The sequence below is a fragment of the Eumetopias jubatus genome, unplaced genomic scaffold, assembly GCF_037043125.1.
Source record: "Eumetopias jubatus isolate StellerSeaLion01/CBP00866 unplaced genomic scaffold, mEumJub1_p1.0 scaffold_2, whole genome shotgun sequence".
NCBI lineage: Eukaryota > Metazoa > Chordata > Mammalia > Carnivora > Otariidae > Eumetopias > Eumetopias jubatus.
Window position 1 is genome coordinate 50,148,208 of NW_028274808.1, and position 1,109,351 is coordinate 51,257,558.

General features: G+C 39.8%; 7 protein-coding genes and 4 pseudogenes across 17 annotated transcripts; 4 read left to right on the plus strand and 7 right to left on the minus strand.

The window, feature by feature from the left end:
* Positions 1-35,127: 35,127 nt before the first annotated feature.
* FBXO16 (F-box protein 16) lies at positions 35,128-83,016 on the minus strand. Its single transcript, XM_028114224.2, has 7 exons — positions 82,918-83,016; positions 74,950-74,985; positions 62,918-63,124; positions 58,724-58,888; positions 54,159-54,391; positions 47,810-47,912; positions 35,128-35,307 (listed from the first exon to the last, which is right to left on the minus strand). Exons 1-7 carry the CDS (start codon positions 83,014-83,016, stop codon positions 35,128-35,130), a joined length of 1,023 nt encoding a protein of 340 aa, XP_027970025.1.
* Positions 83,017-100,642: 17,626 nt separating this feature from the next.
* Positions 100,643-187,873, plus strand: FZD3 (frizzled class receptor 3). 4 transcript variants are annotated; one of them, XM_088021438.1, is made up of 9 exons: positions 100,643-100,831; positions 123,231-123,427; positions 129,579-130,596; positions 139,296-139,340; positions 146,581-146,590; positions 152,703-152,707; positions 166,750-166,898; positions 171,311-171,544; positions 187,660-187,873. In XM_088021438.1, the coding sequence occupies exons 1-9, from the start codon at positions 100,643-100,645 to the stop codon at positions 187,871-187,873; spliced, it is 2,061 nt and encodes a 686-aa protein (XP_087877564.1). The 4 variants fall into 4 exon arrangements, with proteins under 4 accessions (XP_087877564.1, XP_087877563.1, XP_027970187.1 ...); XM_088021437.1 differs by lacking the exons at positions 139,296-139,340; positions 146,581-146,590; positions 152,703-152,707 and adding exons at positions 104,352-104,353; positions 122,130-122,196; XM_028114386.2 differs by lacking the exons at positions 139,296-139,340; positions 146,581-146,590; positions 152,703-152,707.
* Positions 187,874-229,577: 41,704 nt separating this feature from the next.
* On the plus strand, positions 229,578-230,061 carry LOC114217490 (small ribosomal subunit protein uS10 pseudogene; annotated as a pseudogene).
* Positions 230,062-324,351: 94,290 nt separating this feature from the next.
* Positions 324,352-325,176, minus strand: LOC114217464 (ras-related protein Ral-A pseudogene; annotated as a pseudogene).
* An 8,542-nt stretch (positions 325,177-333,718) lies between these two features.
* On the plus strand, positions 333,719-381,634 carry EXTL3 (exostosin like glycosyltransferase 3). The gene is made up of 6 exons (XM_028114303.2): positions 333,719-333,804; positions 335,398-338,026; positions 350,218-350,345; positions 365,142-365,286; positions 369,826-369,954; positions 378,429-381,634. Exons 2-6 carry the CDS (start codon positions 335,879-335,881, stop codon positions 378,636-378,638), a joined length of 2,760 nt encoding a protein of 919 aa, XP_027970104.1. The 5' UTR covers positions 333,719-333,804; positions 335,398-335,878; the 3' UTR covers positions 378,639-381,634.
* Positions 381,635-398,591: 16,957 nt separating this feature from the next.
* On the minus strand, positions 398,592-502,759 carry INTS9 (integrator complex subunit 9). The gene is made up of 17 exons (XM_028114334.2): positions 502,483-502,759; positions 468,844-468,971; positions 460,705-460,765; positions 457,366-457,428; positions 453,625-453,764; positions 451,114-451,200; positions 435,286-435,406; positions 434,346-434,480; positions 419,218-419,329; positions 416,638-416,818; positions 413,305-413,365; positions 409,353-409,524; positions 406,353-406,477; positions 404,194-404,361; positions 402,091-402,189; positions 400,816-400,953; positions 398,592-399,321 (listed from the first exon to the last, which is right to left on the minus strand). Exons 1-17 carry the CDS (start codon positions 502,489-502,491, stop codon positions 399,145-399,147), a joined length of 1,977 nt encoding a protein of 658 aa, XP_027970135.1. The 5' UTR covers positions 502,492-502,759; the 3' UTR covers positions 398,592-399,144.
* On the minus strand, positions 473,868-474,231 carry LOC114217478 (ATP synthase peripheral stalk subunit F6, mitochondrial pseudogene; annotated as a pseudogene).
* Positions 502,760-503,033: 274 nt separating the features above from the next.
* Positions 503,034-702,936, plus strand: HMBOX1 (homeobox containing 1). 8 transcript variants are annotated; one of them, XM_028114270.2, is made up of 11 exons: positions 503,034-503,288; positions 586,444-586,523; positions 595,887-596,363; positions 604,309-604,394; positions 634,437-634,547; positions 645,674-645,827; positions 683,942-684,024; positions 685,651-685,746; positions 686,586-686,680; positions 686,921-686,992; positions 688,652-693,586. In XM_028114270.2, exons 2-11 carry the CDS (start codon positions 586,501-586,503, stop codon positions 688,787-688,789), a joined length of 1,335 nt encoding a protein of 444 aa, XP_027970071.1. In that variant the 5' UTR covers positions 503,034-503,288; positions 586,444-586,500; the 3' UTR covers positions 688,790-693,586. The 8 variants fall into 8 exon arrangements, with proteins under 8 accessions (XP_027970071.1, XP_027970070.1, XP_027970065.1 ...); XM_028114269.2 differs by lacking the exons at positions 686,921-686,992; positions 688,652-693,586 and adding an exon at positions 700,091-702,936; XM_028114264.2 differs by lacking the exon at positions 686,921-686,992.
* A 2,472-nt stretch (positions 702,937-705,408) lies between these two features.
* On the minus strand, positions 705,409-902,253 carry KIF13B (kinesin family member 13B). The gene is made up of 40 exons (XM_028114271.2): positions 902,123-902,253; positions 885,792-885,885; positions 837,472-837,484; positions 833,213-833,273; positions 831,397-831,489; positions 830,065-830,245; positions 826,785-826,872; positions 823,896-824,030; positions 821,446-821,558; positions 820,088-820,199; positions 810,552-810,764; positions 808,492-808,602; positions 805,236-805,370; positions 796,170-796,300; positions 791,889-791,975; positions 790,203-790,393; positions 789,499-789,709; positions 788,450-788,612; positions 784,390-784,536; positions 782,727-782,876; positions 782,301-782,429; positions 776,843-777,016; positions 774,093-774,250; positions 773,011-773,143; positions 768,787-768,933; positions 768,127-768,156; positions 766,473-766,572; positions 765,785-765,911; positions 764,967-765,022; positions 763,200-763,324; positions 761,551-761,727; positions 758,812-758,904; positions 755,347-755,499; positions 754,472-754,549; positions 752,462-752,515; positions 739,671-739,782; positions 734,536-734,669; positions 717,065-717,127; positions 712,516-713,488; positions 705,409-710,217 (listed from the first exon to the last, which is right to left on the minus strand). Exons 1-40 carry the CDS (start codon positions 902,175-902,177, stop codon positions 709,928-709,930), a joined length of 5,790 nt encoding a protein of 1,929 aa, XP_027970072.1. The 5' UTR covers positions 902,178-902,253; the 3' UTR covers positions 705,409-709,927.
* LOC114217427 (cytochrome c oxidase subunit 5B, mitochondrial-like) lies at positions 749,363-749,792 on the minus strand. The gene has a single exon (XM_088021440.1). The coding sequence runs from the start codon at positions 749,786-749,788 to the stop codon at positions 749,399-749,401; it is 390 nt and encodes a 129-aa protein (XP_087877566.1). The 5' UTR covers positions 749,789-749,792; the 3' UTR covers positions 749,363-749,398.
* A 93,798-nt stretch (positions 902,254-996,051) lies between the features above and the next one.
* Positions 996,052-998,320, minus strand: LOC148164831 (uncharacterized; annotated as a pseudogene).
* Between the last annotated feature and the right edge of the window lie 111,031 nt (positions 998,321-1,109,351).

A 1,109,351-nucleotide genomic window follows, 5' to 3' on the forward strand; every position in this document is an offset into this window, starting at 1 on the left:
GGATAATTCTGCTCTCAAGTAGTTCACCAAAGACTGATTCTACCTTTCAACTCTCATCCTCAAGGAAACATTCTTGTTTTGAATTTAAAAGAACGAGAATGAAGCCACGGTAGGGATCACAGCAATTCTATTAATGCACAAAAACCTTTCCTTAACATGAAAATGCAGATTCGAATTTTACATTTTATTAAGAGTATTTTAGCTAATTAACAATAACGTATGCTCCCTTGTTCTTAAGGTATTTTACATATTATGTATTACTACGGTTTATAAATAGTTTAATGTTCTTTTTTCCCTTTTGCCTCAAACAATGTATATTCACCTCTCTGCTAAGTTCCTCACCTATCCTGACGTTTGTAATATAGTCCCTGCCCCCAAGGAACAAACAGCCCAGTTGAAAGTGGATTCATGCATATGCAACAATTAGGGAACAATACAAGATAGCATATAATTAAGCTTTAATTGCTGCACCCAGACTAAGGTGGCTCAGAGGAAAGGGAAGTGAGTTCGGCAGCTACAGCCCAGCACTGCCTATGTGGCGGAGGTGTTCGGTAAATGTTCACTGAATAATATGAAATAGTGAAAGCTTTTTAGACGAGGTAGGACTCCAACTAGCATATAAACTCCATTACAGTGCTTCAACTGCTAGATTTTGTAAAGGGATGTTGGTGCTGGGCTGAGTTTATTTTTCTTAAAACATCTAGTTCAAACTTGTAACCAAACCTCTGTATTTCCTTTTTTTTTAAGATTTTATTTATTTATTTGAGAGAGAGAGAATGAGAGAGAGCACGAGAGGGAAGAGGGTCAGAGGGAGAAGCAGACTCCCTGCCGAGCAGGGAGCCCGATGTGGGACTCCATCCTGGGACTCCAGGATCATGACCTGAGCCGAAGGCAGTCGCTTAACCAACTGAGCCACCCAGGCACCCCAAACCTCTGTCTTTCCCCAAATGATTGAACTTTAATAAAATGGAAACAGTCATTCATTTGACAAATATGTGAGTTCCTGATGTGTGCAAAGTGAACCAAAAGAATCTCTTAAGTTTGAACAGAACCTGCTGCTTATGCTGTTTGAGACAGTCTTGTGAACCCAGGCCAGCAAAAGGCATGTGCCCTCTCACAATGTCTGTACTGCACGCATACCCCTTTCCTCTGCAGGTACATACTTGCACAGTGTGCATTCCAGAATTTTGCACATTAACACAGACTCGGAGAGAACTTCCCATCACAAACAGCCATTACCAAACACATACCCAGCACTTAGCACCCTCACGAAGAATCCAGGCCCTGTCCCTAAAGACACACTGAATAGCATACACATTACACAGAGCAAATTGCAGAAAGACTACCTTGTTGGTTTGCCATCTTGACTCCCCTATGACTAGAGCTTGCCCTTCCTGGAGGCTAGGGTACGGGAGGAAGCTCCCCTTGCTTCCTCCCGTACCCTAGCCCCCTATTACAATGCAGGCATCTTGTACCTCTTTCCCATCAGAGTCATTAGCTTCTTGAGGAGCATCTCCCATTAGGTGAGGTTAAGCAAAGCAGACCCAGGCTCTGCCTCTCATTATATGGACACATTTATCGGTGATATTTAGGGCAGTATGAGTCTGAGATTGCCACTCTCCCCAATCCCCTGTGTAACTGCTTCCAGCCTCGTCCCCCCCACCCCCCACCGCCGCTCATTCTTTACTATGGCCTCTTTCCTCTGCTTGAAACTTTTCAAAGACTTCCCATAGCTTTTATAATAAAGTCCCAGCAATGCACATTCAGATCCTTCATGGTATGGCTTCTAAGTAATTCTCCAGCCACTACCTGCCTCTCTGCTTCTGCCCCCTTCACTCTGCTCTCCAAACATGCGGCACAGAACTTCTGTCCTCTGCCTGAACAGACTTTTTCTTTACTTGATCCATGCTCTTTTCTCTGCCTGGAACACTCTCCACCCCTCTCTCTCACCTCTTTTTACCTGACTATCCCTACTCATTCTTCAGGAATCAGCTTAGCTAGCACTTTCTGGAGCCTCCAAGACTGAATCAGGTGCCTCCCCTTTGTGTCCAATAGCACCCTGTACTTCCCCCCACTGCACTGTACTGAGATCTCCTTTCTCTTGTCCTAATCCCCTATAATCCCCCCAACCTTCCAGGAGACCAAGGAGCAGGTCTTGTTCTCCACTGAATACCCAACATTTGGCACAGTGCCTGGCCTGGAGTAGGCACTTGCTAAACATTGATTAACAATGAATTGCTAGTTGGACCAGGGAAATGATGGGAGCTATTCCATCCATGGTCTGGGCAATCCCTGGCACAAAGCATGCCTCAGGCGCTCAGTACACTCCAGGGCTGGTGAAGACTTTGTAACCATTTATTTAGAACAGGATGAGACCTATGGAATGAACTGAGTCCTCAGGTTCCACTCCCACCAGAGCTTTATTTTATATCTAACCTGGCCTCCTGAGCTCCAGACTCTTGTCACCAATTAATCACCTACCTGACATCTCCACTTGGGTGTCTAGTAAGATCTCAAATGTACCATGTCCAAAACCAGACTTCTGATTTCCCTCCAAAATCTTCTCCCCATCTCAGTAAATGCCAATTCCATTTTTGTCCGTCGCTCAGGAAACAAACAGACAAAAACTTGGAGTCATCCTTAACTCCTTACTTTTTTTCATGCCCCACATCCAATCCACCAGAAAATCCTCTTGGTTCTGTCTATGAAATACATTCAGAATCTGGTTCTGTCCCCACCATTTCCAACACTACTTCCCCAGCCAGACCACTACCTCCCTGACCTGGACTTCCACAAGAGGCTCCTAACTGGTCTCCCTGATTTTTCTCTTGCCTCCCTACTCAACACCATGGCAGCCAGAGTGATCCTTTTAAAACCTAAGTCAGATCATATCACTATTCTGCTCAAAACCTTCAGTGGCTTCCCACCTCCCTCACTATAAGGTCCTACCTAGTCTTGCCCCAGTCAACGCTCTGGCCCCACTGCCCACCACTCTTTCCTGGCTCACTCGGGGCCAGCCACATTGGCTCCCTTGCTGTTCTTAGACCCGCTTCCAAATCAACCTTTCCAAGGCTATTCCTTTAGGTTGGAATGATCTTCCTCCAGATACCCATATGACTTGCTCCATCCATCACTTGATTCAGGTCCCTGTTCAAATGCACTCATTTGAAAAACACAGTCTCTGGCTAACCTATCTAAAATAGCACCACCCACCCATCCCTTGGCCCTGCTTTAATTTTCTTCCTAGCACTTGTCATCACCTGACATCCTGTCTCCATCCACTCAACTACAGGTTTAAGGACAGCAGAGACTAATTTATTGTTTCCTGCTATATCCCCCAGCTTCTAAAACAGTATCTAGCATTTAATCAACATTCAAGAAATAATCATGAATTCAGGGTCTGTTTAGACTACCAAAAAGTTACCCCCGAACCAGGTCCCTATCCACTGCTTTAGTCCCAGTGAATCCCTCCAGAATTTAGCTGTCCTACAGGAGGGCATCAGGATCCCAACTGCCCAATTGTTTGCCACCTGCTTCTCTCTTTTTTTTTTAAGATTTTATTTATTTATTAGAGAGAGAGAATGAGAGATAGAGAGCATGAGAGGGAAGAGGGTCAGAGGGAGAAGCAGACTCCCCGCCGAGCAGGGAGCCCGATGCGGGACTCGATCCCGGGACTCCAGGATCATGACCTGAGCCGAAGGCAGTCGCTCAACCAACTGAGCCACCCAGGCACCCACCACCTGCTTCTCATCCACTTACACGAGGGACCTCTATTACCTCTATGATACAGGGTGTTGAACACAGCTTCCCTATCACAACCTCAGACCAGGCTATGGGTTCAAATGAAAAGGAGAATACCGCTAATTCTGCATTTGTAACATATTTTATGCTTTTCTTTTTGATTGAGAAAAGGCATGATATATCCCAGTGGACAAAAACAGGCCCAGCATGTATTTTAAGCATTTTCATTAACAAGGCACAAAACTCAGAAACTCCAGAGACAGTAGTGTTTGGGTATGCCTGCGGCAAATGCAGTCCTCTCTCTGATCTACTCAATCTGCAAGGCTTTCCTGGAGAAGGTGGGCTTTGCATTTCATTAAAGAGAAAGGATTGATAGGTTGCAAGTAAGTTGTTCAAAGCTTAAGGGTATCCCTGGAACAGCTTGCTTAGATCTGCATAGCCACACTTTTGAGCAAACAAGTCCTCACACGTGTAAAGATACCCACAGATACAACCCACTGCATAAACACCCAGATCCGTGCCTACTGCCTCCCAGCTCTAAGACTCCGTGAATATGAGCAAGAGTACATAATCAAAAGGAGGAAAAAATGAGCTGGCTTTAGGAACATGGACCATAAAGCCCTATGACTCTGGGTATGCAAGAATGTGTAAGCCCAGGCCAGCTCTCTGTGCACATCTGGTTTTTCCTTTTATGCTTCTGTGATTTCTATGACACAGGAAATCCATTCTGGAACAACCCTGTCTGCTTTCTAGTGAGTGCATTAAAAATGGGGATTAAAAGTATGTTTATCTCACTGTTCAGAGCAGGAAGATAAAATCCAGAACAGTACCATTTTGAGGGTGGACCAACTCCAGCTTCATCCTACACTGCGCCCCATGGGAGGTGCTAGTAACTGAGACCAGAGGCGTGCAAGTCCAAGGAAAAAAATTTCTGTACAGGCTTAAGACTATCTAGACGTGGCTCTCACTGTGAAGCATACCAGGTACAGGAAAATACCACGTGGTGAAAATACCCATTCAGCTCAACTCAACGAATACTATTAAACACTAAATCCTAACGGTGTCCTTCTCCGTTAGGCTTCCACACTATAACCTCTGTAATAATAGTCTTCTCAGAGAAAGTCCTTAAAATGGGCTGAAGCAACCAGCTTTTCCCACCCATAGGAGAGATAACAGAGCTATTTAAGAGATAAACAACATTAGATAAGGCGGGAAAGGACAGGAGACATTAGACGCGAAAGTCAAGAGGACCGGCCTATGCCTTGGGTTTGAGGGGGGCCTGAAGTCACCTCAACCCCTAGATTACAAATGTTACTAGAAAAACAGATTGGGGACAGTCCAAAGAGAGAGAGCAGGGATCAAGCAAAGGCAAGACAACCAGTCAGAAGCAAAGAATTGCCGGAAAGTATACACTGTGAAGGCCCACCCATGCCTGCCTCTATTTCATTTTCTTGGGTTCCAATCAACAATAGTAATTATTTTCGTGCCCCATGTTTTTGTCATGTAACTTTGCCCTTAAGGCTTCTATTCTTACTTACCCTGTCATGGTAGTAGGACCCCCAGTCCCCTAGAGAAGGGGCCACTGGCCTTTTCTCTAGTGAACTTACAGGAGTTTCATTTTTGCCAAGCTGTTAAAACTTCATCCCCTCAAATACATTCCATTTTGTTCACTAGCCTCACGTAAGGATTCGCCATTCTTCATTATTCCTCCATAGGACCAAACTCCTGCCCAAGGCAGGTGTGCCTGCCACAATCCAGACCACCCAGATCGTCAAGAAAGGCTCAGACCCTGTTTAACTCCCATACGGAGGCACAATCATGAAAGGAGTACCATAGTTCTTGACAAGTGAAACACATGGGTATAGGACAATTTGCACCCACTCTATATACCATGGAATGGCAGCACCATAAACACTGGGAAATACTAACAATTTCCACAGGGTCACACCAGTGATGAGCTTATTACTAACCACTGCCCAGGATTTGGGGTTTATCAACTGAATGACTTTTTTTTTTTAAGATTTTATTTATTTATTTGATAGAGAGAGAGTGAGAGAGCACAAGCAGGGGGAGTGGCAGAGGGAAAGGGAAAAGCAGGCTCCCCGCTGAGCAGGGAACCCTGATGTGGGGCTCCATCCCAGGACCTTGAGATCATGACCTGAGCCGAAGGCAGAGCTTAACCGACTGAGCCACCCAGGAGCCCCCTGAATGACTTTTTGATAAACAAAATGAAAAGATTTTTTTTTAAAGATCTTATTTATTTATTTGACAAAGAGAGACACAGTGAGAGAGGGAACACAAGCAGGGGGAGTGGGAGAGGGAGAAGCAGGCTTCCCACTGAGCAGGGAGCCCGATGTCGGACTCGATCCCAGGACTCTGGGATCATGACCTGAGCCAAAGGCAGCCGCTTAACGACTGAGCCACCCAGGCGCCCATGAAAAGATTTTTTTAAATCTCCATAAACCCATAAGCCAATCAGACAAAAGCCCCAAAAGCATGTTTCTAAAGGCATTTTAAACGCTGCCAATTACTTTATGACAATTTCTGGCTCTTGTGAATTGAACATGAGGCACTGTTCCCTATTTGTTTTGTACCAAACATGTTATTGTATTTGCAGTCAGCACAATTTCTTACATCTATCATAGGTTGGCCTCCATCAACATCCAGTGGGATATTCAACTTCACAAGACCAGTTTATAAGAACCTAGAAGCAAAAAGGGATTGATACACATCATTTAATTCCCTCTCATGTTTCAGTATAGATAGCAAGGTCGGAAACTTAGATTCTCCTTCAACTTTAATTTTTCCAAGTTCAAATCATTTACTGACAAAACTTTCTCTTTTCACAGACCAGCGTAAATTAATTTAGATGAAAAGAATGGGGCTTCCTGATCTTTGGTTTTCTGGAGAAAGTCAAACAAACACTTGCTCATAATCTTACTTTGATAATGTATCCAGTTCCACACAGATTTTCTTAACCTACAATTCAGCTAGCTTTAGGCCACATCCTGTGTTAATAATCCTTATAATACGTTGGAGTAGAAATCATGTGAATTAATAAAATCCTGTTCAGTTACTTTTTTGCATTATGCACCTGGTAACACTCTGACTTTCTCATACTTGTTTTATTCTTTTTAAAAGGTTTTTATGTATTTATTTGTTTGTTTTTGTTTGTTTGTTTATATGAGAGAGAGCGCAGCGGGAGGGGCAGAGGGATAGGGAATCTCAAGCAGACTCTGCGCTGAGCATGGAGCCTGATGAAGGGTTCACTGTCACCACCGAGAGATCACAACCTGAGCTGAAACCATGAGTGGGATGCTCAACCAGCTGAGCCACCCAGGCTTTTAGATATGACCGGTCTCAATCTTCTCATAAACTGTTGAATCACCAAATCTCAAACTTCTCCTTCTGATAGTATAATTGATACATATGTCTCAGATTACTCCAGCAATCTTACAGGCAAGAGGGTTTTCAGTTATTTAGCAACTGGGTTTTCAGTCATTTAGCACCCAAACAGGGGAGTGAAATCTGCCATATATGAAAACCAGCTTTCTATCCACACCCAGACCGTTCTAGGTTGTTATTTCTTGGATATTTCTATTCTTCCTTCATGGCTTACCTTCTGATCTAAACTAATCAAGAGAATCCCTGAAATACGCTAGCCAATAATCTGCCAGGCTTCTTTGACATGACTACTGAGAGCCAAAATGGCTGGAAATCATTACTATCATGTACTTTAGCAACCACTGGTACCATTGCCAGTATGCTAACCCACCACTTGATAAAGGGAAGTTATTACTGTCACTCTGATATCTTCTATGTTTTCGGGAAAAGGTGCAGGAGGTGAGATGCTATAGCACCTTCAGTTAGCTGGAGCAGTTATGAACTGCTGATGGCAGACCTGTGAAATTGGGTGACAGACCCAGGAGAAAAACAAATTCAATTCAAAAATGCCTTGAAAATAATGCAAGTCTTTGTTGAGATTCTCCTGAGGCGGAATCCAAGGAAGAATGTCATCTCACCACACACAACAAAGCTTCCAGAAATCCTCTTTTTGACTATCTGTCCCCTACCCCCCACCAACAGCTGTCTATCTCCCCTTCTCTTCCTCTCATCCACTGTCCTCAACCGTGTTCTCTTTGCTTCCTTACTACCCCTTCCCCTTTCTCTCCTCCCTCCTCAAGTGGAGAAATAAGCCTACTCTTGACTTCTGTCTCTTAACTTTGTCAAAGACCTAGCAGCTGACTGAGCTAGCCAAGAATCCTTCCTCTGGAAGTCAAGGAATGGCAAGGGATTGGTATTGTATACATTTACATTTTAATTTTTTTTCTTTTTTTTCTCATGACAGCAGTATCAGACCAGATCCAGTCTTCCTGCTGAGTTCCCAAGGAATGCACACAGGGCCTCTACAGTTTTATCCCCAGACCCTTAGAATAGTTCACAAAGGATGGGAAGGACCATTCTTTCCTGCTTTCCTTGGACCACTGACCACCTTTTGCTTGGTGACCTAGCTAGCTGTCCATCACCAGAATTGTTCCGGAGGAAGAGGAACGATCTGTCAGGGACTCCTTCTGTCTCTAGGATTCTGTGATTCTAAATGCCCCTGCTCCTTGCAGTTCAATGTCCTGTCCTCATTACCTCTTTAAAACTGACCATTCACCTTCCTCTCTTTTAGCTTTAATCAACAGAGGACAGTTGACCCTTGACCAACACGGGTTTGAACTGCATGGGTCAACTTATGAGCAGAGCAGATTTTTTCCCATAAATATATGTACAGTATCATAAATGCATTTTTTCTTTCTTATGATTTTCTTAACATTTTTCTTTCTCTAGCTTACTTTATTGTAAGAATATACTATATAATACATTTAACATACAAAATATGTGTTAATCAACTTATTATGTTATCAGTAAGGCTTCCTAGGCCATCAGGTTTCAGGAAGTCAAAAGTTATACACGGAGTTTTTACTTTGAGGGGTACCAGGTGGGGGTGAGAGGGTGGGGGTGTTGGCACCCTTAACCCTCATGTTGTTCCAAGTCAACTGTAGTTGTTATTGGTCCCTCTTTTTTTTTACCATTTCACTAAAAGCCTTCTAAGAATCTCATCTCAAAACTCTGTCTTACCCTCTTCATGATTCAGACCGTCACAATATCCCAAAGTTGAATGTTATCTGTCCAACTTCTAATTTGGGTTTGTTGAATTGTGTCCTGTTTATCATACAATAATACTGAGGAAGAATTCTATTTTCTTCTGTCTACCCACATCCATGGGACTCACACTTGGTATGACTCATGGGAACTAGAATACTTAAGAAGTGATAGTTGTGGCAAGCACCCAACTTCCATTATTTTCTGAGGGATAAATAAATAATACTGTGCCAAACTTATTAGACAGGCCTCTCTTTGGAGACAAGTGACAGGAACTCAATTCATGCTAGCTTAAGCAAAAAAATGAATTTGTTGGCTCACTTAACTGGGAAATCCAGGAGTTTGTACTGGCTGCAGACACAGCTAGGCCCCAGGTTGAAACGAAGTTGTTAGGGTTTGTGCTCTAAACCTCTCACTTCTGGTTGCCCCTTCTTATTAGTCCCAGTCTTCCCTATTTCAAAAGAGCTCCCCACCACCCCCTGCAAAAAGAGCTTCTTTCATACGCTTGGGAAGACTGTCGCTGGCAGCTACCAACTATGTCATCCCAATTTAGCAAAAGCAGCAGAACGCAAAATTTCTCCCTTGGTATTCATATACTAGTTCCAGGGAGAGACTAATTGATTCTTAGTTAAAATGCCCACCCTTTGGACCACTGTTGCCAGAGAAATAGGACTATGGTTTTGAGCCTAAATAAAACCACAGGAAATAGAGGACTTAAGCCCAGAGGAATGAATGCTGGACAGAGAAAATGACCTCTGTCCATTACGTGAATGGAGAGGGAAGGACCCATTCGGGAGTGAAAGGATTTGTGTTCCTATGCTCTTTTTACTAGTTGTGTGATTGCTGACAAGCCCCTTCGTCTTTTTGAGCCTCAATTCCTCACATATAAAATGGTTCCGTGGTAGTTACCAGTACAATATTAAATTACATGTTACAGTGTCTGCATGCTGGTACCAACTGAATTTTCAGATAATAAAAAACTGAGTGAGTTGAAGAAGGCATTGCAACAGTGCCGGCCCCCTCTCCTCTATTTTTATGCGAGTACATTTATGGAGCACTTTACATTTTACGAAAAGCTCTTTCATCTACCCCACAAGCTGGTAGAAGCCCAAGAAGCTGGAATGCTTAGAATACAGACTAAAATTAACTTATTTGTGTAACTATAGCCACACGCTGGTACGCAAAATATATGACGATACTGCAATTGAATCATTTCCTGGATTAAGAAAAGTATCAGAGACTCACTCCGGGACAACACGCACGCAGGCATGCACCTCACGAGGCAGGGCTCCCTACGAGCACGTAGACACAGCCCTCTCCTCTGGGGAGTCCACTCTAGGGTTAAGGAGTTTCGGGGCCAAAGGATTGCAGGCGAGCACCCTATCCCAACATGTGTGTGTGAGAGACAGAGAGAGAGAAAGGTGGAGGCGGGAGGTGGGAGGAGGAGGGAGCACTGAGCAGACTAGGAAATTTTCAAAAAACACACCAAAAAACAAGCAAAAACCGTCCAGAGCATCTGTAGCTGGACCCTTCCAGGAACGCATTGGCCTTGGCACGTTCGCGGCGGTTCCCTCCTTCCGCCCACTCCTGCTCCAGCCGCTCGAAGATCCGGCTCCGGGTTTTCCCTCTCTCCCTCCCGCCCTTCGGGTTAAAGCTCCCCCGCCAGGAGTAAACAAGCAGCCCAAACAGGCAGCCAGTAGGACCGGCCTCTTCTCCTCGTTTCCTGCGCCAGCCCCAGCAACAGGCCCCGCCCTTCACGACAGGCCCCGCCCCCCGCCCCCCTGAGCCTCCCGCCGGCCCCGACCTTGTCCCGGCTCTGTGCCGAGTCTTCGGCCGGGTGCCGAGTCCCCTGATCCGCCCCCGGAGCTTCCTCCCTCGGGACCCCGCGGCCCGCCCGACCCCCCGCCCGCGCGTCCCCGGCCCGCGCCGAGGGAGGGTGCGTGGCGCACACGTGATTTGTGTTGTGGGCGGAGCCTGCGCGGGCCGAGGCGGCGGCGGCTGTGGCGGCTGTGGCGGCTGGGGGGGGAGGGCGGGCGCGGGCCTCAGCTCGCTCCCTTCGCGGAGCCCGCCTAGGCTTCGGCCCGCCTGCCCCGCCCCTCGTCCGGCCCGGCTGGGGCCCAGCTCTGGCCCCTCGCCCGGCGAGCGCTGCGCTAGGCCTCCCGTTGACTTTGCCACTGTTGCGGCTCCTCCTCACGTACCCTCCACGCGCAGCCCGGCTTCAGGGCTTGCCCTCAACTCCTCTCCCCCAAGTCCCCAGGCGGCGGAGCCTCTTTCCTTAAGTTTCATGCCTGGATCCTGCATATTCACACACACACACACACACACACACACACACACACACCACACACACACACACCCTCCTCCGCTGCATAAACACACGTCCTTCCAGCCTCCTCCCACAGAGGCGTCCTTCTGCACACACAGACCTATATTGTACGGTCTTCCCACACCTCTCCGTTACCACTCCTTAACTGGAATGTCGCAGGGACCTGGGAGCTCACCTGGCGCCACTCCCTTCCCTTTCACTTTTAAGGTTGGGAAACTTGAGGTTCAGAAATGTCGAAATATTTTCTAGATCAGAACCACGACCAGAACTCAGACCTCCTTTTGCCGGGGCCTGCTTTCTCTGTAGCCTGATCCTTTCGTGCAATTCGGGGGCCAACCACTACCCTGAAACCGGTAACTCCAGTCTTGGTCATCCAGTTTACACCTTCCAGATCTCTCCACCACACACCAGGGAAAATGGATCTGCTCTCTGTCTCAGGGTGGCTTCTTTCTGTCTCAGGGTAGCTTCAGGAAATAACCATAGCTGACAGAAGAGGCGGTTTTAGCTAGGGGTTGGGAGAGTGGACTGTGGAGCCAGACAGGCTGGATTCCAGCCCTAGCTTCTCCACCTACTAGCTCTCTGGGCAGTTACTTGACTTCTCTCTGCCTTGGGTTCCTCATATGTAAATCGAAGATAATGATACTAACTACCTCAGAGATGTTGTGAGGATTGAACGAGTTAATATTGGTAAAGTGTTGAGGACAGCACTTGGCATATAACAAAGTCATCAAAGAAATTACTCCGGGCTGCCCAGTGTTCTGGGTTTCTTTCCTTTTTTTTAAAAAGATTTTATTTATTTATTTGACAGAGAGAGACAGCGAGAACAGGAACACAAGCAGGGGGAGTGGGAGAGGGAGAAGCGGGCCTCCCGCCGAGCGGGGAGCGCGATGTGGGACTCGATCCCAGAACCCTGGGATCATGACCTGAGCCGAAGGCAGACGCTTAACGACTAAGCCACCCAGGCGCCCAGCGTTCTGTGTTTCTTAATGTTCTTCCTGATGCCCGATGTTCTTTCTCTTCCCTGGAGCCTCCCGCTCTATACTGCAGCCAGATTACTCTACCAGGTCAAGCCCAGCTTTAGAGGACCGCTTCCAGCAGATAGTTATGGAAGGGCAGAGGGCAGGGTAGCCATGTTGACTGGGGCATCCCCACGTGGGAAGCAATGCAGCCGACTTCGAAGCCAAGGGGAGCAGGATGTATGGCATAGTGAGGACAGAAGCAGGGAGCTTCGGAGCTCTGCTTCTCTAAGGTGAGCATGGTGGAGTGCTGGAACGGGAAGAAACATGGGATGCAGAGAATGGGGTCAGCCAGGGAAGCAAACAGTGGAGAGGGTGGACAGAGGCAACTACCCGCATGATGTCAGACGGATGATCAACCAGTTCCTGACCTTTTAGCTCCCGACCCTCATTCAGTAAATTCCACAAGTGACTATGTGTATCTAGTCCTCCCTCGTAAGTTCCTTGAGAGCAAGCCCTTTATTGTTCACCTTTTATTCATCCTTGAGCCAGTGCTTTGGGAATAAGTGATCAACAAATGTTTGTTTTTCGAATGAAATTATATATACATGTCACTGAGCTGGGCTCTGTGGAGAGGGTCCTAATTTTAGAAAAGGAATTTTAGAGTTTCCCTATCCAACCCCCTCACTTCTGAGTTAAAGGAAGCTGTTTGCCTGGGGTTATACAGCAAGTTAGAAATAGAAGCCAAGTCTCGGTCTGATGTTATTTCCATGACACTGCATTGAACTTACAATGCAATTGGAGGGGAAAACAAACTCCCTAAAAGCTGTAGAACAAAAATCAGGCAGTGTGCAGTTAAGATCTGAATGCTTGGCACAAATGGGAGGAGCTGGAATCCCCAAAGGCTGGAATCAGTCAGAAATTACTGCAAGAGACAGAACTGGTTCTGAAGGTTGGGTAGGAATCAGGGCTTGTGGAAAAGAGAGAGAATTCCCGGTAGGGGAAGTGGCTTTCTGCTGAGGCCATGGTGGATATTGAAGGGTCATTGAGGAAGCGGGTTGGGTTAGAAGAGGGGTTTGGGCTGGATCATAGTGGAAGAAAATGTTAAGTTGAGGCCAGATTTTGGAAACTTTCAGATACCAGAATAAGGAGATTTGACCTTAGTCTGTGGATAACGGGGAACCCCTGAAAGTAGACACTGAGCTAGGCACTGAACCAAGACAAGACACCAGGCAAGTATCTGCCAACTTGGTCTGATTTGCATCTTTTGTAGACAGTTGCTTGCCATATATGTGCATTTACTTAATTTACCCACACATTAAGGAAACTCTACCAGCTAGCTTGTGTATATTTATTTTATCTCCAAATACATATGATATCTGTGTGGGAGCAGAGGAAGGAGTGGGAGATTAACAGAGTTTGTGTGCCTGCTGTAGACCAGGCACTTTCATCTGTGATAGCTCATTTAATCCTCACAATCTGGTGGGGTGTGGGTACTGTTGCTCCAGTAACACCCAGAGACGGTAAGTAACTTTCCCAGATCACAGAGCTTGGAAGCCGTGGGGCCAGAGTTCAAACTCAGCTTTGACACCAAAGCCCTTTCCAGTCCCCTGTCACGACTGTCCAATGAGAGGATACAGGAATTGTGATCCCACTCTCAGCTTCCTTCTTGGGGAGGAGGGGGTGTCAAGTGTGGAGATAACCAAGCTAGGCTTACATTTCTAGGAATATTTTCACATTCTTGGTTTTCTATTCTTATCTGTAGGGTAAAAAATTCCTATTTTGTGTCTTCAGAGGCAGATAAAGTGGGGTTTGAATTCCATTTCCACAACTTCCCAGCTGGTGGCCAAGTGGACTTGCTGTGAAGCCAATGAACCCCAAGCTTTAGGACCCCTCACTTGCATAGGCTCCTGGCAAGCCAAGCCATCCACCCAAATTTGAAATGGATCATGCATTATTGTTCTTAAAGAGGACAAGTGTAAAGCTCCAACAACTGTACAACTTTCAGGCCCATAAAGCCTGGATCTGGGGGCTCCTGGCTGGCTCAGTTGGTTAAGGGGCGGATTCCTGATCTCTGCTTGGGTGGCTTGGGTCATGGTGTCAGGGTCCTGAGGTCAAGCCCTGAAGCAATGCAGGGAGTCTGCTTGAGATTCTTTCCCCCTCCCTCTGCCCTTTCCCCTGCTAGTGCACTGGCACTCTCTCCCTCTCTCTCAAACAAATAAATAAATCTTAAAAAAAAAAAAAAAAGCTGGATCTGCCCTACCTGATGATCTCCATCAATTTACTTTCTGAGACTTAGTTTCCTCAACTGAATAAAATCATCCCAAACTCTGGGTCTACCAGCTGACCGTCCAGTTGGCACACAGTATTACAGAAGTAACTTAATGAAGCTGATCTCACCCAGCCTTATGCCTAAGGCAAAGGTCCACTGAGACCCTCAGCCAACGGAAATACCCACCTAATGGGTCCGTTTATCAAGTAGTTGGGTCCAAACAATTTAGTGGTTGTTTGCAAAAATAATACACCTAAATGGAAAGAAGTAGATATTTTTATTTTATTCTTAAATAACTACAATTACTTTCTACTGAAATTCGTGCACGTGTGGAGCACTGTACAACTTCGCAAACCTTGGAATCGGATTGCACACAACCATCCCCATTTCCTTTTCCCCCACAATTTTCTTTTGAACAAAGCATCCACGGAAAACCCAAGTCCATAAAGATAGGATCGTCAAAAGAAATGTATGCAATCTAATGTCGAAACTGTGGGTTTCCTTTAAGTAATGGTTTATGCAGTTTGTGACAGATGTCAGGTATCATCGTGTTTCCTTCAAAAATGTAAAATATCCTGAGGCGCCCCTGTGAATTTTCTGCATCACCCCCGGGGGTGCCTCTGCTCGCAGTTGGATTAGCATAGGATTCAGGACCCTGTTGGAGACTATTCCAGGCAGCAACCAGGGGGCAGCAGAGTTCTCTCTGGCAAAGTACAAAAGGGGGAACCCCCTCTACCCTCCGCTGTTGGCCACAGTGTTATTACTCGGTTCTCTACCGGAAATCTTCCCGAAGTCTTTCTTCCTGGTACCTCTCTGCTCTCAGTGGTGGCTATTTACATAATATTAACAAGGCAAGGAAAGATGTGGGGAGGCCTGGGCTCTAGTTCCTGACTTGCCCCTTGAGAGGTACACCGCCTTAACCATAACCCCCTTGTTCCAAAGTCTCTGGAAGCTTTAACTATGAATGAATCTGAATCCACCCTCAAGTTTTCTCCTACGATGCCAGAGTTTTTAATGAACTTGACTTTAAGTTGGCCTCATAAGAGTAGGAAGGAAAGAAATATTTCTTCTATTGTACACATTCTGCAGGTCTAGGAAGCTGGGAAATGTGCCATCTTTAAATCAAATTAAAATCCATTTGCACATCAGGCAAATTTCTGAAAGGAGAGGAGAAAGAACAACAACAGGGTGGCTTTTGGGATGACAGGAATGGTGTTTCTTGATCTGAATGCAAGTAACTGAGTGTGCTCAGTTTGGGAAAATTCATCACTTTTGATATCTGCATCTCTCTGTATACATACAAAGAGGGAGGAAAGTAAATTGCAGAATTGAAACAATATATAAATTATATAAAAATACAACACAAACAATACTACTTAAAAAATCTGACAATGAATTGTGAAGGTGTGAATACACTGTATGTTTGTGGTAATGTTTTCAAATAAATTTTAAATCACTTGAAAAACAAAATAAAGCTCTTTCTAGCTTTAAGGAAGCTTTAAGAGTTGGGCCAAGAGGAGGGAGGATTGTTCCTTCAGTAGGATATAGCAGGAATTGTGTGTTTTTGTTTTTTTTTTATAGCAGGAATTTTGAAAGGTTTTCCTTTATACACCCCTCTTCTGCCTGTTACACTACTGAGGGTCAGAGGCTTAGCTGAGGCAGAGCCATAAAAGACAGTTTATCAGGATGTTTTGCAGAGTTAACATAGGCAAAATCCACATTGCTCAATAACTCAGGATTGGCTAAGCAACTATGCTATGTAGCCAAGAGACAGAGGCCTCTGTTCTATCTAAGGGCACTGGTGGGTTACCTGCTCTTATCTGGGATACTGGAAACAGCCAGTGACCCTAGACTGCAGGAAAGGGAGCACTGGACGCCTGTGATCTGAGCACCTCGTCTGTAAAATGATAACTTGACAACGCAGAAAGTCCCTTCTAGATTGAAAATTCAACCATTTTGTGATTTAGTGATACTAAGAGAATGGTTAATAGTCTTCAGGAAACCTGAAAGTAGAAGCAAGCAACTTGGTGGCTCAGTCGTTAAGCGCCTGCCTTTGGCTCAGGTCATGGTCTCAGGGTCCTGGGATCGAGCCCCGCATCGAGCCCCGCATCGAGCCCCGCATTGGGCTCCCTGCTCGGCGGGAAGCCTGCTTCTCCGTCTCCCACTCTCCGCTGCTTGTGTTCTCTGTCAAATAAATAAATAAAATCTTAAAAAAAAAAGACGTAAACAAAAAGCCCACCCTGGAAAGAAGAGTTAAAGCCATCTTCAAGAACATTACAAAGTCAGAGGCCCAGATGGAAATGCCAGGCAAACACATGAACAGTACTGACTTCAAAGATAAGGGTAAAACGGGAGGCTCCGGGGGCAGCCCTGGGAGCAAGCTGAATTTTATGGGGCTGGGGAAGCAGGCCAGCTTAATGGATAGAATATGGTAAAACCACGTGATGACGAATTTGCAGCCAAATAGAAGTAATCATGAAAAGTGGTTGCTGCTGCTATGTTTGACCCCATCAGGGCTGTGCTATGATTGCGTGGGCATAGTACACAAGGGTTTAAAATATAAGTGTAGGTCTTATTCAGGTCATGCTCTCTCTGCAGGTGCAAAGGCGGGGGTGGGGGCGGGGCGGGCGAGGAAGCAACATGTGTTATAACATGTGTTATTTTTTACAGGGTATGAAGGAATTAGACAAACCACTCTGAGCTGCAGTTTCCTCATCTATAAAATGAGCCACCCTCCCTCACTGGGTGGCCATGACCTGTTATAACACTCAGAGCAAGCTAGGGCTCAATAGAGTGGCTATTATTATTCATTCTTATAATGCAATGCCACAAGTCCCGGAAAGTTTCACAATCCCTTCAGCCACTGATTTGGGGAATAAACCCATCTCAGCCCTTGGTAAAGGCCATTTCACCCCTCCCCCGCCCTTTTTTTTTTTAAGATTTTATTTATTTTTCAACAGAGAGAGACAGCGAGAGAGGGAACACAAGCAGGGGGAGAGGGAGAGGGAGAAGCAGGCTTCCCGCAGAGCAGGGAGCCCCATGTGGGACTAGATCCCAGGACCCTGGGACCATGACCTGAGCTGAAGGCAGATGCTTAATGACTGAGCCACCCAGGTGCCTCCCCCACCCTTTATTTTTTTTTAGTTTGGCTTTTTTTAGATTCCACATGTGATACCATACAATATTTGTCTTTCCTATCCGACTTACTTCACTTAGTTTAATATCCTCAAGTTTCATCCATTGTTGCAAATAACAGGATTTCCTTCTTTCTTATGGCCAAATAATATTCCATGCCATGTTTGTGTGTGTGTGTGTGTGTGTGTGTGTGTGTAAACATATACCACATCTTTTTTCTCCATTTATCCTTGATGTACACTTAGATTGCTTCTCCAGGGGATTCTTTTCTTTTTTCTTTTTTTTCAGAGAGAGAGAGAATCTTAAGCAGGTTGCATGCCCTGCCTAGAACCCGATGCAGGACTTGATCTCATGACCCTGAGATAATGACCTGAGCTGAATCAAGAGTCAGAAGCTTAACTGACTAAACCACCCAGGCACCCCTCCAGGGGATTCTTAATAGGCATAATTATTTAAAACCTAAGCTTTGACTTATTGACCTGACCCCATGGGAACCACTGCATCTATTAGCGGGCTGAAGCTCCTGAGGAAACATACTGAAGGAGCCTCACCTGGACGCAGAAGAGAGATTTCTGATTCCTCTTCCATCTCTAAGACACTGACTGGGTGGTATTGTTCTTAAGCTTTAGGGGAATGGAAAATGATGGGGAAACTGAAAAACAAGAACTGGCCAAAGTCTCTAATAGTTTGAACATCGGGATCCCAAAGGCTCTGAATTTTTTTTACAAAACAAAAAAAAAATTTTTTTTTTTTTTTTAATCAAAGGAAGAAGGTAGAGCAGAGGTTTCGTGCCCAGAAGGAGAGATGGGGATATCTATTCAAGGCCTGGTGTCTTTCTCTGATTGATATTCATAGGTATAGTAAGACTAGCCATTCATTCAGTGAGACTGGAAACAAATTAGCACAGACACTGTGGAGAACAATTTAATATCAAGAATCAAGAATTTGAAAAGTATTTGTATCCTTCGAACCTTTAAAAACTGAAAATAGTTACATTTTGGTACAGCTGTACTTGTTAGTATAGAACCATGAAAAAAAGTTGTACTCAACGAAATGTTTATATTAAGCATAAAAAAGAAGATACTAAATAACTTGTAAGAATTATAAATTATGTAAAAAGATATATATACATAGCAACATGTGAAGAACTATCCCGATATGTAAAGTGTTTGCTTGTGGGTAGTGGAATTGTGGGTGTTTTTTTTTGTCTAATTATTTACACTTTTCTGTATTTGCCACAGTTTAGACAGTAAGCACATACTTCTTTGATTCTACGGTGGCAGACGGAGGTTGAAACCGACCTCAAATCTCCACTTAGTTTCCCTCCAGTTCCGCGGCCTTCCCAACGCGTTCAATCAGGTTAATTTCCTCCAAACCCTCTCTTAAAAGTTTTGAAGGTTCCGAGGGGCCCTCGGGGGAGACGCGGAGGAGCGCGCGGCGCTGGCAGGAAGATTCGAGAGGCCCAGCCCCAAGCGGCTGGGGAGGGCTGTGCCTGGCTCGGGCGGGTTTCCGCGAGCTCCTTCCCCCACCGCGAGGGAAGACGGAGCTGCTCCGACTAGCCTGTCCGCGGAGGAGCCGCGCCCGGGACGCCTCCTGGCAGCACCGGGCGATGACTGGAGAGGCCGCGCGTGGGCTCACCCGCCCTCCGCCTCGCGCGCGCCCCCGGCTCCGTCCTCTCCCCGGGCCCAGCGCCTCCCCCTGGCCGCGGCCGGCGGAAGCGACCGAGCCGGGGAGGGAGAGCGAGGCCCCTCCCCGCCAGCTCAGCCTGCGGGCGCGCGGGGCCCGGGAGGGCGGCGGCGGCGCGGACGTGCCCGGGCCCACGGAGGCCTCCCGGCGCCACCCCCCGGGCGCGCGGCCTGCGGGCGGGGAGGGCGGCGGGCCTGCTCGCGCCGGCCCCAGCCCTGCGGAGGGCACGAAGGGAGAGGGAGGCAGGAGGAGGAGGCCGGAATCCGGCCCGCTGCCCCGACGCGCGCGTTCGGCCGCTTTGTGCCCGAGTGGTGCTGGGCCAGCGGATCGGAATCCCGTCCGAGCCGAGCGCGCGCCCGAGCGTCAGTGCGGGGTCGCCCGGGAGGCTGCCCGGCCGCTCCCCGCGCGCGCCCTGCCGTCCCGAGGTGCAGGCTCGCCACCAACACAGGACGAGGTTTCACGATGGCGCTTGGCTTGTCCTCAGCCTGCTGGCGCACCTTCTTCGCCTGGGCTGGCTTTCTACCACTTCGTTTCCCTCCAGTTCCGCTGCCTTTCCAGGGCTAAGTCTGACGCACCGAGGGCCTTGAGCCTATCTTTCTCCCCTTCTGTAAATCCACCTTCCCTCACCGGCTCGGGTAATCTCCTCACTACCATCCACTACCCTCTGCCAACACACACGCCCAAGGCTAAATGAAATGTTTCCTCTGCTTTGCCATTGAGACCCAAGATCCTGCCCTTTCACTGTCATCAACAAATACTCCCAAAGGAAAAAGTAGTTTACACTTGCTCCCTCGCCCAGGACCAGCTCTGAAATTTGCAGAGGCTAGGGCAGAATGAAAATGCAGGACTTCTTGCTCAAATGCTAAGAACTTCAAGAGCATTAAGCCAAGCCAGGGACTATTCTTAAGCACAGGACTCTGTGGGTAACGGTACAGCCAGGAAGCTGGCCTTGCCAGCACCATTTCTGTCCTCAAGCCTATGCCCTAACCTACAGCCACCACTATCCGTTGTTTTTAAAAAAGAAAAGAAAAGAATAATCTCTTCATCGTGGCTAGTTATTAGAACCAGGGATCTTTTCTCTTGGTCAGCCATCTCCTTTAACCGCTTCACAGCATTGACATGGCTGATTACTCTTTTCCTTATAAAACCCCCCTTTCCTTTGGGTTCTGTAATACAGCACTGTTGTGTTTCCCTCACTCCCCGGTGCATTCTTCCAGGTCCTTCCATGGCTTCCCTTTCTCCGAGTTGGCATCTGTGTGTGTTCCCAAAGGTTAGGTCCTCAGTTCCTCCTCTTTCTAATGCCCTTGGAGAGATTGTCCTCCCCATTGTAGTTACCATCTTTGTGCTCCTAAAACTCCAGGCATTCTCTCCAGCCCAGATTTCCCTCCTGAAGCCCTAGTCTGGCTTTTCTAACTCTTAGGTGTCCTGGCAACTCCAATGGAACAGATCAAAAATTGAATGTATGCTTGTTTGCCCTTTCCTTCCTTCCTTCCTTCTTTGGGAACTGAGCAATAAATAACCCAAGCCTGGGACCCTTCTAAGTGCAGGGCCCAGTTCAGCTACACAGGTTAACTGCCCTGAAGGCAGCCTTGCCACCACCTCACAAACTAGTTTAGCAATCCGACAGGGCGGTGGCGAGGAGCTCTACCATGGAAAAAATTGGCAGGTACCATCTTGATTCAGTCATGAAAATTACCACCACAAGTCATGAGGTAAATCAGTACTGTGTGATGATGCAGTGAGCGTTTGGTCACTTCTGTGGTATTCCAGTTGAAGATGCATAACCTGGTCTAATCATGAGGAAACACTGGACAAACCCAAACTGAGGGACAGCCTACAAAATGGGCTGTAATATTCAAAAAAGTCAAGGCCATGAAAGGAAAGGAAAGTTGAGGAACTTCTCCAGAATGAAGGAAATTTGAAAGACAGGACAATTGGGTGCAATGCACGATCCTGCGTTGGATCCTTTTGCTCTAAAGGATGTTACTGAGATGCCAGGCAAAAGCTGAATGAGTCTCTGAGCAAAGGGAATATAATATTTATTTTGTACTATTCCTTTAGTATAACTTTTCTCAAAGTTTGAAATTATTTCGGGGCACCTGGCTGGCTCAGTTGGAGGAGCATGTGACTCTTGATCTCAGGGTCTTCGGTTCAAACCCCATGTTGGGTATAGAGGTTACTTAAATAAATACATTTTTTCTAAGTTTGAAATTATTTCAAAAGAAAAAGAAAAAAAAATTTACTCCCCTCCAAATTAGTTTTTCCTCTAGGCTTCTGTTAATAACATTCTCCCACTTGTCCAAGTTCAAAAACTGGGATCAGCTTTGATACCTATCTCCTCCCCGCCCCCCCACCCCCAACTCCTTTCCCACCACTCTATCACTCACTAAGTCCTGCCAATTATTTTTTTTAAGATCTCTCACATAGACACCTTTTAAATGAAACTTCCAGCTTTTTTTTTAATGATACTTCCTACCTCACATAATCGTTTTAAGAAGTGTTTGTGAAAAGAATTTGTATAACAAAGTTCCATGTAAACATAAAGTCCTATCACTCCATCCCAAGCCTGGATTACTGCTGCTTGCTGCTGTAATTTTCTAGCTGGTCTTCCTGTCTTTGGTTGCTCCCTTCAACAACCCATCCTATATACAGTTACCAGGGTAATCTGCCTAAAAGCACACATTTATCCTTTCCAGGCCTTGCTTCCCACGGTGCACAGTGGGCCTTAATCCATACTCCCTGGGAAGATTGGTGTTCTGTGAGCTGCACCAAGGTGGTCTGCCCTCATATCAAATAACCATGACCTTTGCCCAATTCATAGAGAAAAGAAAATTTAATGGATAGAATTTCCTCAGCTTGTAAGGTTTTTTTTACCCCTTAGTGGTAAGGATCCCAACTTTTATCTGCTAGCATTAATAGATGACAAGCTGAATGAAAAAGCAGCAAATAAATAATAACACAGATCTGGCAACAACAGATCACATTTACTTCAACAGCTTGGTTTTTTCACGGCCACATGTGTTGGTGGCTGTGATTTTTTTATAATGCATGTCAATTGTATAGTCACTTCTTTTCTTAAAAATTGTTTTTCTTTTTTAAAATTGTTTTTCTTTTTTATGACAAAATGAAATATATTAAAAATTTCATGATAAAGAAGTTAGAGAAAACACTGCACTCCTAAAAATATACCTTGACCTATCACTACTACTCCCCTTCATGAATTCTTTTTTTTTTTTTTTAAAGATTTATTTATTTATTTGTCAGAGAGAGACACAGCGAGAGAGGGAACACAAGCAGGGAGAATGGGAGAGAGAGAAGCAGGCTCCCTGCAGAGCAGGGAGCCCAACACAGGGCTCAATCCCAGGACCCTGGGATCATGACCTGAGCCAAAGGCAGACGCCTAATGACTGAGCCACGCAGGTGCCCCCCTGGTAATGTTTTTAAAATGCAGAGGTTTTGTTTTGTTCCTGTGTGAACATTTTAAGTTCTATTCCCTCAGCAAATTTCAATTATACAATACAGTGTTATCAACTATAATCACAATGTTTTATATTAGATTCTCAGAACTTTTTTATCTTACAGCTGAAAGTTTGCCTTTTTTTACCAACCTCTCCCTATTTCCCCTACCCCCAGCCCCTGGCAACCGCTTTTCTACTCTGTTTCTATGAGTTTGACCTTGGTTGTTTTTTGTTTGCTTGTTTGTTTTTAAGATCATATAAAGTGATACCATGCAGCATTTGTCTTTGTTTTCCTTATTTCACTTGGCATAATGCCTTCAAGTTCCATCCATGTGCTCACAAATGTCAGGACTTTCTTCTTTCTATGGCTCAGTAATATCTTCTCTATCCATTCATCTATTGATGGACACTTAGTTTGTATACATATCTTGCTATTGTGAATAATGCTGCAACTAACATGGGAGTGCAGATGTCTCTTCCATATCCTGTTTCATTTTCCTTCCGTGTGGGATTCCTGGATCATAGGGTCATTGTATTTTTAATTTTCTGAGGAAGCTCCATACTGTTTTCCTTAGTGGCTGCACCAGTTTGCATTCCCAGCAACAGTGCTGGGAAAGGGTTCCCCATTCTCCACATCCTTGCCAACACTTGTTACTGCTTGTCTTTTTGAGGATAGCCAGGTGTAAGGTGGTATCTCATTGTGGTTTTGATTTGCATTTCCCTTGCCATCATGATGTTGGGTACCTTTTCATGGACCTATTGGCCATTTGTATGTCTTCTTTGGAAGAATGTCTCTTGAGTTCTTCTGCCCAATTTAAATTCAGATTGTTTGGTTTTTTGCTTTTGAGTTGTAGGAGTTCTTTACATATTTTGGATATTAACCCCTTATCAGACAGATGATTTGTAAATATTTTCTCCATTCTGTAGATTGCTTTTTCATTTTGTTGATGGTTTCCTTTGCTGAGCAGGAGCTTTTTAGTTTAATGTAGTCCCAGTTGTTTATTTTTGCTTTTGTTACCTTTGTTTTTGGTGTCAAATCTAAAACATCATTCCCAAGACCAATGTCAAGGGACCCCTATGTTTTCTTTTAGGGGTTTTATGGTTTCAGCTCTTACATTCAAGCTTTTAATCCATTTTGAGGCGATTTTTGTGCATGGTGGAACATAAAGATCCAGTTTCATTTGTTTGCATCTGGCTGTCCAGTTTTCCCAACATCATTTATTGAAGAGGCTATCCTTTTTCCACTGTATATTTTTAGCTCCTCTGTCATAAGTTAATTTACCACATATGCATGGTTTATTTTTGGATTCTATTCTATTTCATTGATACCTGTGGTTGTTTTATGCCAATACCATACTGTTTTGACTACTATAGCTTTATAATATAGTTTGAAATCAGAAAGCATAGTGTCCCCATCTTTGTTCTTTCTCAGGATTGCTTCAGCTATTTGAGGTCTTGTGTGATTCTATAGAAATTTTAGGATTGGGGCCCCTGGGTGGCTCAGTCAGTTAAACATCTGCCTTCAGCTCAGGTCCTGATCCCAGGATCCTGGAATCAAGTCCTGCGTTGGGCTTCCTGCTCAGTGGAGAGTCTGCTTCTCTCTCTGCCCCTTCCCCCCTGCTTGTGCTCCCTCTCACTCTCACTCTGTCTGAAATAAATAAAATCTTTAAAAATAAATAAATAAATAAAATCTTTTTAAAAAAGAAATTTGAGGGATGCCTGGGTGGCTCAGTTGGTTAAGTGACTGCCTTCAGCTCAGGTCATGATCCTGGAGTGCCGGGATCGAGTCCCGCATCAGGCTCCCTGCTCAGCAGGGAGTCTGCTTCACCCTCTGACCCTCCCCCCTCTCATACTTTCTCTATCTCATTCTCTCTCTCTCAAATAAATAAATAAAATCTTCAAAAAAATAATAAAAAAAGAAATTTTAGGATTGTTTTTTTCTGTGAAAAGTGCTATTGGATTTTTGATAGGGATTGCATTGAATCTGTAGATTCTTTTGGGTTTTATGGACATTTTAGCAATATTAATTCTTCCTACACATGAGCACAGAGTACTTTCCCATTTATTTGTGTCTCCTTTAATTTCTTTCATTAGTGTCCTGTAGTTTTCAGTGTACAGATCTTTCACCTCCTTAGTCCTAGGTATTTTATTCTTTTTGATGTAATTGTTAATAGGATTTTCTTAATTTCTCTCTGTGATGGTTTATGAGTGTATAGAAATACAGCAGGGGCGCCTGGGTGGCTCAGTCGTTAAGCGTCTGCCTTCGGCTCTGGTCATGATCCCAGGGTCCTGGGATCAAGCCCCGCATCGGGCTCCCTGCTCAGCCAGGAGCCTGCTTCTCCCTCTCCCACTCCCCCTGCTTATGTTCCCTCCCTCGCTGTGTCTTTCTCTGTCAAAGTCAAATAAATAAAATCCTTAAAAAAAAAAAGAAAAGAAAAAGAAACACAACAGATTTTTGTATATTGGTTTTGTATCCTGCACCTTTACTGATTTCATTTATTATTTCTAATTGTTGTTTTGGTGGAGTTTTTAGGGTTTTCTATATATAGTATCATGTCACCTGCAAATAGAGACAGTTTTACTTCTTCCTTTCTGATTTGGATGCCTTTTATTTCTTTTTTGTGCCTAGTTGCTCTGGCTAGGACCTCCAATACTATGTTGAATGAAAGTGGCAAGAGCGGGGCATCCCTGTCTTCCTTCTGATCTTAGCGAAAGTTTTCAGGTTTTCATCATTGAATGTGATGTCATCTGAGAGCTTGTCATATATGGCTTTTATTATGATGAGGTACATCCCCCTCTATACCTAGTTCATTGAGTTTTTATCATGAATGGATTGAATTTTGTTAAATGCTTTTCCTTCATCTACTGACAATGATCATATGATTTTTCTCCTTCATTTTGTTAATGCTGTGTATCAGGTTGATTGATTTGTGGATACTGAGAAAGGCCTATCATTTTAATCCATCCGTTTCTTTTAATCATTAGGGCCACTCTCCCTAATCCAGTCCATCATTTTACACCTGAATTCTTGCTGCAGTGGTCAATTCACCCACCTATCATCTTTTTTCTCACCAATCTTCTGGAAATGGTTTCATCATATTATTTCTCTGTGCAACAACCCACAAAGCTCCTTACTACGTCCTGCTCAGGTATTGCCTGCGCTTAGCCTTGCCCTCTCCACCTGCCCTTCCTGCTCTGCCCTCACAGGACACAGGTCAAGCCTTGACTCCTCCCTCAGTAGCAAACTCTTTCCTACACTGTCTTCTTGCTCCTACTGTTACCTCTTTGTCTCTATCCACGCCTCACCCTTCCTCCAGGGCTTGGGTCACCTTCACAACTGCTTATCAATCACCCTCGCCCCTACAGACTTTGCTCTTTTGAACTACAACTATGCTTAACATCTTTAGAATGCAGTAGTTTCTTGTCTATGAGATCCACCTTCCTGCTGCACTGTAGTTTCCTTGATTGCAAGGATCTTATCTTGGCTTCAGAATCTTTTAAGGGGTCTGGAAAAGAAACAACTTTTTTACTGAGACAAAGGATGGTATCTTTGCTAAAGACACTGATTACCAAGTGGGTGGGGCCTCGGTTATTCAGTTTTAACGATATTAACAAGGGAATATTTATTGATACAAGAAGTATTTATTGATTCCGGCTCTTCTGTAAGATTGCCCTGTCACAGAGCTGTGATTCTCAGCTCTCTTGAGTTTGGTATTACCCACCCCGATATTTATGTATTCCCCCAGAATCATCACCACAGAGAGCTAGTAATACTAATTACTAACAGGAGAGTCATTTCCCTCAGGTGTATTGGGGTTGAGATCCCACCATGAGAGAAAATTGAAAACTATTGGTGAAATAAGATTATTTCTGGGCGCCTGGCTGGCTCAGTCAGTAGTAAAGCATGCGACTCTTGATCTCAGGGTCATGAGTTGGAGCCCCACATTGGGCGTGGAGTCATTTAAAATCAATTAAATTTTCTTTCACCATTCTATCACACTGGGTTAGAATTGGACCTTTCTCCCATCCAAGTACTAACCAGGCCCGACCCTGCTTAGCTTCCGAATCAGACGAGATTGGGCGCGTTCAGGGTGGTATGGCCTTTCTCAGAGTATATATCAGTTCTTAGTTCTTTGAGTATTAATGAGTAAGAGACTCTGCTTGACAAAGTGGGGTAGAATATGCCACGTGCAGGAATTACATGCACTTCTGCTCAGGCAGGCAGGAACAGACCAGCCTGACAACTTACCTGCTTTTGCATAAACCTCTCTAGATTACCTTAGATTCCATTTGTGGGGGATGGTGCACTCATGAGGAGGCGGCAGTCACCAACATGGGACAGACTTCTGAAAAGAAAAGAATACTCATCTAGATCAAATGCTACAGAGATCCAGTAGGATGAAGTTGGAGAAATGGCCATTTTATTTGGTAATTCAAAGGGTCCTAGGAGCCCATGTGCTGTGGTATGAATGTTGGTGTCCCCCTAAAATTTGCATGTTGAAATCCTAACCCCCAAGGAGATGGTATTAGGAGGTGCCCTTAGGAGGTGATTGGGTCATGAGGGTGGAGCCCCCATTAATGGGATTAGTTCCCTTATAAAAGAGACCCCACAGAGCTCCTTTACTCCTTCTACTTTGTGAGGACACAGGATAATGCTGTGGCTTATAAACCAGAGAGCAGGCCCTGGCCAGACACCAAATATATCAGCAATTTGATCTTGGACTTCCCAATCTCCAGAACTGTGAGAAATAAATGTCTGTTGTTTATAAGCCACCCAATCTATGATATTTTGTTTTAGCAGCCCAAACGGACTAAGACACCATGAGAATACAATTGCCATGAGGTTAAAACTAAGACCAGATTTCTTGATTTAAGGAGAGTAGATATTGAAGAACAGAGAAAGATACACATGTAACTTGCAGGAGAGTGTTTAACGAAATGCAGGAGAGGAACAAAGCTGGGCCAAATCATGACTTTTTTTTTTTAAGGATTTTATTTATTTATTAGAGAGAGAGCATAAGCAAGGGTTGGGGGGTGGAGGGGCAGAGGCAGAGGGAGAAGCAGGCTCCCCACTGAGCACTGAGCCCGATGCGGGGCTCCATCCCAGGACCCTGGGATCATGACCTGAGCTAAAGGCAGACACTTAACCCACTGAGCCACCCAGGCGCCCTAAGGTGGGGATTGATTTCTAAAATAAGTAGAAAGTAGGAAGAATTATCAGCTGGGATCCTAAGAGTGGTGAGGGTGTGAGATGTAAGGAGGAAGGACAGAAATGCCCAGTGAGAGGAGAGAAGGAAGCCTACTGATTGAAAAGCCACAGAAAGAAAGCCCAAGGTCAGAGTGGGGCTGCAGACAGCAGTTGACCCCAGCGTGGATGCAGAGGATAGGGGAGGCCATGTGGTATTTAGAATGCCAAGGAAAGGAAGTACAGATCTAGATTCTGTGCTGGCTCTGTATTAACTGGAACACCCTGGCCAGGTCCATTCACATCTGTGAATCTTGGAACCTTCATCTGTATATTGGTGATAGTAGTGTCTTCCATGTTGGTCTCATGAGATTGTTTAAAGGTTCAAATGTGTTAATAATGTAGGAGAAAGGGCACTGTAATCTATCAAGTTCTATAAAAAAAAATCTGGATTCTGATAAAACCAGGGTAGGGGCTAGAGAACCTAAATCATGGGAAGTAAACAAAATCAGAAAAAAAAAGAATAAGCTTGGGGAGAAAGTAGGGTGTAGGAGAGACTACTGTAGCCTAAAAACTCTAATCTAGGGCATCAAGAAGAGCCTAAGACCTTATCTTGCTTTATCCACTATACATCCTTTAAGACCCAGCTCACTGTTATCCCTGATTATAATTTCCCCAGCCTCTCCCCCATGTAGCCTAAGCTGCTCCATCTTTAGTACGCACCTCTATTTTAGTACTGATGACTATACATCTTGGTGTGGTAAAATATACATAACATAAAATTTACTATTCTAACCATTTTTTCATTTTAACCATTAAAAAAATTATGTTATTTGTGAGAGAGAGAGAGAGAGAAAGCACAAGCAGGGCGACTGGCAGACACAGGGAGAATCAGACTCCTCGCTGAGCAGGGAGCCCAATGTGGGGCTCAGTCCCAGGACCCTGGGATCATGACCTGAGCTGAAGGCAGATGCTTAACTGACTGAGCCACCCAGGCATCCTCAATTTTAACCATTTTTAAGTGTACAGTTCAGTGGCATTAAGTACATTCACTTTGTTGTGCAACCATTACCACCACCCATCTTCCTAAATGGAAACTCTATACCCACTAAATACTAACTCCCTATTTTTCCACGTCACAGCCCCCTGGAAACCTTTATTTTACTTCTATCTCTTTGAATTTGACTATTCTAGGTACCTCATATAAGTGGAATCATACAGTATTTATCCTTTAAGACTGTCTTCTTTTTTTTTTTTAGATTTTATTTTATTTTATTTTTTTAAGTAAACACCCAACATGGGGCTCAAACTCACAATCCCAAGATCAAGAGATGCACGCTCTACCGACTGAGCCAGCCAGGCTGGCTTCTTTCATTTAGCATCATGGCCTCAAGGTTCATCCATGCTGTGGACTATGTCAGAATTTCTTTCCTTTCTAAGGCTAAAGAATATTCAAACACAATTTGTTTATCCACTCATCTGTCAGTGGACACTTGTGTTGCTTCTACATTTTGACTATTATAAATAATACTGTTATGAACATGGAGAGCCTAATATCTCTTCGAATCCTTGTTCTCGATTCTTTGGGGGTTTACACCCGAATTTCTGGGTCATAAGGTAATTCTAGGTTTAATTTTTCCATAGCATCTGTCATTTGACAACCCCACCAACTATTGCATAAAGGTTCCAATTTCTCCACATCCTTGCCAACACTTGTTATTGACGTTTTCGACAATAGCCATCCTAACGGGTGTAAAGTGGTAGGTTACTTTTTTAAAATATATGTTTCTTCTTAGACCTTAAGTTCTTCAAAAACTGAGTTTGTGGGTATTTGATTGATTTGAATGAAATCAAAGACCTGAGTTGAATACATATTTCCCTAAGGGTGTCTATAAATATGCAAAATTGCCTCGAACCTCTCCCCAATAGTAGTAAAAATATGTTTGCCCCGATATCAGTCATATCTGAATTTTCAAGAGACTGAAATGGGCCGCAAAGGAGCGGCTCCCTGGACTGAGATAGTGGGGAAGGAGCGCCCTCTTGTGTCCATTCTCTGTCAGTGTCAGTGGATAAAGAGGCCGGCTGAGAAATGAACATTATCAGACTTTCTGATGACATTCCAGTGACAACAGTCAAACTCCAGTTATGCCCCTCCTGCATAAAAGAAAATGTGGAAATACAGAGTGAATGAAACTGGGATCCTCTGAAGAGTTCCCAATCCAGAAGGCGGGTGGGGGGTTGGGGAGAGTAAAATATATGCAGAAATAACAATAGAAGACTAGAAACAAAATGGATAGATTACTACGTGAATACAGAAAGATTAAGACCTCGCAGGAGATAAGCCAAGATTCATATCAAAAGGCAAACCTCGCTGGTTAAGAAGGAGCTGGGGTTGGCACTGGAGTTTCTCTTGAGGCTCCAGGGTGTCCCTGGAGCTGGGAGTGCAGCCTCCCATGTAGGGGGTCACAGGAGTCCCGCTGTTAGGTTTCCAGAGGCCCTGTAAGGTTTAGACAAGCTCACCTATCCTTTGGAGGGAGGCCCTGGAAACTCATCACGCATTCCTTTCTTCCCTTTTGTGTCTTTCCCCTAGCTCCCTATCTCTTGACTTTCATCTCCCGACACTTCCTCCTTCCCTAAATTGGCTGTTGACTGGGACACTGTCTCCATAGCTTCTCCTAGCCCTGATGCTCCCAAAGATAATTACGTAGGTCCCCTGGCTTTAGGGTTTTTGCATGTACAACAAGCGCGGGGACCAGTTACAAAGGATTAAGAAGCTCTCTCGCCATCCTTGCTCCTGGAAACAACCTTCAGCTGGCTTCTCAGAGTGGGGGAAGTCCTTGCCTTGGTCTTCACCCTTCAATGCTGAATGAAGATGGAGTCAAGTATGGCAGTAGACGTGCAGAATGTCCACTCAGGTAGAAACTAGTGCTCATGAGGGAAACAGCGTGTAAAAAACAAAAAACAACAAAACCAACAACAACAAAAACAGTTATGGTCAAACACACCTGAGTTTAAAGCCCAGCTCTGCCTGCTTGTGGCTGTGGCCACTGGCGCCCCATCACTTTGTCCCCAATTCTGCAGCTATGAAATGAGGATAACAACCTGACTGCCTCAAAGGATTTTTGCCAAAATTAAATAAGATAGAGGACACAAATCGTTTAGGGAGTATCAAGTATAATAAATGCCCGTCTTCTCCCCTCTCTTGCTCCCAGCCTCCTTCTGTTCCTGTAAGTCTAGTGGCTGTGGCTGAGACTTCTGGGTCAGTGGCGCAATAACCGAGAATTTCTAGGTCAACAAGAGCTGTATGGGAAGCAGAACAGCCGCTTTGTTGGTATTCTTGCGCAGGGTGGTGAAGGGAAGGTCTTTCCAAACCATCCAAATTACTTCCCAAGACTTTTTGCGTTGCCCAAGCCAGAAACCAGGGAGCCATTCTTGACTTCTCCTGGTCTCTCATCAACAAACCCCCCCCCCCGCCGCCGTCACTTATCTGTATTTCCAAGTTCTGTTACTTCTCCTTAAGCTATTCTAAATCCTAGGGTTCTCTCCCTCCCCCTGCATTACTTTAAGTCACCGTTGTCTTGTCCCTGGAAGTCTGCAATGCCTCCCTGACCAGCCCTGCAGAATTGTCCCTCTTCTTAATTATCCAGCAGATAGAGCTCTTCCTACATCCAAGTCTTAGCCAGTCACTGCCCTGGATAAGATCACTTCTTGATTGCTCAACTTCTCTCAAGATAAAGTCTGAACTCCTTAGTGTGCCTTGGTCCCTAAATTTGGACTCCTGCCGACGTTTTCAGCTTTCTCTCTCACCAACCCTGCTATGCTGGACTATCTCCAGGGCATGGACAAGGCACAGTGACTGAGAGGTTCCTGGATGCGGGGGGACTTTAGTGCTAAGAGCAGGCCAGCCCTGGGCAAACCAGGATGGCTGTCACCCTAGTTTTGCCTTGGGTCTCCATGTACTCTGTTCCTTTCTCCCAAATGCTTCCACTCATCTGTCCCGCCTCCTACTGACTCCTCGGTACCACTCATCCTCTATTTCTGCTTGGCCATCCCCTGTGCAGCTCCAGATGGAGGGGTTTATCTGTCCCCTCCCAAAGCTGTCACAGCTGGTGCTCCTTGCAGCCCCTGCTCTATTTGAATGGCTGCTTTGTCTCCCCCGTGGTTATAAACCCATTAAAGGCAGGAAGTTTTTTTCCCCCTCCCTATATTCCCAGAGCCTAGCAGAGAGTCTGGCACAAGGTTGGAGTTCGATAGTTTTCTTAAATTAAGGAATAGCAATATAAATTTATCTTTCTCAATTACCATCTAATTCATATCACTATGGGGAAATGTTATGGATCGAATGCTTGTGTCCCCATGCAAATTCATATGTTGAACCCCTAGAATGACTGTATGGAGATGAGGCCATGAAGAAGGAAGGAAGGTTAAATTAGGCCATAAGGGTGGCGTCCTGATCTGATAGGATTGGTGTTCTTATAAGAAGACACACCAGGGAAAACCTCTCCCACACACACAGGTACCAAGGAGAGGCCATGTGAGCACACAAAGAAAAGGTGACCCCAAAGGAAAGGTCTCACCAGATGCTAACCCGCCAACACCTTGATCTCAGACTTCCAGCCTCCAGAGCTGTGAGAAAATAAATGTCTATTGTTTAAGCCACCCGGCCTGTGGTGTGACCAATGATGACTAAGGGTCACACAAGGAACCATCCTGAGGCAAACAGTCTATTCTAAAATGGCCCCAATTATATTTCCCATCCCACATGTTCTTCCAGAACCTTGCAACTCTCCCAAATCCCTGCCTGCTCTTCTTGAAACTCGTCACGAGAGCATAGTGGAGTGACACTATGAGACTTGCGAGGTTAGGACAAAAGAGGTGATTCAGAGCCCACCCGTCTCTCTCTTGGGATGCTCATCCTTAGAACCCAGTCCCCATGCTACAAGAACTCCAGCCCAAATGAAGAGGAACAGGGACTCCTGCCCTCAGCCCTGGCTGAACGCCCAGTGAAAGACTCGCATGCGCTTCCCAGCCATGTCCCTACACCATCTTGGAATTGGATCTTCCAGCCCTCTATTGGAAGGACCCAGAGGCTGTTGTGTGGATCAGAGATAAGCTCTTCCCGAGGCCCCTCCCAAACTGTAGATTTATGAGGAGAATAACAGACTGTTGTTGTAAGCAACCAAGTTTGGGGCTGGTTTGTTTTATAGGAATAGATAACCCAAATACAGCTTGAGACAAGATGTAGCCACTTGTACTAGATAAGCCCTTCTTTCTCTTGATAGGTCCTTGCCCCAGAAGATTCTGGTTTATTTCAGAAGAGACAGGGACATACTCCAGACTGGTCCATTCAAATATTGGCCCACAATGTGACTGGATCCTGACATAATCCGGGGGGCAAAGCAGGGCAGAATCCTGGAGCTGTAGGCCACCCCAGGTGCACAGCAGCCCTTGGCTCCTGAGGGCTGACCATGAGGGCTCCGCCTTCAGGAAGAGGAAATCTTAACTGATAGCCATCTGCTCTGCCCATGGGAAGAACACCAGGTCTCATCCTGGGTGTTTTGTTTTTGTTTTTTTTTTTAATTCTCTGCCTCAGAGTCATGTGTTAGTATCACCTTGGGTGGTGCAAACTAATCAATTGTAGGTTGGTTCTGTTTTGTCCTACACCAATCATTTGGGCATCGAAACCACTGTACACTGCATCCTGGGCCATCCTTCCAGGCCACCATCTTGAACCATTCAAAAACAACTCTGTATATGTATGTTACAGTATGGAATACAAGAACATGAGTGTTCAACATTACATGATTGACAAACATTTGGTTTTCTATCATTCTGCTTTACTTAGGTAACTAAGTATCCTAGAATGGTTAACTTTTGGGACCTTGAAATGGTTACATGAGTAGGTGGTTTAGTTTAGAATGTATGACTAATATTTTTGCAGCCAGGTAAAATTTTCTGCTTTCCAATGACTCTTTGGAGCCCATTTACATTGCTTAAAAATCAATTATAATTCCTTCTTTGGACATTTTTACATTGCCCCCATTGTGCTGGTTATTCCTCACTGTCCCACTCATATAGTACCCCGCCCACTCACTCCTGGCCATGTTTCTCCCCGGTTGTCTTTGTTCTCTGACTTCTGGATGGGTCTGACCAAAGCCAAGTGCTGTTGGAGTGTGGAGGGGTGGGGAGAGAGAGGGCTTCTCCCCCTTCCTTCCCTGCCAGGCCTTGTTATCTTCAGTGACTGTGTTCCTCCACCACAGAGCATACATCATGTTCGGCAGCCCCTCTCTGTGGCTACAGCTCTCACTGGGTTCTAGGAACAACAGGCCCTTTCCCTTCTGCCTCTTCACGCCACAGGGTAACAAAGGCTTCCACTGTTGCTAGTTCCTAGGTGCTTCACCATCTCATCTTGATTCTCTTAACCCTCCCTACACTGTTGTTGTGGGCTGAATTGTGTTCCAGTCCCCCAACCCCCCACCCAGATTCCTATATGGAAGTCTTAACCCCCAGGACCTCAAAACAGTGACTGTCTTTGGAGATAGGGTCTTCAAAGAGGTAATTAAGATTAAATGAGGTCATATGGGTGGGCCCTAGTCTAATCTGACTTGTATCCTTATAATAAGATGAGATGAGGACACAGACCCCACCCAGAAAGAAGACCACTGAAGACATGGGGAGAAGGTGGCCACCCACCCTCCCAAGCCGAGGAGAGAGGCCTCGGAAGTAACCAACCCTGCCGACGCTTTGATCTTAGCGTTCCCAGCTGCCAGAGCTGTGAGAAAATAAATGCCTGTTGTTTAAAAGCCACTCATCTCTGGTATTTTTGTTATGGCTGCTGGAACAGATGAAGACCGTGGTACTTTGTGATGGCAGCTCTAGCCAACGAGACACCATGGTAAACAGCCCCGTCATTAAACTGCTCAAGTAGCCTTGGGAGTGTGCTGTCTGCATCTTCTGGGACCCTGCCCCACACTCCCAATATTACCACTGTTGCTATCCTGTGTCCCTTTATCAACCCCATGGTATCTAGCCTCACATTTGTGTCTAAGTTTGTAACTATGTAAGCACTTATACCATGAATACCTTTGACTGAAATACTGTAGAACTCCCTTTCCCAAGTAGGTACCTAAGCTCAAAGTTTCTAAGAGAGGACCCAAGTAACATCCAACTCTCCAATGTGTAGAGCACCTTGTCACTTCTATCAAAATCCTTTCACATTCTTAAATTGACTTCGGATCTGGAGGCTGGCTGGGTGATGCCTGAAGCCCAGAGTGCCTCTGAAGATGTTGCATGAGGATTTTTGTGGCTGCTTTGGTGGCCGGGAGCCCTGCCCATCGATGAGACCAGGCAAGATGAGCGGGAACTTGGAGAGGAGCGCTGGGTTCTGCACTTAGGCATATCTAGGGAGGAAAAAGACATCATTCTGAGACAGCCACTGAAACAGCAGAGAGGAAGCTATATAACTAAACCCATTTTAATGATGCGAAATAGCTCTCTCACAGCATAGGGCTGGTGGGATCTATCGAGACTTCCCAACTTCACCACTCCTAACCCCCACGCCATCTTCACCTTGAGCTAAGAATCAGTCTGTTAGTCTCCAAAGCGCTCTCATGACCATAATTTCATTTGAACCTCAAGAAAATTCCACAAGGTAGGTAGGGAGGTATTAGCATCTCCGTTTTACACATCAACAAAACCGAAGGACAGGCCGTTTACATGCCAGCCCAAGTTCACAGAGCAAAAAGGTGTCAGAGCCAGGTCTGGACACGTGAAGCTCCCAGGCCCAGTGAGCATTGGTAGAGTTCCCATATTTTACACTCACTACTAATCTGTGCATGCACACATTTGCTCTAAAAACGCAAATGTCACAGGTTGACATTCTAACCAAAACTCACAGTGAGAAAGGATTTCTCCTGGACATCTGGCCGTGAGCAGGAAAGAGGAGAGGGAGAGATGGAGAGAACAAGAGAAAGAAAGAACACAAGCTGAGCTTGCAGGGAGCATAAGCGATGGACTCTCATAAATTCCCTCTTACATTGGCCCCTACTGTGCAGACAGTCAGAAGGAGATGGGGCAGATATGCAGACCCTGTCTCCTTCCCTGAACACAATCCCGGTCCCACGACTCCATATTCAGCCAGCATGTCCCAGCCGTCAGATCCTTTGTTACATCCCTCTCATGCTCTCCCGGATATGTTCGCCACACACAGGGCTTCAGTTAATCTGGGGAAATCCTACTTGAGACTTTCACTGAATCAGAAACTGCTTCAGCCAATTGTTGCCGTCTCCTGTCCTCTGGTCCAGAGAACCTGCTCCCTTGTTATTCCACAAAGATGCCCCCCGGTCTTGCCTCACACCCTACACCAGCCTCACGTAGTCTATTCCTTCTCTAAATCTAACCCGTCCTTCAAGGTCCATCTTCTCCAAGAAGCTTGAGTGTCTAGACCCTCAGGGATTTCTTTCTTTCTTTTTTTTTTAAATTTTTAAAAAGATTTTATTTGAGAGCGAGCGAGAGAGTGAGCGCGCACAAGCCAGGAGAGGGGCGGAGGGAGAGGGAGGACAGACCCCCGCCGAGCAGGGAGCCCGACGTGGGACTCGATCCCAGGACCCTAGGATCACGACCTCAGCTGAAGGCAGACGCTTAACCGACTGAGCCACCCAGGCGGCCCGACCCTCAGGGATTTCTGCCTCAGCTGGATTCCTGAAGCCATTATTACCAAGTCCTCTGACTTCGCATTGAACATAGGTTCTTGGACATTAGTATTTGCTCCTGACTGTAATTATTTGTCCCCTGGCAAGACTGCAAACGCCCTGAGAGCAAAGCTGGAATCTTATACTTCAGTGAATCTATGGGTGCCCGCCTATACATGTTTGTTGATGATTTTTCTGGGAAAAAGGAGGCTAAGCTGGGATTAAATGTAGCAAGTTGTTAGAACCGGAGAGGAAAAAAGGGAAGAAATGGGAGCAAATAATCTTCCCTCCTTTAAAGCTTCCAGTGTGGTTTGAAGATCAACGCACAGTAAGCCTTTTTGGTGTTATTCTAAGATCAACATAAGGTAAAAGAACAAATAGAGGTGTTCCTTTGTGCTATTTTAGTAACAATGAAAATAAAATAATACCTGTTGAATGAAGAACAGGCCTAGCTCTCTGGGATACAAGAATGGGCTAGTCACACCTCACCTGTAACAGTTTCGAATTAAATCCTATTACTCTGCAAAGCTGATTTATCACTGCATTTGAGGAACCCCTTTCCCCTAAGTCCCCCTGGGTGGTGGGGGGGGGAAGTTCACATGCTGAGGCAGGCTCCTCTCAAGCTCTCCTTTTTTTAGCCAAGGCAGGTTGCAGGGATTCACACCATACCCCCATTCCCCTTGGTAATTGTCACCGCCTATCCATACTATTTGGTTTTTCTTCCCTCCAAGATCAGCTCTGGGAAGATGGTCTCCTTACATCCACCCTTTCTTTCTGTCTCTGAAAACAAGTGTGCAGACCCTCTTCATTTTAAGGCTTTAATGTCCATCATTACAAGAGAAAAGATAAGATTTAAGGGGAAAACATGGGGAAGGTACATAAAGGGTATAAATCTGACAGTCTTGGATCTTGATCAAAGCATCTGATGATCTGGTTGAAATAACTAGGAATTTCTTTTATACCAACACTGGATATGAGATGATAGAAAAGCACATATTGGTCTCAGTCCCATGTTCCTGGCACAGAGCTCAAACCCTTGTAATTTCTGAAGTGATAAGAGCACTTAGGAGCATCTTTTGTTCTGGTGAGGTGACTCTGGATGGGCTCCTGGATGGAGGCTGGTTACCAGAAGGACCAAGTCTTGATTAGAAGCTTAGAATTTTCAGCCCTACTCACCATCCTCCAGAAAGGGGAGAGGGGCTAGAAATGGACTTAATAATTGATCGTGCCTACATGATGGAACCTCCATAAAAATCCCAATAGGATGGGGTTGCTCTTACAAACAATGTTGTTATACATTATCTTTACTTATGTGCAGGTCCATCTGCTATAGCCTTTCCTCAACCTGTTCCCATGAAGAGAGATGGAATCAGCTACAGATCTTTCTCAACTTATGATGGGGTTGTGTCCCGATAAACACATCATGAACTGAAAATATTGTAAGTCAAAAAATGCATTTAATACACCTAATCTACCGAGGGCACCTGGGTGGCTCAGTTGGTTAAGCAACTGCCTTCGGCTCAGGTCATGATCCTGGAGTCCCGGGATCGAGTCCCGCATCGGGCTCCCTGCTCAGCAGGGAGTCTGCTTCTCCCTCTGACCCTACCCCCTCTCATGTGCTCTCTCTCCGTCTTTCATTCTCGCTCTCTCAAATAAATAAATAAATAAACAAACAAACAAATAAATAAATAAATAAAATTTTAAGGGCGCCTGGGTGGCTCAGTTGGTTAAGCGACTGCCTTCGGCTCAGGTCATGATCCTGGAGTTCCGGGATCGAGTCCCGCATCGGGCTCCCTGCTCAGCGGGGAGTCTGCTTCTCCCTGTAACCCTCCCTCCTCTCATGCGCTCATTCTCTCTCTCAAATAAATAAATAAAATCTTTAAAAAAAAAATACACCTAATCTACCGACTGTTACAGCTCAGCCTGGCCTACCTTAAACATGGCTCAGAACACTTACATTGGCCTACAGTTGGGCAAAGTCATCAAACACAAAGCCTATTTTATGATAAAGTGTGGAATAGCTCATGTAATGTATTGAATACTGTACTGAAAGTGAGATCTAAATGGTTGTTAAGTGTATCAGTTGTTCATCCTCCTGACTGTGTGGCTGCTTAGCTGCCACTGACCTGCATCACGAGAGAGTGTCAGACTGCATATTGCTAGCCCGGAAGAAGATCAAAATCCAAAACCCAAAGTATGGTTTCTACTCAATGTGTATTGCTTTTGCACCACCATAAAGTTGAAAAAATCACAAGTTAAACCACTGGAAGCCAGGGACCATCTATAATTTATTTTTTTTAAAAGATTTTATTTATTTATTTTGACAGAGAGAGAGAGACAGCGAGAGAGGGAATACAAGCAGGAGGAGTTGGAGAGGAAGAAGCAGGCTCTCTGCTGAGCAGGGACCCCGACGTGGGGCTCGATCCCAGGACCCTGGGATCATGACCTGAGCCGAAGGCAGATGCTTAACGACTGAGCCACCCAGGTGACCCAGGGACCATCTATAATTTAAATATATTTTTCTCGGGGCACTGGGTGGCTCAGTCGGTTAAGCATCCGACTTGATTTCAGCTCAGGTCATGATCTCAGGGTCGTGGGATCGAGCCCCGTGTTGGGCTCCATGCTCAGTGTGGAGTCTGCTTGAGATTCTCTCTCTCTCTCTCTCTCTCTCTCTCTCTCTCCCTCTCCCTCTGCCCCTCACCCTGCTCACATGCTCTCTAAATAAATAAATAAATAAAATCTTAAAAATAAACAAATGTATTTTTCTCACTGGTTGAACTTACTATTTTCTTTTCTTTTAAATATTTTATTTTTAAGTAATCTCTACACCCAACATGGGGCTTGAACCTACAACCCCGAGGTCAAGAGTCACGTGTTCTACCAACTGAGCCGGGCGGGTGCCCCCTTACTGTTCTTTTTCTAGAGGTATTTACCCAATAATATCTCCCAGTGTTGTCAGCATGTCTTTAAATGGAAGGACATAGAAGAGAAATAGAAGGCCATGCTTTATACAACAGAATTCTCCAGGGTTCTGTTCTTGGCCCACGTCCTAGGCAATCAGTGCCTATGTCTTCAATTGCCGGATTTATACCTCTTGCCCCACCGTCCCTCCTAAGCTCTTGGCTCATAAACCCAGTTCTCTTCTGAATACATGTACTTGTAGTCCCACAGGTACCTCACATCTAGCACGTCCTGCTGCATTTCCAGTCTCAGTGGTGGGTGGCGTGAGCATTAACACAGTTGCCCAACCCAGATACCTAGGAGTTACCCTTTCCTTGGCTGGAAGCTGTTCCCCTCCAGCCTGTAAGCACCTGGAAGGCAGGGACTGTATCTTGCTATGGTTGTATCCCTAGTGCCCACTCTTGCACCTGTAAAATACTTGTTGGATAAATGAATAGATGTACCAATGATTCCTCCTCTTTCATTTCAGGGCAGTGGCTGAAAGCACTTTGCAAGTGGATACTGAAGTGGGGATAGAAAATTCCTATCTTCAGTCTGGATGGCCATTTGGCTAAGGCCCAAGAAGGGCTATCACCCAGGAACAACTTTTTTTTTTAAGATTTTATTTATTTATTTGACAGGGAAAGAGGGAGAGAGAAAGCACAAGCAGGTGGAGCGGCAGGCAGAGGGAGAGGGAGAAGCAGGCTCTCTGCTGAGCAGGAAGCCCAACGTGGGGTTCGATCCCAGGACCCTGGGATCATGACCTGAGCCAAAGGCAGATGTCACCCAGGCACCCCCACCCAGGAACAACTTATGGATACCAGCTTGAATATATCTCTGTGTCTATCATGCTTCAATTGAATTTTATTTTCTGGTTCTCCATTCACGTTATTTGCAAAACTTTGCAAATGATCACTGATACATCAGCATTGGATAAACCCAGGGATCATGTAAGAGAATTGATTAGGTAAAGGAGTATGTGGATATGGAAAACAGATAAATATAGTAACAATAATGATAGCCTCTGAAGTGTGCCAATCACTCTTCTAGAAATACCACCACCACCACTTGCAAATATCTGACTGCTGGGCATTGTGTTAAGTGTCATACATTTATTATTTCTTTAAAAAATTTTTTTAATTTTTAAAATTTTATGTACGGATGTATGTATGTGTTTGTAGGCTCCATGCCCAGCGTGGAGCCCAACACAGGGCTTCAACTCACAACTCTGAGATCAAGAGTCGGATGCTTAACCAACTGAGCCACTCAGGTGATACTTATTATTTCATTAAATCTTCTCAAGCCTGTGATATGGTAAAGAAAGGTAAAGAAGGTGACAATCTCTATAGGAGATCTTACCCACCTCCCCCCTTTTAAAAATCTACCCTCAACTTTAGGACACTCAGTTCAAGAGTAATGTGGTAATATTATGTATAAATATGAAATATTGTGTTTGAATATCATAAGATCAGAAGTGTTTGTTTTAGTCATATAAACACAGCTTCAACTCATTCCTATAAATTGCCTCAGCATAGGATGGGGACTGAGTGGTAAGTAAGGGTCACTGGTGAGGATAAAGGCTCAGAGGATAGAAAAGGTGGCTGAGGAATGCCCACCTAGAGGGATTTCCTTCTGGGAAGAAAGTCTAAAACGGATGACTACTTATCCTGGCTCCCATTCAGTGTTTGCTTAACCTCTAGGATGGAGCTGCTGCCTGAATTTTTCAATCTGGGAATTCTGTGAGGAGGAGCCCTGCTATCCTCGTTTCTGCTTGAGATCCCAGATTGCCCCTCACACCTGTGTGGTCACACCGCTTTGGGCAACGCTATGGGGGGGGGGGTGTTCCCTTTTCCTCCTAGCTCACTCTGCTTCCGCGAGACACAGAGGGAAGGTGTTAGGGAAAAATCATCAAAAGAGTTTAAGCCACAGGCCTACCTTTGCTCTTGGTTTATCTTTTAAGTAACCTTGGAGTCAAGCTGTGAGCTGTGGAGGAAGGCTAAGCAACCCTAGGCAGGGTTTGGAAATTTCAATCCAAGACTATGTAATGGCACCATTTGGCCTAGGGATGTGTTGCAAAGTGTGCATAGGCCATAAAGTTCGAATGGTTATTTGTCAGCAATGATAGTGAACTTGAACTGCAAAACAGCCATGTCTTAGAAAATCGGCTTCTACTGTAGTTTGTGGTGAAATACTGTATTACTAAATGTTATACATACATTATTTATTTATTTATTTATTTATTTATTTAGCAAGCCCTAGGCCCAAAGCAGGGCTTGAACTCATAACCCTGAGATCAAGAATCACATGCTCTACCGACTGAGCCAGCCAGGCGGCCCACATATATATATATTTTTAAAACCCCAGTAGTAGCAGTGACTATCTGTCATAACTAATATGTATATAACTAATAATACTACAAAACTCACAAACACGGTTCTTCTCTTCTTCTCTTTGGTAGGTCCCAAAGAGAAGCCAATTTGTGTCAAATATTTTGTATGTACTAAAAGCAGGTAGCCATTTTGCCGCTGTTTAAATATTCAGCAAAAGAGAAGCAGATCGAGTCACTCCTGTTGGAAATGCCAGGGTAATTTATCATGCATAGCATCATACAACAAGAGATAACAAGACAGAACAAGAAAACTATGCTCTCTTAGAGGCAAAGGATAAATGCAAAGACTCTAAGTAGTGGTCCTGCCTGAGAGTTCACTTTGCCTCCGGGATTCTTAGCAAGCAGGTCCTTTCTTTTCTTAGGTATCAAAAAGTAACAACAACCAATATTGTAATTAGCAAGGAGTGGAGTGCATACCTGGCAGAACTCACAGCACTGAGTTCACCACACGCTCACGGTCCAGTCCGAGTGTGGAATAAAAAACTTAACAAAGATGAGGAGTGAATGCATGAACTATGTGCAGGCACAAGAGTACACAGAGACCACGCAGGGGAAAAAAAATATGTGGCTCACATTTCAATATACAGCTACGGATGCAACCATTTTCCATATAGTGGAAAGCAGGAGAGAAAGAAAAGACAAAGATAAAGATAACTGAGGGGAAGCAAAAGTAAAAGCAAGAAGGAGAAGCTTATTCCATAGGCTGGAGCCTCCTGCCAAGGTCCCCTGGCTGCCTGGCTGACCCCTCCCTCTGCAGCTTACCTTCTTTCTCTCCTGCAGCCTCTGGTGCTGATCTGGTGGGATTTTGATTTTGCTTACTGCTATTACCCAAACTAGCTACTATTTACCAAAGGCTTCTTTGAGCCAGGCACTAACCTAAATGCTTTCCATCCCCCCCTCCCAACCCTGGGAGGTTAGTGTCATTCCTAACTCCATTTAATAGACGAGGAGACAGAACCTCCCAGGGGTTAATAAATGGCCAAATCACAATCCTGCAAGGGAGTTATCATTATTCCCATTTTACAGATGAAGCAATGGAGGCTCAGAAAGGTTTAGTAACTTATCCAAAGTCACACCATTTTGTTAAAAGAGCTCAAGTCTGTCGGAGGGCAAAGCCCATGTTCTTTCTTACTCTGCATTCCAAATGGAAGTCTCAGGGATTTCACTGCTTGAGCTAAATGATTAAAAAATCTCCCATAGAGATTTCTAGTTCTGCACATCCAAACCAAATAGACGTTAGAAAACAAATACCTGGGGAAGTCCTCAGAATTTGAAAGAAATCTATTAAAGACTGCCCGCAGGACAAACACAACATACATTTGTTTCTTAAACACTTCTGTTAGAATCAACTGTATTTTCTAAAGCTCCAAGAAGATAGGAGACAGAAACCAGTTTTGATTGGTTGATCATAGAAACTCACGAGGGGGATGGATTCTTTCTGGCATTCTATGTAAAGTCACTTTAGCTGCAGCTGTGTCCCTCAGGTATTAGAAGAGAGCAGGGGGCGGACGTGTAGGGGACTGCGGGGTCCCACAGCTCCAGACTGTAGCCTGGAATGGACTCTAAAGATGTTGGAAACCAAGCTCTCATTTCATAAATGGGAAAATGAAAACTCACAGGCTGAGTGACTGCTAGTTAATTGTAGAGCAGAGGCCAGAACTCTGGATTTCCTGATTCTTAAGCCATTGTTCTTTCCATGACAAGAATCAGGTATCACTGTAGAGCATATTCTTTTTTCCTCCTCTTCGGCCTCGGAGAGGGGAAAAAAGAAAAAGGTGAGAAAGCTTGCAGAAGCATTTAAAAAACCAGAACACTAAGAATCAAGTTATCTTATGAAGTGTTGAAGAAGGTTAAGTGCAGAGGCTGGAATTAGCCGAGCACGGGAAAAGATAAGGTCTTATCTAAAGCAATTAGAGTAGGGCAATTCAAGGCTTGTGTTACTTGTATTTAGGTGAAAGCTCTGAAACAGCAAGCTTTTTGAAATCCATGGCCAAATCAGAACCTAGAAAGTGACGACTTCTAGTCTCCAAGTAAACGTTGAATGTGAGATAAAAAGTACTTCAGGTTTTTATACTTAACTTGGTAGGAAAAAGAAAAAAGGAAAAATGACAGGAAACTAGATGTGGGCTGGGGTCATCTGAGTCTACCTCCAGGCCCCAGGAAGTCCAAAGCCTACCCATTTTGTGAATGGTCCCAGGGACTTTTGTTTTTCTGGTCTTCTAGACTTCTGAGATCTTGCTTTCATGTGTAATTGAGAATTTACTGTAGAGATGGAAGGCGGGGTTGACATCCCAGCAACAGCAAATAACTTCAATCAGAATGGATCCTGACCCTGCTCCCCTACCTGTCTGAGCTTCTCTCCACCTGGCTGGCTCTCTCTCTCTCCTTCCCCCTCCTTCGCACCACCCCCCCCCCCATGCAGGAGCAGAAACAACACACTTCCTTTAATCTCCTGCAGAGCAGGTTTTCCCCACCTCTGAAGTCCAGGTGCCTATAGAATCCAAGCGCTCAAGGTGGCATCCCTCCTCACAAGCTCATCAAGGAGGCTTCCCCAGCCCCTCACCCCCACCCCAGGAGACAGCTCCCTCCTTCCCCTTCCCAAATAGGCTTTGCAGGTCCAACTGTTAAGATTAAAAAAAAAAAAAATTTCCCCATGTCTTTATACATGATGGGAAAATTTCTGAAGTTTGATTAAGGTAGTAGCACTTGCTATACTGCGGTAGTGTTTCTATTTTTTAATTGCTTTGTTCTGTATGGAATTTTATTATCATAACTAAGTGTAATAGACATTTCTTGATATTTACCTAATTTTAATAAACCGTCTTCAAAATCAGAAAGCATTAGTGATCAGATCCAGGCTTTATTCTATCAGTGATTCCCACCAAAGGTGGGTAAATGAAGCAGCTGTAAAGAGGCAGCTTTAGAACTGAAAGCCTTAAGAGGCAACTAGGTACACTTTTAAGGGGTGGGTCTTGAAAACTCAAGCCTATTAAATAATAGAAAACATCACAAGCTCACTGTTTGGCTTCGAAACTGTTTCCCTAAGCAGGTTTCTCTTTTTGGAGGTGTCGCTCATATTTGAAAGCTGTAAGTCATGGTAGGCAAAAAGTGAAGAAGCAGACGGCTCAAGGGATAGTCTCTGTACTCCTCCATGCTTTTTTCTGTTCCAACCCTTCCATTTCACGAAGCTCTGCCTTCTCCAAATATTTTCTGCTTACGGGGGCAAGGAATACTCAGTGTTCAGGTCTCAGGTACCTCTGGGCAGCTTTGTCCGTCTGTCCTTCTTATCCTCACCTCTATCATGTGTTCCCCTGAGTTCTGCCTGCTCACTTGTTTCCCTAGTTCCTCCTGAAACCTTCCTGCGTACAGCTATCTAAATGATGTGAGAACTTTCCATCAGACGAACACAGGGTTCTCTCCATTGCAACTGTACCAGGCTGTGTCCACCACCCTCTCTCTCTACAGTGGCAGTTCTCAGAGTTTTACTGCCTTTTCTCCTTCTGTTCCCTCATTGCATTTCCTCAAAACCCATTTCTTCTTCTCTCAGGTCCCACATCCAGCATTTCCGAGTTTTCACGACCGTCTTGCATCTCTGAGGAGGTTGCTTATTTCCTCTGAGCCACATGGCCCACGGTGGGGGCAAACTGGCACTGCGTGAAGACTGGGCCTGAGCCACTCACAGCCTCAAGGCCCAACATGGCCAGGCTTGTCCCAGGCATCATTACCAACAGAAAGATCTTAGCACAATTCTGGAGGGTTCAATTATGCCTTATGTTCCTAATCAAAACCGCTAAGCATAATTAGTGATGATAATTAGTATATTTACATAAAAATACAAGTAGATCCATCCAAGTGCACACTGCATTTTATTAATGGCTTCATTGTTCTCCATCATTGTTTAATTTGCCCTGGTTTCCCTTCCAGCCTTAATGAGCACAACTTTTAAAGTTTAGAAATATAATGAATTTTTTAACTTAAGCAAGCCCTTCTAAGTGTGTGACAGATGGTTAATGTCAAAAGCCCCTGGGGAAGGCTTCTGTTTAGCCTTTGATTTTGTTTTGTGTTTTCAGCCAGAGAAATGTTTGATTGGGCTGATAATTTATAAGCATACATCAACCATCAACTTTTATCGTCCTTTAAATTCCCGGCTATCCCCCAGATTTCCTGCTACTCCTGGCCTAGAAGAGGCCGGGAAACCAGGCAGAAGCATGCCTAAATGGCCTGTGTGATAAGGCTTATGAAGTTATTTTTCTCAATTAACGGTTTTCACTGACAATTTTACTGCTCTGCTTTAAGCTTCTCCATTCCCTTGGGCATCTGTACATATGTCTGTGATAAGCCTCAACCAGTCCAACAAAATTGGTCCCTCAGAATACAGACTGCTCTATTTTTAAAAAAGCTCATTTTAAAAAAGCTCTTTTTTAAAAAAATGTAACACTTGAAAATACATTGAAACAGAAAGTAATAGAGCTTTTTTTTTTTAAGATTTTATTTATTTATTTGAGAGAGAGAGAATGAGAGCCAGAGAGCATGAGAGGGAAGAGGGTCAGAGGGAGAAGCAGACTCCCCACCGAGCAGGGAGCCCGATGCGGGACTCGATCCCGGGACCCCAGGATCATGACCTGAGCCGAAGGCAGTCGCTTAACCAACTGAGCCACCCAGGCGCCCGAAAGTAATAGAGCTTTAAAACTGAGCTATAAAAGTGATTTATTCATGAGTACGTACGTATGCCTCTCCCAAGTGACATCCATTTTATATTAATTTTCCTTAAGTGTGTATCCTCAGCTTCTTTCTGGATTTTTACTACTAAAGTGAACTTTTTATTCCACCCTTATTCCCTTCTACTTTGCTCCAAAGACTCTCCTATACGCTGAGAGGGATCCACTGGGGGTACAGAACCACAGTTTGGGAACCTCTGCTATGAAATAATAATGCTCCCTAGTCACAATCACTGACTTTATTAGGTAGTCAATTAGCTATTTTTTAATTAGGGAAAGAAAAGTTCCTCATTCATTTTTTCTGAAGTTACTTGAAATGTATTTATAATCATGCTCCGCTGGTTGCAGGAAAGCTATGGAAAGTACACCTTTTCTCAGGTAAGTGGAACCTTCACTCTATAGGTAAGTAATTTCTTTTTTTTTCTAAGATATCTATTTATTTGAGAGAGACAGTGAGTGAGAGAGAAAGAGAACACGAGCAGGGGGAGGGAGAGGGAGAAGCAGCCTCCCCACTGAGCAGGGAGCCAGGACCCCGGGATCATGACCTGAGCGGAAGGCAGACGCTCAACCAACCAAACCACCCAGGTGCCCCTATAGGTAAGTAATTTATATAAAGACATTTCTATAGCCCATCCTCCCCCCACCCAAAAAGACTCACAGCAGAAGAAAGAACCCCTGATAACAATGTTCCCTTTATATTGTGTACTTTTCACAGCAGATTCATACACTTCAGTTCATCCAGTTGTTTTTTTTTTTACAGATGAGAAAATAGAGACTTAGAGTCTCATGTGAATAAAAGGTAGCACATAGGGAATATAGTCGCTGATATTATAGTGTTGTGTGGTGACAGATGGGAGCTACACTTGTGGTGAGCCCAGCATAACGTCTAGAAATGTGGAATCATGATGTTGTACACCTGAAATTAATGTAACACTGTGTGTCAACTATACTTAAATAAAAAAAAATTTTTTTTAAATAGAGGCTTAGAGAAATTAAGTAAAGGATGCCTTCAAGGTCACACAGCTTGTCCGTCAGAGACCAGAATTTAAACCACCGCTTGATGATTCTGATTAAAAAAAAAAAAATTTCATTTCACAAATAGGATTAGTGATCTAGCAATTTTCATAAATGTTACGGTGCAGAAGCTTTTATAAGCAATACTTACCAGTGACTGTGCTTTCCTTAGCTTAGATCTGTCCTGCAATTTATTTTTCTTATCATGCGATTGTCGACTGAAATCTGGGTTCATTTCATGTCTTTTTCTCCTTCTGTAAATTAGAAATCATTGGAACATTACAAACAATCATTTTAAATTTGCATAGCTATTTGTCTGTTGGACTTGGTTGTTCCTGTGATTTTAAAGGATTGTTTTCACTCAACTGGAAATGTAGCTCACTAGAGAACTGGTTGAATCAACTCCGGCCCATCCACACAGTAGAGCACTATGAGCTGTAAAAAGGAAAGCAGGGTATTATTACATCCAACTGGGGGGTGATCTCCAGCATATTATTGTTATACGAAAAAAAGAAAGGTGAATAAAATGGTATGTGTTGTGTACTACCATTTATTTCAGAAACGGATGTATTTGCTTAAAATTTTGTTAAGTGGAAGGACTATACCATAACCTCTTGAAAAATGGTTATCTATGAGTGGGCTTCCCATTGCAATCCAATCAAGAACAAAGAACAGTATGGAGGGGTAGGAGCAGAAACTAGACTTCTCCAAATACACTTTGCTTTATATATTTGACTTTGGAACCTGCTCAATTTTTCTCAAAATTACAAAATAAGACAAAGGAAGAAAATCCCTAAAATCTAAGAACAAAATGAAAGAAACAATCTCATCTCTGGAGCTGGTGGTGTTATTACACACGGAGGGATTACCTCATGGGACTATAAACACAGTAATTTGTCTGAATATCCTTAGTAGAATCTATCCTAAGGACAAAAACACAGGCAAAGAAATCTTAAACTGTTTTTAGTAATCCTATTGTTTGAATTAGTATTAGTATTGGTTTTCTAAAACTATCATATATATTCGGATAAAGTAGGGATCAGCAAACTATACAGCCCAGAGGCCAAGTTGGCCCAATTGTCTTTGTAAATAAAGCTAAATTGGGACATCGTCATGCGTATTGTTTGCATATTGTCTTTGGCTATTTTCAGGCTACAATGGCAGAGTTGAGCAGTTGTGACAGAAACACGTCCTGTAAAGCCTAACATATTTTTGTCTGGCATTCTCCAAAAAAGTTTGCCTGTAGTAATGGATCTAGGCCATGGTCCTCAATAGCCACTAACATCACAAAAAAGGGAGACAACCAGAAATCACGTGCCTCGTGATGGAAGTACATGATCTGATATACTCAAGCCTCTGGATTGGACCACCAGTATGGCCAAGTACAGGAGACAGAGAACATGTTAGGCTGCATGTTGGGAGTGCAATCAGCAAAATTCAGAATGTGAGAATCTCTACAGGATAAATGACCTGATTTCTATAACAAACAAATTGCAAGGGGGGAAGAAAAAGGACAGAGGGTAAGCTTATAGATCCAAAAAATACTTTTTTTTTTTTAAAGATTTTATGTATTTATTTGATAGAGAGAGAGAGCACAAGCAGGAGGGAGAGGGAGAAGCAGACGCCACACTGAGCAGGGAGCCTGATGCAGGACTCCATCCCATGACCCCGGATCATGACCTGAGCAGAAGGCAGATGCTCAGCCGACTGAGCCACCCAGGCACCTCTAGATCCAAAAAAGACTTAAGTGACGCATGGACTAAATACAACCCTCCCAGACCTTGTTTGGAACTTGATTAAAAAAGCCAAATGTTTAAAAATATCATTTATGAGACGTTCAAAGATACCTCAAAACTGACTTGATATTTGATTGATTATATTGTGAAATCATCCATTGATTTAGATGTGATATATATCATACTATGATTCTTAGAAAGAGTTTATCTTTTAAGGACAGGCATTGATTGAAATATATATGAATAAAATAATATTACATTTATATTTGTCTCCCAAGTGACCTTGGGGGAAGGGCGGTGAGGGATAAGTTCATGAGTTCAAAACCATTAATGCTAGCTGATGGTTACAAGCAGTTGTATTCTCTCTACTCTTATATATTTGAATTTCCACTATAAAAACTTTTATTTATTTGTTTGTTTAAAGATTTTATTTATTTTGAGAGACAGAGAAAGCAAGAGAGTGAGCGAGAGCAAGGGGAAGGGCAGGGGGGGAGAGAGAATCTTAAGCTGACTCAATGCTGAGCCCAGAGCCCGATGAGGAGACCACGACCCAAGCCAAAATAAAGAGTTGGATTGCTTAACCGAGTCGCCCAGGCACCCCATAAAAATTTTTATTTAAAAAGATCAGCTTTCCCAAATATTTCTTATTGCTTAATTTGTAAAAATTTCCCCCAACTTTTAATTAAGAAGTTTCGAACATACAAAATCGTTGAAAGAATAGCACAGGGTGCCTGGGTGGCTCAGTCGTTAAGCGTCTGCCTTCAGCTCAGGTCATGATCCCAGGGTCCTGGGATCAAGCCGCACATCAGGCTCCCTGCTCAGAGGGAAGCCTGCTTCTCCCTCTCCCACTCCCCCTGCTTGTGTTCCCTCTCTTGCTATCTCTCTCTCTGTCAAATAAATAAACAAAATCTTAAAAAAAAAAAAAAAAGAAAGAAAGAATAGCACAATGATTACCCATAAACTCTCCAACTAGATTCAACATTTTGCTATTTTTGCTTTCTCTCTATATATACATAGATACATATATACATGCACATGCCACATATATATGTATATATGTATTTTTGCCACACCATAGGAAAACAAATTGCAGACACTTCACCCCTAAATACTTCAATACTCATCTCCTAAGATAAAGACATTTGCCTCCCTAACCACATTGGTATCATCATACTTTGGAAAATGAATGGTAGTTCTTTAATATCATTTAATATTCAGGTCATATTCAAATTTCTGCAATTGTCCCAAGAATGCCTTCTATAGTCTTTTTTAAAAAATCAGAATCCTATCTAGATTCACACTGCTTTTGGTTGTTATGTCTCTTATGTCTAGAATATTTTCCCCACTTCTTTTTTCCCCCATGGCACTGACTCTGAAGAGTCCAAGCATCTAGTCTATCTTAGTGAATGTAGCACATGCACTTAAAAAAATGTGTTTGTGGGGCGCCTGGGTGGCTCAGTTGGTTAAGCGACTGCCTTCGGCTCAGGTCATGATCCTGGAGTCCCGGGATCGAGTCCCGCATCAGGCTCCCCGCTCAGTGGGGAGTCTGCTTCTCCCTCTGACCCTCTTCCCTCTCGTGCTCTCTATCTCTCATTCTCTCTCTCTCTCTCTCTCAAATAAATAAATAAAATCTTTAAAAAAAAAATGTGTTTGTGGAATTGTCTATTTCTCTTTAAAGCTGTCAATTTTTGTCTTATGTATTTTGAGCCTTTGTAACTAGGTACACATGCATTTGTAATAGTTGTATCTCTCTGCTTAGTTAATCCCTGTATCATTATGAAGTGTCCTGCTTTATCTTTGGTAATACTCTTTGTCTTGATGTCTGTTTTATTTGAAATTAATGGTCATTCTAGCCTTCTCATGTTTTTTCTTTGCATGGTACATCTTCTTCCATCACTTCATTTTTTTTTTAAGATTTTATTTATTTATTTATTTGAGAGAGAGAATGAGAGAGAGAGCATGAGAGAGGGGAGGGTCAGAGGGAGAAGCAGACTCCCCGCTGAGCAGGGAGCCCGATGCAGGACTCGATCCCGGGACTCCAGGATCATGACCTGAGCCGAAGGCAGTCGCTTAACCAACTGAGCCACCCAGGCGCCCCTATCACTTCATTTTTAAATCTATTTGTGTCTTTAAATTTAAGGTATGTCTCTTGTAAAAAGTGTACATTTGGTTTTTGCCTTCTTATCCATTCTGATAATCTCTACCTATTAATTGGGTGTTCAGTACATTAACATTTAATGTAATTATTGCCTTTCACAAACAGTATTTGAGGTCACAGAAAACTCAAGACATTATCACTTTATCTCATGTTAATGTACCATTCATATGCCTGGGTATCTAAGTTTGCCTCTTTCTTATTTACCACAATAGTTCAGACTAAGGGCCACATACAAACTCTTAAATACTATCTTCAGGGATACATTGATCAATACATAGTCAATACACTCATGATGATTCAAAATTCAAGAGTTCAAAAGGATGTACAGTGAAATTTGTCTATCTATCCTTGTCTCTAACTTGCCATTCTCCTCCTTAAGGCAAACAATACATATCAGTTTCTTGTGTATATTTCAGAGATATTTTATAAATATATATATATTTTTTTTCTTCTCCACCTGTTTTAATATAAATGGTAGTATTTCTTTTAAGCTCTGTTTTGTACCTTGTTTTTTCTGCCCAGTATTTTCTAAATTATAAGCAAACTAATTAGACTTTTTCTGATACAACTAGATGAATTTAAAGTTCATGAAGGGGCGCCTGGGTTGCTCAGTCGTTAAGCGTCTGCCTTTGGCTCAGGTCATGGTCCCAGGGTCCTGGGATCAAGCACCACATCGGGCTCTCTGCTTGGCTGGAAGCCTGCTCCTCCCTCTCCCACTCCCCCTGCTTGTGTTCCCTCTCTTGCTGTGTCTCTCTCTGTCAAATAAATAAATAAAATCTTTAAAAAAAAAAGTTTATGAATTGCAAGGCTACACTTCTCTCAAAATCAGTTAATGAGTATTGCAAAGCTGGTCAGTCGTGATATAAAAATGAGTAAGTCATGGTCTGCACCCTCCAAGAGCTTGAGTCTTGCCTAATGAGGGATACCACTCTCATCTCACCTCCAAAGGGACTCCAATAGTCCCAAAGATACACATGTAATCTCAATGTCCCCAAGTCTTCAAACTTTCTGGGATTACCCTTTATTAGCCAAATCATATAATTTAAGAAACCATCCTATAAAGAAGTGCTTACTTACTATATGTCAGGTACTATCATAATCATGTCACATACATGAGGATTACCCGACAGGGATCGTGTGTTAGGTATTACCATTATTGCCATTTTACAGGTGCAGAAACCAGGGCACAGAGAAGTTAAGGAACTCCCCAGGATGACAAAACTAGAAGTGTGGGAGTCTGGATTTGAACCCACGCAGTATGGCTCCCCCTCTTAGGCTGCCTTGGTGTTAATCTGTTGAAATATATTCTGAAAACATGGCAGATATATTAAAACCTTCTAAAACCTTTCAAAATTTGTTTCCTTTATTTCTCGTTTATCCTGTACATGCATATACATGTGCGGATTAACAGGTACATATGTGTATACACATGCGTATACATGTGCGGATTAACAGGTACATATGTGTATACAGGTGCAGACATATATTTTTTTACTTTCTCTTCTTTCTGTACTATGGGTGGCACACTGTGGGTGGTCCCTTGACATTTGCTTTTCTCACTTAACAACTTACCCTTTCACTCCTTACCAGTTCACAGAGTTCGTCCTCATTTTTACAGTTGCCTAATACTCCATTGTGTGAATGTACTATACATAGTTTACCTAACAGACACTCTCCATGTAGGAAAATTTATGTTATTCCCAATATTTTAAAGTCATAAATGAGGGATGCCTGGGTGGCTCAGTCAGTTAAGTGTCTGTCTTTTGCTCAGGTCATGATCCCAGGGTCCTGGAATCAAGCCCCGCGTCAGGCTCCCTGCTCTCCCTCTGCCCCTCCTCCCTGCTGTGTTCTCTCTCTCTCAAATAAATAATCTTTTTTAAAAAAGATTTTATTTTTTGAGAGAGAGAGAGAGTGTGTGCGCTTACACACAAGCACACAAGCAAGGGGGAGGGGTAGAGGGAGGGGCAGAGGGAGAAGCAGACTCCCCTCTGAGCAGGGAGCCCAACATAGAGTTCGATCCCAGGACCCTGAGATCAGGACCTGAGCCAAAGGCAGCCACTGAACCAACTGAGCCACCCAGGCATCCCTGCAGATTTGTTTTAATAATGAAATGGGTTAGCAGTTTTGAAATTACTTTCAGAATTTGTAAGTAAATATATACTGTTTATATATATGTGCCTATTATATTATATAGTATACAATTTTTATACAAGTTATATATGTACCTATATAGTTTTCATTATATATTATATGTACATATATAATTTATATAAATAAACATGAGAGCCAGGTTTCTCCTTGTCAGAGAAGGGAGGTGCAGATATGAAAAAGGAAAAGACCAGAATGAACTCTATGGTGCTAGATTGAAATTTGAAGTATTAAATATTAAAAGAAGCTGTAATGTTAAATCATGATAGCTACAATATGCAAACAAATCCTGATGAACAGGGTAAATTTACCAATAATGGTTCATTTACTTTTCAATGACTTTTTACTTCTATGTATTGAAAAGCATTTGTATTTCACAAGAAATGCTTTTTTCCTCTTTTCATATACTTAAGTGCCAGCAAATTGTTTCTAACAAGGAAGAGCATGGAGTTTCTCACCCTTGCCAGATTTGCTCAATGGGGTCACAGTTGTCCAGGTAATTGAAGCGAATGATATCAGTTGGATGCTTGTCAGAAGATCGCCAGGGTGGGAGCTCTTTCTCCCCTGGATGGGTTTTCTTTCTCAAAGAGGAAGAGGACCTGAAAGCTGATGCAGGAGACTGCTTTTCCTCTGCAGAATTGCTTGTAACTGGTTGAACGTTGGCAATGGAAAACCCATCTTTTGGAGGTGTCTGGAAGAAGAAAACTAATTATTTCTGTTCTTAAAACATCGTAATAATTACAACAATAAAACATCATCATACCATCATCATCATCATCATCACCATGACTGCAATGATCATGGTGACAATTAGAGAAGCCACCAACCCAGGAGTCCTTGTATGTGCCCGGTACTGTCTCAGGAAGTTTTCATGCATTATTTTATTTAACCTTCATAATAACTCTAAAAGGTAATAGTTACTACCCCATTTTACAGAAGAGGAAACTGAGGATGGAATAAGCCAATGAACTTGCCCACTACTACCTAAGTGGTTAAGACAGAGGGTCAGAATGTGAATCTAGTACTGTTTTGCTTCAAGTCCTTGTACTAACCCTTTCTATCCTGGACTGCCACCATGCCTACCACATCATTGTATAAGTTTTCCACAAGCGCAGTTAATTGACTCATAAAAACGAACACATTTCAAAAATAGTACTCCAGGCTTAATTATCTGTAGCACGTAGGGACAACTTTGAGTTATACAGAGGTAGACTGTAGATTTTATCAGTTATCAAAATCTTAACTGCTCTCAAAGAATACTTCTGCTTTAATTTCCCAAAGTCTATTTTTGTGTGTGAAATTCATAAGGTTTTTATGTGGTTGTAACCTAAGGGAGGTGGTAATGGTATGTTGAGAAGCCATTAAAGGCTTAATTTTTGTTCTTTAAGAGATTAGGGAAGCTTTGTGTGGTAAATTGGTTTGCTTGAATTGTTTGTGATAATTAAGAAATTCCCCCATCCCATCAAGCAGCATCAGTTTCTTATCTGTTTCAACTGTTCTTTGTATATATTTCTGTTGTAATTATGTGGTTGTCTATGTCCTAGGCCACTAGACACGGTTCCTTGAAAGCAGGGTTAGGAACATTATACTCAGCACCTAGCACATAACAGTATTTAATAAATATTTATTAAATTAATAAATGATTGTAGTTTAGTAAATTAAGATGACATTTTATATTTATATAATTGATAGCTCATTATTGGTTTGGTATTCAATATTTTGTTCAGGTCTCATTTAGCATGGACATTCCTTTCATTTCTCTGAGCTTATATTGAACAAAAGCTGTTTTTGCTGAAGAAGGCTTAGTTTAATACTACTGGGAATAAATAATACATGATAATAAGAAGTTTCAGGGGAAAAAATTTAGGCATAAGTGCTAGTAATTATATATAATTAAACATTATCCATTCTGAAAAATAACAAAACGCTTGACACTAACAAAAGAGGATATAATGAAAACTGATGATTTTTCTGTATTAAGTAAACAAAATTTTGTTCACTTCACCTAAAGCCTTTGAGAATTTTTAAAATCATGAATGATGTTGAACTTTGTTAAATGCTTTTGTCTGCATATACTGATATGATCATACATCCTTTCTCTTTTATTCTGTGAATTACATTGGTTAATTTTTTAATGTTATGCCAACCTTACTCTCCATGGATACTTCCTAGTTGGTCATCATGTATTATTCTTTCTTTGTATAGAACTTGATTTAATATGCTAATATTTTTAAAGGATTTTTATGTCTGTGTTCATGAAGGATATTGATCTGTGATTTTGTTTTGTTTTCTTGTAAAGGCCCCATCTGGTTTTGGTATAAGGGTAATGAGTTGGGAAGCATTCCCTTGTCTTCCATTTTATGAAAGTTTATTTAGATTTGGTATTTCTTCCTTAAATGTGTGATAGAATTCACCAAGGAGGGTATCTGGGTCTGGAGTTTTGTGGAAAATTATGAATTTGATTTTTAAGTTGATAAAGATTTATTCATGTTTTCTATTTCCTAATGAGACTGTTTTTGTAACTGTATTTTTGAGAATTGTCCATCTCATCCAGGTGGTTGAATTTGGTGACATGGACTTGTTCATAATATTCTCTCATTAACCTTCTCATGTTTACAGGATCTGTAGTGATGCCCCCTCTTTCATTTCTGTTACTAGTAATTTATGTTTTCTCTTTTTTCCTACATCGGCCTACCTAGAAACTTAGGAATTTTATTTATGTTTTTGCAGAAGCAGCTTTGGTTTCACTGATTTTCTCCATTGTTTGTTCTAATTTCATTGATCTTAGCTCTTTATTACTTCTTCTTTCTATCTACTTTGGGTTCAACTTACTCCTCTTTTTCTAGATGAACTCTTTTTGAAATTATGCTGTTTGGAGTAGATAAAGCATAGCCTGACAGACAGTTATAAAGATCATTCTAGTCCAGTCCTCTCATTTTAAGGTTGGGGAAACTAAAATTAGCCACAACCATTTGCTCATAAAATGCTTTCAAAAGCTCTGCTGGAGCACCTGCCAGGTATAGGGTGTTGAGGGAAAGGGAGCCAGGGAAGGTGCTTGAGTGAAGGTAAATTATGCTCTAATGCAGTGGCTGCCTACGTTCACCATCACTGGAGCAACCTCACACGGAATTACCCAAATTACTCAAGTACGCATAGGGCTGACAGTTGACTTTTTAACCTTAGTCACGTGACTTTATTAACATTACTCACATGACTCCTTAGTCTTTCTGACTTAGATTTATTTATTAAACAGAAAAACTAACTTTTAATATAACAAAGTGTTCCCTAAAGAAATTTAATACAAAGCAAAGAGGTGGCAATTTTCTTGCATCAGAACGATTCATCATTTTAAAATATAGTTATGCACATTTTATAGAAAAGAATTATGGCTGAAGACAAAGCTTTCGAGTCAGTTTCATAAATAATACTCAAAACCTCTTTTCCTTCTACAAGTTGGTTAATCACTTTTCTCTTCTTTGTCCCAGAATGGCCCAAGCTTCAGCTATTGAATGCCATTCCCTGCCCCTAACTGAAAATGAGAGTGAAGAAAAGCCTTATCAAATCTCGAAAAGAAATCATAGTTATGGCAATTTTTAAAATAACTTTTTCCATCACTGCAGTTTAAGTTTCCTTTTTAAAAGACATCCTCATGGAGCACACCAATTACTGAAGTCAGAAAGGCTAGTTTTATCACTGCAATTGTAACAGGATTAATTATGCATAGTTTATTACTATACTAAATGTAGATGGATTCTACTTTAAAACAATAAAACTAAACCTAAACGAACAAGCTAGGAGTTGACTATTCATCTTTCAAAAGGATTCCTCATTTTTAAAAGGATTCACTGCAATTTTTTCATAGAATATGATACCCCTGTGGTTTTAAAAATCATTAAAAAATTTAATTTACACATAATTTTTCAGGAACTCATCTATTGTACAAAACGATGCATAGCTCTGCATATGTATAGATCATACCATAAAGAAAAGGCTCATAAAATTTTCCCATGAGTTATCTAATTAACTGTGACTATAAGAATGAACATAAACACTGGTTATAATGCAGAGAAAACAACTAGAAAAATTATTCTTGCATTATTTACTTTTTATCATTATATGTAAATGATTTACATGCTTAGTTTTTAGATTAAAAAGAACTTTAGTATAATCATTATTCCCTTTCAAAATTATGGATTTATTGGAAAACTTTTCTTTATAAATGATATAAAAATAACCTTTAGCTCACCTGGTCGAATCAGAAAATTTGAATTAATAAAGTAGAATTTGATGACCCATTGATAGTAAATACTGCACAATACCCACAGAGTCCCAGTGTCAGAATTGCCTGGTGTGTGAGTCAGATACGGAAATCCAGGAATCCGAACAGAGTGAGCAGCTCCACGGTCCTAACCTCCTGGGAAACTGCTGGTTTAAGAGTGTCTGATGAGGGTTCTCAGTTAACATGGATGTCTTGAAAAAGGCTATTGAGTTCTCAGAAAAGGAGAATTTTGAATAGTGTATTTCCTTTGCTTACTTGCTTAGGTTCCAGATTAAAAAGAACTTTAGTATACTCATTATCCCCCTCCCCAACTTCTTAGTTCTAGAATTCCTTTTTTTTTTAAAGATTTCATTTATTTATTTGACAGAGAGAGACAAGAAGAGAGGGAACCCAAGCAGAGGGAATGGGAGAGGGAGAAGCAGGCTTCCCGCTGAGCAGGGAGCCTGATGCGGGCCTCGATCCCAGCACCCTGGGATCAGGACCTGAGCCGAAGGCAGATACTTAACAACTGAGCCACCCAGGTGCCCCATCCTTTTTTTTTTTAAATTCCAGTTAGCATACAGTGTGATATTAGTTTCAGGTGTACAATTTAGTGATTCAACACCTCCATACAACACCCGCTGCTCTGGTGCTCAGTCACAAGTGCCCTCCTTAATCCCCATCACCTGTTTAACCCATTCACTGCCCCCCTTCCGTATTCCTAAATAGCTGATATTTTTGTTTGTTGCTTTTCCCCAAATTTACCTTAGGCTTGGTAACATGAAGTTCTTTTACCATTTGAATGTAGTGCTTCTTCCATATACCCTGCTCAAAGGGAGTTGGAGAGAAATTGATGTACCAGTTAAATCGTAAACATTTGAGCATCCAGAGCTGATCCAGCTCAGTTAAATTCTTCCAGTGCCAGCTCACCTGGAAAAACGATTGGAAAGGAAAAAAAAGCCCTACTCAGTCTGCATACCCATTTTCTCTAGGTCTTCAGCTGTCACCCTAGACCTGAGATAACTTTTTCCTCCAAATCAAAGCTTAAAAAGTTACCTACCTGAAGTACTCTCTACCCAGGCAGAAGGATTTTCTTTAAATGTTAAATCACACTTAGATTCAGAGTCAACTAATATTTATCAAGTACCTATTAACCACCCCCCTAAGGAGGCAGGTGTAATTATTCCTTTCATGTTGCAAATGAGAGGACTGTGGCTCAGATAGATTTCGGAGCTTCCTAGAAGTTCCTGAAGTTGAAAGTTATATAAGGGTTATAGAAACTCAAATCTGTGTATTGTTTACTCATATTCTGGTATGCTTCCATTTTCTCTCCATTCTTATGATTTAACTAAATAGAAATTTTATAAACAGAAAGCAATTACTGGTATCATATGGTGTGTCCTACATAGCCTTTAAGATTCCCTAAAGCATACACTCCTTGCTTTATACATGCCATTCCCCCAGTATTATGGTTAATCTCACACATCCAGCAAACGATGGTGGTGACCCTACTCTGTGCAGCAGTGTTTACAATAACTTACTCCAGATTTTGAACAAGTCTTGCTGAAAACTAGGGTCAAGATCACGTATAAAGTTCAGACTAGGGGTTCTGTGTCTTGGCTATAAGAGTTGCAAAGATGACACCTAACCTTCCAATGCAAATTTCATCCTTGGAAAACTGGTTTCTTTTTCAACATTAATTAAATCATTAATAATGTTTGAGCACACACACACACACACAAAAAAAAAAAAAAGAAAGAAAGAAAGAAAGAAGAAAGGGCAGAACACTGTAATATATCTGGCCCTCCCATTCTCCCTCATTCCATCCACCAAGTGCTGAATTCCATTATGTTTAGCATTGTTTTCTGTGCTGAAGAGGAGACATACAGGAGAGGGGAGGGCACAATTACAAGAAATAACAGGTTCAGGAGCTGGAAGGATGAAAAAGGGTAGAGGATCTGACAGAGCCCCGCAGGCAGGAACAGAAATCACATCGACTTTGTTCAATGCAGAAATGAAACATCGACTTTAATCCCCATATGGTTAATTGACTCAGAATTCAGCAGAAAGGTGAGGTTTTGCAGGGAGGGGATGAGGAGAAAAATTTCTCAGTTCTCACTCTTTTCCTCATTTTTCCTTACATCAGAAAAATTTCTCAGTTCTCACTCTTTTCCTCATTTTTCCTTACATCTTGTTTTGACCTGGGTATTAAGTTGGTTTTGATTCCCCCAGGGTAGATAAGGTTTTTGTATGTTTTGTTTTTGCTTTTCGGTGTTTTTTTTGTTTGTTTTAAAGTAGACAGGAATGAGGAGAGTTGAAGGGTAGGTAGGAGCTTTCAAAATTATCAGCCCCCCCATCTTTTTAAACAGTTCAAAGGTCATCTTAGTGCAATGGCAGTATTGTTTAAATCTATCTGAAGGACAACTGCCTGTGTCTTCCTCACAGGCAGGGCTGGGAACAAATGTAATGCTGAGATCTTGCAAGACTGACATATGATACACATATATGACAGGATTAGTGATTTCAAATAACATTTCTCTCCAATGATAACATTCTCATTGTGCAAAACTTGAAAAATTCCAAGAATTTTCAAGAAAAACAACACCCATTACCCCATCAATCAGAGATGACCTTATATTAACAACCTGACAGTTCTTTTCTTTTTCCTAAGCATGTAGGAAACAAAATTCGGAAATTCTGTATATACAATTTTAAATTGTGCTTTCTTCATTTCACATAAGTATCTTTGTTCTTGGAAAACATGTTTTCTAATGGCCATACAATAATTCATCATATGGTTATATGATAGACTCTTACTATTGGACATTTAGAATGCTATGCTCTTTTAAGGAATGTTTCATTTTTGGAATAAGTAACATGTACATTAATACTAAATTTTCTTTTTAAGATTATTTATTTATTTATTTATTTGACAGAGAGAGAGAGAGAGAGAGAGACAGAGAAAGAGGGAACACAAGCAGGGGGAGGGGAGAGGGAGAAGCAGACTTCCCGCAGAGCAGGGAGCGCGATGCGGGGCTCGATCCCAGGATCCCAGGATCATGACCTGAGCCTAAGGCAGATGCTTAACGACTGAGCCACACAGGCGCCCCCATTAATACTAAATTTAAAGATCCAAAGAGACATGCAGTAAAAGAGAGTCTCTCTCTCATCCCCATCCTCTGGTCACTGCTTCCCCTCACTGGATGTAACCACTGCTACAGCTCCTGTGTGTCATTCCAGGAACATTCTAGGCCTATATTAATAAATATGCATATATTCTTTTTTCTTTCAAAAGTGGTAGGACAGTTCTGCACCTTTGCTTTTTTCGCTGATGATCAATCTTAAAGATTGTTGCAATTTATTTAACCAGTCCCCTAATGGTGGACATTTCCAATATTTCCAAACTTCTGCTATTACAAACAATACTGCAGTATTCTTATACAGACAATTTTTGCATATCGAGGCACTCCAAGAAGGGGAACTGCTGGATCAAAGGGAATCTTTCTTTCTTTTTTTAAAAAATTTTATTTATTTTTTTAAGGATTTTATTTATTTATTTGACAGAGGAAGTGTGCACAAGCAGAAGGGAGGGGCAGAGGGAGAGGGAGAAGCAGGCTCCCCACTGAGCAAGGAGCCCAATGCGGGGCTTGATCCCAGGACCCTGAGATCATGACCTAAGCTGAAGGCAGACACTTAACCCACTGAGCCACCCAGGCACCCTTAAATTGTGTATTTTCTTTTTTTTTAAAGATTTTATTTATTTGACAGAGAGAGCACAAGCAGAAGGAGAGAGAAGAAGCAGGTTCCCTGCTGAGCAAGGAGCCCGATGTGGGACTCGATCCCAGAACCCTGGGATCATGACCTTGGCCGAAGGCAGCTGCTTAACCGACTGAGCCACCCAGGCGTCCCAAATTGTGTATTTTCTTTTAAGGTTTCAGGATATTATACTCACAAAGGCCTCCTTGCCTATGTTTTCTTTGAGTACTTTAATGGTTTCCCTTAATTTCATACCAATCTTTTATCCTACTAGAATCTTTTTTCAGACAGCTGCCCAATTGTCCCAAAACCATTTATTGAGTAACTCCTCTTTCTTACTGCATTCATTTTCTTAATTTTAAAGACTAAAATTATGTTACACATCTATGAACATGAACACGTGGTAACAAGTAATTTCCGGTGTTACCAGACTCTACGAAAATTCTCAACAAAATGGCTACCAGTTTTATCTTGTAAGGAATTGGAGTATACTTTAATAGACCGTGGACTTATTTGTAGGAAAACAATAGTGAGCCCCTTTTCCAAGGTCACTGGAAGCGAGTCTACTCACTCTGAACTCTTTTAGTCTTTTTTTTAAAGATTTTATTTATTTATTTGAGAGACAGAGAGAGTGAGTGAGAGAGAGAGAGAGAGAGAGAGAGAGAGAGAGAGCGAGCATATGAACAGGGGCAGAGGGAGGAGAGGGAGGCTCCCCTGCAGGGCTCCATCCCAGGAACCTGGGATCATGACCTGAGCCAAAGGCAGACTCTTAACCGACTGAGCCACCCAGGTGCCCCCAGAGCTCTTTTAGTCTTGTACTCTTTGTACATACCCCATTAGTACCTTATTTTGAGGTTTTCTGTTTATGAATAGCCTACACTATACAATTTAGAATTGTTTTCTAGTTGTATGCTATGCAGTATAAGACTATTCTGCTGATGAACCATTTCATATATATGTTTGTCTCTCCAACCAGCAAATACTATTCTGTGGACACTAATGATGTCTTACAACATTTTACATCTACTTTTGAGCACTAAATACAGAGGCACAAAGAAGACCGGGGTTAATTCAAACTATATAGACTACACATATTGACCATCTCATCTATTTCTTGGATTTGCATGTGTGCTTTTTTTTTCTCATTTTAGAATTTTCTAGGCTATTAGTACAAAACATTGTATACTGATTCTTTGCCTTTACCTGTGCACAACGACAAAGGCTTCGGGGGTCCAGGAAAGAAAAGATGTATAAAGATAACACCCTTGGAAGCTTGGTAGTAAAATCCAGAGCTTCTGTTGGAATTTTTTCTTGAAGCTTTCGACAGCAGAACTTTTGCTGTGACAGGGAGCAACGTTCTAACAGGCCTGTCAAGATTCTTCTCCGTTGAGAGTCTGTCCATTTATCAAACTGGAAAAAAGAAAGAAAAGAAAAAAAGAAAAAAGAAAGAAAAAACTGTGCAGTTTCAGTCTGATACCAGAGATTCATTACAGGAAGGGATAAGAACAGCATAGAATTGAGTTTAATATTTTATTCCTAATGAATAGCATGTATATCTTCCCCTAATTAATAAATTTGATGTTTTGCCACTTACCTGTCCTTTCTCACATTTATACATGTGAGCATGTGCAAGATGTGAGTGTGTACACAGAAGTGCACTTGACCTCAGAACTTGTAGTTACATAAGGACAGTAAGTTGGGAGCTGGCCATATTCATAAACTGAGAAAATATATACTTAAAAATATAATTTCAGGGATGCCTGGGTTGCTCAGTCAGTTGGGCGTCTGCCTTTGGCTCAGGTCATGGTTCCAGGATCTTGGGATTGAGCCCCACAGGGGAGCCTCACTTTCCCTCTCCTTTTGCTGCTCCCTCTGCTTGTGCTCTCTCACTCTCTCTCTCTTCTCTGTCAAATAAATAATAAAATCTTTAAAAATGTGTGTGTGTGTGTGTATATATATATATATATTTTTTTTTTTTTTTTTTCCCCAAGAGAAAGTACCTGGGCAGTCCCTCTTGGGCCAGAGTTTCCGTATTAGCTCATAAGTGCCAAACCAGAAACAAAGCTTTGCATTCACTATTGGAGATAAGGTATACTATGCAAATAGCCCTGAGAAGGGTTAAAGTCCCACTAATGTGTAAATGATTGATTGGAAAGAAAATGTTAATAGGAAGACCTGCGGGGGCGGGGGGGGCGGGGGGGGGGTGGTGGGGGGGGCAGGGGGAAGTGCCAGAGACACGAAGTAGATGCCAGAGTAATCTGGGGCATGCCAAACAAAAACTTTGGTTACTTCACTATTTTCCCCAGAGATAACCCTAAATCAGTCCCAAGATCAATGACTGATCAAAGATAAGAATTCGAGGGCTGGCCAAAACCAAAAGAAAGGCTCTTATGGGAACACCTACCAATCGAATGAGCCACTTTATTGGAGGTCTAAACCTCTCTTTTTTTCCTTAACCCATTTTAGAGAAGAAAAATAGGAAAGTTTGGAGCGACCTGTATTTTGTATATTACTGCATTTCACATATAGATATTTTCTATGGTTGTCATAAGCTAGTGAGAATTTTATAAGGAACTTTAGTTGTAATCATAAAATACACTGACTACCTAACAAGGCATATAAAGCATGACAACTCAACTTCATTATAGTCATATGATGTATTTTTTTAATTGTCAAGAAGTCTTCTTGATCAAAACTATTCACTATTATAGATCTATTTCATGATCCAGGAATCTCAGTTTAGAAACTATAATTCGAGGGGGGATGTAGTGAGCAAGATGGAGTCCCTCATGTCAAGCAGTGACATAAGCACCCAAGGATGTTGCAGCTGAGACCAGATATCACCAAAACCAGCACAGACTGACAGTACTAAGAACTGATAATCAGTAAGGCTGGAGAACCTGGAAGAACCAAGAGATGATAATCACTAGAACCAGGAGAGTCTTGCAAGGCCCCAGACTGATTAAACTCCTTTATTTATTTATTTATTTTATTAAACTCCTTTAAACAAAGGATATCTACAGCAAACTGTCAGACTCTGCAGACACTGAGCCTTTCACTTCTGATGGTACTGACCAAAGGCCTTGCCTGATTGATCTTAAACATCACAGAGATTCTCCACTGCTTGAACATAATAAGCAGTATGAGCTGAGAGCTGACCTAGACTGGACCGAGGCCTTACCTCAATTGTGCATTCAGGGATTGACGTTGCATTTGGTTCATTAACTTCTTGCCCCTTGTTATAGCTTCTCTGTTGTGTGACTTTGTATGGTACTTTGTTTTGTGTGTTGTGTATGAAGCCAAGTTAAATGCACAGTGACATGTCATTGAGTTTGGAATCCTGACATTGTGGAAAGACACAACTCATGTAGGGGCCTTGATAGTGGGCTTGTGGCAGGGAAGAAAAACCCAAAACCTTAACGTACAAATAAATGAATAAAATCTATTCATGTGCGAGTGTTCCCTGATTCTCCTCTCCCTATTTCTGCACAATTCATATTTCCAGCTCTCACAATGGGGGGTTTTCTTTCCTTTTGGGATGGATTATTAGAATGAAGAGAGAAGCCAGAGCAGAATGACTTGGGCCAGGGGAAGAACCATGCCAGAGAAACCACACTGATCTATAAAATCAAGAGCCAAGGGGGAAGTGTGAAGAGAGAGAAAAGCAGTTAGGTTTCTGACTTGTTGGGAGTTTAGGGGTTCAGAATGCCATTGCCTCGACAGTAATTAGAGACTGTGAGAGAACTGAGGAACGAAGGAAGGTATTAAAAAGAAAGCCACAGTACAAAATGGAGTCACTTATGTTAAGGGCCCCATGTCAGCAAACGAAGATTTTTTTTTTTTAAAGATTTATTTATTTATTTGAGAGAGCGAGAATGAGAGAGAGAGAGTACATGAAAGGGGGGAGGGTCAGAGGGAGAAGCAGACTCCCTGCTGAGCAGGGAGCCTGATGTGGGACTCATCCCGGGACTCCGGGATCATGACCTGAGCCGAAGGCAGTCGCTTAACCAACTGAGCCACCCAGGCGCCCTCAGCAAACCAAGATTTAATACTAACCTAATTGTAATATTATATATCCCCCAGGAATATAACCTTTAACCAGTCAACATGGAATTTCCTGGATAGCACTAGGAAATTTACCAACAGACCCCTTCCATTCCCCTTAGGAAAGCAACCTTACCTAAAACAATGTGTTCTTTGCTAACAATTTCTGTTGTTAGGTTCTCTCTACCTTTCAAAACCTGTCCTTTTCTGTAGCTCAACAGAGCTCCTTTCTATTTGCTAGATAGGATGCTACCTGATTCACAAATTGATCAATAGAGTCAATTTAGTCTTTTAAATTACTCAGTTGAATTTCTGTTGTTTAACAAAGGGAGACCTGATAAATACAAGAGTTTTAAACTGGTTCTGCTGTGATTTTTCTTCGAAACACGAAGTGAAAATTGGAATTCATTTTAAAATTACTTTTAGGCAGTGCTCTGTGGTTCTGTAGAAACTTGAGCTACATGGGGACCCAGGACAATTTTGGTTACAAAAAAATTTTCATGTGATATTATCATCACTGTAAGAAATCAGAAATAACCAAAAATGCCTAACAATAGGGAATCAGCTATGTAAACTGTAATATCTCAACATGATAAGAGAAAGTATGGCATTACAGATTGATGGTGGGTTTGGGAATGAGGCCATTCGAAGTCTCACGTACAGTATTCTATTATTTCTAATACTCTTTACAAATAAATCACTAAATCCCAGCTCCACCATTAACAACTTCTCAATTTCCTCATTTATACATTAAGAATAATTGTATCTAAATTGTAGGGTTGTTGTGAGGATTAAATAAAATAATATATGTATAAAATTCTTTTTTTTAAAGATTTTATTTATTTGACAGAGAAAGACACAGTGAGAGAGGGAACACAAGCAGGGGGAGTGGGAGAGGGAGAAGCAGGCTTCCCGCAGAGCAGGGAGCCCGATGTGGGGCTCGATGCGGGACTCGATCCCAGGACCCTGGAATTATGACCTGAGCCGAAGGCAGACACTTAACGGCTGAGCCACCCAGGCACCCCGCTATATGTATAAATTTCTTAATAAGGTGCACGCCTCATTGTAGACATGGTAGCTATCATTATAAAATATCAAAGTGATGTTAAGAATAAGTATGTGGGTTAAGTCAGTGTGAAAAGAATATATATGCAAACAATTAAATTAAAAAGCATAAGATTATCATGTCCGTGCATTGCCAAGGATGGGAAGCACATTTAGAATGACTGAGGTTAGTTTATCTACTTTCATTGCTGCCCACAAAAAAAGAATGAGCTCAGGTTGAAGAACAGTGATTTAAAATGAATATAAAAGAACCCTAGGATTATAAAATGATTAAGAAATCTATAAAAAAAACATTAAAACATTTTCCTCTAGAGATTAAAAAGATAATTACGTTGGTTTCTCATTTATTTCCCTGATTACCGTGGTCAAAAGGTAATTTATATCTGGCTTTGATAGGTGTTCTTTGCCTCGAGGGATTTTTCCTTTCTAACTGTGTTTGTTTAGGCTAATAGAAAATTAATTTGCATTCCTTGAATTCCTACCAATTGAAGGTGGGTTGATGACTCAGAAGAATGCTTCACAGTTGGGGAAAATCCCTTTGGAATTTAAAAGGTGCTAGGAATAATCCAAAAAGTAAATAATCCATGGAAGAGTTAACTGTCCAGGAATTCAATAATCTCCTACATCTCTCCCATCACCTTTCAAGTAAAAATAACCATAACATAGTAGCCAGGAATCCAAGATGTGAGATTTGGGGAGTAGCTAGGACCATTCTTCCATCCTGGTATCACTTATGGTACTTCCCTTTACAGTTAGTTCCTTTTTAAAAATATTATATTATATCAATTGTATTGATATAATCATATCACAATTATGATATGATTATATTTTATAATTATTTTAATGCCTTTTTATAGGGCTTTCTGGACTCAATAGAACTGTGAAAATCCTATGTTTGGAGTAGTTGTTCCAAGGATTTTTGCTGCAGTTGCAGGAAGTGAGAGACTTCGGGTTCCACTCATCTCACTCCAACTGGCAAGGAAAAGTTCATAGCGAGTGAGGGACAAGATGAAGAGGAAGGCTTGTTATTGTTTGCTTATTGGTTATTTATCTCAATCTGGTTGAGTGTCTTTTTTTTTTTTTTAAAGATTTTTTTTTTATTTATTTATTCATGAGAGACAGAGGAGGAGAGAGAGAGAGGGAGAGAGAGAAGCAGAGGGAGAAGCAGGCTCCCAAGGAGCAGGGAGCCCGATGTGGGACTCGATCCCAGGACCCCGGGATCATGACCTGAGCCGAAGGCAGACGCCTAACCATCTGAGCCACCCAGGCGCCCGAGTGTCTTTTTTTTTTTTAAGATTTTATTTATTTATTTGAGCGAGAGAGAGAAAGAGAGATCGATAATGAGTTGGGGAAGGGGCAGAGGAAGAAACAGGCTCCCCGCTAAGCAGGGAGCCAGATGCAGGACTTGATCCCAAGACCCTGGGGACATGACCTGAGCCAAAGGCAGACACTTAACCGACTGAGCCACCCAGGCGTCCCTCTGGTTGAATTTCTGAGTCCTATTATCAAAAAACTGACTTTCCCATTAAAGTATAAACATATTATTATTTAAAAGTTTCAAAAAGGTACATATACAATTAAACATGAAAATCCTCTGTAACTGCTCTTCCCCATCCAATCTCATTCCATCCTCCAGATGGACACTATGCACAATTTGATGCACAATTTGAAGTTTTTTTTTTTTTTAAGATTTTATTTATTTATGTGACAGAGAGAGACACAGCGAGAGAGGGAACACAAGCAGGGGGAGTGGGAGAGGGAGAAGCAGGCTTCCCGCGGAGCAGGGAGCCCCACGCGGGGCTCGATCCTAACACTCTGGGATCATGACCTGAACTGAAGGCAGACGCTTAATGACTGAGCCACCCAGATGCCCCCACAATTTTTTTTTTAAAGATTTTATTTATTTATTTGAGAGAGAGAGAATGAGAGATAGAGAGCATGAAAGGGAAGAGGGTCAGGGAAGAGGGTCAGAGGGAGAAACAGACTCCCTGCCCAGCAGGGAGCCCGATGCGGGACTCGATCCCGGAACTCCAGGATCATGACCTGAGCCGAAGGCAGTCGCTTAACCAACTGAGCCACCCAGGCGCCCGCGCCCCCACAATTTAAAGTTATGCATTTCTATGCATTAGCGTACACACAGACCCATCAATAAGGAAACAGTTAAATAAATTAGAGTATACCCATTCTGTAGGATACTGTGCAGTAGTTTAAAAAATAAACAAAATATAGCCATAAATAACCTGATACGTAAAGAACCCAGAGCATATTGTTTTCTCATTCATTCATGGCATATTCATTTTTTTATTCATTCCTTCATCACAGCTATACCACGATCTATTTACTCAATTTATTACCAACACCATTTACAATACCAAAAAAAAAACAACAAAAAACCCAACTGCAATATTCTGAAACATGCCTTTTCATGTGCTATGTGACTATTTCTCTAGTACAGATAAATAGAAGTGGAGTTACAGGTTCAAAGGACATTTGTATTCAAAACTTTAATCAATCCTGTCAAATTGTCTTTTACAAGTCTTTACCATTTGACAGTCCCTCCAACTGTGTTTATGCATATCCTCCTACTCTCCAATAAATCCTTACTTACATAGGATATTACCTAGCTCCTCAATTTTGTCACATAGGCAAAAGGAGGGGTTGGGAATCTCATTGTTTTAATTTGTATTTCTCTAATTTTAGTGAAATAGATCATATTTTATATGTTTATTGGCCATTTATATATTTTTGTACATTTCTCATTCTTCTGTTAGCTCCTTATTCCAGAGGGGGGTTTGTATTTTTCTTATTGATTTGTAGGAACTCTTTATAATCCTAGATATTAATCTTCACCTATCATGCAACTTGCAAAATATTTTCTCCTGCTTCTCTTTTGAATTTTAGCTCTGGGGGCACCTGAGTGGCTCAGTTGGTTAAGCGACTGCCTTCGGCTCGGGTCATGATCCTGGAGTCCCGGGATCGAGTCCCACATCGGGCTTCCTGCTCAGCAGGGAGTCTGCTTCTCCCTCGGACCCTCCCCCCTCTCATGCTCTCTCTATCTCATTCTCTCTCTCAAATAAATAAATAAAATCTTAAAAAAATTTTGAATTTTAGCTCTGAGTATGGTTGTTGCCAAAAAATTAAAAGTAATGCCTTCTACTTTTTTCAAATAACACTATTATTCTTTTATATTTTATTTTTTTAAGATTTTATTTATTTTATTTGACAGAGAGAGAGAGAGAGAGAGACAGCGAGGGGGAGAGGGAGAGGGAGAAGCAGGCTCTCCGTTGAGTTGGGAGCCCAACTGGGGCTCGATCCCAGGACCCTGGGATCATGACCTGAGCTGAAGGCGGACGCTTAATTGACTGAGCCACCCAGGCACCCCTATACTTTATTTTTAAGTAGTCTCTATACCCAATGTGGGGATTGAACCCACAACCCTGAGATCAAGAAATGCATGCTCTACCAACAGAACCAGCCAGGCGCCCCCATTATTATTTCTGTTAACAACATAGAAGGTGAGAAAAAGTTTGAGATGCTTTCTTTTCAACTAAAATATTTCTGCTGTTGTACTGGGAGTTGTTTTTCTTAGAGGCAATTGCCTTTTCTAACAGGGATTGAAGGGCAGAGAAGATTTAAGAGATAAGGGATTAACTATTAGCATGGAACAGGAAGTAGAGGAGCTTTTCAGTTTCTCTTAATTATTTTGTTTGTTACTGTACAGACCATCAGACAAGACCATGTACTAATGTATAAACAAAAATGACATTCTATGGCCAAATATCTTTTGGACTACCTATCATTGGATAGGTTTCATATTATACCTTACTTCATAATGTCCAGATTATTTTAAAAAATGACTTTACTTCTAATACAAGATTGAGCCTTCAACTGATACTTGATCCCTACAATGAATAGCCCAAGTAATGCTAAGTAAAAGAAGTTGTGTACTTATTTCTCCTTTCTTTTCTTGGAAATGTATTTCTTATGTTATCAACCTCTTATGGTGTTCCTGAAAATAAAAAAAAATCTAAAAACTAAAATGCGGGGGCGCCTGGGTGGCTCAGTCAGTTGAGTGTCTGCCTTCAGCTCGGTCATGATCCCCGGGTCCTGGGATCCAGCCCCGCCTGGGGCTCTTTGCTCAGCAGGCTGGGAGCTTGCTTCTCCCTCTCTCTCTGCCTGCCACTCCCCCTGCTTGTGCTTGTGCCATCTCTCTCTGTCAAATGAATAAATAAAATCTTTTTTTTTAAAAGATTTTATTTATTCATTTGAGACACAGAGATACAGAGAGAGAGAGCATGAGCAGTGGGAGAAGCAGAAAGAGAGGGAGAAGCAGACTCCCCGCTGAGCCAGGAGCCCGATGTGGGGCTCGATCCCAGGACCCTGGGATCACGACCTGAGCCGAAGGCAGACGTCCAACCATCTGAGCCACCCAGGCACCCCTAAATAAAATCTTAAAAAAATAAAAAATAATAAAAACTAAAATGAAGAGAGAAAATTAAATAAGGCAAATTGGAAATATGTCCCTTAAACAATTCATGTGGCTTTTGTGCTGGTATATAGACTACCATATGATATAATGAATTTAAGGAATAAATTTGTTATGGGACAAAAGAGAAAAACCAATATCATTTATTCATTTAGAAAGCATTTATTAAATGCCTGGTAGTGTTAAAGAATGTGTAAGGAGCAAAATATAGAAGAACTATGTCTTTCCCTCTGTAAATTAGTCTATTGGAGAAGAGAGATAATTAGTGATCTTTGCAAATATATTTCTATTAGCTCTGGTAAAAGAAAAGAATAAGCAAGATCTTTAAAAAGTGTAAAGACCTTGAATTTTTTACAGGATGATATCAAAAATACTTAACAGCTGTTAATGCCACCAACCAATGAAAAGTTGGTCACCCCAAATACTGGCTGAACACTGGCCTTGGTTACATTACTTAGGGGTTTCCGCTGATAGTATGTGGAATGGTAGTGTAAAAACAGTCATTCTAAATAAGTTTCTTTTTAAGTTGTTGGTAACAGATATAAAGTTAGTCTAGAAATATAAATAGGATTTGAGAAAAACTCAGCTAGATTTTAAATTTTTGATATTTTTCATTTCTTAATTTTTATCTTATTTACTTTATAAAATTTTTTTAGATAATACAGTCACATGATTAAAAAAATCAAAAGGTACAAAAGGCTATTCAGCTAAAGGAGTCCCTTCCACCCTGTCCCAGACTCACAGTTCTCCCTGGGGGAAACCAATATTGCCCTTTTTTTTTGTGCATCCTTCCAGATATACTATGTATATAATTTTTTTAAAAATTTACTTAGGTAACAGATATCCTAGACTGGAGCTTGTAGGCCAGCACAAAAAAGAACTAGTGACCAACTAAGACAACCAAGAATATTAAGAAATAGTATTTTAGGGACACCTGGGTGACTCAGTCGTTAAGCGTCTGCCTTCGGCTCAGGTCATGATCCCAGGGTCCTGGGATTGAGCCCCGCATCGGGCTCCCTGCTCAGCCGGGAGCCTGCTTCTCTCTCTCCCTCTCCCACTCCCCCTGCTTGTGTTCCTGATCTCACTAACTCTCTCTCTGTAAAAAAAAAACACACAAAAAACTTAAAAAAAATAGTATTTTCTATTAATCTTAGTGCAACGGACTGAATGTATCCCCCCAAAATTCATACGTTGAAACCTAACCCACAAGGTGATGGAACTAAGAGGGGGTTGCTTTGGGAGGGAATTAGGTCAAGAAGGTGAAGCCCTCATAAATGGGATTAGTGTCCTTATAGAAGAGACCCCAGAGAGCTCCCTCTCCCCCTCTGCTATGGGAGGACACAATGAAAAGACTGCCGTCTATGAACCAGAAAATGGGATCTCCCCAGACACCAAATCTGCCCATGCCTTGATCTTGGACTTCCCAGCCTCTATATATGAGAGATAAATTTCTGTTGCTTATAAGCCACCCAGTCGATGTGTATTTTGTTATAGAAGCCCAAACTTCTCTAAGACAGTTACTGAAACTCCTAGGAAAGGGGATCCTGTCCACTGTTATATTCCAGGTCAGAGATGTTCCCTTAAGGAAAAAGCGTTGACTATATGCTTTAAAGATGGGATATTTCAAGTTGATTACACATAACAAGAGTTAAGGAATCTAAGTATAGTTTTTTTAAATTTTTTAAAAGATTTTATTTATTTATTTGACAGAGAGAGACACAGCAAGAGAGGGAACACAAGCAGGGGGAGTGGGAGAGGGAGAAGCAGGCTTCCCGCCCAGCAGGGAGTCCAATGAGGCGCTTGATCCCAGGACCCTGGGTTCATGACCTGAGCCTAAGGCAGACGCTTAACGACTGAGCCACCCAGGCACCCCGGGCTTTCTTATTTTCTGATATGTGTATATGAGATTGTAAATTTTCTCTGAGTACAGCCACCCAGGCACCCTATAGTTTTTTTTACAAAGTAATCCTGATTTCTTTTTAAACTAAGATATAGTTCACATGCCATAAAATTTGGCATTTTACATGTACAATTCAGTGGCTTTTAGAATAATCAGAAGGTTGTATAGCCATCACTGCTATCTAATTCCAGAACATTTTCGTTATCCCCCAGAAGAAACTTTATACCCATTACCATCAATTCCCCAGCCCCTGGAAACCACTAATCTATTTTGTGTCTCTATGGATTTGCCTATTCTGGACATTTCATACAAATGGGATCATATGATATGCGGCCTCTGTGTCTGGTTTCTTTCATTTAGCGTATTATTTTTTAAAAAGATTTTATTCATTTATTTGAGAGAGAGAAAGAGAGAGCGCGTGCGTGCGCACACACACACGGGGGAGGGGCAGAGGCACAGGGAGAGGGAAAAACAGACTCCCTGCCGAGCAGGGAGCCCAAGGTGGGGCTCCAACCCACGACCCTGAAACATTGACCTGAACCAAAGGCAGATGATTAACTGACTGAGCCACCCAGGCCCCAGGACCCTGGGATCATGACCTGAACCAAAGGCAGACACTTAACCGACTGAGCCACCCAGGCGCCCCTCACTTAGCAGATTATTTTTAAGGTTCATCCATGTTATAGCATGTATCAGTACTTTATTTCTTTCTCTTACCTTTTAAAATTTTCTTACCACTTAAAAATTTTAGTAAAACATATGTAACATAAAATGTACCATTTTAGCCATTTTTAAGTGTACAGTTCAAGGGTGTTAAGTACATTCACACTATTGCACAACCATCCCCCCATCCACCTCCAGAACTTTCTCATCCTCTCAAACTGAAACTCTGTACCTATTAAATAATAATTCCACATCCCTTGGTAATCTCTATTCTACTTTCTGTCTCTATGAATTTGACCACTCTAGGTACCTCATGTAAATGGAATCATACAGTTGTTGTCCTTTTGTGTCTGGCTTATTTCACTTAGCATATTGCCTTCAGAGTTCATCAATATTGTAGCTTGTATCAGAATTTCCTTCCTTTTTAAGGCTGAATAATATTCCCTTGTATGGATAGACCACATTGTGTTTATCCATTCATCAGCTGATGGATCTTTGGGTGCTTACACTTTTTGACTATTATGATTAATGCTGCTATTAACATTCATGTACACATTTTTGCATGACCGTATATTTTCAATTCTCTTGGGTGGTAGAGACAGGTGGGGCCATAGAGGAATTTGATGAGTAGTTAACATAGCTCAGAGACTAATCATGCCCCAGAGAAGGACAATGATCACTGGGACTCTGTGTCTCCTTTGAGGAAAGGGTGAGGATGCTTTCAGTTGTATAGAGGATAGTTGTGTCTTGTTAAACAAAAGCATAAAGTTGTTACAGTTTTCCTTTGGAAATTTAAGTACAGGTAGAAGGGTGTGTAAGGTTGCTAAGCAGCCCAATGGATGAACTGTGCTAGTTACCAAGCTGCCATCTCAGATCCAACTCCCCTTTATAAATCCTACTTCGTGAGAGATAGAATGCTATTTTGTGAGTATAGAACCGTTATTGATACATACAAAGAGTACCAGTCGAATTTCTCAGGCAATGAGCGATCACTTATTACTTTATGTTCAAACTGAATTCTTTGGGCTCTATGATAATGTGACATAATAGAGAAGTAACTATATTTTAAATGGTTACCCATTTTCCAAGTAGAGCTCTTCTTTCTTCAAATACCTACAATAAATAAAAAGAATGGAATGATTTTATATTTCATGGTTCAAAATACCCATTATAAGAAAGATATCATTAAAGTATCAATAAATAAAAATTGACAGTCTTTTCATTATATGAACTGAGTATAAAAAGACAGATTTCATTCCTGAGAGGGTACTTTACTTATTTTTAACTTGGAGACAGTATCGTTTTTCTCAGTTTATCCATGTGGAATAATTCATCTTAAAGAAAAAGCAGTGCTTTTTTTTTAAAGGAAAGAATAAGAAAAGAATGGAATGGTAAAGTGAAACCATTTTTGGAATTTGAAAGGAGATGAAAAAACGGACAAAGGAAAAACAGGAAAATGGGGATCCTCCCCCAAATATCAATAGTATGAGAGCCTGTGAAATTTATGAATGAGCAGCTCTGTTTTTTATATTTCGGTGTGCACACAAATCATGGGTGTACAAGCACTGATATGTTTGTAGGATTAGAAATTTGTGTATGTGTACCTCTGGGCTTACAACTCAGTGTTTATCTGGATAGGCTTGTTATTATATACTAGTTAGCACAGACACCATGTCATTTTTACATCTCTACTGTAGAGTACATAGCATATTACAGGTACGCCTGTTTGCTGGATTGAATGAATTGGTTGTGATAAGGAATATCCTTACGGAGGTATCAGTACAATGTGAGTGGATTTCTATTTTAGTGTAGAGGTGTTTTTCTGAGCCTCAGTCATATGTGTATTTGAATGAACGAGGAAAGGAGACTGATGGGAGAATGTTTGGCAGAGGAGGGAGTTACGGAGAGAGGAAGCAAGGGAGAGTCATGGACAGATGTGAATGCCTCTCTCAATCCCACACTCAGCCCCTCTTGTCAGCTTTCAAAATTGGGATTGATGTTTTTCCCTTCCTTTTAGCACTGCCTAAATTCTCTAGCGCTGTAAGAATGTTCCCACTTAGAGACTAGCTAAGGCTCATTTCTTTCCTTTTTATGGAGGAGGAGCTGGTTTTATGCTTCTTTTTTTTAAAGATTTTATTTATTTATTTGACAGAGAGAGAGAGAGACAGCAGGAGAGGGAACACAAGCAGGGGGAGGTGAGACAGAGAAGCAGGCTTCCCGCGGAGCAGAGAGCCCGATGTGGGGCTCAGTCCCAGGACCCCAGGATAATGACCTGAGCCAAAGGCAGACGCCTAACGACTGAGCCACCCAGGCGCCCCTGGTTTTATGCTTCCAACAAGAAAATGCTTTCCTTCCTTTTTTAGGCTCTCAAATGCTAGTTTGAAAGGGCATACAAAAGAGGGTTTGAAATAATTGGTTCAACAACAATCTCAAGGCCAGTGAAACATCACTTTTGCTCCTGGCCATAGAATCTCCTACGTTACAGGTAGACACTTTTCTCACATTAGAGAAGAAGAAAAAGGATGCCCTTCTCCCCTGCCCCCTATTAACCTTCACCTGGGCTATTAGGACCCTCACATAATGGCACAGATAAACGTGGGATTTCTGGATGAAAAGAGAAGAGAACCTATAGAATATAGAAGATTTAAAAATGTGGATTCAGGTATTTCCCGAACTCTTGCCCTTTGTCTAACGAAAGCCTATCAATCATCTGTTGGTCGATCCAGGTCACCAGCACCAGCACTTCTCAGATGCCCAGGGGCTCTAGCTCCTCCCAACTCATATTCCAGTTATAGCCCATGCTCCACGTGGGCTTTATAGGGTTTGGTATGGCTCTCTCATTGCCTCTGGTCATTTCATCTTCCCATGTGGATTACAAACACTTTCTCTATAATCTGTCTAGGTTGCAAGGCAGGCCCTCAATAAACACCTGCTGACTGAACAACAACAAAAAAGCTTCAAAAGTCATAGCATTTTAGAGCTAAAAGGAACCCCTAAGATCTTTTGAATTTCCTTATTTTAGAGAGGACAGGAAGAGGCCCAAAGGCTTACATTTATAAATTTTTTTTTAAGATTTTATTTATTTATTCATGAAAGACAGAGAGAGAGAGAGAGAGAGAGAGAGAGGCAGAGGGAGAAGCAGGCTCCCAAGGAGCAGGGAGCCCGATGTGGGACTCGATCTCAGGACTCTGGGATCATGACCTGAGCCGAAGGCAGATGCTTAACCATCTGAGCCACCCAGGCACCCACATTTATAAATTTTTAAAAATCACTGGTTCCAGGCTGTCTGTTCAGCTCAACTCTGTACTGGGTTCCTCACTAGAACCATGGTCTTCCCTAACCTGACTTCCAGCTGTACATTTGCAATAACTGCTGGGCGAAGAAGAAAATGTTATGTCCCAAGACCACAATTTCTTTTTAAAAGGAGGATGAGATGACCATCATGACACCCAGTGACAATATGGGTACTGGAAACAAAGGGGCATTGACTTGAAGAGGAGAGGAAAGTTAGCGAGAAGGTAGCAGGAAAGGAATGGGGTGGGAGGTGGGGAGTGTTACTCAGGCAAAAACAGTAGTTTTTTGTTTTGGTTTTTTTTGGAGGGTGGGGAGGGGCAGAGGCAGAGGGAGAGAGAGAATCTTAAGCAGACTCCACGCCCAGTGCAGAGCCCAATGCGGCGCTAGGTGTCACAGGCCTGAGACCATGACCTGAGCTGAAATCAAGTCAGATGCTTAACCAACTAAGCCACCCAGGTGTCCCTAAAACAATAGTCTTTAGAGGGCCAATGACCAAGTCTAAGCAGGTCCAAGCAAATTCCGTTCTTACAAAGGCATCTAGACCCAAATAGAAACTGATGGGAGTGAGGGGGGAGAGGAAAACCAATAGACAAGCTCAGGCCTGGTTCTGACTCTACCCTTGCAAGAAAGAGAATTTGGGACACATTATTTGTCAGGGTCTCAGTCAGTCTTACATTCCCTGGTTTGGAGCAAGTCTTCATTCCAAAGATTTGCAATCAGTTTGTCATCTTAAAGAGCTGGAAAACAAAGTATTGATTCAAAATAGAAATATAAAATGGATCTTCTTTCCTCGCAGAGCACTGCAGTTTGTTTATATCACAGTTTACTTGGAGCCTGCTGTTAAGTCAAAATCCTACGGTTGTTATTTTAGTCTGTTGACAGTGCAGTTACATATTTCACCATGTGACATCATTACAGTATAGGAGTGAGACATTTAGGGGCTCCTAAAATATGACTGATTAATGGCAGTGAGGTGCTTTTTCTCAGAACACCTTTTAACATGTATGGTACTACATCTCGAAAAAGAAATGTTGGTTACTTTCAATTAAAACACTAGATGGCAGGGGCGCCTAGGTAGCTCAGTTGGTTAAGTGTCTGCCTTTGGCTCAGGTTATGATCCCGGGGTCCTGGGCCAGAGCCCCATGTTGGGCTCCCTGCTCTGCGGGGAGTCTGCTTCTCCCTCTCTGCCTGCCCCTCCCCCTGCTTGCACTCTCTCTCTCTCTTTCTCTCTCTCTCGGTGTGTCAAATAAATAAATAAATCTTAAAAAATAAATAAAACACTAGATGGCAAAGAAATGCATACTTTAAAAACATTCTTCCTCTCAAAATTCGTAATGCCCAAGTTATTTTGAAATCTGTTACATTTGCCTATGCTGATCATGCTCTCTTTGAAGGCATCTGAATTTGAATTCAATCTCTCTGCTTCAAGCCTGCTGTGAAGTTCAATTCCTGTACCCCGATGAGCACCGAGTGTTGTATGGAGGTATTGAATCACGACATTGTACACCTGAAACTAATATGACACTGTATGTTAACTACTAGAATTTAAGTAAAAACTTAAAAAAAAAATCCTGTGACCCTTTTTAAGACTGAAATAGTTACATATTTTATATTTTACTACAGAATTGAAGAAAGACAAAATTAAAACAAAAATAAAACAGACAACAGAACCTCAAAATTATACCAATCATTGGTGACACATGCCCTATTTAGAAGTATAGAAAAAAACCTTGAAATTATTGTATGGACACCTTCTGACCAGCTATATCCTTGGTGTCTATTTTTAATGCCTTTTACACAGTCAGAATGTTAGATCTGGAAGCAATCTTTGAGGTAATCTGATCCAACATAGTTATTTTACAAAGGAGGATGGTAAAGCCCAGAGAAAATAGGTGACTTACTCAAGTCATACAGGAGTTTATCAGTGATCTGGAACCAGAATTTTTAATTCCCAGAGTTATTGTTCTCTCTTTACTTTTATTTATATTGTTTTTAGATTGTTTTCAAATTTGGAATTTTAGAAATTGTATTGCACTATGTAAAGTAAAAAATGAAAGCTTTCTTCTTATAGGACCACCTCCCCCAGTGCCATCCAACTCTTCTGGGGAAACCACTATTAATAGTTTGGTATTGGGGCACCTGGCTGGCTCAGTCATTAACAGCATGTGACTCTTGATCTCGGGGTTGTGAGTTCTAGCCTCACATTGGGTGTAGAGATTACTTAAAAAAAAAAGTTTGGTATACCTGTATACAAATTTTATGTGTATCTATGTACACTTATACATATACATACATGTATATACACATGCACAGATTAAAAAAATAATTTTACTCCAAACCAGAACCTAACGAAACCACAAAATAACTTTTTGATAAAAAATGAGAGGTCTAGGAGCACCAGGGTGGCTCAGTTGGTTAAACATCTGACTCTTGATTTTGGCTCAGGTCATGATCTTGGGGTTGTGGGATCACACTCTGGGTGAGGCTCCTTGCTCAGCAGGGAGCCTGCTTAAGATTCCCTCTCTCCCTCTCTCTCTCTCTGCACCCCCCTTAAACCAATAAATCTTTTTTAAAAAATGAGAGGTCTAAAGAACAAAATAAATATTATCTCTAGAAATTATTATTTCAAGACAAAAGCTTTTAAAAAACCAAGATAAGACAATGTAATGCTGGCTGTGATGCACTGTCCAGGATTTATTCACCCACTTGGTGGGGAGTGCTGCTGGCTGTCAGCCATGAGCTTGAGAGCTCGACTTTGTTCAAGGTCAAGCCCTTCATGGGGCAGCTAGCATCTACTGAATGGAGTGTAGAAGTATATTTTTTATTATTTATTTATTTATTTATTTATTTATTTATTTATTTATTTAAGTAATCTCTATACCCAACGTGGGGTTCAAACTCACAACCCTGAGATCAAGCCAGCCAGGCGCCCCCAGTATGGAAGTATAAAGGCTGGTGGCTACAGGGTCAGGCCTCAAAACCCATAGCCATTTCTCCCCTCCCCTCCTCTTCTCCCCTCACCCACCTCTCCCTCCTTCCCTTCCCTTCCCTGGTGCCAATCCAGAGAGCCCTCCACAATCGATGCCCTACATGCTAATCTCAGAGTCTGCTTCTCTAGTAAACCAACCCGCAACAGGCAATCAGGCAATTAAGATACTTTTTTTTCCTCCCTATCTGCTAAATCGATCAACACTTCAAATGTTTCAGAGAAAATCTCTGAAATCAAGGCATCCAACAAATAGGTATTTCAATTCAAGTCACTTTTTTGCGTATGTGTAAAGCCTTCACAATTTTAGGAGAAAACAGATTTCAAAACTACACACCGAAGTTTTTTTAGGGGGTGGGGGGCAAAGCAGAGAAGCCGTTATATAAACTGTTGGACTGCCAAGAACACTTACAAACAGGTGCTCAATAAACAGTTGTTGAGCTGAATATAAAGGGCTTTCAGCAGACTCGCTTGTGTTCAGGGCCAGATGAAGGCCAGACGTCTGTCTCCCATTCTCTGCCTTTCCTTTTGTTTCTCCTGGCCCTTCCTCTTATTCTATGTCTCATTCTTCTTTCCTCACTTCTTTTATCTTTTCCTTCTCAGTCTCTCTCCCCTTTATTTCTCACTATTCCGATCACTACACTTGCTGCTCTCTCTCTCCCCAGATTGCTCGTGTTTCACATCCGAGGAGTAGAACAGGAAAGTACTGAACAGGAGGGGTGGGGACTGATGTTCTTGTTTTCCCAGGGTGATTAGCATATCTGTTCGGTGTAGAGGCATGGGGTCAAATCCAGACTAAGGAAGGAGGGACGGAGGGACTGGAAGGAGAGCGTCAGTGAAGGAGGTCCCAGGGAGGGTGGCTGAACCCTGACTCCATCTTTTGTGCCTCAGGAACTCTATCAGGCACCGGAAATACAGAGAGAAAAGACAGAATCTCAACTCTTGACACATTACAGTTGAGTGGGGAAGTGGGTAAACAGTGATGAGAGCAAAGGGAAGCAAGCCAGAGAAGGCTTTCCAAAGAAAATGACCTTTGAGTTAGCTCTTAGGGGAGGCAACAAGGGGAACAAAGGAGTGGGGGTGTGAAAGAGTATGGCTCATCCGGAGGCCACTTAGCTGTTCAGACCTATGATGGGAGGAAAGCAGTGGCAGGGTTTGGAATTAAAAGGCTGGCTGAGGTCAACTTACAAAAGGTCCCCTGTGCTAGGTGTAGGGGTTTGGAATTTACTCTTTGGAGCAGAGTCTGTTATCAGTTTCTCATTAAAGGATTAGCACGGTATTTTATTTTTTTATTCTATTTCTTTTTCTTTTTTTAGTTTGGTATTTTAGAAAAATCACTCTGGGACCAGAACAGAAGATGGACTGGTAGGGATAGAGGCAGTGAAACCAGTTAGGGGTTACAGCGGTGCATCGGGCAAAGGGTAATGAGGGTATGAATCGACAATGTGAAGCCGGAGGCATATAGATGAATGAAGGAAAGGGGCCCAGAGGAAGAGGAAGACTTTTAGAACTTGAAAATGAATTGGATGTGGAAGTGAGGGGGTGCTGGTAGACACACCTTCCTGAGCCTCCTTCTCCCACTCCTAAATGTCTTGGAATACCAAGAGTGCTAGGTGTCCATTGCTTTTTCCTTGGGCAATTTCTTGCCTTGGAGCAAGGCAACCTTGAGTAATGAGGTACTATCTCCCTTTGGGACCAAGAACATGTTCTTACTGCTTACTATAAAAGCAAACGATTCCCTGTGCTCACTGTTCTTCAGTTGTGATGCAAACCCATGTGTATGTAGTATTTTTCTGGGGCTTCTGGAGTCTTGTGGGACAAGGTAGGCAAAGAGGACCAATGCAAACATGATGCTCCTGCCACTTGCTGCACGGTGAGTAACAAAGATTTTTGTCTCTGATCCAAGAATCTTGTGTTTTCCTATGAAACGGTAGTGTCTCCTATGCCATAAGTAACAGGCCAAGTTATTAGCTTGTATATTGGGGAAAACCAACCCAGGGTTGGCAGGGAGAAGGATAATTTCTGGCTTGAGTGACTTGGTGTCAAGTGGTGCCTTTTACCAGGAGGAGGAACTGGTGTGTAGGAGCAAGATAATGAAGTCGGTCTCATTGATGTTCATTGTTTTTTACTGACAACTAGGTGTAGTCCTTATAATAGGTATTGACAACCGGAGCTCACTGACCTGTTGGTAAATTCTGCCCCCAAGTGAAGCAGGAATAGAAATCCCCAGAGGCTGGCCAATCACACCCCAGCTGACACTCAGCTTCCCACCTCTGCAGTCCTTTGGTGTATTCTGTTAGTGCTTTCCCAGAATTCAGGCAGGAAATAAACTTCTTAGGAGAAGCCGAGTAATGCGAGTAATCAATTGAGGCTTACTCATTTTATTTGGTTAAATGGGAAGCGTTATCCAGTAACTGCAACTCTAGCAAGAAAATCTTTTTCTGGGAACTCCTCACAGACTACCCTCTCCTCTCTCATTTCTGGTGGTTCCAGCAGAGAACCAGTGATGGAAGAAAAAAGGCATTTGGGATGAGAGCGAGAGGCGAGTGACAGTAGAGGAAAGAACTAATCTAAGACATTTTCATCATGGTCAGGGATTCTGTCTACTGCAAGGGCTCAATAAAAGTTTTTGAAAAAATTCTTCATTTGCTTTTTATTATAACCCATTACACAATCCTCAACAATTCCTGTTAATATTTTGATAACTAACATTTTAATACTTTTCTTTAAGGCCTGGATGCGATAAAATAGCTCTGGTCACTTACCTGGTCATTCAAAAGCTGATGGTTTAGAGGTGTCCAGGTACTCATCTTTGTCTGCATTTTGGGACCATCTATGCTTTTTGGAGGTGCAAATGCCATCATGAAATAACGGAATATTTTTCCATAAGAAAAACCATACCTATCAGAAGAAATGAATCTTATAATCTTCAGAATACTAAAAGTACTAATACCATACCATCTTTTAGTACACTGAGAGAGAGAATTGGGAGGGGGGAGAACATTTACCTGGAGAATTTTATAGGGCAGGCACTTTATATGCATGCTCAATTAAAGCTCATAACAATCTGGCAAGGTGGTGGGTTTTAGCTCATTTTATAGATGAAGAAAATGAGGTTCATTGACGTTACACACCCTGCCTAAGTTTATACAGACAGTAGGTTGTGGAACTAGAAATCAGATCAGGTCTATTTAAATCACTCTTCGCTAAGAACATACCCTAATGGCCAGAAAGAAGTATTTTAATTTGTAAAATCATAGTGCAATAGAAAGTACTCCATCCTGACCCCTTGTGTCTTTATTCCTCCCCCCTTTGTGATATCTAAGTAACAAGGGTTCTAGCTTGATACCATATTTAAGAACTAGAATGATGTAATGGACAAAGCCAAGCCTTAGAGATGGACAGATTTGGGTTTACCGGGGGAAATGTGCTATTTTTAGATGCCCAGTATAGGTTTACAATCATTTGATTAAAACATTTTAATTTCCATGAAGAACTACTTTCCCCTCATTGTTTAGAATATGCTGGGTTGGTTAATCAAGGTGGCCTCACCTTCTCCAGCTAAGACGTGGTCATGAGACCAAGCTAAGCCAGTTGGACTGACGCTAGCTCATCCTAAACTTGACAGCTGGGGTGGTTGTTCACAATAGCATCGATGCTCTGTTAAGTTGCTTCTGCTGCCTTATCCCTCAGAAGACCCTTGTCCTTTCTTGCCCATTTTTTGTGAGCCACCTGATATCCTTGCAGTAAATTTCTTCTTCCCACTTACTTACATTGCAAATATTACATTTGCTTACATTAAAAAATTACTAAACTTTTTACCTTTATACAGGTTTGATCCTGGCTTTAAAACTTACTAGCTGCATAATGTTTTGCAAATTATTCAGTCTACCTGAGCATTTAATCTATCTGCATCTACCTTCAACCACTGTTTTGAAGATTGGAGAAAATGGGTCCAGCAGAGTGCCTGACAAATGGGCAGTTTCAGTAACTATTAACTTAGCTGCAATCTTTCTTAGAACTTTACAGAGTGCCTCAAAACCTATCAGAGGGGGGCACCTGGGTAGTTCAGTTGGTTGAGCATCTGCCTTCAGCTCAGGTCAGGCTCAGGGTCAGGTTCCCTGCTCAGTGGGCAGTCTGCTTCTCCCTTTCCCTCTACCCCTCTCTCTGCTCATGCTCTCTCTCTCTCAAATAAATAAAATTGTAAAAAAAAAAAAACTATTAGAGGGCCATAGCAAAATATTTTAAGGTGGAAAACATTTAAAGCAGATTGATGATAGTTTCAATATTACATCCTCAGAGTTTCTGCTTGCTTCTGCCTTCCTTCCTCTCTGAAGGTGGGTTTCATATCAGAAGGTGGTAGTGGTGACTGAGAGAGCCAGGGCTTACCTGCATGATCTATGGGCTCCAAAAATTACTCTACAGAAGCAAAGATTGGACAATTAAAAAAACAAACAAACATTACTTTTTGGTTGATATGGGATTCCCCCAAAAGCTAGATCTGAAATCTTTGAGGCTCTCCCTTGACAGGTAATATTCGCTCTCAGGTTTGAGTTATAGCTGAGATAAAGCCAATGTTTGAAAACCACAGGGACATCATTACACAATCCTTCTTGGCAGTTGCCTACTGCCACCAAACCACTGGTATAAAGTGGACTCACATCAGCACTCACGTTCTTCCCAACCTCTAACACCTAATTATCTGAGTCACACATGTTTAGCCAAATTGCAAAAGGTATAAGAAATTATTTCATTACAGTATTATTAATTGGCAGCTATAAAAGTATGTGTGAGTGGGCAAATTATAGATACAAAGCATGGTCTCTGAGCCTAGATCTCCCCAGTTAAAAATCACGTATTTCTTTTTTTTTTGTATTGTTCTTATTTATGTCTGATCTTTCCTCTTTAAATCAGCTGTTGTTTTTAATCTTTTTTTTTTTTTTGAGAGCCATAAAACTCTTCGAGAACATAATGAAAGCTATGAATCCTTTCCCAACAAAACTGCACATGAACATAAAATTTTGCTTACCCCAGGTGAAAAACTCCCGCTATAAGCTGAGAACTTTCTAGTTTGTGGAGGAAACAAGCTTTCTGAATTAAGACAAAGTAGCTTCTCTTGGGCTTTCCTAAGGCTCTGCACTGGATATTTTCTTTTTCCTGGTTCCTAATAGAAATTATTTGAATTAGACTTTCTTCAATCAGCTTGATTTTCAGATGGGACTGGCCAAGAGAAACAGCCCTCTTGGTAATATGGTCCTGCTGAAGCATTCAAATGGGGTTGTCCTGCCCTTGCTTTCGTCATTATCCTTTAGTGGTTTTTCCTCCTTCTTCCATTCCAGAAGATGGGCACTGTACATATCTGCATGCACACACATGTTCACGGCATAAACACTCAGGACGATTACAAAGACAGACATTTTTATATAACGTACACAAGAAAGAAGTGTCCCCACTCTATCAACAAGACAAAGCAAGTTGTCTTCCTCTCCTTCCACATATAAGCTTGCTGTTGTTTTTGGTGTGACCTCTTTTCACCTTAATGGCTGTCTTTGAATGTTGATCTTTAATTTTTCTCTGAATGAAATGGAAGAAAGGGGTGCCTGGGTGGCTCAGTCAGTTGAGTGTCTGCCTTTGGCCCGGGTCATGAGCCTGGGGTCCTGGGATTGAGTCCCACATCGGGCTCCCTGCTTAGTGGGGGGTCTTGCTTCTCCCTCTGCTCCTCACCCCACTTGTGCTCTCTCTCTCATAAATAAATAAAATCTTAAAAATATATATTAAAAAAAAGAAAAGGAAGAAAGAGGGTCTTTGGTCCTAATCCTCAATGTAGGGTTCTAGTTCAACAGCTAGGATGGGTCCTCTGGTAAAGTTTCAATGGTCACAAACCTCCAATCCCATTTTCTGAGCCATTCCTCACACTGCAACCATTATTTGACTTTACTAAGGACCTATTAGTCCTGTGTCAGGGGTACAAAGATAAGAGTCTCTGCTTTAATAGAGCATGCAGTCTACTGTTAGAGAGGGTTTTTTGTGGGTTTTTTTTTTTTTTGCAAAAAAATGTATATACTTACAGTGTACAGCTTGATATTTTGATAAATGTATACATTGTGAAATGATTACGAAGTATTTAACACATCCATCACCTCCCATAGTTACCATTTGTGTGTGTGTGTGTGTGTGTGTGTGTGTGTGTATGTGTGTGGTGAGAACACTTGAGAACTACTCTCTTACTAGTTTTCAAGTATAAAACATATTATTACTAATTATAGTCACCATGCAGGATATTAGATCTCCAGAACTTACTCATCTTATAACTGAAAGTTTGTACCCTTGAATCAATGTCTCCCCATTTCCCTCACCCCCCAGCCTCTGGTAACCACCATTCTACTAAGGGAAATATTTTTTAAAAGACCAGTTGAGGGGCACCTGGGTGGCTCAGTGGGTTAAGTCTCTGCCTTCAGCTGATCCAGGGTCCTGGAATGGAACCCAAGTTGGGCTCTCTGCTAGGTGGGGAGTCTGCTTCTTCCTCTCCCTCTGCCTGCTGCTTTCCCTGCCTGTGCATGCTCTCTTTCTCTTCCAAATAAATTAATAAAATCTAAAAAAAAATTGATTTTTTAAAAAAGTGACAGTTGATTGTGTCACTTTTCAGCTCAAAAACCTTCAGAGGCTCTCTGATGGCTACAACATAATCAGAGTCCTTAGCGTGGAAGTCTAGGTCCACTATGAATTTACCTCAATCTACCTTTTCTGCCTCATCCCCCGCTCTCTCCCTTCATGCACTATCTGCCCAGACACAATGAACTTTGGTACAAAACAACTAGTACAGAACTCTGATGCTTCTTTCCTCATGTGGTTTTCTTACGTTGCTCACGTGAATCCTAATCCCAGTGCTACATAATTGGTGCTCAAATATTTGTCAAATCAACTGAATGAACGAATACAATAGTGGTGAAGAAGCAGTTTAAAAATTAAAACTAATAGAAATGTAGGATAAAACTCAGAACATTATGCATTGAGCACTGGAATTAAACTCAGGACTATCGGGGTTTTATTTGGAATTTACAGAGCAGAATAGGATTGAGTTTCTCTGCCAACACACATTGTACATTGCAGTATCATCAGAGAAGAAAATTATATCAACATGAAAAAAGGTATGGTTAGATTTGAATACAAATTCATCTTATATTCAACTAGTTAGAAACAAAGCAAAAGCTACACTAAAGACAAAGAGCTAGTGTTTGATAGGCACAGAAATAAATTGTTGTTGTTAATTTCGTAAGTATGAAGCATCTGGCACTTCAACTGCAGTTGAAACGGAGCAAAATGTAATCCCCAGGAGCACTAACAAGGTTTCCGAGAGGCCCAAGAGGATCTCAGAGTGGAGCTCTGAAAAGAGTCTCCATCCTTTTCATGCACTGCCCACTGCTCTCACCTCTTTCAGCTCACCTCCCTCTTCAAGCCTCAAGCGCTGGTGTTGCCATGGCAGCCTTTTCTTTGCCTCTGTCCAGCCCCCACCCTTCTTCCAGTAATCCAATCACTACCTATAAATCCTTTCGCTGGCATCCGGGGTCTCTTAGGCAACAATGTGTGGTCTCTTGATTGGTCAAGAGATTCGGAAGGGTTGGCTCCAAAACTCGGCATACGGATATTTAAAAGCCCGAAGCCAAGAGGGTGGGAGGGGCAGCAATCTCCCAATATAATGCTGGGAGAAAGATGTGTCCAATCCTAACACAAGCAGCACTGACAGGCACTCAAGACATATTTGTGTTCCAACTGAGGTCGACCTACTGAGCATGCCCAATTATATTTCTCTGGTCATTCCGGGGCTCCGAAATGTAAATTCCACTTTTCCGGGTTTTAAGAGTGGCCAACAGGTAAAACAGGGTAGGAGGAAAAAGAACTCGCCGCTGGTTCAATGGAAGAATAGCACCTGCAACCGGAAGTGGAAGGACGTGGGAAAATTGCCCAACAAACAAACTCACAAATGCTTCAACAGGAATTTCAACAGGAATTCAGGCTGACTGACAGATACACCAGGGAACCAGCAGATGGCATGGCTTAATAAGAATAACTACAAATTTCGAAAATTTTACAGCCCGGTCTAATTTAATTAAATCTCTTGAGCACCCGCCATGTAATAAGGGGCAGAGTGAGAACACAAGGATAAAAAAGATCTAATGAGAAAGACTGGAAAATGCAGTGTGTAAATAACAAATATAAGGCCCACATTGATAACTGTTGTGATAGAACTATAAACACGTGCTGGAGAACAACCAAAAATTCAAAATTCCAGATGGAGCTACTTCAGTAAATATAAAGCAGTTCCTATGGGCAGCAGGTAACAACAACAAAAAGACAAAACAAAAACCCCTCAAACCTTCACTATCTTATGCTTCCTAAAGTAGATAAGAATATGCTCTCCTCCAACTTAAGCAAATGTAAACCTATGTTTGTATTGTTTCATAGTTTTGAAATAGACAGCATTTGTATATCTCCAACTTGAAATAGAAGAGTGAAGCTCATAGAGATTGTTGCTTCCCTTGAGTTAACAAAGGATCTGTAAGTGGCCAAATTGAAATTGGAACCTAGGTTGTCTGAATTCCAGCCTCGTGGTTTTTCCACATGATCAGGTTGTATGTAAATGAATAAACAAAGCCTTTGGTGGCGGGTAGGGGTCTGGGGGAGGCAGTCAACGCAATACTAAATTACCATGTACAGTATTACCAGTTAACATTTATAGTTTCAAAACGGGTTCATCCAGAAAGAGACCAGTTTTAACAACATGCTATGTCTCTCTGTGAAGTTCCCACTCATTAAAAACCTTCTATTGGTGGTTACAACATGGAATGAAAGAGAGATGGGATAAAAGAAACCATCTCACTTTATCCCTGTTGAATTTGCATAATTTTATACCTGAAAATAAGCTGCCTGTCGACTGTCCTCTCAACCAGCACCCTCTGGGCATCTGCTTATCCAGCACCTCATCCGTCTAACTGCAGATGCTCCTTTCCCCTCTGACCTGAATGACATCAGTCAGGCTATGTTCATAGTGAACACACCAGCTCAATGTCTGAAATACTTCAACATTACTTCAAACATAAAGACAAATTTAGAGACTACATAAGAAACACCCTTGTATCCCCACCAAAAATTTTAAAAATATTAACATTGTTGCTTCATGTGTGTGATTAACAGTCAGAAGCCCCTTTTGTATACTTTACAGATCTGATTCCCCTCTCTGCCTGTCTAGAGGCAACCACTATCTATGAAATTGGTGTGTAACCTACTTGTCCATTTTGTTACGCTTTTTATATGTAAGCATAAACAATATGGCTAGATGTTTTTAAAGAGATACGATAATTTACGTATCTTGTAGTTCGCTTTTTTCTTTTTTTTTTAAGATTTTATTTATTTATTTGACAGAGATTGAGACAGTGAGAGAGGGAACACAAGCAGAGGGAGTGGGAGATGGAGAAGCAGGCCTCCTGCTGAGCAGGCTGGGCTTGATCTCTGTGACCTTATCCGAAGGCAGATGCCTAACGACTGAGCAGGCGTCCCTAGTTTGCTTTTTTCAATGTTATATTTTTGAGATTTAATCATGTTGATACATGCAGTGATAATTTCTACATCACTCCCACCTTCCCATTAGAGGTATGATATGTCCTATGCCTGACAGTTTTCATGGGATGGTGTGTGAATTGCATAAAAATACATTAGCTGCACGTCCTCAGAGGTTCTGCAAGTACAAAGGATCTGGTAATACATGAAGCAAGCACACACAGATTTTCACATACACGATTTGCCTCCTCACTCACCCTCAGAAAAGGCAGTGTTGGCTCAACAGGACATACTGACTTGCTTAGAATCAGCTGAAGGATCAGTATTACTTAAAAAAAAACTGTTACTGTACAAATATTTACTAAGAAAATTGAAATGTCACTTCAGTCTCATTTATTATGCTTTTCCCCATAGTTCACCATCTGATGTTAAACTATATTTATGACTGTCTAAGCTCAATACTCATTATTTATTTAACACTTATTGAGTACCTTTTAAAAATTGTGGTAAGGGGCGCCTGGGTGGCTCAGTCGGTTAAGTGGCTGCCTTCGGCTCAGGTCCTGATCCTGGGGTCCTCGGATCGAGCCCCGCATCGGGCTCCCCGCTCAGCGGAGAGCCTGCTTCTCCCTCTCCCTCTGCCTGCCACTCTGCCTACTTGTGCTCTCTCTCTCTGTCAAATAAATAAATAAATAAAATCTTTAAAAAAAATAAAAATAAAAAAATAAAAATTGTGGGAAAATACACTTCACATAAAATTTACCATTTTAACCATTGTTTAAGTGTACAGTTGAGTAGTGGCAAGTATACTCACATTGTTGTGCAACAGGATCAATATTACTTTAAGACCCATGTGCTATCAACAGAACAAAATGATGCCTGTGACGTCTAGCTTGCAAAGGGAGGAAAAGGAAGCGAAAGGTAGGTAAAACAGCATAGTAAAAAGGACACTTTGGCTTTGAATGAATCCGGACTCCTATTAAAAAGCTGCGTGACCCTGGGTAAGTCATTTAACCTTTCTGAGCGTTCTTTTCCTCGTCTGAAAAATGAGAGATTGGGTTTAGATGACTTTTAAGGACTCTTTCAGCTCTGAAATGATTTATGTAGAAGAGGAGGGAAACATTTTCTACGGAGAAAAAGATGGGGGAATGCTACCAATAACCACAAGCTCCACCTGTGCACTAAGGTGTTGGCCACGCGGATATAAACTGTTCCCAGGCAGGTATCCAGTCTGCTCTGTTGTTTAAGAGTGAAGCTCTGCAACAGGCCAGATGCTTACTCCTATCTGCACCCAGTGCCACCCTCAACATCCGTAACCTTACTCTTGACAACTCCAATCCCCGGGGGTCCCTAGGTCAGCACGCTCGTTCTCAGAACAGGTTTTGGCGGTCTTGCAATAACAGCATCCCGGGCTTGGGTGGTGATGAGTCGCCGCGCTTTCTCAGCAGGGAAGGTAGGGCTTTGCAAAGAGGACTGAGTGCATTTAAGAAAAACGTTTCCAGAGTTCAAAAGCCCTCCGCCGGGGCAGGACAGTGCAAGGCGTCAACCGAGGCACGAGGTAGGGAACAACCCAGCCCAGGGAGCCGGTACCTCTCAGCCGGACTCAAAATGGGAGCGTTCGGTCGAGTGTGCGCAGCGCGCCTGCGTCGTGCGTGCGCGCGCGGGCTTGCTCGCTCCCCGGGCCGCGCGCGCCGGCGCTCCCGAAAGCTCGCGTTCGCTCCGAGGCGGCGCGCGCTGTTGGTCCTCGCTGGCTCCGTTTACCTGAGGGACCCACGGCCGCCCCGGGCCGGCGCTGCAGCCCCCTTGGAGCCCGGCCCCGAGGTGTGAGGTGAGCGACGAGGCGTGCGGCTCCCCGTCCGGCTTAGCTGGAAAAGGGCGCGGGCAGTGTGGGGAATGAGGAGGTGCCGCCGTGGCTGCCCGCTCCTCTGCCTAACCCTGTGCTTGAGGAGCCACCAGCAGCTCCGGCACCTCCTCCTCAGGGATCGTTATTCTCGTCGCGGCCAAAACAAAAGCCTTCGGCGCCAGGCTGTGGGGGCGGTGTCGGAGGGGCTCCTCGGGACCCACGGCGGGCCGGAGGGGTGCGGAGGAGCCGAGTTTGGGGTGCGGGCTGAGGTGGGCAAATGCTCGGGAGATTATTAACCCTCTGCATCCTAAACCCGCTCTGGGCAACCTGTGCGAGTGTGGACCACGGCTCCCTCTCCGCCACCCCCGGCCCAAACCCTAGGCGGAGGAGGACGTCTGGGGTGGGCGCCCGCTCCGTGGGTCGGCGCCGCGGGGGCGCGTGGCGCTCTTCGCTCGCGGGAGCGTGGGTGGAGGACGCGGTGGCGGCGGCGGCGGCCGGGGGGAGGACAATGCATCTAGGGCTCCGGCGCCCCGGGCGCTTGGGGCGGGCCCGAGACCCACGTTAGAATTGCCCCTTGCCTAGATGTTGTTTTAGCATTTGGCCGACCTCTTATTTCCAACGCCTAAAAGTTGTCCCCTCCATCCCATCAGTTTCCAAAGTCTGCACTCCCTCCCAAATGCTTCCCCCAGCTGCCCTCTTTTATGCTAATGTGTATTTGCCGTGAGGGTACTGTTGGGTAATTAATAGATGGCCTCTCAAATAAAGGTGCTGTAAAAAACATTTCAAGACATTTTAACATCTTCCCAGAAGCTCGTTAAATCTCAGGAGTCTTGGAGTTAGGTGCCTCCTTGTAGGAGAAAGAGGGCTTTTTCTTTCTTTTTTTTAGAACAAAAGCGCATGCCATTAATTTAGGCATGGGATAGATTTGAAGTTGAAAAATATCTACCCAATAAAGGAGGTCCAATTTTTTGCCCAGAATTAAAATGAAATTTTGAATTTTGGTTCCTTTCTGAATTTGGGCAGATGCAGCAGCAGAGCAGAACAACAGCTATAAAAATGACTGCTGTATAAAAGTATCCAAAACAAAATCTTATTTTATAAAAGTAGTTTTGACAGACTGTAACGTTTATTTGCGGGAATTGGGTTACTTTGCAAAGCCAATACCGCAAGAGCAAGGAAACAAAGACCTGAATGACGTGAGGGATGTTACCTCCCTCTTCAACCTTCTTTTAGTCTTTAGTGGTGTGCTGACAGTCTAAGGAATAGATAAATCCTTAGTTCTGTTGTTAAGAAGCAAGATAATGCTTCCCATCCATACTTTTAAGCAAATCAATACTATCTTTTTCCTCCAGGAAAAAAAAAGGGGGGGGGACATTTACATGAACTACCAAACCACAGCATAAGGGTAAAAAGATTCAGAGTTAGGGAAAGTAGGAAAGAGGCGTGAAAGCTTGATGGGCGTGAAAGCTTAATGGGTGGGCTTGAAGGGATGGAGTTGAAGATAAAATATAATTAAGATGCAGTCCTTCTCTTACCCTCTTGCCTTTTATTTAGTGGAATAACATGTTCCTCCTCTACCCACCAGATGTTTTGAAGCTATCAGGAGAATAAGTAAATAATAAAATCTACCATCCTGCCTTCTCTTTCCTACTTTTTTTTTATCTCATCCACTTACTAATATTCTCTACCTCTACACTTCTAAATCTATAACAGTGTCCCATTAATAGTAGAAGAAATGACTGTTGGGCTCTTTCATTCTTTTCCCCATCTTAGCTACTATATTTTTTTGAGCTTTATTTTGTGCTTTGAACATTTAGGTAGATTTTTCTTGGGAGTTCCATGATTGAGGTATTTGAAGTAGGGAACGTTGAGAGGAATTTAATAAAGTGCACATTCTTCCTTTGTATAGTACAGTGTGGAAGTCTTTGTCATTGGGGAAGGAGAAAGGAGTTTTTCACTCATAATAAGTCTTCTGTTTCCCACTTCAGGAAAAACTCTCTCTACCCATCTTAAATTTCAAATTACTTTGTTAGTAAAACTATAAGATTTTATACTCAAAAGTAATTCTGAGCATATTAGTTTGTTATTAGGCTTCTGTTGATTTTATTTTCTTTAGGAAATGTGGTAGGAAACAGTTCTTACATCTTTACCTTTCACAGAGGAGAGTGATGTTGGTGTCATGTTTTATTTATTTTTTAACTCCTAAAACTCTAGAACTGTGGCTGCTTAAACCTGTAGCTGCCCACAAAAAGAGCAATAATGCAAATAAAAAGAATGATTTGGAAAATGTCTGCTGAAGAAATTATTCAATATAGATTTGAGGAAAGAGTAACAGCTCTTTACTGGCTAGGAAGGAGTTTTAACTGATGATTGCATCAAATGCTTTTCACTTCATTATCCTGAGAACTATTGACACTTGGTGGATCCAAGGAATGAAGTATATAACTAGGTTAGTGAGCTTAAAAAGAAAAAAAAAGTCCGGGTTTCTAAATTTTATCTCACTGAAATAGTTTTATAGTCAAAGTATACAAACCTTGCTAAGGGAAAAAGTTGGGCTTGATATTAGGGGATTTTTCTGATGAGTAGATCTTAATTGGAAGGGGAAACTGGGCTGGAATTTCAATCCAATTTTTTTTTTTTTTTAGTTCAGAATCTGGTCATCTTTTAACTTTCCATTTTGTTTTTTTGAAGATTTTATTTTGTAAAGTAATCCCTATACCCAGCGTGGGGCTCGAACTCACAACTCCAAAATTAAGAGTCACGTGCTCCACCCACTGAGCCAGCCAGATGCCCCATTGTCTCCATTTTTCTTTTCAGGTTAGTTTTAAAAGATCTTCTGCTTTCTTTAGTCTTAAAAGTAATTTTTAATTTGTAAAATGGACTGGATTTTGATCCAGTCATTGATGCCTATCATTCACTTTAATTTTGAACCTAGATGTGTTTGTTTTTCCTGTTTGGTTTTTTTTAAGCCCTATCATCACTCAGCACATTGGATGGTTGGGTTATTTGTGGAAATAGGTAGATGCCCAGATGGACTTTAAAAATTAGAGAGATGACATAGAGCAGAAAAGGGATCCTCATTCAGAGATTAATAGGAATCTAAGCCCTATGAATTAAATATGAAGCTATAGGGCACCTGGGTGGCTCAGTTGGTTAAGCGACTGCCTTTGGCTCAGATCATGATCCTGGAGTCCCGGGATCGAGTCCCACATCGGGCTCCCTGCTCAGCGGGGAGTCTGCTTCTCCCTCTGATCCTCCCCCCTCTCATGCTCTCTCTCTCTCTCTCTCTCTCAAATAAATAAATAAAATCTTAAAAAAAAAATAAATAAATATGAAGCTATATAAACTTAACAACCAGGAAACAAAATTTTGAGAATGAATTCATTTTTAAATAATAAGATGTGGAAAACAAAAGGCCAGAGGACGCGTGGATTTTAGGAAAAGGAAAGTAATACTTAGCACAGTGAATATGCTCTGAGTCTATTTTGTTTCTCTTACAATACAGTAATTTCCCTTAAAGGAGAAACTTCGTTATTTAGAGGTAGTCATTGCTAATCCTTGCAGTGCGTTCTTGGAAAACTGAAAGAAGACAAAGAATATCGCCCCTGTTCCAACTGTAGCCACTGTGTGTGAGGCAGCCTTCGGATAGTATTTCTGAATTGGAGATGCAAAATGTTGTTTATATTTATAAGGGGTCCAGAAAATTAAATCTAAACCGAGAATAATGAAATGGATCATTTTCTGTACAAAAAGTATGAATTGGAATAGAATTACTGAACCTAATGTTTTGCAGGACCCTCTTCACATCCCTCAGGACCTACTTTGTCAGTATTTCTTCAGGATTCAGCCTGCTTTCCTCTTCACAGTTGCCACCTCCTGCTTTTCCCACCTAAGTTCTTTGGGTCTGGTTTCGCAGCCAGCCTGGAAAGGCAGTCTTCCAAAATTGAATCTCCTACCCCTTTATTGCTGCTGTTCAGGACAAATACTCAGCTTATTTTATTTTAAGGGCTTTTACAGTTTAACTGGTAATTAGGGAGTATCAGATTCCTGATATTACACATTTATAAAAATGAGATGTCCTTTTGTTTTCTGATGGAATGATAATCAGGCAACTTAATCAGTTTTCCATGTATCTTACATTGCTCTATGGAGAAGTGAGTGTGCCTCTCTTCCCGCAGGTAGGACATGAACAGCTGTTGCCACATCACTCACTTTTTGATGGCCCCTGGTCCCTGAAGCTGTTTGCTCCAGTTATGTTCACTCAGCAGGTCCCTTTATTTATTTGAGATACTGCAGATTCCGATAGTAAACAATATCAGTAAGAATGCCAAAATGACTGTTAACCTTTGTTTAATGAGTTGCTGTATTTTGGCAGGACCTCTTTGGGTCCAGGATCTTCTCCATTTCCTGCAGGTCTGGAACTTCAACTTACAGCTTTTCCATAGATGACCCTACCTTAGGAAAAATGACTTTTGCTACCCACACAATCCTGTTTAGACGTGGTATCTCATTGTTATTGAAGAGCAATTTGGAATATCTATCAAAAGTTCTTTTAAAATGTGCCTACTATTTGATTCAGCTGATCGGTGATCTGATTTTTATCAATACTGAAAATCAGTTTTTACTCAAACTACAATAATTGATCATCATTTTTTTCCTTTTCTTACTGCCTGCAATAGGGCATTAGAGTGTCCCTTGGCTTGTTGCTTGATTAGCAGCCAATAAATCAGTGATTCAACTAGTATTTAATCTTGTTAGCTAGTCAGCACACATTGGGAGGTTTATCAGAGTTAATTATTCCAATACACAGAATAACGTACCGTAGGTTCTTTTATAAAATCTCAGAGCATTTATAATATATTTAAGCAATTGAAATAGTTTTATTCTGTGCATATGTTTTTTGACAGAAATGGGATATGTATGCTGTTTAGAAAATTGTTTTAATTTTATTTTTTACTTACTATATTGTTACATCTTACCATGTCAGTAAATAGAGATCTTGCTCATCATTTTTAGTGACTATATAATATTCCACCATGTGGTTGTACCATAGTTTTTTTTTTAATGAATCCCTTATTGGTAGACTTTTCAGTTATTTCTAGTTTTTTATTTTATAAACAGTGTTACTCTCACATATATTGGTTATGCATCATGTGTACTTGTGTGCTTACTTAGAATAAATTATAGATTTGTTGCATCAAATTTTGCACATTTTAAGGGTTTTTGAGGTAAGTAGCCGTTTTTAAAATACCAAGCGGTTTACAGTAGTATTTCTAATTGTTGGAATGTTGAAATTGTTCTTTTTTCTGCATCCTCTCCCATACTGTGTTCTTTCATTGTTATTTCTGCCTGTCTGGCAAAAATGTTCTCTCATATTTGCATTTTTTTTTATTATTAGTAAAGTCAAATATCTTCGTGTGTTTGTTGGTTATTTGTTCATTCATAAATTTATGTCCTTTTCCCATTTTTCTATTAAAGTGTTATTCTTTATCTGCTTTTATTTTTTAAATTTGTTTTAGGTATTACTTTCTCTAAGCATAAAATTATATTTAAATGTACCTGTACTCTTTTTTTTTTTAAAGAATTTATTTATTTATTTGACAGAGAGAGACAGCTAGAGAGGGAACACAAGCAGGGGGAGTGGGAGAGGGAGAAGCAGGCTTCCCGCTGAGCAGGGAGCCTGATGTGGGGCTTGATCCCAGGACCCTGGGACCATGACCTGAGCCAAAGGCAGACACTTAATGACTGAGCCACCCAGGCGCCCCTATACCTGTACTCTTTTAAATTACTTTATTTTAGGGTAGAATTTCTCAAAACGTGACTTATGGACCATTTGTAACAGTACCTGAGGTGACTGTTAGAATGTAGTTCGTTCTCCAGAGATTCAGATTTCTAGACTTCTAAGGGGAACCATGAATCTACCACACATTAAAATTGGAGAACCTCTTATTTGGAGGAAATATAAATTGTTTTAAGATTTTTAGTGCCTTATTTTCTTTTTGTCTTACTGAATTCACTTTTTATTTCAATAATCAAACTACAGTCTTTTTTAATTTTTTTTTATTTTTTAAAGATTTTATTTATTTGAGAGAGAAAATGAGAGACAGAGAGCACGAGAGGGAAGAGGGTCAGAGGGAGAAGCAGACTCCCTGTCGAGCAGGGAGCCCGATGCGGGACTCGATCCCGGGACTCTAGGATCATGACCTGAGCCGAAGGCAGTCGCTTAACCAACTGAGCCACCCAGGCGCCCCATAAACTACAGTCTTAAAATATTAAGATTTTCATCTTACTCCAGCCTAACAATAGATTTTACAGAAGTGTTTTGATATATGGTAATTTGGGTGTTGTATTACATAAAGGAAACTTTTATAAGACAGTGGGAAGCTTCACTTGTACATGAGGCAAAAGGAATAATTTAGAGGAAATCAGGTAAAATAAAGTAGGTAGAAGTATAAGGGGGTGTCCTCTAGTTTTAAAAACCCAATGAGGTATTTCTCATTCCTTCTTTTATATGGTAGTCTTCCTTGAACCCACAAATTTGAAGCACCTGTTTGAAAAATTAGTTTAGGGGCACCTGGGTAGATCAGTCCATTAAGCATCTGCCTTTGGCTCAGGTCATGATCTCAGGATCAAACCCCGCACTGGGCTCCCTGCTCAACAGAGAGCCTGCTTCTCCCTCTTCCACTCCCCCTGCTTGTGCACTCTCTCTCTCTGTCAAATAAATAAATAAAATCTTAAAAAAAAATAGTCTAAATGAAATTTGAAAAATTATTGGTATTACTATGTATATAGTCAAAAAAGGAGCAATGTTCTCTTTAGTTTTTTTTTTTAGTTGCAAGCAGATGAACATGCAGCATAAACAATAAACTACAAAGATAAACTTATATGGATATTTTAATACTGTAACCAAATAAAGCTTTCAGTAGTTATTTGACACATATTTAATGATATGCATAATTGTTACTGTGTTGCACGTAATTAAGCTTAAATATGAACGACTGTGTTTACTACGAGTTTTCTATAGCCAGACCTCACATTTCTGGGGCCAGCTTGAAGGAGGAAAAAAATATGGCAGGCCAGGAAGCTGTCACAAAGATCTCTGACTTAGAGATTTTGCATAGAGAGAATAGTCATTTGGGGCAGAGATTGCTCCTAACTTTAGTATTCCTAATTCTTAGTATTCCTAATTCATAGACTTTCCTTTTCCCTTCCACCACTCAATACCATGTACTAGAGGAAGAAATTGGAAAGATTCAGCCACTGCTTTATTTTCTCCAAATAATTTTTTCTACTTAGTAACTAAAGCTTCGGATGCAGAGTTCCCAGGCATTGATAGTGAACAAAGAACAGTTTCTTTCCCTGCTTCAGTGAAACCAGTCCGGGTCTCAAGGTCTGAGCCATCATGGGCTTTGGTATTTAAGTTGTCCTATTAACTTGGGTCTCTGAGAGTTTCTGAACCTGAACTCATGTTTTTTTGAACATAGGCTGTCCACAGCAAACACAGAAATAACTAATGTATATAAAACAAAATGAAATTAAATTTAACATCATTATTAAGCCGAATGAAAGTATGATAGCTTAGTAAATGCTTTTTCCTTCCAGACCTACCTTTCATTCTGCCCACACCCTCTCAGCCCCAAATAAGATATGTATTCTTGCCCCTGGAAAAGTAGGGGCAAGTCAAAAGAATCTAAAGCTTAGTGGAAACTGTACTGGGAATCATCCCTATTCCTGCTGTGATTTTTTTTTTTTTTAGGGTTTTTTTATTCTCTGCAGCCTGGCTGTGCAATGAAACATTTGTTAGACAAATATTTCTACATCTATGATACCATTTTTGCACTATCTAAAATGATGTAATGTTGGAAAAATTTCTTGGTAGTACTTTTAGAACCTTCTATTTGCCAGTTCAGTATTGGTTGATGGAGATAGCCCTTGTATAACTGTAATTTAGTAATAAAATTACCTAATGTTTGATGCTGCTTTACCATTTTATAAAGTACTTTTACATATATTATCTCATAATTGACTCAGATAGCATCCGTGTAAGAGAGAGTATTTTCAGGAGGAAAAATTCTGAGTTTAGAGAAGTTAAATGATATGTTTACACTTACACAACTAATAAGGGACTTAAATTCATATCTTTCAATTTATTTATATTTCACTGTTTTCACAGATACCTTCTGCCAAGTCAATTAATGTAAAAATGCACTATTAATGATTAAAATACATATAAGTTTTAAATTCAATAGTTTTGGTTATAAATATGGCAGATATTTAAAGATTTTATTCATTTGTCTAGGTATGGCAGATATTTAAATTTAGTACAACAGCATAAGAACTTTTCAAAATGGATCAGTTATATCTTGTGACAAATGAAAACTGCCATTCTAGATAAGAAATTAAACCATATGTTATATAAACAATTGAAGGAAGAAAATTTGCCTTTAAATTCTGGTTAAGGATTGTTTTAGTATATCTATAGCATAAATGATAAAGTAGAAAAACTATACTATGTCTCTGAAATACCCATGTATTTTATCTATGAGGTCAGTATGATATCTCTCATCAAAGATTGTTTTCTTTATTTCTCTTTCTCATAGTTCGTTGTTGGTGTATGGGAACACAACTGATTTTTGTATATTGATTTTGTATCCTACAACTTTACGGAACTCATCAAAGACTTTAGTATCAAGACTACAATATTTTGAGAGGAAATTACTGATATTTCCCATTAAAAAAAGTACTTTTCAGATATTTCAATCAAAGGAAGAAATAGCTCTTCTCCTAAGATGGAATCTATTGTTTGGGAATGTGGTTGATCAGCTTGATATGTTGGCCAAATGTGCCCTATGTAATAAAATGAAAAGAAGAGACAAGATGATGTCATTTTCCCGTATTGTGAAACCAAAAACAAATGCCTTTTGTGAGACCAAGCTAACAAACCTCTGACGGTGCAAAGAGTATTTAACTGTTTGAAGAACTTAACAGTAAGATATAGAAGAAATACTTTCAAGCTGAGACCTGCAGGTGTATAAAGATCTAAAATACATATTGAGTAGGCCTGATCATCCAAATCTCATTCAGATCCAGGAAGGATGGCTATGAGTTGGATCGTCTTCTACTTTTGGCCCTTGACTATGTTTGTGGGACATATAGGTGGGCACAGTTTGTTTTCTTGTGAACCTATTACCTTGAGGATGTGCCAAGATTTGCCTTATAATACTACCTTCATGCCTAATCTTCTGAATCACTATGACCAACAGACAGCAGCTTTAGCAATGGAGGTAAGACTTGATCTATTATTTGACGTATCTTAGACGATGATTCTTATATTGTCTTATTAACTAATCTAATGAATGTGTCTCATTAAAAAAAACAGCAGAAGAATGTTATTTTTAACTATATCTTGTACATTAAGAAGTTATATATTTAGGTTCAAGCTCTAATAGTTTGAAGAATTGATGTTTGGGGAGTGTTACTCTTGACCTATTTTTAGATATGCTTTTATAAAGAAATATGAAACCCTGGAACATGGGAGATAATAGCCATTCAGAAGTTTAAAATTGTCCATGTTATGATATGATTACATTTTTTCTGTTTGGCTGTTAATAAAATCTCAGATACAGAATAGAATATAATAATAGTCACAGTTCGGTCCTTAAGTATTGAAGGTAATATGATCTTGTAAAATAAGTTCTTTGTTCAGCCTATAGGCTGGTGGTTTATGGTATTTGAATTTTCTTAAAATCTTAAAAAATTTTTCTCAAATTACCATCACATGAATTTAAGAATTATAACTCCTGATGAAGAAAAAGTTTTGGTTGTATAAATTATCTGTTCTTGACCTCTCCAAATTTTATGAAAATGTGTTGCCTTACCTGAATTTTTCTAATGGTAATTCTTCAGGTAACTTTTTAATAATTTTACTTTAGAAACTATGACAAATTAATGAATATAGTTAATAGGTTTAAATAAGTATGCATGCATTTCTATAAGGGTTTTAGAATTCTGAACAAGGATAATATGTTTACAGGATAGGAACTAGGAGGCAGCAGGTGGTGGCAATAGAGAGCATAGGCTTTGGAGTTATACAAACCTGGGTTTGAATTCTAGCTCTACCATTTTCTAGTTTTATTACTTTGAGTAAATTATGTGAGCTTTCTTACCATAGTTTCTTTGCTTGTAAAGTGGAGCTAATATACAGAGAATGTTTTGTAGTTTAGTCTGTAATCTATTGTTATAGTGCTTTCAGCACATTGAAGCCTACATGTTTTGGAAAGCTTCATTTTATGGTAAAACCCAAAGACTCATTAGTTCCAACTAGACTACCTCAATTTGTCTAGGAAAATTTGTAGAAAGATTATTGTTTATAGATTTTGAAATGTGGAGGGCATCTTATATATTCCAAATATATGAAAATATTATAGAGGTTGAACAAAACATTTTCTGCTCTTCTGACTCTATATAAGGTCTAATGGTAAAGAGAGACTTGGTATAGACTATCAGATTAGGTTATGAAAATGGGTATTGGTTTAATACATGAATTTGGTTCTGGACATAGTAGTCCTTACTGTGTATTAAACCCATCAATTCTCTTACAAAAAAAAATTGGAGTAGGAATACCTTTGTTTTTAGTATCATTAAGTCAGTATAACTCCTTTAAAAAGCAAATAGGGTACTAAGATGCAAGTCATCAAGATATTTGAACTGATTTGTGTTCAATTTTTGTCTCTGCTTTGTAGTAGCTTTGGACTTCGAACAAGTCACTTAACAAGTCCCTTAGCCTTGGTTTCTTCATTTGTGAAAAGGCAGTAAATAACAAAAAACCTTGAAGGGCTGTTAGGATTAAACTTATAAAGTAGCTAGCAAAGTGTATGGCACACAGGAGGTTAATTTCAAATGTTAATTCTATTCCAAATATCATTTCTAAATGATCCTAAAGAGAAAGTACTAGAAGGATAATGTATTTGTTCCAAGTGACCTTGCATTCCAGATGTAGGCTCTTGGGACATTCATAATAATGGCATAGTAAGCTATCACTGCCCTCTTCCCAGAGTTGCCTATGCAGTCTAGATATTTTATTGGCAATAAGATTGCTTCTGTTTAAATTCCATGCATTCTGGGGAGAGCACCAAAGTGGGCAATATCTTCTAAGAGAAAGCTCTAGTTCTTTGAAGTAAATAATGTTGCAGATAGTTGTTTGTTGCATGGTTGTCATATCAAGACACTGACACCACTGACAGAATTGTCAGACAGTTTGAGAGTGTAAAGTTTCTGTAATGGCAAAGGGCATGGAAACTCAGCAGTTTCTACCCTTCCAGATGGAAGTAGATTCTCGGGTTCTTACAAGGGCTCGAATCTGCTAATGATACCTTCTGTCTCTGATCTTGGAATGTATCTATCAACTTTTACCAGGAGCAAGTAATTGGAGCAAACAATTGAAGCACATTTTTGAGTGTTCACTGTGGGACAGGGTGAATTGAAAGATAATTTCTTAGGGCTAGCATCTTTCTCCTGGCCTGTATGTCAAGTCTGCCTTGGGTTCACTCCTGTACTGATTTGGTGAATCATAATGAGTGCCTGTAATAGAATAGTATATGGCAGTGAGCTAGGATACCACAGATGAGAGAAAGTACAGAATCTGGGTTATTTCAAATATGATTGTTTACAGTCAGTTTGCTGTTCTTTCATTGTAGGTATAAGATTCTTTGTACTTTCATTGAAATTGGGACATGTTTAAATAAATGAAATAATGTGTCAAGTCATTAAGTTGGAAAGAAAAGATCTTTGCTAATATGTTTATTATTTCTCTATCTGTCCCTTCTAAAACGTAGTCATCTATACACAAACACACAACTAAATTTTTATGAGTTCTTAACTTGGTATCTTTTCCCCTATCAGTGGCTTTTGATCGAAAAAAAAAAAATCTCATTCCTGAGTTTCCTAAACCATTTTGAGCTGTCCAAATTGCTAAGTAAATTTTTGGGAGCTGTCCAGCATGGACAACAAATTGTTAGTAACTGTCTTTACCAACCACACATTATTAGGTATTTATGACTGCAGTAGTAATGAAAGAGATCTGAACAGCCTTTCCCCCTATGCTGGATAATTAAATACAGTTGAATAGGAAGGAGACAATTTAGTGAAAAAAGCACTGAAATGGGGACAGGAAATTTGTATTTTGCCACTAACTAGTTTTGTAACTTCTTTATGTTGGTTTCCTCTAGGAAGTAAATTTTTTTCCCTATCCATTTTATAAGGTTGTTAAGATCAAATGATGTGGGATGCCTGGGTGGCTCAGTTGGTTAAGCGTCTGCTTTCAGCTCAGGTCATGATCCCAGGGTCCTGGGATCAAGCCCCACATTGGGCTCCCTGCTCAGCAGGGAGCCTGCTTCTCCCTCTCCCTGCCACTCCCCCTGCTTGTGCTCTCTCTCTCTCTCTGACAAATAAATAAATCTTTTTAAGAAAGGTCAAATGATATAAATGGTATGTAAATTTAAAAACTTTGAAAAGTTAAAGTGCTGTGTGAATGCAAAGCAGTAGTCCTTAGTCCTTGTTGCCTGTCACCCTGTTTAACTTTAGTTAGTGTGTGGAACAAGCAATCATCTCTTTATGATGATGATCACTTGTCTACTCTTTTTTTTTTAAGAATGAGAGAGAGGGAGCCCACACACTCGAGTTGGACGTGGGGGTGGGCAGAGGGAGAGAGAAAGAATCTTAAGCAGGCTCCATGGCCACCCAGTGTAGTGCCTGATGCAGGGCCCGATCCCATTACCCTGAGATCATGACCTGAGCCGAAATCAGGAGTCACTTAACTGACCGAGCCACCCAGATGCCCCTACTCTTTTTTTTTAAGAAACTAGACTGCTCTAGGATAATCAGAGGAAAAAACTCTTGGGATTGTTTGTGTTTGCCTCCATTTCTTGTTTTCTTTTGTCATCCTCATTAAAGATTTTCTGTAGCATGGAAAGCTGGCAGCGGGATACATCCTTCAGGGAACGCAGAACCTAAAAGCTCAGTATCCTGGTATCTTTTATGATTCATTAAGAACAAAGCACATTTGAACCAGTCTTCCTGTTATCCAAACCCAAACTGTAACTTAAAAAAAAAAACACCTTTTTAAAAAATTTTTTATTGTTATGTTAATCACCATATATTACATCATTAGTTTTTGATGCAGTGTTCCATGATTCATTGTTTGTTCATAACACCCAGTGCTCCATGCAGAACGTGCCCTCCTCAATACCCATCACCAGGCTAACCCATCCCCCTCCCCCCCTCCCCTCTAGAACCCTCAGTTTGTTTTTCAGAGTCCATCATCTCTCATGGTTCGTCTCCCCCTCTGACATACTCCCCTTTTCTTCCTCTCCTGTTATCTTCTTCTTTTTCTTTTTTCTTAAAATATGTTGCGTTATTTGTTTCAGAAGTACAGATCTGTGATTCAACAGTCTTGCACAATTCACAGTGCTCACCGTAGCACATACCCTCCCCAATGTCTATCACCCAGCCACCCCATCCCTCCCACCCCCAACCACTCCAGTAACACTCAGTTTGTTTCCTGAGATTAAGAATTCCTCATATCAGTGAGGTCATGTGATACATGTCTTTCTCTGATTGACTTATTTCACTCAGCATAACACCCTCCAGTTCCATCCACGTCGTTGCAAATGGCAAGATCTCATTCCTTTTGATGGCTGCATAATATTCCATTGTGTATATATACCACATCTTCTTTATCCATTCATCTGTCGATGGGCATCTTGGCTCTTTCCACAGTTTGGCTATTGTGGACATTGCTGCTATAAACACTGGGGTACACGTACCCCTTCGGGTCCCTACATTTGTATCTTTGAAAAAACACCTTTTTATTATAGATAATTTCAGTTTCATAGAACTATAAGAGCATAATGGACACCATATACCCATTACCTATCATCCAGCTTCAAAAATTATCAACTCACAGCTAGTTTTGTTTCATTTATGACTGTATATCCAACTGGTTACTTTGAAGCAAATCTCAAACACCATAGTTTCATCTATAAATATTTCTGTATATATCTCTAAAAAGTAAGAACTCTTTCAGAATGTATAAGTACCATCTTTATCACTTCCTCCATACCATCAACTCTCCAGTTAATTCAAATTACTCTGATCATTTCACAATTTTTTTATAGTTGGCTTTTCAAATTAGGATTCATATATTGCATTCAACTGATATATCACTCAAGTTTCTTTTAATGTATAATTTCTCCTTCCCTTTCTTCTCTCCTTTTCTCTTGTAATATGTTTGCTCTGTAGTTTTCCATAATCTGTTTTGCTGATTGCATCCCTGTGGTCTTGTTTACCATGTTCCTCTGTCTCCTTTTTTGATTTTTTTAAAGAAAACTACAGGGCGCCTGGGTGGCTCAGTTGGTTAAGCGACTGCCTTCGGCTCAGGTCATGATCCTGGAGTCCTGGGATCGAGTCCCACATCGGGCTTCCTGCTTGGTGGGGAGTCTGCTTCTCCCTCTGACCCTCTTCCCTCTCGTGCTTTCTATCTCTCATTCTCTCTCTCTCTGAAATAAATAAATAAAAAATTAAAAAAAAAAGAAAACTACATAGGCATGTAATATCTGGTTGTCACTCTTTGTAATTTTGGCATCCATTCATGATCATCTGCTAGATTGATAATATCATTAAAGTTTGGCAAAATGGTGATACTCTAATTCTGCATTCTTCATTTCTTAGCTGGAATGCTTTTATAAACAGAAATTTCCTCTTATTGACTATTGGGCTACAAAGTTACTCTCATTTACAGTTTGTATAAGAAAGACACTCAGATAGTGGTCTCCAAATATCATTTCCAACTAAACAGAACCAGTGCTCTCTAAAGAAATCTGATTCAAAGTTTGAGGCAGAATTCTTTTTTTTTTCTTTTAAAACTTTTTTTTTTTTTAAAGATTTTATTTATTTATTTGACAGAGAGAGACATAGCAGGAGCAGGAACACAAGCAGGGGGAGTGGGAGAGGGAGAAGCAGGCTTCCCGCTGAGCAGGGAGCCCCATGCAGGGCTCAATCCCAGGACCCTGAGTTCATGACCTGAGCTAAAGGCAGAAGCTTAATGACTGAGCCACCCAGGCACCCCTGAGGCAGAATTTTAAGGAAAGAGTTTCTCTGGATCATACCAGAAAGCAAGGAAGCTATGACAGGCTACTAGGGTAGTGTCAAAAACCAGGAGCTACCTTGAAGAGGCTCCCACTACCAAAGACAGTATAGTTAGAGCCCCAGTAGGAAGAATAATAACCGCAATGGATTGAAACATATCAAATATGTTAAATCCATGAGTTTATAATGATACTTAGGGAAAAAAAAAAGACTTCATTGGTCACCTTTGAAGGATGTTTGGGAATGAATTCATTATCTTAAAAACTAATAAATACAGGAGAATGATCAAGTATTTATCCTGTCTTTCTTATACAAACTATTGATACTACTTTAATCATTTTTAGGCCTATTTGTGGACAAAGCTAGGAAACTTTTTTTTTTAAGGAAAGTACATCATGAGTTTATACTGATACTTTCAATTCGAATAATATTGCAGAGTTTTTATTTAACATTTTAAAATCTTGTTTCTCTTTTTTCTTATACTAAAGCTTTGTATACATATACATTATATAATTTAAGAATAATAACATTACTAACAATATGATTACTGAAAGCAGTTTGATTTTTTTTTTTTTTTTGTACTTCTTTTTGTCCTTAGGGATATAACTCACCAAGGACATACAGTCAAATTACTGTATTTTATTTTATTTTTTTAAGATTTTTATTTATTTATTTGACAGAGAGAGAGATAGCAAGAGCAGGAACACAAGCAGGGGGAGTGGGAGAGGGAGAAGCAGGCTTCCCGCTGAGCCGGGAGCCTGATGTGGGGCTCCATCCCAGAACCCTGGGATCATGACCTGAGCCGAAACCAGACGCTTAATGACTGAGCCATCCAGGCACCCCCAAATTACTGTATTTTAAAGTTAAATATTTCTGTGTGGTTAAACTCAATACACATTTAGATTCATATGTTTCATTTTTTGAGGAATGATTTAAAAAATTTTTTTTGGTTTAACTTTCTTTCTAACTAATTGTGTTTTAAATCTTTGTAGATAGAACAAGATATATTCAGAGAAGTCTAGTTTCTGGCCCTTTCCCTTCTACCTTGTTCTTTCCTTCCTCTTAAACATAGTCATTTAAAGTTTTTTGTTTATTCTTCCATTAAAGAGTTGTAAATACAACATAAAATTTATATAAAATGTTTATGTAATATCTGTCCATGTATATTCTTTCACCTTTCTTTGATATAGCGTCATATTATGTTTCTTCTATCTTTTTTCATTTAACAATATATCATGGATATTCTATAGTAGTATTTATAGATATTGCTCATTAAACATTTTTTTAGAAATGACTTTTAGAAATAGAAATTTTTAGAATACAGACTTCACCATTCCAACCCTTTTATTTTTAGGTGTATAGTTCAATGGCATTAAGTATATTCATCTTGTTATGCAATCATCACCACTATTCATCTCTAGCACTTTTAATCTAACAAAACTGAAACTGTACCAAGTAAACAGTAACTCCCCATTCTCCCCTCCTCCAAGCCCCTGGCAACCACCATTTTTCTTTCTCTCTGAATTTAACTACTCTTGGTACCTAATATAAGAGGAATCATACAATATTTGTCCTTTTGTGACTGGCTTATTTCACTTAACGTAATGTCTTCAAGGTTTATCCATGTAGCATATGCCAGAATTTCCTTCCTGTTTAAAGCCAAATAATATTCCATTGTATGTGTATACCACACTTTGTTTATCCACTCATCCATCAAACACTTGATTTGATTCTACCTTTTGGCTATTATGAATAATGCTGCTATGAACATGGGTGTAAAATACCTGTTTTAGTCCCTGCTTTCAATTTTTGGGGATATATATACCCAGAAGTGGAATTGCTGGGACATATGATAATCCTATGTTTAATTTTTTGAGGAACCACCATACTGTTTTCCATAGCAGCTGCTCCATTTTACATTCCCATCAACAGTGCCACAAACATCCCAATTTCGCCACATCCTTGTCAACGCTTGTTATTTTCTGGTTTTGTTTTTCTTTTCTTTTTTTTTTAATAGTCATCCTAGTGGGTGTTAAGTTGCCCTCATTTTTTTTTTTTAATCCAATTACTATTGATGGACATTTGGGTTGTTTTCAGTCTTTTTCTTTTGAAATCAAGGCTTGTCCTTATTCATCTTCATATGCCCAACACTCAACACAGTGCCTCACACATAGGAACTCTAAATAAACTGCTAAAAAATAAAATGTTTGAATTAATTAACAAACTTTATAAACTAAGTCCCGTAAGAGATAATAGTAGTCTTGGTCATGTTTATATTATACCTGAGCACTTAATCTCCTTTGGTTGTGAATAAGAAGTGTGCTTGATGGGGATGGTAATCCCAATACCAAAGGTACCATGTAACTATGAACACTCGTATTTTACTTTGCCTTTTGAGGGGTGGGGAGTAGCTAATCAAAGTGACTCAGAGCTTTGGGCATTGTGTGTTTGTACTATAAGTGGTGTAATTAAGCAAAAGAACAGAGCAACCCATCTTTCCCATCTCCAAGTCTTTAATGTTCTTTCTACCTTAAATATTCTCTTCTTGATCTTTGTCCAAATTGTAATGGTTATACTTGATCCATTATTAAATAGGAAAAAAAAGGAGTGGATAACATTATTTATGGTATCACCCTGTTTTTGTTAAAAAATGTATATGTGTGTGTTTATGTAGAGTAAGTGATCTGGAAGGATTTTCATCAAGGCCAACAGTGGTTTTCCTGAATTAGCACAATTTATGTTTTCTGTGTCTTATTAATGTTTGTTTTTTTTTTCTGTAAGAAACACATGCTTTTAAAATAGTAAAATTAGTGCAGAAACTTTATTTTTAATAATCATTCTTTTTTGTTTAGTTCTCAGTTACAGTGCCCAGGAGTTAGTATTTATTAAATATATTTTGATTCAGCGACTGAAACACAAGGAAGAACTTGGTAAATGCCACAAAAAAAAGGCATAAAGTGCTAAGGGGATTTAAAAGAGAGAAGGATCTTCTACTAAAGGGATCAGTTGTAGAGAGTATTTGAATGGGTCTTGAAAGATTTTTTTTTTGTCTTTTGTAAGAGAATAGTGTAATATACTCCTATGTAGTAGTAATTATTAACATTTTGTGGGTAGGCTTTTTAGAAAATGAAATTTGATTGCAATTCATGGTTTATATCGTCAGAATACATGCATTATCAGATTTACTTCCCTTATTGTCTTTTGTTTGGGTTTACTATTAAAAAGGTGGTTTTCCTGAAGCAAACAACCATCTAGTGAAGTGGCTTGAGAAGTCTATTGTGTGACAGGGAAACCAGTCAGGAATTAAGAATCTTCTAAATTGAAAAATGTACATACAAGCAGTGGAGGATTAATAGCATTTAGTTATTTCTGACTTTAAGGAAATAAATAGCTTTAAATTTTTTCTTTGATTTTCTTGTGTGACAAATCACTTTAAAGGAATACCTTTAAAATACTTATTTGCAGTAGAAGTGTGGTAGAATTTTGTTTGTAAGGTTTTATCTTTTGAGAGAGATCATAATTCAGAACTGTTCATGATGTTTGAAATACTAAAACTTCCTTAAAAGTCTAATTTTATGGGCTTCTCTGGGAATTCCCCTTTGACTTAAGAAGATAAACGTGTTCCTCTCATAATGGCAAATTTCTGTAAACCAATTTACTGAAATATTGTTGGAAAGTATTTAGTACACTATCTCAAGACATTTTTTTTAAATTAAGATTTGTAGAAGAAAAGTCTGTAGGATTAAAGGTGTTTTTCAACCCTAGAATTTTTTAATACAAAATAATTCTTAAAGTTTTAGATCTTATTGAGAATTTATTTTTACAGAAAAGGAGTTTTTTTTAAATCACTTGAAATTATCTTAAAAAGTTGTTTTTGAATAACTTCTTATTCTAATTTGGATCTGAAATAGAATGAATACAATTTTTTGAATTTTCAAGGCCATTCCACATTTGGTTTCACATTTAGTGAATTTAGTCATAATATTCCCAAACGCAGTAGGGTACAGTTTCTATGGTTACCAGACCCTTTGTAGAGTGACAAAGATTGGAATTCTGATTCTCATGAGTCAAATTTTGGCCTTTGACTCTGTCCGCTTTTCATACCCCTTGCTAAGCTTGGGCTGTTGCTGTGCTTGAAGGCTTGTCAGCTATCAGGTTCCTATGGTAACAGGAATGGAAATTTGAAAGAAGAAAGAGAATGGGAGCACAAAGGCTTGGTTGATTTGAATTTGAACAAAGAATGGAAGTTTCCGTGTAGAGCACCTTTGTTGTAGAAACCAGAAATTTAATTTTAGAAAGTTACTTTTCAGTTTGTAAACTTCCTATACCCTGGTCTTGATTTAGTGAACAAAAAGTATTACTATTTAAGGAGGTACACAGCGGGAATCTTTAAAAATTTAATCAAATTGTTTTTCTGTTTGATAGAGCTTTAATAGTATTATCTGATATATTCTCAACTTTACAGTATTCGGGCTCCCTCTTTTAACTTTGATTTTGCTGAGGTTAAAAATTGTTAGAGTTCAAACCAAGGCAATTTGCTTATTTGAAAAATACTAATATTTCTGTTTTTATATAACTGCTTTATTGAGGTATACTTAGTGTACAACAAAGTTGACCCATTTAAAATGTTCACTGTTTTGACACATGTATATACCGTGAAACCATCAACACAATCAAAATAGAGAACATTTCCATTACCTCAAAAGCTTTCTTGTATGGCCTTGTAGTCTATCCGCCTCTTCATTCCCTGCTCCAAGCAACCACTGATCTGTTTTCTGTCACTGTGGATTAGTTTTCATTTTCTAGAGTTTTATATAAATGTAATCATACAGTATCTACTTTTTTATGTCTGGTTTCCTTCACCCAGCATAATAGTCATCAGTACTTTGTTTTGCTTTTTAATAACATCATTCCAGTTGACTTTCACTTGTTGAGAACAAGGCATTCAAATTCAGCAGGGTTCCTTAGGCCCACCATATAGGACTGCTATAGCTCTGTTAACTTGCAACTCTTCTCAAATTCCTTTTTTTTTCTCTCTCTCTCTCTCTCTTAAATTCCCTTTTAAGCTTTTACTGGGTCCTGTATGCTAACAATTTTATATACTACTATTTATATGTTATTAAGACCATTTTACAGAGGAGAAACCTGAGGTTTAGAGAGGTTATGTGGAAAAAATTGGTTAAGTTCAAGGGCTCTAGATAGGAATGCCAGGGTCTTGACTCTTGGGTCTGTCTTTGTAGCTCTGGGATCTTGGGCAAGTTACTTAATTTTAATGTCTCATTTTCTTCATGTGTATTATAAAATGTGATTAATAATTATCAGAACGTTTAAATGAGATAATGTGTATAAGGCACTTAACTGCCTATCTGTTTAGTGCCAGTAAATGCTGCCAGCTGAGATACACAGCACAGGGTACTTATAGCTGATAAGTGGCAGGAGCATGAACTTGTAGGTTTAGGCTCATTGCAGGCAGCACAAAATAATCACTCAAATCAATTTTATAATTCATCTATAATTCACAGATGGAGGTTTTACTAACATAGTAACATAACAATATCGGATTGGTTGGTATTTTATGTGTTGCTAAGTACCAAGCAAGTTTTGAGACTTAAGACATACATATGCATTTATGTATGATGTATGTACATACATCATCAACATGTGAATATAATAACATTTTTAACTTTTAATTTTTTAAAATATTTATTTATTTGACAGAGAAAGAGCCAGCGAGAGAGGGAACACAAGCAGGGGGAGTGGGAGAGGGAGAAGCATGACTTGAGCCGAAAGCAGATGCTTAACGACTGAGCCACCAGGCGCCCCTTAACTTTTTTTTTTTTAAGATTTTATTTATTTGGCAGAAAGATACAGAGAGAGAACAGGTAGGCAGAGAGGCAGGCAGAGAGAGAGGGAGAAGCAGGCTTCCCACCGAGCATGGAGCCCAATGCGGGGCTCCATGCCAGGACCCCGGTGTCATGACCCAAGCCGAAGGCAGTCGCTTAACCAACTGAGCCACCCAAGTGCCCCTGAAGTTTTATAGTTTTTATATTTTACATTAAATCCATGCATCATTTCTGAGTTAATCTGTATAAGGTATGGTTCATTTTCTTGTCTGTAAGTATCCACTATTCAGCACCATTTGTTGAAATAACTGTATATCCTTTCACCATTGAATTGCTTTTGCTCCTTTCTCAAAAATTAATTGTTCATCCTTATGGTGGGTTCTCTATTCTTTTTTTTTTTATTTTTTTAAAGGTTTTATTTATTTATTTGACAGAGAGAGAGCCCAAGCAAGGGGAGAGGATAGGGAGAAGGAGCTCCCCGCTGAGCAGGAAGCCCAATGTGGGGCTCAGTCCCAGGACCCTGGGATCATGAACCCAGCTGAAGGCAGATGCTTAATCAAATGAGCCACCCAGGCACCCCTTCTCTATTATGTTCTATTGATCTTTTGTATCTGTCTCTCCACTGATAACCACACTGTTTTGATTACTGTTAGCTATATAGTAAGTCTTAAAATTGGATAGCATGATTCTTCCCAATTTTTTTTCAAAATCTGTTCTTTTGTTTTTTTCCATATAATTTAGAATAAACTCATCTTTATCTACTAAAAGTCATGCTGTGTTTTGGGAGAAATTTCATTAAATCTGGAAATCATTTGGGGGAGAATTGGCACTTTAATGTTGAATCTTCAACCCACGAACAGTGTTGTTACTTGTTGAACTGAGTCCTCCTAAAATGTGTATGTTGAAGTTCTAACCCCCGGTACCTCAAAATGTGACCTTATTTGGAAATAGGATCATTACAAATGTAATTAGTTAAGATGAGGTCGTACTGGAGTAGGCCCTAATTCAATATGACTGATGTCCTTAGAAAAGGGAAATTTGGACACAGACAGACACACAGAGGGAAGATGATATGAAGAGGCACAGGGAGAATGCAGTGAAGATCGGATGTATGCTGTCACAATCCAAGGAACTACCAGAAGCTAGGAGAGAGACTAGGAGCAGATCCTTCTCTTGCACCTTCACAGGGAACATGGTTCTGCCAACATCTTAATCTCAGACTTCTAGCTTCCAGAAATGTGAGACAGTGAATTTCTGTTGTTTAAGCTGCTCAGTTTATGGTACTTTGTTACAGCAGCCCTAGCAAACTAATACAGTGTGTGTCTGTTCATTTATTTGTATTCTTTGATTTATTTTGTCATCACTTAACAGTTTTCTGTATATGAGTCCTGTACATGTTTTGTTGAGTTTACACCCAGGTGTTTCTTTTTTCTTTCTTTCTTTTTTTTTTTGTGGTTATAAGTGTATTGTTTTAGTTTTCATGTGCTCTTTATAAATAGAATACAGTTTTATATAGAAGTAGAGTTAGGCCAGGGCACCTGGATGGCTCAGTTATTTGAGCATCTGACTTTGACTCAGACTGTGATCTCTGGGTCCTGAGATCGAGCCCTGTGTGGGGCTCTGTGCTCAGTGGGGAGCCTGCTTCTCTCTCTCCCTCTGCCCCTCCCCCTGCTTGTGCTCTCTCTGTCTCTTTCTCAAGTAAATAAATAAAATCTTTAAAAAAAAAAGAAAAGAAATAGCATTGGGGTGCCTGTGTGGCTCAGTGAGTTAAACATCCAACTCTTGATTTTGGCTCAAGTCATGATCTCTGGGTCATGGGATTGAGTTCTGTGACTGACTCTGCACTCAGCAGGGAGTCTGCTTGGGATTCTTTCAGTCTGCCCCTCTCCCTAGCTCATGTGTGCTCTCTCTCCCTCTTTCTTTCAAAATGGACAAATAAATCTTTAAAAAAAAAAAAGAAATAGAGTTGGGGTTTTTTGGTATGTTTTTCTTACATCCTGCAGTCTTGCAGAACTCACTAATTCAAGGAGGTGTTCTTTGTAGATGCCTTGGGATTTTCTATGTAGGCAGTAATGTTAACTGCACAGAGGAACAGTTTTATTTCTTTTTCCAATCTCTACACCTTTTCTTTCCTTTTCTTGCTTTATTGTGTGTTGGCAGGATTTCCAGTACCATGTTGAATAAGAGTGGTAAGAGCAGACATCCTTCCCTTATTTCCAATCTTAGGGGTAAATATCCATGTTTTGCCATTAATTATGATAGCTGTAGGGTGTTTGTAGATGTTCTTTATCAAGCTGAGGAAGTTACTCTCTATTTCTAATTCTTTGAAAAGTTAAAATCATAAGTGCTTTCTCTGCATCATTTGGTATGATAATGTGATTTTTCTGTTAGCCTGTTAATATGGATTACGTTAATTCACTTTTGAATATTGAACCAGCCTTGAATTTCTGGAGCAAACCCTATTAGGTTGTGATATATAATGCTTTTAATATATATTTGGATTTGCTTTGCTACTATTTTGTTAAGGACTTTACATTTATGTTCATGAGAAATAGTCTGTAGTTTTCTTCTTTTGTATTATTTTTGTTTGGTTTTAATATTAAGCACCCCTTGCTTCAAAGAATTAGTTGGGATGTGTTCCTTTCTTTGCTATTTTCTTGAAGAGATTGTTTAGAATTGGTGTTAATTATTCTTTAAATGTTGTTAGATTTTATCTATGAAACCATCTGACCTCAACATTTCTTTTTCTAGAGGTTTTTAACCACAAATTCAAATTCTTTAGTAGTTACAGAACTATTAGATTATCAGTTTCATCTTGGGTGAGTTTTGGTAGTCTGCCTTTGAGGAATTGGTCTACTTCATCTAAGGTGTCTAGTTTATGTGCATAGAGTTGTTTGTAATATTCCCTTACTGTCTTTTTAATGCCTACAGAGCCTCAGTGACATCTCTTTTATTCTTGATATTGGTAATATGTGTTTTTCCTTTTTCTTTAATAGTCTTATCAGAAACTTACCAGTTTTATTGGTAGTTTCAAAGAACCAGCTCTTATTTGAGATTGAATCTGTAGATCATGGTAGGGAGTATCACCATCTTAATAACATTGTCATTTAATCCATGAATATGGATGTCTGTTTATTAGGTCTTCTTCAGTTTCTTTCAGTAATACTTCATTGTTTTCTGTCTTGCACCACACTGGTTAACTTTATTCCTAAGTATAGGATGCTATGCTTTCTTTCTTTCTTTCTTTCTTTTTTAAGATTTTATTTATTTATTTATTTGAGAGAGCAAGAGAGAGCACATGAGATGGGGGAGGGTCAGAGGGAGAAGCAGACTCCCCGCTGAGCAGGGAGCCCGACGCGGGACTCAATCCCAGGACTCCAGGATCATGACCTGAGCCGAAGGCAGTCACTCAACCAACTGAGCCACCCAGGCACCCAAGGATGCTATGCTTTCTTTTTGATGCTCTTAAAAATGGAATTTTTTCTTAGTTTCCTTTTCTATTGGTGATATTTTAAAATTTCATTTAATATATTCCTGGAATGTAGAAATACAGATGAATTTTGTCTTAATTAATTTTGTATCCAGTGTTCATAGTAAATTCATTTATTCTAATGGTTTGTAGATAATCTTGGCTTTTCTTTGTAACAGATTTTATTAGTCTGGTTCTATTAGAAGACAGAAGCACTCAATTATTTAAACAAGGAAAGAATTAATAAGCTAGTATAGGAGAGTATTTATAAGATAGAGAGCTCAACAGGGTTCTCTGGGGCAGAGGGACAGTCTTGGAAGGTACAACCAGACACCAAGGCTCAGACCTTAATTATAGGTGATGTAGTCGCAGCTCAATGGATGGCAGAGAAATTCACCGGGTTGGCTGGGCCAGAGCTGGTCCATACTTGCTGGGCAAGGAGGAAGCAAGTCTTAAGGACATGGGCAAGTGTTAGCTGGTGATTGAGCAAAAAGAGGGAGTCAGGGCACTGCTGCAGGTAGGAGGCGTCAAGCATCCAATGTCCATATTGTAAGGGCTGCAGGAAGGGGGTCACCAAGCTATCCTGTGATTGTGAGGCTACTGGAAGACCTTTCTGGGCACATGGTGGGACAGAGCATCATAGATTTTACATTTGCACTGCTGCCTGACTGTGCAGCAACCACAACCAACAAGGAAGCCCTTTTGCCCTGCAGTCTTCCTCCAACACTCTGTTGAGAAAGTTTAAACTCATGCTTACTATAAAGGAGAAATGGTGAAATGAATCCCATCGATTATCATAGAGCAGGTATTGAGGGGTGAATTTGGAACAGAGAGAGAAAAGTTTGGTAACTGGAACACAAGTCAGCTATGAGTAATGATAGTTTCTTTCTTTCTGATCCATGTACCTTTAATTTTTGTATTTCTTTCCTTCTAATTCTTTTACCTTTTATTTCTTTTTCTTTTCTTACTGCCCTGATGAGAACTTTCAATACAGTGTTAAATAAGATGGTGATGACAGGTACTTTTGCCTCATCCTTGATTTTGGGAAGCTTTCAGTAATTTACCACCACGTATGAAGTTTGCTGTGGTTTGATGTATGTACTTTCCAGAAGATTTGAGGAAATTTCTTCTTACTCTGCAAAGAGTTTTCGTAATAAGTGGGTGTTGAATTTCATCTAATACTTTTACTACATCTATATTATTAGTGGATCATGCGATTTTTCCCCCCTTTTTCTGTTAATGCCATTAATTACATTAACTGGTTTTTCAGATGTTAATCAGTGTTCTATCCTTAGGGAAAATAGTTCATTTGGTGTGGTGTATTACTCTTTTTTACACATTCTGGATTAATTTACTGATACAAGTTTTGTATCTATGATCATGAGGAATAATTTTTCTTCTTAGATAGTTCCTGTTGGGTTTTGTTATAAAAATTAGGATGATGATTTCATTAGATGAATTGGGAAAGATTCCCTTTTCCCCCTTTTTAGGAAGAGTTTGTGTGAGATTACTGCAACTTCTTGATTTGATGTTTGACAGATTTTTCTAGTGAAGCCATCTTAGCCTAGAGTTTTCTTTGGGGGGAATCATTTCTAATAATGGATTAAGTTTCTTTGTAGATAGAAGATAAACTTTTATGAGTTTTGGTAAATTGTGTTTTTTTTCCCCAAGGCATTTGTTCATTTCATCATGTCAAATTTATTTATTTTTTAAGATTTTATTTATTTGACAGAGAGACACAGTGAGAGAGGGAACACAAGCAGGGGGAGGGGGAGAAGGAGAAGCAGGCTTTCTGCTGAGCAGGGAGCCCGACGCGGGGCTTGATTCCAGGACCCTGGGATCATGACCTGAGCCGAAGGCAGCCGCTTAACGACTGAGCCACCCAGGCGCCCATCAAATTTATTATTTATGGTATCTACATTATTTTTCTAGTAATGTTCTCTCCTTCATTCCTGATCTTGATAATTCAAGTTGTTTCTTTTCTTGTTATTGCCTTCCTTATACATCCCTAAGTTTGGCCATTCCTTTTCTAGTTTCTTGAGATGGAGCTTAAATCATTGATTGTTTTCAGGCTTCTTTTCTTTTCTTTTCAATATTTTATTTATTTAGGGCGCCTGGGTGGCTCAGTTGGTTAAGCGACTGCCTTCGGCTCAGGTCATGATCCCGGAGTCCTGGGATCGAGTCCCACATTGGGCTCCCTGCTAAGTAAGGGAGCCTGCTTCTCCCTCTGACCCTCCCCCCTCTCATGTACTCTCTCTCTCTCATTCTCTCTCTCTCAAATAAATAAATCTTTAAAAAAATATATTTTATTTATTTATTTGACAGAGAGAGACACAGAGAGAGAGGGAACACCAGCAGGGGGGAGTGGGAGAGGGAGAGGCAGGCTTCCCGATGAGCAGGGAGCCCGATGCGGGGCTCGATCCCAGGACCCTGAGATCATGACCTGAGCCGAAGGCAGAAGCTTAACTAACAGCTGAGCCACTCAGGCACCCCAGCCTTTCTTATTTTCTGTTATGTGTATATCAGATTGTAAATTTTCTCTGAGTACAGCTTTTGCTGATATTTTGTTGTCTTTATTTACTTTTATACATAGATTATATAATCTATATAATTATATGTATCACTTATATTTCTCTTATGATTCCCTTTGTTAATTATGGGTTATGAAGGAGTTTGTTGTCTAATTTCCAAATTTTCAAGCAGTTGGGTTTGGGCTCTTTCTGTAATTGATTTATACCTTACTTACATTTTAGTCATAGACCCTTCTGTGACTGATTTTAATTCTCTCTGGTTTGTTGTGGCCTGCTTTAGGATCTAGAATATGGCCAATTTTGATAAAGATTCTGTGTGTCTGTTAAATAGGATCCAGTCATTGTTAGACATCATGATTATAAATATGTTATTTAGATCAAATTTGTAATTGGCTTCTTTAGATTTTCTGTATTCTTACAGAATTTTTGTCTTGCTCTTCTGTCACTTAGAGAAGTGTATCAATCTCTCACTCGGAGTGTGGCTTTGTACATTTTCCCTTTTAGTTGTGTCTATTTTTGATTAAAATAATTTGAAACTATGTTAAGTGGTGCATATATGTTTAGATTTACTTTTTAGTATTGGTGAATTGATTCTTTTGTCTTATGAAATGCCCTTTATCTCCGGGAACACTTCTTATCGTAAAATATACTCTTTCTTTTGGTCAGTTCTTGCATTACCATTTACCTTTCTTTTACTTTTAACCTGTTTCTTTATATTGAAAAATGTGTCTTTGTAAACAGCATAGTGTTTTTGTTTTTACCTAGTCCAAAACTCTTTTAGAGCTGTTTTTTTTTTTTTTTTAAGATTTTATTTATTTATTTGACAGAGAGAGCATAAGCAGGGGGAGTGGCAGGCAGAGGGAGAGGGAGAAGCAGGTTCCTCAAAAGAGCAGGGAACCCGACACGGGGCTCGATCCCAGGACTCTGGGATCATGACCCAAGCCAAAGGCAGACACTTAACCAGCTGAGCCACCCAGGCACCCCTTACTTAGAGTTTTTAATCCATGTATATCTAATGTAATTACTGTTGTACTTGGGCTAATATTTACTATCTTACTATTTGATTTCAATGTGTCCAAACTGTTTTGCATTTCTTTTTCTCTCCAATCTTGTCTTCTTTTGTGTTATACTGTTTCCCTCTGCTTTACCTCATTGTGCATTCTCTTATTGTTTACCCTAGAAATTATGATATGTACCTATGACTTATAATACTCTTAATAAAATCATTATTTTAACCACTACCCCATTAGTGTTCCCTCTGGCCTCCCATCTTTTCCATTTTATTATTATGCATATTAATATACCTGTGTTTTGGGGGCATCTGGATGGCTCAGTTGGTTAAGTGTCTGCCTTCAGCTTAGGTCATGAACTCAGAGTCCTGGGATTGACCCCACATCGGGCTCCTCGCTCAGCAAGGAGCCTACTTCTCCCTCTGCCTCTGCCTGCTGCTGCCCCTGCTTGTGCTCTCTCTCTCTCTCTTACTATCTCTCTCTCCCTGTCAAATAAATAAAATCTTAAAATATACATATATATCTGTGTTTTGTATGTATTTTAAGACATTGTTATTTTTTATTGGTACAGGGGGTATTCGTTTATATTTTCCCATGTATTCACCCTTTTTGTTGCTTTTAAGTACTTTTGAGTTTTCATCTTTGATCATCTTCCTTCTGTCTGAAGAACTCTTGAGTGTAGGTTTGCTGGTAACTGATTTTTTTGTCTGTCTGAAAATGTCTTTTATTTTGCCTTCATTTATGAAGGATGTTTTTGCTGGCTATAGACTTACAATTTTAAAGTTATTTTTCCTTAGCTCTTTAAGTAAGTCATTCTATTGTTTTATAGTTTTCCAAAGTCAGCTCTGAGTGTTAACTGTTGCTCTGTTAAAGGTAAATTATCTCCCCGCCCCCCCCCATTGGCTGCTTTTCAAATATTTTTCTTTAGTTTTCAACAATTTAACATTTGTCTAGATGTGATTTTCTTGTATTTATCCTTTTTGGGGTTTGCAGAAGATTTTGAATCTGTAGATTGTTATCTTCAATTAGTTTAGAAAATTCTCAGTCATCATATTTTTATATAGTGCCTCTGCCCATTCTCTTTCTCCCCACCTTTTAAGACTCCAGTTATGCATATCTTAGGCTTTCCCATGTTTTACATGTCTCTTATTTTTTTAAATGTATTTTTCAGTATTGGTCTGTGTGCTTCTGTTTGGATATTTCCTATTACCTTGTTTTTTGTTTTGCCAATCCTGTCTTCTGATAAATCTGATGAGTTCTTAATTCCAATTGTATATTTCAGTTATAAAATTTCCACTTGATTCCAAAATTCTTCATTGTTATTTTCTTGAACATATTTGACATAGTTATATACGGTCTGGTATATTAAGCTCAATAGCTGGATCACCAAAACATTGTAATTTTTTTCTTGGTTTTAATCATATGGTCCTGTCTCCTCTCTCTCTCTCTCTCTCTCTCTTTTTGAAGATTTTATTTATTTGACACAGAGAGAGAGAGAGAGGAGAGAGAGAGAGAGAGAGTGCACATGAGCCAGGTGGGAAGGGGCAGAAGGAGAAGGAGAAACAGACTCCCCGCTGAGCAGGAGGCCTGATGGGGGTCCAGATCCCAGGACCCTGAGATCATGACCTGAGCCAAAGGCTGAACCAACTAAGCCGCCCAGGCACCCCATATGGTCCTGTCTCTTGAAATCCTAGTAATTTTTTTTTTTTTTTGAGTGTTAGACATTATGAAATGTTGGTGAGGTTCCAGATGATGTTCTATTACTCCAGAGAAGGTTCACCCTTTCTTCTAATTAGCAGATAAATGGTGGGTCACCTTAATTCCATCAGGGACTGAGCTGAGGTGAGGCAGGGTTACACTTTTGGTAAGTCTCTGCCTCCTTCTGATTTGCCACTGCAACTGGACTGTAGCTATTCAGAGGCTTCTAGCTGAGAGAGTCTGGTATGTTCAGTCCCCCTGGCAGGACTTGAACTCTAATCCATGTTTCTCAGTATGATAAAACTGCCAAAATCTCCACTCTGCTTTTCAGAGGCTTTCTGCTTAGCTTCTTAGCTCCTTCCTCATGCAGCTTCAGAATTTTCAGATTTCTTGAAGGGAAAATTGGCTCTGTGTCAGACTCAATCCTTGGCACTTCCCCTTCTCACCTATGTCTTATTCCTTTCATTTTGAATTTTGTCTGTAGCCTTGTAAGACCACCAAAGCTGTGCTGGTTTCTAGCACCAGCCTAGTCAAAGCTTGATTCTCAGCCTCTTGCCTTATGCCCATATTCAACGAATGCCTCCTTGGAAAAGCAGCTGCACTTATCAGGCCCCTTTCCATGTTTCCTACTCTTTATATTCTTGGTCTCTCTAGTTCTTTTGCTTCAACAGTTCTTCAGTAGCTTTAAATAGATGTTTTAAAACTGTTTTTCTGTATTTTAAAATTGTTCTTAATGGAAACATTGGTTTAACACAAGCTACTCCTTCATCCTTGGGAGTGATGGTCACATATAGTTTATTGTTATATGTTGGGTACCATGTCCATTATACAGTTAACTCAGTTTCTTTAAGTGACTCTTGGTTTTCTGACTGCATCTTGTATAGGAGGCCTTTGGAAAATATTTTGTATCAGTGTAAAAATTGATTGATTCTTACTCAATAGAAAGGCTTAGTGGTGAGAATATCTGTTACCAGATCAAAATCAGCAATGACTCGGGCGCCTGGGTGGTTCAGTTGGTTAAGTGACTGCCTTCGGCTCAGGTCATGATCCTGGAGTCCTGGGATCGAGTCCCGCATCGGGTTCCCTGCTCAGCAGGGAGTCTGCTTCTCCCTCTGACCCTCTTCCCTCTCGTGCTATCTCTCATTCTCTCTCAAATAAATAAATAAAATCTTTAAAAAAAAAAATCAGCAATGACTCTGAAACTATTATATAAATAAGTGAAAAAATATTTAATAGTAAAAAACTCAGATGCATACTTATTGGGATATTTGGTCTATTCCTGTGGTTATAATGATTATTTAAGCATGGTTTTATGTCTGGGGCCACTATTTTCTCCTTTTGTTTCCTTAGTATCAGTTTACAGTGTTAGTTCTGTTTATGTCATGTGATATCAGTTAAAAAAATTTTTTTTAATGTAACAAGAACAGGAAAATATGAGACAAATGTGAGAGATCCTTCCCTCTCCCTCACTCTCAGAATAACTACTGCTATGTATAACTACTTCTCTTCCTCCACTCCCACTCCCTTTCCTCTTTTAGCATTTTGTCTGCTCTCTCCTGTTGATACTTGTTAGTTGAAGAAAATGTAGAAATTGAAATACATAAAAAGAAGAAAATTAAAATCTCTTATAATCCTGTCACCAAGCAATAATCATTTTTTCAGCATTTGGCACATATCTTTTATGGATTTTCTTTCCTATGTAAAATGGATCATACTGTGATTCTCAGTCCTGCCTCTTCATTAATACCACCTCTAACAAATAAAATACACGTATAGATTCTGAAATACACCTCAGTCTTAACCAATTCAGAATCTTTAGGGATATAGAAGAGGATTTTGTTTCAAAAACCAAAAACTTTCCTTCAGAAATTTTAATAACCTTCAGAAATTTTTAAAATGGGAAAAAAGAATATTGTAATATTCTATATTGGAAGCTTTAACTTGTATACAATTCTTTCTCTAATTATTCAATTTTAACTTTTTCCTAGCCATTCCACCCAATGGTGAATCTGGATTGTTCTCGGGATTTTCGGCCATTTCTTTGTGCACTCTATGCTCCTATTTGTATGGAATATGGACGTGTCACACTTCCCTGTCGTAGGCTGTGTCAGCGGGCTTACAGTGAGTGTTCGGAGCTCATGGAGATGTTTGGTGTTCCTTGGCCTGAAGATATGGAATGCAGTAGGTGCGAAAATCATAGATTTTCATGGATCATTACTTAATGCTACAGTATGTTTAAAATTACTTGTCCTCTAGTTCATCAGTTTTAAAAAACTTTTTTTGAAGTATATTAATCTTAATTTTGAACAGCAGTTTCATGGCCTCAGAATTGTTCATTTCCTTAGGAACTTGAAATCACTAAATGAAAAGATAGAAAAGGAAAAAAAACATTTCAATGAAGAAATTTTTAAAAGAATTAAAAACAATCAAGACATAAAGTTGATTTTTCTTCCCTCAAAAAATTTATTTTCTGGTTATACAAGTAATGCTATTAGTAATGCAATTAGAAAATATAGAGAAGAAAATAATCATTACCTCAGCATTAAATGTCTTTAATGATGACTTAGTGGAAATTAAATATTTGTATGATTTAGACGTGTTAATGGCTAAAGTAGTTCTGTCAACTCTTTTTTTGTCATGAATTAACAAACCAGAATTAGGAAATGTCAGATACTTTTCAGATCACTTCCAAAATATAGATTATAAGCATTTCCTAAAGATTTGACAGTGTTTACTAGACAGTCTTATAGATTTATATGAGAGAATGTTATTGTTAGTAATAATGTATAGAGTAATACTGTATTTCTTATATAACAATGTACCTTTTTGTATTGTGAAATGTTTCAGAAATAAGGAATAATAAGATAAATGCATATGTACTATTGTTGTCGAACTTTATCCAGTCTTAACATTTTGTGATACTTGGATTAGTCACTTTTTTTTTTAAAGAAATAATACAGGTAGAGCTGAAAGTTCCTTCCTTGGTACCCATCTTGATTTCATTCCCTTCTTTCCTCCCCAGAGATGAGGTAATAATTATGTTGACTATGTTGTTAATCATTTCTATATTTGTTTTTATACTTTTACTACATAAATACATATCTATAAACAACATTAAAATTTTTTAAATATATGTATATTTATATCTGTAGGTTTGGTTCATTCCTTGTAATTGCTATGTAATGGACTACTATATTAATATTCCATAGTTACTTAGCCATTTCCTATTGATGGTCATTTAAGTTATTTCTGGGTGTTTGCTGTTATCAGTAATGCTGCAAAGAACATTCTATTCTCCTTCATATTAAAATTAATTTTGTCATCTAAAAATAGCCCTTGGAGGTGGGTAAAAAGCAGGTGTTGTTACTCTCATTTGGCATTTGGAAAAACTTCAGAAATAAAACATATCAGTTTCTTATAGTCAGTTCACTGACATTTTGCTTTCTCGTATTTGTCTACTCTATTTCCCACTTGTTTAACCTGTTTCCTTATCTAGTCCCATGTAACCATTCATCCACTTTATCCCCAAACATGTGGAGGTGTTTACAGTCCCTCTTTTAGAAGTTTGTTAGTTTCTTGGTGTTTATAATAACAGTTATGAATTACTTGGGCAGGAACTCTATTTTATGTTTCTTGTAGCTAACTCCCATTATTTAGTGGTCTTTTTATATTAATAGTTTATATGCAAGTATAGAAATCTCATTATCATCTTCTTTATTTTGATGGGATTAAATCTGTTTTATGTCCTCACTATTGCCTGGCATTGACTAACTATAAAACCTTAAATTCTGGCAAACTGGTCTTTTATAACAACCTTTCATTCTTTACATCTCTCCTATTCTTGTTCCTATTGCTCTTGAACTACCTGGACACTCCAAGACTTTGGGGTTTTTTCCCCCTCTCCTAATATCCCTCTTCCTAATCTCATTTATTTCCTTACTTAAACTTTGTGGTCTGTCACTTGAAATGACGCTCTTGCTAGCAATTTCAACTCATTCCTTCCACTGAACTTGTTCAGATTTCCAACTGGATTGATTCAACCCATTTCTTACAAATTAATTGTGCTGTATATTTAAGATGCCAACCGTAGCAGTTCTGTTTGCTGTTTGTCTTTGGCAAATTTCCAGATTGGTTGACAGAATAATCTCTGTTTATTCCTCTCAGCACCTCTGTCAAATCTGTATCACTCACTTCAAACCCATATTTCACCTTTATGCTATATTTCATACTAATTCTCCTCAACCTCAGCTTGCCCTCTTTTCATGAAAATCATTTAAGCCGTCATATGTGAACTGTTCTGGTCTGCTATTTCTCAGACCAATTATTCTTAATTTCTTTTTTTGGATCCTCTTCCTCTTACTACCCCTTGAGTATTGGTCCTTTCCAGAGTTCTGTTCCTATTCTTTTTGATTCTACGTGCTTTCCCAGGATGATCTCATCTCACTCATTTTAACTCTTACTCATCTGCTGCTGACTCCTACACCTAAATCTATAGCTTTGACATCTTGCTGAGTTCCACATCTGCATATCTAGCAGCCATTGGAAATCCTAGCCTGCATTTGTCTCAAATACCTCAATTTCAATATGTCTAACATTGATTTTCCTTTGCTCATTTTTTAATTCTCTATAAGTCATCTTCTGTTCCTCCTTCATTGACTTTAGCTCCCACATCCAATCAGTTGTAAAGTGTATTGCTTTTATCTAACTAATTTCATATCTGTCTCATTCCCACTACCTTAACTAGCTTTATTTCTTTTTAAGGTGGGTTTTATTATTTTTAAGTAATCTCTATACCCAACATGGGGCTTGAACTTAGAACCTGGAGAATAAGAGTCACATGTTCTACCAACTCAGCCAGCCAGGTGCCCCTGCCTTATCTGGTTTTAGTTCTGTTATTATTTGAATCAACTAATATCTCTGCTCCCATTTTTGCCCAAGTCTATCTTCTACACTGCTCCTAGTCATCTTTCTAATTACCTGGGTTAGGTCTATATGAATATGTTTATTCAACAATCATTAACTCAACAAATATTAATTGGATGTGTCCTGTGTGCTAGGCATTAGTCTAGATGCTAAAGATACGTAGTGAACAAAATATAGTCTTCGTTCTTATGGAACTAAAATTCTAGTAGTGGTGGGAGAGATAACAAATAAATAGATAATGCCCAGATGGTAATGAATGCTAATAAGAAAAAGAATAGGGTTGGGTGGAAGCAGAAGGACTCTTTTCTATGGCAATATTGGGGAAGGCCTTTTTGATAAAGAGGCATTAGAATAGGGACCCAAACGAAATGAGAAACAAATAATCCAGATATCTAGGGAAGAATAACCTAGGCATAGGAAACAGCAGTTAGTGCAACTGCTCTGAAATGGAAGCATGCTTGGATTAGTCAAAGAACAAGGGAACCAGAGAATCTGGAGCCAAGTAAGTTAGGGAGAATGGAAGGATATCAGATCAGAAAAATACTGGCAGTAGGGTCTTTGTAGCTCTGATATAGAATTTTGATTTGACTCTTAGTGAGGTGGGAAAGCGTTAGAGGACTTAGAGCAGGAGAGACATGATCATGAGCACAGGAGTGGCATGGCTGTAAAGGATCACTGACTGCTGTGTGGAAATGGAGATCAATCAGGAGACACTCTAGAAGTTCAGGGAAGAGGTATTAATATTAGGCTCAAACTGCACAGAGGCAGTGGAGGAAATGAGAGGATGTGTCATAAGGTACAAGGATAGAAATTGCTGGTAGATTGTGAGGTATGTATTAGAGGGAAAGGATTTCAAGGATGACCCCAAGGTTTTTGGCCTGAGCAACTAGAAGAATGGAATTACCACTTATGGAAATGGGGAACCTTAAGGAGTAGAAATCAAGAGTTTGGTTTTTGGAAAGGTTATAGAGTGAAGTATATATATATATAGTGAGTAGCAATTGGGTATACAAACACAGCCATAAAAGCATAAAGTATAACTTTGCATGGTTTTAAATTTTATATCACTGTTCTCTCTCTCTCTCTGTCTTCTGCAACATGCTTATCTCTCCATCCTGATCTCCTGTCACAAGTCATGCACACATCATGCTCCAGCAATATTAAACTACCCTCTTCAAATCTCTTTGCCATTGCTTGCATTTCTTGCTAGAATACTGATTGGCATACCACCAGAACTGTCAAGGACTGACTCAAAATCCTGTATTGAGGGTCTTATTTTATGAAGTTTTTCATAATCTCATTGTTTGGAAGAATTAATCCTTTGTATTATTTTTATACTTCATATAGAGTTTGTTTGTTCATATATCCCACTGCCGAATTTTGTATTTACAAGTTTGTATCTCCTTTTAGACTGCAGGATAGAAAGCCTGGTTTTTTGTCTTTTTATGTTTAATGCCTGACATACTGCAGGATATAAACAAATGCTTAAATGCAGTAAGTTTCTCTCATTTAGATTTATAATTCCAAGTCCAATGAAGAAAATAGATTATATTAGAAAATAAAAGATTAATCAGCTACAGCATAAGGTTATGCATGTTTTTGTCAAACTTAATAAACGATGGTTTCTTGGAAACTATTTGATGCATATAAACTATTAGACATCTAGTTAGTGGGTGTCTGAAGGCTTAGGAACTGATACAGGCAAGAAAATTGAAGATGCAAGAAGTTCATGAGAATGGTATCCTTACTTGTGTCTGCACCACAAACCTGTTTTGTCCTGCAGCTGTGACACTTTCTCAAGTCTGCAGATCTTGTCCCTTCGGAAACTTGCTAAAATGCAAATTTCTGGGCCTAACACAGGTGTACTGTAATATGATTTGTGGTGGTGGGAAGCAAGAATTTTCTTATTTATTTATTTATTTTAAAGATTTTATTATTTATTAGAGCAAGAGAGAGAGAGCACAAACAAGAGGACAGAGGGAGAGGGAGAAGCAGGTTCCCTGCTGAGCAGGGAGCCCGACACAGGGCTCGATCCCAGGACCCTGGGATCATGACCTGAGCTCAAGGTAGATGCTTAACTGACTGAGCCACCCAGGTGCCCCAAGAATTTTTATTTTTATTTTTTTAAAAGATTTTATTTATTTATTTGAGAGAGTGAGTGAGAGAGAGAGAGCACAAGTGAGGGGGAGCAGAGAGAGAGGGAGAAGCAGACTCCCCGCTGAGCAGGGAGCCCGACTTGGGGCTTGATCCCAGGACTCCTGGATCATGACCTAAGCCGAAGGCAGGCACTTAACCAACTGAGCCACCCAGGTGCCCCTGAACTTTTCTTTTTCTTTTTTTTTCTTTTTTTTTTTTTTTAAAGATTTTTATTTATTTATTGAGAGAGAGAATGGTAGAGAGAGAGCATGAGAGGGAAGAAGGTCAGACGGAGAGGCAGACTCCCTGCTGAGCAGGGAGCCTGATGCGGGACCTCGATCCCGGGACTCCAGGATCATGACCTGAGCTGAAGGCAGTCGCTTAACCAACTGAGCCACCCAGGCACCCTGAACTTTTATTTTTAAAACAATATTAAGTTTTTCTTATGTACACCAAAGTTTGAGAATAACTGAGTCAGAGAATGTAATGGATTGGAGAGAAATTAGGGGTGGTAAGAAAGAAGTAGTTCACATTAGAGACCTTAGAAGGATTGTAATTAATCAATATGCTAAGCAGGGAGCAAATATAAAATGGGAAGAAAAGATCTAAAAACTCAGCCACTTATAAGGATTTTTATTGCTAATGTAATTCAAAGCACCTTGGGCTATGCATTTGGGAAAGATTTTTTAACATTTCTGCTTGAGGAAGTTCCACTGAATCTAGGGTAACTGTAGTTAAAGATTGGGAAAAAGCTACTCTTTTGTTAGAGCTATGTATTCATTTCTTTTATAATAATGTATGTTTATATTTTAAAATCTTATTTTAAAGTGTGTGTCTTAAATATTCTCTGTATACATTGTTACTTATTGATGGCTATTTTAGACTATTTTAATTAAAAGAATACTCTTTGGGGCGCCTGGCTAGCTCAGTTAGAAGAGCACGCAACTCTTGTTCTCAGGGGTTGTGAGTTCAAGCCCCATGTTGGGAGTAGAAATTACTAAAAAAAATAAATAAACTTAAAAAAACTAAGTTTTGGCTTTTTGAAACCAAAACTAAGTTAAGTATAAAACCGTATCATGTTTTGATCATCAGTGGACAGTCTAATTGTATGGCCCATAAACAAGAATCAACGTTTACTTTATTCCTACTCAATGTAAGTATACTCCAAGGATCTTAGAATGAGTAAGGTCATGAGTGCTAAATTTGGAAATCCAAATTGTTAGGTATCAATAGACTTCCCAATAAGTGAAAATGGTTCTCATCTTGTATTTTTTTAGGTTCCCAGATTGTGATGAGCCATATCCTCGACTTGTGGATCTGAATTTAGCTGGTGACCCTACTGAAGGAGCTCCAGTGGCAGTGCAGAGGGACTATGGTTTTTGGTGTCCTCGAGAGTTGAAAATTGATCCAGATCTTGGTTATTCTTTTTTACACGTGCGTGATTGTTCACCTCCTTGTCCAAATATGTACTTTAGGAGAGAAGAACTTTCATTCGCTCGATACTTCATAGGATTGATTTCAATCATTTGCCTCTCTGCCACGTTGTTTACTTTTTTAACTTTTTTGATTGATGTCACAAGATTCCGTTATCCTGAAAGACCTATTATATTTTATGCTGTCTGCTACATGATGGTATCATTAATTTTCTTCATTGGGTTTTTGCTTGAGGACCGAGTAGCCTGCAATGCATCTAGCCCTGCACAGTATAAGGCTTCCACAGTGACACAAGGATCTCATAATAAAGCCTGTACCATGCTTTTTATGGTACTCTATTTTTTTACTATGGCTGGCAGTGTTTGGTGGGTAATTCTTACCATCACATGGTTCTTGGCAGCTGTGCCAAAGTGGGGTAGTGAAGCTATTGAGAAGAAAGCATTGCTATTTCACGCCAGTGCATGGGGCATCCCTGGAACTCTAACCATCATCCTTTTAGCGATGAATAAAATTGAAGGTGACAATATCAGTGGCGTGTGTTTTGTTGGCCTCTACGATGTTGATGCATTGAGATATTTTGTTCTTGCTCCCCTCTGCCTGTATGTGGTAGTTGGAGTTTCTCTCCTCTTAGCTGGCATTATATCCCTAAACAGAGTTCGAATTGAAATTCCATTAGAAAAGGAGAACCAAGATAAGTTGGTGAAGTTTATGATCCGGATTGGTGTTTTCAGCATTCTTTATCTCGTACCACTCTTGGTTGTAATTGGATGCTACTTTTATGAACAAGCTTACCGTGGCATCTGGGAAACAACATGGATACAAGAACGCTGCAGAGAATATCACATTCCATGTCCATATCAGGTAAGGGAAACCTTGTTCTAAATTTCAGAATGTGTGATAGTGAAAAGAAGGCATATTACTGTGAAGATCTCATCTTAGCTAGTTTTTTTAAAAAAACTTTATGAACCTGTACATTAAAATTTTAAAGATAATGAACAAATATATTGTAGAAATAATGTAATATACATGTTTCTATAAACCTCTTCCATTTAAAAGATGACTTTTACAAGTCTAAGCTATGGGCTTTTAAGCAATTTACTTCCGTTGTCACAGAACAGTTTGGGGATTGTTTAGAAGTCTACAGGTTTGAGGGTGAGAAGCTCTTTACCAGCTGATAAAAATGCACTGTCTTTTGTGAAAATCTTACTGATACAAGTGGAATTGTTTTAACTGTTTTGCAAAAGTAATAGAATGCAATTGTACAAACTAGTTCATCTCTTAATTGGTCTTGGTTTTTCCTTTTGCATGCTGAATATTTTATGATTTACCTTTGAATTTAAACAGGTCAGATAATCATAGTGACAGAATCATAGAATCTTAGGTCTAGAAAGAACTTTAGAGATAATTTATTCAAGTTTCCTCGTAATTTAGAGTTCTTAAACATCTCTCTCGTGGGGCTTAGAAATGTTAAGTGACTTGCTTATATTCAAACTGGGATTTAGTGTTAGGAGAGGAATGTAGCAAGGAAAGTAGTTCAGAATAGTTGATGCTAAGTATTTCTCTATCTTAAAACCTTTTCTAGAACCTACACCCCTAGCTATCATCCTCTCTTCCTTTTAAGACAAGTTTCTCGAAAGAACAGTCTCCATTGCTGTCTTCTGTTCACGTTCCAGGTTAGCTGTTAAAAGGGCACCAGTCATCCTTTCATCTCCCCTGACCATTAAGATTTAATTACCTTTTTTAAAGTATTTATGTATTATAGGTAATTCTTGTTTGTCTCTTTCCCCTGCTAGACAGTGAACTCTTTGAAAGCAAGAACTTCTCTTTCATATTTTCATATTTTTGGAATACATATTCTATAGGTTAGTAGATGATAACATTGAGAATGTGGCTATGTAGATGGAGAAAAGACATTTTTAAGAAATGGTAGGGATGCCTGAGTGGCTCAGTTGGTTGAGCGTTTGACTCTTGGTTTTGGCTCAGATCATGAATTCAGGGTTGAGATTGAGCCCCCTGTGGGCTCTGTGCTCAGCGGGGTATCTCCTTGAGATTCTCTCCCTCTCTCTCCTCTGCCCCTACCCCACACCCCTCACTCACTCTCACTCTCTCTCTCCCTAAAATAAATAAATCTTAAAAAAAAAAAAAAAGAAATGGTAACAGTGGTACCATGGACGAGGAGTATGTGATTAGCACATAATCAATGCTGATAAATATCTTTTTTAAAGATTTTTTTTATTTATTCATCTGAGACACAGAGATACACAGAGAGAGAGAAAGAGAGAGAGAGAGCATGAGTAGGGAGAGAGGCAGAGGCAGAGGGAGAAGCAGGCTCCCCGCTGAGCCAGGAGCCCATTGTGGGGCTCGATCCCAGGACCCTGGGATCATTACCTGAGCTGAAGGCAGACGCTTAACCATCTGAGGCACGCAGGCGCCCCAGTGCTGATAAATATTTAATGGCTGAGAATGCCAATTTATTATTGTATAAATATTAGCTATGAGCTTTTAAAAAACAACTTATATTGAGAGACCAGAAAAAAATGAATGATTGAAATTGAATTTCTTGACAGAATGACTTACTAAAAACTCTTAATGTGAGTTTTCAGACCTGAAGCTAAGTAATGGAATTTTGCCTCTAATGAGAGAGAAAGAGATGGTTGAATTACATCATATGCTTCTTTATATAAGTTATCTAAGATTCCAGATATATATTAGGACTACTGAAAAATAAGTTTGATTATAAAATAACGATCTAAAAAATACCAAACCTCAAATATATAAATTGATAAATTAGAGTAGTTGGGATGCCACTATTTTCAGGACATTCCTAGAATTCTTTCAGCATCTTTAGAACCAGTGTGAGCTGCACAGAAATATGTATGTGTGTATATGCATTTTTTTTTGTGGTCATGGGTTAAAAAATGTTTTTAATTTCCAACATACAGAAATAACATTGGAAATGAGTTATTTACGATATACTGAAAAGAATAGAGAATGACATTATAACAATAACATGGTAATTAAGCTGTAAACTCTGGAGCACAAATCCTGGCTTCATATCTTACTTTCACTATTTACTAACTTTATATTCTTAGGCTGGCTTCACCTCTCTGCTTTAGTTCCTCATCTGTAAGATGAGTAATAGAATCTAATAGTAATAAAATAATAATAGATAGTATTAGAAATAAGCAGACTACTTCCTCAGGTTGTTCTTAGGAGTATACATGCATGTGTTTAGAAGAGTGCCTACTACGTAATAAGTAGATGTTAGCTCTCATTCATTTTCTTCATTTATTATTGTTCCTGCTGTTGTTTACATACATACATACATATATATAAATATGAGATTTTAAAAACCATCCAGTACTGAGCTTTACCAAATGCCATATTTGCTTCAGACTTTCATTTATTTATTTTAAATTTTTAAGTAAGCTCTACACCCAACGTGGGGCTTGAACTCACTACCCTGAGATCAAGAGTCTCACACTCTAATGACTGAGCTGGCCAGGTGCCCCTTGCTTCAGACTTTTAAAAGAAATCTCTACAGATTTGGCTGAAGCTCCCTATGTACCCTTCCCCAGTCCTGTTCCTCCTACTCTCTGCCCAGAGGTAACCATCATCCTGAATTTGGAATATACCATTCCCATGAAAGTCTATACAACCTGCCAATATGTATGTAACTGCGGAAAAACTGTTTTACAAAAATATGTAATACAATGATACCATACTATACATGTTTCTGTAACTTGATTTTTTAACTTAACATTTAGTTTTTGAGATGTATTTATATTAATGCTGTAGCTCTAGTCCATTTTTATTTATTATTAAGATTTTATTTATTTGAGAAAGAGAGCACGACCTGGGGGGGAGGGCAGAGGGAAAGGGAGAAGTAGACTTCCTGCAGAGCAGGGAGCCCAATGCGGCTCCATCGCGGGACCCTGGGATCATGACCTAAGCCAAAGGCAGATGCTTAACCTACTGAGACACCTAGGGGCCCCTCTAGTTCATTTTTAAAAATGTGTTTCTTTTTAAGGAAGTTTATATTATAAAATGTTTCAAATATACAGAAGTATAGTAAATAAGGTGGCAAACACCTATGCACTCATATCCAAACTGCCTTGAAATCCTAACATTATATCATATCTGTCTTTCTGTTTTGCTGGCTGGCTGGCTCACTATCATTAAACACACAGCTGATGCCTGCCTCTGTTCCCCTAGGTACTCACGTTCTTTTTCCTCTCCCTCCCCAGAGGTAACCCTTCTCATAAAGATGGTGGTTTTTCATTCTTCCCAATATTTTTATATTGTGGCTGAGTATTTACAGATCTATAAAACTTGGTATTTGCAAGTTTTAAAAATCCATTAAGTGAAATCATTCTGTAGCTTGCTTTTTTTCACTCAGTTTTATGTGTGTACTAATTCGTTCATTTCAACTGCCTTAGTCTAATATATAAATATACTGCAATTTATTCACTCATTCTTTTATGAACGTGTATTTTCCAACTTTTTTTGCTGTTATAAACCATTTTGCAGTGAACGTTCTTGTAATACTATCTTCCTTGCACATGTCCAACAATTTCCATGAGGTATGTACCAGAAAGTGAAATTGCTGCATTGTAAGATACAGACATCATCAAACCAAATGGTTATTTTAATTTACACTCACAGTTGAGTATAAATTTCCCATTTTTCCCCATCATGGTGTTCTCAGGCTTTTAAGTTTTTGCCAGCCTTTAAAACAGTATCTCAATCCCATAGTAATTTTTATTCCCCTTTGAAGGTTGAACATGTTTTCATAGGTTTATTGGCCCTTTTGGGGTTTCTCTTCTGTGATTTCACTCATTTGCTACTTTGTCCATTGTTCTGTTAGGTTATTTGCTTTATTTTATTTATTTATTTTTTAAAGATTTATTTATTAATTTGAGAGAGTGAGTGAGTGGGTGTGAGCAGGGGGGAGGGGCCGAGAGAGAGAATCTGAAGCAGATTCTGTGCTGAGTGCAGAGCCCGATGTGGGGTTCCATCCCAGGACCCGAGGTCATGACCCGAGCCCCAAGAGTCAGATGCTTAACCACCTGAGCCACCCAGGTGCCCCTAGCAATTTTTAAAATTTGATTTTTTTGACTCATATCTCCAATCCCTTGAAATATATTTTTTCTACATTATGAAGAACATAATTTTATTTTTCGTATGAATAAGCACTATGCTTTCTGCACCATTTATCAAATAGCCCATCTAAATTGTAATGCAGTCTCTCATATTCAGGTTCCATTTTTAGGCTCTCTCTTTTGTTCCATTGGTCTATTTCTATAACTTTGTGTTAATTCACATTTCCCCTACCTTGCTCTTCAAAATTATGTTAACCATTCTTGCCACTTTTGCCACTTTTGTATATGAATTTTAGAATCAGTTTATCCATGTAAAACAAAACACTGTTGGCATTTTGATTGAAATTATTTTTTATTTTAAGTGAACTTGGGGGAAATTGCCATCATTGTAATACTGAGTTTTAATATTTTTTTGTTTATTTATGTATTTATTCATTTATTTGTTCCTGGCACCTTACAGTTTTTGTTGCAATTGTAAATAGGATCTTTATTATGTTTTTAAATTGATTATTGTTGGTGTACAAGAATGCCATTAATTGAATTCATATATTGATCTTGAGCATCCCTGCTGAACTCTTTTATTAATTCTAATTGTGTGTAAATTCTTTTATATATTCTTTGTAGAAGTACTTGTCTGCAAATAAGGACAGATTTGTCTTTTCGTTGCTTTCTAGTTATGTTTTAAGATTTTTGCTTCTATACTTGTAAGTAAGATAGATTGTGATAATGTTTTCTTTTCTTGTATTGTCCTTGTCCAGTTTGGGTATCAAGGTTATAACAGCTTCATAAAGTGAGGTTTTTTTTTTTTTAAATTCTCAGTTTTTACAGTAAGTAGGGGCTATTTGCTCTTTGAAAGGGTTGGTATATCCTCCTCTTAAAAACTGTCCTAGGGGCGCCTGGGTGGTTCAGTTGTTAAGCGTCTGCCTTTGGCTCAGATCATGATCCCAGGGTTCTGGGATCGAGCCCCACATTGGGCTCCCTGCTTGGTGGGAAGCCTGCTTCTCCCTCTCCCGTGCCCCTTGTTTGTGTTTCTGCTTTTGCTCTCTCTCTCTGTCAAATAAATAAAATCTTAAAAACACAAAAACTCTGTCCTAGGATCTTTAAAGCTAAGAGAGAGAAGTTGTGGAAGACACTAGGTTTTTTAAACTATTATTTCAATTTTTTAAATAGTAATAGTTTTATTCAGATGTTTTATTCCTTATAAAGGCATTTTGTTAATTTTACTTTTAGAAGATTATTTTATCTAACTTTTCAAATACATTAGTATCAAGTTATTCATATATTTTTTGTTTTGTAAATTTTTACCATGTTTTTGTTTCTAACATATGTTCTCTTTATTCCACCTTGATCAATCTTGGTAGAGGATTATCTTTTTAATTCAGTTATTTCTGTTCTTATTTTCTTACTAATGCTTCTCTTAGAATTACTTTGTTTTTCTAAATTCTTAAAAGGTTAACTCATGCATTTTCAGTATTTCTAAATTTTTGAAGTGCTTTTAATAGTCATTTTAAGTTTAACCCAAAATCTTTTATTAACCATGTTGGTTGTTCATTCATTTTGTTTCCCATACTTGGCTTCAGGCATCTTTGTGATTTATTTACTTATTTTGGGGGGAACCTTTTATTAGTTCAAGTTAGGAAATCTCTTGGCTTTTTTTTTTTTTAATTGAAGTTTTCCTAAACCTAATGAAGGAACTGTTTTTCACACTAACACCTCATGGATTAACAGTACTCATATACAGACACTGTTGTTGTTTTTAATTTCCTGCAGTATGTATTTTTTTTCCCCCAGAGTTCATATTAACCTTTTTCTTCACAGTAGTTCAGAGGCTGTTCTGGAAGATAGTGCAGGTACGATTAAAGCTTTATTTTGTGTGTGATCCTTTTAGTTCCCTTGTGACTCCTGCTTTTCAATCTTGTTTAAGTAATAGATGTTGAATTAAATCTGGCTTATTTAAGGGGCACCTGGGTAGGCTAAACGTCTGCCTTTGGCTCAGGTCATGGTCCCAGATCGAGCCCCACGTTGGGCTCCCTGCTCAGCGGAAAGTCTGTTTCTCCCTCTTCCTCTGCCTCTCTCTCTCACTGCTCTTTCTCTCTAAATTAAATAGAAATAAAATCTTTAAATCTGGCTTGTTCAAAAAAAAAGAAAATGCTGTAGGGATGGGCACCTGGGTGGCTCAGTCAGTTGAGGGTCCTCTGATTCTTGATTTCAGCTCAGGTCATGACCTCAGGGTTGTGGGATGGAGCCCTGCACCAGACTCCATAGGGAGTCTGCTTAAGAGTTTCTTTCTCCCTCTCCCTCTGCCCCTCCGCCCCCCCCCAAAAAGAAGAAGAAAGTGCTGTAAATATGAACTCTTAATTGTATAAACTTCATTGTGGTTAAAACCTATTACCTTACTTGATATCCACGACAGTCTTACGAAATAGATAGTATGGCTTCATTTCTGCCACTTTAATGGGAAGAAGTTGAAGCAGTAAGAAATAATATGGCTTACACAGAGTCACATTAACAAAGTGTATCAGGGGTCAGCAATCTATAGCCCACTGACAAACGATAGGGCCAGCCATGTAGGTTGGATTTTTTTTTCTTTTTTAATTGCGATGAAATATCCCCATTAAATGATAACTATAAGATACCATTTTAACCATTTTTAAGTGTATTGTTCTTTGGCATTAAATACATTCACATTGTTGTGCAGCCATCTCCATCTCCAGAAACTTTTTTATCTTCTTAAACTAAAACTCTGTACCCATCAATCAATAACTCCCATTCTTCCCTGCCTTCCAGCCTCTGGCAGCCATCATTCTACTTTATGTCTCTATGAATTTGGCTAGTCTAGGTACTTCATATAAGTGGAATCATAAAATATTTGTCCTACTTTATGATTTTTAAATATTTTTAATTTTAATTTAATTTAATTTTTAATATTCAAATTAGATAAATATGTTGCCTGTGACTTCCTAGCACCAAATTCAATTAGAATTTTTATATTAGTTTTAATTCAGAATTTTACTTTAGAGGAATCTTCTACAGACTTGTAAATTGAGCACCAGAGATATTAAATTCCTATTTGAAGTCATATCCACATGTACTTGAACAAGATTTGCTATCACTGAGAATACCTAAAAGAATACCTAGCAGGCTCTGATAATAATTCCTAATGAGAAGTTTTTTAAGTGTATTAAGCAATGATGTTATCCTTAGAGTAGCCTCCTCAGGTAACTTAAAGAACATAGTATTTGAATATGTTTGCTTTAAAATCGGTAAGGTTACTTAATAGTCATCTTGCATATTACTGAAGTTTTCAAATATTTAAAAAATGGGTTTGTGAAGTAGTTGATCACATTGTTTTAGAGTACTAATTGGATTTAATGCAAATTGCATGTATTTAATTAATTTGAAGAAAAATGGGCTGATGTAGTCTTCTAAAATATTTTAAATACTTTATACCAACTGTTTATTTAGCAAGAATGCTTTTTAAAAATATTAAATAATACTTGAGAGAGTAATATTTGTTGCCTGAATCCAGAATTATGAAATATAGCCTGAGTTTTCAGAATAATGCATATTTTACAGCTTATAATCAGTAGGGTTTATTCCTAGAATATGTTTCCATTTTACATATTATTTAAAGAACACAGTAGTTTTCCAGGTACTTGAGGAGTTGTGTTTTTTTTCTTTAAAAATAATTCCCTATACTTATTTAGTGCCCTCTAAGAGGCTTAAAGCATTTTATAGAAGTGTTAAAAGTCTCAAAGAGTTAAAGTCTCAAAAATTGTTAATATTTCTAGAAAACTATTTGAATATAATATATTGGTTTAAAAATGAGCTTTAAAGTCATAGGCTGGGTTTATGTCCTGCCTCTAATAGTCTGAGCCTCAATTCCTTATGTAAAACACAAGAAATAATATGTTAAACATAATAACATCTACCTCATGGGTATGAAGATTAAATGTGATAATAAATTTAAACCTTGTAGTAGAGTGCCTTGCACAAAGAAAATTTTCAATATTCTGTTGTTGCAAGTACATAATTACTGAGGTTTGAAGGAGGATCATTCCCATCCTTCACTTTTTTCTTCTAAACATTGATTTTCGAAAGAAAACGTTTCCTTTCCTAAAGTGCTTCTTCATTTTTTTCATCTCTTCCATCCATCTAATTCAGTGCTCTATGTCCCAAGGAATTTTGATTCTAGAACCTGTGTTTCAGTAATAGAAATATGTTACCATAATACAAGCAGCTTAGCTGAGACTGTCACATTCACATTTAGAGCCATTTGTAGAATTCTGAAAAAAAAATCATTTTTATAGAAAACAAACAAAAAATATTGTTTGTATTCTTTCAGTCACACAAGGGAACCCGTCTGTTATTTATCTAGTCTTGATCCAGAAAAATACAAAAATAGCAGAATAATGTCAAATCTAATTTGTTATGATTTTAGCTTCATTTTCTGATGAGTGCTTCCATGCAATTCCAAAAGGGATCAGCAATGTGTATGAAAGGATCATGGGAGAAATGGGTATATTTTACATTTCCCACATGAGCAACAGTGAGTAATTCTGTGTAAATATATAGTACTACTAATCTTTTTTTTTTCTGCTGCTAATTTTTAAAGTGGTAAATATGTTGCCTGTGACTTCCTAGCACCAAATTTCCTCAAATTTGTTCAGTGTCTATAATACAGGAAAAGAGTGGGAATTCCCTGAAAAAAAAATATTCTAAATCAGGGGTGCCTCGATGGCGCAGTAGGTTAAGCATCCACCTCTTACTTTCAGCTCAGGTCGTGATCTCAGGGTTGTGAGATCAAGCCCTGCATTGGGCTCCATGCTTAGCGTGGAGTCTGCTTATGACTCTCTCTTCCTCTCCCTCTTCCCCTCCCCCCCCAAAATAAATAGTCTTTTTAAAAGATTTTATTTATTTGATAGAGATAGAGAGAGCATGAGCAGGGAGGAGAGGAAGAAACTGCCTCCCCACGAGCAGGGAGCCTGATGCGGGGCTCGATCCCAGGACCCTGGGATCATGACCTAAGCCGAAGACAGGCACTTAACTGAGCCACGCAGGTGCCCCAAATAAATAAATTTTTAATATATATATATATTCTAAAACTCTTGTAGGAAAATATAAAATATATAAATAGAACATTAAAGAATATTAATAAAATATTAATACTATTATGTATAGGTTGTAAAATCCTGTCACATGGCACTTTTGGATAAAGTATATTAAAACCTACAAGTTGCTGTCTTTCTGGCTTCTGTTACACAGAAATAGCCCAAGTCATGAGTTCAGTGTAAGTCTTATGTGTAGACATATCTGCTGTCCAAATGGTTAACACCTTTTTAGGAAAAATGTAGTTGCCACAGTCTACAGCAGGGCATAGCAAACTTTCCATAAAAGGTCAAATAGTAAATATTTTAGGCTTTGCTGGCTATATATATACATATGTATATGTATATACATATATATGTATATATATGTATATATATGTATATATGTATATATATATGTATATATGTATATATATGTATATATATATATATATTTTTTTAAAAACTACTTAACTCTGCTGGTGTAATACAAAAGCAGGCATAGACAGTATATAAACAAATGAAGTTCTAGTAAAGCTTTATTTACAAAAACAGAATTGTGGCAAAGTTGGTCTGCAGGCTGTAGTTTGCCAGCCCCTGATCTATAGCAAGCATTATTCTATATCACCTTTGATATTTATAACAATGAATGGTGACCTGTGGTGTTTTTCTGTCCCATGTAAATTGTCACTGTTTCATTCTCATTACAGCTTTTGAGAATCATTATTTTATTGAACTGCAAAATGGCATTAAAAATATTCAGTGCAGGGGCACCTGGCTGGCTGAGTTGTTAGAGCATGTGACTTTTTAATTTTTTTAAGATTTTATTTATTTATTTGACAGAGAGAGGGAGAGTACAAGCAGGGGGAGAGGCAGGCAGAGGGAGAGGGAGAAGCAGGGAGCTGAGCAGGGAGCCTGACTCGGCTCCATCCCAGTACCCTGAGATCATGATCTGAGTGAGCCGAAGGCAGACACTCAACTGACTGAGCCACCCAGGTACCCTGAGCATGTGACTCTTGATCTCAGGTTCGTGAGTTCAAGACCCATGTTGAGTGTAAGTTTACTTAAAAAAAAAAAAATTCAGTATAATCTAGTTCTATTTTATCAGTGTAATAAATACAAATAAATTCTAGTATGTCATTATAATAAAGACATGCCAATAAATCTTACTTCCAGTAGTCTTTGAAGGCATCACTGTACCAATTTAAGAAGAAATAATTTCAGTAGTTTATGGGAATAGTAAAATAGAAAGCAACTTAATGTAATAATCATAGAAGCTTCTAGTTATTAAGTATACTGTGCGCCAGGTCCTGTATTCAGCAAATTTATACACATATCTAATTTAATCCTCAGAATAGCCCAGTAAGTTAGATTGTACTCAATTTTACAAATGCAGAAATTGAGTCTCATGTAATTATACAACTTACCCAAATTCATACATGATAGAGCTGGGATGTGAATTGTCTTTCTGATTCCAAAGCCCACAGTTTTACATCACTTTACACCTCTTCTTATGCAAAACAAACAAAAACAAAAACCCACTTATATGAATGAGTATTTGGGAGACATTCTATTTCTGGCTGTATCTCTGATTAACTTTGTGTCTTTAGACCACTCAGTTTGTAATTTCTTCATCTCTAAAGTTAGGGGATCAGATTGAATAATCTCTAATGTTCTTATCAGTCTAGTATTAAATGAATCTAGAAACTTTTTTCTCATAAGCCACAGTTTTTTTTTTTCCCTTCCTATATAAAATTCATTAATGCAACAACCATTTATTACATATATCTAACATTCGGGCATATTGATAGTTGCTGAGAAAGCAACAGTACTGAAATACAGCTTCTACTCTGAAGGAATTCATTAGCTCAGTAGGAGAAAATCAATATGGAAATCAGGTAATTCTGTGACTAAAGTGAGTTCTTACTCTTTTGTTCCTTTAAAAAAATACGGAGAAATCTAGTGAAAACATTTTAGATATGATATGGATTATTTTATAGCTAAAAATACAAGTTGTTTAGTAAATATACAAAGATTAATTTAGAAGAGTACATTTATTCTTCCAGCATGTCCAATGAAAATTTTTCATAGCCAAGTTAAAATATGTCTCTTTATAAGTTGAGTAGGGAAATGCTTCCTGAGGTCTTAAAGTTTAAAAGTGACCAGATAGGGCGCCTGGGTGGCTCAGTTGGTTAAGCGACTGCCTTCGGCTCAGGTCATGATCCTGGAGTCCCGGGATCGAGTCCCACATCGGGCTCCCTGCTCAGCAGGGAGTCTGCTTCTCCCTCTGACCCACTTCCCTCTCGTGCTCGCTATCTCTCATTCTCTCTCTCTCCAATAAATAAATAAAATTGTAGAAGTGACCAGTTAATCACTTTAACAGTTTCTTAGATAAATGTTTTATCATCTTAACCCTCAAATAAAATATAGCACTTCAAACTCAAAGGGTAACTATGGAAAAATTAAAATAAGTGATGTCTTAAATTTACCACCAAATACAAGCACTATGCATGCAAATACATGTTCCTATGTGAACATTACAGTATTATTTTGCATAGCTGATAGAAAGAGAATGTTGGCTATAATTCGAAAGCCCAAATTTTTGACTACTTGCTTACAGTGATTTTTGCAAAGCAATGTGTGTGTGTCCATTAATCTATCTAGAGGATTTCCTCTTGCCCTCTTTAACAAGAGAAAGGCCAAAAGGAACTGCCTTATAAATTTTACCCAAGGTCGACTTCTGGTCTTCTGAGGTTTACTTGCACCATAATTGGAGAAAGTGAGTGAAGATCTGAAAATGATAGCTCTTCTACCTAAGGCCTAAGACTGAGCCTTCATAAACTACCCTTCTCTATGCTTATTTTCTTCCAGATTCCTTCCTAATTCTAAAAGCCCTTCCAATGGAAGGGACACATCAGCAAGGGAAAAAAGAGAAAGAGGGTTATTAGAGTTTTCACCCAATCCTTTTCAGTTATTTTCCTTCTCCTACAAAATGTTCATCTGTTGGTACAGTGGTTTATTTGTCCTCTCTGGATTCCACTTTGTTCTTGGCCCATATCAGACACCTTTCTGTAGAGGTAGAACCAGGAGGTGAGACTTGAGCTCCCTCAAAAATTAAAAAGTGCCATGTACAGATACCAATATGCTCAAAATAACTCACTTTTCAGATTAGCTGGCTTGCTAGGTTGGAGGATGTTTCCCAAGACTTCTATAAAATAAACTGATGACCAGTGCATGTTGGATGCTTCTCCTGGAAGGCTGTTTTCTGGAATACCTGCAGACTTCTCTTCCTTACCAGTAGTTATGTGTTAATGGTGTTTATTATGTCTATCTAAATTCATTATGTTTATCTCGAACCTGTTTATGTTAAGTAGTATGTGTTACTTCAGTATGGAATTGAATTAAATATTAGGTAAATCAGTGAAAATGGATTGGAAAAGAACGCATTCTTTTTTTTTTTTAAGATTTATTTATATTAGAGAGGGAGATACAGGGTGAGTGGGGGGAGGGGCAAGGGAGAGAGAATCCTTAAGCAGATTCCCTGCTGAACAGGGAGCCCAACACAGGGCTCTATCCCAGGACCCTGAGATCATGACCTGAGCCAAAATCAAGAGTAGGACGCTTAACCAACTGAGCCACCCAGGTACCCCAAGAAAGCATTATTTTCAGGAAAAGTTGATTGCTTTGGAAAGATTTGATGAAATCAAGTTGTTTTTTAAAAAGATTATTATTGAAGTTAATATAGGGAAGATGAACTGTTAAAGATCTGGTTGAGGAGATTTGTAAAAATCTAGAATTTGCACATAGATTGCTTTATGAGTATTTGAATGCTACGTTTACTTTAAAGAAATAAAGTGGAAATCACAGATGGTGATAAGCTTGTAGCATGTAAGAAAAAAATGAATTATTAGCAGATGAGCAATTAAAGAAAAAGCCTCGACCTTACATTGGATATTTAACTATTTTAAGTTCAAATAAATATTTTGTGTGTGTGTGTGATTTTTTTTTTTAATACTAACGACCTGCCTGATCATGTCAAATGTGTAATCTTCCACTTTATGTCCTTTAGTGAATCACAAATATTCCCCATCAGTGACTTTTATGGACTATGTTAAGGTCATTGAGTTCACTAATATTTTGTAAGTTTGCTAAAGAGCTCTGAGAAGTTTGTCTTAAAGTAGAGCATTAGCAAAATTAAAAATATGCTCCGCTTTCTAATGACAATAAGACTTCTGACAATATGTCTGAATGGAAGCATCAACAATTAAAGCCTGAACCAATGAAATCTGGGAAGAACACATTATTTGAGACATCACAGATCTTACATGACTTAAGAGAGATCTCCAAGTGGTTCCCCACTTCAAAAATAATTACGAATTGGAGCCAGCACATAAGGAGTTAGGGCTGGTCAAATCGGGGCTCTCATGCCGACGGAAGGCAAGGGTTGCCTGAGGTGTGGTGGTTGGTGGTGGAAATTGAGACCTGGGCCAGCTGGGAATTTAATGTTAACACAGGGAGTCAGGTACTCTCTTGTGAGCCTAGGTCACCAGGGGCAGAGGTTGAAGTGTTAGCAAGTTAATTATACCTCCTGGCAATCAGCAGAAGCAAATTCTTTCTGCAGGATCCCCACTGATTGATAACCAAAGAGCTCACAATATAATGTTACCAAACACATGAGAAAACAAGCCCCTATGACTGAGAGTCATTGGATAGAACAACATCAAACTTAGAACTACAGATACTGAAATTGTGAGATACTGAATAAGCATGTAATATTTATAGGAATAGCAGATATAGTCACAAAGATTACCAATCTCCAAGAAACTACATGGAATAAATGTTTTTCTGAAAATTAGATGTCTAGAAACATAATTTTTGAAATAGAAACTCAGTGGATTTCTGAAATGCAAAACCACAGTTTAGACTGCTGTTTGAAGAGAAATTTAATGAACTAGTGTATGTAGGTGAAAATAAAGTTATCCAGAATGCAGCAAGAGAGACAAGGAAAATATGAAAGTAACGTTAAGAGAAATGGAGGACAGAATGAAAAGTCCTAAAAAGAGGTTAATTAGAGCCCGAGGAGTGAGTTCCTTGAGGAGAAAATGGAGATAATGCAGAAGAGATAATATTTAAGGAGATAATGGCTGCAAATTTTCCAAAACTGCTAACATGCGAATCCACAGATCAGGGAGGTACTGTATAGCCCTAGCAGGATAAATAAAAAGAAATCAACACTTCTGTGAAATTTTGGGGGAAAAACAGAGACAAAAATCTTGAAAACAGTCCAAAGAAAGGACAGATCAACAAAAACAACAACAACAAAAAAGACCAACAGAACTATAGAGTCCTCAACAACGAGAGCTAGAAGACAGTATAATATTATCTCTAAAATATGGAGAGAAAAAAATTTCAACCAGAATTTTGCACCTTGTGAAACTTGTGGTAAACATGGAGATGCACTGCCAGATCCCCTTCAAAAAAAGACTTACTCCTCAGTTGCGGCAAGTGTGATTAGCAGACACCCTTCAGCTGCAGAGAACTGCCTTCTCTGACTTCCTGCCCTTCCTGGGATGGCCTGCAACTAGCAATTGCTGGACGGGCTAAGAAGGCCTGGCTATTGGCCCAACATGGGACCTTTGGAAGGTCATTATTTGCTCCAGGGCTCCCTACCAGTTTGTGGAGGCTTATCTGAGAATTCATGGCAGGCAAGCCACTTATTCCTTTGCGCAGCCCTGCTTCCACCCTTTTCCTTCACAGATGTCTTCCTTATAAACATCTTGTACCCAGAATTCATCTCTGCATCTTCTGGAGAATTCAACGTGTTCTCAAGAACAAGAATGAAATGAAGCCATTTCCATAAAAACAACAAATGAGAATCTATCACCAAGAGACTTGCACTAAAGGCATTTCTAAAGGTTTTATTTCAAGATTCTTCTTGAAAATGATCTCTGGAGGATAGTAGGAGATGAAAGAAAGAATGATGAGGAAATAAAATTGTATGTATATAAAGCTGAACAAATACTGTTTCTGTAAAATGTTAATAAAAATACATAACTTAGGGTTTTAAAATATATACCTAAAATCCAGTAGAAAAAAAGGACAAATGTATATATAGACCAGAATTGGATTAATGCTTCAAGTCAATGACTTGCATCAGAAATTAATTAATGGAGCCACCTGGGTTAAGCGGATTTTGGCTTAGGTCATGATCTCAGGGTGATGAGATCAAGCCCACCTTGTGCTCTGCACTGGGTATGGAGCCTGCTTAAGATTCTCTCTCTCTTCCTCTACTCCCCACCCCATCCTGCTGTGCTCTCTCTCTCTCTAAAAAAGTAAATCAATCAATGGTGAGCTAGAATCCCTGATAAAATGCCCTCCTCCCTCCACCCTTTTTTTTGGCTTCTCTCCATCATAGGCTTCTTGCACTTTAGGATTTTTTTTTCTTTGTTTTTTTAATTTAATTTTTTGAATAGATGATGTCTTAGCATGATTTATAATGTTAAAAATATATAGTGAAAAGCATTATTTCTACTTACATTCTTCATATTCTAAATTTTCACCCCCTCTTTATAGTTACTTGTATATATTTGCAGAATTTCTTTTTCCATGAGACTGTTTTGAGAAATAAAAGTCCTAAGATACTTAAAGCTCAGCACACAGTAAGAAGTCACTAAATTTAATTCCCTTCTTTCCTTAACCATTTTATGACCCTTAAGACCCAGAAAGCATAATTAACCATGTATTTTGCTGCAAGATGTCATAACTTTTGCTTTATACCTGTAAATGTAAATTAGAACTGTAAAACCATATTTCACGCATGTCATAATCTTAATGAAAACTTAAAAGAGCTATCCTAGCCTTGGCCTAAAACGAATTGAAAAGGAAAAAAATTTTTAAAGTGAATATGATTAATAGAAACTCATGCTTTTTGGAAAGTTATTCTGGAGTTTCAGAATATATTCAAGAAATTAAAAAGTTTGGTTGTGCCTATTTTTTTCCAAAATGAAAAGTTGTATTAGTTTATGTATTATAAAAATGTGAGATCGGGGCACCTGGCTAGCTCAGTCAGTGGAGTACACAACTTTTGATCCTGGGGTTGTGGGTTCAAGCCCCACATTGGGTGTAGAGATTACTTTATAAAAAACCAAAATCTTAAAAAAAAAAAGTGAGATCAGTTTTTTCAAATTGAGGTATAATTGACAGTAGATTCTGGTGTACAGCATCATGATTCAATGTTTGTATATATTGTGAAAGGATCACCACAATAGTTAACATTCATCACCATACATAATTATAAACAATTTTTTCTTGTGATGAGAATTGTTAAGATTTACTCTTTCAGCTTCCAAATAATGCGATACCATATTATTAACTGTAGTCACCATTGCTGTACATTACATCCCCATGACTTTTTATTTTGTAACTGGAAGTTTGTACCTTTTGACCCCCTTCACCCATTTCTTAACTACCAGTCTGTTCTTTGTACCTGTGAGCTTGGTTTTGTTGTTGTTGTTTGGATTCCACATATAAGTGAAATCATATGTTATGTGTCTTCCTCTGTTTGACTTTTTTTATTTAGCATGATGCTCTCAAGGTTCATCCATACAGTCACAAATGGCGAGATTTTGTCCTTTTTCATGGCTGACTAATATTTGTGTGTATGTGTGTTTGTGTGTATGTGTGTACACATACCACATTTTCTTTATCCATGGACACAGGTTGTTTCTATATCTTTTTTTTTTTTAAAGATTTATTTATTTGAGAGAGCGAGAATGAGAGAGAGAGAGAGTACATGAGAGGGGGGAGGGTCAGAGGGAGAAGCAGCCTCCTTTGCTGAGCAGGGAGCCCGATGTGGGACTCGATCCCGGGACTCCGGGATCATGACCTGAGCCGAAGGCAGTCGCTTAACCGACTGAGCCACCCAGGCGCCCTGTTTCTATATCTTGATACTGTAAATCATGCTGCAGTGAACAAGAGGGTGCATATATCTTTTCAAGTTAGTGTTTTCATATTCTTTTGAGAAATACTCAGAAGTGGAATTGCTGGATCATATGGTAGTTCTATTTTTAAGTTTTTGAGGAACTTCCATACTGTTTTCCTTTGTGCCTGTACCACTTTACATTCCCACCAGCAGTGAACAAGGGTTTCCTTTTCTCCCACCCTTGCTGACACGTTCTTATCTTTTTTTTTAAGATTTTATTTATTTATTTGAGAGAGAGAGCACAAGAGGGGGTAGGGTCAGAGGGAGAAGCAGATTCCCTCCTGAGCAGGGAGCCCGATGCAGGACTCAATCCCAGGACTCCGGGATCATGACCTGAGCCCAAGGCAGTCGCTTAACCAATTGGGCCACCCAGGCACCCTCTTCTTTTTGATAATAGTCCAGCAGGTGTGAGGGGTGGTATTGTGGTTTTGATTTTCATTTCCCTGGTATCAGTGATGTTGAGCATCTTTTCATGTACCTGTTGGCCATCTGTAGGTCTTCTTTAGAAAACTGTTCAGATCTTCTGCTTATTTTTAAATTAGATTGTTTTGCTCTTAAGTCATATGAGTTATTTATTTTAAATATTAATCCCTTATCAGCTCTATGATTTGCAAATATTTTCTCCCATTCAGTAAGTTGCTTTTTCCTTTTGTTGATGGTTTCCTTTGCTATACAGAAGCTTTTAAGTTTGACGTAGTACAACTTGTTTAGTTTTGCTTTTGTTAACTTTTGCTTTTGATGTCTGATCCCCAAACTCATCGCCAAGACCAATGTCAAGGAGCTTACTGCCTGTGTTTTCTCCTAGGAGTTAAATGGTGTCAGATCTTACATTCAAGTCCTTAATCCATTTTGAATTAATTTTTGTGTATGGTTTAAGATAGTGGTCTAGTTTCATTCTTTTGCATGTGATTGTCTAGTTTTCCTGTCACTGTTTATTGAAGAGACTATCCTTTCCCCATTGTATATTCTTAACTCCTTTTTTGTCAGTTAATTGACCATGTATACATGGGTTTATTTCTGGGCTCTCTTCTTTGTTCTGTTGATCTCTGTGTCTGGTTTTATGTCAATACTATACTGTTTTGATTGCTGAAGCTTTGTAATATAGTTTGAAATCAGGGAACGTGATGCCTTCAGCTTTGTTCTCCTTTCTCAAGATTGCTTTGGCTATTCACGGTCTTTTGTGGTTCCAAACAAATTTTAGGATTACTTGTTCTATTTCTATGAAAAATGCCATTTTCCAATCCCATCTCTTCCTGGGATTCTCCTTTAGTTCCCAGTAAATAGACCAAAGAAATACATCAGGTGAGGTTTTTGTTTTGTTGGTTTTTGTTTTGATAGGGATTGCATGTCTATAGATTTCTTCGGGTAATATGTACACTTTGACTATTAATTTTTCCAATACATGGGCACAAAATACCTTTCTTTGTGTCTTGTATTTCTTTCATTAATGTCTTATTTTCTTAATCTGTAAATCGTGAGATTGCAGAACAATTTTGAGGAGTTTCACAGTACTCATTTCTGAACATGATCTATCCCCTAAATAGTTTTTGTAAGGCTGAGTAAGTTGATCTGCTGTGGTAATGCTTGGCAAAGTCTAAACCATGTTTTCTGTTTCATTATTTTATACTTAATAACAAACAAATTTATTTTCTTCAGTTTATATTTGGGAGAGAGAATGGAACTTTTCAGAATGATTTACCCTTTATTTTGAGGGGGAACTAGTTTATTTTTTTAATTTAAAAGAGAAAGAATTATGGGGCGCCTGGGTGGCTCAGTCATTAAGCGCCTGCCTTCGGCTCAGGTCATGGTCCCAGCGTCCTGGGATCGAGTCCCACATCGGGCTCCCTGCTTGGTGGGAAGCCTGCTTCTCCCTCTCCTACTCTCCCTGTTTGTGTTCCCTCTCTCGCTGTCTCTCTCTCTGTTAAAAAATAAATTTAAAAAATCTTTAAAAAAAAAAAAAGAATTATGCTTTTCACAAGATGAATGAGCATCATTTAATTGTGAAAGAAGATTAGAATTCTTTATGTGCATCAAGATTAAGAATAAATTCTACAAAATTTTTTAATTATTTGTTTCACAGTTATTGCATACATATTGTAAAGTATATGTAGTGTACTTTTCCATTTTCTAGTTATTTCTGATTTGTAAGACTAAAGTGACATCAGAGTGGTGATTATTTTTTCCATTAGGTATAATTTGGATGAAAATTCAAGGTAGTGTCCTTTGTTAATTAAATGTAACTTCTGAAGAAATGAAATTTTCTATTTCTATTTCTATTCCATAATGCCATCAAAACAAAGAAATAGGATACAATGAGATAACTATTATTTTTGTTTTCATTTTAAATTCTTGAATTTTGGCTTTAAGCCAAATTACATTTGTAAATGTAAATTACTAACTAGCTCTCTATTTATGCTACGTAGTATACTTTAATTTTAAAACTATTGCCTCCCTGAGGGGAACAAAGTATTGTAATTATAGGATCCTTGATTTCCTTTTTTGTCTTTTCTTTTTAAAAGGTATTATAAATGTGTCTGACATACAGATATGTATAAAGAATAATACATCAAATATCAGTAGATTTGCCAACCACTTAATAAGGAAAACACTAACAAAACCTCAGGTCTCCCTGACTGAACCTCTTTTCTAAACTATCATTATTTAGAACTTGGTGTTTTTGTGTATTTATTTATGTATTTACTCACATGTATTTTTTCCTGGATTATATACAGTATTAGTTTATTTTAAAACTATAGTGTCAGGGCACCTGGGTGGCTCAGTCGTTAAGCATCTGCCTTTGGCTCGGGTCATGATCCCAGGATTCTGGGATCAAGCCCCGCATCAGGCTCCCTGCTCGGCCGGGAAGCCTGCTTCTCCCTCTCCCACTCCCCCACTTGTGTTCCCCCATCTCGCTATCTCTCTCTCTGTCAAATAAATAAATAAAAATCTTAAAAAAAAAAAAGCACAACTCAGTCTTAAAAAATATATTACAAAAAAAACTATAGTGTCAAAACTGTAAGCATTTTTTGCAGCTTTTGTCATACATGTCTGTGAGACATGGTAATATGTATGTGTTTATTTGCTTTCTCTGCTGTTCAATATTCTATTGTATAAATACATCACATTAGTTTATTTTACAGTGGATATTTAGATTGTATCTTGTTTTTCCTCTTTATAAATAATTCTGCTATGAATACTCTTGTTCATCCATTTGAGTTTCTCTAGAATATATACCTAAAAATGGAATTATTGGGTCATAAGATAATGTGATTCTTCGGCTTTACTAAGATATTGCTGAATTGCTTTCCAGAATGGTTGTACCAATTTAGAACCCCATATGAAAGTACAGAGAGTTCCCATTGTTCTACATCCTCACCATCACTTGGTATCATCACACTTTTTAATTTTTGCCAGTCTTATTGGCAATCATCATTGCTATTTTAATTTGTATTTTCCTGATGTGGGATTTTCCCAAATTCCCTAATTTGTATTGCTGGTGAGATTGAACCTCTTTCTTATGTTTATTAGCTAATTAGATTTCCTCTTCTGTGAATTGCATTTTTTATAGACACATACAAATATGCACACATATATTTTGGATTATACTTCTTTGTCAGTTTATGCAATACAGATATCTAACTTGGCTTTTTACTTTTTTTAATGGTGTCTTTTGAGCTGAAGTTTAAAAATTTAATGTCTATATTATCCATTTTTTCTTTGTTTTTTTATGTATTTTAAGAAATCTCTAGCTGAAGGTCATAAAAACTATTCATCTATGTTTTCGTCCAGCAGTTTTAAAGTCCTGCTTTCCAGATTTGGATTTTTAAACTGTAGAATATATTTTTGTATCTGTTGTGCAGGGGGAAATACCATTTTTAAATATGTAGATATCCAATTAGCATTATTTATTGACTAGTCTTTTATCTATTGATCTGTAATGCTGCCTCTGTCGTATATCAGGTTTGTATATGTGAAACTTATTTCACTATTCCATGGTTTTCTATGCTTATCTTAATTTTCTATCATTGTCTTAATTACTGTCTAATTACCATAAGTCTTTATATCTGATGGGGCAAGTAGGTGACTTTTCAAAGCAGAATAAAAGGCAGATAAAGTAGTGTATTAAGTGCGCAAAATTTGGAATCAGACCTCCATTCTAAAACTGTTGTCACTTATCAACATGATAGATTCTGCATGAGCCTGATCAACAGTTTATTTTTCTGTGGGCTTTAGGCGACCACAGGCTTAGTATAAGCCAACATTTGTAATAAACCTTTTTAAAAATGAAAGCAAACCAGAGAGAAAATAACATAAAAGAAGGTTATATTAGAGGACATTAAATAAATAATTAAAATGAAAGCAAACCTAATGTGTATCCATTAGTATAGATTCCATTTCATAGGGAAAGTGGCCAAGGACTCTGCAACCTGATTCAGAGCCAAAGTCTCAGAAACAGTAATTGAATTTAGGTCACTACAACAGCCAAAAGTATGGCCTTGATGGTTTTTTTCTTTGCAAGGCTTTTTTCTCCCTTAGCCTGAATAATTTTTTCTATATAAGTAAAAAGAATTTAAGTCCCAGGGTCTTTGGTAGATTTTGGATCTAATTTTGGAAAAACAAAATATGGAAAAATATCTTTCGTGTTATGGTTGAATAAAGTCATATTGCAAAATTCTATTGATTAAAATTAGAGTGGCATTAGAGGAGATCAGTTATTCAGAAGAGAGTGAATGTAGGCATTTCACAGCTAGCCAGGCTGTTGTAGAAAAATTACAGTAATCAAGATACAGGGCTTAGAGTGGGTGCTGATTGTTTCCCATCTCTTCCTGGGATTCTCCTTTAGTTCCCAGTAAATAGACCAAAGAAATACATCAGGTGAGGTTTTTGTTTTGTTGGTTTTTGTTTTTTTTTTTTTGCATTGTTAAGGTGATTTATTTAGCATCAATAGGAATATAGTGTTTTAAAAGGACAATTATAAATGAGAGAATGAAGTTTCTCCTTTGTTTATTTTAATTATACAAGGAACTGAGGTATTTGGTGGGTTTTTTCCTGACAAGAAAAAAAGATTCATAGGCATTCAGTTCATTATAGGACTATTTTTATTTATTTGTTTTTGAAGATTTATTTATTTTAGAGGGAGAGAGCGAGAGAGTGAGCTGGGAGAGGGAGACGATCTCAAGCCAACTCCAAGCTGAGCGCAGAGCCCAATGCAGGGCTTGATCTTACATCCCTGAGATCATGACCTGAGCCAAAAGCAAGAGTCGGACACTTAACCGATTGAGCCACTCAGGCATTACAGGGCTATTTTTAAATAAAAACTGAACATTGTATTCCTTTTCCTTTATTTAAATATTTTTCTTTATGAGCTTTGCCTTTCTAGCTACTACAGATCCTGTTTTACATGATAACTGCCTAAATTTTTTGTGATTTACAGCTTGATAATAATGCATTTTCCTTCTCCTTTCTTTTTCCTTGTTTATAAGGGAAAATTGGTTTCCTAACAGCAATAGCTTGGCCATTCTTTCATAGTGTCTCTGGCTCCAATACTCTTTGCATATGACACGTTCACAAAGCAGGTGTTACTTGAGTTGCTTTTTCATCACTGTATCCTTACCATGGGCAGCGGCTGATTTGTCTTCCCTGGAATTTTGGTTTTAACCAGAACCTTATAATACAAAATATTCTGTGTTACATCCCCTCTGTCCTCCAGTTCTCCTCTGTATTATCATGTCTAATTGAAGATTTTGGTTGTTGCTGCTTTTACTGATTTGTTGTTATCAATTTTTGTTTTTAGCATTCTTTCCCTTTAATTCAAGCATTTCTGTTATGTGGACAGTATTTCTAATTTATGAAAGACAGTACAATGCAGTTTAAAACACTAAAGAAGTTATAAGATATGAGTTCTCACTTAGGATCTCTTTTTATCCCCCTGCCCTTTTCTAGGTAGTCTTGCCCAGTCCCATGTTTTAGACTACATAGCCCAGCTTCATTTCTGAACTCCAGACACACACACGCACACGCACGCACATGCACACACACACACACATATATATGACATTTCCATTTAGAAGTCTACAAGGCATGGAACTTTGTTTTTCTCCTTAAACTTGCTTCTTCCTACATCCCATCCCCAGTTCTTCCCCATTTAGTAAATGATGTCATCATCCAAATGTTGCTCTTACCCAAAATAGGAGCCATTTTTGAGCCCTCTTTTACTCATATACCTCATCACACCCAATCCATCAACTGCTCACCACCTTCATTTCTACCTTAGTCCAAGCCATTTGATATTTCCACAATGGCCTTTAAATTCATCTTCTATTCTTGTTCCTTTACAATTTATTTCCAACATAGTAGCCAGGGTGAACTTTTTAAGACATAAATGAGATCATGTTGTGCCTTCAAACAAAACCCACCGGTGACTTCCTATTACTCTTAGAATAAAATTTATCATTTTTACTATTGCCTGCAGGGCCGTATATAATGTGGTTTCTGCCTACTTCTTTGACTTACTGCCTACCATTCTCCTTGCTTGCTCAGCTCTAGCCACACTGGTCTTCTTGTTATTGTTCTTGAGAGACAACAGATTCGTTCTCTCAGGATTATTGTCATTGCTGTTCCTTCTGCAGAGTAAACTCCAAATCCCTGTTTAAATGTGTTCTTGGAGATGCCTTTTCTCATAATTTTGATCTAAAATATGTGGCCCACGCACACACCACCTCTCAAACCCTATTCCCTACTCTGCTTTAGTTCTGAGTTAATGACTACCTGATATTATAAGATTTTTTTATTTCCTTGTTAATTGACAGCACTCCACCCTCACCCTGCCGCCACCTCTCTCTAGAATGTAAGCTCAGTGGGGCAGAGAAATTTTCTGACTCATTTACTGTTTTATCTCTTGTACCAGGATACAGTAGGCACTCAGTATTTAAGTGACTGAATTAATTAGATATATGACCTTGAGGAAATCAATTCACCTCCCTAGACTTTGATTCCATATATATATATGGATTCCATATATATATATATATATATATATATATGGATTAGACTGTATAAGATCTCTGAAGAAGAGTATTTTAGACTGCAGATGACCAGTCATCTGGAATTGAAGGCAACCTCAAAGTCATTGAGTTCAAGCCTGCTATTTTTTAAATTATTTGACCAAGGTCACATTGCTCAGGGCAGTGCTCTTTTCACATTACATAATACCTCTGATTCTCTGCTCAACTCTGATTAGATCTCCCTCCAGACTTCTTTACGGTTTGACTAGTTTTAATTTTTACGTTCTTGGTCTTCTTCCTCACATTTACAAATAATTGTTTTTCTTCAGTCAGTTATTGTTTTCTCACCATTCACCGAATATAAGCCGACATGATTTGAAGCATGCTTCTCAATGGTCTCATTCTTCCCCTTATCTCCCTCCACTTTTATAGGAACCTTCTCGTTTTTGTGAGGCAGAAGTGTATATAATTACAATTAAAATGTGTGTTAACTAGTATGATAGATTTTTAAATAATGGAAAATAACTTTGGGAGCAAAATTTGACATAATAAAACTTAGAGACTACTTTCTAATTCACCTAGAAAAATTTTCAAGATTAATAGGGTTATAGGTTATAAGGATAGATCTTAGAATTTACCTATTCTAACCCCTCAGTTTTCAGATGAGGAAATTTAAGTATATATAATAGCATTAGAAACACTGGGATAAATGATAAACAGTTGCTTACTTCAGGACTTCTCAGAGCTTTTAATATCTGAATGTGCATGTGAATCTCCAAGGAAGGATTATAATATCCTAATTTTATTTTACCACAGAATATCTTATTATGGACTTTTTAGTATCTTCTGGGACAATAAAGGCCCATATACCACATGTTTGAGCATTTATTAGGTGTCAAGTACAGTTCTAAGTACTTTACATGCTTGAACTCATTTTATATACTACCTATATTCATTTGTTCTTATTACTATGTGAAAATCTGTGTTTAAGAAATAATGTGCCATGGTGGAGAATGCAAGGAAGTCACAAGAAGGGGTCTGTGTGTGTGTGTGTGTGTGTGTGTGTGTGTGTGTGTGTGTGTAAATGTAGAATATAAGTCCTGGGCATTGATTCATTTACAGTTCATCATCATGTTTTCTATCTAGTTGATTATTGATCTGTTCATATAGCTTACTTTAGCTATTTATAATATTCACTATATACTTTCTTTAATATGAATATAATTTTTTATATTTTCTTAGAGCAGTTCATTTGTAGAACATTTACTGATATCTACCATAATCCAGGTTTATGTTGTATCACATGAGCTTTTGGCATTCCATTAATATAATGAACGTTTTCCTGGTTAATATGTTTTGTAAATGTTGATTATATACATATGGTTTTCTCCACTTAAAAAAATTCCAGAATATCAGGAAAAACTGTAAAACATGCTCAGAGGAAAAGCACACCTCCCCATCAATATAACCAGCATTTACATTTTCTATATGTTTTTCTAATATTTTGATAGCTACTCTAGAGATATACATGCTGTTGCCCCCAGCCAGTGAACTATACTTTTTGCTCTTGTGTAGTTCTTTTCCTTGAATTGGGCTGGCGTTTTTACTTGCTTTTGATTAGTAGAATGCAGCAGAAGTGATTCTGCATGACCCTGAGGCTAAGTCATAAGAAGCTTTGCCATTTTTTTCAAGTTTTCTTGGAATGTTTGCTGTGGGAGGAACCAGCCTCAAATAAGTCAGCCTATTCTGAAACCACAAAATGTATGGAATTCCAAAGTAGTCATAAGCTATATGGTAAGGCTGCATGAACAGAGGAAGGGAAGGAGAGTGGGAGAGAGATCCCAGCCAGCTCCCACCTTTTCCAGCAATTGTAGCTGAGATTTCAGGTGTTTGAGTGAAGAAGCCATCTTATATCTATGTCCATCTCAATATTACATTCAGATGATTCCAGCCCCATCTGTCATCCAACTGCAACTATGTGAGAACCCAGGTGAGAGTCACCCAGCTGAGCCCAGTCAACTCACAAAACTGTCAAGATAATAAGTTCCTGTTTTAAGCTGTTAAGTTTTGGTGTGGTTTCATACACAAGAATAGATAACTAGAACAATGTGTAGTGGTAGGTAACAAAACACATCAAAAAGTCATATTTGGTATTATATAAATATAATAGGTATTATAGATAATATAGGTAAATATAGATATATATAATTTTAAAAATATAAATGTGATCATATTTGACATAGCCATGTACACCCAGTAGTGTACTAGAGCTGGCTCACACCAACTCACAAGAGACAGTTGTGTGTATGTCTTTGTGACTCCACAGTAAGTGATATCACACTGGTAACTTGAAAGTGGCATGGTTGGGGTATTTACACTACAAAATTTGTGGATGCTGTAAAACAGGGCTCTCCTCCCTCCAGAAAGCCACTTAAACATTTACAAGCACATTACTGTATCTTCCTTTTTTTCCTTTGTATTACCGTTATTGAATGGCTACTTATTTCATTATTTGGATGTACCCTAATTTATTTTTGAATAATCTCCTATTATTGACCTACTATGTCTTTTTTTTTTAAGATTTTATTTATTTGAGAAAGAGAGAATGAGAGAGAGAGAGCACGAGAGGGGGGAGGGTCAGAGGAAGAAGCAGACTCCCCGCTGAGCAGGGAGCCCAGTGCGGGACTCGATCCTGGCACTCCCAAGTCGCTTAACCAACTGAGCCACCCAGGCGCCCTTGACCTACTATTTCTTTAGAATATAGTTCTTAAAACAGAATTTGTGGCTCAAATGTTGTACACATCTCAATTTTTAGTAAGTATTATGAGATTGTCTATCAGAAATGTTATACCAATTTATATACTGCCCCCAATGGGGATATTTCCTCATAGCCCACCCAACTCTTATTTTTATATTTGGAATGCTCAGACTTAGAAAAATGAAGTTCTCTATTTTTTATTCTTAAAAGTGTTATAAAGATACTATATTCATATGGTTCAAAACCTAAAAGTTAGAAGAGTATATGGGAAAAGGTCTCCCACTTATGCCTGTCTCCCAGCTTCCTAGTGTCCTTCCCAAGGTGACTTGAATGTTTCAAGGAATTTGTATATACTTTCAGAGATGTTTACACATGTACAAGCAAATATATCCTTTTTGTTTTTTACTTGAATGATAGCTACTATACACACTTCTCTATCTTGCTTTTGTCATTTAACAATATATCTTGGAGACTAATACCTAAAACGAAAAGTCTCAGTATTTTTTCTGACCTCATAATATACCATGCACATTGTCTCTAGTATTTTACTATTGCAAACAGTTTTTGTATATCATTTCACATATGTGAATAGATCTGTAGCATAAATTTTTAAAAGAATTGCTTGATCAAAGGGTATAATTTTTTTAGATATAGTTGACATATTAGCTTCATAAAGGATATAATTTTGATAAATATTGCCAAATTGTGTTTTGTGATATATGAATTCATATTCCCATCTGCAATATATGAGAGTATATTTCTCCGCCCATTTGCAAATACAACAAATACTACCAGATTTGGATCTTACCTATCTGATAGGTTAAAAAGTAAAACCATCAAATAATTTTAATTTTTTTAACTGTAAGGGAGCCTGAGCTCTTATATTTGTATTTAATTTCCTATAAACTATACATATATTTTGCCAGTTTTCTTTAAGTAATAAGCTTTTATTTATTTATAGAATTTTATTAACAAACTTAGCCCCTTTATCTGCCATAAATTTGTGAAAATTTTATATCACCCTTTTTACTGTCTTTTGACTTTTAAGGAAGTTTTAGCCATGTAGAAATGTTGGGGTTTTATGTAGTCACATTTATCTGTCTTTACTTTTATGGCTTCTAGATTTTGTGTCATAAGTACAAAGTCATTTGTACTGAGAATATAAGTTTTCATCTTGAACTTTGTGGTTTCTTTTTTGTTGTTGTTTAATTTTTTGTTTAACATTTGAATTTTTGATCTAGGAATTTATCTTAGTAGGACATATGGTATGACTTCAGTGCTATTTTTTCTAGATACCTATCTAGAATCTACTTTTTGAATAATTCCTCTTTTTTCTGAATGATTTGAAATAATCACATATAATAAATACTGAAACTATGCCCTCAGTATTATACAATTTTATTATAGCTCAATTTTACATATTTCTTTATTTGGAGGTGATGCATATGTTTATTACTTGATTGTGGTGATGGTTTTATGGTTGTATGCATACATTGAACTCATCAAATTCTATACATTAAATATGTGCATTTTTAATATAGCGATTATATCTCATTAAAACTTTTTTTCTCTATTTATTTTTTTGATGTAGTGTTCCATGATTCATTGTTTGCATATAACACCCAGTGCTCCATTCAATACGTGCCCTCTTTAATACCCATCACCAGGTCAATTTTACATATTTCTATTTTCTTTCAGCATTTTCCTGTTTAGACTTGTTTGTTCTTCTATATGAACTTCAGAATCATTCTGTTTGATTCCCAGATAACTTTCTTGGTATTCTTATTAGAATTGTGTTAAATTTAATGGCTAAATCAAGAAGAATTTGCATTTTTATAATAGTGATTCTTTCTAGTGAAGAGCATGTTTTAAGGGGAGTGTATTTTAGAGCTTCTTCCAACACATCACTCATTTATTAAATTTATTCCTTCCTAGGTGTTTATCTTTTTTGTTACTGTGATTGTGTGAGTTTCCTAAGGCTGCCATAACAAAATACCCCAGACTAGGTGGTTTAAACAACAGAAACTTTTTTTCTCAAAGTTGTGAAGGCTGGAAGGTCAAGATCAAGGTGTCAGCAGGGTTGGTTTCCTCTGAGGCCCCTCTCCTTGTTTTGTGGATGGTCACCCTCTTACTATTTCCTCACATAGTCTTTTCTAGTGGTCTTTTCTTCATATGGTCTTTTCTCACATGGTGAATCCTTGATGTCTGGGTGTCTAAATTTCTTCTTGTAAGGAAGATTGGTTTAGGACCCACTCATATCTCATTTAACATTAATTACCAAATAAGTCACCTTCCGAGGTACTGAGAGGGCTTCAACATATGAATTTTAGGGTGACACAATTAAGCTCGTAACAATGGCAAATGAAGACCTTTTTTTCCTATGATTGTTATTTATATAGATGAAAGTAATTTCTGTATTTTACTTTGTACCTTGCCACCTTGATTATGATTTGTAATAGTTCTTACCTTATTCTGTTAGTTTTTCCAAGTATAAAATTATATTACTTATAAATTATAATAATTTTATCTCCTTTATAGTTTTTAGACTCATAATTTGTTTCTTTTGTCTAATTACAGTCTGTTAGAACTATTAAAACAAGATTAACTAAGAGTGGTGGTAGTACATATGCTTCTTGTATTCCTAACTTTAATGAGAATATTTAGTGGCTCCCGGTGTTCCCATTAAGCATGATGCTTTTGAATTGAGATAGAATTATTTTGTCACTTTAAGAACTTATCATCTATTTGTATGTTATTACAACTTTTTAAAAAAAGATTTTACTCATTTGAGAGAGAGAGAGCACACGTGCATGAGATAAAGGGCACACGAGCACAAGAGCAGGGGGAAGGGGCAAAGGGAGAGGGAGAAGCAGACTCCCTACTAAGCAGGGAGCCCGATGCAGGACTCGATCCCAGGACCCCTGATCATGACCTGAGCTGAAGGCAGACACTTAACCAACTGAGCTACCCAGGTGCCCACTTTTAAAAACCAAAAAGGGATGTTTTATCAAATGCCTTTTGGCATACATGAAAATGACTATATATATTTTCCCTTTGATCCAACAATATGTTGAATTTATAAATTGGTTTCCTAATATTGAACCATATTTTTAAATTAAATTTTATTTTATTATGTTAGTCACTATACAGTACATCATTAGTTTTTGATGTAGTGTTCCATGATTCATTGTTTTTGTGTAACACCCAGTGCTCCATGCAATATGTTCCCTCCTTAATACCCATCACCGGACTATTTGTATTTTTGTATTTGGTCATGGCATATTCTTTGAATTTGCTGTTGAATTGTCTGAATAAAAATTCATAAATGAGACATAGTTTTATTTATATAATCAGGTTTTTTAAAATTTTACTATCATTTGTTTCTATCAGTTTTCAAGTTTATTTGAATGGAATTGAGCAAAGTAATCTCTTATTGGAGGGGGAGACGAACCATGAGAGACTATGGACTCTGAAAAACAAACTGAGGGTTCTAGAGGGGAGGGGGGTGGGGGGATGGGTTAGCCTGGTGATGGGTATTAAAGAGGGCACATATTGAATGGAGCACTGGGTGTTATATAAAAACAATGAAGCGTGGATCACTACATCAAAAACTAATGATGGGATGTATGGTGATTAACATAACATAAAAAAAAAAAGAACCTCTCACTTAGGATCCTAAATTTTCACAGAAAACACACAATCTGTGCCTAGATCCATAAAGTCTAAATTACAAAAGATTCAGAATGAAGCCATTTTAGTTTTGTTCTCTTTGTAGCTGTGAGTGTGCTTGTATGTGTGTGTATTTGCTGTTTTCTTCCCTTTTTTCTATTTTTATTCAGTTTCTGTTCCTTAATTTGCTTTATTGATAGATAATATAGTTAATATTTCTAGTTAGTCATTAATCTATTGATTTGAATTAGTTTCTTGTTCTGCAGAAGTTTTAAGTTTTCAGTAATCAAAATTGTCAGTCTTTTCCTTTTATGGCTTTTTTGTTTCATGTTACTTTTTTGAAAAGGCCTTCTGCACCTCCATTATAAAAATGTTCTTCATTCTTTTCATACTTTTTTGATTTATTGTTGTCTAGAATTTATTTTTCTTTCTTGTGTGGGGTGGCATCTAAATTAGTTTGTTTCCAGGTGGATTGCCAACCATCCCAACATCATTTATTAAACAATCTATGATCTTTCCCCCATTTATTTAAAATACTTTTATCATATACTTACCTTTTAACATTCTGTGAAAAAATCCTTTTGCTCTTTTTGGATTGTACCAAGTTTATAGGATTAATTTGGGGGATAATTGATTTGACATCTTTAAAACATTGAGTCTTTGCATGTAGAAACATGGACTGTTTCTCTATGTATTTCAGTTTTTCTCTGTGTCCTTTGATAGTGTTTTATCATTTTCTTTGTATTTACTAGTTGCTAGGTTTATTCCTAGATATTTTTTGTTTTTGTTGGTATTATAAATGAAATTGTTTTCATTATATTTCTTCTCTGGTTATTGACAGTATATAAGAAAACATTTGATTTTTGTATATTAATCTTGACCAACTTACTGAACTCTGTTTCTGTTTTTCTGTTGATTCTCTTGGATTTTCTGGTTAGTCTTTTTGTGTCTTTGTTCCTAATACACCATTTTTTTAAGTTTCACTTCTGGCAGGGTATGTTATTGAATTGACTAGGACTTCTTGAATGGTAGTCTTATTCTTGACAGTACCAGAGGACAAAACTAGGACAGGTGGGCAGAATAGCTAGAGCTATTTGAACATGGAAGAGGCAAACTTGTATTTTATCAATACCACCATACTAGTTATATTCACAGAACAACTAAATTGAAAGCAAATTAACTTGTTAGGTAAAGAATACAACTAGATGACTTCTAAGTTTAAATGATTAGTTGAGAGTATAAAGAGAGAATCAGGAATGGCTTTAAGAACTCTTGTATAGGGGCGCCTGGGTGGCTCAGTCAGTTAAGCATCTGTCTTCTGCTTAGGTCATGATCCTGGAGTCCCGGATTGAGCCCAGCATCAGGCTTCCTGCTCAGTGGGGAGTCTGCTTCTCCCTGTGCCCCTCACCCTGCTTGTGCTCTTTCTCTCTCGCTTGCTCTCTCTCTCTCAAATAAATAAAATCTTAAAAAAAAAAAACAACCCAAAACTCTTGTATAGAGGGTAGTGGGGAGCAAATGGTAGAAGAGCAGGAGTAGGAAGTCAAGAAGAAAGTAATGAAAGTAGGAAAGTAATGCCTCATTAAGTGAATAATCATGACTATGCAGTGTTATAGAAGTCAGGGGAGATAAATTTTTGTTAAGTATGAGATAGTCATCAATAAGTGATGTTATATAGAAGTATTTAAAAAAAGTGAAACTGATTGGCTCAGTCAGTAGAGCATGTGACTCTTGATTTTGGGGTTGAGCCCTCTGTTGGGTATAGAGATTACCTAAAGAAAAAATCTTCTTAAAAAAATGGAACAACAGGAAGCCATTGTATTTTTTAATGAGGAGGTTATTTGTGATCTGCTTATATGTCTCTTCATCTGCTTCTTAATTATAGTTCTTAACTATTCAGTGGTTTCTTTAATTTGTATTTTCATTTAGATTATCAGCTTGGTGGGAACATTAATAAAGCCTTACATCTGTTTCATAAGTCTCATGGGACTTTGAGCAGAATTATTCTTAGAGTAGTGGATGATCTATAAATATTTGCTTTTTTACTTTTAGGTAAATTCTAAAGGAATTACACCTTAATTCTAGGTTATGATTGTAATTTAAATTCTATGTTTTGAGCTTGCCAGGCTAACTGTAATCATGTGCGATTATAGATAAAACATAAACATAAAATCATTTATAGATAAAACAATAAAAATTTTTAAATGTAATCAGTCTAAAAGACAAAATAAACTTATTTGTATAACAGAAATGTAAGTTGGTAACTAGTGATGAAAAACATGGGCCTACTGAACTCCAGGTATGAAGTAGCTAGAGGTGATTGGGCATCCAGTTTCTGGGGTATATTAGTACGTATAAGTGTCACATGGAAGTCAGAGGACCAGAACTAGGCTCACTGGTTAAAAGTAGGAATTGGAAATGAGGCTCCCCTGCTCCTGAAAGGAAGTTCATGTAAAAGGTAATACCAACTGTTCCCTAAAGCTGTAGTTAATATAAAACTACTTATCTAGAGATGTGGGAGGACACCAGCACCACCTTAAGACCAATATTTAAGCCAAACTGCAATGACTTAGTACCCGAATCTCCAGTAACCAATAACATCTGGAGTTCACAATCACCAATATAAAACCTGGTTTTTGACCAGGTCCCTGTGGGCACTGGTGAAGACAAGTCATGACACAGGGTGAGATAAATGGAGGGAGAGAGGAAGGGAGAAAGGGAGAGGGAAAATTCTCACTCAAGATCTGCAAACTAAAATTCCAAAGCACAATTCAGAAAAGAAAAAAGCCAAACCTAGAAAGCATCCAACAAAATCAACAATTAGAAGATGGATTTCCTCCCAGATGAAATGAAAGTAGTAAACTAATTTTTTAAAGACTTATTTAAAAATAAGTATGTTTAGGATTCTCCAAAAGATAAACAATAAAAACCATTTTAAAAGAATAAGAAATTATGATAAATTAGCAGAAATGAAATAAGAATAGACAAATATAAGAACTAATTAGACATTTTAGAATTGAAGTCATGGAAATTAAATCAGTAGATAGAAAGAACCCTAACATAGACATGATTGAAGAGGGAATTGGTGAAGTAGAAGACTGTTCTAAAGAGTACATCCAGAATACAGAATATAGAGAGACATACAGTACTAAAAACAATATAATTATGTAGTTAAAAGACATAAAAAATAAGGATTGAGGAACTTCAGTATAGATCTAATGGGAGTTGTAGAACAAGAAGCCATAAGAATGACTAAGAAGCAGTAATCAAAAACCTAATGTCTGAGAATTTTCCAGAATTGAAAACTTGGGTCCTTAGATTAAAAGTACACTCTACATACTAAGCAGAAGAAATAAAAATCAATCACAATGAGAAACATTCAGTGCAACTATAAAGTGAAAAGAATAAAGAAAACTTTAAAAGCTACCGGAGAGAGGAAGTAAATCTCCAAAAGATTATCAATTAGACTTCTCAACAGAAACAATAGGAACTAGAAGACAATACACTAGTTTATCATTCAAGATTGAGGGCAAAATAAAGACATTTTCAGGCAAAGACAAATAATTTGTCTCTGGCATACCTTATTTGTAAGAATTTTTAAAGGGCATCCTTTAGCAAGAAGAAAAGGGAACCCAAAGGTAAGCCAAAGGTACACCAAAGGGTGTACTTTTTGACAAAACTAAAGATAATAAAAAATTATTTTTGCAAAGGTTGTTTTGAATTCCTGGAAAATAATAAGGAATATAGGTAGCTATATAGTGTGCTAGGAGTATTTTCTTATTCAAAAAGATGGAGGTGCTGATCATTTTAACTATTTTTTTCCTAATAAAACCAAGTATATTTTTACATGTATGTACTTATTGAGTACCTACTATGTGCAGGCACTGGTCTAGACTCTGGGGATAAAACAGTGGGGAAAATAATCTCTTCATGGAGTGGACATTTTAGTGTTAGTAAACTGTATGCTGCTTAAAAGAGGCAGTATAACCCAAAGGGACAGACTTGAAAGAAATTCATTGGTAAATAGGAAAAGATACACCTGGAAAATATGTTGCTGTGATGAAGTGAAAAGCTGATGTGGCAATAGTAATGTCAGATAAAATACAGTTTAAGGTGAAGAATCAAGGAATGGCTTTAAGAACTCTTGTATAGGGGCGCCTGGGTGGCTCAGTCAGTTAAGCATCTGTCTTCTGCTTAGGTCATGATCCTGGAGTCCCAGATTGAGCCCAGCATCAGGCTTCCTGCTCAGTGGGGAGTCTGCTTCTCCCTGTGAAGGTGAAGAGTATTAACAAGCAAAATGAGCATCTAGAGCATTATTGAATTAACATAATACCTAACATAGGCTTGAAAGTGAAAACTGACAGGATTAGAAGGAAAACTGATGAGTCCCCAGTTATGTGAGAGATTTTGGCATACCTCTGTTAAAGCAGATAGGTAGGGGCGCCTGGGTGTCTCAGTCTGTTAAGCGTCTACCCTCGGTTCAGGTCATGATCCCCGGGTCCTGGGATTGAGCCCCGCACTGGGCTATCTGCTTAGTGAGAAGTGCTTTTCCTTCTCCTTCTCCCTCTGCCCCTCCTCATTCTGCTCATTCCCTCTCTCAAGTAAATAAAATCTTTAAAAAAAAATAAAACAGGTAAACAGAGAATTAATTGAGAATATAGAAAATTTGAATGACAGAACCAATAAAGTTGATCTAATACATATAGAAGATTTTGTACCCAACAGAGAGTATGTGCTATTTTAAAGTACACAAGGAATACTTATATAAATTGACAGTGTCTTAAATCAAAAGGAGGTCTCCAAAATTTAAGGTAACCAGAATAATATAGACCACATTCTTTGACCACAATAATTAAACTTGAAACCGACAATAAAAAGCAATTTTTAAAAACTCATCTGACTAGAAACTAGAAAATGTACTTATAAATAACTCATAGGTTAAAGAGGAAGCTTGAAAATAGCCTGCAGAGTAAAACGAAGTAGATAGAAGGAAGGGCTATAAAAGATGAGAACAGAAATTAATAAAAATAAAACATTAAAAATGGGGGGAAAGAGTAATACTTTCCTGCTTTTATATTGTAATGACCAATGATAGGACTAACAGAATTGGCCAAGAAGAATATAGATATTATTTGAGCCTCTATTCTTATTCATGGCTTATTTTCTACATTAATAATCTTTTTCTTTAGAAGATACCATTGTGAGCTAATAAAAATACGGGACTCAAAACATAAAATAGAAACTTACTGTCAAATTTTCAGGAGTGTGTATCTTTTCCATATAAGAAAATTAAGTATAAATGAAAATACCAAGTTTGTAGAATTACTTTATTATTGTTTATTTAAAAGATTTATAATGGCCTTTGATAGAAAATTCTTCTTATATATTTAAGATATTTTTCTTTCCCTTCTTGTAGGTTACTCAAATGAGTCGTCCAGACCTGATTCTCTTTCTGATGAAATACCTGATGGCTCTCATAGTTGGTATTCCCTCCATTTTTTGGGTTGGAAGCAAAAAGACATGCTTTGAATGGGCCAGTTTTTTTCATGGTCGTAGGAAAAAAGAGTAAGTTGAAATTATCACAATGTTCACAAACCTCACATTCACATAAAATTTTGTATTGCTTATGTGAAAACACTTTGGATTTGGAGGATGTGTTTCAATGTGATTGTAACCTTGGCTGCTACCAGTTGTGATTAGCATGGTAGCATGTATTAATTAAAAGCTAAAAGTTGATTTTGAGAAGATAGCCAAGTAGAACCAGGCTTAAGGTCTATACCTTACTAGTTGAGAATATTTGAGGGAAAGCTGATCTTATTTTTTAAAAGTTTAAATTATAATTTTCTTAAAATTAAAAACAAATTAATGCTTTTATTATAGTATTGCTTGGTCTTCTTGATATTCCTGTGAAGGCTGTTATATATTATTTCTGTGTTACAGATGAGAAAACTGAGCACAGAGAGATTAAATGCTTTGGCCAAAAATCACACAAGTATTAGGTTAGACTTCCCTTTCCAATTGCCCATTGTTCTTCCAAGTATACCAGAAATTATATAAAGAGATAACATGTTATTCCATTATGATAAAGTACACATTAAAGCCAAAATAGAAAAATATTAAATGCATTTATAAAATGATAATGAAATGCATTAAAGAAATTATTGTAATTCATAGTTGGCCACACTGCATATTAGAGTGTCATGGTAAAATATAAGACTTGCCAAAGCAATCTCTTGGGCATATTTATGGAATCTTTAATCATAGAGTGAACAAAAATGAGACCCTGCAATATTCATAAAGGAAGAAATGATTTCAAAATTTTTACTCAGTTTAAATCTTATGTAGAGACTATACCTGAATTCCCTCAAATTCTAAGTTAATGGAGTCTATATGCTTATGATTTTACTTAAACTAAGGTCCATGGAAAATGGGTTTTGGGAGATAGCCTATAAAACTCTTAAGGTTGTATTTAAAATCTTGTGCCTTATATGGGTTAATGTACTTTTCTCATACAACTTAAAATGCCTCATTAACAAAATCTGTATTTTCTAAAGTACCAGTAATTAACCATTTCTCTTACACAGATTAGACTGAGACAAAATAATCCCAATTTTAAAATATACATTTCTTACTACTGTATCTAAGGCTGCTACTAGGGATATCAGATGATGCATTTCTCCTTTAAGTAAGTTTCATTGAGCACAGAAGAAAAGAAGGGAATAAGAGTTGTTCAGCAACAACAAAAATGTATTTCCTGGGCATTCATTTCTTAAGAAAGTCTTTATAGAATGCTTACTATGTGCCATGAACTAATGTTGTGATACCAGGGATGCAGTAGCAAAGAAATGGACCAAGTCCCTGCTTTCATGGAATAGCCGTCCTTGTGGGATTTACTGTGATTTATCTGTGTATTCTTTGAAATTTTTACATATATTTTATCTTATTTTTTTTTATTTTTTTATTTTTTAAAGATTTTATTTATTAGAGAGAGAATGAGAGATAGAGAGCATGAGAGGGAAGAGGGTCAGAGGGAGAAGCAGACTCCCTGCTGAGCAGGGAGTCCGATGTGGGACTCGATCCCGGGACTCCAGGATCATGACCTGAGCCGAAGGCAGTCGCTTAACCAACTGAGCCACCCAGGCGCCCTACATATATTTTAATCACAGTAAAAATACTGAGGAAAGGGCTTGTATTAAACATTCCTGGTCATCTCTGGACCATACAATTCTGGACACAATTCTATAATAGTGTTATATTAGAAATTCTAGATAGAACTAAACGCAAGCTACTCTTATAGGGCATCATCCTAGTTATTTGGGGGATCCTGATTGGGCCAGAATCCTTTTGAAACTGGTTAGAACTCCCAAGACCCTTCTATTTGGTTTTCTGTGATCATGCATCCCTACCCAACAAAGTCCTTGTGATCCTACAAGCTAGGACTGTGCCCTGGGCTAGAGTGGGAGTTCCTTATTCTAGAGCTCAAGAGTGTGAGCATCCCATAGCTATTTCTAGCATTTGTCTGCTTTAGCCTTTGAAAAATAACTATAAAATAATTGTAGTAACGGTTACCAATTAATTGAGCACATTTAATACTCCAAGCATTGTTCTGAGCATGTTATATATATTAAACCATTTAATCCTTCAAATAGCCTTGTGAGAGAGATCATCATTTTACAGATAAGGAAACTGAGGCATGGAATCAGGGTTTCATAGTGATTGCTAGAATTGAGATTCAGACCCAAGCAGTCTGACTCTAGACTCTCGTCTTTGCTTATGTACTGTGCTACAAAGAGACTAGTTTATCAAATTGTGCTAATCAAATTAGTGTTTTCCCCCTAAGTGAAGCCACATTTAAGATTGTGCTTATACTAGTAATTCTGACACTGATTGAAATATTTTTAGAAATCTTCTTTTGGAATTATTTAAATCATATCACTTAATTTCTCTGTTTTCTTATCTGTAAAGTGAGGGGACAAACCTTTACCATTTGAAGGTGGATTAAATTTTTGGCATGACCAGAATTCAATTTGAACCAAGTTTTAAAAATAAGTTCAGAAAATAAAGTCAGCAATCAAGACTGACTTGGGATGTATGAATCTATGATTAGGGCCATTGATGACAGAGAAACATATACTGTTTGGGTTTGTTTTTTTTTTAACTGTTTTGACTTGTTCATTCTTCTATCCAGTTTTTGACACTTTGAGGATACACACACACACACACACACACACATACACATATGTTATATATACATATGTATATATAATATTTTATTATAAACATTATATTTTGTCATTACATTTGGCTTTTAAGCCATTTTTTAAGAGTGAGCACAAGAGTTTCAGGGAGGGGCAGAAGGAGAGGAAGAGAGAGAATCTCAAGCAGGCTCCACACCCAGCGTAGGTAGAGCCCAACATGCGGCTGGATTTCACAGCCCTGAGATCACGAGTCAAAATCAAGAGTCAAACACTTAACCGACTGAGCCACCCTGGCGCTTCTAAGTCACTTAAACTTAAGTTTGATCCCTGGCTCTTGGTTTTGTTGTGTGACTTTGGAAAGTTCTTTAATCCTTTAGAACCTCAGTTTTTTCATCTATGAAACAGAGATCACGGTATTTATTCTTAATAGATATCTATTCACAATAGATACATAATATCCTCTTAGAGATACCCTCTTAGGACATTGATCTCCATAATAAAAACATTATTAAGAAGGATCAAAGGAGAGTTTATGTAAAACGCCTGGCACAATGTGGGTACTCAACAAGTATTAGCCTTCCTTTAGCCCTTCTACCTCACCACTAAAAACAGTAGTAGTAACAACAATCCTTTTGTAATCTGAAAATTTAGAATATATGCACTTTCTCAGTGTATGATCCAATCTATATATGTTGGAGCTTTATTTTTTCATAAAATTATCTGATTTTAACTTTAACCTCTGATTCTCATAGTCATTTATATAAATTGAGACTCTGATCTTTGTAACTATTTAACTGGCTCTTTTATCAATTTAATTACTGCTTTGTTCATTTTCATAAACATCTATCTGCTTTTAACCTTTTTGTAGCAGTTAAAAACTTTTGTTCTTGACAATAATTCATCTCCTTAAGTTTTTTTCCTTAAGCCTTTAAGATGTCTGGTAATTAATTTTATGTTAGCTTAAATTATTTTTTAATACATTTTGTTCTAATTACGACCACTCATGTTTATTCTAGCACTGAACAACTGTTTCACCATTAAACCAAATTGTAGCCTTTAAACAACTGTTCTTACAAGTTGAAAAATATATCTGTTGGGGCACCTGGGTAGCTCAGTCGGTTGGGCGTCCTACTCTTGATTTCAGCTTATGTCAGTCATGATCTCAGGGTCGTGGGATGGAGCCCCACATCAGGCTCCACACTCACTGGGGAGTCTGCTTGAGATTCTCTCTCTCTGCCCCTGCCTCTCCCCCTGAATGTGTGTGTGTGCACACGTGCTCTAACTCTAAAATAAATAAATCTTTAAAAATATATATATATATGTATATATCTGTGCTACAGTGAGGCCTCCAGTACATTCATAAACCATGCAAGAAAAAATTTCTCAACTGTAATATCTTTGTAATATTTCAGTGTACTTGAGAATCATAAATTTCTTTAATTGAAAGGGACTTTTTAGAAATGATGAAATTGTATAGCCTCATCTTATAGATGAGGAAAATGAAGGAAAGGGGATAATGACTTGCTTAAGATCATGTATTTATTGAACTAAAATCCAGACTTCCTTATTCTAATACAGGCTTCTTCCCATCATACCACTTTAGAGTACAGTTTGACACGATCTTTGTTAAATTCTTTCCTCTGTCAACAATGTTACCTTATATCTCTCCTAAAGACATTATTTGGAGAGCAATTAATTTCAAGAATAATGTCAGTGTGTCACATTTATTGGTCTATAGGGATGTTAGTCTGTATCTTAAACTTAGTGTTTGTTTTCTAGGATAGTGAATGAGAGCCGACAGGTACTACAGGAACCTGATTTTGCTCAGTCTCTTCTGAGGGATCCTAATACTCCTATTATAAGAAAATCAAGAGGAACTTCCACTCAAGGAACATCCACACATGCTTCTTCAACTCAGCTTGCTATGGTGGATGATCAGAGAAGCAAAGCAGGGAGTGTCCACAGCAAAGTAAGCAGCTACCACGGCAGTCTCCACAGATCCCGTGATGGCAGGTGAGTTTCATTGGTAGCTTAGCTTATTTCATGTGTTGAATTAGAGTCACACAGCTTAAGAAGGAAGAGTAGCCAATTCTGAAACAGAAGTTGGACATTATTTGAATTTAAAAAAATGTTTTTAATTGAAGTATAATTAACATACAGTGTTATATTACTTTCAGGTATTCAATATAATTATTCAACAATTCTATACATTACTCAGTGCTCATCATAAAAAGTATACTCTTAATCTCCTTTATCTGTTTCACCCATCCCCCCACCCGCCTCCCCTCTGGCAACCACCAGTTTGTTCTCTGTATTTAGGAGTCTTTTGTTTGTTTGTTTGTCTCTCTTTTTTCTTTGTTTGTTCATTTATTTTGCTTCTTAAATTCCACATGTGAGTGAAATCATATGGTATTTGCCTTTTTCTGTCTGATTTATTTCATTTAGCATTTTACCTTGTAGGTTTATCCATACTGTCACCAATGGCAAAATCTCATTCTTTTTATGGCTGAGTATTTTTCCATTTTTTATTTATTATTTATTTATTTATTTTTTTAAAGATTTTATTTATTTGACACAGAGAGAGAGAACAAGTAGGCAGAGAGGCAGGCAGAGGGAGAGGGAGAAGCAGGCTCCCTGCCGAGCAGGGAGCCTGATGCGGGACTCGATCCCAGGACCCTGGGACCATGACCTGAGCCGAAGGCAGCCGCTTAACCGGCTGAGCCACCCGGGCGCCCAGTTTTCCACTTTTTATATATACCCCCATCTTCTTTATCCATTCATGTATGGATGGACACTTGGGTTGCTTCCATATCTTAACTATTGTAAGTAATGCTGCAGTAAACATAGGAGTGCATATATCTTTTCAAACTAGTATTTTTGTTTTCTGTGGGTAAATACCCAGTAGTGGAATTACTGGACTGTATGGTAATTCTGTTTTTAATTTTTTTTAAAGATTTTATCTATTTATTTGAGAGAGAGAGAGAATGAGAGAGAGAAAGCACGAGAGGGAAGAGGGTCCGAGGGAGAAGCAGACTCCCTGCTGAGCAGGAAGCCTGATGTGGGACTCGATCCCGGGACTCCAGGATCATGACCTGAGCCGAAGGCAGTCGCTTAACCAACTGAGCCACCCAGGCGCCCTCTTGTTTTTAATTTTTTGAGGAACCTCCATACTGTTTTCCACAGAGGCTGCACCTGTTTGCATTCCTACCAATAATGCACTAGGGTTCCTTTTTCTCCACATCTTCACCAACATGTGTTATTTCTTGTCTGTTTTATTTTAACCATTCTGACACATATATAGTGATATCTCATTGTGGTGTTGATTTGTACTTCCCTGATGATTAGTGATATTGAGCATCTATTCATGTGTCTGTTGGCCATCTGTATATCTTCTTTGGAAAAATGTCTAATCAGTTGCTCTGCTCATCTTTTAATTGGATTATTTGTTTTTCTAGTGTTAAACTGTATAAGTTCTTTCTATATTTTGGATATTAACCTCTTATTGAATATATCATTAGCAAATATCTTCTCCCATTCAGTAGGTTGCCTTGTTTGTTGACAGTTTCCTTCACTATGCAAAAGCCTTTTATTTTAGTGTAATCTCAGTAGTTTAATTTTGCTTTTGTTTCCCTTACCTGAGGAGACATATCTAAAAAAAATGTTTCTATGGCCAATGTCAGATTACTGTCTATGTTCAAAGGCATTCAAATTGGTACTGAAGAAGTAAAACTTTCACTATTTGCAGATGACATGATACTATATATAGAAAACCCTAAAGACTCCACCAGAAAACTATTAGAGCTGGTAAATAAATTAAGTAAAGTCACAGCATCCAAAATTAATATACAGAAATCTGTTGCATTTCTGTACACTAGTAATGAAGCAGCAGAAAAAGAAATTTAGGAAACAATCTCATTTACATCTGCACCAAAAATAATAAAATACCTAAGAATAAACTTAACCAAAGAGGCAAAAGACCTATACTCCAAAAACTATAGAACATTGGTGAGATAAATTGAAGATGACACAACAAATGGAAAGATAGTCTATGCTTAAGGATTGGAAGAACCAGTATTGCTAAAATGTCCATACTACCCAAAACAATCTACAGATTAAATGCAATCTCTGTCAAAATACCAACAGCAGTTTTCACAGAACTAGAACAAATAATCCTAAAATTTATATGGAACTACAAAAGACCCCGAATAGCCAAAGCAATCTTGAGAAAGAAGAACAAAGTTGGAGGTATCACAAGCCCAGGTTTCAAGATACACTACAAAGCTGTACTAATCAAAAGAAGATGGTATTAGCACAAAAATAGACACATAAATCAATGGAACAGAATAGAGAGTCCAAAAATAAACCCACACACAATATGGTCAATTAATCAATGACAAAGGAGGCAAGAATATACAGTGAGTAAAAGAGTCTCTTCAACAAATGGTGTTGAGAAAACTGGACAGTAACATGCAAAAGAATGAAACCAGACCACTTTCTTGCACCATACACAAAAATAAATTCAAAATGGATTAAAGACCTAAATGTGGGACCCAAAACCATAAAACTCCTAGAAGAAGTTGGACACAATTAAGCTTTTTGAACTTTGATAGGTACAGTTGCCCTGGATTATGGTCAGACTTAAAGCCAGTCAGAGGAGTTTAGAGGTTTAGACCTGACGCAGTAAGCAAATATGGAGGCATCGAAGGGTATTGAGCAGGGAGAAGGCCAGCATGAAAGCGGATATGTTGGTAAGATTAATTTAGCAAACAATTATAGAATATGTACTATGTCAAGCACTGTGCTAGGCTCTGGGAATAAGATGATTTAGGTATGATCTGTGTTCTTAACAAACTCAAGAAAGAGAATATAGTCCATATTAGTGTTGTAGTTAAAAACATAGGGTCTGGAATGAAAATCCTCAGTTTCTTCATCTGTAAAATGGAAATGGGAATATCTGCTCCTTTAGGAATGTTGTAAAGGGGCTCCTGGGTGGTTCAGTCAGTTAAGCGTCTGCTTTCGGCTCAGGTCATGATCTCAGGGTCCTGGGATCGAGCCCCATGTTGGGCTTACTGCTCAGCAGGGAGTCTGCTTCTCTCTCTCCCTCTCCCTCTGCCCTTACCCCTGCTCATCGTCATTCTCTTGCACTCTCTCTCTCTCAAATAAATAAATAAAATCTTAAAAAAAAAAGAATGTTGTAAAGAGTAAATGAGATAATATGTGTAAAATATGTGTAATTACTTGGAACAGTAATATCAGGTACTTGATATCAGGTACTTATCTCAGTAAGTACCTGATATCAACTTCTATTATTATTGTAAGTGAACAAGTAAAGTAAAATAGAAGTATCATTGTAGAGTCTATTTTAGGTTTTGTGGATCATATGGTCTCTGTTGTAACTATTCTTCTCTGCCATTGTAGCCTGAAAACAGCCATAAATATGTAGTCAGAATGGGAATGGCTTTTCCAATTAAACTTTATTTTTTTACTTATCAGTTAAACTTCATAAAAATAGGAAGGGGCCAGAGTTGGCCAGTGAGCCAGAGTTTGCCAACCCCTGTTTTGTAGGAGCAGTAGTAGCATGGAAGAGGGGGTGAATCTGGTCAGAGACAGGGTCAGAGAGAGCTTCACAAAGAATGTTTGAGAAGGCTGGATGTGTTTTCTTGTTAAATTTGATGTTGGAGACACTAGAATTAGAAACTTCTTAGGAGCTTTGCAGTAATTCAGTTGAGAGTTGATGAAGGCTTATAAGGTAGGAGAGTCATGTCAGGGGGAGAGAGAAAGAGCTGATTTGAAAGATATGTACAAAGAAGAAACGATAGTTGGTTATAGATTAATAATAGCTGGATAGAAGGAATGTGCCAAAGTTTTTTTGTTTGGTTGGTTTTGGGGGTTTTTGTTTTTAAGATTTCTAGTTTGGGAAACTAAAAGAATGAAAATTCTCATGCCTGAAATGGAAAGTATTCTATGCTTACTTTGAAACATTTGTTTCAACAACTGTCTTATATTCTTCCAGTCTCATTCCAGCCTTTCTCTCTGTCATCTCTGTCCTCTGAGTATAGGATATGATTTCTGTACTTGCTCTTTTTAAATCTTCTGGTTTTTTCTCTCAAATTGCTTTCTTTTGCCTTCTAACTTGGTCAGCTATCTGTGTTTTTAAAAAAGTAGTCTTTCTTTGTGATATTTTTTCTTTCATCCATTTCTTTTTTCTTTTCTTACAGATTTTTGAAATGAATATGTTGAATATTTTCTTTCTACCTATTCCATCCTTCATTTCGTATATATCCAGTCTTTTTTTTTCTTCTTACCCACCTAAACTGTACTTTCTAACATCACCAATGACCTGTTTTTTAACCACATTCAAAGATCCTTTCATTTTTTGGCCTTTTTCCTTCCGTTCAACACTCCTATGTGAGAAGTGCTCTTCTAAGTGTTAGGGACACAAGATGGAAGACAGAAGAGTAGACAGTTGTAATACACTTTAATGGGTATAATAAAATCATATACAAAATGCTTTGAGATCCCAGAGAAGAAAACCATTTAATTTATTATTGAAAGTCATAGAAAACTCCATAAGCAGGATTTCTACTTTGAATAGGATGCAGAGAAGGCAGTTGAAATTAAAGACAAGGAAACAGCATATGTGGAAGCAAGGAGGACAAACAGGCAGTTAGGTACTAGAGGATAGCTAGAGCATAGTATATATGCTTGAGCAAATGAAACATGCTGAGGAGTTTGGATTTTCTTCCTGATAGCAATAAGAAACTATTAAAGGACTTGAGGCCTTGGGGTAATAAAATCAGATCTGTGTTTTAGAAAGGTCACTTTGGCAACAGCACAGGAGAGAAGATTGTAAGTAATCCCAGTTGGGAAGTTTCTGCAGTAATTTATGGGTCCTATCTTAAGATATTCATAAGGAGGGAGGAGGTCTGAGAGTCTTTTAGAATATGTTTTGTCAACACCACCCTCTATGAACTAACTCTCAGCATTATTTGACATTTGACAGTTAGCCTCATCCTTTTCTTTCTTTTTTTTTTTTTTAAAGATTTTATTTATTTGACAGAGAGAGACACAGCGAGAGAGCGAACACAAGCAGGGGGAGTGGGAGAGGGAGAAGCAGGCCTCCCATGGAGCAGGGAGCCCGATGCGGGACTCGATCCCAGGACCCTGGGATCATGACCTGAGCCGAAGGCAGACAGACGCTTAATGACTAAGCCACCCAGGCTCCCCTCATCCTTTACAATAAGGAAGAACAATTATTTATAATACACCTCCTGTGCATGTGGCATTCTGTGTATAGTTATATAGAAGAAAGAAAGGTGAGGTGAGGTATAATTTCTGCATTGTAGGAGCATAATCTTTTTTTTTTTAAGATTTCACCCATTTATTTGACAGAGAGAGAGCAGAAGCAGAGTGAGCAGCAGGGGGAGAGGGAGAAGTAGGCTCCCCGCTTATCACGGAGCCCAATGTGAGGCTCGATCCCAGAACCCCAGGATCATGACCTGAGCCAAAGGCAGATGCTCAACCAGCTGAGCCACCCAGGCACCCCTAGGAGCATAATCTTATAGGAAAGATAAGACATATTTACCTAAGAGCCAATTACATAATAGTGCAAGTCAGCATATAATTAAAACAGTGAGTGTTAGAGATGATTGATGTTATAGAACTTTATAAGGGAAAGATCAGATTGGCCTATGAAAATATCTTAGAGGAAATGTATAGGGTAAATGAATGGTAATAAAAAATAAATTCATACTGAGTAGAGAATTTCTGAAGGCAATGAAATATAGAGTATTTCAGCCTCTGTAATCTGAATGGAACTGGAGTTTCGATAAGAAAGTTTATAATCACTAATATAAGGTAATTGATAATTAAAATTATGAGATGGAATTATTTGAAACATAATAAAAGAACAGACCAAGAACGAGTCCTTGGTTTAAATACTTACAGTAATAATAACATAGGAAGGATAGCCAGAATGTGATTCAAAGAAAGTGCTTATTGACATATGAAAGAATATATAAAAGTATAGTGTTATGAAAACCAGAGGAGAAATTATGACTTCCTATAATGGCCTTTCCTACCTCTCTGCTTAATCAAAATTATACCCATCCTTTAAGGCCTACTTAATTCCCATATCCATGGCAGTTAATTGCTTTTTAATCATTTTTGGGGGTATGACCTATTTTCCATACACCTGTCTTTTCTCAGCTAAGTTTGTAACTTCTGGAGAATGAGAACTAGGTGACAGACATCTCTGTATTTCCCCATAACATGTAGCATAGTGGTAGGCATATATCTTTATCTGTATATCTGTCTGTATTGTCTGTCTGTCTAGCTATCAAGAGACAAATCTGTTGAATAACTAATGACTTTAGAAATAATGTGGGTTGTTAAAAAAAAAAAAAGAAAAGAAATAATGTGGGCATTTTGGGGTGCCTAGCTGGCCCAGTCGGTAGAGCATGATCTTGGATTTGTGAGTTCGAGCCCCACGCTGGGTATAGGGATTACTTAAAAAAAAAAAAAAAAGGAAGAAAAGAAAAGAAACAGGGGCATTTCCCAGGAATTCAGGGCCCAGAACTAAAGTGACAGTCTACTAAGGGTGTTCTGTGTGGTACATGAATACTCATATTTTAAGGCCCTCTGCCATAGCCAGAATGTAAGAGCAGATCTGAAAGATTCTGAGACCATGTTGAACTTAAAAGTCTAAATAGGGGTTTTCATAATTCCAAAAACCATCTCATGGAAATTTCTTTCTTATCTGTCAGTTTTTAAGTTTATATGTTATCACTATCTTTTGGCCATTGTTTTCTCATCATCTAATGGTATCTGATTATGAGATAATACACACACACACACACACACACACACACACACACACACACACACACACACACACACCCCTGCTTCTCAATACTCACTCTAGTCCAGACTCCTTGATGGGTTATTATTTATCTCAATGCTTCATGAAATAAAATAGACTGAGGCAAATACACCTACACATGTATGTCAACTTCAAAGAACAAGTAATTGTTAGATTAGAGGATGGGTAGAAAAGGAAGTGGCTGAGTAGGTAGGTGGAGGTTTGGGAATGAGTGTTTAGGTGGTAAGTAGATGACATAAAAAGGGAAAGCTAGGGAATGAATATAATGAAATACTGGTTAAACCAAAATGAATTCAATTATTTATATTAATGGCAGCAACTAGTATAGAGAATCAAAAAGATTAAGTCATCTTTAAGTTTCTTTCATTTTGACTTTGGAATACACCATATTATTTTTTCAGCAAATTAACCATTCCTATCATTTTGCCTAAGCTTATATTAAATTAATGTACATTTTTATATTGTATATTAGAGTAGATGGTCACAGTGTTGTTTTTTAAAAAAATATTTATTTTGAGAGAGAGAAAGAGCAGGGGGTAGGGGCAGAGGGAGGGAGAGGATGAGAGAGTCTTAAGCAGAGTCCATGCTGAGTGTGGAGTCCAATGTGGGGCTTGATCTCACGACTCTGAGATAATGACCTGAGCCAAAACCAAGAGTCAGACACTTAACCGATTGTGCCACCTAGGTGCCCCAGTGATAGTGGTTTAAATGACTGGCAAAAGATAAATAAATTTGGTAATTCCCGTATATACAGTTGAGATTAAACACTATAATTAAATTTATTTTTCTGTGTAGTTGATTCCTAATTATCCATGGGCAGGTTGTTCATATTCTAGAATTTTGTGATAACCTTATATTTCATTTAAATAAATCAACATAAGAACTCAATATAGTAATTTTTTTCTATGAAAAATGTATCTTTTGAGTCTTATTTGTTAAACTCAAAGATTTAGGTTTTATTTTATTTTATTTTTTTTAAAGATTTTATTTATTTGAGAGAGAGAGAATGAGAGCATGAAAGGGAAGAGGGTCAGAGGGAGAAGCAGACACCCTGCTGAGCAGGGAGCCCGATGCGGGATTCGATCCCGGGACTCCAGGATCATGACCTGAGCCGAAGGCAGTCGCTGAACCAACTGAGCCACCCAGGTGCCCTAGGTTTTATTTTAGAAAATACCCAATTCATATTTTTAAATAATGATTTGTTTTTATTTTTTAATTACTTTGATATCATTCAATAAACTGTATCATACTTGGCTTTTTTCATTTGCCATATTTATTTGAAATAGATGCTTTTGAAGTCATTTGAGAGGTGAAAGATCTCCAAATTACCTGGCAAGTTATATTTGGAAAAATCTTTCACCTAATTTAGGACAATAATCATGATGCAAAATAATAATTATTAACTAGAATAATCTCATTCTGAAATATTTTCATTTGCAAACAGTGTAGTTATTTTACCAAAATATACAAATCAAATTTAAAACTATTTGTCTTGAATGTGAAATACCTTTTAATAGATAAGAATTAAATGTTCTTGCGGGGAGAAGCAAGATGGTGAAGGAGTAGGAGACCTAAATTTCGTCTAGTCCCAGGAATTCAGCTACATAGTTATCAAACCATTATGAACACCTACAAACTCAACAGGAAATTGAAGAAAAGAATAGCAGCAATTCTATGAACAGAAAAGTGACCACTTTCTGGAAGTGTATATTTTTCTGGGGTTGTTGTTACCCTTTTAGCATTTTGTTCGCTCATTCATCTGTTCTCCTCTGGACAAAATGACAAGATGGAAAAACTCACCTCAAAAAAAAAAGAACAAGAGGCAGTACTGACTGCCAGGGACCTAATCAATACAGACATTAGTAAGATGTCGGAACTAGAGTTCAGAATGACAGTTTTAAAGATGGGCTTGAAAAAAGCATTGAAGACACTAGAGAACCCTTTCTGGAGAAATAAAAGAACTAATATCTAATCAAGTCGAAATCAAAAAGGCTATTAATGAGGTGCAATCAAAAATGTAGGCTCTAACTGCTAGGATAAATGAGGCAGAAGAGAGAATTAGTGATATAGAAGACCAAATGATGGAGCATAAAGAAGCTGAGAAAAAGAGAGAAACGACTACTGGATCATGATGGCAGAATTCAAGAGATAAGTGATACCATAAGACAAAACAATATTAGAATAATTGGGATCCCAGAAGAAGAAAGAGAGAGGGGGGCAGAAGATATATGAGAGCAAATTACAGTGGAGAACTTCCCTAATTTGGGGAAGGAGCATTTTGGCATCAAAATCCAGGAGGCACAGGGAACTATCTCTCAAAATCAAAAAAAATAGGCCAATACCCAACATCTAATAGTAAAACTCACAAATCTCAGAGACAAAGAGAAAATCCTGAAAGCAGCTCTGGACAAGAGGTCTGTAATCTACAATGGTAGAAACATTAGATTGGCAACAGACCTACCCACAGAGACCTGGCAGGCCAGAAAGGACTGGCTTGATATATTCAGAGCACTAAAAGAGAAAAATATGCAGCCAAGATTACTATATCCAGCTAGGCTGTCATTGAAAATAGGAGAGATAAAAAGCTTCCAGGATAAACAAAAACTAAAAGAAATATTGAAGGGGGTCCTCTAAGCAAAGAGAGAGCCTAAAAGTAACATAGACCAGAAAGGAACACAGACAATATACAGTAACAGTCACCTTACAGGCAATACAATGGCACTAAATTCGTATCTTTCAATAGTTACCCTGAATGTAAATGGACTAAATGCCCCAATCAAAAGACATGGGGTATCAGTTTGGATTAAAAAACAAGACCCATTGATATGCTGTCTGCAAGAGACTCATTTTAGACCCAAAGACACCTCCAGATTTAAAGTGTGGGGGTGGAAAATAATTTACTGTGCTAATGGACATCAAAAGAAAGCTGGGGTGGCAATCCTTATATCAGACAAATTAGATTTTAAACCAAAGACTGTAATAAAAGATGAGGAAGGACACGATGTCCTACTTAAAGGGTCTATCCAACAAGAAGATCTAACGATTGTAAATATCTATGCCCCGAACATGGGAGCAGCCAATTACATAAGCCAATTAATAACAAAAGCAAAGAAACACATCAACAAAAATACAATAATAGTGGGGGACTTTAACACCCCCCTCACTGAAATGGACAGATCATCTAAGCAAAAGGTCAACAAGGAAATTAAGGCTTTAAATGACCCACTGGACCAGATGGACTTGACAGATATATTCAGAACATTCCATCCCAAAGCAACAGAATACACATTCTTCTCTAGTGCCCATGGAACATTCTCCAGAATAGATCACATCCTGGGTCACAAATCAGGTCTCAACCAGTACCAAAAGATTGGGATCATTCCCTGCATATTTTCGGACCACAGTGCTTTGAAACTAGAACTCAATCACAAGAGGAAAGTCGGAAAGAACTCAAATACATGGAGGCTAAAGAGCATCCTACTGAAGAATGAATAGGTCAACCAGGAAATCAAAGAAGAATTTAAAAAATTCATGGAAACAAATGAAAACACAACTGTTCAAAATCTTTGGGATGCAGCAAAGGCGGTCCTAAGAGGAAAATATATAGCAATACAAGCCTTTCTCAAGAAACAAGAAAGGTCTCAAATACACAACCTAACCCTACACCGAAAGGAGCTGGAGAAAGAACAGCAAATAAAGCCTAAACCCAGCAGGAGAAGAGAAATAATAAAGATTAGAGCAGAAATCAATGAAATAGAAACCAAAAGAACAGTAGAACAGATCAACGAAACTAGGAGCTGGTTCTTTGAAAGAATTAATAAGATTGATAAACCCCTGCCCAGACTTATCAAAAAGAAAAGAGAAAGGACCCAAATAAAATCATGAATGAAAGAGGAGAGATCACAGCCAACACCAAAGAAATACAAACAATTATAAGAACATATTATGAGCAACTATATGCCAGCAAATTAGATAATCTGGAAGAATTGGATGCATTCCCAGAGACGTATAAACTACCAAAACTAAAGCAGGAAGAAAGAGAAAACCTGAACAGACTTATGACCACTAAGGAAATTGAAGCAGTAATCAAAAATCTCCCAACAAACAAGAGCCCGAGGCCAGATGGCTTCCCAGGGGAATTCTACCAAACATTTAAAGAAGAATTAATACCTATTCTGAAACTGTTCCAAAAAATAGAAATGGAAGGAAAACTTCCAAACTCATTTTATGAGGCCAGCATTACCTTGATCCCCAAACCAAAGACCCCATCAAAAAGGAGAACTACAGACCAATATCCTTGATGAACATGGATGCAAAAATTCTCACCAAAATACTAGCCAATAGGATCTAACAGTACATTAAAAGGATTATTCACCACGACCAAGTGGGATTTATCCCTGGGCTGCAAGATTGGTTCAACATCTGCAAATCAATCAATGTGATACAATACATTAATAAAAGAAAGAACAAGAACCATATGATCCTCTCAATAGATGCAGAAAAAGGCATTTGATAAAGTACAGCATTCTTTCTTGATTAAAACTCTTCAGAGTGTAGGGATAGAGGGTACAAACCTCAATATCATAAAAGCCATCTATGAAAAACCCACAGCGAATATCATTCTCAATGGGGAAAAACTGACAGCTTTTCCCCTAAGGTCAGGAACACGGCAGGGATGTCCACTATCACCACTGCTATTCAGCATAGTACTAGAAGTCCTACCCTCAGCAATCAGACAACAAAAAGAAATAAAAGGCATCCAAATCGTCAAAGAAGAAGTCAAACTCTAACTTTTTGCAGATGATATGATACTTTATGTGGAAAACCCAAAAGACTCTACCCCAAAAGTGCTAGAATTCATACAGGAATTCAGTAAAGTGGCAGGATATAATATCAGTGCACAGAAATCAGTTGCATTTCTATACACCAACAACAAGACAGAAGAGGAAAAATTAAGGAGTCAATCCCATTTACAATTGCCACCCCAAACCATAAGATACCTAGGAATAAATCTAACCAAAGAGGCAAAGAATCTGTACTCAGAAAACTATAGAATACTCATGAAAGAAATGGAGGAAGACACAAAGAAATGGAAAAACATTCCATGCTTATGGATTGGAAGAACAAATATTGTTAAAATGTCTATGCTACCTAGAGCAAGCTACGCATTTAATGCAATCCCTATCAAAATACCATCCACTTTTTTCAAAGAAATGGAACAAATAATCCTAAAATTTGTATGGAACCAGAAAGACCCCATAATAGCCAGAGGAATGTTGAAAAAGCAAAGCAAAGCTGGTGGCATCACAATTCTGGACTTCAAGCTCTATCACAAAGCTGTCGTCATCAAGACAGTATGGTACTGGCACAAAAACAGACACATAGATCAGTGGAACAGAATAGAGAGCCCAGAAATGGACCCTCAACACTATGCTCAACTAATCTTTGACAAAGCAGGAAGGAAAATCCAATGGAAAAAAGACAGTCGCTTCAATAAATGGTATTGGGAAAATTGGACAGCCACATGCAGAAGAATGAAACTGGACCATTGCCTTACACCACACACAAAAATAGACTCAAAATGGATGAAAGACCTAAATGTGAGACAGGAATCCATCAAAATCCTTGAGGAGAGCACAGGCAGCAACCTCTTCTGCCTCAACCACAGCAAATCCTTCCTAGACACATCGCCAAAGGCAAGGGAAGCAAGGGTAAAAATGAACTGCTGGGACTTGATCAAGATAAAACGCTTTTGCACAGGAAGGAAATAGTCAACAAAACCAAAAGACATCCAACAGAATGGGAGAAGATATTTGCAAATGACATATCAGATAAAGGGCTAGTATCCAAAATCTGTAAAGAACTTCTCAAACTCAACACCCAAAGAACAAATAATCCAATTAAGAAATGGGCAGAAGATATGAACAGACATTTCTGCAAAGAAGACGTCCAGGTCACCAACAGACACATGAAAAAGTGCTCAACATCACTTCACATCAGAGAAATCCAAATCAAAACCTAAATGAGATACCACCTCACACCAATCAGAATGGCTAAAATTAACAAGTCAGGAAACGACAGATGTTGGCGGGGATGTGGAGAAAGGGGAACCTCCTACACTGTTGATGGGAATGCAAGCTGGTGCAACCACTCTGGAAAACAGTATGGAGGTTCCTCAAAAAGCTGAAAATAGAGCTACCCTACTACCCAGCAATTTCACTACTGGGTATTTACCCCAAAGATACAAATGTAGTGATCTGAAGGGGCACATGCACTCCAATGTTTATAGCAGCAATGTCCACAATAGCCAAACTATGGAAAGAGCCTAGATGTCCATCAACAGATGAATGGATAAAGAAGATGTGGTATATATATATATATATATATATATATATATATATATATATATATACACACACATACACATACATACACAATGGAATATTTTGCAGCCATCAAAAAGATGAAGTCTTGCCTTTTGTAACTACATGGATGGAACTTTGAAATAAGCGAAATAAGTCAATCAGAGAAAGACAAGTATCATATGATCTCACTGATATGAGGAATTTTAGAAACAAGACAGAGGATTGTAGGGGAAAGGAGAGAATAATGAAAGAAGACAAAACCAGAGAGGGAGACAAACCATAAGAGACTCTTAACCTCAGGAAACAAACAGAGGGTTGCTGGAGTGGTGGGGGTGGGAGGGATGGGGTGGCTGGGTGATGGACATTGGGGAGGGTATGTTCTATGGTGAGCGCTGTGGATTGTGTAAGACTGATGAATCACAGACCTGTACCTGTGAAACAAATAATACATTAGATGTTAGTTAAAAAAAAAAATTAAATGCTCTTTTACCTACTAACATAAGAAATTTTAAAAATATTTAAAATGCATCTTTTCATTCTTAAATTTTTTTTTGCTTTATTCAGACTGAAAACAAAAGACATGCTTTCTTTTTATCATTTTAAAAGGATTTCTGGGGCACCCTGCTGCCTCATTTGGTGGAGCACACAACTCTTGGTCTCAGGGTTGTGAGTTCAAGTCCCACGCTGAGGGTAGAGATTACTTAAAAATAAAACCTTTAGGGCACCTGGGTGGCTCCCACTCCCCCCGCTTGTGTTCCCTCTCTTGCTGTGTCTCTCTCTGTCAAATAAATAAATAAGATATTTTTTAAAAAAGAAAAAAAAAATCTTTAAAAAATAAAAAGTAGGGGCATCTGGGTGGCTCCAGCAGTTGGGCATCCAACTCTTGGTTTTGGCTCAGGTCATGATCTTGGGTTCATGAGATCAAGCCATGTGGGGCTCCACACTGAGCAGGGAGTCTGCTTCTCTCCTTCTGCCCCTCCCCCCACTTGTGTGCTCTCTCACTCTCTAAAATAAATGGATAAATCTTTTAATAAAAATAAAAAATAAATAAAAGGACGTCTCAATTTAAAAAAAAATATTTGAGGGAGAAAGATCATGAGCTGGGGGGAGGGGCAGAGGGAGAAGCAGACTCCCCACTGAGCAGGGAGGCTGTAGCTGGGCCACATCCCAGATCCCTGGGAACATGACCTGAGCTGAAGGCACATGCTTAACCCACTGAGCTACCCAGGTACCCCAGAGCTTCTCAATTTTTTAACTCTGATCTGATGAAAACATTTGACAAGCACTTCTGTAAAACTGGGTTACCTCAGTAGTGTATGAACCAGTCTTTAAAATCTTTAAATTTTATAAATGATTCATATTGAGTCCTGAAATTTGTAATTATTATGAAGTAATGATAAATGAATTATTTTGACAGCCAATAGGTCTTCAGCTGCTTATGATTCATTCTTTTGATGACCATTTTTAAAAATTTATTTTATTTTTTAGAGAGACAAAAGCACACATGTGAGCAGGGGATGCAGTAGGGAAAGGGGCAGAGGAGAGAGAGAGAATCTTAAGCAGCCTCCATGCCCAGCATGGAGCCCCACACAGGGCTGATCTCACAACCATGAGATCACAACCTGAGCCGAAATTAAGAGTCAGACGCTCAACCAATTGAGCCATGCAGGCACCTCTGATGACTATTTTTTTTAAAGATTTTATTTATTTATTTGAGAGAGAATGAGAGAGAGAGAGCACAAGAGGGGGGAGGTTCAGAGGGAGAAGGAGACTCCCTGCTGAGCAGGGAGCCCGATACGGGACTTGATCCTGGGACTCCAGGATCATGACCTGAGCTGAAGGCAGTCACTTAACCAACCAACTGAGCCACCTACATGCCCCTCCAATGACTATTTTAAAAAGGAATGGCCTGCTATATCCTTTTTAATTTTAGCAATGTTAAAGTAAAATTTTATATATATTAAAGTTATAAATTATATTCAGTTACATTTTCTTTGAGCTTTGTTATCCTAAATTACTTTTTTACAAAGAGGTGTATGTAAGTGTGTTTTCTTATCTCTGATGCTCCCACTGTTGTCTTTCAAGTCGTCTTTTGACGACTGCCTGCCTGCAATACGCAGTGTAGCGCAGTTCACATACATTTTACTTCTCAAAAGCTGGGTCTTGGGCTAGGGGTAAGGAGAGAATTTGCTTTATATGGAATATAGTTACAAATGTTATGAGGATGTTACTGGAGTATTTAAATAGATGTAGCTTTTATGAAATAGCATCTTCACAGCCTCAAGCCCTAATGAAAAGTAATTAAGAGACATTTACAGGTAGTTGTTCAGCTGTTGACTGGGCTATCTAGAAAGAAGCTGTCGGCACATACTGTCATCATTGCTTGACAATTCATTCACCTTTTTTTTTAGGTTACACTAATTTCTCCTCTAATTTCATATGCTCCCTCTTTCAACCCTAGTCTTTCAGTAAAATTTGAGTTTGTTGTACTACTAATTATAACCAGCCTTATAGACTCCCTGGGACAATGCCGTATTTCTTCTATTCTTGTTTCTCCTCTGCCAAAACCCACCTCATGATGCAAAATTCATTTGAATGTGGAAAGTATCCATACTTCGCAGGTAGCTCTGTATCAGTCAGCTCTATTTAACTTTAGCTTCTGTCCCTTTGCAAAGAATAAGACCTTAATTCTGAATTTAATGAGATGGGTTTCTCCCTTTCTGGTCAACCATGTGAATAAGTCTACTTTTTGAAATTACTGTAAAATCATCAAAAGTTGGTTGTTACCTTTTTCACTTGTTGGTTTCTAATCATTTTACGTAATGAGGCATTTTCATGACAGTTCTTAGTTTTCTGGTTCAAAATAAACTCTTGTGTGTTAGGTACACTCCCTGCAGTTACAGAGGAATGGAAGAGAGACTACCTCACGGCAGCATGTCACGACTGACGGATCACTCAAGGCACAGTAGCTCTCATCGGCTCAATGAACAGTCCCGACATAGCAGCATCAGAGACCTCAGTAATAATCCCATGACTCACATCACCCACGGTACCAGCATGAATCGGGTTATTGAAGAAGATGGAACCAGTGCTTAAATTGTCCGAAGGTGGAAAACTTGCGCTATTTAAAAAGCAGATTTTATTCTTTGCCTTTGCATGACTGATTGCTGTAACTCACTGTTATCATGCTTTCAGTCAGGTGCAGATTGTGTCCATTGGAAAAGTAAACTTTTGCTTTTTATATTGCATCAAACTTGGAACATCAAGGCATCAAAAATGCTAATAATTATATCATCACATAAATAATTCTTATTTCTAGGTTATGAAGAGATAATTATTTGTCTGGTAAGCATTTTTATAAACCCACTTATTTTATATTTAGAAAAACCCTAAATGTGTGGTGACTGCTTTGTAGTGAACTTTCATATGATATCAACTAGTTGTGAGATAACATTCTGGTAGTTGTATTAATAAAACAAAATTTCAGAATTAAGGAAATTTTCTATGCAAGGCTTATTTCTCAAATGAATAGTTGGACTTTGTAGTTTTCTTTCCACTAAGTGAAGAAGAACTATGTTTTTAAACTGTCAGAGAATTTGATAAATCAGCAAGGGTATTTTAGCTAATAGGATATAAGATCAGTGGAAGAATCTGAATAGTCTACTGAATGCTCTTTAAAAATTCTGTCAAAATAATCTTCATCCAGAGACATACAGGATTAGGTTTCACAATGGAATAAAAGGTGGAGATGGACATTTTTTCTCTATAATTGTGCTCTTTATTGCTTTTGTAAATATTACTTTTACTGGCTATGTTTTTATAACTTAACCATATGCATGGTGGAAGTTTAATTTGTAGTCATCTTTTCCCATGTAGTAGTATTGATTCACAGAGAACTTCATGTTCAGATCTGTTCCATGGAGGCATGTAATAAGATAAACATCACACATTATAAACATTTTTGTGGGAATCACAATTACAAAATGGCAAAATGTTTTCTCTATATTCTTTGTTGTATTTTTCTACAGTGAGATGTGATCTTGCCAAAGCCACCAGATCTTGGTACCCAGGCCCCTCCTATCAGTGACTTGATTGTCTGCATTTGCATTGCCCAGTGGCCATTAGGCTACAGCTTTTTGCCCCACGTTCTTGTTTTCAGATTCTGGGTTGTTTTTTTTTTACAGTTGAAATATATATAACCTAAGTCCAAAGTGGTGATTGAGGTATTTGAAAATCATTGTAACTAAATGAAGCATGATTAGTCTTGCTGTGAAGTATAATATTTTAGTCTTACCAATATCAATTCAAAAATGTTTGACATTTTGTCATGTACTGTTTAAACCAATTTACAATAAAAACTACAAACTTTATTAGGCATGAAATTGCTTAGAAGGGAAAGAAAAATTGTGGAAAATGCTGGATGTGTTTTATAGAAAAGCGTATTTAAACAAGTGGTCCTCAGCCCTGACTATAGATAAGAATCACTTGCAGAACCTCTGATGCTCACCACCTTCCTCTTATTCAGAGGAGAATTAGTAGTTTTTTTTAAAAAGCTTTCTAGGTGATTCTAATCTGCAGCCGGGCTGCAGGCTGTTTCAAATATGATAATGAGCTGATGGCATCATATTATATCACATAAATATCTAGCTGGACTGTGTTGTGCTTTTGTATCATTATCTGATATACATCTGTTCTTCGTTTTATTGTCCATTATAAATGTGGAATTTGGGGCCCCACCCCTAAAGATTCATATTCAGTAAGTAAAGTCAAATTTTAAAGTCTGTAGTTCTAAAAATACTACAGGTGATTCTTAATGCAGGTAATCCAAGAATCACACTTTGGAAAATATTCCAAGACTCTAGAGAGGCCTGGCTTTGTCATATGCCAGTTTTGTCACCTTTAACAAGTAAACTTCTCTGAGCCTCAGTTCCCTTGTTTATAAAAGAAGATAGAAAATAAGTACCTACCTCACAAAGTTGTCAAATGGGGATCACATGAAAAAATCATATGAAAGCTTTCTGAAAACTGTAAAGCATTATGGAATATAAGGGGTTAATATTATTAAGGATTTAAGAGATTTGTTTGAGGGCTACTGTAGTACATTCCTTGACATGTGTTTAATTCATGTGTACTTTTTTCTCTCCTTTAAAATAAAAAATACCAAGAAATTAGGTTTTGAAAAAAAGCCTTTCATCAAGTACAAAAATCAGTTTTCTGATAATTTGTATATCATGTTTTTTCAAAATACATATATCTTATTGTTTATGATTTGCTCTTTATAGAAAATATTTGAACATTTAGCCCCAAAGCATTTTTCTTTTTCCTCTGTCTTCATCTTCTTTCTCCTTGGAACTGGAGTTAGTGCTGGATAGGCAGAATCTAAATTCCCTCATAACTGACAATTAGTAAACCTTTCCTCTGAAGGCCAAATTTACAACAACTCATTTATACAGTAACTTAGTAATTCATAAGGCTTTTTTTCTGAGAATCTCCCCTGAGAACAGCATGAGAGGACCAAAACAAACATTCAGAAACAAAAATAAGAAGTTAAAATAGAAGGTACCAGTTTGAGCTCAAAGATGTCATCCATCGCCATCTGCATTATATTATCAATTGCCAAAATGTTAATTGATTTTCTTGTATAAGTAGGCCAAGTGTAGACAGTTATGAAAATCTTAACTTTGTACTCCCTGTTTTTTATATATGCATTTTACCTTTTTTGTTAAACTCACTGTCAGCATATATGTAAATGCTATGTTGATATTTCAGTTACTTTAAGTATCTTAATTTTGCTCCACAAAATTTATTTAATATCATCAGTGCATTGTTTTAGATAACAGTATTTAGTTTGGGTCATGTTATTCATCAAACTGGTGCTTTAAATTAAGAATTTTTTTTAAGAAACAGCTAAAGAACTATGGCAAACCGGCAATTTCAAAGTCTCAGTTCCCTTAAACCAACTTGAACAAGTTGGGACAGCTTTCTTACCATCTGTTTAACTTTAATTTGTGTTTTGATTGGCATGTGATAATGTTTAGTATTTTATTTATACAGCTGGCAACTGAGAAAATAATAGTTCTCTCTAAAATGTTAATATATAATCAAGAGGTTTTCAAAAAGTACTTTGATTTCACCAATACTGTTTAATTTGTTCAATAATTAAAGCAAAAGATAATATTAAGCTCAAAACAATAATTGGTTTCAAAGAAGAATTGATTAATAACTACAAAGTGCTTAGTATATAGTAGGTTTTTCAATATTTATGAATGAACAACACATGTCATAAAACTCACTTTTAGCCTTAGTAGTGAGATTCTCACCTCAAAGGAATTTGAAGGATCTAAATTTAAATTGAGTGAAATGAAGTCTCTCCTTTACCAGAATAACATGTGGCAAGTAATAAATACGTAACTTGCACAAGAAATATATACACAAACTTGTACCAATACTTTATTAATTTTAAAAGGTGAATAGCAATTCTTAGAAGTATTTAAGCTCTTGTTGGTTTTATGTTAAGTTAGATCTTTGTATACCAGTTGGGTAAATGAACATTCAAGCAAACCTTTATTAGTAACGATTTTCAGCTTCTTAGAGCAAATGTATGAAAATTCTAAGAATCTCTTTAATTTAGAAAAAATTTACTACATTTTAGCCTACCTCATTAGTTTCTTTGTGATAAGAGCTGGATATAACAAGTTGTAACTATCTTGGTTGAGGCTATATCCCTGTGATATAAAAGGAACTACTTAAAAATTTTTTTTAGTGGATCGTTGGCCAGAGCTTAGAAAACAGTAACATACCAAAATTTAATTATGATGATATTTATACTGCTTTTGACATGCCAAAGCTATATTTACATATTATCACTTGGATGACTTACATAGTCTAGTGCAGTGAAAATTCCATTAGGCTTGGAATTCAAAGACCCATAATTATGATGTGAGCTGGACAGGTCATTTAGTCTCCCATTTCTTCAGTATAAAATGAGGATAAGGTAATTTTTGGTCCCAAAACCTACCTCACTGGACTTTGGTTGTAAGGATCAAATGAGATAACATGTGTTATCGTGCTCTGTAACCTTTAAATTGCTCTACGGATATTATTTGTTTTTGTTAGAACTTGGGGGTTATAGAAAACAAGGATATATGGTCTTCAGTAGTATTTAGCAGCAACAACAAAGTAGGCCATTAGACCAGTATTCGTTTGGTATAATCTTTGAGTCAACAATTCAGTTAACCTTTTAAAAATGAGGTTCTTTTTCAAGAGTAGCTGTGCCCTTAAACTGTGTTTGCTGTTTAATATATGTATACCCCAGAGCATGATTTCAAATTTATACAGTTAAATTTGTAGGTCACTCTCAACAGAAATTTGGGGATCTCCATTATATTTTTCTTTTGATATGGAGTTATATAAATTGACTCCATTGAAACTTATAAGAAAAATATATATAAACAGTATAGACCCTATAACTTTTTTTCCTTTGAGGACTTTCATGTGCCTAACTCTTTCTGATTAAGAACAAATTTTAAAAAGTTAATAACCATAACTTAATATTCATCATGGCAAAACTTTAAATTTTAAGTTGTAACATTATCTTAATTGTATGTTTGTATATATAATTTTTTAAACCTACATAAAGTAAGGATTTTGCCATTCTTTTCCACACATCAACACACAAAAGAGCATTTTTATGGAACCTGGATTTACAAAGGAATTCATGATTCTTCTAAACTTCTTTTATGTCTTTTCAGATTAAAATAAAAAATGTTCGTATTCAATTCATTTGTTTCCCAGTAGCCGCATTTATACATTATTCTTATGTCATTTCTGTTTTATATGAAAGGAATTACGTTGACATCTCTTCATAATTTAGTTTTTTTTGTTCCAGTGATATGAGAGGGAAAGAAATAGGACTAAGCAACCTTACCCTTCATCTGACTGTACACAGTCTCCTGGGATTTTTTTCTAGTTTAATTTTAACCCAAATTTCTTTAATAGTCAAACTGACATAGGAGTATAATTTTCTCCCAAGATCCAAAATCTTCTAGGAAAGAAAATGTTACGGTCCACCTAAAACCAGCTATTTCTTAGACATTTCCATTTGGTTGATTTGCAGAGATTTAATATAATAAGTTAATAAGCATAGTACCTATTCCATGATCTCTAATTAGAAAATAAAATTTTGTTGCCATAAAGATAAAAGAAAGTAAAGTGTCACTTATATTTAGTCAAATCCCACACCGGTACATTACTTACTACAAAAGAGAGTAGTTCAGTCTTTTTAAATGCATTAAAGAATAGTTCCCTTCAGATTATCTTTTTTAAATGATCATTTATCTCAGGAAATCTATTGTGTCCTTTCTTGGACATCTTCATTGGTATGCTAGCATTGCTTTTAATTTATTCTCATTTTATTGGCTACTGTCACCAGTTTTCCCTGATAAGTAAGTTTTTTACTTTGTAATAATTCAGAATTTGAAGATTCAGTGTTCTATTATTGTGGTAATTACCATTTACTAGTAACTTTAGTATTTATAAGACAGTGATATTTTTAAGTTTGTTATTTTATCATATTTCCTGAAGTAGGGTGAACTACTTTATTGTTGTTGTTGTAGCAGCCCTAAGGTTTTTCTTATATAATAAGTCAGCTTGTGTATATTGCTAACTTGCAAATATTTCTTTGTGTTGTGCTTATTGACTTAAAAGAAAAACTTTAGAGCTTCATAATTTCTGTTTTCTGAATTGGCAGATTTCTTTCCCTAATGCTTAGTAGAAATGCATTATGTTATTTTTTAAATACCATAGAATTTTGAGTCAGGAGACCTGATTTCTAGTATTGCCTCTGTTTTCAATGAGCTTTGTAACTTTGAAATTTTACCTCTTGGGACCTCAGGTTTTCTTAGATTAGGTAGTGTTTCAAATTCCACCTGCCTGTAATTTGGTTGTCCCTTACCATTTTGTAGTCATTATTCTGGCTTACTTTTATAAAGGTTAAAGAAATAAAAGTGAAAGAAAGGTTACAAATAATTGACATGACCTTTTTTTTTTCCCATAGGAAAAGTCTCCTAAAGCACCAACATAAGCACCTTAAAACTGATATACAGGAGAAAAATGACATAAAATTTTGTGGTCTTTGTTCTCTTAAATATGAATGTAGCTAGTTAGCCTAAACTTTAAACAAAATGTATTCATGATAAAATTAGTGAACAAAGCAGTGACAGCGCTGGCCCATATAGCTAATTAAAAAGCTCTCAGGTTTTACCAACATGAAAATGATTTTAAAATGTAAAAGTAATTTCAGAGGAGTGGATTGAAATTTTTCTGCTCAATACTTATTCTTACAAAATGTTCTTAGATTCATTGAATAAGTATAGTTGCCAGATTGCCATGAGCAATGTCCTGCTCTAAAATATTAGAGATAGATGTGGTTATTTTTAATTTTTTTTCTGGCTGTGCAGAAGATGTTTTCATAAAGCCTTCTTAACTATCTAATAAGATGTCAAGATTCTGTTAGCACCATCTCTCAGCAGAGTTCTATTGTACAGTTGTGTTCTCTGAGAACCAGGCCAAGGAGGTTCCTGTTACTTTTAAAGATCTTTGTCTTTTGCTGATTATCTGCATTAGCTTAGATCAACCTATGGAACACATTGGTCTATAGATATATAATCAAGGTACTGGGTTTGGTGTCTGATGGGTAGAGAAGAATAATGGAAAGTTGATGTAGGAAAATGTACTGGTTTCTGGTGTGTTCTTTGGCTATATGCATGATTCCTTGTCTTTGGTCAGTTCTCTGTATCGGATAAATTTCTGGCTTCCAGAAATTAAATTAGATGACCAGGTTCTCTCATTCAGGCATAGCTATGTTACAATATTATTTTGTAATTGCCTGTAAAGAAAAAAAAACAAACCTCTATTTTCAGTTCTCTGGCTCTGCATGTTTTGTTACTACATTTGTTAAACTTGAATCTGAGGTCCCAACATTTCATTGAAGATTTTCTGGGTTTTGATAATGGGAGCTTCTGTAAGATAAAGCAGATAATCCTAGTGTGATTTAATTTATATTTATCCATCCACCATTTTTCTATTTCTCTAACTACTTCTCCCCTCCCCAGTTTTGAAAAGAACATTTATAATTGTCTTCCTTTACTCCCTTAGCCCTACCTCAGATAATTTTTCCCTGAACTACTCCAGTCGGCAGAAACATTTAATAAGAAATAATTCTATATTTCTGGGATGAGATCAACACAGAAGTTCTTTACATTGAACTGAGATGAATATGTACTTGAAAATACTGTATTTTCTTTATATGTGAACTTAAAATTATTTTTTTTTAATCATGAAAAGGAGTCTCTCATTTTGAAAATATTAGTCTGGAAGTTCTCTTGTCATCAGGTGCTATTTCGGCCTTTGCTGTGAGTTATCAGAGTAAATCTGAATTCTTTATCATTCATCTTTTTAAAAAAATTAACTTCTCTAGAATTATTCCATTTCACATATCTTTAACACCAACTTCAACTTTTCTGCTTTTTTTTCAAATGCAAAATTTTATTTTTGAGAGTTTTATTTTTTCATTGAAGTTTCAAAGTATTACATATTGTGAAGGAGTGACTGCAGTTTAGACATTTACTTTGGTTATGATAAAGCTATTACCACCACCATTGCTTTCCCCAGCCCCAAAAAGAGAAGTTCATTTGACACTCAAAAGCTATTAAATTGTCTTATTTTTGTTATTTGAAAGAGCTATGGAAACTTTCTTCTAATTTAAAAATTGTTTAACTTAGAAAATACTGACTTTGCTGTATTTTAATCTGATAGTGAATTTAGGGGATTATTTATATAAATATGTGTCTATAATTAATAATAGCTATTAGTTATTTTACTTTCTATAATATGTGATACCTGAGCTCACATTTACTTAATATGAGCTTTGTGTGTGTGTGTGTGTGTGTGTGTGTGAGCCTTTGTTTTGTCTTGTTTTCTTAGTGTATATTATGTTATCATGGTCATCTCAGCAGAAAACCCTTTGCAGATGGCCTGACTCTCAGAAAAAAACAGTTTAAGGAGATTTATATTATGTCATCATAGTTGAATAGTATTATTCTGAACTCTGTAAAATTGCTGGTTTTGTTTGTCAAAAGTGATCAAATGTTTGCAATTTCATAATACATATTCAAGAAAGAAGCAAACAAAAGATCTTTTAGAACAAGTATGTTGACTTCCCATTCCAACTCCTCTTATCAACCTATCAGTGACTTTATGAAGGAGATGCAAACCGTAGATAACCATAGGTCTATCAGGAAAATTCTGCTTTGTTTTGTAGTTAAATTGCTTAAAGATATTTAAACAAAACAATCATAGTAATTGAAGCAAATACCTTTTGGGAATATGCAAGTTACATAAAAACTTTCAGATCCCAGGAGATTATCATATATCAATTGATTAGTCTGTAAATACCATTTAGAGGCAAAATAAGTACCCCCCCACACATACACAATGTGTACAATGAACTCAAATTTTGCTAGCCATAGAATTTTACCTTCTTGGTAGGCCTTCTAAAATAATGAATACTATTGAATATACTAAAAGTATATGAGTTTAAAAATGCATGTAAAAAATACGAAGCTCCTCCACAGGAAATTCTGAATTTTAGAAGAGCTATTATCTTAGAGGTTGTAAATTGGATTGTTCTAAGCTCACACTACTTCTCTTCATATAAATATTATTATTATGAATAATAAGGGCAACAGATTAGCCAACAAGAGCTGATCTAGTGTACTCCATATTAATCTAGATGTCTCAGTTTTAGATATACTTTTATAGTGGAGAAAGTTGATTTGTATCTCTCAATAACCGCTTGGTACACTTCTTTCTAGTGATACCCTGAGCCGTGCCCAGGTACATACTCTCTCCATATGGCCTATTCCTCAAATGCTACATTGCTCAAGACCTTCCTACCTGCCTTCTATCCCTAGTCTTCCTTATCAATACTTCTGAAGTATAATCTATCTTCAAGTGTTAAGAAGAAGGAAATTTGTTTTAATTCATGTTCAAGTGTTAGTGACCATAGCCATTTTATCCCTCTTAAAGATAAATCTGCATTAAAGACAAACACATTGCTATTAACACAAATTGCTATCAATTAGAATATTAAGCTTTTGAGGCAAGAAATACCATTAAGTGACCTAACTTTGGAGTATCTTTCTCTTTCCCTGAACCCATGTGATGTTGAAAGTGCTGTATATCTTCAGTGACCTTGAGGAGGGGAGCTAGTCATTTAGATCTTTGGGTCATTGAAGTCAGGGCCTTGCTGATCCTCTGTTTTTCAGTTCAAGAGCTACATCAGAAGCATTTTAGATATCCATCACCCACACTCTTTTAAGACTTTGTATTTCAGTCTCAGTTTTTTCTACCATCCAGCTAGACCTATCTATCTTCCATCTCTGCTCATTTAGTATAGAAAAATATCTCTCTTCATTTTACTATTATCAACATGACCACCACCTTCTCCTCTTTTCAAGAGATACAAAGGTAGAAACAATATGTCTTTTTCATTACTTAAAAAAACTATCATTTTTAAACACCTGGCACTTGGCAATTTAGTTTTCAAATGGTATTCTGAATTAAATTGATAAGGTGATTCTAAAATTAATTCTAAAATCTTAATCTTGCTTTTATCATATAAGCATCTAGTTAGAAAGTGTTTATGCTAAAGACTTGTATTTTGTGGCATTAGTTCTTCATGTTTCTTTTTTATGTATTTAAAATCGTTCATTCATTTCCGAGTGAGTGGGAAAGTTACTGTTGTTGAGATATGTATAGGGCAAGTGCACTTGATTAGAGCATGAACTGTACTTTCACATTAGCTGGATGTGCTTTGCACTCTGCTCTTGTAGATTTATTTTGTTTACAGTAGACTGATGTCAGTTTTTGTAAATGTTTTTACTTAGCACTTTAACTGTGAGTGTACAAACTGATTTTAAATGTAGTGGTTGTATATTTTGGTTATAAATTGGAAATTTTTAATAAAATTAAATAATTTGTTCTCTATTTTGTCATTAGTACCTGATTGCATATAATTTTATTACAGCATCTTCTAGACTATTTAACATGTTACACTGTTATTTTTAATTAGGTTTCATATTTTATATTCTAATATTACATTTTTCATTTATAATAACATAGAATTCACATTGTTCTGGAATATAGAAATATATAAATGAAAACCATCCAGTGTCATATCTCTCTCATACTTATTTTGTCAATATAGATAAGACCCATCTCTATTTATTGTTATATCCTCCTTACATAACACAACTGGGCACATAATAGGGGTTTGATAAATATCTATTGATAAAAATGAAAAATATCCATATCAATTTTCCAATAGGAAATCCTACCTGCATAAACAAATCAGTTGATTTTTTTTCATGCAAAGGAAGGCAAACCAGAATTTAAACTATTAGAGTTCCTTGCCTGGATCATACAGCCTTTAGGTGGAAGGGACCTTAGAAATCATAAGGTTCAACTTCCAACCCAGTGCAAAAATCCTTCAAAACCATCCTTTGTAAGCCTCTGCTTCAGTGATTTCAGTAACAGGAAGCTCACTACTCTGTAAGGCTTTCCATTCCATTTTGAGGCCACTCTAATTGTTATAAAAGGCTTTGCATCTATTGGGTGGAAAGTGCATTTCTTTGTTACCTTCATACACTGGTACCGCTCTACAGATATACAATAGTTCTTTCACAGGACTATTTGCCAGACATTTAAGAAAAGGTATGCTGTTTTCTCCAAATCTTTTCCATAGGCAAAATATGTCTAATTCTCAGGGTGCCTGGGTGCTACTTTGGCTCAGGGTCCTGGGATCGAGCCCCACTTCAGGCTCCCCACTCAGCAGGGAGTCTGCTTTTCCCTCTCTGCCCCTCCCCCCACCCATGCTCTCTTTCTCTCTCTCTCAAAAAAATCTTTAAAAAAACCAAACATGTCCTATTCTGCAATTTGTGTCCTGTTTTTCAGTTTTTCCATGACTTCCTATCAGACCCTAGTTGTTCCCTTCCAAAAGACTCCAGTTGTGAATATTCCTCTTAAAGTTTCCATAGCACTGAACACGTATCTCCAGATTCTGTAAAACCAGTGAAGAATCCAGTGTACACTATATTCTGTACACTATTACTTCTATTGTTTTTCACAGGAGAATGGGGTAACTCTTACTAATCTCCTGACAGTTTATTTCTATTTCTGCCTTCGGCTCAGGTCATGATCCTGGAGTCCCGGGATCGAGTCCCACATCGGGCTCCCTGCTCGGCAGGAAGTCTGCTTCTCCCTCTGACCCTCCCCCGCTCATGTGCTCTCTCTCTCTCTCTCATTCTCTCTGTCTCAAATAAATAAAATCTTCAAAAAAAAAAAGATGGGAAAATAAATTATAGTTTTATGGCTGCTAAATTAAGGGGGAGTATTTTTTTTCGAGTGTTTTGTTTTGTGTTGATCGTTAGCTAACTGCACAAATTTTGATCATTAACAGTTTGAATACTAATCATAGTGTATGTGCCGGGGTAAATAGATACACATGCATACACTTTCTTCATCTGTAAAATAAAACTGTTGGACTAAGCCATTGGTTTTTAGCCATGGGATCCTTTTGTCAAATAGTATATGTGGTCTCAGTACCTAAAACAGATAAAAGCAGACTTTTGTTTAAAGAGAAAGTGGTGCCTGAAATCTTAGTTATTTGACCTAGCCCTTTTATCTCTCCCTCTTCACTACAACATCCTTGCATCACCTAGATGGAACTCTTAAGAGCTCAAAGAACCCACTTTGTAAATTGTAAAATCATCCTATATCTTGATTATGGTTGTGGTCACACAAATCGATAAATGTGATAAAAATGCACAGAACTATACACATACACTGGTGAAATCTATATAAAATAGATGGATTGTATCTATGCCAATTTCTCAATTTTGATATTGTACTACAGTTACAAAAAATGCTACCATTGGGGGAAACTGGGTGTGGGTATTATTTCTTAAAACTGCTTGTAAATCTATAATTATCTCAAGAAGTTTAACAATTTTTTAAATTAGTAAATTAAGTTATCTGTAGGTACCTTCTAACATTCTACCATTAATGCCCCATTCATTTCCTAGCTGTCTTTTTCTTTCTGTTAATTCTAAAGAGCCTATTAGAATTCATTTGGAGGAGACTCTTGGTGAATGAATGTCACTTACCCAGGAATCCTTCAGTTCTTGTTTGGCCCTCCTAATTTAATGTTCTCACATGAAAACAAGAACCTCCTAATGTGCTTCATACATTTTGCCTGTTCTCATTCCCCTTCTTCCTCTAAGGTTCCCAGGAGCAACAATCAGAAATCAAATTGCTCAGCACCCCATACTTTGAGTGTGGTGAGCAGAATAATGGCCCCCCCAAAAATGTCCACTCCCTAATTCCCAGAAAGTGTGAATGTGTTATTTTCATGGCAAAAGGGACTTGGCAGATGTATTTAAAGTTACAGACCTTGAGATGGAGAGATTATTCTGGATTATTCATATGGGCCCAATCTAATCACCTGAGTCCTTAGAAATAGAGAACTCTTTCCAGCTGTGGTCAGGGAAACTGACAAGGGGTGAAGGGTAAAAGTGATGCAACATGAGAAAGACTTAACCCACCGTTGCTGGCTTTAAAGATAGAGGAAGGAGGCCATGAGTGAGGGAATGTGGTGGCCTCTCGAAGTTGGGAATGGCTTTCAGCTGACAGCCAACAAGAAAACATAGATCTCGGTGCTACAGTAGCAGGGGACTAAATTCTGCCAACAACTAGAATGAGCAAGGAAATTAATATTCCTCTAACATCTCCAGAAACTACTGACATCTTCATTTTAGCCCCATGAGACCCATGTCAGACTTCTGACCTACAGAGATAATACATTTGTGTTGCTTAAGCCCCTTAATTTAGGGTAATTTGGTGCAGCAGGATTCAAAAACTAATAAACTGAGCCTCATACCCCCACATCTGCAGAGTGTAGGCAGTGAACAAATGAGTAATGGAAAATTGCCCAAGGAGTCCATTAAGAATCAGAAGCATTTCAGGGAGCTGGCAAGTTGCCTGAAACAGACTGTTGTGGGTGGAGACAGGTTGGAGATATTGAGAAATAAGAGCAATCAGTCCCTGGTGCCTTTCTTCCTATTCTATCTCTTTTCTTCATTTTTCTCACCATTAATTTTTCACTCTTCATATATTCCCATTCCTGCTCTTATCCTCTCTTCCATCTGTTCCTCTTCTTTACAACTCTGCTCTTCATTTTTCTCTGTTAATCAAGTATATGTTTTTATCAACTCCACATTCCCACCCATTTGTCAGAAGGAGATAAGAAGAATATGCCTTGGGAAAATAGAGGTTTTCAAGTGTGCCAAGTAGTCAAAAGATTAAGAAACATAGTTTTATCACTTGGTCTCTGGGTACCCCAGAGTGACACACATACAAAAAAGAGCATTATATACAAATTCATTTATTCTAAACAACAACAACAAAAACTATGCAGTCACTCACAAATATTTGAAAATAACAAAAGCTTTTTGCTAGGGTACTCTCTTCTGTTCTGCAGCTGAAGAATTATGCTGAGTGCTTTTCACTTATCTCTGTAGACAGCTCAAAACTAAAGACCCCAAGGGGCTAATAGAAAGTCCATCAACTTCAAATAATATTAGATGTGCTACTGTATAGTAATAAATACAATAGAAGCATTTAAACTAACATCACATGAGGTGAATCAATGAAGCATGTATATTTTTAAGAAATTTTTGGCACCAGATTTGTTAGAAAGTGTTTGCTGAAGGGGTCCCTGGGTGGCTCAGTTGGTTAAGCATAGGACTCTTGATTTTGGCTCAGGTCATGACCTCAGGGTCGTGAGATCGAGCCCCGCCTCAAGCCCTGCCTCAAGCAGATGGAGCCCTGCATCCTGATGGAGCCCACATCAGGCTTCACGCTCAGCAGGGAGTCTGCTGGAGATGTTCTCTCTCTCTGCCCCTCTCCCCTGCTCTCTCTCAAATAAACAAATCTTTAAAAATGATGTTTCATATTTCTGGGAGCATTCAATAGCATTCATTCATTCATTCATTTATTCAGTAAATACTCATTTGTTTACCTACTCCTTACCAGGTAGTGAGTAAGACACCAGGAATTCAAAGAAGAAAATAGCACAGTTTATACTCTTGCAAAGTTCACACTCTAGTGAGAAGATGTACTTTTAAACACCTGAGTACTGGTGTGTCCAAAGTGTTATGCAAGCACAAATGTGGAAGACGTTTCTTCTGCCATGAAGACTGGGCATACAGAGAACTTGATGGAATATGAAAGATTTAATTGATAGGTATTTATTGGTCACATATAATTGCTGAGGTTATGGTAGGGAACAAAACAGACCATTGTTCTATTGCAGTTCTGTAATCAGAATGTTGAGTATAAAAGGAGATGGACAATAAATAAGAAATTAATAGATTAAGATAAGTGCTATAATTATCCTATGGGGAGGGGCTTAAAGGTCTTGGTAGAGATCATGGATTTTGTTCAAAATGCAAAAGGGTGCATTGAAGCATTTTAATTAAGGGAGTAACATCACATAATTTTCTCTTAAAAATTATTCTGGTAGCTATATGAAAATGGATTATGAGGATTGAGAATACACACAGGGAAACCAATAAAAAAGCAGTTGAGTTAGTATAAGTTAGAGATAATAATGACTTGCATGCAGATGGTATTGTAGAGATGGACAAAAAAGTGAAGACTCAGGATGTCTTTTGAAGATAGAGTCATTAAGACCAATATACTGGCGGCACCTGGGTGGGTCAGTCAGTTAAGGGGCTGACTCTTAATTTCGGCTCAGGTCATGGTCTCAGAGCTGTGAGATCCAGCCCCGCACTGGGCTCATGCTGGGCATGGAGCCCGCTTAAGATTCTCTCTCTCCCTCTGCCCCTCCTCCCCTCACTCACTTAGAAAACAAAAACAAAACAAAACAAAAAGATATACTGGATGTTAGAGATGAAGAAAGCGGGATGAATTAAAGATAATTCTTAGTTTTTTAGCCAGAGCAGCTAGGTGGATTATGGTGTCACAGAAGTGGAAAAGACCAGAGGAAAAATAGATGTTAGGTGGATAAATCAAGTGTTCTGTTTTGGACAGATTCGGTTTAAGGTCACTATCAGTGATCCAAGTGAAGATGCCATGTAAGCAGTTGGATATGAGTTTGGAGCTCCAATTGAGATTTTGGCCTACGATAGAAATTTGAGACTCATCAGGATGTAGATGGGATTTAAAGCCATCAGGCTATATGAGATCACTTTGGAGAAAAGTGGATAGAGAAGAGAAGTGGTGTAGAGGACAGAAAGTCAAGATAAGAGACCAAGAAGGAGAGGCCAGTGAGATAAGAAGAAAATCAAGGGAATATGTTAGGGAAGCCAGGAGAGAAAAGTGTTCTAAAAGGAGGGTATAGTTCAACTGGTCAAGTGATGGATAAAGTTCAAATAAGACGATGACTGAGGAAGACCATGTGATTTTACAAAATGGAGGTTATTGAAAAGTGGGAGAGAAGCCAGTGTGGAGTAGATTGGAGAGTAAATGGGGAACTTGCATTTCCAGCAGTTGGAAGACTTTGTATGGACTTTGAATGACCCTCCCAATGAAAGCAGTCAAAATGCTGGATTATATAAAAATCATACTAAAGGAAGTCCATTAGGCAGAAAGGAAATGACACCAGGTAGTAACTCAAGTACACAGGAAGAAATGGATAAATGGTAAATATGTGGGTTAATATGCTTTTTAAGGTTCCCACATCCGTTTCCAACAGGGTTGGGGGTGGGGGTCAGTTGGGGAGGCTATTTCCCACACACACCACCAAGTAATTCTCAGACACTAACAGAGTGTCCAAGAATTCAACTCAATTCTGACACTATCTACCCAGAGATAGCATCAGATTCCACAGGTTAAGGATTCAGTCCTATAAAACTGCTCTGCCCCAATCACACTTCAGATGCCAGTGACAAGCCCCAGGCTGTTACCTGTGCTTCTGACAGACCAGCTGCATGTTGGAGACCCCAATGACCTCCACCTTAGGTTGGATTAATTTGTTAGGTCAGCTCACAGAACTCGGAAACACTTTCTTACATTTACCAGTTCATTTATTTATTTTTTAAAGATTTTATTTATTTATTTATTTCAGAGAGGGAGAGAGAGAGAGAGAGAGCAAGCATGAGTGGGGGAAGGGGGAGAGGAAGAAGCAGACTCCCTGCTGAACAGCGAGCCTGATGCGGGGCTCGATCCCAGGACACTGGGATCATGACCTGAGCCAAAGGCAGATGCTCAACCGACTGAGCCACCAAGGTACCTCACGTTTACCATTTTTATTAAAGGATACAAAACAACAGACAGATGAAGAGATGCATAGGCCAAGATCCCAAACAAGGGGGCTTCTGTCCACATGGACCTTGGGGCTCAGCTTGGTGGCACATGCAAGTGTTCTGGTTCCACAAGCATAAAATTTCTCTGAAATGGGCCAAAAAGCTATCCTCTTGGGTTTTTATGGAGGCTTTATTTCAGTCATGACCGACTAAATCATTGGACATTGGCTGATTCAACCTCCAGCTCCTCTCTCCTCCTAGAGGTTAGAAGGTGGGACTGAAAGTTCCAACCCTCTAATCACATGATTGGTCCTCTTGGCAACCAGCCCCCACCCTTGGGTATGATCCAAAAGTCACCTTCATTACAAGACACCCATTTCACCCTATGGCTCTGAAGCATATTCAGGAACTGTGGATGAAGACTAAGTATATCTGAGAAATATATTTTTGGTCATCTGAATGACCAAATATGTATTTCTTATAAATAATTACATTGCAACATGAAAGATCCCACAAATATTTTTTCTCTTATTTAAAAGAGTAAAAATATATTTATATTATATAAAACAATAATTAAAACTTATTGTTGGATTTATAATGTATATATTATATATATGTGACAATATGGCAACATAAATGACAAATACAAAGGAGGGGAAGGGAATGGAGCTATATTGGAGCAAATATTCTATACTAGTATTAAATTAATGTTAATTTGAAGTAGTTTTCATAATGCATAGTATAATCCCTAGAGTAAGAAAATCCATATGGTAAGAAGATAATGGTAAAAATACATAGCAAAAAGTTAAAATAGGCATTAGCACGTTCTACTAAAATTTTTTTTATTTAACACAAAAGAAGGAGGTAAAGAAAGAATAGTAGAACAAGAAGGACAGAGACATATAACAAAGAAGTAGCAAAGTAGCAAATGTAACTCAATAATTATATTTAGCATGAAAAGCTAGCAATCAACAACCTAAATAAAAAAGCAATTTCATAGTATATATTGTTCAAGAGGTACGCCTTAGATTCAAAGACAAAATGGGTTGAAAGTAAAAAGATGATAAAAGATATGCCATGCAAACATTAACCATAATGGAGCTATAGTGGCTATACTAATATCACACATGTTAATCAGAGAGGGCCATTTTAGAAACCAACTGCAGTGGTTGGTTTCTAAACCAACCAGTGGTTGCTGGAGTGGAGTGGGGTGGGAGGGATGGGGTAGCTGGGTGATAGACATTGGGGAGGGTATGTGCTATGGTGAGTACTGTGAATTGTGTAAGACCGATGAATCACAGATCTGTACCCCTGAAACAAATAATACATTATATGTTAAAAAAAAAAAAGAAGATAGTAGGAAAGGAAAAATGAAGGGGGGGGGAAATCGGAGGGGGAGACGAGCCATGAAAGACGATGGACTCTGAGAAACAAACTGAGGATTCTAGAGGGGAGGGGGGTGGGGGGATGGGTTAACCTGGTGATGGGTATTAAAGAGGGCACGTACTGCATGGAGCACTGGGTGTTATATGCAAAAAATGAATCATGGAACACTACATCAAAAACTAATGATGTAATGTATGGTGATTAACATAACATAATAAAATTTAAAAAAAGGGAGCGGGCCATTTTATATGTCAATACCTCAGGAAAATGTATTGTAAGTATAAATTATAAATATATACATACCTAAGAACAGAGCTGCGAAATACATGGAATCAAACCTGACAGAAATGAAAGGGAAATAACAATTCAACAGTAATAGTTCGGGTTTTTCTTTAGTAATTGGTAAAATAACTAGACATAATCAGTGAGAAGAATATAAAAAACTATCAACCACCTCAGCCTAACTGATATACATAGAATATGTGATCTAAATATAGCAGAGTACACATTCTTTTCAAGGGCACATGGAACATTCTATTGAATAGACCATATGCTATGGGCAAAGATTGGCAAACATTTCCTATAAAGGACCAGAGAATAATTGTTTTTTCTTTGTGGACCATTCAGTCTCGGCTGAAGCTGTGCAACTTTATTCTTGTAGCACAAAAGCAGTCAGAGATAATGCATAAATAAGTAAGCATGGCTGTGTTCAATAAAATTTTATTTATTAAACAGGTGGCAGGACAGATTTCACTTGCGGGTCATAGTTTGCCAACCTCCATGCTATGACATAAAACAAGTCTCAATTAGTGTAAAAGGATTGAAATAATACAAAGTATTTTCTTCAAACAGAGCAGAATTAAATAAGAAATCAATAACAAAGAAATCTTGGATAACTCCAAATATTTATATATTAAGCACACTTCTACATAACTCATGAGTCAAAAAGAAATCACAAGGGAAATTAGAAAATACTTTGTAATGGGACGCCTGGGTGGCTCAGTTGGTTAAGCATCTGCCTTCAGCTCCAGTCATGTTCCCAGGGTCCTGGAATCAAGTCCCACCTCAGGCTCCACACTTAGTGGAGAGTCTGCTTCTCCCTCTCCCTCCACCCCTCTCCCAGCTCATGCTCTCTCTCTTTCTCAAATAAATAAATAAAATCTTTTTAAAAACAAAATATTAATAAATCTACCAAAAGAAGTGTGAAACTTATACACTGAACTTGTACATTGAAACCCTGAACACTACAAAACATTGCTGAAAGAAGCTAAAGAAGATCTAAAAACCATGAAGAGCTAAATCCATCTTCATGGTTTGGAAGACTTGGTATTATTAAGATTAAAATTCTTTTCAAACTGATCTATAAACTTAATATAATCCAACTGTCAAAATGCCAGCAGGACTTTGGTAAAACTTGACAAGTTGCTTCTAAAATTTATATGGAAATATAATGGATCTAGAATAAGCAAAACAATTTTGAAAAGGATGAAGTTGGAGGACTTGCACTGCTGAATTTCAAAACTTATAAAGCCACGAGAAACAAGAGCATGCGGTATTGGTACAAAATAGGCAAACAGCAATGGAACAGAATTGAGAGTCTTAAAAAAAAATCTTTAATTTATGGTTGATCAATTCTCAACAATGGTTCTAAGAAAATTCAAGAGAAGAAAAGATGTTTTTTTTTCTCAACAAATTATGTTGGGACAGGTAGATATCCACATGCAAAAAAAAAAAAAGAACTTAGACCCTAACCTCATACTATACACAAATGTTCAGCTAAAAGACAGTGTTCACCAATATGTAAGAACAAAACTAAAAAGCTTCTAGAAGAAAATGTAGGTGTAAATCTTCATGACCTTAGGTTGGGCAAAAAGTTCTTAGACCAAAAGCTCAGTCCATAAAATAAAAATTGATAAATTGGCTTTGCCACAATTAAAAACTTTTGTGTTTCAAAAGGCACCACTAACATTAGAAGAAAAGCCACAGAGTGGGAGAAAATATTTGAAAATCATATAAAGTTTTTGTATTGTGAACATATAAAGAGCTCTCACAATTCAGTAATGAGAAACAACCCAATTTTTTTAAAGGGCAAAAGATTTAAGTAGACATTTCCCCAAAGAAGATATATACTTGGCTAATAAGTACATAAAAAGATGCCTAATCTGGTTAGTTATTAGGAAAATTCTAGTTAAACTACAAATTAAACCCTACCCTAGTAAAATGGCTATGCTCAAAAAGACAGATAATAACAAGTGTTGATATAGCTGTGGAGAAACTGGAAACATCATATGTTGCTGGTGAGAACATAAAATGGTATATACCCTTTGGAGAACAGTTGGGCAGTTCCTTAAAAAGCTAAACATAAATTTACCATACAACCCAGCAATTCCACTCCTAGGTGTTTGCCCATGAAAAATTAAAACATATGTCCAGCCAAAGACTTACATGCGAATGTTCATAGCAGCATTATTCGTAATAGCCCCCCAAATGGAAATCCAACTGTCCATTAACTGGTGAGTGGGTCAACAAAATGTGGCAGGGCCATACAAGGAGATTCTATTCAGCAATAAAAAGGAAGGATCTACTGCTATATATTGCAATGTAAATGAACTTCAAAGACATTAACTGTTAAGTGAAAGAAGCAAAATGCAAGAGGTTGCATTTTGTATTGTTCCACTTATATGACATGTCCAAAAATGACAAATCTATAGAGACAGAAAATAGATTAGTGGAAATGGGCATGAGAGATTTTGGCTATGATGAGAATGCACTAAGATTGTATTGTGACGGTTGCACAACTTCGTATAACTTTACTATAAATCATTGAGTTGCATACTTAACAGGTGACTTTTTGAGGTAAATGTTACCTCAATAAAGCTAAGGGGGAAAAAAAACCAGATTGAATTTAATTATGGAGGCAATACATACAAATCCATCACTGAAAACATGAGTCATTGCTCATTAAAAATAAATTGATGGAAATTCTGGGGATGTAATGGACAGCATGATGACTATTGCTAAGAGAGTAAATCTTAAAAGTTCTCATCACAAGAAAAAAATTTGTGATGAATGTTGACTAAATTTATTGTGGTAAAAAAATAGAAATAAAAAAATAAATTTATTGTGGTAATCATTTCACTATATATACATTCTTTTGTTCCTGATCACTAACTCCCCCTGACACCAGCTAGGTGTCAACTCAGTTCTGACATTATGTATCCAGAGATGGGAGGTAGAGGTTCAGCAGGACACTGCAACATTTGGAAGGTGGGAAGATAAGAGGAAACCAGCAAGAGGGGTCAAGGAGTGGCCGTAAAGGTAGGCAATGTATTATTCTGGAAATCAAGGGAAAGAAGTTTTTCCAGGAGGGGTTGTATGCTCAGCTCTCCTGTTGAAAAGTGCTGCTAAGTCAAATAAGAGGCCTGAGAAATGGCCATTGATTTAGCAACTGGAAGTCAGTTTCAAACAAATGACTTTGGTGAGGAAATGAGGCAGAAAACCTGTTTTGGGTGGGACAAAGAATGGAGATAGGAAGTGTAGGTATGTCTAGGAGAGTAAATGGCCAAGGGGGAGCATCGGAGATGGTTACTGGACATGAGGTAACTGAGGCTCCTTAAGAGGTTGGAGTCTGGGGCGCCTGGGTGGCTCAGTCGTGGTGTCTGCCTTTGGCTCAGGTCATGATCCCAAGCTCCTGGGATTGAGCATCCGGCTCCCTGCTCATCAGGAGGCCTGCTTCTCCTTCTCCTACTCCCCCTTCTTGTGTTCCCTCTCTCGCTGTCTCTCTCTGTCAAATAAATAAATAAAATCTTAAAAAAAAAAGAGGTTGGAGTGTAACAATTAGATAACAAAGAGAGGCAGTTAAAATGTCCTTTTTCTCCTTGAGAGTGGGCTTCTTCATTCATTAGCTCATCAGCATGGATTCACTGGATTCATTTATAGATGGACATCTTTATTTCTGATTGGGTGAGATAAAGATAGGAAATTCTGTAAGGTAGAAGGAAATATAGTGTGTTTAGCCTGGGGATGTAAGCCCTGTGCTGGGAAAATGCTTTCAATGAAGATAGGCCAAAGGATGTAGGCACCCAAACCAGCTTCATCTACTTCATGGTTTTAGACTTTGCCAGTTTAAAACAAGGAAACAAACAAACTGAGCGAGGAACCCCCACCGTCTCTGGAATTGCCCTTTTGTTTGTCTTTTCTTTGATACTGATCACCTAGTTCTCAGTCTCCAAGGTTGTCTTCTTCCTCTTTCACCTCTGGCTTCCCTCACTTTCCCTAGTCATGCCTAAAATAAAAGAAATGATTGATACAGAAACAATATAAATATGTCTGTGGAGGGGGCAATTAAATCTCTTTTAAAGAATGTCAGGGTCAGAAAAGGCCTTAGAAATTGTGTAACTTAATGGGGCACCTAGATGGCTCAGTCATTAAGCGTCTGCCTTCAGCTCAGGTCATGATCCCAGGGTCCTGGGATCAAGCCCCGCATTGGGCTCCCTGCTCAGCAGGAAAGCCTGCTTCTCCCTCTCCCACTCCCCCTGCTTGTGTTCCTGCTCCTGCTGTGTCTCTCTCTGTCAAATAAATAAATAAAATCTTTAAAAAAAAAAAAAAAGAAAGAAAGAAATCATCCAACTTAAGGACAGGCAGACTTTTTCTGAAAAGGAACAGACAATATTTTAGGCTCTCGATAATGACAATCTGCATCACAACAACTCATCTCTGCTGTTGTAGCGCAAAAGCAGACAGAGACAACAGGGGTAAACAGTTTCCAATAAAACTTTATTTACAAAACCAGGCATGGGGCTAGATTTGGACCAAGGGTCATAATTTGCTGACCCCTGATCCAACTCAAGAGATGATAAAACTGAGACCAGGGTAGCAGGAAGGAAAGTCGGGACTAAGAATCTACTTTTCCTGAGTCTCAGAGAAGAGCTCATCTTTCTAGAACAGAGATTCTCAAATTTTTCTTTGCATAAAAGTCACTTGGGGAGAGGAGGATCAAATTATGAAAAAGCAGTTCCTCAGGCCCACTCCTCAGGGGTTTAGATTCAGTTGGTCTGAGGTAGGACCCAGGAATCTGAATTTATCTTCTTTAAAAAAAAAAGGATTATTGAGAGAGAGAGCACGTGTGTGCACAAGAGCACAAGCAGGCCGGGCGGGGCGGGGGGCGCAGAGGAGAGGGAGAATCCCAAGTCAACTCTGCACTGAACGTGGAGCCCCACGCCAGGCTAGATCCCATGACCCTGAGATCAGGATCTGAGCCAAAACCAAGAGTCCACCACTTAATGGATTGAGCCCCCCAGGCGCCCCCAGGAATCTGAATTTAAAAGCACACATGATCCTGATGCCTATGGCCCAAGAGCCACACTTGGAAAAATAGCCCTCTTCTTATTCTTGAATCCCCTAGGCAACGAGTAAACCCTCTGAATCACAGATGGAAAATAAGCGGGGGATGAGGAGTGGTTTTGAATACTTTAGAAGATTTTTTTCCCCCTTCCCCTTTGCTCCAGAATCCCTTGTTCTGCAGCAGCTTGCCTGTGCCATGGGGGCGGGCCTGCGGGAAGTATGCCGACACCTGCAAGCTGGTGGGTGAAGTAGAGCTCTAGGGAGGTGACAGGGCAGTTTTGAGCCAGCTTTCCTAATGAGCATCACTTGTTGACTGACTAGAGGGGAGGAGCTAGTTATTCACTTTTGGCCAGGAGCCTTCTCTTGCAGGATTGCAAATGAATGGATGCCATAGGACTTCCTTGTTCACCTCAGTGGGGAAAAGTGGAGATAATCATCAAAGCAACAATTTAGTTCACACTTCTCATTGAAAAGGGTCAGACTGGCTGGAAGGAAGCTTGTGGAGGTTGTTTGGCACAGAATTTTCACACTTGATCTGTTCCTTTCTTCCTCAATCCATTACCCCTGCCCAGTCCACCTTGATCCCTTGAATGGTGATATTGTCTGCTCCAAATCATCCAAAACAAAGCCTCTGTTCTTTTGAGTAATTCCTGCCCCTCAAGCCCCCAGATGCTTAGGAAATATAACCCCTGAGAAAACAACACGAGGTTAAGAATATTATATCATGAGTCCCTATTCTTGTAAAGGGGGTGGCCTAGTCCAGAAACTTCATTTCTTATATTATCCCTACTTCAAACCCCCTACAGTACCTTTTCCTCCTAGCTCTTCATCTGTTGGTAAGAACTCTAGAGCCAGGTGTATATAATGGAATTAAAAGCTAAGTTGTAAGACAAGATGGAATTTACGGGGTTCAATTTCCAATTGCTTTCCTGGGCCATCCCCAGCCGACTCTCCAAGGAAAGAGAAGAGGCCTAGGGCAAAGGTTAGATTTATTATACTTTAGGTTGATGCTTTCAAGATACATAGCCCCCTTCTTTAACCATAAGACCGTACTATGCAGAAGTGCATAAAGGGACATTCCACCCTCCCCCCAAAAGGGAGTTTTCCTTCATTCCTGCCTCTGTTTCTGTAGCCCACAGGTGCTGGAAGGCAAAGAAGCCTTAGCTTGTCTTTCTGGGCAGCATTTGGTCCTGCTGTCTCTCCGTGACACCTGGGACTCCTACTGACCCACCCCGGGCACAACTTCTGAGCTGACCTCGTGGTGATTTAAAAATGTCCATTTTCGTCTACATGAATCCCTTCATTGTGCACATAAGAGAGGGAAAGCACTGGCTGAGATAACGCTGCTCAGGAGTGTGGCCTCCTTTTTGATGGTACTCTAGAACGGTTCGTGTCAATAAGTTCTAAGACCACAGTGCTCCCTCCCTCTTAAGAAGGGAGAGAGGAGGGGTGCCTGGGTGGCTCAGTCGTTAAGTATCTGCCTTTGGCTTGGGTCATGATCCTGGGGTCCTGGGATCGAGCCCCACATCGGGCTCCCTGCTCGGCGGGAAGCCTGCTTCTCCCTCTCCCACTCCCCCTGCTTGTGTCCCCTCTCTCGCTGTGTCTCTCGGTCAAATAAATAAATAAAATCTTAAAAAAAAAAAAAAAAAGAAGGGAGAAAGGAGGGATGGGGAGATCCAACAGCACTGAGGAAGGCCCAGCTTCAAAGATAAGGCCAGCGCTGGTCCAGGTGTGAGAGAGAAGGTGGAAACCAGGGCCCACTCTTTTCCCCATCCCCCTCTCCATCTTCCTGCCTCTGCATCTCGCTCTTGGCTCTCCCTTCTCTGAAGCCCTGTTTAGACCAGGAGTTCTTAACCTCTGGTTCGTGGGGCCCTGGAATATATAAACATATGTGTATTTTATGGGAAATCGTTTCTTATATCCTCAGAGTGGACTATAACGAGAAAAAGTTAAGAACCATTCTCCTAGACTTTCTCTCCCTTTCCTCCTCTCTGAGCTCCCTCTGCCTTGTTAGGATTCTGACTGTTGTACTGTTTTCACCCCCTCCTCTCAGCCCCTGTCTCCCTGTCCCTCTTCTCTCATGATTTCTCTCTTTCTCCCTCTATCTTTGGCTTCCTGTCCCATGCTGTCTCTCTTGTTCCTTCTGAAATCTGCCTATAATACAAACTTGAACTCTAAAAATTGTCATGTGTTGAAGTGTTCAGTAACTAAAGGTTTAGGGTCCCTAATTTTAAAAGTCACTGAGTTGGACATTTTCTATTTTTCTCCAAGAAGAAGAAGGAGAAGGAGAAGAGGAAGAAGAAGAAGAGGAAGAAGAGGAAGAAGAGGAAGAAGAAGAAGAAGAAGAAGAAGAAGAAGAAGAAGAAGAAGAAGAAGAAGAAGAAGAAGAAGAAGAAGAAGAAGAAGAAGAATTATTATTTTATGAGGGGTAGTTGTTGGCTACTTTTTAGCGTCTCTGTGACAGTTGGTTTTGCCCTTGTGAACCCACAGCTGTGAAGGAGAACACAGCTCCCTGACCTTGGTCTAGTTCGCCATCTGGAGCATGCTTGCTCCCCCTACTGTCACATTTTTAGGTTGCATATTACATGGAGGAGGAGAGGGGGAAGCCAAAGGGCAAGAAACCTGATGGAATTTTAGTTCATGAGCAGGAATTGTTTCTAGCAGCTTGCTGGGCTGTCAGGACAGGTGACAGAGGGAAAAGGCAGAGGAATCAAGGAAGGGTCTGACATCTGAGCAATATGAGATTCTCCTTGATTTGCCTCAACAATTAGAGCAGCTATTTGACATTCAAGTATACTGATTGCTATCTCACTTTTTGGTGTTTCAATGTTTTGATATATTAATATTCCAGTATCTTTGTTTGCATGATGCTGCCATCATGGTATTTTTTAAATTGGATGGGGCACCTGGGTGGTTCAGTCAGTTGAGCGTCTGACTCGTGATTTCAGCTCATGGTCTCATGGTTGAGGGATCGAGCCCCACGATGGGCTCTGTGCTCAGTGGAGAGTCTGCTTGAGGATTCTCTCTCTCTCCCTCTCTTCTGCCCCTCCCCCTGCTCGCACGCTCTCTCTCTAAATAAATAAATAAATCTTCAAAAGAAATAAAAAATAAAATTGGAAACATTTATATCCTGAGATGTATTCAGAAAATTAGACACCACATTAATTTTCAAATGGAGTAAATGTGTACTCATCTGGGAAGTGTGCCTTTATGCCTCTATAGTGTTCAAGAAGAGAAAGAAAAATAATTGACAAAGAATCTTTTGCAAGAACGAGTCTTTGTTTTCAAAGACTTTTGAACAAGCGGAACATGAACATGACAGTTTGGATATTGATACAGATGACTCTGTGTTAGAATCTCCAGCCTTAAAATTAACAAGTCAGGAAATGACAGATGTTGGAGGGGATGTGGAGAAAGGGGAACCCTCCTACACTGTTGGTGGGAATGCAAGCTGGTGCAGCCACTCTGGAAAACAGTATGGAGGTTCCTGAAACAGTTGAAAATAGAGCTACCATACGATCCAGCAATTGCACTACTGGGTATTTACCACAAAGATACAAATGTTGGGATCCGAAGGGGTACGTTCACCCCGATGTTTATAGCAGCAATGTCCACAATAGCCAAACTGTGGAAAGAGCCAAGATGTCCATTGACAGATGAACGGATAAGGAAGATGTGGTATATATACACAATGGAATATTATGCAGCCATTAAAAGGAATGAGATCTTGCCATTTGCAACAACGTGGATGGAACTGGAGGATGTTATGCTGAGTGAAATAAGTCAATCAGAGAAAGACATGTATCATATGACCTCACTGATATGAGGAATTCTTAATCTCAGGAAACAAACTGAGGGTTGCTGGAGTGGTGGGGGGTGGGAGGGATTGGGTGGCTGGGTGATAGACATTGGGGAGGGTATGTGCTATGGTGAGCACTGTGAATTGTAAAAAAAAAAAAAAATCTCCCCCCACTGTTTCAATTAGATACAAAGTTTTTCATGTTCTGCTTGGCAAATCAGGTTGTCAAGCACTTGGGGTCCTCCCCTCTGGAGGGAAGGTGGACACCATTAATTCTGCATGAGGTGTGGCAGGTTGAATAAATCATGTGAGGAACACACACACAAAAAAGAATCTCCAGCCTTATGTGACAAGAGCAAAAAAGGATAAAGAAATCCAGACAAAAACTTTAACAATGAAATAAATGCTGTCCCTGGCGGGGGGGAGGGAAGTGTGAAGCGGTCCTAAAAAGATTTTTTCAAAGTTATAAAGCGTAAGAAAAAATATATATCCTTTGAAGATGGATTCAGAGGAAAATATTTGAGAATAGTTTATGACTAGTATTTTCTCACTCTCCCCCCCAACTGGGGTTTGAGTTAAAAAATGCTTTCCCAGCTACAGGGAAAATTTGCACAAATATACTCATAGGTAAACAATGATACTATTGCAGCATTTTGATTTTTTATTTTTAACTTTGAAAAAAAGATTTTATTTATTTATTTGGCAGGGGCACACAGGGAGAGAGAGAATCTTAAGTAGACACCAAGCCCAGTGTGTGAGCCCAACGTGTGAGCCCCACGCGGGGCTCTATCTCATAACCCTGAGATATGACCTGAGCTGAAACCAAGAGTCGGATAACTAACAAACTGAGCCACCCAGGTGCTCCTAATTTTTCACTTTTTTAAAGAGCTAAAATGGTATTTCATGTTCAATTTTTCATGGTTATTTTCATTTTTATCATTTTAATATAATCAAATTCCATTTATAAATATACATATTCTACTTGACAGTTTTATGTATTTAAAATTTTTAAACTTGAAATGTATTCAAGTTTTGTTCCACTGATATTTAATTTTGTAAATTCTAAACTTAAAAGAAAACCCCAAATATGTAATATATGCTAAGCACAGTTCTAAGTGCTTTGCATATATTGACTCATTTAATCCTCACAATTCTATTATTGTCTCCATTTCACAGATGGGGAAAGTAGAGGAAGATTAAGTCAATTTCCCAAGGTTGCACAGCCAGTATTGGCGGGGCTAGGATTTGAACTATGCAATCTGGCTCCAAAATCTATGCTCTGAAACACTATGTCATACTGCCTTTCCAAACACTGAAACATTAATATTTCAGTATTACATGAAATAAATACCCGTATTTTGCTTTAGCATGAGGATTATAATCAGCAATTCAAGAGAAATATATTCCAAAAGCTCCACAAATTCCCAATTTACAGATTCATTTGAGGTGTAGTTTATAGATCATCGGTTCAACATTTAAGAGATTTGCTTCCACATTTTGCAGGCACTTAGGGGCATACAGAGTAACAGCAATTTATGCACTCCTCACAACTACCCTTTGATGAAGGGATTATCTCCCCTGTCAAAAATGATCCTCAGCTCACAGAGTCAAGGATGTTAGATCTGAGAAAGGCACTTGGGTGATGTCTATGTGTACCTGATAATCTGCCGCACAACCAAGAGCTGTGAGTTCCATTATCACTGTGTTCAGCAGCTGACAGAACAGAAGGGGGAAGCGGCGCCTGCGCGTAGGGCATGGTCTCTAGTGAGGCATTTTCCCCATCTTATGGTTAGCAATTGGCAAAATGTTACCTTGACGTTCAGCGATTGGGAGGTAGCCCAAGCTGTCTGCCTCTTTTTTGTCTAAGGACAACTTCTATGGCATATATAGGTTTGCCCAGTATTATCATGTGTTCCTGCAATTCTCTGCCCCCCAACACTCTCCCTTTTCACCCACCCTAAGTCACATGCATCCCTTACTTTCTCTTAACCTCCATGTCTTCCCTGCCTCTCTCCTACACCCTCTAGTCTACCTAGTCTTCACCCCTCCTACATTTTCATCCAATCTCAGCTTCAACCCCTCACTCGTTAAGGGTGCTCTTACAGGGTAAGAGCCCCTGTGTCTCCTGACCGCTCCTCTTTCCTTCTCCTCTCCTGGCCTCTCATGGAAGGGGCCTCCTCACATGCCTTTTTCCTCTGCCATTCCCATACATCTTCTCTGACAGAGATTCTATCTGAGGTATGAAACTGCTCCTGAGAACTTGGGGCTTGGGATGTTCAGTCTAAAAATCCTGCATAACCTTGCCCTTAAGATCCAAGAAAGATTGGCTTGATTGCCCCCACAGAGGAGTCAAGAAGTTTGCCCTCATTTCTGTTATTCCCTGACTGAGCCGACCTCCACCACTAGTGTAGCATGTGGGTCTCATGCTCACCCTGTAAGAAGAGCACTGTACCCACCCAGAAATGAGATTCAGCCTTTCCTCCGTTTCCACCCAAAACCTACTTTTGGGGCATTTGTGTGTGAGGAACAGACGGAACTGAATGCTCAAGAAGAGGGGAGTCGCAATGCTTCAAGGCAAACCATTTCAAAACGGATATCAGAAATGTCTGTTGTGGGCGCCTGGGTGGCTCAGTTGGTTAGGCAACTGCCTTCGGCTCAGGTCATGATCCTGGAGTCCCAGGATGGAGTCCCGCATCGGGCTCCCTGCTGAACAGGGAGTCTGCTTCTCCCTCTGACCCTCCCCCTCTCATGTTCTCTCTCTCTCTCATTCTCTCTCTCAAATTAAAAAAAAAGGGTACCAACTGCCAGTGATAAGGTGAATAATGGACAGCATGGTGACTACAGGTAAGAGTAGTGTATTGGGTCTTTGAAAGTTGCTAAGAGAGTAGATCTTAAAAGTTCTAACCACAAACACACACAAAAGGTAACCATATGAGGTAAAGGGCCTGTTAACAAACGTTATGGTGGTAACCATTTCACAACATATACATATATCAAATCATCACAGTGGACACCTTAATTATATCACTAAGTCTGGAGAGCGAAAAAAAAGAAATTTCTGTTTTTAAAAGTCCATCAGCCTGGTTGCTGGCTCTTTGTTATCTTATCCCCCTTATTTCTCTGTCTTTACCACATCTTATAGCTCTTCTCTTTCTTCCTTTTCCTGTCTCTCTTCCTCACATGTCTTTTCCCAGTTATCCTTGGGAACTACACATTTATTTTTCTCTAATTTACAGGGTAATTCAGCATCCTCACCCACTGTTTTTCAATCTGTGTCATAATCCATTAGTGGGTAGTAGAATCAGTTTAGAGAGTCACAGAGATTTTCTTTTAAATAAAATAGAAAAGATGAGCGTGTGCATAGGAAGAATAAGCATTGTTTTGTGAAATGTGTTTTGATCATACTGTATAAATAAGAGCTATGGTTTAAAAAAAAAATGTCTGTAGGATGCTTTCTAGCTCTAAAGGATGATCTTAGCTCCAGGTCCCCCTTTGCTTAGCCATAACCATCAAAGAGCTCAGCAGAAGAGCAGGACCTGCCTCTGAGCATGACCCATTTTTCTTGAAGGCAGTTTGTAATATAATTTTAAAATACACCCTAACAGGATGCCCATTTTCTGAAGCGGTTGACTACTTTGCCAGCTTCTGAATATGACCGCAATAAAGCAGAACACTTTGGTCACTACATATTTTTGCAACTGATCTGATGTTGCTGTTGGACTTTGGGACTTGGTCACATCCGTCAACAGTGTCCAGCTGTAAAACTGTTGTTTGCTTGTCTGTTGGCTTTCTTACTAAGTAATGTGCAGGGCTGACATCCATCTGGGGACGGGAAATGGAAGTCATCAAGGGGAGTTTCAGGGAACAAAGGAGGATAACTGCTTCTCACATTATTGGTGTTTCTTAAGATAGAAAAACAATGATGGCATTTTAGGCCATATTAAAATTCTCCTACATCAAAGCAGCTGCAGCACACTGTCCCAAACCCAATAGAATAGGAGAGGCCACCATGCCAGAAACAGGCTGGTCCTGCCTACATGGAGGCAGTATATCTTGATTGCAGGCCAAGTAGTCTGAAGGAAATAAACTTACCAACTCATCTTTTTTTAAGGGACATGGGATGGAGTGGAGTGGGAAGGAACTAACATTGAGCACCTGGCACTGTATCTCATTTAGCTCTCAAAACACCCCTGGGGGTAAGTATTATTATTCCTAGGTTTGAACATTTGGGAACTGAGAACCAGGTTAAATGGCATGGTTCTTCAATATTCCTACTGTGGACATTCTTTTTTTTTTCTTTCTACTGTGAACATTCTAAAGGGTCCTACAATAGCTATCTGCAGAGCTGAATCAAAGATGAGGCCAATTGTAGTTGCCCGGACATCATCCTCTACAGAGTGCTGACACGTACTGGAAATGTAGAGAGGTGGAGAATGTTTTATTTCCAGTACTTCTCTTGGGGGAAAGCAGAGTGAACAGCTGTAACAAATAGTTGGTGGGCTGCTAAGGTGGGTGGAGTTAACCCCTGGTTGCCAGAGGGCCTTCTGGAGTGTGGGGGAGGGTCTGACTGACGCAGGTTCAAGTTTGCTGGGTTAAAGATAAGCTGAATTCTTCGGGACAGCAGAGGCAAAAGCTGAGCAGCTGCGGCCAGAGGGCGCCCTTCTCTCTTCCGGCCTCCGGACCCCTCCACACCTGGCAGCCCTTCGCCCTCCTTCCCAGTATTGAACAGGTGGTTAAAGACTGCGGGGTTTGAAGGCCAAGTAAATCATTAGCCTCCTGAGGCAACTGCAGTCCAGCCTTGGCTCCATCTCACATCTTCACCTGCCTAGTCTCCATGCACATCCTTTTCATTTCTGTAGTCTGGCCTTCCCCCCAGGGAAGCCACCCACCTGCCCCCCTACGCCCCCTCTCACTCCTCTCCCTGTGGGCCATAAAGTAGAAATGAAACAAATTTCCCATAACTGCTTTTCTACCACTAGGCATTTTGTAAGTTATTGTGTATATAAATTGAGGTCATTTAGAAATTTTATGTGACTTTCACTTGGAGTAAATCTTTTTAGTACTTAATAACAGTGTTGCTGGAAATTGTTTTCCTAAGGAGGAAACAGCAAGCCCACCACACCACAACCCCAATAGGCTTCATTTTTCTAACTTTAAAGTGACAGCTATGCAGTTTAAAAAAAATCAAATGTCCATGTAATAATGTAGATGAGTCTAAATGAACAGGAATATCTAGATTTTCCCAAATTCCTTCTTTTAAATTAATTAATTCAGAATGCCATAGAAAATCGTTAGATCTTTCTTCCACATTGAATGAGAAGATTGGAAAGAGAGAGGGAATCACAGAGGGGTGGGGATAGAAAAAAAGTAGAAAGGGGCCTCTGCGTGGCTCAGTCGTTAAGCGCCTGCCTTCGGCTCAGGTCATGGTCCCAGGGTCCTGGGCTCGAGCCCCGCATCAGGCTCCTTGCTCCACGGGGAGTCTTTCTCCCTCTCCTACTCCCCCTGCCCGTGTTCCCTCTCTCGCTATGTCTCTCTCTGGCAAGTAAATAAATAAATAATTAAATAAATAAAAGAAAAAGAAGTAGGAATATAAAGAGGGATATAGTGGGAGGAAGGCAGGGAGAACACTGTGAGGAAGAGGGTAAGAGATGAAGGGGAAGGAGGAGGGAAGAGAGGCATGCTGGGTACTGTACCACAGGCCATGGTGGATTCAATGGGTGGAAAGTAGAGCATGGGTGTTGGTGCTTTGAGAGAGAGTTTTTCTTGGGGCGCCTGGGTGTCTCAGTTGGTTAAGCATCCAACTCTTGGTTTTCGGCTCAGGTCAGGATCTCAGGGTGTGAGATTGAGTCCAGCGTGGAGCTCACATGAAGCTCAGCCGCAAGTCGGCTGGAGATCCTTTCTCCCTCTGCCCCTCCCGCAGCTCGTGCACTCTCTCTCTCTCTCTCAAATAAATAAATAAATAAATAAAAAGAGAGGGAGTTTTCCTTGACTATGAGGTAGAGTGTGAGGGTGAAATCAGAGGAAAAGCAAGGGGGAAAGGAATCATAGAGAAGCTGCCTCTTCCACCATCTTTCTCAGGGCACATGCTCATCTTCTATATCCACAGCAGAAGAAATTGCAAAAGAAAGGTCCAGATCTATTCCTCTCACAAGGTGAGTGTGCTCCCATCTGTCACGCTGTCTGCTTGCTTTGCACATTTTCCCCACGTCATATGCTAACAGCACCCATCGTATGCCATCCTGGCACAAATACAAAAGGAGGACGCGAAATTAGAATGTGGGGGAGAGGGATTGAGTACATACTTGTTTTCAGTTTTGGAAGTTGTGGTAATACATGGGTTACTTTATTTTTTTTAAAATCTGAATGTATTTTGGGGGTGCCTGGGTGGCTCAGTCGGTTAAGCGTCTTGCCTTCGGCTCAGGTCATGGCCCCAGGGTCCTGAGCTCAAGCCCCGCATCAGGCTCCCTGCTCAGCAGGGAGCCTGCTTCACTCTCTGCCCCCCACCCCCCACTTGTGCTCTCTCTCTCTCTCTCTCAAATAAGTAAATAAAATCTTTTTTGAAAATCTTAATGTATTTTCTTTTTAACGAATGTGCAACTTATGTAAAGTGCACTAAACATGACAGCTTTTTACATGTATATTAGTACCATGTAACTACCACAAACCAGATTAAGATACATGATGTTTCTGGACTCTAATAGGACCCCTATGCCCCCTCCCCAGTCAGGAGCTCCCCAAAGGTAACCACTTTGCCAGTGTCTATCCCTACAAATTGGCTTTGCCTATTTGATTTACACATATGTGGGGGCTGGTGGGGAAGAGATCTGTGTGTTTGGACTTCTTTTTCTCATCATTGTCTTTGAGATTCACCCATGTATGGTGTTGTATATAGTGGTAATTCATTCTTTTTCATTGGTGTGTATCATTCCATTCTGTGAATATATTCATACTTTATCTATTTTGTTGTTGACGGACATTTGGTTGTTTCTAGCTTTGGGCTATTATGAATAAAGCTGCCATGAACATCCCTGTACATGTGTTTGGTGGACATAAACGCTCATTTCTCTACTATATATACCCAGGAGTGGAATTACTGAGTCAGGGGTATAGGCATGTTTAGCTTTAGCAGGTAATGAACCCCTGGTTACTTTAATCCAAAGTGCCTTGGAGAGATAAGAACTCTCCACAGAGATTCTTATCTGTGGTTTTGTAGAAGACTCAGTAAATTATCGGAGGTTGGGAAATAGTGAGGGACAGAAGGAGTAAACCAACGGGAGACTATAAAAGAAAAGAAACAGAGAAATAAAGAAAACAGAAGGAGGAGACGGGGTCCAGCACATGAAATGAAGATTTGGCTGTGGAATGTTGAGGTCAAGGCAAGTGAAGGTGCTAGAGAGGACACTGTGGATATTTTTGGATGGCTCTGAAGAGTATTGAATATTCTCTTACTGATCACAAAAGAGAAAAAAATGGAGAAGACAAAGCTTTTATAAGAGGATAAAATCATTTGGAACTATGTCATTTGCCTGTTAAAATGACTAAATTCATTTCCCCGAAGACAAAAACAAAAATAACTACCCCCTGAAATCCTGTTATGTGGCCATCCTGTGGTGCTGGTGGTGACGCCCTATTATAGATCAAATTTAATGTCCCCAACATGAATTGTCCGGTCTTATTTACCTAATATGTATGTTTATTAAAACAGTTTAACTTAATTATTTTAGAGATCACATCCTAGAACAACTTTGTAAGCAAGTACCAAAGTAAAGTTAAACATGTTGTTCATTAACCTAAAATTTTCATATATAGATAGACAGATCCCATCTGACCAGTTAATCTTCAGCTTTCAGGATGACTGGACATCATGTGCCTTGGATACCTGTTGGAGGAGGTCTGTTCCTCTTGTCTGGGTTAATTGAACGAATCATAGCAAGGCTTCGGTTTGCCTTTTCAGATTCCCAGTACTGAGAGGAAAGAAGGTAGCATGAATGTGTGTAAATGCTGTCAGAAGTTTAAAATCCCCACCCCTGTCTGTTGTTCTCAGTCCTAAATTGGTGGTTGGCCACCACCTGAGTAAGAGTAACACTTTTCTCTCTTATTCCTTTATTCATTTTACTAACACTTACTGAACACCTCCTCTGTATAAATAACTGTGATAGTTGCTCAGAGGAGATAAAAAAAGAATGACATGATTCTTCCCTCAAGGAACTTATAATCTTATAGGGTAACTCTAGGTATATAAAAGTAGTTATAATATAAGGCAAATAAAAGAAGTAATATAACGGATTTATATAAAAAAGGGTAATGGAATCTGGGAAAGCATTGGTTTATCAAAGCGTTTCTCAGAAGGTGTAGCATTATAGTTGTACCTTAAAAATGAAGAAATAGGATTTCAGTAGGTGGAGAGTGGAGGTGGGGCGAGAAGGAGCCTAAATATAGGCAAAGGTATGAAAGTACATGGCATGTAGTGAAAACAGGAAAAGTTCAGATTTGCTTTAGATAACTGATCTTTCTTAACACCTTCTAAACCCTGGCTTGAGAGAGTCACTCCCATTTGGAATTATCTCATTCAAGAGAGACCACAACATTTATATAGCAGAGAGCATTTGGAATACAATTGAACTGTCTTTTTTTGGGGGGGGGGACAGAGAGAGAGAGAGAGAGAGAGAGAAAATCTTGAGCAGGCTCCATCCCAAGCACAGAGCGTGATGAGGTGCTCAGTCTCACATCCCCGAGATAATGACCTGAGCTGAAATCAAGAGTCGGATGCTTGACTGGCTTATCCACCCAGGTGCCCCCAATTTAACTGTTTTAAACAGATATTTGAGTTGGTCCCATTACAGAAACACATGGAGAACTACATTTCCAGAGGTCTCCTGGTAGAGATGCCTTTGGATGTCCAGCCAATTGAGATCCTTTAGAAGAAGATTCTTTTGCACTTGCCCACTCTCTTCTCATTCCTGTCCTGCTGCCTGGTTGACCTGGTGAGTTTCTGAACGTTGGGAACATTTTGTGAGACAGTCTTGGGATTCAGTTAAAATGAACACTCCCTCGAGACAAGGCTCTTTAGTTCACTTTTGGTGGTTTGGAGTTCATTCCTTTTGATTTAATTCAATCAACAAGTATTTGTTGAGTGCCTACCATGTGCCAGAATAGGGTCTGAACACTAAGGTACAGTAAATAAGGTAGATTGCCGTCTCCTAGAGCTTCCCTTCTAGTAGAGTGAGACAGACGATAACTAAAGCAATAAATAAGAAGGGCGCCTGGGTGGCTCAGTCGTTAAGCGTCTGCCTTCGGCTCAGGTCATGATCCCAGGGTCCTGGGATCGAGCCCCACATCGGGCTCCTTGCTCGGCGGGAAGCCTGCTTCTCCCTCTCCCACTCTCCCTGCTTGTGTTCCTTCTCTCACTGTGTCTCTCTCTGTCAAATAAATAAATAAAATCTTTAAAGAAAAAAAAGAAAGAAGAAAATTATCAACAAGAATAAGAACACACAGCGAATGAAAATAAGGTGACATAATAGTGAATGGGTGGCTTCTTCTATGGGTCATCCGAGATGGTGACATTAAACTGAGTTCTGAAGAAGCCCTCCATGCAAAGCTATGAGGGAAATGCATTCAAGGCAGAGGCCCAGCTAGTGCAGAGGCCCTGAGGCAGGACCAAGATTGGCATACTGGAGGAACAGAAACAAGGCGAATTTGTCCAGAGCATAGTGAGCAAACAGAGAGTGGGTATGAGATCTTAGAAAGACAGCCTGGAGCCAGGTCACTGAGGACTTTGTGACTCAGGGGAAGGAATTTGGAATTTTTCCTAAGTGCAATGCACGATCACTGGAAAGCTTTAAAGCAGAGGGATAATTGGATCTGGTATATATTTTTAAAAGGTCACTCTATTGGGTTTGTGAAGAGGGGACAAGACTGGAATCAGGGAGACCAGCTGGATTGATACTGCAATGGTAAAACAAAGACTAATGGTGTCCTGGACTTGGGTAGCTAGTGGAACTGTACCCGTAGAAATGGAGAGAAGAGAACGGATTGGGTGCCTTGTGGACATAGATTCTATAGACAATAAGGCAGATGAAAGAAAAAGATCTGGAAAATTTCTAGATCTTTGGCATAAGCAACTGAGTGGATCGTGGTGCCTTTTTCTGAGTTAGGGCTGCCTGAAAGAGGAGCAGACTGGATGGGGGAAGGGTAGAATCAAGAATTCTCTTTTGAGCAGGTTCACTTGAGTTGCCTGGGAATCCATTCAGGTGTCATTCTAGAGTTCTGGGCAGAGGTCAAGGCTGAAAATACAGATCTGAGGAGCCATGAGGCAATAGGGTGAATAACCTAATGCTCTTCATTAAGCTGCTATTGCCTTTGTCTTCCTCTGCCAACACACTCTTCTTTCCAAACCCCTAACCCCACTCTCTCAAGCTTGGGAAGCCGCCTTCTCTCTACAAATACGAGGACCCGAGCCGACCAAAATTCTTACTGCCTATGATCATTTTTCCATTTAGAATAGGATCACCTCCCCATCCATTCCCAACAGTCTTCTCCATTCCCAGTCTGAGATACACCTGCGTGCGCACGTGCGCACACACACACACACACACACGCACACACACACACATTCTTGTTCTTGCAGCAAATGTAGACATAAATACAGACTAAGGAAAGTTCACTGAATTTAACAATTGGGAAGGCTTCCAAAATACCAGATAATATAAATTTTAATGATCTTTGTACTGTTTCTCAGATGGACATATTGAACTATAGGTGGATCTAGGTTCTCATGCATAGCTTATCAGTGGCAGAGGCAGACGCTAAATCCAGTTGAGTGTCTCATGTGGGAGACAGCAGAACCATAGAACCACTATAACTCACCCATAACCTCTTCCATCACCAACTTGACCTGATACCTGCATTACACTACCTGTTAATGTCATTTGGACCAGAGGAAGGAGGAATGAACTGTGATTCCAGAGCCCAGGCACCGAGCGCTGCTCTGGACCTGGAAACCAAAAGAAAGGAAAATAGTTATTGAGTACTTTTATGTAGCAAGAACTATGCTAGGTGCTCTGCAGGTTTCCTATCTTAGTTTCCACACCCATCCTGTGAAATGATTCTTCTTATCCCCATTTCACAGATGAAGAAGCAGGGACTCCGACTGGTAAATGACATCTTCAAGTTCGGAAATCAAGCCCATCTCTCTTTGCTTCCATCATCCTCTGTGGTCTCTCCTCATTGTGTGTCTTTGGCCAGGTTTTTAACCTCTCCGGGCTGGGGTTTTCTCATTTATTAAGTGGGACATGGAAAAAAAAATCCATTTTTATGGCCTCGTCTAGCTCTAATAGTCTGGGTTCTAAATGCCTTTAAATGTGTTTAATTTGTCAGTTTTCTGAGTGAGAGTTTTGAACCATACTGTGACAAATGCTTTAGCCCAGCATGATTTCCACCCCTTTGAGGCAGGAGAGGATAATGACCTCGAATTTGGAGCAACTGGCACAAGGGGTTTGTTATTCTGATGCCCAGAAGTAAAAGGCCACTGATAAATACAAAGGATACTGTCATAGCTTCTTTGTTCCCTTGTTTACAGCTCTTGATTTCTTCTTTCCTTTCTTCATCACTGGAAAAATCCTCCTCATTTTTTAAATCCTTGTGCTTTGAAGACCCATTTGGCCAGAGGGATGTCAAAGGAGTCACAGGGTTAAATACAGAAGTGATTTTGTTCACTTCTAGCTGCGGAAGCTTGCCACCGTCACCCCAGACCACGTGGGTCCTCTTGCCTCCATTGTGAGGGCAGACGCTTGACGTTCCAGGATCATCATTTCCTGTAGACTCTGCCATCAGCAAAGGGCAAATGGCTCTTTTCTTAATTGATATTTGCCTGCTTGGGGCCAGAAGAGCGTTCTGACGGCAGAAAGGAAAAGCTGCGCCAATCCAGTGGCGTGATGTTTTGGTCACAACCTATCTTCAGGGCAGAAGTTATCTTAGGGTTTGAATAAGTGATTGTTCATTTATAACATGTTCTTTTCTCTCTGAGTATCCTTTATTCAGGTGAAATTTATTATCCATCTTATTAATTTTTTTAAAGTTTATTTATTTAACTAATCCCTACACCCAACGTGGGGCTCCAACTCACAACATGGTGGAGATCAAGAGCTGCATGCTCCCCCAACTGAGCCAGCCAGGTGCCCTTACCTTATTTTTTATAAAAGATCTAACATGAATGTCTTTTGTCATGAATGGATGTTGGGCTTTGTCAAGGAATTTTTCTGCCTCTATTGATATGATCGTATGATTTTTTTCTTCTTTAGTCTGTTGATATGCTGGATTACATTAACTGACTTTTGCATGTTGAACTAGCCTTGTACACCTGGGATAAATCCCACTTGGTTGTGGTGTATAGTTCTTTTTACACATTGTTGGAATCAATTTGCTAATAATTTGTTAAAGGATTTTTGCGTCTATGTTCAGGAGAGATATTGGTTCGTAGTTTTCCCTTTTTGCAATGTCTTTGTCTGGTTTGGTATGAGGATAATGCTGCCCTTAGAATGAATTAAGAAGTATGTCCTTTGCCTCCGTTTTTTTATTTTTATTTTTTTAAAATAATTTTTATTGTTATGTTAATCACCATACATTACATCATTAGTTTTTGATGTAGTGTTCCATGATTCATTGTTTGTGCATAACACCCAGTGCTCCATGCAGAATGTGCCCTCTTTAATACCCATCACCAGGCTAACCCATCCCCCCACCCCCCTCCCCTCTAGAACCCTCAGTTTGTTTTTCAGAGTCCATCATCTCTCATGGTTCATCTCCCCCTCTGACTTACTCCCCTTCATTCTTCCCCTCCTGCTATCTTCTTCTTCTTTTTTTTTCTTAACATATATTGCATTATTTGTTTCAGAAGTACAGATCCGTGATTCATCAGTCTTGTACAATTCACAGTGCTCACCATAGCACATACCCTCCCCAATGTCTATCACCCAGCCACCCCATCCCTCCCACCCCCCACCACTCCAGCAACCCTCAGTTTGTTTCCTAAGATTAAGAATTCCTCATATCAGTGAGGTCATATGATACATGTCTTTCTCTGATTGACTTATTTCACTCAGCATAACACCCTCCAGTTCCATCCACGTCGTTGCAAATGGTAAGATCTCATTCCTTTTGATGGCTGCATAATATTCCATTGTGTATATATACCACATCTTCTTTATCCATTCATGTCCTTTGCCTCTGTTTTCTGGAAGAGGTGGTAGATAATCGATATGATTTCTTCCTTTAATATTTGTTGGCAGTCATCAGAGAAACCATATGGGCCTGGTGCTTTCAGGTTTGAAATGTTATTAATTATTGATTCCATTTCTTTCATAGATAAAGCCTATTCAAATTATATATTTCTCCCTGTGTAAGTTTTGGTAGAAATTATTTTGGTAGAAACACCTGTGTCTTTCAAGGAATTGACCCATTTCATCTAAGTTATCAAATTTGTGAGCATAGAATTATTTATAATATTCCCTTATCATGCTTTTAATGTTCATGGGGTCAGTATTTACGATTTTTAATTATGTATTTACATAATGTATTTACTAATGTACATGGGATCTTTCATTTCCGGTATTAGTAATTTGTATCTTCTCTTCGTTTTGCTTGGTTAGTCTGGCCACAGGTTTATCGATTTTATTGATCTTTTCCAAGAATCCACTTTTAGTTTTGTTGATTTTCTTTATTGATTTTCTGTTTTCAGTTTCATTGATTTCTACTCTAATTTTTGTTATTTCTTTTCTTGTGCTTACTTTGGATTTAATTGGCTCTTTAGGTTCTTTACCTTTTTTTTTTTTTTTAAGCTCCATGCTGTGCATGGAGCCCAACACAGGATTTAAACTCATGACCCTGAGATCAAGAGTGAGATGCTTAACCAACTGAGCCACCCAGGTGCCCTAATTTACTCTTCTCTTTGAGTTTCCTAAGGTGGAAGCTTAGATGATTGGGTTCAGGTCTTCTTTCTTTTCTAATATATGCACTCAATGCTGAAAGTGTCCCTTTATGCACTGCTTTCACTACATCCTACAAATTTTGATAAGTTGTATTTTCATCTAGTTCAAAATATTTTAAAATTTCTCTGGAGACTTGTTTGACCCATGTGTTACTTAGAAGTATGTTGTTTCTTCTCCAAATATTTTAGAATATCTTTATGTTATTGATTTCTAGTTTAATTCGGTTATGCTTTGAGAGCATGCTTTGTATAGTTGCTATTTTTTTAAATTTGTTAAGATGTGTTTATGGCCCAGAATGTGGTCTCTCTTGGTGACTATTCCGTGTGACCCGAGGGGAATGTGTTTTCTGTTGTCGTTGAGTGAAGTAGTTAGTAGATGTCAATTATGTCCATTGATTGGTGATGTTGAGTTCAACTTTGTCCTTACTGATTTTCTGACTGCTGGACCTGTCCGTTTCTGACAGACGACCATTGAAGTGTCCAACTATAATAGTGGATTCATCTATTTCTCCTTGCAGTTCTGTCCATTTTAGTCTCACATATTTTGACACTGTTGTTACGCACGTACACACTAAGGATTATTATGTCTTCTTGAAGAATTGACTCCTTTAGCATTGTGTAATACCCCGCTTTATCCCTGATAATTTTCCTTGCTCTGAAGTCCACTTTGTCTGACAGTAGTATAGCTACTCTAGTTTTCTTTTGATTAGTGTTAGCATGGTATATGTTTTTCCATCTCTCAGATTTTTTTAAACTATTACATGAAATCTATCACTGATGAAATTATTACTTTGGAAAATATAACTACTCTTGCAGTATAGTAAGCTATTTTCAGTCATTCATACTTTAGTATGAATTAGTATATAAGATCCTTTTAAAGGTAAAGATAACTCTTTGAGGAAGACGCGGTCGCAGCTGCAGCGGTGCTTTGCACGCCCCGCTCCTGCTCCTGACTCACCGCTGTTCGCTCTCACTGAGGAACAAGTCAGGAAGCCGCGCCGCAGCCATGGCTTTTAAAGACACCGGGAAGACACCTGTGGAACCGGAGGTGGCGATTCACCGAATTAGAATTACTCTCACCAGCCGCAACGTAAAATCTTTGGAAAAGGTATGTGCTGACTTGATCAGAGGCGCAAAGGAAAAGAATCTCAAAGTGAAAGGACCGGTTCGGATGCCTACCAAGACTCTGAGAATCACTACAAGAAAAACTCCTTGTGGTGAAGGTTCTAAGACCTGGGATCGTTTTCAGATGAGGATCCACAAGCGACTCTGATTTGCACAGTCCTTCTGAGATTGTTAAGCAGATTACTTCCATCAGTACTGAGCCAGGAGTTGAGGTTGAAGTCACCATTGCAGATGCTTAAATCAACCTTTTTAATAAATTGATTATCAGTTGTTAAAAAAAAAAAAGGTAAAGATAATTTTACATGGAAGGAAATGGGGAAGTTGTAAGAGATTAAGGGTCTGTAACTGAGACAGGAAGATGGAAGCTCCATAGAGAGAAAGGAGAGGTAGTCAGATGTAAAAGGCAAATCTTGTGCTCTTTGAGATTTATGCACAAGGCTGATATAGCCTGAGTGGTTTATAGCTTTCCTTTCGAAGTGAGTTTGTTAGCAGTTCTGCACTGAGTGTAGACTTGGGTATGGAGAGGTAGCTAGGAATGCACAAGGGCTCCAAGGAATGACCTGGTGACACCTAGTGGCTCCTTATAGGTCTATCTTAGAACTTGCTGTGGTTTCTCTCACTAAGCTTGGGAAATTGAGGGAAAGACAAAATTGATTCCCAGCCTTATTCCCCACGGTTCCCTTTTGCTTCCTTCTTTTAGCCACGTCTTCTTTTATCATCCTAAACCCTTTTTACTCAGACTGCATCAAGATAACCCCAGTATGTCTAGCTGTGCTCAACTCCAAGAAGCAGGACATTCTTTCAAAGCCCACTTCCTGTCAGTGTCTCAGGCTTGAGAGGATCTGTCCAGGCAGGACTGGCCTTTCAGCCAGGCTGAGCATGTGTTGTGTCTTGATGGTGTGATCTGAGGAGTGCCAGCAAGGTTGCCACATCCAAAAAATTTATTTTCTACTCATGCCTAAAATTCCACTCTTAATGATTCAGACCTGTTAACACCTGGTGCCTGGAAGGAAAAGACAGAGAGAAGATACTGGCTGTTTCCTTCCAATTTTGCTTCATGAATACCCATGACTAGCATTATAAAGGGACTTTTTTTAAAGATTTTATTTTTAAGTAATCTCTATATCCAATGTGGGGCTCAAACTCACAATCTTGAGATCAAGAGTCACATGCTCTACCAACTGAACCAGTCAGGTGCCCCTAAAGGGAACTCTGAGTATACAAAGGAATGTCTTACAACTTGGCAGTAAATGCCAACAATATTCAATACAAGGCCTCAAGGCTTTGGGGCAGGAGAGAGAATCAAAGAGGCTTTCAGTGACTATTTCTCAGGGGAAAGGGTAACAGCAGTGAGCTGGATTTGACCAAATTCGGACTAGATCATGCCATTTAACACATGGTCAATTAAATATCCTTGTTTGTATTCAGTATGCTCTATTACTTATATTCATGTAAAAGCAGATGAAATAAAGTTGCATACTGGCATCCTGCTATCTACTTTGTCTTTATTGGACCATATTTATTGTTACGGTATGATTTGGTAGCTTGATTAAAGTTCTGCTGAGTATTCCCATGACCACTTACTCTAATCTGTCTTCTTCCCATCTGTCTCCCATTTTTTTCTACTCTTCTCTTGTCAACCAATTCATATATAGATACCCCACAGTGATCCACATACATTGTTACTTTATGAAAATGGCTGCCTGTGGACATTCATGAAGATCAAATGCAGACCCATTTTTGTCAAACTTGGCCCAGGCCATAGCTCTAACTCCTATTTCTGGAGCCTTCTAACCAGCCCCCTCAGGCTCTGCTACCTGCAATCCTCCCACATGCATTTTGATAGCCTATCTAGGGAAGCCTGTCATTCAGCAGGGCAAAGTGGAAATATCCCTGGTCACAGTCAGGAGGTTTGGGTTTGGCCTCCTGTTCCACCATTTTCTACATATAAAAGATTCTCTGACATAAATAGAAGTTAACTAGTTCTACAAGAGAAAGGAGATCTTACCACGTGGAGGGATATGCCAAATGTGAAGAATATGCCAACGTTCAGAGCAGCATTATTCACAATAGCCCAAAGGTGGAAACAACCCAAGTATCTATCAACAGATGAAGGGATAAACAAAATGTAGTATGTTTATACAATGGAATATTATCCAGCCATGGAAAAGGGATGGAATTCTGACACATGCTGCAACATGAATGAACCTTGAAAATATTATGCTATGTGAAAGAAGCCAGACACAAAAGGACAAACATTGTATGATTCCATTTATATTAAATATCTAGAATATGCAAATTCCTATAGACAGTAAGTAGATTAGATGTTAGTGGAGGTTGGATGAATGGGAGTGTGGGGAATTATTGTTTAATAGGTACAGCATTCCTGTTTAGGGTGATGAAAAATTATGGAAATAGTAGTGATGGTTGCACAATATTGTGAATGTAATTAATGGCACTAAATTTTTCACTTAAAAATGGTCAGTTTTTTTAAAAGATTTATTTATTCACTTTAGAGAGAGACAGAGAGAGAGTTGGGGGGAAAATGGTGGCACAGAGTCTTAAGCAGACTCCATGCTGAGTGTGGAGCTTGAGGTGGGCTCGATCCCACGAGCCTGAGATCATGACCTGAGCCGAAACCAAGAGTCGGACGTTTAACTGACCGCACCACCCAGGCATCCTTAAAAATGGTAAGTTTTATGTTATATATATTTTGCCACAATAAAAAGATAGTAAAAAAAAAACCCCTAGGATTTAATAACAAAACTATAGATGTAACTTAAGATGCATGGCATGGGCATAGACTCACAGAGCTAGGAAAAGAGTAAAAACTTAGTGGAAACACAAACATGAAGGCCTAGAATCAAGAAAACACAACTTGTTTGGGAATGGCAACCTAGATAAGGGGAAGTTACCAGGAGCAGAGCAACAAGTAAAGCTGGAGGGATGAGTAGATGTCAGGTCAGGAAAAGCCTGTGTGCTGAGTGAGAGTGAACTTGACCCAGGAAAGGGTTCTTAAGTAGGAGGAACATACGTATGATCAGGTTTGCCTGTGAAACAGAGCACTCCTGCAGGTGTGGGGCATAGAGTGTACAAGAATAATATTAAAGCAGAGTGATGAGCATGAATACTGGCGGGTTAGGCTCTGCAAGAAATAGTAAGTGTGGCCCAGGTGCGCCACTCGTCTGCACCATATACAAGGCCCCCAAGGTCCAGGTTAGGTTATCTTGGTTTTCTTACCTGCCCTCACACAAGCTTTACTCTGTTCTAACAGGGAGGAAGTCCACGTGGGATTTAGCTCAGTTGACAAGAATGATCTGTGTGAGCCTGGAAGCTCTAAGCTAAATGTCTCTCTTCCTGGCAATGTTCTACCAGGAAAAGGCCCTAATAAGGGAAATACAAGAGGGGTGTTTCCCTCCAGTCTGAGAAAATTCTGATTGCCTCACCCGTGCCCTGAAGCTGCCTGTTGTACTTCTCCTACCCAGACTGGGTGAGCCTCACACGGGTCTGAAAGAATGCACTTCCTCCCTTCTGCCACCTGCTAGGTTTGGTGTTCCTGCCCATTTCCCCTCCCCACTCTCCTGGGGCATGTGTGTGGACCCTGCTTCTTTTTTTTTTTTTTTTTAAGATTTTAGTTATTTATTCATGAGAGACAGAGGAGGAGAGAGAGAGAGAAGCAGAGGGAGAAGCAGGCTCCCAAGGAGCAGGGAGCCCGATGCGGGACTCGATCCCAGGACCCCGGGATCATGACCTGAGCCGAAGGCAGACGCTCAACCATCTGAGCCACCCAGGCGCCCTGGACCCTGCTTCTTACTGAGCCACCTGCTGCCCATGGCTTGCCACGCACTAGGCCTGCTGTCCTGTTGGAGCCTCTGCTCCTAACCCACAAGGGGCTGGCCCTTCTGTCCGCCTTTCACTGGGGTGCTCCCAGCTTGGCTCCGTGCCAGCAGCCTCCCAGCCTTGAGACTCTGTTAAACCAACTCCCCAGGCCTGGTGGTGTGCTGGAGCTCCGGCTCTGTGTTCAGTGACCTCGTGTTGGTAGCTTGAGATCAGCCACGGCGGGAGTATCTGCGCCACAGAAATCCGTAAGCACCACAAATCAGAGCTTTTCTTTCTGGAGGTCCTTTTTATCAGTACACCACTGACCTGGCTTCTGGTTCTTTCAGAATTTAAACAAACAAACAAACTGATCCAGAAGTGTCAGACAGGGCTTCATTTATCTCAGAGATCTCCTGGGTCCTCATCACCTCAGAAGGCAGGAGGCAGGGCTCAGTGAAAATCTGGAGCTTCTCATCCCAACCATGTGGTAAGGTTAATTGGAAGAGACTGGCTCCGTTCAGAAAGACCACATTCCACCCTTGTGGGGCATCCTCCCCAAGCTGCAAGGGCTCTCATCAGCCTCTTGCACTAAAGCTGACTTCTTCAGCAGGAGGGCATTTGTGTGTGCCCTCTAGGGATGGGGGTCCTGCTTCCTGGAATTCTCAACCCATATTCTTTCTGCCCATGCTCCTGAGGTTCAAATGCAAGGGGTGCTGCCCTCCTCCTAGGCATTTGGACACGTCTTCAAGCCCTTCCTGCAGGAGGCTGGACACATCAGATACATTATTTATGAAGCCTCTAGGCCATTTTATCTCATTAACATCCCTGGTTTCAACTAAAAAGGCCTCGATGGTGTTAAAGGACAGAAGGAAGAAAGTTGTCATCAGTTTGGTTTGACTGGATTTAAGTTGTTAGGGTTTTGATACATGTGAGATGGTATACATTATACTATTGGTTTTGTCCTTGGGTGGGTGCAATTTTCATGAGATTACACTTGAATCCTGTGATGGGTTGAATTGTGTCTTCTCTCTGCTCCCCCAAATTAATAGATTAAAGTCCTAATCATCAGTACCTCAGATCATGACCTTATTTGGAAATACGGTTGTTGTGGACGTAGTTAGAGAAGATGGAGTCATACTGGAGTAAGGTGGGCCCCTAATCTAATATGACTGTCCTTATGTAAGGGGACCATTTGGACATAGGCACACATATAGAAAGAACATCATGTGAATGTGAAGATGGCCATCTACAAACCAAGAGAGGGGCCTGGAACAGATTTTTTTTTTTTCCCCTCACAGCTTTCAGAAAGAACCAACCCTGCTGATACTTTGATCTCCGACTTCCAGCTTCCAGAACCGTGAGAAAATACATTTCTGTTTAAGCCACCCAGTCTGTGGTACTTTGTTAAGGCTGTCCTAGCCGAGTAATACACCTCCCCTACCCCCCGCCCCTCAAGCTTATTTCCTTTTGTGTCCCACGAGGGTTTGCAGACAAGTAAAATTATCATGGTTCACTACAGCCTGAGAATTTTTTCTTTTTAGATAACTTTTTTTTATTACTTAGAGTGAGCTGAAACTGACGTATTGCAATGTCATCCAAAATTAGAACTAGTCCCAACAGTTTAGCAGTGTTTAAAAAGTTATTTAATGAAAATAAAGGAATCTTAAGACATATTAAACTCTATAAACTATTTATATTCCTCCAAAATTTCTTTATATTTGTGAACACATACATTTTCACAGGGTTGGAATCAATGGCCATGCGCTTCCTTTTGTTTTTTCTTTTTTTAAGTGGGCTCCTGCACAGCCAGAGCCCCAAAGTCAGGGCCTGAACTTAGGATCTGAGGAGCTGATCAAGATCCAAGCTGAGATCAAGAGTCAGGTGCTTAACCCACTGAACCACCCAGGTGCCCCAGCCATGTGCTTTCTTGTGTTCTATGTTTTTCATTTAACGTTATTTGTTAGAAACCATTCTACACAATGATACTATTCATATTCTTATTTAAAGAGCTACATATTGTTTTTGTGCCTTTCACGTATTATTAGTCATTTGTTATTTTCTAATTTTTACCATGAATACTTTTGTATAAGTTCCTTTTTTTACTCCTTTGAACTATTTCCTTGAGGTGTATGCCCAGAAGAGAAAGTCCTGGATTCCAGTTTCCTAGTTCCTGTTACATTTTTCCCCATATTCTCTAGACAGATTGAGCCCATCTGTGGTTTTACCAGAAATAAAAATTAAGTGCAGATTTCTCCATAATCTTGACGTCATTTTTGTCTTACAATTAAAAAAGTATTTTCCCGAGTTTAAAAAGCTTTCCTTAGTCTCCAAGTTCCTTTAGTTTTTACTTGTGTCACTACTGGGGGCGGAGGAGCCTCAGGGACTTTTAAAGCATCTGGGTTTATTCTGATACTTTACTGAGATAAGAGCGATATGCAACAGACACCAGCTCGCTGGGGTGGTCCTGGGTGGTCGGCCTTCCCTCCGGGCTGCAACTCCCACCGCAGCTGCGAGCACCCCGAGCCCCGGGACTCCCTTTGGAACGGCGCCCACCAGGGGTCAGCGTCCGCCCAGCCTTGGGCTCTGGCTTCCCACAATGCACCGGGCTCCGTAGTCCGCGCGCCGGGAGGTGAACGAGCGGCGGCCGCAGCTGCGGAGTCGGGTGGAGGGTTTGCGGGGCGCGGACCTGGCGGCCGGGGGGCGGGGCGTCCTGGGGGCGGGGCGGGGGCGGGGCCAGAGGCCACCGCCTCCACTGTCGGCCGCAGCTGTGCCTCTCCTGCGGGCAGCCGGCGGGGCTTAGGTCGCACCTTTCTCAGCCTCGGAGACCTGTCCACCTGGCGCTGTAGCAAGGTAGGGGGGCTCCTCAGGACCATCCTTTTTTTGGGGGGGGTGGGTGTAGAATCTTTTCTTGTTCAAACTGGAGAAGACTTCAGCTGCCAAAATTTCGGCGTGGAGCAATCAGGTTGGCTCAGAGAGGTCTGTTTTAAAACTCTTTTGTTTGCATCCCTTTCTCGGTTCCCTCCAGACTCTTGGGCTATGGGAAGCCTGATTTGGGGAGTTTGTGCCTGGGTAATTTCAAGCTCTTGGTTCATCCGTTTTGCCTTGTGTGTGGATGCAAACTCCGGGGTGGGGTTAGAATGTGGGAGAACTTGTGTGGGTGTGGGCTGGGTTTCTTCGGATGTGTGCATGTGTGAGAACTCAGGAAAATTTAGATGTCGGTCGGGGTCTGTTTCACTTGTGGGTGGGGATCCTGAGCCCCCGCGGTTTCAGGTACTCGGCCAGCGGTGCCTGTCACGTGCGCCGCCTGCGCCACCCTATCCGGAGGTGGCTATCCTGTGATAGTAGGTGTCCTCGAGTTCTAATGGACCCAAACACGCCGTACCCCAGGACTACTGCCCGGGACACTGCTTCCTGGCAGTCCCTGCTGCCACAGCCAGAGCCCCCTCACATCACAGCTGACCCTAGTTCGGAGATCCTACAATTTGAGCTTTCCAAAAAATAAAGTTTGGCAGATTGGATGCACTGGAATGGGGGGGCACCTGCGATAACTTAAGCTTGTTGGAGTCTGGCCTCCTCAGCCTGTTTCTGGGTCAAACCGCAAGTTCCATTCATTCAGTCTCACTTCCTGGTAATAATGCCAACCCCAAATAATCCCAACCTGATAACTCCAGGCTGCGGTCCTTTTGCCCCCATCCAAAGGCTCAGAAAAGCTCCTCTGATATCTGTCCCCAGTGTAAAATAAATTATATTTTTAAAGCTATATATATATATTTTTTTAAAAACCCTCATGCTATGTTATATCCATTCCAATAATTATCAATTGATTGATTTTACTTGTGAAATCCAAACAGTTTCATTTATTGTTTAATAATAAAGATTTAGAAAACTGAAAGATATATTCTTCAGATGAACATGATCCTAATTAGCAAATCAGTTCATCATAAAAGGCAGAAGATGGGAAATCAGATAAGCTTGATTCTAAAACATTTCTGCCTCTAAGAAGAGAACGTTGGATGATTAAATTTTCTTTATCATTCCTTCCAAATGTAAAATGCTACGAATGCACACAGATTCCTTTTTTGCTAGACACACCTCTTGACTGGAGATAACAATCAAAAATAAGAAAAGTCTTTCAAACTGTTATCACCTTTTTAAAAAAGATTTATTTATTTTAGAGAGAGAGCATGCACAGGGGGCCGGGGCAGACAGAGAGGGAGAGAGAGAATCTCAAGCAGAGTCTGCACTGAGCTCAGAGCCACCAGGGGTCTCGATCTCACCACCCTGAGATCAGGGCCTGGGCCAAAATCAAGAGTCAGACTCTTAACTGACTGCACCACCCAGGCACCCCTCAAACTGTTATCACCTTACCTATGTCCAAGGAAAGAGGGTAGGTCTAGAAATTGTTAGGATTCTAAGTTTTTGTTAAGCAGAATGGTCCTTAACCCTGTCTCTGGGTACTTTGCTCCAAAAGTGTTAGTTCTCTATCAAAATGTGAAATTATGAATTGCTCATTATGTATAAAATTCTTTTTGGAAAAGATTTGTATTCTCCACATTTAACATTAATATTTTTTTAAAGATTTTCTTTAGTTTATTTGAGAAAGAGGGACAGTGAGCAGGAGGGAGAGAGAGAGAGAAGGATCAGGGGAAGGGGCAGAGGGAGAGGGAGAAGCAGACTCCCACTGAGCAGGGAGCCTGACATGGGGCTTGATCTTGAGAATCCAGGATCATGAGACTCTGGGATCATGTCCTAAGCTGAAGGTAGACGCTTAACCGACTGAGCCACCCAGGTACCACAACATTAATATTTATTTTAAAGCATTGTGTATTTATGAGTAATTAATTTTTATTAATTATGAGTTAATCTCACAACAGTCAGAATGGCGAAAATTAACAAGTCAGGAAACGACAGATGTTGGTGGGGATGCGGAGAAAGGGGAACCCTCCTACACTGTTGTTGGTGGGAATGCAAGCTGGTGCAACCACTCTGGAAAACAGTATGGAGGTTCCTCAAACAGTTGAAAATAGAGCTACCATATGATCCAGCAATTGCACTACTGGGTATTTACCACAAAGATACAAATGTTGGGATCCTAAGGGGTATGTGCACCCCGATGTTTATAGCAGCAATGTCCACAATAGCCAAACTGTGGAAAGAGCCAAGATGTCCATCGACAGATGAACGGATAAGGAAGATGTGGTATATATACACAATGGAATATTATGCAGCCATCAAAAGGAATGAGATCTTACCATTTGCAACGACATGGATGGAACTGGAGGGTGTTATGCTGAGTGAAATAAGTCAATCAGAGAAAGACATGTATCATATGACCTCACTGATATGAGGAATTCTTAATCTCAGGAAACAAACTGAGGGTTGCTGGAGTGGTGGGGGGTGGGAGGGATGGGGTGGCTGAGTGATAGACACTGGGGAGGGTATGTGCTATGGTGAGCGCTGTGAATTGTGCAAGACTGTTGAGTCACAGATCTGTACCTCTGAAACAAATAATGCAATATATGTTAAGAAAAAAAAAGAAGAAGATAGCAGGAGGGGAAGAATGAAGGGGAGTAAGTTGGAGGGGGAGACGAACCATGAGAGACGATGGACTCTGAAAAACAAACTGAGGGTTCTAGAGGGGAGGGGGGTGGGGGGATGGGTTAGCCTGGTGATGGGTATTAAAGAGGGCACGTTCTCCGTGGAGCACTGGGTGTTATGCACAAACAATCATGGAACACTACATCAAAAACTAATGATGTACGATGATTAACAATAAAAAATTAAAAAAATAGAAAAAGTAGCATTATAATATGATTAATAAAATTACTATCCAATGATGTAAAAATTAATAAATTAATTAATTTATGAGTAATTAAATTAATTAATTTAATTAAAAAAACTAAAAACAAGAAAAAAATTGTCTTAGTATACATCAGTGCTTCCCATCACGAGGTCCTCGGTTAGCAGCAATAAACCCAAAAGATAAAACCAAAATCTAGTTAAGTCATTAATAGTCACCAACACCCATAAGAACTAGAGGGCACTGTGTGAAGCTTAAAAGGAGCAGTGTAAGGAGATGTTAAAGATAACTTTGCACAGTAGATTATAAGCATCAGTGAGCCCATAGCCTCAAGAGAGTCATATGGAAAGAAATTGATACCCATGTAAAGAAACTTAAATACAAATTCATGGGCTCACTAAAAATAAGCAGATCAAATGTTTCCCACATCAACTGTACATCTATGCATTTTAGGTTAACTTAAACAGTTAGCCCATTGCTTTTACAATCTTCCAATGTCCTTGTGACTTCAAACACAGCATAGCCGACACAGTTCTTTCTTGTAAAGGAGGTAAATTTAAAAATTGACCCCTAGCCACAGGCTGGAGTTTACAGGAGTTAGCACAAATGAGCATCTCATAATTTACTCCTTTCTTGAGCATTTATCAAACACCTACTAAATGCAAGACTGGACTCACTGCTTTCGTCCACTCTTACTGAAAAATAGCTGTAGGTAGGATCTCTTATTGGGGGCTGTGTCTTCAGGACCATATAATTAGGGGCCAGGATATTTCTCACTCACTAAGGAAGCAAAAGCATCTTTCAGAAGAACTGAGAAGACCAGAGGACCTCAATTTAGAAACACACCATTTATTTTGGAAGGAGAACAGGATAGAGACAGTACCTCTAAATATTTCCCCTTTGGCTTCTAGCCCTTGTGGTACCAATTAACAACAACAACAACAACAAAAACCCTCTTCATTATATAGCATGATACTAGAATGATTCTAACAATAGAGTCATGTAATATGACTTTGTAATAATCCCAACTTTGTAATAATAAAAACACCACCCTATTTATTCGTATTCATGTATTTATTCAATAAACATCCTAACACTGTGCTAACACTGGAAATTCAAACAGTCATCTAACTGCTGACTTTAAGAAGCTGATTTAGTTGGGGAAATCAACCCACAGATAATTATAAGACAGTGTGTATGTGCTTGGTGTGGTGATATCTGCTCCCGCTGCTGTGGGCTCCTCTTCTGCTCTGGTGGGGTCAGAAAAGGCCTTCTGGAAAAGTCAGTGCCTGAAATTCATATTAAAAGATGACTTTTAGCCAGGAATGGGGGAGGGGTTCTCCAGGGAGAGGGGACAAGTATGAATAAAATTGTGGGGGTAAAGTGGCAAGATAGGAGGCCCAGAAAGATTAGAAATAAGACTGAAGAGAGAGGTAGGGGTCAGATCAGAGAAGGCGTGGTAAGGGTGAGGGGAGCCACTGAAATCTTTAGTGAGAGAACAATGGGATCATATGTGCTTTAGACAGTCCCTCTGAAGCCTGAGTGAAGGCTAGACCTAGAAGGCCAGGAGGCAGGTGGAGTAATAGTGATTAGAAAAGCAATGATGAGGGGCCTGGGTGGCTCAGTCGGTCAAGCGTCTGCCTTTGGCTCAGGTCATGATCCCAGTGTCCTGGGATCGAGCCCTGAGTCGGGCTCCCTGCTCAGTGGGGAGTCTGCTTCTCCCTCTGCCTCTTCCCTCTCTGCTCATGCTCTCTCTCTCTCGCTCAAATAAATAAATAAATCTTTTACAAAAAATAGAAAAACAATGATGAGGGCTTAGCATCTGTAGAATGGCTTTCTCATATATTATTTCATTTGGGTCTTAGAACCACCCTTTGCAATCAGTTGGGTAAGATTCATATCTTCATTTTGTAAGTGCTTACCTCAGTGCTTTGTGCAACATCATCCTTGACCCTTATAAAAACTCTGCAAATTAAGCGTTATTAGGTCACTTTACAGAAGTTGATACTGCGACCAGGTCGAGTATCTAGTGAGGGATTCATTCTGAACGGCAAGTGGGTCCTGCTGCTCTCAAGAATGAGGCAAGACAACCCTTCTCGGCAAATCTATACCCTAGAAACTCTCAGGAGTCAGCATGGCGATGAGCCTATTGCGATGCCCATCTTCTTATGTGGTTCTGTCTCTGCATTTAAAAAGTCCCATTGAACAAAACAGTGTGGCAGTTCCTCAAAATAGTAAACAGAATTACCATGTGATCCAGCAATTCCAGTTCTCAGTGTTTAGCCAAAAGAAGTGAAAGCAGGGTCTCCAACAGATGTTTGCATGCCTGTGTTGATAGCAGCATTATTCACAACAGTCAAAAGGTGGAACGACTCAAGTGTCCACCAGTAGGCGAACGGGTAAATACAATGTGGTCTGTCCATACAATGAAATATCATTCAGCCTCAAGAAGGAAGGAATTTCTGACATGTGCTTCAACATGGCTGAGACTTGAGGCCACCGTGCTAAGGGAAGCAAGCCAGTCACAAAAGAACAAATATTGTATGCTTCCATGTATGGGAGAGTCAGAAAGGAGGCTGGTGGTTGCCAGGCATGGCAGAGGAGGAGAATGGGAAACTGCTGTTTAATGCGTAGAGTTTCAGTTTGGGAAGATGAAAAGAGTTCTGTGGATGAGCGGTGGTGACAGTGGATGGTAGTGTGAACGTGCTTAATGATGCTGAACTCTACACTGAAAAATGGCTGAAGTGATCAATTGTATTTTACCACACACACACACACACACACACACACACACACACACACACGTCCTATTGAGCATCACATTATGGTCAGATGACCAAAGTCCAGAAACTTAATAAATTTGTGATAAGAAGACTAGGAAGTGCGAGTCAAAAAGTAAAGCAGACATCTCGAAAAACCCAGCCCGAGAAAAGAATGCTGGCTGGATTCCCGGAGGACAGATCACAGAAGTGTAAAGTTAGAAGTTCCAGAAGCACCCACCGTTTAGTTCAAATGCCATCTTTCACGGATGAACACAGGGAGGCCCAGAGTCATCGAGTGACTTGCCCAGGGTCACAGAGCAAGTTCAGGCAAAGGGAGAATTCAAAGCAAAAACCTGGCGTCTGCCAGACAGTCGTGCCTGCTACTGACAAGGAACCTCTTTGAACGGACAAAGGTTTGCTCTGGCTTTCTTTTTCTTCTTTCTTTCTTTCTTTCTTTCTTTCTTTCTTTCTTTCTTTCTTTCTTTCTTTCTTTTTTTTTTTTAAGATTTATTTCTTTTTTTGAGAGCGAGAGTGGGGGACGAGGCAGAGGGAAAGGGATAGAAAGAATGTCAAGCAGACTCCCCTCGGAGTGCGGAGACCAACGTGGGACTCCATCTCACAACCCTGAGATCATGACCTGAGCTAAAATCAAGAGTTGGTCTCTTAACCAACTGAGCCACCCAGGTGCGCCCCCCCATCTTTTTTTTTTCATCTGGCTTTCTTTTTAAGCAGAGAGAGAAACCAAGCTTTCCGTCTTGATCAGTCTTGCTGCAGTCAATTCATAGGATTACAATTACTGAAGAAATTTGGGTGCTTGGAATTGGTGTTCGGTTGCTGGCTTTGTCTAGGTAGCAAGGTGGGAAAGTGCTGATGAGTTAGAGTTTATTCATTCATTCATTCGTTATGAAATATTTGAGGGCCTATGTCGTGCCAAATATCCTCTCCAGTTTCCAATCTTTTTTCATCAAGTAACAGCTATCTGGCAGCTTTATCTAGATGCTGCCCTGACAGTCACCCTTGGACATAAACTCTAAGTTACATTAACCTTCACTGACTTACAGAAAGGTCAGTAAGAGAACAGATATAATTGGAGGGGAAGTGACATGAGGGGAAGTAGGAGGTGGCAGATGCCCAAGAGAGTTGGGATTCCCGTGAGGAAGCCACACAGAGCTAAAGGATTCTCACTGGGACGTGTGTCTAGGGGCTGAGGATGCAGCAGGATGGGAGTCCTGCTCATGTAACTTGCCCCTGGCACAGACGAGTGTGGGGACTGCCTAACGTTCTTAGTGCCTGCATGGAGGACCAGTGATACCCACAGTGGGAACTCCAGAAGATAAACAAAAAGAATGATACACGGAGACAAGCAGAGGTAGAAAGAGAGAGATGGGGCAGACAGTGCAACCTGGAAAAGCCCTATGGTCATGGTATGACACCCCTACCAGGTGGCCCGTAAGGATAAAGCCAGGTTGGCTCTTTGCAACTATATGCATAAAGATGAACAGAGCCTTGTTTCTTTTAAATCCAATATTTGGACCTGCCAGCTTTCAAGAGACCTTAGGTATAGGATATGAACTTAAAAAATAGGCACAGGGGCACCTGGGTGGCTGTCAGTCAAGTGTCTGCCTTTGGCTCAGGTCATGATTCTGGGGTCCTAGGATCGAGCCCCGAGTCAGGCTCCCTGCTTCTCCCTCTCCTCCTTGCTCCTGCTCTCTTGCTTTCTCTGTCGCTCTCTCTCTCTCTCAAATAAATAAATAAAATCTTAAAAAAAATAAGGCACTGGGGTAGTTTAGTAAAACAAGCACTAGATTTGAAACCACTTAAGAAGGAAGGGCACAGTGCCTGGCATAGAGGAGACACAGGGTGTATTCTAAATAGATTTAAGATTGTAAAACATAAAAGTGGCCATAGCAGTGAAGCAGAAATAGATTCTACTAGGCACCTGGGATGAGATGCTTTGGCATGGAATTTGGCTTAATGTTTCTTGGAAGCCATGATATAAAAGGAAACAGGTTGGGTTACATCATATTCTTATTCTGGCAAGATAAAATGTACAGATTCAACTATAGAGAAGACTTCTTTTTTTCTGGAACTAAATTGAAGGAAGGATTTATCACATGAGCTCCCTTGAATATAATTCTGAAGCTGTGGATGGTATCTTCAATACCAGTTTATGGTCAACTCTGAAAACGTCGTGCAGATGAATGGTTTTTATGCAACAACCCTTTTAGCTTTGCATAGACACTATCTGGAGTTATCCCTGAAAGCGTAAAATATTTTTCTGTTAGAATGCTGTTGCAGTAGGATCCAAGGGGAGTCACTTTCAGGAAGTTACTTAAGGATGAGTCATCAGAAGAACCTGGGGAAGTGGGCAGAATCGGACACCTGAGCGGGCAAAGGCTTAACCGTCCATTGAGCTTAGTCATCTTTACTCACAGAGAGAAGAGTATCCCTTGGCAGGGAACAAGAGCTAAGCGGTCCAACAGGCATTTAAGCTTTGAAGCAAGAATAGAGTAAGCGCTGTGCTAGTCTTGACGCAAGATGGCCAGCTCCAGGGATGATAAGGCCTGCTGCTCATGGGTGGACCAGCAATTAACAAGCAGGCAGTGAATTTACTTCACAGACACTAACCAGAAGGTTGTGAGGTGGCGGAAAGGCCATGGACTTTGAAGTCAGATAAATCAGGTTCAAATCCTAGCTCTGCTACTTACTAGCTATGTGATTTCACAAATTACTTAATTTTTCTGATCCTCCATTGGATTTCAGTATCATCCTTTTATGAGTCATTTTACTGATCAGAGATAAGATGTGTAAACCAAAATAATAATAGTAGCTAACAATTATTGATGCTTACCTCAGATGAAGTATGATGTTAAATGCTTTATGTGTATTATTTTCTTTATTCTTCAAAGCAGTTCACTGTGGTACCTATTACCTGGCACCTAGGTGCTCAACACATGGTACGTATTAGTATTATTGCTATCAGTTATAATAATAGACTGTTTGGATAACAGTGAAAGGGGCCATTTTTGCCCTGGGAATTAGTGCCTGGAATAGGGGTTGGCAAACCTTCCTCCACAGGCCAAATCAAGCCCATATCTGTTTTTGTACAGCTACTGAGCTAAGAATGGTTTTTACATATTTAAATGGTAAAAAGAAAACCCAGAAGAATAATATTTTTGACATATGAAAATGATATAAAATACAAATTTCAGTGTCCATAAATAAAGTTTTATTGGAACACAGCCACGTCCTTTTGTTTACATATTATCTATTCATGATACAACAGCGGAGTTGAGTAGTTGTGACAGAAATACATATGGCCCTCAGTGCCTAAAATATTTACTAGGTAGCCTTTTACAGAAAGTGTTTGCTGATCCCGGATCTAAAACAAGACCTCCAGGTGCCAAGGCAGCTAAGGTTAGAAACTCACTCAATCTCAGTGTAAGCAAGACTGCCCAGGAGTGAATAGTAAGAGATGGGATCTAGAAGGAGCAAAACTTCCATTGGCCTCATGTTTGGGCCAGTGGACAAAAGGTAAAATAGGCTGTTCCAGTGCCAACTTAGGTGGGTTGAGGAGAGAAAGCTTGGGATGGACCATCTATCTATGAGCAATATGAGCAAAGCTGATCTGGGGCTGCAATCTGGGACCTGTGAGCCGTTCATGTTTATGCTTTTGTATGTTTGCTTTGTGTTTTTGTATTTGTTTGCTTTTTCCCTTTGTGTTTCAGCAAAACCTCTCTTTTAAAAATTTGAATTTTATCCAATTTAAGTCAATGGAAAAAAATACCGATTCACACCTGGGCTAGGATAAAGTCCAAACTCTTAACTGCTCTTATCCTGTTCCAGCCTGCTGAATCTTATTGGCCACTTTGGGCTCTGTCATGCCATTTTCTGAGAACTTCCTGTGGTTTATCTCCATCATGTTGGCAGTTTCCGATGCAGAAAGGCTGAGTGTCATCAGCAAACCGAACAGTTCCTCTTTTAGATTAGTAATGAAGAATATTCCAGTACTAACATTTTTTTTAAATTTATAAGAGCCTTTTTTATAAAGGTCTTTTTCATAAATCAGTTGTCTCACTGTAAGCAAACATTTAGTTTCAGATTCCATTCTTTCTTCGACTACCAGATTTGTGTAAAACCAGGGAATGGTCTCTCTCATCAAGTGGGCCCTTGTAGCTTTTGGGCAGCTCTTTTTTATTATCCTAGTCTTTCTCCTGTTCCCCACAGCAAGTTTCCAAACAGATCCATTCTCCGTAAACCTCCCACCCCCTCAGGTTTCTGCAAAGGACCATGCCTGCTACTTTTGGAGAATATAGAGGCTGGCCAATAGTAACTTGGGTTCTTGCTGCCATGTGAACTCATCTGGTTAATTCTGCATGCATTCTCTGCTCTTTCTAGTCAGTCCCAACTCAAGAGGTCCTTCCCTTGAGTTAGGGCCAACCTTTAAGTCTGTGCCGGGCTGGTTCTCTGATCCTTCTCCCATCTCCTTCTCAGGGACCGCTCTCAGTGATTGCTGAGTCCTTCTCATTAGCTTTTATGTATGCTTCCATCCCATCCATCTGAAAGCCTCTCCCTCAGGCAGCCCTCCTCTTCACAACTCAGCTTCTTAATTTTTTAAAAGATTTTATTTATTTATTTGAGAGGGAGAGAATGAGAGATAGAGAGCACAAGAGGGAAGAGGGTCAGAGGGAGAAGCAGACTCCCCACTGAGCAGGGAGCCCAATGTGGGACTCGATCCCGGGACTCCGGGATCATGACCTGAGCCAAAGGCAGTCGCTTAACCAACTGAGCCACCCAGGCGCCCAACTCAGCTTCTTAATTTAGAACTGTTTCTACTCTACTTCCTCATCTCAGCATCTCAGCTCCCTTTTAGTCTGGCTTGTATTCCCATCACTCCACTGATTCTGTCCTCACAAAGGCCACCAACTACTGCCTTGTTGCTAACCCCAAAGCATTTGTCTTATCTCTCAAAAGCATTTGACTTTACTGACCACATGCTTCTTTTCGAAGAATTATCTTCATCTGGCGCTATACTTTCCTGGGTTCCTTTTTCCTCTTGCTTTCTTCTTGGGCTCATTGTCCTGTGTTATCTCTTCAGTGATAGTTCTACCCTGGGCTCTGTACTCTCACTGTCCCCACTCTTCCCAAGGCTTTTGATTCCAAGTAATAGGACCCCAACTCAAACTTAACTTAAACAATCTACCAACCAAACCACCGTCACCATCACCACCACCAAAAACCACAGCGAAGCAAATACGTCGATTCATGCGCCCACAAAGTCCAGCGGTAGGGCTGGGATAGCCGGTCCAGAGATGTAAAATAAGGACATCAGAGACAGCCTCTCTCTCTCTCTCTCAGCTTTGTTTTCGTCTCTGGTGGCTCCATGCTCTTTCCAAATGATGGCAAACTGCCTGTCAGCAACTCCCGGCTTATATCCAATTCTCTTAAAAAACAATGGAAAACTTCCACCCAATTCCTTAATTTGGAATTCTAGGAATCATTTTTTGACTCCTCTTCCCCTACTGGTTAATCACCACATCCCATCCCAACTTCTAAATCTCTTTTCCTTCCTGCTGCCAGTATTTTAGTTCAGATCACCACTTTTTGTCTAGATTCGTGCAACAGCCTCCCAGTGATTTTCTCGATCTTTTCTTTACATCACAGCCAGGGTCATCTTTTTTTTTTCTTTTAAGATTGTATTTATTTGTTTGTTTCATTGTTTATGTATTTATTTATAGAGAGGATGAGCCAGGGGAGGGACAGAAGGAGAGGGAGAGAGAATCTCCGTGCTGAGCACAGAGCCTGACGCGGGTCTCTATCTCACGCCCCTGAGGTCATGACCTGAGCCAAAATAAAGAGTTGGATGCCTAATCCACTGAGCCACCCAGTTGCCCCAGCCAGGATAATCTTTTTTTTTTTTTTTAAGATTTTTATTTATTTATTTGAGAGAGAGAGAGAGAGAGAGCACAGGCAGGGAGAGTGGCAGGCAGAGGGAGAAAGACTCCCCGTGGAGCAAGGAGCTTGATGCGGGGCTCCATCCCAGGACCCTGGGACCATGACCTTAACCGACTGAGCCACCCAGGGTAATCTTTTGAAAATGTTAATTTGATCCTATCACTTGCCCATACAAACTCTGATGACCCCCGGCATTGGTAGGAAGTTAAAGGTGAAACTCCCTTTTAGGTTCTGTAAGCACTTGGGTGATAGGGCTCCTACTTACTCCACTTTTCACCTCATCCCTGTTCCAGGCAGTTCGGCCATAGATGCCAGATTAGCCACCTGTCTCTAGCTACTGCTCCCTCCACCTGGACCATTTCCCTCTTGAGTGCCCTCCTCCTGAACCTCTACTTAACCTTTCAGGTCTCACATTAGGTTTAACTGTACTGAGAAGAGCCTTCCATACTGTATGATGTACATATTTCTTCCTGTTAGAACATTCTAGTTCTCCCATTTTCGCAATGATCATACTCTATTGTAATTGTTAAATCATCCGTATCCCTCAGCAGACCGGAAAGTCCACGAAGGCAGGTATTTCCCTTGTTTTGTGAAATATCCCCAGAGTCAGAGTAAGACACCCAATAAATATTTGTTTGAATTGTGAGGTAAAATTGGGTATTTATTATTATGCTAGGGGATTTTCCAGTTTTCTTCTAGATTTTAGAATCTGGATTGATTTAATAAACTACTGGAAAATCTAGAATACAATGTCTACTGCCTTTTTTTAAAAATTATTTATTTGAGAGGGAGAGAGAGAGAGTGCAAGCAGAGAGGGAGAAGCAGACTCCCTGCCGAGCAGAGAGCCTGAGGTGGGGCTCTATCCCAGGACCCTGAGATCATGATCTGAGCTGAAGGCTTAACAGACTGAGCCACCCAGGTGCCCCTGTCTACTGTCTTTTTTTTAAAAAAAGTGCTTATTGATCCTCCTTAAAGAATAATAGAGTTTTAGAACTGAAGAGAAACCTAGTCACCATCTAGCACTACTTCACTTCATTTGGTAGTTGAGCAAGAGGGAACTCAGAGGGCCTGTAAGTTGTACAAGCCACAGACCTAATTGGACTTGTACTCAGTCCAGAGTGGCTTCTCCTTCCATGATATCATGATATCAGCACTATTAACAGACTAGTGTAGTATGATTTTTATATTAATTCAAAGAACTCTTATTGCCTCTAGCCTCACATGTTCTACTTTTTAAAATGTACTTACTGGTCTTGTATGTCTCAATAGATTCCAACAGTTACTCAGGATGAAAAACCACTCCCTGGTCTGTAGAGGCCCATGTGTCTTCTGAAGTCCTACCTCCCAGGTAGGGTTGATAGTGTATGTCCTTGGCTCTCTAACACACTGCCCAAAACACTAGAAGTTACACATCGGATTCAGTGGCTTCACTGTTTTGTCTCAGAAGGGTAATTACTGAGTAGATGCCATCTGGATTTGATCTGAGGAACATTCATGTTGTGTAAAGGAAGTAACAGACTTCTGTTTAACTCGTATGAGCTCTGTTCTCCATTGCCTCTCTGAGGCTGACTGATGTCCATTATGAAACAGGGGCTTGAAAAGAGAATTGCTTCTCTAAAAACCAAGTTGAGGTGTGGAAAAGACTGGATGAGAGTAACTTACTAAGAATAATTACAATGGAACTTGGATGTGGGTGAGAAGACAAATATGGGGGAGAATTGTTAGTTAAGTAAAATTTTTTTAATTTAAAAACTTAATTTATTGACAACTTTTTAAAAACTTTAAGGAAACCAGAAATGGACCCACTTAACCAAAGCATTATGACACTCCAGTTAATGGACCTATTCCAAAAGAAAATCCTTGACAGTTCATTCAGAGATTGTGTATAAATGTTCTTCAAGCATTAATTTAGAATAAAATGTGCAATATATATTTTCATTATGATGCCCTGTTTCTCAAGGGCTAGAACTAGCCCTACATATTTCATTTCTTCTAAACCTTTCTGTGCCTAATACAACATGCTGCATATGCTTCTGATGATGGAATTTTATTTCCCTAGCGATTAGTGGGGCCAGCTACTTTCTTTTTTTTTCTTTCTTTCTTTCTTTCTTTCTTTCTTGATTGGCCGTGCACTTTTATTATTCCTATTTGAGAAGAGACAGTACTATCAACTAGTCTTTCTTACTCTGGGTCAACATTATTGTTTTGTTTTCATCTTTACTTCCTTCTTCTAAACTTGCAGACACTATTTCTTTCAAAAAGGAGAGAGAGAAATGGAATATATAAGGAGATGTTCAATCAACCAGTCTCTATCAGAGGCTTGGCATGTATTTGTAGTTCTTGATACTAAAAAAGAAACTAAAAATGAAGTGAAAGACAAGTTAAGATGTATTTAAAACAGATGTTCGTGCTTAAATTAAAAAATTCCAAGTGCAACCCTTTGACCTAGCAAGTCTACTTCTGGAAATCTATCCTATGAAAATAATTAAACACATGCAAAAAGATTTAGCTCTAACATGTTCAGCTCAGCCTTGTTTATAATGGAGGTGAATTAGAAACAACTTGAATTTTGAGCCATGGAGACTTAACATATAAATACAAGGGGATTCCTTAGTTAAAAATGATGTATTTACTGACATATAAAGATAGTTACACTTTATTAATTGGAAAAATATAAGCTATAAAGTATGTACAGTTTCATCCCATTTTTGTAGAAGAAAAATACGCAAAAATGACTAGGAGGATAATCAAAGATTATATGTAATGAAATTAATTTTTATCCATGTTTTAAACTTCTCTATAATAAATTTCTATAAAGTTATTTTATATGACCTTTTTCTTGAGAAGTAATTGGTTATAAATAAATATGGAAATATGTGAGGTCTTACGAATAGGAAAGGGTTTATTTTACTTTCTTGCCTTGATACCATTCTTTCCTAGATGCAGGGGATTCCAAATCAGTAGCTATGTTAGTTGGAGTCTTGTGAGAAGAGAGCAAGTGACTTGGGTCTTATTTCTAGTTTACTTATTAATTCTCCTTATAACCTTGGGGCCTTTCTTTTTCAACTTTTTGTCCAATGACTCTCTCTGTAAAATGTGGAGGACTTCCTCATTACTACCCCAGCAGAGATATTGGAAATATTATTGGGCTCCACTCCTGGACTAGAACGTAGATACACATAATAAATACTAAATTAAGAGTAACCAATTTAGGGATGCCTGGGTGGCTCAGTCGGTTAAGCGGCTGCCTTCGGCTCAGGTCATGATCCCAGGGTCCTGGGATCAAGTCTTACATGGGGCTCCTTGCTCAGCAGGGAGCCTCCTTCTCCCTCTGCCTGCCGATCTCCCTGCTTGTGCTCTGTCTCTCTCTCTGACAAATAAATAAATAAAATCTTAAAAAAAAAAAGAGTAACCAATTTATTGTAAAATTCATAAGAATTCACCTGGCCACCCAGAGTAACTTGTCATTCTTACCCTAACTACTCTGAACATGCACTAAATTGCCAAGTTAATTCTGAGCCATTACTTATTAATGAATTCAACAAATATCTGAAAATTGACAGTCTGGATTCAAATCCTGGCTCTTCCCTTTAACTCTGTCAGCTTGGGGAGGCAAGTTAATTTCTCTGGGCCTCAGCTTCCTCATGTGTAAAATGGATAGTATAATACGTTGTTGTTGTAGGGATTAAAGGAGATACAAAATGTATAATGCCAGGTACATAGTAAGCTCTCAATAAATAGTAACTATTAAGTGCCTAATATGTTCCAAATACTGAGATTCACATTCATTCATTCAACAAACATTTATTATTTAGTATGGGCCAGAGTTCTAGGTGCTTGGGTCACATCAGTGAACAAAAGAGACAAAGCAGACTCTCCTGTTACCGTGGAGTTAACATTCTAGCAGGTGCAAAGATTAAATACAATGTAGTCCAACCCATGGTTATTGATAATAACAATTTCTATTATTACTATTAATATGTCATGTGCCAGCCACTGTGTAAGTGGTTTTTATATATAACCTTATTTTCTCATTAACCATGTGAGGTAGGAATTATTGTTGTTATTTGCTGGTTTGGAAACTGGGCATCAGAGATGTAATAAATTAAGTCAGCAAATAAGTAGAGGAGTTGGTATTCAAACCCACTTCACCACCACACCTTCCTACCTTCACTTGGTGAGTCATTCATTGGTGGTTGTTATTTTTGCTTATGGTTCCTTCTTCATATTCTTGCCAACACTTTTTGCTCTGCAGTAGGAGCTGCAAGGAAATGACATTTGAGTTTCCCTTATTTTGTATTAAAATACTTAATTATCTCTGCAGGGAATGCTGGGAAGGTATAAATGAGTCCCCTCCATGTGTAGAAAAGGGGTCACAATTAGCGGGAGAGAGAAGTCAAGATGCAGCCTTGAGAGAGGCACATGGAGGGGGTCTGGGGGATATTCCCGGGGGCATTCCCTTGATGCTGATCATCCTCCCAGGAGGCAAACAAAGAGTTGATGCCTCCGGTTTGTAGCTCTTGGTGTTGCATCATCTACATTTCCTGGCTCCTCCAGCTCTAAATATCTCTCCTCCTCTGCAATTGCCCAACTATCTGGAATGTTCATGTCCTCAAAGCCATGTTAGATAACTATCGCTAGAATTTCAAAAAATTATGATGACGAAATATTTCAAGGATCTAGAGAAGTGTAAAGAACATCATGTACTCACAACTGTTTGGTCAAATCTTCACATTTTGCCTTTTTGTTCCAGTTGCTTTTTTTTTTTTTTAATAAAAAATATGAATGTAGCTGAAAACCCCCTGTGTACCTCTCCCCAGTTTCTCTCTCCTCCCTCCCTCCCTTCCAAGAGGCCACCACGGTTCCAAATTATCATTACGGTGCATGCTTTTGTCCCGTCACTTGATACATATAAATGAGTGGATAAATACACTTACACATGATGCTCTGAGGCACATTCTTATAGCTGTGTCCTTGTCCACAAGGGTGGGAGTTTCTCTAGCATGTTTGTCTAGAGCTGCAATGGTGGGTCATTGTGAATGCACACTGATTTGGCCAAATTTCTCTCCATACTGGTTGTACCAGTTGTTGGTGTATGTGACAGTTTTTGCTTCTGCACTTAGTTGTGCTTCCTTGTGTCTGATTTTTAATTTTTTTTTTTTTTGCGGATCTGATGCACGTGAGATGATCTCTCATTAATGGTTTGTATTTACCTTATAATGAGGCTGAACATTTTTTCACGTGGTTATTGGCCATTTGTGTCTCCTCTTTGTTGAATTATTTGTTCATACTCTTGGCTTTTTTGTCTGTCATGTTGTTCTTTCTCTTGCTGGTGGAAGTAGTTCACTGTATAGTCTGGTTACTGATCCTTTACGAGTCATACATTGTGCAGGGATCTCCACGTCTCTTGTTTGCCTTTTGCTTTGTTTATGGGGTATTTCAGTATACAGGCAAGTTTAATTCGAAGGTAGTAAATGATTTCACAATCTTTATTGTGTTTTCAAGTATTATTTAAAAATTTTTTCTTTCCCACTCCAAAATCATATGTGTATTTTTTTCTAAAATTGTTTTCAAGTTTTGATGTTCACATTAATCATGTAATCCATCTAGAATTTATTCTGTGGTTGGTATCAGCTAGGGATCCATTTTTCTTTTTCTTCCATACAGACTCATCAAGTGGTCCAGCACCTTTACTGTATAGTCTTTTCTTTCTCCACTGATCTGTTATGTCTGTCTGAAACCTAGTTTCCATACAGTTGGGTTCGTTTGGGGGCTTCTTTGGTTGATTGATCTAGTTGTCTATTCCCGGGCTATTATAACACTGCCTACAATACTGTAACATTTTTTGCATCTTGATATCTCATAGGGAGAGGGGGACTGGTTGTTTTCACTTTGTTCAAAATCATTTCTTGTTATTCTTAGTTCTTTATTCTTCTATTGGATTTTAGAATCAGCTAATTTAGCATCAGAGAGGTACATGTGTTACAATCAGTGAACCTATACCAATGCTTCATAATCATCCAAAGTTTATAGTTTACATCAGAGGTCATGAGCTTTGATAAATGTATAATGGCATATATCCACCATCATAGTAGCATCTAGAATAATTTCACTGCCCCAAAATCCTCTGTGTCCCACCTATTTATCCCTCTCGCTTCTACCTCTCCCTTTGCCCATTTTAAGACTGCATTGTTTGTTTTTGTGCTGTTGAATTTTAGGAGTTCTTTATTCTGAATATTAAACTTGTATTGGATGTATGATTTGCAAATATTCTCTCCTATTCTGTGGGTTGTCTTTTCACTCTCCTGATAGTGTCTTTTGATGCACAGAAGTTTTAAATTTTCGTGAAGTCCAGTTTATCTATTTTTTTCTTGTGTTGTCTATGCTCCTGATACCATATTTAAGAAAACACTGCCAAATCCAAGGTCATACAAACTTGCCCCTATGTTTTCTTCTAAGAGTTTTATAGTATTGGCTCTTAAATTTAGGTCTTTCACTCATTTTGACTTAATTTTTATAAATGGTATAAAGTGAGGGTCATCTTCATTCTTCTGCATGTGGATATCTGGTTTTCCCAGCATCATTTTTTGAAGAGACTGTTCTTTCATTTTTGAGAGGTCTTGGCACCCTTATCAACATCAACTGACCATATATCTGGGGGTTTATTGCTAGGCTCTAAATTTTATTCCATTGGTCTATATGTCTATTCTTATTCCAGCACTACAGTTTGTTTGTTTTTTTTAAGATTTTATTTATTTATTTGAGAGAGAGAATGAGAGAGAGAGAGAGAGCATGGGGGGGGTTCAGAGGGAGAAGCAGACTCCCTGCTGAGCAGGGAGCCCGATGTGGGACTCAATTCCGGGACTCCAGGATCATGACCTGAGCCGAAGGCCATCGCTTAACGAACTGAGCCACCCAGGCGCCCTCCAGCACTACAGTTTTGATTACTGTGGTTTTATAGTAAGTTTTGAAATCAGGTGGCATGAATCTTCTAACTTTGTTCTTCTTTTTCAAGATTATTTTGGCTATTCTGGGTCCCTTGAAATTCTATACGAGTTTTTAGGATGGGTTTTTCCATTTCAAATAAAAGATCCTTGGGATTTTGATAGAGACTATATTGAATTTATGTGTTGCTTTGGGTAGTAGTATCATCTTAACAACATTAAATCTTCTAATTCATGAAAATGGGCTGTTTTTCTATTTACGTAGATCAAACACTCTCTTTCTAGAGTGTTTCACATTTTCTTTTCACAGATTACTTATGTTGGTTGTTTGCTGATACTTGCTAGGAAGATAGTAGCAAATCTCTATAATACAACAGAAGAGGATTTTTCCTGAGATGTAAAGTCTTATAAATGTTACCTAACATGGGAGAAAGCAACATAGTATTACTTTTAGCACCAGAATTGGTTTCCCTAGTGATGATCTTCTAGGAATAAGGAAAAAGAAATAAAAACTTCTCTGGTTTACAGATTCTCAGGAGATTTTGTTGACCTCATTATCCTCAGTAGGTCACGAGAGATTAGTTTCCTCTATGTTGAATTTGATTAAAACAAAAAAAAATTTTTTTTCAGGAAGATTTTTCTTGTTGAATCCATGTTCAGCACTGCAAAATCTTCTCTAATTCCATCTTCTATCATCGTACTCCCATTGCAGTCTCTGTCGTATTATAATAATATAGGACAAAATACTCTAGGTGTTTGATCTGAAGCCCTATCTTCTGTCTCATACCCCACGTTAGTCCTCATGCTTCAAACATTTAAACTTACTGGCACATGCCACACCCTCCACCCCCACCCTATCACTAAGTACACAGTATGCTGTGAAAATGATTTAAATTACTCAAATTTTACTAAAACCTTCAGGGAATTAGTTTTCTCAAACTTTTCTGTCTCCTTAAATACAGAGTCTGGCATACCCAGTCCCAAGAAACAGTTCACATAACTGTTCTGCATCAAAGCTGTGCTCAACAGGGAAAACCAAGAGTTACTATTTAGTCAGACCTTTTAGGCTTAGAGGAAAAAATGGCAGTTCTTTGTTTGTGAGCCACAGCAAGATGGGAGGAAGGGAGCAGGTTTAGTCCCTGGCCATCTGCATTCCCCTTGCATTTGCTTATTGACCCCTGTAAGTTCAGCGCGAGTCTTCTAATGTCAGAAGCAAATATGAAATATTCCCTTAATATTCTGAGCAATTTGAAATATGTCACCTGTTTTAACTTTTACAATAAGTCTACGAGACAAATATTATTATGCCAATTTTATAAGAAAATCAGCCTCAGAGGGATTGAATAACTGGCAATTGTCAAGCAGAGAGCAAGTGACAGGGCTGGGTTCAGACCAGAGCGATTTCGTTCCAACACCCATGCTCTTGTCATTTTCCTAGTCTTGGCTTCTTTAATCTTAAACTTTGGGACTAAAAATCATTTATTCCTCATTAGGTATTTGGCAAACAAGAGCCCAGGCACCCTATTTCTCTTTCTACTATTTACAGAATGATTTAACCTGGGTATAATGTCCTGACCAGGACAGTGGAAGAACAAGGGGAAGGGACTAAAGGGAGGGTTGCTATTGACGTAGAAACAATAGGAGTTAGTTGGTGATCGAGTGGGTGGGAAGGAGCAGGTGGTCAAGATGAGTCAGAATACAGGCTCATTGAGAACCATTCTGCCTTTCTATATAATCTATTCATTTCAGAGAAGCACCTGCCATTAAAAATGCTTTTCTCTGAGGCATTCTAGACCCTTGTTATTTATAATTTACCATCTGTGAGCAGTCAGAAATCCATGACACATAGCAGTTTGTATTGAGCTAAGGTGGAATGATCTTGAATTGTGTGTGCTATGAGGCTGGTATATGGGAGGGAGGTTCTTACTTCTGAGAGCGCCCAGGCAAAGACCCAGCTTCCTTATCCCACTGCAGCTTTGCTGCATGAGAAATAAAAAAGGACTCTCATAAAGGTTGAAATGTCATTTACGTTTTTGAGTTTTAGAATACGCTTTTATACTGGAGTGTAATAGCCCTCTTTTTTTGTTTGTTTGTTTGTTTGTTTGTTTTGGTCTGTCTAGCACCTTCTAGATCAGTTATTCTTCACTTCAACCACATGATTCTAGAAGGAACCGCCATGCTTTTATCACTCATTGGTCCAGGGTGGACACCTGACCATTGCTGGTCAGTCAAAGACTCTTCACATGATATTTGAACTTAAAACCAGAAAAACATTTGAGCAGCTCCTTGCCAGTGGTGATACTTGCCAACCTTTCAGTGGCCATATTTCGTACTATGCGGAGCAGGCAATGAACATGGCTTGTGTGGAGAAGTATAAATGGGAGATGGACAGAGTCTTGCTGGTGTACGTGTCCCTGGGTCCTGTTCTTGTGGTTGCCTACTGCACCCCTGTCTTTTAAGATTTTGTTGTCTAGCCATTCCTTGAATTCAGTCCTCCAAGACACTATCTTTTCTGTCATTTGAGTGGCTATTGTTTATAATCAAAAGACTAATAAAGGGGGAAGTTTTATGCGATAGCGCAGTTCTCACTTTTGGGATTCAGGGAGGGTTTAGGATAGATCCCTTGCAAACATCAAGGTCCACTCTCTTTTTTTCTTCTTCTTCAAGTATTGAGGGGCTCGGTGTTCCATCTAATTCTACTGACTTTCCTTTAAATAGAACTATTTTTTAAATGGTACGAAACTTCGTTAGCCTCAACTATGCCCAAACCTACTCAAGTAATTTGAATATTAGCTTATGTTTCCCATGATTAATAAGGAGTGGAAAGAAAAACTGGCCAACTTTCAAAATGTATTTGTTAAGGTTCTGAGATGAATAGGACCATCATCATCATTTGAGTTCAAAGAACGAGATACTGAGTTTCAAACCCAGTGAGAGTAAGAGAGAGGAGGCACCATCTGTGGCCTGGAGAGCTAGGACTGATGCAGCCATCTCTTAAATGATTGCCCTTTCCTGCCCTGGAACCATGGACAGTTCCACTCTGCCCAGCCTGGCTAGGCAGGTCGCACTGACATTCAGTCAGGTAACATCTTCAGCATTATAGGAAAATTTTTTAAAAAATATAGTAGTCTTATTTTTACTGTTTCCAGCTGTAAAGTTCTTTTTTTTGAAATTGCATTTTATTTTATTATTTATTTATTTTTTTAGGTAGGCTCTATGCCCAACATGGGGCTTGAACTCACGACCCCAAGGTTAAGAGTCACATGCTCTACTGACTGAGTCAGCCTGGTGCCCCTACAGCTGTGAAATTCTTATGCTGCCCATTTGAGCTGCCTTTCTTTATCTTTCAAAGTTTCTGAACTATGTAAGAATGGTGGTTGGGTTTTTAATATATACATCTTTCACATTGTGTGCAATATTTTTTGTTTTCTAAGAGTAATCTATGCTCATTTAAAAATAAAACTGGAGGGGCGCCTGGGTAGCTCAGTTGGTTAAACATCTGCCTTCGGCTCAGGTCATGATGCCAGGGTCCCAGGATTGAGGCTCCCTGCTCAGTGGGAAGCCTGCTTCTCCCTCTGCCCCTCCCCCTTCTTGTGCTCTCTCTCTCTCTCTCTCTCTCTCTCTCTCTCAAATAAATAAATACAATCTTTAAAAATTTAAAATAAAAATAAAATTGGAAAGCCACATCAAAGCCTAAAGACCAGAAAAAAAATTACCCGTGATTACATGACTTGAAGCCAGCAGCATTCCCATTTGGGCAGATTTCTGTGGTATCTTTGGGGAGTAGTTTCTAAGCTTGACTTGGCAGCCAGCCAGGCATCTGTCCCAGACTCTTTGACCTCCTGCACTTTACTCTTCCCTTAATAGAAATTTACTTCATCGACCCTCCCCTCCCCCTTCTACCCTCCCATAGCAAAAATTAAAGCCAGCTGCTTGAGGGTTCTGGTAACTGATGAGGATGGCTGGGCATGAGCCTCCTGGCAACAAGGCAGGCAGGGAGGGGTGGGATCCAGGCTCTGGGGAAGGAGAGGCCCCGGCCGGGGAAGGATTTCAGCCGGGCAGGGGCTCAGAGGCCTCAGACATGATGGCACCGGTAGAAAAAACCCTGTGCTGCCATGCAGAAACTGTGTGCTCTCGGTCCCTTTCATTTTCCCTACTGTTCACAGAACTGGCCAGTGCTTAAGTCCATGCCCAACACAGGACGAGGAGGAGTCCCGTGAAAACCAGCCTCATCCTCATGCTGCTGGGCCTCCTGGGAGGGTGTTTTTACATTATTCTCTTCTTAGTTGTTTTGAATGGGAAGACCCTCACATGGTTAAAAATAGATCTATGCCCTTTTAGGCAACAAAAGTCTCCTTCCTTCCCTTCCCTATCACCCTCTTGTCACCCTCCCTCAACTCACTGCTGGTCTCAGCTTTTCATTTCTGTGTGTATTCACCTAGAGTTTACTTATGAATATTAAAGCAAATACAAATATATTCTGCATTCTTATTTTTCCCTCATAAACAAAAGGATGCATCGTATACATATTTTCTGCAACCTGCTGGGCCTTTTTTTTTTTCTCCCACCTAATAGACTTTGGAGACTTTAAAAAATATCTGTGCATTGAAAGCTTCCTCGTGCATGTTTATACCTTCAAAATATTCCTTTGTATATATGTAGCATAATTTATTTAACCAGTCCTCTACTCAAGGGCATTTAGGTCTTTTCCAATCTTTTCTTTTGAATAATGCTGCAATGAGTAACTTTGTATATATGTTATTTCTTAAGTATGGCCTAAAGGATACATTCCCAGAGGTTAAATTACTGGGTCAAAGGGGACACTTAGTTTTAATTTTGATGTATGTGCCCAAATTCCTTCCACAGGGGATTGTACCTAATTTATACTTCCACTGGGGAAGTATGAGAGTAGTTGTTTCTCCTGGGGGATTATTACATGCTTCTTATATGTGGCTTTGAATTTTTCTTCAGTTGTTTTAACTTGGATGTTGTCCTCCTGGTTAGATGGTAAGTTTATTGAGAACAAGGGCCAAGCGTTTACTGCTTTTGAATCATCTGCATTTATAAAATACTATCACACGGCAGCCTAGGAACACAATAAATTTGTTTGCAGTGTGATTTGGAAAAAGAATCCAGTTAGATCTTAACGATAAAAGATTTCCTCACTTGGTAAGAGTTCAGCTGAACTGACTTCTCCCCACCCCCAAAGTAATTATGAGGCTTGTTTCATGTAGTTATGGAATGAGTCCTGAGATGAGGTGCTTTGATCTGGGCTTAAGGTAGGACCGCGTGCGTATGTGGGCTTCTCTCCTGGAACCCGGGGTCATTCTACCAGATTCAATCCGGTGGTGCCTCAGCATCAGCAAGTCTAACTGCATGCCTGTCCTGTCATCTCTTTTCCTTCACATGTGCTGGTAAGTAGGAGAACAAAGAGCTGCTTTTAAACTTTTTATGTCTATTGCATATGTAAACATTACGTCATTGTAATCTAGCTTTCCTATATCCTAGTAGCAAAAATGTACTGATTGTTTCTTTGTTCTCTTGGTGTCTACTCTGTTGGCTTCACCCATATGTATTGTCCCGGATTGGCACCCAGGGGTCTATAGACTTTTTGGCTTGCACATCCTCCAGAGGGATTCTGTAAAATTAGATGCCCCCCTCACGGGTTGATAGGCTCTATCTAAAATTTTAGGTTTAAATAGTTGTGAAGGATATATTTTATAGTTTATTGTCAATATTGACTTTAAAAAACAATTACTGAGTATACATGTACCTGCATACATGTGTGTGTTAAGACGTTATATACACACACACAAGATATTTATCAATCATACCAAGAAAATATCCTGTTTCTACTTTTTGCTTTTTTTCTTTTCCTATCTTAATGGGGAGGGTTTTCTTCTCTTTGTTTTGTTTACAAACAATGACATCTGTCAACTTTAAGTGTACAGTTTGATGAGTTTTGGTAATTGCATATAATTACATAATTTCACCACAAAGAATATTCGTGTTGAGGCTTTTGTGTGTGTGTGCATAATACATGTGTGTATTTACATACCATGTGAAGCCTCAGCATAAATATAAATGTGCATATAAGTATGCATGCATGTATATGTGTATGTATATTTATTAAAATATATACACCTAAATGTAAAGTCTTAATGTGAATATACGTGGATCTATCTATATAACATGTTGGATAAATGTAAACACACATATATGTATGGTACATTTGTTCTAGTACATATATAGTACACATACACTTACATATCCCTATTGAAGCTGTAAATTATATAAAAATATATTTATATTTTGTGTACATATATAAATAATGTGTATAATACAATATAAAATATAAATGGGTTTATATAAACTATAGATGCTAAACTATAGAGCATTAACACAAATACTTAGATAGGTCGATTGATCCAGATGTATGTGTATGACACACACACACTCAAAACTGTGACATTATTCTTTTATATGTGTACAGAGGACTCTAATAGTGTTTGATACCCACCATCATCCATTAAAACAATACAGGAACAAACTCTCCTTTGAACATCAGAAATTATATATCATTCCTTTTTTTCTCTGAATTTGAATTTCCATTCCACTTCCTATATGGACTTTTCTCATGTATATTTTTATGCTTGAAAATCTTGCAGTGGTCACCCTATTGTACTGCAATATATATATATATATATATATATATATATATATATATATGTAACTTGATGTTAATATTTTTATTTCCTGTGACTGTAGCTCCTATGACCATTGAATAACCTCTTCTGATGGAGTTATCATTATAATTATTAGCAATATACTGGTCAAAACAACAATACACATTTCAAACCAGTAAATAATTACTAAATGTAAAGTTATATTTTAGTGGAAATATATCCTTTAATGCGAGAGATGGGCTGTTTACCACAACGAGGTTACGTACCTGGGCTTGGTTACTCTTCACTGCTAGAGTGGGTCAGGGTTCAGTATCAATTGTGTTTCTCAGTGGAAATGCCGAGGAATCTTGTTCATATGAAAAGAAGATAGGAGTGGAAAGAATTGTCTTATAGCACTCTCAGTTAATTCTTTGAGCTCCTCTGAGCCCCAAATCCTATATTGACCTATTGTCAAAAATCATTTTGAACGCCACGTTTGCAACTCCCTTGGGCCTCCTTCAGTTTTGTTGAACCCAAGGCATCGGAAACCCCCCGACTTGCACAAGCGCGTGCTACTCAGTCCTTACAGCTGTTTTTTGCCTCGGCACCAACACTGGTGTTCCCAGTCTTTCTGTTTGGTGCCCAGAGAAGTGTACCACGGTGAGATTGGCACAGGTGAGAGGTGTTCTCGTCCTTCGTAGAGTGGAAGAAAGCCTACTGGGGAAAGGAAGAATCTGCTCGTGCCGCACAGGCAAGAGCTCAGGCAGGGAAATTGTTGAATTTATGTTGCATGTTTATGTTGCGTGTATTACGTTGCATACTGATTCCCTAAACTGCTGGCATCTCATCCCGTGTCAAAGGTGTTTGCATCCCCCCCACTTGAAGACCACTATTTGTCAAAACCCCTCGTTTCTTCCACTTTACAAGGTCTCCTTTAAGCCTCCCCTCAGCGGAACGTGTTTCAGATAGGGGCTATGGTTATCTCTTCTTTTCCGCAAAACTGCTGGTCCAGGCTGTCACAGGACTGCATACACTCGATCTCTAGAGTCTCTCTAAGCTTAAAAAGGCAGATGCCGGAATTTGGCTGCTCCAGTGGATAAGAATTATGAAGAGACTCTTGGAAAAAGAAGACGAAAATAGATGAAAAAATATCGCTGTCTCCTTATCCTTTCAAAATACAAGTGGGGCCTGACCTGGTGTTAGCTTAGTCTTCTATCTTAGCACTGTCAACAGAGTGAATGTGCTCACTTGTTCATTTAAATGGATTCTCAAGGCTGATACACAATGAAAAGTAAAATTACATTTTATAGCATCTGTGTACTTGTTTAAGCCATGGATATTTTCAAAAGTGTGAATTTGATGTTTAAAATCATGATAGAGGGCGTCTGCGTGGCTCAGTCAGTTAAACGTCTGCCTTGGGCTCAGGTCATGATCCCAGGACCCTGGGATCAAGCCCTGCATTGGGCTTCCTGCTCAGTGGGAAGTCTACTTTTCCCTCTCCCTCTGCTGCTCCCCCTGCTTGTGCTTTCTCTCGCTCTCTCAAATAATAAATAAAAAAATAAAATAAAGTCATGATAGATATACACCTAAAACTAACACAATGTTATCAATTATATCTCAATAAAAATAATAAAATAAAATTATGCTAGATGTTCTGTTGAGTGATGGAAAAACAGTTACCTCACCACAAAGCTAAAAAACAGTTTGGTGAAATTGGGTAGAAATATAGTTGCTGGGGGGGGAAAGAAGAAAAAGTCAATTCCATAACTCTGTTATGAATTTATGAATATGGGCTCTTTTACAGATGCTTGCAAAAGAGGCAGAAGCAGAATAAGTAACCTGATGGGGCTTTAATACTAAAATATGAGTGTTTATTTCATAGAAAGAGCTATTCACTTCAGATAGTCAACATCTCCATCTGTGACAGAGTGACCACTAATAAAATTGCACTTGACAAACAACTGATTCAAGAATGAAAAGAGAGAAGTGAAATGGGGTTTGGCTGAGTGTCTTAGTCTGTTTGGGCTTCTATAAGAGAACACGATAGACTGGGTGGCTTTTATAGGCTTATATGCCTATAAAAAAAAAAAAAAACAGGCATTTATTCCTCAGAGTTCTGGAGGCTGGGAAGTCCGAGATCAAAGCAACGGCAGATTCACTGTCTGGTGAGAGTCTGCTTCCTCATGGATGCTGTAACTTCACTGCAGAAGGGGGTCAGGGATCTTTCTCGAATGTTTTTATAAGGGCCCTAATCCCACTCATGGAGGGCTCCACCCTGCCAAAGGTCCCACCTCCTAATACCAACCCACTGGGGATGAGGTTTCCACACTTGAATCTGGGGGAACACAAACATTCAGTCGATAGCAGTCTGCTTAGGTGGCTTCAACAACAGAAATTTATTTTCTCACAATTCCGGAGGCTGGAAGTCTGAGATCAAGATGCCAGCAGTCAGGTTCTGGCAAGAGTTCTCTTCCAGGCTTGCAGGCACCCCCTTCTCCTTGTGGGTTTGTGTGGCCGTTCCTCAGTGTGTGTATATGTGGAGAGAGAGATTGAGATCTTTCTTCCTCTTCCTATAAGGCCATCAGTCCTATCAGATGAGGATCCCACTTTTTAAATTAAGATTTTATTTAATTAATTGATTTATTTGAGAGAGAGAGAGAGAGAGGCAGAAGGAAAGGGAGAGGGAGAATCTCAAGTGGATTCTACGCTGAGCACAGAGCCGGACGTGGGGCTCGATCCCAGGACCCATGTGATCATAACCTGAGCTGAAACCAAGAGTCAGATGTTCAACCAACTGAGCCACCCGGGCGCCTCGAGGATCCCACTTTTATGACTTCATTTAACCCAAATTACCTCCTAGAAGCCCTATCTCCAACTACAGTCACATTGGGGGTTAGAGTTTCAACATATGAATTTGGTGGTGAGTGGGGGCAGGTGGTGGTAGCAAAATTCAGTCCATAACACCAGGAGTCAGAATATGACGGTTCTAACCAAGACTCTGCCACTAAGTGGCTATGGTCCTGGTGGGCATGTCACTTGATTATTTTTCTGGGTTTTAGGGCAAACATTTTGGTTATGGGGAATGGTGATCCATTCCCTGGTAATACCAGACCCTGAATTGAGGAACAAGTTGCATTTTGTTCACTGTATGTTTACGTTGGCAAAAGAGAGGGCGAATACATTCAAAACTATTTTAAAAATTATGAACACTGAAAGAGAATCAGGAATTTTTAAGGCATTAGCAAGAAAAGTTCAGTTTTCCAGAGAGCCCTCTGATAATTAGGATTTTATGGTATGCCAGCACCAAAAGTATGACAAATATGGGGGAGAATCTGTGTAGGGTTGGCGTGATTAAAGAAAGGAATAAGGCCAATATCCAAGTTTGAGTTTGGTGACTAATCTCTCAGTGAGCACCAGGGTGGAAAGAAAGAGCAAATGATCCACAGAAGAATACTTAGCATCTCATTCCTAAAATTGCCTGCTGTGATTTCATTCTGAAACCCATGTCACTCTCTCTCTTGGATCTGTTTCATTTTGTGTGAGCAAACACCTGAAGTAATTTTTTCAGATAGGATGAGTGTTGTAAACTGTCTGAGTGTTTATAGATCTTAATATATTTTGAATGATTGTTTAACCACAGAATTCAGAGCTCCAAGTATTCTTTCTCTTAGGAGTTTGAAGATACTGTTCCATTGTCTTCTAGCAACCCATATTGTTGATGAAGTTTGGTGCTAGTTTAATAATTCTCTTTCCTCTTTGTATATGTTTTTTTCTCCCTTTCATTGGAAAATTTCAAAATTTCTTTTTTTTTAAGGTTTTATTTATTTACTTGACAGAGAGAGTGAGAGAAAGCACAAGCAGGGGGAGCAGCAGAGGGAGAGGGAGAAGCAGGCTTCCCATGGAGCAGGGAGCCCGACGAGGGACTCGATCCCAGGACCCTGGGATCGCGACCTGAGCTGAAGGCAGACGCTTAACCGACTGAGACTCCCAGGTGCCCCTCAAAATTTCTTGAAGTTTGAACTTTCCCCAAAAGGTCACTAATTAGGTGTTTGTTCGTTCACTCAGCACAGCATTCAGTGGACCCTTTTAATCTGAAGACTTGGGTCTGTCTTCAGCTCAGAGACATTTTCTCTAATATCTTTGAAGACCTCCTTCCCTTCCTTATTTCTTTTTCTCCATTTGGGATTCCTATTGAAGGAATATTGGGCTGCCTGAATCTATCATCCGTGAGCCTCATCTTTGCTCTCTTATTTCCATATTTTGGTCTATTTGCTCTTTAATCTGAATGTTCTCCTTTACGTCCAGATCACAGATTGAGTCCTTGCCTGTGTACCTTCTAATAAATTCAATCCTTCTATTGGATTTCCTCCCCCCCATAATTATACTTTAATTACCAAGCACTCTCTTTTGTTCTTTTCTAGATCTGTTTTCCATGTATAGCTGGAAGGCAGAGGCTAAATTTGTTTAGGCAGAGAACACTAGAGGTCCCAACTTCCCCAGTGGCTCAGAATGCTGCTTGTTAACAAACTACCCTAATAGTTGTCTGTGGGGCACTTCTGTACTTTTGGTTGCCACCCAGTTTAAAGCTTCTGTGGAACTTCTTTTCAAGACCTGTGTTCCCCCGAAGTGTTTCACCTCTGGGGCCTTAGCTCTTTCTTTATTAACCCAATTCTAACGCTCTCTGTGCCCTCCAAGAGTTCTTCGGCTTTCTGGTCCTCTGATGGCTACCTTTCTTATTTTTGTACTTCTGTTATTACTTCATTCTTTCTCAAAATATCTTTCCAGCAAAATATCTTTCAGTGGGATTTTGGATGGGAGAGGAGAGGGATCTTGTACCCAATTCCTGGTTTAAACTGGAAGGCTTCTTTCTTCCTTAAAATTATAGCCTGGTCCTCTCCTCCCCTCCTTCCCACTCTTCGGCTTATCTTCTTAGCTTGCAGGAAGGCTCTCACAGTCAAGCATTCTGGACAATTCTCTAGGCAGGCTGGATTGGGAGGTTTGCAGTAGGAGGTTTGTTGAGTCATCACCAGGCACTCTGTGACTGCAAGGATGAGAGAATATGATTGCACTCAGAGCTCCTCCAGTGTTTACCTATGCCCTGTCGAAGGAAAATTGTATCAGACAAATTAAATAGGCAAGGAAGACTTTATTCAAGACTAATGCATTAGGGGTCAAGATTTGGGATGGGGTGAGAGATGGAATTCAACTTTGAGTACACAGGAGTAGTGGGGGGGTTTATAGCCAACAGGCAGGATGAGAGGCATCAATGGATGGAGAATTACTAAGAGGAACTTGGGTAGCTACCAAGGGTTGGGGGATTCTTTCTAAACTGATTTAGCAGGATTGTGTGAAACTGGTCATAAACAGGCTGAGGATCTGACTGGGACACAGCCTGGTCAAGAAGAGAGGTTAGAAGAGCCGGACCGAAGTTTGGTCAAAAAAGGGATCCTTGGGGGCGCCTGGGTGGCTCAGTCATTAAGAGTCTGCCTTCGGCTCAGGCCATGATCCCAGGGCTCTGGGATCGAGCCCCGCATTGGGCTCCTGGCTCAGAGAGGAGCCTGCTTCTCCCTCTCCCTCTGCCTGCTGCTCTGCTTACTTGTGCGCGCTCTCTCTCTCTGTCAAATAAATAAATAAAATCTTTTTTTTTTTTTAAAAAGGGATCTTTGTCAGCCCCTTCCTCATTCTGTGTACAAGTACTGAGAATATTTCTGTTCAGTACTGGGATTCTTGGCCTTCTGACCAAGTGGCTATCACCCTAATTGGATGAATAGCCCAGACGTAATATGATACCTCATTCTTATTTATTTATATATATTTGGTTGATGACATTTCCTTAACGATTAGTCATTCCTTTGGAAGGCAGAAATGAATTGTGGTTAAGAGAACATGCTTTGGGGGGCGCCTGGGTGGCTCAGTCTGTTAACCAGCTGCCTTCAGCTCAGGTCATGATCCCAGGGTCCTGGGTTCAAGCCCCACGTCTGGCTCTCTGCTCAGCAGGCAGTCTGCTTCTCCCTCTGGCCCTCCCTCCACTCATGCTCACACACACACTCTCTCACTCTGTCTCCCTCCCTCTCTCAAATAAATAAAATCATTTAAAAAAAAGAGAGAAAATGCTTTGGAATTGGAAGCACTTGGGGGTCAGATCTTTGCTACTTACTAGCTGTATGAATTTGGGCAGGTCACTTAAAAACACCGTCTTCTTAGAGTTAACTATTAATGTAATTATCACTGCTCATTACGTGGAAGCTACCATTAATATTAGTTTGTTTTTTTTAAGAGAGGGAGGGGGAGAGGGATAGAGGGAGAGGAAGAGAGAAAATCTTAGGCAGGCTCCACATCTAGTGTGGCGCCCAGTGAGGGGCTCAATCTCACGACCAGACACCCAGGTGCCCCTCTATTAGTATTATTTTGACCCAAACTCACATCATCTGGATCTCCTCAAGTTAACCGCAGCAGTATTTCCCATATCATGACTAATATACAAATTTCCCTAGGCCTGGCAGATTGGTGAATATCTACTAGATACCAGTAACCTATAGTCCTGTTTGTTCTAGTAGAAGCAGAAATGCTGAGGCCCTCAATGGAAGCTATCTTAATCGGAATTGTATTCTAGGGTTCCTTCAGCTTGCATGGCTCTAGCTATAAGGAAAACATCCTAACTTTATTCCAGTAGGTTTGCACATCAAGGCCATTGGAACACTCTTGTTTATGGCATAATTACCGAAGTGGGTACCTATGTTAGTACTCAGAGTGGAGTGTTAATGTTATACAGCTTATCTGCTCTTTCATGCTTATCAAATGCTTCTCTTCAAGTTACCATCTCCTGCAAAATGCTGGTGCTCTTTTTAATGAATTGATATGTCCTCCATGGCTTCTTTGCTTTCAAAAGTACAACAGAAGCTTCCAGAAGTTTGAGAAGGAGTGTGTGTGTATGTGTGTATGCGCGCACACACATACACACAGAAATGGAACAGGATCCTTGCAAATGATGACAACTGCAAATATTATTTCTGCCTTTGATATCACTTCTAACTTCTCTATTCTCTGATAATAACAAAGGAAACTCAAAACCTCCCAGGTTATTACAGTGGGTATCTTAAATGAGCACATGTTCCCCTTTCAGCAAGTCCCAACCTTGATGTCACTTCTAGGGCTGACACCACAGCAGGGCTGAGATCACCACTGAGTCACTGAATCAGAATCACCTCTACTGAAATGTCAAGTCACAGACATCCTTTAATAAAGGGACTTCAGTAGAGGTTGCTAGGAATGGTGCTGATTTTTAGTGAAGTAGAAATTAAAGCGGAAAACAGGTGATTTAGAAAGAAATTTTTGTCCAGTGCTGTATTAGTCAGGATTCTTTGGAGAAACAGAATCAACAGGAAGTGTGTGTGTGTGTGTGTGTGTGTGTGTGTGTGTGTGTGTGTGTAATCTCTTATAGATATAAATAGATTTATTATAAGGCATTGGCTCATGCAATAATGGAGACTGAGAAGTCCTAAGATCTTCAGGCAGCGAGCCAGAGACCCAGGAGAGCTGCTGGTATAAGTTCTAATCCAAAAGCCATGAGGCTTGAGACCCAAAAAGAGCCAGTGTTTCAGTTTGATGGCAGGAAAAAGACCCATGTCCCAGCTCAAAGCAGTCAGAAGGAAGAGTTCCCTGTTACTCACCCTTTTTGTTCTATTCAGGCCTTCAGCTGAGCTCACCCACATTGGGGAGGGCAGGCTGCCTGACTCTGTCTACTGAGTCAAATGTTAAGTTCCTCCAAAAAAGACCCTCACAGACACACCCAGAATTGTGTTCAAACATCTGGTCCCTGCTCCCGTCCTGGCCCAGTCAAGGTGACACATAAAATTAACCATCACAAATGCCTCCTCCTCTGTATTATGTTGACATTTTGGATAGTCCTTTCAACTTTTGGAAACATAAAGGAGTGAATGGTGTGACAGCAAATCCTTAATTCTTGTCCTCAGAGCCTCATGGCACCTGCCTTAAATGTTAATTGGACCCTTTACTTAAATGCACTGGATGTTAACACATCAGTCATTAATGAGGTCTTTTTCCTGCCATCAGACTCCAACTGAATGATGTCAACAATTTGATATTGCAATAGTCTTTGAAAATACATATGATCATTTTTCCTTGCAGATCTAGACTGCATCTATTACCAAGGGCACAATAAGATTACCTCAAAACTGATTTAGGTGTCACCCCATGTAACTCCCTAAGCTTATCTGTTGTGTGTAGCATTGAGTACACTGTTAACATTGGTTTACTTGTTAGCTTCCTTTTTGGATGATAAATTCTTAGAGGGCAGAGAGTTTTTGTCTTGCTCATTGTATCCACAATGCTCCTTCCATGATATATGTTCAGTGGATTTTTGTTGGGTGAATGAATCAACATAAGGAGAATTTTTTTTTTTTAAACACCTTGATGTCAGAGCCTGAGCTTGGTGCTGGCTATACAAAGGCAAATAAATAAGGCAGGCTTCTGGCCATCAAGGTGATCTAGTCTTATTGAGGAGATAGACATTAGTAAGTGCTCTATAGTGTAAGGAAGACTTCACAGAGGATTTGATCTTGGAGTGAAGTTTTAGGGTTTGAATAGAAGTTTGCCAGGAAGACCAGCTGAGGTGGGAATGCTTATAGAAGGGAGGGCATGGGGCGCCTGGGTGGCTCTGTTGGTTAAGCAACTGCCTTTGGCTCAGGTCATGATCCTGGAGTCCCGGGATCGAGTCCCGCATCGGGCTCCCTGCTCAGCGAGGAGCCTGCTTCTCCCTCTAACCCTCCCTGCTCTCATGTGCTCTCTATCTCTCTCATTCTCACTCTCTCAAAATAAATAAATAAATCTTTAAAAAAAAAAAAAGAAGGAAGAGCATATGAGACTCAGTTACCAACCAGCAGGTGCCAAGACACAAACTTGTGAATCGGCACGGGCCATTCCAAGAACAGGGGGTAAATTTGCTATTACTGAAATACTGGTGTGTTGATGAAGGGGAGAATGGATGGGAAATACACTTGGAGGCGAGGCCAGGTTAAGGGGCTTAGAAGTTATCAGGTAAACAATCAGGATTCACGAAGGGGATTTAAGCAAGGAGGTGATGGGGTGGCAGCATGAAGGACGGACTGATTAGGGGAGATGGGCATTGAGAGGGCGCATGCTGGGGAAGTGGTGGACATGGACCCATTTGTGCTTGCAGACTGGCCAGGGGTGGGTGAGAGGAAGCAGGATGCCGAGGAGCTCAAGGTGACTACGTGGGTGGCAGTGCTATCCTACAACCCAGTGTGTTAAAATAGTTGCAAAGTGGGTGTAGGAGGAGATACTGGGTTTGTTTTAGACAGACCAAGTTTAGAAAACTGTGCAGCATTTTGGTAGAAAGGTCCAGAAGGCGACTGGACATGCTGGGGGCTCGGAGACCAGGCCAGGGATGGAGCAATTCTCAAATTTATGCACACCTGTGTTCAAACAGCTAAATCAATCTTTGGGTGGCTGAGATCACTTAGGGAAAGAGGATAGCTCAAGAAAAGAAGAGGCCAGGACAGAGCCTTGGAGCATCAAAATTTAAAGGGACAGAGGGAGGCGTCCCAGAATGGTGAGGAAGCAGAGACATGGCAGACAGGCAGCGAGCGCTTCTCAAACTCGGGTGTGCCTCAGAATCACCTGGGGCACAAGCTCTTGGACCCCCACCTACGGAGATCCTGATTCAGTAGGTCTGGTGTGGGCCTGAGGATTGCATCTTGAGTGTACGCCCATGCGCTGTCAATGCTGCTGGCCACGAGCCACACTTTGGGGGGCACAAGGATACTCAATGAGGAGGCAAGAGAGTGGTCACTGGAGGGTAGTTTTGAGGCTTCTGGGGATGTAAGAACCTTGGGCATGTTTACAGGTTGAGATGAAGGAGACAGGGAGGAGTTGGGCATCCTGGAGGGAAAGGCAGTGAATCGTGGATGAGATTAGGGGAGTGGACTCAAAAGATGATGGAGGTACCAGCGATGGTTCCAGTAAGCATATTAAAGGGCTGTGGTGTCCACTTTAAAAAACAAAGCCCCCCCCCTTTTTTGAAAGATTTTATTTATTTATTTGACAGAGAAAGAGAGAGAGAGTTTACAAGCAGAGGGAGAGGCAGAGGAAGAGGGAGAAGCAGGCTCCCCACTGAGCAGGGAGCCCGATGTGGGGCTCGATCCCAGGACCCTAGGATCATGACCTGAGCTGAAGGCAGCCGCTTAACCGACTGAGCCACCCAGGCACCCTGACAAAGCCCCTTTTAGAGTAAGCTGACTTTCTTGGGGCTTCTCCTTTCTCTGTTTTGTTTTTATCACCTACCTCCTCGAGCTGCTGTTCACTTTTACCTCTCTGGCTCTCCGACTGTGCCTAGGAGCCTTTGTCTCTTTGTCAAAATTCTCCCCTTGCTGTCACTTCCATGTACAGATACATAAAGAGATGACTTGCTACAGATGAATGATCAGTAATGGATAGACTTTCAGCAACACAAGGCATTTCAAGGATAAAGGATAATTTCAAAAACTGCTTGATCATTATTGCTAAAATTGTGTTTCTACCACCTTCTTGCTAGAATTGCCATCCAGAGCTGCTTGACAGCTCCCCTGGGACCTCACTCCCTGGTATTGCAATCATAGTGAAGCACAGAGTTGTAGCTCTCTCTCTTCTACTAACGAAAGCCTGCTTCCTTGTAGCCTCAGAGCCCTTGGACAAATTAGAAAAGCTTCAAAAATCACTTTGTACAATGAAAAAACACAACCCCCACCACGATGATAGCTGTGAGCAGTCATATGCCTGTGTGTGCGTCACATTGTCTGAGTTCCAGACAACAAAAATTTATTGAGGGCTTCTCATAGAACAAGCCACCACTGAGATTCAAAGATTAGTAAAATACTGTGGGGATTCTGAGAGGGCCCTTCATGCCCCTTTCTTTTCCAAGTGCTGGACCAAAACGATACAGTCAGAAGAAACAGACTGGGACTGAAATATCATCTTTCTTGCTTGCTAAAGCTGGTCTGGACAATGTGGCTTGCACCTGAGGCCAAAACTGGCTTCTCATTTCTTCCTCCAGGAATTGAACTTTCCCCCTGGACATAGGCAAGGTCACTGGAAACGGCTTTACCCACCACTGCATGAGGAGAGAAGAACACTTGGCTTGTGGGGCAGACATCTCTGAAAGAGGAATTTGAAAGGAGGTTGGGTAGTGTGTGTATAATGACACTGTACAGTCTCATCCATCATAGAAGTAATTTGTGTCTTTCCTTGAGGAGTAAGTAAGGGAGGTAGGCAGAGAGAAGGATAGAAGCTTTCTTCTCAGTACTATGGAGAAAGACATTTTCCTATATTCATGATCAAAGCAAGCAATGGGGAGATAGGAGGAGCACGGTTTCACCTACACTTTCCAATAGTTTGATCCTCTAACGCATGGGTTTTATAATTAGCCTGTGGCCAGCCAAAGATGGGACTGCCCTCTTGTTACACAAGTGTTGGAAGTGATAAGACAGATACATGGGCGATTGTATTCCAGGAATCAGAGGCAATTTGGCTCCACTTTCATGGGACTCTCCCTCAAACATATGGCACCCTTGTGTATCTGCCTGGGACCAGAGGGCTGCCCAGCTTTGCCAGCAGAAGTCTCCATAAAGGGATTTACATTGTAAATAAATTCCAGCACTTTCCTGTGCTCTGTTCTAGTTCTCATCTCAGGATTGTCCAGCATGTTTGGCCATGAGCTCAAACTGTAGTGTCAGAATACTCTACTAAAACCATGTCAGCAAGTAAAATGGCCCTGAATTAGAATACTTCTCCCATTATTAAATTCCAAAAGGCAATTTAAGTTCCTGCCCCAAGAAGCTCTCAATCTAATAGAATAAGACAAATGCTTAAATAAATAATTACAGCCCAACCTGAGCATTTTCAAGTCAAAATTAAAACATTTATAACAGCTTAGAGGAGGCAGCATTAATTCTGTCTGGGAGAGTGGGAAAAGATTTTACATACGTGATGGCTTTTTAAAAAACCATATTTTATAAAAAGTTCAAAAATGGAAAAGTTGCAAGAAAGGTAAACATTAACTCAGATTCACCAGTTGTTAACATTTTGCTATACTCTCTCTCAATACATGCGTTTTAGTTGTTGTTATGAATTTTGCTGAAACAAATTAAACTTGCAGACATTACCATCATTTGCCCCTAAATTCCTCAGGATATATCTCTTAAAAACAAGAACATTCTCTTTACATGCTCATACAGTACAGTTTTTAAATTCAGGAAACTTAATATTACTATAATGCTATTCTATAATGAGTCCATTTTCAAGGTTCACCCCTGTTTCTATAATGTGTTTTATAGCAGTTTTTTTTCCCCCAATTTAACATCCAACCCAGGGTTACACATTGCATTTAGTTATCATGTTTCTTTAGTCTCCTTTGATCTCCACCATTTCCTCAGCCCACCCCCCACCTCCCTCCTTCCCTCTCAGCTTCTTCTCTTTTTTCACAACATTGACATTTTTAGAATCTAGGCCAGTTGTTTGGTGAAATGTTCCTCAACTTGGGTTTGTTTGATTGTTATGGCATGGTTAGATTGTTTCATGATTTCTTCTTTTTCTCTTTTGAAATAATTTCAAACTTACATAAAAGCCAGAATTATATAGAGTTTTGCAACCTTTTCTGTAAGTTCCAAATGATTCTTACCCAGATTCACCAATTTGTAACATTGTGCTACATCCACATTTATCATTCTTTCTTCCTCTCTCCTTCTCCCTTTATGTGTGTTTGGTGTGTGTGTGTGTGTGTGTGTGTGTGTGTGTGTGTGTGTGTACATAATAGGTATTTTGTTTTTTTTTTGTTTTTTTTAAGTAAGCTTACACCCAACATGGGGCTAACTCACATTCCCGAGATCAAGAGTCGCATGCTCCACTGACTGAGCCAGCCACCCACCCCTAGAATAGTTGTGTTTGGTTTTTTAAAATTCTGAACCAGTAAAGAATAGGTGTCACCCTTTTAATGACAGCTTAAATTTTTTTAAATAAAAAATTTATATATTTAAGGTATAAAACATGATTTTATATGTATATTTATAGTGAAAAGATTATTGCAGTCAGGCTAATTAACAAATCCACTTCTTTGCCCAAAAAGAGTTACCCATTTTTTTTTCTTTTTTGTGGTGAGAGCACCTCAAATCTAACCTGTTAGCAAATTTCCAGTATTCAGTACAGTATTATTAACTATGGTCATTATGCTATACATTAGATCTGTACACTTATTCATCCTATATACCTGCAACTTTGTACCCTTTGACCAACATCTCTCCACTTCCCCCACCTCCAAAACCCCTGGCAACCACCATTCTACTCTCTGCTTCTGTGTATTCAACTTGTTTAGATTCTACATATAAGTAAGGTCATGCAGTCTTTTTCTTTCTGCATCTACCTTATTTCACTCAGCTTAATGTCCTTCAGCTTCATCTGAGTTGTCACAAATGGCAGGATTTCTTTCTTTTTTAAGGCTGAATACTCTTTTATTGTGTATGCACATAAACACATACATAATACAATTGTAGCATATATGTATATCATTACTTTTTAATGCATTTGTCCATCGATGGATAAGTTTTTTTCCCTATCTTGGCTATTGTGAATAATGCTGCAGGGAACATGGAAGTGCATGTATCTTTTTGAGGTACTGATTTCACTTATTTTGGATATATACCCAGACCAGGGATTGCTGGATCATATGGTAGTTCTGGTTTTTTTAAATTAAATTAATAATTTAATTTAATTTCTTTAAAGTAGGCTCCACACCCAGCATGGAGCCCAACACAGGGCTTGAACTCACAACCCTGAGATCAAGACCTGAGTTGAGATTCAGGAGTTAGACACTTAACCGACTGAGCCACCCAGGCTCCCCGGTAGTTTTGGAATAGTTCTTTGGGGGGGGTGGTGGCGACCTCCATAGTGTTTTCCAAAATGCCTGTACCAAAATTATATTCCCACCAATAGTGTACAGAGGTTCTGTTTTCTCTACATCCTCACCAACACTTGTTATCTCTTATCTTTTTGATAATAGTCATCCTAACAAGTATGAGATGATATCTCATTATGGTTTTGATATGAATTTCCCTGATAATTTGTGATGCCAAGCATCTTTTTTGTACTTATTCACCATTTGTGTATCATCTTTGGAAAAATGTCTATTCAAGATTTTTTCCATTTTTTAATTGGGTTGTTTAGTGTTGTTTTTTCCCACTGAGTTGTAGGAGTTCTTTATATATTTTAGATATTAACTCTTATCAGATATATGGTTTGCAAATATTTTCTCCTAATCTGGAGGTTGCCTTTTCATTTTGTTGATTGTTTTCTTTGCTGTGTAGAAACTTTTTAGCTTTTTTATTTCTGTTTTTGGTGGCTGAGCTTTTGTTGTCATATAACTGACAGCTTTTCAGGTAGGTCTTGAGGAGGATAGAGAAGCTTGCCAGTTGGACAAAAGAACTTGGGCGTGGGAAGGGAATTATATCCAAAGGGATCTGCATGTGCAGAGATGTAAGCCAGTATGTACGTGAAATAGCTGGCGAACGGCCAATATTTTAGAGTAACTGGTCTGGAGGAGAAGGGACCAGAAAGCCAGTTGGAACTTATCGTGTTAAGGAATTTGGATTTTGTTCCATAGGAAAAAAGAAAATGTTGAAGATTTTTAAGCAAAGAGATAATAGTATCACTTTTTTTTTTTTTTTTTTTTAGAAAGATGAACTCTAGGGCAATTTGGAGGAGGAAAGGGCAAGAGAGACCAAATAGGCAGATAATGCACTGCAGCAGATGGTGAAGAGACCTGAAGGAAGGGGTGTAGGGGAATGTTTGCTGAATTCCTACTATTTGCTGGCCATTTTGCTATCACAAAAACCTGAGGTCAGAGAGGTTGAGTAATTTGGCCAAGAACCATTGTAGTTAATATTTAGACCCAGGCCCATGTGACTCTAAGGCCTACTCAGAACTACAGTGAGGTCATGAGGAATGGAGACAGGAAGGATCACAGCTGGTGTTAATCATGAAAATGACTACTAGGGAAGGGAAAGAACTGGGGAAGTCAGAGAAAGTGATGGTTGTGTTAACAGTATCTATAAACGTGGTTTAGATGGGTGGGTTTATGAAACACCTAGGGCAAGATGCCTAGTGGGCATTTTGGCTCAAGAGCTCAGAAGAAAGGTCTTGGCTCAGGGTAGAGATTTGGCTGCTAAAGTCATGAACGCGTGCACCCAGTGAGTTCTGAATGAGAACAGAAGATGGCGAAGGGCAGAATTCTTGGCACACCTACATTTAAAGGTGGTGGGGAAAGAAGAGTCAGTGGGAAAAAAAAGAAAGTGTAGTGAGAGAGTGATGAGAAGCCAGGATTGGACCATTTCAAGAAGCTGGGTGATGAGGACAACCAAGTGCTGCAGAAGAATTGTAAAGGGAGGCCTGAAAAGATTCATTGGCATTTACTTAATGAGGAGGTCTCTGGTTACCATAATGAAAGCAATTTTAGTAGTTTGGCAGAAGCCAGCCTTGTGGATATTACAGAATGAATGGTGGGAGAGGAGTGGACATAGAGTAGAGATGACTCTTGAGAATTCTGGTGAATGAGGATGATGGTAACAGTTAAGAGGGCTTACTATTTGCCAGGCACTGGGCTGACAATTTATACTCATTAACCAAGTTAATCCTTACCGCACTCCTGTGAGGTATATACTACTATTATCCCCATTTTCTGCTGAGGAAATTTTAGCCAAGAGAGTGTATACAGGTTAAGTAATAAGCCCAAGGTTTATACTACTAATAGTAGATCAAGGATTCAAAATCTAAACCTTTCAGAGTTCAAATCTGGTGTTGCAAGATGGTGGTAGTTTGGGCTTGAGCCTGGGGGAAATCCCGGTAGTAAGGAGAGTATTGACTATATGTATTAAAGAGAATAATTGATGGAGCAAGGTCACAGGATGGAAGGATATCAGAGCACCTTAAAAAACAGAGTGCCCAGTTTTGGACATCTCTTTTTTGTAAAAGACCAGAACAGATGAGAGAAGAACCCATGAATATGGACCCAGATGTCAACTAAGGTGGATTTTTTTTTTTTTTTTTTTTTTAGATTTAAGTAAAATTGGCTTACTTAAAAAAGTTCCCATTCCACACTGGGACTTCATTCGAAAGTTCAATGTCTACTCCAAGATTTTTGTTAATTCCTGGAAGTTCACTGTATGGTTTCTTTGGCTTTTGAGTTTCTGCTTCCACTAAATTCTTCATCTCACTTGTAATTCAGTTTCCATGTTCCTATTCCTTGGTTTCATGTTGAACCAACTGTAGAACTCAGACCAGTCCCCTCTGCATCTTTTTTCCTATATTTCCGCCAAATCACTCACATAAGGCATTTGTGCATGTATCAGATATTACTGAAGTCTTCAGGGATTTTATATCCTTAGCAACACAAAACAACGTGAAGTCCAATAATAGAAATTTCTATTTTAAACATGCTTTCAGCTCGCCCATCGCTGGAACTCTCTCCCCAAGCTTCAACCTCCCACACCATCTCTCCTTACACTCCTCCCATTTCCTCTCCTCTTTGCCCTGTTCCAGGCTTCATATTCTTCTTCTTTTTTAAAATGCAGATCTGTTTAGTGATCTCTTTGTTTCACAATTTTATTACAAGCCAAGCTTTCTTCTTCCATACTCCAAGTGTTATATCAAGGTAGTTTCTTCAGTAAGGCATTTTTTTATCCCTGAGAGGAACTCTGGTATCAGCTGCTAAAACAATAATCTTTTCACCTCAGTACTTAAAGATGGTTTAAATGTGGGAGGAGAGAACTTAAAGGGATTATGTCTGTTGCTTCTATTTTCTCAGCGAATATGAGATATGCTCTTCTGTTGAGGTGGGGATGGGTCTAGGAGAGGTCTGACAGCTAAGGTGAGGGTTTCTGTCAATAGAAATTTACTGGGTTTCTAAACTATGATAAAATACCATATTTACATAGAATGATTCCTTAAACTAAGCCCACAAAAGTGTAGAATTGATTCTCTTGCTGGAGATGGATGATTCAGTTTACTGAGTGCTCTGGTCAATATGAGAAAAGTAGAAAAAGCAGTGGAGAAGGAAAAAGTCAGCATAAGTAAACTAAAGTTAGGATACTGGAGATCACAGTCCTTGCTAATCCTTCCTCTCCCCTAACACAGACTTGAATACGCACATGCTCAGCAGTTTCGGCACCACCCTGGGGCTAGATAGCTGTTCATCTTGCAGCTGAAAAAGGTTAAAGGAGTTGCATAGTTATTTGTTCTCCCATAACAAATGACCTCAAATGTAGTAATTTAAAACACAACAACTATTTATCTCTCAGTTTCTGCAGGTCAATCATTTGGGAGCAACTTAGCTGGGTGGTTCTGGCTCAGGATCATTCATGGTCTGTGTCATCTGAAAGCCAGACTGAGGCTGGAGGATCTGCTTCCAATCCCATTCACATGGTTGCCGGCAGGAAGCTTCAGTTCCTCACCACATGGGCCTCTCTATAGTGTTGCTCATGACACAGCCTCTAGCTGCTTTCAGAGCGAGTGATTGAAGAAAGAAAACCACCACAGTGAAAGCTGAAATGCCTTCTGTAACTTAATCTTAGGAGTGACATACCATCACTTCTGCAGTGTTCGGTTGGTCATAGATCATCTGTGGTACAGTATGGAAGGGGACTACATGAGGGTGTGAATACTAGGGACAGAGATCACTGGGGACATTCTGGAGGCTGGTTACCACAGAAGTCTTTGCAAAAACGTGTGTGTGTGTGTGTGTGTGTGTGTGTGTGTGTGTGTGTGTTTGTGTGAGCTCTTACTTTAAAATGCCATGAAGGGAGTGTAGTTAGATAGTTAGTTGACTTCTGGATTTAATAATACTAGGACTGGTAAAATAACAAATAATTGGTGGTGGGGGGCACTAAAATATGTCTCTGGATTTTGTCATGTAGGGAAGATTTTTTAAAAGCTGCCATTTACCATCACCTTTATTTTATAAAAAGGAATTTTGACATAAGAAAGGGGAAAGGACATAATCTCCAAATAAAGGACAATCATTAAATTGAATAAATTTAGCTTTATTAAAAGCTCAATAACTTGCCTTTGCTTTTCATTTAACTGTGGACTGACAAAAATTTCATCCTATCTTGGTCCACAGACTGTCATTCAGGAACTACTGAGAACAGACATGGAATGTTCTAGTACCTTTAGTGATGAGTATGAGAATCATGTAGAAACACGTAACAAGGGCGCCTGGGTGGCTCAGTTGGTTGGGCAACTGCCTTCGGCTCAAGTCATGATCCTGGAGTCCCGGGATCGAGTCTCACATCGGGCTCCCTGCTTGGCAGGGAGTCTGCTTCTCCCTCTGACCCTCTTCCCTCTCGTGCTCTCTATCTCTCATTCTCTCTCTCTCAAATAAATAAATAAAATCTTAAAAAAAAAAAACACGTAACAATCCATTCAAAGTAAGTGCAAAAAGAAGAAGTTGAAATGGTTGCTACATAAAGATAGCAATTTTATAAAATTATGCTTGTGAGTTGGAAGGGAGCAACAGAACTGGCAAATATTTATCAGTTTTTGTTATTAATTTGTGTTCCTACCAATATTTAGATGTTTATTATTTAAGCTAATTAAAGATGAAATATAAAAAAAATTGACCACCATTGCAGCATATTTAAATGTACATGAAAGTAATACAAATGCATGGTGGTGTTTGAACTTTTAAAATATTTTCATATTTAGTATATTTTACATTCATTCATCTTTTTTTCTAAATAATCACCTCTTCATTTTATAGGTATGCATTTCTTTATAACACACACAATGTTATTATTTGTGTCCCTTATTACAGAAGATGAACTATCTGGGGGCACTGACTGGCTCAGTTGGCAGAGCATTCTTGATCTCAGGGTTGTGGGTTCAAGCCCATGTTGGGTGTAGAGATTACTTAAAAATAAAATATCTATAAAAAAGATGAAATATCTGACACTATCCATTAGAAGTGAACTTTGGATTGTTAGTTGTGGCCTCCAGAACTGATGGATATGTAGACATATCCCATTTTCATTTGGTTTCATTTTTGACCTATGGCATAGTGTTTGCAAGGCTTGAAGGCATGGACTGAGGAAGGGATTAATGATTAGCTTGTTCTGGCATTGACTGGATCCCACTAGAATCATGCTCTTCTCATTTAGGTTGAGAATTAAACTTGAGCAATATTTAGGAAAATAGTGAAAAACTTTCCCTTCAATAAAATCTTACTGTAAACATTCAGAGTTCGTTTAAAACCTACACATTTTTCTTTTTTTTTTTTAAAGATTTTATTTATTTATTTGACAGTGAGAGAGGGAACACAAGCAGGGGGAAGTGGGAGAGGGAGAAGCAGCCTTCCTTCCAAGCAGGGAGCCCGATGTGGGGCTCGATCCCAGAACCCCGGGATCATGACCTGAGCCAAAGGCAGACGCTTAACGACTGAGCCACCCAGGCACCCCTAAAACCTACACATTTTTCTCTTGATAATCTGGTAGAAACTACTGTTTTTGGTTGTTTTTTTTTTCAAATATACATGAACTCCATGTTATTACCAAGTCATATATATATTTTTAAAGTTTTAAAACGTTTTTTTAGCATTATTACTTTTATAAATTATGCTTTCAGTTTTGATTTTATAACCAAATTGGTTAACTAAGAAATTGATGTTCTGTAAGTACTTCTATGACATTTTGCCAATTTTCAATTGGAATGCTTTGTTTACTTGAGGTATTTTTAAATGAAAGTAGTGAGCATTCGACTTTTTTGAATCTATGGGTAGCTTTTTTGGTATAAGGACAATCCTGAAGTCATAGAGCTGCATAGAGTGAGACATTGGAACTCAGCTGTCAATGCTCTCCCTAATTTTTCTTCTTTTTTTTCTGGTTATAACTCTCATTATGCTAAATTCTGCAAACACTCAGACATGTCATGTTGTGGCATGTTGTGTCTAACTGAGCACATTTTTGCTACTCACTGGCATAATTTAGGGTAAATGTTAGGTGCCTGTATTTTTGCCGTGGGGGAACATCTGTATCATTATTTGGAACTTCCAGGAGCAAGCTTAGGAAATTTTGATGACATTTTGTTATCTACCGACCATCAAACATGACTGCCCCTGCAAAGCTATGCCGACATGGTGGGGAGAGAATAAGCAGTCACAAAGGAGAAAGCACTTGAGGAAGAAGGAAACTTAGAGACAGATACATTATATTTTAGGGATGACAGTTAATTTTTAGAATGTTAACTGGTCATTACAGATTATGTGTCTTATATAGATAACAGGTTTGAGCCAGGCTAAGCCTCCTAATGAATGTGAAACTAGTACAAAATTTCTTTTTCACAGCCACATACAAGGTAGTGAGTACTATGACATGAGGCAAGGAGTTAACAAATCCTTTTTTAAAAAAAGATTTTATTTATTTATTTGAGAGAGAGAGAGAGAGAGAACATAAACAGGGGGGAGAGGGAGAATCAGACTCCCTGTGGAGCAGGAAAGCAGGGAGCAAGGACCCCGGGATCATGACCTGAACCAAAGGCAGACGCTTAACTGACTGAGCCACACAGGCGCCCCAGCAAATCCTTTTTTTGACGATAATGTGTGCTCTGTTTTAGAGGTGATGTTAATTCACTGTTCTTAGTACAAATTATGTGCAAACCATCCAAACTATTCCAGGTTTTGCCAGATAAAAAACAGCCTCTTTTAAAGGATAACATCAAAGCCAGGACTTTTCAGAGTGAGCCACTTAGCAGGCTGGTGAGTGCTATCCATGGAGCCTCAGAAGATGACCTTTCCCTTTTAGCATTGATGGACCAAAGAAAAGAGTAACCTTGGAACTCCAATCTAGAAATTGTCATGCATTGTTCTAATTATAAACCACAAAATTGCTCAATCATTTATATATAGAAAAGATCTTGAATAGTGGCTGTCAGCACTTTCCTTTAAAATCAAAGCACTGAGCAGGGAGCCCGATGCGGGACTCGATCCCAGGACTCCAGGATCATGACCTGAGCCGAAGGCAGTCGCCCAACCAACTGAGCCACCCAGGTGCCTGCTTCTCCCTCTGGCCCTCCTCTCTCTCTCTCTCTCTCTCTCATTCTCACTCTCTCAAAGTAAATAAATAAATCTTAAAAAAAAAATAAAAAAAAATAAAATCAAAGCACTACAGATAGAACAAGTTCTTATCTGACTTAAACTCACTGATAATTCCTGCATCATACCTTTTGAAGGTTGCTGGGGGTCACCAGTGGCTTGCTGGTGATTGATCTGGAAGCCTTGCTGAGTGGATTGTGGGTCTGGCAGTCATCATCATGGAAAGTGACCACCGGCACCTCACTCCCTCTAAGACTTGAAGTTAACTTTTATCGATTTCTCTTTCCATAAGAGTAAACCTCCCTTCTCCTGGAGATTAACATTTTGGGAAAAATAGGTAATCAGCGAGGATCTACTGAAATCTATAAAATAAATTTCCTGGTATAATAACACAGTCTCATTAGTATAATCTGTCACACTACATGCATTTTCTCTCTAACATCTACAACTCAAAGTATAATTCCCTTGTGAAAGAAATAAATACCAACTTCTTAGGCAGCCAATCTTTCAATCTTTTGTACCATTTCTACGTTTGAACTCATTTAACAGAATCAGAGGCTTCCGTTAAATCCATTAATGCAACATACAATTCACATTGTCATTTTCAGCATTTCTCTTGCACTGCAGTATAGTACAGTTAGATTTCAGGCTCCAGAGTCAGACTGCTTGGGTCCAAATCCTGGCACCACCAGTGACCAACTGTGTGATTTGGATGAATTACATAACCTTTCTGGGCTTCAGTTTTCTCAGTTGTGAAATGGGAATTGTAACGGTACTTACTATGCAGCATTGTTAGAAGAACTAAATGAGATAATACATTCCACAAACAGAAACGTATTCACACTAGCTTAAATAAGTAAGGTTTTCTTTTCTTTCTTTTCTTTTCTTAGTAGTAAAGCTACGGGAGCAATCCCACGGATACCCAGTGACAGCTGGGATATATGTGACCAGAGCTGGAGAGTGAGCAGCCTCTGAGGCTTCTCCCTCCATCTCCCACAGGCTTGCTAGCTTCCCTCTGTATGTGGGCTCTATTTTCTGCAGACCAGCGTTCTGGGCTTATCACTTGCCTATATCCAGAAATTCTTTCCTTCAAATCCATACAATTTATTAGATGAAGCACTCTTATCACCTGACTTCTGCTCCCAAGTTTCCAGATGAGAAGTCAAATCAGCTGGGGCTGGAAGGGATGAAGCCTTGCGATAAGAATGGTGGCTATTTCCAAAGGCTGAGAGCAGCTTGGGGTCTCTAAGGAGGTGGTGTAATGGTGGGGGCGGGGTGGTGATAATTGGCAGCGCTAAGATATTCATAGTGACAATGTTCCAGGGTGCCTAAAGGCTCCTTGTTTTGAGTATGAATTACTTATTTGAAAAATCTTTTTATGGAAGATAATATACCTATAGAAAAGGACACTAACATAAGTGTACAACGTGATGAATTTTGACAAACTGATAACCAGTGTAATCAGCATGCAGCTCAAGAAACAGAGTGTGACCAGCACGTATGTAGCCCCTTTTGCTCCCCTCTGGTCACTGCTCCTTACAGGTAGATTAGTTTTGCCAGTTTTGATACTTTGTACAAATGGAATCATAGCCTATGTACTTTTTCATGTCTGGCTTCTTTTGCTTAACATTGTTTGTGAGAAAAATAATACATTATATGTTTAAAAAAAGAAGATAGCAGGAGGAGAAGAATGAAGGGGGGAAATCGGAGGGGGAGACGAACCATGAGAGACGATGGACTCTGAAAAACAAACTGAGGGTTCTAGAGGGGAGGGGGGTAGGGGGATGGGTTAGCCTGGTGATGGGTATTAAACAGGGCACGTTCTGCATGGAGCACTGGGTGATATATGCAAACATTGAATCATGGAACACTACATCACAAACTAATGATGTAATGTATGGTGATTAACATAATAATTAAAAAAATCCCACCTTTTGCACTGAAAAAAAGAAAAAACTCAACATGCAAATACCACACAACCTAGCAATTGAACTCTGAATGTTTTTCCTAAAGAAATGAAGAGAAAAAAAAAACTGTGCACAAATCTTTTTTTTTTTAAAGATTTTATTTATTTATTTGACAGAGACAGCGAGAGGGAGAGAGAGAGAGAGAGAGAGAAAGTGCACAAGCAGGGGGAGTTGGAGAGGGAGAAGCAGGCTTCCCTCTTAGCAGGGAGTCCGATGTGGGGCTCGATCCCAGGACCCTGGGATCATCACCTGAGCTGAAGGCCGACACTTAACGACTGAGCCACCCAGGTGCCCCAAACTGTGCACAAATCTTAAAAAAAAAAAAAATTGTTTATGAGATTCATCAGTATTGTATATATTTGTAGGGCATTCTCTTTGCTGTAAAGTATTCATTTGGGTGAATACACTACTTTGTTGATCTAGTCTATCACTGATGGACATGTAGGTTGTTTTCTGTTTCTATTCCTCATGGTGTTGTTGTGAATTTATTTTGTTGACCAGGCACATATTACTACTGATTACTTTTACCACCACAGGCTCGTGCAGGGTGTGCTGAATTATTTTCCATCACATAGAATTGAATCGAGGGTCTCTTATGGGTGAATATTGTTATGCTTTTTATCTGGTGATTTTTAAAAATTATTATTATTATGTTAATCACCATACATTACATCATTAGTTTTTGATGTAGTGTTCCATGATTCAATGTTTGCGTATATCACCCAGTGCTCCATGCAGAACGTGCCCTGTTTAATACCCATTACCAGGCTAACCCATCCCCCCACCCCCTCCCCTCTAGAACTCTGTTTGTTTTTCAGAGTCCATTGTCTCTCATGGTTCATCTCCCCCTCCAATTTACCCCCCTTCATTCTTCCCCTCCTGCTATCTTCTTTTTTTTTTTTCAACATATAATGTATTATTTGTTTCAGAGGTACAGGTCTGTGATTCAACAGTCTTGCACAATTCACAGTACTCACCATAGCACATACCCTCCCCAATGTCTATCACCCAGCCACCCCATCCCTCCCACCCCCCACCACTCCAGCAATTTCTTATCTTTTTATGTTATGAGTTTCATAGTGTGAGGGTAGGGTTATGTTTTAAACATTCTGCATACATGCAAAAAACCCTGCATATATTTTGAAAGGGTGGTCAACTATTGATGGAATGAATGAATAAACAAGTAAACAGTGGTGTATGCCTTTTCCTTTTCTGAAAACATGCCCTATTTTTAGGAGAGGCTCTAATTGCTGTATTTAGACAAGGCTGACCTGCTGCTTAGCCAAAGCTGATTGATTGAGGGGTCAGCACAGGACCCAGGCCAGGACAATTGTGTCTCTTTTCCAGGAATTTAAAATCTGGAACGAAAAGAGGGAGACTGGGCACTGCAGAGTCCCTATGACTGTGCTCTAGAGAGAAGACCCATAGGCTCCTGCTGTTTGGTACCAAAGGCACACTGGGTTCCTTGAAGCATATAAATATCTGCATACATGACAGTTAAATAACAATGCAAAACTATTTGATTGAGTTCCAAAATGCAAAGTAGAGACAATAAATGCTGTAAAAGGTCACAATATGGAGAGATCAGTGAAGACTAGCGTGACTGCATATCCTATTGTCTTAGCTTTCTTTTTTCAGGACAGCCACTGTGAATGTGATTGTATTTCCAAGCCAGAAACTGCGGAGTTAAGGCAACAGAACTTGGATCAGGGAACCAAGTGTGGGACTGCAGAGAAGAGGTGGTAGAGAGCCTGTAGGTGAAATTGTTAAGTCTTAGAAATTGATTTAACATGAGGGTCAAGAAAGAAATCAAGATGGTGCCAGGTTTTGAGTTTTTATGTTAGGAAAGATAATGGTGACACCATTACAAATAAGGACATTTGAGGAGAGCAAAGGGGAGGGAGTAAAGATGAGTTCAGTGTGGAATATATTAAGTTTAAAGTCCTGGTGAGACAATCAGATTGTTCTGGTCAAGAATACTGGCTTTGGAGTCCAGAGGACTTGGAGTTCCATTTACACTTTGCATCCCACTCTGTGATCTTTGGCATCTTACTTATTTGGCTTCTTTAAGTCTCAGCTCCCCATCTATACATTGATAAGGGTTAAAATGAGACAATGCCAGTAAAGGGTTTAACTTATTGCTTGGCAATTAAGTATTCATAAAACATGTATTAATAGGATGATGATGATGATGGTGTGCTGATGTCTGGAATGCAGCTCGAAGACAGGGACCAGAGTGCTGTAGGGAGGAATCTGCTTAGAGGTACATGCACATGATGCAAGGGAGCTGTTGACATTGGCAACAAAGGGAGTGTGGAGAGGAATCAGAAAGTAGCCCGTCCTATCTTTTCAGGGAACGACACCTCTTAGGAGTCAGGAGAAGGAACAGGAGCCAGAGGAAGAGACAGCCAGGACTGTTTGAGAGGAAGAAGAAGAAGCAAGAGAGGACAGGCTCAAAAGATCCCAAGAAACAGGATGGTTAGCACCCAGGGCTCCAGTGAAGTCGAGGGGACACCAAATTTTGGTTGGGTATCCTTTTTCTTTTTAAAGCTTGACTCTCTGAAGCGTCAAAGAAATCAACCACAGAGGCAACAGTGTGTTAAGTCACTCAGATGTGTAAGGAGATCTTTAGGCTGAGTCTTCCAGGTAGCAGCTATCTGCAGGTCCTCTCTTGTCACTGTGGAGATGAACCAATACCTTTGAATTCTTATCGTGGCTTCTGGGCTTCTGTGTGTCTCCTCCCACACTGCCAGACTTCTGCCGGCTGCCACGGAGCTCTGGAGGAGAGCCAGGAAGATGAGCTGTTTAAAAAAAGAGAGAGAGAGAAAGGCAAAAAGACAACTTCAGATCATTCAGGGTATTTGGGCAAGTCTTACTCATTTTCATTTCCTGGAATGTTTCTGATGTTTAAAAATTTGCTTCTCCCCGCCCCCCTCCCCGCCCCTTTCTTGAACATACCGGTAATAGTAAGGTTTTTGTACATACATGATGGTGGTAGGACTTTGAACATTTGTTCATAGTGATAAATTATTACCATAAAGTAATAAAGGTGAGGAAAACAGTGAGGTATGAGGAGAAAGGGAAATCGGGGTGAGTAAGGAGGTGTCAGGAAGGAAGAAAAAAGGAGGATCAGAAAGAGGGATGAAAGGTGTGTTCTGGAAAACGGTGTGCTGTTTTTAAAAGTTTTGTTTTGCGGATGGAATCCTGAGCTCAAACGGTCCTCTGTGGGGAACTAATCAATCTTCAGTGTTTTCTCGGCCTCCTAGCTAGAGCGTGGGCCTGGGCTCCGCCAGGAAGGGTGTATGGGTGGGATATGGCAGCTGTGGGGCTGTGGGGGGTGGAGTTCGGCTAGAGTGCCAGACCACCCACGGACAGGGACAGGAGCCGTCCCCCGGGCCTCCCCAGCCACTCCAGGTTCTGGTGTGTTTGGGGTTCCCTGCTCAGGAAACCCTGGAGTAGAAGCCCTGCTCATTTGGGGATTAAAAACATGTTAAGAAAATATCGAAGCAAATCTGATCTTGGATTCTATTGCATTTATAGATCTTAAGTCACGTTTAAACTCCTTCTTGAGTTAACAGTAATGGTCACTAAGACACACAATGTGTCTTTTAGGATTGGTAGAGTTCCTTCGCCCACCCCGCATGTTTCAGTTAGCCAAAAAGTCTTGTCCCGACTTTGCAGGTGTGAGGAGTGTCTCTTAGGATTGTGGAATAGGTGCCCTTTTAGGTTCACAGGGATCGGCTCTTCAGTATTTCAAACGGTATTGCTTTTTCCTCCTAGTTTTGGTTGATCTTGCCACACGACTGGATTAAGCTATTGTTTTTGTAAAGCCCCTGGGGTTTTTGTTGTTTTGTTAAGCATCCAAGCTGCCTGGCCTTTTCTTTGTTGTTATATTCAAAGTGTTTTCAAAACTCCAGACCATTGCTGGCGACGGTCAGCTCTTTTAGGAAGGCCTTTTCTACTGATACGGGTTTATATTTGGACTTGGATTTCACCCGGCCCGTTCGAAGCGGCTGAGGCTCTCGGAGTCGGAACCTGTTCCAGAACTGTCGGAGACATTCTCTCCGCACTCCCTAGGTAGGTTTTTCTCAAGGGCGAGGGGCATTTGTAGGGCGCTGGCCTAAGGGCTCAGCGGGGCCCAACGCGTCCTTTCTCCCCGCTCGCCCGGCCAGCCGCCCTCGTCCTCGCTTTCGCCGCGCGTTTCCCACAATCCCCGGCGCCGCCGCCGCCACTCCCGGACTCAGGCGAGTCCCGCGGCGGAGCCCGAGGCCTTGGCGGCCCTTTGGGCGCTGTCCGGAAAGTCGCGACCGCGCCCCCCGCCCCCCACCACGCCTCCCGGGCTCGCGAGCGCCCAGGTTCGGCCATTTCCGACCCCGCGCACTTCGGCAAGTTCCGCAGTAGCTTGTCGGAAATGGCTGCCCGCCGGCAGGGGGAGCGGAGGATCCGGCGCGGCCTGGAAGGCGGGCGGCAGGCGGCGAGAGCGGCTCTTGGGTACCCGAGCTTCGCGCAGGCGGCGGCGGCTCGTCCCTGAACTGGAAGCCGGTCGGACTCCTGGCGACGGTGGCGGCGGCGGCGGGAGCCCCGAGCAGCCAGGGACTGCGGCCCGGAAGCGCTCGTGGTAGGGATCGGGGGCTGGCCCCGAGCGCTGGGCACCGGGCGGGAGGGACCCGGTCCGGCAGTGCCGGGGCCGCGGGAGCCCGGGGGAGGCTGCAGCCCTGCGCGGCGGGGGCGTGCAGCCTCGGAGTAGGCCTTCCCAGCGGTCTCGGGGGCCTGGGGAGAGGACCTCCAGGGCCTTAGCCACCAGCGAGGGGGGTAACCGGGCTCCGGGGGCTCCCAACACGACCCTCCCTCCTCCCCGGCGTCCCTTATAGCCCCACTTCGGGTTGCCGCGTACCCACCTCCACCTCTTTTTCTGGAAGCTCGGCTTCAGCTGTGCACCCTCTTCTGATGCCTAAGCCCTCCACCTTTCTTTTGCCCCGTGTTTGTCCAGGTGCTTGGGTAAGAGCATCTGTCGACGAAGGGGCTGCCCAGGTCTGCCCCCTCCCATGTTCCCCGTGCACACACTCCCACTGTCTGCTTTGCGCTGCGTTCAGACACAGTTGCCTGCAGCTGCTCCTCCTTTGGTGCTTTTCACGGGGTTCACCTCCTTTGATCATAAGCCCGCAGTCAGAATAGCCACTTCCTGTCCGAGGGTCCAGGTGCCACTGTTCTCTGCATCTGGGACTCTTGGAGCACAGGTCCAGCTCTGTAGCGATGGGCCTAAGTGCTGTCTGGACAGAAGAGGGGTTGCGGAGTGCTTGTCTACACTACTGAAATCTTAGCCGGGTGACCAGACCCGCGCGCTGCAGGGGAGAGGACAAATCCCGAGCCCTTTGAAGATCAGGCAGGGCTGCCAGACTGCAGATAGTGTGTTTATCTCTTTTCCACATTGAGCCAGTGGTTCAGTTCCACTTTGTATATCTGTAGCTCTCAAAAGACTTGAATTTGGTGGATCTGGACATCTTTTCTTTCCTTTTAAAAAATTCTAAGGGCTTCGTCAAGTCCTCCTAGTTCAGCTCCTATGGAGGAGGAGGAGGAAATGCAGAACAACATATATCCATTTTTTTACCCATATGTGATTACTTAAGAGGTGTCTTAAGCAGTTCTTCCCCTCACTTTGTCCTCTTTTCTCTCTCATTAGGTAGCTTCAGTTTTGAAGGCTGGGCTCCCCATGTTTTCTTTCGTTTTAAAAAGATCTTTGTGTGTTGCGGTCATGGAGACTATCTGCATTTTCCCGTTTTGCTCAAGATTAGTCTTGCATTCTATCTACAGGTATTATACGGTATATCCAGAGTGCCCGGGATAGTAACCTGTAGGGCCTTGAGAGTCTTGAGTGAAGCTAAGCATTCTCAACAACTTATTTAGCAGGGGGACTTTTAAATATTTCCTGATGAAGGAAAGGCTGTCATCTAAAACTCTGGTGCGTTAAAAATACCTTATCCTGTGGGAATTTCCTGATCTTCCACCTCTGGGGGAGCCTGAGGAATCAAAAGTACTCATAAGTATGTGGGAAACTCGCGAAAATGCTTTCTAGAGGAGAATTAGAATTGTGGATCTTTGGAATCTTGAAACATTTATTTAATACCTAAGGTATGGTCAGTGCTCTCAGGGGGCATGCCTCCTAACCAAATGATTGTCAAGAGTGTGTCTTCATTCCTTCATATTTGTCTCCATTTTCTAGGGAAAACACAGGCATTAAATGTTTGGCGTGTAGTTTGAATCTCTTAATGATTAGGCCTCAGAGTTTTAACCTATGAGTAAAAAGACTAAATGAACAGGTTAGAGAGAAATAGGTAAGGATTAAGCCTGAGTAGGGGACTTGTAGGACACAGTGGAAGGTTCAAAGGATGGTTGGAAGCCGTCAGAAGAATGTGGGGATTAGATAAGGACATGCCCTTTCCCTCTGGGCACTAGGCTATCTGTTGAGTGAAAAGTCATTTAGGGATGGTGCAGGAGTGAGGTGGTGGCAGGGCTGTGTGTGTGTGTGTGTGTGTGTGTGTGTGTGTGTGTGTGTGTGTGGTCCCTATCTGAGGTGAGACTGGCAAATAATGCCCTGGTGGAGGGTTGGAAATAGCGCCTGAAATAGAAAGAGTCAGGTATTAGGAAAATGAAGATCCCCCTGATCTATTGTTGGTAGAGATTTGAGTGACTTTGCATGTGATAACTTCAGAGTGAGGCAGGGAATATGAATCTTTCATAAAGTCCTAAAACTGTGCACTTATTTCTGCTGGATATTAAGTTTATATCAGAAAACTGTTAGCATATTTATTTCCATTTTATTTTTATTCCCTCTTAATTTTCGGTAACCCTTTTGAAAACCTGTAATGATAGGATAACTAAGGAAAGAGGATTTTTCACGCATATGTATGTTCCATGAAAATACTGGCGCTCAGACACATGCGACTTTGAGAACTTAGGAGGGACAGAGGTAGGTTCACCTATAAGCATGATCTTTTCCTGCCTCAGCCAGTCCCACACTCCTTGTACATTGGGAATTTTGCACATCTCTTTGGTGATGTTACTAGGTGGAAGAGAGGCAGTATTAAGCATTTTGTAATCTTGAGTGTGTAAGAGGAATATGGAGTCTCTCTTTAGCGCACATTTACTTCCTCTACACTCAGGCCATAATGTTTAGTGTGGGATTTTGCTCACATGCATCAAAATGACCCAGTAAAATCCTAGGGAGGGAGCCATAGGAAGATGAACTGCACATGTATCATTTGGCTGCCCAGCTTATGCAAAAACTTAAATTAGGAGTGGACTTTTAGAAATGGGGAGATTTCACATAAAAATTTCTTTCTGGCTTTTTTTGAGAAACAAATTAGAGGATTCAGTGATACAGAGCTCACATTTCTAACAGTAGGAGTCTCCCTTAGTGGTGAATATACTCTCCATTTTGCTGAAGTCTCTACCTGCTGACTTCACTCATTTACTTCACTTTGAGGGCTTCTGTAGTTATTAAGATTGCTCTCCTTTTCCTAGGTCTTCTGTTCCACAGGCTAAATAGTCCCATTTCCTTCAGATTTTCTTATTTGACAGTTTCAAATGCTCTCATCAGCATTTTAGTCCTCTGCCCTCCATTTACTTTGTTAATGCCCCTCTTAAAGTGGACTCAGCACAGCTTATAATAGTCAGCATGCAGTGTCACCTTACAAAGAAGAGAGTAACCTTTACTCCTTTCCATTTTGACACTAGGTTTTAAAAAAAAAGCAGAAAAGCAAGATGATAAGGTCTGTCTTTCCCTAAGCAGCCCTATATTCTTGACTACCTGAAGTTATAGTCAACTGAAATCACAACTCTGTATGTATGTATATGCTACTGTTAAACCACATCATTTCCATGTAGTTTTGGGATCTAGTGCTGAACTTTGCCTTTATCTCTATTAAATTTCATCTGCTTGGATATCCCAGACTGATAAAATCTTTTTGTATCCTGAAGTTTTTTCCAGCCTTACTCTTCCCAGCATGAGTTCTTTATCTCTGAAGTGGAGCTGTAAAATATAAAAGCACCGTGGCTTAGAAAGTATTTGATGAGGACCCTGTTATTAATGGATTCAGTAGAAAATTAAGGGGGGACCTTCAAAGAAAGCATTATGTTTAAGATCTTGAAGATGAAACAAAAGGTCTCGGGAAGAGCCTTGCTGCCATAAGTTGACACGTGGATAGTATTTTACCCCCCAGTAAAATAGGTATGTATGTGCTTTCTGTGTGCCAGGTGGTTGTAAATCAGTGGGGTCCAAGAATCTAAAAGGATCTTTGAGGTCATTTAGCTCAGTCCTTTAATTTATGATTTAAAAAAGGATAAGGAGTCAAGAAGGACGAGTTAGGGGACCTGATGAATCAGACGGTAATGAGAGAGGGACAGCAAAACTGGAGTCTCAATTTGAATTCACCCATGAAGGTTGCAGTTGGATGCCTGAGTCATAAAGCTGATTTATGTATGACTTAGCACACTTTTACTTCAGTTCTCTGTCTTATTCATAGTGTAAAATAAAAACCATGTTTTCTCGAGACACGGAAACCTTAGAGAAATTAGTTTACATCCTAGGCACTTGCACATCAAGGTGACTGCTCCAGGAAGATACTTTAGCAAAATCCAGCTGAAAACCTTATTTTTGAAAACTGTTTTTCTTCCCCCTCCCTCCACTATAGTGGAATCTGTATTTTTCTACTTTGCATTATATTGTGAACATTTTCCATTTTTATATAAAATGATTGAAAAGCTTATTGACAGCTTGATATTCATTTTAATGACATGGATTTTTATCATACTTTATACTTAACCATGCTTCTGATTTTGAACATTTAATTTAAAATTTTCTTTATGCTTTTAAAAAGAATGCTGTGTTCACATGGAATACATTCCTAGAAAGTGAAATTGCTGAACATTTTAAAGACTTCTGTAATAAATGGCAAATTACTTTTCTGTTTACCTTCCAACTGATACAAGCAAGAGTACCTGCCACAGTGTGTAGCTGCCAGTGTAGTGCGGGGATGTACAGTACCTTGTTGAGTGGTATACTTTGTAATGTTGTTGTGTGAATATTCTTGACGTTAAATCCTTTTTCTCATTAGTGATTCTTACCTAATAATAATTTCTGGAAGTGGAATTGTAGGGTTAGAGTTGGGGGCACAGTTGCAGGGCATTTATCACTTACTGCCAAATTGTGTTCCAGAATGTGTGCCAATCTTCAGTCGTAGTGGCAGAGTGTGGAGATGTTATCCTTGATCCTGGTTAGCACCACATATTATAATTTTACAATTCTTTGCTGATCTATGTGTGGAAAATGTCATTGTATCTTGTTTATATGTACGTTTCTGTGATTTCCAGGATAATTAATCATTTAAAACTATTTATTATTTGGGCCTCTTCTTTTTGTATACTGGCACACCTCAGAGACATTGCAAGTTTGGTTCCAGATCACTTCAGTAAAGTAAATACCGCGATAAAGCAAGTCAGATGAATTTTTTTTGTTTCCCTGTGCATATAAAGGTTATGTTTACCCTGCAGCGTAGTCTATTAGAATAGTGTACAATGGCATTATGTCTAAAAAATGTACATGCCTTAATTAAAAAATACTTTATTTCTAAAATATGCTATCATCTGAGTTTTCAGCAAGTCAGTCTTTTTGCTGTAGAAGGTCTTGCCTCAGTGCTGACAGCTGCTGATGGATCAGGGTGGTGGTCCTAAAGGCTGGGGTGGTTGTGGCGGTTTCTTAAAATAAGACAGCAGTGAAGTTTGCTACATCAGTTGACTCTTTTCTTTCATAAACAATTTCTCTGTAGCATGTGATGCTGTTTGATTGCATTTTATGCACAGTAGAACTTCTTTCAAAACTGGAGTCAGTCCTCTAAAACCCTGCCACTACTTTATCATCTAAGTTTCTGTAATATTCTAACCCATTTGTTGTCATTTCTACAATCTTCACAGCATCTTTACCAGGAGTAGTTTCTATCTCAAGAAACTACTTTCTTTGCTCATCTGTAAGAAGCAATTCCTCATCCATTGACGTTTTATCACAAGATTGTAGCAGTTCACTCCCATTGTCAGGCCCCACATCTAATTCTAGTTCTCTGTTTCCACTACATCTGCAGTTATTTCGAACACTGAAGTCTTGAACCCCCCAAGTCCTCCATGAAGATTGCAATTAGATTCTCCCAGACTTGTTCATGTTGATATTTTGACATCTTCCCGTGAATCACAAATGTTCTTAATGGCACCTAGAATGGTGAATCCTTTCCAGAAGATTTTCAATTTACTTTGTCCAGATCCATCAGAGAAATCACTATCTATGGTAGCTATAGCCTCACGAAATATATATTTTTTAAAATAATATGACTTGAGAGTTGAAATGACTTCTTGATCTGTGGGCTGCAGAATGGATGTTGTGTTAGCAGGCATGAAAACAACATGAATCTTATCCATCTCCATCAGGGCTCTTGGTCAGGGGTGACCAGGTACATTGTCAATGAGCAGTAATATTTTGAAAGGAGTCTTCTTCTGAGCAGTAGGTCTCAACAGTGTGCTTAGAATATTTAGTAAACCGTGTTGGAAACAGATGTGCTGTCATCTAGGCTTTTTTCCAATTATAGAGGACAGGCAGAATAAATCTAGCACAGTTCTTAAGGGCCCTAGGATTTTCACAATGATAATTGAGCATTGGCTTCAGCTTAGCTGCATTGGCTCCTAACAAGAGAGTCTGTCCTTTGAAGCTTTGAGGGCAGGCATTGACTTCTCTAGTTATGGAAGTCCTAGATGACATCTTTCAATAGGCGGCTATTTCATCTACATTAAAAATCTGTTGTTTGGCTTAGCCACCTTCATTAACTATCTGAGCTAGATCTTCTGGATAACTTGCTGGAGCTTCTACAGCAGCGCTTGCTGTTTTACCTTGCACTTTGATGTTATAGGGATGGCTTATTTCCTTAAACCTCATGAGCCAGCCTCTGCTAGCTTCAGACTTTTCTTCTGCAGCTTCCTTGCCTCTCTCAGCCTTCACAGAATTGAAGACCATTAGGGCCTTGCTCTGGATTAGGCTTTGGTTTAACAATATTATATGGCTGGTTTGATCTATCCACACCACTTGCTCCATCTATATCAGCAATAAGGCTATTTTGCTTTCTTATCATTTGTGTGAAGACTTTTAATTTCCTTTAAGAATTTTTTCTTTGCGTTTACAACTTGGCCATTTGGCACAAGGGGCCTTGCTTTTGGCCTGTCTCGGCTTTCAGCATGCCTTCCTTACTAAGCTAATCATTCCTGGCTTTTGATTTTAAGTGAGAGACATGTGACTCTTCCTATCACTTGAACACTTACGGGCCACCATAGGGTTATTAACTGGCGTAATTTCAGTATTGTGTCTCGGAATAGGGAGGCCCGAGGAGAGGGAAAGACAAGGGAACAGCATAGGTGGAGTAGAACACACACCACATTTATCTATTAAGTTTGCTGTCTTAGCTGGTCACAGTTTGGTGATGCCCCAGAGTAATTATAGTAGTAACATCAACTGATCACAGATCACCCTAACAAATACAATAATGATGAAAATGTTTGAAATATTTTGAGAATTAACAAATGTGACAGACACGTGAAGTGAGCAAATGTTGGAAAAATGGCAGATAGACTTGTTCGACTCAGGTTGCCACAAACCTTCCCCTTGTAAAAAACACAGTATCTGTGAAGTGCAATTAAATGAGCAAAATAAAACGAGGTATGCGTGTAATTCCTGTTTATTTCCTTTGACCATTGTATTGCTTTTACTTCTCTTAATGTTACGTTGCAGATGCTTCCCCCAGTCTTTTTATTGAATCTAAACCTTTTAAAAAAATAAATATACAGAAGCCTTTGAATCGTATGTAGTCACATCTGTTGAACTTCTACAGGTTCTGTTTTTCTTTGATTTCTTATAGACGTGGCTGTACTTACTTTGAGATGATATTACATGTATTCTTTTTTGGTTTTTTATGGTTTCACTTATTACAATTACCTCTAGAATCCATCAGAATTTATTTTTGGATTTGGTTTGTCATGCAGGAATCTGACTTTATTTTTTCCAAAAAGCTAATTGTCACATTATTTATTGAAAAATCTAGTGTGGTGTACTTTAAAGCGACTGCAGCAAGATTATACTTTCTTTACAAAACTAATACATGCTTATTGTAAAATGAATGAAGACAAAATGAGTGTTGAGTAAACAAATAGTAAACATGTGAGTAGTAGGGTATAGGTCAGTGATTCCCACTTCTTTATCTGTAAAGGATAAATAACAATACCTAACCCCAGATGGTTGATGTGAGGATGAAATAATATGTGTAAAGTGTGTTATCTGGAGTACACCGTAAATATAAATAAATATAATTATAACAAATGGAAAGTCTCCCCTACCTTCCATGTCTTCCAAAGGTGTATGATGTAGTCTGTAGAATTCCTACATGAATAAGGTGTTTTGTTGTTTGTCTTCCTTAGTTATCTATAATTACATTGATTTCGGATGTCGCCAGTCTGAATGGGGGTTGTCATTAATTCTTTGTTAGTCAGTGGTTTTGAGTTAGAGTTGAGTGCCCTTTGTTAAAATCACCTGGGAGTTTTGTCAAACTACAGGAGCCTGGGCCCCATACTTAAGAGTTCTGATTCAGTTAATGTAGGCTGAGCCTGGGTCTGTCATTTGAAGAAAATTCTTGAGTGAGTTGTGAATCCGGTTTGTAACCTTAGGTAAACACTGACTGGGTGAGACAATATGATTTTGGTTTGTAAGATGTTACCAAACTGGTGGGAAGGGAAACAGATATAGGAAATGGCATAATTTTCAAATTGAAGACTTACCCAAGGTGTTGAAAATTCTGGTTTCAGGTTTATTACTGACTAAACATGTGACCTGGGTTAGTTAAGAATGTTTACTTGTTAATACCTTGATTTGTCTGCGAATGGTATTTGTGGAACATCTTTGGCCTTAGAAATCTGTTCTTGAGTCCAAAGAATACTAGTTTTTCTCTTTCTAAAAACCCTGTAATAAGGGTGGCTTAACGGTGGTCCTCTGTGATTGTATCTTAATCTTAACTCTCAACTCAGTAGGTCAGAGTACAATCAGTTTTTCTTACCTGATTTTGGTTTTTAATTGGTGACAACTTTCTGTTTCCCTTATTTTATATCCAGACTGAGTTTATCCAGTAAATAAGCTACTGTGGTCGTTATATTGTGAAAAACACATGTCCCCAAAACCTGCTAGAACTGATACATACATTCAGTAAAGTTGCAGGATACAAGATCAATGTACAGAAATAAGTTGCATTTCTGTACACTAATAATGAAGCAGCAGAAAGAAATTAAGGAATCAGTCACATTTACAGTTGCACCAAAACCAGTAAGATACCCAGGAATAAACCTAACCAAAGAGGTGAAAGACCTATACTCTGAAAACTATTAAACACTGATAAAAGAAATTGAAGATGACACAAAGAAATGGGAAAATATTCCATGCTCATGGATTAGAAAAACAACTATTGTTAAAATATCTATTCTACCCAAAGCAATCTACACATTTAATGCAATGCCTATCAGAATACCACCAGCATTTTTCACAGAGATAGAACAAATAATCCTAAAATTTGTATGGAACCACACTATTGCTGGAATAGCCAAAGCAACCTTGAAAAAGCAAAGCAAAGCTGGAGGCATCACAATTCCAGACATCAAGCTGTATTACAAAACTGTTGTGATCAAAACACTATGGTACTGGCACAAAACTAGACACACAGATCAATGGAACAGAATAGAAAACCCAGAAATGAACCCACAACTATGTGGTGAATTAATCTTCAACAGAGCAGGAACGAATATTCAGTGGGAAAAAAAAAACAGTCTCTTGAACAAATGGTGTTGGGAAAACTGGACAGCTACATGCAAAAGAGTGAAACTGGACCACTGGCTTATACCAAACAAAAAAACCCACCTCAAAATGGATTAAAGACCTAAATGTGGGACCTGAAACCATAAAAATCCTAGAGGAGAGGGCGCCTGGGTTGCTCAGTCCTTAAGCATCTGCCTTCGGCTCAGGTCATGATTCCAGGGTCCTGGGATCGAGCCCCACATCGGGCTCCCTGCTCAGCAGGAAGCCTGCTTCTCCCTCTCCCACTACCCCTGCTTGTGTTCCCTCTCTCGCTGTGTCTCTCTCTGTCAAATAAATAAATAAAATCTTAAAAAAAAAAAATCCTAGAGGAGAACACAGGCAGTAACCTCTTTGACAGCTGTAGCAAATTTTTCTAGTTGAGATGTCTCCTGAGGCAAGGGAAACAAAAGCAAAAATAAACTATTGGGACTACATCAAAATAAAAAGCCTCTGCACAGCGAAAGAAACAATCAACAAAACTAAAAGGCAGCCTATGGAATGGGAGAAGATATTTGCAGTTGACATATCTGATACAGGGTTAGTATCCAAAATCTATAAAGAACTTTTCAAACTCAACACCTAAAAAAACAATCCAGTTAAGAAATGGGCAGAAGACATGAGTAGACATTTTTTCAAAGAAGACATACAGATGGCTAACACACATGAAAAGATTCCCAACATCACTCATCATCAGGGAAATACAAATCAAAACTACAGTAAAATATCACCTCACACCTGTCAGAATGGCTAAAATTAACACTGGAAACAGATGTTGGCGAGGATGCAGAAAAGGAACCCTCTTGCGGTGTTGGTGTGAATGCAAGCTGGTACAGCCACTCTGAAAAAATTAAAAATAGAACTCTCCTACGGTCCAACAATTGCACTATTGGGTATTTACCCAAAGAATACAGAAACATTAATTCAAAGGGATACAGGCATCCCAGTGTTTATAGATAGCAGCATTATCTGCAATAGCCAAATTATAAACCTAAGTGTCAGCCAAGTGTCCACTGACTGATGAATGGATAAAGAAGAGGTGGTATATATATATATATATATATATACATAGTGGAATATTGCTCAGCCATAAAAAAGAATGGAATCTTGCCATCTGCAGTGACATGAATGGAGCAAGAGAGTATTATGCTAAGCAAAATAAGTCAGAGAAAGACAAATACTGTGGATATGATTTCACTCACATATGGAATTTAAGAAACAAAACAACCAAAGGGGAAAAAAAAAAGAGAGGCAAACTGAGAAACAGACTCTTAAGTATAGAGAACAAACTGATGGTTACCAGAGGGGAGGTGGGTGGCGGAATGGGTGAAGTAGGTGATGGGGATTAAGGAGTGCACTTGGTGTGATGAGTACTGAGTGTTGTATGCAAGTGTTGAATCACTATATTGTACATGTGAAACTAATATTACACTATATGTTCACTAACTGGAATTTAAATCAAAGCTTAAAAAATAATCCTAGTGGAAAAAAACAACACATGGCCTCTATCTCCTTTAGCTTGTGAAGTGCCTACATGCAGTTCTTACCAGTCATGCTTTATCTACAGTTAGCTTCTCCAGAAAGTGCCTTTTGTTATTTTGAACAATAGAAGAGAGTAGTCAGAGTCTTAACAGTAGTGGTAGTATTGGGGAATTGTTTTAGTGCTTCTTAACATACTTCCTGATTTTGAACTAGGTACGACCTTGCCATAACAGGCTGTTTGTCATGGCCTGTGTTTGGTAGGAAATCAGGAAATGATGTTCTTTTAGGTTGTTAGTATTTAAAAACAAAACAAAGTCTCTGAAATACTGCTTTCAACAACCTTGCTGAAATGATTTCCTGTACAGAACTATGTTTACCTAATTTGAAGGGCTTGTGGCAATAATAGCAGCAACGTACAAATAATTTTGTAGAACCCGCACCTGGGTTGTAATGACATTCTGCTTCCTTGATGGACCAATATGTCTTACATGAGAAAAAAAAAAAAAGTAGTACTGCATGCCCCAGATACACAGGTAAGTCATTAGGTACACCGGCAAAGAGATTTTGCTCTGAGTATATTATTGTCTTTTTTTTTTTTTTTTAGCAGATACATACTATTTTTTTCTTTTTAAAAAAATTTTTATTTAAATTCAATTTAGTTAACATACAGTGTATTATTCGTTTCTGGGATAGAGCAGTTAAATACTTTAAATATGAATATAGTGTTAGCTTTAGGTTCTGAAGTAGTATTACTGGGTTGTAATTATAATTATTATCCACGGTTACAGTGAAGCAATAGTAATATGGATAATTTTAAAATAATTTATGCATGATATGCATGTGAAGTGTGCTCCTTGAATTAATATCACAGCAGTTCAGCATAATGGTTAAGGGATTAAGAGCGTGGGCAACTCTAAAATCAACCCTCACATCAAAGCAGGTCTAAGAGATTGATTTGAAGCCAAGTTTTATTTAGTATGGATGATCTTAGGCAAATTACCTAACCTCTGTGCTTTGGTTTCCTCATGTGAGAATTGTAGTAGTACGCATTTCATAGGATTGTTGTGAAGATTAAGTGTGTTAAGGAATATAATAAGTTTAACTGGGTACACAGTAAACATTCAGTAAATGTTAGCTATTATAATTATTGACAATTTTAAAGTCAGTTGAAAGTTTCATTTGGGAACATCTGGTAAGTGTTGAGTTTTTCCATTTCTTGCCCCATTCTCTCTTCATACCTTTCAGATATATGATCGCAGCCCGAATGGAACCAGCCGTTCCCTTCTTTCCTCCCTTTTGCTTTTTTCCTCTTCCATTGAGTGTTTTACTTTAGTTTAGTATAGTTTTGCTGATTTTTTTTCTGGTATGAAGAGAATTATACAAGTTTATTGAAAGGCATAAAAGAAGACCTGAATAAACAGAGAGATACCCCAGATCCATGATAGAGAGTTTCAGTATCAGAGTGTTTTAGTTTTAAAAGAAGAAAAGTCCAGTCAGTAGGATGGTTTTGTATCATCAAACTCTTAAAAGCCCAGTTCTGGCCATAAGTAATGTTCCTGCTGATAGTTTGCCAGTTGTGATAAGGAATGTTAGAAGACCACTGCAAAGAAAGAGCAGTAATAGAAGGGCATTGGTATGTTGAGGTATAGGCGTGAGAAGATGAGAGGGGAATACAAATGCATGCAGAATTCTGAATTGGAACTGTAAACCCCAGCTTCTCAGCTCACCTTTTGGACTTTTGGTTTCTTTTGTTGTTGTTGTTTTTTTTTTTTTAAAGACTTATTTATTTTAGAGAGAGAGCGAAGCGAGCATGAGTGGGGGAGGGGCAGAAGGAGAGGGAAAGAGAATCCTCAAGCAGACTCCCAGCTGAGCATGGAGCCTGATGCAGGGTTCCATTCCAGGACCCCAAGATCATGACCTGAGCCATAATCAAGAGATGGATGCTTAACTGACTGAGCCACCCAGGCGCCCTACATCTTGGACTTTTGAATTGAGTTATTGACCACTTCTGCTTTCCAGGAACATAGCGTGTTTCAGGCCCTGGAGTGAATGGCTAACGGATGAAGAATTCTACTTTGCATTTACCAGCAAAATTTTTTGATTAGGGAAAGAGTAGAAAGTAGGGCATCAGCCATGATTTGAATGGTAAATCTCTATGTACAAATATTTAGAATTTTTTTTTCTCTCTTTGCTGGGAGAAGAAACTACTGTAACCTCCTTGTAATCATAGATGTACTTAAGGTGTGGATGTCTCTGTTGCTGACCATGGAAAAGAGATATCAGGAGGAGGTCAAGTTTAGAGAGGTAAATTTGAGTCAGTAAGTTAGGAGGGATAATTGAAGCTAATTGGCTAGGTCTAGTAAGTGAAGACTGAGAGAAGACAAAGGAGGAACTGGTGAAGAACCACTGTATTTTTTTTCTCTTTATTTTTTATTTATTATTTATTTATTTATTTTTTAAATTTTATGTTAGTCACCATACGTTACATCATTAGTTTTTGATGTAGTGATCCGTGATTCATTGTTTGCATATAACACCCAGTGCTGCATGCAATATGTGCCCTCCTTAATACCCATCACTGGGCTAACCCATCCCCCCCACCCCCTCCCCTCTAAAACCCTCAGTTTGTTTCTCAGAGTCCATCGTCTCATGGTTCATCCTTCCCTCCAATTACCCCCCTTCATTTTTCCCTTCCTACTATCTTTTTTTTTTTTTTTAACATATAATGTATTATTTGTTTCAGAGGTACAGGTCTGTGGTTCATCAGTCTTACACAATTCACAGTTCCCACCATAGCACATACCCTCCCCAGTGTCCATCACCCAGCCACCCCATCCTTCCCACCCCCCACCACTCCAGCAACCCTCAGTTTGTTTCCTGAGATTAGGAGTCTCTTATGAGGAACCACTGTCTTTAAAAGTGGTGAAAGGAGTCAGAGAAAGAGCTGTTGGGGTGGAGAACCAAGAGAGCAGATGATTAAAAAACATAAAATATAAATTAAGTTAGTATGAGATAAGTTGTGTGTGTGTGTGAGAATGACAGAACATTTCGATAGGAGAAATCAAGGAAGGTGTGAATAAATGGAGAGGATTTTCATGCTTCTGGTAAGATTAACTATAGGAAAATTATACTTCCCTACTTAAATGCAACATAATTTAGTTTTTTAAAAATATATTACTGAATTTTGTTCACTAATGTTTTAAGTAGTTTTGTGCCTGTATTCATGAGAGCTATTTGTCTGTAGCTTTCTTTTTTTGGTGCTGTTTTTATCTGGTTTTGGGATCAGGGAAATGCTAGGTTTATAAAATGAACTAGGAAGTGTTCCCTGTGGTAGAGATTGTGTCATCTGGGGCTAGAGATTTCTCTTTGGGGAGTTTTAAAATTACAAAGTTGATTTATTTAATAATTATAGAATTAATTATTTCATATTGGGTAAGTTGTGGTAATGTATGTTTTTTTAAGGAATCGTTCCATTTCATCTAAGTCAAATTTATGTGTGTAGAGTTTTTTAGTCTTCTCTTATTACATTTTTATGTCTGCAGGGACTGTAGTGATATTCCCTGTTTCATTCTTGACATTGGTAATTTGTGTCTTTTTTTGTTAGTCTTTTTTTTTTTTTTAAGATTTTATTTATTTATTCGAGAGTGAGTGAGAGAGCGAGCGAGCGAGGGAGCTCCCTCCACTGAGCAGGGAGCCTGATGCGGGACTCCATAACAGGACACTGGGGTCATGACCTGAGCTGAAGGCAGATGCTTAACCGACTGAGCCACCCAGATAGATGCCCCCTTTTTTTGTCAGACAGACCTCTTTGTTTTATTGATATTTCATTTTTGTTTTTTCATTGATTTTTGCTCTTTTTTTCTTTTCTTCTGCTTATTTTGTGTTTATTTTGTTCTTATTCTAGGTTCTTGAAGTAGGAGCCTAAGTTATTGATTTGAGACTTTCCCTCTTTTCTAATGTAGGCCCTCCATGCATAAATTTTCCTCTCACCACTGCTTTAGCCGTATCCCACAAATATTTTTCATGTATAATATGTTATTGAATCCCCACAATAACACTGGAGGCAGGTAGGGATTTTCAAAATCACTTTAAGGAGGAAATTATGTAACATTCCAAAATTATGAAAGCGTGTGGACTCCTGAGCAAGTCCAGGTGGCCTTCAAGCCTCCTCCTGGCTATGAAATTCTCTTTTTATTTTACTATATTTTATTTTCCCTGAACCAAGACTATTTAGGCTATAAATCTTAAACTTGAAGGAAAATGAATATGTAAATTAAGACTTGCAACTAGTATCGTTTATTATTGAGCAGTGAGTTCAGGTACCTGAACTTTGTAGTGTTCTGTAGAGGGGATTTCAAAAGTGGTGAGAAAAATAGTTTCTTTCTATAAGGAGGTTTAATCCAGCTGGTGAGAAATAAATTACTTAAATGAAACTAATGAAACAGTTGATTAAGTTCTGAATCCTCTGATACTGAATGCAATGGGTGTTTAGAGAGTTGAGTAATCTAGTGTAGTTGAAGAAACCTTTATGAAAGAAGTAAGTCTTTAAAAATGGCCCCAAAGGGGGCGCCTGGGTGGCTCAATCATTAAGTGTCTGCCTTTGGCTCAGGTCATGATCCCAGGGTCCTGGGATCAAGCCCCTCATGGGGCTCCCTGCTCGGCAGGAAGCCTGCTTCTCCCTCTCCCACTCCCCCTGCTTGTGTTCCTGCCCTCGCTATCTCTCTCTCTCTCTGTCGAATAAATAAATAAAATCTTAAAAAAAAAAGGCCCCAAAGAATAAGTGCATAAGTGGAAAAGAGGAATAATGCCAATCCAAGTGTCTTTTGGTGTGGCTGTTGGGGAGGAGAGATGGAGAAGATTGGAGAAAGAGCACAACTTGAGCGAGCTCATTCTTTGCATTGGGATAGTCTTGAAAGAGTCATGATTTGAAATGTTTTATATGTTTTTGTAAGCATGTCTATTCATGCATAGAGAAAAGACTGGAAGAGGTCTCTGGTTTTGGCAAAATAGCAGACTAGATAACTAGAATTCCCTCCTCACTGCTACAAAATGCATATGGTGCTCTCAAGAAAAAAAAAAAGTAAAATATGGTGGGAGCAGGGAAGGTTGGGGATTGAAAAAGCATGTGATGTGCATTTTGATGTTACAGCCCCTTAGAGTGTTTGCTAGTTTTGGTAACTTGCATTTTAGTTTTCATAGAGATAAGAGAGAAACCTTCAGGCCTGTGAGTGTTAGAATTGAGATACCAGGTAAGAGTATAGATATTCAAAGGGCTGAACATTCACTAAAGGAGTGGATAGACTGGAAAAAATCTGCCTGTGAGCCCACAGATATTTCTGTTAGCCTGAATCCTGGATTCACTGGGGAAGGGAATATCTGCAGAGAACTCAATACCATGACTTTTCCTTCATATGGGTATTATATTCAAATTTGCAGTACATGTGGGATCTGGGAAAATCTCCAGATTGAAAATTGACATTAAAAAATGGTTTAAGGCTGATAATATGACAGAGGTATCTGGAAAACAGAAATTGTTCTAGAGGGACATATCCTCAACCCAGAACACATGTCTATTTCCCAGAATAAAGCACTACCAGAAATGAACTCAATATAGAATTATAAAGCATGTGAGTAAACAATCCATTATTTGTCTATAAGCAAGAATTAGCAGATAGAACAAACTAAACACATGAAGAAAAGGAATAGAAAACCTGAGAAGGAATAGTTGCTATCATAAACAAAGGCATATTAAAAACAGGAGCCAGTAGAACTTCTGGAAATGTAAAATAGTCATTGAAATTAAAACCCAGGGAGTAGAAAAAAACAAACAAACAACCCAGTGGGTAGGATAAACAGCTGCTTAGATACAGAAGAGAGAATTAATGAACTAGATCTGGATTTGACAAACCATGGCTTATTGGGTGAATCTGTGTTTTGGCTTGTTTTTGTATAGCCTGCATGGTAAGAATGTTTTTTTCATTTTTGTTTTTATTTATTTATTTTTAATGTTTTTTCATTTTTAAAGGATTGTTTTTTAAACAAAGAAGGAGACAAAAAATACTTTTTTTTTTTTTTTTTAAAGATTGCATTTGTCAGAGAGAGTGTGTGTGAGTAGGGAGAGCGGTAGGCAGGAGGAAAAGCAGGCTCCCGCTAAGCAAGGAGCCTGATGTGGGACTCAATCCCAGGACCCTAAGATCATGACCTGAGCCGAAGGCAGACACTTAACCAACTGAGCCACCCAGGCGTCCCGACAAAAGAAAATATTCTATCTACATAAGACTGCATGTGGCTCCCAAAGCCCAATATATTTAGTTTGTGACTCTACCAAAAAAATTTCCTGACCCCTAAACTGGATAGGTCTGAGGAAATTTCCAGAAGGTAGCACAAAGGACAAAGAGAAAATTTTTAAAAGGCTTAAAGACATGGAGAATTGAATGAAGAAGTCTAACTTGTATCTAGTCATCTAATAGGAGTTCAAGAAGGAGAGAATGAGGGACAGCCAAAATTCAAAGAGATGATGGCTGAGAATTTTCTAGATTAATGAAAGACATGAATCTTAAGAATCAATGTTTAATGAATGCTGAGTGTCCCTTCCCCTACTGCCCCCATTGTATATGTAGATACATACAGAACTCCATAAATGAAAAGATCTTAAATATAACCAGAATGAAAAGTCAGATTATTGATAAGGTACAACCATTAGATTGACATTTCACTTCCAGTGATGGAATCCAGAGAATTCTTCACTTTTGGTGGAAAAGAATTGTGAGCCTAGAATTGTATATCCAGCTAGATCATCATCATGATTTAGGCTAAAATAAAGTGTTTTCACATAAAAAACAGTTTACCACCAACAATCTGTCACTGAGAGGAACTACTTAAGGAAAAAGAAAACCAGAGGGAAGGGATGAATGCAAAAAGGAATGGAATTTTGAGTAAGGAAACTGGTAAATATATGGGTGAATCTAAACATATGAATTCTAGTAAAAATAAAGGCTAAAAGCAATAAAATGTCAGCCAATAATGATGAAAAAGTCAGGAGGTAGGTCAGCATAGGTGAAGAAGATCTTTTATTAATTGAGAAGAGGGAGAAAATAGTAGAGATATTGTTAAACTTTTGTCTTAAGGATGCCTGTTACATTTACGAGTAACCTCTGAAGAAGATAAATTGAATGTATAACTTACAGACTGGTAGAGGGGTTTAAAAAAGGGAATAAAAATCTTGATCAACTAACAGAAGACAGGAAAGGGGTGAGGAGCATAGACAAACATAACACAGATAAAGATTTTTATAAGTAAATCTTAATGTATCACAATAAGCATAAGTGGACCAAACACTAGTTTAGAGAAAAATATTGTTATATTGGAGTTTTATTTAGAAAATGAAATTTCATTCTCAGATGTTGTTAAGAGGTACCTGAAACACATGGATATAGAAAGTTTGCTAGAAAAAGAATGGAAAAAGTTAAGCGAGGCAAATATTAACTAAGACCTCAGTGTCTGAAAAGGTGGAAACAACCTTTTGGACACAACAACTAAGTGTCCATCAGTAGATGAATGGATGAACAAAATGGGTGTATATACATACAATGGAATATTGTTCAGCCATAAAAAGGAATGAAGTTCTGAGACATGGTACTACATACACAAACCTTTAAACATTATGCTAAGTAACATAAGCCAGGCACTTAAGGACAGATATTGTATGATTCTACTTATATGAATATCTAGGATAGGCAAATTCATGGAGATGGAAAGTAAATTAGAGGTTACCAGGGACTGGGAGGAGAGGGAAAGAGTGAGTTACTGCTTAATAGTTAACAAGAATTTTTGTTTGGGATCATGAAAAAGATTTGGAAAGACATAGTGATGATGGTTGCACAACATTGTGAATGTAATAATGCTGCTGAATGGTACACTCAAAAATGATTTTTTTTTAAAGATTTTATTAATTTATTTGTCAGAGAGAGAGAGAAAGCACAACCGGGGGAGCGGAGACAGAGGAAGAAGCAGGCCCCCTGCTGAGCAAGGAGCCCAATGTGGGACTCGAACCCAGGACCCTGGGATCATGACCTGAGCCGAAGGCAGACGCTTAACCGACTGAGCCACCCAGGTGTCCCTAAAAATGATTTAGATGGCAAATTATATGTCCTGTATATTTTACCACACAATAAGAAATTATAAGATTGCAAAGAAACAAGTAAATGTGACCCATGATTAAGAGAGGAAAAATAGTTAATAGAATCAAATCTGCAGGTGCCCCAGTTGTTGCAAGTATCAGATAAGAAACGATTTTTATAAATATGTTAAATAATGGAAAAGATGGAGAAAAGTGAGTAGAGAGAGAACTTCAGTAGAGAAATAGAATCTCTTAAAAGGGCCTAATGGACATTCTAGAACTGAAAAATAAAATACCTGAAATTAAGAATTTATTGGATGAGGGGTGCCTGGGTAGCTCAGTCAGTTAAGCATCTGCCTTCAGCTCAGATTATGATCCTGGGATTGAGCCCTGTGTCAGGCTCCCTGCTCAGCGGGGAGTCTGCTTCTCTCTCTTCCTCTGCCCCTCTGTGGCTTCCTCTGCCCCTTCTCTCTCTTCCTCTGCCCCTCCACTTCCTCTGGGGGGGGGGGGCTCTCTCTCTTGCTTGCTTTGTCTCTCAAATAAATAAATAAAATCTTAAAAAGAATGTATTGGATGAAATTAACGATAGACTAGGTATAACAGGAGAATGGTTTGGTGAATTCAAAGGTCAATTGAAATTATTCAAGCTGAAGCACTATTAGATGAAATAAAAAATACTGATTTAGAGTAAAAAAGGATAAATTGATGGAGAGTGTGAGATTAGGCATTATGGTTTGTTATGGTCCTGTACTAGAGTGAGGGCAGAAGGGATAAATGCAAACATTATTGCAAATTATTATTGCTATTATAAATATTACCATAATTATTATAAGAAAGAATGGATATAGTTTGACGGGAGGTCAGATGTGGACATAAGCAGTTGGAGGAATTAGAAATAACTCTAAGGGGCACCTGGGTGGCACAGTTGTTTAAGCATCTGACTCTTGGTTTCCGCTCAGTTTGTGATCTCAGGGTCATGAGATTGAGCCCTGTGTCAGGCTCCATGCTCAGAGCCAAGTCTGCTTGAGATTCTCTCTCCCTCTGCCCCTCCCATTTGTGCTCTCTCTCTCTTTCTCTCTCAAATCTTTTAAAAAAAAATTCTAAGACGTGTGGCTAGTAAATAGCCTGCTATATGTAGATATTGTGCAGGTTATTTTTTATTTACTGTTTCTAATTCTCACAACAATCCTGAGCATCACTGTTATCTTTTTAGTAATGAAAAACTGTGGCTCAGAATGGTTAAGTGACCATCTAATAGCTTACAAAGCTGGGATTGATCCAGGTCTGGCTAGCCCGGAGGTCTATACTCTTTCCTATACATCACATTGTTTCTAGTTGGTAAGACTGGAAGAATGTAGTATCATGGGCAGAACGGAAAGTTATTGGGAAGATGAAATATTTGGAATCATAACTGTGATATATATCCTAGGAGAGGTATCCTTTAGGCAGTTGGAAATGTTGGTCTACTAGTGCAAAGCAGAAAGGCTAGAGTCAGAGTAATAGCTCTGGGGATTGAAGCCGTTTAAGTGGATGGATTCATTACCAGGTTATGTTGAAAACCTTAGGGGATCATTTTCCATATGAGGTAGGAGGAATACTGGGTTCCAACAAAGCAAAAAGGAAGAACAAGTCAGGGATATAGGTAGAACACCAGGAAGGATGGTTTCATGGGAAATCAAGTAGAAAGTAGAATGAGAAAATGATCAGTGATATAATTCATTAATTTAACCGATATTTATAGAGCACTTACAGTGTGCCAGACACTCTGCTGGGTACTGGTGATATAGCAGTGATCCAAGCAAATGAGATTCCTGTCCTCAAGAATTAAATAAATTAAATGAAAGGATATTATGAAAGAAATCAATAGATCATTGCCAGAAAGTGTCAGGGGGTAAGAAATTACTTTAAATAGAAATAGCAAGAAAGTTAAGAACTGAAGGATGAGAGTCAGCCAGAGAAACCCTGGGGAAGAGCCTTTGAGATTAAAAGAATGGCAGGTATAAAAGTTCTGAAGCAGTGAAGAGCTTGGTGTAGTTAAGGAACCGAAAGGAGGCCAGTGTAGCTGAAGTTGAGGAAGGAAGTGGAGCAGTGATAGCAAATGAGATTAGATAGGTGGTCAGGATCTAGTTATGAAGAGCCTGGCAGTACAATGGGAAATTTTTAAGGAGGGGGGAGACATGGTCTAATTTATATTTGTTTGTTTGTTTAATTGATATGTAAATGACATATAATATCCTACTAGTTTTAGGGTAGGTACATCACAGTGGTTTGATATTTTTATACATTGTGAAATGATCCCCACAATACATCTGATTATATCTGTCACCATACAAAGTTATTACAATATTATCGATTATATTTCCTATGCTGTACATTATAACCCCATGACTTTTTATTTCGTAACTAGAAATCTGTACATCTTAATCCCCTTTACCTATTTTGCCCACCCCTACCCCACCCAGGCCCCCCTGGTAATTAGCAGTTTGTTTCCTGTATCTATGAGTCTGTTTCTCTCTCTCTCTCTTTTTTTTTTTTTGTTTTTTAGATTACATCCATCTGAAATCATACGGTATTTGTCCTTCTGTGTCTGACTTATTTCACTAAGCATTATACCCTCTAGGGCCATCCATGTTGTCTCAGGTGGCAAGATTTCATTCTTCTTTATGGCTGAGTGATACTCATTGTTTATATATATACACGCCACATCTTTTTTTTTTTAATATTTATTTATTTGAGAGACAGAATGAGATAGAGTACATGAGAGGGGGGAGGGTCAGAGGGAGAAGCAGACTCCCTGCTGAGCAGGGAGCCTGATGCGGGACTCGATCCCGGGACTCCAGGATCACGACCCGAGCCGAAGGCAGTCGCTGAACCAACTGAGCCACCCAGGCACCCTACACGCCACATCTTTATCCATTTATCTATTGATGGGTACTTTGATTGCTTCCATAATCTTGGCTGTTGTGAAAATGCTACAGTGAACATGGAGGTGTATATATCTCTTCAAACTGCTGTTTTTGTTTTCTTTGTGTAAATACATAGAAGTGGAATTGCTGGATGGTATGTTCCATTTTAAATTTTTTGAGGAACTTCCATACTGTTGTCCATTATGACTGCGCCAGTTTACCTTCTCACGATGTACTCTTTTCTCCACATCCTCACCAACACTTGTAATTTTTTGTCTTTTTTGATAATACCCAATCTGTTAGGTATGAGGTGATATCTCATTGTGGTTTTGATTTGCATTTCCCTGATGATTAATGATGTTGAGTATCTTTTCACATCCCTTTTGGGCATCTGTATGTCTTCTTTGGAAAAATGGCTATTCGAGTCCTCTGACCATTTTTTAATCAGGTTGTTTGGTTCTTTGAGATTAAGTTTTATAAGTTCTTTAAGTATTTTGGTAGTAAACCTTATCAGATGTATGATTTGCAAATATCTTCTCCCATTCTCTAGTTGCGTTTTCATTTTGTTGATGGTTTCTGTTGCTGTGCAAAAGCTTTTTGGTTGGTGGGGGGGTGCCTGGCTCAGGTCAGGGTCCTGGGATCGAGCCCCGCATTGGCCTCCCTGCTCCGCGGGATGCCTGCCTCTTCCTCTCCCACTCCCCCTGCTTGTGTTCTCTCTCTCGCTGTGTCTCTCTCTGTCAAAAAAATAAATAAAATCTTAAAAAAAAAAAAAAAGGCTTTTTGGTTGGATATAATCTCATTGGTTTATTTTAGTTTTTCTTGCCCTTGCTGAGGAGCCTGATCCAGAAAATATTGCTAAGACTGATGTCAAATAGCTTACTACCTATATTTCCTTCTAGGAGTTTTATGGTTTCAGATCTTACATTCAAGTCTTTAATCCATTTTGAATTTATTTTTGTGTATGGTAGATATGGATCCAGTTTTCTTTTGTATGTGGTTGTCCAGTTTTCCCAACACCATTTATTGAAGAGTATATCCTTTCCCCATTGTATATTCTTGGTGCTTCTGTTGTAAATTGATCATACATGCATGGGTTTATTTCTGGGCTCTCTATTCCATTGATATATTGGGTGTGTTTTTGTGCCCATATCATACTGTTTTGATTACTGTATCTTTGTGGTATAGTTTGAAATCAGGGACCATAATACCTCCAGCTTTGTTCTTTCTCAAGATTGCTTTAGCTATTTGAGGTCTTTTGTGGCTTTATACAAATTTTAGGATTGTTTATTCTATTTCTGTGTGAAATGCCATTGGTGTTTTGATGGGGATTGCATCAAATCTGCAGATGGCTTCAGGTAGTATGGACATTTTAACAACATTAATTCTTCCAATCCATGAGCACAGAACATCTTTCTGTTTCTTTATGTTGTCTTCAGTTTCTTTTATCAATGTCCTATAGTTTTCAGAGTACATATCTTTTACCTCCTTGCTGAAATTTATTTCTAGGTATTTTATTCTTTCTTTTTTTCCAAGAAGCTTACTGAAATATTTATTCATAGTCCCACTGTTTTAGATGTCTATTAATGGACTGCCCAAAAGCAGTAGTTTTAGTGCCCCTCAGACTTCTGGAAATTTTAAATGATTCAGGAAGCTCTTCTGAAGATCAAGTTTTCAAATTTTTTACCAGGGACATCCTTAAGTCACCTTTGTGCTCCCAGAAACCATTCATTTAGCAGCAATCTGTGTTTCAGGCATCCATCTTTTACCTGCAAAGTTGATGGTACTCATTTGATTTTTGCAAAGTCTTACAACTTGAAACGGTTATCAATATCTAAACCTTAAATGCACTTTACTTGTATGTTGACTTGATTTCACGCTGTGATAGGGCAGGCATACATGCAGTTATACAGTGAGGCCTCTCTCTTTCACACAGAAGAAATCTCTGCTTATATTAAAAACTCTCTGGCGTACAGTTGATGACTAGTAAACTAAAATGCATTCAAACCAATCTCCCCATATCCTGGCATGGGATTGCAGACTGGGAGCCTCTGGGGACCTCTTAGGGTCCCATGGACAATGTGGCCTAGGCCAGCCTGCTGCTCTCCACACATTCAGGTCAAGGGATCCTCAGACCCATCTCAGCTATAGCCACACACCCCTACCCTGGTGTCCCTGCCTGGTGCCTAAGAGACTGTGTATCCCGAACCACTTACCATCTGGAACCCCCAGCACAGCACATCAGCAGAGAGCAGAGGCAAGACTAAAAGTGACATTTTATTCTTTTTGATGCACTTGTAAATGTGGTTGTTTTCTTTATGTCTCTTTCTAATCACTTGTTATTAGTGTATAGAAATGCTACTAATTTTTGTATGTTAATTTTGTATCCTGTTATTTCACTGAATTCATTTATTCTAGTGGTTTGCTGGTTGAGTCCTTAGGTTTTTCTAAATATAGTAATTACATCATCTGCAAAGAGTGTTTTACTTCTTCCTTTTCAATTTGAATGCCTTTTATTTCTTTTCCTTGCATTATTGTTATGGCTAGGACTTCCAATACTATGTTGAATGAGTGGCAAAAGTGGACATCCTTGTCTTGTTCTTGATCTTAGGAGGAAAAACTTTCAGCTTTTCACCACTGAGTGTGATACTAGCTGTGGGTTTGTCGTGTGTGACCTTTATTATGTTGAGGTGCCTTCCTTCTGTGCCCACTTAGTTGAGAGTTTTTATCGTAAATGGATGTTGAATTTTGTCATAGGCTTTTTCTGCATCTATTAAAATAATGATCAGATTTTTATCCCTTGTTTTGTTAATGTGTATTATGTTGATTGATTTGTGGATGTTGAACCATTCTTGCATTCCTAGAATAAATCTCACTTGATGGTGGTGTATGATCGTTTCAATATCTTGTTGAATTCAGTTTGCTAATACCTTTTTGTAAACTTTTATTTAAATTCAGTTAATTTTTTTTTTAAAGATGTATTTATTTATTTGAGAGAGAGAGAATGAGAGAGAGAGAGTACATGAGAGGGGGGAGGGTCAGAGGGAGAAGCAGGCTCCCTTACTGAGCAGGGAGCCCGATGTGGGACTCGATCCCGGGACTCCGGGATCATGACCTGAGCCGAAGGCAGTCGCTTAACCAACTGAGCCACCCAGGCGCCCTAAATTCAGTTAATTTAACATATAGTGTATTATTAGTTTCAGAGGTAGAGTTTGGTGATTCTTCAGTTCTGTATAACACCCAGTGCTCATTATATCATATGCCCTCCTTAATACTCCTCACCCAGATACCCATCCCCCCACCCTCTCCCCTTCAGCAACCCTCAATCTGTTTCCTATAGCCGAGTTTCTTATGGTTGTCTCCCTCTCTGATTTCATCTTATTTTATTTTTCCCTCCCTTCCCCTATGATCCTGTTTTGTTTCTTAAATTCCACATGAGTGAAACCATGATAATTGTCTTTCTCTGACCGACTTATTTTACTTAGCATAATACCCTCTAGTTCCATCTGTGCTGTTGCAAATGGTAAGATTTCATTTTTTTGTTGGTTGATTAATATTCCATTTTGTGTATATATATATATATATATATATATATATATATATATATATAGCACATCTTCTTTATCCATTCATCTGTTGATAGACATCTGGGCTCTTTCCATAATTTGGCTATTGTGGCCATTGCTGCTATAAACATTGGGGTGCAGGTGCTCTTTTGGATCACTACATTTGTATCTTTTGGGTAAATACCTAGTGGTGCAATTGCCAGGTCATAGGGTAGCTCTATTTTTAACGTTTTGAGGAACCTCCATACTGTTCTCCAGAGTGGCTGTACCAGCTTGCATTCCCGCCAGCAGTGTAAGAGGGTTCCCCTTTCTCTGCATCCTTGCCAACATTTGTTGTTTTCTTACTTGTTAATTTTAGCCATTCTGACGGATGTGAAGTGGTATCTCATTGTGGTTTTGTATTTCCCTGATGCCAGGTGATGTTGAGCATTTTCATGTGTCTGTTGGCCATTTCTAATGTCTTTGGAGAAATGTCTGCTCATATCTTCTGCCAATTTCTTGACTGGATTATTTGTTTTTTCGGTGTTGGGTTTGGTAAGTTCTTTATAGATTTGGGATACAAGCCCTTTATCTGATAAGACATTTGCAAACATCTTCTCACATTCTGTAGGCTGTCTTTTGGTTTTGTTGACTGTTTCCTTTGTTGTGCAAAAGCTTTTTATCTTGATGAAGTCCCAACAGTTCATTTTTGCTTTTTTTTCCTTGCCTTTGGAGACGTGTCTAGCAAGAAGTTGCTGTGGCCGAGATCAAAGAAGTTGCTGCCTGAGTTCTCCTCTAGGATTTTGGTGGATTCCTGTCTCATATTTCAGTCTTTCATCCGTTTTGAGTCTATTTTAGTGTACGGTGTAAGGAAATGGTCCAGTTTCATTCTTCTGCATGTGGCTGTCCAGTTTTCCCAGCACCATTTATTGAAGAGACTGTCTTTTTTCCATTGGATATTCTTTCCTGCTTTGGCAAAGGTTAGTTGACCATAGAGCTGAAGGTCCATTTCTGGGTTCTCTATTCTGTTTCATTGATCTATGTGTCTGCTTTTTTGCCAGTACCATACTGTCTTGATGATGACAGCTTTGTAATAGAGCTTGAAGTCCGGAATTGTGATGCCATCAGCTTTGGTTTTCTTTTTCAACATTCCTTTGGCTATTTGGGGTCTTTTCTGGTACCATACAAATTTTAGGATTATTTGTTCCAGCTCTGTAAAAATGTTGATGGTATTTTGTAGGGATTGCATTGAATGTGTACATTGCTCTGGGTAGCATAGACATTTTCACAATATTTGTTCTTCCAATCCATGAGTATGGAACGTTTTTCCATTTCTTTGTGTCTTCCTCCATTTCTTTCATGAGTGTTCTATAGTTTTCAGAGTACAGATCCTTTGCCTCTTTGGTTAGATTCGTTCCTAGGTATCTTATGATTTTTGGTGCAATTGTAAATGGGATCGATTTCTTAATTTCTCTTTCTTCTGTCTCATTGTTAGTGTATAGAAATGCAACTGATTTTTGTGCATTGATTTTATATCCTGCCACTTTACTGAATTCCTTTATGAGTTCTAGCAATTTTGGGGTGGAGTCTTTTGGGTTTTCCACATAGAGTATCATGTCATCTGTAAAGAGTGAGAGTTTGATTTCTTCTTTACCAATCTGGATGCCTTTTATTTCTTTTTGTTGTCTGATTGCTGAGGCTAGAACTTCTAGTGCTGTGTTGAACAGCAGTGGTGATAGTGGACATTTCTGCCATGTTCCTGACCTTAAGGGAAAAGTTCTCAGTTTTTCCCCATTGAGAATGATATTTGCTGTGAGCTTTTCATAGATGGCTTTTATGATATTGAGGGATATGCCCTCTATCCCTACACTGTGGAGAGTTTTAATCAAGAAAGGATGCTGTACTTTGTCAAAAGCTTTTTCTGCATCTATTGAGAGGATCATATGGTTCTTGTCATTTCTTTTATTGATGTATCACATTGATTGATTTGTGGATGTTGAACCAACCTCACAGCCCAGGAATAAATCCCACTTGGTCGTGGTGAATAATCCTTTTAATGTACTGTTGGATCCTACTGGCTAGTATTTTGGTGAGAATTTTTGCATCCATGTTCATCAAGGATATTGGTCTGTAATTCTCCTTTTTGGTGGGTCTTTGTCTGGTTTTGGGATCAAGGTAATGCTGGCCTCATAGAATGAGTTTGGAAGTTTACCTTCCATTTCTCTTTTTTGAAACAGTTTCAGAAGAATAGGTATTAATTCTTCTTTAAATGTTTGGTAGGATTCCCCTGGGAAGCCATCTGGCCCTGGACTCTTGTTTGTGGGAGATTTTTGATTACTCCTTCAATTTGCTTGCTGGTTATGGGTCTGTTCAGGTTTTCTATTTCTTCTTATTTCAGTTTTGGTAGTTTATATATTTCTTGGAATGCATCTGTTTCTTCTAGATTGCCTAATTTGTTGGCATATATTTGCTCATAATATGATCATATAATTGTTTGTATTTCTTCGGTGTTTGTTGTGATCTCCTCTTTCATTCATGATTTTATTTATTTGGGTCCTTTCTCTTTTCTTTTTGATAAGTCTGGCCAGGTGTTTATCAGTCTTACTAATTCTTTCAAAGAACCAGCTTCTAGTTTCATTGATCAGTTCTACTGTTCTTTTGGTTTCTATTTCATTGATTTCTGCTCTGATCTTTATTATTTCTCTTCTCCTGCTGGGTTTAGGCTTTATTTGCTGTTTTTTTTCTCTAGCTCCTTTAGGTGTAGGTTTAGGTTGTGTATTTGAGACCTTTCTTGTTTCTTGAGAAAGGCTTGTATTGCTATATACTTCCCTCTTAGGACTGCCTTTGCTGCATCCCAAGTGTTTTCATTTTCATTTGTTTCCATGAATTTTTTAAACTGTTCTTTAATTTCCTGGTTGACCCATTCATTCTTTAATAGGATGCTCTTTATCCTCCGTATATTTGTGTTCCTTCCAAATTTCCTCTTGTGATTGAGTTCAGGTGTTTTTTGTTTTGTTTTGTTTTTAATTTGAGAGAGAGCATGAAGAAGGGGGCAGAGGGAGAGAGAGAGAGAGGAGAGGAGAAGCAGACTCCTCACCAAGCAGGGAGCCCAATGCGGGGCTTGATCCCAGGACCCCGGGATCATGACCTGAACCAAAGGCAGCCGCTTAACCAATTGAGCCACCCAGGTGCCCCTAAGTTTAAGTTTTAAAGCATTGTGGTCTGAAAATATGCAGGGAATAATCCCAGTCATTTAGTACTGGTTGAGACCTGATTTGCGACCCAGTATGTGATCTATTCTGGAGACTGTTCATGTGCACTTGAGAAGAATGTGTATTCTGTTGCTTTAGGATGAAATGCTCTGAATATACCTGTGATGTCCATCTGGTCCAGTGTGTCATTCAGAACCCTTGTTTCCTTGTTGATCTTCTGCTTAGGTGATCTGTCCATTGCAGTGAGTGGGGTATTAAAGTCCCCTGCTATTATTATCAATGTGTTTCTTTAATTTTGTTATTAATTGGTTTATATAACTGGCTGCTCTCAAGTTAGGGGCTTAAATATTTACAATTGCTAGATCTTCTTGTTGGATAGACCCTTTAATTATGATATAGTGTCCTTCTTCATCTCTTATTACAGTCTTTGGTAATAAATTAATAAATCTAATTTGTCTTATATAAGGATTGCTGCCCCAGCTTTCTTTTGATGGTTCATTAGCATGATAAATGGTTCTCCACCCCCTTACTTTCAATCTGAAGGTGTCTTTGGGTCTAAAATGAGTCTTTTATAGACAGCACATCAATGGGTTTTATGATTTTTTTTATCCAATCTGATATTCTGTATCTTTTGATTGGAGCATTTAGCACATTTACATTCAGAGTAACTAGTGAAAGATATGAATTTAGTGCCATTGTATTACCTGTAAAGTCACTCTTTCTGTCTGTTGTCGCTGTTCTTTCTGGTCTATGTTACTTTTGGGCTCTCTTTTCACTTAAAGGATCCCCTTTAATATTTCTTGCAGGCTGGTTTAGTTTGTTTGTCCTGGAAGCTCTTTATCTCTTCTGTTTTGAATGTCAGCCTTGCTGGATAAAGTATTCTTGGCTGCATATTTTTCTCATTTAGCACTCTGAATATATCATGCCAGCCCTCTCTGGCCTGCTGGGTCTCTGTGGATAGGTTGGCTGCCAGGCTTATGTTTCTACCCTTGTAGGTTATGGGCCTCTTGTCCCAAGCTGCTTTCAGAATTTTCTCTTTGTCTTTGAGATTTGCAGATTTCACTATTATATGTCAAGGTGTTGACCTATTTTATTGATTTTTGAGGGGGGTTTCTCTGTGTTCCTGGACTTGAATGCCTCTTTGCTTCCCCAGATTGGGGAAGTTCTCAGGTATAATTTGCTCAAATAAACCTACCCCCCCCTTTCCTCTTCCTCTGGGATCCCAATTATTCTAATATTGTTTCACTTTATAGTATCACTGATCTCTCAAATTGTCCCCTCATGATCCAGTAGTTGTTTACCTCTTTTTCTCAGCTTCTTTATTCTCCATCATTTTGTCTTCTGTATCACTGACTCTTCTGCTTCATTTATCTTAGCAGTTAGAGCCTCCCATTTTCTATTGCATCTCAGTAATAGCCTTTTTGATTTTGACCTGTTTAGATTTTAGTTCTTTTATTTCTCCAGTAAGGGATTCTCTAGTGTCTTCTGTGGTTTCTTTCAAGCCTAGCTAGTATCTTTATAATTATTGTTTTTAAATCTAGTTCTGACATCTTACTTATACCCATATTGATTAAATCCCTGTCAGTGAGTACTGCCACTTGTTCTCTCTTTTTTTTTTTTTGCGGTGAGTTCTTCCATCTTGTCATTATGTTCAGAGAAGAGTAGATGAAAGAGAAAAAAATAAAAAAAAAAAAAGCAACAATGACACCAGAAAAATATATACTAAACAAATCAGAAGAGATCAGAAACCAAAAAAGAAAAAATAGAGAATAAAATCAAACAGAAGGTGAACAAAACAGAACATTATAGTAGATCCCGGATGTATTTTGGTCTGTTTGTTAGAAGAAACTAGATCCCAAAATTGTAAAGTAAGAAAAACTTATATACATATACAAAAATAAAACTGAATACAATGAAAGGAAGCCAGAAATGAAATATATATATACATATATATAATATAAATGTAAAAATGGAAGTTAAAAAAGACAAAGAGTTGACAAATAAATTAGATGAAAAGGGAAAAAAATTAAAACTGAAAGACTAAAGAATCGTGAGAAAAAAACGACGAATTCATATACTGATTTCCCCTAGTGCTGGAGTTTTGCAGTTCTCTGTGATCAGTAAACTTGGTATTAGCTGGAACTTGGTATTCCTGCTGGTTTTCTGGGGGAGGGGCCTTTTTGGCTGATTTTCAGGTGTCTTTGCCTGAGTGGAATTGCAACCCCCTTGCTAGGGGGCCGGGCTCAGTGTAAGTGGCTCTGGATTGCTCTATGGGGCTTTTGTTCTCTGAAGGCTTTCAGGACCAATTTGGGGGATGAAAACTGCAGCTTCCCAATCTCCAGCCCTGGAGCTGAAAGTTTGTGCCCCTGACTCTTCAGTGAGCCCTCACAGAAAAGCAGTCAGTCACTCTTGTCTTCCTGGTTTCCATCTGCAGTCAGGTGTTCACCCAGCCTGTGACCAAGCATTTTTATCTCAGGCATGCGACCCCGTTTCAAGTCTCCAAACTTAATGGTGCGTGCCAGTGCTGCTCCTTCTGGGGGAGGGAGTGGGGTCTTGCCACGGTTTTGCCTCTTACTGCGCCCCTCTCAAAGAGCAGTCGCTCGACTGGGCCTCAGTTTGTGGTTTATGGCAACATTGAGCACGAAGCCCACACTTGGGCTCACTATTTGCAGCTGGCTTCCCTTCTGCGATGCTTGGGAACTCTGCCACACTTAGGCACCCCTGTTCTTTTTGTGACCCCGGGTATCCTGAGACCGACCATACTGTCCCACCTGGGATTCTGCCCCACTTTGCCATCTGAGCGCCCTTCAGGCAGGGGCATCCCCTGCCCGAGCAGACTTCTAAAAGTTCTGTTTTTGTGCCCTGCTGCTTATACCACTTTCTGGTACCAGGCTTACAGAGGCTTCCTCCCCCTGCAGTTTATCTTCAATGATGTATTGCCTCAGATTCACTTTTCCACAATCCCGCCTTGCAAAAAGTGATTGCTTTTCTATTTGTAGAATTGCAGCAATTCTTTTCTCAGATTGCCGGTTGAGTTCGCAGGTGGTCAGAATGATTTGATAGCTATCTAGCTGAATTCCAGGGAACAGACAAAATCAGTGTCCCTTACTCCTTCACCATCTTACCTCTCTCCCCAGTTTGCTAATATCTTGTTGAAGATTTTTGCATCTGTATTCATCAGGGATATTGACCTGTAATTTACTCCTTTTTTTGTGGTGTCTTTTTCTGGGTTTTGGTATCAGGTTAATACCGGCGTCATAAAATGAGTTTAGAAGCTTTCGTTCTTCAGTTTTTGGGAATAATTTGGGAAGGATAGGTAATAACTATTCTTTATATATGTTGTAGAATTCACCCATAAAGCTGTCTGGTTCTGGACTTTTTTTGGGCGGGGAGTTTTAAAATTACTGATTCAATTTCATTACTTGTAATTGGTTGATTCAGATTTTCTGTTTCTTTGTTATTCAGTCTTGGAAGGTTGTGTTTCTAGCAATTTATCCATTTTCCTATGTTTTTCAATTTGTTGGTATGTAATTGTAAGTCTCTTATGATCCTTTGTATTTCTGTGGTGTGGGTTGTAACTTCTCTTTCATTTCTGATTTTATTTATTTGGGTGCTTTTTTTTTCCTTGATGAGTCTGGCTAGAGGTTTATTGATTTTGTTTATCTTTTCAAAGAACCAGCTTTTAGTTTCATTCATCTTTTCTGTTGTTTTTCTAGTCTCTGTTTCATTATTTTTGCTCTGATCTTTATTATTTCTTTACTAATTTTGGGCTTGTTTTGTTCTTTTCTAATTCCTTTACGTGTAAATTTAGATTGTTTATTTGGGATTTTGCTTGTTTCTTGAGATAGGCATATATTGCTAAGGACTTCCTCTTAGAACTGCTCTTGCTCTTCCCATTGACTTTGGAAAGTTGTGTTTCTATTTTCATTTGTGGTAAGGTATTTTTAAATTTTCTCTTTAATTTCTTCATTGACCCATTGTTTTTTAGTAGCATGTTATTTAGTGTGCACATATTTGTGTGTTTTCCAGTTTTCTTGTCACTAATTTGTAGTTTTATACTGTTATTGTTGGAAGAAATCTTTGATGTGATTTCAGTCTTCTTGAATTTACTGAGACTTGTTTTGTGGCCTAACATGTGATGTATCTAGGAGAATGTTCCATCTGCACTTGAAAAAAAAATTGTATCCTGCAGTTTGTGATGAAGTGTTTTGTATATATCTATTAAGTCTCTTTGTCCAATGTGTTTAAGGCCAATGTTTACTTACTGATTTTCTGTCTAGATGATCTATGCATTGAGGTAGTTGGGAGTATGATATTCCTTACTGTTATTGTATTATTGTCAGTTTCTCCCTTTATATCCATTAATATTTGTTTTTAATATTTAGGTGCTCCCATGTTAGGTGCATAAATATTTATGCATGTTATATCCTTTTATCAGATTGACCCCTTTATCATTATCTAATGCCCTTCTTTGTTTTTTTTTTTTTTTAGCATTTAAAAAAAGGAAGTTTATTGGTCTTTAAATGGCTCAAATTGCAAATAAACCAATCGGGTAGTGGCATCAGCCTGACATGTGATGCATCCTTGTCAGTTTGCTTCATAGCACCTCAGTACCCAGGAGAGGAAAGGTCTAAAGCAAAGTCACAATGTTAGTGGTTAGGACCCCTGGTTAAATAAGACTGCAGTGAGTACACATGGAGATCGCTGGGCCCGCAGGGCCGGTGTTACATTGGTAACTTTGATTCTGCACATGGCATAGCCTATGAAAAATACGAAATGAAAGATGTACATCTCAAATCCTTTAAGGACAAATATTTAACATGACAAGTTAGATGTAATACCTAAAGAGCAGAGTTCCTAAAAAGCCTGTTTTTGTTCACTTTACATACACACCTGTTACCTGGAAGGCCTGAACACATCTTTGACTTGTTGAAATTAGGACTGAGCAAAAAAGACGAACTTTGTTGCATCAACTGTCTTAGCCCCAGTCCGAAGAAGAAAAGAAAAATCTGGGTAGCGGTATATTTCCCGTTGAATTTACGTTCCCCAATAGCATGCTAGAATTCTTCCAGTGGGCGCACCACCCAATGGCGACACAAGCCCATGTCTGGCCTGTGTTTGCCAAACACGCTTGCTGCACTATACTCGGGGTTGACTGCCTGGTGTTAGTGTCAGGAAAATGTGGCTCTGGTGTTCTTCTGATGAGCACGGACTACAGAGACTCCTGAAAACTCTCCCAGAGCCAAGCTGTCACCTCCTGAGCACAGACTGAGAAATTAACAGGTGGCCAGCACGCCCGCCTTCCCCAAGTGTCCCAGTGCACAGTGCAGCAGCAGTAATGACCTTTTTCCTGTACCCTGGTCCAGAGAGACCAAGAACTTAACACATGTTCACTGCTTGCAGAAAGGGATTTCCAGGGACTAGCATTTTAGAGAAAAAGAGGGATCACTGAAACGCGACTGTGCTGAACCCTCACAGTCTAAAATTATCTTACAAGTATATGCTGGCCCTTCATTGCAAACTACCTTATATTTAATTAAAAGTAATCAAGGTGCTCTGGACCCTTGCTTTCAAGAACCAGAGTATGGCACACATTTTAAATTTGGACAGACTCCTAGCAGACGGTTATGTTTTATGAACCTTCTATACAAAAGTTGTACTCCGTACCAGGCAAATATCCTCTCAACAGGACACACGGGGCGATGGGCCCACAGCACCAGTGAGGACACACCCAGAATGATGTCACCGGGCATTTTTCGGTTTCTAAATTAAGGCATATTCAAAAATTTCCATGTACAAGTTTACACCACTTTTCCACATTAATCACCAGGTAATTGATGCAGGTTCACAGATGAATTACTCTCAATTTAACTATATGCAACAATCATGCCAATAACTTTTCTTCTATATTTTGCATAACAATGGTTTAAAAAAGTGGTACAGTTTAACTACCATGTTCACAATTGTCATTTTTCAAGGCAGTAGAAGACCAAGACATTTTAAAATGATAGAAAATTTAAGCTTTGTAATAAACCAGAGGAAGTAGCCTTTCCTCCCATCCCCCCCACCCTGTCTCAGCTCTAACAGTTCCAGAAAGACTGCCCTCGAAACACAAGCCCACATGCTACATTCAGGACCGCGATAAATGTAGGCAATTATGAAAGAAGTTGAACTGTGCTTCTTGGCGAAGCCACATTAATTTCTTTTTTAAGTGAATTTGACTTTCAGTGCAGTTCCAATTCATGCTTTTAGTGATACATAACAATTTCCAAACCGTTAAAGTTATTTCAGTCAATTGAGCCTTCGATGGCAATGCTTATAAATTATATTTATTAGTATGGTCAAGATAAGAAAGGAGTTTGGGCTTTGATTATAAAATGCAGCATCTTTCTCTGATTCTCTTGGCTAAACTTTTCCTCTTCTTTTTTCCATTCTTTTCTTTGCTGTCTTCCATCTTTCTGGCTCGAATTTCCCTCATCAGATCAAAAAATACCTTGTCAACATTAGCTCGAGTTTTAGCAGATGTTTCCACATAGTTAACGTTCCACTGGTCGGCTCTGGTTTTTGCCTCTTCTACAGAAACCTGCCTTTTATCTTCTAAATCTGATTTGTTACCAACCAGCAGAAATGGAACGTTCTCATCTTTTACTCTTAAAATCTGCTCCCTGAAGTTGGCCGTGGCTGCAAAGGATTCCATTTCTGTGATAGAGAAGACACAGAGGAAACCCTCTCTGCTCCGGAAGTAGTTGTCTCTAATTGCGGCATAGTCCTCCTGGCCAGCTGTATCCAAGATATCGATCTGCACTTCCTCCCCATCCAGCACTACCTTCTTCCGGTAGCTGTCTGCTTTGGTGGGCTCATAGTCCTCCACAAACTCATCATACATGAACTGTAGGGTCAAAGCGGACTTGCCCACACCACCACTGCCCACCATGATGACTTTGTGTAGGGCCAAAGAATTCTGACCCTTGGGCTTGTTTGCAGCCATCTTATGTCACAGAGTTTGCAGCAAAGGAGTAAGAAGAATCTGCACCGCAAGCCGGTCCACCGCCCCACGGGCTCCGGAAGCCGCGGCTGAGCTGGCTTCGGCCGGAGAGAGCTTGGCCCTTGTCGTCTGGGAGGCTCCCTGCTGCGAGCGGCAGAAGGACGAGTCCGACGGGCGGCGGCGGAACCTGGGTGGCAGGAGGAGGAGGAGGACTCGGGGCGCTCCGCTCTCCGGAGATCCACCCTCCTCCCGGCCGCTCTGCAGCAGCCGCCGCAGATTGTGTGTTTTTTTTTAAAGTTTTATTTATTTGTCAGAGGGGGAGCAGCAAGCAGAGGGAGAAGCAGGCTCCTCGCTGAGCAGGGAGCCCGATGACTCGGGGCTCGATACCAGGACCCTGGGATCATGACCTGAGCTGAAGGCAGATGCCAAACCAACTGAGCCACCCAGGCACCCCCCCTTCTTTGTGTTTTGTTACAGTCTTTGTTTATAGTCTATTTTGTCTGATATGAGTATTGCTACTCCAGCTTTCTTTTCATTTCCATTTGCATGGAATCTTTTTCTATCCCTTTACTCTCAGCCTTTGTGTGTCTTGAGATCTGCAGTGAGTCTCTTAAAGGCAGCATATAGATGGGTCTTTTTTTTTTCTCTTTTTTTAAATTCATTCAGCCACCCTGTATCTTTTGATTGGAGCGTTTAGTCTCTTTACCTTAAAATAAATATTGATAGATATGTACATCTACTACTATTAGATGTAGACAGCAAATTTTGTTAATTGTTTTCTGGTTGTTTTTGTAACTCTTTTCTGTCCCTTTCTTCTCTTCGTTCCTATTCTTGTGGTTTGATGGTTTTCTTTAGTGTTATGTTTGGGTTCCTTTGTCTTTACTTTTTGTGTATCTTGTAGGTTTTGGTTTGTGGTTACTGTGAGGTTCATATATATTGACCTGTGTACATAGCTGATAGTCACTTAAGTTCAAACGCATTCTAAAGGCACTATGTTTGTACCCTCCTCCCCCATTTTATGTTTTTGACTTCATATTTTACATCTGTTTATTTTTTTATTCCTTAACTATTAATTGTAGTTATAGTTGATTTTCTTGTTTATAGTTATGGCCTTTTCTTTCTTTTCCACTTAAAGGCTCCTTAACATTTCTTATAAGGCCAGCTGGAGTGGGCATGGGCCAAGTGGGCCTGTGGCATGTTGCACAGGAACTGCCTTGGTGGGACACTTGGAGCTGGTGTGGGTTTGAGGGTCTGGGGTGTGCTGGGGAGGCCCTCGCAGGCCAGCTAGAGCACCTGTACCTTGCTCCTGTTCATGCTATCAAGGTGGAGAGGCTTGCTGGTGCCTCTGACCCCATAGAGTTCAAGCAATTTTCCTCCCATTTGGTGTACTTTCAAGAGTTAGTAAATGAATTTCTTTCACTTGTGGTGTAGTTGCCCTTGAAATCACTGTTTTCTCGCTGTGTCCTGGGGTATATGAGTCATTGCACAGGTCCCTCAGTAATATCGCTCCCCACTGCAGGATGGTGTTTTGGAGTGGGATTCCTGTCATTATAGTGTCTCTGTCTCTCCTACCCTTTTCTGTGTGTTCCCTCCATTATTATTATTATTATTTGTGTGTGTGTGTGTGTGTGTGTGTGTGTGTGTGCAGAAGCTATTCAACAAGCCCTCAGTTCTTCTTCAGGAGGAATCGCTTTAAATATCGGTATAGATTCAGTGTGTCCTTGGTAGGAGGTGAGTTCAGTGTCTTCCTACACTGCCCTCTTGAATCACCAAAATTCTAATTCATGTTTTAAGATGATGATTCTGGTTGCTGTGTGTAGAATGCATTGTAGGAGCAGGCTGACCAGTTAGGTGTTCACTGCTGGGGCAGATGACAGAGAATAAGGCAAGTTATATTGTATTTGGAGTAAAAGAAGAAATCTCTGGAGATTGTTCCTTATCAGTGTTTCAGTGACATTTATTTCTAGATCCTAAGAACTTCATTATCATTTTCCAGAGAATGACAGAAGAGATTCTGAGGGCTTTCTTTTTCTTTTGTGCTTGAGATAATTTAATTAGCTGTTTAGGGAAGAAAGTTCATGCATGCTTTTGGACACTGATGGTACTTTTGCTTTATTCCAGTAAAAGGGATGGAACTTGATGGGAGAAATGTTTTTGAATTATTGATTCCCATTAGAACATTTGTTTCTATTTACACCTGTGTTCGTGTAAGTTGGTAGCACTAGCAATATTAGATTTAGTATAGTCAGTCACCAGATGACTTAAAAAATATTTTGTTTAGACTCTGTGTAATATATTTTAGAGTTTTAAATATAAGAAATTCCAAGCATATGTAAATACAGACTACAGTATAATAAACTCCCGTATATCCCCAACATTCAGTGTCAACAATAGCTAGCTCATGGTTAATCTTGTTTCATCTGTACTTCCAAACACTCTTTACCACCCTCATTCATCCTGTTTATTTTTAAGCAAATTCCAGATAAATTGTTTTCTCTATAAAAGTCTCAGTTTATATTTCTAAAAGGTAGGGATTATTTTTTTACAGTTCAATGTTTTAGTTTATTCCCTCTTCTTAGAGTACATAAACAGGTAACTATATATCTGGATGGTTTGTCTTCAAGTGTCAATTTATGCCTCTTGTTCCAGTATAGTTATTAATAGCTATTAATCACTTAAGAGCGTCCTATTTGAACATTAAATTCTGTGGTCACCTTATATACATAAAGGAAGGCTTTTTATAGTTGTCAATAAATACATTCATTTTATTTCACTTCATTTCCATATAGTTAGCATAAAGTGTTATATTAGTTTTAGGTGTATAATAGTATTTCAGCAATTCCATACATCACGCAGTGTTCATCACCAAGAGTTCACTCCTTAATCCCCATCACTTATTTCACCCGTCCACCCCACCCACCTCCCCACCAATAATATCAGTTTGTTCTCAATAGTTAAGAGTCTGTTTCTTGGCTCGTCTCTCTTTTTCCTTTGTTTTGTTTCTTAAATTCTACATCTGAGTGAAATCTCATATGGTATATGGCATTTGTCTTTCTCTGACTGGCTTATTTCACCTAGCATTATACTCTTTAGCTCCATCCATGTCATTGCAAATGGCAAGATTTCATTCTTTTTTATGGCTAAATAATATTCCATTATATATATACACACACCACATCTTCTTTATACATTCATCTATTGATGGGCGCTTGGGCTGCTTCCATAATTTGGCTGTTGTAAATAATGCTACTATAAACATATGGCTGTATGTATCCCTTTGAATCAGTATTTTTGTATTTCTTTGGCAGATATCCAATAGCATGATTACTAGATCATAGGATAATTCTATTTTTGACTTTCTGAGGTGAGCCACTGTTTTTTACAGTGGCCGCACCAGTTTGTATTCCCACCAACAGTGCAAGAGGTTCCTTTTTCTCCACATCCTTGTCAACATTTGTTGTTTCTTGTGTTTTTGATTATAGCCATTCTGACAGGTGTAAAGTGATATTGTAGTTTTAATTTGCATTTCCCTGATGATGAGTGATATTGAGCATCTTTTCATGTGTTTGTTAGCCATCTATATGTCTTCTTTGGAAAAATGTCTGTTCATTGCTTCTGCCCATTTTTTAATTGGATTATCTGTTTTTTTGGGTGTTGATTTGTCTGATTTTTTTTTTTTTTATATATTTTGGATACTAACCCAGTATCAGATACGTCATTTGCAGATAACTTCTCCTATTCCATAGGTTGCTTTTTGGTTTAATTGATTGTTTCTCTTGCTGTGCAGAAAGTTTTTATTTTGATGTAGTCCCAATAGTTTATTTTTGCTTTTGTTTCCCTTGCCTCAGGAGATATATGTAGAAAAATGTTGCAATGGCTGATGGTCAGAGACCTTACTGCCTATACTCTCTTCTAGGATTTTTATGGTTTCAGGTCTTACATTTGGATTAGGTCTTTAATCAGTTTTGAGTTTATTTTTGTGGATGGTGTAAGAAATGGTCCAGTTTCATTCTTTTGCATGTTGCTGTCCAGTTTTCCCAACAGCATTTGTTCAAGAGATTGTCTTCTTCCCATTGGATATTCTTTCCTGCTTTGTTGAAGATTAATTGACCATACAGTTGTGGGTTCATTTCTGGGTTTTCTAGTCTGTTCCATTGATCTGTGTGTTTGTAGTTTTTGTGCCAGTTCCATACTGTTTTGATTACCACAGCTTTATAATATAAATTGGAAGTCCGGAATTGTGATACCTCCAGCTTTGGTTTTCTTTTTCAAAACTGCTTTGGCAATTCAGGGTCTTTTATGTTTCCATGTAAATTTTAGGATTTTTTTTTTGGTCTAGTTCTGTGAAAAATGCTGTTGGTATTTTGGTAGAGGTTGCATTAAATATGTAGATTGCTTTGAGTAGTATAAACATTTTAACAATATTTGTTCTTCCAATCCATGAGCATGGACTATCTTTCCATTCCTTTGTGTCATTTTCAGTTTCTTTCATCAGTGTTTTATAGTTTTCAGAGTACAGGTCTTCACCTCTTTGGTTAGGTTTATTCCTGGGCATCTTACTCGTTTTGGTGCAACTGTAAATGTGACTGATTCCTTAATTTATCTTTCTGCTGATCATGTGGGTTTGGTGTTTTCTCTTACTAATATTATATACGATGTTGATTGATTTGTGGCTATTGAACCACCATTGCATACTGGGATTAAATCCTACTTGATTGTAGTGAATGAGTTTTTAATGTCTTGTTGGATTCTGTTTACTAATATTTTGTGAGGATTTTTGTATTGATGTTCATCAAAGATATTGGCTTATAGTTCTTTTTTTTTTTGTCGTGTCTATCTGGTTTTGGTATCAGGGTAATGCTGGCCTCATACAATGAATTTGGAGGTTTTCCTTCTTCTAGTTTTTTAGAATAGTTTGAGAAGAATCAGTATTAACTCTTCTTTAAATGGTAGAATTTGCCTTTGAAGCTGTCTGGTCATGGACTTTCATTCTTTGGGAGTTTGTTTGTTTTTTAATTTTATTTTATTAGGTTATCACCATACGTTACATCATTAGTTTTTGATGTAGTGTTCTATGATTCATTGTTTGCGTATAACACCCAGTGCTCCATTCAATACGTGCCCTCTTTAATACCCATCACCAGGCTAACCCATCCCCCCACCTTCCTCCTCTCTAGAACCCTCAGTTTGTTTCTCAGAGTCCTTAGTCTCTCATGGTTTGTCTCCCCCTCCGATTTCCCCCCCTTCATTTCTCCCTTCCTACCATCTTTTTTTTTTTTTTTTTAACATATAATGTATTATCTGTTTCAGAGGTACAGGTCTGTGATTCAACAGTCTTACACAATTCACAGCACTCACCATAGCACATACCCTCCCCAGTGTCTATCACCCAGCCACCCCATCCCTCCCACCACCCACCACTCCAGCAACCCTCAGTTTGTTTCCTGAGATTAAGAATTCCTCATATCAGTGAGATCATATGATACATGTCTTTCTCTGATTGACTTATTTTGCTTAGCATAATACCCTTTAGTTCTATCCACGTTATTGCAAATGGCAAGATTTCATTCCTTTTGATGGCTGCATAATATTCCACACACACACACACACACACACACACACACACACACACACACACAATGGAATTATTATATATATATAATATATATATTATGTCTCAGCTGGTTATATATATGTAGTTCTTGTAGTTTTTTGGTATAGCCTTTAGGGTTTTCTATGTGTATATATATAATATATTACAACAATATATTGTATATTTTTGATAGATATGCATTTATTGCCATTTTAGTCCTTGTTTTGTGGTTGTTTCTGAAGTTTTTCTCTGAGGCTTTTCTTTCTCTTTCATGGTTCACTAGTTTTCTTTAGTGATATATTTGGATTCCTCTCTCTTTATTCTTTGTATATATATTAGTAGTTTTTGATTTGTGGTTACCAATAGGTTTATTTACTTATTGACTTTTAAAAGATTTTTATTTATTTATTTGTTAGAACACAAAGAGCAGGCAGAGGGAGAAGCATGCTCTCCACTGAGCAGGGAACCCTGTGCGGCACTTGATCTCAAGACCCTGGGATCATGACCTGAGCCGAAGGCAGATGCTTTACCAACTGAGCCACCCAGGCGTCCTTACCATTTGGTTTATATATAACATCTTGTGCATATGTCAGTCTACATTAAGTTGGTGGTCATTTAAGTTTGAACCATTCTTTACTCCTCTCCTCCCCACATTTTAGGTATATGGTGTCATACTTTGCATCCTTTTATTTTGTGAGTTCCTTAACTGAATTTTTACAGAAATCATTTTTTTTACTGCTTTTGTGTTTCCTACTTTTAAAAAACTGCCACTTTTGGTCTTTCCTTTCCACTCAGAGAATCCTCTTTAATATTTCTAACAGGGCTAGTTTAGTGGTCATGAACTCCTTTAGTTTTTGTTTGTCTGAGAAACTCTTTATCTCCCCTTCTATTCTGAATGATAGCTCTGCTGGATAGAATATTCTTGGCTGGATAGAGTATTCTTGGCTGGAGATTTTTCCCATTTAGTACTTAGAATATATCATGCCACTCCCATGGCTTTCACAGTTTCTGCTGACAAATCCAATGAAGCCTTATGGGGCTTCCCTTCTGTTACTGTCTTCTTTTGCCTTGCTGTTTAAAAAATTTTTTATCACTACATTTTGCCATTTTAATTACAGTATCTCTTGCTGTCGATTCTGTTATTTTGTTCATGGTTCTCTGTACTTCCTGGATCTGGATATCTTTCCTTCTCCAGATTAGGGAAGTTTTCAGCTCTTATTTCTTCAAATAAATTTTCTGCCCCCTTTTCTCTCCTTCTTCTGGGACCCCTATGATACAAATGTGATTATATTTGATGGAGTCACTAAGTTCCCTAAATCTATTCTCGTTTGGCATAGTTCTTTTTTCTCTCTTTTGTTCAGCTTGATTACTTTCCATTATTCTGCCTTCTATTTTGTTAGTTTGTTCCTTTGCTTCTTCCAGCCTGCTGTTCATTCCATCAAGTATGCTTCTTATTTCGTTTATTGAGCCCTTTATTTCTGCTATGCTATTCCTTAACTCTGTGTTAATCGTCCTGTTAATGCTTTCCACTCTTTTCTCAAGTCCAGCGAGTATTTTTATGATCATTACTTTAAATTCTCTATCAGACATGTTACTTATATCTGTTTCACTTATATCTCTGGCTGTGGCCTTGTCCTGCTCTTTCCTCTAGGACACATAACCTCTGTCATCTCATTTTTTTCTAAGTCTCTGTGCCTGTTTCTCTGTGTTCGGAAGGTCAGTTATGCCTCCTGTTCTTGAGAGTAATGGCCTTAGGAAGAAGAGGTCTAGTACTGCCCTGTAGTGCAGTGTCCCTTGTTGCCTAGCACTTCACGTAGTGTCTCCATTGTGTGCTGCCTGCGCCCTGCTATTGTGTTCTGGTTACTTTATCCTTCAGGCCAGTCATCTGCAGAGGCTGTCTTTGCCTGTTGTGAGCAATGTTTGGTCCCTGGCCTGAATGTGACAAGATTTTACTAAATGTGCTCTGGTTGGCTTGTGAAATGAGACCTGTTGCTACTTGTTGCCTGAACGGAGGCCCTGCAAAACTCCCAGGTCAGGAGATGTGTTGTGGGCAGGAGGTTGTGCCAGTCTTTAGGGGTAGGGGGCCCAATATGCTGGGATTGAGGCAAGCCTGATTGGGAAGGACAGTTCCACTGGAGCTCACCGGGGGCTGTATGACTTGGTGTAAGCAAGTTAGGCAGGGAGGGGTGTGCTGGTTCTGTAGGTGACCCTGTGCTCATGCTGAGTGGCGGGGGCAGGGGTGGTGGTGCAGGGCAGTTCCTTCATTCCTGGACAGATCTCTCTGCAAACACTGCCATTTGGATGAGCAAACAACTTCCCTGCTGTGTGCCCCAGGCGCTCTTGAGATTGGTGTTTCCACACTATATGTCCATGGGCTGTTTGCCCTGCCTTCTCTCCAAGAATAGTCCCAATGCCCACTAGGCTCTCCCTGAGCCAAGCTCGCGGACTTTTAAAACTCCAGGCTTTAAGCCCCACTGTTTGCAAGAACTCATCAAATTTGGCCCCTCTTGCTTTCCAAGCCATTGCTACAGGAATTTGTCTTCCACATGTGGGTGCTAGTCTGTCTCTTGCCCTTCTTTGCCACAGTGGCTCCCTGCCCACTGCAGTGACCAGGATCCATTTCTCTCCCAGACTGCGTCTCTGCACTTCATACCTTCTTTGTGTGGTTTCTTTTCTACCTTTAGTTGTGGAGTTTGTTTTGCCAGTCTTCAGGTCAATTTCTGGGTTATTGGGATGATTTGGCAGTTATCTAGTTGTGTTCATAGGACCATGAGGCAAGCCTAGGGTTCTCTTACTCCTCCGGCATCTTCCCCCTTCAGTAAGCACCTTTAGTATTGAGTATTTTTCATTTCTTTTTTTAAAGATTTTATTTATATATCTGACAGAGAGAGAGCACAAGTAGGCAGAGGGTGAGGGAGAAGCAGGCACTCCACTGAGCAGAGAGCCCAACGCAGGGCTCCATCCCAGGACCCCGGGATCATGACCTGAGCCGAAGGCAGACACTTAACTGACTGAGCCACCCAGGCGCCCCAGTATTGAGTTATTGAGTATTTTTCTAATAGCATGTCACCTTTCTGTTTTCTATCAGGAGAGCAAACCCTGGACCTGGAGTTCACTATTTCAAGAAATTATTATACTGAAGTAAAATGCTGCACGAGTTAGAAAAAGGAAGGATCCAGAAACATATGGTAAGGAGGGAATGAATCAACTGAACTTCCTTGATTATGCATTCCTTTATTTTCTCCACTTCCTTCTTTCTTTGTTATAATTTGATTGTAAGGTACAGAGAGTACTCTTTTGGAAACAGATTTTTAACATTTGAATTAGAAGGATAATGCTTTAGAAATACTGACTTACGTTCTCTGCGATATTTGCTTAGCTGTTTATCCAAGGTTTGATCCATCAAATTTAAGCTTTTTTGTGATCAGTAGTTTTTGTTTTCTGTCGTCCTTATCTCTTGTTCTGCTTACTCAAGCCTTTTATTAATATTGGCAACATTTTTTATTTAAAGGAGAGAAGATTGTATCCAAACTTTAGTAATTTTACATCTCTACCAAACATAGAAGCTAGAGAGAAGTTTGTGAAATGAGACCTGTTGATGGGCTACATACATTATACTACCTTGTAGCAGTATCCCTGCTGTTCACAAATATCTTATATCTTAGGTTAAAGGAGGTTGCACAAGGTCAAAGATTATTTTGCGTTCTAGCTTCTTCCACAGTTACACTGAACATGTCTTAGGCATGTTAAGAGTATGGTAAATACTTTTTGGAGGAAGTGAATGAAAGAAATTGGGAATATTCTTTGGCACAGAATATTAGGAATTCAGTTCTGCATATGTTGAGTTTGGGATGAAAGCAAGTGAAAAGCTTTTGTAGCCGCTGATAGTAAAGTTTGGTAAATGAACAGGAGTGGGAATGTTGTTTCAAGATTTATTAGCTGAAAGTACCCTCGCATCTTTTGCCCTTTCTTGTCATAGCAACACAATATATTGTTTCTGTCTCAGTACACTTCTGTCCATTTTGGGAGATTAGGAAACTGAGGTATAAGGTTTGATAGCAAATCTGTCTCCAAAGGAGAAGAAATAATAGCCCTCATTTCTAAGTATAGAAGTCTTTCTAAAAGACCAAGTTACTATTTATATTTTAAGAAGGAGCACATGATGTCTGTTAGCAGAAGATAAATGAGAAGCAAGCTGGGAAATACATTTTGTCTCTGGATTAATGCACCTACTACTGGGTAAAGATCAAAAGAGTTCTCTTCAATTCGTTTCAACTCTGAATATTAAACATTGAACTTCTCAGAGCCTTTTTTTTTTTTTTTTTTTAAGTAATTCAAAAGGAGACTCATCTTAGGAATAAACCTGGCTATCAAGGCTGGATAGGATGGTGTTTCTCTCCATCTAAAGATGCTGCCTTAGTCTTGAATAAAAATTGTTGCAGACATCTTTGCACTCTGTTGAATATAGTTGATCTTCATTTTATAGGCTCTAATTCTGCTCTATATCCAGTTAAATAGGAGGAAGGGGTATGTATGTCTGTGTGTGTAAAATCTAAAGCTATTTTCAGACACTTATCCTTATCCATTTCTAATTAACCACAAGGAAAATATCCATACCGAATGCAACGTGAGCTGAACTTAAAATCGTTCTGTGAGACACACACCCAGTGTTCCAGCTGTTCCTTTACCTTTTAAGTTAGAAGCATTTTCTAGAAACTGAGGGAGGGCGGGTTGTTGGACATAATCTTTTCAAGACTGACATGGTTCTCTTTCTTTTGCAGGCCTGATTGTTGACAATGACATCGATAAGAGGCTGGCATTTCTTTCTGTTCTAACCAGCTACTTTATAACTGTGAATAGTAACTATGCGTATTTGTTGGTCAGCAAAGCCAAGGAACAAGAGCTATGGCAGTTGAAAAAGTCTGTCTGATTTCAGGTTATTTTTCCTGGGTTTCATCATCAGAGACCTTCTCCTTTTCATCTCATCAACAGTGTGGTATCTTTTACCATTCGATAAAGAGTAAGGACATGTCCATTGGTCAGCAACCAGAACTTAAAATCTGCTGGAATAAGGTCAGAGACCATTTCAATTACAGCTGAGGAAAATGAAATTTCCATTTTATTCCGTGCCTTGTGCAGGAAGCACACTAACTCTTAACAGAAAGGTGTGACTGAAAAGAGATTGAGTTTGTCTAATAGAAACTCACGGTTATGGCGAGTGACCCAACGTGATTAGAGGGGGCAAAAGCCACACAGGAACTCATGACGGGCTATACCATGTTGCGGAATGGGGGAGTGGGGAATGGAGGTCAAACCTGTATGTTACGGTGGTCCAACCGGATCCGACTCACATGGCTCAGCTTTACGCTCTTCATTATTCTGGTGTTCTTCCCTCTGATTGCTCACTATTATCTCACCACTCTGGATGAGGCTGATGAGGCAGGCAAGCGGATTTTTGGCCCAAGGGCTGGTAATGAACTATGTGAGGTAAAGCACGTGCTGGATCTTTGCCGGATTCGTGAGTCTGTAAGTGAGGAGCTCTTGCAGCTGGAAGCCAAGCGGCAAGAGCTGAACAGTGAAATTGCCAAGCTGAATCTGAAGATTGAAGCCTGTAAGAAGAGTATTGAGAATGCCAAGCAGGACCTGCTTCAGCTCAAGAATGTTATTAGCCAGACTGAGCACTCTTATAAAGAGCTGATGGCGCAAAATCAGCCCAAACTTTCTCTGCCTATCCGATTGCTTCCAGAGAAGGATGATGCTGGTCTTCCTCCCCCAAAGGTCATACGGGGATGCCGGCTACACAATTGTTTCGATTATTCTCGCTGTCCTCTCACCTCCGGTTTTCCAGTCTATGTATATGACAGTGACCAGTTTGCCTTTGGCAGCTATCTGGATCCCTTGGTCAAGCAGGCTTTTCAGGCTACAGCACGAGCCAACGTGTATGTTACAGAAAATGCAGACATTGCCTGCCTTTATGTGATACTAGTGGGAGAAATACAAGAGCCAGTAGTGCTTCGGCCTGCCGAACTTGAGAAGCAGCTCTCTTCTTTACCACATTGGCGGACAGATGGACACAACCATGTCATCATCAATCTGTCACGGAAGTCAGATACACAGAACTTACTATATAATGTCAGCACAGGCCGTGCCATGGTGGCTCAGTCTACTTTCTATGCTTCCCAGTACAGACCTGGCTTTGACTTGGTAGTATCGCCACTAGTGCATGCCATGTCGGAGCCCAACTTCATGGAAATCCCACCACAGGTGCCAGTTAAGCGGAAATATCTTTTCACCTTCCAGGGTGAGAAGATTGAATCACTGAGATCCAGCCTTCAGGAGGCCCGCTCCTTTGAAGAAGAAATGGAAGGTGACCCTCCAGCCGACTATGATGATCGTATCATTGCCACCTTAAAGGCTGTGCAGGACAGCAGGCTAGATCAGGTCCTGGTAGAATTTACCTGCAAAAACCAGCCTAAACCCAGTCTGCCTACAGAGTGGGCACTGTGTGGTGAGCGTGAGGACCGCTTGGAATTACTGAAGCTTTCCACCTTCGCTCTCATTATCACTCCTGGGGACCCTCACTTGGTTATTTCATCTGGGTGTGCAACACGGCTCTTTGAAGCCCTGGAAGTTGGTGCTGTCCCAGTTGTGCTAGGGGAGCAAGTACAGCTTCCTTACCAGGACATGCTGCAGTGGAATGAGGCAGCCCTGGTGGTGCCCAAGCCGCGTGTTACGGAGGTTCATTTTCTGTTACGAAGCCTCTCAGATAGTGATCTGCTGGCTATGCGGCGGCAAGGCCGCTTTCTCTGGGAGACTTACTTCTCAACCACTGACAGTATTTTTAATACCGTGCTGGCTATGATTAGGACTCGCATACAGATCCCAGCTGCTCCCATCCGGGAAGAGGCAGCAGCTGAGATCCCCCATCGGTCAGGCAAGGCGGCTGGAACTGACCCTAACATGGCCGACAATGGGGACCTGGACTTGGGGCCAGTGGAGACGGAGCCGCCTTATGCCTCACCCAAATACCTCCGCAACTTTACTTTGACTGTCACTGATTTTTACCGCAGCTGGAACTCTGCTCCGGGGCCTTTCCATCTGTTCCCCCACACACCCTTTGACCCTGTGTTGCCCTCAGAGGCCAAATTCTTGGGCTCAGGGACTGGATTTCGGCCTATTGGGGGTGGAGCTGGGGGTTCTGGCAAGGAGTTTCAGGCAGCACTTGGAGGCAATGTTCCACGAGAGCAGTTCACAGTGGTGATGTTGACCTATGAGCGGGAGGAAGTGCTTATGAACTCTCTAGAGAGACTGAATGGCCTCCCTTACCTGAACAAGGTAGTGGTGGTATGGAATTCTCCCAAGCTACCGTCGGAGGACCTTCTGTGGCCTGACATTGGCGTCCCCATCATGGTAATAGAAAAATGAGCAGTTTGTTTTACTGCATGAGATAGCATTTCACTCGTAATCCCTTTTCCAAATATATATGTGTATCTTTGTAGAGATAATTTTTTTTTTTTTTTTTTTTTTTAACTATACAGATTTCCTTTCCCCGTGGAATTTCTCCTTGCTTCTTTTTCGGTCTTTTCAGGCCTTGCCAGTTCCATCTCTGCTACTCACTTCCTAAATCTGCTAAGACTCACCAAAACTGAAATCAGTATTGGCTCCATGAAGGTTTACAAAAGCCCCTTGGTTGCCCTGTTGATGTCTTCCATGTCATAACAAAGATGTTGATGAGAATGATGATGACAAAGCTAATACTTAGGAAGTGCAAATGACCCAGGCAGTGTAATTTAGGATTTATAGAACTTACATCATTATTATGGTTTCTTCACTTTATATCTGTGGAAACTGAGACTTAGGTTAACTCTTTTACCCAAGGTCATAATCATGACAAATCATGGACGAGCTGAGCTTTAGTGTGTCTGATTCCAGTTTCAGTCACCTCCCAGATTTAGCAAGAAGATCCGTTTCTTTATCAGGATATTGTAGAGGTTTTTTGGAAGATTGGAGTTGGGGTTTGAAATATTTGGGAGTTGGAGATCCTGAACCTTTTCTATAGTCTCTCACGGGTTCTTTCTCATTCTTTACCTTGTCTTATCTGTCATGATTTGGATGCCATATTTTACAGGAAAAATAATAGTCAATTATGCAGGATAGGGCTTTAGTTCTGAGGACTTTGTTTCTCCACCTTCTGGCATAAATTTGGCAATCTAGAAGATGACCCATTTATCTTAAATGTGAGGCCTTAGAGCAAGTTGTAAGCAAACAAACTGCCACTAGTTACCCTGTGGCATAGATGCTTTCCAGAAAAAGGTAGCAAAGACAGGCAGAAGTTCCGATGGGCCCTGTATTGCTAGAAGCTTGCTTAGGAAAATTAGTGTATTTTTTTAGGAAGAATCCGTTTAGAAGGGGAATGTTTATGCTAGACTGGTTTTTAAAATTATATCAGCAAGAAACTGATTCGTGTGAAATATTTTCTGGGCAGCAGCATGGCATAATAGGGCAGTATGAGTTTGGGAGTAATAAAGATCTGGGATTAAGTAGTCAATTTTGTGATCTTTGATGAGTTAATTAACTTTTTTGACTTAAGGATTAGAGAGGAAAATAAAATAATACAAGTAAGGAATCTAGAAAGGTACCCAATAATCATTTGATTCCTACTTATCCCTTCATGTCCAAGAAGATGGAAGGCGGTATGGATATGCCGCCTGTGTTATGGACAACTTTGACTCCCTTCTTCTATCCTCTGCATAATTTCCCTTTGTTTCATAACTGTTACTGCTTACCTTCTCCTATATAACTGTTTGTTTTAAATTTTCTTTCTATCGCTGCTAGTCTTTTTTTTTTTTAAGTGAATTTATAATCCGAGCCTCTTCAGACTATGTACGGTTCTAAAAACTTTTGATCCCAGAATTTATCTTGTATATTAAGAAAAGTATTGTGAATGGGAAGATTTCTTTATATAGATTTCTTTCCAAAGAAATTTCACTTTTTTCTTTCTCTGTTACAACTTTTTAAATGTCACTGAAATTAAAAGAAAAAAAAACATTTGTTCTGTGAAAGGTGGATGCTGCTCAAATAGAATAATAAAGCAGCCTTTGTTTTCCATTTTTCCTGAGTTTTCTTTGAATTTGGTAGGGATGTAGAGAAGCCAACGCCACCTTGTTAACAATGACTGAAATTTGTTGGAGAACTTACCAGAACTAATCCTTTCTTTTAACTCTGGTGGGAAATAAGTAGTCCTCTTTGATTACTGGGCAGCTCATTGCAATAATACAATGCCTAGTTGGAAAATGCCAGAAACTTCCCAAATGGGAGGCCATTCTGAATAGCTTGCTCATATTAGCGATACCAGTTTTTTCTAGTTCTTCTGAAAAAGAGAAAACAGTTTCAAGCTGGAGAATTCACTGTATTCTCTAAATATTTTGACTGTGCTTTCTATTTAAGAGAAGCAGGTTTTTTTGGGCAGCGGTTTAATTGCTGGCCTCTTGGGCATAGAGCCAACATTACCAGGTATTGAGACTGGAAGGGACCGGCAGCTCTCTTCCCTCTGGAGAAATGGCACTATTATGAAATGGCACTATTTATATATGTGGAAACTGAGACTTAGAGAGAGTAAGCCTCATGGAGTAGTTTTGCTACCTGAGATGCAGACTTACCTATCCATTATGTTATAATTAACAGGTCTTTCTAAAATGAGCAGTAGGGTGATTCCCAGGAAATCTCTCAGATTCCAGTCCTTCAGGAAAAATGATTTGAAATCAGCATATTTGAATCAACCCAGGAACCCACATACCATTTCAGAAAATGATGGGCAATTTGTGCTTCTCTTGTGCTCAAGTTCTCATCTAAGCATTATGCATAAATGTTAAATATTTTGTGGGCTATGAAATCTATTGAGCCCTAGGTTTTTAGTATAGAGGGGTTTTCTTAGGGGTGCCTACTGGTATTTGTATATTAAAATTCCTCATTCTTGTCTATTATTTAGATAACAAAGGGGAAACTACATTGGAAATGGCTTAGAGTAAATGTGATCTTTACTGCCACCATCCTTGGATACTCTTGCCCTGAATGCTTTAATTCTCTTCAGTTCAAATGGGATAGGGCCTGGGCAAGGTGACTGGACTCTACCCAGAGAGATAGGGGAAGTGCCTTTAGTTGAAGTAGCTGTCTCTTCAGAATGGTGTGGGGCTGCTGAACGGATGTGGTGATGGTGGGTGACTGCTCTGTCTCTTGCCTGCTTTGTAAACAGTTGAATCAGATTCCTTAGCTCTGGGAACATAACAACAAAGACTATCTAATGGAAGTCAAGTGGAGAGAAGTATTATGCCAAGGGATTTGAAAGCTAGTCCTTCCAAAAACTTACTGGGTTGGGTACGACCACTTTCATTGCATCTTAAAGATGTTCCACTGTTTTAGGTCTCCCTTGTTTCTGATGGTATGTCAGTGGTTTTCAAATTTTTGTTTCCCCATGTGGAATATGTTCTTTTTCTCTGGCTGCTTTTAAGACTTTTTCTTTCTATTTGGTTTTCAGCAGTTTGAGTATGATATGCCTTGGTATGGTTTTCTTTGATTTGTGTTCTGACTGGGATTCACTAAGCTGCTTAAATCTGTCAATTGTTTTTCATCATATATTGGGAAATTTTTACTTCATTACTTATTCAGATATTTTTTTCTTTTCCGTTCTTTCTCTCCTCTCCTTTGGGGGCTTCATTATATGTATATTAGACATTTTGATTTTGTCCCACAGTTCTCAGTATCTGTTCATTTTTTTAACCTTTTTTTTTCTATTCTGCAGTTTTGATAATTTCTCTTGATTTATCAACTTCACAGACTTTTGTGTCATCTTACAGTTAAGCGCATCCAATTAATTTTAAATTGCAAATGTTGTATTTTCCAGTTCCAGAATATCTATGTTTTTAAAATAATAGTTTCTGTTTCTCTGCTGAGATTTCCTCTCTCTCTCTTTCTTTTTTCCATTCTGAGTATACTTTATTGTACATAGTTATAATAGCTACTTTAGCATCTTTTTCTGCTGATTCCAACATATAGGTCACTTGGTGGATTTGTTTTAACTGATTTGCTTTTTCTTGAGGGTCATGTTTTCCTGGTTCTTGGTACATGACATAGTTTTGTATAGTTTGAATGTTATATTGTGAAGACCGTGGATTTTGTTTTATTTCTCTGAAAAGTACTGATATTTTAGTTTTCACAAGTAATTTATTCTGTTGGACTCAGACTGCAAGTTCTGTCTCTGGAGCAGCAACTCAAATGTTAGTTCAATCCTTTTATCTTTTGTTGGTCTCCTTACAGACAGCACCAAGCATGCACACATGGTTTAGAGGTGGGCTAGAGACTGGGTAGTTTATACATAGAACTTGGAGCTCCCTCTATCTGGCTCTCTCTTTTCTGTAATCTCCTTTCTTTCCGAGGGCTGTTTTTGCCCCAAACTCTTCCCTACTGTTCTTTAGTCTAGAAAGACTTGGTTGTTGTATGTGAGTTTAGCTGTTCTGCATGGTGCTGACTCTGGCCTACTGTCAGGGTAAAAGCAACAGTGATTCTACTCATGTTGGTAATTCCTTCCTTAATTTCAGCTCCACTCTGGAATTTGCCACCTTCTGCTCGCCTTCAGGTAATTGCTTTCTTGGTATTTTTGTCCAGAGTTTATAGTTACCATCTGCAGGAGGTTTGGGTCTGGTAGGAGCTTCTTCAGCCATCCTGAAAGCAGAAACCTCCAAGTAATCTCTTTTTGATACATAGTCCACCCCAGATTTTGGTTTGAGTTATTACTTCATTCTGACCAGTTAACACATCTTCCTCACTCTGCTTTGTATTCTGGAAAATAGTAATAAATAGGGTGGCCTTGTTTGGAGCCTTCTCTGGAAATAAGAACATCAAAATCTGTCCTTTTCGAGTTTGAAAACTTGGGTTGTTATGAAGGAGGACGTGTCTCAGTAATTAACAGTGTGGTCTTGCTCAATCAGAACACGACTCATCTTCACACTGCATACTTACTCATTTCTCAGACAGTCTTGTGGGCAGCCAGTTCCTCAATTCTTAATTTTTAATTCTCTTCTCCATGAAGGGTAGAGTCAATTTTACATAGGGTGCCTGGGAAGGCCTCTTTGAAGAGGTGACATGTGAGCAGAAGCCTGAGTGAGGTGAGGGAATGGACCATGTAAATTCTGGAGGAATATACAGAGAATGGCAAATGCAAGAGGCTTTTCATGTTTGGGACATGGGAAGAATGCCCTGGGTATCTGGGGTGGAGTGATCGAGGAGAGCATTTGAAAGCAGGTTGGAGAAAGCGGAAGTCAGCACATGTAGGACCATGTAGGCCATGGTAAGGATTGGAGATTTTATTCTAGGTTATGTTAGGATGCAATTAGAGGGTTTTGAGTGAGGAGTAATATGATATGTGTTGGGGAAAAGAGCAGAATAAACAGTTCAAAGGCTATTTATTATTGCAGTAGCCTAGGTGAGGGGTGTTGGCAGCTTGGACCAGGGCAGTAGTGGTGGAGAGGGTGACTTAAACATATCAGACCTCCCTTGTAGACTCCAAGATCTCTGTGGAAGTGGTAAGGCCAGAATACGCCCATTTTTCCAAATGAAAACTATATACAGAGATATGAGAGTATTTTTCACTGCCCTTTTCCCTCCTTCCCAGCCCTTGATATTAGAATTGAAAAAGGAGAATTCTATTTTGGGAGCCTGATGTCATGCCAGGGTGGTTATTGTCATGTCGGTCGTCATGCCAGTAGTCAACTAAGGGAAAAAGAAGGAAGACTAGAAGAGAATTCAGTGTCATTAATATTCAGGCTTGGGTCTCTGCCAGTCAGGCTGTTAAAGGCTTTACTTCTGGCTAGACCTCAGGCAACAGTAGAGATAATTCCAAAGGCTATACCTTAGGAAGTTGATACACTTTATCTGTGCCCACTCTCCTTTAAAAAATATTACTTGAATATATCAGATGATAATTTCCTAAAATTGTGATTTTGAAGCACAACTAATAGGAAAAATCTTGTCCAGCTTTTCTAGGTCCAAGATTGTAGAAAGCCTGGTAGACTTCATTAGGTATTGGTGTATCTGGGTTTTTTGTTGTTGTTGTTGTTTTTTTCATCATGTTGCATAAATGATTTCCTAATTGCTACAAATCAGTTCTTTAAGTAGAATCTTCCCCTCTTAGTCTATATGTACTCTTTTTATTAATTCAGTCTTAGTATATGCGCTGCCGAAGCGAGCACATCTTTTTATTAATTCAAAGTAAGGAATCTGGGACTGAGAATTTGATTGCTTTAGGTCACTCAACAAATTAATATTGAAATTAGAACTTAGGACTTCTGACCATGGTCAGTGCATATTTTTCTTTTTTTACTAAATCTAAATTTCTTGAAAAGGCACAGTTTCTCTCCTCTCACTCTCCCCCATATATATAATATTCACAAAATAAAAGAGGAAGAGATTGTGTTAATTTTATGTACTAATAAGTGCTAGCAATTTTTGAGCATTTTCCGTGTGCTGGGCCAGCACTGTGATGTGCTCTTGACATGCATTCTCTCATTTGATGGTGAACCCTAACCTCTGCTATTTTACCTATAGTTTCAGAGGGATCGTGTATAACTTTTTCTCTCATATGAATTATAACAGACTTACAACCTAAAATTTATTATTTTTTAATACTGCATTAGACCCAAATTTAAAGTTAAATAGAAAACCAATTCACTGTGTTGCCTTCTTATTCTTTTCTCTTCCTTCTGTGCATTTCCTAACTTTTTGTCCCCACCACTTGGTGTTTATTGAATGAGTCCCTTGAAAAATCAATATATCTTAAGGCTCCTTGGCCTTTCTCTGTTGAGGCTGTTTCACATGGGTCCTCACAGGTAGGTATACATGACTGTGTGCTTCCTTTTGGACCTCATTTTCTTGATTCCTGAGCTCTATGATGGGTTACTTTTTTAAGTTAGAGGAAAGGGGAGGATGGAGGACAAAAGTTAGATGCTGTTTACCCAAGTGCTTGTATGATGACTTGGCATAAGGTTCATTTTCAGAAATTATTCATTACAGAAGTGCATTATACATGTGTATGTATTGAGGCTGGAAACTGCTGGCTTTGGCTGAGCAAAATTTGATCTTATAAGATGAGAAAAAGGGGCACCCCGGTGGCTCAGTTTGTTAAGTGTCCCAACTCTTGATTTCAGCTCAGGTCATGATCTCAGGGTGAGGAGATGGAGCCCCACCATTGGGCTCTGCACTGGGCGTGTAGCCTGCTTGGGATTCTCTCTCTCCCTCTCTTAAAAAAAAAAAAAAAGGATAACATGATAAGTGAATTTAAATTGCTGAGTTTAGTAGGTGGCATTATGTGTTTGTATGAGGCTTTATATTTTCTACATACATTTTCTTTTCTATTTTTTTTAAAGATTTATTTATTCTGAGAGAGAGTGTGCGTGCACATGTACGTGTGAGCCTGGGGAGGGGCGTAGGGAGAGGGAGAGAATCTCAAGCAGACTTCCTGCTCAACATGGAGCCTGATGGGGGACTCCATCTCATGACCCTGAGATTATCACCTGGTGTTGAAATCAAGAGCCGACCACTTAACCCACTGAACCACCCAGGAGCCCCTCCACATACGTTTTCTAATTTTATTTCTTCTCAGGTATGTTTTACCTTTTTGTGCTCTCTGTTCTTGGTCTGTTTTATGACTTGGGTTAATTCACTTAATCTCTTCATGCCCAATTTTTCTTGCCTGCCAACTTCAAAGACCTGCCTGTGGCTAGTCATGAGCTTCGTTTATAAAAGATTCCATATTTAGGTATTTCTTCTGTTTGAATCCAAATTCATCCTGCTACATTTAAGCAACTATCACTTACTAATTGTTGACATAGTCTATTGTTCCTTGTTAATAGCAATGACTACTTATATTTCCATCCCTTACATATTAAGAGATACTTGCTAACTATTGGGCATCAAATTTATCATGATAACTAATTAAATATTTATGATGTAAATTCATACTTTCCTACTTAATGTGGGTTTGCTGATTCTGTCTGGATTTAGAAGCCAAATGCCTTGTTAGCATACTAGGAGAAAGGATCCTATTAGAATAGTAGCTCTTTATCATTCATAAATTCCACAGTTCCTCAAGAACCAACTTGAATGTTACCTGAGGTTACTAATTATTGTTTGATCATGCATACACTTGTGTACATTTGCATATGGTAGGGTTCCAGGCCATGTGTTCCATTGTGATAGGAAGAGAGTTTCAGTGAGAGAAAGTCAAGGCTTTTATGAATGTTGGTAAACAGGAGAACTAGTGAAGCATCTCCAGGAAGCATTGTATGTGAAATAAGAAAAATGAATGTTACTGAGCATTGCTCCTGACTTGACAGTTGTAAGATGATGGATTGTTGTGCTGTAGAAAACTAGATTAAATAGTAGGAGGTTTCAGTATATGGAATGTTAAAGTTTTGATATAAAAATTCAGCAAGTATTTATTCCATATTCTGAAAATAGAATGGACAGGGCAAAATTAGGGCTTATTTCCTAGTCATTTGTTCATTCATTCATTTATAAAATGTTTGTTGAACACCTACTGGAAGTAGTCTATACATTCTGGTCAATGTCGTAACCAGTAATTCACTCAGGAACATGAAGGTCAGTCTTCATGTTCACAGGTTTCTAAGGTATAATCATAAGGCATGAAAAAATAGCCAGTGTTGAGGAAGAAAGAGTTTTTTAATTTGAAAAACAAAACAATGTCAACAAAAGTTGGGAATATTTCCTAGACATGACTTACTACTCTGGATGACTCATTTCTTTCATGTTTGATCTGCCACTTCTCAAACTCTTAGAGGGCAATGCTGATATGCAGGTCTGCATTACAAATATTTAAGTTTTTTTGTCCTTATGATTTTGGTGCCAGAAGGGATAAGGGTTAGTTTCCTGAGCTTTTGTCTAGCCATTAAGCACTATAGCTCTGAAGCAGAACTGTTAGAAGAAAGCTTTTACTCTTTTCCCCTCCTCAATTTTAGTTTGTGCAGTGTTTATAAGTGCAGAAATCTCTTTTTGGTTTTGGGGAAAAGGTGATTGTTCTTAAATGACAAACTACATTTATTCTTTGAAGTTTGCTGTACCGTCTTCTGATTGTTGACTCTAAATCAGGTGTCTCTACAGTGGCCCAAAAGACATTTAGGGCTGGATGATTTTTTGTTGTGTGGGAGCTTGTCCTGTGCTTTGTAGGATTTAGCAGCATCCCTGGCCTCTGCTTGTTAGACATGAGTAGCTTACCCCCTTCCACCACCAGTAGTGACAACCACAAACGTCCATAGATATTGTTTTAAATGTTTCTTGGTGGGCAGAATCACTCAGAGTTGAGAATCCCTGCTCTAAATTGTGAAAGCAAACTTATTAACCACAGTTGTTTGTGAGCTAACCAGAAATAAGCTGCTGCAATTCATGATGTTGTGTTTCTCTGAATTCTTAAATTATTTCTTTTATTCTGATGGCTATCCTGAAAATCTTGCTTCCATTCAGCTCAGAGGAGTTGTGCCAGGATGAGCAGAGGTAGTATGTGCACTGTATTTCTGGAATCCACAGTAGTTGTTCTTTTTTTTTCAAGATTTATTTGAGAGAGAGCGCACTAGTGCGGGGAGAGGCAGAGGGAGAGGGAGAAGCAGGCTCCCTGTTGATTAGGGAGCTGGACGCGGGGCTCAATCCCAGGACTCTGGGATCATGACCTGAGCCAAGGGCAGACGCTTAACCATCTGAGCCACCCAGGTGCCCCCATAGTAGTTGTTCTTAATGGACTTGCCTCTTAATGGACTTTAATGACCTTGCTAAAAAAAAAAAAAAAAAAAAAAGATGTGAAGTCTAGGCTAAAACACATTTGGAATTAGATTTTCAGTTCTCAGTCTTCCAATGAACAAGCAGGTCCTCTTGATTTGATTTACTTTGTAAATTGGATAAAAATTTTGGATATGCCATAGGCATCAGATCACGACTATTTTAGTTTTTGTTGTTGCTTCTTGTTTTTAAAGTGAGTTAGGTTGTTTATAAGATTGTCAAGTTTGGCTGATAAACAAGTTCCATTTTTGTACACAACATGGTGCTTGCTGTATTCATTTAGCAGAGAGGTTGCTCCCTTACCTTTGCACAAGTAAGTGGTGGAGTTGGAATTTGAACTCCGGCTTTTCTGATTGACTCCAAAGACTTGCTTTTTCCACTACCAACCCTCTCAAAATAGGAATCACTGGGGGATTTTGCAGGTTCTGACTTGGTAGGTTTGGGGTAGGCCTGCATTTCTAAGAGAGTCCTAGGGAGGACAGCGAGGCCCCTGTTGCTGGTCTTTGGCTCACACTTTGAGTACTAAAGCTTTGTGCTATGTTCCTGGATTACTAATTTTGCTGTAGGTAATCCTTCTGCTGTCTAACCTGCAAAACTGATGATCTATAATTGAATATTCAAGAAATGGATTTTTCAGTTATTTCTTCTTCATTTTAAGCTATGTGTATTCATTCCTAGAGTTGAGGGGGGAGCTTTGTTTACCTGAACTGGCAGAATTGCAGTTCTGTATTAAGTGAATACTAGGCATGTTAGGAAAGTAAAATGAAGGACCAAGGGTAGTTTGTTGGGTGTGGTTGAGCAAACAGATGCCATAGTCCATTGATTGTAAGGTGGACATTATTAACATTTTAACATCTCTAAAATTGGGTGCATCTTAAGATAGATGGCATTTTGTGGTTGCTGAGGTTGGCATTTGGCTTCTGCTTCCGGCCACTTTCCTGCTCCTTGGGGATGGAGCCCAGCAGCTTCTATGGTGAGTACTTGATCGTCTCCCCCTCCTTGCTTTTTCCCTGACCCAGACCTCAGTGCTTTGTTCTGCAACTGCTGAATCTGAGCTTGGGAGACAAGGCTTTAAGCCCAGGGATTTTTTTATACTGGTCAAACATGCTTCAGGGCAAGGTGGATTTCTGTGTCTATCACTTACTTGGCTCTGACATCTGTTCTCTGTAGTAGCAAATCTATTAGAGATCCTTTCTTCTCTTGACTTGGGAGGAACTCCTCTGGGGCTGAGGCAAAGTCTTAAGAAGCTCTTTAATAAAGTAAACGTTCTAAGTGATAAACTATTTCACGTGCTTTCTTATTTGGCAGCATTTTTCTTTCTTGATGGTACACAATAATGTATTTTCCATAGGGCTTTGGTTTGATGAGAGCTCTAAATTTAATGTAAGTTTAGCAGAAGACTGCTTTGGAGTTAGAAGGCACAAGTTAGTGCCTTAGCTCTGTCATTTGTCGTCTATGTACAAGGTGAGAGTTGGATCATATGATCTCCAAGGCCCTTTTAGCTCTGAACTAATTGGATTCTAAGTGTCTTAGAATGATTTAATTGAAGTATGTGGACTCTGCTCTAAGAACATAGAAATGATTAATTTTGAAGAGGAAGGAAGTGACAGGTGTGAGAGCTGGGTCTCTAGGGAGAGAATACTTTTGGTAGAAGAATAGGAGAAAAAGTATTTTAAGCTGAAGAGGCCATATTTGTGAGATCATAGGATTACCTTTGAAAACATTCATAAACTTTTAGGCCGTGCATGTAATTCCATTCATTAAGCTAGGTAGAGCTTATTCTCAGTACAAGTAAAAGTTTCTGTTGAAAGTAAGGTGACCCTTCCAGTCTTTCTAAAAAGATGATTCTTCAGGAAGTTCTCTTTGTTTTTGTTTTCTTGAGAATAAATTGATAGTTCCTCATTAGTTGGATTAATTAGATACAGATACCATAAAAATAAAATGAGCTATTAAAGTTGAATTGGTCATCCTCATTTGAGTATTGGGCAAGGTGATTAACAAAGCTACTACCTATGTTGTAGTAAACTGTACTTATCTAAGGGAAAGTCTAAATAAAAAAAAATTTTATTATATAGTTCTGTTTGGGCACTAATCTTTGTTTTATGAAGAAAATACTGCTTTGCATATATGGGTCACTTTGGATAGAGATTCTTTGAATAGGGATTTGCTGTGGACACAGCAGTTAATTTTTCTGAATTAGGTACCCCTTGCAAGAAAAAGTTTTTGTATGTGTAGTCAGTGCTACAGGTGGGAATTGCAAAGGTGAGGTAACTAACCTCTACTGGGTGGGCTCTCCTTTTTTTTTTTTCTTTTTTTAAATAAACCTTAAAATTAGGTATCAGAAATGACACAGACTCAGGAGATTTCTGAGTTGGGTTTTAAAATTTATGAGCAAGCCTGGGGATTCGAGCTGGGAATTATAATCTCAGTTCTGCTCTGCCATCTTGTGTTCTCTTGGGAAAGTTATTTTTGATTTCCCGAGACTGTGTTTATCACTTATGTAAAATAATCCTCAGCTTTAGCTTGTTTCACAAGAAAATTAGCAAATGACTAAAGCTTAAAATGTGAGCTCCTTATACATTTGCTGAATTATAAGGCAGTTCCTATTCCTGAAAGGCATATGCTAGGTTTTATAAGCCGTAGGCAACCAGGCAAGATTATTTAGTAAATTTAGCTACAGTCTCCTTTGACCTAAAGGCAGTTTTGGTTTTGCATTCTGTAATGCAGCATTGATCATTAGTGTTTTTACTTCCTCCTTACAGGTGGTCCGTACTGAGAAGAACAGTTTGAACAATCGATTCTTGCCCTGGAATGAAATTGAGACAGAGGCCATCCTGTCTATTGATGATGATGCTCACCTCCGCCACGATGAAATCATGTTTGGGTTTCGGTGAGCCGCTGACTTTCAAACAAGAAACACTTTCGTGTGCAAGTGACAGAAAACCAACTCAGACTTGGATTAGGCAGCAAGATGAATTTCTTGGCTGATGGTAACACAAATCCTCAGAGGTAGTAAGGGCTGACTTAGGACATAGCTGGATTTTGGGTCTTAGGTGATGTCGGAGAACTCCATTTTCTCTTCATCTCGAGGTTTTGCTTTCCTCTTTGTTGCCTTCGATTTTGCAAAGGCTCTTCCTCTAAGGCCAGAGAGATGGATTCTGTGATTGGCTGGACCAGGGTTATCTGCCTGGCCCTGGAGCTGCAAGTACATCATCTTCCTACCACAAACCACAGGGACTGAGTGGAGGAAAGGGGTAGTTTCCTGAAGGGAATGTGAGGTTTTTGTGTTTACAGGAATGGGGAATAGCTCCCAGTCAGGCAGAAGCAACATGTTGCTATGTGTTAGGGCAATGGAACAGTACCAGAGTCCTGGGGCTTGAAAGACTTAGGGAAAGATGAGGTTGGATGCAAAGATCCAAGAGGAAAAAGGGGGAGGAGATGGAGGAGGCGGCTCTGAGGGTGACAGTGCATGACATTTGTTGAACCCATACTGTGTGCTGGAGACTGGCTGAGCACTTTGTGTGGTTTATCTCAGTAATACTCCTAAAACTGGATGATGTAAGTTGTACTCATCTCCATTTTACATGGGACTAAATTGAGATCCAGGAGAACCAAACCATGACGCTAGGAAGTAAGTGGCAGAGCTGGAATTCAAGTGCAGGTTTGTCTGACTCCAGAACTTGGAGTCACCCATTACACTAACTATATTGTTTTCTTGACTCTAAGTAGTTCTTACTGGGGCTTAGATGAGGGAGCATTACAGGTAAGAGAACGGAGCAGATCAGGGCTATTCACAGTGTCTTATGGACTGGTATGCAGGCCATGGGCAGTTTATTATCTGTCCACAGTGAGGTAAGTACAAAAATTGAGGGTAGGCCTTAGAGACTTTTGAAGCAATTTGACATTTACTGTGACATCCAAGTTTGTGATCGTTTTCTCACAATTCAGTTTTGGTAACATTAAATACAGTTCACATGTCATACAATTCACTCATTTGAGCGTATCATTCAATGGTTTTAAGTGTATTTACAGAGTTATGCAACCATCACCATGATCTTTTTAGAAATCTTCATTACCGCCAAAAGAAATCCTGTGTACCCATAAGTGGTCACTTCCCATTCCCTCCAGCTGCTCTAAGCCCTAGGCAACCATTAATCTACCTGTGCCTCTATAAATTTGCTTTTTGTGGACATTGTCTATAAATGGTACCATATAATATGTGCTGTTTTGTAACTGGCTCCTTTCACTTAACCAGTGTTTAAAAGGTTCATCCATCTCATAGCATGCGTCGATACTTCATTCTGTATAGATATGCACATGTTGTTCGTCCATTTATCTGTTGATGGGCGTTTGGGTCATTTCCACTTCTTGGTTATTGAATAAGGCTGCTATGAAAATTCATGTACAAGCGTTTGTATGCATTCGTATTTCCTTTCTCTTGCATGTATATGTTGGAATGAAATCACTGAATTATATAGTAACTCTTAAACATTTTGAGGAACTGCTATTTTGTTTTCTATAGAGGTTGCACCATTTTATATTGCCATCAGCAGTATATAAGGGTTCTAATTTCTCCATGTCCTTGAGAGTACTTGCTATTTCTTGTTTTTTACTTATAGCCATCCTAGTGTGTGTGAAGTGCTATTTCAGTATGGTTTTGATTTGCATTTCCCTAATGATTAATGAAGTTGAGTATCTTTTCATGTGCCCAGGAACCATTTGTGTATCTTCTTTGAGGAAATGTCTTTGCAGATCCTTTGCCCATTGTTATTTGGATTATTTATCTTTTTATTATTGAGTTGTAAGACTTAACAATCATTGGGAATGTGTGGTTTAGCCTCTGGTATGGAACTGGAGAATTGTTTCTGGCTGTACTACCTAACCTTTCATCACTCTGACTCTTCTCATTTGTTTGGGCATCCTTTGATCTAAAAACTTTTTCTTATCTCTCCAGTTTGCTTATTTCACCTGAATGGGAGTGGAACAGACCTAGGTTCAAAAGGACAAGGCAGGTATAACAAGAACTACCTCCTCAGGCAAAAGATAATATGGGTTTGGCTAACTTCAACTTATGTAACAAAGAAAGAGGCAGATAAGTTCTTAATGGACAGGTAAAACAAAGGGGACCCAAGAGAATTGAAACATACGCCCATAGAAGAGCAGTACACGAATGTTCATAGCAGCACTATTTATAATAGTCAATAAGTATAAGCAACACAGAAGGATAAATATCATATGATTCATATGATTCTACTTATATGTCAGATCCACAGCGACAGATAGTCGAATGGTGGTTGCCAGGGGCTGGAGGAAGGCAGGAATGGGGACTTAAGTGTTCTTGTTTTTTTTAAGATTTTATTTATTGGAGAGAGAGAAAGAGAGAGAGAGAGAGAGAGAGAGAGAGAGAGAGCAGAGGAGGGGGAGGGGCAGAGAGAGAGAGGGAGAGGCAGACTCCCTGCTGAGCCGGAAGCCCGATGTAATTTGGGGCTCGATCCCACTGGGATCATGACCTGAGCTGAACGCAGAGACTTAACCGACTGAGCCACCCAGGCGCCCCAGGAGTTTAGTGTTTAATAGGCACAGAGTTTCAGGTTGGGAAGATGAAAAACTTCTGGAGATGGATGGAGGTGATGGTTGTACAGTGTGAATATATTTAATGCATTGAACTGTACACATAAACAAGATTAAAATGATAAATTTATGTTACATGTATTTTGCCACACACACAAAAATCAGTTGTTAAAAAATAACAGAAGAAATGTAAACAACCCAAACATCCATCAGCTAATGAATGGATTTAAAAAAAAAAAGGTTATATATCCATACAATGGAATACTATTTAGCAATAAAAAGGAGTGAAGTACTGATGTGAGTTACTGTATGGGTGAATCTTTTTTTTTTTTTAAGATTTTATGTATTTATTTGAGAGAGAGAGAATGAGAGATAGAGAGCACGAGAGGGAAGAGGGTCAGAGGGAGAAGCAGGCTCCCTGCTGAGCAGGGAGCCCGATGCGGGACTCGATCCCGGGACTCCAGGATCATGACCTGAGCCGAAGGCAGTTGCTTAACCAACTGAGCCACCCAGGCACCCTGTGTGGGTGAATCTTGAAAACAGGCTAAGTGATAGAAGCCAGGCACAAAAAGCCACATACTATTTGATTTTGTTTCTATGAAATGTCCACAGTAGGCAAATCGATGGAGTCAGGTAATAGATGAGTGGTTGCCATGGCTGGGGACAGAGGGAGATGGGGAGCAACTGCTCATGGGTATGGGGTTTCTTTTTGGAGTGATGAAAATATTCTGAAATTAAATAGTGGTGATGGTTGCACAGCTTTGTGAATATACTAAAACCCAATGAGTCAAACGCTTTTACATGAGTGAACTTTATATGTGATTTATATCTCAGTAAACTTTATTGGGAAAAAGAAAGACAAGACAGCACAAGCTTAAGAGAAGGTATAGGATTATGAACTGTAAGGTAGGTTTCTTTATCTTCTCTTGTCTTGGAGCCGGAACATGTGAATTCTACTACAGGACATTGATCTTTTTCTCTGTATTTCATGGCTCTGCTTTATGGTTTTCTTTTCCAAAGGGAACTAACCAAAACCTTTTCCTTTACCATGGTTTGGTATAGGTTCCTCAGTATTTTTTTTGGAGAGGAGGAAAAGGCTTATATACTATCATAATATAAGAAACATGGGATTTGGGAAAGAAACTCTTGTTTCTTAGGTAGGGAGCAAAATCTCACCTTATATTTTTTTACACATTTTTGAATTATTAGTTGATTTTACACTTTATTTTCTTACTGCATTTCAAATTATTTGGTCTTAATGAACCAGAAGGAAAAACATGGAAGTATTACCAACAAGATTAAGAATGTCTGTATGATAAAGTCCATATTAGTTTAATATGGACTTTAATGTACTAAATGTACATTAAATGTAATACTTTACATTAAATGTAAATGTACTTTAATATACTCTAATATCTTAAATATTTACTGATCTTTATCCAAAACTGTTTTGCCTAAGTTTCGAAGATCATAAAATCAGCTTTCACTTAAAAATTAACAGTAATGGGGCGCATGGGTGGCTCAGTTAGTTAAGCGTCCAGCTCTTGATTTCAGCTTAGGTCATGATCTCAGGGTGATGGGATAGAGCTCTGCATCAGGCTCTGTGCTCAGGTGGGAGTCTGCTTGTCCCTCTCCCTCTGCTCCTCCCCCTCTCCTTTCCCTCCCCACTCGCACGCACTCTCCCTCTCTCTCTCGATCTCTCAAGTCTTTAAAAAAAAAAAACTTGGGCTCCCTGCTCAGTGGGGAGTCTGCTTCTCCCTCTGCCCCTCACTCCCTGCTCAGTGGGGAGTCTGCTTCTCCTTCTGCCCCTCACCCACTCGTGCTCGTTAGCTCTCTCTCTCTTAACTAAATAAATAAAATCTTAAAAAAAAAATGAACAGTAACATCTTTTGCTTCATTCAGGTAACTCATTAAAAATTGTTTTGATCTTGCATACATAAAAATATGTCTTTATTTAAAATGTGTAGTATTTGAACTGTTAATAGTTTTTTGTTTTTATTGAACTGACTGTACTAATATGGAAATGATGTGTGGTAAATGATGTGCCAAAGTTCATACCACAAAACGGTTGAATTGATGCACTTATTTCCAAGATGATAGTATTTAAGTTTGAAATGTAAATAGAAGAATATTACTCATGATTCAAATTCTTCAGTGGAATTCTATCTTGATTTCATTATTTCTAGAATTTTCCTTAGTTTTTTGAAGTTTCATTTATCTAGCGAATTTTTTATTTTGAAGTTTGAGCTATAAAATTACCTTTGAAATTTTTTCCAGTTATAGTGTTTTGGGGGGCCCCTGGTTGGTACAGTTGGCTGAGCATCGGACTCTTCATTTCTCCTCAGGTCATCATCTCAGGGTCGTGGGATTGAGCCCTAGCTTAGTTCTGAGCCAGGAGTCAGCTGGAGTTTCTCTCTCCCAGTCCCTCTGCTCCTCCCTGTGCTCTCTCTCTAAAGTGAACAAATCTTTACAAAAAATATATAGTGTGTTGGTAATTAGAACATTAATACATTTAAAGAACAATTCAGGGGCCCCTGGGTGACTCAGTCATTAAGCAGCTGTGGCTGCGTTAAGCGGCTGCCTTCGGCTCAGGTCATGGTCCCAGGGTCCTGGGATCGAGCCCCGCATCGGGCTCCCTGCTCTGCAGGGAGCCTGCTTCTCCCTCTCCCACCACGCCCTCCCGCTTGTATTCCCTCTCTCGCTGTCTCTCTCTCTGTCAAATAAATAAATAAAATCTTTAAAAAAAAAAACAATTCATTAAAGGTAAAGTATACCAAAGCCTGACCTATAATACGGCACGTGTGTTAAAAACATTTAGTGCAGTGCAAGTTTGAGTATAATATTAAGGAACTGATTATGTGCAATATTTTTATGTAAATTGGTAGCATTATTTATATTTGATATTTTATTTATTTATTTTAAAGATTTATATATTTTAGAGCCCAGGCACAGGAGCAGGGGAGGGACAGAGGGAAAGGAAGAGAAGCAGACTCTTGCTGATGGTGGAGCTGGATTCATCTAGATCTCACAACCCTGAGATCATGACCTGAGCCAAAATCAAGAGTCAGACCCTTAGCCAACTGAGCCACTAAGGTGTCTCTATAGCCAGTCTTTTATTTATTTATTTATTTTAAAGATTTTATTTATTTATTCATGAGAGACAGAGAGAGAGAGAGAAGCAGAGGGAGAAGCAGGCTCCCAAGGAGTAGGGAGCGCGATGCGGGACTCGATCCCAGGACCCTGGGATCACGACCTGAGCCGAAGGCAGACGCTTAACCATCTGAGCCACCCAGGCGCCCCTAGTCAGTTTTTTAAAATGCCTAACTTTCAAATACCCACTGAGACCATACGAACTAAAACTACTGATGTGTTGTCCCAGGAATTTAGTTAAGCCTTTATCTGAGTTTATCTTATACCATTGCTTCCATATTGACTTTTTTCCTTATTATTCAATAAATAATTAACACCCAGTTGACTGTATCATGATTGACAGCCCTTAACAAATTAGATATGTTATCTTTTGGTATCATGTATGTAGCCAGTGAGATTCTGCCTTATTAAGAATTTATTACATTATATTTATTTAAATCAACCAAATCAGATGATTGAAATACTCAGTTTCCTATTCCGCTTTACGGGTAGTACTAGTAGGAGCAATAGGCATTTGAAGAGATCAGTATTTTTAGGAATATTGATAATAACATTTGGATGTCCCAGTGGTATTTATTAGCAATTCTTACCTTCAAATATATCATGAGAACATCTTACAGCTTTCTAGGTTAGTAATTTGAAGGCATTTTTAGGAAATAAATTAGGATTGAGGTGTAGGACTTGGTAGGAGATGGCAGAAGGCTCATCTAGAAGACTATTATATTGTGATAGAAGTTGTGGTTTCTCATCTATTGGACTAGATTAATTGCTTTCAAACTTAATAGAAGAACTCTTTTGGAATGAGATCTTTTGTTTTTTAGGAGTTGAAGTTCCACGTAAATGATGAGAGAGTTTCTCAGTTTAAATCTCGTTTGGGGGTGAGGCGGGGTGGGGATGTAGTGGTTCATTGTTTACAGAACTCCTGAAGCCCTTCTGCAGGGCTATAGGGTTCTGTAGAGCATAAGTGCTTTCAGCTTTCTGATTTTAGCCTATGAAATTGGGGAACTGATTTTATTTGTTCTACATTATCTGTAATTTTAGAGATGATACAAAAGTTTATCCTAGAAATATACTGAATTTTCAGTTTATTACTTTTTTATTATGTTAATCACCATACATTACATCATTAGTTTTTGATGTAGTGTTCCATGTTCATCATTTGTATAACATCCAGTGCTCCATGCAGTATTTGCCCTCTTTAATACCTATCACGAGGCTAACCCATCCCCCCACCTTCCTCCCCTCTAGAACCCTCAGTTTGTTTCTCAGAGTCCATAGTCTCTCATGGTTTGTGTCCCCCTCCGATTTTCCCCCCTTCATTTTCCCTTCCTGCTATCTTCTTTTTTTTTTTTTTTTAAACATATAATGTATTATTTGTTTCAGAGGTACAGGTCTGTGATTCAACAGTCTTACACAATTCACAGCACTCACCATAGCACATACCGTCCCCAATGTCTATCACCCAGCCACCCCATCCCTCCCACCCCCACCACTCCAGCAACCCTGTTTGTTTCCTGAGATTAAGAGTTCCTCATATCATTGAGGTCATATGATACATGTCTTTCTCTGATTGACTTACTTCGCTCAGCATAATACCCTCCAGTTCCATCCACGTCGTTGCAAATGGCAAGATTTCATTCCTTTTGATGGCTGCATAATATTCCATTGTGTGTGTGTGTGTGTGTGTGTGTGTGTGTGTGTGTGTGTGTGTGTGTGTGTGTATACACATCACATCTTCTTTATCCATTCATCTGTCAATGGGCATCTTGGCTCTTTCCATAGTTTGGCTATTGTGGACAATGCTGCTATAAACATCGGGGTGCACGTACCCCTTCGGATCCCTACATTTGTATCTTTGGGTTAAATATCCAGTAGTGCAATTGTTGGGTCGTAGGGTAGCTCTATTTTCAACTTTTTGAGGAACCTCCATACTGTTTTCCAGAGTGGCTACACCAGCTTGCATTCCCACCAACAGTGTAGGAGGGTTTCCCCTTTCTCTGCATCCCCACCAACATCTGTCATTTCCTGACTTGTTAATTTTAGCCTTTCTGACTGGTGTGAGGTGGTATCTCACTGAGGTTTTGATTTGCATTTCCCTGATGCTGAGCAATGTTGAGCACTTTTTCATGTTTCTGTTGGCCATTTGGATGTCTTCTTTGGAAAAAAGTCTGTTCATGTCTTCTGCCCATTTCTTGATTGGATCATTTGTTCTTTGGGTGTCGAGTTTAAGAAGTTCTTTATAGATTTTGGATACTAGCCCTTTATCTGATATGTCATTTGCAAATATCTTCTCCCATTCTGTCGGTTGTCTTTTGGTTTTGTTGACTGTTTCTTTTACTGTGCAAAAGTTTTTTATCTTCATGAAGTCCCAATAGTTCATTTTTGCCCTTGCTTCCTTTCCCGTTGGCAATGTTTCTAGGAAGAAGTTGCTGCGGCTGAGATCGAAGAGGTTGCTACCTGTGTTCTCCTTTAGGATTTTGATGGACTCCTGTCTCACATTTAGGTCTTTTAACCATTTTGAGTCTACTTTTGTTTGTGGTGTAAGGAAATGATCCAGTTTCATTCTTCTGCATGTGGCTGTCCAATTTTCCCAACACCATTTGTTGAGGAGACTGTCTTTTTTCCACTGGACATTCTTTCCTGCTTTGTCGAAGATTAGTTGACCATAGAGTTGAGGGTCCATTTCTGGGCTCTCTATTCTGTTCCATTGATCTGTGTGTCTGTTTTTGTGCCAGTACCATACTGTCTTGATGACAGCTTTGTAATAGAGCTTGAAGTCCGGAATTGTGATGCCACCAGCTTTGCTTTTCTTTTTCAACATTCCTCTGGCTATTCGGGATCTTTTCTGGTTTCATACAAATTTTAGGATTATTTGTTCCATTTCTTTGAAAAAAGTGGATGGTATTTTGATAGGGATTGCAATGAATGTGTAGATTGTTCTAGATAGCATTGATATCTTCACAATATTTGTTCTACCACTCCATGAGCATGGAACGTTTTTCCATTTCTTTGTGTCTTCTTCAATTTCTTTCCTGAGTATTTTATAGTTCTCTGAGTACTGATTCTTTGCCTCTTTGGTTAGATTTATTCCTAGGTATCTTATGGTTTTGGGTGCAGTTGTAAATGGGATCGACTCCTTAATTTCTCTCTCTTCTGTCTTGTTGTTGGTGTATAGGAATGCCACTGATTTCTGTGCACTGATTTTATATCCTCCCACTTTACTGAATTCCTGTATGAGTTCTAGCAGTTTTGGGGTGGAGTCTTTTGGGTTTTCCACATAAAGTATCATATCATCTGCAGAGAGTGGGAGTTTGACTTCTTCTTTGTCGATTTGGATGCCTTTGATTTCTTTTTGTTGTCTGATTGGCTAGGACTTCTAATACTATGTTGAATAGCAGTGGTGAGAGTGGACGTCCCTGCCGTTTTCCTAACCTTAGGGGGAAAGCTGTCAGTTTTTCCCCATTGAGAATGATATTCGCTGTGGGTTTTTCGTAGATGGCTTTTATGATATTGAGGTATGTACCCTCTATCCCTATACTCTGAAGAGATTTGGTCAAGAAAGGATGCTGTACTTCGTCAAATGCTTTTTCTGCATCTACTGAGAGGATCATATGGTTCTTGTTCTTTCTTTTATTAATGTATTGTATCAAATTGATTTGTGGATGTTGAACCAACCTTGTAGCCCAGGGATAAATCCCACTTGGTCGTGGTGAATAATCCTTTTAATGTACTGCTGGATCCTATTGGCTAGTATTTTGGTGAGAATTTTTGCATCCATGTTCATCAAGGATATTGCTCTGTAATTCTCCTTTTGGATGGGGTCTTTGTCTGGTTTTGCGATCAAGGTAATGCTGGCCTCATAAAATGAGTTTGGAAGTTTTCCTTCCATTTCTATTTTTTGGAACAGTTTCAGAAGAATAGGTATTAATTCTTCTTTAAGTGTTTGGTAGAATTCCCCTGGGAAGCCATCTGGCCCTGGGCTTTTGTTTGTTGGGGGATTTTTGATGACTGCTTCAATTTCCTTAGTGGTCATAAGTCTGTTCAGGTTTTCTCTTTCTTCCTGCTTTAGTTCTGGTAGTTGATACGTCTCTAGAAATGCATCCATTTCTTCCAGATTATCTAATTTGCTGGCATATAGTTGCTCATAATATGTTCTTAAAATTGTTTGTATTTCTTTGGTGTTGGTTGTGATCTCTCCTCTTTCATTCATGATTTTATTGATTTGGGTCCTTTCTCTTTTCTTTCTGATAAGTCTGGCCAGGGGTTTATCAATCTTGTTAATTCTTTCAAAGAACCAGCTCCTAGTTTCATTGATCTGTTCTGCTCTTCTTTTGGTTTCTATTTCATTGATTTCTGCTCTGCTCTTTATTATTTCTCTTCTCCTGCTGGGTTTAGGCTTTATTTGCTGTTCTTTCTCCAGCTCCTTTAGGTGTCAGGTTAGGGTTGTGTATTTGAGACCTTTCTTATTTCTTGAGAAAGGCTTGTGTTGCTATATACTTTCCTCTTAGGACCGCCTTTGCTGCATCCTGACGATTTTGAACAGTTGTGTTTTCATTTTCATTTGTTTCCATGAATTTTTTAAACTGTTCTTTAATTTCCTGGTTGACCCATTCCTTCTTTAGTAGGATGCTCTTTAGCCTCCATGTATTTGAGTTCTTTCCGACTTTCCTCTTGTGACTGAGTTCTAGTTTCAAAGCATTGTGATCTGAAAATATGCAGGGAATGATCCCAGTCTTTTGGTAACTATTGAGACCTGATTTGTGACCCAGGATGTGATCTATTCTGGTGAATGTTCCATGGGCACTAGAGAAGAATGTGTATTCTGTTGCTTTGGGATGGAATGTTCTGGATATATCTGTGAAGTCCATCTGGTCCAGTGTGTCATTTAAAGCCTTAATTTCCTTGTTGATCTTTTGCTTAGATGATCTGTCCATTTCAGTGAGGGGGGTGTTAAAGTCCACCACTATTACTGTATTGTTGTCGATGTGTTTCTTTGCTTTTGTTATTAATTGGCTTATATAATTGGCTGCTCCCATGTTAGGGGCATAGATATTTACAATCATTAGATCTTCTTGTTGGATAGACCCTTTAATTAGGATATACTGTCCTTCCTCATCTCTTATTATAGTCTTTGGTTTAAAATCTAATTTGTCTGACATAAGGATTGCCACCCCAGCTTTCTTTTGGTGTCCATTAGCATGGTAAATGATTTTCCACTCCCTCACTTTCAGTCTGGAGTGTCTTTGGGTCTAAGATGAGTCTCTTGCAGACAGCATATCGATGGGTCTTGTTTTTTTATCCAATCTGATACCCCGTGTCTTTTGATTGGGGCATTTAGCCCATTTAAATTCAGGGTAACTATTGAAAGATATGAATTTAGTGCCATTGTATTGCCTGTAAGGTGACTGTTACTGTATATTGTCTGTGTTCCTTTCTGGTCTGTGTTACTTTTAGGCTCTCTCTTTGCTTAGAGGACCCCTTTCAATATTTCTTGGAGGGTTGGTTTTGTGTTTGCAAATTCCTTTAGTTTTTGTTTGTCCTGGAAGCTTTTTATCTCTCCTTCTATTTTCAATGACAGCCTAGCTGGATATAGTATTCTTGGCTGCATATTTTTCTCATATAGTGCTCTGAATATATCATGCCAGTCCTTTCTGGCCTGCCAGGTGTCTGTGGATAGGTCTGTTACCAGTCTAATGTTTCTACCATTGTAGGTTACAGATCTCTTCTCCCGAGATGCTTTCAGGATTTTCTCTTTGTCTCTGAGACTCGTAAGTTTTACTATTAGATGTCGTGGTGTTGACCTATTTTTATTGATTTTCAGGGGGGTTCTCTGTGCCTCCTGGATTTTGATGCCTGTTTTCTTACCCAAATTAGGGAAGTTCTATGCTTTAATTGCTCCAATATACCTTCTGCCCCTCTCGCTCTTCTTCTTCTGGGATCCCAATTATTCTAATATTGTTTCGTCTTATGGTGTCACTTATCTCTCGAATTCTGCCCTCGTGATCCAGTAGTTGTTTATCTCTCTTTTTCTCAGCTTCTCTATTTTCCATCATTTGGTCTTCTATATCACTAATTCTCTCTTCTGCCTCATTTATCCTAGCAGTTAGAGCCTCCATTTTTTATTGCACCTCATTAATAGCCTTTTTGATTTCGACTTGGTTAGATTTTAGTTCTTTTATTTCTCCTGAAAGGGTTTCTCTAATAACTTCCATGCTTTTTTCAAGCCCAGCTAGTATCTTTAAAATTGTCATTCTGAACTCTAGTTCTTACATCTTACTAATGTCCGTATTGAATAGGTCCCTGGCAGTCGGTACTGCCTCTTGTTCTTTTTTTTTTGAGGTGATTTTTTCTGTCTTATCGTTTTGTCTAGGTGAGAATAGTTGAATGAGAGAACAAAATGCTAACAGGGTAAAAACCACCCCAGAAAAATATACACTAAACAAATCAGAAGAGACCTGAAACCGGAGGAAAAGAAAGGGAAAGAAAGAAAAAAGAAAAAAAGAAAAAGATAAAAACAGAGAAACAAACAACAACAAAAAAACAGAATATGATCAAATATGATCAGGCTGGTGCATAGATCAGTGCTACACACTAGATTTTGGGCGTATTTTGGTCTGTTAGAAGAAAGTGCCTCCTAAAATTTTAAAGAAAGAAAAACTTATATATGTGCAAAAATAAGGGTAAATATGAAGGGATAGAATATGATTGTATAAATGAAAATTATAAAAGATTTTATAAAAGGTATTGATAGGATAAGAAGTTGGTTGAAAAAAGAAAGGATTTAAAAGAAAAAAAGGGGGAGAGAATGTGATCAGGCAGGAGACTAGAATAAAGCCATACACTAGAGATTTAGGCTATATTTTGGTCTGTTAGAAGAAACTGCATCCCACAATTAAAGAGAGAACAACTTATATATATATATATATATATATATATATATATATATATATATATACCAAAAGTAAGGTTAACTACTATGAAGGGGTAGCATATGACTCTAAAAATGAAAAATAAAAAAGATTTTTTTAAAAAGGGATCGATAAGATGTTGGTTGAAAAGGGGAAAAAGAAAAATTCAAAAAAATTTTTTTAAAAAAGAAGGACTAAAGAATCATGGGAAAAAAGCCATGAATTCTATGTGCAGTATTCCCCTAGCGCTGGAGTTCTGCTCTTCTCATTGATGGGTAAGCTTGGTCTTGGCTGGGTGTTCTTGCTGGTCTTCTGGGGGAGGGGCCTGTTGCTGTGGTTCCCGAATGTCTTTGCCGGAGGCAGAATTGCTCCGCCCTTGCCGAGTCTGGGCTAAGTAATCGCTTGGGTTTGCTCTTGGGAGCTTTTGTTCCCTGCAGTCTTTCCGTACAGCTTTGGAGGACAAGAGTGAAAATGGCAGCCTCCCAGTCTCCACCCGGAGGAGCCGAGAACTCAGGGCCCCCCTCCTCAGTGCGCCCCCAGAGAAAAGCAGTCAGTCACTCCCATCTCCCTGGTCTCCGGCCGCACTCCGTGCTCACCCGGCCTGTGACCAAGCGTTTCTTTCTCTGGCACATGACCCTGTGGGGCGTCTCCAAACCCAGCAGATGCACTCCCGCGCCGCTCCTCCCAGGGGAGGAAGGCGAGTCTCTCCGGATCTGTCACTTGTTGGGTCCCTGCTGGAGGAGCAGTGGCCTGACTGTGCCGCGGATCACAGTCTATGGCAACCCCGAGCTGAGAGCCCACTCCTCGGCTCCATCTCTGCACCTGGCTTCCCTGCTCCAATACCTGGGAGCTCTGCCACACTCAGGCACCCCCGGTCTTTCTGTGACCCCGAGGGTCCTTGGACCACACTGTCCCAGGGAGGGTTCCACCCCCCGCTTAGCCACTGGAGTGACGTCCCTCAGTGGAGCGGACTTCTAAAAGTTCCGATTTTGTGCTCTGCGGCTCTATCACTTGCCAGTAGCTGCCGATGGAGGCCCCCTCCCCAGCCGTCTATCTTCCTGAATATTGCCTCGGATTCACTTCTCCGCACGTTCTACCTTCCAGAAAGTGGTCGCTCTTCTGTTCAGAGTTGTTGCTATTCTTTTCTTCGCTCTCCTGTTGAGTTCATAGGTGTTCAGAATGGTTTGATCTCTACCTAGCTGAATTCCTGGGACCAGACGAAATTTGGATCTCCTGCTCTTCTGCCATCTTTCCTCAGTTTACTATTTTTTAAGGATTTTATTTATTTGAGAGAGAGAGAGAGTGCACGCACTGGAGGCAGGGCAGGGGGATAGGGACAAGCAGACTCCCCTTTGAGCAGGGATCCCGATGCGGGACTCGATCCGAGGAACCTGAGATCATGACTGAGCCAAAGGCAGATGCTTAACCGACTGAGCCACCCCAGCACCCCTCAATTTATTATTTCTTGCATTTATGAATCTTTCATTTGTATGGTCCTAAGATCACTTCTTTTAATGGTGTACGTACCCCATTTTGGAAACTCTTAACTTCATTTATTTCCTTCCCATGTTATTCCAGCTTGCTCTTTCTGTAAAAGCTGGAGAAGTGCTGGCGGCTGAAGTTAGAAGAGCAATAAGCAGGTGCTTATTAAAGAAGCTACATATAGCACTGTTTGCTTGTTCTTATCCTGTTTTGCCTGTGACTAATTTTGTTATTTTAAAATTTTTTATGAGGGGGCACCTGGGTGGCTCAGTCGTTAAGCATCTGCCTTCGGCTCAGGTCACGATCCCAGGGTCCTGGGATCGATCCCTGCATCGGGCTCCCTGCTCAGCCAGGAGCCTGCTTCTCCCTCTCCCACTCCCCCTGCTTGTGTTCCCTCTCTCGCTCTGTCTCTCTCTCTCTGTCAAAGAAATAAATAAAATCTTAAAAAAATTTTTTAAGAGGGGAAAAGACAAGCTCAAGGGCCAGAGCCTGCAAGACAGAGAAATAATTTTAAGTGTTTCTGATAATCTTAGAGCTTTGTACTCAGGTGTGTGCATATATCTGTGTTTTCTGAGGGTGTGGAGAGAAGCACGGGACCGCATTGTGGGTTTCCCTGGCCGTTACCATGCGTGGGACATCCCTCATCAGTCCTGGCTCTACAACTCCAACTACTCCTGTGAGCTGTCCATGGTGCTGACAGGTGCTGCCTTCTTTCACAAGGTAAGAAAAAGCTTGGTAAGATTGGTGTGAACTTTGTTAAGAGTTGAGCCTTTGTGTGGTAGTGAAATGCTGCCCTAAAGTTAGCCCTCCTAATGTTTCTTATATGTCCCTTGTATGCTAGACATGTAAGTTATTTCTGTTTTTAAAGACTGTATTCAAGAATAAACCCTGGGATAAAATGTCAGGGTGAGAAGGCTCCCTGCACAATTGCATGTAGGCTATTAGGAAAATTAGTTTGTTTTTTCTGGGCATTGGCCGTCCTTCTGTAAAATTGAGAGCCTTGGGCTAAAATACTGTTGTTTTACCATTGTTGTCCCAGACATGGCCTGCCCAGCAGAAAGAAGGCTGGTTCTCTTCTGACTCAGGTTAACCCACCACTATCTCAAGCTCCATCATGAGCCTCTGTTGTGGTTATGCAAGTTTTGTTTATTCCTTAGAGCTTTCACCATGGCACACATCCCAGTTTTTATTGGATATCTAAAATGCAAATCCCTCCAGTCATTACTTCTCTCCTGTATTGTTATTGCTAAGCTTTTTTTGCTCCCGACTCATCTTTCCTCTGTACCTTTTCTGTTCTATAAAGTAGCCATTGGCCACACATGGCTATTGAGCGCTTGAAATGTGACTGGCCAATATTGAAATGAGCTGTAAATGTAAAGTGCACTCCAGATTTTGATATGTTAAAATGCAATTATTTTGGATACACTGGGTTAAATAAAATATATTCTAATTAATTTTACTGTTTCTCTTTTTAAAAATGTGGCTAGTAGGGATGTCTTGGTGTCTTAGTCAGTTAAGCTTCTGACTTTGGCTCAGGCCATGATCTCAGGGTTCTGGGATCGAGCCCTGTGTCAGGCTCTGCGCTCAGTGGGAGGTCTGCTTGTCCATCTCCCTCTGCCCTGCTCGTGCTCTCTGTGTCTCTCTCACAAATTAAATCTTTTTTTTTTTTTAATATGGCTACTAGAGAATTTAAAGTGACAGATGAGACTCACATATCTTAGATAGTGTTGCTGTATACCTTCCCTCCCAGGTACTTCTTCTGAGCTCTGAAGACTCCCTCTTCTGAGGTGGCCAAGTTGACTGCACCCCCTCCAGCCCACTTCACAGAATGCCTCCTCTCTTGACCTAATTAAAACCCATCTTTTCTCTGAGGACAGTGCTTCCCCTTTACCTTGTTCATGTATTTCTTCAAGGGAGAGTGATTGAGTCTACTCATTTCCCAGATGTGTACTTTGGAGCAGGGAAGGTAAAAAGAACCATTTTTATTGCTTACTGATGACACTTCCAGACAGTTCTCAGCTATCATATAAAATCTCATTTGAGGCGCACAGCATCTGTCTTGTTGCTCCCATCTAGCAATCTCCTAGCCATTTCTTTCTGGTCATCAAAGACCTTGGCACATGGCCCGTCCTCCTTATCTCCCCTCCAAGCCCTCTCTCATTCTGGGCAACTTCATTGCTCTCATGGAAGACCCATCCACCATACTGTTTTCCCCCTAAATGTTGAAGTATCTCAACCTTCTAACTTCTGTATCTAGTGCTCTTCTTACTTTGGTCTTCCCTAGATGTTCTCTCATAGCTCAAGGTCTTGGGGCTGAGCACCTACAGGCTGGTAATTTCTGTGTCTATATTCCTGTCTTGGTTGTTCCCTGATGCCTGTACTCATATAGCTAATTGTTTTCAGGAACCCACCCCTCTTATGTCCCTCTGGTACCTCAAATTGACATCCCAACTTTCTCCAGGCTTTGTCCCTCATATATTTCAAATTTCAGATGGTGGCATCTTGCGACCCACCTCAAACAGAACCTTGAAAGTCATCTTACTAGGGACATTTTGAATCAGGCTAAGAAATCATTACATTTTCAGCTTTTTTTTTTTTCTTTTTACAACTTAATGTGTCAAGCTGATATGCTTGTCCCATTCTTGAACCTCACCCTCATGCTTATTTTCCAAATGTGGGTGGGCTTTGGTTGGGATGGGGGATGCTAGTAGGATTAGGAAGTATCTGGCTGAGAAACCGTACCTAACTAGGAGTCCTTTATTTTCACACTGGTCATCTGAGAAAGAACCACCAATTTCGAATTTACTTGTCTTCTGAAAAGTCTGCCTGTTCCCAAATTCTGATTGCTCTTTAAAAGTTAACAGCAGCAAGATCCTGTCATTTTCAAGTAATAAATAATTTACTTAGTAAACCTTGGAGTTTTTATTTTCTTTTTGAGAATCTAGAGTAAAGGTAGCAGCCCTCAAGCCTGTGATTTACAGAAATGTTTATTTAGTCCCCCACTGCTCCCCACCCAGCATGGAGCCCAACGTGGGGCTCGATCTCATGACCCTGAGCTGAAACCAAGAGTCGGATGCTTAACTGACCACGCCACCCAGGCGCCCCTTGACTTTTTGTTTTAATTCCAGTTAACATACAGTGTTATATTAGATTCAGTATATTATTTTTTAAAATCCTGAATTGAACACTGTGTTATGGCAAGTCAGAACTCTTATTTCTAAATTAAACACGTTTTTGATACTTGGTTTTAGTCACTGTCCCTGTAAGAAATACCATATTGCTGTGCTTATTAAGTGATGATACTCATCCACTAAATTGTGTTCAAACTGGGCTAGAATTTTCATCTTCTGTAATGCCATTTAATTTTTTTTTTTTAGCAAACTAACAAGAAAGTGTTACTTTGTCTTAGAGTAGGTTCTAAATCCATTGAAACTTCATTTAAAAATATTTTTAAACATGTTAAAAAATTTTTATATGTTTTAAAATGTGCAGATATGAAAGTGTTTATTGATTTATGGCATCAATCATAATCACATAATGGTGGAAATACTTCTAAGCATTTGTTTTCATAATGCTTTCTCCATTTTTCTAAAAAGGCAGTTCTTTCTTCTTGTTATGTCACCTTTCCCTTGTTGACGATATGGATTGTGTTCAGTAAATATATTCTCATTAGCATACTGACGACAGCCACTGACCATTTAAAGGGTCAACAAGGGGCCCCTGGGTGGCTCAGATGGTTAAGCGTCTGCCTTCAGCTCAGGTCATGATCCCAGGGTCCTGGGATGGAGCCCCACATTGGGCTCCCTGCTCAGCGGGGAGCCTGCTTCTCCCTCTGCCTCTGCCCCTCCCCGCCGCTCATGCTCTCTCCTCTCTCTCTCTCTCTATCTGTGTCTCAAATGAATAAATAAAATCTTAAAAAACAAAAAGGGTCAACAAATTTCAATCATCTGTCATTTTATAAAGGAAAAATGTATAATTTATCTTTTAAGTTCACCATCCTTTAAGTACTTTGCCACAAGATAACCAGCAAACCACTGTGTGGTACAAAAATTTTATGATCATTGTTTCATTACATAGATTCTAACTATTTAAGGTGATATATATAAATCAGTTTTATTGGGCACCTCACCTATTCATTCATCAGCAACATTGCAACACATCATAGTTGATATGTGCCTTGTTTATAGCATTTGTCCATTTCTGTGGTATAAATATTTTTAGCATGGCTGATTTCAGGTTATAGATATGAGTCACTGAACTTGGAGTTGGAAAGGGATGGGCAGTTCTATAGTATTTTCACCATACAGATATGATAGACATAAATAACCTCAAGATAATAGTAAAATGAAATAAACAATAGTAAAATGAAGCTAATTAATTAAGTGATGTGCTTTAGCTATTTATTGGTTTTTAATATAGCTTATTTAATTTTAAGTTTATGTAAGTATATTTTTAATAATGGCTATTTTTCATAACAAGCTCACAAAATTCTTAAATAGTCTCATAAAATTCTTGAAAATTTAGCGGTTGACATTCATTAGCAGGTGTGAGCCAGCTTTAGCACACCATTTTGTGGGCCTTTCAGGACATCTTAAAAACATAGGCCTTTACTCTGAGTGAGATGAAAAACCGCTGAGGTTTGGAGTGACATGTTCAATTGCACTTGTGTTTGAACATGGTCACTCTGCTGTGCATAGAATGGACTGGAGGGAAGAAAATATGGGAGCAGGGAAACTGTTTAGGAGACTATATGAATAATTAGGCAAAAGATGATGGTGGCTTGGAGCAGGGAGTAGCCAGTGGCAGTGGTTAAGAAGTGATCAGATTCTAGAATCTATAAGTGGAGGAACTGAGGGATTAGATTTTTATGGCTCTATAACCAGGCTTTCCCCTCACTTATCCCTTATTGCCATTGTCACAGATAGAATGGTGTTTATCTGAACCACTGTCTGACCTAATTTGATAAATCTTCATATTGTTGTAAAATCACTGAGGTACCATGGACCTCAAAAGGGGGGTGATGATGGCAATGTGCGTGTGTTAATTATTTATTGCAGAAGATCTGCCTTGTAGGCTGTTAACATCCCTGGCCCCAACTCCCTAAATAAAGGGAGTGGTGATTCCTCTAATGATCATCACACCCAACCTCCTCCCAACCCCTCCGCTTCCTAACAGCCCCTAGATCCATGTATATTTTGGCTGAAAGCCAAAGAACTGTGGCCTCTAACAGAGTATGTGATCTTTTTCTACCCCTGACAGTATTACGCCTACCTGTATTCTTACGTGATGCCCCAGGCCATCCGAGATATGGTGGATGAATACATCAACTGTGAGGACATTGCCATGAACTTCCTTGTCTCCCACATCACTCGGAAACCCCCCATCAAGGTGAGGGTCCCAGTACTTATGGGACTGGGGGTGCATGCATACTTAATTCACTTATTTTGCAATAATGCAGTATGAAACTCATCATACCTCAGAGTCCTCATCTGTAATTGTCTTTGGGTTAAATGAGTTGTTAATATAGGGACTCTTAACTACTAAGGGGTAAATGGACAGAACTCAGAGGGTTTGGAACTTGAATGGGAAACATGTTACATTTTAATTTTCGCTAATCTTTAACGGATTCAGCATTTCCGTCAGTTAGGAAACATGTGACAGTTCCTAAGAGTATTTGCAATAACTGCGATTTGTCAATAGTAGAACTCATAGATATTTTCATATCCCATTACTTTTGTTGCTACATCTTAAAGTATTATTTATGTCCATCAGTGCTTTAAAATTACTGTGGGGCGCTTGAGTGGCTCAGTTGGTTAAGCAACTGCCTTCGGCTCGGGTCATGATCCCGGAGTCCCGGGATCGAGTCCCGCATCGGGCTCCCTGCTCGGCAAGGAGCCTGCTTCTCCCTCTGGCCCTCCCCCCCTCTCATGTACTCTCTCTCTCATTCTCGCTCTCTCAAATAAATCTTTAAAAAAAAAAATAAAAAAAATAAAATTACTGTGTTTTCCATAGACCCATGGCACAAGAAATTTAAGGTTTTGAGTTAATCTGTGTAAAGACATTTGCTCAAAAACAAAACCACAGGTGCCCTCAGAATTCTAGAAATTTGAGTTCTGTCTTTGTCTTTGAGCTAGTGAATATATTTGACCAGAATATAATAATTTCATACTCAGTGTACAGAAAGACCAGTTACATCACCTTCTATGTCATCATTGCAGGTTGGAGACAAATGAAAGCTCTTCTGGTGGGGATTAGGGTAGGCCTGGTAAGGACCTTGCAGCAGTTAATACTTGAGAATCTGTTTGTCAGTTCAAACTAATTGTATCTATGACTATGGTCTGTCAGTATTTATGTGATGGAGTCATACCTGATGTCCTTAGGGTTAATAGGCTGATTAAGATCTTACTGTCATTATTGTTAAAAAGGCATATTATTTAATTTTATAAAATAACAAGTTTACCCTCATGTATATCATTAATAATATAATTAAGTGGATATTTCATTCTTCTTATATTTTGAAGGTAAGTTATAGATGAAAGTAACCACCAGCCTCTGCTAATGATACTCAAATCATATCTTTAGTGGTAGTAGAACGCTAAACAGAAGACATTGGGTCCATGCAACAAAGCATAAAAAGAGATAAAAGCAGTTGGGGGCCTTATGCATTCATTTATACCTAATCAAACTTTTTCAACCAAGTATAGCTTGGCATTATAACTTAACTCCTGATTACCCCATAGTTTTTTCTATTCCTGGGCCTTCTGCTAAAGTCTCACAAAAGAAAAATAATTCGCAAAATAATGCACCAATTTTTTTAAGCTGTGATTAATTGTTATAATTATTTATATAAAAGTGTAGTGTGTTTCCCAGGTGCAGTGGTGGCTATTAAAATAAATATTAAAATATTTGTTTTCATTTTATGTGATGTTAAATGAAAAGCCCACTTCCTTATAAACTTTAAGGTAGGGAGACGGGTCTTAGAAAGAAATTAATGATCGGTGCAATTTTCTTTTCTTTCTTTATCCTTTCTTATGTAGCCAGGGACTAAACTTCATCCAAGATGTATGCTTCTATTTATACTTCCCTAGTAGATCAGAAGACATTATCCATGAAAATTTAAAGTATCTGAGTGATTAGGTGCCTAATAATATCATCAGTCACCTGAAGCACTCGCAGACATGATGAATTTTTCATCCTTATTAAAGCGTGTTTGTCTACCGTATTATTAGGCCGGTGTTTCATTAGCCAAACCGTCTCTTCAGTGTAGAGAGTAAAACAGAAATATTTTGCACATAGTATACATGATCCTTACCAAGTGAAAACTTGAAAAATGAGTATTCTCTGCGAATTTTCTCAATCTTATGGGAATAGAAGAGTTCAACTCAAGATTAGGATGACTTTTTATTTATTTTATTTATTTATTTAAAAAGATTTTATTTATTTACTTGACAGAGAGAGACACAGTGAGAGAGGGAACACAAGCAGGGGGAGTGGGAGAGGGAGAAGCAGGCTTCCTGCTGAGCAGGGAGCCCGACGTGGGGCTCGATCCCAGGACCCTGGGATTACGACCCGAGCCGAAGGCAGATACTTAACTACTGAGCCACCCAGGTACCCCAGGGTGACTTTTTAAAATCAAAAGATTCAATAGGGGCGCCTGGGGTGGCTCTGTCGGTTAAGCATCCAACTCTTGATCTCAGCTCAGGTCTTGATCTCAGGGTCATGAGTTCAAGCCCTGCGCTGGACTCCATGCTGGGTGTGGAGCCTACATTAAAAAAAAACAAAACAAAACAACAAATTAAGAATGTCTTCAAATTTTGAATCTAGTTATGTACTATAGAACCAGTTTGAGCTAAATATTTTAATTTACCTAATTTTATCAGGTATTTATACTATTTTATGTTCTAAAATGGTCATTCTTTTTTTTGCTTTAACTACTTCAAATTTGCACTATCAAACTATATTCTCTCTCTTGTTATGATTAAGAAGGTATGACTGTTCTATGTGATTAGCAGTGTTCTTTCAAAAATGTTAATATCTTCACAGTATTGAGTAAATAGAGAACAGGGAGTTAATTTCATATTATTGGTTTGAATAATGTTATCTTTTAAGAAGGAGAAAGATCTAGAATGTAAACAAACTTCACTGAGAATAAAGGATTTCAAAACTCAGTAAGCATTTAGAAGATGGATGGCTTAGGTGATAAGGAAGTGGAGGGAGGCAGCATAAGTACACATCTTAATTCTCTGGTAAAGGAGGTTCTCAACATCTATTAAAGGATTTTCCTTACTATTGCTGTGCATGACACTAATACTTCCTGAATTACCTGGAACATTTCCACATAAAATATAATCCATGGTATTGGTTAAGTAAATGTTTAAACTTCTTTTTATAGTTTAGCTGTTGCTTCATCTTTCTTAATTCCTTTCTTTGTATGTTTTATTATGTAATACAGTTTTCTATAATATATAAGTATATATACAAAAATATATACAAATGTACTTTATAAATACACTGGAGTTGCAGTGTCAAAATTTTTTTTTACTGATGGGACACATGATTAGAAACCACTGCTTCAGTGAAAACAGTATAAAATATCTTTTTGTGTCAAGTGAAATCATTTGCAGGGTAAGGGGCTTTTCCCCTGTGGTTGGATGCTGGCATCTGGGATGAGGAGGAAGATTGTTAGGTATAGGGAGGACCAAGGAGAATACCATACATAGATGCTGTTTGAGAATACTCTTCTCTTGACAGATTCTTGACAAGGGAGGATGGTGGGAAGAGTGGTAACTCACTGCTCCCTATAAACCACAGGAGTCCTGTGAGAACTGGGGAAGTGGGGAGTCTGGTGGGAGGGAGAGGGAGAAGTAGGGAGCCTGGTGGGTCCCTTTACAGAGACCGCTACTGCGGAAGTCCTGACTCCCTCAAACTTGCGGCTGTGTGGTGAGCTGCCCTTGGGGCACTGACCGGTGCTCTCCTCTGTTTCAACTCTGGAGACCCGGGTTCTGATGGCTGTTACTGGCTATATATGTGATGTTTACTCTTTAGCTAAAAATTACGGGATGGGCCATTGAATCTTAATTTTTTCCTCAGTTTATGATAGTAATAATAACTTTTAAATTATTTGGGAAAAGATAGATGTATTCAGAAAGAAAAGTTATTCAGGCGTAGGGGCACGTGAGTGGCTTAGTTAAACATCTGCCTTCAGCTCAGGTCATGAGCCCAGGGTCCTGGGATGGAGCCCAGCATTGGCCTCCCTGCTCTGCGGGGAGTCTGCTTCTGCCTCTCCCTCTGCCCCTCTCCCTGCTTGTGCGCTCTTCCTCTCACTCTCTCTAATAAATAAAATCTGAAAAAAAATTACTCAGGCCTTTTGGCATATTTCTTTTGGTTCTGTGGTCCCCTGTCTGTGGTGGTAGCTTTTTATCTTTATTTTTTTTAAACATATACTTTTTTTGTAGTCTGCTTTTAAAGTTAACAGTAAATTTTCTGGTTCTGGCAATATTGTGGACTAGGTAACCTAAAGTACCATGTTTTTAGTGTTCACATAACAAACTTTTTTTCAAAGTATAGTTGGGCTTATTTAATAAGTAATAAAGTAAGATAATTGCCAGAAAGGAAGGGGGAACTAAAAATCAGAGTGGCAAACATGTAATGTGTCGCTGGGGCTCCTTGGGTGGGATGCTGTTAATTTATCTTCTCGAGGCTTGTGTTTTATCACTCATGTGAGAAAAGGGTGAAGAACCTTTGGGCAGAGAATTGGAACTGAGATCCACCTGTTGTCCCAGGCAGATGGCAGGCAACTTGTTTATTTTAACCTGTATTTTGGAGGGTAGAGGGGGAAAACTATAGATTGAGAATTTTAAGCAGTCTGGGCTTTCATGGGTTTGGAGACTTGTGCTATATGAAAACTAGACCTAGCCATTGATATCCTTTGGCTGTTTGACAGAAAAAGACCAAAAACTGCTGTCAAGAGACATTCCTCACCTCAAGCCACATAGGACACCCACAGGTAGAGCCTCATGGAAGATGAGCTTGAAGTCTGAAAGTAGCAGTCACGAGAGGGGACAGGCGGCCCTGAGCAAGAGCTAACAGATAGGACAGAAGTAAGGCTAGCTCTCCAAGAATTCCAAATAATCAGACCTGGGGCTAGACTATGGAATAAGTAGGTTTTAAATGACTAGAAATAAAGACTAAGGAATTGAACACATAAAAAGCAACAAATCACTGGGGGAAAAAAGAACAAGTGGATTTGAAAAACCTAACTAGAACTAAGGAAATGAAGATTAGAATTACTAAAACGAAAATCTCTGTGAATGGGATAGAAAGACCAGACTCAGCTGAAGAGAAAGTTAATCAGCTGGGAGATAAAAAGGTTTCCGAGAAAGAATTTCAGGGATGTACAGAGAGAGAAAATAAGAAAGAGGTTAAGAGGCACAGAGGATAGAAGGAGAAGGGCCAACAGGGAACCAAGAGGGAGGAACGGAGAGGGTAAGGGACAGGCAGTTTTGAAAAAGAGAATGAGAGAAATTTCTAGACTTTATTTAAAACACGAACATTATAGCAAATATTATACTTAATGGTGAAACTTTAGAAGATTCTCATTCAAGTCAATCTAAGGGGAGATGATCCACCAAACAAATGGGGGTAGAGACCAGGTCCACGTTCATGGATGAGGACCCTGTATTGTCAGAATAGCAGTTCTCGAATCCAAAATTTCAACGTAATGCCAATCAAAAGCCTATTAGGATGTCTTATTTGGTTTCATTTGCTTTGGTGTGGAACGTGACAGACCTCCCCAATTCGTATGGAAAGGCAAAGGACCAGAGTAGCCAAGTCACAGATGACGACGTGGTGGGAAGTGCAGAGCTCAGACTGCGGGATCGGCACAGGCATGACAGACCAGGGGCACAAAGTGGGGGTTAGACACAGCCCTGTGCATATATGGAAACTCGGCATATGGTGTTTACAGACGAGCGCTGGCGTAATTGGTCATCTGTATGGAAAAGAAAGTAAGGAATTTTAAGAAATAAAAAGTGCAAAATATAGAGGAAAAGACTGGTTTGAATACACTAAAATAAAAAACTTTGTTCAACAAAATTCAATATACGAAAAAACAAGCCACACACTGGGATGTTTACAATGCCTATAAATGACCAAGAATTGATACCCAGAATAAAGAATTTCCAAATGAGAAAAAGAGCAGAGAGATCGATCGATCTAAGAGGGTATCTACATTACAGAACCAGCACTGCAGATCACTCAGGTCTGGATGAACTGAGTGGGTAATGCAAACTGGTTATGGGGAAAAAATGAAATTGGGTTCCTGTCTTACACCATACACAGAATCATGTCCAAAATGATTAATGATTTAAATACAAAAGGGCAAAACCTAAAACTTTGGAAAAGTGTGGAGGAGGGCATTTTTAAGACTTTGGGGCAGTGAAAATTAAGGAACTGTAGCTGCAAGCATCAACACTGACTAAGCTCACATACACTGTTTTTTAAAAAGCTAACTGCAGAGGGATGCTTATGGCTTGATTTCATTTACCTAAAGTCTAAAACATGGCAGTCATTTAGGGATAAATGCACATATGGTAAAACCACTTTTTTAAAGGGGGGAGGGGAAGGGAAGTTTGAAAACAAAATTCAGGATAGCAATTTCTATGGAGGGAAGATGCACGATGGGTTTATGGGATTATGGGTACTGAAAATGATAGACTTTCTTATTTTTACATGCATGTTCAAAGACAGGTATATATTTATTCAGGATTCTACATGTCTATACATATAGGAAGTATTTATATATATATTTGAAACACTTGATTACTACTGATTTACAACGTATGAATGAAATGTTTTTAAAAAAGGGAAGACTATAACAAATATACATACCCAACAGTTTTGCCGAATATTAACATTTTGCCCTATGTCAGATTATACACGTTTCTTCTTTTTTTAAAATAAACTTGGGACACCTGGGTGGCTCAGTTGGTTAAGTGTCCGACTCTTGATCTCAGCTCAGGTCTTGATCTCAGGGTCATGAGTTCAAGCCCCGCGTTGGGCTCCATGCTGGGCGTGGAGCCTCCTTAAAAAAAAATTAAAAAGAAAAAGAAAATAAATTAAAACATTATAAATAGAGTAGATGTCTTATATCACCCTCCCCCCATCCATTCCTCTCACGTGAGGTCATGGGGTATATGTTCTTTCATTTATACTTGATAATACCAAACTTTCTTCAAAATAGATGCACCAGTGTATATACTCACCAGCACTGTATAATAGTTGCAGTTTCTCCACATCCTAACATTTTGGTACTGCCACACTTCCATTTTTGCCTATCTGATGTATAAACTGTATCCCACTGTTTTCATTTACGTTTGCCTGGTTATTACGGAGGTTGAGCGTCTTCCCGTGTTCTTGAGTCATTCCCCTGCACCGTGGCCACTGGAGGGAGGGCAGGGCCAGGAGGATGCTGGGCTCCTGCAGGCTGGAGAGCTCGGCTGGCGGAATGACAGCGAGTCAAGGTCTTTTTTCTCTTGCAGGATCAGTTTTGCCTCTTTTTGAACTTTATCTAAATGGAATCATACAGGTAGTCTTTCAAAATTTCAGGGCACATATACACGTACTGTTCTAGTTACCAACTGAGAATCCTGCGATTTTGGGGTCTGATTCTGTTGTTTCTGCAGATTCTCCCGCATGTGGCTCATTCCCTTTTTTTGTGACTTTTGATTGTGAAGTCATATTCTTTGGGATTTTACCTATAGAATTTCTAGGAGGCCTGAATTTATACCTGAGAGAATTTGGATTTGCTTCTTCCATGTACCCTGGGTCAGTACCTACTTGAGACCTGTTTAAACTAAATTAGCATCTTTTCAGGACACACAGGTAACAAACCCTAGCGTCAGGTGGGTGAGGGCCAGTGTGTGGTTATACGTTCTTAGAGGTGATGTTTCTGCTTCCACTGAGAGCTAAGATGGGAAGAAGACAGCTTTCTGTGGAGCTGCCTCCAACCTGTGCAGCCTTCCACCGGGTCCTGGTGTTTTAAAAAATCTCCCAATAAAGTTTTGTGGCTCTTGCCTCCCCAGCCTGTTAAAAACCAAAGCTCCTATCTCTCTCATTGGATTCAGGCTTTTTCATTATTTTGGCCTCTGAGGGTTTAATTTCTTTCTTTACATTTCATTTCCTTTCTTTCATTACAAGTTTTCTTTCATTCCTCTCTCTAAAGAGTTAGTTTATACAGTTCATCCTGCATTTTCAGGTATTCTCTGCTAAGGGAGTTTTGATGTTATTTGGTCTGCCACATTGCTGATAGTGAAGCTGTGGTATTATTCTTTATACTCTTCTAATTGCTTGAAATTTCATCAGCATCATAACTGCTAGTACTACTACTATGATAATATAACCACTTTGCCATGTCTTCACATATAATTTTCCTAAATATCTTTTCTAGTGGATGTGTAGTATTTCATAATTATTTAACTGGTCCCCCTTTGATGGGTACTTTTCCAGTATTTTGCTACTAAAAACATTGATGAAATGAACACCTTTAGACCTACATCTTGCTGTGTGACCCAGATAAATGCTAGCGGTTGAGTTACTGAGGCAAGTAATGCTAAACCTTTTCAGGCTTTTTGATATCTACCGTTTAGGTCATTTGGAAAGAGCACCCTTTCCAACGATACAGCTACGTATGTGGCAGGAAGGGAGCCAAGGCTCTGGCTCCTGACTCCCCCGGGGGTGAACGTGGCCACCTGCGGCCAGTGCCTTCCCTGGCAAAATGGACGCGGCGGATTGGTTAGGCGGCAGGATTTCTGTCTGTCCCGGTCCCTGCGGTTCTCACTGTGCTCTTTCTTCCCTGTTCCCAGGTGACCTCTCGGTGGACCTTCCGATGCCCAGGATGCCCTCAGGCCCTGTCACACGATGATTCCCACTTTCATGAGCGGCACAAATGTATCAACTTTTTTGTTAAGGTGTACGGCTATATGCCCCTACTGTACACTCAATTCAGGGTGGACTCTGTGCTCTTCAAGACCCGCCTGCCCCACGACAAGACCAAGTGCTTCAAGTTCATCTAGGGGCATTGCAAGTTTTGGGGAGAGGATGAGCAGAGTGGGGGAGATGGTTCCTAAGGTTCCTCGACGTTGAAGGGCCTCAGGGCCACCCGCTGGGCGGGTGGCCCAAACCCTCTGCTGGGAGAGGTGGCGGGAAGAGTGGGAAGGAAATAGCCTTCTTTCTCTTAAAGTCGGCCACACTGGGCCCGGAACCCTGGTCGGAGGACACAGGGGTTCCCTACACAGGGCACTGACTGATAGCTTACACTGAGGATCATGGGGACTCCGGGGAGTCACTCACGCAGTTCATAAGCCCAGGACAGCTGGTTTGTGGTTTTTAAATTCAGTAACAACTATTATTATTATTTAAAAGGAGAAAGTTTCAGATTTGCCATTCGAGGCTTATTTATATATATGTGCGTATATATATGTATATATATATGCACACACACATTCTCACATACATATACATATACATATATATAGAGGGAGAGATAGATTTGGGGGGCAATTTGAGATTTCTGCCTGTTTCACAAAGTGAGGGACCCACTGAGTTTCCTGATGTTCTGTACGTTGGTGGAGATGGAGCCTGGCCTTATGGTATCTGGCTCATCCTTAAAGATCATCTCTGTATTCCCCAGGGCATCTGCGTGCAGAAACAAGAAAGGGCAGGCTTGGCCCTCCTAGGGGCCCTGGACGAGATAAGCCCTCTTGGTTTGTTCCTTCCTCCATCTGTTGCCAACAGGTGATCTGGAGCTTGCGACCTCCTGTCGCTTGAGTCCGTGGGGAGGACCTGCACCTTTGGGAACAGCGGGGCTTCCCTGTGCTGGATTGAGTGTTTTTGAGGATTCATCGCTAGGTTGAGCTGTCCCAGAACTGGTCCTTGCACACGCATTCTCTCCCGTTTGAAAGAGAAGAATGAGGAAGGAGTGAGACCTGAAGACAGTGCTCCCAGCTGGCTCTTTTTGTTCGGCCCTCCTTTTGAAACACACGTTGTGCTTTGGCTTCAGGCTTTCCTGGAAGTTCTCCCGTGTAAGAGAACAGAGAGCTGGCAGGCCGCACCTCCAGCTGTGATCTGAAGTGGTCTGCAGGTTGGCCTACTCTCTCTGGCGTAGAACGAGCGAGCATCCTTTGTGGACCCCCACCCGGCTGGCCGGGAAGTCTTACAGCAAGGCGCCTGCCTTGGGATAAATACCTTGGTGAAATTCACCTTCCCTCCACCTTTGTCTGGACCTATGCCCTGTGTTACCTGTAGCTTTTAGATCCCTCATGCCAGGTTGTCCCAGGACCCCTTGAGATTTGGTATGTGCCAGAATGATAAGAAGATAGGCTCCATTCCTGCCTGAGATTTCACAGGCATTCATACCCATGTTACCACTTTCCACTCTGGGTTTACATTTCTATTCCCTGGCTGAAACGGAAATAAGCTAGTTTTTTTTTTTTTTTTTTGTGGGTGGCAGTAGGAGAACCGGAGAGGGTGTCGGTGGCATCTGGCAGGGATTTAACCCATGACTTCTACCATTTTCCTGGACCGCACTTTCTTGCAGTGAAGTTGAATACAGGTGGTTTCCCACAGCTGGACAAAAGCTCAGGTCTGTCCTGGTCATGTACATGCCTTAAGCCAGTTCCGTCTTCCCCAGACCTTGACATCCTGTGCTGCTCTTTCTTGGGGGCACATTCTCTGACCTGTCTCAGTGGGTCTCTGCAAGTAGCATTTTGAAGCCAGGTGACAGAACCTGTAGACCCCACCCGGGTAGAGGGCTAGCTGGACCGAAAGGACCTCTCCTTATTGGCAGACAAGACCAGGGCTGCTCCCAGGGCTTGTGGCTGCCAGAGGTTCCCACTGGCATTTTCTTGTCGCTCTCCTACAGAGGCAGCTACCCAGGAAATCCAGTTCTGCTTCTCAGCAGCCCAGCAAAGGGGTCCAGACTCCCTGTACCCTAACTTTCTAACTACCCTTTCCTTGACTCCGAACTATTCTTTTTAGTGGTAGCCTTCTTCCCTCTGGGGAGCCAAAGAGTGTGGTGTTTTGAGCTATATATGTGGCTGCTATTTTTATCTTGTTTATTTTAATGTAAGGAACTCATAAACTGGCTTTCAGTGGGACCCGGTGAGAAAAGCGCAGTCTGTGTTAGGACCCCCTGTCGTGGAGCCAGGCTGGTGGGTCCCCGAATGCTGTTGGGAGATCCAGGAGTAGCCGAGTGTTCTGAGATTCTGGATGACATGAACGTCCACTGCAGGGAGGGTTATGGTGTCAGAGCCGCAAACGAGGCGAGCGCTATTTGGACCTAACAGGACACTAACCTGAGGGACTCCAAGCAGCAGGCTCTGCTGGACACTGGCCATGTGCCTAAGGGACGCGGCTCAGGAGCAAGAGGCCGGGCAGTCAGACCTTTTACGTTGCTCGGTTAGGCGCTCCTGGAGAGTGACTGCTGTTTTCTGCGAGGTGGCCGCGGGGAGGCCCAGCACACGCTTCGAATGCCCTTGATGCCCATCTGTCCCGCTGGGAAACGGACGTCCTGTACACCACGTGACTGGGACTCCTCTGGAACACGTGAACGGCTCTGCGGGCTCACATGGTTTCCCCGGCCGTCCACAGGTCACCCCTTGCCGCCTGGGCCCAGGATGTCCTCGTCCCGAGCTAGCCAGTTTGCTCTTCACCCCGAGGGGCACTCCCCTACGGGAGAGCGTCCCCAAGGTGCTCCTGGGGCCGTCTGAGCGTCTGCGCTGCTGACGGTGGTTTTCCGCGCCATGCGCGCTGCTCCTCAAGCCCAGGCCTGGGCGCGGTAGGCGGGACCCTGGCTGGGTGGGTGGGAGCCCCTCCTCAGCCGCGGCCTGTGCGTGTGCGCAGGCAGCTCCCGGTTTGAAATGATGCTGTTTTGCAGGGGGAAGCTCTTTGATGTCCATGCCATGTCCATCCACCCCACCCCCCTTTTCCAGTCATGAGCACAATAGTCTTATGTTGGATTTTTGTAAAAAAAATAAAATAAAAATAAAAATAAATGGAGACTTTAACTCAAGCAGTGTGGAGGTCCTTTGTGATTTTCCTCTGCAGGGACAGAAGAGTGACCCAAGAGAAGGGGCCTGCCAGATTGCGGGGAGCCAGCTGCCTGCGCCCCCCGCCCCATAAAGGTTTTGGGCTGTGTGATTCGGTCTTGGAGCAGCCTGTGTGCTTGAACCCGCATGATGCTGTCTGTAAACATGCACGGACATGGGCAGCCTTGCCTGGGCCCATTTGTGGGATCAGTCGTTTGATGACACAGGAATTTAGGTGTCCTTTACCTGATGGGAGTGGGATGTAGGATGGCATGTGCCACATCCTCCCTCCTTCCTTGTTTCATGGTAATTTTAAAAATGTGTGTGTGGCGTGGTGCTGGGGAACTAGTGTGTTTAGATCTCAGAGAGAGGTGGAAGTTACCATAACCAGTGCGAGGCGTCTGCCGTTTGGCCCCCAGTAGAAATGAACGCTAACTGGGGTGAGGTACGGAGAATTTCTCAGCAACTCTTCCTGCACTCCACGTGTCTTAGTGCCAGCTCCTTGTGGGAGGCTCTGGACGCACTGGCTGCAGGAAGCCTTCCCTGGCCAGAAGCCACTGCCTGCCGCCGGCCTGTCTCCTGTTCCAGCAGCTCACCCAGCCCAGCGGCCCCGTGCATGCTAAGCTGCTTGAGAGCAGGGCAGAGTCAGTGCGGAATGGTTTTCTGATGAACGAAAGACTTGACAAAATATTCAAAGAGGGTCACATGGGAATCCTAGCGGGCAACAAGCTGAATGGTAACCAGGACTGTAGTGCTTTTGGAATAGAGTTGATGTGGTATTATCAGAGAGCTAAAGAAGCCTGGCACACACTGGCTGAGAAGTCTTATTTTTATTTTTTAAATCTTCATTGACAAAGGAAGACGAGTGCATGCCAAGGAGAATTAAAGACACAGAGTGGATCCCAGAAGACATCATCGATAGAGTGGGAAGCCTGACCATAGGGCCAGGTCTGGTTTGTTACTAAATTTCCCGTTTCTTGATTTGTTTTGGTTTGTTGGGTTTATTTTTCAAGTTTTTATTTCAATTCCAGTTAGTAAACTCTTGACTTGTTTTAATTCAGCAAATGGTTTTATCTTTCTCGATTTGTCTTCGTATTTGTGAACGAACAAATCCTGGTCATATTGCAGGGTTGTCATGTTAGGGCTTAGAAACTATTTAGATTCTGTTTATTTAAACAATTGGTTCCAATATTTTATCACAGAAAATTAAGTATATTATTTATAGTATAAACCCATATACCTAGCAACAATTTACTGTACATTAGTGACATTAATATACTTCCTTCCAAATACATAAGCACATAAATTATTAACTGGAGGTCAATATTAGTTTCTATGTGTTTAATATAAAATTTAAATATTTATACCCTGAAGTGCACAAATCTTAAGAATGTATTCTTTTGAGTTTTGACAAATGCATCTACCTGTGTAATCCTATCCCCTATCAAGATACAGAACATTACTGGGGTGCCCAGATGGCTCAGTCGGTTAAGCGACTGCCTTCGGCTCAGGTCATGATCCCAGGGTCCTGGGATCAAGCCCCGCATCGGGCTCCCTGCTCAGTGGGGAGTCTGCTTCTCCCTCTGCCCCTCCCCTCCACTTGTGTTCTCCCTCTGGCTCACTCTGTCTCTCTCAAATAAAATCTTTTTAAAAAGAAAAAGAGAGATAAGGGTGCCTGGGTGGCTCAGTTGGTTAGGCGACTGCCTTCGGCTCAGGTCATGATCCTGGAGTCCCGGGATCGAGTCCCACATCGGGCTCCCTGCTCAGCAGGGAGTCTTCTTCTCCCTCTGACCCTCCCCCCTCTCATGTGCTCTCTCTCTCATTCTCTCTCCTCAAATAAATAAATAAAATCCTTTAAAAAAGAAAAAAGAAAAAGAGAGATAGAACATTACTGTCAAACCCAGAAAGTTCCCTATGTTCCCTTCCTGGTCAATCTCCGCCTCCACCCCCTAGAGAAAACCAGTGATTTGATTTTGTTTTTTTTTTCACATTGGATTTGTTTTCCCTTTTCTAGAATTTCATATAAATGGTGTCATACAGTTTTTACTCTTTTGTGCCAGGCTTCTAGAAACTCAGCATATTTTTGAGATCAACCCAATGTTGTGTTTATTAGTGATTTGTTCCTTTTATTGCTGGGTAGCACTCCCTCGTCCGGCAACATCTGTCCATTTTGTTGCTAGGCACTTAGGCCGTTTCCATTTTGGGCTATCGGGAATAAAACTGCCATTACCATTCATGTGCAGCTCTTTTTGTGGATTTATCATTTTCTCTCAGGTAAATACCCAGGAGTGAAATTGTGTGACAGATAAGGTAGGTATAATACACATTTAGTTTTATTTAAAAAAACTGCTGGACCTTTTCCCAAAGTGATTGTACCCATTCTGTACAACAACCGAAAATGTTTATAGAGTTCCAGTTACTCACATCCTCACCAATCTACGCTGTTGTCAGTCTCTAGCCATTCTGGTGGGTGAGTAATGGTATCTCATAGTTTCCATGTGCATTTCCCTGAAGACTAATGACATTAAGCACCTTTCTACCAGCTTTATATGTATTTCCTTTGTAAAGTATCTGGACAAATTTTTTTGCCTATTAAAAAAATTTGTCTTTTTGTATTGCTTAAAAAATATGTTTTTAACAGATTTTCTTTTTTTGAGCAGTTTTAGGTTTACAGAAAAATTGAGTGAAAGAGTAATTTCTTCTCTCTCTTACCCTTAGTATTATCTTGCATTAGTGGGGCACATTTGTGACAGTTGATAAGCCAGTGTGGACATATTAACTAAAGTCCTAGCTTATGTTAGGGTTCATTCTTTGTGCAGGGTATTTGGTGGGTTTTGACAAAAGTGTGATGACCTGTTATAATATTCTACAGAAGTTTCACTGTCTCAGAATCCTCTGTGCTCCACCTGCTCTTTGCTTCTGACCCCTGGCAGCCACTGATATTTCTACCATCTCCATAGTTTTACCTTTTCCAGAATGTCATATGATTGAAATTGTATAGTATGTAGCCTTCACATATGGGCCTCTTTCACTCAGCGATGTGAACGTCGGTTTCCTCCATCTTTTTTGTGGTTCGATAGCCCATTTCTTTTCGTTGCTGAATAATATTCCATTGTATGGGTGTATTGTCTTTTTATTGTTGATACTAGCCCATTGTCAGACATATGTATTACACATATTTCCCCCAATTTGTGGTTTGCCTATCCATTTCCTTGATATCTTCTGATGAGCAGAAGCTTGTGATTTTGATATAGTATAATTTATAATGTTTTCTCTTAGTTATTGCTTCCTATAACTCAAGAAAGCCATGCCATGAGTTCTAAAGATCTCTTATGTTTTCCACTAAAAGCTTTATGGTGTTAGCTTTTACACTTTGGTCTAAGATTTTTTTTTTTTAAATGTTTCCTGAACTTTTTTATTCATGGGACTCTTTTTTTTTTTTTTCCTCAGGGAACATCTGATAGCACTGGATCACAGAACCTGGATCCCACTTCTCTCCTAGATGATAAACTCCTAGAACGCAAGGGACTGTAGTTGGTATTTCTTCATTATCTCACAGTACTTGGTTGTTGACTGATTTTAAGGTGATCTTAGAGCAAGAGCAGGACATTTGAGTGTTCTTCCGTGTCAGTGTTTTATAAAAGATAAGTTTTGTGGGTGTTTATAAACACTGAGAAAATCAGAGGCTTTTTTTGTTTTTGTTTTTTAAAGAACAGGCTAAAATAAAGATGTTCTCTGTAAGATCTTGTGCATTAATTTGACATCTGTACCAGGACTGAGTGGAAAGTGCCTTCTTCAACAGATCATTTTTGGAGGAATAGCAAGTCACCATCATTTAGCAGATTTTATATGCTGGGTCTAAACATCTGTCCAAAAAACAAAACGCCCATTGGAATATTATCAGCCAAATTTTCAAGTGTTATTCTACTTTATTTATTGACTTAAAAAAATAATTAAAACGGGGCCCCTTGGTGGCACAGTTCAGTCGAGTGTCCGACTCTTGGTTTCGACTCAGGTGGTGATCTCAGGTTCATGAGATCAAGCCCCATATCGGGCCCGTCTCAGTGTGGAGTCCGCTTAAACTCTCTCTCCCTCTCTCTCTGCCCCTCCCCTGCTCCTAAAAAAAAATCTTCAAAAGAATCAGGTTAGCACTCAGGGTAGAATTGTCTTCCTTCCTCCCTTCCTTCCCTCCCTCCTCTCCTTCCTTCCCAGATTTTATTTACTTACTTGACAGAGAAAGAGAGAGCACAAGCAGGGCAAGTGGCAGGTACAGGGAGAAGCAGGCTCCCTGCTAAGCAAGGAGCCCAAGTCGGGACCCATTCCTAGGACCCTGGGATCATGACACGAGCTGAAGGCAGACGCTTAACTGACTGAGCCACCGAGGCGCCCCTAGAATTGTCTTACATAATCAAGAAAAAAATGCACCTCTCTTTTGGTGAGGTGGTTGTCTCTCCTGGAGGAGTTAGCCAGCAAGGCTACGGTAGGAATGGGTAATGGGACTGGCCTGCTTCTTACACTCAATAAGAAGAGGGGTGCCTGGGTGGCTCTGTTTGTTGAGTGTCTGAATCTTGATCTCAGCCCCGGTCTTGATCTCAAGGTCATGAGTTCAAGCCGGGCACTGGGCTCCACACCGGCCATGGAGCCTACTTAATTAAAAAGGAGAAGAAACAGAAGAAAAATTATCCCTTCTCATCTTTGCAAAAGCAATGAAGTAAGAACACAGGTGTGTCTGAAAGACCAATTTCGTTTTAACAATATGCTTGCATTAGGGCGCCTGGGTGGCTCAGTTGGTTAAGCGACTGCCTTCGGCTCAGGTCATGATCCCGGAGTCCTGGGATCGAGTCCCACATCGGGCTCCCTGCTGAGCAGGGAGTCTGCTTCTCCCTCTGACCCTACCCCCTCTTGGGCTCTCTCTCCCTCTCACTCTCTCACTCTCTCTCTCTCAAATAAATAAAATCTTAAAAAAAACCAAAACAATATGCTTGCATTAAATGCTTAAAGATGAGCATTCTTGCCTTGAAAAATCTCTAGTTATTTTAACAAAGAGAATATAAAAGTTTTAGAAAAAACAAAACATTTTGTCCCATACCAAGACATGTGGGAGGAAGTTCCACAATCTGAACAACTGAAGTTCCATGCAGACATGATTTATACTTAGAACAAAAGAGTAGCAATTTATCTAGTGTTAACCCTGGGACAAAGTCAGTGATTAAGAAGGTTTTTCACTGTTGGCATTTGGACTGGATGATTCGTTACTGTGGGGAGTGGTGGTGGTGGGGGGGACCTGCGCAGTATTGGTGGCCTCGACCCACTAGATGCCCCTAGTGCCCCTTCCATCCCACTCCAGTCATCTCCAGACGCTGTCAAATGTCCCACGGGGAGCAAAATTACCCCCGGTTGAGAACCACTGGTTTAGGTCATGTTACCTTTAAATTTACAATAAAAGGAAAGGAACCAAGTTCACAACCAGCTTTATGGATCACTACGCATAAATATATATTATAGTGCAAGCAACTGCCCACACAAAACACAACCACAAATCCGCTTTTAGATCAAATTACCACAGAGCACCTACAATGGTATTGACCTGTGCAGTTAGTGTGATAGCCACTGGCCTGGTATCAGTATTGAGCACTTGAAACATGGCCAGTATGAACAGGGATGTGCTGTGTAAGTGTAAAATTCACCCTGGATGTCAAAGATGCAGTCCCCAAAACACAGTACTCTTTTGTGTTGATTATATGCTAAAATAATATAATTTTGAACATAATGAGTTGCTTAAAATATATTAGTAAAATTAATTTTACCTATTTCTTTTTGATTTTTTAATAATTTTATATACATAAAATTATACATGTGGCTTGTATTTATAGATTGCACTGTATCTCTCTTGGGCAGTGCTGGGTCTAGAGTCACGGGTACTGCTATTCAACCTTTCTACAACTTCTGAGAAACTCTGTACATCAGGTTTAACAGGCATATCTTCTTGGAAGACAAGTTAGCACCAATGCCAACTCAGGCATACATGAAGTTTATTATGACTGTTAGAATGTGTCTTTCAACGTATGAGATTTTTTTTTTTTAAAGATTTTATTCATTTATTTGACAGAGAAAGAGCACAAGCAGGGGGAGTGGCAGGCAGAGGGAGAAGGAGAAGCAGGCTCCCCACTGAGCGGGGAGCCCGACATGGGGCTTGATCCCAGCACCCTGGGATCATGACCTGAGCCGAAGGCAGATGCTTAACCGACTGACCCACCCAGGCACCCCCAAGGTATGAGATTTTTAATCAGGCCACTCAAAGGCAAATCCAACCCATGGCAAGATTATCATGAGAGGACACACACCCAAAATTTCGTTGTTGAAGGTTTAACAATGAAAATGGCTATCGATGTTCTTAGGGAATTCAAACTTCCCCTTAGTCCAATACTTCTTTTGTTGCATAATATCACTCTCAAAAAGTTACTGTTAAAAGTAGCGTATCTTTTAACAGTAACTTTTTGAGAGTGATATAGTATTTGCTATTTGAAAACATTAAATACATTTGTCTAAGTATTACTTCCTGTTTTTCACAAAAGCCCTTGGATATAATTAGGGAAAATTACTTACATATTGAAAATACAGCCCAAATTTTGTTTCCAGGAGGAAGATTTTGGCCCCAACGCCCTGCATTCTTCCTACAAATGACTGCAGTTATTCTGTGTTTAGACTCCACTTTTATGTATTTACAAATTTCCCTATACTCTTTTCTAATAAGAAGGAAAACAGGCTGGGGCGCCTGGGTGGCTCCTTCAGCTAAGTGTCCCACTCCTGATTTCAGCTCAGGTCATGATCTCAGGGTCATGAGATCAAACTCCACATCTGGCTCTGCGACTCCTGATTTCAGCTCAGGTCATGATCTCAGGGTCATGAGATCAAACTCCACATCCAGCTCTGCGCTGGGCATAGAGCCTGCTTAATTAAGATTCTCTCTCTCTCTCTCTCTTTCCCCCTCAGCCTCTGCCCCTCCCCTCTAAAAAGAAAAAAAAAAAGGAAAACAGGCATGCATGCTTTAAAATATTTAGAAAACAACCTGAAAGTTCTTAAGTTGTTAAATGTCTTCCAAATCTGACATAACCAAGGGCTTCTGTTATTCATGTTTATTTATAAATGATTCCTGCATAACACAATTTCTACAAAGCCACTGCAAACTAGGAATCTGGGCTACCCCTGCCTGACTCCAGCACCACTCTCCCTGGAACTTGGCTTTCCTCCCTTACTGCAATTACTTACTCTCTACTCCTCTAGGCTGTGAGTGCATCTTCAAGGTAGATGTTGTCTCTTACTCTTTTCCCCAGAGCACTAGAGGAATTTGTTTGTTGAAGGGTCGAACTTTAAAGTCCTTTTCTAGCTCTGAAACTGAGCAATTCTGTCTCCACAAGTGATAATCATTTAAACATCCCCTGATGTATGACGGTTTGACTTAAGATTTTTCTTAAACGCTGTGAAAGCGTTATACATTCAATAGAAGCTACTTGGAATTCTGAATTTCGATCTTTTCCCATGCCAGTCACACAGAGTACCGTGCTCTCCAGATGCTGGGCAGTGGTGGTGCGCGGCAGCTCCCAGTCAGCCCTACAGCAGGAGGGTAAGCAACGATACACAGAATTATTCTCTAACTACAGGTGCCTTGGGTGGCTCAGGAGGTCAAGCCTCGGACTCTTGATTTTTTGCTAAGGTCATGACCACAGAGCCCGAATGAGATCTGAGATCACAGGAGACTGAGCCTCGCCCTGGGCTCTGCACTGGGCCTGGGGCCTGCCTAAGATTCTCTCCCTCTGCCCCTCCCTCCTCACCGGTGTTCTCTCTTTAAAACAGAACAAAACAAATGAACAAAAAACAACAAAAGAAATTCTTCTGTACCTATACAACCATTCCGTTTTTCACTTGCAGTACAGTGTTCAATAAACTACAAGAGATATTCAAAACTTTTTACAAAATAGGCTTTGTGGTTAGATGATTTTGCCCAATTGTAGGCTAAGAAGTGATCTGAGCACATTTAACGTTAACTAGGCTAAGCTCTAGAGGTTAGGTATATTAAATGCACTTTCGACTTACCATTATTTTCAATTTACAGTGGGTTTAATCTGGAGGTAACCCAATCATAAGGATCTGAACTTAGTGATGTACATTTCAATGAAATAAACTATGCGCTTGACCTAACACATAATGGCGCTCCATTACAGCAGTAATCATTACAACTAAGGTGAATTCACCAGGGCAGTCCAACAGAATCTAGCGAGACATACTAATTCAGTGCAACCCACACCAAGCATCGTGCTTTCTTTAGAAGCCAAGGCTTCAACTACAATACCTTTTCCCAAACTCTATCAAAACCGGGGACTCAGGTCATCAATTTCATCAGCTCTAGCAGATTCTGTGTCAAGCAGCTCATTGTGGACCCTTGCAGCTTCTGGGCACGATGCAAGAAGGTGACTCTGGGCGAGCCGGGGGCCCCGAAGTTCAGGAAGGAGCAAGGACAAGCAGGGCAAAGAAACCTGAGTCTGTCCTCTCCACCCACTGGGCGCTCCGGGTCTGGCTGGCTCGCGCTCTGACCTTGGGTCTAGGATCTATCTCAAATTAATTTTGGTGGTATGGAGTGTAGTGGTCAATGTTCTAATTCTTTCTTATTTTCTATTATGAATGTCTAGTCATTCTAACACCATTTGTTAAAGACTTTCTTTTCTCCACTGAATTGCTTTGGGGCCTTTGTTGAAAATGCAGCGACTGTGTGCATGTGGGTACCTCTGAGCTCTCTCTTCTGTTCGGCTAGCTTGTCCTTGTCGCTAGCTCTGTACCGGCTGGTTTCCTGCAGCACTCCACATAGTCTTCAAGGAAGTAGAAGTTCACCAACTTGTTCACTGTTCTCAAGATTGCTTTGGGTTTTACTGTAGTTACTTTGTAGTTCTATAAATACATTTGAGGGTTAGTTTGTTAATTTCTTGTAAAAAACCTAGAAGTAAAATATTTTCAGGCACCTGGGTGGCTCAGTCGTTAAGCAGCTACCTTCGGTTCAGTTCATGGTCTTGGGGTCCTGGGATCGAGCCCTGCATTGGGCTCTCTGCTCGGCGGGAAGCCTGCTTCTCCCTCTCCCACTCCCCCTGCTTGTGTTCCCTCTCTCGCTGTCTCTGTCAAATAAATAAAGTCTTTAAAAAAAAAATCTTAAAAAAATATTTTCATTCTGGTAAAACTTAAGGTAACTTAAAAATGACCTTTTAACCTATTTTTTTTAAAGGTTTTATTTATTTATTTGACAGAGACACAGCAAGAGAGGGAACACAAGCAGGGGGAGTGGGAGAGGGAGAAGCAGGCTTCCCGCCGAGCAGGGAGCCTGACGTGGGGCTCGATCCCAGGACCCTGGGATCATGACCTGAGCCAAAGGCAGACGCTTAACGACTGAGCCACCCAGGCGCCCCCTTTTAACCTATTTTTAAGTGCACAATTCATTTACCTCAAAGATACAAATGTAGTGATCCAAAGGGGCACCAGCACCCCAATGTTTATAGCAGCAATGTCCACAATAGCCAAACTATGGAAAGAGCCCAGATGTCCATCGACAGATGAATGGATAAAGATGTGGTATATATACACAATGGAATATTATGCAGCCATCAAAAAAATATGAAATCTTGCCATTTGCAACAACATGGATGGAACCAGAGGGTATTATGCTAAGTGAAATAAGTCAATCAGAGAAAGACAATTATCATATGATCTCACCGATATGTGGCATTTAAGAAACAAGGCAGAGGATCATAGGGGAAGAGAGGAAAAAGTGAAACAAGATGAAACCAGAGAGGGAGACAAACCATAAGAGACTCTAATCTTGGGAAACAAACTGAGGGTTGCTGCAGTGGTGGGGGGTAGGAGGGCTGGGGTGGCTGGGTGATGGACATTGGGAAGGGTATGTGCTATGGTGAGCGCTGTGAAGTGTGTAAGACTGATGAATCACAGACCTGTACCCCTGAAACAAATAATACATTATATGTTAATAGAAATTTTGTACAAATCAGACCTCACCTCAACAAATGTTGTAAAAAACATTTTCAAGCCTTAAAAAAAGAATCAATTCCCTAAAGTAAAATTACTAAGTCATAGGATGTATGCATTTCTATTTTAAAGCTATTGATCAATTCTACAATTTGTAATAATTTACATGTCTCTCAGAAATATTAATAAAAATGACATGTGTTTAAAAAAATGTACAATTCAGTGGTGTTAAACACACTCACAGTGTGTGACCCTCACCACCAGCAATTCCCGGGGCTTTCTCATCTTCCCCACAGGAAGTCTGTGCCCATTAAACAACAGCTCCCTGTTCCTCACTCCCTTCAGTCCCTGACAACGTTCGTGTTGTCTCCATGAATTTGTCTATTCTGGACATTCATGTAAATGAAATCATACAATATCTAGTCTTTTGTGTCTGGTTTCTTTTACTCAACATGGTTTCAAGGTTCATCATGTTGTAGCATGTGTCAGAACTTCCTGTTTTCTTTAATTTTTACTTAGGCTCCACACCCAGCATGGAGCCCAACGCGGGGCCTGAACTCACGTCCTCGAGATCAAGACCTGAGCTGAGATCAAGATTTGGATGCTTCACCAACTGAGCCACCCAGGTGCCCCCAGAACTTCCTGTTTATGGCTGGTAATATTCCATTTTACACACACACACACACACACACACACACACGGTCTTGGAAATTTGTTCCTCTGTACTTACGAGAAATTTAGGAGAAACTTATGTTTTATCTGTTATCCTTGTGAGCTCAAATCAAAAGAGCACAATGCACAGATTATAACAGGTACCTATTAAATGTTCATTGATGATTGGAAGGGCCTATTGATGACTGGAAAAGACTTTATAACATCAAAGTTCACTATTTTCAAAATACTGTGAGTACTGTAACTAGTTACTAGATTAAAAATTTATATTAGATCATCTAGAAAATGTCAGCAAACTTTTAGTTGATCATGTTTTTAGTAATCCAAAATTTGTATATTCAGATTAAAGTTACTTTTTATTTGTGATTGATTTCCTAGTCGGATATCAGGAAGACTCATAAATGGGTTAGGAATTATTACCATGGCTTGTCGTAGAGAAGGGTAAAAGATCAATTCTGCTAGCACAAGAATTGTTGTGCACAGGGTACACCTCCGTTTTTTACAGTGTCTCACATAACAACATAAGAGAAACAAGAAGCAGCCTATATGCCTAATGACAAGATATGGGCAAAACACTCAAAGACCTGCGCTACTATGACTCAAAAAATGCTTTAAGTTTAATACGTGTAAAACAATGTTTCACCAGCTTTACTATTATTGACATACATACCATGTAAGTTTAAGGTATACAACGTGATGATTTGATACACGTATGGACTGAGAAATGATTACCACGATAAGGTTAGTTAACAGCTCCATCTCCTCATGTAATTACCATTTTTGTGGTGATAACTTCTAAGAGCCACTCTTTTAACTTTCAGGTATATTTTACAATATTGTTAATTAGTCATCATGCTGTACGTTAATCAGAGCCCCAGAACTTACTCATCTTATAGCTGAAGTTTATACCCTTGGAACAACATCCCCCCATTGCCCCCACCTCCCAGCCTCTGCAAGCACTATTCTACTCCCTATTTCTTTGAGTTTGCATTTTTTAGATTCCACATATGAGTGAGAACAGACGGGAATACCTTGGAGATATTGCAGGTTCAGTTGCAGGCCACTGCAGTAAAGCGAATGTTGCAATAGAGAGAGTCAAATTAGGTGTTTGGTTTCCTAGGGTGTATCAAAGTTATGTTTATAGTGTCTTCTGTTAAGTGTACAACAGCAGTATGTCTAAAACATACATCCCTTAATTTAAAAATACCTCACTGATAAACAATGCTGACCGTCTTCTGAGCTTTCAGCGAGTTGTAATCGTTTTGCTGGTGGAGGGTCTCTGATCTTGATGCTGATGGCTGCTGATGGATCAGGGTGGGGGTGTCGAAAGCTGGGGTGGCCGTGGCAATTTCTCAAAATAAGACAACAGTGAAGTTCGCCACAGTAGTTGACTCCTTTCATGACTTCTCTGCAGCACGTGATGTGGTTTGATAGCATTTTACCCACAGAACTTCTTTCAAAACTGGAGTCATTCCTCTCACACCCTCCTGCTGCTTTATCAACTAAGCTTCTGTAATATGCTAAACGGTTTGTTGTCATTTCAACAGTCTTCCCAGCATCCTCACCAGTAAGTTCCATCTTAAGAAACCACTTTCTTTGCTCACGCATAAAAAGCAGCTCCTCACCTGTTCAAGTTTGATCATGAGCTTGCAGCAGTCCAATCCCATCTTCAGGCTCCTTTCTAATTCCAGGTCTTTTGCTGTTTCCACCACATCTGCAGTCACTTCCTCTACTCAAGTCTGGAACCTTCAGCTTGTAAAAAATGCGGTATCTGCAAAGCACAACATGAGGTGTGCGTGGACAGTATTTGTCTTTCTTGGACTTATTTCACATAGCATGATGCCCTCCAGGTCCATCTGTGTTATTGTAAAAGGCAGAATTTCCTTGTGTTCTTTTATGGTTGAATAATATTCCATATTGTGTGTGTGTGTTCCACCTTTTCTTTATCCATTCATCCATCGCCGGACCCTCAGGCTGCATCCATGTTGGCTCCTGTGCCTTCTGCCACAGTGAACATGGAGGCTGCAGATATCTCAGATGGTGACTTCATTTCCTTGGGCTATCTGCCTAGAACTGGGATGCTGGGTCATACGATAGTTGTATTTTCAATTTTTGGAGGTGCTTCATACCGTTCTGCAATAGTTGCACCAATTTACATTCGTACCAACAGTGCACGAGGGTTCCCCTTTCTCCACATCCTCGCCAACACTTGTTATTTCTTGTCTCTCTGAGGATGGCCATTCTGACAGGTGTGAGGTGGTGTCTCATCGGAGTTTTGAAGAGTTACATTTTCCCGACAATGAGTGACGTTGAGCACCTTTTCATATACCTGGTGGCCATTTGTATGTCTTCTTTGGAAAAATGTCTATTCAAGTCCTTTGCCCATTTTTAAATCAAGTTGGTTTTTTGGTTTTTTTTTTTTTTTTTGCTGTTGAGTTGTATGAGTTCTTTATATATTTTGGATATTGATTCCTTATCATATAGATGGTTTCGAAATTATTTTCTTCCATTCAGTAGGCCGCCTTTTCATTTTGTTGATAGTTTCCTTTGCTGAGCAGAACTCTTTTTAGTTTGACGTAGTTCCACTTGTTGATTTTTGCTTTTGTTGCTTACGCTTGGTGGCATATCCAAATAAATATTGCCAAGGCCAGTATCAAGCAGCTTTCTTCCTATGTTTTCTTCTAGTGCTTTCAGGTCTCAAATTTAAAGCTTTAATCCATTTCAAGTTAATTATTGAGTGGTGTGAGATAGTTCAATTTCATTCTTCTGCATGTGGTTATACAGTTTCCCATTTATTGCAAAGACTATCCTTTTCCCAATGAGTATTCTTGGCTCCCTTGTCAAATATTAGTTGACTGTTTAAGGGTGGGCTTATTTCTGGGCTCTCTGTACCATTGGTTTATGTGTCTATTTTTATGCCAGTACTATACTGTCTTGATTACCATAGCTTTGTCATAAAGCTCGACATCAGGAACTCCAGCTTTGTTCTCTTTCAAGATTACTTTGGCTGAATATTCAGGGTCTTTTGTGGTTCCACATAAATTTTAGGGTTGTTTTTTTCTATTTCTGTGAAAAATGTCATTGGAATATTGCTAAGGATTTTATTGAATCTGTAGATGGGAAAATAATGTTTTTATGATGTGACTAAAACCCATACTGTGCTACCAAGCAGCAGTAGAGACTGTGGCATTTAATCTTTAGTAAATATACTCATGATTGATGCTGGCTCTAGCGTCTGGCGAGATTAGACATTTCTGGCCAAGTTCTACATGGCCTGTCTCTAGTTTTAGTTGCCACTTCCTCAGGAATTATAGTTGGTTATTTCTAACCTCATTGGGTTTAAAGAAGAGTAATGTTGTTTACCAAAGTTCCACTGCAGTGAATTTGATAACATCAGATGTTTCCTACCTACCCACAGTGTGGCATAAAATGATGAGACAACATTCAACTTTCTTTGTGGCCGCAGGGGAAAAACTGGACTCGGCGCCAGAGAGAAGTGTCTCCCTTTCCTACCCACCAGTTTGCTTGGCTTATAGGAATGTATCATCAGACAGCTTTGGAGGTTTCTTCACTCTTGTTTCTGTTGCTACTTCCACTGTAGTTTAGAAAGCCAACTCCTGCCTGTGTAGGACAACTGTGAAGTCCAGAAGCTTCAAGCTCCCAAGGGATCAAGGAGAGGCTAAGTAGCTGTTACCTTTACTTGAAAAGAAGTGGACTAAACAGGGCTGTCCCCCCTTCCCGGCCTGCTTCTGATCCCTGATACTGACATGTGACATTATGGTAAGGCAGATACCACCTACTGGCTATGTTTTGGGGAACGTTGCTTAATCTCTGCACTTCAGTTTCCCCATCCAACATCTTAATTGTAGCCCTGTGGAGAGACAGCTCTGAGGCAGGAGCGCCCAGCCAGGCCACACCGGATTCTTGACCCACAGAAATGGTGACATAATGCATGTTGCTTTAAGCCACTGAGTTTTGGTGTCATTTGTTACACAAAAATAAATACACCACTTCTTAGATTAAAAGAAATAATAAAAATGGGTTCCTCTTCACTAGTAATGTTTTTTCTTTCCTTTTTTTAAGAAAGATTTTATTTGACAGAGATGAGAGAGGGAGAGCACAAGCAGGGGGAGCAGCAGAGGGAGAGGGAGAGGGAGAAGCAGGCTCCTTGCTGAGGAAGGAACCCGACACGGAACTCGATCCCAGAACCCTGGGATCATGACCTGAGCTGAAGGCGGACGCTTAACCGACTGAGCCACCCAGGCGCCCCACAAGTAATGGTTTTTCAATGACTATTTCATCATTAGGATTTTGCTGGGCTTGAGTAGAAGTTGTTCTGGACGTCTAACTCTTCACCAGGTCAGCGTCCATAGTCAGTGGGCTGCATTTCCAATAGAGCCGCTGTCAGTGGTATAACGATGGTGTGGGGAGGCAGGTTCTGCTGTTCCTTCTGGATCTTCTACTAACCAACCTAGTTTGGTGTCCAAATATCTGAACTCTAGGCAGTTATTCATAACTGCTCTCTCCTAATTCTTGTAAGAGCCAGCTCTAGATTTTCTCTCTGCTCTAACACGATTTTTTGCTTCTTTGCTTCTTCCTGCCTCTCTGGCTTCTGCCACTCAGCAGGTGGTGGTGACTTGATTACAGTTTTTAGAATTTCTAAGTTATTACTGGCCTGTCAGTTTATGGACTGATTTGCATTTACATACTGTTTGTTTCTTCAGTAATCACCTCTTAAGGGATCAATGCCTTGGGCTCTCTGAGCAAGCCCATTAACAGACATCAAAGTTGGCCCAAATCCAAGTAAAATAAGCATTTTTATTTTCTTGAATTTATACTGCTTTCTCATTTTAAAAGATGTTTGAAATTTAACTTGATTTCTCTCAAAAGTTTTATTAGGAGGTATTCTACATGTGGTGCATATTTACAGTCTTGTCCTAAAAACAAAAGTAAGCTTTTATAGCAATGGCATGTCAATCTCTTGTAACGTCAATCTTCCCCCAAGGCTGTGGGCCCCCCCAGTTTATTCTGTAAATGCATCCTAGGCCCCCTGATTGATTGGAATGACCTGTACCTTGGAAAACGGAGGCCTGTCAAAGCTGAGCATTCCTGTGCCCGAGTCTGGCAAGGGAAACTGCTTGTTTTTCCTCCTCTCATGAAGAATCCCTCCTTTGGCAGGGCCATTCCAGAGAGAGAATGGTCAATCAACTCTCTCTAAAACCTGAGCCAGTAACAGGATTGTACATAGTTCTTGGCTCACTAAATTCCTTTGTGATGCAGAGCTGCTGGCCAAGTTGGGAGGACTGACTACTGACTGAATTTCAACCAGTCTAAAAAGATTGTGGGAACAACAGGCTGAACTGGGCCTGCTTCCGAGTTGACCAATTCTAAGACTTGTGCTCTTATCCCCCTTCCAATAATACTTGCAAAATCGGCACATGCGTCACAATTGATGCTGTTAGATGTCATCTGGTAAATATCGGTTTTAAGCAGCAGCAGCAGCAGCATTATTGTAAATGTACTAGCCTACTATTAGAGGGGTCTATGGGCATCTGAGTTTAATGCTCTGCTTAAATGCAGAGAATCCTGATCATCTGTGGCAAGGATTGACTAGTGGAGCCTGGGCTGTGTGTTCTGGACCTTTCCTCAGGTTAAGGCTGCTGTTACCAATCTGTGTTGGTTTTTTTTTTTTAAGATTTTATTTATATCTTTATTTGAGAGAGCACACGCTGGGAGAGGGGCAGAGGGGGAGGGTGAGAGACAAGCAGACTGTGCTGAGGATGGAATCTGACAAAGGGCGTGATCTCAGAGTCCTGAGATCATGACCTGAGCCGAAATCAAGAGTTGGATGCCCAACAGACTGAGCCGCCCAACAGACTGAGCCACCCAATTGCCCCGTGTTGGTGTTTTTTATACAAACACAGCTCAGATAAAGTTAAGCACCATTTCATACAATTTAAGAAAAACATATCTGAGTTTTCTAAATAATGTTGGATTATATGCTTACATGCACCAAACTAAAATTTGCTATGGTATTTTTTTAAGTAGACTCCACACCCAGCATGGAGCCCAACATGGGACTTGAACTCACGACCTTGAGATCAAGAGTCAGACACTTAACCGACTGAGTCATCCAGGTGCCCCACTACAGTATTTTCTAAATTTATGCTGTTCTGTATAGTTTCATATTTTTTCAGATACTAAATCAATGTATACATTCTAGGTTCAACAGAGCACAGGTACTTCTATAAAAAATAAGTTTTATTAACAAAATGGGCTCACAGTATAAAATACATATAGATGGTTCATTATACCAATTTTTTTTTTGGATCATCTTTCTTATTAGGTGTAGCACTGTAGACAAGTAAATAAAACACAAGCAAAGACTAATTACCCCTGCCCAAGGCCTATGAAACCATGAAAAACAAACACAGACTGCTAACTCGGTCATCTTTTACCTCCCCTTCCACCATTAACCTCTTGGAAAGCTGCTTGTTACTCTTACGCTACTCCTCAGTACCATCCTGGCCACTCAAGAGAGGCAGAATTGGGAAGAAAATGAGTTTAAGTTTAAAGCAAAAGCTCTTGCCCAAAACAGTGCTAGAAATCTAGCTTAGGAGATTCTGGCTGTAACTGCTGATAATCACGTCCCTCAAGGGCCACTTCTTTATTTCTTAAGCCAGAGAACACCACAAAGACATGACTAACTTTTTATGCCCTTCCTCAGTTTGGGCTGGGCAGCCCCAGCGAAGGATGGCAGGATTTCAGTGAAGTAGAAATGGCTTAGATGTTCCATTTAGAACTTCTGTAGGAATTTGAGAACGAGGTCCCGCAGTCGTACCCTGAGCATCTCATCATTATCACAAATGATATGAGTCGAATCTTCCTCAATCTGGATGAGCGTCTCCGCTTCCTGGAGCAGGACAATATGGCCCTTCGCTGTGTCTTCTACCTTAATATCGCTGAAGCCATGCTGCTCCAAAAGAAGAAGAGAAAGGAGGATGATGGATACTCTGAAAGCAAGGGGCTGACTGAAAGGCAGGAGGATATTGCAGCAACTGACAGTTCTAAGAAAGGACACTTCCTAGACTTGGCTAAACTGAACCTTCTAGAAACTGTCATTTTTGATGCTCCCCAATATAATTCTTCAGACTTGTCACAGGACCTCCTACAACAACAGAATTTAAACACAGCTGCATATACTTTAAAAGAAGCCTCCAAACATGCAAAATCTCATGCAAAACACAACAAAACTTCTATAACCTGCATAAGCTTTTGTGAGTTACCTGAGGAGCACATCCAAGCACCTGGGTTCAGCCCATGCTGGGCTGTCCATCACCAGCCTCCGAACCATGCCAATGGTCCCTGATTAAAAAAAAAAAGCCTCATCCCATCCCAGGAAAACGCCATTCCTCAAAGCAAGATACCAATGGCCTTGTGATTTGGCAAATCCTTCTCGAGGAAGAAGGAGACAAGGCAGCACAGAAATACTTCTCTAACTACCTTAATGTGAGTTATAGAATTTTCTTACACATCACAACATGAAATTGAGAAAGAGGAAAAGAAGTAGAAATAAGACTGCTCTGCCTGAAAGGGACAGGTGCTAAGGGTCAATTTCTGGATGAGCCAGGCCGAAGAACTAAGTGAAGGTGTTTCTGGGAAAGCAAGCTGTTTCAAGCTTTAAAAAGAAACAAGTCAAGCTGAGTCCTACCAATAGGGGCCAGAGCAGCACAAAGTTCCGAGGAAGGAGCTGCTGCCGTGTTCACTGCATCACACGGGACACTCCCAGGCTAATTCCCATACAGTGTCCCCACCCTCAGGGGCCAGGAGGGCTGCGCAACGTGGCCGCAGTCTTTCCTTCAGGGACAAATTAAATCACTGATGGCCGGCTGCTGATCCGGGGCAGGGCCAGTGTCCTCCAGAGTTCCGCCGACTTCCTCCCTCTTCCGGCCTGTTGCTGGGCGTTGCTTCTCCCACTCCCAGGGATCCGGCCACATGGGCGCCTCTGCCCTCACTGCCCCCCAGTCCTGAGCCTCTCGTCTCTTGTGACACGGCCATGCTGGCGCTCTGACAGCAAGGGGTCTTCTTGGAAAGTGAGCCTTGAAGGGGCAGACCTACAAAGTCGTCTTTACCTGGCCTTTCCCACCTTGCTCATTGGTCGCATCTAGGTTTCTGAAGGGCTCCCCTGGTTAGTTCCCACAAGAAACGGGGTGGGGTGAGGTAGTCTCGTGGCCGAATCTGATGGGAAGGGGCTGGCAGAGAAGAAACAGGGGACCTATGGGGAAGGAGGGCATGGTCTTCTCTCACCTCGCTGGGGCCGTCCCCCCGTTCTGTTTCCCGCCATGACCCTGCATCAAGCAGATGCTTCAGGGACAGCAGCTCAGCTGGTGGACCCCGAGGAAAAAGCAGCAACACACACGAGCGAACAGCAGGGAGGCTGCTCCCGTGCGGCCTGGGTAGCGCTCACCTTCTCCAGCGTCTGCACGAACTGCTCTACGGGGATCGAGCCGCTGAGCAGGGGCTTCAGCACTTTGCAGTCCGGGATGTCCTCACTCGCCCGCTTTCTCTTCTTACCGCCGGTGGGCTGGGCCGGCCTGGGCGGGGGCTAGAGCGGGAGACAACGCAGATCCCATCAAGCACTCCACCCTGAGAGCGGGCAGTGCAGGGCCACGGCATGAGCCTGTCTGCCCAGCCCGCCCAGGACCCCGCTGCCTGGCCCGCGCCATCCCCGCTGCGAGGTCAGCCAGCTCTGGAGTTCAGGGCCACCGTGGGCTGGGGGCTCCACCTGGCGTTCTTTGTAACAGAAGCTAACGCCAAAGCACCCACACATCGGGGCCTTTCCTGGCAGAGGGGTCTTCCTTTGATCAAGACTCATTTTTAAGTTTTAAATGATTCATTTCAGTATTTTCCAAGTAAATTCTTTAAATAATAAACTGTGTTGGCAACTGCTGGTGTAGCCAATGCCACCAGCGGTGGAGGCAGACTGATGGGTTAAAATGAAAGTCAGAGAAACTATCTACAAAGTGGCAGTAATGGAATTTGGTGAGGATGAAGTGGGAAGGTGAGAAATGATCATGGCAAGGGGCTCCCGTGGCGGCGCGCATATTTTACATGGCAGAAAAGTCCAAGTCTGAAAGGAGTTTTTCTCGGGGGGGGGGGGGGGGGGGCGGTGTGAGGACAAGGGCCTACAGAGTGACGCCTGGAGGCAGTAAACATGGTGAACTGGGGCACGAGGTGCCAGGGACAAGGTGCTGTGGCCTGTGGGCTGGGTTGGCTCACAGGTGCCCAGGTGCTTCCCGCTTCCCCAGGCGTGTTCTGTAGGGGAGGCCTCCTCCGGGGGGTGGGGGGGTGGGTTTCCCTGCTGCTCTGGGGGCTCCCCCCCTGCCCTGCCCCACGCCTGCAAGCAGCCCCCACCCCGCACTCTGCACTGCGGGTCTAGCGAAGGCGCCGCCGGTGCTTGGAGCCGGGAAGGGCACTTAGGATGATGTGCGGCCCCAGCTCTATGAATAATAGCTGCTCTTCCCATTTATCTCTCTGAGGCATGTGGCCAGAGAAACAAGTAGGGAAGAATTTATATGCCGTGTTCTCTGTGTTTCAAATCTAATCCATTAAGGAGTCTGGTCTCTGACTTGTGCTGGTTGGAGTGCCAGGACCACTGGTGGGGGGTGGCCTGGGGGGTTCCTCATCTTCCCAGGCTCCAGCGGCAACTCAGGGTGCAAGCCCAGCCCACCCTCCCCCATACCTGAAGGACGTGCTTGTTATCTTTCGTGTGCAGCACAGCCGAGACGGTTGCCAAGGAAATGCCAGGCTTAATCTCCATGGGCACCAGCGCATCTGCAAGCTGGAAGCAAACAGGGTCTCAGGTGGGCTCACCTACATGTGAGGGACGAGGTGCTGCAGCTGAGCCATCCGAAGTCAGCACCAGGAGGCCACACGGGGAGCTCACGGATGGCTGGGGATGGCCAAGGCCAGCTTTCCACAGCCACCAGCTTGCTCGCAGCGCCGCGCCCCTGCCAGCCTGGTGGGAAAGGTGTGGTACCTGGCGCCATGAAGCTGAGCCATTAGTGACTGCCATTCCTCCTTTTCTTTTCTTTTGAACTTTTGTTTATATCATCGCAGTCTAAAATGATTACATGATTTTAAGGAAGAAGGTAAAAAAATTTAAAAATAGGTTTAATCAAAAATACATCACACATACAAGAAAGAAGGAGGTAAGAGAAGCGGAGAGAAAGGGGTGGTGGCGGTGGGTAAACTGGGCTGAGAAGAGGAGAGAAGGAGCCTGAGCCCAGTGTTCTTCGGCCTGCCCTGGGTGCTCTCCCTGGAGGCGGCCCATGACTCTCAGCAGCCACCTTGCGCAAGCCTGTGCCATCGCATGCCGGGACCCCAGGGTGCTGACCCTTCTGCTTCATCCTTTTGTTAGTCAACCCCCCAATGATACACCACCAATACCCTGCCACGGGCTCATCACCCGAGCTGCCACAACCTCACATCCACCTTCCAGGTGGCTTCCAGACCGCTCCTGACACTTCCACGGGATCTCTCAGAAACTGCTGAGGGCTCTTCCTTACTCAGAATACCTATCAGGTGCCGACTTTCCATGCCGGCCTCTGCCTCTGTCTGACCTCATAACCACCAGGTGACTAGTGTCAGATAGGAAGGACAGGACAGCAGCATTTGGACTGAGTGAGCTAATTCCTCGAAATCTGACTTCTCCTAAAGGTGGAACACCCAACCATCTCTTTCCCTACCACCTGAGTCTGACGTGCACCCCTTCTCCGAGGCAGCTTTGGAGCTCCCCAACCCCACCACTGGCAGCGATGTGTGATCTTGTGAGAAGCCCTCGCTTCCAGGTTGAGTCGACTATCACTCTGACACATGTAGACCCCGGGCTGTGCAAGTCTCCTTTGTGTAAAAACAAAAGTGAATAAATATGCAAGACTCCATTTATGTTAACTATGAAGATCAATATCCCACAGACAGAGGACGCCGCTTAGGACATTTAAGAGGAATGTGAGAACTGTTTCACGAAATAAGGAAGCACACACAGCACGAGTGTGAAATGCTCCCCCTGGGAGACCCATGTCTGCTTCGGGCTCCCGACAATGCCTGTCCGCATGTGGCCTGGCAGCACTGGCCTGGGAGGTGTGGGGACAGCATTGTGGGGACATGGGCAGCCCCATGAGTGAAATATAAGACTCTGTTGTGCCACGAGGGACGTCTACCTAGAGCCCACAACCGCCACCACTCAGCTCAGACATGTCTGCGAGCGGGGGATGCATCCCTCGCTGCCCAAGACCAGAGAGAGAGTTTTCCCACCAGAACACATCCACAAGGGCTGGCACATCAGGTCGCCTGTCTTGCACTTACAGGGACAGAGGAGGAGGATTACGAGGAAGGTGCAGAGGACACACTCTCATTTGGGGGAGAAATAAGCATTCCTTAGCAGTAGCAAAACCTGAAGAATGGCGACAGATTTTAACCCCTGCATCTCATGCAGGCCTCTCCCAGGCAAAACTCAATGATGCTTTTAGTTCTCTCTACATTCCGTATAAGGACAAAGATTTCTGTGAAAGAATGTTTCTGAAAGCATGATTTATAATACAGAAAAAGCAGAAATCATAAATGTCCATAACTGAAGGAAGAGTTATGAGATGCACTTAAGATGTTAACAGCTGTTACTTCACTACACGAAAAACGAGAAGGCTCTGAAGACCCCACCTCCCTTCCTAGGTCCTCGCTTAAGGGTCTGCTTTCTGTGGCCAAAAGACAGCCACCTCTGGGACAGTCCTCTTCTGAGACTCAAGGGGAAAGCCCAGGTTTGACCATGAGAGAGAGAACGGCTCACCTCTGGCATGATTTCGATCTTCTCATAGCGACGCTTGAAAGGCAAGGCGAGGACCTCGGCCCGCCGGTACGACATGGCAGGCGGCTGGCAGTCGATCATCAGGTCCATCCGGTGGGACTGCGCGGGGGGTGGCTGTGTGTACTGCTCGGGGCAGACCACGTGGAGCGGCTGAGAACCGACGGGACAGGGGCAGGTGAGGGAGGCGGCCCAGCCATGGCCTCGTGCGCGCACGCTCGAACGCACCACTTTCACGCCATCTGACCTCTCCTCCTCTCAAACCCAAGTAACGGGGAGCAGGAGAGGTGAGCGCAGTGTGGGGAAAGAAGAATAAAAACTTCAGGGCAAAGCCCTCAACTGCCAGCCATGTAGACCAGTGGGGGAATCCAGTGCCTCTCTTTGCATTTGTTTTTATTTACTATTTTTAAGGCACTTTGATGGTGACTTCCATGGGTCTACTCTTAACTGGTCCTGAAGCCCCTGGAGGGCATAATCTTGTCACACCTACCATCACTGACTGGTGGGGACAGCTGGTGGCCAGTGGGCGACAACTGCTGACTTTTGGGGTAGTCTGATGTTCCGGGGTTGGGCTTTTTTCTGGTATCGGCAGATCCGCTGGTTTTCGACAGTGGGCACTGGTCAGGTCACATACTCAATTGTGTAGGACAGACTGAATCAGAGCTTTTTTCCAAAATATCTCTCTTTGTTATTTTGAGAGACAAAAATAGTAAACCAACGTCTACTTGGGACAAATACCACGCAACTGAAAATTGATCCCAGCAGCCCTGAATTCATTGTATTGCCGCTGCTTTTACTTAAGAGCCTGGAGCTGGCCTCAAGTTCCTGGAAGGAGGCCTTCCAGCAGGCCAACCAGCTGCGTTCAAAACAGCGCTTGTTCTGTTGGGCTCATCCTTGTCTCTTCCTGACCTGGGTGGTATGTTGTTAACTCCTCTCACAGCCAGCTGACGGCACGGTCTCAGCCTGAGGCCTCCAGCCGCCTTTCCCCCTTCTCCAGGGGAGACCAGGTGGCCTCCCGGCCCCACTGTCCCTGTGCTCCGAGGGGATCCATGAGCGCAGCACTGCTGTGGGGATGGTGAGAGGCCGGGGTGGGGATCTCTTAGTCAACTGTCTCCGCCCGCATGCTGACGCGTACACGGTGGGCTATTGCATCACCAAACCGGCCCCAACTTATCCACTGCTCTGATCATGTCTAGAGAAAGCCCATATTCTTTCCTGTAGGGCCAGCGAGCGAGGAATCACCATTAGCCATGATCTCTGCATTCCCGGGGCTCTTCAGCTTCCCATTCCTTGCTACCCTTCCTCAAGAGTTCTGTGTTAGTGCCTCCCAACCCAAGGTCAAAGATTCTGGGAGGAGGAAAGCAAACTTCTGACCTGGGCTGAGGAAAGTGAAGGGACCTAATCATCCCTTGCTAAATTACTAGGTGAAGTGACAGGAGACATGCCAGGGCACTGTGGTGCTCATTTGAGCTCCTGAGGCAACGGGGAATGAGAAACCTTCCTCTGGCCTCGCTTCCTGGCCAGTCCCAAGCAGCCTCCCCACGCCCACTATCAGACATGCTGCTGAGCGGTTGCTCCCCACCCTCCCTCTCAGTTCTCCTGCTGTGCAGACAGCCTTCCTTTTACCGACCCATTTACCCAATTACTTCTGCTCTTTCTCTATGGCAGAAAGTGCAAAAGGAAAAAACACACAAAAGCAACAAAAAACCAAACCAAACCAAATCTCTCATAAAAAGCAAAGTAACCCAGTGTGTGGTACTCATCCACATGTACAACAGGGCCCAATCCAGGTCTCAGCTAAACTGTCTTTTGATCCATGAGGAGATTTCTAGAACGACTTTTTTGAGGGGAGAGGGGGCAACTTGCTTTTAACTGGACACAGAATTTTCTCATCAAAAATAATAGACTGTTTATGCTTTTTTTCCCTTCCACTTTTGATTTCTTTAGAACGGAAAGTTGCTTTCCGGGTGTAAAGCTCAGTGCTGTGAAGGGTAACTAAGGAGCGCGCCAGCATGCTGCAGACATGTGAAAAGTGAGCCAGGCAAGAAATGCAGCAAGGCAGCCGGCCCTCACCCCACAGACGCATGAACCCCCCGGCGGTGACAGGGCCGTGCGGGGACACCCGCGAAGGGTCCCTTCCTTACCTGCACTTCCTTAAGCAGCTTGGACACTTGGATGAAATTCAGCCGTGTATCAATGGGGCAGTAAATGCATTTCATGGCCAAGGGCTGGTAGGGAGCCAGTGCTTCCAGGTAGGAGAAATCAGGTTCTAATGAGAGCACAAAAACAACATGTGAAATGCACACAACGGAGTCGCCGCCAAGTGAGGAGGCGGCTGGTGTGGTTAAGGCCAAGCAGACGGCCGCACGGTCGGGAGGCTGAGGCAGTGTAAGGCCGGTGGGAGCCGGGTTCCTTATCACTGGGGAGGAGGTCTTTCCACATAAGGACAAGGAGAGGCCCAAGTGAACAGTGCAGGGTGGATGCAGAATTGGACGGATGGGTGTGAGCTCAAGGCTTCCAACACACAGAGACAGAGGAGATAAACAAGCGGTAACTAAGTAAATGGGGGAGAAGGGAAAGCACTTCTTTACGACAAAAGGCCAAATAAAGGTAAAAGAAACAATGAAGGTAAAGAAAAAAAAATCCCCATTTGGCAACCATCACAGTAATAATTTTTTCTGACCAGGATCATCAATAGATGCTAAAAAAATTAGACAGAAATCTGGGGAAGACCAGGATATGTAGTCTCAAAGTGTCCATCTGCCCCGACCCCCAAGACAATGATTACATATAAAAATAGTGACCTCACAGTGGAGAAATCTGGCGCAGGCCACTCGAATTGAGTGCTCAGAGTTAACACGCAGGGATGAGACAAGCCACACACCACCTACTTGGCAGGATGCCCCAAGAGGAAAAGAAAAGGACCCTGGCCCCACGTCACCATACGCTCCTGCTGCGGCCACTGTGCTCCTCTCAGCCAAGCCCCCGCGCAGCCTTCATGGCCCGTCTGTTCCCTCCGAACCACTCACCGCAGCCTGCTTGGCAGGGACAATCAATTCACTCGAGGAGGCTGTCCACCCTGAGCCAGAAGAACCGGCACATTTCTGGTGTGAAAAATAATACTCCGATTCCCAACAGCCTGTGCCCCGACGAGGACATCACTTCTTACAGCCCTCATGCGTACACTCACCTGTCCCACTACCTTATCCAGTGCATTTGGGAAAACTGATGGAACTTCCAGATTTTTAAACTGCTCCCCATCCAGCAGCTCCTCTTTCCTGAGAAGAACACCCCCAAATGAGACAAGCATTTGGGAGGGATGACAGACTCCCTTTTGACGTGGACTGTGTGAGCTTCAACCGTGCCCCGGCTGTAATGCGATCCGCAACAGTGGTCTAAGACTCCTCTCTGACACAACCAGACCTCACGAATGACCTAACTGCTGCTCTGAAAGCCCCTCAACACCAGTTGAGATTTAAATTCATTATCCCAGGTGGTCACTGACCATCACACAGCCCTTGATTTCTTCCTAGCTGAAGGAAAATTCATACCATAGCCAATCCTCTAACTATGCCTGTGTAAACACTGTACCCACTGTCCTATCAGAGTCAACAACTCCTCACAAAGAATAGGAGAGACCCCTGCTTAGTCCTAATGTTCTCCGGATTGCCTCCCGCTTAGCAAAACTTGGCAATGGTGAGGTTCTGGGTACCATGAGTCAGTGTCTTGTGGCCTGACTTCCTTTTGGCCAAAGGGGGCTCGGGAAACAGAGAAGCAGCCCCTGACAGCTGCTTTTCTAAGCTCTCGTGACCCTTTCTACTAGGCCTTGCTGTTAGCCAGAGCTGGCCTATCACTCACGGCTAGGCCACGGTGTTCTCCTGTTGGACATACACAATTTCACAGAGCACTCACACCAGACATGGCCACCTGGTGACCACAATGGATCAAGACAACAACAAGAACCCTTTTGTAATCATGCCTGAACACAAAACCACAACACTGTTCCAACCCCAAAAGAAGCAAATATTACCCTATCCTGGCTCCATTCTTCTTGCCTTCTAGATAAGAATTATTAAGATACTCAATCACATAACCACTCCTGTTTCCTGACAGCAGCCAATCCAGAACAATGTCCCACAGCTGTGAACCCACCTCAAAATCAGCCAACACAAGCCCAAATCCATAGTTCTTTTCAACATGCTCTGAGATGCCTCCCACTTCCCCATGGTATGCGTCCTTCCCAGCTGCAGTGAGTTGTGATGCCACCTTTGTTTGACTAGTCATGTGGGGGAGGCCTCTGGCACTCCTCACCAACAGGCTGAGCCCAGGGAAGGGCCCCAGTGTCCCTGATCCTAAAGCGCTGGGGATGGAGTAGACTCTCGTCCATCATTCAAGTCTTAAAAGAAATGAGAAAGAAGTCAATTGATAACTTTCTTAACAGCTTTTATGTGCCAGGAACTGTATGAAGTGTCTTCTTATAACATTTCACTAAATGCACAGAGCCACTCAAGGAAGGAGCCAGCAATAACGCCATTTGATGAGGAAGGAAATGAGGCTCAGAGACATGGGTAACTTGGCTTCAGTTACAGTCCATTGGACCACATTCGGATCAAGGTTTTTTATTTCACTGCCCATAAGATTTCCAAATCCCAAGGCTGACTAAAGATCTAAAATTGATAAAATAATATAGTTATTAAGTAAAACCCCTGCTTGACCTCATGAAAGGATCTGTTCTACTTTGAAGGGTTTGTCTCCAGTAAGAAAACTGTAAGCCAGGGAAAACTATAACCAAAGGAGAGAGGCCCAATTCAGGAAATAATTCCTAAAGGGTAAAACAAGAGTGGTTACTAGAATTATTGCCATTCTTGAAACAGCATACAAAATCCTCACAAAAACATTTAAGTAGAAATCTGCCTCAGGGAAAAATCTCCAAAAACTGCTGTGAAAGTTTCGTCCAGCATAGTTTCCTAACAGTCCATCTTGCTCTAGTCCGACTCCTTCCCTTGTGGTTTCTTCACCCTTGGTATCTACGACAAATGAGTGTTCATACTTCTGTCTTACTGTAAAATTCGTCCATTGGTCTCCATTTGGTCGGTGTGTTGAGTGATGGCCCCAGGGGAAAGGGCAAGCTTTTGTTTGTTTACCTGTAAATATGACAGTGTTGAGACTCGACTTCCCCCAGAGCTCCATGAAGTGGACCACATCCCCAAACCGGAGGGAGGGGTGCCCGGTGAACACCACGCACGGCTGGCGGAAATCACTGCTGAAGTCTCCGTGGAGGCTGGGGTAGTGCTTCAGCTTGTTGGTCTGAATGAGCTACAAGATGTACAGAGAAGCACAGGAAGAGACGTCAGCCCGTGCAGGCAGAGGCAAGAACCGCACAGCATGGCAGAGGGAGCAGAAGGAAATTACAAATATAAACAAATCTGATTGATATTTGTCAAAAACAGACATTGTCTACCTACAAGGTGACTTTCTGAACAGATGAGGCCTTCTGGTATGTATTAACATACTCAGGGGATACTTCTGTTCAGGCTGTTAAGGCCTGATAGAGTCTAAGTCTTCCTTTAGAGCTTCCTGACACTTCAAGCTCTGGCCCCAGAAGTTCCCAATAGGAGTTATTATTTGAAGTACAAGTAACTTTCCCAAAATACATGAATCACTAAGTTCTGTCAACAATAAATACCTCACACAAGGAAAATTATTTAGCCGCATAGGACCACCTCTTGAGAAGTTATAGCTGCAAGTTACTGCAGCAACTTCATAAAGACAAAGGCCAAATTGGCTTTCAGAAATTTAGATGTGACATGCTCACAACACAGAGCTGTGGGAAGATGTGGGCCATGCGCAGCCTCAGACTTGTCTCAAAAGTGTATGCTTTGAACTAAAAAGATCTCCCTTCCAGCACAATACCTGGCACTACTCTCCCAAAGTCATGCCCAACCCAAGGCAACACCACAGACAGCAGCCCCACATGGCGTCCTGTGACATGGCTCAGGAGCTCTTCCTGCTGCCCTGGCCCTGCCCTAACCCCCTACTCCAGCACCAAAAGGTCAGATGACAAACATCCTGATTTCAGAGACCCTATATACCTGCTAGGTCAAAGGGAGTACTGCCCTGAGATATTGTCTGATGGATAAAGAAATGGTCTGTGACACAACTTAATCTGAAGCAACCCATCATGCATAAGAGGGGAGCCCAGTCAACAACCCCAACTCCAAGTGAAGTCACCCCAATAGTGAGATGTGGCCACAATGGGACAACCCCCAAATGGGAGCCAAACTCTCTTCACTTTAAAGATTTAATCTTTAATTCAGAGAGACTGCTTTTACTAGTAACACTGCGACACTACCCCGGAGATCCCAATCAGGTGTCCGAGGTTGGATGGGACATGCATAGTAAACATGGAGCAAACGCTGAATTCCCACCTTCCTGCCAAGTTATATACAAGTAAGCTGATATTCTTTTTATAACCGATCTAGCCAAAATCATTCCTTGTCCCAGTTAAGTAAGGGTGAGCGCTGTCTAAAAGACTAAGCCTACTGTATCCATTGCTGTCAAGGAGATGAATGAGATTCTAAGAATAGCAGTGGGTCTTTGCACATAACTTAAATCACTTTTTGGTCATTACCTACAGTTCCTGAAGTTCTTTCTTCTGATCAATGCACAGAAACTAAGATAAATTCATCTCTCTCTCTCTTTTTGGTTTTGGCCAATTGGATCTACCTTTCCAGCTGACTTACTATATTTGACAATCCAGAATTACCTCTGCACTTCTTTAAGGTCTAAACCGCACAGGCAATGAAGCTGTAGGGTAGGAATTCTGTAATTTTTTTTTATCAGTACTAAGAGCAGAACTGTATTTTCTCATGGGCACTGGTCACAGTACCCAGAGTCAACTCCATCATGCCCTAATGTTGGCAAGTGCATTTCAGGACCCCTGTTCACGCCACTATGGTCTTTTCATATTCATTACTGTAAACAGGACAAAGGTCATCTGTGACATAGGTGGGTAAGAATGTATAGCAACACTCTTAGAAAACAAAGAAAGGCTAATTGTTGATAGGAGGGGAGAAAAACAGACTTTCAGTGGTAAAATCAGCCACAAAATATGTTTTGCCACACTTAATTTTCTGACATTACTTCATTTTTAGCCTGAATTTCACTGCGGTAATGGCAGAGCTTGCAAATACCGCGGCTACTGTAACAGTGTGGGGACTAAAAAATGACTTTCTTAGAAATTGCCATGTGAAATTCTGGTTCGGTTAAAATCCTCTGGAGTAGGAATAAGTAAGAATAGTACGAGTTGTCAAGTTTTAAACAGTTAGCAGGATGTTTGTTGCAATTTTCTCAGAAATTCCCTTTTGCCCCTTTCCAGTTACTGTTGCCCCATCCCTACCTCCAAGGTGACCACTGTGCTGGCTCCCGATACCATAGATGAGTTTTGTGTTTTTGAACTTGTATATAAAGAAAATCACATGGTGTCTACTCCCTTCTGTCTGACTTATTTCACTCACATCGTGTTTATGAACTGTGTTTACATGACTATATGTAATTGGAGTTCGTTCATTCTTACTGGTGTAAGATATTCCACTGTGTGAATATACCACAAAGTCCACTAGACTGTTGACGGCATTTGGGTCTATTTCTGAACTACTACTAAGAGTGCTCTCAACATTTCTGTGCATCTTTTGGTGACACACCTATGTATTTCTGTTTGGTATGTACTTCAGAAACAAAACTGCTGAGGCAGAGAGTACGTTATGTGTTTAGCTTTAGCAGATACTGCCAGTTTCCTAAAGTGGTTATGCCAATTTAAACAACCTTTTAAAAAATATAACAAAAAACTGGGCGTAACTCTTGTCAGATAGTAAGAGAATTGTTAAGTATATTACAAAATGTCCATATGATATGCTCCAGAATACTAGGCAGCAATAATAATGATATGAGGCACACAGAAAAATGTCCATGATACACTATTTGGTGAAAAATATAATGAAAACAAAACTGGGACAAAGCTATATAAAAACACTCATCTGTCCTATGAGAAAGGTATAATTTTTCCATTTTTAAGAAACAGAGGTATAGGGGAGCCTGGGTGGCTCAGTCGTTAAGCGCCTGCCTTTGGCTCAGGTCATGATCCCAGGGTCCTGGGATCGAGCCCCACACTGGGCTCCCTGCTCAGCGGGGAGCATGCTTCTCCCTCTCCCACTCCCCCTGCTTGTGTTCCCTCTCTCGCTGTGTCTCTGTCAAATAAATAAATAAAAATCTAAAAAAAAAAAAAAAGAAACAGAGGTATAACTGACATATAATGTTGTATTAGTTTCAGCTGTACAGTATTTTATCTATTGTGAAAAAATCACCACAGTAAGCCTAGTTAACATCCATCACCATAAATGTTATAAACTTTTTTCTTGTGAGGAGAACTTTTAATATCTGCTCACTACAGTCACAATGCTGTGTATTACATCCTATGACTTATTTATAAGTAGAAGTTTGTTCCTTCTGACCCCTTATTTTCTAAAAACTTAAATGTTATTATTTTCATCATTAAAGCTTCACATATATGGTCAACATAACTAACTGGAAAGAAGACTTTACACAATAAATAAATCTGTCATTATGTAAAAAAGTTAGTAGTGGGTATTAGATAAAATTCCTCACCCGGTCAACAGAACAGAGGTAGGTTATGAACTGCAGACACATACTGGTACTATAATGTGTTAATGACAAGAGAGAGTAGTGAATCTTGAGTTAGAGTACTTCCCAGTTATCTCACATGGGAAACAAAGGGCTACATGAGCTTATGTAAGGATTTTTTAAATTTTTATTTTGAGAGAGAGAGAGGGAGAAACAGAGGAAGGGGAGAGGGAGAGAGAGAGAATCTTAGGCAGGCTCCATACCCAGTATGGAACCCGAAGAGGGGTCTCATGACCCTGAGATCATGACCTGAGCCAAAATTAAGAGTGGGACACTTAACTGACTGAGCCACCCAGGCACCGCAGGATTTTTAAAAATCCGATGACCTACTATCTCCATCTCGAACCATTTATCTACAGTTTTTCTTGCTCTCACCCGATAATGCCATTTTCTTACCTCTGCATGAGGAAAAGGTGGTTCTGGGAGATACACCTTGGTCTGTTTGTTGTGACAAAGCCTTTTAAAGAGGAAAAGCAGATGAGCTTGTTAGGTAGAGCACACAGGGGCGTTTGCTGCCACCTAGTGGTAGCAGCGCAAACACTACTAAAGGTTACTTAAAATCTTCCTGTTAGGGAATCTCGCTGTGACTAAAAGCCAGCGCCTATAGAGTATTCAGAACATAAATGTCTTGTGTGCATTTTTTAACTCTTAAATTACTCAATACACTTTTGCCTTAAAAATAAGCCTGTTATTTTGGAATAGTTTTAGATTTACACAGAAAAGTTGCAAAGACAGTCCAGACTTCCCTTGTGCCCTATACCCAGAGTCCCCTTCATGTTAACATCTTACATAACCACGATCCGTTTGGTGAACGAAGAAATTAACATTACTGCATTACAACCAACTAAATTCCCATTTTGTTTGGATTTTTACCAGTTTTTCCACTAATGTCCTTTTCCCATTGCAGGATCCAATTCAAAGTATCCTTTGATTCTGTCCTAGCCTATCCTTGCATTCATTGTGATCGCTTTTGAGGACAAAGTGACAGGTTTTTTTCAGACACACAACTTGCTATTTTGCACGCCCACTAAGTGTTTTAGGTAGTCTATGCTCTTTCTTGGCCAGGTCTGACATTTAAAATACGGAAATGTCTGAATAAAGCAATTGTGGCAAAAGTTAACAACTGATATCAAGACTCATGGGTGTTCTGTAGGTTTGGCATTTTTAAAAGTAAGAAAAAAATATATGTAGTGATGTATGTTTGTTAGCGCCCATCTGTGAGAATTCTACTAAAATAGTATTAAAGTATTTCAATAGTTCTAACAGATACTACTTTTGGGGGAGTAGTTCAGGACTTCAGGGTTTGGGTTTTATATTAACTTCATTAATACTACTTTTTAATTTTTCCTACACTTCGCTTTCTTTAATCTTGATTAAAAAATCACTTTATATGTTTTTTGGAGGAAGATGTAAATATAGAAGGAAGATACTTTCGGAGGGTTACTTTATATTATATATATAGTTCTAAACAGGAAGATAAAACTCTTAAACTCAGGAAGAGAGGCAAATACAAGATGTTCATTTAAGGTTTCTTAGATTGTTGCAAAGGATATTATGCTGCCTTAGTTAGCATCAATATAGAAAACTAAAGTATTTCTGTCAAAAAAAAAAAACAACAACCAAAAACAAAAACCTAAATGCCTTGTGGTATCCTGGACTAGATCCTGGGACTGAAAACATATTAGTAGAAAAATTGTACAATCTGAATAAAGACTGGAGTTCAACTAATAATAACATGCTAATGTTCATTTCTTAGTTTTGGCACATATATATGGCCACGTAAGACGTTAACATCAGGGGAAGCTAAGTAGAAGGTATATATAGGTGTTCTCTGCACTATCTTTGCAACTTTTCTGTAACCCCAAAATTATTCCAAAATAACTTTATTATTTAAAAAAACAAAATCAAAGACAAAATCCAAAGTGCCAAGATGGGAAAAAAAGTCTGCAGAAATATAACAAAAGAATAGAGTTCAGATACAATGGTAAGAGAAGTTTAACACCTCTAATATGTAAAAAGGGGACAATTTACAGAAGCCAAAAATCTTTCTGGAAAGCAATTTAGATCTGTATAACGAACATTAAAAAATATTTATACTCTTTGTTCCAATAATTCCACATTTAGTAATTGGCCTAAAGCAGAAGATGCAGTCATATATACATAAAAATGATATTAATTGAAGATTTGTTACTAGAAAGAAAAAACTGGGCCAAGCCTGTCTGTCCAACGACAACAATTAAGTAAATTATATGATATACAAATGAGGTACAAATAATGTAATAATGCAGTCATGTAAAAACTATGTTCTTGAAGATTTTATAATGCTCTAATCTCATATTAAAATTTTTAAAAGCAGGATCCAAAATTAAATAATCAGCATGATCCTCATATAGAAAGAAAAAATCCATCAAAATGCCAACAGTGATATTATTTCTGGAGATTGGGCTTATGGGTTCAGTTTTTTCCTCTTTCCTGTAACTTGTATTGTTTTCTATAGTATATGTGTTTACACATATATTAGAAATGAACAAATAAAAAGACCCAGAAACACAAAAACACCCTATATTAATTTTCATGGTCCTGATTTCTCTCCCATCAGATATGCTGACAAGAACAGCATGCAGTGGGGCAGGGGTGGCCTTGGGTAGCACACCAGCACCTGGGCCTCGCAGGGCTGGCCCTGGAGTGTTTTACTAAGGATCTGGATGAGGAAATTCAGAACATGCTAATTGTGCAAGTGATACTTAGGGTGGACTGCTAATTATTCAAGATTAACTTCCCATGTTGGGGGAGAAAAGACCCTATGCAAAGAATAAAATTCAATAGGTACCAATAAAAGTGACAGCCCTAAGGACAAACATGAATAACATGCACAGGGGATGGAGAAGCTTGTTTGAATTGAGAGAAAGAAAAAAGGACCTTGACTACAACTAAAAGGGGAGGGAAGAAATGCCCTTTAAAAAAGGAGGAGTGGGGAGGCAGTATACGGAACAAGTTACTACAGAATGACGTACAAATTCCTTTTTAATGAGAAACTCAGTAGAATACTGTGTCCACTAGGCTCCCACACAACTAAAATGGATTAAACACACCGGTGTATGTGTCATACCCCCGTCTAGAAACTCCACTCTAAGGCACTGTTAGGTCGACTGTAAAAGTTAATGTATTTCCCCCATCCCTCCCTTCTTTTGGCCAGGTAAGTTAGATTCAGACGTGCATCTAAATAATTCTAACAGGGTTCACTGATTTCATCCTATACAATCATTTACCCACCTTAGGACTGGATCAAATAATTTCCTACTGTAATAAAACTTAATTTTGTCAAATATCATGCTATTGAAATGAAAAAAAATCCAGCCTTTCTTATCAGATTTGGTGTTATAAATTCCAGACAACATGAGCTTGGGTTTTGAGCTTCTAGAATGTCACTTCACTTTGTAACAGGCAGAGGGTAGCATGTGAGAGGATGATTTTGAAAGTGCTGGCTAAGTTAAATCTTTGCCTTTCATCCTTCTCTCCTTGATCACTATTCTTCTACATCCTAGCAACATAACAGCTTTGGCTTTCACTAATACAATTTTCACATCACAGACATGGAAAGACAACAAAATGTAAGTCTCATAATGCAAGGAAAAAGAACCTATTTCTATTTTTTAATTAAAAAAACTTTTTACATTTTCATTCTTATTGCTTGAATGTGCTGAATCACGGAGAAGAACAGAGACATACCACTCAGCAAAAATCTGGGAAAACTCAAGTGAACTGTTGGCCACCGGGGAGATGAAGTAGAAAGGGATGTTGGAGAGGCCGGCTGAGTCAATGTACTGATACAGACATTCCAAGAGGTCATAGATCACGCCGGAAGGGTAACAGGGCACCAACACGTTTCCTCCATTCCGGACTGTCAGTGCTAGAAAAGTTGAAGCCAGAGAGAAAATGGTGGCATTAAAAGAATAGTTTTATAAAGGTACAACAAAACTTTAAAAATAATATTTGGATTTCTTTAATTTTCCTACTTCTGTTCATACAATTCATTTCCCATGGATAAGGATGTGTTTCTTTTGAAGAACAGCACAGAGGTGGGAGAATCCAGAGGCTAACTTAACCATCAGCTGGGTTTTTACTGGATGTCTCAGTCCCTGGGAACAGGGTGTGCAGTGAAGGGTTTGGGTTTTAAAGGTTACCAATGGCAGCCGAGCTTCAGGACAGACCCTCCAAGCTCCTTTTCTTTTTAGCTCCTGCTCAAAACTTTGCTGGATTTGTCTCTGCTCAGTCTCTGACCACTGCTGAATGACCTATAAGGAAATAGGCCAAGTTTTTCCATTTGACTCATTTTAGGCATTTTCTTTCATTAATGTGTTATCTGTGAGAAAATCCTCCATACTTTAAATACTTAAAACAAGTTATCAAATGAGGAATTGCAACTTATGGGTATAATCATATTAGAAGTTATAACTGGCTAAAAAAGAAAAAAAAAAACAAAGCTCTTTTAAGTTTGTTTTTTGTTTGGTTTCCAAAACAAACTGAAACACACAGCTTTTGGGTATAGATCTTGAAGCCTCTGATGTCTTGGATCCTCTTTGTTCCCAGGTCTGACACACAGGCTCTCCGAGATGCAGTACCCCAAGCACTGGTTGACTTGCCATTACGAGACTATGGTACCGTGGTGGGAGACAGTGGTCAGGGCTCCAGAGGCCTGGCTCTACTCCTGCCTTTGTCACAAGCTATAGGATCTTGCATAAGCCACTGATACCTGGCTGGGCCTGTTTCTTGATTGGTTATGAGAGGAGTGAACTAGATCAGTGGTCTTCAAGCTTTAGTGTACATGAATATTGCCAGGGAACATGTTAAAAATGCAGGTTTTCTGCTGGGTCTCTCCTCTCCCCAGAGAATCTGACTTACTAGGTCTGTGGCAGGGACTCCAAACTGCATCTTTAATAGGTGGCCTCAATGATCTTGAGGCAAGTGGTTAGTGGACTTTGAGAACCAGGAAATTAGATGTAAGGCTCCTTTAAGATCTAAAGTTCTTTGAGTCTATGATTCTAGATTATAAACAAACGAACATACAAATTAAAGATGCTATTTGAGACAAGTCCAATAATTTTTTCAAGGAAGAATAAATTGTGTTCGGCTTAATATCAGCAAAGAACAAAAAAGTTTGGCATGGGCAGGTGAAATTTCAAAGCATACTGACTTTCATGTAAATATAAGATGACTATTTCTTTCCCCCAGAGCAGAGGTGACAGCACTTACAGTTGCTAGGGGTGGAAGGTCTGAGCTCATTAATCCCTCTTTGGTAACCGTCATGGACTGAAGGTCTGTGTCCCCCTAAAATTCATATATTGAAGCCCTAACTCCCAATGTGATGGTACTGGGGGTGCGTGCTTTGGGCAGTAACTGGGTTTAGAGGAGGCCATGAGGGTACAGCCTCCATGACGTGATTAGTGCCCTTACAAGAATAGGACGAGACACGAGAGTTGCTTCTCTCTGCCAAGTGAGGACACCCTTGTGGGCATCTACAAGCCAGGAGGAGGGCCCTCACCAGAACCTGACCATGCTGGCAACCTGATCTCAGACTTCCCAGCCTCCAGAACTAAGAGAAATAAATGTTGTTCAAGCCACCCAGTCTATGGTATTCTGTTACAGCAGCCCAAGCTAAGACAGTAAGCAACCTATACTTTTCCATAAAGAAGGGCAGGATTTCTAGATTTTACTGACAATTATATCCAAAGAAACATATATTTCTTGTAGGTAGCAAACACCCAAGTCTCTCCCCCAAATTTAGTCTTCTCTCAAAGAAAAAATAACACCAACCAAATACTGGTGGAAAAAAATGATGTGTTCAGCGTTTTGCTGTTGTGAATGCAAAGCATTAACGGTCTTTTCAATCTGCTATTATCTGCAAAGCAAAGATGTGATTCTTCCCTTTTTTGACAACCACCACCTTGTATGCACACCCGTCCTGCCCCCAAATCCCACCACAAAGCAAGAAGAATAAATAAGAATTTTCAACATAAGTGAAGTGGGAGAATGTTGAGTATCTGTTGCATAAAAGTGCTAAACACTTGAATTGACTCTTACGACAACCATTCTAACATTCTTCAGATTTCTGTTGCTTAAGAATTGCTTTTGCTGACAACAGCAAGCTTTGAAGGACAGGCGAGAAGGGTGGAGTAGACGGGGGAAAAGCTTTGAAACGCTGGAGGATGTGAATGTGAAGGGAAGGAGCACAAACTACTGCAGAAGCAAGGTATCCAAAAGCAAACCTAGCACACCTCATCACATCCACAGTACGAGCTGGTCACATACCCAGATTGCTGCAGAACTCTCCCACCATGCCGTCTGGGTTTGCGGTGGGGATCTGGGTCAGGCCTGTCAGAATGAGAACGTCACTGTTTTTGAGAGAAGCTTGGTCCATAGGCTGAAAAACCAGAGAGAACTCTGCTTAGTAATTCAAAAAGAAATGGTAAGTATAAGTAGTAAAGGAAAAAAAGAATACAGTCACTGTTCTGTGATCAAATCATTGTCGTGTCCTCTTACTTCCTCTAATGAAGTCTGTCTGGGAACAGCAGCGGGGACGACCACACACCAGAGGAGGCAAGACGGAACTTTACAGAATGATAAAAGAGTTCCATGCCTCAACTGGTGTGGGGATCACATAATGTGAAAATTCATAGAACTGTATGTTTAAGATCTTTGGGTTTCACTATACATAAATTTTACCTCAATTAAAAAAAAAAAAGAATGGGGCGCCTGGGTGGCTCAGTTAAGTGTCTGCCTTTGGCTCAGGTCATGATTCCAGAGTCCCAGGATCGAGCCCCGCATGGGGCTCCCTGCTCAGCGGGGAGTCTGCTTCTCCCTCTGCCCCTCACCCTGCTCTTGTGCTCTCTCTCACTCTCTCTCAAATAAATAAAATCTTTAAAAAAGGAAAAAAAAAACAGCTTCCTATCTCAAATTTCTAGAACACATTGCTCTTTTCAAAATGCTATCTCACACATATCATTGGTGGGTCTCCAACCTGAGTGTGTATTAGAATCACCTGGCGGGTCTGCCGAAACATGGATTGCTGGGTGCCACACCCAGAGTTTCCGATTCAGGTTTAAGGTGGGCCTAAGAATTTGCATTTCTAACAAGCTCCCAAGAGATGCTCCTGGTGCTGGTCTAGGGATCATGCTTTGAGAACCACTGCACTGTATAATCTGATTCTCAACACAACTCTGCAAAATGAAAACAAGCGTTTAAAAACTTGAAATAAATACATGAAATAAGTTTACATTATGAAAATGCAAACTGGGACTCAGAGAGCCAGGCGATTTTTCCCAAGTATCCATGGCAGAGGAGCCAGGAAGAACGCTGAATTAGAACCAGAAATATAAAGCCTCCCTCCCAGTCCCTTATTAGTCATGGGACCTCAGCTAAGGCTCTGAGCTGGGTTTCTTACAACATGGGCATATTTGTTGACCCATCTTCCTTCACTGATTTCTGAGAGTCTCATGAACTAATATACACAATCTTCTTGTAAACTATGAAGTCCCACCGTGGTGCACTATTATGTGATCCTTAGGATGTCATATTTTTATTTTTACCTGGCACAACTTGAATTTAATTTTGATTATTTTCAGAGCACTTAAAAAAAACCAAAACACTAACTACCCTTTCCAAAGAAATCAGGATTCAAACTGAAAACAAAAATGAAGGCCCATGGATTGAGATGCTGGAGCTATTTTGTAACACATCTTTTCCTCATTGTCATTTCACATACTCACCGGAATGTAAGAAGAAAAAAGCCAGAAACCCAGTTTAGTAAGAGGCCTCATCCCTCCTTTCTCTGTTCCACCTGGATTTTCCAATAAAGAAAATTCCAAACAGTAGCACAGCAAAGGCCCACCACCCGCAATGTTATCTGAATATATGTGCCTTTTCATGTATATTCCTTTAGCATTTTATATAAACATGGATATAAGGGCTTCGTTATTTTTAAATAACATGATTGCAGTTATATAAGCTGTTTTATAACCCGAGAAACATTTCTTTAACATGAAGGCAGAAAAGCATGGTCGTGACAGCTATACTGAATAGATTCTAATTCCTACTTGCACAGATGTATTATACTAATGCATACAAGAGCTTTTCCTCTGCCTGGGCAGAACTGATCTATCTATATGCACTCCTCTAAAAAATACATATGCATTCATTGTTTCCAGAGAAGGAAGAAGTACAGGACAGTGGTTTATACTAACAGATGTGCAACGAGCCTGGAAATGTTCACTGTGTGCATGTGCCAAACAGAAGAACTGAATGGTGACAAAAGGGATCAAACTTTGTTAGCATATTTAGCTTAAAATGACAACAATTTTGTAAGAACCTTATTAGAACAAGCCAACAATGAGTCACAGGGCTGATGGGGGAATTCAGAGGGTCTAGGAACCCCCTAAATAGTATATACAATTCTGTGTGTGCCTATGTACACTTTCCCATAGATTTGATTGGGTTGTCATATGGGGCCATGACCCCCCAAAGGTTAAGAACTACTGACTGAAATGAAAACATGTAACGGAGAGCAAATGTGGTCCTGAAAACAACATTATCTCTGAACCTCAGCCATCAATGTTGCCTTCCTTTGAAAAATTAATGCCCATAGTAAAAAACAAAAGCAGTACTACAACATGAATACCGTGGAGTTGGAAGTTACAAGAAATACTTCATGATCAGGTCAGACTAGATGTTTGTTATTTTAGCCCTAAACCTGGAGGCACTTGTTGATTTGCAAGGCTACTGTAAAGAATCAGCTTTCAAAGCCTTTTAGTGACACTCTCAGAACCAAGCTGGTACTGCCAACATCTCCATTCCCACCACAAAAGGGCAAATGTGTATATTATTGGTGTCAATGGCAACTCACTGAGTGCTTTGAATGGGAACATTTTGTTCAAACACACACAACAGAAAATTCCATTGTGTCCAAGAATCAAATAAAAATACCTTACACAAAGTTGACAGTCACAATCAAGCTTGTGAAATAAAATTTTGAAAAGCCCTAGGCCCAAGGAAGCTGTGGTCATTGTGTTGGCTCCTCTGCTGGTGAATTTACATTGGACACTTTGCACAGAGTATGAGAAAAAGGATACTCAGTCTCTAGGTCCTAGAAAGTAGCCTATAATCTAGTTGAAGAGAAAACATGTATGTATTATCGAAAAAAAGGATTTTGGGGGCACCTGGGTGGCAGAGTTGGTTGAGCGTCTGACTCTTGGCTTTGGCTCAGGTCTAAGCTCAGGGTCGTGGGATCGAACCCTATGTCAAGCTCCACGCTCAGCATGGAGTCTGCTTATGTTTCTCTCTCCTCCCTCTGCCCCCCCACCCTGGTTCTCTCAAATGAATAAATGTTAAAAACAAAAGAGGTTTATTCAAAAAGCCATAGAAAATATAATGTGAATTTCAAGAGTTTGTACTGGGTCTATAAGGGCCAAGAGGAATGCAGAGTAGAGGGCCCCACCAGACCAGGTGGGGCCACTTATACACGGCTTTCTGGCAGGTGAAGTTTTGCGTCTAGTTTTCTTTCTTTGGCTAAGGAACTTTAAAATATCCTTTGGAACAGCTGCATGACACCCCTTCTTTCCCACAGCAAGATGTCCCTTCTACATATGCCCCGTGGCCTCTAAGACTTTCTATACCAGCACTATTCACACTGCTTTGTAACTGCCTATTTACTTGTGTCCCCCACAGGACTATGGAGCTCCCTGAGGGCAAGGATTTGTATCCCCAATTCCTAGCAAAATGCCTGGCACACAGCAAATAGTAAACAAACATTTGCTGAATAAATGAATGCACAAAAAGAATATGGTCTGGTAGGAAATGTGAGAGCATTCCATACTGGGAAACAGTTCTCTAGAAGTCAGCAAGGTGAGAAACAGCAGGTCGACTTTGGCAGGAAGGCTGGAGAGGGGGTGGGCAAAAGGCAGAGAAAGGCAACCTGTAGATGCCAAATGAATTTATTTGGCTGGAATGGAAAGTTTACTTTGGGGCTGAGAAGAGAGATTAGTAAAAATGAGGGAAAGTGTAACGAGGAAAGAACCAAAAAGGTCAGAATCATGAAGACTGACAGAGTGGATAGTAAGGAATCAACAGTATGAAGCAGGTGACAGTTGAGGAGGGGGTGAGACCAAAAAGAGGGACAACACTCAGAAGTCCCCTGTAGCAGCCTGGACATAAACGGGGAAAAAACTGTAATTTTATGGCACTTGAGGAGATGGAAGAGGAAGATCTACACAATATCACAGAAAACTGTTAATAGACAGGTGGGAAAGGGCCAGATGTACTGGACAATGGACAAAGTGAGACCTTAAGATGGCTCCAAATCCTCAAGTCAGAAATGTAGACAAAGGGAAATTTGGGCGCAATGATTTAAAAGAATAAGGAGGCAATAATAAGTCCAGTGTGGGACGGCTGCAGGTGTTTAGGGGATAACAAATGGATTTATTATGAGAATAAAAGATAAAACAAAGATGCGTGACAGATATGGGGATTTGCTAGGTACCTTTATTAAAGTATTTAACAAAAATGTCAGTTTGTTTAGAGTTGAGGAAAGTGGAGTGTGCCTAGGGCCAATGCTGTGGGACTCCATAAGGTAAATGGGGAGAGAAGCAAGTAAACAAGTACATAATGCAGTGCAGAGCTTCCCTGCCTGTAAAAATGAGCAGTTTGGGAAAGATAGCTTTCTGGTGCTTGCACCCTATAATATAACAAAAGATCAAGTAGAGTAAGAAAACAGCAAGACTGCCCCCAGGAGCCGAGACTAAACAGAATTCTAACAAGAGAATGATGAATGATGTCAAATGCAGCTGTGAGATGCTGGGGAAAACAGAAAAGAGTAAATTTGGCTGGAGGCTGATTGCTGTTGGGCTAGAGACGTGAACCAGTTCTCTAGAGGTAAAAGAGGGAAAAAGCCAGGTGCACAAAACTAAGCTGAGCAAAGCAAACAGGAGAAATCTCATCATGGTTACGAGACAGAGAATCCAGTAGTGAGGCAATGAGACAGTCCACTGAAAGCCTTTTTCTGTATTAAAATTCTTCAGGTTTACTTAGAGGCAGAAAAGAAGGAATGAGTGAATGACCCAATGACCTACACTTCTTTGATGAGAGAAAGGAAGACATAAATTTGAGATCATGAAGCACATCGTCTCTAGCTTTCTAAGACCAATTCAAAGGCCGCTCTCCCATGAGATCTCCCCAATCCACCCAGGAAGGGGGGGAAATCCCTCAGCACTTTAGGGGATTTCTAATCTGACAGGATTAACCACCTGCACCCTGAAGAAGAGTCCTGTAGGTCCACATCTTATTCCCCTATTGTAACTTCTGTAAATGTAAAACCTACCCCTCCTCATTCCCCTTCCAGCCTAGCATATTCCACTGCCCAAAGCAGGGGTTTAAGAGATGCCATGGACTAAGTGACGGAAGGAGTGACTGAACAAATCAATCAATGCATCTAAGTAGCATACGTTATTTTTGAGAGAAGGAAATAGAGTTGACCTCTGAACAACATGGGTGGGGGAGTCCGCATATAACTTCTGACTCTTCCAAAATGTAACTACTAATAGCTTCCTGTGGATGGGAAGCCTTTCTGATAACGTAGTCAATTAATACATAGTTTGTATGTTCTATGTATTATAAACTATGTTCTTACAATAAAGCAAGCTAGAGAAAAGAAAACGTTAAGAAAATCATAAGGACAAGAAAATACAGTACTATAAACTTCCATATATAAGTGGACTTGTGCAGTTCAAACATGTGTTGCTTAAGAGTCAACTGTACTCTGCAGAGAAGCTGCCCACAGATAAGAAACAAAACAGCACGTGTGGAAAGTAACAGATAGGAGTCCAGCAAGTTGTCCAGTTTCTCCCTCCTTGCTTCATGGTCTGCTTCCTGAGCCCAATTCTCCAAACTAATCCTGAATCATTTGTAGTTCAACTTTTCCACCACCCCCAAATATAACAGGTTAAACTTTTACTGGTTGGGACTGTGTTGCCAGTGAGGACAAGAGCTTTGTTTCCTCAGGACCGACCCAAGGAGGTGCGACTGAGGCTTTTGGGACTACCTGTGGAGAAAAAAGCTTCTTGTCTGTGTCCACAGGGAGCCACAGGGAGAAAAAAGCTTCTTGTCTGTGGCCTTGACAACTGAGGAGGGAGCTGGATGCTGTGTGGCTTGTCCTGAGGTCTTTCTTTTCTATTAAAAATATTTTTTTGGGGGAGAGGAGCACGCGTGAGCAGGAGCTGGGGGTTGGGGAGGGCGGGGGCAGAAGGGGAGGGAGAGAAAGAATCTCAAGCAGGCTCCAAGCTTAGTGTGGAGCCCGATGCAGGGATTGATCTCATGACCCTGAAATCATGACCTAAGGCAAAATCAAGAGTTGGATGCTTAACCCACTGAACCACTCAGGCGCCCCCAGATGTTTTTCTTAAATACCACTTTGAGGATGTGGTCATGTCCTTTAACCAGGAAGAGCGGGCCCTCCCGGACATACCTCAGGGAAAGTTGTGCAGAGATGTGATGCTATAGAGTATTAATCACCTGGTCTCCATAGATGAAGTGAAGTTCGATCAGCCCAGAGAAGTAAAGTGAAAACATGCTGCCCCCTCTTGAGTGGAAGGGTCAATACTGGACCCGGAACTGGGTCTGATACCTCACAGAAAAAAAGAGTGGATAAATGAAGCCCAGGTGTTCCATGGGAGCCATGTGACCAGGGGTGCACGGGAAGCCTCAACCAGTTGGGTTAAAGTCAGTTTTGTGGATGCAGGAAAATGTCTCCTGTATTGATACTACATCCCAGCTCTGCCTTGTGCATAAGGCTGACCATGTGGCTTTAATTCCCCAGTTCCATACGAGAGAAAGACAAACACTCCCAGAAACTTCCCAAGGACTAAACCTGATTGTGAGAGCCTCCTAAGGCCAGGCCTGAAGGGAGAAGCAGCAGCCTATAGATATCTCCCAGGGATATCTAGAAGGAAATTAATTTTACATCAGAAGACTAAGGAATGGCTGAAAATGCTGAACATGTACATCCACATGAAGATTTGGAACAAGTCACATATTTATTACAATAAAATAAATTTAAAAAATCCAAAACCAAAACTGTAGAACATCCAGATCAAAGCACTGCATAAATAACAACAAAACATTTGGGGAATTGAGAGGGAAGAGAAAAATACAAAAAAACAAAACAGAGCAAAACAAACAAGCTGACCCAAGAAACTGCCTTAGCTCTAGAAACCTGATTCAAGAGTCCAAATTTAAGATAATTTCTTTAGATTAAGAGAAGAATATACATTTATTACTGCCAAAGTCTTTAAGACCTCAGGAGAACAAAGTAATAGTTCATCCTGAACTCCCACGGGAGAAGGATGAGGAAGGAGAGGCAGAGTGAATGCTGGGAAGTGTGTGCTACAAAGGAGACTTTCACAGGCCAGCTACCAACCTTTTCCAGCCCTGTCAACAAGAAGGAATTTCCATTGTGAACATCACAGGCTTCAGGGAATTGACTGAGTAGAAATTACCAATTTTTTTTTTAAAGATTTTATTTATTTATTTGAGAGAGAGCATGGGGGGTTGCTGCAGAGGGAGAGGGAGAAGCAGACTCCCCACTGAGCAGGGAGCCTGATGTGGGGCTCGATCCCAGAACCCTGGGATCATGACCTGAGCCGAAGACAGACGCTTAACCGACTGAGCCACCCAGGTGCCCCCCACCAATTAATTTTTAAAATTAATTTTATATCTTAAAAAAAATTATTTCCAAGTTCTAACTCAAAAGAGCTTCTCAATCTGAGACATAACAATGGGCTTCTGAGGACTCTATAAACTTAACAGTCTCCAAATAAATGCAAAGTCTTGTGTAGGTGTGCAGATATATATATAGTATATTTTAGTCATTCTTTTTTCCTTTTTTTAGATTTTATTGGTTTAGAGAGAGAGCGCATGAGCAGGGGGAGGAACAAAGGGGGAATGAATCTTAAGCAGACTCTGCACTGAGTGTGGAGCCCAATGCAGGACCCAATTTCATGACCCTGAGATCATGACCTCAGACAAAACCAAGGGTCAGAGGCTTAACTGACTCAGCCACCCCAGGTGACCCTATTTTAATCATTCTTGTCAGATTTTCACCACCAGGCTTTTGGATCCCTGGTCCACAAAATGTTAAGAACCACTGCCCTAAGGCAGAAGTTCCCATCTGGAGCCCTTGCTTTCAAGTCATCTCTCTTCTCATTGTCCCTCATAGCCACCACCCACCTTGCAAACCAGAGAACCACCTGTCTTGGCCTCAAGGCCAGGAGGGCTGAAGCAGTGGGATGGACAACTTCCTGGGTCTCTTTCAACAGTCAGAAGAAGGATGGGAATAAAACCAAAACAATAAACAAACCAAATTTAAACCCACTATCAATAGTAACAACAAAATATCTACCACACAATACAATTTTCTGTATTTCAAATCTCAGCCCTAAATGGGAATCAATGTCCTGTTAGTTTCTAAAACTAACCCAAAATTCTGTAGCTTCCCATGTCCAGGTATATGTAGTCTTGTTCTATTATGCTGGTGATTTCCATAGCTAAAACTCAAGTCCTACCCCTGAAGTGAGGCAGCATAGCTAGGAAGCTTTTGAAATAATGACTATCACGTTGTTTTTTCAACAATTATAATAAATACTATATATATATATATATATACACACACACACATATCATATATATATATAGTGTATATATATATATATAAAGTAAATAAATATATATAAATAAAGTTGGTGTGCAAATGTAAGTTCACAACCCACAAGCAAATCCATTAATTTGATTCCTAAGGCCAGGAAGGCTTGGGCTCTGATATTAACCAAAAGTGCTCACTAGTTACAGCTAACGCATTTATGGGATCTATCCAACAGCCACCATCTGTTTGGTTCTATTAGTTACTATCTTTCAACTGTGTCCTTTGTCCTCTTTTTGGGCAGAATGCACATCCATTTGGAGTAGATGTTTTTCAGGAAAAAAAATTTTTTAACTTAAAATAATTTAAACGTCTATGAGGAAACAGATACCTTCTTGCATGTCCATATGATGGAATACTAGGCAGATATCAAACGTGTGGAATACTAATGAACTGAGGAGTACTCATTACATAGTTAATGGGAAAAAGCAGAAAAGCAGGCTGCAAAGGGTTATCTCTGGGTATCAGGATTACCACAATTTTTATTGCTTTCTCTGAGATTTTTGTATTTTCCAAAACTACTACAAATGAATCTTCTAATCAGAAATATAAGGAAATAATAATACCTTAAAACAAAACAAAAATTCCACTAGAGTTCCCAACAAGATATAGTCAACACAAGCTGCTGGCCCTCTTGTAGAATCTAAGCTGAGAGAAAGCACAGAAATAAGGGCATCTGACATTTTGAGAAACTAAACCACCATGATGAATTCCTGGGGAAACCATGGGTGCTGGAATGGGAACAAAATGGCAAGCAAGAGCCAAAGAGGGCTGGGCACTGCAGGAAGAATACAGGTTGGCAAGGAACTCTGTCCTTTTCTCTCTCCTCCATACTACCACTGGCAGATTGTGGCAGGCTCCAACGTACTGTGAGGTAGAAAATACCAGAAGAGTGGGATAAGTGTTCAAAATAGGTATAGGCAGACCTACCAGCCCTTCCTTGCTCCCTCATACTATGAGGCTAAATGGTACAAGGTTTAGGCTTAGTGGTAACAAGTAAGGAAGACAAACTCTGGGGGAAAAAAGCAGTGTCTAGAGCAGAGGTACAAAAGGATTTCCCTGAAGGCCAGGTAGTAAGAGCTGACAGGGAAATAAAACACCTACTAAATACAGTAAGCTAAAAACTGACCCTACAAGGAGAATTAATAAACCAGATGGAACAGTAGAATATGCATTAAACAAGTCCACACACAAATAAGTAAAATAAAAATGATTATGTATAAAAAAACATTTGAAAATATTATGTATAAAAATACAGTCATTGCCATAAAGAATTCAACACATAGGTTAAAGAGCAGTATGTATATGCATATGTATTCATTCAAGAATGAATTCATGAGCTGGAAGATCAAGTTGAGGAGTCTTTTCAGGAGGCTTCAAGAAGGAGATGGTGAAAAAAAAAAGAGAGAGAGAGAGAGAGATGGAAAACACAGAAGTGTCAATACCTGTATACTAGAAGTTCCATAAGAAGAATAAATAATTTTAACAATTAAGAATCCTTCTGTGTTAAAGGAAATTGGAAGATTTCTCAAAGTATTATAGAAAAAAATACACATTTAAGATACATCACAGTAAAACTTAAGAATACTGAAGACAAAGTGAAAATTCTAAAAGCAGACCCCATAAAGGAACAAATCTAAAGGAATACAAAGCTCTGGGGCACCTGGGTGGCTTAACCAAAGGAGCCACCCAGGTGCCCCAGGGCTTTGCAGTTCTTCAGTTGCAACAAGGGTACAAGTGGAAAAGGAAGAAATACTTTCCAAACTTTATAGTTTCAAAGTTCTTTTCCTTGAATTTTCTATCCAAGCTATCATTTAAATGTGAGGAAATATTAAAGATATTCCTAGTACTTCAAGGTCTCATAAGGTTTACCATTTTAAGACCCTCTTGGTGAACATTCCTCAAGTACTCCTGGAAAAAGGAAAGTAAATCTAGAAAGGATTATGAGATACATGGGAAGTAAGGTTGAAAAAAAAAAAAACTCAATACAGTTCACTGTTACCTATAAATAAGCAATATATTCAGTACTCTATGTATATTCTAAATAACCCAGAACTAAAATTCCAGACAGTATGAACATGGTGGGAAGGTGGTGGGGCGGGGGCGGGGAGGAAGAGGAAAAAGATGGCAGAGACAAGAGGAAATGGGGCTCTGGAGGGAAAGAAAAAGATACTGATAAGTTCAGGATACTCAAAGGAAAAATAAACTAAGGAACAACCCAGAAGAATAAAAATCAAATACATTGTGCTCAATCTTATAGAAAGAAATTTAGCTGTCTAAAAGAAGGGAAGAAAGGACAGGGGAAAGAATAAACTAAAAATACCATGAACTAAGGTTGCAAAAATAAGCCCTTGATACTATAATAATTACAGGAAATATAAATAGTTTCATTGGGGCACCTGGGTGGCTCAGTCGGTTGAGCGTCTGCCTTTGGCTCAGGTCATGGGGCCCTGGGATCAAGCCCTGTGTTGGGCTCCCTGCTCAATGGGGAGTCTGTTTCTCCCTCTGCTCTTCCCCCTGCTCGTGCTTGTGCTCTCTCTCTCTCAAATAAATAAATAAAATTTTTAAAAAAGAAAAAAGAATCAGGGGGCCTGGGTGCTCAGGTGGTTGAGTGTCTGACTCTTGGTTTTGGGTCAGGTCATGATCTCGACGCTGTGGGACTGAGTCCACATCAGGTTCCACACTCAGCGGGGAGTCTGCTTGAGAATTCTCTCTTCCCCCACTCATGTGAACGTTCTCTCTAAAATAAGTAAATAAATCTTAAAAAAAAAATCTCTATGTTGTCTACAAGAGATTCACTAGAAAAGGATACAGAAGGAATGAAAAGGGATGGAAAAGAATACCAGGCAGATATCAAAGGGGGAAAATGTCTCTTGGCTTTTAATGCAGTTTTGATAGAGAAAAAAAGAAATCAGCATCCTGATAAAACATAATGATCATGAACATATATACCTCTGATTATACAGCTTAAAAATATAAGCAGCAATAACCGGTGGAAGTATAGGGAGAAATTTATCAACAAATAACACATCTTTTCAGAAACTGGAAGCTAAGCAAAGATATGAAAGACCAGAATAACATAATAAACTCAAATGAATACATACATATAGAAAATTTTTCATTCAACAGTGAATACAGTCTTTTCCAGCATACACAGAACACTTAAAAAACAGACTGTGTTTCTTTTTTTTTTTCAGACTGTGTTTCAAAATAACACTTCAATGAATTAGTATACTCTTATCCAAATGCAAGAGAGAGAGAGAGAGAAAGAAAGAAAGAAAAAGATAGAAAGAAAGAAATCCAGAAACATTTAAGTATGACTTGAAAAAAGTCTCTCATCTAACCCTAAGTCTAATCATATTGGATGGACTAGAAACAAAGACAAGCACTATACAACAACCTTTGGCTACTTACATTATGAACATATGAATATACGTAGAGATGAATGACAGAGCACTACGTATCAACAATTTAACAGAGTTAAATGATACTGAGAGAAACTGATAGCTTTAAGTACATTTATTGAAAAGCACAGAAGGATGGAAGCAAATGAGATTAAGTATTAAAAGAAAAGCAACAGAGTAAACCCAAAGATGGGAGGAAGGAAATAATAAAGGGCAGAATAGAGAATGAAAATACAACAAAAACAATTAAAAGCAAAAACTTATTCTTTGAAGAAAATCAGTACTGCAGACAGACACACTGACCAATTTATTCCAGGAGCGTATTTTAAAAAGAATAAATTGTGATCAAATAAGACTTATCCCAAGACTACAAGGACAGTTAAATGTAAGAAAAGCTAGTATTATAATTCACTACATTACTGGTCTAAAGGAAAGAAATCATGCGATCATCTCACAGACTCAGAAAAAGCATTTGATAAAGTACAACATCTACATTTGATTTTTAAAAATCAGAAAATTGGGAACAGAGGAGAAACTCCTAACTTGATAGCTAAAAACAAGGAGTAAGCCATCCTATTTAATGAAGAAGCTACCAAAGCATTCCCTTTACAATCTAGTATAGACAAGGCTTCCACTATCATCACTTCTGTCTTCCTGGGACTAGAGTATGTAGCTGTAAGACAGGAAAAAAGAAAGAAAAGATAAAAGGATTGGAAGAAAAGTGACAAAATTGTTACTTCTTTGCAGATAATATTACCATCAATCGATAAATATCAGAATATAAGAATTCAGTATGCTGTTGAATATCAATCAGAAAAATGAATACTGAGACATTCTGCTCAGTAAAAGCTAGCTCTCTCCTTCCATTTGGGATGCTGTATTTTTATGGGCCTCAATTCTCCTCTAACTCTCCATTCTTATTCAAGATCGTTTTTCTTCCTTCCACTTTCTATTGGTAAATGTTCCCCACAGCTCAGTTTTTCCCCTTCAGCTCTTTACATACTTCAAAAAATCTGATGCTCCTCCAATTTGTCTCCAGGCTTGCCTTCACATCCAAGTTCCAGTTCTATATTTTCATCTGTCCCCAGTGTTCACTCAAATTCCTATTCATCATAGCCACTACCCCCTCCTAAAACCAGAACCCCCTCTGCCAACTCCTCCTTGTCAACTGGATTAGTGTCATCATCACCATTCTCAGTATCATCTAAGCATGAAATCTGTATTTTTCCTTCCCTGAAGAGAGAAAGCAATCAATAAGTATTTGTTGACTTAAACACTGCCAATGTTTTCTCTGTCACTCCATTCTTACCACATCAGGCTTAATCCAACTCCCCACTCCCCTCTGCTTATTTAGCTTATTAGATCACTACAGCAGCCTATTCTTCCCAGCTCAGAGGGTTCCACTCAAGTAGGTCAGCGGTTGGCCTTTTCTGTAAAGTTTAACTCCAAAGCAGAACTTTGCTGTTATAGTGTGCAAGCAGCCATACACAATAAGATATTATTTACAGAAACAGGTGGCAAGCCAAATTTGGTCCATGGGCCATAGTCTGCTGACCTATGAAGCTGACTATTAAGTTTTTCCAAACCCAAACTTTTCTTATCCCTGCTAATTCAATATAGAATCTAATTATCTGGGTAAAAGAAAATCTACTTCATTTTTTTTTTCTACATACAACACTGGTTGCCAGCTAGAAATTAAAATGAATTACTTAGGTATGTTGCTCATTGCTTTCAAGACCTTATTTTCCCTTTAAATTTACGAACCTTGGAAGAATAATTTACTGGAAATTGCATCAGTGGTAGGGTAAAGGCTTTGATCTAAGCAGGACAAATCGGAAGAGTTGGCAGCCAAGTAATCTTTCTGTCTTTTACGGAAGAATATATCAAGAATGATAGAAGCTGCCAATAAAGTATTTTGATTCAATGAAGCAGATTAAGATGACATTGATGGGCTTTTGATTTCAATAAGCGGGAAAGGCCCCGAATTCTGCTAGCTATAGGAAAAAACAGCAACTTGTCCCCTCTAGACCTTGAGATGAAACCTAATTATAAAAGAAGGTATGAAAAAAGCCAATACAAAGTGGTAGCTCAGAGGCATCTTATTGTTCTAGACCTACAGCAGTCATTTTTTCCCCTTCATATTAAAACAGGATATGGGCTTCCCCAAGTTATCTACGTTTGTACCCATCCAACAGCCAACTATCTAATCTTCTCTGCCCCTCCTTTATAAACATGGAAAGAATCAGGATTTATGAAATGAACAATAATACCTAAAAAGGAATAAAGAATACATTTGTAACAATGGTTATGTACTTAGCTACTTGCCAAATAAGATTGTTAACGAATGACAGACTTAAAATCTTCCAATAGCTTCCCTCTACACATTAAAATAAAATCCAGGGGTGCCTGGGTGGTGCAGTTGGTTGGACATCTGACTCTTGGTTTCGGCTCTGGTCGTGATCTCTGGGTTGTAAGATCAAGCCCTGAGCTCAGGGTTGTGAGATCGAACTCCGTGCTCAGCTTGGAGTCTGCTTGAGATTCTTTCTCCCTCTCCCTCTGCCCCTCCTGCTTGTGCTCTCTCTCTAAAATAAGTAAATCTTTAAAAGTAAAGTAAAATAAAATCCAAATTTCTCATCATGGTCTACAGAGTTCCATGTGACCTGGCTCTGCTTATCTCATGGACACCCCTGCTGATTATACTCAGCATGCTGCAATCACAATGGCACTCTCTGCTCTTCTGAACACGGAATCATGAGTTGGGACTTTGCCTGTGGCTCACCACTGATTTTCTAACACCTAGATCAGTGCTTGATACATAGTAGATCCTCAGTAAAGAAATAACTAACATTTGCTGAGTAAATGAGTGACCATTTCTGTTCTATATCAGGCTATGGTAATTGGAAGTGGTGGAAAATCTCAGAATCCTAGAGATGAACCTAAAGACAGCAGGATCTTACAGAGGAACTTGCAGTCCTAAATACTGGGACACGAAAAATCTAAATTTTATGAAGAATATCTACAGAACATAAAGTTTCAGTTAAGCAAGATAAGCTCTAAAGATCTGCTACACAACACTGTACCTATAGTCAAAAATAAGGTATAGTACAAAAATTAAGAGGATGGATCTCATGTTAAGCATTCTTACCATAACAACAAAAATTAAAAAAAATAAAAGGATACATGTAGAAACCAAAATTAGGAAGATTTAAAAACAACTGATGATACTCTGGATATATTATGAATTTGGATTAAATAACCAAAAAACTGAGTTGTTAAAAGAGATTTAGAATTACCTGGGGATGTGTGGTAAGTAAGGAGGATCCGGAAACATATGATACTTTCTCATAATGGGATTGGATAATCCAGTTGGAGCTTCCAAGGGCATAGCCTGAGCTTAGTGGAGTCACCTGGACTGCACCAAAAAGCTCCTAGAAAAGAACCACAGTAAGAATGTGTGATGAGCTTTCAGCAGTACAGTCACACCAGGTAAGTCTTTGTAGGAAAAAACCCCAGAAATATCCTTATCCACTTAAAGAAAATTTAAAGTAAAACAAAGTATAAAATAAAGCAAAAAAACCAAAAACCAAACCAAACCAAAACAAAAAAATGGACACCATATGGTAGACTCAGAAAGCAATCCTACAGTCTTTACTTGCCCCCTCTATGAGTTTCAGCCACATGTACCAGGAACCCAGGCCTGACTCATCAAAAGACAGAGAGAGACAATAGATTACCAGAAAGGCCAAAAAGAAAATTACTTGGGTTTTCTTTTTCTTTTTTTAGGCTAGGCATTAAGCTCTTGGTCATTCTATACCGAGGGGCTCTGGGCACAAGTTAACAAAATGGGAACCCTTACTATCAGGTCAAAGTTCAAAAGTTATACTTGACAAATCGCTTCTTGATCTGTTATATGCTGTTTCCTTTTTCACCTGTCCAAAACCTATAAAGTTGCACCCACTGTTCTGAAGTGAATAGAGTGAGATGTCTTTCTCCTGATCATTACAAGCTGGTCAAGAGAAGGCTAACTAATGCTGGGGAATGTGAGTGTTAGGAAAGAACACCAACAAGAACCTGGAGGATGGAGGATAATGACTGTCTTTCCACCTCATACTAGTACAAGATTCTCAGTGACTGAATGGCTAAAGAAAGGGAACTAACTATAAGATCCTCCCAAAGGGTAACAATATGAATCGAAAGCATTCATGCATCACTTAAAATCATATTAACACTCACAATTTTCTGAGAATACCCCACCAGCTGGATTTTGCTAAGGGCAGAGTTCACCTCTTGCATCGTATAGCATCTTCTCCAGGTTGATACTTCCACTGCGTCCTTGAGTGGAGAAGGCAACAGCCTGTAAATGCATCACAATGCCAACTTTTTATGTTATTGAGGATTCCTTTCAAGTAATTTGTCCATTTCATCTAAGTTGTCCAACTTACTGGCATAGAATTGTTTATAGGATTCCTTTATCATCATTTTTATTTCCGTAAGGTTGGTAGTACTGCCCCTCTTTCATTTCTGATTTTAGTAGTTTGAGTATTCTTTTTTCTTCGTCAATCTAGCTAAAAGGTTTGCTAGTTTTGTTGATCTTAAAAAAAAAAACAAAACTTTTCTCTATTCTTTTTCCTTCATGGTGTTTCACTATATTTTTCTGAGTTATTTCCTTAGTGGTTGTTCTAGGGCTTATCATATACATCTTAACACAGAGCATTTCTATACGACATTTCAAATTCTCTTTCCTATTCATGAATGATAAACGAAATACACTTCATTCATGGGCCTGCAAAGCTATAGAAAAGGACTGAGTTAAACACAGTTGAGGCTTGGCATAAAGGAGGAAAATAAAACATAATTTGTGACTTTTCTGATCAGCATCAGGAGTATCCCTTAAAACAAGCAAACAAAACTCTGTTATTAGAAAAACACTGTGTCATTTGCTCTAACAGAATCAGGAATAGACCTGGGAGAGTGACTTCCCTGAGCTTCTCTGTTTAAATAGGTCAAGGAACTTCTGGTCAACTGAAAAGTGTGCATTAGCTCTGCTCTCTCTCCTGAAATACCACTGAACATAGTAAAGGGCTTCACACGCACACACCCCTTCAAGACAAAGAGAATGAAAGAAGCAACAGCATTTTAGAAAGTGGAAAGTAAAAACACAAATAACTGACTTAGCAGACACAGGAAAATTTAATTCAAATTAATTTATGCTGCAGAACCCATAAAAAGCTCAGCAATTTGAAACAATAGGCATGTCTGGAAGTCAGGTTGAAGGTGAGCCTAAAAACAAGGGGATTTTCTAGAAAAAAAAATACTGATAAGAAATAGAACCTTCCAGTTCTCTTCACCTATTCCAGAGAGCTCAGCAAACTGTTGCTAGAGGTGATTCTCTGGAGAAATTAAAAATGAAAGTCTAGACTAGGGGAAACCATCAACAACTAACAGCAGCTTCGTTAATAAGCAGAAGTTTATATACCAGAGTAACAATTTTCTTCTCTTCATACGGCTCCCAGAACACTATCAGTCAGGCTTATATCCTCCAGGGTAGGTGACCGAAAGAAACTTCTCTGAAAAATTTGATCAGCACCAAAGAAAAAAATCAACTAAAAGATACTGACACTGGAGGTTTCATGATAAACTGGCTCAACCAGATTACTTTATGGTAAAGTCTAGAATTCAACAAGACTTAAACTCATGGCACACAGACTTTCTAATCAGTTTTTTACTGTCCAACTCCTAAACCTGGGCCAATAACCAAGGATCACTGTATACTTGAGGGAAGTCTCTAAAATGATAAAGGCCAAAACAAATGGAGGGAGGAGGAGAAGAAATAAATTAGTCTGGTAGAACAGAACTTTAAAAAATACTACCATTACTATCCTTAGAGAGATAAATAAGAGAGACTAAGAAATGATAAGTGACTTCTATTAAAAAAAAGAGGAGCATTAAGAGAATAAAAAAGCTCTTGGGCATAAAAATATGACAGCACACAGATAATGAAAGCATGCCAACAAAACCTATCAAAATTTCAAAATAAGTTAAAAACATAAAAAAAAAATCATACAAGACACAAAAGAGTCACATAAAAATCAAGAGCTTCAAAACAAGGTGATAGAACTTAATAAAGAATTAGAAATTTCAAAAATCTTTTCAGAAATGAAGGCTAATAGAAATGTAAGAGTGGATAAACACACAACAGCCAATGCCATAAGAACAACACAGGATGTAAAGATTAAATGCTAAAAAGAAATGAAGAGATAAAAAGAATTTGAAAGAAAGTGGCTGATAATGAAGACAGGCATGGACGAAGCAACATACAGAGAACAGCAGTCCCTAACAGAAATCCAAGCAAGGGAACAGAACAAATACTAAAAACTCTAATTGCTAAAATAAAAAGAGGCTTGAAATTACATACTGAAGGGACATACTGCATACCTGAGAACACTGACCCAGAAGAAGTAACACCAAATATATTCTGGGAAAACATTTACACTATAAATAAACTTTTGGGCAGCTAGGCAAAAAGAGTGAATGACTTACAAGGGAAAAAATATGATACCAGAGTTTCAACAGCAATGCTGTTTTACTCAAAGACAGTAAAATATTTAAGACATTCAAAGAAAGAAAATGCAAGCCAAAGATTATACAATTAACAAAACTAACTTTCAAGCACAGATAAACAATTATTAACTTGCAAGAACTCAGGGAATATTGTTCTCATGATCCCATCCTGAGACATCTTCTGAAGAATGAGCTTCAGATAACCTAAATGACTACAGACATCAGCTGGTAGTGAGCATTAAACATATAGTTATATAGAAGTAAGACCAAATGAAGATTAAAAGAGAGAAAGGATAGTATGTAATGGCTGTATGTTGATAATAAAAATGTAATAGAAGCATGAAAAAAAAAGGGAAGGAAAACACATATGCTCTTTCCTCCAAATGATGACTTAGAAACGACGACCAGTCCAGGAGTAATGAGCATTGTTAGCAACCAGAATGGGAGCTTAAAGTTCCATTTCCCACTAAAAGAATACAGAGTTTTTTAGAGAAGTGGGTGATCCCAGATTTAGGGTAGGGAATGTACAAGAGGAGTCTTAAACATCCTGTGAAAGTACATAGCAAGGAAACAAAGGGTACAAAGGTCACAAAAGGACACAGTGGACAGCATGAAGAGGCTCACTGTCTGAAGCTGGGATAATCTGAGCTGCAAAAAAGGTAGTATTGCAATGAGTCGAAATCCATGATATATGTGTCAGAGTGGGTGGTAATTAGACTGGGACACAGAGAGGGGCTTTTGAGTCACTGGAAATACTCTATTTTAGACCTGGTAGCAGTTATAAGGATGGCTGCTTTATAACAATTTATTAACTATATATTGTGTTTTTTTGTTTTATATTACAATAAAAAAGTTAATTTAAAAAATAAAAAATGTATGCCAAAATAAGGAGTTATGACAGCAGAAATGAAAAACTCATGGATAGGTTGGGAGGTAAAGAGAATTTCTCAGGCAAAAGAGCAAACAAAAACGAAGAGATGGAAGAGGACAGAAAAAAATATGAGTCCAGTCCAGGAGGTCAAACATCTAAGTAGTGAGAGCTCCAGAAAGTGGGAACACAAAACATGAGGGAGAAAATTTTAAAAATAAACAGAAAATTTTTTTTTTGCCAAAACTGAAGTTCTTGATTTTTTTAGACTGGGGGTCAGCAAACACGTTTTGTAAAAACCCACAGACGTTTCAAGCTCTGTAGACCACAGTGTGTCACCTCATTCAACTTAGCTGTGTAATGCCATAGACAATATGTAAATGCACGAGTGTGGCTATGTGCCAATAAAACTTTACTTATAACAACTGTGGCAGGCCAGATTTGGCCCATTAAAACAGGGGCTTGGCCACAGTTGGAACCTCTGTTCTAGATGGTAAGGACCCACTAAGTATGCAGCACATGAGTGAAAACTGTCCTTTATTAAGACACAGCCTCATGAATTTAAGGAACAAGAGGATTCTTAAAGTTTCCACAGAGGAATAAGTGGGATACATACCAAAGATCTAGACTCAGAATAGTACTGGACTTTTCAACGGCATTTCTGGAAGCTAGAGAAAATTGTGTTAAATCCGGAGTTCTATCCATTGGAGGGTGAGGGTAGAACAAAGGCATTTTAGACATGCAGGGTCTCAGAAAATTGACCTCCTGTGCACTCTTCCTCAGGATATGCCTGGCAAAATGAAGGAACGAAGAAGATAAAGACCCAGGAAATAGAGGTTCCAACAGAAGATGGAGGTAAAGATATCTTCAGGATAATGGTGAAGGAAATCTTAAACTGAGAGCCAAGCAGCCAGCCCAAGAGCAGCTGGGATCAGACTGGGGAAAGAGAGAAGGCTCTGGGAGAGGATTTCCAAGAAGATAAAATCGTTACAACACCCACTGAGTTTGAACATACTGAGGAGAGACCTGTACAAATGGCGGAGAGGTTGGGGATAAATTAGTAAGAAGTACATAGGAAACTAAGCAAATAAGCAAACAAAATCATCATCAACTCGAGGGAAAACAAAAAGTTGTGCAAGAAAAAAAAAATAATCCTAACAATGTTATGTGGCCAGTGAGTTGCATTTATACAGTCAAAATCATGGAAAACACCAAACAGAGGTTTAGCTAACCTAGCATATAGATCATGTTGTTCCAGTTCTCTTCATCTTTGTTTCTCCAGCAACAAGGTACTAATAATTCTCCTCTTTACCTTCTGCATAAACAGACACATGAAGATTTTATTTCACTTATCTGTCCTATGTACACTGGATTGCTTTAGGTTTTACAATATTTATTCAATAAATATTTAGCCCTATGGCCATAGCATTGAAGTCCTGTAAGGGATATAACAGGAACAACATAAAGGCCTCTGTTCATAAGGAGCTTAAGTCTAGAAAATTTTTACAATGGTACAAGGCAATAAAGAGATGTCAAAAGCCATGAGTCATCCCTGCCTGCAAACTTGCCCTCCCTCACCGAAGAGTCTAAATGATATATTAAAAATGCAAATCTCAACACAAACACACACCTCCTCCCCTCCTTCACTTTAATGGCTTTCCATTAAATTCAGGATAAAATCCAAGGCTCTTAGCATGACTTTATAAGGCCCTTCTTTATCTGGGTCCTGCTTCAGCCTTTGTTCTATGTACTGAGCTATAAACAGCTCTCTCGGTGCCAGGCTCCCTTGAGCCTGTAACGTACCCCATTGTCTTCTTCAGATTTCGTGTGGACAACACTTACTCCTTTAAAATCTAGACCACTTGTCACTTTTTCTCAGGGCTCGTGACAGCGGACAAGGCCAGGTGCACATCCTACGTGATCTTTGGGAACCTGGCCTGACTGTGTATCAGAGAGAGGGAAGTGGCATAGAAGGCCCCCCTGGATGGCTACCGGTGCGGGCTGCTGATTCCGCTTCTCCTCTCCTTCCACATTCCTGCTGACTCTCTGCCAACGGCTTGGAGGAATGAGAGGTTTCTCTCCAAGGCACAGGATGGAAAAAAACAGGATTTACAGACTTGTCTGCATAAAAATTCCAGTGTTAGCTCTTCACCTTTGAGCTCAGTTTACTCATTTGTGAAATAGGGAGAGCAGCACCTTTCTTTTAGAGTTGTTCTGTGAGAGGTAAATGACAAAATGTACCTGAGTGTCTGACACAGAACAGATGCTGAATAATGATGGTCTCTAACAGCCCCCCATCCTCCAGATGCAGCCACCACAGCTCCAGGAATATATGTAGTTTCCCACAATACCAGGGTACATAAACTTCAACCCAGGGTGAATTACTTCAGTGAGCAGCAATGACTCTGAACTTGAGTGGCCCAAGCACTGCTCTACACGGTCTCAAGGAAAAACCGAAGCTACTCTCCTTCTTTAGCTCCTCCTTTAAATTCCTCAGGATCAGGGAGCCCCATGGCTTGGGCCCCCTAGAGATGACCTTCATTAAAAATAAAGACTTCTTATTTTGGGCAGAAGAGTTTCTTAACTTTATGCCAGAGCTGGAAGGCTATGATGGGAGTGGCCTGAGAGGGTGGGGAGGAAGGAAGAAAAGTAACACTTGCAGCCCAACCACATCTTTCACCCGAGCTGAATTTGTCTTATGCTGTCCTCAGCTTTGCCAAGCTGCTACAACGGAGTCACCTCTGTTAGAGGTTGAGCAAAAAGTCATATGCAAAGCTAGATTAGACTCTCTTCCCTTCCCTCTTCCTTTCCCTTCTCTCTTCCTTTTTCTTTTCTTTCCTTCCTTCCTTCCCTCCCTCTTTTTCTTTTCTTTCTCTCTCCCTTTTTCTTTTAAAATTCTTGATTTAAATTTAATTTAGTTAACATATAGTGTATTATTAGTTCCAGGGGTAGAATTTAGTGATTTATCAGTAGCATATAAGACCCAGTGCTCATTATATCAAATGCCCTCCTTTAATGCCCATCACCCGATTACCCCTTCCCCACCCACCTCCCCTCTAGCACCCCTGTTTGTTTCACAGAATTCAGCATCTCTTATGGTTTCCCTCCCTATTTTCATTTTATTTTATTTTTCCCTTCCTTTCCCCATGTTCATCTGTTTTGTTTCTTAAATTCCACATATGAGTGAAATCATACATTTGTCTTTCTCTGACTGGATTATTTTGCTTAGCATAATACCCTCTAGTTCCACCCACATCATTGCAAATGGCAAGATTTTATTCTTTTTGATGGCTGAGTAATATTCCATTGTATATATTAGACCCACTTTCTTTACTATGCTCCTTCTTCCCATCCCTTGACAACCAGTACTTCCATTACCCAAACAACACCTGGGCTTTACTTTCTTCCCTTGATGGCCCTTCCCAGCATACTCTCCCCTCCCTTGCCCATCTAGGAAAATGTCCTACAAAAATTAAACAGATTAAAATCTGGAGCAGTCTTTCTCAAAGGAGGCATTTGGCTAATGTTTCCACTCTCTGTTAGAGATTAAACAATCATATATTCAACCTCCAGAATAAGCCAGCAAATGCTCTGAGCCCTTGGTAAGGGAAAAAGGGAAGACCGAAGATGTGAAATGTTTACTACTTCAGCCTTCAACAGTCCAGAACCTACTTCTAGAGAAATTACTGGAGTGTTTCAGGTAGGGAGACAATTTCCTTAAGCCAAACAAAGGACTTGTGAAGAATTCAGATATATTTCAACTTGGATCTTTTCTCATCTTCCCTTCAGGGTAAATGGCATAGAAATAATAAATTTATGTTCTGAAGAAACTAAAGAAATCATCTGTTTTTAGAGAAACATTCATGATGATTTTTAACGACCAGTTTAGTGTGAAGCATTGTTGGAGAGAACAGCCTTGTTATATGCAAATCATATTACTCACATAGTAATATCTTTTCGCATTTTTGTATCCTCAGCACTGAGCGGTGCCCAACACAAAAGACACTCAAAAGACAAAACATCTGTTCATTTATTGCCCCAGGAAAAGTAGAAACCAGTGAGCCAATTATTATCAAGTTCTGTCTGCAGTGCACCAGTAAATCTGGCTAGAGGTGAACCTTACGACAGTGTATGAGGAGGTGAAAACTTTCGGGGAGGAACCCTCCAGTGAGCCAGAAGAGGAAGGCTGTGCAGGTCCCAATGACTCTGGTCTCGAATCTGACCAACTCAGTGTAGGGTTTTGTGACTGGCAGCTCCAGACATGGCTCTGAAGGATCCCCGCCTTTTGTATTCACCCCTTGGTGTGGTGCACTCCCCCTGAGCGGGGGCTGAACCTAGGGTTTGCTACTAGTGAAGAGAATATGACAAAAGTGAAGGGATGTCACTTCCAAGATTAGCTTACTAAAGACTGTGACTTCCATCTTGCCCATATTCTCTCTCTTGCCCTCTTGCTCACTCTGATGAAACTGCTGTGAGGTGCTCTGTGGAGAGGTCCACACACAAGGGCCTAATGCAGGCTTCAGTCCATCACCCCTGTGACTGAATCCTTCTGAGGGGAGCCGGAGATAGCTGCAGCCCATGTAGGAGACCCAGAATAGAAAATCCAGTGTTTTTTTTTTTAATAAATTACACTTTTCTGGGCCATGTTCTAGTAGAGAAGCCATGTTTCAATACCTTAACTAAGTTTGGGCTTTCCTGAGGTCTCCTCAATGACATTTTTATAAACTCTAATTGTAGAACTTCTGCAGAAGGGTGTTCTTCGTATCCAATTTAACTCTGATTTTTGCTTATTTTCACTGCAATATTGAGCAATTCACTTAACCTTTTCTTCTCCCCATATTTCTAAACTGAGGGTAAAATACTTCCTTCAAAGACTGTTGTGAGGACTACAGCAAATGAGTAATTATATGTGTGTATATATGTTATTATTATATATATGATAATCAGTGCTTTATGAAATTTGGCTTTTTAAAAAAGATTATTTTAGAGAGAGAGAGCGTGAGTGGGGGAAAGGGCAGAAAGAGAGCGAGAGAAGCAGACTCCCCGCTGAGCACAGAGCCCAACACAGGGCTGGAACCCGGGACCCTGAGATCATGACCTGAGCTGAAATCAAGAGTCGCCACTTATCCAACTGAGCCATCCAGGCGCCCCTGAAATTTAGTTTTTTAATGAAATTCAGTGATTTTAACATTCCCCCTAACCTTTATGCTTAAATTCTTTGGGTGTCTTATTCTGGTAACTTATACTGACTACACTACTTTCAGATTTAAAACTAATTATTTGTCATTTCTCTATTTGGAAATATCCAGAGGTTTCATTTTTCATATAGGTTTGGTGCCAAAATTTTCACAATTTTGGTGAATTTCCTCTCAGCTAGAGAAAAGATTTAAACTAGGAATTTGTCAAATATACTGTTGGTTTTTCAAAAGACCAAAGTTTCAATATTCTTTTGTACAATGTTGATTTCCAATTCTTTTTTTTTTTTAAAGATTTTATTTATTTATTTGACAGAGAGACACAGCGAAGAGAGGGAACACAAGTAGAGGGAGTGGGAGAGGGAGAAGCAGGTTTCCTGCCGAGAAGGGAGCCCGATGTGGGGCTCAATCCCAGGACCCTGGGATCATGACCTGAGCCGAAGGCAGACGCTTAACGACTGAGCCATCCAGGCGCCCCTTGATTTCCAATTCTTTTCTCTCCTTCCTGGAGTGCACTGGCTGATTTTAACCAATCCAGTCACCTCTCAATCATCATCTCATGTTGCCATGTTTTTGCCCATACCCTTCCCTTATCTTAGAATCCCCTTTGAAACCCTACTTAATCTGCCAAGCCCAGGCTAAGTCTCGCCACTTAGTACATAATCTTTGCTTGACAAACTCCCTGGGGACTATGTCTTAAACTTTTTTGGGCCTTTTCCTGCAAACCTATCATGATGCCAGGCACTTGGCAGTTAACAAATAAGTCGTCTGAATTCCAAACTTATACCCACAAATTCCTTTTGTTAACACCCTTTTCTTACTCCTTTGAGATATTTAGTCAGTTTGTCACTCTTTCCTTCTATCTCCTAACGTTCTGTCTAACCTAGCCTTCCCTAAAATTCTGCTTATGCTTACTTGGGGCCATAATTATAGAGAGGCATTTATAGAGCCATTTGAAGCCATTAAGACTATTGGCTGAATCAGGGTAAGTTGGACAAGGAAACCCAGTGGAAACTAGTTCTAATTTTTCTGGCTTTCTAATTTATCAAAGTCAAGTTCTCAGAGTCTAAATGTTTAATAAGTACTTTCTAAAAGATTTCACTGCTTTGTTTTTTCTTATCACACTTGAGTGCTTAATCAACTTTCCCCCAGTGCTCTGACATCATGCCAGAGCTCTGCTGTCTCTTCTTCCATCCTACCAACATCCAACAAGCAGCAAAGACCATGTGCTTATGTTAAAAAGTAAGACTTTTTAAGTCCACAGGGACCACTTAAAAAGCTTACAGATAAAACATTGGCTGGGTTTTTCCTAAGTGTGTGATGAATGAAGGAATCTGCAAAATGAATATAAGAGCAGAATACAAAGAACATAAGAAGCAGAAGTCTTTTTCCCCTCATTACAGCAAAGTGTGCTTATTAATATACATGCGGATGGGGTGGAGTGGAAATATGTTAGCAGGGTGATGACCTTTATGGAGTTTACCAAAGTGAAGCCTGATAATCAAGCATTTCTCAATATTAACTTGAAACTATATAATCCCTGATTTTTGTTTAAGATCAATTTATCTCTAAAAAGGACAAAGGCAATTGCTTAGGCTACCAAAGCACAACAGAAACAATTCTCCAGAGTACCTAAACTACCTCTGCTTTGATTCTATTCTTATCACAAAAACTCCCTCTTATCTATAACTTCATCTCTTAAGTGAACTTGCTGACCAGACCAGAGCGTCCTAGATAGATGAACGTTTTTAGTTCTGGAGCCAGGCAGATGTCTCAGTATAAAGTAATTAAATGGGATTTTTGTTTGTCAGTCAATATCCTGGGAGTTTAGTTAGCCCGAATCAGTCCCTCAGAGGCTAATCAACTCTGAGTGAAATGAAATGATTAAGTTTCTGGAACTGCAAAGCTCAAGGAGAAGCAGCGATGACCTAATCAAAGTACTGCCACTCTATGAATGCTGGCTGACGGAGCCTCTCTCCCTTGGACATCTTTAAAAACTGTAACCTAAGTGAACTCAGAGATACTTGAATTCAATTCCCTTGTTTTACAAAAAAGGAGATTGAGTCCCAGCGTCTGGATGACAGTGCTAACAGGAGAGCAACAGTGGGATTAGAAAAATGGTTTTCCTTCTCTTATACTACCTTGCTTTCCTCAGGAAAGATGGCGTCTAAAGACAAATTAGGCTGTGGAAGGCAGATGTGTGATTACTGAAAGGGTGTTATGTGAACCAAGTATATCATTAAAGGGGAAAAGGATGCTGGTGTTTATAGAGCACCTACTGTATGCCTGGCACTGTTTTATGGACTCTCATGCTGATTTAGTCTTCACAGCAACCCTGCAAAGTTGCTAATATGATTCTTATTTTATAAATGAGGAAACAGAGCCTAGAAGAAATAAACTGCTACAGCTACTAAGAAGCAGATATGAAATTTAAACACTGGTCCATTTGATCTCCAAGCCCATAGTTTTAATTTCTTTTTATTTTTTGAATATTTTATTTATTTATTTGACAGAGAGAGAGAGAGAGAGATAGAGAGACAGCTAGAGCAGGAACACAAGCAGGGGAAGTGGGAGAGGGAGAAGCAGGCTTCCTGCTGAGCAGGAAGCCCGATGTGGGGCTTGATTCCAGGACCCGGTGATCATGACCTGAGCTGAAGGTAGACGCTTAACGACTGAGCCACCCAAGTGCCCTAAGCCCATAGCTTTAACTTTTTCCCTACCATATAGTTAGACCTGATAAATTCCTCTATAAATACCCGTGGAGCATCACAGCGAGGAACTTCAAGTATGTCTTCTTTCATGTCTTCTATAAGGTATGAACCCACATTTTAAGCTCTGACTACTGAAAACTGCCATAACATTTCAGCCAGGAATATATCGGTGCACAATTCCTTAATGCTTGCAAGAGGGTTATGACAATATCCTGTAATGATTTATCCTTAATTACAACTACAGATTTCTAGTCTTATACAGAAAAATCCTACCTGCTGGTTTAGTTTCTTAAGTGGAATATTACACTTTAAATTTTCCTATTACAAACCCTAAACTTTAATGTGGGTATGAGAAAGTCAGAGACTCAAAAATTACATTGCAAAGGGAGTCTCCTTTTCCTACCCTTCAAAATCTCTTTTTCAAGAAGAGTAAACTGCAGCATCAAAATGAGGAAGAAAGATGGCTAACTTCTAAATAAATTTCAAGGAGCAGTGTCAACCGAGGCAGGGAGTCAGACAGCTGCCAAAAAGCAAGAGTAATAGCTTCTTTTGGTATACATACTAATACTAAATCAAATGCTAACTCAAACTAACTTCAAATGATTTAAGAGAATTTGTCAGGTCCTTTTGACCAGTGAGTCTGAAAGATTTTAATTTATTATTTTCTTTAGTTCGTGGTCTTATTAAATAACTTAAGCTACTAAAATGCATCAATTCTAGGCACTTAACCAAGAGACAGCCTGTGTAAAGTTTAAGTCAAAAACCGGGGGCTTGAGTCTCCAGTCCAACTCAAGAGGTGTTTTGCTTGGATCATACAGGATTTTATTTTAACGTGCGAGCCAACATTTTAAAAAGATGGGGGAAAAAATCACATTTAAAACATCCAGATTTTGAGTTTCTCTCAAAAAAAGAAAAAAGAGATTTGGCAGCAATGGGCTCACGTTTCCATATGGCCATAATCTGCTGAAGCTGTGTGTCAACTGCCCCTTTAGACGGGTGTGGTCGCTGGCCCACAGTTACCCACAGTCCACCTCACTCCTGTATTTACCTTCCCCACCCCCGGAGACATCGGAGTTTGTGATCCCTACCTGAGACCCCTCTTGACAAGGTGAGTATAGGAATTAAAGAGGAAAAAAAAAAGAGGGAATGAAAAAATAAGACACAGCTCATATCACTTGGGAAAAACGTCAATGTTAACAGACAGCAAAAAAAGTGTTTCTCAATTTAGTTTTGCCACAGTACTTTGGGACACTAGAAAGAAACTGGCGTGTGACAGAGAAAAATTTTAAAGTGACGTAAACCCTTCAGCATAAATGTTATTCAAATGAAGCACTTTTAGTATTCTGGCCCAAGGTTAAATTCTAGGTGAGTATTTGAAAAGAACTCTTGTGTCTGATGTCAATTACAAAATAGCTCTTCAAATTCCTCTACCAGTTATAATATTTATGCTGAGTTTATCCAGGAGAAAAAGAGGACACAGCTTCCTTAGTTTGGTTGTCTAATACCGTAGCATATTCTTTCCAGTAATTAGACTCTTCTCTTTCTCTCTCAATAACTGTGGCTCATCTCATGCTCAAAAGCCAAAACAAAATACTTGACCAGAATCAGAAATATGGTTACAATATGTGAAATAAGGAAATCAGGTCTTCTCCAATAGTGCAGGTTATTCTCGGTGCTCCTCTACCAAGTTAGCTTTCAACAGTTTCAGATTTTTGCCCACCAGGTGGCGAGATAGCAAGTTCAAGGTTTTGTCTCAAGGAGCACCCTTTTTTAAAAGGGAGATTTTCAGGGAGCCTGGGTGGCTCAGTCGTTAAGCGCATCGGGCTCCCTGTTGGGCAGGAAGACTGCTTCTCCCTCTCCCACTCCCCCTGCTTGTGTTCCCTCTCTCGCTGTCTATCAAATAAATAAATGAAATCCTAAAAAAAATAAAAGGGAGATTTTCTAGGCATCTTAGGAAATAACTTTCAGGCTCCCCCTTGCAACCCCATCCTTCCCGCCCTCTGCTTCTTCCAGTTCAATTCACCCTTCTCCCTAATAAACGATGGCATTTCTTTTGTAAGCCAGTTATCCTGTTGTATTTTACAAAGAATGGGAGGCAAAGGAAAACTGCCAAGGACTCTGCCCAAGGTCATAGAAGAAAAGGCAAAAATAAGGACATGGGACTTCCTAAGACTTGGCCCAGGGTTTGGGAGCCAGGAAACAGTGACCTTTGAACATCACCTCTGGTATGCTAAAATTATTTGTGGCAGAATATAAAGGGTATAAATTTAAAAGGAGGAAGTAAGGGAAGCCAAGGCTTACATGTTCCACAGGGAAAGAAAACAAAGTCCTAAAATTTCTGAGGGAAATATAGACAACTAGGTCTGATGTGGTCCAGTGGGTATACGGGAGAGAGAAAGAAAAGGGGAAGGAGGGATAGCAATGGGTAGGAGGAAGGGCAGCTGAGAATAAGAATGCAAAATGAGAAGGGGAAGGGACCTTGTCATAAGCAGATGTGTGGTCAGATCAAGGAAGTCATTCACATACACACAGAAGACTCAGATTTTGTGTCCAGAAAATACTTCCTACCATGAAGACATATGGACACCATATCCCCAGTTAAGGAAATAGAGACACAAAGAAGATCCATAAAACAGAAGAGAAAACGTGCAGTTACACATACTTCCCCCTTCCCTCACATGAAGGGGCTCACACGCACTCGAGAAGAGACAAGTGTGCCCAAGAGGCAGCCCAGCATAATGGTTAAAAGCAGAAACTCTGGAACTAGACTAGACTTACTGCATGGGTTTGAATTCAAATCCTACCGCTCACTAGTTGTCTGACCTTAAGCAAGTTACTTAAACTGTCTGTGGCTGTTTTCTCTTCTGTAAAATGATGTTAAAGAATTATGTGAATTAAGTAAAACATTGAGAATAGTGTCTGGCACACAGCAAGTGCTGTGGAAGTTAAATCAAACAAATAACACATATTCAAAGGAATGCACAGAGGACACACAGATGCTCAGACGCCGAAACAGAGTATAAGAAGGAAGCATATTCTCTTAGCTACACATACATATTCTTTTTTTTAAAGAAGATTTATTATTTTAGAGAGAGAGAGAGAATGCATGCATGCGTGTGCAGGATGGTGGGGCAGAGGGAGAGGGAGAAGCAGACTTCCCGCTGAGTGCAGAGCCTGACCGGGCCTTGATTCCCAGGACCCTGAGATCATGACCTGAGCCGAAGTCAAGAGTAGGAAGCTTGACTGACTGAGCCACCCAGTCGCCCCTACACATACATATTCACAAAAACTAAGACATTCCAAAGTTCAGATAACGAGAGAGCTAACAAATCATCGACCTAGAGGGAAAGAGAACTCGGTGGCAAGGTGGCTGGAAAAGAGTGGACGTGGGTAGGCACGTATGGGACACCCACTACCTAAAAAGCCAATGACAAGCTTTTACTCCAGACTCTGGATGCGAGGCCTGCAAGGCTGGGACCACTGTGGTGCCGGGAGGTAGGGTAGTGGTTGGGAGGCTCAGAGAAACTGCAGTAAGCTAAGACTGGCCGGTGTCCTCCACTGCCAATTAAATATGAGAGCATGGAAGAAGAATCAGGCTGCCTCCTTCCCTCCGCCATTATATTTCTACTTCTGTCACCTCTTACAACCTGGCTTTTGTCCCTAGTACTCTACTGACACTAATCTCTCTAGGATTTCCACAACCATTTTACGGGATGATATTTCTGCAACATCTGATACCACTGACAGGCCCAGGTTTGGGGAAACTTCCTTTTTCCCTTCGCTTCCACTCAGCTCTCCTCTTACCTTCCTAAGGATGACTTCATAGCCTCTTTTTACAGTTCTTACCAATTGTTGTCAATTCTGTCGTAGAAATTTCTTTTAAGTCAGACTCTTCATGCTCACTGCTACCGCCCCAGTTCAGGCTTTTGTTCTCCCCCTCTGGGTTGCTCACAGTCCTACCCCTGGTCTTCTGCCCCTGTCTCTGCAGCCCCATCCCTCCCCCGCGCTGCTTCCAGAGTTACTTTCCCCCAAACAAATGTGATCACATCACTCTCCTCCTTATAAACCACAGAGGGACTCCCCACTCTCCATATTATAAAACTCAAACTTTATACAACAGATTCTTCATTATCTCGCTCCAATGTACCTTTCTAGTTTCAACTTCAACTCTCCTCTCTGCTCTCCCACTCTAATCCACCCTGCACTTCTCCCTGGTCCCCAGATATACTATATCCCATCATGCTGCGTCTGGACGCACTTACTAACCTTTCCTATCAGGAAGAGTCCTTTTCTTCCTCCAAGACCCACCTTCATTGTCATCTCCAAGGAATGTCCTCCTCAGCTTCCCTACACAGAAAGTTCTTCATTTTCTGAGTGTCTACAGCACCGTGACAGGCACCTCTTACAATACACGCCATCCAAGACTGTAATTTACCTGTTAATGGTCTGATTTCCCATCAACCCCTGAGCACCTCAAAGACAGTGCCAACTGTTTTACTAATTTTTAAAAAAACTCAGACCCAGCATAGTACCCACAGGCAACATAGCACGGTTGCCTCTCATGGTATGTTGGTTGAATCAAACATAACCCTTCCCTAAAACAGGGAAAAGAGAATCTACAGTTATAACAGTATAAATATTAAGCATAACATAAGAAAACAAATGCGACTGTTTTGCAAAGCCTAAGGGTCTACTGTCAAGAGAAATAAACAGGCCAATTGCTCACCGCTGAATATCTTTGTTCTTCCACAAGGAGGCAGACTGAGCCTTGGGTACTCTTTCAATGAAATTCACCAGCTCTTCCATGAGAAGCCTGAGTTTAAAGAAAAAAGTGGTGAACAGTCATTAAAGAAAGAAAAACACCATACAGTTAACATTGCAGCCAAGACAAATGGGCTTGCCTGCCTTCCCTCCACCCCAATCATCTTTCTCTCTGTTGCATATAAACTTGGGACACCCTTTTACATAAACCTGAACAAAACCCCAACCATCTCATTGAATTTCAACAATGTTAAACATTTCGAACATAAATGATTTAATTCACCTTTAAAACAAGCCTGGCATGCATCTTACCCCTCAACACTGAAATATACCTGTGGTTTATTTCACTCTTAAGTGAAGTTAAGCCTGTGGTTTAACTATCACTCTTAAGATCTCTGCCTTTATATAACTAAAAATCTACAAGGAGAAAAAAAATCAAATGACTGTGAAGTACCTGATTTTGATGGCAGAGGGGTGAGGTAGGATTTTTTTTTTTTTAAGATTTTTATTTATTTACTTGAGAGAGAGAGCATGAGGAAGCGAGAGTACAAGCAGGGTGGAGGGAGAGAAAGAGAAGCAGATTCCCTGTGGAGCAGGGAGCCTGATGTGGGACTTGATCCCAAGATCCTGGGATCATGACCTGAGCCTTACGGCTTAACCAACTGGTGCTTAACCAACTGAGCCACCCAGGCAACCAGGATTTTTTTTTTTTTTTTTTAATGACAATATTAAATGGACATTTTAAACTGGAAAAGTACGTTTTTTTCACACGTTTTGTGAACTTACAAAATTCCATGTGGAAAAATATTCTAAGGATTAATCCTAAAAGCCTAACTCAAGGATCTGCAAAAGGACAGGTTCTGTGTGCAGATCACAAGATGCACTGTGATGGAATCACAACTGAGGGAACCTCACTTGAGTGGATCAATGATGCACGTGCTCTGAGGAATACCTAGCACAGAGAACTGTTAAGAGTCCTGCATGGCTAGAGGACCACCAAAAAGTGAAAAATAGATTTTTAACCTCTTGAATCTCCTTTCAGAATCCAGTATGGATGATCCATATTGACTTAAATCCTCTCCCAATGAACAAAGAGATATGGCAAGCCATCAATTTACTGGCATTTGAATGTTGAACAACTTCATTTCATTTCCATTGGATTTATTTATTCCTAATCCCATGTCCTCCCTTCATCTTGAAGGAGCAGCACTAGTTCCAACATTCAAAGATCTGGGAGCTAGGCACGTTAGTGTTCCGGCTGTAGCTCTCTGGAGAGCAGTCTGGTGTGTCCTTCCTCACACTGTAACTTTTGCAGACTAGAGTCTCAGGTTTTCGGCTTATCCTCTCGTTGCAACTGATTCATCGCCTCGTGTTTCACTTCCCTGTAACGTCTCTTCCTCAGATACCCAATGTTTCTCTGTACACATTACACGCTCTTTAATGGGAGCTGACATAAAAACCAGGGCATATTTTGTTTCATCTCTGGTAATTCCATCTTGGTGTACTTCTGCAAGACAATGGAACCCAAAGCCAAGAGTCCATATCAACACCTTGATCCCCTCTTTTGAGTCTCGATAGCTTCACCTTTCACCATACTTGTTAGTTTGCTTCAACTCTTTTTTCTGGGGTAGGTATTTGTATTTTTTTTTTTAAAGATTTTATTTATTTATTTGACAGAGAGAGAGAGCACAAGCAGGGGGAGCGGGAAAGGGAGAAGCAGACCCCCTGCTGAGCAGGGAGCCTGATGCGGGGGCTCGATCCCAGGACCCTGGGATCATGACCTGAGCTGAAGGCAGACGCTTGATGACTGAGCCACCCAGGTGTCCCGGTAATTTTCGAGTAACTTTTCTCTCACTGAATGATGCTAGGGGTACTTGAAGCAACCACCTGTGTCATGAAGGCTTGGGAGGGGCAGAGGGAGAGACGGCAGAGTGTTCTCAGAGTCAAAGGAAGGCTCCTTTGACTCCTTAGAGCTCTGAGTTGCACTCTGTCAAAAGTACAGTCAACTCAACCATCTAATTACTTATCCTGTTTTCTGCGAGCTGTCTCCATTTATAGTCTGCCACTAAATCATAACGGGGGGAAATTCTGAAAGCAAAGTAATAAAATTTCTTCTTTTCTTAAACGTGCTATGCTCCTTTCTCCTGAAGCTCTTTGCCTTGCAACTCTGTGGCATCTTACTCAACGTTACCTTCCCTAATTAATATCATCTGCACAGAGGAGCTGTCTCTGCGAACACCTTCCCCCAGTCTTTGTTTCAAAAACAACAAGACTAAGAGTACTCGCCGCATTAATCTCGAGGCAATTCCAATGAACACTTGTTTTTATTTAGAGTTGTCTATTCATGCTAATTCTTTGGCTAGCTGCTCAGGAGGAGACACCAATCACTCCTGGCACAACACCCTATTACATGGTCACCACTGAAGGAAGGAGTGCTTCAGCCACTTCCTCCTGGGGTAAGAATAACTGCTCTCACCTGCCGATCTGAACGGTGGGCTCTGTGGCGTACACTGTGCCTGAGAAACCGGTGTGCTCAGTGATGTAGGGCAGCGCCATCATGCAGTGGTAGTTAGAGATGAGGATCACATCTACCGTAGACAGATCTATTAGCTCGGTCTGCAAAGAAAGGGGAGGGAAAGATACATATCTGTTCGGGGCACACAGATCAGCATGATGTGACTGAAAAATGATGCTGTCAGAATGCAGAGAAGTCGTTTTTGTACTACAGAATAATGACACCTTTCCTGCAACACTTCCATTCTCTCATTTTAGGAGGTTTCCTAATACTGACATTAAGTAGCAGGACAGGATGGCTAACGGCGAGAATGCAGGAGTGCACCGGCAGTGCTCCGATTTTACTCAAATAGAGTTCTGAGTTTGACATATGAGGGTAAATGGCAACAGGGACACTTCAGCAGCTGCTGCCTGACAAGTGCAACCAGTTACCAGGAAGCAGAGAGCGCATAACAGAAGCTGTGAGGGAACTAGAATACAAGGCACCCCTGCTACGGATTTACTGGTAACAGAGGGAGCAGCGTGCCGAAACCCGCTCTTCAGGAGTCAAATGCAGAAGGCAACTTTTTTTCTTTTTTTGAGGTAATTTTTGACCACTAGTGCTGGATACAGAACAATAACAACAAAAAATTTATTGGCAGAATCACCAAAGGAAATTATACTCTCATATTCTGCCCTAGCTTTAACCTCAGATCTACCTCATTATTAAGGTCATGTGAAAAGGGAAAATGCCACTGTTTAGGAAATTTTATGAAAACCCTTTTCGTAGAAGGAATTGTCTTTCCCATATATTTAAGTCCTACCTGTCTTTTAAGGCTCCATTCTCTTCTTCCATTAAGCCTTCCTGATTTGCCCAGATGAAAAAACAGAAAACAAAAAACAAACAAAAACCCAACCTTTCTTCCTCAGAACTGCAAAGGCACTTATGGATGTCCCTCTTAGGACAGTTACCATTCCATGCAATAGCTCCTCAAAGCACCACTCTGTCCCTCCAGTACTAAATGTCTCTGAGGTTAACGATCCTGTGTGACTCATCTCTGTCCCCTCCCAGCTATGGTGGCCAGTGCAAAGCAAGCCTTGGTGCACTATGGTTGGAGCGATGCAACATTATAACTGGCACCCTCTGTGGGAAAACGTGAGTCGCCCTGGCTCAGAGACATCATCTCAATCACTGAAGTTCCCTCTGAGAAACTGTATGGTGCACTAAGGACAGCAAGGGGTAAGTCAAGGAAGTGTTTTACTTAGGAGAATGGGTTATTGAGCTAATATGTCTCCCACAGAGAAGAAGTAAAAAAGATGTCTGTGCCATCTTTGCAAATAAGAGAGACAGTGTGCCATTTGGGCTGTGGGCATTTTCTAGTTCAATGACTTTATACATGAAATAAGTTAATTTAATAAAGCCACCAAGACATAATCAGCTCCTGAGGACAGCATGTAGATTAGAGGTCAGAAGCTACTCATTGCTAGGGCAATGGCAATCTGTGTAAATAAAATGCCTAATGACAGTAAGAGCCAATTTACACCACCCTTAACTCCATGTTGTACATGGCATTTCCAAGACAATATCCTCATAATGAAGGGTCATGTAACATTCCACTAGTTCTGTTCCCTATGACCCCTTTAGAACCATTTTCAAACAAGTAAGAAAATTAAGACATAATCAAAGGGTGACAGATCCAGAAAACAAGGGAACAAGAGTTGAAGCAACAAGAAAGCTCAAAAGCATCTCTACTTTCCCTCTTGAGTATAGAAACCGGGTGAGTTTGAAATTTCTCTTTAATATGTAAGAATCAGCCCACAGAGTCTAGAATGATGAGAAATCTGGTGAGGACAGCTGGAAGAAAAAAATATATATACATATACATATATATATATATATATATTCTGTCTGTATATATATCAAGAGTGCCTACATAAACATTTTTCCTCTGAGAAATAAATTTAACATCCAATCCATGTTTATATACTCACATTTATATATTTGCTTACATTCTTTCACTTGATGAAATCCAATGAGGATTAATTTTCAACTTGTATACAGACACACTTGGGTTCTACAGACCATGAATTGGGTCAAACACTCATAATTTACTGGCTGCTTACTATACTGCCATAGACCTCATACTCAGTCTACAGTGTGGACTTTGGGGGTACAAAAATATTTTAGGTAGTTGCACTAGATTATAAATTCCGTGAAGACTGGGAGCAGGTCCTCCTGGCTCACCTACAAGTCTGGGAAGACTGGACTGGAATAAGTACCTCTCTCCTGATCCTGTGACTCTCCTATTTTCTCCCAGTCATACAATGCCCTACCTCTACCTTAAAATAGTGACTATTATTAGTTTGACACACACTACAAGACAAAACAAGTGGAAAAACTTTATACAGCTCTAGAAGCCTAAATATATCAATGATCCTTTAGCTCAGCAAAAGATGAACTGTGAAATGGTAATTGTTTAATTCCAAGTCTTGACTGTTTAGTGCTCTATGGAGCAGGTCAGAAAGTCATTAGAGCACAATTCATAAATTCTACACTGTTGTCCATAAACTGAAGGTTGCAGCAGTCAGTGCCATATGTAGAAAACTGAAAATAAACGTAGCACTTGGGATTAGGAATCTCTGAACAGATGGGGACCTGCCCCACCAATTCCTAAATGACAAATGAAGGTGACAAAAGATTTGAATAGCAGTTAGGAAGAGCTCAGGACTCCTGGTAACTCTTTACCTTCACCCTTATTCTTACTACTTTATCTCAAACTTGTTCCCTTAACTGCCACCTTCAATTACTGTGTCTTCTCCTCTTTCATTCCACTATCCCAAAAGGGCACATACACATACTTCAAAGAAAAAAAGTTTATCTACAAAGTATCAAAGAAAGTGTTGAGATGGAAAGAGAGGCAGGAAGAGAGTACAAAAATAAGGGAAAAAATATTCCAAATTTTCTTTTGGCATTGAACTGTGGAAGTATCTCCCGCATGCACTGTAATCCACTGGGTGCATGGAAAGAACAGGATGGTAGCCTCTCCTGTTGATTTCCTCAGGAACCTGGGACTAGCTACTGGCCTCCCTATACTTTATCTGGCTGTTGAGAATGCCATCTATGCCAGTCTAGAGATCAGGATTGTCAGCTGAGATTAGCTGCCTTAAAATGAATGGAAATTGATCCTCATTTCCTTTAAAATGATAAAACTGGCTCCAAACTCTTATAACAAGTCTCACTGGGATAATAATATGTAAGCAATAGGTATCCATGGCTCAATTCAGAATCTGTGAATTTCAAGCAGTATTTGATGATATTTAAAGTCAGCAAGAATTTTTACAGTTTATTGTATTGGCTGAGTAACAGCAATTCCCAATTACCCACTGTAAACAAGACTACAAAAAGTATGGCTAATCTGACACAGGCATATAATTACAAAACTGAAAGGCTTGAGTTCTTTCTGTACCTTGCTCAAAACTATGCTCTGGTACACAGTGTCAGTGGGGTTTACAGAAAGAGCAAGGAATATAAAAAGGAGAGATAAAATTTCTTACAGATAATATAAAAAGCTCCTAAATGATTATATTTTAGCTGTATAATAATGTGCCCGGAATAACTGATTCAATTTGAAAAAAGAAAGCTAATAAGCCCCTTAAAATTATTTCTTGACTTCATTTTGAGAGATATGCTTTGTTTCTACAGTAAGAATCATTTTCATCTTACCTCTGGCAGGCAGAATTCGGGCACAGAATCCACAAATACGTGACCTGAGCACTCTTTTAGCTCCTAAAAGGAACAAAAAGTAAAAAATTCTAGGAAGAGATACCCAACAGATACAGCACCAAAGAAACTTCATCCCCAAACCAAACTTTCCATGAAGAATCACAGACGTCTAGAGAGTTGGAAGGCAGCCGGAAGGTTACTCAGGCCAACTATTTTCCTGTTTAGGCTCAGAGAGGCTAAGTGTCTTACTTAGGATAAAAACCGCTGGTTGGTGGCTAACTCAGAATTTGGATGTACATTTCCTGATGCCTCTTCAAGGCATGTGCGGACATATGCTGCTTTCTAATTCATGATGCAGTGATTTGCAATTAATAGTTATATAGCCCATACCAGCAATATCAGAATAATCTGGGAACACTGATGGAAGTAAAGATTCCTGGGTCATCTAAGACCCAAGGGATCAGAAATCTGGGGATGAGGCCAAGCACCTCTAGTGATTTTGTTATGCAGTCAGCTTGGGAGTCCTGGCCCTAGACTTACAGCTTCTTTCTCCTCCTACCAAGGGTTGAGGGGCAGGGGGCAAACAAGGAGGGAGATGAAGAGTAGAGGGTAGGAATTAAGCCACCACCATCGCCCTCACCTCCGTGGACATAATCTTTGTCCTTGCGGAGCATACAATTTATTTGGGGTTGTAAACCAAATGTATTCATTCAAAAGAAAAAAGTATACTTATATAGAAAGAGAATATACTACAATTCCCCACTCTGCTCATGACCTACCATATTTAGTATGTCTTAGTTTGGATTCCCTCACCAACAGACCTTGAGAAAAGGGTGAGTACGAGCTCACAGGGAAGTGCTGAAAAAAGAGCAGGAGGATGGGCAAGTAATAGGGGGCTGACAATGGATATGTTACTGAGCTACACACCACTGTGCACAGCTGGGACTTATTCCCATGGGAATAGAGTTCTTAGAGTTCTAAGAAATGGTGTAAAACATACACCTTGGAGTCACCATCCTCAAAGGCAAGCAATCTGGGATATTTACATGGCAACTCCTACATTTTGTGCAGCTTCAGGGAAAAAACTCTCTGGCAGACTCATACAGGTATTGGTAGCTGAAATTATGACAGAGCAACGCAGAGAAGAGGCACGAGAGGGCCACCAACAGGGGCTGCTAGAATGCCTCCAGAAGGCCACTGGAGTTGCTGTCTTCCCTCGCTCATACTTTACACTGAAATCTGTGGAAGATTTTTTGGTTCATCAAGGTTAAAGTTTTCTATGACTTTATATGGAAACCAGTAAAAGTCAGTGTTTGGTTGACAGTTTGCTCTTTCCAGAAAAAGAAAAATACCGTTAGAATTTTGTCCATCATGTTTTCATTAATCACTGAACATGTATTTCTACATAGTCCTATATACGTGTCTTTATATATTAGAGTCTGCATGGTTTTACTCTCAATTTTTATCTGAAATTAGGGTATTAACTATGTGTGATTTTCCTTTTGAATTTTACAAGTCTCATATCAGAACCTGACAGACTTCCTCCCCTTGCCTTCCACTGTAATAAACTGGTTCCTCTTCTTATAGGACTACCATTTAAACAGTGAAAGACTGAGCCCCAAACGGACTGAAAACAGTTCTTAATTACAATGTATCTGCTAGCAAAAAACAAATGAGCAATTATGTTTAATGGGAGAGGACTCCCAACTCCCTTAGGATGAGGCTAAATATGATTAAAGACAAATCATGGGAAATTTCAAAGTCCTGCCTGGTCTTAAATTGGCTATGTAATCTTCTTCCCCATAATGCTACACATCAGGGCATGTCCACCTCACACGACAACGCCTCCTCTGAGGCGCTCAATCCTTCCTGGCCTGGAGAAGCATATTTGCCATTCCGCGCACTTATAGTGTCCCTGTATTTTATTCACCACTCCCTTCTAATGAAATGCTCCCACATACACATGCAAGTCATTTTCGCTCACAATGCACTGGTAATGGGATGCTTCTGAGCCTTTCACAGGGAACAATGATTTACAACCAGCAGGAGAGTTAGGCTGAAATCAGGTGCACAGGTTCCTGAATGTCATATAATTTTGCAGTTAGCTAGGAGGGAAATCTGGCTTCAAATTATGCATTTGGCCTGCACTGGAGGTGGGGGTGCAGTTTCAGAAATTAATTCTGTAAAAAGAGCATCCCTTTATTAATAATACCTGTTACAAGAAGGAGATGCCTTAGGCGGATGATTCTTTTTAAGGATCTTTAAATTTCTTCAGTTTTTCAATAGTGAAATTTGAGACAGGAAGGATGATTTGGAGGACTAAGAATGGCATGCATGAGCTTTACAGTTTTTAACCTTCCTTTACCTCTGATTTTTTTTAGTAGAAAATGTAACTAGATGATAGTTTTAACATTTTTGTACCTTTGGTCTCTGATTTGTAAATTAACTGCCTAAAAACTGATCTGAAGAAGGAATTACTGTAAAGATAATCTAATGTCAAAAATTTAACAGCCTCGGAAGAAAATTTATTTATGTCATTTACTGTAGGCCTAGCCAGTGATTAAAGTCAAAATAGAACCCCAAATCCTAGATTCCTAGAACTGTGCTCTTTGTTCATGACCTATATAAGGCTGTCCATTCTAGGCTACCAGGAAAGGTTGGAATAAGATGATAGTTCATAGTTTAGAAGGCCCTCTATTTAAATTTACCCAAGAACATGTTTTCCCTCCTACTCCCCCAAGAACACATTGCCTGGGAAGTTAAACACTGGCTTTGCAGTCTGTTCTGCACATGGCAGCCAGAGTGATCTGATCAGATAATGACACTGCCCTCCTTCCATGGCCTCTCCTCACCCAAAGAGTAAGAACCAAACTTTTCTCAAAGCCCTACCTTACCTAACTGCTGACAGAAACAGTTTAAAACTCACATACTTGAGGATTTTAAAGTTGTTTTTTAAAAAAGTTTTACTCCTTCCAGTCATGGAGTCAGTACAGCCTGAAAATAGAACGAACTGGATGGAACTCTCTATAGGCATTACCTTTGAAACTCTCATCGCACTGCTAAAAATAATAGTTTTCTTTCTGTGGTGATAAAATGTATTTGCAGCAGAAGTTCTTAGATTTTTACACACGAGCAAATTGGACCTGAATCTGAACACTGAGATTCCCTAAAAGGCTCTTAAAAATAATCACCACGTACTGAAGACCCTACATGGATCTTGGGATTTTTCAGAGAATACAAAGGGAAAAAAATGACCCCATCCATCACATTACTATAGGGTGGCTCTGGTATGACAAGATGGCTTTCCACTGGGTGTAGATATGCCTCAGTTATTATTACCTTGTCCAAGAAAGCATTTCCATCCTTTAGGGACCAGCCAGGAAGATTAGACAGCCTGGGGCTGCAAAACAAAAGATTAAATTATCCTAAATAGATTATAGTCCTCAGTGATTTCATGGTGACTGTATCATCTCCATAAAGTTAAAAACAGTTTGAAATTACTGGCAGCAATGTCCACCCAAAATACTAATCGAAAAGATGAAAAATAACCATGTTGTAACAAGCTTAAGAATTACGTGGCAACGGAACATTAAAAAGCCAAGTAGTTTAGTGCTAAATTGGGAAAATTAAAAGACTCCTATGCAGAATAATAAAGAGAAAAAAGAAAGATGAGACACTAAAACATTTTATAGTTTGGTTCCAGTGACTGCCCATGACTTCACCTTGCTTGTGCTTGACAACAAGCCTGAGGGGAGGGCTGAACGGGATCATCATACTGTGGATGAGAAAACAGACTCAGCGGGGTCAGGTGCTTTGACAAGAACACTGAATTCACTGCAAATAAAAATACCTGAATTCCAGTCAAGTCCACATTCCAGATTCACCGCTTATAAATGTATTAGTCACTTCTCACCTGTGGCTTGGGTTTCCAATTCTGGAAAATGAACCTAGTCTTCCTAAGTATTACAAAATGACAGCATATGTAGGTGAATAATTTCTAGACGATGAGGTTAATTTCATATATATGTGAAAAAGTCTAGATTCAGAAATCATTCACTCCCGGTAATCTCAGGATTTGAGTTGACTAGAAGAATTATGCTGAAGGATGAAAATGCAAATAACGTAGGGGAAAAATGCTGATAAAAAGAAAAACTTAATGAGCAAGGTGTTATGTGAAGAAAAGCACATCTGAAGTACAAGCTGGATGGCAAAAGGATGTTAGTTAGCACTTCATCCCAAAATCAGTCTGTAAAGTAAAAATTAAGGGCAAAGTAATAGCGTGGGACTAAAAGACTCTATATTAGAAATCAAATTAGTATACAGTCCTTCATCCTCTTGCCAAAATAGTTTTATCAAGTTTAGATTTTGTAGTTAGGTGAAAGGGTATGAAAGTCAAATAGAAACAAAAATATTGTATTTTCCAATCTTCTCGGAAATGTTAAGAACTTGAGTAAAATACACATTCATCTAATTTTAGAAAAAAATAAGAATTTGGGGATAACTTTTAATTTTGACATAATTCCAAACTTACAGAAAAGTTGTAAGAATGTAAGGATAATGAAGTCCCTAAAATATACATTCATCTAATTTTAGAAAAAAATAAGAATTTGGGGATAACTTTTAATTCTGACATAATTCCAAACCTACAGAAAAGTTGTAAGAATGTAAGGATAATGAAGTCCCATATGCCCCTTGCCTCTACTCTCTGTTTACATTTTGCTTTTATTTATCAAAAAGTGAGAATTTTGGATTTCACACTTGGGAATGAAAACTACTAGTAGCAGAATAAATTTGGTTTGTATAAATTATACCTGATAGGCTTGTTTTTTTTAAACTTTGGGAGTTGTCTCAGAAAAATATTCTACCATTAGCTGTTTAATTCCCATCTCATTTCATAGTTACATGTATGTTTTCACTTCTAGACTTGTTGAAAAATATATTTACTGTCAGATCAAATTAAAAAACCAAGCACTCAAATGAAAGTATGACAAAACAATGTGAATACTGTTCTCATTTCGTGCACACTAACCCTCTAAAGGAAGGCTGTGAATATCCACTTCCCTTTATGAAGAGACCTGGATCACAGCACATGTATTCTGTCTATTCCCCCATCACATACACAACAAATCAGCCTTCAAATTACAGATGACTGATTCAGTTAGTTGTCTACAACAAATGATTAGAATGGTACACTGCTTATCAGACAATAATTTTTTAAAAAGTAAAGTTTTCAGATGCTGTAGGTTTGTTTTTTTTAAAGATTTTATTTTTAAGTAATCTCTACAGCCAATGTGGGGCTCGAAATTACAACCCTGAGATGAAGAGTCACATGCTCCTCCAACTGAACCAGCCAGGAGCCCCTCAGGTACTGTAGTTTTAACTCCTGTTAAATGCTTTTTTTTAGGATTTTGTTTTTTGTTTTTTGACAGAGAGAGACACAGTGAGAGAGGGAACACAAGCAGGGGGAGTGGGAGAGGGAGAAGCAGGCTTCCCTTGGAGCAGGGAGCTGGATGCGGGGCTCAATCCCAGGACCCTGGGATCATGACCTGAGCCAAAGGCAGACGCTCAATGACTGAGCCACCCAGGCGCCCTAAATCCTGTTTTAATAACATCAAAGCCTTCTATAAAACACCTGTAGTTATTCTGGATTTGAGAAATTGCCAGTAGATGGGACTGATTGCTCAAAGAAGAGCAATGACCATGTTATAACAATAGTGCCAAAGATGAAGTGCCACAGAAATGTGTCACCAAATAGCAAAGGGATGCTGACTACAGAGATAAAAATATTTGGTTACTGAGTTCCACTCAGTTAATGACTAAATCATAGACTCAGTATACTTTAAGCTACCAAAGGGAAAGGGATTTATTATGTTGCTCTTTTATTACAGAATTTGTGTACATTTTTTTTAATTTTATTTATTTATTTCAGAGAGAGAGAGAATGAGAGATAGAAAGCACAAGAGGTAAGAGGGTCAGAGGGAGAAGCAGACTCCCCGCCGAGCAGGGAGCCCGATGCGGAACTCGATCCCGGGACTCCAGGATCATGACCTGAGCCGAAGGCAGTCGCTTAACCAACTGAGCCACCCAGGCGCCCTACATTTTTTTTAGAGAGAGAGAGAGAGAGAGAGCACACGAGCATGCATGTGCATGTGGGGTGTGGAGGGACAAAAGGAGAGGGAGAGAGAGAATCTTAAACAGGCTCCACACCCAGGTGGAGCTGACGCGGGGCTTGATCTCACGACCCTAAGATCATGACTTGAGCCGAAACCAAGACTCAGCTGACTGTGCCACCCAGGCGCCTCTGACTCTGTGAATTTTTTAAAATAAGGAGAAAGAAGTCTCTACAGAAATCTACTTTAATAAAATATGGGAGGTGAAGATAATAGAAAAATTATGATTATAGATGAAACATCTTTCCATCTCCTATTTAACAATAATTTCTTAGAAAAAAAATGCCATTAAAAATGTTATAGTCAAAAAACACATGTATACAAGATCTGCTATTTATTTTATATTATTGAAGTATAGTTGACAGAGATATATAAAATTTAGGTATACAACATATTGATTTGGCAATTCTATACATTACTAAATGCTCACTACAGAAACTGTAGTCACCGATATCAACATACATTATTACAATATTAATAACTATATTCCTTATGCTGTACTATTTATCTCCGTGACTTATACCTATACCTCTTAATCCCCTTCACTTATATTTTAAAAAAATAGGTAAAATATTCCCATAAGTAAATAACCTAAGGCATTTAAAAGTAATCTATTGCCTAAAAAAATAGTGAAAGGTAAAAAAAAAAAATACTGAAAGGTAGAACGAACATGATATGCAATTCATTTTCTCCTTCTACTTTTCATTTTTCCACTTTCCTACTGAAGGCTGAAATGCATTACTTTCATAATCAGAAAAGAATGTAAGAGGCATGACTACCTTTATTCATTCAAAAAATATTTATAAAAGCTTACTCTGAACAAAGTATACAAAGTGCAAGGCTATGACACTACATAAAATAATCCTTGAGTTTCAGCAGTGCGCACTTTAGTAGAGGGAGACGGTCAACAGCAATTACAACAGAATAAAATAAAAGCTATGATGGGGTAAGCAGAAGTGTTATGGGTTCACACAGAAAGGGCACCTTTGCCAGCGTAGGGTGTTGTGGGAGAGCTGGGAATAGGAGTTAGGAGGTGAGGGCAGAGGAGGTGTTTCCATAAAGAGGGCACAGGGAGGGAACAGCCTCAACATGTGGCAACAGTGCTAGAGGAGAATGAGCTGTTCACTTTCACTCACTCAGTAATGAATCTCTATTTATGTGTCAGGCATGCAGCTACTGGTGCTGTGACCGTGAACAAAACATACCTGTCCTGAGTAATCACACAAAGAGAGTACAAGATGTTAAAAATGATGATGCAGTCTAGTACAAAGTTCCCTAAAGAGGGACTGGTCAAGGCAGCATCAAGACTTCTCTGGATCTATGATGATTGAGGTGAGATCTGGACAGTTCTAGATTAAAGGGGAAACTGAGTCAAAGGGCAGGGTTTGGAGGGAACAGAGAAAGACAGCTACAAGGCCCATACTTTCCTCCAGTCATTCTGACCAGTCTTTGGTATGGACATCTTACATAAAAGGTTATTCAAATGAAGCTTCAAGAAGAGGCCCACTTACACTCTCCCCCCTCATCCAACCAGAACGCTCCCTCTGTGTCCTTCCTATATAGAAACTGGAGGCATAAAGGCTCTTGATAAGTAGGCTAAGGGAAGGAGGGATGGGGGAGGGGGGAAGAGTCTTTATGGCTGAAGGAAAAATTTGTGTGACTGCACCCAGGCAGGAGATAGGATTTCTTTGAAACTGAAAGGAAATAAAAAGTGAGATACTAGAGGGGTGGGCATAAACCATAATATACCAAGATGAACTTGGTATTTATCGTAAGAGCAATGTAAACCACTGAAAGGTTTTAAACAGGTGAGAGACAAGATTAGATGTATATTTCTAAAAGATGATTCTGAAGAAAATGTGCACTCTGATAATATATGCCACTATTTGTGTGGTATTCCTATCAAAATAATCCCAACCTAAATATGAGGAGATATCAGACAAACCCAAACTGAAAGTTGTTATATAAAATAATTAGCCCATACTCCTAAAAATGACAAGGTCATAAAGACAGACTGTGAAACTCTTCCAGATTAATGGAAACTAAAGACAGGACAACTAAATGCAATGTGTGATCTGGACCAGTATTGCTGTTCTTTTTTGCTATAAAAGGCATTACAGTGAAATATGAATTGGTATAACTTGGGAAATATGAAAAAGGTATACAGCTTAGATACTAGCATAGTGTCAGTGTGAACTATTTTGATTCACTGATTTTGATTATTGTACTGTGGTTATGTAAAATAATTTCCTTTTTCTTAGCAAACAGGCCCTCAAGTATTTAGGTGGTAAAGGAGCATCCTGTCTGTATCCTTCAAATGGGTCAGAAAAAAATTGTATGCATACGTATCAAGAGAAAATCATAAAGTACATGTGATAAAATATTAACAAGGGTAATTGGGAGTTGTTTGTACTATTCTTGCAACTTTTCTGTAAATCTGAAATGATTTCAAAATAGAAAAGTTACACAAAAATGGCTCTGGATTCAGACGAGGGCAAGGTCAGAACTAAAGAAACTGACTAGGAGGCCTTGACAGTAATGCCTATAAAGATAGTCATGCCTACAGCAGGCCTAAAGAGAAGTGACTGGATTCTAGAGTGTCTGAAAGGTAAAAATAACAAGGCTTCATGAAAGACAGGATACGGGCAATGAGAAAGAGTGGCATATCTAAGTTAACTCCCAGTTTTCTGGCTTTCATATCAGCATGCCAGTCACTAAGATAGGGTACTGTGGAGAAAACCAGGTCTGGGAGGGTTTTCTCTCCTCTTCGGAATGAAGTCTACTCATGGACTCAGTTTGGGGCATGCTGAGTTTTGAGGTGCCTTCAAAGCCACATCCAAGGAGAGAAACTCGGTAGGTGTTTTGTGTATATGAATTTGGAACTCAGAAGAGAATTATTAACTAAAGATACACATTTGTAGCTTATTGTTTAGATGGTTATCAGAGCCCTGAGCACTTAGGAAGTTGCCTTGGTAGAGACTCTGATGGCCAAGCACTGGATATTGAAGAATTCTGGTATGTGACTGTTGTTAGAGAAAGACGAACCTCCCAAGTATCTTAGATAGAAGAGGAAGAGTTAGAAAAAAGGAAAACCAGGAATGCATGATCCTGAAGGGCAGTTCTGCCGAATGGCCAAGTGGGATGAGAACTGACAAACATGCCTCTAGTGACACAGAAGTCATTTGTGACTCTGGCGAGTGGTGTTCTGGTAGGTGATATGGGCAAACTCCTCCTTGGAGAGGAGTTAGTAATGCTGAAGGGGAAAGTGGAGTTGAGAGAAGGTTAAAAAATTTTTTTAAAATATTAAGTTAGAAGTAACTGAGCATAATTAAATGAGAAGAATTGAATCAGGATGGAAAGGTTCAAGACAAAAGAAAGATTCAAGATAAAAGAAAGATTATAATTAATAGCGAAATTGCTCTCAAGAAGGGTTGGAATCCAGAGAAGATAAAAGGATTCATTCAATATGACAAATCTTTACTGAGTAGCTACTACATGCCAAGAACTACAGTGCCATTAGGCACTGGGGATTCAGTGGAGAACAAAAAAAATCCCTGCCCTTACAAAACTTTTAGTGGAGAAGATAGATAATACATAAACTAAATATGTATATATAATGTAAGGATAAGTGCTATGAAGAAAAATAAAGCAGGATGAGGGGTTAGGGAGGGACTGGGGAGACTATTTTAGCCAAGTGTTATCTCCAAGGTTTCTGGCCTGAGCAACAGAAAATACTTTTTGTAAGGAACTATATATGGGCTGCCAATCATCCCACTAGCATAACCTCCCTCTGAAAGAAGAACAACGATAAGGGGAAGAGAGTGGAAGTGGATTCCAGTGCTGAGTCAGGGCTGTGAGAACACAAAATTAGGTAAAGACAAGAATGAGCAGGAAAGGGAAAATATGCAGCTAGAATTGTCTGCCCAATTCAGGACTGGAGCAGCAAGATAACTCATGACCTTGCAGTGTGTGTAGGCCCCCTTTAGGAAACTCTCATAATACCTTATTTTTAAGTTTTTTAGTAATTATCACAAGTATGTAGTTGTTCTCTTAACATAAGTATAATGAAGTCTTCGACTGTGGAATACTTTCTCCCCAACAGACTATAAGCTCCATGAGGAAAGGAAAGTTGTCTTATTCATGTCTGTATCCCCTGGTCCGGCACAATGCAGATTCTTAATAAACACCAAATAAATGAACACTGTAATCTCTGGGGGGAAACAGACAATAAAAATATCAGGCTATTTTAGTAAGAAATAACCTGTCAGTCATTTTTTACAGAAATATATGTGATACCTACAGTTTCTGAAGCAATTGTAAATATATATAGATAGATAATATCTGTGGATAATAAATGTATTTCTAAGTGTTGGGTATGACTATAAGTGAATTTTATCAGGTTTGCATAAAATGTAATCTGGAATTATCTCTGAATTCTCTCTGTCCCCTTTACCTTATTGTATCCTTTATCTCAGGAAAAAAGAAATCAAAGGTTGAGTTTTAATTATACTTTTTCTAGAAGATTATCATTATGAATAATCATTGTACACAGTGATGTCTTCAGGAATGAATGAGATATATTAGATGGTTTGCCCAGGTTGCTATGCTTTTAAGCTCTTAAATCTGCTTTAGATAGATTTTCTGTCTCTCCTATGTGATATCACTTTTTGTTACTGGGAATATATTTGCTTCTGTTAGTTACCCACCTCTCTTATAAATTGCTGTTTTCAATTAGCAGCAAGCTGGGAAACCAATTTCTTAGCCAAAGTCATAGTAAGAGTAAACAGTGGTGACTACAGACTTCAGGTAATCCATCTGCTTTAAGACAAGGACTTTAGCTTCATATATGATTCTTTGATATCTATAGCTATTATGAAAATAACACATAGATACCTATCAAAAAGAAATGTCAGGCTCTATGATGTCAAGTCCCTGCAAAGGCAATTAAATGATTCTAAAATCCAATTCTTGGGCTCATCAGTTGACCATTTATCAGCTCTTACATGAATTAGCAAGAAAGATGAAATATACATGACCTCACTTGCATGGAGCAGTTGCAGGAACATTTTACAGACGCTCAGAAGAAGTTATAATAAAGATGCTCAGAAGAAGTTGTAATAAAGAAGTCAATCAATAAATCAATACAACACTTTCCATCAACCCAAAGGAAATAATTCTGATGAAGAACATTTTTAAGGGAACAAAGTAAACTAAGGACAATACACAAGGTACTGGTAATCTTTATGCTAATCGGTACAATTTTTCAGCAAACTAAAGCTCATTTTGTCCCAGATACAGCAGCACGTACCTTTGAACAAGTGGCAAAGGAAGGAAATTGAGAGTGGAAGTCATGTCCAGTCCACAGTCCAACATAATGGTAGTTGATTTGAATTTGAGCACATTGCACGGTAAGGTCGGGTGCCCTGACAGGCAATACTGAAAAAAATTAAATCATTTTTATCAACAATCAGTTACAGAAAAAGTCTAAAAAGTACAGTGAATTAAGTGGAACTGATCATCTTCTCTTATAGAACAGCGTGTAAATTCAGCTAACTTTCTATGCAGCTTCTGGATACTACTTCCCTCAGCAGTTCAAAAGTCTCAGGTCATAATTTTTCGTAGGGCACCAAGTTCTATCTCAGGCAAGCACAGTTTTGGAGGGACCAAAGTTACTGCAAGTAGAAAGTTTACAGGGTTTAGTTATCTGCCCCCCTCTCACATGACACTTCCAAATTCCCACTATCCCATTGTACCCAAGTACTGCCTAAAGCTGTAGAGGTCAATTAAGTTCTAAGCTGGATCCTCAAATGGTGTTACAGGTTAGGTTTTCTTCTGTGAAGAGGTCAAGTGATTTTCCTCAAAGAGGAAGTAACTGGAAAGGGTTAATAAGCCAAGTATCAGTAAGGAGTTATGGCCCATCCTTGTCAGAAGAAATGACTCTAAAGGACAAGTGACTTCCCTGATGTGCAGATACTTAGGCAGGAGTGAGGGACACCTACTCCCAACCAATCAAGAGTCGCTTGCCTGTGGCGGCAGACCTCAGAAGTCAAAGGGGCACAAACCACAGTGGCATATTCAAAGGAGAGTGATGAGGCAAGACAATACACTGACCTCGAACATTTCTCATGTCCTCCTCGATGTAGTGGGGATGACAGATATGCCACACTGAAAATTATTTATATGGGATGTACCCTGTCACCTTTCATAATTCTATTGCTGCTCTGAAGAAAGGAAATGAAAGAGGGAAAAAACCTTTTCCCCCACTTTTAAAGTCATCCTGTAGAAGCCTCCCTTGAACAGCAAAGCCCAGAAAATAGAGGGATCAATGCTCTCAATCCCTCAACAAGTACATTCTCTCTTTCTGATTTAAGTACAAGTCCAACACAGGTCAGTGTAATGTGACATCAATGCCTGGACCCACATGGCCACAGTAGCTCAGGCTGTCTTTCTAGGTATTCGCTGCTCTGTTGGTTCTGTCACTGGATAAATTTCCTCCTTTTCTCCAGAGGATATTACAGGGGCTGATGATTTTTTAAAACTGCATGTTCTAAAAATGATAAGGACCAGAGCCAAGAAATTGTGGTTATTCTGTAAGCTTTTTCTTTATTCCAAGTTTATGTATGATGACTATATTTTCCAAACCAAAATTCACAACTCATGGTCTGAATCGGTACAAGATAACTTGCAAAGAAAACATCACAAGTTATTTAAAATTGTAATTGTCCTAAAAAAAAGTCCAGGAAGCATGATTTGGGTAATTCAACTTTACGTAAGTTCATTCTTTGATAGGTATCAGAATTACAGAAAAAAACTGTCCTACTAATTAAGACAGAGATATCCCTACCCCCATCCCTTATGTGGTTCCTTATTGCTAGCTTGGTCTTTCTCCCTATATAAGAATCAATTTTTGAAGGTAAACTGTCTCAAAACAAACACAAAACATCGTATTAAACTTGCCCCCAAAATAACAAACGTTCTAATAAGAGCTTTCCTATATTTCTCCTTTAAAAAAATCAGTTATTCAGAAAAAATTAAAAGGAAATGAAATGTATAATGGTTACTTCTAAGTGGAAAGATTATGGTATAATTTTCTTCTTCCAGCTTTCTGTATTTTCCAAATGTTTGACAATGACCATTTACTATATTTTTATATGGGAAAAAAAAAGATTAAAACAAAACTGAAAATTTTTCAATCCACACTGAATGACAAAGCTTTTCTTCATCCTTAACTCTAAATTATAGATAACAAGTTATGCTAGAAGATCGTCATGTAAAAGCTGCTGCTCAAAAGAAGTTAGCTGAAGACTTTAGATTTGCTCTTGTCATGCAAGGATACAGAAAGGTGAGGAACACTTTATAAGGGCTGTACCTGCATGGAAGGAACATTTTCAGAGCCTCTACTAAAGGAGTGCCAGACCTTGATCTCACTAGCTTCATTTTTATGAATGAGGAAATTGAGCTTTACAAAGTTGGAGCCACCTGTCTAACAGCCCAAGACACACAGGAAGGTCCCCTGACTCCAAAGATACCACTCATGTTTTGCAAATTGCACTGCTCACTTCATGAGTCAAATAAGTCAGCTGAGAGACTGAATGGCCGAGGTTCATGCAACCAGTAAATGAGGTACCTGCAAGGTGCTTGAAATTTGCCTGTGTCCAGTGATGCTCTTTTTAAACATGCAGCTTATAATCTAGTGAGGGTTAGGAGATGAATGCACAAAACCAGTAAGTAATCATGTGACTTAAATCTTAAAATTAGGAATAAATCTATTTTACAAAAAGCTTGAAAAACAGCAGAAAGAAAACTATCACCCACAACATTATTCTATTCCATCTTCTTTTTTAAAGATTTTATTAGAGAAAGAGCGAGAGAGAGCATGAGCAGGGTGAGGGGCAGAGGGAGAAGCAGGCTCCCTGATGAACAGGGAGCCGGATGCAGGGCTTGATCCCGGGACCCCAGGATCATGACCTGAGCCAAAGGCAGGAGCTTAACTGAGCCATTCAGGTGCCCCTCCATCTTTTTTCATATTTGTAAAAGCTGTAATTTTAGTGCAGATACAGCTGTGTGCTGCTTTGAAAGCTCAAGATGACTGTGTTTTCTTTGTCTATGTTGCATCACACTTCATTTTTATTGGCTGCCTCAGTAAATATACCATGGTGTGTTTAATCATTCCTTTACTGAGAACATTTAGGGTTGCTTCCAGTTGCTCTATTACAAACATAGCTGTGGTGATCACTTTAGTGCTTACGGCTTTTTCCATATTAGACTATTTCTTTAGAGGATTCCCAGAAGTGGCATTAACTAGGTCAAAAAATATGAGCATTTTATGGCTCTTGAAATATGCTGCCAAAATGCTTTCCAAAAAAGGCTGTACCTATTCACAATGTCATCAGTTATATATCAGAAGATCTGTTTCACCGCTTATTCCCATCAGCATTATGGTCAAAGCCGTCGAGAATCTATACTAAAATGAAGCTGCAATGTTAGTAGTAGCTATCTTGAAGCAATTAAATGACCCTACACAGGAAAGTCAACTACTTGATACATGGCTTTCATTTTCAGAGGGAGTTTGGAGAAATGATTTAAAAAGCAGGGGTTTGAAGACTGCCTGGGCTCAAATCCTGAGTGAGCTCATTATTAATGTGTGATGTGGGGAAAATCACTTCCCTTTGCAAAGACTGAGTTCCCCCATCCGTAAGATGAAGTAATAGAAACTACCCTCCTGAAGTTGGGAGGTCTGAATGATGGAAACAGTGCCTGACCTGTAGTATGTGTTCACTACTAGTTGTTACAGAAATATTAAGGGCCCAAAAAGGCAGCCTACACTGGGGGGCCACCTAAGTTTACAGCATTTTAGGGAAGAAATTCTATTCTTTAGTAGCATTCACTAATGTCTTAGACACTTGCATATCCCACAGACTAGGTTAAGTGAGTGAACAATTTTATAAATACTGTCTATTGCTAATTTTCCCTCTAGGAAGACACAGTCACACTACTGAGTACAGAAGTGAGTAGTCTAGCCAACGTAAGGTTTTATAATTTTTTTCTAGCTTAATAAACACACAGCAAGGCTTTCATGTTAAATTTATTCCTAACTAATAACAAAGCTGCAGGTTCTTCTGTGTAATGATTTATTATCAACATTTCCTTGTCTGCCTGTTGATCTCCTTTTTCTACCGAATAAATGGAATGTGGTTACGGAACTTATATGTTTGACATATATAAGCATTGTATTTTTGGATAAAATTTTTTTCAGTTAAACATACTATATATCTTTCCCATTCTTTTACTTTAATTAAAAAATTATAGGAAATTTTAAACATACAAGTAAAAAAATTAGTATATCAAACGCTCATGACTCATAACATGCATAAATTTAACAACTACCCATTTTTCTTTGCTGCATTCCTTTTGATATTGACACATTTCAGGAAAATAGCTATTATGGTAACAAACTTAACTGATCTCTGAAATTACTGTTTTCGTAAATAGCCCTAAATTAATCTCTTATCCATAACTGGGACAAAAACATAAGTCAATTTTCCTCAATGCCCTAGCAAAATTCATGAAAGGTGATTCCTTTCACCTCTAAGTTACTCTTGGTTTGTAACTTACACCTCCAAGTCCTGTAACATTATAAATATATATATATATTTTAAAGATTTTATTTATTTGACAGAGAGAGACACAGAGAGAGAACACAAGCAGGGGGAGTGGGAGAGGGAGAAGCAGGCTTCCCGCTGAGCGGGGCTCGATCCCAGGACTCTGGGATCATGACCTGAGCGGAAGGCAGACGCTTAATGACTGAGCCACCCAGGCACCCCAACAGATTATATTTTTGAAGTCTCTATTTTGTCCACGGGGCTTGTTTTTCATTTTTACTCCCAATGCTGTAACTTTTATATTTTGCAATATTTTCAAGTAAGTTAGATTGACTAGACTTCAGTTCTAAAGACATGTGTTCCCACTGATGTCAATGGAGGCTACATTCAATCTTTATCTATATATTAATTTAGGGAATGCTGCCATTTTTTAAAAAATATATTTTTTAAAGATTTTATTTATTTATTTGTCAGAGAGAGACACACAGTGAGAGAGGGAACACAAGCAGGGGGAGTGGGAGAGGGACAAGCAGGCTTCCCACTAAGCAGGGAGCCTGATGCAGGGCTTGATCCCAGGACTCTGGGACGATGATCTGAGTCGAAGGCAGACACTTAACGACTGAGCCACCCAGGCGCCCCTAAAAATATATATATATATACATATATATTTTTTTTTTGACAGTTGAGAAATGTTTATTCTGATCCAGTTGTACAACTAATCCAGGTGAAATTACCAAATAAATTTTACATGGTTTTTCCAGGACTGGGGCTTCTTGATGACTTCAAATTTATTTAGGATCTTCAAATGTGAAGTCTGAGAACGTATTCATGTCTGCTTTACCATACGTTTGCTTAAGCTTCAAAAGCTCCCTCTCTAGGTCTTGCTGGTGCTCTGGGCCAGTATCAACGGGTCCTCCTGATGCCTGTAGCTTAGTTCTGTATTCTCTAATCTTGTCCACGATGAGTTTCTGTACAGGATCAAGTTCCTTTTTAAATGCCACTGTGGTAACACCAATGTTGCTCCTCAAATGAACTGAGACTGCAGACCAAATGAGAGAGGAGAACCTGAAAAGCCTCTGAAGCATCATGGTGATTCTGTGACTTGCACTCGGTCCTGAGCTGCCAGTAAAAATATTTTTTTAAAGATTATTTTATTCATTTGAGAAAGAGACAGAGAGCACAAGCTGGGGGAGGGGCAGAGAGAAAGGGAGAAGTAGACTCCCCACTGAGCAGGGAGCCCCACACAGGGCTTGATCCCAGGACCCTAGGATCACCTGAGCTGAAGGTAGACGCTTAACTGACTGAGCCACCCAGGCGCCCCTGCCTTTTTTATTATACAGTAACATTTCTCTGAGCCAGGAGAAATGCAATATTTCCTCTTCTATTAATTTTATTTTTTTTCCTTTACAATTTAAAATATTTTCTTCCTTTAGTTCATAAGCAACTATCCAGTAATCAATAAGTAAGTTTTTGCTTTTCAATTTCTATTTAATTTTTGCTCTATTTTATTGTTGTTTTTTAAATTTCTACATTTTAAAAATTTCTGCAGTTGAATGTGTAGCTGATTAAAATCTGCATTCAGGCTACAAATAGCCCTCTAAGTGATGCTCTGGATGCGTTTTACAAATTTATATTGTGTTTTCAATGTATGCATTTTTAAATACTATGTAATTTCCATTGTGATTTCTTTTGTGAGCCACAAACTGCTTAGAAGTGTGTTTGGTTTAATCTCCGAATATACAGGTGGCAATGATTATCTTTTGGTTACTGACTCCTAATTTTATTATGGTCAGAGAATAGAATTTGTACATTAATTTTTCCATCTTTATTGAAACTTGCTTTATGACTCTGTGCACTGTAAATAGTTGATTTTTTACGAATGACCCAATTATCAATGAAAATCAAAAAGACATAATCTGATTGTGTATACAGAATAGATTAACTTTATTATCTTATTTAAATCTCCCATACTCTTATACTTACTTGAGTCTTAGGAGAGAAAAACTTGTCAATTTCTAATTTTGTCAAATGTTGCTTTACATATTTTGAAGCTTCACTGCTAAGTAAATAAGATTCAGTATTATTACTAGTGAATGGTTTCTTTTATCACTATGTAATGCTCCTCTTTGCTTAAAATCTATTTCTACATTTATTTCTAAATAATATAGCTGTACAATTTTTCCTTTGGTGAATCATTGTCTCATGCGGTATTTTAAGTGAAGTTTCACACATACACAGTTTACAATGAATCAAACAGTTTTATAAGCTATAAAAAATCTCATAGTCCCATTCTGAAAGGTAACTACTTTTGACTCTTCTTGTTATTTCTTCTAGTTACCTCTGTATTTCTCAGTAATGTGGTTATACTGTTATTTCTTGATTTACTGAATTTTAGTTATTGAATTTTTTCTACTATGGAAGTATCCACAAGTTAATGAAGCTTTGCTAGGTCCTGTAACTAAGATATGTACAAAAGGATTCCCTATCACATTCAAAGCAATTCACGTGAAGGCATCTGCCAAATTCCTTTGACTAGATAAAAGAAATTTCAAAGGAAAGGGAATTTAGTTTAACAGATTAACGTAATGATCAGTGTCATCATTAAAGCACCCGTGTCATGTTTTCATTCTCGTTTTGTTCTTCCCTGATGCTGTATAAATAAAAGAAAGATATGTCTTAACAATAGTACTGTTGAGTCAATGATTTTACACTATTTTTCACAGTTAATGATTATTTACCAACATTTTAACTGATCTTTGGTCACCAATCCTTTTTTTTTGCTCATCTCTTCCTTTCGGGTTCAATTCCCTTCTTCCTGAAATACAGTCTTTAGTCTGCCTTGGGTGATGGTGTTCAGAAAGTAAACTCTTAGTCATTACTGGTCTGGAAATTTCTTAATTTTAACTTTACTCCTCAACAGTGATGGAAGTAGAATTACAGGGTAGCAAATTACCTCAGAACACTAAGGACATAAATATTCAAGTTGTCTTCTGGCATCTATTATTGCTGATTAAGAAATCTGCTGCCAGTTTAACTGGTGTTCCATTACAGGTTGCAATTAAATTCTTTTCTTTGCCATTAGTGTTCTGATCTTTCATTAAAATTTACATAGGTATAGCCTTCTTTTTGATTTATGCTTCTAACATACAAGGACTTGTCTTTCACAACTGTAAAAAACCTGTCAGCTATTATGATTTTGAATATTGTCTCTTTCCCATTCTTTCTAATTTCTACTAGTGAAATGCCTATGAAATGTATGTTGTAATGTTTCATTTTACTCTCCATTTCTGTGACTAAATTATCCTTTCATATTTTGCTTTTTGAGCTCTGTGAATTCTGGATACTTTCCTCAGCTCTACCTTATGGTTTGCTAGTTCTTTCTTCAGTGGTGTCAAATCTGCTATTTAACTCCTCTGCTGAAATTTTCTTTGCAGTGTCTGTTTTTCATTTCTAGAAATTCTCTTTTTAACAGTTTTTTTTTTTGAGAGAGAGAGAGCAAGTGAGTGGGGATGGGGAAAGGTAAAGGGAGAGGGAGAGGGAGAGACTCTTAAGCAGACTGTGCTGAGCTCTGACATGGGGCTCAATCTCACAATCCTGAGATCATGACCTAAGCTAAAACCAAGAGTCAGACGCTTAACTGACTGAGCTGCCTTGGCATCCCTAGAGGTTCTCTTTTTTAAAAAATAGCATCTTGGGCGCCTGGGCGGCTCAGTCGGTTAAGTGTCTGCCTTTGGCTCAGGTCATGATCTCAGGGTCCTGGGATTGAGTCCTACGTCGGGCTCCCTGCTCAGTGGGGAGCCTGCTTCTCCTTCTCCCTCTGCTGCTCCCCCAGCTTGTGCTTGCTCCTGCTCTCTTTCTGTCAAGTAAATAAATAAAAAATCTCAAAAAAAAAAAAAATAGCATCTTGGGGTCATCTGGCTGGTTCACTCAGTAGAGCATGCAACTCTTGTCTCGGGGTTGTGAGTTTGAGCCTCACATTGGGCACAGAAATTACTTAAAAATAAATTTAATAAATAAATCTTAAAAAAATAGCATTTTCTTCTTTTCTAGGTTTGATATCTCCATATATGTCTTTAATCACTTTGACATATTAATTTTAGGCTCCTCAGATTAGGCTCCCCAGATTATCAGATAATCAGAATAATCAGATTATACAATATTCTGAAGTTCTTGGGAGTCTTGCTATACCTGCTGAGTCTCACAGTGAATTTCATTTGTTGTTGTTTTAAAATTTTGGAAGACCATCTTCATTGGAGCTATATATATGAGAATTCTATGCAGAATGGGTTGGGGCAGGTCCCAAGAAATAGTACCATCTTTAGATCAACTTTTATGTTGATTTCTCAGCTCGAATATCTATAACTATATAAAGGAGCTAATAAATTTGACTTTTAACACTCTCAATGCATTGGCTCAAGCTCCTTGCAGAGATAATCTTCTTTATTGACCTCTTGAGCAAGTGAATGATACTTTTCTAGCACTCCTTTCACTGAGGTACAGAGTCCTTGGGGGTTTTGGTTTACTGATTTTAAAATATGTGTTTGTGAATATTAAATATATTACTAAAAAGACTCATATCATGACCTCAGGTTTCAGCAATTCTAATACTTTAAAATCTGTTATGAACAAAATGACCAGTCAACTTAACCTCACAAAACTTCAAAAGCAATATGAATTGCTGTAAACTTCATAAAACAAAACAAAAGATTTAGTAAATTAGTACATTTGTTAAACTTGGCACTTTGGTCATGGCAAACTGAATTACAGTGAATTGGCTTTGGGGAATAAGTCTGTCTTTTGCAGAAAGAACCATGGACCAAAATATCATATATATTCTCCTATTCCCTAGTCTTATTTAAAAATAATTATAATTTACACAGTTATTACGATATTGTGTTTATGTAGTGTCAGGCACTCTGCAAGAACTTTACATTTAATTCCTTTAATCTTCCCAACAATGTTATGAGGTAGGAAGTGTATTCTTATCTTACAAATGGAGAAAATGAGACACAGAGATTATGAAATTTGCACATGGTCCCAAAGCTCTAAGAGCTGTACCAGAACTGAATCCCGGACAGTGAGATCCAGAAACAATACTCTTAACCACCATGGCATTCCATGCTACACACAGAAAAAGGGATCATCAGAGAGGATAAAAGAATTTTTTTTTGTTATATGCTCTAAAATGATGTGCTCGAAAAGGCCATACTTTGAATTGATAAGAATGTAGACTGAATTTATAATCTGGTTGTGACCAAAGAAAATTAGTTAGCTAGCTAATGTAAGATAAAGCAAGGGTCCCAAGTAAATTAAATTATTAAATTGGTCTATAATCCATCATAGCAGTAATTTTCTTTTGTTCGGTTTTCTCTTGCATTTTTTAAAAAAAGTGATAGGATTCTCTCACTATAGTTTTGCTGAACTACTTTTAATTATCTTTAATATAACCTATAACCTCTAGGTTTAGTTAATACCAAAAGCTCTTTAATATTGTTTGAGAGAATTACATAGCACCATAAAGGAACTGCTTTTTATAGGCAATAGTGTTAATGAAATAAGTTATAAATGGTATCACCAATTTTTTCCTTTTTCTCCTTTGTCTATTTAACTAACTCATGGAGATCTATGAGCAAAGAGAAAACAGGTTCAGTTTGCTTTTCTCCCTGGTAGTGGAATAAAGAAGTAACTTAGGTTGTTTCTGATTCAAATACAACATTAAAAAAACCAAAACAACTTTTAGCCAATTGATTTTTGTCTAATGGTTTTGCTTCCTGGTACAACATCAGAAAACCTATTAGTATAATTTACACATAAATGAATATAGGAAAAAACAAATCTCAATAGATTCAGAAAATGTATTTGAAAAACACAACATTGATTCTAGGCAAAACCTTTACCAAACTATAAATGGAAGGTATTTCTTTAATTTGATAAAAGGTTCCTAACCAAATCCTATATCACAGTTAATGATGAAGTATGTGAAACTATTTCCTTAAAGTCAAGAACAAAACAAGGATACTCACTATGACTGCTTAAATTTAACACTATACCTGGAAACACTATATAATGCAATATGGCAAGAAAAGTAAAAAGATAATTAGAAATGGAGAAATAAAAACAGGCATTGCTCACAACTGATACAATTAGAAGACATTCTAAAAACAAACTATTACAGCTGATAAGAGCATTCCTCCTCAAGGTTGCTGGATACAAAAATCAATGTACCAAAAAAATTTTTTTAAAGATTTTATTTATTTATTTGACAGAGAGAGAGCACACAAGCAGGGGGAACAGCAGAGGGAGAGGGAGAAGCGGGTCTCCCGCTGAGCTGGGAGCCTGATGCGGGGCTCAATCCCAGGACCCTGGGATCATGACCCGAGCCGAAGGCAGATGCCTAACCAACTGAGCCACCCAGGCGCCCCTCAATGTACCAAAATTAACTGAGTTCTTATATGCCAGCAACAATTAGTAAAAGTAATGAGTTAAAAATTAGAATACCATTTATATGGCAAAAAATTAAATGCACCATAAAAGTAAAAAAGAAGTGTAAAATGTTTACCAAAAAAATTATAAAACTCTACTTAAATATTAACTGGAAAGGAAAATAAACTGTTGCAAAAAATAGCAATTCTCATTAACCTACTTTTTATAAAATTTAAGAATCGTATGGAAGAGTCAAGGGCTAAGATTACCTAGGAAAATATTAAAGACCAATGATTGAGAAGAATTAAATTTTCTGACATTATAACTTACTGTAATGTGATTAACAGCTGGATGTTATACTAATGGAGTGATAGCTAATGGACAAGTGAAACAGGAATAAACAGTCCAGAAAAGAGACACACATACACATACCTCAGGGCTTGACATATGATAAAAGCGGCATTCACTTATGGTGCTGGGGAAGTTTGCAATCCATTTGAAAAAAAAAAAAAAAGGCTTTGCATCATACACAAAACTTAATTCCAGATGACTTAAATACTGAAGATATGAAGGCAAAAACTTTAAAACTTTTACTGAATAATAAAAAAAAGGATAAATACTTTATTACCCTGGGGTAGTGGAGAATTTCTTGAGACAAAAAAGTACAAACCATAACAGACTAAGAAACTTGACTATAGTAGTTTAAAATGAAAATCTTCAAGGATACCATTAAAGAGTGAAAACACAAGCCAGAGATTGGGAGAAAATATTTCCATATGTTACTAAAAAAGCACTAGTAACATATTCAACTTTAAAAAACTCTTACAAATCAACAACAAAAAAGATTTTAAAACTCAAAAGAAATGAGGAAAACAGGAGTGGGCAATAAATGTAGATACAAAAAGCTCAAAATCACTATAATCAGGGAAATGCAAAATAAAATAATGAGCAAACAGACTGATGATACTAAGTATTGAAGAAAATATAGTAAAAATGGAGTATAAATTGGTGTGACTGGAGAATAATTTGGCAATACCTAATAATACTGAATACATACTATAACATATACTAAACTAACAGAAGCATGTACACGTATGATACACATCAACTTGAGGAAAGCAGTAACCTAGGAAGAGGGAGGAAAAGTGAAGGTTGGTGATCTTAGCTTTAGATATAACTTATGTCTTTAAAAAGGGGATGGGAGGGGAGATCTGATTACAAAAAAAGGGCAAATTATTAACATCTATTTAATGTTAGTAATGAATACTAAGGTGTTTGTTTTTATTTTTTTTTTGTATTGTTATCAGACACTTCCTCAGACATTGGAATTATGTAACTATACCTTTCCTACTATTGTCAAAATCTGTAGTGCTATTTTCCTTATAACAAAAGTCTCATGGTACAAAAATAAAATTCAAGAGATCATAATGGATAAATATTTTAGGATTAGTATATTTGCTAGATATATTTGTTAATTTTTAAGGAACTGTGCTGACTATGATAATGGTCCATAATTTTCATTTTGATATACATGTCCTGATGTAAAAGTAAACAAGACTTAAAACTGCTGACGTGCCAATGGAAATGGAATAAATGAGAATGTTACCTCTTGAGAAGGATGATTCAACAAGATATGGCCTTTGGCAGGGGTAGGAAAGAAACAAAGACAACTCCCACATTTTTTAGTCTAAAATTTTGAGATTACATTAGTACCATCAGTGAACTCCTTGATGCTTTCCTACTCTTAAGAAGTTTGGCAAAACACTTCTCTAACAAGATTTGGCAAGGTTTTATAATTTTACAAAAAATTTTTCAAATGATGTTGATCAACATCTAATTAGCAGAAATGTTATATTAACACAATAGCTATATTTATAAAATATACATATTCATAAAAATACACATTAATGCTGGTACTTGAAAAGGAATTTCAATAATAAAATTAGACCCTAGCTTCGGAAGGAACAGCAACTAGAAATTTCATTGTATGAATTACCTTCACTAACAATAAGAATTACTGACAAATATTTTCTATCCAGTATTTAATTAGCTCTTTCCCAACAACTGAATAAAGTAAGTATTGATACCAACTCGACTGTCAAGGCCCAAGATCACACAGTTAGTAACAGACTGAATTTGCTCTCAAAGTAGCACAAGTTTTCAATGCCTTCTCTTAAATCATTCCACTAATATACTAGAAGAAAACCTATGGGTTATAGAACTAAAGGGAAGTGCTAAAATAAAACCTCTGGAAAAGTACATGCAACAGAAATACAATGCATGCCACATACATAATTTTTAATTTTCTAGGAGCTAAATTAAAACAGTAAAAGGAACAGGTAAAATTAATTTTAGTAATATATTTCATTTAACCCAAATATTTTTAAATTTTCATTTCAACATAAAATTTATATAAAAATATTAATGAGACATTTTTACATTACTTTCATGGTACTAAGTCTTCAAAACCTAGTGTGGATGCTATACTTGCAGCATATTTCAATTCAGATGTTAAATTTTCATCTGAAATACTTCATATGCATTTAGATTGCATAAAACTTAGTTGAAAAAGGAGATCCACATACCCAAGTTCTTCCAAACACATTAAAAATTTTCTTAATAACTGAATCAAGTATCAACTTTTAAAGTTTACTTAAAATACCATTTGGGGCACCTGGGTGGCTCAGACGGTTAAGTGTCTGACTCTTGATTTCAGCTCAGGTCATGGTCTCATGCTATTTGCTCTGCACTCAGCAGAGAGTCTGTTTGAGATTCTCTCTCGTTCTCTCTCTGCCCTTTCCCCAGCTCCTGTGCCTGCATGCTCTCTCTCTCAATAAAAAGTAAAATCTTTAAAATAAAATAAAATACAATTAAAAATTCAGTTCCTGAGGCACCTGGGGTGGCCCAGTAGGTTAAGTGTCTGCCTTCGACTCAGGTCATGATCTCAGGGTTCTGGGATTGAGCCCCTCATCAGGCTCCCTGCTCAGTGGGGACTCTGCTTCTCCCTCTGCCCCTCCCCTGCTTGTTCTCTCTCTTTCTCTCTTAAATAAATAAAATCTTAAAAAAAAATTAAATTCAGTTCCTTAGTCATCCTAGTAACACTGTTTAAAAGTCATATGCTGTGTGCCTCGGTGGCTGAGTTGGTTAAGCGACTGCTGTCGACTCAGGTCATGATCCCGGAAATCCTGGGATCGAGTTCCACATTGGGCTCCAGGCTCAGCGGGGAGCCTGCTTCTCCCTCTGACCCTTTCCCCTCTCATGCTGTTTCTCTCTCTCTCTCTCTCAAATAAATAAATCTTAAAAAAAAAAATAAAAGCCATATGCTAAATAAATATGAAAAAATAAAAAAATAAAAGCTATATGCAGCTGGTGGATACTGTACCAGACAGGGCAAATCTAGAAAACAGAGGAAAATCTTTGTGCTTTAAGTTAGGAAAAAATTTCCTAGATTAAACAAATTGTCCTTCAAAAGACATTCTTCAGAAAATGTAAGATAACTCAGACTGGTGGAATATATTTGCAAAACACCTATCTCATAAAGAACTTAAAGGCAGAATTCTTACAACTTTAAATATATTCAAATGAAAAGATGCTAAACATTAGTCCTTAGAGAAATACAAATTAAAACCACAATAGGATACCACTATACTCTTAGTAGAAGGGTCAAAATTAAAGACTGACAAGCACTGGCAAGAATGCAAAGAAATCAGAAATTTCATATATTATGAGCATAATGCTTTTGAGATTCATCCTTTTTGTTGCTATCAATAGTTCATTCCTTTCATTGCTAAGAAGTATTCCAATGTCGGATGTACCAGAGTTTGCTTATCCATTCACAAACTGATGGACATTTGCATTGTTGTTTCTAGTTTTTGCTCAATATTAAAAAGCAGTTATTGACATTCACATATAGGTTTTTGTAGGGCATATGATTTCATTTTTCTTCAGTAAATACTTAAGAGTGACATTGCTGGGCTATATATGTTTAATTTTATAAGAAATTACTAAACTGTTTTCCAAAGTAGAAATTTATTTTTAGCTTAAAAAATCAGATTTTATTGCTGGGCTGTGTACCACATATCCAATATAAAGCATTAATTAGTTCTAGGCATAAAGTATTAGTTCTAACTTTGCCTCTAATTTGTTATTAGTCCAAACAAATCCCTAAATTCTTTGGGCCTCAAATTTCTTCACCTGACAAATGAGGAGACTTAAACTAGATTATTTCTAACCCCTCTCTTAACACAAAAACGTTGCTTCTTATTATTCTATCATTTCACTGGGTTGACCAAAACTCCTTGGTCTTTTATATAACATTTCATTGAGATGTGTTTATGTGTAACACTGTGTTCTTTACAACTGACTTTCTGAAAATATAAGACATTAAACAATTTATAAGCTGAAGGAATTCTAAGATCATCTTTTAAAATAAATGAGAAATCTAGCCCTTACAGGGCTTGTGAGCTTTTCTCTGTACCAACACCCCTGAGTATACATACATACATATGTTGCCATCAATAGTTATAGCTCACCAGGAGATACTCCATGCCCCAACAGAATGTATAAGATTCTTAGTGTGTCAGGGAAAGAGGAGAGCACACTCTATTGAGAATCTCTGCCTTAAACCACACCATCCTGAGTTAAACTGGCTTCCACTGAGCCAAATTTGCCTAATTTGGAACAATTACCCCTGCTAAGAATTTTGGGCCAGGCCCTCCAACACTCAGAGACTTCTATAAATACATCTCAATTTTATTTGGTAATCTTTCACTTCCTTTCACTTTATATCTTGATTTTATCTTGCAGGAGAGCTGTTAAACATGCCAATCATACTGTCAAGCTGACTACACAGCTGGATAGAGGGATAATTTTCCATATGAGCAGAAAATCTGCAGCATGCACGGTGGAACACAGTGAAGCCACTTTCTGGTTGGAGAGTGGCTAGATAACACACTCAGCTAGGTAACTGACACTTACGGCTGCTCCTTCATGCTTATCCTCTTCCCTGACTTGGTTCTCCATGCAAATGAGTAAAAAAGCAGAGAGTGGTCATAAAAACGCAAACAGCACAACCCCAATGTAAGTTCAGGAAGGGTGGGAATGTTGACAGTAAATATTAAGGATGGGAGAGGGAAAACTGGTAGGGATTGGCTTGGGAACAAACATCACTGCTTGTCTGGTACCAGAACTTTAAAAATGTTAAAAGTAATTAGAGTTGATGGAAAAAAAGTTCAGAGCTATGCATATGACCTCATTTATGTAGATATGTGTGTGTGTGTGTGTGTGTATAAAATTAAAAAAAAGACTGAAAGCACATACCATGCTGGTAAAAGTCATTACTGCAGGGGAGAGGGTGGTTGACAATACTGCAATTTTCACTTTCTACTTTAGATAATCTTGAGTTTTGTTTTTTTTTTTTAAGATTTTATTTATTTGACAGAGAGCGGGAGAGAGAGACTGAACACAAGCAGGGCGAGCAGCAGAGGGAGAGGGAGAAGCAGGCTCCCCGCTGAGCAGGGAGCCCGATGCAGGGCTCGATCCCAGGACCCCAGAATCATGACCTGAGCCGAAGGCAGACACTTGACTAAGAATTTTTTTTTTTTGGATCAGAATTTTTTTCTCTTTTGGAATACAGAGTAATTACCATAGAAGTTTCTATTGGCAACAAAGGTTTTTTTTTAAATTAACATATAGTGTATTATTAGTTTCAGAAGTAGAGTTCAGAGATTCATCAGCTGTATATAACACCCAGTGCTCATTACATCACTTGCCCTCCTTAATGGCAACAAAGTTTTTTTTTATTTTTTTATTTTTATTTTTTTTTAAAGATTTTATTTATTTATTTGAGAGAGAGAGAATGAGAGATAGAGAGCACGAGAGGGAAGAGGGTCAGAGGGAGAAGCAGACTCCCCGCGGAGCGGGGAGCCCGATGTGGGACTCGATCCCGGGACTCCAAGATCATGACCTGAGCCGAAGGCAGTCGCTTAACCAACTGAGCCACCCAGGCGCCCGGCAACAAAGTTTTAAAAGAGGTTGAGAGCAAAGAGATAACAGCATTTGGAGGAAAGGAAATAAGGAATATGGGAGACAGAGATAAGGGTAGAAATAGCTAAGGATAATAATAAATTAAAATAATAAGTACTACTCTAACCTAATCTTTCAAATATCTATTTATTTAGGGAGGGAGGGCAGAAGGGAGAGGAAGAGAGAGAATCTCAAGCAGACTCCCTGCTGAGCCAATGCAGGGCTCAATCCCAGGACCTGAGCTGAAACTGAGAGCTGGACAGCCAACTGAGCCACCCACGTGTCCCTCTAATCTAATCTTCATACCAACTACACTTCAGAGTAAAAGCTGTGCTCCACCACCACCAAAAAGAAATTGCATTAAAGATCATATATGACAGGACTATGAGCTGGTTTTGTTCTACACTGTTTGTTTTATTTGTGATTGGTTTTCAGGTGTTTAATGAAACTATTAACCCAGTATGTCCTTTAAGAACAACAGCAGCAAGAGTGATAAAAGTGCTAGTAAAAAGCAACATGTGATTATGATGGATAAAGGTAAAGATGCCTTTAAAAGGAGAAAGAGATATGGAAATGATAAGCATTATTTATGGGCTAAATTATGTAAAAGTAGAGGCAATTTAAGGGCAATGGAATTTATACAAATTGTTGAAAATTTGCAGCAACGACTATGAGCAAGAAAAAAGGAAAATGATTAACAAAATAGTAAACTTTTAAGTGGCTAAGATCATCATCAACAAGGAGACTTATTAGTTTAATATTAATTCAAGAGTAAGCTAGGAGTTTATTCTACTCATATTAAAAAAGTTGTGCACTTTTTCTCTCCCTCAAATCACAGATAATACATTGGTTCAAGGTTCAATAACCAGACAAATGTGGACATAGAGTCAACCATTAAGGAGAGAGCAGATACCCTGGTCACAAGGGAGTTTCCTGGGCATTTGTGTAGATAACTGGGAAGAGGTGTTACCTAACAAAACAAACTTTCCTTTTTCTTTCTTTTTTTAAGATTTATTTATCAGAGAGAGAGAGAGAGAATTAGGGGAGAGGGAGAGAGAATCTTCATGCAGACTCCCTGCTGAGCGTGGAGCCCGATGCAGGGCTCAATCTCACAACCCTGAGCTGAAACCACGAGTCGAACGCCCAACTGACTGAGACATCCAGGCACCCCTCGAACAGACTTTTAATGTTGACAAAACTGTTCTACTTAGGGGGAAGGTGCGAGAAATAATGCATATCAGCATAGAGAAGAATATTCCTAACTCAACCTTTAAATGAGTATTTTTCTGGGTGGACTCAGGAAAAGCCCCTTTCAGTCACTTCAGATTTTCAAAGAAATGGATTTATAAACTGCTTTTCATTAAGCGAAGAAGTTTATAAAAACAGCTACCATTTATTGCGCACTTCATGCTGGGTTCTTCAAATACATTTATGTGTGGACAAAAACCAGGCTATCAGCAATTAGCTTTGGGGTCTAGAAAAGGCTTTTCAACCAAAAAATTTCCTTCTAGTCACACAGTTAACATGTCAGAGTTTTCCTTTGCCTGTACCATCTGGGTCCTCGGGAGAGAACAGAAGCAGCAGCTTCTTTTACTAATTAATACCGATCCTACAAAAATGGCAGCAGGGAGACCCATACTTACTAGAGGAAGTAGTTTTTGATTTTCAGTTTGTTGTGGTTGATAAAATACTTCTTTAAAAACTTTGTATGGAATCATAACAGAGAAATTCTTTTTTTTTTTTTTTAAGATTTCATTCATTTATTTGACAGAAAGAGACACAGCGAGAGAGGGAATACAAGCAGGGGGAGTGGGAGAAGGAGAAGCAGGCTTCCCACCGAGCAGGGAGCCCGATGCAGGGCTCGATCCCAGGGCCCTGGGATCATGACCTGAGCCGAAGGCAGACGCTTAACGACTGAGCCACCCAGGTGCCCCCATAACAGAGAAATTCTAAAACTTTAGGGAAATATTTGATATAATCCTGGTGTAGAAAAGGACTTTTAAATGCCATCCTAAAACCATGATCTGAAAAGAAAATCATTACAGATTTGTTTATTTATACTAAAACTTTAAATATGGCTGAAACTACTCTAAAACAAGACAAAAAAAGATACATTGGCAAAAACCATTTATAAAACCAAGATGAAGAACTGATATCCTTAATATATAAAGAACTCTAATAACTGAGTAAGAAAAAGACAAAGATTCCAACTGAAAAACGGGGGAAAACCACAACCAGGTAATTTGTAAAAGAGTATAAAGGGCCCCCGAAAAATACACAAATCATAAAACACCAAAAACAAATGCAAAGATGGTCAACCTTCTACAAGTAATAGAAGTGCAGATTAAAACTACGCTGTGAGGAAATGATCTGACCCATACTCACCTGAAGAAACTAATCATGAGGATGTGGGGAAATGTAAACTCTCAAGTTACTCCGGGTATATAAAAATGAAAGAACTTCTGAAAAGCAATCTTGAGTCAAAATTTAAAATGTGCATGTATAGTCCTTGACCTCACAATTCTACTTAAGGAATTTACTTACACTAAGCAAAAAACCAGATGGGTGCAAAAAAATAAATAAAACTATGTTCTCTTCAGCATTGTGCAGGACAGTTAGGGGATGGAAACCAAAATGTTCAAGAAGCAGAATAAATCCACATAACGTAATACTATAAAAATACCCCAAATGAGCAAAACAAGTATTTAAAATGGAAAGGCTTGCGACAGAGACAGTTGTCTCATTATCTGTATCCCCCTCTGTCCTTTTATAGGAGAACCCCAAATCTCAGCTGGAATTATAACCACCTGGAATAAAGACTATTTCCCAGTCTCTCTTGCAACTAGATGTAGCAATGTAAGTCCTGGCCAAAAAGATAGATCAAAGGGGTGTGTGAAACCTGAGAAACTAACAAAGGAAAGGGGCATCCTTTCTTTGCCCCTTCCTCCTTCCTCCTGGCTGGAAATAAGGACCGGATGGCCTTAGCTGGTAAAGTCATACTGGATCACAGAGAGTAAGCCACATATTGAAGATGGTGGGGCAATAAGCCAGTAGGGAGAGTTTGGGTCTCTAAGGATCATGGACCTGCCCTATCAGCCCTGGACTATTTAGCTCAGACTTCATTCACATAAGAGAGAAACAAACATCAACATTATTTAAGCCATGGTTATTTCAGGCTTCCTATCACTCAGTGGAATCTAATCCTAACAGATTTTTAACTTTATAGAGTTACTGATACAGAAGGATATCATTGCACACATCCAGGAGAGCAGATTACATACCAAAATGTTAAACAATGATTATTCTAGGTAGTGAGATGACAGGTGATTTTTGTTTCCTTCTTTATAGCTTTTAATTATATTCTGAAAAAATTTTTTATGAGTATTTATTGGTTCTATAATATTTTTGAGAAAAGCATTCCAAAAATTCGAGTGAATTAAAGAAACAAGCTTTATTTAGTCCCTCTGCAGAACTCTGATAGTTCAGTCAGATTGATTTCTTTTTAAAAGAAACCATGTTGTGTTTGCCCGACAGTCTCCCACTGAATTGCAGCAGCTTGCCAAACCCAGAAATAGGTTTCACCAGGCTGAATTTCTCAGGGTCCCTTCTAAAACCCTACAAAGAGATGGTAATCCACAGCAGTTTACTAGTCCTCTAGGAAGTTGCTCTTTATACATGGGTGACATAGGTTAGCCAACAAGTCAACAGTTTTTATCCTTCAGAACTTTCGGGTCAACAGCGTGTTGAATTAAAGGCAGATACAAATGAGAACATACATGGAAGTGTAACAAGATAAAAATTCATCAAACTATATGCACACTTGAAATTTATGCTACTTTAACTGTATGAAAATTATATGAAAAAAAACCGAGGATGGCATCACACTTTCTAGTGATTTATCTATATTCAAGCTGTCGATGTAACCAAGAATATTCTATGCATTTGTCAGTTCTGCAGGAAAGGTACCCTTGCCCAGCTTTTTCTCAATAAAGGTGAATGTCAAGGAATTCACTGTCTGTCTCTGTTCTTTCCTTTTATCCTGTCTGGGTATTGTTCTTATATGGTGCCCGTCAATGGGTCCCATGGATTCTCTGGATCCCTTTCACCTTCTGATGTATCTATGAATTCTGTTACGGCTGATGAGGTCCTCATAAAGTGCTTAGAAAAATCTTGTCCTAAGTAGGGTAAATTCTGACTTTGCTTTTGCTTTGATGCACTTGCTAAACTCCCTAATGCTTCTTGTTTTGATTATATTTCACTTTTCAAAATATTTTCTGTAACTGCAGTGAATCATACTTTTTGATTTCACATTCCAAAGTTTTTCTTAGGTATGTAAAATACAGTTCTTCCAACTCCTTTGTCCTAGATTTCCCAAGGGATAAATTTAAAGGCTCCAGGTGTTTGAACATTCTTACTTTAAAGTAAAGCTTTAGGGAAGCCTGGGTGGCTCAGCTGGTTGAGCGTCTGCCTTCAGCTCAGTTCGTGATACCAGGGTCCTGGGATCAAGTCCTGCATTGCTCCTTGCTCATTAGGGAGCCTTCTTCTCCCTCTGCGGGCCACTCCCCCTATTTGTGTGCTTGCTCTCTCTCTGACAAATAACTAAAATTAAAAAAAAAATCTTAAAAAAAAAGTAAAGCTTTAAAGCTCCCAAACTCCCTTGAATTATGTTTTTCAAATATCCTTATTCTGCTACTGTCTAAACCACTAAGTCTCGTATTCAAAGTCACCACTGTGGCTTCAATCTACCTTTTGAACTTTCATTCCTGATAACCCCCAGCCAGCAATTCCACCCCTGACCCCAATGGCAGTAACACAAAACTCTTCCTCTGACATATCTTCCAGCCAACATACTTTTCAAGGCCAACTCAAATTTTACTTCTGTAGGCAACTTTGACTTTCTGGTTGGAAAACATCTTTCATACTCCTAAACTTACATACCCCACTACTGCCTTTAGCACAGTCTATTACTAAAACTGCATACAGTCAGTCACAAACATAAAGAGCTTGTTAAATAGTCAGTTACTGATAGCAGGATCTATGTCTTATTCATCTTTAGTATGTCCCATGGCATCAAGGAGGTTTTGTATGAGACAGGCATTTAATAACATTTGTTGGATCATACAGCCAAAGGATTTTTGTTATTGCTTCTCTTATCTGTTAATTTTAACTATCACATAGCTGTTCATCAACAGTTTCTTCCTACTGGATCTACATAGCTTCAATCAAATACAGCTTAAAATAAATAAGCCCTTGCCTAGGGCTCTGAACCCTTTTTTTGTTTCTACAAAGATTTTTTTTTTTTGGTGTGGTAATTATGTTTATTTTAACAGACCGATTTGTTTACATTTCTTGCCTTTATCAGGCCTGTCTCTTAAGTACAGAGAAAGAAACTATTTCTGGCTCTTCTGTTTTCTAAGGAAACCCTGCAATTTTCTCTTAAGGTCATAGAAGTCTTTTACTTCTGTGAATCTGCTATACACCACCCAAGACTTTAAGTTATAAAAACTATTGTTTTCTCAAAAGTCTGGAAATGGCTTGCAAGATATAATTAACTGCCTAGAACAAACAATACAGTACAACACAAATAGACCTTCCCCTTACAAAATAACTTATTGTTGGTCTTTGTCAAAGAATCTCACTTTATTAGTGACTAGAAATTTTTGGAGCAAGAAAGTAGTTAGCTATAGCATATAAATTAAAATATATAAAAATTTCAAGCCAAAAGTTGATATAACAGTGACATGCTGAATTAAAACAGCATGTCCATTTATATCAGAAATAGAACAGAGATGTCTACCACCACCACTCCTATTCCAAACTATCCTGCAAATATAAGCCAATGTAATTACACCACAGAAAAAAATGAGGTTTAAAAGATTATCTGCAATCTGGCATATTCCTATACGCCAGGAAAATCCATGAGAATTCACTGGAAAAACTACTAAAAATTAAAATAAAGAATTCAACAAGGGGCCCATAGAGAGAATACAAAAAAAGAAATACCCTTCTTATATGTAAACTATGTAGGGAAAGATTCCAATCAAAGTAACAATAAAAAAGATAATGTTTAAGAAAACATTTAAACAGGGGCGCCTGGGTGGCTCAGTCCTTAAGCATCTGCCTTTGGCTTGGAATCGAGTCCTGGGATCGAGTCCCGCATCGGTCTCCCTGCCCGGCGGGGAGCCTGCTTCTCCCTCTTCCACTCCCCCTGCTTGTGTTCCCTCTCTTGCTGTGTCTCTCTCTATCAAATAAATAAATAAAATCTTGAAAAAGAAAAAAAAGAAGAAAAGATTTAAATAAAGGAAAAGACATTTGTTCTTTAGACTCAATGATATGTTGAAAGAAATAAGTCAATTCTCTCCTTACATTTTATAAATTTAGCCTGATTCCAATAAAAATATGAGAAAGATTTTACTGGGAACTAATAATTCTCAATTTTATAGGATATCTAAAATTCTAAATTTTATATGAAAAAAATAACTGTATGAGAGCAGTCTGGAAAATTCTAAAGTAGAGAGCAATGAGTGGAAACAAGTACTACAAGATATTAAAATACACTCTAAAACTACAAAAAATAAAAGTGTAGGACTGTAAAATAAACCAAGTGGGATAAAAGAGTTGAGAAGAAAACAGAAATACAGATGTTTTTGTAGCCACATGAAAAGATGTTCTACATCTTATACATAGGAGAAAAAAAATTTAAGAAGTGTAATGACAGACCATTTCTTCACTTTTCAACGAGAAAAAAATAAGTTTGATGGTAACATTGTAGTGGTACACTGGGTTATGCTGCTGGAGACAGTGTAATCTGATAAGTCTTTATGGGGGCATTTTGGCAATAAAATGAAATAAAAAATGCACATACCCTTTGAACCATCCATTTCATCCAGAAATGTATCCTACAAATATACTTCCAGAGATGCTCACAAAGGAGATTATCACACAACATGATTTCTGAATGCAAAGGATTGGAAACAATGTAATGCTCATGCTCATCTATGAGGGTTTGGCCAGATAAATTATGGCATATCTAAACAACAAAACACTGCACAACTGATTTATTTTCTAGCAATGGTATGAACATATTTTTGAGATATGTTGACACTAATTTCATATGTTATATTTTATATTAGTAACAAAGCCATGCCCTAAACTTTAACAATGAATGATTTTCAAAATCATCATGGGGGGTGTAGGTGGGGGTAGTAGAACTTTATCTTTCAGCCTAACACCCATAATTCTAAACTCATCTTTTAGACAATGAAAATACAAAGTGTCTGTTAGAAATATTTAAAAAAATATCTGAAAGGAGAATTGAAAATATTTCATTGTCTACAATGAGAGAACTGTGAAAACAAATGACCCAAGATCTTATTAAATGCAGATTCTAATTCATTAGGTGTGAATATGTAGTGTTTTATAAAATGAATCAGTTCTAGATACTGATAGGAAATGATAGATAAGATACATTTCTAACTTAAAAAAGAAAAAGGAATTCACAAAAACCAGTGTGGGTAGGATCTCACCATATATGTAAAAAATAAAAAAGGGATGGAAATTACATAAATGTAAATCCACAGAATATCTCTGAAGGGTACACAAGAAACTGATAACTGAGATTGCTCCTGGGGAGGAAGATAAAGAGAGGAGCAGATCTCTTCACTTTTTTTTTTTCCTCTTAGACTTCTACAATGTACATGTATTACCTATCTAAAAAAATACAAAGAGATGCTCAACATCACTAAGCGTTAGGGAAATGTAATGAAAATCAGAGTGAGATACTGGTTCACACCCATTAGGACGGTTATTATCAAAACAAACAGAAAATGACAAGTATTGACAAGTGGTGAAGATGTGGAGAAATCAGAACCCTTGCGTATTGCTATTGGGAATATAAAATGGTGCAGGTGCACATACTGTGAAAAACAGTATGTTCGTTCCTCAAAAAGTTAGATGGAGAATTACCATGTGATCCAGCAATTCTATTCCTGGATAAATATCCCAAAGAATTCAAAGCAGAGATCTGAACAGATATTTGTACACCCATGTTCAAAGCAGATTTATTCACAATAGTCAAAATGCAGAAATGACATAAGTGTCCATAGATAGATGAATGGATAAACAAAATGTGGTATACACGTTTGATGGACTATTATTCAGTCTTAAAAAGGAAGAAAATTCTGATACATGCTACAACATGGATGAATCTTGAAGATATTATGCTAAGTGATGTCTGGAGATGGATGGTGATGGTCACTGAAATATGTGGATGTACTTAATGCCACTGAACTCTACTTAAAAATGGTTAAAACAGTTAATCTTATCTTGTGTATATTTTACCTAAATTTCTAAAAAATGTAATGCACAAACAAAATCTGAAGAGACCCACAGCAAGTAAAGAAAATGAATTTTGTCAATTAAAAATCTGCCCACAAAGAAAAGCCCAGGCCCAAATAGCTTCACTAATGAATTCTATCACACATTTAAAGAAGAAATGACACCCAGTGCTCCACGCAGAATGTGCCCTCTTTAATACCCATCACCATACACAAACAATGAATCATGGAATACTACATCAAAAACTAATGATGTAATGTATGGTGATTAACATAACAATAAAAATGTAAAGGAAAAAAAAAAGAAATGATATCAATTCTTTGAGCACTCTTCCAGAATACAGAGGAGGAGGGAACATTTCCCAACTCATTCTATGAGAACAATATTACTCAGATACCAAAACCAAAGACATTACAAGAAAACTACAGAACAATATATTGCTCTTGTGAATATATATGCAAAAATCTTCAACAAAATATTAGCAAACCAATTCTGGCAATATGTATAGAGGACGATACATCATGACCAAGTGGGAATTATACTTGGAATTTAAGATTGACTTAACATTCAACATTCAACCAAGGTAATACACCATATTTATATAATAAAGGACAAAAACTACATGATCATCTTGATATCCCCCTGAAAACCATTTGATAAAATCCAAGACCCAGTCAGGATAAAAATGCTCAACAAACTAAGGCTAGAAGAGAACATCCTCAACTTGATTAAGGGTATCTACAAAAAACCTACAGCTCACATCATATTCAGTAGTGAAAGACCAAATGCTTTCCCCTTCAGATTGGGAACCAGGAAAAGATTGACAAGGATGTCTGCTCACACCACTTCAATTCAACATTGTACTGGATGGTCTAGCCAGTGCAAACATGCAAGAAAAAGAAATGAAAACATGGAGATAATAGAAATGGAAACCTTCCACACAATAGCCCCAAAGTGAAAACAATCCAAATGTCTATCAAATGGTACATAGATAAACAAAATGTGGTATACTCATATAGTGGAATATTATTAAGCAGTATATGCTACAAGATGAGTGAACCTCAAAAACATTATACTAAGGGCAAGAAGGCAGACACAAGAGACTGCATATTGTAGTAGTTAATTTATATGAAATGACAAGAAAGGGCAAATCTACAAGACAGAAAGTAGATAAGTGGTTGCCTTAGCCTGGAGGTAGTAATGGGGATTGACTGCTAATGGGCACAAGGGATCTTTTCAGAGCGATGGAAATATTCTAAAACTGGATTGTGGTAATTGTTGCACAACTCTGTAAATTTACTAAAAGTCACTGTAGAGTACCCTTTAAATGTATGAATTCAGTGGCATGTAAAATTATACCTCAATAAAGCTGCTTTAAAAATGTAAAGAAAAAAGGTAACGGTTACAATAATAATATGCTCTACATTATTAATACTACTGCTTCTTTACTCATATTTCCACATGCTGGAAAAACATATGGGAAGGAAGACTTATTAAATTAGAACATCTAATTATGCCTGCCTCTATTTTACTGAAGTAGAAAAATGCAGAAATATTGTATTTAGGAAAAGAGAATCTCTGCTTAGGCCATAAATCTGAGGAATGGATTATGCAAGACCTTTTATTATTCACCTCCCCCCACCTTCATAAACATGAGTGATGAAAAATAAACTGTACCTTAAGGGCAAAAAGGGTCTTCGTTTTGCAATTCCTATTAAAAAATCATTTTCTTGAACATCATCTATCTGATTATATATTCTTGAGAGAGCTAAAGTTCATTCAGTTGTGCTTTCAATAAATTTAAATGTTTTAGACCTTCAAGGCATTTCCTTTAGATATATGGTCAATCAGGGACAATTGAAACTTCCTGTTTTTCTCACAGTAAAGTTCCCACCAGAGTTCTTAGACTTGATCACTGAGTGCCTTGGGGTTTTCAAACTGACTTGTTTCTCCTTACAGTCTTTCTTATTCCCCTTTATCCTTCTGGTTTGCAGTCTTGCCTTTTTTCACGATCTCTGCAAATTCTGGCATCTACCTTTTCCTCAGTCCTTCCTGATATATCAAGTTCTAGCTACATCTCACAGATCATCCCTTTTCTGGGGATGAGGGAGGAATCTCCTGTCATTTACGCACACTTGGCCTGGCTGCCTCTCCAATCCATTTGATCCCATAATACTGCCATCTTAACTACTACACCCATGCATCAGCATTTTCAAAGCAATACCACAGAGTGTTTAAAAAATTCCTTTTAAAGATTCTTATGACACAATTTTTTTTAATATGAAGAAGTGTGTTCCCCTTTCTGGTACATTTTCCCACATCCATATATCACTACTGTAAGGATGTTTTACTAAATATGGCTGAAGTTTAAGAGACAAGAGGGTGTGAGGATTGATGAAAGGAGAAAGTTGCATTAGTAAGACACACAGTAAGAGTAAAGAAACAGATGGCATTGTCGGCAAGGGGGAGGAAATGCATTCTCATAGACTACTGGTACAATGGTAAACTAGTGGGCAAGTTGGCCGTAACTACTACAATTTTAAGAAGGCATATTCTTGAATACAATTAAATGCATTGTTTGACCATTACATTAAAAAAATACTTGAGCCAGTGCCTGATGATATCTCTACATCAGAAATTCACTGTACTATTGTTTGAATTGCGCAGTAAGCCCACTAGACATTACTTTCCATAAAGGCAGGGAGTAAATCTGTTTTGTTCCCTGCAATACACCTAGGACCTTGAGCAAAGCCTAGCACAGAGGAGAGAGGCGGTCAGGAAGTTTTGTCGAATAAATAAATGAATAATAAGAGATTTGAGGGCCCTGTATGCCTGGACCTCTGTTGGTATTTAGCGAGCCAGGAGCAAGTTTTCCATTTGGAATGCTGGGTTTTACTAATTTCCATGCCATGCTACATTCTTGGCCGTTGTCTGTCAAGTACACTTTGCTGATTATCAGAGCCAAAGGCAACAGCATTTGAGTGCTCAAAGCAAACCAGGCACAAAACAGATGTGCTACTGCAGTTATATGCAACACTAATGCTGTCATGCTTAATATTGTGAGTCATATATATATTTTTCAACTATTACTGCTGAAAAAAATCTATTATTGGTATACTTTTTCTCACCTTAAGTATAAGAGATTTAATCTTCAGAGTAACAACAATTAAGACTTTGAAATGCCCCAAAGTAAAATATCCATTTTTATCTCAGAGCACTGCTGAATAAAGTATGTGACTTGGCTTTATGCTACACATTGCTTTTCAGTTTGAGGAAAGAAAGGAAAAAACCTATCATACTGAGGTGGTGATAAAACATGACCTTTCGGAAGCTTGAAATGATATTACATCATAAAGACACACGAGGGCACTCTAATCAACCAGCAAACAGAAACAGAAAAGATAGTGAAATCAGGTTGACACTTTAACAACTGCACCATAATAGGTGAATTAATAAGCACTGGTAAAATTGTGAATGTTTGTAATTCATAGCAAGAGATTTTCTACTCTTGATCCAAGTTCTAAGAAGCCAAAAGCATTCTGTAATTCTGTAAATGAGAGAAATAATCTATTACTCTCAGATCAGAGGTGAGGAATAACCACACCCCTTTCTAATGATTTGTTAAATTGACCTTGGAGCAGAATTTGCCCCTTTCAAGCAAAGATCTTCTAGATCATCTACAGTTCCACTTGGTATTTTATTTGTCCTCCACTGGGAGCAGTCCATGAATCCCTTTCTTTGCTCCATCTGTTTTCCTAGGAGAAATGGTGAGTTAAAAGTTTGAGCCTTCCCCAAGAAAGCCAGTAGTAATGAAACAGCACTTTGTATAAAGGAGCATAGATCACTGAAGAACATCTCCTGGCCTTCCTGAGTTTTAAAATTTGTAAATACAACTACAGCAAGTAATTTCCTCCATCAAATTCAAAAAGTATAGCATAACAAGCATTTAAATGACCTCTCTGAACTTTTAACAAAAGAGCAACAGTAACTACAGAGAGCCATGGATTCTGAAGCAATCAGGTTCATTCACTAAGGATTATCACTAATTTTTTTTTAAAGATTTTATTTATTTGAGAGAGAGAGAGAGAGAGAGAGAGCAAGATCAGGGGGGAGGAGGAGAGGGAGCAGCAGATTCCCCGCTAAGCAGGGAGCCTGGCTCCTGGCTTGATCCCAGGACCCCAGGATCATGACCTGAGCTGAAGGCAGACACTTAACCAACTGAGCTACCCAGGTGCCTAGCTTATCACTAATCTTAAAGTCATATTCAAATTTGTGCCTCAGCAAAATCATAAATAATTTCCTGTCATCAATCTTTAGGGTCAAATGTAAGAGTTAAAATGGACAGTATTAAAACTTTGAATGCCAAGGGTATACGGTGGTTGCATAATAAATCTTTGTTGACTTAATAAAAAGATTCTCTCTATCTCTGGATCCATAGAAAGTATGACACATGCTGCATTCCTGAACTGCTTCTTACTATCTTCTTTAATCTTCATCTATTTGAATGACTAAATTCCTAGATGTTTCAAATTCAATATGTCAGTGTATTCAGTATTTTTTTGTTCCACGATGTTTTTTTTTTTTTTAAGATTTTATTTGTTTATTTGACAGAGAGAGACACAGCGAGAGAGGGAACACAAGCAGGGGGAGTGGGAGAGGGAGAAGCAGGCTTCCCGCTGAGCAGGGAGCCGGATGTGGGGCTCCATCCCAGGACCCTGGGATCATGACCTGAGCTAAAGGCAGATGCTTAAGGACTGAGCCACCCAGGCGCCCCTGTTCCATGATGTTTTGGTAACGATCCTGATGAGAATTCTAGTTTCTATCCTTTCCTGAGCTGGCCACCTAGGTATACCCAGGTAGGCTCAATTTATACTAATAACAGAACAGGCTCTAAAATATACTAATTTTCTTCTAATCTTCTAATTTTCCTGCTCTTTAAAAATGATTCTGGTTAACTGAAGGTGCCAATCAACTTTTTTCAGTTAATAAAGCTGCCTGAATACTGCATAATATTATAGACAGTAATTAAAATCATTTGGAGTTGGTATCTTTCTAAGGAGATATCCAAGGAATATTTTATAATGACATCCATGGTCTTCCCTTGGGTGTGTGTAAAGCCGCCAAGAGAGTGATGTGTAAAGTTAGAGAACTATAAATGGGATTACAGAGGTTAAATTGGGTAGTATAAAAACCAACTTGGCACTCAACTCAGTTGGTATGGTCTGATATGGAGCCCTTTATATTATCAAGGAAGTTTCCAAACTTTAATTTTTTTTACCAATAATCTTTTTTAAAGATCTTAATTTAATCAAAATCATATTTAAAGCTAATTTTATTTATTTATTTTTAAAGTTTTTTAAAAGATTTTATGTATTTATTTATTTGAGAGAGAAAGAATGAGAGAGAGCACGAAAGGGAAGAGGGTCAGAGAGAGAAGCAGACTCCCTGCTGAACAGGGAGCCCAATGTGGGACTCGATCCTGGGACTCCAGGATCATGACCTGAGCCGAAGGCAGTCGCTTAACAAACTGAGCCACCCAGGCACCTCTAAAGCTAATTTTAAAAACAGCTTTGAATAAACTCTCCCAGTATGCACTCTGGCTTCCTTTTATTAAGAGATAACATATGCCAGGTACTTTGCAAGGTGCTGGAATCCGGGCCCTCATTAACCAAGAGTCTTAAGGAAGGAATCTTGGATTCAGATCTTGGTTCTACTACTTTTCATCTGTGGAACTGTGAGCCACTTCATTTTCCTGAGGCTCAGACTTTTTGTCTGTAAAATGAGAATACTATCACCTAAATCAAACGAGTAAGTGGGACACTACACGGTACTTAGCATAGTGCCTGGCACACAATAATTGCTCCACAAAAGGTAGCAATTATTATTTTTTTTTACTCCAATGGATATTGCTTATTGTAATGTTTTAAATATATTTCTTAATCTTTTCTTATCAATAGTCACAGGACTTGATAATCCTTCAGAAATTATTTATTCAACAACTATTCAGTGGCATCATACTATGTGTCAGGCCCTGGGAATATATGAGGGAGGACATAAAACCAGTAATTACCAGTGCTACAAAAAGAAAATGTGCCATGAAAGCATATAACGGGGGTAACCAATTCAAGGAAACCTTGAAGAAGTACTAAACAGAGACCTGAGATACATGAAAAAATAAGGCAGGCAAAAAAGCACTGTAGGCAAAGCAACACACTTAAAGTCCCAGAGGCAAAAGCATAGTGAGCTGAAGGAACTGGAAGATGTACAATATAACTGGAACCAGGAGAGCAAGGGAGATGAAGGCTAGGTATGAGCCTGGAAAGGTAGGCAGGGCCATATTCTGCAGGACCAAGTAAGCCAAGTTAAGAATTGTAAGATTTTATCCTAAAGGCAAAGGAAGCTACTGAGGGGTTTTATGGAACTCTGCAATTTAAAACAACTTCTGAGATGCAGAGTAGACTGGATGGGGTCAAGACTGAACTCAGGGAGATCATTTAGAAAGTATTGTTGAATTCCAAGTATCAAGTGAAAAACAGTACAAAAGCAGTATTAGTGGGACTGGAGAGAAAGAGACTTGTTCAAGAACAGAGGTAGAATTAATCAACAAAATGTGGTCATAGATTGTGCATGGGGAGGGTATTCTGGGAAGTCATAATCTCAAAAACAAGAATGTGCTCAATAAAATGTATTTCTGTGTTTCATGATATAAATGTAAAGCATGGTTTATTACTACATATTCCTGAAGCAGTACACAAAGTTAAAAACCTCAGGCCATGGGACGATTTATTTCAACTTTATGAGGCATGACACACAAAAGATGTCTAAGTGAGCATCAGTGTTTTTGAAACCACTTTGCTATGTTGATGGTAATTCTGCATAGATCCTACAAGATCATCTAACAACTACCAAATGAGTTTTAATATGTAACACATGGATTTAAAGTAAAGAGGGAGGCACTATAGATAGAACACTTCTTCTTCCTAGGAGGCATATTTTGGTTCTTAAAGGAAAAAACAAGTTTCTACTCTTTTCCCTTCCATGCTTCCACATCTGTAAATATATTAAGCAGGAGGAATATTATGAGCAAACCAAAGTATGTGTAAAGTAAATCTTGGCTCTCAGCCAAATGTATTTTTATGGAAAAAATTGTTTCACACTTGCATGTCTTCTCACCAAGCACACCAAATATGATTTAACATTTACTGGGGACACATGGTCTGTGCTCCAATCATTTAGGTGCAAACTCTTTTGCACCTAAAACCTGAACCCTTTTCATGGAAGGCCCTGGCCTACTCCTCTTTCTTATCAGTTCGAGTCCTTTCTAGGAAGCTATCTTCCACCTCTCCCCCACCCCATTATCCTCTCAATTCCCTAAACCCTGAACATGTTTTTATTTTACCATGAATTGCAAAGAATTAAAATTTTGCCTTTCTTTTCTATCTTCATTAAATTGCATGCTTCCATAGGGCAAGGCAGTGACTTTCAATTCTGCCTTCTTAAATGTTTCACATTCAGACCCAGGAGCAAATCGACAGTCAAGGTTTACTAATCTGTGCCCTTCTCCCTACTTAAGTGCAGCTTTAAATGACAGCAGTTTTGGAGTTGAATCTACTTTAATACTTTCTCTGACTTCTTTTCAGAAAACAGCAGACACTTTGCAGAGTATATACCTGTAGTGTGTGTGTGTGTGTGTGTGTGTGTGCACGCGCACTCTTTGAAAAAGTATGTTCAAATAAGAAAACAAACCTTTTGTCTTTGTATAAAAATCACTGAAAGTAAAGTCTGACATACTTGGCTGCAGGAACATTAATTTTAAAAGGCTGAGAAACAGCATCTCACACCTCCTATTTAATGCTATTATTAATTCTATAGAGGTAGAATAAACTAGTTAGATCTATGCACAATAAGTAAAACGGCCCAAAATAAAGGTCTGAGAAGCTTTTCAATAAGCAAAGTGTTTGGGTTTTGTGATGCAAAGACCTCCAGATACACTGGCTTATGCAGTTCCTAGGGTGGAATGCCTTAACACTTCCTCTCAGCCCACTCTATGTAGTGTTTAAGACTCAAATCCTCCAAAATCACACCCTGACTTCGTCCTTCTCTAAAGTCCTAGGGCAGTTAGGAGTATATGATACAAAATTTAATAAGTGTTTACCCTCTGCCCAATATTTTCTACTCTCTGCTCAGATCTAACAAAAGCCGCCTCAACAACGGTAGGAAGAAACGCTGATAATCAAGTGCCAATAGCATGGAAAGAAGTTAACCTATTTCAACACTCACGTGGCAGCTGAGAAGTCAAACCTAGCTCATAAAGCCCAACCTTAGTTCGTAGAAGAAATGCGAGAGTCAACGTCTTATCTAACCAAAGGGACCCGTCAACGGATACATAAGATCTCTAGGCAGCTGGGGGTGGAGAGTGGGGGGATAAAACTCAAATCCCCTCAACAACAGCAGCTTTCCTTGGTCCACCCACTTTCTACTTCCCTTCCCAAGGTGCAAACGAAGAAGTCCAAAAGGATATGGCATCACCTTTGCTTTCTGACCTAGGAGCAGAGACTCACCAGTTTCATATTGGACTTTTGGTTGTTCAGTACCAGACACTCCACTCCTCAAACGCAAAAAGCCTCTTCCGGTTCAATCACCGCCACCGGCCCGCCGAGAGCATCGCGGGACATGCAGTCCTTCTTCTCTACGCCCCCTCCCCGAGGCATCATGGGAAATGTAGTCATCTCTCCGTGCATCATGGGAACTGTGGTCATCTTTCTTTTCCGTCCCTTTCCTCTCCAACGCCTCCTTCGGCCAGCTTAAATTCATCCCCGCCGCCAATTCATCCTCCCTCTGCACTCCAGCATGATATCATGTCCCCTCTCTGGACCTGGGACACATGGTATTCTGGGATGTGTAGTCCCCATGGCTCTGGCGCCCCTTACCCCTCCTCCCTGTGGGAAGGCGGATGGGCGCGGGACTTGCCGGGAGCTGTAGTTCCCTGGGGTCTCTGGATGCGAAGTCCCGAGCTTTTACTCAAGGGAGGCAAGAACTACAACTCCCAGGGCCGCCCGGCTGCAGCAGGTGGGAGCGGGGCTGTTGATATCAATATGGCGGTTGTCAGCCAGACAAAGACAGTCAGTCTGATGTGATAGAGACAAGGGAGGTTTTCAGGGGGAGACTGGGAGATAGGGGCCTCCCCTCCCCCTTCTCCTCTTCCTGCGCCGGCCTCAACCCCTCCCCAGTCCCCTCCCGACTGGCGCCCCACGCGGAAGACACCCCTCCCCCTCCCGCTTTCCCCTCCTCCCTGCCTCAGCCCTTCGTACTGGGACGTTGGGGAGGGGGCTGTGCCGGGCGGAGAGAACTCAGCAAGGATTCTGAGGTGAGTCGAGTGGTTTTGAAGCCGGACTACCTCAAGTCTCTTTCCTTACTTCTTTCTCTTCACTTTTTTTTTTTTTTTGAGGGGCTTTGGGGAGTAAGTGAGTGGGCTGGGGATGGGTCTCTTAAGCGGCCCGATTGAGAGGAGGGAGGAAGCAGGGGGCTTCCGAGTGGGTAACCCGGACGCTGGGTGTGGGGTGGGGCAGTTTGTGGGGGCCGGTAATTGAAAGGCGTCGGCTGCTCCCCAACTCTTTTTTCCTGGTTTCCTCCACTGTGGGCGGAAGGTTTGAATCCTGGAGGTGGGGTCTCCTGTTTGGAGTTTGGGAAACTGCGAGGTGAATTTGAGATGTGTGGGTTTGTTTGGGGTTTATAACTGTGTTTTAAACTGTGTGACGTGTACTTGTGTGATATGTTAGTCTTGAATAAACGTCTATAGATAGGAAGTTAGATATTTGGAGTCATAGCTTTTATCTGGGCCTGGGCAGAGAAGCGTGCGTGAGGTCCGCGTCCTGGACCTTTGGGCTGGCGACGTGGTGCGGGGTAGCTGGGGTTAGCAACTCGTTTGTGTCCCATTGCCCGCTCACACTTCTCCTCCCTGCCTCCGCCCCCTCCCCTGGACAAATCTCCACCCCAAACTCCGGGCTGAAGAATTTTAGAGATGAGGTGGTGTGGAGATGGATTTTTGCATCCTTAAGTCCATAGATAGGTGGGAAAGGAAAAGTGTTCTTAATATTTTATTCCGGAACCGTGTTTTGGTTACACTATTGGGGCTACTTTGAAAGGAGTCCTCCACCCACCCTCACCCCAAAACAGTAGGTAGATGTATCTCATCATCTTCGTGTTAAATGCATTAAACATTACTTAAGATTCGGGGGCGTGCGGTGGGGGTCTGGAGTGCTGACATGGGTATGCGTCTCTGTGTGTCTACTGAAGACACAGGATGACTGTTGTGTATCTTGAGATAGGGAGACTTATTTTCGTAGTAGGAAAAACTGTTGGAAATTATTTGGTGGCGGGGGGAGTAGTTGATAGGCGCTGCTTGTATTTTTCTTCTACCCCACCCTATTCTGTCTCGGATTTGTCTGAAAGCTGGTATGGAAGAGTGGGGAAGCATTGGGTGAGTGAAGGATGGAAGGCAGTTGACATTAAAGATACTATACTGTATAAAGTTGAATGGTGTTAAGGGATTGCTGTTTTTTACCCTGAAGCTTTAAAAACCCTTTTGTATCTAATAGGGTAGAGTGATGTGACTAGTTCATTTCTCTGGGATCCTGCAGGTGTAGAAACCTCTTTTCCCTCCCTCCCTTCCTCCCTTCCTAACCTTCCCTTCTTCCTCCTTCAGTCCTTCCTTTCTTTCTTGGCATGCTACATTTCTCTTGCCAGATGGACATGATGCCTCCTGTGCCTGTTTATTTAGTTTGTGCTAATATAGTTGTGCTTTTTGTGATTTTACTATAAAACGCATCATTAGATGAAAAGGACTTGCATTTGTTTTTACTTTGCATTTATGCCACAGGTAATTGTCACATCAGGATTGAAGTGCTTTGCATTAAACTAATTTTAAAATTGCACAACTAAGTTGTTAGATCTAGTTGAATTATGTTTATAAGTCAAATTTGGAAAATTTGAATTCTGATTGTTTTCTCAAGTTTCAAGTAGAGTTGCAAAGGCAAGAGGGTTGCAACATCTCTTTTTTCTCACAGTCTTTAATATTTAATAACATTACACCAGGAGAATTTAAGACCATATATTTTGTAGTTTCTTCAGTCTGAAATAGAAGTTTTTCAATAGCACTCCTTCTGTGACAGTTTGTGTAATGGACCTTTAAATAACTAAAGGAATTGGCATAATTGCTCTTTTGACTGTTGAGACTTAATGTATTTACATACTTGGCTCCAAACTTACCAATTCTCAAACCTATCAGTAAAGGACCTTAGATTCCATAAAAACTGAAAGTCACGTAGACACAGTATGCAGTTTTATGGTATATTTTATGACCTTTGATTTGAAATTTCTGCAGTTGATCATTCATACAGATGAGCTGACTGTAAACGTGAGGTAGTATGTATATTTAGATTGACCTGAATAAAAAAAAATTGATGTGTCTTCTAAGTCTCAAATTTAGAATATAAAATATGTTGATATAAAGCCGAACCTTTGGTTTGTTTTAGACTAGGATATCCAGAATTTTTTGTTTTAACCTTCTATCTTAATCTGAAACATTACTTTGCCAAAACTGGAGGAAAATCCCATGTAACTACAGAATAGAGTATATTTTTTTCTGGAAGATATTTTGTTAGATGTAGAGTTTTTAAATGTTCAATACTTCAGAAATAAAAAACTAAAATGTCTAAGAGTTGGAAAAATAAAACATTATTTTCTCTTCCACCTACCCTTACCTCAGATTTTCTTTTTGTTTTCTTCATGGAAGTATAAAGTTACTTACTGGGAAAACCTTTCATTAAACTTTTTCTGACTAATAGTCTGGTTGAAATCACTGTAGGTAAACCAAACATATTCCTTGCATTTGGCGGGGGCGATTCTGTTGCATTTTAAGCACTGAGCATTAAAATGATGTAAAGCCTTTACTGCAGGTTAAAGCATAAAACATTGTCAGCATGTGGAAGTCATATGGTTTATGAAAAGAGTAGAAAATCAGGGCATTGGTGCCTGTCCAGCTTAAAATTTCATCCCGTAACTGTGAAAGACACATTTATTTTAATATGATTGCTTCTAAAAATGTCGCCTGTATTATGGGAAGTTGAGAATCCAAACTGTTTTTAACCAATCTGTTGCTAGTTTAGTGTACTGCATATCACGAATACTGTGGTTACAAATGTGCATCAAGGAGCCTTTAGGGGTCATCTTTATGTTGAATGTCTTTAGTGAGGCTTCATTTTCATTGCTGTATGAACAGATTTCGTTCTTAGCACAAATCCTTAGTTGAAGCATCACTAATAGAAATTTAATAGCTCAGTATTGGTAAATTTTAAAATATATTGCAACAAATCTCTCATTGTTTTAGCATTAAAAAAATAGAAGTAACCAGTTTGTGGCAATTTTTGTGGCAAATATCTATTGGAATGAGATTGCTTCTTTCAGTAGATGTTGAACACATTGGGATATTTATGCTAAATTTGTTCATTTGAGGTCTTGTGTATGTTATATTCAGTCCATCCCACTTTAAAATGTTGCAGACAGCTTCCATGTTTCCTGTAAAACCACGTTTGCTTTTTGGGTTCATTTCTTTGCAGCTCTTGCTTCTATTATTTTTGTATGCAGATCTTTAAACTTGAGTTATTTTTCTTGGAAATTAGAAATTTATCCTAGGATGTCATTTTTCATAAATGAAAGTTGGTGTACCACTCAGCTTTTTAAAAATGCGAATGTTTATAGGTAAACTAGAAAGTGCTCAGTGAAAATATGTTGGGTTTGTTTTGAAAACCTGCTTTATTTAGGTTGTTTTGGCTTCCAGAATTAATTTTGTAGCTCCTTTTGCTTTTTGGCCAGATTTTTCTCTTAACTCTTGGCTTTTGCTTCTCAATTCAGTAGAACTTTATATAAAAAAACATTGTTAGTGGGAATCACAGCTTGTCTAGAGTGTCCTGTAGCTACATTTACATATGCACTCACATAAAGCATCTTTACATTTGTTTATATATGAAATTGGTATATATCTATGAGGCATGCAACCTGTAAAAAAGGAATCTGAACCACAAATAACAGGACACTAAACAGTGGTTCAAACTAGAAACCAGAGTAACTACCACCATATGCTGCCCACATTATAGAAGCTATGGAGATTTTCAGTATCATTAATAATAAGCCATTATTTTAAAAGATTCTGCCAAAATCTATTTCTCTCAAAATGGAAGCTATTGGTATTGAAATTTTTCTGAAAATAATATTAATTAATATGTGTCTTAGATTCCTAGGTGCAGCTGTCTCCCCACCTGACCTGTACTGGTTATAGGGCCCATCATAAGTACAGAGTAAAGATTTTTCTGACTGATTATTTGAGGTATAACTTTTAGTTATAGTCTATTTAAACATAATCCAGTCTTTAGTTAACTTGTTTTTCTTGATCTTAGATGAAACAAGTAGGAAATTTACTATAACATTGTTTTGGACACTTTCCAAGAGCATTTAGTTACTGGAAGGCTTTGGCTTTGGCATAGTTTTACCCTTACAATGGTAGTAAGTTTGAAGTCACAGTAAGTTTTTCCAATGGTTATTATTAATTCTAATGCAGTACTTTACAGATCCTTGACGTGGGGGATAAGGATAGTGTTTTTTGTTTTTGTTTTTTCATTTACAAACAAAATGAGAAAAAGCAATAGATTTAGCTTGAAGTTATGAATTATTATACTTTTTTTGAATCTTAAAACAGGTGTCCAAAGATTCATTCAAAGGGCATTTAGGTTTTTTTAAGCTTAGAGTGCTGATTATGATACTGTTTACTAAGTTGCACATATTCTCTGTGGCTTGTCTCTTATGTTCAGTGACGATCTGCATGTGGTTTATCGAAAACATTTAATAGCTCTCTTTACTGTATGCATATTAAACAATTAACGTGGAGTTGCCAAGGGGCAGTAATTTTAATGTTTATAGTACAGTTTTCAAAGAGGGGAAAGTCACATGCTGTGGCTATTGCTGAAATGAGGATGACCTGAGACTAAATTTATCTGCTTTAAGATTTTGATAAAGTAGTGGTGTGATTAAAATGTGAAGCTGTTGGGTTGGGCCTACTCAGTCAAACCTTGAGTCACTCTCACTCTCCACATCCAATCATAGAATCAAGTTGATTTTACATCCTTTGTATCTGTATCAATTAACTTCTTTTCATTATATGCTATTTCCTTAATTCAGGTCTTCATCATTTCTGTCTTGCCACATCAGTTTCTTAACTAATTTTCCTTCTTTCAGTATTTTTTCTTAAGTCATTTTTCACTCCTACCTGAGAGATCTTGCTAAAACAAAATGTGGATTTGATTGTTAGCCATACTTTGCCTGTAATCCTTCAGTGGCTCCCCAGCCTTTCAAATAAGTCCAAACTGTTATTCCACCCGTGTCCAAATCCTGATTTTGCCAATTACTTGCTGTGTGACTTTGGGCAAGTGTTTTAATCTGTCTGTTCCTCAGTTTCCTCATCTGTAGAATGGGGATAAATAGTCCTCACTTCACAGGATTATCATGAGCCCTTAGAATACTGTTAAGTACCTAGAATGCTTCAGGGATATCATAAATGTTAACTATTATTATCATCGTATTATACCACGTATTTTGTGTTCTAGTTCCTTCTGTATATTTTATCATTATCAACTCTAGACCCTGTGCCTTAGCCATGCCCAACTACTGGTAGGCTCAGCAAGCACTCTAGCATAGATAAGGAGGGTGGGGTATTATTAGTCTGTGAGGGTAGTAATGTCTTCAAAAGTAAAGAATTGTGAACCTTAAAACATATTGCTGTATAAAGTTAGAATGATAGTGTATTTTGTTGCTCTGGCTTCTGTTTTTTTCTTCAAAATAAAAGACAATGTTAGTTAGATTATTGCCTAATTCAGACAACAATTTAAAATTCACTTTCTTTGTCCTGTTAATACATTTTTATGTTTCGAATTTAGATTCCCACTGCTAATCCAACCTTTTTATCTTCTCACCTAACTTCATGAAAGATTAATTTTGTATAGTTTCTTTCACTTTTTTCCCCACAAATCCAAATTCTCCATTTTGTGTAATTTTTTTTTAAAACATTGCTATTGAGACAATTGAATAGTTGTATTATATGATCTGGAAGCCTCTTTGACAGACATCTGTTTTATTTACACACTAATGTTTATACTTGAGGTTGGGTGGCCAGTTTATTTCCACTGCTTTAGTTGGTTTTCCAAAGTGGTAGATGATACACATATGGTGATTTATATCTGTGTCTCATTTTTCCCTCATGGAGGAGAAAGAATGTCCTGTTTTTACCAAACTGAGACAAGGATAAATGTTACTCAAAACTATGGTACAGAGGTAGCAGGATGATAGCTAAGGTATCAGTCCAGACTTCAGAATGTAATTTTTGTAGGAGGCTCTATTATGTCTAGTTTGCAACCACTAATTTAGCCAGCACTTACCTTCATGGAACATAATTGTTCATTGTGGAGAACTTGAAAGTAACTATTCTGAAGATTATTTGGTTGAAAAATCCACTTTTTGGAGTCAAAGATAGCCTATGTTTATTTAGTTTTACATAGTAACTGTTTAAAGCCACTCAGGACAAGAACAGTTGCTATACACTCTGTGGTCGGAGGAAGATCTCTCTGAAAAGGTGGCATGATCTTATTTGTTTGAAATTCTGTATCATCTTTTCAATAAACTGTCATTTTCCTCCAAAGGTGGTAGTCCAAGGTTAAATAAAAATATCTTTGACTTTTTTTTCCTCTCAAAAAGGTACTTTTCTTTAAGTAAAGTATGATAATTAAAAATATATATATATATTGCTTTTATTTCAGTTTAACACAGGCATCAACTGACATGGTCTTCTTCCCTAAAACAAGGAATTATTTAATGAGCACAATTTATTGGTTACTTCCAATTTTAAGTTCCATTTTCTGACATAGAATGTCTTAGTTGACAGCATGTCAATTAAATGACTTTGTTATTGACAGTGTAAGTTTGTATGTATAAATAATTAGGTTTCTGTTTTCTAGTCAGCTAAACGGTATTTAGATTATTTAAAGAATGTAAATGGTATTTTTGTTATTAAAATAATACGTTGTTTGCTTATTTTTAATTTTAAAATAATTATAGATTCACGGGAAGTTACAAAAATAGTGGAGAGAGCCTATATCTTTCACACAGTTTCCCCTAATGTTTACCTCTTATGTAACTTTTAGTGCAGTATTATAATCAAGAAATTGATGTTGGTACAATGTGTGTGAATGGTTCTATGCCATTTTATCACGTGTGGATTCTTTTTTCTTTTTAATTTTTAAAGATTTTATTTATTTATTTGACGGAGGGAGAGAGAGAGTATGCGTACACACGCACACTAGCATGGGGAGTGGCAGGCAGAGGGAGAGGGAGAAGCAGGTTCCCTGAGGAGCACGGAGCCCGATACGCGGCTCCATCCCAGGACTCTGGGCTCATAACCTGAGCCAAAGGCAGACGCCTAACGACTGAGCCACTCAGGCGACCTCCTCTTGTATGTGTGGATTCTATAACCACCACCACAATCAGATACTGTTGAAGAACGATTCTGTTGTTACAGAGATTGAATAATTCCCCTCTTAGTCATAAATTTTGTTTTGTCAAATATAACTAAGGAAAAGAACACCAATTACTGGATCAGTAGTTTCACTATTTTGCCTTTTGTAGTAGTTCAGAAATTCTATTGGCACATCTTGAAATTTTTTCTGGAAAATTCCAATTAAACTTTCCTGTGAAAATTTGAAAATTGGCAAGCTTTACTTAATTGAGGATTTATAATACTAATAGCCATTAAACTTTTAATAAAAGTTAGTAACATTGAAAATTTCTGTAAATAAGCATGTAAGATTTAAATGAATTAAAGGCTTAAGTGATATATTTCTTGCCAGACAGGAAGTATGCTAGAATCTGTATTAGATAAGCAAAATCACAATTATTCTGACGTTAGTTTTGCCTTTAACAGTGTTAAAGCAGACTTGTCAGATGAATTGATAGTGAGCTCATATTGTAGTTTTCTTTTGGATTTGTTGTAGGGGAACTCTCTTCAGAGAAAGTCAGTTCAAAAATTGTTTCCAGAGAAAGGATCTTTAGAAGAAAAAAAGGGGTTCTAGATACTATTGTTAGTCTACGTACAAGAAAGGACCATCAGGGGCGCCTGGGTGGCTCAGTCGTTAAGCGTCTGCCTTCGGCTCAGGTCATGATCCCAGGGTCCTGGGATCCAGCCCCACGTAGGGTTCCCTGCTCAGCGGGAAGCCTGCTTTTTCCTCTTCCACTCTCCCTGCTTGTGTTCCCTCTCTCTCTGTCAAAATAAATAAATAAAATCTTAAAAAAAATAAAAAAAGAAAGGACCATCAGTTTAGAGGCTAGTTTGCCTTCCCTTTATCAACTGTATAAGTCATGAAGCCTGTCTTCCAAAGATGAGGCTATTAATTTAATATACTACTGATTATTACAGACATAGATCTGCTTTAAACAGGCTAACAAAATATTTTGAAATATGTTACCAGAAAAGATATATCATGTAGGCTTTTTCTCCTCTGAGTTTGAGACAGTTTTTTATGCACACTGATAATTTGCTTTGAAAATATCAATTAGGGGCGCCTGGGTGGCTCAGTCGTTAAGCATCTGCCTTCAGCTCAGGTCCTGATCCCAGGGTCCTGGGATCGAGCCCCACATCAGGCTTCCTGCTTCACAGGAAGCCTGCTTCTCCCTCTCCCACTCCCCCTGCTTGTGTTCCCTCTCTCGCTATCTCTCTCTGTCAAATAAATAAATAAAATCTTTTAAAAAAATGATATTTAAATTCTATTTTGTTTCATTGACAAGAATATGATAGGTATTGATGGTACTTTCTGATAAGTCAGATTCATATTTAGAGAACTTTTTGACTAACCTGAGATTTCACTTTCTTCCTGGTGCAAATTTTTTTTTTCCTCGTTGGATTTATCTGTTGCCAGCTTTTTATTTATCTTGGTGTACATTCTTAAAAAAATAGTGATTCAATCAGGAATTCTTTGGCTTCAAAGAAGTTTGTTGTAGGGATCCAGCTGTTTGGGGTTGTGCGAAAGGGAGATCTGTCAGGAATCTGAGAAGCTAGTCTCTGCCTCACATTCTGGGAATATATGGTTTCTTGTCTTGCCTTCTCTTTTTATGTCTGCTTCATCAAGCTTTGTTACTTCTCCCTTTCACTTCTGGTTGCCTTACTGTAGTTTTACAGTTTCTGCTTCTCCATAACTTTGACTTGCAGGTGGATTTGGTTCTCATATGTTGCATGTAGTGATGTGAACTGTTTTATCCTTTCAACTAAAGCTTACTTACCCTCTTAGTGGCGACAGTGTGCTTCTTTTAGTTCGGATGGTGAGAGAGAAATCTGAACGCATGACCATGAGTTAGATGTCAATTCTATTCTATGACCTTGAGGGTAGGACACAGGGGGGAGTCACCTTTTATATAAGGCTAATGCATTTGGGTGCTCTGCATGAGGAGGATTCTCTTGTAGGGATTGAACAGGGCACTCAAACATGTCAAGTATAGCAGTGCATGTTTAGGTACTCTGTGGGATACAAAGATTAGTTGGATTTAATCCTTTCTTCAAGGATCAAATAATTTGCAGGAAATGGCAAAAGTCTCCCAGTGTAATTTAGTGTTAGCTTTTAATGTTAGTTACCTCTGGCAAACGAGAAAGATGACAAAGTAAGACTATAGAACTAGACAGAACTAAGGAAAGAATCAAAGGTAACACTAGAGACATGGCTGTTCTGTCTCAACAGTTCGAATCACAGATTTGTTAAAGCATGAAAGTAGCTTGAAGCTATTCTTTCAGGATCCTAGTTGCTGCTATCAAGGAGCATCCGTTGTTGACTAAAGGGGCTCTTTTTTCAGTTCTACCTCTTATCAAGTACACAGCCTTTTGGCTACCATTTGTCCCATCATTGAGGTCAAGAGACGTCTTAAAAGAACTATTTCAGAAATAGGAACATTCTCATAGATACAGTCTATATGGTGACAAATGTCCTCTTAAAAAATGTCTTTCATCCCTGACAAGCTTTTGTGGTAATTTAGGACACAGGATATTTGTGCCCCCTTACTCTAGAGACAATAAACTGGAATTCATATGGTGGTCTGTAGTAGTGAGCATTTTCTTCAGTACAGATCTGGCAACATAAGAATTGACATACTGGGGGGCGCCTGGATGGCTCAGTCGTTAAGCGTCTGCCTTTGGCTCAGGTCATGATCCCAGGGTCCTGGGATCGAGCCCCGCATCGGGCTCCCTGCTTGGTGGGAGGCCTGCTTCTCCTTCTCCCGCTCCTCCGCTTGTGTTCCTGCTCTCGCTGTCTTTCTCTCTGTCAAATAAATAAATAAAAGCTTAAAAAAAAAAAAAGAATTGTCATACTGGGTCAACCCAGTGTCTAGTCAACACCATATGTTATATTTAACAGAAGATCCATGATGTCAGGGAAAGGAACTAGAACTTTTTATTCCTATGTCAATATTGGAGATTGATATGGATTTCAGGGCTAAAAACTCCAAAGCCAAGTCTTGATTATGTTAACCAAACCAAGACTGAGATTTTAGAAGTAAGCCCGAGTCAAGCATAGGCAATGAAAGAACTTAGAAGATCAGTTTCAGATTATAAAGCCATAGAAGATAAACAGCTAGGGAATCATAGTGTTCAAATACTTAGGCAACACAGGAAAGCAGTGCATCTCAACTTTTGTGCAAAAGAATTGCCTGGAAAATGTATTAGAATTTTTGTTTTCTAAACTCCACTCCCAGATTTTTAAAATCTTAGATGGGCCCAAGAATGTGTCCTTCATAAGCATGCCAGGTAATTGTAATAAGGTGGTCTTCAGAACATTTGGAAAACGCACAGACATACATACTGAGAACTTACTATGTGCTTGGTTTAATGGTAGGATGCTTAGTAATCTTAAATGCCTATATTACTTGGAATGTTTCCTCCCTCATGTGTGCCTGCCTATTTTAAATATTCCATATCCATCCTCTATAACTGCTTATGACACTAGATTGTGCCATAAGATGTGTTTTCGTTAAGCATGCTCTTTTTCTAGTTGTAATATTTAATGGTTAGTGTTATACCCCAAACCATCTAGTCTTTTGTGGTTATATCATACGTTCATTTTCTTAAACTTCTATATTTTTACATACCAATTCTTAAGGCAGTCCTTCCCCTCGCCTGTACTCCCACCCCCATTTAGTCAAAAAGTTCTCCCTTATTCTAGTTTTCTAGATCTATTAAGCAAGATTTTTTTCCCAACATATGTATTTTGGTATATCAACCATCTCATGAACCTTTACCCTCACAAATTAATTTCTCACCCTTTTAAAATGTGTGTCATCATTCTTCTCAGAGTCTTAATTTATCCTAGAATATTGAACTGGTTGAGATCATGGATTTGGGAGCCAGACTACCTGGGTGTAAATCTGACCTCCACAACTTACTCTGTAACTGCATAAACCTCTGTAACTCCATCTGTAAATTGAAGATAAATAGTAGTGCCTGTATCACAGGATTGTTGTGAGCATGTGAGGCAGTATTTGTAAAGTGCTTAGAAGAGTGGTTGCATGGATTAAGACACACCTTATCATTTTATTATTAGTTGACCTGTGCTTCTGTTTCTAAGTATTTACTCTCCTCCTGAATCATTAGAATTCTCATATGTTGCATGTAATGTCTTCCTAACCAACTTACTTTTGTTCCCTGATCTGTTTTTCTTCTCAGTTATCCTTTCATAGGCCTTATTTGCATTTGATGCAAATGCCTATGTCCTTTTAGTTAAAATTCTTTCTATCCAGGTCTTCTTCCTTCCATCATCATTTTTAAAATTTACCTCTGGTCTTGGAGTTCCTAGATTTAAAACCTTTAAAACACCCTTTTAGTACTTTCCTTTTCATACTTCTCTCCCTCATCCCGCATCTAATTCACCAGCAGTGTTCTGCTGCTGATTCTTTCACCATCACATCTCTTAGATCATTCTCTTCCTTTTTACATCTATAGTTGCCATCCTCATCACTTCTTGCTGAGATGATTACAGCAGTAAAACTGGCCTTTCTGCCTCTTCCCTACTCTATTCCATGGTGCACAGTACTGTTAGAATAATTTTCATCAAACACTTTTCATCAAGTCATTCAAGAAGTTGCTGTACCTTAGTTTGAATTGTGTTATATTCCAATTTTAATCCCTGCACTTTTTTTTTTTAAGGTTCTTTCCTCCCTAACTGGCATCCTATTTTCTTATTCTTAAAGACTTTTTCTCAGTTACATTCAAGTAAATTACTTTTCTTCCTGCTGTATGTTTTCAGCCTTCATTTCTTGGTATTTGCTACTTTCCCCACTTAATATCTTTGTATATCCTTATCTTGCCAGTTAAAACCTTCTTAATAAAACCCATTTAAAGCTTTCTCTCTCTGAGGAGATACTTTCCGGTGAACCCTGTCACACTTGGACCATTTACTCAAGAACACAGAATCTTGAATACTTATACACTCAGTTAATAGTATATGTATTTGTTTGTATTTACTTGCATTGTATATCACATTGTAAATATTTTAGTTTTCATTTCATGTGTATGAATTGGATTCTAGTTGAAGTGTAAGTCTCCTATTGACTTATCCCTCCCTGCATTCTTTTCCCTTCCCCTTTAATTTTCATAGTTCATTTATTCTCATTCATCTAATATACTTTTAATTTTTTAAAGATTTTATTTATTTATTTGAGAGAGAGAGAATGAGAGAGAGAGAGAGAATGAGAGAGAGAACACGAGAGGGGGTATTGTCAGAGGGAGAAGCAGACTGCCTGCTGAGCAGGGAGCCTGATGTGGGACTCAGTCCTGGGACTCCAGGATCATGACCTGAGCTGAAGGCAGTCTCTTAGCCAACTGAGCCACCCAGGTACCCCAATATATTTTTTAATTTTTAATTTAATTTAATTTTTATTTTTTTAGAGAGAGAGAGTGTGAGTGGGGGTAGGGGGCAGAGGGAGAAGGAGAGGGAGAAAGAGAATCCCAAGCAGGCCCTGCACTCAGTGCAGGCTGCCGCGGAGGCTCAGTCTCACAAGTCTGAGATCATGATCTGAGCTGAAATCAAGAGTTGGACACTTAACCTACTGAGCCACCCAGGCGCCCCATATGTAATATTGATTACATATTATGTAAGACGTAAGCCTAGACTTTAGGTACTTCACAGTTTGGATTTGATAAGATCTGAACCTAGAGGTACAGATTTCAATACTGTACTTCAGTTATTCTTGGTTCAGTAATTTCTCTGATCTAGTCTCAAAAATAGCAATTACCACTATATAGATTGCTGAGTTTAGCTTCCTGACAAATACTTTTGGCTGTAGAATGTTGGTACCAATGATAGTGGTTAAGAATGGACAGGGTAGATGATACGTAAGAATTTTAAATTAACTCTTTTCTGAGAATAAGCTCAGTGTGTTTCCTCTTTTTACCAGAACAGCAGGAGATCTATGGACTTAGAATTGCAATTATAAAGTTATTACATAGAAAAGAATCCAAACAATGAAGAAGCATGTATAAAATAACAATTGTAACTGCCCCCTCCTCTTCCTAACATATTCTACCCCAGTGTTCTATTACTTATCAGAAATAATCCCAAAAGTTAATGGCTTAAAACAACAAAATCACTTTATTATTCTCTTGCAGGGTTCTGGGGGTTGGTTCAGTTAAGTAGTTCTCACTTGGGATCTCTTAGTCATCTGAAGGCTAGCTCACTCATGTGTCTGATGCCTGGGCTGGGAGAATCTGAAGGCTGGTGGTCCCTCCAGTATGGTGGCTTCAGGGTAGTTGAACTTTCTACGTGGTACCTCAGGGCTCCAAAGGCAAGTGTCCTAGAGAGAAGGAAAGTCAGGCATATCACTTTTTATGACTTAGCCTTGGAAACCACACAGTATTCTTCTGTATTCTGTTTACTGAGGCAGTCCTGCTGGCCTGCCTAGGTTCAAGAGCAAGGAACACAGAATCCTTGAAGGCAGAGTGGCAGGGTTCTAGAAGAGTATGTATGAAGGCAATATTGTTATGCCAGTTATGAGAAATGCAGCACACCAGGGATAAATGCTATTTGTAATTTGGTTTACTGTTGGATCTTTTTCTTTGTATGTACAAATTGTATTTCCAAATGCCTACTCAAATAGTTGTATCATACTCCAACTTCTATTCATTTAACGATATGTGATGCTGTCAGTACATAAAGACTCACCTTAATTTTTTTGGACATCAAAAATGAGTGAATCATAATTTGCTATAATAGCAGACACTTGAGCTTTCTGGAGTTTATGCATATGAGCCTCTCTTGACCGGTGTTGGATGGTCAGCTTTTGCTGCTGCTTCCTTCTCTCTCTGTTCTGATCTATTCAGGAATTTTTGTGCTTCTGTTTCGATCTCAGAAAAGATGTGCTAGAAATGGGAATATTATATATAAAGTAAAGCTATCTTATTTGGCACTTTATGAATTCAGGGACTTTTTTTTCTTTCTGTTACTCATAGAAAAGCCTTAAATGACTTAATTTGGATTAGTAGTTGATCAATTAATCAAAAAAGTTGGTTATAGTAAAAATCATTAAAAACTGATTACTTAAACATTTTACTTTAAGGAAAATATATAATTATACATGTATTTCTCATTTGTTTGATACAGGGCAGGGGTTCTCATTTGGGATAATTTTACCCTCTCGGGATATTTGGCAATATTTGGGGACATTTTTGATTGTCATGGCTGGGTGAGGGTGCTGCTGTTGCCATCTAGTGGGTAGTCGTAAAGAAGCCAAGGATATGCTGCTAAACATCTTTCAATTCACAGGGCAGTATTGCTCCCCCTCCCTCCCTCACAATCCCCAAACAAAGAATTCTCCAGGACAAAATGTCCACAGTGCCAGGGTCAGGAAACCCTGATCTAAGGTTAAGGCCTTTTCTTGGTATATGAATCCATGGATTGGCACTCTGCATTAGATTTTCATGCATAAACCATACCCATATGTATTATTTATGATTTTAAGTTTTGATTTCTTGAAAATTGAGGAGACCTTAAAGACACTTATTATATAATCTGTGAATCAAATCTTAATCTTCTATTATTTTCCCCAAATTTTTTACAGTAGACTCACCCACACCCAATTCAGTAGCATTTTCTTTTTTAAAGTAAATCATCTATTATACCAAAATATTGCATCTGTTTTTTCTATTTAATTTTCATAGAAACAATTCTTCGTACTCATATTTTGTTGGTTTAGATAATATATAATTAAATTCCACAATTGCATGAACAACTGATATAAACAGTTAGGGAACAAACCAACCCACTCTTGGTTGGCACAGAGAGGAGTGTATGAGATAGTAGACTTTAGCATCCCATATCTGTTTCAGAAGGTAAATTTAGAAGGCACTGGTTGGTTTTGATGGATGATCCAGTGGAGGTTGGCAAAGAGCTTCTAGGTGAATAGTAAGGTACTGAAGAATTTTTGTTGTTGTTAAGAATTGTTCTCAAAGGGGTGCGTGGGTGGCTCAGTTGCTTAAGCGTCTGCCTTCGGCTCAGGTCATGATCCCAGGGTCTGCGTTGGGCTCCCCCTGCTTGTACTCTCTCTCTCCCTCTGTCTGTCAAATAAATAATAAATAAAAATCTTAAAAAAAAATGGAATTGTTCTCAAAGTAAGTTCACTGAAACTGTTTCTTGCTTAAATAAACAAGCCAAAAACTATACAAACGCATAAAGCAAACACAAACAAAAAAACCCTACAAGCATAAGGTAATGTTATATTATATAATTGAGCTTTGTCCTGCCCCAAAACGGTAGAATTTATAAGGATATTATGGAGGGAAAAGGACAAAGCCATGCCAGTTGTGGCCTTAGAAAGAGAGTAATTATCTTCACCCTTGATTTACATGCTTCGGTGATAGGATTTTAGCAGTCTTGGGTATTTGGGATTATCAGGAAGCCTTTTCTATCTAAAAATTTATTGTTTTCCTGGGTTCCAGTCCCTTTCATGAAATATATTTAATCATATTTTTTTGTGTGCTCCAAAGACTATTCCCAGCTGGCTGTATCCTACTTAACAACTCTATTTTAAGCAGGTTAACTTCCATGATTGTCATCTGTATTTCTGGATTACCTTAATCTGGACCTTTGCATATTAAATCCCATCAGCCAGTCTTCTGCTTTTTACCAAAACATTTCTTATACTTCTTTAAAATACTTAAAGTCAGCATCTCCGTTTTCATTAGTTAATTAAATACTTGATTCAAACACTTTCAATCTTTATATTACTAGCAAATTTTTTTTTAGTTTTGATTATATGAATTTTCAGAATGTGTGCATAATTTTGGTTACATGAACTTGTGCAAGCTGACTTATTGCCTAATAAAATTGTGTTACTTAGAATTTCATGAGATTAATAGAGAAATCCAGAAACTGGCATTTTAGATACCCTAATGTATTATCTAGTAAGCAATATCCTTTGGGAAATAGAACCTGAATAAATGGTTAATCTTTTCAGATCTAGAAGATTTAGCTGTATTAGAATAGGATTGTTACAGTTGTTAATTACTATTACTGTAGTTAGGGGGAAAGTATTAGCTCTTTTTCCCTGTACTTTCTGTTAATGATGGTGTTTTTTTTAATCTAGAGAAACAGTAAGAGAAGGATAGGAGATTACTTAGAGCAGCATGCCTGGGTTAACTCTTAATTAATGAGATTTTAAAAAATAACCATATCTTGCCTTCAAGCTTACGTATAAACAAAATTTATTATATAGAAAATTATTTGTGTATTTGTACAGTTGTCTTACATGACATTTATAAAATATATTACATTTATAAAAGATACTCATTATGTGAACATTTTTTTACTTGGCATATCCATTTCCTCTCCCTTTTCAAGCATAATAGTATAAGTAGAGATTCTTAGGAAGAACTTTTTGGAAATGACAGTTTTGGACAAATTATCAAACTAATAATTTCTGATTTATCAAGATAAATTTTAAGTCAAACGTATTTTAAATGTTACCAGAATTATTTGGAAAATGATGAGAATTTGGGGAGGAAAAATTAAGTTCTTTTAAATGAAAGATTATTTTCCAAATGAACCACATATGTAGGATTCAGTTTAGAAGAGGCACAGTAAACATTTTAAGGCCGTTTATTGAATGTGACAATGTTTTTCATTTTTGGTACTTCTGTCAACAAGCTATAATGTAGAATCCTTGAAAGGGAGGGACCAAAAATAATATGGTTTATTACTTGTGTCCAATAAGGAAATGAAGGGAGAAAGATGTTCTTGTCTGAAGTCTTATTGCCAGGGTAGAACTCAGGTCACTTGCCGCCTCATTTCACATTTCTCTCTATTGTACTACCTGTTACCAAGGCAACTGAAACTTTCTAATTCATTGTGCTCAAATTCTGCAAATTTGTGGTGGACATTTAGGGGATTTGAATAACCCTTTTTATAGATAAGTTTAGATTTTTAACAGTGTTTCAGTTTATCTCTCTTTTGATTTCATTATTACTTTATTGTATAATACACATTAAATAATCTTATACAAGTGGTATAAAAGTGATTTGAGTAGTCATTGATTTCTTATATGCATCTGCCCCTGACTGTATGTCATAGGAGGCCTACAGGCTGCTCAACATATCTCTGGGATCTTAGGCAGCTTCTCTCCTATTTTAGTTTTGAGTCATCTAGCCATATATTAACCTTTACATTTTGATGCCCCTCTCCTAGAGATCTCATAAGTAACATATGTATGCTTGGTCATTGTATTACCTGATTTAATTTATTGATAGAGTTTGGAACATCATATATAATGTCTAGAAAATGGTTTATACTGATTTAAATATTTTTTTGTATTAATTTCCAAATGAATACGGAACATGTTTGGTTTGGCTTGTCCTTTTATTTTTAAATGAAAATATAATCAACTTGTCTTGTTTTGACTTAAAGGACCTCCCTAGCACCATAATTTATCTGAATTTAAAGACTAGGTTGTTCCTTCAAATTCAAGCCTACTTTTTTGTTGAGGGAAAGGGAAGAAAATTGACATAAATTAAGTATATATAGTTTGAATTTTTATCTTTTAATTGTAAACTTGAAAATATATTTATAAAAACAAAAATAGATGAACATCTCTTAAAATCTGGATTATGCAGAAGTACTTAAAATTTGACACTGATAAATATACTACCAGAGTAGTTCAAGCATTTGAAAACATGTTTTTAAAGAAGAATTAGTTTGACCTATGGTAATAGGTACAGTAGCCAATTGTAGGGTAATGGGAAAGCCCTGTAAATAGTTCCTCAGACTATCTGTGGCAACACACTGTTTTTTGTTTCCAATCACTGGCTGACTGATTCTTATGTAAAATATAATAAAAATGAATGACTAGAAAAATAAAATGGAAAAAATAACCAAAGAAATACAAGATACAAGTTCAAGTGTTTTATTATCAGATTCAGCAGATAACAGTAATGTTACTTTGTCAAATTGTTATTAAAGTTTCTAAACACGTATTCTCAACTTCTGTAATTACTTAGTGATGGACCAGTTTCATACAGTAACTGTGCTCATAGATAGGCATTTGTCTGCAGATTGCACTTTGAGAAGCACTGTTTAAGAATATATACAAATGTTACAAATAACTAGACTACAAAACTCTCTTCTTACAGCAAATACTGTTCCTGCAAATATTATATAGGTGCCTGACCTACTAAAGTGCTGAATGGCCTCCTAGGACCAAAAAATGAGACATGGGAACTTAGAAAAAGGAAAAACACAATTTTTATTTTTTAACGATTTATTTATTTATTTGACACAGAGAGAGATAGAGAGCACAAGCAGGGGGAGTGGTAGGCAGGCAGAGGGAGAGGGAGAAGCAGGCTCCCCGCTGAGCAAGGAACGCGATGCAGGGCTCAATCCCAGGACGCTGGGATCATGACCTGAGCCAAAGGCAGTGCTTAACTGACTGAGCCACCCAGGCGCCCCGGAAAAACAGTTTTATTGAGATGTAATTTAGAAGCACTAATCTCCTTTTTGTGACAAATTTGCCTTTCCTGGACATTTCATGTAATGAAATTATATAATATATGGTCTTTTGTGTCTGGTCTTCTTCACTTAGCATAATATTTTTGAATCTTATCCATGTTGTAGCATATATTAGTATTTCATTCCTTTTTATTGCTGAATAATAGTCCATTTTATGGAAATTATACATTTTGTTCATTCACCAGCTGATGAATATTTGGGTTGTTTCCAAGTTGGGGGATATTATGAATAATGTTATGTGAACATTTGCATGAAACTTTCTGTGTGAACATATTTTCATGTCTCTTGGATAGATACCTAGGAGTGGAATTGTTGGCGTGGTTGGTGAACTTATGTTTAACTTTTTAAGAAACTGCAAAATTGTTTTACATTCCCACAGGCAGTGTATTAGGGTTGAAGTTTCTTCACATCCTTGTCGACACTTGTTATTTTCTTTTTGATTGTAGTCATTCTTGTGGAAGTGAAGTAATATCTTATGGTGATACTAATTTGCATTTCACTAATCACATTGAATGTCCTTTCATGTGCTTATTGGTCATTCATATATCTTCTTTTGTGAAATATTCATTTGGGTATTTTGCCATTGGGTTGTTTGTCTTATTGAATTACAAGATTTCTTTATCTTTTATCAGATATATGATTTTCAGATGTTTTAACTAATGTTTGGCTTTTTTCTTTTCTTTCTTTTACTGATGTGTTTTGAAGTGGTAATTTTCTGAATCTTGGTAAAATTGTTCCTTATTTTATTTTACTTTATTTTTTTAAGACTTTATTTATTTATTTGACAGAGAGAGCGGCAGGCAGAGGGAGAGAGAGAAGCAGGCTCCCCGCTGAGCAGAGAGTCCGATGTGGGGCTCGATCCCAGGACCCTGGGATCATGACGTGAGCTGAAAGCACATGCTGAATTGACTGAGCCACCCAGGCGCCCCTAAACTGTTCCTTATTTTTTTTTCAAAGATTTTATTTATTTATTTATTTATTTATTTATTTATTTATTTATTTATTTGACAGAGACACAACGAGAGAGGGAACACAACAGAGGGAGTAGGAGAGGGAGAAGCAGGCTTCCCGCGGAGCAGGGAGCGCGATGGAGGGCTCGATCCCAGGACCCTGGGATCATGACCTGAGCTGAAGGCAGACGCTTAATGACTGAGCCACCCCGGCGCCCCTAAATTGTTCCTTATTTTAAAGAACCAGAAGGACTAATGGAATGAGAGACTGGTGGCTGGGTACCTTATGCTGTTTTCAGCTCTATTCCAGAAAGGATTTACATAATCCTAGAGTTTGCTTGCTGAGTGATGCTAAATAACTGAGTCAGTATTTTAAACCAGATATCCTGGTATGTATCTTGGGGGAGTTGTTTTGCCACCCTATCATTGACAGAAAGATCAGCTTTTGTTGTAATTCCTCAAGAAGTCAGGTCTCCTAGTTGGAGCAACAAAAACTGACTCTGGCTATGTATGCTAAAAGTAAATTTATTAAATGGATGTTCAGAAGCTCTCAGCATTTTTAGGAAAACCAGAGAACCACACTTGTACAATGGGAAGAACTGTTGGGGCTGTCCCTGGCAGGGACCCCAACCAGGACTCATGCTGCTGGCACTAGACCAGTGATGCTGCTGCTGCTTGATGTTTGTTGCCGCCCTGAAACTTAATCTTGCTGCAGTGATCCTTTCTACTTAAGAAGGTTCTTTCTGGTCGTTTGTGACACAAATTCCCAATTCAAAGTCTAAGTTAAGTACATCTGCTTATGCTGTTTCTAAAGGAAATTGGGAAATGAGTATTTGGGATTTTCAAGCTTGTTAATGAGACAAATCCTATCTCTTAGCGGTGTTTAAAAATGCTCAAGTATTTTGTATCTTAAAAAGAAACAAAAGCTCTCTCAACTTCATTTTCCTATCCAGATTCTGCCATGTATCTCTTCTCTCCTCTACAGACCGTATCAATTGCCCTCACCTCCATTTCCTGACCTTTCATAGACTCCTCAATTCATTACTCTCACTAATCCTCAAAACTGTTTTCTACAATATAACTAAAATCCATGGACAAATTTCAGTCTTCTATTTTGATATCTCAACAGTTTTTGTCAACAGTCATGCCTCTTTTTTGAAACCCTTCCTTGACTTCTTTGATACCCCCATCTTTTGGCTTTTCTTCTTAGTCTCTTGGAGGCTTCTTCTTCCAGCCCTCCAAATTCTTCAAGTTCCTCAAGGATCTGCTCCAGGCCCTGTTATCATTGCACACTCCATAGGCAAGCTCATCTGTTCCCATAGCCTGTTACCACTTACTAACCCAGACCTCTCTGTTGAACTTCAAAGAGAACTCTATATCCAGTAGCCATTTCTTCTTGTGTGTCTCAAGGACATCCCCAGCTCACCATTTCTAGAAACCACAGTTGGGTTTTCTCTTCTAGTATTGTTTAAAATGACACCACCAATCAAACATCTGTTTAAGCTAGAATCCTGGAGATTTTCCCTGACTTTTCTATCTCCTTCACACCACATCTTCTAGAATTCCATTCACTAAAAAATAACTTTGCTAATTCACCAATTCTCTCTCTTCCTCCTGCAGTCACTCTGGTCCAAGCCACAGTCAATGATGGCCTCGAATGGTTACTGTAGAACCTTATAATAACAGTCCCTGGTGCTGGTCTTGTCCTCTTTCCCACAGGCTAGCCAGATAGATAATGTTGCTTCTTAAATCTTTTAATGGTAATCCCTTGCCCTTAGGATAAAATCCAAACTACTTAATGTGCCTTATAAGGCTCCCTAGGATACCTGTACCCACATATCTATGGAGTTCTTGATTTCTACTTTTCTTCTTGTAATTGGTATTCCAGCTATCCTGAACTTCAGTTTCTTAGTTGGGCCGTCTTCCTCCTTCCTCCGTTATCTCATCTGCTATTTAAATAGGACACTTTTCCCTCCCACTTCTACTTTCCCTAAATTATAAGTCTAAATTGTCAAATATTAGAAAATTATTGGAACTTACATAATAAAATCTCTGTTTAGGAACTTAAGAAATTATAATTCTGAGATCAAATATATAACCTATCTATTAAAGAAGGGTCAGTGAGAAATTTAACTTACTAATTAAAAGTTTACAAAATTTAATCATATCAAAATAATCTTTTCCCACTTTTAACTCCAGAGAGCCACAGTTGTGCAGGCGAAGCAAATATCTGAAATATGTCTTCACTCTTCTCCTTTATCCTGATAAACATCTGTATCAACTTCAGCCTAACATCCTTTGAACCATAGCACTAGAGGCAGCCATGACAGATGATGTGGCAGTGAAATCTACTTAATATCCCTAGCCTAAGGAGGGGCTCAGTAATTTTGAACTAATAAATGCATATGTGGTTTTTATTTCAGTGACAATTTCTTTTTTCTCTATTCTTATTTCAGTGAGAACCTACTTATTTGCTTAGAATTTATTCCACTTTATTTGAAAACAGTGTTGGCTTCTAATACCTATAAAGGAAATGAAGTGCTTTATAAAAGTGCTTTATTAAAAAATGCATTATAGACATATGCAGATGGAATGAAAGAATTACAAGAAAATTTCTACAGAACCCCAAAATATTGCCATTTCAACATATAACCGGCATAAAAATTATTAATGTTTTACATTCCTTTTCTTTTTCATGCCATGTCTTCAAAATCATTATATATTCTACACTTACAGCACATCTCAGTTGGGATTAACCACATTTTAAGGGCTCAATAACCACATACGGCTGGTGGCTACTTTAGTAGGCAACACAGTTTTAAAGTTTCTGCTTTATTTGAATGCTGCGTTTTCCCATTTCCTCAAGTTGAATCATCTGTAGTCAACAAAACCATCCAGGCCTAGATTTTCTTTGTTGGGGATTTTAAAACTATGTACTCAACTTCTTTAATAGCTGTTGGACTATTCAGGTTGTTTCTTTTGGTAATTTATGTATGTCAAGGAGATGGTCCATTTTATCTTAGTTGCTGAATTTATGGACATAGACTTGTTTCTATTTTATTCTTAGTCTCTAGTGACGTCCTCTCTTTCATTATCAAAATCACATAACTGATGAGATGTTTTGAGCTTCATTTTAGTATATAAACATCATTTTGCCACCAGGGTATCAAGCTTAAATGCTTTCAGCCTTTCACTTAGGATAAGTGTCTAAAACTAGTAGAACTGAGGTCATTCAAAAACGTAGTCATTTTCTCTTTACTGGGGAGAACAAACTGATGGTTACCAGAGGGGAGGTGGGTGGGGTAATGGGTGAAATGGTGATGGGGATTAAGGAGTGCATTTGTGATGAGTGCCAGGTGTTGTATGAAAGTGTTGAGTCACTGTATTATACACCTGAAACTGGTATTACACTGTATGTTAACTAATTGGAATTTAAATAAAAACTTAAAAACAAAGAAGGGTCATTTTCTGGGACATGAAATAATTTTAAAAGGTCTGCTGATGGTGTTTATGTTAGCAAAGTAATTTAAGCACGTGAATTCAGTGAAGACTACTAAAGTCATAATCCAAAAAAAAAATAAACAAAATAAAGTCATAATCCAGTTTTAAACAGCAGGAGCCTCTTCTGAAGACATCCAAATATTGTAGCAGTTTTTACAGCATTTCTTTATACTGTCAGTTCTAAATTGAAAATTAGGGAATTAAAAAAACATGGAAGTTTTTTTTTCTTGGCCAAAGTACCAAGAGGAAAGTGACAGAATAGAATATTGGTTGCTCATTGTTCCTGTCATAGCCAACTTTCCTTTTATGGTAAAGGATTAACACTGGTAGCAGTTATATGCAAAAATAAAATGTAGGATATCTACAACCTGAATGACCTGTTTATGATTCTGGATATCAAAGTAATACACTGTCCAGCTTTCTTTCAGCAAAGAACATATCCTTGAAAGGTAGTAAATAGTTTGAATTGTTATATACCAAATTTTGTTGAAAATGCCCTAAGGGAGAACAGGTAAAGCTAAAAAAAAATCCGTTTTAAATATTTTTTTATAAAATCAGTACTCACAGATCTTGGTTAGAAAAATTTAGTCTTTGTTTATCCTTTTTAAAGTTCAAGGGTAACTGTAATTATGGAGTTTAAGTGAGTTATCATTATCTTAACTTAAAAATGAAAGCCTTAGTCAAAAAGATCTTTCAAATGTTAAATATTATAAAGAACAAGCAGTGTGTTTTTTTTAAAGCTAGGCTCAGAGATGTATTGCATACAAAATTAGCTTATGAATAAACAATTATGTTTATTGTGACAAATATAGCATTTTAAAAATATTTCTTCCAAGATTTAACATTAGCCAGGTAAACTTGACAACAGCTCCAGTTTCAAATCTGTATGTTAACCTCTTATTTATATTGTTTATTCAGTTCACCACATTTCTAAGTTACTACAATGAACAAGGCACTGTGGTGGGGCTGGAATACAGTTGTGAATAAGACAGACTTGGTCACACCAAACCAATAAACTGTACTTGTAAATTAAAACCCTAGGCAGTATTTGCTTAAGGTGTGAATACAGTATGAGTTATATTATGAGGATTTTTTGTGTTAAGTTCAAATTCAACAATAACTCCTGTGATATCCAAACATGTTTTATTCTCACACATGTTTATGCACACCCATACATATATACATACATGTATTGCCATGTTTGGAACATAATTAGACCATAGTGGTTGACAGCATAGACTCTGGAGTTATGCTACCTGGGTTTGAGTTCTGGATATGCTATTTATAAGCTTTGTGATCTTAAACAAGTTAATATTGTCACCTGTGTCATAAATCCAGGGTTGGATTTAATGAGTTGCTTGGTATGAAGCACATAGATTTAGTGTGTTATATATTTAGGGCTCTGTTAATGTTATCAATTAGTATGTCAACTAATACCTGTGTTTTGCCAAAAAATAAGCAATTTTATTAATTTGCAAATATTAGAATTAAGCCTGTGAAGTCTCTCTTAGCTGCAAATGAGGTTTTTCCTGTTAACTATCCTAGTTATGTTTGTTTGGAGATTTTTCTCCAATTCTGACCTAACAGACTCTACTTTAATCATATAGGCCAGAACTGTATTATATGGACACCTCTACTCTTTTTTTTTTTAAGATTTTATTTATTTATTAGAGAGAGAGGGTGCAGGAGCAAGGGTGGGGCAGAGGGGGAGGGAGAGGAAGAGGGAAAGAATCTCAAGCAGCCTCAGCCCTGAGCTCAGAGCCCAACGTAGGGCTTGATCCCACAACCTTGAGATCTCCAGCCAAAACCAGGAGTCAGATGCTTCACTGACTGAGCCATCCACGCACCCCTGAATACCTCTACTCATTTTTTTTTAAAGATTTTATTTATTTATTTGCTAGAGAGAGAGAGTGAGAGTACAAGCAGGGGAAGTGGCAGGCAGAGGGAGAAGCAGGCTCCCCGCTGAGCAAGGAGCCCGATGTGGGACTCGATCCCAGGACCCTGGGATCATGACCCGAGCCGAAGGCAGACGCTTAACCGACTGAGCCACCTAGGTGTCCCTGGACACCTCTACTCTTAAGAGTCTGGTGACTCCCATTGCCACTGCAAACAAAATCAGAGTTTTGTTAGTAAGAAATAAAAAGTTTTTAACAAGCAGTTAGCAATGTCTGACATAGTTATTTTCTGTAGAATGATATTTCTTTCTCTTGTTTTTGTATCTCATATCAGGAATTTCCTTTCTAAGCAAAACAATAAAGGATTGGTACAAAATAAAACTGTTGGAAAAAATTTGGTATTTTTATAAATATATCATGTGCCATATACCATCTTTATGTACTCATTAAACAACGTGGTGATGTTACAAAGATTGATAGCACTTGGTTCTAAATATTAGGTAATCTTGACTCAAGTGAAATTTTAACTTAGCCTCTCTTTTCTGAAGAGGGAAGATAGTTTAAGTACATCTTATTCTTTGTACTTGAAATATGTGTAAGCGTCGAAGTTATTTTGGCACTGGTTGAAATTTATCACATGACTGTTTTGTGCTGACATAATAGAAAAGACACAGGTGTTAAGATATTGTGTGATTGGGTTATATTAGGAAGTTAATCTTAATGATTCTATATGACCATGTATCCCTCATACCCAAATATTTCCTTAAAAGAATTACTGAACAAACATCTATTGAGCACATAGGATAGTAGAGATTGTGCTTAGGTTTTAGAAAAACATACTATGAATGAAACACAGTACCCTAACCTTATAAGGTTCTAAGGAAAGAGATAGGAATATAAATGAAGCAAGCAGTATGATTATTGCCATAGTAGAAGTACGCCCAAGGTGGTATAGAAGCAAAGAGAAGCAAAGTGCTGAATTCTGGTTTGATTTTTGAGAGGAGAGTCTCGGAAAGGGCTTCATCTGTCTTTCAAGAGACTAGAAGTTCTATAAAACAATGAGGGGATGAGAGAACCTAGGATAAATGAAATTGCTAACTTAAGTGGGGATTTATTTTACTTCCTATTTTGAATTCCTATTTTGACTTATCTTAGGTAAAATAAACTAAACATAGAAGAAAACTCTATAGATTCTAATGTAATTTATAGCAATTAAGTGGTTCTGAAGGCCTGTAACATTGTGATAACCAAAAAAAATTAAAATGAACATTTCATCAACATTTATTTAGATCACATTTAAGCCAAACATATTTCCAGAGTTCCTTTGTCATTATTTGATGTAAAAATGATGGCTAATGACCTTTCATTCTTAGTTTGTCACACAGTGAATAGTGTGGTATAAAGGAAGCCTGTAAAGTTTCTGGAAAGATTTTAGTTTATTTCTCTCCCTACAGATAAAATAAGCATTCATGGATAATCTAATAGTGCAGTGAAGCATTAGTAATTATGGTTGACCAAATGAGACACCACGGTTAGGAGTTACTTTAATAATGCCCAGATAACTGAATGTGTTTAATTTTATTTTTGTTAAAACTGTAAAATTACTCCAAAATATATATCTCATTTGCAATACAGAATGTGAACCATAATAAATGCTTGTAGTTAATTTTAAAAGACATATATGGAGCATGTGAAAATAATTCTCTTTTATAGTCTGGGATTACTAAATAAGTAAAAAACAAACCTCTATCATTGGATAACTTACCATTTATGGAGGTAGAGAAGACCTCCACGAAAGTGTCAGTGATCCAGGTTAGTGATCAGTACCAAAGTGTTGAATTTTACTAAATTAACAAATGAGAGTTACATAAGAAACTATCACAAAGGTAATACTTAGAAGAGGAGAAATAGAAAAGAGAAATAATTACGAACTAAAGTCTTCAGGAAAAGCTTCAGGGAGGAGGCTGGACCTATAAGCTTAACCTTGAAATAATAAAGCATTACTTTGGTAGGCTTTTATTTCCTTTTTTCCTTTTTATTCTATTTTTAATTTTTAAAATTCTTTTATTTTTATTTTTTAAATTAACGTATAATGTATTATTTGTTTCAGGGGTACAGGTCTGGATTCATCAGTCTTACACAATTCACAGCGCTCACCATAGCACATACCCTCCTCAGTGTCCATCACCCAGCCCCACCCCTCCCACCCCTCTCAGTTCCAGCAACCTCCTGAGATTAAGAGTCTCTAATGGTTTGTCTCCCTCTCTGGTTTTGTCCTGTTCCATTGTTTCCTCTCTTCCCCCATGGTGGTAGGCTTTTATTTCGGAGTTCTACTTTTTTTAAAGCACTTTATCTTTGCAAAGATAAATCTGTGCTTTGAGAAATCAAACAAACCATTCTTTTGTTTAATGGAACCTTTGTGGCTTATCAGTAGTTGTCAACCTGGGTACCATTGGAATCTAAAAATTATGAATTCTATACTCCTAGTGATAGACACTATGGATGCCTGTGCTTGTGTGCTCAACACACAATTTTCATATAATTTCAAGCAGTTCTCTGGTTAAGAACTCACCAGGCATTAATCCTCTAGTTTTCTTAAATTATTGTTATTCTATAATGGAGCCTTTGAACCCATAAAATTGTGTTTGAAGAAGAGTGACGTTAGGGGCGAGTTGGTTAAGTGTCTGCCTTTGGCTCAGGTCATGATCCCAGGGTCCTGGGCTCCCTGCTCAGCGGGGAACCTGCTTCTCCCTCTCCCTCTTCCTTTCACTCCTGCTTGTGCTCTCTCTCGGGCTTTCTCTCTCAAATTAATAAATAAAATCTTAAAAAAAAAGTGTGACAGTATATTATGAATATGTTCTATCAACTACTGTGAATATATACTACTATTCTATATGCTATCGAATGTATTCCATATTGTGTGAATTCTCATTTATCCAGAATGTGTTTGGTAGCAATCATATTTTTCTGGAATATTAATAGTTTGTAAAGTGATGACATGTATCCAATCTCATTTTACACATGGAGTAATAATATATAAAGGCCTATAAGGAGGCAAGCATTTTCCCCTTCTTGTTCTTGTTCTTTTTTTAAAAAAAAATATATTTTTTTACTGTGGTAAATGCACACAACATTTGATCATTTTAACAACTTTAATGCGTACAGTTCAGTGACATGAAGTACATTCACAGTGTTGTACAATCATCACCACTGTTTAATTCCAGAACTTCTCATCACTACAGAAGGAAACCCTATATTAAGCAGTCAGTTCCAATTATCCCCTCCACCTATCCCCTGGCAAGGACTGATAAACTTTCAATCTCTATGGATTTGCCTATTTTGGACATTTCATGTAAACGGAATCATACAGTGTATAGCCTTTTGTGTCTGGCTTATTTTACTTAGCATAATGTTTTTAAGGTTCATCCATGTTGTAACATGAACCAGTACTTCATTCCTTTTTATAGCTTAGTATTCTGTTATATGGGTATGCCACATTTTGTTTTTCCATTCATTAATTGATAGACATTTGGATTTCCTCTTTTGTCTATTATGAATAGTGCTGCTATGAAAATTTGTGTATAGATTTTTGTTTGAACACTTGTTTTCAGTTCTTTTGGGTTTATACCTAGAAAGGGAATTACTGGAATTATCATATAGTAATTCTATGTTTAATTTCTTGAGGAACCACCAAACTGTTTCCACAGTGACTGTGCCATTTTATATTCCCATCAGCAAGGGTCCCAATTTCTCCACATCTTCATTCACTCTTGCTATTTAACATTAAAAAAAAAAAAATCTAGGCAGTGTAGTGGGTATAAAGTGGTATCTTAGAGTTTTGATTTGCAATTCCCTGATGACTAATGTTGAACATCTTTTCGTGTGCTTGTTGGTCATTTGTATATCTTCTTCGGAGAAATGTCTATTCAAGTCCTTTGTCCATTTTTGTATTCGGTTGTTCTTTTCGTCATTGAGTTTTAGGAGTTCTTTATATATTTTGACTATTAATCCCTTATTAGATAGATGATTTGCAAGTCTATTTTCCCATTCTCTGGCTTGTTTTTCCATTCTTGTGATAGTGTCCTTTGATGCGCAAAAGTTTTGTTTTGATGAAGTTCAATTTACCTGTTTTTTTTTTTTTAATTTTATTGCTCAAACTCTTAGTGTCATAGCCAAGAAATTCTTGCCAAATCCAATGTTATAAAGATTTTCCCCCTGTGGTTTCTTCTAAGAGTTTTATAGTTTTAGCACTTTTATATTTAGATATTTGATCCATTTTTAGGTAGTTTTTGTATATGGTTCTTTTTTTCTTTTTTTTTTGATTGTTGAAGGAAGTGAAGTTCAGTGAAATTATGGATCACATTATAAATAAGAGAACGGATCACCTGTCATATTAGTGACATGGGTTGATAAAATGCCAGAGGTGAAATCTGGCTGATTATCTGTTTTTGTACAGCCCAGGAGCTAAGAATGATTTAAAATTTAAAATTTTTAATATTTGAAAAAAATCAAAATAATATTTTATAACATATAAAAATTTCATTGTCCACAAATACAGTTTTAGTCATGCTCACTTGTTTATGTATTATATGATGGCTGTAGAGTATATCAGGTGTTTTGCATCAGTGATTAAGAGCTGAGCCCCTGAGGAATACCTTGAAGAGAGACTAAGCCAAGATTTATATCTGATCAAACTGGTTTACAGAGACTTTTCCCCAGGGTGTTTTTCTTAATCCTAGGTTTATTCTTTTAAAACTAGAGCGGTATAGTTACTGTTTAATCCTTTCTTTTGTTTCTTTATTGGCAAACAATGTATTTCTTGTTGTCTACTTTCAGCTATGTGGCGGTGATGGGAAAAATGTTTTGGAAGAACGTCAAGTGCATGTCGAATTCTATAGGTGAAAATTAAATGTGTTCCTAAGTAAAATACTGCAGGTAAAGCACCTCAACCCAGTCAGAAATATTGACTTAGTCATGAAGGTTTGATTCAAAGCCCCTGTAACCCTGAAAATCATTTGTGAAGATATCTCATTATTTTATAGGCATCTATCTATGCTGTTTCTTCCTCATTATGTTGCTTCTTTTTTATTCTTTTTATGAGAGGCATCTTTTATTTCAAAGAAATGTTTTTGTTTAATCCTTATAAAGTCAACTTGTCTATATTTTTAAAACAAATATAATTCTAAAAATAAGCTACATATGGCTAAAGGTTGTTCTCTCAACTGTTGTCTTTGGTGACCTTGAATCTACTACTTTTAAATAACTTATGATAGGTGAAAGGTTCAATGCAGTTGAAGTCTGGTGTGCAGATAGCAAAAATGGTGTTTACTCAAATGAAGTCCAGTTTATCAACTTTTTTTGATATTGATTTATTTGATTATAGTAAAATGAATCTGAATTTGTTGCTGGCCTTCTAAAAAGTTTGGTAAAACACTTAAAGAATTTGTATTTAAATATGAAAGAATTTTGTGACTTTATTGGTGATTATAGACACATACCCAACCCTACCCCATATGTACACATATGTACACATTCCTCTAAAAGGTAGATGGATTAGGGCGCCTGGGTGGCTCAGTCGATTAAGCATCTGACTCTTGATTTTGGCTCAGGTCCTGATCTCAGGGTCATGGGATTGAGCCTTATGTCAGAATTCACACTCAGTGGGGAGTCTGCTTGAGAGATTCTCTCCCTCTCTTTTTACCCCCCCCCCACTTGCCTGCATGCATGCACATTTGTGTACACAGGTGCTCTCTCTAAAATAAGTAAATCTTTAAAAAAAGAAAAGGTTGATGGATTAAATTTATAATGTTTGAATTTTTACCTTTGATTTTGAAAAATTACCTCTGTCATAAAATTACAATGCTCCTATCAGGGAAATGCAAATCAAAACCACGATGAGATACTGCCTCACACCAGTCAGAATAGCTAAAATTAACAACAGATGTTGGAGAGGATGCAGAAAAGGGGAACCCTCTTACACTGTTGGTTGGAATGCAAACTGGTGCAGCCACTCTGGAAAACAGAGTGGAGGTTCCTCAAAAAGTTAAAAATAGAGCTACTCTATGACCCAGTAATTTGCACTACTAGGTATTTATCCCAAAGGATACAAACGTAGTGTTTCGAAGGGGCACATGCACCCCAGTGTTTATAGCAGCAATGTCCACAATGGCCAAAATATGGAAAGAGCCCAGATGTCCATTCACAGGTGAATGGATAAAGAAGAGGTGGTGTGTACACACACACACACACACACACACACACACACACACACACACACACACACACACACACTGGAATATTACTCAGCCACCAAAAAGAATAAAATCTTACATTTGCAACGATGTGGATGGAACCAGAGGGTATTATTCTAAGTGAAATAAGTTTGTCAGAGAAAGACAAATACCATATGATTTCATTCATATGTAGAATTTAAGAAACAGAACAGATGAACATAGGGGAAAGGAAGGAAAAATAAAATAAGACAAAAACAGAGAGGGAGGCAAACCATAAGAGACTCTTAATTATGGGGACCAGACTGAGGGTTGCTGGAGGGGTGGTGGGTGGGGGGATGGGGTAATTGGGTGATAGGCATTAAGGAGGGCACTTGAAGTAATGAGTCACTGGGTGTTGTGTGCAACTGATGAATCACTGAATTCTACCTCTGAAACTAATAATACAGTATATGTTACTTAAATTGAATTTAAATAAAAATTTTTTTTAAATTGCAGTGCTTCTAGCAACCTCCTTACTTATTCCAGATCTAGTTTAAGAGGCATTCAATTTAATTCTTAATTTACTAGAATAGACATTCTAAGATAAGGCTTTAATGAGTTCAGCGATTTGTTTTAATTTTTTAAATAGCAATTTTTACAAGGCAGAGACAGTCTTTAATCAGATAACCCATACAAAAAATATGAAATTACCACTGAACAACTACTATAATGAACTACTACTAACATAAACAACTACTTTAAAGAAGACTTGCATAGTGCTTTGCATGCCAGTTGGACCTAGTCTGGGAAGTCAGTAAAGACTTTTCTTGAGCTGAGATCTGAAGGATGAGCAGAAGTAATCTATCTATGGGAGGAGAGAAAATCATTTGAAGCAGAAACTCTGTGGTAACTTGGAGTTTGACAAGAATAAGGATCAGCCAGTATGATTAGAGATGAAAGATCTGACAGGTGTGATACAAAATAAGGCAAGGACAATAGGATGGGGTCAGATTATCCATAGCCTTTTATAATATGTCTTAAGGAAATGGGTCTTTATCCTAAGAGTAAGGCTTTTAAGCAAGCATGTTTTAATGTTTTGAAAAATGTTACTCTGGTTGCTCTGTAAAGAATGATTGTGGGTAGGGAAGTAAGGACGCAGGATGAATACGGACTTATCAAATAGAGGTGATGGTAGCCTACACTTGGATGGTAGTGGTGGTGATGGTCGTGGCAGTTGATGGAAGTCAGTGACAGATTCCAGAAATATTTGGTAGGTTAAATTGGCAAGACTTTGAATGGGCAAGTGAAAGAGTGTAGGATATCAAGGATAACTTCAAGGTCTGGCTTTTACAGTCTTCTTGGAGGGTGTTACCGTTTACTGAAATAAGACAATGGTTTTGGATTATTTGTTTAGGATATTAGATTGGGGAGTGGGAAACATTCACACATTCCCTTTGGAACTGTTTGAGTTTCATGAGTTGAATTATGTTTGGAGCTCAGAGGACAGATCTGAGATGGAGAAATAAATTTGTGAGGTCCACTCCGACTTACCCATTTTACAGTGAAATAGTGCTGTCCCCGCCCCACACACTCCTGGTTCTTCTGTGCTGTTTTTTCCCCCACAGCACTTATTTTCTAACATTTGTCATGTCATATGATATAAACATATGTCACATATTGCCTCTGTTTAATATTTATCATTTATATCCTCCCCCAAGTCCCAACAGGTAAGCTCTAGGAGGGCAAGAATTTTTGTCTCACTGTGTCTCCCATGTGGAGATCAGTGCCTGGCATTTAGTAGGCCTTCACTAAATATTTATTGAATGTTAAAAGAATGAATGAAGGGAATGAGATAGAGAGTGTAGGGCTAGCCTGAGATAAGAAAAAAGATATTTCATTGTTGTTGAGTTAGGAAGAGAGAATAGGATCGATGCAGTTGTAGGTATATTTTTTGCATTTCATATTGGTAGGATGTCAGAGTTCTTGCCTAATGGTTATTTTCTCTAAAGTTGGGGGAAAGGTCATCATTCACGGCAAGAGACGGGAGTGTCAGAGGATAAAAAAAAAAAATGGAGAATATTTGCAATAGCCATGATGGCATGTGGAAGAATGCATTAACTGGAGAAATGTAGGATTGTTCCCTTGCATGGAGGTCTCCTTTGAGATCAGTAATGATGAGTTAATAATAGAATCAACTCTTAGAGAACTCTACCTAGTGATTGCTTGGCTGCTCAGGTGCAGTCATGCATGGATAAAGTAGGTAATAATAGGATATCTGAGCTATTAATTTTGGTGTAAGAGCATTTTGAGTGATGATCAAGTGTCCAAAATTTTACCTCGACAATGGATTAAAAAGTGGCAGGAAGGAGAATATCACTGGAGTGACCAAAAGGTGTACTGTTGGGAAAATAGTTCTCTTGGATCTGAAAGTATCTAGGATGGTGACAAGGCTTAGGAGAAGGAGGCTGTAAGCTGGATGCCAAAGACTTACACAAATGGAGGAGAGAACGACCAGAAAGTTAGAAGATGACAGCAGTGATGAGGGAAGAAATGGTAATATGGTTGAGAGGGCCTGCGCATCAAAGAAATGAGTTCTTTTGTTTGTTTTTTAATATGATAGAAGAGTAATTTTTGGAGGTTACGGTGGGACCAGGGAAACTCATTTTTTCCCTCCAGGCCCTGAGGTAACTACCATGTGAGGTAAAAAATAAAACATACACACCATTGGATGGGCTGCAAGTAAGTATTGTACATAGAGGAGAGGCAACTTTATTTTAAAGTAAGGAGAAACAATCAGAAAAAAGCTTTAAGATAGAATGTCCAGGTTATTGCTAAAGATAGTGCCAGAGGCACACTGAAATGGTTTGAAAGATAGAGAGGCGTAGGAAGAGTGAATTGGCAGGAAAACCAGGGCATTCTGGGCATAGACCTTTAACGACCTTTAACAAAAGGCATCGTGGTCTTATTTCAGCTGCCTTTTTTTTTTTCAATTGAAATGAAATTCACGTAATGTAAATTAACCATTTTAAAGTGTACAAATCAATGGCATTTAGTATGTTCACAGTGTTGTAAAGCCATCACCCCTGTCTAGTTCCAAAACATCTCCAAAGGAGACCCCATACCCATTAAGCAGTCACTCTCTGTTCCTCCTTCACGTATCAGTTGTCATTTTGAGGATGTTAGGCCTTGGGCCTAATGGCAGAGAAACATGTCTCACTTGGCTAGGTGATGGTGGACATAGAACACACACATTGGAATGTGTGATAGAGGCTGTAGAAACTGGATGTGCCATTGTTGCTTCAAACATATTTCTGAAACCAGACTATTAACTAAAAACAGCTCCTTTCCATCTGGACTTCCATATCATTCTCCTAGTAACTGAGTCTAAGCCCTGGCAGACTTTTTACCTTCTTCCCACAGTTATCACCATACTCTGATAAATTCCTTCCTTCTTTTATATTCTCACCGCTATCACTTTAACCTACATTCTTGTTAACTGATGCCTGATCTTTCATAACAAGTCTCCTTGCCTCCAGTTTCTTCTTTATCCACTATAGTGCATCTTAGATGCTGCTGCTAGACGTAACGAGATTCTCATGGCACTCTGTAATCCACCCTTTCTCATATGCTTGTTTTGGTGATCAAATGAGATACTGTAAGTGAGATATTGTACAAATATCAAGTATTACTCTAGTTATTAGAATTCATCCTTTTCTCTCACTGTTACCTTTACCAGCCTCTTGTTTCAGTCAAACTGGTGTAGTCAGTATCCTTAAGCATATTTTGTGCTTTTTTTTTTCTCCCTTGGCATCTTCGTTATAGCAGTCCACTGACCTGGAATAGTCTTCTCGTTTTCTTTCCACTTACCTAATGCCTGCATCTTATATGAAGTCTTAATTTATTTGCATTTTGTGATCATTCAGTTGAATCAGTTGGAACATATATCATTTGTACCACTCATTTGGCGTTAGGCCTTTCTGCCTTAATTGTTTGTTTTTAACTGTATATTTGAATTTTCTTGACAATTATGTTATGAGGGTAGGGAACATGTCACTCAGTACTTAGCTGGGTATTCTGAATATAAATTATAGACAAATGATTTAGCCTTATGATATAATATGGTATTGAGAGCATCACCAGAAATTCTTTTAGGAACTATGGCTGCCCTTTTCTCTTCACCCCCCCTTTTAGGTTGTTTTTTGTTAGCACATTGATTTTCAGCATATTTTAACTAAAAGTAATTTTTTTTTCCATTAAACTTGGTATTTATGTATAATCTCATTTCAGGAGGGGAGATTTAAAATTAGATTATTTTTCAATGCCAAATATATTCCATATGATTAAAAATTAACAGATGTAGGAAGTTGTATATTGACAGTTGGAAAGTCTCTCTATTTGCCCCTTACCCACAATGTTCCTTTCTACATTCTTTCTTATGTAACACTGTTTTTAGATTGTTGTATATCCTTCCAGAATTTCTTTATGCAAATACATACTCTTATTTTCACTTTTTCAACAAAGGTAGCACATTTTATATGTTTTTCTTCATTTTATTTAACACTTACATAATGGCAATTCTTTCATATCAATGCATGGAGAATTTCCTCATTCTTTCTTACATTTGCAAAGTGTTGCATTGGGTGGATATATTACACTTTAAGTAGCTCCATATTCCTCATTCCATTAAGATTTGGCTAGGATGAAGATTAGCACCACATTCTTCTATAATTGTGCTTTTAATTACTTATAAGAGTCGTAACCCAGGTGATACCAAGAGAGGAAAAAAAGCAATGACCATCAAATTTGTGTTTTTTATACACTTGACATAGCAGATTTAAATGAAATTCAAGAAAAATCATATGTGTTGAATGCTTGCCAGACATTGTAGAAATGTTTATTCTCAGAAGTTATAATAACGTCTTAGAAATGAAAATCTTTGATCTGACATATGTGTCTAAAATATGAATTTCTTTTTTCCCTAGTGAAAAAGAACATACAAGTTTTGTTGATCATATTAATTGAAGACTGTTTCATTGAATTGTTTCAGGAAATTGTTTTTCATTCATGAGAAACATGAATGAAATATATATATATATATATTTTTGTTTTTAGAGAGGGAAAGAGAGAGGGGGGCAGAGGGAGAGGGAGAGAGGGATTCTTAAGCAGGCTCCATGCCCAGCGCAGAGCTTGGTGCGAGGCTCGATCTCACAAACCTGAGATCATGACCTGAGCTGAAATCAGGAATTGGACGCTTAGCTGACTGAGCCACCCAGGCATCCCCAAAAAGTATAGTTAATCAGAAACTGAGTCCCAAGTTAATTAAAAGCTCCCAATAAGCAGTATTGTTTTGAGTGGTAGGATCATAATAGACAAGACATGGAGAAGAGCAGAAGTTTTTTGTGTTGTTTTTTTTTTTTTAAAGATATATTTACTTATTTAGAGAGAGACTGAGAGCACATGATGTGGGAAGGGTCAGAAGGAGAGGGAGAGAAAGTCTCAGGCAGACTGCACTAAGTGCAGAGCCCGACACAGGGCTTGATCTCATGACCCTGATCAGGACCTGAGAGAAACCAAGATTTGGACGCTTAACCAAGCATGCTACCAGGCGCCCTAAGAACAGAAATTTTTAGTTGTATGTTAGGTGCTCTAACTGAAAAGATGTAGAATTTAAGGTAGTTCTCTATTATTGGTGTGCAAACCAAGTTCCTGCAAAATGCAAAAAGAGAGGAAAATCAGGCAGGAAAAGAAGGAAGGATGCAACAGAGAGGGAGAACTAAAATGGTAAGTGCTGAGGTGAACAAAAAGAAATTTTGTTGGGTGAGTAAAAAGCAGCAAACTGAGAGGAAAATTCAGATAAACTAGGAATCGTTGGGAAAGTGGAAGAAAACAGAGACAAAGATTTTCGGGGGATATTCAGGAGTTGTACAGATTTTGCCTACTTCAGTAAAAACACAGTATCGAGTACCTAACTATTCAAAGCATCTAAATTATAATACAGGCACACTTCGTTTTATTGTGCTTTGCAGATAATTGCATTTTTTGTTTTTTGTTTTTTAAATCAATTGTGGCAACGCTATGTAGAGCAAGAATATCAGAACTATTTTTTGTAGCAGACTTTGCTCACTTTGTGTCTTCATGTCACATTTTGGTAACTCTTGCAATATTTCAAACTTTTTCATTATGTTTATTATGGTGATCTGAGATCAGTTATTTTTGATGTTACTATTGTAATTGTTTTGGGTCATCACGAACTGCTTCCATCTAAGACAGCAAACTTAATTGATGAATGTTGTGTGTTTTCTGCCTGCTTCACCAACTGGCCATTTCCCTGTCTCTCCCTCTTCTTGGGCCTCTATATTCCCTGAAATACAACAATATTGAAATTTGTCCAGTTAATAACCCTACAATGGTCTTTGAGTATTCAAGTGAAGGGAAGAGTCACACATTTTTCACTTTAAATCAAAAAGCTAGAAATGATTAAGCTTAGTAAGAAAGGCATGGTGAAAGCTGAGATAGGCTGAAAGCTAGGTCTCTTGTGCCAAACAGCCAAGTTGTGAAGATGAAGGATGAATTCTTGAAAGAAAGTGCTACTCCAGTGAACATACAAATGATAAGAATGTTAAATAGCCTTTTTTGCTGATAGGAAGAAAGTTTTAGTGGTCTGCATAGGAGATAAAACCAGCCACAACATTCTTTTAAGCCAAACCCTACTCCAGAGCAAGGTCTTGACTCTTTTCAGTTCTGTGAAGCCTGGGAGAAGTGAGGAAGTTGAAGAAGAAAAGTTTAAATCTAGCAGTGGTTCATGATGTTTAAAGAAAGAAGACAGAGGCTTAACATTAAAGTTTAAGGTAAAGTAGCAAGTGCTGCTTTAAAAACAGAAGATCTAGCCAAGATAATTAATGAAGGTGACTATGCTAAGCAACAGATTTTCAGTGTAAATTAAACAGCATTCTATTAGAAGAAGATGCCATATAGGACTTTCATAACTAGAGAGGAGAAGTCAGTGCTTGGCTTCAAAGGACAGATTTACTCTCTTATTAGGAGCTAATGCAGCTGGTGACTTTAGATTGAAGCCAATGCTCATTCACTAGTCTGAAAATCCTAGGGCCCTTAAGAATTATGCTAAATCTACTCTTCCTGAGTTCTACAAATGGAATAAAAAGCCTGGATAGCAGCACATCTGTGTACAACATGGTTTACTGAATATTCTAAGTACACTGTTGAGACCTACTGCTCAGGAGAAAAGATTCCTTTCAAAACATTACTGCTCACCAATAATGCGCCAAGTCACCTAAGAGCTCTGAGGTGAATGTTGTTTTCATGTCTGCTAACACAACATCCATTCTGCAGCCCATACGTAAGGAGTAACTTCAGTGTCCAAGTCTTATTATTTTAAGAACTACATTTTATAAGGCTATAGTATAGCCCACCGTAGATAGGTATTCTTCTGATGAATCTGGGTAAAGTAAATTGAAGTGTTTTGGAAAGGTTTCACCATTCTAGATGCCATTAAGAATATTTGTAATTTGGGGCTCCAGGGTGGTTCAGTCGGTTAAGCGTCCAACTCTTGATTTCAACTCAAGTCATAATCTCACAGTCGTGAGATTGAGCCCTGTATTGGGTTCCGTGCCCCGCGTGTTTAAGATTCTCTCTTTCCCTCTCCTTCTGCCCCTATGCTCCCCCACCACCTCTTCCTGTGCTCTCTCTCTCAAAAAAAAAAAAAAAGTATTTGTGATTCATAGGAAGAGGTCAAAATACCAACATTTACAGGACTTTGGAAGAAGTGAATTCCAAGCTTCATGGATGACTTTGAGGGGTTTGAGACTTCAGTGGAGAAAGTGACTGCAGATATGGTGGAAACAGCAAGAGAACTAGAATTAGAATTAGAGCCTGAAGATGGGAGTGAACTGCTGCAATCTTGTGATAAAAGATCAATGGATGAGGAATTGCTTCTTACAGATGAGCAAAGAAAGTAGGTTCTTGAGATAGAAACTACTCCTGGTAAAGATGCTGTGAAGATTGTAGACATGACAAGAAATGGGTTAGAATATTACAGAAACTTAGATGATAAAGTAGTGGCAGCGTTTGAGGGGACTGACTCCAATTTTGAAAGAAGTTCTACTGTGGGCAAAATGTTATCAAACAGGATCATATGCTACAGAGAAATTGTGAAAGGAAGAGTTAATCAGTGTGGCTGACTTTGTTGTTACCTTATTTTAAGAAATTGCCATAACCATCCCAGCCTTCAGCATCTACCATCCTGATCTATCAGCAACCATCAACTTTGAGGCAAGACCTTTTTGCACCTGGGTGGCTCACTAGGTTAAGAGTCCAGCTCGGGAGCTCCTGGGTGGCTCAGTCAAGCGTCTGCCTTCGGCTCAGGTCATGTTACCAGGGTCCTGGGATCAAGTCCTGTATCCCGCTCCCTGCTCGTTGGGAAGCCTGCTTCTGCCTCTCCCACTCCCCCTGCTTGTGTTCCCTCTCTCTGTCTCTCTGTCAAAATGAATAAATAAAATCTTAAAAAAAAAAAGAGAGTCTCACTCTTGGTTTTGGCTCAGGTTATGATCTCATTGGTCATGGGATTGACCCCTGCGTTGGGCTCCACACTCAGCAGCGAGTCTGCTTGAGATTCTCTCCCTCTGCCCCTCCCCCTAACTGTGCACTTGCATGCGTGCTCTCTCTCTCTCGAATAAAATAAGTAAATCTTCAAAAACAAATTAATTCTCACATAACCAGAGTATTTAGAAAGGACCCATCCCTAGTCCTTGCAGTTTTTTATCACTTTTTTAATTTAATTTTATTATGTTCTGTTAATCACCTTATATTACATCATTAGTTTTTGATGTAGTGTTCCATGATTCATTGTTTTCGTATAACACCCAGTGCTCCCCATTCAATACATGCCCTCTTTAATACCCATCACCAGGCTAACCCAACCCCCCCTCCCCTCTAGAACCCTCAGTTTGTTTCTCAGAGTCCATAGCCTCTCATGGTTCGTCTCCCCCTCTGATTACCCCCTTCATTTTTCCCTTCCTACTATCTTCTTTTTTTTTTTTAACATATGATGTAGTATTTGTTTCAGAGGTACAGGTTTGTGATTCAACAGTCCTACACAATTCACAGCGCTCACCATAGCACATACCCTCCCCAATGTCCGTCACCCAGCAGCCCCATCCCTCCCACCCCCCACCACTCCAGCGACCCTCAGTTTGTTTCCTGACATTAAGAATTCCTCATATCAGTGAGATCATTAGTCATTGCAGTTTTAAACACTTTTTTAACTTATTTATTAGAGAGAGAGGGCGTGAGCGCACAAGCGGGCAGAGGGGCAGAGGGAGAAACAGACTCTCCACTAAGCAGGGGGCCCTAATGTGGGGCTCAATCCCAGGACCCTGAGATTATGACCTGAGCCGAAGGCAGACACTTAACCAACTGAGCCACCCAGGTGCCCCTTTGATCATTCCAGTTAAATACAAGTTATTGAAAATATTGTGGATGAGGTCACATGAAATGGTAACTTTAATACTGAGTTTTACTGAGAGTAGAATTCTGGGTAATTGTGTTTGGCATAGCTACTCATAGTCTCTCTTTTTACTTTTTTCACTTAAGTAATTTTACATATAAGTGATGATCACATTTTTGTGTCCAGAGTAGTAAATTTCATTTATTGAATGCCTGTGAACCTGGATTTCATTCTGCATCCAGCTGCTAACCTGTCTACCAAAAGCTATGTAATTATGTGAAGTTTTATGCATCCATTTATTTGGCCATTAAGTAATATTCAATTCCACTATGGATTAGTACTATAATAAGATATAGAAAAGAAATACAGCTTAAGTATTTCTTAAGTACAACTTACACAGAACTCCTAAGTCCAAGATGTCACATTCCAGACAACTCTTGAATAGTCTCAAAAATTATTTCAGGTTACAGCATGAAACTTCCCCATACCTGGGAATGTCTTCATATACAATACATAGTATTATAAAAGTTACCCCATAAAATTTTTCAGATGTGCCATTTTTAATAGCAGAATTGTTCAGTTTCTGCCTCTACACTGTTGTCATACTCAGTACATCCTCATGAGAATGGATCATCTCTTATTACAGATAGCCTTTCTTTCCAAAATACAGTTAAAGATGTTCATGGTGTTTCCGGTGGGTACAGGTGGAAATACTTTTGGAGTAAACAAAATCACTTAGGCTCCATGACCCAGGAAATGGAGTGGATCCTCTTCTTTCCCAGTAGTACTGGAGAGCTCCCGAAGAATTAACCCTACTTCCTGATGCTGGCTTTCTTTGGAGAAAGTGTGCTTTGATTATGTCACCTGCCTCTTAATAAATAAATAAATAAAGGGGTGTGTGTGTGTGTGTGTGTGTGTGTGTGTGTGTGTGTGTGTGTTTTAATCACATGAACTTCCTGGAGATCCTGTGATTTGATCTCTTCCTAGGAGCTGTCTTCTAAGATGACCTAAAAAAATTGAAATGGTTGCTTTGCTTTTGAGACCCAGTGACTGGAAGTTTAGACTCTGGTTTTTAAATAAGGAATGTACCAGGAAAGTTTTTTTTTTTATTGGTACTACACCAAAATAAAAAGCTTTTGCAAAGTGAAGGAAACCATCAACAAAAGAAAAAAGGCAACCCACTGAATGGAAGAAGATATATGCAAGTGATATATCCAGCAAGGGGTTAATATCCAAAATATATAAAGAATTTATTCAACTTAATACCAAAAGAACCCTAATTCAATTAAAAAATGGGCAGAGGATCTGAATAGACATTTTTCTAAAGAAGACATACAGATGGCTAACAAACACATGAAAAGATGCTCAACATCATTAATCATCAGGGAAATGCAAATTAAAACCACAATGAGGGGTGCCTGGGTGGCTCAGTCGTTAGGCGTCTGCCTTCGGCTCAGGTCAGGATCCCAGGGTCTTGGAATCGAGCCCCGCATCCGGCTCCCTGCTTGGCGGGAAGCCTGCTTCTCGCTCTCCCACTCCCCCTGCTTGTGTTCCCTCTTGCTTTGTCTCTGTCTGTCAAATAAATAAATAAAATCTTTAAAAATAAATAAAAAAACACAATGAGATACCATTTTACACCTATCAGAAAGGCTAAAATAAAAAACACATGAAACAAATATTGGTGAGGATGTTAAGAAAAAAACAAACAAACCCTGGTTCATTGTTGGTGGGAGTGTAAACTGGTGCAGCTACTGTGGAAAACGTTATGGAGCTTCCTCAGAAAATTAAAAATAGAATTACCATGTGATCCAGTAATTCCAATACTGGTTACCCAAAGAAAATGAAATGAGAACACTAATTCAAAAAGATACAAACACCCCTATGTTTATTGCAGCATGATTTACAATAGCCAGCATTTGGAAGCAACCCAACTGTCCATTCACTGATGAATGGATAAAGAAGAGGTGGTACATATATACACTGGAATATTACTCAGCCATAAAAAAGAATGAAATCTTGCCATTTTTAACAACATGCATGAACCTAGAAGGTATAATACTAAGTAAAATAAGTCAGTTTAAGACAAATATCATGATTTCACTGCTATGTGGAATTTAAGAAATGAACAAAGAAGACAAAAAATTGGATATTGTTGAAAGAGACATTCAGAATTTAATAATTTTTTAAAAGATTTTATTTATTTATTTGACAGAGAGAGACACAGCGAGAGAGGGAGCACAAGCAGGGGGAGTGGGAGAGGGAGAAGCAGGCTTCCCATGGAGCAGGGAGCCCGATGCAGGGCTCAATTCCCGGACCCTGGGATCATGACCTGAGCCAAAGGCAGACACCTAGTGACTGAGCCACCCAGGTGCCCTGAGAATTTAATGATTTTTTAGAAAATAAACCTATCAGCAATGTCGTTTTCATTTGAAATGAGTTTACATATTTTTGCAAAGACTTCTCAGATTTACAAAATGTGTGCCCATACACAGATTAGTTTTAGAATAATGTGTAGATTCATTTCCTAAAAGTCATACAACATTATAGCAGCAGTTTGTAAATGTAACAAAATTAACTTTTTTACTTTGAAAAAAGTAGCACTTTGACCCATAGCTAATCTGGTTTTTATCTTTTATTTATTACTCCTTTTTTCTTGTTCAATAATTCCAAAGCACTTGGATTTCATAGTGCCAATCGGAGTTGAAAGACAGCCCTGAAATGTAGAAAGTATCAGTCAAGAACCAAACCAAAAGTCACAATAGCCCTGTGACTCTTCCACATCCTGATGCTTATTAATCGACAAACATTAACAGTGTGTCTACCTTTATCTGACCTTGATTTGCAGATGCCTCTTCTACGTCAAGACAAGTTAGTACTTAATTTTTTTTCCTTTAAAGATTTTATTTATTAGAGAGAGCTAGAGAGAGAACAAGAAGGGGAGGGGGAGAAGCAGGCTCCCCACTGAGCAAGGAGCCCGACGTGGGGCTCAGTCCCAGAACCCTGAGATTGTGACCCGAGCTGAAGGCAGATGCTTAGCTGAGCCACCCAGGTGCCCCGACAAGTTAGTACTTTAAAATACTGAAATGTTTGACTGACTCTTTTACTTGATGTGGCATATTCTGTTACTTAATTCAAATGGTCCAGGAAGAGAGGTGCTACGTATAGTTTGTGTGGTCTCCTTTTCACTTAATATTCTACCATGAGCATTTTCTGTGTCATTAGGTATTAATTTCCAAAATTTTCCTTGAGAGTATATATTAATGAGTTCTATAACTGTTAGAATATATATAACAATCACCTATTGTTGGATATGTGAGTTTCCAGTATTTCATTATTCTGAGTATCCTTGTAGCTTAATATTTGTACACATCTATGTAGATATATACCAAATTTGAAATTCTCTTATATGTATGTATATAGTCTTATTTAAATATTTGTTCTACTGGTGTCTTCACACATATTAAGTAAACCTGCTTTGTTATATTCCTTCAGTACAGATTTTAATAAAGGTGATAATCTTATATCAGAAGAATAATTTAAAATGCCAGATAAGTCATACATGTAATGTCACAAAAGACTTGAGTACTCAAAGACTTCTTGAAATATCAGTATTTGTGATTGGACCTTTGTGTAAGTTGTCAGTTGCCTAGTCAGTGGGTCTCTCTTTTTCCCTCCTTGCAGAGCTCTGATTGTTATTATGTAGGTTGGTGTACCTACACGTGGCCCTGTCTATAGCCTAAAAAACACTTAAGCTATTTTTTCTCAATTGGGATGGCAGGGAAAAGGGAAAAGGTTCTTTGATAAAGATCATTGGTATTCTCAGTTAACTTACTCTGAAGCTACCTTGTCTTCGTGACTTCTTCTTGTCTGAAATAGTAAAGGCTCTTGTAATTTAAGCCATTTTGAGTGGTGCTATCTATTACTTGCTTCTGAAAGCATATGGTGAAACTCTGAAAGGTGGAATTGGTTTTGAAAACTTGAAAAATCCTGAATATAAACATTTCTGGTGGGAGAAATCACATAAGCAAGGGTGAGAGTGTGTTCCAGGATTCATCAGACTGATTAACATACATAAGGTTCTCATGCCTTCCACCAAAAAAGGAAGAGTTACCATATCAGACTCTGTTTTCAACAAAAGTGATAATTCTTTGGACTTTTAGGGGTGTCTGAGGGCATTTTACCTCATTTTTTTCCAACAAGCATGATACTTGGCTTTTGGGTTAAATTGTGTTTCCAGTTCTCCTGTGAAGAAAGTTATAGTTAAAATTCTGTCATAGGAGCTAATTAGGAAACACTAGTTTAGTGTCATGTGCTCACGTGTAGCCCTGGTTTATGGCATAAAGCACGGGAGTTGTGCTAGCACAGACCCTTTATAGTTAAGGGTGACAGCTTATTAAATAATCAAATACTTTTCTTGTACCTTTCAACATATTTATTAATGGGGAGCTTGATCGTTCTCATCTTCTCCCCCATGGGAGTGGGGTAGGAGTCCCAAACTAACACCTTATCTTTACATAATTCATTCATTAAGAAAACAAGTATTTAAGCACTTCCTATGTGCCAGACACTATTTATGGTCTTGGGCATATAGTTTATTATTTCTAAGCATGTGTGGGGTTATAATGGTGAACTAACCTGAAATAATCCTTACTTTGTTAGAGCTGGGAGGACAGATATACAAATAAGTAATAATTTTAGAAGAGTAAGTTCTAGAAGAATGTAAGTCAAAGTTATAATAGTGTATAGTATTTTAAATTGGGCAGTCAAGAAAAGGCTCTCTGAGGTAACATTTGAATTGGGATGTGAATAAGAAACCAGCTATGAAAAGAATATTTTAGGCAGAGTGCAGTTGAACACTCTAAAACAGGAGTGAGCTTGGGGTATTCAAGGATGAAAACGAAGGCAGCTGTGCCTAGAGTATAGGGAAAGAAGGGCAGAGGCCAAATCTTGTAAGACAGTGTAGATTACGATAAAGAATTTAAATGTTATTCTCTGCACTGGGGAACCACTGCAGTTTTAAGTAGGGGCATCACATGATTTGAATTATAGTTTTAAAAGATCACTCTGGCTACTATTGAGAATGGGTTGTAAGGTCTGTTTTCCAAAGAAAACAGGCACTGATAGACAATGTAAAGCAAATGTATAAATTATGGGAAGCCTTTATTTAAGTTCTTCTACCTCATACCCCTTCTTATTTTATTTTATTTTTTACTTTTGTGGTTTTTAATGAATATGTTTAGCAGTATCTCAATCTTATGCTTTTCCCTTATCAACTCCTTAAAGAGAAAAAAATTTTTTTTCATCTGTTTTTCTATCAGTGCTCGGTAGTCTCAGTTAATTACGGATTAACCGACCACTTCAAAACTTAGTGACTAAACAACAAAGATTTATTATTTCTCATGATTTTGAAAGCTGGCCAGACTGCTCCTCCTTTGGCTTGGCCTAGGCTTACTCATGGGGCTCCATTTCAGTGGAAGTGTGGCTAGGCTGAAGGTCCAAGACAGCATTACCTACATGTTTGGCAGCTGGCATGCCTTGATTTTCTTCTGTGATCTCTCAACTTCTGGTAAACTAGACCATCTTTACATGGTAATCTCAGGACAGCTCTCCAAAAAAGTGAAAAGCGGAATTTACCAGAGGCTCAAAGCTTGGTTTTGGAAGTTGTATAACCTCTCTTCCATCACATCCTGTTAGTAAGAGCAAGTCCAAGTCCAGTCAGATTCTAGTGCTCTGTCTCGGTGGAAAGAGGGGCAAAAGTCACATAGCAAAGGAGTAATTATGATATTATGACCATCTGTGAAAATAATGTACCACAGGCTACTTTCTGGCCACTACATTTTGTATTTCTCCTACATGTAAAATATGCTTATTTTCTCCCCCAAGTTGCTCAAAGTCTCATCTGATTGTAGTTGTGCTCTCCAACTCCATCTGCATCAGGTACAGATGTGAATAAGGCTCCTCAAGTTTAGTTCTTCTGGTGCAGAAACTCTTTTGATTTGGATTCTTGTGAACTAAATAGAGTACCAGATCAGTGATCTAAGTTTCTAGCTTAAGAAACTACATAAAGATAAACAAATTTCTTTCCCAGAGTAAGCCAAGGGAAAGAAATAATCAAGAATGATAATCAATGAAATAGAAAACAAGCAAGAAAATCAATGAAACCAATAGCTGGTTCTTTGAAAAGATCCATAAGATTGACAGACCTCTAGACAGATCAAGAAAAAAAGAAAAGACACAAATGACCAATATCTGGAATAACAACAACAAAAAGGATATACTATAGGCCCTAAAGCATTAAAAGAATAATAAGAGTATATTATGAACCAATGTATGCCAGTAATTTTGACAACTTAGATAAATGATCAAATTCGTTGATGGACACAAACTATCAAAGCTCACTGAAGAAATAGATTAACCTGAAAATCCCTGTGTCTATTGCATAACTTAGATTTGTAGTTAAAAACTTTCCCACATAGAAAACTCCAAGGCTTCCCAGTGAATTCTTGCAAACATGTAAAGAGGAAATAATGCCAATTCCACATAAATTTTTTCAGAAAATAGAAGAGAAAGAAATACTTCTCAACTCATTTTATGGTCACTATGTTACACTGATACCAAGACAAAGACATGACAGAAAAAAGAAATCTATAAACCAGTGTCCTTCAGGATCATATGCAGAAATTCTTATTAAAATATTAGGAAATAATAAAATAACAAATGGAATCCAGCAATATAATAAAAAGTTAATACATCATGACTAGTGTAATACCAAAATATGTAAGGTTGATTTAACATTCTAAAGTCAATGTGATTCGCCATATTAACAGCCTGTGGTAGAAAAACTATAATCATTTCATTGCAGAAGGTGCAGAAATTGGAGAAAGATGCAGAAGATGCAGAAAAGCACCATTTGTGATTTAAAAACAAAAAACCAAAACTCAGCAATCTAGGAATAAAAAAGAACTTCCTTAAACTGATAAAGAAGCAGGCTTCCCGTGGAGCAGGAAGCCCCATGCGAGGCTCGATCCCAGGACCCTGGGATCATGACCTGAGCTGAAGGCGGATGCTTCACCAACTGAGCCACTCAGGTGCCCTGAAACTGTATTTATTCATAGACAACCTGCTTGTGTTTATAGAAAATCCTAAGAAATCTGTTTTTTTTTAAGTCCTTAGAACTATTAAATCAGTCTAGCAGAATCACAGGATCTATGATCAATATACAGAAATCATTTTTAGTTTTGCAACCCCTTATCTGGTACTAGCAATGAACGACTGGAAAGCAGAAGTTCAATAACTGCCCTTTTTAATAACATCAAAAAATGAAATACTTAAGAATAAATAATAAATGTGTATAAGACCTGATGCTGAAAGCCACAAAATATTGCTGATGTAAATTAAAGAAGACATAAATAAATGGGAGATGTATACCATGTTCATGGATCAGAAGACAATAATTTTAAAATTTCATTTCTCCCAAAATTGATCTATAGATTCAACACAATCTCAATCAAAACCCTAAGAGGTTTTTTGTAGAACTTGATCAGCTGAGTCTATAATTTATATGGAAATTCAGAAGACTTAATAACACATTTTTAAAAAAACAAAATTGGGAGGAATTGACACTTTGATTTTTAAGGTTTACTGTAATAGATTTGTAGTAATCAGGACAGTGGTGTTAGCATAAGGGCAGATTAATTGAACAGAACAGAGTCTGGAAAGATGTACACATTTATGGTCAATTGATTTTTGACAAAGGTGCCAAGGCAATTCACTGAGCATATGGTGCTGGAGGAATTGTATATTCTTGGGGGTTAGGAATACTTTGACCCTTATGTCATACTGTATCCAGAAATTAACTTGAGTAAATTATAGTTGTAAACCTAAGAGTTGAAACTTACTATAAAACTTACAGAAGAGAATGTAACCTTGAAAGGCAGTGTTTCTTAGAGAAGACCCAAAAAGCATGAATAAGAGAATGAATATTGATAAATTTCATTTCATGAAAATTCAAAACTAATTTTCTTTGAATGTAAGGAGCAACAAGGTCACATTACAGACAGACATACATCCTGAGATGGTGTAATTTGTAGCCTTATTATGCAATCCATCACTCCAGTATAGTGAAGAAAGAGTGCTGAGGTTTAGACTCAGGAGCTTCTCATACATAATCCTAACTCTGGTACTTGTCAAAGATACAGTTTATGAAATTTAGTGGTTTTTTACTGTCTCTGAGCCTTGGTTCATTCTCTCTTTTTAGTAAATTATAATATTAATGCCTATCTTATAGGATTATAATGATGGTCAATTAAAAAAATAGATACAAAATATTAGAATGCTATCGGCTATTCTTAATATATCATTGTCATCATTATTGTTATCATACATAAATGAACCTTAATTCCTCCTCTGGAAAAATGGTTAGTATTACAGGACCTCTCTTTTTCACATAACCAACTGTAACTATCTCTTAAGGAGAGTCTAACATTTTTAAGTACATTTTTTTTAACATTTTTTTTTTTTTAATTTTTAAGTAATCTCTATACCCAATGTGGGCCTTGAGATCGGGAGTTGCATACTCCACTGACTGAGCCAGCCAGGTGCCCCTAAAATTTTAAATATTTTAATAGCTGTATAAACATCCATAAACTACAGCTTATCTTTCTGATCCTTGTTGACTGTGGAAATCAAAAGTGGATATAGTCATTTTTTTCCATTTCTCCCTTTTTTTTTCGTTTTAAAAAAAATTTACTATTGAAATTGGGTCAAAATTATAAACCAATAGGAATGGAGAACAATCGGCAAGCATGGAAGGAGAGTTGACCTTCCTCTTTTTTTTTTTTATGTTATGTTAATCACCATACATTATATTATTAGTTTTTGATGTAGTGTTCCATGATTCATTGTTTGTGCATAACACCCAGTGCTGCATTCAGTACGTGCCCTCTTTAATACCCATCACCAGGCCAACCCTTCCTCTCACTCCCCTCCCTTCTAGAACCCTCAGTTTGTTTCTCAGAGTCCATAGTCTCTCATGGTTTGTCTCCCCCTCCAATTCCCACCCCTTCATTTTTGCCTTCCTGCTATCTTCTTCTTCTTCTTTTTTTTTTTTTTAACATATAATGTATTATTTGTTTCAGAGGTACAGGTCTGTGATTCAACAGTCTTACACAGTTCACAGCGCTCACCATAGCCCATACACTCCCCAATGTGTATTACATGGCCACCCCATCCCTCCCACCCCCCACCACTCCAGCAACCCTCAATTTGTTCCTGAGATTAAGAATTCCTCATATCAGTGAGGTCATATGATACATGTCTTTCTCTGATTGACTTATTTCGCTCAGCATAATACCGTCCAGTTCCATCCACATCGTTGCAAATGGCAAGATTTCATTCCTTTTGATGGCTGCGTAATATTCCATTGTATATATATATACCACATCTTCTTTATCCATTCATCTGTCGATGGACATCTTGGCTTTTTCCATAGTTTGGCTATTGTGGACATTGCTGCTATAAACATCAGGGTGCACGTACCCCTTTGGATCCCTACATTTGTATCTTTGGGCTAAATACCCAGTAGTGCAATTGCTGGGTTGTAGGGTAACTATTTTCAACTGTTTGAGGAACCTCCATACTGTTTTCCAGAGTGGCTGCACCAGCTTGCATTCCCACCAACAGTTTAGGAGGGTTCCCCTTTCTCCGCATTCCCGCCAACATCTCTTATTTCCTGACTTGTTAATTTTAGCTATTCTGACTGGTGTGAGGTGGTATCTCATTGAGGTTTTGATTTGGATTTCCCTGATGCCGAGCGATGTTGAGCACTTTTTCATGTTTCTGTTGGCCATTTGGATGTCTTCTTTGGTAAAATGTCTGTTCATGTCTTCTGCCCATTTCTTGATTGGATCATTTGTTCTTTGGGCGTTGAGTTTGATAAGTTCTTTATAGATTTTGGATACTAGCCCTTTATCTGATATGTCATTTGCAAATATCTTCTCCCATTCTGTCGGTTGTCTTTTGGTTTTGTGGACTGTTTCTTTTGCTGTGCAAAAGCTTTTTATCTTGATGAAGTCCCAATAGTTCATTTTTGCCCTTGTTTCCCTCTCCTTTGGCGATGTTTCTAGGAAGGAGTTGCTGCGGCTAAGGTTGAAGAGGTTGCTGCTTGTGTTCTCCTTTAGGATGTTGATGGGCTTCTGTCTCACATTTAGGTCTTTGAACCATTTTGAGTCTGTTTTTGTGTGTGGTGTAAGGAAATGGTCCAGTTTCATTCTGGGCTAAGTAATCTGCTTGGGTTTGCTCTCAGGAGCTTTTGTTCCCTGCAAGCTTTGCGTACAGCTTTGGAGGATGAGAGTGAAAATTGCGGCCTCCCAATCTCTGCCCCGGAGGAGCCGAGAACTCACGGTCCCACTCCTCAGTGCACCGCCAGAGAAAAGCAGTCAATCACTCCCGTCTCCCCGGTCTCCAGCCGCTCTCCATGCTCACCTGGCCTGTGACCGAGCATTGCTATCTGGCACACGACCCCATGTGGAGTCTACAAACCCAGCAGATCCCTGTGGTTCGCTCACATGCCACTCCTCCCGGGGGAGGAAGGGGAATCTCCCCGGATCTGCCGCTTGTTGGGTCCCTGCTGGAAGAGCAGTGGCCCGACTGGGCTGCGGATCATAGTTTATGGCAACCTCGAGCTGAGAGCCCACTCCTCGGCTCCATCTCTGCAGCTGGCTTCCCTGCTCCGATACCTGGGAGCTCTGCCACACTCAGGCACCCCCGGTCTTTCTGTGACCCCGAGGGTCCTGAGACCACACTGTCCCAGCGAGGGTTCCACCCCCCGCTTAGCCACTGGAGCGACATCCCTCAGCAGAGCCGACTTCTAAAAGTTCCAATTTTGTGCTCCATGGCTCTATCACTTTCCAGTAGTGGCTGACGGAGGCCCCCTCTCCTGCCGTCTTTCTTCCCGAATATCGCCTTGGATTCACTTCTCTGCACGTCCTACCTTCCAGAAAGTGGTCGCTTTTCTGTTCAGAGAGTTGCTGCTATTCTCTTCTTCGATCTCCTGTTGAGTTCTTAGGTGTTCAGAATGGTTTGATCCCTATCTAGCTGAATTCCTGGGACAAGACGAAATTTAGGTCTCCTACTCTTCAGCCATCTTGCTTCTCCCTCTCCATTTCTCTTTAGGGACAACTTGCTCACACTACTTTTGTGAATGCCCTGTATTTTTATACCAAGCCAGTCTTTTTTCCCAGCATTACTTTTATGAGCAATTGAAGAAACATTCTCCAGAAAGGTAGAGATAATAAGTAATAATCATGTCATTTACTATTATATGAATAAATATCATAACATTATAAATGTATACAGTGTGTTATATATTTAAGCTGTAATAATAATAGAATTAATTGGTCATTAGTGTACTTTTTTAGTGTAGTGAGATTCAGCTGTACATGTAATTATCCACTGTAAGAAATGAAAGATAGTTAAGTGGTTCCCAAGAACATATTAGGCACTTTGAGCTAAAAAAGAGAATGATTTCATGTCAAATGAGATGAACTCTATTGCTTCACAAATCCACTTGTCTTTGACACAGAGAAAATGAGTTTTTTAATATCTAAAAGTTAGGTTGTAGAGACTCACCCATGAGTCATCCATTATAAATTTAAACTTTCTATATTACAGAGGTTAAAAACCTTTGTTTATCAAGGACCACTGAATGACAGGGTTAAAAAATAACAGCAACAAAGGCCACTTTCAAGAAAACCAAATTAAGAGATTTGGGGGCAAGAAAACTAGAAAACATCATCATTCTACTTTTAAAGTACAATACTGTCTTTCATTTTATGTTAAATAGGATATGAGACAGTAGAATTGAAGAGATCAAAAGAAAAAAAGTGCTGTCTTCTTTGTGCCTTCCTTTTTTCAGTTATTGGCTCCCCATCTTTTCAGCCACCCAGCTCACTGGGACAGGTTGAGAAAAATGGGTAAGAGGAATAATGTGAGATTGGTAATGAGGATGGTAAATCTGAGGTGGAAAAAGAGATTTATAAACTGGTTCTTGAGGATTTAAAGTGGGTATCAGTATTTCTATACAGTGACCCTCAGACCTTTGGATTGTGGAAATAAATTATTACAACTTGTTACCTATACTCAATGAAATTGCCTTTTTCTTACTAGCAGTTAACTGTTATTCCACCTCTGTTCCTTCTAACTTAATGTTGATTCCTTAACTAAAGAAAATTATTCTTTTATTTACAACATTATCACTTTATAGAGTACTTGTTTTAGGCCAGATAGATTTCCAAGCCAGAGGCACCCATTTCCTTGGATCAGTCTCTATGATATATGGATCTTCTTATTCACAGCTTTGAAGTTTTCTATTCTATAGAAAGTCTTTCTGTTTATGAGAATAAAGTCCAGCAGATTTACTTGAATACAGTCTAGTGATTGGGCCTACTGATGTTGCCAAAATAAATAAACCTTTGAGACTGGAGACTTTGTTTTTGTTTCTTCCATAATATTTTACACAAAGTAGAAGCTTAATATTTATCAATAAAAGTAAGACTGTTATTTGCATCATTTAGAATCCTCATGTGTTAGAAAAGGAAAAGAGGAATAAGTGCGTTTGATGGCTAAGAATAGCATCGATTTTCAAAGTGTGATCATCAAGAGTTTTCTTGAAGGCAACTTCTGGAAGGAAGCTGAAAAATCATTTTAAAACATTAGAAAGTACTGTTTAAGATTCCCCTTATCTGTTCAGTTTTGTCCCTCAGTATATTATACTTTGTTTTGTTGTGCCCCTCCCACCCCCAGGCCCCTTACCACAGTTGCTCTTTTTATACCTCAGTTATTAGGGCTTATAAGGGATGCCTCATTTGAATCTCTGTCTCTCTCTTACTTTCTCTTTCTCTCTCGCCGTGTAGGACCACATGCCTACTATTACTTTCATTTAATCAAAAACAAATAACTGGCTTTTGCTTCACATTATCATAGTAGAGTTCGTATGTGTCTTAGTCTCCCAGGCCTAGTCAGTTCTCTATATTTCAGATAACAAACATGAATATGTGTTCCACATCCTGATGATCAGGAATCTATAATGTTAAAAGGAAAGAGCAGTATTGAAGTGTGACCTTGCAAAAGTCAACCTCATTTAGCTGGCTTTCTTTATCTGCAAATTTGAGAGAATTAATGTTTGTCCTTGAACCTAATAGAATCTTTTGTGGGTATAAAATTAAACAAAGGGGCGCCTGGGTGGCTCAGTTGTTAAGCGTCTGCCTTCGGCTTGGGTCGTGGTCGTGGTCCCAGGGTCCTGGGATCGAGCCCTGCATTGGGCTCCCTGCTCCACGGGAAGCCTGCTTCTCCCTCTCCCACTCCCCTGCTTGTGTTCCCTCTCGCTGTGTCTCTCTCTCTCTGTCAAATAAATAAATAAAATCTTAAATAAATAAATAAAATTAAACAAAGCTTTGTAAGCTGCGCAAGACCTCTGCAATTTTAAGATATTATAGGGATGATAGTCTAAAGTACCACTTAGAAAAGGCTACGTTAAAATAAAACAGTTATACACCTATAAAGCAGCAAGGGACATCTTTTCAGTTTCTGCATTTCTTTATCTGTGCTAGCCTCTCAGTCCTCTATGGAAATTCAGTCCACCTCTAAAAACCTAGGTCAAATGTTACCACCTCCATAAAATCTCTCTTTATGCCCTAAATTAAAAGTGATATCACCTCTTAGAATTCAGATAATTTGGCAGCCTTTTAATGGAATAGCAGTTGCCTAATATTTTCATTCTTTTCAGTCTACCCACTGCTCTTGAGTGAAACATCTAGATACTGTAAAACTAAATTAGACTAGGCAGTAGTCACTCAAACCTTAAATATGTCTAAGGTCACATGGGAAATATTGATCTTGTAAGTTGGGGCCTTCTACTTCAAACACAGTGTACTTGTGTTTCATATAATCTCTTGTGTTACACAACCCCTCCAACAGTGGATCTTTTGCACCTGATGTTGCCTTAGTCTAGAATCAGTGTTTTCTGTCTCTCTTTGTGTGGTACCTACCTTTCAGATCTGAGCTTTATCATTAATTACTAAGAGAATTGTAGCCTATTACAGATTCCTAGTGAATCCTTTCCTAGGTCAACTGTCCCACATTATATATTCTCAGAGCACCAAGTGCTCCATCATAGCACTCATCACAAATGAAGCTTTGCCATTTATTTGTAAAATTATTTAAACAATGACTTTCACTCAACTGGAAGCTCCATGAGAGTAGAAATTATATATGTTCTTGTTCTCAGTTATATTGCTGTTGCCTCTATGGATGCCTATTGCCTATAGTTCCTGAAACAGTCTTAACTAGGTAAATCGTGTGCATAGATGAATAATGGTTCACAAACATCATTTTGACAAACATTGGACCAGAAGTTCTGGACCCTAACATTCTGTTCCCTGGCTTGCTTACAACTGACTTGTCAGTTCCTTCTTAACCTTTCTGTTTTGGTATCTAAAACTTAAGGAAACCTGTTCTGCCTACAGGGCAGATGTTCACAGGGTACTGTGAACATTAAATGAGAAATGTGAAGATACTTCGAAAAGTCTAAAATGCTATTCAAATATAAAATTACATGAAATAATGATATATAAGTGGAAGACACTGTCACGGATACAGTGGGCCATGTAACTGTTATTTATTCTTTAAGCCATAGGAATTGCATTTCAAGGTAGAGTTTAATCTCTACTTGTACATTTGATTTCTTGCTTATTTTACAAATTATAGCTCTCACTATCCATTGTTTACGGTAGTGAATATCATTTATTTCCACTTGTGAAAAGCGTATCAGTCAAAATTGCCTAAGACTAGCCTTCAAATTCCTTTTTATGGTCCAGCAAGCCCTGTGGTATTAATACAGACCTCATCTTTCACAAATGGCTTATCTATGTGTTTGTTAATTACTTAATACTACCTGCTGTGAGGCATAAAGAGATTGTATATGTTACTTTGACAGAATTAAGATGGAATAGGAAAACAGTTAAACAAATTGAATGGATACTTTGTTGTATTTTTGGAACAGGGCAAGATACCCTCAACTTTTAAAACAAACTCTCTATGTTTGGTCATTCCATACTTTTCTTCTACTAGCCCTATTAAAATATATTTATGTTGCCCCCCTCTCTGTTTTCTGTTCCCAGTTCTTCATACCGTCACCCTTTTTCATTCCTCTAATTTTTCTTCTTTTTAACTTCAACAATTTGGGTTGCAGGGGAAAAAAACCTGGCACTTAATCAAGAACATGATCTCATTGCTTTCAATGGCTTAGAAAAGAAACATTTTAAAGCAGTTGAAAGATTTCACTTTGGAAAGTAGGTACTGCATAACTAAGTGTGTTGGTTCCCAGCAGAGCCTTGAGTAACCTCTTTCCAGCCATCCTCATGTTTTTTCTCTTCTAATTCCTGTTCAGTGAGCAATAGCCTAGGTTTAAAAAAAAAAAAAAAAGCCAGTAAGACTTTCCTTTAGGCTCTCTTGCCAGGATATTGTTTTCTGTTCTTTCATCCTGTGCATAATACTTCTATATTTTTATAGCATAATTATTTCTAGGCTTCATCCATCTATATAAACATGAAATATAACTTTTAATTCCCTTCTCACACAAACCCTCCAGCCTTTTCAGAGTTCCCTTAGGTATTTCTGGGAGTCTATGAGTAGAATGTAACGTGTTTAGGAACATGAAATGAATATTCTTTTCTTACAGCCTGCTTGGGAAGTCCATCCTCCTCGAGCCACCCCAGTGCGGTACGTTTTCAATGCCACTGCTGCTCGGTCTTCTGTGAGGGACAGTAGCCAGGAATTCTGTCTTTAGTGCTTTCAGAGTGCCCAGGAGGTGCAGGGCTGAATTAGAGAGTTCCCCCTACCTTCTATCTCTGTGCCACACTTGGTACCCAAATCCCAAACAGTAGAATTGGTGCTCACACTTTCAGCCTCTTTTGAAAGGTTTCTTATCTTTTCCATCTATCCCTTTATTTCTGGGCTCAAAACCAGTTCAGAGAGCCAGATGGAAAAAGACAACATGCCATTTCTTCCATTGTCCTTATTTCATCTCACCCTCCTGCTCACCCTCTCAACCGCCTTTAGATTCCTGCTGAAATTTGCATCATCCATGGTAGTTGCTGAATTCTTAATCATTCTTGGAATTAACTGAGTTAACCTATTACATCTTTAAAAGCTGGTTTTTGAATAAGTACCTTTGCTACAAAATTCAAAAGATACAAAAATATGTCCAGTGAAAAGGCTAGCACCTCCATCCCTCAGGTATCAAGTTCCCCACTGTGGGGGAATCAGTATTACCAGTTTCTTCTCTGTCCTCCTAGAAGTGCTTTATTCCTGTATAAACAAATCTATATAGTTAACATATATTCTTCCCCACTCTCTCCCTTCTCCTTTGCAAATGACATATATTTGTATTAGTACATCAGGAATATCCTTATTTTTTTATGGCTGCATTGTATGGTTATATCATAACTTACTTATCTTGTCCCCTAATGGTGGACATTTGGGTTTCTTCTAATCTTTGCCTATTACAAATAATGCTGCAGAGAATAACTTTTAACGTAAGTTTTTTGCCTGTGTATGAGTGTATCTGTGGGGTAAATCCCTGGAACTGGAATTGCTAGGCTGAAGGTTATATAATTTGGAACCTGCTACATTTTCAGTTACTAAATTTTTAAGAGTTTGTTTTTGATTTCTAGCTTATATTCTAGACTCCTTTTAATAAATGAACAGGCTCACCACCTCATTTTATTTGGTGATTGCTCAGGCAGTACCCAAGTAACATAAATAAATGGACCAGGAGTAAGAAAAAAAATAGTTTTAGTTTTTGTTTTCATACTTTTCAGAGAGAGAAAAGTATAAAGAATTATTTCTCTAGCCTAGTACAAACCTCAGTGTAAGCTCAGTGATAAATGGCAGCTGATACTTAGTGTCTAGAATGGTAGGGACTGTGGTGAACTGGAGGATGCTTGCCTTACTTAAAGGGAGGCAGTGCCATACAATTTCAGCCAATTTTTGGCACACAAGGTATTACAAACTCAGTGGTGACTCAGTGGTGACAGATGCTGTAAATTTTTCTTTAAAAACAGAAGCCTTCATATTTATATCCGTGTCCTAACTTTAAAATTCCATGTAGACCAAACAAGATACATCCATGGGATTGATCCAACTTGCTGAGTCTCCAGTTTATGCCCTCTGCTGTTGTATATACAGAGGTGGCTTTTTGGTCTGTTTCTCTAGCTCTGACTCCCACTTACTCTGGTTCTTCACCATCTGCTATCAACTAGATACTGCCTCTAGATATTCCAGTGATTGTTAAATATTTAGTTCTGTATATCATCATTGTCTGTTTTTTAAATCTTCATTTGGAATTTCCTTCACCCTTAATGAGTCCAGAATCATGAGATTCTAATATCTCATTTCTGTTCATTTAGTCACCATATCCTATGACTCCCAACAGGCATTTTCTATTTTATCTTATTTTATTTTATTATTTTTTTAAGATTTTATTTATTTGTCAGAGAGGGAGTACAAGCAGGGGGAGTGGCAGGCAGAGGGAGAAGCAGGCTCCCTGCTGAGCAGGGAGCCCGATGCAGGACTCGGTCCCAGGACCCTGGGATCGTGACCCAAGCCAAAGGCAGACGCTTAACCAACTGAGCCACCCAGGCGTCCCAGCATTTTCTGTTTTAGAGGCATAGACTGTTAGAACTTTAGCAGGCAGGATCAGAAAATACTGCTACTCATTATGTTCTCTCCATGATCTCTACCAGAATTCTTCCTAGATTTTGGTCATTAGAAGGGCCTGGGAGGATATGATCATAGATGTTAATAAATATTAAAATAAAACCTAGCAAGAAAGGTTTTTCCATCTGTAGTCATTCATGGCATCCTTTGAGTGTGTTTTGTTCTGTGAGGTATTGGAAGAGGAATTAATACTTTGAGCCAAAATCTCCAAACATTCGGTTATGATTCCTATTGGACAAAAACTCTTACCCATCTACTACATGTCTTTTTATCCCACGTTTCAGAATTTCCTACTAGAGAGGGTTATACAATTGTCTGTATTACCTCTTCCCTCCCTCTTGTCAGAGACTTCCATTGCCCCCATCCCAGTCCATCAAAGGTGATCACACAGCTTTGAGGAGATAAAAAGTAATTCCTTTCAGATGACTGGAAACTACTGCCATTGATGCTTTTTCTCAAATGGTCGAAGTCATTTATTCATAATTAGAGTAATTAAAAAGTTAGAGGCACTATAAAAAAGTTGAATTTGGTTGGGGTGGGGGAAACTTGGGACAATGAGTCCTTGCAGTTACTGGGGGAAAGCAAGCCTTGTCCAAGCAGTTCTTGGCTGGGAGCTATCTAGCTCTCGATTTCTGCATACTCATGAAACTATTTTCTCATAGCTTAGTTTTCCAAATAAACTCCCCTCCTAGAAAGCCAGTATTCTCAATACAAGCCATTACATTGTTTTTCTGAGAGTCTCCTTAAATTTGTTTTCCCTTAGGTTACAATAACCTTTCTGAAAGATTACAAAGGAGCAAGGGAGCTAACATTTCTGGGTGCCTACTTTAGGGGGCTTTTTTATGGTATTTTGTTTTAGTCCTCATAGTGACCCCTTCAGGCAGATATCACTGTTCACAATTCACAGAGGAGGAAACCAGCGCTTAGTGAGATTAAGACATTTGTACAAGATCGAACTGCTAACAAGTGGTAGAAGCTGAGATTTCAAACACAAAACCATCTTGCTCCAAGTCTCTTATTCTTTGTATTATTCCATTATACTCCCAGTTTTGAATTTTAGAAAATTATTTTGTTAACGATGTGTCACAAGGAAAAGAATGGAGGTAGGGAGGACAGTTGGAAACCATGGCATTAATATAGCAGAAGAGAAGGTTTTGAGTAAGATAGAGAAGGTCACAGATAAAAGAACCTGTTGAGGGTAATTGAACCATTGGTTTAGCATATACTTGTGTTTTGTTTTAGTTCACTGTATAAAGAGTGGATTTTTCAAGCTATAAATTCCAATTTAAAATGACAACCTATCAAATATATGTTGAAATTGTTAACACTTAGTATTTGGGGATATGGCATAGAGTATAAATCAGAATTTTAAGACTGAGTCATTCTCTGCCCTTTGTAGAGATTGTCTTTAATATGAATGTGCTTGATAGGTATTTTTAAATCTCCTTTTAGTTATACATTAATTCATATCAAAAAAGTAGTAAAGATCGTGGGATACAGATTTAGCACATTTTTTAATGCTGGTTAGACATAATATAAAAGAATTTAAAACTGATTTGAGTCTGGAAATTATTCCAAAGATTGAACAAGTCTTGCCACTTATAATTAGCTATAAATCCATAGTACAGAGAGTGCTTTTTGAGAGCTAGTAGTATTTGGTAGCATGCAGTAAATAATTTAAAATATTAATACTATATATTGTATGGTGCATTACACTATAATTATCATTATAGTTTGAGAACTCATGAGTTTGTCAGTAGCTATCTGAGGAAAATAATTCAGAATAAGGGATCTGAAATATATGAAGATTATATTATAGCAAATAAAATTGAGATAAACCGTTATGATTCTGGAGTAGAATTTGTGATTTTGCTGGGAACGGCCAGGTCATAGGGAACATAAAGGAACAAAAGAAAGAGAGAAAATATGATGGTATCTGTACCCCCAGGATTTTAAAGACGAGCATGAGAAAGCTGTGGGCTCCCTGACTCAGGTAGAGAGCGTTTTCTCATGACTTGAGATGCTTTTTATGCCTGTTCAGTTGGGCAGTACAAAATGTGAGGCTTTAAAATAACTGTAGTAGACTGTGAGGAATGCATGGAATAAAAGAAAGTGCAGCTGTCCTTGGGATTCTTACAGTGTTGTAAGTTTGGGGATAAAGCATAAGTTGGCTCCCTGGAATTTGTTTGATTTCAACTTCAGTCATAAAACATTATTTGATTGACCACCTCCTTAGTTTAAATTATGTATTAGCATATCCTCCTGAGATGTGGAAGGTAAAACACTTCTCTGCTTCTCTTGCAAGGGAGAGCAGATGAATTCCCTCATCCTCTACCTTTGTATCCTCCTTTTAGCACTCACCCCCTAATAAATGGACAAGAAGATGCTTCAGAGCTAGTCATATGAGTCATTGATGATGCTCTCTGAAGTCAATGTAATGGATGCTGGGAATGCCCAAAAATAACATTTCTATTAACCTGTTGTTGATATTATCAGAAATTCTACCATTACCAATTCATAAGTTTCCTATTAAATTGGGTCATCCCTAGTAAAGCTATTGATTTAATTTCTGTCTAACCAAGATAATACTTAGCATTTTTAATAGAAATTTTCAACCATAGGTTCCTCTTTGATCTGGCCTTCCTAGTAGCTCCCACTTCTCTTGATTTCATGTTCTATTGTTCACGCAACTCTAGCTAGCCACACCATCCTCAGTGGTATTCTTTAAATATGATAGACAGTTTCTGCCTCAAGGTCTTAATCTTGAATGTTTTCTCCCCTTTATCTACATGGCTTGCTTCCTAGCATCATTCAAGTCTTTACTCTAATTTAGCTTTATCACTGAGGCTTTCTTTGAGGACCCTATTTAAAGTTGTAACGCCACCACCCACAATCCCTAAATGCTTTCTCAGCTTTATTCTTCTTTGTTGTACCTTCCATGATCTAAATATTGTATATTTGACCTTTTAAAAAAAAAATTGCCTGTCTTTCACCACAAAAATGTAAGCTTTATATGAACAGGGATTTTGTTTTGTTTATTGCTGTATTTCCCAGTGTAATTTCTCACATGTAGTTAGATGCTCAGTAAATATTTGTTGAAAACATAAATGAGTGAATACAAGGTGCTACAGGATTGAGGCATAAAAAGAAGTGCTTATAGGGAAATTGGATACCAAACAATTATCTCATAGTTTTTGTTATGATATTGTTTCTCAAAATATGTTAAACTGTATTAATCCCTCTCCAAGAAATACTTGCCCGGGGCCAACTATGGACAGCTTCTGTTTGCATATTTATAACAGTTCTGAACTCAACAAAACCTTCCAATGACATGCATTTATAGAGACCCTGAGTTTCTGGATGACTAAGTGGAGTTTTTGCTTTTATTTATTGGTAAACTAGTGTGAACACTAACCTGGGAGTCAGGGTTTCTGGCTCCTATTATCGATTCTTTTTTTTTATCTGTAAACAAGGTGATTGGAAAACACTATTAACATCTATTGTAGCTTAATCTAAGATTTTACAATTTACCTTAGTATAGCTTAATGAAATCTCTTACTCCAATTGTATAATTATTTCATTTATTAAACATTGGGAAACTGCTGGGATAGGAGAAATGCAAAACAGGAAGGAAATATTGGATCTTTCAGAAATGCAGAACCACAAGTTTTTGCTCTGGAAGTTGTTTATCAGTATATTATGTACTCTGCCTGCAAAAGAAAATAGAGGCTTCAAAGCTGTATGAATGCTTGAGCCATGGATCAAGGCATGTGGATTGGTTCTGTGAGTAAACTTATAATTTAACATCAAAATATTCTAGATGTATGTCAATAGGAATCTTTTTGTGTATGTTAATCAAGGGAATAGTTCTATTTTTGAATGATAGTAACACAGACTTTAAAAATTAATTTATAATGATGATAGACTACCTTCAAATTAAATTTTCCTGTTGTAGTGATTTGACAAGTAGAATTCTATCAAAGTTACCTTCAATAATGAATAACTATTTAAGTTTATTTTAAGTTTTCAGCTTAGAGTATTGATTGGTATGGGAAATAATAGGAAACATTTTGGGTAACATTCTCAAAATTGTCTTCATGCCTAGACATTACATTTTATGCACCAGATATGGCATTGCTATGTTAGAGTTCTTTCTTGTTCTCTAAACCAGTAATTTCCAAGTAGCATTACCTCAGGAGCTGTTTAAAAGTGTTCATGGAAAGGTGCCCGGGTGGCTCAGTCTGTTCAGTATCCAACTCTTGGTTTTGGCTCAAGTCATGATCTCAGAGTTGTGGGATCGATCCCTGCATCAGGCTCCACGCTCAGCATGGAGTCTGCTTGAGATTCTCTCTCTCTCTCCCTCTGCCCCTCCCCACTGCTTGCACACACTATCTCCCTCTCTCTCTAAATAAATGAAATCTTTAGGGGAAAAAAAAGTGTTCATGGATCCCTACATCCAATTATTTGGATTCAGTAGGTCCACAGTTGGCTAGGGTTTCTGTGCATTTAATTCTGATGCACAGCACAGTTTGGGAACAACTGTTTTAAACTGATATGGAGAGGAAATGCTGTCTGCTACAATATATTTGTACTACAATTCAGTAAGAGTGAAGTAGGGTCATGGTGTAACTTAACCGTAACAACTCTGTGAGAGTCAAGCACCCTGCGACTTCCATAGCAGGGAATGCAAAATAGTATGATATAAACAGTAGCCACTTCATGTATTTTAAACTTAAATAAAAAAAAATCTGAAACTACAAGTCTTTCAGATATGAAAGCCACAAGAAAGTGATGTCTAAACCGACACAGGTATAAAGGTGGTCATGGTTGGAGTCAAGCACATTTGAGGCCACATATAAAGGAAGAGATGTTGGCTGAGCCTCTGACCTAAGGATAAGTGTTTCCTAACATTTCACAGCATAGTTCAATAGAGTTTAACTAGTGACCTTCTGTTAATAATAGAGAAATGTATATTTTTATTTTCAGGTTATATCATTATTTTAGAATGGAAAAAAGTAGGGAATATTTTGAAGGTAACATCAAAAACCACCAAAACCTATAACTTCTTTATTAGACCACCATAGTAAATTCTAGAGGGTATGTGGCAGTCATATGGCTCCTCTGATTAATTGTATTTATTAATAAAGCTTCAAGATCATCCAACAATGAAGTATAGTAACCTAGAGACTCCTTTCTAGAAGCCATTAAAAATAGGAATGTTCAACCCTCTTCTATCTATTCATGAATTAATTCAACAAATACTGTAGTACCTGTTATGTTCCAGATACTACTTTAGGAGCAGGTACAGATAATGGACAATAGTGACACAGATAATAAACAATGTAAATATGTGATATGCTGAAGATTAATATTTGCTTAGAAGAAAAAAAGCAAAAGTGAAACGGTTTTCCTTTTCTAAAAAAGCTGAGTTTAGGGAAGGGAAGTCTGGGATAAAAAAGAGGCCTGGTTCAGTTAACATCATAGATGTTTAATCACTGCCTCTCAAATGAATGTGCAAAAAACTTGTCTGCAAATTTAGTACACACAAAATTGAGTTGCTAGTGAGAGAAAGTAATATAATTTTACGTCTAGGACAAGAAAACTAATAGTTCCCTGTATTCTGCTCTGATTAGGCTCTTTATAGAAGTATTGTGTTGAATTTGGGGAGCTGCTTTTTAAGAGAAGAAAGGATCATGACAAATGAAGAAACTGTGTCAAACTGGAATCAGGACTGGGAATATTTAGCGTGGAGACTCTTTGCAAGATTATGCAGATAATTTTAAAAGCTGCCTTGTGGAAGAGAAAAGAAATTTAGGCTGTATTGATTCAGCCAGACAAGTGTGTTGAAGTTAGAGAAACCGTTTAGAATCTATAAAAGGAAGATCTTTATCAGCAAAACTCTCCCATTAAATTTCCCTGTCACTGGAGATGTAGGAAAAGCTACATGAGTCTATAGGTCTTTAAAAATTTGACAAGTAATATATGTAATAATTCTTTTGCAATAAGAATCTCCATGATACGCGGTATCCTTTAATCACGAATCATAGAGTAAAACCTGATGTAAATATAAGATTTTTTTAGTGGTGTATCTGTTGGTCAACTTGTTGCAAGTACCTATCACAATTAAATATTGCCCCTGAAAAATGTTAAAAAACTGTATCCCTAAACTTATATTTTCAGAAAGGTGAAGCCTGTTGTAAGTACTTACATAGTTACAGTTCTAATAAGAAAAGGAAAGTCCATTAGCTGATTGACATGGGCAAGTAGTGTCTTGTGTTAATTCCCTACCTCAGGGGATTGTGAGATTAAATGAGTTTGTATGTGTAAAGCACTTATCCAATGAGTGTCTGGCCCAGAGAAGTGTACATTAAATAGTGGTAGTAGTTGTTATTTACAGTTTTATTTTATTTATTTATTTATTTTTAAAGATTTTATTTATTTATTTGACAGAGAGAGACACAGCGAGAGAGGGAACACAAGCAGGGGGAGTGGGAGAGGGAGAAGCAGGCTTCCCGCCGAGCAGGGAGCCCGATGTGGGGCTCGATCCCAGGATCCTGGGATCATGACCTGAGCCGAAGGCAGATGCTTAACGACTGAGCCACCCGGGCGCCCTGTTATTTACAGTTTTAAACTACCTTGAGGCATTATTTGAGAAATTAATATTCTCATCTAGGTGAGTTTTTAAAAATTCATAATATCTGTGGTTCTGTTTTCCTCACACCACCAAGCATTCTTCGCTGCAGAACTCTGCATGTACCTCTCAAATCACAGCTAAATGTTGTAAGGCCTCATTTATCTAGCATTGTCCAGGGGAAAGTGTTTTACATAAATGAATCAACTTCTGATTAACTTCCTAAAATGTAAACTTTTAAACTATTTCAACTTTTAAAAACAAGTGTATCACATACTTTCCTGCCTTTTGTGTTTAAACAATAGAACCCTAACATGACTTTAACTTTTTGATAAGTTAGTGTTATATGTATGTATGTGTAATTAAATAGTTGTTTTCATGTATTTTGTTCTTTTCAGGGAGCTGTCCTTTTTTTCTGTGGTAAAGCTTTTTATACAGTCCCACCACTTTCTAAATTTCTCTAATCTACTCTGAATTTGGAAACCAGATATTCAGGCTTGCTAAGAATTACATGTTAAAATGATTAAGATGTCTGGAATTTGCTTGAAAATAATTAACAACTCCCCTCCCTTCTTAATTATTCAAGCTGGGTGATAGGCACTTAAGCTTTTATTACTCTGTTCTAACTGCCCTTGTACGTATTTGCAAATTTTCATAATAAAAAGTTTTTTAAAACCACCGTTAGGGAAAGAAATTGTGTGGTAGCTATATGCAGGTCTATGTATATTTATTTCTTAATTTTTATCTTTATATGGATTCACAGGAAACTTAGTATTTGTCTTTGGACAAAAGGACTGAGAGCTAAGGGGAAGGGATGTTCACTTTATTTTTTCTAGTGGAGTTTTTTAGGACCTTTTTTACCTTCGTGCATTATGTTTATTGACCTCTTTTTTTAAAGATTTATTTATTTATTTTAGAGAGAGAGAACATGAGTGGGAGAGGCAGAGGGAGAGGGAAAGAGAATATCAAGCAGACTGTGCTGAGCATGGAACCTCACACGGGGCTCTCAGTTCCATGACCCTTAGATCACGACCTGAGCTGAAACCAAGAGTTAGATGATTAACTGCACCACCCAGGCGCCCCTTATGTTTATTTATATATTTGTGTGTGTGTGTGTGTGTGTGTGTGTGTGTGTCTCACTGTGTATTAGTCAGGAAGAGGGTTCACTTCTGTAAATTCTATGAATTCACAATCTGTCATTTTGAAAACACTAATAGCATCTAACTTAACAGGATCATGAAGCTGTGTACCTCTGTATTTTAACACATTTTTACTTTATTTTAAATAGTTTAAATGGTAACACTGGGTTCTGTGTGTGGTGCTGAATGGGCAGTAAAACGAGCTCTGTAATCTTTGTTTTAAAATTCTGAGAATTCTTTTTTGGTATCCAAATCTGGGCATAAGGGGTGACTAATTGATGTTTGCAGTGTCCCACTGTCCCCTCTCCTTTTGATGGCTTGCTCACACTGCCTGTGCTATAGCTAAGCTACCTCTTCACCCTCTCTTATGCTTCACTTTCTTCCTGAAGCCTTATACTTCTTGTTTATTTCTTTCTTCCTTGATTTAAATATTTTGTCCTTCCTGTGTTTACTATTATTGAGTGAAACATACGTGCTAAACTGCATAGCGTAAATTCAATTATAAATCACCACTGATATACTGGATTCACAATTAAGCATTTCCTGAAGGTGGGAGTATAAATTATTTCCTCTTTGGGAGGCAATTTGACAAAACCTATCATAACTTAGAATGTATATACTCTTTGTCAAACAGCTTCTCTGCTGGGAATTTATCATAAAGTTATATTCACCCTTGTATAAAGATGTATAAAGAAACTGAATGGTGTTTGGGTAGAAGAGAAAAAGGAGTTTGGGGTGGGAGACAGACTATAGGTCTTTTGAAATTCATCTTTTCTTTAAAAAAAAAGACAAAAAATTTCACCTTTTTCTTTACCATTTTTTATGTTAAAAAGAAAAAGTGGGGTTAAAAAAAAGCCGCCTTACTACCTGCGGATTATACAGCATCTAAGGGTTCTTACTCCTAATGGATTTTCTGGATTATATTTTTATAATATAATAGTATATAGTATATAGTACAGTAGGCTTCTTCATTGTTCAGCCTGACTTTGTGTAGGATTTTGACAACCTTAAATTAATCATTTGATAATTGAGTCCATTTCAGATAGTAGGAATTTTTACAGTTTTATTGCATAAATATATGTGTATCTATAGATGCATTTATCCTTCCTGACCATATTCCAAATACACATATCCATCCTTAACCCCAACTCCATTACCTGATGACCACTTGTTTTTTCTCTGTGTGCTCATGTACTTCCATGTGTGTGTGCATATAGCTGTACCACTGACATAAGACATACACATACAAAGGGGGTTTGGGGTTGCAGTTTGTTTTTTTTTTAAACCTGATCATATTATACTCATTTGATTGCATTTTACTTTTTTTTACTCAGCAAGTACAATGTGCAAATCCACCACCAAGGTACCTAATAAAACTAATTTATTCTTTTTTAATGATTGCATTGTGTTAATAGATCAGAGTAAATTGTAATGTATTCAGCCATTCCTGTATTGATTGAAAAACTGTTTATAAAGACAAGGAATTAGAAAATAAGTGACAGTAAACATCTTTATACATATTACATATGATTACTTTTATTTCTTTATGATAGATTCCCAGGAATTGGACTACTAGGTTAAAGGTATAAGTATTTTAAATTTTATGCCTGGTGCCAGATTCCTTCCAAAAGGATGTCATAACTCATTTAGATAATGAAATAGGATAGTACCCTTCTGAGGAGATATTATCCGTCTTTTAAGTTTCGCTAAAATGATATCTCATTGCTAAACCACATAATTGTTACTTTTTTTGGTAATTTTGAGTATTTTTTATAAACTTGACAACTTGGGTCTGCTCTCTATATGTCAAATATTTTTTCCAGTTTAATTGCTTAGTTTGTTTTTGCTTTTTTCACTTTTTATGTCTAGGAAACTTTAAACTTTTATATCTATCTTTTCAAGTTTCTGCTCTTTGTTAAGATTGTTTAGAATACTTGTCATCTTATAAATTATGTTGTAGAATGTATTGCTGTGATTTATTTTTTCATTTGTCCTTTATACTATTTATTTATTTTTTAATAAATAATGTAAGTTTATTTATTTTTAATAAGTAATGTAAGATAAAGATCTTTTTATTTTTTTGCTAGATGATAACCAGTTTTGTGGTGATCATTTTAAAAAATAAGTTATCCTTTCCTGCAGAAATAGAATTTAACTTCTGATTTGTACATTTTTTTCATATGTGCTGGAATCTGTGTTAAAGTTCTTTATTCTTTTCCTCTCATCTGTATCTGTTCTTAAGCCAATGCCGTATTGATTTGAATAGGTGTCTTTTTTTTTACTTTTTTATCATGTTATGTTAGTCACCATACAGTACTTCATTAGTTTTTGATGTAGTATTCCATGATTCATTGTTTGCGTATAACACCCAAGTGCTCATTGAATATGTGCACTCCTTAATACCTATCACCGGGCCAACCCATCCCCCCACTCCTCTCCCCTCTGAAACCCTCAGTCTGTTTCCCGGAGTCTATAGTCTCTCCTGGTTCATCTCCCCCTCCGATTTCCCCCCTCTTCATTTTTCCCTTCCTTCTTCTAATGTCCTCCATGCTATTTCTTAGGTTCCACATATGAGTGAAACAATATAATTGTCTTTCTCTGCTTGACTTATGTCATTTAGCGTAATCCCCTCTAGTTCCATCCATGTCGATGCAAATGGTGGGTATTCATCCTTTCTGATGGCCCAGTAATATTCCATTGTATATATGGACCACATCTTCTTTATCCATTCATCTGTTGAAGGGCATCTCGGCTCCTCCACAGTTTGGCTATTGTGGACATTGCTGCTATGAACATTGGGGTGCTTATGCCCCTTCTTTTCACTGCAACTGTATCTTTGCGGTAAATACCCAGTAGTGCTGGGTCATAGGGTAGCTCTATTTTTAACTTTCTGAGGAACCTCTCTACTGTTTTCCAAAGTGGCTGTACCAACTTGCATTCCCACCAACAGTGTAAGAGGTTTCCCCTTTGTCTTTTGAATGTATTCTGAAACATCAGTGAAGTCCACTTTTTAGTATATGTGTTGCCGAAGCGAGCACAGTAAAGTCCACTTTGGGTTTTCTCCTTTTTCTGGGTGGTTCTTGGACTTTCTGCTTTATAACTTTAAGATCCTGTTTTTAAATTAGAGAATAAATTTGGAGTTATTTCTCAATGCAATCATTTATAAATACTGGGGCAGAGTACTGTGAATGAAATATTTTCCCCATTATTTTTGTAGGTGTTACTCTCTAAACTAGAGAAATTTTTTTTATTAATTTTAACTGTATTGTATCGAACCTCTTTGATTATTTTTATTAATTTCAGTTTTCTTTTACTAGAATTGCCTGCATTTTTTTTTTTTAAAGATTTTATTTATTTATTTGACAGAGAGAGAGAGACAGCGAGAGAGGGAACACAAGCAGGGGGAGTGAGAGAGGGAGAAGCAGGCTTCCCGCCGAGGAGGGAGCCCAATGCAGGGCTCGATCCCAGGACCCTGGGATCATGACCTGAGCCGAAGGCAGATGCTTAACCGACTGAGCCACCCAGGCACCCCTAGAATTGCCTGCATTTTGTAGACATTCCATCAGGTCATTAGCAAAAAGATATTTTTCTCTTTCATTCTGATATTTAAGTCAGTTAATTCATTTTCATGTCTTAATTAGTTGCTATAATCTTCAAGTCAGTGTTGAATTTTAAAGGGGTTAGTGGGCTTCCTGTTCTTTTTTTTTTAAGATTTTATTTATTTGAGAGAGAGAGAGAGAGAGAGAGAGCACGAGCACACTGAGGGGCAGAGGGAGAAGCAGGCTCTCCACTGAGCAGGCAGCCCGATGTGGGGCTTGATCCCATTATGACCTGAGTCGAAGGCAGACACTTAACCAACTGAGCCACCCAGGTGCCCCTGGGCTTCCTGTTCTAATCCCTGTAATAACATTCATATGGTTAAAATAATAAAAAAGTTTCCTGTAAACAGTCTCCTTCCCACCCTTTCCCTAATCTTTTCAGTTTCTACCCTGTACTCAAAGTAACTACTGTCGTTGGTTCTTTCCACAGATCATCAAATTTCTATACAAAAGCAAGTTCTTAATATAGATATATATACATAAACACACACATATGTACACTGTATGTACATATTTATTGTTCATGCGAACTTAATTTTATTTGAAATGGTTATAGTGTTTTGCTACATATGGTACTTGCTACTATTCTTTTTTCAAAAATGCTTATTTTTTTTCCATTTTTTTCCCATAGAGCTTTTGTTAAAAATGGTTGCTGAATTTTCTCAAATGCCTTTCCAGCATCTGTTGATAAAATGATATGATTTTTTCTCCTTAATTTGTTGATTTATTAGATTGTTGATTAAAAAGGAACCACTATCATATTTCTGCAGTAATTATAGTAGTATATTATTTTTGACATGTGGCTGGACTCTATTGTCTACACTGATTTTAAAATTTAGAATTATACTTAACTTTTAAGTGAAATTGGTTTATGGGTATATTTTATGTGCTAGTACCTTTATTAGATTTGGTATTGAGTTGTTTTGACCTCATAAGTGACTTGGAAAATTTTTTGTATTTTTCTATGGCTTAATATTATTAGAATTATGTTTTTTTAAAGATTAAGAACCTGCAGAGAACCCAGCTGTCTGGATATCTTTTTCTATAGTAGATTTTTAATTACCTTTAATTTATGGTGTTTAATTCTACTCAAGAATTCATTGCTCTTGGGTTAATTTTGATATTTTCTATTTTACTGGGAAATCATCTTCTCTTTTAGGTTTTCAAATGAATTGCCATGAAATTGCATTAGTGGAATTTTTTTTTCAGTTTTGTATTGTTTTCTTAATTATCTTCTATGCTTATGTTTTTATCTCTTTTATTCTGAACCTTGTGAGTTTTCACTCTCTCTTGTTCCCCCCTCTTTGTTTTACCCACTCATTAGACTGAGTATTTCATCATCATTCAAAGAGGTACCTTTTAGATTTATTTATGTTCTCTATAACTTCTTTATGTTGATTTTAAATATTATCTCTTAGTTTCTTCTTCCTAGTTTATTTTGATATATTCTGTTTCTTTTTTCATTTCTTTTTTACAGTGTTTTTCTCCCTTGCCTTTAAAAAAAATTAAAATTGTTAAAGCCATAAATTGCGAATATAAATTTTGCTGGATCACATGGGTTTTAATTATTTTTATTCTATTTTTTGTCATCTCATAGTTTTTAAGGAAAGAAATTGTAAATTTTTTCTGAATTTTTGAGGTATATATCTCTGAAATTAGTTAAAACTTTAATTATGACCATGTTTATGATCAGTCATGATAATGAACATAGGAAAAAAATCTTTTTTGTTAGAGGGTTACAAGGTATCTTTTAAAAATCATATTTATTGATAATATAATTAAATTTGTTTTTTCTTCTTTCCAACTGTATTTGTCCATTCTAAAAGGTATACTGAAATTACTCAGTATATTTGTATTTTTAAAAATAAATTTATTAAAGGGGGGGCGGAGCAAGATGGCGGAGGAGTAGGAGACCTGGATTTCGTTCGTCTGGTCTCAGGAATTCAGCAGAATAGGGATCAAACCATTCCGAACACCTACGAACTCAACAGGAGATCGAAGATAAGAATAGTAACAACACTCTGAACAGAAAAGCGACCACTTTCTGGAAGGTAGGACGTGTGGAGAAGTGAATCCGAGGCGATAATCCGGAGGATAGACGGCGGGGGAGGGGGCCTCCATCGCCCGCTTCTGGCAAGTGATAGAGCCGCGGAACACAAAATCGGAACTTTTAGAAGTCAGCTCTGCTGAGGGACGTCGCTCCAGTGGCTAAGCGGGGGGCGGAACCCTCACGGGAGTGTGTGGTCTCAGGACCCTCGGGGTCACAGAAAGACCGGGGGTGCCTGAGTGCAGCAGAGCTCCCAGGTATCGGAGCGGGGAAGCCGGCTGCAGAGACGGAGCCGAGGCGTGGGCTCTCAGCTCGGGGTTGCCATAAACTGTGATCCGCGGCCCAGTCGGGCACTGCTCCTCCAGCAGGGACCCAACACGCGGCAGAGTTGGGGAGACTCCCCTTCCTCCCCCAGGAGGAGCGGCGCGGGAGCGCACCGCAGGAATCTGCTGGGTTTGGAGACTCTACATGGGGTCGGGTGCCAGAGATAGAAATGCTCGGTCACAGGTCGGGTGAGCATGGAGTGCGGCGGGAGACGGGAGTGACTGCTTTTCTCTGGGGGCACACTGAGGAGTGGGGCCCTGAGTTCTCAGCTCCTCCGGGCGGAGATTGAGAGGCCACCATTTTCACCCTGGTCCTCCAAAGCTGTACCCAGAGCTTGCAGGGAACAAAAGCTCCTGAGAGCAAACCCAAGCAGCTTGCCTAGCCCGGACTCACAAGGGCGGGGCAATTCCGCCTCTGGCAAAGACATTTGGGAACCACGGCAACAGGCCCCTCCCCCAGAAGATCAGCACGAACAGCCAGCAAGCCGAGACCAAGTTTATCGATCAAGAACGTGAGAACTCCAGCGCTAGGGGAATACTGCACATAGAATTCATGGCTTTTTTACCATAATTCATTAGTTTTTCAAAGTTAATTTTTTTAACTCTTTTTTTTTCTTTTTCCCTTTTTCAACCAACATCTTATCAATCCCTTTTTTAAAAAAACATTTTTTATTTTTCATTTTTGGAGTCATATTTTTATCCCTTCATAGTAGTTACACTTATTTTTGGCATATATATATATAAGTTGTTCTCTCTTTAAAATTTTGAGATACAGTTTCTTCTAACAGATCAAAATATACCCTAAATCACTAGTGTATGGCTTTGTTCTAGTCTCCTGCCTGATCACATTCTCTCCCTTTTTTTCTTCTTTTTCTTTTTTCTTTATATTTTTTAAATCTTCTTTCTTTTTAAAAACAACTTCTTATCAATTCCTTTTATAAAATCTTTTATAATTTTCGTCTTTACAGTCATGTTCCATCCCTTCATTGTGTCAACCCTTATTTTGTACATATATAAGTCTTTCTTCCTTTAAAGTTTTAGGAGGCACTTTCTTCTAACAGACAAAAATACACCCAAAATCTAGTGTGTGGCGCTGATCTATCCACTAGCCTGATCATATTTGATCATATTGGTTTTTTTTTGTTCTGTTTTTGTTTGTTTTTATCTTTTTCTTTTTCCTTTTTTTTTTCTCTTTCTTCTTTCTTTCCCTTTCTTGTCCCCTGGTTTCAGGTCTTTTCTGATTTGTATAGAGTATATTTGCTGGAGACGTTGTTAACCTGTTAGCATTCTGTTCTGTCATTCATCTATTCTCCTCTGGACAAAATGACAAGACGAAAAAAAATCACCTCAGCAAAAAGAACAAGAGATAGTACCGTCTGCCAAGGACCTACTCAATACTGACATTAGTACGATGTTGGACCTAGAGTTCAGAATCATGACTTTAAACATACTAGCTGGGCTTGAAAAAAGTGTGGAAGTTATTAGAGAAACCCTTTCTGGAGAAATAAAAGAACTGAAATCTAACCAAGTCGAAATCAAAAAGACTGTTAATGAGGTGCAATAAAAAATGGGGGCACTAACTGCTAGGATAAATGAGGCAGAAGAGAGAATCAGCGATATAGAAGACCAAATGATGGAAAATAGGCTGAGAAAAAGAGAGAGAAACAACTACAGGATCATGAGGGCAGAATTCAAGAGATAAGTGATACGATAAGACGAAACAACATTAGAATAATTGGGATCCCAGTAGAAGAAGAAAGAGAGAGAGGGGCAGAAGGTATATTGGAGCAAATAATAGCAAAGAACTTCCCTAATGTGGGGAAAGAAACAGGCATCAAAATCCAGGAGGCACAGAGAACCCCTCTCAAAATCAATAAAAATAGGTCAACACCCCGACCTCTAATAATAAAACTTATGAGTCACAGAGACAAAGAGAAAATCCTAAAAGCACCTCGGGAGAAGAAATATGTAACCTACAATGGTAGAAACATTAGATTGGCAACAGACCTATCCACAGAGACCTGACAGGCCAGAAAGGACTGGCATGATATCGTCAGAGCATTAAATGAGAAAAATATGCAGCCAAGAATACTATATCCAGCTAGGCTGTCATTGAAAATAGAAGGAGAGATAAAAAGTTTCCAGGACAAACAAAAACTAAAGGAATTTGCAAACAGGAAACCAGCCCTCCAAGAAATATTGAAAGGGGTCCTCTAAGCAAAAAGAGAGCCTAAAAGCAGCATAGATCAGAAAGGAACACAGACAATATACAGTAAGAGTCACCTTACAGGCAATACAATGGCACTAAATTCATACCTTTCAATAGTTACCCTGAATGTAAATGGGCTCAATGCCCCAATCAAAAGACACAGGCTATCAGATTGGATTAAAAAACAAGACCCATCAATATGCTGTCTGCAAGAGACTCATTTTAGACCCAAAGACACCCCCAGATTGAAAGTGAGGGGGTGGAAAACCATTTACCATGCTAATGGACACCAAAAGAAAGCTGGGGTGGCAATCCTTATATCAGACAAACTAGATTTTAAAACAAAGACTGTAATAACAGATGAGGAAGGAGACTATATCCTCCTTAAAGGGTACATCCAACAAGAAGATCTAACACTTGTAAATATCTATGCCCCTAACATGGGAGCAGCCAATTATATAAGGCAATTAATAACAAAATCAAAGAAACACATTGACAACAATACAATAATAGTGGGGGACTTGAACACCCCCCTCACTGAAATGGACAGATCATCTAAGCTAAAGATCAACAAGGAAATAAAGACTTTAAATGACACACTGGACCAAATGGACTTCACAGACATATTCAGAACATTCCATCCCAAAGCAACGGAATACACATTCTTCTCTAGTGCCCATGGAACGTTCTCCAGAATTGATCACATCCTAGGTCACAAATTAGGTATCAACCGGTACCAAAAGATTGGGATTATTCCGTGCATATTTTCAGACCACAATGCTTTGAAACTAGAACTCAATCACAAGAGGAAAGTCGGAAAGAACTCAAATACATAGAGGCTAAAGAGCATCCTACTAACGAATGAATGGGTCAACCAGGAAATTAAAGAAGAATTAAAAAAATTCATGGAAACCAAAGAAAATGAAAACACAACTATTCAAATTCTTTGGGATGCAGCAAAGGCAGTCCTGAGAGGAAAGTATATAGCAATACAAGCCTTTCTCAAGAAACAAGAAAGATCTCAAATACACAACCTAACCCTACACCTAAAGGACCTGGAGAAAAAACAGCAAATAAAGCCTAAACCCAGCAGGAGAAGAGAAATAATAAAGATCAAAGCAGAAATCAATGAAATAGAAACCAAAAGAACAGTAGAACAGATCAACGAAACTAGGAGCTGGTTCTCTGAAAGAATTAACAAGATTGATAAACCCCTGGCCAGACTTATCCAAAAGAAAAGAGAAATGACCCAAATCAACAAAATCATGAATGAAAGAGGAGAGATCCCAACCAACACCAAAGAAATACAAACAATTATAAGAACATATTATGAGCAACTCTATGCCGGCAAATTAGATAACCTGGAAGAAATGGGTGCATTCCTAGAGATGTATCAACTACCAAAATTGAACCAGGAAGAAATAGAAAACCTGAACAGACCTATAACCACTAAGGAAATTGAAGCAGTCATCAAAAATCTCCCAACAAACAAAAGCCCGGGGCCAGATGGCTTCCCAGGGGAATTCTATCAAACATTTCAAGAAGAATTAATACCTATTCTCCTGAAAGTGTTCCAAAAAATAGAAATGGAAGGAAAACTTCCAAACTCATTTTATGAGGCCACCATTACCTTAATCCCCAAACCAAAGACCCCATCCAAAAGGAGAATTACAGACCAATATCCTTGATGAACATGGATGCAAAAATTCTCACCAAAATACTAGCCAGTAGGATCCAACAGTACATTAAAAGGATTATTCACCACGACCAAGTGGGATTTATCCCTGGGTTGCAAGGTTGGTTCAACATCCGCAAATCAATCAATGTGATACAATACATTAATAAAAGAAAGAACAAGAATCATATGATCCTCTCAATAGATGCAGAAAAAGCATTTGACAAAGTACAGCATCCTTTCTTGATCACAACTCTTCAGAGTGTAGGAATAGAGGGTACATACCTCAATATCATAAAAGCCATCTATGAAAAACCTACAGCGAATATCATTCTCAATGGGGAAAAGCTGAGAGCTTTTCCCCTAAGGTCAGGAACGGGGCAGGGATGTCCACTATCACCACGGCTATTCAACATAGTATTAGAAGTCCTAGCCACAGCAATCAGACAACAAAAAGAAATCAAAGGCATCCAAATCGGCAAGGAGGAAGTCAAACTCTCACTCTTTGCAGATGATATGATACTTTATGTATAAAACCCAAAAGACTCCACCCCAAAACTGCTAGAACTCATACAGGAATTCAGTAAAGTAGCAGGATATAAAATCAATGCACAGAAATCAGTGGCATTCCTATATACCAACAAGAAGACAGAAGAGAGACAAATCAAGGAGTCGGTCCCATTTACAATTGCACCCAAAACCATAAGATACCTAGGAATAAATTTAATCAAAGAGGCAAAGGATCTGTACTCAGAAAACTATAAAATACTCATGAAAGCAATTGAAGAAGACACCAAGAAATGGAAAAACGTTCCATGCTCATGGATTGGAAGAACAAACATTGTGAAGATGTCAATGCTACCTAGAGCAATCTACACATTCAATGCAATCCCCATCAAAATACCATCCACTTTTTTCAAAGAAATGGAACCAATAATCCTAAAATTTGTATGGAACCAGAAGAGACCCCAAATAGACAGAGGAATATTGAAAAAGAAAAGCAAAGCTGGCGGCATCACAATTCCGGACTTCCAGCTCTATTACAAAGCTGTCATCATCAAGACAGTATGGTACTGGCACAAAAACAGACACGTAAATCAATGGAACAGAATCGAGAGCCCAGAAATGGACCCTCAATTCTATGGTCAACTAATCTTCGACAAAGCAAGAAAGAATGTCCAATGGAGAAAAGACCGTCTCTTCAACAAATGGTGTTGGGAAAATTGGACAGCCACATGCAGAAGAAACTGGACCATTTCCTTACACCACACACAAAAATAGACTCAAAATGGTTCAAAGACCTAAACGTGAGACAGGAGTCCATCAAAATCCTAAAGGAGAACACAGGCAGCAACCTCTTCGACCTCAGCTGCAGCAACTTCTTCCTAGAAACATCGCCAAGGCAAGGGAAGCAAGGGCAAAAATGAACTATTGGAATTTCATCAAGATAAAAAGCTTTTGCATAGCAAAAGAAAGAGTCCACAAAACCAAAAGACAGAATGGGAGAAAATATTTACAAATGACATATCAGATAAAGGGTTAGTATCCAAAATCTATAAAGAACTTATCAAAGTCAACACCCAAAGAACAAATAATCCAATCAAGAAATGGGCAGAAGACATGAACAGACATTTTTCCAAAGAAGACATCCAAGTGGCCAACAGACACATTAAAAAGTGCTCAACATCGCTTGGCATCAGGGAAATCCAAATCAATACCTCAAAGAGATACCACCTCACACTAGTCAGAATGGCTAAAATTAACAAGTCAGGAAACAACAGATGTTGGGGATGTGGGAAAGGGGAACCCTCCTACACTGTTGGTGGGAATGCCAGCTGGTGCAACCCCTCTGGAAAACAGTATGGAGGTTCCTCAAACAATTGAAAATAGAGCTACCATAGGATCCAGCAATTGCACTACTGGGTATTTACCACAAAGATACAAATGTAGGGATCCGAAGGGGTACGTGCACCCCACTGTTTGTAGCAGCAATGTCCACAATAGCCAAGCTGTGGAAAGAGCCAAGATGTCCCTCGACAGATGAATGGATAAAGAAGATGTGATATATATACACAATGGAATATTATGCAGCCATCAAAAGGAATGAGATCTTGCCATTTGCAACGACGTGAATGGAACTGGAGGGTGTTATGCTGAGTGAAATAAGTCAATCAGAGAAAGACATATATCATATGACCTCACTGATACGCGGTACTCTTAATCTCAGGGAACCACCTGAGTGTTGCTGGAGTGGTGGGGGGGTGGGAGGGATTGGGTGGCTGGGTGATAGACATTGGGGAGGGTATGTGCTATGGTGCGTGCTGTGAATTGTAGAAGACTGATGAATCACAGATCTGTACTTCTGAAACAAATAATGCAATATATGTTAAGAAAAAGAAAAAGAAGAAGATAGCAGGAGAGGAAGAATGAAGGGGAGTAAGTCGGAGGGGGAGACGAACCATGAGAGAGGATGGGCTCTGAAAAACAAACTGAGGGTTCTAGAGGGGAGGGGGGTGGGGGGATGGGTTAGCCTGGTAATGGGTATTAAAGAGGGCACGTTCTGCATGGAGCACTGCGTGTTATGCACAAACAATGAATCGTGGAACACTACATCAAAAACTAATGATGTAATGTATGGTGATTAACATAACAATAAAAATTATTTAAATATAAAAAATAAATTTATTAAAGTTCTAATAAGTTTTACTTTATTACCTATGTTGTTTGGTATATACAATTTTTTAACTCTTACATTTTAGTCATAAACTGTGTATTTTATAATTGTATAATATTTTTCTTTATCCTGCTAAGTACTTTTGACCTTAAAATTATACCTTGACTGATACATGCTTCTTTGCAGTTACCTGAAAACAAAATACTCTTTTCCCTCAAAAGATGCTCTCTGCTTTCCCTGGTGGCTTCTTGACCTTGAAAAGATGAGACCTTTAGAATACTTTTATTTTATTTTCTCTCTTCCTTTTTCCCCTTATCCTCTTTTTCCTCATGAGATTTTGGAAGTATTTTTACTTCTGCCTACCTTCATCTCACCTGTCTACAACTCTTTTACTTTTAATAGTTTAGAAATTTATTAAAATGTTTATATGATATAGTCTTTTTGTTTCAAGAGTCTTTATCATATAAGTTATACATTCCTAGACATTTGGTTATTATTTAAATGTATATTATATAATATAAACTGAAAGTTTCATTGATTACAATATTACTCTTTTTCTTCATCTTCCCTGTTACCACATCTCTTTTTCTGGTTTATTTTTTCTTAGTTAGAACCTTTCCTCAATTATTTTTCTTAATTGGGGTGCCTGAGAAAATACACTCTCTGAATTTTTGCATATTTGCAGTTTTTTTCATGTATCAAAATGTAAGCTTGTTGGCACAGGATTCTTTCATCACTGTCATCTGTGAATGTTCTTTAACTTTGTTTTTTAAATTATTTTTTAAAGATTGCTTTATTTTAGAGAGAAAGAGCGTGCACGCAAGGGGGGACAGTGGTAGTGGGTGAGGGAGAGAATCTTCAGCCGACTCCCCGCTGACCACAGAGTCTGAGAGGTGGGGGGCTCGATTTCATGACTCTGAGATCACAACCTGAGCTGAAATCAAGAGTCAGATACTTACCCACCTGAACTACCCAGGAGCCCTCTCTTTTTAAAGTACAAAAATGAAGGGTCCAATGAGGAGCTGATTAACTTTTATAGGTTATTTGCTTTTTAGAGCTGGGTGCTTGATGTGATCCAGCATCCATGAACTTTTATCCCTAAAAACCTCTTTTTTTTTTAAGTTCAGATTTCTTTTCTTTTTTGAGGTTTTTTTTTTTTTTGAGTATACTTGACACACAATATTACATTAGTTTCTGGAGTACAACATAGTGATTCCACAACTCTAAGTGTTATGCTGTGCTCACCCTAAGTGTATCTACCATCTGTCACCACACAATGCTTTTGCGATATCACTGACTATATCCCACATGCTGTACCTTTTATTCCCATGACATAACATGGAAGCCTGTATCTCCCACTTTTTCCTTTACCCATTTTGCTCATCCCCCCACCTCCCTTCCCTCTGGCAACCATCAGTGTATTTTTTTGTATTTATAGGTCTGATTCTGCTTTTTGTTTCCTTGTTTATTCATTTGTTTTATTTTTTAGATTCCATATATGAGTGAAATTATATGGTATTTGTCTTTCTCAATCTGACTTATATCTGACCCTCTGGGTCTGTCTTGCTATCTCAGATTCCATTCTTTTTTATGGCTGAGTAATATTGTATTTATATATATATATGGCACATCTTTATCCATTCATCTATCAGTGGACACTTAGATTGCTTTCATATTTTGGCTATTATAAATAATGCTACAATAAACATAGGGGTGCATATATATTTTTGATTTAGTTCTTTCATTTTCTTTGATAAATACCCAGTAGTAGAATTACTGGATCATAAGGTAGTTCTATTTTTAATGTTTGAAAAACCTCCATACTGTTTTCCATAATGACTGCAGTATTTTACATTCTGACCAGCAACACCAGGAAGGTTTCATTTTCTCCACATCTTTGCCAATACTTGTTATTTTCTGTTTTTTCGATAATGACCCCCCCTTTTTTAAGATTGATTTATTTATTTGAGAGAGAACACGCATGTGCAGGGTTGGGGAGTGCGGAGGAAGAGGAAGAGAGAGTCTGATGCAAGACTCATTCTCAAGATCCCATGATCTCATGATCATGTGATCATGACCTGACCTGAAACCAAGAGATGCTTAACTGACTGAGCCACTCAGGCACCCCTGATAATGGCCTTTCAAATGGCTGTGAGTTTAATTTTTATTTAAACTCATTTAAATAAGTTTTAATATTTATTAAACTCATTTTTAAAACAATTTTTTAAAAATCTGTCAATTAAAAAAAAAAATGTCTCCTATGCAGGGAGGGCTTTGTGACATTGAGCCTGAGAATAGAGAACTCATAGCACCACCTTACTTGCTTACTCTTCTGTCCTTAGAATATTTTAGTTCTATTGAATATTTTAAGCCCATTTATACCCGTAATATAAATAACAGAAACTCAGTGATTTGCAGTACACCAAGTCTGTATCAGTGACTTAATCTCAGTTTCCTCACCTGTGAAATGAGGGTCTTTGGTAATTTACTTCCTAGATTGTCTGATTTGGTTGTTACCATAGTCCACATATTTGCAGAATAAAAGTCAGGATTGCTGTGAGACTTTTACCAGCCTTCCACAGATTGTTGAAGTCTTCCCTTTCTAGCCTATGTATTTCTCATGCATATATGTAAAAGGCCAGCCACATAGGTCTATTTAATCCTTAAATCTAGCTCGTCGTCTCCTTTAACTGTCCCTTCTCCCTGGAATCTTTCTTCCACTGATTCTCACCTGCCTTTACACCTAGGTTTGGTGGAAGTCTTATTCTGATCTTCAGATAACAGCTGAGATCTCACTCTAAGAAGTCTTCCCAGGTCTCTGTAGCCTAAATTAATCTCTAAATTGTTACTCTCATAAACCTTGTATTTTTAGTCTTATCACATTATGCATTTTATTATAGAGGGGTGTGTGTGTGTGTGTGTGTGTGTGTTTAATTTTATTTGACCTTCTTTTACAGTTTAATATGCTCCTACACTACTGGGACCATACCTTACTCTTATTATGACTTTGTGCCTCTGTCAGGGCAAGTAGATCTTTAATATATTTTAACTGAATTTGAGCAAGAATGGAAAAATGTATATTGACCAGTAATCAGTTTTTTGGCTTAGTTTGGATATTTTTGCAATCAGCAACACTTTCAGTAGATTTTCTTTGTACTTTATATCTACTTTTTTTTAGGACAGGTATTTCTTAGGTCAGCAAGAAAATTAACTACAACAGGATCTTCATTAAAGCTACAACTTAGGATATGCAAATGTGAAAGGTTTCTAACTTTACCCAGTACATTTCGCATATATCATTAGTCACTGTTAGACACTTCGGTCTTGCTTAATATAATTCAGTGCTGAATGTGTATTTTAATGTGAGAGTTTTGACATCAACGTTTTTAACTTTCGTATAATTTATAATCTTAACTTTGAGTTAATGGAAATTGTTGCTTCTATAGATTGTGGTTTGAAACTGCTAATAAGTTCAGTCAGTAATACATGATCTTTAGCTCCTAAGCCGTGAATAGTAGATTTCATTTTTTGTTAAAATCTATGTCTGAATTGAAAGGGGTCACAGGGTCTGAATGGTGAATAAAGCAGTAGAATGCTAATCAGAAGATAGAAGTACTAGACTCACTCTATTATTAACTTCCACTGTGTTCAGTAATCTAAAATAACATGGATACTAATCTCCTTTTTAAATTGTTAATAATAGCTCCTGCTACTTGATAGCTTGTGAAGTGCTTTCATCGCCATTTAAAAAAAATGTTTTAACTTCTTGTAGCTCTTTGAGGTAGCTTTGGATCATCCCTGTTTTATAGATGCAGAAATTGAGACTTAGAGAAATTAAGTCACTCAAGATTTGGCTAGCAGTAAAATAAGTACAAATATACTTGGAACTAGACCCCAGAATTTACCCCACAGTTAAGACCTTTAGCTGTAGTCATGTTGTGGTGGGTTTTTTGCTTATAGGGTGCTGCATAAATGCACTGATATTATTATCAAATAGTGTTCTCAAATGTCACAGTAATATATACATTCCATCGCACATTTATATCTGTTTCCCTGGGTGGTGTCTGATAACATTAAATTTCAGGAGTATGATTTTTATTACTTTTTCCAAGTGAATAATTGTAAAAGCTATTCATAATTTTTTTTATTTTTTATATTTTGCGTCAAACGAAGATTTCATCTTAAAAGTACAAAATAATTTTAAAAACATGGTTACCTGATGTTGACTGTTAATATCTTTATATAAAATTTTTATTCAACAATTGATTAACAAGTATTTCTGAATTTTTCTGTATTCTACAGAATGGTTAATAACGCTGATCATCTCTAGGAAGGATATTGATTCACCTCATGTAAAGTATGCTCAGTTCCTTTCCAGTGGTGTAAGTATCTAGTCCTTTTCTTATCTTCCCTATTGTTTTTAATAAAGTGAAGAAATCATTATGATTATGATCCAAAAATGACAGCAGGCATTCACAGAGTTGAAAGAATTTTTTCATAATCATAGTGGAAAGGAATGAATTTTGAAATCTATCACTTTCTCCTTTACCATTTATTTTCAACTTTGAAGTCTGACATTCATTTTTAATATAAAACTACTCTACTAATTATTTCAAACTGCTTAATAGGTTAGAAACTTACAAAATAGATGGCTAGCTAGTGTTAAATTCCTTGTGACAAGCAGAATATTGGAAGCATATTTACCTTAACCCCGCCTTTGTGTGCAAACTCCGAAGCACCTTGGCCATTTTCCTTTACCTCCTGGAGATAATAATGTAGTTAAGCCTGTTAGCTAATGTCATCAGTAGCCTTTCTTTGGAGTCAGGCAAAAAATACAAATTGAGATGGTGGTATTATGTTGAGAGTTTTTTGTGCTAGGATATGAATTGTAACCACTAGTTCGTATTAAATAGGGCTCTGAATAAAAGTATTCCGGGAATTTCAGATATTAGAGAAGATAAAGTATCTTTTAGCTCATTAAGTGCATCTTTAGAGTCTAATGCAGAGTGCCTTTAGCATAAGTATTTTCTAAAATTCAGTGCAGTCTGTATTTCGATTAAATTCCTTCCGTTTTGTTTGACAGTTCTATAATCCAATAAGTAGACATTAACATAGATTTTCTTTATTATTTGGGTTTTTCATTAAAGTTTTTTCCCTCTTCTGTTGACTCTATCATATATCAAAGAATCTCTGGAATAGGCCCAGGTGTTGTGAACTGTAGCCCGAGTTTCTGCTAAATAGCTATATCCTTGGGAAATGGCACAGCACTGCATTGCTTTTGGCCTTAGTTTCCTTTTTTTTTTTTTAATGATATACTTGCTAATGGCTGTTTTTAATAGCCATTAGAATGTAAGCATCATGAGGCCAGGAGTTTTTGCCTGATCCGTTCCTTGTTGAATCCTTTCTGCCAAGTACATGGTCTGACATATAGGCCATATTCAGTAAATGTTAGTTGAATGAATGATTTTTCTCTAAATGGTGTCCAGTTCCCTGATTCCACACCTAATCTATATTTCCCTCTATAAACTTGCATATTTTTACTTCGATTTTTTTTCCCCAGACATGTATAAGGTGGCTACAGTAAGAAAATTTCAATCTTAATCAGTGGTAATTTAAAAATAACTATTATATAGTATGATTGGCACATTGGAATATAATCTCATTTTTCTCAAAGTCTTTTTATTATGAAAAGAACATTTTTGTGTTGTCGTTTGTAGTCATAGCCTCTAATCTTTTGTTTTAGTCAGTTCTCCTATTGGTTTGAATTACAGAATCATCTTATCATACTGTCAAGCTCAGTCCCCAGTAAATCTTCATTTCTTACTTATTCTCACTTCTTATTTTATTTTTTTATTTTTTATTTTATTTTTTAAGATTTTATTTATTTATTTGACACAGAAAAAGCACAAGTAGGCAGAGTGGCAGGCAGAGAGAGAGGGAGAAACAGGCTCTCCACTGAGCAGGGACCCGGACGTGGGGCTCAATCCCAGGACCCGGGGATCATGACCTGAGCCGAAGGCAGCCTCTTAACTGAGTGAGCCACCCAGGTGCCCCTCTTACCATTTTAAACTAAGATTCCCACTCCTTTGGTGGTAATAATAATTGTGAAAGAGGCTAATGTGCCATAAATAGTAAGAAGGGCCTGAGTACATCTTTAGTTGATGGATATTACGATTACCTCTAGAATGTAAATACAAAGTATGCGAAACAAAACTAACTTATGAGTAGGTCATATTTTGCCTAGTCATTCTAGATAAAAGGATAGCAAGCAGAATCAAGCTGAAGAAAATGCTAAATGCTGTTATTTTAATAAACTCTTAGTAACTATTAATGTTCTACAAGTAAGGTAGTAATGTCATTTTTGCACAGGTGATTTCAAGATTAATCATTTGTAAATGCTTTAACCTTCTTTGCTCTATATGTTTGTAAAATTTAGTTTAAGAAAGTGTTCTGGACCAAATGCCAATCTAAGAAGGGTTTAGGTACAAATCCAAGTAGGGATAAAATTTATTATAAAATAGGTTTACTATTATGGTCCAATAGTATAGTCTTTTGGAATATCAGTTTATGAACTGAGCCATAATTCCTGAATTTAACTGTTCTTTTATGCTTTAAACATTGTCTGTGTTACTGCAGTGTCAAAATTCTTCTCACATCATTTTCAATTATTGTTGGCCTGAGTCTGCATTCAGATTAGTCATTTAAATTGAAAGACATTCCTTATCCTGTGAACAGCTCTTGTGCTACATAAGAAAATTAATTCAGTTTTTACATGTAATCTTTTTCTGTTATAAAAGAATTGCTGGTATCATAGATTTAGATGACCTTTGTAGGTCATTTACTGCCATAATTTCAGGATTACATGCTTAAACTAGGTAAATTATGAGAAACAAAGTGTGGAAATGACAGGCTATACCTTTGTTTATGTTAATGCACATGGAGATACTATTCTTGATATCCAAGAAAACTTCTAATCTTGGCATTTTCTCAGTGAAATATAGTACATTCAGTGTCATATGCATGATTTGATCCTGGTCGTGCCACTATCATTCTACTCTGTAGGGATCATGCATTCCCTTTTAGCAATTGTAGATCTTTTTACATTAGGTGTATCTTTGTACTAGGGACCTCTCTTGGTGCAAGGCACAAACGTCCAATTTAAACAAGGTATAGCATAAAGGGAAATTTATGCTCTTATATAACATATAGCAAGAAGGACAGAGATGTAGCAGGGACTCAGGAATTACTAGAACAAAGAGTATGAACACTGCAGAGCTTTCTCCTTTGCTCTGCATTTCCTATTATGTCTGCTTTATTCTCCTACACAGTCGCTTCTTTCACACTGTGAGGAATGTATCAGACTAGTATCTTCCTGCAGCTGAGCACGGTTATAGTGACTATCCATTTTCCTGCTGATCTAACCTAAATATTTTGAGGAGAGCAAGGCTTGGCTTCCTTATGTGCCCACCCTGTTGGCTAGGAGGTGGGGTATTACAAGAGGCAGTCCCAAGAACATGTGGTTGGAAACAGTGAGGCACTCGAGGCTGAAAAAATAATACATATGTTCTGTTAACTCCTTTTATGGCTTTTGGAATAAAAATGTTTCTCATAGTGAATCTGAAATGACATAAAATATTAACTTGTTTTGGATACTGTGAGTCTTGATAGTTCTAATATAAGCTTTGGGATGGTATTTTTCATTAACAGGTTAAATTCATATAAAATTTATTTTAGTTTTATGCTGTCATACAGTGTCCTGCTCCATACAGAAAAAGGTTTAAAGAATTATATACAGATACTACCTGTTCTGATATAAATAGGATAGGAAAATAAATAGGAAAAAATCAGGATTGATGTTTTTTGTCCATATAATAAAAACAGTTCTCGAAGTCTCATTTAAACTAAGGTCAGTTTATGGTGTATTTTGAAAGCATTAAGACTGAAGTTAGCAAAGGACAGGTCTACTTTATTTACAAGGGGAAAGAATAATGTATAGAAACCTCAGCTTACCAAATCAGTAAATTCAGGGGTTAATTATTTGGATTCTAAAGGGATTGGGCAGTTACATTTATTTATTTAAAGATTTTTAAAATTTATTTGAGAGAGAGAGTGCATCACAAGCAGGGGGAAGGGCAGGGGGAGAGAGAGGGACAAGCAGACTCACCGCTGAGCAGGGAGCCCGGTGTGGGGCTCCATCCCAGAACCCTGGGATCATGACCTGAGCCAAAGGTAGACATTTAACCGGCTGAGCCACACAAGCGCCCCTGTTTTTAATTTCTAATTTTAATTCCAGAATATTTAATATACAGTGTTATATTAGTTTCAGATTTACCATATAGTGATTCACCAATTCTGTACATTACTCAGCGCTCATCATGATGTGTACTTTTAATCTCCTTCACCTGTTTCACCCATCCCTCACCTACCTCCCCTCTCACAGTTTGTTCCCTATAGTTGAGTCTTTTTTTTTGTTTGTCTCTTATTCTTTGTACAATTTGTTTTGTTCCTTAAATTCCACATGAGTGAAATCATGATATTTGTCTTTGACTGACTTATTTCACTTAGATTTATACTCTCTAGTTCTATCCATGGGGTTACAAATGGGAAGATTTCATTATTTTTATGACTAATATTCCTCTCTCTCTCTCTCTATATATATATATATATTTATATATATATACACACTACATCTTCTTTATCCATTCATCTAACAGTGGACATTTGGGCTGGTCCATAATTTGACTATTGTTAATAATGTTGCAATAAACATAGGGGTGCATCTATCTTTTTGAATTAGTGTTTTCATTTTCTTTGGGTAAATACCCAGTAGTGGAATTACTGGATCATAGGATAGTTCTATTTTTAATTTTTTGAGGCACCTCCATACTATATTCCACAGTGGCTGCACCAGTTTGCATTGTCACCAACAGTGCACATGAGTTCCTTTTTCTCCACATCCTCACCAATACTTCTTGTTTCTTGTGTTTTTGACGTTAACCATTCTGACAGGTGAGGTGATACCTCATTGTAGTTTTGATTTGCATTTCCTTGATGATGAGTGATGTTGAACATCTTTTCATGTGTCTTTTGGCCATCTATATGTCTTTAGAAAAATGTCTATTCAAGTCCTCTGCCCATTTTTGAATTGGATTATTTGGGTTCTTTGGTGTTAAGTTGTATAAATTCTTTATATATTTTGGATACTGACCCTTTATTGGGTATATCATTTGCAAATCTCTTCTCCCATTTAGTAGGTTGTCTTTTAGTTTTGTTTCTTTTGCTATGCAGAAGCTTTTTATTTTGATGTAGTCCCAATTGTTTATTTTTGTTTTTGTTTCCCTTGCCTCAAGAGACATATCTAGAAAGGTGTTTTCATGGCCAGTGTCAGAGACACTACTGTTTGTGCCCTTTTCTAGGATTTTTATGGTTTCAGGTCTCACATTTAGGTCCTTAATCCATTTTGAGTTTACTTTTGTGTATGGTATAAGAAAGTGGTCCAGTTTCACTCGTTTGCATGTAGTTCAGTTTTCCCAACACCATTTGTTGAAGAGATTTTTTCCTATTGCATATTCTTGCCTCCTTTGTCGAAGATTACTTAACCACATAATCATGGGATTATTTCTGAGCTTTCTGTTCTGTTCTATTGATCTGTGTGTTTATTTCTGTGCCAATACCATACTGTTTTGATTACTAGTGATTTGTAGTATATCTTGAAATCTGGATGGTGATACATACAGTTTAGTTCTTCTTTTTCCAGATTGTTTTGGCTATTTGGGTCTTTTGTGGTTCCATACAAATTTTAGGATTATTTGCTCTAGTTTTGTGAAAAATGCTGTTAGTGTTTTAATAGTGATTGCATTAAATCTATAGATTGCTTTGGGTAGTATGGACATTTTAACAGTATTGGTTTTTACAATCCATGAGCATGGACTATGTTTCCATTTGTTTGTGTCATTTGGCATCTGCTTTTAAAGAGAAGTTCTTAGGATTAGGGTTTAATACGTTGCTAAGCACTGGTAGAGCAGACAAATGGCTAAGGGTTATAACAGAAACTAAAGTATTAAGTGTCTCTTATAAGCCACTTGGAAAATGTTCACATAGCTCTTTCAACAAACTTTATTTAAGCCTAATATACCTACTGAAAATGCACAAATCAGTAGTCACTACTTGGTGGATATTCACACTGTATATACCAGTGTAATATAATTAGCATAGAACAGAACATTACCAACACTGCATAACATTTTAATAATAGATCATTTATGTGAAGCCAGGTATATTGTTCTTTTGAAATTGGTCAGGAGAAAAAAATAAATGAGTTACTCTGGTTGCAGTTTTCTCTTCTCTCCCAACTAGATGATGATATATTAGGGAGGGGGATATATTAAGCTAACAAGTAGTAAAGTACAATTGTAATAGCCAAAGCATTTAAAGATTTATTTGTTTGAGTGAGAGAGAGTAAGAGCTCGTGAGCTGGGAGAGGGGCAGGGGGAGAGAATCTTCAATCAGACTCCTTGCTGAGCCAGGAGACTGACACGGGGCTTGACCCCACAACCCATGAGACCATGACCTGAGCCAAAACCAAGAGTCGGATGTTTAACTGACTGAGCCACCCAGGTGCCCCATAGCCAAAGCAGTTAGAATAGCTAATGATTGGAAACAGTCCATGTGTCTAAAATAGGATGGATAAACAAACATGGAGTATCTTCCTATAATGAAGTACTACTCAACAGTAAAAAGGAACAAACTGCTGATACACACTACATTGGATATGAATCTCAAAAACTTTATGCTGAGTGAAAAGAGTATGTAGAAATTCCATTTATGTAAAGTTCTAGAACAGGGAAAACTAATCTGTGATGGGAAAAATCTGAGCAGTGGTTCCCTGTGAGAGAAGGGGCCAAGGATTAACTGGGAAGGGGGCACTTCTTGGGATGTTAGTAATATTCTGTATCTTCACAGGCGTTTTCACAGGTAATATATTTTTTACAGTATGTACTTCTCAAAAGTCATAGAATGGTAAACATAAGACTTGTGTATTTTCTTTTATGTAAATTTTTCCTCAAAAGAAAAAACCTGAACAAATACTGGGTTCTAATTAATGCAATGCATGTGGAAATATATAGGAGAAAGTATACAGATGTCTGTAACTGATTTTAAAATGCATAAAAAATAAGATGAATATAGGTATGGCTACATAAGGGAAGTTATAAAGTTAAGTTATAAAGCAAGTAAAATGTTAACAGTAAAACATAGATGGTTAGTATGTGAGTGTTCACTGCAAATTTCTTTTAATTTTTGTGTATGTTTAATGTTTTCCATTATAAAATGTTGGAGGAAAAACCCAGGCAATCAAGAAAGAATGTAATAATTATGAAAATAGGACTTGTATCAGAGATAGCTTGTCGCAGTGAGTATTAGAAGAAAGCGGAAGATAACGTACAAGTCTAAGGCAGACATCGTGACCTATGACCACAAATGGCTTGCAGCATGTTATTTGTGGTCCACAAAATGTGTTTGTTTTATTTTTAATTAGCCTGTCTCTAAAAGTAGAGTGATTTCACATAAAAATTCTAGATTTCTGCCTGCTTATTTTTAGAAGGATCTGAAAGACAAAACAATCAATGGAACAGAACAGAGAATCCAAAGGTAGATGGAGATTTGTGTGGAAATTTTGTATATGAAAAAGGTTGTATTTCAGATTAGAAGAGAAGAGACATATTACTCAGTAAAGCATATTGGACAGCCACCTATGCATCTGGGAAAAAATAAAGCTCAAATCCTTTCACATTCATTAAGTAAATATAAATTCCAGGTGGAGCAAAGATTTAAATTTAAAAACCTATTACTAGGACCTCTAGTCCATCAGTAGAGTGGTTTTAGCTAAGTGGGTTTTTTTTGTTTTAAGATTATTTATTTATTTATTTGACACAGAGAGAACGAGAGAGAGAGGGAGACAGAGAGAGCAAGCACAAGAGGGGGACCGGCAGGCAGGGGAGAAGCAGGCTCCCCGCTGAGCAAGGAGCCTGATGTGGGGCTCCATCCCAGGACCCTGGCATCATGACCTGAGCCGAAGGCAGCTGCTCAACTGACTGAGCCACCTAGGCACCCCCTATGGTTTTAACTGGAGACTTAAAAAAGTTCAATAGCCTATATCCCAAATCATAGGATTCCAGTAAGTCCTGCTATATGTTGGAAAGCAGAATAATATATGATTTTGGAGTCAGTAAGATCTAGGTTTAAATCTTTTTTCTACTCTTAATCAGACTTTTTGCAAGGTACAGAACCACTCTGAGATTTAGTTTCCTCAATGATCAGTCAATATAAGATTTTAAAAGTCTGCCACAGGACTTTTTTGCTCCCAATCAGATGAAATTACATTCTATGAAACTCTCGCCCAATGCCTGCCTAGAAGTGAATGTTCAGTAAATTTTTAGTGTAGAGGGATGAAGAAACAGACTTTTTTCCCCAAAGATTTATTTATTTATTTTGAGAGAGTGAGAATGAGAGAGAGAGAGAGAGTACATGAGATGGGGGAGGGTTAGAGGGAGAAGCAGGCTCCTCGCTGAGCAGGGAGCCCAATGCGGGACTCGATCCTGGAACTCCAGGATCATGACCTGAGCCGAAGGCAGTCGCTCAACCAACTGAGCCACCCAGGAGCCCCCAAAGAAACAGACTTTGAACAGCTGTGGGGAACTGGCCCAGAACAGATGTTTACCTGTAAAGGATGAGACAATTCCTTGACATTTATTTCCATTAGCGAACATTTATTAAGAGCCTACTGTATGCCATGCATCCTATTTGGCACTAGAACTATAAAAAAAAATCTTTAAAAAAATCTTAGATTAGGAAAGTCAGGTTTTATAAGAAAGGAATTCAAGTAGTGAGAATTTTTAAATTTGATAATTTGCTTAAACTTAATATTGTTATGACTCTGACATTTTCTGGCGTGCTACAGTTTCTTGTGTTAGTTAAAGGAAACATAATGTGGAAGCAATTTCCCAAGAAAAATGAATAGTTTGGCTGCAACCATGAAAGATCCATTTCTCGGGATAACTATTAAGAGAGAATGCATTACAGAAATGAGATACTGAACAAAATTGCTAAGTGGTGGGTGAAATGGTGCTTAATAAGTTTTTTTATGTACCTTCTTACTTTTCCGTTTAAATTTTTGCTGGTTATTAGTATTTGCCTGAGCTTACCTTATCAAGTCATTTGTTTACACTAAATGAAGATACAGACTTCCTAGGTCAGTTTTGCTGATACTTATTAAAACCAGATAATACAAACTGTTTTCACAACAACTTTTCATTAATACTACTCTAATGTAGAGTAATGAATTTGAGATGGAAAAAACACCTGTGAATAACACAAATAGACTAGTATTAAAAGTGTATGTATGTAATCTGTTGTTTTGGTATTATTGCCATAACTGAAATTTTGGTTCAGATATTTACCAAATTGAGGAAAGTGTAAATTGTATGCCATATGAAATTGGGTTTTGTGTTACACCTAATGTCCATCTGCTAATAAACTCAGTAACTGTACCAATCCATTTGCCATGACAAAAACATTTTAGCATGGAATGATAATAACTGTTCTTATAATAATAATGTCTTAATCATTTTCAGTAAAGAAATTGTTGTAGAAATATTTTGCATCATCTCCTGAGCATTCTCTATAATGATATGTTCTTTGGTACATGTTGTAAATAAAAGGATTTTTTTTTAATTTTTTTTTTTTAGTTTGCTGGAAACCATGTCTCACTATACAGATGAACCCAGATTTACCATAGAGCAGATAGATCTGCTTCAGCGCCTTCGGCGTACTGGAATGACTAAACATGAAATTCTCCACGCCTTGGAAACTTTGGACCGTCTTGATCAAGAGCATAGTGACAAGTTTGGAAGAAGGTCCAGCTATGGAGGAAGTTCTTATGGAAATAGTACCAACAATGTTCCAGCATCTTCCTCTACAGCTACAGCTTCCACACAGACCCAGCATTCTGGAATGTCCCCATCTCCTAGCAACAGTTATGATACCTCCCCACAGCCTTGCACTACTAATCAAAATGGGAGGGAGAATAATGAGCGATTATCCACGTCCAATGGAAAGATGTCACCCACTCGCTACCATGCAAACAGCATGGGTCAGAGGTCTTACAGTTTTGAAGCCTCAGAAGAGGACCTAGATGTAGATGATAAAGTGGAGGAATTAATGAGGTTAGTTTTTTTGCTTACTCAGAGTCCCCAAAATGTCTATGTTCTTAGATTGGTTTTGAGTAATATACTGTATTTCAGCTACTTATCTATAAGAACTATGATTTCCCCCTCCTTCCCTTGGAGATGAAAGAAAATATTTTCAAATTTTATGATTTTAATTCAAATTTTGTGTTCTCTACCTTAGCCCTTTCTCTTTGCTGCCTGATAAGCCTTTCCCATTCTGTTTATCAAAGCAGAAGTTAGCCTTCTCTTTATAGTACTAATTGCTAACATCTGAATTTTCTGAATTGTTAACACATTCTAATCCTTAGAGTTTTCTGAGAGAAAAGATGATTTTATCATGATACAGAATTTGTACACTTAGTTTTTCACTCTAACATACCACAACAAAATAATTTTGGGCACCTATTTTATAGAAAGCTGTGTTCTTAGGAAGAAAAATAGACATGGTTTCTACCCCTAAGAAGCTAAAAGTTCTATTTAATAGATGCCACACACACACACACACACACACATTATCTATTACAAGGTAAGTGTAAGGCTTTCTTGTTTTAAACACTGAGAAAAGAAGTCCACTTTCAAAAGAGGAAATTAGGAAGGGCTTCACACTGGACCTGGAACACTCTGAGGCCAGTAATCATGTGTTTTTGAATGTTGTTTCCAGGATCTAGAATTGTCCTTGGCACATGCTAAGGATTTAATATGTTAAGTGAATGGATGAATTTGAGCTAATCTAAAAGGATAGCTTTTGTTTTGAAATATAGGAACTTTATTTAAAGTTAAGGGATTAGTAAAAAGGTAGAAAAGGCAAGGCATGTTTAGTTTTATAAAGGTTGCATGGGCTAGACTATGGTAATAAGAATATTATATTAGGATGCAGTACAGGTTTGGGAAGATTTAGTTCCACACGAGTAGTTTATGTTTAATTTGATTGAATTAAGGATTTTTTACAGGTGTGTAGGAATAGACATGATAAAAGCATTATTTTCAATAGATTATTACTACTGTAGTAGGAGGAAAGCCTGCAGATAGAATAGTTACAGTAGATAAAGAAGCTGTAGTACAAATTTGTCAGAATAAAGTTAGAACCTATAATTATGAGTTATAGTTCTTCCTAAGGATTTTAAGACTAAAGATAGTATAATGGTGACTTAATATTGCATATGGAAGATCTATTCTATAGTACCACAGTGGTAAAATCTTTTAAATAAACTGTCCCGAATTTATTTTTAGGGTAGCACTGCGTTATATGGAACTGTGAACTAAATGGACTATTGCATCTAGATTCCAATGTAATTCCTATAATGAATAGTTTCATAGAGCAGCCATAGAACCCTGTTACTTCCACTCCCCCTGCTTGTGTTTTCTCTCTTGCTCTGTGTCTATCTGTCAAATAAATACATAAACTTAAAAAAAAACACTTAAAAATATAAGAGCTCAATTTGGTTTTGAATTCATTTTCACTTGTTAAAGCAACTGGCCACAGTTTAGATGTTCCTTTTGAATTTAACATGTGTATCATTGTCATGATTGAGAGGGAGAACCATTGCTGCAAGTAGAAGTTACTTAAGTCATTGAAATATGACAAGGTTAGCTTTTAATTATCCTGAGTAGAGAGGAATCAGCAATAAAATTTATACTGTTGCTGTCATTAATCAGTTTTAATAAGCTTTTAACATAACAATTAATTCCCAAATGTGTATTAGACTACCACAAAATTTGGGGAAATTTTCTTGTTAACAAAAGGCTCTGAAGATTGGCTAAGATCTAAAATTTGACTACAAGTGTCTAAAAATGTAACTACTAGCTCTTACATTGGCATAATGTTGTAATACAACTATGTTCTCAAACAGAAAACCTATTTAGCAATGATTAGGATTTGTAGTTAAATCCCACAATTAACACACATTCAAGTTTTATCATTAAAAATATACATGTTTTTGCATTATTACCAGTGTTTAATTTACTGCCACTTGTTGCATAGTTAGGATGCTTTATCTTTATCGTATTCTCTGCTTCTTTCTATGAACTGCTACTTCAGTTCTCTAATCATCTAAGGGTCTCATTGAACCTTCTGGCTCTCTTTGGTTCTCTGCCATTGTGTCCTCACCCACACCTGCATTCCTCCTTTGTGCCCGCCTCTTATTTTTTTCAAGTTTGCACATAATAACAATCCTTAGGTCAGAGAGAGAAGTTTATTGCATGACTGTTCTCACTTTTAATCATTATAACCATGCTGTGTATGAAGTACAGCAGAGAAATTGAGATTCATGAAATTTAAATAACTGACCCAAAAGATTTTAAATATTAAGTGTCAGAGCCTGAATTCTAACCTATGTCTTTATTACCATGTCTCTGGTATCTGTTGCCTCTGTAAAGAAGTTTTTCATGTCTGTAGATTTCAGTAAGATTTTAAGAACAGTGGTTGATGTAACACAAGTGAAAGTTGTGAATGCCTTAATGAGCTGTTGTTCCTCCCTCCCTCTACCCCTCACATGGTATTTGCCATTTCAAATCAGTTACTAACCAGATGAATTTTTATTTGGTAGAATGTTAGAGAAATTTTTGAGCAGTGATTTTTCTGAGTATCCTGTGCCACATAGGGCTGTACTGCCCTCTCTAATCACGCAACACTCTGATATTGTAGTGGGTTAGATTTGGTGGGCTGTAAGTGGGGAGAATGGGTACCTGAATGCCTTCCTGCCTCCTTTTCTAGATAATCATATATAATTCACATCTTGCATGCTCCATAGCACTCAATCATAAGTTAATATTTTTCAAATCACATAACCCATTGAGTTCATAGACTTAACACCTACTAATTTCAAGGTACACAGAGGAAATTTTTTATAGAAATTAACTTATAAATGTACACCTGATCAACTTAAGAAAGAATCAGAAAGAGAGAAACTGCTACTTTTCCCATTTTTTAATTGGGGTGAAAAAAAAAAAGAAACCAGATAGTGGGTTCTCAACAAATTATTGAATATATAACATTTTAGGAAGGACTTTAAAGCCAAGAGCTAGAAAGAAAACCCATTTCACATATTAGTATTTTTAAAATGCATCTATTAACATACATATTTATAAATCGTTATATATATACATTTGTTAATATTATAGTGTAGATCTGTTCTTTCATGTGTCTATTATAAAATAACAGTTGAAATGAGGCTTATCAGGAATTCATAAACAATGCCATGTATTAAGTTGTTATTCTTAACTACCCATGTACTAAATTTTATGACTGTATTTTATATAAGATCCAGGACTTTATTCCAAATGCTTAACTATATCCCTAACAATTGGTGATTTAGGGATATGTATTTCCTAAATTCAGTTACAATGTTGTGTATACATATAGAGTAGCTTTTCTTTTAAAAATTTTAAATTATGCTTTATCTCCCTGAGTAGAAATGAAAGGGAGCAGGTTCTTATTCAAAAGTTAAAGAATTTGTATGTAATTGTATTTTCCCATCTGTGATATAGTCTGTCTTTGTAGGTATTGCTCCATCTCTGGAAGTCTTTGAGATAGATGGCTACCTTTAAGGAGTCCTAAAGAATGTGTAGTATTCTCAACTGAGAGAATATGGAAGATCTTAAAGCATACAACTTTTAAACATGTAGTCTTTAATAGTCTTTGTTCCAAAAATGGAAGGATTGCCATTTTGAGCTGGCATAAATAACTTTTTCCATTCTGATTTGGGAAGCTTAAACATATTTGAGATTAAGAATTTAGAGCTGTTTTATAAATTATCTAGATCAGGTTTGCCATTTACAACCTTTTATCTTCAACTACAAATTTGTTCGTTCATTGAACAAATTAAGCTCTATTATATGCAAACCCCATGATGAATAAGACACAATCTTTGTGCTAAAAGACTTCAGTCTAGTAGGAGCGATAAGACCAGATCGGAACAACTATAATATAGAATAGCATGTAATATATTAGCATGTGAGTAGTATAATTGAAATGATAAAGTTAGTTATTAGAAGAAAGAGATCTTTTTTAGCTGTGAGGATCAGGGAGAACTTCTCTGAATAGATGACAGTTAAATTGTGTCTTAAAGTAAGGGTGATTCTACAAAAAGGCATTACTGATTAATTCATTTGGATATTAAGAAAGGTCTGTAGATAACAATGGAAAGTTTAGCAAGTTATAAAAATAATGGCAATGGAGGGTGGAAAGGAAGAATTTTATCTTCGTGTGGAAAGCACCCAGAGAGAAGAATTCAACATGGCTGTGATTTGGAACAGGTGGTAGGAGATGACATGGATTTTAAGTGGTTTGATGCAAATAGACTGGTAGCTTATCTTGGAAGTAAGCTATGGAATCAAGGAAAGATCCGCTTGTATTTCACTTTAATTTCATAAGACTTGAGGAATACAAATCATGAGGAATGTGAGATTTTAGAAGAAGTGAATTGTGATGAGTGCTGGGTGATTAAAATAAAAACTTGAAAAAATTAGTACTCACAAAAAAGAGAAGTGAAGAAAAGGGATTCATTCTTTTTAAAGAGGATGAAAAATTTCAAATAAAGGGAGAAAGTAAGTAGTAGGAGAGTATATGAAAATTAGATTTGGAGTAAACGAAGGAGTTTTCACACCAAGAAACTGGTCACTTCACAGAGTTACGATGTGGACAGTAGGAGAGGCAGCTTGTTAAAGGAGACTGAATGAGGGAGGATATTTGAAAGTTTAAAGAACAAGTTAACCCTGTAGAATGGAGGTCTTTGAAATACACAAGAGAATTGGACACCAGTGAAAGTTGAATACTACTACTGTCTTGAAAATACAGGTTCTGTATTTTCTGTATTTTCTGAAAGCTTGAGTTATACCACTTCACTTTTAGGAAAGCCTCCATTAGTACCTGTTTTCACTAACTGATAGAAATCTGAAGGGGATTTTTACTTTTACAAAAAAATGCTGTTACCATACTAATGTTGGTCTTTTATAAAAGCAGAGTGGCATAATGCAAACTTTCAGAAAGCAGGGGTTACGTGTACCTAGTGAAAATAACTAGATGACACATCATTGCTTGTGTCTAAATTGACTTCATAGAAATCTTTCCATGGTGCCTTAAAGTACCTCATGCAGGTGTTTACTTCAGTCATAGGTAGTTACAGCAAATCATTTGTTTCTTCTTTACCTGGAATTCTTTCTGGGGTTTTATAAAATAATAGTCATTGCTTATTGAATGCTTTTACAGTTTCAAAAATTTTTACATTGAAGGATTTTTTATTTTATTTATTATATACACACATATATGCACACATTTAATACTATATTTCATTTAAATTTAATTTCAGTGTGTGGAGAACAATTTTAAGAGTCTTGTGATGAGGGTCTTATTGTTCTCATTTTACTAGATGATGAAACCAGGGTCCAGCTATATTAAATGACTTGCCCAAGCATAACCTTATTTTTTAAGTCTTACGTTTTTGTTCGATTTGAAAAAGCTTCTCTCTGGTAAAGCAGCTGACAAAAGAGGTTTTGTTATTATTTTTTTTTAACTCATCGTGGGTACTTACAAACTTGCTAAGTATCTAAAAATATAGTCTATGAGAGAGTAAGTGAATTGCTGCTGTTTTGCAGACTTTCTGAAGTTCCTTCTGTCTCAATGCAGTCCTTGATAATATCATACTGCAAAGCTGTGAATAATTCACAAACTGGATATTTCCTATTGGAATAATTGAGTGTTATGTCCTCTTTATGATTTAGTGTCTACTCTAGGTGAATTTGATTTAAAATAAATTGATTTAAATTCCAATTTAAATCAGTAGTCAAAAAAGTACCATTTAATCATTTTCCCCACAAAAGCACATTTTTTGTTTAACCTTAATAAATATTCTCTTAAACTCAGTTTTCACTTTCCTAGAAGGATATTCTATATATTGCAATGCAGTGCTTTCTTTAAATTTTTTCAGATTAATTTTGAAGTTGTATCAGAAACTGAATGATTTGGTTGTTTTATTTACATAAAGCAAATGAAATTCATACCGCTGAAGTTATCTCTTGCTCAGCTGATTATTGGTGGATATTTGAGAGCCTTTTGGCCTATACTACCTGTATTTTACTGAGCAGTTTGTTTTATTTGACTTTAAAGTGTATTTATTTGTGCCTTTTTCTTTCAGATACACAATTTTTAAATAAAATGAGAATGCATATTTTTCAAAGAAATACTTCAAATATAAACAAGTGAAAGTTTTAGAAAGAATCTAGCTGGCATCTAGATCAGAATCTAGATGAGTATGAGAAATTTTAAATATTGGATTAGGCAGCTGACTATTTTCTTTCTCTAGGAATCTTTTTGATTAGGATTTCCAACCGGTAGATCAGGAATGTACTGTAGAGCTTCAGAATCAAAGTTGTCCCTAACTATCGCTTCTCTGCCACTTTCCAGAATTCCTGAAAGGGAACATGGAATCCACCAACAGAATGTATAGCCCCTCCTCACCAAGGGGCTAAAATATCTGCTCTAATTCAAATCACAGCTGATTCTTTTTGGATAGGATCTTTTCTTTCGTTGCTTCAAATAATCTTTAAAGATTATACTCCCTATAAGAATTTTGTGGTTCCTTTACAACATGATTTGTGAAGATTTCATGATCCCTTTGTCTCAGATCAAGGGTCAGCAAACTTTTTCTGGAAAAGACTAGATGGTAAGCATTTTACACTTTGTGGCCAAGAGGCAAAATTGAGGATATAATACACATACTTACAGCTAAGATAAAACAAAAGGATCACAAATTTTTACTGACAAAATTTAGTATAGAATAATAGTAATTGAATATAGTTTTTAAAATATGGGTCTACTAATGATAAGAATGGAATTTTTGCTGGGGAGGATATAATACTTTGCTTAATTCATGTTCAAAGTTAGTATTCTCTGTCACCAAGTAATGATTGCAAGTGTTCATCTGTGAAAACCATTCTTAGCTCATAGGTTGTGTAAAAACAGATGGGAGACCAGATTTAGCCATAGTTTGCTGACCCTATATGAGATTATAAATTACTGCTCTTCTGTGTTACTTTTGAGCTTGATGAAAAATCAGTGCTTTACTTATGTAATCCTTTTGAACATAAAGCATTCAAAGAGAAATTGGTTGGTTTTAAGGGTTTAAGTTTAAGTTTTACTTAAGTATTTGTCCTGATGGAGAAATAGAAGTCTTGCCTTTCATTGTTATTCTGGTGAATGTCTAGTCTTGAGAATTTGCTGTTGTCTAGTGGAGGAAAAATTAGGTCTATAATATGTAATCTCAAGGACAAAATATAACATAGTTTTAAATATTCTATATATTACATATAATAGGAAATGAATAAGTGCCTTTTTTATGTTAAAATTATATATTCACCTCATCCCACTTAAATTTTTTTTAGTTTAATAGGAAAAAGAAGGCAAATTAAATTTCTTAAAATGGTTGATATTTTAGCAGTTGTAAGAATAATGATGATTTCTGGTCCTTTAACAAAGGTTTTAAAATTACTGACCAAAATATTTATGCAGTTATAGAGTTAATCTGCAAGCCCACAATCTACTCACAACTGATTTTTGTTGTTGTTGCTATTTATTTTTCTAGGGTTTCTGTCTGTGTAAGGTATATTCATTCCTCAGTAATGAAACTTTGTATATACCATATGGCAGCCTTGTTCCTAATATGAATTATACACAGCATGTGATTAACCATCCTCTGGTATGAGACTTACATCTCCTGTGGTATTCACTAAAGCGTCTGTCTGATGGTGTGATGTTTTAGGACTTGAATATTTGGTGTTTCTTGGTTTGTTTTAATTTCATATTTTCACACAAGCTTGGTCTGTTTACCTTTATTTTTGTGTCCTTTCTTTCTATGTTCTCCCCACCTCTCTGCTTCACCTTTCTTAGCAAAGATGAGGATTTCTACCTTCAGCATACATTGTTGGTCTTGTCTTCTGTTTTTGTTAGGAGGGACAGCAGTGTGATAAAAGAGGAAATCAAAGCCTTTCTTGCCAATCGGAGGATTTCCCAAGCAGTTGTTGCACAGGTAACAGGTAAGAGCTGAAGAGCCCTTTATTCTGGAATCATGTCTAGTCTCTGCCTTCTGGTGCAGATGTTGGAATATTGCTTGCATTTCTGCACTGCAGTGCAGACCTGTCAACTTAGGCATAATAATGTATGCCTGTGATTTAAAACCCATTGTCTCTGATATCATGGAACTTCTCCAGTGATTTTTTTTTTTTACTTGTGCTAGTAAATTTTATAGCATTTGTGATAAGCACAAAATTTCCCATTTTATGGCTTAAAAAGGGTTCTCTGGTTTTCTTGTCATTGTGACAGAGCTCATGACACATGCACATCCAACTGCTATTTACATTTCATATTTTTAAAAGCTTTACAGTCCTCCTAATTCCTGATTTTACCAATGAAAAAATGATTCATGAGAGTAAAGGAAGTTTTGTTTTTTTTTAACCACTTTCTGTATGTGAAAGCTTTCCTCAAACCATTACTGAGAAGATAAGAGTTATCATTGTCTTCTCTGTGTTCTTCATATCCCATCCCATTACCCACCCCACCACAGCCCTATCTTGAGTATGGAGTGTATATGTATCATTCTCTATTCAGACTGCATTTTTTATGGAGTTATTAAATTTTGGGGTAGCATGTCTTCTTTGTTGGTATGTAGTCTTCCTTTCATGGATATCAATGGTTTATAAGACCTTAAAAAAATCAACTATACCCTAGTCATGAGAGGAACCAGAAACTACACAAAATGTAGCTACATTGTTGTGTGTTGCACATTAATAGACATGAAAATTATATTTTTCCTCCTCCCACCCTTTTTTAACATGCCATTAGCAGCTATGTGACTTTGGGCTTTTTAGCTTCTGGACCTCACTTTCTTACCTCTACAATGAAATAGTTGGATCTGATCGTATAGTACCTTCCAGTTTTAAAGATATCATTTCTGTTCTCTAGACATCGATATATATTAAAGCTAATTTACCTAAAAGGTTGTTATTGACCATCAATATGGTTAAAAATGAAACTTGAGACTTCAGAAGTCTTAAATTTCATCCCAAGAATCTAAGGTCAGCCAATCTTAATACATGTATGTGTGTATAATATATAACACTAGTAATATATTTTTATAAATGATGCCTCTGTTCATGGTAAAAGATTTGAATAAGAGGCATTTCCTTCCATACAGAAATCTTAAACAGAGGGATGATGTGTGAATTTAATTTTTGTAATTTTCAATAGAATAAAATAAATTTTTACCTTTATCTTCAAGGATCAAGGAATATGCTAAGGGCACTATAGGGGCAAGTTAAGTGGGTTTTACCAAAACCCAGTGATGTGCACTATGAAAAGATGGAGTGTTGTCTTTTAGGGCTTTTACTTTGCCTCCGAGATTAGAAGCAATAGTATCTTCTATTTTGCCAACCTACAAAAAAGAACAAAATTGTAGCGTTATAGAACAGTATTATATAGTTGATTTTTTTTTCCAGGTGGAAATATTTCTGAGGATCTTGAATACTCTGAATCTTGAATCATCTTGTACTTTTAAAATAGCTTTTGAAACCCATCTGACTTTGATGCAAATTATAATAAAATACCTTTAAATGGAATTTCTTAGGAATATCTAAAAGGACTAGTTATACCATAATGGATTAAACATAGTAGCATTGCCTTTTTGGAAAGGGAAACTGAAAGATGTTTCAGCATCTTGCATTATTTGGAGCTTGTTAGGAGGTAAAGATACAGAGTACCACCCTACATGTACTGAATCAGAATTTGCATTTTAATTTTAATCAGATCCCCAGGTACTTTGGGTTTGAGAAGTACTATTCTAGGAGATTGGTAAGCTTTCCCGACATTAATTTCAGTGGATTGGCATAGTTTTAACATTGTCCCACTCAAAAAGAGTCATCATGATGCCGTCTCCTGTTTTTGGAAAATATTTTTACACATTTATTATCTGTTTATCACATAGACCTTTCTTTTGCTGCCATAACCATAGGATTTGGTACTGTTAAAAACTTCATTCCCCATTTCAACCTCAGTCCAACTTATTCTTCCTCTTCATTCCTACTCGAAAAGCTTGGGTGCATTTTCCCATAATCGGGTATCTTTGATAGTTCTCCATTGTCTGAAAAATGAAACTTCTTATAGTCTGACTCCAGCCTCCTTTTTATTGTCATCTTGTATTCAGTATTCTCCCTAGCTAAATTTAGGTACTTGCCAATTTTCAGAATTCTCCTCACTTGGATGCTTACAAATCGTTTGTACCTAGGATGCCTTTCCCCTTCTCACCTCAGCCTTATAAAATCCTGTTTATCAAAGTTACCTGTTATTATCCTCAATCTGACTTCTCTGATCTCTTTAGCTCTTGTAGACCTCTCTTTTTCTGAAAGGAGTTACACTAAGTTCACCACACTTAGGTACTAAGCCTCCTTTCAGTTATGCATTTTAGAGTAATGTTCTTTAAATACAGCGATCTTTCTTATACATCCTGAAAGAGTCTAGCATTGTACATGCTCTCTGAAGATTTCATATTTACCTAACTGCCTTGTAGCGCTGTCTTGTAGGGTAAAGGGAATTTTAGTGAAGCTAACACAAGCTATACATATGAAAATTTATCCAATATGACTTTGTCCAGTGACGTTCCCTCTCTAGAAATATTTATTTGCTCAGCAAATGCTGCATGAGTTTCTGCCCTTAAAGAATCCCATTTTACTCTTATCTGCTTTAATTCAATTTTTACATAAGGCAGGGGAGTGAAATGATTTATAGCCACATTTCTTCATTGTCTCATTGGTCAACTTAGTGAATTCATGTATTTCTCATGTATTACCATGTTACATTTTCACCTGGCCCATCCAGCCATCAAGCTAGACTCAGGGACAGGGCTTTTCATTCTAGAAAAGAGATTCAGCTACAGAATAGTGAGTTGGTGAGAACCAGTATAAAGCCTGGCCCTCGTAATTGGCATACTTGGCATAGGTAGCCTATGTAAGGAAGCCTAGGCATTTAGGATTCATTCACTATGGGTACCTGATCTCAGTACATAGGCATGTTTTTGTCTTTAAACAAATTAGTCAAGTGTATCTTAGAAGAATATCTACCTGTTGAAATCTAGCCCAAATATAAAGTTTAAGATGTGGCACTCCAGAATCTCTGTCCTATAATGGAGTCTTTTAAAAAGTTAAATTCAACTCTAATATGTGAAATAATGAAATAAATCAACCTTGAGATAAAAAGAATAGGCATAACAGAAGAAAATGCTAAATAAAGTGTAGTGAGGTGCAAAATTATAACACATGTGCTTGTTCCAGAAACAAATACAGAGGCTTCTTTTTATAGATTTGGAGGATTTCTATAATAAGATAAACAAGAAGTTCATGGGTGGGGTCTGTATAAATAATATCCTACTGATAGGAAAAATGACAGTATAAACAGGATATAATAACAGTGCCTGCTGAATTTCCCAGCATGTTATTTGTAGCAGCTTTCACAGAGTCACAGCTGCTCCCACCAAGGGTGGATTTTTACCTCTTAGAGGTAGAGCAGGATTCTAAATTCTGACCAACAATAGTGGGATGGGGAGCATAGTCCTTGCTTTAGTAATAACCCACACGTGGGTTTTATATTCACTTTCATGGTAAAACATTTTCTTTGGCTCTTAGAATTACGAGAACATGATTTTCTTTTTAAATGACCTCTGGGAAAAATCAAGCAGGCAGAATAAATGAGTAAGTGGGCAGAGCTTGAGTGAGTGCTTATCAGCCAAAAAATACACTAATTGGATTCATATCCTCTTAAAATGGAAGAAGAAAAAAAAATTACTTCTCTGAACTTTAAGAAATCTAACACAATTTTGTTTTCTTGAATGATAATATAATGAAAAAGCAGCCATGAAACTTTAGAATACCAAAGTTCTAGTCCTTCTGTCTTAAATAGCCTTGGGGTCCTGGGAAGAATTATGTAGCTTCTCTGAGCCTCATTTTCCTTATTTATAAGATGAGGGGCTTTGACCAAATATTTCTAAGAATCTTTCGAGTTATCAAATTCTATTCTGTTTTTTTCTTTTTTTAAAGATTTATTTGTTTGAAAGAGAGAGAGCATGCGAGTGGGGGAAGGGGCAGAAGCAGAGAATATCCAAGCAGACTCCCACTGCGCGTGGAACCCAACACAGGGCTGGATCCCATGACCCATAAGATCAGGACCTGAGCCAAAACCAGGAGTTGGACACGCAACCAACTGAACCACCCAGGCGCCCCAAATTCTCTTCTGTTTTCAAACAAAGTTCATTTAACCAGTGTGCATCTACCATCTCATTCCCAAAATGTAAGAATTTGTGTAAAGAGAAGCTCTGAACCAGTTTTAGAAATGTTCCAACTGTACTTAGATCACTTCCCTTTTTTAAATTTATCTTTAAAATGAAGTATGAAAACACTGCATATTCAATTTAATTATAATAATTTCTTTACAAAGATAGGTATATATTGATCCTCTCCCCAAGCAGAGAACTTCAAACCAGATATTAAAAACCAACTAAAGTGTCAATTATACCTTTTTTAAAAACAGATTTCATTTTTTAGAGCAGTTTTAGGTTCACAGCAAAAGTGAGTGGAAAGTACAGAGTTCCTGTTTACTCTCTTCCCGCTACACACGTATAACCTCCCTACTATCAGCATCTAGCACCAGAGTGCTACATTTGTTATAGTGTGCAAACCTATATTGACACCATTATTGTCACCAAAAGTCCATAGTTTACTTTGTTTTTGTAAATGGTTTTGTACATTCTGTGAGGTTTTAAAAAATGTATAATGACAAGTATCCACCATTATAGTATCATAATATGATGCTACAGTTTCACTTCCTAAAAATCCTCTGTGTTCTGCCTTCCTTCCTCGCTGCTAACCCTTGGCAACCACTGTCTTTTTACTGCCTCCATAGTTTTGCCTTTTCCAGAATGTTACCCTAGAATATGTAGCTTTTTCATGTTGGCATCTTCCTCTTAGTAATATGGTTTTAAGATTCCTTAAATGTCTTTTCATGACTTGATAGCTCATTTCTTTTTGGTGCTAAATAATATTCCATTGTCTGGACATAACATAGTTTATTCGGCCATTCACTACTGAGGGACATCTTGGTTGCCTCTCAAGTTTTGGCTGTTATGAATAAAGTTACTATAATGTTGGTAGGGCATATATCACAGACTGTAGTATTGTCCTCTTGTCATACAACCAAATATAATTAATTGTCAGGCTCATTTAAGAAGATTTTATCAATTCCTGTGTAATGAATTTCACTAGTTTTAGATAGATCTCCAGTTTGAAGGCAATTATCTGTCTCAAAAGGTAAATTTCTATATTTGAGATTTAACTTCTGTCTCCAAATTGAAAAAGTTTAGAGTTTTTGTTTTTTAGGAGAAAACTTCTTTTCAGATCTTTGAATGGACTTCAGTTACCAACAATATAAATATTTTTGCAGAGTGCCTTTAGGATTTTCTCTTGTTTTGTAGCCTCTAGAGAATAAGAACAGATGTCCTGTGGTTCAAAAAAATCTTACTTTTTTACTTCATTTTCTTCTATCTTCTGCAATTTGCTGGCAAACTATTTTCTTGTAAACACAACACATAAGGTTGTGTTTTTCTTTTCCTAGAGAAAAAGTCCAGCCTCTGTATCTGAATACCCACATTTTCTTACTTTGGTGACAGCTAAGTGAAAAATTGGGGTGAAAAGAATTTCAGAGAGTACTTCAGTTGTTAGAAAATCAGTTTGCTACAGTTCTTGAAATTCTTGAAATTCATCGTCCTACCAGGGCTTTCATCATCTCAAATACAGTGTATAGGACTATACATTTTTAGTGTCAAAGTTATGAAGGTTGGTTTGCAAGTAAGAACAAGATTCTTCCTCCACCTGTATTTAAGGTAGAAACTATATTTAAAAAATTTTTATTCTACCATAAGCTTTGACAGAAGTGACTTTAAAAGGTTAGACACAGATGTGGTTTTTTTCCCCAGTTAGTAATTTTCATTTTTGCTTCTCCCTAATTCTTGTTTCTTAAGATTGTGGAGAAAAGTATTTACTTGAGTTATAATATTCCTTCAGCAGTTTTAGGAATTATTTCTTACTTAACATAAGTTAATTTTCCTTATATTAAAAAAAAAGCAACAGGAATAAATGACAGAAAGAATACCCTAGTAAATAAGTCAGAAGGTATCTGTGTCTGATAAAATAGCAAAGTCTAAAGTTCAGCTGTAGTGCATGTAAGTCATCAGGCAATATTATAAATAATTTCCTGCAGAAGAAAGCTATGAAGGGATAAATACCATATTTTGTAAACTATAGATATGGTCTTTTATGCATTAAGGAATTATCCTATTAACTCCTGACATTTACTCAATGATAGATCTTAAATCGAAGGATTTGACCTCAGTTGCTACAAATAATTTGTTCTGTCAGGAAGACATACTAGATTTAGTAGTGTGTAGTTACTAACTTTAATTAGGTAAGGAACTGAAGCTTGAACTAACCAAACTAACCAAGTTTGAGGGTGGTGATATCTGAGAGGTCTGTAAAATTGTTAAACAATCATTCAGATTCTTATGGCCTTTAAGAAAGCTTTTAATATCACCATGTGTCAACTTCAGCTAAATTTGACTATATCATTTGATCCTACAAAATAAATTTGAGGTATGCAGGGGAAATGTGTTTTTTTCCTTTATTTTTAATCACTTTTATTTAGATAAAATTTATGTAAGAGTAGAGTTCTCTGAATTGTACCAAATTTATACAGTGGTATAACCAAAGTCAGGAGATAGAACATTTTTGGTATTTCATCAAGTTCCTTCCTGCCTCTTTGCAGTCACATACCTCACCCCAAAGTCCCTGCCAACCACAGATCTGCATTCTGTCAGTATAGTTTTGCATTTTCTAGAATGTTATGTGAATGGAATCACACAATACATACCTTTTTCATATGTCTCACTTCTTTCTTTTTGTAACTTCATTAGTGTTGTTACATGTATCCATAGTTCTTAAGTTTTAAACAGCTGGGTTTTTTTTAAAGATTTTATTTATTTATTTGAGAGAGAGAATGAGATAGAGAGAGAGCACAAGAGAGGGGAGGGTCAGAGGGAGAAGCAGACTCCCCGCCGAGCAGGGAGCCCAACACAGGACCTGATCCCGGGACTCCAGGATCATGACCTGAGCCGAAGGCAGTCGCCCAACAAACTGAGCCACCTAGGCGCATAGTTCTTAAGTTTTAAATGTTGAATACTAGGGTAATAGGATGGATATAACAAAATTAGTTTATCCATTAATCAGTTGATGGCCATTTGAGCAGTTTTCAGGTTTGGGCTATTACAAATTAAACTGCTGTGAATATTTGTCTACATGGTTTTACGTGGACATATGTTTTGTCATACTGAGGAGTGGGATTGTGGGGTTATTGGTAAGTATATGTTTAACTTTTTAAGAAACTGTCAAACTGTTTACCAAAATGGCTGTACCATTTTGCACTCCCACCAGCAGTGTATGAGATTTCCAGTTGCTTTGCATTCCCTTCAACACTTGGTATTTGGTATTTGTGTTTCTCTTTAGGTTTAGCCATTCTAGTACATATGTAATAGCATCTCACTCTAGTTTTATTTTGCATTTTTCTAATGATTAATTATGTTGAGCATCTTTTCAGATCCTCATTTGCTATTCATGTATCTTCTTAGGTGAAATGTCTGTCAAATCTTTTACCCATTGTTTTTTAATCAGGTTGTTTCCCTTACTATTGATTACAAGAGTTCTATGTATATTCTGGGTACAAGTCCTTGAATATGTGGGTATAACAGTTATCCTAGTCTGAGGCTTACATTTTCATTTTCTTAGTGTTATATTTCAAAGAGCAAATGTTTTTAATTTTGATTAAGTTATATTCATCTTTTTTCCCCCCTTTATGGTTCATGCTTTTTGTATGCTAAGAAAATATGCCTAAATTAAGTCTCAAAGATTTTCTCATGTTTTCTTCTGGAAGCTTTATAGTTTTGGCTTGTACATTTAGGTCTATGAACTATTTCAAGTTAATTTTTTGTGTATGTGTGAGGTAAAGGTTAAGACCTACTTTTTTTCCCCTATGGATATCCAATTTTTGGGGCACCATTTGTTGAAAATGGTTAGCAGTGGTCAAGAGACTAGTTTTTCCCTATTCACTTACATTTGCACCTTTGTCAAAAATCCACTGAATATGCATGTCTGGGTCTGTTTCTGGACGGTCTGTTGTGTTCCATTGGTCTTTATGTTTATCCTTATAACAATACAAAATGGTAAATTTTTGTATTAAGTCTTGAGGTCTTTGGTATTTCCATATACATTTTAAAATCACCTTGTCAATTTCTACAAAAAGGATATTTGTAATGAGATTGGGATTGGGATGGTGTTGAATATAGGTCAGTCTGATATTAGGAATTGACATCTTAATAATACTGAGTATTTTCATCCATGAACATGGTATGCCTCCATTTGTTTAGGTCTTCTTTATTTCTCTCAACCATGTTAGTTTTCAGTGTATAGGTCTTGCACGTATTTTCTTAAATTATCTCTATTTTACATTTTTGATACTATTATATTGGTACTGTCTTTAATGTTGATTTCTAGTTGTTTGTTTCTTGAGTCATAGAATAATTGATTTGGGTATATGATACTCTGTTTTGTAACCTTGCTAAATTCATTTATTCTGGTAGCTTTTTGAAAAACTCTCAGAATTTTCTATGTGGACAATCATGTCATCTGTGAGTAGAGTTAATTCTCCTTCTTCCTTTTCAATTAGGACCACCAGTTCAGTGTTGGATATAGTAATGAGAGCAGACATCTTTGACTTTTCTCCAAGCCTAGGGAGCAGGCATTCACTCTTTCACCATTAAGTGTGTTCTTAGTGTAGGGTTTTCATAGCTGTCCTTTATCAAGATACCCTTCAAGGGAAGCTTCCTCTATTTCTTTTTTCTGAGAATTTTTATCATGAATGGATATTGTATTTTGTCAAATGCTTTTTCTGCATCTATTGAGATTACCACATGATTTTTCTTTTTTAGTCTTGTTAATATGGTGAATTACATTGATTGACTTTTCAGATGTTAAACCAACCTTGCACTTTGGGAAAAATTCCATCAAATCATGATGTATTATCTTTTGTATATGTTTTGATTCAATTTGCTGATACTCTAGTACTGTAGAATTGTAGTATCTGTGTTCACTAGGGGTCTTGTTCTGGGTTTGTTTTGCTTTTTCCATTTCTTGTAATGTCCTTGTCTAGTTTTGTTATTAGGATAATGTGGCCTCATAAGATAAGTTGGGAAGTGTTTCTTTCCCTTGTGTTTTTAGAAGAATTGATGTAGGATTGGTGTTATTTCTTCCTTAAATATCTTTGAAACTGTGCCTTTTTTTTTTTTAAGTGATTATTTTACACTTTGCTGTTACTTAACTAAAGGATCTTATCCTTTAGGGCTTGTACCTTGTACTGAAGGCTGCAGATAGAATATAGAATAGTGGAGATTATCAGGTCTTTAATAGCTCAAAGGTTGCCAGCACTTTCCTACATGATTTTATCCTTGGGAGAAATACTTTTCTCTTGCCAGTTGCCTAAAATAATAAGATTACAAACCACAAACCAAATTGAATTTGCTTTAGATAGAGCAATAACCCTTCCCCTGTGCTCTACTATGCTTGAGTATAGAACATAGTTTTCAGTCACTTAAGCTATGAGATTTTGCTTCCTGTAGTAGTTTTAAAAATATTGAGTGACTTGTCTCTAAATCTGTTCCCAAGCAGATCTGTGGACAACTTCTTGGTTTTGAACACATTGATTTTAATATACATATCCAATATAACATTGCCTTAGGCTTGTTGTCATTGTTCTTGATGAGAATATAGAAAAGAGTTTTTAGAAACATTCTTAATGTGATCTTTATTTAATGTTTCGAGACATTTTAAAGACTAGAATATGCTGTTTTCATAGAAGTGCATTTTTTTCTCCTTTGACTATTGTAAATATAAAGATTGACCATTGCACCCAAGCCCTTTTGTTGCTAAGTATTTTTTTGGAAGACATACTACCAGTTTGTCTTGATTTTTCTAGGACATAAAGAATGTCTTTGAAATGTTTGAGTGCTATGTGTTAAAATAAGTATCATGCATAATAATATTTGGTAAGAACAATACTTCTTGAACTATTGTTGCCTGTGCTTTTATTTGTCTTTAGCTCAGATTTATCATTGTGCTAGGTAACCTACCAGGAGAGCATATAGCCCTCTTAAGTGATTTGTGGATGACCAGTGGCTCTGCATTTTACTGCTCTGCACCATGTTAGCTAAACCTCTTTTTGGAGGGTTTTTATTTTTAGCTGTAATTTAACACTTACCAAGTGCTAGGTGCTCTGCTAACTGTTTTATGTATTTGAGAGGCAGGTGTTAACTTCTTCAGTTACAGGCAAGAAAACTGAGGCTAAAAGAGAGTCATTTATTTCCCCATAGTCACACAGCTAATTGCTGTTTGTCTTGCTGCAAAGCCCGTGTTCATTACATAGCATTTCAGTATATAGATGCAGTATAATGCAGTGGTCTAGAGCATGACTTTGAAGGTTAAAAATATGTTTTCTGTCACTTACTAGTTACATATCTTTGTGCAGGTCACTGAATATCTTTATCCTCAGTTTCTTCCTTTGGAAAATAAGAATAATAATAATACCTACCTAACGGGGTTTTTGAGATTAAATGAGTTGGTTTATGTAAAGTTTCTGGTACATGGTAAATGCCATAGAAGTCTTATTATTATCATTATTATACTCCTTAATCCCTCTCCAAACTGACTTTTCTGAAGTTAAGCTTCCTGAGACTAAATACGTTAACCATAATGTTTCTAGCCCTTTGGCCGCTTAATAATGAACTTTAAAAAATATATAACACCCCCCTGTTCATTGCAGCATATTTATAAGCTAAGTCATGAAAATAACCTATACAGTGGAATATTATTCAGCCATAAAAAAGAAGGAAATCTTGCCATTTGTGACAACATAGATAGGCCTCGAGAGTATTATGCTAAATGAAATAAGTCAGACAGAGAAAGACAAATATAGGGTATCATTTATATGTGGAATCTTAAAAAAACCCAAATTTATAGATACAGAGAACAGATTGGTGTTTGCCAGTGTTGGGGAGAAGGGGGTGGGCAAAATGGGTGAAGGTGGTCAAAAAGTATAAACTTCCACTTAAAAGATAAATAAATCCTCGGGATATAATGTACAGCATGGGCAGTATAGTTAACAGTGCTCTATTGTACATTTGAAAGCTGCTAAGAGAGTAAATCTTAAAAGTTCTTATCCTACACACACAGGAATTTTAACTATGTATCGTGATGGATTTTAACCAGACTTACTGTGGTAATCATTTCTCGAGAAAAATATCAAGTCATTATATTGACACCTAAAACTAACATAAAAAAATTCATGATAGATTAGTGGATTTTAATGTAAGAGTATGAAAAAGCTTGTTAGTGAGTTGATTTTAGATTCAACATTGCAGCTAACCTTTAAGAATATATCATTTGTCAGTTTTAGTGTAGTATCAGAGAATATCCACAGTCATTGAAAAAAACTATTAAAATACTCCTTCCTTTTCTATCTGAAAAAAATACTGTATAAGTTCATTTTTATATTAGCATGGGAAACTTTCTTCACCATTACTATTCCACTTTGACATACACAAAATTGCCTTAAAAATATTATTTACATAATTACAGCTAATACTGAGAGTAGAAAGTAGGAAGGAAAAAAAAATCCAGCTCCTCTTGTAGCAAAATCTTCCTTTCTCTGCCCCATAATTTTTCTACTTTCTGACTTTGCCAGAATTCTGTCTAGTATCCTCATTTTATTATTCAAAAGGTGGGGAAATCAGTTGTGGTGATGGTTGTACAATGCTTTGAAAATACTAGAAACCATTGAAGTGTACACTTTAAATGGGTGAATTGTATGGTATGCGAATTATATTTTAATAAATCTGTTTTAAAAGATAGAAGGGAAAGTGAAAATCATTCAAAAGTATCTTTTGAACAGTTAGGTCCCTGAAGTGGAATTTTAAATTTTTTTATGTATTCTTATTACTGAAATAAAAGCCTAATAAACTAAAAGTGAAAAATTAAATTAAAAAATATAAATTTACTTTATATATTAGAAAATATATTCATGTGGTTTAAACTTCAGATGTACATAGGGTATACAGCACTAAATCTTTCTTCTGTCTCTGTCCCTTAGCCATAATCCCCTTCCTAGAAGACAGGAACTTTACCAGTTTCCTCAGAGATAACTTTATGCATTTAAAAGCAAATAAGTAGGGTTCGTGGGTGGCTCAGTTAGTTAAGTGTCTGCCTTCGGATCAGGTCATGATTCCAGAGTCTTGGGATTGAGCCGGGTGTTGGGCTTGCTGCTCAGTGGGGAGCCTGCTTCTCCCTCTCCTTCCTGCTCCTGCTCTCTCACTATCTCTGTTGCTATCTGTCTCTCTCTCTCAAATAAATAAATAAAATCTTAAAAAATTTTTAAAAAGCAAATAAGTATGGGGTGCCTGGGTAGCACAGTTGGTTGAGCATCCAACTCTTGGTTTTGGTGCAGGTTGTGATCTCAGGGTCATAGGTTCAAGCCCTCGAGCCCCATGTCTGGCTCCCCGCTCAGCGTGGAGTCTCCTTGAGATTCTCTCCCTCTCCCTCTTCCCCTCCCACTCGTTCTCTCTCTCTCTCTCAAATAAATAAATAAATCTTAAAAAAATTAAAAAAGCAAATAAGTATATCCATAGTCCTTTCTCCTTTTTTGCCAGATAGGTTGTATGTTATTTACATTATTCTACACTGAGCTTTTCTAACGTAGAAATTATCCCATATCAGTGTATAAAGAGTATTATCACTGAGTTTGGATTTTTTTGTTTTTTGGCGATTTTGTTCTTTTATTAGTACATAAAATAATGATCATCTTATAGTCAGTGTTGTCATAGATTTGATGAAATGTGGTATAAATATTGATGAACATTCTGCTTGGCTTGATCTCCAAATCTATCTATACTTTAACCATTCCTATCTTTGCCAACAGTTGTTACATTGTTAAATGTCATGTTTTGCTAACATGATAAAAGTGAAATGGTATTTCACTGCAGTTTTATTATTTTACTTTTTATTGAGGTATAATTGATAAAAAACATTATATTAGTTTCATGTGTGCAACATAATGATTCAAAATTTGTATATACTCTAAAATGGTCACCACAATAAGTCTAGTTAACATCTGTCACCACACATAGTTATAAAATAATTTTTTTTTCTTATGGTGAAGACTTGTGAGATTTACTCTCTTAACAGATATCATTGCTGCAGTTATAAATGGATTTTTCTGGTTATACTTTAGGTTAAACATCACTTCATATTTATTGACCATTTATACTTTCTGTGAATTGCCTGTTTAAATCTGTCACCAATTTTTAAGGGTTGTCTTTTTTGTTTTGTTTTGTTTTAGTTTAAATTTTTTTTGACAAAATTGTATATATTTAAGATGTAAAATGTATTTGTATATGTATATATTGTTTGGTATATGTATATATTGTTATCACTGTCAAAATGCATAATATCTCATCTTCTAAATACTATAGTTTTCAATCAGTTATTAACATTTAGCAATTCAGTAACTACTTTAAACTGGTTTTTTTTTTTTTGCCTTTATCCCACACACAGGCACTCACTAAATACTTGTTTAGTAAATTAAATAAATAAAATTTAGATATTTAGATAAGACTTAGCTTGATGATTGTTACAATTATATTCTTTTAAATACACATATTCTTTTGTATGTGCAACTTACTTTTTTTAATGTATATGCACATTCCCTTTGACCATGTAATTTATCTCATAGGAATTTATCCATTGAAGTAGTTGCTTATGTCTAGAATGATAAATGTGCAGGGATATTTATTACAGCATATTATGTTTTAGCAAAAGATTATAAATAACCTAAGTGTCCATCAGTAGGGGACTAGTTAGGTAAGTTATGATATATCATATTATGGAGCACTGTTTGTTTATAAAAAGAAATAAGGCAGCTCTATATGTCTCAGATAGAATGGGTAGAGAATGTGTTGTAAGGTGTGGGAGAGAGGTGAGTTATTTTATTTTTAAACACCAATTTTTAAAACATATACCATATCACAGACTCATCAGTAATAATGTGCACTGGCTAGATTCAACTCAAGTATTACCAGTTTGTTCTGTGTGCTCTTTGACATCAATCAGAATCACAACAGAATTTTTTTGTTTTTAATATAACTCTAAAATTCTGCTCTAAGAGGGGCACCTGGGTGGTTCAGTTGAGTAAGTGTCTGACTCTTGGTTTCAGTTCAGGTCATGATCCTAGGATCCTGAGTTTGAGCCCCATATTTGGCTCCAGGGTCAGCAGGGAGTCTCCTGAAGGTTCTCTCCCCCAGCTCGCTCTTGTGTGTGCATGCACTCTTTTTCTCTCTCTCTCTCAAATAAATAAAATATTTTAAAAAATTAAAATAAAATAAAATCAGCTTTAAGAAAAAGTACATAAGCATAACTAAAACATTCTTTAAGAAGAACAGAGGAATGAGATTGAACAAATTTGCCCTACTAGATATTAAAGTGTACCGTATGGTTAGAATAAGTAAATAAGATCATACTGCCAGATTGTACAGAACAGAATTCATTAATAGATCCTTGTGTATAAGGAAATTTAGCTTAAATAAAGGAAGTGTTTCAAATCTATAAGGAAATGGTGGTTTTCCATTGGTTGTTTATTTGAAAATGAAAAAATCAAAAGAGCTGTCAACATCACACCAGAACCAAACATCAGTTTCCATATGGAATAAAGAGCTAGATATATATATACTTTTAAAAAATTATTTATTTATTTATTTATTTTAGAGAGAGAGAAAGCGCACAAGTGGGGGGGGCGGGGTGAAGGGGAGCAGAACAAGAAGGAGAGAAAGAATCTCAAGCAATCTCCCCACTGAGTGGGGCTGGACACAGGGCTCGATCTCATGACCTGAGCTGAAATCAAGCATTGGTGCACAACCAACTGAGCCACCCAGGCGCCCCAGATATATGTACTTTTTATTTTATTTTTTAAAGATTTTATTTATTTATTTGAGAGAGAGAGGGAGAGAGCACAAGCTGGGGGGAGAGAGAGAGGGAGAAGGAGGCTCCCTGCTGAGTGGGGAGCCTGAGATGGGGCTCGATCCCAGGACCCTGCGACCATGACCTGAGCTGAAGGCAGATACTTAACGGACTGAGCCACCCAGGCGTCCTGAGATATATATACTTTTTAATGCTGGGAAGGTTACTGTTACGTTATTGTTAGAAGAAAATATTGAATACTTTTGTTATTTTAAGGTAGGAAAGCTTTTCTTATGTAATACATAAAATCCAAAAGATAAAGTTAGATGGATTTAACTGTGTAAAATTTTTAAGATATATCCAATAAAAGACATAAGATTCACACAGAAGGATATTTGCAATATAGAGAGCAAAGGATTAGTATCAATGATATATCAAAAGAATGATTACATGTTATTATGAAAACAAATAATCAATAGAACAATTTACAAAGGCTATCAGTATGTAATTTACAGATGATTTAATATAAATGACCAGTAAACATACAAAAAGATTTGCAGCCTCTTGGAAAATTAAATAAGAATAATCAACTGTAAGTTAACAGCATTTTTGTTTTATTTTGTTTGCCCATTAGATCAGCAGACTTTAGAAGATTGAAGGATACTGCTGGTTAAAATAGCAGAATAAAATTTTTCTTCACTTCTGTTTATCATAACCAAGCAGAAACAATAAAAATAAAAGAAAAACTCTGTCTTCAATGAAGCAGTAACTAGAACCTTAAAACACAGGCTAAGTCAAATAAGAATTCTGAGTCAAATGAGAAAATGATGGGCACCGAGACGTGCCTTCTCCATCCTGGAGAAGGAAATAAGTTTGTCTGAAAGTACTTAAGTTATGAATGGTTGATCCATTGTTTTTGGTTTAAGAATAATAGTTCTAGGGTTGCCTGAGTGGCTCAGTCAGTTGATTTTCCAACTTTTGGTATTGGCTCAGGTCATGATCCTCAGGGCTGTGAAATCGAGCCCCGGGTTAGGCTCAGCAAGGAGTCTGCTTGAAATTCTCTCTCTCCCTCTCCCTCTGCTCCTCTCCCCTACAACTTGAGCTCACTCTCTCTCTCAAACAAATAAATAAATCTTTGAAGAAAAAAAAAGTAGTTGTAAAAGGATGAGGCAACAAGAATAATGGGAATATTCCCGTATAGATAAAATTCACTATAGAAACTCCATACCTGTAAGCAGTCATTCCCCAGTTCTTCATTTCCCCAGGTCCTGGCAAGCACTGACTTACTTTCTGTCTCTGTAGAGTTACCTAGAGACAAATTTCTGGTCATTTCATAAAATAGGCTCATACATTCTGTGAACTTTCATGTCTGCCTTCCTTTTACTTAGCATAATGTTTTCAAGGTTATGAAAAGGTTACCTATATTGTGACATGTATCAGTACTTCATTTCTTTTAATAAATGAATTATTTTCCACTGTCTAGATATACTGCACTTTATTTATTCATCAGTTGATGGACGTTTGGATTATTTCCACTTTTTTGGCTATTATGTATAATGCTGCTATGAACATTCATGTACAAGTTTTTTGTGTGGACAAATTCTCTTGGAATATACCTACATCTGGAATTGTGGGTTATATGGTATTTCTGTGTTTAACATTTTGAAGAACTGCCAAACTGTTTTCCATTTTACAAACCCACAAATGTAGGAGGGATCCAGTTGTTTACATATCACCAGTGCTTGTTATTATTCATCTGTTTAATTATAGCCATCCTAGTGGTTGTAAAGAGGTATCTCATAGTTTTAATTTGTATTTCCTTAATGACCAGTGATGTTGACCATCTTTTCATGTGCTTTTTGGACATGTGTATATTTTTTTTGAGGAATGTCTGGTCCTTTGTCCATTTTTTAATTGAGTTTTTATTTTTTTAATATTGAATTGTATAAGAGTTCTTTATGTATTCTAGATAAAAGTGCCTTGTAATATAGAGGGTTTGCATAGATTTTCACATTCTTATTGGTGCTCTTTGAAGCACACAAGATTTTAATTTTGATAACATCCGTTTTTTTGTTGTTGCTTTTGGTGTCATAGCTAAGAAATCATTGCCCAACTCAGAGTCACACAGATTTATGTCTATGTTTTCTTCTGAGAGGTTCATAATTTCTTACATTTAGGTCTCTGATCCATTTTGAGTTAATTTTGTATATGATGTAAGGGGGGAGTCCAACATCCTTTTTTTTTTTTTTTTTTTTTGGCACTTGGATAGCTTGTTGTTCCGACACTGTTGAAAAGACTGTTCTTTCCCTATTAAATTTTCTTGTCACCTTTGTCAAAAATCAGTTGGCCATAAATGAATGTATGGGTTTATTTCTTGACTCTCAGTTCTGTTCCATTGATCTGTATGTCTGTCTTTATGCCAGTACCACATAGTCTTGATTATATAATTTGACAGTAAGTTTTGAAATTGGGAACTGTGAATCCTCCAACTTTGTTCTTTCTTTTTTTTAGGAAAGCTCTTCTGGGTCCCTTACATTCCCATTAGAATTTTAAGATCACTTTATTAATTTCTGCAAAAAAGCCAGCTGGAATTTTAATAAGAATTACATTGAATCTGTAGATCAATTTGGGGACTGTTGGGAGTGTTTAATGATATTAAGTCCTCTGATTCATGAATATGAGATGTCTTTCCATTTATTTAGGTATTCTTAAATTTTTTTCAACAGTTTTTTGTAGCATTTGTTTTACAGGTTTTATATTGTTTTTGTTAGATTTATTCCTAAATATTTTATTCTTTTTGATGCTATTATAAATGGAATTACTTCTTGGAATTTTTTTATTCATTGCTAATGGATAGAAATAAAATTTAATTTTGTATGTTGATTTTTGTATTCTGCAACCTTAGTGAACACATTTATTAGTTCTAATAATTTTGTGTGTGTGTGTGCTCACATGGATTCCTTCAAATTTTTTAATACGCGAGATCATGTCATCTGCAAACAAGTTGTTTTACTTCTTCCTCCCCAATCTGAATGCTTTTTATTTCTTTATCTTGCCTTATTATTGTTCTGGCTGGAATCTCCAGTACTATATTGAATATAAATAGTAAGAGCAAACATCCCTGTGTTGTTCCTGATCTTAGAGGCAAAGCTCTCAGTCTTTAACCACTAAGTATGATGTCAGCTGTGGATTTTTCATAGATGTCCTCTATCAAGGTAAGAAGGTTTGCTTCTATTCCTAGTTTGTTCAGTGTTCTATATCACAAAAGATGTTGGATTTTGTCAAATTCTTATTCTGTGTCTTAAAATAATCCCATGGATTCTGTCAGTTACTAATATGGTAAATAACATTGGTTGATTTTCATTTGTTCAATGAACCTAGCTTTCCTGAGATAAATCCCACTTGGTCTTGGTGTATAATCCTTTTTATATGTTGTTGGAAACAGTTTGCTAGTATTTTGTTGAGGATATTTACATCTGTACTCATAAGAGATATTGATTGATAGTTTTCTTGTAGTATCTTAGTTTGGTTTTGTCCTTATAGAATGAATTGAGAAGTGTTTTCTCCTTCTCTAATTGAGTTTGTGAAGCGTTAGTGTGTGTGTGTGTGTGTGTGTGTATGAATTCTTTTTGAAATACTTGGTAGAATTTACCAGTGTAGTCATCTGACTTTGTGGGGGAGATCTTGACTAATTCAATATCTTTACTTGCTGTAGATCTATTCAGATTTTCTGTTTCTTCTTGAATTGGGTTCTGTAGGTTATTCTAGGAATTTGTCCATTTCATCTAGGTTATATATAATTCGTTAGCATATAGTTGTTCATGAAATTCCCTTTTTAATCTCTAAGGTCAGTAGGAATGCCCTCTCTTTCATTCCTGATTTTAGTTTTGGGTCTTCTCTCATTTTGCTTGTCAGTCTCCCTAAAAGTTTCTCAATTTTGTTGACCTATTTCAAAGAATTGATTATTATTTTGTTGATTTTCTCATTATGTTTCTATTTTCTGATTCATTTATTTCTCCTTTATGTGATTCCATTTCCTTTCTTCTGCTTGCCTTGGATTTGGTTTGCTTTTTTTCCAATTTTTTTAAGGTGCAAGGCCAGAGTATTGATTTGAGGTATTTTTTCTTTTTTTCAGTAGAGATTTACAACAATAAATTTCTCTCTGAGCACTTCTTTAGCTTCATTTCATATGTTTTGGTATGTTGTGTGTGTGTGTTTTAATCATCTCAAAGTATTTTCTAACATCCTTCATGATTTCTTCTCTGACTCATTGGTTAGGACTCTGTTAATTTCCACATATTTGTAAATTTTCCAGTTTTTTTCTGTTGATTTATAATTCATTCTGTTATGTTTGGAGAGCATACTTTGTATGATTTAAAAATTACTGAGACTTGTTTTGTGGCCTAACATATCTGTCCTGGAAAATGTTCCATGTACACTTAAGAAGAATGTGTATTCTACTGTTGTTGCATGGAATGTCTGTTTTTTAGGTCTAGTTGGTTTATGATGTTCCGGTCTTCTGTTTCCTTATTGATCTTCTGTCTGGTTGTTTTATCTGTTATTGAAAGTGGAATATTGAAGTCTCCAGCTGTTATTATTGAATTGTCTATTTCTCCTTTCAATTCTGTCAGTTTTTGCCTCATATATTTTGGGGCTCTGTTGTTTATATTTATGTATTTAGTTTTATCTTCCTCATGAATTAGTCCTTTTATTGTTGCAAAATAGCCTTCTTTTCTCTCTCCTTACAAATTTTGTTTTTAAGTCTATTTTGCCTAATGTTAGTATAGCCACTCAAGTTTTCATTTGACTATGTTTACATGGTGTATCTTTTGCCATACTTCTACTTTCAACCCATTCGTGTCTTTGGATCTAAAATGTACAGCTCTTATAGACAATGTACAGTTCTTGTAGTGTTTAATCCATTTAAATTTAGTATAATTATGATGAGGTAGGATTTTCATCTGCCATTTTGTCATTTGTTTTTTATGACGTGTCTGTTTTGTTCCCCTTATTGCTTGATTACTTCCTTCTTTGGTGTTAAATATTTTCTAGTGTATCACTTTAAGTCTCTTGCCATTTCTTTTACTATATGTTTTTTATTATCTTAGTGGTTGCTCTGGGGATTACCATTCACTTATAATTATGTAACTAGAATTATTTAATTTATAACAATCTAGAATAGATTAATAGCAACTTAATTTCAATAATATAGAAAAACCTGACTCCTTTATGGTTTCATTCCCTCTCCCCCTGCTTTGTGCCATTATTGTCATACAGATTACATGCTATACATTGTGTGCCCATCAACTTAGATTTATAATTACTGCATTATCCATTTTTAAATCAAATAAGGATAAAAGGAGTTATAAACAGAAAAAATACATTTATACTGTTTTTTATGTTTAATTATGTCATTGCTTTTACTGACATTCTTTATCCTTCATGTGTATTTGAATTACTATTTAGTGTCCTTTCATTTCAGATGAAGGAATTCTCTTAGTTTTTCTTGTAAGACAGGTCTGACATCAGATTCTATCCATTATTGTTCATCTGGCAATATCTTAATGTCTCTTTCATTTTGGAAGGATAGTTTTGCTGGATATAGAGTTTTTGTTTGACATTCTTTTTCTCTCCCCCAGCACTTTGAATATATCATCTTACTGCTTTCTGACTTCTGACAGTTTTTAATGAGAAATCAGCTGTTAATCTTATTGAGTATTCCTTGTACATAATGAGTCACTTTTTTTCTTGCTGCTTTCAGATTTTATCTTAGTCTTTGATTTTCAACAATTTATGTTTCTAGGTATGGGTATCTCTGAGTTTACCCTATTTAAATACTACTGAGCTTTTTGGACTTATAGATTAATGTTTTCTTATCAAATTTGGGAATTATTTGGCCATTATTTTTTCAAATACTCTTTCTTCACTTTTCTGTTTCTCATAATATATCATCTCAGTTGACCTTTCTAGGTTTACTGATATTTCTTCTGCCAGTTGACATCTGGTGTTGAACCTCTTTAGTGAATTTTTCATTTCACTTTTTGTACTTTTCAACTCCAGAATTTCTATTTGATTCTTTCTTGTGATTCCTCTTTATTGATATTCTGTTTGATGAGGCATTTTTCTTAAACTTTCCTTTAGTTCTCTAGACATTTTTTTCTTTACTTCTCTGAATATCTTTAAAATAGCTGATTTAAATTTTTGTCTATTAAGTCCAACATCTGGATTTCTTCAAAGACACTTATTGATGGCTTATTTTATTATGTATGTGTCATTCTTTCTTATTTCTTTGCATGGTTTATAAATTTTGTTTTGTTTTTCAAAGTGGGCACTTTTTAAGTAATATAATGTGGAAATCTGGCAGTCAGATTCCTCCCTATCCTTGGCCTTGTTGTGTTGCTGTTTGATATTGTTGCTCTTTCTTTGTTTAGTGACTTTCCTGAACTAGTCCTATAAAATCAGTATTCTTTGTGGTGTGGTGAAGTTTCTTGTTAGCTTAGTTATCAGTTAATTGTCGTTCAGAGATTTCCTTAAATGCCTGGAGCCTGTAAGTTTCCCAGCTTTGCAGAGGGGTCTGCATGCCTTTAATGCTCAGGTAGGCACTTCATAATTCTGCCTTTGCCTTCACTTTCTCTTTATACCATGCCTCCCGGTTAGCCAGAGGTGAGACCTTAGTGCTTTCACAGCTATTTCCTGTGTTTTCACATTACTATAATCATGCACGTAGACCTGGGCAGGTACACAGTACTACACGTGTGCCTAATCTTTTAGATTTCCCAAAAATATGTCAAAGCCTTTCAAAGATACTCATAGACATCTCATTCTTCAGCTTTTTAAATATTTCGGTCAGCTCCTTGTTTGCCCCAACTGTCATCATTACCTCAGTTAATATTAGTGCAATGGTAAATGATTGTCACAGATTGTTTTCAATAAACCACCCCCCCTTCATTCTCCCCTCCTAGGGAAAAGGCTATTTACACTGAATAAGGTCTGAATCAGGTCAAATAAGGGTGAGCCTTACAAATGGGAGTTTCCAGGGAATTGCCAGATAGGTCAAATAATGACAGTTCTCTTTGAATGGTGTTTTAGGGAACTCCAAACCTGTTTTACTCCCTCCAGTGGCTACTGGCCACTCCTGGTTTTCACTGTGATTGCAAGAATATTGGTTTTCAAGTCCGCTGTGATAATGGGAATGGGTGTAGGTCACCCATTTGTATGTCATACAGCCATTCTTACTAAAATTCAGCATTTTTTCTTGAATAAGCACTCTTTGGATTGTTGCAAAATTTTGGTTAAGTTCCAGAGTTCTGGAAAAGTTGATTCTGACAATTTTTGCCAGTATTTTTATGGCAGAGCATCTTTTGCTCTTCTTGCTTTTTTAGAGGACTTGCTTTTCCCATGTCCTCACTCTGCCATTCCCACAGACATCACTCCTGTTTAACAGATTTTGAAGGAAAGACTAATCCCTCCCAAATTACTTCCCTTGTAGAGTTGTCCTCAAAAAATAAACATGGAGGACAAACATAAGCATACAAGGACTGGGGAGTACACCACCAATAAACCTATAGTGATAAAAACTTTTGATGAAGAAATCTTACCAACCAAAAATTAAATTGAAAATGTAGAATTTAGGACTTACCTGGAAAGGGACAGAAGGACCTTTTAGGGAGCATGAAAATAATCTGTATACTAATTTGAGCAATGGTCACATGTGTATACAATGTCAAAAGCCATTGAAATATATATTTAAGAGTAGTCTACTTTATTGTAGGTAAAATATGCCTTGATTAAAAACAAAAAAAAACTGTGTGGTGAATCAAAAAAAAAATAAACTATGTGGTGAATCTTGAATCCATTTGAATCTAGAACTGTAAGTAAACAACCATGGGAATTATGAATCTAGAATAGAATATAAACATTGACTATGCAAAAATATCTTCCAAGTATCAGGAGTTAAGTGTGCAGGCCAGGGAGAAAGATGGGGATATTATAGTATTTCTATGTGTATTAGTTATCTATTGCTGTGTAAGAAATAACATCAGATCTTAACAACTTGAAACCTAAGTCTTTATTATCTCAGTTTCTGTGGGTCAGGAATCCAAGAGCAGCTTAGACAGGTCATTCTGGTTCGGGGTGTCTCAGGAGGTTATAGTCTTTGGGATGCTTAACTAAGACTAGAGGACTCACTTCCAAGATGGTTCACTTGGGTAGCTGTTAGTAAAATGCCTCAGTTATTTGCCACATGAGTTTCTCTGTAGGTCACGTTGAGTGGTCTTACAGCATGACAACTAGCTTCCCTTAGAACCAACTATCAGAGAGAGAGCAAGGCAGAAGCTGTAATGTTGTTCGTGACCTAGCGTCAGAAGTTACAGACTGTCATTTCTGCCCTATTCTGTTGGTTGCACACACCAACCCTCAAACAGGATTGGAGGGGATTACACAAAAGGAGGAAGACAAAGAGGATCATTAGGGGTCATTTTAGAGCCTGGCCACCACAGCCTGCTAATTTCCTCAGCTTTTTTAGCCAGGAGCCATTACCTACTGCCCACAAGTTAGAAAGTAATGCTTCCAACCTCCTAATGTTTTTGTATAATCCTTTTCCTTGCTTTAATGCATTCTTTTAGGTACCTTATTTGCCTTATAGAAGCATTTACTAAACTTGAGTAATATTTTATTTTCACTCTACTGAAAGATTTTTTCTTGCATTCAAATCAAACTGAATTTTATGTTTTTATATTTGAAAATTCTGTAGCGTATCATACGGTATGCGTATGTTCATCTTTAGTAATTATTTCTGTCTACCATATGTCTACATATGCTTGGAATGGCCTTATCCTGAGTATGGTTATTTCTAAGTGGTAAGAATTTGGATGTGTGTTTTTTTATTAGCTTTCTTCTTAATTTTTCTTTCCTCTAAATTGCTTATAATTCTTTTTAAATAATGAGCATGTATTACAAAAAGAAAGTCAGGCTTTCAAAATAAGTTTTATAGTATTCAGTAATCATGAGAATGTAGGGAGACAGTCTCATCACTATTGGTTAGAGTATAAAATTTGGTACAACCTTCTTGGGGGAGAATCTGGTATTTGTCTGTCACAAACTTAAGTGCTCATAGGCTATGAACCAAAAATTCCATTCTTGTAAATCATTCCTAAAACATCCATTCGTATGCACAAAGATATGCATATTTATTGCATCATCATTTATAATGGTAAGCTATTAGCAACAACTGAAATGTTTAATAATGGTAAACTATTAGCAACAACTGAAATGTTTAATAATGGTAAACTATTAGCAACAACTGAAATGTTTAATAATAGGTAAATGTGTAAGTGGATTATGGTGTAGAATACCATGTAACCATTAGAGTGATGAAGATTCATTATGTACTACATGAGAAAATTACAATAATGTGAGAAACATTCCTTATTCTATGTAGAATAACTACAGATGTGTGTTTAAAAAAACTTAGCTGTATATCATGTATACATGTTTATGTCTTAAGTGCACAGGAAAGAATCTGGAAGAATTCACACCAAATAAACTTCTAAATAGGAAATAAGAGAAAAGTTGGGATGGAGGATGGAATTTTTTTCTGCATGTTAATGAATTATTTTTATGAAGAATGTGTTTTAAATTTTGAGATATAACTCTGGTTGCATTGAGATGACTACAGTTCTCAAGTAGAAAATTAATGAAGAATCACATTTCGGGGCACCTGGGTGGCTCAGTCATTAGGCGTCTGCCTTCAGCTCAGGTCATGATCCCAGGGTCTTGGGATCAAGCCCCACATCGGGCTCCCTGCTCAGCGGAAAGCCTGCTTCTCCCTCTCCCACTCCCCCTGCTTGTGTTCCTGCTCTTGCTATCTCTCTCTGTGAAATAAATAAATAAAATCTTAAAAAAAAAAAAAAGAATCACATTTCACTTTTTCAACCGTGAAGTGAGCTTGTAATTAAGAAGGATCTGATCATGAGGATTTTGTCTTTGTGGATCTTAGATGGCTTGTTCTCATATCAAAGTTATTTCAGTTGTCCAGGCAAACGAGGCTGAGATTCTGAACTGCAGGAATGCGGATTGGAGAGAACATAAAGAGAATTTTAAAGAAGTTATTAGATATGGTAGTCATGTGAGAATTGGAAGAAAGAGTAGAGTGGAAGGTAGAATTGAGATGGGGGACACAGGAAGAAGAGCAGATTTTTTAAAATTAATTTATTTATTTGACAGAGAGAGAGGGAACACAAGCAAGAGGAGGGGAGAGGGAGAAGCAGGCTTCCCGCCGAGCAGGGAGCCCGATTTGGGTCTCGATCCCAGGACCCTGGGATCATGACCTGAGCCAAAGGCGGATGCTTAACAACTGAGCCACCCAGGCGCCCCAGGAAGAAGAGCAGATTTAAAAGAAGATATGAATTAAGTTAACAATATTGAAGACCTGTGGGAAAATCCCATGAAGCTATCTAGCAGATGGTTTGAAAGAACAGTCTGGTGCTCTGGAAGTCACTGGCATTTAGAATTTTAAAATCATGATTGTTGATAATTGTGATGACCAAAGGAAGAGTGTATACAGAATGAAAGAAGAGTCTTAGAGATAGAGCCCTGGGGATACTAACTTGTAAGGAGCTAGCAAAGCAGTCCCTGAAGCTGACCAAAAAGTTGCATTGGATAGGTGTATCTAACATTTCAAGGATGAAGATGATGTGATTGGTCAGTAGTGTCACATTGCATAGGAAGTGGAAGAGAAAACATTCAGATTTGTAGTATTAGGGATTTTGACCAGAATGGGTTGTAGTAGAGAGCCCTCTAGTGGAAGGGAGCATGGCATTTGAGGAACTGGAAAGAGCATGATGAAGCTGAAGCTCAGAAAAGAATATGAATGAGACTGGCATTTTTCATCCTTTAAATACAATGTGACCAGTTTCTTAGTGGAAAGAAATTAATGGGGGGGGTTAGTTTTAGTATCTCAGTGTAAGAGAGTTATGAAAGTTATATGTGACTTTTTCTTTTCTTCTGCCCTGTGAAGGTGGAGAAGAGGTTTTGAGGAGCTAAAAAATGGGGAGAATGACTTTTTTTTTCAGCAGTGGGAGGGGATTTAGGGAATTTTTCTCCCAAGGAGAAGTGCCGAAGCAGACAGTAAAGAAAAGCAGCAGGGCCTTTTTTTTTTTTTTAAAGATTTTTTTAATTTATTTGACAGAGAGACACAGCGAAAAATGGAACACAAGCAGGGGGAGCGGCAGAGGGAGAGGGAGAAGCAGGCTACCTACTGAGCAGGGAGCCCGATGTGGGGCTCGATCCCAGGACCCTGGGATCATGACCTGAGCCGAAGGCAGACGCCTAATGGCTGAGCCACCCAGGCACCCGCAGCAGGGCCTTTTGACACCTAGATCAACTAAAGTTCCAAAGGCTTGGACCAGGCACAGAAGGATGAGTGTTAGAGGAAACTTACTTATCAGCAAGCTAATTAAGAAAAATCATTGCAAAATGTATTATTGTACATATTTAGTTTTTATAGTGCCTCTTCTGGAAAAAAACTATTTGCTTTATTAGTTTGTTTTCTCTATTTATTATATGAAAACTGATACTAAATATACAGGGAAGAAATTCTTTATTTCCTCCTCACACAAAAGACTGGATAGGGAAGATACTTTTTTTCTCTCCTTTTGTTTTATTAAATTAATAATTATGCATGGAGAAAATTGTGGAACAACATATGTTAACATTTAACATTGCTTACCTCAGGGGAATTGACAAGAGAAGGTTGAAATTAACTTCTTTTTGCACATATCTCTTGTTTAACTTCATTACAGTGTTTTTAGAACAACCAGTAAAGCATGTAGTGATTATAGGGAAAGGCTAAAAATAAATGAAATGAATTAATACATATTTGTAGGAAGATTAAGAAAATAATCTAAAGATATGCAATGTAGGAAGAGTTTTCCACTCTAAATTCCTACTGTGTATCTTTGGCTATGTGTAAGCTTTTGTTACTTACTATACAAAACAATGTACAGTATATAAAAATATATTTATAAGACTATATACTTTTTCATTTATATCATGGGCACCTTTCCATATTGATACATACCAATTTATTTTTTAAACATTGCATAGAATTTTGAAGACTTTTGGGGGGAACTTTTTTTTTAATTGAAATATGTACAGAGAAAAGTATCCAAGCTTAATGACTTTTACAAAGTGAAGACATGTTTAACTACCATCCAGATCAAGATCAGTAACGATGCCAGGGCGCCTGGGTGGCTCAGTAGGTTGGGTGTCTGCCTTCGGCTCAGGTCATGATCCCGGGGTCCTGGAATGGAGCCCCGCATCCTTCAGGGCTCCCTGTTCAGTGGGGAGTCTGCTTTTCCCTCTCCCTCTGCTCCTACCCCTGATCGTGGGCTTGTGTGTGCGCACGCGCTCTCTCTCTCTCTTGCTCTCTCAAATAAATAAATAAAATCTTTTAAAAAAAATCAGTAACGATGTTGATAACCCTTCTTCATACTGCCTCCCAGTTAATGAACCTTCTTCCTATCCATAGGTAACCACTCATATAGATAAGTTGTGTCTGTTTTTTAACTGTATATAAATTGAGGCATACAGTCGTGTGTGGCTTTTTTATGTGTGTGGCTTTTTGGGGGGGCCTATATTATTTTTGTGAGATTTATTTATGTGGTTCCATGTAGCAGTGGTTTATCCCTTTTCTGTTTGGTATGGTAGGTAGTCTTTAGTAGAATGCATAAATCATGATTTTTATGTATTGTCCTACTGATGGGTGTTTGAGTTGTTTCAGATTAGGGATTATTATGAGTAATGCTTCTGTAGGCCTGTATGTGTACAAGGTGTACATGCCTTTTGCCCCACATTTCTATTGAGTATGTGCAAATTGCTGTATATCAAGGAAAGAAATTGCTAGACCATACGGTATCCATATGTTCACCTTTAGTAGATACTGCCCAGTTGTTTCTCAAAGTGACCCTGACATTTTACCCCTCTGTCAGCAGTGTGAGAGTTCCATATACTCTACTTCCTTGCCAGCACCTGGAATTGATGGCTTTTTGTTTGTTTGGTTTGTTTTTGTGTTAGTGTTTGTTTTTGATGGCTGTTTTAGAACATTTTAAAAGTCAGCCCAGTATTTTATTATGTGAATAGACCATAATTTAATCTTTTGATGGGCATTTGCCCTCTTCCTTCCCTACAGCACAGCCAGAACCTGGACAGCTCCAATATCTAGTGGGCTCTGTGACCTGACTGTGTGCAGAAGAGTCAATCCTGGAAGTTTCAGAATCTCTGTATATTCTTTTTTTTTCCTTAACAGATTTTTCTCACATTTCCTCTGTTTCTGAGTAGTATGGTACCAATATGAAGAATCCATATAAAATAGTTTCATTTTATGACATGAAAACCAATTTTGATTTTGTGGTGGTGAATGTTTTTTTTTTTCACTCCTATTTAAAAGTAATGTAAAAAGTAGTATAATGTCTGAAACTACTTTTGGTGATAGCATTGCAAAACAGCCAATTTAGTTATCCAGAATAATTTGCATTCTCTTATAACAAGCATACCGTGCTAGCTGCTGCACCTGCATCACATAGATCCTCAGTCCACCGGAAAACTACCGTGTGAACTACTTGAGAGTGTGATCACTTAGGTTTTGGAAAACTGTTTGATTTTCACCCTTTGAAAATGAAAGGTATTTCCAATCAGAGAAACATGATTCAAACCCCAACCTCTCTTTTAACAAATCTCCTCTCCCCAGTTTCCTCCCAATTTTCTTGTAACATAGGTTTTTTAAAGTATGAAACTCTGGGGGGCTTGCTTTTAATGACTTAAATGTGATCACCAGACCTCCTGCTCCTTCTCATGATAGGAGATGTGTTACTTCCTGATAACCACTCTTCCTGTTGTGCATTATAGCTTTAAAGAGTTGTTGGCACAGGTGGCATTCAGTACCATCCAGTTACCGTACGTAATTCCTTGGGAGAATTTAGATACTGTTAACCCTCTATGATAGCTGAATAGTCTTTTGGAAAGTGCCTTATAGGCGCATAAGATAGTATTATCTTTCCTATTATTCTTTGCTTTTTGCAGTTGTATGTTGAATTATTCATTTTTGGAATAGCTATAATGATCAGAAGAAGCATGTGATTCTCATACTGTTAAGTTTTAGTCATGCTTTTTTACTTTCACATGTGGAGGTTTTTCACATTTCTAATTAATTGCTGTCAAAAACTTCTTAGAGGTAGCTGAAAACTACTGCTTTATATTCTGTTCAGTTTTTTTATAAGTCTGTGTCTTAGAAAAATGTCTTTACCTCTTGAGATTTCTTAAGAGGTCGTATTGCAGCATAACACTAAAATTCTTCCAATTCTTTGTTATCTGCAGTAATAGTAACGAGTCTGAAAATGCCTATATGAATTAACGAATAAGCCAGAAACCTTATTGAAGACGCCGTTTTCAATGACCTCTCCTTTCTCAGGCCCTAAATCTTTTTTCTCAGTGTTGATAATGAATAGCAAAACTTGCTGGCTTGATTTTTTTTTTCCCCTTTCTTCTCAGTATCTGGTAAAAGTTCTAATATTTTCAACCAGGATTGGGCTGCAGGTGGTGGTGGTAGGAATACAAATCTAATCAACTTCCGACATATAACTAGTAATTAGGAATCTCTTTATTTATTTCACATGAACCTAGCTTATGGATTAATTTTAGAGACCACTTTCATGTCTTAGTTAATAAAATGCTTTGACCTCTAGTAGATCATTTCTGTATATTCTGGACAGTGCAGTGTCAGTCTTTACAAAGAAGTCCAGTATTACAGAGTTTGCTCGAGTTGCTTCATTATAGAGTTAACACAGAGAATAAAGCACCCAGTAACCTAGAACCAACAGAACCCTCAGCTTCCCTGTACTTTCAGTACCTGCAACAGCTGTTTCTCTTTCTCCACAGGTATCAGTCAGAGCCGGATCTCTCACTGGCTGTTGCAGCAGGGATCAGACCTGAGTGAACAGAAGAAAAGAGCATTTTACCGATGGTATCAACTTGAGAAGACAAACCCTGGTAAATATCATTTCCTTATTTTATTGCATCTGAAACAAGACAAATGTAATTAATTACTTTATTAAATCTGTGCTGATTGATCTTCACTAAGGTGATTTCATACTTTACTGTTGTTCCTTTTTCCCAAAGAGCACTCTTGCCAATGGCCATACCACCCTGAATGTGCCCAATCTCACCCAAAGAGCATAAACTGTAAAACCTGAGCCCTGATTATACTATTTTTTAGTTTAGTGTCTAATACTATTAGTCATTTTCACTCCTTCCTCCAAGGCACCTCTTTGTTTCCAGGTTATATGCTATTTCTAACGATACTTTGAAAACAGGTCATAATTGTCAGTGGCTGTTTTCTTTTTTTCAACTGTAGGTACACACATAAGATTACATACCTGGTTTTTTATTTTTGTAAATGTTATTTTAGTTAGTAATGTAAATTTCATACTTTTATTTAGTTATTGCTATACCGTGTCTGGTGATCTCTGCTAATGATTTTCTATTTCTAATTACCTGGGTGATGAGCATGTCTTTGGACTTTAGGGTGAAGCTGCCCTGATAACTTTGGAAGCAGCAATAGGTTGGAAAGTAGAATGAAATCTGTAGGAAAAAGATCACCAAAACCTTTATGTCTGAAGTTGCCAGAAATAGGCAAGATCTATGGTAGGATACTTTTAACAAGTGGTATATAAAGTCTGAAGTTGTGTGGCAACCTGTTTTTCATCTATACATTACACAGACTGGTGGTGATGAGCCTGATCTCAAGTTTAGCCTTATAATTGGAGAACTGTCTTCTGTAATACTACAGCATTAAAGCCTTTGCTTATTATAGATTAAATCATCAGTTGGAATATTGCATATTGAAGACTTAGCTAATAATGGCATTGACTCTGAGGTGGAAATAATTTAGAGAAACATATTTGTGTGTATGTGTGTGTGTGCTAAGATTTTTTTTTTTTAAAGATCACATTCCTGATCTGAAAGCCCCAGGCAGAACAAAACAGAACAAACCATATCAGCCTCTCTACAATGAGGTTTTTTTTTATCTACCCTGCCCCCCAGTTTCTATTTTGAAGTGTTTCAGATGTACAGAAGAGTTGAAAGACCAGCACAATGAACACCTGTTTACTCTCTTCTTAGATACAATAATTGTTAACATTTTGCTATATTTGCCTTATCCCTAGAAAATAAATAAATGAATAAATTTAAAAATCTATGTATGTATATGCATGTAAATACATCTCTTTCTCTTCAGCATTCATCTGAAAAAAAGGGTAATCGCCTGCATAACCACAGTCTGTTACCACATCTAAGAAAACTAATAATAATTCCATATCATCTAACATCTAGTTTATATTCATATTTCTCTAATTGTTACAAGAATGGGTTTTTTATTAAACAGTATCTGAAAAAATAGTGATTTATGATTTAGGTGGACAAATTGGAATTTGTTACATGTCTCTTTAGACTCTTAAATCTAGTCATTCAAACTTTTTTTTTATAACATACACTTCTTAAACCATCTAATGTTACAGAATGTCCCATATTCTGGATTTTTCTGTTTCCTCTTAGTGTGAATTAACTTATTCCTCTATAGCCCCTGTATTTCCTGTAAACTAGAAGGTAGGCTTAGAGACTTGATTAGATTCAGGTTAAACATTTTTGGCAAGAACACTTCATAGATTATTTAGAAAGGGCATGTAGTAATGTCTACAATGTATTTTGAAATGCAACAAAATAAAATGGATAAGGAGATGGGTAGATAATGTGATAAAGTGAGTAAAATATTAGATGATTTGAGTATAGATTTTCATCATAAAATTCTTTCATTGTTGCTGTATGTGTGTTTGAAAATTCACAATAAAACATTGGGACAAAATGCTTTGTCGGTAACATTTACCTCATATATGAAGAGGCATGTAATGTCAAGTTGTAGCAAGCACTATCATATGCTAAGTTTGATCATTTGTTAAAGTAATGACCACCAGATCTTGTCTTTGCAATTTGTAAATAATCTATAGGACATCATTTTGCCACTGGTTGGATATCCTCTTCTACAGCAACCTTTTGTCAGTAGTCTTAGCATCAACTGATGCTTACCTAAATGACTTATTCCATTAGGGATTGCAAAATAATCATGATCTTATTTAGCAATCCTTCAGCATTTATTAGCTAGCAGTTTTTCTGCAAAGAACTTTCATTTTTAGGTATTCTTCTAATGATAGCTCGCTATGTAAGCAAATCTCTCAAAATAATGACTCTTGTTGTTGCCATTAGCTAAATGTTCTAAAGCAGCACAATTCAGTGGAAATATTATTTAAATGACACATAATTTAAAATTATCTAGTAGTCACATTTTAAAAAGTAAGAGATAACTAAAATTAATTTTAATATATTTAGCAAATATGTATTAACACTTCAACATTTAATCAGTACTTTCAAAAATTACAGAGACCTCTTTCTCTCTCTCTTTTTTTAAGTAGGCTCCACACCTACTGTGGAGCCCAGCGTGGGGCTTAAACTCAACCCTGAGATCAAGACCTGAGCTGAGATCAAGAGTCAGACACTTAACTGACTGAGGCACCCCCCTTCCTTCCTTCCTTCTTTCCTTCCTTCCTTCCTTCCTCTTTCTCTCTCTCTTTCTTTTCTTCCTTCCTTCCTTCCTTCCTCTTTCTCTCTCTCTCTTTCTTTTCTTTCTTCCTTCCTTCCTTCCTTCCTTCCTTCCTTCCTTCCTTCCTCCTTTCTTTTTGTACTGATTTTTGAAATCTAGTCTGTATTTTACACTTGAAGCACATACCATTTCCATTCAGCCACATTTCAGGTGCTCAGTGGCCACATGTGGCTACCATATTGGACAGTCTTAAAAAAATCATACTTGAGACAACACTTCAAATTCAGCTCTAAGCAATCTTTCCAAAGACTTCACTTCTCCCTTGACTCACACACAGCAAAGCAAATCAGATGGCAAGTAACAAAAACTTCGCACTTGGTGTGCTTAATAGAGCAGCTTAGGCTGATAGCAAAGATTTGGCTAGGTAAATAAGGAACTTTACCTAGGGCTTTCATAAACCTGGTCACATTGCAGCAGTTGACTGCCATGGGGGGAACACCAAAGGGATTGTCAAGATGTTCAAAAATATATAGGGCAGAACAGTGAAGAATTTGGAGGACAAAAACTAGCCCCAACTGTGTCAGGCCATCAGCCTCCATAAGAGAAGGGATTTTTTTGTCTCTTGGATTTGGCACATAGAACAGTGCCTTGACATACAATCTAATCAGTTGGTGAGGTAAATTCCCATCCCACACTGGGATTTCAGGGCTGGGCTCCAATCCCAGACAGGGACTAGGACACCAGGAAAATGAACTGACCAGAAGGTAGAAGGGGACTAAGGTGCAGCTCTCAGGCCCCTGCAGGTGATCTGCAGAATACGGCTATCAGAATCCAGTTTTGGGCGCCTGGGTGGCTCACTTGGTTGGGCGACTGCCTTCAGCTCAGGTCATGATCCTGGAGTCCCTGGATGAGTCCCACATCGGGCTCCCTGCTCAGCAGAGGGTCTGCTTCTCCCTCTGACCCTCCCCCCCTCTCATGTGCTCTCTCTCTCTCATTCTCTCTCTCAAATAAATAAATAAATAAATAAATAAAAAAGAGCACCTATTATTAAAAAAAAAAAAGAATCCAGTTTTTAGCTCTGGGGTGATACAATGTTCTTCTGCAGCTTCAGAAGAAGCTTTATTTTTTATTAAAAAATTACTGTTTTGAGTCAATCAGAGAAAGACATGTATCACATGACCTCACTGATATGAGGAATTTTTAATCTCAGGAAACAAACTGAGTGTTACTGGAGTGGTTGGGGGTGGGAGGGATGGGGTGGCTGGGTGATAGACATTGGGGAGGCTATGTGCTACGGTGAGCGCTGTGAATTGTGCAAGACTGTTGAATCACAGATCTGTACTTCTGAAACAAATAACACAACATATTTTAAGAAAAAAGAAAAAGAAGAAGATAACAGGAGAGGAAGAAAAGGGGAGTATGTCAGAGGGGGAGACGAACCATGAGAGATAATGGACTCTGAAAAACAAACTGAGGGTTCTAGAGGGGAGGGGGTAGGGGGATGGGTTAGCCTGGTGATGGGTATTGAGGAGGGCACGTTCTGCATGGAGCACTGGGTGTTATGAACAAACAATGAATCATGGAACACTGCACCAAAAACTAATGATGTAATATATGGTGATTAACATAACAATAAAAAATTTAAAAAAATTACTGTTTTGTTTATGTTTTTGATCTTATTTTTTATTTCAATTTGTCTTGGAACCAGAGTTAGGCTAAACCATGATCAGGAAATTGGAGGAAGGTGGAACTAGGGCATTGAAACAGGAAAATGGGAAAGGACTAACAGTATTCATCCAGCTGTTGATAAGGAGTTGCTTTCTTTAAGGAGATAGTACCTCCTTTTAAGAATAAGTTCCTCTAGGAGGGCCTGGGCTGGCTCAGTTGGTGGAGCATGTGACTCTTGATCTGGGGTTGTGAGTTTGAGCCCCATATTGGGTGTATAGTTTACTTAAAAATAAATTAAAAAGAATAAGTTTCCCTAATTATATGCATTTGTTTTTCAGTGAAGTTATATTGCTAATGATTATCCCCTTTTTAAAGGACTTTCTATTTTTTATTTGAAAACCAAATCCATAGGGGTTCTGTAGGACAGAATTTAAAGTTAGCTGAAGAGAAGAGGATACTTTGTAATTGTCAATTGGTAGTTTTCATAGCATCAACAGTAATCAAATATTAGCAATTAAAATTTAATATTTAGAAGTTATTCTTTGCATTTTTACTTTTATTGTAAGACCTAATATGATAGAATTCTTTCTAGGTGAATGCAGCTTTGTTGACTTTAAAATAACCTTTGAGGGGTGCTTGGGTGGCTCAGTTGGTTGGGCCTCTGTCTTCGGCTCAGGTGATGATCCCAGGGTTCTGGGATCGAGCCTCATGTCAGGCTCCTGCCTGCCACTCCACCTGCTTGTGCGCACGCTCTCTCTTAGTCAAATAAATAAATATAATCTTTAAAAATAAATAAAATAGCTTAAGAATTGTATTGTTCCTTCTTCGTGGACACTGTGAAACTACTATTGTGTTTGGATAAGATGAACTAAAATTATGTTAGCACCTAAAAATAGCTTACACACTGTCTGGTCATTAGGTGCTTATAGTACATGAGAATCTTCTTTGCAGGTCAGTGCAGAAGTGATTGGAATCTACCTAAATGTCCCTCAGTCACAAACTGGTTAAATAAATGATACATCTGTACAATGGAATAGTAAGGAGGCTATATAGCTATTTTTTTAAAGGAGGGCTTTATATGAATTGAATTTATATGTAGGAATATCAAATTCATAAGTGAATAAAGTAAGGTACAAAACAATAGATACAGTATACTGTCATTTATATAGAAGGAATACATACACACACATATATGCTTATGTAAGCACAGAGCATCTCTAGCAGGCTGTATTTGGAGATAAGAAGGCTCTGTAGAGGCTCTGAGAGACTGGGAATATAGGGTGGCAGGGAGACTGTTAACTATATAACCTTTTGTGTCTTTATAAATTTGGTACTTGCATTATATATTCAAAAGGTACATACAGTTTCATGAAAAGGAGAGAGGGAGGAAGAAGGGAAAGAAGGAAGGGAGAGAAGGAAAGAGATAGGCAAAAAAGAAATTAATCTGCCTTGTTAACAGCTTTCTAGATATAAAAAACTGAAGAACCTAGGTTCACATAGTCCAGACCTGCTTATTGATAGGAAGTCCTTTTATTTCACAAACTTTACTTGCTCATCAGAATAAATGCAAATGGTACTGTCCCATTGCTATCTTCTGGGGAAAAAATGCAAAATTAAGAAAAATCACAAAATGAAGAAGTACATTTTTTCTTTTCTCTAAATGTAAGCATTTAGAAAATAAATAAAAAACACTTGTACATTCTCTGCCTCTATTCTTGGGCTCAGTGCATTTCTCTCTGTATACCGTGATTGAAGTTCTCTTTTAAAACCTCTTCACTCTGGATCCATTGGATACAGGATTTTTTTTTTTTTTAAGTCTCTCTTTAAGTGGACTCAGCAAGAAAAATAATAGGGTGATATTTAGGTTATTTTTACTGATAATCCAATAGATAGAGATATATTGTTGTTCTCTGATAAACAGACCCATCATTAGAATTTCCCAGCATACCCCAAAGCCTGCCAAGGAGTATGAATAAAATAGACTGATGGAAACTGATCAAACACATTTTATCTTGTTTCTTATGAAAACGTTTATAAGAAAATGCCTATTTTTTAAAAGAAGTGGGTACTAAATTCAGCATGGTTGACATCAGAAACCCCTTTATTTAATCAAATTAAGCTCAGCAGTCTTTTCCCTTGTCTAATTTAAACATTACTATAGCAGACAGGGTTTGCTGAGTTCCTCTTGGCTCATGGCACTGATTCTGCCTATTTCTAAATTAAATAAATAAAGTTTGCCAGGAGGCTCATATAGCAAGCACATGAAGTAAATTTGGAGATCAGAAGTAGTGCCTCCTCCCTTCACTATTGCAGAGTGTCAGAGCCTCAGGGAAATCATGTGTGTGACATAGGGGATGATGAGAAATTACTTTTGGAAAAGCTAGTTTCTGTGAATGGGATAGTAATGACATGCTTATAGACACTCTATTAGTTGACTGGCAAAGGCTCACTCAGAAGTAAACCTGTTAAGAAAATTATCTGTACAAAGAGAACATTTATCAAAATTTAAAACTCTATCAGCAAATTAGAAAAAGACTTTTTTTCTCCTGGGTTTAGAGTTGCTAGATAAATGTGCAATATTTTGTTCTTAATGAGAGCCCAGATACAAGACAGAAAAAAAATTTTTCTGTAAAGAAAATAGGTAGCACATTTCCTGTAAGGAAGAAAAAAGTGGGTTCTTTAGCCAATCCAGAAATCTCGCATTTCACTTCAGAGGGGTTTAAAATTACATTGTTCCTGCATTCTAGTATCTTTGTATTTTTCTGTCAGAGTCTATAATTTTGAACCCATTCTTGGGTTATTCATTGCTCTCCATCCACTTTGACTAGAGCAAGATTAACTAAGCTTTCTAGAACAAATCTGTGTTTATTGGAGTGTTTCCAAAATGCTGCTTGTGCTATTTTTAAATACTGCTACATTGAAAAAGAAAAAGGAGCAAGAAAAAAAACCCTCAAAAGTAATGTGATAATATTATGTTTCAAATTCAGTATGTTTACGCGTTTGAAATTATTGAGTTTCCACCCGTCTGTGCATAAGTTGTCTTGATTTCTTTTAAAGTAATTTATTTCACCTAAATTTCTTTTGTATAGAAAAATTGGATAATATAGAATATTATAAAGAAGCATAGTTACATGACCAATAAACCCCAATACCAAGAAAGAACCATTATTATCAGTTAATTTATTTTCTTCAATCTCATGATTAAGACTCTTTGTATTCTTTGTTTTATTTATACCCATTTATCACTCAACTAAGAAAACATGCCATAGTTATAATGTAGCTTACTAATTATAATTTACTGACCTATTCCCTATCCTTCATCCACTGAAACCCTAAAACTATCCTTTTACCAGAAGCCAGGCTTTGGATGAGAGGACCTACTGCCTTGCCCAGTCTGTTTTTACCTCCGTCTTGTTCAGCCATGATAGCTGCTTGACTCTGCTTTGGACCTCTTATCATGACTGTTGAACAAAATTTACATAATGTAACTTAGGTAGATTCCAGAGCCCTTGTTATGCTGAAGTCACTGCACACATGCAGAAAAGTACCAAAACAAAGACTTTGAAACCCTCCAACCCTATATTTTTTCCTTATGCCTAAACTTTAACTTTGATGCAAATGTAATATAAATGTAAAACTTTGATATAGATTTAACATGTAAATGAATGAGTATGGCTATGATCCAGTAAAACTTTATTTATATGGCAGCCAGACATAGTCTGTCATACATTTAAGCCATGAATCTCTAAAGCATTGTGTGATGACATCCTTGTCCATTTGAGGAAGAAGTTAAATATTTACTTTACATCACACACAACAGGAAACCATATATCTGTTAGGGGTTTAAACAAGAAGAAAACTATAAAAATATTCTGAATGATACAAAACATATTGAACACAAAAGAAGAGGTTGACAATTGTGCCTACATAAGATTTAAATCAGAAAGCACACCATAAATAAAGATAAAAGACGAATGACAAACTGGGAAAAAAGTTGCAATCTGTGTGACTAGCAATTGGTATTGTTTCAACACACCAGTAAGAAGAGTAACTCAAAAGAAAAGACAAAAGATATAAATTCACAAGAAGATATATTTTTTAGTTCAGTAAATGAGAAAAGATGCTCATTCTTACTAACAGTGAAATCTCTTTATTAAAGGAAATTTTTTTGCCTGCCAAATTTATAAATGTGAATAATTAGTAATACTCCTAATACTCAGTATGTTGGGGAATATGGGGAAATAACTGGAGATGGTTATAATGTCTTATATTTGTTTTATGTTATTGTGTAACAGATTACCCTACAACTGAGCAGCTAAAAACAACAAACATTTATTATCTTACAATTTCAGTGGGTTAGGAATCCAGGAGTGGCTTAGCTTAAATGGTTCTGCTCAGAGTTCTTATGGGGTTGTAGTTGAGCTGTCAGCCAGTTAGACAGTCTGCCACTGACCACTACCGTTGAGTGTTGGCTGGCCCCAGTTTCCTTCCTGCCCTTTGCCAGGGATTTCACGTTCTCTCACTTGGGCTCCCTGAGTGTCCTTACAATTGGGCAGCTATTTTTCCCCTGAGCAAGTGATCTAAGAGATAGAACTGCTAAGACAGACACCATGGTGTATTCTATAATGTCAGAAATGACATATGACTTCTTCCATATGTTATTGGTCACACAGACTAATCCTGGTATATAGTATGGGAAGAGACTACACAACAGGTGAATACTAGGAGGCAGGGATCCTTTGGAACCACCTTGGGGGCTGACTACCGCATGGCCGTATTGGTACTGTATGCCTAGGGCCTTATTTCTCCCTGTCTGCTGGGCTATACAGTTCTCTACGTGGTGTCTGCTGCAAATGGAACACCCAGAATGGCTTTTTTTTCCCTCAACTGTGGCACCTGGGGGCTGGCTGGGCATCTTTCACCCCATGTGGCTAGCTTGGGCTTCCTTACAGTATCGTAGTCTCAGGTTAGTCATACTTCTTAATATGGCAACTCACTTCCCCCAGAACCAGCATGCAGAAGATCTAGTTAGAAGCTGCAAAGGGTCTTATGATCTAACCTCGCACTGTTTCCATTTTCTGTTGTCAAAACATGTCACAGGACCAGCTTAGAATTCAAGGGTATGATTACCAGGAGGTGTGACTTATTATGAAGGGCCATATTTGGAACCTTTCCCAGGAAGTTATGCTTCAGAGAGATGATGCTGGCTTATTCTAAAGCTAGTTAAAGTAATACAAATTGATCTGATTCTTTGAAGATAAAATTGACAGTGTTGCCTATGGACTAGATATATGGTATTTGGGAGAAATAGAGAGGTCAAAGATGAATCTGAGAACTTTGAGCCAAGCAATTTGAAGAATAGGGATGTCATTTACTCAGATGGGAAGGGCTACAAGACAACAGGTTTGGAGAGGAAAATCCGGATTGGTTAAAATATTGGGCCTCTGTAATACATATTATAAATATGTAGCTATCAAGGGGGATCTACAAAGAGATCTGCATGTAGCAAAGTAGAAATACTATCCAAGTTATTAATTACAAGGTACAATAAATAAAGTATGATTCTTATGAAGAAATAAATATGTATTTATTAATATGTGCATTATTGCACATAATTCTAACAATATCTAACCAGTCTTTCTAGGGCTATATTAAGAGTTTGTATTTTATTCCATAGGCAGTGGGAACTTTTTGAAGGCTTTTGGTCAGTGGCATGCTATGATCATAATTATGCTTTGGGAAGATGAATTTAACAGTATAAAGAATGAAGGAACAATGGGAGATCCAGAGATTGAACTTTATGAACACATACCAAGTTATATTTAACTTCTTTGAAGTAACTCTACAGAGGTCAGAGACAATGTTGGGTTTTTTTGTTTTTGTTTTTTGGGTTTGTTTTGTTTTGTTTTTTCTGACTTCTAACCTAGAGCAAGCCAAAAGAAAGGGACGCCCCCCTTGATAAATACTGATAAATGGTGAACTAATGAATACATGCATCATCAGCAGTTCATTGAGAAAAGGCTAGTCTAAATTAATAAAACATCCCAATTACATTTTCCCCCATTGGTTTTATTACATTCAACTGGTAACAGAAAACAGTATAGCTTTAACACATAGTAGACCTATGGAGATCTGATTTTAGTTAACTAGTAGACTAAAATCATGTCGAATACTACCTTACTGTTTTTGATGCTATATTTGACTTTTTTCTTTAAGAATTTACAACAATTAGGGTTATTTTAAATTCATCTCCTACCTGCATACATTTAAGGGCTCCATTTTCTCAATAACAAGAGTCCTTTGAGTGGTAATGAAAGGTTCTGATCATATAGTGTATATTGTTCAAAAGATTAAACTGTCAGAAATTTCAAGAAAGATTTTTCAGAAGAGACTGATTAAGTTGTCATTGGTCCAAAGACCATACTTCCCTTTTCCCCTAAAGAGACAGATTTTGGGCTTTGTTTCAAAAAATGACATAAACAAAGATAAAAGACAAGTGACCCCCCCCCCAAAATGACATTTTGAAGTAATTAATGATAAACTTTTTAAGGAAGAGTTTTTGTCCCTTTGGATTTTTGTTTGGGTCAAATTGTTTTTCCCCCACAGTACAAACTGCTTCAGTGCCTGTACCCTCTGGCACAGAGGCTAGGCAATGGTTTCACAGCAACAGTTAGCATTGGCATGGGGCAGGCACTATGAGAGGCCTAGGAGATTTTTTAAAAAATGTAAATATCAAGTGTATTTGGCTTGCAAGTTCCAATGGAAGGACAAAAATTGTTGTTGAGTTCATGATTATATTTGTCATTGATTTTAATAAATTGCAAGATATTTGCTAAAAATGTCTTGTTTATTTCAGGGGCTACACTAAGTATGAGACCAGCCCCCATTCCAATAGAGGACCCAGAGTGGAGACAAACACCTCCCCCAGTCTCTGCCACATCTGGCACCTTCCGACTACGGCGAGGGAGTCGATTTACCTGGAGAAAGGAGTGCCTGGCTGTCATGGAAAGGTACACGTGTCCTTTCCCATAAGCAATCTCCCAACCTTAGGAAAGAGAGAAACCTCAGACAGATTTGGACAGCTTTCATTTCAGACAAGTAATTTGGGATCTAGGTTCTATCTCTGAATGTATTTTGGAGTATTATAAATGCTATATTGAAATAAGATGATCTTACCATTGGGGAAGTCATAAAATTGGAGTTAGCATCTTTGAATATAACTTAATAATTTCAATAATTTCAGGAACTAGAAAGAATTTTTTTAATTTAAATCTTTATTTTGTATTTTGTAAACACTCTTCAAAGTCTTATTTTCATAAAAAATATTGAATACTTATATAGGAGGCTGCTGAGATTTTACTTCTTTCACTCAGGAGTATGGCTTAAATGAGCTTAGTCCCAAAGGTTAGAAATACATGTTTTTACTTTGATTTGGTAATTTATCTTCAGACTGCAGCACCAGTATCTGGTCCATAGTAAGTACTCAGTATGTTTTAGACTGGAATTAGACCTTAGCTTCAGTTTTCATATCTGAAATGGTATAAATTAATTAAATATGATTATTAAATGTTCAGTATATTTAGGGTGGATCCTGTAGTAGAATTATCCTTTTAGTCTCCTACCTGTAAGTAATGTGTATGGAATTTTGTTTCAATGGAGAGTTTTATATTCAATAAGGTAATGTTTTCCATTAGAAAAGTATTACTTCCTAAGATTAAATATAGAGAAAAAGAATATATTAGGCAAAGGTAAAAACAATTGAATTTTCATATCGAGATTTCTCAATAATTTAAATAATGAAAAAGAATGGAATTGAATGTTTAAAACTGGGTTTAACTTCTAAACTGACATAGAATACATATTTACATTGAAGCAGCTTCACTTTTTTTCCCAATTATCTAATCTGACCAGTCGAATGGCAAACTGGAAAGAGCATTTGACTCAGAGTCAAAGACCTGAAACCTGGGTTTGGCTTTGCCATTTAACCAGCTGTGCAACTTCATCCAGGTCACAAACTCTGAGCAGTAACTTCTTCATCTATAAAATGAAGTCTTTCAGTAGCCAGTAGTGAACCATACGTCATCCAGGACTTTTGCCATCTCTCTTTCTGCCTCTTTCCTGATTACCTCCCAGCTCATTAGACATCACTATCTGAAATAGAGGGAGATTGAAAAATGCCAAAGTTGAGGCCTTGGTTTTTGTTTTTGGGTTGAAATTTAAAAGTTTGCTTAAAGTAGGCATAATGAGACTGTAGATTATTCATTGATGTTATCATATGTTGCTTTCCTTATTCACTTTATTGTAAATTCCAGTAGAGGCCATTCATTAAATAACGAATCCTTATATGCTTGAGCAGTTAAAGTGGAAGAGTGAGATTTTTTCATCCCAGAGCCCTGACATTTACAGTCTGCTTTATTTTTCTCATCTAGAAACTTTGATTCTTTCAAAAAATTTCCTCAGAACCTACCACATAATAGACATGAATTTAAATAATATCAAACTTAAATTATTTGTAGCATTATACATTTTCCTCTGGGTAACAAAAATAAGCTTTGGTATTAGTTTCTAGTTGGTGTAAGTTCTAATTTTGCTACTGATTCAGCCATTTAATTTTTTCATGAAGATACCAATATACATTTATCATAATGTCAGTATGAGGAAAGATTAATGTTAAAATTGATAATATTAATAATGGTAGGTGATATTCCTAATGCATATTCAAAATTGAACCTCGCAAGCTTTGCAGTTATTTTTTTTCAAAGCCAACAAAAACTACTCATAGAATCACACTGTTCAAATTTCAGTTACAAAGATACTGAGGGGTGTCTAGGTGGCTCAGTCGGTTAAGCATCTGACTCTTGGTCTTGGCTCCAATCTTTATCTCAGGGTTGTGAATTCAAGCCCAGCCCCACATTTTTTAAGCCCACTTAAAAAATATGTATATATATGAGCACTTACCCTGTGTAAAACTCCCATTTAATCTTAATTTTCACCTTTTAACCTTAATTTTAATTAATAAATGTCATTAATCCAGGAATTGGTTACCTTTGGTTTAATTTTATCTTACTTGGCACAACCAGTAAGAAAGTATGTGGTTTATTCCAGTAGTTGCAAAAATGCAAAAGCCTCTCAGGGTATTTAATAGCAGTAGATCGTGGTATGATTTCATTCTGTGAAAGTGGAACTTTTTATTTTCTAACATGGAATATAAAATTCCCTGGCCTCAGAGCAATGCATGATGTTTTTCATTTTTTCAGTACACTGAATAGGTGAATAAATATATATGCACAGACTGTAAAGCCAGCAAGTACTAGGCTTACTCAAGTATATTAGTATAAGCCAAAAATTATTCATTCTTCATACCCTACACCAAGACAAATTTCAAATGAATCAAAAAAACGAATTCATATAAAATAATAGAAGAAAATATGGGTACCCTGGAAATGATGAAATTTTTCCTAACTAGGACTCAAAATCCAAAATATGGGAAAGGATTGATAAATTTGGTTACGTACGTTAAAAGAAAAACTTTGGGGAGAAAAAACTGTGAACAAAGTAAAAAAAAAAAATTGGAAAAAATATTTGCTGCATATTATTATCCCTGATATATAAACTTTTAAAAGAGAGAGAAGACCACCAACTCTATAGAAAACTAAAGATATCAGCAGAAAAACAAATGCAAGTGCCTCTTAAACATATAAAAGGATGTTCAATTTAACTCATAGTAAGAGAAATACATATTAAAATTACACTGAGACACTATTCTTCTCCTATCACATTGGCAAAAATCCAAAAGTTCCATAACGTTTTTTTATTGATTAAGCTGTAGGGAAATGGGCACTCTCATACATTGCTTGTGGGAATGCAAAATGTAACAACTTCCACGGACAGGAATTTGACAGTATTGGAGACAATTACCCATGGATTTGCCCTTTGACTCAGCATTCTCACTTCTAGTAAATTATCCCAGAGATAAACTGACAAAAGTATAAATATAGCAACCCTGTTTGCAATAATATCAAAATATTGAATACAACCTATGTGTCTATTGGTAGTGGACTGGGTAAATAAATTACAGTAAATCCATATGTTGGATGCCCAAGTTCAAATAATAGAGTGCTATGCAACAGCAAAAGGAATGAATTTTCCTTTCTACAGAATGAAAATCATACTGTGTCCTTCTGTACTATCACTATTAAATATTTCGTAAGGCTTTTTTGCATTTTTGTATCCATCGGAATGAATACTTTTCTATATACAGTGATCTTCAGAATATAATGTTAAAAAAAAGTGTCAGTTGTATATAGTAGGCTATTATTTATGTATTTATGTATTTGCTTATAATTTGTTTTAAGATGAAGGAATATGCCATAAAATAAAATGGTTACCAATAGGAGAAGAGAAAAAAACAGATTGGAGGGGGCAAGAATAGAAGCTTGACTTATCTAAATATACCATGTTTTCACATTTAACCATGTAAATATTTTATGTAATTATAAAACAAAATTAGGTTGAAATGGGGGCGAAGGTAACCCCTAAAATAACTAAAATGAAACAAAAGTGTGACCTAAACATTCATGAACTGTATCAAATAACTTTATAACACAGTATTTTGACTATGCTTCTTGATGGGGTACAGTTTAGGAATAAAAAGAACTACAAAAAAATCTTACCTTGCTTTTACTAATGTTGGTAATATTAATATTGTTATTCCGGTACTATTTTTATTTGTGTAGATGCAGATATAGGTAAGACAATTGTAGTGTTATTAGGAATCAAGTTTTTCAGTGTAAAACAGATAAAATAACTAAGTAAAACACTGTAATCTTGTGTATGTTTGTGCATATAGAAATGTATCTGGATTGTATTCTTTTAATAACAGCCTTATTGAGATACGATTCACCTAATTAAAGTGTACAATTCAGTGCTTTTTAGTGTATTTACAGTTATGCAACCATCACCACAATCAATTTTAGAATATTCTCTTCACCCCCAAAAAACTCTTGTACCCAGTAGCAGTCACTCCTTTTCCCCCATCCTCCCCAACCCTACGTAACCATTAACCTGCTTTCCCTGTATATGGATATGCCCAGTCTGGACATTTCATTTGAATGGAATCATACAAATGTGGCTGTTTGTGACTCACTTCTTTCACTTAGTATAATGTTTTCAGAGTCCATCCATGTTGTAGGTCATTTCAGTATTGCATTTCTTTTTGTTGCCAAATAATAGTCCATTTTAAAGATATGCCATATTTTATTTATTCACTCATCAGTTGTTGGACATTTGGGGTTGTTTCCTCTTTTTAGCTATTATCAATAATGCTGCCATCAATGAAATTTGTGTACTAGTGGAATTGCTGGGTCATATGGTGACTGTGTTCAGCCTTTTGAGAAACTGCCAGACAGTTTCCAAAGCATATGTACCCTTTTACATTCCATCGAGCACTATATGATGGTTCCAATTTCTCACCAGCACTTTTTATTGCTGTCTTACTGATTCTAATCTTCTTAGTGTGTGCAAAAGTAGATTCTCATTGTGGTTTTGATTTGCATTTCCCTAACCAATGGTGTTGAATATCTTTTCATATGCTTATTGGCTATTTCTGTTTTATCTTTGGAGAAATGTCTATTCAGATCATTTGCTCATTTTTAAAGTTGGGTTTATTTGTCTTTATATTGAATTGTAAGTTTTCTTTATATGTTCTAGGTACAAGTCCCTTATAAGATACATGGTTTCCAGATATTTTTTTTTGCCCCTTGACATTTTATTTATTTATTTATTGAATTTTTAAGATTTAAATTCAATTAATTAACATGTATTATTAATTTCAGAGGTAGAGGTCAGTGATTCATCAGTCTTATATAATACCAGTGCTCATCATATCATGTGCCCTTCTTAATGTCTATCACCCAGTTACCCCATTCCCCCACCCACCTCCCCTCCAGCAGCCCTCAATTTGTTTCCTGTGATTAAGAGTCTCTTATGCTTTGTCTCCGTCTCTGATTTCATTTTGTTTTAATTTTTTCCTCTCTTCTCCTATGATCATCTATTTTGTTTCTTAAATTCCACATATGAAATCATATGATAATTGTCTTTCTCTGATTGACTTATTTTGCTTAGCATAATACCCTCTACTTCTATCCACATCATTGCAAATGACAAGATTTCTTTTTTTATGGCCGAGTAGTATTCCACTGTGTGTGTGTGTGTGTGTGTGTGTGTATGTGTGTGTATGTATGTCACATCTTCTTTATCCATTCATCTGTCAGTGGACATCTGGGCTATTGTGGGCATTGCTGCTATAAACATTAGGGTGCAGGTGCCCCTTCAGATCACTACATTTGTATCTTTGGGGTAAATACCTACTAGTGCAATTGCTGGGTCATAGGATAGCTCTATTTTCAACTTTTTCAGGAACTTCCATACTGTTTTCCAAAGTGGCTGCACCAGCTTGCATTCCAACCAACAGTGTAAGAGGGTTCCCCTTTCTCTGCATCCTCACCACTATCTGTCATTTCCTGACTTGTTCATTTTAGCCATTCTGACTGGTGTGAGGTGGCATCTCATTGCGGTTTTGAATTGTATTTCCTTGATGCCGAGTGATGTTGAGCATATTTTCATGTGTCTGTTGGCATTTGGATGTCTTCTTTGGAGAAAAGTCTCTTCATATCTTCTGCCCATTTCTTGATTGGATCATTTGTTCTTTGGGTGTTGAGTTTGATAAGTTCTTTATAGATTTTGGATACTAGCCCTTTATCTAATATGTCATTTACAAATATCTTCTCCCATTCTGTCAGTTGTCTTTTGGTTTTGTTGACTGTTTCCTTTGCTGTGCAAAAGGTTTTTATCTTGATGAAGTCCCAATAGTTCATTTTTGCCCTTGCTTCCCTTGCCTTTGGCGATGTTTCTAGGAAGAAGTTGCTGCGGCTGAGGTCAAAGAGGTTGCTTCCTGTGTTCTCGTCAAGGATTCTGATGGATTCCTGTCTTGCATTTAGGTCTTTCATCCATTTTGAGTCTATTTTTGTGTGTGGTGTAAGGAAATGGTCCAGTTTCATTCTTCTGCATGTGGCTGTCCAATTTTCCCACCATTTGTTGAAGAAAACTGTCTTTTTTCCATTGGACATTCTTTCCTGCTTTGTCAAAGATTAGTTGAGCATAGAGTTGAGGGTCCATTTCTGAGCTCTCTATTCTCTTCCATTGACCTATATGTCTGTTTTTGTGCCAGTACCATACTGTCTTGATGATGACAGCTTTGTAATAGAGCTTGAAGTCCGGAATTGTGATGCCACCAGCTTTGGTTTTCTTTCTGAAGATTGCTTTGGCTATTCAGGGTCCTTTCTAGTTCCATACAAATTTTAGGATTATTTGTTCCATTTCTTTGAAAAATGTTGATGGTATTTTGATAGGGATTTCAATGAATGTGCATATTGCTCTAGGTAGCATAGATATTTTCACAATATTTGTCCTTCCAATCCATGAGCATGGAATGTTTTTCCATTTCTTTTGTGTCTTCTTCCATGAGTGTTCTATAGTTTTCTGAGTACAAATCCTTTGCCTCTTTGGTTGGATTTACTCCTAGGTATCTTATGGTTGGGGGTGCAATTGTAAATGGGATCGACTCCTTAATTTCTCTTTCTTCTGTCTCATTGTTAATGTATAGAAATGCAGCTGATTTCTGTGCATTGATTTTATATACTCCCACTTTGCTGAATTCCTGTATGAGTTCTAGCAATTGGGGGTGGAGTCTTTTGGGTTTTCCACATAGAGTATCATGTCATCTGCAAAGAGTAAGAGTTTGACTACTTCTTTGCTTCTTTATGTTGTCTGATTGTTGAGGCTAGGACTTCTAGTGCTATGTTGAACAACAGTGGTGATAGTGGACATCCCTGCTGTGTTTCTGACCTTAAAGGAAAAGCTCTGTTTTTCCCCATTGAGAATGATATTTGCTGTGGGCTTTTTGTATATGGCTTTTATGATTTTGAGGTATGTTCCCTCTATCCCTATACTGGATAAAACTGAAGAGTTTTAATCAAGAAAGGATGCTGTACTTTGTCAAATGCTTTTTCAGCATCTATTGAGAGGATCATATGGTTCTTGTCCTTTCTGTAATATTATGTAGTGTATTACATTGATTGATTTGCAGATGTTGAACTACCCTTTCAGCCCAGGTATAAATCCCACTTGGTCATGGTGAATAATCCTTTTAATGTACTGTTGGATCCTATTGGCTAGTATCTTGGTGAGAACTTTTGCATCCATGTTCATCAGGGATATTGGTCTGTAATTTTCCTTTTTGGTAGAGCCTTTGTCTGGTTTTGGGATCAGAGTAATGCTGGCCTCATAGAGTTTGGAAGTTTTCCTTCCATTTATGTTTTTTGAAACAGCTTCCGAAGAATAGGTATTAGTTCTTCTTTTAATGTTTGGTGGAATTCCCCCTGGGAAGCCATCCAGCCTTAGACTCTTGTGTTTTGGGAGATTTTTGATTATTGCTTCAATTTCCTTGCTGGTTATGGAGTCTATTCAGGTTTTCTGTTTCTTCCTGTTTCGATTTTGGTAGTTTATATGTCTCTAGGAATGCATCCATTTCTTCCAGATTGCCTAATTTGTTGGCATGTAGTTGCTAATGATGTGTTCTTATAATTGTTTGTATTTCTTCAGTGTTGGTTGTGATCTTTCCTCTTTCATTCATGATTTTATTTATTTGAGTCCTTTTCTTTTCTTTTTGATAAGTCTGGCAGGGGTTTATCAATCTTATTAATTCTTTCAAAGAACCAGCTTCTAGTTTTGTTGATCTGTTCTACTATTCTTTTGGTTTCTATTTCATTGATTTCTGCTCTGATCTTTATTTCTCTTCTCCTGCTGGGTTTAGGCTTTATTTGCTGTTTTTTCTCCAGGTCCTTTAGGTGTAAGGTTAGGTTGTGTATTTGAGACCTTTCCTGTTTCTTAAGAAAGGCTTGTATTGCTATATACTTCCTGCATCCCAAAGATTTTGCACAGTTGTGTTTCCATTTTCATTTGTTTCCATGAGTTTTTTTAATTCTTTTAATTTCCTGGTTGACCCATTCATTCTTTATTAGGCTGTTCTTTAGCCTCCCTGTATTTGAGTTCTTTCCAAATTTCCTCTTGTGATTGAGTTCAAGTTTCAAAGCATTGTGGTCTAAAAATATGCAGGGAATGATCCCAATCCTTTGGTACCAGTGAGACCTGATTGGTGACCCAGTATGTGATCTATTCTGGAGAATGTTCCATGTTCACTTGAGAAGAATGTGTATTCTCTTGCCTTAGGATGGAATGCTCTGAATGTATCTGTGAAGTCCATCTGGTCCAGTGTATCATTCAGAGCCCTTGTTTCCTTGTTGATCTTTTGCTTAGATGATCTGTCCATTGCAGTGAGTGGGTTGTTAAAGTCCCCTACTATTATTGTATTATTATCAATGTGTTTCTTTAATTTTGTTATTAATCGGTTTATATAATCGACTGCTCCCATGTTAGGGACATAAATATTTACAATTGTTAGATCTTTTTGTTAGATAGACCCTTTAAGTATGGTACAGTGACTTTCCTCATCTCTTACTGTAGTCTTTGGTTTAAAATTTAATTTGTCTGATGTAAGGATTGCCACCCCAGCTTTCTTTGATGTCTGTTAACATGATAAATGGTTTTCCACCCCCTCACTTTTAATCTGGAGGTGTCTTTGGGTCTAAAATGAGTCTCTTGCAGACAGTATACCGATGGGTCTTGTTTTTTTATCCAATCTGATACACTTGTTTCCAAACATTTTCTCCCATTCTGTGGGTGGTCTTTTCATATTCTCAATGATGACCTTTGGAACATGCAAGCTTTTAATTTTCATGAAGTCCAATTTATTTTCTCTGTTGCTTGTACCTTTATTGTCTTATCTAAGAAAGCTGTGTCTAAATCAAAGCACAAGATTTATTTTCTGTGTTTTTTTTCTAAGCATTTTATACTTTTAACTCTTACAGTTAGGTCTTTGATCCATTCGAGTTTATTTTTGCATATGATGTGAGGTAGGGAACCTACATCATTCTTTTGCATGTAGATATCCAGTTGTCCCAGCACTGTTGAAAGAACTATTCTTTTCCCATTGATTAATCTTGGTACCCTTGTCAAAAATCAATTGACTCTAAATCTGAGGGGACTCTTCAGTTCTGTTCTATTCCATTGATCTGTACACCACACTGTTACGATTAGTGTTTTATTTTAGTAAATTTTGAAAGCTGGAAATAGGAGTTTTCCACTTTCTTCTTTTTGAAGATTGTTTCAGCTATTCTGGATCCTTTGTATTTCCATATGAATTTTAGGATCAGTTTATCAACTTCTGCTAAGAAGCCAGTCGTAATTTTGGTGGGAAATCCTAAAATCTTGAATATGAATTATAAATAACAATGTGGATTTGTTGTAGTGTCTCTTGAAAAAAAGGAGGAGTGTACTTTCCATCTTTACTTACTCAAAAAGCCCGTAGACAATGATCATCCTAGTAGAAATTAGCAGGCCTGGGGCCCAGGTTGTAGTCATAGGTACCATTAGGACTCCTTGGAGAAATGTCTGATTCTAAACTTGGGATAAGAAATATACACAATAAAACGAGGGATCTTATTAAAGCAAGAACGACATTATAGATAGGTGAGTAATATCAAAAGGACTCAGGAGCTAACTTGAAGAGGTTCCTCCTTTCCAAAGACGGGGATAATTTAAACATTAGTAATGATGCCAGTGGTAATAAATTGAAGCCCAGCAAACTTATTAAAAATCCATATGTAATAAAGATACTAAAAAAAGTATTGGTCACACCTAAAGAATGTTAGAGAACCAACTAAATATTTAAAAGTGGTAAAAGGAAAGAACTGAGCATTTAACTTGTGTTTTGCGTATGAACTTTATCTCTGATGAACCAAAAAGGCTTTCTTTAATGAAGGGTCCCAACTAATAAATGAAAAAGGAATAATATAATTAGAATGTCATCACTTTGTAAACACCTAATGAAATAATAGATATGACAATGATTATGAATAGCTGCTGAGAAAGACAGACAACCAGGCATTATGTACCTCTCAGAGGTTGTAAATACCACCACCCACATAGTATTTTTCTAACAAAATCAGATTGAATCAAATCAAGCCTCTAGGTCCAGCTCCAGGTTTGTAAGAAATATGGAACAAAGTTCTGTTAAATGATACTACAGGGAATTCAGGTCAACAAAGTCCATGATGTGGGAGACTTTAAGAATATAATAACTAAGATTCTTCAAGTTTTTTTTTTAATAGCCAATGGAGGAAATTTGAACACTGTATAAATGATGATTCTTGTTTCAGTTATGATAGTGGTTGCTTATATGTAAGTGGTGCTACATTTATAAAAATTAGAGTTCTTGTCTTTTAGAAATATGTACTGAAATATATAATATGATGAAATGATATGTTATCTGGGTTTACTTCAAAGTAACACAAAGTGGAAAGGCAGAGGCAAGGGTGTGGATAAAACAAGAGTGGTATCTGTAAGTTGATGGTTTCTGTAGCCTGGTAATGTTTACTTGGGGGTTCATGGTACACTTTTCTCTACTTTTGTATATATATTGTATGTGTGTTAAGGATCTAAATTTTGGATCAAATTGCATGGAATTATGAAAAATGAAAAGTCTTCCTTATCACAAAAACTCAACTACATAATATTATCTAATAATAGCATTTTCTTAGCAAGTAAATGAGTGTCACTCTACAATGCGCTCGTGAACATAAATAGTTCCTGCAGTCTTGGAGTTTACAATCAAGTTGGAGAGGCAGACATTAATCAGATAATCACACAAATCAAGGTAAAATTGCAATGGTAATATATGTATGAAAGGAAAGGTTCACGGGACTGTGACATCTTATAATAGGGGATGTGGTGAAAGTTACTTAGGTAAAAGGGAAGAGCAAGTGTTGCAGGTAGAGAGAAGAGCTGTAGTCAACTAGAACTGCACTGTCTGATGCTGTGGCAATGTGTGGCTATTTAAATTTAAATTACTTAAAATGAAGTAAAATTTAAAATTCAGTTTCTCAGTCACACTAGCCACATTTTAAGTGTCCAGTAGTCATGTATGGCTACTGACCATAGTTTTAGACAGTATTTCTATCACAGAAAATTTTATATGGAATATTTCTATCATTGCAGAAAATGTTATTAGACAGCTCTGATACAGAACAACTGTATCTCATCCCCAGTAGAAAAATTAATGGTTATATTTGCCCCATAATGATTTGTTTTTGTTTTTTGCTTTACTCAAAATCATAAGGCAAATACATATATAAATTAAAAACCAAACATTAAGTCCACTGAAATATTTTAGAAAATTTTCCATATGACAGTGAGAGAAACAGATAAATATTTCACTAGTTCCCATATCAAAATTATTTTACTTCTGCATCCTTTCCCACATCTAGCCCTGCTTTTCAGAGTATAAGATTTAATAATTTATTATTTATAATGATTGGGTTTTTCTTTAATTAGCATTAATTCAATCACTCATTCATTCATTTATTCATTTACCTGTTTATCAAATGTATTTTTACACACTGCATTTGGTGGCTGTGTCTCTTGAGTCTCTTAATTTGTAGCAGTTCCTTACCCACACACAGACATTTTGTTCATGCTGTTTATTTGTTAAAGACACTAAGGCATTTGTCATGTTGAATTTCCCACATTTTAGATTTGGACAGTTACATCCTCATATGTGTCTCTTAACATGACCTCATATTTTCTGTAGATTGGTAGTTAGATCTAGGGTCCTCATTAGATTCTAGTTCAGCTCTTTTGGCACATAACTGCTACTTTGTGCACATTATATCTGGTTGTCCCATTTTTAGTAACTATAAGATTAATCATGGGATTCGGTGCTATCATCTTGATCCACTTATTAGAAAGTTCCCTATTTAGTGAATAGCTTGAGGGCGGTGATTCTTAACTTTGGCTGCATATTAGGATCACCTGGGAGCTTTTAAAAATATCAGCGAAACATTACCCTTGACCAACTGAAACATAAGGTAAAGGTATATTTGAAAAGTTCCCAGGTGATTTTAAAGTACAGCCAGGATTGAGAACCACTGTTTTTATCATCCACTGATGCATTTTTTTCCTAGTCACTTTTTTGTTTTGTAACGGTTACATTCCAATTTTTTTTATTTCTTCTGCATTAATCAGCTGGAATTCCTCTCTAAAGAAGAACTTTACCTCATCAACTCTTTAGTTACCCTGAAATATAGTCCCTCACAAACTTGGCGGGGAGCACTATCAAATAAGCAATTATAGAACTGAGGAATAAACGCTGTTATGAAGATGGGTACTTGAGTTTATGGGTCATGAGATGTAAACAAACAGAGGAGAGAGTAAGACTTTAACAAAATGATGACATTCTGGCTGCATTTTGATGGATGGTATGAGTTCACTAATTAGAGAATCAGAAAAAGAATATTACAGATTATCACGAAGTTCTTCGTGGCAGAACATAGGGTTTTTCATTAAGAGCATCTCTACTTGTTTATACAGGACTTAGTCATACTGTGCATGCTATAATTAAATAAGTACCGTGCTTAATTATGCCACAGATTTGGTGTTCAGGCTTTTTCATAAAGGAGATTGTACCTGATCAGATTGGTCCATTAGGTAATATTAGTGGGAGTATGGAAGATAGGCAAGAAATCAGCCAATCAAGTATGTATTTGAACACATATACCAGATGCCTAGAGCCAAGGGAAAATAAATTTAAAATAAATATAAGCTGTAGTATTTGCCCTCGTATGTCTTAAGGTAGTAAAAACTTACATTTGAGTAGGAATTTACAGTTTGTATATAATTATTCACCTTATTGATAATTATTCTCTATGACAATTGACCTTCAAAATTTTGTACTGTATATATTTTATTATTTACAGTTTATAGATAACAGCCTCAGAGAAAGGAATTGACCATGACTAGCCCACATGTAAATGGATTGGAAGAGGGATAAGTGGAAGCCAGCTAGGAGGCTGTTAGAGTAATATATGCATGAATAATGAGGGCCCCAACTGTAATATCAAAGCAAAGAGAAACAAAATGGATAGGAGGTAATAGGTATCAGAAAAAATATGAAGAAAAGAACAGCCTAACCTAGTTACAGATGGAACATAGGGATGGCAAAGCAGAAAAGTGTAAAAGAGAGCTTAACACTGGTGATGTTCATAGAGCATTCCTCTGAGAGACAGTATCTATACCATTAGAAAATAGTTTGACTTTGGACAAATCATTCAACATCTCTTAACCCCAACTGCAATATTTAAAAAAGAAGAGTTAAGTATTATGATATAGTAAAAAGTGGTTGGACTTCAGTCATATAGACTTAACTGTTTAGTCCCAGCTTCATCTTAATGTTAATCCTTGAGAATTTCAGTTTTCTGTAAAATGGAGATGCTATTATGAGAAGAGTTGTATGAGATCATGTATGTAAAACACACAGTAGAACGCCTTTCTTATAAACTGTGGTGAGCCAGTATTCTTTTTCTTAAAAGTTCTTTCTACTTAGAGCTTTGACTGTGAACTCATTTCAAGATGTTAGGAGATCTCAGTGTCTTTAGAAATGGAGACTTAAGAGGCATCATCATATTAGGTACAGTTAAAGCCACGAGTATGAATGAACCCTAGTCAAATCTATTTCTTTCACTTTTGTTTATACTGTTTCTGCATTTTTGCAGCTAAATATGGCTGGAGAAAAATTTAAAACCCTGCAGACTGATCTCATTTTTTGCCAGACAATTATACTATACCCACCTGGTTCAGTCTTTCCCAGTCTCCTAAAGAATTATTTCACACTTTGTTCTCTCTGTGAACTCCCATCCTCATTCCCATGATGATGTGCTTCCTGTATTAAATGAGGAGAGTGAAGTGCTCAGAGAAGTCCACAAACATGTATAGGTTTGAAATTTTCCATAATCAAAAAGATTGTTGTTATAATTGTTTAAGGAGGACCTGACTGGATTTACATGAATAAAATAGAATTAGATAATTGACTACTATTTATTCATTCAGTCATTTATATAGCATCTGCTCTGTGCTGACACTGAGGTAGGCTTACCACCAGTAGTTTACATATTCACAAGGGCAGAAAATATCATCTATATCGTATGTCAGAAATAGCTGCATGTGTAAATAATGTAATGTCAGACTCAAATGTGTTTTTTATTCAGCAAACCTAATCATCCTTTTGTTCATTCATTCAACAAAGTACTTAGTAGTTATGAGGCACCGTGCTGGGAATGGAGAAAGATACTTTCAGGTGACAGGAGTTAGAGGGTTGATGAACCTACTTGACTTGAAACATCTTTAAAGTTTATGGTCACAAGTGTTGGAGGCTTTATGGCCTAGGAGCAAAGCTTCTAATGTACTCTTTCCTTTCTTTCCTTTGCTTTACCTTTCAGCAATTTGAGCAGGGTATTCTTTTAGCTGTGGAAACAGGTGTGGCTCTGGAGTGTTAGGGTATGACCAGGACACAAAAGAATGAGACCTGGCTATGCATTCGGGCTTCAAGGGAGATAGATAAAAGAACACTTCAAATCTCCTTATGTAGGTTTTTCAGCCCAATTACGCAAGACAGAAAGAGAAGCAACAACTTGGAGAAGACTTCAGATACAGGAATAAATGTAAGAGTACCTAGCTGTGACAGGTAGAAGCAATAGTGTATAGTGGTTAAGAGTAGTAGTTTTGGAGCCAGATTTGTGTATATAGGGTACTTATTGCTGTTAATTTTCATCAGTGTAGCTGAATGATGAATCTGTTTCTGGATATGTCCAGGAAAATGGAGGCAAAATGAATACCTTTGTGTGTGTTTGTAATTAAAACTATTGTATGTTTTATTTTTTTATGGAAACAGTATACCTTTACTATGTTTTTTTCCTCTTAATTCTTTCCATGTTCATCTTCAGTGAGCAACATAAAACAGAATCATTACTAAAGCCCAGAACCCTCTGAAATTATAAGGAAAACATTTTTTGTTTTTGTTTAACTTTTGTCAGTCTCCAAAATCAACTTTTAAAAATAAACCCAAAATATTCTCCCCAACAGGAAAGAATCAGTATGAAAAATTTTAGCTTGAGAGTGTCTCTTCCCCCACAATTTAAGCATCTAAAAATAGCTTCTTAGGATAAAAGTACCTCTTCATGAGCAAAAAATAGCATCACAACCACAGTACTATAACAAACCAAAATTAAATCAGCTCTAAATTTGGTGTCACTACTGTTAACCTGACATGTTATACAGCCTGAATATATAATCTGAATTAGAGACATGGGTCTAGTACACAAATACATTTTATATAAGTGTGTTATACATTCTGGTAGAATCAGCATAGAAGGGACAAATCAGTTTGTAAAGTGTGTTTCTAGAATGTTGCTTGAGGCTTCTGTAATTTAATTCTCTTGTATTTACTGCATTTTGGAACTGTTCCCAGGACAGTTTATTAGTACTTTGATTTTGGTTTCAGTCTCTTTGCTTTCTCCTTTTTACTTTTAATTTTTTCAGTGAATACTTGGACTGTGAAGGTTAAGAAGACCAATAGTTCCAGAAACTAAATTCTATATTTAACTGCAGACTGGGTGTGGCTCAGACAACTGCAATGCAAGCCTGCTAGTGTTTTGCCAGTCATCAAAACCCTGACCTGCAGGGAACACTCCTTTTCCTAGTCTTCTGACTTTGAAATGTGCTGAATTATGATATGGTGATACATGGTACACACTGTGTGTGTGTGTGTGTGTGTGTGTGTGTAATTAAAGTAAAGAGGAAAGAATCCCATAGGATCATACTTGAAGTGGCTCTGGAAGATCTCTTTCTTCTGTGTTCTTTTATAGTAGTCTCTAAATGATATTAACCCACCCAGATTTCATGGTGCCGCTTCCCATCATTCTTTTATTACTTTTAATTATCACTGTGTGATTTAAAAAATTTTTACACAGGATGTCTTTTCCACTTCAGCTCCTGTTTCATGAAGCCGTATTTTCTTTTAATGTTGTTTTCTTCTTGTTTTGCATAATACGGTATAGTTTTTAGTATAGTATAGTTTGAGACCTTCTTATTTACCATAAAAAAAATGGAGAAATAACTGCTTGTTCTCCTAGTAACTTTCCCCCCTTAAAAAAAAAACACTGTATCTCTTGAACAGAATCCTGTTACTTTGTAAAATGGAAAAATAATCACCTTTTTCTTTCTTAGCAGTATCCTTCTGTATTATTTTGTGTAGTGTCCCAATATTACTTGGTATCATTCATACTAAACAGAAATCTATGGAGTAAGAGACACTGCTCATTTCAGTAAGGTACACCTAGCCAGAAAAAAATTGGGGCAGAAATGCTTAGAATGCTTCCCTAATACTACTCTTCTGAGAGATTGAGACCTATCTAGATGTTTCTTTGAATGACTGCTTGTATCATATGAACAATAAAGGGACTAATTTGCCTCAGTTGTACAAAAATATATAAATTGCTTCTGCTGACCACTGATTTAGCTTAAGCAGCATTTAAGCTAAGAACCTTCCTCTGATTTTATTTACCTATATTTGGTTACTATTTCTGCAGAGAATAAGGAAGAGACCCTAAAAATCAGCCAGTTCAAATAGTTTATTTTTTAGACCAAGAACCTATAGTTAATTAACCAAGAGGTTAATGAACTTGGCTAAACTCACAGAAGAAATGAGATTAAGTTGCTCATTTTGAATCCATAGCCATGTGAACCATATAATGATTTTTTTTTAAAGATTTTATTCTATTTAAGAGAGAGAGCACAAGAGGGGGTAGGGTCAGAGGGAGAAGCAGACTCCCTGCTGAGCAGGGAGCCCGATGCCGGCCTCGATCCTGGGACTCTGGTATCATGACCTGAGCCGAAGGCAGTCACTTAACCAACTGAGCCACCCAGGCGCCCCTGATTTCTAAAAAGTATACTCATTGAAATTCTCAGCCCTTTCTTTTTTCTTTTTTAGAGTTTATTTACTTACTTAAATAATCTCTACACCTAACGTGGGGCTCAAACTCATGACCCTGAGATCAGGAACCGCATGTTCTTCCGACTGAGCCAGCCAGGCACCCCTCAGCCCTTTCTTTCTATCCTCTTTAATTTTATTTGATAAACATTTATTGAGTGCCTACTGTATGCTAAGCTGCATGCCAAGAATTGGGATGCAAAGATGAGTAAGACAAAAGTCCCCTTACTGCATTTTACTGAATTTCTTCTTGTCTGCTTCTTTATTCATCTCTTATTTCCTCTCATGCCCTGTAAGTATTCCTTTTTCCCCTCCCTTTTACTTTCTTTTCTTTTAAGCACACCTCTACCATCATACCTCTGTTCTTAGTTGCTTCTTAGTTGATCATAATGTGAACTGATGTATATGCTTTAGTATTTCCTACACTTATTGGATAAAGTATACTCCTATTTCATTTAAAAAGCAAATTGGTCAGGGCGCCTAGGTGGCTTAGTCAGGTAATGATCTTGCTCAGGTCATTATCTTGATTTTGGCTCGGGTCATGCTCTCGGGGTCGTGGGATTGAGCCCCATGTCAGGCTCCGTGCTCAGCTCAGAGTCTGCTGGTCCCTCTCCCTCTACTCCCCCTCCCCCCATACTGGCTCTCTCTCTAAGATAAATAAAATCCTAAAAAATAAAAAGCAAATTAGTAATTATATTTTTCAAAAAGTTAGTCAGTGTTAAATAATTTTCAAGGATCTTTCAAGGTCTCATATTGCATTGCTCTGTGATTCTCATTTCTTGTTTTGTCTGGAGACATTGTTCTCTCTTAGCCCCAGTGGCTTTTGATAGGAAAATACTTCCCATCCTAGAATTAAATCTCTGGAAAATAATTGATGCTCAGCATAACAACACAAATAGACTAAGTTCAAAGAACTAAATCACCTCCATGATGACTAAGTTCTGTCAGAAGACCAGTTATCTCCATATTATATATCTCCACATAATCTCTCAGTATCTTGGGGCACCTGGGTGGCTCAGTCAGTTGAGCGTCAGACTCCTGATTTCGGCTTAGGTCATGATCTCAGGGATTGAGCCCTGCGTGGGGCTCAATGCTCAGCGGAGAATCTGCTTGAAATTCTCTCTCTCCCTCTCCCCCTCCCACGGCTCATGCATGCTGTCTCTCTCTCTCCCTCCCTCTCTCTTTCAAATAAATAAATATTTTTAAAAGATATGTCTATCTCAGTACCTTGTTTGGCAATCACCTTGTATTCTGATCTGTTGATTTCTATGTTCATATATTAAAGTAATGAAATACCTTAAGGGTATTGCAACGTGGAAATGCAAAGAGATCACTGTTCACCTACATTTTATGAGTTTAGGTAGTGAGGATTACTTCCTTCTTCTTTATAAAAATGAGAAAACAAAAAATGTTCTCACTGCTTAGAAGAAATTTGCTTCTTCTATTTTTCATTTTATCTCTAAGAGTAAAACTTCCTTCAAGTACTTTACATTTGCAAAGAATCTTACATCCCATTTTCTTCTTTGTTATCTTGCTGCTGAATTAAGAGAATTCATGTGAGAATATCTTCTTCACATCTAGGACCAAAGAAGACATGTGTCTGAGCAAGATAGTGATTTTGTTTGGATAGGAAATTCAGAAAATGTTTTCTTTAAACTTCTTTACCTGTAGCCATGATAGCTTCTTAGGAGACTCAGCATACTGAGTCAGTAATGATCATTCTATTAAGTGGAATATCATGATAGAATGACAGATGTGGCCTATGTAAATTCAAAAAAAATGTGAGTAAAATAATGTCAAGCAATAAAAGAAAAATCACATTATAACAATAGTGTAAAAAAGTCAAATATACAAAGATAAAGATTGGGAGAGGTAATAAAACTTCTCAATAAATGATTTCCCCCAAGTGTTGAATAGTTGTACATTTTATGATATTTTTTGTCCTTTGTTTGTTTCTGATAAATACAACGGTTAAGAACACAGATTTGCGTTCCAGGGTTTCAGTCCTGGCTGTCTTACTCATTAGCTATATATATCCTCAGGCAATTCCTTGCTGTAAAATGACTATAATAATCATACCTATCTTATAGGAGTGTTGTGATTTAATACTAAATGACAGCACATGTAAAGTGCGAAGAATGGTATAGGAGACACATGTTTAATATATGCCTCCTACTCCTAAATACTCAGTACAGAAATATTAAACAAGTAAGAACGTTCAAAAAGAATTTTGACTGTCTTCAAATGGAATTTTCTGAAGTTATTTTTTTGTATTCCTAAGCTTCAGTCAATTAAAGTCTATTTAGCATTTCTTTACTCAAAAGAAAGTTATTCATCATCTGTGTGCCAAGCACTATAACCAGTGAGTGTTGAAACATATTTAAACATCTTTAAAGATAGGGTATTACTCCAGGAGGCCTCAGTCTACTGGGGGGAGTCAGGCCAAAAAAAAAAACAAAAAAACAACAACTCATGGAAGAGATGGGTACCAAGTGCAGTAGGACAGAGGAGAATGGCAACACTGAAGTGACAGTCAAACAGGGTCCTGTAAAAGGAATATGATTTGGATGGGTTGGGAAGAGGAAGAAAAGCCTTCTCGGCAAAGGCACAAAGGCACGAAAAATTTAGGTAACTGGAATGTATGGTCGGTCAGTCAGGCAGGAAGTGAGGCTGGAAGTGGGTTGCATCCAGATTGTGGAAAACCCTTGAATTGCAAGTTGCAACATTTGTCTCTCTCAAAGCAGTCATATTTGCATCCATGCCAAAGTATGATGGTTCTAATAATTGGGGGAAAAATCTATTAATCCATTTTCTAGGTTGTTGGTGCCATTTTCCTCCCACATATAAAGCATCAGTAGTAGAACTTTTCTGACAGGAACTCAAATTATTTTCAGGGTGGCAGCAGATCTTGTGTCTAATGTTTGTGAAACATCCTAGGAATTAAAAAATTGAAACTGTTTTAAAGTATCTTCTCAGCCTTCCTTTTTAAAAATAAGAGCCTAAATCATACTCTCTTTTCTATGTGTTCAAGGAAATATGTTGAAATTCCAGCTGTTCAGTTTGTTTAAAGGAAATCTTTTGGCCCATTTTTCCCCTGCTGACTTGCATTATAAAAGTAGATTGGCATAAAATTATAAAATCCAATTTTTCTACTGACTTCTGTCAAAGAAGAAAATTTGGCCATATCTTTACCAGAATGAATTATTTCACTGTCCAATAAGTAAATTTTACCTGGTACTAAAGTGATGAAGTTTATGTGCTCCTGCAGGCTAGAGTTTGGTTATATTTAGCTGGCTCCTAGGCTAGCACAGTGCTATGCATGAAATCTAACATCAGTGTTGCTTGAACTTGATTGAATTTAATATTTAAGGAGACTGTACAACTTTAACCTGTTTGGAAAATGCTATCCCCGTTTCCCAGGTGAGACATATTAGGCTCAAAATAGAGAATAGAATGATACAATATTTCCTAATTTTGTTAAAGTTGTAAGGCCTTCAATTCTATGATGAATAATTATTTGATGATTTAAAATGATCCAATCAAAGACTCAAAAACAGCAGAAAAATGACTTTCCAGTGCCTTGATGTCATTTTTCCTTAGCCTGATCATTGTGCCACTGCCCCCCCCCCACACACACACACAAACTACTTTGTGGGAATAGAGATGAGTCCTGTAAAATTGAATGTTTGTTCTGGTCTATAATGAATGAGGACCTAAAATATATGTACTCTGCCATCCCTTAGGTTGTCTTGCCATCACTGCAACCCCTGGCAAGCTGGTTTTCCTTTCCCTCACTTCTGATGTCATTGCTGTTCTAGGATGGAAAATGCTGCAAGAATACACTATAAATTTTGGAATTAATAGATGCTGGAAGTTGAATTTTAAAAAGAGTTCAACCTCTTTCATACTTCTTATGGAATGACTCGGGTAAAACATAATGAACTACACCCCTTGTATCTCTGCAAATAGAAGGAAGTTCTTAACATTTATATAAGACAGCAGGAGCCTGGACATGACCTCATTTCAATCCATTAGACTATTTGAGGAAAAAAACAACAAAACTTTCCCACTTATTGACAGGTAAAGTTATCCCAATCCATTTCTCATAGCCAGTAAGAAGATGAACTGTCCTTAAATGCATTTTAAAATTGGCAAATTATGCTTCCTGGTTCCTTTTTGGTCAAACAGAAATAGCCAAAAGAAATTATCACAATGTTTTTGAGGGAGATTAAAAATTCTCCCCATCCTCATACAGATTTGCCAGTAGTTTCATTTTGTACAAATAGCGGACCCCTCATTTCTCTGGTCCCTTAACCAATTAAATATGATAAAGACCCCATGTTCTTCATTCTGTTCTGTGGCCACAGTTTACAAAGAAAGGAAGTATAGTTTGGGAAATATTTGTGTTATATGTAATGAATCACCAATGAAGATACGATTCATCCCAGAAGCAGAATTATAAACATCATATTATAAACATTAATATTGTCGGAGACCAATTTATAGACTAACTGAAAAATCTTCACAGAAAACTAGTGAGCATTTTCTTTTTTAAACTCAACAAAGTTATTGAGGTTCTACTTAGTACCATTCATTGTAATAGACACTGACAGATACAGTAATTAGCAAGACAGATGTGGTCCTGGCCCTTATAATAGTGCATTAGGAAATCATTATTGATAGACTAAACATTCACAGCATGTACCAAGGCTTGCATATGTGTTTGATGTTTGAAGATCTTAGAATAGTAGAATATGAACTTGGTGGGTAAATATTCTATTTCTGTTTTAGTTGCCTTTTGGTTAAGGAAGTCTGAATGGACTGTGTAATTTCAGGAATAGAAAGTATCTAAAATGGTCTTTATAGTTTGAAAACCTGTATATCATAGAAATCCCAATCATAATAGTGCCTCATCCAAATATTATATATTATTGGTTCCTACTCTGACATGTCATTCACTAAAAGGTCAAAAGGTCAGACTAATGTATAGTAGTAACCATTTTGAGACTATCCTATAATTATCATCTTTATAGGAATAGAAACTATAATTTGTCACCAAAACATCTTCCTTGGAATATGAGTATACCCCACCCAGATTTGCTCTGTAGTATTACTATGAAGGAATTTAACTTGTACACAATTGGTATGATAATGTTTCAGCTCTGACAACATTAAAGTACAAGTTCTTTGTCAAGTGTTACCAAAATTAATTTGGCTTTTTTAGAGGCAATTAGAGTCATTTATCCTGAGTAGACTCCCAATAAAAACAGCAAACCTATGACACAGGAAGTAAAAGATTAAGTTTTAGAGGAAGTAGTAAGTACCCCTAAGTACAAGGTATTGTTTTCTCCCTCTTCAGGGAGGTAGGAGGATAATCCCTAACCATTGAACCTCTGATTCTCTATAAAGAATCTATGCTGTTGTCTGTGGTTGGTTTGCTATTTGTTCAGACCTACCCCTAGGAGAGAACAAGTTTCTCATTTTAGATACAGACTATGCCTTTTAGCAAGAAGTAATTATTTTACAGGATAGTATTGATCATAAGAAAAATGGTGCAGGAGATAATGAATGGATTGATTTTATCAATCCTGTTCTGTTGATCTTCACTTTATAGTGAATTGTTGGTCAGAGGTGCCTGGCTGGCTCAGTCAGAAGAGTGTGCAACTCTTGATCTTGGGGTCGTGAGTTTGAGCCCCATGTTAGGTGTAAACAATTATTCTTTTTTTTTTTTAAAGATTTTATTTATTCATCTGAGATGCAGAGATAGAGAGAGAGAGAGAGAGAGAGCATGAGCCGGGAGAGAGGCAGAGGGAGAGGGAGAAGCAGGCTCCTCGCTGAGCCAGGAGCCCGATGTGGGGCTCGATCCCAGGACCCTGGGATCATGACCTGAGCCGAAGGCAGATGCTTAACCATCTGAGCCACCCAGGCGCCCCTCCCATGTTGGGTGTAGAGATTACTTTAAAAAAATAAATAAACTTAAAAAAAGTAAATACATTATTGGTCAGTAGTGTGAGATTTCTTAAGTAATCAGTTTATAATCAGTGCTTTATATTTAAAAATAGGCTCCCTGCCTTAGGACAACTTGTACACCAGGTGTAAGAAACTTCATCAGATCACCTTACAAGTCTCTTGTAAACGTACTTCCTACCAGCAGAGGCTGACAAAACAGGGAAAGGAGGCTAGAGCTGCTACCTGGCCAGAAGTGAAGCAGATGCTGCAAGGGGCACACCAGCTTCAATGCCTTGACTTCCCTGCCTTCAGTGCCTTTGAGTGTGTGATCTGGCCGAAGCAGGTACCACAGTTTCCACTGGTATGAACTTCATGTAATTATCACTCATATTTAGTAGTTTGATTAGGAAACTGGGAAGTCCATGAACCAGCAAAACCAAACACTGCCCTCAAGTGCGTGTCCTTTTTCTTCCTTATTAAAATAAAACAGAGGGTTGAACAAACATTTAATGAATTCAGTGGTATGCAGTGAAGAGACAGGTTTCAAGAGAAATGCTGTTTCTCAGTTGTTTTAAAGGTAGTTAGAATTTGTCAGTTTTACTGTTTTTGCCTGCCAACTCCAGAAAATTGTCTCCATTCTTTTCATGGTCTTCATAGAAAGACTTATGACTAAAAGGTAATCCATAGTAGAAGGAAAACTAACTCTACAATTGTCATGTAGTAATAAAACTCAACATTAAATCTCTACCATGGTAGGACTTCATGTAGGGCTATCTATTACTGGACAAGTAATAAGCTTATGTTGTTTCTAAGGCTAGTAATAGGATGGAGTGTGCTAAAAAACTCAGCTCCTAAATTCAGTATTACCCTTGTACCTGTTTTATCATTAAATAGCAAGTTACAGTTAGCATGCTGCAAGTAAATAAAACATTTGGGAAATGAAAATTTTATGTTTTGGCACATTTCATACATGCTATCCATAATTCTCTCATATATGGATTTTTCTTTTTTAAGCAAGTAGAGAAAGGAATCTTACCATCTTGATAAGGACTTGGAAAGCTTTTTTGTGTATGTGCTAGTGTCTGAGGAGGTACTGCTAACTCTTCTATGTTAGATTAACTACACTATATCCATAGAATTTCAATGTGTATTGATGTTGTGTTTAGAGGAACAAGTCCCAAAGTTTATTTAATTCTCCTCTGCCCAGGCAAAAAAAGGTAGGTCAGCCTTGTGGTTGTCTCCAGAGCAATTAGATTTCCTTTGCCAGGAGGAAAGAGCCACTAGGTGAGATACAGCTATGGTCCTGGGGCTATCCTGGATTTCTTACTGATGCTGTCACATCTTTGCTTCTAGGAGCACTTGTGAAATTTATAAGAGTTTGGTTTAGATGATTCATTGCTACAGAAATTTGCACCTTAAAGGAAGTATGAAACAATACCAAGTCTTAATGGAATGATGACCATTCCTGTGAGGACTTCGAGCCAATGAACTGAGTCAGGAAACCTGAGATCTAGATCATGTGACCTTGAACAAGTCAAGTCTCTCTCGCTCCTCATCCATAAAGTTCATGTCCTCATCTGCAAAATAAAGAGGGTGACTTGGTAATACTTCCTTATAGCTTAAAATACTTTGGTTCTTTTGTCAGGATCTACTCTGTCGTATATCTAAATCCATATGTCGGGAGTTTATGTTATGGGATTCCATTGCATTTATGAATTAGGATTCCAAAATTCAACTTTCGTATCTGAATTCTTTAATTTGTTCATAGGTTAATAGTAATTTTTCCACTTTAAAGGTTTCTCTTTTCACAGGCTTTTCTATTCTGAAACGTTAACAAGCTGCAAAGCCATAAAAACTTACAGCTTCTTCTATAATAGAACTCATTTATATTTTACTTTTCCTTATAGTCATGGGAACCTTCCAAAAGCCTGATTTGGAGAGAGCTATTATTTATTTTAAGTCTGTAGAATTCCAAATGAACTCTTATTTATCAAAAATACATTAGTGTGGAACATCTTTTGCTTGTTGTACTATAGTGTGTTTGCAAAACAAACATTCAAAGTGTAAATTTGTTGTTGCCGGAAAGCATTAAGATAAACCAAGAAAATTATTTATTTATTTATTTTAATTTTTTTTAAGATTTTATTTATTTATTAGAGAGAGACACAGTGAGAGAGGGAACACAAGCAGGGGTAGAGGGAGAGGGAGAAGCAGGCTTCCCACTGAGCAAGGAGCCCGATGTGGGGCTCGATCGCAGGAACCCGGGATCATGACCTGAGCCGAAGGCAGTCGCTCAACGACTGAGCCACCCAAGCGCCCCAACCAAGAAAATTATTTAAAAATAATTTTATGCAACTTTATTTTGCTCATGCTTTGAGACAGCAAACTTTATTTTCAAATAATGTTTTTTTAAATTACAAAATTAGCACATGCTTGTTATATAAAATATGGAGAAATGTAAGGAAATATAAAGAAGAAAACTAAGATGCCACTTACCACCATTTAGAGATAATCATTAATGTTTTGTCATAGTTCTTTTCAGTCATTTTTCTGTTATGTACATATCTTTTCAAAGAAGGTTATACCAGATATGTAGTTTTATGTTTAATATCATTCATATGCTCTTTGAAAACATGATTTTAATGACTAAATCCATTTAAAACATATATATATAATTTATTATCCAGTCCCCTGCAGCTGGACATTTAGGTTGGTAACTGTATCTAATTCAGGTTCTGACTTCATAACTAGCTGTGTTGCCAGTTTGTAGATAGATACAGGGATGGTGAAAGAGAAGAGTATTTTGAAAAGCAGTTATAAAATTAATGACAGGTAGATTTTTTGTAATATCACATAACTCAATTTATTTCGGGTAACATTTTTAATTAGAAAATTAATAGTTACACATTGTAAACTGTTTAGAAAACACAGTTTATAAAAAAGAAAATATTTCTATTCATAAATAACACTGAAAATATATGGATACATTTACTTTTAGTGTTTCTATGTATCTAGATATATATTTTTTAACATAATTACAATAAGGCATATATGGTTTTGTAACCTGCTTTTTCCCCCAACATTTCCTATGGCATTAAGTACTCTTTGAAAATGTGATTTTTTGGGGATGCCTGGGTGGCTCGGTTGGTTGGGTGGCTGCCTTCGGCTCAGGTCATGATCCCAGCGTCCCCACGTCGGGCTACCTGCTCGACGGGGAACCTGCTTCTGCCTCTGCCTGCCACTCCTCCTGCTTGTACTCTCACACTCTTTCACTCTCTCTCTCTCTCTCTCTCTGGCAAATAGATAAAATCTTTGAAGATGAAAGTGTGATTTTTTTAATTGCTCATTTCTTCTTCAAATAATTTATTTAACTATTATTACTTAGTTAGATATTTAAATCTTCCCAGTTCTGCCCTCTTAAATAGTATTGACATGACCACCTTTATACTTACCTTTTTTCTTAAGATACCCACCTCCCTCCAAAAAGCTGAATTTATTCACATCACTAACAGTGGCCTTGAGCATATACTGCTCCTTCACCAGCACCTGTCTTCCATGCATATTGTAATCTTTTTGGGGAGTGAAAATCAGCTTTGTTTTGCCTATTTAATAGGTGAAAAGCAATGTTTTATTTTTGTCTACATTTAAACTTCTCTGATTATTAGTAAGGCTAAACATTTTTACATGTTTATTAATCATTCATACTTGGTGTTTATTTTTTCCTTTCACTATTTTTCTGTTGTGTATTCATGTTATCTTATTGACTTGTATATTAACTCTTTATAGAATGAGATCATTAATGTTTTCTGCTATATATTTACATTTATTTGTAATTTATTTTATTTTTCATTTAAATACAGGTAAATCCATTGCTTTATTCTTGTGCAACTACCTTCCATCATTTATGCTTCCTCGTTTGGATGTTTTCTTCTAGTTTTTTTTTTAATGATTCCACTTTTACATTTCACCCTAATATATTGGGTCTATGTAAGTTGAGGATCTAATTTGGCCTTATTTTCCAAATAGTCAATTTTCCCTTTCTCCTTTAAGATTCTTTCTTTCTTGCATATAAAATTATTATATTTGTTGTCTCTATTGATCTCATCATCAATTCTTGAACCACAGTTTTGATTATTAGAACTTTATAATTTCACAATATTTGACAAGATAGGGCCCATCATTACTATTTGTTATCAAAATGTTCTTAGCCATTTACATCTTTTTTTCCATATGAACATTAAAATCATATTGTTGACTCATACCAATCCCACTGAGAAAAAGGAGAGAAGAAAAAAATGTGTGTGTGTTTTAAGTGCATTAAACTTAAAGATTCATTTCAGAAGAAATGACAGTGTCATATTATTCATTCTTATCTAGCAATGTGTTATATATGCCTCTCCATTTCTAATATCTTTTTAATACCTCTCAGCAAAGTGAGTACAATTTTTTAGTTTTTTATGCAGTTTTTATATTTTTCTCAGCTATTTTTATTTTTATCATTTTTCTTGCTTTCTTAAATAGATGCCTTTTTTCTGTTAGATCACATCAAACAGATTATTACTGATACGTGGGAAAGTTTTGATATTTTTTCTACTTAGTACCCAACCATCTAATTATTTCTGAGGCATTTTCAATTTTTCCCTTGGCTTTCTTGATGTAGTATAATATGCCAAAGATAATTTTGTGGCCCTTCTTCCCAATATGTTTCTTAGTTTTGTTTCATGTCTTATTGTACTGACTAGTACTTTCAGGAAAACATTAAACTGTAGCCAGAGAAAAAATTGTATTGAGGCTATGGGCTCTATTGTTTCTGATTTAATGAGGTTGCTGCTAGCATTTTATCATTTTATTATTAATGTTATCACTCACAGTTTTCCTAATATTTTATTGTGAAAAATTTCAAACCTACAGCAGAGTTGAAAGAATTTTATAGTTACCACCTAGATTCTACCATTAACATTTTACTAAAAATACTTGTTTTATTACACATCTCTTAGCAGACTTTTAAATTATCAATAATCTTGGTTGTATTACAGAAGTAATTATCTGTACTTAGTGTCCCAAGATTTTTAAAAATCAACACTGCACTAATTGTTGAAGATACAGGTGAATATGGCAGTCTCTTAGCCTTGTTTGTTATCAAGAAGTGGCCAGTCTAAAAACTTTCAATAAAGCTTTGAAATGGGAACTTATTATGAAAACTGTCGGAGTTCTCCCCGGCAGGTAGGAAACCAGGAGTTCTCAGCCTTCGCTGAGCATCAGAGCTCCCGCGGAGCTTGCAGATATCCTGGTGCCCACGTTCCACCTGTGATCAATGAAATCAGCGCCCGTGCAGATGGGACCGTGGCCCACGCCCTAGGTGATTACAACATATGCCTCCAGCTGAGGCCCACTGGATTGCAGGATGAACGCTGAGAGAGTGTGTGTGAAGCTTGGTGTGGACAAAACGAGGAAGGAGAGCGGTCCTGCCTGGCGCTACGTTGGGAAGTCAACTAAGTGGGAACTCAGAGTGTGGCCTGCAGAGTCTGCCCGGGGCGAGGGGCCCAATAGGGTCCAACACGGGGATCAAGGAAGTTCTATGCCCATTGTGGGGCTTGAACTCAGGACTCCAAGATCAAGAGTCACGTACTCTACCAACTGAGCCAGCCAAGCGTCCCTAGAGAGTTTTGAGTGTCATGTTCAAGATTCTCAATGATGATTCATACCAAAGGAAGGAATGACCTGGTGAAACGGATAAGAAGTCTTTCGACCAAAGAGGTCACACTATCCCGGCTCCAGCCCAAAGTCGAGGAATATGTTGCTTTTTGGCTTTTTTCATTCCATCCTTTCTTCTTCTGGCTGCAAGCTTGTGACACACTGTATGCCTTTATAATAGGGGATTGTACTATTATTGCCCAATTAAAATTCATTACACTAAAAAAAAAAATGAAAACTGTCAGTGTTAAGCATCAGAAGGGTAGCAGTCTAACTTGGATTACAGAGGAAAAAGAATTGAAGTTAGAAGTTTTCAGTATTTGACCATAGTTTCTAGAGAAGAGAAAACCTTTGTTTAGCTAACACACTGCTTACAAAAAATCAGCTGCTGTTCCAGTCTACTTGCGAGGTGTATTTATTTCTGTAGTGAAATACAGTCCATCAAACTATGATAGTTGAGTCACATTAGCCCTTAAGACCATCCCATTCTTTTTGTACTGACTATATTTTCCCATGGTATTAGTCTCCTAGGGCTTACATAAAAAATTTCTACAAACTGGAAGAAGTATATACTCTCTCACAGTTGTGGAGGCCAGAATCTGAAATGAAGGTGCCAGCAGAGTTGGTTCTCCTAGAGGCTCATAGGGAAACACTTCCATGCCTTTCTCCCACCTCCTGGCAGTTGCTGGCAATCATTGGTATTCCTTGACTTGCAGGTGCATCATCCCAACGTCTGCTTCCATTTCCACACTTGTCTTCTCTGTGTCTGTGTTCTTCTCTTTCTCTTACAAAGACACGCGCATTGGTTTTAGGGCCCAGTATGACCTCATCTCGATCCTTATTATAATTACATCTGCAAAGACCCTATTTCCAAATAAGATCACTTTCTGAGGTTCTGGGCCAACATGAATTTGTGACACTATTCAACTCACTACACCCAGCAATTTCCTTAGCAAGCAGTAGTAGAAAGAGCATCAGCCCAGAAGTCCAAAAGCTTGGCTCTGATCCTGGCCAGTTCTGTAACTTTGGGGAACCTTGTTATCTATAAGCTTGTCACTGTCTCCATTTCTCAAATGAGAATTTTGATCAGTGAATAATCTTTCAGGGTCCCTATTGTCCTAAAGTCTACATTAAATAGTGAAGAATCATATGCATAGCTAATTTCTGGCTCTACTCCTCTTTTTTTCTCTGGTCCCTGATTGTTTCTCTGGTTTCTCTGATCCCTGGTCCCTGATTGTTAGGGGTACTTTAAGGTCTGATTAATGTCAGAAGGACTTTGACATCTTTGGATAAAATATAGAATATCACTATCCTGGTTTGTATGTGAATGTGAACTAAGGGGGTTCCTTATTCTTTAGGCCTTTGTGGGTTAACAAAAGACAGTTGACACACTTGGAGGTTTTCCCATTTCTTTTGTCTCAGCTTTCACTCTATTGGTAAAAACAAAAATAAGAAAATTTAAAATTTTTTTGTTGCCGAAGATCATTTAACACATAGATGATCTCAAGTAGGAGACAGGACAGTTAGGTTCCAAAGTGCTCCAGTTTCATGTTACTCTCTTTCCTGCCTACTGCCCAGTAATTTTACTTAGTGATGAAGAAATGCACACTAGATTATAGATAGTGGGCAATGTCTGACAGTCCTGAAACCTTATTTTGAATTACTAAAATGGTGTGGCTTAAATATCTCTTCAGGAGATGTGCACATAAAGGCACAGAAAAAAAAAAAGTTCATTTACATGCCATTATCTCTTGCTTAAAGAGTTAGTCCCCATCTTTTCTATATGCTCACCAAGACACAAAAGGGGAAATTTTCTGGCTGCAATTTTTATAGACTTCAGTGTTATTGAAATGAAAGTGCTTCAAGGACATTTCCATTTGTTACTAGCTTACGGTTTCTCATCTCATGTAAATTATTTTGCCACTTTTCATTTTAATTCTTTGCTGTCATTGTCTGGCAAAATGATCATTTGATTTCTCTGTGAAGATATTCACTGATTACTCAGCTGACAGTGTCCTTTGTCTATAAAAGTGTAGTGCCCTTAGGATTTATTTTATTACTTTTTTATTACTACCTGTAGATTTCTGTTTACATTTCTTTCCCTTTTTTGTCTTGGAAAATGTCTAGGGCTATAAAATATTCTTATATGGAACAAAAGTATGTTTTGAACTCCAGAGTTCCAGTTTAGAAACAAATCTCTTTTAGAGTCTTAGAGCCAAGTTCTCCTACAATTTGTCCACATGCTAACAGTAGAAAAATCTATTTCTTTGACATAATCTAAAGGTTAAAATGCTTGAAGGTGAATAATAAGTAGTGTGTACTATTCCTAAGACTATCTTTTTTTTTTTTTTTTTTTGATATGGGTATAGAGCGGTGCCTAAACTAGCCGGAAGGTGAGGCTGTCTTGAATTATTACCATTCTGAAATGTCTCTTGAATCTCACCTTTCCTGTCTTGTTTCTGCGCCTCAGCCTACTGCAGACCCTCTCCTCAGCTATTGCCACACTGCCTAACTGGCTTCTGCCTCTAGTATCACCAGAGATATTGCCCTACAAAAAGAAGTCTGATCTTATAATACCCCTGCTTAAAAACCTCCATTCCCAGTTGCCTAAAAAGGTAACTGCAAGCTCTGTCATACCCTTTAAAATCTGGACCCAGTGTTCTGTTTTGTTTTGTTTTCAGTTTGGTCCCCAACTGCCCCATCTTATGTACAGTGTATTCCAGCCACACTGAACTCCTTCCCATTCTCAAGAACATTCTAAGCTCTTTCATAACTCCCTTTCTTTGTATATGTTGCTTCCTCTGCCTTGTATTAACTCACTTTATCTACCCTCTCTGCTCTCTTTTCAAGACTCTGCACAAATGTTGGTTCCTCTCTGCTCCCATATACTATATTCAGACCACTAATATAGTCCATTCTGTGGTATTTTACAATGTTTCATTACATATGTACATCCCCCAGTGACTACAGTAGGAAGCTTTGTCTGATTCATCTTTGCCACCATTTAGCCAATTGCCTGGTATAAATTAGGACTTAACATTTTTCATTGGCTAAATGATTATTTCCAAAATCAAAGTCAGTAGATCTATTTCCCAACTTCATTGATAGTCTTTTGGTTATATATAGCTCAGAAATAAACAACTACACTAATGTAATTGTATTCACCTCTACCTTAGTCTAAAATCTCCAAGTATACCTAGAGAAGATAGTGTACAATATGGTGAGATCTCAGCTGGCTTTCTCCTGAAAGATATTCATGGTTTCACTAAAAGCCTTAACTGCAAACACTGTTTTCTATGTTTTCACCTCTGTTTTCTTCTTCCATTCATTTATTCCCTCATGTATGTATGTATGTATGTATGTATGTATGTATGTATGTGTTCAACCATTTATTGATCAAACAATTGCTTATTGAATGTCTGTTATATGCCAATCAGATTCTTTGGGCTCAGATAGCTCCTCTTGTGAGTAACTAGACAGAAACTGTAGTCAACCATCTTCTTTGATGCTTCCCTTTTTTTCTGAGCAATTAACATGCTCTCTTTCACAGAGCACATATGAAAAGGACTTAGGGGATTTTGACACTAAATTCAGATAAGTCAGTAATGTGATGTGGTTGCAGGGGGACCATATAGTTTATTATCTAAAGTGGAGTACTTTGGGGAAGTGAATTTGTTCATAACCCAAGATAACAGCACTCTCTCAGGCAAACCAGGATCACCCTATATATAACCCCTAGAGTCTAATCAGATTGCATTACTAGTTGCCTTGTTTTTCAAGCGCATCTTAGGTTTTTATGCCTTTGTCTCTTTGTCTTTACTGTTAACTTTGCCCTTTCCTCTCCAATACCTGAAGTTTGTGCATCCCTCAGAAGCCTGCCCAGTTCGGTGAGCTTTCCCAGATCAGCCTCATCTGTGGAAATCTCTCTTTCTGAATTTATTTAGCTTACCATTTATGTCCTTAATTAGCAGCTAGGTATATTCTGGTTTGTCTGTTATGTTAACTGTTTTAACTATTGTTTTGATTTCTACTGTTTAACTTTTTTATATATTCCTCATCAGCTGAACCAAATGTTCTTAAGATCAGGGCTTATATTTGAACTTATATCCACTTCTCAAGTACAGTGCCTTATTCACACTCATGTAATACATTTTTGTTGAATATCTTATTTCCTGGCCTACCTTTGTCTTACCTAAAAACTCTTCTACTTTATGTTGGTATTGTGTGTCTGTTCCCACTTGGGGCAGGGGGAGGCTTTAAGAGCTTTGCAGTGAATATTTTTATTACATCTTAAACTTATATATTTACCATGGGGCATCTTAAAGTATATTATTTTATCAGTTTAGATTATACTCTCTCTCTTGAATTCATATTTTTCAAACATTGAATCACTTCGGGAAGACAAAAAGATGAAAGTGGTGCTCAGCTGGGCGTACACACCTCCAGCTACGTAGTACATTTTACTGAAAATTTACATTTTGAATAGGCCTACCTTTCTTAATTATAAAAATAATAGGACCTTAACAGAGAAGAAAGGACTAATTGTAAGGCTTAGAAATACAAAACTATAGTGAATTCTTAGATTCTTTGATTTGGAAGAAGATACTGATTTATTATTACTCTGATCATCTTTATATAATTAGATCCTAAAAATACACAGTAAAATTGATCTTTTAAGACTTTTTAACTCATTAAGTCATATATACCATGAATAACTGCAAATTCTAACTTAGCTGAGTGAAATAAGTCAATTAGAGAAAGACATGTATCATATGACCTCACTGATAGGAGGAATTCTTAATCTCAGGAAACAAACTGAGTGTTGCTGGAGTGGTGGGGGGTGGGAGGGATGGGGTGGCTGGGTGATAGACATTGAGGAGGGTATGTGCTATGGTGAGCGCTGTGAATTGTACAAGACTGTTGAATCACAGATCTGTACCTCTGAAACAAATAATGAAACATATGTTAAGAAAAAAAAAGCAGATAGCAGGAGGGGAAGAATGAAGGGGAGTAAGTCGGAGGGGGAGATGAACCATGAGAGACGATGGACTCTGAAAAACAAACTGAGGGTTCTAGAGGGGAGGGGGGTGGGGGGATGGGTTAGCCTGGTGATGGGTATTAAAGAGGGCACATTCTGCGTGGAGCACTGGGTGTTATGCCCAAACAATGAATCATGGAACACTACATCAAAAACTAATGATGTAATGTATGGTGATTAACATAACAATAAAAAATTTAAAAAAATTCTAACTTAGCTTCCAAAAATATTGTGGCTTTATCCTACTAATCATTAGAATAACAGTAACAATCCTAATATTTTCTAGCTGATCCAAATACACTTTACCAACATAAATTGTTTATGGAGTAGTAATCATTAAACTAGTGTTTAATTTTTTCAGTGTTTTCCCAAAGTTCTTTTATTAAAAATTTATAAAAATAGCATTATGTTCATTTCAAAAACTGAACAGAGAAGTGTATAAGACAGAATGTGAAAACCAATCTTAATTACCACCAATACTTTCCTGTCTTCCATCCAGCCCTAGTATTCTTGCTCTCAAGAGAGAATCATTTCTTTAGTATGTATCTTTTGAGACCTGTATATCCCTGACTTTCAGCAGTTCATTTACAGTGGTATTTATTTCTTGTGGAGACCCCTACACTGGTTTGGTGGGGACTTTGTTCATCATTATTGACTTGTCAGCACTGTCATCAGCAGGGAATGCATATAAGAATGAATCAGACTTGTACTTCAAGTGGCTTTCGGCATAGTGGAGGAGAGATGTATGTATACAGTGATAACTATAATTCAAGATGAAAAAAATGTGAGGGAGGAACAGATGGAGTGCTGTGGGATTCATGGGATGATATTTACCTTTGACTGGCCAAGAGCTGATAACTCAACATATATCCTGAAAGACAAGATTTAGGTTGGGGGGAGGCAAAAAGCAGATATACTGGCAAGAGAAAGGCACAGAGATACCAGGAGTTTACAAGGTTCTTCCATTTTCCTAGACTGTAGCATGCATATATGGTAGTAGCAGCAGATAAAGAAGCAAAGGTAGTTTAGGGGAGAACTCTGAACACCTCTATAATATACTTTAAAAAAATTTTAACAAAATAGTGCCCATGACTAGAGATGTGCACTAGGAATATTAAGCAGACATTAGAGGGGGTGGATGGGGCATCAGTCACTGGCTTTGCAGTAAGTTGGAAGAACAGTTGCTATAATGAGGTATAGTGGCCCTAGAGCTGCTGCTGAAATAGGACCTGTAGGTCTTAACAACATCCATGATCCATCAGATCTGAAAAGGCCTTGAGTGTAAGACACACCTTGATTTTATGTACTGGTGATGGGGGACAAAAAAAAACCACTGCCAGTTAATTTTCAGACACCACCAATTATAAGATACATCTTGATTTTAGGGATTATAATAATAAGGAAATGTACATCACAAAGTCAGTGAAATAGCGTAATTGTATAGGTACAGGGGAAAGATGGGGCACGCAGGAAAAAGGATCGGAGAGAGCTGAGGAAGGAGGGGTGAGGTCAGCGAGACAAGTGGAGAAGCAGACCTTAAAGAGGAGAGTGCATCTTCTTCCACCAGGAAACGAAGAAATGAATGAGCAGTGACTCAAGTTGAGAGGCTGAGAAGCTAAGAACATCACACAAACTTACATTAAGTAACCTCCCTCTTGGTAAAAGAGGAGACAGGTCATTTGTAAAAAGAATGACTGGTGGGTTTGAAGGCTTGGGACCTAAGAGTGAAAAGGCTTCAGGTAAGTGGGGCATTAAAGATGGAGTATAAAAAAGTTAGAAAGGACAGAAAGAGTTCCCATCCAAAATGAGGGGCCCAGTTAGGTTGAAACCCACAGATTTATAAAGAAACCAATTGGCCCTATTTTATGACTTTGTCCAGGAACACTTGGAGAGAAGGATGGAAGAGAACATGTGGAAGGTGCTTTCTGCAGGGTAGGAGATTGGCTGGACAGGTATGGTGGAAGGACAGAGAAGCAAAATAAGTTTCTCCTAAGGGATATTGTTGATCTGGCTCACCATGAAGTTCAGGCTAAGAAATGAAAGGTGAGGCCGGGAAGAATAGATAAACAGATTTTTTTTAAGTTGTCGGGGGGAGCATTTTAAAGGGATTCGAGATTATAAAGAAGGTGAAGGAAAAATTATTCTGAAGAGGAGTAGTAAGGAGAAAGTTGATTGGGGGATGTCAGAATTAAGATCATGGAGGTAGAATTCAGAAGGTTGAGTCTTGAAGATGTGTGACCTTTCTAAAACACAGATGGGTGTATATCTCTATGTGGCTTGAAAACCTCTGTTTCAAGATGACGTCTTCACTACTGACAAGAACAGACAAGGCTCTTCACAAGCTGGCCTCATCCTGCTTTTCCAGGCTAACATCTCCTCATTTCTTCCTGTGAACCCCATATTCTAACCACTCTGGATTCTTCTCTGTGGCCAGAATCCTCAGGGCTTTTATCCACCTTTGGCTTTTGCACATGCTGTTCCCCTTGCGTGAAATGCTCTTCCTCCTCCTCTTTGCCTTGCAAACTCCTGCCCATCTTCAAGACCTAACTCACGATGGCACTTCCTCTGCCACATCCTTCTGGGTCCCTGCAAACAACACTGAGCACACTTTCATCTGTGCTCCAGCAGTACTGTCTTCAGACATCTTACGGAATTTTACCACAAACATTGATTTATATGTCTGTCTCTCCAGTAGATTGTAAACTCCTTGATGTCAGAAGCTGTCTTAATTCTCTTTACCCACAGTGCAAGCCTACAGTGTTAGGTACTTAATATCTGCTTTTTTTGTCTTTGTTGAACTTTAAATAAATGAGCTAATCAGTGCTTCTCCAACATTAAGGTGCATTCAAATCACCTGGAAATCTTGTAAAATTCAGATTCTGATTCAGTCTGAGGTTGGGTCTGGGATTCTACATTTCTAACAAGCCTCCAGTTGATGCCAGTGCTTCAGGCTCGTGAAACTAATTGCCCAAGTAAATAGCACAGGTGGAGTAAAGGTCAGTAGAAATGTGGAAGTGGAGCAGTTATGGGGACAGTCCGTTGGAAAAATCCTCAATATGAACACTAGAGCCCTAAAAATGATGACAGAAAATCATATAGGAAGAGATGCTTAAATCGTGGAATCAAGCAGGAGACCACTGTGGAGGATGGTAGTTGACAGGCCTGGTATAGATATAGTTCTAGGACTTAGTGTTTTAGCAAAGAAAAAGGCTTTCCAGGGATGGCAGCTGCCGTGTCAAAGGATGTGCTCCATGGAGATGGTGGGGGTGGGGCAGTGGGGGTGGGGGTGGTGGCATCAGGAGTGGGGGTTTGGGGTTTCACAAGAAGGGTTTGCCGCCTCTAGTTGTTTATTCCTGATAGAATGGCATTTCTACCATCGCAGATCGGAGGGTGAGGGAAAGGAAAGCTGCATTTTAAGGGAAGGGAAGCCAGGAGGGTATAGAACCTGACAAGGGGTCATTTCCTGATCATAACATGAAGATCCTTTTTCTTTCCTTAAAATCATAGTTGACAGAAAAAGTAGCCCTAATAAACATTCTGTTCCCACATAGAGTCTCACAGGTCTGGTAATGCTAAGGAGGAGTTCTGTAAACCTAATTTCTTGTAAGTACTATTGTATAGAATATGTGCTTTTTTTTTTAACATATGGAAAAAAGCAAAAATATTTACATCTCCTCCCACTAATCCCCTTTCCCCACATCAAAGTAATTGATTTTTACAGCCTGATGTGTACTCTTCCAGCTTTTATCCATGCAAATTTATGTACACATAGACAGGAATTTTTCAAATTCCATAATGGTATTTTCCATACACATCATTCTGCAGATTGTTTTTCTTACTTAGGAATGTTGTAAACATCCCTCCAGGTCAATGGAGAGCTCTAACTTCTTTTTTCCTAGTCATTTTTAAATAGCTGTGTATAAATATAGATGTCCCATAATTTGTTCTGCCATTCTCCCATTGAGGCACAATTTGGTCATTTAAAATTTTTGCCACTACAAAATATGACACACACACAAAAGTCCTGCTGTTACCAGTGCCTTCCATGATTTCACCCCCCCCCCCCGTGTGTATCACAGGCAACTTTTATATCAAGGACAGCTTTCGGTGAAGCAAAGCAGTGACTAGGCCTGCACTAATACAGTAGCCACTAGTCACATTTAGCGATTTATATTTAAATTTGCTAAAATTAAATAAAAAATTCACTTCCTCAAGTCACATCAGCCTCATTTCAGCTGCTCAGCAGCCACATGTGAGTAGTGGCTCCCCTATTGGATAGTAAAGGCCAGACCATTTCCATCCTCACAGAGAATTCTACTGGACACCCTGGACTAGACACTAATGTTACATCATAAAGAAGAACGTATTTTTCAGTGGGTTAGTCTTTTAATGAGAGCACATTTTTTAAAGTACAAACTTTGTGTCTTAATTGGTTGCCCCTGCAGTTACTTCAATGAGAATCAATATCCAGATGAAGCTAAGAGAGAAGAAATTGCCAATGCTTGCAATGCAGTTATACAGAAGCCAGGTAAGGCAGCAAGCTGCCACTTTCCTCCATGGTGGAGCTTTCGGCTTCAGATCATCATTTGGGACGAGGAATCTTCTTTTACTCATTCCATCTGGGTGCCATTTGCTCCATCCTCACCACCTTCCTGTCTAGGCACTGCCCTGTCCTGTTCAAGCAGTACTTCTTAGGGATGCAATTCCAGTACTCCAGATCAGATATGCACATGGAAAGTTTCCAGGGAGTGTCCCTGCTTAAGATATGAGACCTTGAAATTATATTTTTTAAGACTGTATAGATTTTTTTCTCCGTAAATATAGCATAACTATGTCAATTCCAAAATTTTAAAGTTTGGAATATTTAAGCAAGGCTTGTAAATGAAAAGATTTAGATTTTTTTTAACAAGTATTTTATAATTCTGTATTCCTGTTTGAAGAAAGAATTCTTATTGGAGTTGGCTTCTTTCTCCTTCCCATGTTGGGATGACTTCTGCATATAGCTAGGAAAAACTAAGGGTAGTTCCATTCTGAAGTTGTATTGTTCTCATGCAAGTCAGCCGAGCCACTTAAACACACATATGACTTTTCTTCCATGTGTTAAAATACTATTCCACATTTCACAGTTTTTGTTACCAGAAATCATTCTCAGTTAAGAGGATCAATTGATCTTCATTTGGCTGGTTAATTTGATTGGCTTAAAGGCTATCTGTACAAAAGTATCAATGTTTTATCATAATTAAAATGTGATTTATTCTCCCTTACCCAGAAGCCAGACTGCTAGCAGTCTAGACCCTACAGACACCCTGCCAATGACACCTATACCCTTACTTCACACCAGCCAAAGTCCCACCCATGAGGAGAGCAGGAGCTCAGAAGCTTCCTGGAAAACACTTCACCCTGTATCATCAGTGCTTTAACCTGTTTTCTGGCTTCTCCACCCACTGTGGATTAAAAGCTAAAACAGAAAAGACCAGTGGAGGAGGGAAAGGTGCAGATGGGCGCTTGTTGGCCAGCATGGTGCTAATCTGTGAGAAGTCACATTTGACAGCAAAGAAACTAATAAATCTGAAATGCAACCTGAATTGGGCTATGCGTTCTAGCATAGTTACAATAATGGACGGTCAGAGTGACCTCTAGTCTTCAAGAAAACATGGGTAATAATTGTTCCCTGCTGTCTGAAGATAGCAGGAAACAATTTATATAAGGCCTTAAAGATGTAAGTAAATAGCAGGAAACAGTTTATATAAGGCCTTAAAGATGTAAGTAAACTTGAGCTACCTGAAAACTTGATGAAGACTGACATACTCATCTACAACGATGCTAATTAAATGAAGCCTCCATGGACTATCCTATGACCTTTGAACCCTGGCAGCCTGACTTTGTGGAATTCGTTAATTTTGTATTTAGTATTGGAATTCTTTAGTGTTATGTGGCTTTCTGAAATATTTTATGTCCTTGGTTGCTATTTTTGTATTAGTTTTCATTCATTTAATAATAGTTTAAGTGTATACAGAATACTAAAAAACAACAAAACCTGTATCTGTTATTCTGGCAATAAATGCAATCAAAAGAACTTTTCAAAAAGAAAGTATTACTCCTTAAAACTAGTCTCAGCTATAGACTATCTGAATTTTATTGCATGTATTCACAGGCAAAAAACTGTCTGATCTGGAACGAGTTACCTCCCTGAAAGTATATAATTGGTTTGCTAACAGACGGAAGGAGATCAAGAGGAGAGCCAATATTGGTAATGTATCAGAGAGGCTGTTTCCCTTTTGAAGCAGTCATGGACATTGTATTTACTTTGAGAGCACCTTCAGTTTAGAACTGCAGGTCTTAATGATGCTAACTTTTAAGCCTAACAAGAATTGTCCTTATGTTTTTCTTTGTGTTTTTAAGAGTTAGTACTATTAGCATTATTTGTATTATATTAATAATGGCATTGTTCTTAATATTCTAGAGTCTAGAATTAGATATGGCCCCTGACTGTATGACTTCTGTGCTGCATATTAAAGCTACTTGCTAGGGTCTTGAGCGAGGGAATGCGACTCTGAGCTTCTTTGTTATTACTGGGCCATGACTTAGATATTAAGAAACATGTGCTTAATAGAATTGGAATGAAAGAGGCTTAATAGGGAACACAGCAAAACACAGATTTTTTAAAAGAGCATTTAAGAAATATGAATTGATGAGATTGGGGTGGGAGATTGGTTTTGAGCTTCTAAAATTGTATTTCATTTCTAAACTTAACTCCCTACCTCTCCATCAATACAATTGTCAAACACTTTATAGAACTCTGAGACAGGAGGGCTGTTGAATTAGTTGGTAAGTATTTATGAAGCACCTAACAGTCAACCGCTCACATGTGGCTCGCATAGCAGCAGGGGCTCCAGAATGACAGATGTGTTCCTCCCCTGGCCTGTGTGCAGTTTAATTTTGTCCATCTACAATTTAAAAGAAAACATAAAGGAATCTAGGTTCTTTTTTAATTACACCCTAGTTTCCTCAGCACAAAAATTAATTCCATGTTCAAGCGATTACAATAATGTAACAGATAATTTAGGGATCTATTTGCTTTTTTCGAAGAAGCAGCAATCCTGGAGAGTCATGGGATAGATGTACAGAGTCCAGGAGGCCATTCCAACAGTGATGATGTTGACGGAAATGACTACTCAGAGCAGGTGAGCAGCTGAGAGCAGAGGTTCTTGGTTACAGAGTGGGTGGGACAGTATGACAAGTCAATTCTGTGGGTGCGTTTGGTACGGGGTGGGAGAGAGGAGACAATCCAGTGTCCCTCCACTCTGCTCATGCGTGTAGTTAGATTTTCATGTAATTTGAAAGGAATGTGGTAAGATTCAGTTGTCCTGTTAAATTTGTGAGAAACTGTTATTCACCCACATGGATTTATTGTCATACAACAGGATACTTGGCAAGTACGCAATGGGGAGGAGGAGGAGGGAAGAAGTTCAGAGGGAGGCAGAGAAGCAGAGAAGGTAGAAGAAGAGAGGAGGATCTGATCCAAACAAGCAAGTTACACCATCCACCACACACACACTCAATGTTTGAGAAATACTAGGGGCTACTGGGTAGCTGTAATCCATGCCTAAACATGTACCAATGCAGCACACAGTAGAAGGTCCCACCCACCACGGCCCCATTGCAGTGAGAACCCTCATGCCCAGATGAGTGGTTCTTCCAGAGTCTCTGGCACATTGACACACACATCTTGTCATAAATGCATGTCTTCTCACATCACCCTGACCTAGTCTTCATTGCTTGGGGGGAAAAATATATTTAATTGTAGCCACTGAATGGAATAATTCAGTCACTAAGAACATGGGAGTTTTCCCCCCACACATCTCTTGACAGATTTCATTAAAATTGTCATAGGATTTAAAATTCATTTCTGTTTGGAATATGAAAAGAATGTATGCTCTCTTCTGGACCCTAGCAGGGAAACTTTAGTTCTTTCCTGTGGTGTATATATACCTCTTCATGGCCCCTCAGCCAACTCTTAAATGTACTCCGCTCTGTTCTTCCCTCTGGCAACCACTTTACAGCCTCTCTTTACCAGCTTGAATGCAGATGCTGCAGGAGTGCACGCAACCCCCTTTTAAACTCTAAAGACCAGTCTGTGAAAATGGGAATGAAACAGTGATGCCCATAGTTCCCACGGATTACCTTTTCTCTTTTTAGGACTCCAAATCATAGCTCCACATTTTATTCAAGCAAATATTCTGTCTTTCTAATCAAAAATATTCCTGTTATTTTTCAGTCTACCAATGTAGGTGGATCATTTCCACCATTTTTTCCACATGCCCTAAGGGCAGCACATCCCATGATTTTTTTTTTCCAAAGGGGCTTACCCTTTCCAAAGCTTTCTGATGCAGAGTTCCCCTGAAGATGTGACAGGTGAGAAACTTAGCCCTTGTTTGTAACACCATCTTCAGTGTCTGACAAATACCCTGCAATGCCAGTTTCCTTCACAGCTTTATTGTTTAACACATTGAGCTGTGCACGGAAGGAGAGCTTCACACTCCCCCTAAGTACGACACCTGCCGTTTCCCTGGCACAGCAGCCTGACAGCAGGAGAGCACCACCGTGGTCTCCCGTAGCCATTTCCGGCTCGTATACTTTTGTCCTGTTGTAATTGAGAGGTTTTGGTTTTTTGTTCTTTTATAAAAATGCATTTTTACCCATTAGATGTTGGTGTCTGTAGTTTAGTTTTCTCAGTTCAGCAGAGAGATACAATGAGGTCTGATAATCTGTTTGTAAGAGTACCAGTCCAGAATTTAATAGCTCACTAGTTTGGCCTTCAATGACTAGTGCTATGTTTGTTGCAAACTAGAATGATCAGATTTGATTAGCATCACCAGCAGTCTTTCCAATAGAAGGAATAAAATTCTCAGCAAGACAAAAACATTTTGGTGCTTTTTATTTGTTGAATCATAATAATGTCAATTGGAAGTCCTGACCTATTTCCATTCAGTGTCTACTTAAATACATTTCACCTCTACTGTGTCATGAGCCCCTCCCCCACTGTTTCCTCCCACGAATGTTCTGCCTCGCCTTGCCCTCAGCATGCCTTTCTGTGAGTTGGAGAATTTTGCCAGTCCACTAATAACATTTGTTTCTTATTTCTGCACATCTAGGATGACAGCACTAGCCATAGTGACCACCAAGACCCCATCTCATTAGCTGTGGAAATGGCAGCAGTCAACCACACTATCTTGGCATTGGCCCGACAAGGAGCCAACGAAATCAAGACAGAGGCCCTGGATGACGACTGATCAGGGAGGGTTGAACAGGAGAAGTTAACTTAGTTTAGACGTAGCACCTTAGCAGACTTTCCTCGGTCCTTAACATGTGTTCTTACAGTATAACTTGCAGTTTCTTGTATGTCAGTTAGCCGTTAGGGTCTTGTTCTGTGAAGATGGCATGGTGCCCTCAGCCTTTGCATATACTCTCTCAGTATTAATTCCCAGTAAATAATAACCAACCAACCAACCAAACTCCCTCTCCCAGCCCCCGAGGCTAGAAAATCTTGCTGCTCTGTCTTAGCATTCCAAGAAAGTGCTTCCAGGTATTTAGATAGCCCTCAGTTCTCCAATATTAGGCTACATGTAAAACCTTGGGTACCTTTAGATTCCTGTAACACTAGTCTGTACCCTTTTCCTTCCCCAAGACTGATAGGATGCAAGCTGAGGTAGTGTGGCCCAGGATTGACAGACACCATTTGGGGAGTATCCACAGAGTAAAAGGAACACTAGAATTCCCACTCAGCGTGGGAATCATTGATTTCCAGCTGCAATAAGCCGTGCCTCATAATAGTCACATTGTGGCTAGATTATACTTCTTTGGGTGCTGTGCTAAGAATGTCCATGGAAAAACTTGATCTCAGATTTTGGTTGACGTTTAACATGCCTGACACAGACATCCTTTCCTCTCACAAGCTGTGTGACTTAGTAGATAAAATACTGCCTTCTGCCTTTGGGACCATGATTCAAACAAACAAAAAGACAAAAAACAAAAGTCATTAAAAAAAAAAAAAACCCAGCTTGAGAGCATTGGAAAAAAACATGAGCTGAATGTCTAATGGATGTTAAGTCCAGTTCTCAGAACCACTGTACGTTGCGTGGCACAGGTATGTGCCTGCCGGGAAAAGTGCTGGAGGCATCATGGAAGCTGCTCTGCCTCCTGTTTGTGTTCCTTTTCCCTGCTACCAAAAAGTCTTTCAAGGATGGAGCTAAGGTCACAAATGAGTGAATGAACTTCCAGTCTTTGTATCCATTAACTGAAGCCCCCTCAATATGAGAGGTTGATAGAGGACTTTAGCGTGGGATTATGCTGGCTGACTATCACAAATGCAAATACTTTCCTAAATAGGAGCAGAAAAAAGCAGGGGACAATTGCCACTTATGTGGTGGGTCTTCGAGATACAACGTGATGTGACTGCTTTGGTGTTCTCTTTACTCTGTCCTTGTAGAGGTGTGAAAAGCTATATTGCTACAGGCAATTTATTTAATAATTGGAAGCCATATTGATAATGGATGTGGTAATATTTGTAAAGTTTAATCTACTTTAAGCGGCAGTAACTAATGGAATTTTTTTCCTTGATCACATATGTAGCACTTTTGTTACTTTTTAAAGATATTTATATTTGATAAATCTTTTTTTCATTTTGAGAACTCAAAATACCAAACAGTGAACTTGCGTTATAAAGTCACCCTGTGATCACCTTGTCATCTAGTAGCAAAATGATGAACTATTCATGCATCAAAGAAAATTACATCTGCTGGCCTTGTATGAAAATGATCTCTTGGCATCCAGATTAAATGACACACTGTCACTGTGGGGAAGAGGAAACCGCCTTCGATGTAGCAGCGTAGGGTGCGTCTGAAGGAGGCATGACTGCTGTATATTTTCTGCCTCATTCCATCTCCTTTCTACGCATGGTGGAGCCTTGTTTAAAGGGGGATGTGGGGCTGGCTATTAAACAGGGCTTCTGTCTTTTCGTCCATTACCTAAGAACGATTTCTAAGGTGGAAGGAAGGTGCCGTTTCCTTACCTCTTCACCCCTCCTCCCCCACCAAATGTATTCAGCCTAAAACCATTGAGAGAGAGACTGACCTTCTTTGTTTTTCCCTTCCTTGTTAGGGAGATATTAAATATCCACCAGTTTTTAGCTGGTCTGACTCCACTTAAGGCACATGCTGACGAGGTCTTCTCCGTATCCGTTCATCCTGCTTAGGCCAGTGTGTGGAAGCCTTCAAGAGGGCATGAAGATGCCACCTTATATGGGTCTGTGATTTTAAAGAGCTGTGGGCAGGGACTGGGCCTGCTCTTGTTTGTGGATTTCAGGCAGATAATGTATATACTTCCAGCTTCTAAGAACTGAAGTAAAATGGGGTAGTCTTTTCTGTTTTACTGTATTACTTGAACCAACAAATTCAAGAGTAGCATTTGTAATTCTCAGGAATGATCCCCCTGCTCATTTTCTTTCTTGGTGTGTTTGACTTTTTATTTCAGTTAGGAGATTATGTTATCTTTCTTTCCTTTTATATTACGTAGAAGAAATATAACATATTGTATCTTTCCATTTCGGTGGAATTTTGTCTGCTTAATCTCAGTTGACTCAGAAAGAAAAGAAGAGAGAAAACTATCCTGTCTGACAAGCCACATCCATGATTTATTGTAAGGAGATTATTATAATTGATAGCTTCTTTATGATGGTTGCTAGTATCATTTGTTCTTGCTGGTCTTTTTAAAGAAACAGACTCAAACTGTTAAGACAGCTGCAGTTTCTAAAGAAATACAGTGATTGCCAGAGAAGAGCTAAAAGGTTTCATTGTTTTAAGGCCTTAAGAAAGGAAAAAGCTTCAGAGAATAAAGGAGAGTCAGTATCTATGAAAGCAGTACTGGGCCCTATCTGGCAACCTGGAAAAGGTGAAAGAACATGTCTACCAGTGCAGGATAGCCTATATTGGGTTCAGTAGGAACAGGAGGAAGGAATCTTTCATCCAGAATTCTTCTTTTAATTGAAGAAGACTGCTGGCCTGCTCCTAAGACGACCCGCTGCCTTACATATAACTTTTGCTTTTTTACTAAGAGCAAAATGTAGTTCTTTGGGGCCTAGATTTAAATCTACCATTGCTGGTTTGTTTTTTGTTTTGTTGGAGTTTGTTTGTATTTTTTTTTTTTTTGTCACCAGGTTGAATTCTATCTTGTCCAGGCTACTTTAGTTCTTATAATGGCATATGGAGTTGCCACTGTCTAATTTGTAGTATCTTTGGATTGTCAATTTGTTTTCTTAAGCTTTTTCAGGTTTGATGGTATTTAAATAGAAACCCTAAACTGCTCTCTTACTGAAGGGAAAAGAGCCAGGCTCTAAAAAAAATCACGTTCTGTGCTTTTTGGTTATGTCCCTCCTCTCTTACTCCATACTGTACTTCCCTCAGGCCCCAGAGGATTGTTTCAGGACTGCTTTTCCCTAGTGAGGAAGACTGAGGGTGGGGATGGGGTACCTTGTCAGCAGTTCTTGTAACTTTTCTGTTATTTTTTTTTTTAAAGACACTTGGATTGAATTCCTGTAGTCAAATGGGTAAACTTCCTACTCCTCTTACAACACAGCCTTACAAAGGGACCTTCAAAAGATGGACCATCCTAGTGAGATCTCTGCCTTGCTGTTGATAACCCTAATGTCGGATGAAGGGCAGGGAAGGCAGCACAGTATACTCTTAGCTGAGACCTTCTGGTGCCAGTCAGTACCAGCCAGACATTTTGGTTTATTTCAGGTTTATTTCAGCAAAGCGTGTAATTTTGAGTACCCCTTAGGGCAATTTTCTTCACAGTCTCAGTCCTTTAAAGTGGTTGATAAGTGTGGTCACCTTCCACCTACCTAGGGAGTCTGTCCAGTTCCTGCAAACTGTCCTTGGGTGGGACAGCCCCACCCCCCACATTCTCCTATTATTCCTTCACAGGAAGAAAGTTCCTGGAACAGGAAGACCCCTTTAAGATACCTTTCACTCTAGCTCAGTAGAGGTGACCACCTAAAAAGATGTGAGTGAGGAAGCAGCTCATCACTACTGAAGTGTGCAAATCCAATACCCCAGTCCCTGGTAGATTTAGGATGGCAGGCAGTCTGGTAACCAGCAGCCACTGCTGGGGCCAGATATCCACATATATTTTTTACCTCAAAGGGGACAACTCATGAAGAACTCATTCATACACTTGTTTCAGTTCTCCCTGTTTGGCCTTTGTCTTTACAAACTTCCCTCCTGGATTCCAACCATCAGGCACCAGGTGTAAATAGACTCATTCCATCAGGAATCTCCAGTCACTTCGTCTCCCTCTGTGAACAGCTCCTCTTCCATTTGCCTCTGGTCTCCAGTACTAAGGCCTCATCTTGAGCTGACATCTTTGCTGGGATTTTTATCTTCCACGGTAGGCAGAGTAGGTGGGTGTGGGCCATCTCTTCACACAAACACTCCTCCCTGTCTTGCAGGCCATCTTTTTGACCAGCCACATATTCCACTGACCAGCTGTATTATTTCTGCCCATAACAGTGGAAATAATCCCTTCTTCATACACGATCCTCCCACCCCTGTCCTAAAAATGTGAACTTCCAAGTCCTTACTCTCTTGGTCTTAAGAAGGGTTTGGGTAGAAGCAGTCTTCCCATTTAACTTGTGGCTCTGCCTTTTAAAATTGCTTTTTGTCTTTTCTTGTACAGAGAACAACCAGAGTATTTTATCCCCAGTGAGTCTCAACAGATTCTTAGGCAATAATTTTTCTTGTTATTGATGATCTTGTGCTCAGTAGCACTCTACACTGAATAGTCCTGACCCTTCACATTGTGCATTGGTTTTCTGTGTTAATCTCTGTCCGTGATTTAAATCTTAGGTCAGAGTGGTGATAGATTTTGTCATTTTGTTGTTGTGATTATTAGTAATGTTTTACTACTGTATTCATTGGGGCTGCATTGAGACCAGCCAAATCCATTTATAGCTTTACTGAGCCAGATTTGTTTGTCAAGATTTCCCAAGTGAAAGTTGGGCGCACTGACCAGCTCTGCTGGTGGCGTCTGTGTGGGGCATAGGGGTGGGGTGGGGGATGCACTGGGGCAGGGGTGGGAATTACACATTTGAAACATTCCTTTTTGTGTGCTCTCTAAATAGCAAGGATGTTTACTCAGGATTCTGGGATCAGTTGTCAGCCATATTGCATTTGGCTAACTGAGCTGCATGCCCTGAAAACCTTCTTCCTGTTTCTTAATTTCCGGACTGTCTAATTTACATTACTTCGTGACACCTAAGTTTTCCAGTTTGAAGGTATTGCACCATAATGAGAACACGAGGTTTTCCCAGGGAGGCAACTGTGAGTGGTCAGGTAATCCTATAAGGATTTCCCTGACTGTAGCCTGTTGTTAAGGCACAGGCCCTCTCTTTTCTGGCACCCCCGTCTCCTTCATTATATGCTCTTCTTTTCAAAAGATGACTATCACTTAAGAGGAAAGATTTCTTTACCAATCTCAGGAGAACTCTACCCTACTGAGGTGGTGGGAAAGGCTTTTTAAATACATCAAGCCTATAAGTCCCTTTTCTGATTACAGAATCTCCTATCACAAACAGGTTATGTTCAGAAAAGCTGTTCTTAATTCTCTTTATTTATAAGCCAAAAGTGATAAGCTACTGCTTTTGCCATCTTAAAGGACCCATCGATGGTTGACTCACTTACTCTGAAGTGCAACTTTGTTCCTACCCGTGGATGTTCAAAAGCTGGAAGTTCATAAACTGTGAGGTTTCTGCATCAGCTTCATTATTCTTTCTTGGTGGATATGAGAAGCGGCAGCAAAGAGAAAGCTAATGATCTGAGAAATCCGGTTTCCTATAACGTTGGTTTTCCTTTGTAATTAAGAGGGGAATAGATATGGTGGAGAAGAGAGGGAAACTCTGGCTGCACCAAAAGATCTTACACCATGTTCTTAACCATCACCCAAGGACCTTGAGGATGTAGTAGATGCCATGGGTAACAAATGTGCAGATCACTGGATTTCTTCTTTAGCATGCTTCACATGACACTTCGGGCCAAGCAGTGAGCAGTACTAAATCAAGTCAATTCCATTCAAGTGAAGTCTAACTAGCATTTTACACCACTGACTGCTAACCACCCACATTCCACGCCCGTTAGCTCATTAGCCAGCGCAGCGCCCCAACAGCAAACAAGGATGCATCTGCAGGAGACTTTGCCTTGCTCTCCTGACGTCGTTTTTACTTGGCAAGTTTGGGGATTGATGTGGACAGCAGTACTGTGCCCTCCCGTGGGTGTCTGAGGCCCATAGTGCAGTGCATGGGGCAGCTGTCGAGAGTGTGTGGTCCATGAGGGCTGCCGGACGCTGACCTGAGTAGGGCATGTGCTCACAGCTCAGCTCCCAGTTTAGACATCTCAGGGTGCTGCTCCCTTAACTCCATTTGCATTTTCTCTTTTAATGAAAGTGGCTCTGTACATCCATAATTAACTCTCAAATTCACATTGGTGTGCTGTGATCAAATGAAGGTTTGCCTGAATCCTTTCAAATTGTAACCATGGTAATTGAGGGGGGTGGCACAGAATGAATATATAAAAATATAATGACAATTGTTCTGAATGACTGAGTGTCCTCCTGACATGTAATTAGCTGTTTTAGCAAGATGTAGATTGGCATGGTCATAATTAAAAGGATTTCTGTCCTTTATGTGATTGGAAATGGCAGAGCTCCCATTCCCTGTTCCCTTTTAGCACTAATGCTCCCAAGAACATTTGGAACAGCAACTCAGTAAACTAAAATAATGACATGGTGTTCATGTCCTCTCCTCAATGAAAGAGAAGGATTTGGAGTTATTTCGGCTTCAAAATGGAAGCCTTTGCTATTGCTCCCCATTTGACTTTTATGGAAACCTCTGTCTCACATCCAGTTTCAACCTGCTCCACCTTTGGCAGAAACTACGGTCAGAATCCCAAGCTGAGTCAACCCCTGAAAGGCCTCCACCACTGTCTGACTTGCTAGCCAGCTAGCGTATTGTGCACCTAACTTGAGGACATTGACTGCTTAACAAGCTCCCGGGGGTTTTAATTCTTACCCTGGTTACTTGGTATTTCCATTGTCATCACCATCAGAAAGTATCAAGTGGGAATTTACACATTTTCCTCATTGGATCATACGATGTCCGGCTGACATGACACAAACACAAACACATATGGGCTGTAAACAATTCTGGGGCATAATTGGAGTACTGATATTCGCAATGTCCTGAGGTTACTGGATACACGTGCATTCCCCCACACCGCTCTTAACACGGCAACCACCAGTTTCCTTGTATCGGCAGCCTTTTCTTAGCCAGAGTTTTCCCCGTTCTGCTGAGTTGGTGGGATTGTCGCCCTCGCCCTTCCAGGTCCACGTTCTCTTTCTCCCCCTTCCACTATTCTTCCTTTCTCTTCATCCACCTCGTCCCACCCACTGAGCGTTGGGTGGTCTGGACGCCTTGCGCAGTCTCCTGCCCAGGATGTCTGCTCTCCTCCCCGCCGAGGCCTCCCACTGGACCGGAGCTGCTGTGTCTTGATCTAGCCTTTCTCTAGAACATGCTTTTGGTTTTTTCCCATCACTTGCAGAAGTCTTCATTCACTTATATCAAGAGTGCTTGGTATAGACTTACGCAAATAGCAGCACCCAGCATAGTGCCAAGTGGCCCCTCTGGCTGCTTCATTCCCGTGTGGCTCCCAGCTGTGCTCATGAGCCTGGCCCATGAGCCCTTTCTTCCTTCAGTGCTGATACCCCAGGATTGGTTAGTAACCACTGAGAGAACACGGCTCTTGCTTTTGTTCATATTTTGCTGCTCACCCTCCTACAGACCTTTACCCCTGTCCATGCATCAGAGGGGGCCCTAACCAAATGCTAAACTTCAGTCGGATGAAAATGCTGACGTAGGCTGCGTCTCTATGACCGTTCTCTCCCCGCTGTACACACACACACACACACACACACACACACACACACACACACAGATTTGGGAAAAGGTTCTGCCTTGGGTCCTTTATTCTTGTTCCCCTCAAAAATACCTCCAAATATATAGCAGTTGGGCTAAATCAGGAAAAATGCCAGTAAAAGTTCTTACTCAGTGCTTCTCTTTCTATATGATCTAAAAGGGACTTTCAGCCCCACCCCTAGCACGCCTGCTCTCACAACACACATGCTGTCCTTGAGACTTCTCTGTGGGATCCTGTCAGTCTTCTGACAGTTGGAATGATCGTGGATTTATGACCCCAAAGAGCAGAATATCCCATCCCTTATTCTCCCAGCTGCTGGAAGATAACTGTCTTCATTACAGTTGAGAATCTGTCTTAAGATTTGCAATTCTGAGAACTGACTAGCTGAGTATAATTCTGTGATTTGTGAGACGTGCATTAAAACGGCCAGCAGAACATTCTGATTATCTGCCTACATTCAAAGAAAATAGAATTATCACTGCAGTTAAAACCTTCTAACACAATCTATTTTAGGGATCAAAGTATTAGATGTGCTGCTTAAGGAATGGTGCTACTAAAAAAGAACTGGAGTTGGCAAGACATCTCCCTCCCCAGGTATTTCCAGAGTCCACTTCAGTGATTCAAAACACCCTACACCATAAATGCCCATACCACCAGCAGCCCCCACTAAAAAGAAAAAAGCAAAAAAGAAAGCCAACTCACCAAAATCCACGAAAACATAGGTAGTACTTACCCATGAAATACATATTTTTTGGAAGAAAACGCCAGAAGTTGTTCTTACAAGAAAACAGAGTAAAAAGAAAGCCAACTCACCAAAATCCATGAAAACATGGGTAGTACTTACCCATGACATACATATTTTTTGGAAGAAAACGCCAGAAGTTGCTCTTACAAGAAAACAGAGTAAAGACGTCATTCTAAATCATGATGCAACAAGAGACAAACATTCAGACCTCCTGAAGCATTCAAAGCCCATGATAATAGCAGCTGACATTTACTGAGCATGTACTGTGTGCCAGGCACTGTGCTGAGTGTTCTGTCTCGTTTATTCTTGAAGATTCACAGACTGCACACCTTAATGGAGAAGAGTGAAATCTCCATTTGCTCCTTTCGTCTTGGTAGGATGTTCATTGGAGAATGGACCACAGAGTCTGCCTGGCATTGCTCTGAGTGAAACCACTGCATTTAACCTGTTTCGTTTCCCCACACGACCACGCTGGAGAATTCCCAATGCTATCCTCTCTCCATGCCCTTCATTCCCTCTGATACTGAACTAGTGTTACCGTGATGATCTAGACACAAGAGCATCCCTTCCCCTTGGTCTTTCTCCTTGCTTAGTGACAGTGATAGAAAGGTAGTGTGACCTAAGGGAGGCTCTGCAGCTGTGATGTGAAACCTCTTGTTTCAAGCATCCTGTCTTCCGAAGGCAAATATGAGTTCCTGCCTCTTTGGGGAAAGAAACAGTAGGGCTGTCTCATCTGTGTTTTGAGGAGAAGTAGAATTTACTAGCACTTCCAGTTAGTTGAAGCAGAGAATGTTAAAAATCTCACACACTTCCTGTTTTCCCTCTGTTTAGCTCTTCGAGCATCTTCGTAGTAAGAGCATCTCTTACTTTTAGGCATCCTGCTTCTGCACAGAAGTGTTTAGCTAAGCCATTCCAGCTCATTCTGCTCTCACGTCCATCACGGTCACGAGAGGCAGTGGGCCTGAGCCAGTAGGAGGTTCTGGGACTCTGGTATTTGTGTCTGCCCTGCGTGAAGACAGGTGCAGATTTGGGCTCAGCATAAGAACTTTCTAATAACCACAGTCCGGCACAGGGGCAAGCTGCCTCGGGGTTCAGGTGGCAGCTCAGTGACTACTGTCAGGGGCACCAACTCCAAGCTGACCTGAGGACGGGACTGAAATTCCATGTTTCTCTCCCCCTCGCTTCTCCAGCTCTTTTCCTCTTGCAAATAAGTGGTTCTCAGAGGCTGGCTGTCCCTCTCTCTTCTCATCCACTCTGTCGTGTCCTGGGCATCCTTGAAGCCCAAGCGAGTGGAATCCGCCCCGGAGGAAAGCCCCAGTTGGAGTGGCCCCGTGAGCGGATTCACCAGGTTGACTACTTGGGATTGGTGGCCCCTGTAATAGGTACCTTGTTTCATTAGCTGGCTAATGGGGTTTTTTGATTATCTATTCCTCCCACCAAAAAAAAAAAAAAAGAAAACCCACCCTAATGTGAAGGGAACAAGGTATGTGTGCCTTCCGTTTAGCTATTGATCCAGATCTGGCATGACTGGTGGCAGTTGGGTGCCCCTGAAATTTCGGAATGGAAACATTAACTCTGTCCTTGGGAAGCGCACGTGACTCTTAACGAACCAGTACGCATAGCAGAGATGAGTCACAAGATTTGTGTCGCCTTTATAACTTTTCCAGCTTCCCATCACTTCCAGGTCACGCTGAAATTCAGTCTTGTTTTCTGGCTTCCTTTAAGCCCAGAAACCACTCCCCTTTTGTTGCTTGTCTGGAACTAAGAGCCCAGCATAAATTAATGAGGGTCATTTTTCCACTTCATCATTCGTTGAAGCTATTAAACTGGAAGCAAAACGACATTAGTTCTGTATTAACGTAAACAGCAGCCGCTCTAGTGATCCTACCCTCAACTCTTGTTTGTATGCCAGAGTCCTAGGCCAGGTAGGCAGTGCACACATTAGTAGAGCGGACTGAATGAAGGTGAGAGCTCAGCCGTGGGCTCCTTTCAAGAGCATTACTGTTAATGATTTGCCTTGAAAACCACATTTCAGTATGTTAGAGTCAGTGAGCCCCTTGATCCTGCATCTCTGAAAATGGGCACCACGAAACCAAAACCAAAGTTCTTGGGGGCAAGGGTTGGAGGGTAGGGAGCTTCTCCCTTCAAGCATCGGCATCTCTGGCAAGGCTTTTCTATACTGTTCACTGGTTTTGCCAGAACACTCCTTTCGAAAGGGCCTCTTCTTTCCTAGTAGTTTTTCTCACGCGGACAACAGAAAGCAGGCCCGTGCAGTCCTGTGGCTGTGAGTCTAGAGCAGGCTGTCCCGACTTCCCACACACCTGCTCTCCCCCGTCCATTCGCCCTGGTCTGCAGAAACAGGAAAGAGAAAAGCCCCTGCTGGGCCCAGCCCTGGTTTCTTCACATTCACCCAGGCTGCAAGGTGGGACATTCCTCTCCAGAAGATACCAAGAACATCCTAGTTGCCTCCCCTGGAAGAGCCCACAGCCTTCTCTGATTCCCCTGGGCTCCCCTCCCTCCCTTCCACGGCCATAGTCACCGTTGGGTATGCAGTACCTTCCAAGGATACATTTCTAGTTACGTTTTTTAAGTGCCTAAGCAAGTTACAGACCTCTGGGACCTGCCAGAGAGTCGGCCTGTGCCCTGCCCCCATCCCTTCCCCACCCTGCACTTAGCCCCCAGGGGCGGGCGCAGAGAGCTGCCCCTCTCCAGGGTCCCTGGCGTTCTGCAGGCAGAACAACTGCAAGGGCAAGCTCGTGGGCAGGGCGACATCGTCATTGCCCCATCAGGCTGGCTTTGTCACTCTTTCCTGTGCTGCTTTTTAGGGATGTCTCTGTTGATGCGGTTCCAGTCTCGGCTCCTCGAGAATGTTAAGGAGCCTGCTTCGCGAGGTCTGCAGCTACTGAGTGGGGAAGATAGGGGAGAGCAAGACAGCCGCAGAGCAGAAGTCAGTCTGTCCATGTCCGCAGCTGGAAAGTGCATCCAGATCCAAGAGGGCAAAGAGTCAGATAATCATAGTTAAAAACACAATGATTCATTTGCCATCATTAATCACTGGAACCCTGGCTGCCTCTCCCTGTCCTCTCTTCCGAGATTTGAGGGGTCAGGGTGTCTGCTCACAGGGGCTCAGAAGGGCCATCATCGCGGGGGGTGAAGCAAGATCAAAAGTGCGTCTTTGAAAATGAGTGTGAGGTTATTTGTTTGCTTCTTTTTTAAAGTAATTGAAGTCTGACCTAAATTCGGGGCCTTTATTAAATGTGGGTGTACGACGGATTATTTTGTGACTGCACTCTGTTCACATCACGGCACTAAGCAGCGCTCAGATGATTTGTTGGTGCATTAGAAAGTTTTTGCAAGATGGACAAATCCATACCCAGGCACTTTATTTTCATTAATAATCCAGCGTTTTTGTTGAGACAATGTAATAACCCAAATGGTGGGCATTCACATTGAACAGGTATGGGCAGATTTGCCAGAGGAATCCTTTGGATTTGGATAGACAAGGGAGGCGGGTTAATGAAAGTGATCCAGTGGCAGACCGCTGCCGTGGTGGTGACGGTGCTGACGAGAGGGAGGCTGCCCTGGAGCAACCCGGAGTCGGCCGTGTGCTGCTGCTCGGTCCTGCGGATGCTGGTGTTGACAGCTTCCCCGGGTGCTTGTCAGTTGTCCCAGAGGCGCGTGCGCGGGGACTGCACCAGCGCAGGGGACAGTGCGGTGCAGCACGAGGCGGAGGAGGCCCGCCTGCTTCTCCATTAACCGGACCCGAACACTCCGGCGGCCGCGCAGTGCTGGGGACTCGTTCCGGTGGCGGAACCACGTGCAGCTCTGTCTGCCTGTCCATGGCAGGGGTGGGAACGAGCTGGCGCAGCTGGTTCTATAATGGAAAGTGAGTTTGACGGTCATAATCTGATCAGATACCATGGACCAGATGCCTTGGGACTGCCTGAAAGTCTTTAGTGTCCACCAAATACTCGAGTATCTGCGACGGGCTGTGTGGGGTCCCTGCCAGATGGGTGTGGGGGCAGAGCGCCCTTTCCCTGCCTTGGCCGTCGTGTGTCTTAGTCTTTGTGTTTCCTTTTGGTGTCTCCTGGTCTCTGTCCCCCATCTTGTGCACCATGTGTCCCTGAGGGGAGTCGCACCTGTGTCTGAGTCTGCTGTAAGGTGTTCAGTCTACCTCAAGGGGTCATCATGGTCAACTCTGTCCCATAGCAATCCTCTGACATCGCCACACACACTGGAATGTATATCTGCCCCTGGCCCTGCCTTCCCTGTCAGTAACCTCCTGACCCCATCTTTCCTGTAATCACCACAAACTCCTAGTGCAAATTGGATGCTGCTTTAAATGTGAAAACAATTGTTCAAAAGCTATAAAACCTGAATGAAAGCTAAAGCTGAATTTATAAGCCTTGTTGCATATGAGCCAAAAGTGCAAAAAGCTCTATATAATGAACTAACCTGCCACTCGTATAAATATAAATATATATAAATATATTAAAATCAGACTGTTCTACAAAATTGTGTATTTGTATTTTTGTGTACGTACAATTTTCTGCTAAGCAGAAGGAGGATGTAGTATAGGATGCTGTGAGAAGAGATTTGGTTTAATCCTATTTCTTTGTTACTTATTTTTGTTAACATCAGATGCCTGTCTTTGTCTTATATGTGTATGACACTGTTTGGAAAGCTGCAGTATCTCTCTTCCTTAGGTCCAGAGTCCATTAGAGAATGAAATCTGGGGTTTAGAGAGTTGTCCAGGCCACCAAACATGCAGAAGTGGACTGAGCTTGGCCCTCTCCTGCCCAGGAGCTGCTCGCGGTCCTGAGGCAGCAGTGAGGCAGGGCACTGGCCTCTGGGAAGCAGAATCCCACTTCCAGAAAGCAACTTCGAAAACAAAAGATTGTCAGATCTCCCTAACAGAAAACTCCACCGGGTCCCTCAGGAGGAGATGCAGGACCTCTCAGTTCTGGGCCAGAAGTCTGCCCAGAAAGTAGCAGGGGGCTCTGCCTGGCTCTAGTGCCCCGCTCACTGGCCGTCCCTGGGCTCTGTGTCCCTCTGCCTTTTTCAGACCAGGTTACCAAAATGCCTCCCCTCTGCTGAGCTGCTGGCGCTTCATCACCCAGACCTGCAGCCCCAGTTCCCTGGAGCATCTCAGAACCCACTTTCCCGGTGCTAACACACAAGAGGGGGGTAAAGTGGCTGCCAGTAACGGCCAGAAACCAACCATCTGAGAGGCCAGGCCGGAAGACAAGCTCTGTGCGCCCAGGGCGGTCGCCTTTCCCCGGGGAAGGCGTCCGGCGCCCCGCCCGGGCCCCACCCCCGCCGCCCGCCCACCTCTCAGCCCCACGGCAGTCCCTCTTGGCGTGAACCTTGTCTAGGGAGAGCGATACTGCACCTTCACCTGTGGGACTCATATTTATAACAATGTGTAATGACTGTAGCAAAAAGCCCTTGTTTCTAGATGTAAATGGTCAAAGAAACAAGTGCTCTATTGTATTGATTAAAATAGTTCAAATGAGTCCTGTATCATTGTATCTCCTATTCTGGATTAGTGCCTTTTGGACAGTAGACTGTTCTGTAATTAAAATGTAGTATACTGCTTTTTTGTACAGTTTTGTTTTAATAAAACTTTTTTTTAATTTGTGTTTATTTTAGTATTGTACCTATTAGAGAATAAAACGTATAACTGAACAAAGCCTGGTCGGGATTTCTTTGGGTAAGGACGGTCATTTGGGCAGCGCCCCAACACTAACGGGGTGGCGGCGGGTGGGGGGGCGGCGGCCTTCCCTTTCGGACGTCAGTGCCTTTGCTTAAAAAAAAAAAAAAAGCGATTGGTGCGCCCGGAGACCCGAGGACGCCTGAGCAGGGCTGGGGTGACATCCAATACCACCTGGTTGAGAGGGAATGCCACCTGCTCACGAAAGCCCCTGAGTCCGTCCGCCTCCGACCGAACTGCCTTCTCCCACCCGGGAGCGGCCGGGCCTTCCGCGGGCTGTCCCGCCCAGTGGCGCCCTCACGCAGGCCCCCGCCTCCCTCCCCTTCCGCCTTCCTTACCCCCAGCTGCTCCCCATCCCAGAACCGCTGCGGTCCTAGCGGCTTCTCCACCGCGGGGACCGCGGCCTTGTCCTTCCTCGTGCCGAGCCGTGACATTCCACGCACCTTCCCTCTCCCACTCCAGGCCACATGCCGAGCACCTCGTTTTCTTAAAAGAGCCATCTTTCCCAGGGCTTCTTCACCTTTAGCAGTGGAAAAATGGAATCAAAGAAAGCTGAAGCTTCGTTGTGTTAAAGACATCCAATGGTTGGGGTCAGATCCTTATGCAGGAGTCAAGGACAGTGCCCGAGCCCCCTCTCACCCAACAGACTCGGCTTGATTTGCTTACTCCTCCTCAGAGAAGCCTGAGAAGTAAACGGTTTTCTCTTCTTACCATACATACATCGTTAAAAAAAGCTCTGCTAAATTTTAAGTTGCCCCCAAACCCTAAGTCGCAAGTGGAGGTGGGCGGGAGATGGGGGAGGGAATACCGAGAACCCTCGGCACCTCGCCTCACACTCCTCTGTCTGGGCCCAAACTGCTTTCTGCTTCCTTCAGGCCCGCCGCCTGCCCAGCAGTACCCCCTCCACCTCCTGTCCTTCCGAGTCCTGCAAACATCAGCCTGGAGGGAACCTCCTCAACCCCTAGAGCCCCTGGGGCCCCTCCTGGCGGCCCCCTGCCCTCTAGATCCGGCCGTGGGGCTCGTCGGGATCGCTTGTCGGCCCCGCTCGCTGCACGACGCCGGTGCAGGACAAGGGCACTGAGCGACTCAGCGAGTGAGTGACTGAACCAACTAAATGGGACGGGTCCACTGGAGCCCATTTTCGGGTCTGAGCAACCGTAACAACCCCACAGCCTCAGGCAGACAGAAAAGGTAATATGAGTTGCGAGAGAACAAGTAGCAACTCGAAAATGAGGATTTATCCCAGGAGCTAGATCAATTCTGCGTTCAGACTCCTGCCTCAGAGCAGGGCCGCTCCCGGCTGCCAAATTTCTGTCATAATTTGGCAGTACTTCTCTCTGAGAACAACTCTTTGACACTTAGGAGTATAAACGAGTCCCGCAAAGATGTGCCCCGACCGGTGGCCACCTCCGATCGGCCCTCTCCATCTGCAAGGACATTCACATCAGATGAGGGCCAAGTGAGCCGCGGCCGCAGGGCTGCCCAGGGAGTCGGTCCCCTGTGAAAGCAGCACCCTGGGCCGGCCTCGTCCCCGCCCCGTGCTCCATCTGACAGGAGACCTGTCCATCCGCCCAGGTCGGACGGGCCGCTGTGAACCGTGCTGGGCCACGCTGGGCGCCACGTCCTGAGGATGGGGACAAGCAGGAACCAGGAGGGGCGCCTGGGTGGCTCAGTCGTTAAGCGTCTGCCTTCAGCTCAGGTCACAATCCCAGGATCCTGGGATCGAGCCCCACGTCGGGCTCCCTGCTGGGCGGGAAGCCTGCTTCTCCCTCTCCCACTCCCCCTGCTTGTGTTCTCTCTCGCGCTATGTCTCTCTGTGTCAAATAAACAAAATCTTTAAAAAAAAAAAAAAAAGGCAGGAACCAAGAGAGAACACCGGGTTCCACAGCCTGCGGGGGTGTGACCAGCCCTGCCAGTGTCTGCAACCACCATCCCCTCCCCAGGGCCACCTGCGCAGCAGTGGAACACGTCCTCGGCTCCCTAGTTAGGGGGTCCGCTGGGGGGTCGATCTTGTAGATCAGGGCAGTGGGGCCGTGCCGAGAATTGGGACACACTCCTCCAGAGAAGCAGCCTGTCCCCACCACCTCCAACCCCCTCCAGGCCAGCTGCCTCCCAGTTAGCCCAGATGCTCCCGTTACCCGAAAGTTTCCACTGGTTCTGGGCTCCTGTGAGAGGTCTCAACTAAGGGGAGTAAGACTGGCCACCTGTGGGCCCCCCCGCCCCGGTTCTTCAGTCTACACCACAAAGAGCACAGGGGCCGGAGAGGTGCGCTCGGGGACCTGCTGCTTCCCTGAACCTCCCTCTTCTAGTCTCAATCTTGAAAAGCCTCAGGCCCAGGCCATCCCTTGCCCTGTGGGACCGTCTACAATGAGCCCAAACACCCCCGCGCCTGGGTCAGGGAGGGAAAAGCAACAAGACCAACCTCAGACATAGGCAAGAAATCATCTGGTTTTATTTAGAGGCTGCTGGTCATATGAGGGAAAGGCATATATGGTACAAAATTACAGAGGTTTAGTTCATTATATAATACAAATCATTCAGTCTTTACAATTCATTACAGAGTCTTTGGATTTTTTTAAACTCCCATTTCATGTGCAGCAAATCAATACAGTCCCCCAATCAAAATCACTTCTTTATATGCGAATCCATTGTATTCACAAAACTCCACACATGGAGATGTTCCAAGACCCCCCCCCAAAATTAGTGTCAGTGGCCCTGCTGAAGGCACGTCGGACTTCTCGGAGAGAGAGAGGCGTGTGGAGATCATCGAGCCAGTGTCTTGGGCATAAAAGACAGGCTGCACTGGCCGTCCCCAGGATAAGGCACGACAGACAGGTGGCCTCCTCCTCCGGCACTCCCCGTCCAAGGTGCAGGCCTCCGGGCAGACCTCAGGCAAGTGGGGCTGGTCTTCGCCAGGAAAATACCCTGGAACTTCTTGTGGGTCTTCCATACAGGGAACAGTAAGCCAAGGGGAGAAAAGGGAAGTAATGGGGGATGGAAATGCTTAAAGCCGTTCAAACTCTTCAAGGGCCCCATTCACAGCTCAACGGAAGCGCCAATCTCCGCAAACACACGAGGCCCTTCACGGCTGAGCCCGGCCCCACGCGCGGGCTGTGCTTTCTCCTGCTCCCGTGCCCTCTGGCCAGGCTGGGATTCCGGACAGCTGCCCCCCTGCGGCCCCCGTCTGGCCCCTGACACGTCCTCGTGCGGCACCTGCGTGCAGGCAGCCCATCCCCTCTTGCTGTCACCCCGGATCCCAGAGCCTGGGAGCTGCCAGAACCACATCCTGCACCCTAGTGCTGACACACCGGTTACCATCAGGCCTATCGGTAAGGTGAGAACAGAAGACAGGGGAGATGGGGGGCTTCCCTCCGTCTCCCACGATCACGCGACCCGCAAGACGCCACCTCTGGTCCAATAAATGCTGGGTTGTGGGGACTTCCTGGGCTACAGCTTTAGTGACATCTACTTCGTGTCACTGCTTTCCCAGCAACGAGTTACCAGGAGTCTGCACCGAGAAGCCAGAGTGAAGGCCAGAGACCAGAGCAGGGCGGGCCTCCTTCCGACTGGCACTGCTCACCCCCTCCCCCACCAAGGAGGGGGGACTGCCCGGGAAGACAGCGGACTGCAGTGGAGTGACGCCTGCACCCCGAGTGATCTGGCGACACACGGGCCTGGAAGGGACGTGCAGGTGGCGGAGCACGAAGACGGGAGGCTCAGGACGGCAAACCCTGTCCCTGCGAGGACCCCGCACAGCCCTCGTGGCTGCCAGGGTGCCCGCGGGGCCGCAGCTGGGGCAGGAGAGCCACACCCGCCTCTCCGGGCACTGGTGACCGGCCAGCTGCAGTGACAGCTCCCCCCTCCCGAGAACTCCGACGGGGCGGCCCTGTCCTCTCTCACACTCTACAGGACGGGGCCCAAAGCGCCCTCCACTGGCAGGAAACCCCGGCAAGCAGCCCCCGCAGCACCTTCCTCCCACGAAGAGCGATGACCTGCCCACCTGGGGGGGCAACAGAGCTGTCCCGCCCGGCGCTCCCTCGGGTGCTCCAGGCCCAGCGAAGGCCGGGCTCCAAGCACAGGCTGCTGCGCCCGGGGGCAGAGATGCGGGGACCTGGGACGGTGGTGGGGAATCTCGGGCGGGGGACGTGGCCGTGTTTAAAAAGCAGGCGGGGGGGGGGGGTGGCGGCGAGCCTGGGAGGAAGGAAAGGTGGTCCCGAAACCTCTTCCCACGCCCGGCCGGTCTGAACTCGGTCAGGGCTCTTCCCCGGCCGCCCTGCTCGGGCCCTCAATCCCACCGCGGTCTACGCCATCTTACCCAGCCCGAGCGACAGAGCCAACCGGCCTTCCACCTTCCCTTGGTTCTCCCCAGTGAGCGCGGTGCCCGACGTGGGCCCGCAGGCTGGTCACCGGAGGCTGTGGGGGCAGGAGCTGCTCGCCCCCAGCGAAAGGGGTGGCGCCGGACCTGCGTGCACGGGCCCACGGACGCCGGCGTCCCCAGAGACGAGCCCTAAACTGGGCGCGGGTTGTTAGAGGGCTTCTGTGCCGGGAAGGACCTTCCGCCGAAGAGCAGAGCACAGAACGCGCAGCACGAAGACAGGCGGCACGCGGGCGCGGCTGCCCCCCGCCCCCGGTCCGGGTCCCCTCACACGTGGGGCGCCCGGCAGGAGTCCCCGCGGTGCGCTCGTGGCCGCCCCGGCCGGAGGAACAGAGACACCGCCCTCCCGGGCCAAGGGAACTGTGCGACCGAGGACGGGACGCAGGGGCCCCCGGGGGTGGGAGAGCAGCCACGGCGCTGTGCCTAGTGCTTCCGGGGAACAGCGGAGAGCGCCTGGCGGGCAGTCGGGCGCCCAAGCTTCTACAAGCGGGAAAGAAGCACCGACCTCTCCTCGGCTTCAGCCTGTTCTCAGTGAGAAGATCCCGTCCAGCTCTGAAACTATGAACATCTGCGGGGCTAAAGCTATGCCAGGGGTGTGCTCGTCCGCTCCGGGCCCTGTCCTCTGTCCTTGGGGGGGGGGGGGGCGCGTTGTCCGCCGAGTGTGGCCCACCCCCTCCCAGGCGGAGGTTAAACCGCCCTGGCGCACAAGGGGCTGTTAGGGAGCTGGGCCCGAGAGGCGGGCGGGCACCGCCACGTGTAATTAATGGAAGCTAATTAATCAGGCTCCTCCCCGGGGGGGGGACGCGGCGTGCAGCAGCCGCACACCTGGGGGTACCCACGGGGCTCTGCTTCCCCAGCTGCCCGCAGGCCCCACCCAGCCCCACCCAGGGGCACGGAACCTGGCGTTCCTTCTCGGGAGGGGCTTCAAATCCCTAGAGAACAAGATTTTGCAAAAAAGGGCTTTCTGGGCATTGTTTTTTAGGGTCTAAACGTGAGAGCTAAAAACGGGCCTCTAAGATGGCTGCGCACAAATCCTGACCCAGGGCTCTGTCCCGGAGGGGCCACGATGTCCCCTAGGCTCCTGCAGTCAGCTCGTGAGGATGCACACGGCAGGTGGTCACTGGTCTACTGCTGCCATGGAGGGGCCCCATGGGCCCTGGGCCACTGCGGCCTGCAAGGCACCAGCCCTCTGCCCGCTTCCACAGACCCCCTCCCAGTGAGCCCAGCAGGGAAGGGCTCCAGGCCCGGAGGTATCCTGGCAGGAGGTGGGCAATGCTCTTGGAGGTCTCATGCTGTCTGGGACGCGTCTGTGGTTCCGCAAAGGGCCAGACACAGGGACAGTAGGGAGCTCTGCTAGGCCACAGTCCCCCAGGCTCGGTGAGGGAGTCAGGGTAGGGAACTGCCAAGAAGTTAAACTAGTCTAAGATCCTTCCAAGAAACTAAAATTGCACCAGATAAGGTCGTGATGCCTCTGACTTTGTCACTGCAGAAGCACAACATAATTCTCCAAGTTGTCACTGTCACCTTAGAGTAAGGCCACTTGTGTATCTGTGTCAATAACGACATAAGGAGGGGCATCATCCTCTGGCCCCTCTGGGAACCTCCACCTGAGGCCGGAGGCTAGCAGCCCTGAGTGACCTCAGAGGCTGGTGATGTGCGAGGCAAGCCCCAGGCACTCATGCCTGGGCAGATGATTGTGGCTCGCGAATGACTTCGGATTTTGAAAAAATAAATATAAATAAATATATTCTAAGCACTCTGTTAAGGGAATAAATGGCAAAGAGAAAACACTTTGCAGGTATTAAAGACACTAACACACCCACAAAGAAAGCCCTAAGGAACCCTGTGGAAAGGAAGAGGGAAAGGTGGGAGGGGCCAGGCCCAGTGCCCCTTGCTGGGGCGCCCTGAACCCAGTGTCAGGAACCCCAGGAGGCTAGCCAGAGGCACTTACGGGAGCTTGTTACTTGGTGTAGGGACTCTGGGGGCCAGAGGGATGCAGTGAGCCTAGGGAGCAAGCCAGGTCCAGCGTAGGTCAGCCGGGGTGCTGGCTCTGGAGGCATAGGGAGGATGCCCCACCTTTGCAGGAAAGAAAGGCACTGGGAAGGTTAGGAGGTTAATGGGGTCATCAGAACCAAAAAAAGGAACAACAGCAGCCCCTGAGGGGCGGGGAGGAACCCCAGGCATGGGGATGGGCAGGAGCCTCGCTCCCACAATCCAGGACGGCTCTGGGCTCCTAGAACCTTCCACCCTCTACCTTGCTGAGATGCCTCCCCATTCTCTGCGCAGAGGAAGAAATGAAGCTTCCAGCGTCCCGGGAGGAGCAGGGAGAGGTCAGCAGCCCTGTGTTGTGCAGAAAGGATGCCTTGCCGTGCTCCCCACGGAAGGGGGTTTAAGGTGTCCCTGCCCACTCAGTTCCCATCCCCACCCCGGGGCTGTCACTGGCAAGGCTCGGAAGGGGGCACTGGCCACCGCCTCTCTGTCAGCCTCTGCCTGGGAAGCAGAGGGAAGCAGGCCAGCAGCCCGGGAGGATGCAACCCGGGGGGGGGGGGGGGCGGCACGGCATCCAGCACTGGTTTAGCTGGCCCAGGATTTTCGGTTCTCAGGGTTCTTATGGCTCCTGTCGGCCCTCAGTGCCGGGGCACCCTCTGCCTTGGCCAGAGCCGCTGTCAGGGAGGCCAGGTTGGTGGCGGAGCCGGAGAGGGTGCTGCTCCTGCGGGGCTCGGGGGCGCCCTGCGGCCGGAGCCCTGCGCCACGCCGCCGGCCCGCACCCACTGCTCTGTGCACCCGGCCTGGCCTCACCAGCAGCCCATAGCCGGGGTTGCACTTGAAGTACTGCTTTCCTCCGATGGAGCCGTCATTCTTACCTGAGGGGAAGAGAGAAGAACACATGGGGGTGGCTTCCTACAGCCTCTCGCTCCGGGGCCCTGTGTGCCTGGTGGCTCACTGTTGAGCAAAGGAGGCCGGGGTGACCCCGGAGGCACACGGTGGTCCCCAAGGACTGGCACCCCCGGGCAGCCCCAGGTCCTGCCATTTCCGATGTCCGGGTGCGGGCAAGTCACCAAAGCAGAGCTGGACCGACCCCACCCGAGCCTGGGGCACGGACCTTCTTCAACCTGGCTGGTCAACATGTAAACCTAGGATGGATGTCACTGTAGAACGATTATTTTTCCTGACTCTAACAGATGGAAACTGGCAAATTACCAAATTGTAGCTAGTGAGATATCACACTTGATGTATCAAGATGGCATGAGGAAGTTTCCTTTGTAAAAGCAACAGAAAATGCACTGAGGTGAAGAAGGAGAACCCCGCACTCAAGTCAGTACAGGGAGAGGGTGCCTGAAGAAACGGGCCCCCATGACCCCTACATGTCAATGTGCCATGGGGACAGGTTGGTGGGGAACATGATCTCTGCAGCAAAAACAATCATGAATTTTCTACATTCACTGTCTGCACATGCTGACCTGCCCTTCTCTCCCCCCCACACCTCTGCTCTCCGTCAACAAGGGTCCCCTCAGTGCACCTCTCAAAGCACCTAACAGACCATCTCTCTCGGGCCACCGCTATCACTTGGCTCCCAGGGCATGCACACCACCCCCCCCCAGCACCGGCTCCCTGCTTCCAGGTTCCCCACCATCCTGCCCGCTCACCCCATTTCATTTTCTTCATACTTATTACTATCAAATTTTAATTATTTATTTACGTGTCTACTTGGCAATTTTCTCCCTCTTAAAATGAAAGTCCAGTGAAACCAGGGACTTTATTTCGCTCCTCAAAGTATCCTTGGGATCCAACATGGTGACTGCTACATGGTAGATGCTTAATACGTATTGTTGGATGAACCGATCTATTTGTTAATTCCTCTTCAATTCTTGAGTTCAATTGCAGATATAAACTTCTCTCCCAATTCCCCTGCACTAGCAGATACTCCTTCAAAAAATATTCTAGCTACAGGACTCTTCTGGAACCACTTCCAACTTACAGCATTATTCACAAGCGCCAAAAAGTGGAAACCACCCACATGTCCACCCACTGACAAATGGATGAACAAAAGGTGCCCCCCCCACACAACGGAATTGTGTATCTGGCCATAAAAAGGAATGAAGGGCTGACCCAGCTTGTAACCGGATCTACCTTGGAAAATCATGCTAAGTGAAAGAAGCCAGTCACAAAAGCCCACATACTGCCTGATCCCCTTTATGTGGAAGTCCAGATTGGGACATTTCATATACATTTAGAGGGACAAAAAATAGATTATTGGTTACCTAGGGCTTAGGGAGGAGACTGCCTTATAAATGGACATGTGGCTTTTTTGTGGGGGAGGGTTGACAAACCTATTCTAAAAGTAGACTGTGGTAATGGTTGCACAATATACTCAGAACCATTAAACTGTTCACTTTTAACAGGTAGACTTTACAGTATGTGAATTGGTATCACAATAAAGCTGTGTTAAAAAAAAAACATATGGGGATGCCTGGTGCCTCAGCTGACTGAGCATCTGACTTCCGCTCAAGTCATGATCTCAGGATCCCAGGATCGAGCTCCATGTGGGGTTCCTTGCTCAGCGGGGAGTCTGCTTCTCCTCCTGCCTGCCACTCCCCCTGCTCCTGCTCTCCTTCTTAAATAAAAAAACAAATACAAACATCTAAAGGACCAAGTAGTTCCTTAAGTTGTGCCCCTGGTTTTTCGGAAAATGGTGATCCAGTCGCTTGTAAGATGTGCCATTCTACAATGACATTTAAGAGGCTGGTGAGCCTGGAATGCACCTCAGATCACCCCGCCTTCTGTTCTCCAGCCCAGGCGTCCAAGCACCCCCACAGGCATCTGTGTCTGCAACCCGAGCGGCCGCGGCACACAGAGCTGTTAGACTGTTATTACAGTTCAAGAGCAGAGGCCTCTGTGACTTTAAAAAAAAGGCACTTAAATTCATTACCAAATTGATAGTGACTTTCAATTAATGTCTTAGGTTTCTGAAAAATGTAGGTTAAACAAAGAGAAGGCTTAGGAAACTCTTATTCCTGGTTCTGAAAAGCAGTGACCTCAAAAGTAGAGGCTCGGGGAGGTCCAATGACACGCCCAGGGGCACACAGCAGGTTCATTTTCCAGCCCGCCCTCGGCTAAGTCAGCTGCGCGCCGGGAACCAGGCCCCAAGCAGCACCACTCACCTGAAGGTAAGTCCAGCTCCACTCCGATCCACGTCCCCTCCTGAAAGTCGGTGGGCCCGATGTATCTCACGATGCCCATTTTGTTGGTGCCCACGGTGACATATTCTCCCTCTCTGAGCCACTCTGGGACTTCGCTGGCTTCTTCAGAATCGGAGGACACTTCCAGCTTTCCCAGGGCCGGTGCCCCGGCCCCGCCGACGCCCAGCGCCCCCGAGGCCAGCAGGTCTTCCTCGGCCGCCGACGGGCAGCTGGGGTCTCCGCCCAGCATGCGCGTGAACGACTTCAGCTCGGAGGTCCGCACCTTCTGGATTCTGAACGGAGACGTGGGAGCAGGGGACAGAGACAGGAGGTCGGGAGGAACCTGTGGTGTGGGGGCGTCCAGCTCTGAGCCCGCGGCCGGCTTTGCGTGCTTCTCGGGCCTTCCGAGCCGCGTGGTGGCTGGGGAAACCTCGCCCCCGCCCTGCCGGCTGCGCGATTCCTTCGGGGGTGCGCTCGCGTCTTCCTTCTCAGAGGAAACCAGCTCCTTGGCCTCGCATGCGCCATCGCTGTCGCCCCACGCATCCTGCTTTGCTGGGACCGGCAGCGACAGAAGGCTGCCCTGGCCGTGCCGGGGGGCGGGAAGCTCACCGTCCGCTGCGGGAGCGGTCGGGGGACGCGGGAGCTCCGTCTCCGGGGTGGCCTGGCAGAGGGCCGGCGGGGGCGAGCCGGGGGTCTGCCCGCCCGCTGTCGCCGCGCTGTCCAGGCCAGGGACGAACGCATCGGACAGCGTGGCGGAGGAGACGCTATGGGAAAAGTAGCCGCTGGAGGCCTCGCTCAGGGGGCTGGGCGGCCCCTCCTGCACCTCGGGGGCCTGGGCGCCGGCAGCGGCCGCCTGCGGGGCAGGCGCCTTGGTCGGTCTGTCGTAGAGCTTCACGGGGGCCGAGTGCGCAGTCACATCGGGGGCCGCACTGATCGCCACGCTCTCTCGGTGAGCCTGGAGCAGGGAAGGGCGCAAGGAGAACTGGTTAAAACTCCCAAGTTTGCTGTTCATTCCCCAAAGAACTGCGACAGATTTCGTCGGCTGAAACATGACGGCTCGCAGGGTGGGAAGCTGCTAATGCACTAGGGCGGACCCCGTGTCCCTATCTGCGCCACCACTTCGTCCATGTGACCACCGCTTTCCGCGCACCAAATGCCGAGGAGCCCACTATGGGCCAGGCGGCCGCCGACCTGCCCCTTCCACCTCCTGGCCTTCTGTATACACTCGGAGTCTAACTACTGCCTGGGATAGCCTGACTTATCCTAAGAAATATATATTTGGCCTTCATCCTGTTTCTGCCACAGAGCTCCTGAAACCCTTGGAGTTTCCTACGTGTTAAGAGCAATAAAGGTGTCTTGATATTCGTAACAAGGCCCCTGCAACCACACCTGAGGTCACGTTAAGGCGGTGGCTCTGGGGCAGCACCTCAGGATGGGGGCTGGGTGCCAGGGGAACCCACCTTCTGATTAGTGCCTCAGCCCCACTGCCTCCGCGGCGGAGAGCGGGGCTGCAGGTGACTTAATCACTAACTGCCAATGATTTAATCAATCGCGCCTGTGTAACAAGGCCTCCATAACACGGAAGGACAGGCTTCTGGAAGCTGCCGGACTGGTGAACACGCAGGGGTGTGGGGAGAGCGGGGCACCCAGGCAGGCACTGAAGGTCCACACCCTTTCCCCACACCTTGCCCCATGCCTCTCTTCCATTGGATACGATTTCCGAATCATATCCCTTGGAATAAACTGGTGATCTAGTGAGTAAAATGGTTCTGTGAAGCATTCTAACAAATTAATCAAACCCAAGTGGGGATCATTGGGACCTCTTATCTACAGCCGGTTGGTCAGAGCACAGGTGACAGACAACCTGGGCTTGCGACTGGCATCCAAAGCGGGGGCAGTCTTGTGGGCCTGAGTGGGTACTGACGCGGTCTCCAGGTAGACAGTGTCAGAATTGAGTTGACTCGAAGAACGTTCAGCTCGTGTGGAACAGCGCTTGTTTGGTGGTGGGCCAGAATGCATACTTGATGGCCATGCAGGGTCCGTGAGGCCTGACAAGGCAGGAAAAGGCCCTCACCCCAGGGCGCGGCGCCCAGTAGGGTGCACACTAAATCTCCAGTCCCTCCTTACCCGCCTGCACCCCTGGCCTTGCTGCACTCAGGCTCAGAACCCTGTTCCCACGGAAACAGATCCCCTGCCCACCAGGGACTTCACAGGGAACGGAGAGAATCACTAGAGGCCAGAAGAGCACTTTCTCCTGCAAAGTGGGAACGAGGATGTCCTTGGGGGATTCACAAGGGATTTAGCATAGCTTCACCAGCCCAGCCACGAACGACGCTCGGGCCTGGTAGCTGACTCGCGGCTCCTGGCAGGGGGTCAGGTGGCAGAAGAGGAGACCGGCAGGCTGCAGCCTGGTCCCATGTCACGGGTCGGGGGCCCTCTGATCCAGGGAGACGCAGGCCGAGCAGCCGCCTGCCCTGCCGTGAAGAGGGGCTGAGCGCTGACGGAGCCACAGAGGCTGGCCTCCCCCTCTGGGATCACTCGTCTGAGTCATACGGGCAGAGACACACACGCGGCCCCAATCTCCTGGGGAATGATGACAGCCACTGCCCGTCCACATTCTACTGTTTCTGAGGTGCTGCTAAGGTGTTCTTTCACTGACAGCTGAAGTCATTTGAAGAAGGGAGCAGGTTATCTTTCTATCCCCAGTTCACAACAACAGGGGCGAGAGAGAAGGCAGGAATGGGGAATGGGGTTGGTGCACTGGAGAAGGGTGCTGTTCAGAAAAAGAAATATGTCTTCCAATATTTACGGAAAGATTATTTATATTACAGGAATGGCCATTTTCCATTTGAAATACAGGATTTATTTGAACTGGGAAACAGCTGAGATCTATAAGTCTCTTACAGTTACTTGGCTTAACTCAGCAGTTTGATAAATCATGCATTTTCACGTGAATTGTCATTTATATTCCTGTCTCCAGAGGCCCTCCTTTCCCCACAAGGCACACTTTCAGGGTACGAAATTAACGGCACCTCTTGAGATTAACAGCCCATTTTTGTGATGGATCTCTAGGCTGCAAAATTTACTAAATCCAATAGATCAATAACTGTCACCAGCATAAATACTCTAAAAGATTAGGCCATCCTTCAATCATTTTTCTTTTGCAACTTGTACATGTTTTATTTATTCTTTTCTATTTTATTTTTAATATCACTGACCAGGCAGGGAAGAATATACAAACAAAATTACAAGAGCCTAGGATCTGAACAGGAACTTTGGTTCTGGAATTGTGCGTGCTCCCTATTCCCCTGGTGGGTAATACCCCATCACTGCCACATGGACAGCTGTCTGCTAAGGGCCAGCTACGTCCCGTCCTGAGGAGGTGACAGTCCAGGGAGTGTGCCTTAGATCTCCCTGGTCATTATCCCATTTGCTCCCACATGTAAATATGCATTTTACAACATGGCCCAGCGAGGTTAAAGCGTTTATCCAAAGCTCCAGTGAGTGACAACCAGGGACCAGAGGTCAGATCCACAGCGACAGCAGAGACCAAAGGTGGCAGAAGGCGAGCCCTGATTGCACCGTTCTTTCCTGCTGAGCCTGAGTGCAGCCTCAGATTCCTTCCGTGAGAGCACTGCGGGAAGCCGCTCCCACTTGACTGGAGTTTCTATGTGAGTGGAAACCTATTCCCCAGCCTTGGGTTATTCCCTTACCACTGCCACTCCTAGAGACTGCCGTGAAAGTCTAGCCTTGCAAAAACCACCAGGACGAACAGCAGTGCGGCTTGAGCTGCAGAGGCTGCAGGAGATCTGGTGCCCTCACCAATAAGAGACTCGGTCCTCTGTCCCGTTGGCCTTGGGGCCCCAGGCCTGCCTCACACAACTCACGGGGGGAGCGAGGGGGGCCATGTGAACACCAAATATGTCCTGGATTGGAAAGGGCCTTTCAGAAAGGACTGAATCCCCTTTCAAATTATTTGCCCATTTTTGCTGTTGTTTTAATAAATAAAATTTTCTGATGAAGATACAGAATTTCCTAAGAGAATGAACGCACAGTGGGAGAAAATAGATTTGCTATTCATAAGATGAGAAGTGCTGTTCATCTGTGGGAGATCATAAGAGACTATTTTCTCCCCAGCTTAGCATTAGTCTTTTCACGCTGATATCATGAATCAGAATGAAATGTAAAACTGAGAATTAAGCAAACACTTGGAATAAGGAGATTGTTCTGTTTATAGAAATCGCCTCTGCCTAGCAGTGGGCTATTAAAGCAACAGACTACATTAGCAGTCAAGCACCTAAAAGTTTAGCAATCATATGATTAACAAGTTGAAAATAGAAAAGTGGAACAAGGAAAATATAGAGGGAGAAGACAGTGACCTATATTATAGCTAATTACCAAAACGGGAACGCTAAAATGAAAAACCCACGGTATGGACTCAACAGTTACGGCATCGGGGCCACCCCCCACATGTGGTGCGGCTGCCAGTGAAGGCGCCACCGTCCCCCACCCCAACGCCAGTCTGACTCACCTCCCCCACTCTGGTCATCCCGGCGTCCGCAAGGGCAGCCTGCACCATGATTCGGGGCACGGGCTGAGGAAACAAGCGAACAGGCAGGCGTGAGGGATCAAGAGAAGCAGAACAGAGATAACCAGAGAAGGTTTCCACTAAACAGACTGAAGAGCCCGTCAGGAGGACCCAGTCGAAGTGAACTTCTACAACTTTCGCGAATTCTAACAAGTCACTGCCAAGTAGGCCTGCCAAGGGCTAGTGGCGCCACACTACACAGGGAAATGTAAGCAGTAAGGAGCACAGCAAGCAGCTGGTAACCCCAGAAACGTGCTGAAAACAGTAACACACATGGCGTGCTTACATGTGCACAGGCTCTGCGCTCACATACGGCGCGTGTTCGTCAAGGCAGTTCTGCACTACAAGTGTTATAGGATGCCAGAGAGAAAGGGTTGGAACAGGAAAGATTGGGAAGGGCTTCAGGCAGGAGGTGGGACACAAACGAAGCCTTGATGGCCAGGGAGAACTGGTGCCCAAGCAGGACCAGCACGTGTCGACACAGGAAGTGAGGAGTAAGGAGGCCAGTCTGGCTACAGCCCACTTCTGGGGCAGAGCACAGAGCGGGACAGATACAGGGAGAGACGCTTTGGTATCCCAATCAAGTAAGGACGAGGACCACCAGCGATGCCTGAGTGAAGAAAGCAGGAGCTTGAGCTGACGGATCTGGTAGTAGAAGGCAAAGCGACTGGAGAAATATTTAAAGGCTAAGGTAGGCAGATCGCTGAGGAGACTCCAGCAACAGAGCAGATGAGAGGGGATGAGGGCCTGAATCAACGGCTGCATAAGCAACAGCAAGAGAAGGACATTACTTACGGACATGCTGCTCAAGGAACATTAAAAAAAAAAAAAAGAGTAAAAAAATCATTAGCACCAGGATAAGGAAAAGGGAGGTCTGAAGAAGAAGCCGGTAACCGCAAAAGAGAAGAAATCAAGCATCCTTTTAGCAGCTGCTGGGTTTACAATGGCACTGAGATACAGAGACAGACATGATTCTCTCCAAGAAACCACGAATCCACCACTTCTGCCTTTCTTCCATCAACCAGCCTCTGGCTCCTTCTCAGGTCCTCCCGTTCCAGCACCAGAGTCTGGACCTCGCCTCAGGATGCCCAGCAGACAGAGGATCCTGGCAGCCTCACAGGAGGGTCAAAATTGGGTGTCACAGTTTGTTTCGATGCAGTAGCAGTGTTCTTTGTCTTATTGGATCCAAAAGGAAAAGTCGCTGACCACTCATCTCTTACCTAGTCTAAACTGCATAGAGAGGCAGATTTCCTATCTTTCCACTTCCCTTCTTCTGACCCTACGTGCTCCAGGCCCTCCCCATTCCCATGATGGCTTCTACGCCATCAGGATGCTCCGGACAATTGGCAGGCACTAAGGCTGGATGGCCGAAGACCAGCTTCCTTACTGAGCAGTCCCAACTCTTACTGAAGGGACAAGAGCCCACCTGGAACAAGATGGTGCACTCAGGAGGTTAACCTGAGTTGACAGCACCAAATAACTCCGCTCTGCTGGCGACCCGGTAGACAGTGACAGTGGAGTTACTCTCAAGCAAGTATCCTTCACTCCACCTTACAGTCCTTGAATACAGGGACTGCCGTCTTCCTTTTGGTATTTACTTTCTTCCACAGTATCTGAAGTCCCCCACAAACGGAAAGGTGTTCGCAGCATATTTCCTTCGTAAAGGCAGAAAAAACGTCTCTTAAGCTCAAACACCAAAATACTTACATCCTTCAGTTAGATCTTCCTTAAAGCAGAAAAGATGGGGGTGAAAACATTCCCCCGTAAAGCATAAACAGGTAAAATCCCACCAAGGGTGGAACATAACCACCCAGGATGAAGCCTCTCCAAGATGAGAGCACTCTTGCCCTTCTGAAGAGAACATGGAAACACAACTTACACTTTCTTCTCGGACTCAGGGGAATGAGAAAACTCCAGTAAACGCTTAAAAAAATATCTGCTGCCATGAGTGAAGGGACGAGCCTGTGACACTGTGGCATCAGCGAACCCACAGGCTTCCTGGTACCCAGGGCCCCACGTCATGGCTCCAGGCCATCACACTGAGACCTCATGTCTCCCCTCACAGGCTTCCCGCCACCATCAGTCACTCCCATGACCACTTCTTCACCAGCAACATACTTGCCTTGTGAACAGGCCCACCCCGAGGCCACCATTCAGAGGAAGGGGGAAGCGAGACACTGGATGATGACACACATCTGAAACGGCTAAACACAGTGTCGAAAATAAGATGGGACCGGGTCTGAGTGGGTCCTGAGTGTACTGTCAAGTACTTGGAGCACACCTACTGCTCACGTGCTCATAACTGTGTGGGGCTCCCTCCTTGGGAAGCCAGGTGGTGGCAGCTGCCAGAAACCAACCCTGGCCAAGTGAGCATCAGGTAGATACGTCTCCGACAGAGGACTCTGAAAGGTGCAGGCTAAAGAGGATGGGGTAGAGGCATACAACACCGGCTCTGTATTGATTTTTACTGAAGCGAGGTGACAAGCACACAGGATTCACGGTCGTATTCTCTCTACTTTTATGTATTTCAAATTTTTCCATAATACCGTCCTACATGAAGAAGATAACCGAGACTCAATGTACAAATTCAGTTCAACAAAGACTTGGGTCTCACAGCATACAAGGCATCGCAACAGGTGCTGGGAAGAACACAAAGTTCACAAAGTCACAGGCTTTGTTCTCGGCAGACGGGCAAGGACATGTATGCAAATAACTGAAACAGCAAGGAAAATGACAGATACTAGAATGAAAGCTTCAAACGCAGGGAAGATTCAGAGGAAGGGATGATAAATGAAACAGGCCTAGAATACCCTCCCTGGGGGGCGACTACACTTTGAGACAGGCCTTGAAGACTGAGCGGCTTTTCCCGGGGCAGAGGGACACTTCCAACATGAAGAACGACATGGCAAAGGCACGGGGCTCTTTGCGCCTGATGTGTTCCCTCTACTGCCACCTCTGTCCCCAGAAAAGCTACTCAATCTGCCAGGAGGGCTTGGGGAAGAGAGAATGATCTAGGGTGACTCGCACCGGGCACAGGGAAGCAGTTTAGGGCCGTGTGCAGGTGGCGTTGTGAGCTTATGGCTGATTTTCACCCACACTGGCGAGCTATCAAAGGTAAATGAATGAGCGGTGATAAGAGGTACGCTTGGAGACGATTAACCCTTAAACAGGGGAGATATGAAACTTGGAGAGATCAACGAAGAAGTTGCTTCAACGGTTTGGTGGAGAGCTATTGAGAGCCTGAACTTGGATGGAAAGAGGAAAAGGTACTGAAAAGCTAGAGATATGAGGGAGAGTCCTGCCCACTTGGAAACAACTGGCTGGGGAGGCTGGGGAAATAGGGTCAAAGATGATGCCCAGGAAGGATGGATGACGAGGAGGAGGGTCACAGTGGTGTTAGCAGAACCCGTGTCCATGCGTGTGTGCCCCTGTGCGTGGGCCCATGTGCGAGGGTGCGGGGACCCAGCCTTGTGTGTTGGGCAATGGCCTGTGATGAATTCAGGAGCTTCATTAAGGATACCAAAAATACCTACAAAGTGTACTGAAATCTTAAGTGTGCCGTTTGTCCTTCACACCTAAGAGCTCAGATTTCCAAATGTGTATTGTTTGCATTTTAATGCTCTTTTACACATCCCCGGTGCAGGCAGTTGCCTCCTATTTCAGGAGCTCAAAACATTTCAGATCATAAGTTCATTAATCCTTATGACACATCTGGCAACTATTAATAAAAATGACTGCGAAGTCTTTTGCAGCTATAAATATTAAGGAGAAGTCCCACGAGGCAAGCGAATATAAGTATAATTATCTACATCTCACACTACAGACACCAAGGCTCCGAGACATTCACCTAATGGTTACATGCATCCAGGCTGCCCAGTGAGCCAGTGACAGAGATGGCAAAGGACCAACTTCCAAGCACCAGCTGAATATGCAATCATGCTGTCTGCTCAGCATCACTGAAGCTTAGCAGATGAGTGGGTTCCAAGCAAGAGAGCTGCTCAGAAGTATTTCAGGGAAAAGATGACGGTCACATCTTGTATCACAGCCTGTCATTTTTTAATGCCACATGAATGAAGAAAACAGGGCAGATCAGCTCAGAATTTCAACCAGGCATCCGAGTCACTGGGAGACCCCTCTGCCTCAAAGCATAAAGTTTTAACACCTTGGCAACATGTAAAGGCCCTCACCTCTCCGTGAGGCGGTACCCTTCCCTCGCTTGTGATGCTAACCCCACTCTGAACTGACCACACTGCTCTGCTGGAGCCTTCCTCGAGCTCTTCCTTTTCCCTAGGGAATCATGTTCTACCTGGTGAGCACCGACTCACATCTGTCTCAGCTTGAGTGTGATCTACTCTTCCCGAAACTGCCTTCACCGCGCCAGCCCCAGACATACATATTACAGCATCCGTAACGTCACCCTTTTTAGCTCTCCGAAGGGTAGGGATTATGGCTCATTCATCTCTGTTTTCCCGTACATAAAAGAATAACTTCATGTTTGTTGAATGAATAAATAAATACGTAAATGAACAAATTAATCACTTAAGTGACATGACAAAGGCCACACTGTATGGTTACAGAGAATTTGGAAAAGAAGAGACATTCTGAAATTTGGGCACTGGGGTAGGTAGAGGGGAGAAGACATATTTTAAAGCAAAAAATATTCACTTTGTTTCAAAACACTGAATTTTCTGATGCATTTTTTTCTTGTTTGGGAAATGAACTTTTCCTAATAATCACCCCCACCCTGAATTTGATAAACTCTCAAATGTCATCTTCCAATGGTTCCTAAGTATGATCCTCTAGATTTTTTTTTTTAAGATTTTATTTTTTTTAAGTAATCTCTGTACCCAATGTGGGGCATGAACTTACAACCCCGAGATCAAGAGTCCCATTCTACCAACTGAGCCAGCCAGGCGCCCCCGTTTTTAAAAATTCTAACCAAGCATAAGAACATGAGATGTACGATTTACCTTTGTTATAAATAACCAGTAGACAACCTTTGGTTTTCATGATGCTAAAGTGAGAAAAATAAACAAAACCAAGCAGGGGGAGTGTATACAAACAAAATACTTCCCAATCTTCGAATATATTCTGATAAAAGTAATAAACAATGGACAAAAACAGACACGTACAATTACCTAAAGATCAAGACTCAGCAATACCCTAATCAATATAAACATACTTTTTAAAGGTTATGTTAATCAGAGTCAGGGCGGTTAGGCTGCAAGGGGCACTGTGAAGTCACAGGACGAAAGCTGGAGGAAGCACCCAAGCGCTGGTCCAGATAGACACAGCAGCTGCCTGCAGGATCTGGTCCCCGCAGGCGGTCCCCACTCACAGAGCAGGCTCAGGATTTACACTCTGGTTTTCCAAGGTGATCTGGTGAAGAGTGTGTTAGCCATGATGACGCCAGCACTTTTGTCCATCTGGCAATTATATTTCTTATTTTAAACAAGTAACACAGCATTCTACCTGACCCACCAGTCGTTTGTCCATGTAGACCTGATCACCTCGGGGGTTGCACATCTGGAAGGTGGTAATCCAGCCCATGTGCATTCGCTAAGCAATGTCACCCAGAGAGGATGACAGGTGGTCACCAGCTGGTCCCTGCCAGACACACTTTTATCCTACCTGTCACCTGCCCCTTTCGATCAGTGACCTCAAAGTATCAATGCAGGCATGGAAAGGTGACTTAATTTTTCTGCCCAATATTACAATGCTTCATGAGGTTTGTATATACACTCGAATAGATTCTTTTGGTTTTATCGTCTTCAAATCTACCCTTGAAATTGCAGTCATAAGAGCTCTCTGAAATGCAAATTTGACCATGTCATTCTCCTGCTATAAAGTAGTCAATGATTTCCCATTGCCCATAGATAATTTTTCTTAAATGATTTTATTTATTTGAGAGAGAGAGAGAAATGTCAAGCAGGGGGAGGGGCAGAGGGAGAGTACAGCACGAGGGGAAGCACACCTCCCCCGGCCAAGCACGGAGCCCAACATGGGCCAGGTCCCAGGACCCCAAGATTGTGACCCAAGTGGAAGTCAGATGCTCAACCGACCGGGCCACCCAGGTGCCCCCATAGATCATGTTTTTTTAGAAAGGAACGGGAAAGAAAAGAAAATACAAATAGGTCCTACTCAGTGTATTTCCATGTCTTGACCAGTCCCTCCTTCAAATACTTTAGATTCATTCATTCTACAACTATAATCACTTGCAATATTTTAATCAGATCCAGTGAAATCTCAATATCACAACTGTGCATTCAACTTTGCTTCTTGAATACAAATCTCAGTATGCCATTCACCAGGCTCTGTATCCTTAGACGAGGTGCTTTATCTACCTGAGTCTCTCTTTCCTCAGTGTCGGAGTATCTAGCATCACCCTCTCTGTGCTGTCCAACGTGGTGGCCACCAGCCCTACGTAACTACTGAGCACTTGAAGTACAGCTAGCGTGACTGAGGAAGTGAACTTTTAATTTTACTTAATTTTAATGAACGTGTAAATTTAAGAATTAAAGTGCCTTTAAGTATGTTTGGAACACCTTGGGCACAGGGATCTATTGTTTCAACTTTGTGACTCCAAATACAGATCAAGGATTTCCGACAAAAATTCAGCATCCAAATTGAGATGTGCTAGAAGTGTAAACTACACACCTGGTTTCAAAAACTTTACAGGAAAAAAAAAGGAAATATCTCAGTAATTTTTTTATATTGAATACAGACTGAAATGACAACATTATGACTATACTAAGTAAATTGTATTACTAAAATTAATTTGACCTATTTCTTTTTATTTTTTTAAATGTGCCTACCAGAAAATTTAAAATGTCGCGTGTGGCTCACATATTTCTATTGGATAGTGCTGATCTAACTCAGCACCACTGCTGAGCTAATGCATGTAAAGTGCCTGGCACACAGTAAGCACTCAGCACATTTGTAAAATCCCATGCTCGGGCGCCTGGTTGGTTCAGTCGTTAAGCATCTGCCTTCGGCTCAGGTCATGATCCCAGGGTCCTGGGATTGAGTCCCACATCGGGCTCCCTGCTCGGCGGGAAGTCTGCTTCTCCCTCTTCCACTGCCCCTGCTTGTGTTCCCTCTCTCGCTGTGTCTCTCTCTGTCAAATAAATAAAATCTTTAAAAAAATAAAATAAAATAAAATAAAACCCCATGCTCTTCCTAGTCACTGGAATGTTTAGTGTCTTCCAAGATACCTCTAGCTTGGTTTACTATATAAACCCAGTTTTAAACAATCAACAATTATATCTGATGTAAAATATAAATCGAAAGATTCTCCTTGTGTTTATCAGCCCCAAAGCCATTCAAGGATATGATATTAATTCCATTTTCTTTCAAATAAAGAACCTTAGATATTATTAATTTACTCATTTACAAACATGTACCAGGCGCCTGCTATATTTCAAAGACTGTACCAGGAACTGAGAATACAGTGTGAGCAAAACCACACATAGAGTTCCTATGCTCCTCAGAAATAGGCACTCGGGGTCTAATATCTGATATTCCTATTTAACTAATTATAAACAACTAAAAGGTCCATTTCTTCAATCAATAAGTAAACTATTTTATCCGTGGGTAAAAGTGAGTAAGACCATCAAAACAGACTTATTTCACTGTATTATTTACATATATGTTAATTCAACTTATTTGAGGTAGTACATACAGAAAATTTCAAATACTAGTACTTCTGGAGTTGTCAGAAAAGATAGTTTCTTATTTTTATAGAATCTAGTTTACTTTTTAAACTTCCACATGATAATTGTTAACACTTACTTAAATATTTACGTGAAAAAAACAACTTATGGGGCGCCTGGGTGGCTCAGTTGGTTAAGCGTATGCCTTTGGTCATGATCCTGGGGTCCTGAGATGGAGCCCCACATTGGGCTCCCTGCTCGGTGGGGAGTCTGCTTCTCCTTCTCCCTCTGCACCCCCCCCACGCTCATGCTCTCTCCCTTGCTCCCTCTTTCTCAAGTAAATTAATAAAATCATTTAAAAAACGTTTTTTAATTTTTATTTTATTTTTAATATTTTATTTATTTATTTGAGAGAGTGGGGAGGGAGAAGCAGACTCCCCATGGAGCAGGAAGCCCAACTCGGGGCTCGCTCTCAGGACCTCAAGATCATGATCTAAGCCAAAGGCAGGTGCTTAACTGAGTGAGCCACCCAGGTGGCCCAAAAAACTTATGTTTTTTTTTTTTAAAGGATGTAATTTCACTTCATTCGAAATAATGGTTATTAGTTTTTCAAGGTTATTAAAAGACAAAATATTTGTTAATCTTAAAAATTTTAGGAGCACCTGAGTGACTCAATCCAACCCTTGGTTTCGGCTGAGGTCATGATCTCAGGGTCCTGAGATCGAGCCCCAAGTCGGGCTCCATGCTGAGCATGAATCTGCTTGGGATTCTCTCTCTCCCTCTCCCCACCCTCCGCCCACTTGCGCACTCTCTCTTAAAAAAAAATTTTTTTTTTTTTAATAGGGTCTGGGTCATCTGGGTGGCTCAGTCAGTTGCACATCTGCCTTCAGTTTGGATCACGAACCCGGGGTCCTGGGATCAAGCCCTGCATTAAGCTCCCTGCTCTGCGGGAAGCCTGCTTCTCCCTCTCCCTTTGCCTGCTGCTCCCCCTGCTTATGATCTCTCTCTGTCAAATATATGGATAAAATCTTTAAAAATAAATAGAATAGGGGCACCTGGGTCAGTTAAGCATCTGCCTTCGGCACAGGTCATGATGCCAGGGTCCTGGGATCGAGACCTGCATCGGGCTCCCTGCTCCGCAGGAAGCCTGCTTCTCCCTCTCCTCCTGCTTGTGATCTCTCTCGCTATCTCTCTCAAATAAATAAATAAATAAAATCTTAAGAAAAATAAATAAATAGAATAAAATAAGATAAAAAGGGTCTAAATTTAGACTGTCACCTGTTTGGTATATCAGGTAAGCTAAGAATGGTTTTTACATTTTCAAATTGCTAAAATAAAAATACTTTGTGACATGAGAAAATGATATGAAATTCAAATTTGGGGGGTTATAAGTAAAATTTTCTTAAAACATATCCAGACTCAATTATAAGGCCTGCAAATCCTAAAATAATACTATATGGATCTTAACAAAAAAAGTTGGCCAATCTCTGGTCTAGAGACTCATACAAAAGTATACAATGACAATTTCTGAAAAATGACTGGCAGACTAAGGTCTCTTCAATCAACTTCTGTACTGCCTCAGAAACTCTCATTTTCACTATTTTTCAGATCAACTACCATGCCTGATTGTGAAGACAACCTTGTCAATTCTGTATCTGTCAATATAGTATCCATACCTTTCTGGGGCAAAGAGAGATGGCAAAACATTATGATTTTGGAAAACTAACAGTAGTAAAAGTGCCTAAGAATTCATTCCTAAAGCAACTGAATGGAAATCATTTGCCTTGAGTTAAAAAAAAATTTTTTTTGAAGTTGTACTCCAGAAACCCTGTGCAAACTTGCCTTTGTTAACTCAGGAACAAGTGAATGTAGCATAACATATCCAGATATATTTATTATGTGTGCTACTTACTAAATTACAGGGGGGAAATGCTCATATCCATTATTCTTTAAAGAACCTGAACAATTAGGGAACATTGAAGACTAGAAGACAAGACATAAACCCTTTTTTCTTATTTTGGTTAGTTATGGTGATGAGCCCTTGGTGATGAAAATACAAGGATAAGCATTTATATGTTCACTTTACCAAGGGAGTCCAAGCCTGAGCAGCCCTACAACAGCATCTTTGCGCACAAGGGAAGAACAAGTAGTTGGTTTGTTTTTTCCCATTTTATAAATGGAAGGATCACTGACATGAAAAGATGGAATCGCTGACCACACAGGCATCTTTTCAATCAGCATCCGAGATGTGCAGGGTGCTGTGCTCTCCCCTCAAGGCTCTGTCCTTCCTCCACAGTGGAAGCAATGTTGAAAATGGAGAAAAATATCCCTGTGGTTGACGAGACGGTCCCAAGCAAAGTGCAGGCCACTGAAAAAGGACAGGCCGTACAACAAAGACAGGCCAGAAATGTGACTGTGCTTTTGATGGTGGAAATTAAATCTGAATATTAACTCTTTAATTCTCCAGATGAACCAACAACGCCATTTGGAGTCCCAAAGTTTGAAGGACATAAATAGCTTCATCTGAACACAAACTTCTAGATACATGAAAAAAGCTATTATGCTAAATTAATTCAATCTAGCTAATTAGAGAGCAGGAAGTTCTTTCAATTATTTTATGTGCTGTCTGAGAAACACACTTGAATATGCGTACAGATTTCATTAATTGCAGTTCATTATTTTCCAGATTAGTTACTAAACTCGCATCAGAAGGTCAAAGACAGCAATTCTGTCAGCTGCCACCTCTTTCAGTGCAGTACCTTTGCATTTCTGGAACTCAGAAATTGATTACAAACAAAAACAAATCTCCATAAAAATGAGAAACATAAATCTTTATGAATATCTTCAAACCAAAACATTCTGTAAAATATAAGAATCTTCATTTTTAAATCTTCAGAATAAACTGCTAACTTCTACCCTACAAGGAAAGATCCACAGAGATCTTTCCAAATATTGAAATAGAATGCCAAAAAATAACAGCAGCTTATCTGAAAACCTGCTGACTCCAAAGAACAAGTTAATAAACATTAATCTTTTCGTTAGAGTTTCACCACGGTTATACGTTTGCATCTCTCCATGAGGGAGGGTATCGAACACTCTTCTTTGAAAATGTCAAGGACACACTGATTAAAAGTACTTTTCTGAGAATAATCCTTCCTTCACTACACAACTTCTGCCTCTCTTCCACCTAACAGTGAAAACACAGCAATGACCGGTAGGAACAGGACATATCCCATTCCTCAGTTCTTAACCTGGACTATTTTTATATTCTCAAAATCTTATTTTCTGAAAACAGAAGTGACAAAAATTCCACGGTGTTCTTTTTTCCTAAGAGAGCACCCCGCTATCTCTAAATCATCCTACTTATTCACAGCTGCTACCATTCCCTTTGTTAATTTCATCTCTGTCATTCTCTGCGCCTTCCACCCCCCGCCTTAGCGAGCTGCCCTTATACCGTTCTCCCCGCCTTGGTGCTGCCATCCCCTGAATGCTTATACAGTCAGCTCTCTTAGTCATTGTTTGGTCAAGCTATAAATAACTCCTCTAATCCTTCCTCATAAATCATTTCTGACGTTATCCCCTGAAATAAATCCAATTGGTCAATGGATTTCCCGTAGTAACATACCCAGAACCAAGTGCAGTAATCTAAGTGTGGTCTAATTAACACCAATTTCAGGTGAGTCCGTGGGGGTTTCTTCAATATTGTGACTACTTCAGAGAAGGACTTTAAGCCTCCAAACTAAACTGGGACAGAAATATAAAAAAGGAAGAACTTTTAATATCTTTCATCATAGTTTGGTGGGAAATGGAGAGAGAAATAGCTTTACAAATGATAAAAAGATTAAGTTGGGGCGGGGTAGAAAGAAAATGTGCTATCATACATGGTCTATTTGGTTACCATGTACTATTTCTGTTGATCCTCAAACCATTTGGGGGTTTTTGGTTTTTTGTGCTGTTACACATTATATGTCTTCAGCAAGGTTACTATCTATTATCTCTAAGTCTTATGCAATATTAATATCATATTTATTCTTTCCTATACCGTAGAATTGATCCAGATTCCTTTTAGGCATATGCAGTGATTTCTATTTTTTCTGGGTTCTCTCTTTGATGTTATTCTATAACAGTTTTTTAGTCTGGTATTGATTATTTAATGACTATTTATACAGGCCATTGAAATGAGTGCACTAACAAAGCACCAGCAGCAAACAAAACATAGAATCAAAATAGAGAGCAAGCTTCACAGTACTTGTGCACTTCTTTACGCTACTGGTTAAGTCATACCATTAGATACCTCACCCAGAGCTACGGCAAAGCCAGGCAGTGAACAGAGTGGTCTAGGAGCGCTGGTCAGCATGAATCTGTTTAAGGCTTACAAGATTGGATACACAAAGAAAGGCCACAGACAGGGAGTCCCTTTATTTCCATAATGTATCAAACAAAGTCTCCCATGAGCTCGTTGGTAGAAAGAGCAAGAAATGTGGACTGGAGGTGGCAGTTACTGAACATGCAGAGCTGAAATGCTGATTTGTCACCCTGTGACTTGAGGAGTGATCTTGAGTTGCCTATGACAGGGTCCTCTCTCAGGCCCTCTAATGTTCAATATTTTGTTTATGACTCAAGTACAGAGAGACTATGCCCTTAAAAAGTTTGCAGGTGATAGCTAAAACACATGTATTTTTTTACATAATTACTCAAGAAATATCTTGACATTCTAGGAGCATTAAAACAAAACTAAGATGAAAAATTTTAGAAATCAAGCTAAAGTTCCTTATTTAAGTATTTTTACACATCAGTTAGACAACATAGTAATAAAAGAGAAGAACTGCATTGCCAAGAGTGTAAACAAATAAACAAGCAAATAAACAAGCAAACACAAAAGGGAATGCTAACTGACCAGAGGCACAACAAGCTAATACTGGCCTTTAAAAAAAAGTCCAATCATATGCTACTTTGGTAGAAGTACGTCATTTAGAAGAGGGAGAGGATAATTGTACCATTTTCAAGCACGGGCTTAAAAATACTTCTGGGCTCCCCACTCGAAGCAAGACCTGGGCAAGACAACTGAAGAATGATGAAGCACTCATTATCTGAGATACAGTGTGCTAAATCTATAGCTGTTAAGTCTGGAGAAAACCTCCTCTTCCCCTCCCTCTAACTCCTGGGTAAGAGCAGAGGAAACTGAGGCAAAGACTGGTTGGAAATAAACTGATCTTTTTCCTGGAGGACTTGGAGGTTCCATAAGGAGGGGCAGGGCAAATCATCAAAAAAAGTAAGATCCTCAACTTTAGGTATCAAATCTGATTTCCAAGTGAATCAGATGGCATTATAGTAAAGACTACTATTTTAAAAAAATTGGGGGGGGGCGCCTGGGTGGTTCAGTCGTTAAGCGTCTGCCTTCGGCTCAGGTCATGATCCCAGGGTCCTGGGATCGAGTCCCACATCGGGCTCCCTGCTCCTCGGGAAGCCTGCTTCTCCCTCTCCCACTCCCCCTGCTTGTGTTCCTGCTCTCGCTATCTCTCTCTGTCAAATAAATAAAATCTTTAAAAAAAAAAAATAAATAAATAAAATAAAATAAAATAAAATAAAATAAAATAAAAAAATTGGGGGCAGGGCACCTGGGTGGCTCAGTCGTTCAGCATCTGCCTTCGGCTCAGGTCATCGAGCCCCACATTGGGCTCCCTGCTTCGCGGGAAGCCTGCCTCTCCCCCTTCCACTCCCCCTGCTTGTGTTCCCTCTCTCGCTGTGTCTCTCTCTATCAAATAAATAAATAAAATCTTAAAAAATAAATAAATAAATAAAAATTTAAAAGTTGGGGGTACTAAAAAAAAATCTAACGAATACAGCATTGTTCTTATTGCTGTTATTCTGAAATCCCATTGGCATTACAGTGCTCCTATGAAACACCATTCAGATGGCAACAACTTAAAGCATAGTTAAAGTGGCCCTAGTAAGGGAACCTCTAGTTGACAATGTCATTTAAAATTATAATTTACTGCTCTTAAAGCTTTACCAGAGATAGTCAATAAAAATGAGATGAACACAAGAGTCTTTGACCAACTAAATCCTAATGATAAGCTTAAGTTGTCCCCCCATTTAGGAATAGTTCTTTAGTGGAACTTGCATCAATCTAGGAAAGAAAGTTCATAATTATGTCTTGATATCGCAAGTCCCCACTCAGATCTGATTCTCTCACCTGTAAACTATAAACACAGTGTTTTATACCACTGGGTGACACTGATACAGAAAAACTACCTAATATTATAATCTGAATATATGTCAATGGTCAACCAATACACATTTCGTATCAACTATGCCCCTGCCCTCAAGGATTACATTCTAGAGAGGAGCTAATCAATAAACATATAAACATAACAATAACATCCAATGAAAAGATTAAAAAAATATGGGAATAGTATTGATGTGGTAGAAGCTGTTGTTTTAATTTAATTGGTTAAGGCCACTCTATACGCAAACGGTACTTCCTTAGACTGGCCTATCTTGACCATTCTAAATAGCAGACCACTCTACTAGAGACCTGGGTAGCCATGCAAAGACTTTATGAAAGAGTATTCCAAGTAGAAGGAAAGCAAATGCAAAAAATTCTTGACACCAAAATGAACTTCATGTGTTCGTGAGATAAGAATGAAAGAGGGGTGCCTGGGTGGCTCAGTCAAGTTGAGCGTTTGCCTTCGGCTCAGGTCATGATCCCAGAATCCTGGGATCAAGAGCAAGAGTCCCGCATCAGGCTCCCCGCTCAGTGGGGAGCCTGCCTCTCCTTCTCCCTCTGCCCCTCCCTGCCCCCTCCTAGTGTGCTCTCTCACGATCTCTCTCAAATAAGGAAGGAAGGAACTAAGGAAGGAAGGAAGGAAAAGGCCAACATGGCTTCGTATGGTGAACGAAGAGGAAATAAAAGGCATAAAGATTAAAGGTCAGGGGTCCAGATCATATAGGACACTGTAAGGCACAGTAAGGAATTTAGATTTTATTCAATGAGAAGCAGTGAGGATTTCAAGCCATGAACTAAAGTAAGACTCTGGAAGGTCACTTTGGCTACTTCATGAATAAAAGACTTTTATGAGGCAAAAAGTGTCAGACAGACCTGTATGTAGGCTGCTGTAATCATCTGGGCAAGAGACCAGGGTGGCAAGAATGAATGATGAGAAATGTAGATGACCAGGAGTCACCGGATTATAAGTAGTACCTATGAAATCTTACTGGTGGACTCTTTGTGAGGTATGAGCAACTGGGTGGATATTTGTGCTACATGCTGAGATGGGCATGTATTATTTTAAAATATTTTATTTATTTATTTGAGAGAGAGAGACAGAGAGACAGAGAGAGCACAAGCAGGGGGAGGGGCAAAGGGAAAGGGAGAAGCAGACTCCCCGCTGAGCAGGGAGCCGGATGCGGGACTAGATCCCAGGACTCTGAGATCATGATCTGAGCTGAAGGCAGATGCCTAACTGACTGAGCCACCCAGGCGCCTGATGGGCATGTATTTTTAAGTATTTTGTGTGTTGGGGGTAAACAGACTATGAGCAGTAATGTTCTGGACTGGTAAAATGTGAATGCCTAATTGATTTACAAGTAGAAAAGCTTAATGGGCATTTAGCTCCATGAGGCCAGAGCTCAGGGGCAAAGTCTGGGCTAGAGATAGATATATGAACATTGTCAATGCAGAAATAGTTAAAGCCATGGAACTGAATGAGATGACCCATGGAGAGAAGGCCCAGGATGGAGCTCTGGGGCACCTGAATGTTAGCAACCTGATGGAATAAACAGTCCCAGAAAAGGCAACTGAGAAAGACTGAGCGGTCAGCAGGAGAGAAACCATGCAAATGTCGCCACACTGAAGCCTAGAGATGAAAGTGTTTGAAGTATGATGTCAAGTCAGAAGAGGACCCTGGAATGGGTATGCAGGCAAGATGCAGCTCCCTGGTGACCTTCAGGGAAGGCCCTTCGGTGGAGTAGGGGTTTCACAAACCAACTGGACCATTTAGCTCCACCACTGGGCATCTTCATTAAGACCAGCTTTGTATTTATATTTTCATTTATTCATGAAATATGAACTATCTGGGGCCACTTTCTCCAAAATGCTCAAAAGAAGTAAACCGAATGGGCAAATATTGTACAAAAGATCTTCAAAATATCGCAAGATCGCCTTTCTTAAACTGGACATTACAAAAGGCAGTTATCTGCCATCACTACATTTCTTTCAAACACATGATTATTCCTCTCATATTCAGAAGAACCAGTCATTTACCAGCAAAACAGTAAAAACAATTTATTGTAGCAGGTGATCTGACTGGCCATATCAAAAACTCAAAGTAGTTTTTAAAAACTAACTCTAACTATAGCAGTCTGATTCAGTAACTTCTAATGCCATGCCAATTTCCTTTAACTTCTAGAACTCTGTCTTCACCAAATAGTGACTGAAAAAGGGTGGTTATCCAACTATACGTTTTGATAAAATCACCTTGGGTGCTTATCAACACAGGTTGTAAAGGCACCCCCAGATGGGGTCGGGGTTAGGAGGTCAGGCTGTTTTTGTTGTTTTTAAAGTTACCTTCTTAAAAAGCTACCATGGAAATTCTGACAGAGTCCATGCGTCATACATTACAAAATAATGATGTGTAAGTTTAGGACAGAATAATATATGCAACAGCAAATCCTTGGAAAAATCATTTTTGCCTAGGCCCCGACCAAGTATTAGACTTCCTATTTCTTGTAGCTCTCGTGGTCCTAGATTCTTTGGTAACTGCCAAGCACCCCTTATGTGCTTAAATTTAGTTCAAACATCCAAAATTGTGATCTTTATTTTTTTCATACAGTATGTGTCCATGTCTGCTTAAGTACATGCTTATACAACGCTAGATTTAAAATATTATGTATCTGTAGAGCAGCCTTACAAAACTAATACCACCACCCTTGAATATGCATTCATAAACTCAGAAAATCTTTTAAATAGTTAAGGTCTCGGACAAGGACTCACCTGCATTTCTGCAACTTGAATATTTTCAGTGAATGTGGATAAGCTGATGTCAAAAGACCTATTTCAACAACTGAACTTGCACTGTATGTGTTTTTTAAGGAGTATAAATAAATCTTCATTTATCATTTTCTGCTGAATTCACACCTACATAAGGCTGGAAATTACATTTCCAAGAGGCTTCCCATTCACCAGTGCATACAAGCAGTTTCCTGATTATGTGGAAAACCCTTTAAGATTTTCTCTAAAAACTTATTTGAAGGCTGGGCAGAGAGTTTCAAGAAAAGGGGGAAATAAAACAAGTGATCACATTTAATATTTTAAATGAAGGAACAGATAAACCACAGCAGGGGAAAAAGCGGTGGAGAGGGAAGGACAGTGATGATATAAAATTGTTTGAAATAAGAAATGAAATCAAGAATTAAAAATAGAATTACATTTTCTGTTTGGCAATACACAAACAACGCTAAGTGCACTTCATAAATTTTACTATTGTTGCTCTAAGTAATATTACCATAAATCACATTAGCAGTGTACTCGGCATTTTTTAAAAGCAAAAAGGATTGAGACCGTCAATAAGTTTCAACAGCTCTGTTACCTCTGAAGAGGGTGGAGAAGAAATGATCACAAGCTTTTAGTGGGCCTAAAAGCCCACTTCCAAGTCCCCCCACCCCACCCCTGCTACCCCTCTCCCTCCAGTGTCAGTGCAACACAGCATCATTCTGCCAGATATTAGAAACTGTTCACTGTTGCTTTCCTGATGCTCTTACCTGATGTGCGAGGGGAGAAGGCTGTTTGCCTCTTTTCTCATCGCGGACAGGGAAAAGAGACTTCAAGAGCTTTGGCATCTGTGGCACAAAGGATTTTACTGGATTCAAGTATGAGGCCGCAAGGCTACTAAGTCCTGTCAACAATATTGAAAGGAAAAGAGATCAAATGGAAACAACAATGTAGACATTTTTCTCTCCCATAAATTTGCCAAATTTCATTTGTAGTGAATCTAATAATATAAATTCTTAAAAAGTACCCTTAAAAAATGTTAGAAAAACATAGTATTATCATAGCTGCCCTCAAACACAATGTTGTTTCCTTTTTCCAATTAAATAACAGCAATTAGGGTATTTCTAAAACATTCCAATAGCCAATGTTCCTATTAGTATCAGAGGGTAATCCAACCCCAGTCCTCGTCACTAATGGGTTCACATACTAACTTCTGTCTTAAAATAAGATAGGGTTTTTCATTTTTAAATCACATAGCTAATGACACACATGTATAGCTCTCTATCTAGACTTTAAACTCTTTGAAGTTAGGGACTATGTCTTCTACAACTTTAGTTTTTCATATCTACTTAGTGAATAAAGATGATGAAATGGGCCTTTTAGAAAAAGGGTGATGTTTGGGTTGTTTTCACAAGAAAGGAATTGATGCCCTGAACCAACCTGTTCTAAATTACCAAAGGCTGGGATCAGACATGCAGACAATGCCTATGACATAAGATTTCTTTCCTTTTAGTGAATAAAACTAAATTTCTAGGGAAATGTAATCTAACTCATAAATGATAAAACACTGTATCCACATAACACTTTAAAAAGAATAAGCAAGTCAACCTGAGAATTTGTGTGTGGTACTGCCTGAACAGAAACACACAACCACCCGCGTGCCTCTGCCCCACACTGACCCCTGAAATGACTCCAAGTTCATCGGTAATACAGTTGGTACATGGACCCACACAGTTCCAAGGCTTGTACATTTTACATAAAGTAGTATAATATTAACTCTAAGTAGACTGTGAAAAGGTAAGGATTTTTATAATCATGAGAGCAATCATTAAAAACATAAAGCAAAGAGATAACTATAAATGCTAAGAGGTATGTTAAAACTGAGTTCAAAAAAGTCAATTGATTTACAAGGCAAAAGTAGGAAAAAGAAAACAAAACAAACAAACAGAAATAAGTTTGATATGAATAAACAGCCAGAAGAACATAATCATCGAAATGCTAGGGGGAAAAAAAAAAAAGGACAATCTAGAGTTCTATATACAATAAATTAATTCTACACTGAGAACGACCCCTAGTTAAATAAAGATCTAGCCAATAATCTATCAAAGGCTGCATATATCATAAAGAGAGACAATCAAAAAAAAAAGAGAGACAATCAGACATGATGTGTCTTCTGAGGTAAATACACAAAACTATGCTTTCATTTATTCTACCTCCCACCCCTCCCTCAAACTGAAAGATGCAATGGTATGGAGATGTAAACAGAAATGATAAATAAAAGAAGCCAAACATAAAGAGAGTATATACTGTATGATTCCATTTGTATGAAATTGTAGAACAGGCAATACTAATCTGAAAGGATAGAACTCAGAACATTGGCTGATTGTGGAGAGTAACTGGAGTCATATAAATATTGTGTATCTTGACTGGGATATAAGTTACACGGGTAAATACAATGGTCAAAACTCATTAACTATGACCCATAGTCAAGAAAAAAAGCAGTCAAGAGAAATAGACCATGACATGGCCCAGATGCTGGATTTAGCAGATAAAGACTTTAAAGCAGCTTTTATACACAGGTCCAAGGAAGTAAAGAAGAATCTGATCTTAACAAATGTACAGGTAGAGAATATCAGCAGAGAAATTAAAACTTTAAAAGAAGCAGCAAGCAGAAATTCTAGAACTGAAAAGAAGAATAACTGAAATAAAATATTCTCTGGATGTGCTTAACAGAAGGTTGGAAATGGCAGGAGAAATTATGCAACCAGAAGAAACAAGATAAAAAGATGAAAAATAAAAATTTTAAAAAATCAGAGCTTCTGTGACCTGTATGGTAATATTAAGCAATCTAACATGTGTGTAATTTGATTCTCAGAAGAGGAGAAAGAGAGGAATGGCCAGGGGGAATAATTTAATGAAATAATAACTGAACATTTCCTAAATTTGTTGAAAACTTAACTTACAGATCCAAGAACATCAATGAAATGCAAGCAAGATAAGTGCAAAGAAAACTATACCTAAGAATATCATAGTCCAACAAAAATAGAGAAAGCTATGAAAGCAAACCAGGTAACAGAGTAAACAGACACATATTACATGTAGGGAAAAGAGACACAAATGATGACTGATTCTCAGCATAAAAGGAATCTAAAAGATAACATAAGATCTTTGAAGCGCTGCTAGTGGAAAAATCTTTCCAAAAAAAGTGAAATAAAGATAATCCCAAAAGGGGAAAGCACTCTTTTCTAAGACAACTGCAAAATAACTAATACTACAGAATATCCTTTGGGCTAAAGAAAAATGATATCAGATAAATATAAGACTTTAGGAAGGACTGGCTAGTGCCAGAAATAATTAATATGAAGAAAAATATAAAAGATTATCTATAGTCCCAATTTCCTTAAAAGATAGTAGCTGTTTTAAAGCAAAAAGAGTGGGGCACCTGGGTGGCTCAGTCCGTTAAGTGTCTGCCTTCGGCTCAGGCCATGATCTCAGGATCTAGGATCGAGCCCCGCATCAGGCTCCCTGCTCGGCCAGGAGCCTGCTTCTCCCTCTGCCTCTGCCCACCTCCCCGCCACCAACTTGTGATCTCTCTCTTTCTCTCTGTGTCAAATAAATAAATAAAATCTTTAAAAAAAATAATAATAATAAAGCAAAAAAGAGTAACACTGTAAAAAGTGTTCATAATGTCTGTAAAAGATATAACAAAAATAACACAAAATAAGGGGGGGATTGGGAACAGGCAAAAAGAATTATACAAGGTTCTAATATTTGTGCAGTGGGAAGTGATATATTATTAATTCTAAGTAGACTATGATAAATTAGGAATCCATACTACAGTCCTTGAGCAAAGACTTTAATAAATAAATACAAAAACACCAAAAAGCTAGAAATGGAAATAAAATTAAATACTAAAAAATATTTTTCAATTACCCAAAAGAAAGCAAAAAAGAAGTTACAGTGGAGAAAAAAATAGAAAGGCCAAAGAGAAACCAACAGCAATTCAAAGACGTAACAACAATAATATTAGATGTAAAAAAACTAAACATGCCAATTAAAAGACAGAAATTGTCAGATTAGATAAAAAGAAAAAAGTTACACCTAACTATATGCTGTCTACGAGACAATCACTTTTAATTTAAAGAACAAATACAGGCCAAAATTTAAAAGACTAAGAAAAAGATACACCATTCACACAATAAGCAAAAGATGGTTGATGTGGCTATATTAATATCAGGTAAGACAGATTTCAAAGTTAAGAAAATTCCAGAAATACAAAGGGACAGTCATAATGATAGAAATATCGCTTTATCGGGAAAAAATAACAATCCTAAACACATATATATGTAACAGAGTTCCTAAAAGAATGATGCAAAAACAGATCTGATAAAGGGAAAAACAAGTAATTTTCATGATCAGATTTGGAGATTTAATGTCCTCTGTCTCAGTGATTGATAGAACAAATAGAAAAAAAAATCAGTATAACAATATTTAAAGAACAGATTTGAACAAGGTTATCAACCACCTTGACCTAATTGACATATACGGAACACTATGCCCACAAACAGAATAGGTTCTCTTCAAGCATGCATAGAATGTTTACCAAGATAGAACACAGGCTCAAAAACATTCCAAAAGACTGAAATATTAAAGAGTCTTTCAGATCATGATGAAATTAAATAAGCAATCAGTTAATAAAAAGAAGTTTCCCACCCACCCCAGACATATGAAAACGAATTAACATGCTATTCCAATAACCCATGGGTCAAAGAATAAATCAGAGGGAAATTAGAAAATATTTTGAATGGAATGAAAATGAAAGCACCACATTCCAAAATTTGTGAAATGCAGAAAGAAATAGAGATCAATGAAACAGAAAATAAACAATAAAGAAAGTAAGACCAGATTTGGTTCTGGGAGAAGACTGAGAAAACTAAAACATGTCTCAAAAGTAGTCAAGAAAACCAGGAAGAAAAAAAAATTATCAAAAATAAAAAGAAGGGGCGCCTGGGTGGCTCAGCTGGTTAAGCATCTGCCTTTCGCTCAAGTCATGATCCCAGGGTCCTGGGATGGAGTCCCACGTCAGGCTCCCTGCTCAGCGAGGAGTCTGCTCCTCCCTCTCCCTCTGCCTTTCTCCCTGGCTTGTGTTCTCTCTCTTTAAGATAAATAAATAAAATCTTTAAAAAAACTTTTTTTTCCTTAAAAAAATAAAAAAAATAAAAAGAAGGAACATCACAACAGATCCTACAAACACTAAAAGGGCAATAGGGAACATTATAACATTTACTGAAATAAATGTTAAAATTTAGATGAAACAGAAAATTCCCTGAAAAACATAACTTATGAAAACTGACTCGTAAGGAAACATAAAAAGTTAAATAACCCTGTGTTAAAGAAAGTAAAGTCATAATTATAAGTTTCCCAAAGAGAAAATTCCAGGCCCAGATAGTGCCACGGGTGAATCCTATCAAACATTTAAGGAAGAAGCAATACTCAGTACATAAAATCTTCCAGAAAAAAAGATGATAAGGAAATATTTCCCAAGTCATTTCATGAGGCCAACATAATCATGATACCAAAACCTAACACATTATTATGAGAAAAGGAGATATTCATCATAGTACATATACACAAAAATCCTTTATGAAATATTAGCAAATAGACTCAAGCACGTATAAAGGATAACACATCATGATCAGGTGGTATTTATCAGAAGGATGCAATATAAATTCCACATTCAAAAATCAGCGTAACTCAATGTGTTCATGTTAAGACGAAAAAGGGAAAAAATCAGATGACATTAACTAGTAGTCAGTAGTTACGTGGTAGGAAATCCTGACTTAAACTATTTCTGAAAGGTGCTCAAATTTCATGACAGTGATTGACAAATGAAAATATAACTTACCTGGGTCAGGAGAATGGTTATTTGGGGGACAGTCAGGGAGGGATGGGGCGACTGGAGCTATTCCTCTGGAAACTGCAGTTTGCGATACATCCTGTTGACTCTCCCACCGGCCCTGTTAAGGACAAAAACAGCAGTTTTTATTTAAATGAATCAGTTAACAGAAAAACCTAAAATTATTTAAGAAAAACATGTCATACATTACTAAAGCTTTATTCCCTTTACAAGACATGGCAGATTTGACTTTAAATACCTTTCTTCTTATACTTTTCATCTTCCTCGTGTTAATTTCCCAAATACTAATAATACCTCACATTTGGATATTCCCTCCAGTTCACAATCTGAAGTCTCCTCAGTTCTGTCCTAACATGCTTTTCTATACATCATGTTGCTGCCCACGAAATATGCAGATATGAAGACATTCCTTTTGAAATCCTTCCTTACGTTCTGCCTCGTAGGCTATTTCTGTTCTTCTGCCTCAAGATACACTCTCCCTTCAGATTCTCAACTGAAACTGAGGAACAACCCTAACACTGTGGGCTGTCTCTTCTCCCTTCTCCAGGGTGCATCTTTCTTTCCATTCAAATACCAGTAGTTCATGAAAGTAAAAATTCTAGAACAGTATATTACCAAGGCTCTTGTTTTCCACAGATTTTAAAGAGAAGTTCCAGTTAAGCACAAATCAAGTAATCACAAGTTCCTAATAATGGAAGCCTCTGGGTTAACAAGTTTCATTGTACTCTCAACTTATTTTATAAATTCCCGTTGAAGAGATTTCACTGCATTATACAAGAACAACGCCAGTTGGGTGATGGATTAATTAACCAATCCAGAATGGGTGGTGAGCCACAAAAATGGTGATATCATCAAAGCACGCTTAACATTAGTCCCATCTGGTAAAGAAATAAACCCCAACCAAATGTTACAAGTACAAAACCCAGTAATGGAGATGAGATGGCCAGTCTTCTAAAAGCTTTAAGTTCCCCTTTGATCCTTTGATAATCACTCTGACTTCTTTTTCATCAAAGTTAAATAATAGTATTTTATATTAGCTTAAGCTGGTATTCCCCAGATGAGTGACCCTCATGGGATGTTTGAGTTTTCCTTAGTAATTGCCTGCAAAGCGAGCTTTCACTGCTCCTGAAGATGGATCCTTAGTAATCGCCTGCAAAGCGAGTTTTCACTGCCCCTCAAGATGGATGGAGGTGAAAAGGCCCCTACGGTTTCAGATATGTATTGGAAACCTATCTGCTTTTAGCAGCAACCTAAGTACTGATCATAAAATCAATAAACCTTAAGCGATCTGGATCCTGTTTACCTCCGAGAATGCCACTTTTCCCGAGGAACCCTCTCAGCACTTGATATTTAAAAAAAGAAAAAAAAATGGTATGATGTCTTAGCATTAGGAAGCCAGGAAACAAAAGAGACATGAAGAGATGATTAGGGAAACCATGAACTCTGAAATACTTCACTGTAGGACCATTTGTGTTACTATGAATCACACACTGATTTACATACTTTAATGTTTCATTAATGTCTTCTGCATTTAAATTTAATTGTCTGGGAAGCCGCAGCTTTGTGTATTCTGGGACATCACAATCAGGTAGCTGCACACTAAGGTCAATGCTCTTTGGAGCTTCTCCAAGGAAGAAAAGCCTCATGCTTTGTTTACAGTGTTAAGCTCATGCAAGGTTGTTTTGAAGACAACTTACTTAATTTGAGAATAAATTTACTTTTCTATTTTCGATTTTTTGTTCTTGTTTGGCAGCTGACACAGTGGCACTCTGTCTCTTAGGGAAACTAAGTAGCTGATTTGGAGTCAGCACCTCAGCCATTTGTGTATAATGGTCCAGTGACAAACAACGTAGGTGTCATCTCTTCCCCAAGGCACGCTCGGGGCTCCACTAGCTTCCCGGGTAGTATTTCCCAGCTAGTACTGTGTAGTACTCCTACACAGTGTTACTAACCAATCAGAATGGAAGCAGTAACTTTTACTGTCTCATATATGCAAATATCTCAAGAGAGAACATTTGAAAGAATGCACACACTATACACATACCGCCTTAGCCAGACCACTAGCCCTGTCGGATGATGAAAAATGGAAACTCATTTCACTTCATCCATCCTACCTTAACCGTCATCTTAACCTTGAGGAATTTCACATGCTAACTGTTCCCAACCAAAGACAGGGACACAGAGTGTCTCAAATTGAGCTGGGAAAGAACAGACTCTGCCTCAGAGGGAACAACAGATTTGGATGATAAACTGGGTACAACGCTCCCTCTTCTTCCTTCTGACACCCACAGATCTCTGGGGAAATATTTCACTGAAATCATTCACTTACTCTTTTTCTCCTGTAGTGCATGTCCATTCTCTTGCCAAAAACGAAACCTGTGGTTCAGTGTCTAACTACACACACTGCCCCTCAGGGACAAGGCAATTAGTGTTTTTCCAATAAATTTTACATCCCTGGCTGTTCCAGAGTTATTTTCCCTTTACTGAAATGTTGGGGGGGGGAAGGAAGCATCTCAGTTAAAGGTACTTCAGAGGGAGATGAAGTCAGGACAATGAATAAAAAGGACCTGGTCAAACACTGGACCTTTCTGTTCTCTTAAGAGCTCGCTTCTCAAAGTGAAAAGATTATGATAGGTCTGGAATCTGAAAAGATAGATCTGTGATTTGTTTCTAACATTCTGCATGTCTACCAACTTCAGAATCAGCCAAGATGATGAGATACAAGAGAGAAAACTCTGGCTTTGTTTTAGAGCCTTAAACTAGCTTCGTACTTATTAGGGATTATTTGTGCTAACAGGCTGAATTCCAAGAAATAAAACCCTATTTGAGATAGCAATTACTTTAGCTGGCTTTGTATGTAAAGACAAAATGGAACAGGGAAAACACAGGAGGCTCTCAGCTGACTTGAGGACATGCTTTGGTCTTCCTTGTGCACCTACAGTTCTTCTTTTACTGCTCTCTCCAGACACAAATACTTTGGATTTTCCAAATTAAAAAAAAAAAAAAAAAAAAAAAAAAAGAGGTCTGCTTTTGATCAGAAAGTGACAAAGAGGTAAAGAAAGAGAAGTGCCAGTAACATTTCAGGTCCAAAGGTGGCTTCTAACGCAACTAAAGAAGAAGTGACTCATATTTGGCTTCAGCCTTTACCTGTACCACACTAAATAATTGCAGTTTTCAGGAAAGTGTTGTAGCCAAAGCACAAAAATCAGTTTTGTTAACTGAATATTCATTTAAGCTTTTGGATACTTTTAACTGCATCAAAAACTCCAATCAGAAGACGATAAACACAATATCTTCCTAACTTATTAAAAAGTATAATTCCATCTAAAATGGCTTTAGAAATAACAATATTTTTAAGTTGACAGTGTTCCTTGCATTGCAAAAGGTCTCAATGCACAGCCAAATTTATTTGTTTTTTTAAAGACTTTATTTATTCATTTGAGAGAGAGAATGAGAGAGAGAGAGAGAGAGAGCAACATGAGGGGGGCGAGGGTCAGAGGGAGAAGCAGACTCCCCGCTGAGCAGGGAGCCCGATGCGGGACTCGACCCCGGGACTCCGGGATCATGACCCGAGCCGAAGGCAGTCGCTCAACCAACTGAGCCACCCAGGCGCCCCCAGCCAATTTTTAGATGGATAAGCAAACAATCTGCTGAGGATTAATTCTGCCGCTAAGTCCATCTTGGTAGACTGGTCATAAAAGGCTTGCTAAGTTTTCATTGTATCTGTTAAAAAATTGCCTTATAATGATGAAGAAATATCCACTGACAGCAAAGAGCAACATCACTGCAATTATATATATATATTTTTTTCATTTCTCAGGGCTTATCAAGATAAGTATACTCTTAATCTCCTTTATCTGTTTCACCCATCCCCCCACCCTCCTTCCCTCTGGCAACCACCAGTTTGTTCTCTGTATTTAAGAGTCTGGGTTTTTTGGTCACTTTTCCTTTGTTTGTTTCTTAAATGCCACATATGAGTAAAATCACATGGTAACTGTCTTTCTCTGACTTAGTTCACTTTAGCATTATAACCTCTAGGTCCATCCATGTTGTTGCAATTGCAAGATTTCATTATTTTTTATAGCTGAGTAATATCCCGTCGTACATACGTGACTGTATGTGTGTGTTATACACACACCCCTTCTTTATCCATTCATCTATTGATGCCACTTGGGTTGCTTCCATATCTGGGCTATTGTAAATAATGCAATAAACATAGGGGTGCATATATCTTTTCGAATTAGTGTTTTTGTTTTCTTTGGGTAAATACCCAGTAGTAGAATTATTGGATCATACGGTAATTCTGTTTTTAAGTTTCTGAGGAACCTTCATATTGTTTTCCACAGTCACTACACCAATTTCCATTCCCACAACAGTGCATGAGGGTTCCTTTTTCTTCATATCCTCAACAACATTTGATATTTCTTGTCTTTTTGATTTTAGCCATTCTGACAGGTGTAAAGTGTTATCTCATTGTGGTTTTAATTTGCATTCCCTGATGATTAGTGATGTTGAGCATCTTTTCCTGTGTCTGTTGGCCATTTGTATGTCTTCTTTGGAAAACTGTCTATTCAGGTTCTCTGCCTGTTTTTATTTATTTTTTCTCCATGTTCACACTCTGAATGTTTATTATTCAGACATAAAAAAATAAAATTGCCAACCCACATTGTTATTAAATAATATAGAGATGTATTATTTTAAAACCACCATTGTCTTTAATATATGGGTGTATTATTTAAAAAAAATAAGAGGAGCACACACATATGGTCAATTGCTTAGAGATGGTTACTTCCTTTCAAAAGTGGGGAGGAAAAGCTTTTTTTTATATATTTTATTATGTTATGTTAATCACCATACATTACATCATTAGTTTTTGATGTAGTATTCCATGATTCATTGTTTGCATATAACACCCAGTGCTCCCTCTATTCAGTATATGTACCCTCTTTAATACCCATCACCAGGCTAACCCATCTCCCCACCTCCCTCCCCTCTAGAACCCTCAGTTTGTTTCTCAGAGTCCACAGTCTCTCATGGTTCGTCTCCCCCTCCGATTTCCCCCACTTCATTTTTCCCTTCCTACTATCTTTTTTTTAACACATCATGTATTATTTGTTTCAGAGGTACAGGTCTGTGATTCAATAGTCTTACACAATTCACAGCGCTCACCATATCTCTGTTTTTAATCAGATTATTTGGGTTTTTTTGGTGTTGAGTTGTATAAGTTCTTTATATATTTTGAGTATTCCACCCCTTAATGGATATTTGATTTGCAAATATCTTCTCTCACTTGGGGGTACCCGAGTGGCTCGGTTGGTTAAGCATCCAACTCTTGTTTCAGCTCAGGTCATGATCTCAGGGTCATGAGATCGAGCTCCACGTCAGCCTCCGTGCTCAGTGTGGAGTCTGCTTAAGATTCTCTCTCTCCCTTTCCCTCTGCCCCTCCCCTCCCGCCTGCATTCTCTATCTCTAAAATAAATAAATAAAATCTTAAAAAAAAATCTTCTCCCATTTGGTAAGCTGCCTTTCTGTTTTTTTGATGGTTTGCTTCACTGTGCAAAAGCTTTGTATTTTGGTGTAGTCCCAATAGATGAGGGATATATCTTTAATTGAAAAACCTATCAAGAATGACTTTTTTTAATACTGATTCAAAGGGATACATGTACCCCAATGTTTATAGCAGCATTACCAACAATAGCCAAATTATGGGAAAAGCCCAAATGTCCATCAACTGATGAATGGATAAAGAAGATATGGTGTGTGTGTGTGTGTGTGTGTGTGTGTGTGTGTGTGTGTGTGTGTACACACACAGAATGGATTATCACTCAGCCATCAAAAAAAAAAAATGAAAGCTTGCCATTTGCAACGACACAGATGGAACCAGAGAGTATTATGCTAAGTGAAATAAATCAGAGAAAGACAAGTACCATATGATTTCACTCATATGTGGAATTTAAGAAACAAAACAGATGAATACAGAGGGGGAAAAAGAGAGAGGCAAACCATAAAACAGACTCTTAACCACAGAAAACAAACTGATGGGTTGCTGGAGGAGAGATGGCAGGGGATGGGCTAAAAGGGTGATGGGGATTAAGGAAGGCACTTGTTGTGATGTGCACTGGGTATTGTACGTAAGTGATGAATCACTATATGGCATACCTGAAACTATTATTACATTGTATGTTAACTAACTAGAATTTAGATAAAAACCTGAGAGGGGGAAAAAAATGATTTCTTTTAGGCCCTAAGGTGAATTTAAAAGTTAGGAGTAGTTCATCAAATTCAATTTATCTTTTTAAGATTAATTGGTCCATCAATTCAATCTTGGTGGAGCTCAGTAAAGCAATTCCAATTCTAATATGTAGTGAGCATAAGGGTGTGTAAAATATGGCTGGGCAAATTCCAAGTGTCATAAGCCAAACGAGGAGACTGTTTTTAGTAGTTCACCACTTCCTCTCACCTCCTCAAGAGCCCTAATCCTATCAAACTCCATCCCTGCCTCCCTCCCACAGCTTTTAGTGTGGCCATGATACAACTGAAAATTAGGAGAGAAAGAGAGATGTGAACCTCTTCTGCGGCCTCTCCTCGCTTCTGAGCATTGTTTCAACGAAACTGAATGTTCCCATCTTATACAGGGGGAAGACAGCATATCAAATTCTGTGGCTTATAATTCTGCTTTCATAATCAAGATCAGAGGGATAGACACATACATTAATGGACACAGAACCTTTAGAAATAGGCCCACACAAGTTTGCAAGGTAGATGTAACTAATATTCAATTATTCCAAAACACATTTTCCTAGCATTTTAAGCATCATCAACTCTAGGTTAAAGTTCTATTTCTGACTCTCTTGTGCATGAAATACTTTCAGGCAAAGAAACCAAGATGGTGCTGCTGAGAAGAGTTCTGTGATGTCAAAGGAATGCCCAAAGCACTTTTGCCATTTTACTCCTCTTTCCCTGTCCCATGCTTGAGAAAAGGACATCCTGCAAGTTCCCAAATATTTATTTGTATTATCTGCTTAATATGAATTACCAGCAACTCCTCACATTCCAGATCCTTCTAAATTCACTAAGATGCCTTAGTTCCTGGGCTCTTTTGACAGATACATTTACAGTCTTAGAAAAAGAAGCATATGAAAGGAATCCTATCTATTGACTACCAAAGTTATTTTTAACAAAAGACTAAGAGCCAAAAAATTAGTACAGTGCCAAATTTAGTCAGCTTATAAAAACTACATTTAAAAATTCATTCTTATTCTCAAGGTAAAAACAAGCATGATACAAGTTTTAGGTAGTAGGATAGTACCTATCTCCCACTCATTAGGAAAACCTAATGGATTAATTACCTGTCCCTGGATCTCTGAAAACTGAAGAATGCAGGAAGTCCCCCAAAGAAAAGAAAAAAAAAGAGTCTTTGAGATTTTTCAAAACAATTTCCTTTACGATTTTGTGTACAAATTATTACAGCTAGAGCAACTGGAGACCTTCTCAAACCACTTACACATAAGGGAACAAAAACTTCTAGCTACTTACAAGAGTAGGGAATAAACTTTTTCAATTCTAATATATTTTTTTTGAGAAGGTGTTGAATTTTGACAATTTTTTTCTGCTCCTATTGAGATTTTCATATATATATATATATATGTTTTTAATACTAATTTAAAAAAAATAGGTAACTGGTTCCTATGATCCAAAAACCAAATAATATAAAAAGGCATAGTGAGAAATCTACCTCTACCCCCACCTGTTCAGTTCCCCACATATTGCCACCCTCTCTCCAGGCAGATAAGTAATGGTATTAGCTTCTTAAATATCCTTCTAGGGTTTCTTATGTATATGTAAGCAAACGTATGAACAGTCACACATACTTCTCTCCTGTCCACCTCCTTTTGTAATATAAATGGCAGCATACTATTCTGCACTTCATTATGTATGTATGTATGTGTGTATTTTAAGTAGGCTCCATGCCCAGTGTGGAGCCCAACACAGGGCTTGAACTCATGACGCTGAGATCAAGACCTGAGCTGAGAACAAGTCAGACACTTAACTGACTGAACCGGCACCCCTCTGAACTTTTTTTTTTTAAGATTTATTTATTTTTTAGAGGGGTTGGGGGAGGCGCAGCAGGGAGACTCTTCAAGCAGACTCCCTGCTGAGAGGGGAGTCCAACTCGGGGCTCCATCCCGTGACCCCTGCAATCACCCCCTGAGCTGAAACTAAGTGTCGGATGCTCAACCGACCGAGCCACCTGGGCGCACCTCTGCACTTCATTTTTTTAATCATCAAATATATCCTGGTAATTTTTCCATATTGGTATCTAGAAGGGTTCCTAATCATTTTTACAGCTGCATAGTACCCATTTATTTATTTGTGTGTATGTCGGGGGGGGGGGAGGGTGTGGCATGTGCCCAGATTAAGTGTATTTAACCAGACCAAACCAATGGACATTTAGTTTGTTTCCGAATCTTCCACCATTATAAACAATGTTTCAATGGACACTCTTGTACATATGTCATTTCACATGTATATAAGCACTGCTGCTGTCTCAAGGGGTTTAATAGGAATTTGATAATTTGTAGGTCAATTAGTTTAAGCACTACCTGGTCTTGAGGAATTCTTTTATGGGTAGTATTAAAAACACATTTTGAATACAAGGCAATGCTATATTTGAAAGTGTTATTCTTTGTTTCATTTAAAGGCCACAGGGAGCAGGGGAATGGTTTTTTTCTCCCTAGTAAGAAAATACAATTTTAGGACTATATATTTTTCCTAAAAATCTTTTAAGATGCTCTGCTTTAGATGGTAAAACCATTGAGGGAACCCCTCCTCTGAAAATGAGGGAGCTACTCTGTACTCCCTTCTGAAGTAAGTCTGGAATCAAATCCTCTTTCCTTCGTGTTCTTTTCACTTTGTTTTCTAGCATCACAGTTACAATCCTCTATCGCCGGAATTTCCTTACTCATTAAACAGGCCCATCCCATAAAAATCTTAAAACAGGTTTCCTCTACCTTTCTCCTACTGAATAGCCAAAGGTCTCTAATTATGATATGTGGACATTCATTTACCCTAGCGAGAAGTCAAGGGATGCCACAGTGATGAGATGTTGCTAAAGCCCAGCTACACCTTGTACCAAACATTTCAGGGCCCATGGATGCCAGGAGTTCAAAAGGAGATAAAAATAATAGCTTCACAGCTGGATTGGGAGCAAAGTTAGTAATGGCAGGCTGGCACCTTCTGTTTTCCCTGACAATACTTCCAGAGGGTTGGGGACTAATATGGTCAGGGAGGGGCAAGCAAGGCCAAATTTTGAGGAAGACTGTGAACTGCTGCAATGGGGGGGAAAAGGGTATTTAACTTGTTTGCAGTGTGTGACAACTCAAAATATACCCTGAAATAGAGTGGAGGGATCCATATCCTTGTTGCTGTGATGGCACCATGATATCAGTAAAACCCGAGAGGGTGAAAATTCCTCTTCTTCACTAGGGTACTCCAAGAAATCAAGATGACTAAAAAAGGGAAGGTCCTGGTAGGTAACAAAAATATGTAATGTTACATTTACTCATTTAATATGACATGTCCTGCTAAGTTGTCCCCAACCCTCCACAGAAATTGCCCTGTGAAAGGTCTCCAAGAAACTTTTTTTTTTTTTTTTATGGGAGAAGGAGCCAACAAAGACGCTTCACAGCACATTTTGAGTAAATTAGTGCAAAGGCTCAGTGGGCCAGCTGGTGAGGCACCAGCTTGTAATGGGTTCCACAGCTAGGGCATCGCTGGGCCTCGCCTTTGTGCAGCCAGAACCAGATGACGGTACTACTGTCCTCTTCACAGATGCAGCCCACTATTCGCTTGTTGGTGATAGATGGGACTAAATTAGGGTCTTCCTTGGTGCCTGCAGCTGCCTTTGGGGCTAGCATATTGTATGGGTCCAGTCCTTTCTGTGCAGCCATCATGACCTCCCTCTCCAGCCCAGTCGTCTGGTCATCATCAGTAGGAACACCACCTCCAGATGCCATGGTGCACACCGCGGCAACTCCATTGGGACCGCGGGCCCTAAGGGCCTGCACAGCCAGAGCTCCAACTCCGCGAAGTAACCTTGAAGCCATCACGCCCGCTCTTTACTATCACATCCTCATCTTACAGTCTGAGGAAACCGTAAAGAGTCCTTCTTAAAACTTAAAAAGCCAGGCACCTGGGTGGCTCAGTTGGTTGAGCGTCCAACTCTTGATTTTGGCTCAGGTCGTGATCTCAGGGTTGTGAGATTGAGCCCCGTGTCAGGCCCCACACTTACTGAGGAGTTTGCTTGAGCTTCTCTCTCTGCCTCTGCCCTTCCCCCTGCCCATGTGCGCACATGCTCTCTCTCTAAAATAATAAATAAAATCTTTGGGGAAAAAACCAAACAGCTTAAAAAGTCCTTTCTGGCCCAGTTTCCAAGCCACTCTCTGCTGGGTCTTCTGGCCAGCTTCTCCTCCGGCAGATGACCTGAGTATTATCACGCCGACTGGCTCCGACTTGAGATCTAATCCCTCACTCCGCTTCAAATATGCCCTCAGCTCCCCAATCTGTCTTCATCCCAGGCTTCCAGACCCTTCAACTGGCACAGATACCTCATGTCAAAAACGGAACTAAATCGTTTTCTTCCCCAAACCTGCCCCTCCTACAGTTCATCTCTCTATTCTGTCATCCAGAAGGTACATGTCACCCTCATCTCCTTCTTCACCCAGCCTTCCTGTCTATGGAGTTCCAGAGAGTCTATCTCCGTAATATACCTGATTTGCTCTCCCTCTCCCTCCCACGGCTGAATCTCCTCCCCACCTGATCTCTCCATCCTCGAAGTACATTTTTTTTCACATTTTGCTTTGATAACTGTATGTTATTTGTACTGTATACATTATTCTAATGTGATTTTATGGGCCACAGCCAGGAACCCAAGTCGAGTTTAGGTGGACTGTTACAAAACACTTTCCAATTCAACTTTAACATGTCCTTCAGGGGCTACCTGCCTCCTCCACTACTCCTTAGTACATAATGTTAGAACTTCGACAATCAGGTCCCTTTTCTCTGGGTTCTACCCCACCTACCCCTCTCCTTTAGTCACACTGCATGCAGTGTCACGAACATAGCACGCTTGTTCATCCCTCCATGCTTCTGTTCACATTGCTGCTTTTACTCCTTCCCCACCTCGGAGGGAACTCAGCAGTCTTTCAGCTTAGGGGGATTATCACCTCTTTGCAGCCTCTCCTGGTCTGTGAATGATGCCTTTAAAAGCATCCACTCCCTCCTTTGGTCTCCTACTCCATCATATTTCTAGTATAGCATCTACATTCCTTTATTCCATTTATTTGGTGTAAATGAAGCACAGTAATTTTCTTCCAAGTGATACTATTATTTTCTCTATTTAAACATAAGGAGATTGGGGGTAGATAGAAAATTTTGGCCACTTATTTCAAGGAATTTATAATATAATTGAGAATGTGGATTAGATGTAGTTCCAAAAAAACCCACAAAAAGTCGTGTTTTTTCCTTATAAATATATTTTCCTTATAATATTTCATTTATTTACACTGAAAAATAATGACACAATCAATTTCCCAAAAACTCAGGTTTGTTCTGGTAATCGAGACCTGTGCTGTGCTCTTCAAGAACGGATCAAACCTATCATTGGATCAGTATAAAGGAGTAGTACTTAGCACACTTGGAGAGACATGGTAGGGTGATCAGTAAATTAATGAGTTGGAGAGCAATTTATATGTCTATATATGGTTCATTTTTAAGATCTAGGTTACTAGGAGTTTGCCTGAAATAATGGAATATATATATATATATACATACACACACACACACAAACATTTTTATGTATTTGGGGTAAACTCCTAGTAACCTAGATCTTAAGAATAAATCTAATTATGCCTCAACTAATTGTTCTTTTTCTTAAATTTTTATAAGGAAAATTTCAAACATACAAAAACAGAGTAGAGAGTAATTAACAATAGTAGAAAGGGTAGTATAACAAATCCCATGAGGCTATAATCATTACCGTTAAATAGCCAATCTGCTTTTATCTATACCCCCATCGTCCCCTGAGAATTATTTTCAAACAAATCCCTGATATCAGGCCATTTTATAAGACACTGTTCACTTTTACCCTCCTCAAGGGTTAAGATACCAATACAGAGCATGTTGCCCACAGTTAACAGTACCAACACCTAACCAGTTCTCTCCAAAAAACGTCAGGCACAAAACTGTGATATAGGACATCCAGTTACAACAATTTCAAGTATAATCCTTTTAAGTAAATGATAAAGAATTTATGCTTAAACCACTGCTAAATTGGGGAACACTACATTAACAATAAATTCCAGCTAACAGAAGTTCTGTTCCCTTATTTTAATTTCTTCTAGCAAATAATACTAACTTCCAGATAAAATCTTCCTATTCCTCACACATTTGCAATCACTATATCAATATTTTACTATTAAAAATCTGATTTAAAGTTCCTTTTTTGGGGCAAACAGGAAGAATATTTTATACAGAAACATGAACTCAAGCAATAAAATTGGTTTTTAACACTTAAAAAGTAGAGTAACAAGGTCTAATAAACCTTAATTTAACTGGCAGATAAAAAGAAATGAACTGTAAACACTTTCCAGTAAATTTCACGTAGCCTAGAAGAGTAGGAGAAATTCTAGCAGGCAAAACGAACATGTGATATTTGAGAAGAGGAAAGTCGAATGGGAAATTGGTCTAAGACTGACAGAGAAATATTTATAAACACTTACCTTATTGCTGCCTAGACTGTAGGTTGGAATAAGATCTTGTCGGCTGCCAGACAACTGAAGAAGAAATAAAAAGGGGATTAGTCCTTTAGGTGTGAAAGTACAGAAATCTACGGTCCTGGAACTACAAGAATTTGAAAACCAAATCAACATAATGTTAGTCAGATGGTAGCAGAGATGTTGTCAAGACATTTGTAAATTAGACTAGTGTGTACTTTGAGACATTATTAGGCACAATTTTTTTAAAGATTTCTTTATTTTGAAAGAGAGAGAGCGTGCATGTGCACGTGGGAGTAGGTGGGGGAGGGGCAGAGGGAGAGACTCCCCAAGCTGACTCTGCACTGAGCCCAGAACACCACACAGGGCTCGATCCCAGGACCCTCAAGTCATGACCTGAGCCGAAGTCAAGAGTCCGCCACTTAAACAACTGAGCCACCCAGGTGCCCCTCACAATTTTTTTTGTAACTAAATTGAACTTTGAGGTGGGAGGTTTATATAAGATCAGATACCCAGTTTATACTGAGGCAACAACTGGGTGGGCAAGGGGTACTTCGTCTGTTTATCCCCTTCTATTTAAAGGGTACCAGGTTACTAATTATTTTACCATGTCCTGATCTTACAACTTCCTTCTCTGGGTATTCATAGCAGACGTACAGACACAAGCTATTTATCTTAAACCATAGGATTTTTTTTTTTAAGATTTTACTTATTTGTCAGAGAGAGAGAGAGAGAGAGGGTGCGTGTGCACATATAAGCAGGGGGAGCGGCAGGCAGAGGGGGAAGCAGGCCCCCCACTGAGCAAGGAGCCTGATGTGGGACTTGATCCCAGGACCCTGGGATCATGACCTGAGCCAAAAGCAGATACCTAACCAACTGAGCCATCTAGGTGTCCCTAAACCATAGGATTCTAAATACCAAATCTCTGTAAGTATCTCTGCATTTTAATGTTTTCTGAAGAAATGAGATTTTAAGTTGAAATAAAGTGATATTTCTTGGGACGCCTGGGTGGCTCAGTTGGTTAAGCGTCTGCCTTCGGCTCAGGTCGTGATCCCAGGGTCCTGGGATCGAGCCCCACATCGGGCTCCCTGTTCAGCGGGAAGCCTGCTTCTCCCTCTGCCACTTCCCCTGCTTGTGCTCTCTCTCTCTCTCTGACAAATAAATAAATAAAATCTTAAAAAAAAAAAAAAAGAAAGAAAGTAGTATTTCTTACTGTTTGAGAATGTTCCCAATCTTTCAGTCTGAAATCATTAGTGATGTCATTCAGTCACTCAGGGGCCATGTGTGCCCTCCCATTTGATACTCTCCCTACCTCTCACTTTCGTCTCTCAAACACTAAGGCTAAGGGTCAGCTGCTCTTCATTACAATGCTTGTACTGTGGTTTTTCTTGGTGTAAAGTTAGACAAAGGTAATATTTCTCATATCCCCATCTTTGTCAAAAGTAAGGAGAGATAAGTCATAGGGCCACAATCATATTTCTTTGTGAAGAATTATTTGTGTGCTTAATATGCACATAAATTATACCTATGTTTTTAAAAACAACAAACTTAAGACACTGTTATGAAACATACCTAACTTATTTTACTCATTTATACTATCCTGGATGGCCTTTAAGCAATTCAGTTTGTAAACCGAGTCCAGACTTCTCAATTTAAAAGTAATTAAGTTAGGCCCAGAAAATTCAAATGGCTTGTTCAAGGCATGCAGCTAGTTTTGCTTTAGTTCAACACTCAGTCACTGAACACCCAGTCACTGAGCTAGGCACTGCTCATACAAAAATGAGCGAGAAACATTAGAGACTAACTTAAATGGGCACTTTCCCTATCATACTGGTGAGGACAGGGACAGAGGTGTGCACAGATGCTACAGGTAGAGAACAGGGGCACCTAAATCAGTTCGGAGAAGGGAATGGTATCTGAGGGGAGAGTTGAAGGATACAAAAGAGTTATCCAAGGAAAGAGGAGCAGGGAAGGAGAGCTCAGGCAGAGCACAGAACATGGAGTCCATGTACTCACTCTGTTCACGTTGGGAGAGCTAACGCTCCTCCTACTTAGCTTCCCCTTTCCTGTCAACTGTTCCTTCACAGTAACTTCCTGTCAGTCAGAAAACGTACAGAGGAAAAATACAGATCAGAGACTCACCGCCAAAGCAATACCACGTACGGCAGTCTTTGAGCTACTGTCTCTACATACACATTCCTGGTTCTTGAAATCATGGCTGTTCCTTCACAGCGTGGAATGACCTAATTCCAATCGCTGTGGAACACTCAAAGTTAACTGTATAGTGGAGAGGTTACCTAGATCATTCTCTTCTTTATCTACTGACGGCTGCCTTAAAACTGGCCAGAAGTTAGTCCCATGGGAAAGATCGTCAAAATTAGATCATTCACTTTTATTTTTCATAAGGATCTTTGGTTAAAACCTAAAAAAGTCTCAATATTGCTACGTAAAATGAGGTTTAGGGTTCCACTAAGGATTAGGTTTACTGCTGGCATCTCTATTACCCCGTCTAGAGATGTACTCTAAGGCTGTGGCAGGCATGTCCAGCTAAGCGAGAAAGGGCCCATTCTGCCACATTCCTACATATTTCTTCAGCAACATTATTGTCCATTATCAAAGATTTAAAATAATTCTTTGGCCAGCAAGAGTGAAATATCTTCTCCCATTACCTCAAGGCAACTAGATAGATAGCATTTACCGTCTTGGTAAAACTAACTTCCCTAGTGGAGCTTTTGTATGTTCACAGACTTAACTGACAAGTTTAATCTAAATTAACATGCTCCACTTAAACAGATGCTTCAAAAGTTTAGATGTAACAACACTGTGAATTGCAGAGAAGCGAAGAGAATCAGGCTGGGTCAGCACCGCTGCTACCAGTTCTGTTGGCTAACCTGGCGGAGACGATCTAAAGTAAGAAGGTTCTCCACAGCCAGCACACTTCTGAGGTATTTTTCAATATAAGCCTCTGAGTCAGCAGAAGCCGTGTTTTCAACATTAGCTGCCATTCTTGCTAATGTTTCTCGTTCCTCTACTCCCTGGGCATCCTGGAGAACAGAAAGTTGTGTATTAAAATTAATATTAAATTAAAATTAAAATTAAGTACTCTGCAGAAGAAAATATAAAAGCTTCTTGATCTATACAAATACACACACACACAGAGTACTGATCTAGAAAATGGGATGTATTCCAAAATTCCATTTTAACGCCAGCTTTTGGAACTCAAAATGCATTTTCCCACAGAAATCATGGTATAAATCGTGGTTAGATTAACTTGCAAGGTTGAACACAGTGCCCCTGAAACACAGCACATTCTCAGTAAAACGGTCCTCTGCTACATTCCTACTGCAAACGAAAACGTTACTGGTTAGAAAGGATCTGGTGGAAACGGCTGGAAATATAACCACCACTACAATACTTCAGAAATACATCATTGAGGCAAGAGATAGGAATGAGAAGCTGGGGTCCAAACAATACTAGTATGAGGCAGACACAGGAGAGTAAAGAGTGAAAAGTAGGGCTTTCAACCCTTTCACTCAGCAGCAGAACACAGACTACACATTCAACATGTGGCAGCTTCTAAAACTGGTCTCAATCCTCAACTCTGGAGTGACAGAGGCCAAAGGCAGTGTAGCACCCACCAAGAAGAAAAATATCTAGGTAAATTCTCGCTCACTGTGCTTTCCCACAGAGCCCACCCCGGCCCCTCTGATGTGGGTGGCCCATGCATATAAATGGGATGCTCGTGAGTCAGGGAGGGCCGTTGTTAGTGCATTTAATCATGTCAAGCTAGCTTGGCTCATAACAAATTACTCTTCTCAGAGAAAATCTGATACTTTATTTACTTGTGAATTTTTTCTAATGTCAAAAACTACAAAATATATAGCCATATGCCACTGCATCTTAAGATGCCATCAACTTTAAGAAAAAAACACGTTATTTTATATACCACTAAGGAGAAAAGAAAAAACTCTGCCAATTAATTTTAAGATATCAATTATAAGATACATTCTAACATCAAAAGTATTTTTAAAAATTTAAATGAGCTTTAGAACAGATAAAATATGGAAGGATCTAGAAGGTGGCTTACGTTCACAAAACTTCTTCTACCTCCTACAGTGACTCACTTGAGCCTTTTAATAACCCTGAAAAGAAGCAATCATCCTCATTTTATAGATGAGGAAAGAGGAAGGCCACATACTTGGCAAAAAAGGCAAGATTAGAACTTAGAAAGAATACTCTTATCAGGAGTCAGGAGACCTAAGTTCCTAATGATTCTGAGATTCATTCAAGAACTTCATTTCTTTGTATAGCTAAGTGATATTCCGAACTATGGATATACCACAATTTCCTTATCTATCCACCCACTGATGGATGTTTGGGTTGTTTGCAGTTTTAGGTTACTCTGGATTAAGCTGCTTTGAGTGTTCTTATACATATCTCTATGGACACACACAGTCACTTCTCTTGGGTAAGCACCTAGAGGTGGAATGACTGGGTCTTGGGGTAGAAAGGGGAAATTATCTCCTGCTCTCTGGCCTATCATCAGTTCTTTCTGCCACCAAGCTCTCAGAGCTATTGTAACAAGAAACACAAAGAACTTTTTAAGGATTTTTCATGATAAACCTGGCTCCTCAAGGAATCTTTTTATTCTGTTTTTAAATAAAAAATAAACGAAGTACAGTCCTTTCATTATAAGTTTTAAGTCTCACTGTGCCTTTTTCTTTATCATCAAGATTTGATAATGTGGAAAAAAAAAAAAACTTGCCAACTTAGATGTGTGGCTCATTATTAACAGGTAGCCAAATCACACGAGGCTATACGCTTATCTCTCAGTTGATCCCCCCCAACATTTCCTCCATTTGAAAATCATATCACCCAGAGAATAAAAGCACTTTTAAAGAGGATAAAGAATCTAAAATCAGAAAGGGATGAGACAGGAAGGGAAGGAAGATGAGACAAATGGAAAAATGGAAGGGAGTTCACTATAGCGGTCACTGTTTCTCAACTGCATTCAAACCATTTATAGAGTTGAGATATGAAACAGCCAGAAACCATTCAGAACACATAAAACATTCAGACACAGAGAATTAATAGTAAGTCTCTAGCTGAGCATCTAAGTAGACAAAAGAGTAATCTACTACAGACCCAAGATTTTGCTGCTAGTCTGCAACAGACTTAGTTTTTAAACGTTCAGCGGGCTCCAAATTAAATAAACAGCTAATATAGACTGTGGAAGTCTAACACTTTAAAGATCCAGTACAAGAAATCTAAAACAAAGCCTAAGGACTATGTAATCTTTTCAGCCTTCTAAAAACTGATCTCTGTATTAAAATATATTTTGTCCACCTACTGCTCAAACACTCAACATAATCAACAACATCCAGCCCTCAAAAACGAAGAGAACGATGTAGATGTGGACGGAGTGGTTAGCAGGGAGTGTTCGCTCCCAGCACATGTCCCCACTTCTCCACTTGCACAAAGTACAATCTGCATCTCCTCACTCACTCCTCAATTTCAGAGAGTGAGTATGACATAAGGAAATGCTCTTCTCTCTCTTTTCCATGGTCCTTTTCTTAGACCCCTCCCTTCCCCTACCCCTATAAGGAAGGCCTCCATTACCAGCTGTGCCACAGACCAGGTGAATAAATCTGGGATTAAATATTAGGAAGCATATATATAAACTATATCATGCAGCAAGCTTCATGCTTTAAAATACCCATCAGGGGTATTTCAAACTCCATGTGTTTGATTCCAATGACTTTCTCAGTTCAGAAAGAGAAATAAGGAGAAGAAAATAATGACAGGAACTATAATAATGGCAATTACAATTGACTTTTTAGGGTGTGCAAAACGACTTGGATACAGCATCTCATTTAATCCTTAAAAACAACCCTGTACGCAGCTATCACTAACCCAATTTAATAAATGAAAAAAATTAGGCTCTAAGTAACTTACCAAGTTCACCTCACTAAGAAGTGACAAAAATAAGATTTCTGTGTGATTCTAAAATGAAAGCCTGAATCTCTATTTTGTGCTATGTTGTCTCCCTTTGAGGGTTACAATATTGTTACCTTATGGTTACCAGGAGTAAAAGGGAGTGTTTGTCTTCCAAGAGTGTTGATTTGCTTTTCAAAAGGAACTTCTTTAATAAAATACTAAAACCAGAACCTTTAAAGCCACAAATACTTTTTACAATGAATCACATTAAGATTAGGAAATTTCCTCTACAAATCTATAGCATTTGCCCAAATACCCAATTTTACTGACTATATATTTTTTAGGCAGGTGACTTTCAGGGAGTTAGCTCTTTTTACATGTTTATTTTTAGTAAACTCAAACTTCATTCAATCCTTCACCTCTGGAATATTGGAGACAATTTCAAAAGTCACTCCACAGCCAGGAATAGAACTTCGATGTGACATCTTTTTTAGGAGACTCTGAGCAAAACCCTAGAGAAAAACAAAACAGAAAGATATGGTTTCCTACCTCAAAAACTGAGTTTTTGTTAACAAAGAGATAGCACACAGAATACTGCATTCATTCTTACCAAAAAGAAACAGAGCATATTTCCAATATAAGCAAGCTGAAATCCAAATCACTAAATACAGGCTCTTCAACTTCATCTCAGCACACAAAACCAATTTATTAGGTTCCTGCCATGTGACAGGTCCTATCCCCAATATATGAAGAATATAAACCCAAAACTCTGGAAACTGACACCGGGCATCATGGTTCAGCTCTACTTAAAGGCTACAGAAATAAGACTGTTGACTTCAACACAATAAAGTGACCTTCTAAGATGTGAGTGAGGACTGGTGTCTCTTACACTTTTTTTTCCTCCAGTACAATGGACATCTTGCAGCATGAATATTGACAAGTTCAGGCATTAAATTCTTGACCAAAGCAAGGATCGTTATGAAGAATGATTTAAGAGTGCATGGTCATTGTTTATGCTGACTGAGCTCTTTGCACAGTTAAGAACTGAACTGTTGAATTAATGCATAGATGACTCATTTGAAGATGCTGCTAAGACTGAACATCCTGTAGAGGTTGAAGAGAGCAGGGATGAGGGCAGAATACAATTGGTGAATAAAGATAAGAAGAGAGAATTTTAAACCGACACCCAACCTTTTCCCTCATGCAAAAGGGAAGCAGGAAATATTGTGAAAACCCCCACAGAAAATAGAAAAATCAAGCCATTTGGTCTTAGAAGTACATATTTTCACAAACCTACTTAATAATAATTTCTTTCCTATTCAGTGATCTTTACTTTTTTAAAAGACTGTAGCTCTTAGAATGCAAAGAGCCCTCCTCGACTTGAGCCTTGCAATGCTGAGCCACTGCCCATTAACATCTGTCAGGGAACAGCTAAGGTTTTTTTTGTTTTGTTTTGTTTTTTTTAACAGGTGGGGTGGAGAGGTGTGGGAGCTGTTGTTACCTTACCTTCTCTTTTCTTTCTGTATGGAACTATTGAAACTGATCTGAGTATATTAGCATCATAAGGAAGTCCCTGTTCTGCCATAAAGAAGCAGTTTTTAAGATTGAAGTATCTGAAATTGGGAGGGAAACTGGCATGCCCTAAAATACTATCACGTCATTCAGTATCAAATTGATTATATCACATCATTTCAACCAGGGAAAAAAAGGTGGCAACTTCTTGTCGTTATATCAAAAAATTAAAAATGAACCCAAAAGAAAAAAAAAAAACACCAAAAGAAGCTTGGTGACTCCATGATGCACCCTTTCTGTTAAGGCTTCTGTGGGGCTGGTGGCTGTACCAGGTCAGTCCCAGTGCCTGGCAAGCAGAATCTCTAGCTCAGGAATGGCAAATGACTCTTCAAAATGCTCCTCAAGAGCAACTTGTCTTTTTCAATCCCTTAAAGACTTCCGAGAAAAGGGAGCCGGAGAAAAGAGTGAATGGGAGACACACCATATATGTCTATGGCTGACCCAAGGACCTAGATTTTATTGATGCTGGACTGCCAAGCTAAAGAGCTGCAATTTTAACAGCATTACCAACAGTCTTCATTTCAAAGACTGGTACCAGTGTGACATTTAGAACTAGGTGGAGGTTACATCTAGGACTGTCAACCGCGACTGTGCTCTTTTAAATGAAAAGATTTCTTTTCATCTGTCCTGGTTTTAGTCAGTGTATTGAGAAGGCCTCGAAAAGAGTGAGCACTGACAGTTCAAAGAATCCCTGGAATGAGCCTCCCAAATCCTGTATTTACAAAGCCAATGGCAGAAATAGTTTATGTTCTTCTTTAGAACATTCCTACTAAACCCAGTCATAAGGCACGAGGTGCCTCATAATCCAGCTGCAACTGTGTGGACAGCCAGGGCCCCAGCCTCTGCGGCCCACCCTGTCACAGTGCCGGTCACACTTGGCCACTTGAGGTCTGAGCCTGCCCTGCCGTCCTTCCTCACTACCTCTGCACTGAACAGCCTGTTTCCCCCCCCAACCCCCCTCCATGAAGGAGCTGCCTGCACCCCGAGTTCTCCATTGCTTTGCCGGCAGTCTTCCCGCACTCAGGAAGCACCTGCCTTCTATCTCAACAGAGGTGTCTCCTGTTTATTCAGCTACACAGACCAACGGACACTGGCGGCTTCAAGATGCAGACTAATTCTTACTCGTCTTGCTACCCAAAAGCTTGAAAGAGTACCCTCTCCGAATATAAGAGTCCACGAATTAGCAGAGATGACTGCAGGGAGAGAAAGAAGCGCGAAGCGGAGGGTGAGTCCAAACAACAGCTAATCTGCAGAGAACTGGCACGTCTTGTGCAACCCAAACAAAAAGTCAAAAACAAACACAGAGAACTTCGCTTTGACGGGGCTCCAGGGCACCCATTTGTGACTATGGAACAAGAAAGACTCATCATAAAAACCGAACACTGTCTATGAGGAAGTCAGGACGGCAGATGCCGGGAATGCAGCAGGCATGGTTACACGATGGCAGCAGTCGAGTCGAAGAGGAAAGCTCAACTCTCCACAGAGCTGTGTGGACAGGAGGCCAGAGCAATCATTCCCGGCCCTGAACTCAAGTTGGACCTGTGATTAAAGTCAGTTCTTCAACAGTCAGTTCATTAATGCCTCACCTGCCGGCCATGAACATGGACACAAATTCGTTTCCGTAACACCAGCTGCATGTCAGCCGGATGGCTGAGCTGCACTGTCACCCGCACGATCAGATACACGCGCGCATCCGCTGGGGTGCCTTTACTGAGCTGAGGACAGCTGTGCACGGCAGAGTCCCAAGAGGCTTCTGCTCTCACCTGCAGAGACAGAAAGAATACGCTTTGCCTTCTCCTCCTGAACACAGAAAACGTCACAAGGAAACATCCTGGCTTGGCTGGAGCTGAACATACTGGTCATCGTTGACGATCTACTCTAACTGGCCTGACAGACTCTGGGATATGAGGATGTGGCCTCCATCACTATAGTCTGGGAAGTACAGAGGATAACACTCCCGGCTGGCGGGCTTCTAAAATGTTTTTCTTTTGAAAAATGCTCAAACATAAAGGAGAGATGTGAATTCAGGACGAGGAACTCCTGTGTTATCTTCCATCTAGAATAATCACCGGCTGTTAATATTTTGCCACTCTTCCATTCTTTCTCACAACTCGTACACACACAAGATTATTTTTTGCTGAACCACTTTAGAGTAAGTTACAGACCTGTAATTCCACCTGCCTAAATACATTAGCAAGTATCTGCTAACAGCACGAACATCCTCTGACTTAACCATAGGACAATTATATTCAGGAAATTTAACATCAATGCAATACTATTATAATACATAGTCCATATTCAAATCTTTCAACTGTTCCGATCCAGGATCACTAACTGCATTTAGATGTCATGCCCCATTAGTCTACTTTAACCTGGAATGGTTCCCCAGCCTTTCTTTGTCACTCATGACACTGACAGGCCCACTGTTGTACAGAACATATCATAGTTGGGTGTGTGGGCTTTTTCCCCTACTTATTAAAGCTTTGCATCTTAGGAATACAACTTAGGGATGATGTACCCTTCAAAGCATCCCATCAGCTTTCCTTGCTTAAACTACTTTCTCATTTTTCCAATATACTCAAAACTAGAAAGTAAGCCCCCATTGTACACCTATCACCTAGATTCGAAAATTATCAAGATTTTGCCACACTGCCTTCATCTATTCTTTCTTTCTCTTCTTAAAAAGCCTTTACTAAAGGGGCGCCTGGGTGGCTCAGACGGTTAAGTGTCTGCCTTCAGCTCAGGTCACGATCCCGGGGTCCTGGGATGGAGCCCCGCATCGGGCTCCCTGCTGAGCGGGGAGCCTGCTTCTCCCTCTCCCTCTGCATGCCGCGTCCCCTGCTTGTACACTCTTTCTGTCAAAAATAAATAAAATCTTAAAAAAAAAAAAGGCTTTACTAAAGAATTTCAAAGCAAACCCCAAACACTGTGTTGCTTTACCTGCACGTACTTCAGGAGCATTTCCCCAAAGGGACCACTGCTGACCTGAACTATGAATACTAACAGAGATCCTTTACCAGGAGGGGAAGTAAAATGGTTAATGGACGTAATGTGACTGCCCACTCCTTCTGGAAGGGGTTCTGCTCTTTCTGGAAGTCATAATGAAAGGTTTTCATTTATATTTCTTGAGAAATGTAAGCCTTAAAACGATTACACTGCTGATTGTTTCAGGAGACACATGGAGAGGTTAAAGAACTACTTTTCATCTGATTTTCCCTAGTTAGGCTTTGTTTACCTCTCCATCGTGCTGTTTTACAATCTGCAGTTCAAAGAACTCATCTTCTTCTTCCCCGGTGAGAGTAGCATCCCATCCACCAGCTTCTGGGTCATCAAGATTATCTTGGGAGCTGAAATCATCAGCTAAAAGCGAAGAAGTTCCATTAAATCAGAGATCATTTTAAAGGATAACCCCTACCAGCTAAATTTCAATGTGCTTATTATTAAAATTCTACTGCCTCAAATTTCATTTGCTTTTGCCTCTAAAATCTTACATGACATGGAAGAGGACCAGTAAACAGTTCACAGTTCTTAGAGATGGATAGACTCTCAAGAAATTATCTTATCCAATCTCCTGCCTTTATGCCTTATTTTACACGGAAGGCAAATGAAGCCAAGATACCCAAGAGGTTACTCAAGGTCAGCCCATAAATGTTAATGATAGGATTATAACCCAAATTCCCTATCTTTTAGTGCATTGAAGAAATGAGAAGCGAGAGGGATTCCAATTATCTGATAGTTAAGTTCAACAAAAGGATCAATTGGCTACATGAGCCAGAAACTTGGCGGGTTGTCCCTTGGCCCTTTAGTTATTTAGTTCTAAGTCTGGTCCTCCCAACCCCCTATCCATCTTAAGCTTGTGAGTAGGCATCAAAAGTATCTCTCTAGTATGTGGGCTTGTGTGGATCAAGAATAGGCATCAGGCTGCACAAGTTCTTGATTATGTCTTGGGATGTCCGTACAAACAGGTCTTCTATAAGCTTATTCTTTTTCACTCTTACCCTCCTACACACATGTACAGGCATACTCACACACAGCACCTCACCTGTCTAGGAACCTAACATAAGGATAGGCCTAAGTAAGCCTCAGCCTCCAAGGCACCAGAGAACAACAAGGTAGGATAGAGAGCTATGGCAAAACCCTGAAACCCTCTCGGATGGACAGACAGTAGAAGTGGCTAAGTATTATTTGCTTAACTCCGTGTGCATATAATAACTTTCCATATGTATAAATAAGCTAAGTAGTACAAGATGCTAAATACCTCAGATTGTATAACTCACTTTCAGCTGGGTGGAAGAAAACCACTGAGAACACCCAAACTCGCATATTTAGGATAGTTAATAGTAATATACAGCTTTTCTGCAGATGTTTTAGGAATTTAACTGCTGACTTTTGTTACCTTATTTTTAGCTGTTTAATCTACCTTTTCATTTTTATTTTCCTTCCTTGGACAGAGTAAATGTAAAATGTAGCCACATCCAAAATATTTTACATGAAGGAGAAAAAATTCAGAAAAAATGGACAGTTTCTCATAAATAAGCAATGCAGGAATGAAGAGCATAAGCACTCAGATAAAAAGTGAGAAATTTATTAGATAATGCTAAGAAAACACCAGATAAAAGAAAGCATGCTACATAAGCATCACTAGTTATTAGTCCTTTCCAGAGAGAAGTCAAATTTTCCTAAGAATTAAAGAAGACAATACTTGAAGTGCAGGAAAACACCTGCTACTACATCCAAACATGATGAGGAGAACAAAGCACACACACAGCAGTTATGGATTACAGAATAAAATGTGAGAACGCGCCGGGATGAAACAGAACCTACTACTGACAAAAATATTATTCTTAGAGAAAATTCATTCTTTGTCAAGTGTCCCTCAGCATACATTAACCCTAACCTTAGGGTTACAGAATTGCCTAACTGCAAACTTTGTTACAATCTAAGTGTTACTCAGACACTAATTTGTCAGAGGTAAGCCTTCAGAAAGCACCTCCTAACTTACCATTTAAGTCAAGGAATATAACAGGAATGTGTGTTTCCATCCCAGGAACTGGGGTCCTAAAACATAATGAACAAATAGCATCTCAAATAAAGCAGACTTTCTCAGCAGCATGTACTTCGAGACACAGTGTTAATCCACACTGAGAAGTATTACAGGTCAAGCCAATAATAACTGTGGGTATTGTGTTTTTGTTACAATTTCACATCAGAGATGCCCCCAAAGACTTACCTGTAACTGCTGCTTCTTTTCATTGGTACTCTCATGTATAATTATTGTATGTTCTGATACTTGAATTCAGTCTTATAAGATATATCTACCTGTTTATGATTGAAGCTTCCTTGTTTCAAGTTACTTTCTTAAAAAATTATATACCTAAGGGCCCCATATAGCTTAATTTACTATTTTTAATTTCTATAAAGTGGCACAGAACATTTGCTGACAGTACAATTTAAGCCAGCACAAAACCAAAAACTCCTGGAGATGCAATTTTATTATGACTGAATGGTCTTTTAAGGGAATGACCCAAGTAATTAACATATTAACTTTTTTTTTTTAATGCTAAGTGCAGTGGTATTAAATATTGATTTAGATTCTCAGAATTCTTAATTACTTGGGCCAATAACAATATTATTTAATAAAACACAGTTTTAGGCCATAGTTATTCCAACTCATGAAAATAATTTAACACTTCCTCTAATTCAAACATTTTTCCCCTATGCTGAGTATTCCATTAATTGGAACAGAGGCACAATTCATAGAGAGGGTAGGAGGCTCAGTGAGCATCTGGAACGTCTGAAGACACGTGGCAGCATTCATACCATTCAGCTGGGGCCCCTGGAATACCGCTGCCAGCGGAGGGGACCATTACTGCATTCCGCTCCTCAGTCAGAGTCAGCCTCATCTCTAGAAGTTGAGCTTCACGGTCGGCATCATCCTCTGTTTTATCTAGGGCATCAGGAATGAGGATCAAATACAGATTTCTCACTTGATTGACACTTTTGTCCTGCGTATCGATGGGATTTGCCTGTATTTCAGGTACTGGTTGATGAGGGTTCACAGAAAACTTATTACTTCCCTAATTGTGATTAAAAAAAAAAAATGAACTATAAGCTAAAGAGGTTGGTGTACTCTTACAGAAAGGCCATCTTTGGTTCATGGAAGGCCGACATGGACCAGCACATGAATAATTTCTTCCAGAGTTAGAGGATTCAAGTACTTTTGGATAAGAAACCAAGAACGTTATCACCCTCCTTAATTTATTTTTGAAGGACAATGTTTACGTAGTATTTTCTCTCTTTGTTGGGGATGGGGGGAGACCTATAGAAAGACATCATTACAGTTAAATAAATGTTACTCTGAAAGGATATGACACGAATAAGTAACATTCCTATGCTCTTGCCACCCCCATTATTGATGTATTCATCTACTTCTAATTTATGGCTGCAAATGGAAATTAATTATGCACAGATTTGGGGGGGAAGGAAATATTCAACTTGCTTTTCCTACCATGTTTACTGACAAGCTTCTGCAGTTGTTGATCTAAGTACTCCTGACGTTTTGTTAATGCATTTAGCCATTTTCTACGTAGTCTCTCTAAATCCCGATCCTGGAAGAAAACAAGGGAAATTATGGCAAATATAACATGAAGACAAGATATTTGAAACCAATGCTCCAACTATCTTACTCTAAGGCTTCAAAAATGTAAAGTATTATGTATCAAATCTCTCTATGACCACTACTAGTTGACTCCAATCATTATTCAGAACAGAAAGTTCCAGAAATCAAAGCACTGCTGTTCTGGAACAAGATAGCTTCTGAAAGAGCATTCTCTGATATCTAGAACCAGTTTTATTTCTATTGGTTCAAGGGGCAGAACTCCAAGTAACTAAGATCTACAATGTCCCTCTGCTAGATAAAAATCACAAATACCTGGGCACCTGGCTGGCTGTCAGAAGAACATGCATCTCTTGATCTCGGGGTCATGAGTTTGAGCCCCACACTGAACGTAGATATTACCAAAAATGAATGAATGAATGAATGAATGAATGAATAAGTAAGTAAACTTAAAAAAAATCACAAATACCACTCAATAATCTTCAATTCTATATTCCTGGGAACCATCATAAGAATTCCTCAAATTTCGTGTTTCAGCCTTCAACGAATGTTTCACTAGTCTCTATAAACAACATGGAAATGCTTCTCTCCCTTGTTTCTTGTGGGGGGAATTTTGGAGAGGAGAGGGGGGCTTTATCAGACTAAGAACTCTACCAGTCAACCCTCGACTGTACACCAATCTTGCCTCATTTCCTTTCATAATAAAGTTAACAAGACTGGGTAGATCAGTGGAATGCTGAGCATACAGTGTGTATCTGGATTTCACTAAGGCACTTAACCAAATAGCTCATGGCATTCTTGCAGACAAGATGGAGAAATGTGCAATGAACCTACTTGAATGAAATCATAAATGACTGAAATATCACATCCAAAGAACAGTGATTAATGGAATAATATCAGCTTAAAAGAAGTCTCTATTGTTGTGCCATAGGGCTCTGTATTTAACCCTATCTGATCCAATATTTTTATCAGTCACTTATAGGAAGGCAGACATTTTTATCAAATTAGAATGATGCAAAACCAGGAGCGTGACTACACTGGATGACATAATCAGGATCCAAAGAGCTCTGACAGTCCTAAACAATGACTAGCAAGACTAACAAGATAGAACTTGACAGACGTAAACAAAATCTTGCAGGAGATTAGGAAGAGGGGAGGCGAGCAAAAACCAAACCTGTGTGACCTGGTTTGGAAAATGGAAAATAACTAAGCAGTGTGGCCTGACTGAGGCTCAGTATGAGACAGCTCTTACAGGGAAAAGGGTGGCTGACTCCACTCAAGGAGAGAAAGAGTGCAAGGAAAAGGATCTGGAGAAATGGGATTTGTAGGGGAATTGGATGGGGAGCTCCAGGTTTGGAAAAAGATAATAATCACAAATGATTTCCTACACTGAAGTCTACGAAACTCTGTTTCAATTTGAGAAAAAGCAGCATTTGATTCAAAATTAATTGTGTAGTTATTAAGTAACAGTATGACAAGACTCAGGAATGTGTGATTCAGCACTGGAATCAAGCTCATTTGAGGAGGCAAACAGGTGCTTCCTTACCTGGTAGCTGTCCATGTCCTCCTCTTCCTCCTAAAAGAAAAAATGTATTATGCATAACTAAAACAATCATTTTTCCAAGAATCAGGCTACACTCAACAACCAGAATCTTTTCCCATACTTGATGTTTTCTAAATGAATATAATATTTTATCTCCCACCTATGCTCCCACTCTCGGTTTTATAGTTTTCAGGAAGTTGGAGTCAAACCTTAAGCTTCTCATAGCAAAGTGAAGAACACTCATTTGACCTTTTCAGGAACCAGTACAATACTCTCCCTGCTGGGTTTATAGTCCCACTCCCCAGGAGAAATCAAACACCTGCTGGCAAACAGTCTTTACAAGCCAGTAGGGGGTTTCTGCAGAGGGGGTGGGTGGTGGGGGAAGTTAATCACTAGTAAGCAACTGAGGAATTTCTAGAGACTGTGATGTCTTAACCCTCAGTTTGCCATGTACCAGGGTAAGACCAACAGTCTGGTACAGTGATTCCATGCAAATGCAATACAGTTAAAAAAAAGGAAAAAAGAAAAAAAGACATCAAACAAAAATGAAAGAAAAAAAACTGAAAGAATTGTTCATGGGAGGCAGCTTTCTGGCAGGTTCCAAAAGACTCTCTTAATCTCCTTGGGTCTTTCAACAAGAACATAACCGGCACAGAAACTTACATGAAAGGTCTCATGAGTCTTGGGGGATCTGAGCGTTTTAACTTTTACACATCCAATGCCAACAGACAATATACATTCTTCCATCAGTGGTAAAGTCCCAGATTCCTGCACAGACTTCACTTCCACTTGGACTCGCCGGGACTGTCCCTGTATCACAGACAATTTTTCTTAAAATCAGTTTTATTTCTAAAATTTTGGTTTAGAGAGACCCCTACAGGCTGATGTTGAGAAAGCGTTTAACTTTGGAGACATTGTCTCACCATATCTTAAAAGTTAAGCAGTCAACTACAAATTGAAAAACTGATCAGGAAAAATAATTTACCTTTTCAGCAAGTAGAAAGACATGGAACATATATGGCTTGCATATTTTTTCAATAAAAAGAAACATTAAGAGAAAACATTCTAACAAAGGAAATGCAAAAAAAGCAAGGGACAATAAAAACTGTTCAACTCACTTATAATCAAATCAATACAAGTTAAAATAAGCACAATACACCTTTATTTTCACTTACTAAACTAGTGATTATCTTTTAAGAAGGCAATTTCTAATACTGCCCAAAGTTTATGAATCAGGCAATTACATACATTGTTGGCGGGAATATAAGTAAAGCTTTCTGCAAGGCAATTTGCCTTAAAAATATAAGTATCCCTTGACCCAGCAATTCAACTTTCTAGGAATCTGTTCTCAGTAAATAATCATATATGTGTATAAGGAATCTTAAAGCAGTGGTAAGAATAACAAAAAACTAGACACAAATAAATGCATAATATTAACAATTGTTCAAACTGTAGTGTATATAATAAAATATCACATAGTCATTAAAATATTGCTGTAGAAAAACATAGGTGATATATTAAGTTACAGAGTATGGTTGGGGTACCTGGATGGCTCAGTCAGTTAAGCATCTGACTCTTGATTTCGCCTCAGGTCATGATCTCTTGGTCATGATATCGAGTCCTGAGTTGGGCTCTGCATCGGGCGTGGAGCCTGCTTAAGATTCTTTCTCCCCCTCTTCCTCTGCCCCTCCCCCCTGCTCTCCCTCTCTCTCTCTCTCAAGAAAGAGTTTGGTAACCAGACTTTAAAAAAAAAAAAAGAGCAGATTACCAAACCCAATATATATATAAGTATGATCTACTTTTAAAAATAAGCAGAGTCAGAAATAAGAATAATGACCACTATCCTGGATTCTCTGCTCTAATCCCAAATAATTTAAAACCATGCTGCAAAATGAAGAATGAACAGAGAGAAGTTGTTCCTTCTTATACACATTTTCATAATAAATACTATGTGACCCTGTATGTTTACAATGAAGTAGATTCCCCATATGCCCTAATTACTGACTTCAAAGTTGGTGTATAAATTTCAGGGATGTAAAACAGAATTTGAACCACGGAATCTGAATGTACAATTTCAAGTCAGTTACTCTTCCCCTCTTCCATCAGATCTTAATTCCCAAGAGCTCTGAGTTATCAGGGAAATCAATTTAGGCAATGATTAATCAGAAGGCTAGATCTGAAGAGATGGGTTACAGATGTCTTTTGATTTAATATTTCCCAAGGACTATGCATCAGATATCTTGTGGAAAGAGTAGCTCATAAAACATTTTAATTGTCTAAAATAATTCGGTCATTTCAATTAGCTACATTTTGTTTGTTTACTTTGCCTGAAACAGAAAGTAACCTACGCCTTGTATGCCCAAACTGGGAGGGTGAAGCAGTGGCACCGTGGGGGGTTCAGGTAGCACAGGGAAGAAGAGGAGGGAAAGATCCGGAACAGCCCACTTGCCGCACAGAAAAGCTTTAAACAGTATACTTAAATTCACAGATTGAACTTCCTGTAACTGCTAATATTTGAGCATTTTTTAACTACAAAACCGGCAATTTCATATGGTGAGCCTAATCAGTTCTCCTCTGCCGTTTTCCTGTTCAAGAAAAGTAGGTTCAATTTTTGAAATATTTTCATTCAAATGAGCCTACCGTCCAAATCCCCCTATGAACAGGCTCCATGCTCCTATAACCTCCTCTGTCAACTGCTCTTCAGGTCTTCCTACATGTTACTTTCTCCCCAAATTTACCTAATTCCAACCGCTGTATCTTTATTCTTGCTGTTTATGTATGAAAGAAGCCTTTGCACTATTGTTTCAGCATCCAGGTCAAGATCCACACCCTTCAAAAAAGCATTTCCTGATGAACTCAACTCATCTTTGAACACTTTTAGTAAAGGCTGTCAGGAATATGAGAAATACTTATATATTCTATTTATATTAAACCACAGAAAATTATCTGGTCTTGCCTTCCAGGCAACGAATTTCTGAGGCACCCAAAGAAGATACATATATATATATATATATATAGCTTTAACAGATGTTCAGAAAAAGATGTTCTTCACACCCTTAAGAATCCTATTTTATGTATATATCTGATGCTATAGTTTAAACTACTTTCTTTTTCCTTTTAGTTCTTTGCCCATTAATGAATGAATTTGCTAAAATTCATTTGCTGGGGGTCAGAGAACAAAAATGCTTATCACCTTCCTCTTCTAAAACATTCAGAAACTTAAATATTGAAGGAAACTCTTTTTCCTTTAACCTTTTCCCATATTCTGCTATGAATGATTTCAACATTGGCTATTCTAATATTTTATCATTGTTCTAAAGCATAGAAACTATCATGGGATACAATATTCTACTAAATATTGAATTAATGTAAAGTATAGCAAAAAAGAGTATTTGCAAATCTTCTATGTAAATTCTATTAAGATATTTTCTCTTTAGCTGGCAGCATAGACACTTTACAGATTATAATCCGCCTGGGGTTAAGTGACAATTCCCACGTATTTCTCTGCTGTATTGATTTCTGGCAGGCGTTCATATCTACTCAGCTGCATTTATTTAATACCTCCTGTAGTATCATAGAAAGATATTTGGTCTTTGTCCTCAGGTCCTGGCAGAGAGCTCCTACAACTCTCAGAACTTCCTGAGTGATAATGATTATAGGTGCATCTTTTAATGACACAACTTTAAGTCTGGTGATTCTTGGTAGGCCCCCAGATAGCTTCAGGAAGGGGGCTGGTAGCCAAAAAAAACCAAGCCTTGATTAGAAGTTTGGAACTGTCAGCCCCACCCCAAAACCTCTGTACAGAGCAGAGAAGGGATAGAGATCAAATTAATCACCCACGGCCAAAGCTTTCATCAGTTATGCCTACATAATGAACATCCATAAAAGCCTCCAAACAATGAGTTTCAGTGAGCTTCCTGGTTGGGGGACAAATCAAGGTGGTGGGAGGGTGGCTGGCACACCCAGAGAGGACATGGACGCTCCTTATCCCTCCTCCCATACTTTATCCCGTGCCTCTCCTCCACCAGGTTATTCCTGAGTTGCAACCTTTACTTAAGAAGACTGGAAACAGAAAGTAAAGGGGAGGAGAGTTGGGTGAACCCCCAACTTTGTAGCCATGCTGGATAGAACTAAGGACCCGATACTGGCAACTGGCATCTGCAATGAGGGCAATCGTGTGCTTGCTTAAGTCTGAGCTCTTAAACCTGTGGCATCTGACACTAATTTCGAGTGGTTAGGTCGAAACCGAATTGCATTGTGGGACACCGGTTGGTGCCTGCAGAGAATCAGAGAATTGGTTGGTGTCAGGAGGAAAAGAACCCTTTCACCTCCCAAGTACCAAACACTGTGCTTCATATACAGTATCTCTAAACCTCACACTAGTCCTACAAAGTTGTTGTTATCATCACATCTCCAATTTATACCTAAGGAAAGGTTCTGAGAGGTTACCAAACTTGCTCACAGATTTAGGGCTAGGCCGTGGGAGACCAGAACTGAACCCTAGCATGTTACTAGCCTGTGAAGTGCTTATTCTTTCTGCCATGTCACACTGCTTCTCCTTGTCTTTAGAAATATTCTAATGCTGCTTCATATGTTTCTATTGTTTCCTGCAATTCAATTCTAAGTCATTCTTGAAAGCTTCTCTTTTTGCTTACTTAAACCTAAGAAAAGCTGGTTTTAAAATATTATAATTAGCAATATTTTTTAAAATCAAAGAAAATAGACATGAAATAGGAGACAATTTAAATACAAAGAATGGACTTGGCCAGTCTAGATTTCATTATCACCGATCTAACATTTCTGCTAATAGGAATCCAGTATTAAGCTTTACAGTGCCAAAGAATTTAATGTTAACATTCAGAATGATAACTTTCACAATTTTCTTACCTGCCGGAGTTGAAAGATTCCTCCTGTTGGCACATCCTTTGCAGAAATTACTTCTACAGGGCAGTATTCACCATTCTCATTCTGTTCCAAGATTTGGACCCAGAATTCTACTTTTCTGGTAACTTCACTCCATCTAGGAAATAGTTGAAGTTCTTGGAAAATCATACATTTCTATTTCAATACAGGCAGCTTAGGATCCTTCACATGAAAACTAACAATGATAATGACCTCCAAATCGAATAATTCAGTAGAATGACCTATAGTTCAGTGAGTAACACACAAATATATACTAGCAAATATAATTAAACCAAAATTAAACAAATTTAATATCAGAATTAGAAATGGCTCCTTCATTTCATTCAAAAAGGTACGATAATTTCAAATCTATTTCAAAGTGGCTATTCAAAAATCTAAATATGGTAATCAGAAGTCCAGAAGCAAGTACAATGATTATCTTTACATAGATAAAGGTAGTGATATATATGATTGATTTAGTAACCTGACAAGAGTCTTTGCTCGGATTAATAACAGAATCAAGAAAAAAACTCAATTCTAGTTAAGGATTTGCTAAAACATTCTAAATGCAAAACAAGAAAAAAGAAAATCTGGTTCTCTTCTATAATAAGATGGAAAGCATGAATACACACTCTTTCGGTCATTCCCTTTTAACTCTTCTTTTTAAAATCGTGGTACAAATAAGCCTGCCTCCTTTCATGACTGATGGCATTTCAAAAGAACTTTGCACTAAAGACAAAGTAAGTAAAACCTGAATTCTAGAGTATATATTGATCCATTTTCCCTAGAGTTGATTAATTAGAATTCAGAATGATAAGCAACTATTCTCCAAAAATTCATTCACTCTTTATTCTTAACTAACTATACATTTAACATCTCTTCCATCACTCTTCAAAATTCATTCCTGTAAGGAAGTTTAAATGTGCTATAAATACCCTGGAAACAATTGCATCTATCCCTGGGATACTGGTAATGCTCAGGAAAGGGCTACCTTTACAAATGGCAGTATTACTCTCTAGCAATTCTTTAAAATTATAAATGGAATCAGAAGGATATCTAAAATTCACCTGTCCCGAAGACTACGTGTTTTTGCTTGGATTATCCCCAAATCCCACAGGGCTGGGTTTTTCCGAGGATCGTTCATCTTATGGCCATATACTTCAATTGCCAAAGCCCCTTCTGAAAGATGCTCAATGAAGTCTTCAGTAATATTAACAGAAAACTCCTGAAAGAAAATAATTACAGGGGCGCCTGGGTGGCTCAGATGGTTAAGCGTCTGCCTTCGGCTCAGGTCATGATCCCGGGGTCCTGGGATCAAGTCCCGCATCGGGCTCCCTGCTCCTTGGGAGCCTGCTTCTCCCTCTGCTTCTCTCTCTTTCTCACCCTCTGTCTCTCCCTCTGTCTCTCATGAATAAATAAATAAAATCTTTAAAAAAAAAAAAAGAAAAGAAAATAATTACAGAAGAGGAAGTATTTTCTGGTAACCTTATGATTACTTATACCTACCATCTTACACCTACTTCTTGGAGAAAAGAAATGAAAAAAAAATGTTTTAGTTATAGAACAGAACTGTCATCTAACATGCATAATGAATGCTCAGATGGTCTAAAGGTTCTTGACTTTAAATATAATTACAAATCTGATTTTTAAAAATACTTTTCAGGGCGCCTGGGTGGCTCAGTCATTAAGCGTCTGCCTTCAGCTCAGGTCATGATCCCAGGGTCCTGGGATTGAGTCCCACATCAGGCTCCCTGCTCAGCAGGAGACCGGCTTCTCCCTCTCCCACTCCCCCTGCTTGTGTTCCTGCTCTCGCTGTGTCTCTCTCTGTCAAATAAATAAATAAAATCTTTAAAAAAAAATACTTTTCAGCTGTGAATTGTGCAAGACTGTTGAATCACAGATCTGTACCTCTGAAACAAATAATACATTATATGTTAAAAAAAAAAAAGAAGATAACAGGAGGGGAAGAATTAAGGGGGCGGAAATCAGAGGGGGAGATGAACCATGAGAGACGATGGACTCTGAAAAACAAACTGAGGGTTCTAGAGGGGAGGGGGGTGGGAGGATGGGTTAGCCTGGTGATGGGTATTAAAGAGGGCACGTTCTGCATGGAGCACTGGGTGTTATGCACAAACAATGAATCATGGAACACTACATCAAAAACTAATGATGTGAGGTATGGTGATTAACATAACATAATAATAAAATAAATAATAAAATAAAATAAATAAAAATACTTTTCACCTTGAAAATCTATTGTGAAAGACCAGCATTGTATTCTGTTTTGTTAGCAATATTTGGGAAGCTATTTTTAAAGTATTAATAATTATATCAATAATTCCAACAATGAGCTACGATGTCTTGATATAAAAGTTATTAGATGCAGTAAGGTAGCAGTGTGTTAGAATAACAATTTTTCCTAGCTTTTAGGAAGCTAATTATCTCCAATAATAGGAGAGTAAGGAAATAAATAATGATCATCAGTGCAAAAAAAATCTAATTTTAAAAAATCCTCCCAATCTGTCCATCTTTACAAGATATATATGACAGCATTTTACAGTAATTATTAAGCTCTAAAACAGTTTATTGAAAAAAGTCATAGAATCTACACTATCTCTCTCTCTCTCTCTCTCTATCTTTAACACACTAAATGTATTTCTAAGTTTTAAATAGATTAGAAAGAGACCTCTCTCTTGAAAAAAATGAGATGGATTAACTGTGGTACAGTAAAAAAAAAAAAAAAAGAATCTGGAGTCTGACTATACTGGCTCTTCTAATTACTAGCCGTGGGTAAACTGATCCCTGTGAACTGGCTGCTGAAACAAAAAAATACTATCATCAAATACAACTGTGATAAAGATCAAATGAAAGAATAACATAAAGTGCTTAGCAGAGCATTAGGTGTTCAGTAAAGTTCATTTCGTCTCTTTTCTATTTTCACTTTCTCTAAAACACCAGTTTCTTAAACTTTTCGGATGACAATTTCTCCAGTAATCTAATACAAAACATGGGTTCCTTTGAGAAAGGTATATATAGTTGACCTTTGAACAATGTGGGGCTAACAGGCACCAAACCCCCATGCAGTCAAAAACCCACATATTACTTTCGACTCCCCCAAAACTTAACTACTAATAGCCTACTGTTGACCAGAAAGCCTTCCCAATAACATAAGCAGTTAACACATATTTTGTAAGTTACGCATATTAAATACTGTATTCTTACAATAAAGTAAGCTCGGGAAAAGAAAATGTTATTAAGAAAACCAAAAGGGGGGTGCCGAGGTGGCTCAGTAGGTTAAGCACCCGAACCTTGATTTTGGCTCAGGTCATGATCTCAGCGTCTTGAGACTGAGCCCCACGTCAGGCTCCACACTCCGCATGGGGCCTTCTTGATTCTCTCTCCCTCTTTCTCTGTCCCTCCCCTCCCCCAAAATTAATTAAAAAGTAAGAAAAATAAAAAAAAGAAAAGAAAACCAAAAGGAAAAGAGAATACACTTACAACCTATGTTGTGCAAGGGTCAGTTGTATATATATTCACACAAAAGTAAATTTTGATTGTGGGGGAGGAGTTAAATTCACTGACACTTTAGTGTTTTTTCCCTCAGCTTTACTGAGATATAACTGACATATAACACTGTGCTAACTTAAGGTGTATGATGTACTGATGACATTTCGGTTTCTGACTCCAACCACACTCTGAGAAACTCTGATTCAAGATACATATTGATACCAAATTATTCAACAAAATAATGCTCATTTTACAGTTTTGTTTTTACCTAAGTAATCAAATGCTGACCAAGTCTGGAAAAGAAACTTACACTGCAATGATCGAAGACAACCATGCACTGAGGTTCCTTGCTGACTGGAGAGGAGGAAGAGGTATCAACTTCGGGTGCAACAATTACTGGCTCCTGCTGATCCCAGAAGTTGTATTTGCAGAACACAAAGTGGGACAGATGCTGTGGCAACCCAGTGGCCTGGAGTATTTTAACCTGAAGGAAAAGGAAGCCTCTGTTTTTAACTCAGAAAAGGTGCAACAAGTGCCTTGAGTGGGATGTGGGTCCCAGTCTTGACTGTGTCACTACTGGTCCTTCTTGATCAAATCCCCGTCACTCTGGGGCTGTTATTTCTTCATCTGTGAAATGGTGACAACTGTCATTTAGTGAGAGGTTGGCACGGGGTAACAACGACCTTGACTATAAACTTCGATAACGACCCTGACTATAAACTTGGATGTTTTCAAGCATGTACAACCAATTCTAGTTTCTTGTAACATCATCATCATCATCATCATCATCATATTATAATACTAATAATCAACTCAGAAAAAGAAAGTTCTCAACCATCAACACCATTCAATGATATGAATTTGGCTAACTATGGATATGTCCCAAGAACATAAGACTGTTAAGAATGATGAATGGAGAATGAAATCAGCATATGTGCCAATAAGGAATATTCAGGAAAGAGCAAAAAACATTTATTTGATATTTTGAAGGATAAAAAAGAACAAGGTTCTTGAGTAGAAAGTTATATGCTATTAGAGGATGTTTTGGAAAATTTTAAAGGCATCAGGAATGTATGCTTTGAAGATCTGGAGAGATAAAGGGAGGAGATTAAAGATGGTGAATGTTGACCATCTCTGTACCAACTCTTACTGAGTGCCTTCTCCATGCAGATTTAGGGGAGATGAATCAAAGGAAATGTGCCCTGGACTGCAGGAGTGTAAGGTTTTGTGATAACAACATACAATTAGAAATATATGTCTAATCAGACTCAAATGCGCCAGGAATAAATGCCCATAATGGATTTTAAAGCAGTCCAAAAATTCTAAATATTTCTTTTGGCAGTCAATGTCAGGTTGATTTTTAAGCTGCAATTTTTGTGATAAGTTGTGACATTCCAAAACTCTTCCAACTATGAAGGAAACTAAATTCTAAAATTAATTAAACAAAACTGAATTCTGATTTTATAATTGATTACAGGCTGACTTTCATATGATTGAGCATTGATCATTTATTATGTTCTTCTCTGGTCACTTCCTGTATGTTGCATGATACACTGTGCCTCCAGTAAATAAATTCAACAAAAGTAAACTTGAATATGTGACCAAAGTTGATATAGTTCAGCAACTACAAATACAATCGTCTTAACATTTCAGGAAGCATTAATAATAACACAGAATTATCAGGCAAAGCAGATGACTATTTTTCCCATACCAGGTACACATAATGGGTAAGCAGTGGTTGAGAACTCCTATTTTTATTCATTTTTCCCAACAATGGCAACAAGAGTTTGAAACATTTAGATAGCAATTCCCCAACAGGATACAAAAAGACAGATTGACTAATGCATTTCATTTGTCCAAACCTAACAGAGCAATCAGTGTTCAGCAATTAATTTTTTGCTCATTTTAAAAACCATCACTTTTTCATTAAGTGTTTAAAATTTTTTATTATATTCTTTAAGGTGAGACAATGTAATATTTGGGAAGATTACAAGATTTCTGTAGAAAAGAGATCTAAATAAAACTCTCTGCCACATAGCAGCTTCTGTTTTTGAGCAGATTAAATTCTTAGTTTTCTTAGGCTGAGATTTCTTCTATGTAAAACAGGATAGCTACCTAATGATACTGGCATGAGGACTGACTATAACAATGGAATGAAATGAATGAAAACACATCCAAGCATTGAGTGGACAGATGTTGGAAACATACTTCTTTGTGATTAAATTCCACTGGAAAGCCAATATTTTTTTCTTAGAAATCAATCTCAATTTTAAGGTTGAAATAAATTATAAGATTTCATATGCTGACCTATATCCTAAAGGCAACTTATCAGGAATAAGACCTGCCAAGAATGAAGAATCTCAGAAATGAGGAATACCCTGATATCCAGAACATAGTTTTTGTTTGTTTTTTGTTTTTTAAGTTTCTGCAAACAGAGATCAAAATCACCACAAGGTGTCAGAATACCACAGACTTTGACTAGCCACTGTTCAATATAAAGCCCAGGACTGTCACAAGACATGCTGTTTGGGGTTTTAAAATATACTCATTTAATTTAGTGTAATTTAAAATATCAGTATGTTAATACGTGCATACTTATGTTCATCACAGAAAAATAAAACCAGACTGCTTTTATAAGCTGGTGGTACTTATCACTTATTATTGTTAAGTGTCCCAAACTGATTTCATTTTTTCCACCAATATTTTGTTTACTTTCATACAGTCTGTCTTTCTCCTTTTACATAAAAGACTATTACATGCTTAGAATATGGTCTCTAAAAACCACTTCCCACTGAAACGAGCCAGGTTCCTTGGAGAAATGGTTGATTCCAGGTCTGGGATAAGAAAGGTCCAGGATGGGACTAGAATATTCCTCATACCAGAAAGCAAGAAAGCTATCACAGTCTATGACAGTTAGGGTTGTGTCAAAAGGACTCCAGAGAGGAGACCACAGGCCAAAGATGGGATCATGTGAACTTTGATATAGGTAATAAATATACGGATTGAAACACATCAAGGGTGCCTGGGTGGCTCAGATGGTTAAGCGTCTGCCTTTGGCTCAGGTCATGATCCCAGGGTCCTGAGATCGAGTCCACATCGGGCTCCCTGCTCATTGGGGAGCCTGCTTCTCCCTCTGCCTCTCTCTCTCTCTCTCTGTCTCTTAGGAATAAATAAATAAAATCTTAAAAAAAAAAAAAACACATCAAATACACTTACACTGAAGAGTTCATAAAATTTGGACTAAAAACAAAATCTCACTGGTTACTTTTGTATATTAGTAGGAAAACCAATTAATTATTTTCAAAATGAGGTTTTTTTAAAAGGAGAAAAGAATGGAGCATTTACCCCGCCTTTCCTATACAAAACTGTATCTCTGAGGAGCAAATACTTGATGTAATAGGACGATTCTTTCTAGCAAAGAATTCTAGCTAATAAATGACGGTTGACAGGATTATAGTATCATTCTTTTCTAACTCCTCATGAAATATCTAAGTATAATCAGCAAAAATTGTTAACATCCCCAAAAGAACACCAGATATAATGTGCCTTCTGACGGAAGAACACACCATCACCTATAAAATGTCCTTGCTACCCCCTTTCCCTTATATCACCTTCATATCTACCAATTTACAGCAAATGCAGCTTAACACATTAAATAAGACCAATCAGCAAAATCAAGATTATGAGAAAATACAACCACCCAGTTTCTATGATAAATAAACTATAGGGTAAGAGAGAAACATAATGAGAGAAGAAGAAGCAAGCAAGCATAAGTGCCCGCGCCTAAAGATTAGGATAGATTTAAGAGACACATCAAACAAGACAATCAAGGAAACTGACTGGGTATCTCATATTAAGGAAGTATTCAGTTTTGTTTATGATATAATGGGTTTTTTTAAGTACTCTTCTTTTAGAGATAAATACTAAACTATTATAGATGAAATAAGATGTCTGGAATAGCTTCAAAATCACCCACGGGAAGGAGACAGCACAGACAGGCTTAGGCAGATGAATGAAATAAGACTGACCATGAGTTGATGTTGAGGGAGGGTGGGTGGAGATCAATAACACCTTTCTCACTACTTTTGTATATGTTTGCTATCTTCCACTAAAAAAATCTCAAGATATTTTAACTTCATTTTTTTCTTAAAAAAAAAAAGCTTATGTTACCCAGGGTATACTACATTTTTTCAGTGATGACTTTCCCAAGCGAGACAATATCCTTGAACTGATGTCAACTTTCACACAGCTGCATTTACTAGTCCATCACCTTTGAAATGGCCCATTATGGAATGATCAAGCCTATGTCTCAACCTTCAGTAATCCTATAACCTCAGAAAAAAATGTTCTAGAATCAAGAATAACATAAAGATTAACGTTTTAGTGAATAAGAATTTTTCCCCGCCTTCTGAAGCATCCAACTTAAATGTCTGAGGCCTTCTTTATACGTGCAGAGACCTTCAAAGGGAGCCCAACTCTAACAGCTACAGCTTCCCCATAGCTTGCAGCAAATGCATCCCTTACTCCTTTCGGTATCAACTCCAATTCTAGAAATATTTACTGAGACACAGGACTGGACTGAGGATGGATGATGAAATCAGAGTTAAGTTTAGGCTTCTTTCACTGAACCTTTGAATGGCCTTCTTCTCACTCGTACGCTGTTCCTATGAGCCTTGTGGATTTCTCTTCCTCAAAAACCTTTTCACTGGTTCCTACAGTGATTTTCAACTGTGGCACACTGGCCCAGTAGGGTGTGTTTGGAAAGGTCTGAGGGGAATTTTTTCATTGTCATAATGTGACAGAGGCAGCACTACCTACACCAATTGGGTAGGAGTTCAGGAATGTAATGACCTACTTAAAATCTACCTACCAATTATCCATGAAAAAAGCACAGCACCCTATGAAGACACAGTTTTGCATAACATGCCCTCCTTCAAGTCCACTGTGAGTCTTGTTTCCAGAAATTTTCCTCAGACTTTACTTTCTGAATTAATTACCTCTCTTCTATGTCCCCAAATATCTCTTGTCTACCTCTCTCAGAGCACTTGGGTGACACGATATTGGAGTCTTCTGTTCACTTGTGTGTCCCTCTACACATACACACAAACTACACAGGCTGCTCCTTAAGAGAAGAAATCCTATCTTTTTCATCTTTATATTCCCAGTACAATGTCTGACAGATAACACTCAGCAGTGTTCACGAATGGCATACCTGGGAAGAACGGGAAGAGCAGGGTTTGCGACTGCCACATGCTGTCGCATAGCATACACAAAGGCACATGGGTGAAGAGGAACAAAAAAACATGTAGAAAAACAGTGTGAAGAATGAGGTATAGTAGGAGCTTAGGAACAGAACCAGGGGTAGGATAAATCTTGAGCCTCAGCAGAAGTCAAGAGGTCCAACAGGAGGAGGAAATTTATGTGAAAAAACTGTGCTTCTCTAGAGAGAAGTTCAGATAAACATAAACCCATATAACTCTGGAGCAGAATGGTTCAGAAGAAAGAGGTGACTTATCCAAGGCTTCACAGAGGCAGGTGGAAGTACCTAGCCAACTGGTACCTGTGAAGTACCTCACAGTGGAAGTACCTAGCTAACTGGTAAATCAGTATATATAATGAAATATGGTCTCTGTAATACCAATTCTAAAGATTTATTTAGACACAGATATTTTCAAAATTCAAAAAGAACACAATATTTATTGTCTAAATAGCCACAATCCTCAAAATCAACTACACTTCCACTACTTCTAAATGAAACTGGGACCTACCATGCACACGAGTCTGTTTTCCTGGGTTTCCTTATCACAGGAGAGATCTGTGGTGTCATCACCTCCAGCAATTCTTTCCCCAATGTCACCACTTATTCGCATCACCTCGACATGCAGCCGACCTGCCACCTAGAACAATAGAGGAGAAGCAGGTATTCTTTCCAGATTTTGTTTTTTCTTCTGTTTTAGAGTTAAATGATTGGGTTAATGGTAAATGAGAATTTAGAAGCCTAGGTTCTAACAGTTACTTTCCCTCAAAGTACTTGGAATAATCACCATCAGGCAGATGGAAACACAGGTATTATTAATGCACATAAATAGCACTTGTCATTATTAATGAAAAACAGTCACAACAATATACTGTAACCACCCTACTGTTTCTTAAACTTTTCTCTGAAGGAAACAAGGCATGAAGAGAAAACTAACCTCTCCTTTCTGGTTGACAATTGGAACAGCATACTGTAACTTCACATCGTAGAAGAGGGACTCGAGGAAAACATTCGCCACCCCAATGAGACTATGATTTTCCTGCTCATCATAGAATGGATCAGCACGCTTGAAGTAAGACCGTATGAGCTTTAAAGAGATTTGGAACATCACAACTTCAGAAATCACTTAAAATAAATTAATTCAACCTACTACCACTTTTTGATGGCCTCTCATAAAGTCATTAAACTTAGCTGAAGCACAGCACTGGATCACACGACTCTCTCTTCCTCACTCCCATTAGAATGGTGGTCAGCATACTTCACCCATGACAGCCATCTCAATAATACGTCATTACGTTTATCACTTCTCCTTTAGGTGGAAATCTTGCCATGAAAATAGAGAAAACCAACTGACTAGAAAAAGAAGTTGAGTGTACAAAAGTACTCTTTAGTTTTCACTCCTATTTATTCCACTCGTTCCTGCCAAATCCTAAGATGCATTGCCACTAACAAGAGCTGACCCCCTTCATGAGAGTAGTTTGCGTTTTTGTAATGTGTTAATGTTGTTTTATTTCTGGGCTAAAATACAAGAGGAGTACAGAAGAAAGAGGGAAAAAAATTTTAAGAAAAAATGTCATCTAATGATAAAAAGTCATTTTTATTGATGATAATCTGGAAAAAATATTTTTTTAAAAAACAAGAGGCTAAAAAAAATAAAAATAAAAAACAAGAGACTAAAAAGTGAACAACTCTATGTGGAAACAAGACCAGCAGGGTTGAAAACTGTAAAAATATACATAATATGCATTTCTGTTTTAAAATATGCACAAGTACATGGCTGACCTAAATGGGAAAACCTGCAACTTGAGGAGAAAGTTCCAGAGTACAGCTCTACAGCACCCACTTTAGGATCAGAACTCCTTCCAAATCTGCTCTTAGTAGTACAGATATTAAGATACCACTAATGTTCTATTCAAAAAAGAGATATTGTAGGCTTCTATTTGCGAGATTAAATGTGTGGAGAAATGGGAAGAGAGATAATAAGGCATGGTCTCTGTCCTAAGTAAATTCACGGTCCAGTACAGAAGTAGACACATGTGACACCAACAGATGTCAGAACGGAATGTAGAAGATTCTACTAGAAATCCAGAGAACACAAAATGAGGAGAAGAAGATGCCAGAAAAATAGATTATTTTTAATAATTATTATTTTTCTCTTCGTTTATGTTTTTTATTATGTTATGTTAATCACCACACATCACATCATTAGTTTTTGATGTAGTGTTCCATGATTCATTGTTTGCGTATAACACTCAGCGCTCCATTCAATACGTGCCCTCTTTAATACCCACCACCAGGCTAACCCATCCCCCACCCCCCTCCCCTCTAGAACCTATGGTAAGAGCCAAGATGTCCATCGACAGATGATTGGATAAAGAAGATGTGGTATATATATACAATGGAATATTATGCAGCCATTTAATAATTATTATTGAGATTCTTGATTAGCCAAACAATTTAGAGGATTAAAATAAATATTATTCTAGAAACAGGATTACTATGTTAGCAGAATGAACAATTCTTCCCTAAAACGGTAGTCTCCTTCCTGCTTGGTTTCTTTTATGACTACCAGTTCCATAATTTTTATCAAGAGAACTTACTGGGGTATCTTCTTCACACTCTTTCCACTCCTGATAAAGGTCTCTCATATCCAGCAACCTGTTGTCCAGTTTTTCTAGAGACCAAATCTGTTTTCCTTTTCCTTTTCTTCTCACCTGGATTGCAGGTTCACTAAGAAGAGAGCCTCGCTGTAAAACAGTAAGAGTGACCATGTGAAACACAAAGATACCCCCCATGGAAGCCAACTCTGAGAATTCTACACCCACCAGTCAAATGTCATCAACCAAAACGGAATTTCTATCCTTCTCTAGTCAGTTCACTGCAAAACTTCTCAGGAACCTTTTTTTTTTTTAAAGATTATTAATTAATTAATTAATTTATTTATTTATTTAACAGAGAGAGACACAGCGAGAGAGGGAACACAAGCAGGGGGAGTGGGAGAGGGAGAAGCAGGCCTCCTGCTGAGCAGGAAGCCCGATGCGGGACTCGATCCCAGGACCCCGGGAACACGACCCGAGCCGAAGGCAGACGCCCAACGACTGAGCCACCCAGGCGCCCCTCTCAGGAACCTTTTAAGCTTAATATAATGCCATTATATTCAACTGTGATCAAAATTTAAATTTAAGTATATAAATTAGATGTAATTTAAAAAGTAAATTTATATAGTAAATTATTCATATAGTAGGTTATTCATATAGTAAATGGGATATAAATTTAAATTTAAAACCCCAAAGACTATGGGGCACCCGGGTGGCTCAGTCGTTTAGCGTCTGCCTTCGGCTCCGGTCATGGTCCCCGGGTCCTGGGATCGAGCCCCGCATCTGGCTCCCTGCTCCGCAGGAAGCCTGCTTCTCCCTCTCCCACTCCCCCTGCTTGTGTTTCCTCTCGCTGTGTCTCTCTCTGTCAAATAAATAAATAAAATCTTTAAAAAAATAAAATAAATAAAAAAAATAAAACCCCAAAGACTAAATCAAAACCTAAAAACCTAAAAAGGTTTTATTCAGGCCATCATCTGACCAAAGAGTATCTGTGGGTAGAAAGAGTCATAAGCATTGATGGCAAGGGAAAGTCTGCTGGGATTGAGAGCTAAGAAATGATCTTTTACCTTTCAAAAGTTTGAATTTAAAAAAATTTTTGAGGGGTGCCTGGGTGGCTCAGTTGCTAGGCATCTGACTTCAGCTCAGGTCATGATCCCAGGGTCCTGGGACTGAGCCTCACATCGGGCTCCCTGCTTGGTGGGAAGCCTGCTTCTCCCTCTCCCACTCCCCCTGCTTGTGTTCCTGCTGTCTCTCTCTCTCTCTCTCTCTCTCTCTCTGTCAAATAAATAAATAAATAAATATATTTTTTGAATGGGTAGTATCTTAATGTGGTACAAAACACAAAATGTTTAGAAGAGCAAACTGTGAAAAGAATCCCCATTTACCCATTTGGAGGCAACAAATGATATCAATCTGTAAATACACATAGTTTAAATTTAAAATTAAAAAACAGTATGAACTAGATAAAGATGCTGGTCATACAACACTGAATGGCCAAAACACTGAACTGTTCATTTTTTTTTTTAAAGAAAGATGGGGGGAGGGGCAGAGGGAGAAAGAGAGAGAATCTTAGGCAGGTTCCACACCCAGCACCTAGCACAGAGCCCCCGACTCGCAACATGATCTCACAACCCTAAGATCGTGACCTGACCCAAGAGTTGGACTCTTAACCAACTGAGCCACCCAGGTGCCCCTGAACTTTTCACTTTAAAATGTTTTTGTTCTGTGTTATTTCGCCAGAAAAAAACTTAGAATTTAATGAAGTTTTTCCAGCTTGTAAAAGCAATGTGGGTTTTTTTTTTTTAAGATTTTATTCATTTATTTTAGAGACAGAGAGAGACAGCACAAGTGGGAGGGGCAGAGGAAGAGGGAGAGAGAGAATCTCAGGCAGACTCCACACTGAGCTCAGGGCCTGACACGAGGCTCAATCTGAGCTGAAACCAAGAGTTGGACGCCCAACCGACTGTGCCATCCAGGCACCCCAAAACAATGTGTTTCAATATAGAAACAGTTTTAAAACCACAAGTAGAAAATAAAAATACTCCTGTGTATCTCCCCCAGAGAGACATATCTATCAGTTATCAGTTTAGATTTATTGCATAATTTATCAACTGTTTGGATAGGTCTACTCAGGACTTTAGGGAATTGTGAAATACACCGATGTTGCTTTACCATTTCACCTATAATCATTTTCAAAGAAACGGAATTTACATAATGAAACAAAGATTCTGAATTCTGAAGCTCAAAAACTGCCATTCTCTCATACTCTAAAGGTCCTTCTACCTCTACTCAGCCTGCTACGGAATAAATACGAAAAGCTCATCAGGGATCCACATGGAGTGGTACTGCAGGTGGAGAATGCCAGAACGGGGGAGGAAACGGCAGCCAGCAATATCCTGCAGCATCATGACTTGGCCCTCCAGCAACTACAACAAGAACTGGAAAAAAGAAAAAAAAAGGAATCTCTGCCTCTTACCAAAATCACGAGAGAGAGGTGAGTACAAGGCCAGGAGTAAGACCAGAACAAACAATAGTGCTCACAGCAAAGGCAAGACATTAAGTGAAATGAAAGCTTTCAAGTACCAAAAACAAAAGGTCTCATTGGATACAAGAGGAAAGACCCAGCCTGAGTTAAAAAACACTCTCTCCTTAAGAAATACTTCCTTGTCCAGCCCCTCTCTCTGGGTGAAATCTGAAAATACTAATCTATTAAATCAATAGTAGTAGCGTAGATTAGCAGCCATTAACATGTTAACAATGGCTGCCGTGACCCCAGCGATGTGCTTCATCTCTACCAGCCATGCAAACAGCCCCAGAACACACTATCAGCTGTCTAGGAGAGAGGGAGGCCCAAAATGACTTGCGTCACTTCTAGGTACTGACTTGGCTGCCCGGAGGCACGGTTGCTCCTTCCAACAAAGTCTGAGCCAGGATACACAGAAAAGGGCTACAGACAGTCATGCTGCATGGGGAAAAAATGGTTATGTTTCTGTTTTTCCAACTCAAACACTACAGAATGGAAGAAGACGTTGCTCTGCTCAGTTTTCTAGAAGAATCTAAGCCCATGGTTGGCTTTCCTCTACTGCTTTTTGTCTGAGTCCCACTGCACCTGTGGTTTGCCCAACAAATGCCAACAAGCAAAATAAAGTTCTAAGTTCAAATCACACACAGAACGTGTATCAAGAGACAAGTCTCCATAGAGCAGTAAGTGCATCACGTTCATAATACCTATATTACTCAAAACATTAAGCATCCTATTTGCCAAATATCTACTCTGTGAAAACAATGACCTTGAGGCTGGGATGCCACAAGAAAAAGAAAGATATGGTCCTTGCTACCAAATCCATTAAAGCTTTGTTGTGTCAAATACTGTGGGAGAAATAAAGCACATGGACCCTCAAAATATGTATCTGAATATAAAATTCTATGTACCATCAAAAATTATGTATGAATATGACTGAGAGCTAGAAAAGGGCCTAAATAACAAAGAAAAGAAAACAACTGGATGGCTAGGATAGAAAATTTTGATGGGACTTTCCCCCTACAATTTATTAAGGTTATTACATTATACCAAAAAAAAAAGGATTTGTGATCATGAATACGCACATGAAACAACTAATAAACAGTTTTGCTGAGCAATCTATTAGCAAATGAAAATAACATGATACATGTAAACTAAACACGGAACTTAGGGGAGGGGGGTTGGAGGGTGGTAACAGAATGAACGGGAAAAATCACTTTCTGAAGATTCATCAGGAAAGACTTCCCAGAAATCATAGAAACAGACTGAAGAAAGGAGGCTGAGTGAAATAAATTGGTGGGGTGTGGTGGGAAGAGGTGGAGAGGGTATTCTAGTGGACAAAGGACACATATGCACAAAGGCAGAAACTTAAAAGCAAATGAATTCTACTCGAGACAGGAGAACAAGTACAAAAGGATGCAGACTGCAGAAAGTGTAGGTGGGGTTGAGGGCAAGCCCACTGGTGTTTAAATACCACTGCTGAAACAGACAACAGTTTTCTCCGGTGGTTCCCTTGTTCTCTTCCATTAACGACAACCTCACCTTCCTGTTGGCATCGAGGCTGGAGGCTGGAATCTGCAGGGTTACTTTATACTCTGTTCTTTTATCCAGTTCCTCTGCAATGTAACTAGCTTCTCGCACCAACAGATTGGCTTTCACAATTTGTTCCCTCAGCCTCATCAGGCTATTATTCAGCGTTGCTTCTCTTTAAAAAAAGGGGGGTGGGGTGGGGGAGATAACTATCAAGCAGCACATCAGAGTATTATGTAGTACATAGTATGTTAATGCCAAACTACGAACCAAGCTTTACAACTGCCTTGTGCACACAGGGACTACGTTACTGACACCGACCCATGCACGCGCTTGTATCAGGCCATGTTGTAAGTACTGGCACATGCTCCTGTAACAAGCTGGCCGTTGATTAGGACACTGCCTCGAAAACTTGACAGTGTATAAAAATCACCCGGGGATCTTGATAAACTAAAGATTTGGACTCACTAGGTCTTGGGTGGGGCCTGAGACACTACACTTCTATCAATCTCCACCTGATTAGAGATGCTGCCTGTCTGCAGACCAAACTTTGAAGAGCAAGAGGTTAGTTGAGTACAGTCTGTAACCATGGATGAGACATTTTAGTGCAATGCTAATTAGCCCATATAGAGTTCAAACTTGCAATCTGCATCTCATTAGCACCATGCTTTACCTACCTGACCTAATGAGGCCAGATAACCACTTTTTTTTTTCCTTTTTTTAAAAAGCATCTACCCAAGCTTCAGAACCTAAGGTATAATACAACGATAAAGTATAACTTCTAAGTACAAATACTTGTTTATTCAAATCCAAAAGCCATACAAACTAAAATGGGGCAGCACCTAACATGGGCAACTTTAAATAAATCAATATAAATTGGTAATTCCCGTTTTTCTCAAAAATGAAAAAAAAATGCCAAATGGTTCTTAAGCTGTTACATTCTCTCTAAATATAATTCTTTTTCAAGTAATGTCCAGATTTCTCCAAACTGTATCATATCTCAGTGAGGTAAAGTGTTGAGCATATGCTACGCACACGTAATAAAGGCCCCATGCACCTACCTCTCTTCGGCCCACTGTCTCAGTCGCTGTTGAGCACTGGGTGAATGGAAAGAAAACCTGTCCCCACTACGACAGTTTTGTTTCTCAGGAGACAGCCTTCTTCGTAGCTGCTCCAATTCATGTTCATACATAAGCCTCTGGCGCTCCAATGCAGATCGTTTTTCTTCTTCATGCTGTTGTTCTAGGCTGTTCAATATGGACTGCATTGGATCTAAATAAAGTTTTTTTAAAAGGTAAAAACGAATGAAAGGTCACAGTACAACACCATAGATTTCAAATGTGGTTCTATACTGCTATGCTGTTTGGCATCCTAATTAGTAAATGAAGATTCTTGAAGACAGTCTGGAATAAACTCAGTGTTCCTTACTCCCCACTCCTCATCATATCATCTCTTCTGTCAAATACATGCTGAACTGTCTTCCACAGAGGAGAAGCAGGTCTAGCGTATGTTCTACACGTAACCTAAGAGTGACAGTGGCAGTCAAATTTCAAACCTGAGAAATTCTATTAATGAGAACAAAGTTGGCAGTGATTAGTACTCAAGGCTAAAAGAATGAAAAGTTTTTATAAATGTAATAAATTAAAAGAATATAGAGAATAACATAAAGATTTCCTTTTTTGTTAACATTTAAAAGGTCTCAATCATAAACATTTTTAACTTTCCATCAGCTTTAAAAGATTCTAAAATGCACATATCTGCTCACCATTACCACCCAGAGCCTTCATGGTAACCTCCATTTGCGCATATTCATAATTGAAGTTGATTTCACTGGAAACCTCACTGGAGGAGTCTCCGTCTATGTCGAGCTGCTCAGAACTGGTATCATTCTTCATGGAGGTGTCATGTTCCTCATCCTCTCGATCTGCTTTCTTTTTCTTTTTAGGCAAATTCAGTCTTGGGGGAGGGGAAGAATATTATTTTTAAAATAAAGATACGCACTTATTCCATTCATTAAATACTGGCATTTGCTAGATGCCAAGGGGGTACCGTGTAAGTGTAAGGCAATTACTACACTCCGGAATTTCATCCTCTAGTAGTAGAAATAAACACACATGCATGCACAAATGGTTACAACAGACCATGTGACTCGGGGCCACATGACTGTGACAAGCTAGGCGTTGAAGAAAAGCTGAGGACCACTGGAATAACAACAGAAAAGATGACAGAGTAGGAAGTCATTTGAGCCGAGCTTTACAAGTGGGAACAGCATGAGAAGAGATGTGGAAATGGAAACTCTCATAGTCTCTGGAGAAATTATGAATATAACAACATAGGAGCACACAAAATTTGTATAGCAGAAGTTATGGGAGATAATGCTGGAAAGATCAACGTAATTCAAACTATGAAGGTTCTGAAAACCAAGCCAAGCAGTTTACACCTGATTTAGTTTGAAAAGGAAGAAAAGGAAAAACATTTTCTGCATGCTTTGTGCCCCTCTACCCTTTCTTCAGTAATCAAAATATCGACTGGTCCACAAGCAAAGGATCTCCATTAGCCATAAGAAAAGTCAGTCTGATACCCCAAGCATGGTGACCAGTGACAGGAAGAGGAACAGACCAGGACTGTAGTTCTGTACAATCTCCAGCCCGCCCTTCCCTGGCAACACAACACCAGTTTTCTATGGAAAACACTGCGTGCAGTCCCAGCACAGGCTCTTTCTCAGCCCCCCTTGTAGTTAAGAGGCAAATTCTAGCAAATGAGACAAAAATGGAAGATTGTTGGGGGCTCTAGGAAGACTTCTGCTTTTTCTGATCAAGCAGATAAGGCTAGTACCACCTTCTCCCTCATTTTCTTCATATGTGCCTGGATGCTGCTTTGATACCTGGAGTGGCGTGGCCATCTTTAGACCACAGGGAAATGCCAAGACAAGGAGACAGTGACAAGCCTTCTGCCGTGACAGTTTTGAGAGGCTTAGCCAATGCCAACAACCACCCACCTTTGGATTTCTTATTTGGTCAGTGAAACAAACTGTTTAAGCCATTATAGTCAAGTTTGCCATTACTTGCAGCTGAAAACATTCCTAAATAAAATACGAACTTTATTTTATGAATAAGGAAACTAAAACTACTCTTTTCCAATAAAAAATAAACAAATAAAAAGGTAAGCAAGTCAGAAAAAAAAAATTGATGAATTCTTACACCAGACAGCAAAACAATCATCTTGCACTGGGAAATAAAAAGGAAAAAAGTAAGTAAACTCCTTATTTTTCCTGAGAATATTGTTCATATGGGCTCAAAGCATACAATGAACAAATCATAGACAGTAAATACATATGCACAAAATAATGTATGCTTTTTATGGAGTTAAGTTTACCTTCCAATATACATTCTTCTGTTTCAAAGTATAATCTTCAATAATCTCTCTTTAAGAGCCATGAATAATGTCATACCTGAAGAAGTGGTTGTTTCCCCATAATATCCTGTCCCCGTGGTGGAGTTGTATAGGACTAGATACGGAAGAGCCATTTACAAATGTTCTGAGGGGGAGAAGAGGTCAATGCAAACAATGATTATCATGTTTTCCCCTTTAAGTATCCAATACTATAGAGATCTAGTTACTAGGAAAAATGAAATAATCAATTCCCCTGCCCTCAGTGAACTTTATTTGTATTTACTTCTCTGCTAAGAAATGCTTGCAATACTAAATATAATCAACTATTATCCTCTACTTTTCAAAGTTCCAAATTTGTTATATAGCATATTAAGGAGTAAATAGGGAGCCATTACAGCTAACAGTAGAAAGCCGGTAGCAATATACATTACAACTCAAATGAGTATGTCCAATCTACATGAATAATAAGAGCCAATCAACCAACTAGACTCTAGAAATATAAGAAATGAGACCTATGCTAAAATCTTCTGTAACTTCTTAGAGCACAGAAAAACGTTCATATTCTATCAATGTATAAAAGATTTATAAGGTCCACTTGACCGGTTATCTTGACAATGGAGTTCAACAGAAGGGTGGATGGAAGGAGATAAAGGGAAGAATTTGCAGGGGCAGGAAATTAACAAAAATTATGCATACCACTATAAGACTGATATTCCTGGAACACCAGTTTTATCAAGCCTCTCTCCTGCTGAAGGACTCATTTGCTTAGACATAGCATAAAGGCCCTACAAAAGGAAGCCCTATTTATCTCTTCCTTTCTTTCCCCCTTCTAGTGAATTCTCAACTCCAGCCAAAAAAAAGGTTTATGTTCTGTCCACTAAACATGATTGATTGACTCTTCTTTCAAAGCCAGGCTTATTCCAGTCCTGCAACCTGGAATCCTGGAATAGAGCTCCTGCCCTCCCCATTCTCCCCACCAAGGCCTACTCAGCTTTCAAAGCCCAGCTGGTTTCTGCTTCCTCTGTAAAAGCTGCTCGTCACTCCAGCCAAGAGTGTCTTAGTTTCTTTACTGTCCTAAAGCACTTAACTGGCTTTATATTGCTAGTTACTTTTTATGTATATGCATATACATAAAATCCTACTCTCTACATCCGGATTTCACCTACCATGTGGGTTTTTAAACACTAAAAGTAATTGGTCCTCCTATAGTCTGATTATTCAAAGCATGAGCTCAAAAATTATATTAAGAGAGAACCTACTAAAATTAGCAGATTTTAGCCTTTATGACACAAATTCCTTAAATACAATGAGGAGTTCAATTAAAGGCAAACATATATAGAGGCTAACTTTTAAAAGCCACAGCAGTTAAGCCATAATTAGTAAATAAAAGCATGATTATAATCACAGTTTTCAAAGTGTGGTCTCTGTGGGGTCCCCAAGATCAAAGCTATTTTTATAATAATGCTAACCTGCCCTTTCCACCATGTTGACATATATACCAACAATGAGTAAAACCGCTAGAGTTTTAGCACAAACCAAGGCAGTGGCACCAAACATTACTAGTAGTCACTGGACTACTCACTGCCATACACTCACAATTTTTAAAAAATGTTTCCTTTGAGGATGACCTTGATGAAGCAGTAAAAATTATTACTTTTTGGGCACCTGGGTGGCTCAGTCGTTAAGCGTCTGCCTTTGGCTCAGGTCATGATCCCGGGGTCCTGGGATCGAGCCCCACATCTGGCTCCCTGCTCCGCGGGGAAGCCTGCTTCTCCCTCTCCCACTCCCCCTGCTTGTGTTCCCTCTCTCGCTATCTCTCTCTCTGTCAAATAAATAAATAAAATCTTTAAAAAAAAATTATTACTTTTTAAAAATCCTGACCCTGAGTACACAACTTGTTTAAACATTTCGGGTGACAAAACAAGAAGTACATAAAAAGCACTGTGTTCATTCACCCGAGTATGAGGACTATCCTGAGCAAAAGACATATACAAAGTGGTATCTGGGGCAGCCATTTTCTTGAAAATGGACAAAGCGAGAAAATGCCAACTGTAAATTTCAAGTGAAAATTGGGAGTGTGGAAACTGTGTCAATGTCCTTCACCCAAAGACCACTAGGAGCATTCCTGAGGCTGAACAAGCTGGGCTGATTCCTCATGCACAGGGAGAAGACACAGTCGCAGGAAGCACGGGGTATCTCAGTGACAGTGTGCTCGGAAGGACTGTTACAGGATTTGGGCTTTAGCCGGACGACCTGGCAAAGGCTCTGAGAGAGAGGGGTTCTGGATGTGTTGGATGCTGTCAGAAAGCCGGAGTACTTTTATGATTGGGCATTTCAAAAAAATCTTACCTATAAGAGGAAAGACTAGAATGAGGATAAAGCTGTGACTGGTAAAGAAGTAATCACTCACCTCAGCCAAGAGAAGGTATTTGGTATGTGACAGAGTGACCCTGTTTTTGTCTGTGCTGAAACAAAATTATTATGTGGCCTGGTTTGTCATATTTTATCACAGCTTCAGAGTAACCTTGCCTAAGGTTGGTACTCTGTGAGACTATTTAATAGGAGAATAGCATGCCCAGGCTGGGAGTGCCAGGCCCAGCTTCTGCTGTTCTTTCCTCTTCCTCATTTGCATCCTTCACCATGAGCTGGATAGCTTCCCAATATTTAGATTTTTTTGGATAAAATTTAGTAATGATATTTTTTAAAGATTTATTTATTTATTTTAAAAGATTTTATTTATTTGAGAGAGAGAGAGCGCGCGCATGCAGGAGGGAATGGGAGAGGGAGAAAGAATCTGAAGTAGACTCCATGAAGAGCCCAACACGGGGCTTGATCCCACGACTGTGAGCTCATGACCTGAGCCAAAACCAACAGTCGGACGCTTAACTGACTGAGCCACCCAGGTGCCCCATGATTGACTGATTTATTTTTAAAGAGAGAAAAAGAGAGAGAGCGAGCACATGGAAGAGTAAGGGGAGGGTCAGAGGGATAGGAAGAGAGAGAATCTCAAGCACACTCGCCACTGAGTGTGGAGCCCAACTTGGGGCTCAATCTCACAAACCTGAGATCATGACCTGAGCTGAAACCAAGAGTCAGATGCTCAACCAACTGTGCCACCCAGGCACCCCAAGATTAGTAATGATATTAATGATTATTCAGTACCACATAATGAAATGGGTCAACATTTGAAGAATCAATGTAAGTCAGTTAACAGTTATCGACCATTATATAACAGGGCAATAACAGCTTCACAGCTCAAGGAAGCAAACTGAGAAACATTTAATTTTATATAATGTTATATCTCTTCATTCATTTATTACTTTTTGAGCATTTATATACTCGTCTTCTATTACATACTAAGGACAGAGATCCAAAAAAAGACAGGCCCTTGTCCTCAATGAGCTCATAGTCTACTGGGATAATAAAAGTTAACAGCCCACAAGAACACAATATGATGGGGCACCTGGGTAGCTTAGTCGGTTAAGTGTCTGACTCTTGATCTCAGCTCAGGTCTTGATCTCAGGGTTGTGAATTTAAGCCCCGCTTTAGGCTCCACACTGGGCATGGAGACTACTTAAAAAATAAAGTCTTTTAGGAAAAGAATACAGTATGAAGTCTTAACATAACAGGAAGCATAAGCTGTACTGGGAATATATACTAGGGGCCCTTCATGTAGACCAAACAGGGAATTCCCCCAAAGTAGACAATGAGAGAGCTTAGCCTTGAAGGTCAAACAGGAGTCAGCTGCCCAAAGGAATGACAGGCACAGAGGAATAGGAGACAAATAGGAGGGATATAAGGGATTTTGTATCAAAATTAGTAGAAAGCTTGGGGCACCTGGGTGGCTCAGTTAAGTGTCTGCCTTCGGCTCGGGTCATGATCCCGGGGTCATGGGATCAAGCCCCACACTGGGCTCCCTGCTCAGCAGAGAGCCTGCTTCTCTCTCCCTCCCCCTCTGCCGCTCCCCCTGCTTGTGCTCTCTCTCTCTCTCTCTCTCTCTGTCAAATAAATAAGTAAAATCTTTGGGGAAAAAAAAAATTGTAGAAAGCCATCTGGCTGTATGGTAAGTGACCCAGGAAAGAGATTAGAGTGTTGGCATAGTTCCAATCAAGATTTGATGAGGGTCTTATTTAAATAAGGCCACGGTAGTGAGTATAGAGAGGAGATATGGGTTTAAGAGATATTAAAAAATTCAATGTAAAGGACTTGGTAACTAACTGGATAGCTTCATAAGTGAACTTAAAAGCAAAGGCCAAACATGCTGTATAACATCCACAACTAGTGTACTTTCGTCCTCTTAAAAAGTATTGTGACATTAACACTAATGAAAGTATATTACCTGGTATTCTTCTGAGGAGTCAGCATGACCTGGCCTTCTGCTGTGATGTCTATAATACAATGTTCAGGAAGAATTCCCATTCCACAGAGCTGGATATCTTGGGAATTTGCTGAACCTATCAATGTATGTTCCTACAAAAGAATCAAAGTCACTGATAAGTATTATATTCTTACATATATAGAAACTGAATCTCCTCTGAGCCCTCTTACATTGATCCATTACCTTAGCAAAAAGGTTTTTTGAAGCAAATGGAATGGGGTAGAGGGAATTTCTGGCTTTCTCTGAAATATATTCTATAAGGTATATTTCCTTATAAGGAATAAATAGCACTGAGTTGAGTTACACCTTTTCAAACTAAAACTACAGTTTTATATTAATGTCTATACTACATTATTTTCCATTGCAATCTTGATCCCAAATATTTTATACTACTCTCAGAGCATGAGCCATGTGTCAATAATGCACCAAAATTACTGGTCTGAAAACTACAGTTACTTAAGTTGTACATCACTTACCTGGTCTCAATCAAGATAATCAACACAAAGATAAAAAAACTATTCAAATCTAAGGAGCTTGAAAAGATTAAAATTACTTTATGAATCCCATGGTCTCCCTAATCCTCATAGAAGATATGATGGATGTGTTCTTCTTACTGTACAGCCACAATCAATTCCTGAAGCCCCAATCACCAGCCTTGCTTTTTGGCTGGCAACTAAGAAAGCAGATATAGAAATCAAGCTCCCTCTTATGCAGTTCAACACTTAACTACTGGTACATAATTAAACAATGATAACACCTGGATGTGTCCCTAAGCCACCTTCTCCTTCCATACACCTAGATCAGTGGTCAGATACAAAATATGTTAGGCTTTGCAAGCCATATGTAACCACTAAACTCTGCCTAGTAGTATGAAAACAGACAATACACAAATGAACAAGTGTGGCTACTTTCCAATAAAACTTTATTTATGAACACTGAAATTTGAACTGCATATAATTTCCATGTGTCTGAAATACTGTGGTTCTTCTAATTTTTTTTCAACCATTTAAAAAGATGTAAAAACCATGAGCGCCTAGGTGGTTCAGTCGGTTAAGCAACTGCCTCTCAGGTCATGATCCCAGGGTCCTGGAATCTAGTCCAGTGTGGGGCTCCCTGCTCAGCAAGGAGCCTGCTTCTCCCTCTCCTCCCTGCTCATGCTCTCTCTCTCTCATGCACTATCTCTCAAATAAAGAAATAAAATCTTTAAAAAAAAATGTAAAAACCATTCTTGCTCCCAGGCCATAGAGAAGCAGGCAGAGAAATAGATTTGGCCGGTGGAAGTAGTTGTGGACCTCTGATCATGATGATTTTATCCAGTTGCAGGGGTTTTAAATACTGCTGAAACAGGGAAACTAAAGGAACCCCATGAAAAATTGCTGTTTTTGCTCCTTTTCCTGCTTCTATTCTTGCAAAGGCCTACACCCAAAGGCTGATCATGCAGGACCCCCTCTGGGTCCTCAGACCCCGCCTGAAGGCAACACTGTCTTTATATAAATTAAATCACCGGTGAGGAAATATAGACTTCAGTTCCATTATTTTCCTGCCTCCACTACCACTATTCTAGTCTCGCTAGCCATTATTTCTTGCCTACTTGGATGCTTAAAGACATTTCTTTTTTTTTTTTTTAAGATTTATGTATGTATGTATGTATGTATGTATGTATGTCAGTGAGTGAGCGAGCGAGTGGCTAGCAAGCGCACTCTCAAGCTGGGAGAAGAGTGGAGAGGGAGGGAGCGGGAAAGAATTTCAGGCAGACTCCACCCTGAGCACGGAGCCTGACACGGGACTCCATCCCAGGACCCTGAGATCATGCCCTGAGCCAAAACCAAGAGTCGGACGCTTAACTGACTGAGTCACCCAGGTGCCCTGCTTAAAGCCATTCCAAAGTGTCTAAATGTCATGACATTTGAGTGTCTAAAGACATTTCAAAGTGAAAAGCACAAAGCAGAACTTCTGCTCCCCCAACCTTACCCAATGAATCTATTCTCTTCCCCATTAATAGTCATTACTGCCATCACCCAGTTAGTCTGCTAAAAAGCTTAGATGCTCCTGAGTCCTCTCCTTCCCTTACCAGCCTACCCCTGGGCCCATGTCAATCAGAACATCTCTATAGACTGTCCCTCCAAAACATGTCCAGAATTGGCTTATTTTCCCCCACCTCTACTATCACACCCTGCTGTATTGCTGGGGTGAATACATGAACCTCCTATTTTCTCCACTTCTAACCCTAATCCCCCAGCCCCATCCATCACCAGCATAATAGCTGATCATGTGATCTCCTTATTTAAAACCCTCTAGTGGTTTCCCTTTGAACTTCGAATGAAGTCCAAATTCTTATCCAGGCTTTCAAAAAAACACTCAGTGATGTGGCCCCGCCTACCTCTCCTATCCAAGCTCCTGCCACTCCCCCTTCTCCTGGAGCAAGATAAGGCTACGCTGGCTTTTTATCTGCCCCTTGAGCACACTGGCGGTTTCCTTGGTCTGAAACATTTTCCCGCTGACCTTCATATTGGTAATTTCTTACCATTTCTATCTCACCTTTAAAGGGCACATTCTCAGAGAGATATATTTCGAACTGATAATCAGAAATAACCACCCCATTACTCTCCTATTTCAATTCCTTACTTAGCACTGACTGTGGTGGGCTCAGTATCTGTCTCCACAGCTAGCATGGAAAAAAGCAGAGAACAGCTTGACCCACTCCCCACTGTAATCCAAGCACTTAACACAGGTGTGGCATAATTAGGAATTCAATAAATATAAAAGAAAAATAAATGAACAATCATTTCCCTTCAGACTCAAAGGAAGACAATTCTCTCCTCTTCTTTGCTGGTAACTCTTCTAATTATGTTGTGGGTCTCAGTGCTTCCCATCTCTTCTGGGACCTCCATCTCATAAAAAGGGCCCTTCCCCACTAGTATTTTCATTTCCCCTTTTCTGGGGGTTTCTTCACTCAACTATACTGCAGTGGTGTTTCTAAGGAAACAAAGAGCTGGGGATCCAGAGCTGTCCCATGGTATCCTATTCAATCCCCAAGGAGTGTATATAATACAGAGAACATTCCACATAAACCTTTACGCCTCACTACTAGCTGAGGCTTCCTGGCTAATCCCCATACTTTCCTAATCTGGAGAACAAGACCTGACTGTGTGGAAACTGCAAGTAATGCTTTATGATGTTCAGCAGTGGGCCTGAAGAATCTATTCCGTGCCTGTCTCCATTCCCCACTTTGGTTCTTCCCACCCTGACTTTATAACACCAACCCCATGCTGGAGAGAAGTTCCAAGAGGAGGAAAGAAATATCTAAAGAGAGGGATGCCTGGCTGGCTCAGTTGGAGGAGCATGTGACTCTGTCTCAGGGTTGTGAGTTCAGGCCCCACACTGGGTGTAGAGATTACTTAAAAATAATAAAATCTTAAAAAAAAAAAAAGTCTACAGAGAAAAAGGACACAAGGCCACCTAAAAAGGAGGAAAAATCCCCAAAGCACTTGGTTCAGGCCACTTCCATGTATAATCCCATTTCTCCTCCTGTAAGAAATTCTAGAAGGAGTCCTAACAGTGACTTTGGTGGAGGTGGAGGTAGAAGTAAGCCTTGAGCTATATATTCCAGGCCCACATCTGTGCCCTTGCTCTTGTTCTCTTTGCCTGAAATGCTCCCTCTTCCCTTCAACTAAATGAGAATGTCTTTCAATACCTAGGTCTAGTTTCATCTTCTACTTGAATGTTTCACCATTAGGCCACACTGACTTCTCCCTTCTCTGAACCCTGATTACATTCAGAGTAGGTACCACATTTTACTACCTGTTGTACAAATGGTGTTTTCCCTTTATTTAGACAGCAATCTTTACAGGACTCCTGCATCTCCTCCAACAAAGAGAACAGTACATGATACATAGTGAACGCTAAGTATCTGGTCATAGACTGAATTAAAAATTACTGGAGACAAGATATTAACACAAACGTGCAAAGGTCTAATCCAAATTCTAGGAGAAAAACTTCATTTTATCAACAAATATTATACTGAACACCTATCATGAGCTGGGCATTGAGTCACCAGAGATAAAAGAGAGACAAAGTCCCATCTGTGGTGCTTATGATCTCAGCGACAACTTAAATTTCTCATTTGAGATTATACTCTATTCTGATTTGGATGATTTGCTGGAATCTCAAACATTGAGCTCTAAAAGCTCCATCTGCCCAAAGCCTTACTGTTTGATATTTAAACAAGTTGGACAATAAACTTCTTGATAAATTCCTCCTATTGTGCTCTAAGCACTGCAGTAAAAATACTGATGAGGAAAAAAATAAACATCATAGGTTGGTATAGAGGTTATCTAATAAGTGCTATGAAAGTACAAGGTAATCAAATAAGATAAAGTTAATCAGGGGTGGCTTTTCAGTCTCTAGGTGATATATGGATATAATGATTCTTTTTCTAAAAAATTTGTTTATTTTAGAGAGAGAGAGAGAGAGAGCACAGGTGCACCAGGGGGAGAGGGGCAGAGGAACAGAGAGTCTCAAGCAGACTCTGTGCCAAGTATGGAGCCCAACACAGGGGCTTGATCCCACGACCCCCAAGATCACGATCTGAGCTGAAACCAAGAGTTGGACGCCCAACCAACTGCACCACCCAGGCACCCGTGGATATAATGATTCTTAAAGTACACTAGTTTTCGGGAAAACTTTAACAAATATAAAATACTAGATTTAAAGATCTGAGAAATAATCAAAGGCTAGAAATGGCTTTTTAACCTTTCTTCATCCATTTAAATTTAATTTCACTGGAGATGATTAGTTAACTATTCTATGAATTTATTGTACCTTGCTTCCTTTATAAATCAACTACTTACGTGGCTCTTTTAGGAATCTCCCTTTCATCAACTAAGTCCTAAAAGAAAGAGAGAAAGACAGAGACAGAGAGGAACAGAGTGAGGTGAAAGGAGGGAGGAGAGAAAGGAAGATGAAAAGAGACAGGACTTGTCCACTAGTGACAAATTTCACAGGGCAAGCTTTTCCGAGCCTGCAAGAAGGAAAAGTAGCATATTAGTAAAGCCTGTGAGGTTCCTCAGCCTTATCAGCGTTCTCAGATAATTTCTGAAGGAAAAGGTAAGTGAGTACCAGGGGTATTAAGCAGAAAAGTAGTTACTCCTCACATATTTAAATAATCAAAATTCTTTCATAAAGAAGTCACGCTGGTTTAACAGAACCAAGACTCTGAAGACAGCTGTTCTGGAATGGAGGTGAAAAAGGCAGGAAGGTATCTGCCCATCTTTTATGAATTCAAGTCCTACACCACAGGAGTCCCACTGCTGCCGACCCAAGAACTCCTAATGTGCCCTAACTGTGTCTTATTCATCTTGGGGTCCTTGAAACTGAACCCGCAGCTCCACAAACACTGACTGGCTGGTGCCTCTGCCATTCTGATCCCCTCAGTCAGCGACCAAATACTGGCCAAGACGACGACTGGCATTGTCATCTATATGATCGACATGTGTTTTAAAGCTGCTGCTGCTTTAATCATTTATCAAGGTATGAATCCTTACAGTGCATATATAGAATTTGCCCCAGATCCTTCAGAATCAGCCTTGTTTCCCAGGCCATTAATAAGTGACTTGTGAAAAGCGTAGATCCAGAACTGCATGAGCAAAATAGCCCTCCTGAAAAGATTTGGTGGATAATTGAAAGGCGTGTTTAGATCAATCATATTATGATCCCATTTCTGTAATATAAAAATATGTATCATTCTAAGTCTATAGACATACATACAGGAATAGATCCAGAGAATATGGATAAAACTATTAAATATTAACTGTGGTCCTCTCTGCATGTTGGAATTTGGGCACGAATCCCCCTCCCCTTTTTCTAGTAAGTATTTATAAAACTCTTCAGGAAACAAAGTATATTACTAGCATCATGTTTTTAAGGTGGGGAAAGCAGTTCTTCCCGCTAGAAGCTAGGCCAGCACTGGAAGACTATCTCAGAATCACAGGCAGTCCTTGCTTTGCACGAGAACACAGAACTGTAAAAATAACTTTGCAAGGAGATCTTAATAATCAATGGGGAAAACCGCAATTATTCTGTGACTTTTTAAAATGTCCGTAAAAACATTAAGAATTCTCTTACTGTCACAATGTATAAGGAAATGAAAAAACAGTAAAACTATTTAGTATACCATAATTTAGAATATTGGGCACACTGAAATTTAAAACATTTTCTTTGCAAAAAACTTAAGAGTAGTTTGAACACTACTTGCCTTCTTCTCAATATATATATATAACTTACAATATGGAGTGAGCATATTTTCTGTGCCTTGGCAAACTGTGATACTCCTTTCTAAGGAACTACCGTTTTAACCTCTGTGCTCCAGACGCTGCAAAATATTTCCAAGAGCTCCTTCAATGGGAAGTGTTCTCTGGCGTCACTCCCTTTGGGACATCTTTATCCTTCTCGTCACACTTTCATGACTTACATCGAGAAGTTCACCCTCACTAAATTTCTCTGGCTGCATATGTAGAATCTCACGAACAGCAGTGGCATGCATCAACATTATTTACTAAATTGTGGTAACTGGAATTTGTGCGTGTTGGAACCATGCAACACAAGGACTGCCTATGCATGCAAATTAGATACAAAATCATCTTGGGAGTTATGTTCCATCTATGGTTTGGCCACCATACCCTGCCTCTGCCAGTTCCAGACTAAACAAATAAATGGAGGATTCTGTTCTGGAAGAGACTCATACCACTTGGAACTAGAAAAAACATGAGAGATCATTTAATCCAGTACTCTCATTTATAGATGGGGTGCTGAAAATCACCCAGAGATGTGAAGTCATCTGCCCAGCATCTAAATTGACTTCAGAATTCGAAGACAAGAAATAAAAAAATAAATAAATAAGTAAAATGCTCAGCCTCCAAATTCCTCCTTCCCACATCATGGTATCACTTTACTGAAGCAAAAAACTGTTCTTGGACTGAGATCATCCTTCTGAATGTGCTTGGTCATGAATATACTTTTGTCATGGGGTTAGCTTGGGCAGTGAAGAAATCAACACTACCTCAAACTCTGCCAAAACAGGGTTGACCACACAGTCTGAAACAGAATCCCGACACCCCCACACAAGATGACCAGAAATATTTTGATTACCCTCCAAAAGTCTTTAAATAGTTTCTTTGTTTAATTTTTTAGTTAAGGAACAGATATGAATCAGGTTTTTTTCTTGTTGGGCGTATGTGTTTGTGTGTTCCAATCTGAACTTCATCACATCAGAAAGAAAAAGAATTCAGAGTTCTGAGAAATAAAAATATTTCTGAATATTTGAGTCCTATTCTATACTACACCTCTCCTAAAGCATATGAGTATCTGCAGCTGAAACCCTAACACAAAATGCTGCCACCATCATTAAGAAACACGGTACGGGATGTAATCACATACACTTTTTTTTTCTAATAGACAAGGATAATATACATAAGGTACCACACAGAGCATCAAATAAGACATGTGGAATATTTTATATTTATATAGTGCTTCTGTTTACAAAGTACTTGTAAATCTCATGTAATCCTCACAGGAACCCTGTAAGGTAGCCAGACAAAGCATCCATTTATACAGGAGGAATCTGTAGACTGGAGGGGGAAATGGACTTGAGATCACACATCCAGACAAAAATGCGGGTCATCTCCCTGCTACTCTCATGTTGCTCCCACTTGAGTACAATATCTGGGAGCGCACATAGGCTGCATGCATCAAAAACACAATTTACCTCATAGCATAATAAAACATGGTATCAGATACTCATTAATAAAGGGGCTTTATCAAAATAACACAAACCAGTTATGCCAGGATATCTCTGATAAAAACTGGGAAACTAGCCAATGCGTCGTGAATTCTTTAGTCTCTTTAGAAATGATGCCACATGGCTTTAATTTTAAAGCAGTTTCCAACTTTACCAGCTCATTATCTTTAACTTCCTAGTCACCTTAGTTAAATCTACATATATAGTGCCTATATTGTAAGGGAGGGAAAAATTTCCTCCTAGTATTTACTGACCACATGTCAGAATACTATAGTCCATTACCTAATTCACTTATGCTCTGGGCATGACAAAGTGATTATGAGCTCCTCATAATTTATGTAGTGGCTCAGGATTCCCGCTCATTCTAAAGTTGTCTCTTGTCTCCCTGATATGTCCCACAATTTACAGATTTCAACATACATCACTATTTGGGTTTTCTATTCTGTACTCTGACCCTCTCAGTCTCTAAGTGATCTATTCTTTTTTTTATAAGTTGATAATCCCAATTTTTAAATTTTCCTAAATTACTGGAAACACAAAACTCATAGTAAGTAGCCTCACATCATAACTTTCTTTAAACATTTCCTCTTGTAATCTAACCACTCACAAAAAGGTGTGCTTCAAATAAACCACAAAAGTTTTAGTCTACTAATAAATCATTTAGTTTTAAAAGTCTTCCTTTAAGCTTTAAAGTTATCTACTTAACTCCCTGGTATAAATCACAGTCAATAATAGTAGCTAAAGTTACTTAGTTTTTTGGAAATAACATCAGAATATTATGTTTTATATTCCTAGGTTGAATTACATTACTCGAAGACTAAAAAGGGAAACTAATCCCAGGTGTGCCTGGGTGGCTCAGTCGGTTGAGTGTCCGACTCTTGGTTTCGACTCAGGTCGTGATCTCAGGGTCATGGGATCAAGCCCCATGTCAGGCTCTGTGCTCAGCGGGGAGTCTGCTGGAGATTCTCTCTCTCCCTCTCTCTCTCTGCCCCTTCCCCACCCCAACTCTCTCTCTCTCTCTCAAATAATAAATAAATAAATCTTAAGAATAAATAAAAAGGGAAACTAATCCCAGAAACTCAAGATTTTCTACACTTCAGCTTATTCAAATAAAAACAATTTGCTAATTCTCATTATTTTGGAATAAGCATGGCTCTCTAAGTTAAAAAAAAAATACCATGAAATACTGTTCTTATTGTGGCAGGAAATAGCAGCAAAGCCTGTTACCTCACCTTTAAATAGTAAACCAGAAGTTCATTCAGAGCAGGATCAGCATTCAGATTAACAAGGAAGCATTTATCATCCCCAACTTTAATCCCAGAAGACTGAAGAGATATTCCAAGACTCTCAAGCTGTTTCTGCCGCTCCTGAAAATGTATTAGAGAACTATTAATTCCACAACTATTGACACAGCAAGATATAAAAGGTCGTACACTGGAATAATTATTAAATAACTTTACAGTTCAAATATGTTATCTTAGGACATGGTATTATAGATTATTGCCTTTTTTCTCTCTCCAAACTATATAATGTTATTTTATCTTGTTACTTAAAACTTTATTTTGAGGGTGCCTGGGCGGCTCAGTCCTTAGGCATCTGCCTTCGGCTCAGGTCACGATCCCAGGGTTCTGGGATCGAGCCCCACATCTGGCTCCTTGCTCAGCAGGGAATCTGCTTTTCCCTCTCCCTCTCCCTGCACTCCCCTTGCTTGTGCTCTGTCACTGCCTCTCTCTCTCTCTCTGTCAAATAAATAAAATCTTTAAAAAAATTTTTTTTTATTTTGAGAAATAAAGGCATTACCAATAGCAACCAAGTATTCTACTGAGTTCTCAATTATCATTCTTGAAAATACCTGACATCTTGAATTTGTCTTTCTCATTTAATTCTGTGCATATGAGCAAAGCTGTTTTACCAACTGTGGTCTTTACAAAAGGTCAAATTTTCAATGCACTCCCTTGCTTGATAGCCTCAGTGACTCCCCAGCCAGTATAAAGGCCAGACTCCCTCAACGAAGTCCACAGGTCCTTTGATCTGGCCTGTTTCCGTCTTCATGTTTTATCATTCCTACTCTCAAAGCCTATGCTATAGTTATATGGAACTCTTCCAGGTCCCTGAAAGTGTCAAGAATGCGCTCCTGAGCTTAAGAGATTTTACACCTGTTTCTTCTATCTGAAGGGTACTTGTTCTCATACTTGGTAACTCATACTTGTTTACGTGACCATTTCTCTATGAGGGCACAGATCCTATATACCCACTGTGAATTCCTAGCACCTAGTACAGTGCACGACACACAGTGAGCACTCAAAACGTGAGTCTTGTGAATGTGTCAAAATAAAACTTGCATATGCATTCAAGTACTATTTTCATAAGAATATGAACCTTTCTTTTTTGTGCCTACCTGCCTCTGAATCCACACGATATACAAAAAGTATGCATATAGGGGAATACAGGTGACTCCTGTAACCAATGCTCTAGGATTAAGGTATATGAATTGGGGCAGAACAGGGTGTCTTTGACTATATATAAATAGCAAGTGGTAATGAGTCACAGCCACCAAAAGCCTTTGATTGTAAAGAAAGACAAGACAAGCTAAGTCATTCAACTAGGGCCACAACATAAGTTTGCAGTACAATTAAATTACAGCTTAAGGATTTTGCTATTTTTAGGGATACCATCCCAAAGTTATCTGACCATGGACCATTTTTCTTCCCAGAAGACTTATTAATAATCGGTGGCTATCTTGCCAGCCAGAAATACATTTTGGGAAATGCTAGTCTCTTTTGAAAAAAGGTCAATGACCAACAGACTACGTCTTTTTCCCTGAGAGAGGAGAAGCAAGCTCAGCAGCATGAAAGCCTGGGGACTTGCGAAGATAAGGTGTTAAATGAGGTGCTGGATAAAATCAGGCACAGTCCTCAAAAGGGATACCTGACAGAGGAAGAGAACAGTTAGGTAAGGAAAGATGCTAACAGTTAGATTCACCAGCATTAGCACTGCAATTTCACTTAGACCTATCCTGCCTTGTATCAGCTAAGCAACTCAAATACAATAGCACTTCAAAGTCAATGTTTACTTTTGGAGTAGCTCTAAAAGGCTCACACAAATTAGTTCTAAACTGGATAATTATTAGAATGACTTATAATTTATGAAAAACAAAAAGTAAAATATGTAATGAGAAATAAAGTTCATACACTGGAATATTCTCTTCCCTGTAATTTGAAGGAGTTGCATTAAAATAACCCCGTGTAGGGATACAGATAAAACAAGACTGGTCATATGTTGATCTTCAATGAAACTGGGTGATGCCACATGTGGATTCATTATACTCTTCTCTCTTGTTTTTATCTATTTTGAAAATGATTATAATAAAAAATATTTAAAAATAAGTCTGTACTAATATCATATCCACTTTATGCTACATAATAGTTGTACCATCCTACAACATCTGATGTATAAATTGATTCTGGACAGCACATTTAAAGATGGAACCTGCTGGGTGACAAAAGTAGCAAGTTTTATATATTTACTAATATGAGGAACAGTTGAAAACACCAGAGATTTTCAACTTTAGAAAAGGAGAGGAAGAAGGCAGAGGTTACCTTAAATATCTGGGTAATGACTGTCCCTGTATTATAGGGCTCTTGGGGGGATTAAATAAAATACCGTATTTAAAAGCACTTAGCATAGGGCCCAACAGGATGTATGCAATAAATATTTGCTATTGTTATTACTCTCAGTTACTGTATATATGTGGGACACCCATTCTCTTAGCTTTGGAAGAACAAACTAAGGACCATGAGCAGAAATGAAAGAATAAAAGATTTCGATTAAATAGCTACCATTAGAGTTATCACAGCTGTCCAATCATGAAAAGACTGTTCGACAGGGTATTGGCCCCCACATTACTACATATATTTCTAAAACGGAGGCTGAATACACACCTAAAAGGAATGCTACGGAGTAAGTCTTTTATTAAGTAGACAACTGGACATTAAGGATTCTTTCTAAGTGCTAATGTTCCCTCCCTAAAATTTCACAACTCTATCTGTATTAAGTATTCTAAACATAAGAGATAAGACAGCTCAGATTTAGGTATTTCATATTACTTTTCCTGAGTATATACTAATACTATTATAGCCGAGCATCGACCCGTAATAATTTCATAGTTTGGGTAAGTTCGTAGTTTGGGTAAGCAAAGCACTTAATAGAATTGGGGGTTCATAGTCAGAGGCTACAAAGTAGTTACTTCATTTAAAAAAAGGCTTATGACCCTAAAAACATTTCCTACATAATGAACTATTAATTGTAATTACATCTTATCCTTCAAATTAACTTTGTGAAATAGAGACTCTTGGATCTAGGTTCTTATTACTGGTGCTAGATTTGCCATCTTCAAAGCTAAAAATCAAAAAAGGAACCAGAAACGTCATGAGTTGCATTGCACAAACTGCCACGAGCTTTCTCTTGCTTTAATCAGGAAGCACGAACCTGTGCAATCTCCTCGGTTTTCCTTAGTTTCTCCTCCCAGGTCACAGTCATTTCCTGGATTAGCTTCTCTGATTCTTCTAGCCGATCTTTCAGTTCTGGAGATTTCATTGCCTGTAAGAAAATATTTATTTAATGAAATGTCTGTACCATGCCCTGAAGAAAGCACTAACTAAATCCAAAAGGATAAAAGTAACAATCCGCCTCCTCTCAGCTCTACAATTCACTGAGGTCTCTGATCTACCTAAACCAGAATGATGAATGCCACTGACACACAGCATCCAGACTGTAAGCATCCCACAAAGCTCATTCAGTTACCCAAGGTGGGCTTGAAAGAAAGACTTAACTGTTTTCTTCCAACCTACTGTCACTGTGAAGATCTAATTACCTTTTTTTTTTAAAGATTTATTTGTTTATTTATTTGACAGAGAGAAGAGACAGAGAGAGGGAACACAAGCAGGAGGAGTGGGAGAGGGAGAAGCAGGCCCCCTGCTGAGCAGGGAGCCTGATACAGGGCTCGATTCCAGGATCCTGGGATCATGACCCGAGCCAAAGGCAGATACTTAATGACTGAGCCACCCAAGGGCCCCAAGATCTAATTACATTTAGAGAGACAGAAAGTTCAAGCTCTCAAGGGCTTATTTTTAAATCCCAATAGGTCATATACCTAGACTAATACACAGGATTCATTCTAGTCTCTCCTGATGACTTCAGGTATTGATTCAAGTATATACTGATAATATCTGTACATGTTGTAAAGTGAATGGTGTTATTAATACCAAGAAGATGGAAACAAAATTTCAAAGAATCTTGATGAACTGTAAAATTACCCCTGTAAAAAAAGGATAAATTTCAATGGGCAAAAATATAACCAAGATAATTGTTTTGACCATGTATTTTACCAACTTACTACCAGAAAACAGATTATAAGAAAGAAAAGGGCTATGGTCCCGACCCCAGGAAAGAGTCCCCCAGTGCTGGGAAATCATGGGAACAAAATGCTAATTAAACTAGAAATCCTGAATCTGCTATTTTATTTCACCTTTGAAAAGAGGATGAGCATTTGGTTTTAGGTTAGAATTATATAGGTTTCAAATTCAGTAATGGAACATAAACACCATACATTACAGAATGTACAAAGGGTAGTGGAAACAGAGCACCTCGAAATAGTTGGTTTTTTTTTTTTAAATATTTGAGAGAGAGAGAGAGCATGAATGGGAGGGGCAGAGGGAGAGAGAACGTTAAGCAGACTCCCCACTGAATGCAGAGCCCAACACAGAGCTCGACCCCACAACCCTCAGCTGAAACCAAGAGTCAGACACTTAACCAACTGCGCACCCAGGCACCCCTAAATAGATGCTATAAAATATTTTTTTCTACAAACATAATTAAGCCACAACATGGAAAAACTAGATTATTAAGATGTGGAAGAACTCCTTAAGATTTCCATTCTGCGGGGCGCCTGGGTGGCTCAGTCGTTAAGTGTCTGCCTTTGGCTCAGGTCATGATCCCAGGGTCCTAGGATCGAGCCCTGCATCGGGCTCCCTGCTCAGCGGGAGGCCTGCTTCTCCCTCTCCCACTCCCCCTGCTCATGTTCCCTCTCTCGCTGTCTCTCTCTCTCTCTCTCTGTCAGAATAAATAAATTAAAAAAAAAAAGATTTCCATTCTGTCTTCAACCAATGAACAAATGATACAACAAAACCTGCTTGAATCCTCTCCCCATCAGTCTATGTCCACTCTCCACCATTTTCTGCACTAAAATTGCATACGTTTTGTTTCAAGCATCTCTCTCCTTTATTCTTAGTTATACCTATACTGTGGAAAGAAACATTTTTGCAATTCCCTTTATTCTCGCCTCCTGTTCAATCCTTTCACATCTGTAAAAACTCTCTAAATTGCAACTATAACCCTCTATCTTTATTTATCACTCATCTCAAATTTCTCTTCCTATAGGAAACGCAAAAATTCTAGGTGGAGTACTTATCACTTACAGCTAAGGGGAAGACAATTCAAATTCTAGCTTTTCCTAGACCCATAAAGTGTGGCTTGGCTGTGCCTTATACCTCCGCTTTGGTTAGCTGCTCTCGGAGCTTTTCTACTTCCTCCCGGAGATCCCGGATAATTCGTGCATTAGGATCCTCATTCACCACAGCATGGTTCACGATGTTCTTGGCGCGATCTGCATACCGCAGAGTTGAAAGGGTTTCATCATAGTTATCGGCTGCTGGACTGACGGTGGCCACCATGGCTGTCTTGCTGTTACCCCCAAGACTGTCCTAGAGGGAGAAAGAAATTGAGTAGGATTTTTAAGCTGGAAGAAAACATCATATGAGGAAGCTAAAGTCAGATAGGGTGAGAGAACGTTCCAAGGTCAAACACATATTTAAGGACAAAGCTAGGACTAAAATACAGATATACTGACTTCAGGTCCCATGTTCTTTCTTCTCTGCCAAGCTACTTTTCTGCAGAAAGGAGATCTGGTTTTTAAGAAAAGACGGAAATACAAGGAAGCCTACATTTATTTCAGTTTAATAACAATTGGTTCTAGGCAGGCTACTCAAAAAACAATGATTTCTTAAATGCCTAAAAATCTTCCTTAGAGAAACTGAACAATCATGATATTATTTGTTATCTGATCAAAAAGTGATTACCAACAATCTACTCCATAATGCCATGTCCTTGGAATCTCTATGAAGCCTAAATAATGGCTCAGAAAGTGTTGCTGTTACAAGCTATCAGGCACCTTGCAAATTTTTTCAAACATAAGGCATAATTATAGTCTTATAAAACAAAAGATATGTTGAAAGTACCTGATTTTATTCCCTCTGATAGAACTCCAAAAACTATGAAAACAGGCTTACCTTCTACACAACCACTTCTACAGTTCAGACAAGGGTGCTAAAGAAAAGACACTCATCTTCATTATGCTAAAACTGATCGGTCAGGTGAAATGGGCTTTAGAATGGGCTCCAACAAATTCAAAAAACTACTTCCACTTGAGAACATTAAAAAATAACTAAAGGAGAACACAGGCAGCAACTTCTTCGACCTCAGCCGCAGCAACTTCTTCCTAGAAACACTGCCAAAGGAAGGGGAAGCAAGGGCCAAAATGAACCATTGGGACTTCATCAAGATAAAAAGCTTCTGCACAGCAAAGGAAACAGTCAACAAAAACAAAAGACAACCGACAGAATGGGAGAAGATATTTGCAAATGACATATCAGATAAAGGGCTAGTATCCAAAATCTATAAAGAACTTATCAAACTCAACACCCAAAGAACAAATGATCCAATCAAGAAATGGGCAGAAGACATGAACAGACATTTTTCCAAAGAAGATATCCAAATGGCCAACAGACACAAGAAAAAGTGCTCAATATCACTCGGCATCAGGGAAATCCAAATCAAAACCTCAAGGAGATATCACCTCACACGAGTCAGAATAGCTAAAATTAACAAGTCAGGAAACGACAGATGTTGGCAGGGATGCGGAGAAAGGGGAACCCTCCTACACTGTTGGTGGGAATGCAAGCTGGTGCAGCCACTCTGGAAAACAGTATGGAGGTTCCTCAAAAGTTGAAAATAGAGCTACCCTACGACCCAGCAATTGCACCACTGGGTTATTTACCCCAAAGATACAAATGTAGGGATCTGAAGGGGTACATGCACCCTGATGTTTATAGCAGCAATGTCCACAACAGCCAAACTATGGAAAGAGCCAAGATGTACATCAACAGATGAATGGATAAAGAAGATCTGATATATATGTATACACACACACACACACACACACATACACACACACACACACATATATATACAATGGAATATTATGCAGCCATCAAAAGGAATGAAAGCTTGCCATTTGCAACAACGTGGATGGAACTGGAGGGTATTATGCTGAGTGAAATAAGTCAATCACAGAAAGACATGTATCATATGATCTCACTGATATGAGGAATTCTTAATCTCAGGAAACAAACTGAGGGTTGCTGGAGTGGTGGGGGTGGGAGGGATGGGGTGGCTGGGTGATAGACATTGGGGAGGGTATGTGCTATGGTGAGAGCTGTGAATTGTGTAAGACTGTTGAATCACAGACTGGTACCTCTGAAACAAATAATACATTATATGTTAAAAAAAAAAAGAAAAAGAAGATAGTAGGAAGGGAAAAATGAAGGGGGGGGAAATTGGAGGAAGAGACAAACCATGAGAGACTATGAACTCTGAGAAACAAACTGAGGGTTCTAGAGGGGAGGGGAGTTGGGGGGATGGGTTAGCCTGGTGATGGGTATTAAAGAGGGCATGTATTGAATGGAGCACTGGGTGTTATAGGCAAACAATGAATCATGGAACACTACATCAAAAACTAATGATGTAATGTATGGTGATTAACATAGCATAATAAAATTTTTAAAAAGCAAGAAAAAAAATAACTAGATATAACTCGTTATTACAAAACCAGAAATCAAGTCCACCCCGACTCCACTTCACCATCCAAAGGCTGAATGTAATCCACCTGCGGCAGGTAGCCTCTCAGACAGCCCCCAATGATCCCTACATCCTGGTATTCATACCTCAGTACCCAGCCCCTTCCCTTGAGTGTAGGCAGGACATTTGATTTACCTCTAAGGAACAGAATAGAGCAGAAGGAATAGAATAGAGCAGATGGCATGTCACTTCTGAGATGAGATTATGAAAAGACCATGGCTTCTGTTATAGGTGTTTTCTCTCACTCTTGGGAAACCACTGTCATGAGGTGAGGTGGCCCTATGAAGAGACCTCAGGAGTGAATTTGGAAACAGGTCTTCTGAAGCCTTCTAACTTAGGTGGGCAGATCGAACCCCAGTCAAACCTTGCACTAACCACCCTGGATAACACTTTATTGCAGTCACATGAGAGACCCCAGCCAGACCACTTGGTTAGACCACACCCAGAATCCTGACCCATGGAAACTATGAGATAATAAATGATTGTTATTTCTAGCTGTTAGGTTTTAGGGGTAATCTGTTGCACAGCAATAGATAACTAATACTACACTAACATACCATCTCAAGATGAAAAGAATTACCCAAAAAAAGAGACTCAATACCCTCTTTCAGCAATAGAATATCACTGAATTATAGATTCTCAAGATAGAGAGAAGACTCAAACAGGCCAGTATGGGGGATCACAGGTCATAAGAAAGCCAGCTCTACTTTGGGCAGCTCTGGACAGATATAAAATTCTTACTTTTGAAGACATAAAGTTTTTCCAATAATCAACATCTAAAATTTGCACAATCTGTGATTTACACCATCTTTGGGCAGACTTGACTTAGTCCTCTCAGCCTTTTGTGAACTGGATTATTTTACTGATCAAAAAAAAAACCCCAGAGGTTTGTTTAACAAAGAAGGTCAAATACTCTGCCTAAAGATCCGGAACTAGTAAACTGAACAATATTCTAATCTAGCGGTGTTCCGCCTTCAAGTCCAATATGACTTTTACTCCCTCACGGCTACCCACAATTACACAGTAACAAAGTGACACTTGGCAATATAGAGAGAGCTCAGACCTGAGGAACAAGTAAGGTGGCCAGACAGCTTTCCAAGTTATTCTGTCCTACCACCAGAGACAAAATAATTCCCTAGGTCATGCTAACAGTTCAATACAATCCCAGACAACGTGTGTGTGTGTGTGTGATTGACAATGTGATGATCCACTACTGAAAATTCGGTTTTCCACAGAAAACAGAGCTTAATTCTGCCTCTGAAGAAAATACACTCTAACACATGAAAAGGAAGGAAACATAAGTAATCTGGGCTCTAGAAGGCAGAGGTGACTTCTGCCAAGTCTGTATGATTGCTTGCTTTCCTCTTCACCTCTAGACACTGATCGCACACCATTGGTGCCCAGCTTTGGCAACTTCCACAAGAATGTCAAGACGCACATTAATGAAATTCCAATGTTATATATAAAGATCACAGGAATGACATCTCAGATTACAGTTCAGTCACTAGCAGCACCATGGGGAGTGCTGCCCTTCAAGAACTACTGCATTCTGTTAGCCCACGTGAACAGCAAATGCTATTGGGTAAAAAGGGGTTTGTGACAATAATGACCAACGTGAAAAGGCATACATATTGTGCTTCAACTTGTGCTGAGAAAAGGAAACCTGGCAAATGACAAATACTTGATATTTTAAAAGCCCTTGTGCACGAGTAACAATATGCTTATATTCAAAAATGGCCCCGTGCCATTAGCAAGAAGGAAATAGCAACAAAAGAACTGGCACTCATTCAAGGAGAAAGTATAAAGCTTCTTGTTACTCTTTAATTGTTTAATTAGGCAAATCAGATGAGCTTTGTTTCAAATGTAGCAACTGAAAATTAAATGGACATAGGAAAGAAACTGAATTTTGGAAGGCAGGATCTTTTTAAAGCTGAAAGAACTCTTTGAAGTAATCTAATGAAATTATTTCATTTTACAGATGAGAAATTGAGACCCAGGAAGACTGACAGACTTAACCAAAGGTCATAACACTATTCAGAGCAGAGCTGAAAGTACTCATTCACTCAGCTCTTCACACAGTTTACCATCGAGGGGGTGACACTGAGAAGCAAACACTATATGGTAAGAACTAGAGTAGGGATAAACACAGCATGGTCATAGAAAACAGAATGAGCAGAAAACCCAGTCTTGAAAGGTTAGGGACGACTTTCAGAGTCGTGGTATCTGAGACCTAAAGATGAATAAGCATCGTCCAGATAAAGGCTAGTGGGGAGGGAAGTAGGAGGAAGAGAGGAGGAATGTTCCAAGCAGAGTAAGAGTCAAGTCCTAGAAGAGTACTCATCACTTAGCTAGAACTGATCACAGCAAGAGCAGGATGAACAATAAGAAATAGGGAGGGGTCAGAATACTGAAGGCCTCGTAAATCACAAGTCGTTAAAGAATTTGGACTTTATCATAATGGCCTGTAAGAGAGTTACTGAAGAGACTGAAGTTTAAGAAGAGTATTAGTTTTTAAGATATTACAACTTACTATAAAGGATGGAATGGAAATTTCGAAGGAAATGTTTCAATCATCCAGGCAAGAGATGAAAGTTGCTTCCATTAGATAAGCGGCAGTAATAATGGAAAAAGGTGGATTAAGTCAAAAGATACCCATTATTTGAGCATTTATTACCAGAAATTATTTGATGTTAAGAGGTTCATATTTAGAAAATTACACAGAGAATCAAAAAACCTCTTAATAAGAAACAGTTCTCCACTGACCACTTACCAAATGAATAACCACTCCATCCACCGAGAGAAGAGCTGGAGAATAGTCAGAAGAGCACTCACATCTATCCCCCAACAAATCACCAAGGGCAGTCATTTTCTCTGACTCCCAGATGTTGTAAATATCAAGAGCATAACACAATTATAATGCAAATACAATGCAAAAACACTTTTAAAAGAAAGTGCAAACCTTATGAACAATTTCATGAGTTCAATGATAGTTATGTTGGACGATACTACAATCATGAAATCCAACAAGGATCGGGGAGAGTTAGACTAATTTAGAATTAAAGAAGGAGAGAGCAAAAGGAACATAAAAGCCACTTCTAAGGAGAATGATTTGTGTATCAATCGATTCCGAGAGGTCTTTGGGAAAAATGTTTAAACATCAGAGTAAGTTTTGTAAAAATGCCTCGCTTGTGGAAGGTCGTATGTTTTTTAAGTAAAAAGTATGACAAAAATCAAGAAAACTTCATTTTTTTAGCCTAAGAATTAATACACAGAGGTTACAATTACAATCTAATTTTACTAAACAGAAGATAAACTGACTTTTTAAAATGTTCAGTTTTGTTCCTCAGTTCAAGTATTTTCACAAGACTCTCTTAACATTTGGTAAAAGTGAAGTGCTTCTCCTTCTAATGAAAAGTGACCTTTGGCAAGAGGTACAATATATAGCCTAGGCAAGAGAAGATGGGCAGCGAGGTGAACCCTGATTCCAATCTTATTTCTGCGACCACTGTCACATCTGTAAAATGGGGACACTACCATTTGCCTTCAGAGAAGTAAATGAGATCATGTACATGAAGTGCTTTGCATGGTACTTGATTCTCCCGGCCTCCAGCCTATGGAATGGATACTCAATAATTACCTGGGCCATTTTAAGTCTGTGAATTAACTTCATAAAAGATACTTCCTAGTGTTTGTTTAAATGGACTGAGGGAAGAACAATGAAACAACACAACAGTGAATATTATGTCTTTTAAATCAGGCACATCCCGGGAATAAGCATGAATGATCAAGAAATATTTCTGTGGAAAGCCTGAGGAAGAAATTAATATCTTATCGAAATTCCTTCTGGAAATTAAACAAATGAGATTTCAAGGATAATTACTGACACGTGAAGAACAGCACAATTATTTCCTTGGTAGTGAAATGTTTTGTAATGCCCCTTAAATTCAAGAGTTATCTACAAGTGGTTTTTAATTATCAAACTTTGCTTATTTATCCTTTTGTTTTAAATTTCTAATTCTTTTTGCATTTTGCCAAAGGAAGTACTCTATCTGATTTTCTACTGTGGCCAGTTTCACTTAATAAAGCATGCTTAAATGGTGTGTGGAGTTTTAGAAAGTAAAGTTGAATACCAATAACCCTTTGAGAGAGTAGAAACTAAGAGAAAACCCAACTTCCTTTACAAACACATCACGGACTAAGTCAGAGTTGTGTCACCTTAGAAGAACAAATATTGTTAAAATGTCTATTCTACCCAAAGAAATCTACACATTTAATGCAATTCCTATCAAAATACCAACAGCATTTTTCACAGAGCTAGAACAAACAATCCAAAAACTTATATGGAACCACAAAAGATCCCAAATAGCCAAAGCAATTCTGAAAAACAAAAGCTGGAGGTATCACAATTCTGGATTTCAAGTTATATTACAAAGCTGTAGTGATCAAAACAGAATAGTACTGGCACAAAAACAGACACATAGATCAATGGAACAGAATCGAAAACCCAGAAATAAACCCATAATTATATGGTCAATTAATCTTTGACAAAGCAGGAAAGAATATGCAATGGGAAAAAGAAAGTCTCTTCAACAAATGGTGTTGGGAAAATTGGACAGCCACATGCAGAAGAATGAAACTGGACCACTTTCTTACACCATCCACAAAAATAAACTCAAAATGGATTAAAGACCTGAAACCACAAAAAATCCTAGAAGACAGCACAGGCAGAAATGTCTGTGACATCAGCCATAGCAGCATCTTTCTAGATATGTCTCCTGAGGCAAGGGAAATAAAAGCAAAAATAAACTATCAGGACTACATCAAAATAAAAAGCTTCTGCAGAGTGAAGGAAACAATCAACAAAGCTGAAAGGCAACCTACTGAATGGAAGAAGATGTTTGCAAATGACTTATCTAATGAAGGGTTAATATCCAAAATATTTAAAGAACTTATACAAATCCACACCAAAAAAAATGAAATAATCCAATTAAAAAAAGGGCAGACATTCTCCAAAGACAAACAGATGGCCAACAGACACATGAAAAGATGCTCAACATCACTCATCATCATGGAAATACAAATCAAAACTACAATGAGGTATCAGCTCACACCTGTTAGAATGGCTAAAATCAAAACCACAAGAAACAAGTGTTGGTGAAGATGTGAAGAAAAAGGAACCTTCTTGTGTTTTTGGTGGGAATGAAAACTGGTGCACTCTGGAAAACAGTACGGAGGTTCCTCAAAAAGTTAAAAATAGAACTACCCTACAATCCAGTAATCCCACTGCTGGTATTTACCCTGAAATACAAAAACACCAATTTAAAGGGATATAGGCACTCATATGTTTATAACAGCATTATTTATAATAGCCAAATTACAAAAGCAGCCCAAGTGTCCATCAACAGATGAATGGATAAAGAAGATGTGGTATATATACACAATGGAATATTATTCAGTCATAAAAAGGAATGAAATCTTGCCATTTGCAAAGATGTGGATGGAGCTAGAGTATAATGCTAAGCAAAATTAGTCAGAAAAAGACAAACACCAAATGATTTCATTCATATGTGGAATTTAAGAAACAAAACAAAGCAAAGAAGACAAAAAAAAGGGGGGGGACAGGGAGACAAATCAAGAAGCCAACTCTTTTTTTTTTTTTAAGATTTCATTTCTTTTTTGACAGAGAGAGACGCAGCGAGAGAGGGAACACAAGCAGGGGGAGTGGGAGAGGGAGAAGCAGGCTTCCCGCAGAGCAGGGAGCCTGATGCAGGGCTCGATCCCAGGACTCTGGGTTCATGACCTGAGCCAAAGGTAGACGCTTAACAACTGAGCCACCCAGGTGCCCAAGAAGCCAACTCTTAACTATAGAGAACACGCTGATGGTTACCAGAGGGGAGGTGGGTGGGGAGATGGATGAAACAGGTGATGGGGATTAAGGAGTGCACTTGTGATGAGCACCAGGTGTTGTATGGAAGTGCTGAATCACTATATTGTACACCTGAAATTAATGTAACACTGTATGTTAACTATACTGGAATTAAAATAAAATTTAAAAATAGCCAAAAAAAAAAAAAGTCGTGTCTTCTACTAAGCAAAGCTGTGCTTAACTCATCTTTATATTCTCAACCCCTACCACAGTGAGTAACAGGCATTCAATAAATTCTTGACTGATGAGAGAAGAACTCATCACAAAACTAAACAGGGCCCATAAAATTACTTCTTCATTTAAAAAAAAAAAAAAAACAGAAAAGGAAAAGGAGTATTAAATAAAATATTTTGTTCCAGGTTGGCAACTCTATACAGAGTTAAACTGTCACTGGACTTTCTATCCTCTAGTTCCTAATCCAATATTCAATCCACCACACCACCTCGATAGACTAGAGGGACCCTGAAGACTGGAAGAGACCTGGAAATAGCCTCTCTCTTCACCAAATTCCTATTGCGTGTCCTTACTAACTCTCTCATGGAATCACTGACTCTTGTTATAATATTTTGTGTTCACATCTTATCTCCCTTACCAGACCCTGAGCAAGTAGAGGGCAAGGAGGGTCCCACATTTCTTTACATTCCCCTCATAAGCACTTCATAGCTTTTGTTCTTTCTCATTTCCATTTCTCTCATACATACTGAATCAATTAACAAACGAATGACTGTGTGCTCTATTCTGTACCCATAAACAACATTAGGAAGCTAAACGTAAATTAAAGTGATCATGAGTAGTCTTGATGTTAATCAGAAAAACAAGGTCCAAAATGTCAGTCAAACAAAAGGAGTCTGTGAGAAAAACAGAGTAGTCCAGCAGAGTCTGTAAGACAGTGGAAATCCTTTCCTTTGACTCAATCTGCTATAGGATTAGCATGAGGTTCTTCTTCTACACCTCAAAATCTCAAAGGCAACTGTGTGGTTCTGTGTGCCCCAAATCCCATTGCTTCCAGGTTCTGATGAATCAGGTGCTTAATCTATTAAATCCATGATTATCATGTGAGAGACTAATGATTTTAAATTTGAACATTGGTAAAAGAAATGATAGGAGGGATTAACAGTCTACTCTTCTCTTCCTTTCTACCAACCACCAAGAGTATGCCAGAAAGGGTGGGGGTGGGAAGCTTACTTTGAGCAGCCAAGTGAGAACTGAGTCACGATATGGAACAAATTTATTCTTGTTTTTGCCAGCACTCTGATCTGCTAGGGCTGAGATAACCAGACCGAGGGTTGTGAGGGACCTGCATGGTGCAACAAACCGGAATAATCATAAAAAACTGAGAATATCAAATGTCACATTTTAGCACAAAAACTGAACATCAAGATGCCTCCTACCTGCATGAGAATAGCACTGTTGTCAGCATTTTGCTGCTCAGTTTAAAAACACATAAACTCTAAAAGCTGATATCCTTCTAACACTACTGCAAGCAATAAAATTGCTTAGCTCAATTACTTTTTTTCATTTTTGTAAAGAGCAACATGAGCCATAAACCTCTAGGTTAAGAAAAGAAACAAACACCAAATATCTTAAAGAAAGGAAGCCACAAACACAATACAATTAATTAAAACTTAGTATAAGGCAAAAACATTTGCATATATGTACGTGTGTATATGAGGTATCTATTTATATCATATGTATCTACATATATATCATATGTAATATCATTTATATATATGTATATCACCGTTCAATAATACAATAATAGCATAACATCTGGATGATGATCTTCTATGATCTCTAGTTGGTTACTCTCATAATGCATCCTTCTGGATTCCTGCCCACAAGGAGCTAAAATTTAGCTTGAGGTAGAAAATATAACTATATGAAGGAGTTTGTACACAAAATTATTACTTTATAAAACCCTAGCTTCTTGGTATAAATGAGCACCACCACAACAGTCATACAAGGGAAAGCCCAATGGGACTAGTACACGAGCTGATGTTGGTTCAGAGAGTGACACCCAGGTTGAGATCAACAGCTGGACTCTAACAGACCATTACCTTCGTCCTTTTCCATAGCTTAGACCAGTGGTTCTCAACTGGAGGGCTACTGTGCCCCTAACCGGGAGATGTTGGCAAGGTCCACAGACATGTTTGGGTTGTCACAACCGGGGGTGGGGTAAGAGAGGTGGCAGGTACTACCACCATCTAGTGGATAAGGCCAGGGATCCCACCAAACATCCTACAATACACAAGAACAGTCCCAGGAACAATTACCCAGCCGCAGATCTCAATAGAGCTGCTCTTGAGAAACCTCTGACTTGACTGTGCTCCTCAGCCCCATCAGACATCTCAACAAAACATAAAATAGGCTTGGGCCTATATATATATATATATATATATATATATATATATATGAAAAAAATTTTCCATTATTTATTCATTATAGCTTCAATCATTCCAGCATCTTATTCTTTTAATAACCACAGAAGTTCCCCTATTTGGCTCTTAAATCAGTAAAATAAGAAAAGCTTCTGGAAAACTTACTTGTTGATGTTGCTCCCCTCCTTCAACCTGTCCCCCGCAGCTCCAGTTTTCGTTGCTCGCTCACTGCCAGCTAAATCAACCAAGCTCAGTTTGCCCACTTTCTCTCCAGATGTCTAGAAAGTAAATCAACAAATACTAATAAACAGTTAAAGAATACAGGAAGTCCTACATCTCTACCAATGAGTTTATTATCTAAATCCTTTATTAAAACATTATTTACTGTTATTTCAAAATTAGCTTGCACTGCTATAAAAGTGTAAGAAGGGGCGCCCGAGTAGCTCAGTTGGCTAGGCATCCGACTCCTGGTTTCGGCGCAGGTCATGATCTCAGGGTCCTGGGATTGAGCCCTGAGTTGGGCTCTGCACTCAGCAGGGAATCTGCTTGATTCCCTCTCTCTCTCTGCCCCTCCCCGTGCTCCACACACACAGGCATGCACTCTCTCAATCTAAAATAAAAAAAACAGTATAAGAAAACAAATTTAAAAAAAAACAGTATAAGAAAACTGTATAGTCTAGTAGTAGATATACAAAATTATACCCAACCCTACTAACCCAGACAAGAGTGAAAGTTATCTCAGAAAATAGCGCCCCCCAAAATGGGACATTTTGAAGGGAACCCAATACAATTTTTTTTAAAGATTTTATTTATTTATTTGATAGAGAGAGGAGGAGCACAGAGGGAGAAGAAGACTCCCTGCTGAGCAGATAGCCTGACGTGGGGCTTGATCCCAGGACCCTGAGATCATGACCTGAGCCAAAGGCAGATGCTTAACTGACTGAGCCACCCAGGCACCCCAACAAAATTTTCATAGAGAATTATATGAAAGCACTTATAAAATATAAATTTTAATATGATATAAAACTGCTTAAAAATCTCAAAATATTTACCAATAACCCTGAGAGAAAAATATTTGCAACTCTCATTGGTCTTAAAAAAATTAATATTTTACATAATAGGATCTCTCAAAAACTCAATACTTTCTTATATTTTTCATATTATTTATATATAGTAATTCCCTTATTTCATAGTTTCAGGTATTAAATTTACATATTTCTCTAGTTATTACATAAATATACATAAATATATACTGACATTTTCCTTTATCAAAAATATTCCATAACATAATCACACACATAATAGATATTTTATACTTCAGCAGCAATACAAGAAATGTGGGAAAGCAGTGCCCAAATTTATAGACTGGTTCATTTCTTAAAACTTTTCTTTAATATATACATTTATATTTATTTCCATAAATAAACATGTTGCTAACAAAAGGATATTCAGCTTCCCAAATCAAAAGTACTTTTGGTTAAAAAAAAAAAAGTCATCAGTATGTTTTTTGTTTTATGCTGAAAAGGAAATAGAAAACAAAGAACTTTTTGTTGTTACACTAATCTTGCTGTGATGGTAAAAAAAAGAAAAATATGCTTTCAGCAAATGAAAATCTTGCCAAAATATAGCATTTTTGCCAGCATGATTATTTTAGCTTCTGGTATTTGAAACTGATTTGCTGGGGGGTAGGCATCATCATAAAATATGCAAATATTCACATAAAAAGTAAGAGGAAAAATGAGAAGTTTTCAGTGCAGTAGAAGCATATACATTTTTAGCTCTGTTTACTCTTCATAAGCTTCAAAATCAAATACTCAAAAAATCATTCTACAAATCTACTGAAATTTTATAGTACAATTTCCCCAGTATAGTTTATTCCTTCTAATACTTAGCTGTTTAGCAGAAGGTAACATTTCAAAACAATCTCTACTAAATCAGCTAGAGTTAACATTAGCTTATACAGCTAGCCATCCAACTTTAAAGCTCAAAATTTGCTATGGCAGAGGCTGTGAACCATCAGCATGTTTAACTTCTGTCCCACCTTCCTTTAGTTGGACAGGGCGGAACTGAAAACTACATTTCTCAGACTCACTTGCAGCCAGGGTTCAGGATGTGACTTAGGTTCTGCCAAGCAGATATACTTGCTTCAGATTTGGAAAGCAGAAGCAAAGCAGAGGTCATCCCCCTGGACTGTTTTGGCTTTTTTCTTTTGGCAAGAGGATCATGGAAATAGGTTTCCTACAAGTGTCTCAGGTTACATTCAGCTTCCCCTCACTATGAGGCAGCTTTACTAACTCCTGTGTATCTGGCAGGCCTGAGCTGACTGCTCAGAGGTAGTACCACCCTTGCTGGATGATATCTACATTGTTATTCCTAGAGATTCAGTCTAGAATCCATTCTTTCTCAAGTGTTCTAAAACTCTGTAATCAACCAATCCCTCCATTAAATCCCTGTTTACCTACAGTGGCTTCTATGTCATGCTGAGTCCTAACTAATATATCCATGGCTGGCTAGGACTTTAAGTCATCTAACACCTGAAGGGAATGGAATATGATAAATCATGATCCACTTTAGAAATATTTAAAAAAAAAAAGGTCAAGCATGTGAATACCTACCCCAGACTTCACATCATATAAAGTATGTGTAAGGGTGATTTTGAAGACTGCATGAGATCGACTACTCTCCTCATTCATGTTGGTGGCAGCAACTGTGCGAGACTTGTTACCTTCAGACATCAAAGACTCAATATCCTAAGTAGAAACAAGTCATAGACACACATTTCATTATCTGTCAACTAAACATCAAAACTCTGCTATCCTTTGAAATGCATTACAAGTTTCACTACTCAGTCAACCACATTTGGAGTTTACACATTTATACTTTGCTTCTCAATGAACATTAAGCCCCACAGAATATAACAGCCAATACTGTCTCCGAAAACTCAAACAAAACACATTTATTTTCTGTAGGTGCCAAATAAAATAGCAGCTGTGACCGAGAATTAGAAAAATTTAGAAGCCACATGTGGAGACCCATAAGATGGACAAATGATTCGTGCCAAACTTCATCTAATCGAGAAATTTAGTTTCTTTAATGACAGAAGCAATAGAAGACAACTGTTAAATCAGATTATTTGAATAAGCAACAAAAATAACTGTAACCCCTTCATGCAAGCATTACACTGTCACCACATTACTGTATTTTATACCAGACCTGTTTCTGAAAACAGAGTATCAAGAAACTAAATTTCTGCAGATTTACTACTTCATTGTCATTACTGTTAAAAACGAGATAGCATGATGCACTTGAAAGATCATGGGATGGGATCTTCATTTTTTCAAATGTCATAAGCTCTAAAAATAGTTAACCAAACTGAATTTTCGTTTCATAAGTAACAATACAGAGCTATAATATAATCTACCTTACAAGGATTTTTAACGAGGAACAAGAAAGATGGTATGTATGAAAGGGTGGACCAGTTGTCTCCTCTTACCCTGTCTCATTTTCTTTCTAGTAAAGGAACCCAGAGCTGAGCACCTTGCAGTGGAACTGAGACTACATTTCCCAGATGCCCTTGCAGCTCAGTCTGGCCATAGGATTAACTTTTAGCAAATGAGACACAAAGTCATCTGGGAATTCTCCTTAAAGGGAGTAGGCATGCTCTCACACATCTTGGTTCTAAGAGCTTAAGATCTTGAACTATGAGAATAAGGGCATTACCACAGAGCTGGCTCTATGTGGAGAGCTGGAAGGAATCTAGGTCCCCAAAAGCATCTTTGGAGACACTGTATCAGCCCTCTGACCATTCATTCTTTCATTTGTTCACGTAAATAATATATGAAAGCCACCTATTACATGACAGATACATTTTGAATTCTGAGAATAAATAAGGAACAAAACAGAAGACAATTCATGTTCCAAAGAACTTAAATCCTATTATATTTTCCTGTTATTTGCAACCAACACAATCCTAACTGACACATATATATGAAAAACTTTGAAAATCTAATTTTCTATTTTGCTGTATCAGTGAAAAAGAATAATGTTTATAAAAAAATTCAATATGATCAATCAAAAGCCTCAAAGTAGAAACATTAACTACAAAGAGAAGTTTAAGTAGGCACCAAAATGGAAAAACCAACACAAAAAGTAAAATTCACAATTTTTTAGATCCATTCCAAATCCATTTTAGATCTATTAAATCTGACAATCCTGAGACTTAATGTAAAAGCTTCACCTTATTTAGCCCACACTTATTTATTGGCCCCCAATCTGTTGTCTCATGCATAAACTCTGTATTGAGCCTTTTAATTTCTTAAACAAGCAGAATATCTCTTTACACTTTCCAATCTCCTCTGAGCCTTCAAAAACATCTGATCTCTCTCCAATGTTGTATAAATAAGTTCTTAAATGATCATGATTAAAATAACAATACCTACTAACATTTATATCAAACCCTACATTCTCAAAGACTTTTCACATTATTTCATTCGATCTCCTCCAGGAAGTCTTCCTAGACATCACCCATCCCAGATACCTACATGTCCCTTTAAGTTAGGTACCCCCTCCTCCAAACTACCATGAATCCTAAGCATGCATTTCTCACTGCTCTTAAAATCATGTTGTTTTAGAACATCTTTATAATAACATCTATAAGCATCTTGAGGAAATGGACCATCTCATTCACTTTATATCCTCAGCACCCAGGACAATGTCTGGCACATGACAGGTGTTCATACATGTTTACCAAATGAAGTATCTAATGTTTACTAAATAAGTATCATTGACCAAATGATAGAAATGATTAATGAACAAAAAAACAAATGGACCTACCTCATAAGATAGTCAAGAAAATAAAACTAATTTCCATTTTAAAAATGGGGACAAAGAGGCTTAGTGAGGTAGGTGATCCAGAGTCATACAAGAGTCACACAAGAGTATTAAGTGTCACCAGATCAACATTCTCTGACTCTTAATTCAATGTACATTACATCACAGCATCTCACTCCACCCCCATTTCCCCAACATGCAAAGCCTGATGGATCCACACAAAGCAGAACTGTAAGTTTGAAAATGAAGAGAATCAAAGGCCAGTGAATGATCCTCTCAAATTCAGAAACAGACTTTGAATTCCAACTACCCAATTCATATGTTTTATTTCATTAAATCAATGAAACCATAGGCAACTTCATTATCTTATGCACTACTAGGGAAGAAAAATGCTGCTATATATAATTTTAAGATGCAATTGTAAGGAATATCACAACTTTAGAGCTCATTAAAATATGAAAAAAAGGTATGCTTTGCAAATGTGTACACCTCTCAAAATTAAACTGTCCAAATAGCCATATATAGCTCTTTAAAAAAGATCTTTGTAAAAAGTAGCTTATTAAGTAATGCTACGATTAATTTTTTTTAATTTCAAGAAAAATAATCATCACAAATTAAACAAGAAATAATCTGCTACAGTGAATTTCAGCAGTTTACAGAAAAGAGATGATTACCTTGTAGCTTGTGACAGCCAGTTTGGAAAGTCCATCGACATAGGGTCCCAAAACATTGTGCTCTCTGACTTTTAATGTTTGACGACTTCTGCTCATTAAAAAGAAAGAAAGAATTTTAAAACAATAACCTGTTTTTAAAAGGACTCAATAGTGCTCCATAAAAATATATACTGAATTCAACAAAGATCCCAAGTAAAAAGAACCAACTAACTTGATCTAAGAAGATAAACCAAAATTTAAAATCTTGACTGATAAGAAAAACTTCATAATGTGGTAAAATATCACATCACTCAAAAGGGTACACTGTGGGATGTCTATTTACTACCACAAAGAATGCAGAGTCAAATAAATACAAACAATCTACTTGTCATTTCACAGAATGTGGTACAAAGAACAGAAACTCAATAAATGTTAACTGTGCAAGAGAGAAACCTCAAGACCAATCTCAGTCATGAATAAAGACAAACAACAGACTGAATTTAATAATGACTTAAAAATATAACATTAGGCTGATCCCAGGGCTACTGGGTTGTTTTAACGTGGGAAAAACATTCATGCCCTTTACCACACTAGACTAACAGATTGACTAAATGGGGGAAAAAAACCACATTATCATTTCAATAAATGTAGTGAAATGGATTCAATAAAATTAAATACTTATTCATGATTAAAAAATAAATAAATACCACTTACAAACAAGGAACTAATAAACTCAGTAAGTGGCATCTGCCAAAAACCTAAAACATACTTAATCATACTAACCAAAAAACATTAAGAATATTCCTTGATGATTGTATGGTAAATGAATTCTATCTCAAAAAAGCTCTGTAAAAAATATAAACATTACAATAAAAAAAATATTTGTTGATAGTGAGATTGCAAGTGATTCTTACTTATGAACTTATTTTCTAATGATTTGAAATCCTCTACTACCCTAGGATCAGCCACCAAAAACTTCACTTACTACTATAAAACTGTACACGAAATAAATATAGAATATTTGACTTAAGTCTGATCTCAGGACATACTATATCATAACTTTTTCCTTTCATTTTTCCTCTTCTCTTAAAAAGATACTGAATTCATAAAATTAGTACTTGATTTAAAAAAACTAAGTTCCCTTGGGGTGCCTGGATGGCTCAGTCGGTTAAGCATCCGACTCTTGATTTCGGCTCAGGTCATGATCTCAAGGTTGTGAGATTGAGCTCCATGTTGGGTTCCATGCTCAACTGAAATAAATAAATAAATAAGTCTTACAAAAAAAACAACTAAGTTTTCTCAAATAGTCTTTCACTAAAAAGGGATCGCCCTTAGAGTTTTTAATCCATTCACTTTGACTCTTCAAAAACAATGGAAAAATCCTCAAGAAACTTTCTGGAGGAGACAGCAGTAGCAACTAGCACTTTACTGAGCACTTACTAAGTAAATGTTCTAAGACCTCAGGTATATCATCCCAGCCAATCACCACAACAGCCCTCTGTGATATTATGTAATGTTATCATCCCCTTGGTACAAATGAGGCCTAGAAAGCAAAAGGAACTTGCTCTGTAGGTAATTAGAGGACCTGGATGCAGAGCTATGTGAACCCCAAGCCCATGCTGTTCATTACTAATGATACCCAAGACAAACATAAGAAGAAATTACTAAAGACTCCGAGCAAATTGTAGATAAAGTTCAAGCGATTCCACACAAGCACTGTGGAATACAAAACACAGAAATGAATTCAGCTAAGCATTTCTGGCAAGAGTAGGTCTGGGATCTCAAAGGAAGTGATGCTCTTCCACAGAGGTGAAGGTGCAAGGACGAGTATTCAGGGCAGAGTCGGGAAAAGTACAAGGACACAATATTCAGCAAGATGTGGGTACCTAGGCTATAACCTTCCTACCTCAGAGGCCTCCTTTTGTTTCCTGTTTTGACTTTCACGTTTGGTGCCCCCCAGCCACACTGGACAGCGGGGTCACTCTCCAAGCAAGTGATTTCTCACACCTCCATGCTCTAGCACAGGCTGTCCCCTATGCCTGAATGGTTCTCACCTAACTTAGCGGACAAACTCCTTCTCAGCACAAAAATCATCAAGCACCTTCCATGGAATCTTCTCTTCTCTTCATTCCCTCTTTGCTCTCACCTATTTTATATACACCTCTTTTCACAACAGCATTATTACATTGTATTATAATTATTTGTTTCCAAAACTCATTCCGGCCACGCTGTGAGATCTTCCTTTCCAACTTGCAAAGGGCCCAGCACATAATAATGATCATTGAACAGATGTTAAGTTTTACAGAGAAATACTTAAGTACCAACTGAATATCACTGGGAAAGGCCATCATCTTTGTCAAAGAAAAGAGATGCCAATGAGGGGTTGACATGTTTTCTTGATTGAGCATCACTACGATGCACTGCTTCTAAGACCACCTTTCTTTGGTCATTTTCTCACCCAAACATAACTAAATGTCCCCTGGTAACTCCGCACTCTCTGGAAAACCTCAGCTCACTTGGCTCTCTGACCTTATGAACACTGTTCTTATATCCATAAGCCACAGGCTGTGGTTATTATCGGTTTCTTTCTCATTGTGGTTGCACTTCCTTAAAATCTGACTCGGAAAACTCTGTGCAATGGACAGATTTCCTCAGAGATGTCTTATCTTCCTCATTAGGTTTAGTTATGACTACAGAGTGAGAACAGCATTTTCTTAGCTTTCTAATACTTTCAAACCACTTCTCTTTCAAAGTCTATGCCGTAAAATGGGACACTCTTTTTCTCTGGGAATTTTTAAAATGAACTATCCTAAAGCCCAGGTTTTAAATCTCTGATTATGTGTCTCCCTTACTTCATAGCCTGCAAAGAAAAAAAAAACAGCTAAATTCCACCTGAAATTTCTTGGTCTTTTTTTTTAAAAAAAAGAAGGAAAGAAAAAACCCTACTTGATTAAGGATACCAGTCTGATACTAAGTAACTTAATTTTCATCGCATATTTTTTGTTTGTGGTTTTGGATATACCTGAGAAAAGCAATATCAGGCAAATACATGCATTTGGCAATACTTCCCTGCCCTAACTCAGCCCTAAATGCAAAAGCCAGAACTGAATGCAGGAAGCTGTTCAATGTGACTAAAAACAAAATCACAAGGACAATAACTAGATAAACAGATAAAATAACAAAGACAATCACTAGATAAATAACTCTCTACCAGAGTTCAATATAAAAAATTTCACTTGAGTCAATTTCTAAGTCTGTTTTAGTCCACAATGCTGTAACATTAGTTTCCAAAGTCCTTTACCCTTTGGGATCAAGAAGGTCTCTAACTTTTTCATTATAAATTTCCATATAGGACACTTCTACTTTAAAACTCTGCTCTTCATTTTCCTCTTTCTGAGTTCGTTCAAAGAGTCCACTACAAAGTCTTGGAATTAATCCAGGTTGGTCAGCTGTGCCCATCATGGTATAAGATTTTCCAGATCCTAAAAAGTAGAAATCATAGTTATCACTGCCTCTGAGAAGTTTAAATACATAACCCTCTTTCCATTGCTCATAAATAAACTACTAGCACTTAGCAAAATGCCCAAAAGAAAATAAGAAATATATTCAAATAAAATGACGAGACTAATACAGAAGCTTTCCTATTACAGATGTAAAATCTAAAGTAAACATCTTTTAGGAAGAAAATAAAAACATTCTTTAACCATCTTCATACTTTAAAAAAGTACCTAAAAGAACCAGAAAACAGTAAGGTCTGAGTCGCTTTCTAAAATTAACTGGGAAGATCCATATGATGAATACTATGTGACTGTTACCAACCACTAATCATTGCACAAAAAATACACATTATTCCTATAGACCCCAGAGCAAATTCACTTACTACCCTCTGGCAGCAGTGTAGAAACCAAAGAGTTTTTTGGTTTTTTTGGTTTTCTACTATAAAATTATTTTCTCCGTTGTACCAAAAATACATATTCATTAAAGAAAATTCAGAGAACACAGGAAAATAGAAAGGAAAACATTAAATCATGCCTAGTCCTAACTTAAGTACAACTCCTTATCCTTCTTTAGTAGCAATGCTTTTCTAAATGTATTTTTTTTCAAATTGCTACTTTTATCACTTGATGCTTTATCAATGTCATAATAACAAAACAAAAACACCATTTCTTAAGGACCAGGCCTTTTCTATAAATTTTCGATGTTAACTCATTGTGACAACCCTATAGGGAAGGTCTGTACTCACCAACACTTTACAGATAAGGAAACTGAACTGCTTCCTAGGATCTAGGCTGGAAATGGGCTACCCTGGCTCAAAATCCATGCTCTTTTAACCAAATCACACACTGCCTCTTAAAAAATATTGGAAGCATTCTTCCATAAAGAATAGTTTTCAACTGGACAAGCTATACATACACGCTTATAAAAGTGACTCCTTCACTTTAAATAGATTTTCTTTCCTGGTAACTGCAGAAGTACAGAAGTACAGAGTCAAAATGCTCCTTATCAACTGTAACTGATAAGATGCTAACAATATGTTTTCTCTTTGTTACTTTCTCTGTTATGATCTTTAAAGCTTAAATACATATATTTAATATTATATATATTTAATAAATAATATATTATTTAACATTACCAGTCTGTCCATAGGCAAAGATACATGCATTGTAACCATCAAAAGCATTCTGAAGGATATTCTCCCCAAGGCACTTGAAAACATCATCTTGACCTGAAAGAGAGAGAGAGAAAAAGAAGAAAGGGTATTTTACTGATGGGTATTAAGGAGGGCACGTGTGATGAGCACTGGGTGTTATATGCAACTAATGAATCATTGAACACTACATCAAAAACTAATGATGTACTATATGCTGGCTAATTGAACATAATAAAAAAATTAATTAATTTTAAAAGAAAGAAAATTTTAAGCCAAAACTACATATGAACAATTTTTTTGAAAACTAAAAACAACCCCCTTAAAAATGAACTTTTTCAAATTGGCTATCTCCAAACAAGATTTTTAGAGCTGATAAATGCTTCCAAAAGCTTATGGCCTTCGAGTATTTATCTAGTTAGCGCATGATAGGAAATGAGTAAAAAGTTCCTGATGATATGAACTTGAATTAATAAACACTAGACAAAAATCCCCTGCAATGCAAAAAGCTAATGAACTGCTAATTTTATAAACAATGATTATAAATATCTAAAATTTATACTAGGGACCTCCGTGGACCTGAATTCAACTGTATATCACCAGCTAATGCTTTATTTAGTGGGCACTAGAATTCAAAACAATCATACATATCAATCTCCTCTCCTTTTCCTCAATGATAATTTTTATTAATAGGGCCTATGATACATATACTACCTAGAGGAGGGAAGACTATCTTGAAAATGTCTTCTAGCTTTCAGTCATGAACAAAAGTAATAGGTCCAAATTCTCCTCCACAGGCTAAATTAAATATGTTAATAAAACAAAGTCATTCAACCTCTCTTTGAGTCTTGAATATACTATGAAAGAACTGGATGTTGTTATGTTTGTTATACTTTGAATGCTATAAATAACATTCCATTATGCCCCACTTCCTAGTTAATTTCCCAGATTAGTATATCATCATCTTACTTCCGATACAGAAGCAATCCATAAGCAATCCATTGAGCCAGCTAGAGCAAATTAACCTGAGCTTTTTGAACCTGCTATAGTACTACTCTGTCTCATGACAAAAGCCAATACAATTATGACCCTCAATATTTAAAAGATCCTGCTTAGAAACAGCTGTCATAAGCAGTTAGGAATGAAACACATTAAAAGGCTGGCCCTGCAGTCCTAAATTTGTGGTGTAAAGGAGCTTGAGGGGCGCCTGGGTGGCTCAGTCAGTTAAGCGACCGCCTTCGGCTCAGGCCATGGTCCCAGGTCCTGGGATCGAGCCCCACGTCGGGCTCTCTGCTTAGCGGCGAGCCTGCTTCCCCCTCTCCCACTCCCCCTGCTTGTGCTCTCTCTCTCACTGTGTCTCTCTCTGTGTCAAATAAATAAAAAAATAAAATCTTAAAAAAAAAAAAATAAAGGAGCTTGAGACAGTCTTGTTGAGGAGGGTAAGGGAGTAACAGAATTCTGAGCAGGCAGGAGCAGAGACTAGACTAAACCACAGGTTTCCTCTTCCCCTTGCTCAACTTTCCTATACCAAGTCACCTCTCCAGACCACATCACAGACATCTAAGGGAGTCTAAGTGGCTACTGGGCTCCACGTCCCATGTAAGGTCTGGGAATGTGTTTGATAACCTCAACTGTGTATAGCACACTGTCAATCTCCTATTTCCCCATCACTGTAAAAACAGCAGAGACAGGAGGAAATTCTTAATACAGTTCTTAAAGTTACACAAAATAATGCTGGAATACTTTATGGGAAAAAATTCAAACACCTTTTCTATAGTAGTTAATAGGATGCTGTACTTACCTGCATACTTTTCTCTGACTGATTCATCCATAGACCAGAAACAGTGATCATATGCAAACACCTGTTGAAAAACAAAAATACAGTACTCACTAAGAACAAAACCTTAACATACTTATAATATTATAACAGTGTTATAACACTGATAACGCTGTCCATAGTAGTGAAATAAAAATACCTTACTGTCTTAACAATGGAGGTTAACTGAATTATTTATGGTACAGTTTTACAATGAACAACTAAGCATCCTGTAAATGATACCGACCTTTATTTCACATGGAAAACCCTTCACGATGTTAAGTGAAAAAAGGGGTTACAAAACCTGTAATATGATGACTATCATATACACATATACAAACAAACACATACATAGTTTTACACATAGAAAGTTTATTTCTGCATGTAAGATTAGTGATCTTTGTCTTCTTTATGTTTTTATGTATTCTCTACATTTTTACTTTCTCAGAGAAAATAAAGATATTTTTATAAGAATGAAATGTAAAGATGATTATTATGGCAAGTTGAAAGTAGTTATAAAATAGCAGATTCAAAAAATCATCACACCCATGTGCAATATTGCACAGCTTCAAGACTGCAGAATACTGGTAAGAAAATGTTTCTAGATTAATGTAAAAGTTATGAAAGTCTGGACCATGATCCCATGTTTGTACCAAAATCTATACAGATAAAAAGCTGTAAGAATACACACTGGAATATGGTTAGTGGTTAATACCACCTGGTGGGACATCATAGATGATCTCTGGATCTTTTACATTTACTACTTGCCAAAATACGCATACTTCTTTTTTTTGCAATCTTGTAAGTTTTTTTCACTGAATTTCTTCTTTTGGATTTCATATTTATAATTAAGTCTCTAAGGATTTTAATTGTAATTGTTTTTAAACCTTTTTTTTTTGTTTGAGAGAGAGTGCGCGCACGAGTTGGGGGGCAGGGACAGAGGAAGAGGGAGGGAGACAAGCAGACTCCCCACTGACTGCAGAGCCCAAGGCAGTGCTCGATCCCAGGACCCTGGGATCATGACCTGAGCCCAAGGCAGATGCTTGACTGAGCCACCCAGGCGCCCCAAGTGTAATTGTTTTTAAAATCATTTCAGCTTGTAGTTCAAACTCTCCAATTTTTGGGTCTGTTGCCTCTCTTCCTGTTGACAGTTTTCCTCTTGGGCCTTTATGTCAGTTTGCAAGTGCATCTTAATTGGGAGTTTGTGTTTTATGGTTTATGTGGTTGCTTGTTTTTTTCCTCTCTCTCTGGCCACCTTTACATGACTAGCCACACTGCCACTCCCAGCTACAGAAGCCCAGATTTCAGTCTTCCGGAAGTCCAACATCTCCACGCCCTCCAATCTACACATACAGCTCAATGTTGGTGGCCAGAACCCTTTCCTTCCTTAAGGCTTCATTCATGTTGGAGCCTAACTCAAATCAGTTTTCACTGATTTTTCCAGTCCTCACCCATACATCAGGCCCCCTCTAATCTGCAAGAGGTGAACTAATCACCTCTGAGAACCTGCCTCTGATCCCAACACCCAGTAAATACATGGCTTCAGCTAGTCCCTGAAGTTACATTGTTGTTTTTGAATATGATGACATGATTTTAGTATTTTAGAAATATTTTCTTTGTTCCTGCTATGAGTTTGGAGTTGGTAGGAGATTACATCTGTCTGAACTCACAGGCTACCTGGACCAAAGGTCTAAAAGTTTTTTAAAGAAAGGAAAGTAGATTAAGGTGGTAAATTAAGTATACATGCCTATATCCCTCTCCCACCTGAAATCAACTCAAAATGATGGAGGGAGATAGGAAGTGAAAGGGCCAAAAGGAGAAAGAAGAGGGGAAAGGAGAATTAAGTTTTTGAAAACTAGATTTCTCGCTTGTACCTAGATGAGAAATTGAGACTCCCTGAAAAATAGTTGCAATGAGACCGATGAGGGACAGAATGGGGTGGAGTGGGGGCTACATGGAGACCACAGGCCAAAACACTGCAGAAGAGTGGCTGCAAAGGTTAAGACCAGTTCTGGAAGGGCACCAGGGGAACAATTAAATGAGCAACGAGAGAGCCCTGGGGACAACCACCAGGACAACTGGTTAAGAAGACCTTTAAAGCAAAAAATGATCAGAACACTCATACCTTTTTGCAAAACATCAGGCAAGGGAGGCGTCTCTTCCCTGGAAGGGGGCAGTGATGGGCTAGCTAGGCCCAAAAGGCGAGGCGAAGCCCAATGGCTGAAAATACCCAGGAAGAGGCAAGAGCCCTGGAGCCCAGAAGCTATCAACTGGTTAAAGCGCTGTGTTGTACATTACAATGCTCCACATATTTCCAAAGCTAAACATGTATCTGTCAAGAGTGGTGGCTCACTGTGTTAACAACACTCCAACAGGCGGAAGAGGAAAAGAAAAAGGAAGATGGAAGGTGGTCCCAAAGGACCGTGTATCACAATTTCGGTAGGGGACTGCTTTTCAAGCTACATTCGTCAGCCGTAGTGAGAATCATTACGGCATGGTGAGAATAAATAAAGTATGAAGTTCAAATTAAGTTTCTTCTGTACTAGCTTTCAACTCTCATCTCTTATAATTTTATTTAATTCTGTTCTCAGCAAGGTTAAGCAGAAACTATCCTTTTTTGTAAGCTTAGCTCTCACTTCAAAGGTGCCATCACCATATGTGTGTACTTATCAGAGAGTAGGCTCTACATGACACTCTTCTCTCAATTATTATGGGTTTTTCTTTCTTCTCTTTCTTTTTTTTTTTAATTTAGGGATTTCCTTAACAACTGCATTTCTAAATCTCAATTCCAGTAGAGAAGCTACTATTAAAGTAACCATTACAATAGCCAATACAGGTGCTAGGCCCTGTTCATGGGACGCTAAGGTACAAAGAAGTGAAGAACCTGATGGCTGGCAGGTGGGGAAGCTGGGATTGGAAACCAGCCTTTCCGCCAAGAGGCTGTTTATCACTAGGCTGGATTGGCTCCATTCCCCAAATTATATGAAAGCACCGCAGCCTGGTACAAAGTTAGGAACTAATGAACACTTAGTTCTTACTTACAGTGCTGAATGGTCCTCTTTAAGTCCTAGCAATTTTGCTATTATAGGAATCTTTAAATTGTTATAGGAATCGTCAGCCAAGAATTTCCTAAAGCAGACAAGCTCTTTTCTTTCTAAATATTATTCTTTTAAAATTAAAAAAAAAAAACTTTTTTCAAGTAACAGTAAAGACACATTCATTGCACGAAGTTAAATAACACAAAAATATAAAGTGAAAAATAAAGGTCTCCCATTCACCAAGATACCTCTCCCTAGACATAACCACTATGTTAATAATGTGGTGGTGGTCCTTCCATACTTTTTATGTCAAGTCAACATTTTCTCTAAACATTAAGACACAATTGAATTAAATAAAACATGAATAGTTTTTAAATGGCCGTGTAATGTTTCCTCACATCTTTACTGCAATCTCCAGTCTCTGGCTCCATCAAAAAATCAGGAAACAGAAATAATCCAATACCTTTTCACAGAAGAGATAAAACTAATAAAGTTGATTTTTACTTTTATAAAGAAATCCAGTGCCATATTAAACCATTAAAAAAATTACTCGGTCCCCAAGAGCCGTGTCTATACATATTTTAGCAACAATAGAGAATGGAATTACAATTCAACCGCAGACTCAAAAACAAAATCCCAAGAATGTAGATAAAAATCTGAATTTCCTGACAAGTTCCAAGTAATGGCAGCAAATGGTCAATTCAAAAATATAGTCCTTGTGCCCACTTTGGCACACCTATAAATTCCTTGAGAGATACAAGAACTGATGCACTCCACTGATGTTTCTTTAGAATCTGGGCTCAAATCTAAAATGAAGCACATTTGCCTGACGAAGCTGTGGCCTGAGAATGTGTCCCCAGCTGTCAGGGGAACAACATAGACGAGTCTGCCTAGCACGGTTCTGACCACAGTCTGGAACGACCAGTTTCGAGCCAATCATGGTGAACAGCAGAGGACAAAAGGAATCTGTGTTGTAGCTGCCAGGAAACTGGCCAGAATTGGTCAAAGTACAAATACAGCTTTTCCATAAACCTCCAGTCCCTCCTATGCCAATAAATGATTTCGGATTTATGAACAGGCTGACAGCTTGCATTACTTTTACCAAAGTGACAGAGAGAAAATATTTTTGAGAAGAAAATTACCAGTACTTTAAAAATATGCACATAAGATCTTTACAAACATTGCATAATAAAGCAAATCTCTTACCTTTGGCTGGCTTCTGCATTTCCAAAAGAGATGTCGTTGTGGACATGAAAGAAGAGGGAGAGAGTTAAAAAAATTTTTTTTGGTTAGAAGACAATTTTGAAGGGTAAAATGAAAATAAATACCATGTAAATTTTTAGTAAGAATACAAAATATTAACTTTGAAATCAAATAGCAATTTAAAATAAAGGATAAATTAATAACCTCAAACTTGCAGGGTAGAGTCCTTAAATATAGAAAACTAACTTGTATCTCTCAGTAAAAAGAAACATTAACTGAGCACTGGATAATTTTTAAAGTCCTAATATTTCTGCCTTATGCATTCTGCTTATCCTTGTATCAGTCTTGCAAGTATATAATTTAAAGAGTTTTTACTTTCTATCATCTGATTTCACTTCCAAGTAGTTTTCTCTGCTTTGATACAGCAGCAGCTCACTAGATAGGGCCTTCTATAAAAAAATGAATTCTGCTCTGGCTAAGGAAAAAGGTTAAAGGAACAACTGTGAATTACTACTTACTGAATTACTCACTTATTATCTATTGATCTATGCTCACCCAGGGGCTTCTAACCTCCCTCACCCCAAAACTATGACTCATACCTCCTCAGGGTACAGAGATATAACTAAGCCCAGTATACTTTGGAGATAGATTTATTTTTTTTTTAAGATTTTATTTATTTATTTGACAGAGAGAGACAGTGACAGCAGGAACACAAGCAGGGGGAGTGGGAGGGGGAGAAGCAGGCTTCCCGCTGAGCAGGGAGCCCAATGTGGGACTCAATCCCAGGACCCTGGGATCATGACCTGAGCCAAAGGCAGACGCTTAACAACTGAGCCACCCAGGCACCGTGGAGATAGATTTAAACTTAGAGAAAAGTTGCAAGAATAGCACAAAGACCTCCCTTCACCCAAATTCACCAAGTGTTAACATCACCACAGCTACTATTATCATTCTCCCCTGGGCCTCCCCTCCTCCATAAACAGACAGATATACAAATATATATTAGTTTTCTCCTACTCATCTGAGAGTAAGCTGCAGACATGCCCCTTAATGCTAAACACTTCAGTGTCTAATTCCTCAAAACAATGATGTTCACTTTCATAATCATGGTACAATGCCAAAATCAGAAAATTTAAAAATAAAGGAAAGGACTTTGGAAACTGGAGACAAAAACAGTAACTGGAGCTTTAGGAATAACTGGTCTCTCTCGAGGATCAAAATGCCAACTCAAACCTAAAACCTGAAAAGAAACTGAACACAGAAGTGCTTCCTTCTCATTTTCTACACAACTTCTTATTCCTCTGTCTTATAAAAAATTTTCTTCTAAAAAAAAATTTAACACTTATTTGCATCAAATGATTTTAGGTAAGAACATTAAAACACCAAGGAAAGTCTACCAAAGAGTGACACTTGTCAGATTCTGGGGTGGCGACCGATGTGGCTGACCTAGAAAAGAAAGTAGTTTTTCCAGACTCGGAAAAACTTCCCGACAAAAAAACCTGTGAGATACTGGTAGGTATCTGAGGTCACTGACAAATGCTGTCATCTTTGTGCTTTTTTGTTTTTCGGGGCTTTGTTGTTGCTGTTGTTGTTGAGTATAAGCAACGTTAATACGTTAATTTTAGGTGTTCAACTAGTGACTGCACAAGTTTTGTTTTGTTTTTTAAGATTTTATCCATTTATTTGAGAGACAGAGAATGAGAGATACAGAGCACGAGAGGGAAGAGGGTCAGAGGGAGCAGCAGACTCCCCGCTGAGCAGGGAGCCCGATGTGGGACTCGATCCCGGGACTCCAGGATCATGACCCGAGCCAAAGGCAGTCGCCCAACCAACTGAGCTACCCAGGTGCCCGACTGCACAAGTTTCTGCACTCTGCCATGCTCACCCCGAGTGCGGCCCCCATCCATCACCATACAGTGCTGTTACAGTATCACTGACTGTATCCCCTGTGCCGTGCCTTTCATCCCCATGACTTACTCATTCCGTAACAAGAAGCTTGCACCTCCCACACCCCTTCACCCATTTTGCCCATCCACGCCCACTTTCCCTCCGGCAACCATCAATTTGTTCTCTGTATTTATAGCTCTGATTCTGCTTTTTGTTTATTTATTCATTTAATTTGTTTTTTTAGATTCCACATATGAGTGAAATCATATGGTATTTGTCTTTTTCAGTCTGACTTCCAGTTTTACAGATGAGAAACTTAAGGTTCAGAAAAGTTAAACGAACCTGTCCAAGACACAATAACAAGCAGTGATGGGATGTCAAACTAGGTCTGATTCCCAAGTCCACGTTCTTCCCCTCTTCCACACTGCTCAAAACAGCCTCATCAAGTTTCTTCTAGATCCAATCTATGAGTCATACATTAACAACTGTTCTTGCTAACAGAAACCCTTCCCAATGTATTAATTTCCTCCATTCTAATTATTACCAATAAAATGTTACCACCTGGTGCTTATGCCAATGTAAGTTTACTTATTCATCATATTTATGAAATTCCAGACTGTTTTTCCTGAGGGAAAAATAAGATATTTAGTATGATATTTCAAGTTTAAATAAAATATTTTATACAAAAATCAGCTCTTCCTAAGAGACAATCAACAAATATAAGATGCAATATAGGACACATCACAGAAGAATCCATGAGAATAACCTGAATTCAGAACCTAATAAAAACAGAAACAAACCAGTAAATTAATAACAGAGCTAAGTTTCCAACTAGGGATTCTGGTGACTACAGCAGTCAAGCTCAAATAACCTACAAAGCCACTGGAAACCCAAAGATGTAATTACAGCTCCGTACAAAAATAAATAAGTAAATTAATTAATGAAACAAAACCTTTCAAAGTATAGTTGCAATCCAATATGGTAATGGCTAACTTCTCCCCAAATTCCTTGTTTAGAAACCTCAGCTATCCAGCTCCCAGCGGAGATTTAGGAAGCAAAGAAAACCAGTCCCTGACCAATCAAAAGAGCCGTCACAAAGTAAAAACATGAAAGTCTTGGTATCTCTCAGCTGAGTTGAATTACTTTTTGTTGTTGCTGCTTAACTTCATTTTAAATATCTTCAGGCTCAAAAAACATTCCAAAAGTAGTACAAAAAATTCCTGTGTACCCTTCACCCAGCTTCCCCAAATGTGGATGTCTTACATAACCACAGTCATTATGATCAAAACCAGGAAATTAACCACCAATACAAAACTTATTAAATAATCTAGAGCTAACCTTATAAAAATGTTTTGCCAACTGTATCCCACTGATGTCCCTTTTCTGGTCCAGGATTACACCTTGCATGTGGTTGTCTGTTTCCTCCCATCTGGGACAGTCTCTCTCATGACCCTGACACTTGAAGAGTACTGGCCAATTATTTTGTAGAATGTCCTTCAATGTGGGTTTCTCTAATGTTTCCCCATAACTAAGTTTGGGTTGGCAAGCACAACACTACAGGTAATGTTGTGCCCTTCTCAGTGCCTCACACCAGAAAGTACATGACAATGTCCATCCATGTTTCATAACTGATGATGGCAACTCTATGATTATTTGCTTATGGCTGCATTTACTAGGTTTCTCGATGTAACATTACTAATTTTCCCTTTGTACATTTTTCTTATTGGGGGAGACTTTGAGACTATATAAATACCGTCTCTCATCATACTTTCACCCACAAATTTGAGCATCCATTGATGAATCTTGCCTGCAACAATTACTGTTTCCCAAATGGTGACTGTCTAGTTATTGGAGGTGTTAACGCCCAGGTGGATCGATATGGACAGATGCGCTTTTTTAGGAAGAGGTAAACTTGGGAAACAAATGATTTAGTTGCATAGTTTGGATAAAACAGTTATCTATAAAGAAGCTACTCATCTCCTTCTTTTTACTGACCTGGTTCAGGGGTACAGCTCACTTCTCATTTAAATAACACATTATACCATAAAATTAAGTCCAATTACAATTCTAATTTTTTAAATGCCACAATATGAAGAAGAAATTTAATGATGATTTTAAATAAATTAGTGATCTTTGGAAATTTTTATTGATACTTTTGACCATAATAAATATAAAATCAATATTGGGCCCAAAATAAACTACACAATATCCCGTATGTGTAAAACACAAAACAGTATCAGTAGAAGGACAAGTTACAAATCAATTACTGCTGTCCAACTATCAAAATTGAACATCACATCCAAATACCAACACCTCTTTTAATTTTAAACATTTGTTTAAGTTTCTCAAACCTTCACAATTAGAAATATTTGGAATCTCTTTTTTAACAGGGTCTCTCTCCAGCCCGCTCCATAACGGATGTATACATCACAAAGAGCTTATTCTGATACAGCCATTCTATGATATTGTTGTTTTTTGGACTTAGCTGGCAGTACCAGCAACCAAACAACAATTTGTGTGATGATCATTATTTTTTTCTTGGCCAACCCTCCCCCTATGTGCTTCCTGCATAAGGAATAAAGCTTGATCTGACTACAATTTTCAACAGTGAATAGACTCACAAAAGAGTCAATCTTCGCTTATCTCGCCAGCTTTAATAAAAACATCACTAAAAGCCCTGTTTAGTGTCTCATTGACATTTGGAGTACTCCCTTCATTTTTGAAGAATAAATTTTAAAAGCATTATTGATAAAGTAGAATATTCTGGAGAACAGCACTGAGGATATAGAAGGTTTGAAAACACTACCACTGAAAGAATAGATCAAAGAACTAGAAATAACGTAGCCGGGCGCAGGGAAGACTCAAGGAAGACGCATCGATGCCACCTTCAGATTTGAGGGTACTCACACATTTGGGGGTAGGAGGAGAAACAGACTTGTTCTAGGTCAGCTTAGAGGCTGAATTTGGTAGGACCCCCTCGAGAAAGATAAAAGACGAGGGATATCCTCTCCAATACAAGAATTATTAGCACTGTGTTAAACAGCCAGCTCCCCATGAGTGGAACTATATAACGAGAGAAAAGTAGCTGATAAGGATGTTGCAGAAGGAAGGAGAACTTATACACCGGATCACTTGTAGAGCTCTTTTTATCTAGAATAAGAACACGAACACCAAGCATTCAACAAGTTCTATTTCTGCTTATTTCTAGCACTGATACTTGCAGACCCCTGGTACATCAGAGGTAAACCAAGTTACTGGTCGAGCATCATCTCCCACATCACAGCCCTAGGAGATTCCTCCTCTCCAGCAAGCTAGTGTACTTCTGTATTCCACAGACCTACACTCATAATGCCACTCCCTCCAACAACTCTGTTTATTCAAGCCCTACCCCAAAAGAAAAACTCAGATCAAATTCTAGCTCCCTTAAGAAATCTTCCACAAGGGCGCCTGGGTGGCTCAGTCGTTAAGCGTCTGCGTTTGGCTCAGGTCATGATCCCAGGATCCTGGGATCAAGTCTCGCATCGGGCTCCCTGCTCAGTGGGAAGCCTGCTTCTCCCTCTCCCACTCCCCCTGCTTGTGGTTCCTCTCTCGCTGTGTCTCTCTGTCAAATAAATAAAATCTTTAAAAAGAAAAGAAAAGAAAAAGAAACCTTCCACAAGAATTCCAGCCAAAAGTGAGTTTTCCTCCCTAATTCAAGTCAAAACTATCTCTAGTGCTCACATATTACCTACCATTTGGTCACATAAAATAAACTTTTTAATACATGGGTCATCTCCTCAGCTAGACTATAAGGTCTAAAGACAGAGTATATACCTCTCCACATTTATCAGTATCCACAACAAGGCTCTTTGTTATTCAGCAAGTTTTGTTTTAAGCTCTCCCTATGGCCTGGCCCCCACTTCTGTTTTACCCTCAATCCAGCACCGGCTGCCCTTTGCCAACCCTGGCCACCTCTGACTGGCCCGGGGTGCCCAGTTTTCTAGCTTCAGGACTTTCATTCTTGATTTTCTTTCTGCCTCGAAATCTTGAAGCTGACTCTTATCCATACATCGTTTCTCCACTTAATTATTATTTCCCTACCTCTATCTCTCTTAAACATCCTATCTAAATTAGGTCCCTTATGTTATTCCTGATCACATTTATTCCCAATAGAATAAAACCATTTCCACCACCATTTCTGCTCTCTAAAAATCATCCCCCGAACAATAAAGCAAACAAAGAACAAATACAAACCTCATCTTCCATGAAACTAGGAGATAATTATAATGAAACACATTACATGAAGACAGAAAATGCATCCAGGGAATGCAAGAAAAGATCAGAAATGGGAAGCGCTGAGTATCCCAGAAGTTGAGGGGGGAGGGGGCCTTTAAAAATGGAAGAACATTTGGGTCACTATCTCTGATATGCAGTCCTTGCTTTAAATCAAGAGAAAAGACAGTTTGATAATCTTCTTCTACTGGAGTCTTCCACCCACACAAACTACAACTGGTTGAGAACAGAGGAACATCCAAAAAATATGGCCCCTGAACTACAACTGGCATATTTCACAATCACAAAACTTTAGAAACATGACAACCCTTGTTTATAAATTCCACAATTTCAATTACCAACACTGGGATAGCATAATTCAAAGAATACACTCACTATTAACTCAGTCATTTGCAAATCACCTGCTTCTTCCCATCTGTCAAACACACACACAGAGTAAATTTAAATCCACTGTCCACCTGAGCTCTAAGAAAGCTTAAATCTGGCCGAAGAATTAAAACAATATTGGTGTACTTGTGGGGGTGGGGGGGATTGTGAAATATATTTCATATCTACGTTAACAGAATAATACATATTTGTTTTAATAATTACATGTTAAAATAACTCCAAGGTATACAAGAGATTAGGACAGATTATTGAAAGACTAATCTTAGACTCCAAGAAAGAAAGTTCTTATAGTTATTTCTCTCAGTATTTGTGGGTATCTTTGATTTCTAATTTTATGAACCCATATTTCTCCAGTTTTATTGTGTTGGATTTCTCCTTGGTTGGACTGGAATTAACAGGAGAAAGTGTTTACAGAGTATGAAATTAACTCTCCTGTCCCCTAACTCTATCCAGAGCCAGACTTGTCTCCAAGCCAGAAGTCACACACTCAAGGTCCAAAGGCCCAATTATAACCCACAGCTGTCTTTTCTTTAGTCCTCACAGTACTGACCAAAAGTCGAAAATCAGAAGATTCCACATCAAGAATTCTCTTAAAAATTCAGAGGATCTGGAAACACAAGGCCTAAATTCCCACATACCACCACTGGCTAGACCTGAACTACTACTGTCTTCCATGTGGACCTATCTGCCAGGCGGCAGCTGAGTTTTAATTCCTGCTATTAAGAAAGAAAGCAGAACAGGGTTTTATCCGTATTCAAAATCCATGCTTGCAAATTCACAAAAATAAAGAGAGTGTTTCTAAATCCAATCCCAAGAACCTAGGTAGAGTGCCTTCACAATCCTATCAGGACTACACTACAGATTCTGCCCACCCAATTAAATAAGACAATCCCCTTTGATATCGCCACACACAATCCTGGCTATCAAATCCTAAACATGGAATCCCAAACTCAAATGTCACATGCAACAATGTCATTAGAATTAGTAGCTATGAAATACAATTCAAGCTAAAGCTTATCTTCACTATAAGCAGTCACAGGCCTAGAATTCAGACTTAAAGTGGAAAGGCTACAGGCTTCAAGGAAAAAAAGAGCATATATATCATGCCTGATGCACACACATTCGTGCCTGCTCAATTCTGATTCATGAAGCAATGTTAACTCGGGGTTTATGTCAGCGAGCAGGTTGAGAAAAACTGTAATTTCTAGCTCATTACTCTAATTACTGCCCAAATCCTTTGCTTAGCAAAGATCTCCTTAGCTTCCTTAAGTGGAAACTCAATTTACAAGCATTCCCCAACTAAATACTTCACTACTTAACAACGGTAAGAACTGCTTAGCTAACTAAATGAAGATTGCTGTGTTTATCCTTCTCCTGAGACATGACTTTCATCTTTGAAACATCTCTCAAACCCATCCCCTCTTTCCTGCCCACATTCACTCTCTCCTTCGGCGATATTTACTGACTATCTACGATAAGCCAGGTCCTAATCTCAGTACTGGCAAAACTGCACTGAACAAATCAGACAAAACTCCCAGCTCTCTAAGAGCTTAAATTTTACTACAATTGAATGAACGGATGAATATGTAACATAACAGAGCTATGGGAAAAAAAATACAGCAGGGAAGAGGAGTACAGAGTGAAGCTGGGGTTGACATTTTAAACGGGGTGGTCAGGAGAGGCTTCGTGGAGTGGCATTTGCACAGAGGCCTTCCCATAGGAAGTAAAAAGCATATAGAGAGGAAGCAGACACAGCGACGCCCTATTTCTTCATCGGCCTCTAGGTCTACCTACCACATAGCTTCCTAACTGTGCTCATTCTGCCTCCTATCTCTTGTCTACAACTCTTCACTCATTCACTACGTATCTAAACCACATGTCTCAGCAGGTCATAATTCTGCCTAAAACCCTTCATTGGCTCCCTATCCCCTGGAAGATAAAATCCACTCCTTGAGCAGGAAAGGCTCTGATGCACATTCATGCACGCTCCATAAATGTTAGATATCATCATTATTGTGATTTGAGTCATGATGCAATGTTAAGTTGGGGTTTAACGTCTTTCCACCTCCCAAGCCTCAGTCTTCTACTGCTCCTCCCCCATTCTACTGCTCCTCCCCCCAGTGCCTTGTGCTTTACACATATTTGGACATGTCACATCCTTCAGGCTTGGTTACTTTTGTACTTTTGGCGACCTGTGTACTTCCTCCCACTTTCCAGCCTGGTGATGGACTTCTTGTCCAAAAAAAACAAAAAGGTACCTTCTCCATTCATTTTTAGGAACTTTTAAGTCCCCTAGGTCTTCTTTCCCAAGAAAGTGTTGTAGCCATTATTTCTTCCCCTTGATTACGAGCTCCTTGAGAACACAGGGCATGTTTCATTCTTCTTTGTTTTCCCAGTGCCTGACATATGGTAGGCACTCAATAATGCTCGTCGGAATTTGCCATGAGATGATGAGCTTGTCTAAATTGTTCAGTGGTTAAATTAACTCCTGATTTACACTATCCCCAGGGTCTCTATAATTCTTCTAGTGTCCTGATACTCATCCAAAAAATATTTGCTATGAGATATATATGGTAATATATTTTTTAGTCAGATTAGAATGCCATTTACCAACTATTCAGAATATATTTGAATCAAAAGCAAAAAAGGCTTCCAGAAACAGAAAAAAAACAGACACCATGCTTTTCTATACAGAAGAGACCAGGACTGGGGTGCCTGGGTGGCTCAGTCGGTTAAGCATCAGACTCTTGATCTCAGCTCAGGTCATGATCTCAGGGTCATGAGTTCAAGCCCTGTGTTGGGCTCCATGCTGGACGTGGAGCTTACTTAAAAAAAAAAAAAAAAGAAAAGAAAGAAGGAAAGAAAGAAATTAAATAAGATACAAGTCCTTGCCCTCAAGAAGCTCTTCATGTTCATCATGAAAAAGATTCTAAGCCATTATTATTTTCCATCGATACTTCCCCCTCAGGGAAATAAGATGTTTCAGGAAGCTTTTTATAAAAAAACATTGAAATGATAAAAAGTTTAACCTTTTTGCTATTGAATGAGCTTATTCCTCAGTATCACAGAATGTTGACTCATCTATCATATCACTTCCTGTGATACTGCATAAAAATGGTGTTTAAACACCTTTGCATATATACTTGTTAGCAGTGACTCCTACAATATAGGGAAACATGTAATAGTCAAAAATTCACAAAAACAAAATATCGAATTACAGTAACACAATGAGGAAATTGTTAAATATGCATGAAAATAAGTGAGATCTTTGGTCCATGGATGGGCCTCAGTGGGTCTGTGAATTCCTAAATTTTTTTTTCCTGGGCAGAGGAGCTATAACTTTCAGATTCTCTAGAGTCTAAAACCCCAAAAAGGTTAAGAAAGAGTGCTGTAGAGACATTTTCCTAAGAGCTATTGAGCTTCATATCCTAATCCGTGTTTGGCTTGAAAGACTGAATATACAAATGGACGATGGCCAGACCATATATGACACTAAACCCAACAACTTCTGTGGCAATTGACCCAGAACAGTCAGGAATTGGTCAGTGACTACGAGCTTTCCTATTTTTTGCCCATGCTTGCAACTCAGGACCAACCAGATAAAAAGCCAAATATACTCCCTAACCAACCACAAGTGACACCTGCTTCTAGTTAACCAGCCTCCAGCTTCCTCATGCCAACAACCTCCATCAGAAGCACACCTGAAGTCCTCCTTTTTTTCCTTTCTTTTCTTTTTTTACTATAAAGCTTTTGTGGTCCCCTGCCTGCCTTTGAGTTTCTGCCAAACCCAAGTGACAGTAGCAGACTCCCTTGCTATAGTAAACATTGAACAAATAGCCTCTATTTGTTCTCATTTGCATGGTCTCAGTTTAATATCCACAGGCTGATTAGCTAACATTGTAGATAAGAAATAAGAAAGGCACCGAGGACCAAATATAAATGAAAGGCATCAGGACAATAAGAAAATAACACTACCTTGCAAATTTTTTTTCTGTAACAAGGTACTCGGAAAAGAAACCAAAAAGTAATGACCAAAGGAGGAGGAAAACCAGGTGAGAGCAGCATCACAGGGAAAAGAGAGTTTCAAGAAGGAAGGAGAATAAGCAGTATTAATCACTATTGAGAGAGCAAGCAAATTAAGGGGGGTGGGGGGCAGGGTGAGGTAGGGGTAGAAGGCTCCTTTTGGTCTGTCTCCCAATTTTGATGGGGACTCAGCCACACCTCATTTACTCTCTGTGGCTTACAGTGGACCAACCTGCCCAAGCCTCAGAAATTCAAGAAAAAAGCTCCTTCCACCTTGTGATGCATCCCAGACTGGCATTAATCAAATGTCACAAAGGCCACTGCAAAGGGAGGTTAACACAGCAGGACTGGGTCTCTGAAAGTCCAATTTAAAGACCAATTCAAAGAGCTGCTTTAATTACACTCCCAGAGCTCATTTCCCCTGAGATTCTGTGAGACAACTCATCACTCAGACTCTCCTCCCCAGGCAGGATATAACTTGCAAAATACCTTATGTTGCTTCTGTTCTCTTACAGCTAATCATCGGGATGTGGCACAAGCTTTGGGCAGGTACCTAGATCGTGAGTCTCCTGTTCATTCTAGCTGCTAGGGCTGTAAAGAAACTAGGGTTAGCTCTTAAAGGATCACTGATCTACCCTGAGAGCCACAAAGCTGTAGTCAAGACTACAGTGGATCAAGGAATGAATGAGAAGTGTAATTAAAACAGAGGGTATTGTATTATTTGAAAGTTTGCTAGATCTTGAAAGTCCTCATCACAAGAAAAAAAATTGTAACTATGTATGGTGATGGATGTTAACTAGACTTATTGTGATCATTTAGCAATACATACAAATATGAAATCATGTTGTACACATAAAACTAGTATTATGTCAATTATGTCTCAACAAAAAAAGACAGGGTAATGGGCTCGAGGGGACAGAATCTAAAAATAAAAGTTCATAGAAATATTATTCATTATACTTTTTTTGATTGCCAAAAACACATAAATTCCAAGTACCTTTCCAGAGCACAAAGCCAGTCCTGTAAACCATCATCCCTTACAAAGAGGGCTGTGTGATTAAATGTTTCTTGTTCTGATCCTTTCCAGGTGAAGTCACACCCAAACACACCCAGTATCATTTCCAGCCTCGCTGCCCAAAATAATGACCCCCCCAGGAAACACCACATTCCCCCCAAATTTCTAGGACTCCATTTTGTTTAGTTTGACAGAAACAAAATGCGTGTGGCAGATAACATTTGTTCCAAACAAGCTAATGAGAACCCAAAGGAAATATCTGATCTTAAAATATTTACTAAAATGAGTTCCTGAGACATTTTCCTACCATGGTGATTCAAAATAACGTGAAGCACCTTCTTCCTTGTCCTTTTGCTTTAACTTCTTGCCAAATTTATTTGACCCCTCTTTTGAATGGGGGATATAGAAAAAAGAAGTTTCCAGCAAGTCTTTGTCAACATATGAGGTACAACTGGAGTATAAATGTTCCAGAATAACAGTATTAATTTTCATTTGCCCCAGCAATTTACATACTGCGTGCAGCCGGAGGAAGAGCTGTACCACGTTGAGCTAGTCTACTGACCATGACACACAGCTGTATGTCTGTGTACTTCACAAAGGCACCTGGCGCAGAGGTTCAGCAGGAGCTACAGCACAGCCCCTGCTACATGGACCAAGGAGAAAACAGGTCATAACAAAGCAAGAGGTCAAAGACAAAGGCACCATTTGCTTTTCCCAAGGCTGAGACAGCTCAGAAAGGGATGCCTGTTTCTAACTGGCCTGGACAGAGGGGCCACCTTTTCTTCATTTGCACAAAAGCACCGTTTGCTACAAAAGCTCTGTAGAGTAGTCTGACTTCCAATAATTGTCTGCCATAGGAGCTGCAGGAAATGTCTCCCCTCAATATTCAACAAGGTAGCTAATGTAAGTCTGAAACTCTAGCCAAGACAGAATAACTGGGTCTAGCTCTCCTACCACAAAGAAAAACTGCACAAAAGATATGAAGCCAATGTTTTCATAAAATGGGTACCAGGCAGTGAGGGATTATGATCTTGGGGAGAAGGCAAATGAGTGAGAGGGGCCCTACAACTGCCCAGGCATTCTACCTAGAGACATTCTGTACAGGAAGAGGGAACCAAGCCAGAACAGGTTGGCCTGGGCTGAGATGGTAAGACTGGACATCTGAGGCAGCTGGAATTTGCTGGCCAGACAGAAGGGAACAGTCCAGAGGAAGAACCCCAGGAAGGTGCAGGGCACCCACCCCCCCAACTGTCTCTGACTGAATACTAAATCGCACACGCAAAAGGGGAGACACCCACAGGCCATAAAACTATCTGGGGAAGAACTCCTGCTGGAGAAGTAGGTGTACACTGAACAATTTGAAGAGCTAACATGGGGCTCGGAGATATGAGTTACAACCAGCCACACTGGACAGATCTCCTTGAACACTATGGGGCATTTGGTAGAGAGCCCCAAAAGGCCACAATTTAGGTGTACAGCTAAACTTGCCCTAGAATAAAGGCTACTCTGGCCCCAACCTAACAAAACTTAAAAACAGGCCAAGATCCAGCTGATCCACAAGTAAATTACCCATGCTTTGAGCATTCCCGTCACTCCAAAAAGTTCCCTCATGACTGACTACAGTCAATTCCAGGACCTACTCTCAGCCCCAGGCAACCACTCATCTGCTTTCTGTCCTTCATCTTTTCTGGACATTTCACAGAAATGGAAGCCTACAAATGGGAGCAACCGGTGTCTTTCACTTAGCATGTTTCATCCATGTTGTAGCATGTTACCGATTCTTAGTTCCTTTTTATTGCTGCTGAATAGTATTTTGTTTATCTGTTCACCAGTTATAAGTATTTGGACTGTTTCTGGCTTGGGGCTATTATGAATAGTGCTGCTATGAACATTCAAGAACAAGTCTTTGTATAGACACTTATTTTTATTTCTCTTGAAGAGATGCCTAAGAGAAGAAATGTCAGGTCATAGGGTAATGTAGATAGATCTATCTTTCCGGAGACAATCAAGCTCTTTTCCAAAGTATATGTACTGCTTTCCATTCCCACCAGCCACAGGTGAGAGCTATAGTTGCTCTCCATCTGCACCATCACTGAGTATTGTCTGCCTTGTATGTAGCCGTTCAAGTGGGTGTGGAGTGGCCTCTCACTGAGATTTTAATTTACATTTCCATAATGACCAATGAGGTTGAATCTTGTAAGAAGTGTTTCACTATAGAGAACAGAAAAATTCTCATAATCGAATTTCTAATCCTTACTTTTAGACTATAAGGATTGACAAACTTCTGGTCAAATCTACACTTTTTCTTTATTCTCATTCACAATTATGTAGTATGTAGTACCACAGTACCATTTCTAACTATTATTTTTTTCATTTCTCTACCTCTTTAACCACTTCTGAGTGACTTCACAGTCTTTGTGTAGACATTCATTTTTATTTCCCTTGGATAGCTAAGAGTAAAACACTAGGTCACATGCTCAGTATATATTTAACTTCACATTTAATACATTTTATGGTCCAGATGTGCAAAACTGCATTCGAAATTTATTTATTTTTTTTATTTATTTATTTGACAGAGAGATAGTGAGAGCAGGAACACAAGCAGGGGGAGTGGGAGAAGGAGAAGCAGGCTTCCCGCAGAGCAAGGAGCCCGATGCGGGGCTTGATCCCAGGACCCTGGGATCATGACCTGAGCCGAAGGCAGACATTTAAGGACTGAGCCACCCAGGCACCCCTGCATTCTAAATTTAAACCAACCTTTTTTGGACCAAGCTCTACATGTATAAATTAATTTTAGTAAACTGTCCTTAATTACTTATGTCCACACTGGATGACTCAACACATAGACCCAAATCATTAGGCCTAAAACAGTCGTTATACTTTGTCTCCAGTTTCTAACTATTTAAGCATCTGTAATCAGATGGAACCATGCACTTAACTAAAGTCCTCAAGCACCTTGCCAGACAGGGGATAAAATAACAAATTAGACATCCAAGACTGTCTTAATGGCATGTTGCTGGAGGAAAAGTACTCTACCCCAACAGTTAGATAGAAACCCTTCTTCAGTTTGGTTCTGCCTTTCACTAGCTTTGTGATCCTAGTGGTCACTTAACCTCATCCAACCTCTCTGCTACTTCAGGAATCTGGCAGAACTACTACTCCCTACACAACCGACTTCACACTACTGTGCAATATCCTGTGTGTGGCAGAAAGAACATCACTTGGGAACTAAGCAGACTGGGATTCAAATCTAGGTCCAATAAAAGGTCTGTGATCTTCCTGGGTCCAAGCATCATTATAAGTGCATTCCATGTATTATTTTCTTTAATCCTCCACAACCCTAAAGGATAGATCCTATTACTGCCCTCATTTTAGAAGTGAGGAAACCAAGGCTCAGAAAGATTGAGTAATCTTGCTCAAGGTCAACAATTAAATACTAGACTGGGGATTCAAATCAAGAGAGAAGCAGTACTCAGCTGGAGGGACAAAATCAAAACCATACACGTCTTGTGAAATCATCAACATTGCATTTTCTTTCCAGGCCCAGGTTGCTAAAGCAAATTTTGAGTGGTGGCTCTTCCTTCTCTGCATTATTTTTCACATGGTTTTGTTTTGGTCCTCCTTCCCTCCATCATGAAGGCTGGCTTCCTGAATAGGGAAACAAACCCTGAGGAAATGGGTTCCAGTCCCCAAAGAGACTAAGTGGTATGTGGGGGACGGGGGAGGGGGGTTATAGGTACAAAAGGTTTGTCAAGCCTACCTAACAAAAAGCAAACTACATTAACTTTTGGGGAACACAGCAGTGGGAGCTAGGGAGTGGGACAACAAGAAAATGTCCTAGAAAAGAAAAAAAGCACCTACATCCTTTGTTTATTTCACATCCCAAGATATAACCAACAAACTCTTAAACAGTTTATAGCATTCTTCAACTGAGCTAAAATGTTTTGAAGAAAGCAGCAGCAATCTTTGAATGCATTAGCTTGAAGGACAAAGAGAAAAGCACTGAAGCTTCTGAATGCAAATTTAGACTCTTAGAAATAAAAAACAAATGAGGATATGAGATCTTAAATTTAAACCTCGATTTGCATACAGCACAGAGATAACCAGTACTACACAGAGGAGCCTTACTGGCACATTAGTTTTGTGCTCACGTTCAGACATGAGTGTGCCTACAGATAACTAGACAAAATACCCAAATATTAATCAGTATCCCTGTTTCCCAGCAGTGTTGAAAGGAGACCTGCCTAAGAAACTTGCCTGTGTAAAACAGGTGAAATTATTTTTTAAGCATTCAACAAGTTTAAGTCTATATTTTTCATTTTATTAACACTGGAAGCTACCTTTTGTTCTGTGTGGCAAATACCTGGCATACTTTAGCTCTAATCCTCACACCAACCCTACATGGTAGGTCTTGCGCTCTCTATTTTATAGGGTAATAAGGAAAGAACAGCACAGAGAGATTAATTTGTTCAGTGACAAAATTGGGATTCAAACCTAAGTGTCTCGTTCTAAAACTATGCTCTTTCTCCTTAAGCATTTGCCTCTCTTTATGGCACATGATGTGGGAGAACAAGTTAAAAACAATTTTGCCTGTTTCAGGAAACTTAAGGATGCTTGTTTAAAATGACCTGATTTGGAGTTTTTTAGTTTTTAGTTTTTTGTTGTTTGTTTTTTCTTTTGCCTTCAAATAAAAGTGGGCAGCATAACAAAGTGGGCTATAAACTGGGGAAAGATATATGGTTAAGTATGTACAGCAGCACAAAACTGAAGCTATATGAGCTTCCGGTGTTAGTTTAACTCTTGTTTGGGAGTGGGGGAAGGCTGCCCTTTCTCCAGCTCTTACCCACCTATGATAACTTCCCAAAGAAGAGTTGGCCTTTAATGAACCAAGAGTGCTAAGGAGAGGATATTTAATTCCTCATTCCTCGTGTTTCCATGTGCAAGAATTCAAAGTAACACTCCCGATGCCTCTAAGCCCCCTCACTCTGTCCTCCGGAGGAAAGGAAGGGTGAGTTATCGAATCAGTGGTATTCAAGAGAAGGAACAGCATACATGAGACCTGTTCATCCACGCCACAAGACAGGCCTACATGTGCCTGGGAAAGTCTGTAACTCAAGGGAAAGAATCAGGAAACCTATTTGGCCCACAGTCCAAAAGCCATTTTCTCCATCAGCTCTATCAGTAACTGAAGTGAAATGAGATGCAGAAAAATAGTGCTAAAGAGATCAGGCTCTGGAATCAAATTGCCTGATTTTGAATCCCAGCTCTACCACTTATTATGTGACCTTGGGCAGCTAACCTAAACTTTCCATGATCTAGTTTCCCTCATCTGTAAAAATGCAGATAATAAGAGAACCTATTTCATAGGATTGCTATGAAGATTATAACAGTGCCTGGCACATAACAAGCACCACGTGTAGTGTTTTTATTTTTGGTTTGTCTATTTCCTCTATCTTACTAATCCCCATGACTACCTCAGTTCAGAGTTGGAGTGGAGAAAAATCCCAACAGAAAGAAAGAATCTCTTTCAAAAGTAAGACAGGATGGGCACGCGACTCTTGATCTCAGGGTTGTAAGTTCGAGCCCCACATTGGGCATGGAGCCTACTTAAAAAAAAAAAAAAGAAAGAAAAGAAAAGAGGGGAGGAATGACTTTTAGCTACAATGATAAAATGATGCAAATGCCTTATTTTACTCTCTGGTAAACTAGTTTGGAGCAAACTCTAGAATAAGAGCTGGTCCAAAGGAGGCAAAGCACTAAAGTTTAAAATCTCCCCAGCCAGGGCACCTGGGTGGCTCACTTGGTTAAGCGACTGCCTTCGGCTCGGGTCATGATCCTGGAGTCTTGGGACCGAGTCCCGCATCGGGCTCCCTGCTCAGCGGGGAGTCTGCTTCTCCCTCTGACCGTCCCCCCTCTCATGTGCTCTCTCTCTCTCTCTCTCTCTCATTCTTGCTCTCTCAAATAAATAAATAAAATCTTTAAAAAAAATTAAAAATAAAATAAAATAAAATAAAATAAAATCTCCCAGCCATATTCCACTGACTGGAAATGAATTTGCAGTAGTATAATTTTTTTCCAGGGCAGAGGGCTGTCAGGGCACACCGCTCAAGATGGTTCATTATATTTTGCTGTATTAATTGGATCATTCATTAATAATAAATGCTAAAGTAAGGTGGCTTTTCCTAATACCACCTCCCCCTCCCCTCTCTTTTATGGGTATCAATGGACTCCCCCTGAACTTCTTAAACCTATTTTTTTTTAGATTTTTTTTTTTAAAGAGAGAGAGTGCACGCACACAGAGGGGAAGGGCAGAGGGCAAGGAAAAGAGAATCCACAGCCCCGAGATAACTACCAGAGCTGAAACCAAGAGTGGGACACCTAACCAACTTTGCCATCCAGGTGCCCCCTTAAACCTGTTTCTTATCTGAAACACCCATTGTACCTTAGGATATTATAAGCATAATTACATCATGGTTATTGGATGAGATAAAAGAATTACAGCAGTGAAGGATTAAAATACTATAAAGTTCCCAGAACTCCTTGCATATGTTTCCTTATAACACGGATTACTTTATATCAACTGCTCACAGGTACTTCTGCTTCCACACCAGCTCCTTCATCTTGATATCTCAGTGCCTAAATTTAGCCCAGTCCCTGCCAAATTGTAGGCATCAGTGCATGTTTATTGAAATGAGAGACTAAGAGTTAGGTTAACCATGACTACACCCTGTCTAAAAAAATCGTCCCTTATAAGCCTCTCCCGAAATCTTCAGCCACCACTTTTCTTATGTATATTCTTTGTCAACATCTTGTCCTTCCTGAACTGTTACACATTAGACTCCAAACTACCAGCCTCCTTAAGAAACCATGATCTAAAAATTAAAAAGAGGCACAAATGTTAATTATTCCTCACTGCATTCCAGATAAGAAATTATACAGGAGCAGGTCTAGAGAGCAACCAAGAACAGAAGGTTCTGAGGCAGAAATTTCCAAAGGGAGGAAATTAGTAGAATGGTATAGCTAAGAGTTTGGAAGGAAAAATTTAAGAACATACTAAAGAAAAAAAAATTTTTTAACTGCAGGAAAAATAAAAAGCTATTCATATAAGTCATGGTCCAAATACAAAGCAAATAAAAACGTGGTACAATCTAATACAACTGACAGAATTTAAGAAGAATTTATTTACACTTTATGCTAGAACAATCTCCATCAAATAATCTATGGGTTGTGATACTGAACCCAGAGAAAGACAAGCAATCCTAACACACTATTTGGTTTAACACTAAGATAAATGGATGGATGGACGGACGGTCGGACAGACTGATGGACAGGCAGGCAGGCAAGCTGGCAGGTGGGTAGGTAGATGGATGGATACATACACATATCATATAAAATAATGTCAACTTACGAATAAAGTAGGTTGTGAAAAGGGACAGACAGGAGGAGGGCAGGGTCCTTAGCTTGGTAAAGAAGTAGTGAAGATAGGAGTGCTGGGTGGCGCAGTCAGTTGGACATCGGACTCCCGGTTTTGGCTCAGGTCGTGACTTCAGGGTCATGGGATCAAGCCCAACATCGGGCTCCACACTCAGCATGGAGTCTGCTTAAGATTCTCCCTCTCCCTCTGTCCCTACCCCCCACGCTCTCTTTCTCCTAAATAAAAAATAAATAAATCTTTAAAATGAAGTAGTTAAGAGATAATGTTTAAAGCTGATCTAATTAGAAATACAGGTTTCAATATGTTATGTAAAAACATCATAGAAATGACCAACAGAAGAAATAAAAATAATATAAAAATCAAACAGTGGGAAAAGAGGTAAAAAGCTTATACATATAAATTATATCTTCAGTGAATCAATGAATTATGTCTAATATTAATAAACCAAAGGATATGCACATTATCTACAGTAATCCTCATGTTTTTTCACTCATGTACCTCCAAATACCTTGTAACTTCTTATAGATTTTTAAGTTGACATAAAAAATTTTTCAAAAATGAGTTTAGTTACAGAAGATGCAATTTCTGAAATACTGTATTTTATTTTTTATTTTTTTTAAAGATTTTATTTATTTATTCATAAGAGACAGAGACAGAGAGAGAGACAGAGAGAGGCAGAGGGAGAAGCAGGCTCCCTGCTGAGCAGGGAGCCCGATGCGGGACTCGATCCCAGGATCCTGGGATCATGACCTGAGCTGAAGGCAGACGCTTAACCATCTGAGCCACCCAGGCACCCTGAAATACTGTATTTTAAAATAAAATTCCTTTAAATACATCCATCAGTAACCATGTACCATAAATTTTTGTAAATTTGGGTATTTTATGATTTCTTATTATTGATACTATCAACTATTTTTTAAATGAAAATACTTTTTTAATAGTAATTTTATACCTTTACTTTTTCCCCATGAACTCATGCTTCCATGCCACTTTCCACACAGTATCTTATCCTAAAATCTTTTGTTAACCCCTCTACTACCGTTCTTTTCTGTAAAAAAATCTATGTAAATTAAAATTTTAATTTCTCTGGTTACTTTTCTTCTGCACTGAGCTATCAATACAATTATTAGTAGCACATGACTGATCAGAACAAAACATATTACAAATTGTGATAGACATAAAAAGTAAAAGTTGTACTGGAAAAGTACCTTTTAATGAAATGAATCCATGGGATGACTATGGCTTCTACTAAAATGAGACATCACTGAGCATTAAACCTTTTTTTCAAGTTTTTATTTAAACTCCAGTTAACATACAGTATATTAGTTTCCAGTATATAATGTAGTGATTCAACACTCCCATATGACATTCCACGCTCATCACAAGTGCACTCCTTGATCCCCATCACCTATTTAACTCATCCTCCCACCTACCTCCCCTCTGGTAACCATCAGTTTGTTCTCTATAATGAAGAGTCTGTTTCTCGGTTTGTCTCTCTCTCTCTTTCTTTCCCTTTGCTCATTTGTTTTGTTTCTTAAATTCCACATGAGTGAAATCATATGTATTTGCCTTTCTCTGACTGACTTATTTCGCTTAGCACAATACTAACTCCATCCATGTCGTTGCAAATGGCAAGATTTCAATCTGTTTTATGGCTAATGTACCACCTCTTTATCCATTCATCAGTTGACGGACACGGGCTCTTTCCATAATTTGGCCATTGTAGATAATGCTGCCATAAATATCAGGGTGCTTGTATTCCTTCGAATTAGTATTTTTGTATTCTTTGAGTATATACCTAGTAGTGCAATTGCTGAGTTGTAGGTGAGTTCTATTTTTAACTTTTTGAGGAACTTCCATACTGTCTCCCACAGTGGCTATACCAGTTTACATTCCCACCAACAGTGCAAGAAAGTTCCCCTTTCTCCGTGTCCTTGCCAACACCTGTTGTTTCCTGCACTGTTGATGTGAGCCATTCTGACAGTGTGAGGTGGTATCTCATTGTGGTTTTGATTTGCATTTCCCTGATAAGTGATGTTGAGCATCTTTTCATGTATCTGTTGGCCATCTGCATATCTTCTTTGGAAAAATGTGTATTCGTGTCTTCTGCTCATTTTTTAACTGGATTATTCATTTTTGGGGTGTTAAGTTTTATAAGTTCTTTATATGTTTTGGATACTAATCCCTTCTCAGACATGTCATTTGCAAATATCTTCTCCCATTCCAAAGGGTGTCTTTTAGTTATGTTGATTGTTTCCTTCACTGTGCAGAAGCTTTTTACTTTGATGAAGTCCCAATAATTTATTTTTGCTTTTATTTCCCTTGCTTCAAAAGATATATCTAGAAAGAAATTGCTACAGCTGATGTCAAAGAGGTTCCTGCCTGTGTTCTCTAGGATTTTTATGGTTTCAGGTCTCACATTTAGGTCTTTAATCCATTTTGAATTTATTTTTGTGTGTGGTGTAAGAAACTGGTCCCGTTTGATGTGGTATATATATACAATGGAGTATTACGCAGCCATCAAAAGGAATGAGATCTTGCCATTTGCAACGACGTGGATGGAACTGGAGGGTGTTATGCTCAGTGAAATAAGTCAATCAGAGAAAGACATGTATCTTATGACCTCATCGATATGAGGAATTCTTAATATGAGGAAACAAACTGAGGGTTGCTGGAATGGTGGGGGGTGGGAGGGATGGGGTGGCTGGGTGATAGACATTGGGGAGGGTATGTGCTATGGTGAGCGCTGTGAATTGTGCAAGACTGTTGAATCACAGACCTGTACTTCTGAAACAGATAATGCAACATATGTTAAGAAAAAAGAAAAAGAAGAAGATAGCAGGAGGGGAAGAATGAAGGGGAGTAAGTCAGAGGGGGAGACGAACCATGAGAGATGATGGACTCTGAAAAACAAACTGAGGGTTCTAGAGGGGAGGGGGGTGGGGGGATGGGTTAGCCTGGTGATGGGTATTAAAGAGGGCACGCTCTGCGTGGAGCACTGGGTGTTATGCACAAACAATGAATCATGGAACACTACATCAAACACTAATGATGTAATGTATGGTGATTAACATAACAATAAAAAATTTAAAGAAAGAAACTGGTCCAGTTTTTCCAACACCATTTATTCAAGAGACCATCTTTTTCCCATTGGGTATTCTTTCCTGCTTTGTCCAAGATTAACTGACCATATAGTTGTGGGTCCATTTCTGGGTTTTCTATTCTGTTCCACTGATCTGTGTGTCTGTTGTTGTGCCGGTACCATAGTGTTTTTATCACTACAGCTTTGTAATATAACTTGAAGTCTGAAATTGTGATGGCTCCAGCTTTCCTTTTCTTTGTCAAGGTTGCTTTGGCTATTTGAGGTCTTTTGTGGTTCCACACAAATTTTCAGACTGTTTGTTCTAGCTCTGTGGAAAATGCCGGTGGTATTTTGATAGGGATTGCATTAAATGTATAAATTGCTTTGGGTAGTATAGACATTTTAACAGTATGTGTTCTTCCAATCCATGAGCATGGAATGTCTTTCCATTTCTTTGTGTCATCTTCAACTTCTTTCATCAGTGTTTTATAGTTTTCAGAGTATAGGTCTCTTACCTGTTTGCTTAGGTTTATTCCTAGGTATCTTACTGTTTTTGGTGTAACTAAATGGGATCAATTCCTCAATTTCCCTTTCTGCTGCTTCATTATTGGTGTGTAGAAATGCAACAGATTTCTGTACACTGATTTTGTATCCTGCAACTTTACTGAATTTGTGCATCAGTTCTAGCGATCTTTTGGTGGAGCTTCAAGGTTTTCTATATAGAGGATCATGTCATCTGCAAATGGTGAAAGTTTTACTTCTTTCTTGCCAATTGGATCCCTTTATTTCTTTCTGTTATCTGACTGCTATGACTAGGACTTCCAGTATTATGTTAAATAACAGTGATGAGAGTGGACATCCCTGCCTTGTTCCTGACTGTAAAGGAAAAGTTCTCAGTTTTTCCCTATTGAGGATGATAATTAGCTGTGGGTTTTTCATATATGGCCTTTATTATGTTGAGGTATGTTCCCTCTAAACCTACTTTGTTGAGGGTTTTTATTATGAATGGATATTGTGCTTTGTCAAATGCTTTTTCTGCATCTACTGAAACGACCATATGGTTCTTATCCTTTCTTTTATTAATGTGGTCTATCACGTTGATTGATTTGAAAATACTGAAACACCCTTACAACCCAGGAATAAATCCCACTTGATTGTGGTGGATGTTTTTTTAATGTATTGCTGGATTTGGTTTGCTTGTATCTTATTGAGAATTTCTGCTCCATGTTCATCAGGGATATTGGCCTAAAGTTCTCTTTTCTAGTGGGGTCTTTATCTGGTTTTAGTATCAGGGTAATGCTGGCCTCATAAAATGAGTTTGGAAGTTTTCCTTCCTTTTCATTTTTTGGAATACTTTGAGAAGAACAGATATTAACTCTTCTTGAAATGTTTGGTAGAAGTCGCCTGTGAAGCCAACTGGCCCTGAACTTTTGTTTGTTGGGAGTTTTTTGATTACTGATTCAGTTTCTTTCCTCCCTCAGCATTAATTCTTTTCCTGTTTTCTTTTGTACTGAAGCAAAGCACTGAAAACCTCGCTCAAATATATAAGGGTATGAAACTAGAAGTTTTGTTACAGCAACATCACTCAAATTCTTGGACACCTTCCATGGTACATGTCAAAAAAAAAAATCACATAGTGATCTAACATCAAATGTTATTTTTAATGATCTATAAGCTAATGAATCAATTAGGCTCCTGAAATAATTGGAAACTACTTGACTTCCAAGAGGAGTTGTACCCAGGTCACAGAGTACTCATTTTCTCAATTTCTTGGATATATGCCAAGGACTTCAGCATAACAAGTTAATCACACTTGCTATAGTTTTACATAGTGGAACTTTGCTTAACCTCTGAAACTCAGAAAGAAAAAAATCAAACTTTTAACTTCATTACACCTTTGGCAAAATACTACTACTTGACAAGATGTCATCTTATGATATGCTTTAAACATATTTTCCTCAAAACACTGAAGCTGCATTTTTAGCTAATTCAATTTATTGGAAAGTTTGTCCTATAATCTGCCTGGAATTTGTCTTTATTATCAAATCTTTATCTTATATATCTTATCAAATCTTGAACTAACCAGATAAATAAAACATGTTTTCTGTACAAAATAATCTGATATCTTTTTTAAATTCAAATAAAAGTTTTAACACTCATTTTGAGAACTATATTATGGAATATACTTTGTAAGATAGATTACTAAAAATAATCAGGTAAGGATCTAAATTATATACACCTAGTAATTTAAAATGGATAAAAAACAAGATAGATTAATATGTTGTTTCTCATTAGCTGATTTATAATAACAAAATTTAATGCATAACTAAAACTAGGAGCTAGTTACAGAACAAGGAGTATGATAAAGATATATGGTATTCCTTGGGTTAACATGTGTATCAAACTCTAGTAATTGAGTTCTTAAAAACATTTAAATAGGAATGAGAAAGAAGTCTGTTAATTTTTTTAAACATCGACATTAGACTTTTCCCACATATTTAATGAAAGAGTATACAGAACTATAAACCACTCTAGCAGTTGGCATAAAATGTTTTTTGTTAACAGGTGGCATGAAATATTAAATATTTTATAGGTTGAAATGAGATGAGGATTGACTGTAATTGAAATAAATACTTCATGATGTGATTTAATAAAAGTACATTTCAACTACCTTTTTGAATCCTTATTAAATAAGGTACATTAAAAACCTGAAAGAAAAGGCATAAAAATTTTATCTGTACATTTAGCCGATGCATCCTAAGGGAATGATTCCAGTTTTCTTGCCTTGGCTTAAAATACTTTGCCTTCCAATTAACAGCTTGTCCCAGGGATGAATATTAAGAATAGAAAAGAATAGCTTTTATTTTCCAGCCTGGAAATGTACAATTTGGTAACTGTAATTAACAGCTAGATCTAAAAAGAAGCAATTTATTAAGAAACCATGACTCGTATTAGACCATTAGTCTCTCAGCACGGAAGTGAAAAATAAAAATATGGAAGTAAAAATGGGAATGCAGCGGAGAACATATTTGGGTGACTATGAGGGTAAAAATTTTAGCATTTAGTCCTGACTGACCTGAAAATCCTCACTGTTTTATAGTGGATTAAAAACAAAACCACCATGCTTTTGCGCAGAGATATCAGGGAGTCTGAGGTAAAAGGAGGAGCTAGAAGGGCTGTGTGGGTGAGCATGCTGGGAAAGGACATCGGCGGGTTCCCCTGCCCACCCACCACAGGCTCCTAAGAAATGTCCATCCAGTCAGTGAGGCCTGGAGCTGAAACTGGATGCAGCCAACAGAGAGCTTTGTGACCAGAAACCAATTTACTTAATTCCCATAAATGCAGAATGTGAATTAGATATGTCCTATGAACTCCCAGTTAGTGCCAATCATCTATAAAGTGGAAAACTATGGACCCTAGTTATTTATCTGCCAGGCAGTCATGCAAGTTCACATTTTTGAGCCCTCTTGAATTTGTCTATTAGAGAACTCACTATACCGCCGAGAACTTTTCCTGGGCCTAGGGAATCAGGACTTACTGAAGTGTCCGCTGCATTTTACGTCAAGTATGAATCAATCCTGCTCCAGATCCAGAATATACCGTTAGTCTGCCCTTGACCTAAAACTTTCCCTCCTACTTCTCTGGAGTTCTCTCAAAATGACTGCTAGAGGAGCGCCTGGGTGGCTCAGTCGTTAAGCATCTGCCTTCGGCTCAGGTCATGAGCCTAGGGTCCGGGCATCGAGCCCCGCATCGGGCTCCCTGCTCAGCGGGAAGCCTGCTTCTCCCTCTCCCACTCCCCCTGCTTGTGTTCCCTCTCTCCCTGTCTCTCTCTGTCAAACGAATAAATAAAATCTTAAAAAAAAAAAAATGCTAGCAAATGAGCCAGATTTTGAATGTTCCCTTTGCTGTGAAAAGGCCTAGGTGTGTATATTTTACAACTGTGAGCTTAGTCACCATACAATATAACACTTGGAAAGCTTTCCACTGGTGCTCCTATCTAGATAAGTGGCTAAGGGGATACTTCCTGTAAACATTAACTGGTAATTACAATAAAATCCTGCCCACCATGATCATTCTTCAGTCAGTAAAAGATACTTATAACAAAGGAATTGATCCAGCCAAGTACGTATTTAAAAATGGGCTGGTAAAAATCTCTACTAAGAACCCTGGACTTTCATTTCCTTTTTTGTGGATTGTGTCTACCTTGAAAACATAAACGCGATTTCCAAGCTGGAAAATTCTTTTCACCTGTTCTCCCTGCTTCAGGGTTCAGGCCACATTTACCATCTCCTGCCACTAACACCTTAACAGTCTCTGACCTGATTTTCCTATCTCCTGTCATGTTCCTGCCTACCCGATCCTCTACACCATCATCAGTGTGATCTTGAATTGAGTTGTTTTTTGAGTCCAACAGAGCCAGATAGGCCTAGTTTTTGTCCCTGGGCAAGATACTTAATCTCTCCATGCCTGTTTCTCCACCCATAACATGCAAATAATAATAAGATTGCTGTGAGGATTAAGTAACTTAACGTGTGAAGTGCTTATAACTGTGCCTGGATAATTATGTCATTCACATGCAAAAGAACCTTCTGTGCCCTCCACTCCTTCATGTGCGGCTCCATTCTGCCTTTCCAGCTTCCACCGCCACCGTCATTCTGTTCTCTGTATCTGAAATATCTTTAGCTCTGAACCAGACAGAACAAAGCCTGTTAATCATATATTTTTCTGTGATGTCTTTTTTCAACCTCAAAGAAAGAACTGCAGTAATTACAACTTTCATTCTTTCTCCTCACTTTTTTCCCAACACCCAGAGCATACATCACTATATTCATGTTTATCTAGATCATCTTATCATATTGCTTCTATTTTAGAGAAGATCCTTTTGTCTTTATTTTAAAATACTCAGCATAATCCCATAGCACTTCATAGCTCTCTCCTACGGAACCCCTCACTCTGTATTTATTTGTACAATGTCATCATCCCTACTAAATTATACCCAAAAAAAGGAAAATAGTGATAAATGCAAGTGTCAATTTTAATCCACCTGTAGGGATGACTAATTAACACTGGATATCCTAATCATGAATATACACTCCAGGGTTAATGAGGTAGCACATGGGAGATTCTAATCAAGAATGCACATCCTAGGGGTGGCTCAGTCGGTTAAGTGTCCGCCTTCAGCTCAGGTCATGATCCTAGAGTCCCGGGATCAAGCCCCACATCGGGCTCACTGCTCCACGGGAAGCCCATTTCTCCCTTTCCCACTCCCCCTGCTTGTGTTCCCTCTCTCACTGTGTCTCTCTCTGTCAAATAAATAAATAAAATCTTAAAAAAAAAAAAAAAGAATGCACATCCTAGAGTAGGGAATCTTAAACTGGATAGAATGAATGAGCATCTATGAAGATGGATGAGTTTCTAACTGAAGTTTAGTGATTACCCTCAATTATTAATGTAGGTAACAAATTATAGTATTAGCAGTGACTTTGTGGATGTTTTCCTATTTTCATGTCACACTTCTTAAAAAAAAAATTATTTCTATTTAAGTAATCTCTACACCAACGTGCAGCTCCAACTCACAGCCCCGAGATCAAGAGTAGCATGCTCCACTGACTGAGCAGCCAGGCACCCCTCCAGTGACATTTCAATTGTTGCAAATATTTTGCACTTATATTTGTTACAACTGTGAATTAAAGCAGCAATTATTCCCAACACTAGATCTTGTTAGTTAATACAGTAATAAATGAGCACATATTACTGTATCACATGTCCTTAAAAATATTTTCTAATAACTATATTTCATCATATTTGGTTTCCTTTGTAATCCTTTGCATTTTATGCTTCTGAAAGATTATTCTGAGAAGGGCCCACAAACTTTATCAGACTGCCAAAGGAGTTCATGGCAAAAACGGGTTAAGAATTTCTGCTCTAGAGGCAGGTTTAACATGCCTTCAGCTACCTTTTTTGTGATCAACACTAGAGGGTTTGTTAATCAAGGAATGTCAGAAATAATTTTTCACTAATAAAATGCAGTGTTAAAACTATGGAGACTGACCAGAAATATTATATAGATACCTCCATTCTTAGAAGAACGAAGTATAGGACTCTCACAAACCTATCGTCCTAAGCCAGTGAGAACAGTGTTGTTGGCCTAGGCCTCTAGCCTAAACTGAATTCAGATTCCGTCACATAATTCTAACTAGGGCGTACCAAATCCTGCTACATTTGTCTCAAGGGAAACTTTCTAGCAAGATGCTTATCTGAAAGCTTTGACTTTACTGAGCTTAGAGGAACAGGTTGTCTGACTAATGTTGTGCCTGCCTATTAATAAATATGTAGCAGAGGGCGCCTGGGTGGCTCAGTCGTTAAGCGGCTGCCTTTGGCTCAGGTCATGATCCCAGGGTCCTGGGATTGAGTCCCACGTCGGGCTCCCTGCTCCGTGGGAAGACTGCTTCTCCCTCTCCCGCTCCCCCTGCTTGTGTTCCTGCTCTCGCTGTCTCTCTGTCAAATAAATAAATAAAATCTTTAAAAAAAAAGAAAAAGAAAAAATAAATAAATAAATACGTAGCAGAATTCAGTCAAAATTTCCTGGTAACATTCCCCCTGGTAGTGTGGTTATTGGAGGGAGGGGGAGAATGCCTATAAGCAATCACCTAGCTCTAAATCTAGGTGATTCTATCTAATCTCTATCTAACCTGATTATCAATAACCAAAATGGCAATTCATAATACCTCTGCTAGTCTAAACAGCTCCATGAACCTGGAACCAAATTTCCTTTTGTTCATCATTGTTTTCTTAGGGTCAGTATCATTCTGACACACACACAGAGGTCACTCAAAAACAGTTGCTGAATGAAGTAATGAATGTGATATACTTAGCTATGGAATGGGTTTCCCTAACTCACAAAATGTGAGTTCCTTAAAAAAAAAAAGAGCATGTCAGAGAAAGACAGGATTTTACTTATACGTGGAATCTAAAAAACCAATGAGAGGCGCCTGGGTGGCTCAGTTGGTTAAGCGACTGCCTTCGGCTCAGGTCACGATCCTGGAGTCCCGGGATCGAGTCCCACATCGGGTTTCCTGCTCAGCAGGGAGTCTGCTTCTCCCTCTGACCCTCTTTCCCTCTCGTGCTTTCTATCTCTCATTCTCTCTCTCTCTCAAATAAGTAAATAAAATCTTTTAAAAAAATAAAAATAAAATAAAATAAAAAATAAAAAACAAATGAGCAAACAAACAAAAAGCAGAAACAGACCCATAAATACAGAGAACACACTGATAGCTGCCACGTGGGACGGGGTGAGGGAATGAGCAAAATGGGTGAAGGAGAGTGGGACATAAAGGTTTCCTGTCAGGGAGAGAATAAGTCACAGGGACTACAGTCAATGGTGTTGTAACAGCGTTGTATGGTGACAGAGGGCAGCTACACTTGTGGTGAGCGCAGCAGAAGGTATAAACTTGTCAAATCACTATGTTGTACACCTGAAACTAAAGTAACATTGTGTGTCAACTATATTTCAAAAAATAAAAAAATAAAATAAAATAAAATGTTAAAAGAATAAAAATAAAATAAAAGGGCTGTTCAGATTACAAAGGAATAACCAAATAAAAGACTAGGAATATTCAGTCTGAAAAGAGAAAACTAAAGCCAGATATAGAGTAAAACATTTTTCAACAAATCCCAGATTCTTTAAGCTTTGAAATTAAAAGTGAAAGGAAAGGAAAGGAAAGGAAAGGAAAGGAAAGGAAAGGAAAGGAAAGGAAAGGAAAGGAAAAGGAAAGGAAAAGGAAAAGGAAAAGGAAAAAAAGAAAGAAAGAAAGAAAGAGAAAGAAAGAAAAAGAAAGAGGGAGAGAAGGAGGGAGGGAAGGGGAGGGAGGGAGACAGACAGGGAGAGAGGGAGGAAGAAATGTATGTATGTTCTGATTATATCTTGGACAAGTCTTTCTTTTGTACCTTGCTATTTCAATCCTGTCCCCAAATGAATTAATTCCTTGAAAACATAAATTTCATGAGACCAGGGTACCCTGTTTTATTCACTGCTGTATCCCTAGCACCTACCACAATGCTTGGCACATAGTAGGCATGCAATAAATATTTGCTGAATAAACGAAACAATAAAGGAAACTGGGTGAGGGGTACACAGAGGAACTCTCTGTAGTAGCTTGGCAATTTTTCTGTAAGTATAAAACTATTCCAAAATTAAAAGCTTATTTAAAAAAAAATTTTTTTTTTTAAACAGCATGTCGGGGCACCTGAGTGGCTCAGTTGATAAGCATCCAACTCTTGATTTCAGCTCAGGTCTTGATTTCAGGGTCATGAGTTCAAGCCCCACGCTGGGCTCCATGCTAGGTGTGTAGCCTACTTAAAGAAAAATTAATTATTTAATTAAATAAAAAGAGCGTATCATATTTACCTTTCCCTTAACAGGCACCCTGCCAGGGTTGCATATATTAAATATCAATCAATAATTGTTGAATGCCTATAGTTTTGTTCTAATCTAAATTAACCAATTAAAATTTTTTTCAAATGTTTACAAATCAAGAAGAAACTCTTCTATAAAATCTTAGAAAGCAATTAGAAGCAAGGAGTTCACCTGGCTTTGGAAGAATGAGCTCAGGCAGACCTCAGTTCAAATTCCAGCTCTGCCACTTACTAATTGTGTCATCTTGGAAAGCCTCATTCCCCTCCTGAAAATTATGAGAAAAGATGGTGCCTCTTTTGTTGTAGGTACTTTTGTTATACTTACAGGCAAAAACCTTGCAAAGGATCTAACACACTGTCAGCAATTATATTGCTTTAAATAAGTGCTATTTATCGTCAATCAGAAGATCCAAAAACTAAATTTTATTCCCTCCTTGTATTTCCAAGAACTCTGTACTGGGGCTATTTCTCACACCTTCTAAGTGTTCAAAGACCTTGACCACTGAGTTCCTTTTACTATAATAATAATAGCTCTATGCCCAGAACAAAACCAACTCTGAGAAATAGTATGCAAATCAATTACACTTCAGAGGAAACCCACAATCCCTGAAATAAACATCTTGCAGTTGCTTTCTGGAGGGTTAAGAAACTAAAAACAACAGCTTAAATCACCTAAGATTATTGCCAATTAAAAGCAAAAGGGCATTATTTGTTATTAGGAACATGATATGATAGTTTACTACATGTCTAGTCCAGTCAATAAATATTTACTGAGTTATCTAGCATATGCCAGTTTTGTTTGGAAAAAAAATTACTTAAAATATCACGTTTCAATAAATAAAATTTTTATAAAGTTGATCAAAATAAATAAACCAAGGAATAACAACAGCAGCTACCATCTACTAACCTACTATGTGCTAGGCATTTTATTTTATTTTTAAAGATTTTATTTATTTATTTGAGAGAGAGAGAAAGAGCACAGGTGGAGGGGAGGGGCAGAGACAGAAGCAGGCTCCCCACCGAGCAGGGATCCCGATGCGGGGACTCGATCCCAGGACCCCAGGATCATGACCTGAGCCGAAGGCAGATGCTTAACTTCCTGAGCCACCCAGGTGCCCCTGTGCCAGGCTTTTTATATAAATAACTCATTTATGCCCATAAGAATCTTAAAAGAGCCACGTTATGGTGTTACCATCTCTATGTTACAGAAAAGGAAACTGAAGCTCAGGAAGGTGAAGGAAACTTTCCAAATCACACAGCTGGTAAATGGTAGACCCAGAACTCAAGGCGTAGTCTGAGTCATACTTCTCAGAGGCTCTTCAACCAAGTCTTGTCTTTTCCTATCCTTATAAGCAATGATGATGGTTCAACTCTACTGGCAGCACCTCAATCCTAGATCATTGCTAATTCTTACTGAGGTTGATAAATTTAAAAATTAATCCACTCTATGAAGAACAAACTTATCCTCCTCCTAACTTTTAAGTTCAGGTCTTTATTATTAGCGGCCAGGTCAGGCCAAAATACATCAGACCAACCGACAGTCACCTTAATATATAATCAAGAGAACCCATTAGTACATAGAGCAAGGGCATATAAAATGGATGTTCTGTGTGGATTCCTCAGAAAGCAAAACCTAAGGCTTATCATAGAGCACAGTCCCAGGGAAGAGGGGGAAGTGAGGCATGAGGTGTCAGATTATGTCCACACGAAGTTGGTCAGGGTCCAGTTTAAGTTGGCAACGGCCAGGGCTACAACGTGATCAAAGTCTCTGGGGAGAGTGAGGCGAGGAAGACCTGAGGCGGCACATCAGATGTACCTGATACAGGGGACGAAGGTGAAAGTGGGGAGTCAGAAAACCTCTGACACTCATGGAAATGACAAGGCCTTAGTTCAGTGCCAAGGTATGACTTAATCTTGAACCAGCCTCTGTCCCAGAATGCTACTTTTAAGCATCCTTCCTGATACAAGTGGATAAAGACTAGCATATAGGTTCAGTCCTAATAAATCAGGGAAATGATTTCCCTTTCAGGGAAAGGATTTTCACACAATAGAGTTTTCCTGTACTACTTACATAACTTAATTAGAATGACTAATGTGAAATAGTACCAAATGAGTACACGGTGTCTGATTCCTTCCATTATATTGCAGTTTCCAATCCCCCAAAGAGGAGAGCAGACTGCAAGGGTAGCCATGACTGGCCGAGTGACTAAGTAGGAGTAATAACTTAACAGGCAAAGATTTTGCTTACACATGGGGTTTCTGTTGTGGTAACATTTGATGAGACTCAAGTTGAGCAAGGAAGTCTGTGACATAATATCAATTCACCCAATTTTCTACACTGAAAAATATGTTAAGTAAAGCAAAATAATAAAATACAATTATAAAAAGAGTAGCTACTCTGCAGATTCTTATGATGGTTTTCATTTCATAGGGTAAAATTTATTTTTTAAAATACTTGGTAATTTTTTTAAAGTTAATAACATCTAAAAAATAAAAAGGAAAAGGTTTGCCTTAATGGAGATTTAGATATACAGGTATTATTGCATAAAATTGCTATAAAAGTCCTAGGCTGCAAAATGAAGAACTCCGATCCAAAGAGCCTATACATTACAAATTCACTTCCAAAAAATCTGCAAGGTTCCAGTTAAGTATTGGTTTTAAGTATCCGACTCTTGATCTCGGCTCAGGTCATGATCTCAGAGTGGTGAGATCAAGCCCTGCATCGAATAAGATTCTCTCTCTCTCCCTCTCCCTCTGCCCCACCACCCCCCTCTCTCCTTCTCTAAAAACAAAACAACCAACCAATATCATATCCTGAAACTTGAATTACTGTATTTCCGACTGAAAATAAAAATCCTTTTCACCCTTACAGTGACTACATTCTGCTGACATCTGAAATCTCTACAGTTATCGATCTTTCTATTTAGGAATATCTTCAAGTTTTTTTGTTAAGTTACTATAAATGTTTAAACATACAAATTTATAAATCAAATCCATCTTGTTGACAGTAAGGAGAATTCTCATTTGTCAAAGGTTTCTTGCTTTCTTCACATCACTTTTAATATATACTCCTTTCTTGCCTTCTCTGTCCTCTTTAACATCCTGTAGACACAGAACTTCACACAACCCACTATGAAGAACAGACCTATTGAGCATCTCACACCCAGAGGAGCTCCTTGAAAGATACAGCAGAGACCAAGACAGCCAGCAGAACCAGCCCTCCTTAGGCCCTGGGAACTGCAAGCCGAAGTCCCTCCAGTAATCAGCACTACAGTTAAAATACGTCTAAGCTTGTCTTCTCCACATATACAATCCCACCCCATGAAGGAGACTGTATGAGATTAGGCTGAGCACTTTCCACTTTCCTCTTAGGGTAAAAGGACAATATACATAATTTTTTTTCAATCTAAAAGTATTGCTTGGGCTTCTGTGTGCCCAGCCCTCTGCTAGATACTAACACATACAGATACTCTATACCTATAAATCCTTTGAACTGTAAGGTAACTGGGTAAGATTCCATCCCTACCCAAAGTGATCTAAAAAATAGTTGGAGGGACAAGATAGGCGTTTGCAACTGGAGAATAAAAACGTGTGTGTCAGGAGTACACGTACTGTCCTACTTGGACAGCTGCCCAACTCAACTGGTCTGGGACTTCCCCTGCCCTCTAACAGCTGCTGGGAATGTTTCTCTGTACGGCCGGCCTTCCTGTCTGTATCACCACAGCAGAAGCAAAGGAATTCCTCTTCTCTACCACTACCTTGCTTCCCCTGTTTAACACGCCAATAATATAAGGTGAGGACTCTATAATGATGGAAGAGAGTGCACCAAAGTGGGGAGAGGAAGGAAAAAAGATTCCCTCCTTGATCCTCTGCGGGGGACAAGTAATGGCTGCCTGACAGATGGAAAGAAGAGGGGGAAGGAGAAACTGTAGGGAGTCGTGGCATCCCACCTTCTTCGCCAGGCTGTCCGCTCCTCAAAGGGAAGACGGTAGGATTATTTCAAATCTCTCCAGTCTTTAAGAAACCCCAGTTTTCTTCCCCACAACTGCCCATTCTCTTACCCCTTTAGCGTCTGAATCTCATTTGAAAGCCCTCCAAAAAAATCCCAAATCACAAAAAAATTACATCTCAGTTCTTCAAATCCTCTTCCTGCTGTTTACCCAGCAAACTCTATCAAGAGCAAGAGAACAATTAGAAGGGCTTAGAACGAGGTAATCCCTGACCCCTTAACCCCAAAAAGAGGGTTAGGTTTCTTGGCATTGCTAACCTGGAACTCTGAATCAAAGAATTATTTGCTTAAAATGTCTTAAATAGTGCTATACACTTCAGAAATACCATGGGTTAAATAGGCTTTTGCAGGGACCTAGAGATGATTTACCCATTTATATGATACTGCTTAGAAGGGGAAAAATAATTATGTTCTAAAATTTTGGTATGTACCTCAGACAATTTTAATTTACCTGACAATTTGGTGAGTACCAGACAATTTTAATTTACCTTATCCTTTAGGATCAGAGATTCCCAAACTTTCTGGTATCAGGACTCCTTTACACTCTTAAGTATTACTGAGGACCCTAAAGAGCATTTTATTATATGGATTACAGCCCACGGAAAAGTTTTTGAATGACAAATCAAAGCTGAGAAACTTTTAAAATATTTTATTAATTCATTTAAAAAGCAAGATTACATGTTAACATAATTCATATTTTTAAGAAAAATAACACTGTTCTCTAAAACAAAAATATATAAATGTAACTATATAGTGAAGAGTAGTACTGTTTCATATTTTTACAAATTAATGTAATGTATTAAGTTGAACATTTAATAATTTATAAATAAAGTAATATCAACAATTATGGAATTCATACAGCTGAACTTAATAAACTGAAGAAAAATTCAGGACATGACATATTCAGATTGCAGAAATTGACAGTCTCTAGAAGTAATGTGAACCCCAAAACCCTGGGCCAAGGTCAGAAAAGAACGTGTTTTGTGACTGAAGCCAATAAGAACCTACACCAAGGGTTGTAAACGGAAAGGTCCACAGGGGCCAGGTAAATAACATAAATAAGGGAGCTGACCAGACCAGCTGGGGACCTGAGAGCTCATGACCTTGTCAAAGGAGGCAATAAGCCCAGTGTGGCCGGATTTTCAGGCTGTTTAAGAAAAACTGTAGGGCACCTGGGTGGCTCAGTTGGTTAAGCGACTGCCTTTGGCTCAGGTCATGATCCTGGAGTCCCAGGATCGAGTCCCACATCAGGCTCCCTGCTCAGCAGGGGGGTCTGCTTCTCCCTCTGACCCTCTTCCCTCTCGTGCTGTCTTTCATTCTCTCTCTCGAATAAATAAATAAACTCTTTAAAAAAAAAAGAAAAACTGCAAACTGAATTTTTATATGAAACTTCCTGATTTTTTAAATACTGAAGCTGCAAGCCAAACAAAACACATCTATGGGTAAATGTACCCCGTGGCATCCCAGTTTGTAAAACCTATTTATTAGAAACAGAATTATTTAATCTTTAGGAAATTCTTCCCAAAGGAAACTTATCCTACAATATGATCCTAATATTAGATCACTAGGGGGACAGTAAACAAATATAATGAAACAGCACTGAAACAAAAGGTTGTTGTCAAAATGACAAAAGTAAGACAAAAGCCGTAGTGCTGTGGGAGTAAACAAGGACTGTATCTAGTGGGCAAGGATGCTAGAAACCCGCCCTCCACATGGTAGAGCGGATAGAGACGGCTCATCAGGCTCTACCATTGTCTTGAGAAATACTCTTCATAAAATCTAACTCCCAGCCTTACAAATCACCATTCCAACTACTAACTGGGGTAATATCAGAAGGGGGGACTTTTAAGAACAAGGACTAATACAACAGTTATAATCAATCAAGAGCCATTCACCGAGCACCTTCTGTGTGGAAAGCACTGTAAGTGACACAAAGAAAAGAAGTGGTCTCAGCTTTCAAGTGGCCGATCTAAAAGGGGGGGGGGGTGTCAAAACACACAAGAAAAAGCTAAACAATACAAGCATTGGAAAACAGGGCAGGATAAACATAAAAGATGTCACCTAGGCAGTGACAGTGCTTAAGTACTAGAAATAATAAATGCTCTCAATTCAAAAGATTCTAGATTACAGGATGGAGAAGCAATCTTGAAGGAAGATCAGTCTGCTATTAGTGGGTTCCAGAAATCAGCTAAAAGCTATGTTGTAATCTAAACATAAGGCAATTATGGTCCTTAACTAAGGTAATGTCAGAGAGAGAAAAGGAATGTTGGGATAAAAATACTCACCAGAAAAATCAGCATGATTTGGCATCTGACTAAGAATAACACAACCTCTGTAATAAATTCACCTACTAATCTATCTACAAACAAATGACTGAATTTCTTCAACAACTGAGGAAGCAATAAATCAAAAGATAATCCAATCACAATGAATAGACCATATTTATATGTTATTCAAAACAAACTATAGGGGAAAAAACTTTATCAGATAATTAGACATGTAAACACTGAAAATTTGATGCTATTATGTAACTATTGTTAATTTTCAAGGTGTACTAATGGTGTTGAGGTTATGTTAAAAATAGTAAAAGATACATTAAAATATTTGTGGTTAAAATGGGATTTACTTCGGGGTACCTGGGTGGCTCAGTCGTTAAGTGTCTGCCTTCGGCTCAGGTCATGATCCCAGGGTCCTGGGATCGAGCCCCGCATCAGGCTCCCTGCTCCACAAGAAGCCTGCTTCTCCCTCTCCCACTCCCCCTCCTTGTGTTCCCTCTCTCACTGTGTCTCTGTCAAATAAATAAATAAAATCTTTAAAAAAATAATAATAAATAAATAAAATGGGATTTTCTTCAACATAATATAGGAAAGAGGAAAGAACCGAAGATGTGTTTAGTACCATATTAGCCATGGGTTAATGGTTTTGGAGACTGGAGTGACAAGCACATAGGGGTTCATTATACTACCCTGTCTACTTTGGTGTATGTTTTAAAATCTCCATAACAGGGACGCCCTGGTGGCTCAGTCAGTTAAACGTCTGCCTTCAGCTCAGGTCATGATCCCAGGACCCTGGGATCGAGTCCCACATCGGGCTCCTTGCCTAGCAGGGAGCCTGTTTCTCCCTCTGCCTGCCACTCCCCCTGCTGTGCTCCGTCTCTCACTCTCTCTGACAAATAAATAAAATCTTTAAAAAAATAAAATCTCCATAACAAAAAGTTTTTAAAAATTAAATGTTAAATACAGCTTTTACCTACTTAATGATCTTTATGCAAATTCTATTTCTGTTTTCCTAAAAGTAGAACAAAAGGATTATTGACTTGTTTCATGTATGGGCCAAAACAGGAAGATTAAAAACTCATTATTGCTTTTTTTTTTTTTTTAAGATTTTATTTATTTATTTGACAGAGAGAGACACAGCGAGAGAGGGAACACAAGCAGGGGGAGCGGGAGAGGGAGAAGCAGGCTTCCCGTGGAGCAGGGAGCCCGATGCGGGGCTCGATCCCAGGACCCCGGGATCATGACCCAAGCCGAAGGCAGACGCTTAACGACTGAGCCACCCAGGCGCCCCCTCATTATTGCTCTTAATTATAACCCATTCTATAGAAGTTTTTACTTAATTTTAAATATATATAATGAGATTTGACGAAAGTAAAGCAAAAGTAAAATTCACCATCATACAAGATACTTCTTTAACAAACTTAGGAAGAAGGCAAAAGGGCTCCAGAACCCTAAACTACTAATTTTCAAAAGAAATCATTTTTCATGTTAGCTAAATATCACTCTCATAGAAAAAATGCACAATGCTCAAAATTAAACAATAGAATTATTTCAAATCTGACTCTGCAAAAATCTAACCTTACAAAGTCCATAAGAGACTAATTCAACTTCTCTACTCTTCAGTTTTCTGTTTTGCTTTGTTTTTTGTTCTACTAGTATGTTTACAGACATTCTGTACTAAAAATAATTTGACCACAATTTAATGGAACTAAGGATTAATAAAGATTATCCTAACTCTTAGCTTGATACTCTGCAAAAAGCTGATGTTCAACTGTTGAACAGATCATAAAGATTCCTAAGGTACTGTGATACAGCAATTTTGGGGGTTAGATTGGTCTCTCATGTGACGCTTCCTCGGGGAGCACTGCTACCTCCATCTTTAAAAGAAAAGTCTAGATTCTTACACAATATCTAGTTTATATTAGCAACAACTCCTACACTAGAGATTGAGACAAAAAACCCTTAAAAAAAGCATTGCCAAACAAAAAACAAAGACAATTTTAAACACCTCAATAGTGGGACCTGATGATAGTTTAACCTAAATTTTATTTGAAATTAGATATTTAATATGCCAAATATTATCTCATAATTTTATGCTGAATCTAGAATTCTGGGTAAATTCAAAAGATTTAATTCCTATTAACCATGACTTTTTAAAAAAGATTTTATTTATTTGAGAGAGAGAGAGGTGAGAGGGTTGGGAGGGGAGAGCATGAGCATGAGGGGTGGGGGCACACAGAGGGAGAGGGTGAAGCAGACTGAGCAGGGAGCCCAACACAGGGATCAATCCCAGGACCCTGGGATCATGACCTGAGCTGAAGGCAGATGCTTAACCAACTGAGCTACCCAGGCACCCCTCCTATTAACCATAACTTACACATACAACCATAATCATACACAATAACCCTGAGTCCTCATTATACCAAATGTTAGTAAACAAGTAGTATTTCAGGCTCAGTGATAGATACTCTCTATTCTTGCATTTTAAAAAACAGTTTATTTCTTCATATTGCTGTACCAATAAAAGAATGAGATAATATTTATATAGCCAATGACAATGCTAAAATATCACCAATTCTACTATGATAATCTAATTTTTGTTCAGACAGATATACTAACACACTATCCCACAGTTCATTTGGGCAATCTACTAGCCTTTGCTGGTCCACATTTATTGTTATTTGATTATTTACTACTATTAACTGTGCAAAGATATGAATATAATCTTTTATTATCTTTTTAGCTTTTAAGAGTCTCTGTGATTCATTTTCACAACTATATTCAAAAGTAGTACATGATTTATACACTCAATGGTCATAGTATTTTTTAAAAGAGGGGGAAAAATCATCTAAAATTTCTGAGTACACCGAACAATGCTCTCCCCACTTTACTCTGACATAATCAGGGTGGACAGGCTCCCCAAGGAAGAGCCTCTTTATGAAATTAAAACATACCCCATACTGTTCTCCAGAGGAGTAAATTCTATTTGGGCAGAATTATTAGCCTCACTCAAGTCATTTCACAGCAGAGAGAACAAACAGGTCTATTGTACATACCGTAATTACATTTTGCATGACTTCCTTCAATTAAAACCTTTACTTAAATTAGTAACCATATAGCAGTAGAGAAATTTTAAAAGTCATTATCTAATATGACCTAATGATGCCTTCCACTAACAAGGAATTACTCTGAAAATGACTTCTGATATTTCAAAGCAATTATCAGCATTAGGCCCTCCCCTAGGCAGCAGTATTCAGTACATTTGCAAGAGAAATGTATGAGCATGTGTCAGCCTCACTAAACTCTGCATTATTTGAATATACATGCATATATTCATTCTTCTACCAGGCTCAGAGTACTACGAACCTCCAAAGGACTGACTGTGCTTTGCTCATGTTAAGTAATAATGACTAAACTGATGTCTAGTATAAAATCAGAAGGAATAAAAAGAATTTTAATGAACTTACTGACCAGTACTGGTTGAGATCAACATCTCAGATATTATTCTCACTAGACTGGCAGTTATCAGCTTCACACATATCAATTAAACTGTAGGTTAAACATGACCAAATGGGAAAAAGAGGGAAGCACCATAGCTTTACTATAAAACAGAAAAACTCAGCGTATCTGTGCCATTTATGGCTAATTCCATCCATGTTGAAGAGACGTTCCTACATGTACGAAAGAACAGGCCATCTCACAAAATACCAAAGAAATCCGTGTTCAGATTCATTAAGATCCTGAAGTCTAACTCTCAAATGTTTTCTACTTCAGAAAATTCTCACCTTAAAATCTTACAGTTGGTGGGGCAGGGTGAAAAAGAATTGTAAGAGAAACTCTCAATATATTAATTCTTATACTGTTAGCACACACACACTCACACACGACAGAAAACACAGGACTAAAGAAAAAAGTGGATTAACGGGCCTAGAGACTGAACAATGCAATTTTTCCTGAGAATTTCCTTCCCTTTTAGGTTTCAGTTCTGGCATTTAAAGCAGCCACCTCTGAAAGCGCATAGCTCATTGATCCATAGTCTCCTCAAAGAGTTGGAGGTACACTAAAACAATTTCACTGCTGCTCTTGCTTGGAAGTCACTACAAACAACAGATGAGGAAGGAAAAGTTTTTGTGTTGGTTTGGTTTTTTCAGAAGGAAAAAAAGAGGAATAGAGTATTTGATAAGATACCAACATTTAGCTTTCCTCCCCAGATGAACTTAGGATTTTTTTTAGCTCCTATTAACACTCTTTTTTTTTTTTGCTTTTGCTTTTAAAAATCAGGCATTAGGCAGCTTTTCCTGCCCATGGGTCCTGTTCCCATGCTTTAAACAAATAAACAAATAAATTAAATAAATAAATATCAGACATTATACTGTATAAGTAGTCAATCTTTGAGTCACATATCTGACCTTTTACTAGAAAAAGGCACTTGCATACACCTAATGGTGTGCAAACAATTTACAAATATATATATGTGTGTATACACACACACACACACACATATAGAAAATATAAATACAAGGGAAAGATAAAAAACCAACTTCAGGAAAGTGGGTAACTGTGACAAAGAGGAAAGGGGTTAAAATTGGAAGTTCACAGAAGGCTTAAATTGTATTGGTAAAGGTTTGTTAACCTGATCAATTAACATAAAAGTGTTTAGGTTAAAACAAAGTGTTTTACTCTTTAAACCTTCTTGTATAGTTACTTTTTAAAATCTGCTCGATTTTTAAAAACCTGTCAAGAAGTACGGCTCAGCAGAAAAGTATACTAGAACCTGGGGTTCCAAATCAGCAGCCAAGGGCTGAATCTGGCCAAGACCTGTTTTGTTTGGACAGCACAATGTTTTGTTTTGCTTTTTAACTGTAATTTGAATGCCTTCGGGCAGGGTATGCATTCTCCAATTAGCCGGAGTCACCACCATTTTCCTTTTCAGTAAATGAGAGTTCTTTAAAAGCTTAAGAAATTGGAATCCTCATACACTGCTGGTAGGAATGTAAAATGGTACAGCTGCTTTGGGAAAGTCTGGCAGCTCCTCAAAATGTTAAGCATGGAGTTACTATATGACCCAGTAATTCCGCTTCGAGATATCTACCTAAGGGGAATGAAAACATATGTCCACACAAAGACTTGTACACAAATGTTCACAGAGGCATTACTCATAATAGCCAAAAAGTGGGGAAAAAAACAAATATCCATCAACTGATGAATGGATTAAACCTAACAAAATACAACGAAGTATAATTCCACCATAAAAGGAATGAAGTACTGATAAATGCTACTTGGATAAACCTCAAACACATTATGCTAAGTAAAAGAAGCCAATCACAGAAGACCATGTATTGTATTATTTCATTTATATTAAATGTCCAAAATTGGCAAATCTCAAATCTATAGAGACAGAAAGCTGAGTAATAGAATGATTAAAATGTCATAAAATTGGATCATGATGCTAGTTGCACAAATCTAAATATAATAAAAGCCACTGAAATGTTCACTTTAAGGGGGTGAATTATATAGCATATTTATTACATTTCAATAAAGTAGTTTAAAAATAAGTAAACTAAAGACAACCATCCAATTCTTACAGTTTGTGAATTAATGCCTAAATCTGATTCTTAATTTGTCATGTGGTAAGACAACACGGTTTTCGAGGTAAGAACTATTTTCAGAATAATATCGATATTTGCCTTTTTCACTGTGCTGATACTAGCCCTCCAGGTGCAAAAACAATGGCAGGTAAAAGAACTGGCACTTTTGGCACAATGACACCAAAGTCTACTAGTTACTAGTAGTCATTACATTCTTCTTTGCCACACACCCAGAGCCAAAAAAAAAAAGTCTTTTCTCACTTCAGGATGTCCTCGATAAGGAGGAAAAATTATGAATTTTATTCAATCACAACTCTTGAGTACACATCTTTTTAAAATTACATGTGACAGGGGTGTCTGGGTGGCTCAGTCAGTTAAGCATTGACTCTTGGTTTCAGCTCAGGCCATGGTCTCAGGGTCCTGAGATTAAGCCCCACAACCAATGGGTTCCTAGCTCAGCATGAAGTCTGCTTGGGATTCTCTTCCCTCTCCCTCAGCCCCTCCCCCTGCTCACTGGCTCCCTCTCTCACTCTTGCTTTCTCTAAAAAAAAGAAATAAAATATTTTATAAATAAATAAATAAATAAATAAATAAAATCACATGTGATAAAAATGGGAAGTAGCTATAAAGCACCTCTGCTGCATACCAAAATATAAAATGTGTGATTCCATGAGTCCTGGGCCAAACTAGTCACTTTTTTAATAGAACACCATTTTTACTAGAAATAACTGTCAGTTCCTATGGGAAAATTCATTCCCATTTCCAAATTCCCTATATGTAACTTTTATAACACAACTGTTTCATAAAGTGGAAGCTGCCACTCTCCATGGGAAATCACACCTTACTCCCTTTTAAAACACTATTAGTATTTTAAAAAGAAAAAAGAAAAAAAACAGTATTAGTATTTCAATTAACTTGAGCCAGCGTTAGCAAGAAAGGCATTTTGGTAGGCAGAGGAGGGAGGGAATAAGGCAAAAGATAGAAGATAAACCTTAGCCTAAGAATCTATTTTGCCTTATTATGGTGACAGGCTAGCTAGCCTTAACATTTATTACAGGATAAAAGTTCAACAAGTTTTAAGAGTTTCAGTTTTGTTTTAATTCAAACAAAATAAGGCTTAAAGATTTATTTAGCTATTTTAAAAGGGGACTGTTCTGGGGGTGCCCAGCCGGCTCAGTCGGATGCAAGTGTATCAGTCTCTAGCGTTTGACTAAAGTGCTATAAAATAGACTTCGTCCTTAATCTTTTCCGTATTTGATAAAATGTCCCTTTGTTCTTACCCTATGCTACATCAATGTTTTGACCTGGTTTCCCAAGTAAGTTGATATTTTATTCACTGTAAACATCAAATTAGGGGTCAAGCTCTCTAACACATGGCACGTTACTCCCAAAGAGCCCCATCAACTGGGGCAAACTAGATAAAATTAAGTTTCTGACTTTGCAAAGCTGAAATTTTTACAGAACTAAATTTTTTTTAATTTTTTTTAATTTTTTATTTTTGAGAGAGTACATGTGTGAGTGGGGGGACGGCTGGGGAGGAGGGGTAAAGGGAGAGGGAATCTTAAGCAGGCTCCGCACTTAGCGCAGAGCCCAACACGGGGCTCAATCTCACGACCTGAGATCACCACCAGAGCCGAAGAAATCAAGAGTTGGACACCCAACCAACTGGGCCACCCAGGCACCCCTAGAACTAGACAGTTTCTTGATAAGCATGTATACTCTAGTATTGAACTGAATACATTTTGGTTTAAAAAATTTTACTTCCTGGGGCACCTGGGTGGCTCAGTCCTTAAGCGTCTGCCTTCGGCTCAGGTCATGATCCTAGGGTCCTGGGATGGAGCCCCACATCAGGTTCCCTGCTCCGGGAAGCCTGCTTCTCCCTCGCCCACTCCCCCTGCTTGTGTTCCCTCTCTTGCTGTCTCTCTGTCAAATAAGTAAATAAAATCTTTAAAAAAATTTTTTACTTCCTTTCTGAAGTTGTATTATAGCTCACCAAACATCATAAATGCAGCCCATAATAACAGTAACAGTAATATTTAAAGTAACAGCTAACATTTATATAAGGTTTACTGTATACCAGGCACTGCCATTTTACATATTTTAAATTGTTTTAATTGTCATAACAACCTACTGAAAGGTACTATTATAATCTCCACTTTACCAATGAATAAACTGAGGCAGAGGACCATTAAGTAACCTGCTCCACAGCACACATGGTAAGTGGTGAAGGTGACATTCAATCCAGGATTTCTGGCTCCAAAGTCAGCATTCTTAATCTCTTAGCCTCGTGTTATAATATTCTGAATTTTAAGCATCTTATTTTTCAGAGCGGTTTTGAAATCCCATATATAGCACAGCAGGAAATGTTTCCCAAATCTCCATGATTAAGCTGTTACACTAGAAACGGTTTACCCATTCATTTAACCAGGGTTTCTATTAGTTTTAATAAGCACAAACATCAAATCGTGAAACTGCCAGAAGTTAATACAAAATTAATCAGAAAAATTACAAATCATTATTTTAAAAGTATGTATGTCCACTTTCAAAGTATACTAACTTGAGTTGTTAAATATACATATAAAATTAGTCATGATTTTAGAGGAATAGAATTGGATACTATTCTAAAAGCAAGAATTTTATAGCTTTTAAAGAAAAAATTTGAGCCTTTCTGACTACTAATTTAAATGGACTCAAATCACTTACATGTTAACTTTAAATTCCTAACTCTCTAGTTACAAATACAGCTCCTATAAAACCATAACTTGTTTATGGATTAATCATTCTACAAACTAGACTGTAATTAACTTCATATCACATAAAATAGGTTTTAATTTATGTTTTCTTCCAATTTTTCTTCACATTTAATGAGGTCAACATGTACTGCTAGACTGTTACATTCCAAAATTTCTATTTTCTGTTTTCACCTTGATAGTATATTGAAAGAAAAAGCACTTTTCAGGGAGCCTGGGTGGCTCAGTCAGTTGGGCATCTGCCTTTGGCTCAGGTCACGATCTCAGGGTCCTGGGATCGAGCCCCACGTCCGTCCGGGCTCTCTACTCAGTGGGGAGTCTGCTTCTCCCTCTCCCTCTGCCCCTCTCTCTGCTCCTTCTTTCTCTCAAATAAATCAATAAAATTAAAAAGAAAAGGAAAGAAAAAGTACTTCTCAAAAGGCAATCTTTTATTATACTAACAATGTTCTTTTCCTTTTTTTAAGTTTACTTATATTTTTTAGTAACCTCTACACCCAACATGGGGCTTGAACTCACGACCCAGAGACCAAGAGTCACATGCCCTTCCGAATGAGCCAGGCAGGTGCCCCAGCAATGTTCTCAGTTCTTATCTACGTGCCACTTACAGGAGTTATGTTCAACTTATGAAAAATTATCAAGCTATATATACTTCACCCTATAAAAGCTGTTTTTTAAAAATCTGTGCTTAACTTTACTTCATCAAAAACCATTACATACCAACCTTATTGGAAGTTGGCATTTTTTAAAGTTTTTTATCGAACAATCCTCTATAGCACTGAGTGATATTCAATTTGTATCTGCAGCATATGTAAAAAAGAGCCATCCAAGATATTCTAGAAGAGCTATTTAATCCTTTCACAAACCCTTGAGATTTAAAGACCTCAAAAGGAAAGAAAATATCTTTTTTCAGCTTTTATATTGTCATTTTATTCTCACAACAACTTTATCAGGGGGATACCATTACACACTTGTGGCAGACTGTGTTTTCCAAAGGCAGCAACAATAACACACATCTCCTCCCAAAGGCTTTTATGTGACACTAATGTTCCTCCATTAAAGGATGAGTCTGTATTTCCTCTTCTGGAAATTGTTTAGAGCTTTAGATCAGCCTTGAGTAAGAGAATGTGACAGAAGATACTGTGTGACTCCCAAGGTTAGGACATAAAAGGCTATGCTACCTCCAATCGGCTTTGTCGCTCTCTCAGGACACTCGCCCTTGGAACGTGACACCAGATTGTGAGCAGGTATTCTGCCTACCGCCCCAGCTACCTCGCCAGCCAGCAGGCAGCATCAACCACCAGATCTGGGTGACAGGGCCATCTCCAGATGATTCCAATCCCCAGCCTTCAAGTCTTCCAGCTATGCCCTGGACAGAATGAGGCAGAGACAAGCCATCCCTGCTGAGCCCTGTCTGAATTCCTGACCCACAGAAACCATGAGCTAATAAATGATTACTGTTGCCTTGAGCCACTAAGCTTTTAAAGATAATTGGTTATGCAGCAATAGAAAATTTAGAAAACTAAAACACTTTATAAATAAGGAACACAGGTAGGTAACCATACTACCAAGTGGCAAAGCCAGAATTTAAATCCAAGTCAGTCTACAGATAAAGCCTACACTCTTTCTACCATAGGATATTGCCTCCAAGTTTGTTCAGAGGTAACCACATTTCCAAATAAAGCAACAATCTCCAGAATTCAAATTCTAAGAACAATAAACAGCCTCCCATATTAATGATTTCAGTTAACACTCAGAACAACAGATCAATCAATGAGCAGGCTCAAAATCCTAGCATCATTTTTGACACATCTATACCCTTTACACCCTAATAACATCATATCTGATAGTACCCATATCCTAGTGATACTTACAAAATAGCTCTATATCAAAGACAATAAGCCTGAACAATTACACAGCACTTTACAAAACACTTTAACAATCACTAATTTGATCTTCAGAAAACACTTCTATGAGATTGGTAAGGCATACAACATACAGATAAGACTGAAAAAAGTTAAAAATAACTAGTTACTAGTTTAGAAGCTACTAGTTAAAAACAACATAGTTAAGTAGGGGTTTAAGATTTTCTGACTCCAAGTCAGAAATGCCCTTTCAACTCAATGACTCAACCTGAAAGAACATTTATGGAGTGCCTTCTGTATGTATTTCCATACACAACATTGTCTCTACAAGTTGAAGTATCTACTTCCAGCAAAGCACCATGGACGGTACTGTCTCTCTAATTTGTGTAATTTACTTCCAGGGTCAGTAGAAAAACATCTCTGAAATCAAGCTGATCTCTATGGAAAGCCAGTTTTTCCCCACTTGCAACCATTCTCTACACGGCCAACTGACAACCTTTCCTAATACACCCCCTTAACCACAATATTAAAAAACTGTCAAAGATGACATCTTACCCATAAAAATACAGGTCAAATTTCCTTATTGGCTTTCAAGGTCTTCTGTAATCTGAACCTAGCTTGTTTGATTAAATTAACTTCCCCATACTTGCTGAGAAAAACCAAATGAATCTCTTGCTTCTTCCCCAAATTTGCTTTCTTTACACTTTCTGGCCCTTGCTTTTGTTCATACTATCATCCAAATCCAGAAGCGATTCATCTTCAACCCCTGACAGAGAGTCTCTTCCCTTCAAGACCTTAAAATCCACCGGAGAGCTACAAGTAGCAATCCAAAACAAGGTATATTAATTCAGTTAGGTGATTCAGATTACAGTTTACAAGGATTTAGAGGAAAGGAGTCACTGAAGGATGCAGGAATGCCTTGAGGAAGAAGTAGCACCTGAAATGGGCTCTAACTGACAGGATTCAACGTGGCAGAAGTAAAAACAATCCAAGCTGAGGAACAACCTAAAGGTCTTCTCTTCTACCCAACCTCTTCCCATTTACATCCTACTAATCTTCTAGCTGGTACCGTCTCCTTCAAGACGGCTTCCTCAGTTACTCCACCTTCTGCCCTAAAGCTCTCTTTGAGCTTCTGATACAACTGCTATCTACAACACTCATTCTGGCACTTAGTCATTCCATATTATAGACCTCGCCTCTTTGATTAGACAGCTATGTGTCTCTACACAGTAATGAAGCATTTGTTATTTTCAGCTCAGCAGCCATTGTTGCTTTCAGTCATTTAAAAAATCCACTGAACATAACACTGTTTCTTAACTTACCGGGCATCTCCTTTGGAAAGATTAGTATTTACAGGACTAAGTATAACCTTGTTTGCATCTACATCCACCACACATTTGGTATGCAAGTCAATTTCTGTGGATAAAAAAGAGAGAAAGAAAAAAAAAAAGAGAAAATGGTCATTTTTAATTAATTTATTTCAGAAAAATCATTTGGCAAAAATACAACACTCTTTCATGATAAAAACACCCAAAAAACTAGGAATAGAAGGGAACTTCTCAACCTGATAAAGGACATCTATAAAAACCTGCAGCTAATGTCATGCTTAGTGGTTTACCTTAGAGACTTACCCTCGAACATCAGGAATAAGACAAGGAAGTTTTATGACTACAATTTCTATTCAACATTGTTCTAGAAGTTCTGGTCAGGGCAGTTAGGTAAGATAAACAAAAGGGATCCAGATTGAAAAGAAAGAAATAAAACTATCTCTATTTACAATGATATCATCTTGTACATAGAAAATCCTAAGGAATCCATTTAAAACTATTAGAATAAACAAGTCTTGCAAAGTTGTAGGATATAAGATCAACATACACAAATCGGTTGTGCTTCTATACATCAGCAATAAAAAATCCAGAAATGGAGTTAAGAAAACAATTTATAATAGCATCAAAAAGACTCAACTACAGGGCGCCTGGGTGGCTCAGATGGTTAAGCATCTGCCTTCGGCTCAGGTCATGATCCCAGGGTCCTGGGATCGAGTCCCGCATCGGGCTCCTTGCTCAGCAGGGAGTCTGCTTCTCCCTCTCCCTCTGCCTCTCCCCCTGCTTGTTCTCTCTCTGTCTCTCCCGCAAATGAATAAATAAAAAAAATCTTAAAAAAAAAAAAAAGACTCAACTACTTAGAAATAAATTTAAAAGAAGTACAAAACTTGTACAATGAAAATTCCAAAACACTGTTGAAAGAAATTCAAGACTTAAATAAATGGAAAATTATTTTACATTCATGAATTGAAAGACTTAATACTATTAAGATAGCAATACACCCAAACTGGTCTACAAGATTCAAGGTAATCCCTATCAAAATCCCAGGACAGTTTTTTTTTTTTTTGTAACCAAGCTGATCCTAAATCTATATAGAAATGCATGAGACCTGGAACGGACAAATATTCTTGAAAAAGAACAAAGTAGAAAGAACACACTCACCAATGTCAAACTTAACTACAAAGCTACATAATCAAGGTGGTGCTACACTACTATAAGGACAGAAGGACAGGCATATATAACAAGGGCACAGACAGTCCTGAAATATACTGTCATATTTATGGCCAACAATTCTGACAAGACAACCCAGTGGGAAAACTACAGTCTTCTCAGAAAATGGTGGTGAGACAACTGGATATCCACACGCAAAGAGAATGAACACCATGCATAAAAACTGATTCCAAAAGATCACAAACATAAATGTGTAAGAGCTAAAACTATAAAACTCTTAGAAGAAGACATAAGGGTAAACTCACATGATGTTGGGTTAGGTAATGGTTTCTTAGACACTAAAAGCACAAGCAACAACAACAAAAAATAGATAAATTGGACAGCATCAAAGTGAAAAACTTCTGTACTTCAAAGGATGCTGTTAAGAGAGTAAAAAGACAACCCACAGAATCGAACAAATACGTAAATAATTTGTAAATTATATATCTAACAAGGGACTTGTATCAGAAAACATAAAGAACTCTTAAAACTCAATAATAAAAAGACAATGCAATTTTTAAATGGGCAATGGATCTGAATAGACATCTCTCCAAAAAAAAGATACAAAAATGGCCAATAAGCAGAAGAGATGCTCAAAATCATTACACATTGGGAAGTGTAAATCAGAAATACAATGAGATACCTCTTCACACACTAGCGTAATGATAGTCAAAAAGACAGATAATAACAAGTGTTAGGGAGGATGCGGAGAAATTGGAAACTTCATACATTATTGATGGGAAGATAAAATGGTGTAGTTACTTTGGAAAACAGTCCGGCAGTTCCTCAAAAAGTTACACAGACAGCTGGCATATGACCTGTCAATTCCACTCCTAGATATACATTATATATGAGATATTATATCATCTATTATATTGTAGTATATTATATTATAGTATATTATATTATTAGAAGTGACAACCTAGGTCCACACAAAAGCTTGTGCATAAATGTTCATAATGCTAGTATTTGGCTATTCATAACAGCCAAAAAGTGGAACAATCCAAATGTCCATCAATTAATGAATGGATAAATTTAGTATATCCATAAAATGGAACATTATTTGGCAATTAAAAGGAATAAGGTACTGACACATACTACAACATAAATGAAGCTTGTGCGAAGTGAAAGAAGCCAGTTACAAAATACCACATTATATGATTCTACTCTACTCAGAATAGGCAAACAGAGACAGAAAATAGCCAAGTTACTGCCTACGGCTGGGGAGTGACTGCTAATGGGTATGGTGTTTTGTTTATTTTTAATTGAGGTATAATTGACACACAACATTATGAGTTTCGGGTGTACAACATGATTCCCTATTTGTATATATTGCAAAATGCTCACCACATAAGGCTAATTAACATCTGTCACCATACATAATTACAAAAAATTTTTTCCATTATGAGAACTTTTAACATCTACTCCCTTATCAACCTTCAAATATGCAATATGGTATCACTAACTATGGTCACCATGTGGTTACATGGGTATAGTTTTCTTTCGGGGTATGAAGGTGTACTAAAATTGATTATGCTGATAACTGCACAATTATGTGAGCATGATAAAAATCACTGAAATGGTTGAATTGTATGATATGTGAATTATCTCAATAAAGCTATTTTTTCTTTTTTTCAATAAAGCTATTTTTTTAAAGTATAGGCCATGGCATATTTATGTTTTCATATTTTTATATTCTTTTTTCTTAAGATTTATTTATTAGAAAGAGAGTGTGAGTGGGGGTGGTAGCGGGAGAGGGAAAAAGAATCTCAAGCAGACTCTGCAATGAGCGCAGAGCTGCATGTGAGGCTTGATCTCATGACGTGAGATCATGACCTGAGCCAAAACAAAGAGTAGGATGCTCAACTGATTGAGCCACTCAGGCACCCTTCATATTTTTATATTCTTACATTTTCTGACCCAAATTATGAAACTGTTTGCCTTATCTCCATTACCAAAAGATAAGTTCTAAGGAAAGGAGTTTTGTTTTTTTTTTAATTTATTTATTTATTTGACAGGGAGAGACACAGTCAAAGAGGGAACACAAGCAGGGGCAGTGGGAGAGGGAGAAGCAGGCTTCCCGCCGAGCAGGGAGCCTGATGTGGGACTCGATCCCAGGACCCTGGGATCATGACCTGAGCCGAAGGCAGACGCTTAACAACTGAGCCACCCAGGCGCCCTAAGGAAAGGAATTGTACTACACTGGAGCTATTTTGTATTTCCCAAAGAACCTTGGCCAAATGTCAATGTCATATTCATTACAACTTAAGAGTATTTCCACTGCCAGGAAAGGTCACTTCTTTTTTTTTTTTTTTTCATCTTAACTTACATAACTGAGACGAATACAAAAAAGCAAAAACAAAAATTTCCCTCCCTGTACCTGCCACAACTTTTCTTATATTGGTTTTTCTACAACTGTTCTCAAAGATACATTCTAGAAGTACAAAAAACTTAGCGGTCTCTCTTTTAGCCAACATATTTTTCAGGCAAAGAAAACTGAAAAGAAAACTATTGAGCTATGTTTTACCTAGGCATAGATGACTAATCCCAAAGCAGCAAATGTTCTACTGTGGTCAACTAGCACTAAAGTCTATAGGCCCAGAGCTCAAGAAAGTCTGCAATCACCATACTTTGTTAATACTACTCCTTAATGGTTTCTGACCATATTGTATTGGCGGGCCCCTTACAGTCAAATCTGTATTATACACAAATGTATTATCAACTCTCCGGAAATTGTATTGTGTGACTCAAAATCTACTATCTCACCACCCACCACAAAGTTAGTTATTAGTGTCTTGCAAGAACGTTTGGTCTGAGCAAAGGAGCTGCATGTATAGTTCTGTATGCTGATGTACACATTAGAATGCATGCCTGAAAAACTGTAAATCAAGTATTTTCTAAGTACTCTGCCTTCATTTCAAATGATCTTGAATTGAGAAGGGATCCAAACATTTTCCTTCAATATTTGTATGCTTTTTCCCTATCCTCTTCACGGCTCCTCCCTTCCCTGTCTCATAACTTCATTAGATAGAACTAATAATTTGGAAGCATTAAATGGCACGATAAAGGAACCAATCCTAGGAAAATCCTATACAATACACAGAATCACCTAATAACTAATATATTCAACCTAAATTCATTTTGTCCTAAAGACCCCAACACTTACAAATGTCCCTACATCTAATACCCATTAAAGGTGGCCTTTAAAATATAAAAGTGATCTTCACTTTCAGTAGCTCCATTTTTATCAACAAAATTCCCACTCTGATTCTGTTGATTGATGGACAGATACTAAGACAAGGTTGTTTTGAATATGGATGGAACATCCAGGACACACACACCCAAGCAAATAAAAGCAGTGAGATTTGAAGACAGTTTAAGGGTCAGATATATGGAAAAACATTTAATATAAATGCTACAGCTAGTGTACCATCAAATGTTACTAGTTGGTTGAATTCAATTATATTGTAACAGGGACGCCTGGCTGGCTCAGTCAGTAGAACATGCAACTCTTCATCTCAGGAATTGTGAGTTCAAGCCCCATGCTGGGGGTAGAGATTACCTAAAAATAAAATCTTTAAAAAAAAAATTACATTGCAATAAGATTCTAAATATGACATTTTCTCCATTTAAAACTTCTTGCTCAGGGCGCCTGGGTGGCTCACTCCTTAAGCATTTGCCTTCGGTTCAGGTCATGATCCCGGGGTCCTGGGATCGAGCCCCACATCTGGCTCCCTGCTCCATGGGAAGCCTGCTTCTCCCTCTCCCACTCCCCCTGCTTGTGTTCCCTCTCTTGCTGTGTCTCTCTCTGTCAAATAAATACATAAAATCTTTTAAAAATAAAGAAAGAAAGAAAATAAAACTTCTTGCTCTACACTGCTTAGAAAGCAAGCAGTAATTTAATAACAGTAACAAATTTAGGCCTTAAATTTAATCTGAATTTTAAAAACTAAAAAAAAAATTTTTTTTTAAAGTTGTATTTATTTGTCAGAGAGAGAGAGAGCACAAGCAGAGGGAGCGGCAGGCAGAAGGAAAGCAGGCAGAGGGAGAAGCAGGCTCCCCACTAAGCAAGGAGCCCAATGTGTGACTCGATCCTAGGACCCTGGGACCATGACCTGAGCAGAAGGCAGATGCTTAACCAACTGAGGCACCCAGGCATCCCAAAAAACAAACAAAAAAAATTTTTTTAAACACCTACCAAAAATCCAAAAGATAAACAGCTTCCTTTTAATTTGGAACAATACTTAGATTAAAAAGATAAGGACCTAGCTGCTATAAGCTGCCTTTACAGAATCAGCATTAAAGTATACCCATGTTCATAGCAGTATTCACAAAAGCCAAAAGCTGGAAACAATCCAAGCATCCATCGATGAATGAATGGAAAAACAAAAATGTGGTATATAATTCAATGGAATATTATTCAACCCTAAAAAGGAATGAAATTCTGCTAAAATGTGGATGAGCCTTGACATTATGCCAAGTAAGATAGCTGGACAAATACTATATGATTCCACCTATATGAGGTACCTAGAGTAGTCAAATTCATAGAGATAGAAAGTAAGATGGTAGATGCCAGGAGCCGGGCTTAAGGCACAACAGGGGAGTTTCATGGATACAGAGTTAAAGTTTTACAAGATAAAAACGTTCTAGACGTGGAGAGTGGTGATGGTTACACAACAACTTAATGTCACTAAACTGTACATTTAAAAATGGTTTAAGGGGCGCCTGGGTGGCTCAGTCGTTAAGACGTCTGCCTTCGGCTCGGGTGAGGATCCCGGGGTCCTGGGATCGAGCCCCGCATCGGGCTCCCTGCTCAGCAGGAAGCCTGCTTCTCCCTCTCCCCCTGCTTGTGTTCCCTCTCTCGCTACCTCTCTCCCTGTGTTAAATAAAATAAAATCTTTAAAAAAATAAAAATGGTTTAAGATGGTAAATTTTATGTTATATATACCTTACCACAATAAAAAAAAATAGCACTAAATGCTCACCATTATTATAATAAGTAACACATGGACAACAGTTTATTCCTAGGGAAGCCTATAATAATGAGATTGGGATTTAAGTAGTACTATGTCTGAAAACCAATAAAAAATCAGAGTGATCCTAAAGTTAAGTAATACTATAAGTTTATATCATGACTAATGAAGCTCTATCATACTGACAACCATGAATGCTTTGATGTATCCATGAGTCCTTAGAAAAAAGAAAGAAATTTACTCCACTAACAGTAAAGATCCCATATTATTTCCCGAACACGATCCTTTTCTAGATCAAGTTCCTCAAGATGAATATTAAAATATTAACAGCTGACAATTCAGCTTACTCAGCCAGCAAATTAGTCACCCTGTAAAAGTGAACAATAATTTGAAACAAGTCTTCCTTCAATGCATAAATCAGCTATGGCTCATTCCTCAATGACATCATAGTGAAAGATGGGCAGGGTTTGGGACACTCCCTTTACATAACTCATATTCCATCTGAGGAAATGCATCATTCTCAGTGTGAAGAAAGTAAGTCTGAGTTGCCCATGTAGTAATCTGCTTTCTATTTCTCCAGAAAATTACTAAGAATTTTCAAACCAAATATACTACTCAGAAATATAAATGTACCTCCCTTTACCTACTGGTGACATTCCTAAAAAGCTCACTGTAACTTTCTCTTCACTTGATCTTAGCCAAAAGGTTGTGAATAAATTCAACAGTCAATTGATTTTCGACAAGAGTGCCAAGACATTCCAATGGGGAAAGTACAGTCATTTCAACAAATGGTGCTGGGGCAACTGGGTATCCACGCGCAACAGAAAGAAATTGAACCTCTACCTCACATCACATTCAAAAATTAACTCCAAATGGATCAAAGACCTAAATATAAAGTATAAAACTATAAAACTCTTAGAAGAAAATACAGGCATAAATCCACATAACCTTGAGTTAGGTCATCATCCCTTACATATGACATCAAAAGCACAACCAACAAAAGATAAATTGGACCAGATCAAAATGAAAAACTTTTGTGCTGCAGGGGTGCCTGGCTGGCTCAGCTGGTGGAGCATGCAACTCCTGATCTCGGGGTTGTGAGTTTGAGCCCCACATTGGGTGCAGAGATTACTTAAATATAAAATCTTTAAAACAAACAAACAAAAAAAAACACTTTTGTGCTTTAAAAGATACCAATAACAGAATGAAAAGGCAACCCACAACAATCAAGAAAATATTTGCAAATAATTTATCTGATAAGGGACTGGTATTCAAAATATATAAATAATTTTACCAGTTCAATAATAAAAAGAAAACCCGATTTTTAAAATGACAGTTTGAGGGGTGCCTTGGTAGCTAAGTCATTTGAGTATCCAACTTTTGATCTCAGCTCTTTTTTTTTTTTTTAAGATTTATTTATTTGAGAGAGAGAGAGCATAGGGAGGGGCATAGGGAGAGAGAAAGAGAATCCTCAAGCAGACTTGTGGCTGAGCTGAGCACTGAGCCCAATGTGGGGCTCAATCCCAGGACCCTGAGATCATGACCTGAGCTGAAAGCAAAAGTCCTCCACTTAACCAATGGAGCCACCCAGGCACCCCTCAGGTCAGGTCTTGATCTCAGGGTCATGAGTTCAAGCCTCGCACTGGGCTCCACATTAAACCTGGAGCCCACTGAAAAAAAATTAAAATTAAAATTAAAAAATAAAAAATAAAATAAAATGATAGTTTGAATAGAAATCTCTCCAAAGATCTACAAATAGCCAATAAACACATGAAAAGATGTTCAACATCATTAGACACTGGAGAAATGAAAATCAAAACCACTATGAGATACTACTTCACACACACTAGGATGGCAATAATCAAAAAGACAGACAAAGCAAGTGTTGGCAAAGCATGGAGAAATTGGAACTTTCATACCCTGTTGGTGAGAACATAAAATGGTGCAGTCACTTTGGAAAACAATTTAGCAGTTCCTCAAAAGTTTGAGTTACTATATGACCCAGAAATTCCACTTTTATGTATATATACACCCAAAAGAAATAAAAATATACATCCACACAAAAACTTATACACAGGGCGCCTGGGTGGCTCAGATGGTTGGGCGTCTGCCTTCGGCTCAGGTCATGATCCCAGGGTCCTGGGATCGAGTCCTGCATCGGGCTCCTTGTTAAGCAGGGAGTCTGCTTCTCCCTCTCCCTCTGCCTTTCCCCCTGCTTCTTCTCTCTCTGTCTCTCCCGCAAATGAATAAATAAAAATCTTTAGAAAAAAAGGAAAAAAAAAACTTATACACAAATGTTCACAACAGTATTATTCATAACAGCCAAAAAGTGGAAACAAGCCAAATGCCCATCAACTAATGAATGAGTAAACAAATGCAGCATATCCATATCACGTAATATTATTCAACTTTAAAAAGGAATGAGTACTGACTCATGCTACAACATGGCTAAACCCTGAATACATTATGCCAAGTGAAAAGTCAGATACGGAAGTCCACATATCGCATGATTCCATTTATATGAAATGCCCAGATAGGCAAATCCATAGAGACAAGAAGTAGTGCAGGGGTTGCCAGGGGCAGGGAAGAGGGATGGGTGTGTGTTGGGGGAAGGGGGTGGACAGTGACTGCTAGTGGGGACAGAGTCTTTGGGATGATGAAAATGTTCTGCAACTGGATAATGGTGATGGTTGTACAACTCTGCAAATACACTAAAACCACTGCGTTGTACACTTCTGATGAATTATACCTTAAAAAAATTAGAAAGAATGATCCCACTACCCTCAATAGATATAAAATATGGTTAGAGTTCTTCAATTACATTTCTAAACAATCACTACTCCAAAGATCCCAGCCAAACCAATTCTTCTTACTCTCAAATAACAACCTCAGAATCTACCTCATCAAGAAAATTACGTACTCCAGACCTTTGCCAATACATAATTATCCCCTTCTTCCCATATTTCAAAAATTTCCCTCTCTATTGGCTCTTTCTGTCTATAATGAGGCTCAAACATCTCATTAAAAAAAAGGTCTGTTCCTCAGTACAATTCCAGATACCACTTTCTTGAAAGAAACTTGTATATTCACTGCCACCATACTGGCAACCCACTTATTTCTCAGCCCACTATTAACATATGAACACTCATTCATTCATTCAGTCAAAATTATTCTGAAAATTACCACTGACCGCCATGATGCCAAATCCACTGAACACAATTATGTGCCATTCCTGTGATATCTGACTACCGACTATTCATTCTTTGACACATTCTCTCTCTGGGCTTCCATATTACTTTTTTTTTTTTTTTATCTGATAGAGAGAGAGAGAGAGAGAGAGAGAGAGAAAACCAGCAGGAGGGGCAGAGGGAGAAAGAGAATCTCAAGCAGACTCTGCACTGAGCACAGAGCCTGACATGGAGCTCCAAGTGGAGCTTGATCTCACAACCCTGAGATCACAACCTGAGCCGAAACCAAGAGTCAGCCTCTTACCCAACTGCGCCACCCAGGCATGCCCTGGGCTTCCATATTACTTTTATCTGCTTCTCCTTATGTCTCTCTTCTTGGCCTCTGTGACCTCTCCCTTCACACACACCTTAATTTGGTATTCTATCTTCTACCTACAGTAATGGCTCCCAAATGTGTGACTCTCCACACATCTCCAGTCCCTTAGGTTCAGACCCAAATGCAACAGCATTTCCTAAATTTCAGTTGCTTCCATGCCACCTTGACACGTGCTTGCTGGGTATACCTAGAATGCTAGGCCATAGATGCTCTTTACCCTGCCCCTCTTTCAGGACTGTGTTCGTAGCCAGCAACCTTGAGGGACAAGGTCTTCCTTTGGGACAAAGAGCAGGCTTGCTTACCACTTAAAACAATGGATTCCCCAAGCCCAGTGTCCCTCAGATGCAACACAAACCCACTGCTTGCACAGCAGCCATCTGGACTCTCCACACCCGTATGGGATTGGCAAGCAAGGGGAGCTACTCACACTGCTTGCCATGCCATGAGGAAGTCCTCTGACCCAGAAGTCCCATGTCTTCTACCAGCATCCATGAACCAGTAACTAGCTAACTTATTAGCTTATGAGCAAGGTAAAAACACATAGATTAATTCCAATGACTTGTGTTTTGTACCCCATCTGCCATGTCTCCCTCCCTGCCCATTGTCTCCAGCACAGTCCTTACCATTCTCAAGTCTCATTCCCATTTCTTTAATTCATAATGCAGTGGCATCACTGTGTACATATATTCTTGTAATTGACTCACCTGTGCATCTCATTACCAACAAGACAGTGAGCTCCTTTGGTCAAAGATCATGACTTATGCTTCTCGTGTATCCTGTACCTCTTTGAAAATTATGTAAACTCAAGAATGCAAGGTCCCTTTAAAGATCATCATGTCCAAATCAGCAGTAAAAGCATAGGCTTTAATGGCACAGTAGGTGAAATCCAGGCTCTAAAATACTGGTCTTATAATTCTGGGGAAGTTTACTTACCCCTCTCTGAGATTCTGTTAAATGATAATTCCATAAACTACCTTCCAAATTTCGTTTGAAGGGTAAAACAATGTATAAAAAATACTCAACTCTGTAGCTCACAAACAGAAAGCTCTCCAAAAAAGAAGTAGCTATTGTTCTTTTCTTCAATCAACACATATTGAATGGGCTAATACCATCTTTTAAAGATATCTACAGTAGCTGAAAGCTCAAGCCCAGTACCAATTAAGTCACGGATTTGTGTCCCAGAGACCAGTTAGTGTCACACACTTCCCCATAAGTTACACTGCTCATCTCTGCCAAGTTTTTTTTTTAAACGTGCTCTGTTTAACACAAGGGGAACCTGATCAGCAAGTCAAGACATCAATAATAATCCATTTCCACTCAACAAACATCTCCATTCATCAGCATAATGAATAGTTTTGTCAGTGGTTTCCTCCATCTTCAGACCTTAAGGACTAGAAAAGTTAAACATTAGTCATTGCTTTATGGAGGTGAGGGGGTAAAAGTAAAAGCCAACTCAAACAAATTTTTATTTTATTTTATCATATAAATGTGTACTTCTCCAAAAGCCTCTGGCCCTATATGGATAAATCCCAATTTCAGTCATTGAGCAGAGACAGTAGAAACAAAACAATGCTGTAATAGATGTGTGTCTCATTCTCCATTAGCATATCAAGCAGATGCTAGAAAACAAGGATCTTCTGTTTTAGAAAGTATGTCAGAAATTTCCATCCACAGCCATCCTCGACTCCAATATCAGTTATCTCTCTGAGACCACCAATGACCTCAGGGTCAAAACCACCTTCCTGTTTCAGAATCTCCTTGCTACCTAGCCCCTTCATTTCCTAAAGATCACCTGTGTCTTCACAGACTGCCAGTGTGTTTTCTCAGCTTCCTACTTCTTCAGTCTCACCTTGTCTTCTGAGTCCTGACTGCTTACTTAAGTTTGACCAGCGTCCTGATTCTTCCTATTCACATGGCTTCATTTTCACCACCCGTTCTCTTTTTTTTAATAATTTTTTATTGTTATCTTAATCACCATACATTACATTCACCACCCGCTCTTAAATGTTACCCAGCTATGCCCTGAATCAGGCATCTACCCAGGCTTTTGATCCTGCTCTAAGACCTGGCAATCTTCCTCCTTCATGCTTGTGTCTGAGATCCATGCAAAGTTCTACAGAGCTAAACAGAGCACGTGGACCAGCCACCCTAACCCAGACTTTTGGGCCTAGATAGCACTCAGGGCTCCCTGCAATTCCACACTACCTTTCTAATCTCATCCTTCTCTAGTCAAGCTCACAGAACCCTCCTTTCTGGCAGGCTTTCTTGTCTCTGCCACCTAAACTTGCCTGGTTCATTCCTGTCTCTGTGCCTTTGCTCTCAGGCCATACTTCCTCCCCAAAGACCCAACGCTCTCCCCTCACCTGCTACCAGGCACCCATTCTGATCATAAGCTTCCTCCCCCCACATCTAACCAAGGTTCTCCCTCCCCAGAGAAGCCTTCCCTGATCACCAGGCTTCCAGGGATCCTTCACTCCTCTGAATTCCTGTATTTCCCGATCACTCACCTGGCAATCTGCGATAGGTGTTTGTTTACCTTTTAATCTTATCTTTTCACAGGAGAGCCATTTCCTCATGAGCATGAAACATAAAGCACACTTTAAAAACCTGAACACTACAATAGCAGTCAACACTAAGCGAGAGTTTTCAGGACATAGGAGTCTCCCAACAGGAACAAGCAATCTCATTTTTTCATGTTCTTTCTAGCCCTTGCCCATTTCTGTTGACATTTTTACACAGTAAGAATCATAACAACAGATCCAACTGTACAGTTGTACATACTGCTTTCCATTCTGCTTTTTCTGCTAACATAGGAAACTGTCTTCCTTGGTAAATAATGCTGATTTTCATCATTTTTAATATCTACATAATAATCCTTCCACTGAGATTCTAGACCATGATTTACTTAAGCACTGACTTCTATCAAACGGTATATTCTTCTTTCTTTATGCTTTCACTGCATCAAGTACTATAAAATGCAAAGTAATCCCTTGAGAAATACCTGTTGAAATATATTTATTATCCATTTTCCCTAACAACCCATTTCACTATTTTTCTCTCCAACTAAATATCTAATGTAATTCTTGGTTTCACTACCTTAGGCTAGGTAGATAGGAAAGGTATTTTCCAAACCCTTTTGATGTAAATGTATTTATTTTGGCAGTTGATCTTATACATATTTAACCATGGGAAGTCCTCTGCAGACAGGCAATATGATCCTGTAATATCTAATATAAGCTAGACACCTCGCAGGCACTCAGTAAATATGAAGTATTTTTTAAACCATCTGAAGTTATAAAACTTCAAATTCCTAAACAGGAGAGTGTCACTGATCTAGCCAGTACCATCGATTATGCTTGTAAACCTTTCAGTTCATTCAATAATTAAACTGGCTAATAATTATGAATGGGTGTTCCTTACAGTATATAGAAAAACACAACCAGAGTTACCTGGTGAGTTGTCCAAGTCTGAAAAATAACATGAAAAACCAAACGATATCTGCAACAAGAACTTCAAGATCTCATGACAAATCAAGTTAACAGCTTTCCTTCAGCTTGTTTAAGGACACATTTCAGATGAAGAAAAGCAAAAACAGAAGTTGTAATATTAAAAGTAGGTAAACTTACATATGCATGTGAGCACAAACTAGAATGGAAATAAGAAAATGAGAGCGTGAATTGTTAAAATGGAAGGATGTCGTAGACTTTTTCCCTTTTATGTTTTGTTTTGTTACTGCAATGTTAAAATATATAACAAAAAAATATTACTGACAAAAGCATATTCAGTAGCCGTTATAATTCTTGCTATTATTGAACTAGGGCATAATGCTTAATGTCGAAATAACTATGTTTCCCAAACCCACATATAATTTAGCAAAAAAGACTGAAACTCTTACTTCCATAATAAATGTTAAATAAGAAACCAACTAACTACCTTAACACCTTAGCACAGATACTGAATCACACGAAGAACTTAATGGTATGCTAGAAGCTTCTTGGAAATTTCAGTTTTCCTCAAAAAGTAGCCAATATAATTCCAAATATCAGAATCTATACAGCAAAACTTCATCATCCTGGTAACCCATTCTCTTCTAATTCTTGCTTGTGAAGCGTGATTTCTGAGGTTGCATCCTGAACTGATATGCTAAGAGAAATAATTATGACTAGAAGTTTACTATTTGTCGTAATTATACACTACTACTTACTTAATACACTAATTTTCCCAGAAGTAATGATTAGTCAAAGTAATATGATTCTTTTCAAAATTACTGGAAAGAAAATACATTTCTATTTTAGTCTTTTTAAACAAATTCCAGACAGCAGTTTGAAAATCACTGGCTTTAGGGGAGCCTGGCTAGCTCAATCAGCGGAGCATGCAACACTTGATCTGGGCGTGGTAAGTTCAAACTCCATGCTGGGTGTGGAGATTACTTAAAAATGAAATCTTAAAAAAAAGAAAAAAATCATTAGCTTTAGAATTCCACATGTATTCCATTACTTCTAGATTTATGTAAATGACAACTTCATGACAAAATAGAACCAAAAACCTTAATTATTGTGGTAATCACAGCAAAAAGAAGTCCATATGCATCTGGGAAATACAAGGCTAGGTAAGAGATGGCACTCAATGAAGGGGGAAGCAGTTTACCATTATAAGGCACTTCTATTAATAGAGCAATGGATCCATGTATAAACCTTAGTTTTGAAATGAGTTCAACCAAAGGAACAACTAACATCCACTGCACAGCTAAAATTATTATTACTCTGAGTGTCCCTGGAAACTCTGATCCTGCCAATTATTACAATCTAACTAATGACAATTTATAACAATAGTACTTGCCCTCAAAAACTGAAATTCATGGGTGGAGGGGAACAGGGAAGGATTCTAATTATCTGAGATAGGTCTTTTGTGATGGTTGGTTAGCTGCATCTTTTTAGCACTGACATTTCCAAGTTTTTTGTGAAAAGGCAATTTTAAGAATGTGCTGAAATCATCCTTTCAGAATCAAATCCAGATAAAGTTGTTTTATGTGGCTTGCTTTTTCCTGTTTTTTTTAATCATTGTGATGGTAATAAAGTTGAATAAAGATGCCTGAGCACTTAAGAACAGAAGTTTCTGAAAACTTTCAGAGTTTATCTAAGATCTCTAATTTTGTCAAAGGAAAGACTGAAGCCCCAAAACGTGTACTAGTTTAAGTTCATGGGGGGGGGGGGGCGGGCCGCGGGAAGGAGGAACTCTTCTATGTCACGTGACAGCCTTAAGCTGACCTAGCAGGGAAAGGAGGAATCACCAACTCCAATAGAAGAGATGACTCTAAGAGAAATAAACCAACTTCCAAAAGAAGGACAACCCAACAAAACATACTGCCAACTGGTTGATCTGTGTATCTCAATATACACAAATGACAACACAGAAAAGGAAAACTCATAATTTCTACAGACTTAACACTTGATTATGAACAAGTTGCAAAAACGTCTTAGAAGTGATTCTGATACAAGATTTTGATTAGTTAAGAGTCTTATCAATTGAAAAGTCATCTGCTGGGATTGTAACAGTAATCTCAATAACAGCCTTGTATAGAAAGTGTTTTCAAATATATTATCTCATTTCAAGTTACTTGCCCAGTCACGATGCTACTTAAGCATGAAAGCCAAGGCCCAGCCCACCTCCTCTTGGTACTTGAGTTGGGGGTTCTCCTCACTCCATTTGACTGACTAAAGATGATTTAAAATGTACTCGGTTTATCTGCTTTCTCTACCCTCCCTGCAGAATTGAGAGAATGTCTGAAAGATACAATTTCACAAGAATCTTGGCACTTAAACTATTTATTGTCGAGAGATGACGAATATGACTGCAAGCAAAAACAAAACTATCTCAACAGTCAAAAAAAGAATGGAAGGGCATCTCTTTTACCCAATTTCAATCAAAGTCTTTACAATTCTTTATGACCGTCCAGGCTAAACGTACATAAAGTGAAAAACGCAGACGAGGAATTTCTGCACTTGAGTGCTTTCTCAGGAGTAAACCAAATTCCCTGCCATTTCTTCCTGCCACGGACCACAGAAGTGCAGGGCTGGGGTGACTGGGCCAGAGACGTGGGGCCTCGGGGTCCCTGGCTGTCCCGGGCAGGCTGGAGGGGTGAGGACACGAGGGGCGGGGGCCACTCTGACAGCTGGCAAGGAGAAAGCGGGGGACGCGGCGGGGCACGAGCGAGGGGCAGGGGTGGGGGGAGGAGGAAGCGAGCCCGGGGCAAGGGACCAGAGCGCCCTCCTGCAAGGGCAGGGGAGGCGAGAGGGCGAAAGGGCGGCGGGGCGGGGCGGGAGCGCCGGCGGAAGGGGCAGCGGACCGGGACGTGGGGCCCGGGGCGCCTGGGACGCGGTGCGGGAGAGGGGAGGGGCGTCCCCGCGCAGGACTGGCGGGCGCGGGGGACGAGGTTTCGGGGCGCGCCGGCAGCTCTCTCGCCTAGACGCGGACTGCAGGGGCGGGACCGGTCGGACCCCACACGGCGGCCGCGGCTGAGGGAAGGGCGCGCCAGGCACCTGCCGCTCCACCGTGGCGGCCCCGGGCGGGCTCGGCTCTCACCTCTCCGGTTCATAGGCCGGATCCGCACGGCCACTTTCACTTTGGAGTCCCCCATCCTGCTGCCGCCGAGACTCTCCCTCGGCTTCCGTCTGCCGCGGCCACCGGGCAACTCTTCGGGGCTGGCCGGGCGGGAGGGGGCTGCTGGCGGGAGGGGCGGGGCGGGGGCGGAGCCTGGGCGGGGCGGGGCAGGTCGCCGGGCTCCCGGCGCGTCCTCGCTGCATGACGGGACTGCATGACGGGACTTGTAGTCCCTGAAGGTGGTCTAGGGCAGGACAGCCGCGAAGGGGCTCTGGCGGGAGAAATCAGGCGCGCTTCGCTGTGCGGAACGTGTAAATGCCCCTGTGCTTCTACACCATTCTCTTCTCACAGCTACTACTGAAACATAAGTCTTCGCTAAGCTGATATCACACCTGAAAACAAAGAGTTGAATAGGTGGCATTGGAGACCCTGAGAGCGACCTCTTCAGACTCATTTCCTGCCAACCTTAAAGTATGATCCCTGGCTCAACTTCCTCGGCCTGTATTGCACTCCCGGCTTAGTTTGCCGAAATCATCCTTCAAGACAAGGCAAACGTTAACCTTTCTGGAAGTCTTCATAGAGCCACAGGTTAACTCTATACGACCCCGCCCTCTGAACCCCTTCCAGTCAAGACCGTGGGCTCCTGAACCAATCTAAATTCAAATCCCACGTCAGCACTTTACAGCGGTGTGACCACGGACAAGTGATTTGACCACTTAAGGTTTGTGTTTTCATAATTAAAATGGAAACACTTTATGCCTATTTCGTAGGATTGTTTCAAGACTTAAGTGAGTTAATACATGTAAAGTTCTTAAAAACTCCCTGGCACATAGGAAGTGCTCAATAAATGTAAGTCGTAATTATTTTCGCTTTGTTATAGCATTTATGCTGCTATTATTTGCTCTCTTATCATGTATTTTTTAAACCATATCTTGTATGTATAGCCTAGCCTTTAGTAGAGACCCAGTACACATTTACTGCGTGAATGAATGAATGAATGAATGCATGAAGCCGCACTAAAATTAGCTCCTTATTAGCCCATGCAGAGACTGCGAACTGGTGGCCTGTGGGCCAGATCTGGCTTGCAAATATGTTCCATTTGGCACAACAGTACTGGCCAATGCATGAAAATTAGAATACTTGTCCGTTGGATTCTGGGTCTACATTACCTATTAGGAATGGTGGGTTCGAACTGGGTGGTAGTGACCACCTTCATGGGAGGCAAGGTTCTCCGTTTCACCATTGACCTCCCTCCACTCTGCTTTACCACTCATGTGCCTGGATCCCATAGGTTTGTGATGCCTACTTGGATAGGTTTAAATGATAGTACAAAACTCAGAACTATTTTACAGATGAGTCAATACAGAAAGCCAGTAAGACTTGTCCTTTTACCAACCACCCAATTAGTTGAAAGAACTTCAAAACAAATAGGAATTGTCAAAAAGGTTAAAAGCACCTTTAAGAGGAATGTCATTCTCATACCACACATAATGAACATTGAAGACCTTGTGCTCATTGAAATAAGCCAGACACCACACACAAAAACACTGTATGGGCGCCTGGGTGGCTCAGTTGGTTAAGCGACTGCCTTCGGCTCAGGTCATGATCCTGGAGTCCCGGGGTCGAGTCCCGCATCGGGCTCCCTGCTCGGCGGGGAGTCTGCTTCTCCGAGACTCTGACCCTCTTCCCTCTCACGCTATCTCTCATTCTCTCTCTCTCTCTCTCTCAAATAAATAAATAAAAAATCTTTAAAAAAAAATAAAATCCCAGCCATTAAAAAAAAAAAAAACCACTGTATGGTTTCATGTAGATGAGATACCTAGAATAATGAAATTCAGAGAGACAAAGTAGAATGGTGGTGGTTGTCAGGGATGAGGGGAGGGGAAATGGGGAGTTCATATTTAATAGTTGGTTGGGAAGATAAAAAAGTTCTGGAGATGGATAGTGGTGATGGTCGCACAACAGTGTGAACGTACTTAATGCCACTGTACACTTAAAAGTGGTTTAAGTGGTAAATTTATGTTATGTGTATTTTACCACAATTTTTTAAAAAAAGGTTAAAAATAGAAAAAGCTATGCCAGAATGCCCTCTTTAAAAGAAGGGAATTGGGGCGCCTGAGGGGCTCAGTCGGTTAAGTGACTGACTCCTGATTTCGACTCAGGTCATGATCTCAGGGTCATGAGCTGGAGCCCTGAGTTGGGCTCCATGCTCAGCATGGAGTCCGTTTCAGATTCTCTCTCCTCCCCCGCCCCCCCCCCCCGTCCTCCACCCACTCCCCTGCTCGTGCTCACTCTCTCTCTTAAATAAATTTAAAAAAGTATTTTTTTAAAAAATAAATAAAAGAGGGAGCCTGGGTGGCTCAGTTGGTTAAGCGACTGCCTTCGGCTTAGGTCATGATCCTGGAGTCCCAGGATCGAGTCCCGCATCAGGCTCCCTGCTCAGCAGGGAGTCTGCTTCTCCCTCTGCCTCCCCCCTCTCGTGCTCTCTCTCAAATAAATAAATAAAATCTTAAATAAATAAATAAATAAATAAATAAATAAATAAAAGAATGGAATTTATTTCACAGGGGCACTTTCTCTGAGGTTTCAGAGGGCTTTCTCAGCTGCAGAGGGAGTAGATATTAATACAGTAAATCTTTTGATTTTCACAGCCCAATAAGGTAAACAAATAAAGAGAACCAATTTAGGATTGGCAGCTTTTTAATTTTACCAAATAAATTTCTTAAAAACTAATGCACATAATTGCTATCTACAGTCCCTATCATTCTTTTAAGAAAAGAAAAGGGCCACAAAGGATACATTTTTATATTGAAATTGTTTGCTTGATGAAAAACCCCACTACTGTCCTTTTGCTTTTATTTAACATTGAAAAAATTTTTGTCATGTCCCCTTTATCAGAGCTGGGTACTCTGGTCTTAAACGTACTTCCTAATAACCATCTTACCACATTCAGATTATAACAAATAAGGGTTTGCAATGTGTCAAAGTTCCTGGGCAGCCATTTTTCCGTTTATAACTCTTTTATAACCTGGCAAATGGTTTTAAAAGGCATGGTGTGATGATAGCTTGAATCTAGCTTTTTAAACAGAGGCCAGAAAAAGAGAATGCTGCACAGTTTCCGGGGGAACATTGTGTTTAAATTTAAGCTCAAATTTCAGAGAGAAGAAAGCCCCTGAGGAGTTGAAGTGGGGGTGGGGGGAGAGAGTAATAGAGAAGAGGTGAGGACTTGCTCTAAAGTTCCAAAATCAGACAAATTGTCCTGGAAACATTTGATTGGGAGAAAATGATAGTAGCTTCCCAAGAGAGACTGTAGAGAAAACCCCTCATGGGCCATTCTCCCTTCTGACTTCTATTCACACTAACTTCTCTCTTTCGACTTCTGCAATAAAGATGAGGAGGGCAGATTCTCAGAGCAGAGAGCCTGAGACCAGAAATGTCTTTATCTTCCCCTGGAAAGTGTTCCTGAGATAGGCCTGAGAGAAAGGACTGAGACGCAAGTTACAACCTGCAGCCCAGGAGCTTGGGGGCTCTCACACCAGGTGAAACTGGAGCGCTGCCTCAGTACCACGCAGGAGGTGTGGGCTCAAGCCCCAACAGGAGACATGGAAAGCCACCGGCTCTCTCTTTTCAACTCTTCAGAGGAAGGAAAGGAAAAGAATTTAGTAAACAAAGCACTTCCTTGGACCTTTGTTTTGTAAAGCAAGTATTTAATAAATCAACCAATATTTATGGTGCAGATACTACATTTCAAGCCATTGTGATAGGTCTGTTTAACGTGGAATTTTAGCTGTGTCAGTAAGTTTCTCCTTTTTTTGGTCCTGACATTTTGCAAATCTACTCATTCTAAACCTGATTTCTAGTTGACGTTTTTGTTGCTTTGATCCACCCATTCAACAGTTTCTGGTGGTCCTTATCTAGGCTGAGGAATACATTTTGCCTTGTCTTTGTTAAGATCATCACTTACAAAATGATAATAGCTAACATACTTTGAATGCACACTATGTGCCAGACACTGTCCTAAGCATTTTACACGAATTAATTCACTTAACACTCACGCTAACTCTATGAAGTACTTACTGTTATTATCCCTACATTACAGAGGGGAAAATGAGGACCCAAGCAAATTATTATTTTTTTTTAAGATTTTATTTATTTATTCATGAGAGACAAAGGGAGAAAGAGAGAGAGAGAAGCAGAGGGAGAAGCAGGCTCCCAAGGAGCAGGGAGCCCAATGCGGGACTTGATCCCAGGACCCCGGGATCATGACCTGAGCCGAAGGCAGGCGCTTAAGGACTGAGCCACCCAGGCGCCCCCGAGGACCCGAGCAAATTATTGAAGGAGCCGCTGGGCTGCTACTATGTCTTGACCTCCCACTCCACAGTCTTTCATGATGGGAAGCATCCACATGCAGATTGCTCAGCCCGTGGGAATTAAAAAAGATCCAATTTTCACCATTCTACTTTCCAAAAAAGTTTCTAAAGCTCCACTACTGTAAAAAAGTGGGAACTGTGTACTAAGTTCTATTTTTGCCTTTAAAAAGGAGGGAATGAGCTAATGGCTACATCGAGGCAGGAGATTTCTTTCCAGCATAAATCAGAATTAACCTGGACTTGGGTCTCAGACTTAGCTTTGCCAGAACTTAGTTTTCCCAATTAGAATCATCCCTTCTGTCTCTCCAGCTATACTGTGAGCACAAGGACAGCATCTTTTGCTAGTCTCTTTATCTCCAACACCTAGGACGATGCCTGGAATGTAGCAGGCAGGCACATAATACATTTTTTGGGAATGAAGATATTAGCAACACAGCAAAACGATTAACCTCAGACAAATTAGATGACTTGCCTCAAGTCACACAGCTAGTAAGTGGCAGGGTTGGAATGCAAACACAAATTTGATTCCAAAAATCTAGGCTGTTGTCACAAAGAAGCCAGCCCCATGTGTCCTTTCATGTATTTTTTATGTCAGTGCTACCTTTTCTACCACGTGAATCCTTAGTGGGAGCCTCGGTCTCAATGATAGCAGTCATCCTGTCATACCTGTTATTTATGGAGTGCTTATGTGCCAGGCATTGTGCTCAGGACTCCCCCTATATGATCTCATTTACCTCTCACATCAGTCCCGTGAATTCGGTGCTGTGATGATAGCCTTTGACAGATGGGCAACTGAGACTTAAATAAGGCAAATTAACGTGCACAGTAGCCCGAGTAAGAAGTTTCTGAATGTGAATCCTGGGTGTCCCCAACCACTGCGTGCAATTGCCCAGACTGACAAACCATGACCACTCCCCTGCCCTGTCTATTTGTGTGGTATCTGGTGTTCTGCTGGATCTATCAGCATTTACCGCCACTCCTCGTCAACCACCCACTAACAAGACCACACCTGGATCTTGCCATGATCTAAGACAGCACCGCCTATGAAATTCAATACCTCCCATCCATCACCTCAACCTCATCCAACCTGACTCACTCTCCTACTCCCAAAGACCAAGTACACTGTTCTTAAGCCTCCAATTCCTCAACTTACCCCTTTTCTCATACTCAAACTCCTTCAGGGGTTCGTTTTCTTACAACTCTGGCCTAAACCTCCCTCTTGACTGTATCATCAACACCACTCATGACCTGTGAATTCCTAAACTTATATAATCAATTTCCCCTATCTCCTGGAACCCTGCTGGGAAGTCACCCATCCATGCACAGCTGTGCCCTCACAAATCTGGGTCTTTGATCTCACTGTGGCCCTTAGTAGCACTTGAAACCATTTCTCCTGCTCAGCCCCCTCTCCTTTTCCTCCAGAGGCCTTTACCATCTTCATCACTCTCTTCAAGCCCTCAAACCAACATGGCTACTCCCCAGCAGGGCCACTCCCAAATCATGCCACTCCTACATTACTGCAAAAAATCAAGGCTCTCAGGTGAAAATTCCCTAAATTTCCTATGCCCACAACTTCATCTATGACTGTATTAGCACCAACTTTTCCCCTCCAGTTGCAGAGGTAGGTATGCGCCTTCAGCTCAAGGCTAAGGCCTCTGTCCCATGATCTTTCATCCTATCCTCATGGCAAAGTTGTTCTGTTAGTCATTCCCTGCCTAACCAGATCAAACTTTCCTTCTCCATTACCCCTTCCCCTTAGCTGAGAATCTCCCATGTGAAAACCAAAACAAAAAAGTTAAGGAAAAAAAAACAAGGACAACTGTCTATCAATCCTTAGTCTACCTATAGTCACCAGTCCCTCTGCCTCATAGCCAAGCTCCCCCCAAATAATAATCTACCTTCACAGTTTTTCCCTCCTCACCTGTCATTAGTCAACCAACTATTAATTTAATCATGCTTTCACCCACCCTAACCCCTCTAATAATGGCAAAGTGTACTATGAACTTTCTGACTGCAAATCCAGTAGGCTATCTTTCAGTCCTCATTTTACTTGACTTCTCTGTGATATTTCATTTTATTCACCATCCCTGTTGTTGAAGCTTTTGATTCCCTCACTCTTTTTGACATCACTGTGTTCTCCTTGTTTTAGTTAATTTATTATCCTAGTCAACAAACTTCCCACCATGTGCTTGGCGCTACTGTGTTAGGTGCCTGACATAAAAAGATAAGAAAGACATGGTAGCTGCTCTTAAAAACTAAATGTTTTGCTTAGATTTCTGGAAAACTTGTAACTTCTTCAAGTTCGTTCACTACCTCTTTGCTTGTTTCTCAGTGCAGTGTGGGAATCCCCTTTAAAGACAATGTCCTCAAAAAGGGGCGGGTTCAGTGTGCTAGGCCTGGGAGATCACACAGAAGGCAAAGCTAAGGATACTTCATCCAGTTCTGAGGGTTGGTTGGCGGCGGGGGGTGGAGGGGGAGGTGGCGGGAAGAGCCAAGACATGGAACGGGCAGCTCAGAGGTAGAGAAATTAGGCACAAAAGAAAGAAAATAAAGGAAAGAAATGAAGTTCTGCATCAAAGAGTACTGCAAGGACATAACTTGCAAGAAGTTTATGTGGGTTCCCTAACATCAAAAGCCACATCTCTGGCCCCTGTTTGTTCTTTCCCTATTACCACCCTCCTATTCTAGGCCTTCTACAGTTCTTATTTTCAAAGCCTCTGTATGACCCCTCCCCAAAAGATATCCCTGGGCAGAAAGTGTCCCTCCATCCTGTGTTTGGGAATCTCTTTGGGTCACAGAATTGGATTTCTCCTGAAAGGGTACAGCCTTGGGGCTTAGGAGGCTGAAAGGAATTGGTTTGGATTTTGAAAGATTTAGATGATTAGAAGAGTCCTCTTGAGTGTTGAAGATTAAAGATGTCCTCTGAAATGTGCTGAGTAGGGTAGCCCCAGGCAAGGCAAACTTTCCCTTGGATCTCATTTGGAATGAGATAGGGTTTAAGAACCCAGAGAGCAAGGTACCTTGTGAACTCAATTATTTGTGTATTGGTTTCCTTTCTATTCTCTCTTTGCATTTAGTAAACTTCTCTTAAACTTATGTTTATTTGACCTATGCTAAGGAGAAGCAAAAGAAGGGGCTTTTTGACAGATCTTTAAAAAGGAAGAAGTCTACCTCTGAGGCCAATGTGGTAAGAGCAATGGGGATTGGGAAAAGACCACAAGAGTCAAATCAGAAGTGTAGAGATTTGAGATCACTTGGGTCTGCTCCAGGAGAGTCCTCTCTTCATGCTGGCCTCACAGCCCTGGGTTTTACTTTTTTATGGAAGGTGGCATCCCTCATCCCCCCGCCACCACCACCACTTATTGCTCTCTCCCCAGTTCGTACAGTCTCTATTATCCTGCATGCTTGCTTTGGTTACTCTCACTCAATGATACCCTCCTTCTGTCAGGTGACATCTAACCATTCAAGCCCCATTTTCTCTGTAAAGTCGTCCTTCGCTAAATCCTAACACACGTTACTATTTCCCTTCTGGAAACTGTTCTAGCACTGTACTGTATTAGCATCGGGTTACAAGCTGATGTCAACGATGGATATAGGTCTTTTCTTCTCCATTTAGGTTGAGAACTCAGGAGCAGGAATGATGTCTTCTCATCCTGGGTATTGCTCAAAGCAAGAACACAGCCAACACAACATACACTAGGCGACTGAATTATTCCAATTAAAAGGCACAGAGCCGGATGGGATGCCTGGGGGGGCTCAGTCGGTTAAGTGTCTGCCTTTGGCTCAGGTCATTATCCCAGGTCCTGGGATCGAGTCCCGCCATCGGGCTCCTTCCTCAGTGGGGAGCCTGCTTCTCCCTCTCCCTCTCTCTCGGCTGCTCCCCCTGCATGTGCTCACTCTCTCTCTCTCTGACAAATAAATTAAAATCTTAAAAAAATAAAATAAAAGGCACAGAGGTGGAAGAGCCATGAGACAAGAGAAGGGTTTTAAGTTAATTATTTTGACTGATAGTCTAGAGTGACAAGAAATTCCAGGAATAAATAAACCTGGGGGCAGAAGATCTTTAGAACATCCCTTGGCCCTTTCTGTTGAGGAAATTTCAATTCCTCCCAATCTCTGAAGATCCAGAAGTGAACGCCCTTCTAAAACACACAGATTTCACACTAAACTCCCCCAAAATGTTCACTATGTGTACAAACATAAACTTCCTTCCCCCTTTGTTGAAAGTATCTCTTAATGACATCTGTAATGAATCTCCGAAAGGCCTAGTTCATCTCCATAAATCATTTAGGGACAGAGGTCAGGAGAGGGTATTCTTTTGATATCACTCAAGGCAGATTGTACAGCTCAGGCCCCATAAGTGAGCACAAAGGGACATCTATAAAATATTCATAAGCTGCAGTACAAATGCAAGGACTGCTTGGGGGACCCACTGTACCGCCTATGGGATTAGATTAGGCAGATCTCCGGTTGCAGTGGTCTGATCCCTTAAACTCAGAGGTTTCCACAGCTCATCAACAAATCCCACTTAGAATTTAAAGGGGTTTTTGAAACCACAGAAGAAAGCTTAGGGCAAGCTGGAAGTAAACTATCTGGCCCAGGGCTCCTCACCTAAGGGAAGCAACTGACTTTTTTTTCACAAAGAGGGCTATCTAGAGAAGGAACAAAAACCTCTGGGAAATCCTGGATAGAGCTGGAAGAAAATTCATCTCTTAGGAACATACCTTGGGACGAATCTTTGCCATCAAAGACACTCTCCTCCCTTTATTCATTATTGATTATTGATTTTTTTATCAAATATAATTCAGTCTCACCCATACCTGATTGCCTGTGTAATCAAGTACTTGCCTGATAAGGAAGCAAAAAATGAGTATGACTGGCTCTACATTTCCAGAGGCTATAATTTATTTGAAGATAAACATGCTGTTACAATGGAAGGAATTATCCATAGGCTTCCACCTTTGATACTGGCCAGGTAATTAAGATCCTGTTTTCCCAGAGAGGTTGTCACATAGCACAGCTGCAAGTGGGTGGGGTGGACACCTAAGTGTCGCTGGGGAGATTGGACCATTCTGAATCATCCCAGATTCAGATCTCGAAGGTGTCGCCTTAGCAGGAAGCATGAGGGTGGGGCACCCAAATCCTGATACTGGAGGGAAGACAAGAGCAGGGGAAATGACCCAGGCTGGGATGGGTGCCACGTGTGGTTTTAATCTTCCAGACACTGGGCACGAAGTGGTTAAAGAGAAACTCAAGACAGCTGTAGAAGCCTGGGGGCTCTGTAATGGGGAAGTGTCATAGAGTTCATTTTTCTATGTCACCCAGGGAGAGTTTTTTCAGCTGGGACCCAATCTGGCTACTGTACCCACTAGAAAGCCAGGAGCTCTATAACCCGCCCACTGCCACATTCTGACTCAGAGGCAGCTGAGCAAGCCCCAGAACCGAGCGGGGACAGCTGCAGTCTCCTCTCACTGGCACATCCTCTATGGAAGGAACACAAAACCTCCTTCAAAACATAGAATGGTGGGGCGCCTGGGTGGCTCAGTCGTTAAGCACCTGCCTTTGGCTCAGGTCATGATCCCAGGGTCCTGAGATCGAGCCCCACTTCAGGTTCCCTGCGCTCCCTGCTCAGTGGTAAGCCTGCTTCTCCCTCTGCCTCTTCCCTCTGCTCATGCTCTCTCTCTCTCTCTCTCTCTCTCTCAAATAAATAAATAAAATCTTTTAAAAAAAAAACGTAGAATGATGTAGCCGTCCGTCACCAATATAAATTCCAGGTAGATCAAAGCTTACATGTAAAAACACGAAAAACTAGAGGAAAGTGGAAGTGAATAGTTAGCTGATCTCAAGCAGAGAAAGAGGTTCTCAGTAATAGTACAAGTACTAAGAAACTTGTTCCGGGTCTTTCTAGGTGCGGGCAGGACTCAAATGTGGGTCTGTACTGTGCCAGAGCCCTAACCCTAACTGCTTCTTTAAGGAAAAAATAAAAACCAGTAGTTCAAGAAACAAAGATTTCTAAAGAATGCCCCAAAAAAGTCACCAAAAAATGGAAAGATCAAGCCACAAATTAGGAAGTGTGGCAATTCTGATAGACGTAGAAGTATAGTCCTAAAGAAGGCTTATAAATCAAAAAGAAAAAGACAGAGAGAGACCAATAGAAAATTTTTTAAAAAATTTTAAGACCAATAGAAATTTTGACAAAAGTAAGAGACAGGCTGTTTCCGAAGGAAAAAATGTAGACAACGAACGTGTGAAAAATGTTCAGTCTCCTTCATATTAAAGAATGCACATTTGACAAAGAGATGACATTTTTCTTTCTACAAATTGGCAAACTTCTAAAAAGTTAATGCCTAGTTTTTGGTGACATAAAGTCGGTAAAGTGACCATCTTTTTAGAGAGCCACCCCAGGACACAATTATACCAGACAAAAAATTAATAATAGTAGAATGTATAATAAATAACTAGACATATGTGTTGTTATTTTAACATAAAAATATGAAAAAAGTGTTAATCTAAAGCTGTGTGGTTTACTTATTTGTCACATAAATGCTATTTAAATAAAACCACAATGAGACTAGTGATCAAGGGCAACTTGTATAATTAATAACAAGACAAAATGAAAAATGATGTGCAAGAAAATATGTTTTTAAGATTTTTTAAAGATTTATTTATTTATTTATTTTTTAAAAGATTTTATTTATTTATTTCAGAGAGAGAGAGAATGAGAGACAGAAAGCACGAGGGGGACGGGGGTCAGAGGGAGAAGCAGACTCCCCGCCGAGCAGGGAGCCCGATGTGGGACTCGATCCCAGGACTCCAGGATCATGACCTGAGCCGAAGGCAGTCGCTTAACCAACTGAGCCACCCAGGCGCCCTTATTTATTTATTTTAGAGACCGCACACGCGCTCACCTGCGTGTCATCCACAATGAGTTGGGGGAGGGGCACAAAGAGAGGGAGAGAGAAGGAGAAAAGCAGACTCCCTGCGGAGCATGGGATAGGACCCAGGGACCCTGAGATCACGACCTGAGCAGAAATCAAGAATCAGGCACTCAAATGACTGAGCCACCCAGGCTCCCCTAAAGATTTTTCATTTTTAAGTGAGCTCCACACCCAACGTGGGGCTTGAACCCATAACCCGGTTACCAAGAATATCATGCTCCAACAACTGAGCCAGACAGGCGCCCCCCAAAATATGGTATTTTTATCATGTTTCTTTCAATTCTCTGATACAACTTTAATTTTTTTTAAGTTCTTTATTGGCTATTTACATTTCTATATAACTGTGTATGCTTGAGATACACAAATGTAATACTTTTCAAAAGGGGAGTGTAAATACAATAGGACTAATTAAACAAATCTCAACCTGTATTTAATAAAAAAGAACAAAGATGTTTCTTTCTCTCCCATAATACCGTTGGATATTTTTACCCTTTCTGTTTCCTTTTACAATAACTTAGAGGCTCCTTTTCTTTTATGTAGTGATAGAATGAATACACTCAAATGTAAAAACCAGTTTGATTTACAGAGCTGCTCTTATCAAGCCAACATTACACTAATTCCTGGTGTAAGCCCAATGTGATGGAGACAAGCTACTATCCTCTCAACAAAGCATTTCAGCATGGAATACTTAAAGGATTTTACTTGCTAGTAATAGCAGGGTTTTCGACATGTAGGAATTTGTAACCAGCTTTCCAAAAATGTTCATCCACTTTGTATCTATAGACTTGTTTTGGCAGAACAGCTGTTTGTCAATAATGTCCTCTGCGGCCGTACATTCATCTTATGGACCATTCATGTTTAAAATGCTCATCATTTATGGAGTGCCTGGGTGGCTCAGTTGGTTAAGCGTCTGCCTTCAGCTCAAGTCATGATCTCAGGGTCCTGAGATCGAGCCCCACACAGGGCTCCCTGCTCGGCGGGGAGCCTGCTTCTCCCTCTCCCACTGCCCTGTGCTTGTGTTCTCTCTCAGGCTCTCTCACTCCCTCAAATAAATAAGTAATTAAAATCTTCTAAAAATTATAAAATGCTCATCATTTGTGAACACTCCCAAAGCAAGCCATTCTATAGAGCCATGTCTCAGAAAGCTAACTCCTTCCCTCTTTCTAAAGTCAAACATCTCATGGTTATTCTGTAGTTTTCAGGAGACTGAAAAATGACCCAAGCTTTTCTAATGAAAATCTCAATTTCATAGGTGAGCAAATCACATTCCTCTTTAGCAATGTGGTACACCAGGTATGCAAAACATTTAGCAGGAGAGATCTTTCCTCGCTGTCTTCGGTAAGAAATGTATAGACTGAATGGAATTTGCCAAAATTTACGTTTTGGACTGTCTGCCAAATATGCAGATAGATAAGTATGGTCCAGTTTGTAGTTGGATAATACATTAACAGTCTTTTGTTTTATGTTTTCTACAGTTTCATTAAAGTCTTCATAAAAATTGAGAAGATGACTGGGAATTCCATTTTTTCCTATCAAAGTACCTAAGAAGTAGAACATTTTTTGTTCAGGGAGGAAAAAGTTTTCCTATATCCTCTTAGTTGGGTAGCTGGGGCCTGTGAATTAAACTGACAAAAGACCAATTAACAGGAGAAAAGGTACACTTTTTATTTAATATTTATGAGGACAGGGGTTCACTTCTTCAGAAAAGAAGTGAAACTCAAAGAAGGAGTTAGACTTGGGGGCTTATATACCATTTTAACAAAGGAAAGGAGGTTTGGGTTTCAAGGGATGATAAATCACAGGGAAGTGGCTAAGAAATAAATGGGTGAACTTATGGAAGATAATGGTTATTTTAGTAAGGTCTGTTTATGCAAACCCATCTCAGTGTCAACTCCCTATTTCTGATGATACAAGTGCTCTTCTCTTCCTGGTGCAAGGGGTGGAGCTGGGGGGGGGACACCTTTCTCCAGGAAAAATTTATGCAGTGCTTTGGGGCAGATGGGAGAGGGCAGAGAGCATTTTTTGTCTCTGCTGTTTCTCAAGCGACTTCAGCTCAAAATGATATGCCAAGATGGCATATGTTGGGGGTGGCATATCCTGATCCCTCTATTATCACTATTGTTGCTGTGATTTAACTCATCACTTGATACACTGTAGAAAGCGTACTCACTGGTTACTTCCCTCCCCAATCACCTCCCTGTGTCCTTTTGTCTGTCGGTAAGATGACACAGTTGTTCAACCTTCGTTTTCAGTGACGTCTGGGTCATGGCGGTGTTGGTATTCTCATCTGAATTCTTAGAAAACATGATCACAATATTCACGATGTTAAAAATTAAACTAGCACTCAATACAAACTCTTAATACAAACAAAGCACAACAGTGAATCCACAGAGACAAAGAGAGACTGTTAAGCCGCACGGTTACAAGGCGCTCTGAGTGACACACTTAAATTGAATCATGCTGGTGATCAACAAGGAAATGAAAGTTATGGCAGCCAACATCCACAGTGACCATGGAGGATGGCAAATCTATGCCGTATCCATCTGACACTAAAAGCAGTGTTTTCAGCCCCTATGTGCTAGCGACTGTATGCATTTTGTAACTCGCCCAGCCTCCCACACCCATCTGAAAACTGGGACCTTTAGAGGGGTTTCCTGGAATGTGGAACTTTCAGTGCTAAATTTCAGTGCTAAAACCATGGTGGGGGGGGCGGGGGTAGAGATAGACAGTTCCTGTCAAAACAGCACTTTCAGGTATTTCTGGTGGGAAGTATACATTGGTGCAACTTTTCTGGAGAGCAACTTAGATGTGAATTTTAAGAGCCTTAAGCATGTTTATACTTCCTACTTCTAGGAAGTTTATCTTAAGGAAGTAATTAGAGGAGGCCATAAATAAACGTTTATGATTATGCATAATCAGTTGGGTTTTATCCATATTAAAAAACTGGAAAACTTTAAACCCTCAACAATAGGGAAATAGATAAACTGTGATATGTTTTTAACAATGGGATGCAATCATTACACTTAAACATTAAAATTTTGGGAGAATATTTAATGGCATGGAAAGATATATTCTAACAATTTTTAAAAGCAGTTTACAGTAAGATCCCATTTTTACCTAAAATATGCATTTATACCCACATACATACTTATAATTAAAAGAAAAAGAAAAAGAAGAAATACTCCAGAATGTTAGTTTTTAGTTGAGAGGATTATGGCTAATTTTATTTATTATGATTTTCATATTTTTCCAATTTTCTGTAGTCAATAAATTTTTTCTGACTTTTTTGCTTTTGTAACATTTAAGTATTTTATATTTTTGAATTATGTATTTTAATGACCAAAAAGTTCTATAAAAATAAGAAAACAGGGGCGTCTGTGTGGCTCAGTTAAGCATCCAACTCTTGGTTTCAGCTCAGGCATAATCTCAGGGTTCTGGGATTAAGCTCCGAGTTGGGCTCTACACTGGGCATGGAGCCTGCTTGGGAGTCTCTCTCCCTCTCCCTCTGCCCCACCCCCACACTCATGCACTCGAGTGCGCACATGCGCGCGCTCTCTCTCTCCCTCTCTCTCTAAAAGAAAAAAAAATAAGAAAGCAAACTTCTCTGTACTATAATGAAATTGGAGCAGGTTTAAGGTATGACCAGATTTCTTAATTAGTCACTGTCAGGATGAAAAGGTTAAAACAGAATTTTGATAGATTTCGTCCAAGGTACCAGCGAACTATACCAAGAGACCCTACCCATCTGGTCACTTCATTCAGCTGCTTGGGATACATTTTGCAAAAATTCAAAGTGGTCTTCATTCACATGCTCCTCTCATCAGACTTGGAGCCATTATTTCTTTCATAGAAGAGGCAGATAATGTGATTATCCTTCAGACCCTCTCTTATAGATTTGCCTGATGATATAAAAAAAATCAGATAAAATGTTTTAATACTGTCTGAAGGCTGAGCAATTGCCAACCATAAATGTGAGTTTTCTGGAATTAGTCATAAGGGTTGTAATGGAAGGAAATGACTTTTTTCATTACAGGCTAGTATGGGATGCGATAATGAAGTAAACCATAAAAAAAATAGGAGAATGTGAAGAAATTTGTCTGAGCTTTAACCAAAATGTAGAGAAGGAATTAATACCAAGACACTTCTCCATATTATTTGTAGTTATATTTAAATAGTTATATTTAAGCTAACTATAGGGTAAATCATACAGAGTTCTCATTCCATAGTGTGGATTCTCTTATTCTTTTTTTTTTAAGATTTTATTTATTTATTTGAGAGAGAGAGAGAATGAGAGAGAGAGCACGAGAGGGGGGAGGGTCAGAGGGAGAAGCAGACTCCCTGCCGAGCAGGGAGCCCAATGCGGGACTCGATCCAGGGACTCAGGATCATGGCCTGAGCCGAAGGCAGTCGCTTAACCAACTGAGCCACCCAGGCGCCCTGGATTCTCTTATTCTTAATAAATCTTTCAGTTGCCTGTCAAGTCTTAAGTTAAAGAACCCCTTGAGATGTCATCCCAGATAGATTTATGAGCTAGGTTGCCCTCAGCTGACAACTGCAGAACTGTAGGTGCAGAATTGACCAATGTGAGATGCAGCACCCCTTCTCCTAAAATGGGACTTGTGGCTTAGGCCTGCGTGACCCAAGGCAAGGTGCGGTCGGGGGGAGGGAAGGGAAAGAGATGACAATCTCAAGTCTACTGCAGGGGCTTTAATTAATAAATATTTTATTTTTATTTTTATTTATTTGAGAGAGAGAGAGCACGAGAGGGAAGAGGGTCAGAGGGAGAAGCAGACTCCCTGCTGAGCAGGGACCCCGATGTGGGGCTCGATCCCGGGACTCCAGGATCATGACCTGAGCCGAAGGCAGTCGCTTAACCAACTGAGCCACCCAGGCGCCCCTGCAGGGGCTTTAATTAAAGAACAGGGCCCTTCCAGATGAACAATACAGACATTCCGTGAAGGGCCTGTATAAATGTTGAATCCTGGTCACCTGTCACTTTCTTTGCCACTCTGCAGTGGGTCGATTGGATTCTGAGATCTCATTTTGCTCTCCACTGTAAAAGAAATTTGGATTTCCCATCTAGGCCCCATGTGTTTTGTGCGCTAAAAGGGGGGAAAGCAAAACTAGAGGAGGGACTATATAAGCAGTGGAAAGCATTTAGATAGAAAGGATTGTGACCTTTGGTTTTTGTTTTGTTTTGTTTTTCCAAAGATTTTATTTATTTATTTGAGAGCGAGAGTAAGTGAGAGAGCACAAGCCAGGGGGAGAGGCAGAGGGAAAAGCCGACTCCCCACTGAGCAGGGAGCCTGATGCGGGACTTGATCCCAGGACCCTGAGATCATGACCTGAACCGAAGACAGACACTTAACCGACTGAGCCACCCAGGCGCCCCACAGATTGTGATTTTTGCATGGTCCACTGAAATACCCTATGTGTTACCCTAAGGTTCCTAACACACACACAAATGTAAATTGTGCTGGGCTACCCCTAAAACTGCCCCTCTCCCTTTCTCTGGATTAACTTCTTCCAGACCTCTCTCTTCCTGGTTGTTCAAAGTTCAGCTCACCACCCAGTTCTCTATCAGAAAATAAGTGGAACCTGGTCACCCCAAGTGCACCGATGGCTGGGACTGGGGGCTGGGGGCTTGGGTGGGGTTAGAACTACAAGATGGGAGCTAAAGATTGTAAGAGCTCAGAGGTTAGGGGCTATCAAGGTGAAAATCGGGAGGCCAAGTCCTAAGAGCCAAAGAAGTAATCAACTCCTGCTAGTTTGAGACCAGGGAGGAGCCCAGAGAACATGAGATTCCAGCCCCAGCCAAGGAGGGAGTAGGTCAGTGCAGGTCAGAAACTGGTTCTCCAGCCAGGATGTTATCAGGAAAGTGTAAACTGGATCAAGAGTCCGGGAAGTTACAAGGGTGAGTCAAGATGTGTTTGTGGCCTGATTTGAAGACAATTCTCGTTTGCCTCCGAAGGTACTTCTTTACGAATCCTTCAGGGCAAGAACTGATGAGCCTGGGGCCTATACCAGGCAAACTGGGAACAGGAAAGTCTGGCTGAAAAGCAAGAACCGCAGAACCGTGTGGTTGCAGGTGAGCTGGCACAAAGAAAGTTCTCCCAGGTATGACAAAGTACAGGTGACAAGGGTACCACTCAACACTGGCTACCTATTAGACTCAGTTGGGAGCTTGAGAGAAAATCCCAGTGTCCAGCCACACCCCAGGCCAATTAGCCTGGAATTTCTGGGGGTTGGATATGCTTCGGTATGCTTTAAAAATCTCCCCAGGCAATTTTAATATGCACCCGGGGGTGGGAACCACTGAGTGACAAGGAGGTTCTCAGAATGCCACCCTGAAAGGTTAATTCTGATAGAGTGATTTTCTTGTGATCAACTAATTACAAAACAAGCTTTACAAAAACAGTGTTTAAAAAAACATTTAAACAGGGGGTGCTTGGGTGGCTCAGTCGGTTAAGCATCTGCCTTCTACTCAGGTCGTGATCGCGGAGTCCTGGGATTGAGTCCCGAGTCAGCCTCCTTGTTCAGCTGGGAGGCTGCTTCTCCCTCTGCCTCTCCCCTCCTGCTCTGTCTCTCTCTCTCAAATAAATACATTCTTTTAACTATTTACACAATAATAAACATGTTTATTTGAACACGTCTAAACCATTAATCAATACCTCCTGAAGCTAAGGAGTTGGGGCTTCATCCAAATTGAGCAAGACCCTGGAGGATTTTGATCAGGGGAACAATATGACAAGAGTGACAAGGTCGAGAGGGTAACTGGACACTGATGTACAGGGTAGAGCCAGTTTAGTTCAGCAGGAACTTATTAATATTGGTAGCTAACATTTATTGAGGCAAACCTGGGACAGTCTTTCTCAATCCTGCCAACAGGCCCACGAGGTGGGGACTTTGGTTGCCTTGTGTTTTGATGGAGAATTGAAGGATTAGAAAGGTGAGGTGACTTGCCCAAAGTCACAGATGAGTAAAGAGCAGAGTCAGGATTTGAATCCAGGCAGTCGCACTCCCAAACTCCCTTCATAACCACCTTGCTGCCCAGCTTCCTGTTTCATGAATGACTGTGCCTGTGTACATTCTTTGGGGACACAAAGATGGATGTCCCCAGTCTTGCCTTCAAGAGAGGGGCAGATGTGTCGTAAATAAGCACAATGCCGGGTGGCAAGTGCCTCACGGTGTTTTGAGAACACAAATGAGGCACAATTAGATCTTCCTAGGGGAATGGTGCTGGAAGAAAGCGACAGGGGATGCGTCTTTGATCTTAAAAGAAGAGAAAGAGTGGAAATGGGAAAGTCATTACGATAATCAGATCAGGAGCTGGGATTGTGGCTTTAGGGTTGGAAAGGAGGGGTCAGTAGGGTGGGAATAAGGTGTGTGTACTAGTCCTTTCAGACTGCTCTAATAAAAATACCATAGACGGGTGATATATAAACAACAAAAATTTATTTCTCGCATTCTGGAGGCTGGAAATCCAAGACCAAGGTGCCGGCCGATTGGGTGTCTGGTGAGAGACCACTTCCTGGTTCATAGCTGACAGTCTTCTTCTTGTGTCCTCACACCACAGATGGGGAGAGGGAGCTCTCTGGGGCTCTTTCTAAGGGAACTAATCCCATTGGCAAGGGCTCCACCCTCATGACCTAGGTCCTAAAGAATGAGGATTAGTTAGAGGATTAGAAATCAGCTTTTCCAGGGTTGACCTGACCTTCATTCTCTAAATCTTTTCTCTGGCTGAGGGGAGAGATTCCACTCTCCAGGTATATTTGGGCTAAATTAGGGGTTGGGGTGAAGGTCAGTCCATGATACTGATGGACTGGGTGGGGGGTGGGAAGACCCCAGCTCACCATCATAGCTTCTGTGTCTGTGAGTCAGCCACTCTCTGGGCCAGGGCAGAAGGGAACGTAAGCCATGTAAGCCATGACTTGGACCAATAACGGGGTCTGTAACATGCCCATGGATCTGTAATATTCATTGGTGGGTTTGCCCCCATTCTCACATCGCATACAACCACTTAAATTATGTAGCTCTTATCTGGTCCTTAATTACTAGTCAATGATTATATTTCTTTGATATTTATTTATTATTTTTTAGAGACAGAGCACGGGGGTGGGGGGTGGGCAGGGGAGAGGGAGAATGAGAGAGAATCTCAAGCAGGCTCCACGATCAGCATGGAGCCCAATGTGGGGCTCGATCTCATTACCTGAGCTGAAACCAAGAGTCAGACGCTTAACCAACTGAGCCACTCAAGGGTCCTTCTTGTGATTTTTAAAGAATAACATACCTACCATTTACTTCTCTTCCTCTAATGAAATTAGCCATTCTGATATTTTCCAATCATTCTTCAAGATGTCGTTTTGGAAAGTGGCCTCCTCCTGATTTCTGAAAATTCTATTTCTACCTAAGCAGGAATTTTAGAAGAATGCCCTATGTCTGCTTTCCTTTGTTTTTGTTGTGACCAAAATAGAATGCTGAGTTATAAAATAGTTCCTCTTTTATCATTTCTATCCACTTCCAGTGGCAATTTCGTGGCTGTTTTAGGCTATGCCAGCCTCGTGGCTATTGTTAAAATCAAATGGGATGGTATATATGAAAACACTTTGAAAAGCATGACGACACCCCTCCGAATGACTCTTGTTGGTGCTGTCATGCCAAATGGACTTTAAAAAGTTGTGTCTTTTTATTTTCAGGACCACATATATTATTGCTTGAAACCATACATACCTAAGAGAAAGCAACTACCAGAAACAGCCATCAGTTTTACTGGTTTTCTAATGATGATTCCTACATTTGTCGTGGGATAATATTTATTTATTTATTTATTTATTATATTTTGCTGGTTTTTTTCTTAAGACCTCATTTTTTTGTAGAGCACTTTTAGGCTTGCCACAAAATTGAGAGGAGGGGACAGAGATTTCCCATATACTCTCTGCCCCCACATATGCACAGCTTCCCCCACTATCAACATCCCCCACCAGAATGGTACATTTTTTTACTAAGGATGAACCTACATTAACACATTGTAATCACCCAAAGTCCATAATTTACCTTAGGGTTCACTTTTGACGTTGTACGTCCTGTGGGTTTGGACAGCAGTAGAATGACATGAATCCATCATCGTAATATCATACAGAGTACTTTTCACCGCCAGCAAAATCCTCTGGGCTCTGCAGATTCATTCCTTCCTCTCCCTAGCTCTGGCACCACTAATCTCTTGACTGTCTCCTTTTTCAGAACGTGCTACAGTTGGAATCATACAGTATGTAGTCTTTCAGATTAGCTTCTTTCACTTAGTAATATGCATTAAGGTTTCCTCGATGTCTTTTTGGCCTTGATAGCTCATTTCTTTTTACTGCTTAATAGTATTCGATCGTATTGCAGTTGATTTATCCATTCATCTCTGAAGGACATCTTGGTAGCCTCCAGGTTTTGGCAATGATGAATAAAGCCGCTATAAATATCTGTGTGCAGGTTTTTGAACAGACATAAGCTTTTAACTCCTGAGGGTAAATACCAGGGAATAGAATTGCTGCATCTTACAGTATGTTAGGTTTTGTAAGAAACTGCCAAACTGATGTAACTTTTGCTTTCCCGCCATCAATGGATGAGAGTTTCTGTTTCTCCATATCTTTGTCAGTATTTGGTGTTGTCAGTGTTTGGATTTTGGCTCTTCTAATAGATGTGTATTAGTATCTCATTGTAGTTTTAATTCACATTCCCCTGATGACATGATGCAGAGTATTTCAACTTAAGAAACACCCCATTCCCTTCAGAACATTGATTAAAAATGAATTGCTGGGGCGCCTGCGTGGCTCAGTTGGTTGGGCGACTGCCTTTGGCTCAGGTCATGATCCTGGAGTCCCGGGATCGCGTCCCGCATCGGGCTCCCTGCTCGGCGGGGAGTCTGCTTCTCCCTCTCCCACTCCCCCCTCTCGTGTACACTCTCTCTCTTTCTTGCTCTCTCAAATAAATAAATAAATAAATAAATCTTAAGAAAAATGAATTGCTGGACTGGCCTCTACTTTTCCTTTGTTTCCTTCTGTTTTGTAATGTTACAAGCTACTTCATTTACTCCTTCATTGACCCCTTTAAAACACACAACTATAACATATATCAATCATACTGTGAGATTGTGAGCAACGGGTAGGCATAGATTGCATTTCTTTGTCCATCTACTGATGAATGGATAAAGAAGATGTGATGTATATATATAGAACGAAATATTACTTAGCCATCAAAAAGAATGAAATCTTGCGATTTGCAATAATATGGATAGAGCTAGAGAGTATTATGCTAAGTGAAATAAGTCAGTCAGAGAAAGACAAACCACCATATGATTGCACTCACATGTGGAATTTAAGGAACAAGAACATACGGGAGGGAGAAAAAAGAGAGAGGGAAGCAAACCATGAGAGACTGTTTTTTGTTTTTGTTTTAGATTTTATTTATTTGACAGAGAGACAGCGAGAGAGGGAACACAAGCAGGGGGAGTGGGAGAGGGAGAAGCAGGCTTCCCGCAGAGTGGGAGCCCGATGGGGGGCTCGAACCCAGGACCCTGGGATCATGACCTGAGCCGAAGGCAGACGCTTAACAACTGAGCCACTCAGGCGCCCCAACCATGAGAGACTCTTAACTATAGAGAACAAAGTAAGGGTTGCTGGAGGGAGGTGGGTGGGGGATGGGCTAGTTGGGTGATGGGGATTAAGGAGGGCACTTGTTAAGATGAGCACTGGGTGTTGTATGTAAGTGATGACCCACTGAATTCTACTCCTGAAACAAATATTGCACTCTAATAAACTAACCAGAAATTAAATAAAATCTGGAAGAAAAAAAAGATTACATTTGTTTTCTTCTTGACACTCTTTTTCTAAAAGGGGTCTTGATCTCTTTTGAATGGGTGCCTAGTTGTTTGTATGTATGAATCCATGCCTCAGCCTCCTTGTGATTTTAATGTTTTCTTCATACTCCATAAATGAGGGTACATCATTTGGGGTCTTTTTTTTTTAAGATTTTTATTTATTTATTGAGAGAGAGAGAGAATGGTAGAGAGAGAGACCATGAGAGGGAGGAAGGTCAGAGGGAGAAGCAGGCTCCCTGCTGAGCAGGGAGCCCGATGCGGGACTCGATCCCGGGGACTCCAGGATCATGACCTGAGCCGAAGGCAGTCGCTCAACCAACTGAGCCACCCAGGCACTCTAGGGGTCTTAATTATAAGAAGTAGACACTGACTTGAGCTGATTAGCAGAAGAGGAGTTTATTGCAAACATATTGGGCAGGTTCATGGGGAGTGGTGCTAGAGGACCCAGCTGGGGCTCAGCTTCCAGAAGCAATGTCAAACTGCACTACAGAATTGGTCTGATGCGGAAACCCCTATTGGGGCCAGCATGACTAGGCTCTACCGTTGGCCCCACTGCCATTTCTGGGCCCCAAACTCTATATCGTATCTACTGCCTTCCCAATATCCTCACTGCCCTCCACCCTTAAGACAAAGCAAGCCCCCTTCCCTCCCTTCTTGGTTCAGTACCGCTTGAGCCCCAGTCTGGGAGAGGGGCATCTGATGGGCAGAGCTGGTCACATGTCTGTGCCCTAGTAGCAAGGAACAATGGGAAAGGGAGGCATTTTACAACTTGAGAAACTCCCAGGATATCGGAAAGGTGTTAAAAAGATGCTGGGTGGCCACAAATGTGACAAACATCCAGTATGATGGGGATGCTGATCACATTGCATATGTGATGTCCTTGTAGACCTTACCAATTTATCTGGCATCCCATTTCTTATTTGTCATTTGCATAGTCTAAACCCGTTTCTTGAGAAAAGAGTTTTTGTTCCCCCCCGCTCCTCTCACTGTTACAAGAGTTCATGGACCTCCTAAAACAATGGTCAAAATCTTTTGAGGGGGCAGAGACCCTTAAAGAACTGAACAAAAGCTATGGATCCTCTCTTCAGAAAAATGCACATGCAAAGTAGTTTGGGGAGGTTCATGGGTCCCCAGAAGACACTCCTGTCCTCAAAAGGGTCTATGGTTCAGAATAAGGCTAAGAACGAGAAACACAAGGTGCTCCATAATTTGCTTTCCACTTACCAGGGTTGGACTGTTCCTTGAGAATCATTCAGTCCTGGGTTTGAGTCCTACTTGCTCCACTGGCTAGCTGCACGGTGCTGGGCAAGTTATAGAAGTTGAATATTAGTTTCCTCACCTGCCAAGAGGAAATAATAATACCAAACTAGTAGATTGGTAGGAAGCTTCAATAAGATGTACCTGCATAACACCTTGCAAGGTATCTGGCCCACAATAAAGGTTCGAGAAAGAAACCCTTGTTCCCCACCCCTTTCCTTGTCATCACTTCTCTGTACTTCTTACCCCATGTCACTTCTCGAAGATTCTTAGCTGGAAAGCACATCCACTGTCATGTCCTGAGCCTTATATACTCTCCTCAGTCTCTCTTTTCCTCTTTAAATGAACAAGTACTGTGTCCTTCTGCCCTGCCCTTGCTGTGAGGGTCGATGCCTTGAGCAGTCCCCCAAGTCTTTGCAGAGCTTGGAGGAATGAGCCTCTTGGGGGTGGCTCCCTGGCTCTTCCTTACATGTTCAGCTGTCCTGTTGACTTCCAAAGCACCCTTCATTCCCTCCAATCAAAGCTTCGCACTAGACCCTCCCTTAGCCTCAGTCTACACATCCCCACCAGTTCCAGAAACTTCCTTATGGAGCTCCCTTACTGGCAGTCACTTGCCTGCGGTTCCGGATGAATCGGCGGCTAGTTTTTACCCCTTAAAAGTCACTCATCCACAACTTCCCTTCTATGCTGAAATGTTAAGTTGGAATTGTCTTCAACACTCCTCAAAGGAGGCAAGCTACATTCTCTCCTGAACCTCTTATCTCCTATGGCTTTTTATTTTTTTTTTAAGATTTTTTTTTAATTTATTAATTTGAGACAGAGAGATACAGAGAGAAAGAGCATGTGGGGGTGGGGGGGGCGGTTGCAGAGGGAGAGGGAGAAGCAGGCTCCTGCTGAGCAGGGAGCTGGATGTGGGACTCGATCTCAGGACCCTGGGATCATGACCGGAGCCAAAGGCAGAGGCTTAACCATCAGAGCCACCTGGGCGCCCCACTCCTATGGCTTTTTATTTTTTTATTTTTATTTTTATTATTATTTTTTAATATTTTATTTATTTATTTGAGAGAGAGAGAATGAGAGAGAGAGAAAGCACATGGCAGGGGGAGGGTCAGAGGGAGAAGCAGACTCCCCGCTGAGCAGGAAGCCCGATGTGGGACTCGATCCCGGGACTCCAGGATCATGACCTGAGCCGAAGGCAGTCGCTTAACCAACTGAGCCACCCAGGCGCCCTCCTATGGCTTTTTAAAGCTGGAAGGGCAGATGGTCTCGTTTTGTAGGAGATGAGAATGAGGGGAAACCCTAGATCCATAATTCTAGCACTTGTGGTAATTGGAACTTTGTAAATAGGAATTTGGGGAGAAAAAGTAGGATGTCGTTTGAGAGCGCTAGAGAGGGTATGGGTGTCCTTAAGAAATTGTGATTTTTCTCTTTGAGGGAAAATTCTGTGAGGACTTGACCAGAGCCACTGTCCATCAGCCTTTTGCTCTTAGGCCCAGAATGTGCCTCACTTGGACTCACAGTGGACTTTGTCAGACAAAACCCCCTTCTGTGGCTTACGCAAATGTGATCTGGGCTACTCATTTCAAGCCAAGACCTCATAGCTATAAAATTAGGAAGTCTGTCTCATCCACTCATTCAAATAGCCATCATCTATTGAACGTGCCTATTATGTGCCAGGCTCTATTTAAATGCTGGGGATATGGCAGCATGTTCTCTCCTGGAGCTGATCTTATGAACAGGAACATATGGCCATGGACAAGTCAACTTACAATGTAATGTCTGTATGAAGATAAATAAAGCAAGGTGCAAGCTACCTGGCAACCACCATTCTACTTTCAATCTCTATGAATCTGACTACCCTAGATACCTCGTGTAAGTGGAATCGTACAAGATTTGTCCTTCTGGGACCGGCTTATTTCACTTAGCATCATGTCTTCATGGTTTACCCATGTCTTAGCTCTCCTGGGTTTTGGGCGTGGCGACTTGGAGGTACCTTTCAACTCGGTTGGTGGTGAGCGCCCCCTCGAGGGCAGAGACTGATATCTCATCCCTATATTTCTGAGCACTGGGTATGTGGTAGGTGCTCCGTAAAATGATTGAAAGAAATGTAGTCGTTCATTATATCTTAAGCCTTTATAATTGAGTAGACAAAGATGATCCTGAATGTGTGGATCTAAAAAGTAGGAATAAAAATAGAATTACGAACTTTTGACAAGAATAGAGAAGAGACATAAGAATAGAAAGTTATGAAGAATAAAAAAATGTTATGAAGAATCATGAACAACAAGCACGGTATCTTTAATACATTCACCTGCAGTGGCCATTTCAAAAAAATATAGACTCAGAGAGGCACTTCACGCAAACGCCTGGGAGCTTGAACTGTAAATTTTCTATAGGGTTTTCTTCTAGAAGCCTTTCCATTCCTACTGGAAGAGAACATGCAAGTCCACAAAGTTACTCTGTGAAAAGATGGGATGCCACGATGAAGGCCTTACTGAAATATTTGCTACTTCTTGCAAGGGAGCAGCAAGGACAAAAAAGTGAAAGCATGGGTGATGATTTTCTTCCAAAAACATCGCCAATGCAGATATGATTAAAATGGTCCAGGGCGCCTGTGTGGCTCAGTTGGTTAAGCAACTGCCTTCGGCTCAGGTCATGATCCTCGAGTCCCGGGATCAAGTCCCACATCGGGCTCCCTGCTTGACAGGGAGTCTGCTTCTCCCTCTGACCCTCCTCCCTCTCATGCTCTCTGTCTCTCACTCTCTCTCTCGCAAATAAATAAAATCTTAAAAAAAAAATTAAAATGGTCCAAAATATTTTCTTCTCTCATTTACAGGCAGGAGACAGTGGGAACCATGGCAAGTGGCCCATTTCAGTACATTAAACAAGTGGTTTCTCTTTTCTCATCCTGTGTAATGGATGGGAGATGCAATATTTCTGATATTGCTCAGGTCGAATGTGTTCATGAGAAAGTTGAAACCACTGGCGATCTTACTCTTTGCCATTTCAGCTCCAACTACAGGTGTTGACATTTTTAATTGCTCAAAGGATGTTTTGGGAAAAAATGGATTTAAAAAAAGTTTAGTGGAGGGCGCCTGGGTGGCTCAGTTGGTTAAGCAACTGCCTTCGGCTCAGGTCATGATCCTGGAGTCCCGGGATCGAGTCCCACATTGGGCTCCCTGCTCGGCAGGGAGTCTGCTTCTCCCTCTGACCCTCTTCCCTCTCGTGCTCTCTATCTCTCATTCTCTCTCAAATAAATAAAAAAATATTTAAAAATAAATAAATAAATAAAAATAAAAAATATCTTGGCCTTACTTTGACATTCCTTAAAAAAAAAGTTTAGTGGATTCATAAGAAAAGTACTTACAGGGATGGACCTCTCTGCCCTTTCCTGCCATTAATTTTTTGTGGTCTTTGCTGGCAATTTTCTTTCTTCTTTTGGGTTTAAAACAAGACAAAACAAAACAAAAACAGGGTGTAGAGTAATATTTCTATACAAGTATAAGAAATAATGCAAGTATGGGGCACCTGGGTGGCTCAGATGGTTAAGCATCTGCCTTCGGCTCAGGTCATGATCCCAGGATCCTGGGATCGGGTCCTGCATCAGGCTCCCTGCTCCTTGGGAGCCTGCTTCTCCCTCTGCTTCTCTCTCTCTCTCTCCCTCTGTCTCTCATGAATAAATAAATAGAATCTTTAAAAAAAAAAAGAAATAATGCAAGTACATAAACTGGCATGCATAAATGCTGTTTTCTAGAAAGGTATGCCAGAAGGAGGTTGGCAGAGAAGAAACTTTTGCTTTTATTTCATACTTTTTTTGTAGTTTTTTTTTTTAAGATTTTATTTATTTATTTGAGAGAGAGCGAGCATGGTGGGGAGGGGCAGGGGGAGAGGGAGAGAATCTCAAGCAGACTCGCGCTAACCGTGGAGCCTGAGGCTGGGCTCGATCTTAAGACCCTGAGATCATGGCCTCAGCCAAAACCAAGAGTCGTGTATAGTCGTGGTTAGACGCTTAACCAACTGAGCCACCCAGCGCCCTTGTAGGTTGTCTTTTTTTTTTCTTTTTTAACTACATACATATATTTCATTTTATTTTTGGTTAATATTTTTGGGTGATGGGACTGTGAGCCTTGTAAATGCTTTTCTGTATTCAAAAGTTTATTTACACCCTACCCCACCCCTTCTGTTGGGACAGGCTCCCGGCTTCCCTGTGCTCTCTCTCCTTTGCTTCCTTCTCATTTGCTCCTCCTCTTGCCGAAGTGATCACGAAAATCTTTGACTCCACACACATCAGGCTCAGAGGTGCCCGGCGCACCCACCTTGGGACTGTCTTTCCTTCACTGTAATAACCATTCAGATGAGTGTTTCATTTGCCACCCCTCATTTTTCAGTATAGATTCTACTTCCTATTCCTCTGTAGCCACACCAATTGTGTTTACTGACGGGAAGAGCACTCTTAATTTTTCCCTTTGTCCTAGAGCTCAGAAATTGATGTTATAAAACACTCTGATGTTTTTGGTTTTGGTTTTTTGTTTTTTTGGTGGGGGGCTGTTTAGGGAAGGTCTGTTAATGGGCACATGATCTATACATACGTCACCCTGGGTCTTCTCTGATATGTGCAGCAGTCCTGCCAGCGGCCTTCCCAGCTGGGACTTCTTTCCCTGTTAACCTCTCGCCTTTCCCTGCTGATCCCTTGGGCTGTATTGACTACACTTTTTTTCGTTGTCCCGACCAGTTGCAGCACTAAATGAAAATTGCTAGAAATGGCTCCATGAATGGTCTGCTTTCTATGATTCAATTTTTTACCAAGTCTCACAAGTCTCACCAGTCCACGCCCCACACAGGCCAGAAAGAATCATGATAATGAGTAGCTGGAGAAGGGCTCTCGGATGAAGCCACTGGCCCCTGCCTTGCAGGCTGTCCCAGTCCTTTGAGAACCATAGACAAGGTCCCTCATAAAATGAACACAGAAGTACCCCATGATCCAGCAATTCCACTTCTGGGCATATACCCAAAGGAAGTGAAAGCAGGGAGTCAAACAGATATTTGTACACCCATGTTCATAGCAGCATAATTCACAATAGCCAAAAGGCAGAAACAATCTGTGCCCATGGATAGGTGAATGGATAAACAAAATGCTGTATGCATTCACTGGAATATTATTCAGTCTCAGGGAGGACATTCTGTCACAGGCTACAACATGGATGAACCTCGAGGGCCATCATGCTACATGGAATAAGCCAGTCTCAAAGGACAAACACTGAATGATTCCACTTACAGTAGTCAGATTCGCAGAGACAGAAAGTAGAATGGGGGTTGCCAGGGACCAGGTTGGGGGAGCAGGGGAATGGGGAATTGTTGTTTAATGGGTACAGAGTTTTGGGGAGACTGGGTGGCTCAGTCAGTAGAGCATGTGATTCTTTTTTTTTTTTTTAATATTTATTTATTTATTCGAGAGAGAGAGAGAGAGAGAGAGTGTGTGTGTGTGAGCAGGGGAAGGGGCAGAGGAAGAGGGAGAGAAGCAGACTCTTTGCTGAGCACAGAGCCCTACCTGAGGCTCGATCTCACTACCCTGAGATTGTGATCTGAGCCAAAATCAAGAGTTGGTTGCATGGATGCCTGGGTGGCTCAGTCGGTTAAGCGTCTGCCTTCAGCTCAGGTCATGATCTTAGGGTCCTGGGATCGAGTCCTACATTGGGCTCCTTGCTCAGCGGGGAGCCTGCTTCTCCCTCTACCCCTCCCCCCTGCTCGTGATCTCACTCTCAAATAAATACATAAATAATCTTAAAAAAAAATAAATAAGAGTTGGACGCTTAACTGACTGAGCCACCCAGGCACCCCGAGCATGTGACTCTTGATCTCAGGGCTATGAGTTTGAGCCTCCCATGTCGGCTGAGGGGTCTCCTTAAAAAAAAAAAAAAAAAAAAAAAAATGAGTACAGAGTTTCCATTTGGCCAGGTGAAAAATTTCTCTGGTGCTGATGGTTGCACAACAACGTGAATGTGCTTAATACCGCTGAACTGTATGGTTTTTAAAAATGGTTAAGAGAGTAAATTTTGTGTTATTATCTTTTACCACAGTCTTAAAAATTGAGAGAGAGAGACAGGCAGGTTACAAACAAGATCAGTGTGGTCCTGGGGCGCCTGGGTGGCTCAGTCTGTTAAGCCTTCGGCTCAGGTCATGATCCCAGGGTCCTGGGATCGAGATCAGGCTCGTTGCTCAGAAGGGAGCCTGCTTCTCCCTCTCCCGTTGCTGCTCCCCCTGCTTGTATGCTCTCTCTCTGTCAAATAAATAAAATATTTTTAAAAAAACAGTGTGTTTGTGGGGAACAGTCACTGTGGCGGGGGCGGGGCAGGGGAGGGAGAAAGCACTTAATTCTGCCCAAGGCTGCAGGAAAGGCTTTTCAAAAAAGAGTTCATTCTTCGTGACCTGGTGAATTCTTTCCTCAATCTACCTTTTTCTCATGCATTAAGCGTTACAGGGCTATGCACTGCTTAAAATTCCTTGTATGTGCATCCTTCCCACATTCCCCCCACCTCTTCGTGGATGATCAGCTGCGCCCCGGTATGAGTCTCATCCCAAAGATTCAGATTTAATTGGGCCCAGGCTGTGCTCTGGGCATTAAGGGAGTGTTGAAATCCCTCTGGTGACTACAACACGCTGCTGCCCGAGCTGGAGCTGAGGACCCTTGTACCTGGAGGCACAAGACCAGCAGCGTGGAAAGCTCCCCGGAGCTTGCTTGAAACAAGAAAGCTGGGCCTTCCTCAGCCCTGCATTTTAACTCCATCCCCAGGCGATTTGTTTGCAAATTAAAGTTTGAGGAGCTCCATTCTTAGAGGATGCTCTTCTAGAACAGAGTGAAATCCATACTCAGGAACTTGGGTCTCTAGTCCCTCTGAGGGAGTCTGTTTTCTTCCAACTTTGGGTCCTGCCATTTCCCCACATGTACCCACTATTTAGTGTGCCCACTTGCCTCTGAGTTCCCTCTGGTTTAAATTCTCTTTCCTTTCCTGTTGACCTGGGAACTCAGTGAAATGTCCTCTCCTCTGGGAAGCCTTCCCAGACAGCTTTGGGCAGAATTAAGTGCTTTCTCCTTTCTTCACCTTTGAAGGGCCTTGATCCAGTGTCTGTCACACACCAACACATTGTTCTCCTTGTTTATAAATCCCTGTCTCTCCTGCTGGGAGACCTTGCGTGGCTTCTCTGTGAATCCCCCGTGTGGCTAGCCAGAGCCTAGCACATAGTGGACACTCAAGGTATGCACTGTCTCATTGATGGAATTGAATGATCTTCATTAAAGCGACATCAAAGCCTAGGCCCACTGGTTTATAGGACAGAGCAGTTCTGATTTGTTCGGAGAAAACTAGAGAGACCAAATTTTTTAAAATAAAGATTGTATTTATTTATTTGAGAGAGAGAGTACGTGCTCGAGAGAGAGAGAGAGCACGAGGGGGGTGAGGGGCAGAGAGAGAAGCAGACTCTCCGCTGCGCGGGGGGCACTCCGGGATCTTGACCTGAGCTGAAGGCAGATGCTGAACCAGTTGAACCACCCAGGCTCCCCTAGAGAGAACAAATTAAAAAAAAAAAAAATGTTTGGCTGATTTAAAGCTTTCTCAGACTTCCATTTTTTGCTTAGGAATTTGATTACTGTGACCCATTTAATTACAATAGTAACAAACAACGCAGGTTTTTTTTTTTTCCAAACAATAGCAAATATACAGTTTTCACAATGTGCAAAATACAGTACTTTACCTGTATTTAATTCCCTAATTCTCACAACAACTCTATGAAGGGCACTCTTATTCTTCCCTCCCTTTCTTTTTTTTTAAAGATTTTATTCATTTATTTGACAGAGAGACAGCAAGAGAGGGGACACAAGCAGAGGCAGGGAGAAGCAGGCTTCCCGTGGAGCAGGGAGCCCGACGCAGGGCTCGATCCCAGGACCCTGGGACCATGACCTGAGCCAAAGGCAGACGCTTAATGACTGAGCCACCCAGGCGCCCCCCTTTCTTTTTTTTAAAGATTTATTTATTATTGTGAGAGAGAGCATGAGAGCAGGGGTTTGGGGGAACAGAAGCAGAGGGAGAGGGAGACAGAAACTCAAGTGGACTCCACGCTGAGCTCAGAGCCGGACACAGGTCGATCCCATGACCCTGAGATCACGACCTGAGCCAAAACCAAGAGTCCCCAGCACTCTTATTCTCCCTATTGTACAGGACACTGAGGCACAGAGAGGTTAAGTAACTTGCTCCAGTTTATATGGCTGAGCCACAGAGCTGAGCCTCAAACCAGGCAGCCCCGGGCCAGAGGTGAGTGTTTCTTTCTTTCTTTCTTTCTTTCTTTCTTTTTTTTTTTTTATTTTAAAGATTTTATTTATTTATTTGACAGACAGAGAGAGAAAGAGATAGGGAGAGCAGGAACACAAGCAGGGGGAGTGGGAGAGGGAGAAACAGGCTTCCCACCGAGCAGGGAGCCTGATGCGGGGCTCGATCCCAGGACCCCGGGATCATGACCCGAGCCGAAGGCAGACGCTTAACGACTGAGCCACCCAAGCGCCCCGAGGTTTTTTTAATCATTGTGTTGTCCTGCCTTAGTGTCACAATAAGTCATAGTAAAAAATCCAACCCTGAGTCTATTACCGTGGAGACACTTCACTGATCCTCACGGAGAGCCCCCTTCCAGTGAAGGGCCCTTCGGTCCCACCTCCTTTGCTGAAATTTGTGGGAGGCGCTGCACAGGCAAAGCAGAAAGAGTATTCTGGGAGGAAGATGGGTTCAAATCCCAGAGCCATCACAGGCTGTGTGCCTTCAGCCAAGATCGTTAACCTCAGTTTTCCTTCCATAAAAATGGGGCTAATCATAGCTTCCTGTAGAGCTGTTGTGAGGATTAAAGAAAGGATGGCCCAGAGTAGATAGAAATGAATTCGGTGTGTTCGGAGGGCAGTGGGCAGGTGGGGGCATTCAGCTAAATCGGGGCCATTCACTTATTTGCTCCCAGATTTGAGACTTCACATTTATTGCAGGTTCAACTTCACCTAATTGGATCTGGCTAATTGTTACTGCCTATGTTGGTTGTTCTGAATCGTGATCAAAAGTAGTTGGGCGTGTCTGGGTGCCCCCCGCCCCCCGGCCCCGCTCATGCTTGCTCTCTCTCAAGTAAATAAATAAATAAATAAAATCTTTTAAGAAAAAATATTTGATAACCTTCCCTCTGTGTTATTGAAAACAGGCTCAGGGTCAGGTGAAAGATAGACCTTTTAACTCACCCCTGGAAACCTCCCTCCATCCCCCTGTACACACATTCAACCCTCATTTCTTTCTTCCACAAGGAGTAAGACGTTGGCTATGTCTTACTGAATGACCCCCTAAATTAGAGACAGAGAATGGAGCCCAGGCCTGGTATACTTGGCCTCCTCGCTGAATAATCCTGTCAGAAATAGGAAATGAGCTTCTGTAAAATTTGTTTCCCTCTTCTCCTCCTCTGATAAAATCAAGTTGAGTCTCAGATGGACACAAAGGTGAAAAGTCTGGCTGTAATTTTATCATTTTGCCCATCGTTTCCCCCCACCTTTCCAGATTTAGTAATTCAAACTAACGTGGGAGTCATTACCTTGATCCATTGAGACACGGGGTCCCAGCTAAAGCAAGGACTGGGGCAAAGGTTGACGCTAAGGCAACAGTGCCACCTTGTGACCAATACTTTTACTGCGGCCAACGTGCCCTAGCAGTGGACCTTCGTTTGCACGGGAGGAATATACACAGTATTCCTTTTCAAATCCTGAGTTTTGTCAACGTTGAAGTCTTAGCTTGAGTATTAAACATGGATCATACATCGAAACCACGGACATACAGTATATTGCCCATTTCCACACGTACCTCGAGAGTCGTAGACTCTGGAGAATTGATGCTTTCTATTCATTAGGTGGTTTATTAGCACTTCTTGGTATTTAATACATTATCATCAACCCATTTATACTGTATGCCAAGCTCTGTAGTGATATTGGAGAAAACATGATGTATAGTATAGAGTCTCTGAGTTCAAGCAGATTACAACCTGGTCAAGGTGATTAAATTCATCTTGCCTCAAACTGGCCTGATGTCTCCCTGTGAACTTGTGGCACCAAAATGTGGATAGACACTGAAATTCAGCTGATGCTGAACACTACCACTCAACTCCAAAACACGTGTCATTGGCCAAAAACATGTGATTAGGAGCTTGTTTGAGCTAGAAGCTTTCCTCAACATGTATTCAGTTCTTCCCTAACACAAGGAAGTTCTATCCAAGGACATGTGCCTGTCTCACATTGAAAAGGAAGATATAACTATCCTACCTTGAGGAGATAGTTGGATTTCTCTAGCTAAAACTGGTGTTTCCCCAAACCAGGGCCTCTGGATCCTAAGGGAGTTGGGAAGTCCTATGAATCTCAGATTTTCTCCTTCACTCCCTCCCTCCTCCCCCCTTCCCTCTCTTCCTTCTTTCTTTTTTTTATTTTTAAGCATTTCAAAATTCCACTGGATATTGTACGTTTCCCCATGAGAAAGCTAACTAAAAAATATTTTTTGGAGGTGGTGGAATTTTAGAACACCGGTTATCCAGAGTGATCTGAAATGTATGATGGCTATTATTTGCATCTTTGATAAATAAAAATTTGAAACCCAAGTCGATTCTTTATTAATAAACTCAATTTGTTTAGTAGACAAAAAAATCTCAAGGTGGTTAGTCTTTAGATGAGTAAGGTAGAAATTCGGCTTTAGAGCGGGATAAATGCTGACCTCTAGTGGACATATGTAACATTACAGCCTATGAAGGAGGCTTTGGGGCAGGGAGGTTGCTTGACAAGGGGCTACTGAATGCATTTTGCAAAGAGTGCTCTGTTTTCTTCTTTTAAGGATTTCCTGGGACCCTGAAAAAAATCTTCTTTATCTTCTGAACCATCTTCCACATCCCAGGAGTCACAAAATATCTGCAATTCTCTGGCTAGTAAGCTACCTAATCATCTAGCTCTTATAACTAGTAATTTTCTTCTTTCCTGTGTGTGGCCTGATCATAATTTCTTATTCATAAACCATCCAGATAACCCCTTATTCAGGGCTCCTCCGAATTCCATTCAGTGTCCATTTATTTCTTTAATTCTTTATTTAAATTCAATTTAGTTAACACATACTGTATTATTAGTTACCAGGGTAGAATTTAGTGAATATCAGTTGCATATAACACCCAGTGCTCATTCCATCAAAGGCCCTCCTTGATGCCCACCACCCATCCCCCATCCCCTCACCCGCCTCCACTCCAGCTACCCTGTTTGCTTCCTCGAGTTCAGTGTCTCTTATGGTTTGCCTCCTTCTTTATTATCATCTTATTTAATTTTTCCTTCCTTTCTCCTATGTTCATCTGTTTTGTTTCTTAAATTCCACACATGAGTGAAATCATATGGTATTTGTCTTTTTCTGACTGACTTATTTCGCTTACCATAATACCCTCAAGTTCCATCCATGTCATTGCAAATGGCAAGATTTTATTCTTTTTGGTGGCTGAATAATATTCCACCGTATGTATACACCACATTTTCTTTTTCCATTTATCTGTCAGTGGATATTGGGGCTCTTCCCATATTTTGGCTATTGTGGACATTGCTGCAATAAACATTGAGGTGCATGTGCCCTTTGAATCACTATGCTTGTATCCATTGGATAAATATCTCACAGTGCAATGGCTGGGTTGTAGGGCAGCTCTATTTTTAACTTTTTGAGGAACCTCCATACTGTTTTCCAGAGTGGCTGCACCAGCTTACATTCCCACCAACAGTGTAGGAGGGTTCCCCTTTCTCTGCATCCTCACCAACATCTCTTGTTTCCTGAGTTATTCATTTTAGCCATTCTGACTGGTGTGAGGTGGTATCTCATTGTGGTTTTGATTTGTATTTCCCCAATGCCGAGTGACGTTGAGCACTTTTTCATGTGTCTCTTGGCCATTTGGATGTCTTCTTTGGAGAAATGTCTGTTCATAACGTCTGCCTATTTCTTGATTGGATTATTTGGTTTTGGGGTGTTGAATTTGATAAGTTCTTTATAGATTTTGGATACTAACACTTTATCTGATGTGTCATTTGCAGATATCTTCTCCCATTCTCTAGGTTGCCTTTTAATTTTGTCAACTGTTTCCTTTGCTGTGCAGAAGTTTTTATCTTGATGAAGTCCTAATAGTTCATTTTTGCTTTTGTTTCTCTTCCCTTTAGAGACATGTTTAGCAAGAAGTGTGTGGCTGAGGTCGGAGAGGTTGCTGCCTGTGTTTTCCTCAAGGATTTTGATGGATTCCTGTCTCACATTTAGGTCTTTCATCCATTTTGTGTTTATTTTTGTGTATGGTGTAAGAAAGTGGTCCAGTTTCATTCTTCTGCATGTGGCTGTCTAATTTTCCCAATACTATTTGTTGAAGAGTCAGTATCCATTTCTTGCTGGTGGGGCAAAAGGTGGAAAACAAAGGGAATAAGGGGACATCAAGTAATTTCTCTTCATTGTGACCAGCCAGTTGTTATTGGTCTTCTACTCTTGCAGCAAGCATCCATTACTTCATAATATATACAGGCAATTATACAAAACACATTAGTGAGCAAAACCCAGGAAGGCATTTTTCCTACCTTAAATAGCAAGGGAAGTGAGGATGAAACAGTGTAAAGTCTTTCGGATGGGGAAATGAACTAGGTTCTAGCCCTAGCCCTACCCAATGGCCACTGGGCACTGGGAAAGTCCCAGTCCCTCAGTTTCCTCAACTGTAAAATGAGAGCATTAGATTCAGTGAGCTTTAAGAAGGAGTTTATTTCTACTTTTGTAGTTTCAGTTGTACTTTGGTCTGGACTCCTGAAATTTTCCTTCAAAGGTACTTCCTTTGAGGATTTACTTATCTGTTAGTGTATAAACATGCCCAGGAAGACAGTGTGGTCTGTCAAATATCAGAATGCCTCATATTAGTAGTATGTATTTGTTGTCTACTGTGTAACACAGTATTCCAAATCTTAGTGGCTCCAAACAGCAACACTTATTATCTCACAGTTTCCATGGGTCAGGAATCTGGCCATGACCTAGCTGGGCTTTCTGGCTCAGGGTCTCTCATGATGCAGCAATCAAGGTGACAGCTGGGGCTGCAGTCTCATCTGAGGGCATGGCTGGGGAGAGTACCTGCTCTCATGCTCATGTGCATGGTTGTCGGCAGACCTCAATTCCTCCTGGGTTGTTTCACTGAGGGCCTCTTTTTCTTTACATGGGCCTCTCCATAGGATAGCTCATGACATGGTAGCTTGCTTCATCAGAATGAAAAGTGAGAAGAGCCAGAGGGAAATACACCCACCACTTTTGCTTTAAAAATTAATTAAAGTGAATCACTGTTTTCAGCCAGCTTTCAAGGGGAGGGGATAACCCATAATATGGTGGGGATACCAGGAGGGAGGGATCTTTGGGAACCATTTTAGAAGTTGCCTATCATACAATGTGACTTCAGGAAAGTGAATGTCTTTTTACCTCAGTTTCTTCAGTTCTAAAATGGGGATAATGATGCCTGTCATAAGTTTGAGGTAAGAAACAAATGGAGAGTACTGGGCACCTAGTAATTAAGAACTCAATGACCATTAGCTCCTAAGTATTCTCATAGAAGACCTTCCATACAAATAACTGTAGAATTGAATTATTCATGGTGTGCCTGGCTGGCTCAGTTGGAAGAACATCTAACTCCTGATCTTGGGGTCATGAGTTCAAGCTCCACATTGGGTGTAGAGATTACTGAAATAAATAAAACTTAAAAAAAAAAAGAGAGAGAGAGAGAGAATTGAATTACCCAGGCTGTTTCATGTTTTCTTCCCAAATAGGCTTTGAGCTCTCTGAGGAATAGTAGCAAATGGAAAATAATGGAAACACAATGATTTATTTTACTTTAAAGTTATCAATCAAAATAATAAAATAATCTTTAAGCTGCCAGTTATATCCAGGAAAGAAATTAAGTAGTCATTAGAAGGCTGGTTTCTGTATTTCTTACAATTGTATTCCTAGCACCATAACATCTGATTCATGGCAGACACTTAATAAATATCTCTTGAATTACATGCTCTTTTGTTTTATAAACTGTTTCCCAAGGAAACTGACATAACATGTTGCTTTGACTTCAAGGGACAAGTTTCTTGCTTTTTTTTTTTTTAAGATTCTTAAAATTTATTTGAGAGAGTGAGAGAGAGAGAGAATGAGTGGGGGCAGGTGCAGAGGCAGAGGGATAAGCAGACTCCACGCTGAGCTCGGAGCCCAATGTGGGACTGGATCGCAGGACCCTGAGATCATGACCTGAGCCCAAGGCAGATGCTTAACCGACTGAGACACCCAGGCGCCCCCTAAGGACAAACCTCTTAATATCCCAGGGAATGTTATTAAAAAGAAAGAATTCTGACATTACTGTCTTATCCTTGTTTGAAGCTAAACATTTCTCCACATGGAACACTGAAATTTCTGGTACTTTAAGAAGAAAAGTTTCTAGGGAAGGTAGTTTGAATGATGATCATAATCTGAAACTCAAAAAGCCATATCTTTAGGGTAAGGGTGACCTGGCCCTCAAAGGGATTTGCCCTTCAGGTTTAGACCATCTGGATGGGTTAGGAAACTTTGGACAGTGTTGGGACTGGTAGTGTCTCTAGACCAGGGAGGAGGAAATGCAAATCTTCTCTGGGAAAAGAAGCTTCATCCTTGGCCTCAAATACTTCCTATAAGTAATTCTTCCTAGTACAGTAGAGCACACATAAATAACAACTGCAAAAGAAGATGGGGTGCATGGGTGGCTCAGATGGTTAAGTGCCTGCCTTTGGCTCAGGTCATGATCCCAGGGTCCTGGGATCAAGCCCCACATCGGGCTTCTGGCTCAGCGAGACCCTGCTTCTCCCTCTCCCTCTGCATCTCCTCCTGCTCATGCTCTCTCTCTCTCTGTGTAGCTCTGTGTATCAAATGAATGAAAAAAATCTTAAAAAAAAAAGGAAACAAATGCAAGAGAAGAACAAAACTGTGACTGATAACCAGAAGAAACAACAGGACAAAGCTCACAAAGCACAAGCTATTGCAACTGTCAAGCACAATTAAACAACTGTGCTTACCATATTTAAATAGATAAAAGATATAGGGAAATGGAAATGAACAATAACAACAAAGTTATTTTAATAGAAAAAGAACAAAATAGAACATCTAGAAGTAAAACATACAATAACTGAAATTAAAAGCTCAGTGGATGGGTTTACCACCAGATTAGACATAGTTGTCTTCAGAGAATAAATGTCTCTGAAGAATAAATAAGAAATAAATAAGAAATAAATAAGTAATAAATCATCTTGAAGAAGGGTCTGAAAGTTTTTCCAGAAGGTAGCACAGAGAAGCAAAAAGCTAAAAAACACAGAAAAAAGGTTAAAGGAATGAAAAAGTCTAACATATATTTAATCAAAATTCCATAAGAAGAGAAAAGAAGGAAAGAAATAACAATATTTGATGAGACAAAGTCTAAGAATTTTCTAGAAATTTCTAGAAATGATTAGAGACACCAACCCAGAGATGTAAAAACTTAAGAATTACAAGCTAGTTTAATTTTTTTTCTAAAGATTTTATTTATTTGACAGAGAGAGAAATAGCATACAAGCAGGGGGAGCGGCAGGCAGGGGGAGAGGGACAAGCAGGCTCCCCAGCAGAGCAGGAAGCCCAATATGGGGCTCAATCCCAGGACCCTGGGATCATGACCTGAACCGAAGGCAGTTGCTCAACCAACTGAGCCACCCAGGCACCCCAATAAGCTAGTTCAATTTTTGAAAAAGTCCATGTTTAGGGGCCCCTGGGTGGCTCAGCTGGTTAAGTGGCTGACTTCTGGTTTCAGCTCAGGTCATGGTGTCAGGGTAGTGGGATCAAGCTTCACATCCGGCTCTGTGCATGGCAGGGAGTCTACTTGGGATTCTCTCTCTTCCTCTCTCTCGAACCCTTCCCACACTCACACACATGTGCACGTTCTCTCTCTCTCTCTAAAATAAATAATTAAATCTTTAAAAAGGTCCATATTGAGATTAGAAGGACAAAAACTAAGAAAGATCTGAAAAGCAGCCAGAAAAAAAAGATCTTCAAAGGACTGAAAGACTGACAGCTGACTTCTCGATGCAACAATGGAATCCAGAAGACAATGGAATGATATTGCTAATTCATTAAAATAAAATAACTGTCACTTTATATACAGTAAAGATATATTTCAAGAATGAAGGTGAAATAGAGATTTCTCATAGAAAGAAACACAAAGAGAGAGAATTTAATGTATCAGAAGCTCAATAAAGCAAATTCCAAAGGATACATTTCCAACAGAATTAATGTGATACCAAAGTAAGAAATAAATAAAGAGAAAAAGTGGTAAATATCTAGGTAAAATCTTAATTAACATAAACTAGATAAAACAATAATAATGTCTTGTGAAGTTTAAAATAAAATTAAAATACATGACAATAATAGCAAATATGTTGGAAAGGGATAAATGGAATTAAAGTGTTCTAAAGATTTTTAATTGTCCAGAGAAAGAATACATATTGACTAATTTTAGCATTTGATAAGTTAATTATGTATGTTTTAATTTTTAGGTATCCATTAAAATAATAGAATCAGAATATATAACGTATAAATCTGCAGGGGGGAAGAACAAAATGATAAAACATAATCAAGTGAAAAGAGGCAAGGAAAGGGAAGAGAAAATAGATGGGGAAAACAAAGAAAGAAAGAAACAGAGAATACATGGTATAATTAGAAAGCATAACATAAGGTACTAGATTTAAACCCAAACATACATAAGCAATTGCATTAAGTATAAGTGGACTCTATGCTCCAGTTACAAAACAAGGATTGTCAAACTAAGAAAAATAAAAGCAAAATTAAATCATACGCTGTTTACAAGAGACTTTTTAAGCATAAAATAATAAAAGTATGAGTAAAGGGATAGTGTATTACTTTTCTATTTCTGCTGCAACACATTACCAAAAACTTACTGGTTTAAATAATACAGTGAGGTCTCACTCTGCTAAAATCAAGGTGTTCTTGGAACTGTGTTCCTTCTGGAGGCTCTAGGTGAGAATCCATTTGTTTGCCTTTTCTGGTTTCTGAAGTCTGCCTGCGTTCCTTGGCTCATGGCCCCCTTTCTGCATCTTTAAAGCCAGCAATATCGGGGCTGAGTCCTCCTTACACTGCACCACTCTGACCTACTCTCTTCCTCTACCTCTCTCTGCTACTTTTAGCAATGCTCCTGATTACATCAGGCCCATCCAGATAATCCAGGATAATTTCTCTATTTTAAGGTCAGCCTATTAGCCTGGTCAGTCTTACTTCCATTTGCAGCCTTAATTCCCTTTGCCAGGTAACCTATTATATGCACAGGTTCTGGGGATTAGGATGTGGACATCTCTGAGGGACCACAGGTAGGAAAAGATACACCATGCAAATATCGACCAAAAGGAAACCTAGTGTAGCTATATTACTATCAGGCAAAATAAACTTTAAGAAAGATATCAAAGAAAATCTTGCTCTGTTCATCAGTTGGAGGACTTAAATTCATTAAGATGCCAATTTCCCCCAGTTTGATTTGTACATTCAGTGCAATCCCAATCAAAATCCTAGCTGGAAGTTTTGTACATAGACAAATTGAATCTAAAATTTACATAGAAAAGTGTGGGGACAAGAACAGCCAAAACAATTCTGAAAAAGAAAAAAAAGAAGATTTGCATTATCTGACTTCAAAAATTGCTATAAAGCTGTAATACTGAAGACAATATGTGTTATAAGTGAACGAATAGACTATGTATCTATACATGTGTGAAACAGACTCAAACAAGTACAGTCAATTGATTTTTAACAAAGTATAAAGGCAGTTCAAGGGAGAAAGACTAGTCTTTTCAACAAATGATATTGGAACAATGGAACAGTTATATGCAAACCTTGCCCCCAAACAAACAAACCCCCCAAAACCCTTGAACCATACCTTAGATATTATATAAAAATTGACTCAAAATATGGACATAAACATAAGATGTAAAACTATAAAACTTCTCAAAGAAAACATATGAGAACAAATTTTTGGCCCTTAGTTTGAGAAAGTTTTTGGACATGGCACCAAATCATGATCTATAAAAAAAAAAGAGAGAGTTCAATAAAGTTAAAAACTACTGATCCTTGAAAGACATTGTTAAGGGAATGAAAAGACAAGCCACAAACTGAAAGAAGATATTTGCAAATAACCTTATATGGCAAAGGACCTGTACATGGAACTCTCAAACCCTAACAACAAAAACCAACCAAAATTTTTAAATGAGCAAAGGTTTGAACAGACACTTTCACCAAAGCTATAATAGATGCACATGCAAAGTTGTTCAGCATCATTAATCATTAGAGAAATGTGAATTAAAAGCCCAATGAGATACTACTACATACCTAATAAAATGGCTAAAACAAAATAAAACAAACAAAAGCCTGATAATACCAACTGCTGGCAACAATACGGAGCAATCAGAACTCTCATCCATGGCTGATGGGAATGCAAAATGGTGCAGCCACTTTGGAAAATAGTTCGACAGTTTCTTATGAAGTTCAATGTATATGCACCATATCACCTAGCAAGGCCACCCCCTAGAAGAAGAAAAAGGTTTGTGCTCATGAAAACCTGCATGTGAATGTGTATAGCTACGTTGTTTCTTTTTTTTTTTTTAAGATTTTATTTATTTATTTGACATAGAGAGAGAGAGTACAAGCAGGGGGAGCGGCAGGCAGAGGGAGAAGCAGGCTCCCTGCCGAGCAGGGAGCCCGATGCGGGACTCGATCCCAGGACCGTGGGATCATGACCTGAGCTGAAGGCAGACGCTTAACTGACTGAACCACCCAGGCGCCCCAGCTGTGTTGTTTCTAACCGCCAAAAAACCTGTAACGAACCCAGATGTTTATCAACTGGTGAGTTGATAAGCAAACTTCACTACCATCAAACAATGGAATACCACTTAGAAACAAAATGAACAAATTATTGATATATGCAATAATATGGATGAATCCTGAATGCATTATGCTATTTGAAAGAAGTCAGACTCAAAAGGCTTTACACTTCACAGTTCTCTTTATGTGCCGTTTTGGAAAAGGCAAAACTACAGTGATGGAAAACAGATCAGACCACCGGGACCAATGCTGGGGGTGTTTACAAAGGAGCAGCGCAAAATCATGTTGGGGGTTGAAGGAATTGTTCTGTACCTTGATTGTGGTGGTGGTTACACAACTCCAGGCATTTGTCAAAACTCGTAAAACTGCACCAAGAAAGAATTAATTTCAGTATTTGTAAAATAAAAATAAGGTATAAAAGGACTTTAAGGCAAAAAGCAATATTAGACATAAAGAGGGTCACATCAAAATGATAAAATGTCAATTTATCAGAAAGGCTGATTAATTTCTAACTTTGTATTTACCTAATACCCATTCATAAAACATAATAAAAGGTCATTTGACAGAATCATGGGAGAAATAACCAATCTACACTTATCCTGAAAGATTAAAAAAAACCCTCTCTCTCAATAGTTTATAGAGGAAGTAGCAAAAGAATCACTAATGATGAAGAAGATTAGAACATCATGATTAATGAAAGAAAGCTAATGTTAATATCTAGAACACTGTTTCTGATAACTTCAGAATAAAAAAATTCTTTTGAGTGCACAAATTATATTTTTAAAAGTTGACAATGTTCTGGGCCACAGGTGAAAAAATTTTGAAGTATTGAATCATACAATGCTTATAAATATGAGTAGGCTAGAAATCAATAACAAAAATATGTAACAAAATAATCTCCATAAACTTGGAAATTAAGAAATGTACCATTAAATTACCAAGAATCCCAAAAGAAATAATAACAGAAATTTTGAAATATTTTTAATTGAACAATAAAAATATTACATTTCAAAACTCACTGTTACAGCTAAAATAGTACTTAGTCGGACATTTACAAATCTTTTTTTTTAAGATTTTATTTTTAAGTAATTTCTACGTGCAACACGGGGCTTGAACTCACAACCCTGAGATCAAGAGTCACAGGCTCCACCAACTGAGCCAGCTAGGGGCCCCTACAACACTTAATAGTTACACCATCAAAGAAAAAGACTAAAAATAAATGAGCTAAGCATCCATCTTAACTATTAGAAAAGAATAATAAAATGAACTTTATAAAGTAAGAAAGAAGGATTAATTATGATGAAAGCAAAGATTAATGAAATGGAATGAAAAATGAATCCACAGCAGAGAGGTTTGATATGGCCAGAAATTGTTCCCCCCAAAAAGATTAATAAATTTGGCAAACCTTTGGTGAGATTGATTGAGGATAAAAAATGGTACAAAAATACAGAAGTAGAAGGGAGACATAACTTAGATAGTATAAAAATTAACAATATAATAATAAGGTGTTATGAACAACTTTATGCCAAAACACTTGGGTGAAATGAACAAATTCTTAGGAAAAAAACCTTACCAAAACCGAGTCTGGGTTCTAAAACAGAATGTGTTTATAGTTGCACAACTCCACAAATGTACTAAAGTATTAAATTGTACACTTAAGATGCTTGAATTTGATGCTACATAAACTATACCTCAATAATGTTTAAGATGAAAACTGACTCTGGAAGAGAAAGCAAACTTGAACATTTCTATAAAAGATTGGAATAATTGAATTAGTAGTTAAAAATTTTCCTACGAACAAAATCCCAGGCCCAGATACCTTCACTGGAAAGTTCAATTCAATATTCAAGGAAGAAATGATTGAAGTCTCACACAAACTTTTTAGAAAACAGAAAAAGAGTTTCCTTCTAATTCATTTCTGAAGCTGTCATAATCTCGATATCAAAATCTGATAAGTATGCAAAAAGAAAATTATAGGCCATTTCACACAGGTACAAAAATTCTAAACAAAATATTAACAAATAGAATCTAGCAGTGAATAAAAAGGAAAATATATTAGCGCCAAGTTGGTTTATTCTGGGAAACTAGGGTTGGATAAATATTAGAGAAACAAAGTAAATCACCACAGTAACAGATTAAAGGAGAAACATTTGTGATCATTTCAAAAGATGGAGAAAAGGCATTTTATTAAATTTAGCATTCATTCATGATAAAATTCATAGCTAAATAGGGATAGAAAGATATATATGTATTTCTTTTTTTTTTAAGATTTTATTTATTTATTTGAGATAGCACACACAAGCACGAGCAGGGGGGAGGGGCAGAGGGAGAGAAGCAGGCTCCCCACTGAGCAAGGAACCCAATGTGGGGCTCCATCCCAGGACCCTGGGATCATGACCTGAGCTGAAGGCAGATGCCCAACTGACTGAGCCACCCAGGCACCCTGAAAGATATATATTTTAAATTTTGTAAAAGCTATCTACAAAACAAAACACAATGGAGCAAAACGAACAAATAAAAAATTCTCAGCAAGCTACACACTTACTGAAACTTCATTTTTTCTTTGAGATGGGGAACAAGATAAGGATCCACTATCACTGCTCCATTCAACATTATCCTAGAAGTCTTGATCAGCACAGCAGTGCAAGAAAAATGAAATAAATAAGGAGAAACAAAATTTCCATCATTTTACATACTCTGGTTGTGTACACTAAAATTCTGTAGGAATTTACAGTTCAAAGATTAGCATCAATGAATGTTTAGTCAATTGAGTGGATACAAAAATCAGCTATGTTTTTATAATACTGGTCACACAGAAAATGAAAAATATTTAATTATAATTTTATAATATCAAAAATATGAAGTACATAAAAATATCTATATAATGCTTTTACCAAAATAAAAATTTTAGCATGAGATATTTAAGCATACCTAAATAAGTGGAGAAATATGCCATGCTTATAGTTTGGAAGACTCAATATTATAAAATGTCATTTCTACTCAAGTTTATCAGTAGATTCAAATGTAATCCAAACAAATTTTTGGTGGAAGTCAATTCCACAATGTGTATGGGAACACAAGAGCCAAGAAGAGTCAAGGAGCTCAGGAAGAGAAACATGGTTGAAGCAGTTATTTTACAAGTTATGAAGAATAATTGTAAAGCTGTAATAATTAAAACAGTGTAATATTGGAATAAAAATAGGCAGATAGATCATTGGAACTGAAAAGATATCAAGAAACATTCAAGGATATTTTATGTGTCCTAGAGTTGGCTCTGCAGAGTAGTGGAGAAAGAATGGTATTTTCAGTAAACAGTATTAGGATGAGTAGATACCCATTTGGGGAAAAAAATGAAGGTAGATTCCTACCTAATGTCATTTACAATAAAACATTCCAGATGGAAAAAAGTTTTAAAAATGAAAGGAAAAGGGACACCTGGGTGGCTCAGTCGGTTATGCGTCTGCCTTCGGCTCAGGTCATGATCCCAGAGTCCTGGGATTGAGCCCCGAGTCAGGCTTCCTGCTCAGAGGGGAGTCTGCTTCGCCCTCTCCCTTTGCCCCTCCCCCCACCCCAGCTTGTGATCTCTCACTCTCTCTCTCCTGCTCTCATTCTATTTCAAATAAATAAATAAATAAATAAATAAAAGCTTTAAAAAAATGAAAGGAAAAAAGTTAGGAGATACTATAGGAGAATATTTCAATAATCTGGAAGTAGGGAAGGATTTTTTACATAGGACACACAAATTTCCTGACCTTATGGTGAGGAAAAGACCATATATTTGACTACATAAACATTAAGCATTTCTATTTATCAAGACTTTATAAAGAGTCTTTTAAGAAAGACACAGAAAAGAAGATATTTGTTGCAGCACATACAATTTACAAAGGATAGGTATCTAGAACATAAAAAGAACCTTTGTAAATCAGTAAGAAAAAGACAGCCTTCCCCAAATGGTCAAAACACTTGAATAAAGGGAAACTAAAAAGCCCAATGAATATATAAAAAAGTATTCAACTTTTGGTATTCAGAGAAATGGAAATTTATACAACTGTGAGGTACAAATATATATTCACCAATTAGGAGAAATTAAAAAAAACTGACAACTATCAACCATTTAAAGAAAAATTAATACCAATTCTTCACAAACTCTTTCAAAAACCAGAAGAGAAAGGACCACTTCATTTTATGAGGCCAGTATTATCTTGATATCAAAACCAGCAAAGACATCACAAGAGAAGAAAACTGCAGACCAATATCTCTTATGAATATACAGTTGACCTTTGAATAACATGGGTTTGAACTACAGGGTCACCTACATGAGGATTTTTTACAGTACAGTACTATAAATGTATTTTCTTCATGATTTTCCTAATAATGTTTTATTACTTTACTTTATTGTAAGACTATAGTATATAATACATGTACAAAATATGTGTTAATTGACTATTTATGTTATTGGTAAGGCTTCCATGCACTACATGTGGGGACAGTGCCCCCACATTATTCAAGGGTCAACTGTAGACACAAAAATCCTTAACCAAAAATTAGAAAATTGTGGGGCACCTGGGTGGCACAGTTGGTTGAGTGACTGACTCTTGGTATGGGCTCAGGTTGGGATCTTGGGTCATGAGATCTAGCCCTGCATTGGGCTCTGCTCTTGGCGCAGAGTCTGCTTGAGATTCCCTCTCCCTCTCCTTCTGCCCCTCCCACTCATGCTCTCTCTCTCTCAAATAAACAAATCTTTAAAAAAATTAGGAAATCGAATTCAGCAATATATGAAAAGATTTACATTGTGACCAAGCGGGATTTATCCCAGGAATGCAAGGTTAGCTTAACATTCAAATATCAGTACAACATTCTAAAAATTAGTGCAATACACAGAAGCAATAGAATATAGGACAATAACCATACCATATGTGAATACATGCAGAAGAAGCTTTTGACAAAATCCAGCACTCCATCATGATAAAAACACTCAATGAACCAGAAACAGAAGGGAACTTCCTCAGTATGATAAAGGCCATCTATAAAAACCCACAGCTAACATCATACTTAATGTGAAAGCTTTTCCTCTAAGATCAGGAACAAAACAAGGATGTCTGCTCTCATCACTTCATTCAACATTGTATGGGAGGTTCTGACCAGGGGGATTAGGCAAGGAAATTAAGTAAAAGGCATCCAGGTTGGAAAGGAAGAAGTGGGGCACCTGGGTGGCTCAGTAGGTTGGGAGTCTGCCTTTAGCTCAGGTCATGATCCTGGAGTCCCAGGATCAAGCCCCACATCAGGTTCCCCACTCATTGGGGAGTCTGCTTCTCCCTCTGACCCTCCCCCTCTCATGCTCTCTCTCTCAAATAAATAAATAAAATCTTTAAAAAAAATGAAGAATCAGCACCCAGCTAGCTCGGTTGGTAGAGCATGAGACTCTTAAAAAAAAATGAAGAAGTAAAACTATGGCTATTTGCAGATGACATGACCGTATATAAAGAAAATCCTAGGAAGTCTACTAATCCACTAATAAATGAGTTATACAATGTTGCAGGATACAAGATCATTGTACAATGGTTATTTATATTTCTATACAATTGCAATAAACCAAAAATGAAATTAAGAAAACAATCTATTTGTAAAAGCACCAAAAGAATAAATACTTAAGACTAAATTAACCAATACAATACAAGACGTATAAACTAAAAATTACAGAACATTGTTGAAAGAAATCAAAGACACAAATAAATGAGAAGACTTCCTATGTTCATGATTGGAAAGACTTAATATTGTTGGGTGCCTGAGTGGCTCAGTCGGTTGAGCGTCTGCCTTCCGCTCAGGTCATGATCCCAGGGTCCTGAGATAGAGTCCTGAATTGGGCTCCCTGCTCAGAGGGGAGCCTGCTTCTCCCTCTCCCTCTGCCCTCCCCCCATCCCCCCGCTCATGCTCTTTCTCTCTCTCAAATAAATAAATAAGTAAAATCTTAAAAAAAAGACTTAATATTGTTAAGATGGCAATACTCCCCCAAATTGATACATATATTCAATGTAATCACTATCAAAATCCCAGTTGACTTTGCAGAGATTGGCAAGCTGATCCTAAAGTTCATATGAAAATGCAAGGGATCCATGATAACCAAAGCAATTTTGAAAAAGAAGGACAAAGTTGGGGGACTCATACATTCTAGGTCAAAATTTATTACAAAGCTGTGGTTACTAAGACAGTGTGATATTGATATAAGGATAGATGTATAGATTAATGGAATAAATTGAGAGCAGTCTACAAATAAGCTTTCACATTTTCAGTTAATTGATTTTTGACAAAAGTGTCAAGACAATTCAATGGGAAAAGAATTGTCATTTCAACCAGTGTTATTAGGACAACTGGATATCTACATGCAAATAGATATTCACATGGAATAAAATTGGACTCATATCTCACACCATATGTAAAAATTAATTCAAAATAGATAAAAAATCTAAATGTAAGAACTGAAATTATAAAAATTTTAGAAGAAAATATAGATGTAAATTTGCATGGCCTTGGATTAGGCACAATGGTTTCTTAAATACAACACAAAAAACCATAAGCAATACAAGAAAATATAGGTAAATTTGATGTTAAATTTAAAACACTTGGGGCGCCTGGGTGTCTCAGTTGGTTAAGCACCTGCCTTCAGCTCAGGTCGTGATCCCAGGGTCTTGGGATCAAGACCCACATTGGGCTCCTTGCTCAGCGGGGAGCCTGCTTCTCCCTCTGCCTGTCACGCCCCCTGCTCGTGCGCATGCGCTCTCTCTATGACAAATAAACTGTGTATTTATATTTTTTTCTTTTTCTGTATGTAACAATACACAATGAAAAAGGGTCAAAGACAAGTTTGAAGCAAGTTTTGGAACGAATACAGGGAATATTGTATTAATATTTTAAACCTATTTTTATTTATTATTTATAGGTATTTGGAGTGAGGTGGTAGAATTATATGTGCTTACCTATAATACTGCCCTCCTGACGCAGAAGTTGATTTATGGCATTATAAACAAAAGAACTCATTGCCTGGAGTGCCTGGAGTGGGCCTATATGCTGAGGTTCAGGAGGGGTTTAGAAGAATTGATGGAAGAGAGATCTCAAACAGTGATACATAGGATAAATTCCTAACCTTTTGAAGTGGATGTCAAAGAGGGTAATTGGATTGCCTTCCACATGGTTCTTGTTGCTGCTGTCAGATAGAAAGCTAGACTGGATCGATGAAGGGGCTGACCCGGGAAGGCAAATCTCATCTTCTTCTGTAACTACAGAAGATACAATTCTTCCCCCTGGGATCACAGCCCATGTCAGGTGCCCAGAAGGAAGGTTGCAGCTGATCAACTAGAATTTGCCATATAATCTAGGACCAGAGGAGATTCTTGGTCCTTGTTTTCAAGGAATTTACAATCTGACTAGGGAGACAAAACTGACACCTGAATAGAAACTTTAAATTTTCAATTATGGGGTTTTAATTATAAATGTATTGAGGGAAAGTAGTTGCAGATACTATGCCAGAAAAATTTACAAATCATTAAGAAAAATATAACAACCCAATAGAAAAATATGCAAAGGACCTGAGCAGGCAGTTCACAGAAAAAGAAATTCAAACAGCAATAAGCATATGAAAAGCTGCTCACCTTCCCTCATAAAGAACTGTATACTAAAGCTATGCCTTATCACCTATCAGACTGGCCAATATTTACTGGTTTGAAAATAGCTGGTGTTGGTGAGGATGTAGGGAAATAAATAAATTGTTTGCTGCTGGCAGAAATGTAAATTAGTATTTACTGGGTCCTGATTAGTGTTTTTTTTTTTTTGGCATTTTATGTTTATTATACTTCAGTAGAAGAATACATAAAAATCAATAGTTACTGTAACAGCTATAACCAATACAGTATATTTTTTATATTTAAATTCAATTAATTAACATATAATGTATTATTTGTTTCAGGGGTAATACCCAGTGCTCATTACAACACATAACCTCCCCAGTGTCCATCACCCAGCCACCCCATCTCTCCCACCCCCCTCCACTCCAGCAACCCTCAGTTTGTTTTCTAAGATTAAGAGTTTTTTATGGTTTGTCTCCCTCTTTGGTTTTGTCTTGTTTCATTTTTTCTTCTCTTCCCCTATGATCCTCTGCCTTGTTTCTTAAATTCCACGTATCAGGGAGATCATATGATAATTGTCTTTCTCTGGTTGACTTATTTCGCTTAGCATAATGCTCTCTAGTTCCATCCACATTGTTGCAAATGGCAAGATTTCATTTTTGATGGCTGCATAATATTCCTGTGTGTGTGTGTGTGTGTGTGTGTGTGTGTGTGTGTGTGTGTGTATACACACACCACATCTTCTTTATCCATTCATCTGTTGATGGACATCTGGGCTCTTTCCATAGTTTGGCTATTGTGGCCATTGCTGCTATAAACATTGGGGTGCAGGTGCTCTTTCGGATCACTACATTTGTATCTTTTGGGTAAATACCTAGTGGTGCAATTGCCAGGTCATAGGGTAGCTCTATTTTTAACGTTTTGAGGAACCTCCATACTGTTTTCCAGAGTGGCTGCACCAGCTTGCATTCCCACCAACAGTGTAGGAGGGTTCCCCTTTCTCTGCATCCTTGCCAACATCTGTCATTTCCTGACTTGTTAATTTTAGCCATTCTGACGGGTGTGAGGTGGTATCTCATTGTGGTTTTGATTTGTATTTCCCTGATGCAGACCGATGTTGAGCACTTTTTCATGTGTCTGTTTGCCATTTGGTGTCTTCTTTGGAGAAATATCTGTTCATATTTTCTGCCCATTTCTTGATTGGATAATTTGTTCTTCAGGTGTTGAGTTTGATAAGTTTTTTATAAATTTTGGATACTAACCCTTTATCTGATATGTCAGAAGCAAATATCTTCTCCCATTCTGTCGGTTGTCTTTTGGTTTTGTCAACTGTTTCCTCTGCTGTGCAGAAACTTTTTATCTTGATGACGTCCCAATAGTTCATTTTTGTTTTTGTTTCCCTTGCCTTTGGAGATATGTCTAGCAAGAAGTTGCTGTGGCCAAGGTTGAAGAGGTTGATGCCTGCATTCTCCTCTAGGATTTTGATGGATTCCTGTCTCACATTTAGGTCTTTCATCCATTTGAGTCTATTTTTGTGTATGGTGTAAAGAAATGGTCCAGTTTCATTCTTCTGCATGGGGCTGTCCAATTTTCCCAACACCATTTGTTGAAGAGACTGTCTTTTTTCCATGGGATATTCTTTCCTGGTTTGTCAAAGATTAGTTGACCATAGACTTGAGGGTCCATTCCTGGGCTTTCTATTCTGTTCCATTAATCTATGTGTCTGTTTTTGTGCCAGTACCATATTGTTTTGATGATTACAGCTTTGTAATAGAGCTTGAAGTCCGGAATTGTGATGCCGCCAGTTTTGGTTTTCTTTTTCAACATTCCTTTGGCTATTTAGGGTCTTTTCTGGTTCCATACAAATTTTAGGATTATTTGCTCTAGATCTGTGAAAAAAAGTTGATGGCATTTTGATAGGGATTGCACTGAATGTGTAGACAGCTCTAGGTAGCATAGACATTTTCACAATATTTGTTCTTCCAATCCCTGAGCATGGAACGTTTTTCCATTTCTTTGTGTCTTCCTCAATTTCTTTCATGAGTGTTCTATAGTTTTCTGAGTACAGACCCTTTGCCTCTTTGGTTAGGTTTATTCCTAGGTATCTTATGGTTTGGGGGAGTCCTAATTAGTATTACTAATTATTGAATCAATATTTACTCATCACTAATACTTACAAATTATATCAGTACCAACTTTCTGAAGAACAAGTTGGCCGTATCAACTAAAAACCTAACAAGACCACATACTTTTTAACCCAACAATTTGAGCACTTGGAATTTAGCTCTTGGATATTCTCTTAAATGTATGGCAATGTAGATATAGCTAAGATAGTAGTGACATTAATTCCCTCTAGGGAGGGGGAACTGGGGGGCTGGGGGTCGTGCAGGAAGGGCGGAATGGGGATTACAGGAAAGAAGAGGAGACTTTTTACTCTATACCCTCTTCTACATTTGGATTTTGAACTATGTGAATGTGTTACTCTATTTTAAAAAAAATAAGACTTAAAAGGGGGACCTCAAGATGAGTTCAGTGGAGCATTATTATAGCAAAGAACTGAAAATTACCCAAATGTCCACCAGCAGGGGACTGGTTAAGTAAATATACATATGGTGGAATACTCTGCAGTGGTTTAAATTTTTTTTTTTTTTGGTTTAAATTTTTTTTATAGAAATTTTATAGATAATGATCAAAGATGTGTAGAGAGCTTAGCACAGTGCTTGACACATATTTATGTTCAATACATGTTATCCCTTATTGTTATTATGCTATATATATATTTATATTATTAGTATTATTATGTTATTTATGTTATAAAGATTGTGAGGGTAGGAATTTAGATCCTCATCAGCAAAATTCCTCCTAGGTATTTTAAATTGTGAATAGGCAGCAATGCTATTTGAGCTATGAAGATTAAATACATACATGCAGAATTTGAGAATAAAATCCACAATAAAGTTGGTCTCACCCTCTTAGGGAATTGTATGTTTGTTGTTGTGATACATGGTAATCAGATATATACAGCAAGCTATTTGTACAAAAAATGATTAATGTAAGGGTAAGTAAATTTCATTCCTTTTATAGGCTAAATAATATTCCATTATATGTTTACACTACATTTTGTTTATCCGTTCACCTGTTGATAGATGTTTTTGTTGTAACCTCTTGGCTATTATGAACAGTGCTGCTGTGAACATGGGTGTGAGAATATCTCTTTGAGACCTTGCTTTCAATTCTTTTGGATATATAACCAGAGGTGGAATTGCTGGATTATATGGTAAATCTATTTTTAAATTTTAAGGAAGTACCATACTATTTTCCACAATGGTTGAACCATTTTATAATTCTACCAACAGTGCACAAGAGTTCTAATTTCTCCAAATTCTTGCCAATACTTGTTATTTTCTTTCTTTTTTGGGAGGGCGGTTAACGTAGACGCCATGCCCAATACGGGGCTGGAACTCACAACCCTGAGATCAAGAGCCCCATGCTCTACTGACTGAAATAGCCAGGTGCCCCCCCTTTTTTTTTATAGTAGTTATCCTAATGAGTGTAAGGTGAAATCTCATTGTAGTTTGGTTTACATTTCTATGGTCATTCGTGACACTGAACATCTTTTCATGTGCTTGTTGGCCATTTGTATAATTATCTTTGGAGAAATGTCTATTTAAGTCTTCTGCCTTATTTTTAATTGGTTATTTGAATTTTTTGTTGTTAGTTGTAGGAGTTCTTTGTATATTCCGGATATTTATCCCTTATCAGATATATGATTCGCAAATATTTTCTCCCATTCTGTAGGTTGCCTTTTCACTCTGTTGACTGTGTCCTCTGATGCACCAAAGTTGTAAAGTTTGATATAGTCCTATTTGTCTATTTTTGGTTTTGTTGCTTGTCCTTTTGATGCTATATCCAAGAAGTTATTACCAAATCTAGTATCACAAGTATTTCCCCTATTCTTCTAGGAGTTTCATAGTTTTGGGACTTATGTTTAGGTAACATATTGACTTTTTAAAATTCCCACGAGACTATACTAATAACTAGAATAAAGACAAAAATAAAATTAATGATAGAAGAAATGATAGCCATTGTTTTTAACCTCCAATGTAATAAATATTCAGGTAAGGATTATGAATGGATGAATACAATTGTTAAAGAATAACATATTCCCCCCCCCCAAAAAGAATAACACATTCCCATGGTCTCAAAGTATCGCCCCTCAGAATCTTACTAATTACCAAAGGCAACATGGACCTTTAGAGTGGAGAGAATTGTGGGTCATCACCTGAGCTCACAGACTAAATTTAGCATCACTAATAATGGAATCCCCTGACATTCTGTGCCTCTTGATGTGATGCAACCAGAGGTATGCAACATCATCTAGGATGTACACTTGCTAAATATGTCTAACTTGAAACTCAGTTATGAGGAAGCAGTAAGACAAATCCAAAATATGAGAAAGCAATAAGGCAAATCCAAATTCTATAAGACTACTGGACAACTCGTCCAGACCTGTCAAAAAATTAATATAATATAATATAATATAATATAATATAATATAATATAATATAATATAATATAATATAATAGCATGAGACTGTTTTAACTTAAAAGAGAGTAGAAAGTCACTATAACAAATGCAATGCATGATATTTGAATGAATCTTGGATCAGAATAAAACAACAAAAGCACAACCATAAGAAATATCCTTGAAAAACTGGAGAAATTTGAATATGGACTGTAAGTTGGATGATATAAAATTATTGCTAATTTTTATTTTTATTATTTTTATTTTTTTAAAGATTTTATTTATTTATTTGAGAGAGAGAGAGAATGAGAGAAAGCACGAGAGGGAAGAGGGTCAGAGGGAGAAGCAGACTCCCTGCTGAACAGGGAGCCCGATGTGGGACTCGATCCTGGGACTCCAGGATCATGACCTGAGCCGAAGGCAGATGCTTAATGACTGAGCCACCCAGGCGACCCTATACTACATCTTCTTTATCCATTCATCTGTCGATGGACATCTTGGCTCTTTCCATAGTTTGGCTATAGTGGACATTGCTGCTATAAACATCGGGGTGCACGTACCCCTTCGGATCCCTACATTTGTAACTTTCAGTTAAATACCCAGTAGTGCAATTGCTGGGTTGTAGGGGAGTTTTATTTTCAACTTTTTGAGGAACCTCCATACTGTTTTCCAGAGTGGCTGCACCAGCTTGCATTCCCACCAACAGTGTAGGAGGGTTCCCCTTTCTCCACATCCTCACCACCAACATCTCTTGTTTCCTGACTTGTTAATTTTAGCCATTCTGACTGGTGTGAGGTGGTATCTCATTGAGGTTTTGATTTGGATTTCCCTGATGCCAAGCGACGTTGAGCACTTTTTCATGTGTCAGTTGGCTATTTGGATGTCTACATTGGAAAAATGTCTGTTCATGTCTTCTGCCCATTTCTTGATTGGATCATTTGTTCTTTCGGTGTTGAGTTTAATAAGTTCTTTATAGATTTTGTACTAGTCCTTTTTCTGATATGTCATTTGCAAATATCTTCTGTCGGTTTGTCTTTTGGTTTTGTTGACTGTTTCTTTTGCTGTGCAAAATCTTTTTATCTTGATGAAGTCCCAATAGTTCATTTTCACCCTTGCTTCCCTTGCCTTTGGCGATGTTTCTAGGAAGAAGTTGCTGCGGCTGAGGTCGAAGAGGTTGCTGCCTGCGTTCTCCTGAAGGATTTTGATAGATTCCTGTCTCACATTTAGGTCTTTCATCCATTTTGAGTCTTTTTTTGTGTGTGTGGTGTAAGGAAATGGTCCAGTTTCATTCTTCTGCATGTGGCTGTCCAATTTTCCCAACACCCTTTGTTGAAGAGACTGTCTTTTTTCCATTGGACATTCTTTCCTGCTTTGTCGAAGATTAGTTGACCATAGAGTTGAGGGTCCACTTCTGGGCTCTCTCTTCTGTTCCATTGATCTATGTGTCTGTTTTTGTGCCAGTACCATACTGTCTTGATGATGACAGCTTTGTAATAGAGCTGGAAGTCCGGAATTGTGATGCCGCCAGCTTTGCTTTTCTTTTTCAAGATTCCTCTGGCTATTCGGGGTCTCTTCTGGTTCCATACAAATTTTAGGATTATTTGTTCCATTTTTTGAAAAAAGTTGGTGGTATTTTGATGGGGCTTGCATTAAATGTGTAGATTGCTCTAGGTAGCATTGGCATCTTCACAATGTTTGTTCTTCCAATCCATGAGCATGGAACGTTTTTCCATTTCTCTGTGTCTTCCTCATTTTCTTTCGGGGGTATTTTATAGTTTTCTGCATACAGATTCTTTGCCTCTTTGGTTAGATTTATTCCTAGGTATCGTATGGTTTTGGGTGCAATTGTAAATGGGATCGACTCCTTAATTTCTCTCTCTTCTGTCTTGTTGTTGGTGTATAGGAATGCCACTGATTTCTGTGCATTGATTTTATATCCTGCCACTTTACTGAATTCCTGTATGAGTTCTAGAAGTTTTGGAGTGGAGTCTTTTGGGTTTTCCACATAAAGCATCGTATCACATCATCTGCAAAGAGTGAGAGTTTGACTTCTTCTTTGCCAATTCGGATGCCTTTTATTTCTTTTTGTTGTCTGATTGCTGTGGCTAGGACTTCTAATACTATGTTGAATAGCAGTGGTGATCGTGGACATCCCTGCTGTGTTCCTGACCTTATGGGGAAAGCTCTCAGTTTTTTCCCATTGAGAATGATATTCGCTGTGGGTTTTTCATAGATGGCTTTTATGATATTGAGGTATGTGCCCTCTATCCCTATACTCTGGAGTTTTGATCAAGAAAGGATGCTGTACTTTGTCTAATGCTTTTTCTGCATCTATTGAGAGGATCATATGATTCTTGTTCTTTCTTTTATTAATGTATTGTATCACATTGATTGATTTGCAGATGTTGAACCAATCTTGCAGCCCAGGGATAAATCCCACTTGGTCGTGGTAAATAATCCTTTTAATGTACTGTTGGATCCTATTGGCTAGTATTTTGGTGAGAACTTTTGCATCCATGTTCATCAAGGATATTGGTCTGTAATTCTTTTTGATGGGGTCTTTGTCTGGTTTTGGGATCAAGGTAATGCTGGCCTCATAAAATGAGTTTGGAAGTTTTCCTTCCCTTTCTATTTTTTGGAACAGTTTCAGAAGAATAGGTATTAATTCTTCTTTAAATGTTTGGTAGAATTCCCCCGGGAAGCCATCTGGCCCTGGACTTTTGTTTGTTGGGAGATTTTTGATGATTGCCTCAATTTCCGTAGTGGTTATAGGTCTGTTCAGGTTTTCTGTTTCTTCCTGGTTCAGTTTTGGTAGTTGATACATCTTTAGGAATGCATCCATTTCTTCCAGATTATCTAATTTGCTGGCATATAGTTGCTCATCATATGTTCTTATAATTGTTTGTATTTCTTTGATGTTGGTTGTGATCTCTCTTCTTTCATTCATGATTTTATTTATTTGGGTCATTTCTCTTCTCTTTTTGATAAGTCTGGCCAGGGGTTTATTAATCTTGTTAATTCTTTCAAAGAACCAGCTCCTAGTTTCATTCTACTTTTCTTTTGGTTTCTAGTTCATTGATTTCTGCTCTGATTTTTATTATTTCTCTTCTCCTGCTGGATTTAGGCTTTATTTGCTGTTCTTTCTCCAGCTCCTTTAGGTGTAGGGTTAGATTGTGTATTTGAGACCTTTCTTGTTTCTTGAGAAAAGCTTGTATTGCTATATACTTTCCTCTTAGGACTGCCTTTGCTGCATCCCAAAGATTTTGAACAGTTGTGTTTTCATTTTCATTTGTTTCCATGAATTTTTTAAATTCTTTAAGTTCCTGGATGACCCATTCCTTCTTTAGTAGGATGCTCTTTAGCCTCCATGTATTTGAGTTCTTTCCGACTTTCCTCTTGTGATTGAGTTCCAGTTTAAAAGCATTGTGGTCTGAAAATATGCAGGGAATGATCCCAATCTTTTGGTACCAGTTGAGGCCTGATTTGTGACCTAGGATGTGATCTGTTCTGGAATGTTTCATGGGCACTAGAGAAGAATGTGTATTCTGTTGCTTTGGGATGGAATGTTCTGAATATATGTTCTGAAGTCCATTTGGTTCAGTGTGTCATTTAAAATCTTTATTTCCTTGTTGATCTTTCGCTTAGATGATCTGTCCATTTCAGTGAGGGGGGTGTTAAAGTCCCCCACTATTATTGTATTGTTGTCGATGTGTTTCTTTGCTTTTTTTATTAATTGGCTTATATAATTGGCTGCTCCCATGTTAGGGGCATAGATATTTACAACTGTTAGATCTTCTTGTTGGATAGACTCTTTAAGTAGGATATAGTCTCCTTCCTCATCTCTTATTATAGTCTTTGGCTTAAAATCTAATTTGTCTGATATAAGGATTGCCATCCCAGCTTTCTTTTGGTGTCCATTAGTGTAATGTGGTGTAAATGGTTTTCCACCCCCTCACTTTCAATCTGGGGGTGTCTTTGGGTCTAAAATGAGTCTCTTGCAGACAGCATATCGATGGGTCTTGTTTTTTATCCAATCTGATAGCCTCTGTCTTTTGATTGGGTATTGAGCCCATTTACATTCAGGGTAACTATTGAAAGATATGAATTTAGTGCCATTGTATTGCCTATAAGGTGACTGTTACTGTATATTGTCTGTGTTCCTTTCTGGTCTGTGCTGATTTTAGGCTCTCTCTTTGCTTAGAGGACCACTTTCAATATTTCTTGGAGGGCTGGTTTCATGTTTGCAAATTCCTTTAGTTTTTGTTTGTCCTGGAAGATTTTTATCTCTCCTTCTATTTTCAATGACAGCCTAGCTGGATATAGTATTCTTGGCTGCATATTTTTCTCGTTTAGTGCTCTGAAGATATCATGCCAGTCCTTTCTGGCCTGCCAGGTCTCTGTGGATAGGTCTGTTGCCAATCTAATGTTTCTACCATTGTAGATTACAGATCTCTTCTCCCGAGCTGCTTTCAGGATTTTCTCTTTGTCTCTGAGACTCATAAGTTTTACTATTAGATGTCAAGGTGTTGACCTATTTTTATTGATTTTGAGAGGGGTTCTCTGTGCCTCCTGGATTTTGATGCCTGTTTCCTTCCCCAAATTAGGGAAGTTCTCTGCTATGATTTGCTCCAATATACCTTCTGCCCCTCTCTCTCTTTCTTCTTCTGGGATCCCAATTATTCTAATGTTGTTTTGTCTTATGGTATCACTTATCTCTCGAATTCTGCCCTCGTGATCCAGTAGTTGTTTAATCTCTCTTTTTCTCAGTTTCTCTATTTTCCATCATTTGGTCTTCTATATCACTAATTCTCTCTTCTGCCTCATTTATCCTAGCAGTTAGAGTCTCCATTTTTGATTGCACCTCATTAATAGCCTTTTTGATTTCAACTTGGTTAGACTTTAGTTCTTTTATTTCTCCAGGAAGGGTTTCTCTAATAACTTCCATGCTTTTTTCAAGCCCAGCTAGTGTCTTTAAAGTCATCATTCTGAACTCTAGTTCTGACATCTTACTAATGTCCATATTGATTAGGTCCCTGGCAGTCATTACTGCCTCTTATTCTTTTTTTGAGGTGATTTTTTCTGTCTTGTCATTTTGTCCAGAGGAGAATAGATGAATGAGAGAACAAAATGCTAACAGGGTAACAATGACCCCAGAAAAATATACACTAAACAAATCAGAAGAGACCTGAAACAGGGGGAAAAGAAAGGGAAAGAAAGAAAAAAGAAAAAAGAAAAAGATAAAAACAAACAAACAACAAAAAAGCAGAATATGATCAAATATGATCAGGCTGGTGCATAGATCAGTGCCACACACTAGATTTTGGATGTATTTTGGTCTGTTAGAAGAAAGTGTCTCCCAAAATTTTAAAGAAAGGAAAACTTATATATTTATAAAAATAAGGGTAAATATGATGAAGGGATGGAATATGACTGTAAAGATGGAAATCATAAAAGATTTTATAAAAGGAATGATAAGAAGTTGGTTGAAAAAAGAAAGAGGATTTAAAGAAAAGGAGGGGGGAGAGAATATGATCAGGCAGGAAACTAGAACAAAGCTATACACTAGAGATTTAGGGTATATTTTGGTCTGTTAGAAGAAACTGTATTCCAAAATTTTAAAGAGAGAACAACTTATGTATATATACCAAAAATAAGGTTAACTACTATGAAGGGATAGAATATGACTCTAAAAATGAAAAATATTTTTTAATAAGGGGATTGATAAGATGTTGGTTGAAAAAGGGAAAAAGAAAAATTAAAAAAAATTAACTTTGAAAGACTAAAGAATCATGGGGGAAAAAGCCATGAATTCTATGTGCACTATTCCCCTAGCGCTGGAGTTCTGCCGTTCTCATTGATCGGTAAACTTGGTCTTGGCTGGCGGTTCTTGCTGATCTTCTGGGGGAGGGGCCTGTCACAGTGATTCTCAAATGTCTTTGCCAGAGGCAGAATTGCCCCGCCCTTGTCGTCCGGGCTAAGTAATCTGCTCGGGTTTGCTCTCGGGAGCTTTTGTTCCCTGCAGGCCTTCTGTACAGCTTTGGAGGATGAGAGTGAAAATGGCGCCTCCCAATCTCTGTCCCGGAGGAGCCGAGAACTTAGGGTCCCGCTCCTCAGTGAGCCCCAGAGAAAAGCAATCACTCCCGTCTCCCCGGTCTCTGGCTGCACTCTGTGCTCACCCGGCCTGTGACCGAGCATTTCTATCTCTGGCATACGACCCCGTGTGGAGTCTCCAAACCCAGCAGATCCCTGCAGTGCGCTCCCACGCCGCTCCTCCCGGGGGAGGAAGGGGAGTCTTCCCGGATCTGCCGCTTGTTGTGTCCCTGCTGGAGGAGCAGTGCTCCGACTGTGTCGTGGATCATGGTTTATGGCAACCCGAGCTGAGAGCCCGCTCCTCAGCTCCGTCTCTGCAGCCAGCTTCCCTGCTCCGATACCTGGGAGCTCTGCTGCACTCAGGCACCCCCGGTCTTTCTGTGACCCCGAGGGTCCTGAGACCACACTGTCCCGCGAGGATTCCACCCCCCGCTTAGCCACTGGAGCGACGTCCCTCAGCGGAGCCGACTTCTAAAAGTTCCAATTTTGTGCTCTGAGGCTCTATCACTTGCCAGAAGCGGCTGTCGGAGGCCCCCTCCCCCGCCATCTATCCTCCCGAATATCACCTTGGATTCACCTCCCCTCACCTACCTTCCAGAAAGTGGTCAGTTTTCTGTTCAGAGTTGTTGTTATTCTTTTCTTTGATCTCCTGTTGAGTTCATAGGTGTTCAGAATGGTTTGATCCCTATCTAGCTGAATTCCTGGGACCAGACGAAATTTAGGTCTCCTACTCCTCGGCCATCTTGCTCCTCCCCCCCATCAACTCTTTTTAATAAAAACCCTATCTGCTCCAATTTAAACTCATTACTTCTTGTCTTATGCAATTCTTAGTGGGGTCCCTGGTACATAGGAATTTGGTAAATATTTGTTGAATGTATGATTGATGTTGGTAATTAGTGGAGGTGGGTTGAGTGGATGGAGGATCTGGTCATAGCTAAATACCAAGATATCCTGGCTTCATGTTATTACTCTTAGAATAAAAATAAATAAATAAAATAAAATGCAGTAAGAAGAAAATGCATTGTTAATAAACTCAGAGAATAATGAGGGAAAGTTTTGGTAGAGAAAACTTAGTTGGGGTGAAGACCTAAAGGAAGACACCCCATTGATTCTGTGCTAAGGACAAGGGGCTAAAGTCCAAATAACAAAATGTGAAAGGAAAGGAGAGGTGTTTCTGCAAGAGGAAGGAGTCTTAGGGCATGTGTGGGGCAAGGGGTTTGTGGGAAATCTCTACCTTCCCCTCAATTTCTCCATGAACCTACAACTGCTCTAAAAAATAAAGTATCTAAAAAATGAGTTAGAAGGAAAGGAGAGGGGCAGGCAGTGACCCTATTCTGCTGCCTAAAATGTCTCTTCAAAGAGAAAAACATCTATTGATGAGCTGTAATTCATTCCTTCACTTGACATTTGGAGATGGTTTGAGAAGTCCTGCCTCGATATATCTGGGGGCTGTATGCTGAAACCTGTCTAATCCCAGATGGCTGGGTGGGGGTGGGTTTCTTTCCTCTTGTCTTCTGTGCCAAAGATGCCTTTCGAATGATGATTCCTTGGCCTCAGGAGAACATGAAAGGGAAAGTGGGCTTCCTTGGGTGAGGAAAGTCAGCACTGGGGGGAGTAGAGGATGTGGGGCCCAGTTGTAGGGTTCTTCTGGGGGACTGTGCCACCATCACTAGGCCACATCTTCAGAGCCTTGCTGACATGTGTCCATGCAAATACATTAGCGTGTCCATCTTAGCAGATGTCTCTTTTCAGCAACAGCAAGTTCATGTGCCATTTTGTGGGCTGACCCACAGGATCCTTCCACCAAAGAGCGGAAAGCTGGCCATTCTGGGAAACCAAGCCCTGAGAAGCAAAATGCCTTTCTTTCCCTTGTTTGTCCCAAGGATACCCATTGACCTATGGGTGGTCAATGTTACACTCATGGGCAGAGGAAGGCAGAAGAAGAAGAGGAGGGGAACACAGATGCAGTTTACAATTTATCGAGAGTGATAGTAGCCATGCTTTATTTAAAAAATCTTTCTCTATTATTGGCCCCTTTTAGCAATTTGCAATGTCACTTTTTTATGAAAGATTTTATTTTTAAGTGGCCTCCACATCCAATGTGGGGATCGAACTTACAACCCTGAGATCAAGAGTCCCACACTTCATCGACTGAGCCAGCCAGGCGCCCCACAATGTCACTTTTTATATTAGGATCTACAGTCACAATGCCTGAGGCCTATGAGCTTTTAAAGAGCCTACAAAAAGGGCACCTGGGTGGCTCAGTCAGTTAAGCTTCGGCCTTCAGGTCAGGTCATAAACCCGGAATCCTGGGATCCAGCCCCTCATGAGGCTCCCTGTTCAGCCTGCTTCTCCCTCTGCCCCTACCCCTCCTCCTGCTTGCACTTTCTCCCTCTCAAATAAATAAATAAAAATCTTTAAAAAATAAAGAGCCTACAAAAAATGATTGAGACATAGGAAAAAAATGTATGGCTCCAAAATAAAAAAAAAAAAGAAAAAATGAAATTAACAGATGTTGAACTAAATATTCACAAAATACAATTTTATATCAATTTAATGAATTATTATATTTATTGTTCATAAAATTCATTATATTTAAAAGCTATCTGTAGGTTTGATTTTTCTCAGTTTATAAAAATTCTGGTATATGCTAAATGATTGCTGGGAACTCATAGCTAAATTAAATGTGTTCTCCAGAGCTAAATTATTTCAAAAGTAATTTATAAACATCCTTTAAACTTTTTGCTGCAAAAACAGTGACATTTGATGTGAGCTGGAGGTACATTTTACAATATTTGATATGATGTGCGATGGGGCTGTAATTTTTAGATAGGGCTTATGGAATCTTAAAATGGCAATATATGCAGATACCTACCTCAAGGATGTTCATCATAGTGTGATTTACCTACAAGATTGTTCATCACAGTGATTTGAAACAACCTAAATGCCAACAGCTGGAGACCATTTTAACAAATGATAGTACCACACAATGGATACTAGATGACCATTGAAAATGAAGTCATGGGAGAGTATTTAATGATCTAGAAAGATGGTCACAATATATCACAAAAAATCAAAATCAAAACATTATGATTGCTCTTGTTTGTAAAAGAAAAAATACTCTTAGATAAAAGACTGGCAGAATATGTACCAACATAGTAGTGATTAGTGGTTATGTCTGGATGGTAGAATTACAAGTAAGCTAAGTTTTCTTTTCTTTTTTCAATTCTTTATACTTTCTGCCATGAACATTTTTCGTTTCTGGAAAGCAGACAGATAAGATTTATAAAGATGGAAAACCCTTTTGGTTTGATGGCCTTTTCTCTGACAGTTAATAAATTCTAACCCAAAAAGCTTATGCATGGATTGCGTGGAAGCTTCTCCCATTTGCCTCTCTCATGTCTGAGGTTGAACACCATGGAAACATCATTTTGATGTAGATTTTTTTAACTGAATAATGGCCATAAACAAACAAATAATGGCTTATTTTAATGCACCCAGTAGTCAGAATAAGCCATTTAAAAAATAAATTGAATTTTGCAGTCTTTTAATTTCTTTTTAGGATAAGATCTGAAACCTTTATCAAAACCACCCCCTTCTCTTCACCTCTGTTTATATCTCCAGGGTCGTCTTCAGCTGCTCACAGGCTCCAGTGTGAGAATGTATAGTCATGAAAAGATGCCCCTTTTCTGCACTGTTGAGGGACAAAGTGGATTGCAGAACAGCATGGATGGCTTACTCCCATTTATGGAAAATTGAATACTTATATTTTAATCTGTATATATGACAGAACTTTCTGGAAGGATATATTAAAGATGTTAACAGTGATTCCCCTTGGGTGATGTCATTTTGAGTAACTTAAAAAATATATGGTTTGAAATTCTTATAGAGATAAGTGTCGTTTTCACAAAATTGATCTGTGACTCTTACATTGTTTTACTCACTGCTGTTTACTTTAGTCGCTCTGACAGAAAAGAGCAAATTAAATAAGGTCTCAAAAGTTAATTTTTAAAGAGGGAAGTGGATGGAAATTGTTTTAGGGCAGTGAGATGAAGTAGGGCTGCTGAAATGTTTGGTTTCCTTCTGTGGGTAGGTGTGTCTGGTCTTGATGCTGAAGTAACCACTGAGCATGTTATGAGGGAGACACAGGTATTTGTTGATTTTTCTCTAGGCTAAAGGCTCAAGACGTCAACACTGCTGAGGCTACTATTCTCCCATAGAGGGGCATAGAGTCATTCTCCTGTAGGCAAAACCATAAATGTACCCAAGAGCCCTACCATCTTGGAGGAGGATACCAATTTGCAGGGAAGGACATAAAAAAAAAAAAAACCACTGTTTGAGAGCTGAAAATTAAACATTCGATTTAAAGGGTTGTGGGAGGTGCTATAGAAAGGTGGTTAATTGGAAGGATCTGGGGTCAGAAAGACTTCTGTTCCAAGTCTGCCTCTACCACTCACTAGCTGTGGGCCTTCTTATTTTTTTAATTTTTTAAAAAAGATTTTATTTATTTATTTGAGAAAGAGAGAGCATGAGCAGGAGAGGCAGAAGGAGAGGAAAAAGCAGGCTCCCAGCTGATCAGGGAGCCCGATGTGATGCTTGACCCCTGGATCCTGAGGTCATGACCTGAGCCAAAGGCAGAAGCTTAACCGACTGAGCCACCCAGGTGCCCCAGCTGTGGACCTTCCTAACATTCCAGACTCGGTGATGTGCCACCCATGTCTCGTGTCAATGAAGGACCCCTTGCCCCAGCTGCTGGAAGAGTGGTGAGCAGACATTTTCCAGATGTCAGACTCTTTGGAGTCTGCCTCAGCTACAGAGTCACCTTGCCCAAAGTCCACCCTTCTGAAAGATCCATGTCCAATGACTGATTGAGAGGGAGTATAAAGACCTGACCATCTCAGCCCAATTTGAGACAACACTGAAGTGCCATTCTAGCTCCAGAGCTTCCCATGGGTTGGCTGAGGCTGTCAATGGGCATCACAGCTCAACTTCTCCTTCTGTCCACTCCCGTTCCCATCCTCTCTGCTCCACAGGTGTTGATCTCAAGGGCACTCCCTAAAAAACATCTTGCACAATAGCTCCAGAGTCTGCTTCCCAGACAGCCTAATTTGGGACAATTAAGTTACTTAATTACTCTGAGGTTTCATTTTTTCATCCATAAAAATCAAGATGATAGTAATAGTGCCCATTACATATAGTTGAGAATTATATGAGATTATGTATGTAAGATGTTTGCCATATGTAACATAACATATATTCATATATGTTACATAAAACAATTATTCAGTAAATGCTAACCATTATTATTGTAACTGGGAAAGAAAGAGCCTATCCTTAACCATCCACCACCAGCATCAACAGTTTATCAGAGTTTGCCTCAAAAAGAAGGGTCTTAAAGATGTAGATATAGGGTAAAGATATGTTGGTGGAATACAAAAGGTTGGGAGCAAAGGGTATTACCAAATGGGGACAGACTAAAGGACCTGCATCCTCTAGTAAGAGAGTCAGTCAATAGACATCTGGTTTACCCGAGTCTTTTCCAAGTTTGGACAGCACAAGGCAGTCCTGCAGGGCCTGGCCACTTTTGAGCAAGCTGATCAAGTTGAAGTCCTGGCCTGCAGGGCTGAGAGGAGGAGCCAGAGCTTCAGTGTCTTCTGGAAGATTGACGCCTCCTAGACAGTTCATCTTCTATATGCGTCATATCTGACAACGGTGGCCCACAGGATAGGCCTGTGCATATAGTGGGGCCATGGATATGTGTGAAGCCAGGCCCTCACGCTTTAACAAGGAATGGACATCAAGTGGATGTGTGGTTAGATGTGCATATGCCTTCTCACTGTTACTACCATGTTCTACTGACCTCCATTCACCCTGCCCATTTCCAGGGCTTTGGTCTCTAGTTTGTGGTCCTCCCCCCCCACCCCCATGTACATGTGGTGCTCCATTCTGAGCAGCAGGGTGATTGATGACTTTATAGTGACTGGGACTTTTTGTTCCCTGGGTTGTTTTTGTGTCTGCCTTGGCTGAATTTTCCTCTAGAAATCTGTGTCCTGGGTATAGATTTGGCATTGAGAGAACTGTCCATCTGGATTTGTTTGATTGTAAAGTGCTGTATTGTATTTAAAGCTATGGTTGTTCATGATGAAGAGCAGACCTGTGGATGTGGTTTTCTAGTCCAGAGATTGCACAAAGCCTCTGGGGCTTAGATGAATATGGGAGGCGTGTGGTCTGTAAAGTCATCTGGCGTTCCAAGACACCCGATTTGTCCCCGAGCTCTGGCAAGTGATGCTCAGAGCAGCCTTTGGCTGCCAATCTCTTTACACAGTGCCTATAAATTTTAGAAATCTTACTTGGAGGTTTCCGTTTAGCCAGCACATAATTTTTATGATGGTTTATTGACACTCAGAAAGAATGTTTGCAATATTCCAAGTTTGGACTATTGTGCACGATGGTCTACCATCTGGCATCATGAGGAAATAAGGTAATCCTCTCCCTTAAAAAAAACAATAACCTATTAAACAGAAAAATCACTTTCAAGGTAAATCTTTCTAGTATATAATATGTACTTCTCCACATTTTTTCTTTCTTTTTAAAAAAAATTTATTTATTTATTTATTTATTTATTTGAGAGACAGAGGCGGAGGGAGGAGAGGAGGGTCCCAAGCAGACTTTGCCCTGAGTGTGGAGCCCCACGTGGGGCTTGATCTCACCACCCTGAGATCGTAACGTGAGCAAAAACCAAAAGTTGGATGCTTAACTGACTGCCACCCAGGTGCCCCTCCACATTTTTTCAAAAATTCCTAGCATTATTGAATCCTCATTCTCTGCCAGCCCTATACCTACATTAGCGTATTCAGCCCTTAACAACCCTGCAAAGTAGGGATTATTATCACCCTTTATCTGGTAAGAAAAATGGAGACTCAAAGAACTTATGTAACTTGGTTAAAATCACATGTTGGCTGAGGGCCAGAATGGGGATTTGAATCCAATTTTGTCCAAATCTGAAGCCAATGTTATTGCTACCACATTGTGATAACTCTTCCACTTTTTTTTTTACAAATTAGAGATTATCAAGTATATTTTAACCTTTTCTTGATGAATTAGAGACAAAATTATATATGTCAGTGATAACACAGTGCTGAAGTATTGATTTAGGTGAGACCCTTGGTTGAAGTAACAGAAATCCAGTGATGCTCGTGTAAGAAAAGAAGAAGGATTTATGAGAAGACCAGATACATCACAAGGTGTGAGAGCAGGGTGCAACCGGGTCTCAGCAATGAACTGGGATTTGAGACTCAGGCCCATCAGACCATCCCCATTCCTCATCCCTGCTCTACTTATGCACCTTTTTTCTATTTTCTTGTTTCTCTTCGTGTTGTCTGGTCTGACGGTAGACGGTCTGGGGTTTAGTGCCACGGTTCTAGATCATTCAAGACCGAGATACCTCATAGCTGCCTGCCCTGCCTTTCTTTTGCTTTTGTGCCAGTATCAGAAGATGGCTGCCATATTTCCAGACATCAAATTCTTATTTCAGGTTAGAAGATAGGAAAGGTAATGGGCAAGAGGGAATTTGCCTTTTTATTCAAAGGATGTTCCAATGAACAGAACAACTTCCTCAGTCTTTTTTGTGGTTGCATAGTATTCCAATATATGGGTTTACTACAATTTATGTGAATCTTGAGGACTTTTATTTATTAATTTTTAAAAATTTCTATTGTTATGTTAATCACCATACATTACATCATTAGTTTTTGATGTAGTGTTCCATGATTCATTGTTTGTGTATAACACAGTGCTCCATGCAGAACATGCCCTTGTTAATACCCAGTGCTCCATGCAGAACATGCCCTCGTTAATACCCATTACCAGGCTAACCCATCCTCCCACCCCCTCCCCTCTAGAACCCTCAGTTTGTTTTTTAGAGTCCATCGTCTCTCATGGTTCGTCTCCCCTCTTGAGGACTTTTAAAAAATGCTCGTGCTCTGGGTTTTCCCCAGATTTAATACCTGGTTATGATGTACAGACAGATGTGAGAACCATTGGTGGAGCTTACTGGTGTCTTGCTTTTCCAGTCTACGATGGGAATGAGGCTGGTTTCCTAGAATTCAGAAAGCTGATTCAGGGTTCTGGAAAGTCAAGTGAATTCCTTCCTTCTGATGAACGGAAAGCAGTCATAAATAAGACTCTCATTAACAAGAGACATAGACACAAGAAACTGAGAAAAGCTGGCTTGAAGCCCTGGACCTGTACACAGAGAAGGGTGGGGATTGCGTGGTGCGGTCTCCAAGTATGCAGACTGCACAGGACTTACCAGGTAGTGAAAACACAAACTGAGGGTCATAAAATGGAAGAAGCTCTTGCCAGACTCTCTGAGCTGCAGAAAAATAGCAAATGAGTTTCAGCATGGCTAAACAAAAGATGGAGTGTTGAGAAAAATAATAATCCAAACTATACTTATAGCTTCTTGGGCTAAACATGTCTCTGGATAATATTAGACTGTTCTCTGAGCTTATCAACTTCAAGTAGCCAAAAAAGTTAACTAAGTGTAGGGCCCAGTCAAGAAAGGTATTAAAAACATATGGGAAAATATTATCATTGTACTATCATCTTAAAGTCTTGTGCTCTTGAGTGTGATTCCTACGTGGAATTTTGGTCAATAAACCTCAGAAAAATATGCTAGGACTTGAGAAGGGTGCTTTATTATTTTTTCTTTTTTTAAAAATTTTTTATTTAAATTCAATTAGCCAACATATTTTTGGCTAACTAACTAACATGTTGTTGGAAACTAACATCATTAGTTTCAGATGTAGAGTTCAATAATTCATCAGTTGCATATAACACCCAGTGCTCATCACATCCATGTGCCCTACTTAATGCCCATTACCCAATTACCCTATTTGCCCCACCCCCTCCCCTCCAGCAACCCTCAGTTTGTTTTCTATAGTTAGGAGTTTCTCATGGTTTGTCTCCCTCTCTGATGACTTCTCATTCAGTTTTCCCTCCCTTCCCCTATGATCCTCTGCACTGTTTCTTATATTCCACATATGAGTGAACCCATATGATAATTGTCAAGAAGGTTGTTTTAAAAAGTGAAAGAAACAGGCAAAGATGGGCATAAGAAAGGAAACAAAGTATTTGTGCTTTTGAATATGATAAAACTGAAGGGTGAAGACCAATTTTTCTTTTCTTTTATTTTTTTAAAGATTTTTTTATTTATTAATTCGAGACACAGAGATAGAGAGAGAGAGAGAGAAAGAGAAAGAGAGAGGGAGCATGAGCAGTGGGAGAAGCAGAGGGAGGGAGAGAAGCAGGCTTCCCGCTGAGCAGGGAGCCCAATGTGGGGCTCAATCCCAGGACCCTGGGATCATGACCCGAGCCGAAGGCAGACGCTTAACCATCTGAGCCACCCAGGTGCCCCAAGACCTAATTTTTCTTAAAAAATGTTATAAAATCTAATAGATTTCCAAACTGAAAACAGCCCAGATGTCCTTCAGCAAGTGAATGGTTGGACTGTGCTATATCCATACTCTGGATATAGTACTCTGGAATAGTACTCTGCCATAAAAGAAACTATTGATACATGTAGCTACTTGGATGGATCTCAAATCTCAAAATGTTACATCCTGTATGGTTGCATTTATATAACATTCTAGAAATAAAGTTAAAGAGATAGAGAACAGATTAGTGATTGCCAGGGGTTAGGGAGCAAAGGGAGAAGGGAGGTGGCTCCGGAATGGCAGCAGGAGGGATCTTTGTGGCAATGGAACTATACTGAAGCTTGATTGCAGTAGCGAATACACAGATTCTACACATGTGATAAAATTACATAGAACTAAACACACACACACACACACACACACACACACACGAGTGTATGTAAAACTAGAGTCTAAATAAGGCCAGTGGATTGTAGCAATGCCAATTTCCTAGTTGCCATATTGTACTATAGTTATGCAAAATACTTCCATTGATAGGAGACTGGATGAAGAGTGCATGGGATCACTCTGTATTCTTTCTTACCACTGCATGTGAATCTACAATTTTCTCAAAATCTAATTTAAAAAATTAAATAAACCTAGAACGTTAGCACTAGAGGAAATTAGAAGTGGACAAAGCAACATTGACATTGATTTTTTTATCCAATTCAAAAAGGGGCAGCTCTTGACCTTTGATAGAGGTGGTTTTAAAACAAACGGGACTATGTGTCTTTTCACACATTGAGTAATGAACTTAGGAAATGTATTCACCTAAGAGATGTGAGATAAGTATACTTTTAGAAAGCAATGATGGGTCTCTAAGTCACATTAAGATGTTTTGGAAGCTATTTGAATCTTGGAGCTTGACATCACAAAGAAGAACGACAAACTTTCACAACAGGGTCACAATGTGAGATGTAGGAATTTTATTTTTTTATTTTATTTTACTTTTTTTTAAAGATTTTTATTTATTTATTCGACAGAGAGAGACACCGCAAGAGAGGGGACACAAGCAGGGGCAGAGGGAGAAGGAGAACCGGATTCCCTGCTGAGCAAGGAGCCCGATGTGGGACTCGATCCCAGGACCCTGGGATCATGACCTGAGCTGAAGGCAGACACTTAACGACTGAGCCACCCAGGTGCGCAAGATATAGGAATTTTAAAACTAATTCAGCAAATCTTTGCTGAGCTCCTATTTTGTGTCAGGCACTGTCCCAGGTGCTCTGTGTCAGAAAGGCAAAACACACAGCCCTGTCCTCCAGAAGCTCATTACCTGGAGTTCTTCTGTAACTCTGTAAATGTTCCACTGTTCAGGAATTCAATGCTGGTGACATTATTTATGGAACAGAAATGAATGTCATCCTGACAGATATTATTTTTAATGATATCCTGATTAATAGTCACACTTGAGGCTATTTTAAAAATGGAAGCAGTCACCATGAAGTGTGATAGGAGTTACCCCAAAATAGACCATTTTATCCTCTGTGAATAATTTAGACCCTGGCACACCAAATGCAGTGAAGAGCATGAGGCTGGTGGAAGAACTGATTGGGAGCTTTCAGAAAGTAGGACCTGCATCCAATCTCTGTGTTCCAGGACTTAACAGTGTGTGCTTGGTATGCAGCAGGAGCTCAATAGATGCTGAATTGACAGTATAGAGGATCTTTTTGCTCTAATTTTATATGAGTTGAGGCCAGAAGGAGCTTATGGACTTGGCTTTCATGGCTGGAAATTGATTTTGACTAGTGTCAGAAGGATCTAGAATGGGATATAAAATAAAAAAGCTGAGTAGAGATGTAAAAAAACCAAACAAGAGAAAACTTGTTTTTTCTTCCTGGCACAGGACTGACTTGTAACTGCATGTGGGGAATGCTTTTGGCAACCGGACACCCTCAGTCCTGCACCAGCTCATCCCTGCACGGTGACCACGCTCCTACCACGGACTTGCGTGTCTCCCTTCTGGGTAAAGGAGCGGGATGCCACCTGCCCACTCCTTTCCTTTCAGAGGTGGTGTGGGGATGTGCCTTGACTGACCATTTAACTTTCATGCACAGAGATTTGCCTCGCATTGTGAACATTATACAAATGATACCATGGCAATGGCAAATCTTCGTGACTACTTCTGGGTGGTGAGCTTCTCAGAAGGCAATTATCAAAGAGTATGTGCGACAAAATGTGAAGACGGCCTTTAGCACCCGTGCCTTCATTGACAATCATCAATGGCAGTGCTGTTTTTTATCTGGAGGAGAAAATAATGAACACCTACCAATATGGTGGAGATTATGCAGTGATAGGAAGTTCGTCTCATGATTAATGGCACAAGAGGGTATTTAGATCGACACTCAAGCACTGAAAAATATTATGTGTTTATTCTTTTGTTGGATGTAACAATTTTTTTTTCTTTCTGTGCAGCTGGAGTCAGAGAAGGCCTGGAGCACTGTGGAGTAGTCATTGCACCTGGAAGACCTCTAATTCTGGGGATCATAAGTGACCGAGGGCCCCGGCTCTTTGCTCTGAAGTCTGCAGCAGTATTTGTGCTGAGTCCAGGCTTCCCTTGGGTGCTCCCAGTCAATGACTAAATGTGCAAGGATACTGACAGTTGACCTTGGCTCCAGTACTCCTTGGTGGCCTCGGTGAAACTTTCTTAGACTTCATGGCAATCCAGGATGCTTCCATCTAGCCTCCCTTCCTCCTTTTTTCCTTCACGTGGGATCAGACTGTTTCATGATCTGACACAGCTCTCCAGCCCTTGGGACTTCCTCCCATTCGCTCTCCCACAGGCATTTTGCCTTGCAGGCTTATTCCTTTCATGGCATTTGCTTCTCAGAGGACCTGGACTAACACAAGTGGTACTGAGAGTGGTGTGAGAAAGCAAGGGGTGAGATGGGGATGCGGGACTGGATCGGCCACCACCCAACATAGGAAGAGGAAGCCATCTTGACTAGGAGGTGGGTCATGGATAGTCACCTCAATGTGATGGCTCATTTGCTAAAGATTGTGGTGACTTGGGAAAATATCATGGTGGAGGGGAATGCTGTGGCAGGTCTGATGATGCAGGAATTTGAAGAAAATGGGGAGAACAGTGCCTACAAAGACAACGGAGCTGACTGATTACTGCAAAGTTGGACTGATGGCTTGCAAAAGGATCATGAGAGACTGAAGGTTATTAACAAACAGATAATGCCTAAATGCAAGAGCCAGAACGCCTTGGTGGTAGTTGACGAAGAGGCTTTTCCCACCCAGAGTAAAAAGGCAGAAGCACTTGAGCAGCAGGCTGAAGACCACATTGCAAGTTGCAGAGCTCCAAATATGTTTGAATGCTCAGCTAAGGCAGGTCTGTTATGCAAAGGACAGGGCCCTGGGAAAATCTGTGCCATGAACAGAATTTTGTTTCCCTCAAACTCACATGTTGAGGCTATAATCCCTAATGTGACTGTATTTGGAGACGAGGCTTTTAGGAGGGAATTAAGGTTAAATGAGATAATAAGGGTGAGACTCTAATCTGATAGGACTGTGGTCTTCCAAGAAGAGACCTAATTTATTTGGGTAATTGAACACTGGGGAAAGGGGAATAACAGACATTTTGAAGAGCATTAGAGCCAGGATTTGAGATGACATTGATATCTGGAGATCCAAGGTATCCTTACATTCCCTGTGAGGGCCAGGTAACTAATGGGGTCCTGGCTAATGTACAGCTAATGGTGGGTCTACTGGGTCTTTAGATCACTTGGTGGCAATTTCCCTAGGTTTGAAGTGCACATTTGGAATGGATATACTTGGTAATTGAAATAACCTCCATACCAGGTCCTGATCTATGTTGTTCAAAGCTACCAATAGTGGGGAAGGCCAAATGGAACTCTGAAACTGACCCTCTCATAGCCAAAGAAGTAAATAAAAAAACAATATCATGTTATAGTGGGGGCTGGAAGGAGGAGATGATTAAAGGATGTAGCCGTAGTGGTCCATTTAATTTGCCTGTCTGGGTCCTGAAAAACCTGGCTGGGTCCCCAGCAGTGACGGCAGACTACCACAGACTTAAACCAACTAGGAGCCTTGATTGTAGCTACAGTATTGAATATTGTATCGCCATTAGAGCAGGTTAATCAAGCCACAGGTACATGGCCTATGATTTGGTGAATGTATTATTTTCCAATCCAATTAGAAAAGAGAATCAGAAACAGTTTGCATTCTTGTGGGGTGGACAACAATGTTCATTTACAGTTTTGCCTCAGATCTATATTAACTCTTCTGCTCTCTGTCATAATATGATCCAAAGAGATCTGGATTGCCCCATTTCATTGACGACACCCTGCTGTTAGGAATGAGCAAGAAGTAGCTAGTATGCTGGAGGTCTGGGTAAGACATTTGTATTCCAGTGGGTGATAAGAAAGCCCTATGGAGATTCAGGGATTGGCCACTTCAGTGAAGTTTTTAGAAGTCCAGTGGTCAGGGCCCTCCAAAGTAAAAACAGATTGCCTATCTTGCATCCTATACGACAAGGAAGAAAGCCCAGAACCGGTGAGCCTATTTGAGTTCTGGAAGAAACATTCCATACATAAAAATATTGTTCTGGGGGCACCTGGGTGGCTCAGTTGGTTAAATGACTGCCTTTGGCTGGGGTCATGATCTCAGGGTCCTGGGTTCAAGCCCTGAATTGGGCTCCCTGCTCACTCCGGAGCCTGCTTCTCCCTCTGCCTCTGCTGCTCTCTCGCTTGCACTCTCTCTCAAATAAATGAATAAATAAAATAAAATAAATAAATGAATAAAATCTAAAAAATGTAAAAAAATTATTGCTCTGGCTCATATACTGGCGACATTGAAGAATCCAGCTTTGAGGATGGCCCAGAGCAGGAAAGGGTGATTTAGCAAGTCCAGTTGTGGTGTAATTGCCATGTCACCTGGGCCATGCAATCTGGCAGATACTGTGGGGCTGGAGGTGTCAGTAAAAGAAAAAGACACGCTATAGAGCTTATGGCAAGCACCCGTGGGAGAATCACAGTGCAGGTCCTGGGATTTGGGAGCAGGGTCATGTCATCATACTCAGAGATTGATAGGTCCTTTGAGAATCAGCTGTCAGCATATTATTGGTCCCTAGTGGAAATGGAACACTTGACCATGGGGTACCCAGTGACCCTGCATTCAGAACAGCTTATTATGGGTTGGGTCTTGTCAAATCCACAAAGTCATACGTTAAATTGCTGCTTTCCATTGTAAAATAGAAATGGTACATCCTGGATTAAGTCTGAGCTGGACCAGAGGGCATGAGTAAGCTGGGAGTGCAGGTAGCCCAGACAGACCCTCACGTCACCACCCATCTCTCTCATCCCAGTGGCCCTCTTCCATGGTTGTACCTAGGGCTGTACGCGGGATCTTGCATGACCAGCTGAAAGAGGGAGAAAATCCCAGGTCTGGCTTACAAATGGGTTGGCTTGATATGCAGGAACAAACTAAAAGTGGATAACAGTCACATTCAGGGGTGGCCTGGAAACTAGGTGTGGAGAGAGAGTCTGCCCAGTGGACAGAGCTGTGAACAGTGCACTAGGCCAATCACTTTACATGGAAGGATGAGAATATATGCTGATCCTGGGCAGTGGCTGAGGAGGTCAGAGGTAGACATGTGCAGTACAAATAAAAGTGGGTACAACATGTGAAGAATTCTGCAGCACACTTTAATGTCCACCCACACGCATCTGCCATGGGAGAGGCTCTGAGCAATCAATTAGAAAAAATGACTTGGCCGATTGATGATGTCAGCTGTCATTGTCCACCCCAGAACTGGCACAAAAGTCTCATGAACAGAATGGCTGAGGTGGCAGAGATGGAGGCAATGCATGGGTCCAACAGCATGGACTCCCACTCACCAAGGCCAATCTAGCTACTGCTGCCTCTGACAGTCAGCCACAGAGCTGCCCTGGATAGAGCACTGTTGCTCAAGGACACCAGCCTGAAAGGGCCACTGGCTCATCCTCATGTGGGTAGACACTTATTCTGGGCATGGACTTTCCTTTCTTGCTTACAATGCCTCTACCAGTCCCATTATCTGGGGGCTTATCTAACACCTGATCCACAGACATGGATTCCCATATAGCATAGCATCCAACTAAGGGACACATCCCAAGCTAAGGAGGTTCAGAAGCGGGCCTGTGATCATGGGACTCCCTAAGTGTATCACATACCACATCATCCTGAGACAGCTGGCCTCACAGAATCATGGAGTGGTCTTCTAAAGGAGCCATTGAAGTGCTAGCTTAGAGGAAATACCCTCAAAGGATGGATGTCATGCTTTGGTGGCACTGTGTCCTTAAAAGGAAGGATATATGAGTCTGGAAACCAAGAGGTAGTGGCAGAAGTGATCCTACTTATCACCATTCTCAGTGACCCACTGGGCAGATTTTGTGTTTCTTGTGTCTGAAACTCTATGCTTTGCAGGGTCGGAGGTCCTGGTCCCCAAAGAGGGCACACCCTTGCCAGGACACACGGCAAAGGTCACATTGAACTACAAGTTAAGGTTACCACCAGGATACTTTGGCGTCCTTGTGCACAGAGATCAGCAGATGAAAAGAGAAGTCCCTACTTGGACAAGAATCATTGACCTTCATCAGCAGGAGGAGGTAGGAGTGCTTTCACACAAGGGGGGCAGGGAGGGACCAAGGCAACCCACTGGGGTGCTTCCTGCTACTCCCTTGTTCCACTGCAACTGTGAATAGACATGTGCAGCCGCTCCAAACTGAGGAGGGTATGATGATCAGGATTTAGACTCTTCAGGAATGACGCTCAGACCCTCAGGTAAGCCACCAACACCTGCTAAGTTGAGAGCTAAGGGTGAAGGGGATTTAAAATGAAGAGTGGAGAGAGATGAGGCTGCCAGTTGCAACCCCAAGGTCAACTGCAGTGATGGGGGCTGTGGTTCAACCCTTAGGAAGCAAGGCCCATGGGAACCTTGGAGGAACCTCTTCCTGACCCTTCCTGCATGGGGTGCAAAGAGTGGACTGTGGTGATAGCAAGAACATGCCACATGGACCACCAAACACAGGGAGCACGAATGACTCAGGGTTCAGGCTGCTGGGCTCAGAAATCTATTGCCACATTTGCGCTGAGGCCACATTTTCCATAGGTTGCTCCCTATAAACGACCAAGCACTGCAGGGATACTAAGACAGGCTGTTTCCTGGGAGACCTCCACCGATGGCCGACTTTGGCTCAAGGACTCCCCAGCAGCCTAGCATAACCTTTCTTCAAATGTCTGTGTAGATCAGGATGCTTCTGCCAGTCTCCTTTTCCCTCTCTTTCCCTGGCTTGGGGTCAGACTTGCCTTGCTGTCTGACACTGCTCTCCCAGCCTTTCCCATTTTTTTCTCACACAGGTGCTTTCCCTAATAAAATCCTTCCATGTTTAATTCCATCTTGGCATCTGCTCCGTGGTGTGTGGTAAACTGAATCTCCAAAAAACAAAAGCCCTCATTTGTTGCACTGGCTGACTTCCATGGTATAAATACACCCACCGTGGCAGGTCTCCACCAATGGCTCTTGCAAAATTCCTAAATAGCTCTCCCGAGCTGGTATAAACCCCTCCAGTGAGCCACTTCATCTGCCGCTGGGGAGATCCGGACCAAAACAGGAGGGATGGACCGGGAGGAGATTGTGTTTTGCTTCAGGGTAGGATGAGTCAAAATTTGGGTTTGGGGGCATTTGCTGATTGTCAGCGTTTGACTTCAGTAAGAAGGCTTGTTTTCAGTGCTTCAAGAGTCTCTGGTGTTTCTGGCACTTTTTCAAAGCGGGCTTAACCTATGAACTTACAGACATCTGACATGTGCCCCATCCTTAACAATGGATCATCCACATTCTAGTCATTTGTCTCTTCTCCGTTCTGTCTGTTCACCTGCCTGCTGTCTGGTGAGCTTCCCTAAAGCAATCTCTGACCACGAAAATACCTCTGCTCGAACAGCTCCAACAGCTGCCTCGTCCTGGAAAAGTGTTTCTCAATGTATGGAACTCCCCTTAGGAGGATGTTAGGTGTTGTGAGAATCCAAGGGCAGCATGAGCAAATGAATTCGGGCAACAGTAAATTAAACAAAATGTCAGGGCCATCACTGATAAGCTATTGTAAATTGCCCAGAGGGCTACAAAGCATTTTTCAAACTTACTCAACTATAGCTCCATCCTCCCCTTTACCCGCAGCATCTCACGGAACTAGTATTCTGTGGAACACACTATGGAAACACTCCATATGCTGGCATAAAGGATAAAATCCTGGATTTCAAGGTCCGGTTGTCTAGGCTTCAACAGCTGTTTGAAGTTATTTTTTTCCTGAACCCTTGTTCTAGGAAACAAACCACTCTGCCTATTTATGAATACGTCACTGCCTTTGGACATTTCACATTCTTCTTTCTGTTTCTGTTGTCCTTTCTCCTTTTTACGTATTGAAATTCACCTGCCCTTCCAGGCACAGCTCAATGCTACCTCTTCCAGGAACTCTCCTCTGAAACAACATGATATTGTTCAAAATTGTGGCAAAATACACATTTATAAAACTTACCATCTTGGGGCGCCTGGGTGGTTCAGTTGGTTAAGCGACTGCCTTCGGCTCAGGTCATGATCCTGGAGTCCCGGGATCGCGTCCCGCATCGGGCTCCCTGCTCAGCAGGGAGTCTGCTTCTCCCTCGAACGCTCCCTCCTCTCATGTGCTCTCTCTCTCTCTCATTCTCTCTCAAAAATAAATAAATAAAATCTTAAAAAAAAATAAATAAATCTTTAAAAATACTTACCATCTTGGCCATTTTTAAGTGCACAGTTCAGCACTATTAAGTGCATTCATATTTTTGGTCAATCATCACCACCATCCGTCCACAGAACTCTTTGTCTCGCAAAACTGAAATTTTGTGCCCGTTAAACAACAACTCCCCAGCAGCGCCCCCCCCCCACCCCCCGGCCCAGGCCCTGGTCTCCTTTCTGTCTTTATGAATTTGACTGCTCTAGGTGCCTCATATACGTGGAATCATACAGGATTTGTCCTTCTGTGATTGGCTTATTTCATGTAGCATCATGCCCTCAAGGTTCATCCGTGTTGTAGCCTGTGTGAGAATTTTAGTCCTTTTTAAGGCTAAATAATATTCCATGGTATGGATAGACCACATTTTGTTTATCCATTCATCTGTTGATGGACACTTGAATTGTTTCCACCTTTTTGGCTATGCAAATAATGCAGCTATGAATGTGAGTGTACAAATATATGCGTGAGTCTTTGCTTTCAGTTCTTTTGGATTTATACCTAGAAGTGGGGTTGCTGGATTCTATGGTAATTCTATTTGTAATATTTGGAGGAACTGTTAGAATGTTTCCCATGGTGGCTGCACCATTTTATATTCTTGAAACGATATGACTTTTTTTTTTAAAGATTTTATTTATTTATTTGAGACAGAGACAATGAGAGATAGAGAGCATGAGAGGGAGGAGGGTCAGAGGGAGAAGCAGACTCCCTGCCGAGCAGGGAGCCCGATGCGGGACTCGATCCCGGGACTCCAGGATCATGACCTGAGCCGAAGGCAGTCGCTTAACCAACTGAGCCACCCAGGCGCCCAAAACGATATGACTTTTTAACAGCAGTCTATGTTAGTTATGTTTTTAAGGCCTTTCTCTTACATTATTTTTAGCCCTTTACCCAAGTCTTCTCTTCCCTGTATTATAAGTTTCTAAAAGTTAAGACCCACTTCCAATTTCTCTTTGCTTCTTCCCAGATGTCTGGATTAGTGCCTTAATGTAGTGCCCACTGCTCTTCTGCCCATTACTCTTGTGCCTCCCTGCTTGCTGGACTGAGTTTCTATCTACACTGACATCCTCCTAAAGGTATTCACAAATAGTCACACATACATACTCCCATCAGAACCTTTCTACTCTTCCTGGTGGTAAATGAAGCCTCTAGCAAAAGATATCAAGGAAAATCAAGATATTTATTTTCACCAGAATATGGTCCTGATGCACCAACATACCCTAAAACGTTGAGTGGGGATGGTGCGTTTCTAGTTAGTTCCTTGTTGTATCAGAACAAACCCACCCCACAGACTCACGAGTATTGTTATGGACTGGATGTTTGTATCCCTGCCACACCCCAGCATGATGTTTGGAGTTGAAACTCTAATCCTCAGTGTGATGATATTTGGCGGGGGAGCCTTTGGATGGGTTTGAATGAGGTCATGGGGGTGGAGCTCCCTTGATAAGAGTATAAGGGGGTGGAGAGATCAGAGCTCTCTCTCTGCCATATGAAGACACCGGGAGAAGGCAGAGATCTGCACACTGAGAAAAAAGAGTCCTCACCAGGAATTGAACTGGTTGGCACTTTGATCCTGGACTTTCCAGCCTCCGTAATGGTGAGAAATAAGATTTGTTGTTCATGCCACCCAGTCTATGACATTTGTTATAGTAGCCCTAACTGACTAAGATAGGATACAAAACTGGAAGGCCGGGGCGCCTGGGTGGCTCAGGTCATGATCTCAGGGTCCTGAGATCGAGTCCCACCTCGGGCTCCCTGCTCAGTGGGGAGTCTGCTTCTCCCTCTGCTTCTGCTGCTCCCCTTGCTTGTGCTCTCTCACTTGCATGTGCTTTCTCTCTCTCTCAAATAAATAAATAAAATCTTTAAAAAACAAACAAACAAACAAACAAACAAAAAACTGGAAGGCCTCCGGGTAGCTCCTGACATCCCCTTCAAGGTCAGGTGTGGTAGGTGCCGCCCTGCTTCCATTGCCATCCTGGAGCACAGTTTCTCAGTTGAATGAAGATGGCGCAACTCTCCATCTTTCCTACTTGAGAAGGGAGGTGAACAAGGGTGAATGGGGAGCAGTTCCTCAGCATTCTTGATCCCTCCTACTTTGGGTGGAAGACAGCCACCCAGCAGGCCTGTCTTTCTGTTTACTTCTTCACCTTCTTCTCCCACAGCTACTGTCCTTTCCTCAGGTTAACATTTAACTTGGGGGAAAAAAAAATCAGCTATTTAGAATTTTGAGCAAATGTTAATCGCCAACAGCAGTTTTAGTAATCTGCTTTTAACATTTCTCCTGAGGTGGGCAAGGCTAATTTAGCTCATCAGTGGAGGTTCTGTCTGCTATTAACCTCTTCACCTCTTTGTCTTTCCCGAGTCTAGTTGCTTTTGCAGGGTTTAATTGGATTAGGGTTAGGGTCTCAGATACTTTCAGATCTGGAACCTTTATTAGATGCGACAATGGGAAACAGGAGGTATGGGGGTTGGGGGACAGTAATTCAATGCCTGGCTCACAGGAGAGAATTAAATCCAGAATCAGTGAGGCCTGGGAGCAAGCCTTTCCATGGGGATTTCCTTCAGGCCCCAGATTGCTCTCTGTCCAGGAACCCCTGGGAGATGAAAGCATAGGCATTTCTGATGCTTTTCCCCTTTTTTCTTTTTTAGGGAGGAGACGACATATCGGTGGCTTGCTGGGGAGAGGGTCAGCACAGTAAGATAGCAGTGTAGTGTTGTGAAAGGCACCAAATGTTATACAGTTGGTTTAAAAAAGAAAAAGTAACAATGTGTGGTCTCTACAACTAGCTTCTATCATAAACTAAACTTGACCCTGAAGCATGCGGGGAGCCTGGCATCAGGGTCGGGAGAAGGGGTCAGCATTTCAAACCATCAAACTCCAGAGGATGTGATGAGCTCTGGTGTTGAGGTCTTCTGAGGAAGGAAGATGTGGAAGGGAGATGCCGGTCTGGTGGATTTGAGTCCAGAAATAGGATATTCTATGAGGACCTCCACTGCACAGTGTATGTACCGCACAAGTCCAGCGGCACAATTCACAGGACGTTGGTGTTCCCAGGACATTGTGGTATTACTCGGCTAGTACCTTTTTCTGGGTGGCTGTCCTTCCCTTACATCCACATCTATCATGGGAGCTCCATGCCTACACCTAATTCACACTTGACCAACTGGGGTTTTCCATCTCTTTGGTCAAGTTGATTGGCCCAGGGGTGGGCACCTCACCGAAGCTGGGCTATAAAATGTAAAACCTGGGAAATCCCAATGGCCATGTGTCTTGCTGTGTGGACCTGGGAAGGAGAGGCCAGTTTGCAAAAGAGAAGAATTAACTGCATGCAGAAAAGCACAGAGATGAAGACTCAAAATGTTTGAGTCCATATTTCCACCTGTCCTTTAGTTACAACTAGATTCTTGGACAGGGTTCCATGAATCAATAAATTCCCCTGTGTGTTTTAGCTGGTTCAAACTGGGTTTCCGTCATTTGAAATCATCAGAGTTCTGAATAATATGCCAGAGGTCAGGGTCAGGGATGTAAACATACTATTGTCTGAAGTCCTTCATCGGATTTGGAATAGGAGTCCTCCAGAGGTCAAGCCTCACCCTCAGGAATGGGAGGCAGGGAAGAAGAGTTTCAGAGACCCAACCAAGGAGGAAGGTTTGAGGATTTAAGCACAAACTGCAGGAGACCCATGACAATCAGTGGGCATGCAGGTGACCAAGGCCACTACCTGCTACTAGACTCAGGACGGGAAGATTTCATTCAGCAGGCGAGGGACTGCTGACTCCATTCCATTTGTCGGAACTGCCTCAGATTTGCCAAAGTAATGATTGTCACAACAGCGACAAAAACCAAACAACCCAATTAAAAAATGGGCAAAGGACTTGAGCAGACATGTCTCCAAAGAAGATATATACATGGCCAATAAAAGAAAATGGCCAATAAGCACATGAAAAGACGCTCCAACACCACTAGTCTTTAGAGAAATGCAAATCAAACCACCACAAGATACCACCTCACATCCATTAGGATGACTGGAATCAAAAAACTAATAGAAAATAACAAAGGTTGGCAACGTTGTGGAGAAATTGGAACCCTCATGCATTGTTGGTGGGAATGTGTAACAGTGCAGCTACTATGGAAAACAGTATGGTGGTTCCTCAAAAAATTAAAAAGTAGGATTTCTATGTGCTGTAAACTATGTAAATTATGTCTCCTCGCAACCCCCAACCCACCCCAACTTCATATGTTGAAGCCCTAACCCCCACGTGATGGTATTCGGAGACAGCATTTGCCAAATAGTATTTGGGAGGTGATGAGGTTTTGAAGAGGGTGGGAACATCATGATTGCCCTTATAAGAAAAGACCCGAGTTCTCGCTTTCTCCCTCTTTGTCACATGAGGACACTGCAAGAAGGCAGCCATCTGCAAGCTGGGAAGAGAGTTCTCACCAGAACCCAACCATGCTGGCACTCTGATCTTGAACTTCCAGCCTCCAGAACTGTGAGAAAATACATTTCTGCTGTTTCAGCCAGTCAGTCTGTGGTATTTTGTTATGGCAGCCCGAGCTGACTAAGACATCATATGATCCAGCAATTCCCACATGCAATCTGGCCCCAAACTTTCTTTCTGATGTATTGTCATTATACCCAGGCTTAGTCCTGCAGACTCCCCTCATCCCTGGGCTGTCGCTCAAGCTAATCTTGCCATTTAGGATGCTACTCGCCACCCCCCACCTCAATATCCCACCTGCCTCTTGAAGTTTCCCTAACCCTTTCACTGGAAAAGGCATCTCTTTCGTTTGAGCTCTCCTAGCATTTTGGACTCTCTCTTTCGTATGACACCAATCACATTTGGCTTTGTCATCATTATTTTTGCATTTGTCTTAGTTTTTCTACTGGTCTGTAGGACTATTGAGGACCGAGAGGGAGTGAGTCTTATGTATCTACAAATTCCTCCTAGTGACATCAGTGTTTGACACAATGCAAGATTTTAATAAAAATTGCTTGAAAAAATTGCTTGAAAAATGAATATGGGGAAGCTAGAAAAGATCCGTAATTAACAGTATGAGAAATTAGCACAGAATTAAATTTAGGAGAATGGCCCATACCCGTGTCTATTTTCTCTCACATACAATTTGGTCTGTAAATAGGAACAAACGTCAGTCACCAGTGTGACCACGTTGGTCCTGTCATTTCTGCTGCACGGATGGACCAAGTTATCGTCGCCAAGAATAACCCTCCACAAAAGCCTTGCTAACCCCACTCCTGACACAAGCACATGGCAAAAACAATCCTGGAGATTCCAGAAGGTTTCATGGAATCACAGAGGTGAAAGTCAAGAAGGGCTCAGCTCAGAGGCCATGGGTGGAGCAAAGGACAGGCCTGGCCCAATTTGGAGTCTGAGGGAAGAGAAGGAGTTGTTCCCTGTGTCTGGGGAGGGATGGGCCCTGCGGGTAATGGCTAGTGAGCACTTATGGAGCACCTACTGTACGCCAAGTATTATGCCGAGACCTGCACTCTCTGGCATGGGAGCCACTAGCCACATGTGGTTATTGAGCACTAGAAATATGACCGAATTGAAGAATGGAATCTTTAACTTAAAAACAGCTACTCTGTTTGGTTATGAGAAAATACTTAAGAATGGTCAGAACTAACTGGGGCATGGAAATTTACCTCTTCAACTACAAATTTTATGAAATCTAAAAATGAAGCAAGTATTTCTGATGAAAATTTAGCATCTGAATTGAGATGCATGGTAAGTGTAAGCTCCACATCAGAGTTAGAAGATTTACTATGAATAGAAGAATGTTAAATATCTTAGTAACACTTTTTATATTGATTGCATGTTGGAATTATAGTATTTGGGGTTATATGTATTGGGTTAAATAAAACATAGGATTAAAATTCATGTCACATGTTTCTTTTTACTTAAAATATGACCACTAGAGAACTTAAAATTTCATCTAGGCTTGCATATAATTCTGTTGAACAGTACTATGTTAAACATTTTAACACGCATTGTCGAATTTAATCCTGATAACAACTCTAGGAAGTGTAGATAGCATTATTACCCGCACTTTTTTTTTTTTAACAGAAGATGCTCAGAGAGGTTTAGCAACTTACCCTAAGTCACATAGCCTAGTGATGGAGCCAGGAATCAAACAGAAGTAGTCTGATGCCAAAGCTTGCAGTCATAAACACTATGCTATGCTCTCTGTGGGGGCGGAGGGGTAGGCCTGAGCATACAGGACTTTCTGCTTGGGTGCCGGAATCACAAAGGGTCTCATAGGCAGACTTTTTGGTACTATTTTTGGAAGATGCTATACATACTGCAAAGGTTGAGTAACAGAATTGAAAGCGGATATTAATCAGGTAATTTCAAATTCTTACCTATAAGTATATAAAGTACACCACAAGTTGGGTGACCCTGCTTTTGACATTTAGTAATTTTGTAATATCCTGGAAATCTCAAAAAATGGATGAAACCAAATTCCTCTAGACTTCTGAGAGGCCCTGGTATTACATTAAGTGATGTTCCTAGATGCCCTAAATGCTGCCTAGGATAGTTTTTAGTCAGTAGTATGATGAGTGATTCAGGAATTGAGGAAGACAGGTTTAACGCAATAGGGATGCAGTATGGCCTGGGAGCAAGACTCTGCTCGGAACGTCTCATGCTACGCTGTTGCTATTGATTAATCGTCCACATGAAGGTGGCAAGATGCTGAGGTAGAAGGGGAAGCGTGGAAAGATGGGAGAAACATTTGACATTTTCCAAGTCCAAGTTTTCTAAGAGGTTGGCAGAAAGTTGGGAAGGCAGTTACTGTGTGTGCTGAAAAAAATGTCACACCCCTTTCTGCTTCTTGCCCTACAAGAACCTGCTCTGCGCCCTGGCTTTGCCATTGTTGGAAACACAGATGCACTGTGGGGATAGGACACTGCCAGGGTGTCAAGGAGAAGAGGGAGCGCCTTTAGACAAGGGAAGGGCCAGCTAGGGAGAAGAGCGAACAAAACCAAGGCTGAACCGCGGCAAAGTCAAGCCCTGCTCAATTCCAATTTTGCCTGGAACTCCTTTGAGTCTGCTTTGGACTTCTGGAGGAAAGTGGGCTCATCCTGTCACATAGTCCAGCATTTAATTGAATAATTAATTGTCATTCATGGCATAGTGAAATCGGAATTCACAATTATGCAAAGTGACACGAAAGGGCTGGCTTTAAATGCGGTGGCCTTAACCTGAACTGGTATGCATTTATTATGCAGAAATCACAGGTGTTTTTGTTAAGGGCTCCAGATGCTCCTCCCTACCTTCATTTGGGGGCTAGTAGAACATCAGAGCTTAAAGAGGGAACCAACAAGGATTCATGTGGGGCTCTTGAAATGTTTTTTTTTTTTTTTTAAGATTTTATTTTTGGGGGGCACCTGGGTGGCTCAGTCAGTTAAGTGTCTGGCTCTTGGTTTTGACTCAGGTCACGATCTCAGGGTTGTGAGACTGAGCCCCACGATGAGCTCTGTGCTGGGCATGGAGCCTGCTTAGGATTCTCTCTCTCCCTCTCCCCCTTCCCCCGCCCACTCATATGCTCTCTCTCAAAAAAAAACCAAAAACCCCCCGATTTTATTTTTTTAAGTAATCTCTACACCCAACATGGGGCCTGAATTTACACCCTGAGATCAAGTCACATGCTCTACCAACTGAGCCAGCCAGGTGCCCTGAAATGTGTTTTCTTACGAACTATATCAGATCTATGTGTTTGGAGCATCGGTCTGTCTGGAATGAAGGGGCGATGAAGCTTTCCTCATACAGAATTAGGAAAGTTGATGCTCTTCTGCTTTCCCACTCTTGGATGCCTTTATAAGAAACTCCTACAACTGAATCCCACTTGTTACTTTAAGTGCCTCTTCTAAAATAGAAATATCTCTGGGAAAGTTAAGAGACTGAGCAACTCACATATTACTGTGAGATGGCTTAACTTCCTAACACCTGGTGACCATTGAGAATATAGATGTTTCCAAGGGGCTGGGAGGAGGACAGTTGAAGGAAATAGAAATGGATATTTATTTACCTACTTACAGCAGCAACCCCCCCCCACCTGGGGAGGCAGACCTTGGGTGAGATGTGAATAGGGGGTGATGAAGGGAGAGATTTGAGTAGGAGGGTAATTAGAAAGTAAAAGAAGTGCTCTACAAGGAAGATAGGAGGATTCCAAAGAAGAGTTTTTTCTCTTTGAATTTTTGCCTGGGACTGGGCATGTATGCAGTCTCTCTACCACTCATGCACAGTTTGGAAAAATCAAACTCCAGACACCTGGATGAGTCAAGCAGGGCTGAGGCTAGGGGATGAACCAGAAACATTTTTAAGCCCCTTCATTCTCTGTGAGGTCACTCTATCTGTCCTCTGCCCAAAAGGCCTTAAGGCATAATTGAAGCTTTTCTGCAAAAAAGCAGGACAGCTGCTGCTAATTTAATTACATCCAATTTGGTGGTATTTATTGAGCCTTAGGTGTAAGGCACCTTCTTAACAGTGTCCCAGACCTACTCAACATTCATCCCCACTTCCTCCCTCTGAAAAACCTGACCGTCAGATTCCCAGGCCATGATGAGTCTTCAGCCTCCTCAGAAGGGGATGATGGGCCTCCAGGTGGCAAAGGGAGGCCTCAGCTAGAGCCTGCCGCTCTGACATTTTGTTTTATTTCCATTGATTCTGATGCTGACACTAAGCAGGTTGCTATAGAACCGCTAGAGATAAATATAAGAGCACATGAGAGCATTTAAAGTGTTATTTCAAAATGGGGGAAGAAAGGAAAACAGACAAAGAAGGATCTTCCTGCTGTCGGTTATGATTTTTACTTTTATTTTCCTGTTTCCAGAGCAGCAGTAACCGGAAGCGCTTTCTTCGGCGTGTCAGTGAACTCGGGGCACACAAATAAAATGAGGCAAAAAAACCCCACTTTTTTTTAAAGGCTCTTACCCCCAATTGCATCAGCTCTGAAGGGTAAGGAACTAAAGCAGGGGCGGTTTCCAGGGCATCTGTGGGAGAGACAAAAGCTCCCTCCTCATCTCTGAAAATGGTGCCTTTTCCCAAATTGCTTTTTCAAGTTTCCCTTCTTGAAATGTGAAATGACACAGTCGGAGCACTCTGTTAGAGCTGATGGTGTTACATACACAGGGTAGCTTTCAGCCCGGCCCTGGGGACGGTAAGAGGAGAGAGCCAGGAGGGAGAGAAAACTCCAAGGCTGAGGCACTGGGCTTGCTTCTGGCCGAGACCGGCTACTCTGAAAATGGCTCCAGAAAAGGAAAGCCCAGAGGAGGTGAAGAGAGAGCAGAAAAACTTGCCATTTTCTTTCTTAAAAAGTGGGAATTGTTTACTTTACCTGCAAAGAAGAAATCTCCCTCAAAGGGAGAAAAAAAAGGCTGAAAGTACGTGCCCCCCTCCCCAACTGTGCTAAGTGCTGGGAGGAACCAAATGACTGATGTGCCCTGTAAATCATCTTGGGTGGGGGGAGGGCCTGAATAGAGGCGAAGGCCGGAAGCAGAAGCCAGGCATAGTGTTAGCTGATTCCAGCAGAGACAGTAAACAGCAAGGGGCCTGGGCTATGGGATACGTAATTGGCTAACGAATAATAAAGCCAAAATTGGATATTAACAGCAATTAGTTTCTGTAGAGGCACTGGGGAAAAGAGCTGCAGAAAACCCCATTGGGCCTTAAACCGAGGCAATCTGAAATTAAACCAGTGTCTCAATTAAATGGGAATAAATATCGTCACATCGATCTGGGTAAAGTGTGAGAGGGGGCTGAGGGCCCTGTGAAGGCCAGGTGCACTCCTACGCGTCGGAGGCTTTCGGTGGCGTTGACCTTTGCCAGGCTCGTTCTGGTCCGTACCGGTAGCCTCTTGAGGCCAATCGGCCTCCTTTCCTTGGGCACGTGACCTTGAGACGAGGCTCTGAAGGTTATTTCAGGGCACTGGCCTGTTCATCCAAAGGAGCCTCACGTCACTGACTCCGCACCCTGGTGGGCCTAGTAGGTGAGAAAAAGGAGGGAATTAAGTTCTTTTTAAGAGACAGGCCGCGTCCAGTGACCAGTGGACGGGAAGGCTGCGTTTCTCCTCCGCCCGGGGCAGGGGTCTGGGGGCTCAAGAAGACACAGTGTGTCTGCCCCTCTGTTTCAGGCCGACTTCTCAGAGGCTCCATCTCCTCTGGCGTCAGACTAGCGCTAAGACTGCAGGAGAAATGTGTCGCTTTGCTTCTGGGTTGAGGATTCTGTGGTGGTTGTTTTGGCTTCTTTAGAGAGTGTGGTGGGGGTGGGGGAGGAGGGTATTTGAGGATGGTCAGGACGTGTCGCGGGGGGTGGTGGGTTGCTGGGTCCTGGGGGACCGTGCCCAGCGACCTGGCCCTACTGCCAGGGCTCCGTGGGTAGGGGGGATAGGGGAGGCTGGGCGGTGTAAAGGGGAGTCACCGAGGACGGACTGGGGCGGAAATACCTCCCCCCCTTCCAAAAATCCACCCCTAAAGAGCTTTCACCGGGGCGCTCTGCTGGTGGGAAGCCGGCTTTCGGTTGGGGTCCTCTCCCAACCTCCTCCCTGGGCTATGCCCGCCCCTCTTTCTCGCACATCCTGCGGCTTTCCAGGGTGCGGGATGAGGTCGTGGAGACCGCAGGTCCTGGAGCGGACGGGAAGGAGGCCTGGAGAAGGATGATGGGGGAGGGACCGCCCTGGGGCCCCTGGTCCTACGTGCGCCAAGGCCCGGCCGGGTGCGCGGCGGGAAGGCGTAGCAGCGTCTAGGCCGCGCGGCCTGCGGCTCGGGAAGCGCCAGGGTGCTGGGAACCGAGGACATTCCATTCCGCCAAGGCCTTCGGTTGGCCGTGTCCCATTCTTCCTAAAGTTGTACCGCCGCCCAGACCCCACCCCCGACTCCACCCCCACCCCCGACTCCGTAATGATCTCTAACTTGACCGTCGTGTATCCACCTGGCGCTGGAGCGAAACTGGGGAGAAGGAGGTGCGCAGCAGAGGGAAAGAGGTGGGCCTCTGGGGCTGTCTCCGCTGTGCGGGGCTCCGCGCCCAGGACGCCCTGCTGTCTCCGCATCTACCCCCATCTCAGATCAGTCCGAAGCTTTGGAAATGCGGGACGACCCAGGGCTTTGGGGCCCCGTTTCTTGATTCAGGCAAGAAAAGAAATCAAAGCTGGGGAAACAGGGGCAAGGAAGAAAAGAAAGAGGAAACCAGCGCCTGTTCATCTTCGCCTTGCTCAATTTAGATGTCTCAGGGGCATTAGCAGAAAGAGAAAAGAACCCCGTGCGCGTTGGAATGCAGGTAACTGCGAAGCCCCGGGTCCCCGCGGGCCGGGTAGATGGCGAAGCCTAGCCCGCACCCTTGCCTCCCAGGCTGGACAGCACGCTCACTCCTCTCCACGAAGAACGGCCTTGAACAGGTAGCATGAAGTAGCAAGTGTAACTTCAGCGACAATACCGCCTCCTACGTTCTAGGTCTCAGTATTGGTACATGTCTAAGAAATAGACTGGATTTTAATTTCAAATAAACCTGCCCCCACTCTTAATTCTGAGAAAGCCCCTAGTCATCCTGGAGGTTTATTTTAGGGGCATATGCAGCCAAGGCCCAGGTCCTCATTTTTCGGGGGCAAACATTTCTGTCTTAACACAAAAGGGAGAATGGTAAGAAAATGAAAAGGTGAACCTATTGAGAGCTGCTGACACTTCATTTCTGACCTGGAACATTTTTTGCTCTCAGTCAGGCCTGCATTTTTTCCAGGCCATCTAAATTTGGTGCAGATCTCTCCAGGCCCCCGGCCTCTGGATAAGGTGGTACAAAGCAGCACACATGGACTGGACCGAATCCCATTTGAAGTCCTTTTTCTTGTTCTAGGTCTACATTGGAGATGCAATTAACTATTAAATGGTTTTGTTGTTGTTTTTAACTGGAGTCAAATGGGGTAAGACTTGGCAAAAACACCCGAATGAAAGAATTATAGATGGGACTTGGAAGAAAAAAAATCTTTATTAGGTATCATAATTCTCATAAGTGTTGTTATTGACATACTCATCGCCGTGAATCAGCCAGGGAAGCCTCACACGCACATACCACCAGCACAGCCCTCAGTCCCAGTTGACTCATGGGGCTCTAAAACCACCCACAGAGTAGATGAGGTGGGGAGGCTCCATCTGTCCTAGGGAGAGTGCTTTGCAGCTGCCCCCAGAGGACTCCATTCTAAGGTTGGAACAAGGGATGGGGATATTATGTAAGTTCAGTAGAAGGAAAGAGAAAATTATCTCCCTGTGCAGACAGTATAGATGGATAGATGTGTGTGTGTGTGTGTGTGTGTGTGTTTAAATGCTTTTCTATAAGCAATGGATATGGTTATGAGAGAAAATGTATGTACATACGTGTGTGTATGGGCATATGCCTGCTGGGAAAGCAACTCTACCCAGTTATTCATTTCTCTGGCTAAGCCACAAAAACTGTCCCTGCTTCCCACCCCTTTGGTGATAGAAATGATAGAGGAATTTACCTTAGCTTTTGTTAAAAGATCAGTTTCTTTTCTGCTTAAACAGAGATCTGGGCCTGGGCCGTCTCTGGCAGGAGAAAGAATAATATTACCGATTTTTTCTTTGATAACATTTCTAAATCCATCTTAATATATCTGGTACAGTCACCTTGAGGGACATATGAACTCCCATAGTCATGAAGACCATAATGATGGGGATGTGTGTGGGCTCATGGGGGCCTTCTTGGCATATTCAGTCAGCAAACTCCCTCAACATGTCCCATCTTTTAGCAATCATATATTTTTCCCTTCATTTAAGGCAGAGGATGTAATTAGAGGGGCTCAAGTAGACAAGTGAGCAGATGATGTTGAGAGTTACAGAAATGCCTTGGAAGGGCATAAATCTTCAGTTTTCTTATGTAAGTATCACTAGGTATAAACAGGCCCTGAATATAGCAGAAGGGAAGGAGCTAGGACTGACCTTCACTCGGATGCCTCTATTTGGTGGACACAAAAGGGGCCGAGTGGTGCATTCATCTCTGCCATTTTGGCCATTAAAGCCCCACATAAAAATACATTTCATAATGAGACCTGGTGAACACAGGAAAACCCCCACACCCAGGCACACAGACCGGCAAACCTAGAACATTCCCACACCCATTAAAGCTTTCTGGAACAAGAGTTTACATAAGTAATAAAAAATACGCCCCTCCCTGCCTAGTTTTTCAGCAGCAGGAACCTGGCGGGCCTTGTCCATGGTGCCTGTGGTTTGAGCTCTCAGGGAGAAGCGTGTTAGGTTTCCACCTAAAAGGCCCATTACTTGGGGGGGGGAGGGGGAGGCAGCTGGAGGCTGTACTGACGGGCAGGCGCATCAGTGGAAGGGTGCAGCCACATCTGATGGACTTACGGGGAAGCAATTACAGAGACAAATCTTACTATCTCGGACAACCGTGGGGCAAAGGGTTGGTCATCGGAGGCTTAAACCGTGCTCCCCCACCCCCAACATAAGAGCAGCCTTCTTAGGGAAGAGGGAGCGGGGAGGCAAGGGTATTTACGCCCAAAAGAGGCTCCATTTGGAGGCTGGTGTGTTGTGAAGGCCCTGGCTTTTGCTGCCTCTTAGGACAACGTTGGCTAAGGCTCAGGGGCTGGAGAAACTGCTCTCTTTTCTGTCCTTTGGCCAAACTTGCCTTCTGGGACTTGAGGGATAGCACCATGCCTGCAGTTTGCATGATGAAAACCGCCGCCTTCTGCAGGGGTGAGCAGGTTGTGGCACATTTCCACAGAGAAGGTTCTGGGAGTATCTAGAGGGGGTACAGCGCACTTAGCCTCACCTGACTCCAGACACTCCTTTAGGAGGGCAAAGGAAGAACCTAAGATATAATTACACAATGATTGGCACCTAGTAGGTACTCAGTAATAAGTATTTGGGAGGAAACGAGGCTAGGGCTCCATGGTATCCTTGAATACTAATTTGCTAAGTGGGTTAGACTGAGGCTTTGCACAGGAAAAGCAAGCAAGCTTCACCCAAGACTCCTTTAGGCCTCAATTAATGTGTCAGGAATCAAACTAAAATCTCAAGCATCCCTTATGGCCTTGGCCTTGCAAAGACAGGCCTCTGCCAAGGGTGGGGAAAGGGATGCAGCAGCCTTCCTGGTGGGAAGATCCAGCTCTTGGCCTCCTTTCTCTGCAGGGACCTGTGCCTCTACCATTTTTCTCCACCTGGAAATTTATGAGTTTAGGTCTTGCAACTATCCTCTGCAGCTAGGGGTTCTCCCTAGGACCAGCTGCTGCTCTCCATCTAGGGCTGGGGAGGAAGGCCTGATTTGGGAAGCAGCTTCTTCAGGATGAGGGAGGGCTAGCCCTTTCTATTCCCTGACAGCCTCTTTCAAAACAGTCTTTCCTCAGAAACACTTGTGCACATTCTATTTTTCCTTCGGTTCAGATTTAAGAAGGAATTCATTCCCTCCCCCCTTTAGTACATGTAGGTTATTGCGCCTCTCCCTTCCTCTGCATCTCCTGGATCTCTGCCTGAAACTACAATTACAGCCGCAAGGAGGAAGTGAGATGCTCCTAAGAGCCCTGGCCATGCTTTCAGCCCCGATGGAGCTTGTGAACCTTCCAGGAGTTTGTTCCTTCTTCCTCATATATCCCAATGACTTCCTTAAGCTTGTCAGGTGCCCCCAGCTCTACAGCAAAGAATGACAAATACCTCCCTCCTCCCTTCCAACTGGCTACCCACCCTCCTCCCCCCCACCCCCAACCTCAAGGAGAACACAATATATCTGCAGTCCAAGCCCTGGCACAGACTGCCAGTCTTCTGGATGCCAGATTATTTTTTTAAAGGGCAAACCAAAAGCTAAGCCCAGAACAAAAACACAGCCATGGAAGGTGTCGACCCACATACAATGCGCCCCCAGCCCAGAGAAAAATATGCACACAGAAGCACTCCTTAATGCGCTCACAGGCACCCCCCGCCCCCCATCACATCTATGCTTGCCCAGATCTGTGTTTCTGTCACAGAATCGGCTTCTCTCCCTGAGTCTGTCTGCGTCTCTAAGCTCCCCTGTCTGTCACAAGCTGCACACCTCCCCACCCCAAGGGCTCCGGTTTGGGGCAGCCCAGCCAGCGCAAGCCCGAGACCCCCCCAAAGCCGCGGCGCTGAGCTCTGCGGGGGGCGCCTCGGCTCTGTGGCTCCTTCCCGGCGGGCCCTCGCGGACCGACGGTGCTCAGCCAGCCCCATTCTTGGCATTCACCGCGTGCCTTAATTGTATGGACATTTAAATCAAGGTCCGCTGTGAACACGGAGAGAGAGGCCTTTCTCCTGAGGAAGGAAAGGAGGAAGGAAGGACAGGTGCAAGAAAGGAAGGGGGGTGGGGAGAAGATGGAATGAAAAAACAAGGAAAAAGAAGTAAAAAGAAGCGCGCGTGCGTGCGCACTGACAGCGGGGAGAAGGATGGGGGTGGGGAGGCAGCGAGAACAGGACCACAGCATCCTCCCTACCGCAGCTCCCCCAATCACACAGACAATGAGATAACAGCGACGTCTTCCAAAGGCTCTTTGTTCTCCCCCATCCTTTCGGATCCAGGCTTTTTCCTGCAAAGCGGAGGGGGTGGAGGGTTGGGGGTGTGGGTGGAAGTGGGAGACGGAGGGGTGCCTCCCCCGTGTTAATTACCCCGACTCCCTTAGCCCCTTCCTCGCCTCCCCTGCAGCTCCAGACAATGGAAAAACAAAAAACAAAAAACACCACCAACCCCACCTCGCCCCAGCACAGCAAATCCTACCCACCCATCTCTCACCCTCAGTTTAGCCCAGTAAACTGAAGGGGGCCAGGAGGAGGAAGTCGAGGGCACAGGACGCGGAGGGCAGCGGGGGCTTGGCAGCGGCTGCCAGGGCAGGGCGCGCCGCCGCTGCTTTTACCTCGCTGCCTGAGTGCGGGTGCAGGCTGGCCGGGCGTACCGCAGGGGCGAGCTGCCGCGCTCCGGGCCGGGATCTGGGGAGGCAGCCTTCCGAAACTCGCCTGCTGCAGTCCTCTTGCTCAGGTCCCAAGTGGTGGAGGGGAAAAAGGAAAAGAGGGGGGAAAAAAGGAAAAAAAAAAAAAAACCCATAAGAGCGAGGCCCATCTGGCCCCTCATCAGCTTTGTCAAGTCTTGCATACGCTAAAATGCTAATGACCTAGATAGCTCATGCAAAATGCAGCAGGGAGGGAGGGAGTGAGGGAGGTGGGAGGGAGGAAGAGAAAGAGTGATGGGGGGAGAGCGAGGGAGGAGGAGACGGAGGGGAGGGGAGGAGAGGGGAGGAGGGAAGAGGGAGGAGAGAGGGGAGGAGGGAGAGAGAGAGAGAGAGAGAGAGAATATATATATGCCTTCGAAACACCCCTACCACTCTCCTTACCCCACCCCACCCCACCCCAAACTGTCAACGGGCTTTACCAGGTAAAGGGTGGGCGTAGATTTAAAAGGTCACTCGTGTCTAATGCAGTTGGATCCCTGGGTCAAAAAAAGGGGGAGGGACAGAGGATGAGAGTCCCCAAAGCGAAAGGGATATTAAGACATTATTTTAAGCCCCCTCCCTCCATGCCCTCCTCCACCTCTCCACTCTGTTTACACACAAATCCAGACGCCTCCTTATGTGTGTACATGGACATTCAATTTTTCATCAATTTCTCAGAGCGTCTATGGACAGACAACCATACTCTCCCCAGCAAAACTCATCCTGTGAACCCGAAGGCAGGTTTAAAGAAACCTCCTATTTTCCAAATCCTCCTCCCTCTGGCCGGTCCCCACTCACCTACCCTTCGCCTCACCCTTCCCTTAGCCCTCCGACAACATCTCCGGTGTCTACTCTTTTCTAAGCCTTCTGCTTCCCAGTCTCTCTTCTCCAACACCCGGATCTCGAGAAGGCGAGGCAGGGGAGCAGGAAAGCCAACTTAAGTCCACCTGATCTCCCACCATTCAGCTCGCTTTCCCAGAAAAACGAAACAAACCAAACCCTACCCCTCTCCAACAATGTCACTGTTCAAGCATGCCAAAAGGATACATAAAATTCAATCCGAATACCCTCAGAGGTCCGCACGCTGGATGGGCGCTCTTGGGCACCGGAGATCACTCCCGTTCGGAGCCAGCGCTCCCACGCGTCGCTTCTTGTTGAGCCCAAAGTGCTTTGTCCTGGGGTCCACTCAAGGTCTTCCTCTTTTTGTTCTTCTTTTTAAGAGACTGGTCGCAGTCCGCAGCGTTTCAGCCAGCCCATGATAAGGCAATAGATCTACTGGAATAAAGGGATCGAGATAGATACATGCAGATGAATGAGGGAGGGATGCGGAGAGGCAAAGGAAGCCCGCATCTAGGGAGCGGCCGCCGGGGTCGGGCCCGAATTGCTTCCTTCGCTGGGGAAGGGGCGGGTGGCGAGAAGGCGCTGGTGGTCGCTCCACCTGGCAGGAGGAAATGATAACCATGATAAGGAGCATCATGATGATGATCATGAGCATGGTAAAAAATTCAGAATCTCCCTTTGGTGAACCAGAGCATGTGTGCAGGAGGGACTGCACTGCTGGCGGCGGCGGCCGGGGGGAAGGAGAGGAGCGCAGGAGGCAAAGGTTGTGGCGGCAGCACCCTCAGATGAATAATAATAACGCGCAGCGCAAGTTGCGGTTCAGCCTGAAAATCCAGCCCTCCGCGTGAACTCGCGTCGAGTGCGGATTGCAGGGGGATGAGGAAGAAGGGGGGGGAGGGAGGGTGGTGAAGGGAGGGGGATGTGGGTAGAGAGGAAGGCAGAGAGGGACAGAATTTGGAGCCTTTTAATTTATCCTTACCAGCCCTAATCTCTTTCGCCATCCTCTTTGGGTGAGGTCGATCTCCTTTTTAAAAATTATTATTCCCTTAACGGATTATTCAGCTAAAAGAAGCCACATCTGCTGACTGTACCGAAAACAAGAGGATTAGGAGCCGGTCCACAGAGCGGAGCCCGCAGCCCCCCACCCGCTCTCTGCACCAGCACACGTCATTCTCACTGCCCCCGGGTACCTCCCTCTCCTTCTTGCTCCGGGAGAGCTGTGCCAAGGAAAATGCGGATTTGGGGAAAGTGAGAAGTGGGAGCGCTCGGAAGAGCGGGAAAGCCAAGGTTGGAGGTGGCAATTCGCACCCCCACACTCACACGCGCTTCCGTTTATCCGTTTCTATCCTGGGCGAAGGGGGCGCTTTTGCCGTGCCCACAAGCGCAGCACCTGCAGTGATGCGTGCCCTCCGCCCCCTAAACGTAACCCCGGGGGCACCAGTCCCGGGCAGACTCCCTTCAGCAGTCCTGGGCGTCAAACCTACACCCAGGTCCGCCCCCCCCTTTTTCCCTTCCTCCGCCCCAGGAGCCGCGGCACTACTGTTCGTCCACTCCCAGGCTCTCCCACTTTAGCAAATGGAGTGGGGGTCTCAGGACACCGGCACGCCCCCTGCTTCTCGTCCCCAGGCTAGAGGCGCCAGACAGGGGTTTCCGAGGACCGCGGCGCGGGCGAGGCCCGAGGTGGGAGTGGATTGGGCGGGGGGGGGTTGCTGCGGCGGATGCGGTTGACATCACTGCGGAGAGCACGCGGCTGTCCGGTCGCTGCGGCGACCCGAGAGCCTTTGCACCTCCCCTCCATCCCTCCCTCCCAGCTCCTAGCAGTGTCTGGGCAGGACAGCGGCGGGGGTGGGGTGGGGAGAAGGGCTGGTGCTGAGGGGAGAAGGTAGTCCCATCCTCCGCCCCCCTGCAGTCAAGGTGAATGTGAAGGAGAGCGGGCGCGCGTGCCCGCGCCTCTGGGTACGTGCGCGCGCCCCTCCCGGCTCCCCTCCTCCCGCCCCCCCCTTCCGCGCCCTCCCGCCCGCCCGCGCCCGCCGGGGCCAGATGGACTCCCGAGATTAGAGAGGCACAAAAGTGCGTCTCCACGTCCGGCCGCCACCCGTCCCGCGTACATTTAGACTCACTTCGGGGAGGCGCCTTTTGTTGTGATGGTTGTGGCCAGTGTTGTGTATTTTTCCAGGAGCACGGGGTTAGCTTGGTCTTAAGGAAGGACTCAGAATGAATCTGCCCATAAACACAAAACCCAAAGACACCCCCCACCTAAGCCCCCGGCAAAAACCCAGCGCCAGCAATGAGAAATCTTCCGTCTTCCCCGGAGAGTCCGTTCGGCAGCCGCGGGTGTCAACCCCAGCCCCGGCGATTTCCGCACACGCAGGGCCCATCTGCTTCTCCTACTCCGGCTTTTCTGCTTTGAGGACTTAAAACAACAACAACAACAACAACAACAACAACCAAAACTGTTTCTTGGGCAGCGCGGGCTTCAGAGCACCGAGAGATGGATAGATGTAGCACAAGCCCCTGACAGCTAAAAGCAGCTCCTCAAATCCGATGGCCCGTGCGGGGCGGCCGAGAGCGGTCCTGCGGGGGTCGCTGCAGATGAGCGCCCGCCGAGCCGGAAGGGTCCAGATGAACGGTGACCCTGGGCGCCGTCCCGCTAGCTTCAAGGCCATTTGGGTTGTTGTCAATTACTGGGTGTTTGTCCCAATAACAGAATAACGATCTCAAAACCCCGTAGCACTGGCTTCCTGCCTCCAACAATGTACCACGAGAAAGCTTAAAAATAAGCAGTTTTTGTAAATTCTAAGAAAAGGAAAGCTTTGGTTTAAATTGAGAGGGAGAGCGAGACAGAGAGACAGGGAGAAATAGAGAGAGGAGAAGAAAAGAATATAGAAAACATTCCTGCAATAGATTCTTAATTTCTGAAGACTGTGTAGTTAGTTGGAAAGAGCCATCGTGTGGGATAGCTTTCTGGGGAAAACTTACCATTCGGCTAACGTTCCCTTCCAACTAAAAATACTTTTCGGGTGGTAAAACTATATTGGCGGTAGTTTGGTTCAGGACTTCCACCATTTTGATGAGGGTTTTAGATTCAGGACTGTTTGTCTTCTAGTCCCTAAGAATTCCTTAGGCAGTTTCTGAACCTCTTCTACGTGGAGGGATGGGGCTGCGACGTGGAGTGCGTTTTGCCTGAGAGGCAGCAGGACACACCGCTGCTGCCCTTCCTTAGGTTTTTCTTAAAGGCCTGGTTTTGTTTAGCTTGAGGACGGTTTCAATGCAGTCCTCCTGCGCTGGTTGCTGCAATGCAGGATATTTGCTCTCTCATCTTGCGGCATGGGGGGAGGGGAGCAGAGAGATGGTTTTGTAACAGGCTCTGCAGGCCTGAGTGGGAACGCCTTAAATGATGAGCCCCGGGTTAAAAAAGAAAAGAAAAGAAAAGAAAAAAAGCAGCTGATGCCGAATTAATAGTTACAGCATACCCCTGGGGCGCTCTCCAACGAGGGGGTCAGGAGTCCTTTCCCCTCCCCCAGTCACAGATTTCTTAGCTGTTTTTAACCAGTCTGATCAGATGCTGGGACATTTGTGATGGCTTCTTAAAACCTAAACCCTTGGGCTTAAGAGCTGTCTCTACCCCTGATCAAACTCACCCCAAATACTAGCACGTTAAGAAATTACATTGTAAAACCTCCCCAAATCCGATTGACTGGGCTGTTTGGGGCCCATATGGCTGGACAGCTGTGCTAGCTCCACGTGAAAGGACCCCGTTGCCCCTCGGATGGTATAAAGCGGGGTTCCCCAGAGAGCTCAGACATGACCTAAGTATTAGCTTAGCCTGGGGTGAAGACTGAGTTAAATCTCTCTCTTCTTGGAGGTTAAAATAAAGACAACAACAAAAATCAAAAGAGGGGCACTTTTGAATTCATTGTAAATTGCATGCCTCCCGCTGGTTCCACCAAAGGAAGGAAAGAAGACCTGAGAAATAAAACTCTCTCAGCTTACCCCGAGCATGAGCATGACGCTAGGCAAACTGAAGACACACAGGAGATTGGAAAGAAATATATTATTTGCCAAGTGTACCATGTGTCTGTGACATTTGTGGTTCCCTGTTCGGAGAGGCAGGGTTCTGACCCCGGCCGATGCCTCAGTGTTAACCATAAAGAACAAGCCATCAGAACGCAATTTCCATGGTGAGAAGATGAAACCGTGCTTTAAAAAGGAAAGCCCATTATGAAATGCAGCCGGATTTAATTTTTAATATGATGGCGGATCCTCTAACGCATTCTTTGCTGGTGTTTGCATTCAAGAGGAGTGATTCATTCAGTGGGAGAAATCAAAATAACACTGCAGTACTTTTAAACGGGCTCCTCGGTCCTAAAGGTGTCCTGAAATAGAATATTCTATAACCTTCAAGTTGTGGTGGCTGAAGAAATTGAATACAGAGCTCTGTTCCTACCGAAGTGGTCAGGCTAGATAAGAACCAGGCTTGTGCTGACTTATTTATGTGTGCCTACACATACCGCATACCCCATATTCCTAGCTCTCCTCAAGGCATTAACAAATATTTTAAAAGAAGGAAGAGGAGAAAAAAAGAAAAGCCCTCACAAGTCAATCTGGAAAGTGAAGTGGGGAAAAAAAAAATACTAGTTAGAGGGTTAGATTCCTAAGCTCTTAGTCCCAAGTCAGTCACTGTTGTTTTGGAGAATTATTTCAATAGTGGAACTACCTCCTTTGAAAGCTTTACATAAATCTAGCAGACACTAACGTGTCAGTTCACATCTTGGAAATAGCTACAGATCGTTCTGCAGTGACTGTGGCTTCCAAAAAAGAAGTCAGTTTTGGAGATATCATTGGAATGGCATAACCCTAATGCTGGAAGCCTGGAGATCATTTGGTTTTCTTCTGCTTCATACAAAAGAGGAAAAGCAAGAGGAAAGCAAGGCCTAGAGAGAAGGCAACATTGCTTCTGGATAGCATGTGGGTGCTTGGTAGCAAATCCAGTGTTCAAGTTAAAGATAAAACCCGTTCTCTTCTTTTCTTGCCTGTATATTTTCCTCGTATCCCATTTGACCTTTAAGTTTTCTTATGATTTTGGCAAATAAAAGAAATAGCCAACCAACCCTAGCAACTACATTTAGTACGTAGCTTGGATTTAATTTTGAAATCCAAGTCTTTCTCTTTAAATGTCTCTAGGTTTAGTGATATTTCAGAACGTATTTAGAAAAACACACACTGCCAGCCTCTTGTGGCCCCAGATGGCTAGGGCAGGAGTCACAAAGTTTCAGAGCCTTTGGCCAAGTGGACTGAGTGCCACAACATGCCCAGAAAATAATCACTCTAAAGCCAGGGCAGGAGGTTTTCAGGAAGGACCCCCAAGATAGCGGTCCTGCAGGCAAACAGCAGGTTTTCATAATCATTTTGGGGGAAGGATGAGGCACCTGGCAAGAGCATCTGACATAGATCTAGTTTATCAGGTGGCAGTTACCAAATCAATTTGTTTTGTTTCTGCCTTATTTAATAAATTATTCCTATTGCACAAAACGGAATCTTTAAGAAACAAAACAAAATTAAACTGTTGTATGACGAAGGTGACTCATATGACCTTGGGCAAGTAAGTCCCTCTCTCCTTGTTTCATATCCTCTTATTCAACACGAGGTGCCTGGAATAGATGACTTGTAAAGTCCTTTTGGACCTAAATAGTGTACGACTGTATTGTTTAAAACACAACCCACATATTCCTAAGTCTGAAAGATATTCTCTCCCTTTTAACATCTATCTGGCAGATACTCTTCAGGGCCTGGAAAGTTGAACACAGAAGGCTTAGAGAAAAGTTGTGTGTGTGTGTGTGTGTGTGTGTGTGTGTGTGTGTGTGTGTGTGTGTTTAAATGGCATTCATCTGAAAGTACAACCCTCTTTATTCTTGATTACTCTCTGGGTCAGGAAAAGGTCCCTCTATCAGGTGAAAGCATTTTTCTATCCCCCTTAGAATGTCTCACCAAACGTGTGTCTGCCTCTTGTGCCTTCACAGAAGCAGATCCAACCTGAGCCCTGTAGCCGATTTAAAAGTCCTTCCCTTTGGCTCCATCCTGACCTAGATTGCAGGATGACGACTAAGGATTCATTTGCAATGCATACGATGGGCATCTACTGCAGGGCTCTCCCTCCCCCCTTGCTCAGAGAGAGACCCTGCTCCCCTTATCATCTGATATTACCACGAGTAAATATTTTTGTTCAATTGCTACATAGGGCAGGAGGCTATTTCCTAATGAATTATCTGCCCCAGGGAGAAGATCTATAACTCGCCAGTGCTTCAGGCAATTTTTAGCATGTGTCAGATTGTGTTTGCATTGGAGAACTTGGACTTTTTTTTTTTTTCTGGTGCAGACAAACTGTTTTTCTTTTCGTCCTTATGCAGAGATACACAATTCAACATACCTTTACAAAGAGAAAAGCCTTGTTTGGGTGAAAGAGTCTGATGGGAGCATGCAAACAGTGTTCATATGCATAAAGGATGACAACCTAGAGAGGATATTCTGTTTGTACTCACATGCCAGATACTGTTTTCAGGCAAACTGGACAAGGCTTTCTTTGAGTTTCATTTAGAGGCAGGTACCTTGTACTGTAAATTATGAAGTCAGTGCATTACACTAGAAAAAAATGGTCCTGACTAATAATGAGGTGCCGATTGGTGTGTTCATTAGATATACAGATTTGAAGCAGAATTAGTAGAAATTACTGAAATGGAAATCTTGTCAATCATAAATGAGACAGCTGACAAGTCAGAGGGGAAAAAAATAAAGAAAAATCCTGAACGTGATTCACATCTTATAGGATTGTGTCTGAGGATGATTTAAATAAATTTGGACATTAGATGGTGACAAGATGAAAATGAAAAATAGCATCCAATTGGGCAAAAGACTGTAGTAGGCCTGGGGGGAGTGTAAAAAAAAAAAAAGTAAAGGGGAGAAAGGAAGAACGATGGGGTCGTTTGGAGGATAGCTTGTTTGTAATGAATGAATAAATGAAATCTATAATATTTATTTCCCAGTAGCCAACACTCAGGAGACATTCAACTATTGTTCATAAAATAAAATCAGTGTCTCTTCTGTGTTGAGCAGCATCAAACAGATTATCTGCATATATAACTCTGCTGGAAGGCCAAAGAATCATCAGCCAGAAGTATGGTGTGGGGAATGTCAGCTTACTTCCCAGCTTTAATTTCAACATGCGGTCAACGGGCATTTACAAACACTGTGTGTGGAACAGAGCGGGCTGCCGCGTGCCAGGCCCGGTGCTGTCTAGGTGTTTTCCATACATTATCTACAATCTCATGGCCTTGCTTAGTCCATTTCACAGAAGAGGTGGCTGGTGGCTGCTTCCCTGAGTGGTTAAATGACTTTCTCAAGTGCATAAGCTGGAATTGGAATTCAGTTACAAGCAGGCCCCCAAGACTCTGCTTTTTCCATTACAATTCCATGCCGCAGGCTTCCCAGAAGGAACAAGAACAACATTCTCTAATGTAAAGCTGATATAAAAAAAATTGTAAGCGTTTGTCCTGCCTCATGTACCAAGTCGAAGCAAGCAGTGTGAGACTGACAGAGCAGATGAGAAACACCACTTAAGATAATTTTTCCTGCTAAACTCTGTTGTACACTATGCAAATATGATTGCAAAAGTGGAACATTATCAACACTTTAATGCTAGTTATCTTTCAAAGATGATACTTAGCGTAATCAACATAAACTTAGTATACTGTATCCTAAATAATAAAAATGTTGGCTTGCATCATTCTGACATCTAGGACGACCTAGAAAACTGATCTGGGTGATATATGGTGATAATAACATTCTGCATTTAAACAGCATCTTAACCAGTCCCAGTGTTTCATCACCTGGGATGGGGAGGGGGGAGGGGAGTTAGAAAATAGAGACAGACTTAGGGGCTCATTTGAAGGCAGAGTTCCCCAGGGGAAATTCTCCGGGATGGAGGACCGTAAACCAAGGTGAATACATTTCCGTTTTGTTCTGGGTGATCTCCTGCTTCCTGTCTCTCCCAGGGCTGGGCTGATAAGCGGGACCGCTGCTTGGCAGAGATGTTCCCAGTTTCTGGTGCATGATCAGAGACTCTGAGCTGATACACTACAAAGGGAAATAGTGGACCGAAGCAAGTGATAGACATGGTAGGCGGGAATAAAGGGAACAATGGGAATTTAGTTTTTATGGGAATTGTTTCTCTGTTTAATAGATGTTTTTAAATTATCGGGCTACCCTAGGACAGGGAAAGATAGCATTTCATTCTATGTTCCTTACTTGTTATATGTCAACAACCACAATATTACCAAAGAGTTCCCTGTCTAATCAGGAGCCAACATGCGGCAAGACACTGTGTGTTGTAGGCTACTAGTTTGGGAGTCCAGAGGCCTGGGTGCTGATTCTTCCTTTGCTACAGTGACCTTGGGCAAGTCATTTTCCCTTTCTGGGGCCTAATTGCCCTCTTACTGGGAAGTGGAGGGTGTAGCTGCTCACCCAGAGCTCCCAGCTTTCTTTGCTCTTCCCTTCAGAGAAGAAACGTAGATAGGTGCAGGTTACTGAGTTGGGATGCTTCCAGAACAAGATCCCAACTCAGTAACCTGCACCTACCTACGTTTCTTCTCTGAAGGGAATTTTAAAAAAGCCATAACATCAATTAATAGCATTTTGGGAACCCGTACGCCAGTGAATGATGGCTATTTGGGGAAAACAGGATGCTTTCCTGGCACTTCTGAAATTGTGCTGGTTTTGCATATTTGCTATCTTTGGCTTCTACCAGAGAGGGTGGATTCTCTAGAACAAGTGTGGGTTTTAGAGCCAAGACAGATGTGAGACCACATACTCGCTCTACCACTTATCTACTTTGGGCTAGTTTTCCATGTGCAATATGGGGCTGATGATAATGCTGGCATTCTAGGACTTGTTTATTGAGAGAACACCTGTACTCCTCTGTCTTTCTACCTTCTCTCTGAAGGTGGACCCACAGGTGACTTCTGCTCCTTCCCTTCCCTCCTCCACCCCAGGAAAAGAGGTGGCAGCAAAGTAGGCAGGTGAAATGCATGGCCACATGCTGTGTGGTCCATGGCAGCCCCCCCATCTGAGCAGAAGGGAAGTTTGGGAAAGGATTATTTCATGATGTATCCCATAGTTGACCCACAATCTGACTGGACACATGATGAAACAGGGAGAATTAGAGATATGGGCTCTTCCTGCATTCTGGGGGACATTTTGTGCATCCTGAGCTCCTGCAGAAACATAGCTTTGCCTCCCCAGGCTGACTGGCAGTCTTGGCCCCACTGTGGGTGAAGTGGTCAGACAGGAGAACCCGAGAGCTAAAAGATACGGAAATGGAGGCCCAGAGGAGTGAAGCACCTTGCCCAAGTCTACACAACTACTAGGTGGCAGGAAGTCAAGGACAAAAGGGCTGCATGTAGGAAACCAGAGTTGGGTACTGATGAGAAGAGGTAGAATGCTTTGTTGGGAAACTGTAGAGTCTGCTTTCTCACTGGGCCTGCACACAGCTCTGACAGAACCCCAAGCTTTGGAGGTTCCCTTTTACAGGGATAATAGTTATGTCTACTTCAGAGAGTTATTGTCAGGATAAAATGACATAATGCAAAACCCCCCCCCACACAAAAAAACAAATAACAAAAACAAACCACCACAGTGCCTTGTCGTAGTAAGTGTTCAACAAATATTAAAGACATTGATTTTTACCTTTAAAAAAGGGTAGCTTTGTTGCTATTGGCAAAGAAAGACAATTAGTATAATTTGTTCTTGATGAAAGCCAGAGAAGTTCCCCGATGCCTTGTGGTAATGGCATTACCATTAATTGCAGAGAAGGCCAATTGTAACCACATTTTCCAAGGGTCTAAGTAACTCCATTTCTTTTGAAGAACTGAGCCTTGAAATTAAGGTCTGTTTTCAAGGAAGTGACAATCTATAAGATCTACTTCATCATCATTTCACTTCTGGTACAATCTATTAGCAGGAATAAAGAGGAGACACTGAAGACTTCAGCTGTAGATGTGAAGTTCTTTGGGGATGTCTGGGAAGGAGAAAATGAAATGTAGGACTTGTTCGATGTGATGGAACAGTACAGACTGAGTGAGAGAAAGGACCAATTTTTAACACCCTAAAGGGAGAAATGGTAAGAAGCGCTCTTAGAAATCTTAAATAACAGGGTCCTAGACCCTTCATTTCTGGCAATAAGAAACCCGAAAACCTCCCAGAATTTAGTATCTACAATTTTTAGATAAGATACATGAATATTCTTTGAATGGCATAGTAAAGCTTGAGGGAAATAAATATAGCTGGACCAGAAATAAAAAGCTAGCTATGGGCTTTTTGCAAGAGATGCATAAAAAAATTGTTAACAAAAAGGCTGAAGGGAAAAGGAATAACAGGTAGATACCAGCCAGAAGAAAACCAGTATAATTTATTAATGTCAGATAAAATACACTCAAAGACAAAAGACATTACTGGTGGTTAGGATGCTCTCCACGTAAAAACCAGTGTAAGAAGAACAATTAAGTAGAAGAACAATTCTAAACTTGTATGCCCCTAGAAACATAGCTTCAAAATATAATAGCAAAAAATAAGGTAATCTTGGGAAGAAAAAGACAAATTAGATATGATAGCAAGAGATTTCAATGTACCTCTCTTGGTAATGGATAAAAACAGTTGGAAAGGATATAGAACATTTGAACACCACACTATCAAGCTTGCTGTAATGGGCAAGCTTGGAAATCCCTGATCAGTAATTAGAAAAATTACATTTTTTTAAGCATCCATGGGACATTTACAAAGCTAGATCCTGTAGTAGCCCACAAATGAAGTCTCAACAAATACTATGATATGATGTCATACAGAATATATTATTTGACTACAATATAATTTAGTGAGAAATCATTAGCAAAAAAAAATCTACTTCCTATGCATTTGGGAAAAAAAGACATTTCTGAATAGCTCCCTGGTCTAAGAAGAAATCATATTGTAAAATAATAATTAAAATAATACACATCAAGACTTTGTGTCTTGCAGTCATAAGAAATCCTTAAAGGAGAACTTAGTCTTAAAATGCTTATACTAGTACAGGAGGAAGGCCGAAGATTAATGATCTAAGTGTCCAGTTGAAAAAATTAGAGAAAAGGAAAACAGAGTGAGCCTAAAGAAAGGAGGATAAAAAAATGAGGGGAGGAAAAAAAAGGAAGGACAGGTGGCGAGACTTCGACTCTAATACCATCTGGAATAGGTCCATGGCTATTTTATGGATGAGGAGAAAAATCCCCCATGCAAATACCTTTCTCTCTCCACAGAACATCGTCCCTCCCCTCTGAAGGCCCTTCTCATTGACTCTGTGCCATCTTTGCTGCAGACTAAAACTGTTGTGTCTACAGCCTTCACATCCCATCTAACATAGGTACTCAGCAATTCTACTCAATGACTTTGCTTCTTCCTCTTTCTGTATTTGCCTCTTTTGCTAGATTGCAAGCTCTTGGAGGCAGAAACAATATCTTTCTCATCTCTGCTCCCCTACAACATGTAAGCTAGGACTTGGTGCAAAGGAGCTACCTGATATTTAAATGTGTTTGAAGTTGAACTGAGTTTGTAGACAGAGCTTTAGCTTATAGGTTGGGAGAAGAATGGGAGAAGCAACATGGAAGTGATATCTGATTCTTCCAGACTTGGGACTCTGATCATAATTCAGAATAGGCTACTGTTGACCTTCAACACAGAAAGGAACTTGCCCAATGTGTGGGCATTATTTTGTGGCTTCCTAAGAAACTAAACTAAACTAAACAAAACAAAACCAAAAACAAACCAACAAAAGAAATGACTAAGCCCTCCATTAGAGAGGGAACACATTCTTTTCTTAGTCTTGTCTGTGGTGTGGATGAATGAGGGATGGTTGGGGTTGAAGGTTTTGGAGTCAAGGCTACCTAGGTTAAATTTCTCCACTGTTACTTATTATCATGGTAAAATACACATAACATTAAACTTACCATTTTAACCATTTTATTTTATTTTATTTTATTTTTAAGTAGGCTCCATGCCCAGCGTGGAGCCCAACATGGGGCTTGAACTCACAACCCTGAGATCAAGACCTGAGCCAAGATCAAGAGTCAGACACTTAACTGGCTGAGCCATCCAGGCGTCCCTTAACCATTTTAAATTGTACAGTTCAGTGGCATTAAATACACTCATAATGAGGCACAACCACTACCACTATCTATGCCTAAAACTTTCTAATGATCCCAAACAGAAACTCTGTCCCCACTACTTTTTAACTGCAATTATGGTCAGGTTGCCAGCTTTTTCATCTGTGAATCGAGGCTAATCATACGATCTACTGAATAGGATTATTGTTTGGATTCAATGACATAATGTGTGAAAATTATCCAGCATAGTGCCTGGCACTGTGTTTTTACCAAGTACTCAATAAATGTTATTATAGAAAAGAGCAGGGGGAAAGGAAATTCCAGTCATTTCGAGCTGGGATGGGACTTGAGGTAGGGCGTATTTGGTTCACAGAAAGCATGCTGGACAGCGTCTTGATGGAGCTTGACCAGAACTACACCTGTGCAAATAATTCCTGCAGGCTTGAAAGGTGTGGGGCTGGAGGCGGTTCTCTCTAAAATTCCTTGCTATGTCTGGTGTGTCATGGGAACTCAGGAAACACTTGAGTAAGTGAATGAATGAACACATACACAAGCATTTCAATGCTCAAAGGAAGGATAGAGATAATTTAGTCTTCGTTGTCAGTTTATCAATGAGAAGCCTCAGAGAAGTAAACTAACTTAGTCCAGATTGCATCATTAGGAGCAGAGCTGTATTAAAAAGCCAGGGTTCCTAAGCATGTGGTGCAATCTTCACTTGAACCAGAATCCAGAAAAATAGGAGAAAAACCTGAGAAAATCCCAAAGGCCCATACAATGCCTAATTTAGAGTCCAAGTCTGCAAATGTTGAATGTCATTCTCCCTGATCTGACTACACATTTGATCCAGAATGTTGCAGATAATGGCTTTTCATTAAGGAGAGAACACGTCCTTCCATTTCAGGGGCAGTGGTCATTCTGGTAAGGAGGATCACAGAAAATAACTATTTTTTTAAAACCCTGATTCTTGGAAGAACTAGGAACTTTTAAAAGACCCAAAATAGCCTGCACATGTGAACCTCCCCCAGCCTCAGTTTTACTTGTCAGAGATGGGTAATGATGCCTCACAATGCCGTGATGAGAATGGACTGAGATAAAGAATATGATGGTGCCTGGCATATGCGTGGCACTCAGCAAATATTTGTTCTGAGCAAAGGGGGATTTTATTGATGAAGCATACTCTCCAACACTATCAACAGCCCACTTGATCCTGCTGGGAAGATTTGCTGGTGCCGTACACACTTTGTTTGCAGTGTGACTGGAAGAATAACCTCGGGGGGAGGAGGTGGCCATTAGGACTGGGGCAATTTATGGCAAACACATGCTGCTGTTTTGCTGCTGTGTCCCAGGTTGCAGTGAGTTAGAAATGGCTTCCCATGTTTACTGGAAGCATCGAGAAGGGTCTCGGTGACACTGATGCTGTGGCTGCAGGTTTCAGTCTATTCCCAGGGATACAGGTCACTTGGCATAGAGGCAGTCATCTTATACCCATGCAGAGCAGTGGAAAGAATCCTGCATCAGGCATCAGGACCCTAGGTTCTAGACCTGGTCACTTATTAACTGTAATCTCCAGCAAAGGGCTTCACTTCTCTGAACTTCAGGATCCTCTTCTGTGAAATAAGGGGCTTGGAACGCACGATTTCTATGACCCCTTCCCGTTTGACAACATTACATTCTATTTATTTATTCCACTTACAGCTTTCCAAGTATTGTTGCTCAGTGACAATATGAGCGCCCATACATGTGTACAATTACACACGCTCACACACACACACACACACACACACACACATATCCTCTTACACCCAGAATCTTCACTTAGGAAAATAACACAAAAACCTGATGCCCCAGTGAATAGCCATTTTACTCACCACCTTTAGAGTGACATAGTCCAGCTGCCTCTGGACTAGAACCTCATCTTCCTTGTGACTCGGTGCTTCTGCTGCCAAATGAGGTAGAAATGGTGCAAGCTGATTCCCACCCCCGCCCCCCCCCCCCCAGAGCAACGGCTGCTGCGGCTGCTGCAGACGCCCGCCTTTTTGACCATGGATGCTGCATCAGCACAGAAATGCTGAGCCCAGCACATTTCTGAGCTTTGGGAGGCAGACTGGATTGCTGCAGAGGGAAATGGGTTTCCATTCTTCCAAGGGCAATTTCCACCCAGTGAGTTTTAGTGGTGGGAGCAAATTTTCTTTTAAACATTGCAACCCCCAAAGGGATGACTTTGAGAAACCTTGGCTTTTGCCAAGACCAGCGCCCCCCCCCCCCTTGTGAAGTCAGCTTCAATCATCTGGGACTGTGAGCTCGCTTCCTGTTCCAGACTTATATACGAAGGCAACATTTGCGTTTCTTGATGGGGATGGTGACAGTGTCTTTAAAGGATCCTAGGACAAATGCCTGGCTTTTTTTCTTAAAGGATGATGTTTGTGCAGGCTTCCAGGATTCAGGGCGACATCTTTCAGCCTAATAGAATGAGATATTCTTTGTGGAGCCGGCTTTCCTGGCATAATCTGTTGGGAATAGAACAGGGCAGAGCCTGAGACTCAGTAGCTAGAGGGGTGGGGTTTGCTTTTTAATTTCCACAGATGTTGGCCTGAATCGCTCATTCAGCTTTTGGGGTGCCAGTTTCATTGGTGGCTGGTCTTCACCTCCACATAAGTTTTATACCTCATGGTCTCTGGGTTTCTGTTTTCTTAGCTGCAAAATAATACCACTCACAGGGTGATCATGAAGAGTTGTTGAAATGATTGATGGCAACGGTCTCCCAATCTTTGCGAGAATGTTATCTGTCGATAAAAATGTATTTGTGTGTGTACCCCCAATATATGTATATTTATATTTGTAAATTAGATCACTTATATCATTAGCTAATATCTCAAGTCATAATATACATTAAGGATAAGGTTCATTATTAATGGTAGCGGATGCTAAACAGTATTTCAAACAGTTATGATAATTACAAAAATTTTTGGCCTACTTCTTAGATATGAGTAAGTCATTATTATTATTATTTTGATCTTGTAATATGGTTGTTATACGGTTGCGTTTTTACTAAGAGTGGAAAGTGTGAGCCTACCTTTTCTTGTCACTTGTGTCATAATAAGTACTCACTTCCAAATTTGGGATTTCTTTCTGAGACAAGCATTCCCTTTGTTGGGGGGGAGGGGTTAGTTTAATTAAAACTAGATCATATAATCTGCAACCCTACTTCAGCCTTCCATGTTGTGGAGCTCTCACTCTTACCTCAGGTAACATGTTTCCTGTAAGTTACACCTGGGCTTTTGGCACAGGGACAAAAAGTCATCAGTGTCAATCCATGTATTGGATATTAATGAAGATCAATTTCTGCTATTTAATGTAACACGGGGGCTCTGATATTTTCTTTCCTGCACCAATGGATGTTCTGCATATCCCCTGGCATAGGTACATGCTTGCACCCTTTTCTGGAAATCCCTAAGTTAATGGATGTAAATGTGCTTCGTAAGTTGCAAAGCACCTGATTACAGAAAACAATGGTGAGGATGTGTATTATGAGAGGAATGTCTTCATGGGCAGAACTATACTTACTGAAAGCTCTATGGATCTCTGAACATTTTTTAAAGAAGGACTCGTGCTCACAGTAAGAACAGGCCTGGTCATTCCTCCTTGGTGATTGGAGTCCCTGGCAAGTTGGGGGATGAGGGGGTCACATCTTGACCTTTTTGACTCCAGCTCTGCTCCCTGCATGACTATTAGAAGCACCTTGAGTGTAGATCCCAGTTCTTCGTTCTCTGGATTGCCTAAGAGAATGCTCTATAAGAAAGATGACTTCTGTGGGTTTAGAGTGACTATAGAATCAAAAATGGGAAGAAAGAAAAAAAATGTTTTTGCATTGCAACTTTGGAAGGCTTTGTTGGGTTTCAGAGAATTGGAATTATTAGTTCAGTTCTAGGATTTTGGACAGAATACTCAGAAAGCCTTTCCCAGATCCTAACAAATCCAGTTCTTTCTTCAAAAGCAGTTAGGTTACAAGGTTCTGATATAAAATATGTGAGGTCAGGCCATGGTGGGCATTGAGCCAGCAGAGATGCTGCTAGGACCAGCAAGACTTTGGGAGAGAGAGATGGAATATTAACGAATGATGACATAAGCAAAACTTCAACCTGGCAAGTCTCTGTAGCTCATCGTGCATCACATACATAGGGAGGGGCAAAAACTCTAAGCCATTGTGCCCTCCAGATTTTATTGGGCATGGAGAAACCCTAGAACCTAGGTTTGCTCTAGAAGAGAATGATAGTCCCTGGAAGTCTCTTTGATAGTTTTCTGGTCACTTCAAGTGCAGGTGAGAAAGACCCCTATCCAGGCAGCATTCTGGCTTGACCACTGCCTTGGAGAGAGTGATTCTTTCTGGAGTAAATTTGGCCTCAGGAAGAATAATAGGGCAGAAGAGTCTCAAGGAACATGTGTTATCCAGCCCCAAAGGGAAGAATAAAACAAGAGATAATTTTAAATATATATTATGTCAAAAAATAAATGGCAGTCAGGGCCCTCATAGTATGTTCTCTCAGATAGTGGAAGTGTAGCCGGGCACATGCTTCATGGCAAGAAGACCATTCTCAGCTTCCCTTGCGATTAGGTATGGCCATGCGACTGAGTCCTTGTCAACAGAATCTCAGCCACTGCCAGTTCTCTTATTTAAGATATTAACATGTCTCCACCATGCTATCTCCTTCCCATGACATGAACCCAGACCATATGGTGACCCAGCTTTGGAAATATGGATGATGACAGTTTTCTGAGGCATGGCTAAGCAATATTTGGATCCTTGAGTAGCCATGGAGAGTAAGATTGCTGCTCCCCTCTACCAAAGCCTGAACTACTGTGATAGATCCGGTGATGGGCTGCCTACATTTCCCCCTTCAGGCCTGGAACACTCCTTCCCCCAGATTCTGGGAACATTGGCTGCTGAGGATTCACATTTGGATTTTTCAGGCATTGCTCTTGGCCAAAGAGAGCTGCCCCTCCTTAGGTTTCATTCCCTCCTCCAGGGGAAACCCATATCCTGTGATTGGTCAATGCGTGCTCAAAAGGCCTGGGCCCCAGTGCCTCAATTTTGGACAATGGTAAAGGGCATCCCAGCTATAGAGCTTCCTGCTGTATTGGCTGAAGCTTCTGTTGCAATTGCAACAACCCCTCTGCCGGTCGCTGTTCCGGAAAGCTCTCCCCAGTAATGCACTGGCACACAAGTCTCCTTATCAGTTTATTTCCTGGGGAATCCAACCCCATATACCACTCACACTGTGATTATTAGGTGAATGGAGAAAAATCCTTATTCTTTCTTCAAGTCTCTGCAGTATTGGGTTTATTTGTACAACACCTCAAACCTCACCTTAATTCAATTATTGAGTAGTGAGAAACAAATTGACCCGGGAATTAGAAGACCTGAATCCGAGTTCTGTTTTCTGGGGAACTCATGTTTTGACTTTGAATTTCACCTCTCTTAACCCTCATCTTATCTTTAAAATGAAAGTGTTAGATTAGATCATTTTGAAGGTCTCTTCCAACTTTCATAATCTGTGGTTATCCTCTTTCTGAAAAGTATCTCTTCATGAGGCTATAGCGATTATCCAGTGACAGTTCTATTAGTTGAAAATTTCCACCCAAGCAAAGGATTTAGAATGTAACCCTATATCATGACCTCTCTTTTGCTTCTCCTCATCCCATCTCCTTTCCCTTCTGCTTGCACCACCTGTCCTCTATTCCTTTCTGATTCATCTCATCCACCAGCCAGAGAGTAGGTCCAGAAAACCTCAGTCATTTCTTTGAGCTCAGCTGCTGCTGTATGCCTCCAGCTGAAATTCCATCTGGAGCTACTGTTTTAGGCCAACTCCTCCTGTGAGAGTCGTCTTTTTTCCATTGCACCTCTCAGCTCTGCACCCCAGGGATGGCTTGGGCAGCACTGGCCACTAAGGACAAACATTGGCTTTTTTCTTTCCCCAAGTCAGAGCTCTTTTGGAATCAGACTGTTCTCAATCTCTCTCTCTGGGAACATGATGCTTTGCTGGGCACTGTAACCAATGAGAAGAACCCAGCCCTGCCTTCATGGCACTTACACACAAGCTTACGTTGTCACTCAAACAGTCCGAACATGGTTAGCCTTTTGTTTAATAGCGCTTTGCTGTTTAGGAAGTATTTATTCATATTGTCTCAGTTCATCTCTGAAATAACTCAGTGAGTCCAGTATTATTATTTTTCTCACTTTGCATACAAAGAAAGAGAGGCTAAATGACTTTTCTAAGACCACACTGTAATTGGCAGAATTAGGACTGGAGCTCACATCTTCTAACCACAAAACCTGCACTTTTTTTCCCTTTTCCCTTTTATTAACCTAATAAACTTCTTTTCTAGTTCATTGCCTAGATCCTCCAGGCACGTCTCTGGGCTTCCATGAAACTTGGCTCATGTCCTGGTATATAAATTATTAGTTTGCAAGATACCACCCATCCTCTCGACTGGATTGGGAAAGCTTTGAAGATAGAGCCTGTGTCTTGATCATCCTTATATTTCACTTGAATGACTAAATATTTTTGGTTTATAATAAGTTTAATGTGTTTTTTCCCTATAATACGAAAACCTTTCACATTGTGTAATGGTAATAGTAATGAGGACCAGTTATATGCAGAGATAACAGGAGGTTACTTATGGGTTTAATAACATTGAAAGTCTGGAGAATCTCTTCCTTCCTTATTGCCTTCCAAATACCTTTCTTAAATGGTGATATAACTTTTCATTTCATGGCATATAAGTTGTCAAATGACTTAAAGTCACTCTGGTTTAGAACAGATTTCTCCCAGACTCTCTTTCAAGAAGAAGAGAAGCGGGTTTTGAAAGAGGTATACTTACAACAGGGGAAGGAGGAACCACAGATAGAGAAAAGGGGACACAAAAAGTGGGTTCTTGGGAGATTAGTGGCAAATGATCTGAATTGCCAGTTTGGCTGGTACATGTCTTAGAGTTTCAAAAATCCCTTTTCTGTTTCTTCAGGAAGCTGGTGAGAATGGTGGGAGTAAAGGCAAAGGTGGGTATTTGAGGCACTTTGTCCCAATTCTGAAACAAGCAAGTCCAGGGTTGAGGGCAGCCTGACTCAAGCTAAATCAGAAGTGGAGCATGGTGCAGCCTGAAATCACCCTTGCTGCCTCTGCATGTTTGGGCACCAGGCTGTTCTACTTCAGCACCGAAGACAGCGCCAAGAGGCCCCTCCCACCCCCCCACCCCCCAGACCCAGGAACTGATCTGGGGCTCTGGGGCTCTTTATACTGGGGAGCTCTACATGTTTGATTCAGTGTCCTTGGCAAGCTGTGCTAAAGATTGGAACCTGGAGTCTTATGGAAGGCTCAGGATCCAGGAGTCTAACTCAGATTCCTTTGGGTTTTACTCTAGGCTAGTAATCATTTCCCTTTTAAGTCTATTCTTTGGGCTTAAGGCTCACCACCGACCCCCCCCCCCAACACACACCCCCAGCCATTCGCTGCCTGCCTTTTCCCCAGCTGCTTGAGGCACTTATCTAATCCTTTCTGTCCCATTCTATCAGAAAAAAGATGGAATCTTGTGGCATCTTCCCTGCCCCCCCTTCCCCTGTAACTAATCTCATCCCTTTTGGTTTAAGTATGCGCTTTCATTCCTTGGATCTCTGGCTCTCTGTTTTCCATGTAAGATTTGGCTACACAGCCCTGGATTTCAGGGAAGCATGGATGAACACTGAAAAATAATTGACGGAGAATTAGATGCCCATTTCTTTTCCATTTCCATCCCCGCAGGGATCTTCTGCAGACAGGGCATCTTAGCTCAATGAACATGTTCCCACGAGTGGGAGTTTCAGGATCAGTTTCAGGGCAAGATGGAAGAAAGTCTCTAAGAATCTCCAGGGTCTCAAATTATGCAATAAAAGGCACATTGCTATTCTTCCCCTATGAAAGGCCACCCTAGGTATAGTTTTGATTTTTCAACAACCATGAAGATTAGAACAGGTCACTTAACTCCCTTGAGTCTCAGTTTCCTCAACTGTAAAGAGTGATAACAAGGAATACCTAGCTTCCATAAAAATTAATGGGATCATCTATGAGAAATTGTTTTGTTAACTGCAGAGTGTTGCCCAATAATTAATAACAGTCTCCCTACAAAAACTTTGATGAGAAGATATTGGCATTTCTGGTTTCCTAATCCTTATGGGCTATGAAAGTGTCAAACCATGCCCATTAGGGCTGTGCAGATAGTGGTGCCAGGACAATTCAAAGAGAAACTTGTTATCCTGCTTTGAGTTGGCCGTTGCCTGTGAACTTGGCTTTGGTTCCTTCTGTATCCGAAAAAATTTTTTTCTACCATCAACTTAATAAGCCAGGGATACTCACACTGACACCCTTGATTTATCAGACCATCACAGTGTTGCTGGAAACAGCTAGTGACACATCCCCTCCTCCACCCTCATTTCCCACTGGCAGTTAGACATCTCAGAACCTTGCAGAAGCCTGTGGGTTTAATTAGTCATTGCCCACACGTTCTCATCCTTCCCCCAGCTACCTTCATGTCACTTCCACTCATTGCTGCATATTTTTTGGATGATGTGACCTCCTTTGGAGTTCCTAAGAATGACTGCTTTGTATTGTCTCTAAGGAAGGATAAGCCAGCCCTATCATCCTAAGTCTGTGGAGAATGCAATTTCTGTCTATATGCTCATTTAGGTGTTTAACCCTCACCAGTCATCCCATTATGTCCTTGGATGGTTTGTGTAATGGTCATGCTTGGTTGTCTACATAGCCTCCATTTCGCTTTCTTTCCTAACAGAACTCCAATTGTGTTCATATATCTTCCATTCTCAATTTGGCCATGTGCCAACCTTACCGCAGTTCCAAAGTAGGCCTGAATGGGGGAGGGGTATTCCTCTTCACTGTACCAGTGGCTAGTGCTGCCAGGTCTTTGCAAAAGGCTTTCTTACTCCTAAGAGATGGTGGAGTGTCTGGATGAAATGCTGAGAATTGTTGCTGCCAAGTTGCTACCAGCCTACATTAAAGCCAACATTGCACATGGCAAGGCAGAGAGATGAAAAGAACCTGGGTCCTTGGTGACATTGCCAAGCCCCTATTTCAATCAATTGTGAAACCTGCTTTTCTGTTGGCCTTCCTGTCATGTGAGCTAATCACATTCTTTATTGATTGAGCAGGGGTTTCTGTTACTTGCAGCTAAAAGCATTCTAACACACCGAGTTGCTAGTCAGGAGATGAATCTAAGTCATTTGTTAAAGATACAGTGCACACTCGATCTGCTGTTGAGCTCCCCGATCAGTACTCCAAATTAATCTACAGAGCTTCTTCAACCAACAGCATTTTCATTCACACCTGCCATGTTTAGCCATGTGTGTCCAATGATGTAAGGTGGCAATAGTTAAGAGACTTTTTTTTAAAGATTTTAATTAATTTATTTGAGAGACAGAGAGAGAGCACAAGCAGAGTTGGGGGGTGAGGGGCAGAGGCAAAGGGTGAGAGAGAAGCAGACTCCCCACTGAGCAGGGAGCCTGAAGCAGGGCTGGATCCCAGGACCCTGAGATCATGACTGGAGCCGAAGGCAGGCGCTTAACCAACTGAGCCCCCCAGGCACCCATAGGAGACATATTCTGCCAGTTTGTGGATTCTATTTTTTGGGGGCATTCAGATTCATTCTTAATCATAACTGGCTCTATTTCCTCCAGGTGCCAAGCTTCATTTGCTACCTTAATGACTTGATCTGTGTAGTTTTCTTTGTTTTGGTAAGAAGGAGTTCCTTCAGCTAAATAGAACAATCAGCTAACCAGGGAAGGAGATATTTGTCAAGTAAGGAGACCCTTTCACTCCTTGGAACCCCACTTTGGGGCCCAGGATTCTGTATGTAAAAGATTTCTTGGGGCCTCATTTACTAAACTTCCTCAAAGGAACATGTTGCGAGGGTATCATAGCCACCCTTCTGTGTAAGACTCTCTAACTGATGATCTGTCAGCTGGAACAATAATTTCTTCTCAGCTCTCATGTACTGTCTGACTCACAGGGGTGGTAGAAAGTGGAGGAAACCATTTTTAAAGACTTGATACTTCACATTCAAAGATAGATGATTGATAGGCTACTAGATGGAAGTTACAAAAGAAAGGACAGGTGGGGGAACTGAGGAACAAAAGAGGCTGTGAAGAGATTAATTTCATACTCCCAACAGATCCAATAGTAAAATCCAGTTGAGAAATCATCTTGAGTGCCTCCAAGTGCAAGTTGTGTTGAGAGGGGCACTTTCTCTGTCCTTGGGGTTTCATAGTCTAGTTGAAAGATGGTATAAACCAGCAGAAAGTTACTTTTCACTATAAAACGAGCTGACTAGAAGGTATGAATCATTGTTCCAGACAGCTGTGAAAGAGCTACCACAAAAAGGTAGGTCATTAATTTTTCAAATTTTCAAATGAGCTGTAGAGACAATAATCTAGAGAAGAAAGGAAGTTGGGGCTACAATGGGCTAAGAAAGTATGGAGGATATGGGAATGATTTCACTACCACTGCTGTCTTAATTACTCTTACTACTGCTATTGACAATAACAGATTCTACTAATTGAGCATCTACTGTAACCCAGCTCTAGGCACTTTGCTAATAGTAACTCAGCCTTCACAACAGCATTGTCTGCTCTTCTCCCGACTTTGTACTAAGGAAACTGAGAATTAGAGGCCAAGGAATTTGTAAAAACAGTTCTATTGATATCCAATTCACACACCATAAAAATCACCCATTTAAAGTGTACAATCATCACTTTTTAATATATTCACAGTCGTACAACTGTCACCACAATCAATTTTCAAACCTTTTCATCTCCCTGAAAAGAAACCCTAAATCTGTTAGCCCTGTTTCTCCCCAAATCTCCAAACCTCTGCTTAGGCATTTTAACTCAGGCCTGCTGGGCACTGAAGGATTTGTGAAAGATTAGAACTCCTGAATCACCAGAATATTACTTAGCTCCCCAAGCCCTACTGACTTTGATACTGATTCTGACAAGGCAGGTAGGTAGATGGTTTAGTTTAAATATGAGGGTGAATTGCTCGATAGATTCTTACCACATAGTATCTATTGTTCTCAGTTTTCAAATGTACTGACTGGGATAGGAAGTTCTATGATTGTAGGCCATTTCTCTCTTCTCTGTTTATGTGCTGCCCAAGGCTGGGACTATTGCAAATTTCAAATAAAATTTCCTTTGCAGTTTGGGCTGAGAGTGGAAAGCAGGGAGTGCTGATTCACAGATGACTAAACAAATAATGTTTAACATCGTTGGCCTCACCTTCAAACTGGGAGATTGGTTACCAAGCGGCATGCTTTACCGAAGCAAAAGCCACATCTCTTCTCCTTTCATCAGTCAGTGGGTTAGCCAAGTTGGAAACTGGTATGTGTTCCTGTTAGAGACCTCCCAACAGATCGCTCTATATTGAGAACCAGTCAGCAAGACTGAAACCCTAATGTCTAAATATAAAAACTTGGTGGATTGGAGATGTGGAATCCAAAACTGAAAGCTAAAAGCATTCGAAATGTAAGTGCTAGGATACCAAAGCATAGAGCAAGGACCTGGAATCTTCAGATACCTTAAGTAAACAAGGACAGGAAATCAGAAGTGAATGGGCCTGCCCAGACTGTCCTCAGCCCCAAGATGGAGAGAATATTAAGTCACTTGTCTAAAATCACTCAGTTATTCAGTGGAGGAGGAGCTGGGCTTTGAATCCCAGTCTCCCTGATTCCAAAGGGCATTTTCTTTCCATGATACCAATGCGCTAAGAGCAAGTAGAGTCACAGAGAAAAACCAAAGAGTCAAGAGAGTGAGTGATTAACAAAACATACTCTGAGCATCCTAGTGGGGGGTGGAAATTGCTTCTCCCTTCCAGCAGGAAAGGTGGTCTCCATCCCTGGAGGCTGTTTTGAAGGGGGGTAGCAGGAACCCCTTTCCTTTGGTTTGCTCATTCTCTCGGGGCTTCTGTTTGTTCCTCTGGGAGATGCCACGTGAGTGCTGGGTGGGGGGAACAGGGCTTGAAACGGTAATATCCTTCTTGTCTCCAACAGGCTATCTACCAACCTTGCAGCATTTTTTTTGTTTAAGAATTAACGGCTTCTTTTTTTTAAAGATATTTTATTTATTTATTTGAGAGAGAGAATGAGATAGAGAGAGAGAGAGTATGAGAGGGGGGAGGGTCAGAGGGAGAAGTAGACTGCCCGCTGAGCAGGGAGCCCGATGTGGGACTCGATCCCGGGACTCCAGGATCATGACCTGAGCCGAAGGCAGTCGCCTAACCAACTGAGCCACCCAGGCGCCCACCTTGCAGCATATTTACTTCTTGATATTTTAAACTTTGTGGAGCAAGCCATGGCCCTCCCATAAATTCCCATTCACATGTAACAGTGCCAGGAGTGTGACATCTTTATTTTTCATGCCAGGCAGGAGAGGAGCAAAGAGAAACAAGTTCAGACACATGGGCGGGGGCCATGAGCCTCTCTCTAGATGCGGCTGACAGAGAATTGTCCCCGTCTCTCCTCTGGGCTTTTGCTAAGAGCCTGTGGACAAGAATGTGATCATGTCTGAAAGTGAGCTGAACTTGGAGCAAGAAGCTAAATAACTCCAAGGCCTACAAGTGCCATTATCTGCCTCCCATTTCTAATCCTGATTCAAGGACCAGATTGAGTTTATCTTTTAAAAGAACTGGTCAGCTCTCGAATCAAAGAGCCGAGTCCTCTTATTTTCCTCTTCTGGGTTTTTGAATAGTGACGAGAGCCCCCAGTGCCATGGCAACGGAGCTGTGGAAAACCTAACCCAGAAACGTGGGATGGAAAGGACCCCTTAGGGATGGCAGTCTCTGAGGGACAAGACAGTCATCCTCCTGAAGGCAGACAGGAAGCCCATCCTTCACTCCATTGTGATGTTGCCCACCTCGGCTAGGACATTGCCGGGATTACAGGGACCCCAAACATGCAGTGTTCAGTCTGAATGCCAGCTCTGATACTTACCAGCTGTGTGACATTTGGCAGGCTGATTAACCTCTCTGAGTCTACGTCATGGGACTGATGTGTGGATTATATCAGAGGATGAATGATTATAAGCGCTTGGCACATATTAGATGCTGAACAAATAGAAGTCATTATGGCTTATTTTAAGCGTTGGGTTTCTTATCTCTCGCTCCAAGCCCTCTCTGATGATGTGCTTTGTCTATTTGAAAGAGGTATGGGGGCGCCTGGGTGACGCAGACGGTTAAGCATCTGACTCTTTGTTTTGCCTCAGGGTGCGATCTCAGGGTTGTGAGATCGAGTCCTGCATTGAACTCTGAGCTCAACAGGGAGTCTGCTTGGGATTCACTCTTTCCCTTCCCCTCTGCCTCTCCCACCCATGCTCTCTCTCTCTTTCTCTAAAGTAAATAAATCTTAAAAAAATGAAAGAGGTATGGGCAAGAAAAAGCTCCCATATTACAGGCTTACTTAGATCTGGGAGGATCCAGGGAAAAAGTGCTGGCATTTTCCTTATGTATGCAGCTCTTCCTGCTCAAGCCCTGATGATAATGGAGGGAAGAGAAAATTTGCAGACAGAGAGCCAGAAATGGGAAAACCTGGATTTCTACAGCCCCAACTCACAGACAGACCCTGAGCCAGTCATTTCTTCTCACTGGCTTTGGACTTCTGCTATCACGTGGGTTCCAAAAGGTTGCAAACTCTTGAAAAACCACATATTAGGGTTTGGGCAAGGTTACCCTCCTCTGCAAAACACCTTTCTCCTCAGCTCCCTGAGGACCGAAACTCTACTGTCAGAGCCTCCTCCCCTGCACTAATCCATATAGGGGTTTTGTCTGCTGGGCCAAATGCAATCACTGAATGAATCACTGAGTACATCACAGCTCCGGGGAGGTTGGGAGAGGACAGACCTGTGCAGGCGGGAGGAGGGGCAATAACAGAAAGCCAAAGCTACAAGGCCTGGGTGCGTCCTCCACCTTCAGCATTTTCCCAGAGCAGGCCCCTTGGTCACCTACCAACAATGCCCCCATGTATCTATCGGTCCAGACCGCAGAGGGACTCAGGGGCTCACTGTCACTCCACCTCACTGAGTGGAAGGTCACTTGAGAAGGTCACTTCACCTCACTGGTCCCCATACTCCACTTCTGCAAAATGAGAGGGTTGGACAGTTTCAAGTCTGGAACTCTGATTGCGAGCTCGTGTGGGAGGATGCTGCGCCAGGAGCTCTGTGATGGGGCTCTCAGGCCCAGCCCTTCGGCTACTCACAGCCTGCTCAGAGGGAAAGGCCTAGCTCACTGCTGAACTTTCTTGCAAGCCCCGCATGGGAGAAAGGGCTGGCTGGAGAGAGGGATTCTGCAAGAAGTGGGTGGCGGTGCACTGAAGGAAGCCCCTCTCCCTTTCCTGTCTAATATCATTCTATTTTTTCAACAAGTACTTATTGAACACCTCTGGTATATTAGGTAATTGTAGAGACCAGTATACAAAATCTACAAAAATCCACGGCTTTGTAAAGTATTTGGTCTAAGTGCAGGGAGATAGATGATAAAAATGCATGTAGGAAACGCTAATTTGCGGTGTCTAAGAACTATGCATGACAGAATCAGGGTGGTCATGGTGGGGTTTTGACGGGGGAGTGGTTGTAATGAAAATAAGTGACTTTTGAGCAAAGATTGGAAGGAACTTGGCTGGCCAAAGGGAGACCATTTAGAATACAACTACATATTAATATTCACAAAATGCCCTTTAATGATGCTATTCATTAGTGCTACTTGTTTGTTAATAATTAATAAATGAGCCATCATCTTTTCATTCTTTCTTCCCCTTCATAGAGGCTTATGCAATCTTTTGTGTTTCCTGCACCGACCAACTTTTCTCTTTGTCTCCCGCTTCTTAGGGATGCTCCTGTTTCTTCCCTCATTTTTTCCCTGTCACCTGGGATTTTTCCATCCTGATTCTTGCCACGCCCCTCCCCCCTTCCACCCCCCCCCGCGACCCCCCAAAGGCCCCTCCCCCCCCCCCCCCCCCCCCCCCGCTCTGCTCCAGCTCCCCCCAGCCAGCCTGTCAGTTTCAGTCCGCTGCTGCCCGCAAACAGAGTAGAACAGCCGGGCCGAGAGAGAGAGAGAGAGAGAGAGAGAGAGAGAGAGAGAGAGAGAGAGAGAGACACACACACACACACACACACACACACACACACACACACACACACACACACGAGAGGCAGGAAAACCCTCGAGTCGCCAGAGCGCACTGCGGATGCACCCTCCCCGGCTCGGGGCGCTTCCGTTCAGCTCTCCTACCCAAAGTGATCAGGGCGCTGGGGACAACCCAGGACGAGGAGGCAGGGGGGCAGGAGGCTCGCGTCCCCTTTCCGATGCAGCGGGCCGCCTCGAGGAAAGGCACCCAACGGCAAGCCTCGGCTTCCTCACTTTCAGAGTCAGGATAATGATAAGATGAATCATCATCCTAGCTCAGGGTTCTTGCGAAAGTTAAATTAAAAAGTATGCGACAGTGCTTTGGTAAATGCCATACTAAAACTCGAGATATTACTCCGGATGCAGGGCGCGGGGGTGGGGGTGGGGTCTGTGCTGGGTTCTGAGGGGACTTGCAATGAACAGACCCGCCCATGGCCCGCAGGAGTCTGTGTTTTCCCTCTGGGGGAGAGAGAGAGAGAGGTGCCACTGGCTGTGACAGAACGCAGACCATGAGAAAGCCCGGCACTGAGCTCTCTCCTGGCCTGAGGATTAGTAACCACCCCTTCTTTGTATTGGGCTGGAGTGATCTAAATGTAACTGTGATTGGAACATGGTAAGGTTCCAGTGATGACTGGGGAGGGGCAATGCAAGGACGAGCGTCCACGTGGAACGGGACTTCCGTTTCCCATAAGGAACTTGGTGACCTGACATGACAGGTAGTGCAGAGGAGGCTGAGCCCCAGAAGGATGAAGGTACAAGGGTTGAGGATGTGGTGGAAACGCTCTTGGAGAAGCCCTCTCCCCGCCTGGGGGACAGCTGCTCACTGATGTTCAGTCCAGACACCGCTGGTCCTTCAGACCCCTTGGTGAAGAGAGCATAGTTTTACATTCTGTGGAGGCAGAGAGATTTTACGCACACTTGTGTGTCATTGTATTTGTTTCTGAATTGCCTACCTGTGCCCTGTACCCATTTGCCACTGCTTTATTTGTATTGTTCTGTATTATTTTTTTTGCTTTAGCTGTATTTTTTTAATTTGTTGGGACACTTAATATATTATGTGCAATACTTCTTTTCTGGCTTGCTGCCGGTAGTTTTTCCAGTTTGTGTTTTAATTTGTTTATGGTATTTTTGACATTTTTGGGGGGTTTAGTTGGTGTATGATAAACTGTACACATTTAAAGTGTTCAATTTGATGAGTTTGGAACTGTGTACATCGCGAAACCATCATCACAATCTGAGTAACATGCATTTTTATCACCCTCTGAAGAGTCCTTGAGGCCCTTGGTAATCCCTCCTCTTTCTGCCCTCACTCCCCCCGCCCCCCGCCCCAAGGCAACCACTCCATCTCCTTTCTGCCGCTACAAATTAGTTTACACTTTCTAGAATGTTACATAAATGGCATCATACAGTATGTACTCTTATTTTGATCTGGCTTCGTTCACTCAGCATGGTGATTGTAAGAGTCATCCGTGTTGCTACATGTATCAATAGCACGTTCTTTGTTGTTGAGTAGATGTCCCTTGTATGGATATACCACAGTTTGGGTATCCATTTACCTGTTGATAGATATTTAGGTTGTTGCCAGTTTGTGGCTATTAAAATTGTAGCTGCTGTGAATATGTGTAGAAGTCTTTGCATGTCAAGTAGGATTTGAACAGCTAGAGATGCAAGCATATTTCAGACAGAGGGAGTACACAGCCACGGAGAAGTAAAGACAGGACATGGACAGGGAACAGGGTTGTAGCCATCTGGGGTAGGTGGAATATAAGATAGTCACTCAGGGGGCAAGGGGAGAAGAGAGAGCAGATTAGAGTTGACTCTCAGAGGGCTTTGGAGTTTCTGGTTTGGGCTTGTTTTATTCTATACACAATGAGGAGCCATGGAATGTTTTGTTTTGTTTTGTTTTGTTTTGTTTTTTAAGGCAGGAAAGACACAATTAGAATTTCGACTCTGTTCAGACGAACATCCCCTCAATCCATATTTTGCTGAATAGTGAAGCTAAATGGTCAGTTTGCTTTTAATGTTAGCATTGGGAAGCAATTACTTAAGCTGAAGCTTGGAGCTAGCCAGTGGCGGAGCCCCAGGGTCTTGGGGGGAAAGGAATGTCGTCTTTCTCTTATTTTTTCCACTTGTATAAGAAAAAAATTATAATGAACTGTCCCTTGTCCAGGTATGCCTTCCTGTAGTAGAATATATGTATTCCAAAATGGTTCATTAGATGTAAAAATGGATTTCTGGTAAATAAATTCTAATTCCTCTTTTATTTCCATTGAAAAATTGGATATGTGTTAGTGTAGAAAAATGTCACCTTACAAAAATCATCCTTATAAAATGAATTAGTCAGGGTCCTAACAGGAAAAAGGCAGCATCTCAAAATGGGATAAGTCAAAGGGACTTTTTTAAAAAAAGAACCCTTTACAAAGGCATGGAGCTACAGTTGTGGCCACAAGAGATAAGTGCATGTCAGAAGGGACAAGTGGAAAGAGTGCTTGTCGTTGGGACCTGGATGGAGACTCATGTAGTCAGCCTCCTATTGTTGAGGTAGAGATAACAAAACAAACAAACAAACAAACAAATAAATAAACAAACACCTTGCTCCTGGCAGGCTGTGCCCCGTACCAAAGGCCACAGCTGCTACTGGGGGGCATCTCCATCTATAGCTACTTCCTTCCCCCCAGGGCTTGGCCACCCGTACTTCCCCTTGGCCCTGTGGGTTCAGGAATGGTAGTGGGTCCCTGATATTGTAGCCCTGGGGTATGACATTATCCCTGGTTAGTTTCATCTAATCCTGCCAACTTCCTTTGTAAATAGTTTCTTACCATCTCTCCTCCTTTACCTGGCTGGGATTCTTATCCAATTCTTGCCAGGACTCTGACTGATAAAAAGTCAAATACAAGTAAAATTTCACTTGGCTCTCCTGAGACGCCAAGTGATTCTCTGCACCAAGGTGGACTAACACGGTGCCTGGCACAGGTGGCCCATTCCATGGCATCTCCTGGCCACTGGAGGCCTCGAGTTTCCCTGCGGATTGTATTGGAACCTCAGGGCTACTCTTCCGCCTCCTACACCTCACTGCTCCATCTCACCTGACCGCTTCAGGCCCGCTGCTCCCACACCCACCCCTGCTCAAGGAAGCACATGCATGGGAAACCTCAGTTTCCCTCTGCTTCATGCTCATAGTCTCCTCCAGCCCATTCCAATTTCCAATTTGTGTTGTGCAGAGCTGAAGCTTTCCTTGCAAAATAAGGGAAGCCAGGGCATACATTTTTTTTTTTTTGCATCTCCATTGTTAATATAATTAAAATGGGGACAAGGTATAATTGTTAATTTTTTTCCCCAAAACTCTTGTGTTAAATGGATACCTCTATTTGAAGTCATTTCTTCCTTCCTTCCTTTCTCTCTTCCTTTCTTCTTCTTCTTTTCTCTCTCTCTCTCTCTCTCTCTTTCTTTAAAAGATTTTATTTATTTATTTGACAGAGAGAAAGAGAGAGAATGAAAGAACACAGGCAGGGGGAGTGGCAAGGAGAGGGAGAAGCAGACTCCCCGCTGAGCAGGGACCCTGATGCGGGGCTCGATCCCACAACCCTGAGATCATGACCTGAGCCAAAGCCAGCCACTTAACCCCTTAACCGAGTGAGCCACCCAGGCATCCCTCTTGCTTTCTTTTTCTTGTATTTAGTTTCAGAGGTAGAATTTAATGATTCATCAGCTGCATGTAACCCCCAGTGCTCATTACATCATGTGCCCTCCTAATGCCCTTCACCCACTTACCTCATCCCCTTACCCCCCCTCCCCTCCAGCAGCCCTCAGTTTGTTTCCTAGAGTTAGGAGTCTCTTATGGTTTGTCTCCCTCTCTGATTTCATCTTATTTTTCCTTCCCTTCCCCTATGTTCATCTGTTTTGTTTCTTAAATTGCACATATGAGTGAAATCATATGATATTTGTCTTTCTCTGACTCAGGCCATACTTTTGAGGAAGACTTGTTATTACAGTTTCTCCTATCAGTGAGCAGCTGATAGGAACATAAGCTGCATTATGGCTATGTTGACTAAAGATTTTAGAATAGGAATAGCAGGTCAGCAGTTTCATACCTGTTCTAATTTATCTTTTGACACTTCACTCTGTCTCTAATTCCCTGTCCCTTTTTCTTAATTAGACAACTGGCATGTTCCTTGCTGTAGAATTTTTGTTCTCCTCAGAGCCTATCAGCTTGCTCCCCACGCCACCCCGTCCAGGGTCTTCTTGGCATTCCTTGTCTGGTTGAGGTATTTTCTCAGCTTCTGGTAGAGTTGCACAACAGAAAAAGTTTCTCTTGTGACTCCTGGTTTTCTTCAACTGTTGGAGGGATTAGGAAAGGCCAGGCATCACTTGAACATTAGCAAGCTCATAGTCCTTATGAGACCAAGCACTTGGGTTACACACAAAACACAAACAGTAATAATAAAATGTTAAAGATATTTGAACATGAAAATAAATGGAAACCAGGAGTAAGTTTATTTATTCAACAAATATCTACTGAATATATACTATGGGCTAGGCATTGTTCTAGTTAACAGGGAATGGATTGGGCCTGTGGACTATTTCCAGCCTAATGGTCCTAGTATTAGGCTAGTATCGATGAGTACATTTAGGTATTAGTGGCTTATTAATGCATTAGTAAATCACCAGCTAATTAAATAATTAACTCAGGGACCATTTAGCACAAACAGTGCTCTTCTGGATTTATTGGGTTTGGTAAGGTTAACTCTGAGGAGTGTTGGTCTACTGATGCAGTTTATTTAGAACCTTGTCACACATCATACCTGTAAGATAGCATGTTAGCAGGCAATGTGTATCATGTACTGTGGTGAAGAAGACAAGCCTGGCAGTGTGAAAAGCCAGTCTTCAAAATCTGGCACTGCTACCCACTATGTGTGTGACTGTGGCACTCCATGCCTTAGTTCTATTCTTTGTCCATTGGGGATGACTGGAGTGTCTGCCACAGGTAGATGCTTCCTGAATGGGAACTGTTTACATACACAGCCCTTGGGACCTGTATGGTCTGCCCTTGAATTAGAGTTGTTTTTGTATACTTCGCATCTCCTCTCTCTGATTGCATGTGACTTGTCTTAATCCACTCAGGCTGCCATAATAGAATACCACCAACTGCGTGGCTTATACAGCAGAGAAATTTATTCCTCACAGTTTTCAAATCTGGAAAGTTTAAGATCAATGTGTCAGCTGATTCCATGTCTGTTGAGATCCTGCTTCCTGATTCATAGACAACTGACTTCCCCACTGTGTCCTCACATGGCAGAAGGGGCGAGGGAGCTCTGTGGGGTCTTTTTTATAAGGGTACTAATCCCGATCATGAGGCTCCTCCTTCATGACCTTATCACCTCTACAAGGCCCCACCCCCTAATGCCGTCATATTTGGGGGATACAAACATTCAGTCCATAACACACCTTTAGGGCATCCCTGCATTTCTCATGAGGCCTAAAATAGCTGCTTGACTGGTGATTATTGAAAAATGTGAACAGTTGCTCACCCTGACCCAATGTCGCTGCATGTTACAGGGGCAGAGTTCCGACCCTTGATGTAAGAACAGTGCTATGAAGTAGGGACTACTGTGATCCCGGCTTTAGAGTTGAGAGAATGGAAGTACAGGGGATGTTAAGATTATAGACAGTGAGAAACAGAGTAAGGATTTGAATCCACAGGCTAACTACTGCACTAAAAGATCTCCCAGATGCATGTTTGATGGGGCCTTGTATGGAGGCAATAACTGTGGGGACATAGGGATGGATGGAGGTGGCCACACAGGACCTCACAGTCTGCACTGGGGAGCGGTGCAGCTTCCTTACGTCTCTGTCTGGTTCCCTATGTGTCCTTATTTGTTCCAAGACATCGTCCACGTCTGGCAACTGCATTTGAAGAAGTTGCTACTGACAACCTAGAGTAGATTTGCTTATTCTTTTTCCTCCAGTCAGGCAGATTTACCTGGTCTCTCATAGTCTCTCTTATTCTTCTGCAAACTTCAGGGCTTAGATTCTCCTGTGGGACCGAGTGAACCAAACTAACTGAATATGTGCTCATGATTTTTTAAAAATAATTTTTATTGTTATGTTAATCACCATACATTACATCATTAGTTTTTGATGTAGTGTTCCATGATTCATTGTTTGTGCATAACACCCAGTGCTCCACGCAGAATGTGCCCTCTTTAATACCCATCACCAGGCTAACCCATCCCCCCACCCCCTCCCCTCTAGAACCCTCAGTGTGTTTTTCAGAGTCCATCGTCTCTCATGGTTTGTCTCCCCCTCCGACTTACTCCCCTTCATTCTTCCCCTCCTGCTATCTTCTTCTTCTTTTTTTTTCCTTAACATATATTGCATTATTTGTTTCAGAAGTACAGATCCGTGATTCATCAGTCTTGTACAATTCACAGCGCTCACCATAGCACATACCCTCCCCAATGTCTATCACCCAGCCACGCAATCCCTCCCACCCCCCACCACTCCAGCAACCCTCAGTTTGTTTCCTGAGATTAAGAATTCCTCATATCAGTGAGGTCATATGTGCTCATGATTTTTTAACTTCTCATCAACTCCTGCTCTAATCCCGGCAGGCCTGCCAACTCAAGAGGTAGTGGTCTAGGACTCGGGCCGGGAACTCAGATATTTGGCCTTCGTTGCGGCTCTGCTTTTCATCGGCCAAGGGTCAGACCCAAGGAATTCAGCCTCTCTGAGATCCATGCCCTAGTTGTAGAATAGAAACGCTTTTTCCCAGCTTGACATTTCTGGTTGCATGTAATTTCTGCTGACTGTAGCTCCCAAACATTGATTTGAGGGCTGCCCATGTGCTAAGCCCAGCTAAGTCAGAGCGAGATATGATTTTTGCCTTTAAGGAACTTGTGGTCCGGCGGTCCTGGAGAATGATACATTGCAAAGGGGATAATCAGGCATCAGACCAAGCTGAGGTGCCAGTTGAGAATGCAGATTCCTGGGCCCCACCTCCAACATATTGAATTGGACTCTCTGGTTCTCATGCACAATAAGGTGGAGGACTCTCGCTGTGCTGTATTTGGATGCTGCTGGTGATAGAGCACAGATGGAATGCCCAGCAAGTGGTAACTGCCCCACAGAGGATGGCATTCGTCCCTGTACCACCTTCATGTTCTTTGCCATAACTCTGTGAGCCTACTCTATCATTTACTTCATAGTTTTCTTTAAATTGGTTTATCCAATGGTCTGAATTATTCCTATTTAAGATGAAAAATTTATGCCACAAGTGTAGATGGTAAACAGATACTGCTTGTCACAATAGAAGGCAACTGTAAAGGGAACACAGTGGGACACAAGGTTATGCAACGCCAGCTAGACACTGCCTCGTACACTGCTAGATACTGCCACATTTTTCCAGTTAAAGTGGGAAATTAGCAAGTGTTAGAGAGATGGGGGCTTGTGCACAAGAGAGGAAGCGTAGCTATGGAGCGGAGGTCAGTTTGGTGTCGGTGATGCAAAACACTTGAGTATTGATCAAGAAGAGGGCTTTCAAATGTATTTTCTTGACCTTTCTTCAGAAAACATTTTACAGAAAGACCAGAGTGTAAAACAGTTTGAAAGCAACAATAACAAAACCAAACCCATGACAGCTGTTCTGGGAAAAGCCAGGATAGGGGACTCATTCTCTACTGTGTCAGACCCCAAAGCATTCAGACTGCACTTGGAGAAGCACTGACTTCAGGCACGTGGGGGATTCTGGGCACCTGGTAAACCAGGGTTTAAGTGCTTGGGTACAATGAGAGGACTGCAGTCTCAATGACAGTGGGGACGGTAGAAGCTTAAGGGGTAGGGAAGGGAGAATGAGCAGAAGAAATTAGCCAGACTTGAGGTACGAGGAGGGTTATGAAATTTTTGACCTCAGAATGAGGCTATTTTGTGCTATTTTATTTTACTGGTTTCCTTAGATCTATAGAGGAAAAAGGGCAACATTCTCTTGGTCTACAGCAAATGGCTGGGTTTGCCCTTTGGTTCAGGAGGGTCAAGGAAATCTAGGCATGGTGGTTAAGAAAGCTGAATTTGTATTTCAGATTATTTGTTAAGGAAAAGGTTCCTGGAATTTGGGATTACTTGAGGCCTGGCTCCTCCTATCCCTGTCACTCTGGCGAATCAGGGCATCATCGGAGCCCAGAAAGAAACATCATGTGATCATTCTAAACACTTCTTCAGAATCTTTTATCATACCTCGTTGAAAACCTTTTTGACTCTGGGGAAAAAGTCTAGGGTGAATCAGTGTGCTCAGTTTTGGAGGAAAATCAGCATTAGATTTAGTTGTAGTTTTTAACATGAGAAGTTTAGTTAAGATGATAGCCAACTGTAGTGGACATTGTAGGGGTTCAGAATAAGTTACCCCAAGATGTGCCACTTTGGCACGAAGATTATTTTGAGCTGAAAACAATCAAGGCTCAAAGACTCAGGAATAACTTTCACCTTCCCTCTAACTGCCTGAAAGATAGAAGACCTGCTCCAGGAAGTGAGCTAGCACCATAAATAACTGCATTAGAATATGAACTAGTTATGGTAGACAGGGGGGAACCTAGCAAGGCCTGTTTGATCAAAGTCCTCTCTATGTCCCACGGTTTCTGGATGGCCCAACAAGCACTTGTTTACCAAACATTTACTCTTTCCATTCTTCCTGTGAATTGCCTTTCTTCCCTTTGTAGCCCAAGACCCTTACCCCCTTCTCCTTAATTGAGGATGACAAATGTACCTCATGTTGCCCAACTGTCTTTGGAATCTCATGCTTATGTGGATTCCCCATATGTATGAAATTAAAATTGATTTTCCCCTGTTAATCTGCCTCATGTCAACTTGATTCTTAGACCAGTCAGAAGAACCTTGAAGGGTATAGAAACCTTTTCCTTACCCAAGAGTATTGTGGCCTTCCACCAAGATCCCCGTTTACGGGGCCCATGTGCCCATCTCTGGCCACTGGGCTCAGAGTTGCATCTCTTGCTGAGCAAGAGGTGCAGGGAACTGCCTCATCCAAGGTTACATTCCCCCTCCGGATGCAGTCTGCCTAATGACTGGCTGATGCAGGAATACAAAGGCTGGTCCCTTGGCTTCACTTAGGACAACTCTGAAGGGCTATCCTCACTCCAGAGCCCTCTGGAGGGTTGATTCGGATCTCAGTTGCAATCTCATCGTGGGTCAGCTCCCATCTTCCTGTACTCTTGGTGACATCATGATATTAAACCAGACAATGGAATTAAATAATATTAAGTTTCCAGGAAAGCGAAATTCTCCTGAGGAATAAGGATGCCTCCAGGCAACAAAACTGCTCGCAGCTGCAGAACCTGTCTTCCAAGCCTCCTGTAGGGGGTAGCTCATCCCTGTATTCAGGGGACAAGTAATAAAGTCTGAGTGAATACAGATAACATCTGAATGTGTGTCCATAGCTACACAATTCCAATATAAAAGTAGCATCCATGTTTGTCTGTGTGTAGTCTGTTCCAGATCCAGTTTATACTCCTCCCTGATTTGCTCAGTCTCAACTGCCCTCCAGTTCTTGGCTGTCTGATCAGTGAAGAACCCCAGCTGCTCCCTCTGTCACCTCACCTCCTAACACTGCCATCTGTTTCAGCCTCCCCCGAGTGAGGGCCAGACTTTGGCAAGGCCTCTGTAACGTCTGCTGTAGTGGTAGCCACAACAGCTCCAGTGCGTGGGGGTGACCTGATGCACCCACAGGGGCTTAGGTGCCCTCATATCTGGTTTCAGAGGAAGCACTAGGGCATGGGCATGGGGTTTAGTTTCCCCAGTAGCTGCCCCGAGGATGTGGATAGCACAACCTGGAAGTGTAGAGGGGCTTTCATGTCCACTGGATGAAGTTTGACCAAGGAGAGACAGGAAACAGGAAGGAACCAACCAACAAATGACTCCCTTTTTCTCTTTCTCATGGACTGTTCCAGGTGCTACGATTCCATGTCGTCTTTCTGGAGACTTCCGGTGTGACTACACAATGGGTGGTGCTGTTTTGTGAAGCTGTGGCCAGCTCGGTATTTGTCTCTGTTCTTCCCCACCTCCCTTCTCCATTCCCCCTCACCCTGGTGGCCCTGGGATTGTATCACTAGTAATATGTTGGCACATAAAATTTGCTTCAGACTGCTTTCTTGGGAACCTGGGCTAAGGCAGCATCTGAGAGCTTTCATGTACATTTAAATGAATATTTTATGTTTAAGTACTGTGTTTAGCATTCAAATGTGAATAAAATACCAACGTGTGAATAACAACTGAACTGAATGTGTGCGTAACAACTGAGTGAGTATGTTAACATCTGAACGAAGGTGGGCAAGAGCTAAAATAGGTACACAGAGCTTGTGGGGGTCATACATGTTAAAACTGGCGCATTAGTTATCTCTTCCTGCATTACAAATCACCCCAAAAGATAGCAGCTGAAAACAGCAAACATTTATTATCTGACAGTTTCTAAGTGGGTCAGGAATCTAGAAGTAGCTGAGCCAGCGATTCTAGCTCAAGGTCCCTCAAGAGGCTGCAGTGAAGTTGTCAGCTCAAGGTTCAACTGGGGGGAGAACCTGCATTCCTGCTCACTCGCATGGCAATGGCAGGCCTCAGGTCCTCACCATGGGGGCCTCTCTACAGGGCTGCCTTGCAGTGTGGCAGCTTGCTTCTAGAGAGAGCAAAGGGGACCCCTAAAATGAAGCCATGTTCTTTTTATAACTGCATCTTGGAAGTGACATCCCACCATTTCTGCCATATTCTATTCATTAGACATTGGTAAATCCAGCCCACACTCAAGGGGAGGGGATTATGCAGAAGTGTAAATAGCAGAGGGTGGGGATGACTGGGGTATATTTTAGAGGCTACCTACCGCAATGAGCATACTATTCCAGTGTAGCTTATACCAACTGTCTCTGCTTAATCTTGGAGAAATCCCCTCATGTTTTATCCCGGGATCCCCTTGGATTTGTTCTGGAGATTATTCTGACAGAGCTGAATAATTCTGCTCTTTTTGTTTCCATTTGTGTGGGATCTGAAAATCCCAGTTATCCTGGGTTGGTGATGGTATTTTGTTCAAGGTTGGGACAAGTATGGCATTTATATGGGAGCAAAGGTGGATAGGCTCTCTTGGAATGCCATGAGGACAAGTCACCCTTGAGCATCCTAGGGGTGAAATTACGGGCCTGAGAAATGAGTACTGATCTTTCTAGGTGGCATGGCCAATCTTGCCTTTGTGTTTAGGAGACAGGGATTTTCATGCAGCACCTCTCACTGAGACCTGCTGTCTAGGTACCATGAGGAATGCCAGATGAATTATGACAGAATCCCTGTCCTCATGAAATTTACTTATATGAGTCTAGAGCTGAGAAAGGGAGGTCAAGGCAACAAGGATACTTTTGGTAAAAACATCAAACTATAGGAATATTATAGGGGAGTGAGTATAGATAGAGCCCAAAAGGCCTGAAGACAGAGCCCTGGGCACTCTAATATTTAGTGATTGGGAGGACCTAGAAGGGAAGGGAAGTCAGGGAAGTCTCATCCTATTTGCCTTGAGCAACATTTGACCCTGCTGGGTCAGCAATTGGCCTGGTTAGTTCCTGGTTATGAGACTGCCTCTGGGTCCTTCTGCAGCCAGCTGCAGGTCCTCAGACCCTCAGTTTAGAATAATCACAGCCTCAGGTGACTCTCAGCAAATATGTATATGGATGTAAACTGTAAAGTGCCCTATGAATTGTAATTGTGACCAAAGAAGTGTCATTGACGAGGAGACACTTCCCGTAGATTTGGTTCATAGAAACCTAGGGTACTCAATCTAATTTATTCAAGCAAAGGGGGTAAACAGAACCCTGGGTTTAAAAAACTCACATTCGCTCCTCATTCATCCCTCCCTTCAGGTTCTAGGCCTGTAACCAGATATGGACCTGAGGCCATGCCAAAATAGGAAGGGAGAACATCTGGCCAATTTAATCAATCCAATAAAAGCATCCTTTCAAACTGGTCCAAAGATTTGGAGCCCAGATCTCTGGTAAATGACTGGTTGAATTTTCTGATTCAACCGATAAGATATTTTGGGGTTGTGTAGACACTACTTAAGAGATCAAGGGTCAAGCAGCAAGTGGAGAGTCTAATTGGACTTAAAACTTAGAGTCCTTGTGTTTAGTCAGGCTGAGCTCACCACCCAGTTCCTGGGAGGGGCCTCTGAGTCTATAGGATGGAATCTGGGGAGTCAGGGAGGTGAGCCCTGGGAAGGAGCTCAACCAGTTTCATTTTTCTGGGCATAAGTCAGGGAGCTCCTTTCTGTCATCCTTGTCATCTGATTCTTCCCAGCTCCCTTTTAAGTGTCATAAGTGACGGATCACTTCCTAAGGGATGCCCCTTCCTTAATGCACCTGGTCTCTGGTGAGCAGCTGCTCCTTCCTGTGCTTCTCCCTGGATGCTTCCATTTGGGTCAAGGCCACCCTGGGGGCTCTCAGCTTATCGAGACCAACCTCTTCTTTTTCCCAGAATCACTTTATGGACTGAGATCAAAGACAGGCTCAGAGGTCCCACATGGCAGGAAGAAAACTCAGGAAATAGAAGCCACAATGATTAGGGGGAAAACTACAATAAGGAAGGGAAAAATCAAGAGACCTCCCCATAGCACATTGTCTCAATGAAATAATACATCAGCATGCTTAGAACAGTGCCTGGCACACAATCAACACTCAAAAGATGTTAGGTATTATGATTATTATTATTATCATTGTCATCTGAGTTTTTCATGGAATTTTATTCCTTTTCACTTTGTAAGAGTGACCTCTGAAATTTAGTGAGATAATGGATGCAAAGCTCCTGCACTGGGCTTGAAAGCTGGTGCTCAACAGAAGTTTTCTTCTACATACATGTCTTCTTCTAGGCTTCTCTGTATCTTCCACAATGCCTAGCCTAAAGCTGGTGCTCGATTCAATCTCCTGACTGAATAGAGAAGCTTCATTCTATTTGATATACCAGCAAATAGGCTGTTCCAAAATCGTTCTCAGTTAAGAGCAGGTTTTTCCTAGGAAAGGAACCATGGCCACTCATATCACTGCATGGATGGGTAGCATGGGGCCAGATGTCTGCAAAGACAAGGACTGCCATTTTCTCCTCCCTAGGTAACCCAGGGTGGATGTGTCCTCCTCCCTTTCTTCCAGGAAGCAATACACTCTTCCTGGATTTCTCAGTGAGTGTTGATAGCTGCTCCCTGCATTATATCTCCACCTACCTACCTCCACCTTAACTGGCTGCCCTCAAAATATTGTCTCTGAATTTCACTCAGAGGCCTCATAATACCTTGTGGCTAAGTAAAATATTGACCCCACTCTCAGAAAGCTGCCTTTTCAGACCTGCTTCCTGTCTCTCTGGGGCCTGAGTTGTACGAGATCCTAAAGCTCATATAGTTGGAAAGACTCACCCAGTCAACCAATCAATGAAGAAGCAATCGGAACCCAGGGCTTCAGACTCTCTGTCCAGTGCTCTTTCCGTTTTACCCAATCTAGCTCCCACTTCCTTTCAAAATATGTAACCCATGTGAGGTTCCTTTTGTTTTTGTTCTTAGTTGACTATTTAAAAGGGAATGAATTACACTCATTTCTAATAAAATCAGCATGAATAGCATCTCCCAGAGATGTGGCCACTTTGCAAGGCTGCCCTAATGTGGTATCTCAGGTTGGATGGGGAGTGTTTCTCGAGAAGGATTCTTCTTGAGGGGGTGAGAAGAACCTGTGGGATGGCTGGGAAGTTGGCCAGGAATTGGTGGTGGGTGGATGAGCTCCAGAATTGAGAGCCTGGATCCTTTGTCAGCAGGTTGTAGGACAAGGGTATGTCATGGGTTTTGCCTCATCATAGTTGATGGTGAATATCCCTCTCCCCTAAGCTAATCTGCAGTAGTTTAATTTATTTATTAGAAAATACAGGTCACAGAACAGACCTGCTTGAATGTTCTTTTTGATCATTCCCTGGGTCCCATCTCAGGATGGCAGAAGGGCCAAGTACATACATTCGAGTGGAGCAGGCAGAGCTTCGGAATCAGATAGGCCTGGCTTCCCTTACTGGCTCTCTAAGTTAGATTAGCTTAGTAGGGATAATAATACTTGTGAGTCGTGGGATTAAATATATGTACATACTAGGTGTTTCATAAATAGTAGTTATTATTGTCATGAACACTCTTAACTATGTAATCTTGGGCAAGTTACTTAACCTCTTTGAGCCCCAGTTTCTCTTCTGTAAATTAGGAATAATTTTATTTTTAATGTAATCAAACATATCAACCTTTTTTAGAAAAAATGATTTTGGGCTCTGAGGTCATGAAGATTCAAACTCCCTATGACTTTTATATTGATATGCACCTTACTTGACTCAAAAAAGTTCTTTATAGACATTAACATCACTATAACCCAGATTTTTGCTGGCATACTCCTGTGACTATGGAATATCCAGTGCTTGAACTGGGACCTGAAGTGCCCATGTGTCCCCTGTCCTATGGGAACCATACCATGTGGCTTCATATAATCTCTATGAAGTAGGTGCTAGAACAATTCCACTTTATAGACAAAGAAGTAGCCTCACAGTGGTATGTAACCTCACAGTGTTTATGTTTTTCTGCTTATGGAAGACATGTTAGCTGGTCATGTTAACCCCCTCCTGCCTTGCCCCTTTGAATACAAAGGGTAGGAAAGCTAAATACTCATTCTCCCAGCCTCCTTTGCAGCTAGAAGTGGTCATCTGACAGTACTGGCCAATGAGGCCTAAGTGGAACTCTCTGGATGCTTCAGGGAAAACCCTTGTTTCCTTAATAAAATGAACAAGTTAACTGGAATGACATCCCTTCGTCCTTCTATCTTTCTTGAATGCAGATGTGATACCTGGCACAGGGGCAGCTGTCCCGAGACCATTAGTGACAAAAAGCCAACAAGCTAAGGCTGGCAGAGTGGAAGATAGAGATTCAGACTTCCTGGTGGCCTTACTCCACCAAACAAATAACCACCTACCTCCAGTTAACTCTCTAAAATGAAAAGCTAGATAGACATCCTGTGGGGAGGTGTGAGCTCTCCCTATGCCAAGAGAGGGTCACAAAACTTCTTGGCTCCGTCTCAGGGCAGAGTGAAGGGGGTGGCTGAGTGCACAACTAGGAAGTTTGCTTTCTTTACTAAGGTTTCAACAAATTCTAGGACACCCTCTGCAGAGGGCCCTGCTATGAGCTGTCCACCAAGGTGGTGCTGATATGCACATTAAGCTTCCTTCCTCGCTAGGGAGGAAGCTGGGAGCTGTCCCTGCAACTGCTACAGCATGGCAGCAGCAGGAGATAACAAGGTGTGTGTGTGTTGTGTTGTGTGTGTGTGTGCGCGTGCGTATGTGATTCTACCATTCCAGTGAGAACCATCCCTCACAACTGGGATAGCTCACTGGCCATGGCATTTCCAAATAGTCTTCACAAGGAAGAGAGAATCTTATGAGGATGGGGGACTAGAGTTCTTGTGGGGGCCCACTGTCAACTGCAAGAGAGCCTCCTTTATTTCCCAGCCCCTTTGGTTCAATGTGGGATAGAACAAGGGGGTCTATGAAGATGAATTGCCTGGGGCATTGGTTCTGATTTTCAGGTAGGTGAGGAATAAAATCCTGAAAGCATCCCAAGGACATGTCCCACAGGGGCCTTCAGGGACACACTGTCCTAAGGACATGCCTGGATCACAAGAAGAGCCTTCAGGCTTTGATTTTTATTTTGAGAACCCCAAGGATTGGACCTTTTGCTCATCCTTTTTGCTATCCTATATTGTCACAATCTTGCCAAACAGGACATGGCACATATTATTTTCTCCCTGCCTCCCATCCCTCAGTGAATGCACAATCTTAAGCATTTTTGCTGAGAGTGACTCCAGAGATACTGACATGGATAAAAACAAAACAAAAACCAAACATAGGTCAGTTGCTAAGTTACATGAAGTCGTAAAAGCTTTTGAGAAATAGCTGGTACTGATCTTGGTTGAAATCTAAATGGAGCTTCTTTTGACTCTATTTAACCCCTTCTGACCCTTTCACTGGCCTATCTCTCAATTTTTTTTTCATCCCTTGAATTCTGTTTTGATTCACTGCACTGGTGCTTTTGTATCGCCCACCCTCCTTCTGATTCAGCCTTTGGCTGTAGAAAGGCAGCATTCTACTTTATGGAAAGTGTGAGGAAAGTGTGAGGAGGCCGTGATGATCCTAGGTTGCTATTGGGAAGTGAAACGTGTTTGGTCCTTATCTTTACCCTGGGCTCTTTCTTGGAGTCCCATTCCATGCTTATGGATATATGTTATATATATCCATCCATATATATATATATACATATATATGTGTGTGTATATATATATATATATATAATTTCAGAGTCCATGACTTGTGCTTGGTAATTTAAAGAGAGAGTCTTAAATGGCTATACCTCTGGATTTAATTCTGATTACCTCTTCCTACTTTCCTTTCTAAATTACCAAACTTTTCCCATCTTTCAATTTTCCTTTCAAGCTCCATTTATTTATTTATTTTTATTTGATAGATAGATAGATAGATAGATAGATAAATAGATAGATAGATGATAGATAGATAGAGGGAGAGCAAGTATGAGTGGGGGAAGGGCAGAGGGAGAGAGAGAGAGAGAATCTCAAGCAGACTCCAAGTTGAGCATGGAGCTCAACTTGGGGCTTGATCTCATGACCTTAAGACCTGAGCCGAAACCAAGAGTCAGTTGCTTAGCTGACTGAGCCACCCAAGCACCCCAAGCTCCATTTTTTCTGTGAAGGCATTCCAAGAAGTGCAGCACAGAAAGATGTCTCCTTTTGGCACTTAGAGTCAAGATATGCAAGATCACTTGATTAACACTAAATTACTTGTGTATTGCATTGCTCCCAACCAGAATGTCTTTCTAGCTAGTTAGGAAACTCAGAGATGCTCATCAGGTAATTAAATTGACAGTGTTTTGAAACATTTCAGATACCAGGGTAAAGGAGGATTTAATCATGATTTAAGCATAGTCTCCATATTTTTTGTGGTCATTTGCCTTTTTTTCTGTCTGCCTCTGATGTGCTATCTACTAAACAATCTGCTCTCTCCTTACCAGTCTCTCACCTGCTTAACTTGACACCTGGATCCTAGATTCTCTTCTAGTTACCAAGTTATGTGTTCTTTCATCTATCTACATACCCAATTTTCGCCAAGGCAGGACTCCTTTGAGCATAGGTTCCCTAACCACTGGACTCTCTTTACAGAGCTCAGTTCTCTGGCATACTGCCAAACTGTACTCTGCCAGATATCTATGGGGTGATCTTCCAATCATATTCTGTTTGGGAACTTCAGCTTTGTAGAACCCTAGATTTAACAAAAGCTTCATTAGTGGGTGATTATCCATTTTACAAAGGATTCCTTTAAATAGCAAATTCCCAGAATGGGCTTGAAATAGGTTTAATTTAACCCCAGTCCAATTGTACACCCTGTTCAATAACATGCTGATTGTTAAAGATGAGGTACACTTATGCTTATTTATAGACTAATTGCTTGTTTGTCCTTTTAGCCCCCTTACTTCTTACCTACTAGATCACACTCCCTCTTTTAAAATCTTCATGATGTGCTCTTTGGGAAGGCTATTTTCTGATGAAAAAAAAAATGCTTTCAGGTAGCTTCAGCTTAGTCCCATCATCACTTATTGTCCATGATCAAGGAGAAGAGATTATGCCCATCAAAGGCCACCCCTAGACACATAGCCTCTCCCCTCTCTCTTTTCAGATCTCTCTCTATTTTTGTGTCTTTCTTGGACTCTATCTCTCAGCACACCCAACCAACAATTGTAAAGTTCATAATTGACTTTAGTTGGGTCTCTGGGTCCCCACTACCAAGATAGTGTTCTCCCCAAACATGGTCTTTGAGATAAGAGAGAGAGAAAGACTACAGGCTCATTGCTTGTACTCATCATCAAAGCTAGTTGAAGGGACTTCCCTTCTGCTGAAATTGTACCTGAAATTCCACAGTAGATATCATTGCATATTCCAGTGCACATGGCCTGTGGATCTCATGCTATGGTTAGGTTTATAGGATTCTTACTAAGCTGGTAGAAAATGAAGGTAACTTGGGGAGAAAACGCAGCTTATGTTGACAAGTTGACAAGTTGATTAAGCGTTTCACTTATCAACTGAATGTTTTGGAAGGGGGTCTATAGGTGGGTCTGTACATAAGCTGTTGTTAAAAAAACATTTAAAAGGATGGTTTAACAAATTGTTGCCATAGCCTTCAGACTGGTCTCCTAAAATCTCAGCTCTTTTTCATGAAAATTTCTCCTCTTTAACTGTGTGCCTCAAACTTTAATGCATGTGGATCATCTGGGGAGCTTGTTAAAATGCAGATTCAGATTTAGTACATTTGGGATGGGAGTTGAGATTTTTTTTTTTTTTAATTTCTAACAAGCTCCCATGTGATGCTGATGATGCTAGTTTGTGGATTGCACTTTGAGTGCAAGGCTCTATAAAACTGTTAGAGTGATCATTCTAAATGTGAACCTGATCATATCATTTTCCTATTTGAAATCCATCAATAACTCCCATCATTTCCAAGGCTAAATGCAAAATCCTTAGATGGCATACAGGGGTCTTTATAATCAGCTCCTTGCCTACCTTTCCAGCTTCATTTGTCACTTGGGTTGTTCTCAGAACTGGTCATGCTCTTCCTCACTTTGGCACAGGTTATAGACCCCATTGACCTAGTAGAGTTCCCCTTGCCCTTCTGGATTCAGCTCATAGTTACCTTCTCCAGGAATCCTCATCTGTCATCATGAGACCTCTATACTTCCTCCTTGGGCTCCCCAAGTACCTGCTATGTATCTCAATTACATATTGCATGGGTGAAAAGTTTTGTCTATATTTCTTTCTCCCTACTACACTGTCAGTTCCTGTGGGGGCATCGGTCATATTCTCTTAATCTCAGACTCTCCAGCCCCTAGCACTATGACTGATGTACTTAATAAATACTTGAGTTAATGTAGAAGCGAGCTGGTAGTTTTGTCTTTCTCCCTCCATGGCACTTGCTCAGCTGAGGTCAGCCTATCCCTGATTGTTGCCTGCCAAGCTCTCATTCTCAGAAATCCATGGTCTACCTTCTATCTGGGGACATGTGTCTGATGCCTAAAAGTCATGTCTAATTCCATGGCCTGAACATTAGCTGCAGTTAATTCATTACTGTTGTTTGGAAAATGTTAATTAATCAACATGATTTGTTGGGTGCCCAAGGGGAAAAGTAGAACTATTTTAAAAGCAGCGTTTACCTCTTTAGGTAACTAAATTCTGTTAACTAAGGCAGTCTTAACCCAAGCTGTCCATTAGAAGCACTTGGAGATCTTTTAAAAAATAGTGATGCCTGATCCCAACCCCCAGGAATTCCAATCTAATTGTTCTGGGGATAGGGTCTGGCATCAATATTTTAAAGAATCACCACTGAAAATCACTGTACCAAGTTAAGTGTCACAACTAGCAATCATATCTCTCTCCTAATAGGGTTGCCACTTATCTGATGATGGATTATCCAACCATTGTTCCTCCCTGGAAACTCTTGATTTAAATTTCTTCTTGACATAATTAACAAAAATGATAAAGTTCTTATTTCAACTTATTCAGTAGCTCTCATTTAGAGTTATGCTTCTGTGCAGTCTATAATTTTACTAAGAGGCCTTTTGAATTAAAACCCTTGCTTATCAACTCCAATCAGGTTTGAATCAGAGAGAGGGAAAATCAGCTTTGGGTTGCTTTACATCAACCCCAGGATTGTTCACTGCTTATCTCTAGAATGTACACAGTATGAGGAAAAGTTCAAGTGAGGGTAGGGGTACAACTTTTTGGCTTTCTCTGGGTCAGTTTGGATGGAGTGGTTTCTCTGTAACATTGTGCAGTTTCACATCCCCAGATATGATTTCTGAATTCGTTATAATTTTGAAGTAAAGCTGCTAATGATATTCCTCTTTTGGCACAGAGAATTGACGGTAGAACTTACGTGCAGAATCAGAGGTGCTTTCATACATAGGGGGCCTGCTTTCCCCTCAAGGGGGATGAGTTTTGTTAGGGCCTGGTTTGGGAAGGTGCCCCTCACCCCCTGTTCTCTCCTCACTTGGCAGACACGGGTCAACAGAGTCCTGGGAGCCACTATCCCATAAAGGGAGATTTGAAGGAGATCCATAAACACTGGCCAAGAGCTCCATCACACATTTCTTAAGGCTGTCATGCTTTCTGGCATTAAACACATTGGTACAAGGGCCCAGTGTGAGGGATGGGACACAGGCCGGTAGACTTTTTGTCAACTATTGGTAGTTTGAAGTCAGTCATAGTGCCTGGTCTGGTTCAAGGGAGAGTTAGCTTTTTGGATCAAACACATTCCCAGCAGATATCCCACCTCCAATTTATAAAGCTGTCTCCTGAATAAGATCAAGGGTTATAAAGTGCTTTTAACTTGGGCCGGTGATGCCTTGATAATCCTAGAAAAAAGTTGAGAATTTCTTTTTCTTGGTAAGTTTATAGGAAAGCTTCAAATGCAACCCCACTAGATATAATTTCCTTGAAGATAGGGGGCTAGCTATTTTGCTCACTTTTGTATTATTCCCTCTACCCCTTCCATACATTACCTTGCATATCATGATGAGTCATAAATGATAGTAAATAAATACAGCTAACATTCTTGAGCACTTATTGTATACCGAGTTACTTAATCTGCAACCTCTAATTAAATTTTATCAGTAATTCTGAGAGATCAGTGATAGTATCATCCAGTTTTTACAGATGACACTATTGAGGCTCAGTGAAGTAAAATAACTTTCTTGGAAAGTCCATACAACTGGTAAGTGACAGAAAGGAGATTCAGCCTAGGTTTGTGTGATTATAAACCATTTGTTCTTAATTTGCCTTGTGCATCTGAAATGGTCCTAGGAATATCTCAGTCAGAATCACGGGGTGGGGAGGTAATTTGTAGCAATGCAGATTTCTGATTCAGTTGGTTTGATTCTGATTCAGTTAGTTTGATGTGCGACCCAGGGGTCTGCTGCCTCTCAGTTACGTGCTTGTTGAATTGCCTGGCACATTGACCCAGCTTTCTTGGTGAATAAGCATCTTTGTCTTCATCTCACGTGGCTGCCGTCAGGACACCCAAAAAATGGTTCAAAATTTTCAAGCTCAGACTTTCCTCGGCAACATCAGCCCTCCACACATCAAGAAGAGTTCTTGTGTAGCACAAACACACATTTCCCCTCAGTCTCTTATGAGGCAAGAAGCTACACAAGTAGCTTCACCTGTTTGATGAAGTGGGCCCCATATTACCAACATCAGTATTAATGTATGAATCATATACAGTGAAAGCTCTTGGAATACGTCAAGGAGTTCCTCAATACCCTCTCTCAAGGTAAATTGTGCTCTTGTATGTTTTCTCAAGTGTGGCATTTCCTTCATCAGCCTTAAATGTTAATTCTGCATCCATTTATAAAGGTGTTGGTTCAAATTCTCAGGGAATGCAGCTTTCTTCCTTCCTGTGAGTTCTAGAATGTGGGCAGGAAACTTTGAGCTCCTTTTCGGACTTCCCAGCTGCCCTCTGTCTGGAGAGGAGAATGGCTGTACCTGTCAGCTCCATTAGGGGGTGCTCACCCTCTCTAGAGACTGTGGATGCTATTGGTTGACAGCTCCAGTTACTCCTTAAAAGTATTTTTTTTACCTGTAGAATGTATCCTACACATAAGAGTGGATAAAATGTGTTGTGTACAGCTGAAAAATAATAGTGAATGTACCCCCGTGTATATTCCTCACCAGGTTTCGGCATAAAACATGAGCAGACCCCGGGAGCTTGACATGTGTACTCTCTCCAGTCACATTTTCTGCATTCCTTCCTTTCAGAAGTGCCTTCTTTCTGGAGTTTGGGGGTTCATCATTTCTTGATTTTCTTTCTATGTTACCACTGACACAGGACTCAAGTTGTTTTCTACTTTATCGTAGAGTCTCGTGACAGAGTTTACCAGCGTGAACTCAAGAGCCACACGTCGTGGGCATTCAGCTCATCTGTCACACACCAGGCGTGCAATACTGGGAAAGCAGCTTATCATCCTCACCTGTGAAATCAGAGGAATGATAACAGTTCCTGCCTTACAGGGGTGTTGTGAGAAGTAAATGAGCTTATGCTGCCAGCAGTTATAATAGGACCTGCTACACAATATTATGACAGTGTTATTGTTCTTTACATGAAGCTGATGTCTACCTTCCTGTAGGTCAGTGCTTCTCAGATATCTCTGTGGTGGAGGACTTTTAAAAAATGCTTCCAATCCAGTGTGGACTGATAATTTTGTAAAATATAATCACATTGAATAACTAGAAAAATGAAATAAACAAAACAGACATATAAAATTCCAACTCCAATTTTTTATTGTTAGAGTCAACAGAAATAAAATTACTATGTCAAATGGCTCTAAGTGTTTTTAGATAATTACTTTCAATTTCTGCACTTACTTGTCAGGAGCTCGTAGCAAACAGTTTGTCGATGGTCACCAGCTCACAGACACACCCCGAGTTGCCCTGCTCTAGACTTTCACATACTGGTTTTTGCCTAGTTCTGTAAGAGGCCCATTCCTTGGTTTGTCTGTCTTTTGTTGGTTGGCCCTCAGGAAGTTGTTTTTCTTATAACTGCTTTTCATCTGTTAGAAATAGAAATGATTTTAAAATAAACAGACACACTTAATAAGTGCTTGGGTATCAACAGAGACCATAGATCCTTTTCTTTCTTCCTCTTTTTCTTTCTTTCTTCCTTCCTTCCTTCTTTTTTCTTTCTTTCTTTTCTTTCTTTCTTCTTTCCTTCCTCCTTCCTTCCTTCTTTCTTTCTTTCTTTCCTTCTTTCTTTCTTCCTTCCTTCTTTCTTCTTTCTTTTTCTTTCTTTTCTTTCTTTCTTTCTTTTTCTTTCTTTCTTTCTTTCCTTCTTTCTTTCTTCCTTTCTTCCTTCCTTCCTTCTCTCTCTTTCTTTCTTTTTCCTTTCTTTCTTTCTTTCTCTCTCTCTCTCTTTCTTTCTTCCTTCCTTCCCTTCTTCCCTTCTTTCTTCTTTCTTCCTTCCTTCTTTCTTCTTTCTTTCTTTCTTTCGTCCTTCCTTCCTTCTTTCTTTCTTTTTTCCTTCTCTTTCTTTCTTTCTTTCTTTCTCTCTCTTTCTTCCTTCCTTCCTTCTTTCTTCTTTCTTTCTTTCTTTCTTTTCTTCCTTCCTTCCTTCCTTCTCTTTCTTTCTTTCTCTCTCTCTCTTCCTTCCTTCCTTCTCTTTCTTTCTCTCTCTCTCTCTTCCTTCTTTCTTTCTTTCTTTCTTTCTTTCTTTCTTTCTTTCTTTCTCTCTCTCTCTTTCTTCCTTCCTTCCTTCTTTCTTCTTTCTTTCTTTTTCTTTCTTTCTTTTCTTTCTTTCTTTCTTTCTTTCTTTCTTTCTTTCTTTCTTTCGTCCTTCCTTCCTTCTTTCTTTCTTTCTTTCTTCTTTCCTTCTCTTTCTTTCTTTCTCTCTCTCTCTTTCTTCCTTCCTTCTTTCTTCTTTCTTTCTTTTTCTTTTTCTTTTCTTTTCTTTCTTTCTTTCTTTCTTCTTTTCTTCCTTCCTTCCTTCCTTCTTTCTTTCTTTCTTTCTTTCTTTCTCTCTCTCTTCCTTCCTTCTCTTTCTTTCTTTCTCTCTCTCTCTCTTCCTTCTTTCTTTCTTTCTCTCTCTCTCTTTCTTCCTTCCTTCCTTCTTTCTTCTTTCTTTTTCTTTCTTTCTTTTCTTTCTTTCTTTCTTTCGTTCTTTCTTTCTTTCTTTTTTTCTTCTTTTCTTCCTTCCTTCCTTCCTTCTCTCTTTCTTTCTCTCTCTCTCTCTCTCTTCCTTCCTTCCTTCTCTTTCTTTCTTTCTTTCTTTCTTTCTTTCTTTCTTTCTTTCTCTCTCTCTCTCTTCCTTCCTTCCTTCTCTTTCTTTCTTTCTTCCTTCCTTCCTTCCTTCCTTCCTTCCTTCCTTCCTTCCTTCCTTCCTGTGATTTCTGGTGTTAAGGAATCTTCCCCATAAAGACAAGGAGAAATGTAGATCTACATTCTGATTTTTCTATTCAGAAGTAAGGCAAGAACAAACTTCTGATTTTCTGAGTCTTGAATTAAACTGTGCATTCTTGGAGCCTCTGTGTCCTATTCCTCCCCTCTCTCCACTGGCATCTTGAGTCCAGTGGGCATAGTGGGTATTCACAAGATAGCTGTTGAGAGACCCATTAGTATTATACGGCTGAACCACGTGAGCTTGCTAATGCTTTACCATTTTTGATGATGAAAAAGGCAATTTCATATGGTCCAATCTACTATTTAGGTTTCCGGGTTTGACCCATTTCATCTGAGGCCTCTCCCCATAGCTCTGTTGAGTCATTCTTACCTGGGAATGGAATGATCCCATTTCTAGATGCTCATAGAAGTCTTAAGTCCTGGGCGGGGAAGGATGGCCTGTTGGCCTCATCTTGCCTCTGTGTCCTAGCTTTTCACAGTTGCTACTGGAACGCAAGTCCAAGGAGTGACCCTCCCAACCCCAGATATCTCTGAAAGAAGAATCCGTTTTACCATTAGAGATGGACAAAATCTGGCTGGAGTGTTACACTCGTGACACTTGTTAGAGATAGTAGGGAAGACTTTGTTCGAAGGCAGCCACTATAATGGAGTTCTGTGGTGGGAGAGAGAGATAGGGCTCACTCTGAATACAACAAAGAAAAGTGGGGATTTGTGGGTGAGGAGCAGAGGGGGGATCCGTGGATGGAACATTACTAAGACAACACATCAGGAGTGGGGGGTGATCCTTGCTAACCTGACTCAACAGTGTACTTGTTGAAGGCAGGCCATGGGGATCCCATGTTACGGGGTGGGGAGTGGGGGCAGATGAGGACAATTTGATCAGATATCGAGGGTGATCAGATCTTGAGGATGGGGATTCTAAACTGACTTAGCAGGATTCTTGCTAAAACTGGACTTTAGAAGAACAGAGGTAGAAGCTCAAGGTTGGACCTAGTGGAGCAGAGGGTCAGAGGAGCCTGACTCAGTTTGGTCAAGGAGACAGTCTTTGCCACAACATAACTGTCGATCAAAGTCAGGATGCCTGAGGTCTTCCCCAAGTGCTGCTGTGAATTTTCAGCCTGGGTCATTCTGTCTCCTAAATAGGACATTTCTGCAGCACCCCAAATACATCTACATGTGACTGAAATCAGGATTTAAATCAGACAGTAGCTCAGAGCTTCTGCTGAGCTAGGAAATCTGCTATTTATTTTTAAACTATTAATGTTCACATAAGAGTAGGGGTCGGAGGCTCTGTCCATCTGATGTGAAAATAACTGTTTTCAATTCTAACAACTGATCAGTTCTGTGGTGGGGAAAAAATCACAAAGGCTATTTGAATTTTAGTCAAAAATAGTCAATCTTTTGACCCTGGAAGAACATGTGTGTTTTCTGAAAGCCCCAAGAGATGAATTTTCATTGTTGTCCTTTCTGAAAGAAGGGGCATGTCAGTTTCTGCCTGCCAAAATCTGTCATACAAAATCCATGTGTGTCACTGGCCCACAGACTGAGGGACAGGCTGCCAGAGGCGATCACAGATTACTGATACTGTATTCAGAGGTTGAGAGAGCAGGAGCCCGGCCGCCCTGTGGTAACTCCAGCCTCTCTCCTTCGTGTGCCTCCACAGACACACACACTGAGGTGTGCACACAGCCACGTTCGTGCAAATGCACACTTGGAGGCACAAACACATAGAGCACCCACAAACCTACACAGGCCCACACTCGCACCATATGCACTGCCCTACACCCCACTGCTAGCAGGAAGGGAGCATAGGCAGAAAGATGGTTAAACTCAGTCTCAGCTTAATTAGGAGACAGTATCTCAAATGGGGTAAAGGACGAAGAAGACAAGCACGAAGACTAGCCCAATTCAGTAAAGTGGCAAGGGAGACAAATTCCCAGGTGGAGGCAGCAGCAGGCTGAGACTGGGGCTACCCAGCGGTGTGTACATGACAGTGATCCAGTGGCTAGTGGCCTGAGAAAGTCTGGGGACCCAGTAGCCGTGTAACTTTGGGGCAGTCACTTCACCTCTCTGGGTCTCAGGTTTCCTGCCTGTAAACAGTGAGTGGGAGAGAGTGGGAATAGCACGGTAGTTCTCACACCTTAGCTTGGGTCAGAATCACCTAGATTGCCTGGGCTCCAGTTCTAGAGTTTCTGACTCTGTTCATGGGGAGTGTGGTTTGATAATTTGCATTTCTAACAAGTTCCTAGGTGATTCTGCTGCTGGTGGTCTGGGGACCACACTTTGAGAAAGTCAGGAATAGAGGAACTCTCAATCCTTATTAGGTCTGGACTCCTGCAACCATGGGCAGACATGAGGACTAAAGAGAACTCTAAGTTGTTGTGGTTCTCAGTCGCAGTGATTTGGTCTTGCAGGGACCGTTTGGCCATGTCTGGAGACATGTTTGATTGTCTTCAGTCAGGGTGTGTGCTATTGGCATCTGGTAAGTAGAGGTCAGAGATGCTGTTAAACATCCTTCAAGGCACAGGACAGCCTCCCCCCACAACTAAGAATGATCTGGTTTAAAGGATCAGTAGTGCTGAGGTTGAGAAACTCTGTTCCAAGTGATCTAGTGCAGCTAGGTTTCAATTTGGATAAGAATGGTAGATGTTGGAATACGCTTGGGTAGTAAGACTGATGTTGTTTTCATTTCCCAGGAATGAGGGGTTCACAAAACCTACCCAAGATTCTGCGAGCTAGATTCTGCTCCTTGTCCTGGGACCTCACTTAAGGCTGAGCAGGGCAACTGTGACTCTTGGGAAGCTTGCAGATCTCAGATTCCAGGGAGGCTGCCCCACAAAGCACAAGGGCTGGCTCCCAGCAGAGCACATTCCTGAAGCAACATCCATCCCGACCCTGCATTGGATTAGGACAGCACTAGGTGCTGATGGCATTGTGTTTCCTTTCTCTGCTTCCAACTCATGGGCTAGCGAACGAGGGCAGCCTGTGCGGGTTCTGATTACAAGCTTCACATATCAAGTCCCTAAATTTGCAGAATGGTGTAAGCCAGAAAGACTCTGTGTGTGTGTGTGTGTGTGTGTGTGTGTGTGTGTGTGTGTGTGTGTGTGTTGTGAGAACCACATATTCAAACCATTCCCTATTTCTGCACCTCATCCTGCCAATTACAATCTGCTTGGTGGTGTGAAACTGACAGCCGGCAGCAGTGATGGAGACAGGAGAACGATGAACAGGGCTTTGTGCATTCTCAGCTTTAGAGAGCATGTTCAGTGGGGCAGACAGGCATGTAACTGGCAGGTTTAGGAATCAGTAAAAACCAAGAACTGGAAGTCCTAATTTATTGTCTGTTTCAATACAAGGCTAGACACAGGCTATTTAATATAATGCATTGTTTACAAGTGGAGGAGAGTGGAAATTATTGATGCATTACAAATGCAGGCAAATGCATCTCATAAGCCAAGGGATAGGTAATAACAATCGCAGAAGACTAAATTTGACTTTAATCCCCTGAAGAATGGCATGCATACAGCTTAAAATGATAAAAGCTGGAGGGTGTGGAGGGGAGAGGGAAAGAAGGAAGGAAGACGGAAGGAGACGAAGAAGAAAGAGAGAAAGAGAGAGACTGAAAGAGATAGAGAAATGAGAGCTGATTTTCTCCTGGGATTATGTATTTCTCAACTAGGAAATAGAATGGAAATTGAAAGAAAAGATTTTTTTAAACCCTGTTTTGATAAACAGCATCATGCTTGGCAGGGTGTTTTGGGTAGCAGGTCTGGCGGTCAAGCAGCTTGGAGTGATTTAAAGACCTGCCAATCCCTTAGATAATCCCAAAGACAGAAATAGAAAACAAGCCCTTTTGTGATTAGCGCATGTAGTCTGGTCTGCGTCATCCCCTTTCTGGGGTTGTTGGAGCCATGGTCACAGTGGCTGGGTATAAACAAACTTGGCCTGCCTCGGTGGTTAAAATTCCCTGCTGCTGACCCTCGGTGCGCATTGCTTTGGAAAGAGCAGGTGTCCTGTGAATGTTGGCTGGGTGAACAGGGGTGCTGCAGCCGCCCACGAAGAAACGCTATAGCTGGACTCCATGTTTCAGAGTCTCAGCAGCGAAGTGGCTGTAGAGTGAGTGAAACTGAGTCCGCTCCCCACTCATGCCAAAATCCCTCTGTAGTATTACTGACGAGAGTGTCCAAATGCCGGGTGAAATATCATGTGATAGGGCACCTCTTGCCCCTGAGGCAGCCTAGTCCCTCATGCAATGGGATTTAACTGTCAACACGTATTGGGTGCTTACTCTGTCCCTGTGCTAAAATCTCCACGTGGTTTGTCTTTATGCTTAGAGCCAGCTGAGGAGATATTAAGCATCGTTTCCTTTTCAAGGTGTGGACACTGAGGCACAAAGAGTTTTCACAGCCAGTGACTGGTGGAGGGGGCTCGCTCTGTGGGTCCCACTTGGAACGGTTGAGGACATTCTTTGTGTTGACCTGAAGTTTGCCTCTCATTCCACCCAGTGGACCCACTGCGGGCGTCGGTCCCACAGGCTGGGGTGTCCAAAGTTGGATTTCTATTATCAACATGATTCACATTTGCCTGGTTTATGGATGTGTTTGCAGTGCACCATCTGCCTTCTCTGGTGATCCAGTGGCAAACAGAGGGAAAAAGAATATTGGCACTGGGAGATTTTTCTATGACAGCGTTCTAACGGTGATAACCAAGTGCATCCAGCTTGGGTCGTGGAGCACGGAGTCCCTGGTCATAACGGTAGGAAGCCACTATTTGTGGATCCCTCGAAGACAAACAAGTGAACTTCCTCTGGAGAACGGGCAGTGGTCTCAGTGACCCCATCTGTGGGCTTAAGCTGGTGGAATCCTAAGGGGAGCCAGAATTTCACCTCTCTAGGCTAACCCCAATATGGTAGGCCATCAGCAAACATTTGTCAACTGTCTGATCTGACAGCATTGCTGCTGATTGTAATGCTGCCAACCTGTGTCCTCAGAAAGGCTGAGCCTGGAGAGAGGAAGCAGTTTTTTATTTGGAAGAATGGTCTTGACCAATTGTGTGTGACTTTGGGGTAAGTAGACCTCACAACCTGGGGGCCTGTTGCCTTGCAACTGGCTTATCTTTTTGTGCTTTGTGTTATGGGTGTTTGCCCTTTAGGCACAGTGGGGGTCTCTGCTTGCTCCTGGTTTCCTATGGAAAGCTGTGGACAAGTCACTCCCTCTCTCTGGGATAAGAAAGTCCCCTTTGGATGCTTCAAAGGGAGAAGCTAAACAATTTCAAACAGAATTTCTCTTCTGTTTCTGCGGAATATTTCTTCTAATGGAACCATAACTTTTGCAGTCAAACAAACTTGAAAAATCAGAGGTATTTCGTCATCTCTCCTGACTATCCCATTTAATCAACTGCCCATCCTAGTGACTTCACTTCAGAAGTGTCTCCTAGGCCAGTTTGGGTCTTCATTATTTGAGCAGTTGTGGAAACCTCCTAACTGGCTTTCTTGCCCCCAAATCTACTTTGCTCCTGCACACAGGCAGAGAGAGCTTCCTAATGTGGTGATTTTCAAACTGTGCCCCAGAAGCTCTAGGGTTTCCCAGAAATGTTGTAAAGTCTTTTCAACACGTGAGAGGCCTGGGCTCCAGTCTGGAGAGGTCTCTAGGGGCCCTCAGTGCAATTCAACCAGTTCTAATTTGAAAATCTTTTGAGATTTGACAAATAGAAAGACCTAAGAAGCCAAAGATCAGCTCTACTTTTTATCTGTTGTAGGACTTTTGTGTGAAATTTCACTTACAGAAATCTATAACTAAGAGTTTCGAAAACCTTGGTCTAAAACACAAGCCTTTGTTGAAATTACGAGATGGAGCCCTTAGTCTAATTTTGGGAAAGCTTTCCACGTAGGAGAACCAGTTTTTCAGCTTATCTCTTTGGTTCCCAAAGGCTGGTGGGGCCTGGGGGCATTTGGGTTTCTTACAAACCAAGATGGGAGATAGTGGGAGTGAGGAGAGTCCAAGGAAAGATTGGTTGAGTTGATTCAGTTTGTCTAAGGCTTGTTATCTAGTCCCTGGGAAGACAAGGCAGGAAATGGTTTGAACCAAAACTGAAATTGAACAGGGGACCCACTTAGATACCCCTGCCACAAACCAGTGAAAGGCATTTCTTTCTTCTGGTGTTGGTAGGGTGATGTACTTTGAAGGTCTAGAGAGGGAGAAGATGTCTAGTGAGTTCTTGTCTCATTTGTGTTTTACAAGCAAAACCAAAGATGGCAACAGCTCAGTTCAAAGTAGAACACAAGAAATGAGGCATTTGTTCTCTAATGTTCTTTCTAGTCTCTGAAACGGAGCATGTGAGGTTTCCCAAAGCTGGGGTCAGGTGTGCACTGCCCTGGAAAAGCTGTGACCTTTGTTCAGGAATGTTTTGCAGGTTCTGGTTGTCCTGTATGTGACCACACTTGGCTAGGATGGATAGTGGGAATAAATGAGTCAGTGAATGTGAAAGGAAATCTAATATTTATCAGGTGCATCCTTTATGCCAAGATTCAAAGCAGGTCAGTCAGATGGCCATGCCTGTGTTTTTACCACATTTAGCATGCCATTGAGCTAATTTAAAAGTCTAATTGCTATATGAGTGTGAGGTATTATTATTGTTATTGTTCTCTTAGTGTCTGAGAGCATACAGGGCTCAAAGAAGAATGTGGTTGTATTTTTAAATCATTTTACGATGCCCTCTCCAAAAAAGATTTAAATTAGTCCAAAATAAAAGACAGAGCTAATAAGACTTAAACCATGAAAACAAGAATAAGATAACAAGAATTGAGTAATGAAAGAGAGTCAGGAAGTACTTACTTATAAATATCAGAAAATGTAGGCTAGAGAGCCATTTTTCCTGACTTCTAAGTGCCTAACTGGGAATATCTCTTTTAAACTCCACAGTCAACAATATCCCATTGGAAGTAGCAATGGTAGGAGTATTCACACCACAGATCAGGGATCCCCCTCCCCACCCAGCAAGAGCTGGTTGTTAACTATTTACCAGCACATCCTGGGGCTATGGACACTGCTACACAAATATGGTATGCTTCTGGCATTTAGACCTGCTCTCCATGAAGTGTTGGCTCCCAACTCTCTACAATCAGTGGGAGGTGCTTTCCATTGTGACTGCGGGTGGCAGTGCTGATGGTATCACCCAGCTACGAGAGTGGTTAGGATGAGAAGCATTAGCTCAGAGACACTTTGTTTTTAGTGGACAAAACCCACTAAAACTGGCTTAAGCAAAAAAATAAAGTCATCAGAAGGATACAGGTGTCTCTTGACCCCAAGGACAGAGTACACACTTGGGTCTCACAAAGGGCTGGAACCAGCAACTGTAAAGTCTTCAGGAGGAAGGCTTTCTCTGTGTATGTGCGTCTCTCTGCCCCCCTGCCCCTCTTTCTCTCTGTCCCTCTCTCTCTCCTTCCTCCTCCCTCCTGAGCATATTCTCCTTCTGCTTCTCTCCAGGCATCTACTCTATTTTTTCTCTCTCCAGACCACATTTCTCATTTCTACTTCCATATGGACACAATATAGTCTACTTTGTCGTGACCATGTTCCAGTTTAAGTACTCAAAGGAGGCTAGCTACAATTTCTGAAACAATGATCGCTTCTTGGAAGAGAGAATCTGGTTGGCACAGTTTGGATCAGGTGGTCGTCCTTGGTCCAGCTGGCTGTGGTTGAGGGGATGAGGTCACCTACTAGTGCTTACTCAGCAGGGACATTGGAGGAAGGCAAGGCAAGAAGACCAATGGACTGAGGTGTGTGTTATAAGTAGGCATTAATGTCCCCTGGGGTTTGCCCCAAATCTGGACGACGAGGAGACATACCGTATGGGTTCGATTCCTTTTGAATGTGCATTGTCATCCCCTACGACAAAGAATGAATTGTTTTAAAGACAAACTTAACTCTGTTCTTCATCTTTTAAAGTTCATATTTCAGGTAGTTCATTCTCCATAAAAGGAAAGAGAAGAGTAGGGGGCAAGGCGTAGGACAAGGAGAACCAGAGCAGCATGGAACCATGGCAGTGAGGAAAAATATCAAGCAGTCTTCCGGCCTGGGCCCTGTCTCTTCATAATGAGCATGTCATTTTCCCCAAACAAATAATATGTCGTATTTACCTCTTGAGTGTACACTCACTAGTGTAATGCTGATACAGCATTTACTGGTAAAGGTATATGTGTTCGTTCCCCACTTTTGCACAATGATAATATGAGACATAGCATCTGGAGAAAGAACTAGGGTAAGCTTCTTTTTTTTTCAATTTTATTTATTTGAGAGAGAGGGAGAGAGCACAAGTAGGGGGGAGGAGCAGAGGGAGAAGCAGACTCCCCACTGAGCAGGGAGCCTGATGTGGGGCTCCATCCCGGGACTCTGGGATCATGACCTGAGCTGAAGGCAGATGCTAAACCCGACTGAGCCACCCAGGCGCCCCAACTTGGGTAAGCTTCTGTGGGCTGTTTACCTACGACTCTGAGCCTAACGCTGGTTCCTGGGGAGCGGGGAAGGAGGTGCAGTGCAGCTGTGTAGCAGGGCGTGATACCTGCCGCTGTGTTGGGATGGAGACATCATAAGCAATGGCTATAATTTACTGAGCACCTACTGTGTGCCAGGCATTGCTCAAATGCTGTTCATACATAATTTCTAATTCTTGTTACAGCTTTGCAGTACAGATGCCTGTATGGATTATCATCCCTATTTTGCAGATCAGCAGCTGGGATTCCGCAGAGAGCCAGAGCTACATAGTTGGTACTTGGCAGGGCCAGGAATTGGATCCATCTCTCTGGCTTTCAAGCCCCCCCCCCCCCGTTCCCTGTCCTTTTTTGTCACATCACCCTCCTTCCAGAAATAGTCAGAGATGGAAAAAGGAATCAAAGGCAGAGTCATCTGCAAGTTACTGAGAAAAAAAAAGGTGGTGGTTGGGGGGATAAGGACTTATTTTTGTTAGGATTTCATTTAGGCTTTATTTTATTTCAGCTTCCACATGGTGAGGATACATGCCTTATTCAAAGTTGTTAGCATTGACGGTTGTCATAAGACAGGTAATGTGGGGCATTTAAAGGTCTCTAAAAATGAAAACATACCTATGTGTATATTTTATCGCTTTGGGTAATTGGCCCCTGATGTAAAAGATTTCCAGAGTATAATCAGACTGAAGAGCAGTGGACAGGGCGAGGGGGCCCAGGGGGACACAGGTCTGGGTAAGCAACACTACTTCTGGGGGCAAAGGCTTCAAACTCAAGAATAGCGTTCCTGGGTGGCTTGTGGAGAAATATTGGCCACACATTTGTCTTTTTAGCCATGTCCTTTCCCCTTGAGAGGAAAACAACAAGACATACCTGTTATAATTTTGAAGAACTGAAAAGGCTTTTAGGAGGATTGTCCAGAAAGCCAAGAAAAAGCATCTGTGATTTATTGTTCTGAACTTTGAAATCTTTGTAAGTGGATATCATGACTTTCCTCTATTCCTGATGCCTGGAGAGTCTCTATGTATTGTTGAGATCGTGTGGCAACTTAATCAAGTCACATGGAAATCATTCCAACCACAGGGCCAGATATTCTGGGGAATATGAAAAATTCTCACCTGAAAATGAATTTTTATATAATATTTTTAAAAGTGGTGGTGAATTACACATAACACAAAACCCACCATTTTAACCATTTTTTAAAAAAAGATTTTATTGGGTGCCTGGGTGGCTCAGTTGGTTGAGCAACTGCCTTCGGCTCAGGTCATGATCCTGGAGTCCCGGGATCGAGTCCCACATCGGGCTCCCTGCTCAGTGGGGAGTCTGCTTCTCCCTCTGACCCTATGCCCTCTTGTGCTCTCTCTCTCTCTCTCTCTCTCTCTTTATTTATTTGAGAGAGAGGGAGAGAATGAGTGGGGTGGGAAGGGCAGAGGGAGAGGGAGAAGCAAACTCCGCACCCCTCCCCCCCCAACGCAGGGATCCTGGGATCATGACAGGAGCTGAAGGCAGATGCTTAACTGACTGAGCCACCCGGGCGCCCCCATTTTAACCATTTTTAAGTGTATGGTTCAGAGACATTAAATACATTCACGATGTTGTGCGGCCATCAGCATCATCCATCTCCAGAACTTTTTCATCTTCCCGAATTGAAAGTCTGTCCCCCTTGAACATGAACTCCCCATTTCTCCACCCCCAATCCCCTGGCAGCCCCCATTCTATTTTCTGTCTCTATGAATTTGACTATTTTAGGTCCCTCATATATGTGGGATCATATAGTGTTTATCCTTTTGTGCTTGGCTTATCTCACTTAGCATCATGTCCTCAAGGGTCCTCCAAGGTATGGCATGCGTCAGAATTTTGTTCCTTTATAAGGCCAAATAAGATTTGTTGTATGCACTGATCACATTTTCTTTATCCATTCATCCCCCAGCAAGCACTGGGTTGCTTCCACCTGGAAATGAATTTTAAAACCATGTTTTATCTGAGAACCAATACTGATGACTCACAGAGACAACTGTCTTAAGCTTGCTTTACTGGCCATCAGAAATATTTTGATAAAAATTGCTGTTTTCTAGATTCATGGTCGAAACATTTTCCGTAGGATGGTGGTCAGGTTGCTCAAAACCAAGGCAGGGGCAAAATATTCTGGTGGCATAGATTCTGTCATTTAAAGACGTTTGCTGCCAAATCTACATTCGGCCCACGGTAGTCTACCCTGAACCAGTCAATCCCTAGAGAGTAAAAGATGCATCAGGGCAAAAAAAATGTGATTTATTTTCTAGGGTCGTGCATCCTTGAAACTTGGATGGCCTTAATTTAATTGTTGATGCAATTATGCTGTATTACCAGAGTCAGAATGCAAGGAGAGCCCACTATGGCTCGGGGCAAACTTGGCAAGTTTGTTCTAACACAGCAGAGGATGTGAAGGGGTTAAAACATCAGCTCTAGGGCTGCTGCAGGCAGGGAGGGAATGCCAGAACTGTCAGCCGGCAACCTGGGAGGGGAAAAGAGACCTACTTGAATTTGCAAATTACTATTGCCGTCAAAAAGAGCCAGCTTAGAAGTTCCTTGTCTTCCTCTAGGATTTTCGGGGAACACAGAGGTTTCAGGCAGACGTATTCAGGGAGAGACGGAAAGGCACAGTCCCGTCAGAGGAAAAGCCAGTCCCCATGGTGACAAAGGACTGGCAAATAGGCATTCCACCAAGAGCTCTGAAAGGAAAGTAAGCACTCTTCTCTAACTACAATAGAGAAGACTCTTAAAAATCAGAGGCCAGGAGACAGGTATTTTCTGAAATTAGTAATAATGACACTGCTCTCAGGAAGTAATCATTCCAGCACAGAATGGCATGGAACAAGAACAGCTTGGCACACCGAGGACCAGCAAAACCTTAAATCGTGTGAGAAGAAAATAAATCCCCACAAGACCAGACCAAAGCAGTCCCCTGCCACATCCGACTGAGGCTTTTGGTCAGTTTCCCAACCTGGGGGGTGGGGGGTGGGGTGGGTGGAAGGAAGGAAATTAAAAACAGCACGCTGCTGTGTATTTCTTCTTCTTCTTGTATCATTCTGTTTAAGTTAACTATATGTGAAACCCTATGAAGTTCTCAGTTCTGGGTGCAGATCCATTGATTTCCAACCAAGATTTTTGTTGTCTTCATAATGCCTTGAGTGAGAGAGCCTCTTCAGGTGTTCTTCTAGACTGATTTGTGAACCAGCTGGAACCTTCTTACTTCTGCAGGCAAAACTGGTGCCGAGCATCTTCCTTATGGAAGACAGCCTTCACCTGGAGGATTCCTGTCTGCATGGGGTGCCCGGTACCCAGGTAGTGTTATGGAAATGAAAATTTAGCTTCAATTTCCTGCCTCCATAGAGTTCTGTGTTCTACCATCCTTTTTGTTTTTTTCCAGCCCTTTCTTGATGCTTCTAAAGATCTCAGGAGAGGCAACGCAGGAGTGGGGAGACATACACTGTACCAAGAACTGAGTTCTCCAAACGGCTTCACTCTCGATAGAAAAGAAGAGAAAAGGCTAGCTAGCTGGGCTGGTAATCACCAGACTGAGCTTGGGACTAGGTAGAGGCCATGTGCAGTGATAATGCAGCAGCCTGGACTCCAGGCAGGGAGCAGTTATGGGTGGAGGCAGGTCAGCATGTGAGGTACGACCCTTAAAGCTTATTAAAGCAATTAGCCTTTGGGGTTGCCTAAATCTTCCCTCCGAAGTCCTGTTAACACACCGTGGCGCAGAGCACTTGCTCAGCTAAGGTAACACGTCCCTTTAGCAGGGCTGCTCTGTGCCCACATGTGTTCCCTGTGCTCACTGCTCTCGGAAGATGGAGTGCCTCCATGTATGGAGACACTGAAAATTAGATTTTTTCCCCCGAGTCTTTTTTTTTCTTTTTTTTGGTGGGAAAAGGGAAAATGGATAAGGGTAGGCTTATTTTCCATGGAGTGAGAGCTAACCGCCTTTTTAGTTAATTCCTTGGGGGCCTGGCTTCTGGGATGCAATACGATTTCCGTTCATCAATTTCTGAGTCACAATTGATTTTCTGGATCACCTCAGATGGGACCTTTCCCTTCGCCCCTGTTTTGACATCTGAGAATTGGAAAATTCCTAGTCGTTTTTCTGTATATGGGCATATGGAACAACCAAAGAAGCTGTGTTCTATTACAGTAAAATAAGTATCTTGAGGAAAAGAGTCTAGACTCAGTTTCCTGAGACGTTTTCATGGACATGAAAGGCAAGTTGAGAACATTTGCACTTCGGAACCCTCTATCATATATGACAGAACTGTAGTCCAGAGAAGGTATGTGACTTGACAAAGGTCACAGACTGGCTTCATGGCAGAGCTGGGTCTGGGACTCAAAGCCTCTGACTCTCAAATGATGTCTCTCCCTGACCCCCATTGTGCTTTGCTCTTTTCCCATTGTCTTTGTTTAATGTATCTTGTCAATTCTGAAACTCTAGACCTTTAGGTTCCCGTGTACACCACTCAAAACCGATTCTATGTAGAAATGAATGTAATTAAACTAGCTTTTCCTTAACAATGGGGTAAGATTGACATTTTAGCAGCTTAAGTCCTTTTTTCCCCCCTGACAAATTATTTTCTTTATTCAGATAAAGCCTGTGGTCTATTTTGAATGCTCGGAGAATGTAGATTTTTTTTTTTTTTCATTTAGAGTTTGAGGCAATAGAGCCACAAATTAATTTCTCTCATTGAGAGGAATGTTTTATCTTCTGATCTGCACCTGCTCAACCCCATTTCCAGCGATTTGTAGGTTGTAATACTAAAGAGGGAGAGGAAATACTTAGAAAGGGTCAGAGGGAGTTACTAATGGCTGATCAATAACTATGTAGTATTTCAAAACTCTAAAGAGACCTGGTGTAGTGTTGTGGAAGACAGTGGGACCACTTAGTTGTGGTTTCATTTCTATGGGGTTTCCGGAAGGATCCAGAATTGACCACCAAGCATCAAACTTCACTTACGTGTCTTTTTAGTCACTTCATACTCAAGGACAAATTCATGTATCTCGCTCACCTCTCTGCCCTACTCCCAAATTTACTTCTTCTCTGGTATTTCTAGTCTTTGTTAAGGGTGTCAATGTCCACTCCCATCAGAGTCAGGAATCTTGGTGCTGTCCTTGATGCCTTGTTCTTCCCCCTCCATCGTGGACAAATGTTGGCTTCTTCCCCAGCACCCGTTCCTTCCCTTTCCCATTGTTCACAGCACCTCGATTTCCTTCAGGAATCACTCCTTCCACCCCATATTTATTATATGGTTTGGGTAGAATTTACCTTGCCCCTAGCCCTGATGGTGGACCCTGATTCATTAGAGTCAATCAACATAGTTCCATCTCTCTTGCCACAGAGATCAGCTCAGAGGCCCAAGCCATTTAGTGTATGGCCCTCCCCTGGCCCGGAGGTTGGTCCAGTTTGGTCTGAAATAGAGTAAATGCAGGAATTTTGGATGATGGCTGCAGGGAGAAAAAACTCCCTTTTTTTTTTTTTTTTTTTGTTTTGAACGGGGTGATACGCAAATCTGAGGTCTGGAGAAGCTGAAGGCATTTTGTTACCATGAAGAAGGCTGGCGCGAGCAAACAGTCCGTTGACCCCGGGTAGCAAAGCCAAGAGAATCGTGAAGCAGAGCCAGAGCCCAGGCTCTCTCTCACAGAGCCATATCTGGAGCCCATTCGATAGCTGGATTCTTCCAATTATGTGAGTGAATTGGTTTCTTTTATTGTTTATGCCAGTTCGTGTTGAATGTTCTGGCAGTCAAAGGTATCCTTAGCTAACATATTCTCCTCCAGTCAGGCACCACGTCCTATTCATTTTGCTTCCTTAATATATCTCAACTCCAGCCTCCCTTTGCTCTCTATAGTCTCACTGGATAATATACTAGACTTCTTCGTTATTGGGACACAACTTAAATTTTTTTAAAGATTTTATTTATTTATTTGTTAGAGAGAGAGCGCGCGTGAGCGCACAAGCAGGAGGAGTGGCAGGCAGAGAGAGAAGCAGGCTCCCTGCTCAGTAGGGAGCCTGAACTGGGGCTCGATCCCAGGACCCTGAGCCGAAGGCAGACTCTTAACCTACTGAGCCACCCAAGTGTCCCCCTCCATGTTTCTTGAGTTCCACACTCTTTTATGGCTCTGTGTTTTCTACTTCTTTTTCCTTTTAACGTTTATTTTCTTAATGCATTGAAAAAGCACATAACACAAAATTTAGCATCCTAATCATTTTAAGTGTACAGTTCAGTAGTATTATTGTGCTATTCACATTGTTGCAAAATAGATTTCCAGGACATTTTGGCGTGCAAATCTGAAACTCTGTACCCCTTGAACAACAGCTCCCCTTTATTCTCCTCCCTCATCCCCTTGTAACCACCATTCTACTTTCTTTTTCTATGAATTACCCTACTTTAGATACCTCATATGAGTGGGATTGTACAGTGTCTTTTGTAACTGGATTATTTCACTTAGAATCATATCTTCAAGATTCATCTACGTTATAGCATGTGATAGCAATTTCCTTCCTTTTTAAGGCTGAATAAACTTCCGTGTGCATACACCACATTTTGTTATCCATTTGTCTGTTGATGGACACTTACAATTGCTTTCACCTCTTGGCTAGTGTGAGTAATGCTGCTATGAACATGGGTGTGCATATATCCCTTCAAGACTCTGATTTCAATATTTTGAATAATACCCAGGAACCTCCATACTGTTTTCCATACGCTTGTACCATTTTACAAGCCCACCAACAATGCCCTCAATCCCTCCTTTTTCTACCTGGAAGGCTGCCACTCATCCTGTAGTGGAAACTGGAGATGTGTGAATCTGCCATATTGGGACAGAGGTAGAAACACACAAGCCTGACCAGGATCAGGGATGAGGATAAATTGACCCCAGGCTCTTGAGTCAGGTGGTCCAGAGACGGGTGATGGAAGCATAAACAGGGATCAGGCAGATATAATAGGTCCAGACAGGCCAGAGATCAGGTCCAGACAGGCTAGAGATCAGGGCCAGAGGATCCAGCAGAGTTAGAAGGGGGTCATGCAACAGTGTCCCAGTTAATGGTGTTGCTGAGCAGGAGTTGAAAAAGAGAACGCAGACCCCAGAGCTTCAGGCTGTGTGTGGATAGCCCTGAGCCCAGTGTGGTTAATCCTAACCCTAAGGAAGTCAGAAGATAGGAAGGGAATCCTACCCTTGATTTAGGGACTGAAGGAGAGATGCTGAAATTAATTTCAACGGTCATCTTAACTTAGGATATGAATGACAGGAAGGGAAGGCTAGGGAATTGTTCAGAAATCACAATTGTATGGGCGAAGACTGCCCACAGGTTTTGGTTGTTTACAAAAAAAATTTGTGAGACCACTGACAAGAAGGTATCCTCTCCCTCAGGAATATTAGGGTCTGGGGATGGGGGAGATGATGATATGTGTATTTTGCAGAAACTCTTCAAGTAATTCTGATGCCCCCTCCACCTGCGCTTCATACCCCAGGATTGCCCCGAGAGAGATCTTGCGTCTGCTTGTATCTTTGACTCTTCTGCCCTCACTTCCTTCCTATATTGTATCTGACTACACTAGGCTCTCCCTTTGCTTGTGTTGTTCCAGAATGTTCTTTTTCCATATCTCCCTCTGTCACACCCCAGCTCATTCTATTCATATCAATCATCCTCAGGCATTCTTAATTCTGTCCCCAAACTTCTCTCTTCCTTCACTCGGGGTTAAACTCCACAGTCCCTCTGCCACCACCACAACTTGACATCCCACTTTATGATTTGTGCTCTGTCTTGCTATTATTTATCTGCCTTTCTGTCCTACCAGAGGCGAAGTCTTTGAGGGCCAGGACTATGTAGTAGGCTCAAGCACTAAGTCCGTGAATATACGCATGGACCCATTCCGCCCAAATGGAATAAAGGCTGTGAGGGCACTTTGTAAAGCATAACATGCCGAAAAGATGGAAGGCATTATCGCCATTAGTTAACAACACTGAAAAATCTCAGAAATCTTAAAATTTTGCACTCCCCTGAAATGTCCCCCCAAGACAGAATCAATGACTATTTTCTTGGAATTCTTTCAGTATGCTTCCTTTGGCATTTTTTTTCCAGGATGCTTTATGCAATATACCAGTTTATGCTCCTGTCTCCCTCTGCAGCTGGAAAGTCCTTTAGGAGAGAACCATGAAGGCTTTGTCCTGGGGATCCTCCCTGGGACCCACCTCAGCACTCTGAACATTAATATTAGTGGGCTTCCTGCCCTCCTCCCTCCCCGGGGCAAATATCTTGATCTCTACCTACCTTCTCTCCTTCCCTGCTCTCAGAGGAAGCAGCCAACATTTACTCTCCTGTGCCCTTGGGTGTTGAAGATGGGGCTGGATCTAGAGTTTCCTTTAATCACTGACAGCTAATGTGTCTGCATGATGGATAAAGAGGCCTCTTTGGCTGCCTGAAGAGAGGCCTTTATGTTCAGGGAGAATCAGGACAGAGAAGGGACATGGGGCCACGTGTAAGAGAGGACTTTGGACGGTGAGGTCTTCCTGAGCCGCTGAGGGAGCCCTGTGAGGGTCTGCAGGTGTCTGTGCAGAGCCAGAAGCATCTTTGCTGGGGACTGGGCCTGGGATCAGCTGATATAATCAGGTCGCACAACGTCTTGCAGGGGAGGCCTCTGAGCTGACCTCTGCATCAAGCCTGGGATTCGGTGTTTGCCTGAGCTTACCATAAATAGTGTTACCCTGCTTATTGATTTTGTCTGTCTGTGGTGAGGCAGCTGTTGTTTTCCTCAAATGGAGGCCAGTGTGAGTGCTGGGAACTGATGACCAGCCCGGGCAGGGGGCTGGGGAAAGGGGAAGGGCCGCGGTCACAAACAAAGCTGGAGCCTCAGGGATGGCAGATGGAGCTGGCCGGCATGGTGCGGAATCACGGGATTCTGGGGCCGGAAGGCTAGAGATCGCACAGTGCATCGTTCAGTGGAGAAGGACCTTCCAAATGAGGCCCGGGGAGGTTAAGTGACTTGCCCAAAGTCATCGAGGTAGGCAGAGCCTCAGTGAGAACTGACAGACTAGAGCTCTGTTCATGGTACCACGCAATTGGGCACCCTTGTGGGCAAAAGGGCTTCATGGAGGTCAAACCAAGGACAGCTCTTCATCCTCAAGGGCTGAGAGTCCATGGATGGGTCAGGAGAGAAGCTGGCTTGGACCAAGAAGATACTGGGATGGGGCAGAGAGTGGGGTGGCACATCTCGGTGGTCCCTTTGGTCCAGTGATGGGTCTTACCTATCTTATCCTGCAGCTTATTAGCTCAGTTCTGTTACTACAGGCTGCTTGTCTATTCACGAGGAATAAGGTTGATTTCCTCCTTTTCTCTGCTCTTTCCTTCCTTTCCCCTCCTCCGCCATTCCTTCCCGTGTTTTCCCTCCTCCCCTGCCTCTCTCCTTCCTTCCCTCCTTCTTTCTTTCCTGAGCACCACCCTCGGTGCCAGACATTGTGTACCATTGTTCCAGAGATGTAAAAGCTCAATTTCTGTCCTTCAGGAACACAAGGTATAGAGGGGAAGAGATGAGCAGTGGGTTGGGTCCCGTTGGGGATTTAATCTTTGGCTTTAGGACTCCTTTACACGGAAATAATAAAAGAGAACTTCTAAGATAACTCTGGAAATAAAACAAGATGCTCTTAAAGGCAACCCTCACCATTCAGTGTGAGAATCATCCACATACGATTGATTCCTACACACATATATTTCCCCGCTCTTTCCTGATACCTCCTTGAATGTATTCATTTATATTTGACTTTCGGTGAACTTTCATCTACATTCATGCATTTTTATAAACAACAAGGAGGCGGAAGGGGCCATGCACATAGATACACATTTATGGAGTGACAGCCCGACACAAATACACATCCCTCCACAAACATTCATGACTATAAATGTGTACAAATGTCAGTTTATGTGAGGACACGTATACACAGGTATAAGCAGAACTCCCTAAGTAAACACAAGTTCACATACAGGCACACTGCTCTACTAGCATTGGCATAACGGTGTTTGGGTTGGGGAAGGATAGTTCAGGCAGGGCTTTGTTAAAACAACACCAATGATGCAAACAATGACAACACAACATACCTGAAGAAACACGGCCAGGTTTGAAGTGATTTAGAACTTTGAATGCCTCGACTCTCACAGGGGAGCTCTGTCACAGGCAATACTTTTAAAAAAGCTGGGATTCCATCAAAAGAAGCAGTAGAAGTCTGGTTCATTCTTTCAGAGGAAAGGAACCCAGAATGTACATGGCTTCATCTGGCTCCCTCAGCACTTTGTGCGAGGAAAGCCCTTCGCCTGTTGTCATCACTGGCTTATTGATCTGTTTCTGCCACTAGCCCATGAGTTTCTTAAGGCACCCAGTATTGTAGCCATCTTGGTGTTCCCAGCTCCAAGCACAGTGCCTGACTTTATTTTTAATTAATCTATCTGCCCAATCGAGATCAAGAGTCACATGCTCCATTGACTGGGCCAGCCAGGTGCCCCATGGTTCCTGATTCATAGTAGGGGCTCCATAAATATTTATTGACTAGGCAACATGAATAATCAGAAGCAAATGTCACACACACACACACACACACACACACACACACACACACACACACTGGAATACTAGTTAGCCATAAAAATGAAGGAAATCCTGCCACTCCTGGAAACATGGATGGGGCTTGAAGGCATTATGCTAAGTGAAAGAAGTCAGACAGAGAAAGACAAATACTGTATGATCTCACTTATATGTAGAATCTTAAAAAAACCAAAACAAAACAAAAACAAAAAACTGATCAACAAACTCGGAAATAGAAATTAGATTTGTGGTTAGCAAAGGTGGGAGTGGGGGTTTGGGTGAAGGTTGTCAAAAGGTACAAACTTCTATTACAAGATAAATATGTTCCAGGGATGTAATGTACAATATGATGACTATAGTTAATAACTCTACGGTTACTATAGTTAATACCCATATAGTTAATGACGATAGTTAATAACTTAATACTGTTTTGCATATTTGAACATTGCTAAGTGGGTAGATCTCAAATATTTTCATCATAAAGTAAAAAATGTGTAACTGTGTGAGGTGATGGATGTTAACTAAACTTATTATGGTGATCGTTTTGCAGTATACAAAGGTCACCCCCTTAATTTTGTGCTTTTCCCTTCCTCTCAGAGTAGAAAATAGTGTGGTCTGTATCCCTCAGCCTCTATTTCAACCTCCTTCTCTCTAGAATCCTAGAATTATAGAGTCTGGAAAGCCAAGAGAGACACTCCCCAGATCCTTTGCAGCTACATTTCTGGATGTGATTTAGATGATAACAATCGGCTGCACTCATGGGAGACCCGCGGTTGATGCTGAGAGGGGCAGGAGACCGAATTGCAGCAGAATGATGTGGTTTGGGGCTTCACTGATGTAGTGGTAGCTCTCTGCTTCATCCAGGAATTTCCTGATGGAGGCAGGGAACTTGCTGGTCTGGTTCTGCAGTGGGATTTTTGCAGTTGGTTTTGGAAGGTCAGTGTAGAGTCTGTCTCTGATGCCGTGAGCTGTGCCTGTTGTAAATCCCTTTCCGTTCAAATCAGGGAGCGTGGGTTGTGTTCTTTGGTTCTCTGCAACTTATCCTGACCAATCCACTGTTGCAGGGACAAGTGTCATCTGTACCTACATTTTAGGGAAGCCCGGAGCAGAGTTCATGTTGAATGGATTAGCTTTCTCATTACTGTATCCATGTGAAATAGTCACAAGATACAAAGACTGCCCATCTTCTCAAATAACACAATCTGGCATGTTCTTTGAGATACAGAGATGAAAAAGACCAGTTAGCTTGCAGTCTAGAACTGGAGGAAAAAAAAATAGGAAAGCTGCTAGGTGGTCTTTGGGCTGCAAATCTAGTAAGAATGCAACGGAAAGTAGGAGTCAGCTAACGCACAATGGTCAGGCGCTGTAGGAGGAATGTTTGTGGACTGAATGTTTGTGTCCCCTCAGGATTCATATGTTGAAGCCCTAATTCCCAATGAGGTGGTGTTTGGAGATGGGGCCTTTGGTAGGTCATTTGGTTTGGGTGAGATTCCAAGTGGAGCCCCCATGGTGGGATTGGTGCCCTAATAAGGAGCTGAAGAGACTAGAACTCTCTGTTGGCCGAGGACACAGGGTGAAAGCAGCCATCTACCAGCCAGGAAGAAGTCTCTGCTGGCATCTCCATCCTGGACTTCCCTGCCTCCAGAGGGACGAGAAATAAATGTTCGTTGTTTAAGCCACTCAATGGATGGTGTTTTTGTTAGAGCAGCCCAGATAAGACAGAAGGGGTAGCCAATGCAGCTGTGAGCAAAACAGAAAAATTCTTGCCCTCATGGGGCTCCCCTTCTGATAGGGAAACATAGACAGAAACCAAAATGACAATTAAATATATAATATGTCAGGTCAATTCACTGACAGTTTATGTATATTTGCCTCAAATTTTCAGGGAGTTTTAAGAACCTTGTGGGCAACCATTTTGTGACCCCATAATAATGCTTAGCTCTAGACTCAACGGTAAGTAAGAGATAAACGCTTATTGACTTATTACTTGAGGTTAGCTGCATTTGCATGGGAAGATAAAATTATGTAATTCCAAATGCTATGGACGATTTGCCTCTCACTGTGTTGGAAGTACTATCTCTTGCTTTAAGAACTATGAAAATTTTTTTCTCTGTAACTACCATGATTGTTTAAAAAATCAAATGGTACAAATATAGGCTGAACATTTATTACATTTATTTTATCATGAGTTGGTTGAGGAACTATATAAAAAGGAAAGAGAAGGGATTTTATTAAAATCTTTATAAGCACTATCCCCAAAGTACTGCTCTAATATGTGTTATTATCCTATACGCTCCTTTTTAAAATGGATTTTTTCCTACAAACCTGCATAAATTTTACTTTATAGCCATTTGCTTTCTATATCTATATATCATTAAAACTTTATTGCTTTAATACAAAATTGTATGCTCCTTCTGATTACAACCAAGCAAAATGATGTGTGCACACGGACAAAAGCCAGAGGAGAAGAAGAAGAAAGGAAGGCTGTTATTGGGTGAGGCTAGTGTGACCAAGGGTGGTTCTTCTTCTATTTAGATGTTCCTTTAGTGCTCTTAGCTCATATTTATACAAGACTATATTTACTGTTAATTAGGTTTGAAAAAGAAGTTTCTCTGACTGGAAAGCATTTATTTATTTATTTTAAAAATTTTATTTATTTATTTGACAGAGAGAGAGAGAGCACAAGCAGGGTGAGCAGCAGAGAGAGAGGGAGAAGCAACTCCCCATCCCCCCGATGCGGGGCTAGATTCCAGGACCCTGGGATCATGACCCAAGCTGAAGGCAGACGCTTAACGGACTGAACCACCCAGGCACCTATGACTGAAGAGCATTTAAAACCCAGCAGAATGACCTAGAGAGCACTATCCTGTGCCAAATGCTGCTGGCCTCTGTGAAGCAGGCTGAGTCGTGTCCTTGCATGCACTCTACACACTTAGAGGGTGCAGAAAAGATTTGCCCCCACTCAGAAATTCCAGTCTCCCAGATCCAGAATGTTAGCTTCAGAAGGGCCTCAGAACTCTCTGGAATTGGCTTCAGTCAGGGAAAGCACTGGGCAAGGAGGTCTCTGGGGAAGCCGCTGCTATCCAAGACCCCTTCATATCCCTGTTTATGTCCCTTATTTGACTCTGCAGACTTGATCTTATCATTTTGCTGTTCTCTCCCTTCTTCCTCTCCCCTCCCCTCACCCCAAAGGTGTAACACAAAGAGAAGGGAACTAGGAACCTGGAGAAACTCAGACTCTAGTCCTGATTCTGCCACTAATTCTTAGCACATCCTCTTAGCAAACTACTTTAATCTCTCAGAGCCTCAGTTTCTCACACACAAAAATGAGGATGTTAGGTTATTGTTTCTGGTATTCCATGACTCTACGATTCTAAGAATAAAAAAAGAGAGAGTCATGCATTTTGTTCATCAGGCAGAGCTTTGGGGCTCAGTCCAAGAATACTCCGTTGTAGCTACGAGAGAGGCCCCAAACTCAGACACTCAGTTTAGGCACCCAATCCAGTCTCTTCAAATCAACAGTAGCTCCTTATTTTTATTTACTTATTTATTAATTTAATTTATTATTTTTTTAAGTAGGCTCCACACTAAGTGTGGAGCCCAACTTGGGACTCGATCTCAAGACCCTCAGATCATGACCTGAGCTGAAACCAAGGGTCAGATGCTCAACTGACTGAGCCACCCAGGTGCCCCCAGTACCTCCTTAGTTTTAAAGACAGCAAAGCTAGATAAGCTTGGACTTACAATTCAAAAGTAATTCTTGTATTAATTCACATAGCCAGGAACTTCCAACTTCTAACTTGCATAAACACACAGCACAAGGTATCCAACAACGCAGGTTCATGAGGACAGGAAGACATGGACCTCAACTGGAAGTGGGGAGAGGGTAGAGGAAGTCAAAGAGCTGGTATGTACTGGGCATTTTTATTTTTTAATTTTTTTTAAGATTTATTTATTTCAGAGAGAGCGAGAGAGTGTATGTGGAGGGGAGGGGCAGAGGGAGAGGGAGAGAGAGAATCCTAGGTGGGCTCCATGGTCAGGGCAATGCCTGACTTGGGGCTCAATCTCACAACCCTGAGATCATGACCTGAGCCGAAATCGAGTCGGACATTTAATTGACTGTGCCACCCAGGCGCCCCTCTACTGGGCATTTTTAAAAGCAAGTTCTAGAAACTCAACTCCAAAGTAGACTTTATTGGGTTATGCTATGAATGTGTTCCCCCAAAATTCATATGTTGAAATCCTAGCCCCATGGTGATGGTATTAGGAGGCAGGACCTTTGGGAGGCGATTAGGTTATGAGGGTAGTGTCCTCATGAATGGGATTAGTGCCCTTATATAAGAGGCCCCAGAGAGATCCCTTGCCCCTTCCACCCTGTGAGGTTAGAGTGAGAAGACTCTGAGGAAGCTGTTCCTCACCAGACACTGAATCTGCTGGCACCTTGATCTTGGACTTCCCAGCCTCCAGAACTGTGAGAAACAAATGTCTGTTGGTTACAAGCCACCTGGTTAATGGTATTTTGTTAAAGCAGTCCCAAGAATGCACTAAAATAGCTTACATAATTAAAAATCCAGTTTTGCATTCAGCTTGACTGAGGGGGTCTAACAATATCCCCAGATCTAGATTGTTCTCTTTCTCTCTGTCTCCTGATCCTGGTTCCTCCATGTTGCCTTCATGCTCAGGCAGGCCCTTCTTTCCAGGCTGCCTGGGTAACCCTGAGCACAGATCATGCTCACGCCCAGTCTCACACTCCCTAAGGTAACCACTTTTTCAACCATTCTTGTTTTGAGTTCTTTTGATTAGTCACTTTTAGAGTCTCTAAAACAAATACTAATATAACAATATAATCAGGCTTATGCCACTGCTTCTTAATTTATCAAAATCAATTTCTTTTCATGATAGAGAAAGATCAGGTCATTCTTACCTTGTCTGGCCCAACAGAGTTCTATCACTATGCTTGGTTTCTTCTTCCCTGGATGACTTCTGCAGCCATAAAAAACATGTTTACTCTGCATTCTTATTCCAGCCACTGTATTTTTAGTTTATTTTATAAGATGTGGAATTCACTGCTCTCCTCCTTCCTTCCATGCCTCTCCACTTCCTCTACTTCAAACTTGGTAGCAGCTACAATGTAGTCCAAAACCACGGTAGTTTTTCCAAGATTTCTCTATGTGTTGATTCTATAAACTTAAAACCAGGAAGTATTATGTACATTATTATGATCACATAAATATCTTTCACTGACGTGTAAAGCATCACACTTGGGATTGTTCTCTGTGGGTGTAATACCATCGTCGCTTTGCCATTCGATGGAGATTGTGCCTAATATTTAGTTCAAATAGATGACTTTTTACACTCCACTACTTGCTTTTACCATACCCTCAACCTTTTCAAACTTTGAATCATATTTCTATTGTTATGGTGGTGGTTATAATTTATATTAGTGTATGTGTTTTCTTTCTTTTTTTCTGCTGACTTTTACAATCTCTTTATCCTTGGTATTCTGAAATTTCATCCTGCCACGTCCAGGTAGGGATCTTTCTTCATCCTTTGAGCCTTTACTCAGAGGCTCTCTTTTTAATCTAAGACTTGGGTCTTTCTTCAGCTCTGGTATGTTCTCTTACACTATTTCCTTGGATAATTTCTTTCCTTCTGTTTTCCTTGTTATCTCTTTCTAGAACTCTTGTTAATCTAATGATGGCCTCCTGATTTGATCTCTTGCTCTTAAAATTTCTCTCACATTTTTTCAAAATTTTTTTCTTCCTATACACTGGGGAATAATCTCAAATTTATCTTTCCATCCTACCATTGTACTTTTTAAATCTCAACAACCGTATAGCCAGATTTTTGAATTCTAAGAGCTCTTCCTTATTCTCTCTTGGCTCATTCATAGAATATAATTCTTGGTTTTACAGATTTCGCTTTGCTTGTGTTTTTAGTTTTCTCCTGTTCCCTGAATCTTGGGGTGTGTGTGTGTGTGTGTGTGTGTGTCATTTTTTTCCTGCTTGATTTTTTTTCATTTACATTGCAAATATTTGTTTGTACTTAATACCAAAGCAATAGAGACCAAAATGGGAGTTCAGTGTATAGAACTAGGGTTGTTGACTGTCAGGCTTTTGGACAGGACAGGTGGGGAGCAGGCTGTTATGGGGGGTCCCCTACATGGAATTAAATGGAGGACTTTACTCTGTGGGGATGCTGCTTAGTGGGTGTCCTGATTTCCCCCCAGATTGCATTTAAAGTTGAGAACAACTTCTCTCAAAAAATTAAGAACAACTCAATTCCTGGCCAGGGAGACATGCCTAACCGTGGCCATTCTGTTCACTGTCCTGGTGAAGAGTTGCTGGGAGAGGTCACTTATCCAACACTCAGGCCTTCATTTGCTCCTGGTGTTCTCAGCACACCTTCCCACACATGTGCCCAAGTCACCTGCTATCTTAGAATCCAGAGTTCTTAAGGTCCCTTCATTTATACCCTAGGCTGATGCATCCTTGGTTTTCTTTCCTTAGTCACCATTCTTCCATCTGCTGTCTTCCAGCAATTTATTAAAACTCTTCACCAAAGTTGGCTCTCCTCTTGGTTCTTTTGGAATTATAGCTTTTAAATGATTTTACCATCTTTTTCACTAGATCTTGGAGGAGTAGAGATACTCATGTGGGCTTGGCACCCCGCCCTGAACCCCCCAACGTTACGCTTATGCTGACTTTGTGTTGAGATGACTCTCTGGATTTTCAATTGATTATGAATGCAAAGAGACTCTGAGTTTACTTCAGAATCCTCTAGTTTAGGGCTGGAAGGAACTTTGGACTTTAATAAATAAATCCCACCACCCATCTCTTATTTCACCAGTCATGGTTCAGTCAGAGAAGTACAACCACGAGATATTCATTTATCTATGATAGGAATTTGACCTTACCCAATTGTGGAAAGTGATTAAAAGTCTCTCTATGTCTGTTGTCTTTGTGTTTGGTCCTGGCATTTGAATTCTGCAGGGTGGGCAGGAGAGATCAATGTAAAGCGGGGGAGAGTCTGAACAAGGTGGAACCCGGAAGCATGAGCTGGAGCCCATGAAGATGGGTTAAAACAAACCCGTGTCCATTCTTGTTGCCTTTGACATTGATGGTGTGGATGTCCTGCTGAAAAAGCTGGTGCCTTTCATCACAGCAGCAAACACACATCTATTCCAGGATGTGGAGAAGCTGAATGAGGATCTGAGGGAAGGCAGAGAAGCTTGAGACTGAATGCTGCCCACACCAGCAAGCTGAGCCAGCAGGTGAGGGACAATGTACATGAACTGCCTGGTTCCCTGCACCAGCCTGCTGAGTGTAAGAACAAGATGGCTCCTGCTTTACTGCTACCTCCCAATTTGGACACCTGTCCCAGCTGGGAACTTATAGGGAAGGGAATTTTAGGATCCAGTTTAGTTTCATCAACTTGACACATTGTTGAGCTACCACATTTCAGATTTGAAAAATTAGGCTCAGAGATATGATGTGAATGATCTAAAACTCTATAATTGTCTTAGTGGCAGAACTTGGACTAGAACTAGGTCTCTTCATTATCAATTCAAATATCTTCTAAAAAGTTCCCCCTCCCTCATTATAGACATGACACATTCTTATTCAAAAAAACTAAAAAATTGAAAGATCATCCAGAGTTCCATCATTTAAACTCAATCATTGTTAATATTTTAGTGTATTCTCTTTTTGTTCTTTTTCTTATGCATATCTACGAATATTTTCATAATTATACTATATATATAGTTTCTTATGCATTAAAATCCTTAGTGTCATAAATTATAATTTGTATAATTATTTGTCTAAAAATCGACATTAAGAATATTTCTAATTTTCTTGCTACCTACAAATAATGCTGAGTAATACAAATAATGATGAGTATCCTTGTATATACATTTTTATTCCCATTTTATACTTATGATAGAATGTTACCATTGGCAGCAAATACTCTGAAATTGCTTTCAACAAAAATCATACCAATTTATTAGAAGTGTGAGATTATCTGTCTTCCTAAACCTTTGATGGCATTGGATATCATCTTTTAAATATCTTTGTTATAAAATTTTATCTTATCATCGTTTTAATTTGTATTGCTTTGAATACTTGAGAGGGTGAAAATTTCACTACCTGAGTTTGTTAATCCTTTGTATTTAATTTTGGTGAATTGTTTATCCACTTATCAATTGAGGGTCTTAATGTTTTTGTATTGTCTTTCACTATATTAAAAATCTTAACTCCTTGTTATTTTGTTACAGATCCACTTTTCCCCCGAGCAGTTTAGTGCTCTTAGTCATAACCATGGCAGAAAAATGGGCCCCTGAGAACAGAAGCACAGCCATGTGGAGGATGGGGACAAGCCGACATTTGGAAATATTCTGGTCAGGAATTCTGATTGTTGTTTGTTTTTTGAGGATGCTGGTGTGAAGCCCAGCTGAGTCACTAGGTTTAACAGGTAACCCCTGTGTAGATTAGCAAAACCAGGTGGGAAGCAGGGAGAGGGCAGAGGCTGGTGAAGGGCGCCTGTCCTGAGGCACCCTTAGAATCAGGAAGAGTGTCTGATAAAGTGGATGTAATGAGAACAGTTGGAGAATGTGACTCTGACGACTTAGAGTTATAGGCAAGCACTGTCCTCAGACTTTGGGGGAAGCATATTTGAAGAAGTTCAGATGACAGATGGAGGCAATATACCATTCCCGAGGATGAAGGAAGCTGCTCAAGAACAAAATTATGACAAATGCATGTAAGAAGATCCTAAAAACTTGAACTTGGAGGAAGCAGCCAAAACATTTTGCTTTTCAATGTAGGGAGAGCAATGGGAAGTTATGTTTGGATACAGATTTTATTCTCCCGTGACCCATGAATTTTCTACATATTGAATGGGAATTGATATTCTCCTCTATACAGCTGGTGTATATCATATATCTCATATATATTGCAAATAGAGAAGGGAGGACATAAAACATAAATGATTAAGGTGGGGGTGTTTCCTTCCCTGATCTGAGGTAGGCTTTGTTTATTTTGGAGGGGCTGTCATGGAGAGGGGTTCTGACCAGAGTTGGAGTATGAGAGAAATAGATAGGATAAGAAAGGGGATTTTACTACAAGTTGCTGTAGACTATGTAAATTCCCTTTACTGTTCCAAGAGACCTGAGTAAGTAAGTAGTGGTATCCTTTCTTGTTTTTTTTTTTTTAATTTTATTTTATTATGTTATGTTTACCATACATCACATCATTAGTTCTTGATGTAGCATTCCATGATTCATTGTTTGCGTATAACAGCCAGTGCTCCATTCAATACATGCCCTCTTTAATACCCATCACCAGGCTAACCCTTCCCCGACTCCCCTCCCCTCTAGAACCCTCAGTTTGTTTCTCAGAGTCCATCGTCTCTCATGGTTCTTCTCCCCCTCTGATTCCCCCCCTCTTCATTTTTCCCTTCCTACTATCTTCTCTCTCTCTCTCTCTCTCTTTTTTTAAAGACTTTATTTATTTATTTGACAGAGAGAGACATAGCGAGAGAGGGAACACAAGCAGGGGGAGTAGGAGAGGGAGAAGCAGGCTTCCCCGTGGAGCAGGGATCCCGATGTGAGGCTCGATCCCAGGACCCTGGGATCATGACCTGAGCCGAAGGCAGACACTTAATGACTGAGCCACCCAGGTGCCCTCTCTCTCTTTTTTAAACATATAATGTATTATTTGTTTCAGAGGTACAGGTCTGTGATTCAACAGTCTTACACAGTTCACAGCGCTCACCATAGCCCATACCCTCCCCAATGTGTATTACATGGCCACCCCATCCCTCCCACCCCCCACCACTCCAGCAACCCTCAATTTGTTCCTGAGATTAAGAATTCCTCATATCAGTGAGGTCATATGATACATGTCTTTCTCTGATTGACTTATTTCGCATAGCATAATATCCTCTAGTTCCATCCATGTTGTTGCAAATGGCAAGATTTCGGTTTTTTTTAATGGCTGCATACTATTCCATTGTGTGTGTGTGTGTGTGTGTGTGTGTGTGTGTGTGTGTATCACATCTTCTTTATCCATTCATCTCTTGATGGACATCTTGGCTATTTCCATAGTTTGGCTATTGGGGACATTGCTGCTACAGACACATGAAAAAGTGCTCAACATCGTTTGGCATCAGGGAAATCCAAATCCAATCCTCAATGAGATACCACCTCACATCAGTCAGAATGGCTAAAATTAACAAGTCAGGAAACAACAGATGTTGGCGATGATGCGGAGAAAGGGGAACCCTCCCACACTGTTGGTGGGAATGCAAGCTGGTGCAGCCACTCTGGAAAACAGTATGGAGTTTCCTCAAAAAAGTTGAAAATAGAGCTACCCTACGACCCAGCAAGTCCCTTCTTTTTTTTATAGTTTATTGAACTGTACATTTTGGTAAGGAATGAACCACCTGTGTCTCATGAAAGTTGGATCTTACTCAAGACACTTTTTGGACTTATTATTATTATTTTTTTTTAAAAGCAAATTCCAAAAGTTTTCATTATATATGTTAAATAGGATTAGAAAAGAAAACCATTCTGTTTTATCTTGAAATAAAAAGCATGGTATTAATCTGAATTTTGCCTTCAACTTTGGTATATATAAAAGTAAGATACAGAAGTATATAGTTTTGTACTCTCAAAGGCCTTTGTGTTCATTTATAATGTACCCCACTGCTAGGGTCTGAGCTTTCCTGTCTTTGCCCTGCTGTTTCCTTTGCTGGGAGTAACTTCTCTTCTCCATCTCGTGAACTCCTACACATACTCCCAGAGCCAACTCCCTTATCACCTGCTCTCCGAAACCTTCCCCAGCTCACGCAGGCATAATGAACTCTACTTTTCTTAATGGACTGCTAGCACATTGGATTATTAATAGTTTCTATGAGATTATAAACTCCCTGAGGTCTCATTGCTCTCTATATCATCACCATCTTGCCCAGAGCCTGCCAAGTATATCTAAGTGACTGAAGCATGAAGCACAGAAAATCCTTTATGGTGAATGGACTTTTGTTCTTTTTGTTTTTCTACATGGAGGGACTGAGAGTAACACTTCCGGCCTCCCCTCGCTCTGCTCCTGCACTCAAGTTTCCCCAGGGGGGGAGGAAGGAGCCTCTGTTTAGTATGGGCTCCTTAGTCAGTCTTCATTCCTTGACTGAGGGGTGAGTTTAATTCTGGGGGGAGGTATGAGGAAGTCCACTGCGGCCCTGCGCTTGAACCAGCTGTATCAGTAATAAGCCTGACAGGATGATCTCAGTCTGGCTGACTCCCTGTGTCTCTCTCAATTGGTTCCCGACTCAGGACTGGAAGAAAGGCATTATCTATTGCTCCCCTGCTAAACCCCCAACGTCTGACATTTGTACAGTGCATTTCAGTTTACAAAGCACTTCCACATCCATTATTTCAAGGGTTGTAAATAAGGTAACAAAGTGCTGTGGGAGTTTTGGGAACAAGTGATTAATTCCAGTTGGGGAAAGCACAGCTCATATGGAGCGGCAGGTCTGTAGGCTTTGTTCAGCACAGGTGTCGGGCTGGAAGGTCTCTGAATTCTGCCCCTTCCAAGCCTTTATAGTGTCCAGCAGAGGACATTAGCCCATTTCTGGAATTTGCCTTATCTATAGCCTACTTTGCTTTTCTGATCCACTGTACATCTCGTGCCTCTTCCCCTGATTTCTGAGGTCTATTGGTTATGCACTGGCATTTCCAATTCTTACTTCAGAAGGCTCTGGCTTTGTCAATCCCTTTGGACATGCTCCTGTGACATGATCTGGCATCCTTATGGGTCAGGACCTGATAATTGCTCTCTGGGATCACACTCTGTGACTACTATTCCTTTCTCGAATCTTGCCGCCAAAAAAAAAATCAGCTGGCACCGCCAACTTTGAGCTCTAATATTCTATCATCATTGGCCTTAATAGTTTGGAAGCAACTGGATTCCTTTGCTCAGTCACAGCAAAGTCCTCATGACATCAGAGATATTGTCATACTGGAGGCACACACCGGGTGACTTTGTAGATACCAGCAGTCTTCCTAGGACATGGGTCCACCAATAGACACTGCATTGATGTGGATGTGCTAAAAGGCATTTTGGAACAAACAGCTTCCACAAAAGTGCCAAATTCTAATTGACATTGTTTTTCAAAGTGTTAGAATATAAATTGAATTTCAAGGCAAAGGGAAAAAATTAGAATTGGAAGTAAAGAAAGTGAATCTGCAAGCAGAAATGAAATGAGTCAATCTAATTTCAAAGCCTGTCCTGAACCAAGGGTAAAATAACAAACAGTGTTTGTGAAAAAAGAGAATCTAATATTTATAAGGGGTTCAACATCTAAGGGATGACAAATTGCACTTGAGAGGAAATGCTGCATTAGATAAATTTTATCTTGACACTGAGCCCTTTAACATGCCTGTGGAGCTTGTCTCGTACATCTGCTGTAGCCCACACACCAGCCTGTCCCTGCTAGTCACCGAAGGGTTATTTTGCTGAGAAAAATCTGTTTGACTTAGAAGCTGGAGGAAGGGAGCAGGGAGCTCAGAGACTGGAATCTAAATGAGTAGCAGAAAAATTTCAAATGCCACCATGGCAGGGAAAAGATGAACAAGGCTACGATAATTGACACCTCTTCTTACATCCAATTCCATTCTATACGCTCTCCAAACACATTCTTAGCCTGGTTTAACATCATTTATGTCTGTTTGGCATCACAATAGAGAATGTGACAAAGGAAATTGAATCAGTGAAGTGCATTGCTGGGTGAAATTACCTGTGGAGATACAGACCCATGGCGACGGGACATGAGATGGTCCTGTTTCACTCTGGGCCCTTAGTACGTGTAGTCCTTCTAACTAAGCATTGATGGAGCAGGAAGGATAAGGAGGAGAGGAGAGAGCCCCGGGTTGGGAGTATTTAGGTTGGGATGGGTAGGGAGTAAGGGACTAATTGATATCACATGTGTGAGCATGCGTGTGTGCATGTGTACTTACTTATAGAGAGTGTAGAATGAAAACCCGGATCTAACAGGTAGGGTGCTCAGCTGTGGTCAAGTGAGGTAATGGCCAGTAGTGTCTGCTACAGCATCTCCTTTCTTTGCTTCATGATTCAGCTTCTTTAGCTGGTGACTGACCTCCAGAAGGGACATGGAAGACAATGCACTTAAGGCAAATAATCCAAACTGTGCTTTTAGGATAATCCAGGTAAAGGGTGGACATGAACTGGTGTTTGTTTAATATCAAATATAATAGTTTTATATGAATGCATTTTAATTTTACATATAAATAATGAGATAATTGTGATATTTTCACACCTTGTAGGGATTTACTTTGATTTGACACTATAGATATTAAATAGATCTGGATTCGAATCCAGTTTCTACCTTACTTTGGGAACTTTGAGTTCTTTGAGCCCCCAGTTTTATCACTTCAAAAATGGGGATAAAATCAACCTTGAAGACTTGTGGAGATTACATGAAAAAAATTTGCAAAGGGCCTAGAACATTTTAGGTGCTTATTAAATTCCCTTTTCTCTTCCTACACTCTGGATAAATTAAATTTGATCTTTTTAAAAGAGAAAAGTGTGAGGCTAGATTTTTGTTTCAAAAAGTCACTTTTAGTTAGACCTTAAATATTTGACCAAGGCACTTAGTCCCAAATCTTCAAAATAAAAGTAATCAAAAATATAATTCTTTTGGAAATAATAGAAAATTTGAAGAAAAGTTTCAAGGATAGAAATAGTACAAAGAAATAGTACAAAGAAAACCTGATTATATTTTATTTTATATGGATTTACCTATAGTTAACATTTTACTTTATTGGCTCTCTCATTCTTTCTCTCTTTCTCCATATATATATATATATTTTTTTTTTTCTGAACCATTTGAGAGTGAGTGGCATACATCCCAGACCTTACCCTTCAATATTTCAATGTGCGTTTCCTCTTATCTTACCATATACAGTTATCAGTTTCAGCAGAGTTAACATTGATAGAATATTTTTACCTAATCTACCATCCTAATTTCAATTCTGTCTGTCAACCCAATAATGTCTTTTTTTAAAAGATTTTATTTATTTATTTGAGAGAGAGAGCACAAGCAGGGTGAGCAGGAGAGGGAGAAGCAGGCTCTCCGCTGAGCAGGGAGCCCGATGTGGGGCTCAATCCCAGGACCCTGAGATCGTGACCTGAGCCAAAGGCAGACGCTTACCCGACTGAGCCACCCAGGTGCCCCCCAATAATGTCTTTAATAACACATTTCGTTTTTCTTTTTCTGCTAGTATAGGATTGGTTATTGCATTGAGTTGCCATGTCTCCTTTAATCTGATTAACAAAAATTATATCTTACCATTTATTTAATCATTGATAAATGATATATATGGCTGGCTAATGTAGTTATAATTAACAGGGCAATAGAATAATCAACATAGCAATAATTTTAAACTCACCTACCCAGCTTTCCTGTCCTCTGTAATCTGCCCTCACTGTAATTGTCTATATGCTGCTCCCCTATGGAGGTAGCAACTTAATAGCTGGAAAAACACAAGCTTGTGGCAGGAGCTCTGGGTGTGAATTCTAGCTCTACTCCCTGTTGACTGCATGGTCTGTAACAAGTTTCTGAGCTCCCAGCTTCTTCCAAAAAAACTGTAGCCAGTCAATTAATAACTGAGGAACCAATAAACAAATCTAGTTAATAGGTTTGTTAGAAAAATTAAATGCAATCATTTGCCTAAATGAGACCACAGAGTTTCTTGGCACATAGCAGTTTCTCTGAAAATGTTTGTTCCTTTGCCTTCCTCCTTGTCAGAGTCAGGTTGTTGCTACATTCATTTCTGCCTCCTTAGCTTTGCTCACGCAGACTCCTACCTCTGCCCTGTCTTCCCCTCTCTTTGAAGCCTACCCAAAGTCAGAATATTTGCTAAGATTCTGCTCTACTTTTTTCTATCCTTCATGAAGCCATCATTAATCTCAGTACTCTCTCTACCTTTTAAACCCTTATGATCCTTTACTGAAATATCTTTCTTTGTAGTTCTTAACTAGCTGGGCATTCCACTGCACCACTGTTGATGTCATCTATGATGTCATGAGGGTGGTGGCCATCAACATCGCAGCCCACAGACTGGGCAGTCCCCAGGATCTCTTCAATGATTCCAGAGAGTTCTCTGGCTAAAGATCAGTACAGCATTGGGGCGCTGGCTGGCTCTGTCTGTAGAACATGCGACCCTTGATCTTGGGGTTGTAAGTTGAAGCCCCACTTTGGGCATGGAGCCTACTTAAAAATAAATAAGTAAAAAAATAAAAAATAAAAAATAAAAAAATAAAATTAATAAAAAGAATTGGTGTCACATCTGTCGGCAATATTGACAATCTCATCCTAAGTGATGTTTCCACTTCGGCTTCTTTCTGTCTCTTGGCGGTTCCTTGAAGGCTTTGATAATCAGAGTCCAGGTGGAAGGTACCACTTCAATCTGGGCCTGTCTGTTCCGAATGGTCAGTTTCATTGTCATCCTCAGACCCTTCCCATGATCCGTTGCCTTGTCATCACCACCGATGACATCATCAACCTTTTTTGGAGACAGACCCAGGGGGGCTCATCTTCAGGGCCAGGGCGGAAGTGGCACCGACTTCCCGACCGGTGCACCTCAGGTATACGACTTTGATCTCCTTGGAGTTGAACTTAGGCGGCATGGCGGAGGCGGCAGGTGTCGGATGAACCCGGATTCAGAACGACTGAGGAGAGTTGCACCTAGGCGTCCTCCCAGTCAAAAGTCGAAAATGAATGAATGAAATCTTAGAACGCTAACATTTAAGGGTCCCAATAAGGCCACAAACATAGAGAGAAGCTCTCACATAAAGAGCAGTTACTTAGCAGTGTTCTATGCCTGGCGCTTTCCCTGCGCAGTGACGTGTATCCTCGCAACAGCCTCCACGGGGAGATCGCCATAGTCCCATTTTGCAGACGAGTAACCTTTGGTGCAAGGGCACAGAGCTAGAGAATGGCAGAGCCGGATTTCGAACCCGGGGTTGGTTCCATACTTCCTTTTACATCGGACAGTCACCTATGCTGAAATTTATGTTACAAAATATTGATTTTTGACCCATGAGTGACAAGTCCACATTAAGTTTTAGAGAAAAGAAAACGGTAGTGGACATGGGCGGATCTAACCTCTTTGTTCAACATAAACTCATTTTTGTCCCCGTGAGTCAAGGTAACCTATGGTTGACTCAGTGTGACTCAAAATGACATTTTTATGTGCTTCTGAGGGAGACCTGGTAGACTAATAGGTTGTTCAGAAACATTTTACACACAAAGAGCTCAATAATTTCCCACTTTAAAAGTGTCACTAGCAGTTACCAGGTAACAACCGGCAACGGCCGCTCAACAAATAGGCATTTATGATGAGTGCTTCAGTGTGAGAAGCTGGACAGAACGATCTCTTGGGGCCCTCCCCATGGACGTAATCAATCTCATCAAAACTCAGGCTCAGGCGGAGCCCAGAGTAGAACACTTCTCTCCTGTTTCACCCTGTTACGGCACTGTTTTTTGGAGGAACACACCTTATCTCTCCAACTGGGAAGTTCTGTTAGGGCAGAGACTTGACTTTTCTTTCCCAAAGCACTGGGCGCAGAGTTGAGCATGTAGTAGGTACTCAGTAAGCACTAACTGAATGATGACTTCAAGATTTTGTAACTCCAGATGCTTGTACTACGGAGACACTTAAAGCCAGGTCAGAGCAACAGAGGACTCTAAATAATGATCCTTCAGAGCCATTATAAAATGGAAGGGGGGGAGGGGACTCCTCAGTGAAACTCCACAGATGACATTTACTGCTTTAGAGATCTAGAAGCCACTTTGTTATTGTCGTTGTTAAACATGGACTTGAGTAAATGAATAGGTCTCTTTTCTCAACTCTGATTCTATTTTGGTCTCAACCCTGACAACGTGTGATACAGAAATGAACCTGTCTTTGTCCCTAATAAAGCACATTTCTTGAGTTAGAAACACTGATCAGTTTTAGCAGGTTTTAGAGATGTATGACCCAGCATCAACATTTTTGTAACCAAGACTACAGGCTACGTCTTCGTAAAGAAGGCACAGTCAAATTGGATTACAGGATCTTCCTCCTACAGTACCTGATGGAATGAACAACCACATTAAAAAGTCAAAACAAAATAAAACACACAAAAAAAGTTTTTAAAAAAATGACGAGCAGCATTTAAACAAGAAAAAGTGTATTATTTAATTTATTTATATTTGATCCTAGTTTTATAAAAGTCTTTCTTCTATCTAGTTTAAATATGCACAGAGGACTGCTGGGATGATGTGTACTTTAGTAAAAGGTGAAAGATTTATGTGATCTGAAGAGAAACCAGAGTATTGTGCACTTTAATATTAATAATGATTTATTTCATGTGGTGGTGTTTGGGCTAAAACTTTACGTTGGTATATTCTGTGTTATTTGAATTCTTTGCTATGTATATGCATTATTAAAAAGTCAATACATATTTTGAATGTAACATTAGCAACTTTGCAGGGTATTGCAAATTGAGACAATGTCCTCCTGTTCATGTACTCAGGTATTCATGGGCTTAACAATCAGCTTCATTTCTTCTCTTACTCCGGAGACTAGTCAGTGTTTGCACAGCTAATTCTAGCTATAGAACTTCTTATCCCCAGAGTCCTGCCCTGCAGCATTACTGTAGACTGAATGTTTGTGACCCCCTCACCCCACCCCCCCAATCATATGTTGAAATCCTGACCCCCAAAGTGATGATATTTGGAGCTGAGCCTGTTGAGATGTGATTAGGTCAAGAAGGTAGTGTCCTCATGAATGGAATTAGTGACCTTATAGAAGAGACCCCAGAGAGATCTCTTACCCTTCTACCATGTGAAGACACAGTGGGAAGGTGAACGGCTATGTACCAGGAAGTGGGCTTTCACCAGACATGGAATCTGCTAGCCCCTTGATCTTGGATTTCCCAGGCTCTAGAACTGTGAGAAACAAATTTCTCTTGTTTACAAGCCACCCAGTCTATGGTATTTTGTTAGAGCAGCCTAAATGGATTGACACAGGTGTCCAGTCTGCCTTTAGGTGGACTTCTGGCCACCATTTTCTTTTTTTAAAGATTTACTTATTTATTTGAGAGAGAGAGGAGAGAGAAAGAGCACGTGTGTGCAAACGTGTGTGAGTGGGGGAGGGGCAGAGGGAGAGAGAATCTCAAGCAGACTCACCGCTGAACACAGAGTCCTAAGCAGGGCTCAATCTCACGAACCTGAGACCATGACCTGAGCAAAATCAAGAGTCCGATGCTTAACCGACTGAGCTACCCAGGCACTCCTCTGGCCACCATTTTCTTAACATTGGAGTTTTACATTGCTTCTGCTAAGGATGGCAATTTTAACCTCTCATTACTGTTTTTCTACATAAATCTTTGTTCATAACTCTGATTACTTTTTAGGGTAAAATCGTAGAAGTAGGGTCAAGGCATATGACTTTTGTTTTTTAATGCTCATGATCTTATCTAGCCAAATAATTTTCAAAAAGGCTATACTAATTAATGCTTTCACTAGAGGTATTTATAAAAGTGCTTCTTCCATAACTCTCTTACCAGCACTAATCATTTTTTGTTTGACATTTGTGCCCATTTGATAAGCAAAAATGATATTTAATTGCTGCTTTAATTAGCATTTCTATTATTAATGAGTTTGTTTTTTATATGCAGATTGAATTTTTAAAATTTCAGTGGAATTCTATAAGTGGGCAGACAACATGATCATATTTATGTTTTAGGACTGTAATTTGGGCGGGGGTGTTGAAAATGAGTGGCAGGAGGAGCCCCGAGGTCAGGGATACCAGAGAGGAGATCTCAGTGACCGTCAGGATGGTAGGTGATGAGCTCTTTTTTTTTAATTTAATTTTTATTTATTTATTTATTTTTATTATTATGTTATGTTAATCACCATACATTCCACCGTTAGTTTTTGATGTAGTGTTCCATGATTCAATGTTTGCGTATATCACCCAGTGCTCTATGCAGAACGTGCCCTCTTTAATACCCATCACCAGGCTAACCCATCCCCCCACCCTCCTCCCCTCCAGAAACCTCAGTTTGTTTTTCAGAGTCCATCATCTCTCCTGGTTTGTCTCCCCCTCTGACTTACTCCCGTTCATTCTTCCTCTCCTGCTATCTTCTTCTTTTTCTTTTTTCTTAAAATATGTTGCGTTATTTGGCTTTTGTTTCTGTTAGTACTGGTAAGTCTCTTGGCTTTTACCTTAAAGTTCTTGTATGTTACCTTTTTAGACTAGAGAAATGAAACATCCATAGTCAGGTTTTAGCCAAAGCAAATCCTGATGAAAAAAATGACCGGCCCTCTGTCATTCTGAGCTGAATTGTAATTCTTTGTTCTCTGTACACTTCAGATAAAAGGATTCATGTGGGATGGTAGATAGGGTGGTTTTAATTTGGATCAACTGGACTTACTGCTGGATTTTACACTAGCCATGCTGTGAGGCAGGTTCTTTGTTTTCAGCAATTATCAAACTAAGCCTAATTAAACTTGCTTTGCTTTGATGTACTGTAATGTTTTCCATAATTTTATATTCTGAACCATTTTCATAAGTCCTTGTTTGAAATCAAGGATAGGCTAGGGATTCATTTTATATCTGTCGTGTCATGATTTAGTATATCTAATCAGGTTTTAAGATGCTTACTTTGGGTCGATATAATTCAACATTCTTCTTGTTGTTGTGTTTTTGCAATTGGGACCCATGGAACTGTTTTTAAATACAAAATGCTAATATAATAAATACAATAGATGTATGTAGAAAGAAAGTGCCAACTTTCAATCCTACCAATTAAGGTAGGAAATCCTACATATTCTTCTAGCTTGTAAAATTCAACTGATTTCCCTTTTTGTTGCGTTGTTCCTCAAGGGGACTTAAACACACACGCACGCACACACACACACACACACACACACACACACACCCCAGCTCATTTGGCCCAGTTGACTCCGTGTGTATTTCTTTTGTGTAGATATGTTAAAAGGGGGTATTTTGTTGTCTTTTTTCTGTTCACAAGTTGTTCATTTCCCACTTAGTGGAATGTCCATTAGCTCTCTGGTGCTTTATGGGTATTAGCATAGAAGATGTGAATATTTTTCAAAGAGCATTTTTCTTCTCAATCAAATAGAAATATTTTAAAAACACATTTACTTCATTCATCTAGTCCCATGCTTGGGGTTCTTGTTGCCACAATGCCTTTGCTGCCTTTTAAAATGGACTTAACTGTTTTTGTTATTTTAGCCTAATTTCCTGTTTTCGAAATGGGCAAAAGACACAAAACTTGATGAATCATGTTGCACAAATCCTTCTTTTCAGCCTAGATGGGCAGAGGACTTTGCTATGAAGATCCTTTTAAACATTTTTGAACAGAGTTATGCCTCTCTCTTTAAGATTTGTCATGAAGAAATATTATTCTTATGTTTCTATGAAAATCAAGAAAACCTAGAGCTAAATTATTACCAATATTAGAAAAACTTTGTATTTTTGGGCACAACTTGATACTTTAAAAAACTTTGTGTTGCAGTATAGTACATGGAGAAATGTGGGTGCCCAGTTCAGTGAATTTTCACAACCTGACCACACCGGTTTAATCAGTACTCAGAGGGAAAGAGAACATCGCCAGGATCCCAGAATATAGCCCTCATGCTCTTAACCAGTCGCTGCTTCCCACAACTCACCCCCAGAATAACCACTTTCCTGACTTCTAACAACACGGCTTAGTTCTGCCTGCTTTTGTGCTTTATATACATGAATTATACAGTATGCACCCTTCGACGGCTGGCTTCTTTCCTTTAACATTATGTATGCGAGATTCATCTGTATTGTTGAATATAGTTGTAGATGTTCATCCGCATTGCTTTGTAGTTTTCTGTTGTATGACTATACCACAATTTACTGTTGAAGGGCAGCTTTATGCAGTGCTGGGGGGTGGTGAGAAGGCACTGGAAGAGGGGTCAAATGACTTCACATTTAATTCCTGCCCCAGTATAGCAGGAATTGTACGCAGGTTAAACAGATTTGGTTCTAACCTCTAAGTGCTTGTTCACTCTAGATAGTAAAAACCTGGAGGACAGGGAGAAGCTTGGTTTATCTTCCTCCTCCCACGAACTCAGTGCCTCCTACAAAGGCACTCAAATGAAGGTTGATAGGATTCAAAATAGCTTGCCCCAGCTGAGAAGCAATAAAATGCAATTATAAGGATGTAAAACATGAGACGTGAGGAAAATAGTGTAGGAACTTCCAAGAGACGGCTAAAGGATAGAGAAAGGGGAAAAAGGTATAACATAAAACAACATAAGACAATATTTATTTTGCTATCATGTAAACGAACCTAATTAAATAGAGTTTGTAAGGCATTAGTGAATCATCTAATAAAACGTATACATAAAACAGTGTTGGGCACCTGGGTGGCTCAGTTGGTTACTCGTCTGCCTTCGGCTGGGGTAGTGATCCCGGGGTCCTGGGATCAAGTTCTGAGTTGGGCTCCCTGCTGATCTGGGAGCCTGCTTCTCTCTCTGCCCTTCCCCCCATGGCTCGTTCTCTCTCGCGCAAAAATAAATAAATAAAAATACTAAAACAAAACAAAAACAGTGTTTTGCTGGGTATTTTCTTGTTCATTGAACAGTAATCTCCCTTGGTCTCCCATCTGATTATTTTAAATGTATTTTGTTCAGGGGTGCCTCGGTGGCGCAGTCAGTTAAACGTCCTGCTCTTGGTTTCAGCTCAGGTCATGATCTCAGGGTCCTGGGATTGAGTCCCACGTTGGGCTCTGTGCTGAGTCTACTTGAGATTCTCTCTCTCCCTCTCCCTCTGCCCCTCCCACTCGTGCTCTCTCTCTCTCTGTAAACTAAATAAGTAAAATCTTAAAAACAAAAAACAAGTGTATTTTGTTCAGTTCACATGATTTTTTTTTGAGCCCCAAAACAGCAATTGAGCTGAATAAACCCATAATTGTATAAAGTTGACATTCATCACAGCCGTGTAAATGTTTGGTATTTCAGCCAATTTTGCTTTTCTAGTTTGTTTTTGTATCAGGCTTCACTGTGGATTCTACAAATTCTGGTTTTTGTTTTTTAGAGCACATCATAACTTCTTTTATTTTTTCATTTCTTTTATTGACTTGATTGAAGTTGCTCTACAATCTCAATCGTCTGTACACTAACATATGAATAATTGTTGCTATGTCTCAGTAAGGGGTAGTAAGATAATTGTAGAGCTAATACCAGTGTCATAAATAAATAATTCATTAAAACATACAGTGCCTATTTGGATATATTGTTTCATTCAACTAGCAAAAAGATCTACTACTTTATTGGAGACTCTCATTTTGATTAAAAACATTAAGATGGCCCATTCATTCTGGTAGATTCAGACAGTTAATAATTTGGCTGCTCTGGGAATTGACCTCAAGGGAATGTGAACAAGTGATCGACACAAAAGAAAGGCAGGTGGAATTTGATTTAGTTGACCTCTGATCGATCTTTGTGTGTTAGTTGCTAGAGCGGTCATACAAAATAAAACAGGCAGTGGCTCACACAATAGGTATTTGTTTTCTTGCAGTTCTGGAGGCTAGAAGACCAAAATCGAGGTGTCAGCTGAGCTGGTTTTGTCTGAGGCTTCTCTCCTTGGCTTGTAGACGGCTGACTTTTCCCTGCCTCTTCACATGGGCTTCCCTGTGTGTGTGTCTGTGTCCTTAGGTCTTCTTCTTAGAAGCACAGTGGTCAGATTGGATCACAGTCTCCCTAATGACCTCATTTAACCTTAATTACCTCTTTAAAGACCCTATCTCCAAATACAGTCACATTCTGAGGAGGTTTTGTGGGGCTAGGACTTCAACATACGAGTTTTGGTGGAGAGATACCTCAGCTTGTAATACTCTGTTGAAGACAACACTTGAAACTGATATGAAATACTCAGATCAGGCACATCTCATACTCCTTCTATGGCTCTCTCAATGCTGTCACTGCCTGGGTCCTCGGCTGCTTGTTTTATCTCAGCTGCTGCTCTGGCCTCTTCCCTCCGGGGCTGCATGGCTCCATCACCTGCGGGTGACCAGTCCCTGGGGCCTGCTGCATAGCCAGACTGACCAGTCACCATCCTGAGTTTCTGTCCTCTTACCCTCCTATGGGACATGGATGAGATGCTGGGTGGTGGGGCATAAGATCTCATTTCTGGAGCATCAGCCAAAGGGCCTAGAAGATGCAACCCAGAAATTCAGAGGAGTTAAGTCCCAATTGGGGGGAACTTTGACCAATGGAAGGAAATAAAAGATGGGAAGGAGCTGGGTAGATCAATTACTGGTCCTTGCTGCTTCCCATGGATGGTGCAAAGCCATAGTTTCTCTAGATTAGCCTGTCCAGAGACTGGCCCAGTAGGTACATCTTTTAAGTAGTCAATTTTTATATTTTCACAGCTTGTAAATTGGTGCCCAGTGCTGTAACATACAGGGTCTTACAGTGCTGCCCATCCCTCCCATCCTCACATCCCTTTTATCTCACTCTCACTGCTCTGGGACTGGACCTGTCAAGTGAAACATTAGGACTCAATCCTTGCCTCAGACTCTGCTTTCTAGAGAATCTGGACCAAGACAATATTTACCCATTATAAAAATTTCACCCTAATTAGAGGGGTAGGAATAAATTTGAAGATAGAGACTATTATTCTTCAATATTTATTTATTTTTTTAAAAGATTTTATTTATTTATTTGACAGAGAGATACACAGGGAGAGAGGGAACACAAGCAGGGGGAGTTGGAGAGGGAGAATCAGGCTTCCCACTGAGCAGGGAAACCTGATGTGGGGCTTGATCCCAGGACCCTGAGATCATGACCTGAGCTGAAGGCAGGCGCTTAATGACTGAGCCACGCAGGCACCCCAATTCTTCAATATTTGTTATAGAGCATTTGATCACTTTTCTTGAGATCTTACTAGTAAGGGGGAGCACAATAAAGCTATGACAAATTGCAGTGAACAGTGACAAATATTGACTCAATAGCACACCTACACTTATGTAGATTCATCAAGTGGACTCATTGCTTTACTAAACAATTTTTTATTTTAGTTTTTATGAGAAAAAGTGTAAGATGAACAAGAGTATTTCTTAAATTACACCTTTATCTTGACAAATAATGTGTTTTTCTTTCTAGCAGAGTCCATGTTGCTATCCATGAGATCATGTCATGATGGAGGAATGCTGTGAATAAAATTTCTTGAACTACTGAAAAAAAACTCAACAGAGGAGCACCCGGATGGCTCAGTTGGTTAAGTGTCTGACTCTTGATCTCAGCTCAGGTCTTGATCTCAGGGTCGTGAGTTCAAGCCCCACATTGGGCTCCATGCTGGGTGTAGAGCCTGCTTGAAAAAAAATTAAATTAAATTAAATCTTTAAAACATACTCATCAGAAAATTTTACTTTCTTCAAAATCTCAAATGTTGAAATATAATGTCTGACTAATTATTTTTCTAAAATTACAAAATCACTAATATTTGGCCACTTGGAAGAATTTCCTTTAAATTCTAGTTTTTAGAAAGTAATTCTTGAATTCCTCAGATAGCTAGTATATAGTAAGACCAAGATCTGTCTGCTTATGTACCCATATGCAAATAAAGTTCCTTGAACTAATGGGTTAGACTCTTGTGCAAACTCTCTTTTTTCTTTTTTTTTTTTTAAAGATTTTATTTATTTATTTTGACAGAGAGAGACACAGCGAGAGAGGGAACACAACGTGGGGAGTGGGAGAGGGAAAAGCAGGCCACCTGCTTGTAAATTGGTGCCCATTGCTGTAACAGGGAGCCTGATGCGAGGCTTGATCCCAGGACCCTGGGATCATGACCTGAGCCGAAGGCAGATGCTTAACGACTGAGCCACCCAGGCGACCCTTGTGCAAACTTTCTGATGCATTGAGTGGCATTAATAAATGGGCAGGAAAAGCTGTATATCTGATAAGGAGTTAATATCCAATATATAAGGGAGACATACAACTCAATAGCAAAAAACAAACGACCCAACTTAAAAAAAATGGGCAAAGGAACTGAATTTTTTTCACAGAAGGCATACAAATGGCCAACAAGTACATGAAAAGGTGCTCAACGTGACTAATTATCAGGGAAATATAAGTGTAAACCACAATGAGATATCACCTTGCCCCTGTTAAAATGGCTGTCATCACAAAGAGAAGAGCTAGGAAGTGTTGGTAAGGATGTGGAGAAAAGGGAACCCTTGTGCACAGTTGGTGAGAATGTGAATTAGTACAGCTATTATGGAAAACAGCATGGAGGTCCCTCAAAACCTAAAAATAGAACTACCATACAATCCAGCAATCTCATTTCTGGGTATATACTTAAAGGAAATGAAGTCATCACCTTAAAGAGATAAGCTGTGCTCTCATGTTCATTGCAGCATTATTTGCAGTAGCCAAGATATGGAAGCAACCTAAGCATATGTTGACGGATGAATGGATAAAGAGACTATGGTATGTAAAGAGAATATTTTTCAGCCTTTTAAAACAAAGGAGGTCCTACCTTTTGTGTTCATGTCATCCAAACATGAATGAAACTGGAGGATGTTATGCTAAGTGAAATAAGCCAGACACAGAAAGGAAGAAATTATGATTTCACTGATATGTGGAATCTAAAAAAGTCAAATGAATACAAGGAATGGTGGTTATGAGGGTCAATGAAATGGGGGAAATGGGGAGATATTGGTCAAAGGATATAAAATTGTAATTATATAGAATGAGTAAGTCTAGAGATCTAATGCACAGCATGGTGACTATAGTTAATAATACTGTATTGAATACTGGAAATTTGCTAAGAGAATAGATTTCGGGTGCTCTCACTACAAACGAAAATACGGCAACTATGTAAGGAGATACATTCATTAGCTTGGCTGTACTAATCATTTCACCATATAGATGTATATCAAATCATCATGTTTTACACCTTAAATGTAAACAATTTTTATTTAGAAAATGGACAGAAAGTAGAATTTCCAAATTCATGACAGATAGGAATATTCAAAATTTAAGAATGAGAAGTTAGAATCCCTGGGAATTTCCAGGATTTCCCAAAGTCATGCCTTCTACTGTAATTTTTAGTACTTTATTTAGAGTTTAAAACAAATGAGTGACCATAATAACAAATAGTGAATTTCTGTGATGGTGTTATACACAGATTTTCTATACAGAAAAATCTACCCATGTAATAAATGCCTGGTTTATATGAACTGATATATTATGAAAAGATTATACATTTCAACAACATGCAAAACAATATTTTCTTGATATAAACATCTGATAATAAAAAAAAATACCAGAAGAAGGGACCGTAAGCACCAAATAAAGGCCAAATGAAAATCCTTTAAAATTTGAAAGATAACACAAATATTTCATATTTAAAAGTTATCATTCTAAAAGTAAAATTTTAAGGCACAGTAAACATTAATTTTCCTTTCCAATATTTTTGAGCTCTATTTTGTGACCAATATTTCAGCTGTAGAGAAATTTCTTTCATTTTACATTGATACTGGTAGAATTGTTAAGGGTGAATCCAAAAGCATCTCCAAGTTGGATATCAGGGTTTGTGCTGCTTCATTTAAACTCATTTCCTTTTTTAATGCTAAAAATAATTTGTTGTTCCCTATTTTGGTTTTGCTATTGAAATCAATATTGCTTGGGGCGCCTGGGTGGCTCAGTCAGCTAAGCAACCGACTCTTGATTTCAGCTCAGGTCATGATCTCAGGGTTGTGAGGTTGAGCCCCGCGTCGGGCTCTGGGCTCAGTGCAATGTCTGTTTGGGATTCTCTCTCTCTCTCTCTCCCTCTGCCCCTCCCCCCCACCAGTGCTCTCTCTAAATAAATAAATAAATAGGGGTGCCTGGGTGGCTCAGTTGGTTAGGCATCTACCTTCAGCTTAGGTCATGATCCCAGGGTCCTGGGATCGAGCCCCATATTGGGCTCCCTGCTCAGTGGGAAGCCTGCTTCTCCTTTCCCCCCGCTTGTGCTCTCTCTCGCTATCTCTCCCTTTTCTCTCAAATAAATAAACAAAATCTTTAAAAAAAATAAATCAATTTTGCTTTTGCTAATTCAGATTTGAGATCAATTTCTAATTTCATATTGAAGCATTCTATGACAAGTTTCACATCTTATTCTCTTAGCATTTTTTTCTGGTAAAATATTTATAAAAAACTAGTCTGTAGATAATATTCAAACACTGGAAAACACTGGTAAATATTATTGGGTAGTGTTTGAATAGCATAACATTTGAATATCCTAGTAAATTTAATAGCATTACCCAGAATCACATGTTGGCATTGCCAATTTAAGGACTTCTTTGGCTTCCAAAATTTGTTATTTCTTAGAACGTCACTCATAAGATTTTTATATGTGTTCAAACTTAGTACTTTGGCTTCCAAAATTTGTTATTTCTTAGAACGTCACTCATAAGATTTTTATATGTGTTCAAACTTAGTAATATCAATTTTATCAGTTAAGAGCAGACTGGCTCCATAAACACACACTTAAAGCAAGGCAACTATGAGCAAGACCGTTTGGTGCTGTGATTGCTTTCCTGCTCCATGTCCTCTTCCTGGTTCTTAGAAATGTCAACTTTATCATGGACTCCACTTGTCAGCATGTCCTTCTTTTGCTTTTAACTTGGTGCCAATGGATTCCTTTGAATCTAGACTGTGTCTGATGATTGTTAAGCAATGATTCTCATGGGAGAATTCCCATTTTTCTTGATTTTTTGACTGATTTTTCTTGGAATTCAGGAAAATGTAAATAAGAAATTCCAGGAAGGAATTCCTTACAAAAACACTAACAAGAGATGATAGGCCTTCGATAAAATAATTCTTTATTGCTACAGTGGTAGCTAGTCCCACTGTGTCTCTAGGAGCTGTTGGAGGTCCAACTTGAATCTACCCTGGGAAGCAGACAAACCCAGGTATATCCAGAGGCCTGGTGGGATGGGCCTGCCAGAGGTCAATATTTTTTTGGGCTCATCTTGTTGTACATATTTTATTTTTTATTGTGCTTAAATATACAATAACATAAGGTTTACTATTTAAACCATTTTTAAGTGTGTAACTCAGTGGCATTAAGTACATTCACATTACTGTGCAACCATCCAACTCCAGAACATTTCATCACCCCAAACTGAGACTCCATACCCATTAAACACTAACTCCTCATTGTCTTCCACCCCTAGTCCCTGGCTACCCCCATTCTACTTTCTGTCTCTATGGATTGACTATTCTAGGTGCCTCATGTAAGTGGACTCCTACAATATTTGTCCTTTTGTATCTGGCTTATCTCACTTGCATAATGTTTTCAAAGTTCATCTATGTTCTAGGATGTGTCAACAGAGGCCAATTTTTAAAGGGCCCTAAAATATTCTCAAGAAGGAACTCTTCCCAAAGGAAGGCAAGCACACTGGCTGGGCCTTAGAACAATACCTTAGTATTCAGAGTGCTGGGATGCTTCTGAGTACAGTTGGAAACTGCTCTTGAGAGTGGTCCTCTAACTCAGCTTCTTTGGACACTGAGTCCCATGGAGAGAAGGAGTTGAAGTAAGAACACAGGGGAATGCTTTCATTGTAAGTTCTGTGGTGCAGGAAGTTCTATAACATTGTAGGACCAGTGGCAGGAGGTGGGGCTGGCATTTCATAAGCATCAAGAGACAGTACACGTGGTATTGACATTCATACTCTCTTAGTGGGCCCCATGGGTAGAGGCAGTAGAGAGATATTAGCTTCATAGGGGCTCATAAGTAGTGAGGGCTGGGTAGCAGATATCCCTATTGGATTAGAAAAACATGAAAATGGTAGATATTCCATTGGTATTGGGAGAATTTACCCATTAGCATATATGAGACATCTTCTGGAAACTCCTAGAACTAACTGAGAGAGAAAGAGGTAAATACAATATTACTGTGAATGTGATCACTGATCACCCTGAGGCTGATTTAGCTTAAGAAAATCAGTGTCACCGTAGCAATGTATGACTCAAGAACCTGAAAAGAACAAAACCATGCATAATGAATATGACCCTTGGCATACAGGGTTCTCCTCTCCCTTTGCAAACAGAACAAAAGATTTTAGTTAGCAAGTGTCAGACCAGCTCCATGCTGTCACAAGTGCTGGGTATAGAAATGCTAGAAGAGTCCACTCATACTTCTTTTTGTGACTGGAAGAGATCTACTACTTCCTTCAAGGTTTTGAGATGGGACTAGTAGGACTTTGAGTCATTACTAGAAGTCCCTGATAATCTTGGAAGACTTCTCAGATGAGACTGTGAAATACCTGGGGACATTTGGCCAAGATTTTGGTATAACTTCTCAAAAAGAGTTGATGCCCATCAAGGATTATGCTGAACAGTCTGCCACATTTTACCCTTAGGTATATAGTCTTTTGGCTGTAAGAGTGTGTTTCAGAGCACATGGCACAGTCTCTACCTTCTGATTTTGTTCAAACTATCACCAGCACTATTGCTTAGTGTAAGCAAGGTTAATAGGGAACTGTTTTTAGGAATGATAGTGTGATTGCCTCATACAAGGTGATATAAAAGTAGTCATGTCGAAGTCTTGCATATGGTTCTATCTCCTTAATCAGTTTCTCATAAGGCAATCATCAATATAGCATTCCTTCCCATTAATCCTTCAGGCTTGATCAACGTGGAAAACAAAATGCCCTATGGAGGTGACACATTATAAGCCAGGGTATTCAATAGTAGATGATTCAAGCCATTCACATTCATAATAGTGTAGACAGGCATATAGATCTAAGTACTAAGCAGATCTTCCATTGCTGCCTGTGTAACCCACACATGTAAGAAGACATGAAAGAGTAAAGTAGTTAAACCCCATGGGGCAGCAGGTGGCTGCTTTTAATTCTAGTGGCAGAGAGGGCAGGGGGTGGGGCAGTGAGTGAGGGAAGTTCCATGGTGTGAGACAGGGCGTAATCATAGAAGAACCGGCTGCTGCGTGATGGGGGAGTCTTTCAGGCTGCACTTGGAATTAAAGGCCATTACACCATCTGAGGACGTGTGGAGGCTGGGCAGAGTGAGGCCGGTAGTAGAGTCCTTTGGCGTTGGAGGGGAATTACCTCCACTGCATTTCCTGCATTTCTTGGCTTTTGAAAGGCAAACAGAGAAATCACTGGAGCAATAAAAATGCTCTTCCCCTCTGAGGCACAAGCAGGGAGAGTGATTTTTTGAGCCCTTGCAGACAGCTGCTGGGTGCACTTCAAAACCAAAAAGCAAATGGACTCTTGTGGGACCTGTGGGGAAAGCAGCTGGCTGGGCAACTCCGCCCCCCGCCCCCAGGTACCCCAGCCAGACCCGCACAAGTCATGTTTGACCCCTTTCGTTTCCTCCTCTCGCCTTCAAGTGGATTGTTTCTAGTATTTCTCTCTTAACAACTGTGTTGCTATTGACATTTTATACATATTTCCTGGTGCATCTGTTCAAGAATTTCTATAAGCTAATGCTAAATTGTTTTTGAAAGTGATTGAACCAACATAAATGTGATCACTGATCACCCTGAGGCTGATTTAGCTTAAGAAAATCAGTGTCACCGTAGCAATGTATGACTCAAGAACCTGAAAAGAACAAAACCATGCATAATGAATATGACCCTTGGCATACAGGGTTCTCCTCTCCCTTTGCAAACAGAACAAAAGATTTTAGTTAGCAAGTGTCAGACCAGCTCCATGCTGTCACAAGTGCTGGGTATAGAAATGCTAGAAGAGTCCACTCATACTTCTTTTTGTGACTGGAAGAGATCTACTACTTCCTTCAAGGTTTTGAGATGGGACTAGTAGGACTTTGAGTCATTACTAGAAGTCCCTGATAATCTTGGAAGACTTCTCAGATGAGACTGTGAAATACCTGGGGACATTTGGCCAAGATTTTGGTATAACTTCTCAAAAAGAGTTGATGCCCATCAAGGATTATGCTGAACAGTCTGCCACATTTTACCCTTAGGTATATAGTCTTTTGGCTGTAAGAGTGTGTTTCAGAGCACATGGCACAGTCTCTACCTTCTGATTTTGTTCAAACTATCACCAGCACTATTGCTTAGTGTAAGCAAGGTTAATAGGGAACTGTTTTTAGGAATGATAGTGTGATTGCCTCATACAAGGTGATATAAAAGTAGTCATGTCGAAGTCTTGCATATGGTTCTATCTCCTTAATCAGTTTCTCATAAGGCAATCATCAATATAGCATTCCTTCCCATTAATCCTTCAGGCTTGATCAACGTGGAAAACAAAATGCCCTATGGAGGTGACACATTATAAGCCAGGGTATTCAATAGTAGATGATTCAAGCCATTCACATTCATAATAGTGTAGACAGGCATATAGATCTAAGTACTAAGCAGATCTTCCATTGCTGCCTGTGTAACCCACACATGTAAGAAGACATGAAAGAGTAAAGTAGTTAAACCCCATGGGGCAGCAGGTGGCTGCTTTTAATTCTAGTGGCAGAGAGGGCAGGGGGTGGGGCAGTGAGTGAGGGAAGTTCCATGGTGTGAGACAGGGCGTAATCATAGAAGAACCGGCTGCTGCGTGATGGGGGAGTCTTTCAGGCTGCACTTGGAATTAAAGGCCATTACACCATCTGAGGACGTGTGGAGGCTGGGCAGAGTGAGGCCGGTAGTAGAGTCCTTTGGCGTTGGAGGGGAATTACCTCCACTGCATTTCCTGCATTTCTTGGCTTTTGAAAGGCAAACAGAGAAATCACTGGAGCAATAAAAATGCTCTTCCCCTCTGAGGCACAAGCAGGGAGAGTGATTTTTTGAGCCCTTGCAGACAGCTGCTGGGTGCACTTCAAAACCAAAAAGCAAATGGACTCTTGTGGGACCTGTGGGGAAAGCAGCTGGCTGGGCAACTCCGCCCCCCGCCCCCAGGTACCCCAGCCAGACCCGCACAAGTCATGTTTGACCCCTTTCGTTTCCTCCTCTCGCCTTCAAGTGGATTGTTTCTAGTATTTCTCTCTTAACAACTGTGTTGCTATTGACATTTTATACATATTTCCTGGTGCATCTGTTCAAGAATTTCTATAAGCTAATGCTAAATTGTTTTTGAAAGTGATTGAACCAACATAAAAATGAGATACAAGGCATGAATCTTGAATTGGGGAAAAATGTAAAAGAGACTTGGGACAATTAGGGAAATTTGAATATGGAATGAATATCGGGTGATCCTGTGGACTTATTGTTACTTTTTAAAATGTGCATGATATTGGAGTTATATGAGAAAATGTCCTTTCCTTAGTCTTTCTTTTTTTAACTTTTAAAACATTAATTAATAATTAATTTATTTATTTTTAAGTAGGCTCCACCCCCAGTGTGGAGCCCAACATGGGGGCTTGAACTCACAACTCTGAGATTGAGACCTGAGCTGAGATCAAGAGTCAGACGCTCAACTGACTGAACCACCCAGGTGCCCCCCAGCTTGGTCTTTCTTAAGAGTATTTAAGAGTAAAGTGCAAAGTTATTTATGGTTCATTTTCAAATGGCTCAGCAAAGCAGTGTATTTGGAGAGACAGAGAAAGAGAAGAGAGAGAGAGAGAGAGAGAGAGGAAGCAAAATTGGCAAAATTGTTGATGGATCACTATGTGTGTTTGAAATTTTTCAAAATAAAAAGTTGTGAGAAGAAAAGATGATTGAAACTGCGTCTAGTTAGGAAAACAGAAGCCACTCTAGGTATTTTAAAGACAGAGACTTGAATACAAGGAATTGGTTTCAAAGGCATTGGGAGAGGTGCAAGAGCAAAAGGAAGGAGGTGCGGCTGGAGGACCAAAAAGGAATTGGTGATACCCAGAAATCAGAAGATGCCGAGGCTCTGGGGCTCAACCCACAAGCCTGTGCCTGCCACGGTGAGACACTATTCCAGTTGGTTCTGGATCCACTGGAGAGACACCACCTCCAGCAGGGCTAGAACTGCTGAAGAACAGGCTGCCTCTGCTCAGACTCCTGGCATCTGGACCACTGCCCTTCCATTGCCACTCTAGCTTCATGGGTAACTGCCACCAGGGTCAGAGCCGGAAACAGAAAGCTTCCCTCTTCCTCCCATCTTCTCATCTCCACCAGTGCCTTGCACTGGCCAAGCCTCATGGGAAACCAGCAGGCAAGGGATCCTGGGAAATGTATTTTGCAGAGTCTGAATCCTACCGGTCCAGAGCACAGCCTAGAAAGAAGATGTTGCATTCAGAGGCATTAGGTAAAAATGGACACACAGTCCCACCAATGGTAAACAAGAGTTCCCTCTGCACCACATCTTTGCTACCACTTGGTATTGTCTGACTTTGAAACTTTTTAATCTGGTAGGAGTTTTAATATGCATTTTTACTCATCCTTCACGGCAAGCTTATGTGTTTCTTCCTTGGAGAAGCTCTCTCTGACCCTAATCAGCTTCTCCTGCTATCCTCTCTGTATTCTGGACTTCCCCTGCATTGCACTCCTCACAATTAATAATTATATGTTCGTTTGTGAGATTATTTGATTAATACCAGTCTACTCTGCCATTGTGTAAATTCTACCAGGTGGGATGCAGCTCTTATTTTCTGCTGTATTTCTAGGACCCAGTGCATTGCCAGACACATAGTAGGCACTCAGTTTACATACTGAATGGATGGATGAAGAAGGATTGGATATGACACTAATCCTGTGTGATACAAGAGGACCTGAATTGGACTGAGAAGAGGAACACCCACCAGTCACACCTGGGTGAGGGCTACATCAGTCACTGAGAGACTGGTGGTTAATGCCAGAACCCCAAGGAGTTGTGCCATTTTAAATAGTTTGTTCTGTATATTTTATAATTTGTTGTAAATATTAACTGTTAACAAATTGCATGTGATTCCCTCTGAGGTTGTGATTCATTCACGATCAATGGGTTTTGAAATTCAAGGTAAAAAGAAGACCTCTAGATAGAGTTCGGTAGAAGAGCAGCTAAACTAATTGGAGCACACAAAAGGTGACCGACAATCCTGAAGAGTTTTGAGGACTTGGGAATTTTGGTGCTAAAACCACAAAACTCCTGGGCAAACCCAGGGCTGGATTGGTCAGCCTAGCCAAATATCATTGGCTGTTACCACCCTGGGCCCCCACTGGGAAGCCCTGAAAGCATTAGCCTTTTAAGGACAAGATCTAACCTTGTAGGAATGCATTAATTCTTACACCAGGTTGATGACAGTGTCAGAGATGTTAGTTAATTTTAAGGAGCCTGTGTTCACAGGCCTAGGTTTTTCCAGGTGTGCATTTGGGAGGGATTTTTAGTTATTGTTTGTATCTTCTAATATTTATGCATGATGTGACTGGACCAATCAATAATTTCCAGTGGATAATGTTGGACATGTTAAGGGAAAAATAAAAATTCCTCTAAAGAAAGAAACAAGGCCAATGATAAGGGTACAACCTCAGGAGAGGTGAGGCTTTTGGGCAATTTGGGCATGGGTGACCCTGTAGTTGTGTAGTGAGCTATGGGCAGTGAACAGGTCTGTCATTTAGAGGCCACTCCCATATGTCACACACATCAACATAGACTGTCATGGACCAAGAAGTCAGGAACTGGGTTTCCAGAAAGCATCTTCAGGCTGTAGAGTCAACCTCGTGAATGCCAACTCCATTGGATGATGAAGTGGCTCAGTAATGACTGCATTTTGTTGGGGGGTAAATTTGAGGGCTTTGTAAAATAGTTTTGTGAGGTTGCATTTATGGACTGTATAGAACATCCAGTTGATTCCATGGATGACCGTTTATTGGTGTGGTGGCAAATACGGCAATGTTAAGAAGCTTCTCCCTTCTTTGTGAGGTTCTTTCCTCCACCGACTTCTGTTGATACCTCTCCCTCCTGGTTTTAGTTCTGCTCCTCTGGTTGCTCTTCTTTCCTTCCTTTCTTCCTTCCTTCCTTCCTTCCTCCCTCCCATCCTTCTTACTTTCTTTATCATATATATATTTTTTATTGTGGTAAAAAACACATAACATGAGATCTACCCTCTTGATAAAACAATGTCGTACAGAAGATCTCTAGAACTTTTCTGTCTTGCATTGCTGAAACTCTATACCCATTGAACACAGTTCCCCATTTCTCCTGCCCTCAAGCCCTTGGCAACCACCATTCTACTTTGTTTTCTGACTGCTCTTTCTTGTCCTTTGGGCTCCTTTTTATCCCAAGGGGCCTACCCTTGTTGTCAGGGCCATCGTGTCCCTGACTGTTCTCTTCTCACGGAACACTCTCTTCCCAGGGTGACCTCATCATAGTATCATTTCCAATAGCAAAAACATGATTTTGAAACAACTCCATGGTTCAACAGTACAGGATTGGATAAATATGGGTTATTATTTAAGTGGAATACTATGCACCATTTGATGAAAATAGCATTGTGCAAGTACATTTATTGACATAGAGAGAGGGTCACGGTATTGCTTAGTTAATAAGCCATGTTATGACATTGCATGTATAATGTGATCCCATTTGTGTAAAAAATAGGTAAATATACAGTGACACTTGAATGAATGTTCACCAAAAATAAAACAGTATTTATCTCTGGGTGGTAGGATTACGCGTGATTTAAGCATTATTTCTGCTTGTCAGCAATTTCTAGTTTTTCTACAAGAAACATATATTTCTAGTGTAATGAAAAAGAAACATATGTTGTATGAAAAAAATTCTCTTAGGATCTGAATCCTGGTCAGCCAGTTGACTGCAAAAAGCTCTGCAATAAATATTTAACCAATCATTTCAGGTGCAGAGTCAGCTCTGCTCAAGGAAGGAGGCCATGCTCAGTTAGTTACCAGTCCTTCTTAAAGACAAATTTTTCTTGTTTTAATAGAAGCCCACTTCTTTTTTCCCATTTTTCCTGGAAATTCACTGTGCTACAGAGCAGTAATCAACAGATAAGGAATGATCAGGCCTTGAACATGACGTTATTTTGTTGTTGCAACTATTGTAAGAGCCAACCTCCCTGCAAAGTGTGGGAATGCAATCAACCTATGAGAATGCAAAAGACACCAAAGCATTCACTTTGAGCTGCTTGTCTTGCCCCTGGACATATGTAACAGGCACCAGAGCTTAAATATTGAGGTGAATATTCTTTCTTTTTTTAGAAGATTCATTTATTTATTTGAGAGAGAGAGTGCCTGAGAGCAAGAGGGGCAGAGGGAGAGGGAGAGATAATTTCAAGCAGACTTCCCACTTAGCACAGAGCCCAACATGGGGCTGGATCCTGAGACCCTGAGATCATGACCTAGAGTTGGACACTTGACTAACTGAACCACCCAGGAGCCCCTAGATGAATGTTCTTGAGACTACATCCTCAATAATGTTGTTATTCAAAACCTTTTTGGAAGTCCTTTTTGATCAATTACCAGGCTATCCTCTGGTAAGCAATGGTTCTGTGTGACCACTCTACATGCATTATCTCATTTAAACCACCTTATAAAATAGGTGGGATTCTGATTTTATTGAGGAGACTGGCATGGAGAGGTCAAACCACTTGCTGAGGTCAGTTAGTAAGTGGCAAGGCAGATTTCAGACCCTTCTGCCTGGCTTCAAATCTGAGTCAGAAACTTGTCTCTGCTGCTTCCAGATCCACACTGAAAACCCATCCTGTATCTTTATAGCCAGCCATGTTTCCGACCCAAAACATTAAATGCCTAGTTCAATCATCTGCCTTATTCTCTGTGTTTTACTCAGAACGACGTCAGAGTTGAAGATTAGCCACCAGAGGTAAGACTTCAAAGAATGTCCTTCAGGTTCTGAAGCCCCAAATCTTCAAAGAAGTGTTCCCCAAATAAAATGAGTAACAACACATCATCACAACTGCTATTTAACTGTCCCAGGGATGGCTGTGAAGAACATCACCTATTTGAACAAGTGATTCCAAGTCTTCTTGTAAAAAGCAATTGGTTATTTTCTTTAAAATTCTGTCACTTTGAGAGTCTGAGTGGAGTTCTTTAGAAACCCATGGCTTTCAGTCAGAGACACTGAGCTCTGTCCCTTAGCAGCTATGTGATCTTGGGCTTGTCACTTAATCTTTTTGAGTCTCAATTTCACCATCTTTGAGGTAAGTCTTATCCCAACTTCATGAAGTTGTTCTGAGGATTAATGGTTGGGGACCCGGTCTCTCTCACCTGGTCATAGTCATTCTTCATAGGGTATGAGCTCTGAGAGTCCCTTGTACTATAAAGCAGTTTTGATCTTTATATGGCTGATTAACTCATGGAGGTAGTATCTTTTAATGCAAGTTTTATACATGAAATGAGGTGCCAAGTTAACAGCCCAGGAAAACAGAAGGCTTATGTTTCTCTGCATAATAAACCATGAAGAAATGAGCTGGGCCAGCTTTCTAGCCTGTCTATGAGCGTGGTGTGCCTATAAAACACACAATGTACACACAAAATCTTTGAGACACTGGGTTGCTCTGACTGAGGAATGGAATGCTATGATGATCCAGAAATTTTCTAGAACTTGTAGCTAAGCTCTAGAATGGCCAGGTTTGTTCAGTGCAGCACTTGCACAGAAATCCTGTTATGTACCAAACACTGGGTATTGGGGGGTTCAGAAATAAGTTAAGACCACTCCCCACCAGGGTTCTCAGTCTCCAGGGATGACAGAAGCATAAGTGAATCTCTTTAATAGCCTGTAGAGCCAGGAGTGAAGTTTTCCTGGGGTGCTCTGGGAGCCCAGAGGAGAGATGATCAACTTATCCCCTTACAGAAGACTGGGACTGACACATTCCGATATTATCAAGAGCGATACCAGTGAGGCTCCCAAATGGGCTTCAAGAGTATAACAGACATAGTACAGGGAGCAAAATACTCTGCAGGAGTTAGCCCATTCCCACCTCCCACCTGGACGTCAGAGGAATCGCTTAGTCAACACAGGGCTGGGGCAAAATTTGGGGGAACTTATGAGTAGAATAATTGTGTCACTTGCTCTGGCTCAGCACCTGCCATAAACATACATCGAGGGGAAAAGTGAGCAAGGTTGTTTCCTGATTGCCGGGAATGCTAGACTTACAGTCTAGCGGAGTGGATTCCTTCCCTAGGGTCGCTGTGACAAATTACCCCACGCTGGATGGCTCAAAATAGCAGAAATTTATTCCCTCACAGTTCTGGAAGCTAGAAGTCCCAAATCAAGGTGTCAGTCGGGCCACGCTCCTTCTGAAATGCTGGGTAGACTTCTTCTTGCCCCTTCTTAGCTTCCAGCGGTGGCCAGCAACCATTCAGCTTCCTTGGCTGACAACTCCATTCTGCCTCCAGCATTACATGGCCTTCCCTACCCCGCCCCCGTATCTTCACGTCATCTTCCCATGAGGACACTAGTCACACTGGATCAAGAGCATGACCTACTCCAGTATGACCTCGTCTTAACTACTTATATCTCCAATTACTCTATTTTCAAAGGAGGTCACATTCTGAAGGACTGGGGACTAGGACCTCAGCATGGCTTTTTGGGCAACACAATTCAACCCATAACAGGGACAAGCACCAATGTGAGGACATGTCGGCACTCCTCCATCCTTCAGAGCGACCCCTAACCTCTTGCCCAAGAGGAGCAAATTTAGGTATAATTTAGACTCCAAAGTTCCCTGGGGATGAGGCTGAGCCTGGATCCTTGCCTGAAGCTACCCCTTATTTGGCTTCTTCTCCTTTCCTCTTCTATTAGCTCCCCCTCCATTAATAAATCAATTGTACCTGAGTCCTCATCTAGGGCTCTGTTTTGGGGGAACAAAACCTATGATAGCAAATAACTATAATACAAGGCAGAATAGAGCAAGGCCAGACAAAGTACATGGGGACTTCAGAGGAGGAAGAGAAAGAGCCTATTTGGATGAAGGAATCAGGAGAATGGCTGGCAAATGATAGCCTTAATAAAAAAAAAAAGGTGGAAGAAGAGGGAGCATGAAGGGCATTGTGCACTTTACAGAAGAGAAGCAGCCGACTGTGAGGCTAGCATGGCATCCACTGTCCCCTAGCATTTGGAAGAGCCACTGAACAGTTTCCAGTGATCTCTCCAGATGCACATCTCTGGTTCCACTCTGGGAAGCCAGAAGTAAGAATATAAGGAGCTGGGGGTTTTCTTGTCTTTTTGTGGGGGACAGTTCCCTAAACCTGTGCCACTGGGACCCATCATACTGTATGATGAAAGAAGCGTGGATATAGATATAGAAAGGCCTGGGATCCTGCCTCACTCCTTTGTGCTGCTTACCTCTTGGGCCTGTGTCTTGCATCAGTGAAATGAGATGGTGGGGCCACCCACCTTCTATCGAGCTCCGAGAGCTTTGGTGAACTCCATTCCTGTGACTGAGCTGGGCCTCAGCACTTGCAGCAGAAATACCGCAATGTATAGTCTTTGTGTCGAGTGGGGAGCACTGTGCCTCTTTTTGAAAAATGATGTTTTATCAAGTTTGTCTTTTGATTCTTACTCCCCCCCGCCAACCCCCAGCTTTTGGCACCTCCTCTCTAATTTCCTCCAGTGGAACCAAGAAGAGCAATATAGAATTGTCAATCAACTGTTAATTACTTTTAGGGTGAAGGAATTTACGTTAATTTATTACCTATCCTGAACATTTGAAAGTAAAACCTTCTGACTCACTGTGACTCCTCTTAAAGGAATTGAAAGCACCCACAAGCAGGCAGGAATGTTCTTTGTTTCAATTCAGGAGATTTGCTGTTGTTTCTAAAAATTACACTTTGATGATCATCAAAGGAACCTGAAGTTACACCTGACTTAAGCCTCCTGGGCAGAATGGCCTCCATCAACCCCCTCTTCTCCGGACAGAGCTGAGTTGCTGTATTGTGGGGGGTCTGGGACCCAGACCCCTCCAGGCAGGAGGAGTAGGAGCTGCAGCTCCAGGACCTGGAGCCCATCTTGCCTGCGCTTGGCATGGCTGGGCAGCCCTCTCCCTCTGAAGCCTCCCTTGACAAGTCCTTGCTCTTTGCCTGAGCTTAGGGGCAGGCCCTGTCCTTTTTCACCATCTCTAGAATCTCTGATTCTGGAAACACAGACAGAGCCTTTCTGAAGTACTCGCTCTCTCCCTCCATGCTACTGAAGTTGAGTTAAGAGTGCTCTCGATTTCTGGGGAGGCCACCCACACAGCCTCATGGTTCCAAGTTTCTGCTGTCCCAAGTCCCCTGCTCCTCAGGACACCACAGACAGGAAGCAGAGAGCGGTTAACTGCTGTTTATGGACAGCTCAGGTAAGAGAGAGGCTGTGGGAGGTACAGAAAGAGCCTTAGTTCTGAGCAGTCAGGAGACTGCGTTTGTGGGAGCTGAATCCTGCACCTCAGGTGAGAAAAGGTTCTCAATATTAATGCTGACAGTAGTTGCAATAAAGAAAGGAGACGACAATCATAAACATGTGTGCTAACTGGAAAAGTCAGCCTACTCATGGCCATTTACACTGGTATCATTCCAGTTCCACCAAAACCCCCATAGTACTTATAATACTATGTGTATTTTTTTATTTTATTATGTTATGTTAATCACCATACATTACATCATTAGTTTTTGATGTAGTGTTCCATGATTCATTGTTTGCATATAACACCCAGTGCTCCATTCAATACGTACCCATCACCAGGCTAACTCATCCCCCCACCACCCTCCCCTCTAGAACCCTCAGTTTGTTTCTCAGAGTCCATAGTCTCTCATGGTTTGTCTCCTGCTCCGATTCCCCCCACTTCATTTTTCCCTTCCTGCTATCTTCTTTTTTTTTTTAACATATAATGTATTATTTGTTTCAGAGGTACAGGTCTGTGATTCATCAGTCTTACACAATTCACAGCGCTCACCGTAGCACATACCCTCCCCAATGTCTATCACCCAGCCACCCCATCCCTCCCACCCCCACCACTCCAGCAACCCTCAGTTTATTTCCTGAGATTAAGAATTCCTCATATCAATGAGATCATATGATACATGTCTTTCTGTGATTGACTTATT

Excerpts from the sequence above, each read along its gene's own strand:
- FBXO16 (XM_028114224.2), bottom strand. The coding sequence starts at position 83,016 with ATGATGGCATTTGCACCTCCAAAAAGCATAGATGGTCCCAAAATGCAG. Across the intron at positions 54,392-58,723 it reads TTCATGTTACCAAGCCTAAG|ACACCTCCAAAAGATGGGTT; the intron begins GTAAATTTGGGG and ends TTCTTCTTCCAG. Across the intron at positions 35,308-47,809 it reads TAAGGAAAGCACAGTCACTG|ATATGCCTAAGTGCAGAACC; the intron begins GTAAGTATTGCT and ends TTTCCTCCCTAG.
- FZD3 (XM_088021438.1), top strand. The coding sequence starts at position 100,643 with ATGGCTATGAGTTGGATCGTCTTCTACTTTTGGCCCTTGACTATGTTT. Across the intron at positions 100,832-123,230 it reads CAGCAGCTTTAGCAATGGAG|CCATTCCACCCAATGGTGAA; the intron begins GTAAGACTTGAT and ends ACTTTTTCCTAG. Across the intron at positions 171,545-187,659 it reads CACAGATCCCGTGATGGCAG|GTACACTCCCTGCAGTTACA; the intron begins GTGAGTTTCATT and ends CTTGTGTGTTAG.
- EXTL3 (XM_028114303.2), top strand. The coding sequence starts at position 335,879 with ATGACGGGCTATACCATGTTGCGGAATGGGGGAGTGGGGAATGGAGGT. Across the intron at positions 338,027-350,217 it reads ACATTGGCGTCCCCATCATG|GTGGTCCGTACTGAGAAGAA; the intron begins GTAATAGAAAAA and ends TCCTCCTTACAG. Across the intron at positions 369,955-378,428 it reads CTCGGAAACCCCCCATCAAG|GTGACCTCTCGGTGGACCTT; the intron begins GTGAGGGTCCCA and ends CCCTGTTCCCAG.
- INTS9 (XM_028114334.2), bottom strand. Across the intron at positions 419,330-434,345 it reads TACTTACCACACATCCCCAG|CCTATGGACCAAGCTTCTCT; the intron begins GTAATTCTAAAT and ends CTGGTTTTTCAG. Across the intron at positions 406,478-409,352 it reads CAACACTGTCATATTTACAG|AACCTGATTTCTCCTACCTG; the intron begins GTAAACAAACAA and ends TGCTCTCATTAG.
- HMBOX1 (XM_028114270.2), top strand. The coding sequence starts at position 586,501 with ATGCTCAGTTCCTTTCCAGTGGT. Across the intron at positions 604,395-634,436 it reads AGTTGTTGCACAGGTAACAG|GTATCAGTCAGAGCCGGATC; the intron begins GTAAGAGCTGAA and ends CTTTCTCCACAG. Across the intron at positions 686,681-686,920 it reads GAAATGACTACTCAGAGCAG|GATACTTGGCAAGTACGCAA; the intron begins GTGAGCAGCTGA and ends GTCATACAACAG.
- LOC114217427 (XM_088021440.1), bottom strand. The coding sequence starts at position 749,788 with ATGGCTTCAAGGTTACTTCGCGGAGTTGGAGCTCTGGCTGTGCAGGCC.
- KIF13B (XM_028114271.2), bottom strand. The coding sequence starts at position 902,177 with ATGGGGGACTCCAAAGTGAAAGTGGCCGTGCGGATCCGGCCTATGAAC. Across the intron at positions 805,371-808,491 it reads AAACCGAGGAGATTGCACAG|GAGCGGCAGAAACAGCTTGA; the intron begins GTTCGTGCTTCC and ends ATACATTTTCAG. Across the intron at positions 717,128-734,535 it reads CTTCTCCCCTCGCACATCAG|CCCGTGCCCCGAATCATGGT; the intron begins GTAAGAGCATCA and ends TTGTTTCCTCAG.